This window comes from Lepidochelys kempii, chromosome 3, assembly GCF_965140285.1.
Source record: "Lepidochelys kempii isolate rLepKem1 chromosome 3, rLepKem1.hap1, whole genome shotgun sequence".
In the NCBI taxonomy this organism is placed as follows: Eukaryota; Metazoa; Chordata; order Testudines; family Cheloniidae; genus Lepidochelys; species Lepidochelys kempii.
Window position 1 is genome coordinate 140,621,606 of NC_136382.1, and position 985,937 is coordinate 141,607,542.

At 40.9% G+C, this 985,937-nt stretch overlaps 5 protein-coding genes across 29 annotated transcripts; 2 read left to right on the plus strand and 3 right to left on the minus strand.

Moving 5' to 3' along the window:
• Nucleotides 1–121,901: 121,901 nt before the first annotated feature.
• LOC140908809 (taste receptor type 2 member 2) lies at nt 121,902–122,831 on the minus strand. Its single transcript, XM_073336681.1, has one exon. The coding sequence runs from the start codon at nt 122,829–122,831 to the stop codon at nt 121,902–121,904; it is 930 nt and encodes a 309-aa protein (XP_073192782.1).
• Nucleotides 122,832–136,225: 13,394 nt separating this feature from the next.
• On the minus strand, nt 136,226–318,198 carry CEP170 (centrosomal protein 170). Of its 8 annotated transcripts, none has more exons than XM_073338241.2 (20): nt 318,148–318,198; nt 283,386–283,531; nt 261,532–261,621; nt 247,126–247,207; nt 244,005–244,060; nt 242,899–243,061; nt 240,338–240,460; nt 228,972–229,448; nt 223,549–224,186; nt 200,007–200,156; nt 192,899–193,025; nt 181,507–183,384; nt 171,948–171,998; nt 169,861–170,095; nt 162,149–162,326; nt 160,368–160,535; nt 155,300–155,388; nt 144,510–144,603; nt 140,422–140,473; nt 136,226–138,187 (listed from the first exon to the last, which is right to left on the minus strand). In XM_073338241.2, the coding sequence occupies exons 2-20, from the start codon at nt 283,488–283,490 to the stop codon at nt 137,901–137,903; spliced, it is 5,043 nt and encodes a 1,680-aa protein (XP_073194342.1). In that variant the 5' UTR covers nt 283,491–283,531; nt 318,148–318,198; the 3' UTR covers nt 136,226–137,900. The 8 variants fall into 8 exon arrangements, with proteins under 8 accessions (XP_073194342.1, XP_073194341.1, XP_073194340.1 ...); XM_073338240.2 differs by lacking the exon at nt 318,148–318,198 and adding an exon at nt 316,874–317,245; XM_073338239.2 differs by lacking the exon at nt 318,148–318,198 and adding an exon at nt 316,817–317,245.
• Nucleotides 317,138–472,839, plus strand: SDCCAG8 (SHH signaling and ciliogenesis regulator SDCCAG8). 11 transcript variants are annotated; one of them, XM_073338251.2, is made up of 18 exons: nt 317,138–317,334; nt 317,795–317,924; nt 330,439–330,591; nt 330,697–330,782; nt 337,615–337,728; nt 340,016–340,141; nt 340,366–340,506; nt 343,310–343,374; nt 345,699–345,887; nt 348,688–348,826; nt 355,007–355,159; nt 361,521–361,655; nt 364,831–364,947; nt 384,380–384,522; nt 404,481–404,608; nt 408,906–409,014; nt 415,853–415,984; nt 466,716–472,450. In XM_073338251.2, the coding sequence occupies exons 2-18, from the start codon at nt 317,870–317,872 to the stop codon at nt 466,882–466,884; spliced, it is 2,154 nt and encodes a 717-aa protein (XP_073194352.1). In that variant the 5' UTR covers nt 317,138–317,334; nt 317,795–317,869; the 3' UTR covers nt 466,885–472,450. The 11 variants fall into 11 exon arrangements, 10 of the variants coding, with proteins under 10 accessions (XP_073194352.1, XP_073194354.1, XP_073194359.1 ...); XM_073338254.2 differs by lacking the exon at nt 317,138–317,334 and adding an exon at nt 472,457–472,839 and having other exon boundaries at nt 317,695–317,924; nt 364,831–364,920; nt 466,716–466,842; XM_073338252.2 differs by lacking the exon at nt 317,138–317,334 and adding an exon at nt 472,457–472,839 and having other exon boundaries at nt 317,697–317,924; nt 466,716–466,842.
• Nucleotides 472,840–474,000: 1,161 nt separating this feature from the next.
• AKT3 (AKT serine/threonine kinase 3) lies at nt 474,001–744,822 on the minus strand. Of its 4 annotated transcripts, XM_073338263.2 has the most exons (14): nt 744,457–744,822; nt 717,570–717,724; nt 617,898–618,023; nt 593,704–593,815; nt 592,440–592,584; nt 581,413–581,544; nt 575,026–575,091; nt 571,767–571,835; nt 542,232–542,354; nt 541,154–541,282; nt 513,256–513,470; nt 503,211–503,298; nt 482,102–482,204; nt 474,001–477,528 (listed from the first exon to the last, which is right to left on the minus strand). In XM_073338263.2, the coding sequence occupies exons 2-14, from the start codon at nt 717,613–717,615 to the stop codon at nt 477,443–477,445; spliced, it is 1,440 nt and encodes a 479-aa protein (XP_073194364.1). In that variant the 5' UTR covers nt 717,616–717,724; nt 744,457–744,822; the 3' UTR covers nt 474,001–477,442. The 4 variants fall into 4 exon arrangements, with proteins under 4 accessions (XP_073194364.1, XP_073194372.1, XP_078708356.1 ...); XM_073338271.2 differs by lacking the exons at nt 571,767–571,835; nt 575,026–575,091; nt 581,413–581,544 and adding an exon at nt 490,619–490,678; XM_078852230.1 differs by lacking the exons at nt 571,767–571,835; nt 575,026–575,091; nt 581,413–581,544; nt 744,457–744,822 and adding exons at nt 490,619–490,678; nt 744,011–744,158.
• Nucleotides 744,823–864,316: 119,494 nt separating this feature from the next.
• Nucleotides 864,317–872,723, plus strand: ZBTB18 (zinc finger and BTB domain containing 18). Of its 5 annotated transcripts, XM_073338276.2 has the most exons (3): nt 866,283–866,934; nt 868,914–869,601; nt 869,714–869,828. In XM_073338276.2, the coding sequence occupies exons 1-3, from the start codon at nt 866,922–866,924 to the stop codon at nt 869,742–869,744; spliced, it is 732 nt and encodes a 243-aa protein (XP_073194377.1). In that variant the 5' UTR covers nt 866,283–866,921; the 3' UTR covers nt 869,745–869,828. The 5 variants fall into 5 exon arrangements, with proteins under 5 accessions (XP_073194376.1, XP_073194374.1, XP_073194375.1 ...); XM_073338275.2 differs by lacking the exon at nt 866,283–866,934 and adding an exon at nt 864,317–864,607 and having other exon boundaries at nt 868,914–872,723; XM_073338273.2 differs by lacking the exon at nt 866,283–866,934 and adding an exon at nt 864,572–864,658 and having other exon boundaries at nt 868,914–872,723.
• The last annotated feature ends 113,214 nt before the right edge of the window (nt 872,724–985,937 follow it).

The window sequence follows — 985,937 nt, forward strand, 5'->3', positions numbered from 1 at the left end:
TAGGCACTCTATCCATTAAAAAGGTCATTAATTCTAAGAACAATCTCTTTGCCGCTGTTCTCATTCTCTTCTCAATTGAAAAAAATGCTTTGTTAAAATCCTTGAATTGCCTGGGGTAATTTTAAGGCTAAAGCAAGTCTCTGAAGTGGAAATTTCTTCATCCCTTGATGAAAAAAGTTACCTAAAAAACATCCTGTTTTGAAAATGACCTCTTAGATGTCATGGGTGCTTTCAGGAAGCTTTGTATGCTCCCACATGAGGCAGAGGAGCAGGGAGAGCCAAAGTCATTTGTTTTGCAAAAGCTATTAGGTATCAGGAATTCCAAAATCCATCCCCTTTTAGATTTGAGTCACACTTCCCAAACCCAAACAAACAAACCCACTCACCTTGCATATCTTGCAAAGGACCCAGATTTACACACAGATTACATTTTCATAAAAACTCAGTTGGTAATAAAGGGAGAATCGATTTAGGCCTCCAGGACAAATCTCAGCTCATTTTTCTTCCACACGTCAGTGGTGGAAATGGGCAAAAAAATTCTACCAAAACTCTGCTGCAAGGCAAGAGGTTGTTGAGTGGGTCTCTGTCCCCCACCCCCTACCAGCAGCTTCTCTCACTGAGACCAGGCAGTTGTTGAGCAGCACTCTGCTTCCCCCAGTCTGTATCATCACTGGGACAAGGGGAATTTCTTCAGACATTTTCCCCACTTTGTGGAGCAGTCTGTTCTCTTCCTTTCAGGCTCTTTTTGCCTCAGTAACTACCAGCTAATGGAGTTCCTTTTTCTACTCCATTGAGCAGACCCAAACAGGGAGAAGGTCATGGAGACAGGATAGCAGACCTGGAAAGGAGAGAAGGTCTCATAATCCCACCCACATTGAGGCACCTTCTGTTGATTGCTAGCAGGGACAGAGGGAGGTTATTAGCATAGCTGCAAAGGAGGAAGGAGAAACGTGCAGAAGACTGCAACCAAAACTGACCAGTCACTGGTCAGAATGAGAATTGAGGAAAGGACACTTCATGCCAGCATATCCCATTGGAGTGCTCAGGCCTGACTAAGGGGGAATGGAGGGAGTATCAGGGGCCTGAGCTCCGTGGGTCCCCCCAAAACATATGTAATGTCTGTGTAAATAAAGCAAAATAGTGAACATGATGTACCTGGGCCCCTAAGTTTCCCTCGACAGGCCTACTGGTGTGTTCAGGTCTCAGATTTATTAAGTTCTATTACAGTTTCAGCACTGTGCACACCACTATTAGAGCTATGGTCCTACATCCTTCCTTGCAAGTCTTGCCTGTGTAATCTTACCTGTGTGAAAGAATAGGCCCATAACAGTGCAATAGGCATGTATCATGGCATCTCAAGGGTTCATATACTAATGTAAGGGGACTGTTGCCCCCTTACTAACATTCAGTGGGGGTGTTTTGGTTGGCTAGCTCCCAGTACTAAAAAGTGGGAAGGGAAGGGTTGATGGGGAATCAGGACCCTGAGACTGACAGCCCCCAGGAACAATGGGGAGAGGCCAATGCTCCAGGTCAGCCTAAATGACAAGGTGAGCAGGCTAATCAGGGAGTCAGGAGGCCAGGGAGGGCCCATCCTCCGTGTGAGCTGGATTTGCCTGGGACAGACGGAGTGGGGCCGAGCTAAGGAGAAAGCAAGGGCCCAAGCTGAGCTGTGCCAGATCCAGTGAGAGCAGACCCTGTCCTGGGAGCAGAGCTGCAGCAACCAGAGCCAGAGGGGCCAGAAAAGCAGCCCAGGAAGCAGGTCAGTGCTGGGAGCAGAGTCACAGAAGCAGCCGGCAGAGCAGACCTGTCCTGGGAGCAGAGCTGCAGCAACCAGAGGCAGAGGGGCCAAAGAAGCAGCCCAGGGAGTTGGAGGCAGCAGCAGCAGTGCTGAGATGGAGTGGTGGAGCTGCTGGGGCTGGAGCAGTCCAGAGCTGGGTGCAGTGAGCAGCTGGGTAGACGGAGGGGGACCCTGGGCAGCAGGCCCAGCACAGGGAGTCGCCTCAGCCAAGAAGCTCTGCAGGCCAGGCTTGGATCATAACCCCAACAGGGCAGGGGCGACACTAGAAAGAAGGGTCCTACCACTTAGAGCCTGAGAGCGTGTGGCCACCACTAGAGCAAGTGTCCAACCCACAGCATCCCTCTGCAGCACAGCCAGGGCCTGAGAAGAAGCCTGGGACTTACAAGGAACAGACTGTGAACTGCCCTGACATTCCAGAGACACTGCTTGTGATGTTCCCTGCCACAGAGCAGGTTGATGGGTTTCCTTTAACCTTTCCCATTTTTCTTATTCTTTTTAAAATTAATTGTTGATAAAATAACTTGCATTTGCTTTAACTTGTATGTAATGGTCAGTGGGTCAGAGAAGTCCCAGTGCAGAGAGAGTACCCCGGAATGGGGACACCCTAGCCCCTATCCTAGGTGACCACAGCAGGGCTGGGCATCAAGCCCCCCAGGAATCCTGGGCCCAGCCTTGTTGGGGTTACGAGGACTCTGCCAGACAGGAAAGTGGAAGGGGAGTCCTCAAGGGCAGGGAGGCCACTGGGTAAAGGAAGTGGGAGTGAGGACTCAGATCCTTTCGCTAGCCCACTTCACTGGGGTAGTGCAGAAGCCAGGAAAGTTCCCCACAAGAGCGGGACTATTCCCCCACTTACACTAAGCTGGTATTTTTCTAGTGAAAACAATGGGTGATGATGGAGATTGCATGTGATATAGGCTACCGGTCACAAACTTAATATTTCTGAAGATGTTTTAAAATTACAATATTTTCAGATATAAAATACATGCTTTAAACTGTTTTCTGATCATCATATATGCTTGTGAGATCCTAACAAACTCTCAGATCTTTCCAGCTATGATAGAGCATTCCATTGTACTACAAGGACTAAATGTTCCTTCCCTTTCCATTAGGAATTCCAGCTAGCCCTGACAAAGCAAAGGGCAAGCAGTACTCAGTTTTTATGGTTTGAATCACAGTAAGAATAGAATAAGCTTTCCAAAGAAATATATAATTAGGCTTGGAAGGATTAGTTTTTTGTTGGTAAATGTCAGAAAACATCAATTTCACTGTACACAAACAAACCAGTAAAAGATACTTCCATTGATAATAGTCAAAATTCACAGATTGGCAAAGTAAGAAAAATACTTCTTGAGTACTTATTAAAGTTTGGTTTAAGGATATTTACTTTGTCCATTTCCTGGACACTACTGTGCTAGTAAGCGATGGTCACATAAACACCACCCTATACCGGAAACCTACTGACCGCTATACTTACCTACATGCCTCCAGCTTCCATCCAGGACAAACCACACGATCCATTGTCTACAGCCAACCTCTAAGATACAACCGTATTTGCTCCAATCCCTCAGACAGAGACAAACACCTGCAAGATCTCTGTCAAGCATTCTTAAAACTACAGTACCCACCTGCTGAAGTGAAAAAACAGATTGACAGAGCCAGAAGAGTACCCACAAGTCACCTGCTACAGGACAGGCCCAACAAAGAAAACAACAGAACGCCACTAGCCATCACCGTCAGCCCCCAGCTAAAACCTCTCCAGTGTATCATCAAAGATCTACAACCTATCCTGAAAAATGATCCCTCACTCTCACAGATCTTGGGAGACAGGACAGTCCACGCTTACAGACAGCCCTCCAACCTGAAGCAAATACTCTCCAGCAACCACACAACAAAAACATTAACCCAGGAACCTATCCTTGCAACAAAGCCCGATGCCAACTCTGTCCACATATTTATTCAAGTGACACCATCATAGGACCTAATCACATTAGCCACGCCATGAGGGGCTCGTTCACCTGCACATCTACCATTGTGATATGTGCCAGCAGTGCCCCTCTGCCATGTACACTGGCCAAACCGGACAGTCTCTATGCAAAAGAATATGTTGACACAAATCTGACATCAGGAATCATAACATCCAAAAACCGGTAGGAGAACACTTCAACCTCTCTAGCCACTCAGTAAAAGACTTAAGGGTGGCAATTTGCAACAGAAAAGCTTCAAAAACAGACTCCAATGAGAAACTGCTGAGCTTGAATTGATATGCAAACTAGATATCATTAACTTGGGTTTGAATAGAGACTGGGAGTGGCTGGGTCATTACACATATTGAATCTATTTCTTTAGGTTAAGTATCCTCACACCTTCTCGTCAACTGTCTAAATGGGCCATCTTGATTATCACTACAAAAGTTTTTTTCTCCTGCTGATAATAGCTCATCATAATTAATTAGCCTCTTACAGTTTGTATGGCAACTTCCACCTTCTCTGTATGTGTGTATATATATCTTCTTACTATATGTTCCATTCTATGCATCCAATGAAGTGTGCTGTAGCCCATGAAAGCTTATGCGCTAATAAATTTGTTAGTTTCTAAGGTGCCACAAGTACTCCTGTTCTTTTTACTTTGTATAGTTTGACGTGCTGTTGACGTTTTGAATCTCAACTTCTACTCTCATTAACCAATTATTTTCTGACTCCCTATATAATTTCCCAATAATTTCCTGCAACTGTGAAAGTTTAAATCAATAACATTTTTAAATGCTTAGAAATCAACATTGATATTATCCATCAAAATTATGTAAAAAATATATAAATTGAGCTCTGCCAAGCGTAACTATAATCCCCCCCAAAAAAAATATGGTAAGTGAAACATGAGAAAGGTGGAATCAAAGTAACTACTTCTATTGTTTGGAATACAACACAAAATCTTTTATGGTGACAGCCCCTACAAGTACATATAACAATGGGAAACTCTCAGTTCGAACATACAGCTATTAGCTGGCTGCCAGGGAGGCTCTGTTTTGAATAAGTCCCTATTTGGATGCATCTGAAATATATCATGATGGATTTTTACCAAGATAATTACAACAGATATTAAGACTAAGACCGCCTAGTGTAGGGCTGATCATGAATATAGGAACCAAAAGTGGAAATGCATAAATCTAATTATAAAGCCTCATTCTGTTGTCTGTCTGTTAAGGTATCTGGTTTATATAAGATCTTCTGAGACAGGCAGGAAGCTCTCTGAAACCAAGTGCTGTCTTACTGATGTAAAAAAATGTCCTCCAAAAGAGAGAGCTGCTTTAACTATAAATGAGCAAAAACCAGTTTATCTAGATGATTTTCTGGGTGTGTTAATGTGCTAGATTTTTAACATTTTTACCTTGGAAAGAATGGAAGCATTACGGCAATATACGGAGCATAAGGGGAAAAGGCTAAAGCTAAGTAAGAGGAACATTCAGAAATAGCTGGAGAGTGTTGTGAAGGTCACGGGAGACACCTGTCATATTTTGTGACTATTACATGCCCGTCTTTTTGTTTGATTGGTATGGGGTTGTTTCCTATATTATAAGGGTTCAATCAGGCATGGATTAAGGCTGCATGTAGATGGGAAAGGGGACAAACATTTCTGGTAGCTTCCGTTTACCGATAGGTAAAAGACAATGCAATGCCAGTGCGCTGCATAATCCAGTTTTACAAGGCCTAGGGCGCCCTGGGCAGAAAAAGCACTTTGGTATCGTGTCATGCCCTGAGGTTCAACCCAGAACAGAGAGGTTGTGTCCCCTGCTCATCCTGTACCCCTGGGTGCCTTAAATGATCTGCTGCTGTAAAACTCAGCCTGGAAACCATCGGCCAGAGACAAGTATGAAGTTTCCTGAGTCTGTGTTCTGTGCAGCCCTGGTTCAGCACTCCGACCCCAGCAGCCTGCCTTCAATGCAAAAGCCCCACTCTGGCCTCCACCAGCCTTAGTTACTTCTAGACAAGTGACCCTAACACACCTCCTCTTGGAACACTCAGAGAACTAATAAGGGCCATTGTTCCTCTAAAGAGACAAAAAGCACAGCAGCTTGTTGCCCTTCAGTGGTTCTCAAACTTTTGTACTGGTGACCCCTTTCACACAGCAAGCCTCTGAGTGCAACTCCTCCCCCCTTATAAATAAAAAACACTTTTTAATATATTTAACACCATTATAAATGCTGGAGGCAAAGCGGGGTTTAGGGTGGAGGCTGACAGCTCATGACCCCCCCCATGTAATACCCTCTCAACCCCTTGAAGGGACCCGACCCCCAGTTTGAGAACCCCTGCCTTAACTGGTGTTAACAATCACTTCAATTCCAGCATGGCACTGTGTTGTTTAGATGAAAAGTAGAACAAGTTTATAAACAAAAGATATAGGTTACTAACAAAAGTAGAGATAAAGACAAAATGGTTATAAGCAAACAAAAGTAAAATATGCTTTTAATTGGCTAAAACTTAACTCAACAAGCTACAGTCTTGGTTCAAGGTAGATTTCTTACCAAACTTTTCCTTTACAGCCATTGCTGACTTTCTCTCAGTCAGGAGTTAATTTTCCAGTGATACCTTTCATGACAACTTTTTAGATATAGATTATGACAACAGTGAGTTAGGTGTAGTATGTCAGGCTTGACAAGCTGCTGACACAGAACAGTAAACCACAGATGGCCTTCTGTGATACGGACGAATAAAAGAACACTCTCAAAGAAAGAGAGAGAGAGAGGCAGGCGGAGCCTGCTGGGGTACAGGCTGTCTCCACCGTCCCAGATGTGGTGGTATCCAGGGTAAGCTAGCCCTACCTAAGATTTAAGTAATCAGATGTGTGTATAGATCATTAGTTGTGTTTAAACTTTTTTCTTGTTATGCTTTTTTCCCCTGTTAAGACTAACCCTCCTCAGGTTTCTGATCCCAATCCCAGTCTCTCTGCCAGGCAAATCCTAGTCTCACCCCTCCAGACTCCCTATCCCCATTCTAGTCTCCCCACCCAACCATTCCCAGCACACTCCCCTCCCCGCCCCTTATCCTCACTTTCCTTGCCCAGCTGGTCCCAGTTGCTCCCCTGCCAGATCTTTGTCCGATCTGTCTCACTCTCATCCTCTGGCCTCCAGTTGTCCCCATCATTCCACAGGCTCCAAGTCCCCATCTCCATCTTGGGCCGCCTCATCTAATTTAAGGGGTCCCCCATTCACCTACTGACCCCCCAACTAGGCTGCTTTCCAGCAGTGCTAGTGTTTCCCCACAGCCCAGATCCTCACCAGTTCTGTCTCCACTTCCAACCCTGCCCAGCCAGTCCCAATCTGCATTCTCCCAGCTCCTCATCCAGTTTCAGTCTGCACTGCACCCAATGGCTCCCAGTCTCCCCTTCCTGCTTCCCTACCCAGCTCCTGGTTCGAGTCTTCTTGCCCAGCCAGCCCGAGCCTTAATCCACACTCCAAGTCTGCACCCTACCCCCAGGTTTCTTGTCTCAATCTAATCTTCCCACCCCTTACCACTCCCTCCCTCCCCACCTCCTCTACACACAAATCCAGCTCTTATCCCTTTTTCATTAGAATCATGCAGCTTGTGCCCTACGGCAGGGGAGGACAGTCACTGAGAGCATAGGAGAGAGAGAGGCTCCCTCCTCTTACTGACCCCAGCAGCTTAGAGCTGCAATTGCAGGGAGAGTCCTGCTCTGCCCCCTTGCAGCCCTAGATTGGACCATGCCCAGCATGGATGGACTCTTCAAGGAACTTAGCTGAAAAGCTCTAGCCAGTCTCTACTGTTCATGTGCGAAAAAAGTAATTTTTCAAAGATTTAAAACTTGGCCAGATTTGGGAGGATTATCACAGGGATGACAAAGGCCACCACCAGCCAAATTTCAAGTCCCTGCTCCAAAGGATAGGGCCCTAGAGCATCTCAAAAATAAACAAACATATACATAATGTCACCAGAATTTAACATGGGCCAAACAACCTAGTATTCACCATCTCATTCTCAGTAATGGCTGAACCATTTTGGCCAAAATTTTCAATATATATTATAGATATATTTCCAGCATGAGGCAGACACCTGGCATGAAAATTTCAGCCCAAACTGTTAACATTTGGCAAAATTATATGCAACTGAAAACAGGGTCTTATAATGGGAAATGTCAGAAAACACCACCTATTAATAAGGTTATCAGCCCATTCTATAATATGTAACCCATTCAGCATAGTGCTCTGTCCTCTCTAGAGGTGGCTGGCCACAAATAGAGGTTGAGGAGTTCACTGAAGCTTTGGTAACAGAGGTGACTTTTCTAGCTTAAGCAGTAGTGGCTCATGTGTTAAGATCCCAAGATCACAGGTTCCGTGTCTGCTGCTTACAACCCCCCAAGAGGCATATATAAAAACCAATCTGAGGTTACCACTGTGCTAATTTATGAATCCAACTTTGATCCAGTCTCCTATAATGTACTACCATCGTTGTTGGTTATTAGCATTTCTGTAAAGAATTTTAAGTAAACCAAGAAGGGATTGTAACTCATTCAAATTGCACTGACTCATTATTTGCCTTTATGTCTTTAATTAAACAGAAGCTAGAAGCTACCATTTAGTCTTTATGTATCCATTTCATCACAGCTGAGGGAAATATATTTTCAAGAAGTCTAATTAAGTCTTTAAATCAAGATTGGATAACTTTCTAAAATATATCTCCTAGACCTTGAGCTTAATTTACTGGATGGTGGCTATGGTCTTTGTTATGCAGGAGGTCAGACAAGATGATCAAAATACCCACCCTCCCCGGCCCTTCAAACAAAATATCAGGTTCTACCATTACTTTTCCTTTGGCAATCCTCCATGATTAACAAAGATAAGTTTTCCCATGAGAAACTTATAAAGAAGAAAATAAATGGAATTACAGTTCTTTCACCATGGACTACCAAACTTATTTCACAAACAGAAATGGGAGAAAACCAACAATTTCCAACATCATCCTACCCCAGCACAAATCAAAGCAGGGTGATCACAGTGGCTGTACTCCCACAGAAGTGGAAGCATGTATGGCACAGAGTGGATTTAATGATTTGGTATGGTGACAAAGCTCTGTCCTTGTCTCCATGGGTCCCACGTTTCCTGGTGGATTTCTCTAGCCTCAGAGGCTCACTGTGACCCTCCATGTAACCCTTCTCTCTCTAGAGACAAGGGTCACAGTCTACTGCGCCATTTTCATCATAAGCCAGCAAGGGAGGTGAGGAAAAGCTATCCTCCCTTGCACAGTCTCTGTTGTCTCCCAGTCTCAGTGATTAATCAGGGGAAGGGAGAGGGGGGGCCAGGCCCCCCCTCTACTCCGGGCTCCAGCCCAGGGACCCTAATAGTATTAGCTATGGTAGCTGACCTTTTAGAAACATGACATATACAATTCCCTGGGCTACTTCCCCACAGCAGCCCCCACTTCCTCAGGCTCCACTTCACCCTTACCTCAGGGCCTCCTTCCTTGTTCCTGATATGGTGTGTACTGCTCAGTCTCTCCAACAGCACAACTTCCTCCCACAGCTCCTGACATCCACACCCATCTGACCAACTGGGAGGCTTTTAACTAGTTTCAGCCAGTCCCTGATTGGCTTCAGGTGTCCCAATCAACCTAGCATTCTCCCTGCCTTCTTTGGAAAGTTCTTAATTGGCCCCAGGTGTCTTAATTCATAGATTCATAGGTATTTAGGTCAGAAGGGACCATTATGATCATCTAGTCTGACCTCCTGCACAACGCAGGCCACAGAATTTCACCCACCACTCCTACAAAAAAAACCCTCAAACCTATATCTGTACTACTGAAGTCCTCAAATCGTAGTTTAAAGACTTCAAGGAGTGGAGAATCCTCCAGCAAGTGACCTGGAGCAGCTGCCATTTAACTTATCCTGGTATCAGGTATTTGTTTAGCCTGCAGCTAATATATCTATCTCTCACTACTTTTCTATAGCCATCTGGCCTTGCCCCGTCACAGTATGCATTTCCCTATTAGGCCATACTCCCCCACCACTAAAGAGGAGTGATGTGACTGCTGTGCAGCAGTGCTCTCCTTCATGCAGAATCAAATTCTTTTATGTTCTCTTTTTAACTTGGGCTTTTACATGCAGTGCTCCTCACCTGTGCTGTACAGGCTCAAGCCCAAGATGAGGTCAGGTGGTCCCACAAATTCAGACCTCCATTTTATCCCATCATTTTACCTTGAAGTTTGGTAGCAAGAGTTCTCTTGCTCATACATACAACACAAACTTGCAGGATCTGATAAATCCTTTTACTATAATTCCTTCTGCCTGCAACATATTATATACATGTTATTACTGAGAGGTACAGATCCAAAATTTATGGCACTTGGGTAATTTATGGTATCCCAGGGCACATTATGAGACTTTTTAAAACCCTTGTCTAATAGGTTATCCAATGCTCAGAAAGAGGAGCAGCTCATAGGAGATGAATTTCCTGATATTTTTTTTTCCCCTCAGTACTTCAACTTTATTCAAACAAATAAAATGTGCTCTGGCTAATTGCTTCAACTGAGTAACAACAGAGTTGAAAAGGCTAAGAAGATAAAAGGAAATAAAATTTGAAAGAAAAAAAGGCAAAGAAAATTCTCTGAAAGAAGAGATTGTGCTGGAGAACAAGCTATCAGTTGTGAATAATAATGACAAACAGTTATCAATTAATAAATAACAAACCCCATTCTTTAAATGTAGTCTGTACGCAAGATTTCAGTGAGTTTTGACTGCATGGGAAGTTTGAAGAGTCTGTGTCATTCCATTATTAAAATGATTTTGGACAATGGAAGGTCTAAATTTCTTCAAGTTTCTCTGTTAAGTTCAACGCCTACTAATCAACAGATTTACTTGAAAATTCTCTGAAAATTCATTCTGTACTGAAAAAGTAAGCACTGAAATACAGGGGAAGATGTGCTGTATTCTTCATACATAGCAAAGAGGTTGAATTGCATCACCCCACACTGGGACCCAAACGGGGTATCATTAAACAATTGCAACCAATACTCAGTGGGAACCACTTTCCGGAACCCGCCCTTCTGGCCTTCAAACAACCCCCAAACCCACCAAACTCATAATTAGAAACAAGATCCCCACAGACCAGGACACACCAACTCAAAACAGCATCAGGCCCTGCCAGAATACAAAATCTGTAGACATATCTCTACTACTCTGATGATCAATAACCCCCCGCCCCAACACACCTTTCAAGATCCATGGGTCCTACACATGCCCATCACAACATGTGGTGTACCTCATCCAGCGCACTAAATGTCCCAATAACAATTATAGGGGTGAACCCAGACCATCACTATGCTCTCAGATGAACTCACACAGGAAAATGGTAAAAGACCAAAACACCATATCACTTGTGGACAAGCAAACATTTTTCACAAAGCCCTCAGTCCTTATCCTCAACGCAAACCTGCACAACATCTTCAAAAGACAAGTCTGGGAACTGAAATCCATTACTTGCTAGACAGTAAAAATTGTGGACTCGGTAGAGATACTGGATTTATGGCTTTCTGGATTTACAACAATATGTAACCACTAATTCTCTCCTTGTTTGTCCTACGACTGCAGATGTGTTAACTGCCCACTGCACCTTGAATGGTCTCATGCAATATCTTTTAACTACTGTGATAGACCCAGGCCAGTTGGGTACAGCAGAGTAGCAGAAGGCAGATATACTGGCCACTGGATTAACAGTTTTCTGTTCCCTGACTGACCGGAGCAGAGGTTGCTCCATGCTAATGAGAACACCTGACTCCAATTAACCTGCAAAGAGTCAGGTGAAGCCATTAAGGTAATGTGACCACCTAACTTTAATTAAGGCCCCTCTGATAATATAAAAGGGCTCACTCCAGTCAGGCAGAGAGGAGCCAGAGGAGAAGAAGTGCAGCTGAGGGGCTGGTTAATGAAGACACCCTCAAGTCATTGGTAAGGGAGCCCTAAGGCAAGGGTGAAGAAGGGAGAAGCAGAAGAGCTGTGGGGAAGTAGCCCAGAGAAATGTAGCAACTCTGGCAGTAAAAGGTTGGCTGCCAACAGCTGCTACCATTAGGTTCCCTGGGCCAGAACCCGGAACAGAGGATGGGCCCGGGTTCCCCCCAACCCACCACTACAGAAACACCTCCTGGGAGGGGAAAACAGGCTCCTGTCAGGACAGGAGGCTAAATTGTTTCGGCATGAGGCCACAGGAGCAACAGAGACTGTGGGAATTCTCTCACCAACCTCCATTGCTGGTTTATGATTAAAAGGGCTCAGTAGACTGTATCCCTGGCCCTAGAGAGAGAAGGGCTACGTGGAGGGTTGCAGTGAGCCTCTGAAGCTAGCATAAACCACCTGGAAGCACGGGACCCATGGGGACAAGGTCGGAGCTCTGCCACACTACTTATGCTAAACATTCTGTTCCATCTTCTATTTAGTAGTGACACTGAGTACCTTTCCCAGACCTGAAGAAGAGCTCTGTGTCAGCTCCAAAGCTTGTCTTTCTCACCAATCAAAGATATTACTTCACTCACATAGTCTCTCTAAACCTTCTAGGTTACTTTTAAAATGTCAACCATAGATTGTGTGGTGGTCTGTCCTTTTTTGCTTTTCTCCCTCCCCCACCATTCCTTTTTATTTTTTTTCTTCCCTACAATCCCTTGCTGTTTTTTTGCCCCCAACAGCATTCATCACCTGTCTTGCTGCTCCCCATCTGTTTGATGTACTGATGAGCCAGGCTGAAGGAGGTCAGCTAAACTGAGGCAGCACCACCTGCAGTGAACGAAGCAGCACTGTGTCTAATTGACAGGAGGCAGCAAGTTCAGCTAAGCCACTTTCAGATAGGCTCACTGGAACATTAACCAGACAGGACAGGAAGGGTCAAGTACCAGCAAACAAGTCATTAAAAATTACTGCTACAAGCACCTGAGCTGCATTAGAAATCTGGAAGGGCTACATGGTGCCCACAGACTGACTGCACTTTGGCCACCGGTGAATTATCTGAACTTTCCACCTGGCCAAGGAAGGCTATTTATTTGGACTGCCTTTATTGTCAGTATTCTTACTAAATCATCTTGGCTGGTTATGCAGCAGTTCACATATTTTGAAAGAAGAAGAATATCCAGATGCATGCTACCGTGTTATAATTTAGAGTTTGCTTAAAACAATTCTGTATATTCAATCTGTTGGTTGATGAGCTTTATCTCCTTGATGAACAGTTCTGCTAAAAATAGCTATGGGAGGTGATGGAGAATGATTCAGTGAAAACAAATGGAACTTTACAACATCTGTTCCACTCTGATCAGACAGATTTCATTAAGGACTCTTGGTCGCATACAGATTATACTGTAGGCAAAGCTCAAATGAGAAACAAAAGCAGCTCTCTAGATGACAACACTGTAGAACAGGCATTAAAAAAATAAAATGAGCTTCTTAAAAACCTGTAGGGTATCAGGTTTCTAAACTCACATAAAGAGGCATACATTCATCAAGCAAATGTAGTTTGGTTGCAGATATAATTGTAGTATACCGCAAGTGTATCCTGTTGTGCTACCCTTGCTTTGAATATTATAACTTCACTACCCAGTGTCTTTTAATAAAATTGAATTGTGCCATGAAAGAGCAAATTGTTGCTATTTTAAAGCTTTTAGAGGAGCTGCAAGGCTTTGCCTATCTAATGCTGATCTTTTTAGATTTGTACTACTAGTCCACTATTGCAGAGTTTTCTTTGGCACAACATTATAACTAATAACAGCACTATTAGACATAGAAATTCAAATAATCATTATGGTGCACATCTTGAAAACAAGGAGCCAAAAATGGACCGGAGCGGTAGACTTGCATCATTTTTAAAACCCATGAGTCCCCCTCCCATTTTTGTGCTCTGCGCGATCACTTGTTTCAAGTTCCTAGTATTGCCAGTCCTAAAGATTCAAAAATCTTGAGTCAGATCCCCCAAAATCATTAGCCCAAAATTCATCAACTTTGTAAAATGATAAATATATTTTGGTCTGTCTTTGATTTTGGAGCTTCTCATGCCCACCCTTAAGATGTACACGAGAACAAATAGCTTAGAAGTAGCTCGCTGTCATGCACACCTTGAATCTAGCTCACTTTGCTTCTCCAAAATCTCTATCCAGATTTGCCAACCTTAAACAGTGAAAAATGAGTCAAGCCCACAAAGTCATAATTTAAAAAAAACAACAACATTGAGGTTCTTCTTATTTTTTCTACTTTTTGAGCCTTTAATGAATCATCTTTTACAGCTTCTCTCCACAACCATGAGGGCTAGAAACTTACTCCTTTTTAAAATGAAGCTGAGATCCTCGCTTTATTACAAGACTCTAGAAGCTGGGGCTTTACCAAAAACATCAAATATCATAAAACACAAAAAAGGAAAGGAAGGAAAAGCCTCAAGAGCTATCCATACTGCACATCTGCCAATCACTTACTTAGTAGATTTCTAAATGCACCTTTTTCATTCGGATGGTGGCTTTATATCTTCCTTTAATCCTTTGTAACAAATTTGCTGGGCTCTTCTATGGACCCACCCCATTAACAGGTATTGGAACTCTGTATGGAAATACTAACTGCTTCCTGATAACTAACTGTGATACCTGTAGCTTGTTAAATCCACCCTGGATATAAGAAAGGTGGATGTAACCGTCTGAACAGAGGAATATAGGGGATACTAAGGGAAGAACCGTCGGAATAGCTGAATCTGGGTAGAAGGCTTGTGCTGGAGTTTGATGTTTGTATTATATTAACTTTTTAATAAAACCAAAGCCCAAGAAGGGGCTAAATTTTGAACCTAATTAGTGTGTTGAGTATATTTTGGAGCCACGAGGGAACACAACCTTATCAGACCCCACCTAGTATGGGATGCTTTGAGGCTCTGTTCAAGATATCTGTGACACTGGCAGACCAGCCAACCTGTGTATGACCCATAACAACTTAACAAGAAGCATTACAATTGTATCAGGACAATTTACTTGCATGTGAATTTCAAAGAGATGTACTAGATCAGCAATCATTAACCCATTCATTTATAGTAATAGAAATCAAGGGTAGATACTAAGTTTATTTGTCTGTGTTTACCTACATCCTGTTAGAAGTTGTCAATGTAACCAAGTTAGCTTTTAGATGCTAAAGCCTTTTCATATCTTAATTGCCTTACATTATGTATGTGACTGTGTTCAGTTAACCTTAGGATCGAAGATGTGAGATAATGTAGGAAGCTAACATAGTCACCTACATTGTCTTCAACTTATCTATCTTTGTTATAATGGAGGACTGGTTAATTGCCTTATGTAAATGAGTAACTAATTTACCTGTCTGTGCATAGGAAATAGAAGATTAACTTCAAAGCATAGGTCCACAAATGACCTGCATGGCCTATTCTTTCTTGGAGGAAAGCCCTGCTGTGACAATTTCTGTGAGGAGCCTTGTCAGCCTAGTAGAGAGCTATAGAAGTCAAACCCTGGGCCTGATTCTGCATCTCCAGTCTGCTGAACTTTGAACAGGAAAAAGTTTAAGTCATGGGACTGAGCTCTTCCAGATTGTTATTTGGAATATCCTGGAAAATACATGGAAAGACTTTACATCTAGCTTTGCAAAGGACGTGAACACCAAAAGTGTCAAGCAGAGATCAGAATCAAAATCAGGAAGCTACCCACCAATGAACCATGGAACTGAAAGAGAAAAAGGACCTAGAAAAGGAGGAAGAGAGGAAGTATAATCTGGACATAATGGCAAAACATGGACAGATCCCAGAGTAACCAGCCTCTCCTTCCATTCAAGGACTCTCAGTTTGGACAAGTTGAGCCCTGCATACAAGGAAACATACAGCATTAAAGAATACCTTTTCCACTTTTGAAAGGCTATGTGAAGTTCATAATATTCCTAAGGTCAAGAAAGTCCCCATACTCATTGCAAAACTCTCTGGGAAAGCTTTACACGAGATGCAGATTGAGTAGTCTGAAATAGTCTGAATTTAAAAAGCATTTCTGCAAAGCTTTCAAATTTCTCCTGAAGTGTATAGGTGATAGTTTCACTAGCTTCCTGATAACTAACTAATGTTTATGCTTTACTGTTTCAATTTCCCTTACCTCAAGCAAACAGAGAAACTGTAACCTCTTTAACTGTTTCCAGCCACCACACTTGAGACTCACTTAAAATTGGTATATCCATGCTTACAATTATAAACCTAATTTAAAAGACCAAGTTGTGCATAAACCTTAATTTGCTGTGCAACTGTGACATAGTAGGGCACAATCTAGACTAGTAGGGGGCTGTGTCACCCCTGCCCTGAATCCTCGGGTGCCTTATAATGCCTTGCAGTAGTAACTCCCACCTGGATAAAATGCTTACTAATATCTACTTAAACTATCTTAGTTGCAAAGCAGACATTCTCACCACATGCTCCAGCAGATTACTGACCAAGCTTTCAGTAACAGCTGTTTATCTTGTCTTCTCAGGTGCAAAGAATGAGGTGGGCATGGAGAGAGAGAGGGGTGTCTTGGGGTGTTTGTCCCTCCCTCTTATAGTTTCAGTCCCCCCCTCTAGAAAAACATTTCCAGCTGAGAACCAGGAGACAGAGTCTATGTGGAAGGATATTACCTGCTGTTTTTTCCGATCTGTTTGAATTTCCTTTTTCCCCCTCCCTGCTTGATGACACTGCTTATTGCTTAAATGCAAATTAAAGCAAGTACACTTTCCTTCCTTTGTTTAGGACACATCTGACTTCTTCCTGGGCAAGAATGTGGGGTTTGGAACATGTGTTAATAACATCATACAGGGGAATATTATAAATTCACATACAATGTTGCCACACATTTTATCAGGACAATACTGACTAGAAAATTGAGTTTTCAAATGGTACTATACAAGGCATTCCTTGTACAAAGATTATTACAATAGCGTGTAGGGTTTGAACACAGGGGTGTATTCCAACACAGTAACATATTTTATTGGAACAACTTCTGTTGATGAAAGAGACAAGCCTTCGAGCACCGCCAAGCTCTTCTTCAGGTATGTCTGTCATCGCTTTTTAAGAGGGAAAATTTCTCTTCTGTTGGTGATAGTATCATAGGTTTATTAATTTCCAAGTCATCCTTCCAAACTGCCACATGGAGTTAAAAATGTGTCTTTATTTTTCCAAAAGTAGTCCTATTCATTCCTTTCTGGTTTGGGTAGACAAGGCCAGCCTGACAGTTTCATTATCTCCGATGGTTTGGAGGAGCGATAAATGCAAGCTCCTCAGATGCAGGACTCCTTAGAAGACCCAGATAGCAGCCACCTCTGATGGATCCCCCAAACAATGCTTTAGCTGTTTCCACTACTACATGCCCCAGGCTGCCTCATATTAGGAATTAGACAGGAGTGGAGAGGCAGCTGCGACCTAGAGCTCTCAAGCTGTCCAGGTGTGTGCAGTAAATCCTGATGAGCTCCAAAGGTTATTGGATGAATTGGTTTCTTTTAAAAAACATTTCTCTCAGTTTTGGGTGCAAATATATATTTTGTTTTCTCTTTTGGATCTTCTGTGACAGATAGATGCATTTACAGGCATTACCATAAGATGGGGTGCATTTTAGAATTCTCATTAAAAGCGAAGGCCACTATATGATTTCAGATCAGTTAACATTGTTGCATAATTCCCAGTTTGCCATGTAGTTCAGAGTACAGCACTACCACATAAATTGGGGATGTCAGGGGGAAAAAGGCTTTCTGCAATTTAGGGTGTGGCACACTCTAATGAACGCAGTGCCCTTCTGAGGACTGAAAAACTGTGATATGGACCTGATAGAATTTAATTTTTGTAACAGTTATTTCCATCAAAATAAGGAAAAGTAAGAGAATTAACAACAGAAACTCTAATTGTGAAGTACAATTTACTGATAAATATAGTAAACACCTCATGTAGCATTTTCATTCATACATCTCAAAGTACTCACAACAATGGGTATGAATCACCACCATTGAAGAAACTAAGGCACAGAGAGTGACCATACTTGCCAGAGGTCATTGACAGAATCAGGAACACAATCCAACTCTCGTCCACTAGATCAGTCTCCTCTCTCTGTACCATTTATACTTCTCTAAGGAAACTACTCCTCCAGGGAGTTGTGCAAAATAAACAAACAGAGTGCCTCCCAGGAAGAAATCCTCTTGACACTTTATCACTCCAATTGCTCTTCATCTGACTGATTTGAAAAATCAAATCCACTTTTAACATCTACAAATCACCTGCTTTTGACTTGTATTTCACACATCCAGACTGGATTGGGAGTGTAAGTGTGTTTCACTGGACCTTTACGACAGCTCAGACTTTTATTACAAGTACTATTTGTTATTAAGATGAATAGTTACTCTCTCCTCACTCAAAGACTATGTCTACACTACTACTGTAAATCGATCTATGCTATGCAATGCCAGCTACATCAATAATGTAGCTGGAGTCGACATACCTTAGGTTGAGTTACCACAGGGTCTACACGGCGGCGGGTTGATGGAAGAAACTCTCCTGTCGACTTACCTTACTCTTCTTGTCAGAGGTAGAGTACAGAGAGTGATCTGCAGTCGATTTGGCGGGTCTTTACTAGACCTGCTAAATCAACCGCCAGTGGATCGATCTCAGAGCATTGATCCCAGCTGTAGTGTAGACCTGCCCAAAGATAATGATGTTCCAGTTTAATAAAAATCTTAGAGGGAGGAGACATTTTCTTTTGGTACTCAGATATTATAAAATGTCATTTTACAAAGAATTACGTAACCCCTTTATGTAAATGAAAAATGTAATCAGCGTTGAAGTTTGCAGAGCTTTTTTAAATTTAATTGTATGATTCAGACTAAATCAATAGCTTCCAGAACTGATGGTTTTAGGTTATTAAATTACAGCTAATTAAAACTCCGATCAGGTAACACACAGTCCCAGATGATTCCACATATAGGACTACATACTTGAATCTGTACAACAAAACTTCAATTTTAAATCAGGCATGAACCAGAAGGCAACGTATGTTATACGTATCTCTGCATGACTGATACCCAAGAGTTTACTATTATAACCCTCTAGATAACTAAATAGGATCACAGAGAGATGAATACATTTTAATATATCAAATGAGATGACCAATCACAGAACACTTTCCACATGCTATCATTTTTCTGACCAGCTTTGGAGAGGTGTTAGAATGCTTACACCACTCTGAATCTCTTGAAGGAAAAGGCATTGCTAGAACGCCAAAGGGTTGAAAAGAAGTAGTCATTTTATTCCTCATCTAGAAGATTAATCTGATCTCGCTTTATTCTCAGATTACTTAAAGCAGCAGTTCTCATCCTGCAGTTGTGCACTAATAGTGGTCTGTGGAGAACTTGCCAGGTCTGCGGAGAGTTGGCTCGTCACACAGTACTGACTAAACTGCAAATTGAAAAGGGATCTTGTCATAAATATAAAGGGAAGGGTAAACACCTTTAAAATCCCTCCTGGCCAGAGGAAAAACCCTTTCACCTGTAAAGGGTTAAAAAGCTAGGATAACGTTGCTGGCACCTGACCAAAATGACCAATGAGGAGACAAGATGCTTTCAAAGCTGGAGGGGGGGAGAAACAAAGGTTCGCTCTGTCTGTGTGATGCTTTTGCCGGGAACAGAAAAAGAATGGAGTCTTAGAACTTAGTAAGTAATCTAGCTAGAAATGCATTCAATTCTGTTTTCTTTAAATGGCTGATAAAATAAGCTGTGCTGAATGGAATGTATATTCCTGGTTTTGTGTCTTTTTGTAACTTAAGGTTTTGCCTAGAGGGATTCTCTATGTTTTGAATCTGATTACCCTGTAAGGTATTTACCATCCTGATTTTACAGAGGCGATTCTTTTACTTTTTCTTCTATTAAAATTCTTCTTTAAGAACCTGATTGCTTTTTAATTGTTCTTAAGATCCAAGGGTTTGGATCTGTGTTCACCTATGCAAATTGGTGAGGATTTTTATCAAGCCTTCCCCAGGAAAGGGGGTGTAGGATTTGGGAGGATTTTGGGGGGGAAAGACGCTTCCAAGCGGGCTCTTTCCTGTTATATATTTGTTAGATGCTTGGTGGTGGCAGCAATAAAGTCCAAGGGCAAAAGGTAAAATAGTTTGTACCTTGGGGAAGTTTTAACCTAAGCTGGTAAAAATAAGCTTAGGGGGTTTTCATGCAGGTCCCCACATCTGTACCCTAAAGTTTAGAGTGGGGAAGGAACCTTGACAGGCGCTGACTCTGTGGGTGCTCCGCAGCTCAAGCACCGACGGAAAAAAATAGTGGCTGATCAGTACCCAGGAGTCAGAGCTTGAATGTGGAATGTGATGAGTTCTGTGCTGCTAACAACTTCTGCCTTTGGGGCAGGGAGTTAGTTTATAAACAGAGGATGATTAAGATAACACAAGACATCATTACATTAAATTAAGGATCCTTAGATGATCTTGAAAGCATTCCCAGGTACTCCAGTTACAAGATAGGAAACAATGGGTAGAAATAAATGGTCCATTTTCAGATTGGAGAGAAGTAAATAGTGGTGTTCCTCAAGGGGCTTGTATTAGTCTGGGATCTCACAAAACTGGGTGACTTGGCAACAAAATGGCAGATGAAATTCAATATTAAATGCAAAGTAGTGCACATGGCAAAATATAATTCCAACTATACATAAAAAATGGTGGTGCCTAAATTAGCTGTTAGCCATCAAGAAAAAGATGTTGGAGTCATTTGCAGTATTCTGGAAGCACTATGTTTCCAGAGTACTTCAAACATACGAATCCTTCTGTGATGGGGTGCCTGCCCCACAATGGGCTCTAAGGGGTTAATAGAGCCCTAGGTAGGCTGTGTGGGAGGCCATCAATCAGAGAAGGGAGCAGCTAATCAGGGCCAAGCCAGGCCCATTTAAAAAGGGAGCTGCAGGATACAGGATGGCTGTTTTCTGCTGGGAGCCCAGAAAGGAAGGACTGTGTCTCTGGAGGGCTGAGAGAACTGCCAGCATGCTGGACAGAGCAGTGCTGCTAGCAGGGACCTGGGGAGTGAGAGACCAATCCTGGGTGAGGCCCTGAGGCAAGGGCAAAGAGGATGCTGGGCCCACGAGGAAGTGGCTAGGTAATGCGCAGCAGTAGCCACTAAGGGAAGTGGTGGAACAGCAGACTGCAGATCCCCCAGAAGTGGGGAGCACAGTATGTGCCACGGGTGGAGGGCTGTGTCGCTGAGGAGGATGCTGCAGTGCTTGGAGAGACCTGGGTCCTGGAGCAGGAGTGACAGTGGCAAGATACCACCCTAAGTGGGTGCACTAACATGCAGAGTTAAATCCCATGACAGCCGGCAGGAGGCGACAGAGTGGTGAGTGAACCCCATTACACCTTCTCACAGTGCCTGTATCATCCTGAACTCATTCTCCAGCTTCAGAATTCTTAAAAGTTATCTCTAGGCATCAATGGGACAGATGCAACTGAATAAAGTAGTTCTCCTTAACGTGTGTCAAAACAATACCAGGGAACTTAGATGTAAATAAGATTGCTGATAGTTTCATCCAGAAAGCTACAGTGAGACAGAATGTCTTCAAAATGGGAGATTAGTGAAGACAGCTTGTAGGTGATTGCAATGATTTTAATATACTGTAATTCATGATAATGTAATTACAGAGTTCATAACAATTGAATCACTATTAAAATAGTAAAGATACCAATGATAGACATGCAATAACTAAATATGAAAAAAGTGTATATGTATTAAAAGAAAGAATTTTAATGAAAGAAAAAGTAAAAGAATCACCTCTGTAAAATCAGGATGGTAAATACCTTACAGGGTAACCAGATTCAAAACATAGAGAATCCCTCTAGGCAAAACCTTAAGTTACAAAAAGACACAAAAACAAGAATATACATTCCATTCAGCACAACTTATTTTATCAGCCATTTAAACAAAAACGAATCTAATGCATATCTAGCTAGATTGCTTATTAGCCCTTTACAGGAGTTCTGACCTGCGTTCCTGCTCTGGTCCCGGCAAAAGACAACACAGACAGAGAGAACCCTTTGTTTTCCCCTCCCCCTCCAGCTTTGAAAGTATCTTGTCTCCTCATTGGTCATTGTGGTCAGGTGCCAGCGAGGTTATCCTAGCTTCTTAACCCTTTACAGGTGAAAGGGTTTTTCCTCTGGCCAGGAGCGATTTAAAGGTGTTTACCCTTCCCTTTACATTTATGACAGCGCCTATGACTGATAGGTAGTCTCCTACTAGCTCAGCTTGAGCTAATGAAGTAAAAACAGAAGCACAAACATTGCTGCACTGGTGTTTTCTTGGGCTAGCCACCCAAGCTCACCCACAGGGGACTGGCCAGGCTTGGACTCAGGCAGCTAGCCTGAGCTGCCACCTGTGCAGCAATGTCCGTATTACTACTTTTAGCATGTTTGTCCATGTCTGATTCGCTGTGAAGGTGTATTTGGTTACCTGACCCCTCTCAGGCACTGGGAAGAAGTAAAGCTGCAGGATTGTGTTACTTTTGGATATTCAGTGAAATTTGCTACTGTGTGGGGGATTTATTTACAATCCAATGGGAAAATGCAGAGTTGTTTCTAAACTAGCATGGCAAGTAGCAGGAAACCAATATATATTCATCCTTGCAGCGGTTGTTTGCTCATACTTCTGCCCTGCCAGTTCTTATTCACAGTACTCTAGCTTGGATTGGCAATCTTCTATCCCAAGGTCATGGATTTGCCTTGCAGTTTGCCCACTTCCCCTGAATACCTTGCTTAGCCCATCTAGATCTCATTGTGCACCACTTCCCAAAGCTTCAAATGATCCACGGCAAATACCAAAATCTTGGACCAAAAAGATGACGTGAAACAGGCAGTCAAGTGCTGGCAAGAATTCACACAATTTCAATTATAATTCAGCCCTGCGCTGTAAAGGGGAATTGCTCACTATCACTGGTCTTTCTTCTGGTGTTCCAGTGAACAGGACAGGCTGGTAGATTGAGAACTATTTCCTCCCTCAGAGGGATTCAGAGTTTCTCTTATGAGTAGACACCTGTGTAATTGGAAACTGGTGATATTGCCATGTTTTGAAAATGTTGGCATAGAGAAAGCTGCCCATCTTTAGGTTAATTAGGCCTCTCTCTACTAAGAGATTTTAAAGAGCAGCTTTGTGTTATTATGAAACAAAGGCATAAATGGCCTATATGCACACTTGGTTTAACTCCATTGAACTCAATGGGAGTACTGTTCACTGAAGCCATGAACTATGGGAAATGAGCTCTCTGTCTAATCCTAGCAAACATTTTAAGTTTAAAGTGTAGCTCTCTGAAAATAGGGAGATTATAATGGAAATACTTACTGAGCCTTATAACCAACAGTGATGCTATTACAGAAAAAGCAAAGATGATAAAGAAATTAATCATTTAAAGTATGGTGAGTGGGGATCTGGGGCTTGCCCTGCTCTGGCGTTCCAGCTCGGGAGCAGGGTTGGGGCTGCTCCACGTGGCTCCCGAAAGCTGCAGCATGGTCCCGCTCTGGCTCCTACACACTCCAATGGGAGCTGTGGGGGCAGTGCCCATGGATAGGGCAGCATACAGAACCGCCTGGCCGTTTCGCTGCGTAGGAGCCTGAGAAGGGACATGCTGCTGCTTCCGGGAGCCATTTGAGGTAAGCACCGCCTGGAGCCTGCACCCCTGAGCCTCTCCCCAACCCCCTGCCCCAGCCCTGATCTCCCTTCCGCCCTCCGAACCCCTTGATCCCAGCCCAGAGCACCCTCCTGCAACCCAAATCACTCATCCCCAGCCCCACCCCAGAGCCCCCACCCCCCAGTCAGAGCCCTCGCCCCCTCCCATACCCAACCCCAATTTTGTGAGCATTCATGGCCCATCATACAATTTCTATTCCCAGATGCGGCCCTTGGGCCAAAAGTTTGCCCACTCCTGACTTAAATGATAGAGTGGATAGTCTCTGTGTGGATTTAAGTATCTTTAAAGTGAAATTATTTACAATACTTCCAACAAACATGCATCTTCTGAGAGGAAGTTGTGTGATCTTCAGTATATGTAGTTTCCAAAGTTGTGCAAGCTTTCCTTCTAAGGAGGCTGGAATGAATGTTCATTTTCCCTACAGTTGTTATAGGCACAGTGCCTGTAGGAAGGTAAATGTAACTGCAAGTATCAGACTGGGGTTTGTACACTGTTACAATGTTCAGGTTATCCTGACTGTTACTGTCACAACATTAACAGTAATTTGTGTTTGCGATCCTGGTGCTGGGTACTCAGCTTCACTTATTGTGCACAAAACAAAATTCTTTTGAACGTGTATGAAAACATAAAAATTAAAGTTCTCTTTTTTTTTAAAGTATTTAAACTTCCTTACAACACTTATTTCTCTCTTAACGTTGCTTCTCACAGAGCATATTACCCCTCTACTTCACTGACTATCAGCCCCCATTGTCCTTTCCTGGTGTGGTTTCTATGTAGTGTGGTCAGAGATTCTACAGAGAACCCTAAAAGAGCGAGATAATTCAATGCATTTCCATTTGATTGGCAAAGCACTATGTGATTTAAGCCTGAGATATCTTAGAAACTGTCTTCTTCTTGAAATCGTCTGAGATGCTGTCACTGAGAATGCCTAGATTCTTACATCTTTAGGGAGGCAGAGATCTTAGAAGAGGGTTCTCCATTCCAGGGCTCACTTCCCTTGTTAGTCTGACAAATTTCAAATCTGTTGACCTCCAGACCATGCTACAACAATGCAGGCTTGCAAGTCTCTCTATCTGAGGGGATAAACCTAAAAGAAACCTCTTGGAGAGGTTGTTGAGCTCTCTTGAGTTGCCACTTTGTCAAGTTTTTTTATGTTGTAGTTCTTGATTTCAGTGAGAGAAGGCCTGCAATAAAACTATCCTTCTCATTTAAATATAAATGTGAGGTCACAGTTAAATTTAAGTCTAAGACAATAATTGTCAACATATTTCTCATGCACCAGGGACCAATAGGCAAGCTCTCACTTAGCTAGTTTAGAATGTTGCCTGTTAACAATACTCTGAATCTTACTGGATTTCTTGTCTGCTTGACCTTCTAAAGACCTTGTCTTAGGATAAGGTTGTACTTTGTTAACGTTTATGTTAATGTTTTTCTATAATCAATGCAGTTATAGATGAGTGAGTTCTTACCACCGTGCATGAGCAACTGAGAAAATGAAAGGAAGACTGAAGATTAGAGAGAGACAATTATGAAATAGGAAGCTATTCAATTGTGAAATTGCAGTTAGGTACTATCATATACCGTACAATACAGTATTATATGAGCCTGAAAGGGTGATGGTTTAGAATAGCAGTGAGTATATGTGCTTCCACTGACTTACGAGGAGCAGTGTGGTGGGGCTGAGAGCCCAGGCTCTTGGCTCCCTGCCTGTGGAGCCTCAGTGCATCCAGGCTCCCTGTGGCAAGCGGGGAGTCCAGGGGAGGGGGCTCTAGCTAGAGCCCCACACCTGCCCTGGCTTTCTTGTCAATTCCACCATTCCAGCAGGGAGCCATGAAATTGACAAGAATGACAGCCAACAGCCAATGTAAGCAACCCGCAGTGTCTACACAGATCCGCATCACCTCTCATGGAGATGGAGTTATTATGTCAGTGTAGTATGGCACTTACATCAGCAGGACCAAGGCTGTAGCATGTACACTGACATAATTAGATTGATGTAAGCTGCCTTATATTGACCTCTCTCTGTAGTGTAGGCTAAGCCTAAAATGCATTCTTTCCCTCTTTCAAGAAACCTTGGAGAAAAGCTTCTGCTGCTCTGAACCAATGCTTCAGGCCAAATTGATTTCAAATACTCTATCAAAGATAGAGGATGAGTACTATTGATTTCACCCAAGAAACCAGTTTCACACTCAGAATGCACAAGACACAGCTGCCTGATAAAGTCCATGGGTACTCAGCTTGAGAAGGAAAGAAAGATGCAAAACAGTTTTAAGGTTGAAAAACATAAACAAAACTCAGGTGAAGCACTGCTGGTTTATGGATGCAGTTTGAACACAATCTCTGGCTGATTTCCAATACTTTTGGAGTTGGGGTTGCACTATCCATACACCTACTGTAGTTATCCCTGGTTCTGTATTACAAATCTTGAAGCCATAAAAATATAGAGAAGATGATTTTGGAAAGTAATTAGACTATGGCAGAAATTTACTTGTAACTGAATCTCAACTTCCCTCCCTAGATTATAAATGCTGGTTACGTCTCCCTTTCTGTATGTACTGTGTAACCTCCTCACAATTGAATTCCCTTGTAATACCTTTTCCCCTATATTTCCTTTCTATGAAACATGGCAGACTAACATCATACCTGAGGTACAGCAGGTTTCTATTTTAACCCTAGTTCAGATAATACTTTTAACCAGTGGAATAAAGCAACAGTATAAAAACATACAGTAAAATTTTGCCAAAACTTCAATATAAAATGGGGGGGGGCACAGGATGGGAATTAACATTAAAGGCTGAAGCCAGAAACTCCCGGTAGTCGAAGCAGCTGCATAGGTAGCCAACGCACAGCTGCTACACTGGGAGGGTGGGGAAAAGAAGTCAAAGTCCCGACTGAAGCCGCCCCTCCACCAGCACACATACCCCCAGTCCCAGAATTGTGCAGAGGAACCCAGGACCCAGACAGTGCCCTCCCTTCCCCTGCCATGTGGTCTAGGGGGAAAACTGCAGCGAGGAGCCAGCCAGAGACTCCTGGCGCAGAAGCAGCCAAAGCAGGGACCTCTGAACATGCAGAGAACTTTCTACACTCATGACTAGACGTTCTGTCCAGTATTGATTGGCTGTTTGCTCCAACCTTCCCCTTCCATCACAGGATCATCACCACAGCTTCACTCTACACCTGCCCCCCTTACCGTCTTCCCTGCCCTGTCTCCCTCACCTCTTCTCCCTTCCTTTTAGCAGAACCCCTCCTTACTAACCCTTATCCTCTCGCCTCCCCTCACCCCCACACTCTACACCTCGGAACACGAAATCTCAGAACTAACGTGACATTTGGTGCTATCAAGCTGATCACTCTACTTGTGTGTTCTTCCCCTGCCCCAAAGAGCTTACAGATTAGACCATACAGAGAGAGAGCAGGATTCAATTGCCAGTTAGAGCACAGGATTTCCTGTGTGACATTGGGCAAACTGCTTCTTTTCTGTAGTTTATCTTCCTCATCTGAAAAGTGAGCATGATCATGAAAATTCATTAATATTTGCTAAGTACCCTGTGACACTCAAATGGAAAGTGCTACAAACACGTTAGCATTTGTTACCATCAACATGCTCCGCTGTGCTATAAGCAAATGGGGATGGGAGTGGGGGGGAAGGGGCAGAATTGGAAATTGAGAAGAGAAAAAGTTCTCAGTACTGAGAGTATAGATTTATTCTCTTCTTCCCATTTCATGACTTCTAACTGTGCAAGTTGATTGATAATGTGCATAACTGAAGGAAAATTACGATAGACCTCCTTCCTCTTAACTCTGTCATTCCTTCCAAAAAGAAACATGCCCTCATTCTATAAATCAAATTCATAGAGAGTGTCAGATTTCAAGTCCAGAGAAGTACATTCCACTGTAACAATTAGCACAGTCCTCAGAACTTTTATGGGGTATTAGTTATGTCTCTCTGTAGGGATGCTCTGTTTAGCACCTACAGCAGAGGAGGGGGTAAGAAACCTGATTAAGAGACATGCCTAAGAGGTGTTACCCAAGGATGCAGCATCCCCCCCAAGGATGCAGCATCACCATATGTACCATAAAGCTCTAAATCAACTTTCTTCACATCAAAGGAAGCATTTTAGAAGATCTGGGAATGAAATTCCTGACAGTTTGGCAATAATTAGCTAATGTTGCAAACATTCTTTCCTTATCCCACTACTCAACTTTCTTTTCTGCTTTCATCCTCAAAGTGTTTCTCTATATATTTATTTCTGTGTTACAATACAATCTCCCTTATTTCCACAAGCTTTGTAGAAAATTTGGAAAGAACAATATGTTGGGACAGCTCCTGCTCTCATTGAAAATGTTCCAGGTTTAAACTTCCACAAATAATGGCAGAATCAGAACTGTTGTGGGTGTTTTTCCACATCATTTTCATTATAGTTAGACAGGTGTGGATTATTAAGATTGGATTCACATTTGAACTTTAAAGAGGAGATTCATCCACTGTTTTCTGTGAAGTATAGATTATATCCTCCTCAAACTGACACCACAAAATCTGCGTGTAAAATTGAATTTCCTGGGGATTTTCAACTAAATCTGTTAGCTTGAGTTGAAATTATTTTTGAAACTAACTTTGAATGTACATTTGAAGTAATTTAGCAAAGTTGTTAATTACTTTTCCTATTTTTCCCATTCTATTCACAATTTTCCATTACTCAAACTGACCACCATTTCCCATAACATACAATGAGACTGAAGTTGCCCATTGGGATTGAAGCTGCTAATATCCTTTATAAACATAATGGAGGAAATCCTGGCCCTACTGAAGTCCATCGGAGGTACACCTAATCACTGCATCACTAGCAACAAGGATGCCCATACTAAAGAGCCTCCATCTCCCATTGTTTGAGACTGAATGCTTAGGTTGCTCCTCATGGAAGATGTCCAAAATTTCACAAAAGTCTTTGTCTCAGACCTCTCAATCTTTGTACCTCCCAATGTCTGACATAAGCCATGAAAATGTAGGACAAATGACTGAAAAGTGGCAAACCTTCACTTTGTTGCATGGCTCACCATAATTGACAGATAAAGATTTCTCACACACAAATGTTAAGGATTTTTTCTTCTCACAGTGAGAATTAAATAAACCAGGGTATTTTTAAAAAAGGCAAGAAAAATTGTTTTTCCAATTAAGTGCAACTATAGGGACCCTTCAGTTGGGTCATCAGCAGGGTTTGAACCCTGGTCCTCTACCACAAAAAGTACAGGAACAACAGCCTTTGTGTGGACCAGCCACTAGAGGGGAACACAATACATTCCTTTTTCAGCTGGTCACACAACTATTTGCTATACAGCAATAGAATTATGTGAATCAGGAGCCCTGGGTTCTATTCCCAGCTGTGGGAGGGGAGTGTGTCTAGTGGTTGGAACATTGTCAGTAGTTAACAATAGGATAGCTATGCATGTAGATTTTTGAGCCTGTCTCTCAGAGGCAGTATGGCTGGATGGATAAGACAAGCATCTGCCATATTAAAGACCTAAGTTATATTAACAGTTCTACTAGAAATAAGCAGGTGCAGCCTTCTTACCTTACTTGTAAGATGGAGTGGTTGATACTGGGCTGTCGCCAAACATCAGGACCTTGTTGCTCAATGTCAAGGGCTATGAAGTACATGGAAATATCAACTGCAGTTGATGGAAGAGAAAATATTTGAATTTACGATCTAGTGGCTCATAGCTCAAGGCATCTTTCCCTAGGCCACACAGTATTTTAATAGGGATTGCTCCCATTCACTTCACTCATAAAATAGGAACCCAACTGAACTGAAATGTGGTGGTTGTTCTTCCTATGCCAAAATTAGAAATATGGTTATAATGTTTTGGGACCTGGTTGCATCAGAGACCACCTGTCTCACTCTTCAACACCATAGAGGCTGGTATCAACTGAGGTAATTCTACTAACAGGTCTTATGTGCAGATGTTTGGATTGGAGGCTACAGGATTTTAGTTCATAGTCCTGGTTTGTGGAATTTGTTCCCTTTGGAGCTTGCTCCCTCCCATGAGCATGGTGCAAGTGTAATGCCGACAGACCCCGGTTGTTGACAGATGAGATCGAACCTGGGACCTCTGAAGCTTAGTGCATGAGCTAAAAGCCGCATGGCTCCTAGCCAAGGCTGTAGCAGACTCAATCTCTAGCTGTTTAGGTGCCACTGGAGGAACAGACCACCACACCAAGCAGGAATGTGTTACACATGACTCATCTTTTCAGCCAAATTTTTGACTGGAAAGAAGAGTCCAGACACGCCTTATTCACTTAGCTGTTTGCTGTCACTTGTATCACAGTAGCAGGCAGAAACTCCAATCAGGATCAATGACCCACTGTGCTAGGTGCTTAACAGACAGTCCCTGAAAAGTTCAAAATTTAAGGACCTGATTCTGACATGTTTTGCGTATGTTGAATGTCGTCCTTATTTTGTAATAAAACTCTCCTTTGCTAAACATTGGTCAGCAGACAATGCAGTTTTGCTCTACAGTTTTAGTAAAAATAAATATTTAAAATGTTGTTCCCTGCCTAGTAACAGGCTTACATAGGGCTCTCAATCAATGTGCGCTTTCACAAAGTGAAGGCAATATTTTCTTATGTCTTCAATTCCTACTGTACATTAGTTGGTCGATAAGAGTCCACACAGCTAACTATATGCAGCTGATACTCTAAGCTTTTCATTAAGTTTGCAATATCTACACTAAATACACTGGAGACTTTAAGATACTAACTGGAGTTGCTGTAATTTGAAGATTCCTGGCTCTGTTTGACTGGGAAGATGTAATGATTCCTTCTCAAGCGTCTTTACTGTTAGCACTCAGCAGGAATATTTATGACAGCAGCTAGAGGCAGAGCATGAAGGACATACCATGGTCATACTGCTGGATGGTATGCTGGTGGTACACATTGGGAAATGTAATACAGTAGTATATTTATCACCTTCGGCTTTGCATATCCCATTTTTGCCTTATAAGGTAATAAAGTCAATATGCATCTTCAAAGCAGGGGTCCTACCATCTTTAAGACATACAAAAATGGTGCAATTTAGTCACCTAAATCAGAGGTTCTCAACCTTTTTCTGGCTGAGTGGGGGGTTGGGAGGGAGAACTCGGGGCTCCGGGCCGGGGAGGGACCCTTGGGCATAGGCACAGTTTGATTTCTATTTAGGGGGAGAAGGGGAAGGGCTCGCGGGACTCAGGCCAGCTCCGCACAACGGGGTCCAGGGAGGGAGTGCCACCTCCATCCCCTGACTCACCTCAGCGGGCCACCCACCTGTCTGGGTTGTGGGGGGCCGCAATCAAAAAATAACTCAACGGGGGACTCAGCTCAAAACGTTTTTAAACTGCTCAGGGTGCAGGCAGGGAGGAGATAGGGGCTGTGTGAAGTGAATGTGTAGCTCAGGGTGTAGGGAAGGAGTAAGCTAGGGGCTATGTGCAGCGAGGGGGTAGCTCAGGGCAGGCAGGGGTAGCTAGGGAATACATTAATTGATATGTTGTTGTTCCAGACAAAGGTTCTGGCATTATATCATAGTCTCAAACTTTTATGGCCCTTGGGTAATATTTTACAGCTGGGACTGGACATTACATGTAAACAGTATTTATTGTTTGAGCCCTAGCTGTTAGAAATGGAAAATGACCTATTAGATCATCCAGTCCCACCCAGTGCAATTCATTGACATCAGGATAAATAGTGTCAGTCTGGGTTTTATACCTTCCCTCATCTGGGGCCTGAGCCTGATCCCATTGAAGTCAATGGCAAAATTCCCACTGACTTCAATCGTGCAGAATTGGGGCCCTACTCATTGGCCACCCCGTTATAGACAATCTTAATGTGAAGATGTATATGACAATCTTCACAAGTTCAAGAGTTGGTGCATACCTGCCGGGGCTCAGAGTTTCAGCCCCACTCCAGCTGAAGCCCTGAGCCCCGGCAGGTGCATCCCATGGGGCTGAAACCCTGAGATCCTACTCCCCGCTGGACACTTAATGAGGCACATGTGGACCATCACAATATCATTTTGAGTCACTTTTCAGAGTAGAATAATACTTTTATAATTGAGCTTTTCTCTGACAATCCCACCATGTACCTGAGGGGAGTTTTTTCCCCAAAACAAATCTTTCTCACATTTGCATTTAGACGTTATTTAAAAAAAAAAACCCTATATAATCCACTATCACAATGTGCACGCAGTGCTTTTTTTTTTACTGTAAGCCTGAAAGTATGCAGTATGTGACTTTAAATGCATTTTTTAGACTGCAACATGAATCAATTTACAGATTGTCAATAGTGAAATTTCTACAGCTAAACTCATTGGTATGGGACTATTTGTTAAGTTACTCCAGTTTGTGGTCTAACAACTTTGACAGTGTCCCTTTAACTGTTATGAAAACTACTAGCTATTGAAACAGAAGAAAAATGACAAATATTGAACTAAAAGAAAATGTTATATAATGCACTATAGGATATAATGGCATATTCAATGTTCTGTGCATTCGAGAATTGTATAGCATGTGTTGGAAGTTAACAGGAGACACCTTTTGTGTTGGTGGTGTGTTAATCTTTCATGAGATTTAATGCTGGTGAAAATGATCACAACCCTGGTGACTAAAGTCCTGTAGGTATGTATGTATTCCCGTGAAATTAAGCATAAGTGAACCTACGCACCATAACAATAAGGCCCTAGGTGTTCCAGGTGGATTTACTGATGCTTACACATTATGTTCATTCAGCTGGGACATTTTTGAAAGTGGGACTTAATTCTGGCTGCCTTTATTTTGGTGTCTAACTAGGCATAAAATGGAATTCGTCAGAGGTGCTGAGCATTCTAGTGAAACTGAATAAAAGCTGTAGGTGTTCTACGTGTCTGAAAATCAGGCCCAAGATACCTGAGCTTGGGCACTCAACATACACTGTTTTGTAGAAACTGAAACATTTAGACACAAGGGTGGGGTGGAGGAGAGACTGTATTAGCTTGGTACCTCGGGCACCTGCTTAGGATGCAGGAGACTGGAGTTCAAGTCTCTGCGCTGTCTGAAACAGAGAGATATGGACTGAAACTCTACTTTGAAAGGGGAAGAGCAAGGACTTGATCCTGTATCCCCAGCCAGTGTCCTAACCACTAGGCGATAGAGAACACACATATGAACCTTTTCACTAAAACACTGGAATGAAAACAAATTTCAGAACCTCAAAAGTTGGCATGCAACAACTCTATCATCCTCCAGCCAGCTCTGCTTCTGTCAGGCTCCCGCCTTGCCCAGGTTACTCAGGGTCGATGTACACTGAAAACACAGCCCTAGAAAATGTATGCTGGATCAATGTGTGGACTCTCTCTCTCTCAAGCTTGAAAGTAGGAAGTTAAGTCCTTTTTGTGAGTCTTTAGTTCAGAGGTCTTAAGAAAGCCCATTCTTCACACAAGGATAACCTAGAGGAGAGATCCTCTTCACAGTACTGCAGGCCTCTTCAGTGGCTAATGTAAAAATATCATACAGAGCAATCTTATGACATTAGAGCAGTTGCCACAGGAAAAAAACACCTCCAACACTTAGGAATTGCAAGTCTCATGTATAAAGTGAGCAGGATTTGGCGCTAAAAAGAAGCTTGACTAAGCAAACTTGTAAAGATTCCTGCTTGAAAATAATTTTTTGCCCTGAGTCCAGCTGTCCCAAGAAAATACAAATTAAACAAAGCAGCTCAGAGTCAGAACTTGCGTTTTACCACAGCAAGTTATAATTCAATACTTTTGAGGTTCTAATTTTCGAACTCTAGAACCAATCAAAAATTGTTGATTACAAATTTGCCAAAACAAATTCTCCTTCTCCTCCGTTTAATTGTTTTGTGGCATTTTAAAAACACTTCAAGTTACCTCTGTGTTTCTTCAGCTGTTAAAATGTGTATGCGACTGCTGCAATACAGTAATGGTATATACTCAAAATGAGGGAAAGCCAAAAATAGGCAACAGATTGAAGATTAGAAATATGTAAAAACAAAAAATAGCCCTTCGTGACTTCAGCTACTGTCTGATTGCTTGTATCTAAATAAAGCATCAGGCCTGTTTAGTGCAGGACAGACTGTAATTGGAGTTCTGTATATATGACAACTAGAAGCACCAGAGCTCAGCCTTGGCTTCTTCCATTTAGTTTAAGGAGTTAAAACTGCTTTTCAAAATTTTAGAGTGTCCTGTCTCCCGTGCATCCCCTACAAAATATTTGCTAGCTAAACTTGGGGAAGAGGTGCCAAAGTTTTGGTTTGGACCTATCATTTTTGGAACACTGGTCACAATTTGCTAATCAGAGCTGGGGAAATATAGTATGACAAACATTATTTGTAAATATTTTGCTTGAAATTCTGCTAAAAAAATTAATATACATATGCAGAAGCATGCACAAATGATTTGCCCAGATGCCTATCCTGGGTGAATAGTAGCAAGAAATCCTTGTAGAATAATTTCAATTAATTTTGTGACTTTTAAAAAAAGAGTTTCAAAATGTATTATTTGACCAGCTCCAGGCATAACTCACTACAATAAATAATAATAATCAAAAAAAAGCTGGCTATCCTCACAAGTGTAGCATTCACAGGATGTATCATTGTTTTCTTGTTATCTTAGCCATTGCAGAAGCAATCTCATTCTATAAAGCTATATACCCCAGCAGAACTGACAGACTATACTGCTTATGAAAAATTAACATACTTTTCCTTTTTTACTTTCTGGAGAAAATGTACTACTGCTCATAAGAGTTTATAGGTCATTCATTCTCAGCAAATAGGCGGTAAAATATGGAGTCTAAGTTACTAGATGAGAAGCAGATCTGGGTGTCAGACAGCTGATGTGGGTGTCCTGGATTTGTGCCTAGGAGGGACTGTGCTTTTTGGTGTCTCTGCATAAGATATTGTAGAAAACAAACAGGGTGACTTGATCTGAAATGTTCATATCCTTGCCACATCAAAATTTTTCACAATTCATTTATATAATGAACTCCTATTACTACTTCAGTTCATTGTTGTGTGAATCTCTTGTATACTGATGAGAGGATAGATCCCAATATACTAATACTTGATCACAGCTGCTCTCTTACAGGTACACAGGAGGATGTGGAAAAGGGTACAAAGAGCACAAAGAGAATGTATGGCAACACCCATTTTTTCATGTTCTCTCTCTGTGTGTATATCTATCTATCTATCTATCTTCCTACTGTATTTTCCACTGCATGCATCCAATGAAGTGGGCTGTAGCCCACGAAAGCTTATGCTCAAATAAATTTGTTAGTCTCTAAGGTGCCACAAGTACTCCTTTGTTCTTTTTGCGGATACAGACTAACACGGCTGCTACTCTGAAAATAGAGAGAGAGAGAGAATGTGTGTGTAAGTACACACATTCTTCTGTCTTTGCTAGACACCGCAAAAGGAGGTTGGCAGGGTACAAGACCATGCCCTTCTCTCTCCTCTAGACCAATGCTTCTCAAGCTATCTGATGTGGGGGACCGGCAATTTTTTTCCCAATGTGCGCGCAGACCGGCAGCCGATGGCTCCCGGACCGGCACCGGTCCGCGGACCACCACCTTGAGTAGCAGTGCTCTAGACAACTAGCAGACTGTTGCTGGGGGTCAGGGGAAGAGAAGGACGCGGTGTGGAGGAGGGCATGGCAGAGTGATCACGTTTCTGGAAGGATAGTAATGTGAGAGCTGCCTCTGTCCCCTGCAGCACCCTCAGAGGCATTCTGCCTGCCAGCATCCTGCAGTGCAAAATATTTCCAGAGACCTGTACTGTAGCAGTGCCCCTCTGCATACCTAACTCCCTCTGCCACAGGTGCCCATCCCTGGAAATGGTTCAGTTAATAGGGAAAATGAGCCCTTGATGGAAAAGTGCCATTTCTTGCAATAAAAACAAAAACTCAGTGTTAGACAAAAGGGGACAGTTGCTCCAACATGGAATGAAGAGCCAGAGGAATGTAACTGTTAGGAGGCAGCATTACCATTAAATGGAGACCTGGGTACAGAAAAGCAACTGCTTGGAGACCAGAAATAGAATGTTAGCAGCTAGGAACTGCATAATTTATTCCGACATTATGAGAAGAAAAGGAATACAGTGAGAGATGATCATATTACAGCATAGCCAATAAGTGGTGCTAGGAAGGGAGAGTTATTTGTTTGTGTAATTACAGTTCAATCACTCTCCCTCTATTTAATCACTAGGGGCTAAATCCTTCCATCAGGTCTGCAGCACAGATGTAAGGTAAGAGACTGAAGTGAAGGATTATCTTGACTGCCACCTGCACAGAAATCTGCAGATTTAAAATAGAGATTTTTACTGCTCTGTACTGGAGCAAATGGCTCTCCAGAAGGAGTTGGTTGCCTGAAAAGGGATGGTTTCAGCATAATATGCTCATAAGTCAGATTCTAACATCCTGACGCATCTTACATAAAAGTCAGCTCCAAGACACAGATTTCTCTCTCCTTCAGTTGGAACAAAAAAACTTGCTTCACTCCCCTCAAGTGTCACCGCTAAGCGGATAGAGATAATTTATCTGTTAATGTAAAGGGGCCCCCCCCCCATGCTTAGGAGCATTCTGTGGATATGAGAAACCCAAATCCTACAAAAAGTTACGTATTTAAAAAGTTACGTAACAAAGAAAGGTCTGGGGGACAAAAACAATGGCTGGCTCACTAGCCAGGGTATAAGGAGAGTTTGGTGAGTCACTTTTCCATCACAGGCTCATTTTCCCTTTTAACCGAGTGTTTTACAAGGGACTGGCAATATATATACGACAAGCAGTCAATCCAGTACAACATAAAACTTTTATAGCATTCTTCTGATCTCATGATCCAAAACCTATAATCAAGTTGCTAAAGTAGGTTTGAATTAAAATAGCTGACAGTGCTAAAAAGCCTCAACTGTGAAGAATTACAGCCATGGTGGGGAAGGGGGATATACATTTATAAGCTTTAAAGAAAAACGGGATCGGGAAAGTAGCTAAGAATCACTTGAAGACAGGCAAATAGGGAATGAAGAGGTCATTCTGGGACTTGGCAGTCAGCTAGGACAGATATACTACCAGGGAGTTCCTACCATCTATCTATAGGACAGCCTTATTTGGTAATTTCTACACACTCTAAAGCTTTTTATGTTCCAGAGACACATTAAGGCAGCTAACAGTATAACAGTGTAAATGAGGAGAAGCTTGGAAATGTGTTTTTTTTTTTTAAATAAATACAAAATGATAAGAATCCTACCTGGAGAATTCAACAAAATAAGTCTCATTTCCCATTTTGCTCCGGAAAGCACGCTGTAGTTGAACATCTGCAATAATTGGATCTTTGGCAGCAGAAGTTATAACTGGTAATATGCAGTTTCAGATGGTCAGAGTTAAAGACAAATATAGAATTTAGATCAATGGCTGCCAATGAAGCAACAAACATGGTCTCATTCTGCAATTACAACCTGTGAGTTGGTCAGGTGCCTAGAGAAACCATATGCGATGTCTAATGGTAACTGGCAGAACAGTAGTGAATATGTGTGATGCATACTTGAGAACACTAAGGGACAACTGGAAGGATTCAGGAGATCCAAGATAAAGATGGTGAGGCACTTATGTTTTTGGGGGTTTAAGAAATAATCAGTTTGAACCACACTGCTTTTACACTCCAGCTAGGAGATATAACCTGTGGTATGCATCAGTGTTAAATGGAATGCAGAATTTGCCTGAAAGATCACCAGGAGAGAGAAAACTCAGCAATAAATCCACATCAGGGTCTCATTATGAAATAGTATCTACTTTGCAAAACAGCAACAAGACTTCCAGAGGTGCTGCTGCCGATAAGAAAATAATAAGACTTCATTCTTATAGGGTACTTTACACTTTTCAACCATCAATCCACATTCAGAATAGACAAAGTACACATTATTCCTATTTTAAAGAGAGAGAGAGAGAGAAGTTAAGTGACTTCTAACCTGAAGAAGAGCTTTGTGTAGCTCAAGAGCTTGTCTCTTTCACCAGCAGAAGTTGATCCAATCAAAAGCTTGCACCAATACCTTGCACCTCACCCACCTTGCACCAATACCACAGTCATCCATCTCTCTCCAGTAAGTATTCAATGACATTTGGGGAAAATCTAGCCACAGTCCATCATTGCTTTCCAGGTAGCTGTACCAGAAAAGAATCCAGATGTATAGTCAACAATGTACCCCTGTACTCAATAAAGGATTATTGTGCAAGAGGATTGTGCTTCCTGTTAGCTTCTAATGCACCAAAAGAAATGTCATCACCACCAATACATTCCCTCTTTTCGTACAGTAATTTCCACAAGGATCAGGACACCCAGAAACAGCACCTTGATTTTTATGAAGATTATTGACATCTGTTTTGCTGTAGAGGAAAGTTTTCTTCAGCTTCACAAACAAGGAATGAGAATTTGTTAACATTTATCAGCAGTCACCATATCTGGGAGACCACAGTTGCTTCTAGAGCTGGGAAAATTTTTTCGAACAATGTAATCAGAAAACGTAACATTTTCCTGTTTATGAGCTGCCTGAACAGAGCAATTACTACAAATCATTTCACTATTCAAAATTGTTTGACTGCTTCGTGCAATTGTATTTCAGTCTATGGAGTGACCATAAAGCCCTAAATAGATAACTGCTTCCTCCCTGAACAAAATTTCATCATGGTGTGTGGGGGGGGGGGGGGGAACCCACGTAAATGGATTACCCAAATCTCAGCAACAGGCCTGAAATTTGCTTTCCATGAATTTGTATGAGCAACAATTCTAAAGAATCTCCACTAAAAGCGAATGAAAAGCAAAATTCTACAAAGAAGTTTGTTGTGAATATTTTTCCTACTATTTCTCCAGCTCTAGTAATTTTATATTCTAAGTATAGGGAAATACTGTGTTTTAACAAAGTAATAACTGGTGGTAGATTTTAAGTTTTCCAAATGGTAGCCACTGTATACTAATCCTCTGTCAGCCAATTTTGCTACCCCATGTCATTCTTACATGCTAAAAAAGGGCCTGGAGTATGTTAAGAGTGCACAGCAAGTTGTAGAAACTTGTGGTTAAGGCACTGAATCAGACCCTGAGATCAATTCCCAGCTCTGCTACAGACTTCCTGTGTGACCTTGGACAAATCATTTCATGTCTCTATGCCTCAATTCATCTATAAAATGGGGATAAGACTTCCTTTCCTCCCACAGTTTGTCTGCCTTATTTAGACTGTAAACTCTTGAGGGCAGGGACTATCTTACTATGTGTGTGCAGAGTACCTAGCACAATGGAGCTTCCATTTCATCTCAGGCTTCTGAGCCCTACTATAAAAATAGTAATAAAATAAGGGAAGTGTTTGAATTTTTAGTTTGAGAATAGAAGGAATATACACACAAATGTACTTTTTTTTTAAAAAAAAAAGGTTATCCTTGTTGATTTCACATTACCAAATTGGTTAGTTTAAACAACAATTTGCACTGGGACAAAGGGCAAGGTTTAAGTTGGCTTTCAAAATGAGTACTTTGCTAATAATCTAAATTAATGGCTCATTAAATCAAGCCAACAAAGCCTCCAATAGATTCTACAGTAGCATTTTAAAATTATCAAAATCCTGAGCAGGTCCTTGTCTTCAAGCCAAAGGGCTTGCTTTCAGGCTTCTGTATGAAAGTGCATGATCAAACATTAATCTTTGAGTGCCAGTTCCAATATTTTTATTTGAGGCTCCAAAGATTCCAGTATCCTTCAGTTAATATATATTGACAAGCAGTCAATACAATATAAAACTTTTATAGCATTCTCTGTTCTGATGAGCCAAAACCTATACCAAATTGCTAAAGTAGGTTTGATTTAAAATAACTGACAAACTCAGCAATACAAACCTCAAGTGGGAAGCATTACAGCCATGGTGGGTAAGGGGGTACAACATCGATGAACATAAACCAAAAAGGGTTGGGAAGTAGATAAGAGCCTCTTGAAGACAATTAGGCAAACAGGGAATGAAGAGGTTATTCTGGGACTTGGCAGTCAGCTAGGAGAGATATACTACCAGAGAGACCCCACCATCCATCTATAAGACAGCCTTATTTGGGTATTCTTTCTACACACGCTAGAGCTTTTTTTGTTCCAGTAATACGTTAAGTCAGCTGACAGTATAACAGGATAAATAAGAAGTATGGAAGAGTTTCTTTAAAGTGTGCATCAGGGGGAAAAAGCAGCAGGATGAACAAGGGGAAGTGGTCCTTCCCTTCTCAAGCCCCATTTCCCAACAGGACCCTACGTAAGTCTGCCGGGAGGGGCTAGCTGCCAAATACCCTTGATGTGAAACTCGAGGCCCTCAGCACAAAAGTTGGACTGCGTACTGCTTACAGCTGAACACATGAACCTGCCGGGGTGACTCAGCAGAAATAAGGATTTGCTTCTACTGATTGTCATCACAGCTGAAGACAGGTTACCACAAGAGAAAAATATATGTAATAGATTCCCCAACCTTGAGTTCATTCAGCAAAGGTAAGATAAGGCATTCCTCTTCTCTGCCTAAATTCCCCACTTCTGTCTCTCAAGCAACCATCCTCCTAACTTTCCCCCAAGCACCTGGGCAAGGTGAGGAGTTAACCTCCTGGAACCAGGTAGATCTGGAAGCAAACCAGAGTAGAAAGCACCATAGCTGCTACACTTCAAGACAGAGTAGATGCTGGAGATTGTCTATAAGAAGAGAGACTTGGCAAAAGAAGGATTCCTTCTTATTTTTCCAGTCCTCAGCATAGCAACACAACTAGAAAGATAACAAGTTAACGATAGCAAAAAGGATTTTAATGACACAGAGGCTAGTGCAGAAATTCTCTACCCTGAAAAGCTCTGAGAAGCCGATGGAGATACATATAGGTATTTTGTATATTTTTGTACCTAGAATCTGCAACATGCCTTTGATAGAAAATAAATAGATTACAGGAGAGAATCACAAAGCCTTATAATAGGATCCGGCTTGAATGGCAGTATATGGCTGCCTCTCCAAAGGGCTGTGACTTTGTTTGGTATAAGTATCCTACAAGTCTATTAGTATAACTGCTTTAGTAAATATCCCTCAAAAATACTTCTTTATTTGTGGCATGAGAGGCTACCTAAGACTACTGCTTTATTTGCTCAGTGATAACATTTATTTGACCATACTAAACTAAAGTAAGCAGAATACCATGTTGTAGTTGTTGTTGCTATTCCTAAAATGGGATAGAAACAGATTGCAGTATCGTTTGAAAAAATATTGCTGGTTTTGCTATTTCCATTTTATAAAAGGATCAGATGTTGTATAAATCTTATTCCCTCACCAATTTAAGATAACTTCTGCTTCTCGTACCTTGTTTTCCCTCACCCAACAGGAGACATACAAAATAAAACCCATACAAAATAAGCAACAGTCAGAGTTTCTTAGGATAACCTATGCTTTAAGAGACAATATCCATTAAATTAAGGGGAGAGGCAGATAACTTTATCGTGTTTGCTCCTGCAGTAGCCACTTACATACTGTTATAGGGTCTGTATTGAAAATAGGAGCTTTTTTAGAAAGGTCATTCCAGCCAGAACGGACACAACATTCAAAGCAAGAAGTAAAGTCTTATGAAATGGAAGATTACTATGGAAGTACGATAGAAACATTTGGCCACTAGAGCAATATGCTTTGAATATTGAGCAATTTTGAGAAGCTTTGCAACTGCATTTCATCTCTGTTAGAATCTGCATAATATCTTATTAGGAAAGCTCAAGTCTACCACTGTAGTATAAATTTATCTGGTCATCTCAAGGGCATAAATCACCACTTTGAAATCAAACTAACAAAGGCAGCAGCCAAGCACTAAAGTGTCTGTGGAACAATAACGAGCTCCCAATCATTCATGGTCCTTGGAGATCCCATAAAGCATCTGCAAGATTTAGGGTTATTGTTTGGCACCTTAAAATCATATTCTAATTCAAGTAATTGTATTCAGCCAATTTAAGACAATTCTATTCCCCAAAAAGATGGAGAAACTGTTCTTCACTTCCCTAACGTTGTGTATTGGCTGCCACTCACCTCTCCAGAGGTGGCTGTATCTCTGTGGGGAACAGGATTCCTACATATTCAGTAAAATTTTCAAGTCCATAGGTAAAGTTTTCAAAGTCGACTTAGGAAATTAAGGGACAGATTTTAAAGGTATTTAGGCTCCTAACGAATCATATATCTCATATGAAAATCCTGCAAGGTGCCTATCTGCATCTTTTGACATCTAAATACTTACAACAACGTGGCCTTAAGTCACTTTTGAAAATGTTCTGTATGTGCCTAAAGTGAAGCTAATTAAATCAAAATTTAGGCACCTAAATACAGCTTATCTGATTTTCAGAAGTACTGAAAATTCCCAAATATGATTTAAAAAAGACAATAAGAGGAGTAAACATTTATCCTGCATTTCACCTTTACATTCTTAATATAGGCAGGTTTAATACTATAGTGAGATTGATCAATTACAATGCCCAACCAGCATCTCTGCTGAGGAAATCTCAGACAGTGAAAGCTGATAGGTGTAAACCAGCTGCCAGAGAGATGCTCAGTGCAGATACTATAGCAGAAGCTTTAGATATCAAACATCACTGTAAAAGTTATGTTGGCTGACATTCAGAGGCTATTGCAGCCCAGTTTACTGAATGCTAGTTGTATAGTTAGCTGTGAAAAAGTTACTGAAGTTTATGTTCTAGTTCTACCAAGTTTTAAAAGTAAAGTCACAGTGAACTAAAGACCAACTTGCACGGACCACAAATGCTACCCGGTATTTTGCTGCTACCCAGTGCTAGTTATGAATGGCATTCTGGGGAGAACACCTTTCTGTAATGACCGTTCACTTTTCATACACAGAGCAGTCGCAAAGTTCAAAAGGCAAGTGCATGTCTCGCCAGCTATAAACTGTGAATTCTAATTGAAAATCAAGTTTTGAATTCAAGTTGGCATTTCTGAGGCAGTTACTTTTGGCAACCGTCTTACTGAAGAGTGACACCAGAAGCTTGGGATCCCAGTAAAAAGAAAACAGCAAATATTGTGTTTAACCTTTTGCAATGCTGGCTTTAGAGAGAGAACATTTCATTAAGTTAAAAGTTTTACTGAATTTCTTTAAAGATAAAAGCTCTGACTTCTAAATAAGATTAATAGTAAGACTGAAACTGGCTCAACACTACAGACAGATTATCAAAGGCAAGGCTGCCAACTGCATGTCAGAAACTATCAGTGAGAAAAAGAACAGAACTTTAAGGAACAGGTGAAGGAATAAAAGAATTATTAACCCTTAACTCAGGCAGAGTTCTCCTGTTGTGGGGACAGATTTATTTAGATGTTACTTAAGAATTCTTTGGCTCAGCACAGTGTTTTAGTGATCTTAGGCTCAGCTTCTCAATAACTACACATGATGTTAAGCCTTCTGTTTCATTGGCTTAAATGTGAAGAAAAATTGCAAGTGGCAAAACCAGCTTTTTCCTCCATAAATGATGTGCTGTTTCTAATGCTACAATGTCAACATTCTCAGCTTGCTTACAAAAGCTGCAAGTCTTGTCTAGTTTCTTGTCTAGTCAGTTTCATAAAGGTAAATAGTGGTGTCCCCCCCAGGGATCTGTACTAGGGCCATATTCATTAAATGATCTGGAAAAAGGGGTAAACTGTGAGCTGGCAAAGTTTGCAGGTGATACAAAATTACTCAAGATAGTTAAGTTCAAAGCAGACTGCGAAGAGTTACAAAGGGATCTCACAAAAGCGGGTGACTGTGCAACAAGGTGGCAGATGAAATTCAATGTTGATAAATGCAAAGTAATGCACAGTGGAAAACATAATCCCAACTGTACATACAAAATAATGGGATTGATATTATTAGCTGTTACCACTCAAGAAAGAGATCTTAGAGCCATTGTAGATAAGTCTCTGGAAACATCTGCAGGAGCCAGTAGAACCAGCATCTTCTGAACAGGGAAAACTAAATCCTGGACCAGACATGGTATGTTGGCTACACCAAGAAACACCATAGCCTGATCTTCAACAATTTCAATAACCATAACCTAAAGGAAACTAAGCAAAGAGACAAAACCAAAACCAATGAAAACAAAAATACAGAAGAGACAAGATGAGCTGAGTCCCCTTTGAGAGATTTTTAGGTTTAAACCTCTCATTTTAAACAACTGAATACTCTGGTTTATGGATAGGGGCTGGCCCTATAGATCTTTCCTATATGTGATATGTTGAGTGTGGGGGGGGGGAGCTGTTTTATAAGAGAGTATTACCCATTTAAAAACCTACCTTCCACCTTCTGTGCTTCAAAAATCCTACTCCCACTGAAAAAAAAACACACATTAATTATCACTAAGAAACAATGTGCCATCTTATACTCATGAGATCCTAAGGAAAAAAGACCAGACTTACGCTTGGTGTAACACTACTGGAGTCAGAGTAGTTATATAAGGAATACAGTTTGGTATGAAAGGTTCTTGACCATATTCCAGAACCTCCCCCACAAGTTTAGGAACAAAAAGGGACGTTTTGCATAAATCCATGAAGCAAGCAGACAGTAAGTGCAATTATTGGACTATAAGTCTTCCAGGTTGTAATTGAACTGGCTAGTGCAACAAATGAAGTGTAAAATAATGTGCATTCTGTTTGGTTTTTATTTTTCATCCAGTCAGGCTGCTTTTGATTCACTTAATGTTAGAGAAATCTGCCTGTAGGCAGCTCTTTGACATCCATAAGGCTTCTGTCCTAGTTACATTTTCAAATGCTTAGCAATGTTATCAGGTGCACCGCATTATTCACTACAATGCAAGTCTAGGAATTAAAGTGTGTCTTTACATGACCATATTTTCAAAATCAATTAACATTATTGCAATGAGATTCATTAATCATGAAATAGTCATACAAAAGTACACTTAAAAATGTGCTGTGTGCATACTGCCAGCTTCAGACACAGCAGTGACGGGGACATATTCTCACCGGTGAAGGGTTTTTCCCCTAGAACTTGGTGCTCTGAATTAATTCATCATGAAACACTGAACAAGTACCATTACATTTTGGTTTTAGCAAGAACAGCAGCTTTGATTGTATCTTCAATTACTTGACTTTTCACACCAAACATTGTCCATCACAATGAATACTTGTTCCACAGGACGGTTTGTTCCTGGCAAAACACAGAGCAAGTTCTATTTGGCATAGCCATATGTCTTTAACAAAGATTTTGCTATGAAAAAAGATGTTTTGATTGTGAAAATGAAAATATAAGATTCTTCAGGTGTCCCAGGTAAGTTTGTTCTAAGGATGCCATACAAAAACTGACAGTTTCATTAGAACTGGGGTATATGTTCACTTTAATCTGCAGGCATGATCCAGATCTCACTGAAATCAATGAGTATCTTTCAAGTTATTTCTGTGGGCTTTGGATCAAGCCTGTTAAATATAACTCAGTTTGTAGAGACTCATTTGGCAGTTTACAATTGTAATAACCCATCACATCTGATCTAGAGTTTGTGCATCCATAGTGCACGATCAAGTCCTCTGAACGTCCAAAGTTTTAGTTCACTCCCCTAATCTTAACCCAAAATATTTCTGCCCCATCCAGCCACCCCACCCCTTCAAAAAAAACCAACTTGTAAAAATATTTATACAAAACCATACTCTGAGTGAGCTTGACAATTTTTGATAATGTCCAGGGTTGTCAGCCATCCACATACTAACAACCTCTACCTACAGAATAAAACACAGTGAGTTGCAGTGTGAGTTTCCTCACCAGTGTGTCTCAGAACTGATCAAGCAGGCTCACTTCTTGGATTGAGGTGGCATATTCAGCCACTGGTTCACAGGCTGAGGCTACCAACCACCATTTAGGATGGTGACCTTTTGACCATTTAAATAATGCATATCGAATAGAACAAAATATCTTTAGTTTTAAAAAAAGAAAAGGAGTACTTGTGGCACCTTAGAGACGAACCAATTTATTTGAGCATAAGCTTTCGTGAGCTACAGCTCACTTGCATCCGATGAAGTGAGCTGTAGCTCACGAAAGCTTATGCTCAAATAAATTGGTTCGTCTCTAAGGTGCCACAAGTACTCCTTTTCTTTTTGCAAATACAGACTAACACGGTTGTTACTCTGAAACCTTTAGTTTTAAAAGTTTTCAGATGTTTTCTATGGTCTTTTTGGGGTATTGCGTAAGCTTTAATAGTTCTGATAATCTTGTGTGTGTAAATAACACAAATATATTTTATGGCTGACACTTAAAAACTAAAAGGGCAAGCTTCCTGTGACATCCTGGCACCAATATTCACCACCGTCATGTAATCAGAATATGTTTTTTATGAAGTATGCCTTGTGAGGTATCATTCTAAAAGTCTTGATCTGCTTGCTAGACATTGATATCTTGTTGGATTGTATGTGCTGTCGTCGTATGTGAAGTTATGAAGTCTGGCTATGTCTGTGTTACTGAAACGTGTTGTGAGGTTGAAAACAACCACAAGCAGACTTTCAAGTACAACAGGAAAAAGGCCAAACAATGTTAATGGCTTACTGAGGAAATGCACACAAGCAGGAGGATTATCCCAGGAACTGTGTACAATAGAAACCTCTCCGAGATAGCACTACACAATGGGAACTGTTTGACCCATTTTGTCACAGCAAAAGAGCTTTCCAGCAAGTGGGAAGAAGATATAAAAGTGGGACAATGATATCATGATGGTGCCTCACTCTCCCTACAACAACTCACCTGGAAACACCTGAGGGGCAAGGACTGAACTGTGGGAAGTGATGGTCCTAGGCTTGAGGGATTTTTAGCCTGTGTCTGAAAATCTGGGAAAGCCAAGGCAACTTGTGCCTTAAGAATCTGCCAGCCTGTTTATCACTCGGGGTGCGAATTTGCTAATTTATATCCTACTTTTCTAATGTGCTACGCTCAGTTTGCGGTTTTGTTTATTTAATGAGGTAATCTGCTTTGATCTGTTTGCTATCTCTTATAATCACTTAAAATCTAGCTGTTGTAGTTAATAAACTCGTTTGTTTGGTCTAAAAACTAGAGCATGGAAATCATAACTGGAGGGCAAAAAGCTGTTGCATATCTTCCTCCACATTGAGAGAGGAGGCAAATTTCATAAGCTTACGCTGTACAGTTCTCTGTGCAATGCAAGACGGTATAATTTTGGGTTTAAACTCCAGAGGCGGGTGTGTGCCTTAGCAACTGGGAGGTGCCTTAGCTGAGCCTTCCCATGCAGAGCTGATCTCAGCATCTGTGTGAGAAGCTGCAGCTGGGTGTATCCCTATCTATGTTTATGCTGTGAAAGAGCAAACGTGGAGAGCTTGGCAACTTATCGCAGCACCACAGTGTGAAAGGGAGCCCAGGCTGGTGCATCAGGGAGGCTCCGTGGTACCCCAGTTCCAAGTGGCACCCCTGGGGGAACCCATCACACTTCCCAACCGCGCAGGGAATATAGATAACAGTTTCCACTAATTTAAATGGAAACCAAATCCTCTAGGAAACTTTGGAAAAATCTTAAACATCTGCTTGTGTGCTATAGGCCTGCAGACCCCCTATTTAACTCCACTAAGGGCATGGCTACACTTGCAGATGTAGAGCACTTTGAGTTAAACCCGCCTTTGGAGAGCACAGTAGCGAAAGCGCTGCCGTCTGTCCACACTGACAGCTGCAAGCGCACTGGCGTGGCCACATTTGCAGCACTTGCAGCGGCATTGGGAGCGGTGCATTATGGGCAGCTATCCCACAGAGCACCTCTTCCCATTCTGGCGCTGTGGCTTGTGGGAAGGGGGCGGGGGATGCGGGGCATTCTTGGTCGTGTCCCAACACCCTGTGATGCATCAGTTCGCATCCCAGCAATCCCTGTGCTTCCGTCCACATTTGACGCCACCTTTCAACGTTTTTTGTACTGCGCACTCTGTCTCCCCTTTCAGTCTGCAGGAATGGAGCCTGAACTGCTGAGGAGGATGCAGTCGAGTCTCGCCAGCACGTCACGTTTGGCAGTCGAATTACTACTTAAGATCCAAACCGACAGTGAGGGCTCCAACAATGATGTCGACTCGAGTAACACAGATGACACAAGTTTGCTTGTGGCATTTACGGACATGCTCACCACTGTGGAATGCCACTTTTGGACTTGGGAAACAAGCACTGAGTGGTGGGATCACATCATCATGCAAGTCTGGGATAACGAGCAGTAACTGCAGAACTTTCGGATGAGAAAAGCCACTATCATGGGACTGTGTGAGGAGCTCGCCCCCACCCTGCGGCGCAAGGACATGAGATTGAGGGCTGCCCTGACGGTGGAGAAGAGGGTGGCTATTACAATCTGAAAGCTGGCAACTCCAGACAGTTACCGATCGGTCGCCCACCAGTTTGGAGTGGGAAAGTCGACCATTGGAATCATGTTGATGCAAATTTGCAGGGCCATTAATCACATCCTGCTCAGAAGAACCGTAACTCTGGGTAACGTGCATGACATTGTGGATGGCTTTGCACAAATGGGTTTCCCTAACTGCGATGGGCAATAGATGGCACATATATTCCAATTCTGGCACCAGTCCACCTAGCCTCCGAGTATGTTTATCAGAAAGGGTATTTCTCTATGGTTCTCCAGGCACTTGTGGATCACCGTGGGCATTTCATTGACATTAATGCAGGCTGGCCCGGAACGGTGCATGATGCACGCATAGAATCATAGAATATCAGGGTTGGAAGGGACCCCAGAAGGTCATCTAGTCCAACCCCCTGCTCAAAGCAGGACCAATTCCCAGTTAAATCATCCCAGCCAGGGCTTTGTCAAGCCTGACCTTAAAAACCTCTAAGGAAGGAGATTCTACCACCTCCCTAGGTAACGCATTCCAGTGTTTCACCACCCTCTTAGTGAAAAAGTTTTTCCTAATATCCAATCTAAACCTCCCCCACTGCAACTTGAGACCATTACTCCTCGTTCTGTCATCTGCTACCATTGAGAACAGTCTAGAGCCATCCTCTTTGGAACCCCCTTTCAGGTAGTTGAAAGCAGCTATCAAATCCCCCCTCATTCTTCTCTTCTGCAGGCTAAACAATCCCAGCTCCCTCAGCCTCTCCTCATAACTCATGTGTTCCAGTCCCCTAATCATTTTTGTTGCCCTTCGCTGGACTCTCTCCAATTTATCCACATCCTTCTTGAAGTGTGGGGCCCAAAACTGGACACAGTACTCCAGATGAGGCCTCACCAATGTCGAATAGCATCTTTCGGAACACTGGCCTGTTCAGGAAGCTGCAAGCCGGGACTTTTTTCCGAGACCAGAAGATCACCATAGGGGAAGTCAAAATGCCCATTGGGATCTTTGGGGACTCCGCTTACCCTTTAATGCCATGACTCGTGAAACCCTACAAAGGGAGCCTTGACAGCAGCAAGGAGCAGTTCAACAATGGGCTGAGCCAGTGCAGAATGACTGTTGAGTGTGCTTTTGGCCTTTTACAGGGCTGCTGGCGCTCTCTGTATGGGAAGCTGGACCTGGCCAATGACAGCATCCCCGCGGTTATATCTGCATGCTGTAGCCTCCATAACATATGTGAAAGGAAGGGTGAACGATTCACTCAGGCATGGAACTCGGAGGTTCAACACCTGGAGACTGAATCTGAACAGCCAGAGAGCAGGGCTATTAGAGGGGCCCAGCGCGGGGCTGCAAGGATTAGGGATGCCTTGAGGGAGCAATTTGAGGCTGAAAGCCACCAGTAATGTCTGGTGCCCTGCACGGGAGTGAAGAGCTGTGGTTCCAATGTTAGTAGGAATCTGTGTTTGCTACGCTGACTTGCAGTGCCTGTTTCTTTCCTGGGCTAAGGTATCTTTTACTTTATGCAATAATAAATGTTTTCAAAGCCAAAAAATCCATTTATTTAAAAGAAAAACTATTTATTGAAAAGAAACACAACTGCTTGGGAATCAGAAAGGGCAAGGGGGTGGGCTGGGGAACGGTACAATCACAGATTTGCATATGTCCTGTTATCGTACTCAGCCTTCCTGTCTGGAGTGCTGTTCAATGAGTGCTGCAGTTCAGGATGGCTATACTGCATGGTGATGGGGGTTGAGCGCAGTGGGTAAGGGTCGTAGTTTTCAGAGTTGGGTGGTGAAGTTACAGGTGTTGGAGGCAGCTAGTGGTGGTAAGAACCCAGATGTTGGGGAAAGTGGGTTGGAGGTGACATGGGGTCACAAGGGAAAGAGTTTTGGGACAAGGGCTGCAGTGGGGGTCGGGCACGGTAGCGCTCTGCCTGCATGGCTACGAGCGCCTGGATCGAGTCCGCTTAGCGCTCCATTATGCTTATCAGCTGATCCGTGCTTTGCTGCCGGAGCACCGCGCTTTTGTGCTGGTGCTCCTCATTCTGCTGGCGGATCCTCCTTTCACTGTCCCGCCACTCCTGCACTTTTCGATTTTCATTACTTGAATGCCTCATTACTTCATGCAACACGTCTTCCTTGCTTCTGGGTGGCCTCTTTCTGATTCTTCAAAGTCTTTCAGCTGATGATAACACGGATGGCTGAGATCTCAAAGTTGCATCTGTAAAGACAAAATGCAACACTTAACAGAGGCAGTATTGTTCACACCAGACAGAGCAATGATTCCCCCATACTTAAGGGCAAGCACAGTCTACACAATAGCATAATTTGCCCATCCCAAAGTGAGCGCACATAACCCACCGGAGCCCCAAAATGGTGCGTAAGCACAGGGTCAAGTGTTACTGATTGTTTCATGGCTGTACCGTCCTCTGGGTTTCTGTGCCTTGGGGAGAGCCAACAGCAACAGGGGGCCCCTATACTGAATACCGTCCCCACATTTTCCACAGGAGTTCATCCTGGAAGATATCTCGCTGCTGAGGGTGACCTGGGAAGCAAGGGAGGGTCTTCTACTGCAATGTGGATTCCACCCTGGTCCATATGCAGCTTGCCTGTGTGCAGCAATGGTCCCCCTGCACCTCACAGCACAGTGGCGCGGACAAGTTAGCCTTACTGGGACAAGGAACACAGTGGTTCTCCCGAGAAACCTGTGCAAGTGCATTGCCCAAGTTTTGGATGAAACCTTTGAATAGATCACTGAGGCCGATTACCATGATGTGAGAGAGCACATCAACGTGCTATTCCGCATCTAGGCATGCATGCAGCCCTAACCCTCCTCACCCCAAGAGCTCGCACCAAATAACTTCCTTCCCAAAATAAAAGCTGCTTACCGGGAACCTCCTCTGGTGTTTGTCCTTCCCCAAGCACCAGCCGCCGCGACTGGCTACCTTCCTCCTGGCTTGAGAACAGCTCCTGGCTACATGCATCGAGGGATTCCAGGGTGTCTTTCTCCACCTCAGCACCCTCGCTCCCGCTTTGCTCCTCCTTCCGCCTTGTTGAACTGGGCTCTGAAATGTCCACGGTGGTACTCGGACTGGAGGTGGGATTGGTCCCAAGTACCGGGTCCAGCTCTTTGTAGAAATGGCAGGTTGCAGAGGCAGCACTGGAGCGGCTGTTTGCCGCACGGGCTTTGCGGTAGGCATTCTGCAGCTCCTTCACTTTAATCCTGCACTGCAGTGCGTCCCCGTCATGGCCCCTTTCCATCATGTCCCTTGATATCTGCCCGAAGGTATCATAATTCCTATGGTGGAGCGCAGCTAGGACTGGACAGTTTCCTCCCGCCAAACACTGATGAGGTCCAGCACCTCACCATTGCTCCATACTGGGGATCACCTGGCGCATGGTCACCTGGAAAGAATCGTTGAGAGTACTCCACACCTGGCTGAGCAAACAGGAAGGGGACTTTCAAAATTCCCAGAGAATTTAAAGGGCGGGTCTGATGGTTGGTCACCTGAGGGCTAGGCAGTAGAGTTCAAAGCAATGACCAGAGTGGCTAGACCAGGCCTTGTGGGACACTTCTGGAGGCCGATCAGAGTGCACTGTAGGACCAGGGCATCCACACTGGCGCCGTGGTGCTCCAGCGGGGGTGCAAAAAACGTTATTCTACTTGCTGAGGTGGAGTACCAGCAGCACTGTAGCCGTGGAGTCAGAGTGCTCTATGTGCCTTGCCAGTGTGGACGGGTAGTGAGCTAGTGCGCCCGGGGCTCCTTTATTGCGCTGTAACTCGCAAGTGTAGCCAAGCCCTAAGAGTTCCATGGGCAGAGGACTGGGACCAATATTTGTTACTTTGGTTAAATGAAACTTGAGTGATGAGAACCTAAGACTTCTTGGTTCAGAGGCACCAGAATGAACAACATTGGGCTGATTCATGATTCTGGAAGTCTTCGCATTATGCTTTTCTCCTTTCATTTGTAGTAGAAAGAATATTTGATACAGCAGAATTGTTATGTCTTCAGAGATGCGATTATTAAGAGACATTTGCAAGAAAAGAGCCACAAAAATTATTCAAGGTCTGGAGAAAACATGCAGTAAGAAACGTAAAGAGCACAATCTTATCCAAAGGAAGATGGAGAGGTGACTTGATTACAGCCTGTAACTATTTTCACAGGGAGAAAATACTGGGTACTAAAAGGGGTCTAATCTAGCAGAGAAAGGCATAACAAGGACCAACGGCCAGAAGCTGAAGCCACCCCAATTCAAATTGGAACTAAGGTTGTTGGGGTTTTTTTAAGTGAGGGGGATTAATCACTGAAACAGACTACCAAGGAAAACGGTCAACTCCCAGGGCTTGTGTACACTTACTGCCTGCAGAAGCACAGCTGTGTTGCTGTAGCACTTAGCAAAGATGCTACCCATGCTGACAGGAGAGCTTCTCCCATTGACCTAGGTATTCCACCTCCCCAAGAGGCAGTACCTGTGTCAATGGGAGAAGCCCTCCTGTCGACATAGCGCTGTCTACATGGGGGCTAGGTCAGTATAACTATGTCACTATATCAACTACGTTTGTAGACCAAGCCTCAGTCTCTTGCTGTCCACAAACAGACTTGATGCCTTTCTGGAAGATGTACAGCATAAGTTATCTGGCTCCACAGAGGGGTAAATGCATGAAATTTAAGGGCTGGCGATACACAGGAGGTCAGACTAGATGATCTAATGGACCCTGTAACAGGGTGCTGGCCAGAAGGTCCTGAGTCAGCCCTCTGTTAGCCCAGCTGCAATTTAGAAGCATTAATTGGGGCTGGCTGAATATGCCATACCTAATTGATAGAAGGGAAGCACCTGCGGGCCTCATTAGCCAGGGGACTATATAGGGCTGGCAGGCAGGCAGTGAAGGGGGGGTGGAGAAAGGAAAAGGAAGAGTCTGTGCGTCCCTGCTTGTGAGAGATGCTAGCTGTCCCCCAGGTTGCTAGTTTGGAGCAGTCTGTAAATAGAAGGTGGTGGGAGCTGACACCGTAAATAAAAGGCACTAGTGATTGCACCCAGAAGAGGTCTCTGGCTGATTTGTGGGCGCAGGAGTCCCAAAGGGTGAGAGCAAACAGGAAGGCCTCGTTACAGACCCTTTTGGTCTTAACGCTTTGAAGCTATGAAACGGATGTTGTACATACCACTATTGTAGGTTAACTGTGTTATGTGATTCTCAGCACTGTTCAGATCTCCCACAATTCCAAGAGTTCTGGCTTTGTGGGAGGATTGGTCACCTCAGTTGAGGTGACTAGTAGTTTTACACATGGTTATTCAGATTGCCTTGAAATTTAGTATGCCTCATAGGGATGTTGGGAAAGGTTATACAAGTTTGGGGTCATTTCAGCAAGGGGTTCCTGAGATATAGCCCCCTGAAAAAAAGAATTTTTCTTAAAGTTAAAGCTTTGACTCACTTTAGTGTGCACACCTTGCTTCTAAAGAGCTAGTGGCTTAACGGGATGGGAAGAAGAGAAGGAGCTAGAAATAGTGGTGGTGGTGGAGGCTATCAGTTGTGGGGATGGCATGGACGGGAGGAGAGAAACATTCCAGTCTTTTCTGAGGGGCTTAAAGTTAGTGTAATTGCCATGTAATAAAAATTGTCAACTTTTGGAGACATGGCCCATGTCTGAGATTTCTCTCACCAGCCCTGTTAGCACTATACACTCCAAAAAATTCAAAGCATGATTACCCCCATGCCACGCTAACCAAATATAATGGGGGAGGCACTTAGGAATGACATAGCAACCATGTGGCCTAGTGGACAGAGCAGCAGACTTGGACTCAGGACACCTGGGCTTTATTCTGGGTTCTGTCACTGGCCTACTGGGTGACCTTGGCCTTCACCTCTTTGTGCCTCAGTTTCCTCATGTACACAATGATGTTTCCCTCCTTGCTAAAGGTCTGAGATCTACTGATGAAAAGCACAGGGTAAGAGCTTGGTATTATTGCCTGACTACAGAAGCACCTCAACTGCAAATCTACATAAGTTACAACTACCAAAAAATGCCACCAACTCCTTCCAACCACATTTCTATCTTTTTTTTTTAAACACAGAAAAACAAACCACACACACATACACACACCCCATCAAGAAAATTCCCTAACTTAGTTAATGCAGAGTTAAGGTTGCCTAGAGGTATCTTGTGCCCTTCTAGAACATAGTGTTCAGCTTCTGACAAGCTTCTGACAACCAAGAAATGGAGATTTACGGTAAACACCCACACAACCTTAACTCTGCCCTCCAGGAGCTGGCAATAGCCACTGGGACTATCTACATGCACTCCGGCTGCATTCACAGCATGTGGTATAGCTGCGCTGAATGCTACGGGAATTAGTTGGAGCAGCTTGGCAGAGCTGTGCTTGTGATATGAGGTGACTGGAGGCTGTGTGACAGCCCTTCTCTTGATTCCCCCCCCCGCCACCTGTGTATGTGTGTGTGTGCACGTGCATGCGAGAGAGAGAGAGAGAGAGATCTCCAAATAAAAAGGTGCACGTGTACTTTGATAGATCCGGTATGCCTCATTCCAGCACTGCATTGTGTACGTTGGGTCAGTAGTTGTGTACAGGGGCCATGTTGGCATGGGGATTGTCAGCAGTTAGGTGTGAGAGGCGTGTGATGTATGGGTTTCAGGAAGAGTAAGGGAAAGGATGGTATCTGAGGGCAGGGTGCCTGTGGGTGAAAGGGTTGTAAAATTTAGCAGATATGGTATCCTTTCTATGGAGGTGGTGAAGTGAGTGCAGAGCAGCTAGTGCCTGTTCTGAACACCGCAAAGGTAGAATGCAAGTGTGTTATGGACGTATTGGGGCATGGCTGAGAAAGGGCAGCGTTGAGGTGGCATAGATATTTACATTAACTCTTCATTTCCTGGTTTTCAAAAGCTTGTGTTTTGCTAAATTCTATGTTGTGGAAGGGCACAAGATAGAGTTAAGGCCGCCTTGTGCTGTGTTAAAGTTGTCGGTGACTAAAATGGAGGTTTGGCGCTCAAGGGCTTACTTGCCCTCCCCCCCCCAGAGTTCCAGTGAGCAAATTTATCAGCTCTCAGGGCTTGATCGTGAGCACCCTCACCTCTGCCTGAAGCCAGTAGCAGTGATGGAGCCCTATGAGTGGGACCTAAGTTAGCTCTAATCATGACTCGTTGAACTTGATGGTTTAAAATATTCCTCCAGTTGCTATATCATATTTTTATAGGACTGAAGGGCCTGATATCTTCAGAATAACTTCCACTCAAATCAATGGAAAAGCGTTTGCACCAACTATCTGGTTTCTACAGAAAAAAAAAGACAAGTTCTCATCTAGAATTACATGCTAGGAAAAAAGTGATAAACATCCTTGTAAGAGTTTGTACTGAGTAGCAACATAAAGGGGGCCCACTATGCAGCAGTCTGCACAGAGTCTGAATGGAAAGCTAGAGAAAATTGTTTCTAGGAGAGAATCTAGCTAAGGGACACCTCCCTACTGATCTGGAAGGCAACTATTAGGCAAAGTTACTTAAAAAAATAACTGAAATAGAACAGCTAAAAACTTCAAACAAAATAAGATGTTTTAGTTCACATCCAGTTCTACATGCAATGAAGTTTCAGACTTTACCCTATGTATTGTTTCAATTCTTTAAAAAAGAGATGTTGATTAAACATTCAGTCCAAGCCCTGTGCTCACCTATGGCCATCTAAACCATGCAACAATAAAAGAAAAAGGCTTTAATGTAATAAGCCTCACTCCTACAACTGATTGTGTGGGGGTGCACTGTGGCACCCACACGGGACTCTGCTGTTTTCAGTGGGACTCCACACAGTCCTCGTAATCCACCCCTCTGCTAGCAGTTGCAAGATCAGAGCCAGGCCCATGCACCCCCCATAAACCAGATTTTCATAAAAGCTTCCGCACAACTTAGTCTCTATGAACAAGTCTACAACAGCAGCCAGGAGGGTACTTCCCAGTGCATGTAGACAGCCACCTACTAGCTCTGTTCAAACCACCACACGAAAAGTAGAAGTGTGGCTGCGGTAGCCTAGACAGGCACTCAGACTAGCATTCTAGTATTTAACCAGGGGGTCAGGCAGGATTGTACTTGGACAGATAACCCAAGCTGTCCCCCGTGCCCCTGCCACCACGCTGCAATTTTTAGCTCTCTAGCTTGAGCAGGGTTAGTGCATGTCTGTCTGCCTGGGCTGGGAAACAGGCTCCCAGCTGCTGTGCAGACTTAATCTAGGTTATAGGAACACCCCCTTCCTCCCCCCACCCCCAAGTAAATTGGGTTGTGCATGGTTAATTGCACTTCCCAACCACCCCACCTAACTTAACTCAAGTTACTACCAGGACATGAACTAACATTCAGGTATGGATAGAACATGCAAATGTAGACTTTAGAGGTGACCATGAAAAAAGTGGGTTTGTGCCATTTTTATTTTGTATTTCATAGAGAATCTTTTCTCCTGCTTGATTTTTCCATTAAAAACCTATGTCTTGTCTACTGGTTTTTCTGCAGGGTACCTTCTATAAACTAGAGAACTAGGAGGTAATTGTTACCTTAATTTTGCAGATAAAGAAACCGAGGCTCAAAGTAGTGAAGAGACTTGTCCAAGGTCACACAACAGGCCTGAAGGAGTCATCTCCTCTCTTTACTCAAAAGCAGCTGGGAGAAGAGAGTTTTACCACAGCCAGCTTGAGGGATTCAGATGTTCCACTTACCTCAGTCCTTGGAATGCTGAATACATTTTCACTGCTACATTGATTTTGCATTTTGGTCTCCTCTCTGTGGAGGAGAAGAAGAGCATTTACATCCCATCTCATTCATCTTTGGCTACCAGACACCAGCAGTCACTAATCAATCTAGAACTCCTTCAAAGAGCTGTCTGGTAAATTTCATTCTTGTCACTAAATTAAAGGACACTGAGGTGCCCTGTTCAGTCATGTAATGAGAGATCAACAATTGCAGTACTGAATTACTGGTTAATTTTTAATGTAATCTATTAGAGATGTTCCAGTCTTTATGACAATTTTACACATCTGTTGCCAGAGACAATAGTCAGAGAGAATACCTACTGTAGATAGTGTATTACTCAAATGATTACACAAAGGAATCATGAGATGATAAATTTGTTCACTAAAATGTGACTGTTACAAGAAATCCTCAATACATGAACAGCTAACTGGACTGGAAATGTTTCGTAGAAGATACCAATTATAGGGCATAGGGAAAAACACAAGTATGAATGATTCAGCACACAGGTATAATACACGAACACTCCCTTATAGTGTTTGGTCACCACAGGTTTACAGACAAAACTTTAGGATCACTGGTGACTTCAGTTTACCAACAGAGGGAGCTCCGAGTTTGGTACATTTGTTTTCCTAAGCAATTCTATAAAATGGTGTTCAGTCTTCTGTTTTCCCCCTCCTTAACTTTGCTTTAGGCTAGATTGCAAATAAAAATTGATTTTACTGGCAGACATTGGTTGAACAAGATGGTAATTATCCAATACTTCTTCCAAGCACTGGTTCAGGATGAGCTATATAACTCTAACTGTTACAGTGACTCATTTCTAATGCTAGCTATTTTCTGTCCCATATTTACCTCTCATCCACCTGCCACCACAAGACAAACTTAAGTAGAGGACTAGTCGTGAGATATGATGCCTCTCATCGCTGGGTCACTGGCTTAGGTCTGTTCTGTGACTTATGTGAAATGAGTTGGTCTTAGTCCAGTTTCTAATAGACAGGTATTCCCATCACATAAACAGTCCCATAATTCACATTGATTTGCCCCCATGTTGGCAAGCATAGAAGAGAGGCCAAGTATTGGAAAGGCATGGGCACTAAGATATGCAGAGATTTTGAGAGGCTATCTATGTCATGGCAGATTGGTGGGGCAATGCAGGGAAAGTTTGCACTGCTTCTGCCCTTGCTGGTCTTGTTGTGGGGCATTCCCAGGAGTACAAAGTTAGTCATTTATTTTTTAAAGGAAGCATATACATATATATCTTTCCACACAGCAACAATAAATATTGGTGTATGTTGCATATGAGCAAGTTACTATAAACTGTATGGATTGCCACCTAATCCTTCTGAGATCAATGGTCAAGTGACCAGATTTAGGAATGTACAATTGCATGTGTAGTGTGAAGCCCCTCGGTGGCTTTGAAGCTACGAACCTCGGAATCTAAAAACCATGATCCTCTACTGATTGCACTAGAAGACCAATGTTAGCTCAAAGGCCATGCAGACTCAAACCTATGTGGTCCAGCGACGAGAGGAAGATTGTGTAAACCAGATTTACAGTGTGACACTCTGATTCATTTGCATATGTCCAACCTATGCAAATGCCTAGATCAGGTATTTCCACATGACTGTGGGCGGCAGGCTGCTAATGGCTTTATACACATGCAGATACCTGATTTAGTGTCAGAGATCAGGTTTCAGAGTAGCAGCCCTGTTAGTCTGTATCCGCAAAAAGAAAAGAACTATTATGGCATCTTAGAGACTAACAAATTTATTTGAGCATAAGCTTCTGTGAGATACAGCTCACTTCATCAGATGCATTCAGTGGAAAATACAATGGGGAGATTTATATACACAGAGAACATGAAACAATGGGTGTTACCATACACACTGTAATGAGAGTGATCAGGTAAGGTGAGCTATTACCAGCAGGAGAGCGGGGGAAAAAAACCTTTTGTAGTGATAGGAGGAGGACTCCAGTGAGAGACTGCTGAATTGGAATTAATTTGCAAACTGGATACAATTAACTTAGGCTTGAATAGAGACTGTGAGTGGATGGGTCATTACACAAAGTAAAACTATTTCCCCATGTTTATTCCCCCCCGCACCTGTTCCTCACACGTTCTTGTCAACTGTTGGAAATGGCCCACCTTGAATCTTGGGTAGCAGATAGAATACCCCTGGTTGAGTATTCTAGGGGGGTGTCAGTGCAGATTTGTTCTTGTGCTTTTTCAGGGAGTTTCTTGAGCAAATGGTGTAGTTTCTTTTGGTAACTCTCAGTGGGATCAGAGGGTAATGTCAGAGAGTAGGTATCTGAGGGCATAAACACACACACACACATGCACACACACACACACACACCAACTCCTCACCTTCGAATATCTGGCCCCAAAAGCCTCACCGCCAAGATGTTTCTAGTCTTCTCATACCCCAGGCTTGTCATACTGCATCTTAACTACAATACTGTGAAATCATATGGCATTGTGACCAAAGACTCAAATGAGTAAGTGAGCTGTGGTGAAGACGGTCTCCTCTCTCACATTAATACTAAGTAACAACTACATAAAATTCACTCAGAAGAAATTGATATTCAATAAAGAGATTCATTATACAGCACAGCTAGAAAGCCTACCTTGGGAAGAAATCTGAATCAAGTATCTCACTAATATTTTCAGTCATTCATTGGTAAACTGTCAAATCCAGATGGTTTTCCAATTTCCATTGCATCTCATTGTGTAGTACATTATATTATGTAGCAGGATCCATTTCTTAGCACCATGTGACAGAATTGTGAAGATCCTGATAAAAGTCAACAAAATACTAAATTTAACACACGGGGATTCAATTAAGATTGTTTCTTTTACATGGTCTTAGACAGAAGAACAAAGTCAAGCAACCCATATGAAGCCTCTGTCATTCACAGGAAAAATTATTTGCAAAAAAAGTGTTTTTCTTATTCATATATTGTGAGAAGAATAAAAGGTCAGGTTATCCATGAGAATCAGGTACAATTCTTTGCTATATCAGCAATCTTCTCAGTTGTGCAGACATTTAAATCCTGGGGCAGTACAGTGAAAATTTTATGCTCTGGCACAGGGATTATAGTAGAGAGGTAAATAGTCTCTCTGGCAAACCAGAAATGGGACTGCGTCTGTCAAGACCCTCATTTGTATTCTGCTGCGAATAAATCCAGAGCCAGCCACTGGTCATTAAAAGCTGAAATCCCAGGCTTGGTAATGCTGTACAGTTCACCCCTGATCGCATTAACTCTCGTCTAAATTGCTGTAGGTTAATACTTTTTTGGTTTTGAGACACGATACTTATATCTGACATTTGGATCTGTTTAGTAACAGAGACAACATGCAACAGTAAGGCACTTTTAGAACACTATTTGCTACTCTTAAGGGTACTTAGTCTCTTGTGGCTTTATAAATAAAAAAAACAACCCCATACAGATGGAATGGAATATCCCTAAATTGTTTACTTGTCCACCAGGAGTACCAGCAGACAAACAGCCTGGGCACAGTTTGTTTGGCAAAGCAGCAAGGAATACTGACAGCAGTTCCCTATCCTCTAGTCAGGGACTTTTCCTTTCTTCGGTCTGACCTGGAAGATGCTGATGATAAATATATTAGCTTGCAACTATGCTACCATAGGCTGTGATCATCTCATCCCACAGATTTATCCAGGTCAGACTGGGTCAATACCTAGATGGGAGACTTCCAAGAAGCGGAGTGGGAAGTTTAGTAGATATTCATCCCTCTGCGTCAGCATTACACAAATAATGCTGGGAGTAGTGAGGTGCCTTTGTTGTTTTCAGAAAAGTTGGGCTGAAGTCAAGCACCCTCAATAGCACTTGTTACACAGGAGAGAGTCACATTGTAGTTATCTGCAAATAAAAAGGATAAAATTCCTGTAACAATGGACTCTCCTTGGGATTTGAAATGAATGACAGTGCAAAGCTGGTCTTTACTTCTGCTGTGATGTGATTTCCCACACTTCTGATGAAACCAGTTACTTGATCTCTTCTAAAAGTGTGTGTTCAGGTAAAATTTAAGATGGACCTATAAACCAGTTAAAGAAGCTGCCAACACTAATTTCAATCTTCTCAGAATGAGGAGGAGGATGGGGAGTGAGGTTGATACATTGACAGTGGCTAGGCAATTGGTATGCTGAAATTGCTACTTACTATGACAGTTACTGTTCACCTTGATCTGCCCTTTTCTTTTACTTTATCCACCTGTTGTATGGACTAGAAGCTTTCTGGTACAGGGACCGTCTTAATTGTGTGTATATGTATACACACACACACACACACACACACACTCACACTCTTTAGGACAGTAGAGCCCGGATTGAGGAATTAGAGGCTGCTATAATATAAATAGCCACAGACTAAAACTCTAGTATATATGTTAGATCCTGAGTAGACAAGTAGCTCAGAAGCGCCGGGAAAAGCAGAGGTTTATACTGCATTTGGTAAAAGCTTAGTCCTCATGCTTTGATTTTAAGTATAAAAACTCACTGAGCTTTCAGCAGCAGCAAAAAGTCCTACAGTCTCTTAGGAAAGTCCTAGAAGGATACTTGTAGATTTCTCAAGAGTAGTACACTACTCCATCACAATGTTCCATTAAGAAAGATGAACCCCAAAGGGGAGGAGGGGAGGATCAGACACTGAAGGGTTAACCCACATGCGTAACGATGGTGGATACCCTCCTGACACAATACAGACACACTTCAGAGTACACACTACACCTAATCCTTCTGGTCCCCTCTCTTTCTGCCCACCACTCTAGAAGTGTGAGCACACACTTACCTTTGGGAAGTGCTTCCCTAGTGTTCTTGATCTGCTTTAGATTCAGAAGCCAGCAGTGCCTGCTTACTGCCTGGGGACCCCACTCTGGAGTCACAGGAGTGGTCCTGGGATGTTGTGATATATAGCCACACGGAGCACCACATGGTAGCACAAAACTCCACATTTCCATTCATCTCACTGAGATAACAAAGATACTATGCTTCGGTTTGAGGTTTTTTTAATTTTTTCCCCTAAACGAGCACTTCTGCCCTTTGGAGAAGTCAAAGTAAGTAGGGATGGGCCAGAATCAGGCTGCCATCAAGGAACAGGTATAACACTCCCAAATGTGCACATCCATGATGCTTTTTCAACCCACTGACATTCACCCATGCTCTAGTCTAGATGAGATCAGCCTTATACACAGCCCATGCAAGCATCTGACTCCAGCTAATCTAGGAAAGATTTGCATACAGTGCTGTGTGTAGAACCTGTGATGGCTTGGGAAGAGTGGCACCTGTGGTCTTTTCCCCCAGTCTCTCTCATGGACACTTTCCACGTGACAGGCTTCTACTTGCACCTTTCCTACAGTGGAACTCCATGTTCCACCCCACTTTAGGCTGGGTCACCAGGCTACACCCAACCTCTAACCCCACCATGCTGCCAAGGTTACAGGGCATCCGATGAAGTGAGCTGTAGCTCACGAAAGCTTATGCTTGAATAAATTTGTTAGTCTCTAAGGTGCCACAAGTGCTCCTTTTCTTTTTAGGGCAATCAGCGTCTTATATCTCCTTGCAGTCCCTCACGAGGGCAGCCCTCATGGGACAGGTTTGCGTCTAAGTGGAGCCCCAGGGCTCTGCCACTGAGACCGGATCCTGGGGTAGCACCCTCCTTACTGTGTAAACATGACAGGTCTGACTGCAATTGATACGGCACGACACTCCACGCTGGGTAACTCTGACCAGTGTCCAGTTCAAGTGACTCAGAACAGCTCCTTCCAAACAGATCTATTGTCCATTCGCTCAGGTACACAGCAAGTTGGGGAAAGGGTAAATCCCCCAAGATCCACAAACTTCAGTCTCGTCTATAGCTCACCATCCCTCTCAAAGCTTCAGCAAGCCCAGCGACCTCAGACACATCCCACACAGCCTCTGCCCTGTTTCTCCAGCCGTGTGTGTTACAGGCTCTGCCGAAGCCTGGGCAGGGAGCGGCTCTTCACTCCTGCAGCATTAAGCAGAAACACTAATGATGGCCATGTATTTTTTTTGTATATGTTTGTGTATTTTAAAGTGTTTTTCAGCTCTACTCAGCAGCAGCGTACTTAGCATGCCGTGTACTGAACACCTGAAGTTGGCCTAAAAATGGCAATTTTTATAAACATACGATCCATTTGCCCTTAAAGCTTGTTATGCTTGCCAGAAACTATCCCTGAGATGGATAGAGCAGTTATGCCACTAAATTCTGTAACATAAAAGGAAAAATGCAATGGTAAGAGGAGCTAGAATATTGCAATATCTGCTTGATAAGGCTAGAGAGAATCTTATTTTGTGCAGCAATAGAAATAGCTACAATAATTCACATCAGCGGTGAGTGCCCTGAAAGCGATAGGCAACTAGTTCAAAGTTTCACCTGCCTGGAGCTATGAAGAACTTAACTAAATCAGACCACTTTTTTTAATTCCTCAAACGCCTTATTTGAAGATAATAAATAAACCCACTTGGATCCTGAACCTGGATTAGCACATTGATCTCTGTGCCTCAGGTCAAGTGTTTGGCTCATTGTTGGCCTGATTCAATAATAGCTATTGATGCCAACGGACAGACTCCCACCTGCTAGAAGAGGCATTCGATCAGGCACTAGAGGTATCAGGCCAGAAACGTATGTATTGAAGATCAAATACTTCCAAGTTTAAGAGTGTATACAAATCAGTTACCTTAATATGGGCAGCTTTCCCTTTGTCCGATCATCATCTTGGTGCTGCATCATGGGTAATAGCAAGAGGAAGTAACAGTAAATGTAGGCAATGGAAGGAAAGGAAGAAAGTGAATAAGCTGGAACAATCAGCATGTTTTAGAAAGTGATAGCAATTCTGCTCAGGTGAAAGGTGACCAGCCAGAAACTCCAGCTGGTAGGGGCAGCTGCAGAAGCAGCCAAAGCAGGAGCCTTTGGAACTTTCTACTGTTTTGACTGACATTTTCTGCCCTGTGCTGACTGGCAGTTTGGTCAAGTGACCCGTGCCAGCCAATGGGGGAGGAGGGCGGGAGGCAGAATGAGGGCAGTGGCTTCAGCAGTAGTACTGAGCATGCTCAGTACAAGCCAAGCAGCAAATCGGAGGGGGCGACTCTGCCCCCCCCCCGCCACGCATCGCCTTTTCTCCCTGCCCCATTGCCTTCAGTGTACCTTTTCTTTCCATTTAGCAGATTCCTTCCTGATTAACCCCCCGAAAAACCCCTGGAACTAAACATGGCATTTGCTGCCACCACACTGTTCACTCTGCTTGTGCATTCTAGCCCCGCCCCCACCCTGGCAGGGACGCCAGAACAGGGGGCCAGAGGTCCATAACCCCATCACTTTTTATCAGCCATAAGGATGAGTGATGGCGGGCAAGGCCCCAGGGGAAAGGAGCCCCCGTGGCCCCCCCACTTTTAGAGAGCTTCCTTCACTCCTGCACCCTGGGTCTGCTCAATTTAGCCTGTAAGCTCTATGGGTCAGGGACTGTTTGCTACTTTGTTTGTACAGTGCCTAGCACAATGGTCCCCACTCTTGGGTGGTTCTTAGTAATCAACATGATTAGTAATAATATGACTCCACATACAATGAAATTTGAACTCTGTGGTACAGAGTAAACCATCCAATAAAAGGGAAAAACCCTCATTCAGGACATCTAGAAAACTTTTTGCTTCAGCTGTGATCTAGACAGGAGGAAAACCTGACTAGTTTGAGGTTTATGAAATAGGATTAACCCTATTTTAGTGACAATACCATTACTAGTACTGTACATTATCAAAATACTGTTCAGACATTACCTAAATCAATCCTCATGGCATCTCTGTGAATTAAGTAGGTGGTATTATTAACTTCTTTACATTTGGAGAAGATTGAGATGGAGAGGTGAATTGCCCTCTTTTATCTTTGAAAACTCGTGGCGAACGGGGGAAGTCCCGGATGACTGGAAAAAGATTAATGTAGTGCCAATCTTTAAAAAAGGGAAGGAGGAGGATCCTGGGAACTACAGGCCAGTCAGCCTCACCTCACTCCCTGGAAAAATCATGGAGCAGGTCCTCAAAGAATCAATCCTGAAGCACTTACATGAGAGGAAAGTGATCAGGAACAGTCAGCATGGATTCACCAAGGGAAGGTCATGCCTGACTAATCTAATCGCCTTCTATGGTGAGATTACTGGTTCTGTGGATGAAGGGAAAGCAGTGGATGTATTGTTTCTTGACTTTAGCAAAGCTTTCGACATGGTCTCCCACAGTATTCTTGTCAGCAAGTTAAAGAAGTATGGGCTGGATGGATGCACTACAAGTTGGTAGAAAGAAAGAAAGAAAGAAAGAAAGAAAGAAAGAAAGAAAGAAAGAAAGAAAGAAAGAAAGAAAGAAAGAAAGAAAGAAAGAAAGATTGTTGGGCTCAACGGGTAGTGATCAATGGCTCCATGTCTAGTTGGCAGCCGGTGTCAAGTGGAGTGCCCCAGGGGTCGGTCCTGGGGCCGGTTTTGTTCAATATCTTCATAAATGATCTGGAGGATGGTGTGGATTGCACTCTCAGCAAATTTGCGCATGATACTAAACTGGGAGGAGTGGTAGATACGCTGGAGGGCAGGGATAGGATACAGAGGGACCTAGACAAATTGGAGGATTGGGCCAAAAGAAATCTGATGAGGTTCAATAAGGATAAGTGCAGGGTCCTGCACTTAGGACGGAAGAACCCAATGCACAGCTACAGACTAGGGACCGAATGGCTAGGCAGCAGTTCTGCGGAAAAGGACCTAGGGGTGACAGTGGACGAGAAGCAGGATATGAGTCAGCAGTGTGCCCTTGTTGCAAAGAAGGCCAATGGCATTTTGGGATGTATGAGAAGGGGCATAGCGAGCAGATCGAGGGACGTGATCATCCCCCTCTATTCGACATTGGTGAGGCTTCATCTGGAGTACTGTGTCCAGTTTTGGGCCCCACACTACAAGAAGGATGTGGAAAAATTGGAGAGAGTCCAGCGAAGGGCAACAAAAATGATTAGGGATCTGGAACACATGACTTATGAGGAGAGGCTGAGGGAGCTGGGATTGTTTAGTCTGCAGAAGAGAAGAATGAGGGGGGATTTGATAGCTGCTTTCAACTACCTGAGAGGTGGTTCCAGAGAGGATGGTTCTAGACTATTCTCAGTGGTAGAAGAGGACAGGACAAGGAGTAATGGTCTCAAGTTGCAGTGGGGGAGGTTTAGGTTGGATATTAGGAAAAACTTTTTCACTAGGAGGGTGGTGAAACACTAAAATGCGTTACTTAGGGAGGTGGTAGAATCTCCTTCCTTAGAAGTTTTTAAGGTCAGGCTTGACAAAGCCCTGGCTGGGATGATTTAATTGGGGATCAGTCCTGCTTTGAGCAGGGGGTTGGACTGGATGACCTCCTGAGGTCCCTTCCAACCCTGATATTCTATGATTCTATGCCCAAGGTAACAGTAACTACATGGCACAACCAAAATTGGACCTTGAGACCACGTCTCTCTCAATACTGTGCTCTTTCCTCCACTGGCTAGGAGAAGTAATACACAGGGAAGTTAAAAAACTACTCTGCATCCTTTAATATTACATGTCACACAAGATCCTAAGGCACACAACATTCAGAATTTGACTCCATTCTATGCACCTCTCCTGAAAGGACCAAATGACATAATTAAAAACATTTTCATGAGACTAATCTTTATTCTTTTTTTTTAAAGACACTGAGGAGTGAGCTAGACTGATTGTTTTATCCCTTTGTCTGAATCCCAGTGAATAGGAGTACTCTCAGACTATTTTGCCAATGTTTTGAATTTCTGTAGCTAGGGGACATTTTGTCATAGCTTAAAAAAAAAAACCCAAGACAATGGCCTGCAAAGACTGTAAGGAAAAGCCAAGTCTGGAATTGAATAGCAGAGTGGGATTCTAGTTCCAGAGATAAACCCAGCAACATCTGCCAGCTGACTCAGCTATTGTAGATGTGCCATATACTTCCAAGCCAAACTGCCCCCAAAAATATGCAATAAGAGACTTCAAAATGTGCAGTTCTGTAGGATTTTAAAAAAATTAATTAAAAAAAAACAGTGCTGATTGTTTGGAAGAGGAAGCTAAGGCTTCTGCAGTACAATGCTAGGAGTTTGGTTGTTTTTGTTTTAAATCAAAACCAGATTTTAATTTCAGCCTATATCCAGTAAATTGCCAGTTTGTATTCAAGTGAAGAATTTAATGAGTCTCACAAAACAAAAACAGAATCTTGTCTCATGTGTATTGCAGGACTCAATCAGTGGTGTTGGAGTCTACTTGAATTTACATGGACTAAAACAATAACTTTGAAAGTAATAGTAACAGCACAACTAAAAGGGAAATTATGCCATTTTACTTCCTGTGTGGCACCAAATAATTTTGGTTCTCAAGACACAGTTGGAGGGTCCTATCTGAAGAATTTCAGTGCTGGAGGGAAGACAAGAAGCAGCATGGATACATGTCCACCTGCCACTACTACTTCACAGTAAAAATTTTAAAATGAAACACCACTTTCATGAGATAGCAAGAAAATCCCAAAATCTCATGCTGTGTGGGGGACATATGGCTTTAGGAAACAGACAAAACTGGTATTTTGTTTAAGGATCAGGGCCAAGTTTGTTGTTTGTTTTTTGCAGTAGCCTCCTAAGTCCATATTTAAGATACTAGATAAGTGACCTGTTTTTTTCAAGTGCTGAGCAGCCACTAAATACCTTCCTAATATTTTTCCACTGAAGCTACCATTACAATTGGCACAACAAAGTTATAGGTGGGAGGAATGATCCATTGACTAGGGAGCTAGAGTTAGATTCTAGAGACCCAGCTTCAGTTCCCTTTATGTCCTTAGGCAAGTCACAGCTTCTCTATTCCAGAATTCCCTGTCAGTGAAACAGACAGAGTAGTAGTTCACTACCTTACAGAGATGTTGTAAGAATAAAAACATTAAAAAAAAAAAAAAAAGACTGAGGTTCGCAGGTCCTATGGTGCCCACACCCACATAGCAACCATAGATATCTGTGGTTGCTAAGGAAAGCAGTCTGTGCAGTCATGAACAACAAAAATTTAAAGGTTAAAGGTCTAGAAAACATGACCTATAAGGGAAGATTGAAAAAAACGGGTTTGTTTCGTATGGAAAAGAGAAGACCGAGAGGGGACATGATAACAGTTTTCAAGAACATAAAAGGCTGTTACAAGAAAGACGGAGAAAAATTGTTCTTAACCTCTGAGGATAGGACAAGAAGCAACGGGCTTAAATTGCAGCAAGGGAGGTTTAGGTTGGACATTAGGAAAACATTCCTGTCAGGGTGGTTAAGCAGTGGAATAAGTTGCCTAGGGAGGTTGTGGAATCTCCATCATTAGTGATTTTTAAGAGCAGGTTAGACAAACACTTGTCAGGGATGGTCTATATTTAATATTTAGTCCAGCCATGAGTGCCGGGGACTTGACTTGACGACTTCTCGAGGTCCCTTCCAGTCCTACAATTCTATGAATAGGAGTGAGGAGTTGGTCTATGAGGTGCATTCTCTGAGATGTGGTCCACACTATGGATGAGTATGAGAACCTTGCAAAACTGAGCTCATCTTGGCCTAAGCTCTGATTCTATCTAGTGAAATAATCTTACACTGTAGGTGATGGCCTAGTTACATATGACTGCTGGAGAGATGAGTTGAATATTGCTGAGCTAACGGTTTTACTCCTTCAATAACATAAGATTTGTCAGCCCTGGTAGTAGCAACCAGCTTAAAAAGAAGACGATGACGGAGCAGCATGTATTTTCCAAGTCAATTAACTATCCAGATTCCAAAGAAATATTAGCCAAACTACTTAAGGATCGCAGTCAGAAAACAAATTAGATTTAAATTCAGACCACTGAGCTGCCCTCAAAGCTGCAGTCAGACAGAATCTTGCAGGAGAATCATTCATCACTGTGGAGCCAGCTGCTGAATGCAAGAATGATTCATATAACATTGTGACCACCATATTTGACTGTACAGTAATAAGCCAGCCTAAAAAGTATTCTATATGTTGTAGGAGAAAGAGGACTCTGCTTTATTATACAAACTGGATACTCTTTCAGTAAAAAGGAATTGAGAGAGACCTTGCAATTCACTGCTAACAATCTTCTTTCCTGTCTCCCCCCACCTCCAAACACAGATGCCCAATTTTCCATTAACACCTCTGGATAATATAGCCTGCAGGAATTTCTTCCAGTAAGCGGTACTATGAAAATAACTATTTAGTAGTACTATAATAAGAACTAGTTGAAGGTGTAAAATATTATGCACATATTGATACTATAAGCTAGTAGATATATTTTCACTGGTCAGGGAAAAGAAAAGGCTTCAGGCATTAGTCCTTTTAAGGCTCTTTCCTCGGGGCTTCCACAAAAACAAAACAAACTAACTGAAAAAACATGGGGCAATAATTACCATAGGCTTTCCATGCTTTAACCAGCCAGAAGGGGAGAGAATACACCCTTTCCTTTAGTTCCCCTTTGACCCAGCTTCCCCTTCTTTTTATACTCCACCCCAAGCAGCCACATGACAGGCAAGAGACCTGTCGCCCCTTTGCAGACTGTGGCACCTGGTATCTGATCACAGCTACATTATAGATTTGTATTCTAGTTATACAGTCTTATTTTATGGTGGTCATGATTTCGGATAACATGGCCAAGTTTTGCCCCCACTTGGACCCATAAACTGAAATGGGGCTGTACTAGTGCAAAGTGGTGAAATTGAAAGCAGAATTAGTTCCAAATATGTACCATCTAAAAATAAGTACTTTAAAGGCAAACACTAAGACAACATCCCTGACTCTAGACATTCTAAATAAACTTTGCCTGATCACCTCCCACAGGGGTTAACCCACGTATGGTTGCGAAGTATAGGTCAAACGAACGAATCCATGCCCCAATCTGTGTTCTGTACACCCTGCATGTCTGTTTCAAACTCAGGAGCAGATGAAGTGTGATGCAAGTGTGAACACATGTGCAGACTGAGCGAACTTGTACTGTAAATCTGAAAGACTACTGAAATAGTCTTTTAAACACACAAAGGGGAAAAAAAGAAATTTAGACTGAAGTGGACACAAACTGGTGCTCCCTCTTTAGTGTTTCGCCTGGTCTGAGAATGCCTTGCAGCTAAAGGAATTTTGGCTGACACTTCCTAGAGAGATTGTACACCAAGTGAAATTAATCATTTGCAGACAATTAGCACAAGGCCTATGCAACACGCAAGTCCCACTTAACCTCAAAATAAGGCTCACCCTCTGCAACAAGGGTTAGTTTCTCCCACTTCAAGGTCTCTCTCAGTTCCTTTTTACTGAAGTTGCAAGAGATACTCTGGTCAAAAAAGCCTCCAAAACAAAACTGGAGAAAATCAAGTTACACTTCAGTCTGGAAAGGAGGTTCCATAAATAGACAAAGATACAAAACAAAAGATGGTGGAAAGAGGGATGAGAGCAGACAACCCAAGTGTGGAACAAGTCAGCCAGAACTGGTTGGCTTTGGACCTCCATGCAGAGAATGACAGAAACAGCCCCCACAAGGAGTCACTCTCCTCTGTAGTTGTTTGAATAAACACTTGCCTTGTTTTACATTTTCCAGCTAATGAACAAAACCCAGAAGAAGCTATTACTGTCAGTGTCATAATGGGAAAATGAAATCCTTTTCTTTTCAATCTTTGGCACTGGTAGTTACATAGTCAATTGAGGCTTTTTATTCGGGATTGTGCTGATAGGAGAAATTGGTCCTACAGGGGAAAATCCAGGCCTCAGGAGAGAAGGAAAGGATTATCTAGCTTGCTGGAAGTTATTCTAAAGAGGTAGGGAGCTTCCTGTCCACTGTGGGAAACAAGGTGGCTCAGGTTTTCCCTTTTGCTGTGGACCTGACTTTACTCCCCCATTTGGAAGAAATATTCCAAATAAAGTGTAAATATTTAAGTCAGAAAAAAATTCCTTACTTTGAATGTAAATGATAATGTATCTCAAGAACTCTTTGGAACTAGCCTGGAGAGGGCCCAGTTCTATTGCGAGTCATGTCTTATTCCTTTTATATTCTAATCAACATCACTTTCATGGCTGCAGATGTCATAATAGAGAATAACCTCACATAACCCAGATCTCTGTTACACAATGAGTCCGTATTCACTGACTATAGTGGGTACTGTTATAAAGACACCCATGATCCACTAAGAAGTAATGATATTCCAGAAACAGTCCTAATACTCAAATTCCCACAAAACCATGAGGTTTGCCAAGCACAATGGAGTAAAGATGGGAAGAAACAAAATATCTTAATTTCTTCCTACCATATCCTCACCAACAAGCCATCATTTCTCTCACATTCCCGTCATATACTATGCACTACCCAGAAAAAGTCCAATACCAGACATTTTAGCCAGTTAAGCTGTCTGGCATGCAGTCTCTGATTGGATGATTTAGGTTTTGCTCACTGTAGGCTCATTTGCTATATATCATAGGAAGTAAAGTGTGTGTCATTGCAAATCCTACTCTAATGCAGAGACCACTGCTAGTGCTGTTACTTGAAATTTAGAAGTTAAACAGCAGTTTTTAAAAAGACATTTTAGTGAGGCCAACACTGTCCCTTCACTGTTAGGATTTCCTACAGTTCAGGCACATGCCTATCTAGCCCATTTCAATCTGGGTTGGCTTTAAAGAGGACCCTGTGTGCAATCATGGGAACAACTGTGAAGTATTTGTTTCTGGTCTCCATTTTATTTTCCACCATTTAATTTCATTCATAACTGACTTAATAGAGTTCAACTGGAAAGTTCTTTAACTAGGAAATAGGATTGATCTGCTTTATAGACTGAGTTTTGTTCCTGCAGCAAGGAACAACCCACTTTAAACTCTTTTCTATACATAAAATGGCTGACTAATGAAAGCTACTTTTCCTACACGATGTAGTTTTGTTTGGTAAATTTTTTCCTCGATCCTATTCAGACTACCCCAGGCCACCTGCAATTAATAACCACCCATTTGAGGTTTTGATTGATATGGGTCACCAGAATTTGGTATTAATAGGACACTAAGTGAAAAATCTTATTTCTGAGGTTTTCTGCATACAATTCTGCTATTTTGTTCTGTATTTTTCCTTACGGCTATTTTATGTGTGCCATGACTCCATAATAGAGGAAACAATGAACTGCAGTTGCAGACTCACCTGCAAGCAATATCTTAACCAGCCTGGGCGGAAAATGCTTTTAGAAACACTTGGACTAATGGCCTATTTAAAATGACACAAGAAAACAAAAGTACCTATGCTCAATGCAGAGAATTCCACCTTGATAAATATTTTATCGGGAATCTCTGAAAACAACTCAAAAGTTTTGGCCAAAGTCTTATTCTGCAGAAATACTTGGAAATACCATAATGCAATGAAATACATAATGGAGGAATATACCCAGAGGCCATAATATACAAATTCGATCCAATGCTTTTTAATAATAGTGTTGGCAGGTAGAGGGGGTGAAATGATTGTGACACAGTGACCAGTCAGTCTTGGGAGTAAGCATTCCCCTTATAGGAAAAGGATGGAAGTAAAATCACTTCAGATGGTGCTGCAATGGCATTTTATTCCCCGCCCCACAACCCCTGTGTGAAAAGAGCACTGCTTACCCCAAGCAAAGATGTACTCAGGTACTGATGTGCATGCCTGCAGAAATCCCCCACAATGGCTTTGTTGAGGCAAAAGCAGTGGAGTGATGAGACCAATGATTGCTTATGGATTATTGCTGCTGAACCTTAGAGGTAGATTCTGTTGGAGATGTAGCGGAACAGTTAAGTGTAAACCTAAGGAGAACATGTTATAGGTCCCCTTCCTTTCAGCTGCGAAGACCCATGTAATTGTAATAAGAGGAATATTACTACAAATGAAATTAAAATGCAAGTGGGAGCAATTTAGAAGCACAAACAAGGACATAAGAAAAGGGCTACCCCTTAATCAATCTTCGTATAGCACTTTCAAGATGTAAAAGCCCTTAGTGCTAATATGTTGTATTGACATATTATGTAGCGATGGCCTCAGAACAGAATCCCAAATCCAAACTCTCCTGAACTTTGGGAAAGTCTGTATTCTGATGCAAATCTCTGGCCCACACCAGAATCCTCAAACAGAATCCCCTTCTCGCTGAGATTTGCAAAAGTGTGGGTCCAGACCCAGATCTGAATTTCTTGACTCAGACCATCTGTTTTTATCAATTCCTCACCACTGTATCTTAAAATAGCTTTTAAATGCTCTGTAAAAAATAGTGCCATATTTACAGTCACTTTTCAAAGCAGAACCATGTTTTAAGTATACACTGATGTTCTTAAAACTATTTAAACTTCCTTTTTAAAAAAATGTGAGCTGCAGAAAACCCTGAGCTTGCACAAATCAGCTTTTGTTTGCAAGAGAAAGATTCTGCTTTCACACCAAACACCATTCACTAGGTCTTGTAATAAGCAGCAGCATTGCCTCTCTGGGTCTGATATTGTACCCATTTGTTGGGGACACTGGGGCATGGCCACTAGGTAACTCAAGGGGAAGGAAGACCACGAGTGTCGATGAAGCCCCCTCGCACGAGGCCCAGGGGTCCTTGGCCCCCGCCCCTCCCGCCTGGAGGCACTCGCAGCAGCTCTGCGTACTAGGCCCAAGTTTCCTTGGCCCCCCGGCCTGGAGGCACACACAGCAGTTATGCTGAGAATCTGCAACACTATATTGCAGAGTCAGACTGCCTGAAACTAAGCAAGGCCACACAGGGGAGATATGGAAGAACAATGCTGAATAAAGCAGCTTTATGTATAGTTTAACAAATGATACAGAGAACCAGGGAACTAGCTGGGAACTGGATTGGCTGGCTATATGGATACTTAGGACAGCTTGCTATTGGTTAAGTATGCTGGGAAAAAGGATGTATAAAAGCCTGTGTAACTTCCTGCTCTGTGTACAGGATTTGAGATTCAAATCTCCCTGTACCTTTTTGAAGCTTCAAATAAATTTTTCTGCTTCTCCACCCCGTTGTGATTATTGGGTGTAGCACACCGGGTAGCGAACCAACTCAAGCTGTTGTTCAGCCTCTCGGCACCGGGTGCCGGCAACACATTGAAGACAATAGGAGTTTTATCATTGACTTCAATGAGTACAGGATCAAGCTATTTGTAGAGCTGTTATATTAATAATGTTTGTTCTTCAAATTCAACAAAGACAGGGTCCCTCCAGCAGAAAAATCCAGTGGAGAGAACAAAGGAAAATTCTGCAAGGTTTCCTAGATGATTTTCCCAAAATCTGAGAGATATAAAAGAAAGAACATTGATATTAAATTAGTGGTCCAAAGTTACTAAACCAGGGATTGAACCTGTAAGGTGCTAAATACCTCAATCACTGTTGAGGTGCTTAGCACCTCTCAAGGGATACTCAGCTCTTCACAGCATTAGGCACAAGGTTAATGAAGGAGATCCCAGAAATTATGTCCCCAAACCTCCAACTATTCCATCACTTTCCTAAAGATACATGATCACAAGAGAATAACATTTAGGCCCCAACCTAGAAAAGTACTTAAGCACATGCTTAACTTTGTTGCCGGCACCCAGTGCCGAGAGGCTAAACAACAGCTGAGGTTGGTTCGCTACCTGGTGTGCTACACTCAATAATCACAATAGGGTGGAGAAGCAGAAAAGTTTATTTGCAGCTGCAAAAAGGTACAGGGAGAATAAAATCTCAAATCCTGCACACAGAGCAGGAAGTTACACAGGCTTTTATACATCCTTTTTCCCAGCATACTTATCCAATAGCAAGCTGCCCTAAGTATCCATATAGCCAGCCAATCCAGTTCCCAGCTAGTTCCCTTGTTCTCTGTATCATTTCTTGAACCATACATAAAGCTGCTTTATTCAGCATTGTTCTTCCATATCTGCCCATTTTGGCCTTGCTTAGTTTCAGGCAGTCTGACTCTACAACATATTGTTGCAGATCCTCAGCATAACTGCTGTGAGAGCCTCCAGGCGGGGGGGGAGGGGGCAAGGATACTTGGGCCTAGTACGCAGAGCTGCTGCGAGTGCCTCTAGGCGGGGGGTGGCCAAGGACACTTCGGCCTAGTGCGAGGGGGCTTCATCGACACTCGTGGTCTTCTATCCCCTCGAGTTACCTAGTGGCCATGCCCCAGTGTCCCCAACAACTTGAAGCACATAGTTGCATCAGTTACTCATGTTTTTAAGTTAAGCAGGTGTTTGAGAGAGTAGAAAGGTGGACTTACCACTGGAGCCCCCCCTTGTGGTTGGGCATGGCAGCTCTTTCCTCTCTAGTACTTCTCGGCTGATGGTTGCTCCAGTCCCACAGTGGTTTGCCTCTTTTCATAACTTGGCCGATCAGTCTGGTCACGTTTTAGTTCCATCCTTTCCAGGGTAACAAGTGGTCCAACAAATAGCAGTCCAAATCCTTATGTCTTGTGTTCAGTCCTCACCTCTGGGCTCATGGTCCTCGCACCCTCCCCTCGGAGCTTTAAATTGCTCTTAGCCCCTTACATCTTCCTCCCACCTTCCCATTAGAACCCTTTACACTGAATTCCACGCCAGGGACCCGCAGCCAGGGCCTGCCTGTCAGACATCTTGCTGCTGCCTCCCTAGACTCCTTTCTATCTTTCATCTTTCTTCAGGCTTTTCCCCTAGCCCCTTCATGGGCTCTTTGTAACAAGCAACACCTCTGCAGAGAAACCCTGGGAGGTCTGGTTCATACCCTTATGTTACAGTCAGCCATAGGAACTTGCTCCAAACCTGTAGATTCCACAGATCTCCTGCCACACCCAGGCTTTCTGACCACTCTGCAGGGGCCTTCCTGTTTCCCTCAGCTCTCTCCACTCTCTGCTACCACAAGAGTTGCTGCAGAGTTCTCCCTCTCTCTTTGAAACCCCTTTCTGCTCCAGACTTCAATCCAAATGTCCCTTAGGCCATGCTGCTTCCAGCTTCATCCTGGCTCAGGACAATCACCTCTAGAACTAGGCTTTTCACCTGACCTCCCAGATTTTCTCCTCACACAGCACCCTCTGGTTTTGGTCTAAGGCGTCTCTCTGCCTTTAACTCGAGGGGGACGGGGGGGGGGAAACATCTCAGATATCTCTCTCCTATGTCATCTCCCTTAGCTTCCTCCTTTACAAAGACCAAACACCATCCTAGCTGGGTTTGACCACCAATTATGCCTCACACTCAGGGGCCTAATTGGGCTCAAACTCTGTTAGCCCTTGGTTAATCAGTGTGAGGTTTATACATTGCATCTCAAAGAGTTTTGCTTGATTGGGGCCTATAAGGAGAATCAGAATCAGAATCAGAAAATAGAATCCATTACAGACTAAACCAGGGCAGGAGGGAACTAGTGAAGCTAAAGGAGTGTATTTTAGAAAAACAAGCTGAAAACAATGATCCTTTAGATGATCTAGTTCAGAATTCCTTCCTTCCAGGGCTTAACTTTAATACTGAAAAATCAATATTTTGATTGATTTTTCTATCCTTTCTCTCATTTTTAGTTGTGGACAATTTGTATTAATATTGATTGCACTGTAGAAATATTTTGACCTATTTCTGTGTTACATAGCAGTATAATGAGACATTTCTTCACTTTGGTCCTTATTTCATAATTTATAATGATATTCTTAGCAATTTTAGATGTATAATTTTTCAGGAGTAGCACTTAAACCTTGTATCTTGAACTGAGGACTTTGCATGCTTCATATTTACCTATTTAAGTTTGTAATTTTGATTTTATTTTTATTGTATTGCCCAACTATATTGAATGTCACAGGCCAAGGTCAGAGCTGAGTCTAAGGGAGACTAAATCACTGTAACTGACACCTTCCACTGGCCCCTCAAGCTTAATCTTCCTTATATTCATTGGGCCAAATTCATCTTTACTGTAATTCCCCTGAAATAAATGGAGTTTATGTGAATGAAGTTGGCAGATTTAGTGCCAGATTCTTAGCACTCAATGAATTCTGGACGCAACTGAATAGGAGGCAAAAGGGAACTATATGTGGCCTCACCTTTGATCCTGGGCCATATCTATCATGGGATGGTCTTTGATGAAGTTTAAAGCAACTCTCAGTGCAGTTCTAAATTATGCTAGCAGCCACTCCAGCAATCAAGGATTATCAGTATACAAGGATGCCTTGACCATGCCCTTTTAGCTTTGATTCCCCGCCCTCACTGAGGCTGGGAATTAATTCGGTGAAGTAAGAGCCACTATGGCGGTCCCTCATCACCTGGGGAGTCCCCAGTTTGAGGGAATCCTCCACCTCCCGGCACAATTACACTTAAGTCTGTTTTGTGCCACAAAGACTGGCACAAAGCAGACTTATTGGACCTTAGAACTAGGCCCCATGACTCACTCACAACCACTTACTGATATGAAGCTAATGTGGCCATGTGTATGAGCTTTATGCTGCAGTAGTTGCTACGGAAAACTCCCTTTGAACTCAGTGGCCTTCTATTAGTCTCTTCAACAATTGCACAAATGAAAATATTTTAATAACATTTTTTTAAATGTTAGCAGCCATTATTGGATCTTTATTCCTCCAAACCAGCACAGCAGCAGTGTTAGAAAGGGGCATGGAAAAGCAAGGTAAAATACAGAGAAATAGAAAAGGATTTTTCCAGCTGAGGCAGCAAGAACAGCCTTGCTCCAAAGCATCCCACCTCATCCCATACAGCCCAGGGCATTCTTCCAGGAATCGGTCACTATGTAATAGACTGCTCTCGTAGTGTTGTGACACCACATGTTGTGCCACAAATTAACATGATTTGCTATTATTACTGTGGAGCTCATCCTCTTGCCAGTGGCAAAATGTAGAATTGTCCAGCCTTTAATGCAAACAGAACCTAATGCTCCTTCCTAGTAAAAATGATGATGAATGAAAGTTCAGAATGCATAACAAAGTTACAGTTTCATCATCCTTTATATCATCCCTTATATTGGATTTTATTTATATAAATTCCCCTGAATTTCATTTTATGGATGGCTTAAATTATAATGGTGACATTTATATGAACTTTTTAAAATGTTACTTCTAGCATAAGCCAGATAACAAGAATGGCATGTTAGTAAATGAAGTCAAATTCACTGAGACTTCTCTGTAGCAGATAGCAATTTTACCATTTGCCATTTAATGACCTTTCTTATTTTCCAATAAATAGCTTCATGACTACCACAGAGGTGCTTATAATGTTTTATTTATGATGAATCTCTAGGTATGCTCAGATATTATGAAATTTTGGTCCCAGTAAATCTCTTCTAAAGCCTAAATAGTAATTTATTGTCAATATTCTGACAGGACAGTTAGGTAACACATTTCAGAGTAGCAGCTGTGTTAGTTTGTATCCGCAAAAAAGAAAGGGAGTACTTGCGGCACCTTAGAGACTAACATTTATTTGATCATAAGCTTTCGTGAGCTACAGCTCACTTCATCAGATGCATTCAGTGGAAAATACAGTGGGGAGATTTATATACATAGAGAACATGAAACAATGTTCAGTTTGCAATCCAGTTTGCAGATTATCTGCCTACAGCCCCTCAACCTGAAGCAAATACTCACCAACAACCACACACCACACCACAGAATGACTAACCCAGGAACCTATCCTTGCAACAAAGCCTGTTGCCAACTGTGTCCACATATCTATTCAGGGGACACCATCATAGGGCCTAATCACATCAGCCACACTATCAGAGGCTCGTTCACCTGCACATCTACCAACATGATATATGCCATCATGTGCCAGCAATGCCCCTCTGCCATGTACATTGGCCAAACTGAACAGTGTCTACGTAAAAGAATAAATGGACACAAATCAGACTTCAAGAATTATAACATTCAAAAACCAGTCGGAGAACACTTTTATCTCTTTGGTCACTCGATTACAGACCTAAAAGTTGCAATTCTTCAACAAAAAAACTTCAGAAACAGACTCCAACGAGAGACTGCTGGATTGGAATTAATTTGCAAATTGGATACAATTAACTTAGGCTTGAATAAAGACTGGGAGTGGATGGGTCATTACACAAAGTAAAACTATTTCCCCATGTTTATTCCCCTCCCTCCCCCACCACTGTTCCTCAGATGTTCTTGTCAACTGCTGGAAATGGCCCACCTTGATTATCACTACAAAAGGTTCCTCCCCTGCACCCCGCTCTCCTGCTGGTAATAGCTCACCTTAGCTGATCACTCTCATTACAGTGTGCATGGTAACACTCATTGTTTCATGTTCTCTATGTATATAAATCTCCCCACTGTATTTTTCACTGAATGCATCCGATGAAGTGAGCTGTAGCTCACGAAAGCTTATGCTCAAATAAATTTGTTAGTCTCTAAGGTACCACAAGTACTCCTTTTCTTTTATCTAAGGCATGGTATCTTCATTGCTCAGACAACTCCCAGAAAAGGCTTCCTGGCTTATATGGGGCATGCCAGCCAATCAGGGAATCACAGAGGACTGTGTCTGTCCATCACCCTGTCATCCAGACCCTATCCTTAGGAGGGATCAGTGTGTCCCTGTGTCATCTTCAGGGAGCGAGTTTATACCATAACCTTGTATCAGGGTATTCTGGCATGATCCTTCTGGAATGCAGATGTATGTTTCTTGCAGAGCAGAGCAGAGCAGAGCAAGGATGTCAATCGTTTTGTCTCACATAATGCAAGCTAGGTAGTCACTTTTAGATTGGGACATACCATCAACATTCAACTGGCAAATTCATAGAGCTGGGCCTCCAGTTCTCTTACAGTGGGTCTTAGAGGAGTTACTTTTTGCAGAGAACTATTTCCATTGCTGTTCAATCTAGGACTTCACTGAGGGATGTCTGGATGCCAATTTGATGGTATTTATGTTTGGAATAAACACACACTATTCCCTCATCCTACCCCACAAATATCACTCTTGAAACGAATCAGGTCAAAATCTAAATTTGTTCAGATCAGTCACGTTTAGCAAGATCAGACGTTTGGCAAGATCCACCATGTCAAAAATTTTGCTTATTTGCTTTCCTTAAACCATTCCTTTCTACACTATATGTATTATCTGGGGGCCTCACAATGTAAGCACTCTCATTATTCAAACGTACATGCATATCCATTAATCACTTCATTGCTTTATGCAGGTGTTGAAAGCATCACTGTCTGCATGGCCCCCTGATTAATTTGATGTAATAAGTTCATGTAAATCAACTCTAGGTTTATTTTTGCTTTTTGAAAATCTTCCCATCACAAAAATGTCATTGGTAGTCAAGCTTTTTAAGTTCCATTGGGAACCAGCAGATCAGGGATCACATCGGAGTCTAGTTATATATTCATATATTCATGACATTATCCTTATTCTGGCTGGAGAGTGGCTTTCTGATTGCTCAGCACCTGAGCAGATGCTGAGGGGTGTGACATCGTTTGAGAAGAGAGAGCTCTCTGAACAGAAATAATGTCAGCCATTTACTTATTAAAAATACATTCATATTTTTCTTTCAAAAATTATTTTGGGGGTGATTTTTGGTGTGTTTTATACCTGATTTGACAATTTTTACATTCATTTTATCCCTTTCCTATCCAAATTTAAATCTTGTATCAATTTCCTGAAGGACTTGCTTTTTGATTTTCAAAAAAAGTATTTTGCACTTCTGCTTTGCCTGTAATTTGAAGACCTCTTGCTTTTTCAAAAAGCAATTCATTCTCACAACTTCTCTGTGAAGTGGGTAGGCACAAATTTCCCCCATACCTTACATTTGCAGATGTGGAACCTGAGAACAAGGGGTAAAACAGGCTTAGTGGAATAGAATCCAGATGCTCAGTACCCACGCTTTGACCTCTAAACCAGTGATTCTCAGACTTCAGTGGTTCAAATTAGCAATCGTCATTACCCAAAAGAGCCACAGTACTGGGAATTCATTGTTTCATTTACTATATATTATTCGCACAACAAAATGACTGACCAAGTATTGTTATTTTATCAACTACAATTGGTTAACAGTAAAAGCATCCTGATTGGTTAATAACTTAGACTGGTGAATAATTAAATCACCCTGTGTTTTAATGTCATGCTCTGCAAAGAGCCACAGGAGACACAAAAAGACCTGCTTGTGGGCTCGCAAGGCTCAGAATGAGTATCACTGTTCTAAATCATACCAGCTTAGCTGTGCTGAATGAACTACTGATTTATTATGCTATAGTTAGTGGTTTGGAACAATACAAGTGTTAAATGAACCAAAAAGGCAATGGTGTAGTGGAGCATATATGCAGGTATGTGGGGTATACCTATCTTTTGTTTCAAGATTACGTTAACCTTTTGGCACCTGTGAAAGCCGAGCTGGGAAAACTTATAAATACCACACAAGTAGCAGTCTCCAGATATTTGGACAGTGAAAGAAGACTATTTAGCAGCCTGATCTTCTAAGTTGCTCCCATGGGTCCCTGTCCAGTGCTAAAAAAGAAAAAATCCTTTGTGGAATCATATTCTCCCCACATACACACACACTCACTCATGGTGAATGACAGAGATCATAGATGAGAGAAAGAATAGAAAGTAATGAGAAGACCTAAAAGGGAAAAAAGGAAGAAGAAAGATGTGGACAATATTATTTCCTTTCCTGAGCAGCAGCTGCAGAATTTTAATGAGAAGAGTGAAGGTTTCTGGAGAGCTGGCACCCAGTTGTCCACCCTCTCCCCACCACCACCATTTTACATATCAGCTCTGAATATAAAAAGGAGTATAAATTAGTAGACCCTCACCCCAAAGGGCTAGACGCTAGGTTACTAGGTTTTGCTAGGTTACGCAAAAAAAGCCCCATTAACTGCAAGATGTGCAAAAGTGTAAGTACATAAGAGCTGCTATACTAGGTCAGACCAATGTTCCATCTAGCCCAGGATCCTGTCTTTTGACAATGGCCAGTACCAGACCTTCAGTGGGAGAGTATAGAACAGGACAGATGGAGTGATCCACCCATGTCTTCCCCTCCCAGCTTCTGGCAGTCAGGAGACATGGGATATCCAGAGCATGGGGTTGAATCCCTGACCATCTTGGCTAATAGCCACTGATGGACTTGTCCTCCATGAACTTATCCAGATCCTTTTGAACCCAGTTATACTTTTGACCATCACTACATCCCCTGGCAATGACTTCTACAGGTTAATTGTGTGGTATATGTGAAAAAGTGCTTCCTCTTGTTTGTATTAAACCTGTTTCCTATTAATTTCGTCAGGTGAGCCCTGGTTTTTGTATTGTGGGAAAAGGTAAATAACACTTCTTCTTTGAATAGAGTCCTTATATGTGCCCCACTTCAGGTGTACGGGCATCCCATGCACCTTTGATCAGAAATTTTCATTAACACTGTCTGTTTGGCCTGCGCAGCACTGCTGATAGCCACATGTGCTGCCCCAAGGCTATATCAGGCTGCCCAGGCAAATTGCCCTCAGTTCCTTCTCAACCCCCTCAGCCTGAGACAGAGCTAAGTGCATCTGCATTGTGCATGCCACAGCTACTTGCTGAGTTTGTTCTACTTAGTTTAGTTAGTTAGTAGTAGTAGTTAGTTACTGGTTATTGAAGTTTATTTTATTTCCACCGGGGAAATCCTCCCTGTGGGGGGGTTTCTCTGACTCACCAGGGCTTACCCATTGCCTCATGTGTAGAGAGGCTATCGTGTTCAGTGATGGACAGTCTAAGCATGTTCACTACCTGGTGGAGTCACACATACCACTGCAACGTAACTACTTCTTAGCCCTCAAACCCAGGACACAGAAGAACCAGAAAATCAAGCCACAACTGTAATGTTGAAGCACTCTCTTCACCCTGCTTCAGAGCCTAGTCTGAAGAAACCACCCCACCCCCATACCTCAGTCCCCAGGGGTCTGTAGCCCTACTTTGACCTCAGCTCAGCACTATTCTAGAAAGGGGAAAGCCTCAGAGACCTCCTCTTAAAGGTCCTAGGAAGAACAGGTCTAATTCCACTCTTAAGGAACCCACCTCAAAAAGACCTCACTCTCTGACCAGGTCAACAGCCTCAGAGATTTCATCCTCAAGGCTCGCTACCGTAGAGACAAAGATCTCTTCCAGTACCCGTGAGATGAGAAAATCCCACAGCTCTACGAGTAAACAGGGCTCTGAGAAGGCTCCAATACCTTCTAGTGGAGATAGTCAGAGCAAACACAGACGATCTGTACTGTTGAACTTAACACCCATTAACTATGTACCTGCTATGCTATGGAAATGATCCTTCTATTAAATTAACACTGGTCACATGCTTTAGCCATTCAAGAATTGTGGGGATTAACCTGTCGTCCCTGGTCCATGTGAAGAGACGTGGGCACAAGGAAACTTCCCCTTCACCCTATGTGTACCCATACACAAGGGACAGGGACAACTGTATTCCCTGGCCTCAAGGGAATTAAAAAGTATTTGATGCTCACAGAGTTAGAACTGAGAGTAAAAGAAGTGAAGAATATTAATGAATTTATTTTTCCATATGAAGAGCAGAAGGGTGGTGTCAAAAACCAGTGAGATTTAGGGTTGTGCCTCAGTATCACTTGTTCATAGGGTATCTGTAAATGGAAGTGCTATGCCCTCAGCTCCTAGATGAAGCTTGAATCTCAGTTGCTCCATGTCATCATCTCTGAACACGCAGGAGTTGTGTGTCTTTGACAGGCACTCATTTCATCCCTCCTGGCCAAATGTTCCATGGGGCATGTATGCAGGGAAAGAGAAATTATACAGTGCAACATCTCATAAACCCAGTTTCTCTATAGCCACCTATTGCCTCCCGGCAAAATACCCCTTCAATTTTGGTGCAAGAGACATGACAGGGCCTCTCTTCAACCCTTTGTGGCTAGGGGAGTCACCAGCTGCCATATGCATCCCTGGAAGAACAAATCTTCACTCCCAGCAAAAAGCAGCTGCAACAAGATGTAGATTTATGGATCCCTTCTTTCCCTTACTCCTTAGGGTAATGGCATCTTCTCTTTTCCTCCCAGGCTCAATTAGAGCAAAGAGAGAGGATAATCCATGTGGAAAGCAGAAGTTAGCACCTTATTAGGCGACAGTTGCTACATTCAACATGAAAATTAGGAAAGCGGAACATGGCCATAGTGGCATGAAACTTCACCACAATCAATGTTAATTGAATTGCGTTGAAATAATTCAGAGCTTTTTGCTTCACTTTGCTGTAGGTGGAATTTCACTGTAACCAAGTGTACCATAAGCAGGTTTCAGTGGATACAAGTAAAAATAAAGACCTTAATTTGATTTACACCTTCTTCCACTGGGTCAACATTTCTTCGTATCTGCTCTAGGTTCCCCAAACCAGAAGAGCCTGATAACTGGATGTTCAAATAAACAGAAGTGCTATTTTTAGTGGAAGTTTTGCTGATAACACAAAAACAATGAGGAGTCAGGTGGCACCTTAAAGACTAACAGATTTATTTGGGCATAAGCTTTTGTGGGGAAAAAAACCACTTCTTCAGATGAGCCCTGCTGACACATGCTTAATACCTCACCAATAAATAAGATAATAATATTTCATTAAGGAATAACAAAAACTGAATTGGGTTAAGCACTGTCAGCCTGTATGTGCCCCAGCATTATTGAACAGAAGGATCCCATGAACGGGTAATCCCTTTGACCCAAGAAAAGACTGCACAGCAGAGACAAAGTTAACAGACCAGGCATGGAAGATCTCAGCTTTTGTCCAGGCACTCCTTTGGGCTCTGTAAATCCCAAGAAGGGAGGTAAGATTAACATGCTTAAAACAGCCGGGGCTAGCAGATTTCTTTATGACTAGAAGAGGTAGTTTAGGTTCTCCTGTGGCATTACTACAAGCTATACAGGCTAATATGGTCAGGTGCTCACTGTTCTTTTTGGAGCCTGGGGCACAGGCCCAGCACTCATCGGAATAGGCCAGTGGGTTTTCTAGGAGTAGGTACCAACAGCACTAACAGGCGCTAAGAGGCTAACTGAGAAACTATTAGTGAGTAATTAACCACACTGTGGATTCGGATAACTAGGATTTTTAGATAATTGGAATTTAAATAACTGGAATTATACTGTATACAGTGTGAAAAACCTACCACTGGATGGCGTTGACCAATAACAGAACAAAAACCAAGTAACTAACCACAAAAGAAATATGAATTCCCATTTCTCTGTATCCTGCATTTTATAATTAGATTTCTTCTAGCACAAATGAACAGAGTGAGTCATTGTTCCATGTATTAAGTGAGATATCAAACTGCTTTCCACTTTAACAGCCAATCAGCTGAAAATGATCAGGTTCTCTCAGGACTCTGGGAGTTTGTATGAATCAAATACTTAGTGTAAAAGTGAGGCTTTTCCACATTCCAGGCTTCCTGTCTCCTCCACCCTCTGCAATTGACCGAGTATATTTCAATCCAGAACATTGTATTGTATTGCACTTGTCACTCTTCTCTTATCAACTGTCATGATGCTTGTCCTGAGGAGTTTGAAAAGGATCAGTCTATGAAGTAGCAATCTCCATCTCTAGCAGAACCCATTCCAGTAATAGAAGGAATGGTCTTTTGCAACTATAGTCAGTTTGGGCCACATTCATTCTTCCTACTGCACTGAAGTTATACCAGCAATGAATTTGGCCAGAAAAAAAAAAAATTTCTGTAGTTCTCAGCTGGGCTGAGTGAAGGATGGAACAGAGTCCTCAGAGGGCCTGTGGGCCTCGTGGGTAGCACATCCATTTTCTAGTCTCATGCCTCCCAGTGGAAAGGGCTTTCTGTCCAATTCCTAAGCCTTGTATGTGGCTTATCTTCACCTCAAGGTTTTCAAAGTCCTTACCCTCTCTTTACTAAGGAGGGTGGGGGTGGAAGTGAGGCTTATGCCCCCCTGCTGTAACATGGGCAGTTAGTAGGGGAGCCTGGGCCCTATGAGAAACAACAGTATCCAGCACTCTGGAGCGGCCTTGGAACTGCCTTCCTGGGTCACTTCCATTTCTCCCCATGTCTCCAAGTCCAATATAAGATATCAAAAGAAAATACAACAAAACCTTCAGTAACCACAGTATTCCAGCAGCATCCAAACCAGTTCCAAACAGAGAGGTAAAATAACTTCTCTACTTCTAGTGCTCGAGATTCCCCTGGTTATACATCCAAGGATGACATTAGCTCTTTTGGCCACAGTGTCCCACTCAGGGCTCATGTTCAGCTGATTATCCACCATGTCTCCCAGATCTTTTCCAGAGTCACTGCTTCCTAGGAGAGAGACCCCCAACATGTAAGTATGGTCTTCATTCTGTGTTCTTAGATATATACATTTATATTTAGCACATTAAAATACATATTTGCTTGCACCCAGCTTACCAAGTGATCCGGATCACTCTGTATCAGTGACCTGTCCTTTCCATTATTTACCACTCTCCCGATTTTGGATCATTTGAAAACTTTATCTGTGATGATTTTATGATTTCTTCCAGGTTATTCATAAAAGTGTTAACTAGCATAGGGCCAAGAATCAGTTCCTGTGGTTCCTCATGAGAAACACACCTGCTCAGTGATGTTTCCCCTTTTACAATTACATTGTGAGACATAACAGTTAGCCAGATTTTAATCCATTTAATGGATGCCATGTTAATTTTACATTGTTCCAGTTTTTTCATCAAAATGTTGTGCAGTACCAAGTCACAGGCAAGTATGTATTAGATCCTCACATTACAAACGGGGAAAGTAACACAGTAAAGATGAATACATTACCAAAATACATAGAATGAGTCTATATCACTATAGGGGGTTATTACGTTCTAGTGATTCATTTATGTTTGTGGTTATGAAGAAACTTGCTAATTGTTGCCATTGGGGGTTCTTGGATCCAAAGACAATCACAATCATTAAATCCAAGGTGTGTGCCAAACACTTTTCCAGGGTTAACAAGAAGGAGCAATCAAGCCCCTTTACATAGTAAAAACAGCTGCAGACAATGGAGGCTACTGCCTAAGGCACTAGGGTGCATGTCCTCAGGGAAGCTAAACCTTATGGCTTAACAGAGGTTTCTTGCAAATGCAATGATTAAGATACTAGTTTCAACCTGCATGTGTGAGAAAAAAGCAAGCAGAAGGAACTGTGAGTGCAACCCTGAAAAGAAGCAAAGATGCATAGCTTCTTGGGCACATTGCTGGCTGGAATGATGCATTTGGGGATTTCCAAGCAAGGAAACCAACTGCTGTTTGTTGCCAGTGTATTGAGGGAAACTGGACTTTGTGTGCATTTTTATGAATAAATAAGATTACAACAAAGAATATACCAGACTCATATCATCAGATTTCTCATCCCAGTCACACAGTTGAAATCAATGGGATGGAAGCAGGGGCCTAAAATTAAACACATGATTAAGCAGTTTCCCAATTTAGAACCTTTTTTTTTTAAATGAAAGGTTAAATTAGCCATAGCATTTACATAGTCCAGAAATCAGGCAGTCCCTGCATCCATCAGTTTCAAAAGCCAGCTCTGATGCCTGTGGCCCCAATCCTGCATAGATTTATACATGTGTTTAATTTTATGCTTGTTATTCCTATTGAAGACAGTAGGACTACTCATCTAAAGTGAAGCACATGCATAAGTATTTGCAGGATCAGGGCTAGTGAGAATACTATTTTTAATCATATTTCTATTTTCCCAATTAAATAATTAGATGATTTAACATGTTATTTCCAGTGTGAGTAATTCCAAGTAAGGTTTAGCTCATCCTTTGTGTGTCAAACAAAAGAAATACATAAGGCAGGCTAACATTTGTTTCAAGAAGACAGACTTTTCACAGTCACTAATGAATTAGCTGGAATAGTTATGTTGAGGTCCAGGGTGCCATTTGGAAATTCAAAAGCAAGAATTATTGCTGTGTTCCTGATGTCAGGTTAAAAATAACTAATAAAAGCCTCTAGTGAACCCAAATGTATTCCTCTCAAGAATGGTTTTCTGGAAGATTAACACAGAGATATGGCCTTCGATTCTGCAAAGACTCATATTTTTTCCAAACATTGTAGTATTTATGGGAACAAGCAGATGGGGTTTGAATTTGCTGAAATGAGATGAGAGTTTTGCTTGGAACTTTGTTTCCTTTGATGGATCTGATACTATGCACATGCAAAAACACCTTAAATAAAAAGGAGATAGGAAGAAATGTTTCAACTGTGTTTGCACAGCAGAGAGTGTGAAATTAATTAAGGAAGAATGTTATAAGGCAGGGACTTTGTGTTTAGAAATTATACTGTAGCAAATACATAAATTGCTAGCAAAACCTACTGGTAAAAGTCTGCTTAGCACTTCTGTGGCACTCTATACCTCAAAGCAGCACCCTGGAACCCCCATATCCTATAATTATGATATATTTCGTAAAAAGCATGCTATGTAAGATATCATAAAAAAGGTCATGATCTACTGAAACCCCTTCTGTCAAAATACATATATCATTATTGTGTATCAAGTTATGAGATTTTGCTGTATGGTTGTTTCTGAAATATGTTGTAAATTTGCTAGTAACATAAAAAGAAGGCAAACTACTCCCAGAAGGGTGTTAAATGACCATTAATCAGCAGGGAAGCTGTAATCAAGGAATGACAGTTGTGCAAGCACCACACAATGGGGACTGCTCAGCTCTATGACTCCGTTGCACAAGACCATATCAGAGGGTTTGCTCAATTCTCTGACTCACAAAGACATGTCTGGGATAGTATTTTCCAGACACATGGACTGAGGGTATAAAATAAGAGACAGTGGCATCATGCCTTGGCCTTTCTCCTCCCCCACCTATGCTGGAAGCATCAAGAATGCTGGAAAGACAAAGATTTCAACTGAGGGTACTGGTCCCAGGCTTGAGAGAGAAGCCTGTGTATTAAGAACTGCAACATCCAGTGGGGTGAGAAAACTGCTTGATCCAAACACTGCCTCCCTAGTCTAATAAGGTTTAAGATTTAGACTGTGCACTTACCTTTTATTTTCTTCAGTAACTATTTCTGACCTTTTATGCCTACCACCTATAATCAGTTAAAATCTATCTTTCTGTAGTTAATAAATCTGTTTTATATTTTACCTAAAACAGTGTGTTTTGGTTGAAGTGCTTGCTTGGGAAATCTCAGCTCAGTTTACAAAGGCTTGTGTATGTCCTCTGCACATTGAGGGAGGGGCGAACTGGTTTCTGACCAGGGCAAGATTGTATAGCTCTGCGGTGCAAGGCTGGAAAGCTGGGGGGAATTGGCTGCTGCCTTTCTCTGTGTGATTTGTGAGTGTCTCTGGGAGCAACTGGGTGTGGGGCTTTACATGCGGTTGTGCTGAGTGATAATAGTGCCTGGAGGGGGTTGCTGCTTTTCACTAGCAAAGCATTGAGAGAGAGAGAGAGCCCAGGCTGGAGAGTTGAGGGGGAAGAGTGATACCCCAGTTCCAGGTTGCACTCCAGGGATCCTGTCACAACTTCTCAATATACCACCCAATGGCAGGGCAGCTGTATGAACAATGCATATCAATAGGTTAAAAGCTTACCTTTAAAGGGACATGGTGGTAAACATAACTTCTTGTGCAGATGAGGAAACATTCTCCACTCCCTTTAATTGATTTAGTCAAGGAAAACAGGGAAGAAAAAACAATGCACATAACATCTCATTAGTTTTATAAAGTTTAAACGCCTAATACACTTATACCTTTAACAATCACTTTGATCTATACTAATACACAAGGGAATTGGCCTGAATACACTCTGACATGACCCGATCTGCCAACATCACAGCACATTGTGGTTAATATACAGATTTCAGAGAAAAGTGCTTAAATCACTGTTGTCCATCCATCTTTCACCTTTTTTCATTCTATGTCTGTCCATCCACCTCTTCTTTTTCCTCCTCTTTCACTGTCTGCCCCTCCTTTTTTCCCTCTTTGGAGCAAAGTGGTGTGGTTTTGCACTGTAATGCTTTAATCACAGCATCAACTTTATTTAATTAGGATTAGGTTTCTGTTTCTCCACGCCTGCTTTTTAGTCTCCGGTTTCTGAGAAATATTGTTAAGGATCCTCTCCTTAGCTACCAGAGAGTCCTGACTCTCCATTTGAGAACTATGGCAACAGATACATTACATATGCAAATAACATTCTCTATTTCCCCAGAGATCATATGAGGTCATCTTGCCAGGCAACTTTATGTTTTATACTGTGACTTTCTCCTCCTCTGAATAATACTATTTGTTAAATGTATACACTGTTAGCATCCCTCAGTCAAGCTCTGCAAATGGTCAGAGCAAACCAAAGCCTTTGTTCTCCTTATATGAATTTGACAATAACAACTGCTTATCTCCAACTTTGCTAATTTCTTCTCCAACCACTCTAACCCTGCACCAAAGGTTGTGACTTCAGGAGGGCAATAACCTGGAAGATTAGCTGAACTCCTATGAAATGATCATCCTGTCTGCATATACAGGGTGTGTATATAGTAATAAAGAAAGAGGGAAGAGAGAGAAAATCAAACACAATATTGAGGCAGAGTTGGTTCTAGATTTAATGTCTGTCTCAGTTTTCCTGGGGGGGAGGCATCAGGTACTATACCTAGGAATGACATAAGCAAACAACAGCCTCTCTCATGCAGATAGTTTATTATTTCAGGTTTCAGAGTAGCAGCCGGGTTAGTCTGTATTTGCAAAAAGTAAAGGAATACTTGTGGCACCTTAGAGACTAACAAATGTATTTGAGCAAAAGCTTTCGTGAGCTACAGCTCACTTCATCGGATGCATCACGAAAGCTTATGCTCAAATAAATTTGTTAGACTCTAAGGTGCTACAAGTCCTCCTGTTCTTTTTATTATTTCAGTTGACAAAACGCTGAACCATCATACCAAATAATGCCATTTTAATTCAACAAAGCACTTTTCAAAAGGTAATGAACTCAAAAGAGGAAAAATGACCACTGGGATCAAAGGGTTAGCTAAAGTCTATATACATCATAGGAAGAGATGAACAAAGTAACCATTGCTTTGATTTACAGCTTAACAGCTATGTTTTTGTACCAGGTACAACAGAGCATAAGTGAGACAAATAAGACTCTTACTATAGCTTCTGGCCATATGGAGTGAATGAAGCCAGAAAGCAAAGTGACAGCACACATCTCTCAAGCCCAAAACAAACATGATCATCATTTAATGTACCCATCTGATTAAGACTCTGAAACCTCACAATTTAACAAGCATTTGAAATTATTCCATCACAGAAGCCATGTAATGTAACCTAATTCAAAATGCATTGCCCCTGGATAAAAAATGATGCCCTTTAGATTTTTGGCTTCTCTGGAATTTAGGATTGAAGTAAGTAACAGAATCAGACTTTGGCGAACATGCAGTTTTGTAAGCCGGCTCCGAGCACTCACTAACTTCATTCATCATCAGTTTTATATGGAGGCTTTTTGCCATTTACTCTCGAGATTAACAGTGAAGACCCGATTTTTCTTTGCCCTGAACCTCATGTAGTTATTTACACCAATGCAAAGTAAGTGATAAATGTTTCTATTCTGATTTAATAGTATTTTATACCCACTTTTCACTGGTGTAAACATCTAAGCAAGAGGTTGTGTTGGGGCTCGAGAGTATAAGCTTTGATTTTTCCCGTCAACTCTCCTGATCACCAGGTTTTCCCTGTGTGTGCTTTACAGACATTGGCATTGTTATAAAGAGTAGGGTGATACATTGTTCTCCTTATCCATTGAGAAAAGGAGTACTTGTGGCACCTTAGAGACTAACCAATTTATTTGAGCATGAGCTTTCGTGAGCTCCGATGAAGTGAGCTGTAGCTCATGAAAGCTCATGCTCAAATAAATTGGTTCCGATGAAGTGAGCTGTAGCTCACGAAAGCTCATGCTCAAATAAATTGGTTAGTCTCTAAGGTGCCACAAGTACTCCTTTTCTTTTTGCGAATACAGACTAACACGGCTGTTACTCTGAAACTTATCCATTGAGGTCAGGACAAGAAAAATTGCAGCAAGGGAGATTCAGGTTGGGGATTAGGACAAACTTCCTACCTGTAAGGATAGTTAAGCATTGGAACAAATTACCTAGGAAGGTTGTGGAATATCTATCACTGGAGATTTAAGAACAGGTTAGACAACCACCTGTCAGGAATGGTCTATAATACTTAGTCCTGTGTTGATGCAGGAGACTGGACTAGAAAATCTATCAAGAGCCCTTCCACCCCTACATTTTTATGATCCTATTTGAGTATCTCAGCTTTCATTTAAAAATAGTAATTTTCTAGCCTTTGTGGTTACTGACAAAAGCATCGATAGTAATACCCTGCCTGTTTGCTGTATCCAGCTGTTGTCTCTTGTCTTTTACTCATATTGTAAATTCTTTGACATATGGACTATCTTTTTGTCATGTGTTTGTACAGCACCTAGCACAATGGGGCTCTGATACATGATTAGGGCCCCTAGGTGTTATTGCAGTAAAATAAATACAATCATCTCAATAGCATGAAATAAGATCTATTGACTGACAGTATCCAATCTGTTGCAGTGAATCTAAAAAACTGCCTAGGAGTGCATTGCTAAAACGTCGGAAATTCCAATATTACAGTCCACCAAGCACAGCAGCTGCTGCACACAGCCCTGCAGAATAAGTTCCATGCATCATGTTTTTGTTCTCAAGTTACCCTGGATGGGGGAAACACGTATGTTAAGATTTCGATGTCTGAGAGAGAGTGACAGACAGGGTAGAAGTACTGAGAACTGACCACCACAAAGCCCCCAGAGACAGCATTTCTAGATGAACTTCAAAAATTCCTTTACAAAATTTCAAAACACAAAGTTCCTGTGTGCTCAAAATGTTGATCCTGATGCACATCTTCAGTGCCAAGATGCAGGGAGGGCAATAGTTGGGTTTGCCACACCTAGTGCTTAATTTGTAATGAAAGATGTGTCAGAGCTCAAGTAACAAGGTGCCGGGGCTCAAGCAATTTTTTTTACAATCATAACTGATGCAGCAAACCCAGAGGTGCCGGGGCTATGAACTGCCAAGCCTAGAGGTGCCGGGGCTCAGCCCTGGCAAATCCTGTCCCAAATTAAGCATGGTCCATACCCTCATTTCACATTGCTACTAGTAGGGAAAAATGTGGGGGAAGATGGGTGGGAGGAGGAACATAACATTGTTTTGTCCCTAATTGTGGCACTGCCCTGAAGTGATTTCTTCTTTCTGTTATGCTTATAAGAAGCACATGGGATCTTTTTCAGGGAAAAAGGCAATACGCCACGTTTATTGGAAATACAACAATTAGCATACATATTCAATCTCTTTCTCTCTCTCTCTCTCTCTCTCTCTCTCACACACACACACACACACAGTCCCACCAATTGATGTTATAGTTACCAGTCCAGAGTTCAGATCAATCTAGTGACCAGCTAGGTTGATCATGGGTAGAGAGAAGCCGGGTTCTGTCGGTTGCGACACGATGCTCTGGGGAAGTCTTAGCAGGGGAAACCCAAAGTATCATGGCAAAGCACCCTGTTTATATAGTGATAACTCATTGGGACCAATGAGTTTTGCACTGTCATGCTGTAATCAATTGCCATTTGACGAGTGCTTGTTCTCTTAGATTGTTCTTTTCATCCTTTATCTTGTTCTCTCAGGGAGTGGTTTTGATCACAGCTGGTTTTGATCACAGCTATCTTGTCCCCATTGATGGGTGCCTGCCACATCTTTTAGAGTCATCAATCTGCCCTCCTCTGACATCTCAATAGAGGCATGTTGCAATCTCCTGGCGCTTTTACGTCCATCCTCGATTCCTCCCTAGAACATCTGGTCTGGTGATGGCTTTCACACTTATCATCTAACACACACATTCCTCATTCACACACAAAACAGGATTGATTTATACAAAGCATTTGAACAGGAACATTAAATTGCAACACAGGAGAAAACAATCATTGCATTCTTTTACTTATTTCAGAATGCTAAACATACAACAAAATGGTGACCCTAAAGGTCTGTCACTGCCTTTAAATCAGCTTCAGACACAAGGTTCTGTCTGATGCATCTCTACCAATAGCACATTAGGCCATTCCTTTCTGCTTTCAGAAAGGGTGACTGGCAGGATATGGTCAAATCATACATCAATATATTTAATGCATGCTACATTATTATTTTTTATTCTTCATTCTAAATTATACAAAATGCAAACATAAAATCCTACTACTACACTTCTTCCTGCATGTACAAACTTGAATAATCAAACCAAAACTACAAGAGAGATCCTGGAGGATGGAGCTGAATGTAAGTGTCCTTATCTCTTGGTGACATTTTACTACTTCTCACAGAGCCAGAGATACTATTAAAACACTGGCTGATTGTACAAGTTAGAGTCCCTGCTCAGCCTTTGAAAGAAGACATTGTAGAAACTGAAGTGTTCAATCTCTCTGAAAGCTAAGGGGTATTTCCTCTGAGCACGCTTCCCATGGCGAATTTCAATACCACTAATAAAGGTATAAATGCAGAGTATCTTCATTGTCTTCAGAATCTGGGTCTGGAGAATCTGAGTACTTATATAATGTTGTATTTGTGGTGTCAAAATAACAAGCTTCCCAAAAATTGTGTACCTGATGCAGTTATTTCCCCAGCTGTTTCCTAGAAACTCTATTGATTAATTTAATAAACCTGGGCGCTAAGCCCAGAATTATCCTTAATAATAATGTTTTTCTACTATGCAAAGATGATTTCCTTTATTGGAACTTAATGTTGTTTTTATAACTGGCTCCTTTGATTACAGGTATTAATAGGTATAGTTAAAAGAGAAAGGAACAGAATTTTAGATCAAGGCTGAGCAAGCCATTATTCTTACTTCCTCAAGCCAGTATTTGTATCAGAGTACAATAGTCCTGGCTCCCCCTTAATAAGGTACCAATAATTTTGCAACGCATAATGCACTTTCAGCCTGACAATTAGCCATTCAGTCATTCAACCAGTATTATTCAAGATCTGCCACTGGACAAAAATGTTAACTTCACAGTTTGTTGACTGATATTCAACAAGAAGTATAGACTCTTGTGGGACTAATGAAAATGACGTTACGAAGCACTCTAAACAACTCGGGCACACTGGCACTGCATTTCAGGGACAATTACTAGGTTTATTTTTTTCCCCAGGCTATACATTCCCAAATACAGAATTGTTCAAGCCAGCAAGTGTCCCGTGGCATGTGTTTAAGTTCCTTGCTGCAGCGGAGCCTAAACAAGGTGTAATGCCAGTAAATTCAAGGTTTGCCATAGCACACTCTATCATAAAACTGCTCTGAGCAAGATCAGAATCCATCCAGGCATCTCACGCTATCATATGCTGTTGAGATGCCTCAGACCAAGCAGAGTGGGTCCCAAATAATCATAACTGCCTCTCTATCTGGCAGATATTTCCTATATGTTAATATTTATACTAATGACCTTGTTACTAAATTAATGTTCTAGACCGATAGCTATTTTAGTTGACTTGGTTAATCAGAGTCTGCTTCCATTAATAAAAGTGAGCCAAATGACCTGTGATATTCTGCTTGAGTGCCTGTGAATCCTTTGCTTACCAGTTATTGAGTAAGCTTGTGATTTGCTTTGATACACAGTGCCGTTACCATTTTCTTGATATCTGCCGCATAGCCATGGCCTACACTATGAGTTGAGGTTGAATTTAGCAGCATTAGATTGATTTAACCCTGCACACGTCCACACTACAAAGCCATTTTTGTCAACTTAAAGGGCTCTTAAAATTGATTTCTGTACTCCTCCCCAACGAGGGGACTAGCGCTAAAAATCGACATCGCCGGGTCGAATTTGGGGGTAGTGTGGACGCAATTTGACGGTATTGGCCTCCTGGAGCTATCCCAGAGTGCTCCATTGTGACCGTTCTGGACAGCACTTTCAGCTCAGATGCACTAGCCAGGTAGACAGGAAAAGCACCAGGAACTTTTTAATTTAATTTCCTGTTTGGCCAGCGTGGCAAGCTGATCAGCACAGGAGACCATGCAGAGCTCATCAGCACAGGTGACCATGGAGTCACAGAATGGCAAAAGGGTTCCAGCATGGACCGAACGGGAGGTATGGGATCTGATCGCTGTATGGGGAGACGAATCCATGCTATCAGAACTCCGTTCCAAAAGACAAAATGCCAAAATATTTGAAAAACTCTCCAAGGGCATGAAGGACAGAGGCTATAACAGGGACCCGCAGCAGTGCCGCGTGAAACTTAAGGAGTTCTGGTAAGCCTACCAAAATAACAAAGAGGCAAACGGCCGCTCTGGGTCAGACCCCCAGACATGCCGCTTCTATGATGAGCTGCATGCAATTCTAGGGGGTGCCCCAACAACTACCCCACCTCTGTACGTGGACTCCTTCAAGGGAGTCTCACACAACAGGGATGAGGATTTTGGGGATGAGGAAAATGATGACGAGGTTGAAGATAGCGCACAGCAGGCAAGCGGAGAAACCGTTCTCCCCGATAGCCAGGAACTGTTTATCACCCTGGAGACAATACCCTCCCAACCCAGGCTCCCGGACCTTGAAGGTGGAGAAGGCACCTCTGGTGAGTGTACCTTTGTAAATATAATACATGGTTTAAAAGCAAGTGTGTTTAATGATTCATTTTCCCTGAAGATTTGGGATGCATTCGTGGCCAGTACAGCTACTGGAAAAGTCTGTTAACATGTCTGGGGATGGAGCAGAAATCCTCCAGGGACATCTCCATGAAGCTCTCCTGGATGGACTCCCAAAGCCTTTGCAAAAGGTTTCTGAGGAGGGCAGCCTTATTCCATCCTCCATGGTAGGTCTTTGAGCGGGGGGTTGGACTAGATGACCTCCTGAGGTCCCTTCCAACCCTGATATTCTATGATTCTATGCCACTTTACCATGCCAGGCCAGTAGCATATAGTCTGGAGTCACTGCATAAGAAAGCATGGTAGCGTATGGTTCCAGTGTTTGCTGGCATTCAAGCAACATCCGTTCTTTACCTCTTTGTGTTATCCTCAGGAGAGTGATATCATTCATGGTCACCTGGTTGAAATAGGGGAATTTTATTAAGGGGACATTCAGAGGTCGCAGTTCCTGCTGGGCTGTTTGCCTGTGGCTAAAAAGAAATCATCCCCGCTTTTAGCCACGCGGTGGGGGATGGGTGAAGTGATCATCCCAGAGAATTGGGTGTGAGGGGGGGTTTAGAATCATAGAATATCAGGGTTGGAAGGGACCCCAGAAGGTCATCTAGTCCAACCCCCTGCTCAAAGCAGGACCAATTCCCAGTTAAATCATCCCAGCCAGGGCTTTGTCAAGCCTGACCTTAAAAACCTCTAAGGAAGGAGATTCTACCACCTCCCTAGGTAACGCATTCCAGTGTTTCACCACCCTCTTAGTGAAAAAGTTTTTCCTAATATCCAATCTAAACTTCCCCCACTGCAACTTGAGACCATTACTCCTCGTTCTGTCATCTGCTACCATTGAGAACAGTCTAGAGCCATCCTCTTAGGAACCCCCTTTCAGGTAGTTGAAAGCAGCTATCAAATCCCCCCTCATTCTTCTCTTCTTCAGGCTAAACAATCCCAGCTCCCTCAGCCTCTCCTCATCAATCATGTGTTCCAGACCCCTAATCATTTTTGTTGCCCTTCGCTGGACTCTCTCCAATTTATCCACATCCTTCTTGTAGTGTGGGGCCCAAAACTGGACACAGTACTCCAGATGAGGCCTCACCAATGTCGAATAGAACAATGGGTAGTTGGGTTTGTGCTGCATGTTAACCCGAAAACCGCAGCCCCTCCTTTTAAATGGCCAATCCATTTTAAATGGCCAACCCAACGGATGCTTGGTATGGGAAATGAGGGTGCTGCTGTTTGAAAGCATTCCCACATGTTATGAAGGTTAAAGAAGCCAAAAGACTGTGGCTTACCATGGCTGCCTGCAAGCCGAAGTCTGTTACCTGGCCCTGTGTGTGTGATCTCTCACACCAAACCAGCAGGCCCTCAATATAACAGGCAAAATGTGACCTTGTAAAGAAAGCACATGTGCTATGTAATGTTAACAGCAAGGTTCACCCTGAAAGAGTCTACCCATTGTTCTCTAAAATGTGTCTTTTTAAATACTACTCTCCCTTTTTTTCCCTCCCACAGCTACAAATGTTTCAACTCTCCCCCTGTCATCTCTGTCCCAGAGGCTAGCACAGATAAGAAGGCGAAAAAAAATGCACTCGTGATTAAGTGTTCTCTGAGCTCATGCAGTCCTCCCGCACTGAAAGAGCCCAGCAGAATGCGTGGAGGCAGACAATGTCAGAGTCCAGGAAAGCACAAAATGAACGTGAGGACAGGAGGGACGTGCGAGAGGATAGATGGCCTTATAATAACGGTGCACTTCTACACTCTGCATTCATTTGATTTTCAGTTGCGTGAAAAATAGGATTGCTGTTGACAATGGAATATGTTTAAGCACAAAATTATTTTGTAATTTTAGGAGAATACATTCAAGCATTAGCCCACAGGAAGTCAGTCATTATCTGTGAATAATGACTGGCTGGTAGCAAACAGCCCAAAGCAAAGCCAACATTAATTTTGTATCCAAACGTTAGCAGCTAAAGTGTGGCCAAGCAGCTGTATTTGTAAATCAGCTGTCACCTAAAATGTCACAAAATGCAGGTCATATTGTGAAGTTGCAAGTCTGTTTAAATGAGCATCAATAAATAATTGTAGCATAGTGTTAAACTTAAAATCTGGCTGGCCTTGGGGGACTTGTTTCCCATTTGTGAGTGAATAACCAGCCTACTGCTGGTGAACCCATGCTGAAATAGGTTTTTTTTCTGGACTCTGGTATTTAGAACATTACATATTAATGAAAAGGAAACAGAGAAATCTGTTAATGGAGATCTCTTTTGTATTTTACATCTTACTTTATTCAGTGTGGAGTTCAATTGGGTATTGTTGCTGGCACAGGATATGCACTTTTTCTAGACTCTTCCATACAGTTTAAGTGGAGAAGCAGTGTGAATTTGATAAGATATCAAGCAACTAGCATTTCAGAGTTCTGGCCAGAATCATTTTTGTAATGCATTTCTTCATGCAGCAGAGATCAGACAACCTGCTGCAACTCTGGGAGCAACAAGGAGAAAATTCCGAGATTCTGCATTTGGGTCTATGAAGCTGGAGATTAAAGTACCACCATTCCCCACCCCCTTAAACCTTGTTGATTTACATTTGCGCATGAGCATAAGGGCCCATTACATTCAAGGCTGTTCTCAGTTGGAAAAGGAAGATACAATTTTTGGCAGATGTGATTGAAGCTGAGGTTTCAGGAAGTCAACTCCAGCAGCCAGCAATGGGGAAGCCTGCTTACCTACTGCTACTCAAAAGATTAGGAGACTGCAGACTGTGTCCCCACTAAGAATCTATTTGTTTAGATTTATTCGTATATTTAAAAACAAAAGAAATCTATCCCAAGCATCTGGAGCTTTTAATATATCTTTAAAATCCTATCTATTAATGCGAGACAGAGGACTTTATTCTCCAGTCCCTTACACCAGATTAAGATAGGAGTAAATCTGCTCAATCCAGTGGAGTTACGTCAGTGAAAACAGACCTGAGAACAGAATCGGGCCTACCAAGTCCATACCAAGAATGAGTAACTACAATAAAGCAAGTCTTGAAAATGCCTATACTACATTTGGATTTTATAACATTTGAGGAACAAACAATACTGAACAAGTCTGCATCATGGTTTCTCAACATTCTACATAGAAACCCTCCTATTTTGGCATCTTTCAAACACTTATATACAGGGGTGGCAGGTTTGTAGAAATGTTGGTGGTGCCCAGAACCCGCCCCTGCCCAAACTCTGCCCCCCACCTGCCCAAGACTCTGGGAGGGAGTTTGGGAGGGGGAAGAGGTCTGGGATGTAGGCCCTAGGCTGGGGCAGGGGATTGGGGTGCAGGCTTTGGGAGGGAGTTTAGGGATGGGAGGGGGTGCAGGTTCTTGGAGAGAGTTAGGGGGTGCAGGGGTGAGGGCTGTGGGGTGTGGCTGCAGATGAGGGGTTTGGGGTAAGGGAGGAGCTCAGGGCAAGAGTAGGGGTGTAGAGGGGAGGGCTCTGTCTGGGGCTGGGAATGAGGGGTTTGGGGTGAGAGTAGGAGTGTGGGAGGGGGTGAGGGCTCCGTCTGGGGCTGGGAGGTTTGGGGAGTTAGAGAGGCTCAGGGCTCAGGCAGAGGGTTAGGGTGCGAGGGGATGAGGGCTCTGGCTGGGGCTGGAGATGAGGGGTTTGTGGTGTTGGAGAGGGCTCAGGGCTGGGGCAGAGGGTTGGAGTGCAGGGGATGAGGGCTCTGGCTGGGACTGGGGATAAAGTGTTTAGGGTATTGGAGGCGCTCAGGGCTAGGGTAGAGGGTGGGGGGGACGAAAGCTCTGGCTGGGGGTGTGGGCTCTGGGGTGGGGCAGGGCTGGGGATAAGTTTGGGGTGCAGGCAGGCTGCTCCAGGATAGAGGCCAGAGAGGAGGACTCTCCCCAGCCCTTTCCCTGCTGGCAGCAGCAAGCTCTGGAGGAGGAGCCCCCCTTTCCCACCCCCCACCTCCCCCAGCAGCTCACTCACCCCCACCACTGCCACTGCATGTGCTCCTCAGGCCCCTTTCAGGTCCAGGAATCTCCCTCGCCTCCCCCGTGGTGGGTGCCGGGAGGTGCTGCGTGCGCCTCTTCCCCTGCTGTAGCCTCACTGGGGGTGGGGGATGGGGCTGCCTCCTTGCCCAGCATGGGGCAGGAGTAGTGACTGCAGGCAGGGGGTCCCCCTGTGCTGGTGGAGGGTCCCGCCGGAAAAGGGAAGGGTCTGAGGTGGAAGGGCAGGCTCAGTCAGTCTGTCCTGGCAGTCGAGTTGGGGGGTATGAGGACCCTGCGATAGCAGTTGCTGCAGGGAGGCAGCATGGAGCTGCACGGAAGAGGCAGAGGCAGGGATGCTCTGCTCCAGGGAGGCGCACGAGGGTGGGGGAGCAAGAGGGGGCCGGGGAACACTTGGGGGAAGTGCGGGGGGGTGGCAGGTGAGGGCGGCGGGGACACCCAGCCCCAAATATTGGTGGAGTTGGGCACCTGAGTTCCGAATATTGCTGGTGCTAGGGCACCACGTGGAAATATAGCTCGCCGCCCTTGCTTATATGGCCCCCACTACCATAAACTCTGAGTACTTCACAAAAACCACTTCAGTTATGGGGATAATAGGAAGCAAAAGAGAGACACGCACATTAGGCTTTAGCTTCTATGGGGACAAACCTCTACCAGGAGACACTTTACACCCTTGCCAGTGGGTTACACAAGTATTTGTGGGGCTGTAATGGAATGCCAGGCATGAAGAACCTTTGATTCATTTCCTGGCTCCGGGAGCAGATCATAGTCTAGCAGCTACAGACATCATTGCCAAATATAACAACTTCCCCATCTGACTTGTTTGTGGGGATTCAACCTGTGACCTTTGGAGATTAAATGTGTATGAGCTACTCCCACTCAAACTAAATAACCTGTTCCCTCAGCATGTAAGAAGTAGCAATCATATATGCTCTATAACAGCTACTGAAGGGTGACATGGCACCAGACTCAATGTAAATCACAGAAGCACCTAATTTGAGCTGCTACTTGCAAAAATAAAACAAAAACCCTGTGAGATAATGCGGATAAGAGTTGGCTTTAGTATATTAAAGACTGGGGTTCTATTCCCAGCTCTGACTGAAGTGGCATCATGCTGACTTTCAGTTATCTTAGCTAGTGAATGGCTAGTCATTTCCCTGAGATTGCAGTGTGAGGCCTCCCTTCATAATAGTTCTTTGCTTAACAGCCCCTAACAGCTGTCAGTGAAAGAGCTGGGACTAAAATACATGGTTTCCGGGCTTTCCGTTTAATGCCTCTTCTGCCTAGATTCTCCCTCTCCCAAGTTGTGCGAAGGCTGGAATCTTTTGCTGCATTCCAAGCTTGCCTGCAGTAGGGACCACACCCATCATATCCCCTGCAACATGAGCTATGAGGAGTTGTGTATGCCAGGTGGGAGAATCCCCAGTAGGGGACTTGTATCAGTCTCCACTTCTTTTGCACCCCCAAACAGCGCAAAAGGAGCGGAACATGAGAGAAAGTCTGAAGTATTGATTGTGACCCTTTGACTTTTTGAAATATTACATTCACCACTCAGACTGAGAAGGATGGATGCAATTGATCCAAATCAAAAAGAAGCCTACAACTCATATAAATATGCAGCATTCCCAACCAGAAGTGTTTAAAAAAAAACAGGAGCCAGACCCTAAAAAAAAGTCATGATTTTTAGCTTAAAAATCCATGATATGTTAAAGAAATTGAGTTATTTTTATTTGCCTTCCTGATTGAGACTTTAGGGTGCTCTTGGGTCACGTTTTCAAGCTTTTCTCCATAACACGAGGGCAACAAACTTATTTTTTTAGAGAATCTACTCGCTGAGAAACTCACCTTTTAACACATTTCCAGGAACTGGAGAATATAATTGAGTGTCAGCAACAGTGAATATAGTACAGTGAGGTGTGTTTTTGAAACAAATATGATTTATGCTTATGTTACCCAAACCAGGAAGAGAGTTTACTACCAGCATAATGCTTCCTGATGGGTGGAGATTATACACTATATGCTATCGTCTTACTCAAGCATCACCATTTAACTTTGCTACTGCTCAATAATTTTTCCATTTACTATTGCAATAATATAAGTATTACTGGAGTGAAGCTATAAAATTATTTCTACATCAGACTAATTCCCCAAAAGCAGTCAATATTTTAAAGTGTTTCTAACAGATAGGGATTAGATCTTCCATAGGTCTGAAATATGCAACTACTGTATGAAGTAAGAGTAAGCGACTCTTCAGCCGTAAGTTTCTATAATGGTACTGGGTTTTTTTCTTTATTGTGCTTCTAGTTTTCTTCTTTCCCTCCCATTTTCCAGGTTTGCTTTCTATTTGTAAGGATATGGGTTTCTGTTAAACATAATCCAGAGTTAAAGCAGCCACTCCCTCCCTGAATAACCTTCACCCCCAGAAAAAAATATATGCTGGATATCTTCATGGTATTTGAAAGAATGCAGCTTTAATGTCTTATCCTGGATTGCTTGCCCAAATCTCCCACTGATTTCAGTAAGAGATTGAGGAGCACAAGAAATGCAAGACCGAACCCGCTGTGAAAAGGCAGCTTACCTTTCCACTGACAGTGGTGGATGCTGCCTCAGTTTACCCACTAAACAGTCTCCCTCGGGCTTGTTGGGTGATTTGTCCCACCAGCCAGATCAAACAATCCTCTCCGTCCAAGGCAAACCGTCCAAATGAAACAGATGACTATGCTGAAAAAGAGACCTTAATCCTTCTTGGGCCACACCCGCTCTCCTAGGTCTGTGCTATTTTCACCTTTTTTTTTTTTTTTAAATCAGAAAGGTCATATAGTCCCTCACACACACACACCCCACCCCAGGGTGCAGCTCCTCTGAGCACTTGTCCTTGGTTTCAGGTTTTTCACAACCATCAGACAGCAGGTGCCCTCTCTCTACCATAGATCATATCCGTAGAATCCTAGACCACGAACCAGCTGTCTCAAAACAACACTGCTTCACTTTTCCCCCAGTGCTTCCAGGGTTGTCAGAGTTCAAGAGCACAGTTAAACACAAGTGAACTCACATAAGTTTGTGGTAGGACTCTTCCTCCAGGGAGAATGCCCCCAAAGTAAGTTTTTATTACTAGCGTGAAAGCACTGGAGATCTCCTTTCCCTCAGGAGAGGGGCCAATGGGCAGCAGTCTCCCAAGCAGTTCCTAGCTTCTAACAAGTCCTCCCCAGGAGCTGAAGACTGATGCCCTGCTCTCTCTCTCTCCAGTCTGCCACCAACTGAGCTGGGCTTCTCCTTGTTACATCCTCCCTCCAGGCCTGACATGCCTTTCAGGGGCAAAACAGCGGGACTGCTCTCACCCAGAGCAGTTCCTTAACCCTTGTCTGGCAATTGTGTTGTCTGTACACCCTGTCACACTGTGGCTGCCCATAGATGAACCAGGCACTGTCTCAGCATACAACAGCCTCCTCACAGAATGACAAAAAAGTATAACAGAAATGAGAACAGAAAGGGAAAGAAATGAGTGAGAGGGGATTAGTGTTTCTCAACTGTGCTATTGAATGTCTCTTTCATGAATTCTCCTCACCAGGAATCAAACTGATGGGGTATGGTCATGGTACTCTTCCAAGTTTCTCCAGCAAAATAAGATGGTAGGGCTTGGCTCCATCTTAAGGGGGTGGGAGGAGAATGAGTGGTGGTATCTCCCACACACCATCTATTTGTGGTACCAAAATAAGACATCTCTCACATAGTGAGTTGTGTGGAACTGTGAGCCACATTCTCCATTCTTGAAATTTAACAAAGCTGGCATATATATTACCAACACTAGGCATCTGAGTTAACACCTTGGGGCAGTTCGTACTTCTAAGACTTCTCATTCCAGGCTCTCGGCATACATCTCTGTGTCAGTTAACCTCAAAATTCAGAACTGAGTGTTTTTTCACAACTGTAACAGCTTGAGACTTCCTTTGTTTTTTAATAAAATCTGAGATTCTGGAGCACCAGATAGTAGGTTCAACGACGTACTGGTATATAGGCATATATCCTGCCCTTCACCTACTTCAAATATAAGGACTCAGTGTGTGGAACATTGGCAGTCAGATATAGACAACCCTCTGTCTCTTCCATCTCTCTCCATGTTAGATTTTTTTCTATAGCTTTCATCCTCCCCATAGTATCTAAACACTGGACAATCCACTGTATTATACACAAGGAGCTAAATTTTCAAAAAATACATGCACAGTTGTAGACCTAATTTTTTGACACAAGTCAATTACCATGACTGTACTCACAGTTACAGTAATTGCATGGGCAAATGACCAGTTTCATATGTAACTAACCATTTGCATGTGCAGTTTGACTGTGTGCAAAATCATGGTAATTGTGTGAACATTTTTTCTGAAAATTCAGACCAATATGCCACCTAGTGACAATGCAAGTGATCCTGGAAGCCAAATACAGGAATTCGGGAGGTTTTTCCACAATTTTAAGTTGAATACTGAAAGTATCTTCTCTTGCCTCCTGGGTGTACTTTTCAGTGAGACTTGATCTCACTGTTTTTATTATGTAGGAAAGGCTTTGGAGTCTATGGCCATGTGTTTCACAATTTGACTGTCAGATTCCTGAGAAGAGCAGTCAGGGCCAAGGATCAGAGCAGGGTCAAACCTGAGACTGAGTAGTGGAGAAGTTCCAGGCCAATGTTAATACCAAGGGTCAAAGTCAGCTTTTAGGGTCTACGTCAGGTGGTGAGGTCCAAAACAAGGCAAGGACCAAGGCAGGAGTTCACAAGCAAGAATGAATATGGCAGCTGCAGAAGACCCACCCTGTTGTCTGAACAGTTTCTCAACTGCCCCTTGGGTTTAAATAGGGCAGGGAGCCAATCAGGAGCAATGAGGCTGCTGCCTTTCAGACCCCTTGATGTGGGACTTCACATGGTCTGTGTCCACCACATCCTGGGAGGTGGAGTGCAAGCTAGATATTGCTACTGCTGTGTGGCAGCATAGTTTTCTACCTAGCAGTTCTGCAGGCCTAGGTTCAAGAATTTAGACTTTACATTGACATCTGTGCTAGTAGTAATGCTAAAAGAAAAGGAGTACTTGTGGCACCTTAGAGACTAACCAATTTATTTGAGCATGAGCTTTCATGAGCTACAGCTCACTTCATCGGATGCATACCGTGCTGTCACTCTTCTGGCCATAAAAGTGCTGACAAACATATCTATGCCTCATTCTTGCTTTTTATTCATTTTAAATTAATTTGCTTTATCTTTGTTTGTCCCCCTTTTGTGTTTCCCTTCTCTAAATATTCTAAATGCATTTATTATCTGTCTTAGTTATTAAATAGTCTTCCTCAAGAAGCAACCAAGTATTTAAAAATAGAAACAATAGTCATTGCTGTCTCTCTTCCTGCATTACAGGATGTTAAGTAAAATAACTTGTTTAATTTACAAGAGTACTCATTTATGATTGTATATGTGTGGGTGTGGGTGTGAGAGAGAGAGAGAGAGTGTACAGAAATTAATGAAGGCAAGCTAAATTGAAGAATTGACTTAAGCATTTAATTCTGCAAGTGGTTAATACTTACTCTGACCATGGGAAAGAGAAGGTCACTCACCAGAGCAATAAGTGTTATCTCTGCAATACACTCTTGTCTGAAATTGTTTTTTTTTAAATTTTCCCTTTATTTTTTTAGTAGTTAAACGTACACAGTATTTGCTCTCTTTTGTCTCTGCTGCCTGATTGCATACATCCAGTTCCAAATGAGGTGTGTGACTGGTCAGTTCATAACTTTGGTCTTCGTAACTCTGAGGTTATACCTGATGTCAAAATGGCATTAGCTGTTTCTGAGTCTCTGATAACTCAGAAGAAAATGATCTTGAATGCTTATGGCTCAATCTCCTCACAGATAAAGCACAAGATTGGGTATTAGTTGGTGTCTGCTACAGACCACCAGATCATATGAGGGAACAGAATGACCACCTTCTTACACATTATCTATAAAGCATAGCGGGGGAAAAGCTTGCATGATTATGGGACACTTCAATTTAAGCGATATATGCAGGAGGTCTCATGCTGCCGGTATTATATATCTTTGGAATTTCTAAACATTATAGATAACAATTTCCTAACTCAAAAACTGTTACAGTGAACACAGGGGTATGCTTTATTAGACGTTGTCTTAACAGATAAAGAGGAACTGATCACAGAACTAAAAATTAATGGTAGCTTAGGTACAAGTGATCATGACATGAACGCATTTATAATGTGCTAGTAGAATAAAGTCCAAACCACTAATATATATATATATATATATATATATATATATATATATATACATATACACTTAATGCTTTAGTAGGGCCAATTTTACAAAACTGAAAATAATTATGAGCCAAATCAGCAGGAAGGAAGAAGTAATGCTTTAGTAGGGCCAATTTTACAAAACTGAAAATAATTATGAGCCAAATCAGCAGGAAGGAAGAAGTTAATCAGAAAAATGTGAATGATAAATGGAAATAACTTAATAATACTTTACTAGGAAGCCCAAAAAGCCACAATCGAGGGAAAAGGTTGTACTAGTTAAAAAACTGACCTGGTTTAGAGGGAAAATTAAAGCAGATTTTATATATATAACAAATGAAAGAAAGGGGAAGTTGATAGTAATGAATATGAATCAGAAGTCAGGAATTACAAAAAATTGATAAAGGAAGTAAAGGAGAAATCTATGGAGAGCAGAGTTAAGGAAAATAAGGAGGGTGGGTTTTTTAAGATATTAGGAACAAAAGAAACCTGAAAGAATGGTATTAGTCCATTAGTAGATAGAAATGGTAGAATTATCAATAATAATGAACAAAAAGTAGAAGAGTTCAACACATATTTCTGTTCTGTATTTGGGGAAAAACAGATGATATAGTTTCATCATATGGTACTGATAACACACTTTCCATTCCACTAGTATCTCTGGAGGATATTAAACGGAAACTACTAAAGCTGGATATTTTTTAAATCAGCAAACTTGCATACAAGTTTTTTTCAAAGAGATAGCTGAAGAGCAAGCTGGAATATTAATGCTGATTTTCCGTAGGTCTTAGGGCACTGGGGAAGTTCCAGAAGATTGGATGAAAGCTAATGTTGTGCTAATTTTTCAAAAGGATAAACGGAATGACCTGGTAATTATCAGCCTGTCAGCCTGATATCAATCCCAGGCAAAATAATGGACCTGCTGATCTGGGACTTGCTTAATAAAGAATTAAAGGCAGGTAATGTAATTAATACAAATCAACATAGATTTATGGAAAATAGATCCTGTCAAACTTACTTGATTTTTTTAATGAGATTATAAATTTGGCTGACAAAGATTATAGTGCTGACATAATAAACTTCTATTAGGTGTTTGACTTGACACCACACAACATTTTGATTAAAAAACTATCATGATATAGAATTAACATGGCATCATTAAATGAATTAAAAACCCTTAAAAACTGGCTGCCCGGGACGACAAATGTTTGTAGAAGGCTCAATGCAGGCTAATATTGATATTATAGCTGCAACTGACTCGTTCAGTTCAAACCCTTCAAAGCATAACATTTTGAATTGGTAAGCTGCAGTACAAGCCTTCTAACTGTAAACAGGGGATTGTCATCAAGCGGGTGTGTTTTCAGTGGAATCCTGCAGGGATCGATTCTTGGCTGTATGCTATTTAACATTTTTATCAATGACCTGGAAGAAAACATAATATCATCACTGAAAAGTTTGCAGATAACACAAAAATTGGGAGAGTGGTAAATAATGAAGAGGACAGCTCACTGATTCAAAGCTATCTGGATCACTTGGTAAACTCAGCACAAGCAAACAATATGTATTCTGTTAGAGTGCTTATTCCTTCACCCTCTTACTTTCCTGGTCCTTCTCGCATGAACAGAGAGCAACAATACCCGAAGTCCGAAGATGTAAACAATTTGATGTTTATTGGGGTGAACTTCCAGCAAGCAATGATTGCAATTTCCTTCCTAGCTCTGACACCACAGAGCTTTGCCTGTGTCCCTGTTCCCATTCCCCCCCCCCTTAGCAAAACATGATACCAATTCCCCCACCCTCATTCCCTGTTTCCATTCTCCCCCGCCTTTCTTCCTGACTGACTGCAGACAGTATAGTAAAACTTGAGTTCTGCTTAGCTATACTTTAACCAATCATTTTACTGAAATTTAACTAACCAATCCTAACATATTGCAACATGATTATTTAACCAATTAAGGTGGTGGGGTATAATTGGTTAACACCCAACAAAATTATTTATACAGCAGAGAGAAAATCATAGAACCAGACAGAGATTATTCAGACAAACAATAGGGAAATGGGGACTACAGTGATAAAACAACAAAGAAATGAGGATTTCACATCCCAGCTATTGATAAATGAGTTTTTGCCAGACTGGATCCTATCAAACTAAGTTTCCTTTTACATCTTCTAGGCACTTCCCTTTCTCTGGAGGTGATAGGCATTATCAGGACAGGATTGTATTCCTAACAGCCCAATAGCACCTTATTTCAATGTGACTAGTTTGGAGTATAAGGATGTGACCATACATTTCCCAGTTTATGGCTGCCTCTGCTGCTTAGCCAAAGATCTTAGCCTAAGAACACGGCCTTAGACTATCATAGTGAGAGAAGGCCTATAAACAGGCAGACTGTGATTTTGATTCTTGTTTTGTACCACTATAACTAGCTAAGTAATAAGAATACACCTAAATTCTTAAAGTATAGGCCTTTGCAGACAGGCCTGAATATCTATATCTTAACATATTCCAATGCCATCCACAGCCTCAGAAACAACTCTGACATCATAATCAAAAAGGCTGACAAAGGAGGTGCTGTTGTCATCATGAATAGGTCGGAATATGAACAAGGAGCTGCTCAGCAGCTCTCCAACACGAGTTTCTACAAGCCATTACCCTCTGATCCCACTGAGAGTTACCAAAAGCAACTACAGCATTTGCTCAAGAAACTTCCTGAAAAAGCACAAGATCAAATCCGCACAGACACACCCCTGGAACCCCGACCTGGGATATTCTATCTACTACCCAAGATCCATAAACCTGGAAATCCTGGGCGCCCCATCATCTCAGGCATTGGCACCCTGACAGCAGGATTGTCTGGCTATGTAGACTCCCTCCTCAGGCCCTACGCTACCAGCACTCCCAGCTACCTTCGAGACACCACTGACTTCCTGAGGAAACTTCAATCCATCGGTGATCTTCCTGATAACACCATCCTGGCCACTATGGATGTAGAAGCCCTCTACACCAACATTCCACACAAAGATGGACTACAAGCCATCAGGAACACTATCCCCGATAATGTCACGGCTAACCTGGTGGCTGAACTTTGTGACTTTGTCCTTACCCATAACTATTTCACATTTGGGGACAATGTATACCTTCAGATCAGCGGCACTGCTATGGGTACCCGCATGGCCCCACAGTATGCCAACATTTTTATGGCTGATTTAGAACAACGCTTCCTCAGCTCTCGTCCCCTAAAGCCCCTACTCTACTTGCGCTATATTGATGACATCTTCATCATCTGGACCCATGGAAAAGAAGCCCTTGAGGAATTCCACCATGATTTCAACAATTTCCATCCCACCACCAATCTCAGCCTGGTCCAGTCCACACAAGAGATCCACTTCCTGGACACTACAGTGCTAATAAACAATGGTCACATAAACACCACCCTATACTGGAAACCTACTGACCGCTATTCCTACCTGCATGCCTCCAGCTTTCACCCTGACCACACCACATGATCCATCGTCTACAGCCAAGCTCTGCGATACAACCGCATTTGCTCCAACCCCTCAGACAGAGACAAACACCTACAGGATCCCTGTCAAGCTTTCTTACAACTACAATACCCACCTGCAGAAGTAAAGAAACAGATTGATAGAGCCAGAAGAGTTCCCAGAAGTTACCTACTACAGGACAGGCCTAACAAAGAAAATAACAGAACGCCACTAGCCGTCACCTTCAGCCCCCAACTAAAACCCCTCCAATGCATTATCAAGGATCTACAACCTATCCTAAAGGATGACCCAACACTCTCACAAATCTTGGGAGACAGGCCAGTCCTTGCCTACAGACAGCCCCGCAACCTGAAGCAAATACTCACCAACAACCACATACCACACAACAGAACCACTAACCCAGGAACTTATCCTTGCAACAAAGCCCGTTGCCAATTGTGCCCACATATCTATTCAGGGGACACCATCACAGGGCCTAATAACATCAGCCACACTATCAGAGGCTCGTATACCTGCACATCCACCAATGTGATATATGCCATCATGTGCCAGCAATGCCCCTCTGCCATGTACATTGGTCAAACTGGACAGTCTCTACGTAAAAGAATAAATGGACACAAATCAGATGTCAAGAATTATAACATTCATAAACCAGTCGGAGAACACTTCAATCTCTCTGGTCACGCAATCACAGACATGAAGGTCGCTATCTTAAAACAAAAAAACTTCAAATCCAGACTCCAGTGAGAAACTGCTGAATTGGAATTCATTTGCAAATTGGATACTATTAATTTAGGCTTAAATAGAGACTGGGAGTGGCTAAGTCATTATGCAAGGTAGCCTATTTCCTCTTGTTTTTTCCTACCCCCCCCCCAATGTTCTGGTTTAACTTGGATTTAAACTTGGAGAGTGGTCAGTTTGGATGAGCTATTACCAGCAGGAGAGTGAGTTTGTGTGTGTATGGGGGTGGGGGGGATGTGAGAAAACCTGGATTTGTGCTGGAAATGGCCCACCTTAATTATGCACATTGTAGGGAGAATGGTCACTTTGGATGAGCTATTACCAGCAGGATACTGAGTTTGTGTGTGTGGTTTTTGGGAGGGGGGTGAGGGGGTGAGAGAACCTGGATTTGTGCAGGAAATGGCCCAACTTTATTATCATGCACATTGTGTAAAGAGTTGTCACTTTGGATGGGCTATCACCAGCAGGAGAGTGAATTTGTGTGGGGGGGTGGAGGGTGAGAAAACCTGGATTTGTGCTGGAAATGGCCCACCTGATGATCACTTTAGATAAGCTATTACCAGCTGGACAGTGGGGTGGGAGGAGGTATTTTTTCATATTCTCTGTGTATATATAAAGTCTGCTGCAGTTTCCATGGCATGCATCCGATGAAGTGAGCTGTAGCTCACGAAAGCTCATGCTCAAATAAATTGGTTAGTCTCTAAGGTGCCACAAGTACTCCTTTTCATATCCGAATACAGTTAAATGTAAACATATACATCTAGGAGCAAAGAAAGTAGGCCATACTTATAGGATGGGGGACTTTCTCCTGGAAGGTAATGACTCTGAAGAAGATTTGGGGGTTGTGGGGGATAATCTGCTGAACATGAGCTCCCACCGTTATGCTATGGCCAAAAGAGCTAATCCAAGTCTAGGATGCAAAAACAGGAATTGAGTAGGAGTAGAGAGCTTATTTTACTTCTGTGTTTAGCACTGGTCAACTGTTGATGACAAACTGTGTTCAGTTCAAGAAGGATGTTGATAAATTGGAGAGGGTTCAGAGATGAGCCACAAGATTGATTAAAAAATTAGAAAACATGCCTTATAGTGATTGAGTCAAGGAGCTCAATCTAGTTAGTTTAACAAAGAGATGGTTAAGGGATGACTTGATTACAGTCTGTAAGTATCTACACATTGAGAATATTTAATAATGGGCTCTTCAGCCTAGCAGAGAAAGGTAAAACATGATCCAGTGGTTGGAAGACAAAGCTAGACAAATTCAGACTGGAACGAAGGTGTAATTTTTTAGCAGTGAGAGTAATTAACCACCGGAACAATTTACCAAGGGTCATGGTGGATTCTCCATCACTGACAATTTTCAAATCAAGATGGGATGTTTTTCTAAAAGAGATGCTCTAGAAATTATTTTGTGGAAGTTCTATGGCCTGTGTTATACAGGAGGTCAGACTAGGTGGTCACAATGGTCCCTTCTGGCCTTGGAATCTATAAATGAACAACATACAGCAAGTTCAACATACAGTTCAAACACTATACATATTTGCAATGCAAAAAAAAAAGTCTCTCCACATTTCAAGCAGTTCAAATGTTTAAGAGAATCTGGATTGATTTTTATTGTATCTTCCCAACAGAGAAGCTTCTTATTTTGCCATCTGTTAATGTATAAAAGGTGAACAACACAGAGTTAATTTGTGCAGAAATGAGATGGAAAAGTTTCTAGAAGAAAAAGCTTGTGCACAGCAGAAGTAGACACAGTCAAGGACAGAATTCCTGAGCATCTGTTCCAGTATTTTAAGGCTTGGCCTCCTGCAGCTTTGGGACACATCAGCAGTGCCGAGAATTGATATGAGACAACAAAATGTCTCTGCCAGGAATCAGGAGAACAAGAAAGCAATTGTCTAAGAGGCCATACACTGTAAATAGACCAGGATGACCTTTACAAATATTTGTACAAGGCTCAGTACACTTGTGGGATTATATTGATACTACAGCTGCAATTGACAAGTTCAGTTCTGAAGCACTTAGAGGAGAGGAAAGTGATCAGGAACAGTCAGCATGGATTCACCAAGGGCAAGTCATGCCTGACTAATTTAATTGCCTTCTATGATGCGATAACTGGCTCTGTGGATGAGGGGAAAGCAGTGGACGTGTTGTTCCTTGACTTTAGCAAAGCTTTTGACACAGTCTCCCACAGTATTTTTGCCAGCAAGTTAAAGAAGTATGGGCTGGATGAATGGACTATAAGGTGGATAGAAAGTTGGCTAGATTGTCGGGCTCAACGGGTAGTGATCAATAGCTCCATGTCTAGTTGGCAGCCGGTACCAAGTGGAGTGCCCCAAGGGTCGGTCCTGGGGCTGGTTTTGTTCAATATCTTCATAAATGATCTGGTGGATGGTGGGGATTGCACCCTCAGCAAGTCTGCAGATGACACTAAACTGGGAGGAGAGGTAGATACGCTGGAAGGTAGGGATAGGATACAGAGGGCCCTAGACAAATTAGAGGATTGGGCCAAAAGAAATCTGATGAGGTTCAACAAAGACAAGTGCAGAGTCCTGCACTTAGGACGGAAGAATCCCATGCACCGCTACAGACTAGGGACCGAATGGCTAGGCAGCAGTTCTGCAGAACATGACCTAGGGGTTACAGTGGACGAGAAGCTGGATATGAGTCAACAGTGTGCCCTTGTTGCCAAGAAGGCCAATGGCATTTTGGGATGTATATGTAGGGGCATTGCCAGCAGATCGAGGGACGTGATCATTCCCCTCTATTTGACATTGGTGAGGCCTCATCTGGAGTACTGTGTCCAGTTTTGGGCCCCACACTACAAGAAGGATGTGGAAAAATTGGAAAGAGTCCAGCGGAGGGCAACAAAAATGATTAGGGGTCTGGAACACATGACTTATGAGGAGAGGCTGAGGGAACTGGGATTGTTTAGTCTGCGGAAGAGAAGAATGAGGGGGGATTTGATAGCTGCTTTCAACTACCTGAAAGGGGGTTCCAAAGAGGATGGCTCTAGACTGTTCTCAGTGGTAGCTGATGACAGAACAAGGAGCTATGGTCTCAAGTTGCAGTGGGGGAGGTTTAGGTTGGATATTAGGAAAAACTTTTTCACTAGGAGGGTGGTGAAACACTGGAATGCGTTACCTAGGGTGGTGGTGGAATCTCCTTCCTTAGATATTTTTAAGGTCAGGCTTGACAAAGCTCTGGCTGGGATGATTTAGTTGGGGATTGGTCCTGCTTTGAGTAGGGGGTTGGACTAGATGACCTCCTGAGGTCCCTTCCAACCCTGATATTCTATGATTCTATGAAACCCTTTCAGAGCATTACACTTTGAATTGGAAAACTGCAGCACAAGCTCTGCATATCTAACAGGACTGGCCCAATTTTCAGTGGTGCTAATTACCTCCAGCACCTATTAAAGTCAGTGGGAGATGGGGGAGCTCAACACCTCTGAAAATGAGCCATCTTGTAGCAAATATTTTTATATTCTTTGTAGAGAATTTAGTGCTAGTGAAAGGTGAGTGACTGATAACCCAGCAGAATGATCTAAAAGGAACAAGCAATGCAATTGTCCAGCCAGGCAATGGATGTGGTTTAATTAGGCTGCAACTTTATTCACTTAAAATATCTGAGAGTCCCCAGCAATAAATTGTACAGTGCAGGTCATCATTATTTATTAATTATTTTTTCATAATCTCCAATTTGGTCCCAGACATCCCATTACTGGAATCTCACCATCTTCCTCTTGTATGAGGCTAAAGAGGGCTATAAAAGGGGTACCAGATGTAGGAACCCTGAATCCCACTTCCTCTGCTCCCTTAAAGGGGGGCTAGTAAAAAGAGGAGGGTTAGCTTCCTGCTGTACAAAATGTAGGAGCCCAAACCCCACTTCCTTTGCTCCCTTAAGAGGGAGGCTAGAAAAAACAGTCCACTGTACTAGACATAGGAGCCTCAAAACCCCCTTCCTCAGCTTGCTTAAGGGATGCCATCCTTGAAATCCTTTTCTAATCCCTTGAAAAGAAAAGGAGTACTTGTGGCACCTTAGAGACTAACCAATTTATTTGAGCATAACCTTCAGCCCCCAACTAAAACCCCTCCAACGCATTATTAAGGATCTACAACCTATCCTGAAGGATGACCCAACACTCTTCACAAATCTTGGGAGACAGGCCAGTCCTTGCCTACAGACACAGCCCCCCAACCTGAAGCAAATACTCACCAACAACCACATACCACACAACAGAACCACTAACCCAGGAACCTATCTTTGCAACAAAGCCCGTTGCCAACTGTGCCCACATATCTATGCAGGGGACACCATCACAGGGCCTAATAACATCAACCACACTATCAGAGGCTCGTTCACCTGCACATCCACCAATGTGATATATGCCATCATGTGCCAGCAATGCCCCTCTGCCATGAACATTGGTCAAACTGGACAGTCTCTACGTAAAAGAATAAATGGACACAAATCAGATGTCAAGAATTATAACATTCATAAACCAGTCGGAGAACACTTCAATCTCTCATGGAGACATGAAAGTTGCGATATTACAACAAAAAAACTTCAAATCCAGACTCCAGTGAGAAACTGTTGAATTGGAATTCATTTGCAAATTGGATACAATTAACTTAGGCTTGAATAGAGACTGGGAGTGGCTAAGTCATTATGCAAGGTAACCTATTTCCCCTTGTTTTTTCCTACTCCCCTCCCCCGCTCCTCAGACGTTCTTGTTAAACCCTGGATTTGTGCTGGAAATGGCCCACCTTGATTATCATACACATTGTAAGGAGAGTGGTCACTTTAGATAAGCTATTACCAGCAGGAGAGTAGGTTTATGTGTGTGGGGGGGGGGGTGAGAAAACCTGGATTTGTGCTGGAAATGGCCCAACTTGATTATCATACACATTGTAAGGAGAGTGATCACTTTAGATAAGCTATTACCAGCAGGAGAGTGGGGTGGGAGGAGGTATTGTTTCATGCTTTGTGTGTATATAAAAAGATCTTCTACACTTTCCACAGTATGCATCCGATGAAGTGAGCTGTAGCTCACGAAAGCTTATGCTCAAATAAATTGGTTAGTCTCTAAGGTGTCACAAGTACTCCTTTTCTTTTTGCGAAAACAGACTAACACGGCTGTTACTCTGAAACTTTTCTAATCCCTTCTGTCCAATAACCATATTCCTGCCTTATTTAGTACTGCATTGGACATCTGCCACAAGGAGCATGTATTTTAGCTTGGCTAAATTTGTATTTTGTATCTGGATTTTGTACACCCCTCCTCCCACCTGTGTGCGTGACAATTCAAACCTAAATGAATATAAACATGTACATACAAATATGCAGCCCCCTGCTCCCTGACCCCATCCCGATCCCGTGTACCTGTTCCCCAGCTCCCTGATACCCTAGCATTCCAAGGTATGCTGGCTCTTCCCCAGCCTCTCCCGCATACCCCATCTCAGCAGTCCCCCCCTCTTACCCAGCCCTGCTTCCCTCCTGGAAGGCTCCTGCAGCTGCCATCTGTCTCCAGCCTGCAGACAGAGGAGGGTTCCTGGACCATGGTGGGAGGGGCCAAATCTGCTGCTGATGAACTTGAGAAGGTGGCACGTCTAATGTGTTGTACTCACTCCATGGCTCTGCCCTGCTCAGAGTGCACAGGGGCACTCCGGTACTGAAGCACAAGTGGTAACAGCATCCGCTAGAGGCCAAAGTGGGGAAGTGCATCCCACTCATGGAAAATTCCTGAGATGCCTGTAGTTCTTTGCAAGATTGTGAGCACCCCCAGAAATGGCCCAACATTGCAATACTCACAATATCATCACGAGTGCTGGCAACACAGAATTTCCAGACTATTTTCCAGAAGAATTTCCAACAACGTGGATAATCAGTCCCAAGACAGGCTCTCTTCTTGCTCCCTCTGCTGGCATGAGCCTCGAGAAGTTAAAGCAGGGGTGGGCAAACTTTTTGGCCTGAGGGCCACATCTGGGAATAGAAATTCTATGGCGGGCCATGAATCCTCACAAAATTGGGGTTAGGGTGAGGGAGGGGGTGAGAGCTCCGGGGTGGGGCTGAGGGCTCCGGGGGGGGGCCAGAAATGAGGAGTTCAGGGTGCGGGAGGGGGCTCTGGACTGGGGAGTGGGGACAGGTGAGGGCTACAGCTGGGGGTGCGGGCTCTGGGGTGGGGCTGGGGATGAGGAGTTTGGGGTGTAGGAGGGTGCTCCGGGCTGGGACCGAGGGGTTCAGAGGGTGGGAGGGGGATCAGGGCAGGGGCCGGGGGTTGGGGTGCGGGGAGAGGCTTAGGGATGCAGGGTCCAGGCGGCGCTTACCTCAAGCAGCTCCTGGAAGCAGTGGCATGGCCCTTCTTCTGCCAGAGTGGGGCCATGCCACTGCTTCCAGGAGACGTGTGGAGCAACCATCGACCCTGCTCCCCGACTGGATTAAAATAGCAGGCAGGCTGGATCCGGCCCATGGGCTGTAGTTTGCCCACCCCTGAGTTAAAGGCTGACAAAGTTGTAACTATCATACAAGCTTTAATGATTTTCCTCTTTTTGCTTTTCTATTCTAACAATCTTCTTACAGAAATGACATCAGAGTCAATGAGTTCTCCAACTTCCTGAGAAATCATCATTCCCTTATTAATTTTAAGGGGGGAATAAAACAGTGCCCTTACTGTCAAATGTGTTTCCAAGATTTAGGGTCCACTCTTGTGAGGTGCTGAGCACCCTAAGCTGCCAAGAACTTCACTCAGAGTTGAGGGCCCTTAGAACATCACCGGAGGTGTTGAGCATATGCAGGGCTTGGCCCTTATATTGTACAAAACATTAAATATATTTGATGAGATCGGGGAAAATCAAGGCACTTTGCAGACCTCACAGAAAGGCTTCAGAGACTCTCTTTGGGAGCTAACACCACAGTTCAAAAACCTCGGAATTAAGTCAACGATCAGCTCAGTCCATGGAAGAGATTTTATTTGTATTGGACTTCACTTTTGGAAGCAGCCCTTTAAAAACCAAAAAGGAAATATAAAAATCTTGTTGTGCCACCCAAAACACTGCCCAGTAACGATGGAAAATATAACTGAAGAATCATTGCCATTCTAACTAGGAGTTCAAAAACCCCACAATCAAGGAGAACCAGCCAAGACAATCTTCGATGGCTCTTTCAGGATATATTCATTTATTTAGTCACACTCTCCCACTGTTTCAGAATACAGAAATCATTAACCATATACTTTTGACCAGCAAAGTAAAGTCCCCAATTTAAAGACATTGAATCAGATTCTGCTTCAGTTATCAATGTAAATCTGGAATAACTCCACTGATTTCAGTGGAAATACTCCATATTTACACTAGTGTAACTGAGAGCAGAAATTTGGTCTCATCACAATGAAATAATTGTACTATAAAAAGAACCTGCAATTGTTATTATTCGTCACTAGAGTGAGTAAGCGCTTGATAGTCTTCAATATTAAGTTGTATGAATCATTCACATTTATCCAGTGGAGATGTCAGATATAAAGCAACACCTTGTGTACAAATCCTAATGCTGCATCACTTCTGAGAACCACAACACTGTTTTGTTATTAAAACTTTCACAAACTAAACACTACATGAAGTGGCAAGATAAGCTATTTTCCACGCTATTATGAGGTAATCAGAAATTATTGCTGTGTTGAGGTGCCAAGCAATGAGCCAGAACTAGTCAACTAACAATTCTGAACATGAGAGGGAGTTTCAGATCAACTATTTTTTCTTAAGCCTCTGGCCAGTGTTTAGCAGGCAGATGGATACAAGCAGTTCTCGGTTACAAATAACAAGATTAAATGGATTTCATGACTGAGACTCAGTTAGCATTTCATGAGTTTCCGTGGAGTCTCTAAATTGTGACAGACTTCTCCTATTCTATCTAATACGGAATTCATTAGTGTCACAATTCTCCCAGCCTCAACTTCCACAGCTACACTTTCAGTTTCTGGGACAGCCAAGCTGAAATTCTATTCCCCTGGCACCTTCTCAGATGGTCCTTATATTCTTGTGTCAATACGACTGCCAATCTGTGAACATTAGTATCCGTGTGCATCATGAAAGGGGTTTTGAAACATGAACAGGCTATGAGAGGAGCAGTCAAGTCTGTAAATGCCAAATACACACTGTCGACCACTGAAATGGTTCTGTTTTCTCACTTAGCCAATGCAATGTTTCCTGATATTGGTGAACTCACAATTGAACTTTCTATAATAGCAGCAGAGCCCCACAAAACTCTGCCCATCTGTGAGTGTCTGAAGAAAGGGGCAGTTCTGCACAGCCCCTGTTTTCCTTTTTCACTTGAAATTCCTGCTTTTACCATTTGCTGTTTGTTAGAAACATTCAGCGACCAGACGGAAATCACAAGAACTTTACCAATTAAAATTCCTCTGAGACGCTGGGTCTCAAAGCAGGTTTCAATCACTGCCCATCCTTCCCTTGCTAGAAAGCTAAAACAACAAGCAGTTGTTGTCCAGGAGGCAGGAGGACAACTTGTTCATTTCAAATCCGTTGTCCATAATTTGTTTCACTTGGGCCACACTTTTTTTTTTTTGGCATTTCTTATGCAGTTATTGGCTATAATGGAATCCAAACCACTTATTAGCTCATCCGCTCTCTTGACTACCCAGACTTCTTGCCCAATTCCAGAGATTTACTTTTCAAACCCAGTTTTCTCCATTTTTGGACAGTTGCCTGTTCCCAGTCCCTGTCTCTATTTGAGACCAGTTAGATCTTTTTAGCATTCAATAACTAAACTCCTTTTACCATTGTTTAACTGCCAAGATCTAAACAAAGACTATGGGGCTGATCCTTGTACCTTCAAGCTTTGCCCCTTCAGCTTGATGTTCCCTCATTTGTCAATGGGGACTTTCACTAAACATTTGTGATCCTCTGTACTATCCAGCCTTATGTTTATAACAATCCTTCTTTTTGTGGCCTAACTTTTTCAGCACCAGCATTTAACTAAACTGCTTCCCTTAATGTTTGCCTCATTGCCAATACCCCTTGTTTTGCAAATCACATTTAATAATGTTTCCAATGCATAAAAAGTGTCATGAACAAATTAGAATTACCGGTTCCACTGTGTAAATTACACACAGATCTGTACTTACACAGCTCATGGGGATCAGCTTCCGTCTTCCCCATTGGTGGCTACTTTCTTTTCTGGTGGGCTGCTTCTAAGAGACTGTGGCAAATTCCACAGACTCACAAAGTGTCATTGGTCTCCTTTTGCTAACTTTGAGCTGCATGCTAAAGTTCAGCTGAGCTTCTATAAATTGGTCCATTACTAGTTTGTCCTGGAAGTCCTCATTCAAATCTGGAATCTGGAACACAAGTCTCCTCAGGTTCTCTGTCTGTTGAGCTGGGTGCTCTTCTTTTCTTCTCCTTCTAGCCCTTAGCTGTGCCCTGGCCAGCTCAGACTACTGGCTGGCTCCACACTGCATGTCAAGAGCTTGTTCCAAATCTGAGCTATACAGTCTGTTTTCTGGAGTGAATTCTGCAGCACCATCAGAGCTGGCCACTCAAGTTGGCTGCCAGAAAGCTGCCACTCTCTTCATCTCTCCATCCATTCAATTAGGCTATGATGTACAACTGAGCCAATTCTCTCCACCCCCCAGGATTTCCTCCCTCAAAGATAATGGACATTTGTATTACTTGAGCTGGAACAAGCTGACCTCTCCCTACTGGGTCTCTGTGGGTTACAAATGGGGAAGAAAAGTACTGTAAAGTGTTCTGTCTTAGCCAATTCTCTGGCTGCCCTCATTCCTCAGCCAGGAAGTTGACATCCACAGGGGTCTGCAACACTTTTAATTCCTTCTCGAGGTTACTTTTTTGTTCCTTACATCCAGACTGGGAATTTTCTAGCCACTGCTCCAACTAAGTTTTACTATTTAAGACTGCCAGTTATTTCTCAGTCCTACCTAGGAAACCCCCAAATGTTGCTTTAATTACTTTTGAAATCTCTCCAGCTCTTCCCTTAAGTCTTTTTAGTTCCTTCTGGGACATCTCCAGCTTTTGTTTTCATTTCTTTTGGCCAGCATTAAATCCCAGTTTGATATTGATTTGCTTTGATTTTTGGAGCACCTTCATTATCTGTTCCCACGGGGGTCAGCAGGAATACCAGCTCATAATTTCTCTCTTTGGAAGCTCTCTCCTGCGACTAATACCAGTGTTCCCCCATTGGCATGAGCAGTTAGCCAACATTCAGGGCCTTGCCAGGCTGTTTCCATTAGGATGAGAAATTGATGATACGAGCTGGGTGATATTTTTCAGTGTAACCTTGTTTATTTATAGAAGTTTATACACATTCCTGTATTCCTGAGCCCAGTAGAAACAAACAACTTCAGGAAGTTTCCTGGCTCAAAATTCCCTAAGTCTGCCACTCCAGCAACTGCTGTGCCCCAAAAGCAGTGGCCATCTGCTTCCTCTCAGAATCATATTCACAACTGCTTCTCCAGGCTTTTTCCTGGCTTTGTGCCCCTAGCACATAAACCAATATCCTAACCCCTGTGTTTGCAATCCGGGAAGCCCTTCAGTCTATGCAGCTTAGCTCTGACCAGCCATATGCCTTGGACAGTCCCTCCATTGTTTGTAACTGTCTCTACTACATAAAGGGACTTAAATGTTCTTTCTGTAGAGGTTGAAAGAATGCTTGGTACACCCATTGACTTTAACTTGGTCTGTCATTGTCTTTGGAGCAAAGGCTTACCTGGTGGCAGCCCCTAGCACCTTTCATAACAACAGGGTAGACCCTCTAGGTCATCTTTTCATTTGTTAACGTGATGTTCTTCATCTGGTATTCTTACAAGCATCTGGTATTCTGCAGATCTCATAGCTTGGCCATGGACAGTCCAGTCGATATCTCTCACCATAAGACCCTGGTATGCCTGGATATGTGCACCAGTTCAAGGGTTCTTCCACTCCTCAGACTCAGGCAATGTAGCTTACGATTGATAAGAGTTTGCCCTCCACTTCTATGAGTTATTAATTCACAGACATTTAGATAAAAAGAATCATGTCACTCTAAGTTTAACATTGTCCTCTACTGCTATCCACATGAAGCAAAGCTCTGGAGGGAAATCTTCTAATTTTAGTGCATGCTGTGGTAGGGGGAAATTATTTCATGAATAGAAGGGAGGAAGGGGCTGTTTTTGTGGAGTTTGATCATAAGTGGTTTTATGAAGCCTCATCTCTCAGCCAGAACTTTGCATAGTTCAAAGCCCTCATTGCTACCCTCTTCAGTTTGGAGTTACCCAGAATCAGGATAACAGAGTGCGCAGAAGGATAAGCAGCCATTATCACTACACAGAACCATCTGAAACAGAGATTGCTCAGGGCAAATACTTTTAATAAAAATGGCACTATTGCCACAAAATAAGAAATGTAGAAGAAAATAAAAGCAATCAGACCTCTAATTACACTGACATGAGTCTCAGTAATGGTGTCACTGGAGAGGTTTGTGTTTTTCTCCATCCTACTGGTGTGTCTCCACAGAGAAGTGATTAACAGTACGGCAGAAACAACAAATATGAAGAAAGGAAAGGAATATCCAAGCATGTACAAAATAACAAGGCCAGAAGATGAATTATGTCTACATTCCACTCTGGTGTTTCCTGACAGATTATTCGTTGAATTGTCTATGTACTTTCTATCTATGACATTGGCTGAAGGGAGACAGGTGACCAAGGAGACCAGCAAGGAGCCCATGAATAGCTGTGGCATTAGCCCAGATATTCTCTGCTTCAGCCAGAGGAAGAGAGGTTGGCTGAAGTTGGCGATCTTCACGCAGTAGAAGACACTGAGCCAGGTAGCAAACCAGAGGCTGAGAGTATTTAGATACATCCAAAGAAAATAGAAGTTTCTCCATATATCACACTGTCCATACAACACTGGAGATAATGCAAAGAAGATATTGTTAATGAATATTGTCCTCTGTAGGAAAAATGTGGAGATGCCCAGGCTAGTCAGGATAATGTCACAACAGGTCAGTTTTCTGCATCTGATCCACTCACTGCAATTCACAATGATCATCAATCCATTTTCTATAATCTCTGTAATGAACTCAATTCCTAAAATGATCAAACCAATAATAATCGCAGGAAACATGGTTCTGCCTGTGGTCACTAATGCTTGCCCAGCTTCTGAAGCTCTTCATTAAAGTGCCAGGCTTCTGGTATCTTATTGGGGCCTGCACTGTCCTGCCTTTGTATCGCAGCTGAAAGTGAGATGGGAGATGTTTTCAGCTGTTGAACTTGGAAGACTCAGCTTTGTTTGTTGGGATGCAAATCTCAGAAAGATTCTATTACGTTTGTGATGATCTACTCCTTTCTCATGCATTTTATTTGTATATCCACTTCCTCATTTATGAGCAGTGATTGTCTGTGACCTGCTTCACAGACTTTTTTCTATTGATCTTCTTTCCTGATTTTTATTATTGATTTTAATTAATGCTCCTTCATTTTCAGATTGGACTACTGCTATTCATTCTATTTGGGGCAGCCCTAGATACCAGTCATAAGTTGCTCCTATTGCACAATACAGCCATGGCTCTCTTTCTGCGGGTTCCAGTCATGGGAGATTTTATGGAGTCTCCTCTGTCAGCCTGCGTTTGGCATGGTTTAGAGCTCTCATTGCTGCTTTCTTCATCTTGGGATTGCCTAAAATTAGGATAACAGAGTGCCCAGAGGGATAAGCAGCCATTATCACTCCACAGAACCATATCAAGTAAAGGCTGCCATCAGCAAATGTTTTTGATAAAAAAAAAGACGTCATGACACAAAATAAACAATACAAAATAAAAGGAAAGAGCTCAGAGATATAACAGCACTGTCATGAGCCTCAGTGCTGGCCTCCCTGGAGCTGCTTGCATTTTTTTCCATCCTCTTGATATGTTTGCACAGAGAAGTGATTAACAATTGTATGGATGAATTAAAAAAATATAATGAAGTGAATGTATGTTCCAAGCATGGATGAAATAATAAGGCCAACAGAGGAAGTATCCTTATATCTGCATTTCACTGTGGTGTTTCCTGGTAGTCTTTACTGAGCTGCCTAAATACTGGCTACATACACCCCCTGCTGAAGGGACAGTGTGATCAAGGAGACCAGCAAGGAGACAGGCCTGCCAACAGCAATTCTAGGCCCCAGGGCTAGGGCTGTCCCTAGGAGGGTGTGGGGCCTGGTATGGAAGTGACAGATCTGTCACTTCTGGGACCTACTGCACTGGCCAATTGTGCCAGCCCGCAGGGTCCCCCAAAGCACGGGGCTCAGAGCCCCTGGGCAATTGCCCCTTTTGCCCCCCTCCTCCCGTCAGCAGGCCTGCAAGGAGACCACAAGTAGTTGTGTTAGTAGCCCTGACAGTCTCATCTTCAGCCAGAAGAAGAGGGGTCAGTTGACACTGGAAATCTTCAGGCAGTAAAAGACACTGAGCCAGGTGGCAAACCAGAGATTGGGAGTAGTTAGATACATCCAAACAGTGCCTTCAAATTTCTTTCCCCTCTCCAGTCTTGGTCCTGCTGTAACCTGCTGTTGTACTCCCCATTTGAGATTCCTAGCCTGTTTTTAACATCTCAGCTTCTCTTTAGCTTTGTGACTAATTTGTTCCTGAAATCCTCCAATTTTATTTCTTGTCTCCTGCCAATGACAAGACAAGGAGGTATTTAAAATAATTACATCTTCCATTTGTTGTTTTAACTCCTTGTTTTGCTCTTCTTCTTTTTCTCTTTCCTCCAATTTCCTATCTGCCAGCAAGGAGCTGTTTCTATGCAGCCTGTTTTCAGCAGTTTGGCTTTTCAGGACTAAAAAGGTTAATATTTACTAACAAAACCATAAAGATGGCTCTCCATAATTCACACTCTGCACTCACCATTTGATGTAATATAAAGGGAACACTATTGATCAACATTGCACACTGTAGGAAAAACTGGAGATGCCCAAGCTAGTCAAGATCACGTCGCACACAGTTAATTTTCTGGTTTTGAGCCACTCAGCGCAAGTCACACCTGTTATCAACCCATTTGCTACAAACGATACAATGAGTTCCGTTGCTGAAATAACCAAAAAGATTTTATCAAGTGCAGGAAATGTGTCTGAATCCATGGTCTCCTAACCCTGCCCACCTTGTGAAGGTCCAAGAGCAAAATGTCTCACTGTAACGCTGAGGTGCTGATATCTAAATGGGGCACAACCTTTTCTTCTGCCTGTATATCACAGCTGAAAAAAATTAGTGGAATTTTTAGCGGTTGATCATGTTAGGCCCAGCTGCGTGCCCTGGGATGCAAATCTCAAAAAGATTCCATTACAGTAATGATAACCTACTCCAGTCTCTTATTTCTATTATGAGGGGATGTGCCAATGTTACTAGCCACTTCGCTGTGAACTTACTGACTGTGATCACGTTCAGTTTTTTTTCCCCCTTTTCCAGCTTTGAAAAAATTATTATTTTAATTATTTGTACTTTTGTTTTCACTCTGGACTGCTGCAGTTCATGCTGTTTCAAGCAACCCTTTAAATCTAATCAGACTGCAGCAATGGCTCAACACAGAGTGACATGATTGCCACAACAGGCCTTTGCCCAGCTGAGTCAGAATTTGCTCCACAATACACACTGTTGGTCAAAAGGTTCACATCAGTTTTAATATTTAGCGATTTAAATTGTACATGACTAGTCTCCGCTTATTGGTCTGATTAATGAATATTTATTTTATGGGTGACCCTCAGACAACTTGTTGAAGATCAGAGCGTTATTGTGCCAGATGCTATAAACTTATAACAAGAGACATGCCCTAGTGCAAAGATCCTACACTCTAGGATGACCCATTTATAAACGGTAGACGGGTGATCAAATATATATGGTTCCTGTAGGGGAAGGGTGTCAAACATACCTCCATGACATATATATTTAGACATAATCAGGTTATGCAGCAGCTAAGCTTCCATTTTGAAAATAGTAAGTTTCTTTCTCACATGGCTTCAGAGAGAAATTTCCAAATGTGAATGGAGTGTAAACTGAGGTCATGACGTCTCCCTGAGTCTGCAAGACAGCCTGAAGCAAAGGCTCAGACATATGGACTCCCCCTATCCTCAATTAATCTCATTGGCGTGTCAGCTCTAAACTCAAATGATGGCACTTCAGTGTCAACATTAACTAACCCAATGTGGATCATTTTAGTGTATGGAATAGGAAAGGATTGGGAGTGAAGCCCTTGGTGGTGGGAATTGGCAGTTGCTGCAGGGAAGGAAATGCAGAGAGAACAACAGTGGAGATGCGTGAAGACAGAGAAAGAGGAACAAAGGGCAAAAGTAATGGTGGCCTAAATGGGGGTATATTGTTGCACAGGGATATTGAATCTGACAATGAACTGCTCAATAAATAACAAATGCAAGTTCACTTATTACCCAAACAGCATTCTCCCCATTTTTCTCTGTACAAACATCCCCCTGATCTCAGTGGGACATACTCTGTGGATTGAGGGGTGTGTGACGTTCTGCATTGATATCCTAGCCCATACATTATTAAACATGGAATCCACCCCTCTCTTCCAAACGAGTTTGACACACTTGCTTTAGGGCCATGTGTTTTCAAAAGTCTCACTGTAGAATTTGAGATTAGTGGGACTTCCAGTACTGGAGATGACTGAGAAGGACATTCTGGTATATCTTTAACTAAGACAAACCAGAAGATTTCACAGAGCGTGGTTAGTGGTGGCATTTTCTGGGCTTAACTCAATTCTCACTTTAACCTTCTTCTAAAGGGCTCCTCTCTGATTAAGCTATTTGTACATATTTTTGATGAGCCTAATTTTCAGAGGCAGCCTCTATTTTTGCAGGTGCAATCCATAACACTTACCTAATTATCTAATTTGTGGGCACAACCCACAGATTTATGGGAAGTTACTCAACTAAGTGCTTAGAAAAAGCCTGGAGTTTATCACAGGAGCAAAACAGTGCCCAGGACAGAGCCTGTTTTGAGGGGCCCCTTTAAATGTCAAGGCCAATATCTACAAATAAGGCAGCATTTTTGTATCCCTCAGTTGCACATCATCTGTACACAACAAACAATCCAGATGAACTCTAGTATTAGGAAACAACTAAACATATACCATAATACACATAGCCTTTCATTTAGGCATAGGTTGTTAAACTATTCTTTGATAGATTTCTCTTCCTGCCCTCTCATTTCTGCCTCCTTCAATACCCTTCCCACTGCTCTGGAGCACTTGGAGAGGGAAATCAATGACCATTTCTCCTTGGCAAGAAATCTCATACATGGAGCGGCACAGAAATTGACAGCTGTTTCACCAGCCCTTTATCTTGTCACCTACAGCAGTGAGTGCTCTGTGGGAATAATAATAAGAAATAGTTGGCTGCAGGACTGCAGCCTGTGGGGGATGGACAAAGACTAACAAGACCCAGGAAAATGTTCCCCATCCCACCAGCCCACATTTCAGAGGAGAAACATTCAGCACCCCTCACCCCCCAGTGCTATGGTTAGCAAAAGAAATTCTACCCCAGCCTTTTAGGGGCTTCACTGGCTCCATCTGACATCTCACACAGTCCCCAGTCATCAGAGGAATTGAGCCACCGAGGAAGGAAAGGACATGGGGACCAGGAAAGAGATGGAGAGGCAGGAGATGGGCAAATTGAAGGGAAGATATTTGGGTAATACAAGGAAAACACAGAGGAAAGGAAAGACAAATGATTAACAAAGATGGGAGAGGCTTGACTAGGGGAAAATAGATTGTAGTTACATAAAATTACCAAAGGGAAAAACATGTGTAACACCGACACACTCCGGTTGTCAGTGAGCGGGACTGGTCCCCTGGGAGCTTCGGAGCTTATGGATGAGCTTCTACTGTATGAGATAAAAGCCACACAGCCCTTAGTTAAGGCGGTAGCAGACTCATTAATCTCTCTCCAAGTGGTCTCGGTGCCACTAGATGGGACAGAGCACCACACCCAGGAGGTGTGAGCGTTACACGTACAACCTGACAAGAGACAGAATTATAACTGGAAGAAGTGTCTTCAATAGAAAAGGAGATGTGAAAATCATACTTGAAGGGAAAAATTTTAAAGTATTAATAATAGAACAGTTAGATCAAGGGATACAGACACACTGAAACAGAGGAAACCAAAGGAAAAAAGACTAAAATGGCGAGAAGGCAAGGAACAGGGAAAATGAAGAAAAAACAAAATCTAGTGGGACATATTGAGTAAAATTCATACCTAGTGTAAGTTGGAGCAGCGCCATTGAAGTCAAAGAAATGTACAAGTTATCTTTACATTGTCACTACACTAGAGAAAGTCTGATGCCAAAATGTGATCAACCAAAAATGCACAACTACTTGCTTTTCGGTATCAGGGATATGAATTTGAAGAAGGAGGGGGTGACAGACATTTTTTATAGATGGTCATAAGAGTCTAATAGTCCCATGCTTGTATGGGGGAGGATAGGCTGCATTTATCCTCTAGGGTAAGAGCCATTAATTTGCAGGAATACATATTTTATACATTGCTGAAATAGTGATGTTTGATTTTTTTAAAATTTGTTGTGTCTTTTCCTTACTTCTGTTATGAAATATATGAGCACATTGGAATCCTATAGGCTTGATGGAACTAGGCCCCCATTTTATGCTCTGCAGCTAATCTAGGGCCATGTCTACACTACAAAGGGCGTTTGGGGTGCAGGCAGGCTGCCCCAAGGCTGGGGCCAGAGAAAAGAACTCCACAGTCCCCACCCAACCCTCTCCCTGCCGGCAGCAGTGAGCTCCAGGGGAGGGGGTTCCCTCTCCTCCCTGGAAGCGCACTCACAGGGCACCATCACTGCACGTGCGCCTCAGGTCTAGGAACCCCCCCGCCTCCCCTGTGGTGGGTGCCGGGGGGAGGGGGGGCGGGGAGAGGGCTTCCATCACATCCAAACATTGGTGGAGCCGGGCCCCCTTGTTTGCATGAGAATGAGTACAGGACAATGGCACTGAGGACTGGCACTATTTTCAACAGGCGGTGGGAGTAACTGCTGAGAGTAACAAAGGCATAGACAGCACAGCTGCGGCTACTGTCCCAAAGCTGCCTGGACCTATATGCCTCTCGCCTGTTGACTGCAATGATGCCTGCCAAAGTCATGGCAGAGTGGCGTGGGAAAGTGTGTTAACACACAGGAAGAAATAAGTCAGCCAGCCTTAGAAACCTTGAGGAGTCAGTGTACCTCCATGACAGTTTCATCAAGATCTCTCAGGAGGATGCAAGGGACATCCCTGTGTCACCAAACAAACTGCTCCACTTGCACCCCCATCCAAAAACTTACAGGGGACTGAAAAGCAGGGAACGCTATGTCTGGTTCTTGTACCACTACTTCTTCTCATATGAGTAAAAGGAAGAAAAGTCGATACCTGTGTCCTGCTATTTAGGTCTTGGGTTGGGCGCCATCTTTACATTTAAAAATTGTAAGGAAAAATGCATGCACGCACTTACCAGAGGTCCCTTCCTTTCATCAGGCTCATCTGTGCTCAGCTGGTGGGACTGGCTGGACTGTGGTGGAGTCTCAAACAGGTCCTGGCTCGTTGCATAGCTGGACCCCCCCACACTCACCCTCTGCCACATGTTCCCAGCAGGGAGTTGGGGCTCAGCTCCTTGGAGGTAGCTACAGCGGTCTGCGGGGGGCTGGTGGGATCTCTGCCAACTATGCCATGCTGCTTATTGTAAAAGCAGCAGGTCTGTGGCTCAGAACCAGATCAGTTGTTGTCCTCCCTGGCCCTGTGATATGCCTGCCACAGTACCTTTGCTTTCTTGAGGCACTGCTACTGGTCCTGTTGTATCCCTTCACCTGCATCTCCTGTGCAATCTTTTCATAGATGCCACATTTCTACAACAGGTCTGAAGCTGTGCCGGACCAACCTCATCTCACTGCAGGCCCAGGAGATCCAGCATCTCCTGTCTACTCCAGGCAGGAGCATGTCTAGAGCATGGAGTTGGCGTGGTCGGCTGGGCAGTTGCTCACAACAAGGGACAACTGCTAGGTGCGCTCACCAACCTGGGCAATCAGGAAAAGGCATTTCAAAAGGTCTTGAAGGGCAGGGAAAAGGGGGTATAGCTTCTGATCTTCATGTGTATGGGGAGACTTTGGCAAACCAGTAAAGTGCCTGAAACCACTATGGCTTATTGCTAAAAGCAGCCAAGTCAGCAGGCTGTAAATTGGCCATTCAGCACTCTCAGTTTGACCAAGGCAGGAGCTGGGGGGAGTTTTGGGTGCCACAGAAAGGGCAGCTTGATCCCGCGTCCTTCCTCATAAGAATTGTGTTGAAGGCTGAAAACTCTGGAAGAACCCACACCTGCTTAATCAATAATCAGAAGGAACCTCTTGCTTGACTATTGAAACTGCTTACTTAACAAGTTTTCTTTAAGGGACATGTCATTCTATTAGTAATGTATAAATAAGGGGGGAAAGTTTTGAGGTAGTTGGACTCTTTTTGCAGTCCCCACCAGCAGACAGAAGATTTGGCCACCGGAAGCCACTCGAGAGCCACACTCAGCTTTGGTAATTATCAAGGGTTGGGGGTGTTTTACTAACCTTTTGCGGACGTGTGTAAGTGCTTGAGACTAAGTTTAGCGTTAAGTGAAAACACTCTTGGGTTGTCCTGTTTGTGCCAGCCATCTATTGGTTGGACGGCCGTGTCTCCCCTGATTTATTTCCTGACACCATCTTGCACACAGTAAAAGTTAACAAGAGCTTTGGGTTGAAAGAACCCCAGGTAACACGTGACCCCTGGGCAGCAGAGTTCACAATTGTGACAAGGCATTCAGTGTTGGTCACTGAGGAACAGCTGCTGGAGAACTGTTAGGAGCGACACTGGTCATGCAGTGCCTACACTCACTGTGTTGAGCTCAGGACATTGACAATAGCTCACTGTTCTGGGGATGGTTTTACTGTGTCATCATAATGGAGCACTTATATCAGCCAGAGACAAATTTTAGGCTTGACACAAACACAAATACGTCAACAGAAGTCAACTTGTGTGGATCTGCTTTGTAGTGTAGGTGAGGCCTAAGTGTAAAGTGCAGCCCAGAGGTATATGAACTACCAAAACATTTGTACCCTTTTTACTTTAAATCAGCTCTTTAAAATCTTCTCAATGGCAGTGCATCTATGGCAAAATATAAATAGCTGCAACCTGGTGCCTCACGGGGCCTGGTTTGACGAATACCGCCAGCTGAGGAGGACTCATCTATTTGCTCAACCAGCACTGCCTTCCAGATAAAGTGTGTTTAAAACGGGTAGAATGGGGGGAATGTTCTTCCAGTGGCTGATGGCTCATGGACCCAGCTGCAGTCATTGGGAGGCAAATCAGTACTGGATTCCATTACAGACTCTCCATTTCACACCCACAACTTTGCATCTCCAGGTGGATTGTAGTTTGCAGTAAATGACAGGAAACAAATCACTGGTTAGGTAGGTACTGATTTTATTATTTATTATTATTATTAATAATTTGCAGACAAAGGGTTCAGTTGTCTCTTCAGAGTTACTGGGGGAGGAAGTGTAACCACTTCGTTTGCAGTAGCTGGATGCATTATGGATATAGGCCTAATAGGCAAGATCTCTCAATGATCCCACTCAAAGGTAGTCTTCTGCACAATCAAAGGCATTGATTCCTTTGGACTTTTCCCTCTAGTGTTAGCTAATACAGCTGCAGGTCACTGGCTAAAAAGAAAAGTGAAAGAGTTTGCGTGTAAGTCCCTAGCAAAAGAAATGATTCTTTGGCTCATATACTGTGGCTGGGGCTCCAAATCTAGGCATTAAAGAGCAAGAGATGCTAGTTTCCAAGTGTGTGAGATCCCTGCACTGGGAGTGCTCTACCCACACCTGAGTAGCAACTCATTCTAAGCAAGAGTGAAGGCCTGTCAAAATAGCTTCATTTCAAAGGGTTAATCTGTTTTAAAAGATCAGGCTGCCCAGACTATCATACAACATAGTCAAATCTCAGTAACTATTACAGGTAATAGCGTTTTAACCCTTACAGAGGGCTACACAGACATACAGTTGGCTTCCTGTAACTGGTTCTGCATTGCTCAGGTACTCTCTCCTCTGCTGAGGCACTATGATATAGCTGCCGAGAATAAACGGAAACATACGTGGTTAGCTAGTGGGGCAAGTGTGGATGCCCAAACATGGGTGTGATAACAGAAATACTGGTGTATGGACACATATTGAACCATGGTACTTGTAAACTCGTTAAGGTGACTCTGCCTCTAGTCCAGGTACATCACAGCTAAACACTGGAATGTACAGAATGTTATTTCACACTCCAAAAACAGGCCCAGGGCTGGATCACCAGGTGATGTATATTGGCACTTGTCCACTGAAGTCACCAGTGCTACAATGATTTACGCCCACCGAGGATCTAACCCCAAGCATTATCATAGAGCAATCCAGCAGACTGACAAAGTCCAGAAGTGTCTCTTAACCTAGCTCCCGCCTTTCTTGCAGGGACCAGACTAGCTACAGACAGCTACAAGCTACAACACACCAGTGTATCATCATTTAGATGTTCCCAATCACTTCTAGACAACAGAAACAGTATAGCTGCTCTCAGGAAATTAATTTTAGACTTTCTGCATAAACTTTCAGATTATAAACCCCTAAATTACAGGGCTAAAAATATATTACAGCCTAATTGTGCTGCTGCATAACTGACTAATAATATGGCGCCTCTGGTTTACTGATGGAAAAGTCCAAGATATAAATGCCTAAACACTTTTTGCTAATATTGTAGTAGACATTTCTAGTCGACTTTTAACTGAAAGCTCTAAAAAATGTAGAGGCGATAAATAGGCCAGCTACAGAATGTGTGCACTAGCCACTGGTTGAAACAAATCAGTCTACCCAAACCTATAGAAGAGATGGTTTGCATGGAGAACTGCAGTAACTCAAGTGCCTAAAACCTTTATTAGCCCAGATAAAATAGGTGGACATTATTGTATTCAACACAGTGTAACGGATAGGACATGGGGCAGCACCGAATAATAAATTTTAAAAACAGCCAAGAAAACATTACCAAACACTTTTGACACACATACTGAGGGATAAGGGGCAAATCTGATTTGCTAGAAACATACATTTGACTGAGCCCCGGATCTTTAACAAGAATTCATGGATACCTTAGACGTTTAAAAGTATCAGCATTCATGGACCAAATGGCTTTTATTACCACCAGGATAGCTACTGTCACTTAATGAGTTTTTAATTTTTAGCAAAATCTGGTGTCAGCATTTTCTAGTTTCACAAGCTGTTTCACAAAGATCTTTGTGAGCTCCTTTCCCCCATCAGCATGCATAATAGTGCTTCCAAGGGTTCTGAGAAACTGAACTAAGGATTGTAAAATGCTTTGAGAATCGTAGAAGGAAGGCATCACTGAAGGGCAAACTTTTATTATTGTTTCCTTGGAATCATTACCTTAGACTGCAAAACCACAAATGATATGAATGCTCATAAAATAATCGCATCCAATTCAAACCTCACTTTGTTGCTGCAGTGGTGCCCTCCCCTAGTAGAAAGCCTGAAGGAAGGTCCCAGGAACTAAAAAAACTCCACAAGTTCACCTCATTCCTCTAAATTCTTTCATCGGGGCTCGGGTTCCTCGCCCACCTCCAGCAGCTTTCAAATCACATGGATCTCCAGAGATCTATTTGTGTGGAGGAGGCCCTGTGCTTTTACCCTAGCTCTGGGAACTTTTGCTCCACTGAATCCTTACAGCCAGGGAGCCTCCCAGGAACCTCCCCTAAGAGAGGAGAACACAGCTCTTGACTGCCCTTTGTAGATGTTCTGTGTGGGTCTGGGAGTGACTATAGGAAGAATGACGTATGTCGCCGCTCGTTTATCCTGCTTTGACTCCAGACAGGGGAAACAGTGTTGAATTGATGTCGTTTTTTCCCCCCGTTAGTTTAGCCTTAAAGTCTACATTTTGACTCTTTGGAGGAAAAACATTAGTTAGAAACATCCTTCTATCTTGTTTTTTCAATCATATGGATACCTCTACAGATCCATTCTTTTTCACGTGCACTAGACAGGTTTCAGTCCTGTAAACTGCCCTGAGGGTGTGGCACTGTATTCCCCCGCCCAGCCCAAGAAATTTAAATAATTGATTTCAATCACATTGAGACTTTGGACAACTAATTTTAAAAAATTGTGCTATTGTGAATTTAGACTGAAATCAATAATGAACTAAATTATAAATGCTATTCATAAACACCATGGCTGGTAGGGTCTGGTATTTGAATTTTACAAAACTGCTATAGGTGAAAAACAAAATATTGAAAATGAAGGCCCTGATTCCGCAGAGAAGTTAAGCAGGTATGTAACTTTACTCACCTGAATAGTCCCATTGACTTCAATATGATCACTTGTGCCTAAAGATAAGCATGTGGCGTAAGTGTTTGCTGAATCAGAAGCTAAAACAGTATTTTTACTAAAACACTTTTTTCTCAGTGGCATAAAATTGATCTCCCTTCAAACCAAAATTGCTTCATTGTTAACAATGAACATGTTTAGACTTTCAGTGTATTAAGGTTATCAGGTACGTTTTCATATCAACAGGCCTAAATCTTGAAAACAGGAGCCTAAAGTTAAGTTCCTAAATATCGGTTTAGCAGCCTAAGGGTGGGATTTTCAAAAGTACCAGAGTGATTTAGGACCACAGGTCCCATGGACTTCAAACCTCAAACCCTGACAGAGCAGTACAGCCTGGTTGAAGCATTTCAGTGGTCTTGACTTGGGGAAGTTATATCAGAAGCTGGTGTTGGTTGAAAATTCAGCACAGACTGTTTGCTCCTCAGTTTTCTGTTTCTGTTGTTCTCACAATAAGAAAGTTAATGAGGACCTTTTTTCATTTTAAATGTGAAACTTCTTAGAAAAAAAATCTATGTAAAATCTGCAATTATACTAATAATTAGGAAACTAATTAAAGAAACAAATACAAAACATCCACCTTAGCCACCAGCATGGACAAAAAGCCAATACAAAAATGGATGCTGGTGGACAAGAGTTTTGTAGGAAAGAATTTGTCAGCTGCAAGAAACGACAGTAAGGGCCAGGAAAACAACACAAGCCAAGTTATTCTGATTTGTGCAATTATTTTTTATTCCACCACTTGGAAAGAGGTCCCCATAAATCAATACTCTGCCACCATTAGAGTGTGGTTGGTGAACATGAGTTATGCTGTGCACTAATGGGTGGCTGGTAATGTAGGTTTCTTGAAGTACTGATGGATTATGGCAGGTATTGTCCTCTGAGCAGTACATTTTTTATTTTAATCATGCATTTTTAAAGTTATTACTGCCTGCCATGGAACTATGCCCCAGTTCCAATTAACAGTAGCCCCAGTGATCTTGATATGAGAGCTGTAGAGACCAAAGAAACAACTTCTAAAATAGAGTGAATTTGTAAACACTAGTGTGAATGCTCTGGAGTGTAGCAGACTTACATTACATGACTGTTCGTTAAAAATTAGCTACTTCAGTCCCCAAGTGAGAGAAGGGGAACCAGACCCCCAGCCTGCACCCACTTCCTGGGAAGATTCACTTTCATTTCAATTAACCTCAAAATGTCTAGCCTCCAGTTAGGTCAGGGATTACAACAATCTTGAGCAGCGCAACAGCTGGTTACATTCTTATATGTATGATTTATGCTTATTACATATAAGAATGTAACCAGCTGTTGACCCCATGTAACCCCGAGATAAGTGTGGAGAATATAGCACCACAGAGGACTCCCCCGTCCTGCCTGGTCAGCTGTTCCGAACGGCCAGAATCCTCTGGAGCCCCTCCGCGCATCCTAGGGGCTCCCCGCGCAGATTGAAGCATAAATTCTTCCTTCCTTCCTTCCTTCCTTCCTTCAATAAAGCGTAGTTTACTATTCTGAGGCCTGAGTGTACTCCTTTTGCTGGTATCTCCTCCCCACCCCCACCCTTGCGGGCATAACAACATACATTGTAACATCTTTCAGGAAAGAAAGACTATCTTTCTTACATTTAGGAAAATGCCATTTCCTAACTGAGTAATTTAATCTAAGTTCCAACAAAGCAGAAATACCTGAACCTTCCTAGTTCTAAACCACTGAATTACATATATACACACACACACACATTATATAAAGTTCCAGAAACACTTTATTTAAAAATGGAGTTGTAAATGCAAATAACAAAATAACATACATAATAAATGTAACAAAAATAAATAAGGAGAATGTGTCCATACAAAATAACATAGTAAATGCAAAACGCTTATTACAGAACAAAAGGGTGTAAATGCCTGAATGAACAGAAACAAAATCTTGTGTGGAGAGCCTAAATTTTTCCTAAACCATTTCCTATTTTTCATGTGTCTGAGAAAAAAATCTGTTCCCAAGGATTAAACAAAAGAAAGAATTGTGATGGTGGTTTTGGTGCACTAATTTTTCAACACCTGACCCTATTTTCAATTTATTTTTGCTCTTCTGCACCATTTCGAACATTTCCTATAGCCTCTGTAAAATAATGGAGTACAATATTGAGTTGTACAAGAAGGATATTCTATTTTCTTTTAAATTTTAAACAAATATGAAATCCATTATACCACAAATTACTGGTTTTCTTACATCACTACAAAAATGTTTTTGCATTTTTATTAACTGGTCCAACTTTTTAGCGACTTCTGAAATCCTGTACAATTAAAAATGTACAGAAAGTATTTTAAACATATGTTATATAGGATTATTGCTGAACTACTAAAGACCATTTCATAAAAGCTGCAAAACTGTATGTGTAAACATTAATATACAGAGACTGATGCAAACGCAGGGAAATTCCAGTCTACTAGTTACATTTAACAGAAATAAGATTCCTCCAAATTAGTGTTCTGGAAATACAAGATCATTTACTTTTATTTTTATTATTTCCAAATGTTACGTTACTGGGACAACTTATATAGAAAATAGGTTTATGTAAGATATTTTAAATAGACTTGCTTTTCAGTGGTATAAGCAAGAAATCTACATGAGCAGTCTTCTTTCAGAGTCCTTTTAAATGTATAAGACAGAGACAGACTTATGAGAATTCTAAAGGAAAATATACAGAAGCAATTTATTTGCTTGGGAGTGAAACTGTTGATCAACCAAGTTATGACATCTATCTCCAAGTCTTCGGAAGAAAATTTTACCCCTCATGATCATTCCAAGAAACACACATCGCTTTTGTAAACTTACGTTGCATCTGAATTGGCAACTTAGTATGAGAACCCATTGCCTCAATATGCTTTTAAATGTCCCACACAGTTGTACGTGTAAACTTGTTTTATAGTTTCGACAAACATTTGGAGAGAAATGAGATATTAAATCCTTCTACTTTCATTCAGATCAAAAAGACATTTTGAACAAGATCAAAAAGTGCCAAATTGTCCTTTCGGAAAGTGGAATAAAAACACTGCTCTGTTGAAACAAGTACAGTATTATCAATTTTCTATGTACATCAGAAGACTGACTCCTATTGATATTGATATGTTCACCTACCACTCCCAGCAAATTCTTAGTGCAAACATAATAGTTGAACTTCGTAAACTCCAAGACAATTTACGCAGCAACAAGGTTATATAAATCACAGAACTGTTTAAAAATTTCAGTACGCAAGAATGAATGCTTTGCAATGTCTGTCTTATCTTATACACTAATGTGTTATTGTACTCAAAGGCAGTATATCCTATATAAATCCTCTTATTCAGCATCAAACATAACTGTTCAATAATTCTATACAAACTATAATTGAAGAGGTCCGTTTATAGAACAGCTTGGCACAGGAGACTTGGGGTTTCAGTAACATTGGATGTTAGTCTGCTTGCAGGTCACCTTAAAAGCATGGCTCTTAAAAAGAAAAATCTATATAGGGAAAGACTGCTGATATAATTATGTTTGCAAAGCACACAACCACAAACGGCAAACCTGCCACAATCTGCTTTTCTACATTGGTATCAATGCTCATCTGTATGGTTTGAAAAGGACGTGCATGACAATCAAAGCATCACAGTTAAAGAAAACTGGTTTAACAAACCAACTGCAATTTGACCTTTTTTTTTTTGTATAAAACCAACATTATGACTCTTCATTTATTTCTAGACATTCCATATTGAAGGTAATTATGACAACAATTAATAATGTCATTCACGCACACTGGGATCTTCCTCCTCCCCATCTGGGTTGAACCTGTTGAAATGTATACTGAAGTCAGGCTTGGATTCAACATTGTCAAATGCAGTTGGAACAGAGATGACAGCAGGCCGAAGGGCCCTAGCTTCTGGTTGACAGTTTGGTTGTATCGGAGCGCGGGTACTGTGAGAAACAGGGCTGGACTTATGTTTAGGTTGAGCTGGTAAGACAGGGCTTGTGAATCCCAAGTTGCTCAGAGCATCCAAAGTGCCATCAGGGTCAATCATAGCATTAATCACTAAACCATCAAGGAGTGGGGGGAGGGAAAGAAAAAACAAAAATGAAGATTAGGGTTTTGTGCTTTGAGAAAAACAACTTTTAAAGTCTTGTCATGCTTTTCAGCATTTGAATTCATACACATCTTTGATTCCCTTCCCCTGGGTTAAGAGTCTGCAGAAAACCCATTAATATCAATAACTCAGCACTGTTCTGTTTCATTTTCAGAGTCTGAATGGAAATGATGATGCATAGGTTTGGTTCTATTCATTATTTCTATAATGCCAGAATATTGACAGATGCTGGCCTTTTGTCTGCTGGACCTTATAAAGTAATTACCTGAACACAAGAACATGATGGTGACTGTAGCTTGGTATGTTACCTCTGGCAGAAGCCTTTTCATATATTAAGCCTCAATACTTCAGAGAAACTATACAAAACCTATACAATGCATGGTTTAGTTAGAAAAAAGAGAGGGTGAACATTCTAAGACTAGCTGATAATCAGCTTGTATCTGGTACCATGAGGGCCAATAGCCCTTAAACTGTAATGGCAGATGCAGTTCTTATTCACATACAAGGGGGTCTGTAATTTGTAATATTACTAAGATATTATATTTCCTTCAGTAATACCCTATAGTAGTAAATTCCAAAAATTGATTAAATGTTGCATAAAACAGTAATTTCTTTTACCCATTTTAACTGACTACATTAGGAAGTGGGGAAAACTGAAGTACCTAATAGAGCTTCACTGTACAATTAATTATTTGGTATGTTCACTGTGTATTTTTCTGCTTTCCAAACAGAATTGATCTATGTTTCCATAAGGTCGAATTAGATTGTCTGAGCGCCTAAATAATCAGTGTTTTAATCTTTGATTAAATGTGTGCCCACTCATACATTTTGTTACCCTTCTCAGGACCTCATATTTCTAAGTTTTTTAAGGTAAAGTAACTTAACCCAAACACAGTAATCAATGTAATAGATTAATAGAGGGTTTAAAATCAAATCAGAATACAAACAAAATAGCAAATTACAATACAACATACAAAAAACCAAGACAACACAACCCAACATCACAAAGAAATATACATATACATAGACCATCACTCCATCTCTCCCGTTGAAACTGCTCTTCACCTCACACACATTTACGTGTGTACACATTTTATATATGTTGTAGTGTAGGTTCTCTTTAATGTAGTCAAACTCAGCTAATTAATAGTTTAAAGTTGCATTTATTTATTTTATCAGTGCAATATACATGTGATTCACTCTTAGCAATGTCTGCATAGCAAACTTTTATAACTGGAGCATATATCTCCACCCACCACACATCCTCATAATAGTCTTGACACAGGGAAAAGCAACAGTTTAGCATTTATGTAGTATTTTGGTAGCGCCATGAATTATCAAGAAATTATTCAGTACTCTGAAGTAGAGAGGACCATGTAATTTTAAATATCACTTTTACAGCATTAATCTGGAAGTCCTTAATTTTTGGACATAATCAAATAACCTGTTTTAGACACTCCCTACATGCTGCACTCCTACTATATTTTTCTTTCTTGTCCTGAATTGTTCTATGAAGATATTAGTGCCTTGGAGAGGTCTTGATTTATCCAAGTTAACCAGGCTGACTGCCCCTTGCCAAATAAATACATACATAAAAATATTGAATCTGTCAAGCTTTCCTGATGTAAGTCTTTTGGTTTCTTTTGGGAGCCTCTCTCCTTTTCATTTTAACTCTGGCCTTCTCTCTTCTATACAAAGTGCATAATAATTTCCTCCCCCATAGTTTTAAAATAATTTAGTAAATCCTCTTTACCGAGATGTTATTCATATTATATTAATGTTTGATTACTGTTTATCATTATTATAATTTATTAAAATAACATTTTGGTTTATTCCTTCTATATACACATTATGGAAGTCTTGTTTTAGCTTACATGGAGATTCTAACTACTTCAAACAGAATTAATATATAATACACTGGTTCAAACAACGACAAAAAAAATTGTTTCTTCTATGAACAGTAAGAAACTGGCCAGTGGAGAAAATTTCACTCTTCCCGAGTCATGTAATTTAGCTCAGTTCACAATATATTCTCCCAGCATTCATATTTAGTAAGAAGTGAATAAGATTTACATGGTTTTAATGGAAAATGTCTAACCCTGTACTTCAGGTCCGTATTTATTAGGGGTTTCTGCAATACATTTAGACATAATGCAGCAAAACTGTATAAAACATGAAATACCTTGCAACTGTTTTTCAACTCTTTTCAGCTCCTGCAAGATTGATGAAATCTCCTGGGGAAGAAACATACATTCAAACTTCTAGTGCTACTTTTCACTAAGAAAAAGCAGATTTAATAGTTCAACAGTAAACTTAAAAGAAATCTTCTCATAAGTTATTTGGGTTGTATCTCCCTGTGGTAGCAGTGGCTCTTGTTGGAGATGATGGGTGGGGTGGGGTGGGAAGGGGAAGAAATAACCAGGGTCCCTGGCCAGATGGCCAGTTAGGTGAGGCTGCACTGCTGTGGGATGTACAACTGGTTGTCCAATCAGAAACAAAGAATTCCTTTGACTGGCCAGTTGCCCACATTAGTCCCTTAAATGGGGCACATGGGTATCAAGGCTCATTCCATTCCTTGCTCATGGACCCGCAAAACCTATTATCCATGAGCCAGACTGAATCCCCTCATGGTACCAGGGTTGGAAAGAACCATTTTGCCAGAACATTGAGGCAGCTAACCGGCAAGGCCTTGCAGGAAAGTTACAATATACATTCATTTTTAGGGGTTGTGGGGAAGATGCTTCACGTTTCAACCTGATTTAGGGGGAATCAGGATAGCTTATACCCCAAGACAAGAGGTATTTTGAATGGCAGAGGTTAGCTTGATGGTGGCTCTAATATAATTTACTAGAGTTGAGCACCCAGCTAACATGGTGGCCATGCCTGGAAAGTCTGAGCTGTACAGTCTAGGCACCACAAAAGAAAATTAGGTAACCATGATTATGACCAGATAGTTACCCCACAGCCATAAGGGCTGCAGTCACTAATGTACCAGTACTTACATTACTGATACGTTAACACAAAACTGTAGCTATGAAGTCATTTCATTTTAATATTGTACCGTGTTGTTGTGGAATACCTGCAATAAGGTCAGTTTGGGTGCATCTATAATCCTACCTCTAGAATACCAATTGGGCATGTTAGAACTGTAAACTGAGGCCTGGTTTACAGTATGCGGCTATTTCGGAATTAGCTGAGTTAATTCAAAATAAAGCTGATTCCATCCACATGACCAAACCAGTTTTTTTGATTTAAAGGGCTCTTTAATCTGATTTCTGTACTCCACCTCGGCAAGTGGAGTAGCGCTAAAATCGAGATCGCCGTTCCGGGTTACAGGTACTGTGGACGCAATTCGACATTATTGGCCTCCGGGAGCTATCCCAGAATGCTCCCTTGTGACCGCTCTGGACAACACTCTCAACTCTGATGCAGTAGCCAGGTAGGCAGTAAAAACCCTGGGAACTTTTGAATTTCATTTCCTGTTTGGTCACCATCAGGATAGTCCACCATCACAGGCGACCATGCAGAGTCCACCATCACAAGAGACCACGCAGTCCTGGATTCGCAGATGAGCTCCCGCATGGTCTGAACGGGAGGTACTGGATCTCTTCACACGTTGGGGAGACTAATCTGTTATGGCAGAACTACGTTCCAAAAAAAGAAACACAAATACGTACGCTCAAGTCTGCAGGGCCATAACGGAAAGAGGCTACTCCAGGGACACAGAGCAGTGTCGTACAAAAATCAAGGAGCTCAGGCAAACGTACCAAAAAGCCAGGGAGGCGAATAGGTGCTCTGGGTCACAGCCCCATGCATGTCGCTTCTACTGTGAGCTGCATGCAATTATGGGGGGTGACGCCACCACTACCCCACCACTGTCCGTGGACACCTGCAAGGGGGAAGTTGCACGGAGCAAGGAGGATGAGTTATTGGAAGATGAAAGTGCACAGGTGGCAAGTGTGGTATCCGTTTTCCCCCCAGCCAGGAACTATTCTTAACGCTGGACCCAATAGCCTCCGCCCACTCCCAATGCGGGCTCCTGGACCATGACTTTGGAGAAGGCACTTCTGGTGAGTGAGAGCCTGATGGGAGCCAAACGGTTGGGGGTGGGAGGAAACCCAGTCGTGCTGGCCTGTTTGCGTTTAGTTTAAAGGACTCATCCCTGCTCAGAGCCTCATTGGAGCCACACGGGGTGTGTGTGTGTGTGGGGTGGGGGTATTGTGTGAAGCGATCATCCCAGAGAGCCTGCAGGCCCTCCTTTTATATGGCAAACCCACCAGGCATTGTTTGCTATGGGAAAGGGGGCCTGGCAGTTTCAAAGCATTGAAATGAATGCGGAAGAAGCAGAACCCTGCGTGCCACTAGGGCTTACCATGGCTGCCTGCAAGCTGAATTCTGTTGCCCAGCCTCATGTGATGGCTTACTCACACCAGAGTAGCAGGCACTTCAGTAAAAGAGGCAAAATGCGACCTTGTACAGAAAGAACATGTGCTGTGTACTATGAATTACCTGTTTCACTGAGAAAGTGTCCCCTTTGTTCTCTAAAATGTATCTTTTAAAATACTACCCTCCCTTTTTTTCCCTCCCACAGGTGCAAATGTTTCAACGCAGCCCCTATCTACTCTGTCCCAGAGGCTGGTCCAGATTAGAAGGCGGAAAAACCGAACTCGGGATGACATGTTTGCTGAGCTCATGCAGTCCTCCTGCACTGACAGGGACCAGCTGAATGCGTGGAGGCAAACAATTGCAGAGTCCCGTGAAGTGTTAAATGAACACAAAGAGAAGAGGAACGTTAGCCTTGGTACTGTGGACACACTTCACCAAATTCACGCGCTTTAGTGGGGACACACAAGACCGAATGTACACAGTCCCTTCCAAAAATTTGAACAGAATAATTTCAAAATAATTTCGTACTGTAGATGTACCGTGAAGCAGCAAAGTTCTAATATTCATAATGCTTTGGAAAGAGCAATGAAGAAACATTCTTCTTTTAAAGCTAAGAATTTTGCAAAATAGCAACTGACTTCCAGAATCCTTTTGAAAGACTTCTGTTTTCAAGAATCCATGAATTGGATTAATCAAGGTGGCCAAGAAAGACTTGAGCCAATTATCTTGGGTTTGATGGATTGAGGCAATATCTTTCAGCAGATTCCACATTTGAACATGACATCAGTGTTCTAATATCTATTGAGTTAATAAGATTGAAAACTAAGGGTTAATCAGCTTGTGATTTAGCCCATTGCCAGGAACAGTGCATTGTTGTGCTGTGAGAATGTGACTAGTAAATTCAGTCTCCTTCCTGATCTCCCCACTGCTCCAGGAAGGGAGTAGACTTGATGGGTGTGGACACTCCAAATGCACTGGTGTGACTACACTTCCCAGTCCTTTGGGCATCAGGAGGTGATGTAGTAGCTCTGCAGAGCGTGTTTCCCTCTTCTTGCAGGAAGCAGTGGTAAAGTGCAATGGAGTAAGGGGGTAACTCACATGCTCCACTCCCTTGCCCTTGCGCTCAAGATGGGCCACAATCTGGCCTTAAACAAGAAGGAATAACAAATTCTTACTTACACATTTCATAATGTCAATTGAAAAGCAGAAAACAAATGTGCTTAATTTTGAAGAGGGCTCTTCTGATGATATTTCCTAAGTATTTTCATTCACTTACATCAAAGCACAACTATTTTTCTAAATAGTAAGGGTCAGTAATTAAATCTGTCTTCCTCAAGCATGTGAAATAATTCCAGTGAGAATTCCTCCATAAACATAATCCAGATTTTAAATGCTGAGGGTTACTAAATTATTCTTTGCTCAAATTAAATGTATTTTAAGGAGTCGGTGTTTGTTTTGACACCTTGATTTATTAAGCCATTCTTCAGAAAAAAATCTCTCAGGTTATTTCAGGCCATTTCTCACTCAGAGTGACATGTTCTGAATACGCTAGCCTTTGGTTTATGGTCCTAATGTAATATGCCTAACAAAATGCATATAAACACAATGGTTGAGCTATGCTTTGTAGTATTTTAAATGAACATTCTTAAGATGCTGAATTCTAGAGAACACAATGTTTTTCTTGTAATTTTGTTCAATATCCCTGAAGTATGAAAATTTTAACTAATTTAAGAGCTGCTGAGGCAGAAAGTCTCCTAAATCCTCAAACTTTTTCTCGAGATTATTGCCTTGCTTCTTCCCCTTTAAAACATGCCCAATCATTTATGGATCAGAAACCAGGTAAAAATGGGTCTCATTCCATCCCAAGAAGATACTTCTTCATACCATGCTTGAAGTTTTTACAATAGGAACTTCGCTTTCAGTTCGTAACTTGTTTTCAATTTCTTCCCAATTCCGGTCTTTGTCCTTAAACAATATTCTATAAACAAGAAATGCAAAAATTTTATTTTAAAAAGAGATACATTATCAAATACACTGTGTTTCAAAGATCTACTGACCTAGGATGTAAAAAATAAAAAAATAAAAAAATAAAAAGGGCTTTGAAAACCCTGACAAACTGGAATTTGAAATGAAGACAATTGCCACAGTCCTAGCATTAAGGGTTATATTTTCAATGGAATTTGTAGCTAACTCCTTGTATAACTACTATTGACAATAAAAATTGCAGTCACATCTAAATACTTGCACTGTTTTGAAAACATATATCTAAATATCACTCCTACTTTTCCTACCACACAGAACTGTGTTTTTTCAATCTGATGTTTTTATAACAGGCAAAAAAAATCTTTTATTGATCTTGTATTTTACAAGACTTGCAAATAGAAGTGAAAAAATAATGTTAATAGATCAAACATGACTCCTCATTTTCATTCTTTTAAATAAATTAATGGAAAATACAGTATGGTAGCAAAATAAAGAAAAATATGAAGACAGTTGTGTTGTGCAGACTTTATAAACTCATTTAGTAATGCTGATAGTTTTTTCGTTAATCAAACATATTACAGCACATGGTTTCTGAGGGTGGACAGAAAATCTTTTTTCTAGTGACCGAGAATCTTAGAAACCTCAGCTGTATGTATATAACTTAGTAACATGAGAGTTTTCGTACAGTAAAAACAAATTTCCTTTTATTGTTTATTTTAGAGCACCCTTATAGTAGGTGCTTCAAAGACAATTTCTTGTTTTATTATTTCCCTGCAGTATTGAACAGTTTTTATATTCTCTTGCTACATCACATAAATGTCATTTCAGGTTGTCAAAGTGTCACATCACAAAGAAAAGGGGATCTATGGGTATTTAATGTTTGGGTTACTGCAACTTTATTTTCAAGTAGTGAATAAAAGCCACTAACTATCACTCCATGTGAGAGTATATCCTCAAATTTGCCTTCCCCTGAATAATACAATTAGTTATTAAACACACGAAAATGCAACTGCAATCATTGCATTTGTTACTGGTATTTCAGAACAAGAAGGAATTTATCTATGTTTTTCCCATTCAGGAGACAGTGCCATCCATAAGTGTCCAGGCAGGGAAATTAATTAATTTAAAGCACCATCAAAAGGCCACACACTTTAAACAATCACCAAGTTAGTGAGGGCTCTCTCCGGAAATCATTATTTTTTATATGTGAAATTGGTGTGATGTGTAGCATTTTACATCTCTTAAAGGCTGGGATTTTTCAAAGCACCTAAGAGGGTTGTGTGTCCAAATTCCAATGAATTGCAGTTGGTGTTTGGCACCAGCTCCCTTAAGCTCTTTCAGAGACCTCAGCCTAAAAATTACCATCATGGTAGAAGGGTCTATTTTTTCAAAACCTGTGCCCCTTTATTATACTTTAAATTTTGCAGGCAGCTCAAATTTGTCCTAATTGCTCCTCCTGACTTTGCTATTGATCTTCACAGTCACTGTTGTCTCAATATCAAACCATAAACATCATGAGTTTTTCTTGTCAAATGTTTCAATTCACTAAGAAGTGCTGGCTCAGGGTATGTCTACACTGCAATCAGGAAGTGTGGATTGTACCATGTGTAGACATATCTGAGCTAGCTTTGATTGTGCTAGATCAAAGCTAGCTTGCATAACAATAGCTGTGAAATGGTGGCAGCAGGGGCTCTGGCTAATATTTAGTCCTACCATGAGTGCAGAGGACTGGACTAGATGACCGCTCGAGGTCCCTTCCAGGCCTATGATTCTACTCAGGTATGTTACCAGGATCCTGGGTGAGCAGAGCTAGCCCATGCAGCGACTCACACAGTCGTGGCTTCACTGGTATTGTTACCCAAACTAGCTTTGACCAAAGCTACTTGGGTATGCCTAGACATGCTGCAATCACACCTCCCCATTGTAGAGTAGACACACACTCAGTGCAGCGGGAACAAGGCAAAGGACCAAAGGAAGAAGAGAATTAGTGCCTTAATAGACAAAGCCAGAGCAAGGATAGGCATTAATAAAACCTCTTTTCCAAGAAGACAGAATAAACCAGAAAATTATCAAGGGTATGGAGAAAGATGACACCCTTGTGAAGGAGCCCACCTCTTTAGGACTGAGTAGTTCTACTGGGACAAAACCATTTGGTTACAGATATACTCAGAGAGGTGGCCTGAAGATATTCAAGGTTTTCTGACAGGGAGTGAAGATGTAAAACTCACCTTCAAAGTTATCAAACTTCAAGCCTGCAGACCTGAAAGTCAGACTAATTTTGAACCATTAGGACTTACCTGCAGATTGATGAGCTACAGAAAGAGTAAAGCTAGTTAGGTCCTGTAGTACTGGCGCAAATAACTCCTGGAGACGTTTGGGAAACACTGTATAGAGAATCAGCTCCGGCTATACTTTCTGCATCTTCTACTGGTTTGTCTATCATTCTGGATATCAGTATGAACACGGTTTCTTTAGTGCTTAAGAATTATTTACTGTTCCTTACTCCTTATCTGAAGTCATAATGCTCTGTTTTTGGCATCACACTTGTTAGTTTCTGTGGAAACGATTGTGATGCGACAAACAAACAGGGGATTAGTACTTCATGTAGGGAATATGCAGCTAGACCAGAAGAACATATTCCTGTTGAATGTAAATATCCTTAGTAGAAGAAAAGTTCAGAAAATCTAAGATATATAAGCAGAATTGTTTCTAAATATTCTATTTTCCAAAATTCACCAGGAGGCACTCAATGCTTTTCCAAGAAATTGCGGAAGGTATTAGGACACTCACTCAGATATGACACTTATCTTTTCCCCTTTTTCCTCATTTACCCTCTTATTATCAATTTTATTATTTCAATTTTTTCCTACCTCTAGGTCAGGTGATCAGATTCTTCTGCTGGCTTCAGTCTGACTCACTCCAGAGTTAATGCTGTTTGTTTCTCCATCTTTTCTATTTTTCTCTATCATTAGCTCTCCTTATCTTTTAATTTCTCCCTTTCCCCATGCTTATTTTTTTTAGCCTCTTGTATTTTCTTTCTTTTCTGCTCAATAATCTATCAGTATTTTCCTTTTCTGTGCTGCCTTTCCCCTGATTTCTGCATATCTCCTCTCACCTCCTGTTATGTCTAGATACAGACTGAAGTATGGATACTTCTACCTATCTACACATAGGCTCTAGCAGCAGGTTTCTAGGATTTAAAGGGGCAAATTTCCTTTCTGTTGCCTCTCAAGTCCAATCACAACCACACTGAACCAGCTAGAATTTAATCAAGGCCACATACCTGTGGCCACCAGTGTTTAACTTCATGTCCCAGTACTGGTAACTGATGGATCTCAATTACCTAAAGCTGGTCAGGAAAAAACTTCCAATACATTTTAAAGTTGTTCCATTGTGTAGGGATCAAAATGGAACCGATTTTATTTTTAAAAAATTGTGAATTTTTAAAAAGTGAAAATGGTATAGAAAACACTTCTGTAACAATTTTGATGTTTTTGATAGTTTTTGCAACTTTTTAATCCAAATACTTTTGGAAGTTTTCCTCATGTGCCTGCAAGACTGCTGCCTTCCCTCCTATCCCTTTCCTTGTGGTATTAAGTCCCACTTGCCTTACCTTCTCTCCAATACACTTAACTGACAGTGCAGCTCTCCATTTTATTTCCGTCACACTAAACACTCTGCTCCAAATATAGGAGACTTGAAAAGCCTAGAAGTTAGCACCAACACAGATCTGCATGCTGGCTTTGTCCTCCCAAGATCACACTTAGCATACGTCTGCGGACGTGATCCCCAGCTCAAGGAGACATAGCTGTGCTAGCCCCCATGGAGTTAGCATGCTAAAAATAGAGTGTAGCCACATGAGGGGCTGGCTGCTTCAAGTATGTACTTATGGTCTTAAATGGGTATATACTTGGTGCGGTGCTGCTTGTGTCACAGCAGCTAACCTCTACTTTTAGTGCACTAGCTTGATCAAAGCTAGCATGGGTGCGTCTTCTTGAGCTGGGAATTATACCCCCAGCTTGAAGTGCAGAAGTACCCTTTCACTCCATATGCCTCCTGACCCCCAAAACAAACATTATAACTTTCCTCTTCCCTTCCTAGCTGCCTCATGCTCCTGCTTTAACCTCTTCTGATAACATAGGTAAGAAGTGTTTTTAAATAGCAAGAAAGATAAATTGTATAGACTTTCCCTTCTCTGAGGAGCCACCACTATAAGTAACTTCCAAAAAGGTGGTGATACTATGCTGGGCAAGAGAACTGTGGAATTTTGGGGTAGTTTATAGTGCAACCATTGAGATTCTTATCCATCATTGTCTACAGACAAATAGGGGAGAAGCCAGCAAAACAAAATGATTTCTTTTTCCCCTCAAATTCATTTATTTCCTAAACACAGATGCATCTCAGTTTATTTTTAATCTCTAGCAAACACTCTTGTGTGGAACTGCTGAAATATATGTACTTAAATTCAGAACCTAACTCAGCTGGTCTTTTGGGTTAAACTGCAAATGGTATTGCAAATAAATGATACAGCAAAGAATAGTGCTCTCACTCCAAAATGTGTTTCTCGGATATGACAGATTTTACCTGTTTTAGAGAGATGTAAGTTTATAAGGACACAATTCGTTAGCACAACTCCAGTTGCCCTGCACTGCGTTTGTCTTGTAACAGAATCTCACACTGGTGGACAACAAAATTTGGGGGAAGATTTTTCAGACACTAAGGTCAGCTAGGTGCCCACCTCTAACTGGTGCCTTTGAAAAATTCCTCTTGATTTTCAAGTTGAAGGACTCTGTTATAGTGCAAGATTGATAGTTGTCAGTCTATGCTGATTCTCACTATGTTACTATGGGCCAAATTCTCTGCTGATATTAGCATGAATCATTTTATATAAATCAAGATTTAATCTACTCAATTTAGCAGGTGTGCACAACTGGCATACACTTACTCAAGTTTTCTACTAGTAAAATGAAAAATCTTTGATTGCCTCACTGGAGAGGTACTGTAGGAAATACTACTGAAAACTTTTACACTGTATTTTACAGTATTATGCAAATGCATCATCCTGTTGTAAATGTACAGAACATGTAGAGTATGCACAAGTTTGGTTCATGCTGCATACTGATTATATAATACCTAACTTACTTTCTAAATTTTCACACCTATAAAACTCAAATACGACTCTACTTAATAACCTGCTTCCTTCAGAAGGCGTTAAAGGAACTGCTGAATATACAAAAAGACATTATGCTGAACTCTAAATAAAGTTTATGATGAATTGCAACTGGGTTGGCAACATTTTTTCATATCAAAAGGTATCAGGTTGTCCTCTGAGATGAAGGATTACAAAGGAATAAAAAGTGAAAAAATATTTGAATAATTTATTATTTCTGAGGCACTCCTTTGACAGGTGAATGCTGGGAAACATTCAAGAACAATTCAGCCAGTCAACAAGATTCCTACTCTAATGAAACAGATTACTTTTAATTATATGAAAAAATAAAAAATTCTGCATAAACATAACTGTGATTTCCTGGGGAGACTACGCTGAAATATAATCCTGAATTATAAGAATATTTTGTTTATAATTTCAATATTTTGAATTCCTTCTATAAAAATATTTCAACACATGAACAAGTTCCAATATATTACATTTTGCAAGTGTTCAGATGTTAGCCTTTTACAGTCTGTTATTAAACTAAATTACATCTTTCTCTGAGAGGCAGATTAATCTTATGCAGTTTATGAGTTCTGACCATTTGCACTCTTCGTTATAAAAAGTCTCATTCTTGCTAATTCTCCATAGTAACGTTCAATTCGGATAATCTGAAGTGGATTAGTGGAGAGTCAAATAAATTGCACTTTTCTGTAAATCTGCATATCATGAAAAATTTTACACAAAGATTTAAGAACTTTAACAACATTTTAATAAATTGTAGTATGCAAATCATCTTGAGAGTGGAAGAGGAAAAAAGGAGGAAGAAGAGAATGATTGGTTTATCTCTGATGTTATAATCCCACAACCCACCAATATGATCATTCATTGTGGTGAATGTGGGGGAAACCAGAGAAATGGATGAAAGCCAGTCCAGGAACAAAACTACCTGTTCATGAGAGTAGTACCCTGCTAAACGTTCTTTATAGCTATCACCATATTCTGTTATTTTTAACGCAGCAGTCAGGTTCGGTGGATAGGTCTTTAAAAAGATTTTACTTGATTCTCCACTGAGTCACACCACTTCTGCTAGGGAATACAAGGGTAACAAAATATATATATTGGTGTAATTGAATTCAACAGTGCTTTTACACTTTCAAAAAGAATGTTATGTTTCTCCGTCTTTGTCTTTAAGCAAGCCTATTCACTATCACTACCACAATATCATCCTCAACTATATTAACACTTTCACTGCTGTTGCTAGCTGCATAATGCTGTGCTGGATGAAATCTGTGTTTTGGCAATTAATTTCAGTCATACATCTAAAGTTACATTATCCGAGGCATACTAGTCAAATTCTGTATTGCTTCTTCCATGTATTTTTAAATTTCTATATGACCAGTCAGAAAATTTTACACAAAATTCACTCAAATTATTTTTTACTGTACTTTTTAAATGCTGCTAGTTTTAAATGCTAGTACAATTGAAATTGGACATTAAGTTATGGAACTCTGAAATCTACATTTAGTGTTTCCACTCCCCCATGCCAGCCAAAGTGGATTACTATAGTGTTGTACATCCATGCAGCAGCCAAAAGGGTGAAATGCATCTTGCAAGAGTGAGGATTATTTCTCATTTTTGACATTTGTACTTTCTGTTAACTGCTGCAATATTTTATAAAGAAAGCTATCAACATACAAGTACCTTATTGTGTAGAAAACACTTAAGAGAATGAAAGTATATAGGGTGAGACACACCTTTTACCCAGAAAAAAGTATCAAATGAAAGGCATTTGTAACTACCACCAAAAAGAGTGTAAATAAAAATTATTATTTGTATCGTGATAGCACCTAAGAGCCCCAGTCATGGATGAGGCCCACATTGTGCTAGGCACTGTGCAAACACAGAACAAAAAGACCAGAACAGACCCAAACAGTTTACAATCTAAGTATAAGACAAGAGACAACAGGTATACACAGACAGAGACATGGGGAAGTATAAGGAAACAATAATATTGCTCAGCATGATAGTCTTAGCACACCAGCAGCTTACCCACGGTCAAGTTTTTTGTAGGTATGAAGGCAAAGGAGAGATTTAAGCAGGAATTTGAAGGAGGACATTGAGGTGGTTTTGTGGATGTTTATGGGGAGTACCTCCAAAGTGTGAGGGATGGCATGGGAGAAAACAAGAAGGTGCTTGTCGAACATGTGACAAGTGGGTGATGGAGGCTGGCGTTATTGGCCGATTAGAAGCGGGAATGGACATTTTGATAGTGATGGAGAAATGAGAGGTTGGGTGGCAGTAGACCAAGAAGGGCCTTAAAAGTGAAGACAGTGACTGATGTTTTATGTGACAGAGAAGGATAAACCAGTGGAGAGCTGCAAAGAGAGGGGTGATGTGGTCAAAGTAATGGGCTAGGAAAATGATCTCTGCAGCAGCATTTAAGGGGGGCAACATTGCATTTGTCAAAGCCAGAAAGGAGGTTGTAGTAGTTGAGACACAAGGTGAGGAGGAGTCTGGACAAGAGTTTTAGTTGTGTGAATGGAAAGTCTGTGTTTTAGAGATATTGTACATAAAGAGCAAGATTTAAACACATGTGATGGATGTGAGATTCAAGACAGGGAAGTGTCAAAGATGACACCCAGATTATGGACCTGAGTGACAGGGAGAATGGTGGTGTTGTCCATAATGATTGAGAAAAGAGGAGGAGGAGAGGGTGTGACGTTGAACTCCATATGCTTTATGAAAATATGCTTGGAATGTGAATATAATGTAACTGGAATATGATTTATGTAAAAGGTCTCTTGTAAGGTATCATTACAAATCTTATAATCTATTGAGTGGGTTCATCCTATTTATATGCATGTATCATTCTTGTATCTGAAGCTAGAAATATGTAGTACACCTCTGAGGTCCTATTGTAATTATGCAAAGTGTGGGCCATTAATGGTTGTTTAGAATCTTGATGGCTCCCATTGACAAGGACAATTGGTTTATTTACCTGCAAGCTTTCCTGTGTAGGTGAGGGCCAGCCCGTGAGTAATGAAGAATGAGGTCTCACAGGACATGTGACCAGGTCACATGATACTAGAATCCATCTTAAATCTGGTACTTTTCCATTTCGAAGGAGGGGTGGGGACCCAGAGAGTCAAAAGATTCCTGCCTTGTGCCAAAGCTATAAAAGGGGGTGGAACAGAACAAAGGGGGCTGCAGTCATGAGAACATCCCTGCTTTCCACCTAAGAGGTCTGCTGGAACTAACAAGGACTGTACCAGGGGAAAGGATTGGGCCCAGACTAGGAAGGAATCTAGTCTGTGAAAGAAGCTTACTGGAACATCTCTGAGGGTAATCAGTTTCTTAATGTATTAGGCTTAGACTTGCATGTTTTTGCTTTATTTTGCTTGGTGACTTACTTTGTTCTGTCTGTTATTACTTGAAACCACTGAAATCCTACTTTTTATACTTAATAAAATCACTTTTGTTTATTAATTAACCCATAGTAAGTGATCAATACCTGGGGGAGCAAATAGCTGTGCATCTCTCTCTATCAGTGTTATAGCGGGCAGACAATTTATGAGTTTACCCTGTATAAGCTTTATACAGAGTAAAACAGATTTATTTGGGGTTTGGATCCCATTGGGAACTGGATGTCTGGGTGCCGGAGATAGGTGACCTGCTGATCAGTTTTTGGTTAAAGTCTGCAGCTTTGGACCAGACCTGGGTCTGTGTTGCAGCAGGATAGCATGTCTGGGTCAACAAGGCAGGGTTCTGGAGTCCCAAGCTGGCAGGGAAACCGGGCTCAGAGGTAACTTCAGCACCTCAGGTGACAGTTCCAAGGGGGTCTCTGTGACCAAACCTGTCACAGGGGGCTCGGGGGAAAACATTAGCAGTTATGTTTGGCCAGGTGGAGCTTAAGCTGATGGCTGGACATCCATGAGGAGATGTCAGAGAGACAGGTCAAGATATTAGTTTGGACAGAAGGAGACTTATCAAAGTAGAGAGGCAGACTTGAGTCCTTGGCCTAAACATGATAGCTGAAGCCATGTCTGTGCATAAGATTATGCAGAGAGAAGAGAAGGAGACCAAGGCCCATCCCCAAAAGTTGGAAAGGGGGGATTCAGGAGGATCCTCCTAACAACACACTGAAGAAACTATTAGATATGTCGGAGAGGACCCAGAAGAGGACTGAGTCCTGGAACCAAGAGAGAACAAAATATTAAGAAAAGTACAGTCAACTGTGTCAAAGATGGCTGGCAGGTTGAGGAGCATGAAGATGAAGTACTGGATGTAAGCCATTTCAGTGGAGCGTAGAGGGCAGAAGTTGGACTGGAGATGGTCTAGGATGAAACTGGAAGAGGAGAACACCAGACTATGATTGCAGACAATCAATTCAATAAGCCTTTCTTAGCATGCTGCTTGTGGCCATGATACTGCTGAACACACACATCTGAAAGACTAACAATATGAAAAGTCCACTGTTAGAGACTTTCCGACAGTTTTTAACCTACTTTAAAACAGCTGTAGTAAGTACAAGAAAAACTTTACGATTTCATCCTTTGATTATGACCCTAAGGAATCTTCTCAAGGAAATCACGGTAACATAACCCTCCCTAAGAGATGGAGCTCATGTAGGAGGTTGAAGAACAGAGTTGATGGAAACTGCAGAGAGATCTTGAAAACTCTTGAATAGATTCTAAAATTTTATGGGAAAAAGGGATCATTGTGATATTCCAGTCCAACCTCCTGCATAATCCACAAACCATAAAATAGGAATCTTTGATCCTTGTAGCTACAGCTACAACGCTTCAGAGATGGCAACATGAGGTCTGGTAACCTGCTGGTACCAATTGTGCTGCGCAGATAGAAAATGGCAGATTTTGGTATACATGGGTAAGGGTACTGTTATATTTCCAGTGCCTATTGCCATCTCCATGGGGGCAAAGTTAAAGTTGCGTGGGTGGCACTGCCTTAAATTTGAATTTCATGATTTTCAGAAGTTTAACTTCTAAATTCCGGAAAGGAACAAGGAATGCACTACTAAGCAACCTTAACTGACTGTTAATAAAGTTTTCTGTCAGTAAAAAGAAAAAATATCTGAGGCTGGACTTCTTGCACAAAAGATATTACAGGAAAGCTTCACAATGAATTGGAATTTAAATGTGTTTGGGTGGAGATTAGACATGTTTTGCCTAGCAGTTGGGAATATTGTAAGTAAGAACAGAAGAACAGTTCCTTTGTTGAAGTTATGAGAGATCTTGCTACTTCCCTTTAGGGTTTGCCACAGTTTTCTCCATCCTTGTTCAAATCATATGAATAATTTCTATACGCAGTCATTCCTTTCACAACAGGGAATTAATTCACTTCACAAGTCAAAATCTTCCTTGATCACTGAGAAGTTGAAGTAATAGTATCCTTTTAAGCAGATAAGTGTGCCAATATACTTGATCTACCATGCATTCTGCATTTCACTGCTACTATCTGGAACGTGAATCTAAGAAAGAAACTTCTGAGTGAAGAAAAGAAAAAAAAAATGTCCTACCTGATTTTGCCAGCTGTTTTGTCTATCGACTGCCTTATCTTCCGAGAAAACTGGAAGACTGAGGATAATAGCAAGCTGTCTCCCATGACCTGAAATAATTATTTAAAAATGGAAAAATTAGCAATGCACTGAGAAGTAAATACTGTGATACAAACCATTTTGCACATTTTGAAATAAAGATTTTGTATTCCTCTTCCCACTTCACTTTGGCAAGAATTTGCCTATGGATTTACTGTTCATTCACATGAGGAATTAATACATCTGGGTTGTCCAGGGCCTACTGTAATCAAGCACTGTGCAGGTTTTTACACACAGCTCTTCTAGGGTACTTCACTCCTTCCTGAAACACCACTGTTGTTATTATTGTCCTCTTTAGAACAGCAACTGCCAAACATATTGAACTGTGTGATGATTTAGTGATGTGTGCAAATGGAAATGAACTTGAGAACAAACTAATTTTCACTTGTAATCTGTGGTAGAAATTAAACCCAGGCCTCTGAGTGAAATAATTCACTTTTGCAACTCAATCGTCATTATTTCATTTAGTATCCAAGGTACACATTATCGAGGCTTTATACTGTTCCTATCACCCTGGTATCTGAAGAAATGGTTACTCACCCCATGCAGTTACTGTGGTTCTTTCAGACATGTGTCCCTACAGTGCTCCACTCCAAGTGCACTAATGCCCCCTTGTGTCTTTGGTTGAAGATTTCTCATAGCAGTGTCCATTAGGCCCATGCATGCATGTCAGTCAGTCTTATGCCTCGTGCCATTGTTATATAGCACTGCGTGGGCGAACCATCCTCATTCCTTCTCTACTGTGAAGCTCCATGGCAGAGAGCTCCAAAAGAGAGGGGCAAGTAGTGTAGTACCAGTAGGAACACACATCTCAAAGAAGAACACACATCACAGTTACTGCACAGGGCAAGTAACCATTTCTTCTTCTTCTTCGAGTAGCATCCCTACAGATGCTCTATTCTAAGTGACTACAGAGCAGTATCCTCTAACACGAAGGGGGCTTCTGAGTCAAGTCCAGTATGGAGGAAAGTACAGCAGAGCTGAACAGAGTATCAGAGGCAGAGTTGGGAATTATAGCATAGTGTTCAATGTACATATGTACAGATGCCCAAGTAGCAGCTTTACAGATTTCAGTAATCACCACGTTCTTGAGGAAGGCTGTAGAAGTGACAATGGACTTTGCAGAATGAGTATCTTTATCTGAAGGTGGATGAATATTGTGAAACTCATAAAAAGAGTTAATGCACTCTGATATGCACTTGGAAATGCACTCTGGTGAGGTCAAAAGGGTTGGCAGTCTCTATCTGCTAATGAGACGAGTAACCTGTGGGTCTTTCTGAAGGGCTTTGTCTTATCTAGATAGAAGACCAGGGCTCTCCTGATGCCAAGGGAGTGTAGCAGTGCCTCCTGGTGATTTAGATGCAATTTGGGGTGGAAAACAGGCAGATGAATGGGCTGATTGATATGGAACTAGGAAGAAACTTTAGGTAAGAATATCAGGTGGGGCCATGGCATGATCTCATCCTTAAACTGTGCAGGGGAGGAGTATGCCATCATGGCCCCTATTTCTCCAACCCATTGCGCCGAAGGGATGACTATCAGGAATGCAGTCTTCTCTGACAAATGAAGCAGTGCAGGTAGCCAGAGGTTCAAAGGGAGGTCTTGAGATGCATTTAAGGACCACAATGGGGTCCCATACCAGAGTAGGGTGTTGGACTGGTGGATAGAGCTTTCTCAGCCCTCCTCTGAGGAATCTCGCTGTCATCAGGTGGGAAAAAGAGAATAGCCCTCTATTGGAGGGTGGAAAGCCATGATGGCTGCCAGGTGGACTTTTATGGAGCTCATTGATAGCCCTGAGGTTTTCAGAGTTACGGTGTAGTCCACTATATCTGGAAATGATGCAGTCATTCATTAAACCTGTCTCAGGTCACACCAACTGGCAAACTGCACACATTTTTGAGAATGTGTGTACTGCAGTTTTTCAGTCATTTTGCTGCTCTTTGACAATGCTCATGTCCAAGGCAATTTCTATTATCTAACTTTTTAGTCAGACTAGGGAAACACTATCAAATACTTTTTATTTAAGTTCAGATATTATATTTATTGATTTACATTATAATCATCATCAGTATCCAGGAGTTTTACAGGAAAACACAATGAGAAAATATATAATTGGACATATAACTACAAGTGCCTGGAAAAAAGAAAAGTCTTAAATCTATTTTAAAGACAAAGCAAATCACTTAACCATATTTCAAAATGTAAAGCATTCAACCTAACAGGAGCTAAAAGTAATTGCACATGATCCAAAAGATACCACAATGATATATATGCTGAAATTACAAGCTCCAGGTGTGGAGAAAAGCAAATGAAATCAGATAACTATAAGGGAACTATCTACTTAATAACTTTAAATATGAAACAACAACAAATTTAATCTTAAGGCTAAAGGGTTATGGCAATAAGAACAGAAGAGTGGCCATACTGGATCAGACCAAAAGTCCATCTAGCCCAGTATCCTGTCTTCTGACAGTGACCAATGCCAGGTGCCCCAGAGGGAATGAACAGAACAGGTAATCATCAAGCAATCCATCCCCTGTCGCCCATTCCCAAGTTCTGACAAACAGAGGCTAGGGACACCATCCCGGCTAATAGCCATTGATGGATCTATCTTCCATTAACTTATCTAATTCTTTCATGAACCTGTTATAGTCTTGGCCTTCACAACATCCTCTGGCAAAGAGTTCCACAGACTGACTGTTCGCTGTGTTCAAAAATACTTCCTTCTGTCTGTTTTAAACCTACTGCCTATTAATTTCATGTGGTGGTCCCTAGTTCTTGTGTTATGAGAAGGAGTAAATAACACTTCCTTATTTACTTTCTCCATACCAGCCAAGATTTTATAGACCTCAATCATATCTCCCTTTAGTCGTCTCTTTTCGAAGCTGAAAAGTCTCAATCTTATTAATCTCTCCTCATACGGAAGCCGCTCCATACTCCTAATAATTTTTGCTGCCCTTTTCTGAACCTTCTCCAATTCCAATATATCTTTTTTGAGATGGGGTGACCACATCTGCACGCAGTATTCAAGGTCTGGGCGTACCATGGATTTATATAGAGGTATTTTCTGTCTAATTATCTATCCCTTTCTTAATGATTCCCAACATTCTGTTAGCTTTTTTGACTGCTTCTTCACACTGAGTGGATGTTTTCAGAGAACTATCCACAATGACTCCAACATCTCTTTGTTGAGTGGTAACCACTAATTTAGACCTCATCATTTTATATGTATGGCTGGGGTTATGTTTTCCAATGTACATTACTTTGCATTTATTAATAATGAATTTCATCTGCCATTTTGTTGCCCAGTCACCCAGTTTTGAGAGATCCTTTTGTAGCTCTTCGCAGTCTGCCTGGGACTTAACTATCTTGAGTAGTTTTGTATCACCTGCAAATTTTGCCACTTCACTGTTTACCCCTTTTTCCAGATCATTTCAACACCATCCTCAGGGAAAGACCTATGTGAGAAGAGCGCATCCTCTAAGAAACTAGATATAAAGATCTCAAGGTCCAATTCTCCTATTGATCCAGTGACAGAATATAATGTTATGAAGATTCTTGAGAAAGAGGAATATAGGAGTACAATGTTTCCTCACTGAAGCCCCTTCAAGGAAGATGATGCCAAACCACATATGTCTAAACAAAGGCAATTCAGTTAGAAAAGAAAAGCCAGATAGGAACTATCAGGGAGCATGTTAGGACTAGAGAGAGACTGGAAGACAGTGTCATTTCACTAAAAGATTTAGCAAATGGTAGAGTCTACCCACGCAACAAGAGGGAACCCACCAGGAAGCACTTAAATACAAACAGAACAAACAAATTAACAACAAATTAACTCAACTGTAAACACACAGTCAAAGTTGAGATATGGCTCCTGAATCCAATGGGCAGATAGGAAAAACAGGAACAGTGGGGTAGGATCACAAGATTTTAAGTCCTTTCAGTTCAGCATGTATACATATTATTGTGGGCATCCGTAAACAGAGACTTAATGATGAAGATGATCTTTAGTAACAGGACAAACACTTCTGAAGGAAATGCCAATTTAAAATTATGCAGGTGGATTCATAGGAATGTTAAAATATAAATGGGAGAAAAGCATCTCCTTGCTCATTGTGGAGCAAGGACAGCTTTGGGCTTTCCATGACAAATCAGATTAGCACGTCAATCATGTGTATTTGAGTATACAACAGAATCCTACAGTATGTCAGCCAGCAAGCAGAATTTGCCAACTTTTTTTTTTTTTTTTTTCAAAAATAGGGTGGAGCAATTTACGTGAGCTACAAGAGAAAGGAAGGGATAATGTCTGTGTCTGAGTCTGTAAAACATGAGTATGAAAATAAGTAAGGCTATATGTACAGATTACATGAAACTACATTTCTCTGTGCATATTTTAAAATTAGGCTAGGAGCAGGTTAAGTTTACGATGTTTCCTACCCAATTTTCATTAGCTAAATAATCTCCCCTTTCTTATCTACCATGCGGATCTCTGAAATGGCTCTGAAATCAATGCTGATTGATTATTATGTCTTTTTCAAGCACTCTGACAACACCAGATATTATGAGTCCCACTACATACATTCTCTGCCTGAGATGACAGTGAAAACACACACAATTCACAGTTCAAGCTTCCTGGTTGTACCTATAAAATAGATCAGTGCCATTACAACAAAGCTAGTGTGATTTGCTTAAATAAATGAATGACTGATTTGAGTTTAAAATTTGTGATTGTGTTCACATTCTACTTACTACTCTTTCCAAATAAATACAGTATTGAAAAATTCTAATAGCCTACTCAGGACAAACGCAACACGCTCTCTCTCTCTCTCTCTAGGTAATAAAGTAATATATCACTGTTTTTTCCCCATTATTGCAACCATATGGAAGCAGGTGGGCAAGTAAATGTTGTGCCTGCAATAGTAAAATGTAATGATGTTTTGGGGGCCTAGAGTAAGCATATTACTACACAGGAACACTGGTGCATACTCACTTCATCTCTGCTCCACGTTCTTCTCCGTGTAATTGTTGGAGGATCAAGAACGTCTGTTAACTGAGGCTTAGAATCATTAGTCCAACTGTTCCCCTCTGGTGGTTTGGCATGCACTAATGGAGGAATCTTTCTGAAGTTCAGACTTTCATCAAATACACGGTCAACCAGCTGAAAGAGCAAAACAAATAAATACATTTAATGAAAAATCGGCAGTTTATGAAACCTTCTGGATACATACAGTGCAAGGGCTTCAAGATGAGACTGATTTTTTACCTCTAAAGTAGATCATTTTAAGATTTCCATGATAAAAGCAAATATTCTGTTTTCCTATATATTATAAGATGTGTGTGTATTATATGATAGTGTGTCTAGTAAACAGACAGCTATTTTCCAAAACCAGAAATTCATGGCTATAAATTAGATTGCCAGATGGAGAGGATTTTGCCTATATATAGATATCATGTAGTGAGCATAAAAAAATGAAATTCCAGTCACTTAAGCTGGCAGTGGTAAACCTTTTACCCATACTTTTACCAATGCTGACTGTAAGTGATTAGAGTAACTGTTTTTCTCTTCACAAAAGGTACTCCGTTCTCTTCACAAATTACATTGAATGGCAGATTTCTATGAAACTAATGAAAAGGAAGTTTTTTTTGCAAGTCAATGAGTATTTTAGTCCTTTTCAGACAGATTAGTCACAATCTACTTACAGAGTCTACATCTACTTCAATGAAATACTGCCACCTACAGTATTATATTATATATTTACTGTACAATAATACTAAACAAAAAAGGAAAAGGGAAGCATACTTATTCAGTGAAATATAAGACAACATGATTTAAATGAATCTGAGTAAATGCATATTCATGTCATGCTGAAGTTTAGTTGGGGTTCTAAAGAGACAATTAAAACAATTACATGGGTTTAGTCAATTAAACGGCACACGCAAGGCATGTTTCTTGCCATTGTTTATATCCTTTTTCACGAAAAAAGGACAGCCTCAGAATGAACACAGTCGATTAACGTGTTAACCAAACCTTACATACACAAAAATGATTAGACATATTTTGGGGGGAACAAGACAAGGAAGAACAAAACCCAAAGTAAACATTTACAAAAAACTATCTGAATGGTAATATGGTAGAAGGTGAGTGATTTTGATGTTATCTTTAACATATTTACTAGCATTAGACCCGTGATGACTAAAACAAGTTAGTTAGTACAATTTAATACACAGGACTCGAGAGAAAGTCAAAGAAGAGAAAAATTAAATTGCAGCATGAAGCAAACCTAATTCAAGCTATTTTTTAAAAATAATATATTGTGGATGAAGAGCTAAAATTACTGTTAAGCCACGCTACTTACATATTTAAATACTAACAGGAAAACGTCTAGATCTTCTGTGATACAAGGACTTTTCTATCTGTAATAGCTATACTATATAGTGCACACACCATATATTTGTGTACACACACTAAAATCTTTAAAAGTACTCATACTATTCAGCGGTATCTAAGACTGTGGACAAGTAAGAAGTGAATAAGCACAATGTCTTGTGTTTAATAGTGAAAACAGACACACAATATGAACAGTTTGGGTGACCACTTTAATGATCTGTGTTCATAAACTGATTTTTGTGCTTACTGATTTTTGTTGAAAGATTAAGAAATCTTAAATCAAAAGAAGAGAATGCTGAGATTCATGCAAACAGGCTGGGTGGGAATAACTAAAAAAGCTATGCAAAAGGCTAAAAGCAAAAGAAATAAAGAAAAGAAAGAACCTTATGCATTTCTCCATGAAGATCTCCTACCTCTTCTCTAGTGTCTATGGCAGAGCCAGGGGTGGTGGCAGCAGTGCTTACTGTGGTACTCGGAGCAGTGCCTGATGAAGTCACTGAATCTATCTCTCCTGCTACATCGTTGATTTCCCGTGCGATGAGAGCCAGGTCTTGACTGATCCTGGTAATAATTTTAACAACATTACATTCTTCCAATACCATATACCTAGAGCAGCAGTGTCCAACCTGTATCCTTGAGGTTCTAAGTTGTGGCTCTTGGGTGAAGCCAGGCTAAGAAGAAAATGTGTAATTGATTACGAAATAAAAATGTGTTTGCTAAGTTGTGCACTGCAATTTTTAAAGTGAAGTTTTTAAATCAAGCTCATTACTACAAGGAGGCAGAAGGGCACACTGCTTCCCAAAACATCTCCCACTGCTTCACCTGCAGCCCCAAGAGCAGTTCTACGGTGTGATGGGAATGCTCTGAACAGCTGTTGTCTTTTCTCTGCTGTAGCTGCTCTGCCATTGGACATCTGATGCATCACAAGGAGCAGGGGAGAGTGTACCTCTGGCTGCTCCATTGCCTTCTTACCTGCTAGACTGTGGGAGCACAAGATAGGAGCCTGAGGAGCCTAATGGCACTCCTCTCAAAGGATTGCTCCCCTCCCCAACAGAGCCACAACAGTCCATAAGACAGAGAAAGGGGAAAAGCTGAAAGACAACCATCAGTTATGGCTCTCTGATTCTATGAGCCAGCCCAAATTAGAGTAAGAACTTGTGCCAGCTTTCAGCAGTCCTCTTAGGAAGCCACGTTGGGGTAGTTGTTCTGTGGACTTCAGTTAATCCCCTTCACTTTCCAGTGGCTGAGAGGAATGATGCATAAAAATCAGCTATGCTGGCTCTATGCCCACTGGGGATTCTCATTCCAAGAGAATCCCCAGTAAAGGTTTGCAGGTGGTTTCTACTCCCTTTGCCAGGAAATGAACAGGGCAGACAATCTGCCCCTAAATATTGATAGAAATATTGAAATGTTTTTGTCCCTAAGGATGAAATGATTGGACACCACTGATCTAAAGGTAGAGAATTTAGCATTGAGAACAGTAGTTAAATTAGAATGGCAAACATAATTAACACATTTTCAGTCAAATCGCAATATTGCAACCCTATATTAGATGGTTCAGCATTGACCAGCACAATTCCATGGAACAATGCAATTTTACAGCTTGCAAGAATAAACAGAAAATGGATAAAATGTGAGAGATACCATGCCAAAAATATTCTTAAACACTTAAATCTCAAATTATCATTTACTGTATTTACGCAGAAGTATAAAGCTAAAGCAAAAATTAAGTTAATACCAGAAATGTGCTGAACTTTTTGCATGTAAATAAATGTTAACAGTGTTGAAAAGTGAAAAACATTCACTTACCAGATGCTCACCACAGCCTAGTTAATATGAGCATTCCCACATATTTCTGGGATTAACTCAAATTTATTTTTCGTTTTACTGTTGATATAAATGTATAAAACCATGTTTTCTAAAGGTAGAAAATAAACTGCTATTATTCAGCAAATTCTCCAGGGGACACCTATCACAAAAGTAAGCCACTAGAAAATACAATAATCCTGCAGAAGTCCTATTTCTCAACAGAAACATCCAAAAATCCAAAAAACTGCTAAAATCTCACGTGAATTCTTGCCAGACAGCCGTAATGGTACAGTGTCAGAAGCCCATATGAAAATGAAGGCAAATGATCTTGAAGGATTCATGGTGAAGTTAGGCAATTCCAAAATGGATGCTACTTCACAGCAAGCAACAAATTATTAATTCCTCAAGCAGTCAATAAGGTCACAAATACCAGTGCAGCTGCAACACAGTTTCACCAGAATTGTAATTGTGACTTGGTGTAAAAGGTCCGCATCTTTTCATTTTGCTGTCAATTAATGAAACTGGGGGAAGTGAAGCTGAAGTTGGAGACTACTTTGCGAAAAGGATAAAACACTAGTCTATTAACTTGTGCAACACCATTTTGGTTATTCAGTGAAGTTCATTAGGTTTCATATTCCTAACATCACAAAATTCATGCCATCTGGTACACTACTTAGTTCCTTTTTCAGGCTTGAACCTGCGCTTAATTTCACAACAAATTCCCTTCTACATTGTGAACAAAACAGCAGGGAAACAAATCTCAGCAGAGTTTGAATTTAAAACAGACAAAATTTATTTGCTGTAGTTACAGTTATAAAAAGAGACCTTCAGATGATGGAGTGTGCAATTACTGTGAGACTGCATGCTTTGGGTTCTCGGACAGCTCCAAGGTCAAAGGCTAAGTGCCTCAAAAATCCAAGTAATGTGGTTCTGTCACAACAATTGCAAACCATCTTGTGCATTATTCTACTTATAATGGACTTTTTCCATTAAAAGAAATGTAATCAGGCTAAGTATGCAGGGCTTCATGAGCAACAGAGGTAGGGAATTTATTCCCTAAGCAGTAGAAGGCAGTTTTCATTACAGCAGATGTGATGTCACACACACACACAAAACATTTTGATCAATTTAACATAACAGAGTCTCATTACTGTGGAAAATCCCGAAACCAAAATTCTCCGTTGAATAATTTAGCATTTTGGAGAACCTGTCATTTCCCTTATTTCATTCTTTAATAATCTCTAACATTAAACATTTGACCTAATTCTTTCTGTATTTGACATCCTACCAGATACAAGGTACATGGAGTCAGTTTATTATCGGAATTGTGTGTGCTAGCAGAGTTATCGGAAAATTGTGAAATACAGAATTAAAATGGTTGTTTTTTTCTTTTTACAGAATTTGGGAAAGTATTTCATTAGTTTTTAATCAGCTCTCTCATATTTCAACTAAACTAGTTATTTAAAACTAACAACTGAAAATTGTTCCAACACAAATTTTCGTGAAAAGGACAAAGCATGACAACCCTTTCACAAGATTAATTTACTTACGGTATGAAAGTAATTTGGATAAAAGTAGATGTTGCTACCATCTGTTTTCCTAATTCAGTTGTGCATTTAACTGGTTTATCAAATATTTATCATTGCAGCTTCCTAAGCAGACTAATTAGTCAAAGAATGAATAACAGATCTTCATAAGATCAGACAAAAACAGGCACCAGGTTTCCAAAATCCATTTTCTTACTAACTCGAGAAGGCTTTTTACAAACACCGTAACTTTAAATTCTGATTCGGGAGATGCAAATTAGTATGGGAGGGTGGGATGGGGGTGGAAAAAGAACAATGAAATCACATTACATGTTTAAGAAACCCCACAAAAAATACTCCATTATCCTTTCTGCCCCTAGGGATATTTTCATAATGCCAATATATACACTAGACCAGTGGTTTTCAACATTTTTTCATTTGTGGACCCCTAAACAATTTTGAATGGAGGTGTGTACCCTTTTGGAAATTCAATCTGTGGACGCTCTACCCTAGAAGTCTTAGACTGAAACCTGACCGAACAGAATTCAACTATAAATGTTGCACATGGTTGGCACGGCATTTGACACAGTGTGAGAAAGCGTACTAAACTGTGAGCTTCTGTGGTAACGACATCTCTGGGGTTTGACCTGTAGGTGGGGGTATTCACATACTTTTGCTTGATCAGAAGAATGGAATGACTTTTCTGGGATCTGAAACTTTATTTTAATAGTCACCTTTTGCAGACCACTTAGAAATAGTCTGCAGACCCCCAGGGGTCCGTGGACCACAAACTGAAAACAACTGCACTAGATTTCTATCGACTACGTGCAGTAAACGTCCATAAGCATTTATATACTTCAACTACAAAAAAAGATATATTATCCCAATGCTATGGTTGTGAATCTAAATTCAAAAAAAGTTTTGTTTCCCACAACAATTAAATGTCCTTTGGCACAGATAACCTTGTATATTACTAACGATGATAAGTTTCATGACTTCATATCTACTAGTATATGTGCAATGTGGTTCCCACATGTACTGTAACTTGAACCATAACTTTGAACTTCCTTGCTTTTACACATTGATGTTCTCAACCCTATTATATTAATGTCATTTTTAGCATTAACCTTTAAAAAAGTGATTTATCATATGAATATGCTATGTTAGGGTAAAAAAAATGGGTCAGAGGTGGGGCTAGTAGTACTGGTTATTACTAAGATTTGTCCCATTATAAGAGCCTATTTTCTGATGCTTATAACTTTATCAGATGTTAAGTGTTTGGGCTAAAATTTTCCATGCTGGGTATATGCCTTGGGCTAAACATTTCTGAAAAAGTTATGCCAAAATGGCTAGCCATTTCTGAGAACAAGGATAGAGAAAAATACATTGTTCTACCTGTCAAAAAATTCTGGCGACCTTTTCTTTGAGAGGTTCTGACACACCTGTGCTTGAAATTTAGCAGAGGCTGGGCCTTTGTGTCATGGATGTGCTTTTAGCTGTCCCCATGAAAATCCATGAAATTTTTTCCAAATGGTAAGTCTTTCAAAAATCAGAGTTTGCAAATAGTTGGGAGAGATTTGCTAGAAAAAGTCTGTAAAGATTCTGTCTCCGCTTGGCAAAGCTTGTGTCTCTCACCAACAGAAGTTGGTCCAATAAAAGATATTACCTCACCCACCTTGTCTCTCTAATATCCTAGGACCGACACGGCTACAACTACACAGCTTAAAGCTGCGAGCCTGTCTCTCTTGTGCTCTCAGGGTATGTCTCCACTGCAACGTAAGCCCATGCTTGAGCCCGGCCCCAAGCCTAACCCCCCACTTGCATCTACACTACAATTGTGCTAATCCAGGGCTCAGACACAGGGTCCCATGACCCTGCAGGGCTGGAGGGTCCAAGCTTGAGTTAAGCCAGGACCCAGGGTCTGAGCCCTATTACTCTGCAATGTAGACACAGCCTTGCTTGTCTCAGGAGTAAGACAAAAGTATCCCACAATTCCATGGGACAATTTCCTTAGTCCTCTCTACCCCAACAATCCGCAATCCACTCTACCGAAAAGGGAAGGCACACCTCCTGCCCCCTTCTGCCTCCGCCGCTTTGTGAATGGCAGCAGTTCAGGTCAGAGTTAGCCTATTCTGTTCTATTACAGATCTGCAAGCACACTATCAGAGAGCCTCCTGGGTTTTCAATGGAGAGTGAACCAAACAAGCCTTTTGCAAAGTGAGCTGCTTCCTGATAACATACAGGGCAGGCAGTAAATTTTTCCGACAGTGCACTTAGGTCCTAGGGCTAGAGTGGCCACATTTGGAGGCAGGGTGACTCTGGGAGATGGGGCCCAAGAGACTCTGCGACTTGGGTTACTTTGACTTGGGTCTGCGCACTGCAGTGAGGGTGCTAGAGCCCTACATTTGAGCATGGGTTAGAAAAGTCTAAACATAGGGTTAAAATACAATGCAGAAGCTCAAGCCCAGGGTTCCCTAACATGGGTTAGTTGACTTGAGTCCCACTAACCCTGGACTCACATTGAAGTGTAGACATACCTTCTATGCCCACCCTGCTGGGCCCAAGCAGTGTGTAGGAGGAAGTTGCTTGATTTGAATGCAGAGATGAGGGAGAGAGAAATGGATCAGATGAAGAGCCAGGAAGGGGTAATTGTGAGTGACTGGGCAAGGAGATTGGGACTGGGAGCAACAGGCAACCTTAATTCTGGCATTTCTTAACTTTTGAGTGCTTGACTTTCCAACGTTACTAATATTCTTTTAATATAGATGTTTGTGTGTTATACATAGAGAGGGTCACAAATTTAGCAGCACTAATATGGACCTCAGCTAGTCCAGCCCTGCCACTGTAGAAGTCACGGAGGTCCAGGAAAGTCATGGAATCTGAGACTTCCATAACAAAATCATACCCTTAGTGTCTGATGTAAGCCAAGAACTTTCCTTACAGAATAGCAAGGCTGTCAACTGAAAAAAAAAAAAAAGTGCAGGTATTCTCCCCTAAAACTTCCATGGAAGCGAAGGTTCAGCAGGACTGTTTAGAAGGAGGAAGAGGTACGCTAAGCCTGAATATCTGAGTTTCACAGCTCCCCCATATGGATTTAGCTCCTATCTTAGTATGGATTCTCAGAAAGAAATCCATGGGTTGGTATTTGAAATTTTAAAAGTTCTTACTGGAAAATGAATATTTGAGCTTCATTCTAATAGTTCCCAAGATCACATCAGAGTCCCTTGATTTGATTACAATATTTATGTAGCTCATTTACATGTGTTATCATAATCTATATAACGGTACAAAAGATTTTTTAAACATACCATTTCCAGGAATTGGAAAACAGTATTTCATATGACCAAAATATAATATTTCATATCTGTGATGTCAAAGTGTTAAAAATTGTTTTTAAAAGGACACTGGGAGATCATTTAGGCCTCAAATTTAAGTTCTGTAAAAAGTTTCACAAAACTGAACATTAATCCGTGTTTTAATAACATTTACATAAAAAGTTTTGTTTATTTAAACAGTCTATTTGAAATGTTCACAACATTGCATCACTAGAATGTATAACAGACTATTCTTTTCATTGTTGAAGTGCAGTGCAAATAGCAATAAGGGGGACAGTACATTAGATTTTTTAAACCATTTTATTAATCTCAGGCACCAGTCACAAAAGAAGTGATTTTTTGGACAAATATATATTATTTAATTTGACAGTCTTCCTTCAATGCAGAGTGAAAACCAAGATGAACTAAAAATTAGAAGTGAAAACATGGTCTTTCATATGGTAAAAAAACATACCTCCAAATCAGCTTTGCATTTAACTGATTTTTTTTTATTGCTTGCTGATTTTAAGGCAGTATAAAACAGATATAACTATTTCTTGAGGCAGAACAAAGTGTAACAAAATACATTTGTAACTCTCACTGATGCAACTGGGAGATCATACATAGGATATGTGTACCACAAGACAATACTATGCTCTTCCTCCACAAGAGAGGTATCCTGGTAGCACTACTTTGATAGGTTTCAGAGTAGCAGCCGTGTTAGTCTGTATTCGCAAAAAGAAAAGGAGTACTTTTGGCACCTTAGAGACTAACAAATTTATCTGAGCATAAGCTTTCGTGAGCTACAGCTCACTTCATCGGATGCATTCAGTGGAAAATACAGTGGGGAGATTTATATACATAGAGAACATGAAACAATGGGTGTTACCATACACACTGCAACGAGAGTGATCACTTAAGGTGACCTATTACCAGCAGGAGAGCGGGGAGGGGCAGGGGGACTTTTGTAGTGATAACCAAGGTGGGCCATTTCTAGCAGTTGACAAGAACGTCTGAGGAAAGGGGGAGGGGGAATCACTACAAAAGGCTCCCCCCCCACCCCCGTTCTCCTGCTGGTAATAACTCACCTTAAGTGATCACTCTCGTTACAGTGTGTATGGTAACACCCATTGTTTCATGTTCTCTATGTCTATAAATCTCCCCACTGTATTTTCCACTGAATGCATCCAATGAAGTGAGCTGTAGCTCACGAAAGCTTATGCTCAAATAAATTTGTTAGTCTCGAAGGTGCCACAAGTACTCCTTTTCTTTTTGCGACCACTTTGATAGTCTCTCCTTTACAAGGCTTCAAGATTTCTGTACATCTAGCCATGCAGAAATATTGCATATATAGAAGCACTCAGCGATTTAACTAGGTCATTTGTTCAGCACTACCAGTTCAGATAAAAGGCTTTGATATTTTAAAGGCATTTTTAAAAAACAAACCTTGCTATTTCTTCTCGATGAGCAGTCCAATCGCGAATGTAGTCCTCCTGTTCCTTGATCCTGTGCTTGAATGTATTGCTAGTTTGCATTGCTGTCCCAGAGCTCTGCAATCGAGGGTTTTTCAGGGCTGGAGAAGTACGTAGACGGGTATGTTTAGGGGAATTACGGTTTGATCCAAACTCATCTTCTGAGGTGGAAGCATAATCTGTAGGAAAGCGCCTCCATCTTGAATTTACTAAATTAGTTTGATTATTAAAAAAGAATTATTATTGTATCTTTTGTAAGAAACAATAAAATTATTTCAGAAACACCACAACAAAACACCACAACTGCTCAATATCAAACCCCAAGGACCTCACAAAAGTGTTTACTACATCTTAAAAAGAAAGATACTAAATTTGTGTTAAATAATAAATGTTGATTAATAAAATGTGGAAAAAGATGCTCTTTGTATAATGGTGAGTAGATAAAAAGATGCAAATGCCATTATTCCTACATACCTAAAGCAGGACGTCTTACAGAATGAGGGCCCAATTCATTAATATTTATAGAGTTTGATTGCCCCCCCTTTTTGGGGGGGCAAATTCCCCCTGCTCTCATTAAATTTACAGTATTGATTTTTAAACAGGACACACACACAAAAGTTGATGCTGGCACAACGTCTCTCAACATGGGCCAACATAAAGAAAGCACATAATTCCTAGAGAAGAAATTATGCATTTATTGTTGGAAAAAAATAATACTTTGCAATTCAGCATCTTGTTACAAAGCTCAGTGACGCATCTACAGAGCAGACAGGACTTGTACTCATACTGAAAACAACACATTGCTGAAAATGGACAGAAGCAGTGGACGACTGAAACTGAGCACGAGGATCTCACTCAACAATTAGTCATTAATGGCTAGAAAATGGATTTCAGAATGGCCATCCTCACACTTTTTTAGATGGTAGAGCATTCATTATGATAACATGCCGCACCCAATCAACCTCATGCCACAGAACTTCACAACATCAAATATTATTTCTTTGTTAATCACTGGCTCTAAAAATCAGTTCTCTTGGACTAAAGATTAACGTTAGGAAAATTCTTAATGTAATTTGTTAGTATTAGAATAACCTGACTTTAGGTTAGGCGCCCAAATCCTTAATTAAATTAGCTGCAAAATTTGTAGACACCTTTATTGAGGTTGGTTAGGTGTGCTGACGATACTTTTGAAAACCAGTATATCCAAATGGACATATTTATTCTTGGTAATTTATAAATCACAGATGCAAGATGTAATTAATGTGATTAACATAAAAATACAAGCAAATTAAGACTGATTTTTCCCTGAATTGTTATTTATTAAAAGGATGGCAAATTAAACATAAATCAGATGTGAATATAGGTACAGATATTTGCAATGTGAGTTTTTAGATGAGAACAGATTGTGTAATGCTCTGAAAGATTACAATATGTAGAGCGTGAAGCTGGAGTATAAACTTTAGTCCCTTTCTTCATTTAAACATCTTTTTAATTGTTAAAAGTAGAAATATGATTAACAGATTTTTTCAGGTGATTTAAAAGGAAGTGTGGTTGAGAGCCTAATCCAAAGTACATTTAATGCCTATTGAAATCAATTAGGTTATATTTTACTGTCTGTTTTAATATTCTAAAATAAGCAAGAGGGGAAAGAAAGGTTTATCCACTGACCCACTACCCCTTAACTTATGGGATTCTAACTTGTCCTTATCAAGGAAAGCAGAACATAAGCAGAAAAAGTACTCCTTTCTCCCTTCCTCTCAAAAAAAGCATGCAAGAAGTGTGTGATTGCAGTTGAACGAATTTTAGGAGTTGGGCCCAAAGTTTATCAACAGAGTCCTTTAAAATAATTTTGTATTTTTAATTAATCCTTTGTTCCAATTCTTATTTAAAAAAATCAAAACAAACATCAAATTTGCTTAAAAATTGTATCTCTGAACTGTTTCTTAAAGAGTAGTTCAACAACTCAGCACTGTACAATGAGCATAAGTAGTCAAATTTAAAAAACTAAAGATTGAATGAATAGTGAAATATTAGAAAGAGATATGATTTCTAGTACTCTACCACTGTAAGTTTCAACAGCAGGATCTGGGTCTGGGAGAAGCTGGGATTTCTCTGTGTACAAAATATTGTTTTATCATGTTAATGCTTAATGAAAACATTCAAATTTGAAGCATCTGCTTAACAAAAATCTATTGCTGAAATTTAGGGTAAGCCCTTCCCTTCCTCAGTCTATGGTTCGGAGAAAAGCAAAAAAAGATGTTGCAGATATTCTTAATTATAATTCTTTTAAAAAGAATTGATTCTGAAACCGTTTGAAAATTCAATAGAGAACTGCTATCCAAATTCAATTGTATTTATAATTAAGAAAGGTAAATAGAGTCAAAAGCCTGTTTAGTATTTGGAAAGATCATATAGATCTGAGGCCAAAATGCTATCGTGTTGCTGTTTGGCCTACAGGTTTCTCATAGTAAACTTTGTGAAAAGTTATTATGGAGTTATAGTAATAATATCACAAGTCATGTAAATCATGACATATATTAACAAAACTCGGCGTGTTTTGAATTAACCTAGATATCACTTTTCAGACATAGGATTTTAAAAAACATATTTTGATCTCTTTGGATGCACAGCCCCTTGGGGCCAGATCAACCCAATCAACCCCACAGGTCTTAACATTTAGTGTTCCTTGCCCCCCATAATCCTAGACTTTGAATCACCTAAAAGATCAAAGTTGTGACAGTGCTTCTGCTCGACTTGAACCCTTTCTTTTTCACAGAGGTGCCTCTGCTGCTTCTTTCACTCTCTGTCTGTTGGCTTGCAATGACTTCTCCTCCCTTAGGCTAGCTAACTAGTATAGCTACTAATCATATGACATGCAGCTGTTCCAAAATGTGACTGCTCTCACAGCTATCCTTGCTGCTACTGTTGCTGCTCACTCCTCATGACCGTCATCTTTCCCCATCAATCTCATAGACTCAGACTTTAAGGCTAGAAGGGACCATTGTGACCATCTAGTCTGACCTCCTGCACACTTCAGCCTCACCTACCCACTCCTGTAATAGACACAGAACCTCTTGCTGAGTTACTAAAGTCCTAAAATCATGATTTAAACACTTCAAGTTACAGAGAATCCACCATTTCCTCATTTTAAACCAGCAAGTGACCCATGATCCATGCTGCAGAGGAAGGTGAAAACCCCCCAACGTCTCTGCCAATCTGACCCAGGAAAATTTCTTCCTGACCACAAATATGGCAGTCAGTTGGACCCTGAGTATTTTGACAAGACTCAGCAGCCAGACACCTGGAAAAGAATTCTCTGTAGTAACTCAAAGATCTCTCCATCTAGTAGTGCCTCATCACCAGCTGCTGAGGATATTTGTTACTAGCAGTTGCAGATCTCCTACATCAGGGGTTCTCAAACTGGGGGTCGGGACCCCTTCGGGGGTCATGAGGTTATTACATGGGGGGTTGCGAGCTGTCAGCCTCCACCCTAAACGCCGCTTTGCCTCCAGCATTTATAATGGTGTTAAATATATTAAAAAGCATTTTTAATTTATAAGGGGGGGTCCACACTCAGAGGCTTGTTATGTGAAAGGGGTCACCAGTATAAAAGTCTGAGAACCACTGTGCTACAGGACATTGTAGGCAGTGTGATCATGCCATCCCCTCCATAAACTTATCATGCTCAGTCTTGAAGCCAGTTAGTTTTTTGCACCCACTGCTTCCTTTGGAAGGCTGTTCCAGAACTTCACCCCTCTAATGGTTAGAAACCTTCATCTCATTTCAAACCTAAACTTTTTGATGGCCAGTTTATATCCATTTGTTCTTGTGTCAACAATGGTGCTTAACTTAAATAACTCCTCTCCCTCCCTGGTATTTATCCCTCTGATGTATTTATAGAGAGCAATCATATCTCCCCTTAGCCTTTGTTTGGTTAGGCTAAACAAGCCAAGCTCTGAGTCTCCTCTCATAACGTAGGTTTTTCATTCCTTTGATAATCCTAGTAGCCCTTTCCTGCACCTGTTCCAGTTTGAATTCATCTATTTTAAACATGGGAGACCAGAACTGCACACAGTATTCCAGATGAGGTCTAACCAGTGCCTTGTATAATGGTACTAACACTTCCCTATCTCTACTGGAAATACTTCAAATGATGCATCCTAGGATTGCATTAGTCTTTTTCGTGGCCACATCACATTGGCAGCTCACAACCGTGGTGTGATCATCCAATACCCTCAGATCTTTCTCCATCTCTGTCACTTCCAACTGATAAGCCTCCATTTTATAGCAAATATTCTTGTTGTTGGTCCCAAAGTGCACTTTACACTATTAAAGTTGACCCATTTCTATTGCTCCAGTTTTCAAGGTCATCCAGATCTTCTTAATGATACTCCAGTCCTCCTCTGTATTGGCAATACCTCCAACTTTGTCAGCTGCAAATTTTATTGTCATATTCTCACTTTTTGTGCCAAGACCATTAATGAAAATGTTAAATAAAATTGATCTCAACACCAATCCCTGAAGAACTCCATTAGTAACCTGCCTCCAGCCTGACAGTTCACCTTTCACTATGACCCTTTTAACCAGTTCCTTATCTACTTTGAATTCTCATATTAATCCCCATGTTCTCCAATTTAAGAAATAATTTCCCATGAGAAACTGTATCAAATATCTTACTGAACTCCAATAGATTAGATCTACTGTGTTTTCTTTGTCTAAAAAATCAGTTATCTTCTCAAAGAAAGAGATCATGTTGGTCTGACACAATCTACCTTTTGTAAAACTATGTTGTATTTAAATCAATTACCATTTACCTCCATGTCCCTAACTACTTCATCTTTCAAAATTTGTTCTAAGACTTTGCATGCAATTGAGGTCAAACTAAGAAGCCTGCATGCAGTTTCCTGGATCACTTTCCGCCCCCCTCCCCTTCCTAAAAATAGGTATCATATTAGCAATTCTCCATAGATTCATAGATATTAAGGTCAGAAGGGACCATTATGATCATCTAGTCTGACCTCCTGCACAATGCAGGCCACAGAATCTCACCCACCCACTCCTGCAATAAATCTCTCACCTATGTCTGAGCTATTGAAGTCCTCAAATCATGGTTTAAAGACTTCAAGGTGCAGAGAATGCTCCAGCAAGTGACCCATGCCCCATGCTACAGAGGAAGGTGAAAAACCCCCAGGCTTCTTCCAATCTGCTCTGGAGGAAAATTCCTTCCCAACCCCAAATATGGTGATCAGTGCCAACCCCAAATATGGTGATCAGCTGAACCCTGAGCATGTGGGCAAGATTCACCAGCAGATACCCAGGAAAGAATTTGCTGTAGTAACTCAGATCCCAACCCATCTAACATCCCATCACAGGCCATTGGGCCTACTTACCATGAATAGTTAAAGATCAATTAATTGCCAGAATCATGTTATCCCATCATACCATCTCCTCCATAAACTTACCGAGTTTAATCTTGAAGCCAGATAGGTCTTTTGCCCCCACTGCTTCCCTTGGAAGGCTATTCCACAACTTCACTCCTCTAATGATTAGAAACCTTTGTCTAATTTCAAGTCTAAGCTTCCTGATGGCCAGTTTATATCCATTTGTTCTTGTGTCCACATTGGTACTGAGCTTAAATAATTCCTTTCCCTCCCTGGTATTTATCCCTCTGATATATTTATAGAGGGCAATCGTATCTCCCCTCAGCCTTCTTTTGGTTAGGCTAAACAAGCCAAGCTCCTTGAGTCTCCTTTCATAAGACAGGTTTTCCATTCCTCGGATCACCCTAGTAGCCCTTCTCTGTACCTGTTCCAGTTTAAATTCATCCTTCTTAAACATGGGAGACCAGAACTGCACACAGTATTCCAGATGAGGTCTCACCAGTGCCTTGTATAACGGTACTAACACCTCCTGATCTCTACTGGAAATACCTCACCTGATGCATCCCAAGACCGCATTAGCTTTTTTCATGGCCATATCACATCGGCGGCTCATAGTCATCCTGTGATCAACCAATACTCAGAGGTCCTTCTCCCCCTCTGTACTTCTAATTGATGCGTCCCCAGCTTATAACTAAAGTTCTTGTTATTAATCCCTAAATGCATGACCTTATACTTCTCACTATTAAATTTCATCCTATTACTATTACTCCAGTTTACAAGGTCATCCAGATCCTCCTGTATGATATCCCAGTCCTTCTCTAAATTGGCAATACCTCCCAGTTTTGTATCGTCCGCAAACTTTATTAGCGCACTCCCACTTTTTGTGCCAAGGTCAGTAATAAAAAGATTAAGTAAGATTGATCCCAAAACCGATCCCTGGGGAACTCCACTGGTAACCTCCCTCCAGCCTGACAGTTCACCTTTCAATATGACCCGCTGTAGTCTCCCCTTTAACCAATTCCTTATTCACCTTTCAATTTTCATATTGATCTCCATCTTTTCCAATTTAACTAACAATTCCCCAGGTGGCACCGTATCAAATGCCTTACTGAAATCTAGGTAAATTAGATCCACTGCGTTTCCTTTGTCTAAAAAAACTGTTACTTTCTCAAAGAAGGAGATCAGGTTGGTTTGGCACATCTACCTTTTGTAAAACCATGTTGTATTTTGTCCCATTGACCTCAATGTCCTTAACTACTTTCTCCTTCAAAAATTTTTTCCAAGACCTTGCATACTACAGATGTCAAACTAACAGGCCTGTAGTTACCCGGATCACTTTTTTTTCCTTTCTTAAAAATAGGAACTATGGTAGCAATTCTCCAGTCATACGGTACAACCCCTGAGTTTACAGATTCATTAAAAATTCTTGCTAACGGGCTTGCAAATTTCACGCGTCAATTTCTTTAATATTCTTGGATGAAAATTATCTGGGCCCCCCAATTTAGTCACATTAAGCTGTTCGAGTTTGGCTTCTACCTCAGATATGGTAATATCTACCTCCATATCCTCATTCCCATTTGTCATGCTATCATTATCCCTAAGATCATCATTAAAGACTGAGGCAAAGTATTTGTTTAGATATTGGGCCATGCCTAGATTATCCTTAACCTCCACTCCATCCTCAGTGTTTAGCGGTCCCACTTCTTTCTTTCTTATTTATATGGCTATAGAACCTTTTACTATTGGTTTTAATTCCTTTTGCAAGGTCCTTCTCACTTTATCCCTACATGTTCTGACCTCAATAAGGTAGCTTTCCTTGATGATCCCTCCCATCTTCCACTCCCTGTATGCTTTTTGCTTTTTCTTAATCACCTCTCTGAGATGCTTGCTCATCCTGCTTGGTCTACAACTCCTGCCTATGAATTTCTTCCCCTTTCTTGGGATGCAGGCTTCTGATAGCTTCTGAAGCTTTGGCTTGAAGTAATCCCAGGCCTCCTCTGCCTTTAGATCCATAAATTCTTCTGTCCAATCCACTTCCGTAACTAATTTCCTTAATTTTTGAAAGTCAGCGCTTTTGAAATAAAAAATCCTAGTCGCAGATTTATTTTTGTTTATCCTTCCATTCAGTTTGAACTGAATTAGCTCATGATCACTTGAACCAAGGTTGTCCCCTACAACCATTTCTTCTATGAAGTCCCCATTACTCACCAAAACCAAATCTAAAATGGCATCCCCTCTTGTTAGTTCAGCAACTATTTGATGAAGGAATCCATCAGCTATCACATCTAGGAAAATCTGAGCCCTATTATTATTACTAGCACTTGTCCTCCAGTCTATATCTAGGAAGTTAAAGTCTCCCATGATCACACAGTTTCCATTAGTATTTACTTCATTAAAAACATTAAAGAGGGCTCTATCCATATCCAAATTAGATCCCGGCAGTCTATAGCACACCCCAAGCACTATCACAGGGGAGGCTCTAGTAGTTTTCTTCCCCAATGTGTTTTCTCCAGTCATAGGGTACGCCCCCTGTATTTATGGAATCATTAAAAATCTTTGCTATTGGGCTTGCAATTTCATCTACCAGTTTCTTTAATATTTTTGGATGGAGATTATCTGGGTCCCCCAGTTTGGTCTCACTAAACTTCTTGAAAATTGACTTCCACATCAGATGTGGTAATTTCTACCTCCATATCCTCATTTCCATTAGCCACCCTGCCACTACCCCAAGCTCCTCCATACGGTTATTAAAACCTGAGGCAAAGTATTTGTCTGACTATAAAAAAGGTTAAAAAAACCTAGAGAAGTTCAGGGAGAATAGGTCCATCAATGGTTATTAGCCAGGATGGGCAGGGATGGTGTCCCTAGCCTCTGTTTGCCAGAAGCTGGGATGGGTGACAGGGAATGGATCACTTGATGATTACTAGTTCTGTTCATTCCCTCTGAAGCACCTGGCATTGGCCACTGTCATAAGATAAGATACTGGGATAGATGGACCTTTAGTCGGACCCAATATGGTCGTTTTTATGTTCTTATGTTTAGGTGTTGGGCCATGCCTAGATTGTCTCTAATCTTCACCCCATCCTCAGTACTTAGCGGGCCCACTTCTTCTTTAATTGTTTTCTTTTTATTTATATGGCTACAGAACCTTTTACTATTGGTTTTAATTTCCTTTGAAAGGTCCAATTCTGCTTGGCTTTTGGCAGTTCTCACTTTTCCCCTACACTTTCTGATCTCCAAGAGGTAGCTTTCCTTGCTGATCCATCCCATCTTCCATTCTTTATAAGCTTTCTTTTAATAACCTGTTTGAGATGCTTGCTCATTCAACTTGCACTGCAACCCTTCCCTACAAATTTTCCCCCTTGCTTGGTATGCAGGATTCAAATAGTTTCTGCAACTGTGGCTTAAGATAATTCCAACTCCTTATATATAACACTTTCCTCTAATGGTCTTTAAATGACTTTACAAATTAATAAAATAATGAACGAAGCATCCTAACAACCTGCTCAGGTGGGCAACGACTGTCACCATTTTAGAATGAGGCAAATAGAGGCACAGTGTGACTAGGGTTCTGTATACATTATGGACTGTTACACCAGGACAGCTACACAGACACACATTTTTGTAATGTACACATGCTCATAGTAGCATGGCCACAAGTCACAAAGTAAGTTTGTGAAACAGATACAAATGGAACCATAACTTCTAACTCCCAAGTAGCAGTATATTCCTTATTGATATTACATAGTGCCTGAAGTGTTCATTAGACCATATTTTCTCTCTGATATTGGCTTTGACTGTTTTGTTAACTGCTTTTTTATTTGTTTACACTTTACACTGAAACTTTTGTTTTCCATAAATGTTAGTGTTTATAATGACACGTTTCAGAGTAGCAGTCATGTTAATCTGTATTCGCAAAAAGAAAAGGAATACTTGTGGCACCTTAGAGAATAACAAATTTATTTGAGCATAAGCTTTCGTAAGCTACAATAAATTTGTTAGGCTCTAAGGTGCCACAAATACTTCTTTTCTTTTAGTGTTGATAATGACGTTTTGTTTTTTTAAAGAGAAGTAGTCTTTCTACTGCAAATGTTCCAAACAATGGTTGTGTGCCCTTTTTATCTGTTTGGTTAGCTTGGGATAGATACCTCATAAGGTGGCAAGCTTTTCAGCTTTTCCCTTTGAAACTGAGAATATTTTCTACAAAAACCGCAGTAGGTTCTGACCATGGAATGCAGTTAAATCAACAAGCACATTGCAGGATTGAGAGCTATAACACATTAAAGCATTCCCCATTGTTAAAGTAGCTGAATACTTAACTATAACAGTTATACGGAAGTCAGTAAGCACATTGTAGTTCATATTTTCACAAAAAAACCCTCCTCCTGACTCATGCTTTTGTTGAAAACAGAAAATAGTATGACAAAACAAGAAATTTCTAGTGTTTACCTCTTCAAGGGTCAATACCACCAGGTATGGAATAATGATAGCTAATGGAATAATGATAACTAATGTTAATTAAATCAACCTTGTAAATTAAGGCAACCTAACTGGCTCCTCAGAAGTAACTGTTTTGCCTGAACTGATGTTACAGTCAGTCTCCTGGACACATAAATCTCAGATTCTGATTGAACCATTAGTACTAAATGTGCCTGATATAAATAGCCAGACAGATAATATGCTGGGAAAAATACCTTCATCTCCCTTTTAAAGTACAGTATTAGGGTAGATGGCTTGGGGTATTATTTTTTTGTTTGTTTGTTTCACTTGAATTCATGAGGATTATTGGTAGTTCTGATGACAACATTCAGAATATAACAATACATGTGACTTCACATTACAGTGAACGTTAAGATTTATTGTTCAAGGAATAGATTTCTCCTAAATTAACCTGTGATTTCACCAGTATTTACCTCTCAAGGCAATAAATATTGATGAGCAGCACAACAGACGTTACTAACTACTAAATATGCTAGTTATATATCAGCAATGGCAATGGTTTTGCCAAAACAGCTTGGTTTGTATAAAAAAAATAGTCAGTGTGTAAAAAAATATAGAAATGTTTGTATAACAGGTGGAGATGGGAAGTATAATACATTGTACTGATGACCCTTCACATCAGTGAATGCAAAGAAGCCATTCAAGTACAACAAATATGTCATCTGGTGCTTTTGAAGAAAAATCTGTACTCAGCAGTATTAAAGTTCAAAAGGTGAGAAAAGCACTAGTTACCATGAATAATCTGATAAACAAAGTGACATTTAAACATAAGCATTCTTCTTTAGGTTGTTTAACTAGTTGTGTCAGATACTTGAAAACTAGCTAACAATCTCTTACATTGCCTTTTCTTCCATTGTCATATGTCAGTTTTTAACAAGATTACCATTAAAATGGTAGGCTCAAAACTATTAATTGTAATATTTTTTCATTTAAATATTAAATAATAGGGGAGATGTCAGAGAGGCTGAATCAACAATTTTGACAATAAGTGACCTGAGAGGAAGAAGAGATCTGGCCCCTGTAAATACAGATCCTCTTTTCACATAGCAATAAGTATCAGAAATTGTTCTAGGACAGGCCTGAAGCCCTTGAGAGTAAAATAGATTTGGGATAACACACAAGCCGTTTAGTGTTGGAATATTTCATTCAGTATTTTTGTGTTTAGAAGTATATTTCTATTAGTTACTTCTTACTTTGTATTTTTTTGTAATTAAATTACACTTTTGTACTTTTAGAAGCAAATCTTAAATTACCTTACATTTATCTTGTTGATGCTCCATGCCTTCCTCAGACTGCACACATAGTTTTGCATACTTACAAACTTTCAAACACATTTCCTAGTTTTTACCTCATTGAACAGTGCTGCTGACCTTCTAAACTTTTAGATTCTGACCCAAGCAAAAGAGGCTCCTAGTTTATCTACATTTTTGTACTACGTCAATCACTGTAGCATTTGAGAACCTCAGATACTATAGTTGGTTAGAAGTTTCCAGTAAAAATTATAAACCAAATGGCTAAGGAATTAAAATCTCTTGTCCTCTGTATTAAATTAAAAAATATCTGCAACGATAACTAATGGAGCTTCTTTCTCAAAAGAGGAGGACTCCTTCAACTAAAGTTTGAGCTAATGCTTCATAATAAAGCACCATTAGTTTAACACTTATAAAAAGAGAAAAGCCCAAGAAAATAAACAAAATATCAAGTACTGAAAAAGACTAAATCCAAATAGTCTCACATACCTGATGGAGAATTATGGGCGGAGGTCAATGATTTGGATTTAGAATCAGAAAGTCGAGAAATGCTATTAGCTCTAGTTCTAGCAGAAACTTTACTACTGTCTGCTGATGGTGTTAATCTTCCACCACTTCTAATGATAGCTTCTGTAGTACGAGATGAGACAGTGCTTCTAGTTATTGTGGCTTCAGAGTCACTACGTGCTGATAAAGAACCGAGCCTGGTTCTGCGTGGTTGGGCAAGTAAGTCAATTCTGGAGATATTTCTCCTTCCTGATGGAGGCTTTGATGTAGAACTTGTAGTGGACACTTCAGAAGCCACTGAAGCTTTATCTGCATCAGCAAGTTCGCTATCCGAGGCTTCACCAAGTCGTGCTCTGCGCAAGAGAGAAGTCCTTGTGGGACGAGGCCTTGGAAGAGTGGTTGATTTACTGGATTGCCCAGTTGTAACAGGAGAGGTCTTTGATTTAGCTGACTTACTGCCTTCCATTTTGGAATGTAAGAGTTCATCTGCAGAGGTAAAATGACCCCTTCCATGTGATTTGCCAGAGTAAGTTTCCTGGTCAGATGACAAGATATCAGATATGGCAGAATGAGGTACACTAGATGTTTGGTCATCATCTGTTAAATCTACTGAAGGTTGCCTCATTCTTCCACTGGGTTGTACATATTTACGACCCTCTGCTCTTGAACCAGCATCTGAAGATCGGCTTTTAGTTTTCTTTTCTATCTTTTCTCTAGCATTTGTTGCAGAGGAAGATTTTAAAACATCCTTGGAAGGAGAACTAGTGGAACATCTATCTTTATAGAGGGTAGTAAAGCTCTTTCGCTTTTGAGTGGTTTTTCTTTCAGTGTCACCAGTAACCAGACTGATTGTGCTAGCGGTGTCTACATCTGACTCGGGTGATATGGAATTATCTCTGTTATAGCTAGGAGTTTCAGGTCCTTCATCTGTTTTGTTTTCTTCTCGTAATTTAGCTTCAAGGAATGCCATTACTGCTTCTGTGTCTTTTAAAATAAGTGTTGTATCCAGACTAGAATCAGTGTCCACAGAATCACTTCTCTCACGTATTCTGTTTGTGGAGGTAAAAGCAAAAGAAGGGGGAGTAGATCCAGTTTGTTTATTAATATGAGGAATAAGTTCTATAGGTATATTTGTGCTAGGTTTATCTATAGTAAAGCTGCCTTGTCTCACTAACGGTTTTGAAGATTCTTTCTTCTCTCCTCCTAATCCTTTTGGAGTTTGGCCTTTTATAATTTCCTCTGTTTTTTTTCTTTTTCCTTCACTTTGTACAATCTTCATTTCTGCTTTACTTGTAGAATGTCCTGGGGCTTTTTCTTGATGATTATCCAACATTTTATGTGGAGTAGGAGTCTCCTCTCTACCCTTCTCAACTTTACTGGCAATAAGTTTAGCTGAAGACACTTTAGTTGAAGTCCTATGTGCCTGCTCCTTTTGTTCTTGCTGTTGAATTTTAGCTAAAGCTTGCTTTACAACTGAAGTTTCCCTGACAATTTCACTTTTCTCTTTACTGGAAGAAGAGCAGCTAATGGGGTGAGAAGACAATTTGTCGTCTCCACCAGGTTTAGGAGAAAGGCCATTCATTGTCCTGTTTGCCTTAGCCATGCTCCTACTACCTGCATCTTGTGGCATTTCTTTTTGGGATGCATGAGTTGGAGTTTCTTTCTCTTGAAGTTCTGTGTCTTGTTTTTCACCTATCTCCGATCTCTGATGTGGTGTAACCTTTGCTCTTGAACTTTCAGTGGCTTTTTCCTCTTTTGGAAGCTGTGGAAGTGTTCTCCTCTTTCGCTCGCCTTGGCTAGTCACAGAAGTGGCTGAGCTAGTACTTCTAACTGAAATACCAGATTCACTGATGTCAGTATCTAAAAACAGAATGAAAAAACCTCTTGGAAATGAGTGACTAAATCTGCCAATGGAAACATGCATTCTTAAGGCTACACAGAAGTAATTAAGAAAATACAGTATTTCTATTGCACAGAGAACTGGAACTTTGTCTTTTGTCAAGTGACATTTAAAAGTCCTCCTAAACCAGGACACAGTAGATTGGTGAAAGTAATTGACTATTTTACATAATCTATTAATCACATAACAGACATTTTAAGATACTGGAGAAAAATACCTATTAATAAAAATACTTTTATGCTACAGTATGGTTCATGAAGGTTCTGATACAAACAAGGGAATATTTCACTCTGTGACAAGCCTTTGTAGCACACATCAAAGCACTGATATGAAATGAACATCTGTCAAAGTAATGGAATTCTTGTGTGTGTCAGCTGTGGTTTCGTACAGGGATCCCCTAACAACCAAATGCACAGAGCTACATGTTACCTTTAAGCAGCATCTTCCCTGGAACTTGGTGTGTTGCATGGTTGGGAAAAGGAGATGAAAAACTACAGTGGGAGGAAGGCAGGAATATGAAGAGAGAGAGAAATCTTCTTCTCTCTTGGTCCTGGTATCTGCTTGCTAACAAATAGGCTTATTTTCCTCCCACAACTGGCAAATTTTGGCTGTGACCGAACAGTCACCCACTTGTGAACCACCTTGCATTCATGACCGCAAGGTTGAAAATCTAAGACCAGAAAATTGGCTCTCAAACTGTTGAGTATGGGCCACCAGTAGCCCTCAGTCTTTCCTGGCTGTATACACAACTAAACAATTTGAAATTCAAGCAGAGTAGAATTTGGGTGATGGGAAAGAAGGTAGGTCTATGGGAGACAGTCAGGCTTGACAAAACCCTGGCTGGGATGATTTAGTTGGGGATTGGTCCTGCTTTGAGCAGGGGGTGGGACTAGATGACCTCCTGAGGTCCCTTCCAACCCTGATATTCTATGATTCTAGGATTCTAAGTGGTCTGCAGAATGAAAAAGCTGGAGATCCACTGCATCTAGATCAGGGACGGGCAAACTATGGCCTGCGGGTCAGATCCAGCCAGTCAGGGCTTTCAATCCAGCTCGCGGGATTGCCAGCCCTGTGGCACAGTGGGGCTAAGGCAGGCTCCCTGCCTGCCCTGGTCCCACGCTGCTCCCGGAAGTGGCCGGCACCACATCTCTGCAGCCCCTGGGGGAGGGGGAGAGTAGAGGGCTCCGTGTGCTGCCCTTGCCTGCAAGGGCCACCCCCCACAGCTCCCATCAGCTGGGAACCGCGGCCAATGGGAGCTTCAGGGGTAGTACCCACTGGCAAGGGCAGTGTGCGGCAGAGCCGCCTGCCCCACCCCACCCTCAGGAGCCACTGCTGGACATGCTGGCCACTTCCAGAAGTGGCGCGGGTCCAGGGCAGGTAGGGAGCCTGCCTTAGCCCCACTGCGTGCCGTTGCCACCCCAGAGCCACTTGAGGTAAGTGGCGCTGAGCTGGAGCCTGCACCCCGAACCTCTCCTGCACCCCAATCCCCTGCCCTGAGCCCCCTAAGCCCCTGCTTTGAAACCCCTGCCACACCCCTCCTGCACCCCAATCCCCTACTCTGAGCCCCCTCCCACACTCCACACCCCCCCACACCCCAACTCCCTGCCCTGATCCCCCTGCCACACCCCTCCTGCACCCCAAGCCCCTGCCCAGAGCCCCTTCCTGCACCCCAGCCCCTTGCCCTGAACCCCTTCCTGCACACCACAACCCCCCCCATACCCCACACTCCCTCCTGCATCCCAACCCCCTGCCCCAGCCCTACATTCATGGCCCTGCATACGATTTCCCCAACCAGATGTGGCTCTTGGGCCAAAAAGTTTGCCCACCCCGGTCTAGGTGATCTAACAGGTCTTTTCCATCTTTACATTTCTAATTCTATGAAACATTTAAGGACTTTTGTTTATGTTACTGGCACCCCGCAGGACCCAGATTCTTAACAGACTATAGGAGTTGTTAGAGAGAGAAGGTGGACCAACTTCTGTTGGTGAAAGGGACAAGCTGTCAAACTCTGTGTAAGCCTCTCTCTCCGATATCATGATGACGGCTACAATACTGCGAACAACTATAGAAGTTATGATATTGTGGCTGTTGTAAATGCACAGAAAATCTGCTTTTCTCAGGGCAATCATTAATTGTAAAGCTGCATTGCTGAAACAACCTGATACTTCTTGAACCTAGTAAGTTCAAAGGCCGTTAGCAAACTCCAAATTACTTAAGCTTAAACGGTGTCTCTCATGAAGTCTGCTACAGTCTTTAGGTTCAGGCAGGATCACAAAGCTGGTAGCTCATGTTTTTAAAACTAAAGAGAAAAAATTGTAAGAAAAACAAAAAAGATTTACCCCTGTAAGTCTGAGAATAATGACAGGAAAGATGGGACCTACCACTCCAGTACTTTAATTGTGTGGGCGTTCTGGGGTTTCCACTCCCTCGAATCCTACACGCTGTGCAAAATTGCTCTGCAGAAGATGGTCAGAAATCCATTTATTTCCACTGCTTTTAGGCATAAAAAGTGAGCATGTCAAACACGGAAGTTCAACAGCTCACTAATATTGCCCTATTTTGATACTTTTGCTGACTTCACTTAATGCAAAAAGAAGCCATCAATGTCTCTGTCTGTAGTGGCCTCATCAAGCTGATAAGACTGAATCTGCCCCAGCTCCTTTTCCCTCAGCTTTGTGTGATAAAGAGATCCTCTGTGACTCAATTGCTGGCTGGAATACGTACTTTGAGGGCTTTGTGTCATTTGGCCTTGCAGCCTGGAACCACATAGAAAAAATATTTTTTCTATGAAACCCCAGAGTACTCAAAGTCTTGTTTCAGACACTGTTTAGTCCACCATTAAACATCTTTCCCTGCCTCCCTGAGAATAAGAACCATCAGCACCTCACTTATGTAAGACTCCATTACTGGAGATCCTCCCATGACCAACTAACATGTTTTTAAATGTCCTTGTCCACTCTGTGGGCAAAATCCTATTTAATGTTGTGCTATTTAATACTATTTCTAATACAACACATTTGTCCAGGGTAGACAATGCCACATAGGAGGAAAAGAAGAGCGTGGTCTTGCAAAATACCAAGACAGAAAGGTGTTGCTCGCTAAAAGTTAACACAGGGTTAAATCAATCTTAGTTTTGGTCTGCAGGCACCCAAAGACAATGGCTGTAGAAAGTCCCAATTGCTTGCTCTCAAATGAACAATATAATGAATCCACTACTGAAGTCTGCCTCCATCCCAGTCGGGAAGATTGACCAGGTTCAGGTGTCCCAGGACAGAGGGACTTTGAAATGGATAAAAGACTGTCTGTGATTGGGAAGAGATACTAACTGAAGGATCAGACAAAGGTAGAGGCTGCAAGACCATAGTCTACCTTGTTCAGCCCCAATGCTGTGGGGGTGGGGGGAGGGGCAATGCCTTGAACAAGGATAAGGTGGACACTCACACATTTCTGGAATAGCAGATATTCCAGTACTTCTGGGAACAGCATGGGCCTGCATCCGCTGGCATGACCTTGCACACACAGAGCATGCAAAATCACGCTGGACGGGGGGTGGGGGGCGGAGGTCCCACTATTTTTAGGACCACCCCATGCCAGGTGAGGTGGGTGGAGCAGCATGCTCTTAAAAATGGCATCCCCCATCCAATTTTGTCCCTGTACTGGACAGGGGACAAACCTCTCAATACTGGACAAGTGGCCTCCCTGGCCAAGGGCGTGAGGGGGGGGCACTACCTAAACTTGCAAGGTAAGGAAAAGGTTTAGTTAAGATAATATGCATATAGGTGTTTTGCTGTTTCATTGCTATTATTGCTTCCTCTGTTGTTTTCCTGTGGATAAATAAGTAGTACTCTGTTTGGAACAAGCTGTTCTCTGTCAATGCCCTTTCATATTGGTCTCAGGCTCCTGGATGGAGGGGCCAAAATCGATTTGGACCTTCTGAGCATGCAGTTTTTAACAGGGGTGCCATGACCTGGGGACCCAGTCTAAAAGGATTCCATCCTGAGAGAAGTACGGGGGGTGCAGACCTGTCACTTTGAAAAAATGTGCATGGAGAAACTGAGTGAGAGATCAAAAGTACAGCTCACCCTGGAACAGTAACAGCCTACCATAAAGATTATTGGGGTGAAAAGAACAGTTACTTACCTTTCCATAACTGTTGTGCTTTGAGATGTGCTGCACATGTCCATTCCAATTTAGGTGTGCACATGCCCGATGCACAAATTTCAAAGATTTTTTCCCCTCAGTGGTAGCTACTGGGGTGGTTCCCTGTTGCTATGCACCACTGTGTGCTGCTATAAAAGCAGAGCTGCCCTAATCCTCCCTCAGTTCCTTTGTTCCGGACAGACTCTGACAGAGAGGGGAAGGTGGGTGAGTCATTGAATGCACATGTGCAACACATCTCTAAGAACAGTTATAGAAAGGTAGGTAACCCTTCTTTCTTCTCTGAGTGATTGCACATGTCCATTCCACTCTAAGTGACTCACAAGCAAACATACATGGAGGTGCGTTCAGAGCCTACCTGAAGAGTGATTGTAAGATGATCCATCTGAAACTGGACTGACAGAGAATGCCACTACGAGAAGCAAAAATGTGGAGTGATGAATAGGTTGCTGCTTTACAAATGTCTGTGATCAGCACTTGCACCAAGAAAGCTGCAAAAGCTGCCTGCACTCGAGTAGAATGTGTCAACACTCTAGCTGGCGGGATTGTATTAGCCAGTTGCTAGCATAAACGAATGCACTAAGAGATCTGGGTTGAGATTCTCCAAGTGGAATCTGGTTGGCCCTTATGTCTGTCTGTAACAAACCACTGAACAGAAGATCTAATAAGATTTAGCCCACTCCAGGTAGAAAGCTAAAACCCTTCTCACAGCCATGTGAAGCTTTTCCTCATCCCTATGCACATGGGGTTTTGGAAAGAATGTGGGCAAATAAATTTCTGGGTTAACATGGAAATTAAAGACTACTTTCATGCGAAATTTTGGGCGATGGTGGATATAAACTTTATCCTTATAAAAACCTGTACCAAAGCTCTCAACTTGCCCACCCTTCTGCCTGAGGTAATAGTCACCAAAAATGCTACCTTTAAGGAAAGTGGCAAGGGGCTTGAAGGGAGGCCCTATCAATTTTGTTAGGACTAAATTCAGATCTTGAGGGATGGGGTCTCGTATATGTGGCTATAATCTGACCAAGCCCTTCAGGAATCAGGTGACAATGGGTTGAGAAAAGGGATCTATTACCCATCAAGATGTGGAAGGCTGAAATAACTATCATATACATCCTTGTACATCTAATAGTCAAACTCTGTTTTAGATCTAGAAGATAGTCCGGGGTGCCCACTTCTGCTGAAGTGCTTCCACTTAGCCAGGTAATTGTTCCTAGCTGAGAGTTTTCAGGGGATGACCTTGACAGACCTGGCACAGACTCTGGAGGTGACAATCCTTTCGGGAGACAAAGCGTTCAAGCAGGGTCTCTCCCCTGAACACTTCGAGTGTCTGCCTCTGTCTGGCTTCAGGACTGACTCAGTTGAGCAAGGAACTGAACTTGAGAAAGGCCTAAGCCTTTTCTTCAGTATGAGGGAATGATCCTAAGGACCAGACAGCATCTCCAATGAAGCGCCCTGTATCGATGTTGATAAACTTGGGGCAATTTCTCCATGTGATAATTCCAACAGGAGTCAAAGTGCTGCGTCCTTAGGCAAGCACACAAGCCTCCCCACCCTGTTTTTTTTTGAGCAGGGCTTGAATCTTTGCAAATGTAACATTTGTTACTAACATGGGATTCCCCCAAACATTTTAAGCAGGCCAGATGTGGATTGCTGACCAGTATGGACTTTGCACAGGTCCAGGAGGACTTAAATCCCACTGAATGAGGCATTGTTCTGGTACTGATATTGGTACCAAAAGATAAAAAGTGGTAAAAAAAAAAATCCCAAAAATGGAAATCTAGCACTAAAATTGTCTAAACTAACTATAACTAAGAAACCACTAATCTACAACAAATAGGATCTTTATAGAGAAAGGAGAGAGGAAAGCACTTGAATTAACAAGTCTGGATTGTTCTGACAACTGTCACTGGGGGTAAGAAGGAACTGAGGTGCATCGGGGGCAGCTCCGCTCTCTTTTACCAGCGTGCAATGTGGTGACAGAAGGTGTTTGAGCCATCCCTGTGGGTACCACAGCAGGGAAAAAATCTCCAACATTTCTGCAGGTCCATAGTTTTGGGACTGGGGAGGATTTCCCCCGAATGGTATACTAACTATAACTACTAAGCTAAAATTTAAACCTATTTACAATGAGTTTACTTTACAGGTAATGCATGGAGTGAAGGAAGACATGATTCTGACTCAGGCCATGGGGCGGCAAGAAGGAACTGGAGAGGCATCGATCCTCTTCTACTGCCTCTTCTACTCTTTGAGTATGAGGGAAGCCACTGTGCATACGTGGGTCAATGAATGCTGAAAAATTTCTGGACTCATAGGGAGCAGCACTCAAAGAAGAATATATATTTAGACATTTCTACAATAAATATTAACTACAGTAAAAGTAGAGAGAAATATTCATTTAACTCAGCATTTCCAGTAACAGCTCTCTGGACACTACCCTTTGCAAATGTGCTAGTTGCTGGTAGTGTGTGTTGTGGAATACCAGGTGCTAAATACTTCTATTTTTAATATCTTTCTGTAGTTATCTGAGACCAAAGAAGTCAGACATTTTTCATAATGAAGTCATGCACACCAACTCCTAAATTAACCCAGCAGAAAATTCCTCCAAGATATTATCCTTGCATTGCAGCCACCATGATTGCAGGAGAATACTGTGCCTTTGGGAAAGCAGCATTGCTTTAGGGTGGAATTTTGATATTACATTCATTTCTGTGTCACTAGCAACGAAGTTGTCATGAACGACCAAAAAAAAGAAAAAAAGATATGCCTGGATTGCAGGACAGCAACACAGCTAAAGCACTGGAGTAGTAGCTAATGAGTTCCTAGTCAATTAACAGTATGCTCATTTCAATAGTTGGAAAACTCAGGGAGACTATATCGTCTTGTGATTTCCAGTCCATTTTCCAGTAATGCATATATAAATATGTAATATTTACCGTAAGAATTTAAATACATCATTATCATCACAGCGTTTAAGAGCTCTAGTCACGGATGAAGCCTCAATTGTGCTAGCACCATAAAACAAAGAACAAAAAGAAACCTGGGCAGAATTTTACATTTATAACCTTATAAACCTTGCACTTAGAACCTTTGGTTTTCAAGTATCTGTGTTTAAATAATCAACCCTGTGTTCTGCATTGAACTTTTACAAATAAAGATGAAAAGAAGAGAAAGTAAACAAAGGGATCACCTCCTTCACAGTCAGATATACATTTTAATGCACAACATAAGGAACAGCATATTCAAATAAACAAGTCGTCTGGCAAAGTTGTTAATAAAAGAAGGAGGGAGCCTGAACACTTGCCACTCAGAAGTGACAGGATAATGTGGTTTGGCAACTGCATAGGGATTCTGATGATAGCAACATCAAATTATGCTTAGAATGTTTAGCTGGATTGTACAGTTGAAGTTTCAGATTGATTGTTTACTGTTCAGTCCACTAAAGCTCAATGGGAAGGGATATATACTGTACTAATAAAAAGATTTGACAAGCGTATCCAAATGGAAGCTTAAATGAATATCTCCTTTTGTATTTTCCCAATATCGGTACCAATAAACTCTTTTTATAGTGTTCGGCCTATTTTATCATTAATATAAAGTAGGGCTGTTAAGAGATTAAAAAAATGAATTGCGATTAATTGCATTGTTAAACAATAATAGAATACCATCTATTTTCTACATTTTCAAATATATTGATTTTGATTACAACTCAGAACACAAAGACTACAGTGCTCAGTTTATATTTATTTTTGATTACAAATACTGAAAGTGGAACATACAAATGTAGAAATATGTACAAAAAATAATTGCATTAAAAATAAAACAATGTAAAAGTGGAGAGCTTACAAGTGCACTCAGTCCTATTTCTTGTTCAGCCAGTCACTCAGACAAGCAAGTTTGTTTACATTTGCAGGAGACAATGCTGCCCACTTCTTGTTTACAATGTCATCTGAAAGTGAGAATGGGTGTTTGCATGGCACTGTTGTAGCCGGCGTTGCAAGATATTTAATGCCAGATGTGCTAAAGATTCGTATGTCCCTTCATGCTTCAACCTCCATTCCAGAGGACATGCGTCCATGCTGATGATGGGTTCTGCTTGATAATCCAAAACAGTGTGGACTGACGCATGTTCATTTTCATCATCTGAGTCAGATGCCACGAGCAGAAGGTTGATTTTCTTTTTTGGTGGGTCGGGTTCTGTAGTTTCCGCATCGGAGTGTTGCTCTTTTAAGACTTCTGAAAGCATGCTCCACACCTTATCCCTCTCAGATTTTAGAAGGCACCTCAGATTCTTAAACCTTGGTTTGAGTACTGTAGCTATCTTTAGAAATCTCACTTGGGTACCTTCTTTGCGTTTTGCCAAATCTGCAGTGAAAGTGTTCTTAAAATGAACAACATGTGCTAGGTCACCATCCCAGACTGCTAGAATACAAAATGCATGGCAGAATGCTGGTAACACAGAGCAGGAGACATACTATTCTCCTCCAAAGAGTTCAGTCAAAATTTAATTAACACATTATTTTTTAACAAGCATCATCAGTATGGAAGCATATCCTCTGGAATGGTGGCCGGAGCATGAAGGGGCATACGAATGTTTAGCATATCTGGCATGTAAATACCTTGCAATGTTCGCTACAAAAGTGCCATGCGAATGCCTGTTCTGGTGACATTTGAAATAAGACATAGGTAGCATTATTTCCCATAAATGTAAACAAACTTGTTTTTCTTAGCGATTGGCTGAATAAGAAGTAGGACTGAGTGGATTTGTAGGCTCTAAAGTTTTACATTGTTTTGTTTTTGAGTGAAGTTATGTAACAAAAAAAATAACTGACATTTGTAAGTTGCATTTTCACGATAAAGAGATTGCATTAAGGTACTCGTATGAGGTGTATTGAAAAATACGATTTATTTTATCATTTTTACAATGCACATACAGTGTAATAAAAATAATATAAAGTGAGCACTGTACACTTTATATTTAAATTTATATTGTAGTTTAAATCGTTATATTCAAAAAGGTAGAAAAACATCCAAAAATAGTTAATAAATTTCAATTGGTATTCTATTGTTTAACAGCGTGATTAAAACTGTGATTAATTGACAGCCCTAATATAAAGACTAATTCAATATCACACTAAAATATAATTACGAGGGGCTTTTTTTTGGTTGTTTTTAAAGTCTTAACAGAAATGTAACTAATGATGAATCTATTGTACTGGTGATAACTAAACTATTTGTCTAGTTGTGTAACTAAGTCCTTCGCTTCCATATAGTCTTTGCTACAGAAATTAAGATGACAACAACTTATCCTACCATTTTCTAGAGGAGCAGGTGCAGAGGACTCCAACCTTAGGTCATCTTGGTCATGTTGTGTATGATTAGCAGCCAAACTAGCCCACTGAGACACCCAACGTTTACTTCCAGATGCAGCAGAGCCTTCCTGAGAAAAAAAGGAATAGGACAAGAAACAGCAGATTTTGCTTAAAAATATGTGATATAAAGTTGATAAACTGTTATATTATCAAAACTCAGATGTGTCTGAAATCTTAATTATTTTCATAGAAAGTGCAAATATTAAAGGAACTCATTTCAATTTATTTTGGAGAATCCTAATGTTAATACTGGATTGACAGTCTTAAATCCTTTATTGCTCTAGACAGATGCAGAACAACTACAGGTTGGGCAGTGGTTCCCAACATTTTTCTACTGTGATGAACATTCAAACAATATATACTATGGGAAGAATATATGCCTAGGTGAAATGAGATTATTTCATTCCTGAACTTAGAGGAAGTTGTTGAAAAAGGTAGAGCTAGCAGAAGGCTTTAACCACTCAAAAATTATATTTTTTCCAGGGGAAAAAAAAAAAAACCACGAAGGGGCAAGGCAGATATTTTCTCCAGAGTAAAAGGGAAGCTATTAAATTGATCCTGACTGGAAGACTAGTTTAAGGATTGTAGAAGCCAGATAAGTTGGAGGGCTTCAAAAAATAGAGGGTATTAGTAGCATATGTAAACATAACTGTCTGAAGATAAAGGTGTCTGGAACTGTGTTTCAACATGAAAATGTGAAGTGACTGGAAAAGGTATCTGGCTCTGTAAATTATAAATAAAGTGTATCATTAAAGTCTAATAATATAGCTTCATGTATGAATCAAAAGATAATTGCATTTTTGTAGCAAAAACAAAGAAAGCTGAGGATATTTTTTAGTTTGGATAAAAATTAAACGATTGGGTTTACAAGATAACCAGGATTGTCTTAGAGGTATCACTGTTGTCAATGTAAGGAATCAATGATCTGGAAAGAACAGGGTCATAAAAGATAGTATCCTGAGAGAAACTATGCTTGAATAGCTTTGATTTCTATTTACTTAGCTCTCCTTTTTAATCAAAGTTTAGACTTTTAATATTAGGCTTCTATACAGGACATGTCCTTATGTCTATGTGTTGAATTACAGGACTCAATTTAATTTTACTGTTGTATAATTTAAGATTATTCTGGAAAAGGTCTCTAAATATGCAACTATAATACTGCTATTTCATCTAACATACCACAGCATCACTGTCTGTGCATCTCACTCATTCACATAAACAAACAAAAATCATATCTCCAAAGGCTCTACTGAAGTTAATGAAGACTAATAGGATGGATAAAAGGGGAGGAGGAGAGGGAATTGTGTGCAGGGAATTCATCTTTAAGAGTCTAAAAGAACAATTTTACTGACAATTTACAACTCCAGTGAAGATGGGTAACTCCAGCTAGACAACAGTGGTAATCATAGATTAAGGTAGAGGAACTGAGACACCCACAAATATACCTCATGAAGAATCTGGATGAGCTACCTGCACTCTTGAGAATTTAGCTGAATCTCCATTGTCCACTGAATTCTTGGCACTTCCAATCAGAGTGTCAGTTAGGGTCTATTGTGATGGTCATTTTCCCACTAGGAACTGGACTAAGATTCCTACATATTTCATCTAAATCATCTGACAGTCCTGAGACATTAGGAAATATCAGCAAACTATTTTATTGAGTGTCTAAAGTGAAAGATTCTATATTCTATTAACAATTCTGAGTCAGCCCATCCACTCAATTCTTCTTCAAATGTTTAAAACCCCAAATCATTTACATGGTTAGACTTCACACATAGAAATAATACATTTTAAAGAACAAAACAACTGAATCATTCTCTCGTTCAATTGTCAAGATTTGAATTCAGGGTACTGAATTGCCCCTACGGTGACATCACTAACACAAAAGAGTGCAAAGAATGTTATGAATCTAGCTTCCAACACTATTTTAGGAATGTGAAATGCAGGAGGAACCCATCAGCCGGATCTTTGCCATTAGACAAACTTCAGCAATCTGAATTCACTTTTCAAAATCAAGTGTTATGAGTTTCAGTTCTACCTATAGAAAATTAAGGCAATTTTTCATTTCCTTTAATTGTGTGTATTACTGGCCACAATGGAGAAGAAAATGTTGGCAAGAAGAATGACAGCCCTTTCTACAATAGTTCATATATTGTATATAAGAATTATATAAAGAACTTGCAGTATTTAAAGACTAATTGAAGAGACTTTTGTTAACATCTAAAGATTCATCTTCCTCTTTGGTTTACCCTAAACTTTATTTACTTCATTTTCTCCTGTTCCCATTAACAAACAGTATCATTTTTATTACAACACGAACTCCTGCCAAAATATGGTGTAGAGTCCAATTAACCACCTGTGAACCATATGCTAAAGGGAAATCTGTGTAGCTCAGCTTTTACTCTCCATAAACCCAGGAACTTAATCACCTTTATCTGAAGTCTGAACTCTATCAGTTTGTGGAATAGGATATTATGGTCAGTTTTCACAGACCCCAAAATTAATTGTAACAAGGGAGCTTTATATTTTACTTGCAGAAGACAATTAAATTAGGTATGCTGCCAAAATATAACCCCTACTTTTATGTAGTATTCAGGGCTACAGGTTATGTTGCCAAACCTCTGCTACAGTATTGTGTTGTGAAGGCATCACATTAGGCAGCTTCACCTCCTTCTTAAAGCTTACCAAAAGTCAAAGTTACAAAATTGCTTTATTTTTAAGTCTAACATACATTACCATGGTAGAAAACATCCAATAGGACAAGACTTACGACGCACACATATATCAAAAAACTAAAGTTACCAATCCTAACCTATAGTTATTCCTATAAGAAGTCATACCAACAGCCTCTCAGACTTCCAAATCACCAAGATATTCTCTGAGCATCATCTTATATTGCATAAGGAGTTTCCAAATCCACACTAGTCTTTCAGACAGTTTCAGATTTAAATTTGAGACTTTGATCGCTCAAGCTATTCATGTTGACCCAACTTTCCCTTATTCACTCCTTTTACCTCCATCCCCAATGAACTGGAGCATCAAATAACCCCTTACTGTGACTTTTAGCTCCAAACTCCATAGAGAGCAGCATATCTTCAGGTAAGATTTATGGACTATACACCAAAGGGTTGCTACGGACATGCTTCAGGTTTAAAGGACAGGACTGAAAAACTCCTTCAGTACATAACGTAGAACATCTTAAATCATGCCAGAGCAGTTCTTTTCACCAAAAGGGAAAAAAGGTAACTACCAGAGATTCCAGGCTGAGTGCTTTGGCTATAGGAATGGATCAGAGAATTTACTGACATCCAAATGGTTTGTTTTGAAGGGTCAAGGAGTTAATGCAAAGCAAGTATAAATGATAAAAATAAAACTTGTACGAAACATGGTGATTCATTTGTTCTACCTAATACGGATGCAATATGCTAAGTAGTCATACAGAATATATTTACTCACACCTCAGAATATTTACTAGCTGTATACTATTACTTTATGCGAGCAGAAAAAGTGAACATAGGGATTCAGAGCAGCGCAAGACCATGATATCAACAAACTGGTGCATGTGAACGTGAAAGTAGAGTACCAAAATTTTAACAAGACTGCTTCCATTTTTTGCAAAAAGTAAAAGAAAAACATGAAGTAAAAGAGCAGAGACAAATTTTATGATGTTAGTATCAAAGTAAAATATTACAAAACTGTGGTTAGTCTGAAGTAATCTGCTGAAAATTACGTGCGAAGTGTGGGTGAAAGAGATAAATCCTAATCTCAAACTGGTTAAGTATTCACATTAATCAAATTCATAAAAAAATTTACCTTGTTAATTTCCCAAACAATTACGCTCTTAAATGTTTTAACTAATTTCATTAGCTTTTTTCCTTAAATCATGCTGACCTCTGGTGGCAAGTGGCTGCTGTTTAATATAGAAAATACGAGTGTTTTAAAATATTTTTATTGAATGGTTGGAATCGGAGGATGAGCAGTTCATTATTTATTCAATAATTACGAACTAAGATGCAATAGCTTTAAGTTAAGAAAAACTATATATAATCAATCCAAGTCTTTCACTCACTCCATTCTGTTTTATTTTGTTCCATTCACTCCCTCAATTTCAGCCAATCTCAGAATATTTAATCATTGCCATGGAAAACAAGGTTGCTAATCTCCTCAGTAAAAGGTACTAATTCCACACCTTCATTTGGATGTATATTTTCTTGTTGATGTATCACAGGCACTTCAAACTTAACACATCTAAAACCAAAATTATCTTTCCACCTAAAAATCTTTCTTCGCCATCTGCATGGCTACTGACACCACTTTCATCCTTTCAATCACCCAGATTTGCAACGTGTTATTTCCAGCCCGCCTCCCCTCTTCTCCTTTTTATTCTACTCTCATATCCTGGTCCAGAGGTGGGCAAACTACGGCCCACGGGACTGTCCTGCTCAGCCCCTGAGCTCCTGGCCCCTCCCCTGCAGCTACACTGCTACGTGGGCAGCGCAGCTGGCTCCGTTCGTTCGGGCGGCGAGCTCCTGCTACTCCGAGCAGCATGGTAAGGGGTAGGGAAGGAGGGTTGGATAAAGGGCAGGGGATCCCTGGGGCAGTTAGGGGACAGGGAGCAGGTGGGGTTGGATGGGGGTGGGGTCCCGGGGGGGCCTGTTAGGGGGCCGGGGTGTGGATAGGGGTTGGGGCAGTCAGGGGACAGGAAGCGTTGGATAGGCGGTGGGGTCCCGGGGGGTGGTGGTTAGGGGCGGGGGCCAGGCTGTTTAGGGAGGCACAGCCTTCCCTACCTGGCCCTCCATACAGTTTCGTAACCCCCATGTGAACCTCGGGCCAAAAAGTTTGCCCACCCCTGTCTTGGTCCTTGCCTCATCCTGCCTCTTCAACTATGTCTCCAAAACATATGTTTATTTTTTTCCTCTCTAATACCAAAACAGTTTTAGTATGTATTCCGGTAACTTTATTCTTTAAATACTGAAATCCTCTCTCTAATTCATCCAAAAACTGCCATGATCATATTCCCATCCTCCAGATGCTTGAATTTGAACTAGTTTTTCTTTTGCTTAAGTATAATCTACTTCTACTTTCAAAGCCTTCCTTAACTCCTTCCCCAACTACATCTGTCTTCATCTCTTCCTGCATTCATTCTGACTCTATTCAGTATATCCAAGATGCTCTTATGACAATTCTCTTGGCATTCTTTACCCTCTCGTGACTTTGCACCTTCTCGGATATCACCCTTTGTGGCTTGGAATAGCCTCATAAATAAAGCTGTGCCAAAAGCCCTCCATCTCCACCAAACATTTACAAACCTACTAGTTCTACTAAGCATTCTGACTATCAAGAGACAATCTGATATTGCAAACCAAAGTACACCCAAACTTTAAAACTCCAGCAGCATGAACGGGATTTAAACCTGCCCTAACCAGGTAGATGAGGACTCCTGTACAGGAGGGAATCCATAACTGGCATTTAGCAACATAGGTGACTCTATGCCAGCCTCTCCTGACCACTCCAGCATAGATGGAGTTTGAACCTGTTTGGAGTTACAGGGGATGAGACTGATCCCCGGCCAACATTATGGCCCCTAGAAGAGAGTTATTAACTGGCACAGTTTGGAGCAGCTCTGAAGCTGCTCTAAACCAAGCTGGGGATGGCCGACAGCCCCAAGAGTATGCAGCCATAAACAATTCCTTTGCAGCTCCTTATTCAGCTGTGCTCAACACTCCCTGGTCACAGCTGAGGATTCAGCGTGAGGTAATCAAATGAACAGACATAATGGAGTCAGTTTAAGAGACAGTGTCAGTCTTCATTCTGTATCTTTTGGCATTGGTTAAAATCAGATACATATTATAACTGTGGTATAATCCCCTTTTATCTGCAAATCAACTAACACCAGCCTAGAAACTCAAGCACAGAGAACATTACACACACAACAACTGGCCATGTGTGCAGTTATTCGTCCCCCTCTTTAGATAGTATTGGAAGGTGGAGAGGACACAAGGGAGCTGAAAGCTGAAGAAAAGGAAATAGGGAAAAAATACAGTAAGTCAGTGGATTTACAGCTGAAAGTAATGGAGCAGGACAAAATAACTTCTTTAACAACTACTGTATTTTGGCTTATGGCATAACTATTATGAAAATAATATTCTCAGTCACTCTTCAAGCATACATTTTAGATATATGACATATGTCAACATCATGATCTCACAGTAACTAGCATATCACCAAACAAGATAGATTCTGCTATAGTAGTTTCTTAGCAACTAAAAACAACTTAGTTGCACTAGCAGCTGGTAAGCACACAGACACGCATCAAGGTCTTGATTAATAAGAACTTAATAAACTTGGACTGACCTCTTGCTGGACCATATTTCACCATAAGTCCTGCCAAGGCAATTAAGGGCAGATGTAGTGCCCTTTCTTTGAGTCATGTAGTTCATCATCCTGCATCAAACTGATTCTGTTCTATTTCTAGTCTATTCAGTTTATCAGACTGCACCCTGCAATGTGGTATCTGAATGCCATCCAGGAATCCAGTATTAGGTATGACAAACATCTGTCACATGGATATAACATTTATATATACAGGTTTAGAACTTCTCGTCCTTTGCCTAACTGACAAAACCACACTGCCTTTCAGACATCTAACATCAGTGCCTTCTCAAAGGCCAGGCCTCACTTGCGAGCTCCAACCCAGAAGATGTCCATCCGTATTTCCCTATGCCTGTTTTCAGTACTCATACTTTCTTTCTTATGTGGGTCACTTAACTGCTCATGCTATATTTCCTATAACTGCACACAAGTGCAAGCAGAGGGTAGCAAAGCTTAATGCCTTCAAGATTTAATTTAGCTACCTCTAACAGAAAAAGTTTTGATAAAACTACAATACAATAAAACAGAGATGAGAAAAATCAAATCTATAGAGACCTGAATTAATGCTTTGTATGCAAAGACTTCTTTGGTAGCTGCTTAACACTCACAGGTCAACTATTAGTGCTCTCTCTCTTTTATTGGAAGAAAAAAGAAGACCATCAAAAATTATATTCTACCTCTGTGTCAAGAAATCCAGTTGTACTCAGTGGTCTTTTTTCTTCCAGCACTACTGTAGCAGAATTTATAGCCCAATCTTTTACTAAATCTTTCTGGTTCTCGTTGATAACAGGCCTATTATAATCCTGGCTGTCATCCACTCCAAACACCTGAAAACGAAACAAATCATTATACATATTAACCCAATGCTTTCCTGATTCAATGTTCAATTTTAATGTATGGATGGTGTCAATACTGGCATAGTAAGTCAGATCCTTCGTTTTAAAATGTTTTTACACTAATCTGACATCAACTAATTTGTTGTAAAGAATAGATTATACATTTTTAGAAATAGGGCAGATATCTGTTAGTTTTCCCAAAATTCGGGGAAATGCTAGTTGAAATGACCAGATATGAAACAATGATTCTTCAGATCAAAATAATTAAACAGAGCACAAAGATAGTGGCCAAATCAGTAGCAAAACAAGAACATTTTTTAAAGTATTTGCCTGGTAATTTTTTATAAATATATTTTAAAGAACAAGAAATACATGTACTTATATTTGCTACCAGTCCCCTCAATGTGCTATTATTCTAATTAAAGCAATAGTTCAGTTTTTCTGCTTTTTCAGAAGAGTTACCATGTTATATAGCAAGTGTTCTTCAATCTCATCATGTGACCCACATCTTGAAAGAAATTGTTTCTTGAACAACCTTCTCTCCCACTGATGTTTGCATAACCACCTTCCCCTAACTGTGGTGAGAGAATAACATCTTTGCAGCCACTAAAGTAATTGCTTACTTAGAAAAATAATTAGGAAAATATTAACTATGTTTTAGCTTCTACTAATGCAATTTAGAAGGAGGAGAGTCAGCATAAAGATACCAGTCATTTTTCCATGGACTATTGGTGGGTCATGGACAACAGTTTGGGAATCACTATTATAGATAGCTTCCAGTTATTTTAAGAAAAGAACTCAGTGGGGTTTGGGAAATAAATACTTTAAAGCCCAGAAATATATTATTTGGAAAATTCTATTTAGAAATATTTAAATTAACTTTACTACTACGGGCTCCAACTCTAAAACAGGATTTTTATGTTTTTTCCCCCACTAGAATTCTTTGATATGGTAATTGGCTCTTGTGATATCAGAGGATTATTTTGTCATAAGGAATAGGGAGCTATTTAAACAACTTCTCTGTTCTTATAAAAATGTCACTAGTAACAAAACACCACAAAAAATAAGTAGATTTTTTTTCTAAATGCAATATTTTTCATAGTTTTGCAGAAGGTTGCTATGGATCTTTTATAAATGGAGAATGCTTTGACCAGTACCAATAGATAAATCAAGATGCATTGCTTACCAAAATTCTGAACAAGTTTCCTATTTTTAAAAGTCTATAAATAAGCCAATTCACCACTAGATGGCTACAATCCATAACATGTTTTTCATACCTAAGAAAACTGACAGAAGTCCAAAATTAGGACTGTAATACTGTAAAAGAGCACATTTTCACCCCCCCCCCAAAAAAGAGTTTTGCAGGGTTCAGTCATACAAACTCCCATTGAAGCCAGTTATGTAAATTTAGCCTGTAGGAATCCACATATATTAATATTTGTGTTTTACCAACACTTGAGAATGAGAAACCATTTTCAAATTTGTTTTATATGTTTGCAGTGTTCTAGTGCAAAGAGTCAACCTTCCACCTGATTCTATCATTTATATTTAGAACACGCCTAAAATTTAAAATTACATGCTTTATTAATTTTACACTTTAATTATGTCTCGATAATCTCATACATGAGTAATTCTGAAACCACTTTGTATATCTTTGGTACCCAAGACAGGCATGATACATGTGATCCCCTTCTCTCTCCTCATTCTCCCTTCTTTTCCTGCTGCTTTTGAGTCATGTGGGTAGATGGCAAGATTTACATATGTAAATAAAGTTAACTGTCATGCTACCTCTTCTTTTAGTTTATTTGCTTTCTGTAGCTACTTCATCTTCCTCATTTTATTTTCAAACAATCCTTTTGATTATAAAGAGAACTGTAAAGTAGTTAAACTGAAAACAAATATTTTATTGCATGAATGCCTGTAGGATAATGCAATTTGAATGATGCTTCACTCACACATACCTAATCAGAACTACAGTAGTAATTTGCTGCACATAAACTACTATTATCAGACAATATCTGTTTACTATGCCAATGAATCTTTTGACCACTCTACAAACATTGGTGTTTAAAATAGCTTTCCCTCTCAACACTAGGTCTTGTGGACCTGAAGTCCCAGTGAAATCATTCCGCTTATTCTGTTATGGAAACCACTGATCTGACAGGTTGAACGTTAAATTCTGCTTTGTTCTGTGACGGTGTACTTGGGCTGAGGACAGGATGCAAAGAATATCTTCTTCTCCTTTCACACAATGGTTCTGTGAGGACCCATAGGTAAATGCTGCTAGCAGTGCTCCCTCAGCATGAGGAGTGGGTACTCTATAGCCCTAGGGAAGTGTCCAGTTGGACTTGCAGGGTTAGTACTCAGAGACAGGAAAAGGGGGAGCACACACTACATCTTTGTTCAGCTGCTCAGCACATTTCCCGTATTCCAGAAGCTTGTTTTCCTTTTTTGTTTTCCTGCCCTACATGGGCAAAATATCACATAATCCTACATCCTGAGTAGTAATAGTTCTGCTCCCATCCTACCACAGAGCTCCTCCCTGGAGCAAGGATATGATCTAGCCCAATGACTGGCATTACAGGATGAAGAAAGAGGCAAGGAAAGTTCCTAAATTGTCTTAGTCTTGGATATTAGCATCTCAGTCTATTCAAAACTGAATTTCATAAAACACTCAAAGGCATTTTTCAATGAGGGTCATTTTCATGCCAATTTTCAACTTTATACAACCAACCATTTTGGCTATAAAACTGGTTTCAAAAAATGTTACTTGAATTCTTATCTAATGGAAAAAACTTTTTTCCCCTACCTTCCCCACACTTATGTGATTAAGCACTTTTTGCTCAAACTTAGAAAACAATAATCTTTGAGCAGAGACTTAGCCTGCATTTTGAAAGTTTCAGAAAATTATGAGTCAACTTCAAATAATTTACAAAGTTTTGAAAAGGGCAATTATTCAAATAAGTTGAATTTCCGGAAGTCTGCTAGACTGTCAACTACTGGAAGGTTGTACACGTCGTTTGGTGAACTTTGCAAACAAACAACCCTCTCTCCCCCATCTTCTGTCTTTCTATGAGACAGGTAGGCGTTATCAATCACGTCACACTAAGACAGAAAGATTAAATGACTTGACTAATGCTACAGAGGAATCACGTGTCAGAAACAGAATTAGAATGCAGGCCCATGCTTCATCCACTAGAATACACTATCATCACACCACTGCACTATCCCTCCAAAGTCACTGGCTGTTGAGCAAAAGAACCAGCTCATTTGCCGGTAGTAAGCTATGGGGGAACTTGTGATTGCCCTTGAACTCTCAGTGGCAGTCTACAATGAATTCTCCTTCCATCCTTTCAGTTATGAAGAGACCTGACAGCCTCCCAAATAATCCTACAAACAAAAAGGCACTCTCAAAGGAAAACTTTGGCTATCATGGAAAAGTATAAAATCATAGTGGGTAAGCATTCAACCTGATTGATCAGTTTACTTTGGTTTATGTTTCCAAGCCACCATCACATGGTCTAGAAACTTACTTTTTAAAAAAGCCTCAAGAGTTTCTTTTTTTTACTTTCCTAGCTCTTGTTGGGCCTCAGACAGGTCCAAAGTTCAGCTTTGTGGTCATTGCTTGCTACTTCTGCTTTATGGGAAACCTTGAGTGTGTCATTCTAATAGGGAAATTAAAGTTCTGACTCAGTCAGATACCCTATCCAGGGTCAAGACAAGTGGAGGAAAGCGAAGTTCTTTGTTTTATGGAAGGCCAGTACTTTTTGTCTGATGTTTCATTCAGAGCTTGAGATCCTGTAATCAGAAGGACTTATAAATTCTGATTTGTAAATCCACAATTTATCAGATGAAGATTTCCCTCCATAGGAGGGAGCAACTGAGTGAGTGTACTATGAAAGTATAGCATCAGGCATAGAGTCTCAAGCTCCTCCTCCCATCAACATAATTTGCATTAAGACCTATTAATCAAATGGTCTAAGTCAAGAGAGAAGACAGGTCACAAACACAGGCAGTCCTGAATCTTGCTGCTTATTCTTTTGGAGCTGTCTATACTTGCAAAAAAGACCTCCAGTCCTCCTCAGGAGCAAACCACACAGTACAGGACTCTCCCATGAGACAGCAATGTACTGTATAGCTGTACTATATCGTATAGATATCTGCCACTTTTCTCTGTGGTTACAGGTGGTATCAGACCACCTACAAGAAAAACTATTACAGCAATTCATGGAAACAGGAGCCTCAGCACTGATGTAGCCCCAGGGAGGGCAGAAGGATGCCTGGGGAAAAAAAATTGCTTAAGACCTTTGAGAATTCCTCAATAAATCTAGAAGAAAAATAATCATTCTAAAATCAAACCCAAACTTTAGTTCATTTTTAGTTCCCAGAAAGAAAAGGTTTACTGTATTTATTCTTCATTTGTGCTTTTCTTAAATGTATTCTAAGTTCTTGTGCTCGTCTATAAAGAAAATAGAGAAGTTTCTAAATATTTTAAGTCCCTCCCTCCACAGTCACTTATTTTACTAATATTTTCATATTTTACAAGAAACTGAGAAGCATCATATAATTTAAAGAACAGTAGAACATAAGGCCAGATTGCTAAAGGTATTAGTGCCTAAAGATGTACATTGGCACATAGTAGGATTTTCAAAAGCACAATTTCAATAAGAGTTAGACATTAGGCACTTTTAAAAATCCAACTCGACACCTATGGTCACAGTTCATGGCAACTGTACCTGTATTTCTCCTCAGTGCCCCAGCAAGGGCACACAATCTCAGGTTTCCAGCTCCACAGCTGCTGTCTCTTGTGGGTACAGACTGCCAATTTTGGTTGGACATATTCCTGGAGGTTTCATCACATGACATAATCTTTAAAGATTAATCTTTAATTCTTGGAGACTCCAGGACAATCCTGGAGGGTTGGCAACCTTAGTGGAGACCCGCATCTGTCCCTTCTGACAAGGGTATTCCCTGCCTTCACTGTGTATTTCTCAACACAGACAGGTTGCCCAAGGACCCCTGCTTGCTTTCTCTTCAGAGAGTGATAGAGTGACAGTCAAGATATAAGTACCACACAAGTCTTTCGAAGCAAGCCAACTTTTATTCTTAAGGTAAAAAGCATGACAGAGAAAACATATTTTAAAAACAATAAAAGAACCTATACACAATGCTAATAAACTTACCAGGAACTCGAACCCTAACATGGGTTCTTGAGAATAAATCCTTCAATCTCTCCCTTTTTGAGTCCTTGTGGTTATTAGTTCCTCAGAGCTTCAGCTCAAAACAAGCACATGCACTACAAGCTTAGTCCACCCTTTTATACAGATTACAGATCTTTGATCAGAAGTACCCAGAAGCCGGTAATTGGTATACAATGAGTTTCTCTCCCCAGGGTGTATCTTCAAAAGGTTGGCTTCAGAGGGGGAGAATTTACATTCCCCTTACCTCAAGATAATTCCTAGGAAATCCACTTCATACACATTGTTCCAAAAAGACCTTTGAACCTCCCTCATATACCTTTTAGAGAGCACATTAATCTGGTCTTCTTGCTAAAGTTCCATAAGGTCTCACAATTGTATATAAACATTTGCATTCTAATACAATGTACCCCAAAGGTATTAACCCGAATTCAATCAGGTTTAACTTTATTGAACTCAATTCATTCAGGATATTACAGGATATTGTCAGGTCTCTCACACTTATCTGCATCTTTAAGGCATCTAAATATCTTTAAAAATCAGACCCACAGTTCACTGCATACCTTCTTCATCAGACATTCTATTTGGACATGTAATTTATACTAGATAATGTCCATTACGGTCACAAACATCATCTTCATAAGTTATCGGCATTATAGTAATAACCAAAATTATTATTGAGGATTGGGGTCCTGTTATGCAGCATGCTGTATAAATAGGTTAAAATTCTCAAAAGGCAGTAAACAACTTTGGAGCCTTTGGGTATGTCTACACAGAAAAAGAAAAAAAACCCCGTGGCTGGCCCGTGCCAGTTGACTCAGACTCACGGGGCTCGGACTGCAGGGCTGTTTCACTCAGGCTGCCTGAGCCATGGTACCCTCCTGGCCTACAGGGTTCTAGAGTCTGGGCTCCAGCCTGAGGCAAGAAGTCCATACAGCAATTAAACAGCCCCACAGCCTGAACTCTGCGAGCCCAAGTCAGGTGGCACAGGCCAGCCACAGGTTTTTCTTTGCTGTGCGGACATATCCTAACTCTCATTTTCGAAAGGCACTTAAGGGACAAGAGTAACAAACAGGAGGAAGGAATGGAATGGAGGAATAACAAAGGCAATTATTATAAAATCATTCAGTAACACAGATTAACTATAAAACAACTCAGTGATTCTGAAAATGAGGTTCTATATAACCTATACATTCAAGAGTAATCACAGTTATCTCCACCTGTCCCAGCTAAGCTGTCAGTTACCATGCCAGCAAAACTAGATCTTGAAGAGGGATCTGAACGAGCAGAGAGCAGTGGCCTTACAGATTAGTTCAGGCAGGAAGTTCCATGTGTAAGGAGAAGCCTGGGAGAATGCACAGGTGGGAGAAATGGACAAATGAGCATTCAAGGCTAACATCACTGATGAAACAGAAGTACAGAGAGGCAGTTCAATAAGGAGTGGGCGGCACATTTTAAAGCGTACTGAAGGCAAGGGCAAGGGTAGTAGAAAATAAGCAGCCAGCGGAAGAATTTCAAAAAAAAGTGGATGACATGAAAAATTATGGGAAAGAAAGATTATTTTAGCAGCTGTGTTTTGCATGGACTTGGGGAAGGGCAGGTGGAGTGTCAGGGAACCCAGAGAGGTGAAGTTTACAGCAATCAAACTATGAAAGAAGATTGTCCTGGACACAAGCTTTAGCTACAGGGACAGAGAGAAAAGGCTGAATTTTAGAAATATGTTAGCAGGATTTGGACATAGCCTAGATGTGCAGGGCAAAGAAGAAGAAAGTCAAGAAGAATCTAACTTTACAGACCTGAGTGAGATGAAGGATGGTGGGATGTCTAACAAAGAGTAGGGGAATGGAAATGGTTTCAGAGGAAAGTCCTGGAGCTCACTTTTGTCAGGGTTAAAGTTAAGTTCAAACTGAACTCTTGTTCTTTTTCCACTAGTGATGGTAGCCCATGTGTTCACAACTTAATTTAAAACAGATCATACTTAGAAGGTCAAAACCACTGATCACGCAGAAGAAACAATGATAAAAGAACACGAATATTCTTTCCTTTGAAAAAGAGTGATATACTATATTGGAGTAGAATTCACATGGCCACTTCCCTATCTACACATGTGGCCCATATTTAAGCTGCTTTTCAAACTCAGATTCAATGGATTTTGTCTTTGATAGTTAGCCTTGATAAGCATTTTAAAATATCTTTTTAGCAATTAACCCAAGAGAACAGGTCAATTGTATAGTGCAGAATGGCCTCATGAAGTGATCTTAAACTTTCACACAAATTCTATAAATCATTCCTATTACAAAGTAAACAAGTGAAATCAGAAAACACAACATAAAAGACACTTCCCCAGAATAAAAATTATTGAGAATTTGCTAGAGCAAAAGGGCATATAAAGGAAGAAACCAAAGATATCAATGTGCCAATTCTAATGTTCTCCTATATTCTTTCAGAATCCAGTTCCATATCCACGTGTGTACATGTATTTTGTACTACTTGTCATAATGGAGTCTTCACTCTCCATAGGGCTTCAAAATTCAAAACAAAATAGTTGCCCCAAGAAGTCCAAAGTCTAGCCAGAGCTCTAAAAAGCAAATTCAGGACTCACTTTCTGCATTTCTCAACCAGGGTAAACACAAGTATCATTTCTTGAAAAATGGCAGAACAAAAATAAAAAATCAGGATTGATTTCCTCATTTCCTCTGCAGATTCACTGGGTTTTATTATTCCCAATGACCTTTCAATATATTAATTATTTATGAGTCCAGTTCTGTGACCAGGAGTATCTGTTGGGCTGAACTACTGTTCTTTCTGGCATGAATCATTAGAGCTGTGAAAAAAGTAATTAAGCCACATGGGTGTGCAAAATCCATCAGATTTGGAAGCCATTTTCTAAAGAGAAATGTCTGTCTTTATACCTTCACTTTTCTCTGGAATAACAATTTAAATGCGTAGAGATTGTTCACTCTTGGTTTATTCTCCAGTTCTTTGATTTTATGTTCAGGGAAATTTATTATCTACAATGCTGCAGAAAGATTCCAAAACATGCACTCAGATCTCTCTTTACGACAGCATTATTAAATTCCCTTCACACACATTTTTAAATAAGGAAAATATAATTACTGTTTTAGTCAGTCATTATTATAAAGTGCTGGGTAAACAGATTTTGCAATATGATTGCTACACAATTTCTGACACTTCTGTGAGAATGATTTTATTATATGGATAATCTTATATGATTGTATCTGCCAGTTAAAATACATACAGGAAGGTTGAAATGCTTTTTGTTAAAAATAATGGACAAACCCCTCCCTGATTTACAGTTTTAATTCAAATCCTTACAATTACAGCTTAAATACAGATATTTTAAGGTTTAATGTAGTTTAACATTCACATTTACAAACTAGATTACTACAAATACAATCATGAGAGTATAATAAAATGCATATTAATATGTTCTTAAACAAAATGGCCCTGCTGCTCCAACATTCATATAGTAACTAGTTATTAATCTTAAAATTAAAGTGTAAAGTATTCCTGAATAATCCCTCTTCACATATAAGAATACTTTTATAGTTAATACTGATCTTGCTCCCTTAAAGCTGCCAGAATATTGATATAGCTATTACTTAAGGACTTGCAAAAGAGAATATAAAACCAGCCAGCACAAGCTTTCTATGACAATGGAAAGCTTTTAAAAGCGTACAGCCAAAAATGGAGTTTTATTTAAAATGCACCTCTACTCAGAAAAGTGACTGTAAAAGATGGCATTGTAAAGTTCTGTATTTGTCTTCCACTGACTGCCACACCAAAACTACTCAGTTCACAATTAAAAAGGATGTGAAATTCAAGTTGGTTCTTTTGGCTGGCACATAAACAAGCATAAAGACTCTTCCAGTAGAAAGCCCTAGGACCAACAAGGGAGAATCCACAGCAGCCCTTGAAGAACAAACTTATGTTAGTAACAAACAGCATGAATGACTGCACATGAGGAGCTGGTCTAACTGAGTGAGGAGGTGCTATTTTAGTCACTTTTCAAAGTAGGACCACATTGATACAACTGCTTAGAAATGCTTCATCTTTTTTCTTTTTTTTTTTTAAAAAGTATGATTGTAAAAAGAAGAAATAGAAAGTAAAGGAGAAAAGCTTTATGGTTGTGCCTTTAAGAGTACAACTTCGTGAAATTAGCTTAAATAAGTATTCTAAAACAATTTTTAAAAAGACAAGGTGACCTTGAGTCAGAGTATTCTTTCAAACAATTTTGGGCAGAAAGTCTAGATTTCCAGAATGCATTATTTAAAAACAGGTGACTCCAAGTTATTTTTAAGTACTATGATGCTATGCACTTTAATAGAATTTCTGTATAACTAACTCCTGTTTATCCAGTTAACTTGGGACATTAAAATAAAACATTATGTATTGTTTCAAAAATCAATTAATTTTTATTTTAAAAGTGAAAACTGATCCATGATGCCAATATTTACCTTGTCAATATGCCATGAAAACAGAATATAGTTAAATGATTATAATGAATTTCTCCATCTAGAAACTTTTCTAAGAACTTGATTTCTATGGTTAGGCGTTAGCATGGCTATATGTAGAGAATAAAATGTTTTTGTTAGTGAAAAATGGAAATGTTTCATGTAAACACTTATCAGCAACCTTATCTTTCAACTTAAAATAGCATTACAGTTAAAGGAAACAATTGTGAAATCAAAGTAACTGTAAAAGATTCTCAGCTGAGCCTGATGTTTCCATAGGTAGCTGAGCAACATTTATAGGACTCCATTTGCCGTGGCAAGACAGGATTATGAGCAATGCACAGCACATGTATGCTCTCGGATGTGAAGGAACAGAACAGGAAAATGCAGACTAAAATTCTCCTAAGCATAGTAGCAAGCTTAATGCAGCATTTTACGGCTTTAAGAGATTCAGAAATGTACTGCAATGCAGTTAGTTACTGTTGAGACAAACTGGACCTGGTTTAAATAAAGAATCAGAGGACTGGAAGAGACATCGAGAAGTCATCTAGTTCAGTCCCCTGCACTCATGCCAGGACTAAGCCCTGGCTGGGATGATGTAGTTGTTGTTGGTCCTGCTTTGAGCAGGGGGTTAGACTAGATGATCTCCTGAGGTCTCTTCCAACCCTAATCTTCTAGGATTCTAAGTATTATCTAGACCATCCTGACAGGTGTTTGTCTAACCTGCTATTAAAAATTTCTGATGATGGAGATTCCACAACCTCTCTAGGCAATTTATTCCAGTGCTTAACCACCATGACAGTTAGAAAGTTTTTCCTAATGTCCATCCTAAACCACCCTTGCTGCAATTGAAGCCCATTGCTTCTTGTCCTATCCTCAGAGGTTAAAGAGAATTTTTCTTCCTCCTCCTTGTAACAACCTTTTATGGTTTGAAAACTTATGTCCCCTCTCAGTCTTCTCTTCACCAGAGTAAACGCAATTTTTCAATCTTTCTTCGTAGGTTATGTTTTCTAGACTTTTAATCATTTTTGTTGCTTTTCTCTGGACTTTCTTGAATGTGATGCCCAGAACTGGACACAATACTCTAGTTGAGACCTAATGAGCATGGAGTAGAGCAGAAGAATTACTTCTCGTGTCTTGCTCACAACATTCCTGCTAATACATCCCAAAATTATATTTGTTTTTTTTTTTTTTTGGCAACAGTGTTATACTGTTGACTCGTATTTAGCTTGTGAACCACTATGACCCCCAGATCCCTTTCCACCATTTTCCTTCCTAGGCAGTCTTTTCCCATTTTGTCTGTGTGCAACTGATTGTTCCTTCTTAAGTGGAATACTTTGCATTTATCCTTATCGAATTTCACCCTACTTACTTCAGACCGTTTCTTCAGTTTGTCCAGATCATTTTGAATTTGAATTCTATCCTCCAAAGCACTTGCAACCCCTCCCAGCTTGGTATCACTCTCAAACTTTATAAGTGTACTCTCTATGCCATTATCTAAATCACTGATGAAGATATTGAACAGAACCGGACCGAAAACTGATCCCTGCAGGACCCCACTTGATATGCCCTTCCAGCTTGACTGTGAAAAGACAGTTGCCTTTTCCGTAACTGGTGTTCTTTGAGATGTGTTCCTCATGTCTATTCCACAATAAGTGTACATGCTCGCCACGTGTACCAGTGCCGGATGTTTTTCCCCTAGCAGTACCCGTAGAGGGAGAGTGCCCCCCATGACCACTGGAGTGGAACCTGCCTGGCGCGGCATAAGGGGAGCTGCGCGCTCCTCCCACCCTCAGTTCCTTCTTGCCAGACAACTTCCAACAGAGGGGAAGGAGGGTGGGGTGTGGAATAGACATGAGCAACACTTCTCGAAGAACACCAGTTACGGAAAAGGTAACTGTTTTTTCTTCGAGTGATTGCTCATGTGTATTCCACAACAGGTGATTCCAAGCTATAACTGTTGGAGGTGTGTAGGAGTTCACAAGTTCCCAGGACGGAGGACAGCCCTGCCAAACCCGGCGTCATCCCTGGTTTGGGGGGACGATCGCATAGTGCGAGGTGAACATGTGAACTGAAGACCATGTGGCGACCCTACAAATGTCCTGGATGGGGACGTGGGTCACGAAGGCAGCTGACGAGGCCTGTGCCCAAGTCCACTGTGCCCTCACAATGGATGGCAGGGGGACACCCGCCAGCTCATAACAGGAACGGATGCACAAAGCGATCCAATTGGAAAGCCGCTGAGTGGAAATCGGCTGGCCCCTCGTGTGCTCAGCCGAGGTGACGAACAGTTGCGAGGACTTTCTGAACAGCTTGGTCCACTCAAGGTAGAAAGCCAGAGCCCACTGCACATAGAGCTTTTGGAGACGGCACTCCTCATGGGACACGTGAGGCTTGGGGCAGAGGACCGGTAGAAAAATGTCCTGAACCATGTGGTAGGTGGAGACCACCTTAGGGAGGAACGTGGGGTGTGGGTGGAGCTGGACCTTGTCCTTATGAAAGACCATGTAGGGTGGCTTGGAGGTCAGGGCCCTGAACTCCGAGACTCACCTGGCCGACGTGATTGCAACCAGGAAGTCCACCTTCCACGAGAGATGAGACCAAGAGCTCATGGGCAGTTATTCAAACGGGGGCCCCATGAGACAAGCCAACACCAGGTTTAGGTCCCATTGCGAGTCCGGGGGTCTAGAATATGGAAAAAGACGGTCCAAACCCTTAAGAAATCGGCCAGTCATAGCCTGGGAAAATACTATGTGCCCTTGCACCGGTGGATGGAAGGCCGATATGGCTGCCAGGTGCACCTTGACTGACGAGGGCGCCAGGCCCTGGGCCCTAAGGTGGAAGAGGTAATCAAGGATAAGCTGGACCAGGGCAGCCATGGGGGAGACACCCTGGTCCGCTGCCCACCTAGAAAACCGGGACGACTTTGCCAAATAAGCGCGGTGAGTGGAGGGCCATCTACTTTCGAGAAGGACGTGCTGAACCTGTTCTGAGCACGTCCTTTCCTCTCCACCTAACCACTGAGCAGCCATGCAGTGAGAAGAAGAGCTGGTAGGCTGGGATAGAGGAGGCGGCCCTGGTCCTGAGAGAGCAGGTCTGTGTGGAGTGGCAATGGCCACGGCGCAGCTACTGCCAGGCCCGTGAGGGTCCCATACCACTGCTGCCTGGGCCATGCCAGGGCAATCAAGAGGACCTGGGCCTTGTCCGTCTTTATCTTCCCCAGGACCCTGCTGATTAGAGCGAATGGGGGAAAGGCATAGAGAAGCTGGCCTGACCAGGATAGGATAAAGGCACTGGAGATAGCGACCCTCCCCAGGACCCCCCTGGAGCAGAACCAGGGGCATCGCCGGTTCTGCCGAGTCGCGAATAGGTCCACCTGGGGAGCTCCCCCCCTTCGGAAGAGCTGGTGGGCCACTTCCGGGTGGAGGGACCACTCATGTTGTGAGGAAAAGTCCCTGCTCAAGCGATCTGCCCTCTCGTTCCAGGTGCCCGGTAGGTGGAAGGCCTTCAGGTGGATGTTGTAGGCTATACAGAAGTCCCACAGACTGAGGGCTTCGAGGCAGACGGCAGAGGATCAGTCCCCACCTTGCCTGTTGATATAGAACAACGAGGCCATGTTGTCCGTGAGGACCCTGACTACCTTGCCCTCCAGGTGTGAGTGGAAGGCCATACACGCCAGCCGCACCGCTCTGAGCTCCTTGATGTTTATATGTAGGGTCAGGTCTTGAGCCGACCACAGGCTTTGGGTCTGAAAGTTCCCCACATGGGCCCCCCAACCCAGGTCCAACGCGTCGGATACCAGCTCCAATGATGGGGCCCTGTCTCTGAACTGGACCCCTTGGAGCATGTTGTTTGGTGTGGACCACTACCATAGAGAGGTAATCACAGAGTGCGGCATGGCGAGGACCTTATCCATCCTGTCCGTGGCCTGGGAGAACTTCAAGGCCAACCAAAGCTGGATGGGCCTCATCCTGAGTCTGGCGTGACGGACCATGAACATGCACGCCAACATGTGACCCAAGAGCTGTAGGCAAAGCCTGGCTGGTGTCACCGGGAACCTTGTGACTGAGTCAATGAGACCTTTCAGGGTCTCGAATCTGTCTGGCAGGAGAGAGGCCCTGGCCATCGCTGCGTCCAAGACCGCCCCAATAAACTCTATGCGTTGGACTGGGACTAACGTGGACTTGGTGTTGTTTACTAACAGGCCCAAGGCAGTGCACGTGGACAGGAGGAGCGCCACGTGATCCCTCACCTGCGACTGGGAGGTGCCCTTGACAAGCCAATCGTCCAAATAGGGAAATATCTGGACCCCCTGCCGTCTGAGCTAGGCCGCTACCACCGACATGCATTTTGTAAACACCCTGGGGGAAGACTACAGACCAAACGGGAGGTAGCAAATGGTAGTGATTCTGTCCCACCCCAAAACGGAGGAAACGCCTGTGCCCCTCGAATATGTGGATGCGGAAGTACGCGTCCTGTAGATTGAGGGCAGCGTACCAGTCCCCAGGATCCAGGGAGGGAATGATGGAGGCCAGGGAAACCATGCGGAACTTGAGTTTCACCATGTACTGGTTCAGACCTCGCAGGTCCAGGATGGGCCTGAGCCCCCTTTTGGCCTTTGGGATAAGGAAATAACCGGAGTAATATCCCTTGCCCATGAACTGCTTGGGCACCGCCTCTATTGCTCCTACTCCTAGGAGCTGCCCCACCTCCTGCTTGAGCAGAACTCCATGTGATGGGTTCCCCAAGAAGGACGGGGGCACGGGGGTGGTTGGCCGCGGAGGAAGTGAACTGGAGGGAGTAACCCCGGGAGATGGTGTTGAGGACCCATTGGTCTGAGGTTAGCTGCGACCATTCTGGGAGGAAAGCACACAACTGGTTGGAGAAGGGGAGCTTTATTGGGAGTGGATCCCTCATAAGGACTGGCAGGGTGCCCCCAAACATCCCGTCAAAAGTGCCTTTTCCCCGCTTGCTTGCCTTTGGAGGACCCAGGCTGGGGGACAGGCCGAGACTGCCTCTGAGAGCAGTACACCTATTGTGGAATAGACATGAGGAACACATCTCTTTAAGAGTTCTTGATGGGCCCTGAAGTCCTCCTGCAGGGTGGTGGGGGGCAGGGCCACAATCGCCTCCTCCAGGCGGGGCAAGGAGGCCGGTGTGGTGCTCTGGGTATCGGCTGACACCAGAGGGTCCACCACCTAGTTGGACTCTGTGCATGGTGCCGAGGACCTACGTCCCACCGACTTCCTTCTTGGGCGTCTGGAGAGGGAGGCCGAAGGTGCTTCTGAAACTGGCCACAGAGTGAGCTCCCACCGGGGGCTGCACTGGAGGCCACAGTTCCCACTGGTACCATTGCGCCAAACATGATGCTTGGTGCCACTGCACCTGCTGTGGCACTGGCAGGGGTGGCTGTTCAGGTTGGCTGGCCTGGCCCATCAAAGGACGGCTACAAATGGAGGCCGGGCTGGCATAAGATCTGCTGCTGTTTCTGGACCGGGAGGAGCAGCTGTGCCGGGACTGCGATCTCAACGTGAAGGACTGGTACCAATGGTAACAGCTGCTCCGTGAACGGCCTCGACGGGCGGACTCGCGACAGCAAGACACCGGCGATCAACGCCCAGGGCTGCGATGTCTTGCAGGAGACTTGGAGCGGGTGTCCGAGCGGGAAAGGCATCGATGACCGTGCCGTGACAGAGTGCGGTACCCCCTCCGAGACGAAGACTGTTGGTGATGCCTGCCACGGTCCCGTCGATATTCGCTCCTTGAGGACGAGCGGTGCCAAGAGTAACTACAGGTACTAACACTGAACGAACGAACAGTTCTGGGGACGATCTACAGCAAAGCTGGAGCAGAGTAGTTCTGACACACCTTCACTGGCAGCAAGAAGAAACTGAGGGTGGGGGGAACACACAGATCCCCTTATACTGCGCCAGGCAGGTGCCACTCCAGGGGTTGCGGGGGGCGCTCCCCCCCCTACGGGTACTGCTAGGGGAAAAACTTCTGGCACCGGTGCACATGGAAAGCACGCACACCTATTGTGGAATACACATGAGCAATCACTTGAAGAAGAACCACTGATACATCCTCTCTGGGAACAGTTTACCAACCAGTTATGCATCCACTTTGTAGCTCCATCTAGGTTGTATTTCCGTAGTTTGTTTATGAGCAAATCATGAGACACAGTATCAAAAGCCTTACTAAACTCAAGATATACCACAGCTACTGCTTCCCCACTATCCACAAGGCTTGTTACCCTGTCAAAGAAAGCTATCAGGTTAGTTTGACACAATTTGTTCTTGACAAATCCATGTTGACTATTACTTATCACCTTATTATCTACTAGGTGTTTGCAAACTGATTGCTTAATTATTTGCTCCATTATCTTTCCAGGTACTGAAGTTAAGCTGACTGGTCTGTAATTCCCTGGGTTGTCCTTATTTCCCTTTTTATAGATTGGTACTATATTTGCCCTTTTCCAGTCCTCTGGAATCTCTCCCATCTTCCCTGACTTTTTGAAGATAATCCTTAATGGCTCAGATATCTCCTCAGTCAACTCCTCGAGTATTCTAGGATCTGGCCCTGGTGACCTGAAGACATCTAACTTGTCTAAGTAATTTTTAATTTGTTCTTTCCCTGTTTTAGCCTTTGATCCTACCTCATTTTCACTAGCATTCACTATGTTAGACATCCAATTGCTACTAACCTTTTTGGTGCTGACTGAAACAAAAAAGTTATTTAGTATTTCTGCCAGTTCCACATTTTCTGTTATTGTTCCCTCCCCGCCTCCATTGAGTAACAGGCCTACTCTGTTCTTGGTCTTCCTCTTGCTTCTAATGTATTTGTAGAATGTTTACTTGTTATCTTTTATGTCTCTAGCTAGTTTAATCTCATTTTGTGCTTGGCCTTTCTAATTTTGTCCCTACATACTTGTGTTGTCTGTTTATATTCATCCTTTATAATTTGACCTAGTTTCCACTTTTTGTAGGACTCTTTTTTGAGTTTCAGATCATTGACGATCTCCTGGTTAAGCCAGTGTGGTCTTTTGCCATACTTCCTATCTTTCCTATGCAGTGAGATAGTTTGCTCTTGTGCTCTTAATAATGTCTCTTTGAAAAACTGCCAACTCTCTTGAACTGTTTTCCCCCTTAGACTTGCTTCCCATATGATCTTACCTACCAACTTCCTGAGTTTGCTGCAGTCTGCCTTCTAGAACAGCCTCTCCCCTAGTAGCTTTCTCCACCTTCTGAAATAAAAAATTGTCTCCAATACATTCCAAGAGAACAAGACAACCCAGGAGAAATATGTAAGTCAAAGACAACAATACCCCATTTGAACCAGCCTAATAATTTCAGAGTCAATACTTCATATTGTTTGCAAGAGTCCCTGTTTAGGCTTAAGGTTACTGCCTATTCATTGCTATGCCATAAACAAATGCAATAATTCCAAAACGCTCAGAACTGATATCACATTCCTGTATGAATACAAGATACTGCTGTGATGCATTTAACAGCATTATGAAATTTTCCAATACCTACAGAACATAAGTAGCTTATTTTATCCGGAGAGGGTAAATGGTTTATATAAATACTATTTTTAATTCCTCCTCACCATTGTTACAGATTTACATTTTCTAAGGTTCAAGGCTTTCTAACCTTTGAAATATTTGGTATTAAATAGCATCTTTTAAAAAAACAACTTTTTTTCTGATAGAACAAAATTTAATTATTTAGGGAAGATTACCTCAGTTACCAACTCTCTCTCCAATGAATAAGTGGAGGGTAATTTTGAGAGATTTAAGGCAGGAAAAAAGTTTTGAATACATGCAAGAGACACATGGAACACCTGCTGGAAGAGATCAGCAAGAGAGAAAAATGTCATTATTCTGTTTAGTGATCAAGAAACTTTGATATACTGTAACATTAAAAACATTTTCTGGATCATATCAAGATCCTCAACAGAATTTTTGTTGTGTTCTGCACTCTGGTATCAGCTGGGGTGTTAAGAATATTACCCTGCTAGGAATAATCTTGCCTTTTTGAAACTACTTGTTTGGAAAAGAGCATATTTTCTTCCATTCAAGCTCTTCTCTGAAAAATTAAGCCAAATGAATTAAGAAATTAGGACAATCTATTTAAGTGTGACTTTTCTTTCCTTTACATTTGTCAAAGTAGCCTTGCATCTCTACAGAAATACACTTTGCATCATACAACTGGTCATTCAGTCTATCACTCACTGAAATCCTGACATTTGCATCAATGCATGCATGAGGATTTAAGAACTGAATGTTACAAGCAAAGGCTACCATACGATGTTTAATAATACTTTTTCCCTGCACAATTAATGTGCTTAATTTTTTTATTTGTTCTTTTCCTGTCAAGGGAATTCACTAATATTGCTCTAAAAATTAAAGTAATATTTGAGTAACAAAACTGCATTGAGTATTTGGATGCTGAAACATTGCTGGCTGATAAACTCACTTTCCAAAAGTCTTTTTACTTGCCATTTCAACATCAAGCATTTCAGAGAGAGTGTAGAAAGAATACCATACAGTATTAATACTAGAGGAGTATAGGAAAGAGATATCTCAGGAAGTTGTGGGGAGTACTATTATAACTACAGGAGTCCAGATATTCTATGAAATACAAATTCTGAGTAGTAGAAGACCATGCAGTAAGTCCTAAATGGTCAAAAATCCCTAGTCATAAGAATACAAAAATACCAGTGTGGAGGAGGGGGGATACTATTGGCCTCTATATCATAATAGTAACAGTGTGTGCAGTGTTGAGAGAGACTGTGATGTACTGAAAACTATGTTAAAATTATAAGATATCAGCTTAAATTCTCAGGGTATTTCCTGGTCCTAGCTTGTAGGCTAGACGGCTCTGTAGGGAAGCATGTCATCTGGGTCTTTTAGAAGCAGTCAATCTGCAAAGAGCCAGCTTATAGCAAGGTGGGGTGAGTTTTGCTTCTCTGCCTTAGAGAGCAGCCTGCTTTGTCTCTCTGTTTTTGGTTCTTGTGTATTGAAGTTCTAGATTGTAAGAAATAAAGTAGTTTTTTCCATTACAACTCTGAAGAAAGAATATTTTATGTTTTTAGCTAACTTCTCTGTATGTCAGATCACTGAAGCCATAAAATTAAACTAAAACAGCAACAGATGACTTCAGTTACCCAAGTAGTAATGGGGTACTGAGCTGGAGGCTAAAGCAAACTTCAATAATTTATGCAATTACTTGGGAGTAACTGGTTCTGGAGAGCACAAACACATAAAAGATTACTACTGACTACCTCTGAGTAGCATAGGGGATTTGTTCAAGAAATAACCCTGATAGCTGAGCAAGTAACAGTGACAATTATACTGGGCTAAAGCTGATGAACTGGAGGTTTGTAGACATAACTGGTTAGAAGACAAAATACAATAAGACTTCAAAGAAATCAATGATTTTGGAAGGGGAGGGAAGGAGAGGAAAGAAAAAAGCACAGACAGTTGTTTGGTGGACAAGAAGGAAAAAAAAATTAAAGACACCGATTGTAAAGGAAAGCGAGATGGATCCTTGGGTCATGTTTCAAATGGTGAGATGGCATGAAAAGCACAAAACTAACATAGGAAAAACAAGTAGAATGAGATGATTAGGAACAATAGGGAGAAAAGGAGGAAGCGAGAGCCACGTGAGACCTGAAAACAGAAGTACAGTGGATGTCAATATCTGTCCCAATGAGAGCTGAAAACGTGTGTATGTATGTATATCCCTCATGGTGGACAGCCACATAGATATATATTATCAGATGACAGCTCTTGCCCATGCTGCAGGCATAAGTTAAGAACTAAAACTCATAGCTGGAGACCAGACCAGTTCACCTGTATTTTAGTTTTGCTGAAAATAGGTATTAGTCTTATAAGAGTGTATTTAGTGTTTAGACTCTATGAAATGCTGGTAAGTTGCTGCATGCATTATTGTCACTTGTCATGTCTGTATTCCATGCTATAAGAAAATATGTAAGTTTTGCTTTATAACTTTGAAGATGTTTGCTCTGAATTTGAGAGCTCAAGCATGAGAATTGTCCCCCCCGGTCCATCCAGAAGGACTATGAAAATAAGATGGGCCATCAAGGAACATCGCATACAAAGGATAGGTTAACAGCCCCATCACACTTTGGAAATGCTACATGTAAGCATTTACGTGTGGACTTGGAAGCTGAATGAAGAAAATTAAAACAAAGTCACAGGAAGATTCTCCTTCTCTTTCTTCGCTGTTTGAACTCAGACAGGGCCAGAAACTTTAGACTGATGCAGAGATCCCCAGGGGTTACTTCTGGGTCTGTCCTGACAGACACTTAGAATTGACTGATCACTACAACTCTGTCACACTTAAGATTTAGATCAGGGGTCTCAAACTCAAATGACCATGAGGGCCACATGAGGACCAGTACATTGGCCCAAGGGCCGCATCACAGACTCCCCCGTCCCCGCTGCCCTGGCCTCGCCCCCACTCCACCCCTTCCATGAGGCCCTGCCCCTGCCCCACCTCTTCCCACCCCCCACTCCAACCCCTTCTCTGAAAGGAACCTTCCAGTTCTAAATAACTACAGACAAGAGAACAATTTCACTTATCACTGGATTTTCAGTGTAAAGAAAAACTAATACAAATCTAATTAATTTTTGGGGACTAGTATAGCGGAAGTATATCAGAAATGTTAGTGGTAGGAAAAATTCTGTTTCTATTCATTTAAAAACATCATCTCAATCTGGGCTACTGGGACTAAAACAATGCCCTAAGTCCCAGGTAAGACAGTTACATGACAACTGTTTGAGGTACACTTCCCCGATAAGAAGTTTAAGCAGACAATGACCCAACTAATAATATTTAACAAAATACACAAAAAGCTGTGTACACTTTTGAGCTGTAGCTCACAAAAGCTTATGCTCAAATAAATTTGTTAGTCTCTAAGGTGCCACAAGTACTCCTTTTCTTCTTGCGAATATAGATTAACATGGCTGCTACTCTGAAACCTAACAAAATACAGACGTCTATGTTGCTGCCTTACACATGGACTATATCAAGGCACTTCTTAAAAACTTATTCAGCTGAAATAGAATTATTTTTAACTGAAGAGGGACATGTATTTCTAGCTTGCTTATAAAACATCCCAGAGAGCTGAAACAATCCATATAAACATCAACATTGCGGAAGCCTTATGTAAAAAATTATTTTCAGAAGTAACAAATTTAAAACGTAAAACAGAGTAAGTAGGAGACACCTTATCAAAATACCCACATATGACAGAATATGACCAGAAACACAAGAGATTTACATGTGTCAGGGGAAGATCATGACTATATTACAGGGGTTCCCAAACTGTGGGTCGGGATCCCACAGTGGGTTGCGACCCTGTTTTAATGGGGTCGCCAGGGCCCAAGGGCTTCATCCCTGAGTGGTGGCGCTCAGGTTCTCTCTTTTCTTTGCAGAACCAATACTGAAACTTTCTTCTTATGATTGCCTGCCAGGCTTTCTGAATAATATTGTTGCAGGTTTCTCCATTTTCATTTATTTCAAAATGCATTTTTTTTATTTCCTTTCTTATAACAGCTAAAGTTCCTGTTATTGAAGCAATAAGTTATTCATCCTCCAAGATCTCTGCCTAACTTTCAGTTAAATCACAGAGCACAGTAGAGACTGGAGCATGGTGAACTGAACTTCCCTATGATACTTACCTCCTTTGTAAAACACTGAGATCTCTGGATAATATTGATAATAATACATAGTTCTTATATATTATTACAACAGTTTCTAACAGGGTGGATTTAAGAGCAGAGGAAATTATTATGTGATCAAGCCATCTGTTTAACTGGCGAGCATGAGAAAAACAGATAGTCTTTGGAGGGTAATCAAAGTTCCTTCCAAGTCTCAGGAATGCACAGCTCCTATGGCTTATTCTTTATATGTTGAGATCTATATGCTTCTTGTTTTCCCGCTCCCTCAGGACCACATTTGACTCTTTAGATTTTCATTTTGTAAATTTCCAACTTGTCTAATTTGAGTTCTACATAATTTTCTCCCTTTTCTATTTATTTAATTTTTTTAACCATGTCTGGGACTGTTTTTGTATGTTCACTTGAGATTGCTTTCATTTTGGTGACTCTTTCTGCTAGTTCTTCTACAGAAGATTCAAGATCATTAATTGCTGCCAAAACTTCGCCTTTCATGTATTTCAGCTCAGAAACAATCTTCTTGATGTCAAATTTTGTGGAAGAGGCAAGCTTGGTTTTATTTTGTTTTTTCATTTGGTTTACAGGCTGATTGCTCTGATTCAAATTCAGAGTTGGAGACAAACAACTCCAAGCTCAATAATTCATAAAAGTTTGTGACCACTAATACAAAATAAGTATACCTTGTTCTTTATTTTCACTTGTTCCATTTTGAAATGTTTTCTTTTCAATTTTTGTTAACTGCTTTAACAAACAACTAAAGTAGCTTAGGTCTTTTGAGGACTCATAAGAAAGGAATTATCTGAATCATTTTATATTGACCAAAAATAGAATAACTATTCCATTAAATCCCTAAGTAAAACAGAAAGGATAAAGAAAGCCTTAAAAATAATCTCCCATTTGATCCACCCATTTACCATATCAGTATATTTTTCCAAAAATCAAAGATTTAGTTTTTCATCTGTTTCTTTATATTTTTCTGTTTTTCATTAGCCAGAATTGTTGGCTAAATCTGTTTACTGGAATCTGAAAAAAGGCTTTAAACATGAAGAACTAAAGTACTATCATGTAATTTTTTGGAACAAATAAGCAATATATTATCTGCATAGCATGCTGAATATGTTTCACTGTGGGTCTAAACTGGAGACCATTGTCCTACAGAAATTAACTCTCCTTAAATGGATTATTTAGGAAAGCAGAGAATTAGTAATAAAAAAAGTTCTGATTCAAAAGTAAGTAACCAAATGTTTACATTAAGTTATTCTTATCTTCATATTGGATGAGTCCAAACCCTTATTATAAAACAAATTATCTTGATAACTGAGCTACAGTCTCCCTCAACAAGTGCCTAGAACCATATGATCACTGTTTGAGTACCAGTGAGTTTATATGGATACAGGAGAGGTGAAAATATTCTTAATTCTATTCCATGGAGTATGACAGATGCTGAAATTTAGGGCAAGTTACTGAAATACAAGCTATACATTGACTATACTACCTTTACAATTCTGGAAAACTTGAGGTAGTGGTATAATTTGTTCATCTGAATTTGTTCTTTGTCACAACGTTAATCAGTATATGGAAAAACAGGAAGAGACATGGAGTTTTTAAAACAGATCACTAGTTTCACAGGACTGTAGTAAATCCAAATTTAGTAGCATTGCTAAAAAACACAGCATTTCTAAAATGTTGCTCTCTAATTCAGACAGACTGAGTGCAGATTGAAACAATAGTAGGATCTAACCATTTTTAAAACTGTGCTAAAGAAGACTGAGTAGTACATAAAGAATAATAGCAATACCATCAAGAACTATTTGGAATTTTTAGGCAATACACTGCAAGTCCTCTTATGCCTTTTTCCATACACAAATACTAAAGTCTACTTTGAGAACCTGTGTTTCATTATGATTATACTATCCCGGTAATTTCAGTAAGTAGCATGTATTTCCCATCAGATAAAACTGAAATGCAATGTGTAATGAGTGGTATGTATTTTAATTTCTTACCTTGTCAATCATTTTACGTGCTTCCATTTCCTCAGAATTGGGATTTTCCAACTCAATAGTGTAAGTACCTTTGTCACTTTGGTCATCATCATTCTGCTTTTCAGTAGCAGCAGAAACAAGCTGGCTTTTTAATTTTTTGTCCATCTCCTGGTTTTGGCTTGGTCTATGCCCAAGACTTCCTGAACTTCTTAACAATGCAGTTTGTAAGAAAGGTAATGCAACTGAGGGTTCTTCTGATTTTTGTTTTAATAGTTTTGCATGAACACCATGTACTACCCTACTAGTCTGCAAAGGCAAAGAAACCCCTTTGATGTCTCCAGAAGTACCTTTCACTTTCTCAGCTCTCACATGAGGTGTTGAAGAAGGAATTTCTGAGCAAAGAGCTCCCACATTCTGAGAAAAGGAATAAGATCGTCTCTTTCGAGGATGGTCTTCATCAAAAAACTCAATCATAAAGGCAGTCTGACTTATAGCAGCCTGCTCTTCATGCTTTTCTGTAGTATGGGCTTTCTGGTATGACTTTTTCTGTTCCATATGTTGATGTCTTATATGCTCATCAAGTGTTGCTCGCTTATTGTAATGCCTGCGTGCACCAGCATTTTCTGAATCGCTCTGTGTCCCATCATCATGTTTATTCCCTTCAAACAAAACAAAAAGGAAATATATTACTACGAAGTAAAAATGTCACATGGACAGAAGCTGGCAAATTAAAATGTACATGGAAATTATACTTGTTTTTCTGTTGGTAACCCAATGTCCTTCAGTAACAGACTCTGCAGACTTCCTACAGCTATAACTAACACATTCAACTTGCTACCAGTCAAATAATGAAGTCTTTTACAAGCTGATCAGTGACACAGATGCATTTGACTTGCCTTTTTCTAATCTGTAAATACTTAATCAATGGTTTACAGAACCAGATAATATTATACCAGCTGTACCAGATCTTGGTCTCATTTCATCAACAAGTCACCCAGTCAAATTGCCTTCCTTTATGCAGTCAGCTAATTACACATGACTCCTGCACCAGAATACAAAACTTGACCCTGAAAAAGCTCCGGGAAGTGTTAAGGGGATGCAGAATATAGTTACGTAATAATTCACTGTTATTGGGAAACACCTGTTGAGAACTTCGGATTTGAAACATTATTTACAAATATTTTCAGAATAGCTTTCCATCTAGTTAATCACTGTAGTTTCCAGAAAAGGGTATTTAGTTAGCATCAGCACTAATCCTTTATCATTCTCTCACACAAGTACAATGAATTTTCCGACCAGTCTCTCCTGCCATCATGTGCTAAAGAGCCAGCAGCATGTAAAATGGGGATATTACTTACTCGCTTTTGTAAAGCACTTTGAGATCTATGGCTAAAGATCACCGTGTGTGAACTTATTATTATATAAAAGACATTTAAGTGAAAGGAACTACATAGCAACTGAAATTTTAAAAGCCAAATTTATTACAAAGCAGTCTTCTGTGAAATGAAACTATAGAAACACTGTAGAATATGTCGCTATTCTCTCTCTTTAAATTATCTGGATTTTCTTTTTTTAGCCATAAGGTGTTTTTTTAAGTAATTTCTTTTTGTGCGGATGTCAAACAATGCATGTTGTCAGTCAGTAAAATGTTGATTTTTCCTCTGGGTCTTCCAGAGTGTTTAGATTGTCATTTAGATTGGAAGCTCTGCTAGTTAGTAACTGTTTTGATATGTCTTTTGTATAGCATCAAACACACTGTTAGTGCTAAACAAATTAAAATAATCATAATTATTGGAAAACTAATATAGTAATTATAAAATTTAAATTTTAAATTCAGCGATTTGCTATTTTGTATGCTACAAAGATTATGAAGTGTTCATTTTTTGTTTCCTTTACCAGACACAGAAGTATCAGCTAGATAATAATATGAAACAGTCATCCAGCTGGCTGTGATGATAATGTTACATGAAAATAGAAGTTCATTTTCCACAGTTAATTTGGAATTTCTGGTACTCTGTTTAACCAAAATGGGAGCATTGAAGAGGTAATGTAACAAAGAAAATAGAATAACTACAGAATTTATCTAGCAATCAGACATCATCTAGAGCAGGAGTGGGCAAACTATGGCCCGTGGGTCAGATCTGGCTCGTCAGGGCTTTGGATTCGGCCTGTGGGATTGCCAACCGCTTGGCGCCACGGGGCTAAGGCAGGCTCCCTGCTTTCCTTGGCCCCGTGGCAATCCAGGAAGCAGCCGGCACCACGTCCCTGCGGCCCCTGGGAAAGGGGGCGGGGGCAAAGGGCGCCACATGCTGCCCTCACCTACAGGCACCGCTCCCCGCAGCTCCCATTGGCCAGGAACTGTGGGGGGCAGTGCCTGCAGGCAGGGATGGTGCCTGCAGGCGAGGGCAGTGCGCGGAGCCTTCTGCCCCCTTCCCGCCTTCCTCTAGGGGCTGCAGGGATGTGCAGCCAGCTGTTTCTGGGAGCGGTGCAGGGCCAGGGAAGGCAGGGAGCCTGCATTAGCCCCGCTGCACGCTGCTGCCACCCCAGAGCCACTCAAGGTAAGTAGTCCCGGGCCAGAGCTTGCACCCCAAACCCCTCCTGCACCACACACCCAACCCCCTGCCCTGAGCCCCCTGCTGCACCCTCCTCTGCATTCTAACCCCTGCCCTGAGCCCCCTCCTACACCCCGCACCCCAACCCTCTGCCCCAGCCCTACATTCATGGCCCTGCATACAATTTCCCCACCCAGATGTGGCCCTCGGTCCAAAAAGTTTGCCCACCCGTGATCTAGATTCTTTGCTCTTTCCTTTGTTAGAGGATGAAAATACAAAATAGCTACTTAAAAAAAAAACTGGGATTACCAAGTAGGGATGTGGAAGAAGCTCAGAACCGTGGTAATATTCCATGATTCATACTAATATAATATTCATATACTGTGACAGGGTCGGTCAGGATGGCTATAGGAGAGTAATAGAAGGCAGATATATAAGCCCCAGGCTAAGTAGGTCCCTTTTCCCCGGGTAAGGTAACGGGGAAGGTTCCAGAACAATCAAGAACCTTCTGGAGACAATTAAGACAGGCTGATTAGAACACCTGCAGCCAATCAAGAAGCTGCTAGAATCAATTAAGGCAGGCTAATCAGGACACCTGGTTTTAAAAAGGAGCTCACTTCAGTTTGTAGTGTGCGTGTGAGGAGCTGGGAGCAAGAGGAGCGGAGAGCGAGAACGTGGACTGTTGGAGGACTGAGGTGTACAAGCATTATCAGACACCAGGAGGAAGGTCCTATGGTGAGGATAAAGAAGGTGTTAGGAGGAGGCCATGGAGAAGTAGCCCAAGGAGTTGTAGCTGTCGCACAGCTATTCCAGGAGGCACTCTAGACAGCTGCATTCCACAGGGCCCTGGGCTGGAACCCGGAGTAGAGGGTGGGTCTGGGTTCCCCCCAAATTCCTCCCAACTCCTGGTCAGACACAGGAGTCGTCCACCTGGACTGTGAATTCAGAAAAACAGTCAAGCTGAGGGCTGCCGTGAAGCTCCAAGGTGAGCAAATCCGCCAATAAGCGCAAGACCCACCAAGGTAGCGCAGGAGCTTTGTCACAATACATATTTATACACAGTAGGTTTAAAAGATGGGCTTTTGCACTAGAACTTAATGAGACAAAAAACCTTTAAAGATTTGACATATTAGATTTTCTGTTTGCTGTTATCTCTAATATTAACAATAGGATAAAAGTGTACTTCTACATGGCTTGTTCTTATTATTGCAGTGGTTATAATCTTCACATCACAACCTACTATGATAACTAACTTAGACAGAAAGAACTCTGAAGGAGCCATCTTTTTATTATGTGTTTGCACAGTGCCTAGAACCGGGGGCCCTGGTCTAAAACTAGGGACCCTACGTGCTACCACAATATAGCAATAGTAATACTGTCGTGAAATGTATAGGTCACAATTTTTTGCACCATGATTTCATTGCAGGTTTAGCTAGGAATAGAAGACAGACAGGGAGAAGTTACCAACATGTTAAAAAGCTTCATTACAATGCTCAGAGTCAAGCTTGCAGAGTGGTTGGAGGTATTCCCTCATGAAGGGGGGAAGTGCAAGAGACCACCTGTGACACAGTAGGTCACACAGTGCATTATCCAGAACAAATTCCTGCAGTACAACATATATTTTCAATTGAAAGAACTGTAAATGTGTGTTTGTAACAAACTTCTTCAAGTTTCTGCTACCATAAAAGGGAAGTAAGTCTTGCATGCATATGCCTGCCCAGGCAATAGTTCTTCCCATTTTTCACAGTAACATGTCTGATAGTATAAAGAATTTTTAAGAGTCCAGTACACTCCAATGTCATGAACAGCAAAGCAGTAACTGTGATATTATGCACTAAAAACACTGAAATAATACTAAGCTATTATTTCACGAATAGCATGGTGATATTGCTGTTTCTAAGACTTGTATGGAAAAGCCAGCTTTCAAAGAAAACTTTTGATCAGTAAGAGACAAAGAACATTTACTCAATCCCAATTGACTGAGCAGAACAGTATATTTAGGTTACAAAGCTAAGAAATAAGAATTGCACTGTTAAGCTTTCAGGGTTTTTTAAAAGTACATATTTAGTAGACTTTTAAATATTTGTCATCGTTTTCTTTCTGAAAAATTTGAATGTCAGTGGAATATTCATGAGCAAATAATCATAACAGAATTTTTCATTAATTCTGCTTAATGAAATCCCCACATATATTTTACTCCTTTGAAAAGCTATTACCCACCGCTAAATTCATTTTCATTTGAAATGTCATTGGATCTGTAGTCTGCAATTAATCAACTGGAACTTTAGTTAACAAAAATATTTTACTGAAGTATTACAAAACATTTTGGTTTATATCAGAGTATGGACTTAAAGTTGAATCCAGAGTCCCAAATCAGTATGTTAAATAGAGTATCTGTGTATTCTGCATATCTAGCCATTAATGTGCATCTTCTTTAGCTCGCATGAATGTGATTATAGCAAAAGGATTTTTTTATGTATCCAACAGAATGTTTGCTGTTGAAAGAACTACAGAAACATGTGTTAAGTCACAAGTTTTGATTATCAAGAGTGATTCAACTTTTGTAAACAAATGAATGTATAGTCTTATAAATTGTGTAACATTACCCAAGATGTTTTTTCCTTCAAAGAGCAAGCTTTTGGAAGATATGAAGCCTTCAACTGTATAATAACGTAACACAACTCCAGTCAGTATACTTACTGTAGGATCATTTAAATTAACTGTTTTACTTTTTTAAGACTCCATCCTGCAAAGAAATTTGCTACCACACTCTCCTGTACAGATGCAACAATGACTTCAACTGGACTCCACAAGACTGCAGGGGTCCACCCATGACCTCTATGAAAGACTGAAGCCTTAGGAAATAAATATAGCTGAAATTATTCACTTTACCTTTCAGCCTCTTCAAGTACACTGGAACATCACTCTTAATACTTTTGGAATCCTCCTCTGTTGCTTCCCATATCATTCTAGGGGGATTGTTCTGTGCTAGCCAGTCAGCTACTTTGCTCTCAGCAGCCATCATCACAGTTTGAAGCCCAGGTAGGTCCTGTCCACTAGGAGAAGACTTCTTTGGCTTGTGGCGCTGATCTGATGTGAATTTTGTCACATGATCTTTGATAGTTACTTTTCCTGGAGTGGTGTCATCAAATTCAATGGTAAATGAAGCATGTCCTGCACCTGCTGCATGTGAGGTTTGGGTGTCTTTTGTTGGGATTTCATGAATAGTGCTCTCTGCTATTTGTGAAGGTTGATGGAATTCTTTTGTAGGAATTTCAAAGTAACTTGGCTCCCTACAGAAAGGATAAAGTTCTTCTTCATTTGCAGCTGAAGATTTCTCCTCAACTTGCTTGACATCTGTGCTGCATCCTATTAAGAAAAATAAAAAATAGATTTCACAATACTGGGGAACTTCGGGGTCTTCAAGGAATTTCAGAATTCCTATAAAGGCCACTGGAGTAATTCCTGGAAAACAGCACAAGCCCATGCAGAAGACTGAACAATGTACTTCTGGAACTGTAAGTTATTTTTGCTATTTGAAAAATGTCACTGAAGAGGGGACAGCCATGACTGTAAGCATGTCAAGCTGGCAGAAAGTTCTCTTAGAATTTGTCAAAGAAAATTTGCAATCCAACAGATTTGTGGATGATGGAAGGAGATTCATATTAATAGCAACATAGAAAATAGTTCGAAAAATCATAAGAGCTAATATTTTGAAAAATAATATTGCTATTCAGAGCTACCTGGAAATCATCAAAAAGCAACTGACTGGACTTATGGAACAAGTGTCCTGAATTGGATGGGGTTGATATGACTTCATTTCCTAAGCTATACAGTCAGTATAATTTTTCATAGCAAGACTGTTCGGAAAAATAATTCAAATATGAATGCAAGATAAAAATGAGTTCCCATGTGAAAGTTAAAACAAAGAACAAGAACAGGCATTTGAGGCTGTTTTATAACACAAACATGTTCTACATTTTTACAAAAGGTGAATTATAAACTAAATTCCTAATGATACGTGCCCCAATTTCACTGAACACAATTTATAAAGCACAGGAACAGCAGACTAAAAACTACAGTGGCAAAAAGAATTCAGGAATTTAATAAATTTCATGCTTTTGAATGGAGCAAAGAAAACAGGAGAAGTGGGGGAGTGGGATGGGAAAAGTGTGTCCCACTGCACATCCTGAATTAACGTTAAATTAAAGCTTTCATGTGGCTGCTAGCAAAGCGATTTTAGGAAACTAGCCTTTACATGCATTTGGCAAAAGAAATATTCATCTAGAAGTTAATCGCAGCAAGCCAGACTCCAAACAATATAATTCAAATGGTTCTCACACTTTTTACATGATTCATATTAAGATTTGTAGAAAAGGATTTTAGGACACAAAGAGAAGTATTAAAAATCTATTAATATGTTCATCATGTGGCTGAAAATAGACAAATTGTATCCACCTAAGATAGTTAAATCTGTACCTGAAATCTGTTATTTAGCCAGTAAGGTAGCAATGTAAATAAAGAAATGTACAAATGAATTATAAATATTTCCTGTTATTCTTCAGGAAAGATTTGCTTTTTTGACAAGTCTTGATTTATTTTCAGTATCATGTGTCTTTACAAAAAGATCAAAAAGATGATGAAACCACAGAAAACAGGATGGGTTAATTTGATCCTGATAATATGGACTACTTTGAGAGTAACACAGTGGTTGGAAAAGTTCAAGAATGAACGGTACTAAGGAGGGATGAGAGGATTAATGTACATCCTCCCCTTATTCTCATGCTTCAAATCTTACAGAATAAGATCTCTTAAAACAATTTGTATGCCTTGTACTAAGTTACTTTCTTTCTTTATATTATTATTAAAATGTTTCTGCAGTAAAACATTTTTGTACCTATTTTAAAAGTACAATCTAGATCAGATCAAAAGTAAAATTCTTCTCTTGACTTTCATATCAAGACACCATTTCTTGTATAAAGTGAGGTCTTTAAATAGCCTGAAAAAAACATATTGGAATACATAAAATGTGATCTGAACACTTTAAGACTGGGAGTCAATCTAGTTCAAACCTAAATTATGACAAAGAATGAATTTATCTCAAATAATTTAGGTAAAGAAAAAGGTATGCTGAGTAATTTTTAAAAAAAATTATAGATTTCCCCATACAAGCCAACGAGCGATTTCTCATAAAACAGGTAAGAATTTATTTTAAAAGTAAGCACAAAACCAATTTAACAAAATATATTAGCTAAAAAATAGGAACTTTTTTCAAACTACAGCTTTTGCAATCTTGTGTACGGTGAGATTTTTCAATGATTAAGAAGCACAAGAAACAAAATGTAATATAGTTTTAATCTTCTATGTTCCACTGTAGTATAAGCAAAAACAAAAAAGACCCAAGTTTCATGTTGATGGAGATCTCCTTTCGGGGAATGCTCTAACTATGTTATCTTTTAAAATTAAATTACTGGTATTATATTAGATTTGTAGAGATTAAAATGAATAAGAGTCTGTAAAATAGCCTCACCTTTGCCTTCATAATACCATAAAGTAATCCGCACTGCCCAAGCAATCTGTGCATCAGGAAAATGTATGTAGAACTGAAACATAACTACATAAACACTTAACACTGAAGTGGTTCATCACAACAATTTCTGAGCTAAATAGGAATTACAAAAATGTATTTGTGAATGGATTCTAAATTATCATTTTGGTGGAGTGGGTTGGGGAGAGGACAGCACCAGGCTGGTGTGGGGAGTGCAGGAATAGTCAGAGGAAGGAAGCAATGTCCTGGTCTTGCAGCAGAGGAGCACAAGGAAAAATGCAGTTGGTGCTTAGCGCTGGAGAGCAAAGCGAATGAGGCTGGATGGTGGGAGAAGTCAAGGCTGACGTCACATGAACTGCATGCGCAGGGAGCCTGGATGGGGAAAGAGCCTATCTTGGGAAGTAGAGCTTGAAGATTTGTGAGAGGGCAAGGAAGGTTGTGAGCAGTGGTGTGGGATGGGGGAAGCAGGAGTTGAGAGTAAGTTTCTCGGTAGCAGGGGGCAGAGGATAAAGGGGTGTATAGGGAGATGATCTTCCACCTTGCACAGTTCCTGAGCTAGGAAACTGAACCAGGTGCAGGTTCTGGGAGGCAAACAGGGAAGCAAATAGCGTTGCAATTGCCACAGGGATATTGTGTGATTGGAAATAGAATCATAAGAGTTGGAAGCAGAGGTAGTCTGAGTGATCATGATTGGGCAGGAAGGCTATCCATGAGACACCGGTGTCACTGAGTGGTGGTGTTCACTATAAAAGAGTTTGAAGAACACCTGGCCTAATACATTATCTTATCTGAAAATATATGGATTCAGAAAATTATTTTATTGGAATGAACTCACAACTTGGGTAAAAAAAACCCAGCAAAACTCACTTTGTATCCTCACTGGCACCATGTTTTACAGCTATGTTGGTTTTTTATTTTGTTTTTTTGCACACACGCAAATAATTATGGGGCCCTAAAATTCCATTTGTCCTGCAGGACAAGAATGTATGTATATGTACTCATGGTTATTCAATGGAATTCATCTGTTGGCCTGCAAGACTGGAGATTTTTTAAGGCACTTGTACTGCACTTCTGAAAAACACGTAACAGTTTTAAGAAACTATTTCCACAATATTCAGGTTATTTATTATTCAAAAATTCTCTTCTGTACTTCGCACGGTGTGATTTTATATATTTTCCACTTTAACGACACAAAAAATGACCTGACGTTGCACAGATTTTTCAAACGAGCACTTCAGCAAAAGTTGAACAAAGAAAAAGATCTGCAGTTACTGTCCTTTCTTCTATTTTAGCAGACTAGTTTGTGATTATTTTGTCCAGTAGCAAGACTATAAATAAACTGATAGCTTTTCCATGTTCTCTTTTAAATGACAAAGTCACTCCATCAATCCAGATGCTAACGTTAGAGACAGATAAACCTAAAAGCATGAATTGGAGATCAGAATGGCAGATTTACATGCCAGTAAAATAATGCAAAATTCTTGAAAAGTCTTGTTAGCCACTATTTGAAAAGAAATGTAACACAATTTTTCAGACACAGAAGCTAAGACGTGCCAATATTAGTACCTAGTGGAATCCCATTCTTCTCATCTCTTATTCTGTTTTTCCCCTTTCTGATTCTTTTCCAGACTATTGCTTTTTCTTTCATACTTCCTCTCTCTTTTCCTTTATTGGCCCTTTTGCTTTTCATAGTTCACAATTTTCTAGTGACTTTACTTTATGTCCTATATTTCCCATCAGGTCCAGAAAAATCTAAATAATAATTTATCACTATTAAATACAAATATTTCCCCACATTTTTATGTTATAGCAACTTGTCTTTTAGCAAATGTGTGAAGTTGCTCTCTAAACATTTGTTTTTATCTTTTGTATGTCACTTTTCACAAGTAGTAAGTTGACTAAAAATTACAAAAAGAGGATTAGAAGCTATCTTTCGTTGTCTAAATATTTTAAAAGGTCCCTGATCTACAAAGTTCAGAATGCCTCCTGTGACATGCTGTGCACGTTCACTTCCATAGCCTTGCATAGGCTGACATAAGCGTTACTCACACTTATTCTAGGTCCCTGTACCTCAAAGTATTTAAACATGCACTTAAGTGTTTTGCTGAATTGAGGCCTTACTGTTTAATTTTAAGGATCACCTGGATCTCTTTTTAATTTATCTTTCAGAGATTTAATATTCTAGTGTTGCCCTAGAATGGCAGTTTTTTGTTACCTGCAAAGAAACTTTACATATTAAAAATACTTTAAAGTTACCCACTGTTGGAATTCAGAACTACTTAGGTCCCTATCTTATAAAGTACTGTATGAAGAACTTAGATAATGTTCTCCTCAAAGCCTTAAACTGAATTTAAAAATTTAAGTTTTTGGTCCACTATTCCTATACATTTAGATTTAGAAATTCAGATTAGGAGAATTAGTGATGCGAAATTCTACAGCAATTAATGAAACCACAAATACTTTTTTGGGGGGGAGAAGGGGTGAGTGGAGGAAAGGGGTGTGATGAGAAGAGTTAGATCCCAGTATACTTTCCACTAGCAGAGAAAGCTAGAGCAAATGAGTGTACTTTGAACTCAGCTCAAAAGCAGCAGTATTGGGTCATATATGACTGTATACACCATTTCATGGATCTATAGCTCATAAAATTACATCACTATATTTCTCTAACAAAAGCACAAGAATGTGCCTTTTTGGAATCGAGTCCACTGTGTTCTGTTTACTACGAAGATTTTCCATTAGAGTTTCCATTAAGGTTGAAAGACAGTAATACCAAAATAATCTCATTAACTTGAGACTTTAAAGACTAATTTCACATAGCTGGTTTAGCAGCAACAACTCTCCCATATCAAACTCCTCATTAAATCATACTCCATCTATCGTAATGTATACTTTACCTTCTAGTCAACAGAGAATTTTTTTTTTTCAAATTGTTAAAGTCTGATGGAGACTCTTATTTAGATTAATTTATTACAATTTTTGGATTTGTGTTATTGAAACAAAAGTTTGAAGAATTATAAATATAAGAATCTATAATTTACTTGTTCTAGACCAATGGTCCCCAAACTGTGGGGCACACCCATGTGGGGGTGTGTGGAGTAACGTGTGTGTGTGGGCCATGGCAGGGCCTGGGCCAGCCCCCATGAGGGGTGGGAAGGAAGTGCCATCCAGCCCCACTCCGCCCACTGCTCCGCTCCAGGCCATGCCCCTGCTCCCAGCACCCGGGCTCAGCTCCCTAGTGCGGCTCCTGGGGGACAGGGGCAGACCTGGTAAAGGGGGGGGGTGCACGAGCAAAAGAGTTTGGTGGCCATTGTTCTAGACAGTCTTGCATTAAGAAGGCTGTTTCAAAGATCTTTTATTCATTTGTGTTAAATATCTGAGATAGCAATGATTTACCATACAAAAAAAGCAAATTATATGCTACTATCTCAGCTGGTCAGTGCTGGACTACAGGTTAGATCTAAAAAGTTGAAACAACATTCAAGGAGATGTGAAATTTCACAGGAGTTCCAGTTATAATAAATAAAGAATGGTTCCCTCACACATGAATGGTTTTTCCAATTTCTGCCTGAATGTACTTATGCTGTAATGTTGAGACACACAAAAATTATATGTAAGTCTGTTGAAAAGCAACAAAAATAAGTTTTAATGGAAGGATGAAAACTTTAGGGGAAGCAAGCCCAGGAAATTATGCACCAGTGAAGTGGTCCAAAAAAGGCTATGTAATAATTTATTTGGTATTAAAACTGTGTGAAAATATGTAGTAACTTTGGAACAGTTCTACAGCAAATACTAGTATCACAGGAAAGCAGGTTTTCTGGGGGAGGGAAGCCCACTAAGGTATACCACATAGAACTAAATTGTTTGTCCTGCGCATGTCAGAAGACAGACAGGATCCAAGGGATGTGATTTAATTAGGTCATAACTTTACTAAACTTAACTCAACCTATTCAGCAATAAATTGTACAGTGCAGATCATGGTTCCTTCTTTAATTGTTTCCACCTGGTGGAGGGCTGCCATTAGACCTCCAGCCCTCCAAAGTAGGTTCCCAGCCCGTTGCTGGGACCCCACCTCTCTCCCCTCACATGAGGGTTAAATGTCTGGGGAAAGAGGGTTGGTCTCCTCGCAGAACCACACTTTAGGAGCTGTTCTCAGCTTCTTTAGGAATGGTCTTGAAGGCTAATTCAAATGCTAGTTTATCAGGGAACGGGACCTCTAAGGAGCAAATACCTGCATTGTATACCTGTCACCTGCTAAATTATGACAGCTTGAACCTTACCTCCTGACAGGGTTCCTGAGCTGTTGCGGGGATGACAAAGCCCCCACCCCCCACTCCACCCTAGCCAAACGTCTGACAGTGATGGAAAAATTCCTTCCCAGTCACAAAAAGCAACTATCACAATGCCTACAGTAGACCAAAAAACCCAGTCCTACACTAATTCTATGTATGGGAGAGAGGGAGTGGTTAATCCAGAAATGAGAGGGGATTCATGCTGGAAGGCCAGGGCTTATATACACTCCCCAATGTGTGCAGGGGCCAATGGTTTACCTGAGCCCTACCAGCCCACCCACCAGCTCAGGTGATTCCCTCTGAGGTTGGGAGGGAGTTGACCGGCAGGTGAAGAGGAGGGCGAGGGGACAAGTAAAGGAGCCACAATCCATTTCTTCCTGCCAGTCCAGAAAAAGCCCTTTGTCTCCTCAAGATGGCCTTCCACCTGACATGTCTGCTCAGGCATTCTGCCAACACTAATACGGAGAAGTATCAATACGTATCTAATACGTATCAAATACGGAGAAGTTGGAACACATGGAGACTGAGTTTGAAAGTCTACTGATAACCTCAAGTGATTAAGAAAATAAAATCACTATTTTTTGTTTTAAAGTTTTAAATTATTGCAATTTGAATCCTTTTAGAGAAAGGAACCAAATATTCACCAGTATAGGGTTTGTGGTTTTTGTTTATTTCATGGGGCTTTTTTTTTTTTTTTGGCTTTAATGCTCTTGTACAACTTTATTCACTTAAGTCTGTTCACTATATTCTTCTGTCACATGTTGAATTCCATTCTTTGTTAGAAGTAATGACCCTTCAATTTAAAAAAAGAAGCTATTTGAACAAATATTTTTATTTAATCTCTCTGACAGTGATTCTGTTTGTAGCAGGTACCTTCATGATTAAATAACCAAAGAAAAAGTATTTCAAAGATAAAATGGAACTGTTTCACACAGTGAGATGATGCACATTATGTATTCTCCTGTGAGGCTCCATGCCCAAATATTTTTTATAACCTTGTATCAAAATTTTGTCTAATCTTGCCATTCCTCACTTTATTTGTAAATTACCACAATTGAGCACATTAAGCAGATCCTTTAGACTTCCATTCATTACTGAAGTTCTTCTCTAGCACAGACAAACTTTCTTTTTCCTTCCCTTCTACTGCTGAGACAGGTTTTTATCTCATTGACTAGTTGGTTTAATCAGATGTTGGCTTATCTTATCTGCTTTTCTTTGAATTCAGACAGCACTGTAGAAGCCACTCCTCTCTTTCAAAGTACTTATGCTATTATGAAGAAAGCAATTTTAATGTATGAATAAAATAAGACAACAAATTGCACATCATTCTGGAGTACTTTCATACCTTGGGTGCGATCTTCAGAAGTCACCCAAAAAGTGGCGTTATTTCAGCACATGTATTCTGTAGAGATTATTTTTTATTTTTAATTTTTTTAAAAAACAAATAGTCCTACATAAAAATTACAAAAAAACCACAGAATTGCACAATTTCACTATTCAAAATGTAGCATTAAACAAAAATGAATACAATTTTTTTTTTTAAAATCCCTCTTAAAATTACCCTTCTTCATTTGACTTTTGTTTTCTTAAAAGAAAACTATCCTCCCACATGTTCACATACAATATTCCTCCTCTGAATCAGAAGAACGGTCAGGACTACTGACCTATGGAGTGAACAATGCCACAAATGTTGGCATCTGACCAGGTGAGAAAAAAGGAGGTGGCGGCAATAACACCATGGAAGAGACAGAAGGATGACAGAGTGAAAGATTTCATGACCAGTGTTTTACAATCCCCCAATTTTAAAAAGGAAGAAGGTGGACCACCCTACCACTAAGACGATATACTTCACATTTTAAAGGGAGGGCCCCAAAGAGATGGAGAAGGTAAGAGCTCATCAGACAGCTTGAGGGAGAAAAGTACTATGATGCTAAAGCTCACTACTTTCTACTTGCCTTCACAGACAGCAACAGATATTTTTCCTTACCCAGCCCCACAACACACGCAATTTTCCCTATGTTGAGAGGAATGGAGACAGAACCACATATGACAGCTCTTAGTCACTGATGACTTTATTACGAGAACTTTACCACCATCTTTACAGACCAAAACCCCACAGAATTCACGGAATTCTACCTGTCCCTTGCTAGGGAATTGGGACCCGGAAGTGAGAATGCTGCAAAAATGGTATCTTCAGAGAAATAATTTTTTAATTAACATGAAGTGTAGGTTGGTGAACTTACAAATGAGTTATGCAGTTATGTTATCTCAGACAAGTATTCACAAACCCTTTATATCACACCATCATGCATTTAATTTATCCTACATACAGTACAGATTTTTTGTAGTGAAATTTAGAGAGTTTCTTGCAAATTATTGTGACTATTTCTGTATACCTATGCCTGTAAAACTAGGTGTCTTAGACCAACTATAGACTCAAGAAGAGCCACAAAAACCTCAGAATGTGACCAAAAAAATGTTTACACAAAAAAGTCATCACTTTAAAAGAAACCTTTGGAGGTCTTTACCCAGTCTCTACTCACTAATCTAAAGCCCTAGTGGTGAAAGCTTTATTCCATTAGAATGTGGAAATCCAAGGCTGCCAAACTCACATATAGTCCCCAAAGGTCCTAAGATATTGGATTTTAAGTTCACTACATTTTTAAGTTATTTTGGGTTATTTTAAGAGACTTCTAGGGCTTGCTCCAACCCCTCTCTGGTAGGATTCATGGCAACTAGAACAGATGATGTAAAAGGAGGAAGGACACAAAAATCATCCCAATTTTTTTTAAAAAACCCACCTTCAAACACACACACACGTGGAAGTCTAAAGTAAGGCTCCCAAATCCATGTATAGGCACCTAAATAATAGTGGCTTGGATTTGCCTTGATTTAAATAGGATTTGTCAGTGTTCAACACTTTCCAAAGTGAGTCCACTTTTATTTGAATACCCTCATGATGGATTTAGGAGCCTAACTTTAGGTACCCACATTTGTAAGTTTTGGCCATATATTTTACACAAACTAACTTTTAACAGCATAAGTAGTAGAAATGGAAAGTCCTAGTTACAGAAACTATGGGTAAATGAACATTACAACAAGGATTTTTCTTGCAAATTTAACATATAAATCAGAATATCTTTTTTTTTTTGCATTAACTATGGACTAACATTAACGCTGATGGAACATTAAGGAATGACAGTAGCACAGAACGCAAAAAGAAAAGGAGTACTTGTGGCACCTTAGAGACTAACCAATTTGGAATCTTGTATTGCTGGCATCCACACAGCAAAACAAAACAGAACCATTTATTTTCACAGTCAGAGATATTGATTTGGTGACAGTGTCCATTACAATAGATTAATTTTTATTATATCAAATGACAGATGTGGATTTAATCACTATTAGATCGATACTGGTTCAGAAGAATGACTTTACTCACTATATCCACTAGTAAGCTATTGTACTGTGTATAAAGTGATTTAAGTAACATACTCTGTACTCAGAACAGTACAGTTCTGTTATTGTTAAACTGCTATTTATGAACTTTTTTTTTTTTTACTAGCCAAACTTATCCTAGCTTTTATCACTGAATAATTGTCAGCAATCCAAAAACTTGGCTGGTTAACAAAATCTCATTTATTAGAATTTGGATTAAATGCATAGCGGATATTACGTGGAATCAAATAATTAAATCTTTGTCTGGGTTGAGTTGCTAGGGGTGCTGAAACAATTTTTATAGTGGGGGTGCTGAGAGCCATTGAACCAAACTGTAAACCCTGTATATGATGGAAACCACTTCAAAACAGGGGGTGCAGCAGCACCCTCAGATCCCCTAGTTCCAGCACCTATGTGAATTGGTATTAAACAGAATGAAGTTGAGAAATTTCTCAAGCAGTCAGAATCTCCAACATGTATTTATATCCTTTTTGTTCATGAAAGCACAGCTTTATTAAATATTTGGCGAATAACTCTGCCCCCTGCATCATGGCAATAGTTGAGGAGAACTAAAGAAGGTATTCACAAAGGGCAAAATCCTAGCTCCAATAAAATTAATGGGCGTTTTTGCCTCTGACTTCAATAGGGCCAGGATTTCAGCCATAGACTCCAATACGATGAAAATCTGTCATATTTGCTGTCATAAAACAGCAACAAAAAACAGAAGGTCAACAGAGAAAGGCAACTCTGCAGCATAAAGTTCAGATACTAGTGAAGCAACAGTATTTAACAGTGATAAAAGAACATACAAAATTAGTTATTTTATATATATATATAAAACTTATATAGTTATAAGTCATTAATTATTGAAAAACAGTTATCTTTCTTATATACCTCTGTGGGGTCCCACATTTTAAGAGCTACTTACTTACTAAAGAGTAAAAAAGATACTACAAATTGAAATGTTTTCTGAACAGTCTCACCTGAAGCTCCTGTTTCATGTATTTTTTCTTCATGTTTGCAACCATTTTTTTCATCAGCTTCATCCTCACCCCACCAGGATGGCTGTCCATACAAAGGTGTACCACGAGGCATGGCAGAAAGATCTATAAAAATATTCCAAAACCAAAGAAATTAATTCACCATTTACTTTACATAAGATGTTTAGATACAAGTGACAAGGAGAAAGAGAAATTCTGATGGAACTTGTATGTTGAAAGTTGAAACAGTTTGATTGCTTGTGTTTCCTCCAATACAAAACCAATTTAATGTCTGAACAAATGACCTGCATGCTAAATATAAAAGCTTACTAATGATCTGACCAAAACTGCTTGCTTAGGAATTTATGCAAATACAAGTGACTTACATCTTGCTGCTACTGCATAGTATTTTTAAATATTATTTTCTGCTTTCATTTAAAAGACAAATCAACTCACTATCAGTACATTATTAAAAGCTACCATTTCTGTGAAAGGATTCTCTCTTTTACCCACATTGAACTTTCACTGGAATACTATCACATGGAAAACTGATCAAATTTTGTAATGCTGCCAAGGTTTCAAATAGCTGGCAGTTACTAAAGAACACCAATACGTACACACTTATATAATAGTTAGACTACACTATTTTTAAAGCCATATTTAAGTAAGAAAATATAACTATAAAAAAGAACTAAATCTCATGATTTAGTTATAATATACATAGTACAAGTATCTGAACAGGAAAGGGTTAAGTAAGAAATTAGATATGAAACAGTTATTCCACCTCCATGACTAACCAGTCAGTTGAGCTCTGACCTGCTCTCCATATTAAGAACAACTCATATTTCTTAAGACAATATTGCACCCTATTAAGATTTGGCAACTTTAATATCATACAGATGTTCTAAAGGAATATATCTTAACTTATTTTATATTGTATTTCAACACCAGATATCTCAGTGACTGGGTATATGTGCTCTCTATGGTAAAAACAGCTCTGTTTCCTTTTCAGAATTCCCATATCTCTATAATTTTATATCAGACATTTTTGTTTGGCGCACAAAATAGAGTATCTGAAAGTATTCTATATTTTGACAGTAATATGCACTATTTGCATGCTAAGAAATAAGGACAATTTGTGAACTTCTACCTTGCTAGCAAATAATGGTTTGTTCAGTAGTGTTCAAAGGGTTAATCTTCACCCACAAATAAATTGATGGCCGCTTCAAATATTTAATACAATTTAAAATATCCATATATCTAATTATTTTTCTTCCAAAACAATGTTCTTCTACCTTAGAATATACTGTAGTTTAAAAAAACCCAGGAACAAACAATAGAGTGAATTTTAGTGTATTTAACTGCATGAACAATAGAAAACACTTACGTATGTAACAAGCGGCTGAAATAAAAATCAATACACTTCCGAGTAGAGCTGGGAAAATTTTTTCATATAGTTTAATTCAATAAAATGAAAATGTTTTCAGGTTGATTCTGATAAGAAAGAAAATCTGTGCGCCCCGTTAGCCCAATGGTTAGGACACTTGCTTGACAGATGGGAAAACCAGGTTTGAATTCCCACTCTAGAATAGGGATCTAAATTAAGATCTTCCCTTCCCAGGTGAGCGTCCTTACCACCAAATTATAGGCTATTCGGGGGTGGGTTACTCTCAATCTTTCCTGTTGAATACATTCCATTTTGTATAAATACTTAAATATTCATGGGAGCAGGGCCTTGAATGCAAATCTCTCCCCTAGCAGATGAGTGCCCTAACCAGTAGACTATAGGGTATTCTGCTCTCAATTGCTTATAATGAAGCTGTTCCAACTTTACAAAAATATTCATGGGTGGGGGGAGAAGGGGAGGGGAGAGAGAGAACGAACAACTATATACCCTGTTGAGTAAGACGCTCACCTGGGAGATAGGAGATGTGGATTCAAATCCATCTTCTGAATCAGACAGAGAAGATTTGAATTCATATCTCCTACCTCTCAGATGAGTGTACGTTCTCTGGGACAAAATCTGTCCTTTCTTCTGTGTTAGCATTGCGCCGAGCACAATGGTGTCCTGGTCCATTATCAGGGTCCCTAAGCGCTAAAGTAATACAAATAATATTAATATAACCAGAAAAAATAATAAATTATGCTATAATCTACTAAAACAGAAAAATACAACAAAATAGAACTATCAAGAATGGAAGAGTACTAAAAAATATTACTGGTTAACTGAAAAGTTTCATTAGTGAATAAATTCAATAAAGTGCCACTCTACCACTGCTAAAGTTCACAAAAGTTTGCACTGGGTGTGGTGGCTGTGTGCAGGAGAAGAGCTGGAAATTCAGAAAACTCAGAGCAAAAAAACTTATGCAAGTTTTTATATTCATGTCTAGATGCTGTGATAAAGAAAGCTAGAAATTCTGAGGTTTATTATTAAACCTTTTAAAAATATATACATTTAAAAATCTCTTCTGCAACATGTCTACAGTATCTGCTGAAATATCTGAGGAAAGAAAAAACTTGCCTTCTCTAATTATACTTTGTATTGCTACAAAAATTTATCTCACCCATAGATTTTTCTTCAGATTTCAATGCTTCTGTAGCTTTGTGATGCACTTCACCTGTGGCATCTGGTACCTTTGGCTCTGTACCTGTGGAGCTGACTGGCTTTGATCCTTCTGCCTCTGAGGATTTTTGGGATAACTGGAGTTGACTTGTAAATTTTTCATGCTAAACAACATTTAAGAAAAAAAGAAAAAGATCTTAACTAAAATAAACTGCATAAACTATAGTTATACATATACAGAGAAGGGCAGAATACATAAATAAAGGTGTGACAGATGGAAATCTGGGACGCATGAGGACTTCGAAAGACTAGTATATCGAAATGTGCCAGAGAGTCATGGACTTCTGGTATAATAGATGTTGAATGCCTTTTCAGTGTCCTGATTCAGTGAGTTGGTTTCCTGGGGGATTAGGCGGTTAATACAAAATCCCCAGTGCCAGTTACTCAAAAACTCAGACTTTGAAGCTTTGCCCCCTGAGAAGAAGAGCACTGACTGGTGTTATCTGTTACAGTCAGCCAGAAATCAAATGCCCAGATTCTATAAAGAAACAGCTGAACTGCCCCAGGGTGTTCTTGCTCTTGATCTGAAACATGATGTGAAATTGTAAAACCAGGAGAGAAAACCCAGTGGAGGGATTTCAAAGACTGAAACCAACCAGAGCCAAATGCTGGAGCTGGAATGACTTCTAGTAAGCTTTTAGCATATGTGTAGATCTGTTGGATGATGTGGGTGTTTATTTTTTTGTTTGTTTGTTTCTTTGCTTTTAATGTTTGGTCTTTGATGCTTATGACTCAAGAGTAAATGTACTTTGTTTTGTGAATGCTGGTTAATAACTGGTCTGCACTGTTGTAGTCTAGCACCTGGAGAAAGAGTGAACCACTGCTGGACCCAAGTCAGATCTGCTGGAGAACTCACAGTGAGGTGCAGAGGGATTGCAAACCTAAAACCTGGCCTGGAGAGAGAGACATGGGTCTCCACATGAGAAAGGTGACCACTAAAAAACTTGAAACTTTAAGTGGTTGCCCTGAGAAGGCAAAATGGGGGGAGGGGAGGCCAAAGGTGCAGTTAACCCTTAAACTGTGACAGTAGTGATTGCATGTTATTACCTTAAGGGCTTCTTCAGGGACCCTCATTTCACCTCTGACTACAGTAAAAAGATTAGTATGTATGAAATGATAAGGAAAACAACCTGAAAAGTTTCACAGCTCCAAAAAAATTTACACTAGAGACAGAAAGTCTTACTTTAAGATAAGCCACAGCAAAAAATTGAGATTTTTTTCTTTAAAATGGAATAAATGTAACTTAATAGGATGAAAATACCAAACAATACAAGATTAGAAATTTGATAAATTCTTACTTTGCTTACTTACAAAAGCTCTCACAAAACCCCTGACAGTCTCATCCAGCTTCTAAAAGATCCAGAAGATACTATAATGTAGTCTCATATTATTAAGATCAGTTTTCAAAAAAAAATTACATTTATGACTAACATATTATGAAGTATATTTGTCAAAATAAACACATTTTGATTCATTACTTGTAATAAATACAGTACAATAGCTTGTAAATACAGTAGTACAAAAGTGATGAGTCCTTGCTGTGAAGAGTTTACAAATTAGGCATACAACAAGGAATGACAGTAAACAAAGGTTTGGGAGGACAAGGATTGACCATGAAAGATCATGAGATATACTTATGTATCAGTGTATGTGACCAACGTTATGTCACCATCTTATTCTTTTTTTCCATTTAATATACTAACATTTAGAGCAATGTCTAGAATTGGAAAATGTATCTGTGCTTAATTGGAAGTTTTCTTTTCTTTTTTTTTTTTTTTTAAAGTAGTGAGGTCCACAGAGTACCTTAGTCTACTTGGAGTGTGGGGCTCAAACAAGGTCAGTCAGTCTTTGGATGCAAGATAACGTCCTAGCCCGCTGAAGTTAGCTCCAGTTGTGTCATCTTCCACAGGCAGGATGATTCATTTGTACTTTCTTAAATTACAGATTGTGTTAACTATACTTAGAAGAAAAAACACAACTTATACTACTGTAGAGCATGGGCAATGTCCCCTAATGAAACAAACCCAAAATCTTTGGATGTAAATTTCCATCTTTATTCTGGATTTTCTATTTATTTGCAGTACAGGCCAGATCTGTGGATCTTATTACTCAAAAAAAAGGGGAATTTCTGATAGGCACACATAAGTTTTCCTATTCTTCATCATGCTCAAGTCCACAGATCCATTACAACCAGATTTTCACAGGATTGTGCCTCCAGGGTGGGATGCAGACTCATCCTTTAAATATGGACATCTAAAATGAGGTATTTATTTACCCTTCTCCTTCCTCTGACCACTAGGGTGTAAAGAAGACTTTTTCCAAAAATGAAGTTGACTAGAGACTGGATGACCAATATGCTCAATTTACAGATGGCCATGAAGCTGCCCAGCAGATCTCAATACAGGTGACATGAGTACGCAGATTATCAGTGCTCCTAGTGACTAGATTTTGATGCTTAACAGAAGGAGGAACATTTCTTGAATTTACTTTGGGAATGAATGAATTGTGAAGACTACCTGTCTGAAATAAAAATACAATATAGGGTCTCACTGGAGAAACATTCAGATTTCAAAACTCATCTGATTGGAGACAACGGCTATCCAGATGTCTACTTTAATAGATAGGAAGTGAAATGATAGCTCCTGAAGGAGTTCAAACCGGGTAGCGCAGTAAGGAGCTGAACGAGAGGTTCCAAGGTCACGTGCTGACTTTGAAAGGCTGGAATATGGGTTGTTGACCTAAGGAAGCATTTAATGTTGGAATTTACTCAAAACTTCTTTTTCTTGAACAGGCTATTAACATTATATTATACTTATATCATTATACTATGCCTCCATACATTATAGAGATTTCACCTTTTTGCTGAGACATTCATACATCCACATTAAGGCCTTCCTGGAGGAACTCAAGGCTGTGTTTCAGTTATTTAACACTGAGTTTGCGCCAGCCAAGAGAATAAGTTTTCTGTGTTAACTTCTGTTTCAGCTCCATGAGAGTGATGATAATTATTTCATAGAAGTGTCCAATTTGAAGCTGTCTGGTCCTGGATGAAGGAATGTTTTTTCCAGTAGCAAACCTTCTCTGTGAGATAGAGACATTGGAAGGTCCGTTGCTAGGTTAAGCAAACCTGACAGCCATTGCCTCTTCAGCTAGAAAGACAAAGGGTAACATGGCTGCTCTATCCTTCCTATCCTTTTATATGTTTCCAGGGAGCACTGGAAAAGCTGAGAAGGCATGTAACAGACACATTGCCCAGCTTTGCAAGAGTTTACTACCTCACATACTGGGTTCTGACACATGGAGATGCCAAAGGACATTACTGCGATTTCGTTATACAAACTGGAAAAACACCAGCCCACCAAACTGACTTACAGTGAGGATATTTTTTGGTGTACATTTCACATTGCTTAATCTCACTTTTACCATATGTAAGTCTTGTTGTTAATCTCCCTCTTGATGGGCAACATACACAGAGATAGGAAATTTTGTTCCACTCAGTGTAGGAGAAGTTGATTTTCTCTCTGGAGTTGGACTGCTCATGTTCTTCCTAGTTCCTTTATGAAAACCTCACCAGACACATTGACTGTAACAGCCAGAACAAATTAATTCCATATTTCTCTTTGAATTAGTGTTTAAAGCATTTATATGAAATACTGTGCCACTTACAAGGTATTTGTCAGCATTCACTAAGTAACCAGCATTGTCTTCCTCAATGTGCACGTATGGCTGTTCACTACTGATTCTTCACCTTCTCTCTGTTACTGTTGCTGTTCACAAACATTTCACTGAAAAGCACAGAGTATTAATAAGATGGCCATGGTACTTTCAGCAGCACAGCTAATCTCTGATACTAGCGGGAACTTGTAACATTCAGCAACAGTTTAACTGTCTAAAGTTCTTACTTTAGCCCTTGTTTTTCAGAGAACATTCCTTAGTCCATCCTTGATTTGCCACTGGGCATAATATTTCTAAAACTACAGGTTCTCCCCAATTCATATTTTTTTGATGGGCAGAGGAATATATGGTGCAGATTTACTTCTAATAAATACTAAAGAAATATGAAAAGCATGCAAATCAGATCACTTTATGATCAGTTAAACTAAGAGGAGCTAATATACTTTTACAAGAAAAATGCATTGCAAATAGCTGTACATTTTTATTACAAGGATATCATAGCCAAATCTCAATTTATCTTCAAGCTTCAGAGTAATGTATGTCTGTTCAGGAATCCTCACATCATTCACAAACGTCTACAAAATAAAAAGGAGAAAATAGATATTGTTATACTTCAAAATGTAATAAAACTTCCAGTACCAATCTAATCTTGCACAAGAAGTTGCAGCACTACATAACTAACATTACTGATTAATGATGCATGATCCTATTGGTGAATTAAACAATTGTGTAGAGCTATTAAACGCCTAACAAAGTATTTCAAGAAGGAAATGAAATATTAGAGTCAGCTAATCAGGGTGGTATAATCAGACTAACCTTGTAAAGCTTATTACCATTTTAATCATATTAGTAGTATGTACTGGAATTGTTCATTACAACAATATGCTGTTCCCTCAAATAGTTTTTTCCTGGTAGCCTTGTTTATCCAATCCATATAGATGTTCAGTTTTGCAGTTATTTTAAGAATGTTAACTGACTCTTGATTTCCTTGATACTACCATCATCCATCCTTTTGGGCTTTTATATAGCGCTCAACATTGTAGTATCTGAGCACTGAGGAAACAATTTCTAATAACTGTAAAAAAAGTTTTAAAATTATGAAAAACAAGAAATGTAGACCATGTTATGTTGTAGGTTCTGATGCAAAGATTGCTTGCTGTCATAACAGAATTTGTCCAAACTATGTTGTCTTCACAGAAAACCACCACTCATTACGAGGTCTACCAAGTTGCACAAATTCAGAACTTTTAAAAAGCAGATCTAAAAGAATGATCAGCTGTATCAATGCCTACTCACTATGCTGGCATAGACCCAAGGAGAAAACAATCTTTACCATAACCATTTTTTGCCTGGAAACAGCAATTCCAAAAACTAGTGGTGATGGAAGAAGGGAAAATGGAAGAAGGGCAAATGTGGAAGTGTGGCATCAATATACTTGAACTCCAGTTACTAGCCAACAAACTTTGACATGCAATAGCATGGAGTCAGAAGTACTGCATTGCTGTGGCACCGCTTGTCTAGTTCTGCAAAGACTAATCTTTAATCTTAGAAAGACAGGCTTTCAGTGCCCAGAAAATTGTTTAGTTCAATTCTGTCCATATGAAATTTAATTTCTTCTGGTGTCCATAGGCCTTATATTCAAAGATGGCCTAGGTGACCATCATATTCTAAACTGGAGGAATCTATAATTACATGATTCAGTAGTGGGATGGCACAACTTAAATGGATATAAACATTTGGAGGTTGGGAGCCCCCACTTCCCCCCAAAAAACACCGACAAAACTCTTGAACGATTAATGTATGTCTGGAATTTGAATCTTCAAATAGTTGTTTTGTCCACTTAAATCTAATTTTGGATGAAACTTGCACTTTTCCTGAGAATACAGAAATGAAACTCCTTCCCCAAAATGTTAGTGGAACCTTTTCTGGCTGCCAGAATTAAGCAAAGAAGCCATTTCTGTCTAGTTTTTCATAAGGTTGCATGTCAGCATGGCACTTCAGTGTCTTTCATGAGAAGTGAACACAAAAATATCTGTTTTTGCCAGTCCTGGTGGCAAGAAAAATGTTTACCTACCATTCGTAACTGGTGTTCTTCAAGATGTGTTGCTCATGTCCATTCCATGTTAGGTGTGTGTGCACTGCATGCAACGCTGCTGGAGATTTTTCCCCGATGGTATCCATAGGATCAGCTCTGGCATCCTCTGGAGTGCTGTGCTCATGTGCCGGTATATGAGGCACCGCCGGCCCTGCACCCTCTCAGTTCATTCTTGCCATCAACTCTGACAGTGGGGTAGGAGGGTGGGTCATGTGCAACACATTTTGAAGAACAACAGTTATGAAAGGTAGGTAAGCATTTTTTCTTCAAGTGCTTGCTCCTGTTGATTCCATATTAGGTGACTCACAAGCAGCATCCCTGGAGGTGGGCTCAGTGTTCACAGTCTTGCAGCTTGCAACACTGCTCTACCAGAGCTTATGCCATCCTTGGTTTGCTGGGTAACAGCGTAACGGGACGTGAAGGTGTGGACTGAAGACCGGGTTGCAGCTCTGCAGATGTCCTGTATCAGTACCTGCAAAAGGAAGGCTGCTGACAAAGCTTGCGTTCTGGTGGAACGGGTGGTCAAGACAGTTGGCAGTGACACCCTTTCTTGCTCACAGCAGAACCTGATGCAGGCAGTTATCCACGAGGAGATCCTCTGGGAGGAAACCGGCCGGCCTTTCATCTTGTCTGCTACTGCAAAAGGGCTTGGTCCTCTTGAGGTAGAAGGCCAATGCCGATCTAACATCCAGGGTATGTAGACTGCATTTCTTGCTGGATTTATGAGGCTTTGGAAAGAATATTGACAGGAATATATCCTGATTTTTGCAACACCACTTTCAGCAAGAAGGCAGGGTGGGGCTGCAGTTGGACCTTGTCTTTGTATAGAACACTGTATAGGGTGGTTTGGAAGGGAGCGCTGTAATTTCAGAGACTCTGCAGGCCAAAGGGATTATGGCCACGAAAAAACTTTCCATGAGAGAAGCATCGATGAACACAAAGCTGATGGCTTGAAGGGGACCCCATGAGCCTTGACAGCAGCAGGTTCAGATCCCACGGTGGGATAGGGTCACGAACTTGAGGATAAAGTGGCTCCATGCCATTCAGAAACCTGAGTGTCATATCATGGGCAAAAACTGATCTGCTCTGAAAAGGTGGGTGTAAAGCCAAGATGGCCGCCAAACAGACCTTTATAGAAGACAGAGACAGGCCTTGGAGCTTTACATGGACTGCAGTGATGCCTGCTTGGGGAAAGACTTCATTTGACCACCCAACATGGGAAGCGTTTCTAATTGGCTAGGTAGGTTGCCCTGGTAGAGGGCTTTCTACTATGTAGCAAGACCTGCTGCATCTGGACAGAGCACTCCCTCTCATCCAGATTCAGCCACAAAGCAGCCATGCTGCCAAGTGTAGGCCTGTGAGGGTTGGATGGAAAAGCCGCCCTTGATCCTGTGAAATTAAGTCCGGTCTCAGGGGAAGAGTCCATGGGCTGCGACTGCTAGGTCTAAGAGCATGCCAAACCAGTGTTGGCGAGGCCATTCCGGAGCGATGAGGATGACCTTTGGCTTGTCCGCTTTCATCTTCAGGAGCACCTTGTGAACCAGAGGAACTGGCAGAAAAGTGTACAGCAGCTGGTCCAACCATCGATGGAAAAAGGCATCAGATAGGAGTGTCCCGCCCTGGCCGAGTCTCAAGCAAAAGAGGTGACACTTCTTGTTCTCTGCCATGGTAAACAGATCCACCTGGAGAGTCCCCCACCTCTGGAAGATGGCACAGATTATCAGAGGAGAAGGACCAGCTGAAGCGATCTGCTAGCATGTTCCATTCCCTGGGGAAGTGAGTGGCCGCTATGTGGATGGAATGCTTCAATCAAAAGTTCCATAGTCTGAGGGCTTCCTGATAAAGGACTGTGGAACGGGGCCCTCCTCGCTTGTTGATGTAGAACATCATCGCTGTATTGTCCATCAACACTTGCACTGTTTTGCCCGCGAGTTGGGGGAGGAACACCTCGCATGCCAAGCGGATTGCCCTTCACTGTGATGGTGCTCAGTATCCAGCAGTTTGATGTAATAGCCACCCAGACAGGGAGGTAGGGCAAAAGGCAGTCCAGAAGCAAAGGAGGGGGCTGCTGATCCAGGAGGGAGACTAGTAATCTGTCCCCAAGTGCACATTCAAAAGGCCTGCTTTTTTCTGCTTGGGAAATGGTTGGTGCCTTGTTGGGCAGTGGAAAATGGTGCTTGCCTCTGTCAGCATCTGAGCCCTTTCCCTTTTTTCTCGTGGGGTTCATGCCTAGTCACATTTGAGAAGCAAGACAGCTGTGATGGCTTGAAATGTTTACGAGAGGCCAAAGGGATATAGAGGCCCAAGGAGCGTAACGTGGCCCTAGAATCTTTGAGGCCGTGAAGCTTACTGTCTGGTCCAAAAACAGGGCAGCACCTTCAAAGGGGAGGTCCTGGACCAATTGCTGTGCCTTTTGGGGAAGTCCCGATGACTACAGCCATAAACCATGACTCATAACCACTGCTGAAGCCATTGACCTGGCTGCTGAGTCCGCTGCGTCCAGAGCTGCCTGGAGAGATGCTCTAGTCACCGCTTTTCCGTCTCCCGTAATGGTCACAATTTCCTGTATCGAGTCCTGTGGCAGAGAGCCCTTGAATTTGGCCAGTGAGTCCCAAATGTTAAAATCATATCGCCCCAGCAACACCTGCTGATTTGCAATAAGGAGCTGTAAACTTGTGGGAGAATAAACTTTCCTACTGAACAGGTCCAGACATTTGGCCTCTTTATTTCAGGGAGTAGAATTAGTCTGGCCTTGCCTGTCCTGCTCATTAGCCACAGAGACTACTAGCGATCCTGTAGGAGGGTGAGTAAACATACATTCAAACCCCTTTGCGGGCACATAGTATTTCATTTGTGCCCATTTGGAAGTAGGGGGCAGAGATGAGGGAGGTCTGCCACAGAGGGCTTTTACCAGTTTGATCACCCCCTCATGCACCGGCAAAGCCACCTTAGAAAGGGCAGCCATGGCTAAGATGTCAAAGAGCGGGTCTGTGGGCTCCTTAAACTCCTCTGCCTCAAGGCCCAAATTGGCTGCCAACCGCTTGAAGAGCTCCTGATGAGCTCTAAAATCATCCAGGAATAGAGTTTTAGAGAGGCCCATGTGCGCCTTGTCAGGGGAGGATGAGGAAGAAGCCACCAGTGGAGGAGGGATGAGGGCTCCTACCTCTCCGTAAACCATCTCTGCTGGGGGAGGACCTGGGGTCTCAATACCCTGCTCTGAGTCCGATGTCTGCTCCGGTGCAAGTGGCGGGGTGTGGGAGTGGGGGGGGGGACATGGCATGCTTCTCTGACACCGCCACCGAAGGTGGATGGGAGAAAGGTCTTAGTACTGCAGGGAACCCCCATGGATTCCAGCATTGCCACTGGACTGGCCATTGACTCAGGGGCCACAGGCCCATGGGCGGAATGGTGCCCACATCTGGTTGGTATGCCGGAGGATGGTGCCTCTTTTGTGGGGGTGTGGTCTCAGAATCCAATGATCCCTTCCTTGTAGGAAGACCATGGGAGCACAACAGAGGCACACTTCGAATGGCTATGATGGGCTGTTGGGGAGTGATGCTCTGGGGACTGGCTATGGGATACCAGTGATGGGTTCCAGGAGTCCAGGGATCATCGTTGAGACTCCAGCGAGCATCATCTCTGCTCAGCAGATTGGTGCCTCTCCGGGGACTGGTGCCAGGAGGAAGAGCAATATCTGGGTTCCAGAAACCAATGTCTAGAGTTGGAAGCAAGGTACCGGGGCTCAGGTGATCGGCTCCTGGGGAACAGTGACCATTGCTGGCCAGCTGGGGAATGCTATCTCGAGGTTTGGGATGCACTCGGATACGGTAGCTGGCGCCATGTAGGGGACCACTGTGGGAACACTAAAGCAGGTGACACGAGACAACTGTCTTAGCTGGCTTGGTAACCGACTGCCGATTATGGTGTAGGAGGGACCAGCAAAGCCATGAAGTCTTTAGCTGCCTGGAAGGCCTCAGGCATGGACTGCACCCTAAGATGTGGTACATCTTTGCCAGATTTACGGAGCGGGTCCCGGACTGGGCTGGTGGGGTTGCACAATTCTGCGAGACAGAGAGGCCTGATGTGGGTTGCAACTCTCTTTCTAAGTCTTTCGTATTCCCCGTGGGCACTGGGGAGCGCCCTATCTTTGTGCACTTCTTTTATCTACTCCTTGGCGCCGGGATGTTGAATGGTGCCGAGAAAGACATGGTGCTGGAGGAGCACTGCACTCTGAGGTGGACATGCTCAGTGCCAAGTCTGGCTGTCTTGGGTCAGACATCTATGTCGGCGCAGCTTCCATCAGGATAGCTTTAACTCTGAAGTCCCTTTCCTTCTGGGTTCACAGTCAGAAGCCCCTTCAAATCCTGCACTTATCATGAACATGGGCTTCCCCGAAACAGTTAAAGCAGCTGGAGTAAGGGTCGCTGACCGGCATAGGCTTAGCACACGCCACACGTGGTTTGAAGCCCAGGGACCGGGGCATGTCCCATCCCAGGAACGATATCCCATAAAGGAACTAACTAATAGTGAGAAACTATATAATACTTATCTGTAACGACAACTACTAACAACCGTTTACAACAGGAATCAGAAGAAACCATTAGAGGTTTGCTGAAGCAAAAGCACTGTTCCTGCAACTGTCATGGGCGGTAAGATGGAACTGAGCCAGTGCAGGGCTGGCGGAGCCTCATGTACCGGCGCATGAGTATGGCACTCCAGAGGGTGCAGAGCCAACTCTACAGATACCACTAGGGGAAAAAATCTCTGGCAGCAGTGCACATGGCGCACCCACACCTAACATGGAATCGACATGATCAAGCACTCTAAGAAGAGCTTCATCTATGGAGTAACTATAAAACAAAAAAGTACTTCTTTTAAAGAGAAAAAGAGAAGGAGAAGAAGTAGTAATAACTACACTAAAACTGACAGGTAAGGCACTATCTAGTAAGGGAAAAGGAGAAGCAGGGTCTGCTGCGGATGCTGTCCCTGCCCAAAGGCAGTAGATAAGGAACTGTGGGGTGGTCAGACTGCACAGTGCTATAGATACGTCCCTCTCACAGTGTGTGTGTGTGGGGGGGAAGAGGTAAGCACGTGCAGTCCAACAGGCACTGCTGATGAAGATCTTCAATTCCAGGTGCAGGGAGCGCTGCCGCACCTACAGTTGGGCACTCATGGGGACATCACTGGAAGAAGAACCTGCACTCTTATTGGAAATTTTTAAACACAGATATTCTCCACAAGCAAATGTACACAACTGAGCTATAAAGCATCTTTATCAGGCTCATCTTTAACAGCCACTATTGACATGCATTTTGGAAATGCTTGTGTAGCAGTAGACAGGTCAACGGGCAAGACTGTAAACTGATAATGGGTGCTGTTGACTAGAAATCATCGGAATCTCCTGTGGCTGTGATGGATAACCACATGAAAAACTGAAGGTAATGTACCAGCCACGAGAGTCCAGGGAGGGGATTATGGAGGCTAGAGTGATCATGAGAAACCTTATTTGCTTTAGCTATTCCAATTTCACTGGTTTAGCTGGGTTGGAGATATGGTTAAGGCCTCTGGGATAAGGAAGTAACATGAATAGAAACATTTCTCTCAGCAGAGAGGGGGAGCCTTCTCTATAGCTCCCAAATGGAGGAGAGACTGGCCCTGCTGGAGGAGGACAACCTTGTGAGAGTGCCTGTTGAAGAGGGACAGGGAAGGCAGATGGGAGGGATGGAAATAACTGCAGTGTTTATCCCTGTTCCAGAGTACTAAGAACCCAACAATCTGTGATCATGTGGACCCAACCACATGGAAGTAGGATAACCTGTTGGGAAAAAAATAGGGGAGAGAGAAACTGGCACGTAATGATCTAGTACTCTGCCCTCAATAAGAGAATCAAACAGGCTGCTTGGGATTTCCAGACTGTGTTGAAAAAGGCATCATGGAAGAAAACTGAGGAGGTGGAGTTATCCTGTATTTCCTCCCCAACTTTTCCAGAAGTGATCAGACTGCATAGGTAAGAAGAGCTGGTATCTGAAGACACTGAGGGTGGAATTGTTTTCTTTTATGGAAAGGAGTGTATATTCCGAATGATTTCAGTATGGCCCTCAAATCTTTGAGACTGAGGAGCTTTTCATCTGTCTTCTGTGAGAAGAGGGAAGGATCTTCAAAGAGGAGATCCTGGATAATCTGCTGGACCTCCTGCAGGAGACCTGACGGTTGAAACCATGAACACCTCTGCTTCATTATTGCAGATGTCATGGCTCTGTCTACCAAAGCTGCCCAATCTAAAACAGCTATCAGAGGTCCTAGACACCAGTTTCTCACATTCCAAGGTGGACTGGAATTTCTGCCAGGCACTCTCTGGCAACTTGTCTGAGAACCCTGTTGAACCAATTGTTGCAGAAGGAGAAGTCCTATTTGACAAGTCTTGTTGTTTAGAGATACAAAATTGTAGGGCAGCTATGGCCAACTACCGAAAAGGTCTAGTCTCTTTGTGTCTTTGTCCTTTAGGATAGAAGGCAATCCCTGACATGCTCTTTCATTCACTGCTGAAACAACTAAGGAATGTGACAAAGGATGGATGTAAAAATGTCCATAGCCCTGCAAAGGGGCATGGTACCTTCTCTTAGTCCTCTTAGTAGTTGGAGGCAGAGGATGGCATTTGCCACAGATTTTGTAGGGTCCACAATGGCTTCATTTATAGGTAGATGCACTTGAAAAAAATCCTACCGAATGCAGTATGTCCACCAGCCTATGGAAACTCTCCTGAGCCTCTTAAATCTGAATGCCAAGAGAGGTAGCTATTTTTGTTAGTAACTCATGGTAGGCCCTGAGGACCTGTAGTTGTCCTGGACAAGATAACAATCCCCAGCACCACAGACTTGTCAGGTGATGATGTGACGTTCAAAGAAAGTTGAGTATGAGCCTCTTGTACTGAAGTGGATTGAGATTCCAAAATCTGAGGCTCAAATTGAGGTTTCTGCTTGGTATTGGCAATATCATCATTGGTTTCCTCATGGGAACCAGCCCAATGTCTGCTTGGGGATCTATATAAAGAATCAGGGTATCTGGTGGTGGGAGGCAAGCCCAGGTGGTTCCAGTAAGGCAGTTGGTAAGGCACAGGACCCAGCCACAACCACTCCAAGGATCTTAGTCTCTGATCTGATCTCAGGAAATCAGATGGGTAACAGGAGTGGAATCCTCATTATGAAGGTAAGTGTCATCTTCTATCGCAGATATTAGGGCCATCAAAACCTACCTCAGACTCAGAGGAGGACCCTGAATTCCCTGACCATTGAGGAGCTACACCAGTTGATGACAAGGTGAGGTGGCATCCTCTGAAAATGTTGGTATCAGGGACAGCATACTGAGTTTACTCTGGACTGTACTGGGCAAGGAAGTGCTGGATAGTCTGAAGACGCAGCTGCACATGGTACCAAGGGCTATATTTGTCTTAAAAGTAAGTCTATAGACACAGCCTAAGCAGGAACCGGTACTGGCTGGTGTGTCTCCTGTGCCACCGGAAAATCTTGTACTGAGATGCAGAGCTGGTCCTGTGTTGCTGTGTCCCCTCTGGCATCATCGGTACCAAGGTATTTCCTTGATGCTGCTATTGTTGCATCAAAGAGGTTGGCACTGCAGTGGGAGTTGGTCCAATGGATCAGGTACTACTGCCGACAACTCCTGATGAGAAGCGGGTGGTCTTTCCAGGTAACATTTTACTTCCTCAGTGTTTATTAGTGGATGGTACTGGGGAGCTGGACCTTCCAAAGGAGCTTGGCTTCTTTGAGGAATGCCATTCCAATGCTTTGTGCTTCTTTCTTGACACTGGAAAAGGGGTTCACTGATGACTTTCTGGTGCAGTGTCCAGAGAGGCACTCCTATTCAAGGGGAAAGTATTTGGTACTTGCCCTGAGTGGGAAGGTGCAGAAGGTGGATGCAGTCTCACCCTTCAATCCTTTTTTGTCCTTTTTTCAATCCTCCGAAGATGTGGCACTCAAATGTGACCCTCAAGGAGGCACTTCAGGCATCTGGAATGAGGGTCATTCATTGGCATAGACTTTTTGCAGTAAGCATAAGGCTTAAATCCCAGAGACCAAAGTGTATCGTAGTTCTGGACAACAGCACCCCTTGTATAGTGGGGATTCAACAGCAAAAGTTGTAACAGAAAATAATGAAAAAAATATATGCTAATTTACACAAACCAGTAATACTAATTATTTCCAGAAAGGAGATTGTGACGTAGTTGACATGAACTGTGACCATATAGATTATTGTTGCAACCAGGGTCCTATGGTTGCACCAGGTCTTGTACAGAGGAGGGCAAGTGGGGTGTCTATGGAAAGGTTATAGTTTGCTGGTTATGACTGTGCTGTCTATGTGTGTGTATCATGTTTGTATTCAAAGTTATGAATATTGGCTATGTACTTGTATCTCAATGTGTTTGATTCTAAGTAGCCTCAGTGAAGCATTTGGTCAGCTTCTTGAAAAAGGACTATTATCAGTAAGTGCCTAATCAAGAAACACTTAACTGACAATGAACTTTGGGGGACGCCAATCCACATCTGAGCTTTCCTGGGAACGTTCAAACTAACATGTAAACAGTGGTGATGGCCTGCAAAAAGCTGAATCATTCATAGACATGTGACTTGCCCAGGTGGCTACAAACTCCATCTTGTTGCTATGATTTTGCACAGGAGAACAAAGGGGTTTCCGCCCACAAGAGAAAGAATATAAAAGGCCCTGGAAACCCCTCCATTTTGTCTTCAGCTGGGTTAAGAGATGGCCTCTCCACCCCCAAGAGATGCCTGAAATAAACTGGAATAAAGGACAGTAACTACGGGGGGTTGAGTGATTGCTGGACCCAGACTAGGAAAGAGTCCAGTCTGTGAAAGAAGCTTATTGGAACATCTCTAAGGGCGAGATTTACCTGTATGCAGTTTCTTAATGTATTAGGCTTAGATTTGCGTGTTTTGTTTAATTTTGCTCGGTAACTTACTTTGTTCTGTCTGTCATTACTTGGAATCACTTAAATCCTACTTTTTATACTTAATAAAATCACTTTTGCTTATTATTGAACCCAGAGTTAGTGACTAATACCTGGGGGAGCAAACAGCTGTGCATCTCTCTCTATCAGTGTTATAGAGGGCAGACAATTTATGAGTTTACCCTGTATAAGCTTTATACAGAGTAAAACAGATTTATTTGGGGTTTGGATCCCATTGGGAGCTGGGTGTCTGGGTGCTGGAGACAGGAGCACTTCTTAAGTTGTTTTCAGCTAAGTCTGCAGCTTTGGGGTGAGTGGTTCAGACCCTGGGTCTGTGTTGGAGCTGACTAGCATGTCTGGCTCAACAAGACAGGGTTCTGGAGTCCCAAGCTGGCGGGGAAAACGGACTCACAGGTAGGCTCAGCACACCAGGTGACAGTCCCAAGGGGCTTTCTGTGATCGAGCCCATCATAGAGATAAGCTCAGATTATTGCATAATGCAGGGATGGCCAAACTTACTGACCCTCCAAGCTGCATATTACAATCTTCAGAAGTTCGAGAGCCTGGGCTTGGGGCTTCAACCCTGCGGTGGGGTGGTAGGGCTAGGGGCTTCTGAAATGTGGGGTCATGGGGTCTCAGGGCTCCAGCCCCCTTGGGACACACCTGCCAGTGCTCGGGGTTTCAACACCTCTCTTGCTGAAGCCCTAAGACCCCCACGCCCTGCTGGGCAGAAGCCCCTAGGGTCCCACAACCCCACTGCAGGGCATAAGCCCTGAGCTTTCCCAAACAGTCTGGCAGGTGGAGAATGGGGGAGACATGGGGGCTCCGAGAGCTGCACTTTAACTGTAAAAGAGCCACGGTTTGGCCACCCCCTGACATAATGAGTAGTAACCGTCTGACCACATGTGGACATATCTAATATAGACAGCAAGTGATGCCCTAACAGCGCCCATTACCATCTAACAGTGCTCAAGCCACCACCACTCAAGTGACCCTTCTGGTCAAGTTTTTGCACTCTGTTAGTTCAAGGTCAATATTTTCAGAAGCCCCTTACCTATGCAAGTCTCTTGCAAGTGGTTTCTCACCAGCACCTGCTTCTTTGTGATCATTGTTAAACTATTTTTGGAGCATGGCACAAAAGAAGCCATCATACTAGTGAAGTATAATGTATTAATGAATATTTGTCTGACAAAAAATCTGAGTCTCAGCTGAACTAATTTGGAAAACTTTTTTTATGATTGGGTGTCTAAATGACTTGCTGACCAGGTTGCCACTGTCGAACTACGGAGATCATAGTAGAGTTACTGGCCAAGTATGTGAAGAAGGAAGAGGACAGGGCAGATGGGGTGACCCCCAGCACAGCCTATGCTGTTTGTGTTAAGTTTACAAAGCAACAATTCTCTGTATTCATACAAACACAGTAATTCTCATTGTGAAGAGACCAATCAAGGCTCATGAGAGCAGAAGTCCCACAAACACCTCAGGGCTCCACTACCACAACAGAGGTGGCGGCCTCTTATCCATTCTATTACCTACCCATTTGGGCTTGCATGGACAACACTGGGTTGGGCAAATCCCCTCCTTAACTTTCCTCACACCTCAGCATGACCTCTCTACAGTAGGCTACAAAGACTGTCATTTAAAATATAATAAAAAACTGCACAAAAGTTGGTTGAGCTATGCCATCTGGTCCGACTGAAAAAAAAAAAAAAAAAAAAGAGAGAGCCAAGCAAGGAATTACCCTTTTTAAAAATAAAATAAAAGAGAAAACGCCCTAAACATAAGCAAGGATCTGGAATTGTTTGAATTGGTCTTAAATTTCTCCTCCCATTCTATTTTGCTCATACTTGTTTTCAGCTTTAGGAAATTGACCCTTTTAAAGCATCACATATGTTACTAGCTGGGATCATATTGTTAGCACATAAATGAAAATAGGTTGTGATGTGTGTACCAAGGAAATGTTCAATTTTTCAGTTCTGTGAAAGGTGTGAAGTTACTGTATACACTGCCCAGCAACTTCTGTTGTTTGGCTGAAATATGACATTGTGATGTCAACGAAAGTTATGAGCTATGGGCATCAGGTTTAGCAGAAAACGGGTGAGGTTCAGAAGGAAGAGATGGGTAAAAATGTAAGGACTACAGTCATATGACCTAATATTCTCTACCCTAACTTGGGGAAAATAAGGAATCCTTTGATATGTAGCCTTTGCATGTTGGGTGAGCTATCACACTATGTCTGAGGCATGATGCTGGGGAGATTAAAACAAAAAAACAAACGAAAGACTATCGATAAACACATGGGCAATACTGATTTAGCTTGTCATAAATATTACAGGAATTGAAGTGCATTGAAGAGATGGCATTCTCACTAAGTACAGTCCCAGGAGTCACAGTGAACATGTTTTTTTAAATATACAGTAGAACCTCAGAGTTGCGAACATCTGAGTTATGAACTGATCCACACCTATTTGGAACTGGAAGTACACAATCAGGCACAGCAGAGACATAAAAAAAAGAAAAGTAAATACAGTACAGTATTGTGTTAAATGTAAACTACTGAAAAAAAAGGAAAAGTTTTAAAAAGTTTTGACAAGGTAAGATAACTGTTTCTGTGCTTGTTTCATTTAAATTAAGATAGTTAAAAGAAGCATTTTTCTTCTGCATAGTAAAGTTTCAAAGCTGTATTAAGTCAATGTTCACTTGTAAACTTTTGAAAGAACCATAACGTTTTGTTCAGAGTTACGAACATTTCAGAGTTATGAACAATCTCCATTCCCAAGATGTACGTAACTGAGGTTCTACTGTAAAATAAACAGGTTTTATACTTCACATTCTTTAATTCAGTCACAGCTACAGGCTATATAAAGTTCATATGGTAATGTCTAAAAGGACTACTAAAATATGACAGTAGCTAAACTTTAAAATAAACTACTATGACGTACACTAATATATTTAACACACTTACAGAAAGGTGAAAGCTTACCCAGCAGGTTGCAAACGCAATCCCTAGAAGTCCCTTAAAATGTAAAAGATCATATGAAGCTTTTTATGAAGAGTTCTGCTCTTGAGAACTTTATTGCCTCTTTATTATACTATAGATTTTCTATCCACTAATTTCACATTTATTACATGATATTCACAGATAAATTACAATGAAAAAAGAAGATATGCTAAAAATAGCAAAGACAAATTATAAAATAAACTATGAGAAAATAATTGTATATGAAATCAACTACTGGATAACTTTTTCACACAAGTATACAACATATCCTTTTTTTCCAGAAAAAAAGAGGAAAACAGATTCCAATTCATTATTAACATGGCTAAACATGATTTCCTACAATAAGTATGCTTTCCCTAGCACTAAAATTTTAGAGAGTGTGATGCCATCTATTAGTGTGCTTATATACTGACCTAATTCAGCTAGAGATTTGTTGCTTCTCTATTTCTGAAATGCTACAGAAGTACTTTTATTATTTGTATTAACATAGTGCCTAAGAGCCCTAGTCATGGACCAGGAACCCACTGCAATATATGCTGTACAAATACAAATACTTACATCATGTTCATTTTTATTCTTCTGAACTTCCTCTACTTCAACTTTAATTTAACACAAACATGCTCTGGTATTACTGTAACATTTAACTTCGCCCCTTTTAAATGTTCCATAGTAGCAGGGAATAAAATCATTTTATTTAGCTGTTCTCCCCATTTGCATTACTAGAACTTCATGATTATTTGTTAATTATCTGTTTGTTTTCTATTTTTTTTTAAAAGATATATCTTACATGACTGGGGAAGCCATCTTAGATTTGTTAACTTACCCCATTTAGGCTGCCCAAATCCTTCACCAAGTGTTCATCTGAAGAGGCATCATAGTTAACTACAGCATGTTGCTTGTCCACACTACGTGACTGAAATATTAAAAAGATTAAAATTAATGCAAGGAGATAATAGGAAAGCTACAGATGAAAAGAGAAGAAGCTACAGACAATCTTTTTCATACTAACATACGTACAGTTATGTGCTTTCTATTGACGTGTTCTACGTTTATCAAAAGTAACTGAATGTGTTTGTGTGATTTATCTAAGATACCCGACCTTCCTTGTTTCATGGTCCTGAGTTATATTTTCTAGAACTCTGTCACTAGAAGCCTCCACAGTTTAGATTTACAACACTTCCAAGCACTTACAAGCTCTTAATGAAATGTAAAACTACCACACTATTTCAGATGGGCTAGAAGTATATTCTGTTGTACCAGGTGTTCCCCAAGGATTGCTAGCAGAGAGATGGTTTTGTAACATGGATAAATAATGTGGAAACAAGGACTAAAATCCTTATATTTGTGCCAAATACAGATGAACTTAAATCTTCAGCATCAACAGGCTAGAATATTAACCCATTACGCTATTTACAACAATGCACCATGAAAGCATTACTTTACAAAGAAGCTTAATAAAAATGTTTAAAACCAGGGAACCAATTTCCCCTCCATATCATTTAGTATGCTAGAAAAACAATTTTAAGGTGATTATTCCAAGGGCAATGTTTGTATCAAGTTTGATTGTCTGACAAACAAATATAATCGTCCCAAATATTTTGTGTACTAAAATGGATGTATATTTGTTAAATTAAGTTGTATCCACCTCCCTGAAAGATATTAGCTCACCAGCACTTGGTGTACGCACAGAACATTGGTTTTGAAACTAATTAGGAAACCTCATAAACGCTAACAAATGGCATGTGTGTCCACTGCTGCAAGAGAACACACATACATTTAGCCATACACTTGCCTCCCAAAGTGCAGAATGGGGGACATCCTTCACTGAGCGAAACCACATGGTAAATTTAGGAGAACATTGGCACTGGTGAGTAAATCACCTTTTCTGGAGTTAAGTAGCATTTGCAAAGAAACAGAGGGAAGAGGCCATTTTTAATTTCCAGCTTCTGATTGGAAAGAGTTAGCATAACCAGATGGTTAGTGCTGGTTATCAGAATGTCATTCAACTATCATTTTCTGTACTGCAGTTCCCATTGTTCTGGGCTATATGGCAATATACATTTTCCCAGACCGCTGTTTTTGTATTACTACTAACACTAACTGTTAAAGAAGAAATCAAAAACGCTAAACAAGTATTTTTAGCTACAATATTACAAATATATGTAGGTGAGTAATGTATTGCTATAATTCACAAACATAACATCTTTAGAAAGCAGAACACTGTTGATTTTGTTTTTACTATCATATATGTGACTTGTTATATTAAATGAGTTGTGTAATAAAAATCTGAGGTAAGTTATTTGATAGATATTTAGAGGTTGGAGACTATGCCTGTTCTTAATACATTAATGTCTTACAGAAAACAAAAATCAAACTGACAACCAAAAAAGTCTATCTCATGGCTATGGTATAAACTAAGTAAAGGTGAAAAGCTCAATATACAGTATTCCATTATTAATTTCTTCCAAGCAATTCACTATGCCACAATTATTTATTAAAAGGAAATGTAGATCCTGCAGAAAATAAAGTGTTATGAAAAAAATATTTAACATTTTTGTTTGCAGTGGTGGTGTGGATATTTTGATGTTTCTTTAAAGCTGGTAAATTTACATGTTTGGACACTTGGGATTTTCTATTTACTTGTGCAGTATACTCTGAGCAAACACACATACCTGATACAGACTTACAAAATTGCGCGTTTCACAGTCTGGTAATCTTAGATTGTGAAGTCATCGTGTAATGGTTGAAGTGATTTGATACATACGGTTATTATTATGCCTTTAAACTTGAATGTATTCTAGTTTTGTATCATTAACAATTACTATCTGTCACACCAGATAACTAAGCATTACCTTCGCCAGTTGCCCAAAACACCTACATACAACAAGATTTAGACAAGTTGCTGATTACCTTCATGTTCCAATTTAAAATCTCCAACGGCCGTTCATATTTCCTCTGACCCAAAAGAGATAAGCATGTAAGGATTCCAGGCCAGAGTTAATCATGAAAAGGCTTTATTTTTATTATTTAAATATGTGACCAAGAATTAACCTTCAACAGATTCTTCAGAGGTAGAGATACTTAAACTAAGGATTCAGGATTCTCCAAAGACTTCTGTATTAGACAATTCAATGATATTTCCTGAATGCAATTAAGAGTGTGGAATTTCTCTTGCTTCCTATCAAATTAAATAGATCTTTAAATTAAGAGCTTGCTTTAAAGTCAATCTGTTCTGCTTTCAGGTCCAGATTACTCATCATGTTTACCTCACAACTGTTTCCACAATCTTGCACAAAATGTTAGCATTAAACCCAGATTCACAAAAATAAACCGTCACTTATAAATCTGTTACTAATGTTTCTTCTAGACTAACAGAAGAAATTTCACAATACATACTGTCACAGTATGTGTTAAGTAATACCCCAATTTACTACATTGATTCCAGGTCTCAAGATTGGAAAAACAAAAAACGGCTAAGGTACGAAGAAATAGGGAGGAACAATCAAGGGAAGGCACAATATTTTTATTAAATCAAACATACTCAGTATGACACCACCAGTAAAGGTTCCACAGTTAAGGAGAGTCTAGCTTCCCACCCCCCAATTCTAAGTTCTGTTTTCTATCCACTGTAACTTTTGATTGGAATAACTAATTTATTAGAAATTGGTATGCTTAATATCAGGTATGAAGAATTTCTGACAAATTTGGAAAGTGTCGGATTAAAGATTGTATATGTTACTTACAATAAAATGGATTTTTAAATAAAAAACACTTTTAAAGAAAAGGTTCCCAGTGTCTTGGAATATTTTAGCACATATCTTCTCTGCATTGGTAGGACTAACATCTATCTTAATCACTGCCACTAGAACTGTAAGATCTGGAATCTTTTCACCATTTTATGGTTGCCAATGTCTTATCCATCTCTCTCACTTCTTAATAGGCATATTGGCTTTTTTGGTTTTTTTTTTTTTGCTGCTGCTGCTGGTTTTAAGGAATCACATGCTGCATGGATTCCAGACTGGGATTTTCCCTCTGGTATTACTTGTGGTCTTCAATTCAAACTTACAGCCTATCACCTTCCTCTTCTCTATGGGATTTTATTGATAGCATTCATTTTTAAACAGAGGAACAAATTAGGATCAGGGCCCAATTTTGTTACATGTTGTACAAACATAAAAGAAGACAGTGTCTGCTCAAAAGAATTTATAATTTAGAACAGTGGTTCTCAACCTATTTACCATTGTGGGCCGCATATGCGGCTCTGTGTGTGTTATATGGGCACATCCACACAATCTATATACTACTTGTATGGCCCTGAGGATGTTGCTGGGGAGCAGATGTGTGCTGATTGGGATGCTGGTTGAGAACCACGGATCTACATGGTCTTGAAAAGTAAAAAAAAAAAAAAAAATCCAGTTCAATATAGATTAGTTCTAGAAATGTGGCTGTTTTGAGGTGGTGAGGTGATGTCGGGGACTATGCCATTTGAAATGGACTTTTATAGTAATTTCAGAACTTCATCCGGACTTTAAATATATAGTAATTAAAATAGAACACAGAGCTTGAGAAGATTCATGGATACCTAGCAGTCATATGCAGATATGGAAATAAGGGTAGGAAGCTTCAGTGATAACATGATGAGAAGTCCAACCCCCACTCAAACTACCAGCTGCTGGAAAAGGAGGCTCCATCTTTTGGATCTTCTTTTAACAAGTGTCTGAAATGTAAAGCTCTACGCCCTCAGCAGCTGGAAAGGAGAAAGAAACAGTTACTCACTGTAACTGTGGTTCTTCGAGATGTGATGCAGCTGTGAGCCCAGCAAACTTGAGTGGGAGAAATTTGCCTCCCAGTATCCATAGAGGGGTGGCGCTTGTGGCCATAGCCCCTCCATTGGCTACATGAGGTGGCACCGTCCCTACCCTCCCTCAGTTCCTTTGCACCGAACACAAGATTTCAATGCAGAGGGGACACAGGGCGGGTTGTGGAATACACGTCAGCATCACATCTCAAAGAACCACAGTTACTGTAAGCAATCATTTCTTCTTTGAGTTGTTACAGATGTGTTTTTCACTTAGGTGACTCACAAGCCGTACCCACCCCACAGGAGGCAAGGCTCTGAGTCTACCTAAACAAGGACCGCAGAACCGCTCAACCAAAGCCTACATCCACCCTGGAAGATGAAGTTAGAGTGTAATGGTTCATGAATGTACAACCACATGAATTGACAACCACACAGCAGTCCTTCAAAATGTCCAATACGGAAAAGAATACAATGAGAAACGCTATGGATGTTGCTTATGCCCTTGTAAAGTGAGCTCGCACCCAGCGAGGGGGAATAGCTGAGGCTATTTCACATGCTGTTTTGATGCAGGATATTATCCATTTGGAGATCATCTGCAAAGAGACAGGTTGACCATTCATGTGGCCTGCATACAATACAAACAATGAGGGCAAAACATGAAACTGTTTAGTTCTGTCCAGATAAAAGGCCAGATATCTAAGGTATCAGAGTAACAGCCGTGTTAGTCTGTATTCGCAAAAAAAGAAAAGGAGTACTTGTGGCACCTTAGAGACTAACCAATTTATTTGAGCATAAGCTTTCGTGAGCTACAGCTCACTTCATCGGATGCATACTGTGAAAAGTGTAGAAGATCTTTTTATACACACAGAGCATGAAAAAATACCTCCCCCCACCCCACTCTCCTTACAATGTGTATGATAATCAAGGTGGGCCATTTCCAGCTCAAATCCAGGTTTTCTTCCCCCCCCCCCCCAAGACGTTCTGGTTAAACCCTGGATTTGTGCTGGAAATGGCCCAACTTGATTATCATGCACATTGTAAGGAGAGTGATCACTTTAGATAAGCTATTACCAGCAGGAAAGTGGGGTGGGGGGAGGTATTTTTTCATGCTTTGTGTGTATAAAAAGATCTTCTACACTTTCCACAGTATGCATCTGATGAAGTTAGCTGTAGCTCACGAAAGCTTATGCTCAAATAAATTGGTTAGTCTCTAAGGTGCCACAAGTACTCCTTTTCTTAATATAAATAGTGTATTTGTGTGCAGTATTTAAAATATATTGTGGTGGCTCTCTATATCTAAGGTATGGAGACAATGCTCCTCTGGAGATGAATGCAGTTTAGGAAAAAACAAATATAGCTCCTGGTTCAAATGAAACAGATAACTTTAGACACATATTTTGGATGTGATCATAAAGTCACCTTGTTTTTGGAGAACTGTTTATAAGGAAGCTCTGCCCTTAAAGCCTGCAGCTCACACACACTCCTTTGTAGAGGTTATTGCTATCAGGAAAGCAGTTTTCTGACCCTACAGTGGAAAGGGGCAAGATGCTAGCAGCGCAAGTGGAGGACCCATCAGAGCTGCCAGGACTGTGCTTAAGTTCCACTGGGGAAACAGCTGTTGGACCAGGGGATGTAGACAAAAGTCCTTTTAAGAACCTTGTTACCATGGCGTCAGAGAAGACTAATCTTCCCTGAACAGAGGGATGAAATGATAATATCACTGCCAGATGCATTTCCAATGAACTAAGTGTAAGCACCAACATGTGAAGATGTAGCAGGTACTCCAAGATGTCCTGGATAGAAGCCAGTGTTGGTTGAATTCCACTGGCTAATGACCACACTGAAAACTGCTTTCATTTAGCTGAGTAGGCTGTTCTGTTACAGGACTTTCTACTGTTGAGCAGGACTTGCTGGACAGTCGCCAAACACTGCTCTTCCTCTTCATTCAGCCATGAAGCAGCCATGCTATGAGATGCTGGGAGCTGAGAATGGGATGCAAAGTGCCGCTGTGATTGTGACTAAGCGCCTCAGGATGTAAATGAAACAATAAGGGAGGCTGAACAGACAGAGTGAGAAGGTTGGAGAACCAGCACTGTCTCGGCCACGCCAGGGCAACAAGAATAAGGTTGACCTGATCTGCCATAAGATTGAGGATGACCTGAGGGGTGATCAGAATTGGGGAAAAGGCATACAGGAGAGTTGACTGCCAACTGCGATGGAAAGCGGCTGACAGGGGGCCTGGACCGAGCTCCCCTTGAGTGCAGAACAGATGACATTTCCTGTTGTCTTCTGTAGTGAACAGGTTGATCGTCAGGATGTCCGAAGCTGTGAAGATGACCTGGAGAACACTTATTTTCAGGGACCATTTGTGACTTAGGGAAAAATACCTGCTGAGATGGTTCACAAGAAGATTCTGATCCCAGGCAAGTGAATGGCTATCAGAGTAATGTTCTACTCAATGTAGAACTATCACTGATTGCCTCCAAGCAGAGCAACCTTGTTTGTGTTTCCCCTTGTTTATTCACATAATACACTGTGGTGGTATTGTCATGTACCAGATATATTTGTTGAGGCCACAAAGGTCAAGGATGGGTCTTTCCCAAATCCAAGGGGGTGGGTACCCAGGAAGTACTGGGAGTAGAAGCCATGTCCCCAGTGTTCTGGTAGAACCTCTTCCCCCATTCCCAAAACCAACAGAGTGCGCACCTGCTCAAGGAGCATTATCTTGTGAGAGAGGTACCTAAAGAGGGATGTGGAGAGGAACTGGATGGCATAACCCAATCTGATGGCGCTTAAGACCCAGCTGTTGGTAGTCATCAAGCTCAAAGCATTGTGAAAGTGGGCCAACTTGTCCCCAAAGGTGGGGAGATGCGGAGGGAGAAGCAACAACTGGACTGAGGAATCAAAATGGGCACTTGGAAAGATACAGGAGAGGGCATGTGAACTGCTCGAACCCCAAGCCCAACTGCTTTCTCCTGTGGGATCCATCCCTCTGTCTTGGAGGAGGAAATGGCTAGCCAAACATGCACTGCAGATGGTACTGCTGCTGGAGTGGTGCCTCTTCACTGCTGGCGTGTACACCCCCAAGGACCGCAGGGTAGAAATAGAGTCCTTGAAGGAATGTGACAACTTGTCAGTTTTGTCTGAGAACAGTGTTTGCCACTGAAGGGCAAATCTCCAGTGGCTTGCTGGACATTGGGGACAACACCCTAATTCTGCAGCCAGGAAGCCCACCTCATGGTGACCGCAGAGGCTAGCTCCCTGGTCGATCTGTCCATGATGCAGAGCATGGCTTGCAAAGATGTCTTAGCTACTATGCACGAGGCCTTGGGCTGCTGGTCTGTGAACTTTGACATAGCTATCAAAGCCATATTTGGGCAACAAGCCTTGCTGGTTAGCAGTACGCATCTGCAAGGTAGATCTTCCTGCCCCTAATTGTTTAGGAGTCCCTATCTTTGGAGGTGGACTTAAATCTGCCCTGCCAGGCTCTGTCGTTCATTGCAGTTACAACTAGGGAATTGGGGCCAGATGGGAGTAAAACCACTCAAATTGCTGTGGGGGATGAAATAGCGCTTTTCCATGTATTCAGCCACAGATGGTACCAAAGCTGACATGCTCCAGATATGCTTAGTCAGTTCAAGGAGCACATTATGGATAGGGAGGGCAATCTTCCCAGGAGCAGTAAAATGTTCACCAATTCATGGATGTTTTCCTGCAATATCTCTGTTTGGATACCGAGGGAAGTAGCACTTTGCAAAAGGTCTTAGTACTTCTTAAAATTCTCCACTAGGGGTGGATAAACCAGGCAGCACAGCATCATCCAGAGACAAAGACAAGGCTCTTAACTGAGCCAGAGCTGGATTCTGCTCCAGGGCTGACAGACCCAGATGGGATGACTCTGGAGGCTCCACAGGGAGAAAGACCGCCAATGACTGGGTCTGCAGCAGATTCACGGATACCACTGCAGAACTGGCTGGCAATCTCGCCTTTGAGCGAGACAAAACAGCAGACCTCTGCAACCAAGGAGCATCCCATGGATTCGATTCATTGGAGGCCACTGACATGGATAAGGCATTGGAGGTCAGTAGGTGCTGGGCCAGAGACCTCCGTCCTGACCACGAGATGCTCGCCAGTCATAGATTCATAGATACTAAGGTCAGAAGGGACTATTATGATCATCAAGTCTGACCTCCTGCACAACGCAGGCCACAGAATTTCACCCACCCACTCCTGCGAAAAACCTCTCACCTATGTCTGAGCTATTGAAGTCCTCACATTGCGGTTTAAAGACTTCAAGGAGCAGAGAATCCTCCAGCAAGTGATCCGTGCCCCATGCTACAGAGGAAGGCGAAAAACCTCCAGGGCCTCTTCCAATCTGCCCTGGAGGAAAATTCCTTCCTGACCCCAAATATGGCAATCAGCTAAACCCTGAGCATATGGGCAAGATTCACCAGCCAGATACTACAGAAAATTCTTTCCTGGGTAACTCAGATCTCACCCCATCTAATATCCCATCACAGGCCATTGGGCCTATTTACCATGAATATTTAATTACCAAAACCATGTTATCCCATCATACCATCTCCTCCATAAACTTATCGAGTTTAATCTTAAAGCCAGATAGATCTTTTGCCCCCACTGCTTCCTTTGGAAGGCTATTCCACAACTTCACTCCTCTGATGGTTAGAAACCTTCGTCTAATTTTAAGTCTAAACTTCCCCATGGCCAGTTTATATCCATTTGTTCTTGTGTCCACATTGAGCTTAAATAATTCCTCTCCCTCTACGGTATTTATCCCTCTGATATATTTATAGAGAGCAATCATATCTCCCCTCAACCTTCTTTTTGTTAGGCTAAACAAGCCAAGCTCCTTGAGTCTCCTTTCATAAGACAAGTTTTCCATTCCTCGGATCATCCTAGTAGCCCTTCTCTGTACCTGTTCCCGTTTGAATTCATCCTTCTTAAACATGGGAGACCAGAACTGCACACAGTATTCCAGATGAGGTCTCACCAGTGCCTTGTATAACGGTACTAAAACCTCCTTATCCCTACTGGAAATACCTCTCCTGATGCATCCCAAGACCGCATTAGCTTTTTTCACAGCCATATCACATAGGATGACTATGAGCTGCCAATGATCAACCACTACTCCAAGGTCCTTCTCCTCCTCCGTTACTTCTAACTGATGCATCCCCAGCTTATAACTAAAATTCTTGTTATTAATCCCTAAATGCATGACCTTACACTTCTCACTATTAAATTTCATCCTATTACTATTACTCCAGTTTACAAGGTCATCCAGATCCTCCTGTATGATATCCCTGTCCTTCTCTAAATTGGCAATACCTCCCAGCTTTGTATCGTCCGCAAACTTTATTAGCACACTCCCACTTTTTGTGCCGAGGTCAGTAGTAAAAAGATTAAATAAGATTGGTCCCAAAACCAATCCTGGTAACCATAACCTGGTAACCATAACTGTCCATGGTCAGCCCTTGATGCTGGTTGGGCAATGGAGAGTGGGAAGATGATGACCCCGATTCAGACATACAGGAGCCTAGGGATCCTGAGGTAAGAGCAGAGCAAGACCAGAAGGAGTGAGTATGCAGTCTGACTCATTCGTTGCCCAGAACGAGGATGGAGGAGGCACTGCCGATGGATCCTGTACTCTCAGTACAGAGCATGCTGGTGCAGGAAGCAGCGTAGGTCCCAAAGGGAACAGTAGTACTGGAGTATCTCATAGTACTGACATCAAGGGCTGTGAAAGCCACTATGAAAAAAATTTGTGGTGCCGAATGCAGCAGTGCCGAGGAGATTCCTGGTACCAAGGTCCCCCATTCTGATTCCAGAACAAGCCCTACTTCCACAATTTGTGGAAGGAGAACATTTGAGTTCAGTGCAAACAGACCCGAGGGTTCGCTGGCTCATTCAATTGAAGGGGCTGTAGTTAACACAGCCCTGGCAAAGTCCTGGACCAAAAGAGAGGTCAGGACCAAAAGGCAGAGGAGGTCTATACCTGCTTAATATGCTGCTGATGTGGAAACATTTGGTAGCCCAGCATCTCCCTCGTCAGTACTAGACTTAACATATGACCAAAAGACAGAACTGATGCCAACAGTACAGGAGAGTCAATGGTACAGGGTTTCTAACCTCCCTACTAGGTACCGGGGCTCCTCTCTTTCTTCAGGGATGCATATGCTCTGGAATGTGAAGTGGCAGCGCTCTCAGCGCCCAAGGGCGATATCTGACCCGATGAGGGTGTTTTACTGAACCCACTGCCTGGCGTTTTTGAGCAGATGCTGCTTCAGGAGAAAATCCTGAGCCACTTGAATCTATTTCTTAAATGATCTGCATATCGTGCAATGCTCCTTGATGTGGGCTTTACTGAGACACAGCAAGCACCACATGTGGGGATCACTGTTGGGGCTCGCTTCCCCACACACAGGGCAATGTTTAAATCCCAGTGAGGGAATTCCCAAGGGAAACAAACTACTCTAACACTAAGGGTACTACTACCTATATACCACAAGAGAAAAAACTAACCAGGTGAGAGGTTGTGAGGCTGAGATCACACACAGCTCCGACTCCACCTGCAGGCAATAAGAAGGAACAGAGAAAGGGTTGGGATGGCACCGCCTCATGAAGCCAGGGGAAGGGCTATGGCCACAAGGCATGAACGCCACCTCTCTACGGGTACTGCTAGGTAAATTTCTCTGGCTCCAGTGAACTGGGAGCACACACACACTGAAGTGGAATACACAGCTGCATCTTCTCAAAAAACAGCTTGCTTTGTCTTCTTCACCTTCCAGAGGCAAACAACCAGTCTTGGAATTCAGTACTGTAATGGTTTGCAATGGCAGCAAGTCTGCCACACACAACAATATAGGAGTCATAATTTCCCAACAGTGAGCACAAATACATTTTGTGACATAACGTTGTTTGCATTCTGGTGGTCCCCAGCTGGCATTACACTCCTATTTCTTCTCCCCACCGTTCTTCATGGGCGGAGGGTGAACCCCCTCTTCAGGAAGGCTAGCCCACTGGCTCCACCCGAGCACCCCCTGGGCCTAACTGAGTCCTGAGTATTCCCCCCATCCCCTGTGGCCAGAGGAGCCCTGAGATGCCAGCTGGCCAAGACCCCCCCGAGCGTCAGCCCCAGCACTGAGCCGCCAGCAGGCCCGAGCCTCAGGTCACTGGCTGGAGCTGAGCCCCCACCAGCTTCAGGGGAGAGGGGGAGCAAGGGCATGGCCTTGGGAAGGAGCACGGGCAGGGACACCGTCTGGGTTTCGGGAGGCTTAGCCTCCCCAGCCTATGATACCCTCTGCCTATGTTGTTCATTGAGAATGTGTGGAAGCAGGAACCAGCAACAACAGTTCTATGTCCTCCAACTTTCTGCTCTCCTTGTACCACTTGAGGAGTACAAAGAGAGCAGAACAGAACATAGAATCTGCCCCAAAGTACTAATTGCAGCCTCTGGATCCTTTCAAAATAACATGTGGCTCTCAGGTTGAAAAGGTAGGACTTTGTTGGAAAATGGGAATTAAATTATCTTGTTTTATATACCTTTGTATGATATTCAGAAAAAAGGTCTATCCAATTTTTCTAGAAATTATCCAGTATTCTAAATGAATCTGAATTGGAAAGGAAGTGTTCAGGATGTAAAACCCCCAATTCCAACAACATTTGCCCACAGAAAAGTGGTAAAAATTGGTACAAAATAAGAATGTGTGCACACAAAGAAAAAAAAAGTTATTTTTGGCTGGAATAATGGATCTCAAATATGAGCATCAAAATTATCTCATATGGACAGTATTGTCAACAATTCAGAATTTTTCACCTTCTGGGTGATTCTACGACCTGGAAACAATGGGCTTTCTCACAATGCTGATTTATAAAAATAAAAAAATATATTTTTTTAAAACATGCAGTATTTACACAGGAGTAAAGTTACATACTGTAGTATTCAAGATTAGATTTATCTCAAATACAAAGTTATAAACACTAGTGCTTTTGTATACCTTACATAAAAATCCACTTTAGGGCAAGTCTGCATCCACAGACTTGAATAAAACATCTGTTAAAAGAACAGTGATTAGGCACAGATCTAAAATTTAATCCTCTACTTTATTCCTTTCCCCCCCTTTTATAAAGTATACAACCACATACCACACAACAGAACCACTAACCCAGGAACTTATCCTTGCAACAAAGCCCGTTGCCAATTGTGCCCACATATCTATTCAGGGGACACCATCACAGGGCCTAATAACATCAGCCACACTATCAGAGGCTCGTTCACCTGCACATCCACCAATGTGATATATGCCATCATGTGCCAGCAATGCCCCTCTGCCATGTACATTGGTCAAACTGGACAGTCTCTACGTAAAAGAATAAATGGACACAAATCAGATGTCAAGAATTATAACATTCATAAACCAGTCGGAGAACACTTCAATCTCTCTGGTCACGCAATCACAGACATGAAGGTCGCTATCTTAAAACAAAAAAACTTCAAATCCAGACTCCAGCGAGAAACTGCTGAATTGGAATTCATTTGCAAATTGGATACTATTCATTTAGGCTTGAATAGAGACTGGGAGTGGCTAAGTCATTATGCAAGGTAGCCTGTTTCCTCTTGTTTTTTCCTACCCCCCTCCCCCCCAGATGTTCTGGTTTAACTTGGATTTTAACTTGAAGAGTGGTCAGTTTGGATGAGCTATTACCAGCAGGAGAGTGAGTTTGTGTGTGTATGGGGGTGGGGGGGATGTGAGAAAACCTGGATTTGTGCAGGAAATAGCCCAACTTGATTGTCATGCACATTGTGTAAAGAGTTGTCACTTTGGATGGGCTATCACCAGCAGGAGAGTGAATTTGTGTGGGGGGGGGGTGGAGGGTGAGAAAACCTGGATTTGTGCTGGAAATGGCCCACCTGATGATCACTTTAGATAAGCTATTACCAGCAGGACAGTGGGGTGGGAATAGGTATTGTTTCATATTCTCTGTGTATATATAAAGCCTGCTGCAGTTTCCACGATATGCATCTGAGGAAGTGAGCTGTAGCTCACGAAAGCTTATGCTCTAATAAATTGGTTAGTCTCTAAGGTGCCACAAGTACTCCTTTTCTATTTTTAGCAAGGCTTCTATAATATCTATGATCAGTTAACAGAGAAGATAAAGAAATTGGCATTTAATAGTGGTTTTTATCGTGTTTTGCCCACATTCTTTGCATTTAGAGAATAATGGAAGGACCTGCACAAAGAACTATATATGCACAACAAAAAGTCATTATTATTTTTTACCCATGGGCTATTACAGTCATGCAAGAATGCAAGCCATGTAAGTATACTAAACAGAACTTGCTTCAAACCATGAGTGCCCTGGCTTCTGCTTGCTTGCACTACAAAGTAAATACATGGAAGATGAACTTAGTATAATAGTGGAATGTATTGTAAAATTAAATTAAAAGTTCAAACTAATTAAAAGTTCAAAATTACTTTTAGGAGGCATGAAAGTTTTGGCAGATAGAACATGCAATGCTATAGGGCTGTGAAGCCCCAACTCCCATACCTCCAAGCATTAAAACCTCACCTCACACCATTTACCCTACAGAAAACTGCTAAATTACAAAAGTGTGTATCAGATCTGTAACGTGGTGTGAGATACAAGAATAAACACACCATGTGCAAGTGATAGCAGAAGCCAGGGACGATGAAATACTGTCTTGGTAGCACAACCTATTCTAGCAATAACCAACAACCATCTCCCAACAGTTTTAAATACTCCATTTGAGCAGTTGGAGACAAAACATTATATTTCAGATACAAAATTCAATTCACTCATTATGGTGGTTCAGAATACAGAAAGCCAAATATTTTACATATCAGATTGGAAAGAGACAGACAATGGTAAACTCTTATTAATGCTTTACTTTCATTGTATACTACCACAAATTATTATGAGGATTTTTGAAGACAGTGGACACTACACTGGGATTCCTGAAGGCATGGGGTAGAAAAAATAGCAATTACAAGAAATTTTGCAACTTAAGGTATATAACTCTTGAGAATGAACATATCCACTGAGATTTGGGATGGTAGCAATAAGCTAACACAATTCCACAATCTACTGAAACAAACAAGGGGTGTGTGATAGAGGTCCACTGGTGATTCACTTTGTGTCAGCAACTCCTGCCAGGCCTGATGTTCTCGCTACACCTGATATACTGTTGTCATGATACATAACATACACAATAAGTGGCATGTCAGATATCATTGGAATACTAAACTCACTGATCATTATATTCTTGAATGATATATGTACAGGATGTGTACAAAGAGTTATGGAAACCTGCTAGAATTATATTATTGGAATGTGTTTGACAAGGAATGCCTAAGTCCAGTGAAACTCTGTGACGGAGGACATGTAGAAAAAAAATGAAAAGCTAGAAGGAAAGAAAGCTTCAAAGGACAGGGTATATGTGCTCATCTGTGCTAACACTGATGGGAGTGACAAATGCCTGCTGTTCATGATCGGGAAGTCAAAATGATCCAAATGCTTTCCAAAGGTTTTCAGTAAACTTCCCCTCAGTTATGTCAGTTCAACAAATGCCGTCAACTCCCCTTACTCTTCTCGATCCGGTGGAGTACAAAAGTCTACAGGAAAGCGATCTGTGGTCATAGAATCATAGAATATCAGGGTTGGAAGGGACCTCAGGAGGTCATCTAGTCCAACCCCCTGCTCAAAGCAGGACCAATTCCCAGTTAAATCATCCCAGCCAGGGCTTTGTCAAGCCTGACCTTAAAAACCTCTAAGGAAGGAGATTCTACCACCTCCCTAGGTAACGCATTCCAGTGTTTCACCACCCTCTTAGTGAAAAAGTTTTTCCTAATATCCAATCTAAACCTCCTCCACTGCAACTTGAGACCATTACTCCTCGTTCTGTCATCTGCTACCATTGAGAACAGTCTAGAGCCATCCTCTTAGGAACCCCCTTTCAGGTAGTTGAAAGCAGCTATCAAATCCCCCCTCATTCTTCTCTTCTTCAGGCTAAACAATCCCAGCTCCCTCAGCCTCTCCTCATGAGTCATGTGTTCCAGTCCCCTAATCATTTTTGTTGCCCTTCGCTGGACTCTCTCCAATTTATCCACATCCTTCTTGAAGTGTGGGGCCCAAAACTGGACACAGTACTCCAGATGAGGCCTCACCAATGTCGAATAGAGGGGAACGATCACGTCCCTCGATCTGCTCGCTATGCCCCTACTTATACATCCCAAAATGCCATTGGCCTTCTTGGCAACAAGGGCACACTGCTGACTCATATCCAGCTTCTCGTCCACTGTCACCCCTAGGTCCTTTTCCGCAGAACTGCTGCCTAGCCATTCGGTCCCTAGTCTGTAGCTGTGCATTGGTCGATTTAACAGGTCTTCTCGACCGCCAATGCATCCTTCGCCCTGTGTCAATCCCCCGGTAAGTGTAGATAAGCCCTAAGTGGCTATTATCTCCTGTCCCTATGGACCATCCTCCACTTCTATGACTTTCTCTGTTCAATTCTCTACTCCCAGCAGAAGTGACTTTAAATTCCACATTGATGAACAGGCTGACTCCACTGCCTCCCACTTTTTAAAATTTATTTGACTTTTCATCTCTGGTTGGACCCCCATATTCAACATCTATGTCACTGTTAATCTGATCTTCATGACGAACTGTTGGGTCTTCACTTTTGTTACCTCCAAGTTCCCCACTGTTCAAATCTCACCATTTCTTTTTCAACATTGCTCCTGCTTTCATGTTTTCTTTCCCCTAGCCTTCCTCCCCATATGAGTTCTTGATGCTTGCCTTCAATTGGAACGTCTCTTCTATTGATTTCTCCACTCTCTTCTGTTACTATAGTCTCTCTACCTCATTCCTGGCTCGTCCCTATTTCAACATCTGAAATTCTGGTCTCTCTCTGGAGGAAGTCCTATGAGTATTCAAATCTCAACTTTAAGTTTGTCTGACACTTCAGATCTGCTCAGTTTCCTAATGAATAATACTATTTCTCCTCTTTGATAAATTCCCTGGGCTTCAACTATGTGTTCTTTCAAACAATTCTAAAGATACTCTCTTATCATACAGTAAGCATAGAAAATACTGCATGAAAATAACCTGTTGCAATACTGCACAATCCACCTTTTCAGAGTAATAATTACTTTTCTGAACATGGAGGACCACTTTAGAAAATAGGCTTGTAAATATCTTTAGTGTCCTATGGTAACACTAAGAACTACAAGGTATATTATTACAAAAGAGTTAAAATTCAGTAAGCAGCTTTCTAAATAAATGGCAATATTGAAACAGTTTTATAAAAGGTTTGAAAAAGGTAGAAGTATCTCATTTTAGATAATAAGCAGTGAATTTTTTTTCAAAAAAGCTGGCAAGATAGAGTTGGCTCTCTTTCCACTCTAAATCTCAATTTTCCTACATGCTAGACTGTACAAGATAGTGTGAAATATGTTAACTGTCTCCACAGCTCCTGAAGAAACAACAGCACATCCAGCTACTCTGACAGCATTGATTTTCAGCAAGAAAGGTCACACTCCCATGCTTTTGGGTTTCACACTTATCACTTTGGCTTAGCACATTGTTTTTTCAAAGTGATTCTTAAACTTGCTATGCAAGACAGTCCCAACAGCAATGTGCCAGTACACCTGAGAGCAGAACATACCACTGAATTAACACAAATCTGATCATGAATTCGAAGCAGAACTGTGTTAATCCATTTTCTGCAACAGATATAATTCATGTCACATGAGAAATACCAAAGAAGAAAACCTGACTGATATACAAGCACAAAAGCAGTAATAGTACAAAAATTGGCATCCATATACAAGTTACAGAATGGGTAATGAGGTAAAGCAGCAAGATACACAGTCACAGTGCAGCAACAATTATAATTTTGCCAAAAGAGGGAGAAAGAAAGGAAATGACAGAAGTGCTTTTGAGCTCCCATATCAAGTTTCACCAAGTGTAACAAGACTTTATCATTAAAGTAACCTGTATGCCAATAAACAAGACAGATTAATTTTTTTTTTAAACAGAAAATTGTGTAGGGACCCTAAGCTCAACTTTAAGAACTCCCTGTTAGAAAGGGAAACCTTTTATTCTTGACATCCTTTTCCTAAGTTTGCATCTGTTTCCAAACTCAGGACAAAAAAAAATCACAGCCACAGTACTAGCCCACCATGTTTCCTGATGCACAAATTAAATAAAGAAAATGTTGATTTCAAGCAGTAAATTCAAATCTTAAAGATTACAGTTTTTCTGATCTATTGTCAATTCTTTTCCTCCTCTCCTCAGACATTTTTAAAAATAAGTCAATTTTGCACTAGAAAACACGCCACTCTGGAAAATCCTGGAGTCTAAAGCTCTTTATCCACAGAGTAAGATGGGCAGCATCAGGACAAGCTGCTTGGTATTGCTCCACCAATGTGCTTATGTGTCATTTATGGTAGTGGTTTGTGTTACGTTTGAAGTTTTTCCATGAGGAAAGGAAATGGCTTCATCCAGACACTTCACAAAGCCTTCTAAATAGTCAGATGATGACTTTATTACTACCCACATAGACTGGATTTGAACTAGCAACCTTTCAACAAAAGGCTCCATAACCCATCAATAATTATAGTCTGGAAGCAGCTACAATTAACAGAGACTGGTACTGTATTTTTAAGTAAAAAGGAATTAAAAAAAACTGTTCTGTATTGAATATTGATTGATTGAACAAACAACCATACTCTTCGAAGAATTTTAACTAACATGCTCTGTGCAAAAATTTGTGCAATTTTTTTAATCATAATTGTATTGAACACACTATTTTAGCCTATAAAATTTCACTGCAAAGATGAAGCAACCCTAAAACAGGTATGCAGCATTTATTGTTTATACTTCTAGTCTCCTAAAACAAGTAAAAAAATAAAGCAATGTTTTCCAGACAATCACTACTGCTACTTCTCCTCTTTTAAATACAGAACAAAAAAGCTAATAAAATATTTACAATTCTGTGATCAAAGTATAGGCTGCTGATTTACAAATAAAGATGTATAATATGTACCTTAAATCTCATGTTTGATTGTCAAATACAGAGAGCTGTTCAAATCCTACTAACTGAAAAGTGTTGTGAAACAAAAAAACCCAACCCTCCAATACATTAATGAAATGGAGGGACAGGGGAAGAGAGGTAAGGAGTAGACAACAGAGAACAGTACTGCTCTTTTGTACTTGAAGGGATAATGGAATTTTCTTAGAATCAACTCTGTGAACCAGTGGCTCTGACTGAAATCAGAGAAACATGAATTCTTCAGAGGATTGCACAGATACTTCAGACAGTAAAGCTAAGATGTCTAATTATTGGTATATGCTACAGAGTTCAATTAGCAAAATATAAAAATATATGTACCTTAATATAGTATTTTTGCCACATAAGGTGTATTGCCTAAAAAGTATCCTTGGAATGAAACCTCGGGCTGACCCAAGTTTAATGCTGTCATCAAAGTAATTTATAAGCAGACTATCAAAATGAACTTTGAATGGTTAATAGTTATAGCAACTGTTGTGTTACATGCAGTCCATAGAGATGGACAAAGATACATAGCAACAACAGAAGGTATACATAACAAGGAAAGTCAGCTCTAGAAGACAGACTGAAATAATCAGTGACGATAAGGTTACTTTATATGGTTCTCAAGATAAAAAGTGTTGGAGAGCTCAACACCTTGCAGGAGTGAGCACCACCTCTCCTACTCATGTTTTAGAAATAACATTAAAAATTCTCCCCTCATGTTTAGTCCTAAACAAAACTTTGAAATTTATAAATTTAGTGACCTTCTACTGTGCAATTAATCTAAAATAATAGAGTTAATGTAACTTGGTTTACTCACTATTATTCACAGTGATAAAAAATATCAAAAGAAAAGGTACAAACAGAGATGGATTTTAGGATTAAGTTACTAGAAATAAAACATGGGTCTCATTCTAGCAAGCTGAAACTCCATATTTTTCTTTATTGGTAAGATGTATGACAGAGAACAAACAGGGAACATTGCCCGTGACAAGAGATAAAACACAAACCAATTACCATCAGGAGTGTACAGCAGACAGAAAACGATTTGAAGGCCAGTGACACTTCTAAAAACTTTTAAGTGTTTAGTTAGCCCACTTTTTTGAGCAAAACACTGATATGTAACACCAGAAAGGTCTCCCTTGCTTAAGTATATTTTTCAGGAGACTAAAGAAAAACTGATGTGTGGGCAGAAATATTAAAATATATGCAGGAACAACAATTACCGTAGAAATTTTTCAAGTGCTTGGACAACGTAAATTGGAAGTGGAAATTGTGAGTGAATAAAAATTATTTGACAGAGAGGAACTGTTTCAATGTCTTAACTGTTAATGTTCTTTTAAAATAGGTATAGGGCTACACATGTTTCCGTTGCAGTGAGCTTTGTATTAACCCTCCACTACAACGTTCTGAATGAAAATGTTTTTTGTATTGATTTCCAGATATAGATAATTCCATAAATCATTAATTATATTTAAAATTAAACCAATCTCATGTAGCAATCTTGTTTTGAATTTTTCACTGGTATCAATTCACTCATAAAATAAGAATAAGAAAAACTCTATTACCTCACCATATAAATTAAGAATGACTAAACAAGTATTTTTGGAACATTAAAGACAGAAACTTTAAATACTATATAATTGATCATGCAACTCAATGATGGTCCACCATAATAATAACCAATCATTTGGGAGAAAGGTGATGGGGGAGGGGGGAGAGAGAGAGAGAGAGAAAGTGTGTGTGTGTTGAAATAAAACTTATATCTAAGGCTGCGAGTTTGTCATGGAGGTCAAGGAAGTCACGGATTCCATGACTTTCTGTGACTTATGCAGCAGCCAGTGCGCCCCAAGTTTTAGTCACGGATATTTTTTAGTAAAAGTTATGGACAAATCATGAGCTGTGAATTTTTGTTTACCGCCCGTGACCTGTCCGTCACTCCCGTGACTAAAATGTAGCCTTACTCATATCACCTGTCTCCCAAGTGTTAAAGAAAGACTCCCCCTGTGGGTGGACACTCATGGAGAGCACCCTTCCAGCAGCTCCTCCTAGCTAAACCAGAAAAATCTGTGAAAGCACCTCTGCTGAGCATAAAGGTGGTCTCTCATTCATCCATGTTCTAAACTCAGGTTAAATACCCCCTAGGAAACCTACAAGCAACCAGTGCAGATTATGAACATCAATCCAACAGATTCTCTGCATGACCCTGCTTAATAAACTGATGACTGCATTCTGCACCAAATTTGCCTTCTAGATGGTTCCAAGGTGTAAAGCCATGAAGAATTACAGTAATATAGGTCACAAAGTATAATCAACTATATATCACATTTTTCATCTTCCTGAAGAAAAGAATATAGCACTCAGTCAATAAACCGTGACCTGAGCATCTAAATGTAGCTAAAAAACACTGAACAGCACCACCATTAAACAGCAAGCCTCTGTTACAAATGGTAGAGACACTTCCTTAATCCAGGATTCTGTAATAATCGACAATATTTCCAGTTGCTTCTCCAAATTTACAAGCATTACTTCACTTTTATCTTGGTTGACCATCAGCCTCATTCAATCCCCAATTTCATTCAGACACTGGGTCATTCATACTACTACATCAGCTGTATAAAATTAAATAGCAAAGCAGTCAATTATCAGCACACTGAAGACACTGCATGCTGCAGCCTGTATCTCCTTACTAATTTATTTTACTGCAAACAAATTAGATTATAAATTCTTCTGGGCAAGAATCTTGTCCTGTTACTTATCTCGTAAATCACCCAGGGCCCTACCCTTTACAATGTTCTAACATCCCTTCCCCCTCTCAGAAAAATCTCTTCTTACAACAGCCTTTTATACAAGATAAAGTAGGGCACACATATCTGCCATTAGCGTACACAATGGGTTCTTTATGAGGTATGAAAAAGCCAGAATGTAACTTACTGGTAGTATTGCTCAGTAATGACTACACATACAAGATAGGTTTTCGGAAGTGCTTTTTGCACTGGAGATTTTGATATGGCCATTAATGGCTGCATTAAAAACTACTGTTTTATTGAATAAATACAAATCTCATATACATTCAGTCTAAACCAAGTACATTCCCATTGTAATAGCTAGCCTTGTCTTTTACTGTTTTTGGACAAAATGCAGTAGAGAGTTTAAGAGAGTAGTCGTAATAAATAAAAAGTAATATCTCTGCTTTATATTTAAAAAGAAATTCTGACTAACCCTCCTTTTAAATACTATCAGGAAAATCAAGTAAGATACTCACAAAGAGCTTCAGGCCCAGATTCTGAATACACATATATGCTTAAACTTTATTACCATTAGTAATCCCTCTGCAGCTAAAACGACTATTTGTGATAATAAAATTAATCACATGCATGTTTGGAAGCTCAGGGCCTAAGAGAGGAAGCTATTCGGGTAACAGTTGCAACACCCCAAAAGCAGAGGTAGGAGTCCTTGGGGTGGTGGGGGTCCCCCCTGCAACCTGAAGTGCTGGCTGAAGTCACGGATGTCTTTGGAAGTCACGGATTCTGTGACCTCCGTGACGGAATCGTAGCCTTAACAATCACTATTCAGAAGCTACAAACAGCAGCACATTCATATTAACCATTTTGCTGCATGAGGAATGCAAAAGATTAGATCAATTAAAACTGCTGGCAAGATCTAGAAATGGAGACTCCAAAAAAAGTGAACAATTGGCAAATTTAATTCTCAACAGGAATATAAATCTAGTGTATTAAATCCAAATTTTGAACAGTTACACATGGAAGGCTGATGCAATTACCTGCAACATCAGCTCACAGTCATCTCTTCCAACAAAAATCATCTCTCGTGGCAGCCTGTGGCGGGTGCCTCCACTGCTCACCAAAAACCAGGATGTTAAGCTCATTTTCTGCTTAGCTGCTAAATCCTTGGCAAAGCTACGTCATCCTACAGCAAGACAGACAGAGAGAGGGAGAGAGAAATCCATTTAGTTATTTTTAGCTATAGCTCCTACTCAGCAAGTGCTGTGATCAGCATATATAAGGAATCTGAAAAAAGCAGTTCAAGAGCATGTATATTTCCCAATAGATTGAATCCGGATGTCATGGGAAGTGACACAGACTACTGGATTTACATAAAATCTGAGGGCTTTGGTTCATGTAACTAGACACATTCAATTGAAGAGGAAGACCTATTCAAAATAAATCAGTAGCTAAATAAGCAATGCCTGAGTCACGTTTTCAGAAAGCTTTTAACATCTAACTGCTTATTACAAAGGAAATTAATACATTAATGTCACATTTGCACTATCAACCACAGACAATATTAGATTCATTTCTCCTCAGAAAGAGAATGTATGTAAGTAGCTTTTATGAATCCATCTGTCTTAATATCAAACAGCACAGTTTCATTTCCCCAAAAAAACAAATTATAAAGAGAATTAAAAATGGAAAGAAATTGTAGGAATATTTAACTGTGCACTAAGTAATCTGAAATTAAACAGTCCCAACAAAAATGTATTAGTTCTTTGCTCTTCATTTGAGAAATTTAAAAGCAGCCATTACTAGAACACATCTTTCAAATGCAAATTTCATTTATAATGAATCCTCAAGACACTTTATAAAAGGATTATTATTATTAAAAACCAAATCTAACAAAAAAGTATTAAAAGCTTTAAAAGTCCCAAAGCATGATTACTAATAAATATTTTATATTGTCACTTGATTCATCAATGGACAGTCTAGGATATAGGGCATTAAAAGTTTCTTCGGATGAAGAAAAATACAGCCATTAAATACCTTGAGAGTTTGAAAATTAATACACAATTTAATGGGGTGAGGGCACCAATGTTAGCAGCTACTGGATAACAGACAAAGATTTAATCAGGCGCACCCACAAAAAAGCCTTTAGTTGTCAAGTCTTGGAAAAATTAAAGTATTAATCAAGCATTCCAAGTCTCTTATTAAAAAAATGTAGCAGCCAGACAATATTCCAGAAATATTCTAGTTGACAGAATGATATTGTAGTTGTGAAACCTGAGAATAAATCCACTGACAAAGATCTATGTCAATACAGCATCCACATTCCTTTCATTAGGAGAGGGTCTCAATAGGAGTTGCCAACCTGAGAGCCCCAACTCAACAATCAAACAATTGGCATTTTTGGTTTTGTTCTAGATTTCATAAAATTATGGGAAATGATATCTGTATCACATTTCAAAGAGGCAAACTCAACCTGACAAATGGATGAAGTTTGCAGCAGATCATGGCATCATCTCCTTAACAACAAAAATGCAGTGCAGAATGTAAAGACAAAGAGTAACATGTAAATGTAGAATAATAATATGGTCACAGCAATGATCCAAGAGGCAAACTACAACACAAAGGAGAGAGAGACTTTGATCTGAATTGAGGCATGGTAATCTCCGATGTTAATAGGAATGAAGCAAGTCAAAGCTGTATCCGACAGCCTTACAACAGAGCATAAATGCGTTGAAGGATAATCATGGCAGATGCTTAAAACTGAAAAAAACTAGTCTGTGAGCTGTACATCTGGATTGATAGTTTTTACACAACGTCAAAGCAAACTTATTAGGAATTGGCTAAAATTTATACATAGCCTCCATTGCTGTAGGTTTCTTTAGCAAATAAACAAAAGATGTTTTAATACAGTGAGTGATACAGTGTTTTAATACAGGTATTATTGTATTCAGGGATGCAGGTCACAGAATGTAGTAGAATTATCTTTCCATAGGTTCTACCATATCAGACATTTTAAAAACAAGGATGTTTCCAATTAGTGTTCTCCCAATGAATCTAAATAGTATGGGTAAATTTACCCTACGGCACAGAAAATATGAATAAAACTGTTTCAGTCTGACAAAACATATCCAACATCTACAGAGAAGACAATTTCATGAATAAAAACCTGCAGAAATCACATTAAAACATGGTATTATTTTAGTGAACCACTAACCAAAACAGTTTATTCAGTATTTTTCTGAGAGAGAACTAAGTTAACCTGATTTTACTTTCCAGCTTTTAAATCGTACATTTTTGTTTTGTTCAGACTGCAAATGTACTGCATTCATAATCATAAACTATCCAGTTCAATGTATTTCTTACTGCTTTTACTTTGCTCCTTTTAATCTTCCATCTGCTTACTTCTATAAAATTTGGGGGTTTGTTTTGTTGCTCTAATTTAAATATGAATATCCAGCTCAAACCAGTGCCCAATGAAGTTTTATTTGAAAAAACAAAACAAAAAACAACCTTTCAATCCAAATACCTTACTTGGCATATCTAGATTTTAACACCAATAAGAAAAGTAACAATTTTGATTTTTAGAATACAGACATTAACAATTAGGTCAGCAACAACCATGTCACAAACAACCCAGCAAACTCTAAATATTGACAGTGAACAGAATAAATTAAGGTAGCTGGAAAAGATCTTAAATATTTATCGTTCTGAGCTATCATAGCACTGCTTGGCAGCACATTTATAGTTAAGGGCCTGTCAACATTACCATCAAATAATGCTAGTGTTGTTTCAAACAGCACTGGCTGAATGGTGACAAATCATCAATCCTGATGCATATTTTAATTTTAAAATATTCTTTAGAACAAACCAGTGTCTTTGATCAGTGGGGCTATACAGACAAATCTAGCATTTCAAAACTCATTGAAAATCTAGAAAGCAGCAGCAATATATTATGTTTGAATAACTTTAGAACACTGATGTGCCCTATATAGTTTTAATTTCATACTCAAATATTTTAAATTAAGAGTGTGTGTGTGTGTGTGTATATATATATATAAAAATCAGTATTTTTGAGTCTGTTTTGTTTCTGTAATTTTACAACATTATATTAGGTAAATGCCTTGCCGGTAGTACACAGACTACGATTTTAAAAGATCACAGGCAAAGAAAATGGAGTGGGCATTCTACCTTTAAATCACCCCATTGTTTCAGATATTACAGTTCATCTGGTTCTTTATCAGAGGCCACAGTAAGCCTACAATACATTCATTATGAGTTGCAATATCTAGCCACTGCGGTCAGACTTCAGGATAGAATGGTAATTATGACTTTGGATTTTCTTGCTTTTGTAAGTTTGTGTTAATTTCCAACCGGGGAGCTAAAACACAACTACATTATTTTATAATGCAAAATTGAATACAGATATGAATTAATTTTACTGAAATTGTTACAAATACTACAGTGAACATTTCAAGTCTATGAAGAATGCAAACTGCACATAGAATTTCAATTTTATTTGCATCTTACACTACAGAAAACTCCAGTTTGCTATAATAAAGTATAAAGCAAACCTGTTTTCAAGACCAGCAAAACAAATTTTACATAGTACATAAATTTCAATATATCCAGTGATCTTGCATTATATTGCTTACTTTAAATAAGTTGGTGAACAATCCACAGTTGAAGACTTGGTGATGTTGGGAGGAAAGTTTAATTCTGGGTAATTATAAAACTGTAATAAATTTCATCATAGCCAAGTTTTTACAGTTTTGTTGTAGTTATGAAATGTTTTCTCTGTCTGGAGAGGAAACAGTGTTTTGTAGTTCAAGAGCTATGAATTTTGGAAACTTATTCTGTGGTCTATAAGTATCAACAAATTTATTATACTCACAGTTGTGTCAAACAGATGATGCACCAGCTGGGAAACTAGCTACATCATCCATATAATGTAATTAAATTCTAAGAACTGAAGCCCTGCATTCTGCAGCCAAGAGGTGGGTGTAACCCAATTCTGATATATCTGCAGATGCCTTGCCAAGATGATGATTTTGATATGCTAAAATGACATCACTGTAAGCAAAGCCTTAATTTTAATAATTAAGTATTAATCTGACAGTTGAGCAATTAGGAGCCTACATTTTTATAGTTGCCCATGGCTAGCAATAAGCAACTGATTCATGCAATCAGATAAGTAGTGAATGTAAGATTGGGGCCCTGGGGAGCAAACTCACACACCATGCTTAGCTGTAAGCAGGCGAGTAGTCCCACTCCATGATTTCCAGTGGGATTGCTCATGTGCTTGAAATTAAAACACATGACTAAATGTTTGCAGGATCAAGGCCCACAATTTCACTGGTCTTCCCATATAAACTGAGTATCAGTAAAACAATTTTGTAAATATTTTTTTAAAAGAAACTTCTTAGAAAATATACAACCAGTTATCACCACTAATTCATATGATTTAGGTGGTGCTAGTAATGCTGTCAATCCAACATTTCCCATTTACAGTTGCTTCTGACTTTGTCAAACTGAAATTTTCCATGTCATGTGTTTGTCTAAGGCTCATTTTTTATTTTTTAAATTTCAGCAAAAGCTGTTCAGCCATTTCTGAAAGTGAGATTAGGGAAAAACACAGTGTATTGCTCTTTTAAAAAAAATAAAAATCTCACAACTGTTATATTGAGCTCTAGCAACACATGCTTTGGAGCAGGGAACTAAAATTTGTCTGGGGATCACAGTATTAGGGATGTGTCTTTTCCCATTTGTGTGAAAAACTGTCTAAATGTGGTCAAGTTATAAGCTTTTGAAAAATCTCAGCCTGCACATTTGCAGTAGATACTTGTTTGACATATAAATTCTTCACAGATTCTCTGCACCGATCATGCTCAAATTTAGGGCTGCTGCGGTTGAATAAGACTATTCCTGCAATTGCTGCTCCTGGCTGCAGTGAGATGCTATGGCTCCAAGCACAGGAATTGCGAACAGGGAAACTGTCACTCCTGTGAACAAAATGCCCGCTGCAATTCAGGCAGCTTGGAGGAGGAAGTTGCTTGACTCGAATGCAGAGGGAACAAGAACCAGACTGGAAGTGACAATCTCTCGAGAAGGATGGGTGGAAACTGAAATCAATAAACTTGGGGGAATGGAGATTAGGACAAGGAAAAAAAAAACAGAGCTGGGATGGGGACAGAGTAGAAGTAACAGAGGAAGAAAGGGTCAGGTGGTTCTCACCACTAGAACACACTCCCCATAGAACCTGGATTTGAACCCAATTCCTGAGTCTCAATATTCCTTTGCTGTCAGCAAATGTCTGTGACAATCACTAGAAAAGCATGTCTCCTCTCCCTGTATTGCCTGGCCCACACAAAGGATGACAATCTACTGCTATCAGCTTCTCAGTTAGCTCAAGAAGGAGAAGTCTGTGCTGCAGATACAAAGGTTCTAACCCTGCTGATGAGCCACATGAATGTCAATGTGACTCTACATGATCGATTTCCCCCCCCCCCCCAGTTCGTTTTTCTTGATAAAAATATAGGAAGTTATGCACACAAAGCTTAGTTAAAAGGTTGCTAAGTTTTTGCATATTAAGTTAAATTTGCAAAGTCAAGCACTCAAAAGTCAGGAATTGCCAGAATATGGTTTGCCTGTGCAACTGTAATTCAGCCCCCTGGTGTGAATGTATCAGAATACAGACTAACTACAGATCACACATTTTTTTCCCACAAAAACCCTGGCTCATTTAATAACAAAAGATGCTCAATGAATGTGCATCTTTTCAATATTTTGTTTTCTCCTCATTCAATGTGTGGCTCCATGCTTCAGTTACTGGCCAGTACTCAAACCCTACTCTGGATACAGAATTATTAACTTCCTTATTGACTTTCCTATGGAGCTCATAACTACAGTGTTTGAGTACTTTACAATTCACCTAGGATGTAGGAAATTCATTCTTGAATACTGCCCACAGATGTAGTCCCCTCATCTCAAAAAAGATATACTGGCATTAGAAAAGGTTCAGAAAAAGGCAACTAAAATGATTAGGGGTTTGGAACGGGTTCCATATGAGGAGAGATTAAAGATGCTAGGACTTTTCAGCTTGGAAAAGAGGAGACTAAGGGGGGATATGATAGAGGTATATAAAATCATGAGTGGTGTGGAGAAAGTGAATAAGGAAAAGTTATTTACTTGTTCCCATAATATAAGAACTAGGGCCACCAAATGAAATTAATGGGCAGCAGGTTTAAAACAAATAAAAGCAAGTTCTTCACTCAGTGCACAGTCAGCCTGTGGAACTCCTTGCCTGAGGAGGTTGTGAAGGCTAGGACTATAACAGGGTTTATAAGAGAACTGGATAAGTTCATGGAGGTTAAGTCCATTAATGGCTATTAGCCAGGATGGGTAAGAATGGTGTCCCTAGCCTCTGTTTGTCAGAGGGTGGAGATGGATGGTAGGAGAGAGATCACTTGATCATTACCTGTTAGGTTTACTCCCTCTGGGGCACCTGGCATTGTCGGTAGACAGGATGGGGGCTGGATGGACCTTTGGTCTGATCCAGTATGGCCATTCTTATGTCCTGCTCCAGTGATTACTTATATATAAAAAGTAGAACAGCTCTCATAGGAGAGACTGAGAAAGACCCACATAAGACTATCTTGTAGATCAGTGGTTAGAGCACTCTCCTTCAATGTAAGTTCAAATCCCTTCTCCACATCAGACAGAGGAGGAAACTTAACCTGTGTCTTCCACATCCCAAGTGTGTGCCCTAACCACTGAACTATAAGTCATAAGGATGGCACTACCTTTATCTCCTCCCCTTGCCATTTTTGGAAACTCGTCATCCGTTGCTCTTGTTAAAATGCCCAAAATCAAAATGAGAATTTTGAAGTCAGGCTGAACAAAACATTTTCTTTGACCCAACTCAAAATATTTCTGACTTTTATTCACTGAAAGTTTTGAAAAAAAATTGTTTGTTTGACCTGAAATGAAGCTTTTTTTTATTTTTCAGAACTGCCAGCAAAATAAAATCCATTATTCACCCAGCTTAGCCTCAAGCGCTCAGCACTTCTGCAAATCAGACTCTATGATCTCAAATCAGGCACCTAAAAAATGAAAAACATACCATTCATGACTACCTGTGAAAAGTTTGATTTAAGTGACTTGCCCAACTTCACACAGAAATTCTATTTATTTAGCATTTGCATATTTGCCGAGACAAGCAACAGTGTTTTTAGTGGCCAAGTGGAGCTCTTGGAGCCCACGGCTGAATTTGCTTACTGGGGACTCCTTGACAATGTGTAAAAGGAAAAGGAGTACTTATGGCACCTTAGAGACTAACCAATTTATTTGAGCATAAGCTTTCGTGAGCTACAGCTCACTTTATCTGAGCTGTAGTCACGAAAGCTTATGCTCAAATAAATTGGTTAGTCTCTAAGGTGCCACAAGTACTCCTTTTCTTTTTGCGAATACAGACTGACACGGCTGCTACTTTGAAACTTGACAATGTGTATCACTGTTTTATCTGCACTGCACTGCACTTGGATTGTCTTGAAGACCCCAATGGTGCTGGTTGGCTGCACAACAGCCTTGCCCAGTATGGAATCGGTTAAGAAGGGTCCACTGATGACCTGGCAGGTTGAAACCGGGCAGGCATACAATAGGGTCTGTGACGAGGAACTGATTGGTGGTTGATGTTAAGCACCAGTCTTCCCGCCACAGGGACTCAACTGTCATGTCCCGTCATGGCAGCCTTCACCACAGTGGGTGTCATGATGGAAGATGTGTAGCTGGTGGACTAAAAAGATCGTTGAACAAGGACAAGCTTGGGTTGCTAGCTGCAATCTCCCTCCTGATTTGAGGAGCAGCAATGTGGCTCAGCAATGGAAGCCATGAAAGATGAGTTGGCTGGAGAGTTCCTATGATGATGCACATTGTTGAGTTCTATGTCAGCAAGTTTGGTGTTTGCTGAGAGACTCCATATTGGTGCACAGTACTCTGCTATTGAGTAAGAAATGGCAAGATGGCAAGATTGGAACATCCGCTCCCCATAAAGAACCTGACAGTTTGCTAAGAAGGTTGGCTACTATCTTGCTCAGGTGGCTTTTGTATGCTTCGTCAAGGATCACGCCTAAGTAAACTGGGTATGCTTCAGCCTCTGGCCATTTATTATGATGTTTAATTCCCTCTTAGCATTGGCACAGTGGAGGCAGTATGTGCGGCAATGGATCAACGTTCTCATAGTGCCATCAGGCTCACACTCCGACTCTTACAACTCAACCTTGAGGGCTTATCGAGAGCCAAGTGATATTTAATCAGGAACTCTATGACCGAGGCAGAGACAGAATCCAATTCTCCACAACAGCATTCAACTGACCTAAACATTACACTGGCCTTTCTGTTCCTGCAGTTCCCTGCCTCATTCACTCCATGTTTTCCAGCTTCTGCAACAAATGAGGCAGGTGTCCTACGGACAGACTCCACACTCCTGATTCATACCTAGAGCAGGTTCATCCTGTGCACTGAATAAGGAAGGGGTCCTGTGGAAAAAATAGTATGTGATCATGTATTTAAAGACTGTCATAATGCATATGCATTGTGGGGAGGGGAGTGGAATTAAAAATGTACACGCAACCTAAATTCATTAATTTCCTAACTTTGGAGTGCTTGACTTTGCAAATTTAACGTTCTTTTAACATAGTTTTTGTGTATGTACTATACTGTAAACATTTGAATGGGAAAAATTGTTCCTGAGAGAAAATGAAGTAGACTAGGTGCACCAAGGAGAGAGAGAGATGGATTAATATCTCTATTAGATAGAACATTCCTAACCATTTCTGATGTTAAAAAAATTAAAATTCATGAATTTTCTTTTTCTGGCCACCTCCCTTCTTCCCCCAGATAATTAGTTTTTAAAGCTGCAGCAGATACGGAAGTAAAAGGTTAACTATGATCATGTTTCCAGTGTTTTAGATTTAAAATGCATTTTACAGTGTTGCTGTTTTACAAGTATTCTGTACGCGCTTTCTTGAAACCAAAGTACCTTTGATCCCTCTTAGCCATAACAAGAGAATGTTAATGTTTCAGTTGGAGGGAAATTTCAGTTTATTACACTGCTGCTAAAAATATTCTATTTTGTTTGAATGAAATACTCAGGGGTTTTCTTCCTGATGCCTCTATGATGTTACAGTCCCATTAGACCATTTGATCACTGTTTTCAATGAACAGGAAATAGGAACTAGTTATAAAACTAGCTTATATTTAAGTCTAACATAAAACACTATGGGTTACGTACATACACAGGTTTTTAAACAAAAATTGTACCATATGCATATTACAAAAGGTAAAATGTATTCTATATATAACAGGAGATCTATATATAACTTCAAAAATCAATGAAAATGGATTACTTTTCCTTATCTAAGCCTACGTCTTACAAGAAAACTCATTAATAGCCTCTCACAGAGACATAAGTCATTTAAGAGGCATCACTTGGTATACCTTCACACTCCTTGCAGAATTTGCAATGCTCCCTTTTAAGTCTTCCAGGTTATTTCACAATGAGAGATATAATTTGAGACTACAATCTCACTCAGATGATTCAGGAGCCCCAGTTATCTCTTATTCACTCTTTAAAACACACAGAGTCAGAAAACCAAACCTGTATTTGTTTGGGCTTCCAGTTCCCAAATGAGTTTGGGAGCATTCAGTCTTGCTATAAATAGTTCACAAAACGAGCATCCATGTTTGTAGATGCAATAGAAAATGCATCTACATTTGGACAGGCACAAAAAAACATTCTTCAGGTTCTATGGCAACCAACTGGAATGATCTTACATCACATACTGGCTATGAGGAAAAGTCTACGAAAGACTTGGAGTAGGAGTTTCTCATCTGACAGTGCTGAGGAGCTGGCAGGAGATGAAAATGCCTCAGAAAAGCAAGTGACATTTTGAGCTAATGATTATGCAGCCTAAAATAATGCAACCTGAGACAACAGTGCTCAGAAGGAGAAATGCAGAACCTTTCACCTTGGCCCTTACGCACCAAGCAGCTGAGGTAGGTCTACACAAACACTGCAGGAGTGCCACTGTACAGCTTCAATGATGATGCTAACTCCACTGACAGGAAGGCTTCTCCCATCAGCGTAGATATTCCACTTCTGTGAGAGGTGGCAGCTATGTCAACAGTAGAAGCCCACACATCAACATAGCACAGCCTACTCAAAGGGTTAGGTCAGTATAACCATGTTGCTCAGGGGTATAGATTTTTCACACCAAAGAGTGATGTAGTTATACCAACATAAGTGAATAGTGTAGACCTGGCCTAACAGTGCCCATAAAGGGTGCTGAAGGACCCAAAATAATGGGGTGTAAAGTCTATTGCATTATAAAGCAAATAAGCAATGTTTCGAAAAAGCAAAATTCCTTTGTAGCATAGCATAGAAGAAAATGTTACCCAGATGGAAAAAGTAATTAGATCACGCAGGAGTTTTATACCAGACCAATTAGTTGTCTTTATTTATAAACAGGACAACCTCTGCTGTTTGTTTCATCCTATAGATTTTTTCTCTTGTAGATTTCACAATTTCTCATTTGCACCTGATTCAATATGAAAATAGCATACAGCATGAGACATACAATACCCAATGCACAAATGGCCAGACAGGAAGATAGGTGTCAGTTACCTTTTGCCTGAAAGGAAAATCTCTTAAATGTGTCAACACCTAGTGACCTGCCTTAACTCTAAGACCTTTAGATACATAACTCCTTAAATATTATCCATACTAAGATTTCACAATGATTATGAAGACCAGTAGGCTACTGGCTCTTGGTAGAGACCTCACATGCCACCCTTTGATGAATTATTATGCAGGTATCTCATTCAGGGGATCCCGATAAAACACTATGCACACCCTGTGCCTTCTGCCAGTTGGCACCAAGGGGCCCCTGGGTCATAGGGTGCCACAAGGGCTGAGATAAACCAAAGATTATTCAGATTTCCCCAGCTCTTGGCTTTGTGACAGGGATGGATACCATAAATTTACTTACATTCTAAACTGGAGCAACATGGTTTAATTGAGAAGTGAATAATGCAGGGATGGCCAACCTGAGCCTGAGAAGGAGCCAGAATTTAGCAATGTACATTGCCAAAAAGCCACAGTAATACATCAGCAGCCCCCCATCAGTTTCCGCCCCACTCCCAGCGCCTCCCACCCACCAGCAGCCCTGCCGATCAGCACCTCCCTCTCCCTCCCCCACCTCCCAATCAGCTGTTTCGTGGCGTGCAGGAGGCTCTGGGGGGGTGGGGAGGACCAAGGGCATGGCGAACTCAGGGGAGAGGATGGGAATGGGTGAAGTGGGGGCAGGGCCTGTGGCAGAGCCCGGGGTTGAGCAGTGAACACCCCCCTGGCATATTGGAAAGTTGGCTCCAGCCCCGGAGTCGCTGCCTATGCAAGGAGCTGCATATTAACTTCTGAAGAGCCACAGGTTGGTCACCCCTAGAATAATGCATGCTTAACTTTTTTTTTTTTTTTTCACTTTCAGGGTTGTTGTTAGTCAGTCCTTCCCCTTGTAACCCCTTGCACCTGTGGATCTAATTCTACTCTATTAAGCCAGTGTAAATCTAATGTATTTCCAGAAACTTTCATGGAGTTTACTCTGGTGTAACAGAGAAAAATTACAGCATCATATATTTTTATGACAGCATCTTCCTGTTCAGGAATTTGCATGCCATTGGAATAGTAGTTGAGAGTCTATTTGGTTGAATGCTCCAGTCAGTTGAGTGTTGACTAATTTGCATGACAAAACAAACTCCCTTTTTAACCTGTAATCACAGCTGAGTGATTTCTCAGAGTGCAAAGAGACATGGATTTTGAGTGAGCAATAATCCAGTAGACAGGAGAGTACCTCATTAATTAAATCTAGGCTCTAAAATGCATATTATGATTTTATTTTATATGTAACCATTTGTTTCTAATACTTCTGCCTGTCACTACTTGAATCTCTATGCTTTATTACAAAAATTAATACCTGATTTCACTACAAACAAATCTAAGTGCTGTGTCTTAAGCTGAGCGGTGATCTGAGGTGGAATTGATAAACTGGGGTGTACGGTTGCTTTGACAGGATGCTTTTACTTCTACCAAAACATACTTCTTTCTTACCTGCACAATGTTTTTCTATCCATCTATCTCATTCAAAAACAAAATCTAGTTATGACTAACCACATTTAAGAAGGGAACCACACAGAGTAAGAACTCTTTTTACTTACTATCCAGACCCGCAAAAGATGAAGGCAAAATGTGAACTTTTCTTCCTTTGAGTATAAGGGCACAGCCTGTGTTTTTAGTCTGTTAAGAACTGGAAACTGCTGAAAAAAACAGTTTATTTGTAGGATCCAAGAAGTCAAGTATTAACAGGAGAAGCTTTTCTCTTTAACCCTAGAAAATATAGAAATATTGAAGTGCAGCTTTACTCACTGAGGTCATTTTTCATAGAAGTGAGAATCAGGGCAAGTAAATAGCCAGTTATTTTCCTATATAATTTTGGGCCCCCCAGCTGAGGCCCTTCTTTTTGCCAGTGGACCCTGCGATAGACCTGCAGATCATCTCCAGGAACAAGGACAGGTGGGATAGCAGAAGTTGCAGCAGCCCTAGGAAAAGGGGGAAGAGGAAGGAAGAGCAACTGACTCCCTGGGAGCTCTCTCAGACCAGGGAGATTCACTCATCCAAGAATGAATAGAGGGCACAGGAAAGAACAGATCTACTTCCCTCCTTTCAGTGGTGGATCTCTGGACTGCCTGGAGTGAGCAGTTTGGCCCATCTGCAGGTAGCATGAGGAGAAGCCTGTTCAGTGCTCAGGGACAGGTTATCAGACTCCCCCGTATTACTTTCCCCTTTCAACTTTTTGGCAGGGAATACTCATCCCCTATATTCCTATTACAGGGCTACCACGAGTGCCTTTCTCAACCCTTCCAGCTGTCAGTTCCATTCTCAGGTGCGTGGTGGGTGTTTCTCCTAGAGCACAGTGGGTGCAGAAAATTCAAGTGGAGAGAGGCTCAGGTGCTCTTCTTCAGCTCCCTCTGTCACTCTTTTACTTTTGGAGGAAGTTCAGGGGGTGGAAGGTGTTTCTCCCCAGATCTCCCCCAAAACAACATTTGTATGTGGGGAAAAGTATGGAGAAGGAATAAGGAGATCCCCTCAACAGGTGTTCCTTCCTCCCCTTCCCTGATTTTCTTATGGTCTCTGCAGCCTCTACAGATCCAGCTGGCCTCACCCCCTTGCTGAAGATATACAAGTCTACGTGGAAAAGATTTCAGTCTGTAAAGAGGAAGGAAAAAAAGACTACTTGTGACATAACTGAAAGGACTTGAAAATTTTACCTATTAATGATAATAAAACACTTGTAAATGGCTATAACCTTTAAAATTGAATTATCTACACTCAGAATCCCTTTTTGTGGACTGCTGTTGTATTCAGAAGTACTGAGGTAGTGATTGTGCTGTTCAATATTTTTGTACTTAATTTTACAGCTGGGCATTCAGAATTCTCAAACTATAAAACCCTACTCTAAAAACTGTTAAAAAGATAGTCAACTGTTAGTTACCATAATAAAAGAAAGTTAAGGATTCATCAGAAGTTGGTTTTCTATTTTCTCCTTATCACAGAAAATAAGACCATTTCGCAAATATTCAAGAAAAAAAGTCAACAACAGCTCATTTTTAAATTCATAATCTTAATGTTCATTAAAAAGGAATCAGTTCTCAGATTCTCTGATAATATACCCTACATGAGGGAAAGGCTAAATGTAAATTTATTTTAGGCTATGTCTACACTATAGCCTATGTCACCAGAAGTTGAGTCGCTCATGGGGTGTGAATATTCCACCACACCTGAGCGACATAAGTTACAACATAAGCATTTATGTGCTGATGCAGCTTGCGGGTAGGGTTTTTTAAAATCGGTACAGCTGCACCACTGCAGTGCTGTACATATAGACATACCCTTACTGTGATCAACATTTTGATTTAGTCTAAATATTTTCAAAGTAAGATTTTTTCAAACTAAAAGGTAAAAAAATCAACTTGGTTTTCAAATGACATCAAGTAGCATGACAGGACAAAATATGACCACTTGATAATCTACTATGCCCTTTGACGTTCAGGGAAGTGAATCAAGGGTAGAAACCTTTTGCAATTGTCCAATATTTCAATTCATCCAGACTAGGCTGTCTACACAGCAAGTGACATAACAGTTTATTGAAAGTACCTACTTTGCACCTGGTTTTTAAGGAAATGTAATTTTTTAAAAAGGTAAGATTTTAAGTGCCTTTCTTCTGATAAGTGGGCATTGTGACTCTTGGTAATGATTATGCCCAGCAATTTAATTACCTGAGTGGGCACTAAGTCATCCTATCTTGGTATAAAATGTAATCATTGCCCTGCAATGCAATTTGGGGTCACACTGATTCATTTAAATGGAATTATACAAACATAAAACTGGAATTACACAGTGGTGAATAAAATTAGATCCCTTTGGTATCTTGGGCTGTGCTCTTCCCCACAAGAACCATAGTAAGTATTTCATAGAAAAATGGATTGATACAAGTACCCTTTTCCCTTAGAAATCCCATGGAGATAATCCTTATCTTGGTGTAGGTCTTCAGAGATGTCAAAAGATCAGAAGGGTGAGCCTTGTTTTGTAGTGCAGCATTTGGCAACTGAACCTCAGGAACCTTAAATGAGAGGGTGTGAGAAGAATATGGAAAAGATGCTTTAGTGCAGTGCTTCCATCTTGAATCTGAAATTCTTGGAGCAATTTTAGGTCCTGCACTGAAGAGATCTTTTTAGGTACTGTAAAGAATACGATCTACACCACAAAGTCTCTCTTGTTCAGGAACTGGTCATTAGCCCCTGCCCTTAAGAAGTGATACACAAATGAATCTGAGCTGAAGACTTGTATGGGTGTGGTTCCTGGGGTTCTGGGAAATAATCTTTTTCTGCTAAATATCTTGCCTAAATTATTTACCCACTTGACCAACAGTTACAACATTATTTTATAAGAAGCCAAGATCTTCTCCAGAGGAGTGTTTCAGTGATGGATGGGGAAGGTGGTGAAGGGAAGGAGTCAGAATGATACATTTTGCTGTCCTGTCCTTCCTCTCTTTTGTCTCGACCATCTTTTGCTGTAGCTCTCATATGGTATCTAGAAGAAATTAAAAGACTGTCTATGAAAAGACTGTCTTCGTCTTTACTAGGCCCTAAAGTTCCTTTTCAGTTGTTTCAGTGACATTACAGATTCTCTCTTTTAGGATGCAGTATGTCAAGTGACAGATGTCTTTTTGAAACTATGTTAGCTGCCACAATCACTGTTGCAAAACTCAAGAAGTTGAGAAGTATCCACTTCAAATGACAATGGTAAATAGACATTTTGTAGAATAGGTCTAATCCTCTGGACTTCCATTGAGAATCTTTCATTTAAATTCATCTGTGCAAAATGGCTATGCAAAAACATGTTGATGTACCCAATGCTGATGGGATCTTTGTAGAACTTCTCTGCAATACTCTAACTAGTCAGTCATCAGCATAGTGTTCTGATAGCTCCTGACAGTAATTAATGCATGTGTCTGATGTTTTCGGCTATGCAAAGGAGGTTAATCACATGGTTCACTATGTAAAATAGTTCTGGTGGCTATGATATTGCTGCACTGATTGTGGTGGGGTACAGAAAGATCATTTTGCTTCCTTTCCTACAGTGACAATCTTGTAAGAGTTGTTTGTGCTGCTGGCTGATGGATTCAGGATGCCTTTTGCACCACTGGTGCTCTACCTTTCTGCTTGTGCACATCAGCATCTATGCACCATGGTGATCATCGGGGAGTGAGCATCTTGGGGCCCTCGAGATGTCAGTGATCGCAGACCTCAGGTCACTGTACTGACTATTCAGAGCCTTGGCTTTTTATTAGTTGGCTTGTTCTCCTAGCTAAAATGTAAATTTTAGCTTTAGTTTCTATTTCTGTAAGATAGTCAAGACAAATAGTCAAGACTGATTCCCTGACTACTGTAAAGTGAATTATTTTTACCCCCAAAATATTGTACTCTCTTCTGTATTTTTATCCCTGTATTTTCTAGTTCAACCAATGAAGGTGGAGTTAACTTTTTTATTGAAGACAAACATCTGGCTTTCTAGTGACACTGCCAATTGAAAGGTTGTGCTGAAAAAATAGGCTGTGCTATAACTAGTGTCATATTGCAGTTTGTAGTGCAGTCATCTGTTCAGCACATTCAATTTATTTGATGCATCAGAGATTTTGTAATACTAAAACAGCCTGAGCAAAAGCAAGCATCTGAATTGACTGACTCATTCTGCCCTCAAGCTTTTATTGTGGTAGAGTTAACTGGGGATTATATGGGATTTTCTGAATGGTGCATATGTACATCAAATGGCTCCAGGTTATAAAACCTAGCAGTTGTGGCCTTTTGAAACACCTGTATAAAATGAGGCTTATGCGAGTAGGTCTCCTTCACCATGGATATGATGATGTACTCAAGTTGATAATCACAAACTGAATAATTACATACCAAATATTTTAACTACTGAGATATTATGTAATTTGACACATTCTACTGCTAGAGTCAAAGATGGTGGGTAATTCAGATACTGAGATGTATCTTTCACAATCAGTGATGCTGGGCAGAAAGGGGAAATGCTTTGAAGAATTTCTAACCCTTGACAGTACAATACATGATTTTGTACATTTTGGAAGCAGCAGGAGAAGTGAATAAGGACAGCTGCTGGTGTAGGCTTCATCAAAGTCCAGCCAGTGACATAACACTATCATCTGAAAAGTGTATAAAATTAAAACTATTTGCTTATAAGAGGAGACCTATTGGCAGGTTCAGCACAAGGTGGACTTAAAAAAAAAGTCTTCTGCTATGCCCCTTATGGAATAATTTGGAACTTTTTACAGTTAATCATAACAGCCAAGTCCACAGATGTAATTTTTTTTTTACAATTTCTAAATTAATTTTGCGGCAGTCTGATCAATATCTTGCTACAATATACATATGTTTTATCTGCTTAATTCCGTTTCTCCACTTAGTCTGTTACTGTGTCAAAAAAGGGATTGTGTTACTACTGGGGGAATTCTGTGCCACTGTGCAATGCAGAATTTTACAGAAATTAACGCTGTGTGTGCAGAATTTCCTTTCCCACACAGAAATGGGCTGCAATGTTGCTAGCTGCCATTAGGGGCCGCTGGACCTGGCAAAACGCAGCTCACACAAAGAAAACACTGCTCGGGGAAGGGCGCTAGAGGGTTTCTGGCAGCTGCAGTTCCCAGCATCCCCTGAGGGAAGGAGAGGACAGCGCACAGGAAACTGTGCAAGCCTGGGACTGAGCATCAGGCTGTTTATCCCTCTGGATCCTTGGGCTCTGCGGGGGAAGGGGTGGGTGTCTGGGCAAGATGGGTCCCACAGTTGGGCTCTGGAGGCGGGTGCGAATATCTCGGCCAGGGGGGCCCTGTGGCTGGGCTCTGCGGGGAGAGGAGTTATGGGTGTCTGCCCCTCCCCCAGTTCGGGGGGAAGGGAAGGGAAGGGACAGTGAAACAGGAACTAGGTCGTCATCGGAGTTTCTTTTAACTCTTTACTCCTAGGTGAATTTTTGTGTATGTCTGTATTGTTGCAGACATACTGCTGATAGGTATTTTGAAATAAATTACCAAAATGATTGAAACTGGTGTGTTTAAGTAGTTATTTTGACAAAATAAAATTTGCAGAATTTAAAAATATTGTGTGTAGAATTTTTAGGCACAGAATGCTCCCAGGAGTACTGTGTCAAAACAGGTATGCCATAATCTGTATTGGCTATGATAATTTCTCCTCCAGTTGCCCACAAATGTTTTCAGACATTTTACATCAGATCAAAACCAGGCTAAAAGATCAGTAGCGATACTGGATTTGGCTAAACTGTAATTCTATGATATCATGTTGTTCTGAAACAGAAGCATGATAAAATGGTGGCTGAACAATATCAGGAGATCAAAGAACCAGAACTGGCAAAGCCAAGTGAAGCAATCAGTATAACTCAATCTAGCAGAAAAAGGTATAACATGATCCAATGGCTGGAAATTGAAGCTAGACAAATTCAGATTGGAAATAAGGCATACATTTGTAATGGGAGAGTAATTAACCACTGGAACAATTTATTAATAAGGATTGTGGTAGATTCTCCATCACTGGCAACTTTAAAATCAAGATTGGATGTTTTTCTAAAAGATATGCTCTAGGAATTACTTTGGGGAAATTCTATGGCCTATGCAACACAGGTAGTCAGACCAGACAATTACAATGGTCTCTTCTGGTCTTGGAATCTATGAATAATTAACTAACCTAACCTGTAGACAAGCTCATGAATAAACTTTCCTTCCAAAACTGTCTAGTCTCTTTGGTTCTTTTTGTGTGGGAGCTGACTTTCCCAATTGTTTCGACTTTTCATTTGCAGGGGTAACAGCCAGTGAAGATGGAGCTGGATGAATATAAAAATGCTCAAAACCTTTGGACAGCACGGACTATCTCCCAACAGCACATTGTGAAGTTGCTGAAACTGAGGCAGGGGTAGCCCAAAGATCTATGAGAGTGATGGGTCATCCTTCAGGATAGGTTATAGATCCTTGATGATGCGTTGGAGAGGTTTAGTTGGGGGGTGAAGGTGATGGCTAGTGGCGTTCTGTTACTTTCTTTGTTGGGCCTGTCCTGTAGTAGGTGACTTCTGGGTACTCTTCTGGCTCTGTCAATCTGTTTCTTCACTTTAGCAGGTGGGTACTGTAGTTGTAAGAACGCTTGATAGAGATCTTGTAGGTGTTTGTCTCTGTCTGAGGGGTTGGAGCAAATGCGGTTGTATTGTAGAGCTTGGCTGTCGACAATAGATCGTGTGGTGTGGTCTGGATTGAAAACTGGAGGCATGTAGGTAAGCATAGCAGTCAGTAGGTTTCTGGTATAGGGTGGGGTTTATGTGACCATCACTTATTAGCACTGTAGTGTCCAGGAAGTGGATCTCTTGTGGGACTGGACCAGGCTGAGGTTGACGGTGGGATGGAAATTGTTGAAATCATGGTGGAATTCCTCAAGGGCTTCTTTTCCATGGGTCCAGATGATGAAGATGTCATCAGCGTAGCACAAGTAGAGTAGGGGCATCAGGGGACGAGAGCTGAGGAAGCACTGTTCCAAGTCAGCCATAAAAATGTTGGCATACTGTGGGGCCATGCGGGTACCCATAGCAGTGCCGCTGATTTGAAGGTATACATTGTCCCCAAATGTGAAATAGTTATGGGTGAGGACAAAGTCACGAAGTTCAGCCACCAGGTTTGCATTGACATTATCGGGGATACTGTTCCTGATAGCTTGTAGTCCATCTTTGTGTGGAATGTTGGTGTAGAGGGCTTCTACATCCACAGTGGCTAGGATGGTGTTTTCAGGAAGATCACCGATGGATTGTAGTTTCCTCAGGAAGTCAGTGGTGTCTCCAAGATAGCTGGGAGTGCTGGTAGCATAGGGCCTGAGGAGGGAGTCTACATAGCCAGAGAATCCTGCTGTCAGGGTGCCAATGCCTGAGATGATGGGACGTCCAGGATTTCCAGGTTTATGGATCTTAGGTAGCAGATAGAATACCCCAGGTCAGGGTTCCAGGGGTGTGTCTGTGCAGATTTGTTCTTGTGCTTTTTCAGGGAGTTTCTTGAGCAGATAGTGTAGTTTCTTTTGGTAACCCTCAGTGGGATCAGAGGGTAATGGCTTGTAGAAAGTGGTGTTGGAGAGCTGCCTAGCAGCCTCTCGTTCATATTCTGACCTGTTCATGATGACGACAGCACCTCCTTTGTCAGCCTTTTTGATTATGATGTCAGAGTTGTTTCTGAGGCTCTGGATGGCATTGTGTTCTGCATGGCTGAGGTTCTGGGACAAGCGATATTGCTTTTCCACAATTTCAGCCCGTGCACGTCGGCGGAAGCACTCTATGTAGAAGTCCAGTCTGTTGTTTCGACCTTCAGGAGAAGTCCACCCAGAATCCTTCTTTTTGTAGTCTTGGTAGGAAAGTCTCTGTGGGTTAGTATGTTGTTATTTCTTGAGTCCGAGACATCAAAATAGGATTCCAGGTCACCACAGAACTGCATCACGTTCGTGGGGGTGGAGGGGCAGAAGGAGAGGCCCCAAGATAGGAAGATTCTTCTGCTGGGCTAAGAGTATAGTTGGCTAGATTAACAATATTGCTGGGTGGATTAAGGGAACCACTATTGTGCCCCTTATGGCATGTAGTAGTTTAGATAGTTTATTGTCCTTTTTCTTTTGTAGAGAAGCAAAGTGTGTGTTGTAAATGGCTTGTCTAGTTTTTGTAAAGGCCAGCCACGAGGAAGCTTGTGCGGAAGGTTGTTTTTTTATAAGAGTATCTAGTTTTGAGAGCTCATCCTTAATCTTTCCCTGTTTGCTGTAGAGGATGCTGATCAGGTGGTTCCGCAGTTTCTTTAGAGTATGTGGCACAAGCTGTCAGCATAGTCTGTGTGGTATGTAGATTGTAATGGATTTTTTACCTTCAGTCCTTTTGGTATGATGTCCATCTGTTTGCATTTGGAAAGGAAGATGATGTCTGTCTGTATCTGTACGAGTTTAATCTTCTATTATTTCAACTACCATTCTAGCTCTGTGGTTCCCCAGAAGTTTTGGGCTGATTCTGCCCCGTGCTTGCCTGACCACCACTATGGCCCCCTCTTATTTCAAGCTATCATACACATTAGCTGCATCTCACGTGTCTTCTGGACACTCTGAATATCTGCTGTCTTTTTTCTTCTCTTATTTCTTATACATGCAGTTTCTTTTTGCTGGTCTATCTTTCTATTTTTTATTCTTACTTTGGATACCATGTTACCTTGGTTGTCTCCCAAGCCTCAGGTTGTGAGAGAAAGGTTTTCCCAGTTGTGTTCTCACCCTCCCCACACCAGTATTGCGCACCACTGCTCCCTGCAGCTTGCCTGGTACAACCAAGATCAAAGGGAACAGAGTTGTGTAATTCCACCTAAAGAAACAGAGAAGTGCACTCCCCCCAGCAACCATGCTATAGAACAGACCAAAGGCAAACACCTTTCTTTAGCTGGCACCCCTCCAAGTTAGGAACCCTAGCCTTAGACAGCTAAATGCTAGAAGATATAAATATAAAATAATAATATAAAATCAGCATAATTTATATTATTTTAAACAGCCGTGTCTGTCGTGCTTCACCCATCTTCATTTTAAGACTTGAAGAATGTCTATCTTAGTTTGAAATACCACATAGCGCCTATATCTAGTATCCAAACTTGGCATGCAACTTCATTTCTCAAAGTAGGATTCAACAGAAAACACTATGTATAGGATTTCTTGTAGAATGTTTGGACTGAAAGATTTACAAGAGATTGCAAGTTGAATTAAGAAGTTGGTTGGCTAGTACTTACTACAGAAACTGCAATGCCATACGTAATAAAAACTTTAGTCTTAAAAATAATATTTTAAATAAAATCCTATTTTACAGACTGTGTGACAGACTGCAGCCTTATGTTCATCACTTTTACAATACTATGATAAATTCTATACAAAGTATGCCTTATGAGGTATCATTTGAAAACTCAGTCTACTGAACGTTATTGTCCTGGTAAAATGTGTGTAGCAACATTGTATGTAAACTTAAGATTCTACTGTAAAACACTGCTGTTTAGAAAAGCAGCCCAAACCAGTTCCTCAGAGACAAAAGGTTAGCCAGCACCTCAGCCAGGCGTCAACATGATCAAGTGGACTATTACAGGGTTAAGTGGCCATTCTTTGGCCGGAAGAAGTGTATGAGCAAAAAATTTACATCTTGGCAGACTGACTTGCTGTCACCTGAACCCCAGCTGGAGATGATTCTCAGAGAGGAGGGAAAGATATTAAAATGAGGAACAGAGGACACAAATGAAGTCTCTCTACTCATGGCATCAACGTTTGGAAAGACAAAAGCAGCATCATTGAACCGGGCGAGTAGTTCTGGGTGACAGATCCAGCCACACTGCTGTGAGCATGTGGTGAGAAAAATCTTTTTTTTTTTTTTTTTAAGTTCACTTAAAAGTGTTTGGGAAACTCCATTCGAGATAACAGGCTTTGTGCTTATTGTTTTCTATTAATGAAATGGACTTTCTTTGAGCTTGTACTGCACAGAAGAAAAGACCTGGGTAGTACAAGCTGCACATTTCTGGGGACAAGGCTGGGACTGGGAATTTGCTGGTGTCACTCTGCAATAGAATTCAGGAGTGGCTGGCCAGAAGTACTCATATAATTCAGCTGGTCGCAATTTTGCATGCTAGAGACTATGTCTAAACAGATAAGGAATCATTCTCACTGCAAAACAGTGTAAAAAGCACCCAATTAGAGAGCTGAGGGGACACAGCTGTCCAATAGTCCAGACTGTAATCTGGAGAATGTCATACACAGGTTTTAATGCTCCAGGACAAATTCTGATTGACTTACAGCCAATAAATTTCAGTGAGGTTGAAACAGGTGCAACTCAATGCAAAATGTAACCTCAATGCATAATAAATTAATTACCTAATTATCTGCAGTATGGTCTAGCAAAATAATTACAATGCGATATTTTAAAGGTTATTTTATTACAGATAAAAAGTACTGACTATGAAAATATTCAAATGAACAACTGAAACATAAGAACGGCCATACTGGGTCAGATCAAAGGTCCACCAAGCCCAGTATCCTGTCCTCTGACAGTGGCCAATGCTGGGTGCTCCAAAGGGAATGAACAGACAGGTTATCATCAAGTGATCCATGCCCTGTCACCCAATCCCAGCTTCTGGCAAACAGAGGCTAGGGACACCATTCCTGGCTAATAGCCATTGACAGACCTATCTTCCATGAATCTATCTAGCTCTCTTTTGAACCGTTATAGTATTGGCCTTCACAACACCCCCTGGCAAGGAGCTCCAGAGGCTGACAGTACGTTGCGTGAAAAAATACTTTCTTGTGTGTTTGTTTTAAACCTGCTACCTATTAATTTCATTCGGTGGCCCCTTGTTCTTGTATTATGAGAAGGAGTAAATAACACTTCCTTATTTACTTTCTCTATACCACTCATGATTTTATAGACCTCTTTTGTCGCCTCTTTTCCAAGCTGAAAAGTCCCAGTCTTATTAATCTCTCCTCATATGCAAGCCGTTCTATAACCCTAATCATTTTTGTTGCCCTTTTCTGAACCTTTCCCAATTCCAATATATCTTTTTTGAGATGGGGTAACCATATCTTCATGCAGTATTCAAGGTGCGGGTGTACCATGGATTTATATAGAGACAATATGATATTTTCAGTCTTATTAATTATTCTTTTCTGGATGATTCCCAACATTTTGTTCGCTTTTTTGACAGCCGCTGCACATTGAGTGCATGATTTCAGAGAACTATCCACAAGGACTCCAAGATCTCTTTCTTGAGTGGTAACAGCTAAATTTAGACCCCATCATTGTATATGTATAGTTAGGACTATGTTTTCCAATGTGCATTACTTTGCATTTATCAACATTAAATTTCATCTCCCATTTTGTTGCCCAGTCACTCAGTTTTGTGAGATCCTTTTGTAGCTCTTCGCAGTCCGCGTGGGACTTAACTATCTTGAGTAGTTTTGTACCATCTGCAAATTTTGCCACCTCACTGTTTATCCCTTTTTCCAGATTGCTTATGAATATGTTAAACAGGATTCAGCCTAGTACAGATCCCAGGGGGACACCACTATTTACCTCTCTCCATTCTGAAAAGTGACCATTTATTCCTACCCTTTGTTTCCTATCTTTTAACCAGTTACCAATCCATGAGAGAACCTTCCCTCTTATCCCATGACTGCTTATTTTGCTTAAGAGCCTTTGGCGAGGGACCTTGTCAAAGGCTTTCTGAAAATCTAAATACTCTATATCCGCTGGATCTCCTTTGTCTGCATGCTTGTTGACCCCCTCAAAGAATTCTAGTAGATTGGTGAGGCATGATTTCCCTTTACAAAAATCATGTTGACTATTTCCCAACAAATTATGTAACAACATTTCACTTTTTTATGTCTATCATTGACAGCTGCAACATTTAGACAAACAGAAGTTAAACTGAACACAGAAGAGAATGCCTTCTCATTAAAGTCCTGCCTCATTAATTATGATTCTGGCTTATACATTATCCCAAAATAATGGGATTTATTTATATAAATATATTTATATATTCATTTATACCTGCACAACATCATTGGAAACTATGGCATTTTACAAGTGTAACTGAAGGAGAATTTGGACCTGTGGTTGGAATATCATGAACAGTTCTGAAGATTATGAGCAGGAATATAATCCAGCTCTCCCTCAGTTACACTTTTATAGTTCATAGTGCTTCAGTGCTAACAGGAATAAAAAGTAGTGGAATATTATTTTAGTCACAAAAATGAGCAGATAGATCTTTGAATACACATGGGAGCAGAGATTTGTATAGTAAGAGGCGGCCATTTTTTACAGAGGCACTTTTCAGAGCATCCTCAGTGAAGCGCTGATAAGGTGAGAGTAATAACCTTTCAACTACATTAGGGAGTTCTGAATATATCTGACAAACATATTAGATACCATGTTTGCAGAATAACAGCTAGATTTTAAACACAGCTAATACTCTTGTTTCTTCATCAGACATGGAAGTTACTGAAAAAAGCTTAAAATGACTAAGGCAAAAAAATTATCCACTTATGTACTTCTCCCTTAGTAAACTGAGGTACTACACAACTGCAATGATGCACATTCTTCAGCGACACAAACTCATACAACTCTTCAGCTCTATTTGTCAGAATAATCATCCAGGTCATCCAAAGGTGATCATGGATTTAAAAGAACCTCAGGGAAAACAAACAGTGTAGGAAACCTTAATGTCCTTCTGCAACCTGCAGGACTTTCCTCCTGAACATGGAAGATACTCAACAATAAAAAATTTAGACCATAAAAACCAAATAGCCAGAACCAAAGAGAGCTTTTGTTTAGAAACATACAAAACTATTTATATGCTTTTATGGCTGACTATCTCTATTTGTGGTCTCAGCTGGCAAGTTGGCTAAGAAATTATTTGTGTCATTTTAATTAGATTTTCTTAATTCAAAAGTACATTAGGATTAATACATTACTATTTAGGAGTCCTGGTGGATGACCAACTAACTCCAAGTGTGAGGCCATGGCTAAGAAGGCTAATGCAATACTTGGATGTATAAACAGGGAAATATTAAGAAGCAGTAAGTAAGTGGCATCACTGAACATGGCACTGATAGAGATCATTACTGAACTACAGTATCTAGTTCTGGAGTCCACATTTCAAAAGAAGGAAACTGAAAAATTAGAAAGAGCTCAGATGAGTTACAACAACAATTTGAGGTCTGGAAAACCTACCTTACAATGAGATTTATGAAGCTCAATCTATTTATTTTATCTAAGAGAAGGTTAAGAGATGGCTTGATAATCGTCTACGAGTACCTACATGATTCTGATAAAAGACAGCTCTTTAATCTAGCAGGAAAAGGTATAACAAGATCTAATTGTTGGAAGCTGAAGCTATACAAATTCAGATTGGAAATAAGATACCTGTTTTTAAAAGTGAAAGTTATTAATCTTTGGAACCACTTACGAAAGAGAAGGATTCCACTATCACTTAGAGACTTTAAAATCAAGACTTGGTGTCTTTCTAAAACTTATGCTCTCACTCAGCACAAAGTTATGCAGTTGATGGAGGAATTCTTGTGTGAAATTCTATGTCCTATGTTATTTGGGAGGTCAGATTAGATGATATAAGGGACCCTTCTAGTTTCAAACTCCATGAATATATATTCTAAGAAAGAAAACAGTATTTGGCTATCATGACAAAAGGTAATATTTTTCTGCAACTCACATAAAATCCTAAATACCTAAGTATAAGAGATTTAATTAACTTTTACAAGTAAGTATTTACATTTATGGTTTCATGAACCCTGATTGCATATTTGTGATAACTTTGTGATTCTTACACAGTGATTTTCATCTCTACAGCGTTTTATAAATGTTAGCTACATTAGTGTATTAAAAAAAAACAAAACAACAAAAACAAAAAACCCCAGACAAAAAAATATTGCAATTCTGATACAATCAATCTGATTAGCCTGCAGGTCTTTAACCATATGAGAATTTGGCAAATGGCAAAAAAATTACAGTCACAAGAGCAACTGTCTAATTTAGATTTTAATCTTAAATCCAACAGCTTCCCCCCGTTCCTCCCCTGCTATTACGGGGTTATGTTTATTTCTATTTTCCTATGCCCATAATATACTTATAAATATTACAGTGATAGGTGAGTGGAAAATGTTTTCATTTTAACTGGAAGCTTTTTATGTATGTAAGAGCTTTCCTTAAAGCTCTGTACAATAAGAATGCACTGAAATTACTGTGGCACAATCTAAACAGAGTAACTGGTGACAAAGGAGGACTTTCCCCAATGGAACATACACGGAACAGATCTTTTAAAACAAAAACCAACTTATTTTGTCAGTATTTTTCTCTATTTCCCCTACTATTATTGAAGATAAGTATACTACACAACTCATTTTCTACTGCTTGACCATGGGCACAAGTAATAATCCTGTATTTATAACAAATGTCTGTTAAAGAAGAAGTGATTGAGGTTACAAATGTAGCCTTGTGACCTCAGTACAGCAACAGAAAATGAGATGTTAAGGAGAAAAAAAATACTGGTGGTGTTTAAATAGTCTAAGCATTACCAAAAGAAGGTAGACAAGTAGAAGGTAAATAGATTCATTTTTTGAGCATGATACACTTGAATACAGGTGTAGAAGCAGGAATGCTAGGTGAAATGTTATGGTCTGTGTCATGCAAGTAGTCAGACTCAATGATAACAATGGTCCCTCTTTTGGCTTTAAAAATCTATGAGTATTAAAGTCACTCTGTAAAACATGATTGATATGCATCAGTCATAATAATGATTCACTGACAAAACAGCAGAAGCATTTCTGATGAAGGTGTTCACTTAATATTTTTTCCAATACCCAAAATAGTTCAAAATAACCAAACCTGACTAAAGGGCAAAACTGGTTCAATCACAGGCTCTGTCAACATTTGGTAATCGATATCGCCAACGTATATTGGAAGTATACTCCAATAGTATCTCCAAAGTATATTGTTTCAGACAAAAAGATTTACTTACTGATAAGTATTTTCAGTGTACAAGAACACTGTAGTACTTAAACAATAGTTTTTGACTTGTGTTTCTAAAGGTAATAGACATTAAAAATATGAAAAGTCACAGTGAAGGTAACCAAATAACATTAATTGTGCCCCAGAGCAACGCCCCCTCCCACCTTTCATTCATTGTTCTTTTAATACCTATTTTATAAAGATACATTTGTTTTTGGATCAAGGACTTATTCTAAGGGCTTTAGAGGTCCACATCCTAGACCACATCTCACATGTGGAGAAAATACTGCAGTTGGACTACTTTGCAGGCCACATTCACTCTGATATCAAGTGTTACTTTCCACTGGGGACCGAATGAGCAGACACTAAGAAATTCCAGGCTTTCTTTGTGCTGTTCTATTGCTATTGCTCCCAGGAGTGGCTCAGCTTTATGAAGATGTAAATTCAGCAGTATGTACATGCTCACCAGCATGAAACCACGTACATAACAACAGGTACCATAAGACTGAGCAATCTGGTCTGACTGCCAGTTCTGTCTAACATCACCCCTCTGAACATTAGTGACAAGGTGACAAGTCGCCTCGCAGAATTCGTTCCTTAAGGTGAAAGACATGCCACGGGTACCCTGTTTAACAATGTGTTTCAGCTGAGCCATTGTCCTAGCTCAAGGCACCCCATTTGGACAATTTCCCTAAGGAACCCGACATCACTGCCATTGGCAAGAACCAGCTTCAAACAAAGCCAATGCCTATCATGACAGATCCAACAGTGCAGACCCCTAGTTTTGATATCAGATGCCATCTTTGGATAAAACTCAATAGCTTCAGGTGTGGAATGATCAGATGTATTACAAATGATAATAAGTGAAGCTTATGTGACTCCTCCCTTTGTAACTATGGCCAGTTAGATGATGTAGCCCAAAACACTTGTTCAATGCTCCTCCCTCAGCTAACCAATGGTTAAGACACTTAGACTAACACACTTAATTTGACTGTCTATGTAGATAGTATACATATTGCAATTGCAACTTACTTAGTCATATGACATCCTCTTAAAAGGAGGTCTAAGACTGACAGGATACTTTGACTTTTCTAATACAGTTGTGAATCTTGCCAAAGATGCCTTTCCCAATCTCAAAACTAATCCAGTTTGCAAGCCATTGCAGTATGTTGAAACTAAACTTTATTAAGTTTTTAGGACAAGTTGCTTTTGACATAAGACATGACAAAAAAGAATTACATGAATTAAAAACCAAACATGATTAAAAACAGGTTTTCCTAAATTTCATCTGTCAAAAACAATATGTCCAAATCACCTTTAATTTGCATTAAAGTAGTATCTTCTAGCCACAGGCCATAGACGCAGATTTAAAGTGGAAATGGCCTTTTGAGGATTTTTGATGAGTAGGTGGGTGAATTTGAGTTTATAATGGAAAATAAACCTCAACTCTACAAGTCTACTGTATGTTCACAATTACTTACACACACAAACTACAATAAAAGAATATTAAGGATGCAAAGTGAAATACTCAAAAGTTGCGAAATGTCAGAATTAAGGTTGCCTGGGCAACCTTAATTTGCCTCATTGTGCATGTGAATTCACAGAATCACAGAAATGTAGGGGTGGAAGGAACCCAGATAGGTCATCTAGTCCAATCCATTGCACCAAGGCACAAGTATTATCTAGACAATTTCTTACAGGTATTTGTCTAACCGGTTTTTAAAAACCTCCAATGACAGAGATTCCTCAACTTCCTTAGGTTATTTGTTTCAGTGCTATCCCTACAGTAAGAACATTTTTCCTAATGTCTAACCTGAATCTTCCTTGCTGCAATTGAAGCCCATTACTTCTTGTCCTGTCCTCTGTGGTTAAGAAGAACAATTTATCACTCTCCTCTTTATAACAACCATTTATGTATCGAAGACTATTATGTCCCCCCTCAGTTTTCTCTTCTAGAGACTAAACCACCCCAATTTTTTTTCCCAATCTTTCCTCATAGACCTTTAACCATTCTTCTTACTCTTCTCTAGACTTTCTCCAATCTGTCCACATCTTTCCTGAAGTGTGGTGCTCAGAACTGGACACAATACACCAGCTGAGGCCAGTAGTGTGGAAGAATTACTTCTCATGTCTTGCTTACAACCCTCCTGCTAATACAGCTGAGAACGATGTTTGCTTTTTCTTGCAACAATATTACATAATACATTAAAAGTACAACTAAATATCATATTTAGTTTGTAATCCACTATAATCCCCAAATCCTTTTCTGCAGTACTCCTTCGTAGGCAGTCATTTCACATGTTATGTGTGCGCAACTGATTATTCCTCCCTAAACATGGTACTTTACATTTGTCCTTACTGAATTTCATCCTATTTAATTCAGACCATTTCTCCGGCTTATCAAGACCACTCTGAATTCTAATCCTGTCCTCCAAAGTGTTTGCAACCCGTGACAGCTTGTTATTGTCTGCGAACTTTATAAGTATACTCTCTATGTCATTATCTAAATCATTTATGAAGACATTGAATAGAACTGGACTCGACTAAGGACCCCACCCGATATGTCCTTCCACCTCAATTGTAAACCATTGTTAACTACTCTAAGTACGGTTTTCCAGCCAGTTGTGCACTCATCTTATATTCAGTTCATCTAGGCTATATTTCACTCTTTTGTTTATGAGAAGGTCATATCAGACAGTTTCAAAAGCCTTACTAAAGTCAAGATAGAAAAGAGTCTTTAATTACATGATCACATACTATTTCCCCCCTCCCCCCCCAAGACACCTGCTTCATTCAGCTCTACTGATGAATCACGGTAGCATAGTGAAGGAGGCAACTGACCATAAGTCTTTGCCTTATTTGTTGAAGAAATGTATTGAATGAGGCAGAAAAAGAAATGCTGGTCAATACAGCTACAGGATGAGGGTGAGGTTTAAAAATGTGCCAGAAACTTAATAGCCAGAGGCTAGTACAAAAGACGGAAAAAAGCTCTACAATAAGATCAACGGACAAAGTTTGGCACCATCACTACAAAACCCTTTGCTGCTAGGGAAAAAGAGGATGCTGGAATTCCTAGCAGTTGCTGTACTGAAACATTTCTTGAGGGCTTCACCTTTATTATTTCCAATTTCTGATTAACAAATCAGAAGCCCCAAGAAGAGATGAGTCTCTCTCTCTTCTCCCCATTCCTCAACAGTCTCCTGGTTGCTGGAATGTGTGAGGGTTTCCACTGCTACAGGCAACAGTTTCTGCAAAGGGGGGTTCTCTGCTATTCTGTCCTTCCAACAACCCCATGGCTGTTGAGAAATAGCGGTAAGGGATTCTGCAACTCTTCATTCTCCTAATTCATGAACAGCTGCAATGCCTGTCTCTTCTGTTAGTAGATTTCTCAGTAGTAACACAGAGAGACAGATATGACTCTGGTCAGTTTTGCGGCTTCTCAGGGAGTTCTGAACTACAGTGAAACTAATCAGATTCACCTCAATTTCATTCTGCTTGCCAAAGCTAACAGGAACAACTGTGCCACTGGAACAATTTGTTTAGAGAATCAGGGATCCAGCACAGAATTAGTTAACATTAAATAAGTTATATTTGTATTCATAAGGGCTAGAAACAATATTTTAAATGAAAGATCAAATTCTGCAAATGTTGATGGTTTAGGCCTTGTTCCAATTACTAAGGGAAGTGTCCGACTTCCCAACCACCAGTGAGCAAGTAGACTTTTCTAGATCCAAGAGAGTGAAGTGGATTATTTTCTGGTTTATATATCATCAGAATTGAAAGCTACATTCTACCTGCAGAAATTACTGGTGATGAAGCACAAGAAAGAAAGAAATCCCATCCTGGCTTTCAGATCCCAGCCTGAGTGTGCAATGCGGGCAGCTTTAAAACAAAACAAATCAACTTGTAAATGCAGCATATTTTATACAAAAATCAGAGCCAAAGATGGAAATCGCAATAAAGTTTTTACAGAGATGGCTTACAGTTTAGCTTGCAACACTGTCTGAAAATATTTTACTTACTATCAAGTAACTTCTAGATAAATATATTTTCTCTAATCTTTAAGTTATCTTTTCCAGCTTGATTATTTTGACAACATTTGGACAACATTTTGTGTATATTCTGCATCACTATTTTCCCACTTGTTAGTCAGTTTCCCCTGTTTCTGTGAGCCTTTCATCGAGCAACAAAGGAAAAAAACATTTTTAAAAACAGGGAAGTGCAACTGCATAAACATAAATAATGGTAGAAAAGCTCAAGAGCACCTGTTTTTAAACTCATTTTTTAATAGCAAACAAATTTCACGTTAATACCCTTTTGGATAAGATATGTTCTCCAACACTTAGGCACAATGAATACCTGGAAATTAGTCATGTGAAAACATGAGTGACAAAGTGGGCATGGTAGTATCTTTTACTGGACTAATTTGTGAAAAAGATGTGCTTTCAATCTCCACAGAGCTCTTCTTCAACCATGGGAAAATAGTTTTACTTAGTCATGAACTCTTAATTTTGTTTTTGCTCATATTAATGTTATAATTTTTGGCTCTGATTCTGCATACTGTTTTATATGGGCAAATCCTGAGCCAGCGCACAGTCCAATTCACTTGAATGGGACTCCATGGAGGTACCTGATCAGTGTAGTTGAATACTTTATGAATACCTATAATTTCACTGCAACTGAGAAGAGCCTGGTTAACTCACAAGTTTACCTATCACATCACCTTATGACAAAAGATCCGAAACAGGCATGTCATATCTTCAATTCATCTAAACCATAAACACTCCTCAACCTTCTCCCACTCCCCCTTAAATCCCTGCAGAATAGGTGGCCTGTTGTCAACTCATTTAAAAAATATTTAAGACAGTTGTTAGCTTATTGGATACTATCTCATGCTCTCAGATACCTTTCATTGAGAGTCAGCTTCCTAATGTCCATACACATACAGTACTACTACACTGAATGGTTGTGGTGTGTGCTTTATGCATTTGGCATTTCTCTGATTGGATTCAGAGACGCAACCGTAGCCCCGCCTGATGCCAATGAATAGACTGGATTTACTGAATACTAAATGTACCAGAAGGCAATTTTGAACAGAATCCCTCCTCCTTCCCCCAACCCTCACTGCAGAACCACTAGCATCCGGCTCCAAGCAGTGCATGGATGAGATCATGAAATAAAGCTCATCCATACAACTGTCATCTGCTTCTCAGTCGAGTCAGCTTCCTCTTCCACAGAATGCTTTATATTTGAAAAGCGCCATCAGCTTTGTGTTATATTAGTAACCCATTCATTTCCACTCCAACATATTCTTTCACAAAAGGCAAATTATTTTACCTTTTCCTGATAAACATTTGTAAGAACCCATGTCTATCAAATATTCGGGAAGTGCGGGTTTTGTTAACAATTAGAGAGAAACCTTATCAAAATACTCAAGATAGAGAGAAAGAAAGGGAGAGAGAAAGGAAGTAGACAAATAAGAGGGGAGATAATGGGTTTTCTCATTTCCCTTTCCACACACATTAAAGGAAGAGTTTCATTCTCCTAATGGGGGTGGTGGTGGTGTGGAGGGGCTGCTAGACTCCAACTAGGGGGAGTTTTGAAACGGGGGAAGATTCAAAAATAAAAAGAACTCAATGAAACAACAAAATCCGTCAACGGGGGAGGAGAGATTTAAAAACAAAAAGACCCTGGCTATAAACAATAAGCCCACACTACAGGAGACTCGCCTTCCCAGGTGAGGGAGGACGGGAAGGGATGCCTCTGTCCGCGGGGGCAGCGGAATAGGGAAGGCTCCCCTCCCCCCCACCACGGGGCACATCTGTGTCGGGGAGGGGGAGGGAGAGGAAGAAAGCGATTTAGCGGCTCCATCTGCATCCAGCGTGGGCCGGCGGCTCGGGCTCGCCCGTGGGCAGCGCAGGCTGATGGGCGGGGAGCAGCAGGGAAAGGCGGCGGCGGCGGCCGCCGGGTGGGAACGGTGCAGAGCAGCCAGCAATCCAGGAGGAGTCGCCGCTTGGAACAAGCCCCCCGGCGCAGGCGGCCAGCTCGGAGGCTGGGGTAGCGCCAGCCGCACGCCCCCCCGGCACGGCACGGCAAAGGGGGCGGCGGCGGCGGCCATGGAGGCGCACGGGGGAAGCGAGAGCACACCCCCCACCCCGCAGGGACGGACGATGCAGCCCCCCGGCGCCCCAGCTCAGGCCGGGAAGGGAATGGGGCAGGAGCATCATCACTTACCCCCCCGCGAAGGAGACTCGCTGGGCAGGGGTGTCCCTAGCGCCGCCGCTCACTGACCCGCCATCTCCTCGTCGCCAGGGGGCGGGACGCTCCGGGTCTGTCCGTCTCTGTCGGTCTCACGCTAGCAACCGCTCTAACGTTATTCCCTGGACATAGCGGCTAACGGCACAGAGCGGGGCGCGGGCACTGCGCAAGCGCCGCCCTATCACACACACACACAATGCGTGGGGGGGGAGGGGCGAACGGAGTCCGAGTCCCGACTCCGAGAATTACTGCGCAGGCGCCCAGGCGATTGAGGGCGCTCCAGCGAACTCTCAGTGCGCTTGCGCCACATCCAGACAATGGAGGCGCGAACTCCCCTCCGAAGCGGGCGCGCATTCCGCATACGCCCAGGGGCACAGCGTGAAGGAGGAAAACATGGACTCCCTCTTGCCTGAGATTACTGCGCGTGCGCTTCACCCAGGCACTGCGGGGAAAGAAGCAGATGTGCTGGAGCAGAACGGTTGCGCAGTGCGCAGGTGCGATCTGGCCGCATACAAAGGGAGAGAGCCGAACGCAGCAGCTCTCTTCTAGACTTGGGGAGGCTGTAGCCCGTAGGGACTATAACTCCCAGGGCTTAGAGGATGGCGCGTTGCATGCTGGGCGATGTAGTGTTTGGGATGACACAGCGTGTGCACGTGCCGCGTTACTGGGCGGAGCTCTGAAGGCGACTCGCTCAGCTGGGGGCCCAGAAGACCGTTTCCTAGTTGGTTAGCAACAGGCTCCCAAACTGCTTGAGGTCAGGAGGGTAGGTTGGTGCCGCATAGCCCTGTGGGAACTGTAGTTCTCCTAAGATCCCCTGGCCGTTGGGTGGGAGGGGACAGTGAACGATACGGAACTACGGCTCCCGAGCGCTGTTGGGGGAGGAGAGGAGGGTTCGGGACTCGGGAGCGGGAGGCTCGGGACGGCTCCTAACTCTCATGCTCCTCCGGGCTGCAGAGAAGGGGAGCCGCGGCTAGAGGCCAGGGCCTGAGCGGGCGTCGCCTCACGGTGTGCGACGTGGACCCTGCCCCTATGCGGGAGGCCCGGGAGGAGTCCGACCTGGAACGGTATCAGAGAAGCCTTCGAGGTGAGTAGGGTCCACGCGCCCGAGACGGCCACCGCCTCGCTGCCCCAGTCCCGCCCGCGCCGGCCCCGTCTCAGGGCCGCTCTCTGTGCTGTCGCTTGTCCCGCTGTGTGCAGCACTGAGCCAGCGGGGACCCTTCTCCTGGCAGTGTCCACTCCCCCGCCACCTCAATCAGTGCCTGCCGAGGCCCGCTGCCTCCCAGTGCTGCCTGCCCTCCACCACCTACCTGGCTGCCGGCAACATGGGCCCACTCCAGTGCGTGCTAGCTCTTTTCCTGCCGTTGCCCCGCCACAGTGTGCTGCTTGGCTTCTTTGCCTGGGGCTGCACCACCTTCTCCACCTCTCTACTCCCCGTGTCTTCTAAACTTTGAACTACAGTCGGGTAGAATTACGGGAGCGGATACCCCTTACACTGTCTTAACAATCCCAGCCAGCTGAATCAGGTGAAGCAGACTAAGATTTCCACTGTCCCTGGGCCCACTGCTTTCAGATCAAACTACAAACTCCCCACCACTGTAGGGCTGAGTCAGTGCCAGACTTCCACTACATCCACATACCCTCTAACTCGCTGGGGAAGAGGAGGGATAGCTCCAAATCAGCTGTTTTGTGCCTCCCTCCCTCCCCCCCCCCCTTTCTTTAACACTCTGGAAGCTCCAATAGCACCAACCCTCAGATCAAAACCACAGTTTACTGTAGATTCAGCTGTGCATTCTGTCTAACTCGCTAAGGGACTTGGACAACCGGAACATCTGTACTGTAGAGGAGTAGAGTTTTTGAGCAGTTCAATCTACAATACAATTAGGGTTGGTTTTTTGGGGGGAAAGCGAAGGTTTCAATTTTTTTCCTCCTAAAATGGGAAGTTTTGAAATTTGGAAAATTTCAACCCGCTCTAAATGTACATGTCACTGAAATGAAACCCTTAATGATATATCAGTTGCAACATGAGGCCCTATTGTATACACACACAGGTTTTACCACTTTAAGTAATTAAAGTGATGCAACTCTTCTAGTGCAGACACAGTGATGGCATAAAAGCACTAGCAGACAAATAGCCTATGTAGGTGCACAGAGGCCCATGCAGCTGAGAGGGCAGGGGTATGGTACTGCTGGATTGGTGGGGAGGGAGTGTGTGTGTGCTCCAGCACCTGAAATCCAGCCTGGAATGGCACCCTCCAGCACTTAGTGCACGGAGTCACAATGCCACTGAAATATGGCCCAGCTGCCCCTCTGTATAGATGGAGGGGCAGCTGGGCCAAATATCAGGGGCGTTGTGACCCCATGTGCCAGGTCACAATGCCAGTCCAATTTTGCCTGCACACCGACATTCCCTGGCCATGCAGCAGTGATTACCTTACACAGCTGGGACTTCAGCCAGCACTGGGGTCCTGCTCCTCCTGTCAAGTCCTCCTGCTGGATCCCATCAGCTCCTCTCTGGGCCCGAGAAAGATCTGAGCCAAGGAACAAGGCATGGTGTTGAGGGAGGCAGGGAGTCCTGTATGGAGGGATTGTGGTTGGGTCCCACTCTGCTTGCTATGCCTTCCTGCTGGAAACCACATAGCTCCTCTTGGTATGGGGGATAGACAGACAGCATCAAATTGGCGGGGAGGAATAAGGAGAGAGTGTGGAAGCTGTGGTCCCACCTGTAGGCGCATGGAGCTGGCTGCAGACGCTGACCCCTGCCCCTAGCAGCAGCAGCAGCATCTAGGGTCTGGGGGTGCTGAAATGAATCCCTAGCAGCCTGGACAGCGGAGAGCTGTGGCACAGTGTGGAGAGGGAAAGCCTCTGCTGCTGCTGGGTCGGGTTGCTTGGTCCATGCATGCCAGGCTGCGATGGCAACTTCCTCTCTGGGTGCAGGGCTAGATATGGGAGACGGGGCAGGGTTGGATGTGGGGACACAAGGGGGTTGGATTTGGAGACTCTTGTGACTGACTGAACAGTTGAATTGGCATGTTTGATGTGCATACAGACTTTAATGCGTGTAAGGGAGCCCAAAATAACCTTTCAATACAAATTAAGCACTGGGGTGAGGCAGCAGGGCCTGGAGATGATGGGGGTGAGGGGAAAAGCTGGGGAGGGCCTGTGGGGTCAGAGGTGATTCGGTATGTGCCAAAATACAAGTTCGCCCAGGGCACCATTTTCCTTAAGGCCAGCCTTGCACACTGCATTGATGTTTATGAAGTTGCCAAAGTGGTCAATCAGGCCTTTGAGCACTACAGAGAAATACTCCTTTCTGTTTATGAATTCTGAACCCTGTGAGCCTGTGACAAATAATAGACACATGACTCCCATCAATTGTCCTAGTGCAGTTTGGTAATCCCACGTATCAAATGCTATCAATAATCTCCTGAGCATTACCAAGATTTATAAAATGGTGCAATGGTACCTTTCCAATGGCATAGCCCTGTAATGCTTTGCAGGGATACACATGGTTGTAAGGCACTTCACCACCTCCTGCCTTTAGTGTGAGAAAGTCTTGTCTGAGCAAGCTTATTTTAGCTCACTGAAACCACCAGCCTCTGGCAACACAAGCACTACCTTCCAGGCTTCCATAGACTTTGCTGTCTCTGTGCGGGTTAGTGATAGAATATTAGGGATTCGAGGGTTGTTGTGTACCTATGTAGCGTCTACTGAACACTCACAGACAGGCCTACTGTTTCTAAAGGAACAGTACGCTGCAGCTTACTAATTATATTTTGGAACACAGCTCCTTTGAACACACAACACTTAGATAACTTATTCTTGTTTTCATTATAAATCTGTTATCCAGGAACAAAGATTCAAGTGATAATGAGTAAGAATATTGGAAACACAGTTACATATAAGACAATCATAAGTTTCTAGAGCCTTAATTTAACTAACAATTTATCCTACAGTATAAAAAAGCTTATCTCCCCCAAAGTTTCTTCCAGCATGTTCAACCAAGCCTGGTTGAGATCCCCCTTCTATGAAACAAACTCACTGTCCATTTACTTCCTAGGGGACAGGATGCTAGCCTGTCCTCTTCCCTCCCCTCCCCAAACAAACCTTTGATGTACACCCCAAGATAGGGTGACCCTCTTCCTGTTAGTTTTCTTTTGAAGTCCCTGCCAGCTCTTCATTAGCATTTGATTTAGAATGCTAATGGTTGCCCATTGTGAACCAGAGAATATTCAATTTATATATAAACCAATAAATGTTCCTTGTCTGAAAGAAAATCTGCTTTTCACCTTCGCTTGTGACCTGTCTCTAGGCATAGACCTCAAGAACATAATTTTCAGTGTGTATATATAAACTTCTTATATACCATCTGTACATGCATTTCACAGTGATACTGATCACCACTGTGACATACGCTTTTATTAGAGACCTCCCATGACACCCTTTGGTGAACTAGAATATAAATACAAGACCCAGAGGGTTCCTGTAATCCTTATGCTCTCTGCAAGTTGGCATCAAGAAAGCTACGTGCTTAGTAAGCACCAAGCCACTGCCATGTGTACAGAATGATTCAAATTGAAAGAGGCACACTTGTCTTATACGCATGCTATTAGTCTGGTTTGTGTACTGTGAGTTAAATAAACTGGATTGACTTGCTGTACTACACTTCTTCACCCCCTCCCCTGTGTAGACAAGCCCTAAGAGTGCCTTTGGGCTAAGCTAAACAGCACAAAGGCACTCTTAGTGAGGAATAAGTTTGTCCACACTGGGAGTTAGTGCTGAATAGCTGTTGTGCTTTGTATTTATATTCTAGTTTATTGTGCACTAACTTCCTTGTGTAGACGAGCCCTTAGACTAGGAATGCCTTGTCACAAAACCCATATTTAAGAGGAAGCATGTCCTTTCCAAATCCTCCAATTGACATTTGTCAAACATGTGACCTGTCCCTCCTTTCCTCATTAGCCTTGTCTTGCTTTTATCAAGTCCTTATGCTACTCACTGGTTTACCCTTGGCCATTATGCCTGCTGCACCTTTGACAAGGTTTTCAAAGTTCGGATATGCCTCGCTTTGTTTACATGGATTGCTTTTGCTAGCTTGCCTAAAAACATTACTGAAATCAACCATTTGGGAAGCAGTTGAAGCACGTTATACATATTCTTATTCAGTGTTTTGGCTCGGAAGATTAGTACATTATATCATATATTTTTTCATTCTATTAAGTGTTTTTATTCTGTTTTCTTTTTGAATAATTAAACTTTTACTTTTCTCACTCTTTTGATCTGGTATTAAATAGTTTCATGTAAAACTCACCCATCAGATATGGCAATTCAAACAACATGATAGTGAATTCAAACAGTTTGGTTATCAGAAGTTAAGAGCATGAGCTCAGTTAACTTCAGCTGAAAAATTAAGCAGTCTGTTTTCTGTTTTTTATGGTGTGAGAAGTAATAAAGATTATTTAGGAAACCTAAAAGTCCTTTCCAACGTGCTGCTCAAGAAAATAATTACAAAAAGAAGTGGTTTATCTTTTTTTTTTCTCTTCAGGTTACATACTAAAATAATAGTTAACTTTTTTAAATAAATGTCTGAAGTTCTGTTTTAATACAGACAAGATGTAGGTAATCATTATTCTTATGAAGCTGCATATCTCACATTTCCAGTGATAAATAGGCAATCAGACAGTGCAAGTCCTAACTCGGTTGAATGGGTATTTTTGATCTTAGTTTTTTACTTTTCTAATGGCTTTAAATGTACCATTTGTTTGGCTGAAACAGTATTCTAGAAGTACATTATGTGCTATTTTGGCTGTTTACATGTGGTTGGAGTGAAGTTTGTATGTTTTTGCTCAGTAAATCTTTCTGTAGCTGTCTGTCAGTTGCTGGGTTTTTTGTTTTTTTTCCCCCCTGTTTTCAGTGAATGGGTTTAGATAGAAAAAGAGAATTTGTTTCCCTTATAGGCCAGTTACTTGTTGCACATGACTCACTTTCCTATGCTCCTGAATCTGCTATGATTATGGTTCCAGTGCCTCCAACCTTCTAACACAGTGCTACTCAAAGTGGTGGTCCACGGACTGGTGCCTGTCCATGAGCCATCAGCTGCCGGTTTGCACGCACATGGGAAAAAAAAATTGCCGGTCCCCCACATCAGACAGCTTGAGAAGCACTGTTCTGACCAACTTTTTTCCTATTAGGACTCATGTGACATCTGTCTGTGTAAAGTGGGGCCCTCCTTTGTATTTATAGCCAATAACTGCCAGCAATTTTCCTGTAAAAAGCTATTCAGTCTAGGCCTTTTACCTCAGTTTTTATCATAGTAATATATACCCTTTTAGTATGAACGTGGTTCTTATTTTCCCTCAAATTGTGTGCTTAGCAACTATTTCCTCTTAAATTATCACTTCCTCTGTCATTGTACTATTATCTTAAACTGTGTTCTATGTCTTTTGGGCAGCTCACCCTTTAACTTTGTCTTTATTGTGGTAAGTGATTCTTTTGCTTTGCATCTCCACTAGTCCTCAAAGAACACTTGTGGTATATCTGAGTTCATGAATGTGGTGGCTTCAGCGCCTCATTATAGAGGAGGGCCTTTAAGATTCTTGTTCAACATCTGAAAAACCTCTCTCTTGTTTAGGCATGGCAAACATTGCTCATTACTTTCTCTTTTTTTTTCACTTCAACATTTAATTGTTATCCCAGTAATTTTTTTTTATCAAAGTTGATCACCATACCCTTGAATTATAGTAAGCTCTTCAGCATCATATTTTGCTTCACAGGTTGCTGACTCCAACCTTTAACTTTCTTTTTTTATTAACAAGTTGAGAACATCAGTAAAATATCTCTACAGCACCAAATATTTTATTGTTTACACTGATGCAATAAAATTCCAATATTAAAAGGTGCCCAAGAATAATCGTTTTTATTAGGAGTACTTGTGGCACCTTAGAGACTAACAAATTTATTTCCATCCGATGAAGTGAGCTGTAGCTCACGAAAGCTTATGCTCAAATAAATTTGTTAGTCTCTAAGGTGCCACAAGTACTGTTCTTTTTGTGAATACAGACTAACATGGCTGCTACTCTGAAACCGTTTTTATTAGGTTTACTCCAAATATCAAAAGTATAATCAATGTAGTATTCTGGAAAAGGAAACCTTAATACATTTTTTTTGAAGAATGGGAGACTTTAGTATGTTCTGTACTTGCACTCGCTAGGAAAAAATTGCAAGGATAATCAAGCTTCACATCTCAGGGCATAAACTGATCGTTAGTTGGTGTGTGGGAAACCTTTTCTCCTATGTTGTTTAACTTTAAACTCCTTGGGGCTGGGCCCTGTCAATCTTATCTGTCTAAAGCTCTATGCATAGCTATGAAGATAAATAATTAAAATAATTCCAAAATTGCATGGTTGGTTGTATTATGGAGCAGGGAAAGTGTGTATTCACATGTGTGCACAGTGTGATTCTGATTAGGCTTTCTGGGTGTGACTCTCATTTAAATACTAAATAACATACTTTTCTCTGAGACACCCAGTGTTGGCTGCTGTCTGCAGTAAGATACTGGACTAGATGCACCATTTGTTTATCCCATTATGGCAGTTGCTCTGCAACTATGATATTTGATCGGTAGACAATGGTTGTGTTCCTTAAGGGGCAGCTGCATATTTTTTGTAATGTGCATTGTCATGTTTGGTAGCCTCTGTGCCATTTTCTGTCATTGTCAGAGCTCCTATAAACATCGACAATCAAAGAGCTTTAATTTGGTTAGGTAATTTTTTTTTTGAAGGTCTTATTCCAGTTTACTGTTGTACTGTAAGAATCATTTAGGTGGAATTCTGATCTAACTAGATTTAATTTGTCCCTCTGCTAGCAGCCTCATCCCATATCTTCAGCACCATCTATTAGAAAATGATGTATCAACATAATCTTATGCACCAGAAACATATGTTCAGATTGCTTTTTCATGTTGTTTATAGTATAAAAACGGAAGAATAAAGGACACTCAAATTTTATACATGAAAATTACAGTACTGCATACAAGCAGTTTTACCACATCATTCAGGAGATTTTTACTGAGGGCTAGATTCTGTAAGCCTTAATTAGAGGAGTAGTCTCACTGATGTCTCATACAGTTAGTCCCACTGACATGACAAACGGGGTGAATAAACTTTTGTAGGATTAGGCACAAAACTAATATTATTTTGAATTACAATACAAAATTACCCTATTATGTTAAGTAGTAGCTCAAATACCTAATTTGCCCTCCACAGAAGTTTTCTGTTTCATTCAGATTTAAAAAACGATTCTACTTTGGCAGAAGCAGTGGAAATTTATCTAATCCTACTCCATGACATGTATCTTGTGACCCTAATGTCTTCAATTAGCTCTTCATCTCCATGTTGTTATCTAATTATACCCTTTTAGGGTTCCAATTGGAGTCATTCAGTCTAGCCTCTAGTTCTCAGTTTGCCAGGCTCTCAAGCTTTTCATGTATGGAAACAGTCACTGTAACTTGGAACTCATCAATTGTTTAAGAAACTCTGGCATGGAAATGTCTGTTACAACCCTATTGTTTCTAAAGCCTGCATTACTCCAGAGCCCTAGAAAATTGGGTATGCTGCTCCTCCCACCCTGCCTCCTGGGTGGCAAAAAAGACTAGCCAAAAACATGTGGATAGCCCTGTGCAGAGCCATTAAATAAATAAATAAAGACAAAACAAAAAAACCTCTATTTATTATGGTTGTGAGGAAAACTTTCAAAATGTGAAATGAGTAATGGATAGAGATGCTTGTAGAGAGCTTGAAACAATAGCTCTGAGGTGTGAACTATCTCATTCATTTCACTGGGTGCCAATGCAGGATGCTTCCTGTCCCATGGAACTTAAAATCCGAGTCAGCCATACACAATACAGTAGACAGACTGAATCACCCCCAAACCAATGGTAAATTTAGAGAAAGCAAGGTGAACAGATGTGAACTTACATTCCTGGATGTGAAGCAATTTCTGGAGTTATTAACTGTGTTAGCCACTCATAAAATGTCTGAAGAATGATTACAGAGGCTTCTAACTACTAGTCTCGCGTCACCGTTTTAATTTGGCGCGATGTGTGAGAAAATTGGTAGAAATACTTTCTTGCATTCCTGCCAAAGTGTCAGTGAATTGATTGGGCGAGGGGTGAGCGGAGCGCTAAATGAGAATACAGGCTGCTTGAAGGATCCCTGGATCACTTTCTTAGACTATTTAAGTAGTAGGCACTGTGCAAACTCATGGTAAGAGACTGTCCAAAAGATCTTACAATCTAAATAGACAAGGCAGACAAATGGTAGGAGAAAGTCTTTCTGCTTCAGTTTCCCAGCTGTAAAAGGGGGGTGATATTTCCTAAATTGCTTGCCTAAGACCACATAGTCTATAACAGAGCCAGCAACTAAACCGTGATCTCCTGAGTTCCAGACTAGTTGTTTTAACTGGGTCACAGCTTGACTCTGGCTTGGACTCTGCAACCTCACAGGATCCTGGGTCCAGCCCTGGGTTAGCATGATTTATGTGTAGACCGAAAGGGCGTTAGGCTTGAGTCTGAACCTAGGGTTAAATTGCAGTGTAGACATACCCTCATTTCCATGGTAAAATAAGAAGCAATAACAATTAAAACTTTTCCGATGATACAAATCCCTAGGTTTTTGTGCAATTTTTTTAGGGGGTGGAGAGTGGTAATACATCTGTGGGTTTCATTTTTAACTAAAGCAGCATTAATACCCCAAACAGATTTTCATCTTTCATTCCTAAACTCTTTTTGCGTATGTTTCCTTTTTCTGGCTTTCCGAGGCTGATCTTTCACTTTGATCACCTGATTGGGACAAAATAGTTTATTTGTGTGTTTTATTTCTTCAACAATAAATCTAACTTTCTGAAGAGACATACTCTACACTTGAATGTTAACAGGATCAAACTCTACCTGAGGCACTCATATACTTGTGTTTGTTGCGGACAGGGTCAAGTGTTTATCTCTGCTCCTTCCCTCTTCCTATCAGGCTAGTAGTTTCACTCTATAAAAATAATGGCTGTCAGAGGCACGTCCACCTTTAAATTTCATCCTGCTTTACTAAAATGAAGCCATATGACAATGGCTTGGGTAAGGTCGGGCTGCAACATTTTTATTTATTTTATTTTTATTTTTATTATTTTTATTATTTTCATTTTTATTTATTTTTATCCCAAATACATCTTTTACAAAAACAACAAGGAGTCCTTGTAGAACCTTAGAGACTAACACATTTATTTGGGCATAAGCTTTCGTGGGCTAGAACCCACTTCATCAGATGCATGGAGTGGAAAATACAGGACCAGGTATAAATATATGAAACGATGTGAATTGCCTTACCAAGCGTGAGGTCAGTCTAACGAGACAATTCAATTGACAGCAGGATACCAAGGGAGGAAAAATAACTTTTGAAGTGATAATGAGAGTGGCCCATTTCAGACAGTTGACAAGAAGGTGTGAGTAACAGTAGGGGAAAATTAGTATTAGGGAAATTAGGTTTAGTTTTTGTGATGACCCAACCACTCCCAGTCTTTATTCAGACATATCCCCCCCCACAAGTATATTATTACTTTCCGAAAGAAATCTAGAAAAATGTCTTAAGTTCCTGAATGATGAATGACTAGAATCCCACAGTATTAGTAGTAATATAACATTTGCAAACGTCTGAGAAATAGGTTAAGTGAAAGGACTTGGATTCTCATCTACTAAAAGATGATAGACCCATTATGGATATATATTCAGTCTGTGAAACAGCACCTAATCTGCTGTTCAGTTGCAAGCTCTGATCCTGCAAGCTGCTCTGCACGGGTAGATGCTTCCTTCCACATGGAACTAAACTGATTTCAGTGGGACCACTTGCGGGATCAGTTACACAGTTTGGTATTTTTGAAAGTTGCAGTGGAAAAAGACACATCACTTCACCTGGTTTGAATGAGGTATAAATAGAGTTTGGAGATATTTTGCAGTTCTGTATGTCTTTGAAAATCTCAAAGGACTTTGCAAACAATTTTGTAAAGTAGGTAATAGTCATGGAGAAGTAACATCCCCATCAACTGAATTGCAGCAGCTGATCTTATTTACAGCCATAGTGTACATCAGTTTAGCAGCAGAAATGAAGATGAAAAATTCTATCCTATTGAAAATGTCCGAAGAATTAAAATAAGCAGCATGTAACTGCTTGAATTGAAATTTGTTCAGGACCTCATGGGCTGACAGTTCTATACGTATAAACAGTGCTCTCGGTTTCTTTAATGACCACTAGTAGCCATTACCATTACCAAACAAAAGAATACATTAAACAGAGACAGGGTGGATTTGATTTAAATCGCTGGTCAGGAAGACTCAATGTAATCTTGGTTTTCTGCATAAAAGTGCATTCTTGTTGGTTGTTATAACTTTCATACATATTCTTCACAACTCAGAGATAGATGGAGGTTTTCATTTTTAGAAGGTACACACTATACTTTTTTAAACAGTGATTTATTTTGAAAACTTTTCAGATTAGTTTTACAGCTATATCAGAAAATGAATGATTGTTTAGTTATTTCATTTACCAAAGGTAATTGAAGCAGATATTTATGAAGTCGTTGGGAGGTGAACTATCTCCAACACGTTAATCATTAATATTTGGAGGATTTTCTTGCCGTACTGTATTAGGAGGAGAACATCACCGGACGGACATTTAAATTGTTTTATTTAACTAAAACAACAGTGTTAAGTATTTTGGATTTTTTTCTTCAACAGCAAACCTATTATATTTTAACAAAACAAGCATATGTCCCTCACGTCTCACAATTATTTCCAGGCTTTTTCTCCTTGTCCAGATCTGTTCCTCCCCCAACAATCTTCTATTCATTGAACTTTTTGAAACTTTGCACTTTTAGAGAGAGGCAAGGGATTAACTCTGTGTACATGGACAATAGAGCTGAGGTCTGTTGTTTTTCACCTCTGTGTATGTATGTATGTATTTATTTATTTAAAAACAGTTTTGCTGTTAACAAGCATGTTATCTCTGGAGACATAAATCCACAGTTTGAGAACCGCAAAACTAAGCATCTCTGATGGTATCTTCTAGACCGAGCACTGGGTCCCATTGGGTAGATAGAAAGACTAACCTAAATCTATATAGAAGCTTGTGGAACCCCATAAAATTGGGTCCCTAATCCTTGAACTATTGGAACTCATTTACAAAACTTTTCTTAAACATTACACAAATTATATTGTCTCATACTATAGAACTAGAATTTATAATCCCTATTCCATGTTGACATATCTTTGAGCCATAATGTATCTTAATTAAAACTATTTTTAGATAGGTTTGTTCCTCAAAAAGCATTTTATCAAAAAAATCCAATTTAAATAAAAAAAAATCATTGATTTTTATCCACCCTGAACAGAGCTAAGGTACTATTGGTAATTATATTTTTATTATTATACAGCGGAATGTAAAGATTTCAATAACCATTCTAAACCTGTCGAACAGTTGAAAAAGAAATTTCATAATAAAAAAAAAGTCTAGGTGATATTTAAAGGCCTTGAAAACACAGAAGACCATATTTCTGAAATTGCCTTGAGGTTATCTGAAAACATTTATTGTAGGGTTAAGAAGTAGTCCTGAAGTTGTCAGTACTAGATAACAGGACATCTATTCCAGTCATGTCGTCTTCACATTTTTGGCCAAGTTAAAGAGACTTGGCTCTCAAACAAGGCCAGCTTAGCGCAAAAAAAAAAAAAAAAAAAAAAAAAGTATAGTCATTGTACTAAAAAGGTACATTGAAAATGAAAGGAACATATTTATTGTGTCACAATTGTGTAATTGGATTTTGGTTCATTCTGGAATGACTTTATAAAATATTAGAAATTGTTTTCCCATTTCTTCCCAAGCACTTAGTGGAAATATCTGTTCTTAGTTAACTTTCAAGTCTGTTCAGAACTCCTTTGATACTTTTATTTAATTGCCATTGTAAATCGACAAACCAGTTTGCTGAGCTTTAAGATAATTTTTAACAGTTCTGTTGAATAATGCTTTATCTTGTGGCTGTCATTAGAATCCCCAACACTCTACTTAGGGACTGATCCTGCACATTGTATCCAGCGTAGCTCTTAAGACTATGAACGGTCTTGTTGAACTCAATGAGGTTGTTCATGGTAGTAAGTGTTTGCAGATTCAAGTCCATAATTAGTAACTGAGGCCTTTTCTACCCTGGGGATTTCAGTCAGTAGCCAAACACTGGTGTATCTGCACCAGTGTAGCCCCCTATTGTGGATAGGTACATTGCCATTTGTACTAGTGTGGTTAATGTCTGCTTAAAACAGATAAACTGTACTACTGTAAATTGTGGTTTACAGTGGCTCTGCCTGTCTGTCAAGCAGTTCCTGGTAGCTACTCACCAAAGGTAGAAATGAGGTTAAATCCTTAATTCAGGCAAAGGCTGAATATATTTCACCCTACTATCTTTGTACAGAGTTAAAATACTGGTTCTGTAAATTAATCTAGATTTGAGTTGCTTTTTCATCAGAAAGGAAAGACTCTTTGTTTTTGATGGCTAATACATGCTATTGTTTGCAGACCGTGCTAGTAAAAGTATCCATCAGCTGAAATATGCCTTGGGGGAAGAAGATCCCACAGTGGGAGAAAGTGAAGTTGCACTTGAGCAGTCCTCCACAAGTAATGATGAGAGTGGGGAAACAGCCTGGCAGGAACTGCAACACAGTCATGCAGGTAAATGATATTCTGGGGCAGTTAGTCTCAGAACTGCAGAGCAAAATTATTGTATGATTTCCATCAAGTCTGATTGTTAATCAGTAGTTTAATTTTGTTTCTTAGTTAATCAGCTTAAAGCTTTATTGCGAGAGCAAGGAGGACTAGAAAGTGAAGTATCTCCATCAAGGAGGAGGAAGATGTCATCCTCAGTATGTATTTACTCCTAGTTTCTTCATGTAACTTTGAATGAGTAATAACTTGTCCCAACAGGCATGTTATCTGCTATCCATGAAGAATAAGAGGCCCCAAATCTCCCTAATCATCCTATGGGGGGTGTTGGCTACTTCTCAGTAGAGAGAGAGTGAGTATTTGTGAGTAATTCTCCTTTGTAAATCTCTTTGAGAACTAAAGATAGGAAAAGCACTATAGGAGCTATTAATTTATTGTGACCACAGTAGAAGAGCCACAAATCTCTTCCTATGGAATCCAGGCCTTCACATCCCCTCGACAGTACAGATGGCACCCATGTGTGTATTGGCTCCCTCATCTTGGCTGCTCCTTTCTCCACCGGAAGTTAGCTCTTTGTTTTGGAAATGAAGTCTGCGTAGAGTGTTTTGCCAGTGAGGATGGTTCCATAAGGGCTGGTGATGAAGGGATCCTACTTTCCTTTTTGGCTACTTACTGCAGCCTTGAGGTTCTGATGGTGGTGTACCCTTTGCCTTTTGTACAATTGCTCTTTGATCCGTGTAACAGCAAACTCGATAGCTCTGCACCAAAATTCTGCTGCTTAGGGACACAAAAGAGGTTTGCTGTGGAAATGAGCTTTTTGGTGTAGGAAGATCATGCCCTGTGGAATCTCCTCACATCCATCCCTCTTGAAGTGGAACTGCACTCTGCACTGGGATATATGGAAAGCCTTTCACCTCTATGGGGCCCGTTCAAATCAGTTATTACTATCTGATGCTTGTTCAGTATCAAAGATTAAATGAATTTGGTGACAGTTCTACCCTCTGACAGCCTCCAGTGACTACCCTAACCTTATGCATGCTAAACAGTCAAAATAATAAAAAAAAAAAAACCCATTCACTCCTGGAAGTGATCTCTCTATGTCAGGATTGAGGCATGGTGATAGGATAATGTGTTGAATCTTGCACAAATGCTGCCTGTTGCTTGCCACTGCGTTGTGGATAAATAAAGAACTTCAGTCTTTAGCCTGGTACCTTTCCTAACCACTATATTCACACACAATTACTTTCAATATTTAAAAACATGGATAATGTTTCAATGACTTTTAGTTTCATTTTATTTCTCTCACATAAAAGTCTTGGTATTTCATATGAGTTTTAGTCAAACTTCTTGTTGTGAGCTCAGTATTTTAATCTGCTCCCCAGCTTATGTGGCACAGTGTTCATAAAAATAAATAGGAATTTTGCTGTATTAAGTAAGGTTATCTTAAAAAATGCAAACACATTGCTTAATAATATGTATTAGTCCTGTCAAAAGACACGAGAAATGTTCTTAATAAAGAAGTTTCACTGATAATGACAGTTTTATCAGAAATATTAATATTTTCAGTTGTCTTTTCTTCCCTCTGTCAAAGGAGATGATGATTTTGGAAGAAAGTCAAATTATTCACTGAATAAAATTAGATTGAATTGGTGTGCTTTTAGAAAATCTGTAGCTCATCCTTTCCTTTTAGTGAATCCGTTTTTTTGCTGCATTGAATTCCTGTTAAAGTTTCTCATGTTAGATGTTAGTACTATTTTTCATGTAATGAAGAAAACGATTAAAATGTAGATAGTTCTTCTTCGAGTGCTTGTTCACGTCCATTCCACATTTGGCGTGCGCGCGCTGCGTGCAAGAGCATGGGCAACTTTTTCCCTTAGCGGCTCCCGTCGGGCCAGTGGGCCCCCCCCGAGTGGTGCCACTGCGCCCCACATGTATACCCCCACTGGCCTGACCCCCTCCAGTTCCTTCTTACCGTCCGTGGCGGCGTTGGAACAACCTCTCTCTCTCTCTCTCTCTCTCTCTCGTAGAACAACAGTCCCTTAGCAGTTCGTTTACATATAGATTGTGAACACTTAAGTGATTAGGGACTTGGAGGCCTCCAGCACTGGCCCCGGGCCACGCCGCAGGTCCACGGCTCCAAGGCTTGCGCCACGTGCCGCAAACCTATGCCAGTTAGTGACCCCCACGACTCGTGTCTACTTTGCCTTGGGGACGGACATCAAACTGAAAGGTGTAGGATTTGCAAGGCGTTCAAGCCAAGGACAAGGAAAGAAAGAGACTTTCGCCTAAAGCAACTGTTGATGGAGGCCTCATTGCAGTCTCTGGGCCCGGAGTGCCTGACGCCAGCTCAGGCTTCCTCCGTGCGTAGTGCCCCAGAGCCATTGGGAGACCCGGCACCGGCGAAGCACTGTAAACTGTCGGCCCTGGAACTCCAGGCTAGGCCCCGGCACCAATCGTCCTCCCTGGTGCGACCACCGGCGCAGCCTAAAGGAAGGCGTGGTCATTCCCCACACAGGAGACTGGCGCCTCCCAAGGCACCGATCACCGACAAGAGCGGGAAGGCCACGGTACCGGTGCTGACACAGGTGGTCCCAGCGGCAAAGCCCCACCGAGCCCAGACCTAAGTGAGCTCAGTGCGGATGATGGGCTCGAGGGCCTAATGGATCAGTCCTCTACGCCTGGCACCTTTTGAGGCCACAAAGGACCTCATCGAGCTGTCAGTGGCGAGCCCTCTCCCATATGGGGAGAACCCTCCAGCACCCATGCCTCGGGCGCTGTTGAGGGGTAAGCTGGCAATGGTGTGCCGCTCGAAGACACCGTCCCAGCACTGCTCCTGGAGTTGGTCCCAGTCGAGCTCTGATTCCGCAGACTCACACTTGCCAACAGCCCAGAAGGAGGTTGCGGCACCGGCAGCGGGTCAATGCAAAGAAGCCAGGAAGGGCACACCGCTCTCCAGCACCGCCCAGAGACCAGCACCAGGAGGAGTTGAGACGGCCCGCACCAGAGGTCTCCTGCAGGCGGTCCCGGTCCAGGGAATACTCGTCCCGGTCCTGCTCAGCCAGGAGCCACTCATTCTCCCGCCGGTGCAGATAGTTAGTACCGCCATGGCCTTCGCAATCGGCATCGCCGCAGTCCGGTGCCGGCTCTGGCCGCTATAGCTAATCTCACCGGGGCCTGGACAGCAGGGACCCTCAGGGGAGCTGGCAACTTTAATGGGGGCCGCCAGGCCATTGGCCCTTCTGGGCCTATCAGGAGCACCAAGGGGCCCCGTCCAGGGCAAGTTACTCGATGCAGCGGTCCCGCTCCCCTCACCGACGCCAGACAGTGCCGGAGGCAACAGTATCCACGCAGGACGGCGGGCGGCTTCTCCACCCCAACCTGCAGTCACTGCACCTGACGGCGTGGAGGATCTGTGGCTAAACGCCCTTGAGAGCCAGTGCTCCCTTCCTGTGCAGCCTATATGGCCAAGTGGAAAAGGTTCTCATGTGAACCCCAACAGGTGCGGCCGGGCCAGGCCCCGGTGCAGGCCATTCTGGCGTACCTCCTGCACCTCAAGCAGCAAGGGCTAGCTCCGTCCTCACTCAGAGTGCACCTGGCAGCCATCTCCGCCTTCCATCCAGGGTTCTCAGGGGGGCTTGGTGTTTTCCCACCCAGTGGTGGAGCAGTTCCTTAAAGGGTTGGAGAGGGTGTTCCTGTACTCCCGCCCCCAGTCCCTTCATGGAACCTTAACCTGGTCCTTTCTAAACTCATGGGACCCCCTTTTGAGCCACTCGCTACCTGTTCTCTCCTCCACCTTTCCTGGAAGGTGGCGTTTCTGGTTGCCATTACCTGCGGCCAGAAAGGTGTCCGAACTGAGGGCCCTCACCTCTGAGCCACCATACACAGTTTTTCACAAGGACAAGGTGCAGCTCCGGCCGCACACCAAATTCCTCCCTAAGGTGGTGTCCCAATTCCATCTGGGCCAGGACATTTGTCTGCTGGTGTTCTTCCTGAAACCCCATACGGACCCAAGTCACCACAGCTTGCACACCTTGGATGTGCGTCGAGTGCTGGCATTCTATTTGGAGCGCACCAAGCCCTTTCGCAAATCCGCACAGCTGTTTGTGGCTGTGACCGAGAGGTTACAAGGCCTCCCAGTGCCGGCGCAGCGGATTTTGTCTTGGATTACAAGCTGCATCTGGGCTTGCTATGAGCTCACAGGTGTTCTGGCCCCAGCGGTCACGGCCCACTCCACCAGGGCGCAGACGACTTCCACGGTGTTCCTGGCACAGGTCCTGATCCAGGAGATCTGCAGAGCAGCCACCTGGTCATCAGTGCACACCTTCACGATCCACTATGCGGTCAACCAGCAGGCCTGAGAGGACGTGGCAGTTGGCAGAGCGGTCCTCCGAGCAGTTGTTCCGTGACTCCTACCCTCTTCCAGAGGTAAGCTTGTAATTCACCTAATGTGGAATGGACGTAAACAAGCACTCGAAGAAAAAACGGTTACTTACTTTCTCATAACTGTTGTTCTTCGAGATGTGTTGTTCACGTCCATTCCACCACCCACCCTCCTACCCCTCTGTTGGAGTCGCCAGCAAGAAGGAACTGGAGGGGGTTGGGCCGGCGGGGGTATATATGCGGGGCGCGGTGGTGCTACTCCGGGGGCCCGCCGGCCTGCTGGGAGCCGCTAAGGGAAAAAGTTTCTGATGCTCGTGCACGTGGCGCGCGCAAACCTAATGTGGAATGGACATGAACAACACATCTCAAAGAACAACAGTTACGAGAAAGTAATTAACCTTTTTTTTCCATTTTCAAACACTTTGTTGTGCATTGTTACAGAGATGCAAATGCAGCTGTCAAATCAAAGGTATTTATTGTACTTTCACAAAAAGTAGTTCATTATCTAGGCTTTTTGAAAAGAAGAGTAAGGAAAGTTAGTTCTGAAACCAATGGCATATTTCAGTTCAGTGATATTTTAATAAGTAGCCTGTCATAAATTTTGTTACAATTTGAGTGTCAATTTTTAAATCTCAGAAATTGGGGTTTTATTTGTTAGAGAAGTTAAAGAAAGGTTACTCACCAAAAAAACCAACCCCCAAACTTAGAGGCCTTTTAAAAGTCGTCATAACTTAGCTCAGGGGTAGGCAACCTATCGAATGCATGCTGATTTTCAGTGGCTCTCTCACTGCCCGGGTCCTGGCACCGGTCTGGGGGGCTTTGCATTTTAATTTAATTTTATTTTAAATGAAGCTTCTTAAACATTTTAAAAACCTTATTTACTTTACATACAACAATAGTTTAGTTATATATTAAAGACTTATAGAAAGACCTTCTAAAAATGTTAAAATATATTACTGGCATGAGAAACCTTAAATTAGAGTGAATAAATGAAGACTCGGCGCACCACTTCTGAAAGGTTGCCGACCCCTGAGTCTTAGCTTGATGAACAGATTTCTTTACATTCTCAGTTAATTTATATTGTACTCTTAAGAATAAGTGCTGTAAGATTAGATTCATATGTAATAATGGAGCCATAGGATGCATCAGGAGAGGTATTTCCGGTGGAGACAAGGAAGTATTCGTACCATTACAAGGCACTGGTGAGACCTCGTTTGGAATACTGTGTGTAGTTCTGGTCTCCCACGTTTAAGAAAGATGAATTCAAACTGGAACAAGTGCAGAGCAGGGCTACTAGGATGATCCAAGGAAAGGAAAACCTATCTTTTTTTAGTCTCCTCTCATGAGCTTGGCTTGTTTAGGCTAACCAACAGAAGTCTGAGAGGAGATATGATTGCTCTCTCTAAATACATCAGAGGGATAGAAGTTATTTAAGATAAGCACCAATGTGGACACAAGAACAAATGGTTATAAATTGGCCATCAACAAGTTTAGGCTTGAAACTAGGCGAAGGTTTCTTATCAGAAGAGTGAAGTTCTAGAACAACCTTCCAAGGGGAACAGTGGGTGTGTTAAAAATAATAATAAAAAAAAACGCCCCCCCCCCCAACTGGCTTTAAGATTCAGCTTGATAAGCTTATGGAGGGGATGGTATGATGGGACTTCCAAAAATGGTATGTAGCCCATTGGCGACTGCCAGGAGCAAAAATCCCCAACAGTTGGAGTTGGGACACTAGATGGGGGGGGGCTTTGAGTTACCACAGAGCATTCTTTCTCAGGTATCCGCCTGGTGGGTCTTGCCCACATGCTCAGAGTCTAACGGATTGCCATATTTGGGGTGGGAAGGAATTTTCTTCTGGGTCAGATTGGCAGAGGCCCTGTGGGGGTTTTGCCTTCCTCTGCAGCATGAATCACTTGCAGGTTTAAACGAGTGTAAATGGTGAATTCTCTGTAACTTGAAGTCTTTAAACCATGATTTAAGGACTTCCATAAATTGAGCCAGAGGTTAGAGATCTACTTACAGAAGGGGGTGGGTGAAGTTCTGTGGCCTGCAATGTGCAGGTCAGACTAGATGATCATGTCGTCTCTTCTGGCCTTAGTCTGTTCGAGATGTAATACCTACTTTGTGCGGACTTCTCAAATGTAACTATCATGCTGTTATGATACCTGCATAATATATATAATACTTGTTCGTATATTTATCATTCTACAGTGTGTTGGTACACTACTAGACAGAACGTGAGTGAGTGACTGTGTGTGATCGTTTCTCCTTGTCGTGAATACTGTGTGTTGTGGATCAGCCCTAATATCTCTCTTAACCAACCACTCAGTTGACTGTCAAAAATTGGTTGCCCAGTGGAAGTGGTCTTTTGTAAAGATGGAACAGAATTGGGGATATTTTAGGGTTCTCTTAAGACATTGAGTCCTTTGATAAAGATGGTCTCTGGTATAGGTTTCACTATATTATTACAATAGCATGAATAGTACATCAAAGTTTTTGTACAAGGTATTTTCTTTTAACACTTTGCAAAAATGAATTCAGTATGAATAGAATTCTGAGAGTGGAAACAACTTTCTGTGATACAAAAATTAGAAGAGAAAAATTCTGATTATAAAATATTTATTATGCTTAATTTACTTATTTTTCCCCCAGAGAACTTCAAATGCTGCAGATCAGAATTTGCCTACTCTTTGTGATCTTGTTCCGATCATTAATGATCAGTCCCAGTACATTCACCACTTAGAAGCTGAAGTGAAGTTTTGCAAGGTATGCAACCTGCTTCACCCATTAAGATCCTAAGATCCCACAAGTATCATGCTCATGGAATTTTCATTGAGTTTATTAAGAGTTCTATGTGCAAAGTGCTTACAGGCTCAGACCTTGAGATTCTAAATACTACACAAGCCAAAATTGAAGTAAATACAGTTAGAATGTACTGTGTCTTCACATACATCATCACATCTGTATAGTTTTTAAAATCCATCTCATCAGGAGCCTTCTTTTCTTGATAAAATGTGTCTGTGTTGGATCATATTAAAGAAGTTCTGTATTAAAATCACAAATGAGTTTGATTCCCCAGAGTTTAAATTCCAGGGTATTACTAATTAAGAGGTCTCTTGGTTTTTGGTACTGTTTCTCTCCCTCTATGTGTGAAACTTGCAAGCTGCTAACTGTGTTAGTACATTCTAAGACAGAGTCTGTTCTCAAAGCAATTCACAAGAGAGAGAGACTCAAAGCAGTACTCTAACAACAGAAACAGCACCCAGAGACTCCCCACCCTTTTGTTGTATTAACCATTGTGATTAAAATAGAGATAGAGGATGTATGTGGATGGATGCTTGGTGTGGATAATAACTGAATGATCAGGGAGGTGCCAGCCTAAGAATCCAGTGTCCATCGGCTGAAGAAGGTGTCAAGTGGAAATAACCAGAGGACCCCACCCGGAGGGCAGACTGGAATCCACCCAACAGCCTCAAGAATGGGAGAACCAAAGAACAAGATAACATCTTGGAGCCGTCAGGAATGTGCTATCTGCTGATTGATTCAGCAACAGCATGATGAAGCAATTCCCATAGACTGGCATAGGAAGAAATTCCTATAAAAATAGACTCTAAAAAGTGAGAACTTCGGGGTCTGATTCTGCAAACCAACTTCCAGGAGCATCAGATGAGCATCTGACAAGGCCCTGCTCCCTCCTCATGTCCAGGCCACCTGGCCAGTGACTTGGCATGAGCAACTCTAAGGCTGGTAACTATGATAACAACCTTGCAGAACCTGTGTGTGTGTGTGTGTGTTTGTATGAATGAATGAATGTGAGAATAAATTTGAGATTGAATGGAATGTTATAACTATAACTAACTGCTTACTATGATCCTTTCTGTATTCACAATAAATGTGGTATTTTGCCTTTTTCCCTTTAATAAGATCCTGCTGGTTTTTATTTTATTGGTACAACATCTGAAATAGACAACGGTGTATCTACTTATTTAAATGAAACAGTTGTATAACTTTTCCCACTCAAATAACCATGTAACCAGCATTAAGGTGCAAATTAGACTATTATCAAACATGCTTATTATGCCTATGACAGGGTTAAAAAAGAACAAGTCTTTTGCTAATATCTTAAGAAATATATATGCATGAATATACAGTATATGCAAAAATTTTACATGAAACTTTTTGTTACTGAAAAAGGCAAATTTGGAACAACCAAAACATTTCACAAATTTGTGTTGAATTGGTGCAACTGGTGATTATTATTTTTTTGGTTTTGGCCAAAATGGTTTTTTAAAAAAAAATTAGAAATGTCAAAACAAACACAGTTTTTTAAAATTATCAAAACAAAATATTTCAATTTTGGGTGGGCTACATTCACCAGGAGATTTAGGCCACATTCACAAAAACAGATGGGGAGGTGGTGGGTGGGAATTGACTCAAGTTAAAATCCCCACTTTGTACAAAATGTTTGAATAGTCATTGGGTCAGAGAGAGAGACGATAGGCCAGTGGTTAGGGAACTCGCCTGGGACACCTTGGTTCCAGTCTCTGCTCCAATTAATATATCAGTGTTTAAACCAAGTAGAACAGCTTCGACAGGAGAGATTGAGAGAGGCTCACCCCAGAATAGCCCCATAGCCTGGTGGTTAGTTTACTCACCTGGAAAGAAGTAACCTGGGCTCAAATCCCTGCTCCAGAGCAGCAATTCAAACCTGGGTTTTCCATGTCTCAGGTGAGAACCCTCACCACTGGGCTATTAGATATAAGAGGGGACGTTGCTGCCTCCTCTGTTTTTTGTGACTGTAGCCATTCATTTCCTTTGCTGTTATTAAAAATACCTGAAGCTGTTCATTTTGGGCTGAGTGAAACATTTTGTTTGATCTGAAAAAGTATTTTGGTTCAACCCAAACTGAATCTTTTTCAATTTTTTGGAACTGCAAGCAAATAAAAAAAATCAGTTATTTATGCAACTCTGCTTGTGACATCAAGATGTATTTAAATAGTCATAGCTGTATCTAGGAGTTGTCTATGTACAGTATTTGTATTCGGTTTCCTAGGAGGAGTTGTCTGGGATGAAAGATCGGATACGAGTAGTTGTGCTGGAAAATGAGAAACTCCATGAGGAAATGAAATCTCTAACTGTAGAGCAGACGTTGAGAGAACAAACTCTTTTGGATGCTTCAGTAAGTTTGATATTTTTTTATTAAGGGTCGGTAAACTGGTTCATTTGAAATAAAAACTGTCCAAACTGTCACTCTGTTCTCAAACTAAACCTTAGGCAAACCTTTATGAAAATTTGAAAAATGCTGGATTAGAGATTCTAACATTATATAACATTCGCAGTAGTTAATATTTTTACTTAAACAGCTATGTGATTAAATTCTGAAGCATTACCATTGTATTTCAGGCAAATGCTCGGAACTCCTGGACTGTAGGAGGTGATGACTCTTATTTATGTCAACCTGTGAAGTCCTCACCATCACATAATAAAGAACAGGTCTTGGCCACAACAGCCACTGCAGAAACAGAAAAATGGCAGTTAGAATTGGTTGGTATTGAAATAATTTCTTTGCGGTGTCATATCATGGCTAAAGATTTTAGCGCTTCTCTTTCTTGGTGGCATTTTTTAGGATTAATTTCTTGAGAGTTTTGGAGGAGGAGATTTGATTGATTGAACCCCTAGTCTTTTGAGGTCAATATCTATCCCTTGAAGCGCATGTTCTTAGTGTCCTAAGATAATTAATTTTATTGTCCCTTTAGACAGTGGTGATAGGTAGGCTGTTTTGTGTAAATCTCAGCATGTCAAGGTGGAGCTGGGGTAGACGGCACATGTCTGGTATAGCGCGGCAGTACACAGCGTTGTGGAGATTCTAGACAATACTGATGGCTGTAGGCAGCTGAGAGCTGGCAGCCGTCTGGTACTGTGGGTCGCTGCAGTCTCCGGAGCAGCCCAACATCCAGATGGTGCTAAATTGGCTTCATCTCTTCTTAATCCCCATCCCTTGGGTTGCAATTTCTGTGTTGTGCCTCTCAGAGATGCAGCACAGAAGACCCACAGTATCTTGGAGATACTCCATTTGGGAGAGTCCTCACCCTGTCATCTCAACTTGACAATGTATTTTTCACTTCCTAACCTAAACTGGTGGTGGTGTATTGCTGTCACTGCTATTTACTTCATTCTACCTAACTGTGTGTGTATGAACTATGTAGTTTTAAAGGAGATTTGGGTGCTTCAAGATTATTATTCCTAATCACTCATTTATGACAAGAAAATACTATATATAAAAGATTATTTTCATTGATGCCTCTGCCTGCAAAGCCAGAAATCTTTGTGATGACATCTAAGCTCCCAGCATCTTAAATCCTGTGACAGTTCAAGTCTCCATAGTAGTTGCCTCTTTTCTTTCCTCTTATTTGCCCATTTGTGACATTTTTGTGTATTGGTTGATCATTCATGGTGAAAGAAACGAGAAATTCTGTGTAAGGGATTGCTATGGCCCCACATCACCATGCCGTTTAACCACTGCTAGGACATTTGAAGCTATTTAACCACTGCAAGTACATCTTTTTCATGTTCAGCATTTTAGAAAGCAATAGGACTAAATACTGAATAACTCATGTTGTGGTAATGAGAGAGTTTACCAGGTTCTTCATAATGGCCCCAAATCTTCTCTATTTAGGAGTATTTCTGTTGACTTCTGTGGGAGCAAAGGCAGGCCTGTCATAGGGTGATTGGCCCCTTTAAGGGAAAATGGGGTCTCAGCTCTAAACTTGACAAGATCAGGTCACTTTCCCAGGTGGGTAATAATGGATGAGAACATGGGATGAACTCAGGCCAGGCATGGTGAGCTAAGGTAGGAAGGGACAAACTCCTGGGGAAAGGCAGTTCAATTGGGCGCTAAGACAGGGGGGAGTGTCAGGACAGAAGTCCTGGGAAGGTGTATCTGGCCTGAGATGAGTGCTGCAGGTAATAAAGGGACTGTTTGAACTGAACCCTGCTTCGGAGTCTCCTGAGTCAGGAGAAGGAGTCAGGAGGAGGAGTTGGGGCCTGGAGGGCTAGTGTGTGGAAGGACTAAAAAAAATTGACCCTAGAAGGGGAGTGTTTTTAATTACCAGTGGATTATGGAGTTTTTACGGGGCCCTGAATAGAAGGGGAAATGAAGGCAGGCTGCTGCCCCAGGCCACAAACAGGCACTTTGACAGTGGCTCACCCTGTTATGAGGCCCGATTGGTCAGATCATCAACCTGTATAAACCATGGTAGCTCAACTGAAATCAATGGCTCTGTGGCAATTTACACTAGCTTAGGATATGGCTCGATGTGTAGAAATAAGTAAGCATCAGTGTGAGAGTTCATTATCTAAGCTTTTTGAAAAGAAGAGTGTCAAGATTCCTTCCCCACTCTGAACTCTAGGGTACAGATGTGGGGACCTGCATGAAAACCTCCTAAGCTTACTTTTACCGGCTTAGGTTAAAACTTCCCCAAGGTACAGACTATTTTACCCTTGGTCTTGGACTTCCACTGCCACCACCAAACTTTATCTGGGTTCCTGAAAAAACGTAGTTTGGAAACGTCTTTCCCCCCAAAATCCTCCCAACCTTTGCACCCCACTTCCTGGGGAAGGTTTGGTAAAAATCCTCACCAATTTGCATAGGTGACCACAGACCCAAACCCTTGGATCTTAGAACAATGAAAAAGCGTTTTCAGTTTTCTTACAAGAAGACTTTTAATAGAAGTAAAAAAAAGAATCACCTCTGTAAAATCAGGATGGTGAATACCTTACAGGGTAATTAGATTCAAAATATAGAGAATCCCTCTAGGCAAAACCTTAAGTTACAAAAAAGACACACAGACAGGAATATTCATTCTATTCAGCACAGCTATTTTCTCAGCCATTTAAAGAAATCATAATCTAACACATACCTAGCTAGATTACTTACTAAGTTCTAAGACTCCATTCCTTTTCTGTCCCCGGCAAAAGCATCACACAGACAGACACAGACCCTTTGTTTTTTCTCCCTCCTCCCAGCTTTTGAAAGCATCTTGTCTCCTCATTGGTCATTTTGGTCAGGTGCCAGCGAGGTTACCTTTAGCTTCTTAACCCTTTACAGGTGAGAGGATTTTTCCTCTGGCCAGGAGGGATTTTAAAGGGGTTTACCCTTCCCTTTATATTTATGACAAAGAGTAAGGAAAGTTAGTTCTGAAACCAATGGTTTGGGTTGAAAATTTTTGATCTTCAGGGGCAATTAGTGAATATAGCAAATTTTTGGATTTATCTATAAAGCGCTAAGAGGAGATAATTGTGAGGAAAGAGGAAGATTCATACCGTTTTCTTTCATCTTTTTTTAAAGGAGAAACTAAAACTTCTTTATCAAGAAAGGACTGATACACTTGAAGCTCAAGTACGGTCTCTAAGGTAAATTGAAATGGCCATTTTTTTCTTTAAATAATTTGTAAATAACACAAGTGTTTTCAATGGTTTGCACTCTTGTTGAAAATGAAATTTAAAAAAGTAATCAGGCACATGTGACAATTAAACATTTACATTTTCTAATATAAACAGTTCTTTCTGAAATATAATTAAAAACACGATTTTAAAACAAGTTAATTACATGACACTTATGGAAAAGATTTGTCAAATTTAATAAGGATAAAGCCAATATTAAAAAATCATATAGAGATTTACTAGAGAATAGGATCCTTTCTTTAGACTTTCTGGCTTTTGTAGCATAGTTCTCTTGAAGAAATAAAACTCTGTTCAAATTTTGTAAGCTGATAAAAAAAATAAAAATAAATGTGTAGAAAAGTTATACATTTTCTATTAAATTCGATAGGGCTATCCCATAATAGAAATCTTATGCCACAAGTTTCAGATCTTAAATGGATTGTGTCAATTAACTTAATCCACAGAATTAAAATGTGGTCTCTTTAGAAAGTGTCTTACTGGTAAAGAGGCTAAATTTAAATATACACCCTGCAATGCTGGAAACCTGAATGTAGGACATAGGAAAGGGACTTTCTCAGTCATTAAGTCCAGGCACCTGCTATAGAACAGCTTGATAAATTTATGAACGGGGCTACCTATCTTAGAACTAGTTAGGGTGTTTGCCCCGCTACTGCTGTTGTGGGGGGCTGTTCAAGAACCTCACACTTCTGATGGTCAGAAATCGTCCTCTAATGGCCAGTTTATACCCACTTTTTGTTTCACACCATTGTCTTTTAGCTTAAACAGCTCTTATCCCTCCTTGTTGGTTACCCCTCCAATGTATTTATAGAGAATAATCCTATCTACTGTCAGCCTTCTTTTTGCTAGGCTAAACAAATAAAGCTCTTCCAGTTCCTTTCATCACATAGGTCCTTCATTTCCCTGATCATCCTGGTAGTCCTTATCTGCCTCTGCTCCAGTTTGAATGAATCTTTCTTGAAGATGGGTGACCAGAATTGTATACAGTATTCCAGATGAGTTCGTATCAGTGCCTTGTACAATGGCATTAATACTTCTCTACCTCTACTGGAAATAACTCACCTAATACATCCTAGGATCAGATTTTTTTTTTTTTTTTTTTTATGACTGAATCACATTAGTGGCTCCTAATCATCCTGTGATCGACTAATACATCCCCAGGTCTGTCTTCTCCTCTGTTGTTTCCAAACGATGAGCCCCCCAGCTTATAGCAGAGCCCCCCAGCTTATAGCAGAAATGCTTATTAGTCATTAAGTGCATGACCTTAGTACAGTACTATTAAATTTCACCACATTCTATTACTCCTCCTCCAGGAGTACTAGTAGTATGCAACCAATTCTTCCTGTATAGTATTCTGATCCTCCTCTATATTGACGATGCCTCCCAACTTTGCGTAATCAGCAAATTTAATTAGTACACTCCTTTCTGTGCCAAGGTCATTAATCGAAAATATTGAATCAGATCAGTCCCAAGACGGATCCTTGAGTGAACTACACTAGTAACATTCGTCCAGCTCAATAGTTCTCCTTTTCAGCACAACCCTTTGTCATTTCCACTTTAGCCAGTTCCTTGTTCACCTTACAATTCTTGTACTAATCCCCTTATTCTCCATCTTAAATGATGACTGAATAGTAAACGTAACAGCTAGTTGAGCTAGTACAGTGAATGATCTTGAAGTGCAAAACATGCACAAACACCAGAGTCAAAGATAAATCTGTTTTCAAATTCTTTGAAAGCTTCAGCCAGTGGAGAATGCAGCCACCTGCTTAATGATGATTCTCACTGGGGACTTGATCTTGCAAGGTGCTGAGGACACTGACCCTGCTTCAGCAAAGCACGCAAACATTTGCTTAACTGTATGTATATGAGTAGTTGCATTGAATTCTATGGGGCAATTCAAATGCTTAAAGTTAAGCATGAGCCTAAGTGCTTTGCTGGATCAGAGTCAGAGTGCTCAGCACCTTGTGGCATCAGGTCCAAGGATCATATGGCACCTTTCTCCTGTATTGGCACTTGTTGCAGATTAATTTCTAGGGGTGAGGCACAGGCAAGGAGGTGGTGACTGCGCCGCAGAGGAGAATAAAGACTAGCATATAGTCGCTTGCCTTCAGTGCAAGTGCGCACAGATTGACTGGGTCCCCCTTTGCATATTGGGATGTCCTTACAGTTGATGGGCTATGCACCTTGTCCCTCTAGTTATAACAGCTTTCTAGTTATTGAAATAAATGTAGAAACATTTATTTATTGCTTATAACAACATCATCTCTTAATTCTAGGAAAGACTTATCTGAATCTGAGAAGAATTGTGAAGATCTAAAAGGAAGATTAAAGCACCGAGATTCACTTATTGCAACAACTAATTCCAACAGGGTTGGTGGTCTTTGTCTGAAATGCGCACAACATGAGGCTGTTCTTTCTCAGACTCATTCCAATGTCCACATGCAGACCATTGAAAGGTTAACAAAGTAGGTTCATGGACATTTACTTTGTAATTAAAAGCTTGATTGCTTCTAATAGGGAATGCTAATTTTAATAGTGGTTTATTTTTAACATTTAACACAATAATACAGTATTTCTCAAAAATTGTGTGGTGGTTTTTTTTCTTCTTGTTCTTCTGTGATCACGTTGTAGTGCTGTAAGAAAATTCTGTTGGGTGTTCTGCTTAAAAATCAGTGGCAAATATAGGGTCAAATTCTGACCCTACAGAAGTTCCTAGGAGTTCTGCCTTTTGACTTCAATGGGAACAAGATTTCAATGGTGTTTTCTTACTATGATGTACAGTACCTGCAGATAGGTTTCCTTCAGGTGTTGTTTTAATACTCCATGCAACAGTTCTTTTTGATCTGTTTACAAGAATCTTTGGGAGCTGTAGAAAAGTTGAGCTACAAAAAACAGTGTGTGCATTTTCTCTTGTCTGTGTAAATAATATTGCAGGTCTGCTTTTTGCTGGTTTGTACTTTTAACCTGTCACTAGTCCAGGACTTAATATTTTGCTTCCTGCACCTCCAACTAGTGTACTTTTAAGGAAGTAATTCCATACATGGTGTCATAAATATAAAGGGAAGGGTAAACCCCTTTGAAATCCCTCCTGGCCAGGGGAAAGCTCCTCTCACCTGTAAAGGGTTAAGAAGCTAAAGGTAACCTCGCTGGCACCTGACCAAAATGACCAATGAGGAGACAAGATACTTTCAAAAGCTGGGAGGAGGGAGAGAAACAAAGGGTCTGTGTCTGTCTGTATGCTGGTTTCTGCCAGGGATAGACCAGGAATGGAGCCTTAGAACTTTTAGTAAGTAATCTAGCTAGGTATGTGTTAGATTATGATTTCTTTAAATGTCTGAGAAAAGAATTGTGCTGAATAGAATAACTATTTCTGTCTGTGTATCTTTTTTGTAACTTAAGGTTTTGCCTAGAGGGGTTCTCTATGTTTTTGAATCTAATTACCCTGTAAGATATCTACCATCCTGATTTTACAGGGGGGATTTCTTTATTTCTGTTTACTTCTATTTTTTATTAAAAGTCTTCTTGTAAAACACTGAATGCTTTTTCATTGTTCTCAGATCCAAGGGTTTGGGTCTGTGGTCACCTATGCAAATTGGTGAGGCTTTTTATCCAACATTTCCCAGGAAAAGGGGGGTGCAAGTGTTGGGAGGATTGTTCATTGTTCTTAAGATCCAAGGGTCTGGGTCTGTAGTCACCTAGGCAAATTGGTGAGGCTTTTTACCAAACCTTGTCCAGGAAGTGGGGTGCAGGGTTTTGGGAAGTATTTTGGGGGGAAAGACGCGTCCAAACAGCTCTTCCCCAGTAACCAGTATTAGTTTGGTGGTGGTAGCGGCCAGTCCAAGGACAACGGGTGGAATATTTTGTACCTTGGGGAAGTTTTGACCTAAGCTGGTAAAGATAAGCTTAGGAGGTTTTTCATGCAGGTCCCCACATCTGTACCCTAGAGTTCAGAGTGGGGGAGGAACCTTGACACATGGGTAAAAAGAAGGCAGCATTTTTATGGCGGTCTTTAAAAGAACAATTTGCAACTGTTTCTCTTTCTTTAATTAGGTTTAAATAATAAAAAAAATCTGTTCAAAATGCTAGGCACTCTAACATAATTTATAATACCACAAAATACTTGTTTAAAGAGGAACTCAGGTAGTTAACCAGTCAAATACAAAAATCTCCTCCCCTCCCCTCCATCAATCTGGGAAACATAAGCAGAGTATAAATAATACACTGTTGTCTTCCTGAGTTTGTGAATAGCTTGAAACAAGATATGTGGGCTGATCCAGTCATCTCAATTGGTTGTTAGATCTGAAACTTAGAGGTGACAATTTTAAGTCTGTGGACCAGATTCTTGGGCGATATAAATCGGTGTTGTTCCATTGAAATCTTGTCCAACAAAATTGACTGTTGCTCTGCTTTGCAGAAATATTTCAGCAGAAATATTTAGGCTAGGATTTTAAGAAACTAAAGGAAGCCTAAGTGCCCAAATCTCACTGAAAAAAATCAGTCAAATTTTGAGCACCGAACTCTCTTAGGCACCTTTGAAAAGATCAGTGTTTGCTACTGTGATTATTCCACAATCCAAACTGCCTCCTTCCGAGGTGTCAAAAGAGCCAGCTGCCAAAACCTGTAGCTGCACCTAAGACTTCTTCTGTATATTAGCAATATAAAGCTCTTATGCATATCAAAAACTGAAAATGTGGAGATGATAACCTACATTTCTTTCTTTAAATAAAGAAGTGATGGAGATACAGAATCCAGAAATCTTTTAGCAGAATTTAGGTCCAATTTGCTGCAGAGTACAAATGGCTTTAGATATATATTAGTTATCTGTGATACTAATATGATTCAGTGCAGTTTTCCTTTAAATATAATGCAGAAAAATGTATTCTTAATGATTCATTATCAGTATTGTCCCATTTTGCCTTGCCCTATGTTTTTTCTGAAGCTTGTCATTGACCTTGTACCTTGCTTTTTTTTTTTTTTTTTTTTTAAAACAAGGTCATACTTGTACTATTTAGCTTGGATAAATTCCTGACAAGAACCCTGCCATCATTATTGGCAGCTTCACTAACAACCCACTGCTTTTAAGGACAGGAGGTCATCCTACACATTATGCTTTAGTATGTGCTGAGCTGGCGCTACTCTGTCTTTAAAACTTAATACATATTAATGCAGATTTTTGTCTTACTTTACTTATGATGCTGCTTTTTTCAGTCCATTAATGTTTTATGTTTCTTGTCTCTGTATTTTTTTTTTTTTTTGTTCATGCAGAGAAAGAGATGACTTAATGGGTGCACTTGTTTCAGTAAGAAGGAACCTGAGTGAGATGCAACAAAGGGAATCTAGTGCTTATGAACAAGTGAAACAAGCTGTGCAAATGACAGAAGAAGCCAATTTAGAAAAAATGAAGGTAAATTTAGTAAGACGATGGTATAGTTCTTCAGTATTCTTAACTGTCTTAAATGTTAATTAGATTTGTTTCCACATCAAGACAATAAGGCCCCTAGGCTGTAAAACACTATTTCATACCCAAATCATGTAGCTGTCTTGAAGTAAAGGCTCATTTAAAGCGTTTGATATGATGATGGTCTTCATAAGACCGTTTAAGAGAAATAGCATGATCCTGGAGAGGAAACATTCTTAATGATCCGACTACAGAACTTGACTTTTTGAGTTCTAATTCAGGTTCTTAGACTGATATGCATTGTGGCCTCAGGCAAATAACTTAATCTCTCTGAGTATGTCTACACTGTAATAACATTTCTGCGATTGGCCTGGGTCAGCTGACTTGGGCTCATGGAGATCGGGCTGCGGGACTAAAAATTGCAGCATAAATGTTTGGTCTGGACCCCAGGTTCTGAGATCTTTGAGTCTGGGCATTAATTGTTTTAAAATGCACATAAGTGTGTGAAGATGTAAAATGATATATAAAAGTGATGTATGTGTTTGGGCACTGTAAAATTATTATGGTAAAATCAAATGTTTAATCTAGTGCTTAGGTTAAAACTAATTACTTTATATAGGTGTCAGCTTCAATTGATGTAGATTAAATTATCTTGATATGTAGTGCCATCTACTGTGTAATTAGAGAATTACTACTAAATCAGAATATTTTAATTAAGAAAGGACAAGATTAACATAATGCTCCCTCTGGGCATCAGTTGCTGGTATTATTTATGGGACACTATAAAAGTGCATGTGTTCTTTAAAAAGAATATTACCATAAAACTAGTTTCAGAGTTAATAGTGGGAAATGATGATGGGAGAGGGAAATACCACACATACTGAATCACTAGAGAAGTTGAAAGAAATAAAGCCCTCATTAACTGTTAGTAACCAGGAGCCAGACTTCCAAAGGTATCTACATGCCTGAAGATGGAGTTAGGCACCAAGGTGCTTTTGAAAATTCCACTAGGTGTGTATCTGCATCTTTAGGTGCCTAAATACCTTAGTATCAGATTTTCAAAATTGTTAATATATGTGTAGCAGGAATCGGTGACAGTCATTCATCAGTATGTGTAATGCCCTACTAGAGATCTAAACTGTTTATCAGTTTTGTTCCCTGCTCACAGAATTAAAATTTTACATGGATTATTGGTTTCCTTATTTGTGCATCTACAATATCATCTGTGATACATTATTCCCAGAGTTGCAATTGCATGTCTGTGGTTCTCAAGCTATGGAGCAGGCTTCCCAAGGGAGGCACGAGCTGTGTGTTTTAAGAGCTCTGGCTGTCAGCCCCAGGAGACTGATGCTCATGAAGAAGGGAAATGCACACCCAGAAGGTGGGGATAGAGGAGACAGCTGGAGCCCCGCCACGTAGTCTCTCCTTCCACCCTCTCCTTCACCGGGAGGCAGCTAGGGCTCCGGCTCTCCTTCCACCCCACCCCAATCCCTCACCTGGAAGCGGCAGGGTTCCAACTGTCAGCCCTGAGGTGGCGGCAGCAAGGCAGAAGTAAGGGTGGAAATGGGCTGCTAAGTCCACTGTGAAAAGAGATATTAACAAATATCACTTTTCATGTTGCCACCCTTCTGTGCTCCTCCTGGCGTGGTGCTGCCTTCAGAGCTGGGCACCTTCTCCACTCTGCCTTCAGAGCTGGGCACCTTCTCCACTCTGCCTTCAGAGCTGGGTGGTGGCATATGTACTTGCGGGGGAAGGGGGATGAACTACTACAGGCACAAAGAAGGGGGGCCTTATCAAATAGGTTTGAGAACCACTGGTGTATGTTAATGACCGGCTTCTGTCAAAGAGCGCAGAACATTGTTTTTGCTCCAACCACATATAAGATGACAAAAGTTAATTTTTCCTTGCCTTTATTTTCTGTCTGAAAATTTGCTTTTTATTTTAGTATCAAAATACAGAATATGTTCTCTACCAGATCATATTCAATTTAACATAGGTCAGAAATGTGGACTGTTTTGGTTAGGGCTGTCGATTAATTGCAGTTAACTCATGCGATAAACTTAAAAATTAAGTGGGATGAAAAAAATTAGTCAGTTTTAATCACACTATTAAACAATAGAATACAAATAGAAATTTATTACATATTTTAGATGTTTTTTCTACATTTTCATATATATTCTGTGTTGTAATTGAAATCAGTGTATATTTTTGATTATAAATATTTTCACTGTAAAAATGATAAAAGAAATAGTGTTTTTCAATTCTACCCATACAAGTACAAGCAATTTCTTTGTTGCGAAAGTGCAACTTACAAATGTAGATTTCTTTTTGTTACATAACTGGACTTAGAAACAAAGCAACATAAAACTTCAGAGCCTACAAGTCCACTTGGCCATACTTCTTGTTCAGCCAATCACTAAGACAAACAAGTTTGTTTACATTTACAGGAGATAATGCTGCCCTCTTCTTAATTACGATGTCACCAGAAAGTGAGAACAGGCATTTGCATGGCACTTCTGTAGCTGGCATTGCAAGGTATTTGTGCCAGATATGCTAAACATTTGTATGCCCCTTCATGCTTCGGCCACCATTCCAGAGGACATGCTTCTATGATTATGACGCTCATTTAAAAAAAAATAATGCATTCATTAAATTTGTGACTGAACTCGGGGAGAGAATTGTATGTCCCCTACTCTGTTTTACTTACATTCTGCCATATATTTCATGTTATAGCGGTCTCGGATGATGACCCAGCCCATCTTGTTCATTTTAAGAACACTTTCACTGCAGATCTGAGAAAACGCAAAGAAGATACCCATGTGAGATTTCTAAAGATAGCTACAGCACTCGACCCAAGTGATTTAAGAATCTGAAGTGCCTTCCAAAATCTGAGGGGGACGAGGTGTGGAGCATGTTTTCAGATGTCATAAAGAGCAACACTCTGATGCGGAAACTACAGAACCTGAAGAAAATCAACCTTCTGCTGGTGACATCTGACTCAGATAATGAAAATGATCATACATTGGTCTGCACTGCTTTGGATTGTTATTGAGCAGAACCCGTCATCAGCATGGACACGTCCCATGGAATGGTGCTTGAAGCATCAAGGGATATGAGAATCTTTAGTGCATCTGGCATGTAAACATTTTGCGACGCCGGCTACAATAGTGCCATGAGAACACCTGTTCTCACTTTCAGGTGACATTGTAAACAAGAAGCAGGTAACGTTATCTCCTTCCAATATAAACAAACTTGTTTGTCTGAGCGATTGGCTTAACAAGAAGTAGGACTGAGTGGACTTGCAGGCTCTAAAATTTTACATTGTTTTATTTTTGAATGCAGGTTTTTTGTACATAATTCTACATTTGTAAGTTCAACTTTCATGATAGAGATTGCACTACAGTACTTAGGTGAATTGAAAAATACTATTTTGGTTTTTTACAATGCATATATATAAATATAAAGTGAGCGCTACACTTTGTATTCTGTGCTGTATTTGAAAATGTAGAAAACATCCAAAAATGTTGAAATAAATGGTATTTTATTATTGTTTTAGTGCGATTAATCATGATTCATTTTTTTTAATCGCTTGACAGCCCTGATTTTGATATGAACCTTATAAGGCAAATCAGTAGAGATCTAGGTGAGAGAAGACTACAGTGGAACCTCAGAGTTTATGAACACCTTGGAAATGGAGATTGGTCGTAATTCTGAACAAAATGTTAGGGTTCTTTCAAAAGTTTACAATTGAACATTGACTTAGTAAAGTTCCAAAGCTGTATTATGCAGAAGAAAAATGCTGCTTTTAATCATCTTAGTTTTAATGAAACAGGCACAGAAACAGTTTCCTTACCTTGTCAAGTCTTTTTTTTTTTAAACTTTCCTTTTATTTTTTTAGTAGTTTAACGCAATACTGTATTGTATTTGCATTTTTTTTTGTTATTGTTTCTGCAGCTGCCTGATTGCATACTTCCAGTTCCAAGTGAGGTGTGTGGTTGACAGATCAGTTTGTAATTCTGAGGTTCTACTGTAATGAAATCTGACCACACATTATGTGCGTGATGGTCTAATGAAAAGAAAGTAACTAAATGCATGGTATGTTCCCTGTGCAGTCTTCACTGCTACTTGCATGGACTTCCACATGTGCATGGGAACTACCTGTGACAGCAGCATGGGTACTGCTACAGAGGTTGGCCCATACTCCCAACCCGATACCCACTGTCATATGTACACACTGCTAGCTTTCTGCCCCTTTATGTAAAAAACAAACATTTTCTTTCTCTTTTTTTTTTTCCCGCCCCCAGCTACGTGAATGCAAATTATTTTGGGTACTGTACCACCCAGTCCTGTTTCTTTCATAGGGCCAAGTCCTATTTTTTCTTTGGCAAGTCTCATTGAATCCAGTGGGAGTATTCATGTGGGCGACTTGCCTTTGTAGGCCAAAACTATTAAGATAACTGTCAGTGATGTCCGGTTTGTGAAAGGCACAGGTGTTAGGTTCTCAGTCTTTGGAAACATTTAGCATTTCTGTTGCTTATGGCCTCTTGCCCTGTTAGTTTTATTTATTCTTAACAGGGCAAAGATAATCTTTCAATGTTAAAGCAAACCTGAGAGATGGATTTTAAACATAGAATTGAAGTGAGCTACTAATCAGGGAAGCAGGGGATTTGTCAAGTACAAATTTCTTCTTGCAACATATTTTAGTCCCTTTGTTTTTATTTTGCTTTTACGGCCCTGTCTCTCTCACTCAAATGGTGAAGAAGCTGTAGAGAAAGAAGTTACTGATGCTTGAGATTTAGAGCTGCCCAAGGCTCCGATTTCTATAGAAAGTGGTGGTGGTGATAGCATTAATTAATTTAATCTCAGATAACTGTTTTCTAAATGTGGGATAGATACTACCAGAGGTCTCGCATTAGATATAGTGGGAGTGTGGAAGACTCAGCCCGACTCCTCTTTAAAGATAATTAAATGGTGTAGTTTTTCCTCCCCCCTCCAGCACATGGGGAACATATTGGATGGAGGGTTTTTTTCCCTCTTACTCATAGACTCCTTTGAAAATCTAATTTAAAAGGCAAAGGAAATAAAATCCATTTAGGGCTTCTAGATTCCTTGAAGTAGGATATAAAAAAGCTGAAGAAAGAATGTTAGTGAAACAAGACCTAGTTTAATCAAAGCCAAAATGCTTTTTCAGGGTGCCTTGAATATCTTAATTTAGCTGAAAGAGGACCAATCTATGAATAAATGAGACCAATTTAAAATAATCTTTTCTTACTCCATTGCTGGAAGGACTTAATCACAAAATGTAGATTTTTCTGATTGGGTTTTGTTTATACAGTACCTTCTCTGAAGCATCATGTCTGTGCTTGCTGTGCAAAATCCTGCTGTCCATCATCTCTGGACAGCTCAGTTTGGATGAGAGAAACAGTTCCTTGCTGCCTGCTTACGACTTGCTCTTCAGTCAGTTAAGCCAGAATTTTAATCAGCATATACATCCTGAAGCTGGAATTACAATAAATGGCCTCCTTACTCCTTATTTGAGAAATCTGAATGTCAGCCTTTTCAGCCCTTTACTTTGCCAAATTACTTCTGTGACTCTACTTGGCCTTTAGTACCCAATACTTCACTATAGGAAGAGAGTAGACCACTGTAATGGACTGTCCCGTCGTACAGTATGGAATGCAACTACAGATTATTGGTGTCTACAAGGAACCAAATATTGGCAGAAAGTTTTCCTTGACAATCTTGGGTGAAATGCACACAGAATTCTTAAGCACTGGTATATCAGGAACAGACTTTTGAGAGAGGGACAGACATCTATAAAACACAAATTACTCTGGAAAATCCCATCAACTTTATTATGGGTTCTAAACACAATTGAGATGACTATTTTCTTGTTGGACAACCAAGTTGTCCTTGGACACGTAGTCTTTTAAAGATCGTGTGTGTAATCTCATTTTGTCAATCCTGTTGTTGTTGGTTTTTTTTTTTGGTATGCCAATACACATATAGAGGCATCTGTGCACAGCTATGAAACTGTTCTAATAGCCAATTAGTTCTTCTGAAAGCATTAGACTAGAATGTCAGGCTTGTTCTACTTAATGCCTCACTTTAGAGGAATGTTTATTTCTTGTCCGAAGTCTAAATAATGGAATGCATTCTAAATTTCATAATATATTATTTCCAAAGGCTCTAGTCCAGTGTGAACAGCTGAAAAGTGAGATGGAAAGACAGAAGGATCGCCTTGAAAGGGAGCTAATTGCCCAGCTAGATAAGAGGACTGGTGAAAAAGAAGCCCTGCGAGGAGAAATGAAGAAAGAAAGAGAGGACTTGGCATCAACGGTAATACTAGTAATTTTTTTTTTCATCCATATGTGGCTAAGGAACATGCAGTGGTTTTATTGCAATAAGTTAGATACAGTAAAACTACTGTATGGATTTGTGAACCCAGTAAACAAACTTATTTCTGACTCAGCATATATTCATACGCTTCTTTGCATCAAGACCTTAAAAAGCAATACAGCACATTACAGGTTATTTTAATCTCTATGGAATAATAACTTTCCCCTCTCCCCCCCAAAAAAATAATCAGGTTAAAAATATCGAACCAAATGAAATGTAACTGAATTATTAGAAGTACAGTTTGCATATGTTGTGAAAACAGTACAACTGCCAGATTCTCAGACTGACACTGTTGAGTCTTCACAGCAATAATCCTGCAAGCCCAACCTAAAATCTGAAAACCAAGTTGCCCCTAACACCATTACCTGGACTAAAACTTTGGTGACGGGAATTTAGCTGTTGATGGTACACAAGAAGTTTGCCTGAATTGGGACTGAGTGAAAACAGAGTAAGCACTCCAGGATTTAAAGTCTTTAAACCATGATTTGAGGACTTCAATAAGCTCAGACATAGGTGAGAGATTTATTGCAGGAGTGGGTGGGTGAGAGATTCTGTGGCCTGCATTGTGCAGGAGGTCAGACTAGCTGATCATAATGGTCCCTTTTGATCTTAATATCTATGTATCTATGATTGTTTAAGACAGGGGTTTATCTTTTGCAAGTAGTACATATTAGATTTCACTGTGTAATTATGGCTGTACTTTAGAACCACAGAGTATACACTCAGGACTGTCGAGAGAAATTTGGGGTCCCAGTATATCATCTCACTTGGGACCCCCCCTCCTTCCATTTTACCCCAGTTACAGATGTTTTGGGAGCTTCTCTGAGCTCAGGGCCCTGGTACAATTGTTCCCCGTTTCCTCCCCTCATCAGCACTGTATGCATTCCAGCATAAAAATTGCCTTATAAACAAGAACTTTGTAATTTTCACTGTTACTGAAACTTAGCTTCTCGTGGCACTGTGTGTTGTCTTATTTAACTGATTCCTGCTCCGAGGACTTGCAGTCGTCTTAATATCTTGTTTTAGGCAAGCATGGCACTTCACAAATATATTATAATAATACTGTGATTTTATAGTTGGTAATTAGCATTAGCGTTAGTTGCTGGGTGTCTTTAGTCTTGAGTCTGGTACAAAAATTATTATACATTTGTACTAGTGATAACTGAAATTAAGTACCAGGAAAATACCTTATTTGTACTATGCATTAAATTGATCTTCTCTTGAATTTGTTGTATTACTTCCCTAACAAGTGATTTGTTAGAGGAACAATCTGGCATGAGTCCATAAATCAGGTGGATATATAATGGCTGAAGTGTAGTTGTGAATACATAACCTTCTAGGTCCAGCTTTTGACTTCCTATAACGTTAACCTAGAACTGTCAGGCCCTATTATTTCCACTTACATTAGGCAGCTTCAGGGCTAAACAGCTCAAGGGCAAACAGCTTTGTTTTATTGTTACAATGTTTTTTATCATTCAGCAAAATATTAATTCAACTATATTGTTTGAAAAAATGAAATTGTAATTTTTGAACATACTGAGTTGGCTTTTGTTTACTGCTACACTGCATCTGCTTTGAGCTACAGGGGTGAGATTTTTGCCTCAGTTTAGAAATAAAATTTGAGTATATCTATAGTGACAGGGTAAGTTTCTGTAACTGTTTCTCTCTTGGGCATAAGATGGTTCCCCTTGCTACCAGTTGGTCAAAATCAGAGTCTAAGTGATAGGTAAGTAGATGTTATCTAGGCTGCAGGAATAGAGAACCTGTTGCTGCTTCTTTGAGTAGATGCAGCTGTGTATTCCACTTAGGTGTGTGCATGCCCTGCGCATTAGAGCTGGTGAATTTTGCCTAGAAGTATCATACAGGGGTGGCATTGTGCCTCGTGGCCATAGACCCTCCCCTTACTACATGAGGCAGTGCCATCCTGAGCCCCCTCAGTTCCTTGTGACTGCCCATGGCTGGAGTTGGAGAACTGGGTAATCTTAACCTCACAAACTCTCACTAGTTTAGTGTTGTTGTTTTTTTTCTTGTTGTGTGTAGTTAGTTAGTACACTTAGTATTAGTTAGATTAATGTTAGTTGTATTAACCTCACAGGGGTTTAAATATTGTCTGTCATGTGAGGGGAACAATCCCCAACAACAATTCCCGCATGCAATGCTTGTTGTGCTTGAGTGAGGCCCATGTCGAGGAACAGTGTTCAATCTGTAGATTGTTCGTGAAATGGACTCGGGTGGCTAGGGACCCTTGCCTAAAGCAGCACCTGCTTGAATAGGCCATGAGGCCTCCTATAGCACCGAGGCCCTCCATTGGATTGCAGGTTCCCCTCAGGTTCCTAGAGTGCTGCTGCTTTGCACTCCGGAGTGTGCACCTCTCCAAAGAGATGGAAGAACATCCCCCGTCTAGTGTGCTGAGAAAAAGGTCACACAAGACCAATCAAGACCTTTCTAGGTCTTGTGGGTACTCTTCCCCCTACCCCAGGAAGACCTTGGACTGGCACAGGGTTCATGGGGGTGCCTTTAACCATTACCCAGTACTGAGTAGGGAGGTTAGAGACCCTGTGCCGTCGACTCTGGTTCTGGCCCCACAGTGTTCGTTGAGTCTGGTACTGATGAGGGTGATGCCAGCATTGACTTATTTCTATCAGTGGCATGCCAGGTGGCTACAGACCATCTCTGCCGTTCCATCCCTATATCTCCTTTGGTCCAGGACTTTGCCAGGGCTGCATCATTTACAGCCCCATTGGGTGAATGGGCCGCTGAAGCCTTAGGTCCATTGGCACTACACTCTGATGTTCCCCTTCCATGGTTTGCAGAGCAAGACTTGTACTGGGCTCAGTGCAAGGGACCTTGCCCCAGGGAAACTCCTTGGCACTGTTGCAGTCAGCACTACCAATAGACTCATGGACTTCAAGGCCAGAAGGGACCACCTTGATCATCTAATCTGACCTGCATATTTCAGGCAACAGAACCTCACCCAGCCACTCCTGTAATAGACCCATAACCTGTGGCTGAGTTACTGAAGTCCTCAAATCATGATTTAAAGACTTTTTGAGTTAGAGAATTCATCATTTATACTAATTTAAACCTGCAAGTGACCAGTGCCCCATGCTGCAGAGGTAGGCGAAAAACCTTCAGGGTCTTTGCCAATGTGACTCGGGGGAAAATGTCTTTCTGACTCCAAATACTGCAGTCAGTTAGACCCTGAGCATGTGGGCAAGACCCACCAGCCAGACATCCAGGAAAGAATGTCACTGTGGCAGCTCAAATTCAGCACCATCTGCTGCTTCAGCAACCCTGATGACTTTGGGGTTGACGCTGCTTCCAGCACCAGTGTATTTGGTGCCAACAGTACCACTTTTACCATCGGTGCTGGTCCCTGGCTCATTCTGGGTGATGGATGAGTCAGACTGGTTACTTGCTCCTCAGGAGTGGCTCTACCTTTATCCCCAGAATCCCAAAGCTCCTCAGTATTGAGGTTGGGATCTTCCTTCCCCTGCTCTCTATCACACGACTCACATCGGGGAGTATTTATGGAGATTGGCATTCATCTCACAGTCACGAGTGGGGCCCCTGGCCACCAATGCCCTATCCTTATCAGTGACCTCCATGGAATCTGTGAGACACTTCTCAATCACAGAGGTTGCACTTCTCAGCTCACTCTAAGGTGAGGTCACCGGGCAGATCAGTGGTGGGAGCTGTTGACCCACTGCAGGTTCAGGTACCAGTGAGCCTTCCCTGTGCGGAATCCATGGAGCTGCCCCTTTCAGCTCCACCAGTCCAGTTAACCACCTACTCTTCATTCCAGGATGATGCAGCAGTGTGTGGCTCTTTCTGTGCTCCAATAGCAAAGGATTTTAAGGCCCATCAGGACCTTTTGCAGAATGTGGCTGCTTCCTGGACATTCAATTGGAGGGGAGGGATAGCTCAGTGGTTTGAGCATTGGCCTGCTAAACTCAGGGTTGTGAGTTCAATCCTTGAGGGGGCCATTTAGGGATCTAAGGCAAAACTTGGGGATTGGCCCTGCTTTGAGCAGGGGGTTGGACTAGATGATCTCCTGAGGTCCCTTCCAAACCTGATATCCTATGATTCTAAGTGGAGTTTCTTCAGGAGAACATCCATAAGTTAATGCATATCCTAAAGCTGTCTGCTCCTGGGAGAGTAGTCCTCCCTATCAACAATGCACCCTAGACCACACTGGCTTCAGTACCACCACCTGCAAAGCATATGGAGAAATGCTATTTTGTCCCAGTGTAGGACGGCTTTTACTCCCATCTGCCCCCAAATTCCCTAGTCGTAACCGCAGTGAACAATAGAGATGTCAGGGCAGGTTTAAGATCACTCCTAAGGATAAGGTCTCCAAAAGGACAGATTTACTAGGTAGCTTTCCTGTGTTCTTTTCCTCCGATCCCAATCATTCCACAGCTCATCCTCAAACTGAAAGTGGATTGCGCCAGCCTCATCCTTGCTGCCCCAGCATGGCTGAGGGTAGTGCTGGTTTTCTGACATTCTCATGCTGTCAATTCAGCTTCCCATATCCCTTCCTTTCCATCCCAACCTGTTTACACAGATTCACAGTCACAGTCTGCATTGTGCATTCACTTCCCTACATCTCACAGCATTGCTGCTCCGTGATTGAACAAGGAGGAAGAGCAATGTTCAGCAGCTGTTCAACAGGTCCTACAAAGCCCTTTATCAGAATGTCCTATTCGGCAACGTGGAAGCATTTTTCAGTGTGGTCTTTGGCCCATGGAGTTCAGCCAGTATACTAGGTATCTTGAAGTATTTACTGCATCTTCAGTCGTTGGGCCTTAGGCGTAGCTCATTTGAGGACGCATCTAGTGGTGATCTTAGCCTTTCATCCATTTATGGAAAATCGGTGTTTCCGCTGCCATGGTGGTGAAATTCTTGAAAGGAATCCTTAGTTTCCATCCACTGGAGCGGGAACCGGTTCCCTTGTGGGACCTTAACACTGTTAGAGCAGCTATCTAGGGATCTCCATTCGAGCCTCTGGCATCTTGCCCCTTTCCTCTCCCTTATGTCAAAAATTTGCATTCCTCATGGCGATAACATCTGCAAGGAGTGTGTGAGGGTTGCAGGCTTTGCTGGCAGAGCCTTCTTACAGTTCTCCAAAGACTGTGACGTTGTAGCCGCAACTGAAATTTGTGTGTAAAGGGATCTCTGTTTCATTTAAACCAGGTGGTATGCTTGCCTGTAAGTTTTTTTGTTTTGTTTTTTCCCTAAGCCACATTAATCTCCAGAGGAGGAGCTTTTTCACATATTGAACATCAGACAATGTCTGGCCTTTTATCTGGACAGGACTAAACCCCATATGAAGGGATGGGCAGTCTCCTTTCAGATGATCTGTAAGTGGGTAACTTCCTACATCAAAGCTGCATACAAAACCACTTTGGCCACAGCCCCTCTTTGGGTGCAAGCTCATTCTATTAGAGTGCAAGCTAAATCAGTAGTGTTCTTAAGTGACATCTGCATAATGGATATTTGCAGGGCTGCCACTTGGTTGTCGATACAAGTTTACAAACCATTGCTCCATTACCACGGTATCCAGAGCAGATGCAGACTTTGGGAAGGTGGTTTTACATTCCTTGTTTAAATAGGCTGTGAGCCCCATCCTCTGGGAAAACTGCTTGAGTCACCTAACTGGAAAATATGGCTACATCTGCTTAAAGAAGAAAAATGGTTACTTACTGTAGCTATGGTTCTTAGAGATGTGATGCAGACATATATTCCATGACCCATCCTCTGTCTCCTCTGCATCAGAGTCTAGTCTCTGGGCATTTGGTGTGAAGGAACTGACGGGGGTTGGGAAAGCAGCACCTCATATAGTCAAGGGAGAGGCTATTGGCATGAGCGCTGCTCCTCTACAGGTACTGGTAGGAAAAATTCTGTGGCTCTGGTGCGCCGGGTGCGCACTCGTCTAAGTGGAATACACATCTGCATCATTTCTCGAAGAAGGGTTTCTTCCAACATCATTACGCATATTAAGAAGTCCTGTAGAGTAGTTTGGCTGACTGAAAATATTTCAAATGCATACTTAAATCACTTCAAAATAAACTTTGCTGTTCTAATCATTCTGCAGCCCTTATTAAAGTAAAGCCTGCATTTCTTGCTTACTCAAAATTCCTATTGCCTTAAAATCAAGTTTTGATGTGAAGGAATGCAGCATTGGGTCCACAGTACGTACTTGGGCAAAATTCCCATTGCCTTCAAGGAGTAAAGATTTCAGAACTTGGCCCTGTATAAGGTTTTTGGTTAATTCACTATAGTGTTTCTCTTTCTGCAGGTGATGGTTTTGTCTCAGAATGTGGCGACACTGGAGGCTCGTTTAGAGAAAATTACGAGAGAGAAGAACTCAATAGCTAACCAGCTAGAGGAAGCCCAAAACCAACTTACCTCTCAGGAGATGGAAGTTAATAAGGTAGAGACAATCTCAAATGAGTATTTGCTTGTTATCGTGGTTTGAAAGATCACATGGTGAGAAATGCTTCATACTGTGTATTTTCTATAAAACATATTTGAAAAGAAGGTATTGATAAATTTGGCTTTCTGAAAACAAAACACTTGTATTATGAAAATCTGGTGCATGATGTTGTGAACCAGTATTCTTTCCTCTTTAACATAGTTTAAGCGGTTAAATAGTCTAAAATACATAAATTTTAATGTTATATATTTAATTGTGGGGTTCTCAAAAATTTTCCGATAGCATTTACAACCTTACATCACATCTGAGCTTTTATTTTTTTTCTGGTCCATGCAAAATCACTTTAAAAACTATGCAATCAACATTTAATTAATAATTCTGTTGATACAGGGGATAGAACAGGATTCAACTCACTCTTCCATAGCTGTTTTGGCTCTGCAGAGCTAAAATGAGTAAAGAGTAGCATGAATTTATTTTGTGGTTAAAATTCAAAACACTATTTTTTTTCTGTAGACTTTCTGTTCTTCGTAATACTAGTGCTAGTTTTATGCATTTAAGAAGGCCTCTTTCTGCTGTTTAGGTTGAATTGGTTTTGTATATAAATACTATCCTGGTTTAACTGAAATCCCCTGTTTTGGTGGTCCTAGCCACCTACATACCATTCAGTCTTCTCAGGCTCAAATGTGGGATGCATTGTATGTCCCAGAATGAGACAGGGAAAAAAGAATTCAAGCAGAAAAAATAAAATACTATAGGATCGATTTTACTTTAGTGTAAATAATTCTTGTAGCTTCAGCATCATTCTTTATTTTGATGTAAAAAGTTTTCAGCAATAAAGGTGAGGGGACACCAAATTTGTGTAGACTGTAGATGATTTTAGTACTAAAATGAGAGATGTCTGTTGAAATAGACATTTGAGATATGTGCCTGCCCTCTAAACCCAAGGCCAGAGGGCTTCTCAGCAGCTAGCTGCAGTTTCTTAGAGCAATTTGCTCTGTTGGCCACTAAGGGGCACTGTAGCATGAGCTTCTGGTCAGCTTTTCCTCACCTCTGATTCCTCAGCTGTCAGCTGCATATTGAGAATTGGGATGGGATGCAGTTAGTTTTTTTTCCTCCTCAGCTGTGAAATGGAGAAAGAAGCCTGTCTTATGGTCTCCCTTCTGATGAAAAAGAGGAGGCAGAAAGGCAGAGTTGGCAACTCTTAGCATTGTATTAAATTTCAGATTTTTTTTTTTTTTAATTTCTCATCTCCCATTCTCTGGCATTTAAATTCTTGAGTCCCCCCACCCCCCAAAAAAAGAGAAAAAAACCCATTTCCCATTACTGTCAATGGGACTGAATTCTCAGGCTGTATTTGGTGAAGATTGCCACCATTTCACTACATTCTTTGAATGAGGAGGTGAGGCTGCTTTTTGTAAAGAGGACCATCCTGTCTCATTGTTTGCAGGAGGACTGAAGCCAGTTGGCCCTCAGAAGTTAGATTTTCCTGTATTCTATTGTGGGTTTTTGTTTTTTTTTTCTTAAAAAGACAGAACACTGGGAAGAGACGGGAATAGGATGGGTAGGGGAATTTGGGTGGCAGAAGGAGACTGTGAAAGAGGAGAGACTGTGGGGGAATGAAGGGAAAATATAGAGAGCAATTAAGAAGAGGCTGTGCATGGGGGAGGGAGTATAGAGAAAAATGTGAGTGGGTGTTACACTGTGCCTCCGTTTCTGCCCGGTGAACTGCACTGTGACTGGTCAGTTCGTATGGTTTCACACTCACAAACACACGCCAGGTTATCTTTTACCAAGGTGTGTATTTATTCTTTTCTTACATAGTAACACCGTGTACTGCAAGCTTACAGCCAGGGGAGGCTTCCTGCAGACCTCACTCCTCAACCCAGGCTTACCCTGTAAGCTTCCCGCTGAGCCTCCTTTTGAGGTTCTTGCTTCCTGTTCCTGGTCCTTCCACTTATTCTCTCCAATTACCTCATTAGCCCAGTGATTACCACTCAGGTACTCACAATCACCTAACAAAAAGTATATAGTTGACTCCAGCTGAAGCTGCAGTAATGTCAGCGATCAGGGTTCTGCTGATATTGCCCTTTCACAGGGGGTTACAGAGGGAATGAGGAGGAGAAAGGTAGATTGAGAGGGAAAGAATGGCAGCTCTCACCCCTGAAGTGTTAGGAGAGGGTAAGTAGAATCCCCTGGAAGGAGCCAGGGGGATAACATTTTTGAGTGTGCATTTAAGGTTGAATTGTTAACCTGAAACGGTCACCCACAAATTGGGGGTTATTGTCTTAAATGGGGAAGGAGAGGCAGAGATCCTGTGCAAAACCTCTGCTTTTGGACATCAAACAGGGCCCACTAAACCCCTGGACTGTGAATGTGGAAGAAGACAGACCCGCTCCCAAAACGTAGAGAGGGGAAGAGCAAACACTTCCACTGGCCCTGGCCCTGTAAGTTTGGGATAGATTGAGGTGGGAGACAACACAGAGAACATCATCAAATGTTTTGGTCTGGAAGAGGTCAGGATCCAGAATGGAATATAAGTTACCTTTCTGAAAACGAATTCTCGCTGTCTCTCCACCCAAAATAAGTCCTTTGGGTGCTTTTTTGGCTTTTTCAGTGTCCATGTACACATTTGAATAAGTTGTTGCTGTTAAGGAATTTATGTTCAATCTATTAATGAGAATATAGTGTTTCAATAGAACTCTGAAAATAATTACAGTGCAATCTCAAGATTTTCATTCCTACCTGGAGAAAAAAAATGGCAAAACAGGAAATCATGTGCCTGAACACATCCCTTAATTTTAGCATTTGAAAGTGTGATCCTAGAATATCTTTGGATTTTAAAAAGAGAATGGAAGAAAATTTAATAAATAGCAACTGTAGTTTAAATGTATTTAGTAGCACATATATTGACAGCGTAAGTATTTTACAAAATCTTGATCCAAATATAATTGAATCTAGCCGGCACTGCATATTTCAAAGTTAATGACAATACAAGGATTCCAGATCCACCTTTTTATATAAAAAACATTTACCGTATGTAGTCTTAAAATATCTGTAAATAAAAATGTGCTAGATTCAAACGATCTCTAGGGGGCACCAAAAGATCTAACTACCGAACATTACACTGTGGGTTCCACAAGCTACAGATCATGTTGTCTGTGTAATCTAACAGGTGTGTGGAGAAATGCGTTTTCAGTTGAATCAAACCAAAATCAAGAAGGATGAGGCAGAAAAGAAGCACAGAGAGTACAGAACAAAAACTGTAAGGGAGCTTGAAATTAAGGACCAGGTAAGAAATGATACTGCCATAACTTTGCAGTAGGGTTATTTCTGAAGTTGGAATGATTCATTTTTCTGATACTGGTCATTTATTACTGTTATGTGGATTCTAAACTAATGGCAAACAGCCAGCTATTACTATTAAAGAAATGCCTCTTGCCTGCCTTATCCTTGTTTTCAACCCTAAAAAGTTGCAGTATTACATAATACTCATCATAGTCTTCATATACAGTGTATGAACACATATGATAGATTTTATACATATTGAGCCTATGTACTATATACATATGGTTATACATCTCACTCATAAACATATAAAATGGGTATGCATACAAAGCAAGACAAAACATAAACAAGGATAAAGTTTGAAGTATATAAGGCAAAGTGTATCATTTCATTACCAATTTCTTTAAAGATTCAAGTTCAATTGATTTTTGTGATTCATTGAAAAGTTTCAAAGTAAGAAACAGATTTATGCAAATATGCCACTAGGAATTAATTGTTGGTAATTTAAAGATGAGTTTGTACTACTTAAAAAAACAGTGTATGCCTTGCAGGTAGACTGAGAAGACATCCCTTATTAGCAAATATTAATATTAGGGTGTACTGCAGCTTACTTCACTAATAGTTCAAACCGATATTATGTTGCATTTTTTTTGAAATCCCCCTCTTTTCAATGTGACTCACCATTTACATTTCCAGTGTTCAAACTTCCTATTCTTGTTTCATGAAATATGACGTATACATGACTAGAGACTGGCAGTATGTTCTGAGTACACAGAAAAGTGTTTACGTACGTTGTATTTCAGTGTGTTTAAATTTTAAATACTATGTACAGCTGTTTATCCAACATTTTTAAAACTTTTCTTTCCCTTTTCATCGTGTGAACAAATCAGTTCATCTGCAAGGAATATATGCAGGAAAAACATAGTGTTATGAATTGAAAAGATATTTTATTTACTAGCACTACAAAATCTTGATGGGTAGCCATAGAAAATTTGTAGCCATTAACTTTTAAAAGATGTATCTTAACTCAAAATTGAAACAATACTAAATCAAATTATAATCAAAAGACACATTATGCATTGTTTTAAGTTATATATTTACTAGTTAAAATAATTCTTTTAAAAAACTTATTTATTATGTCAGATTGTACAGTACAGCAATAAAAGGGCCTTGTAAGTTTTTTTCATCAGATCCTTATGGTCTAAGAACACTTGAAAAACACAAATACAAGCTCATCTTCTGTCTTGACAGATATCTCAAATAAGAGAGTTGGCATAGTCTTGGCATTCTAATGAACTAGGAAGTGTGCAATAAAGTATTCAAAGAAGAATCTTGCATCGAAAGTCTCGTTCTGCAGCCTTCCCCAAGGTTAACTTTTTTGACAAACTAGACAATGTAACAAAATATTTAAGTTTACATTTAGGATTACTTGTGCTTTACCATTATGGGAATAATAAATGTTAAAAATGGTAATTGGCACCCTGGTACATTTTAAAAGGAGGGGTTGTTCCCTGAAGCATAACATATCATATTTAGGTTTTCAAACATTTTTTTGAAAGTGATTGCTGGATTCTAGAAAAACAAGTATGTGTGTTTAAATAATCATTGTTCTTGGTATTTACTGGTAATTTTCTAGGTTAGGCTTTTAATAACACTAGTAATCAACAAAGCTCTATATGCTGAATAATATTAGAAACTACATAAAGCAATCTATGATAGTGAGATAAGTGTAGCTATTTCGCTTTGATAAAAATGTAAGAGGTCACTAAAATTCTTATTGTAAATAAGCTGTTCTTATTTTACATTTAGCTTCATGTTTAGAAAAGAAAAATGTAATGTCTCATCTTATGGATGGCAAAGTAGCAATTGTTCTTTGGTTTCTCAGCCATGACCTGACCTTCTGGCTAAGAGACAGAGTTGATACCTTCCTTGGCCACCATCTGTTCATAATAAATATATATTTAATTTTTAAAAGTGGACAGTGGGTCACTTGGCTGATATACTAGTAATATCATTAGTACCTTATTTTACTTCAGTATGTTTTCTTTGAAATTGAGAAGAAAGTTGTAATTTCCCAATAAGTTTCCCTTACTGAAAATTGGTTTAACGTGCTATCTAATCAAAATGTAATTTATGTTGTGGGTAAATTTAAGTTTTTTATGAAATGGAGTTTTTAAATTATTGGCTTAATGTGCCCAGGTATGGTGGGAAAGACATAGTTTCTATATGTACAAATAGGAACATATGGTTATTAAATATCTTCTCTTATGACCAAAGTCCGCATTTCTAATGGCTTGTTAAAGAGGAATTTAGGAAGAGAAAACATGATTGAATTTCTATTTTCTTTCTTTTTCCCTCTCTTCCTCCCTCTGCTGGGATTTAGTTCCTGTTCAAGGTGTACTTTGTATGTATTACATTCATGTGAAGTGTTAACATTGTAAAATATACACCCAAGGCAAGTTTGTTTTGTATACTAACCTGCTGCACCACCTTATTTGATGAATAATCTGTAGTATGAACATTATGGTCCTATGATATTTTAGGATTCTGAAAAAACAGAATTTATGGCAAGTATACCTAAGGGCATGTGTACACACAAATTGTACTATTTTAATTTTACCAATATAGTTTAAAGTCCAACCCCCCTGCCTAGTGTGCATTTATAGTGCTTTAATGCTGCTTTATACTTTATAGCCTGTTCCTTTAAGGGACTTTTATACCAATATAACTGGCCTTAATATACCAATAATACCAGGCCTTAATGTATGGCAGAATATTTTTGCCTATTTAATGCAATATAGACTTCACTTTTTAGTACCTTCATGGAATTTGAACCGTTATACAGCACATTTAAAAATAAAATAATTTGTGCACAGCTAATGCAATATAATGGGGAAAAGTACTTTTAACACAATGAATTCAGTGTTTCCTCAAAACAGCATCTCTTGGTCAGTGGCAGTATATAAAAATAAAACGGTTGTTATGGCTTAGAACGTGCTTTCTTTTATTTTCAGAGTGGTAGCTGTGTTAGTCTGTATCAGCAGAAAGAACGAGGAGTACTTGTGGCACCTTAGAGACTTAACAAATTTATTTGAGCATAAGCGTTTGCCATAAGGGGTTGCCATACCAACTCTTAACGAGACCAATCCATCAAGGTGAGCTGTTAACAGCAGGAGGGGGGGGGGAAATCACTACAAAAATTTTTATTTTCTCCTGCTCATAATAGCCCATCTTACTCGATTGGTCTCATTAAGAGTTGGTATGGCAACCCCCATTTTTTCATGTTCTCTGTATATCTATCTTGCTACTGTATTTTCCACCGCATGCATCTGATGAAGTGGGCTTTAGCCCACGAAAGCTTATGCTCAAATAAATTTGTTAGTCTCTAAGGTGCCACAAGTACTCTTTGTTTTTTCTTTTATTTTGTGTCTCAGTCAGGAATCATAGAATCTAGAGTTGAAAAAGACCTACATATTGGGTCATTTAGTCCTTCTCCCTGCCAATTTGTTGCACAGAGTTTTCACTACTGCATCTATGCTACTGGGAACAGCTATCTCATTATTATCTTGTTATAAAACAAGGAACATGTTGAATCTTATTTGAGAAATCTACACAAAATGTTTTTCATTTTTACATTTTATTTATTGAAAAATCAAACTAAGTTAAAAACAAAGCCAAATCCTTAGTGAGACTGAAACTATGGGAAAACATTCTTTTAGAATTGGCATTAAAATTACACCTAGCATTGTTCTGAGAGAGAAAATAAAGAACTGAGTTCCAGGTCTGAGGCAGGTTCAAACCCAAAGGTCTTAAACTAAGGAATAGGAGGCTCATGTATCTAGGCTTCAGAGCCCAAAACTGTATATAAAGGAATTGGGAAGTCATTGACCTGCATGGGCTAGACTCAGTTGAAAGATGTACATAGAATCATAGAATCATAGAATATCAGGGTTGGAAGGGACCCCAGAAGGTCATCTAGTCCAACCCCCTGCTCAAAGCAGGACCAATTCCCAGTTAAATCATCCCAGCCAGGGCTTTGTCAAGCCTGACCTTAAAAACCTCTAAGGAAGGAGATTCTACCACCTCCCTAGGTAACGCATTCCAGTGTTTCACCACCCTCTTAGTGAAAAAGTTTTTCCTAATATCCAATCTAAACCTCCCCCACTGCAACTTGAGACCATTACTCCTCGTTCTGTCATCTGCTACCATTGAGAACAGTCTAGAGCCATCCTCTTTGGAACCCCCTTTCAGGTAGTTGAAAGCAGCTATCAAATCCCCCCTCATTCTTCTCTTCTGCAGGCTAAACAATCCCAGCTCCCTCAGCCTCTCCTCATAACTCATGTGTTCCAGTCCCCTAATCATTTTTGTTGACATGTTTCAGCATTTTTGTAAATAATAAAAGGCACCTATGTTATATAGTGATAGATTATTCCACAAGAATCTAGGATGAGGAATGGAATTGTATGTGAAATATAATATGAAAGTGTTTTGCAAAAGAGATTTATAGAATGTTTTACCTGGTAGGCCATAAAGCAATCACTAAATGTAATCTAGTTTAGAAAGTATAGATGCAAGGATTACTAACTCTGCATTGGCGAGAGATAACCAGTCATAGGCCAGTGTTTAGACGTGTTCATGAAATGTTAAAAGGAGGATCTGATTTAAGGGCTAAGCTAATGTAACTTTCCAATAACAGACCAAATTCAAGGACTGATTAATTTAAATTCATTTTTATGAAGCAGTATTACCAACTTCAAGTGATCCAAAAAATCATGAGCCAGGCCCCTAAAAAACACAAAATATGTTTTAAAATCTAGTGATTTTTATTTACCTTCTGGTTTTTGAGCCTGTAGGAGTCATGTTTTCAAGCTTTTCCTTGCATCCCTAAGGGCTAGAACCCCCTCCCCCCCCCGCCGCCAATAAAAGCTGAGATTCTCATGTAACCACTAGACTTCACAAGATGGGGCTTTACAAAAATCACCAATCATGATGAGAACCTCAGTAAAATGGGAAGAGTCGACAATATTGATAAAGTTAGGCTAGTACTATATATTTTGTATGTATGTATTTAAAAGTCAGTATAGCTATTGTGGTTTTAGTCAGAGATGTAATGACTCCATTAGCCAGGCAGACAAGAGTGTGCTTTAGACACAGAAAAGAGAACACAGGGAAGTCTTTTTGCTCCAAAATAAGCTACGGCAAATGTACAATTACAGTTGTACAAAATGTGCAGTTTTGATTGTCTGACTTTGTCCTGAATGGCCAAAGTACTGAGGCATCTAGGAGACCAGGATGTGATAATTTGTATAACTGTTTTCTGATTTCCTGTGTTGTTTCATATAGTTAAAGGCTACCACAAGATTTTTTTTAAAACTATATTAATATTATATACAAAACCCCCCCTGCATGTTTACTTTAACAAGAATCTGTTAAATGACATCCTCCACCCCACACTCCTTGAGGAATGGTTGTAAATTTACAGGGCCCAGTTTTCAAATATGGCTTGGGCTCAGGAATTATGAAACCTGGTAGCTCTTGATCAATAAATTTATAAGAATCATGGGTGGTGATCTCTCCCCTACTTCCTCTGGAAAAAATAAATCCATGACAAAAGTTGTTAACTTATACCGTAAAATTGCATCGTAAAATACTCATGATAGGAAATATGAAAGTTAGGGTTGAACAAAACTGAAGGTGAACTACCTTTGAGGATTATAGTAAAGTCTTTGTGTTCACATCACCAATCAAAGAAGGGAAATGCTTGACTGGTGAAGAAAGGGCACAACTCTGTTCAATACCAATCAGACTTAGCACAAATAGTAAGCCATTACCAAGTCTTTCCTGAAGGTATTCAACAGTCCTCAGGTCCACTCACATGAAGTCCCAAGCATATGGCCTTGACTACTGCAGTCTAGCACCATTATACATTAAGCCCCCTACAGAACACAAATGCCATTTTCCTGTTTAGAGCAGGGGCGGGCAAACTTTTTGGGCCGAGGGCTACATCTGGGTGGGGAAATGTTCTGCAGGGCCGGGGTTGAGGTGCAGGATATGGGAGAGGGTGCAGTGTGCAGGAACGGGCTCAGGGCAAGGGATTGGGGCAGAGAAGGGGTGCAGGGTGTATGAGGGGGTTCAGGGAAGGGGGTTGGGGTGCAGGAGGGGTGCAGAGGGCAGGAGGGGGTTCAGGGCAGGGAGTTGGGGTACAGCAGGGGGCTCAGGGCAGGGGGTTGGGGGGTATGGGGTGCGGCAGGGGCTCAGGGTGCAGCGGGGGGCTCAGGGCAGGGGGTTGGGGTGCAGTAGGGGTGTGAGGTACAGGCAGCGCTTAGGGCAGGCAGTTGGGGGGCAGGGTGTAGGAGTGGTTCAGGTTCTGGGCCAGCACCGCTTACCTAAAGTGGCTCCAGAGTGGCGGTGGCAGGCGCCAGGGCAGGCTGCCTGCCCACCTGCCTGCCCGCCCCGGCTCCACCCTGCACTGCTCCGGGAAGCAACTGGAACCACGGCCCCTGGGGGAGAGGGGGACACAGGGCTCTGTGCACTGCCCTTGCCACGCCTCCAGGTACTTTCCCCAAAGCTCCCACTGGCTGCAATTCCCCGTTCTCGGCCAATGGGAGCTGCGGGGGGTGGTGCCTGGAGGCAAGGGCAATGCACAGAGCCCCACGGACATGGTGCCAGCCGCTTCTGAGAGCAGCGCGGGGCCTGCGGCACCACAGGGGGCAATCTCGCGGGCCGGATCCAAAGCCTTGAAGGGCTGGATTCGGCCCACAGGCCATAGTTTGCCCACCGCTGGCTTAGAGGGTCATGGTTTTTACCCTAATAACCTGTGGCTTTTGCTCTTTCTGCAGCCTTTCCAAAGCTAGTTTAGTTTTGGCAGTGGATTCCACCACAAATATTATTTAACCTACTGAATTTTCAAGGACTACTTGCAGAATCTGTTACTATTAATAAATCTGTTCTAATATGCAAGAGAGAGATACCACAAGTGAGTGAAACATATGGGTATTTTTATGCAAGAATACTTACACAGACACAAAAGTAATACATAGAACCTGATCATCATTAAAACAAAACTTTAAATTGCATATCCCGGTGTGCTCATATAGATAGAAAAGCTGCTTGCTTAAATAGTCAGGCAAAAATGTCCTCACACCTCTTTTTAGATGATTTGCTTAAAATTGTCCAACAAAGATAGAATGTGCTCACCACAAATTAATGTGGTGGGTCTTTGTCCAGGCAGCAGGAAAAAGAGGATGGGGCTCCTTTAAGGATTCCGACTGCATTTGGATCATAAGGGAGAGGAAACGGGGCAGACTTACCTGAATGGAGCCAAGAGGGGAACAAGAAGTGGCCAAACCAGGTGGGAGCACTGATCCACCATGTGCACCTGTACTCTGTGCATTCTGGAATTCTCATCAGAGAGAGCAGCTACCAGCTAAGATAGAAAGGTTCTGTGCTGGGCCAGTTCTTAACCCCTCCGTCACAAACTGACTTTTGGCTTATTTGGTTGTAATGGATTGGCTTTAGTATCTATAGATGGTGCAAAACTCTACCATCATCTACCTAGCCAGATGCATTCCATCTTCATGGGCCTGCACAACTGTAATGTGCTAGCACATCTCAGCCTGCAGTTGCTGGGTCCTGTGAGAGCCAAGCTAGACCTTACAGCTCTCTGGATTCTCTACTATGTTGTTGAGTTGGATCCTGCTTTGAGGCCTGTAACTAACTGACCTAGTAAGGTTTGCTCCTGAAACGATGATTCTTCAAAAACCGGGGGGGAAAATATCACTTCCAGGATGGGACCCTGCAATTAAATATGAACATAACCTTTAATTATAGTGTTGTTGTCACTTCCACTCTTATAATATCACATGTGAAATATTCATTAGCGTTCATCAGCATGAGAAACTGTATGAAATGGCTTTTGCTATGAAAGAGGCCCATAGTTTGTGTTTTTATTTTTATCTGACAACAATATGGGGTGAAATAAAAATGGTTAAACAGACCAGAAAAAATGATGGTTGCATCAGTCTTTCCATTAATATTGTGGGATCAGCTCTGCCGGCTACTGCCACCAGACTTTGCTCTGAGCCAGAAGGGAAGTGCTGCTGTGTCTGTCATAGCCACCCTCAGTGCCCTTACTGCTTGCCTGTAACTGTCTGCTGCCGCTGTGCGGGAGGGAGGACAGACCTTCATTTCCATCTAACTATATTGGTGCAGGCTGTGGGGAGAGGTAATCCCACTTCACTCCTCTCAACTGCCTGTTTTTGGGGATAAGAGAAGCACTACTTAGACTCTTCTCTTATTTCTTGATAATGAGATGGGAGTAACCCTCCTCCTCTTTTCCTCCTCCTTCGAAACAAAAACCACAACCATAACCCCCACATCCTTAAAATATCTTGCTCCAGGGTGAGAGTTATTAAACCAAGTTTTTGCTTACCTTTACTGGTGGTTGCTGAGTTAATGTCTGGTGCCCCAGTGCTTGCTATTAAAAATGTCTCCATAGGCATTTACCTACATACTGGGGCTGAAAGTGCTGCTCCAAAAGAAGCTATTGCAGTTCAGACACTTTGGCAAACCAAATAACAGTATTTTCAGAAAAGTAATATAGTCAAAATCCCAACGATTTTGTGTGTTCTGGCCATTCCCCCTTGTCCAACTATCTAGGAATTCATCCTACAGTCATCTCCATCATATCAGAATGCCAGATCGGTCTTGGGGTTGACCAGAGAACGGCCATAAGGGCCCTTGGTAATTGTCCATTTACCAGTATTGTCAACGCCAACAGTTTGAAAATCATGAATCAAAAACATTTAGGTCTTTATTTTTACACACACACGCACACAATCTTGCCAAAAGTCTGTCTCTTAGTTTTTGAACTCCCACTACACACCCCCAGTGTGTGTGTATGACAATTACAAGTTGAAAATTCTACCTTAACTGCATAGGAAATGTGCCCCACACATCCAGGACCCTGGTCCCTGACACCCCCCATTCCTCACTCTTCATTGAAAAGTTTCTCTTCCCTCTCCTCCACCACCCCAGTAGGTCCCCTACAGCACCAGCATTCTCTCCAGCAGGCTCTTGTGATGCCCCACTGCACTTCCCTCCGCAGCAGCCTGCAGGCAAAAAGGCATCACCTGAGCTCCTATCTCCATTCACTCTCTATCACTGTGCTGTGGTAGTGGAAGAGGGGATGATGAGGTCATGGCTGCTGATTTTGGGAAGGGGGCATCTCTGCTGTGCTGCACCTGTTTCAGTGCTTTGGCCTTGTGAGCGCACACAAAGCCATTGCTAAGATTGCCTGCAGCACAAATAGCTCAGTGGCCTCTGAGCTGCATGTGTTTTATCACACAGTTGAAAGAGCCTCCAAAATGGCAACAGTCACAACAATATGAGCATTCACAACACAGGATTACAGCCTGCACTGTTTCAGTGGGTTGCATCATTTGTCCCTTGGGGTCTTCAGATGGCCTATTGATTTGTGTGATGGTCAGAAGACTTAAATCCTTAAATGGGGCTAGATACAAAGCAGGGGCCTATTTTGCTACTATGCTTGCCTTTTCCATCCATTCCTGAACTGGAGTTGACTTCCACCCCAAAGTTTGGTTTTGTGTTTTTGTCTAGCAACTTTGTGTACCTATCTGCTCTTGTTTTAATTACCTAGTTACATGAAACATTTTTTTTCTTTTTGTGATATGTACATTTTAGGGGATCTTATGAGGCATATACATTTTTAACCAAGTTTTTACTACTTGTTTGTACATCGTCACAATTTATCACATTTTCATAGGATTTAAAGAAGATTTAAATTTTGAAGCCAAATGTAGGCTTTGGATGTTCTTGATTCCCATCCTGTTTTGAATAAGAAGCAGGGTACATTTACACAGCAATTTAAAAAAACAACCACCATGTGCACTATTGGGGACTGTTCGGGATTACCCTGGTGATGACACTAACTCTCTTTACAAAGTTGGATAGTTCTTCTGATGTAATCTGCTGTGTCAGATGGCCCTGTCTGGGAGGCCGGAGGTTTAGAGACTGCTCAGAACATAGGGCTGCCTGATTTGATATCAGGATTAATACAGGGATTTGCTCGTAATTGGAAGAAATGGCTACAGTCGATCCCTACTGCAGGGAATATCTGCATGTGCAGTGGTAGATTTTTTTATGTCGTCCAAAATAAAATATATTGAATTTTTACTACATATGTGCAAAAATATCTTTTCGTTAGCTTGAATATATAGAACGGTATGAATGATTTATTATCTGAAAAACTATGTAATAGAAGACCACAATAAAAATTACTCTGGGATCAAACTTAACGTTAAAAATATCACATTTATAATTGCTTTTAAATAGAGTATCCAAGTATGTTTGCATGTTCATACTGAAGGTAACAGTAAGCGATGAGGTATAGCCACAGTCCAGCAACGATGTACACATATACTTAACTTTATGAACAGTGAGTGTTTCCATTGATGTAAATGTGGGTACTTGCATTGAGGAAAGTTGAACATGTGAGCATCTGGGCCTACATATGTGGGAAGTAGGTAATAAAGTATCATGTTGAGCAGTGGCAGATTTAGAGTTAGTGGGGCCTTGTGTGCTGCTTCATTTTCGGGGGAGCCCCTCTCAGAACCCAGCCAAGAAGAAGAGGAACATTCTCTCCTCTTCCTCTCTTCTCTTCCCCCCCCCCCCCGAAGTTTTTTTTTGTTTTTTTCCTTCATCCTCCTCCTATATTGTAAGTAATAGGAAGTAAATGAAAATAAAGTGAAAGACTACAAAAACAATCAAGGTACAACTTTTTTTTTTTTCCCACAGAACACTTGCAAATTGCTGTGGATCATGGTGGACCACTTAATGATCTTTCCAAATGTTGTTTGTACTGTTAGCTAACTATTGTAAAATGCTTTGGATAAGAGCACTTTATTAAAAAAAAAAAACCAAAAAAACCCCCTTAATAACCTTTCCTCAGTCCACCTGAATGGAGTTCTCCGACCACAGTTTGAGAACTTCTGGTCTACATGAAAGCTTGGTATTTGCATTACACTAATATGAAAAAGGTGTAAAAATAAAAAGTATAGATGACGCATGAATGGAAAAATAAAAGTTAACATCCTCTGAAGAAACTTATTCAATAGATTTTTTTCTACACTTTTTCTTTACAAAATTGTTAATTGTCATCATAAAGTAATATTTTGTAAAGAGGCACTTTCACTGTTAATATTGCCTAACTTTTCAAATGTTCCTGACTCATCATATTTTGCAAATTATTTTTAACTCATTTCAATACAGAAACAAGTTCACCAACAGCATTTGTGACAAGTATTGTTAATATTTTCAGAATGGTTTCTACGTTTGGAAAGGTTGCCTGCAAACCGTCACGTACAAGTCTATACAAATCAACTGGTGATCTCAAAGCACAGACCTCATCATTTTTGATAAAATGAATGAAATGTTTTACTTCATCTTGAAAAAGATTTGTGTCTATGTCCTCTCCGTAGAATTCACTTAATTTCTTACTGTAGTGGCTTTTCGCATTTTCGTCCAAATGTCTGTCAAAAAACATGCAAAATAAATCAACAATTTTCTTAGAGATTCACCTCTTCTCTGCACTACTTTTGTGTCACAAATTATTGTGGAGACCATCAATGTTATCTTCTTTCCCTTTTAAATTGATTTCATTGTCTCTAGTTTCACTGAAAAATAACTTCCTACTTTTTTTACACTTCTCATCAGATATATCAAAGAAACATATATTTTCTGTTCATGTTAGTACCTCCGCTTCCACCAAGCTATAGTCATTTCGAACTTCCATGACAAAACTTTTAACTGAGGCTAACAATTGTGCAGCATTCAATAAATTTGTATCAAGCTTTTGCAGCAATTTCCAGACGGCATTAATTCTTTGAAGTAAACAGTTCCACAAAAGAGTAAAAACAGCAATATCATACTTTTCAAACTTTTCTGCTAAGGATTTTGCTTCAGTTTTCGCACATGGTTTTTCAGAATTTGATGTGGCTATGTCTAATAAGGTTTTTTTATATCATCATAGCTCATTTTGAAAGCCAAAACAGCATCTGCACAAGCAAACCACCTGGTGTCACAAATTCTTTTGACTGTCAAATGTTTTTCATTTGCCTGCTCCAAGCGTGATTGTAGCATACTCCACCAATGCATGGAAACTGGGGGGGAAAAAGGCATACACGATTTGAACGAAGTCAAAAAAATGTGTAGCTCCCTCACAAGATTCGGCTGCTGTGTTGCAAATTAAATGTAAGGAATGGAACATGGTATGAATAAAGCAGAGGGGCTCGCATTGTTTAGTCTTGCCTGTAGACCTGAATATTTTCCTGCTATATCTGTGGTGTTGTCATGGGCAGAGCTTTGATAATTTTTGATGTCCAAACCTGAATTTGCAATGAATTCCAAAACAGTTGTGTCTAGATATTCAGAAGTGTGGGATTTTAACAGGACAAAACAAAGAAATCGCTCTACAACTTTACCATTGCCGGTCACATATCTTAATATTAATGTTAATTGGTCTACATGACTCACATCTGATGCTGAATCGACTATTATGGAATAGTACTTGGCATCCTTTACTTCATCAGTGAATTGGTTTCTAAGCTGCTTTGCCATTATAGTGAGAAATTCATCGTAGGTTTGGTGTGTTATAAAGTTGGTCTTCCCTGAGCTGCAATACTGATGATTTTTCAAATGTTATTTGAGAAAATTGTCAAATTCACTAAGCTATTCAAGGCAGGTAAAAAAATTACCTTTTTGATTTGACAATGATGACTCATCATGTCCCCTTAGAGGTAGTCCCAAAGAAGACAGCAGTTTGACCATGGCAACAACACGTCTCAGCACTTTCCTCCAGTAAGAACACTTCTTTTCAAACTGAGCTGATAACACAGAATCAATTCTTCTAGATAGTTTACACCTTTGAACGAACTTATACATTGCATTAGTATGAGCATTGGAAGTCTTATGATCAGTGGTATGTCTTGCAGCGTTTCTCCAATTAGAGTGCCCGTCGACGGTTTGTTTTCCTTTACTATGGTCAGGGAATAATTTGCAAACATAACAGTAGACTGCCTTAGTGGTTTCTGAATTTCTGTCGTCCCATTTTTCTTCATCCTCAGAAAATGGGACTCATAAAGACCTCTAAATTGCTTTTGTCCTGCAACCTCCTAGTCTTTTCTCAAATTTTCCATATTATCTAAGTTTTTCAGTTTATTTACTACGAAACAGTCTATCATATCCAAGTAGACAGATTTTGGCCATGATGCTGTGTCTTAAGGGTAGGTTTCTTCCCTTACTTTGACAAAATTACCTATATTTTGTAGTTCTATTGTCACTTCAGAATCCGCTTGTTCAACTTTTGCAGTTGTTGTGGTATCCCCACAACTCGGCAAGTGATCAAATAATTCAGATGTTTCCTTATCCATACTTTTTTATGAATGTCCATTATTCAATACTTCAAGCTTTTTAAAGTAAGATGACAAATTGTCTTTTGCTTAGCTTTGTCTTCTTGCCTCAGCTTCATTTTTTTGCATTTTTGACTGCCAGAGTCAGTATTGCTTCATTGCTAAAAAACTAACGTTGATTTTAGGAAGATTCAAAAGGTCTGAAAGAGCAGGGGCGTAGCCACAGTTGGGCCTGAGTAGGCCGTGGACCACCCAGTTAGGTTTATTGCAGTTAATCCCACGTTTTTATCAGACTCTGTAAAAATGGGATTTTGAACCATTACATACTAGTGACAAATCACAGGCATTGTTGCAAAGTGCAGGAGGGTGCTTTTGTTCAACTGGATAATTGGTCAAGGACTTTGACTGGCAAATGACTTTGATGGACTTTGACTGGAAAATGACAATTTCCCGTAGTTGCTGTTATGGTGTTGTCAAGACAGTGGAAAAACTGGCGAAGCAAAATTCTTTGCTAGATTACTTTAAAAAAAATGTTTAGAGCACAGTTCATAGAATATGTTTGCAGAATGCAGAAAGCGTGGACCACTTTGCGACTTGCAACACTTATTAAATTCAGTCATTTGTCAGATTTGTCCTACATTTTGGGGTCCCCTGTTGTCGGGGGGCCCCCGTGCCATTGCACGGTTTGTTTCACAGTAAGTCCACCATTGATGTTGAGGTGGTCCTGATTTTTTTAAGTAGTGTACTGCCTCCTGTAATCACGTGTTCTCCGCAGAAAGGCAGTTATCACTGAGTTATAATTTTTTAAAAAGGATCTTCACTTCGTAATTTGTTCCTCTATTTTCATAATTATTAAAGAGACCACAAGACAGAAATATCAAATGGAAAAAATGCTGTAGATTCATGATGATACTGATACATACACACTTGTAAATTTTTTTTTTTGCTGAACACATATAGCAGTACTTTGTATACACAGAACTGTTTTTCAGTTAATATTGTTTTATTATTGCACCTCAATCAAGGGAAATTGGTTTAAGAATTAATGTTACTGGCTTTTTAAAATACATTTGGCTTCTAGCCTATTGATTTGTTAGAAGGCTTCCAAAGTATTTTGCTAAATTTAGTTCAGTGTAGGATTTTATCTTTTATCAGTGGTTAATCATATTCATTTGTGAAAGATTTCTTTGCCTTTTCTGTCAGCTCTGCAGTTATTCTGAGTTCTATGAAAAACATATCCTAGCTTATAAATTTAAAGTTGCAGTTTTCTGCATACAATAAAGTCTGCATTCATATAGACTAGAATTAAATAATTATTTTAATTTTGTAATTTGACCTGTTTTGAACAAAATTATCAAATTTTTTAGAGGTAAAGAGGTGTCTAGTTAGTTAAATGGAGAATTTTCGCAAAACACTTTAGCATGGTTAAATGAAGATAGTCGGTTCGATTTAATTTGAGAAGAGGCTGTTTGTTTTTTAAAAAGAATCTCAATATTTATGAGAAATCATTCTTTGTTTTTGTATGAAGTTGCATTTAGTTTACTTTGAGCCCATCTACAGTGTGTTAATTTGAAAATGCCTGTAAGATTGTATAAGGGTTCTTGCCCTATAATCTAATGAATGAGAAGTAAAATGCTTGTTTGCTTTTTAGTATTGAGAGACTGCAAAAGATACTTGTTTCCTACAAAAAGGGAGGTTTAAAACATAAGTACTTGTTGATTAGGACATCCAAAAGTAGTAATTTACAGAGACAAACAATTTGTCATTTCCTATATTTTCCCCATAAGTTGATTTTATGTTGTAAAACTTGATCCTTCTGTTTTTGAATACTATATTATTTTTTAATTTAATTTATTTGTGGTGAACTGAAATGGCAGTTCTTCTGGTGGGTTTTATTCTGCAGTCTTTATACAGACAAAGTTTCTGTTTGTGTCCATGGGAGTTTGAACAATTGAGATGGAAGACAAGATTACGTAATAAATATATTTTTTAAGTTCCATACAAAACTATTTAAAGAATGATAAAGTTACAAAGTCAAACACTCAGAAGTTGCCTGTGCAATGTTAATGTGGTGAATATGCAATATGACTCTGTTGCCCAGCTTCACATAGGAAGTCTGTGATCAAGCCACAATACATGAGGATGTCCTTTTGTGTTCTTGCAACTCATTGCCTTGTTCTCTGTCTGTCCTGTGGACTGAAAGAAGCCAATATCCTGAAAAAATAATACATGATCATGTAATTAAAAATGGTACCACGGTATAAATATACAATCAGGTCAAATTAAGGTTTCATAGACCTGATTATCATCAAATAATTCCAGATGTGAATGATTAATGGCCTGCTTCTGATTCTGCACTACTACGTGAATGAGTTCAAATAGCAACCACTGCTTGCAGTTGCATGGATTGGAGGGGGCAAATTTCCTCCCCCGGCTTCCATAGAATTCTCTTGTGCTTAAGTTACTCATAATAGGCTTGGGAACCAGGATTGAACTCTAAAAGAATAAACACACAGTCTCATGATGTGTCTCTTTACAGTCACATTTATGATTATAAGTGCACTTCCTGATGATCAAATATAAGCTTTAATTTTGTAAAGGGATGTATTTTATGTACTACGCTAGTACACTTTGACCTCTGCTAAAATACTGTCATCATCACTTCCCCATGCTCTGACCGCAGTACTTCACACCTTGCTTCCTTCTTTAGTTTAGTGTCCCTTTTTAAGCACATCAGATTCAAGTTCCTTGACCTTCGAAGTTTTTTTACAAAATGTTGTCACCACCTACATCTGCTTTCAGTTCTCACTGACTCTCCTCCCATACCTTTCTCCTCATGTTTTCCTTATCCCAGAGCTTGACTTTATGACAAGCCAGGGTCCGATTCAGCTATGCAGTAGTTTGCCACATATTAACTCACTGTGTGGACCCTGCTACCCTGCACTAAAAGTTACATAATGTGCTTTGACATACTGCTGTTTGAAACTGGACTACACCATTGCCCTAGGGATGTGCATCAGCAGGGTCTGTATGGACACTTTGTGCATGACACACTGGCATGCACTAGAATGTATGCCCCAGCTGGTATACACAAACAACACATGTGGACTGGGTTTGTAACTTGGAAAGAGGAGGGGAGACCATTTACAGGAGTTGCCTAGGACGCAAACACATCACAACCATAGATAAAGGTACCCTTCAGATCACCCTTATACATTGGACCAAGTGACCTCAGGATTGATTGGACTGATGCACAGCCGGTTTATAAGGCTGTCTGAAACAATCATATCTTTCACTATTGTGTAAAGTGGCCTGAAGATATGTAATATACTATGTTTCAGGAATAGTACCAGAAACTACTGGCTGAATTATTGGACCAAACTACTTAATGGTATTTGCGGTTTGGATGGTACTCCTTTTAAGGTGTTGATACATAGCAATAAGTGAGAGTTGGGTTTTGTTTTTTTTTTTGTTAATCAAGCCTTCATTGTACTTGGATGAGAACAAGCTCATTGAGACTTAATCCAAATAAGTTTGGAGATACTTTTGGATCCCTAATTGTATGGGTGCTTTTGGTGGGCGGGGTGCCTTTTTATTATTTCTTTTTGCTGTGGTGATTGATTGTAACTGTTTCTGACGTGAACTTTTCCAGACTTATCCACTTTTTTGTGGGTTACTACAATGCTGTCTACATGGGGCTCTTGAAAGCCCACTTGGAAACTACAGGTGACACAGAATGCTGTAGAATGCCTGCTTAATGATGAATATTATGTGGAGAATATTATGCCAGTATTTCAGACTATACTGGCTCCCTGACTGCTTCTGGTTGGAAGTCATGGGCACGTATTGATCTTTAAAGCCCCACCAGAGGTACATTGTTTGGGTCCCAGCTACTTTGAGAACCTTCTTTTCTCTGTGCATCCTCATGACAATTGAGATCAGCTGATGCATTCTTGCCTTCAATTCCTTGATTTGAACATCTGGCAGATGGAGGCAAGCCATTTTCAACAGCGGTCCCTTTACTTTGGAATTTGTTTCACACTTTGGTCCGACAGAACCTGAGCCTATTTACCTTCAGGAGACAGTTTAAAGCCCATCTGTTCACTTAGGCTTTTCCCTAAGAGTGTGGTGATAGGGTGTGTTTATGTTTATAGTTGGAAAATAGAGGTTTTTAAATATGTAGTTGACATTTGTCAACTAATTTATTTATTTTTTAAAATGTGGCCATTCATGAATACCTTACTTTTATTTAAAAAAAAATAAAAAAAAGTTGCAGGAGTGTTGCTTACCTCTGTAGATGGGAAAGAACTCAGGTAAGAAAATAAAAAGGATTAGGGAAAACAAACATTAATGAACTGCTCTATTAACTAGACTAGAACATAGTGAATCTGTTAAGATTTTCATTCTATCAAACTTAAATGTGATACCCTTTGGAAATGAGAAAAATTCAGATTCTTTTAAAACACATGCTTACCACCTTTTTAGTGTTTAGTTATGACTAGTACAATACATTACTTTCATTGAAAGTACCTACATTGAATACTTACAATACACTGAATTAATTTATTATGATTTCCCAGTTTCCACATCTTTGTGTTAAACTGTAAAACTTGCCTTTAATTTTGTTTATTTTGTGTAGTTTCAAGAAATAAGTGTGTGTCTGTGCATGCACGTGTGTGTGTGTGCACGCGCGCACACTTATTTCCTGAAAATTATATATATTCCATGCAATATTTTTATTTATTTTATATATTTTTATATATATATATATATATAAAAAATAAAATAAATAAAAATATTGCATGGAAACATTTAGACAGATTTTAATCTGATTTTCCTTAAAAAATATAATTTCAACAAACTAGAATATAACTCCTAACAAGAAAGTAATATTTCATTAGAAATGCAAAAGGACTGTTTTGAGTGGGGAATGGTTTACACACTGATACCTTTTGTTGGATGTGGATACTGAATTTGTTTGAGGCATCATGACTTACTATAAATGCTTTGGGCTGATATTTTCATGAAGAAACAGAGACAACATACTATGAAGGTGTTTCAGGAATACATATTAACACTGGAATACGTTCCTTTTTATTTAAGATATTTGAATGAATATTTAAGTAAACTGGAGAATAATGTTAGTGGAAAGTTCAATAGTGTGGCATAAAGGTACCTGTATAAGTGTTTAAATACTGAACAAAGTTTTGCTACGAAAGGTGTTTTCTGTTTTGGAAGAAGGAATAGTTCTTTTAGTATTTTTGAGATAGTTAATGTAGGACACTTATTTCTCTTTGAAAATTTTATGTGCCTAGAAATATGCAGAAGGCTTACAATATATACACTAGAAACAAAGACCCCAATCCTGCAAAACATGCACATGCTTAAATTTAGCACATCAGTAGTCTAGCTAACTTTAACTGGACTGTTCAAGTACTTTAAGTAGGTTTGTATTGCTTAGTTATGTGAAGAAGGCAACAAGATTTGATAGTGGTCAGCATCTTACATTATCAGGCCCCACAAATAAGAGCACTTTTAAATGAATACAAATGGTAAGAAACATCTTAATGCCTTTTAAAGTGCAACATGAAGTGAATACAAATCAAATGTAGTTGTTGTTTTTTTTTAATGAGTTGATTGAACAGAGAGAGAACACATGGGAACTAAAATTTTACAAAAGTCATGGGGAACATTTTTGTACAAGAATATTATCAATATTCATGTTGACATATCTGTTCGCGTAGGCTTATTAAAAATATTAAGAAAAAATATAGCAAAATGGTGAAATAAGATAATAAATGAAATGAGCTTTGATACTTCAAATTACTTCCTTTCATTTCCTTGTTTCTTTATTAAACTTTATTTTTACAAACCAAAGAACTCTATTCCTTTCTTCATTAAATTAAATCATGCTTTATTTTTCTTATAACTTTTGATCACGTAAGGTAGATTGTCTTATAATTTACCTACATATATTTTTTAAATGTATTTTCGCCTGTATTTTTAAAGGAAATAGAGAAATTGGGATTAGAGCTGAATGAAAACAAACTGCGTTTGGAACAAGCACAGCAGGATGCAGCAAGAGCCAAAGATGAGTGCCTAAAACTGACAGAACTGCTGGGTAAATCTGAGCACCAACTGCACCTCACCAGGTACCCTTTATCCTATTACATGCCATAGCACCAATTTCATTTTGCTAATTTTTGCCACAGGCTTCCCCACTGTTGTTGCAGATATTCATAATCATTCACTGCATGCATTGCTTTCGGGCATTTTAGAAGAAGCAAAGATGTGGTAAATAAAGCACCCATTTACCTAAATGATGATCTTTCAAAAAGCCAAAATACATTTATTAAGTAAAAAGTCTGTAAGCACCGAACTGTATAGCATCTATTGGTTTAGAAACTCTAATGCTTCAAATTTATGAATTTAGGGTATTGTGACATAACAATGTAAATACTTACTGATGTCCGTTATGAAGCAATACTTCATCCGAGATTAAACAGTCTACATAATTTAACACTCTAGGAATGTAGGGAGAGATTCAGGACAGATCCATGAGAATAGCATTTCTGTCATTTGTCTCAGTGAAAATAATAAGATTGTGTGACACAAACATGTTTCTGTCACTCTGGGCTCTTTACAGGTTTATTCCATCATTGAACATAAATTACCAATCTACCCTTAATTCTTACTATCAGACCTGTAGAGAAAATTCCAGAGTGGCAATTTTCTGATTATTAATTCCACCTTGAGTTTTGGTAACTGTTAAAATTTCTCTTTTTGCCAAATACACAGCTGCTTCTTTTAATCTTTTGTATCACTTTTATCTGTTGGTAAACATCCAGTGTCAGATCTGAGGCCCTTACTCAGTCCTTAGTTAGACAAAAAGCTCTCATTGGAGTCGATATAAATTTACCTGAATAACAGCCTCAGATTTTGGCTAATTGACAGTGGAGTATTCACACTCCTACTCTAATCCTGCACCCACTGAATTTAGTGAGAATTTTGTCATTGGTTTCAATGACAGCAGAATTGGATCCAATGAAAACTTTCTAAATTCATTTAATCAATCTTTTACTCCGCTAAATTTCAGTGTTATTCAGAGCACGGTAGTTTAACAGATGGAAGAAAGCACCACCGTAACAGCCTGTATTCAGAGAAAAAAAAATATGCTAGAGGTTGATGAACTTGAAAAAAGTTTTGGGTGAGTTGTTAAGATATCTAAAGTTTGGATTTAGAAGAACTTCCTTAATAATGATTTGTTGTGATAGTTAACCAAATGGTTTAACAAGCTCCGTTTTAGCAAAAGACTGATCATACATTATAAAGCAGTGTGATATCTTGGAGAAAATCCTAATAACACATTTTTTTGTGAAAATCTTTCTCTCTTAATAATACAGACTAATAACTATAAATTTAACATAGTTCAACACTTAAATGCAGGTGCATAATGTCAAAATGATTCAGGTAGCTGTTTAATTACAGACATTTTAGAATCTGACTTAGTGTATACAATATGGCCTTTTATTGATAAAATAAAAAGTATGCTTATGTTGATTTAGTATATAGTTCTAACTTCATTATAAAAAGTGAGATATAGAGGCCAAATCTTCCCCTTAAGTCACCAAATTATATAATTATCTGTTCTGTGTAGGTTCTGTTACCACCCTCATAGGGTGGCCAGGTGTCCAGTTTTCAAACGGAAAGTCCAGTCACATCTGCTGGCCAGACACGCAAAGTCCGGTTACTGCAGGCAGGGAGGTCCCAGGTCATCACTCAGGCCGGGTTGCCTCCTGACTGTGTTGGGCAGCTGCAGCTCCCAGCCCTGACTCTGCAGAGGAGTCTGTCCCAACCTGGGCGGGCGGGGGAGAGGGAGGGGAAAACCAGCGAATGACGAGAGGAGGGAGGAAGAGGAGCGAACAGGGGGCAGGGCCTTCAGGGGTGGGGTGGGGCCTTCGGGAAAGAGGTACCGCAGGAGCGGGGTCTCGGGGGGGAAGAGGTGGGTCAGGGAAGGTTCCAGCACTCCTGCAGGAGTGTCTGGTTTTAAATATACAAAGTTGGCACAGTAGCATCTGACAGCCATCCAGTAGTGTATTAAGTGATCTTACTAGTGTTGGTCAGGTATGGACAGGAAAAAGGAGCCACTCTTTCTTCCTCTGAGTTGTACCCGTTCTCCATGCCACTCGTGTCCCTCTCCCTGTAGCATCACATCCTGCCAAGAACAGGTCTCTCTTAATAAGTGAAGGGGCAGATATGGCTGTGAGTGTCCCACTTTCAGATCTTTCATTGAAGGCACTAAATCTCTTTCTGGTGTTCCCATTTTGAATCCAGTAATTGTTTAGTAATGTGATACACTATTGTAGTTAAATACTTTGATTTTTGCTCATCTCAGGCCATGGGGAAGGGTAAATTGCATTCCCTTTCACACGCAGGAGCAGCCGTGCCAACAGAGGCATTCATCCCAGGGGAGTTGGCAGTATTGCTGCTATCCTTCCCTGCGGGTTCTGCCAAAGAGAACAACTTTTAAGTTCTAGAGCCCAGTCTTCGGAAGGATGTTGAGAAGATGCACTGATTTAGTGCATCTCTTAGGTGTCCTGGCCTTGCCCTTTTCTAGCTGTCTCCACTGTGACAAAGTTCCTCCTCTGCGTTGGTGGCTTCTGCGCTTTCTGGCGGATTTGTTCGCCTCAGAGGTTTACAGCAGTCCTCAGTTTGGCACCTTTTGTTAGTGGCACAAACCTGCCGTTCACTCAGCTAACCTCATCACTGGCCAGCATGGGGAAGAAGAGCAGAACAGTCCCTGCAGTCTCTGCTGGGCCACCTAAGGGGTCAGGGGACAGGCCAGAGACCTTCTCCTCCGGTGGGACTCACAGTCCAGATCAACTCCTCTTATATCAAATAGGGAGTTGGGGGGAATGAGGGGAACCTGGGCCCCCCCACTCTGGGTTCCAGCCCAGGGCCCGGTGGATTGCAGCTGTCTATCGTGTCCCCTGCAACAGCTGTGTGACGCTACAACTCCTTGGACTACTTCCCCATGGCCTCCTCCCAACCCTTCTTTGTCCTTACCACCAGACCTTCCTCCTAAAGTCTGATAACGCTACTACTTCTCAGTCCTCCAGCAGCACACCCTCTCACTCTCAGCTCCTTGCGGGCCCCTCACTGACTGAAGTGAGGTCCTTTTTTAAATCAGGTGTCCTAATTACCCTGTCTACCTTAATTCGTTTCAGCAAGTTTCTGATTGTTCTAGAACTGCCCCTGTTACCTTACCCAAGGGAAAGGGATCTACTTAACCTGGGGCTAATATATCTGCCTTCTATCACTCTCCTGTAGCCATCTGGCCTGACCCTGTCACACCACCTACTTTCTGGACTAAACTAGCTAGCCAGCTCTATGCCTCCAAGTAGAACTGGAAGTGTGGGTAGCTTGTTCCCACTGTGAGTAGTCTTTCTGCTACCATGCGTCCATAGCCCTGTTTCTTCTGGCAGAAGCTAGAGGAATCCAAAGAATTAAGTCGGCCTAGTAGTCTTCTGCTATCTTCTACTTTGTTGCTAAAAGAGCACATTACTAAACAGAAGATTAGTGAAGTACTAAAGAACATCAGTCTAAGTATTTTGAATGAAAAGAAGAATACAATCAATATAAAATGCTTAATTTAAATATTGGAAAACTAGAAAGTAAATATTATAGATCAATTGGATTAAATGAGAACATGCAATCCAGGCCTGAAGGGGGAAAAAAGAAATTATCCACAAGCTATTTTTTGCAGGGGAAACTTCTCACTCACCTCCTCCTGTCCCCAAAAATCCACTTTCTAAACACTGGTTTGATACAGACCAATTAAACTGCTTATCAGTTAAAGAAACATACCTGTTAAAATAGTAATTCTTAATGTATTTATTTGTCTCTTGCATATCACTTTGCTTCTGGATCACTGGAATGTGTGTTTACTTATGTTGGGAGTACAGCTTTCTTAGAAATCCTTGATGTTTAGTTAATGTACATATTTTTGTTCCTTGAATCCAGTTCATAATTCCAACTTCTGTATTTGGAAATGACAGAAAAAATATGGCATTATTGATGACCTTGAACAATAACCATCATAATCTTGCATACAACATTGGTCCCCTTCTCCCTGCATTTGTAGCTTCACCATAATATGACTTTAACAAATTTGTTTGAAGCCCTGTATGGTTATGAAATAGTAATTAAGTTCCAATATCTCACCTGTTGAATTCCAATCTGAGTTTTCATGTGAGAACTGCTGTAGGAAGAAAACATGGGCCTAATGTTGCCTCAGTGAAATTAATGGCAAAACTCTCATTAACTTTTTAATAGGTCAGGATTGGACCCTGCTACATGCACCATGCCATCTGAATGCTTGATTTGCAGCTTTCAAAAGGCATGAAGCATTCAGGCCTGTTTAGTCTGTGAGAGAATTATTACCAAAATCATATTGGTACTATAGTGGTGGGGATTAAATAGGAGATGCAATATGATAATCAAAATGATCTGATTTTAAAATGTCATTTAATTTATTGAAATAATTCTTTCACTCTTCTTGTGTAACTGAAAGATGAGTATGAAATCTCTCTCATTACACAAAACAACTAAAAGTTAATATTTGTGCTTCAGTTCCAGTTTTGTCTCTTAAGAAGTGGTTCCTATATCCCTATCCAAGAGAAGCTACATAAATTCAAGGAAGTGAAGTAAAGAAGATATTGGGCTTAATTCTCTTTTGTTTTTAAGTCTAATATTTCATTCACTTTGTTGGTTCATTGTATCTCCTCTCAAATAATGCCAATCAGAAATGCTTATGATAGTATCAGAATAGACTCATGTCATCTCAAATTTTGCTGGGAGAGAGAATTAAAGCAGAGACTCATATTTACTCCTTTTTTTGCAGTCATTGCAGGTAGTGTTGGATGTCAACTTTGTAAATGAGGAAAACATTACTTGAATAATATATGTCACCCATGCTTTTAAGTCCAATAATGTGTGACCTCCCAGGCTAATTTGAATGTCTGAGTTGCTCTTTAAAGATCACATATTTGTAGAAGTTTATACCACATGATGACTGTGGCTGTTTGCCGTCTCTCTGTACTTTTCTGAGGGAAAATGTACATAATATGATTGAAATATCACCAAAATATTTGTTGACAAAATATCTTCAGAAAGTAACACATTTGAAGAAAATGTCTTTTAGGGCATACAGTTGGTTTCAGCAGTGCTATGGCCTTTGTGGCTTCAAATAGCTACAGTACATCAATGCTTCTAGTAGCCTCTAGCGAGTTTTCAACAGCTCCATTGGCATTAATTGCAATCCATGTATAATAAATAAAGTACATAAATTAAACCTACCATTCTACCTCCGGGTTCTTGTGACATTATTAAATTGCTAGAGTTTTGCTGTCATTGCTTAGGATGTCACCAGAATTCCTTGCTAGAATTATAGCCTGTTTATAATCTATATTTAGGCTATATTATTCTTTATATTATAAAATATAATGTGACTTCTCTATTTACAGCAGAAGTCTAATGCTGCTACTCACTATCCTTTATTAAAGCTATACAAAAGCTAGTATCAGCTGTGTTGTTTTCAAAGTAATATCTGTTAGTTATCAGCAGAATTATTTAGTGCGTTGCCTTTTATTCAGCAATTTTAGCACATCAGAAGCAGTCTCCTATTGATGACAGAGGAGGAATTCTAATGAGATTTCATTTTTAGTATTAATGGTATTTAGTGTTAATTAGTAGCAGTGGACAGTGTCTCATTTTTCTAAACTACTTGTTTTCTAGACTAATGAATATAGCAAAAACACCAATCTATGGAAAAAATAGCAAAAAAACCAAAGCTTAATTGTAAACATTTTATACGCTGTTTGTTTTGTATGAATAGCTTTATCTATTAAAAAATAGTGTAGGAAGTAGTAATAACATGAAACAACTCATATAACTAATAAACTTTTAAAATTCTGTTTCATATGTTTAATTTTCATTAAATTTAGGGATAGTTGTGACTATGGTGTTGTGATTCAGTCAACATTTATTTCTATCTGTTTTTCAAATAAAAGGCATTAGGATGCCAGAAAATAAACTGTTAACGGAGAATTAACTTCTTTGGCATGCTTTCATACTTATCTTCCAAATTAAAGAAAATGAAATGGGCAGAAGCAGAGTGTAGATTACCTCCTTTTTGTCAAAAATGGTGGGAATTTGAAAATTAATAATAAAAAAGGGAACAGATGCAGTAACATGCCAGAGGGAGATTAATGTGGAGAGTAAAATCTGTGAGCAACAAAACTGAAGCAAACTGAATCAGTGGGAGGTGGTTGTACAATCAAAATCAGGATAAAAGAGAAATTACAAACAACCCTGCACTTGTCAAAGTAGTAGTAATGAAATCCTAACTCTGCCAGCAGTGAGAACCTGTGTTAGCACTTTGGGGTAAGGATGGTAGCTGGGTGCCAGGTAGGAGGGCAGTGTTAGGTTGCTGGGCAGCAGCCATCTTGTGTAGAACAGATGGCACTGAAAGCTGGCAGGGGAGGGGCTCCTTAGCAGAACTAATCAGACAGTAACAGATAGGGCAGCTGGGAAGACTGACCACAGAGAGGGAAGCTGCAGGGTAGCTACAGAGCTCCATGATGTTTACAGTGGTGTGCCCATTGGTCTGAGATAAGACCTTGCAATGTCTTTTTACTGCAGAAAGTACACAAACTTTTGTTAAATAAAGAGTTTATCTGATCATCCTACAATAAAAGGAATGTATCAACTCATTGCTGAGCTAATTTTGTGACAACATTGTATTTTGAATCTTTGCTACCAAGAAATTTTGTGTGGCCTAATCCTTGCAAAAATAAAAATATACTATCAGGAATGTCACACACAATCATAAGTTTGTGTTCCATATTTCATTAATATACATAATGAATACATTAATGTTTGTATATCTGTATATTTATCTAGAGAGTGATCCTGCTGGCAGACCCCCTACTTCCATTGATGTTAATGAGTGGTTGGCATTCAACACCTTTCAGGATTGGGTTCTTCAGTTGAATTAAATATTTTATGATATTTATGATGTTTGATTTTGTTCAGGAGGAGCCATTTCCTTCCTCATAAGTGATAGCCTATGGGAACTGAATTGAGGTCCTAATCCTGTAACCTTCAATCACATGAGTAAATTTTACTCAAGTAAGTAGTACCACTAGCATCAGTAGAACTACTCACAGGAGTAAGAAACAGAATTGTAACACGGAAGACAAAATAACCCAAGTATAATGAAAAAGAACTGACTGACTTATTATATAGTATTATTAACTAGTTGATCATGATATTAAAATAAAAAATAATTCAGATATACAGTTGGGTTGTGGATGCTGAGCTCATCTTTTAACAAAGAAATCTACATCTGTATTTGAACTTGTATATCTCTCTTTTACAATAGGTTTATAGCTTGGCTCAATTATTCATTTTGAGTGGGGAGTGGAGGAAACATTACAGGGATTTGAAATAGGTGGTATAACATAGCCATATGCTATTTATGCAGCAGTTTCTGCAATAAATCTAATTTGGTGCTGTCAAAAAAAATTAGACTTATCTGATATAGCAGCACATTAGTAAATGATTGTGGTAGATTTGAAAGTTGTCATTCACTCTGCTTACTTGTAACAGAAATTTGCAAAGCCTTTTTTTTTTTTTTTTTTTTTTTCCCCGAGCAACTCTATGAAAATTTCTCAGTTCTTTGTCCTGCAGCTGTAGAAACTGCAAATATTTCTACAACTGAAAAGAAGGTCTTGCTTTAAGGTAATTGTGGAAGGGGGTGGAAGAATGAATAACCTCTGTTAGCAGTTATATGAATGTATAGGCAGAAAAAAATCAATAAAACGGAGGGGGGGGGAGCTAGATCTCTCCCTTGCCTACAGATTTTTCTAGTGCAGCTGAAGTTGTTTATCGCATTATATAGTATGTAGATAAATTAACTGCTCTGAGTTATTATGGAAGGTAAAATATTTTACCTGCCATCATAAGACCATATGCTGCTTTATAAAGACTGATATTGCATGATTTGAAATAAATCAGCTGTGTCTTCTTCTGGCAGTGCCTTTTAGAAATTGCATTACCAGTTTATTTAATAAGCAGTCAAGATAATACATGATTATTTAAATACCCTTACATTTAATCATGTACAAATATTTTTAAGGTATATATTGTGAGTATTCAAATGTTATTAACAAAGCTATAAGAGAAAACAAAAATAAAGTCAATATAAGCGTGGGGTGAGCAAGGAATCCACCATGATGTCAGTTAATTAGGGAACAGAAAAGCTTTATAATATCACGTATTTTCCTTTTCTCTTCATTTAAAAAAAAATCGTTTTTAAAAACCTTGCTGATTGTTATTTATTTTGATTTGTTGCTCTACCATACAAGTTTCTCAAAAGAAAGGCAGTGATACGTTTTCGGATTCCCATTTTAATTACAGTGAAAATTTACTTTATAGTGTTTAAACTGCCACTGGTCAGAAGAGAATTTTACTAATGATTTCGTCTTTTATACAGCGAATCAGTCTGTTAAAGTAACCAAATTGTTTCTGCACATAGAATGCATTTACAATGGTAACAGGTAACAATACTTGCAGCACTTCTGAGCAAGCAGTGTAATTCAGAAATAATACAGATGAGATTATCCACTGATTACAAGAAAATTAAAAGTAGTATTTTTTTCAAATGTCTTTTTAAAAAGAAATATTTATCACTGAGAGCTAATCTGTTAAGGAAGTTTATAGATTAATATCAGTATACATTTACTTTGAATTAATTCAATCAATTTTTGTATAACTATTGGGAATGGAATAATATGATTTTTTTTAATTTAAAAAACAATATTTCAGAAGAATGTATCCAAGCCTGCTAGATTTTATACTAATTTTGAAATTAACTGATTCTGATTTGTGTTAGAGACACAGCACTTGTTTTCTCTAGAACATCTGAAAGACTGTTTTAAGGAAGTTGCAATTGTGTTTTCTCTATGAAGGTTTCATTTTTCTAATGCTAATTTTAACCATTTTGAAAGCTGCACTGTGCTTTTTAAAATACAACCAGTTATTTTCTTTCTGGTCAGTAGCAATATTTCTTTTTCTCTCCTTTGTAAGGATCCAATTCTGAAGTCATTATGTAATAAGGGCTTCATCATGGACCCAAAGGGTTTGCCACTCACTGAAGTCTGTGACAAAACTCATTCACTTGAATGGGTGCAGGACTGGGCACATAGTTTTGTAAAGTTTGACATTTAGGAACATCATCCTACATGTTGTCTCTTACGTAAAATGCTTCCACAGTGGGGAAGAATTACCTGGAAATGTCTACAGCTTTGGCTATCTCATTGGTCTACCACATCCTCGCCTCAGTCAGTTAGAGCCAGTGTAACTGAGGTGAGCTAGGAGCAAGAACTTGATGAATTAAACCAGCATGCTGCTATTGGTTGTCACTCTGCTTCTGGCATTCTGAAATTCTAAGAGCATTTTTGCAGAAATTAGGAGGAGGAGTTCTGACTTCTTCCCCTGGCTGGCCATGTGAATTGTTCTGCAGAGCTTGAATCACAAAATAGGAGTGGGAAGAAATAAAAGTGGCTATGCAATTAGGTGGGATGTTGCTGTGTGCTCCTCTTGCCCCTCAGGTCTCTTTCTACAAATTGCTAAGATTTTTGTTCCCCTCCATGTAACACTCCAGAGAAGAAAATAAGGACCCCCAGAAATAAGATGGAAGAGGAATAGTTAGATCACAGAGAACAGAGTAGTCCCCAACAGAAAATGTATGATATTAAATTGATACTATTCAGCTAACTATGTTTAGTAAAAAGAAAAGGAGTACTTGTGGCACCTTAGAGACTAACAAATTTATTTGAGCTCAAATAAATTTGTTAGTCTCTAAGGTGCCACAAGTACTCCTTTTCTTTTTGTGGACACAGACTAACACGGCTGCTACTCTGAAACCTATGTTTAGTATTAATTTGTCATAATACTATAAGACACTGTTTTTAAGCTTTGAGTCAAATTCAGACCTAATGTAACTAGATGTAACTCCATTTCAGCTAATGAGGTTGTATTTGCTTACATAGATCCTGAATTTATCCATGAAAGTTTAACACTCGATTTTTTTTTCTATAGTATGCTGAATAAAATATTTGGTTCATTATAATTACATGTGCTAAAATGCTTTTAAAAACTTTTTTTGGCACAGTTTTTCTTTTTGTTGAGTGAATTTTCTGTTTCTTAAAGGACACCTGAATTACATGTTGTGAAATTGAAGGATATTTTGTATTCCAGAAGAATGAAACAATCTAAGAGACTAGTTAATAATTCAGTAGTATGTGGTTATCAGAATCTATTTATGAAACGAGGGATGAGTGCATTAATCGCTACACATAATAGATCCTATGGACAGTATGATGATTATCTCTGTCCTGACCCCAATTTTTTTTTAATTTATTCTAATTTTATGTACAGACAGTATTGTGATAGAGAGATGGATATGCATATTGCACAAGGATAGAAAGTGAGAAAATTGTTTTCAGGGTTCAGTTTAACAAACAATTATTTTTAAAAGTGCTGTATTTTAACATCTCTACATAAGACCTTAAAAGAACAATTATTTTCAAGGAAACAATGGTACTATACGTTTAAAGTAATAATAACAATTGATGTGGATATTGAAAATAATTTGATTTTGAACTTTCTTATCCTGTTGTTCCCTTCTCCCTAACTCAGTTTTAGTAAATACTTTTGCCTCACATTTTTATGCTCTACAGCACAGATTATCTTTTAAGATAGAATTTGGTATTTTGGTTTAATTGTAAATCTTCTATTTATTAAGCCTTTACTATTTTGTCTTTTGTATAACTAGAAAATATTTAAAGCATTGTACCAATTTTTGTGGGTTAAAAAAATAGACGTATAAAGAAAGACATATTAGTTATTGGACTGAACATAATTGTTAAAATAGTCTCATATTTTACCTCCACATTATTGTCTTCCTATACCCAAAAGTAATTTTCACAAATACATTACTGTACAGAGCTTCTTATTCTGCTGGTTAGGAGAAGTAGATTTAAATCCATACCGACAGTTCATTTGACAATGACCTTGAGGGGCTTTGCTTCTTGAAGAAGAAAGCAGAAGCTTGCAGTAAACAAAGTTCACTTCTGACAGATGGATTGAATGACAGAAAGGTTGCGAGTGCCAGAATAGCCCTGGCAGAGGAGGAAATGTTCAGTGGAATCCAACAGGAGAGGAGGTGTGAACAGGTGCAGGGTTGCTGACGGAAGGGGAACCAGATGGAAGGAGCCAGAGCCAGTTTATTTAAAGGAAAAGGCAGAAAACACTGAAAGGCTGTGCAATCAGTGGCTAAAAGTGTGCATGGAAGAAGGTAAAAATTCACAAAGCAAAACTGCACAGTGGGATATCTAGCACTTAGCATAATGGTACTAATTTGTGAGTTTAGTTTGAAAGTTGCTATTGAAATACGTTATACCTTGGTCTTCACAGGATAAAGTATAGATATTTGAAATCTGATTTTTTAAAAAAAAAATGCTTGACCTAGATATTGCCTGTCCATTATTTGTAATATTTACTGCACACAAAAGTTATTATTACAGAATAATGTTAAGGTTGTGCCACAAACTAACCAGAGCAAGAAAATATAGAACTATGGGGCTAGATTTCCATTCTTAACTCGTCACACTGGGGTGGCAGCGTGCCTAAGTCTTGCAACACATAACAGATCATTCATCTACTGTTGGGATGAAAAATCCTTGCACTTCTCCACTTTTATTGTTTTTGGTGACATCTTTAATGCCGGTTTGCTGTTTTATTTGCTAACTTATTTCAGGACAAGAGAAGGATTTTGACTTATCCCAGCCCAGAAAAATAAAATATTCTCCTCCCTCAAATGATAGTATTATCCTTATTACTTTGTCCTGTCACGCCACTCCATTTCTGCTCATGGATTTGATCTTGTGAGGTGCTGAGCCCGTTCTGTTCCTCTTGACTTTAATGGTAGTTGAGAACAATTGGCATCTTGCTGGATCCGGCCTTTGAATAACCGCAGCCAGAAGTTATTCACCTAAGGTCTGTCCCAAAGTAACATCAGTGAGAAGTCAGAAAAAGCACCAGCACCAACCTCACAAACCATCACATGTCAAGAAAAAGCCTCTCAAAACTTGTTTTAATGTTGTAGAAGGAGATTGTTATGTAGATAGTACTGGAGTGCACATGCAGTAAATGGGTTCTGTAGTAATCAAACACTTCAGCATTTAATCATTTTGTAAAAGTCTTTGACTTGCTTGCTCATAATTGCCTTACAATAGAATGTGTTTTCGTGCATATATGTATTTAAAAAAATAAAGACAAGTTGCGGGATGGGGGAAAATCCCTTCAAAATAGAAGGCATGCAACAATTATTGGGTCTATATTTTAATACTTCATATAACCCACTTGTTCCAAACGGTCTGTCACCAGTATGCTGTTGGTTAGTTCCAATACCAGCAAGTTTATCAACTCTGTACACCACTCCTAATACAGTGTTCTACGTGCTCTCCTGGCCTCTTCCTGCGCCATTTTACAGCGTTGTCCATTATTGTATGTTGGGAAATGTATATGAAAGATGAAGTCTAAAATTAAATTGTATTGCAAGGCATGCTACCAACTACATTTTTACCAGAATTTTGCCCCTATAAAAGTATTCGATGACCTACTGTAAATACTGATTATTATAAACCACTCAAAAAGAGAGCAATTAATTGAATAATATTTAAATAATTGTGCATTGATGTATTAAAAATCCAAATAAAAAGTAGTAATGTTCTATGCATGGCAGCCAATTTTCAATATTAAAATTTTGGGAAGGAAATGCCAAAAGAGAGAGAGAGATCATATTATGGACGAACTGTTTACAGATAAAAGCTTTTACATTTAATTACGGAGGGGTTGTTTCAGTTTTTATTTTATAAGTGAATCTAGTACTTCAAAAAACTCTGTTGACTGAAATCTATAGACAGGACTGGTACTGCCCAAGTCGCATAGGTTAAGGCTTCTTCTCACTGCCCATTTGATGTGCCTAAAACCTGACCTTTAGGGAGCTCCTGTATGGATGAAAGGATGATTCAGGTTCTATGTCCATAGAATACTTCAACTCTCTGAGAACATTACTAAAGTTTCCAGTTGATGCTAACTGTTCAATTGTTGTAATGTGTACAACTATCTATTAGGACAGCAACTTTCAACTTTTTTTTCATTTGCGGACTCCTAACAAAATTTCGAATAGAGTTGTGGACCTCTTTGGAAATCTTAGACATAGTCTGCAGACCACAAGTTGAAAACCACTGCCTATGGTAACAACAAACTTTTGCTGAAGCTGTTACACATAGTCTGTGGACCCCCAGGGATCTGCAAACCACAGGTTGAAAACCACTGTAGTAGGAAGTTAGTAAGACCTCAAACTCATTTAATACCACAGCTGTTGTAGTATAATATCTTCTTTCCACAAATGACTCAAGCTGGATTTTAAAAGGTGACCTGGACATTATAGGATTGTGTTCCATTTTACCAAACCTTCAAATTATCTAACTTCCCATTAAATGATTTACATTTGGACAAATACAAAAAATATTTTAAAGCCATAAGCTTAGTTTTAATTTTGGTACAATAATTTTGGCTAATAGTGTATCTTTAGTTAGGTCTATATTGCATAAATATAAGAGTCTGTGAAATAAAGTTTGTCAGTGAGCTGTGAAATTATGTATGAACTTTCAGCTTTGGCTGAATTATAAAAGCCAAGTTGAAACTCCCCCAAAATTTTATTTTATTATAAAATATAGGATTTTATTATAAAAATGCTGACACTAGCTGAATTCTAATGTACTAAGCACACCGTACTGTCCTACGCTTTTTTAGTAATGGTTGTATTGTTTGCTTTAATGTGAGAAAGTGATTGTAGGATAATATGTCAGGTTGCTTGCGGATAATCAGTTGCCTAAATTTGGAAATTCGTTAAAATTTAACTCGGATTGCTCTGAATAAGGTTTTCTTGGCTTTGTAAGGTTTCTGAGAAGTACTGTCATCTTGGGAGAAAGACACTTTAATACTTGTAGTTAAGAAATTTTGTTCCATTTTATATCATTCTAAAGGCAATTTTTACACTGTATTTGAACTTTTTAAATGAGTCTGAAACACATTTAAAATAGAGCAGCAACTGGAATACCTTATTTAGGTCCTGAATGTAATCCCACACCAGTTTTAGATGAGTGTAACTTCATTGACTTCACTGGAATTACTCCTGATTCTCATTGGTGTGAGCTCAGAATCAGGTATTTATTGTTATAGAAAGCTATGTCAGTACCCCCTTACTAAAACACCTGTTTGCTATACATCAATAAACAGAATAATTTTATAAAATAACCTCTAAGCATAAATGCTCTGGATTAGAGCCATTTGCACTCTATCAATGACACAATTGCTGAAAAGCACCTCATAAATTAATCCATATATATCTGCAGGTCAGTGAAACATTTGACCAAATAAGTAAATCTTAAACTGTCTGGAAGTTCATCAAACACAGTCTGCTGGCTGGAGACAGTTCCAGAAGCACGTGCCCTCTGAGAACACCTTGCAACCAACTGTAGAGAGTCCATGGCCAATTTGCTCCCAGCAACTGACAGAGAAAGAGAGCAACTCAGGATGTAACTGCCATGAAGGGCAATCTTTCAGAACCCGATGAGGTTTGAAATAATGATCTGGTGGTAATGGCTTTTATGAGTTGGTAATTTTATACAGTTCTAGTACCCATACACATGCGTTGGTCTTTTTTCCCCTTCTAGAGTTCTGTTAATTTAAAAAATAGATGTAATACCTGTATTTTATGCTAAACATTTCCTACTTTGTATAAGTATAGTGGTCATCACTGAAATTTAGTTTTACCTAGTTACAACACAGTGGTATCTGGCATTGCACAGATATTTTCTATTCTAAACAGAGAAATACTGAGGGATCTAAGCTAACACTGTGTGGTAACTGTGGATCGATGTGGTCATCATTAAAAATAACTGAATGGTATTAAGCAGAATGGAATGGGATGACAGATTTGAAAGTGATTTTAGGGTTTTTAGATTAACAGAGGAAACAAATTAAGTCCCGTGCCTTGGGTGAATGCCTTCCTCATGCATGGTAATTTCCTTTTAATTTTTGAAACCCTAATTCCCAAGGCTTTAGTATCAGAAGAAGTTGTGAAGAAGCTGCATGCTTGCCCTTCTACTTGCAACATAGCTGTAATCTGAAAATGGATTAGTGAAGGATGGACCAGAGAACTTGTAGGAAATTCTGTCAAACTTTTTTATATAGCTCCTTCTACTGCCCTCATCAACGTAGTAGTTGAGTGCCTTCAGGTAGTGGATTAAGTTATGTGATTAGCATCTCTCTCCTCTTCTCCCCGGGGAGAGAATATTGTGTGTAGCAAAGGGTCTTCTTTTTGTAGGATTCTGTTTAGGGATTTTTATTTTGTTTTGTTTTTTAATGTACATGCTGCTATGTGTTCACGTTAAAAAAGGCATGGTCAAAGAAGTGTGCTTTGCCTTTGAAGTGAAAGGTGTTTAGGTTTGTCCCATATTTAATTATTCTGTATGTGGAATAATACATGTTTTGAGACAAACAAGGCCTGTTAGCTCATAGACTACATCCAATACAGGATTTTTTTCTTAATATTTAATTTCTAGTGCTTTGAAATGATTTGATGCTGCTGTTAGTTTTGTGCAGAATTCCCCTTGAGTACAGTGGGAATTCTGTGTACAGAGTGACTGCAGGAACATTATACAGTTAGACCAGCAAATACAAACTTTTTCAAATTATGAATATGGATTGCAATCTCCTAATCACAATTTGTTTGCTACCCATATGGCTGGGCTATGTTCATACCATTATCTGGCTTTAGAACAAAAATTCCCAAACTGTGGTGTGTGGAGCACATGCTGGTGGTTCACAGAAAACTAGCTGGTTGTATGCTGTTCTTCCTCCCTATTTCCAGCTGCTAAAATGCATTAAAATACCTTGTGAATATATTTGCTTCTGTGTAACCAAATGCAATAATTGCCAGGGAGTTGTCTATATTATTGTGAATGGGAGGAAAAGTGGTCTATGGGACTTTCATTGGGAAGATAAAAGGCCCATCAGACAATCTGCATTAAAATGTGAGCCACATTCTGAAAATATTTGAGAATCCTTCATGTCAAAGGTTTTCTGTTTCCTCATGCCCCATGTGGTACACATTTTGGTGACTGTGAGAACTGAAAAGCTCATCGTGCAAGTCTTCGTTCCTATGAGTAGTCAAATTTAAATATATACTTTTGTTTGAAACAAAATCTGATTTTAAAAAATCAAAAACAAAACTAGTGTTCCTGGTAATTATTGTGGTAAAAGCATAGAACACGTACATGATCTGACCACAGTTCCTTAAATCTCTCCCCTCCTCTGGTAACAGTCCAATTCCCAGGAAATGCTGAAATGCATAAACAGAAAATATTTCTGATTTGAAAAGAGTAGTTAAGATTTGTTTCATGTCTCTATACCTAAGTTTCCCCATCTGTAAAATGGGGATACTGATTCTTGTCTCCTTTGCAAAGTGATTTGGGATCTATAGATAAAAAGCATTGTGTAAGAGGTAGGTGGTGTATTATTAAAGAAGAAAAAGGCTGTTTTTTGTTATTAAAAAAATCTTTATTTTACCCTTCAGAGGACTTTCTAATTTTGATCCTTTATTACATTACAATGGCTTTAGGTCTAATTTCGGTGTCAGACATTGATAAATGTAGTAGAGTTTCTTGATTATTTTAAGGCTTGTCCATCAAGATTAAAATAAATAAATGCAATGAGATTTCATTTTTTACTAGCATTAGGCTCAGCCTTTAATTTTTCTCCTATTGTGTGTGAGCAAGACAAAGGATGCTCTTTGATTTTCAGTTTTTTTCCTTAGGCTCGTTGCTCTTAATGTTATTTTGGTTACGGATGACAAGACAGTTCAGAAATGTCTTTTAAATTCAAGTCCTTACTAAGATTGTACTACTGAAGTGATGTAAAGTACAATGGACAAGATGGGTCTGTGTACTGGCAGCTGCTCATAGAGATATTTGGTGTAATTTTCAAAAGTGACTAGGCAGTTAGGAACTTAAGTGTTCTTGAAAATCAATGGGAAGTAGATTTCTTAAGTGCCTGTGTCACTTTAGAAAATGGGACGTAGGAGCCTGAGGCTATGTCTACACTACGGCAGTAAGTCGACCTATGCTATGCAACTCCAGCTACATGAGTAACGTAGCTGGAGTCGATGTACCTTAGATCGAGTTACCGCGAGATCTACACCGCGGGGGGTCCACGGGAGAACATCTCCTGTCAACTTACCTTACTCTTCTCATCGGGGGTAAAGTATAGCGGTTGACTAGAGAGCGATCTGCAGTCGATTTGGCAGGTCTTTACTGGACCCACTAAATCGACCGCCAGTGGATCGATCTCAGAGCGTTGATCCTGGCTGTAGTGTAGACCTGCCCTAAGTAACCTAAGCGCTTTTGAAAATTTTACCCATTGTGCATGAAAGAGAGGCACAATCCTTCCAGGGGTAATGGAGGACCACAAGCCTGAGTGTCCTTACCCACTCCTGCTCGCCATTATGTTGAAGAGGCATGTGTACGCTCTTCACAAGTTTCATGCTACTGTCAGCGTTGGCCTTCCTTGATCCATGCCAGAAACATGAGAACTGATACTGTGTCTGTGCCTGGCCCAAGATGAGGCACAATCTAGTTTAATATGATTTAAAGAAAACAAGGATTGTGAATGATATGATGAGGCACATTTTATTCTGTAATGTTTCCATGACAAAACATGTTTTTCTTCAAACTTTCCTTTCTTTTTCTTTTTTTTCTTCTTTTTTCCATCGGCCAACATGTCGTCTTTGTGTCACATCAGGTCCCATCCTACCTCAGGCGAAGCTCCGACTGCCTTCAAAGAGAGTTTTGTCTGAGGTCAAATTGCAACATTGGGTCCAGGAATTAGAGTGTAATGTAACCCACCCACCATTTATATTGCTTTGGCATAAATGTAAGCAAGGAGATGTAACATTGTGTATGTCATGCTGAGATATTGTAATATCTCAGATGGGTTTTTAGGCACAAAGCCAAAGGTTAAGTGCAGCAGCCAAATGAGGTGTGGCACTATCCTTGTGTGACCCATTCCCAGAACTGTCACCTTATTTTGTAGCCCGATGCAATGAGTAATATCACTGAGAATAATAAAATAATTTCTTAAATTGTACTTTCAAGGTATTCTTAAGCCAATTAAAGTAGTTACAGCAGAACTGTAGAATTTTTTTTTTTTTAAACCTAGGATCGACCCCCATATACATGAGCATACTCAAATTCTGGGTTAGGTTCACTCTAGATCCAATCCTTGCAGTGGTTCATAGCAGAACTAAACCCCTTTGCAGCACAGGCCATTATCTAATATATGCATATCTTTCCCTTCCTTGTTACCAGTGCTGTCTTTGCAGCATGTGTGTCAAAGAAAAGGTTTGCATGGTATGTAGTTACTTGACATTTATTTTGACTCTGTAGTGATTGCCACATCTTGTATATTTAGTCAAGTAAATTGCTAGCAAACTTGTGTCTTCAGACCTTAGTAGTGGGACTGGCAATTAGTCACCTGCGTACAGCCTTACTGTATAAGCCCTAAATGTTTACACGTGCAGGATCAGTCCCCTGTGATATGTTAACTGTTTCCTGTGAGGTATTGGATGCCTTTATTTTTTATAATTTTTTTATGTATTTTATTGTATTGTGGGAGGGATTGAGCCCTGCCCCTAGGGAGATGGGCTGCTCAGGGGCAGGTGGGTTGAGTCCTGCCTCTGGGGGTTTAAGTGGGAGGCCTTGGGGGGGGGGGGAGTGTGCCAGGTCCTGTCTCCACAAGGAGGGGTTGGGTCCTACCCTGGGAATATGTGTGTGAGTGAGCCCTGAGGAGTGCTGGGTCAGGTCCTGTTCTTGGAGTGTGTGTGTGGGAGGCCTGGATAGGTGGGAGCACTCAGGTCCTGACCCCAGGATGGAGTAGTCAGGTCCTGTCCGTAGGGGGTGTGTGTACATGTGTGCAGGCCCCCAGGCTCTGTGTGTGTGTGTGTCTGTCTGTCTGTCTGTCTGTCTTCTGTGGGAGGGGCTGCAGAACTATCCTGTCCCACAGCAGCAGCTTCTGTGCCAAGGGGCTGGATCCAGCTCCCTGCTCTGGACCCCAGGTCTCCCTGCTCTGGACACCAGGTCTCAACTCAAATTTCCCCCTCCCATCGGTTATGAGGCAAACCTGAGTGGAACTGTGACCCTGTGTGCCAGGTCGCAGGGTCCAGGCCCAGGCCCAAAGGACAGGAGCTGCTGCTGCAGGGTAAATTTTTTTGTTCTATTTTGTTTTACATGTTGTTTTTTGTTTTATTTCATGTTACAATATTTTGCGTCTTTGAAACCCACAGGGCTCTACCTTCATCTTCTGTTATCTTAAATGAATGGTGGAAGCTTTTCTCCTATTTGGATGGTTAAGCAAACTCATTAAGCTTTTAGAATAGCTGTAATGTGAGCACTGTGGGAACTGTTGCCATTGACTCAACACCCATTAATTTCACTGGAAGTTTAGTTCATCTCAGGATCAGGCCCCTCAACTTTATTACTAGATGAAATATAAACAGTTACAAGAGAGAACAGATAAACTGCACAAGGCAAATTGGATCTTAAGGGAGGCTTTCTTATAGTAGAGGATTCATTTAATATTATAAAGTATAATCCAAGAATACATGGATTATTCTCTGGAAAAGGAATCCTTTTTCACTCAGAAAGTAGGTCATGCTTTTGTCCGTTTTCTGCTAGCCACTAGGGTGTGTTTGTCATTGAAAGAGAGAGGCTGACATGTTCAACTTCAAGTGTGCATGTGGGGAAGATGTTTGTTGTGTAAAGCTAGACCAAATTTTTTAAATTATCAGTTGAACTATCCATTTTGGCATTTGACTCATCTGTAGAGTAGTATATATTTTGTATTTCTGTTTTTATAGACTGGAGAAAGAAAGTATTCAGCACAGTCTTAGCAATGAAGCAAAGACCCGAGCCCTTCAGGCGGAGCAAAGAGAGCAGGAGCTGACACAGAAGATGCAGCAAATGGAGGCCCAGCATGATAAAACTGGTAGGTGGTAGAAAAAGATTAGAGCCTGGGCACTTATTCACAAGCCAGGCCCATGCCTTACTGTGAAATGACATCAGGAACACCTGTAACCTTTGGCTGGCCGAAGGGAGCAGATGCTAACTACACCGGAGATTCCGAATTACATATTAGTTAGCGTTTAAAAGAGAAAATGGAAAGTATTGCCCACTGTCTGTTGATTTCAGAGTGCTGCTCTCACATCTGTTGCACCATCTGGATTATGAGTTTATTTACCTGTATTCAAGAAACGTAAAGCTGAGAGAGACCACAACAAAGTAGAAAAACAAAGGGCTTGTTTTTGGCTGGATTTTCAGGCACACATGTTATATAAAGAAAATAGCATCAGAAGCTCTGCGGGAAATGCTCTGAGCTTACAGTTAAAGTCTCCTGAATAGCATTGAACAGTTCCCACAGTACACACATTATAGCTACTCTAAAAGCTTAATGAGTTTGCTTCAGCATCCAAACTGGAGAAAAGCTTTAACCATTAATCGGTTCTTAATTCACTGTCGCAGCTGGATGTAATTCACTGGCTCCAAATTGATATGTTCCTTTATTTAATCTTTGCAGCCTCAAACATTTTTAGCATTGGTATGTTTTTCCCCCAGTCTAGAACAAGGATGTTTAATCCTTTGCATTCTTCAAGTTATCACTCCTGTAGTTTAAATTTACTAATACAAGGCATTGACCATAGCTGACAGCTTGGCTGGAAGCGGACATCCTTCATCACATTGGCTTAGCTGACCTCTAGCTTTTTACCTTTAATCTGAAAGGGACTTTCAGAATATGCAGTTTCATTTGTTTACAGTCAAAACGTTTTACCATTATAATGCTCCATGTTTATGAATGGCATTAGGCAAAATAAGGATAACTCCACATTTAATATTTAACCAATTACATTGTTAACAAAGGCTCAAATTATAGCTCTTAGACCCTATGGAATGCTAGGATGGGTGGAAATCTGTAACATCTACACGATGGTGGAGGAGGATGCTATAAATTTGCAGAATAGGATGCTTAACGTTTTTCTGGGGAAAACACATTCGCCTGCTACCCCTGTAACTGGCATTAGAAAAGGTTCAGAAAAGGGCAACTAAAATGATTAGGGGTTTGGAACAGGTCCCATATGAGGAGAGATTAAAGAGGCTAGGACTTTTCAGCTTGGAAAAGAGGAGACTAAGGGAGGATATGATAGAGGTATATAAAATCATGAGTGGTGTGGAGAAAGTGAATAAGGAAAAGTTATTTACTTGTTCTTATAAGAACTAGGGGCCACCAAATGAAATTAATGGGCAGCAGGTTTAAAACAAATAAAAGCAAGTTCTTCACTCAGTGCACAGTCAACCTGTGGAACTCCTTGCCTGAGGAGGTTGTGAAGGCTAGGACTATGACAAGGTTTAAAAGAGAACCTCCATGAATTTATCCAGTTAAGTCCATTAGTGGCTATTAGCCAGGATGGGTAAGGAATGGTGTCCCTAGCCCCTTTTTGTCAGAGAGTGGAGATGGATGGCAGGAGAGAGATCACTTGATCATTACCTGTTAGGTTCACACCCTCTGGGGCACCTGGCATTGGCCACTGTTGGTAGACAGGATACTGGGCTGGATGGACCTTTGGTCTGACCCAATATGGCCATTCTTACGTTATGTTCTTAACACCTCTAGAAAAGAGGTACCTGGCATTCCTTCCCAGCCAGTGCTAAGTGGTACAGGATGTGGTGGGGCCACATCCACCCTCTGTCCTATGCAGACATGCCTCCTGCAGCACTGTCACTGGTACTAGTGGGCCTTGCTTAGTGTTAAGGGAGTACAAACAGCTGCATTATGACTGCCTTCTACACAGAGATGGTAGAGGGAAAGGAGCTCTCTGTCTTCTTTCCCCATTCTGTCCAGCACATCTGCATATGGGCAGCTGTAATTTGGCACAAATTAAGGAAAACTAACTTTCTTGCCCCTTCTGGTCCATAACCTATTGTTTAATTTGAGTGTATTGAAACAAGATTGAATGTGTCAACTTTATATCTCTAGTAAGAGTGGGAAGAGTTGAAAAAATGGTCATTTTGTACATAAAGATTTCCGGTATTATGCATCTATGTATTATAGGGGATGTTGTATACTACTACTGTAAGTTGGGTACAGATGAAAGTACAATATTCTAGTCATAATTGTATAAAATGTATTTCATTATCATTTATTAAATATGAAGGAATCTAGTAACAATACAAACAAATTATTTACAGTTTCAGGAATGATTTTAAGACTAGAAATTTAGGGAACACAGGGTCTTCTCACTTGAATATTGAAGACCTTTGATTTCTAGGTAAGACGTTTTAGCCCAGTTTAGGTCAATAGTAACAGAAACTAATCAATATAAAATGGTGGTCTAAGTGCAGTTCCCACTGGACATAGACCTCATATTTGTCAAATGCTGGTTGTCAGACTCAATAGGAAAAACTAAGAACTAAATGAGCTGATTTCTGCAAAGATGGATAGGATACCTTGGGGGGCCCAGTAAGGACATTATCACTCCTGATCAGTGATGAGCTGCCAAAATCTTAACAACCGGTTCCCTCCTCACCCCACGAGGGGATCGTGGCCCGCGCCCCTCCCTCCCCGGACTCCTGCCCCATCCAACCCCCCCGCGTTCCTTGATGCCCCACCCCGGGACCCCTACCCATCCACCCCTGTCCCCTGACTGCCCCCAGAACTAGACAGAAGGTCTCGTGAGCTACTGTAGTGAGTGCCCACCCCACCCCACCACGCCCCTAAGAGCCAGAGGGACCTGCCGGGGGAAGAGGTGGGGAGTCCCGGTGGTGCTTACCTGGGGTGGCTCCCAGGAAGCATCCGGCAGGTCCCTCTGGCTCCTAGGGGCGGGGTAGCGTAGCTGGGGGGGAACAGGGGGCGCGGCCGCTCCCCCCACTGATCACATCAAAAGTGGCGCTTTAGGCGCCGTCTCCATGGGTGCTCTGGGGCTGGAGCTCCCACGGGGAAAATTTGGTGGGTGCATAGCCCCCACCGGCAGCTCCCCACCCCGCACCCGGCCCCAGCTCACCTCCGCTCCGCCCCTGAACGCGCCACCCCTCTCTGCTTCTTCACGCCCCCTCCCCCCACCCCCGGCTTCCCTCAAATCAGCAGTTCGCCTGGGAAGCTGCGGAGGGCTGAGAAGCAGGCGGAGGCTTCGCGCTCAGGCTGAAGGAGGCGGAGGTAAGCTGGGGCAGGGAGCGGTTCCCCTGCGCGCCCCCCAGGTTATCTGCTGTTGTGTGGGCAGCCCTCCTCGCCCGCCCCACCCCCAGCTCACCTCTGCTCCGCCTCCCTGGGCCTGAGCGTGAAGCCACCGCCTGCTTCTCAGCCCTCCCCAGCTTCCTGCGTGAACAGCTGATTCGTAGGAAGCCGGAGGGGCAGAGAAGCAGAGCAGGGCGGTGCGTTCAGGCCCAGGGAGGCGGAGTGGAGGTGAGCTGGGGCCGGGCGCAGGGTGGGGAGCTGCCGGTTGGTGCTCTGCACCCACCAAATTTTCCCCATGGGTGCTCCAGCCCTGGAGCACCCATGGAGTCGGCACCTAAGGCACCACTTTTGGCCGGTTGTTAAATTTAGAAGCCCTTTTAGAACCAGTTGTCACGGGACAACTGGTTCTAAAAGGGCTTCTAAATTTAACAACCAGTTCCAGCGAACCGGATCCAGCTCACCACTGCTCCTGATCCTGTACCTGCTGGGTATATGGAGGACTTCAAAGCCTAGTGTTTGCCAATCTGATGCCCCTCATGAACATAACATTCTCAAATTTAAGAAAAACCAATAAGAGTGAATATGACATTTATGGTAGTTTGTCACAAAAGGCTTTGGTCCATTATCACCTCAGATACCCTCTTTGTTGAGATACCTGCATGTCCGTTGTGAATGAGACTTCTTGGTCATCCTACCAGAAAGAGGCAGTAAGGACAACTGTTCAAAGGCCTGGTAGTGTTAGGTGATGCTCACACTCCATTTATGATGTCAAGAGAAGTAGAAGGCACACTGCACCTTGCAAGATTATGCCCTAATGAAGAGTTGCTGGAAAGGTTGAAATAAATGTTTGTGGGTGTCTGGGGGAAGAAGTGGCTTAGATTTTTCAGAAATTCTTAAGTTTAGCCATTCTTTGGTAAATTGTGATTAGATCATTATCCCATGTTCAAATGCCTGGAATTTAAACCATATTTTTAAAAAAGTAGGGGCGGGGTGAATAAGAAAATATTTTAAATCTTTCTATCAAGTCTTAATTTTATAAATATAAAAATATAATTTCTAGTGAATGAACTGGATTCTTTGCTGACCTCCCAGAATACATTCATAGCAAAATTAAAGGAGGAATGTTGTACGCTGGCAAGGAAGCTGGAACATGTAACAGAAAAAAACAGGTAGGTGTCATTTTTACACTAGCCTTGCTACTTAAAAGTGAGTTACTGTATTTTTTTATTTATATTTATTATTCTCTTCTTCTAAAACCTGTTATCCACACCTATTCCAAATCTGTTATGACATCTGCAACTTGAGAAACCAAGATGGGATTTTGCCCAGGGTATTTCTAATTTTACACTTTTCAAATGATGTTTCCATTTAAATTACTTGGACTATTCAGATCTGAGAAATCACATATTATACTCTTCTTAGGATTAGTATTCTTCAAATAAAAATTAATAAATTTAAAAGTCAATTTGCTACAATTCTAATGTTGTTTGAAATTATGCTAAAAATAATAAATATGTCACACGAAGAAGCTGAATTCTGTTGAGTATCTGGGGTTAAATGACTTAAATTTTTTTAAATAAGTCATTTAGTTTACAGTAGCACACACTAGCTAGTGGTTCGGGATCTTCATCACATCTTCCCTCTCCGCAAACTCTTGTGAAAATTGCTGCTCAGTAAGTGTCTGATTCTATAGCCTCCATTCATGTGACATTACCATTGAGGTAAATGGTTCTACATGTGGAACAACTAAAAAATTAGACTATAAAGTAGTTGAGTAATAGTAGGAGTTTAGAGTTGCACTATATCCATATACAGTATAGTGTTATGTCCTGTTCATAACATGTCCTTAAGCTAGAAGAAGGTTATTCTGCAAAGAATTGGGATACTTTGTGGTTCTAGCATTGAGATTCTGTGTTCATATGTGATATAAATAAAATAAGCCATTTGATTTTGTATTCCAAAAGAGTGAAACTCACCTCTTTGCAGAGAGCCTTCACAGGCCTATCCCCCATTAAATCTTACTTGCAGGACAAAGTGAGTATTGAGTGGAGCGTGGACTTTATGCATACTCTCCATATGGGGTGAATTTCATCCAAAGTGAATTTGGTAAGCAAAGGATTTGGAGAAGGGATTAAAATGGAGGGAATGTAAAATGGGTCAGTTTAAAAAGAGACTCCCCTGTTGCAAATGTGATGCTGGTTCCTCGGGAGGTAAACAAGTAACACTTTTGCCAGTCAATCTGCCTTTCAGATTGTCCAGCATTGTAAGAGTAACATAAGAAGACTCACAAAATAGGAAGTATTCAGAGAGCTGGTGAAGCTTGAAGCCATAATTGGCTGCAGGCAAAGTAATAATTTAAAATAATTGAAATAGGAATTATTCCACCTGTTCACATTACGTAGAATCATAAAATACCAGGGTTGGAAGGGACCTCAGGAGGTCATCTAGTCCAACCCCCTGCTCAAAGCAGGACCAATCCCCTACTAAATCATCTCAACTAGGGCTTTGTCAAGCCTGACCTTAAAAATATCTAAGGAAGGAGATTCCACCGCCTCCCTAGATAACCCATTCCAGTTTTTCACAACCCTCCTAGTGAAAAAGTTTTTCTTAATATCCAACCTAAACCTCCCCCACTGCAACTTGAAACCATTACTCCTTGTTCTGTCATCTGCTACCACTGAGAACAGTCTAGATCCATCCTTTTTGGAACCCCCTTTCAGGTAGTTGAAAGCAGCTATCAAATCCCCCCTCATTCTTCTCTTCTGCAGCCTAAATAATCCCAGTCCCCTCAGCCTCTCCTCATAAGTCATGTGCTCCAGCCCCCTAATAATTTTTGTTGCCCTCCACTGGACTCTTTCCAATTTTTCCACATCCTTCTTGTAGTGTGGGACCCAAAACTGGAGACAGTACTCCAGATGAGGCCTCACCAATGTGGAATAGAGGGGAATGATCATGTCCCTTAATCTGTTGGCAATGCTCCTACTTATGCAGACCAAAATGCCATTAGTCTTCTTGGCAACAAGGGCGCACTGTTGACTCTCATCCAGCTTCTTGTCCACTGTAACCCCTAGGTCCTTTTCTGCAGAACTGCTGCCTAACCACTTGGTCTCGAGTCTGTAGCAGTGCATGGGTTTCTTCCGTCCTAAGTGGAGGACTCTGCACTTGTCCTTGTTGAACCTCATCAGTTTTCTTTTGACCCAACCCTCTAATTTGTCTCGGTCCCTCTGTATCCTATCTTTACCCTCCAGTGTATCTACCACTCCTCCCAGTTTAGTGTCATCTGCAAACTTGCTGAGGGTGCAGTCCACGCCATCCTCCAGATCATTAATGAGGTGGGTTGAGGCTGACATAATTGGAATGGAGGGAATGGCGGTTTGATTCAATCCAGAAACAAGAATGGATAAGTTGGGAGAGGCAGAATTGTCAAGGGTCTTGAAGGTAAGGACAAGAAGATTGAAATAAAGATGGTGGAAAATGGGAAGCTAGTAGAGGGATTTGGTGAGATGAGGTTAGAATTGCAGACAAGAAAGATGATTTTAGCAGTTGTGATTTGAATGACCAGAGGAAGTAATGTGTAGAGTGCCCAGTGTGCCATTGGCTTTCCCATCCTCTCTTGCAGATTTCATAATATGGTGCCTATATATATTATTCAAAACAGATTCTGATCATATAGTTTATTCAGTGTGCCCTATTTGTCTGAATGGAAGACACTTTTGCTGCATTCTGGAATAGTGGCCAAACCATAGGCTTCAGTTACTGCCAAAATCCTGGATTCTACACAGCACATTAGAGTGACTAGTCTAGTGATTAGAGCAGAGGTCTGGGATCAGAACATATGATTTCTCTTCCTAGATATGTTGTTTGCCATGCTACTTGGGAACCTCCGTGACTCAGTTTCCCCATTGGTAAAATGTGGATAATACTTAACACGAGTCCTATGATGCTATATTAATTAATGTGTGTAAAAACACTTAAGCTTTTGCAATAAGAGATCCAATAGAAGTATAGACTTATATAAGATGTTTGCACATTTAGAAGAAGCAGACTAAGTTTAAGCTTTACAAATGCATTTATATGAAATGTTACCTCCAGCTATGTACCTACCTCACTATACTTCATACATGGTTCCTGTATGATTACTGTAATATGTTTTTTGTTAGGTAAAACCTTTTATTGTGAGCTAACCCCTACCTAGGGCTAGATAGATCTCAGGACAGAATACTGAACAGATTATACACCCCTCAGGCTGCATAGAAGATAGTGTATATTAAGGTACAGTATATACATGGAAGTGTAAAAAAATCAAAATGTAGTCCTTTGGAGGGTTTTTTGTGTTATTTGGTTCATTTTTTCTGATTGTTACTGTCTGAGTTCCTAGACTTGTGGATTGATGCTTAACACTGCCCATTGTGTATTTGTGATTTGCGTTTTGTAATTAAGGGGAACAATGGGAGTCCATTGGGTCTCGTTATATATAATGGTTGGTTTAATTTGTTTCACTTCTATCTTGTTAATTGTAAATTGATCATTAAGATTTGAATTCTAATCTGTCACCAGGGTTGTGAGTATTGAAGCTAGAGCAATGATCCTGGTTTTAATCACTGATGATGAGAAACAAATTTTACAATTTTGGTACATATTGCAGTTCATATATTTTAACACTGTATTTTATGGTGTTATAAATATTGTTAAATGACTTTTAGTGTAGTTTTACTGTTTGGACTATAATGTATAAATTATATTACTGGTTTGGCAACAGTAGGTGTCCAACTGTGTGAGTTTAATTGAAGTAAAGGACATACACCCGATTGAACTATTTTTCTGCATGTTTGGTTGATGTTCTGTTTAGAGACTGCACTCATTACACTCAACACCAGCAGTAGCTTGCCCAAGCTAGTGGTACCAGGATGTGAAATCTGTGTTCAAAACCAAATCATTAAGATGATATGCTATCCACTTAAAGAAGAATTATCCCAATCCCAATTATGTCAATAAAAATGTTACTTTATAGCACTTGCCATTGTAATACTATAAAATTGACTGGTTTTCTGAGGAGTAAGAATAGACATTGTTGAATAAAACAGCTAAGCTCTGATTCTGTACTGTGGCTGTAAGAAGTACAGTGCAAAAGACACAGTGTAGAAGGAAGTAGGGGAAAAGAACTTTTACTGAATCCAAGTGTTTAAAAGAAAATCATGAATCAGACCTCCAAAAATGGAGTGACTTAAAAATTATGTTTTAAAAAAAATTGAATATTTATTTGCCTCCTGGATTTTTAATTTTAGGGTGCCCTTAGGTTATGTTTTCAAAACTTTCACAGCAGTTCGGGATAGAAATTACCCTTTGTTTTAAATGGAGGCTGAGATTCTTACATAATCACACGAATCTTGGCGCTCTAGGAAAAACACCAAATATCTAGAGACTTGAGATAAAATTGTGGGAGTTGGCAGCACTGCAAAGTGGTGTATTATAAGCCATCTTTCTGCTGTCCAAGTTCTGGGCTTCTGCAGGGGCTGGTGTAGCCAGTGATGTAAATTAGAGTAGCTATGAGCTGCTCAGACTTAACAGCGGCTTCCTGAGGGCTGTATCATAACCCAGAATCTCCACAGTGCTATGTGCTATAGTGTTGCCCCTCATCCTTCCAACACGCTTCCCTTCCATACCCAGCACGTGAGGGTTTATGAGGAGAGCAGAGGCAAACCAGTTACACTGGCCCTATGCTGCTTTCTCCCCCATTCTACTGCAGCCTTTTTATGTCTTATATGCCACCAGAGCAGCACCTGGGTATCACAATTGGAAGAGAATTTCTCCCCTAGAATTCAGTCATTCCATTAGGCACATGTTCCTCAATTTTTCCAGACGATTGTACCCCTTTCAGGAGTCTGATTTGTCTTGCGTACCCCAAGTTTTACCTCACAGAAAAACTACTTGCTTACAAAATAAGAGCTAAAAATACAAGTGTCACAGCACACTATTACTGAAAAATTGCTTAGTTTCTCATTTTTACCATATAATTGTAAAATAAATCAATTAGAATATTAATATTGTACTTACATTTCAGTGTATAATATATAGAGCAGTATAAACAAGTCATTGCCTGTGAAATTTCAGTTTGTACTGACTTTGCTAATGGTTTTTTAGGTAGCTTGTTGTAAAACTAGGCAGATATCTAGATGAGTTGATGGTACCCCCTGGAAGACCTCTGAGTACCCCCATGGGCACACATACCTCTCATTCAGAACCACTGCACTAGGATATATTCATAACTTATATTTAGTTTCACTAGTTACAATAGTAATGGTATGCTATGGATATGTGATGATGATAATTTGCTCTTAATGACTTTTCTGTCAAAATGACTCAAGACACTTAATATATCTTCATCTATTAAGTCTTACAGTGCCCTGTGAGGTACTAAGTTGTATTATCCCCATTTTACACATGGGTAAACTGAGATGTTGAAAGATGAAATTACTGTCATGTACAATGAATAAAACGTGATCCTTGCTATTCATCTTCTGATAAATGTACTCTGAAGCTCAACGTAGCAGTTTTGGCTTATTAATAAAATTAATACTTTGCTCTTATAATAGTACCTTTTACTCATAGGTCTCAACGTGTTTTATAAACCATTCAGTAATTAATCTGAAAAACCCTGTGAGGTGGGTTGCTGATATTTATTTGTATTTCTGTAGCACCTATGAGACCTCAAGTCATGCACTGGACCCATTGTGCTAGGAGCTGCACAAACACAGAACAAAAAGACAGTCCCGTCCCCTAAGAGGTTACAATCAGAGTAAACAGTTGATGGCAACAAACATCACATTATTTCCATTATATTTTATTTATTTTATGTTTGGTGGGTTTAGTTAGGAATGATAAGCTAAAGGAAAGGGAGAGGGGATGTTGAAGGGAGAAGCAATGAGGGGGACAGGGAAGGGGAGAAGAGGAGTGACGCTAAGATGAAGAGACACTGGAGAAAGGGGAAATGGAAGGAGAAGGTTGGAGCAACCAATCAGCACAGGGCAGAGAAAGTCCAGTCAAAACTGTAGAAAGTTCTCTGAATGGCTAAAGGATCCCACTTTGGCTTCTTCCGTCCCTGCAGGCTGGAGTTTCTGTCTGGCTCCTCTCTGCAGTCTTCTCCCAAGCCCACATGATGGTGGGAAGGGGAGACACCACCTTGGTCCTAGTGCCCCCACAGTTGGGGAGTCTTCCTTGACCGTTATTCCCTTTTATATATTAGGAAATTCAAATAAATGATTTGTCCAAAGCTGCTGAAGGAGTCTGTGTCAGAGCCAGGATTAGAACTGAAGAGTGCCTGGTTTCCAGTTCTGTACTGTATCTAGCACATGGACACAGAGGACTAGATTCACAGAAGGACTTATGTGCGTATGTCCAATATTTATGTCCCACTGACATTCACAAAATTGCTTAGCTGCCACTTAACCCCGGAAGCACCTAATGTCCCCAACGCATCCGAGTTTCTGCTGGTAGGTATGCACAAAGCCACCCCAGTCCTCATTCCACTCCACAACTAATGAACTGCTCAAAGACCTCTGTTCTGCTTAAACCCTGTCAGGATTGTCAAACTAGGCATTCCATCGCCTATTTGCTTTCAGGTCCTGATCTATTGTAAATCTGATACAACTCCATTGACCTCATTTGACACCAAAAATGGCCAATTGTCTTTAAAATCACTCCTTAGTCTGATTGTCCACACCAAGCAAGGGGAATTGTGATCTTGCATAAGTGGGTTTTTACATATCTATAAGTGAGAGGCCGCTCTTATTATAACTGGGTTACCAAAAAGTGGCATACCAGAGTGTCATGTCTCCAGATGCTAGGATGTGGCTTACTAGGTAAAATGTTTGTTTCTGTAGGTTCTAATAAGAGCCTATTTACACATACATGTACAGAAGTCTTATAAAGGTTGAGACTACATAGTGATGGCCCACTATAGGATGAAATCTGACAACATCCATCACCACTGTGTTTTTACTACTTTAGGTCTGAAGTCAGCCAGCTTAGTCAGGAAAATGAGTATGTTCATGACAGACTGGAGAAGATGCAGAAAAGAAATGATGAATTGGAAGAACAGTGTATCCAGCATGGGAGAATGCATGAGAGAATGAAGCTGAGGTAGGAAGTTCTATTAATCAGTCCATATGTGGTATACTATGCAATACCTGTTGTGTTGTATAAACAAGAAAAAAACCTTAGTTTTTATTTTATGAAAATGACCAAAACCTCAGACCATCCTTTGTTTGTTCTTTTTGCTTGTGCTGTTTTGGATAAACAGCAGGAAAGCATGTTCAGTTTCCACAGTACTCTGAAGAATGTAGACCTAAATTGATTTAGCATATGTGTTGTATGCTGTTTCTGCTGTTTGGGCTCTCTCAGATGAATTGTCATAAGAACAGTCATACTGGGTCACACCAGTGGTCCATCTAGCACAATATCCCATCTTTCAGTGTTGGCCAGTGCCAGATGCTTCAGAGGGAACAAACAGAACAGGGCAATTTATCAAGTGATCCATCTCCTGTTGTCCAGTTCCAGCTTTTAGCAGTCAGAGGTTTAGGAACACCCAAAGCATGGGGTTGCATCCCTGATCATCTTGGCTAATAGCCATTGATGGACCTATTCTCCATGAACTTATCTAATGCTTATTTGAACCAATTATACTTTTGGCCTTCACAACATCCCCTGGCAATGAGTTCCACAGGTTGACTGTGCATGGTGTGAAGTACTTCCTTATGTTTGTTTTAAACCTGGTGCCTATTAATTTCATTGTGTGACCCCTAGTTCTGGTGTTATGTGAAGAGGTAAATAATATTTCCGTATTCAATTTCTCTACACCATTCATAAATTTATAGACCTCTGTCATATTTCCCCTTCTCCCCCAAGTCATGTCTTGTCTAAGTTGAAGAGTACCAGTCTTTTTAACCTCTCCTCATATGGAAGCTGTTCCATACCAGTAATCATTTTTGTTGCCCTTCTCTGTACTTTTTTAATTCTATTATATCTTTGCTGAGATGGGGCGACCAGAACTGCACATGGTATTTAAGGTGTGGATGAACCATTCATTTATGTAGTGGCATTATATTTTCTGTCTTACCTATCCTTTTCCTTATGGTTGCTAACATTCTGTTAGCTTTTTTGACTGCTGCTGTGCCTTGAGTAGGTGTTTTCAGAAAACTATCCACAATGACTCCAAGATCTTTCTTGAGTGGTAATAGCTGACTTAGACCTCATCATTTTTTATGTATAGTTGGGATATGGTTATCTAGCATGCATTACTTTGCATTTGTCAACATTTAATTTCATCTGCCATTTTGGTACCTCATCACACAGTTTTGTTAGATCCCTTTGTAATCCGCTTTGGATTTATGTATCTTCAGTAATTTTGTATCATCTGCAGACTTTGACACATCGCTCTTTACCCTTTTTTCCAGATCATTTATGAATATGTTGAACAGCACTGGTCCCAGTACTGATCCTTGTGGGCAGTCTGCTATTTATATCTCTCCATTGTGAAAACTGACTATTTTGTTACTACCCTTTGTTTCCTGACTTTTAACCAGTTACTGATCTATGAGAGGGCCTTCCCTTTTATCCCATGACTGCACACTTTGATTAAGAGGATTTGGTGAGGGACTTTATCAAAGGCTTTCTGAAAGTCCAAGTACACTTGAACCACCAGATCAACCTTGTGCACGTGTTTTTGACACGCCCCCCACCCTACCCCCCGTGCCAAGAACGATAGTGCATTGTTGAGGCATGATTTCCCTTTACAAAAGCTATGTTGACTCTCCCCAGCATATCACATTCATCTGTGTGTCTGGTAATTCTGTTCTTTGCTGTAGTTTCAACCAGTTTGCCTGAAGTTAGGCTTACCAGTAAGTAATTGCTAGAATCGCCTCTGGAACCTTTTTTAAAAATTGGTGTTACATTACCTATTCTCCAGTCATCTGATGTAAAGGCTGATTTAAGCAATAGTTTACATACCACAGTCTGCAATTTCATATTTGAGTTCTTTCAGAACTTTTGGGTGAATACCATCTGGTTGTGGTGATTTATTATTCTTTAATTTATCAATTTGTTCCCAAATCACCTCTATTAACACCTCAATCTGGGACAGTTGCTCAGATTTGTCACCTAAAAGAATAGCTCAGCTGTGGGAGTCTTCCTCATAATTTTGCAGTGAAGATCGATGCAAAGAATTCATTTAGCTTCACTGCAATAGCCTTGTCTTCCTTGAGTACTCCTTTAGCAACTCGATCATCCAGTGGCCCCACTGATTGATCATCAGAAACAGGAAGCCTGACAATCTTAAAATTTTATTAGTTTTTGTGTCTTTTCCTGGTTGCTCTTCAAATTCTTTTTTGTCCTGTTTAATTATGCTTTTACACTTGACTTGCCAGAGTTTATGCTACTTTCTGTTTTCTCAGTAGGATTTAAAAGATGTCTTTAACTGCTTCTTTTACTGTGTTGTTTAGTCCTGGTGGCATTTTTTTTGGTCCTGTTTGAGCCTTATGGTGTTTTTTAAAAGTTCCCATGCATCTTGCAGGCATTTCACTCTTGTGACTTTATCTTTTAATTTTCATTTAACTAGCCTCCTCATTTTTGTGTAGTTCCCCTTTTTGAAGTCAAATGCTACTGTGGTTGGTTTCTTTGGTATTTCCTCCTCCACAAGAATGTTAAATTTAGTTATATAATGGTCACTATTACAAAGCGGTTCAGCTATATTCACATCTTGCAACAGATCCTGTGCACCACTTAGGACTAACATGTCTTTCTTTTGTGCCCTTATTTAATATGCTATATTTTTCAGTACTATTTTCTTAACACATCTAGTTATTTGTGTTTAATATAAACAAAAACCTGTCACTGGAAATCTAAGTATTAAGAGTATTATTAAAGTAGAAGCTGTTCGATTTTGACCAATAGCTTGGAAGTGCCAATTATTTGATATTATTTGAGTTACTCTTATGGAGGCATCTCCCCACTCAAGTAGTGCACCCCCATCCCTTAGTCATGTGGGCTGAGAATGAGGAAGGGCAGAAGCTTTTGAGGGTATAGCCAGCCCTCAAGGGTAGTAGAGACTTCCCCAGCAACATGGGAGTGGGAGCAGCTGCAGTGGGGCTGGTATGAAACTCTTCCTGGACATCGGTGATAGCACCATTCTGTATGCCAGAGACTCCAGTCCACTCTGTGCTGTGCAGGCAGCATTTAATGGCCATAAACTGGCCAAAAACAGCTGGGGCAGAATTTTGCCTGCATGGAGGAGATCAGCCAACGATTCCATCACCAGCCTCCTCATGCTCCTTCCACCCTGGGTTCTCAGTGTAATAGGAAGGAAGGGATGCTGGGAGGGAGTTTGGGCAGGACGATGAGGAAAGGGACAGAGCAGAGTATAGCTCTGGTGCACCAAATCCTCCACTCTGGAGGGACTTCAAGCCAGTAGTGTAAGTTAGGGCTGCACAGGAGGGAGCTCTACGTTATGCTAGAACTGGACAGCCCTGAATCGGGGAGCGAGCTGCAACCAGCTCTCTACAACCCCCCGCTCCATATCAAGAGAGTTTAGATGACCAGAGTATCAAGGCCTATATGTTACACAGGGTGTTCTGTCTGGTGATTGTTTGCCCCTTCCCCCTCCTACCGCTGTCTAACAGAGTTCCTCTGCTGCCGGTCTCTGTCCCCCTTCCCTCCATTCTTCCTTTTCCTTCTTTGTTGCTTGCTTCCTCCCAGTAACTCATCCTGCTCCTGCCATTTCACCTCACTTCTGCCCCCACAGTTAAACTTCAAAGGAAAAAAAAGAGATTCTGAAATCTCAGATGGTGCATTTAGTCTGTGAAACCGGATGATTTCATTGCTACCCTCATCCTCCCTCTCCATGACACGCTCCCTTGGTTCCTTGCATTAGTTGTTTTATATTAGATTCCAGCCTTGGGGAGTGGGGAGCATGTCAGCCTATGTATTTGTACAGTGCCTAGCACAATGAAACTCTAATCTCACTTGAGCCTTTGGGCACGACCACAGTAAGTATAAGTACGAAAAAAAAGCTGGCTTTTTTATTATTGAAAGTTGAAAACTGTTATGTTGGGTTTTAGTTGGGTAAAATGGATTTTCATCTATAAAATATTGGTTTAGGTAGCTGATGTGGGATAAGTAAAAGTGAAGGCCTTACAAGTTATAAATTGGCTGCTAGTATAACAGCATCTGAAATGCTCTGTTTATGGAGCACACATTCACAGTGTAATCCATGCTACTACAGGAATTCCAGCCTCACCTCTGCTTTTAGAAAACATATGTATTGTCTCATCATACTGGAATAAGGACAGGAGATACTACATACGGTTTGATTAGGCTGCTATGTCAGGATGCAAAATTACTGACATCCCCTCTTCCCCTCCCCGATCCCCATGAATTTGGCCACCTCCCAATTCACATACTTCCTAGCCTTGTTGACCCCAGGGCATAGGAAGTGCTTCACTGTTCCCTGCAACACCCTGCATGTGCATGTCCTATCATAACATTTTTACACCTAGAAAAAGTTCCAGGATCAGCCCCAAGTCCCTCTTAACTCTAAGCATTCAGGCTATCCCTTTACACATTCCTAAATCATTTCCTCCACATTGCACCACAATTATATCTGGTGCCCACTGATAAGCCCCCAGTATACAGAAGTGGCATGTGCCACAGAAATGGCATGTATACAGAAGTAGTATCAGCTGGTCCCATAATATGCCCCTCCTTCTGTGCTAGCTCAGGACTGCTTCATCACTAAGCCCTAGCTGCGAACACTCAGACAGCCTGGATGCCCACCCATAAACAATGCTGTGCCCATAGATCTGTGCCACTGTCAGCATGGCCTGTCTTCCTGCATCTGGAATGAAAACAATGAAAAATGAACAACGAAAAATTCCCTACCTGGGGGTGTCATGTACATTCTGTATGCTTCTGAATGCCAATGCCTGAATTACCCTAGCCCCCATACCCAGCTGTGCCGCTGCTGTTGTAGTCCAAATCCTGAATGAGTGAGAACCAAATTCCTGGGCTGGAAGCCCCAACCTAATCAGTCCCCAACTCAACACCATAACAAACTGGTATGTTGTGAGAGGAGTCCTGTCATCTTGCATAAAGAGGGGCCCATTGAAAATATCTGTATTTTTCCTTTTTTCTAGCTTAGTACCCAGGCCACTCTGCTTCATTATTACTACTAGCTTGAATTTCAGATCTGTCTTTTGTCAGCTGTTAGGGCGACATTTAATATGCATTAGAATGAAACAGAGATCATGAAGAAGTTGTTCATCGTTTTCTATACCATCACAGCAATTTTATGCACTAGAAATGAATCAAAGCATTAATACAGAACAGAAAATTGGTCTGAGAGAAACATGGTCATGCTGCAGGCAGTGCCTTACCTTCTGCTACTGCTGTTAATGATGGAGAGCACTAAAACCAGTGCAGTAACTGTGTTTTCCTAAATTTAATATTTTATAATTTATAAATGTGGCATAGATTATCATCTAACTGAGCCATAGTCAAGAGATTTTACCAGTATATTAAAGGGGAAAGTGATGAATGCTTTGGTTTTATAGTTGATCTAATTCTGTATTTATTTAAACATCAGGTAGCGAATGGAATGTTATCAGAAACAGCTTAAAAATCACAGTAAAGCTGTTTTACAACTTCCACAATGAAGAACAGTTGTAGATTTTAATATCAGCTGAGCTAATGTATTAAGTTTGTTCCCAAAGGTCATGAACTTGACTATGAATTGTTCGTGTACACTAAGTACAGTAGAAAGTCATAAAAAGCCACTGTTTTCTAGCCTATGCATTTGATGTTTTTCCTAAATCAAAAAATAGTGAGGTTTTTAGTCTACTATTCTAGACCTCTGCAGCCTGTTGCTGCCTTACCCAGGCTAGTCTTTTTTTTTTTTTTTTTTTACTTAGCAGTAATGGAGTTTGCTGCATTGTTCAGCCTTCTGTCTCAAATACTAGTGCTTTCATGAAAGTGGTATAGAGAATGATTACCTCTCTGCACAGTGATGCATTTCTTCTTTGTATGCAACCACAGATAACACTTTTTGCTACTGTATCACACATATAGTTTCTAATTTGCTATATGTGCTGTTACCCCAAGGTCTCTTTAGGCATTACTGTTTTCCAGGTTTCTCACTTTTATTGAATATAGTCCAGTTTATTTTTCATTTATTGATCTTCTTGTTTGGTTCTTCAGCCAGCTTTCAGTTCATGTGAGAATATTTTTATCACTCTCAAAATTGATTCAATTGATTTTAACTTTCCATGAGTCAAATGTTTTATAAAATTGAAACACACTATCTGTATTTCAGTCCCTTGATACACTAATTTTGTAATTCTGTCAAAACCAGAAGTCGGTGTTCTTCATAAACACAACGTATTGTTCATAATTCTGTTGCTCTCTCGATTGTTTATAGAGTTGTCGTCTTCTATATAATAGTTAAACCTGCTGGATGGTAACTGCAATGGTCATCATCCTTTACTTCTTTAGATATTAGTACCACATTTTTTCTTCTTTGCTCCTCCGATCTTTCACCAGATGTCTTATGATATTTCACAAATACTGAGTGAATCAATAATTTGTTGTCACAGATGAGAGATGTTCTACAAATACATTTTTGCATTTATATTGTAATGAAATATGGTATTTATAGTGAGAAAAAAGGTTACTCTTGTTTGTCATCACTTTGTTTTTTGCTATGGGATACAAACGACAGGGCAATAACTATTTTATATTCCTTTTTTAGTTCCATAAAACAGTAGTTAGAGTAAGACCTTATTAATTGATCAGTCAACTTGTTTTGAAGTAGCAGCTTAGAAATGTTTGTCAATGAAAATAGACAAGATAACACTTTCCCTATTATTTCTATCTTTCTCTATAGAAAATATGCTGTTTATAAACATCTGTTCTGATGATATGGAGTGTTTTTTTAAGGACAAGGTTATTTCATATTTAAATTATAATAATTAAAGTTGTTTTTGAGTCCCTTCTTTGAATATAATGTAAATATTCATCCCTTTCAGTTTTGTTTGCTCAGTGAAATGTGTCATTAAAAGAAAGGAGATGTCCATCTGAATGATAGATAGTTGACACCTGCTATTGAAATGGAACTGAGCTGAGAAGTTTGCAATTTGTGGGAGTGAAGGAGAGATGGGCTGTACAGTTGTTGTGGTTTTTGTTACTATATAGAAGCCCATGATGCTCTCCATGGCTTGTCCTCCCTTCTTTCTTTTACCTGCCTTCTTTTTACATCAGTTTGTTCTTTATTGTCTTCTTGCTCCCACATGCTTTTAATTTTAAGATGGATTTTTGAGGGTGAGTAAATTAGCTGAGAAGCATTGTCTAAATTGTGGCATTTGATCAAGATGACAGTGTCATTGCTCTGTCACTGGAGATGTGTGGTCAACTTTACTTGGTAACTTTACAGTTCTGAATCTTGGAGAAATGTCACTTTGAACACTGTGCTGCTGCAAAGAACGTGTTAGCATCATTTCAATTTTTAAATATAATTTTGTCATTAAAGTCTGCATTTTTCCATTCTGCAAAAAATGACTCTTAATAGTAAAAAGTAATTTTTTTTTCTTGCTAAGAGGGAAAAAAATTATTACAAGGCCAGTTATAAATGGAGGCAACCAGCAAAGAAATATAATAACAAATACAGCAAAAATAAAACCTAAAACAAACCACTACCACATTCCTTTCTCCCAAAAATAAATTTAATTTAAAAATTCTAGATGATATTAAATCTGGTTGCCATTTTTAGGTTCACCTGAAATGTTGGCTCATGGTCTGTACTGTCTGCATTTTCAGTACCAATGTTAAAGTGCTCTGCACACAGTTCTCTCTGTTGCAGTGACGGGACCTGTACTAGTTGGTGGCAAGGGGGGAGTTGAGGGAGACTTGCTTTAGGTGTATTAATGATTGAACTTATTAATTTGTAATTAATTCGCAACCATACTATCATAGGCAAGGATTTCATCAGCTCTCTTAAGCTTTAATTGATTTTGATCTGGTCTGGTGTATTCAGCACTTGTTACTTATCACTTGACTTTTCTAAATACGTTCCCCTTCCTAACCATTAGAGTGATTTTGGTTAATGTAAGGGTTTGAACATAGTTCATCTCTTTAGGCAGCATCAACTCTCTGACCTTTCTCCATTGGAATGGCCATAGGCTGAAAAAGGAAGCATGTTACTTAGAGTAGCTAGCTCTTCTTCCAAACCTTGGCCCGCACACTTCTTAGAGCCTAGATGGTGTGTGGAGTTGCAGCAAATGAGGAAAGATGTCTACATGTAGTGCGAGAGCACCTCTCTTAACCACTTCCTTTCTTTGCATGAGCCTGTCAGGCCCTAATCCATAGTTCTTTTTCCTGAACTAGGCAGTGAGATGGAGTATATGGGCCACAGTTTATAAAGTGCATATGGATTCTTGAAGTTATTTTATATTATCAATAAATTATTGATTTGTAGGCTTGTAAATACTGTTTTTCAAAGATTGTTTAGAATACTGTAAATGGGGATATGGATGTTCTGTACAATAATGGTCTGAAAATCAGAGCATTTTTGCTGGCAAAATAGTCAATACTTTATTATAATTTCCTCCAGTTGTTTAGAATCTCATAAAAGGCTAGTCTATTGTGATGAGGTTTGACTTGCGTGTTTTGGTATATCATCTTTTATTATTTTCTGGTTGCTTGAAATATCCTCTGCTAGGAGGAATGTACCAGTCAAATAGTAGTTTGTTCACATTTGTACCTGCTGAACAGGATATTACACTCCAACGTTGTGCAATCTGTGTATTATATTTGTATATGTAATATAAATACTCAAAATAATTTGTATATTATGTGTGGGCATGTATACACACATGCACAAATTGTGTAGAACATTTATATAGATGGGCTTTTTACACCTATTTCAACTATGTTTCTGGTAGCTGAAAAGAAAGAGCCTATGGGATTGGCAGTTTGGGGCAGATGTGTGTCTATTCCTCAGGCATCAGTGGTTGTAAGTTAACTATAAAAATGTTATAACCATCTGTGTAACAAGACGGCAGAGATCTGCTCTTGCCTGTTACTATAAATAAGAAGGAGATTTGTTTGACTTCATAGACATTGGATTTATAAAGACTATATGTGTCAAATCATAACTATGTGCCATGCTGCTAGGATGTGTCTGCAGCCAACTACCTGGGGTGGTCTTTCCTTCAGACATTCTAGTGAAGCGCAACAACTGTTTAGAGATGTCTGTAAAGCACAGTATGTGATGAAGTATGTGTGTATTCTTCCTACAGGGAAATGCCTGATTTTCATGGATAGCCTTATCTGTAAGAATAGAGTTAAAATTGACCTTTAAATGGGTCATTTAAAGAGTAAAACAAAATGCAATAAAATCATGTCTCAAGTTCTCTTCCTGCGCCCACTCCCAAAAAAAAATAACCCTAAGATATTTCCTTTTAAATGTGTTGTGTTGTGCTTTTAAGCGAGAGAGTGTGAATTTTTTTTTTAATTTTATTTTTTGGTGGCGTGGGGAGAAGTTAATTTCAGATCTGTGTCACAATATTTGATTTACTACGTCCCTACTCAGAGAGATTTGAATTTCTTTGGCAAACCTCTAGTAAAACGGTCAATTAAAAGTCAAAATCCTTTCCTGATAATCAAATCAATCAATTTATATTAAGACTCCTTTTTTATGTATGGTTTACATACTACAGCAAATCACTTTTCCTGTTTTCCCCCCACCTGATAATTAAGTTATTAAAAGGCCCTTTTTAATCCAATGTCCTTCATATTTTGAATATATTTTCCTCCTGATCCTTATCATAGATAGGTTAATATTTTTTCCTAAGTGAGGAGAAAATGTTAATGTGACCTTCTATTTAATAGACATAATTATACCCCTACAGATTTCTAAAGATAGACAAGTGTAGAGTCAAATGTCCAGGAAAGTGAGTCTTGTTTTTTGATTAAAATGTGTTCATGTTTATAACAAAAGCAAACAAAAACAAATACATACATCTCTCTAATTTATCTGGTAATAAAGTCGTCTCGAGATATATATAAATATAAGCTTTTTTCTCTAAGCATCCATACTCATGCCCAGATATCTGTATGGGGGGGCTTCATAGCAACTGGATTGCCACAACAACTGGAGGTCAAGTTGTTCTTGTAGCCTTTCATTCGCGGAGTTTCTCTTTTTGAAAAGCTTTGTGTCACTACATCCTGCATTGCAGTGTAGCCAAATGAGACTCTCTTCTCTGTCCAGGATTTGGGGTTATCTCTATCGCTTATACACTGCCATCAGAAAGCTTTCGTTGTAGGTTGGGAAACACAACACTCCAGAGAAGTAATATTAGGAAATAATGAAAGGATGAGATTCTATATAGAAAACAAATCATGTCAGAATCTGAAAATGTCTTTGGCTTCTGTTTAATGTGCTTGGCTGTTTGCACACAGTACACATGGTCTGGAATAGAAACTGGATGTTTAAAATCTCTCCCTCCCTCTCACTCTCTAGCTAAGTATTTGTCTATTTGCTATTTATTTATTTATATTAGTGCTTCCATTTTAAATATTTATCATTTGTATAACATAACACACTGAATTTTCCCCACAAAATATTATTTAAAAAAAGTTTATTCTTCAAATACATGAACAGCAGATGTATAAAACAAAAATCATTTTAGCTGATACAGACCTGAAAGCATCTACCGTAAGTAAAAGACAGAGTAATTGGGGAAAATGTTTTACAGTTCTGTGTAACTCAGTTCTTGCTATTCTTGACATGGTAATGGCGAATGGTTGGAGGGAAAGTATTTCCATATTGTGGGTTTTTCTGTTTGAATTTTCATTAGAGTATATAGTGCACTTAATGATACTGATTAATTTATTAATAGACTGTAAGACTCCTAAAAGCATTAAATAATAATGTTTGACAGCCTTGCAAAATTCTACCTGCCCACTCACCCAAAATGAGTGATATCTTTTAAATATTAATTTTTTTATCATCCCTGTAAAAGGCCAAGGACTAGTTTTTGCGACAAGGCTGGTAAATGTCCATGACAATATTGCAAGGCAGATTTATGACAAGACATTACAGTTAATTTACACATGGGAAAAACATGTATATCCATGCAGTCAGAATGTGACCCCTCTGCCCTTCAACGGCTGTGAGCACTCAGAAGCCAATACACCCTTTAAGGAAACAGTAGTTGGCCTCTCCTGCAAGCGTCGTCCCTCCCCCAGCCAATACTGCTGAGGTACTCTGCCTGCCTTTGCACTCCACAAGCAAATCCCTCCAAAAACAGAGATCTGGATACTTTATATTCATGTTCAGCTCTTAACTGTGGCAGCCAAATGTCTTTAACTTACAGATTATCAGCCAGGTTTTTGACTATCCAGAAACATAGCAAGCCCTGAAATAAGTGCTCTATTTAAGAGAGTGTGGTGCAAGCACCCAGACTGTCCTCATCACCTTCTGCAACTAGCCAATTGTTGGTTAATATGGTTCTCAGTGCTAAACATCAATCTAATGTTGATGACGGCCTTCCCCAGACTGTTCTTACAACTGAAATAGGGAAGGTGATGCTCTTGACAGCCCAAACAAGAGTCTGTTGTTTGGCATGCCAAGTCCTAGAAATGTGTGTCCTGAAACAGATTCCTCCAGAGGGGCTGGAGTAGACAGATATCACTAAAGGTGCACTCAGAGCACTGCCATTACATCCTATTCAGTTGTACTAGGAAAAGCTCCCAGAGGTCTGTTCCATCATTGCAATGAGCTGTTTGTAGTGATGAGAATAGGACCCCTTGTCATGGTATCAAACAGGTAAGAGTTGTGAACCACCATGTGAAAGAAAGCATGCCTGCTAATTTCTGCCTCCGCCATACCAACATCCTTTAACCACTGTGATCTTTTCTCTGAACCACTCGGCCTTGTCAGGGTGTTCAGTTCAGTGCTGAAAATGGTTAAATTGGTATTCATGGACCTCCATTTTGTCATATGCATGGGAGAAGCATATGCCCAAGATGTTCAGCCAAGAAATGAATGGTCTGGATCAACACATTATAGTAACTATATCCTAGCAAGGCCCATATAAATAAAATTGTATAAGTAATAGAAATAACAAAAACAACTCACTCACTTCAGGCAAAGGCTAAAGGTCTCAAATGTACAGAGAAAATAGAGCAATCCAGGGGTATAGTCTTTTCAAAATAGATTGCCCTGGAAGGCAAACCCTCCCACCTCAAAGGCAGAGCATTCAACAATTTTGAGCAAGTTGGGGTGAGTATATATTTTCTTCCCTACATTTTAAAAAAAGAAAAAGAAAACCCACCTTCTTGATACTTTAGACCCTCTAAATATTTGAGCATTTAAGGCCTTGCCTTAATTCTAGTCACCTAATTTTCTTCATTCCATATTGTGATTGCATCTGTGTGTTTAAAGTTCAGTTTTCTCTGTTGTATTCCTTTTGATATTTCAGGATATAAAATAAGATGTTTACAAATACCAACCAGAGGCTAATACTATGCAGCAGTTCAGTAGCAAATATGTACTTTGGGTATTTAACCATAATTGGGATCTTTGATTGGCCTTACGTGAACTCACAATAGTAATAACCTCTAACTACCAATCCATTTGACAAACTTCTTTAAGCAGTAGCAAATTTGCTTTTGCTGTTTGTATATACCTCTCTGAGATTTTAGGCTACAGCTGTTTAAATTTGCAGTTTTCATGTAGTGGAGAACTTAAAATGAGGACAGATGAGTACCGCTAAAGCAGCCTTGCAAACTGTCGTGAAAATTTACCAGACCAAAATCTATGCATCTATCACCCCATTACCAAAATGATCATTATGGGGGGAGGGACCTGAAACTAATGATGATTTACTTTCCCAGCAACAAAGAAGCGAGTAGAATTTTGCAAAGCTGTTGGAAGAGGTTTTTTTCTTTCTAATAATCATGACCGTTTGATTCTGCTGGGCTCAATCCTGCTCCTATTGACTGCGATGGTAGCAGTTCTTGTTATTGATGTAAATGTCCCCTTTTTTGAATTCTACTGTTTAGTTGGCTTCAACTATATCTTGTGCTAGTGAGTTCCATGGGCAAGCTAATAGTGTGGTTTTTATTTTGTTTTTTAAATCTTTTTATCATTTTTTAAGTTTGTGGCCTTTCAATTTAATTGAACATCCCGTTGTTTTTGTATTATGAGACTGGGCAAACAGATGTGCCCAGACAGTCTTCTCTGTATCATTCATATTATACCTTTTATCACGCCCCCTCTTGTTCATCTCTTTTCTAAAGTAAACCATCCCATTCTTTTCAATCTCTCTCCATATGAAAGTCTTTCCATGGCTCTTATTATTTTTGTCAGCCACCTCTGAATGTTCTCTAAAAAGGGTAATATACATTTTAAAGCCTAAACACTAATTAGAGACCTACAATGCATATGAGTTGATATTGCTCTGATAAGACAATATCCTGACCCAAGGAGATGATAGTGTAAGGATATGATCTTTCAGACCTTGTAGGAGAAGTCACACTGAAGCAAAGACTCCAGGAGGTACACACTAAGTGCACACAAATCATGAGATATGTTAAGGATCTACAATTCCTGTATACCTAAGGGAATGTTGTAGATGCTTATTACCTTGCGTGATTTGGTCTTAAATTAAGATAGGGATGGGAAATGTGGAAACAATGGGGGAGGTTAATGCATTCATCTAGATTTGTTCACTTAATTTCTGTTGTTGGAAAACAAAATAAGTGCATGTGTTTGGGGAAGGAACTGAGATTTGCAAAATTTGTCAATTTTAAACTCGGATCAATTTTAAATTCTGATCTTTGTTACCCCACTATAAATATACTCAAAGCCAGGCTACCGTGTATATTTCCTAGGTCCTGATCCTGAGCAGGGTTTAGTACTCTGAACTCAATGGAAGTCAGGGGTACTGACCACCTCCAAGATCAGGCCCGTAGTTTCAACAAATAGTGACAGCCGTTGTGTAGCCTAAACCTTAGTACAGCATTTTAGTGTGTCTGCATAGTAGCCATTTAATTAATAGCATTGTCATTTTTAAAGATTGTTTTTCAAACAGCCACAACTCATCCACAGAGAGTCCCAATTCTTGACGTTTTATGATCACTTCACTGCTGATATAAGCTGGTATAACTCTGTTGACGGTAACAAAGCTGCACTCACCCATATCAGCATGAATTTAGCCTTTAAATATCAGCCTTTTCAAGTAATCCATATACAAAAATTATTATTTTTTTCTTTTTTTTCTAAATATGGTTATTCTGATTGATGCCAAGCATGGACAGCTCTACAGAATAAATATTTGGAAACACATGAGCTAAAAAAACAAAAAGAGGAGTCTAATTAAAATGGTTTTTTAACCTTACCTGTTGCTGCCATGAGAGCTATTGTTTATTTGCTGTACCATATTGCAAATGTATTAGTCAATTTACACAAATACCCATTCATTTAAATATGCATCACAACTGAGTTTTATAAATAAAATGCATAAGTGAGCTATATGTATCACTGGGAAATGGCTTTAAAAGGCTGGACACAAATGGAATTTTCTCATTGGCATCCCTATGTCAATAAATTCCACAGAAAATGTGCTTTACATTTTGCCCTCTTTAAATTTCCATTTGTAATAGCAGTGATACACTCCAGGCAGTGCATTTCTGGGGGATTTTTGTATTCCTCAGGTGGCTGAAGTCACTCACCCTTCAGCTACATACCTCACAACACACCTGAGGTGAGCAATAATCCCCAGTAAGGCACTGCTTGTCTTGTCTTATTGCTTAATTATTATACCTATTTAATGCTACTTAGAACATTGTCAGCTGTTGAGAAAAGGTAATTATCACTAGTCAAATGAAAAACACTTTTTTGGCTGCCTTACGGATACACATTTTACTGGTACCTTGATACATAATGAAGCCTGATAGCAAAACTTTTGCTTGTCTCTTCTTCAAGCCACAGCTGTTTCCCTGCTAAATTCATCCCATCTGTCTTCCCTTCCGTAAGGCTGTAGGCAGTATAGCATAAGTACAGAAGCAGTTCAGTGCTATTTTGGATAAACATAACTGAAATTTGAATCTTTGCCATTTGCAATGCACACATTTTGTTTTACTGCTGTAAAGAGAGCTGTCAAAATAAAAACTACATGGATAATTTACTGAAATACAGTCAAATGTAAGGATGATCAAAGGGAAAAAATAAAAATATACCTAGGGTCAATCTTACTCTCTAGATATATGCTGAATCATTGATCTCTTGACACTGATGGGTCCAGAGCTGCTGGCAATAAGCACTGAAGAACTCTGAATTAGTGCACAGAATAGGGAAGTTAAAATCCCAATGTCAAAAGGTTAGCAAATAACATGTAACCATTTGTGATGGCATCATATGTGATATCTGGCTGGCTATAGGACTTCATTTGTTTTTCTCTATATGCAGTGTATAATGGATTGACTTAATAAACTTCACTGTAGCTCAGTACGTAGGATCAACATTTCAGAATGTGTCTCATTGCCATTGGAAATGGGAGGTGTGTCAGTTCAGGTCAGCTGCACTTGTATTCCCCTTCTATGGTCTAGCAAGGGCACCAACTCTAGGTTCACAGCTCCTTAGCTGTCATCTTTCTTGGATGGAGACACACGTTTCTCTCCCTTCTGACCAGGGTACTTCCAGGCTGAATAGTTCCTCCTTACATCGTTATTCCCCAAAGGCCAGGCTGGCAAAGCAGACCTGCTTTGCTTCTCTCCCCAGAGATAGACAATGTAATTGTCAACAATTATAACTTATTACGCAGTTCTTTCAAAGCAAGCACTTTTATTTTTAAGGTCAAAGCATTACAGAGAAAACATATTAAAAACAATAAAAACCTACATTCATGCTAATAAGTTTATCAGAGATCACCCGGGTGCTGGCTAGTGAATAGTCCTTCAGACCCCACCAAGGCATTTCCTGTGATCACAAGTTCACCGCAGCTTCTGCTCAGAACCAGCCCCCAAGTCTTATGGGGTCTGAGTGGGCCAAAGGCCTTCCAACCCTTCCCTAAGGATTGGGACCCCTTTGCAGCAGAGGTCCTGTCTATTTGCTATATCAGAAAGAAGGCCCTGAGTCAGGATTTTTGGTTTAATAGCCTTTCTTTTTCTGTTGCTCCCTTGAGAATCCAGTTTGAACCAGTATATGTAAGACACTCTCCAGATGGGGTAGCTCTCTGGAGGTGTTTTACCTGAGTGAATTTGCCTAATCACCCCACCGTGTTCTTAGTTCCTGGAGAGCTGTGGTCCCCCCCCCCCACCTTGGCATTACATACAATCCCTCAATAGTACATACACATTTGCATTTTTAATACAATTAACTCCTAAAATACTTAAACTTAATTCAGTAAGGTTTGTCCAGGATATTGTCACATCTGTCACAGGAGGCACCACAACTGCCGATGCCAGTGAAGTTAACCATCTTCATCTACTCATTCCTCTTATGTTTGCAGTATACTAGCTGACGCATATTCTCTGTGTATATAAATCTCCCCACTGTATTTTCCACTGAATGCATCCGATGAAGCGAGCTGTAGCTCACGAAAGCTTATGCTCAAATAAATTTGTTGGTCTCTAAGGTGCCACAAGTACTTCTTTTCTTTTTGCGGATTCAGACTAACATGGCTGCTACTCTGAAACAAGAATATTAGTTCATGCTTTACATTATATAGTGAGTAACATTTTGCACTCCATTGATTATCCTAAACTGGAAGGGGATGGTTTTGTGAGCTAAGGCTTGGGTTTGCCTATATTTCCTACCAGAGCTTCACATCCCAACAGGGTCTATTCAGCATTTCATCCTTCTGAGCTAGATAAATGAGGTGCTATGCACTTCACAGCGTGTAGGAGTCTTTCAGACACAACCATTAAAAACAATGTCTTGTCTATTCTACATAGATATTAAAGATCCCAGGATACTTTTTTAAGAGTAGGGGTTTAGCATCTTTCCTGACTATATGGTTTCCCCTTCTTGCACAGTTGTGTGGTGTGTTACCTGTCTCTGACATGGCTGTAGTTCACCATGTGTATATAGTCCATGAAGCATTTTTGGAGCTTTTATGAGGAAAGCTGAAGAAAACCTGGAGAACTTTTGTGTAGATAACCCTTAAATTAACTTGATGTGTTATAAGGACAAGTTCACATTTTCTGAACAGAGTGTTGCTCCTAAAACAAAAAGGTAATGCTTCCAAACTCCACAATATGTTTAAAAAAAAAATTAAATGACAAAACTAAATTTGATTTAACCCATAAAATTCCTTCCTTTCAAATAATTCCAAAATCAATCTTTTTAGCTTAGTGAATTAGTATGAAATGGTGCTGACATGAAATTAATCTAAATGCAAAACCTGGGTGACAGAAAGTGCTGTTCATAAGGATGCTGGGGGTGACTGACAACTAATAAAATTTAGTTACTAATCAGTGAAGTAGGGTACAGAAGAAAAACAAAAGCAAGATAAAGTCATGAGCTGCCTCCACACATGAAAGTATATTTTTCCCATCTGTATTAAATGAAACATAAGTTATGAAATATTACTGGAAAAGGCACCATTGTGTGAAGACCTTACATGAAAAACATTAAGTGAGATCTCTTGTAACTAATATAGCAGTATTTTATAGCACCCACCTAAAATACTGGATTTTCACTATTGTAAAGTGTAATATTTTGCACCATTGTAGAGTACTGTAGTATCTTTTTAATTTAATGAGAATTGGAATAAGATTTATGCAGTAGCTGTGCATGTAAAATAACATACATAATTTTGTTCAACAATATAGTTATAAATAAGGATTTATTTTGTTTTCAGGACCCAGAATTTTGCCATTTAGTCTTCCTGCAAGTAATCAACTCTCTCACACATTCTTGTATAGTTAGGACTAGAACAATGATCCTTCAGCTTGAAGAAAGTTTTAAGTTAAAGGCTATCGGAGTAAGTTTGGCAATATCAGAGGCCCCCTTGCCTCTCCGCAGACCAGTTGCTAGTGAGCAGTACATTGCACACTTCACCTTGCAAAAGCTTGTGAAGGCCTCAGCTTTGAAGGCCTGGTTGGTGTTGACTGGAAAGCCTACAATGGGAGCTTTTGTCCAACTTGGGTTGTTTATTCTTTATTCAGCCAGCCAATTGGAGAAGGATGCTGCAGTTTGAAAGTGGATGCAGGTTAAGAAACTGGGAAGAGGTTGTGGAACAGTACCCAGAGCTCAAAGCTACATGCACAAGTTTAGTTGATATTTTTATCACCCTCAACTCAGGGGTTTGTGGAGTGGAATCACCTGGACAACTATGAGGCCATCCAAATGCTGCAATGTAGAAGCCAATTGCAAACACCTTGATGAAGCATTTTAAAAAAATGACGAGGTCAGACTTGTAAGGCCTACAAGACTTTTAAAAATAGTTTTATATTGGCTTGATTAGCTGGTTATATATACAACAATGTAAAATATTTACATTAAAAGAAGCATGTTCAACATTTGAAAAGTGTTTGCGTATACCGACTTTGCTCAATATTTCAATGTTCTATGAACACTTTTTCCTCTCCAAAAGGAGAAATGTATGTAGTCTTCTCTAGTAGAAATTCTACTAGACTCCATTAGAATTATTCAACTGGTATCTCTTGCTTCCTACTGGAGGACTGGTACCCTTACGAACAACTAGACAAATAGACCTACTGATCTGTTTCAAAACCTAGTTGTAAGATGCAACCATCTGAAAAAATTCCACTAGGGAACTTGAATTCACACACTCATAGAGTTTAGATATACTGAAGTCTCATACACAAGTGAGAATTGGAAGAAAACAAAATGTCGCGCCAAAATGCCTTTAGGGTAACTAAGTTCTTTTCCTAAGTACCATCATTATGAAAATTGTCAGTCTTAATGTTTTGTGGTATTCCTTCACACCTCATTTGTGCAGTTCAGAGTGCCTGGGCAAGAGTATGTATATCTGCAGATACTATTTGATCATAGAACATGTTTACATGGATTTTAGGAGATTCCTTCACAGGCATTTTCATATATTTTTTCCAGTTTTGGCTCAGTGCAATGATGGTCCTTGGTGAATAAGGAGACTCTCATGTTATGCTGTAAAGATTTAAAAAAATCCTAACAATTCTAACTACTCCTTCATTTTCGTCAGGTGGCAGCTTTTACTTGGCACATACAATATTATTGTTCAGGAATTCCCCCTATTCTTTTTACAGTGGGATTTTCCCATTGTTCATACAAAATCCTCTGAGCATGTTTTCTCTCCAGAGAGGAAAAGGTGGGGTGCAGAAGAAGTGAGCAGAGGGACAAAAGGAAGAAAGCAAAGAGGAACAGCTAGTAGGAGGAGAAAGAGTGGCAAGGAGAGGTATATTATAAAGATAAATACATAAAGTGAAAGAATAAAAACTAAGTTTTAATGGTACTAATTTTTTCTGTCCTTTTCTTCTTTAAACTTGGATTCTCCTAATTACCATGTCTCAGGGTAATTTAGACAATGCATCTTTACAAGTGAAGGGATACGTTTTGAACAGTTATACCAATAACAACATTTTAAAGCTTTCTCTAAAAGTTTACTGTAAAAGCATTTCTGTAAACTATGTGATGAACAAAATGTTTGCCTGTTCAAAGTTCTTAAAGTCACTTATTTGGATACTCAGTCCCATGTGTGGTGAGCCCAAATGAGCCATTTAAAAACTTTACAACTTTTGTCACATTTCATTCTACTTTATCTGTCCATATTCTTACCAAAATGACAGCATTTTTAGATAAGTAGTTAATAGGCTGTTAAGTGCCGAGGGATCATGATGAGTGCCTAGAACACTGTGCTCCAGTAATTAGCTCTAAAAAGGATCTAATACAGCGAAAAAGCAGGAAGAGTATATACCTGCCATATGTGTCTTCTCGCTATAAGTGAAAAATATTGCTCATCTGATGTCAAATTCCAAATGAAAATGTTATTAAAATATAGTCTCTTCCCTTTTGCTAAAAATTGTTCTGGTTTTTGGCAAAATTCATTTGTCTCCACATTTTCAAATGCTAACTTCCGGGTTTTTCCCCTTTATGATCTTTCATGGAAAATATTTTTAATACTATAGCAACTTTTCGTATCAAACTGGCAGGTGGTGTTGCAATCAGTTGTTTACATAATCAGTGGGTTAATATTAAATATCTCAATGATGCTTTACAGACATGTAATAGGATATTTGTCCCAAGAAGTTCACAATCTAAGGTTCAAAATCTGCTCCACATGCATGAGGGCCCACTCCTGAGTTTTTATGTAAGGCAGAGCAACATTTTTCCATCTCTGTATAACAACATAAGCTGTACTCCCAAGCAGAGGCCCTGCACAAGCCTAGTTCACCACTTAAGTCCCATTTAAGTGCTCTTTGAGGGATAAAGTAATGCATAGGTATTGTATTGGCCATGTGTGCAGGGGTGAATTTTACACTTAGTGAATAAATGTTGCGTGTGTGTTAGCTTGGTGAGTTGTAAGATGTAAACTAACATTGCTATTGTCGCTTGGAAGATGAGAACAATTTATTTCTAAAAATCAACCTTCTGAAAGGCGCAATCTGACTAGTTGATAGTTCCATTGGTGCAGGTAATTCCATTCGGTATTACAGTTGGTATGTTACATATCCACTCATCTAAGGGCAGTAGCCTGTCATCGCTAGTATTTGAGTATGTGGGATGCATGCATACCCAGTCTTGTATTGTTTTCGTATAATGCATATGCCCAGTGTTGAAAAATGTCAAAAGCTGCCTTTTGCAAACTGTGAATTACACTCCTCCCACTAGGACATTTTGTGGGTGAAATGTTACATTTGTAAACTAGAGAGACAAGGTGGGTGAGGTAATATCTCTTATTGGACCAACTTCTGCTGGTGAGAGAGACAAGCTTTTGAGCTTACACACAGCTGAAGGAGGGAGACAAGCTCTTTCACCAAAAGAAGTTGGTCCTAAGACTCTGAGCTTGGGCTGCAGGAGAGAGAATATATTGCAAATGAGCAAACCAAAAATTACAGTTTACAAGTGTATGCAGTTTTGTTGGAGTTGTGTTGATCCCAGGATATTAGAGAGATAAGGTGGGTGAGTGCGCAGGTCCAGTCCTCAGCATGGTAAAATTCACAGTGAATAATATGTACATATTCACACTTCCCTCTTGAGCCTAAATTGTCCTAGATGGCAGGGGTAATTTAACAACCAAGGTTGAATTCCCTTCCAAGTCCTGTCCTACTCAATGCTTTTTCACTTGTGCTTATGAGCAAGATTCTGTGCTATCCAGGATCAAGCCTTCAATGACTACTGTAGAATTGTACCGGGGTCTAAATGTTCATATTAAGCTGTATGATGAATAAGAAACAATTCAGATAAAGGAATATCATGCTCAAGGATGCCTGAAATCAGATTTACTGTGGTAGTTGAACTGGTGATACTACAGTGAGATCCTGGAGTTTTAAAATAGTGTGTTGCAGGAGAAAAGAGCCTCTTCCCTGATGAGGTACCACAAAATGTAAGGGTGTTTTAAACAGAATGAACAGGAAAATCTCCTATGAAGTATGCAGCTTTTTTTATTCTTTTCCCAAAAATGAGTCAGAGGGCCTTAAGAAGGGAGACAATAATTCTGACATGAGTGAATTAAAGAACAGACTCTAGAATCTGGGTAGAAAACTGTCCCAGATTCTAACATTCCTTTGAGATGAAATTAGAAACTAAGGTAGACTTAGCATGAGAAACAGTGCTTTTATTGAAGAGATTGCTTTTGTTAGGCACATATGTGAACCATAAATCCAGACTCTCTGTGCATCCGGTCACGTATATTCATGTCAGCATCTAAACAGAGATCTCCAAATGTTCAAACATCCCTTTCAGATCAGAGTTTAATTTTGGAAGACTACTTTGGCCAATTAATTTTAATTACAGTGATGTTCTGTTGAGTAGAGATGTCAGAGAACAGCATTTCAGCATATGAAATTGTGCTTACAAAGATGTAAAATCGTTTGTATCTATCTATCTATATGCAGCGTACAATTATACTTTACAAACATACATAAAAGAGTATATCACTATTGCGTAAGTAATAATACAGCAAGGAATATGCTGCTCTGATGTGTTATGCATGTTTTGGGTGTATTTCTAACCATAAAATTGAAGCCTGAGTGCCTCTAGCCATCTGAGAAATGTATATAAAAATAAGGATTTGACACTCAATATACCTCTATGTACCTTATTACTTTTGCTCTTAGAACTTCAAATGTTTGTTATAGATTTTCAACCGGGACTAGTATTGTTTTACATTTGATAGATCAGACTGCACCTTAGTCCTGGTGAAATTGTGCAGGTGCAAAAAAGTTGCCACGTGCAGTATTAATGATGAACAATTAACCACTCAAAAGTCAGGAAATGCAGACTTTTAAGTCGAATGCGCAATCTTAACTATGCCCATTTAGGTATTTAATTGTATGATCACAGGATGTTCTCGAACACATATGTTTGTTTAAGGATTTCTTAATGCGTATATGGAAAGGGGCAGTGGAAAGCTTGTGAAAATTGAGGTTGAACACACATTTTCCAACATGGGTGCTTAATTGTACAATCTTAAAATAGCTTTAATATAGTTTTTTGTATTTAGTATATCTTTATAAAAGTGAGTGAAGATAGTTCCAGGGCCACAGCAGTTTTAAAAATTCAAAATTTTAAAACTACAAAACTGATTTTCTTTAAATGTATTTAGATTCTTTTGAGCATTTTATTTATATTTTCTGTGACCTCATTAATAAAGAAAATGTATTAATTAAATTGTGAGCTTTTGAGAATACAAAAAGCAGTAAGAAACGAACTTGTTAGGCTAAATCTTCAGAAAAAGCCCAGCTGCTATAGATTATTTAATTAAAGATTTATTAAACAGCTAGGAAATTCAGCAAATGGCTCTAAAAGTTTTAAAGTCATATGTCTACCATTAAGAGAAGTCAAAAACAGCAAAGATTAAAATTAAAAGTTAAGATTATTGAGACTCTGAAACTGAAGAATATTCAGTAATTCATCAGAGTTCTTCAAATAATCTGTCAAATGCCCCTTACTTTATTACTCTATTGTTCTACAAGCTATGTTTTGACAGTCATATTAAATATTCTTTATTCTTATCAATTGCAGCCTGAAACTCAAAATGATATTGAATCTGTAATTCCAAGAGGGGAAAACCGTGTGTGTGTGTGTGTGTGTGTTATACATACGTGTGTGTGTATATGTATATAAATTTAAAATCATGATTTTGTTTCTTTAGTGATGTTGGATACATTCATGCTTCCTTCCTCTCCCTCTCCCCCCCCCCCCAACATACACACACAGATCAAAGTATTTTCCACTTCTATATTGCCTGCCTATCTTTCTCCATATAAGGGCAGAAAAGTAATAATTTGTAGATACTTTATTAATAAGGCAGTTTTTAAGCAGCATCCTAAAAATAATTAGAGATCTGACAAAGAGAGTTTAACTTATGCTGTAGCATAAATTTAAACAAAGGTGGTAATTTATCAGTTTCAGAATCGTCAGGATAAGCCAAGAAAACAAATATTACAACCTTAAAGCTGTTCTCCATAATCTTGATTATTTGATGGAATGACACATTGGCTTTTACGTTGCCACCACACTGTTCTAAACTTTTGTTCTGTACTGTTAGACATTTTATCTTCCAGATTACTAGTACGTTTGTCCAGCCCTATTCTTAAGGGGCCCAGTCTGCAACCTTTTGAAGTCAGCTGCAGTCTTGGCCCTAAAGAAAAAGCCCTTCTGTTTGAGGTGATGTAGCTGTGCTGCCCCAGGGGGAGCACTGGAAAGGAATTGTACCTCTTGAAAGCACAATTCCCTCCCTCTTTTCCCTTGTTTGGCAAGGATGGCATCAAGACAGGGGAACAACGTATAATTTGTTGCTGGCCTATGAACAGCTGCAAATGATCTCCATACCATCTCAGATGCACTGGCTGGCTCCTGGTGGGGCTGAGCCAAGACTCCACCCACTCTCTTCTTCTCTCTACCCACCTGCTCTGGGATGAGGGAATATAGTAGGTACACAGAGTCCACTTACTCCAGCCTGCCAAAATTTAGGATCCTGGTAGCCTGTTCTTACTCTGCCTTATGTTCCTGCATGGCTATGCAGTCCTGGATATAATTTAGTCCTAAATTCTGAATGAAATAAATCTCATGTAGATCCCACAGAATCAAATTGAGACTTGAAGACTTCAATTGACCAAAAAATAGTTTCTGATGTTACTGTACAAGGTGTTTATATGGGACTCTGACAGGAATATGCTTAGTCAGCTGTTCTTAGAGCATTAAATGGAGCTTAAACTGAGGGACACTATGCAGCAATAGGAAGGATCAGGGAATCCCTCTTTAGCTTCTTCATCCCTAGGAACCCACAGTCACTGTAGGCATTAAATACTTATTCAAACTACTTCAGTTTTCGTACATTTCATAAGAGGCATCTTAAAATTTGAATATAAAATGATTAAAGAGAATAAAGTATGAGACAGAACCGTCTTTAAGTATAACCAAAACACCTGATTGTCACCCATTTCTCTGAAATAACCCAATGAACAAAATATTGTTTAATAGGTATTAAAAAAGTCTGTAAACATCTGCTGTAAGCAGTCTATTCAGGGTATGTTGTGCCATTGGGAAGAACAAAGGTAAAAGCTCTCTCCGTCACCAGCCATATATAAACAAAAAATGAATTAGGTAGTTGGGTGTGTTCTTCAGCAAAAGCAGCTGAAATGTAGCTTGATTAAGGGGCAGTGAGACGCGTGAGACAAGCCAAATTTTGGGGGAAATGGTTTTAAGTTATCAACATTAAAAACCAGCAAGTTTTTGAGAGATATGCACTTAACTAGCTGAACATATGTACATACCTTTAAGTACAAACTTGTAGACAACAAAATTTTCCTACTGCACTTGGTCTACGTGTAATTTCTGTATAACCACAACTGGTAAATCAAACCCTATCAAATTCAACGCAAAGTTGCTGCATCTCACTGACCTTGTACAAACCAAGATTTAGGTTTTGAACTTCAGCTGTAGCTCTGTCTTCTTTTTTAAAAATTGCTAACATTTCAAAGAGGGAATGTGGGGTTTTGAGAGGATTTTTTTCAACCTCTTAACTCAAAAATAGGCAAAGAAATTTTGATAAAACATAAGACAGAAATATTCACCATGACGTAGAGATCATGCCTAAAAGCGAGTGTGAGGTGAGTTATAATGAAAATTACAGCAGGCACTGTTGGTCTACCACTTTTTATCAGAACTAGTCCCTTAGGAGGGGAGGACACTAACTAAACATCACCATGTTGTTTGTGAGGAGCCTCCCTTTTGACAAGTTCAAACACAATGATTTGTGTGTGATTATATTTAAATAATACATGGTTAGTGTACATATACGCATACTCCTATACTATATTTAATGTGATGCTTGGTTTTTGAGAGAATGGATTTGTCCCTACTCATGAAAGCAGTGAATTCTTTGGGGATGGGAGAAGGAGTTCTTTAAAGATAATGTACTGTTACTCTTAGAGACAAAACGAGCTCCTGTCTGGTGTTTTCCATTATTATTCTCTGCTTTTTTCTGTACCGACACACACATTCACCATATCTTCCCCAAATGCTATTCTTATATATCTGCGTGGTACATACCACTTATATTTCTGTGTGTTATTTTACCAATGAATAAAAAGTTGAATATGGAAATATATAGTGATTCTGGAATAAAAGCACTGGGTATCTAAGCATTCACACTCTCATGGCACAGTCCTCTCTTTTTGTAGCTATATGTTTCCTCTCTCCCTGTCCTTTATCAACTGAGCATCATTATTTATCACTAGGTGTACATTGTGTGCACTGTACGGGCATTTATTTATAGTTTTAAAAATTCCAGATTAAATTGGTTTTGTTACTGTTAATTGTCTAACAGTTACAAATGGTCAGAATTATAACCCGTCATAACCAGCACTTATTTTTGCAGCCTGTCTTACTGGCGGCTGGATTCCAAAGAGGCAGCCTGGATGCCTACATGCCAGTACAACCAGGATTTCAACAGTGTCAATAATCTTTGTTCATTGTACCAAAAAAGCAGAGTGTCAGTGTACTCATGCAGATTCATTAGCATAGAGGCTCACTGTGCTTGCTAACAAAGCATGCTTTGGTATATTCTAGTTTCCCAGTATGTTTGTCTGATTTACCTCTGACAAAGGCAGTCAGAGAGAAAACTGTCCTCTCTTCAGTGAATCAATAACCCATGAAATAGATCTTCGAAATTAGTATCTGAAGTGGCAATAATTTAAGTCATTCAAAAGCAACAATCATTTTTGTCAGTGTGCCTTTCATTCCTTTTGTTTTTCTGCTCTATTTGAAATCACTGATTGGCAAATGAATTACTGCAACGATTTTTTTTTAAAGTATCTAGGGCTAAATAATTCCTCTTCTCTGTAAATGCACTTTAGCTGGGTATAGTGTTAAATAATTATTTGCTCTCTCTTTTTTATGTGGGGAGGAGGGGAGTTGGAGGAGAGAAGTAACGTACAAGCAGATGTGCTGCTAGATCTACAGGCTTCTGCCAACCATATGGCATCTTAAAGAAAGATGGTTGGAGCGTCTGGATTAGCAAAGAGTCGGGATGGAAAGCCATGTGTCGTGTTGGTACAGGCAGTTGTTTTAGCTCTCTGTAAAAGGCTTCAGGAGATTGTGTAATGGAACAAATGGTACTGCAAGCCTAGTAACAGCCTTACCGCTGCTGGAGAGGCAATTGGCCCCCAGGCGGGTACTGCTTCATCCTTGCTTGTTGTGGTGTGGGGGGGTTCCCCCCTGTCCGTCCCATCCCCCCCCCCCCATTATGTATTCTCCTTTTCATGTACTGGAAACTTAGAGACTTTGAACTTTTTAACTAATAAGTGGATAGCTGGGGTTTTTTTTTATTTTATTTTTAATAATGAAATCGTACAGCTCACCTCTGCTTGAAATGAGGAGTTTGTGCCCTTCTGCAGATTTGCTGCATCCTTCTTGAATGCTTTGAGAACTGAACCATTGTCTTTGTGGCTGCTCTCCAGATGTTGGGGGGGGGGGGGGACTGCGTTCTCCAAGTTTGCTTTTATTAGACAACAAGATTAGGGGCTAACGTGCTTTATGGCTGTAACATACCAACTTGGCATTCACGTTCTGTTTGACAGGTTGCTCTTTTTGCAGTCAAGGGGCCTGCTTCCATTAAGGGTAATGGCAGAACTCCTGCTGTCTTTAAAGGTGCAGGATCAAGCTCATGGTGACATTTGCACTTATGCATACCTTAAAGGAATCTTCCGTAGAGCACATCCCAGCTCATGTTCTGTGTGGTTAAAAGAGCTGTTGTATGTAGAGCTGTAATGATTAAAACAACTACAGAGAACTTGTATATCATGTACAGTTTTCATCATATCATATTCTGTGGACTTCTAAACATTTTTATATATGGAAGAGACCATGTCTCTAAGAATTGCATTTACAGTTCAAGTATCTCTCTGATGCTGTTATTTTCAAAGAAAGCTACAAATCTGAGTTGGGAGGAGAAGGGGTGCACCTAAAACAGTAACAATCAGGATTATTTCATTTGGAGAGAATCTCTATACTATGGTCACACATCATAATTTCTTATATAAGAATAGAACGTGATGAGCACATAAATATCCACCAGTAAATAAAGTCCTCATTGAGCAGATAGCATTCTTGTTTTATAAACTAGAAACAGAACATTAACTATAGATTTCTCAGAAACCCACTGGGAAGGTTTCATTCGAATTTATTATCTGAAGTTGAGGCACATGATTTAGAAACTGTTGGTCACATGTATCCTAAAAATTATCGTTTAAATGATAAAGTTTCATCAGTGTTTTATAAATGAATTCGAAAGGTGTGGGTTTTGGGGTTTTTTGTTTTGTTTTGTTTTTTTGGGGGGAGTGGGGTTGGGTAGGGCTCAAAAAAGCTGCTGATTTGAGAGCTCAGGAAACAGAAGCCTTCTGTTTATCTTCAAACAGTTACAGCATAGGGACTAGCAGTGCGTGTTTCTCCCTAGCCTCTCCACATACACCACATTGTGCTTCAATACTGAGCTGCAGCAGCAGCCACCCTTAGGGGTGAGAGATGAGTTCATTTTCCAGGCTCATTCAGTATTTGCCTTAACTGAGACTTCCAACAGTAGTGCCATGTGTGATATGAAAACTGTCGATACGTTTCATGTGGATATTACAATCACTACTGACTGGGATTGGAATTAAACTAGTGACCTTCAGGTGAAAGGAACTCTGACACCAGTGCCAATTATCTGACCCTTCAAATTTCCTAAAAGCATTTTTGTTCTCCGGTATTAATCATATGAGCCACTGAGAACTGCCCATTCAGAAAAACTCACATTTGGCAATAAAGTAGTCTGAATTCTGGTGCTGTAAAAAGAAAATTGTATGAATCTGCTCAGACTTCCCAATGATGAATTATGAAAAAGGTACATTGATGATGATGATGTAAGAGCGTGACAAGATACTGAACCTGGAAGGCTAAGTGTCTGATTAGCATCTGGCAGACCTGTTTCTGTCTCTGCCTGTTTCTCTATTTTTTTGCATATGTATATGGTTTTTAACTTTTCTTAGAAGAACAAAGATCCGCTCAAGAGACATTGGCTGCCTTTTTAAATAATTAGGCCAAACCCTGCTAACTTTACTCTCCCCATTGCTAATATTAAGGTCAGTGAGATTACTTGTTTGGGTGAAGGGGAACAAGATTTGTTCCCTTAAATAACGCCAAGGTTCTTGTGTTACCCATTGCAGTGATTGTTTCTTGTGTGCGTGTCCCTTTAGTGCGATTCCAGCTTTATTAAGAAAAATAAAATAATGAAGTTAATTTGTGGGAGTGAAGTAAAAAGAGAATTTTCTTGACAAAACTAAATTAGCTCTTCCGTTATAATTTTGAAATAAAAGGTACCGTTCTCTTTATAGTTTGCTTGAATCTATGTCACAACAATGTGATTAGTGAAAACTTCTACTATAGCTCTTAGAAATAAAAGCCCAATGGTCTTACCTAACTTTTCAGCAAAGATGGGGTGTAGAAGAGGGGTGTGTGTATTAGTGGTGCAAGGCTCTCAGCACTTCATGTGCCCTCTGGAGAGGCTATGTGTGGGCGAAGCAGCCATGCAGGGATGCCTGTACACTGTATATGCTACAAGCAGGGTCTCTGTGGCAGCCCCTAATGTGTGAGGCCATAACAAGGGTGAGCGAGGGAAGGAGCCATAGGGTTCGCTTTTATAGAGGTTCAGTGTTTTAACACCTTATGCTACTAGCACAGAGCAGCTATAACTGCTATCCCAACCCATAGGTAGGAATATACTCACTAGGGGGAAGAGCAGAGGTTGGCTTCACATCTGGTCCCACTCATTAGCTGTGGTTGGGTGGGTAGATTTCACCTCCAAATTCCACCAGGTGCACTGGGTTTTCCCCTATTACAAAAGTATCAGTTAAGGTTGTGTTGAGATTTGCACTTAAAGCAGGACTAAATAAGTGAAAAATAAGTGAAATCCTGTTTCACACTTTAATGACTGAATTCTGCCTTTAGGTTAGATACAGTAAATTCAGTGGATAATTGAGTTAAGCTATTTATATATATACTGACTTTTGCAGAGAATTGTTTTAGAAACGCTTCCACTCTGAGGTATTGCCCTGTTTTCCTTCACTGCTAAGCATCCACAGTCCCCACAAACTTCTCACACACGTGCTGATAACATCTCAGACATAGACCACTTAAAACTGAACAGAGAATTATCCCCTCCTTCCACAATAGTCTGTTTGAGCTACACAAAGGTTAGCTGAGTAGACTGCACAGATACCATTAGATTCTTCCATTTGCTAACCTGTGGTTCATGCAGCTCCTCTCTCTCTCTGCCTTCCACTACTCCCACTCCAGGCCCTCTCCAGTTCAAACCCTTCTTTATTCTCATGTCCCCTCCACACACCTCTAGTCTCCTATGCCCCTGACATCCCCAAACATTCCCTTTTCATGGTCATTTTTCCTGGGGTCTCCACAGGGCTTCTTTCAGTTAGTGGGTGAACCAAAGAAATAAGGGTTCATCAAAGCACAGCTTCTCTCTCCTCAACTTTTCTCCCTCCACCCCATTCAGTCCACACTTCTCCCTCATACCTGTCCTGCACATCCCAGATTCCCTTGCCCCCCATCCTTGCTCACCAACCAGACCTGTGCTCTGATTTCCCACATTGTCTCCCCCCCACCCCCGAAAATCTCTCCATCCCTAGTCCCTTGTCCCCAGCCCTACTCAACATGTTCACACCCATCCCCATCCCTGCTTTCTAGGGAAGGGAGCTTGGGATATGAAAATGTACTGGAGTACTTGGGGGGCGGGGGCAGGGCAAAATCCAGCTGAGGGGAACATGGAGGCAATCTGCGCTGGATATGGATGGGAAAAGAGATCTGTGTTGGGATATGAGGGGCAGCTCTGTTGGCAAAGGTGTTTGAGTGGGAGAGGAAGGGAGTTGTTAGGTGAGTGTCAGGTCTCTGTGAGTGGTAGATAGGGGGTAATGCATGTCAAAACTTAACTCTGTGTGGAAAAATATCCATAATGATACAACCATGCTTATAAAAAAAACCTGGTTAACTCCCATTCAGAGACTTTAAGTTGCTGGGCTGTGCAGTCTAGCATTCCTAAACAGTAGAAAGCAAGGAAATTCTCAGCTAAGCCATTCTACTCTGACCTTAAATGTAATGCACAAAGGCACATACATGAAGATTTCAATTCTGAGATTTCACACTAAAAATACTATTTTCAAACACTCTCTAACATCATAGATCATTCATTCAGATACATTTTCCTAAGATTTAGAGGCAATCCTCCCTTGGAGGCAATCTGACAATAGAGTGTCTCATTTACTTACACTCCCCAATATAAAACCATGTACAGTGCTGCCTACACGGTAGTTTGTGAAAGCTACATTAATCCTGTATTAATCATTAAAACACACAAGAATTCCAGGGTAAACTGTTTGGTCAAGATGATGCTGTGGGTGCATATGGGCTGTAGGTGGTGGGCTGGGAGGTGGTTGTGTCAATTCTGCCTAATTGTTTAAGTAAAATAAAACAAACATTTGAAATGTTTAATTTTTATATTTTCAAAATGAGTCATTTTCTCTGTTTGAAATAACTGTTTAAATTTTCCTTTATTTTTTAAATAAAACACTTAAAAGTAATTTTGTCTAAATGAAACATTTTGTTTGACCCAAAATGAATATTTTTCTTTTTGATTTGCTAAAAACTTCAAATAAAAAATGTTTTTAGTAGGGTTGTCGATTAATCGCAGTAAACTCACGCGATTAACTCAAAAAAATTAATCACAGTTTTAATTGCACCGTTAAACAGTAGATACCAAATAAAACATATTACATATTTTGGATGTTTTTCTAAATTTTCATCTATATTGTATACTGTTGTAATTGCAATCAAAGTGTGTATTTTTATTACAAATATTTGCAATGTAAAAATGATAAACAAAAGAAATAGTATCTTTCAGTTCACCTCATACAAGTACTGTAGTGCAATCTTTTTGTCATGAAAATGCAACTTACAAATGTAGGTTGTTTTTCTTTTGGTTACAAAACTGCACACAAAAACAAAACAACGTAAAACTTTAGAGCCTGCAAGTCCACTCAGTCCTACTACTTGTTTAACAAATCGCTCAGACAAACAAGTTTGTTTACATTTACAGGAGATAATGCTGCCCTCCTTTAATTTACAATGTCACCAGAAAGTGAGCACAGGCATTCGCTTGGCATTTTTGTAGCCGGCATTGCAAGGTACTTACATGCCAGATATGCTAAACATTCGTATGCCCCTTCTGTGCTTTGGCCACCATTCCAGAGGACATGTTTCCATGCTGATGACACTCGTTAAACAAATAATGCGTTAATTAAATTTGTGACCGAACTCCTTGGGGGAGAATTTATGTCTCCTGCTCTGTTTTACCCACATTCTGCCATATATTTCGTGTTACATCAGTGTCGGATGATGACCCAGCACATGTTCATTTTAAGAACACTTTCACTGCAGATTTCACAAAATGCAAAGAAGGTATCAATATGAGATTTCTAAAGATAGCTACAGAACTCAAACCAAGGTTTAAGAATCTGAAGTGTCTTCCAAAATCTGAGAGGGACAAGGCATGGAGCGTGCTTTCAGAAGTCTTAAAAGAGCAACACTCCAATGCGGAAATTACAGAACCTGAACCACCAGAAAAGAAAATCAGCCTTCTGTTGGTGACATCTGACTCAGATAATGAAAATGAACATGCGTTGCCGGCACTGCTTTGGATTGTTATTGTGCAGAACCCATCATCAGCATGGACACATCCCCTGGAATAGTGGTTGAAGCATGAAGGGACATATGAATCTTTAGCACATCTGGCACGTAAACGTCTTGCACCGCTGGCTACAACAGTGCATGCAAACGCCTGTTCTCACTTTCATGTGACACTGTAAACAAGAAGTGGGCAGCATTATCTCCTGCAAATGTAAACAAACTTGTTTGTCTGAGCGATGGGCTGAACAAGAAATAAGACTGAGTGGACTTGCAGGCTCTAAAATTTTACGTTGTTTTGTTTCTGAGTGCAGGATTTTTTGTGCATAATTCTACATTTGTAAGTTCAACTTTCATGATAAAGAGATTGCACTACAGTATTTGTATTAGGTGATTTGAAAAAATACTGTTTCTTTTGCTATTTTTTACAGTGCAAATACTTGTAATCAGAGAAATCTAAAGTGAGCACTGTATACTTTGTATTCTGTGTTGTAATTTAAATCAATATATTTGAAAATGTAGAAAGCCTCCAAAAATATTTAAATAAATGGCACTCTGTTGTTTAACAATGCGATTAATCGCGATTAATTTGTTTTAATCGCTTGATAGTCCTAGTTTTTGGTTGAACCATATATTTTAATTACCAAAGAACTGAAAAGCCATTAATTGCCCAGCTCTAAATTGGAGTAGAGAAGATAAACTGATGAGTGGAGTGTATATGGGGTAATGAATGGTTTAACTGCTTATTTCCTTGATATTAATCATTTTCACTCATGGGCTATAAAATGGTGTGACCTGAGCTCTAAGTAAAAGGTTTGTTTGTTTAGAGGGACTATGTAATTATTAAATCAGGAGATCTATTGCAGACAACCAAATCTTTACTCACATGAGTGGTTCCATTTCCAAGTCAATGAGAGTGTCTATACTGCAACTGGGAGGTGATTACCAACCCAAATAAATTGACTCATGCTAGATCTGCTCAAGCTGACATGCTAAAAGTAGTAGCGTGGACGTTTTGGCATGGGCAGCAGCTTGGGCTAGTCACACAAGTCCAAGCCCACCCAACCCCCTGGCTCTGAGCTTGAGGGTGAGCCCAAGCTACTGCCAGCATCACAACATCCAGACCACTATTTTTAGTGTGCTGGCTCAAGTCTGTCTATTGGGACAGGGAATCAGATCTCCCATAGACATACCCTGAGACTACTTACATTAGTAAGAACTACTCATGAGTGTAATGGTTTGCAGGATTGGACCCGTAAGGAGTAAGTGAACAAATATAAAAATACCTTTTTGTGATGTAATAATGTCACCTTCTATAATTCTACTGCCAGTTATAGTTTAGTTTTGATTTGATATTTCATACTATCTGGGTAAATATGTTATGGTATATTTTGAAAGTCTTATTTCTACTCAAATGTTTTGTTTTTATTTGCTAAGGCCCAGATTTTTAGTGGTATTTAACACCTCCCTGATTTAGGAGTCTAAATCCTGTCAACTGTTGCTGCGATTTAGACTCCTAAATTCCAAGCCCACTTTTGAAAATGAGATTTAGGCTCCTAAATCAGTTAGGCATTATAACACTGAGCACAGCAGTCCTTAAATACTTTTAAATATCTGGGCCTACGTCCTTGCTCCTGCACATGGTACCAAGTGAGTAGACCCATGGAAGTCCTTGTTGTAAGCATTATGTGCAAGAGTGTTTGCAAGATTGGGCCTTAGTTCGGTAATCTGTAATGGGTGTCCCAGTCATTCGTGAGAATCTGCAAAGTTTGACTTCTCGTGTGTGTATGTATGTAGTAGGAATAACTATAAATACAGAACAAGATGTAGATATATGGAGGCTATTGTATATATTGCAAGTGCCTGCAGTCCTTCTGCAAGAGTTTGGGCTAAGTAAGGGGTTCAGGATTGAACTCAAAGTTTCTCTGTCAGTGTTAGAAATTACTGAAGCAGTTGTAGGTAAACTGCACCATCTTTCCTGCTAGCATTTTTTTTAAATTAAGGCAGCAACCAAAAAAGTAAAGTAACAGAAGTTGATGCTTTTATCAACTTTTTTGCTTTAAATGTCTGATGTCATTTTGGGCCCACATGTACATTATGCACATGCCATTGAATAAACAGAGTAAAGAATTATCTTTTAATTCTGTGCAGTATGCCCAAACACCACATGCACTGTCTGCTACGTGTCACTTCATATGAGGTTCATGCTGGGAGTTTCTTTTTAAAGGCAAATGTTTCTGAAGGGAAGAGTTCAGATTGGGCAGATTGCATTAGTAAATCTCACTGTCTCTGAAGATAGAATTCATATAGTAGTTATTCTGTGAAGCCTCAAACTGGTACTTTATAAAGGTTCAAGTATGTCTGGGAATTGGAGATATAAGAGGGAAATTGAGATATGCAGCAGAAACAATGTCTTCAAAGGGGAAACATTAGTAGAAGAAAAAATGCTGCAGCAGAGCAGCATATCTACCCTGATGAATGATGATTATTCACATAAAGCAAATCATTTATTCTTTGTCCTTAACTGGGAATGTTAGACGTGAGGAATGAATCCAGACCCTGGTTGCCCATGAGTGATCTTATTTGCTTAACCTGGAGGACCAGCTGTGGAAGTGAAAATAAGCTACTAGATCTAGAAACTGGGGATGAAATGTAAAACAAAAGATGAATTACTGTTACTAAATTAGCCATTAATAGACCCCATCTAGTCACCATGGCACAAGGAGGCTGTTGTTGTATTGGAGAGGACAGAGTAGAGTGTGTCTGAAGAATCAAACATTTGGAAGGTTTAAGGGAGCTGAATTTCTCATTGTTAAAAGCAATTTGGAAGTGACTGAATAGAAATTTCCAAAATTACTAAATGAAATGGGGCCTGGCTAGCTACAGGAATTAATAGTGAGATGTGTCGGGTTCCAATCCAGCCAGGATGGTAGTAACCAAAATTTCCTACCCATTGGTTGTTGGATGGCCTACATAAAAGAAGCTTGGTTATCTCACCTGAGTTCCTAGTAGAAAAGTTCGCAAATCTCCAAACCATCATCACATAGGATAATATTTGGCATTCTTTCCATAAAGATAAAAGATGAAATCTCGAAGCAAGTCTCTGAGGCCAAATTGTTTTTAAAATGTCTGTGATTTTTGAGTGCTTAATTTGAGACACCTGGAGCCTGATTTCTCTGAGGTGCTAAACACTGACTTCAGTTGGGTTATTGGGTGCTCAATCCTTTCTGACAACGCAGATTTAGGTGTTTCAAGTTGGGCACCCCAAAGTTGAGGCCATTTTTAATGTTGGGCCATAACTGCCCTGTGCCTGAGTTTTCCCATCTCTTCAATGATACATTCTTATTTACGTACCTTACAGAGGGTTGTCTGAATTAATTAAAGCTGTAAACCACAATGAAAATATAAAGTGCTTATATATGTGTTAAGTATTGTTATATTATTATTTATAGGTGGTGCGGGTAGCAATGACTATAGTTAAATTGACTTGACGCTCCCAATTGTAAGACCCTCATTTCAATTGTTCATAATTTTGCCAGGTTATCCAAAAAATTTTTGGAAAGTGTCAGCTAAAACATTTCTATGAATGAGATTAAGGAAAATATTTTGTTTTGCCTTTGTTAATTTTCCCCCTTAAAACTGTTGAGAAACTCTAGCACTCCATGCTTTGGAACAGGGACTTGAAATTTGGTAGGGGGGGTCATCATGGTATTATCATTTGTCATTCCCATTATAATGTGCCCACATTTGGCCAATCTATAAGCCTCTCAAAAGACTTAATTCACACATGTTTATTAGAGACTTGTTAGCATTTAGCAGCTAAATTCCCTAATGATTCTCATTTGTACTGAGGCTGCAGGGGCTGAGTAGGTTTTTCCCTGCAATTGCTATTCCAGGCTGCTCTGGTGTTGAGCACTGGAACTGAGAATAGGAAGTCTCTTTCTCTTATGCTGTCAGTAACCCCCGCTGGTGGCCACACGGTGGAAGACAAGGAAGAAATAGACTGATTGAAATGCAGAGAGTTGAGGAATTGGAGCAGGGGGTGTTGCAGCTGGGGAGAAGCAGAGTGGAAGGGGGTACAGGAGTTAGAGGATAGAATGAAGCAGAGGAGAGGGATCGGATGTGTTAGCGAGGGATGTGGTTAGAAGTAGGGGGGAAGGAGCTAGAGAGTATAAAGGTGCAGAGTGGGGTTGGGGGCAGAAGCCAGGTTGATATTGGAGTGGAGGAGCTTGGGGGGGAGGAAGCAGGAGCTAGGTGGTGGATAGTAGCTGAGGAGGAAAAGGACAGGTGCTGCTGTGTGACTGGGCCAAGTGGGGGTGGTGAATGAGAGGGAGAACGGGGATAAGGACAGAAGCTAGGGTGACCAGATGTCCTGATTTTTGGGTCTTTTTCTTATATAGGTTCTTATTATCCCCCACGCCCCATCCCAATTTTTCACACTTGCTTTCTGGTCACCCTAACAGAAGCTGAGGTGAGGAGGAGAAAGGTCTATAACTACTAGAAGTTGCAAAGGTAACCGTATTTTTGGCATTTCCTAAATTCTGAGTGCTGACTCTGCAAATTTGATATTCTTTTACATTAGTTTTTTTGGATGTAATTATTTATGAAGTGCCTTTAGTTTAAGGCACACCCATTTAAACTACTTAACACACTAGTAATTTTGAGGTATCTGGTAATGTCAGGTCAGGAATGTCAGGCCTGCTACTGGTACCATGTAACCCAGTACAACCTGCTGCAGGTTGAGTCCCCAGCAACTAAGCTGGGAACCCCACTACTCACTGAGTGATGTGAGGCATGCCAGACACCCACTGGAATGAAAAACAATATCCATAAAAGAGTAATATCCGCAGAAGAGTAATCTCGATCTGTTGCTGCTGCCTTGCAGCCAGCTCTTGGCTGAATAAAGGCTAGGGGATGAAACCCTGAACCAAACCTGCTGTGGAGAAAATATTAGGTGGTTGGTACTGTAACTCAGCTTTGTATTGCAGTGTCTCCTGCAGCTATACTGGCTTCCAAATGTCTTGGACCCAAGTCCTTGGCTTCAGTCCGTACCACCGAGAGATGGACTTTGGTCCTAAGGCAAGTTCTGCCTCCTTATTTTCATTGGAAAAGGTTTGGGTATGGAACTCTCTTCAGACTTACTTGTTGAATGCAAGGACAACATGCAGTGGTATGTCAAATGACCTAGAGGAGGTCAGTGACCCTAGAAAGTCTGCCATAATCGATATAGAGCTAGAGAAGTTGGACACTGAGGCAGATGCTGTCTCTGAAACCAGACTAGCTGACACATGTTCCCTGTGCAAGATACATTATACTTCTTTTTTCGGCATGGAAAAAGCAAACACCACCACAGTGAACACAGTGAATTTTGCAGTCTTAGCACCCAAGCTCAACTGTCTCATTGCAACATCAGAACATGTTTTATCAGTAATCTCTTCTAGAAGTGGCTTTGCCAGCTTTATCAGTACATATGCCCCAACACTTTCCTCCATTTCTGAAGAGAAGGACTTGTTCTATCAGCAACTCAACAGTGTCATCAGTAAGCAACCATGGCATGAGCGACTCTATTGATAAACTTCAGTGCTAGAGCTGGCTCAGACCACAAGATCATGTTGGTCCCATGGAATGAGAAGAATTAATGGCAATGGGCAAAGATTATTGGAGCTCTGCACCCACCAAGGACTGTGCATTACCATTACCTACTTCCAAGGTGATCATCGTCAAAGGGTCTTGTGGAGACACCCGAGACTTGGACAGTGGCACCAACTGGATTTAATGGTCACCTGTTTAAAAACAAAAAAACCAAAAAAAAACCCCACACCTGCAGGATGTTTTCCATACTCAGTTTTCACATGCAGACTATGACACAGATTGTGTGCTGGTGTGCTGCAAAATAAGGCTTTCATTACAGATTTCCATCATACTAAACACAGCTGTTGTGCACCTCCTAATATCAATAATACAGAAGACCAAGAAAGGTGTTTCTAGTTCACTCAGGGAAGTTGTCACTGATTGCACCTCCGCTGAATTCTAATGCAGCATGGAACAACACTCATGTTCACCTCAGAGCAGTCAAGAGCACATTTCAACAAATAGTGAGGCATTGTGCTCAATCATACTGGCTCGGTTTGTGCAAGAAGATACAAATATCATTTGAGAATGAAGATCTAAGAGGTATTTAAAAATAATTAATTAAAAAAAAAAAAGACTGCTCCACTCAATCTCTTAATAGTACCATCATTGACAGAAGCAAACAGATGCAGTGTGGGGTGGAACAGAATCACAAACTTTATTCAGATAAAACCAGTTTCTGAAGCAGCATTAAATGTAATCCCCAGGCTCCAGACAATCAATGCTTGATATAGAACCAACTATACATGAACTTGTCAGGTAGGTGGCTGCCCTTTTTCATCAAGAAAGGCCACAGGAGAAGATGGAATTGTGGCTGAAGTATGAAACAAGGAGAACTGCTGTGCTTCAATATTTGCACAATGTTTGTTAGTTGGAGGGAAAGAAGAGTACCATAAGACATGAAGGCTGCTAACAGTGTAACATTGTATAAAAATAAAGGAGATTGGAGTGACTGTAACAACTACAGTACATAGGAAAATCTCTCCTTAGTGTTGCTGGCAAGGCATTTGTACCGGTCATTCTCAACAGACTGCAAGTTCTTGCTGAACGCATATATCCAGTCAGTGCCGCTTCCATGATGGTAGATCAACTATTAATATGGTCTTCATACTTCAACAACTTCAAGAAAATTGTCTAGAACAAGGAAAATCTCTCTTTGACCTTCATAGATCTTAGAAAGGTTTTTGACCTGGTTGACAAAAAGGACCCTTTTCAATTGCTAGAGAGAATTGGCTGCCCTCCAGTTCTCCTTAGTTTGATTTGATTATTTCATGAAGACTACAGTCCAATATGATGTTGATCAGTCAGACAGCTTTGAAAATCTACAGTAGTATCAAACAAGGATGTGTTTGGGCATTAACGCTTTTTTTTCCCTCTCTGCTAATTAGTCATACTTTCTCATCTAGCACTGAGGATATAAATCTCCATACAAGATCAAATTGAAAACTCTTCAGTATTGCATGTTTAAGAGAGAGAAAAAACAAGGTTAAACCTGTGTTGATAAGAGAACGTCTTTTTGCGTTGGTGCAGTGCTCTTTGCACATAGTGAAGAGGAGCTCTGGAAACTTTGCAATATCTTTGTGTTTCCTTGTGATGAAATTGAACTATCCATCAGTCTAAGGAAGACAATGATTATGGCACAAGGTGTGTTGACTGCCCTAGAAGTTTTAATAGCTGGTGTTAAGCTAGCAGTTGTGCATGAGTTCTCGTTACTTAGGTTATCCAATATATTTGATACTATCTCTAGATTACTAGCTTAATTCTCATCTCAGACAGGCAGCCACCATATTCGGTCAATTGGCCAAGCACATGTGGGATAACAGGAAAATGACATTGAACAGCAAGATATGGGTTTACCACATATGCATCCTGAGCATGCTGCTATATGGTGAGAGCTGGACCAGCTACAGCACGCATGCGAGAAGGCTAAACACCTTCTACACCCGCTATCTTTGTTTGTATTTTAAATACCAAGTTAGAAACCAAAATTCCTGATACTGAAGAAAGTACTTGAAGAAAGATACTTGAGAAAGTAAAATTGCCAAACAAACATAGGTATCTTCGTTCATTTGGTCACCCTGCACTGGATTGATGATGCATTCCAAAGGACCTCCTGTATGGAGAACTTGTGGATTCTCCAAGGCCACTGGGCCAACCTAGGCTCAGGTTCAAAGATGTTTGCAGGAGGGATTTGAAAACTTTCAACATCAACACTGCAAACTGGGAAGAAGGAGCTAGCAACAGGCTACTGCACCAGGGAGGCAAAGAGTCGTAAGAAAGGCGATGGAGAGAGAAGCAGAGAGTGCAAACAGAGAAAAGTGCAGCAGGCCTCAAGTACCAGTAGTGCTGCACCAGTCTCATCTTCTGGCCCTGTGCCGTACACCTGCACCATCTGTGGCAAGGACTGCTACTCAAGAATTAGACTTTTTAGCAACTCACGATGCTGCAGCATGACACATAGTAACTGAACTGCTTTGGCGCTTACACCATTGTCTTTTGGGACCCACTGTTGCCATCTATCCATCAACTAGTAATTTTGAATGTCGCCGCTAAAAATTGTATTGGGGAAGGGCAGAAACTTACAGATGGATAGTTCTGCTTTGTTTTCTTTTAGTTTGCAATTGACTTGTATTTGCTGTGTGCTTTTTGGATTTTTTTTTTTACCATCTTTTTTCTAAGACGACTGCTTTTTAAAATTTATATAGTTTTTTCACAAATATGTGAGATTAACAAATAGCTGATAGATTTCAAAGTAAAGTGTGAAATTGTCTTGATATTGGGTTAGATTATACTCACTTGCACCTTTGTGATTCAGGACTAACACTGTGGGCTCCCATGGAGTTACTCATGAATTACACCACTATTACTGAAAGCAGCATGTAGTCCATTGCCTCTACTTAAAAACAAATACATTAAATGTTACGAAAGGGACATTAGAAATGAGTGGGTTGCTGCTTTGCTTTCTGCCTAAAAAGAAAACCCTTTTCAATGTAGCTTTCTGTACAAATAACGTTCTCTGGGCTTTTTTTATGACAAAACTTATTGATGCTGAAAAAGAAGTGGATCTGCATGCATCTGAACTTGTGATCCACCACTGCTCCTCTAACCTACAGTTATGCAGTTGTTCTCATAATACAGATTTATGAAGACTCCCTTTTACTAAATGATTTATTACTCTTAGCTGAATTCCTTTGGCCATTGACTTTATTTCCAAGACACTCTGTTCAGCTCAATTGGTTGCCTTCAGTTACCGTGGCAACCAGCAGATGGGGTTCTTTGACAAGGGTCAGTGGGGAGGCTGCTGCAGTATACCGGAAGAGCAGCTAAATAACACAGCTTTCAGCACTGACAGTCCTGCCCTGGCTGGCCAGGAGTAGTTATCAGATTACTTGTATTAAAACCTAATTAAGATGTGTGCCAGTAAATGCAGCATGGTTATTGAATTTGGTGGTTTAGCTGCTGCAGGTTGCTGTAATTTAATCATACTACTTCCCCAAATTCAGCTATGCAGTGAAGAGTGGAAGTGTCTTGCATGCGTAACCTGATGGCACTAAAATAAGTTAATCTTTTAATGAGTCCACTTTTTCAGGTCTAAAATCCCCAATCCTGCTCTTTAGTCTGGATGCTGTCTGCAAACCCCAATGGATCAGTTTATTGATAATAAATGTAAACATCTGGAGAGGGACTAACAAGCTTCATACCATCCTCTCCTCTTTGTTCATAGTCACCTGTGGGATTATTGAGTATAATTTGGGTTGTAAACTCCCTGGAGCAGAGACCTGTCAATATATTTATGTCGAAAGCCTCACTATTAGAATAGAAATACCAAATACTTCACTCCTGTGAAGATATCATTTTGTCTGGTACACAGAAAATGTCAACATAACTTTTTGTGTTACTATCATTTTGTGCATGAAACTTTATTTTCTTTGGATGAGATTCACCACAGTGTAGAAGGCCTGTCCAAAACCCAGTGTACCATCTACACTGAGCTCAGTTTTCAGAGTAGCAGCCATGTTAGTCTGTATTCGCAAAAAGAAAAGGAGTACTTCTGGCACCTTAGAGACTAACCATTTTATGTGAGCATAAGCTTTCATGAGCTACAGCTCACTTCATCGGATGCATAAAGTGGGAAATACAGTGAGGAGATTTATATACACACAGACAATGAAAAAATGGGTGTTTATCATACACATTGTAAGGAGAGTGATCACTTAAGATGAGCTATTACCAGCAGGAGAGTGGGGTGGGGAAAGAGAAAACCTTTTGAAGTGATAATCAAGGTGGGCCATTTCCAGCACATTTCCAGGAGATAACAAGAAGGGGGAGGGGCAAAGAGAATAAACAAGGGGAAATAGTTTTACTTTGTATAATGACTCAACCACTCCCAGTCTCTATTCAAGCCTAAGTTAATTGTATCCAATTTGCAAATGAATTCCAATTCAGCAGTCTCTCGTTGGAGTCTGTTTTCAAAGTTTTTTTTGTAGAAGAATAGTCACTTTTAGATCAGAAATCGAGTGACCAGAGAGATTGAAGTGTTCTCTGACTGGTTTATGAATGTTATAATTCTTGACATCTGATTTGTGTCCATTTATTCTTTTACGTAGAGACTGTCTAGTTTCACCAATGTACATGGCAGAGGGGCATTGCTGGCACATGATGGCATATATCACATTGGTAGATGTGCAGGTGAACGAGCCTCTGATAGTGTGGCTGATGTGATTAGGCCTATGATGGTGTCCCCTGAATAGATATGTGGGCACAGTTGGCAACGGGCTTTGTTGCAAAGATAGGTTCCTGGGTTAGTGGTTCTGTTGTGTGGTATGTGGTTGCTGGTGAGTATTTGCTTCAGGTTGGGGGGCTGTCTGTAAGCAAGGACTGGCCTGTCTCCCAAGATTTGGGTCGTCCTTCAGGATAGGTTGTAGATCCTTGATAATGCGTTGGAGAGGTTTTAGTTGGGGGCTGAAGGTGACGGCTAGTGGCGTTCTGTTATTTTCTTTGTTGGGCCTGTCCTGTAGTAGGTGACTTCTGGGTACTCTTCTGGCTCTGTCAATCTGTTTCTTCACTTCAGCAGGTGGGTATTGTAGTTGTAAGAATGCTTGATAGAGATCTTGTAGGTGTTTGTCTCTGTCTGAGGGGTTGGAGCAAATGTGGTTGTATCGCAGAGCTTGGCTGCAGACAATGGATCATGTGGTGTGGTCTGGGTGAAAGCTGGAGGCATGTAGGTAGGAATAGTGGTCAGTAGGTTTCCGGTATAGGGTGGTGTGTATGTGACCATTGCTTATTAGCACCGTAGTGTCCAGGAAGTGGATCTCTTGTGTGGACTGGTCCAGGCTGAGGTTGATGATGGGATGGAAATTGCTGAAATCATGGTGGAATTCCTCAAGCGCTTCTTTTCCTTGGGTCCAGATGATGAAGATGTCATCAATATAGCGCAAGTAGAGTAGGGGCTATATTGATGACATCTTCATCATCTGGACCCATGGAAAAGAAGCGCTTGAGGAATTCCACCATGATTTCAACAATACTCCTTTTCTTTTTATTGAGCTCAGTGACAGCCTGAATAGTATTCTCTATTAGCTGGGATTCTTTTTACTTTGGTATTGTCCTTGCTAAATGTAATTTATGAGAGCTAAGAGGTATTGTATCCAGTAACTTCCTTTTCATCTCCATGCAGGTCTGTCCACTTAATGAGAACTCTCTCCGGGTACACCTACACTGCAAAAAAAAAAAAAAACAACCATCCAGCAGTGAGTCTCAGAGCCCAGGTTGACAGATTTGGGCTCATGCGACAGCACTAAAAATAGCAGTGTAGAAATTTCCACTCAGGATCTGAGACCCACCTACCTTGCCAGGTTTCAGAGCTGAGTTCCAGACTGAGTGAGAAGGTCTTTGCTATTTTTAGCACTTTAGCATGAGCCCCATGAGCCTGAGTCTGTAAACCCTGGGCTCTGAGACTTGTTGCCAGGTTCTCTTTTTTTTTTCTTTTTTCTCTTGCAGTTTAGGTGTACCGTTAGAGACCCTGATTTTAGATTTAAGAGTATTTGTTGTGCAGAACATGAAGATGTGGGACTCGATCCTGCAAGGTGTTGAGTACCCTCATCTCCTACTTCTTTGTAGGACCTGGCCGTTGGTCTCTGCCCCAAGGAACTTAACATACTAACTGGGATGTCTGAGGGTGCAGCATATACCTCACTTCAAAAACAGTGCACCTCATCTTGGCCACTCTGCAATAAAGCTGCATGCACGTTCTGAATAGCACCACTAACAGGTGATTATTAAGGTTTAGAGTGAGAATTTGTTTTCTCTTTGAAACAAACTAATTAAAGCTGCAGTTCCTTATGCCCCAAATCTTGTTTCCTTTTTTTATGTAACCAGTTGCCAACCTGTGCTTGTGTCCCACACTGTTATCTTTTGCTCTCTTACCCCTCTGTATAAATTGGGAATTTTTATAAGATGAGGCAACAGATGGAGAATAATTTAAATGCATGATTTGTAGATGGGAGCTATATCGTTTTGTCAGATTATGCTGTAAATGGTCTCAATGTAGGGTAGTGCTAGAATGGTTAGGATTTGTTTACATAACTGAACTACATAAGTAATACTTCTATAACTAAAGACTTGTTTCTCTTCACTTGCAATAGTTTGTCTCTTTAATTGAATTATCAGCAAATTTGCGGATGATACTAAACTGGGAGGAGTGGTAGATACGCTGGAGGGGAGGGATAGGATACAGAAGGACCTAGACAAATTGGAGGATTGGGCCAAAAGAAATCTGATGAGGTTCAATAAGGATAAGTGCAGGGTCCTGCACTTAGGATGGAAGAATCCAATGCACCACTACAGACTAGGGACCGAATGGCTAGGCAGCAGTTCTGCGGAAAAGGACCTAGGGGTGACAGTGGACGAGAAGCTGGATATGAGTCAGCAGTGTGCCCTTGTTGCCAAGAAGGCCAATGGCATTTTGGGATGTATAAGTAGGAGCATAGCGAGCAGATCGAGGGACGTGATCGTTCCCCTCTATTCGACATTGGTGAGGCCTCATCTGGAGTACTGTGTCCAGTTTTGGGCCACACACTACAAGAAGGATGTGGATAATTTGGAGAGAGTCCAGCGAAGGGCAGCAAAAATGATTAGGGGTCTAGAACACATGAGTTATGAGGAGAGGCTGAGGGAGCTGGGATTGTTTAGCCTGCAGAAGAGAAGAATGAGGGGGGATTTGATAGCTGCTTTCAACTACCTGAAAGGGGGTTCCAAAGAGGATGGCTGTAGACTGTTCTCAATGGTAGCAGATGACAGAACGAGGAGTAATGGTCTCAAGTTGCAGTGGGGGAGGTTTAGATTGGATATTAGGAAAAACTTTTTCACTAAGAGGGTGGTGAAACACTGGAATGCGTTACCTAGGGAGGTGGTAGAATCTCCTTCCTTAGAGGTTTTTAAGGTCAGGCTTGACAAAGCCCTGGCTGGGATGATTTAACTGGGAATTGGTCCTGCTTCGAGCAGGGGGTTGGACTAGATGACCTTCAGGGGTCCCTTCCAACCCTGATATTCTATGATTCTATCTTTCATATGCTTAAAGCAAGATATGTCATCCTGTGTAGACAGACAATATGGGCCTGACCCAGTAAGGCTTTAGGGCCACGTGGGATATCTGCCAAGGAGCCAATAGAATGTAGGATGTTGATTTTGATCTGTAAAGCATCAGATGCTCTGGGACCCATCTCTCTGGGAGACCACTGTTCTCCCTGTGCCAAGCTGTCAGAATTGAGATCAGCGAGGATGCCAGAGCTGGAGCCCACTCATGAAAGAGAGGGGCAGCTGGCAGGGCATTCTGTATTAGGCATCCATCTATCATTGAAATTTGCTTCCTCTGATCCAAAATAGTGATGTGCAATATCAAGGTGAAAACACCAGTTGCTTTGCTGTGAGGGTCTGGGAGGATGCTGATGGGGGGTTGTAGAGTTTAGCTATGTCTTTAGTTGCTGGTGATGTTAATTATTGAGTAAAGAAGTGTCCCTGGGGACCATGTTTTTAAAACATGTCAAGGCACTAGGGCAAAGGAGAGGTGGTGCCCTTTATGGAATGTTTATAAATCAGTCCAAGTTCAGTTTATTATTTTATTTTGAAGTTGGACCAAGCTCTTAGCACTATCAGAGTTAAGGAACCTGGAGTCAAAAAGTTTTATAGACCACAAGATGCTAAAGGGGTAGGACAGAACTAATAGGAGATTCTTTAGTTTTTCTTTGCTGTGTCTCTGTGAAGAAAGTAATTTATAATAGTAACCCCCTACCCCTGAGAGGGAATCTCTGGATGAAGAGTTCTAAGTGTTTTGGAAAAAGGGGTAAATAATACCTACCTTATAGCTGGGTGTGCTAAGGCAGGGAGAGATTATGTGACTGTCCTCAAGTCACACAGTGAACCAGTGACGGAGCAGGGAATAGAACCCACCTGTCAACTCTCCCCAGTTTGGCATCATATCTTCTAACCACATTGCTTCACAGTAGACATTGCTTCTGCACTGGAAGTGATATATTGCTTCTGGGAGAGTAACTGCATCTGTTTACACAAACAGGACACAATTTCTAGGTCCCTGAAACCACACAACCAGAGTAAAGAAATGCATACAGTAGTGAACTTTTGTGTTAATGTGTAATGCCTTAGAAGTTATACAAGGTGTGAGACTGTAATTAGCAGCACATTCTATACTATCAAATGGTCTCTTTGTTCACTTGGTTGGCAGCTTAAAACCAGCTGTCAGGGTTTGCAGCTTGCTGGGTTGCGCTTACAGCTTCTTTCTGATCTCCAGTCCATGGTAATACAGCTTGTAAAATCAGCTCCATGTGCGCTCGTGCTAACATGATAATAGACATTGCTAAATACATAGCAATATAGTCCACACCAAGAGGACCATGTGGTCTGAAATGTGGCCATGCAGCAGCACTGCTGCAGTAGTTTGGGGGAAAAAATCATATTATGGCACATAGCAGATTGGAAAACGTGGTTTTGGCATTGTCTCACATCCTTATTCTTTTTAACCGGGTTTTGTGCGACTTTTATTATGAAGAAAGGTTTCAGAGTAACAGCCGTATTAGTCTGTATTTGCAAAAAGAAAAGGAGTACTTGTGGCACCTTAGAGACTAACCCATTTATTTGAGCATAGGCTTTCGTGAGCTACAGCAAGAAAGTGGTTTTTTTCAGTTTCAGCCGAGGAAGCTTTTACTAGTGCCAGAGTTGACCAGGGCAGTTCCTAAAAGCGTATATATTGCAAGGTGGCCACATGCAGAGCTGATGTATGTAAGTTCATTCAGTTTATTTTACACTTCAGTTGAGAGATAGTAAAGTACATGACAGAATTACTGCATAGAAACTTTCAATTCCATCTCCAGTTTGTCATTAGAGGTAGTTTAGGGGTGTAGCCATGGAAGTTCAGCCTAGGTTATGTTGTCCTTTCATTCATGTGCACCCTAATTCACCAAGATACTTAAGCATATGCCTAACTTTAAGCATGTAAGTAGTCCCATTACAGTCACATGTTTAAAGTTAGGCTTAATAGCAAGCCTGGCACAATAAATATCAGTCCCTTAGCAACAATCACCCTACCTTGAAGAACTTGGTATTAAAAGACCTAAGCCACACAGTTTGAATCCATGGCCCTACCCACCAAACTTCATCTAAATTTGATGGTGATTCTTTCCAGGGTTTTGGTTCAGTCTATCCTAAGGTGGGGTCAGCTCTCCTGTTCCAGTCTGGTTCCAAGCTCCCCCAGTGTTATGGGGTGCTTGGCTTTAGGGTGTTGGGTCAGGCCCATCTCTGCAACATCTCTGTCAGTATTTTCCCCCCAACTCATTTGATCATCAAGGAACTGCCAAGATGTCATTAATTAAAAAATAAATGTCTTATGATCTTTTAAAAGCTGGGCATGTAGATCTGTTTCCTTACAAAATTGTGTTTTCTCCTTCTATGCAGTCTGGTAAGGGGTTGTTTTTGTAGGGTCTGTCAGAAGTGCTGATTGTTTAGGGCGGGGAAGGAAGTATTTCTTCACACAACGCACAGTCAACCTGTGGAACTCCTCACCAGAGGATGTTGTGAAATCCAAGACTATAATAGGGTTCAAAAAAGAACTGGTTAAATTCATGGAGGATACGTTCATCAATGGCTATTAGCCAGGTTGGCAGGAATGGTATCCTTAGCCTCTGTTTGTCAGAAGGTGGGAATGAGCGACAGGGGAGGGATCACTTGATGATTACCTGTTCTGTTCATTCCTGCTGGGGCACTGACCACTGTTGGAAGACAGGATACTGGGCTAGATGGACATTTGGTCTGACCCAGTAGGGTCATTCTTATGTTGGGTGTTAATTGACACTGTACTTGCAATGACCCCAGTTGGAAGGTCAGCATTTACTCCCAGTTACTGCAGGGGCATCTGAGATACCACAGTATTTCACTCTAGTGCTACCCAAGGAAGGGTTCCGTTGTTAATGGCACCCAGATGATAAATGTAAACAGATATGACAAAGGAGTCCATTTACAGTTTCCTTCGAACAAAAAACAAACACACAGCACCCACCCAACCTGCCAGCACGAGTACAGTAATGGATATTGGACTAGATGACCTCCTGAGGTCCCTTCCAACCCTGATATTCTATGATATGAGCTCTTCAGGTTATCTGAGGAGCTGTTTGTATGCGGCACTAGTGCTCCTATGCAGAATACTACAGTAGTTGTATGTTTCATGAGCATAGGTTCTGAGTGTCTAACCTCAACTTGAAAGCTCTGCGTGCGTTATTTTGGTCAGGTAAATGCAGATGTAACACTTCCAATAGCATATGCTCTGGCTGTACTCAAGACTTTAGTGTTGAGCCATACGGTGACTGCTTTCATTTCTCAGATAGCACACCTTACGTACGCAGATGATGCTACCTTGGTTGTTGTGGCCCTGTATAGAACTTGTTCCCTCCTGATATTCATTTTGTACAGTGACTATCTTCTCCTAATACAGCACCTAGCACAGGAAGGCCCCCTTTCTGATTCAGACCTTTGGACGCCGAGGCAATGCAAATAATAATCCCCTTCTAGTCATCTGCTTTGTTATTTAGAGTCTATTTTATTGAGGATTTTTTTTGTTTTCATAATTCATCATAAAACTTACCGAACACTACCACAGGAAAGTATCCATGAACTTGAGCAAGTGAGGTGCATTTGTTTAAATACAGCTTCCAGCTTGTTTGCTTTTTTACTTTCCTTACTGAAGGAAATGGCAGATTTTTCCTTTTTCACTTTTCCCTGAAAAGGGCGCTTACAGGAGCCCTGAGGGATAGACTAGCAGTGTAGAGCTAAAAGAAAAGGAGTACTTGTGGCACCTTAGCGACTAACCAATTTATTGGAGCATAAGCTTTCGTGAGCTACAGCTCACTTCATCGGATGTAGAGCTAGAGGACTTACTGGGTTTTTCGTGACACAGTGGTAAAAGTTCCTGAGGCCTGTCTACTGCTGTGCTTACCCACTGGTGCACCCGCCCTGGTGGGGGCCTTAGCTGTAAATTGGGTACTTGTTATTTCTATTATCGATATGCTTGGCAGAATTCAATTATTTTTTATAATTTCAGATAATGTATTAAGATTTTTTTTAGATTTTTACAGTTGCAGGAAATTATGGGGGGTTAATAGTTACTATTTAATGAGATTTAAAAACATTGCAATTCAACAAGTTAAAGCTAGATCTCCTTTACAATACAATCGCAGGTCAAAATATAAATACCCTTAAATCAAACTCCCAAGTTCCGAAGCAGCATTTTTCATACGTTGCTGATCTCTAAATTTCAGTTATCAGCAACTGAATTTTTTTCTTCCATTTGTGTGTATGTGGTGAAACCAACGTTTACCAACAAAAATCTAATCCTTCCAACCCTAATTACAGGCCAGGCGTTCATGTTTTCAGTCTTATTCACCATCTCATTTACTCCCTGTTTACACCCTTCCCCTGGGAATCCCGGTCCCTGTAGTCAAAGTTCCTTGACCAGTTTCAAAACATCTCTTCACCCCCTCTGAGTTAAGACCAGGCTTATTGGAGAAGCTAAATGAATGTTGCTTCCTGTGAGGAGCGTTGGGACGTTGTGTAAAGCAATATGCCCACGTGGGGTTTGATATGGTATCACACAACTGGTGAACTTGGATTTTATTAGCTGTCTGTATGAGTGTTGATGTAGGAAGTTTGCAGTGATGCTGATTCTGTTGCATTCCAAAGGCAGAAGCCCTGGGAACTGTACTATCCCCTTGACTCGAGGGGGGAGGGATAGCTCAGTGCTTTGAGCATTGGCCTGCTTAAAGCCAAGGTTGTGAGTTTAATCCTTAAGGGGGCCATTTAGGGATCTGGGGCAAAAATTGGAGATTGGTTCTGCTTTGAGCAGGGGGTTGGACTAGATGACCTCCTGAGGTCCCTTCCAACCCTGATATTCTATGACTCCTTTTCCTGTAGGACAGGAATGTGATGTATGCAATTCTGAAATACATATACTAGAACATGGGTTCTGTTTTTTAATTGATGTCACTTAATGGAAAAACTAATTTATTAGCCCTTACGCTTTTAATTTAAAAGTGAAAACATTTTAAAATGCTCCTATTTTAAGGGATGGGGATGAACTGTATTAAATATCCTTTAAAGAACAGTTGACTCCAACATGATGGCCAAGCTGAGCTCTATTGCCATATATACACTGTACTCTTGGGGGTTCACATCAAAGCCCTTGTGGTAAATTCCAGAGCCCTGCTGTATCCTTTCATCTGTTTTATCCAGGTTACACCAGCTTGACAAGCATTGCCAAACCACTGCCCAGCAGCTAGTGGAGTTACTCAACAAACAGAATCAGCTCTTCAGAGAGAGGCAGATGCTAACAGAGGAGGTGCAGTTCCTGCGAACACAGGTACCATGCCAATACTGGGAACAAGAGAAAAGAAAATCCTAGGGAAATATTCTGCAGCCATCAAGAACGATAAAGACTTTGCTAAACAATCTTGCTTTAAGGTGGTTTTCTTTCTTGATGCATAATCTTCAGAGTCCAGAAATAACTCGTTGATCCAGAGGAATGGCAGGGCAGTTGTACCCACACCCTGATTAAACCTACTCTAAATTAAGAAAATACTGTGAGGTGCATCTAAGCAGAACCAATACCATTTGTGCCAGTAACTCCTATCAGAAATCTTTGTTTCATCCTTCATGTCAGATGATATAGTAGGCAACAGAAAATTCTTTAACAGCATTAGCGTGTAGTATTGAAATGTAATCATTTTCAAAACTCTAGTTTTAGGGTGCTACACCTGCCACAGAGTCCCTCACCCTCTGGTTGTGGTTTTGCAATCTCATTTCCCTGTTTTAAAGAAGTTTTTGCCTCCCTTGTTGCAATGCGAAAACCCCACCCAGACTGACTGTACAGAGGAACCAGGGAACTCTCAGTGGGGATCTATATGGGCACAGCAGTCCACCCTACCACAAGAAGTGGCAGAGTTAAGGCCTTGCTTCTGTAGGGGGGCAGTCTGCAAGCTACTGTTAAAAGTAACATTTTTCAGACACTGATTTTTAAGTTGGATGCTGCCCCTTTAATCATTCACTACTTTGGAAAGGAGGAAGAGAATCATGACTTTTTAAACTGTAACTGAACTGCTGAATTAAACAGTCTCCAAATCTAGCACATAATTAAGCCTTTGTTTCTGTGACTAAGTAAATTAACTGATTCGACTGTGATACCAAGCCATCTGGCTCATGAACAAAGCAAGTTTCTGGGTTCATACATGAAATTTGGACTCTCATTAATGTGAACAGGACCAATATAGGAATTTGTAGTACCAAACTGCAGTGTGAAAGGAGAATCAATGTTTAATGCTAAACTACTTTTTGGTGAACAGCAGCATGATTAAGAGTATGCATGGCAAATATCAGGATGCTTTAACCTAGAACTAAATAAAAAACACATCATAGTGACTACAGGGAAAGGTGGTATTTTTAATGCTGCCTAGAGTACCCGAGTTACCAATTTTCCCTCTGTCTAGAATAAAAACTACTGTTACCTCCCATTTACTTGTTTATGGTATCTGTGGGCAAATGTCATGGCAATCACTGTGTTCCATGTTTAAGCTCTTTAGAAGCTGAAGAATGTTGCATTAAGGACTCTGAGATGTGGCAGATTTTCAGTTAAATCAGATAGTCATGGTTGTGTACTGCTGCCCACCTTCTAGATGTGCTGCTAACTAAATTGAATATTGTTACCACTGAAAGTCGGCTTTGCAGTTGTAAAGGATGCATTTGTTAAAACAGGGAATGTGGGCTGCAGTCAAGGCTTTTTACCACCAACACCTAGCAGTCTGGCCTGATTTTTTAAATTGTGCACAGTGCTCTTTGAGCTAAATTTATTGTTGCATGTTTTATTTGCAAATTTGAATATGTGCAACTGAAATGTCACTTATCCAAATAGAGCCATGAAGCTCAGACATGGATGCTGATGGGGACAAGGTAGGAACCTGGATGGATAGGAGAAATGAGGACTAGTCACTAATACTTTAATGCAGATTTTTACATAGGTAGAGAATAAGACATTTGTCTTCTGGTCTGACATGAGGATTGAAGGCTGCTCCCTATGATGATTATTCAAATCTATATGTGATCCTATAACAAACTGCTTTTTTCTTCAAAATTGTAGCAATTGCTGCATTTAATATTGAAATGAATAGGAGAAGATATCTGAAAACGAAGAACAGGTTTACATTAGGGCTGTCAATCGCAGTTAATGTCACATGAGTAACTCAAATTAATCAGGATTAAAAAAATTAATTGCACTGTTAAACAGAACACCCCTTGAAACTTAATATTGTTTGATTTTCAAATATCAATTTCAGATACAACACAGAATACAAACTGCACAGTGCTCATCTTATATTTGTACCATAAAAATGATAATAGTATTTTTCAGTTCACCTCATACAAAGTACTAAAGTGCAATTTCAAATGTAGGTTTTTTGGTTACATGACTGCATGCAAAAACAAAACAATGTAAAACTTTCGAGCCCACAAGTCCACTCAGTCCTACTTCTTGTTCAGCTAATCACTAAGAGAAACAAGTTTGTTTACATTTACAGCAGATAATGCTGCCCTCCTTTAATTTACAATTACAATTTAATTTACAATTACCAGAAAGTGAGACCGGACATTTGCATGGCACTTTTGTAGCTGGCATTGCCTCTTCATGCTCCAGCCACTATTCCAGAAGACATGTTTCCATGCTTATGATGCTTGTTAAAAAAAAAAAGTGTTAAATTTCTGACTAAACTCCTTGGGGGAGAATGGTATGTCTCCTGCTCTTTTTTACCTGCATTCTGCCATATATATTTCATGTTGTAGCAGTCTGATGATGATCCAGCACGTGGTGTTCGTTTTAAGAACACTTTCACTGCAAATTTGACAAAATGCAAAGAAGATACCAATGTGAGATTTCTAAAAAGATAATTACAACACTTGATTTAAGAATCTGAAGTGCCTTCCAAAATCTGAGAGGGATGAGGTGTGGAGCATGCTTTCAGACATTTTAAAAGAGCAACACTGATGTGGAAACTACAGAACCTGAAACACCAAAAAAGAAAATCAACCTTCTCCTGGTGGCATCTGCCTCAGATGATTAAAGTGAACATGAGTTGGTCTGTACTGCTTTGGATCGTTATCATGCAGAATCCATCATCAGCATGGACACGTCTTCTGGAATGGTGGGTGAAGCATCAAGGGACATATGAATCTTTAGTGCATCTGACATGTAAATATCTTGCAATGCCAGCTACAACAGTGCCATGAGAACACCTGTTCTCACTTTCAGGTGACATTGTAAACAAGAAGCAGGTAGCATTATCTTCTGCGAACTTAAACAAACCTGTTTGTAACATTTTAGAGCCTACAAGGCCAATCACTCAGACATTGTTTTGTTTTTGAATGCAGGGTTTTTTGGTACATAATTCTACATTTGTAAATTCAACTTTCACAATAAAGAGATTGCACTACAGTACTTGTATGAAGTGAATTGAAAAATACTATTTTGTTTTTACAGTGCAAATATTTGTAATAAAAAATATAAAGTGAGCACTGTAGGTATTCGGTGTAATTGAAATCAGTATATTTTTTGGATGTTTTCTACATTTTCAAATATTTAAATAAATGGTATTCTATTAACAGCACAATTAATCATTAATTTTTTTAATCACTTGACAGCCTTAGTTTACATGTAATTTGACATGGAAATCATCTCACCCTTGGCATTATTGGTACCAGTGTGACCACGCTGTCCAAGCTACAGGTATTCATATTCCCACGTACACACTACTTTTTGTGCTGAAAATTCAATCCAGCATTTTAATGCAGTTACACGAGTGGGGAAAACAAAAACTGAATAGTACATTTAGCATCTGTATTTGGTATTTGCCTTAAGAGACAAGTTGATTCTATTACACTCTAACCCCATGTTAGTATTTCCCTTATTCTTAGCATTCAAGGGCCACAAAAGTGTCTAGACTGTTCTGAAAATCTTTTCAGCTGAAATGTTCTTACATTTGCTGGACAAGTTCTTGTGATTTTACCAATTTAACAAAAAGGCCAGTCCTGCCAGTTTTTCAGCTACCACAAGGAACGGGACTTGAGGGCTCTTAGTACCAATCAGGTGTTTAACATGTTGTAGAAAGTGCTATCACAAGTGAAAAGAGGTTTTAATTTCTGGAGAAAGTGGTCACAAATAATATTAGCTGTTGCCTTATGACTGAGGGTATCACCGTATTATTTTATTTGCTCACAAAGTTGTAATGAAGGTTCTGGGAGTTTTGAGTTAGAAATAATCATTTTGAAAATATTTGTCCCACAGCCCACCAGAGAATTTTAAATCCTCAATCCCCTCTGTCTAACACAGGTTGAATGTAATTAGCAACGGACCTTCTAATTTCCCTTTTCTGATCGGAATCTATTTCTTTCTCTCATGAAACTCAAAGCATGTTCTTTGCACTTGTCTCTCTCATAGCTGCAAATGGGTTAAATATGGTCAATTGCTTGGTACACCACCCACTGTTTAAGATGCTTGGAGGCCATGATCGTCATTGACAGATTTAAGGCCAGAAGGGACGATTATGATAATCTGGTCTGATATAACCAGGGCTTTGGAGCTGTGCTCTGGCTCCGCTCCAGCTCCACTGCTCCGGAGCTGCTCTGTGCTCCAGCTCCGGGCTCTGCTCCAAAGCCCTGGATATAACAAGCTATAGAACCGCAGCCCGTAATTTCTGTTTGAACTATACCATATTTTTTTAGAAATAAACTTCTTCAAAACAAGGAGCCCAAAATTAGGGTCCAAAGGCCCTATTTATAACCTACCTAAGTGGCCGGATTTCAAAAAGTGCTGAGTACTTATGAAAGGCCATTAAAGTAGGTACCTAATCATGGCATTTAAGCTCCCACTTTTGAAAGTCTGGCTTCTGCTCTGAACTCCTGTTGCTCCCAAATCAGGAGAGCGAGCAATAAATGCTGAGCTTCCTCCATACCCAACTATCAGAGAGCGAATCTGTTTTGCTCCCACCCGAGTTATGCTATATAAAGGTTTAATAATATACAGTATATAAACCGTTTGATTGCGATAGACCCCTCTTTGACATAGTTCCTGGTACTGTATTGAGGGGTGCATACACTATTCTCTCCCCTCAACTGCCTTAATAGACTGCTTGTTTACCAGATTATTGGCTTCCCTAAATGGGCCACGTCTTGTTACATAGCAGAATTCTCCTTGCTTAATCCAGTGCCCTCTGAATTCTAGGAGCAACTCAAGTCCTACTTACCTTATACATTTCAATAAAAGCTTCAGTCATCTAAAGATAGAATAGCTGTAAGAACGTTAGAAATTTAAATGGCCTTTTTCTCAATTTACATGAAACATCTTATTCAGAGTTTCATTCTAGATAGTTAATGATGGTCCAATGAACAGTATTTGAGCTGGGATAGCGAAATGCAAGTGTTTACATACACACAATAGCTATGAAGAGCAGAAAAGTTGCAAATTAGTCTTCCCACCAGAGGTTTCTTAACAGAACAGAAGCAGCTTCCTGTTTTGATACAGCAGCCCACACTATCTACAGTCTGAACAATTCACAGTAAATAGTCTCTGGCACAAACCTGCTACCTTTTTCCTGGAAAGGAGAAGGGGCAGCACCTTAGACATGCCCTAAAACAAGAGCTCTTACTTACTGGTAAACATGAACAATGACTGGAGATCTTGTTTTTCAGGGATCAGATGGCTCTGTTCTTACTACCTGTAAGATTTTTGATCTTGAAAAAAGCCAAGGACAGCAGGTCCACAGGAAGTTTAACTTTGAAAATTTGTTTACATTGCATTACCACATTCGTAACAACTGATGAACTTCATTTCTGAGAACTTAAGCACAGGAAGAAGAGTTACAAACAAATTAGAAATGCAAGTAACTATGCAACACAAGTTATTTATAATCCCATATTTTATTTTTATCTTTCAGTTACCCTGTATACCAGTCTGAATGCTGACTTGGTTGAAGCTGACCCAAAGCAATTTTTCAAATGAAAGAAAGCTCTTGCTGGTTCAGTTCAGTTGATTTACTTTAGCTGTTTCACACGTTGCATTTAAATCATTAAACCTTTTTGAATGCAAACAGCTTTCCAAAGTTTGAAATAAGACTTCCAGCATGTGAGTTTTCCCAAGTGCTTCCTGTGAAGTGGTTAGGCTCAAGATCAAGTTAAAATAGCAGGTGCACAGGATGGATTTAACATTTAGTTTGTGTAATTTTTAAGAAAATATTTTAAATGTATTTTGTAACTTATTCCAGCATGTGTGTCTTGTTACATATGTAAATACCAATAAACTTACCTTGATTTTTTTGTGTGTGTGTCTCATTTTGAATTTATGGGGAAGCTGTGCAGTTATCTTTTGGCATATAACACCTTATATATGCTGGTCTCCTTTAGTAATAAGGGGAAGGAAGTTTTCAAGATATGTAGCTAACGGGAAACTTTTCCCTTTAAACAGCCTTGTACAAGATTTCTTCAATTAAGTTCTAGTCTAATGCTAAGTGTTTTATAATATGAAGTTATTTGCATGAGGTCTTGGTTAGCACTCAAATCAAAATTTAAAAAAATTAGCTTTCACGGACCAGATAAATTCTTTCCTAGGTGATTAAAACACTAACATACCTTAATAAATAAGTACTTACAGAACAAACAAACACTTGCATGGTGCATCTCTCTCTAAAGATTAAAATTCACATCACCTGCATAAAGTTGGAACAGCAGTCTATATTCAAGAGAACTGCAGAAGTAAGGTAAGTGAAATTCACTTCAACCCACATGGTGGTAGCATCCTGTAGGAATCTGATCACAGCCTGAAACTTCTTTAAAGTATACTCTGTAGTGATCTATGCTTCAGTAAAGAGAAAGGCCTATGTAATCATTAGGTGACTAAAGGAATCCAAACTAATTCAAAGCCTTTAGAGTAACATACATGTTATTTAAATACAACTAGTAAAACCATTGCTACATTTAGCTCAGTCGTAAGAAGCTTAGTGCTTTTTTCAGGAGTAGATGACTTTAAGTGACAGAAATTTGATTTCAAATTGTATTTGAAAGATGTCAAATTAAAGGTGGTATATTCTATCAATGAGACTGTACAGCGAGGTACATTGGCCATCAGATTACATGCATGATAAAAAAGGAAATCATGATGTACATATTTTATAAAAAACTAGGTGAGGGCCATTCGGATTTCAAAACTGGATGATCTTCCTGAAATTAAAAAAAAATAAATAAATAAAGTACTAGATGTCATGATCAATAATGTTTAAACTAACTCACACACTTGAGATATCATATGTGATTTGCAATACAGTGAAAAACTAAAGCAAGCAGATTTTCACCACTGTATATGGCACAAGCTAGGAATTTTATCCTACATATATTTAATATCCGATATAAAAAGTACTTCATTTGCAGCAAACTTCAACATATGTATTTACAAAACTTCAGAAGAAAAGCAGCATTAACACAGAAGTAGCAGATTGACATAGTGCTTTATTTAAGCTGTCTGTACGAAGGAAAATAATGTGCATCCCTATCATATACGTGTAAAAATACTAAGGATGTACAGTGTACAAAAACAGTTTCTTGTAGTTATTTCACATCCTTGTGGGTCATATACTTAAGGAAATAAACAGTTTAAGTATGACCAACAGTTATACGGTTTCTTGGGTTCATAGTTGTCTGCTTAATATCCTTAACCACATGACTAGATCTTGCAAGTATCTAATGAAAGAACGAGCAAGATCAAGAAATGTCAAACTCTAAAGCTACAGGGAGGTAATTCAATTACCAATTTAGAGGGTTTTTTTATTTAAATAAATACTTTACATTTCATGCTTGCCTGTAATGCACTACCAGGAGCAAGATAAGGAAATTCTACTGTAGACAGTACAAACAGTAGCAGCAAAGTGTGTACATTGAGGTGTAACATAGACCCTGCAGTTAGTAAGGAAGGACCTTACTTTTGTACTCTAGGAGAAGCTCATGGCCCCTGCAAGAACAGTCAGCTTTAAGAAGCCACAAATAAAGATGACATGACATGTCAAAAGAAAAATGTAAAACAATACTGGAATAAATGTTCCTTTAGCAACAGGAATGTATTGGATTAGTGTGGAAAGCAAAGCTGTGTGCAAAACTGCCAAAATCCAAACAGAAATGACACATTTCCTCAAAGATGGCTGCAGTATAAGAGGGCATACTGTATGTCATGGAAGTCAGTACAAGCTGGAGTCAAAGTCTGAAATGTACTATGATTGGAAGGCTCAAGGTACCAGCTACTGACTGCTGTCCCAATCCAAACTACAGCTGAGGACAAGCAGAAGAGAGAGATGCTTCAGCCATCTCTTTCAGCACAGCTTTGAGATTTCTCTTTTGTCTATTTCGAACATTGGTAGCAGAAGTCAGGAATTCCCAAACTCCAGGCAGCATTCAGTTAACATTAACTGTGTCTGTAATAAACTTGATAAAAGGTAATTGTGGAGACAGGTTATGCAATTCAGAGTGAAGTCTTAAAGTTTTCAAATAATTGATATTTACTGCAAACTACATAAGCAATAATGATCTAGCCACAGGGCCTGTCCTACACATGAGGAACCATCAGCCCGAAGCACAACCCTGGCTTCTCATTAAACTTCAGGAAATGCACAAGGTATTTATTGCTAACACAAACTGAAAAAGAGGAAAATGGAGACATATACTGGAGATTTTTAAACAACACAGTTTTAGTTTGCATCTATGAGGCATTTCTAGAGAACTAGTCAATGTTCTATTTACTATTTAGTTGGTTTAAATCATCACTATTTCAGTGTAGAAATTTTTACAAAAAGGTGCAGAATAGACCTATGATGTATTGACTGTGCGCCTTTCTCTCTGAAGTGCCATTCTCTAAAGATGAGTAGTGTTATAAGGTGATAGGGCGAGATCATATGTGGTTAGAGCATACACAAAGATACACCTCTTATCTGTTGATTATTAAAGATAAAACTTTGCTTAGGTAGAAACATGAAAAATTATCTGAGTCTGTCTTAGCTGCCTTGCTAAAATGCCCATCTACCCCTTGACCACCTCAGCACATCCACTGCCAGCAGTGATCTTCATGCTAAGATAGTTAACTTTAAATGTCAAGAGGATAAGGCATCTGCATATGAACATTTCTTCTTTCAAAAGTCATTTACTAAGTGATACAATGCTATCAATAATACTCTAAGATATCACATTCTACATGGGAGCTAACAAGGTACTTCAATAATAATCCCAGGATATTCTGACGTCATTAGCAAGGGCACATACTCACCCTTACTGCACTTCCTGGCAACTTTGGAATATCCCAACTCCTAGCACCAAAAGGTTTATTATTCAAATGATCTTTAAAGAAGACCAAAGCTAAGATTTGTGCACACATCCTGCTAAATACAGATCTTCAGGAATGGAAAGACAACATTTTCCTTTCAGTGCGGTGTTTACCCATGATGGTTTAAATTCAGTCAGTCAGTCAGTTGTCATACTTCACATGCTGGGTTTCTTTACCTACTTGGTTCAGGTCAAATGTTACCATCAATCTACTGTTTGCAGAATTATAATAAAGTGCTTTTCTTGTAATCATTGGGGTTTCAATTGTTTCAATGCATTTTCTCCATATAAAACCAAAAATTTCTATTGTGCTGCCAGGCTTTTATATTAGTTTAATCTTTAGTGGAGCACAGACATAGCATTTTTGACCTCTTGGCACATGGAGTTGGAATGTCCTCATCTACAGCACCAAAGAATTATATGACAGTATTTCATCCACAAAAGCCCAATTCTAAGTAATATGTACAATTTCAGAGCCTTGTTAAAATTTCCACATGGGAGAAAAAGTGCGTTATTCTCTTCAGCTTGTACAGTCCTTCCATATATTACAAAATAAACTGCTATAAGCCTGTTCTAAGATGTAGCAGCATTTGCAAACCTGACGCATACAATCCTTATCACTAAAAATAAATACTACCGCAGTATAACAAAAAATATATATATATATATATATTCAGAGTTAAACACCTGGAGAAAAGCTAATTCACAAACTCAAAATAAAAACAAATATGGCAAACACCTGTTTACCTTGGTGCACGAATTTTGGTGAAAAGCAATACCATTATGCCTGTCTACATTCTTCAGCCATCAGGGGTGATGTATATCAAGAAAGACAGAGAAAAGCATGAGAAAGATGTTATCTGGTGCAAATTATAAGACCTTTAAACAACTTTAAATGCTGCTTTTATGCCTTCGTTTCTTGCATGTAGAATGTTCAATTCTCCATGATTGCACATGAATCTGGAAGTCTAAGTGGCAGGCTGGGTGAGCCCAGCCCTTCTGCTTCTTCTGTAGAATCCAACAGTAATTAAAATGTTTCCCAAACACGTTCCAGCCAGATGTTAATGACATAGACCTGCGTCAAGTAATGATATGCCTAACAAAAACCTTGCATATTTACATCACCACCCCCTACCTTTCCTTGTTCTGACCAGCACAAACAGATGCAAGAAAACATTATAAACTCATCCTTTTAGACTAATTACAATTCTGATTTGTCTTCTAGAAGAAATGAGAAAATGCATCGGGAACCCACATGTTTCATTTAGCCCCCACTGTATACAATGGAGGATTTAAGTCATCTGATTTCAAAAGATTTCAAAATTACTTCTTGACGTTGCTATTATACTGAGACGGGGGAGCAGCAACAGGAGGAGACAGACTGATACAAAATTTCATGCAAAAACTAAAAGGCCTGTTGGAGAGGGAGGGAACTTTTCAATTTTGAATGACCTCTGAAAGTGCCCCTGCAATCTTAATGGCTAGTACTGGTGGTGATGTTCATGAATCGTTTTCAGTGATAAACCTAAGATGACAGTGAAGCAGAAGAACAAACAAAAAAAAAGTTATTCTCGTCCGCTTGCAGAGTAGGAAAACTGAGGGAAATGTGGCCGCCTCTCATTGTCCATGCAGTCCATACCATCCTCATCATCTGTGGGAGGGGAAAGCTTAATGTTTTAATTTATTCACCACAAAATTTTTTTTTTTTAATTGTCTGTTAAATAACATTTCAGTGACTGTTGTATAAAACGGGTTGAATTTAAGTAAAACCAGATAAGTATATATTTATAATTTATTTCTTTTATATATGTATGTATTACTTCAGATCCAATCAAATTCCAATCACCTTTGCAACTGTCTACAACAGTCAACATGTGCCAGTTAGAGACCAGTCAATATAGGCGATGAAAAGCTGGGGAAGAAAACTCTCTGCTGTCTTCAGGAGAAAACTGCTCTATTGTCTTAGGGAGCAAACTATTTCTCAAAATTGATCAGGGAACTATATTTTTACAATGATCAAATTTAAAGATTCTTCTATTTTGAAAGATTTGCTTTTGTTAAAATGGAGACTGCTGCTAGAACATGTAATAATCTCAAAATGGAAAAAATGTTTAAAGAGTGACCACTGCATACAAGTTGCACATAGTATTTTTTTTTAAAAAAATGGAAAACAGTTACATTTAGCTTTGCAATATTTCCTGGAATGCACACTAAATTCTTAAATTATATACATTAAAAAACCCTATCTTTAGAGACTCCAATTGAAACTGTTCTCCTCAATGACATACTTATGTCTCCATATATTCCAGGCAAAGAATCTAAAATTAATACAACTTGGAGTAATCAAGTTCTCAAAAGTGAGTACATGTGGAAGTAACAATCAATACTCAATTCTGCCCCATTGTGCTTATGCTTTCAAATATGGTCTCCTTTTACATTTAAGTTTAAACTAGCACAATATATACTTTTTTTATATCACCATACTTAACATAGAAGTTAGATGTATTTAAAATAATCAGTCTGATTTTTAAATTTCAATGAGATCCACAAAATAGGCCAAATGTGAAGAAAAGTGGTTCTTAAACTAACAGTTGTACAGTAACTTCTTGCTTAACGTTGTAGTTATGTTACTGAAAAACATTGTATTTTATATATATGTATGTACACAGATATACACAGTGTAAGTTTTAAACAAACAATTTAATACTGTACACAGCAATGATGATTGTGAAGCTTGGTTGAGGTGGTAAAGTCAGAGGGTGGGATATTTCCCAGGGAATGCCTCACTGCTAAATATTGACCTAGCACTCGGCTGAGTCCTCCAGGGTTAACACATTGTTGTTAATGTAGCCTCACACTCTACAAGGTAGCAGGAATGGAGGGAGGGGAGACAGCATGGCAGAGAGAGACATGCATTGCCCCTTTAAGTATGCTGACCGCACTCTAAGTACATTGTCTTTTTAAGCAGATCAGCAAGTTGAGACAGCAGCTGCTGCCAGCAAGCTCCCTGTCCTGAGCCCTGTCATGTCTTCCCCCCCACTTTCTGGAGATAAGGTACAGGAGCAGGGGGAGGGGACACCCTGATATTGGCAGGAGGCTGCACAGGGCAGTGGGGAGAGGGACAGCAGAACTGCTGGCAATTGATAGCTTGCTGGGCACCTGCCGCACAGGGAATCGATGGGGGGCTGCTGGTCCATCCTGGTTCCAAGCCCCCACCACCTAGCTCCAAGGGCTGCTCTTTCTGCAAGCAGTGGACAAAGCAGGCGGCTGCCAAACAATGTTATAAGGGAGCGCTGCACAACTTTAAATGAGCATGTTCCTTAATTGATCAGCAACATAACAACAAAACAACATTAACTGGGATGACTTTAAGTGAGGAGTTACTGTAGTTTTAAAGTACAGGCTCAGATTCTTTAGTTCAGGGCAGTCACTTCATGCCACACCAAGATGTAATCTATCCCTAAAGCTGATTTAACCAGCTAGGGGAGGATCACTCATAAGGATGGCCACATTAAGTCAGACCAAATGTCCATCTAGACCAGTATCCTGTCTTCCGACAGTGGCCAATGCCAGGGGCCTCAGAGGGAATGAACAGAACAGGCAATTATCAAGTGATCTCCTGTCACCCATTCCCAACTTCTGGCAAACAGAGGCTATGGACACCATCCCTGTCCATCTTGGCTAATAGCCATTGATGGACCTATCCTCCATGAACTTACCTAGTTCTTTTTTGAACCCTGTTATAGTCTTGGCCTTCACAACATCCTCTGGCAAAGAGTTCCACAGATTGTGCGTTGTGTGGAAAATACACTTCCTTTTGTTTTAAACCTGCTGCATGTTAATTTCGTTTGGTGACCCCTAGTACTTGTGTTATGAGGAGTAAATAACACTTTCTTTCTTACTTTCTCCACACCAGTCACGGTTTTATAGATCTCTATCATATCCTTTAGTCGTCTCTTTTCCAAGCTGAAAAGTCCCAATCTTATTAATCTCTCCTCATATGGCAGCCGTTCTACACCCCTAATAATTTTTGTTGCCCTTTTCTGAACCTTTTCTTATTATAATATCTTTTTTTGAGATGGGGTGACCAAATCTGCACGTAGTATTCAAGATGTGGGCATACCATGGATTTATATAGAGGCAATATGATATTTTCGGTCTTATTATCTATCCCTTTCTTAACGATTCCCAACATTCTGTTTGCTTTTTTGACTGATGCTGCACATTGAGTGGATGTTTTCAGAGAACTATCCACAATGATTCCAAGTTCTCTTTCTTGAGTGGTGGTAACCAATTTAGACCCTACAATTTTATATGTATAGTTGGGATTAAGTTTTCCAATGTGCATTACTTTGCATTTATCAACACTGAATTTCAGAATCTGCCATTTTGTTGCCCAGTCACCCAGTTTTGAAAGATCCTTTTGTAGCTCTTCACAGTCTGCCTGAGACTTAACTACCTTGAGCAATTTTGTATCATCTACAAATTTTGCCACCTCACTGTTTACCCCTTTTTCCAGATCATTTATAAATATATTGAATAGGACTGGGCCCAGTACAGACCCCTGGGAGACACCACGATTTACCTCTCTCCATTCTGAAAACTGACCATTTGTTTCTACCCTTTGTTTCCTATCTTTTAACCAGTTACCAATCCATGAGACGACCTTCCCTGTTATCCCATGACAACTTACCTTGCTTAAGAGCCTTTGATGAGGGACCCTGTCAAAGGCTTTCTGAAAAATCTAAGTACACTATATCCAATTCAATTGATTTCATATGAGTTAAAACTAAAGCAGTTTAAAATGCAGGGCTCTCTCAAACTATGTACAGTCTTAAAACTGGGATAATCTTAAACTTGGAACTGTCTCAAACTCTAGGCCATTTAACTTAAAACATTCATGAAATTGACTGATGATCAGCCCAGAATTAGATTCAAAGCTGAAGCACTTCATAATGCCCAAACTTTCTTTACCATTCCTGCTTTACCCTGACAAAAAATAGTCAATTTCTCCTCAAGTGTAAAGTTCATCACTTCAAAATACTCAACCCATTTTCTCTAAACTGATCTAAATTCAAACAAAATCTGATCAGTTTTTTAAAGTTATGCATATATAAAAATTCTCATTCAAATACATGGAGAAGATGGGGGTGTTATTTTATTTTAAAAAATATGCAGAACTCAAAAACAGCTAAAATGGCTCTGTTCAAGTTTACTTCTAAAAAAAAAAAAAAAAAAAAACCACTTCTAGAATGGCACACCAAGCCAGAAAATCTGATTAAAAAAGGAATGTGTTTGAGAAAGTTATAAGCCACCAAAAAAAAGAGAGGGCAAACTTAAAACTCAACCTTAAGTATAGCGTGTGCTGCCTTCATATGCTATAATTCTATACATACTTTTTTGTTATGCAAAACGTAATAAAAACCAATACCTCTTTAGAGAGGAAATCTATTTAAAATATTGTCCACTGGAGTTTGGAATATTGTTTCCCATGTGACAACTTTTTTTTATTAAATACAAGTTAGAATGATCAAATATTGATTTATAGATATGTAGATAAACTGGGTAAATGCAATGTGTATTAAGAGTAAAACTTGCCCAAGTGCAGAGGGTCTGCACAAGGTGCAATGCACCACTTAAATTAATAATGGCATTAAGGGCTCTTGTGCGTGGAGCCTAGCATGAGGCCTCTGCACTGGAGTGAATTTCATCTAAAACAAAAAAATCAGGCTGTCTAGACAGGAGATATCTGTTCTCTGTGGCAATGTGTGCTCTTTTCTGACCCTGTTGCAGAAAGGTATTTAAGTATGTGCCTACTATCTTTAAACATCTGAATAGTCTCATTGGAGTCAATGGGAGTATACATATATATGCTTGAAATCTAGCATGTGCTTAAGTACTTTGCTGAATTGGGGCCTTTATTAGCAAACAAACAAGATGTTTAGAAATTGGCATTTGCCTCATTAAATAATTTATGGAATTATGAGGTTGTTCAGAAATCTCATGGGCTAAAATATGTAACCTCACTACGCTTACTGTAAAGAGTCTTGTGCCATACAGAACTGTTCTTAGATGGTTCCACATTAAGTTCCACTAAAAGGTGTGAGAACACTTTGCCCATTAGAACAGAATAACTTATTTCATATCAGTCTTTACAGTATATGTACACAATGATAATCTATCTTCTCAAATGTAGTTATACAGCGCTTTTCAGGCTTACTTACATTTTTCAGGTGGAGTTATTGTAATTGTCTGAGCTGTAAATTCTTCATCAAAATATCTGGTGTCTGTCTCAGATGTCACTTGAGGTTTAAAAGGCGGTACAAGCTGACGGGAATAAACAAGAAGAGTCATGTTAATATACCTGAATTCAACCAAATCATTGTTAGGAGTAGACATGCCTGCCTTGAGTCCGGCCTTGAGTGCAGGGGACTGGACTAGATGACCTATTCAGGTCTCTTCCAGTCCTACATTTCTCTGATTCTATAAGGATCTCATGTGGTTAAACCGAAAGACTTATAACAGGAGGATCATGGGATTGAATGACAGTTGAGTCCCTGACAGCTAGTATGACAGGCAAGTAGACTTCCGTCTGTCAGAGATGCTAGTTTAGAAACTAAGTAAGATGAGGAGCACAAAAACAAAATTAGTTTTCTTAGATAAATTGCACTATAGAAACATAATTAACTAGAAACTCTGAATGGGGTGTTTAGGGTGTATAAAAATTAATCATATTTTTTTAATTTTAAATACAGTTTTATTTTTAAATTATAACAACCTATGTTAAGGCCTACACTGTGTAATATATGTTAAAATCACTTTAAATTAAGCAGCACATTTGTTGCCAACTTTTAAAGAAAGTCAAACCACTGAACTGATGGAAGTTACTACTAAGCACTTGGCACCAGAATTTGCTGATGTGCCAAACCAGCTTTTGACAGTGGTATCCTCTTTTGCAGGTGTAGAGAGAATATTTTCTTCATTTTAATTTATTTACCTAGTTCAGTCCAACACTAATTCATTCAAAGTTTAGAAACTGACAGGGAGCTGAAAAGGCAGGAAAGCTTGTTTTCCTTTTCCAATCTATGAATAAAAACTAGGCGTGAGAGAACGAGATCTACTAGTTCTAAAATCTTAAAAGACATGGTAAATAAAAACAATCAGTACAGTTCACTAACTACAGATAATATTTCCTTTGTTTAATAAATCCTTTAGTTTTAAGTGCAAAGCATGTTTTGATAATTTTTGATAAACTCTTATCCATCTAGCACATTAAAGGTAGTTTTATGTAACTGATTAAAAATTGTGTCCTAGGCATTTTAATTACCATCCAAATAGAGCTTGATACAAATCACAAGTAAAACATTAATTATCTAGTAAATAAGAAATGCATTATTCAGCATTTTCTAAAGTACGTGCAAACATTAAGAATCTGAATATAAATTAAGCTATATAACTGCTTAAATAAATGTGTACAGATATAGTGTATCCTCCTAATTAGCAAAAAGAAGTTGCAGACTTAGTGTAAAGACTAGATTTAGTTGCAAATGAACATGTTTTAATAGTTACCAACCAATGAGAATCAACCTTTCTTTAGGAAAATAACTAAAAAGCATAAAAATGCAAAACAAGATTAAAATCAGCAATTAAAATCAAGCTTTCCTGCTTGCTGATTTAAATCATTTTGACTTAAATTAATCCACCCTGATGAGAGTCTCATTATTCACTGAAAGACCAACATTAGAGCACTTCTCTTACAAAGGCTTACATGTGTGCTTACCTTATACTCTGAGTAGTTGCAATCAAGTCAATAGGACTACTCAAAGAATGTAAAGGTAAGCTTGTGTGTAAGTCTTTGCAGGACAGGGCTCATGTTTGTCATTAACTGTTTCTAAAAAATAAACAATATGAACACGTACATTTTAAATGTCAAAAAGGTCAGTTCATGTTTAGGTCAGCCTCATGAACACAACATTTCTGAATTTTTTCCGCCATTTTCACAGTATTTTTTAAGTGCAAAGAAGAACTGTCATGGTTAAAAAACTGCTCCAGTTTATTGGTTTGTTCGTGCATGTAGACTACACATAGCCATGGAATTGGTCTGATCAATGGATGACAGAAGACATCATAGGTCCATCAGGAACTTCAACAGAAGATAGGTCGGGGCAACACAAATGTGTAAGGATCAGGAGCATCACCACCTTGGGGTGAAAAATGCAAGAGTAGGATTTTCACACCGAAAAAAGGGTACGAAGTTTTCACTATATCTTTAAGCAAAACTTGAAGCAAAATTGTAAACACGCTCCCAGCTCTAAACTTGACTAAATGCTGAATAATAGCAAAAATAGCAAATCTGTGTGAGAATTTTACAACATTGCTTGCCTTTAGTCAAGAAGATAATCCATTTCTAAGTGTTCATTATGTTTGCACGTGTTTGGTCTATCACATCTTAGAAAGCTCACCATGATAATAACCTTAGGTCCTTCAAATAAACTTAAAAATCTTCTTAAAATCAATCTCCATTTCCACCCCACCCTTTAATACTAATATGCACACGCCTTACTAGAGGATGTGGATTTCAGATCCATTTAATTTTTTGAGATGATTCTAAGCCAATTTCATCTGCCCAATAAGTGCTTCAGAACAACATGTATATTGTACTTGCATACTACATTAAATGCATCAAGTCCCTTAACATGTCCTGTTCCAGACGATATTAAAGCTTGGGTAACCTAGTTCCCAGTTTTGAACATACATTTTTGCTGTAGCTGCACTATGTAAAATCATCCTGTTAAGCAATCAAACAACTAAGTGAACGTCACTAGTGTGACTGGAATCTCTAAAAAAACTTTAGAAGCTGTTCATTGCTTACTTCAGATGTTCATTGCTAACATGACAGTGTAACTGGTTTAAAACAAAGGATTTTTGTACCGCTATCAAGTGGTTAAAGATGATCTGAAATACACTTCTATTCTCTTTTTAAAGAGATTAAAAAAAACGGACTTCCCCAATCATTAGCAGATTAGATAAACAAGTCTAGGCATAAACTGGTTTTAAAATGTATTTTTAAATGGGTTCCTGCTCCATTTATCTGCAAAGTCTTGCATTTGGGCTCCAAGGTTTCAGAGTTTTCACTGCTACTGCCTTCCACTGCTATGGAAGGCAACTACCACAACATAAAGGCAGCAGCTCCCTTTCCTGCTTTTGGTATTAATCTTACAATCCACTTTTGAAGGAGAAACAGAGTCAACATTTACAAATGGAAGCATTTTTTAATTTGGAGCCTCAATCTATAGTGTGTTAATGATCTGGGATCTGTATGCCATCTTTTAAATATAGTCAATTTCTAAAAGGCATCTCTGTTAAACTTAAAATATAAGAAGTTCCAAATAATGTTATTTAATGTAATCAGAGACACAGAATAGTATCTGCATATTTTCAACTCAAACTAAAATCTGAAGTTAGCAGTTTCAGTGTCTTTCCTATATTAGAGGCCAAATCCTGGTCCCATTGAAGCCAATCGATTTACACTTGAGGCTAGGGTTTAGCTCTATCACACCTCGACTTTGAAACATTATCACCAAACAATTCACTTGTCAATTTACTCCACAGCACAAAGAACAAAACTACAATGCAACACTATAGCAAAAATATTGGCAAACTATTCTGCATGTTCTGCATATTCTGATATGTTTTTTTAAATCCGTTGTGATTTGTCAGACTTTTGCATAACATAAAATTTACAAAAGCACTCATCTTTACTAGTTACTTTGCAGTCTTCATTAAATTACCACACAGTTCAAAAAACAATTTTATCCCATTTAATCCTTTGGTACTGCTACACAGATCTATAAGCAGTACACATGTTGGAGGAAAAACTAACCCTTCACACCATAATCAATGGAGACTATAATCCTAGCATAACTATACTGTGTAACCAGAATGATAATGTAACTATGTTGTAACTAACTAGCCACGTTGGGAACTGTTTTTTGAGCAGCATGCTGTCCCGATTTGACCTGTAACTGCCAGCGCTTCACCTTTAATTCTAAACACCTCTATACACTTTTCCGGAAAGGAGGTAATTATTCAGACTGTAGTAAAATCCATGAATGGTGCATTAAAAAAAAACAACCCACACAACCAACCACACACACAGGTGAATTCCAATGGTTTTCAAATCCAGATATTTTCACGTTTTCATTCACCCAAAGAATGTTTTAACTGACTGCTGTTAACCTGAAAGTTGTGCTAGTAAGAGGAAAATATCTATGATACACTGGATAAACACCACAAAGACACAAAAGGATAACAGAATGCCACAGACATTTTTAGTAATTGGAACAGATTCTGCTGTCAGTTATATCTGTGTAATTCCATTAATCCTATGACACAAACTTCTAATTGGATGGTCTGTTTCTTTAAGCATGTTTTCCTCCTCTTGGTTGCATACCTATATCTATAATTTAACCAGAATTTTCACTCAAAATCTATGGGTGGGATTGACGAAGGGGCTTATGAGTTGTAGTGCTGACCATCCACAGTGTCTAACTTTTACACACCTAGAAAATCCAGGAACAATTCTGGGATCCACAAAGCCAAGTTAGGCACCTCGGCTCCCTGCACAATGAATGGGGAGAGAGAGGTGCCAAAAAAATATGATTCACGAAAGCCAGCAAGCTAGGCAGGGAGCTGCCTAAGATAACCAGAGGCTTTTAGCCCAGTGGTTAGAGCACTCACCTTGGAGGTGGAAGACCCAGATTCAATTTCCTCCTCTCTGCCAAAGAGGGAGAAAGAATTTTTACAGGAGTCTCCCACCTCTCAGGAGGGTACCCTAACCACTGGGCTATCCCACTCTCTCTCTGGTTCAATGACTGTCTCACTGTGGATAAATACTTAGTCACTGGGCCAGAGAGAGAGTAGGAATGACTCTGTAGCCCAGTGGTTAAGGCCCAATTCCATGTCCAGTCCCCCAGCTCCAATCCCTCTTTCATTATTTATCCACACTGGAACAGCTTCAAAAGGAGAGAGGCTGAGGGAGCCCCACATCAGAATACCCCATAGCTCAGTGGTTAGAGCACCCTCCTAAGAGGCGAGGGACTCCTGTTCAAATTCTTTGTCCCCGTCTGGCAGAGAACGGGGAATTGAACCTGGGTCTCCCACATCCCAGGTGAGTGCTCTAATCAGTGGGCTAAAAGTTATAAGGTGGGTACCACTACAAATGGAACCTGAACTAATAGGTGTCCTTTGAGCATACCTACTGAACCAGACCCCACAGAGGCTACAGGTGGTTGAACACCTATCTTCTCCTGATTTGTGAATCACTGTGGGGCTTAGGTGGGAGACAGGCATTCAGATGCCTAGAGTGAAGTAGCAGCACACATACCCAGGAGCAGAAACACAGCTGCTTACAGTGTACGGCAGGTGTTTGGTGGATCGCAATGGAGCCAAAACTGGGATTTTGGCACCTAAGTCTGGGGTTTAGACACTCAAGTACCTTAGTGGATCCCACCCTATGTGACTAAAACATTCTTTCACCTACATATACTACTTAGAATGGTGCTATGAAAATTATAATTTTACAAAAATATGTGGTTTTCATTTAACTTGATTTGATTGGAAAATATTATAACACAACGATAAAGATTTTTAAATTAATACAGTCTTCTTATTATTACCTATTTAAAAGCTAAATACAGATCTAAACCTGAAGTCAGAAAGAGAATTTATCCCTCAAATATAAACTAATCTACAAAACAACTTTAAAAAATTGACAGGTTTCAGAGTCGCAGCCGTGTTAGTCTGTATCCACAAAAAGAACAGGAGTACTTGTGGCACCTTAGAGACTAACTAATTTATTAGAGCAGAAGCTTTTGTGGGCTACAGCCCACTTCACTGGATGCATAGAATGGAACATATAGTAAGAAGATATATATACACACATACAGAGAAGGTGGAAGTTGCCATACAAACTGTAAGAGGCTAATTAATTAAGATAAGCTATTATCAGCAGGAGAAAAAAACTTTTGTAGTGATAATCAAGATGGCCCATTTAGACAAGAAGGTGTGAGGATACTTAACATGGGGAAATAGATTCAAAATGTGTAATGACCAGCCACTCCCAGGCTCTATTCAAACCCAAGTTAATGGTATTTAGTTTGCATACTAATTCAAGCTCAGCAGTTTCTCATTGGAGTCTGTTTTTGAAGCTTTTCTGTTGCAAAATTGCCACCCTTAAGTCTTTTACTGAGTGGCCAGAGAGGTTGAAGTGTTCTCCTACTGGTTTTTGAATGTTATGATTCCTGATGTCAGATTTGTGTCCCTTTATTCTTTTGTGTAGAGACTGTCCAGTTTGGCCAATGTACATGGCAGAGGGGCATTGCTGGCACATGATGGCATATATCACATTGGTAGATGTGCAGGTGAACGAGCCCCTGATGGCATGGCTAATGCGACTAGGTCCTATGATGGTGTCACTTGAATAAATATGTGGACAGAGTCGGCATCGGGCTTTGTTGCAAGGATAGGTTTTTGTTGTGATGTGTGTGGTTGCTGGAGAGTATTTGCTTCAGGTTGGGGGGGGGGGTGTCTGTAAGCAACGACTGGTTTGTCTCCCAAGATCTGTGAGAGTGAAGGATCATTTTTCAGGATAGGTTGTAGATCTTTGATGATGCGCTGGAGAGGTTTTAGTTGGGGGCTGAAGGTGACAGCTAGTGACGTTCTGTTATTTTCTTTGTTGGGCCTGTCCTATAGTAGGTGACTTCTGGGTACTCTTCTGGCTCTATCAATCTGTTTTTTCAGTTCAGCAGGTGGATATTGTAGTTTTAAGAATGCTTGATAGAGATCTTGTAGGTGTTTGTCTCTGTCTGAGGGATTGGAGCAAATGCGGTTGTATCTTATGCAATAATAAATTTGTTAGTCTCTAAGGTGCCACAAGTACTCCTGTTCTTTTTTTAAAAAAATGAAAAACTTCCTTTTACCACAATATTCACATCTCTTTATTTACAAAAACACACACATTTCCCGGCATTCTCTCTCCCCCCACCCTCATTTAATTCTGCAACACAGCCAGTCACAGACAGGGGGACAAAGTAATATGGACTTGCTGATACAAAGAAGTTCCCAAGCAATGTGCCCACCTATAAAATGGTCGTAAGATTCCAGAACAAGTTGTATACCTGTAAAACATTCCAGTTTTTTGGTCTTCTCAAGTTAAGCTTTTCAACAATTCAGAGAGCAGGCCACCCATCATGGTTTGAAATCAAATGATCTGCTCCACTCGCAATTCAACAGCCATCACTATATTATCATTTTCCAAGAATCTGTTACAGTTTTCAACAAATAATATAAGCAACTTAGGTAGTATTAAATATGCAGCAGACTGCACCCTATTTAGCAATCCCAGTACATATCTCCAGTAGAACAGAGTGCTCAACTCATGGGAAAAAAATAATTCAAGATATGACCTTTATGTTGGGGATGTTAGCCTGACCTCAGCTGGGGGTGGCAAAGATGACAATATAGGAACCTTTCTTATCTCTAACTACTGTGGCCCTATAGTAATTGTTAGTGAGCAACAAAATAACAGAGAGGCAGGAAATGATCACATATAGTAATAAAAATAAAGAGCAATACACAGCTCTTTAGTAAGATATCGCAACCTACAGGTCCTTCTATAAAATTTGACCACATCAGCAAGTGACTATGGGTCTGAACCAAAGCCCACTGAAGTCAGTAGATCAAATGAAATATTCTCATTGACTTCAGTGAGCTCTGAATCAGGCTCCATGCAGACTTCATCTGTCTAAATGAGTGATGATTCTTAGAATACTTTGAAAATTTGCCTGTTGGTTACAAAAGAAGAGTGTTGCATGAATCTTACAGTGCAGAAAGGGAGAACAACAATAATCAGATGTCTTAAATACTGTTAAATATTACCAACTATAGAGATGTTTCACAATAGAAAGGGAGTGGTGTCATCTAATCCCATCCGAAGGGGGAAAAACACTATTTTATATTAAGTAGTTAGGTGTGTCTCAGTAACATTCAGTGACTCAGTCGATGAAACTAGAAATTATGTCAGTATTCCAGACAGTTGGGAAAATATAACAAGAAAAACACACAAAACTCCAGGCTGCAACCGGAAGCGAAAAACTTGATATAAAATACTTTGTTGATGTTTTTGAATTCATTCTGACTACATTGCCTTTCACCACCAAGACATTCCAAGCAATTTACAAAGCAACAGGAGATACTCATAATGCAGAAACTGTGTAGAAAAACATGGCAGCCCCTATCACCTTGTGTGTGTGTGTGTGTATAATATCTATATATTCACACACATCAACACAAAAAAAGCTACAAAAAAGAGAAAATGGGAGCTAAGATTGAGATATACAAGTACATGTGACACACAGTGCCCAGGAGTGTCTCTCCATTCCTTTCATATTTTTTCCACTAGCAGAATCATTTTATGTAATCATGACTGTAAGTATAAACACACTTATGCTTCAGTCATGATTGTATAAAATTATGCACCAGTCCTTTTGATCTATTCAGCCTATTCATGCACACACAACTGTACCTCAATTCTTTTTTCAAAACACCAAATCAACCTCCTGCTCTGCCATCCCATGCACAGCTCATAAAAATCTTCCCTTGACCACTGTAAACAAAATGTTGTGGCTATTTTCAAAACATATCACCCAATTTTAGAGGAAGAACCTCTACAAAAAATTTACCGGCTTCTGTAGAATTCTTGTCAAGAAATGAGGAACCGGCACATGGAGCTTCGGCGCCACCTCCAGAAGAAAATGAGAGAAATGCAGTAAGAAATCCTTTCCTAATGACCTTTCCCATAACGTGGAAGCATAAAAAGCGGTATAAACCATTTACATAAATGTAGACACAGAGGGATATTGTATTATGACTGCACATTTATGGGATTAGAGGCATACTCATTTGCTTGAAACCGACTTTATGAGTGATGTCACCAGTGCTCAAGTTGGACCAAGTCCACACCACAGAGTCTTCATACTTTTTTTGAGGCTGCCATCTTGTTCTTTAGAAACTACACTTTCATTTAAAAACAAAAAATAAAAGTCTCCAGTGCTTACAGATGTTAAGAAATCCTTAAACATATGAACTAAGCATAACTGCTGCAGAGATGTCTATCTGAGTTTGTAGAAAGCCTGAAACAACAATTCCAGGAGAAGTGAACTGCCCCATTCATCTCAAATGGGTTTTAGCTCAGAAGCTCAATCATGAGGACTTAAATGTCCACACTGTTAACTATTACACTATTGATTACAGCATTTAAAAAAGGACAATCATATTATGAAGATTTCCATAGTCTACTGTGAGTAACATTTCAATTTGGTGCCACAAATGGTGCTTGGGTGATTCCACCACATCTTGCTCCACCCTTCTGACCCGTGAAATCAAAAGTCCAGAGGAAAGGAGCTGAGCACAACAAGGCACCCACGCCTACATCTCAACCAGCAGCTCTGGTAGGAACTAAAAAGCCAGGTGGCCTTGTCCCGTGACTGCTGCTCCTCCCTCTGCTCCAGGCTCCCTCAGGCTCAGGCAGACAACACAGCACCAGTTACACCGAGATGACATGTTTCAGCCCTTTCTTCATAACCTAGGAAGACTGGAAATACTTTTTTTAAATTAAAGTTTAGGAGTGTGACTTCACCACATGCCTCTGGCAGCCAATGTCCAAGGCATGTGTCTATTGTGCATATGCCTTAACGCAATCCCAGACCAGGTTTTCCTTTACCCCACAGAGGGAATCGCACCTGGAGAGCCCAGGAGAACATGCAAGATCAAATTTTGAACATCTGCACAGTCTCTTGTGAATGGCATCTCCTTTTGGCATCCAAAGTAGGTGAACCTTGGGACAGTACCACCCCTTTTCCCCACCCTCAGCTCAAGATCTGGATGCTACCTATCATTCATGAACAGTAAGGGCAAATACAGTATCTCACTGTGTGCAATTATATAAAGAGATTTTATACCACTCTGAGGCTTTTCATGCTTTCTAATTGATTTATTTCCACTGTACAAATAGTTCAATATAGTAGAAAATATTCCATATAATCCAAAGGTTAATCAATCAAATGATAATCTTTATGTCTTGGAAACTCCTGACCACCATTTTAGTTACTTACAAATGGCTGAAAATATTATGGAGTAGCTGTGATGCACTCACGCTGAAACTACCAAACTAAAAAAAAAAAAAAAAAAGAAGAAGCTGATTCTGACTTTGCCTCATAAAGGTCACATAAAAAGGAATTTAACCTCAAACTGGCATGAACTGAACATCACATTAAGACCCTGATCACACACTTATGTATATGTTTATATCTAACCATGTGAGTAATTCCACTGAAACCAATGGGACCCTATAGATGCTTAAAGTTAAGCAAATACATACTGTGTGCAGGATCAGGGCCTAAACAATTTTCATTTCATACCGATGAAAAATATAATAATACAACACCATTGGTTAAATATGTCATTTACCTGAGTAATTCCCAGTGAAGGGTAAATAGCCACACCTCTTAATTCTTTAACACTTCTCAATGTATTATCCAACTGAAATAAATTATAGCCAAAATGTCAAACCTGGATGACTGAAATTTGGCTCCTAAATCCATATTTAGGCACCTAAATAAAAGTTTAGCCTGAACATCCATGTATTTAGATGCCTATATGCAGATTTAGGAGTCAAACTTCAATAAACAGAGGGAAGAGCTTCAGCTAGTGTAAACTGCCTTCATTCCAATGGAGTGAAGACAATTTATACCAGCTCAATTTATACCCCAAATTTGAAAATGTTGACCAATATTTATAACATACTGTTAGGGGTTTAATCATGGATACTTGTTTCTACAGCTATATTGACAACTACAAAAGCACACAGATTTTTATTATCTCTATCATGGTTGTTCTGCAGACCTTCCAATAGCATCATATAAATATAAGAAGAAACTGAACAATGAAAACCAATATCCACGTTCATTCATTAGGGATGACCATTCGTAACCTACTCATAATTACATTTCAGTATGACACTGGTTTTTCCCAATTCCTGACAACAAAAATACTGTACACTCTTGCTCTTTACACATTTGTATGAATTACAACATGGGAAGTATAATTTTCACTTTGACTACAGTGTGTATGTTTTAAAAGTATATAACAGATAACTTTAAAATATACACATCATTACAACTCACTATAAATGTCATCATATGTTGTACCTTAAAAGCTACCATCTAGTTTACTACACTGAGTCTTAATACAAGTCAAAGGATGTGTCAATTTTAAGCTTCTTTCTAGTTCTAAAAGTCAAGTCTTGGAATATTAGTGTAATTTACATTTTAATGCCCAGAAATCACATGTTGGGTCATCCTATCAAACTTTACTGGAGATCTATATCACTGATCCTTTTAAATGGCTACTTTGCAGCAATCAACGGAATAAATTACATGCTGATAATAAACTTAGGTGTGATTTCAGGAGACTGACTCATTAGTTAGTTAAAGCAGACGGAGAAAATCCTAAATCAAATTGTGTAAAGAAAATGGTGAGAGCATACCTCTAGAAATACTAACATTCACTCTCATTCTATCACAAGTGCGCTCATCCATAACTTTTGAAAGTATTTCTCACAATTCACATATGTAACAAAAATACTGTACACTCTTGCTCTTTACACATTTGTATGAATTACAACATGGGAAGTATAATTTTCACTTTGACTACAGTGTGTATGTTTTAAAAGTATATAACAGATAACTTTAAAATATACACATCATTACAACTCACTATAAATGTCATCATATGTTGTACCTTAAAAGCTACCATCTAGTTTACTAGATGTAAACTAAAAGTAGAACTTTTGAAAGTATTTCTCACAATTCACATATGTATTCACCATTTATGAAACGGTTTGGACTAACTGATCAATGAAGATTACAAACAGTTTAGGTAGGTGATGTTCTCACACAGATTGGAACTCATTAGCCAAATCACTGTACATAGCAATACACCAATACATTTTAAAAGGGACACTGACAAAGTTGGTAGCCCCAAAATTTGACCTACCTTTTTGCTGTTTTTCCTTACATATATCTGCAAAGACTGTGTAGTTCTTTTGTGTTCTTTCCAAAACAAATTTTTCAGTGCTCCTTAAAAAAGTAAATAAATGCTAACAGCTCAATACCAATCTGAGCAAACTTTCAATAGCAAAACAGTGTATGAATGCAATAGAGGGAAAGTGTTTTGGTAAAGAACAAGATTTCAGCATAAAGTTTCCAATGGATTATCATACTGATATTTTAACATTTTGAAAAATACATTGTCAGTGTGTCCTTTAAACTGTTGGTTTTCCTTTAGTGACCATAAAGCTTTTGTTTTGTTTTTTAAACAGTTGATATAATGGGCAAAAAGCGATTGGAACCTCCATGACTTATTAAAACCAACATCCATAAGAATCCAAAATTGCTTTTTGTGGTTTCTTTATGTCATGTAAATTCCGTCAGCTGGCATTATTTTGCTAATAAGTAGGTTTTGTGCATATAATTTAAATACCATTGGAAATCCAATGAAAAGATCAGACTGGTTAACCATTTTCTGATCCTTTTACTACTTTGCACAGAAGCAACAAAAAAGAGAATTGAGAAGATCTATTTGCAACGATTATGATGATGTTGCAGGCAATTATACTGAAGTATGACTCTCAAACAGGAATTGCCTAAAGAGAGCTGTGGGAATTCTCCCACTCCGACCTCCCTTCCTTAAACCCTGATTCAACTGAAGCCTTTAAGTATGTACTAAGTAATAGGAGTTCAGCACATCCTTAAGTGCTCTCTTGAATCAGAGGCCCTGGAACAACATTTGACAATTTAAAAATTACATTTTCTTCTAGCCTAAATAAAAGTATAAATACTCCAAAAAAAGGTCTTAAAGGAGTCAGAGAAAATTCAACATTCATTTATGTCTAAAAAGACTAATATAAGACCGTGCCAACCTATTTAGTTTCTCAGTCTCATACACAGTAAAAAAAAAAAAAAAAATGCAGTAATCAACCCCATCGGGATTGAAATGATCATAGGAAGTGCCTGGCAAGGTCATTCTCTTTCCTTTGCCTTCATGATTTTTTTTTCTGCCAAAAAATAGATACATCAGAACAAAATGGATAACTATTATCCAATTTTTCATTTCAGAACAAGGACTTTCTCTGCTCTTGCCTACTTTACAGCACATTATTATTATTCAGTTAATGTCAACAAACTGATCCAATTAGACAGCAGTATCAGACAGCCAATCATTCATTTGCATCTGTTGGTCAGCCAGAGCTAATATCTGTTGCAAACAAGGTAGTGTCCTATTGTTATGAAACATTTATCAACTTTAGGGTTTAGGTTAAATAATCTTGTTTCTAGTAACAATAGACTGCAGTCTGGTGAACAAGAGATGCACATTTTTCTAATAAAAATGTCCAGTTAGATGCATTAGTGTAGAGTGCACGCATATACAAAAGCACATGCTTCTTTGTTTTCCACTAGCCCAAAAATGAGGAAGTGGTCATACATTTAGGAGAAGTCCTTCCAGTACAACCAGTAAGATAGTGCTGAAGTAAAACAAACACATTTTATGTGCTTAGGATTCTGTTTTTCCCCTGGCATCATCGTGCCTAACACATCCATCACATGCAGGTATTGTAACTATGGGGATCCTCTTTTAATTGTTCAGTTAAGCGATTTTCATTTCTCATATCAGCAGGTTTAATTTCTCAATACAGTCATGGAAATGGTAAACAATGCTTAGGATCACTCCTATTTTAAGACCCTATTGAGGGCCCAATCCAACTCCCAGGGGCAGCGGCAGCTAACACCCACCAAAATGGAAATACTGTGGGGTCTGAGCTACGTTTCCACCCTGGCCCCCACGTTTCATTCATAAGCAAGTTGTTTCATGCACTCAGGCAGGGCGGGAGTGAGACTCAGAGGGGCTGGAGTGGCTGTAGCAGCATTCAAGATCAGGCCTAGGAGCCTCAGCTCCCCCCAATTCCCTTGAGGGTGCCCCATATTACATTTTCTCATGCAGAGCATAACCTCACACTCCCCTTACTATTCCTAACACCCCAACTCCCCCTGCAGAGCACCTACCCTGCTCCCCTTCCTAGCCTTAACACACAGGACTTCCCCCACTCTACAAGCAGGGACATCCACCCTGACTTACATAGACATCTGACTTCTTCCCGCTCTCCCTGACTCTCCCCGCTTCCCATGCTTAGTTTGGTGCTTCATACATTTAGGTTTCACTATGCATCTCCACCCACCCAATCCCCATTCAAAGCAAGCTTCCACCGCCTCTGAATCGAAATACTTGCAGTGATTTCAATGGGTGCAGGATCAGATCCTGATAGAGAAGCACTGTCTTATTGGCTTGCAACTAACTGAAGCACATGCTTAAAGTTAAGCACATGCATAACTGTGTGTCTGGATCAGGTAGGGTGACCAGATGGCAAATGTGGTAAATCGGGACAGGGGGTGGGGGGTAATAGGTGCCTATATAAGAAAAAGCCCCAAATACCGGGACTGTCCCTATAAAATTAGGACATCTGGTCACCCTAGGATCAGGGCCAGAGTGCTCAGTGCCATGCAGAATCAAGCCCATTGTCCTTAAATTTGATTTTTCTTTTTTCTTGTTTAGTTGAGAAAGACCCTTGAAGTTTGTTTGGCAGCATCTTCCCCTTGTTTCCCACTCACAGCGCCCTTGTATTTATGCTTTTATATATTTTGCAACACAAATAGTTTTAACTTAAATATTAAAAAACCAATTCCCTTGAGGGTGCGCCATATTACATTTTCTCTAGCATATTTTTAACTATACTCTTGCTGGGGCAACCGAAATTTGCCTTAGAAGCGAAGGAGATTTTGTCTTAAAAAATTCGAGATGCGTTGCTCATGTCTTTTCCACAATATGTGTGCGTGCTCGCCACGTGTGCTGGTGCCGGAAGTTTTTCCCCTAGCAGTACCCGTAGGTGAGAGCGCCCCCGCACGACCCCTGGAGCAGTGCCTGCCCACCCTCAGTTCCTTCTTGCCAGACAACTTTGACAGAGGGGAAGGAGGGTGGGATGTGGAATAGACATGAGCAACACATCTCGAAGAACACCAGTTATGGAAAAGGTAACTGTCTTTTCTTCTTCGAGTGATTGCTCATGTGTATTCCACAATAGGTGATTCCAAGCTATATTTGTTGGAGGTGGGTAGCAGCTCACGAGTTCTTGGGACAGAGTACCGCTCTGCTGAACCCAGCATCATCCCTGGCCTGGGAGATGATTGCATAGTGCAAGGTGAACATGTGAACCGAAGACCACGTGGCAGCCCTACAAATGTCCTGGATGGGGACATGGGCCACGAAGGCAGCCAACGAGGCCTGCGCTTGAGTCAAGTGTGCCCTCACAATGGGTGGCGGGGCCAGCTCATAACAGGAACGGATGCACAAAGTGATCCCCTTAGAAAGCCGCTGAGTGGAAATCGGCTGACCTTTCGCACACTCAGCCAAGGTGACGAACAGTAGCCAAGACTTTCTGAACAGTTTGGTCCACTCGAGGTAGAAAGCCAGAGCTCACTTCACGTCGAGCGTGTGGAGACGGCGTTCCTCACTAGTCGCGTGAGGCTTGGGACAGAGGACTGGCAGAAAAACGTCCTGCCATGGCGGAGCTACCGCCAGCCCAGAGAGGGTCCTGTACCAGTGCTGCCTGGGCCACGCCGGGGCAACGAGGAGGACCCTGGATTTGTCAGTCTTTATCTTCTCCAGGGCCCTGCTGATCAGAGGGAACGGGGAAAAGGCACAGAGGAGCTGGCCTGACCAGGACAGGGTAAAGGCATCGGAGATAGTGCCCCTCCCTAGGCCCCACCCCTGGAGCAGAACCAGCATTATCGTCAGTTCTGCTGGGTCGCAAATAAGTCCACCTGGGGAGTACCCCACCTTCGGAAGAGCTGGTGAGCCACTTCCGGGTGTAGAGACCACTCGTGCTGAGAGGAAAAATCCCTACTCATGCGATCCGCCCTCACATTCCACATGCCCGACAGGTGGAAGGCTTTTAGCTAGATGTCATGGGCTATACAGAAGTCCCACAGACTGAGGGCTTCATGGGAGAGGGTAGAGGATTGGGCCCCGCCTTGCCTGTTGATATAGAACATCGAGGCCATGTTGTCCGTGAGGACCCTGACTACCTTGCCCTCCAGGTGCAAGCGGAAGGCCATACACGCCAGTTACACCACCCTGAGTTCCTTGACATTTATATGAAGGGGTAGGTCTTGTAGAGACCGCAGGTCTTGGGTCTGAAAGTTCCCCACATGAGCCCCCCAACCCAAGTCTGAAGCGTCCCTATACCTGAACGGGACCCCTTGGAGCATGTTGTTTGGGGCGGACCACCATCGCAGGGAGGTGATCACCGAGTTCGGCACAGTGAGGACTTTGTCCATTCTGTCCATGGCCTGGGATAACTGCGAGGCCAGCCAGAGCTGGAGGGGCCTCATTCTGAGTCTGGCATCACGGACCACATATGTGCACGCAGACATGTGATCCAGCAATTGCAGGCAAGCCCTGGCTGTCATCACCAGGAACCTTGTAACCAAGTCAATGAGCGCTTTCAGGGTCTCGAACCTGTCTGGTGGGAGAGGGGCCCTGGCCAACATTGCGTCCAGTAGCGCCCCGATAAACTCTATGCGTTAGACTGGGACTAACGTGGACTTTGCGTTGTTTATCAACAGGCCCAGGGCAGTACATGTGGACAGGAGGAGCACCACATGATTCCCACCCCCACAACCGGGAAGTGCCTTTGACGAGCCAGTCATCCAGATACGGGAATATCTGGACCCCCTGGCGTCTGAGGTAGGGCACTACCACCGCCATACACTTTGTAAAGACCCTGAGGGTAGTGGACAGACCAAACGGGAGGACTGTGAATTGGTAGTGAATCTGGGCTCACCATGAAACGGAGAAAGTGTCTGTGCCCCTCGAATATGTGGATGTGGATGCATCCTGTAGATCGAGGGCAGCGTACCAGTCCCTGGGATCCAGGGAGGGGATGATGGAGGCCAGGGAAACCATGCAGTGGTTCAGGCCTCGCAGGTCCATGATGGGCCTGAGCCCCCCTTTGGCCTTCGGGATAAGGAAATACTGGGAGTAATACCCCTTGCCCAGAAACTCCTTGGGCACTGCCTCTATAGCTCCCAGATCCAGGAGCTGCCCCACCTCCCGCTCGAGCAGAGCCTTGTGAGAGGGGTCCCCCAGGAGGGATGGGGCAGAGGGCGGTTGGGTGGGGAGGAGGTAAACTGAACGGTGTAACCTAGGGAGATGGGGTTGAGGACCCATCGGTCCGAGGTGAGCCGCGACCATTCCAGGAGGAAAGAACACAACCGATTGGAGAAAGGAAGCTTTATTGGGGGTAGGTCCCTGATGAGAACTGGCGGGGTACCCCCGAGCGTACCGTCAAAAATGCCTTTTGCCCATCTGATTGACCTTAGAAGACCCAGGCTCGGGGGCAGGCCAGTATTGCTGTTGCGGGTGCTTTCTATAGTACCGCTGCTTTCTGTTGGCAGCCTCTTACTTTGGGAGGGCAGCCTGGGCGGGAGCCTGCTACAGCTTGAACTTGGGTTTTGCCTGAGGAGGGACACAGAGGCCCAAGGTCTGGAGGGTCGTGCGGGAGTCTTTCATGCCATGCAGCCTTGCGTCTGTTTCCTCAGCAAACAGAGCCTTCCCATCGAAAGGGAGATCCTGCATAGACAACTGTGCATCGCTGGAGAGCCCAGAGAGCAGAAGCCATGATGCCCGTCTCATGGACACAGCTGAGGCCATGGACCGTGCGGCCGTGTCCGCTGCATCCGAAGCGGCCTGCAGGGATGCCCTTGCGGCTGCCGCCCCTTCCTCCATGAACACCTTAAACTCCTTATCATGCTCCTGGAGGGAGTCCTCAAACTTGGGGAGGGATTCCCAGAGGTTAAACTCATAGGAATCCAGGAGAGCCTGACAGTTTGCTACTCGTAGCTGAAAGCTTGACGACAAATAAACTTTTCTCCCAAAAGCATCCAGCCTCTGAGAGTCTTTGTTCTTGGGGGTCGGGGCTGGTTTCCCCTGCTGCTCCCTGTGGTTGACCGACTCGCCCACCAAGGAGTTGGGCACTGGGTGGGTATACAGATACTCATGTCCCTTCAGGGGTACAAAGTACTTGAGCTCCGCCTTTTTAGAGATGGGAGCCAACGAGGCAGGTGTTTGCCACAGGGCATTTGAAATTCTTGGCACCCCTTCATGAAGTGGGAAGGCCACCCTGCCAAGTGCTGAAGGGGACAGATCATTGAACAGGGAGTCTGAGGGTTCTTCCATCTCCTCAGCCTGGAGACGGAGGCTTGCTGCCACCCTTTTTAGGAGGTCTTGGTGGGCCCGGTAGTCCTCCTGCGGGACAGAGGGGGGCGGGGCCACAATCAGCTCCTCCAGATGGGGCCAGGCCGGTGCGGTGCTTTGGGTGTCGTCTGGCACTGGAGGATCCATCACCTAGTCAGACTACAGGCACGGTACCGAGTGAGCCTTTTTTCTGGCAGTCTAAAGATGGATGCCAACGGTGCTCCCGAGGCCCCAGCCACCGAGTGAGCCCCCACCAGGGGCTGCACCAGAGGCCACGGTGCCCACTGGTACCACTGGGCCGGCCACGACGTTTGGTGCCATTACGCTTGCTGAGGCACCGGCGGGGCCAGCTGTTCGGGCTAGCTAGCTTGGCCTATACACGGGCGGCGGTGAGGGGAGGCCAGGCTGGCGTATAATCCGCTGCTGCCTCTGGACTGGGAGTATCAGCGGTGCCGGGATCTACGTCGGCCACGGGACCGCACCGATGGTAGTATCTGCTCCGCGAACAGCCTCGACAGGTGTACCCACTTCGGCAATCGGGGCTACGGTGCCTTGGCGGAGACTTGGAATGGGAGTCCAAGCAGGAATGGCGTCGACAATCATGCTGCAACCGACTGCAGTATCTCCTGCAAGACTAGGACCGTTGGCGATGTCCATCACATCCCCTCGATATTCGCTTCACGAAGATGAGCGGTGCCAGGAGTCATGGTCGGATGGCACCCATCCGGACAGTCTTGCAGGCATCAAGGGCAATCTACATGGACTGAGCCCTGAACAGTCGCTGGGCAGCGAGTGGTGTCAGGAACATTCCCTCGATCGAGACCAGTACCGGGCCGGTGGTGACTGCGGTGATCCCAGCGGCGGCTTGCCTCTGGAGCATGACATCGGCGGAGCTCCAACACAGGCATGGACATGATGCCTCTGGCTGCCTGGAGGGCTTTGGACGTAGATGGCACCTGGACATCCGGAGAGGCCTGCTCCAGCGCCAGCTCCATCAGGATGGCCCGGAGCCTAATGTCCCTTTCTTTTTCAGTCCAGAGCTTGAAAGACTTGCACCTTGCACCTTTCGCTGACATGGGTTTCTCCCAAGCAGCACAGACAATCTGCGTGTGGGTCGCTCCTTGACATGCCCCGGCCCGGGCTCAATGACTGACTAAACTAACTGAATTACCTAACCGACTACAGGTAATACTGAACAAACGAAGAGTTCTGGGAATGAGCTGCAGCAAAGCTGGAGCTGAGCAGTTCCGATGCACCTTCACTGGCGGCAAGAAGGAACTGAGGGTGGGGGGAGCGCAGCCCCCCTTATACTGCGACAGGCAGGTGCCGCTCCAGGGGTCGCGGGGGGGGGCACTCCCCCCTACAGGTACTGCTAGGGGAAAAACTTCCGGCACCGGTGCATGTGGCGAGCACGCACACATATTGTGGAGTACACATGAGCAATCACTCAAAGAAGAACTTGCAATCAGCTTTGAGGAAATATGAATTTGTAACATAAAAATGGTAAACAACAAACCAAAACTTGCCAAGCCAGCATAAAGTAGGGGGAAAAAGAGCTCTATGTTATAGTAACCCATGAAAAGAGACATAGCAAGATATAGCACAGTGTTAGTCTTAATATCTCACAGGTTCTTGTTCAGGTTTTCTTATTTGCCAGAGAAATACCACTCCAATCACAAATTCCAGTTTTCAAATTCTAACACACCAACAAGTGAAAAGTATGTCACAGCAGCACAAACATGTTCTGTCCCTGCATGTGGTTTTGATCCTCCCTTCATTTGAGCAAAAACAAATCAGAAAGACAACATAACTTATAAAAGATATGACTTATTTGGCAGGTAGATCAGTTGGCAGAGATGCCAGATGATCCTGTCAGAATACCAGGGACCTATAACAATACATAAGTTACCCCAAATACTACAAAAATGTCTATCTACACAGTCAGTTTATAAAACAGCTTAAATCAAACTCAATTTCACTTCCAGAGGGAAAATAAACTAACCACCTTCTTTCCAGAAATCATCTGAGAAATGTCCAGGATCACAGTAACAGGCATAGAATTATACACAGTGAGCCAAATTAACTCACTAGAGTAAACATGTGTGATGTCATTGACGTTAATCGAGTTGTACCACTTACATCATGAGTGATTTTGGCTCAGTATTTTAATGCCACACTAGTTTTGTTAGACTCTCTTTTACAACCCATCTCAAAGAAAGGCTTCTGCTGGGTACAAAGACATCAGAAAATGCCTACTTGCCATCCATCCTTTTCAAGAAGGATTCAATATTTAAATGATGACAGTCTTTTTCGAATAAAAAACAGATATAATTTTTTAAAAGTTTCATAATTAAAATGGTCCAATTTTGAATACAGTTTCTGTTAACAACATAATGTGATCCTAAAAAAGGAAAAACAACAATACATAATATAACTACTGGCTCCAAATAAATATGTATCATTAAATAATACTTCTTTGCCGGTGTATGGAGTTGAAAGAAAATGAGACAAGTCAGAAACACAGTGTTCATACTTTCTCACACATCATCACTGACATTTTTTCTCCACCGCCTCTTCATTTTTTGGTTAAAGTTATTGGCTATTGGTTATTGGAGTGTGATGGGGAAGGGGGGGAACGGACGGACACACACAGGACTTGAACATTTAAACAATTAAAGGAAAATCTTAAGTGATTCTAGTTTATTTTTGGCATACTTTGTATTTAGACTATTTCCAAGTTAGTAGTAGTACATTAAAACTATAAACAAGTAAACTGGCTATTAGTATACTAGAATATCAAAAAGTAGCAAAGTAATTTATGTATAATTTTAGAAACTAGAAGTTCAGTAATCATTTCAATTGATTATCACGCAGAAACCAGACTATTCCATGCCATATGAGACCTACCTTTTTATCGTATACATCTTGCCAGTTTACTCCAACAAAGAAACTATGCCGCATAATTTCTTTTGCATCATCTGGGCCTCCACCAAGGCTAAGGAGAGAAAAAAAGATTACACATTATACAAATGTTGTTCCTAAAATGAGACTAATTTATCATAATTGTTGGGAGATTAGCAGTTTGGTCATGAATATTTAGATACAATTCTGTCCCTTTTCAGTAGGAAATGCTACATTCAGGTGACCACGACAATAGAGCTCATAATAAAGATATTTGACACAGTGCTCCATTTGACAGATAGGCTATTCGGTTATTCCCACTGAATTGTTCATTACTGTATATGTCAAGCTTCATCTACAAATCACCAACTCTATAACTGAGCTTACTTTAGTTTTAATGAAAGGCCAAGGAGTCTGACAGTATTGGAAAAAAATATATCACTATACAAATTTGCAGGGGAAGTGTGAGGCACCAAAATGAATCAACAACAATTCATGTATTATGTATGTATTTTTATACAGTGCCCATTGCTGTAGCATCAGGATTTTGTAACCATTAACTATTTACCATAAAATAGTCAGAATATGAGATAATTAAGCATAAATTAATACATTGTAGCTTGCTGAGGAGGTTATTTAAAGGCTGCTCTAAATATCCACACCACTCATTGTGGCCTGAAGCTTGCCAAACCCAGACTCTGGCAAACCATCAGGAGTGAGTTCCACGAGTAGAGCCCTCAAATAAGAATGCCTAGCCAATGGTCTAAAACAATGACACCATGGTGGCCAAACAGGGGACTTTGAATTATACAGCATACTAACTATAATTTCTTTTTGAGAAAATCACCTGTCAGTCAAAGAACAAGCATAATATGTTACGCTCTCTAAATTATGAGTACACAATATTGATATTATCCAGCAACATAGATACAGTAGAACATCAGAGTTACGAACACCTTGGGAATGGCGGTTGTTCGTAACTGAACAAAATGTTATGGTTCTTCTTTCAGAAGTTTTCAATTGAACATTGACTTAATGCAGCTTTGAAATTTTACTAAGCAGAAGAAAAATGCTGGTTTTAATCATCTTAATTTAAATGAAACAAGCACAGAAACAGTTTCCTTACCTTGCCAATCTTTGTTTTAAACTTTCCCCCTTGTTTTAGTAATTTACATTTAACACTGTACTGTACTTGCTTTTTTTATTTGTGTCTGCTGCTGCTGATTGCATACTTCTGGTTCCAAATGAGGTGTGTGGTTGACTGGTCAGTTCGCAACTCTGGTATTCACAACTGTCAAGTTCTACTGTAAATCATGCCAAAATGAGCTGGATCCATACAACCATTTTTAGTAGTGGTCTGTCTCTGTTTTATACTGACAGCACAGCAGACAAGTAGTTAGAATGTATAGTCAAGTGACTGATATACAGGTGTTAGATGGAAAACAAATGGTTATGTTTCTTTGAGAATTTGAAAATTCTGTCTCTGTATTACGCACAGGAAGAGACAGCAAGAAACATGAATTAGTGAAAAATTTCACAGTGAGGCATATAACCAACCGGTGCCTCTTATATCCACTAATACATGTATTCTTCAGCACAGAAAAGACACATTAAGGCAGTCCTGTCCCACACCCTAGTCCCTCAGATGAGATAAGAAAAGGTTCTTGAGACATATACTATAGAGCAGAGGTTCTCAAATAGTGGTCTGTGAGCTCCATTCAGGTGGTCTATGGATAGTTCCCTCTAAGGTGCACACCTGGGTGGCCGCACACGACAGAATGAAAGTCCACCCACCTAATTAATGGAGCCATGCAGTGAGAAGAGGGGGCAGGGGGAATTTGGGACATGCAGGGCTGTGGTGGCCAGGGAAAGAGATGACTTTCCCCAGCTCCATGGCTGCGGCTGCCGGGAGAGATGGCCCTCTTTCCCCGCCTCAGCTCTGTGGTGGGGGAGAGACCCCCCCTGCTTCCCAGCTCAGCTCTGTGGCTGACGCAGAAGGGGAGAGAGAGGGCACATCCATTGCATTAGAAACATAAAAGACTACTGATATTAAAATATGAGTTGTGTGTTTTTATCTGTAGAACAAAAAACGTTAATTATTAAGGTTTTTTTTAATATATAGTGCTTTTATCTAAAGTGCTTTACAATATTTAACTAACGGTACAAACAACATTTGGAAAGATCATTAAGTGGTCCGTCGAGACCCTCAGCAATTTTCAAGTGGTCCATGAAAAAAAAGGTTTGAGAATCACTGCTATAAAGTGCGCACTTTATATGCATCCAACAAGAGGACAATAGAGTTCAATTCTATCTTAGTGTTATAATGACATCTCAAACCAGACTAGTGGGGATTGAGAAATACATCTGGAAGTGTTCCAACACCATTTTCTCAATAACCCTCCCCAAAAAGAGACCTGTCAATAACTGGCAAGATTCTTTACATCAAGAGACTATGTAGAACAAAGGCTAAACCAGATTTTACGTAAAAATTTTAAAAAAATTTTTTTATTTTATCCAAACCTATTCAACTAAATAGCAATCAGTAAACCCAACTCATTGCCAAACCAATCTCGGTTCCATTAAGAGTTTTCAATTTAAAAAGGGCTGGGTGATTATCAGGTCCACTTCCTAGTGGACAAAAACCCCTTTATAAAAATGACACTGTTACTAGTCTTGTTTTGTTTGGATTCATTGAGGACTGAACTATTCTCTCATTCCCAGAAGTAGTCATTCTAAGTCTAAACTGAGGCACAAACAAAGACAAATTTAGGGCAAATCTATGAATCTGGACCCTCCACCTCAAGGGGACACAAAGATAGTGAAGTATTCACTCCACAGGTATGTCTACATTGCAGTAAAAAACCCATGGCTAGCCCAGATTAGATTATTTGAAATAACAAGGCTTGGGCTGTGAGGCTAAAAAACTGCAGTATAGAGGTTTGGGTTTTTACTGAAGGCAAACATCTGAGACCCTTCAAGGAGGGAGGGTCTCAAAGCCCAGACTCCAGCCCAAGCCGAATGTCTACACTGCAATTTTATAGTCCTACAGCCCAAGCCCAAGTCAGCTGACCCCGGCCAGCTGCGGCTCTGCCATGGGTCTTTTATCGTAGTGTAGTCATACCCCATGAGACCAGTGCCAATCAAGGTCCAGTGTCCTTGGACGACAGTTGAAGAGAAGCCTACACTTTCACTGCCTTTTTTTTTTTTTTTTAAATAGATAAATTCAGTTTTCAGCATGTCAGTAGTCTACCAACTTTCGTGAGGAAGGGAATGTTCCTTCCTTCCCCGCAGTATATTCTCTCTGCCTCCTTCCTCTGAAGTACTGGAGATGGCCACAGCTGGAGATTGGATAGAGGATGGAATGAGCCTATGCTCTGAGGTGGTTTTGAGAATTCTCTCTCCCAGGTACTTGGCTGCTGAGTTTTGCTTTCATGCTCAGGGTCTAACCGATTATCATATTCAGAGTTGGGAAGGAATTTCCTCTGGGTCAGATTGGCAGGGACCTTGGGAGCTTTTCGCCTACTTCTGCATGGGGCGCAAATCTCTTGCTAGGATTATACCACTTACACTGAGGGGCCTCAGGCATTAGTGCACCTCGGTCCCTCCAGCTCTTTACCTGTGGCACACAGTATTTTAGTTTCCTGAGGGCTGCAATACTTTGGTCTAATTCTGATTGTTGGGCTTGGTGTGGAGGTGGCTGAGTGGTGTTTAGTGGCCTGTTATATACCAGAGGTCAAACTGGATGATCTGGTGGTCCCTTTTGGCCTTGAACTCTTATAATTTTATAATAACTAAAGATAAGAAAATAATCAAGAATAAAAAGGACAAATGTCAAACCTTAGTAAGGAAGGTGGTATAAACAGGCAGTGTGTTTCATCAGACGGATTAGACAATAAAATAAAAAGCCCAGAGCAGTCTTTCAAACCATCTGTGTTTCTCTTTAAGGCTTATTATTTCAGTGTGCTCAAAGAGCAGTAATTCCCACAAACAAAACAGACTGGTCTTATATTGCCAGAAATTGAAACAGAAAAATCCAAGCCTGGGTCATCACCTTAGCCACTGGGGCATGGAGTCCTCCTTATTCCAACACATCATTCCCTTTTTGTTTCCCAAGCAATTATTCAGAGTTTCCTGCCTCTCTAGTAAGGAACCTGATTGGCCTGCAGTCACCAGCCTGGCCTCTCAATATCTTTCGAGATCATCTGTGCAAGGAGAAGCCAAGCTGCAGTTAACCCTCTCCCCGTGTGTCAGTGGCTACCATCCATACCCCAAACAAAGTTGGTTGGTAAATATTGCTCTATCATAAATACTACTATCTGCAAAGAAGAATTACAGGGAACTATTTTTTTCCAACTCTAAAAGTTAATATTTTTGAAAGATCACCATGCTTGGAGATTAAAAAGCATCATGTGTTGCTATACAAACAAATATTTATTTTAGTCCAAGAAGATATTCTCTATACTGAATTAAACACTACTTTAATTTACTGAATTAAATATTTATTTAAAAATAAGAGACAAAAATAAGGAGATATCCACCCAGCTACCATACAGCCTCACCCTGCAATCAATTCAAATTAAAGATATCTATGCATAACTGCTATATTTTCATTTTTTCACATCACCAACCACATAAAGGAATCACATTAAAACAACTGAAATCTAGGTATGTATACTTAACACACACAACCTGGAAACAGATTTTTTTTTTTTTAAATATTGAGCACCTTAACCTGGATTAACTACTCCAGGCGGTAATGTTTCACAAATTTACAGAGAAAACACTAGGTTACCCTGCATGCTACTTGGAATTGAATATATTCTGCTACCGCCACATACATGTCTCAGATCAAACACACCTTACTATGACCTAGAGTTCATACCACCAAGAGATATAAAGCAGAGATATTTTCACATGTTCCCTCAGACATACTTATCTAAGGTGTCAATGATGAGAAAAGGTTTAAAAAAAAGTGTGGAGTGAAGAATTTTTCTTTTTAATCTCCACAGAAAATTCAAGGGTCTTTTTCAAATCTATAGCTTGCCCACATCAGCAACTGGAAGAATGCTTAAGCTATCAAAGTAGCCCTCCATTAACATTTCAGACATAGGCCTCATATAATTATGACTTTGGCTATTTATTTGGCTCTACTCTTTTTATTGTATTTGTATCTATTGTTTTCTTCTAAGTAGAACAAGGTCTCTCCAATTCCCTTCCATGACTGCAATAAGCTAAAACTGTCCCTACCACTTGGATAACATAATGGTAGTAGTATTTTGCCTGGGCCTTTAGTTTAAAAATTCCTTCTGGTTATTCTGCTGCTGTATCCTTTATAAATTTTTGCACACTAGCTGAAACTTCAGATTTGATTCTGTGTCTTCAATTTCTTTTGTTATTAAATTTAGAAAGGGGTGGGAGCAAATGAGTAAGAATTAATTTAATGTGTGTGTGATAATTTATCAGCAGATAATTGACAAATTAAAATGCAATCATCCTCCAATCCAAACTAGATTTTCTTTTGCTTTGGGCAAGGCTAACAATAGTGTAAACCTATCCACACAAGCCTTACGAGCTCAAAATGATAACCTCAAGTAGATCCCACACATGGCTATCCTGAGGCAAAATAAATACTTCTGAACTCTAACCTATTTTTTTCTAGGTCAGTCCATTACTCATTCATATGATCACCATTAACAATAAATTAAAGATATTTCCCTTTCCATTCTATTTTTACGCTGCTCAAGTATTAATATAGAGTCTTCCTTTGTGGCTTCTTTTAACTAAATATACTAACTACATTTCCAAACCTCTCCAAATAAGACATGTTCCCCAATCCCTTATCACTTGTTTTGTGTTTCTTTGGGGGTATCTACAATTTATCAAAGTTGTATCTTTTATATGTGCACATACATAAATAAAAAGCTCAAAACAGTATACACATGAGCACTACTTTATGGTGGGGCAGATTAATGTTTAAGAATTTTGCACTACCAAGTGCACCCATCTGTCTTGCACATAAGGGAAAAAAAAAATCTATCTTTATCCGAATTTGTGTTACCACAAGCGGTTCCTCTGAGCCCCCGCCCTTACTTGCTGCGCCCCTCCGCCCCAGCTCGCCTCCGCCTCCTCCCATGAGCACACCGCAGCTCCGCTTCTCCCCCTCCCAGGCTGTGGAGCTGTGGCGCACTTGTGGGAGGAGGCAGAGCGGAGGTGAGCTGGGGCGGGGGGGGGGGGGCACAGGAATCGCTCCTGGCCCCAGCTCACCTCCACTCTGCCTTTGCCTCCTCCCCTGAGCACGCTGCCGCTGCTCCGCTTCTCCTCCCATCCCACGCCCCTGCACCAAACAGCTGATTGATGTGGCAAGCCTGGAATGGAGGGAGAAAAGGAGCGGTGGCGCACTCATGGGAGGAGGCGGAGACGGAGGCAGAGCGGAGGTGAGCTGGGGCAGGGAGCGGTTCCTCTCCCTACCCAGATATAACGCGGTCCTCGGGAACCAAAAAATCTTATTGTCTTATAGGTGAGACCGTGTTATATCGGGGTAGAGGTGTAGTAACAGCTAATTAATACATATGTATACATTTATACATAATTTATTATTATACAAGTGAAGTTGGGATTATATTTTCCAATGTGCATTACCTTATGCTAATCAATGTTGAATTTCATGTGCTATTTTGTTCCCCAGTCACCCAGTTTTCTGAGATCCCTTTGTAACTGTTTGCAGTCAGCTTTGGACTTAACTATCTTGAATATGTTCATTCCCTTTTTCAGATCAATCATCCATGAATATGCTAACAATGCAGGTCCCAATACAGATCCTTGAGGGACCTTGCTGTTTACCTCTCCATTCCGAAAACTGATAATTTATTCCTACCCTCTGTTTCCTTTAGTTTAACCAGTTAGGATCCATGAGAGGATCTTTCCTGTTATCCCATGATTTGTTTCCTTAAGAGCCTTTTGTGACAGATCTTGTCAAAGGCTTTCTGAAAAATCCAAATACACTATATTGTATATTGTAGTAAAGGATCACCTTTATCCACATGACTGTTGACCCCCTTCAACAAATTCTAACAGACTGGTTAATAATTGCCAGGATCACCACTGGAACCCTCTTTAAAAATTGGTATTACATTAGTTCCAGTTATTGGATAGACAGGCTTGTTTCAGCAATAGGTTACATACTACAGTTAGTAACAGTTAGTTGTAGTTAGTAGTTCTGCAATTTAGTATTTGAGTTCCTTCAGCACTCTTGGGTGAATACCATCTGGTCCTGGTGACTTATTACGGTTTAATTTCTCAATTTGTTCCAAAACCTCTTCTTGTTGACACATCAATGTGGGACAGTACTTCAGATTTGTCTCCCAAAAAGAATAGCACTGATGTGGATAGTTCCCCCACATTCTTTGCAGTGAACACCGATGCAAAGAATTCATTTAGCTTCTCTGCAATGGCCTTGTCTTCTTTGAGTGCTCCTTTAGCACCTTTGTCACCTAGTGGCACCACTGACTGCTTGTCAGACTTCATGCTTCTGATGTACTTTAAAAAACTCTTACCGTTAATTTGTGCATCTTTAGCAAGCTGCTCCTCAAATTCTTTCTTGGCCTATGATGTTAATACTTTTATACTTAACTTGCCAGAGTTTGTACTCCTTTCAATTATCCTCACTAAGTTTTGACTTCCAAATTTAGAAGGAACCCTTTTTGCCTCTAATGGGCACCATTACTCTACTGTTTAGCCATGGTGGCATTCTTTTGGTCCTCTTATTGTCTTTTTTGATTTGGGGTATACACTTTGTCTTAGTCTCTATTACGGTGTTTTAAACACTCCCCATGCTGTTTATAGGAATTTAACCTTTATGACAGCTCCTTTTAATTTCCATCTAACAAGTCCTCATTTTTGTGTAGTTCCCCTTTTAAAGTTAAATGTTACCATGGTGGTTTTTTTGGTATTTTCACTGCTACAAGGATGATAAATTTAATTACATTATGGGAACTACTACCTACAGGTTCAGCTATAGTTACCTCTTGAACCTGGGCTCCACTTAGGACTAAATCAAGTATTGCCTCTCCCCTCATGGGTTCCAGGACTAGCTGCTCCAAAAAGCAGTCATTTGTAGTGTCTAGAAATTTTCTCTCTGCATCATGCAAAGGGACTGGGTAGTCAATAAGAGGATAGTTGAAATCACCCATTATTACCGCACTTTCTGCTTTTGTAGCCTCTCTGACCTCTCTTAGCATTTCAAAATCGTCACCACTGTGGTCACTAGTGTATTTCCTATTGCTATACTCAATATTCAAGAATGGGATTTCTATCCATAGAGCTTTTCTATGGTACACATTGTTTCATTTAAGATTTTTACCTTATTTGACTCTATTTGCTTTCTTTCACATATAGTACCACTCCCCCGACCAGCGTGATCTACTCTGTTCACTCCTATATATTTTAGGCCCTGGTATTTCTGTGCCCCATTGATTATTCTCATTCACCAAATTTCCATGATGCTGTTGTATCAAAGCCTCATTTAATGCCGGGCACTCTAGTTCATCCGTCTAAGTATTTAGACTTCTAACATACATATAAGCACTTGTACATTTAGTCAATATTCAGTTGCTTGCCATCATGTGTTATTTTTAAACGGGACTCTGTTTCATTTGACTGTTCCTCACTAGCTCCTACCTGTACTTTACCAACTCCTTTACTATTCTCTTTACTAGGCTATAGCGTTCCCCCTTTAAAAATTCAACCCTAAGGGATCTCTCTGCCCAAATCATGTGCTCCTTCACACCTGCCAGCCCTTAGTTTAAAAAATCCTCTATAATCCTTTTTAATTTTACATGCCAGCAGCGATTTCCATTTTGATTTAAGTGGAGCCCATCCCTCCTTTAAAACCTACTCCTTCCCCAGAAGGTTCCCCAGTTCCTAATACACTTAAATCCCTCCTCCCCACACCGTTGTTTTATCCATGCACTGAGATCATGCAGTTCAGCCTGTCCTACTGGCCCTGCATGTGGAACTGGAAGAACTGCAGAGAATGCTGCCACGGATGTCCTGAACTTTAATCTCTTACCTAGCAGCCTAAATTGAGCCTCAAGGACCTCTCTCCTACTTTTCACTGTGTCATTAGTACCTACATGTACCACAAGCACTGGCTCCACCCCAGCACCACCTGTATGTTTACCTAGATGTCTTGTGAAATCAGTTACCTTCACACCCAGCAGACAATTCACCATGCAGTTCTCCCACTCATTACATACCCAACTACCTATATTTCTAATAATTGAAACCCTCACTACTATTGCCTGTCTATTCCCAGTAATTGGAGTCTCTGCCCCCGGAGGAATATCCTCAGTGTGAGAGGATATCATGACATGCTCTCAAAGGTGGGTCCCAACAATGGGATTGTTTCCCTCTGCTCAAGTTTGATGCTCTCCTGCCCCAAGATTTTTGTCCTCATTAACAGAACAGGGATGGTCAGACAGGAGGAGAGACCGCTCTACTACATCCCTAAAAGTCTCCTCTATGCACCTCTCTGTCTCCTTTCACTCCTCCAGTTCAGCCACTCTGGCCTCAGGAGCCCGTACTCTGTTCCTGAGGGCCATGAGTTGCTTGCACCACACATGCACATATGCCACCTGCCTATGAGGCAAGTTATCATACACGTTGCACTCAGTGCAATAAACTGGGTAGCCTGCACCCTGCTACTTGTCTTCTTGCCTGCATTTTTACCCTGGGGACTTTTTTATTTAGACTAAATTTATGGTATGTTTGTAAAGTGTACTGGCTTTTCTTTATTCGGTCAGTTGCTTTTCTAGGAGAATGGGTGACTATTTAATTGTTAAATCCTTGGGACTCTTCCCCCTGTAGCCAAACTCTCCCTATCACGGCAGCTCACTCAGTGGTTATGCATTCTCTCTCTCTCTATACTTCCCACCCCCCACGACCTGCCCAGGATAGCATTAGCCTAGACAATTTTGTCTTATTCATTACGTTAATTTCATTTTTCTAATTTAATGAAGTTAAGATTTATATCTCAGAGTTCTTTTACACTCACCGTTTATTTGGATCTTTTATCAAGAGACCCGAAAGTAATGACTTCGCATCTGACGAGAGAGTTCGAGGGAATTTTATGTCCTCCATTAGTATTAGTTCAAACAGTTTCTCATGATCCTGGTTGTAGAATGGTAATCTCCCACACATCATTTCATACATGACAACTCCCAGGCCCCACCAGTCCACTGCACGACCATAGTCATTGTCTTCTAATACCTAAAATACAAATAAAAAAAAACCAAGCATAAATCATATGGAGTTTCAAACCGATCTTTTCAATCCATTTAGATTGAAGGTTTTCATGTATTAACATATCTTTCAACCTTGCCATGCTGTAATATGGGGCAGAGATTCCCAAAACATTGGACACAGAGGCACTGACCCTACAAAGTTTATTGCTTATTACAAAATTGAGCCCAGCCAGTCCTGGTTGAAATTCTATTCATGCTAAATGGTGCTGTGGCTGCACAATTGTTATTTATATAAATGTCTGAGACAAACAGAACAGAGAAGGTTGTTATCAATGTGACCAGTGCATTTTTCCTTCCCCTGTTCTCCCCCATTCCTTCCCCATTATCCTATCACAGGGCCCTCCATTTCAGGAGAGGAAGGGAAGCTTGATCTACTGGCCATCAACCACCGGCGCTGTCTTTAGATCCTCTCTGACTCCTGTCCTAGGGGTTTTCTCTCTCCTCCTCCCCAACTACGTCCTCTCCTCACTTGGGCTCTCCAACTGCAGCAGGAGAGTCTAAGACTAACATTTTAATACTCAAAGTATGCATAGCTTCCTAGCAGGCTGTTTATATGCTGGACCCCCAGCTACACTTCCCTTCACAGTCCAAAGCACAGAATACCAGAACTGATTCTGGTGCATTGAAATACGCTTGTCTCCACTGTTTATGGCTCTAGAGGACTTCTTATGCCACAACCCCTCACCCCAATATCCCCCAAGAGAATGGAGATAAGCAACCTAGACAAGCTGATTTTAATACACTTTCATAATGAAATGGAGAAACGTATCACAGTGGAACATGGCCATAAAGAAGCCCTAAAAGCAATGCAGTTGAGAGGTACAATGTGTATATACATATATACAGGCATCCTGAAAAGTGCTGATTTGTTCAAATTCCTTTAATTACTCATCTAAGAGCCTTAAAAACTGTGTGACAATTAGAAGTTAATAATATGAATTCCTTCATATGAAATACACTAATTTTAAGTGCACAGGGCACAAATATTTACTCAGGACAGATACAGTTAAGAGGCAAAATACATAATGCAACTTTATTTTGTAAAGCATCTTTTAAATAAACAATAACCCAAAACTTTTTAAGAGTTCAATATAATGAATTATAGACCTGAATAATACACTATAGAGATAATTTAAGAGACACAGGTAAAGGATATAAGAGGTTTTCCTTTGTGACTTGATAACAAAGATGCAGAGATAGCGGAAGGCTGTTCAAGACAAAAGCAGCTGCTAAGGAGAAGGATTTCACAACGACAAAACTGTATTGAGTAGCCAAAGGAGTGGTCAGATAAGTGAAGTGAACTGGAATGGAAGTAGAGAGACACAAGGCCCAGGAGGTCAGTTACAGTCAATGCAGAGATACAGGGGGAAAAAGGTTTATTTAAAAAAAGAGAAAGCCAAATTTATCTGGGACCTTGGAATGAACAAGGATCCAGTATAACTGTTTGGGCATGGGGATGCAATTCTTTGTACTTGTGACAAAGCAGCCAGCAGCATCTGCACATGCTGGGGTCTGAAGGCCTAAGCCAGGGGTGGCCAACCTGTGCCTCCGGAGCCACATGCAGCTCTTCAGAAGTTAATATGCGGCACCTTGTATAGGCACCGACTCCAGGGCTGGAGCTCCAGGCGCCAACTTTCCAATGTGCCAGGGGGTGCTCACTGCTCAACCCCTGGCTCTGCCACAGGCCCTGCCCCGACTCCACCCCTTCCCATACCCTCCCCTGAGCCTGCCGTGCCCTCGCTCCTCCCTCTCCCCCCCAGAACCTCCTACATGCCACAAAACAGCTGATCAGGAGGTGTGGGGTGGGGAGGTAGAGAGGGAGAGGCGCTGATCTGCGGGGCTGCCGGTGGGTGGGAGGCGCTGGAAGCGGGGCTGACGAGGGCCTGCTGACGTATTACTGTTGCTCTTTGGCAATGTACATTGATAAATTCTGGCTCCTTCTCAGGCTCAGATTGGCCACCCCTGGCCTAAGCCTTTTGGGAGAGGACCGAAAATGGAATTGCAATAGCCAAGGTGAGAGGTGATGAAGACAAACAGAAATGGCTGGATTATATCAGTACTACTTTAGAAGACCTTTATGTAGTTGCTCTATTGTTGAATGCTGAAATTGAAAGGGAGTAAATCTGAAACAAATAAATGGAGAAAAGACTGTTACCTACCTTTCGTAACTGTTGTTCTTCGAGATGTGTCGCTCATGTCCATTCTAATAGCTGTGTGCACGCGCTGTGTGCACGATTGTCGCAAGTTTTTCCCCGAGCGGTGCCTTTGTGGCGGTGTATATAGGTCCCTGCCAACCCGCCATTTACGCAGTTCCTCCTTGCAGCATCCAGCACGTTCCTGCAGCATGAGCCACTTCCACAGCTCCCATTGGCCGGAAATGGCGAATCGTGGCCACTGGGAGCTGTGGGCAACTGTGCAAATGTAAACAAACTGTCTAGCGACACGGGCCGCAGGTTGCCCAACACTGACTTAGACACATTCAGAATGAGCCCCAGGCTGCTGAAAATAGTTCGTAGAGTGAACCGATAGTGCAGGCCACTGACTATGGATCTCAGGAATCTCCTGTGTGACAGAATAATTGATATATGAAAGTACGCGTCCTTCAAGTCGAGGGCGGCGTACCAGTCCCCCAGATCCAGGGAAGGAATGATGGTGGCCAGAGGGACCATAAGAAACTTCAGCTTTCTTATGAACATGTTGAAGTTTCACAGATCCAGGATAGGCCTGAGTCCACCCTTGTCCGTCGGGATGAGGAAATATTGGGAGCAGAGCCCCTTACCCCTGAACTCCTGAGGAACCTCCTCTATTGCTCCCAGCACGAGGAGCGATTGCACCTCCTGTAGCAAAAGTTGCTCATGAGAGGGCTCCCTGAAGAGGGACGGGGAAGGCTGGTGGGAGGGCACAGAATTGGATAGAATATCCCACCCATACTGTGCTCAGGACCCAGCAATCTGAAGTAATCTGGGCCCAGGCATGGCAGAAGTGGGACAGACTATTCACAAAGGGAGGGCAAAAATCCAGGATTTGGGCCAGCGCTCCATCCCTGGGCACACCTTCAAAAATTCAGCTTAGAGCCAGGGGGCTGCTTGGAGGAGCCAACACGGGCCGGAGGACTGTGGGGGATGCCTCCTGTTGTTTCTGCCCCTCCTTCGATTATAGTCCTGCCTGGGGGGACCTGGATAGAATTGTGAGAGGAGATGAGGCTTGAAGGGTTTTTTTTGGGGTGCTTGTGTGTGAATTCCCAGAAACTTGAGGGTTGCTCGCAAGTCCTTGAGCCTGTGCAGTCTCGAGTCCATCTTGTCAGTGAACAGCCCCTCACAGTCAAATGAGAGGTCCTGTACAGTGTTCTGGATCTCCGCCGGGAGTCCCGAGATCTGTAACCATGAGCTACGCCTCATTGTGATGCCCATAGCCATGGTTAGCACTGCCGAGTTGGCGGAGTCAGAGCAGCCTGGAGGGAGGTTCTAGCCACCATCCTGCCCTCTTCCAGGACTGCAGCAAATTCCTGTCGGGATTCTGACAGAAGCACCTCCTGAAATTTAGAGAGAGCATTCCACGAGTTGTACACATAGCAGCTAAGTACCAACTGCTGGTTGGAAATTCGAAGCTGGAACCCCCCAGTCGAGTACACTTTTCATCCAGAGGTCCAGCTTCTTAGCATCTTTATTCTTAGGGGCGGGCCTCGGCTGCCCCTGCCGCTCCTTGTGGTTTGATGTGTCGACCACCAAGGTCCCGGGTGAGGGGGTGGGTGAAGAAGTCCTCATACCCCTTCTGAGGGACAAAGTAATGCGGCTCTACTCCCCTAGCCATTGGTGATCTTGACTGGTATCAGCTCTGCCAGGACACATACAACTCTGCCTCTGACTCCGATGAGTAATCCAAGCCCGACCAAGGAGGAGCATATCCTGACAGTGCCGAAGAGCGGTACCGTGGCAATGGGGAAAGGTGCCGCATCATGGTGTGCTTGCCCCAGTGCTGGATAGGAGGTGCTGCCATCAGTGCCAATGCCAATGCCAGAAGAGGTGCAGCAGCCAGTTCTTGCACCACTTGCACCTGAGCCAGTGCACAGGAATAGGAGGCCAGGGACAGTGCCATCACGGCAATTAAGTCCTGTACAGTCTCAAAAATGTCTGGTGTGGAGGGGTAGTCCAGGTCCTCCTCCAACACTTCCCAGACTGGAGAGTACCGCTAGGGTAAAAACTTCCGATGATCATGCACATGGCATGTGCATACACCTATTCGAATGGACATGAGCAATCACTCAAAGAAGAATACTATTTCACACAAACACAGTTAGCTTGTGGAACTCATTGCCACAAACGATCACTGAGGCCAAAGGCTTAACAGAATTCAAAAAAGAAGAGGATGTATATGGATAATGAGAATATCCAGAGGTACACTAGACAGGATTTTTTAAAAAGGAAAAAAAAAAATCCGAAGTGAAATAAACCCTCATGCTTTAGGGCACAAGGCAACCTTTAACCTTTGAAAATTAGGGAAAGTTTCTTCCTGTGACCAGGTTATTCCAGAACTCTGTCAACTAACGGAGCTTCTTGCACCTTCCTCTAAAGCATTTGATACTGGCCATGGTAAGAGACAGAACACAGACCAGGTGAACCACTGATCTGGGTCAGTATTGCAATTCCAATGGCCTCATGTCAATGTATATATTCAAATATGTAGTCTTCACTATCATTAAAGATTAGGAGTACTATGATGAAAATGTATATTACTAAGGTCATGTATAGAACTAAGATCAAGAATAGTAAGTTTTAACAAATTAACTCATGCTATACATAATTTTATACATTTATAAATAAATTATATTTATTTATGCCAAAACACAGAGACTCAGATATTTTTTATTATATCAGAATTTGATACTTTCAAGGAAAGGGTGAGATTTTGGAGAGTGTAAAATTAAACTAATTTCCTGTATACATACATGTGACCAAATGAACTAAAATTACTTTTGCTTTTTAAGATTAAATATTGTATGAGTAGGAGAGTGTTCCAAGCGATTTGCTGAAAAACTGAATATCAATTTGTGATGTTTAGAATATTTTAATCACCATTTTCTCTAACTTAGAGGAAAGGCAAATTTTTCACATATGCGGTCATTTCTACTGTTTGCTGTCATTACAAGAAAAAGGCTAACTAAATAAAACGGTGACACAATGGTACATATACTACACATAAGATGAGGTGTGGACTGCATGTATGAGTTAGAAAATGGCAATGGAGGAAAAAAACCTTTCATTTTCTGAACACGGCATTATCACATGGCCAATAGCTGGAGTGTATTGTATGTGGGGTTTTACCTAATAATAATAAAAAGTATGAGCAACCTTTTGCTGCATTCCCACAACAGCAACAAAACAGTGGTACAAAGAAAGAGCCAAATGTGATTTTTAACTTCTTTTTACATAAAATAATAAATAAGCATAAAAACTGGATTAACTGCCTCACGAACCCGCATATCACCAGCCGGGTTCTCATCCCCAGCTGGCAAAACTGGCAACCCTTTATTTTTGTTTAAATACCTGGTTTACAGCCAACCAGAGAAGCAAGTACATTCAAAGGTTTTAGTTTAGGAAAAAGAGCAATAAAAAAATAATGTTAAATTATGGAAAATGTGTGTCAGTTTATTATAATATAAATTTAATACCGTGTATAATGAAGTCATAGTAAACGCATGAAATTATTTTTTTCTTTACATCAGAAATATTATGTGCAAAATTCTATCTTAAGAAATTTTCAGAATTTACAGGATGTGGAAAGTTAATGGCACTGGTTAGTGCTCAGTACCTCTTAGGATCAAATCTATATTAAGTGTATATGTACAAGAGTGAGTGTCTGTGTGTGTATGTATTTTCTCATAGTGCTACAGTATCTTTTTCAACCAATTCTGAAAACTTTTAAAAAATGGAATGTATCTTGAGGTCAGGAATGCTCCACCTCAATAGGTTACACACACCTTTTAGAGTAAAGCTTAAAGGAGCATGATAAAAAGTTAAGTAGTTTACAAATGTCAAAAGAACAGTATTTTAAGGTTGTTCATGAGTACAGCACAGAACTGCAAAGAAACTGGAAGAAAATACAGAAATGTTGACTATACGGCTGCATTTTCTTGAATTAGGGGTGCGTATTTAAATCACATGCTTGGCGCCCCCCTCCCCCAAAGTGTACACCACTCAAGCTAAACAAATCATTCAAGTACACTTTTGTCTTTTCCTCATTTTCCCCCATGACTCTTTTATACAAGGTTGCAAAAGTTCTAATATCACCCCTCCTGTTCAAAGGGCATAAGAGCCTTCTAGAAGATCAGTAAAGAGGTGTGAGCTACAGTGTGTGTGATTTCAGTGTGCAGATGACAGCCAGCTCTACTTCATCATATCAAGTCATTGCAGCTGGCTTACTTACCTAGTGTTTGATGGAGACTGGGATGTGGGTAAAAGCAAGCTGACTGAGGCTCAACTTGGATAAAACTGTGGACTGGGGAAAGACTCAAGAAATGAGATATTATGGGCTCCCTTAAATGAGGGAGCATGCCGGCCATTTGTTACCACGGGTCACAACTTAAAGATTATGTTGGGTTGCTTACCTACTCCTGTACGTCTAGATAGCAGGATAAGCCATTTGAATTTGACTAGAAGATTATCAGGCTGATTCTCGTTAAGGCCTTAAAGTGGCCATAAATTAAATTTACAATTAAATTGTGATGATTATTAAACTTTAACAGACACTGGAATGACTCTAAAATATACAGTCTTATTTGTATCGAACACAGGGCATAGTATGGGTTGGAAAAGTGCTTTAACAAGGACCTGCACAGATACTGCTAAGGTGTACTATAGTGGACCAGGTTCCCAACCAGTAAGGAAGCGGTTAAAGAGCTACTCTGGGCACAATCAGCACCAAACTTCTGCTTCTGTGAGGACTGTCAAACCTGGAGAGGGGCAGCTCCTTATATGGTAGGATCCAAGCCCAGTGCGGGGTGGCACTCAGAGGGAAGCGGAGCTTGAACTCCTGGGCCCCACAAAGCAGGGCTGCTTACCAGAATAGCTCCTGAAGAACCTCTGCTGCCTGGATCCTCTGAAGAGATAAAGGGGAGCATCTTTACTTCTGGAGGGGGAAGGGAGCATTATTTGTTTGGTTTTTTTAGAGCTTAGGGTGCACAGCCCAGACTCCCCCTAGATACACAGGAATTTAGGAACCCAATCACCCCCCTCAGAGACCACTTATCTTCAGTCTTGTGAGGAACAGCAGGATTAGCCCAGATTGTTTTGTGGGCTGTAGGATTATTTTATTTGCCTTTTTCGTTTAGAACTGCTGTTATACCCAGAAGGGCTTCATAAGACATATAGCTGAAGAATTGCACCTGGCACTCCAAATCAGGGCTACAGTGATGCCAGAAAAAGATGTCTGGAATGAGAGAGGCACCCATCCCCACAGCAAGTGAATGCCCTACAGGTATATCCTACGACAAAATATTTGCCTCAAGAATATGCAGTTACTTAAGTGCTCTTACAGATGTTTTATGGGCACTGGACAATATTGTAATGTCAAACAGGGTTAAGCTGTTGATTTGCATAAGAACTTCAATTTTCACTATGCTTAAAAGGCTAGCAAACCTAATTATGTTATTATATAGATATAGCAAAATACCAGTACCAGCTAACAAAATTTATTTAAAATAGGTAGGCAGCTGTATTTCAGATCTGACTCAGATATCTGATACATAAAATGATTTTTAAAGCAAAAGTTCAAGAAAAAATAATTGCCCCATATTTATACTTTTATCAATTTAGACATTAAACACAATCCACACCCGAGGCCGTCAATCTCTAGAAAACCACTCTCACCTTTTCTCTATCCAGCTGCAATGGTGAGTCAATCAAATGTATTTAATGGTTTTAGTGAGTTCACCATCTGCTAACTGAACAGGGTTTTAAGGCAAATGCTATCAGCCATTTATAGGCGTGACTATGTGATGGGATACTGCTTACATAAGTGGGGTACAGTTTTCCAAAAACCCTTGCTACTGCCCTGGCATGGAAATAATGAACCAAACAAGGATCTGCAGGTGCCCTTCACAGAAAGGAGCATGTATCCGCACACAACTAGTAAGCACTGATTAGTATAGTGCTGTTGCTACTGCTTCTTGAGAGATTCAAGCCCCTAGTGGCTTCTCAAAGTCTTCTTCCTGATTAGAGGAGACTAGCTCATGCACTCCATAGTTTGTTTACCATACGGTACCAAAAAGCAATCTGATGATTTTAACTTTTATTTTTTAACTCTACTAATCTAAGACAAACACTCCTGTGACCATGAGAATGAAAGACTCCACATCCCATTGTCAGTCTCTTACAAACTGTTGTTCATAAGATTTATTTTTTAAAGGCAATAGAAATCACTTTCACACGGTTGTGTGCATTAATCATTAATGTCATAAAAGACGACTTCTTGGGGTACTGAACACACTTGACATTCAGTTTACTCACAGTCTCTCTCAACACTTTAGAGATATTCATTATAAGACAATGCAGACCCTGACATATCTTATCGCTCAATCAATTCTGACAGAACAGATGGGAAAAGATTAAAACAAGTAAAACTGTCTGCACACCTATGTTGTGAAAGAAAACTGAGAACTTGGATACACCAATTTACAGTTAATTCAGGGGGGGGAAACTGTTTTCAATTAACCTTACCGTTCAGGTGAATAGTATGCACCTAATAATTTCTACTAACACTTCACACATTCTTATCACTTCAGTTGTTGGTCTGTTAGAAAATATTCACCACCCATATATTTTTCAATAGAAGTTAAAAATATATTTGTTATAACTTTGTATGAATTGTGGCAACTGTTGCAGCAACAAGAAAGTATATAATTTAAAGCTCTGATCAACAGTGGTGATAGATATTTTACAAAACAGTCTCAGACACCTATCACTTAAATAAAGTAAGAAAATCGCACATACACAAGGTTGCGGTGGTGTCTGTAAGAACCTGCAGAGCTAGAACCTGGGACCCTGGGGGTTCTGGGCCACTAACATCTCTGCATCACCACAGGAGGACCCTGTGAGGCTGGGCTCAGCAGGAAGTACTGCCCAGCAGGACCTGAGTGGTAGCCCCTCATAGCCCACTGATTGGCTGGTACTAGGACTTAAACCAGGAAGCCATGAAGGGAGCTGCCTTAGCAACAACACAAACTGCCTGCCCATCTCTGCTTGCAATAGACCCAAGATTCTGGCTTCTGACCCTGGTTTGTCCTCGACTTCGTTATTCGATTGTCTGTAACCTGGAGCCTGACCTCAATCTCTTGGTAATCTGACCCTGCCTGATGCCTGTCTCTCAGTCTGCCTTCTGGCCTGTTTCAGACTCTGACCTCCCAATATCCTGTCCCTGCCTGCCCTCAGATGACTGATTCTCAGTCTGCTCACTGGCCTGTCTCAGACTCTGACCTCCTCGTGGTATCTGACTCAGTCTGAATCCCAACTCCTGCTCAGACCAGTAGGTCTGACCGCCCACATGCTGGTTGTGACAGTGTCAATCAAATTATGAGTTCTGTGAGTTTAACTGTACCCAAAGAATGATAAATCTCCCAACTTCGTAGTTTGAAAAAACTGAACATTTGGCCTGAGGAGTTGATAGAGACTTACCCATCTCCCAGTTTGGCAAGAACACTGGAGATGTAGGATCTCAGTAGGAGAGGAGCCATTTTTCCCCATCTAGCCAGTTTTCTCAGGCATTTCCCCTCATTTTAAGATTAGCATACACTGCCGCATGATTTGGCAGTCCTGTACAGGAGTTTTTCCTATTCACTTTTAGGAGTAAAGTTCCCCTTTTCTCCCTCCTTCTCTTTACGATATCTTAAAATACTTAATAGACAGAATAAACTGGCTGCTGTAACAGCAAACTTTTCATTTTTCATCCATCAAAAGACAGATCTTTTTCAACTACTGTCAAACTAAGAACTTACTGTGCTCTTACGTGAGTTTAAAAAACCCTGTCAGAGCAAAAAACAATGAGATACCAACTTAAACGTGCAACTCCCAACAAGTAACAATAACTTCAACAGATTACAAAAAGTGAAAAATATTAGGCATCTACACAGAAATTTTCTTTCCCAGTAAAAGACCACAGTACTACAACAGCAGGGTTTGCCTACTCAAGAAAAATCAAATCCTCAGAGCTAATATGGAGACAATGGATAATAAAGTAAGAGGGAAATACATTCGTACTGTAGGATTACAAAATAATCTTCATAGAAGCACCCGGGGTGACTGTACAAATGGTTACTAGAGGCTTCAGATCCACAGAACCTATCATTCCTCCTTCAGCTTGATATCATTAGGTACTCCCCAGTTAGGAAAATTGAGTGATTTATGGCCCTACTTGGAGTCTTAACACACACTTCCATCTATGAGATGCAAGACAAGCTGGAGAAGTAATGAATACACATACTTCTGCAAGATTATTTTTCCTGATTAATTAGCCATTCTTGCTGAGAAGATGTAGCACCTTCGCCAGAGTCTTAAAAAAAGGGAGGGGGGATATTTTGGGCTTTTACTTATACCTTGTAATTCTCAGCAAAACTAAGGACTGTTGGTGGAGGACACACTTATATTTTCATTATCACATGGACACTACTGCAAGCTGTACCTGGATGATAAGGGAGTTTGCCAATATTGATGGACTAAATTAATTAAAAGAACATTACATTAACAAAAGCTTATCTTAATTTTATAGGGAACTGTCATATTTAATTGTTTTGGACAAAAATGTGGCTTATATTAGAAAACTAATCCCTACTTTGAAGTACTGGGTTGTACAAGATAGTTATAGACAGACAATGTGCAACTGAAATGTCTTCTACTTTTGGGGTTTTTTTATGTTTTTAGCATATTCGTTACATCTTTAAGAGGAAAGATGTCTGATACTGTGTAGTGGGGCAGCTGCCCCACTCCTGGAGAACAGGGGTTAAAAGCAGCCAAGCTAGGCTGATTGGGGAAGCAGCCACAGCTGGGGCCATGCCAATCAGGGCCCAGCTGGCCCTGATAAAAGGGCTGTGGACCAGGAGCTGAAGGAGTCTCTCTCTAGCTCTGGAGAGAGAAGTTGGCTGCCTGGGAGAGAAGGGTACCTGAGGTAGAGTAGTGCTGGGGAAAGGCAAGAGGAACTGGGGAGCTCCAGCCTTGTAACTCCCCAGGCTGCAGGCCTTGTGCAAGGCCTAAAGAAGGTACTGGGGCTGCAGAGGTACAGTCCAGGGTTAGGCAGAGGCAGCTGGCCCAAACCCCCTTGCCTGTGATGAGCGGTTTACAGACTGCAGGCTGCCCCAGTGAGCGGGGGCTAGATGTCTGCCAGTAGCCACTGAGACAAGGTAGGGATAGAGGGTTGAGGGCCCCCCTGGGAGGGGAGACCCAGCATGTGGGGGTACTGCAGAGGGCAGAACTCCAAGGTAAAGGGCACCGGGGTCCGGGAGGGACACGGGGGCCCTAAGGCAAGCAAGACACTGGCCAGGAGGAGGCGCTCCATATTCTGGAGAGCTAATTCCCGAGACGGCCAGGGGGAGGCGCCGACCAGGTGAGTCATCGCTTCGCTACACACTGGTTGTGGACAATAAGGCTGCACGTCTGGAGAGATTAGCCAGACTGCATGAAGATTCAGAAGTATTTACATTAGAACACTCGTATCTGGCCTAGGGAGAAAGCCGAGAGTAACTCTTCTTCTACTCTTGTAGGAGCTGTTGTGCGTGTTCAGTTGTACAAATATTTTCTCATGTCAATGCTGCGTGGCCTTTTGATCTTGCTGCTGCTGTTTGCAAATAAGTGATGTTACTGATCTGTGTATCCTGCCTTGCCTAAATTTCATCACGTTGACTTCAAGGATCCTTGGTTTAATGCTAAGGGGACAAAAATGCTGGCACTCAAGTTATTAGCATTCATTTTACGACGTAGGTAGGTTCATGAGAAAGACCAGTGTGGTCCACAATACTATAACAAACTATAACAGAAAGGGAAAAAAGGACGACTTGTCTGAAATTTCACAAGTACAAAAATTCAAGGAAAAATGTAATTTTTTCCATTTTCACATGCTTCAAAGTGAAAAATAACTTTGCTTAAAATTTTGATGTAAAGTCATTGATTGGCAAACAGTTTCCTGCAAATATAACTTCATACTCCTATTTATAACACAAACATGAGTGTGTGTAATGAAGGTATATAGTCTCTCCACCCCCACTAAGCCACAAGAATCTCTTCACCTGCTGCTGAAATGAAGTTCAATATACAATAAACCAGCTCTTCAACCCCTCACTGCAACATCATTACATAGTATTTGTCTTACCTGACTAACTATTATTGTGTTCCTACATGTGACGTGACCAGATTATGCATGATAGTACCTTGGGAGACCTAGATAGTATGGGATGTATTTAAATTGGGAGTAAATAAATTAAAAAAAATCAATGGAAACTTAAGTAAAATTTAGTTAATTGTATTCTGCTTAACTAAATTTCAATTTGTCCAAGACAACAAGGGCAACACCTCCACGCTTGTGAAAATTCCATGAGATCGTTGAGGACCACAAGTGGTCAGAACTTGGAGTTTTTGGTGTCATCTAGAAATTACCACCTAACAGAAAAGTGCTCCCAACCACCATGATAGGGCAGTGGTTCAGTATGGATTCTGAATAATATGAAGGGTGTCATTCAACTGAATCATTAATGCCATTTCCTATAGTTTCCTGAGTTTTCCTTGAAGGTTTCCCATTCAGGTACTCAGTAGTCTAGATTTTACTTAGTTTATGAGATCAAATATACCGCATCCAGGGAAGTTTTGTAACAAATGATGTAGAAATGGAGGTTACTAACCTGTAACTGGAGGTTCTTCAAGATGTGTGGTCCATTTCTGTTCCCGACATCGGTACACATGAGCATCATGCACCTAAGACCAGAGATCTTTGGTAAGCGGCATTTGTTGGTTTGCATACGCCCAGTTCTCCTTTCGTTTTGAACCCAGGGCACAAGGGGCAGTGTGGACCAGTGCTTCACCAATTTCTTCTCCTACTGTGAATCCAGTTATGAGTCACAGCAGAGAGGATGTAGGGCGGGTAGTGGAAAACAGATAGGGATTACACATCTCAAAGAACCACTGGTTACAAGCAAGTAACCTCAATTTTTTCTTTGAGTGATGGTCCCTATGTGTATTCCACACATGGGAGATTAGCAAGCAGTAGTCAAACAGGAGCTGAAAGCGAGGACGCAGAAGTGATGGCTGACTGTAATACTGCTGTCCCCACAACTGTATCTGTAGTAGAAGATTAGACCAACACATAATGTCTTGTGAAGGTGCGTAAGAAGCTCCAGGTAGCTGCCCTACATATCTCTAACAGATATATCTCTCAGAGATGCATGCAGCAAGGTTGCTTGTGATCTAGTAGAATGGGCTCTCACCACCCCAGGTGAACTAGTTACACAGAATAATGTAGCCAGAGATTCATTTGGAAAGTCTCTGAACAGACATAGCTTGACCTCGATCTCTCTCTGCTATGGCAACAAAAAGTCTAACTGTCTTTCTAATTGCTTTTATTCTTTGTAGATAACAGGCCACTGCTCTTCAGAAAGCTACATAATGAAGACTTCTCACCTCATCAGAGGCATGTGGATTTGGAAAAAATTACCGGTAAGTGGATGGTGTGACTTCTGTGAAATTCTGAAACTACTACAGGGATGAATTTCAGGTGGCAGCAAAGGGAGACCTTTATGGAATGTAATATATAGTGGTTCTGCCATGACTGCTCCCAGCTTACCGACCCATCTGGCTGATGCGATGAGGACTAGGAAAACAACTTTAATCATGAAATGGATATAGAACATGTGGCTAAAGGTTCAAAGGGAGGTTTGGTGAGACATGAAAGAATGGTGGAAAGGATCTAATAAGTCCCTTCAGAATCTAGTCATCCTGGGATGAGTGAAGCTGATGTGGTCATCAATGCAGGGGATGAAACACACTAATTGCTACTCAATGAACCTGTAGGGAAATAATAGAGAGGGTCTCAAGGGTAAATAGATTTTTCTAGAATCGCAGGAATCCCAGTGGACTCTGAAGGTACCTGGCATTGTTGTGCTCCAGAGGACAAACACTTCCACTTAGCTGAATAGCATCTCCTGGTAGAATCCTTCCTGCTTTGGTTGAGGATGGATTGAACTGACCTGAAATATGAACGCTCTACATCTGATTGTGAAGTTCTGTGCTGAGAGCATCAGCCATGAGGCTAACCCAAAGTATTTTGGTGTTACACTGAACCAGAAGTGACCTTCGACAACACCTCGAGAACAACCGTGATAAGGTGAGGTCTTGTGTCGTGCTTATCAGGAAATTGGCCGGAACATCATGGGGCTCCAGTCCATGGACCTTACAAACTGCAACAATTGCCTTGGTATATTTTGCAGCTGAATACTGTGCGCCAGCATCATCTCACAGTAGTCATACTAACCTCCTTGATGCTCAACTCAGTAACGCATGCACATAGTGTCAGGGACGCTCAAATTGACTCCAATCGACTGGCTCCCAGTCCTATTGCACATCCAGCCTCCACAGATTAGAAGAGCTACCCAGACATCTCACTTTCTCAACCATGTCAATGCAAACGTGAAGATCCCGTTGCCCAATGACTTTCAGAACCCACCAAAGACAAGATGCAAATCCCGCAAATCTCTATGGAACTGCATCAAGACCCTTATACTGAACTTTGATGCTGAGGCTCAATGGAGGGCCACATGGAGCATTTTGACCACTAAAAATGAAAAGGCTTGTTATTGACCCTGTCAAGGAACCACCGGGTTTTGATTTATGTTGGAAAGATTGGTGCAGATTGAATCATATCAGTACATCTCATAGGAGATGGGGACAAACCCTCTTTAAATGGAAAATCAGCCAAACACTTATATGCAACTGTGGTCACCAGGCACAAACAATGAAGCACCTCATATCTGAGAGTTCCCTTTGTTCTTTTGCCGGAGGCTTGAAGGACATTCACCAGTTCACTGCTGTGGCAATGTGCTGGCTATCAAATCTAGATATAAATTTGTAATCACTGCTACCTACCCAAGCCATATGAAAGAAGTCTACACCTGATGCCAATCAAAATACCAGGCCTTGAGTTGCAGTGGCCCTGGATTGAGATGCTTGATAGTGGTATTGTGTTGTGTTAGCAGGTTCGGAAATGGTCAGATGTTGACAGGCATATGGTTTAAAGTCTCACTTGTTCCTTGAACCAGAACCATCTCAGCTAGCTGGGCACAACAAGGATGACTCAAGCCCTGTTTTGATAGATTTTCTACAGAACCCATGGTATTAATGAGATGAGAGGGAAAGCATACCTGAAATGATCCCTCCATGGTAGCATAAGGGCATCTCACTTTGAGTCCGTCTAGAGCTGCTCTGGAGCCGTACAGGAGACATTTTTTGTTTGCCTGAGAGACAAAGAGGTCCCAAGACAGCATTCCCCACTGATTAAAGACCTTATTCAGGACCAAACTGTGAATCTCCCACTTGTAGTCCATGAAAAAAATGTCTGCTGGGGAATTCTGCACTCTTGGTAATTATGCTGCTGAAAGGGCTATATAAAGTCTGAAACACCAATTCCAATGGCTGGCTCTCTCTACACATACAGGAAGGGATCTTGTTCCCCTTTGCTTGTTTATATAGAAGACAGTTTGTGATATTGCCTTACATTATTTGGATATGCCGGAATTGGATGAGTGGAGGAAAGCACTGCAGGCCTGACAGACTGCTCTTAGTTCCAGTAAATTGCAATATATCTTGGACTCCCAGGGGGTCAAGCGGTCTTGTGCAATATGATCATCCATATGAGTTCCCCAACCTCAGAGGGAGGCCTTGGTAATGAAAGTCACCTCGGGTGTAGGTGTGAGCAAAAAGTCCCTACTCAAACTTTTTCTGGCTTTGTCCACCAGATGAGAGAGGCCAGAACCTTGAACAAAATTATTACTTTGGCATTGATGCTGACTTTTTCTGGTGAGCAGGCAGACTGAAGCCAGGTTTGCAAGCAATGGAGATGGATCTTGGCAAATGGTGTCACATGTGTGCATGAAGTCACGCTGTCAAGGAGTGAAAGGCAAGTTCTGACTGAAATCTGAGGGTGACCTGTTTTATGAGATCACCCATGGCATGGAATCTCTTGATAGGAAGACAGGATCTTGCTGTAGTCAAGTGCAGGGTCACTCCTATGAAATTTATGTACCTACAGGGAGTCAAAGTGGACTTTCTGTGGTTGACACCAATTCCCAGGGAAGGTAGTAGACGCAGCAGGAATCAGGATACAAACTGGACTGCCTTGCATGATCTGCCCATCAAAAGCCAGTCATTGAGGTATGGAAAAACAGTAAATCCATTACTTCTCATTCAACAGCCAGCACTGAAAAGACTTTTGTAAAGACACAGGGGTTCCATAGCTAGCACAAATGGAAGGACTGAATTGGCAATGGTCTTGACAAAGGAGAAGCCTGGAGAACCTTGTGTTCGCCAGATGAATATCTATGTGAAAGTATGCATTTTTCACGCCAACAGACAAACCATATGCCCTCTTCCACAGAGGGAATTATTGACATCAATGTAACCATGCAGAATTTTAATTTTCAGATGAATATATTTAGTCATCATAGGTCGAGAATCAGTCTCCATCCCCCACTCTTTTTGAGGACTAAGATGTGTGGGGAGTAGAATCCTTTCCCTTGATGCTCAGGTGGAATTCTTTCTATGGTTCCTCGGTGGAGAAGTAAATTGTCTTCTTGTTGAAGAATTTCCTCATGAGATTGGTCCCTGAAAAGCAACTGGGAACAGCTTTGTGGGTACAGGTTGACAGAAACTCAATTAGACAGCCGCAGTGAATAATTTCCAACACCAATCTGTCTGTTGTTAAAGCCCTCAAGTTGTAAGGAAGCTGGATACAGTGGCCTCAAAAATTGAGGAGCAGATATTATGGCACTAATAAAGGGACATGGGTCTTGACAGTCCCATCAAAAGAAATTCTTTGGTTGTGGGTTAGAGTGAGGTGTGGTAGTGGACGGTGGAGGAACTGTGTACCTGTGCCTTTGAACCCTCGGTTGTGTGGTGGTAAAGTGGTTGAGGAGGTGGTCTTGCTCTGCACCCCTGCTTGGGATGCTTCCTCTTTGGGGCAATGGCATAGATACCCAAAGAACAAAGTGTTGTCCTCAAGTGAGTGAAGAGATTCATCTATCTGTTCACTGAACAGGTTAACTGTATCAAAGGGCAGATCTTGAATGGTACTCTGCTCCTCTTTAGGGAAACCAGAGGATTGTAACCAGGAATCTCTCCTCAGGACAATGGCTGTAGCCATTCCTCTGGAAGTGGAGTTTGTGGCATCTACTGTGGCCTGAAGAGAGGGTTTAGCCACTAATCTGCCTTCATCAATTAAAGGACTGGAAGTTAGCTCTATCTTCCTGAGGGACCTTGTCCTTAAAATTCAACAACTTTGCATAATTAGTGAAGTTTTATTTAGCCAGAAGGGCCTGATAATTTGAAATTCTAAATTGGAGAGCGATGGAGAAAACCTTTCCTCCTGTAAGGATGAGCTGTTTGGCACCCTTCTCCAAGGGTATAGTTTTAGGTGTTGCAGCCTAGATCTTTAGATGGCTACTTATGCCACTAAAGAGAGAGACAGTGGGTGAGAGAAAAGAAACTCTTCCCCCTTAGATGGAATGAAGTAGAAAGGTTCAGCCCTAATCGGGGTGGGAACACAAGAAGCAGGAGTGTGCCTCACCGTTCTAGCTGGAGTCATCATAGCCTCATTGATCTGGAGGGCCATTCACCTAAGACCCGAGGATTGCAAGATGTCCAGCAATCTATGTTATGGCTCCTGAACCCCTTCAGGCTGTATCAGGAGCTCAGATACCAACCTTTGTAGGAGCTCCTGATATTCCCTGTAGTCATCAGGCAGAGATGGTAAAGATGGGGTAACCACCTCATCTGGTGAAGATGATGAAATTGCTCCCAGAATCATTGAATACAGTTCAACTTCATCTTACTCTGATGGGGCTGGTTGGTGTTGGCTTAGTGTACTGATCCCAGGTGCACAGAGTAGGAATCCCAAGGGCCCCCAATAAAGCCAATATGAGGGATCAACTGACTGAGGACAAACCTCACGTCACTGGATACCACCTGTGTCTTGGGAAATCATATCTGGTCGGAGCATGAAACCCCAATCTCTGAGGGCTTCTGTCCTGCCCGTTGCTGTATGATAGGGTAGCAGTTCTTCTGGAACCCCTGACTCATTAGCTGAAAAAGCTGGATCCCAAACTACCCGTGGAACTGATGGTACCAATGGTTTGGTACTCAGGCTCATGGGTGGGAAAGAAGATCGGTTCTATGTCCTTGGAATAACTTCCTCCTAAGAAGTAACTATGTCTCCAAATAAAGACTGACCTGAGAGAAGGCAGGAGAGGGGATATTGTAGAACAAAAATGTCTTCCAGGGAGACATCAGTCTCAAGACTGCCCAGGGGTACAGCATGAGTCAGTTGGTGGAGCCACCACATCCATGCTTCCTGGTCACAGAAGAAGCTGGATCCCTCCGGGGCCATATCAATACTGGCCCTGAGTCTTGTCTGAATGTCAAAGGGAGTGGTAGTGAATGTCTGTCTTTCGGTTTGCACATCAGAACCAGACCTGGAACGGACGGATATGTGCTCCTTCACATCACTTTCTCCTGCTGAAAAAGTTAATTACGACCTAAAACTTTAGGATCCCTGCACATGGACTCTCCGACTTTGAAGGAGTTGGGGAGGGATCTCTTTTCTTTGGGGCAGCTTTGGAAGAAGATGGTTTGTCTCTACACTTGTAAGAGCACCCCTTATTCTCATGAGAAGCCTTCTCTTGAGGCTTGGAAGTCTTAACCTCAAACTCATGAGGTAGTGCTCAGAGTGGTGCTGCGGATGTACAGGGATGTCTCCCCAGCCCAGATCTGATTGAGGTCTCATGGCCTCTTCCATCAGATGTTTTCTAAGTCTTAGCTCTCAACCCTCACACGTTCTGGGAGGAAAGGAGCAACAAATGCTGCACTTAGCTGAGATGTGAGCCTCACCTAGACAGTAAAAGCAGAACTGATGTTCGGCGCTCACTGAAAATGAGCAAGGCGGGAAATGCAATTCTTGGACCCCAGAACTCTGGGAATAATCATAGCCTCTCAGGGAGGATTTCCCCAGGGTAGGGGTGGGGACACTTAACTAACTAATACTTGAGACTAAAGGAGTAAACGAATAAAATACTAAAACTATTTACAATGTATTTACAGATTGAAGCAGTTGAAGGAAGAAGCTGTGGACACAGAAGATTCTGACCCAGGCCATGTGGCAGTAAGAAGGAACTGGAGAAGCACCAGGACACATTGCCCCCCTTTGCCCTCAGAACGACTGGGCAGGAAATGGACCAACAGACACTGCTTACTAAAAATCTGAGTTCAGGCACATGGGGCACCTGCACACCCACATGTGGACTACACACAGGGACCATCAAAGGAAGAATCTTTGTTTTTAAAATTAAATGAATATCAAAGACTGTATTTTAAATGTTAAGTTATGGACCTACCAAACAAATGTAAGGATATGAAACATATTGGAGTAGATCCTCAGCTGGTGTAAATTGTCATTGCTGTTGATTCCATTTTGTTCACTTATGCTGTACAGGAGTTAATGCTGATTTGTGACAGCTTTAGCTTTGAGTTTCGAGGGTTTTGTTGGTTTGACAAACAATTTACAGTTTACATATTTTACACATATGTCCACACAAACATGTATACACATATGCATATTTAGTATTACAATGTAGCGGAAACAATCTTTCCAGTTATACCTGAAATAAAATATTTTTTTCATTCTAACACAGCACCAATATCTCTAGCCAGTATGTTAAAGAAAGGCACTATAAGAAAATGCCTGAAGTGAGAAAATGAAAGATTAATTTAAACATGGATCTCTGTAAGAGGAATAAAAATAAAATGTGCACTTTTTAAAATATTTGGCCAATAAAAATAATATATTATTCTTGCATAAGATAAAAATGTTGCATATACTTTTCTAAATACAAACTGAATATTGTTAAATTCATTTGTTTTCTTACAATCAAATATTTTTTTCAATTCTATTTTGTTAGTTCTAACATGGCAATCATATAAATTTTTATTTTTACACTATTACAGAAGTGCATTTCTCTAGGTTTCCAAAACCACCTTATTCAACCTTCCCCATCTGTCACCATCTGCTTCTTTTTAGCGTGTACTTTTTTGTGTGATCGCATAAGCATGTGAAAAATAACTAACAATCAGATGATTGTCTGCTGGTACATTTGAGGACTGGGCATAATAAAAGTGAACTGCCAAAACGTACTTAACACTTTTAATTTTGCTGGGTCTTGAGTGTGAGCTACATTTGATTTCCAAATTGTTTTACAGTTGGAAAGTCGATCAGGTATTGCTAACACAACAGCAAACCACATTAAAAAATGTATCTTCCATGACAGCCAGGCCAAATACAGATCTATGGTCCCAAGAGTTTACACATTTGACCTGACTGAATTTAACCTTGCACTGATTTTAGAAGGATGTGGTGGGGAGCTGGAAAGAGCCTATCCAAAGTAGACACTATCTAGGTCTTCCTTATATTCCCAGTGAACAAGAAAAAGCAGATGTCTAATACTGACAGTGGTGCAAGAAATCTCATGGGGAACAAGGAGGGGCAGAAGAGAGGAGGCAGAGCTCTGCCTCTCTTTCTTACCAGCCAATGGAGCTGAGTAATATGGAAGTAGTATTTGGAAACACAACACAACTTTTTAAGAGGGTAGCAGATGCCTCCACCAAGCGCAAAACATTTGGAAGCTGCCAGGAGTGCACTACATTGGGATGAAGAAGATATGGCTTTCCAGAACTCTGTCTGTACTCATCAGCTAGGGCATATCAGGATAATGAGAATAAGCATACATTCCTGCTTGTAAATTCACTTGATATAATAATAATGGAAAATGAACACAAAAGAGATGCAAACACTGGCAAAGCAAATTACACTTTTTGCAAGCAAAAAATGTTCTTCAGTATTCACACGGCTCTACCACTAACAATCTTTGTTGCCATTTCTAGACCTTTAACATATCTGATATACAATGTATGTAACTGTTTATATCTGAATAGGTATTAGTTGACTTTTTCACCTTGCTGGGGTTTCCGGTATGCTTTTCATGCTCTGCCTCACCCACTACAGACCTCTCAGGCCAGGGGTGGCCAACTTGTGGCTCCAGAGACACATGCGGCTCTTCAGAAGTTCATATGCTGCTCCTTGTATAGGCACCGACTCCGGGGCTGGAGCTACAGGCGCCAACTTTCCAATGTGCCAGGGGGTGCTCACTGCTCAACACCTGGCTCTTCCCCCACTCCACCCCTTCATGCCCCCTCCCCGAGCCTGCTGTGCCCTCACTCCTCCCCCTCACCCCCCAGATCCTCCTGCATGCCACAAAACAGCTGATCAGGAGGTGCGGGGAGGGAGGAGGAGGTGCTGATAGGCAGCCAGTGGGTGGGAGGCGCTGGGAGCAGGGGCGAGGGAGCTGATGAGGGGCTGACATATTACTGTGGCTCTTTGGCAATGTACATTGGTAAATTCTGGCTCCTTCTCAGGCTGGCCACTCCTGTCTCAGGCTGTCAAGTGAAAGCATTGTGAGCCTACAGGTATACTCATGCCAACATCCACAATTTTGAGATGCTGCATTCCTTCATTCTTTTTTTGAAATCACTAAAAGTGGAAAGCATCTCACAGAAGAACTAAGCACCCTTCAGGAGCAGGACTTATCATTGTTTCCCAATGATAACAAGTGGGAGTCTGGATGCACTGCCAGAGATATTCCCTGTTGCCCTCTACAACAGCATGAGCATGCTCACAGCCAATGCTGCAGAGCCAAACTGGACCCAATTTAGTAAATATTTCAGGTGAAATCATTTTACAGATTTTGAAAATCCACTAAAATAATTTTACAGTTAACATTTCCAGGTCTAGGTTATTTCTTACAGTGAAGCAACCAGACTTGGACAAATACCGCAAAGAAGGGCACATTACTATTCACTATGATATAATTTAATATATTTTTCTATCCCTCATAAATGCAATCAAATATCCTATTTGCTTTATTTTTAAAATATTTGTTATGTTGAGGAAAAACATAACACTCATCACTCATCTTCTGTTTTCAAACAGCAATTCCTGCCAGTATGCCAAAAATAACTTTTTGTATACAGTCTACCATGGTATTCCTCCAGCTCTTACTTTTACCACACTGCAACTGAAAGTATAAACCCAGGCTTCGTTGCACGTTATTTTTCCCAACTGTTAGCACCGTTCCTATTCTGAAGGCTCCTTGTTAACTAATAAATGCAAACCTTAAATTCAAAAACTATTTTCCCAAAATTTGTCCCCTCTTCCTCAAATTCATTATCTTTCTGTAGTTCCAGGGCTGAACATTATTTACTATATTACTTATACAGTGCCAAAAATTTGCATAGCATTTCACAAAACAACTCAAGACTGCAAGATCATTGAGGCAATGACTCAATCTAAGTTAAGTTAAAAAGAACAGGAGTTAATCACAAAAGCAGAAGGAAGTTGGGGTGTACATGTGGGTGTGCAGACAATGAGACCAAGCGTTCACTTGGGTGAATACTGCCAATGTCTTCTGGGTTGCATGGGATTTTATTATGAAATATATATAAACCTATGGTTGATTAAAAAAACTTATAACAAGTGACTTTTGAGAAAAAGTCTGAAAGGACGATAGAATTAAGGAATGACAGCGTGTTATGAAATAAGTTCTGGGTGTAGAAGGAAATATGAAAGGAGGCACAAAGAGGACAGTCAAACAAGGAGCTTGGACTGAACAAAGAGGGCACCAGAGAGCAAAAGAAAGTATGACCAAAGGTAAGAAAAATTTAAGTTTTAGATGAGCTCAAAAGGGAAAATTAGGAGCCTGAGTGTCAGAGGGGAAAGCAACAGAGGCAATGGGAGGGGTCTGAACTGGGTTGAACTTGGGCAGTGGTGAGTGAAGCACATGATTTTCACAGCAGACTTTTGAATGGATGATTGATGTCTATCATCATGGTCAACGGGAAGAAAGTTGCTGTAGTTAAAGCATGAGATAATCAAGGCACATATAAGGGCTTTGTGCTGTGAACAGTGAGAAACAGGTGGATTAAAAAATACTGTAATGATGACCCCAACAAAATGTAATGATCACTGTACGAGGAGAGGAGGGAGTTAAAATGACACCAAAATTCCTAATCTGTGGGAGGAGGAGGATACTGGGGTTGTCAACACTTATAGTGAAATTCAGTGAGGGTGCAGAAGCAGATCTGGTTTGCAAGGAAGAGTGCTAAACTGATAAACTCACAGTGGACAAAGTCTGCACATGCAGCAAAGCAACCAGAAGTTGGGGGTGGGCGGGATGAATCAGTCTGACAGACAAGGGGGCAAAGGAGCTGGGTAGAAAGGTTGGAATTTTAGATGGAAATCATGAATTGGATGGAAGAGAGTGAAGAAACAGAAGGAATGAGAGGCAGGGAGACAAGTAAGAAATGCCAATGGACTAGAAGTAACAGAAGGAATGAGAGCCAGAGATGGGGCAAGTGAGCAATACAGAGAAGGAGATAAAATGATCAGACAGAATTCAGCAGAAGGCAGATCAGTGACAGAGCAGTTCTTGTCAATGATATGGTCAAGGGAATGGCTTGTGTCTTGAGTAGAGAAATTGATCAAAGGCAGTAAGTCAGATGAGGGGGGTAATTAAGAGGAAATGTGAGTCAAGAGTGCCATTAACATGAAGTTCTAAGTTCCCAAGGTGCAGGGGCTGGATGACTTTTCACTTATAAAATTTTTAAAAGGCACACTGAAATCTAGTCCAACGTCATACGAGTTAAAAGCAGTTTCAGATATTATACCTGCATCTGAATTTTCCTGTCATTTTTCATATTTTTTCCCAATCACATTTACTTATTTTCTAAAACGCTTTCTTTCTTTCTTTCCTTCTTTCTTTCTTTCTTTCTTTGTGAAAGACTTACATAAACACAGGATACCAACAAACTAACTACATATGAGAAAGAGTGCAATCTCGGTATGATTCCATTTGCAACTCCCCTGAACTGATTCCATAACTGTGCCCTAAATTATCACTGTGGTTTACAGATAACTTGCAATAGATGAAACAAGAGGAAAGATTACTAGAGTACCACTAGCAGATGTTCAGATTCAAGTTCAACTGTTTGCAAAAATCATGATTTTTTTAAAAAAATGTGTAACACAGCTGTACAGAAAAGGAAGAAAAGTTTCATTCTGTCCATCATACTGCATTTGCACACTGAATAACCGTTCTGGATGATCAATACCCTGATCAATCCAAGCTGCCTCCATTTGAAAAAAGGGCAGAGTTTTTCTTTCTGTGAGGAATTTGCTGTTCACTTTGTTGATAAAATTACTCTGATTTGGACAGAGATGTCTGCATCCCCGGGTATAGGGCAATGTCTTGAAGGAACAAACAAAACAGTTTCTTTCATTGAATTTTGACCATTGACACTCAAAGTTCTGGAAGTGTTTAAAACACTTTGAGTCACTATCTGTGATGGGGCCATGTCCCTCTTGGCTGGTAAAGGCTAACAGAGAGATAATTTGCCTGTTGGTGGTTTAAAAAAAAAAAAAATCTATCAGATTCTTTGGCTGAATGTTTGGTGTCTGGTGTCCTCAAAGAGACACTGGTAAGGCCTCTATTCAACAAATAACGACATAAACTTTGCCAGTTACACAGTCTCCCTCCTTCTGTTTGAGTGGTCAAACAGGTATGCTATCTGCAGTCTTCAGATTTCCTTGATCTCAGTCAGTCTCATTTTAAAACAGGTTATGAGATAGACACCAGTGGGGGCTCTGATCACAGATTTCTTCCTATCTATGGATGAAGACAATGCACCTCATGCTGATTTTGTTAAGATGACTGGTACCTTCAACACTGCTGGGCATGAGGTAGTATTGAGCTTTCTGTGGTTCCTACCAGCAGTGGATAGAACTGTTCTGAAGTGGTTTTGCTAATTTTTATATACAAGGACTCTCACTGTGATTTAGGGCAAGCATTCATCCAATTCTAGGGCACTCTCATGCAGAGTTCTACACAGTTCTACTGTCTACCTTCTTGTTAAGATAAACTTGAAAACCAACCTGTGATCATGTGCAACTATGGAGAGACTTCATGAGCACCAATGAAGTTGCAACATGGTATCAATCATGGCCTTCTGTCTAAAAAGATTAGGGTCCACAAAAGGAAAAAGTCAGCTACTTCATCCCTCATCTCCTGGGTGAAGCCAGAATTTAGCAGCCAGGAGTATATCCCTTTAATTGTAATTGCAGATGCAACAGATTGTCATAACAACACTGCCGACTTAGCCTCAAGGGAATGCCCTGTTAAGTCCAGACCTTTCTAAACCAGAGCCTTGAATATTTGTTAGTCACTGGCAACATATCAGTCACAGACATCTTATCCTATAGATGTAATCCTATTCAGCCACCACAGCTTAATAATTAGTTATGCAAATAGCCAAAACAGCTGAAAAGTACAATTTCCTGCCCAAATGGTCCAGTCTCCTGGACATCCTATCAGAAAATGCAGAATGAAAGGTCTTGTCAGCTCTTTGGTATTTAACAAGTGAAACCATCAAGGAGCCTACCTGCTTTTCAAAGTTGCAGGGTCTATGCTATGCAGTATGTTATCTCACAGAGGTAAATTCTTGAAGTATGTGTTTTACACCTAATTGCCTTTTGTAAGCAACTGATGGTCTGTGGAAAACTGATAACATTCTTGTGACCCAAAGACCTCTTGATACCAACTGGCAGAGGGCACAGGTGTACATAAGGATACAGGGTGTCCTGGGTTCACCACAAATGTCAAGCAAGGTCTCTAAAGAAAGCCTGTGGCACTCTGCATCATAATCACTGTGAGAGGTATGTAACCACAATATGCGAGGCGTTATATACACATGCTGAAAATTATATTCTCTAGGCCTTGTAGTTGAAAAGACAGGTCACTCAAAAGCAGCGTGCCTTGAGACAAAATTCTACAAACAGGAGATGAGAGACACTTATCTCCCTGGTCTAGACCACTGTATATTGTGTGTCTTCCAATAGAAGTCTATCGGCATACTAAGTCAAATGCTAATGAAGAGCTTGCTTGCTGAGAACTCATAAGGAAATTAAAAGGAAGAGGTGAACAGCAGACAGGGAGGACAGCCCTGTTTTCAGGTGAAGATCAAAGTTATGGTCTGCAATATCTGGGAGTGCAAAGAGATGCTCTGGTATCCTTCAGTCTGTAAAGACAGGCTGCCAGCAGGTTAGATCTCATAAAAGGGAGATCTCAGCCATCTTGGTTGAAAATGTTGGGAAAAGGACTTAGGGTAAGCTATCTTGTATGAGACCAGGAATGTCCTTGGGAGTAAAATTTAAGCTTTAGAAAGAGTATTATAATTTTGTTTTCTATGTAACAATTTGTTTCCAATATTCTCTCTATCATTTGAATCTCTGGTCTTTCATAATATATTTATAGTGAAAACAAGAATAAGTGTATCTAAGTACTGTGCATTAAGTGGAGTGGTGATCCGGAGTTAAAATTAATAAGCTGGTATGTACTATTCCTTTGGGAGTAGCAAATCTGAAAGTTCTGTATGTATTCAGTGCAACAGGGGCTGGGCTCTCAAGAGGGATGCTCAGAGGACTTGGGGGTTGGTGTGTGCCTACCATTAACCAGTACAAAGTGAGCAGGGCCTCTTGAAACCTGGAAGGTAGGGCTTGTGCTGCCAGAGGCTAGTAGAGTCAAGGAGTTGATCCACAGCAAGCACAGACAAGACTTCCTCACACTAAGGGCACATGGTTGCGAGGTGCCTCACAATCTGGGGTACCCCTGGAAAGAATCAGAGCTCTGTTTTAGCCATGCCAGAATGTGGAAAGAAAGAACATTTTTTTCTTTTGTTCTTTCCTCAGAAACATAAAAAGGTCTGTATTCTTAATCCTACTACACATTTTTCACACAGTAGGATCCTACTACACATTTTTCAATTGAAGTTAATCCTTCTTCTGTGATACCATAATCATCATCTGGTGAAGATTAAGCAGTGAAAGCAAGCCTGGTTTCCCTGCAAATGTACCTAGGAATGAAAAATTAGCAATATTCTATATACCTAAATTGGGGAATACTGCAGAAACTAGTAATGTTTCTCAAAACAGAAGAAAATTTTAGGTGTGACCACTATACATGTAATAAAGAAAGGATTATTTCAATTATTCTATTGTAGATGATACTGGACTTTTATTATATTTCAGATGATTTAGCTATATTTATAAACACACAACATTTCATAAATTTGAAAATATGATTATTGGTAGATAAAAGTTTCCCAACAGAAATAATACAGTAATAGTAACAATAATCCAACATATTGTCCATTCTTCAAAACAGTTTTGATCACCCAAATAATATACACTGCAATTAAATGAAAGATAAAACAGTTTATATTGTACAGAAAAAAGTATTCTAAATCATACCTCAGGAGCTAGGTATTCTGGTGTACCACAGAATGTTTTCATAGTAGCTGCATCTGTGATTCCTTCTTTGCAAAGTCCAAAATCTGTAATTTTTATGTGGCCATCTTTATCCAACATTAGATTTTCTAACTGCATATTAGAAAAAGCACACACAGTTAGTCCTTAAGTATTTCTTAACAGGCTAATATACTACATGTCAACGAAAAAAACATAACTAAGCTATATCTGCTAGGTAACAAATTGCACTATAGTTTACTACGGTGCCATCAAGAGAGTGACTGTAGGCTCTATCAATAGACACCATAAGAGTTTGCTCAATATACTTCTTTCCCACAGAACAAAAGCAAAAAACACTTTCTAAAAATTTCCTCGCATAATTTCCGGAGGACCTATTGCAATCATCAGAGAATTGTTTGTTTGGCAAAATTTTATAGCTTTCCTCTATCTGTGTGTTACCTGCAGCTCAGGCTCATGGAAATGACCTTCAATTGCTACATTTTACTTACATTCTATTTTCAAATATTTAAGGAACCAGAATGAAACCTGGTACAATTCTTACTGGGAATTATCCCAGAAAAATGACTAACACTAGTTCTCCAAAAGCTTCTTCTGTGTGCATAGAATTTGTTTGGACATTAAAAATAATTCAACATATATATACTGCAAACAGCAAAACATTGTTCTGAACTACTTTTCTGAATAGGAAACCTTAAACTTTCTCAGTAGAAAATGTGTTTATGAAAATGCTGATTCAACACTTGTGAACTACCTGACTTCACATCAAATAATGAATCTCTAGCATTCTCCAAGGAGATAGTAATCAGGGCCCCATGTATTCTGTGATTCCACAACTACAGAAGAATGGTGCATTAGAATTTTAGCTTTCTTTTTTAATAATGTTTCTAGTCCTTGTGGTCTAATGTGTAGCATTTTAACTAAACACAACCTTCCCCTCCCCCACACACACACACTAACTCTGCTTTTCTCAAAACTGTGTAACTTTATAATTACTTTGAGTTTGTCCCAATAGTCTTTGCAAAAACAAAAATTTGATTACTTGTGTTGTTGGTTTTTTTACCTTGAGATCACGGTACACAATCTTCCCAGAATGCAGATAGTCCAAAGCAGAGACAATTTCTGCACCATAGAAGCGTGTGCGGTCCTCAGAGAACACTCGCTCTCTCGACAAATGGAAAAACAGCTGCAGGGTAAACAGCAGGGACAGGATTGTAATAATTACTGATTTAGTGGGGGAAATTAACACAAACATAAAACACCTCTCATCACCATATTGTGATGATAGATAGTGTACTCTCAGTGGACACTCAGCACTCTTAGACAGCAGCTGGCTTATCTTTTCCAGGTTTCCAAGGGGGGAAGGCGAGCTGTTAAATCAGCATTTTAATCAATATACCAATCTTGTTTAAGGCATTCTGCTTGCTACCCATTTAACCTTCCGTTACCAGAGGAAAGAAGTATGCAACAGCATCATCCTGTACTTTTCCCTCTACCTCCTCCTCCCAAATTTTATTTTTAGCTGTTGAGACATATCATTTAGACACCTGAACACAGATATTACTGTAAGATTTTTCTTCCTGTTAATTGCCTGACTTACCTCTGAACTGAGAAAATGTCTAGTCCTTAGCTGGATAGTCACCAAACAAGTGAAGTATGACATTATGCAACCACAACATATTACAGTATTTCACAAACCATAAAACAACTATCTGGTATTTTTGTAAAACCAAACCTATATATCTGTGGTATAATTTTGGTACACAAACTATACATTTACTCGATTTGATACTCTTCTTCTGTCCCCCTTTCAGCACTTCATAATTAAAATTTTACTCTGTAGACATTTCTTAAACTGAAAGTATTTAGTGAAAAAAATTAGTCATTAAATGATGCACATTATAAAACACAAAGAAAAAGCATAGCATGAATCTGAAGTTCTGTAGCTGAATAAGCCTCTTACGAACTAGTACAAAATAATAAAATAAATCCAACTCCCCCTCATCCCCAAAAGAAAAAACTTATAGCAGAGTTAAACTGCAGAATATGACTATTCATTCCATTCACTAGATATACCCCTTTTCTACTTTAGAGATGTGGACAGATTCTTTAAACACAACCAATCTTCAAAATCCATTAGTTTCCATCTACAGACTAGTTTGCTATTCTATATAAAACAGCTCATGTGACTTGGTATACATGGGCACCCTCTTTTCTCCCCACAAATTATATTAAAAATACTAACAAGGAATAATGACTAGCAGTCCTAAAAATATGGAAACCTTCGCTGTTTGCAAATTATGTACTGGACAAGAAAATCTACAGTAAAACTATATAGTGTTTTCATGCAGTGCTAAAAGAGAAGAAATAATTCCAAAACATAGGTTAAACATAAAAGAAATGCATAATAATAGATTTAACTTACATATTACCAAAAGGTAGCTAAACAAAGTTTGAAATACTAAACATTAATACAGCGTTGGATATGAAAATTAAATTACTTTTTAAATGTTTTTTGCAGTTATTTCAAGCTTGTAGACACTTCAAAATATAAATTATACATTAAGCATCAATACAAATATTTTGGTCAACAACTTCCCTGCAATTATATTTTAACATCATTTTTATTTTTTAGTTGCAATCTGAAAAAACATATATATTAAGACAGTATAGCAGTCTATATTTGTTGGTCCAGGTACCTCATGCAAAATTTAGATAACAGAGTTAGATACAATTTTGGATCACAAGCATTATCTCATTTTCTGTGTAACCTCCACCATTCTGTAAAAAAATTATATATTTTTTCATGAACACTGAAACTTTGTTTCCTAAGTATCTAATATGCTCCTGCTGCTTATTTCCTGCCTCACATAGCAATGTCCTTCTATGACAGCACAATTACTGGCAGTAGGGAAAATATTAGAAACTGATAATACTGGCATATCAGATACGGAATAAACAAAGAATTTATGAGCTAAGGAACAGAGACTGTTTTCATACAATGTCCCTAATATTCTAAAACAAGGGAGGAAAAACAAAATAAAATTTATACAGTATTAGAATAGTTTCTAAACAGAATTGTTTATCAAAGGTTTCCATGCAGTGTTCACCAAATGCATGGTAAAACTGAAATTTTCTCAAATAATGTTAAAATATAAAAGCGAGATACACATAAGTATTATGTCTTAGTCATGCTCTTCTTGTTTCACAGAAATGGAAACCAAGAATCATTCATCTTAAAAAAAAATTAAATGCTCAAAGTAATATAAAATAATGTGATTTTATTTATTTTGCTTTATAAAGCTAGTAACTAGACATTTTTCAAATTTAACAAATATATACTCCATAAAAACTATGTAGCCTTCTCCTCTGACATCTGGAAGAATCGTGAAAGAGAAGGAGATGTCTGGTTGCCCCCATATGAATGACTGTATGCAAGAGAGAGTTACAAATTTTCCATCTTCAGACTGTCCCAGTAGCTTAGCAGTAAAACTCCTCAGAACATTCTGGAACCTCAGGGGTTCAGCAATGTCAGAGCAGATAAAGCACTGAAAATAGAAAAGGTACGGATTTGAGCCAGCAGGAGTTGATAATCTACCTTGACAAAGCTTTTGATTATTTAGAGTTTGGTTTGGTTTTTTTCAAGTCCCTTATTGTAATTCTCATTCAAAATATCACATCCAAGATAGCAAGGCCAAATTAATACGGCTAGAAACTACTCGCAATAGGCCCATGGTTGCCACAGAAGACATGAGATCCCGAGTGAAGCTAATTCCAATATCAGGTCTGACAAGAGCTCAGTGCACTCAGGTAGCAGTTCTAACAACTATTAGCCTAATCTGTACCAAAAGGTCCCATATTCACTTTATCTAAGGACGCACAAGGTAGACACATTAAATGAATCCATCTTTAAGAATCTCCTTCACCTGAGATTATATAGAAAAAGACCAGTGATACCTTCTCTCTGGTACTTTCTAGATTCACAAAGGATCAAATATCCAGCCAGACTCAGTTGAGTCAATAAAGGATCACTCAGACAGGCTTCAGAAATACATGCAAGGTCTGACATCCTCCTTCATGATTAAATCAGGTCTTATTAGCTATCAACTACACTTTAAGCAATAGAAGCTTGTAGTTAAAATCACTGTTTGCCATTGACCCACACCCCTAAAAGAAGGCCTCAGAAAAAGTTAAGTGGCCAGCAGGTCTGGTAACAAGTGTCAACCACTTGGTCTACCAGTAAAAAAAAAAAAAAGAATTGTCCCCCTACCTAGTGTCATTATTTATTTGTACAACTGTAGCGCCTAGGAACCCCAGACATAAACCAGGACCCCACTGTGACAGGTGCTGAACAAAAAACAAAAACACAGTCCCTGCCCCAAAGAGTTTACAATCTACGTATAAGACAAGAAACAATAGATGGATACAAAACAGATGGGGGACTAAAAAGGAACAATGAGACTATATTGTTCAGCAAGGTAAGCAGTGGTCTCAGCACACCAGCGGCCTAACTACTGTCAAGTTTGCCTTTCTTACCCCTCGCTAATCAATTCAGGAATACAAGATTTTCATCTAAATAATGTTAAAATTCAGGCTTACATTTCCTTTTTCCTTCCAAAAGCACAGTTAATTGTATAATAATTTATAATATAAATAAGATACAAGAGAAACAATCAATCTTTTGGAAATAAGTACCTTAAACTAGACACTTATTCAGTAACTCACTTGCAGATTTTCTTGAAAATCCTTTAAAATGACTGTGTTATAACCTAATGGAAATAGATCAATTCATCTGACCAAAAAAATAGGGCAGGCCTTCTAGCCGAGTACTTGTCCCCATATTCTTCTTTCTTCCATAAGGCTAGATGGGTAGATAATTCAAAATGAATAATTTGCCTAACTTCACATCTTCCTCTTTGTGATTGTCTGTGAGGGAACGGTGATTTTTATCAGATTGATTTATTAATCTCTGAATGACTTCTGCAGATAGTTCTTGGTTTGTACCTTGTCCCTAAGCACTCTGTTACAAATATTCAAAATATGGACGATTTTGATCATTTACATAATCTTGGAAACAAATGTATGTTTCTGTGCCCAGAAGAGATGAACATAGCTAAGAACTGAATTTCCACTGCAAATATGTTAATGTGCTGCAAACATTCTGCAAATACATTTAAAATTGAAAATGTAGGTAACATTCCTATAGTAAACTCATTTACTAGAATGACAAAAATGTAAAGCCAACATATATATATATATATACACACACACACACCCTCTACAAGAAGAGTCAAATTTTTATTAAAAAATTTGAGAAAATAGTCAAAGAAAAAATATGCTGCGTCCATCCAGCTCTTGGTGGCACTTTAAGTTTGGCAAATGAAGATCATGACATTCTTAAATATTGTCAAAAATACATCCATATGCTGTGATCTGAGATGACTTACTACAATGAAATATTATCTTCATTCATTGCTTCTCCATATGTTGTGAAAAGTTTAAGTTGTATTTTGAATACAGCTAAAAAGTTTCACAGTATATTTAATACAAGTCTCAATTTCTATCATTATCATAAAATTAAAATACAACAGAACAAGTATTCTGAAGATGGCTAATCAAGCAATGAGAAACAATAACCTGTGTAACAGTGCTGATTATTATATCCTCAAGTGCACAGGGAGACACAAAGCGAGGCATTTGGAGGGAGCATTAATAAGTATTTCTGCACACTCTGAACGGTATTAGTGGAAATATGAAATTTAAATTAATTGGGCCTGATACGCAGGTCCACTCCAGCAGTGGAAAGCAATAGATAACTAGATGAGCCTACCTAAAGGGAATCTCCAGATGGCAAAAAGCCAGTATAGAGGTTCACCCTCTTCCCTCCCCAGTATAAGGGAAGATCCCAGAAGAAGGGGAGTGGGACAAGGATGTTCCTATTTTGGGCTGCAAGAATGGTCCCCAAGGTATAACTTAGATCACCTTTGAGGCTGTTCTAAATTATGCCTGGAACTGGACCAGCCATCGTAAAGCCAACTTTGTCCTCTATCCTGCTAGGAGTGCTCAGCATCTCTGTACCTAGCCAAGGATCTAGCCAATTTACTTTTAATTTTTAAATTAAAATATTCTTAAACTATGTATATTACAGATCATAATTAATTTTGAAAATCATGTAATCAACTAACCCACTAGATATAAATGCACAGTTCAGAACATCATTTCAAGTAGGTAGCCTCACCACAGTACTACACAAAAACAGAAATAAGCCACACTTGAAATAAATAAAAATCCTTCATTATAATTTTTAAGGCGTTTTACATCCACTTTTCTTTCAATGATTTCTAGGAAGGTTTTCTTTCTATTCCCCCTTTCCAAATTTCCCTAGGCTACCCACCTAGTTTTTATTGTCTGCATCACCTTTGAGTTCCCACACCTGCACCTCAGCCTAGCACCCTTACATCTTACAGCAGGAGTGGGCAAACTTACATCGGGGTTGCAAAACTGTACGGAGGGCCAGGCAGGGAAGGCTGTGTCTCCCCAAACAGCCTAGCCCCTTGTCCCCTGACTGCCCCCCTCAGAACCTCTGACCCATCCTAGCCCCCTGCTCCTTGTCCCCTGACCGCCCCCTCCCAGGACCGCCCGCTCCTAACCGCCCCCCCGGACCCTGCGCCTTATCCAACCCCTCCACCTCCCTGCTCCCTGTCCCCGGATTCCCCCGACCCCTATCCACACCCCAGCCCCTGACAGGCCCCCCGGGACTCCCACACCTATCCAACCTCTCCCCATATTCCCTGTCCCCTGACTGCCCCCCCAGGATCCTCTGGCCCTTATCCAACCGCTTCCTGCTCCCTGTCCCCTGACTGCCCCGACCCCTACCCACCCCCCTGCCCCTAACCACCCCCCTGGACCCCACACCCTTTCCAACCCCCCATGCTCCCTTTCCCCTGACTGCCCTGCCCCCTATTCACACCCCCGCCCCCCTGACAGACCCCCCCAGGACTCCCACGCCTATCCAACTGCCCCCTGCTCCCCATCCCCGACTGCCCCCTGGGACCTCCTGCCCCTTATCCAAGCCCCCCAACCCCGCCCCCCCCCGCTCCCTGCCCCCTTACCATGCCACTCAGAGCGGCAGGACTGGCTTATTGGAAAGACTGGGAGGTGGACGGGCGCAAGTCACACTGCCGGTGCAGCAGCGTAACTACAGGAGAGGGGGGACAGCAGGAGAGGGCTGGGGGCTAGCCTCCCTGGCCGGGAGCTCAAGGGCCAGGCAGGACGGGCCTGTGGGCCGTAGTTTGCCCACCTCTGTCTTACAGCATGGCATCTGAATGTGTGTTGTTGATAGAGCAGGCCTGCTCCTCTCCAATTACAGAAATTCTAATAAGCACCAGAAAAGAATGAACAAGGCAAACCTACCTGGAAAAATGGACAAGGTTTTCCCACTGGTGTCATCAAAAATCAATGGTACCAAAACCTTCTTTGATCCCTCATGTACTCACCTACTTACTTAAACTAGGAGATCTAGGAGTAGATAACGTTTTGGGTTGGGATACTGATAGATTCAGCAGACCTCTGAATCAAAATTGTCTGGACCACATTGGAACTATGAGGATTAGCTTGGCCGAGTCCTATTTGAGTTTGCAGAGCACTCTGAGAATCAGAAGAGTTAGGGAATAAGCATATAACAGGTCTCTTGATCATGTTATCAGGAACATGTTGACTGTGGATGCTGGGCTCATTCTACCTCTCGAGCAAAATCTTGGACATTTCTTGTTATAGTGAGTGATTAAGAGGTCCATCTTCAGATTTCCCCAGTCCATGAAGATGTCCTCCGGTATCTTGTCTTTAATCTCCGACTTATAATTTGTGAGGAAGTGTCTGCTGGGGTTGTCCACGAAAGTGTTACGCTGTCTAGGTAAGTGTACTGCCACCAGGGATAGCCAATGTTTCATGCACCAATTCCTGGCAGAATGGGAGAGATCTGGCTCCATCCTCTTTGTTGATATAAAACTTGGTGGTCATGTTGTCAGACATGATTTGCAGTGACTGCCCTTCTATTAGGGCAGGCCTTCCCTACAGCTCTGAGCTATAAGAAACTGATGTGTATTCTCTTCTCCCTTGGGGACCATAGACCCTGTATCTTTAATTTGTCCAAGTGGGTATCCAATCCTAACAAGGATGTGTCGGTGTTCATGGTATTGGATGACAGCGACACCCAGAAGGGGACACCTCTGCAGGCATTCATTGGGTTTTTTCCCCACCATATTGGTGAAGACAGAACCCAGCGTGGGATAACACAAGGCATACCCAGGTGATGTTTGGAGGATGTATAAACCAGCTTGAACCAAAAAAGCACACAGTGGAAGTGAAGTCTGGCATGCAGTGTAACAAAAATGTAAAAGGCGACGTGTCCGAGAAGTGTGGAGATATAACCTTACATTGGTACATGGGTTTCCCTCGCATTGGAGAATTAGGGTAGACAGGTTCTTGACTCTGTCCTGAGGTAGATAGGTCCTGGATGTGGAGGAGTCTAGGAGTGGACCAATGAATTCAATCCTCCGACCCTGAGTTAATGTTGATTTCTGTTTGTTGACTTTTAGGGCTAAAATCTGAAAGACTACGGTGCGGAAGGCTTCAGAGGCCTGCTGAGATTTCCCCCATATGAGCCAATTGTCCAGGTAAGGATACATGTTGATGTTGCATCCTCTCAGAAAAGTTGCCACGACTGATAGCAACTTTGTAAATACAGTTGGTATCATGAAGAGTGCAAAGGACAACACTCAATACTGATAGTGGTCCTGGCCCGCTGTAAACCTTAAGTACTTCTTGTGAGGCATAATGATGGCGATGTGAAAGGATACATCCCAAAAGGTCGAGAGAAGCAAACCAGTCTCCGGAGTCCAGAGTCAGGATCATTGATGTGACGGTGACCACCCTGAACTTCAACTTGTGAATGTGTTGAGGATTCAAGGATGGATTCCTTTTTCTTTAGAATAAGGAAATAGTTGCTGTAAAATCCTTTCCCCCTGCATTGCGTAGTCTATCACTCCGAGAGAGAGGAGCATGAGGATCTCTTGATGTAAAAGATTCTCTTAAGAAGGGTCCATGAAAAGGGATGGGGAAGAGGAGTTGGGTGTAGTAACCATTGAAATCTGGTGGAGTGCCCATGTGTTAGTGTCTCCATGGCCCTTTGGTTTGTAGTGATAAGGGACCAAAGGTGCCTGGAGTGAGCTAAATGATTTCTGAAGGGAAGGACTGAAACGTCAGGAGTCACACACGAGACATGTCTCTACCATCACATCAAATCGAGTATTTCTAGGACTCTGAGGCTTGGTAGGTGTGAGAGGAAGCAGTGGGTGGTTTCCTCCTGTGGAAGCACTGATGTTTCCTGGGTGGCCCCAATGTCCTTTGGTGATAGAAGGATGGCACAGTTGTCTCTGTGAAGTATAAGGCTGTTTGATATATCTTCTCTTAGGAGCAGGTGTGTACACTCTGATGGAAAGTGAGGTGGCTTGTGAGTCTTTCAACATATGGAGTGCCCCATCCATCTTGGAACTGAATAATCCAGCCCCTTCAAAGGACAGATCCTCCACTTTTGTTTGGACTTCTCTGGGGAACCTCAGTCCCAGAAGCCAAGATGCCTGTCGCATAATGACTGCCGTTGCCATAGATGTGGCAGCCTATTCACCACATCACGTGCTGTTTGCAGACTTGTCCTGGATACTAGCTGGCCCTCATTGACTAGCAATATAAATTCCGCAGGACTTTCATTTGGCAGGTTACTACAAAGGGAAACAGCCTCTAACATATGTGGAACTCATACCTGGCCAATATGGCCTGGTAATTGGACACATGGAACTGTAGGCTTGCCGAGGAGTAAAGCTTTTCAAACACATAAATCAGTCTCTCTGGCTCTTTCTCCTTTAGTGTGGGCCGGAATTGTTTTACCGTTTCATTTGCCACTGTAACTACAAGGGAGGATGGCACAAGATGTATGTAAAAGAATTCCACACCTTAGGAGGCACATGGTATTTACAATATGCCCTACAAAAGATAGGGGATGCTGAAACAGACATCTGCCACAGAGTATTGGCAGGGTCCATAATAGCCTTGTTGACAGGGAGAGGGCTATTTTTACCATTTTGAGGCCTAGAGTATGTTCGCTAACTTGTGTGTCTGCTCCTGTACCTCGTCAATAGGGATTTGGCGGGCCCCAGTCACCCTTTGTAATAGGTCTTGAAAACCCTTGCAATCATCCAACTCTGGGGTCATTTGTGGCATTACAGCATCATCGGGGACAGGGAGGATGGAGCTGCCCAGACTGGGAGGTTGCTCTCTAGGCCTATTCTTTCATTTCTTCCTCCACTACCTGCGACTGGAGCAGAGCCAGGAGGGGTGGTTGGGAGGTCTGTAGAGCCAATATTGTGTGTGAAATAACCTTCTGGCAGTGCTGTTTGTTGCCTCTGGCTAAAGTTGCTCTGAGCACACCAGGATCCCCAGCAGGACCATGGGGCATTGGCAGATAACAGCCGGGAGACCAGGGGGTAGGGAACCATGAGTCATGGTTTTGAGGCTTCCTGTAGCTCTCTTGTGAAGAGTGCTGGACTCTCTATATAACACTGAGTAAAGATACTATTGGTATGGATCGTCCTCACTCTCCAACTCTAAAAGATGCTGAGCTCCAGGGGCCAAGTTGTGTACCTTGATGTGTTAGGGACTGACAGTGCCATACCTGTGCATAGAGTGAGTGCCCCAGCATTGCTAAAGTTGACACCAAGGAAGACTGCAATTTCAGATGTATCTGCGGCTCTATGGTGCTGTAAGATGAGGTAGTATGAACAGATGGGCTGAACCAAATTTTCTTGGGGTGACATGACAATGTCTCCCATGGTCAAGGAGGGAACCTTAGTGTGCAGCCCTGGTTGACTTGGCTCCAGTGCCAGGAGGATTGGCACTGGGGCCATAGAGACAGATGGCACCAGGGTTAGGCAGAGGTCTTTCCCAAAGGAGTGGATTTGGTGCCAGGCACTTCGGTGCTATTCGGTTGGAATTGGCATGAGAGTGAAATTCAGTGGGAACCATTCTAAGCCAAGCAGTATTAGAGGATTTATGGTGCCACAGGGAGGTATTCCTCTAAAAGGAAGCCTAGGTAAGTGACCTACCTATGGGGCTCCTGGTCCTTTGCAGTCTATCAGAGGAGGATGCCGTCTTTATAATTGTGGTCTGAGCTGCCACCACCAGTGCTCTTTAAGGCAGAGATCCTACACTTGCTCTCTTGGGCTCCAAAGTTCCCTTTATGGGTGGGAGGGGTTGGGTCCTAACAAGCCCAGTTGAGAAGTGGGTCTCATAGACTCAGTCATCAGGAAGACTTGAATGCAAACCTCTCTCTCTCTCTGTCCTTCCTGGCACAAGAACTGAAGGACTTACAAACTGCATATTTGCTGGGAAAGTGTGAATCTCTAGCATGAGGAGCAGTGCTTGAATCCAGGAGAACCAGATGACACCCATACCAGTAACAAGTAAAAATTTAAGACACTAACGATTACAACAGTCAGATAACTATGTCTCTCTATATATTGACTAACTAAACTATAAAACCATTAAAGCTAAGAACTAATATAGAAAGGCTGGCAATCTCTCAGACAGTCAGGGCTCCGTCTCCAACCTTTTAGGCAGAGACACTGAATGGCAGTGCGGTGGGGCGGCTGCCCCACACAGGCAGAAGAAGGGTTAAAGCAGCCTTGGGAATGCTGTGCGGAACCCAACCAATTAGGATAGGGCTTATTGAGGCAGCCAATAGGGAGAAGGCTTAGTACAGAAGCCAATCAGGGCCAGGCTGTCCCATATAAAAAGGGCTGCTGAGCAAAATAGGAGCAGTCTCTCCCTAGAGGCCAATGGAGGAGGACTGACTGCCTTGTAGGAGGGTTGAGAGAGAGAGCTCCACGGACACAGCAGGGCTGGGCAGAGTCAGGGGAGGAAGAGGGAGCCCCAGCCTGCCGGCTGCCAGACCAAGGCCTTAATTCCAAGGCAGAGAAGGTGCTTGAGCTGCAGGGAAGTGGCCCACGGAAACAGGTGGTGAAGCAGGAGGAGGAGCAATATGTGGCTGTCAGCTATGGGGTCCCTGGGCTGGGACCCGAATTAGCGGACAGACCTGGGTCCCCCTTCCATCCCTCCCACTTGCCACCGAGGGGAGCGGCCAGTGCATTGACTGCAGTTTGCCACTGAGGCAAGTGGCTAGACCAGGGACTGCAGTTTGCCACCAAAGCAAGTGGCTGGACTGAGGGCTGTCGGGTCCCCCAGAAGCGGGGAGAGAATCGGAGGGCTGTGTCCAGAAGAGGATGCCGCGGCCTGGGGAGCAACGTGGGTCCTAGAAGTGTAGGCAAGAGTGACAAAATGAATGCTAATTCCCAGGATAGCCAGCAAGAGGCACAGCGGTGGTGAGTCCTGCCCCGTTACATGCAGCCAGTGGGTTCACCTTTATATGCCCTCAGCACAGCTCAAAAGGGCTGAGGGGCGCATATGCACCATCAGTACAACGTGCATATGACTAATCACTGAAAAAAGAATGTGGAATTATTTGATATTTTAATTTTTATGCTCTCTCAAGCTATATTCTGCACCTCAGGAAATAAGTAATGTTTGTTTCAGATTGTAAGCAATCTGAGGCAGGGATTGTTATTTGCAACATGTAGAGATGGTTGAAAATGGGATAAAACCAGGAGCTTAAAAATAAAAGAAGCAACCGTATATAGTTGTTTTTTTCCCCTGGTTAAGGTGTAATTCCTCTCAAGTCTTGCCTAGAAACATTAATATCACCTGCTCTGATAAGGAAGAACCAAGTGGTTTGCTGTATCTGCTGAATCAAAATAAGAGCTATGAGAAAAGAGAAAAAATGCAAAATATGACAAATACTGTAAGGTTTAATGTTGAGAAAACCATCTGGTTAGTTTTAAAATCTGATTTTACTGAGTTATAAATACATAGGTAACAACCAATTAATGTCTTATATTGAAGTTTAAATCTGAAAATATACTGAAACTATAAAAAATGAGAAAATAGGCATATTCAGAATATTCTCCAGAAGTTGTTACATTTTTGCATTGCTGCAAATTTCTGAGCTTTACTGCCAAATAATAAAAATTAGAGATAGGAAGCATCTATTAAATTATACAGCATATTCCCCTGCCAGGGGGATTGTTCCTGCAGTGGAGTTTATAACATTTTGGGCAGTAGATGATCACTAAGCGCATTCTGCTATACAAGACAATATATGTAATATGTTGTGATACTAATTTATTGCATCAAACTGCAGCCACACCAACTGCTGGTGCCTTTTGGTGGCAGGTGCCCAGTGCATGTGATTGTTCAATAGGGGGGTTTGGTTTCCTGATAAACTGGAATTGGGAGTTGTGATAAATGAAGGGCCGTGTAGCTCCATTTAATAGATACCCAGCTAGCCAGTTAGCTGTAAAATCCCTCTGAATAGGTGTTCTTTACTTGTTTTACCTGTAAAGGGTTAAAAAGTTCCCCAGGTAAAGAAGAAAAAAGTGGGCACCTGACCAAAAGAGCCAGTGGAAAGGCTAGAACTTTTTTAAATGGGGAAAGAAACTTTTTTTTGTGTCTGTTCTTCAGAGAAGCAGGAACAGAGCATCAATGCTATAAGCAGAAATGCTATGTAAAGTTTGAACCAGGTATGAAAAATTAACATCCATACCTAGAAGGAATCATTTAGATAGGGAACATTTAGATAAATGCGATCATGTTTATTCTTTATTTTGGCTTGTGGATCCCCTCTATGCTAACCCCAGATGCTTTTGTTTGCTTGTAACCTTTAAGCCAGGGATCGGCAACCTTTGGCACACGGCACGCCAGGGTACGCTCCTTGGCGGGCTGGGCCGGTTTGTTTATCTCCCACATCCGCAAGTTTGGCCGATCGCAGCTCTCACCGGCTGTGGTTTGCTGATCCAGGCCAATAGGGGCTGCGGGAAGCAGCACAGGCCGAGGGATGTGCTGGCCGCTGCTTCCCGCAGCCCCCATTGGCTTGGAGCAACCAAGCGCAGCCAGTGGGAGCTGCGATCAGCCAAACTTGCGGACACGGCAAATAAACAAACCAGCCCACCCCACCAGGGGGCTTACCCTGGCAGGCCATGTGCCAAAGGTTTGCCGATCCCTGCTTTAAGTTGAATGCCCAAGAAAGCTATTTTGGGTGCTTAATTTTTGGAATTGCTCTTTTAAAATCTAGCAACAGCCTAAGTTCCAGATGTATTTTCTTTCTTTTTGTTTTAATAAAATAAAATTTTTAAGAGGGATTTGGACTTGTGTCCTAAGAGGTTTGTACATATGCTGTTTGATTAGCTGGTGGCCACAGCTAATTTCCTTTGTTTTCTTTCTCAGCTCTTCCCTGGAGGGGGGGCTGAAAGGGCTTGAGGGTACCCCATAAGGACAAATTCCCAAGTGTTCCTTCCTGGGTCCAAGGGTTTGGGGGGTTTTTTTGCATTTGGGTGGTGGCAGTGTTTTCCAAGCCAAGGTCCGAGAGAAGAGACTGGAGTGACAAGTATTAATTTTTAGAATCCTTGAGGGCCCCTACCTTCTGCACTTGGAGTGACAGAGGGGGGATTCAGCCTTGACAGGAGTGGATTAAGCACCTCCTAAAGAAGGTGAGGAGCAGGGCTGGGGCTCTGAATGACCGGTACAATGAGGGGGGTGGGGGGACCTTTCCCGCCACCTTAACCCTCGTACCATGTGATGGTGTTTGGGTCACAGCAACAGTACTGGGCCTAGCTATAATGGGAGTGGGGTTGCCAGCAGGCAGCTCTCCACCAGGTAGAAGCAGGGACGGATTTACATCTCATGAGCCCCTAGGCACAGCATCTTTAGTGCCCCCCTGCCTATAGCCGACCTTCATGTTTTCTGTAAATATGAAACTTTTAACCCACTTAACTTTTAGGCACCCCTTGGCACGTGCCTCCTCTGCCTAATTGAAAATCTGGCCCTGGGTGGAATGGATTTCAAAGGAAGGATGCTTTGCACTGGACAAGTTTTTTCCAGATCTATTTCCAGGTTTGATACTTATTAAAGTTGCAGCCTAGTTAAACCACAGTTAAACCAACTTGCATGTCTTCCTTATGTTTCTGGAACAAATGCTATCTCTAACACCTTTATATAATATGTACACTATTTTTTAACTTCTGTTAAAAAAGTTATATATGTAATCAAAACCAGGAAGACTGAAGGATTCCTCATCTGGTATCTAACCCTCTGATCTAAACCTCTGAATTACTCCCTCTGGCACCGCTACACCATATTCTTGAGCCTCCCTTACACTTTAAGTCCTTGGTCATTAGGACAAATTCCTAATCCAAATGCAAACTCCTAGTGTTCAGGTATGATTATGGAGTTATGACAGCTACTAATTTGGCAAATATGCACCATAGGAGAATATTCTTAAAGTGAGAGAGGAGGGAGAACAGTCAACATGGGCCTGTCCAGCATTCAAGCAGAATATGAGGATATATTTCAAGGAGATGGGCAAGCTGCAAAAACTGACACCCATGGACTGCGCATAAGGCTACAAAAATGCAGAGTTCCATTAGCTCTAGTGAAGCCCCTGAAGGAACCAGCAAATCTGCAAAGAGGCCTCATTACACTCACTGAAACCAGCAGAGAATGGATCAGAATTCCATTAGCGCTGAGAGAACCTTCAGGTAAATAGAGAATCTGCATTGACCCAAAACCACTGAACAGAGCACTGAGAAGTCACTACCCATTACCAATGACTGAGGACACACTATTCAATTTATCCACGGCAAAAGTGATATCAAAAATGGTTTCTGGCAGTTGGAGATAGGAACTGAAGGGTATGAATGCCTCTGGGCATCTATCTGGCCCCAGAGGTGTTCCGTGTAAACTGAACCAGGCCTCATCCGACAGACTCCCAGGCATAAAGACTGCAGCTGATGACTTTCTTATTGTAAGAGAAGGATATGTCTATAACAAGGTAATCCACACCCATGATACCAAGATGCAGCAACTCATAAACTACTGCCATGAGTGGAATACTGGGTTGAATCCATACAAGCTGAAGATAAGGAGAACTGAGGTCCCTTGTGTCAGACATCTGTTGACCTCTGAGGGACTCCAGCCAGTCTCCAAGAAAATGACAAGCATTAAGGAAATGCCCTGGCCAAAGGAAGTTTAGGGAGTCCAGCAGTTTATATTAAAGGCCAACTGTCTACACAGATTCAATGCACACCAATAAGAAGTCTGTGAGCCCTTGAGACAGTTAACACACAATTATGCAGTGTGGGAATAGTGAGAGACTCAAGAAGCAGCATTTGAAAGAGTAAAGAAAATCATAAGCCAGGCATCAGTCCTGAAGTACTACTGCCCTGCAGAGCAGCTAGAGCTTCAGTCTCAGAAGAAGACCTAAGAGCAACAAAGTCAGAAGCCCACAGAACTTGCTATTAGAACCCTGACAGACACAGAGCGTATGCACAGATAGGAAAGGATCCATGGGCTGTGGTATGTGGAATGGAACAACTCCAACAGTTCATCTTTGGGCGCAGCATAGTTGTGCACCCTGATCAGAAGCTATGAGAAAGTATCATGAAGTCATTGCTGAGAGCACCCAAGTGACAACAACACATTATAGACTCCAGCATGCTGATGTACACATAAGGTGTTGTACAAGAAAGTCACTACTGGCAGCAGATATATTGAGTGAGGCATACCTTCCAGAGCACAACACTGACGGCTTTGTGGAACAGGAGATAGAATCTATCAATACATTACAATACATTCACACTTCGGATGGGGGGCTCCAGGCAAACAAATAAAACACTGAATAGAGTGGGGTGCTACAGGCACAAACAGTTCATATTGCAAGGCTGGCCAGATGCCAAGGAGCAAGTACCTGCAGGTGAGGGTTGAGCTGTGTGTGCAAGACTCAAAAAAAAATTTTTAAAAGGAAACTGAGCAGTAATCCCAGCAGATTTAAGAGAAAACATCATGAGATGGATACATGCTTCACACCTGAAAAAGGAGGCATAGTTAAGATGAGCTAGTCAGGAATTAACGCCCAATTCGGAGCACAGCATACACAGAACAGTGTAAGATGTACAACAAATAAAGTAATCAAGAGAAGGTGACTACAGCCTCATGAAATCCCATCTGAACCCTGGAAAAAAGTTAATTCCTGTTATTAAAAGTTACATGGTCAAAGCAGGTTACTACTCCAATTTCTGGGAGGTGAACTACCTGGAAAAAAAACTCAGGCCAGAAGTGTCATGGGGAAATTAACGGTTCATTTTGCAAGATATGACAAACCTGACCTACTATGCTCAGACAATGGGTCACAATACACTACATCCAAAACAAAAAGAAAGACTCTGCACCAAGTTGGCAGTCAAAGCCAAGAAACTGATGCCAAAGGCAAAACAGACAGGAAAGGATCCTTCTACCTGACAACATTGGAGCATCGCAATAAACCCTCCCAGGGAATAGAGAGCCACCCAGGACAGAGACTGACAAGAGAACCAAGACTTTACTTCTCAGGTAGGACTGTCAGCTGCAGCCCAGCAAAGGAACAAAGGACAGTACACTAAAACAGTTAAGGGAATGCCAAGCTAAGTGGACATTCCACTACAACAAAAGAGCCAAAGACCTAAGGCCACTACACAGAGGTAAGCAAGTCTACAGTCCAACCTTCAAACAGCCACACAAAGCAGTGGCACAAGGTAACAGTTCAAGCTGCAATGGAACACAGGTCAAATAAGGTAGGTACAGATTCAGAACAGTGGCAGAGACAAAACAGAAGACAACTGCAGTGTAGTGATGGACAGGCAGGTGAAGACACAAGAACCACCTCAATTGTCAACTGGCCTGACACAGGAGAGTTGGAAGAAATTAAGTATATGAGCAATACAGAGGACCAACAGGACACCAACCAACAGAATAAAGGCAGCAACAGGACGGCAGCAAGTGCCCCACCAACAGTGATAACATAAACAAGAAGTAGGCTACCAAAGACCAGCACAACTGAAGAATTATGAGGCCTAACAGGCAGCAATGGGATGGCTCTAAAGGCCACGTCCCTATGGGTGGATTATGTACTAGTAACCTCTGGCCCCTGCAAGTCAAACACTTGTACAAAAGAGACAACTACAATTGTTAAAAGGAAAGATGTAGCAACCTGCATGAGACTTGGAGGGAGGAGTACAGGCTGCAGGAGGGAAGAGTCTCTAGTAGGCAGTAGGCATGCACATGGCTAGACTGCTAGCTATAACGCTAAACTTATTTCTTTGACATGCACTGAAACTTTAAAATAAAACAAACAAGATTTTCAAAAATCAAAGCATGCTTCTGAAAATCTGGCCCTAAACTTTTTATAGGTAGTTTCCTATTTTAAAAAAATTAAATCAAACACAAATAATTTTTAAAAAATCCAGTGAACTTTGAGGAAGTTGAAAATTTCAGGACAAAGTACATCTTTAAAAATACTACCTAATGGCAACAATACCAGTGTAAATGCAATTTTTTTTCTTTGACTCACCTCTCCCCCATTAACATACTCCATCACAAAACACAAACGATCCTTTGTCTGGAAGGAATATTTCAAAGACTTAAAGAGAAGAAAAAACAAAAAAAAATTATCTTCACATATTAACCTGATTTCTAGTAATTAGAATGGTAGCAAAAATGTAGTGGTATCTTGTTAAACAGACAAATCTGATTGCTGGAATGTATCATCACTGTTTCCTACTTCTCTATCTGAAGCACTCTACTATGAAAGCCATTGACAAGAAAAGTCTACACGTTTTGCTCACTCAGCAGAGCGTACATTAATAAGATAATTATTTTTTACTATGTTGCCATTAAAAATAAGCAGAGTTTTCTACTGGCATTTCTAATCCTACTATGAAATGAAATGTCTTCCTCACTTCCAAATGTGTAGTATTAGCCACACATCTTCCACCATAGTCCTCTCCTCATTCTAATACCACTCAAGTCAACTTTTTCCATGGTACCCATAAGAAGAAATATTATAATATTGTGGGAGAAGGGGAGCAAGGAGGAACCTTCAATGTGATCCCTATGTCTGTCTGTCTTATCTTCAGAGCAGTACTGCCTTTATTTTAATGTACTGTACAATGCTGAAGATTTTTTCAGTGCCACATGAATAATATATAGAATTATATATAACTTTTAAAAAGTATTAACATTTATTATTCATATAATTTAAAATTTTGACTTCCCAAGGTTTGAATGGCTCATGATGGGCCAAAGTCATTCCTGGTGTAAATCTACTGACTATAAATCCATTACAGATATGCATTTGGCCCAATTATTTGAAATGCAGTGTAGCAAGATTCAATGTAATTATGAAAGGATAGATCATGACTTAACAACGTACCTAGAGTAAGTAGAGCTGCACGTTGTTGTGCTGTCCCTAGAGTAGCCCAGGAGGGAGACTGTGGCTAAGGGAGTCAACTGCCCTGCTGTTCTCCCGGCTGCTCTGGGAAGGGAGAAAACTGTGCTGGATCTACACCTGGTACAGCATATAGCTCCCAGACATACCAGCTATGTGACCAGTGGTTTGAGGAGCAAGGCCAAGGCTTTGCCCACTCCCCACCCCTTGTACCCATATGCGTCATATTCTCCTTTGTGCTACTGGACAAGCTTAGCACAATTTGGCCCAAAATGTCTACTTGGTCTGCCAAGTATAGCTATAATGTCAGCCTCAGCCTCCATAAAATAGCTTTTAAAACAGCAAAATGAACAAGTTATCACAACAGGACATTATGCTATACAGAGAGTTTATGATGAAATTGAATATCTGAATTACATATATGACTTTGAAGGAAAAAATTAGTACTTTTTAAAGGGAGAAACTAAGAAATTATATCAATGTATGCAGTAGAGACACTATTCCCTGAAGAACAAAGTTAATTTCAGCTTATCTTCCCCCCTATTTATCTTTACTTAAAAGAAGCTGGTCACAAATTTGACTAAATTTTTTTTGTTGGAAACTGCCGTTTCATCAAAACCAAGCTTTTTTGTTTTGACAAATTTCTTGTTTGAATTAAAAAAAAACAAAACAAGAAAACTGAAATTATTAGTGCCCCATTCTCAGCATTTTCAAAACAGAAGTTCAATTTTTCAGTGTGAAATCACTTCATTTCAAAATTTAATGTTTAGTAAAAACAGTTCAAAAATTTAAAAGTTCACAATCAAAATGAAACATTTTGAAATTAATTAAACAAAATGTTTTCACTGAACCAATGTAATATTTCTTTCAGATATTTGGTTCATAAAAATTTTCAGAATTGACCAGTCATCCCAGTTGGGACTAGGAAAGCTTTTTGAAATCTCAAATTCCTGCAGAAGGGGAAAACCACTTCCTGACCAGCTTGAGAAGGACTACAAGAGGGGCTGGCTTGGGAAACTCTGGGAAGACCTCATATATAAGAAGGCAGAGTTCAAGAACCAGAGTTACAGGATTGACTTGAAGCCGAAGATGAGTTTTCTATTTACTTTCTGCTTAATGCTAAATAATAATTTTGTTAATTTATTTAATCTTTCTTGTTACAAACACTAACATTTTAGGAAATGACCTTCCAGACATTGAGTGTGGGTTTCTTTCATCTTGAGTGAACAAACAAATCTACAACTGGTAAATGATCATATCACTACTATTTGTTCAGCATCATAAGCATGGAAGGCACTTTAAGAGATGATGAATCTACCGTCACATGTTCTAGATTCTGAAATGGGCTATGCCAGACATATTCTTGCCTCTCTTTATACTCTGAAATTTAAGAAACTTCTGAAGTTCTCATTTCTCCCAATATACTTTTATAATAATGTTTTAATATATCTAGTTTAATATATATCCAAAAAACCTTTATCATCCATATATCCATTGCTTTCTAAATGGTTTGTTTATAAATCAGTTTATATATAGTTCATCATGTTCATATTATAATTAGCCTTATTTTCAAAAATAAGAAAGAAAAATCTATAATAGTCTCCTAGATTAACGTTACAACCCACTAAGCATTGTTTTTTGAACACAGTAGAAGACCAGAATAAAACTATTTGTTTTTCTTAATTTTCTGAAAATTTGACATCAATATATTTTTGGGTAAATTGAGAGTGAGGAGGGATTTAACTTAGTTTTATATTGGGAAGCTGGTTTCCTTAACTGTAGACTAACCTTAATTTGCAGTGAACCTCAAATGGATTTAATTTGTGATTCTATTTCCTTTATTTTGTTAATACATAATAAAAATGGTGAATACATTTTATTGTCCATATTACGTATTCTAAAACATTTAATCAGCACACAGTACACAAAGATACTGAACTATTGTTATTCTACCTTATGTTTGCCAGGCACAAACTGTGTTTCAATATCATGCCTTCAATTTCTAACCGTTTAAAATCCACTTTCTTCTAATTAGTCTCTTGACAATGTGTAAAAAATTCTACAACTTAATTTTTATTTTAGTGGATAAACAAATCCACACAAAAAATGCAACATTAAGTTTACAACTAACTTTTTTGCTTTCATATAATTTAAGCTCTATCAAACTATCTATCTTGGAACTGAATAATCCAGCCCCTTCAAAGGACAGATCCTCCACTTTTGTTTGGACTTCTCTGGGGAACCTCAGTCCCAGAAGCCAAGATGCCTGTCGCATAATGACTGCCGTTGCCATAGATGTGGCAGCCTATTCACCACATCACGTGCTGTTTGCAGACTTGTCCTGGATACTAGCTGGCCCTCATTGACTAGCAATATAAATTCCGCAGGACTTTCATTTGGCAGGTTACTACAAAGGGAAACAGCCTCTAACATATGTGGAACTCATACCTGGCCAATATGGCCTGGTAATTGGACACATGGAACTGTAGGCTTGCCGAGGAGTAAAGCTTTTCAAACACATAAATCAGTCTCTCTGGCTCTTTCTCCTTTAGTGTGGGCCGGAATTGTTTTACCGTTTCATTTGCCACTGTAACTACAAGGGAGGATGGCACAAGATGTATGTAAAAGAATTCCACACCTTAGGAGGCACATGGTATTTACAATATGCCCTACAAAAGATAGGGGATGCTGAAACAGACATCTGCCACAGAGTATTGGCAGGGTCCATAATAGCCTTGTTGACAGGGAGAGGGCTATTTTTACCATTTTGAGGCCTAGAGTATGTTCGCTAACTTGTGTGTCTGCTCCTGTACCTCGTCAATAGGGATTTGGCGGGCCCCAGTCACCCTTTGTAATAGGTCTTGAAAACCCTTGCAATCATCCAACTCTGGGGTCATTTGTGGCATTACAGCATCATCGGGGACAGGGAGGATGGAGCTGCCCAGACTGGGAGGTTGCTCTCTAGGCCTATTCTTTCATTTCTTCCTCCACTACCTGCGACTGGAGCAGAGCCAGGAGGGGTGGTTGGGAGGTCTGTAGAGCCAATATTGTGTGTGAAATAACCTTCTGGCAGTGCTGTTTGTTGCCTCTGGCTAAAGTTGCTCTGAGCACACCAGGATCCCCAGCAGGACCATGGGGCATTGGCAGATAACAGCCGGGAGACCAGGGGGTAGGGAACCATGAGTCATGGTTTTGAGGCTTCCTGTAGCTCTCTTGTGAAGAGTGCTGGACTCTCTATATAACACTGAGTAAAGATACTATTGGTATGGATCGTCCTCACTCTCCAACTCTAAAAGATGCTGAGCTCCAGGGGCCAAGTTGTGTACCTTGATGTGTTAGGGACTGACAGTGCCATACCTGTGCATAGAGTGAGTGCCCCAGCATTGCTAAAGTTGACACCAAGGAAGACTGCAATTTCAGATGTATCTGCGGCTCTATGGTGCTGTAAGATGAGGTAGTATGAACAGATGGGCTGAACCAAATTTTCTTGGGGTGACATGACAATGTCTCCCATGGTCAAGGAGGGAACCTTAGTGTGCAGCCCTGGTTGACTTGGCTCCAGTGCCAGGAGGATTGGCACTGGGGCCATAGAGACAGATGGCACCAGGGTTAGGCAGAGGTCTTTCCCAAAGGAGTGGATTTGGTGCCAGGCACTTCGGTGCTATTCGGTTGGAATTGGCATGAGAGTGAAATTCAGTGGGAACCATTCTAAGCCAAGCAGTATTAGAGGATTTATGGTGCCACAGGGAGGTATTCCTCTAAAAGGAAGCCTAGGTAAGTGACCTACCTATGGGGCTCCTGGTCCTTTGCAGTCTATCAGAGGAGGATGCCGTCTTTATAATTGTGGTCTGAGCTGCCACCACCAGTGCTCTTTAAGGCAGAGATCCTACACTTGCTCTCTTGGGCTCCAAAGTTCCCTTTATGGGTGGGAGGGGTTGGGTCCTAACAAGCCCAGTTGAGAAGTGGGTCTCATAGACTCAGTCATCAGGAAGACTTGAATGCAAACCTCTCTCTCTCTCTGTCCTTCCTGGCACAAGAACTGAAGGACTTACAAACTGCATATTTGCTGGGAAAGTGTGAATCTCTAGCATGAGGAGCAGTGCTTGAATCCAGGAGAACCAGATGACACCCATACCAGTAACAAGTAAAAATTTAAGACACTAACGATTACAACAGTCAGATAACTATGTCTCTCTATATATTGACTAACTAAACTATAAAACCATTAAAGCTAAGAACTAATATAGAAAGGCTGGCAATCTCTCAGACAGTCAGGGCTCCGTCTCCAACCTTTTAGGCAGAGACACTGAATGGCAGTGCGGTGGGGCGGCTGCCCCACACAGGCAGAAGAAGGGTTAAAGCAGCCTTGGGAATGCTGTGCGGAACCCAACCAATTAGGATAGGGCTTATTGAGGCAGCCAATAGGGAGAAGGCTTAGTACAGAAGCCAATCAGGGCCAGGCTGTCCCATATAAAAAGGGCTGCTGAGCAAAATAGGAGCAGTCTCTCCCTAGAGGCCAATGGAGGAGGACTGACTGCCTTGTAGGAGGGTTGAGAGAGAGAGCTCCACGGACACAGCAGGGCTGGGCAGAGTCAGGGGAGGAAGAGGGAGCCCCAGCCTGCCGGCTGCCAGACCAAGGCCTTAATTCCAAGGCAGAGAAGGTGCTTGAGCTGCAGGGAAGTGGCCCACGGAAACAGGTGGTGAAGCAGGAGGAGGAGCAATATGTGGCTGTCAGCTATGGGGTCCCTGGGCTGGGACCCGAATTAGCGGACAGACCTGGGTCCCCCTTCCATCCCTCCCACTTGCCACCGAGGGGAGCGGCCAGTGCATTGACTGCAGTTTGCCACTGAGGCAAGTGGCTAGACCAGGGACTGCAGTTTGCCACCAAAGCAAGTGGCTGGACTGAGGGCTGTCGGGTCCCCCAGAAGCGGGGAGAGAATCGGAGGGCTGTGTCCAGAAGAGGATGCCGCGGCCTGGGGAGCAACGTGGGTCCTAGAAGTGTAGGCAAGAGTGACAAAATGAATGCTAATTCCCAGGATAGCCAGCAAGAGGCACAGCGGTGGTGAGTCCTGCCCCGTTACATGCAGCCAGTGGGTTCACCTTTATATGCCCTCAGCACAGCTCAAAAGGGCTGAGGGGCGCATATGCACCATCAGTACAACGTGCATATGACTAATCACTGAAAAAAGAATGTGGAATTATTTGATATTTTAATTTTTATGCTCTCTCAAGCTATATTCTGCACCTCAGGAAATAAGTAATGTTTGTTTCAGATTGTAAGCAATCTGAGGCAGGGATTGTTATTTGCAACATGTAGAGATGGTTGAAAATGGGATAAAACCAGGAGCTTAAAAATAAAAGAAGCAACCGTATATAGTTGTTTTTTTCCCCTGGTTAAGGTGTAATTCCTCTCAAGTCTTGCCTAGAAACATTAATATCACCTGCTCTGATAAGGAAGAACCAAGTGGTTTGCTGTATCTGCTGAATCAAAATAAGAGCTATGAGAAAAGAGAAAAAATGCAAAATATGACAAATACTGTAAGGTTTAATGTTGAGAAAACCATCTGGTTAGTTTTAAAATCTGATTTTACTGAGTTATAAATACATAGGTAACAACCAATTAATGTCTTATATTGAAGTTTAAATCTGAAAATATACTGAAACTATAAAAAATGAGAAAATAGGCATATTCAGAATATTCTCCAGAAGTTGTTACATTTTTGCATTGCTGCAAATTTCTGAGCTTTACTGCCAAATAATAAAAATTAGAGATAGGAAGCATCTATTAAATTATACAGCATATTCCCCTGCCAGGGGGATTGTTCCTGCAGTGGAGTTTATAACATTTTGGGCAGTAGATGATCACTAAGCGCATTCTGCTATACAAGACAATATATGTAATATGTTGTGATACTAATTTATTGCATCAAACTGCAGCCACACCAACTGCTGGTGCCTTTTGGTGGCAGGTGCCCAGTGCATGTGATTGTTCAATAGGGGGGTTTGGTTTCCTGATAAACTGGAATTGGGAGTTGTGATAAATGAAGGGCCGTGTAGCTCCATTTAATAGATACCCAGCTAGCCAGTTAGCTGTAAAATCCCTCTGAATAGGTGTTCTTTACTTGTTTTACCTGTAAAGGGTTAAAAAGTTCCCCAGGTAAAGAAGAAAAAAGTGGGCACCTGACCAAAAGAGCCAGTGGAAAGGCTAGAACTTTTTTAAATGGGGAAAGAAACTTTTTTTTGTGTCTGTTCTTCAGAGAAGCAGGAACAGAGCATCAATGCTATAAGCAGAAATGCTATGTAAAGTTTGAACCAGGTATGAAAAATTAACATCCATACCTAGAAGGAATCATTTAGATAGGGAACATTTAGATAAATGCGATCATGTTTATTCTTTATTTTGGCTTGTGGATCCCCTCTATGCTAACCCCAGATGCTTTTGTTTGCTTGTAACCTTTAAGCCAGGGATCGGCAACCTTTGGCACACGGCACGCCAGGGTACGCTCCTTGGCGGGCTGGGCCGGTTTGTTTATCTCCCACATCCGCAAGTTTGGCCGATCGCAGCTCTCACCGGCTGTGGTTTGCTGATCCAGGCCAATAGGGGCTGCGGGAAGCAGCACAGGCCGAGGGATGTGCTGGCCGCTGCTTCCCGCAGCCCCCATTGGCTTGGAGCAACCAAGCGCAGCCAGTGGGAGCTGCGATCAGCCAAACTTGCGGACACGGCAAATAAACAAACCAGCCCACCCCACCAGGGGGCTTACCCTGGCAGGCCATGTGCCAAAGGTTTGCCGATCCCTGCTTTAAGTTGAATGCCCAAGAAAGCTATTTTGGGTGCTTAATTTTTGGAATTGCTCTTTTAAAATCTAGCAACAGCCTAAGTTCCAGATGTATTTTCTTTCTTTTTGTTTTAATAAAATAAAATTTTTAAGAGGGATTTGGACTTGTGTCCTAAGAGGTTTGTACATATGCTGTTTGATTAGCTGGTGGCCACAGCTAATTTCCTTTGTTTTCTTTCTCAGCTCTTCCCTGGAGGGGGGGCTGAAAGGGCTTGAGGGTACCCCATAAGGACAAATTCCCAAGTGTTCCTTCCTGGGTCCAAGGGTTTGGGGGGTTTTTTTGCATTTGGGTGGTGGCAGTGTTTTCCAAGCCAAGGTCCGAGAGAAGAGACTGGAGTGACAAGTATTAATTTTTAGAATCCTTGAGGGCCCCTACCTTCTGCACTTGGAGTGACAGAGGGGGGATTCAGCCTTGACAGGAGTGGATTAAGCACCTCCTAAAGAAGGTGAGGAGCAGGGCTGGGGCTCTGAATGACCGGTACAATGAGGGGGGTGGGGGGACCTTTCCCGCCACCTTAACCCTCGTACCATGTGATGGTGTTTGGGTCACAGCAACAGTACTGGGCCTAGCTATAATGGGAGTGGGGTTGCCAGCAGGCAGCTCTCCACCAGGTAGAAGCAGGGACGGATTTACATCTCATGAGCCCCTAGGCACAGCATCTTTAGTGCCCCCCTGCCTATAGCCGACCTTCATGTTTTCTGTAAATATGAAACTTTTAACCCACTTAACTTTTAGGCACCCCTTGGCACGTGCCTCCTCTGCCTAATTGAAAATCTGGCCCTGGGTGGAATGGATTTCAAAGGAAGGATGCTTTGCACTGGACAAGTTTTTTCCAGATCTATTTCCAGGTTTGATACTTATTAAAGTTGCAGCCTAGTTAAACCACAGTTAAACCAACTTGCATGTCTTCCTTATGTTTCTGGAACAAATGCTATCTCTAACACCTTTATATAATATGTACACTATTTTTTAACTTCTGTTAAAAAAGTTATATATGTAATCAAAACCAGGAAGACTGAAGGATTCCTCATCTGGTATCTAACCCTCTGATCTAAACCTCTGAATTACTCCCTCTGGCACCGCTACACCATATTCTTGAGCCTCCCTTACACTTTAAGTCCTTGGTCATTAGGACAAATTCCTAATCCAAATGCAAACTCCTAGTGTTCAGGTATGATTATGGAGTTATGACAGCTACTAATTTGGCAAATATGCACCATAGGAGAATATTCTTAAAGTGAGAGAGGAGGGAGAACAGTCAACATGGGCCTGTCCAGCATTCAAGCAGAATATGAGGATATATTTCAAGGAGATGGGCAAGCTGCAAAAACTGACACCCATGGACTGCGCATAAGGCTACAAAAATGCAGAGTTCCATTAGCTCTAGTGAAGCCCCTGAAGGAACCAGCAAATCTGCAAAGAGGCCTCATTACACTCACTGAAACCAGCAGAGAATGGATCAGAATTCCATTAGCGCTGAGAGAACCTTCAGGTAAATAGAGAATCTGCATTGACCCAAAACCACTGAACAGAGCACTGAGAAGTCACTACCCATTACCAATGACTGAGGACACACTATTCAATTTATCCACGGCAAAAGTGATATCAAAAATGGTTTCTGGCAGTTGGAGATAGGAACTGAAGGGTATGAATGCCTCTGGGCATCTATCTGGCCCCAGAGGTGTTCCGTGTAAACTGAACCAGGCCTCATCCGACAGACTCCCAGGCATAAAGACTGCAGCTGATGACTTTCTTATTGTAAGAGAAGGATATGTCTATAACAAGGTAATCCACACCCATGATACCAAGATGCAGCAACTCATAAACTACTGCCATGAGTGGAATACTGGGTTGAATCCATACAAGCTGAAGATAAGGAGAACTGAGGTCCCTTGTGTCAGACATCTGTTGACCTCTGAGGGACTCCAGCCAGTCTCCAAGAAAATGACAAGCATTAAGGAAATGCCCTGGCCAAAGGAAGTTTAGGGAGTCCAGCAGTTTATATTAAAGGCCAACTGTCTACACAGATTCAATGCACACCAATAAGAAGTCTGTGAGCCCTTGAGACAGTTAACACACAATTATGCAGTGTGGGAATAGTGAGAGACTCAAGAAGCAGCATTTGAAAGAGTAAAGAAAATCATAAGCCAGGCATCAGTCCTGAAGTACTACTGCCCTGCAGAGCAGCTAGAGCTTCAGTCTCAGAAGAAGACCTAAGAGCAACAAAGTCAGAAGCCCACAGAACTTGCTATTAGAACCCTGACAGACACAGAGCGTATGCACAGATAGGAAAGGATCCATGGGCTGTGGTATGTGGAATGGAACAACTCCAACAGTTCATCTTTGGGCGCAGCATAGTTGTGCACCCTGATCAGAAGCTATGAGAAAGTATCATGAAGTCATTGCTGAGAGCACCCAAGTGACAACAACACATTATAGACTCCAGCATGCTGATGTACACATAAGGTGTTGTACAAGAAAGTCACTACTGGCAGCAGATATATTGAGTGAGGCATACCTTCCAGAGCACAACACTGACGGCTTTGTGGAACAGGAGATAGAATCTATCAATACATTACAATACATTCACACTTCGGATGGGGGGCTCCAGGCAAACAAATAAAACACTGAATAGAGTGGGGTGCTACAGGCACAAACAGTTCATATTGCAAGGCTGGCCAGATGCCAAGGAGCAAGTACCTGCAGGTGAGGGTTGAGCTGTGTGTGCAAGACTCAAAAAAAAATTTTTAAAAGGAAACTGAGCAGTAATCCCAGCAGATTTAAGAGAAAACATCATGAGATGGATACATGCTTCACACCTGAAAAAGGAGGCATAGTTAAGATGAGCTAGTCAGGAATTAACGCCCAATTCGGAGCACAGCATACACAGAACAGTGTAAGATGTACAACAAATAAAGTAATCAAGAGAAGGTGACTACAGCCTCATGAAATCCCATCTGAACCCTGGAAAAAAGTTAATTCCTGTTATTAAAAGTTACATGGTCAAAGCAGGTTACTACTCCAATTTCTGGGAGGTGAACTACCTGGAAAAAAAACTCAGGCCAGAAGTGTCATGGGGAAATTAACGGTTCATTTTGCAAGATATGACAAACCTGACCTACTATGCTCAGACAATGGGTCACAATACACTACATCCAAAACAAAAAGAAAGACTCTGCACCAAGTTGGCAGTCAAAGCCAAGAAACTGATGCCAAAGGCAAAACAGACAGGAAAGGATCCTTCTACCTGACAACATTGGAGCATCGCAATAAACCCTCCCAGGGAATAGAGAGCCACCCAGGACAGAGACTGACAAGAGAACCAAGACTTTACTTCTCAGGTAGGACTGTCAGCTGCAGCCCAGCAAAGGAACAAAGGACAGTACACTAAAACAGTTAAGGGAATGCCAAGCTAAGTGGACATTCCACTACAACAAAAGAGCCAAAGACCTAAGGCCACTACACAGAGGTAAGCAAGTCTACAGTCCAACCTTCAAACAGCCACACAAAGCAGTGGCACAAGGTAACAGTTCAAGCTGCAATGGAACACAGGTCAAATAAGGTAGGTACAGATTCAGAACAGTGGCAGAGACAAAACAGAAGACAACTGCAGTGTAGTGATGGACAGGCAGGTGAAGACACAAGAACCACCTCAATTGTCAACTGGCCTGACACAGGAGAGTTGGAAGAAATTAAGTATATGAGCAATACAGAGGACCAACAGGACACCAACCAACAGAATAAAGGCAGCAACAGGACGGCAGCAAGTGCCCCACCAACAGTGATAACATAAACAAGAAGTAGGCTACCAAAGACCAGCACAACTGAAGAATTATGAGGCCTAACAGGCAGCAATGGGATGGCTCTAAAGGCCACGTCCCTATGGGTGGATTATGTACTAGTAACCTCTGGCCCCTGCAAGTCAAACACTTGTACAAAAGAGACAACTACAATTGTTAAAAGGAAAGATGTAGCAACCTGCATGAGACTTGGAGGGAGGAGTACAGGCTGCAGGAGGGAAGAGTCTCTAGTAGGCAGTAGGCATGCACATGGCTAGACTGCTAGCTATAACGCTAAACTTATTTCTTTGACATGCACTGAAACTTTAAAATAAAACAAACAAGATTTTCAAAAATCAAAGCATGCTTCTGAAAATCTGGCCCTAAACTTTTTATAGGTAGTTTCCTATTTTAAAAAAATTAAATCAAACACAAATAATTTTTAAAAAATCCAGTGAACTTTGAGGAAGTTGAAAATTTCAGGACAAAGTACATCTTTAAAAATACTACCTAATGGCAACAATACCAGTGTAAATGCAATTTTTTTTCTTTGACTCACCTCTCCCCCATTAACATACTCCATCACAAAACACAAACGATCCTTTGTCTGGAAGGAATATTTCAAAGACTTAAAGAGAAGAAAAAACAAAAAAAAATTATCTTCACATATTAACCTGATTTCTAGTAATTAGAATGGTAGCAAAAATGTAGTGGTATCTTGTTAAACAGACAAATCTGATTGCTGGAATGTATCATCACTGTTTCCTACTTCTCTATCTGAAGCACTCTACTATGAAAGCCATTGACAAGAAAAGTCTACACGTTTTGCTCACTCAGCAGAGCGTACATTAATAAGATAATTATTTTTTACTATGTTGCCATTAAAAATAAGCAGAGTTTTCTACTGGCATTTCTAATCCTACTATGAAATGAAATGTCTTCCTCACTTCCAAATGTGTAGTATTAGCCACACATCTTCCACCATAGTCCTCTCCTCATTCTAATACCACTCAAGTCAACTTTTTCCATGGTACCCATAAGAAGAAATATTATAATATTGTGGGAGAAGGGGAGCAAGGAGGAACCTTCAATGTGATCCCTATGTCTGTCTGTCTTATCTTCAGAGCAGTACTGCCTTTATTTTAATGTACTGTACAATGCTGAAGATTTTTTCAGTGCCACATGAATAATATATAGAATTATATATAACTTTTAAAAAGTATTAACATTTATTATTCATATAATTTAAAATTTTGACTTCCCAAGGTTTGAATGGCTCATGATGGGCCAAAGTCATTCCTGGTGTAAATCTACTGACTATAAATCCATTACAGATATGCATTTGGCCCAATTATTTGAAATGCAGTGTAGCAAGATTCAATGTAATTATGAAAGGATAGATCATGACTTAACAACGTACCTAGAGTAAGTAGAGCTGCACGTTGTTGTGCTGTCCCTAGAGTAGCCCAGGAGGGAGACTGTGGCTAAGGGAGTCAACTGCCCTGCTGTTCTCCCGGCTGCTCTGGGAAGGGAGAAAACTGTGCTGGATCTACACCTGGTACAGCATATAGCTCCCAGACATACCAGCTATGTGACCAGTGGTTTGAGGAGCAAGGCCAAGGCTTTGCCCACTCCCCACCCCTTGTACCCATATGCGTCATATTCTCCTTTGTGCTACTGGACAAGCTTAGCACAATTTGGCCCAAAATGTCTACTTGGTCTGCCAAGTATAGCTATAATGTCAGCCTCAGCCTCCATAAAATAGCTTTTAAAACAGCAAAATGAACAAGTTATCACAACAGGACATTATGCTATACAGAGAGTTTATGATGAAATTGAATATCTGAATTACATATATGACTTTGAAGGAAAAAATTAGTACTTTTTAAAGGGAGAAACTAAGAAATTATATCAATGTATGCAGTAGAGACACTATTCCCTGAAGAACAAAGTTAATTTCAGCTTATCTTCCCCCCTATTTATCTTTACTTAAAAGAAGCTGGTCACAAATTTGACTAAATTTTTTTTGTTGGAAACTGCCGTTTCATCAAAACCAAGCTTTTTTGTTTTGACAAATTTCTTGTTTGAATTAAAAAAAAACAAAACAAGAAAACTGAAATTATTAGTGCCCCATTCTCAGCATTTTCAAAACAGAAGTTCAATTTTTCAGTGTGAAATCACTTCATTTCAAAATTTAATGTTTAGTAAAAACAGTTCAAAAATTTAAAAGTTCACAATCAAAATGAAACATTTTGAAATTAATTAAACAAAATGTTTTCACTGAACCAATGTAATATTTCTTTCAGATATTTGGTTCATAAAAATTTTCAGAATTGACCAGTCATCCCAGTTGGGACTAGGAAAGCTTTTTGAAATCTCAAATTCCTGCAGAAGGGGAAAACCACTTCCTGACCAGCTTGAGAAGGACTACAAGAGGGGCTGGCTTGGGAAACTCTGGGAAGACCTCATATATAAGAAGGCAGAGTTCAAGAACCAGAGTTACAGGATTGACTTGAAGCCGAAGATGAGTTTTCTATTTACTTTCTGCTTAATGCTAAATAATAATTTTGTTAATTTATTTAATCTTTCTTGTTACAAACACTAACATTTTAGGAAATGACCTTCCAGACATTGAGTGTGGGTTTCTTTCATCTTGAGTGAACAAACAAATCTACAACTGGTAAATGATCATATCACTACTATTTGTTCAGCATCATAAGCATGGAAGGCACTTTAAGAGATGATGAATCTACCGTCACATGTTCTAGATTCTGAAATGGGCTATGCCAGACATATTCTTGCCTCTCTTTATACTCTGAAATTTAAGAAACTTCTGAAGTTCTCATTTCTCCCAATATACTTTTATAATAATGTTTTAATATATCTAGTTTAATATATATCCAAAAAACCTTTATCATCCATATATCCATTGCTTTCTAAATGGTTTGTTTATAAATCAGTTTATATATAGTTCATCATGTTCATATTATAATTAGCCTTATTTTCAAAAATAAGAAAGAAAAATCTATAATAGTCTCCTAGATTAACGTTACAACCCACTAAGCATTGTTTTTTGAACACAGTAGAAGACCAGAATAAAACTATTTGTTTTTCTTAATTTTCTGAAAATTTGACATCAATATATTTTTGGGTAAATTGAGAGTGAGGAGGGATTTAACTTAGTTTTATATTGGGAAGCTGGTTTCCTTAACTGTAGACTAACCTTAATTTGCAGTGAACCTCAAATGGATTTAATTTGTGATTCTATTTCCTTTATTTTGTTAATACATAATAAAAATGGTGAATACATTTTATTGTCCATATTACGTATTCTAAAACATTTAATCAGCACACAGTACACAAAGATACTGAACTATTGTTATTCTACCTTATGTTTGCCAGGCACAAACTGTGTTTCAATATCATGCCTTCAATTTCTAACCGTTTAAAATCCACTTTCTTCTAATTAGTCTCTTGACAATGTGTAAAAAATTCTACAACTTAATTTTTATTTTAGTGGATAAACAAATCCACACAAAAAATGCAACATTAAGTTTACAACTAACTTTTTTGCTTTCATATAATTTAAGCTCTATCAAACTATTAGATCCATTAGTATTTCTAAACCACAAACCTTAAATGCATTTTCCAAACTCTAATATTGTTTACCATAAACTCAAGATATTTGCCACCCTAAGTCACATGAGTTATACAAAGTTTTAAAATGCATTTATTTACAACTTCTTTCTAATAACTGTATATCTCTCAGGTTAAAAATTACCCATTTAAAAAAATTATTCTGTATTCCCAATACTTACCGTTAAAAAAGGGTGTCTAGTGTTTTTTAATACTCTGCTTTCTGTAAGAGTGTGAGCCACTTCATCCTGAATAACAAAGGGTTCAACATGAATTGAGAGATGAAAATTAAATATAATTTATAAGTCTAATTTCACTACTTCAGGAAAGACAAAGATACAAAATCTTAAAATGAGATAACAATTGTCAAAACTGAATGTACTATTCCTTTTCAAAGAATTCTATCATTCAAATATATTCTAAAAACACAGGTAGAAAATTAAACGTAGCTCTTAATGTGGAAAAAGATGAATTAACACACCCTGTATTTGAGTCCCTATTTTTTCTAGTGCTATGGATGAATTATTATACTACTTTCTGTATATGAGGAAATTATTAAGGAATTGATGGTTTAAAAATACAGACAACTTATGGTCCTACATAGTCGTTCTGCTGTGAAGCATCTAGTATTACACATGTAACAGTCTACAAGTTTTTATTAATCATTAATGATTTATTTTTGTATCAAATGCAAATGGATAAAATTTGGGAGGCAATTGCATGTATCACACCCAAATTAATCTTAATATGAAAGAAACTAACATTTTCAGAGGCTCTCTAAATTTTTACAACTAACTCAAAATTAGAGTAGCAATAAATCTCTAAATGATAAATTAGAGTTTTAAAATAATTTAACTCAATAACATCAAAAACATAAGTCTGATTTGTGGTTCACAAAGAAAATTCCTTAAAATAACCCCTCTGCTAGATGCATTATCTTAAAAAGGGTAGGAGGGTCAGCAACTTACTGTGTGGGTTGCCTAGCAACTGCTGAATATCATAGTGAATGGAAGATTAGTTTGGTGCGAATCAGAAATATCAGAAATAACAAGCAAATGCATTTGTTCAAAGTATACTTTTTAAATAGCGATATAAGTAATGAAAATGTAACGCTATTGCACTGTACATATTAATTAGTCTAAACTATGAAGAAAAGATACCCTTAAGCTACAAATTAACCAAAGATGGCAGGAGTTATAAATTATACTGAAAAGAAGACTGTCAAAATAAGAAGTTAAAAATAACAGCAACAGAAAGTTAGTGGTTAAAACTTTATGGTGTCATTTAGTGTATGAAAATGAATAGCACTGAAATGTTGCGTGAATGTAATACTACCACATACAACAGGAAGGCATTAAAACAGTTTAGTGGAGGAACTATGAGGATTTTCTAACACATTTTTAGAAGTTTATAAAAAAAATTTCCATAAAGAACTAGAAAGGGCAATGTCACGTTACTTTTTAGAACTCTACTTCATATGCTTTGTAAATATTCCCCTCCCCCTTTTTTATTGTCTGAAAGTCAGAGTAGATTTAGTATCCATGAAAAACAACAAGAATTCCTCTCTCTTCACTTCATCGTTATTTTGCCGGAAAGCATGTAATGATATATCAGAATATATTTCTGGCTCCAGCAATTCACACTTGAATCTTAAGCACATGGATTGGCCCTAACTTGTTACAAATCTTTTTCATATTTTTCCTGTTCAGTTAATTTAATAAAACATCTCAATACTTCCCTAAACCTTAAATAATATCAATAATCATAATATCAATTTCATATCTTAAATAAAAGTTTACATCTGCTTTGTCTCCTTTCCCAAGAAGTCTAAAATACAATTTGAAGTGACAAGCAGTTTCCATATCCACTCTCAAGAGAAGACGAAGCGAAGCACAAATACTACTATGATTAGGGATGGGGGAGAAAAGGTCTTCCTTTTCAGTGTGGAAACAAACTACTTACGTTAATCACCAATAGGATGACTCTCAAATGCCCCTTGATTTCATGGGGAAAAACAACTACAGTGAAGTACAAAATTTACCTATTATTTAAGATTTATGGAGCTGCTGAAACATTGTAGAGAACTTAACATTCAAATAACAAAAGTAAATAAAATGACATTACAATTCTGCTCTGAACAGTGACTATGTAAAAATGGAACCCTCGGATTCAACAGATCTGCTTTCTGTTTTTACTACATCATACTTGTTTATTTTTAGTTACTGAATAAGGCCCTCACCCTGCAAATAGTTAAAACGTGCATAACATTACTCGTATTATGTAAATGGAACCACACACAAAAGCAAAATTAAACATATATTTAAGTGTTTGTAGGATCAGGGCGTAAGATTTTAGTGCACTTACGCTTGGTACCTCTGCAAAGATCACACAGCTATGAGTATGCAAGGAGGGCTCTATTCCCGCTTGCACAAAACACACTGACAGAATTGTTAAGTTCCAATCAGTGATACCTATGCAAACCCATTATAGGTAGGAGGACTGTGCAGGTTTATTCAAGGGCCTACTTTGGCCTGCAGAACCTTTATTAGTGGTGATGTGGGAAAAAGGACTGAGGCTTGATTTCTCAGGTTGAATTCACAGGACTAAAAGTTAGGAAAAAAACTGTATTACTTGTAAACTGAGCACATTTCAAAACAGCGAAGATTTTCAAAAATAGGAGTGTTAAGTCATTTAGATATCTGCCTGAGTTTCAGAAGTGATGAGCACCAACCAGCCCCAACTGGATATCAATGATCAGTATTCTATATATGGAGATGGGAACATAATATAAGGAATCTCTGACACGTAAGCAAACATGGAATCCCACAATGCCATTTGAGACACATTTGGTAACAATACTATAAAAATCAAGTTATTCTAATTCTTATCTTGCTTCCTCACTCCTGGTGTTCAATTCTGGCACGATTTTCATAGTTGTTACATCACAAGCTTTAGACTTAGAGATTAATACTTTATTTCATTTGAAAGCTAGGATTCCCAGCTGCTTTAGGTAGCACAGAGCATTAGAATGGAATTTTCAAAAGCACTAAGCATTGGCCTAATTCTGCTCCCATTGATTTCAATTAAACCTGAGTTTGGCCAACATGGAATACTGCTGAAAACCCCATTCTTGAGCGGATAAGAAACTAAGAGGCAGATCCTTAGATGGTATAAATTGACACTGGAGCACCAGTTGAGGATGTGCCTCTTCGTTTATAGTTTTAGCGATTCTCAAAAATCATGCCAGAATTTAAGTGGTGGGAAAAGAAACAAATTAAATTAAATGCAAAGTTTAGGTCCAATATATCTCACTGTGCTTGAGGTGCAAACAAATGTGTACAAATGAAAGGCTGGGAATTATCAAAGATTTCTAAATTTTGTTTATAACCTCAATGGTTCATGAAGTATAGGGTATTAAAAGCTGTCAATGATCTCATTGGCCCAGGATTTAATAATACTGGTAGCAAGTTCCAGACAAATGCCATGTTTGATCTGTCACAAAAATTGAACTGGGCAGATACCATACAACCTTTCCATAAACAGCTGTGCCATTACATCTCAAACCTGACCCATAACACACCTACTATTACAATCATAGTTTTCACTAGTGCATATTACACCAAGCTGTTAGTCAACTATGTGATGTACTTAAATGAAGACTAGGTTGACACTGAAGAACTTATTTTAACTTGTGCTCTTAAGTGTCAATTTAAGCACTCCGCTCCAGAGGTTAAATGCTATCATTATTTATAAATCTCTGTGGATCTATTTGATGTTAGTGTGCCAATCAATTGTGCCTACCAGCCTGTCATATTTTTGCATGTGGTGGGAAGGGAAAGAGAATCTACCAACTTTTCTGAAGACCCAAATATATCCCCCATTCTAAACTTCACCAGGACCTCACATCATCACTACCACCCTATCAGCCATGGAAAACTGAACACCACTGCCTCCAAAGTTATTAAAAGTAATCTAGAGAGGTCAAAGTTGAGAGATTAAGGAACGTGTTGCTTCCTCAGACATTAAAGCTACTCGGTTAACATGGGTGAGATCAAACTAAACAAAAAATCTGGGTCTCCGGCACTATCCTAATGGGCAAGCTTCTGCTCTCTGAAGTAAACTGAGTAACTTCATTGATCTCAACAGAATTACTTTAGATTTTCACTAGTTTAATGGAGAGCAGAACCTGCTACACAGAGATAGAAAAATAAGTATATTATTTTAACTTTATTTTAAGTTCAGTGTTACTGCAGCAGCCATCAGCATAAAAAAGGGAAGCCAAAATATTGGTTTTGTCTAACTGATATAAAAGCCACCCCAACTATGGCACTTTTACACTGGGCAAAAGGGCAAGAAAATGGCTTAAAGGGACTCTAAAGGCCCTGCATGCAGCCAGGTAAGGATTCTCTCAGCACAGGAACTAAGAAAAATAGCCATCAGACTGCCTCCTGGGGACCCCTACACAAGCACTAACATAAGGGCCATGCTGAGGACAAAGGTGCTGGGGGTAGGGCTGCTCTGAAGAGCACTTACACCCATAGAACAAACAGAAGCAGCCGCTGTACACCCACAGGATTGTCTAAACTGCATTGAGAACTGCTCTAGCCCTTGGAGCTGTCCAGAATCAGGAAGACACAAAGCCACCATAGCCCCCATCCTCCTTGGCTGCAAGTTCTGGCATATCACAGTTCATCCCACAGTTATATTTAAAAGCAAAAATGTATAGAGTGATATTTTAAAAGTGAAATATATAAAATGCATGAGAAAAATCCGATTAGAATTTTATCGTTATCAGTTTTGCCAACCCCAGGCACTCAAATATCGTGAGTCAGGCCAACAAAAATCATCAGATTGGGGTTCTTTGGATTTGCCTTCTGACATTGCAGCATCTAGAGTTCAAATTTTTAAACTTTTCCACGTGACAAGAAATTTACTCTCTAAGATGAAAGATAAAATTCTCACATAATAATCTGATACCAGCAGCTGGGGTTTTCATAAACCACCAAATATTGCAAAGGTCACAATAAGTTACTGGGCACAATACAGGGGTAACTAGGTGAAATTTAAGGGCCTGTGTTACACAGGAGGTCACGCTAAATGATTTGACGGTGCCGCTGGCCTTGAACTCTTTGAGCTACACTCTACAGCGGGGTGGGCAAACTTTTTGGCCTGAGGGCCACATCGGGGTTCCGAAACTGTATGGAGGGCCAGGCAGGGAAGGCTGTGCCTCCCCAAACAGCCTGGTCCCTGCCCCCTATCCACCCCCTGCCGCTTCCTCCCCCTGACTGCCTTGCTCAGAACCTCCGACCCATCCAACCCCCCTGCATCTTGTCCTCTGACCACCCCCTCCCAGGACCCCCCACCCCTAACCGCCCCCCCCCCAGGATTTCCCCCCCAGCTCCCTGTCCCCTGACTGCCCCGACCCCTATCCACACCCCCGCCCCCTGAGAGCCCCCCCAGGACTCTCACACCTATCCAACACCCCCTGTTCCCCATCCCCTGATCACCCCCCCACCAACTTCCACCCCATCCAACCGCCCCCTGCTCCCTGTCCCCTGACTTACCCCTGGGACCTCCTGCCCCTTATCCAACCCCCTCGCACCCTGCCCCTTTACCATGTCACTCAGAGCACCGGGACTGACAGCCACGCTGCCTGGCCGGAGCCAGCCCCGCCGCCACACTGCCCGGCAGGAGCTCGCAGTCCCTCCACCCAGAGCACTGGCGGCACGGCGAGCTGAGGCTGTGGGGGAGGGGGGACAGCTGGGAGGGGCCGGGGCTAGCCTCCCCGGCCAGGAGCTCAAGGGCCGGGCAGGATGGTCCCATGGGCCAGATGTGGCCCATGGGCCGTAATTTGCCCATCTCCACTCTATAGCTACACTACAGCTTCTCCAGCCGACATAGCCACCGCCACTTGCAGGGGCTGGAGTAATTTAGCCAATGGGAGAGCTCTCTCCCATCAGATTAGAGCGGCTACATGGAGAGTTTACAGCGACAGCCTAAGAATCAAATCACAACAGTTGGCAATACCAGGCTAATCAAACAGTAAGTTTAAACTATTTGATCCTGCCCCTTTAACATCAGCCCTGCATGCATAAACTTCAGATTTTTCCTGTCCCACAGGAATGGAAAGTTTTAATTCTTTATCCCATGAACAGCTGCCTTACCTAGCAAGGTAGGGAATAAAATATAAGCTAGATTTAATTTCTCCACTTCACGCAAATTACTCTGAGAATGATCCCAGTTTACTTTTAAATAATCTTTTCCTGTAAGCCTACAGTACTTCTCACAGTACATTTTCTTCTTAGTTAAACCTGACTTGCACAATCTGTCTGATGCTTTCCTAAACATAGATCCAGACGACCACAGCAAGGATGCATCCAAGTGCTTTCTGCTCATTAGATTGGTAAGGCAATGGAAAAAGTCACATGAAGTACAAATGTTAAGAGAACTTAGATCCCTTTACAAACTTATAGTTACCATCAGAAACCACAGGTGTTTTGCCTCTTATATATGGAATTTCCCACCCAAAGGAATACTTGAGCAGAAAAATTATTAAAATATAAGCTTACCTTTGCAATAATAACTTCTTTTTTCAAAATCTTCATCGCATAATATTTTCCACTTGCTTTCTCTCGGACCAAAATAACTTTGCCAAAAGTGCCTTTCCCCAGCAGTTTTAAATAGTCAAAATCATTCATTGTCTGGATGGAGCAAAAATCAAGAATAGGATTTGTACTATGCAGATTCTGATTCTCTCTCTCTCTCTCTCTCTGTATGTATGTATGTATAGATATGCACATTCGGTGCACTGCCACTACCAAACAGTACCATTGATAGGAAGTTAAGACCAAGTTATACAAATAGTGAATTTCCACAATCAAATTCAGAATAGTGAAGAACATTTTAGTTTAAGGCTTCAACTACATTCTTAATGCATTCATTAATATAATTATTGCAGTTTATATTCCCTAAAAAAAACCTCCAAAAATATATCATATGTAATCATTCTTAGCAACAGCACATACAGAACAAATTAGTCTTACCTCTGAAATTCATGGATTCTGCCAGTTTAAGAAAGATTATCAACTCTAGCAGAAGGGAGTGAAGAAATATGGCCACTCACAAGCTTCCTTTAACACCAGGCTGCTGCTGGCTCTGGACTATGGGGTTGTTTTTTTTAAAAAAAAAAAAAAAGCCATACATGATCCACTAACTGCAATACAATGCCAGTAACAGACCTTGCAGCTTAGCACCAGCTGTTGGCTGATTTAAGTCTTTGGGTATAGAATTTACTGCGTGATTGTTTTCAGAACCAGCCTGGTGTTTATGTTTGCATTTTTATTTTCTTTCACTTAACTAAACTTCTACAAAATGGATTCCAAGAAATCAAAATATTAGCAGCAAACAGATCTGGAAACCTTCATATCTATCGATATAAGCAGGCGGTAAAGAGGCTGATGAATCTGTTGAGTCTACCATCGCTCACTCCGTCTTTACATGATGGGGTTAGTTATCCTGAGGAAACCATCCTGAAGCCTCTTGATAACTCTTTAAAAACAGTTTTGACGTTACAGAAGGCACTAATAAAGGGTGTCAAGATACTGTGAACACTGAATACAGACTGAAAACATGAAAACAGAAATTGCAAATTTAAAAACTATATAAAATACTCTAGTTTAAGAAAGTCTCTAAAAAAAATTAAAAATCTGGAAAATAAGGAACCCAGAAATCACCAACTGTTAGAAATCCAGGAGTGTTTAGAAGGGGCCAAGCCAGAGAAAGGCATTTAGGAGCTGCAAGTAACAACCTAATCCACTAAATCTGATCTTGTCAGTGAAAGGGTGCTCCTCATTCCTGGTCTTGCTTTGGGAGAAATGGTATTTAATGATAATTCTCCCACAACTTGGCTACTCTCAACCCATTTCCATGCCTAGGTATTTTTGTTCATACCTAATAAAGACCGTGTGTGCACGTGCATGTACACACACACACACACACCCCCTCTCTTATGAAGGAAAAAAGAAGATTGCTTGTATAGACAACTAGGCCTCTCATCTGTCACACATCTCAAATGACAATGATGCACTAGGCTGCTTTTCCACATACATGCCTTGCTAAGGGCTTGTCTACACTGGCAGCACTTCAATGTGGCTTATGTGGTTGTGGCGCAGCTCTGGGAGAGCTCTCCCAGCGCTCTTAAAAAAAAAAAAAAACACACACACACCTCCACAAGAGGCACAGCTCCCAGCGCTGGTGCACTCTCTACACTGGCGCTTTACAGCGCTGAAACTTGTTGTGCTCAGAGGTGTGTTTTTTCACACCCCTGAACGAGAAAGTTGCAGCACTGTAAATCGCCAGTGTAGACAAGCCCTAAGTGTCATACATTGGGGGGAGGGGAGAGAAGCGAGGGAAGAGACTCTCCCATAAAATAACCTTTGGTCCCAGATAATGTGTACTCAGCTGGGAGCCAGAATACTATGGGTTCTGGTCTCACCTCTTCTACAGATTGATGTTAATATTTCTATGCACTGTCTTCTCTACTGACCAAGGTCTCATATCCCTACCCTAGGGACAGGAAACTATCATTCCCCCCAGATTACAAATAAGGTAATTGAGATGTTGCACATGGCCACTTCAGGCAGATGTAGAAAAAGAACCCAGGTCTCCAAGACAAAAGCAATGCAAAACTCATCCACTTAGCCATGATGCCTTTAGAATGAGTGTGCAAAACCTGCATGCTTGACTCTGATGACTCTAACCACTAGATCACACTCTGCTGCCAGAACCAGAACCAGAACCCAGGAATCCCAATATCCAACATCCCACTGCTGTCTCACCTACACTTGTGTAATCCACTGGCCAAGCATGTGTTATTTCCCTCTCTAGGGCTGATACACATACAAAATAAAAGCCTACTTCTGTATCATTCACTCCTTTCATTCAAGTGGCAGAGATCTGTGTTGTGGCTCTGAAGCTCCTAGGTTGAAATCCTGCTGACAATCCATGGGGGAAAAGACGGTGAGTGATTATGTAATTAAAGTCTGTTTATAAATGCATATGCACCAGGGGCATAACTAAAGTTGCACCAACAAAATTAATTCTGGCATTTCCTAGTACTTGGCTTTGCAACTTTAATGCTCAATGTAGAATTTTTAAAGCTAAAATATAAAAAGATACAGGACCACCACTTAAATGAGCACATACAGGATGACTAAATACCTCATGACCTCTTGCTGTAGGTCTCCACTCTGAATCCAGTCCAACTCAGTGGTACTTAAATTTTGTTCCCATCTAATGTATGTTTTGTGACTACTATATAAGAATATTTTAGTGAATCACATTTCCTGCTTGGCAAACATCCTATCGTGCTTTGCACTACTTGGTATATTCAGCAGAGATGCTCAGAACTGTGTAGACCATGGAGAACAAAATATCCCTGTAATCCTTAGACAGAACTTATTTATCAAGGCCAAAACAGACCACTGTGATCATCTAGTCTGACCTCCTGTATACCACAAGCCACAGTACTTACCTGAATTAATTCCTGTTTGAACTAGAGCATATTTTTAGAAAAATGTCCAGTCTTGATTTAAAGTTTTCCAGTGATTGAGAATCCACCATGACCCTTGGTAAATTGTTCCAGTGGTCAATTATCTTCACTGTTAAAAACGTGTCCATTAATTCTAGTCTGAATTTGTCTAGCTTCAACTTCCACCCACTGGATCATGTTGTAGCTTTGTCTGATGACTAAAGAGTCCATAATCAAATTCCTGTTCCCCATGAAGGTACTTACAGACTGTGATCAAGTCACCTCTTACCCCTCTTTTTGTTAAACTAAACAGATTGAGCTCCTTGAATCTATCACTATAGATTCTAATTTTTTCTAATTCTTTATTCATTCTCATGGCTCTTATCTGAAACCTCTCCTCTTTATCAACAACCTTCTTGGACTACATTCTTTGTTCCTAGATGTATATATTTACATTTGGCAATATTAAAACACTTGTGTGTTTGTGCCCTGCCTCCCAAGCAATCCAGAAGGTTCTCTATCAATGACTTGTCCCCTTCATTATTTTAGCACTCCCCAAATTTGTGTCAGCTGCAAACTATCAGTGATGATTTAAAGTTTTCTTCTGGGTCACTGAATGTTAAACAGCATAGGGCCAAGACCCAATCCCTGTGGAACACCATAGAAACACACACACTCAAAGATTCCCCCATTTATAATTATGTTTTGAGACCTTTCAGTTAGACCGTTTTTAATTCATTTACGTGAGATGTTAATTTTGAATCATCATAGATTTTTAATCAAAATGTCATGCAGTACTAAGTCAAATGCCTTCAAGAAGTCTAAGTATATTACATCAATTCTATCACCTTTATTGTTGAAAAACCTGCTGGTAGATAAATAGAGGGTTTCACTTTCCATGACTGTCTATGCCTTTTACCTGCCATAAATCTACACAACTGTGTTTAAAGATGAAGTTTATGATTTTAGGTAATCTGTTTGAAAATTTGATCATTAAATAATTTGTAAAAATTCCACACCTGGAACTGCACAAAACCTGAGACCTATAGGCAAGTGAGTAAATATGTTTGCTGATTTAGCACAGGAAACTCTGAGGCATAAAAAAAGAGAAGTCAAAAATTGCAAGTGACTGGGGCACAAAGAGCTGTGAAGGTCTTTCCACCTAAAGCAAAGATAATTGATAATGGTGAACTCCAGACGTTTAAACAATTTGATCATGCAAAGAAGTTTTTAGAACAAAAGAGAAGGAAGAGGATTAACAGGTAGAGATCATCTCAAAAAGGACCTAATCAAGAATGCTTCTTTTACTCGGTTTTAAATTTATATGATGATTTTATTATTAAAATCTTTAACCAGTTAATTTTTAGTGAAGGCTTAGCACAGTCGTTCTCAAACTGTGGGTCGGGACCCCAAAGTGAGTTGTGACCCCATTATAATGGGATTGCCAGGGCTGGCATTAGACTTGCTGAGGCCTGGGCCCGAAGCCCAAGCCCGAGCCCCAGGTGCTGAGGCTCAGGTTACAGGCCCCTCACCAGGGGCTTAAGCTCTTGGGCTTCTGCTTTGGCCCCTCTGCTCTGGGCAGTGGGGCTCGGGCTTTGGCCCCCCCCATATAGGGCAGTGGGGCGTGGGCAGGCTCAGGCTTCTGTCATGGCTCCTGGGGTCATGTAGTAATTTTTCTTGTCAGAAGGGGGTCACGATGCAATGAAGTTTGAGAACCCCTGGCTTAGCATGATTCCTTTCCTAAAAATATTTTACAAGTTTTTTTCCTCCAATTATGAATGTAACTGTACATTACACCTGTATGGATTTATTGGTACTATTTCAACATGTTGATATACTAATGTTGATCTTTGACCCATCAATTCATGGATTTTTCTTTTCTCCCTCTCCATTAGTTTTTCTATTAACTCAGACTTAAAAACAGTTGTGCTTTACTTTTTCATTTTTATCCTTATTTATAGAAAATATAATCTGTAATAATTGTTAAAACTCCATAAAGACTTTCAAAAGGATAATCAACATTATTTTATATATATTTTCCATGTGAATAGGCACCTGTGAAAGTTCATAAATCAGAAACAGGCTGTATATTAACAAAATGTTTTAATTATACAGTGACCAGCTATCATCAAACTCTAATGTTCGATCCTGATCATAAATATACTTCTCTAGGTTCTAAAAATGAGAGATAGCTGTTCAAATAATTACATGGACCCTTTCTCAGTTATTGCACAGCTATCATAATATATCTAAACCCCTGAGGACGAGCAGAGAACTCACAGAATGCTTTTGTCTTCTAAATTAAAGAGCCTTCTACCATCAATCTATAAATCTTATCAACATGTAGGTAGTACATGATACAGCTACTAGTTAGTGGTGATAATTACTCTGTTGCTGAATAGCAGTAGCTTCTTTCATAGATTGGGAGAAAATTGTTCTTGCAATAAACAGAGTACTGAAAGTTCTAGAAATGAGCAGAAGATATTAAGAATCTGCACAAAGTGCCTGGACAGGAAAGGGTTTGAGGTCCAACAGAAATTAAGCTACAACCTCTTCAAGGGAAAGACTGTCTTTCATTTTCACAGCACAGAGCACACCATCAGTTAAACAATACTAAACAATATTTGTCTCAACAATGAATGTCTCAGCGACCTCAAAAAAATGTTCCAAGGAAGCACGACCAAAATTAAATAAAACTAACAAAATACGTAAATTAGGAATTAGATCCTTGGACTTTCAGTCCCGATCTCTTCTTTTCACTAAACAGATATTGATCTAGATTATATAATTTCTATCCACATTTATCAGTCCAGATACCTCCAAACCAATATAGATGTCTAAGCAAGAGCAATGAGGAAAGGAAGGGGACAGAATGAGGAAGGAGGAGAAGATTATGACAAAAAGAAAATCAAGTACAGTAAAAGCTTTGTTATCTGGTATGTTGCGTGAATGGGACGTGCCAGCTAGTCAAAAATTCCGGTTAACTAAAAGTTATACTTACCAATGGAGGGAGTAAGTTTTGGTGTGGGAGCGGGCTCAGGGCAAGAGGCTGGAGTGCAGGAGTGGTTTCAGGGTTCTGGATCCAGGTGGCGCCCCCACAGCTCCCATTGGCCGCGGTTCCCAGCCAATGGGAACTACGGAGCCAGCGCTCAGGGAAGGGGCAGCACGCAGAGCTGTCTGGCCACGCCTCTACCTAGCAGCAGCAGCAAGGACATGTCACTGCTTGCTGGGAGCCGCCCGAGGTTAGCACCACCCAGATCCAGACACCTGGCAACTTAAATTCTCTGTAAGCTGCGCAGCCACACAGCAGCCTTCTTAGCAGAACCCATTCAGGGGCCTGCCACAACCAGAGGAGGGGCGTCCTTACCCCGGTCCCAACCTCCCCTGGCCCCAACTCTGCCGTGGCTAGGGCCCTTACCCTGGCCCTGACCCAGCCCAGACCTGCCAGGGGAGGGGCACCTATCCTGTGGTCCCAGCTCTGCAGCTGATGCGGCGGGGAGAGGCAACTCTCTCCCAGCCCAGGTGCTGCTGCGGGGAGAGAGAGCTGTGGGGAGTCTGCTCACTCCGCCGTAGCTCTGGAGCACCCTCCTGCACCCCAAAACGCTCATCTGCTGCCCCACCCCAGAGACCGCACCCCCAGCCGGACCCCTCATACCCCTGCATCCCAACCCTCTGCCTCAGCCCTGAGTCCCCTCCCACACTCCGAAGCCCTTGGCCCCAGATCCGACACCTGTCACGCATCACCTCCATATTGGTACGCATAACAAAATTCATTCCGCACATAGGTGGGAAAAATGAGAGGGAACACTGCTGGCAACCCTATCAGAAATGCCAGTTTCTAGGTCTTTCTGGTTGGTAAAGTGCTGGATAACACAGCTTTTACTGTAGTTAATTTTCTCTGTTCTATGTTCCAACCTGCATATAATAAAGCATAATTACATTATGGTTGACACATGGAACTTTTAAGCAGATGCTTGAAGAGCACTTCTAAATTACAACTGTGCTTTGCAAACAGGTCCACCATGTAATGTGTGACCACAAGTGTGTGGTGACCACATGGAAGATGTTAATCACGTATCTTCAGCTAAAGACTAGTCTTCTCTAGAGCCCTGTGTTTTTTACAAATACGAAATAACACAAAACTGAACAAAAAATGTCTAAACTAAATAAAATGAAAAACTCACTCTGTAGCCACAGCTCCTGGGCCCAGCTCCCCACTCCAGGAATGATGAGGTGGAAGGGGTGCAAATTTGAGTGAGTGTTGTTGCAACCTGGCAGGCCCAGCCTTGCAGGACAGGAACCTCTGCTGCAGGGTGAGTGCAGGGCTGGCTCCCTCTGCAATCTGCAACTCCCAGTGCCTCCCACCTTCTAAGGGCAGGATCGAAACCATCCCCCAGAGCTTCTCACCATACACACAGATAAAACAGAACATGAAATCCCCCCACCCCCACCCCCCATATAAAAAACTATAAAAAATAAAAAGAATTTCATGGGGCTCCAGTGTTCTAAAGGCATCAATTTTTAACAGTGATGGTAATTAATCACTAGAGTCATGGTGCATTTGCCATCACTGACAATTTTTAAATCAAGATGGGATGTGTTATACAGAAGGTCATTCTAGATCATCACAATGGTCCCTTCTGGGACCCTGGAATCTATTCATCTCCCCACAAGTCACAATTAGAATTCTGACAGAAGAAGCCAGGTCATCTGCTCTATTTTAACAGTCTTGTAAACAAACATGCAGCAAACAACTTTCTTGCTCTTCTCTGTGTTGAAGTAGTGAAAACTGCCTGCCTGAGAATGGCCTGGAGATATGATTCTTGCAGAGTGAAAAGCACAAGAAATCCCTGTTCAACAGAACACCGGCTTGGTCATGGTTGGGCAGAATCCTTTGTATCTTAACCTGTAAGACTGGCCATTCTCCCCCTGGGGGATTGGACAACCGCTTGATTACCAAAGGGCAGTTGATCATCTACTCTGTGAGCCTGAAGAAGGAAAGTGAAAGCACTTCATGCCATACCACTTCTAAAAGTCAGAAATCTGTGTGACCAGCTAAGGCCTCCATAAAACGGATCATCTCTTCCCTCAGAATCACTGCAGACTGGGGTGAGTACAGTCTTATCAAAGTTAATTCAGAAAGTTAGCACAGCATCAACGAAGAAGGGAATACTTTGGTCTAGATGAACACATTTATAGGTATATTAAGGGAAGGGCAGAAAGCCAGTCCTATTGTAAGAATCTGTAATCTAATATCTCCACAAATGAAACTAAAATCAGTGCTATCATGGATCTAGTTTTCACACATGCCACATCAAAGCAGGTATTACAAAGGAAGGCAATAGCCTTGGAGGATTTTGAGTAGTGGCTTAACAGCGGGCCATGGTCATAGACCTAGTGGTGAAGACAAAAGTCTCTTCCTGTTCTCTTCCTGTGTTTACCAAAGGGCTCAGAGATGGCAAACAGTGCAGAGTAACACAGTGAGGCCTGCCAAGGAATACAATGGGTGGATGTTGGGAGACTGAAGAAGCACCACTCAACCAGAGGAATGAAAGAGCTGGGACTACTAAAAACTTTGATGAGGTAAAGGGGCAAACAGCCATTCACATGAGGGTTATAGGGAATTAGACTCTTGAGGGGCTTCCATCTATTAGATGAGGTTCTCTTCTCTGTCCCTCCCCCTCACCTCCTATTTCTCCAGTGTTCTGGTACTGTTTGTTCTTTTTCTTACTTCTTACTCATTCTGAATCCTGAAGAACAAATTTATGAGGTAAGAGAAAGATGGAGAGAGCAGAGTTGCAGGTTCCATGCTTCTGTTGTTGGAAGCCAAAATAACTAAGAAAAGTTCACATAGTTAATGCTTGTATAGAGCTGATTGACTCCACTACTGGTGTTTTATTTGAAGGATGAGAAAGAGAACAGGCTTTACAACAAGTTGTGAAAAACTCATAAGAACATACTCTGTGCATAAAGGGACTGATTCCGTTCCTATTTAAATCAACAGGAGTTTTGCCATTGATTTCAATGAGAGCAAGATCCTGCCCATAAGGAACAAGTGCAGAGAGGAATAAAAACAATCTTCATATACTAATCTGGCATAATGTATTTCAGGATTCTAGTGATGGCATTAGCATTTTATAGCTACAATATCCATTAAGATTTTTAAAGTTATTTATGAAAAGCACCACCTTTGATTTACAGAAATACCCAGACTGAAGATGATGGAGCCTCGTCTATCAAAATTAAATCATGTACTCTAAAGATCATTTTATTTACAGACTCAATTTACTACATTTCTAGAGCAGAGTAGTCCCATTTCTGTGTATTTGTTTCTTAATCTGATTATGTTCTTCTACTCATAAGTGTACCATATGGAGCAGGCACAAGCAAAATTCATTGGGCTTAGATATAGAATCATGTGACAAAGCTACTGTGTGTACGACATATTGTACAACAAACCCCTGATGTTAAACAAATCCATATAGAAAAGAAATGACAAGGTAGATGGATTATATGGTTATAAATTGTGGTTCTGAGTATACCAACAACTATAAGAGCTTCACAAAATCATATGTCTAGACTGATTTCTAACCAGCGATTATTATCTTTTCTCTTACAGAAAAGAGACTTTAATAAAAGAAGCAAGAAAAAATATTCTGAATGATTAACATTATTATAGTATTCAGGACTGCTGGCTGCTGACTCTGTGGACATACAGGGAAAGTGACAACACACCCTGTATTAAGGTTACTTAACATTTTCCATTTTAAAACAATTCTTGAAACCTTCTTTGAATTTTTGCAGGGAAATGGCCATAGCATCACGGATGTACCCTTTACTGGCCTCAAAAAAACTCTATTCAAGTACAGCTGAGTTATTACGTATCAAAAATCTCCATTTCCCATCTGAGGTTAGCTTTTTACAGCTTGCTTTAGACTTGCTGCCAAAATCCCTCAACATTCTGTAGCACTGTACATGCACTCATTTCAGGCATCTCACTTCAGATTTCACAGAGAGCTCAAGTCCTCGATAGGACACAGAAAAAAAAATTCATCTTTCTCCTCCTACTCCCTCCCACCCCTTTTGGCCTATGGAAAGACACACTGAACAGTGACAAAGGGAGACCATGAGTTCCAAAGGCACTTCTTATAAGTTGTGTTAATAATTCTGTACCGCTGACAACCCTTATTGATATGCAGTGTCTTATACTTCACTGATAAATTACATAAATTGGGAATAGTACTCAGATCTCTAGCTAGGCAGACCCAAATCCCTTCAAATTAGCCACATTACCTACCAGAAAGGCCCTGCCATATCTTTGGGCATGCTGTTTGTAAAATAGTGCTAAATCATGCACAGGTAACCCACTCTTTCATTGTGTTATATCTCCACCTCTAGTGGCTGGTTCACATAGGACTCTTCCTGTTAACAGATGTACCATAGTTTGTCCTGGATCATAATTGCTAGAAGTCTGTGCTGCAATGCTAAAAGCTCAGGATTCAAACCTTCCTGATGATGCATGATGAAGAGATTGTTACAGCTGCACATAGCAGAACCTGGTTTTGCTTTATTAAAAACTAGAGCACAGATATTTTGCTTTCTGCGGAAGACTAAAGTCATTAAAAGCCAAATCCTGCTTACTTTTCTCATGCAAATAATAAATATATTTAAATAGGACTATTTGTATGAGAAAGGCAAATAGTTTTCCTTTAGGGCAACTCCTGTTTCCAAATTTCTAGAAGAGTCAAAAAACTAAAATGTGAAAATGTATAATGAATTAGTTGACAATTTGTTAAACCAGACTCTGAAAAAGTAATTAGTGTATATATCTGTTAAGATTTGATGCCTGAAGGAGTGAACTGTGGGCTCAAAAAGTGAGTTATATTAAAATAACGAAATTAGAGGAGTTCAGCTTAAATAAAAGAAATGTATACTTCCATGCTTTATGGTCAACTGAAACTTTCTATAAATAATTGTCTTTGCATATTACTTCTATACAAATGCACAATTATACACAAGCTATTTACATATCATGGAATCTTATCAGTCATCTCTGTATCCTGTTACCTTTCTTTTATGATGGGTTGTGGAAGCATCCATCTCCTCCTCTCCTATATTGTCTATCTGTGATGTTGGACTACAGTTCATTCTCTCCTCTTCTTGCCTCTGAAGCCTGTCTGCTACAGCTTGGATAGCTTCTGTCCATTCTTCCCTATCAAGAATAAACCAAAATTCCTATTAATAAAAACTAACACGGCTTGACCCCTTCTGCAACCAAATGTTTTCTAATGAATGCACCCACAGTAGTACTATTTTACCTGCAAAGTTATTATGTTACATAATGAAGGAATTACTGAAGTAATTTGCTTCAGTTTACTCCCATACACTACATAGTCCGACAAGTGGTATATGCTCTAGATCCAGCAGCACAGGATGTGTGTGCATGGTAGATTATATCACAATAATTAAATGTGTTTGATTCTGTAAATACTTTAATAGCAAGTTAAATATCTTAATGAGTCAAAGTATAGCTCAGAGTTTAGTGTAGACAGTATTCTGCAATCCCTATACAGTCTATGTTTCTTGGTGAGCTTTTTAAAGGAATATCATTAAGAAACAAGAATTGCACAGTATAAGGCAATGCTGTGCTTTTAGAACAATCTAACTACATTTAAATGTGTGTATATATCTATACTAATATAATATTAACAACACCGAAAGGAAAGCTAGTAGCTATGCAATTTCTAACATAATGCCAAACCATGGTATTAATCTCAACTGGAAGTGGGCACTAAGAGATAACAAGGATCACAATACAGCTAAGTAATGATACTTACATGGCACTTCATCTCATGTCTCCTACACACTTGTCTTGCGAATGAAGAGTTAATTCTTATTCTTATACTTAAATGTGTATACTAGAGTATCCGCTCTAACAAGGAATTGTAATTATAACTAAAGATGTAGTCATAGGATATTGCATTTTCTGACAAAACAAAAGATATACTGGAATGAAAAGAAATTCAGAGCTACTGAGAGAAAAAAAACGAGTTTCATATTTGGTTTATGTTGCTGAAGGTGAAACACTTCAGAAAGATGTCATGACACAAATTTGGATAAGCTGAACACATTCTTTCCCTTCAGTTATATAAAGTTCTTATCTTATATTTGATATGAACTAGGAACATTTTCCACAGGCTAATATATAAATTCTTAAAATAGTTGCACACAAATAATCAGATTATGTAGTAATCAAAATCAAGACTTGTGCCATACTGGTAGATGTGCTGAAACTTCTGCCCAAGAATTTGGAAGACATAACATTCCTCACCGTTCTTCTGGAGTGTCTACATGAAATGTCCTCTCTATGACAGTTGTCCACTGAAGACATCTAATAATAAATGTATTTGGCTTTGGTCGCTCTGTTTTCATTAGCTGGCATTCTAGAAAGATATAAGAGACATTTTTTTCTTATAAGTATTGCTATTATAATATGGTAACAGCAAATAAAATTGTTTAGTTAAATTATACATAGTTTATACACATCCAGTATTTATAAAAAGCCATGGAATGAATTACCCAATGCCCAGATGAACTTGGGGCATGGATGAAAGCTAGTTAGTTGCAGGCAAAACTGAGATAATGTTTGTGGGCTGGAGAAAACTGCCAGAAGAGTTGATGGAATTTGTATTGGTGTCTCTCATACAGATAGAGTGATCTCCATTTGTAAAACAGGTGTGCAACTTGAGGGTGGTGTCAGATTTTGGACTGCTCAAGGATGCCAAGGTAGTGCTTGTAGCTAAAGGCACCCTTTTCCATCTGCACATGGCAAGATGAATGTGATCTTTTGTCTCCAATGCAAAAAGAAAAACAGTTTTAGAAAAGCAGAGTAACACCACACTTCAAAAACTGATGTTTTACCCATATTTCTCAAGCAGGTGAAAGCACTGAAGTTTTTACTGGCATCTGGCACACCCATACACCTCATAAGCTATTGTATGCACATTTATTTGGGTAAGCAAAATTCTTACTATGATTTGAAAATGAATAAGGGCTCATTTGTTGATCTCTCCTTTCACTGACAGCTAATGAAAAATGTGTGTAAAGATGAATGAGCAAGTACTATAATATAGAATATTACAATTCTTTTCTACTAGTTACTGAAAAACTGCATTACATTTACAAAGAAAAAAAGAGTTTGGAAAGTGAAGTACAAAGCACAGGGGAATAAGTGAAGCTGGCTACCAAGAGCTGGCTCAGGATGCTGAAGCAATAGTTGAGTCACTACCAAGAGAAGAGAACAAGCCGCCATAATGTCCTCAAATTTTCTACTATACATAAACAAATGTAATTAAAAGGCTGAATTTCAATTCAAACAGTTGGAAGTCTAAATTATCTTTCAAAAAGATGAATAAACCAGTAAATAGACTCAACTTTTTGTTCTTGTATGCAAGCCATCTATAATTTAGAATTACGAATTTTAATCCTAAATCCTTCAGTGAAGTTAGGATTCAATATCAACCATGAGAGTTTTCTGACCTTTTAATACTAGGGAACATACAACATCTGGGTGGAGACTAATGTTCAAAGGAATACAATACTAAATCATCAACAGAAATTGGCAATACAGTTTTAGAAAAAAATGTCTCCTTTCGGGCCATTTCTGATCCTTTATCTAAGATGAGGAAAAAATAAAAAGAATTTAAAAAATACAAAGGACCTTTCTGAATTATTGAACTTACCTCCTTAAAATGAAAAGATGATGTAAAATGCCAAAGGTTAATTTTATTCAGTATGGCTACAAAATGTTTGAAACATTCCAAATTATTAGGTAAACTACCATTTTCAAATAAAATGATGCTGCTATCTAAATTAGATAGGTTAGTTAAACTCTCCTGAGCAACTCTAACTACAAGCTGTATTTCAAAATGTTCTGTTTACTTTACACCATTCTGAACCACAGATGACAAAGTTTGCTTGAAGCTGTAATTACTCTGTAAAACTGGGAAGCCAATTAGAGGGCCTGAAACCTGCCAGTTCAAAAAAAAAAAAAAAAAAAGGCAGATCATCTGTTCAGATTTTATTAAAAAGTTTAGTCTGAATTCTGTAACTTTAACCATTTAATCACCAGTTTTCTTCTCAATTACATTCATTCACCATAAAAGCTAAAAAGAACACTAAACAGTCATCATGATTATTTCATGTACGCAAGGTTCCAACAGCAACACAATTCGTTGATGTGGCTAGACAAGAGTACTGACCACATATTAAGCAATACACACACACACACACACACACCATAGAACTCTTGCTAACTTGATCAGAAGGCTCCCAGCTGCAGATGCAAGAAACAACTTCTGCTACGGAGTGGGGAAACTTGAACACAAAAGGTAATTTCCTAAGATTACAGAATGATATGAAAGAAACTACATGAAGTAATGATTAATATTATTGTACAGAGAGTAGGCATTACAACCCATTGATCAAGAGAAGTAACCTCTGTCATTGCATAGCAGACACAAACAGGTTAATTAATTATATTCCACACTACAGAATAAAAAGTGCCTTGATGTAGTTGGTCATGCTCCAAATTCTATTACTTCTGATCCCCCAGGAGGTACTGTGCTGGCACCCACTGATGATTTATCATTGCATTCTCTCATGTAATAAGGGAGGGTGCAAACACTGGTGCTTCACATGCTAGTGGTAGGGGGGGTTTTAAAAGAGAGAGAGCACAGAAGATTATATTAAACACACAAATAAATCTGACAATTTTCTTGGTTAATTTAGTGCTCATGAAACTGAGGTATTCATAGCAATAATCTGAGCCAGATATAATACAGTCTCCACAGCTCTTCTGATGCATCTCAACCCTGACATGCCATCCTCAAACCATTTCAGCCATAGGCCCCTCTTCAGCAGAAATTGAAAACTACAGTATGCCAAGCTGGTGAAGGTTATGTGAGATAGACAAATGTCCATTAGCTTTAAGGATGAGACCAAGCAACCCATTTTAATTGGTGACCCATGTCAAGATTGGAACCCAACTCTCCGAAGCTAAATGATACCATACCAATTGCATACCTAGCATTCACATGCTAATATGAAAAAACCCCCAAAAGAGAATCAGACCGTAGAACACTAACTATGGAACACTGAGAGCAAATCCTTTCTACAGCACTTTAGTGCCATAAGGTACAGCTGGAAGGAAATACAATTCCTCTCCTCCCCATCCCCTCAAACGCCCAAAAAAGAAGTATTAAATGTGTGTGTATGTATAATGTGTAGCTGATGTTAATACCATGTTCATATCTACAATGGAGAAACAGTTTATGCTAGTAGAAATGTCCTCTCTCATTGTCCATCTCCACTGCCCTACAATACTGGTAAATTAATTGGTACTTTAGCTTACCTAACATAAAAGTGTTAGCTATACACATTAGACCTGAGTAGGAACTACCATAGTTTACCTGTGCACAGTGTGCCCATAGATATAATAGGGGCCATCGTTCAAAGAAGAACCTTAGTGTACTCACAGTCAGGTACAAATGCATATAATCTGGAAGGGAAAACCCATAAAAGAAACGTACTGATAACGGCTGTTCTTTGAGAAATGGTTCTGTGCATCCCCGAGTATGGAATATGGTGCTCCCTGGTGTTGAGGCAAGGAATCTCTACCAAAACTGTGTCTGTTGGGGTGCACAATGCCCCCAAGTAATGTTGATGGCTGAGGTCTGAGTATATATAAAGGGAGCGGACTCCCTACCAATCTCAGTTCATTCTCCTGAATTGCTGAGTCCCAAAGTGTGACAAGAAGTCTGAAAAAGAGAAGATGAGTGGAAAATGTGAACGCACAGAGGAGACTCCTGAAGAACAACAACTACCAGTAAGTTCCTTCCTTTCTTCTTCCAGGACCTCTGTGCATTCCCACCTGAGAGAAGGTAGCAAGCTGTACCACTTGTAGAGGACAGCAAGCACCCCCTGCTTGAACATGGCATCTGAAAAAGAGGCAAAGTTTAGAGGCTTAAGGGTATGGATGGGTACAAGAGGCATAATATTTAACATGGGTATGAACTGAACTTTTATGTGCCTTTCTGCATCTCTCTATTGTGAGTATCTATCATAGATATGCCACTGAGGAAGCTGTGGCTCATGTAGAATGGACCCTAATTCCTATAGAAGGGACATCTGCTTTAGCATAACACAAGCAAATGCAGGAGGTGACTGTCAATGACTAGAACGTGGACAGTCAGGTCTAGTTGTTGGGGCAGGTGTCAGGCCTAGTGATTAGAGCAGTGACCAGGATGTGGGCAGTGGGGTCTCGTGGTTACAGCAGGCATCAGTACCTAGGGTCAGAACCAAAGTCAGAGGCTAGATTCCAGAGCCAAGCATCAGAGCTGGAATCAGGGGTCAGAACCCAGGGTCAGAACCAGGTTACCTGGAGTTACACAGTGATGGGGTTACTCAGTTTGAGATTAATTCCCATGTGGATCTTGAGGTTTTACACAAGGAGTTACACAAGGCACGGGCAGGGCTGGGAAGAAGCAGGCACAGGCTAAAACAGCTATGATTGAATGCTTTGAGCAGCTGCTGAACTGCTGCAGCTGGGCTTAAAGAGTCAGTCTGCTGACTCTTCCAACCAACCAGGAGGCATAGCCAATTAGGCATTAGCTTTCCATGGACAACATTTAAATCCCTCGCTGGTGTAGGTTCTTTATCAGCTGGAAAGGCATGCATTTGTCCCTTGAGAAATCTAGTTGATGTGGTGTGGAAAAACCCCTGATGACAGGCTGAAATAGCAGTTTGGTGTATATTCTAGGATGCAATAGTGGCCAGCCTCCATTAGGTACAGTATATAGTTCAAGACAGGAGCTACAGAGTATTTCTACGTGGCTATAAAAGACCTTCAGCATGGCTAAAGCTGGCCTTTGTCAGCTGACTCGGGCTTACAGGGCTATAAAATTGTTCTGTAGATGTTTGGGCTCAGGCTAGAGCCCAGGCTCTCTGACCCCACAAGGGGAATGAGTCTCAGAGCCTGGGCTCCAGCCTGAGAGTTTCCACTTTTATTTTAGTCCTGCAGTCCAAGCCCCACAAACCCAAGTCAGCTGATCTGGGCCCTGAGACTAGGTGCCAGGGATTTTTTTTTTATTGCAGCATAGACATACCCATAGGGGGGCAGACTCCAGCCATAAGCCTTTATCACCTGTTGAGCAAAAGATGTCCATAACACTATTGTGTTGCAGGTTTTCTAGATAGGATAGGATCTCAATTACTCTTGCACTGCAACTAGGTGAGGACCCATTAGAAGCCTATCATCTAGACCAGGTGCCAGGATGGAAAATTAAGACAAGAATTTTCTCTGCTGCTTGGGAGAGAAGTCTATAGATTGGAGTACGTGGTATGAGGGCTCCCAAGGGAGCTGTAACAAGTTGGTGTACCAGTGTTGTCCTGGCCACACCGGTGCTATCAACAGAACTTTTATCCTGTCCCTTTGGATCTTCTGAGTATTAAGAGCATGGGTGGAAGTGCATATGGAAAGTCACTGGACCAGTGCAATAGGACGGTATTGGTGAGGCCTTGTCCCTGCCCACTGGATCACAGTAGGTTGCATTTAGTGTTCTCCCTAGTGACAAACAGACCTATTTCAGGAGTCCTCACCTGCTGAACAAGTGCTGAGCCACCACCTCATTCAAAGACCATTTGTGTTGGCCTTGCTTCAGCATCCTCAGACAGTCTGCTTGAATACTCTGTACTCTTGGCAAGTGTAGGGCTACAGGATGTACATAATGGTGAATACCCCAGTACCAGAGTTTCGTCACTTTCTGGCAAAATGTGGGGGAATAAGCATCCCCTTGTTGTTCAGATAATGCATGTCAGTAATGTTATTGGTTAGGATCTGAACTATTTTCCCTAAGACAAAGGGCAGGAATGATCTTAGCGTCAGTGTATGACCCAAAGTTCGTGGATGCCAAATGAGGTATGGATTCTTGCAAATTCAACAAACCCTGCATTTGTGACTCCTGAAAGTGAGCTCCATAGCGAACCATGGATGCATCTGCTGAGACCACCAATGCCTGAGCCAAGGGCTGAACTGTACTCCTACTAGTCCATTCTCTGTACTTCAACCAGGAGAATTTATGTAGCACCTCTGGTGGGATGGTCACATACCTCTGTAGACTGCCCGTGTTTGGGGTGTATACGTGTGCCAGCCAGTGTTGTAAAGGTCTTATTGGGAGTCTTGTATGGAGTGTCACAAACAAGCCCCATGAAAAACTCCGTCCTTTGGCATGGTTGATTGTGTCGGGTGTACAGAACTGCAGCATGTGGAAAAATTGCTCCTTTGGCAGGAATGCTGAGCCTACAGTCAAATCCAGTGTCTCACTTATAAATGTTATCTTTTAAACATGGGATTTGACATGATTTCTCCTAGCTGATTTCCAGCTCTAGCTTGTGAAACAAGTAGCACATTAGACTTACTGAATTAAGTGAACTGGCATTAAGGAGACAGTTGTCCAAAGTTTCACCCTTTGGGTCTTTGTAGATGTGCTGCTGTTAAATCCAGCATTTTGTTGAATACCCTTGGTGCAATTAATTATTTTTGTTGTTGTTGTTCTGCATACAACAGAAATTATGCTGATAAAGATATTATATCTCGTGAGAACAACTGTGGACAAAAACCACCAATCTGCAAATGGCAGTCCTTTCCTCATGGAAGGCACATGTAGCTTGATATCGAGGAAGGGATTACAGTCTGTGCCCGCAGAATCTGCTACTGTTTATGACTTAGCCTCTGTGCCTCAAGATCCACATGGGAATTAATCTCAAACTGAGTAACCCCACGAGTGTCTGCTGCTCACTAGTATGATCTATCTTTGTTGATGACTCCCAGGTGTCAAAGTCAATATTGCACTGCTTCAACTCATGCTTCAGGGAGTCCTTGAATTGTTTCTTCTCACCGCCTCATGCACAGTTACCCACTTTCAGTTTGCCATACAGCAACTGCTTTGGCATTCTGGTACCATCCATCCTCAACACATGATCAGCCCAGCATAACTGTGATGCAATGAGTATGGATTCAATCCCGGTGGAGTGGCTGCATTCCAGAACAATCAAAAGGACAAAGGGAAGAACTGTATATGCAGAACAACAGGTATTTCTCATTCCAGTCTGCATCCCTGTTTCTTTCTCCTCTTACTTGAGAGGTGGTCATGCTCTTTGATTTTTTCCACAGCTACTGTATACACTAGAGATTGAGCACTAAGATGTTAGATGAAGTTAAAAAAAAAAAAAGTCCTGAGTAGGGATTAGGTACATCCTGTTGCCCCTGTAAGAGACTGCTGGCGATAAGGACCCAGATCTCTCTCTAGCTGGATCAAGCAGCCTCTATGGATAGGCCACGAAATACTACCCTTTGGTTTCAACTGAAGGATGTCAAATAAAGGATCCCAATTTTCAACTGGAGTCTCAGTAGCACCCTGACAGAGTGGGAAAACCATCCTGTTCAACAGTTCCTGGAATTGTTGATGTGGTGAGGAAACAATTGAAGTCACAATGTTCTCATCTGGTGACATTCCATAGACTCTGATGTCATCCACTGGGATGTCGTCGACACCATCATCTATGTCTGTGTAAACACATCCCAAGTGTATCTGGGATTGTGAGTCTTCGTATTTTTAGAGATGGTCAATATGGTGGCAAAGCAGGTGGCACAGCCAATGAGGATGGGAGTATCGGCAGTACCAGTGCTTTAGGTGGAAACACTGATTGCACAGGTGGCAGTGTAGGCAGAGCCAAGGTCAAAGGAGCAAGCATTGGTATTGGGGGGCCAGGTAGGATGCCAACAGGGCCAAGTATGGTGCCAGTGGGATTGGACATTATGGCAGTGGTGCCAGAGGATAAGACTGTGATGCTGAAAGTGAAGTCAATGGACCCAGGAGTGTCAAGTACACTGGGGCCAACCATGATAGATCCAAGTATCTCAACCATGACCCTTAATGTGTCCTGTAGTGCAGGCCACAACATGCACTGTACAAAGTTGTGTGGAGTATCTATTTGGTTACAGGGACAAAGAGATGTCAGTGGGATGAGATGGTAAAGTTGGGGTGGACCAAAAAGGTTCCCCCCACCCTTTCTTCAAAAAGGGTTGCAAATGGATCCTGCAAATCAAAAGGCAAGGTTTGGTGCCAAAAGCAGAGACTCCAAGGTCCAATGTAGTGGAGGATCCTCTTGTCTTGGCAATGCCAAAGACATAAATGGGATGAGCACTGGACAACGAGCTCTCTTGTGTTGCCCAGGTGCTTCGGAGGGTCAAGGTGCCTTCCTGGGAAGTTAAGTCTTTTCTTGCCCGATTGTCTTATTCAAGTTGATGCGTGACTCTTCTCTTCAATGATCCAGTGCTGGACTGCCCCATGCCAATGAGGAGTGAGAAATACATGGTGCCACATCCCTTTGAGTATAGTGAACGTGGGGCACTGTGAGCCTTGAGAAGCTGTTGCTAATTATTTTTGGTACCAAGAAGGAGTCTTGAGCCTGCAAAGGTGTGGAAAATGGCAACTGAGGTAAGGGTTTTGAAGATCCAGTGCTAGAGCCTTTCCTGGTTGTCAGTGCCAAAGGTGGTGCTGACTTGGAAGTTCGAGGCTTACACCATTTAGTTGGCTTTGGTGCTGAAGCAGATCTTTGAGGGCCGTGTTATCAGCCTTGTCAACCAGTGACATGGCTGGAGGTTTTAGCACCTCACTAGTTAGATGCTCTCTCAGTGTAAGGTGCTGGTATCAGTGGGTTCTAGATATAAAAGCCTTACAGACTGAGCACTATATTCGGCTGTAGGCCTCACCCAAATACATCCCTCAGTGAATGCATATTCACTTACAAAAAACTTTATTAAACTGGACTAAAGGTTGCTGCTGTATACTACAAATACCAGTAATGGCTTTTTTCTGTCACTATGTTGCCACCCCAGTATTAAAAAATCATGAGTCAAACCCCCATTTGCGCTAAAGAAAATGAGAAGATTAAAACATCTTATGTTTTTTATATGCTTTCTTTGTTTTATATATCTCATGTTTTTGAGATTTTTCAGCAACAAAGAAGGCTTGAATTTTTTTAAATTAATGCTGGCATTCTCAGGTATTCACATGACTCCAGGGCTCAGGCTTTGGGAAAAAGCACCAAATATCATGAGACATGCAAAAAAAAAAAAAAAAGTCATGAGAGTTGGGAAACACTGCAATATCTTTCTGGAAAATGGGACCTAAAAACCCCAAACTAAAGAATGCTCAATTAAGGTCTCAATGTATATCCCTGGGAAAAAATGTTTTTACAAGAAACACGAAATGACAAACTGATGAAAACCAAAAACTGCACAGTAGAGAATTTCCCATACAAGATACCTACAGACCTTAAATGTTCCTCTGAGGGTAAGCAATAGGGAACGGGAACATCACAGCATCTCTCTATCACCAGTCCAGTTTAGGACTCCTATTTATACGCACCAATAGGATCCTCAGTGTGGCCTTTGTAGCAAAACTAATATGGAAAGTAATCATAATACTGGATATATTTTGCTTTTTCTTGTTTCAGCTGCACAGGCACAACAGAAGATCAAGCAACATATCAGGTATTTCCTAAAGGTAGGAGCTATGCTGACTCACAACTAGACAGTGGCTCACTTTACAAAGCCAAAGGCAAACTAAAAACTTTTTAATTTTAAGTTACAGAACTTGTTCTTGCTGCCACTAGATCACAATGGAAATATTCCAAAAATATCAGTCTAATGTCTCCCTTGCCCATCATTTTTCCCCTCAAAAATTTTGTTAAGAAAGGTAATTTTGAGTGGGCTTGTATTTTAGGAATGTATTGACAAAACGATTCCAAATTTGTACCACAAACGTTATCCCAGTCTCTGAACAGGTATACCAGTTTTACAGCTGATCTAATTATTCAAGTGCATTTTAGAGAGATTTGAAAATTGGTCTTCAAATTTTGTTGCAACCTTACCTATGGAATTGCTAGCATATAACAGCATGTCTAATCAGTTCCCTTAGACCTAAATTAATTCTGTTGCTTAAAAAAAAATAATAAATAAAAAAATTCACCTCATTCCTTTTCTTGTGAATTCAAAAGAAGACAAAAAGTTCACTGCTGGAACCTTTAGTTTCTCTTCTTTTCAATATCTTAAAATCATATAAATGATGAAAACTACCCTCTGACCAACTCTAAGTTTAAAATTTAAGAAAAGCAACACCACTTCTCTATTTAGAAGGTAGTAGGCACTTTCAGAATTAAACCCTAATCCTTCTGCATTAATTAGAGGGAAAACTGTCATTAAAAGGTATCTGAAACTCTCATTATTAGAACATATCTTCACCTTAACCATCTCTTTTAAAGACAAGAAAAAGACAGCTCCACTGAAGAGTGCCTTGCAAGCACAATCTTTCAAGGTATCAAAGGCAAATTCCACTTGCTCTCACTTTTGGCCAAAACTCAAAGGTTTCTGTGAAGGGATACATTTCTCCCCAATTACTCTTTAGATAAAACAGAGGATGAAGGCAGAGAGCCAGTTTTCAAGGATATCTAGTTATGAACATGCTGTGTGATTACTCACATATTCATTGCATGTGCAAAAAGTAATTTTTATCAGTGGGTCCCTGAAAGAGCACAAAGCACTTATGGTGGCCAAGGGATGCAGTAGTTTACACAAAGTGACATGACAATAAGCTTTCATTTTTGTTTACACAACAGTGTATCTGTTAATAATGATAAGCCACAGATATTCTGTGAATAAAGCATCTTCCCATTCTCTCTTTGCTAGGCAGGCACTTCTCTCCCCTCTTTCTTCCTGTCAGCATAGTGGTAAAGTAAAACTTTTTGATATCATGGTGTGTGTACCCCATCATACAGGACTACCAGAGTGCCTTGTTTTGTATGGAAAGCAGTGGTTTTACTAAAAATCAGAGTCTTCTCTAATATAAAATGAGAATTTAGGACCTTGCCTACACATTGAAGTTGCACTGGTTTAACAAAAATCATTATTAAACTGATTTTAGTTAAATCAATGCAAAACGCTGTATGAATATAGTTCCATTGTTTTAAAACTGTTTAGCTTGCACCTGTAAATTTACCAATGCAAGCTAAACCAACATATACCAGGTTTACATAAAAGTAAGTATATCCACAAAGAGTTTTCCAGCAGTTTAAATCAGTTCTTAAAAAAAAAACACCTTTAGTTAAACTGGTATAACTTTCTGTGTAGGCCTATGTCTCAGAGCATGGGGACTAACAGAAGGAAAAAGTCCTATAAATCCATGGTCTTCTAAACTGGCCTCTAAACAAAACACAGGCCTGTTTGGTTTAAGACACACTGGCCCTTACAACCAGAGTGCCTTTGTGGGGGCAAGGGTGGTGGTGTTCACCCTCCTCATTAGTAAGGGAGGTCCGAATCAATGAATGGGATTGATCCATCTGGTGCAAGCGTTGCCCATAAAGAGTTTTATGGGATGAAGGCCAGCAATTTTCCAACTTTGCCCTATGCTGTCGCCACTAAAAGCTGTGGATGAGGTCTGGTGAATCCCTACCACCTAGCCCAAATCCTCCTCACCTTTCTTCCCTCCCACTATGAACTGCAGTGCTCGGCAGCAATATCCTCTCTCCTCACTATTCTGGGAGCAGCATTGCCTTATGCTGCCATGATTGCACATGTGTTCCTGGATCACTTCTGCTCAGGCCACCTTGTCCTTCCCTGGCAAGAAGCAGTTAGTGCTCAGCTAAACATCTGGGTTCCTTGGTTGGAGGTGAGTGGCAGCTTTTTCTCCTCACATATTACCAGCATGCTTCCCCTCCATAAACTTATCCAGCTCAATCTTGAAGCCAGTTAGTTTTTTTGCCACCCACTGCTCCGCTTGGAAGGCCGTTCCTCTAAAACTTCTAACTGTCAGTCTAATTTCAAGCGTAAACATGTTGATGGCCGCTTTATATCCAATGTGAGCACACGAACAAATGGTGCTTAACTTAAATAACTCCTCTCCCTTTCTGGTATTTATCCCTCTGACCTATTTATACAGAGCAATCATATCTCCCCTCAGCCTTCTTTTGGTTAGGCTAAACAAGCCAAGCTTGATAGGAGTATTGAGCCAAACAGAGGACTGACAGATTACAGAGCCCAGAAGACGCTGTGAGACACTGCTGCAAGAGGACGAAACAGCATAAGGCATGGGCTTTTTGTCCCAGACACCAAAAATAAAAATAACGCACCAGGAAGGTGGTTTAACAAGGCCCCAACGTTATTAATTTAACACATTCCGAAAACTCATCCAATGCAGTGTGGTCATACTTACACAATCCATATCAACCAAGAAAAGGCTGCCCTTAACCCGAACCCCATCCAAATCTTTAACCAGGTTGCAACACCAAGGCTGCGATGCTACTGGCTTCCCTTCATACAAGACAATACGAGCCCCAACCCATCACCACATTGTTGAAGGGATGCCTTCCGATAATCCGACTTCCAGTTAATCAGGGAACTGAACCTGTTGTAATAACTGAGGCCTAGCAGGTCCGGTTGTGAGCTCAACTGTGGAAAAGCAGGTGAGAGTCTTATAAAGTGTTACAGTCATCTAAAATAACAAATGCTGAAAGGAAAAAGTACAAAATACAGACAGAGACTAAATTAGTCCATAAACAAGGTCTACGAATACAGCCAAAGGACTGTGTTAAAATCATGCCTGATAAACAAGAGGAGAATGGAATCAGAAAGCTTGTATCTTCCACAAACAGAAGCTGGCCCAATAAAAGATATTACCTCACTCACTTTCTCTCTCTGATATCCTGGGACCAACACAGCTATGACAACATGGCAAACAAAACTGGTGTGTCAAAAATTAGGCCTAATTAGTGAATAGAATAATAATTCATCTCCCACTTTTGGGCTCCTTAAAAAGGAATATTTGGGGGAGGGACCAAATGGGGAACAGACTTCTGAGGGAAAGGCAGACAGGCCTCTGCTTCATTCTAAAGACTGTCCCTTGTTCATGAGCCCTGAAGTTCAACATATTGAAATGTCAGGCCATCACCGTTGCACGAATGAAGACCCAAGCCTGATTACTGTGTCTTCCCTTCCTTCTTGTATTCCTTTCTGACCCTCATATTCTTCCTATCCTCTCTCTTTCTCAGCTTTTTACCTGATCCTGAGATCAATGCAGCACACAGCATCCCTACAACAAAGTGTAGTGTCCCAAAGTGTTTATAATTTAACCTAACCTTCCTACCCTCCCCAAGCAGCTAAGGGGAAAGCAAAACAAAACAAAAACATCAACCAGCTGGTCCAGGCCAATCTGGCAATAAGGGAAAAATTCCTTCCAAGCCTCAAAAGTCAACTGGTATGATGCCTTCAGCAAGGTCCAAAATCCTGGTCCTGCTCTAATTCTAAGGAGTGGAAGGAGGGAGCTGTTGTTCCTGGGTGCAAAATAGTGCCCTGGGCACAGGAAAGGGCTTATAAGCCCTCTCATTCAGTGCACAGGGTCCAATAGGCTTCTACTGCAACCTTCAGTCCAGTCTATCAGCTGGGAAGACCTTCTTCCCCCAAGTACCCTATCTTCAAGATCACAAGGAAGCTGGTGTCCCATGATGGTGGGCATGGGGGGCAGGCAATCATTACAGGACCACCATGGCTTTCTTTCCCCCACTGGCCCAGACAAAGCCAACCCATCGTCGCAACTAGAGTGCTCATTGTAAACTCCCTGCTGCACAAGGGAAGCACTACTTCTATACTTCTTGTGTGTGTGTAATAAAGTAGACCATAAGTGAAGGGATGTTGTTTGAAACGTACAGATCTGTACATGAATTCAGCAGGTATCCAAGAAGTAGAAAATTAAGTGGCAGATGTGATCTCTTGGGCTAAGCCAACCCTGTCACACTTTCTTTTCTCTATTTATAGTTATCAAGGTTTTGGTTGAGTTCTCCTTTATAGTTTATTGAAATGAGATCTCATAATATTTATTTACAGATACAGGATTTCCCCACTCCTATCCCCCATATTTATTTAGGAGGTTTACTGGATTCCTCTTCATACATTTGACAAATTTAATATGGACTTCTTTCTAACTGGGCAATTTTTCTGGGCACGTAGCCAGCCCACCCCCTTTTTTTTCTTGTAACTCCAAAGCTCCTTTGCTGAAGTCTTAAAAGGAGGGTGTGACTTTAAGCACCCTTGTATTCACAGCCTTCACACAGTTCTAATAATCTTTGTACACAATGTAACTTGTGAGGTATCATTTGAAAACGAATAACTAATTTAACATCAATATTCTTTTGTGCAGTATGAACATGTGTATTAAGAGTTATGGATGTATGCTGGAATTATTATCAAAGTGTGTTTAATCCAAATATGTCAGGAGGAGATGGTAAACAGGTCTGCCCTAGATAAAGGGATGATTATTTGCTTCTCTGACCAGCCTAATCACCAGGCAGAGACAATGAAGGTCCAATTTTACATATCAGGTAAACAAAGTTATCAAGCAAAAAAGTGGGGGAGGAGTCAGCATGTCCTCTACACCCAGCAGGAGAGAGGAGTTTATTTTTAAGGAGTTTTATCTGAGTTTACTTTTCAAAGAATACATTGCAAAGATTTACTGGTCTATAAAGGGGAAGGGGGCTGAACCTCAAGTGATACGCAACTGAAACAACTGATTGTATACAATATTACTGTATTATAAAAGTATATAGAGTGAGGTCTTTTCTGAAAGCTAATGACACACTGGTGATTAATATCATGGTGAAATGTACAGATTAACACGATATGAGGAAATACGGATACTTAATGATATTAGGCTTTAAAGTCTGTGGCCAAACAGGGAAAAACAGGTTCGCTCCCAGACAGGAGAGAAGGAAGCTATTTATCTGTCTCTTATGTAAATTAAACAAGGTGGAATCAAAACAATGAAAGCCCCATTTACATACAGGAGGATGGGAAGCCAACAGGAAGGGAAAAGACAGCATGAGGTCATCCTGTCTCTTGAACTAAAGTAACTGAGCTTTGGAAAATATAAGAAAAGACAGAAGACATCTTTGACATCCATCATTAGACAGACAAAAGAGGCCAGAACTCTTCAAAGCTGAGAAAAATGGGTCCTTTAACCAAGAGCGGGCAGAAGTCACTGGAAATCGAATACAGGTGAGAAACCTGCTTAGGCAAAGATCTTTCACCTAGAAAGACAAAGAAAGCCAGCATCTTGTACTTCCATGGAAGGTCCTGACTAAGGGAAAGTCAGCCATGTGTGGGAAACACAATGACTGGTGAGAAACCATCTTCATCTAGTAAGGTACAGGCTTTGGTCAAGTTTTAGACTTTTAGATGCATGCTTTCACTTTTATTTGCTTATAACCCTTTCTAACGTTCTCTCATACTTGAATTCACTTAAAAGCCTATCTTCTTGTGCTAATAAACTTGTTTTACAGTTAATATAAACCAACTCAGTACTGTGTTTAAATGGAAGGGTGTACCCCAGTTAAGGTTATAAACTGTGATGTGCTTTTGCGTCTTTGGAGGAACAAATGAACGTTATTATTTCTCTTAACTGTCCAAGAGAAGAATAGACATTCAAGAGAACATAGTTTTGGGAAAATTCAGGACTGGGAGTGTGCTGGGGTTGTAACTCAGGCTTGCTGGTTGTAATAACTAGGGCTGATGACAGGTTGGTGGAGTCGGAATTGCTAGACCAGGGCTGCCAGTGTACACGGACACTCGGTGTGGCCTGCATGCTTGTTGCTGACTGAACATTCCAGGCAGGAAGTTACAGTAACAAAGCTTTGTGGGGAACTCAGGTAAAGTTATAGGGTAAGAGGTGACAACCGCTCACTGGTCTGGATTGCACCCTGAACACTGTGACAGGAGGATTTAGATGTGTCTCCCCACTGTCTTTAAATTTTTAAACTAAATACTGTAGCTGTGGGACAGAGGGGAGAGGTTTAAGCTAACTTCAAGCCATTTTAAGCAGACCACCATGTTTCCTCTAAATCATCCTGAGAAAAGTAACACCACTTAAATACTTTGTCCTGTGACAGAAAAAATATGATGAACAAAACTTAGGGTATTACTGTTTAGACTCCTGCCCAAAAAGGTCTGATGAATCAAAGCCTTATCAATGTAAATATACCTCGCCTTGTCAGAAATGAGGGCCTTGCACTAAAATATGCAGATTCTGCTCCCTCAGCATTTCCCTTCAGTCACCATACTGTAGATAGAAAGCATTCACTGTGCAGGGTTACAGATAAAATATTTTACTGTTGTGTTTTTGAAAATTTTGGAAGATATTAGGAATAAAAGCACAGAAAGAGTGCCAACAGGTCTTGGAAACAACGGGCTTGTCTACACAGTGCAACAATGCTGTGATAAATGAAGCAGGGGTGGGGGGTAGCTCCCTTTTATGGACACACGGCTAGCCAGTTAGCTACAAAATCCCTGTTAGCAGCTGTTCTCAACTTGCTTTACCTGTAAAGGGTTAAAAAAAACCATAGGTAAAAGGAAAGGAGTGAACACCTGACCAAAAGAGCCAACTAGAGGGCCAGAACTTTTTTAAATTGGGAAAAAACTTTCCTTTTGTCCGCTCTGTCCCCTCTCTCCGGACACTCCCACTCTTTTCTTTCTCAGCTCTTCCCCAGAAGGGGGGTGAAAGGGCTTGAGGGTACCCCACAGGGTGGAATTCCCAAGTGCACCTTCCTAGGTTCAAAGGGGTTTTTTTGCATTTGTGTGGTGGCAGCATTTACCCATTCAAGGTCAGAGAGATACTGTAACCTTGGGAGTTTAATACGAGCCTAGAGTGGCCAGTATTAATTTTTAGAATCCTGGTGCGCCCCCACCTTCTGCACTCTAAGTGTCAGAGTGAGGAATCAGCCTTGACAAATGCACACTAAAGGAGCGTGATTTTTAAAGCACACCAACGGGTTGTGGACTAACTGGCCTGTGTAGATCCTCCTGGTATGAACTAAAAGTTCCCTAATGCACATTAACATAGTACTGAACAGAACTGAGAGTTTGTGAAAGTTGCCCTGGAGATTGAAATCATCTTTTTAAACACAGAACAGGTACAGCTTAAATAATGGCACTGCAAACTTGCCAACACCACTGCACCAATGAGTATGAGTCTCCACCTGAAGAGACTGCCCTCAAACTTTGTCTTTTCTGCTTAGACAACTAAAAAAAAGATGCAAGTTACAGCCAATCCTAATGTTTTATCATATGGACAATAAGAACTGGACTGAAACTATCATCTCACATCACAAGAACAATGAATAGCCATCACATGACATGTTGCAGTCAATGCGAACTTGACCAAAATGGTATTAACAATTCTCTCGCTGTCCATCTGCAAAGCAGGAATCTATGAGAAGTAACTTACTCCACTTTTATTAAGAATGAATATGATACATTGCATGAGGTTGCAAACCTGAAGCATTTCAGGAACTTTCCAATCAGAGGCCATTAGACCAATTATTAAAGCTTACCAGGTGCTGTAAATCTAGATGCTGTTTTCATTCACTTTTTTCAACTTTTGGGGGGGGGGGTTAATTCAAACTCCTCCCCTAATAAAGTAGTGAACAGAAAAATTATATTCCTTTGCCAATTTACTGTGTGACAGCAACTTGCGTTATGATTTTAACTCTTTCATGTAATTTTTATGTTTATGGTTAATGTCAGATGCTACTCTGAGGGCAGTCTGTTTACCTAATCCTCACTCAAACTCTCAAAACTTCTTTTTATGTTATGCAGCCACATAATGCATTTTTTCTCCAAGTATATTTCTGTTTCTGGTAGATGGCTGTAAGGCAAATAAAATCTGTTTTATGAAATAGTTCTAATTTATTTAACCACAGACCAATGGCAGAGGATTCAAGTTTCTCAGACACTAAAAAATGTCCCTGAATTTTACATTCATTCTTTTCTTAAAATGTATTACTAGATTCTTTATTAGGCAAAAATGTATCTTCCTCTATTCTTAAAGACACTCCACTGAATGCATCCGATGAAGTGAGCTGTAGCTCACGAAAGTTTATGCTCAAATAAATTTGTTAGTCTCTAAGGTGCCACAAGTCCTCCTTTTCTTTTTGCAGATACAGACTAACACGGCTGCTACTCTGAAACCTGTCAATCAACAATAATCGATGTTAAGATTATCCAAATGATTCCCCTCCAAAAAAGAAAAATGTATCTTGTTTACCAAAAATGTCCTCTCTTCAAGTATCACAGTCCACAAATCCATGATAACAGTTCTTCAGTCGGTATGGCACAAGGGAGGGAGAAGCAGATCTGTCCATCTTTGGCAGGAAAGGGAAGCCACTCCAATCTGAACAGCCCACCAGTTTGAGATGTTTTCCACAGCCAGAAAAATACCACTGACCGCAACTAATTATTACACATTATAGGAGCTATAATATACGTATCTAAAAACCCACTTCAGCACATATAGGACTCCAAACTAATGTAATTAGTCAACAGAACCTAGGCCCTATATGCGTTAGATCTGTGGGCCTTGCCACTTGAAGAATGGAAAATTTCTGAAAAAAGAAAAGGAGTACTTGTGGCACCTTAGAGACTAACCAATTTATTTGAGCATAAGCTTTCGTGAGCTACAGCTCACTTCATCGGATGCATACTGTGGAAAGTGTAGAAGATCTTTTTATACACACAAAGCATGAAAAAATACCTCCCACCACCCCACTCTCCTGCTGGTAATAGCTTATCTAAAGTGATCACTCTCCTTACAATGTGTATGATAATCAAGGTGGGCCATTTCCAGCACAAATCCAGGGTTTAACAAGAACGTCTTGGGGGGGGGGAGAGACAAAACAAGGCGAAATAGGTTACCTTGCATAATGACTTAGCCACTCCCAGTCTCTATTCAAGCCTAAGTTAATTGTATCCAATTTGCAAATGAATTCCAATTCAACAGTCTCTCGCTGGAGTCTGGATTTGAAGTTTTTTTGTTGTAATATCGCAACTTTCATGTCTGTAATCGCGTGACCAGAGAGATTGAAGTGTTCTCCGACTGGTTTATGAATGTTATAATTCTTGACATCTGATTTGTGTTCATTTATTCTTTTACATAGAGACTGTCCAGTCAGAAACAAATTGTCCTATTCTCCATCAGATCAAGGTCCACGGTAAGAAAAGGTATAGAAAAGGAAAACAAAAATGATTATGGGCATGGAATAGCTTCCATATGAGGAGAGATTTAAAACACTAGGACTCTTCAACTTAGAAAAGACAACTAAGAAGAGATAGGATAGAGATCTATAAAATAATGAATGTTGTGGAGAAAGTGAAAAAGGAAGTGTTATTTACCCCTTCACATAACACAAGAACTAGGGGTCACCTAATGAAATTAATAGACAGCAGGTTTAAATCAAACATGAGGAAGTACTTCTTCACACAACCCACAGTCAACCAGTGGAACTGGTTGCCAGAGGATTTTGTGAAGGCCAAAAGTATAAGTCGGTTCAAAAAAGCATTAGATAAGTTCATGGCGAATAGGTCCACCAGTGGCTATTAGCCAAGATGGTCTGAGTGTCCCCAGACCTATGACTGCCAGATGCTGGGACTGGAGAACAGGGGATGGATCACTTGATGATTGCCCTGTTCTGTTCATTCACTCTGAAGCATCTGGCATTGGCCACTGTAAGAAGACAGGATACTGGGCTAGTTGGACCACTGGTCTGATCTAGTATGGTCATTCCTATGTTTAGATTATTTTAATGCAAGTATTAAGAAGGCTGAACTTGAGAAATTGGAATGCAGAAACAACCAGTACCAAACTATTTGTTAGCTATGAATTTCTCCTCACCAAGGAACCACTGTCTAGAGCAGGGGCCTCAAACACGCAGCCCACGGGGTTATTTCCTGTGGCCCGCCAAGCTCCCTGCGCCCCCCACCCCCGGAGTTATTTCCTGCGGGCCGCCAAGCACCCCTCACCTTCACTCCCCCTCCCTCCAGGCGCTTCCAGCCGCCAAAGAGCTGTTTGGTGGAGCTTAGCGCTTTCCAGGAGGGAGCGGGGAGCTGCACGCTCAGGGGAGGAGGTGGAGAAGAGGCGGAGCAGGGGCGGGTATTTGGAGAAGGGGTTGGAATAGGTGCAGGGAAGGGGTGGGAAGAGGTGGGATGGGGCGGGGCCTTATGGAAGAGGCGGAGTGGGGGCGGGGGGTTGTCAGTGATGCGGCCCATGGGCCAATGTATTAATCCTCATGTGGCCCTCGTGGTGATTCGAGTTTGAGATCCCTGGTCTAGAGCACCCTTCATCTGAAGGCAGCAGCTGTGGAAGATAGGATGTCCAATTTTTAGAGAGTTTGGTGAAGGTGGCCGACAAGGGCTATGTTGCAATTTCATACATTTCCTCTTACAGATCATAAGAACACTTGGTCTACAAGTCACCATAGCTCTAAGGAAATGGGCGTTGAGATTAAATGATGGAGCTAAGGACCTTACTCTTTAAGATTCTGATATGGCCAGATGAATCCATCCTAATATGAAGAACTTAAACATCTTCTTTTCTTTTGATACTGAATGGCACAAGACAAAAAAGAACCTTTGATTTTTTCTAAAGGGCTTGGAATGCTCAATATGAAATCAATAAAGCCTGTGTGTCACTGAGAATATACTGAAGTCTCCCTTTCAAACCTGAGGTTTTGGGGCAAAAGGAGGGCATGATCATTTCCTGTGCAAAATGAAATACTGAATTTACTTTGGATGCAAAGACTGGTTTTAGTCCTGATGACAATCTTGTCACAGAGGAAGGTGAAAATTTGAGATTTAATACATCTCTGAGGATATGTTAGCTGAGAACTACTTTGACAGACAAGAAATAGTGAAATTTTTCTGACGTGTTTAAATCGGAACAAAATTAGGGCCAATAAAATGACATTCAGATCCCAGAGTTATACCTGATGAACTCAAGGGGGGCAGGGGGAAATCAGTGGTGCTGCACCTAGGAAGCGCCCAGTGTCTGGATGAAATAAAAACTTCCTCTTCCTAGTGGAACTCAAAATAGCACACAGAGGAAACAACTGAAATTGATGAATCCACAGTAATCCACAAATTGTACTGTCCTCCAAATGTCCTTTTCTGCCTTTCCTCTGCACAGGACTCTGATGACATCATTTAAAAACAGGCACACACTCCTGTCTCAGAGCAGCTACAAGTATGTCTATACACACTGGATCCAGTTACCAAACTAAATGGTAAGAAGCAGTACTGAAAATACTGGTGCCCCTATGTAAAGTAAGACTTGCCTGGGAGCTGACTGAATAGGTATTTCATATGAACATAGGCTTCTCTCAGGTCTGTGGAGTATAGGAAATCCCCTTTGTTGATGGCTGCTAAAGTTAACTTGAGCGTCTCCATAATGAATTTTTGACTTCCTTAAATATCTATCTAGGTATTTTAAATCAAGCCCAGACCTGTTCCCCCAAGCACTCCTTCACAAGGAAAATAATAGAGTAAAGGCCAAACTTCTTTGGGCAAGGATCCAGCTATACTGCACCACTTTGAAGCAGGTGAGAAACAGCCTCTCTGCCATACTCAGTCTCTTCAGCCAGGGAGAGATGGGAGTCCCTTTGGCTCAAAACAACCACCTCTTGCTAGATGTTCCAGAGGAGTCTCTTGAGAGTAAGGGTCTAGAAGGCCCAGTCACAAGATAACCCAGGAATGGAAGTGCCAGAGCTCTAGCACTTTTGAAGCTGCAGACAGAAGGCAGCAGTCACTGAGGGTTGAGGCACATCCCAAAGGGAACAAGTCTCTGACCAAAAAAAATCTGCAATAAACCCCTGAAAAGTTTGCTGCAAGAGAAAATCTGTATTTGGAAGAGCATGGAGAACGTGTGAGGCATGAAGGCATGGAGGAGAGGAACATTAGTAAATGATAAAGAAAGTGGACCATGAGGCCACTTACCACTGTCCATAATGTCTTCTGGTGGTTCTGGCTGCCTTCCCTTCACAACTAAGGGGAAGTGGAGAAATGCTGTGTAGACTGTAAGGAAGTCTGCTTTGCTTGCAGGTTGGCCAGAATTTGTTCAGGCTTTTATTTTGTCTGAAAGCTAGATCCTTTCGTGAATACAGTGAGGAGGTGCTGGCAGCTTCTCCACTAGAGAACCAGCAGGGCTTCTCCTGTCTATCTCCGTTCCAGCTCTGGCAAGGGAGACCAAGGAGACCCTTGCATTGAATACAATGATTCTGATAGCCCTACTACCTCCTTACAGAAGCAGCATAAATTGCTGCCCTGACATTTGATGAGAGGCACAAAACAGTTTTTACAATACCAGGACTTCCTTCATGGCTTGTCCACCATCATGTCACATCGCCAAGATATCAATATGTCATCTTCTTTCTTCTCATGCACAATACTGCAATTTCTACCCTTTAGATGTTAATGGAAATCCAAGACACTAAACCTAAGTGTGTCCAAAAGGTAACACCTTATTTTCCTCACCCATGTTCTTAGAATTCTTCAGTGGTTACTTGTGTATGCCAGAATCCAGTACGAAGTCTTTTACCCTAGTTCCAAGGTCCTCAAATGAACTACTGCACCTACAATTACCAAACAGAACTTCTACTGTATTCTCCATGTTCCTTTGATAGTAGGCTTCTTTCTATTTACTATCCTTATCTCTCCAGAGTAGTAGGAAGTTTCTTTTACAGATTGCTCCCACATAACCTCCCTACACACTTTTCAAATCAAATATCAAGAGGCATTTTTTCTGCAATATATAACTTCTTAACCCTCTCTTTAATGTAACAATTAAATGCTACTCTCTAACCCTTCTACTGTCCCCATAGCCATTCTTTCTGAAACTTGGCCACAGGATCTCCCTTCACTGCTCCCCTACCTGAACTACAGATACTATATGATGTATTGCAATCTATATAAATTCCTTGCACTAGTATGAGTTAACGCATAGGCTGTGTATTGCATCATATCATACCAGTCTCAAAATGCCCTGTTGCGACCAAGTGCGGTACTACAGTTGTGCCTTGTCTTTGGGTGTCAGTAAGTTCACATTCACAGATTGATGCAATGAGGAGCCAAAACAAACAAATAAAAATAAATACGTCTCCTTCAATAAACCAGCATAGAAGGAGTACTTGGAAAAATAGTTCAAGGGCCCTAAACTCAGTACCCTGGTTCAGAGATCCCAAACTTAATTAAGTCCAAAAACGAGGCCTCTGAGCCTGGTCAGGCTACTCTTCTGGAACTGGAGAGAGTTCATCACCCCTTGCAACCTGGATGGCTTTTAGTCCCCTCTCTACTGTTCAGCTTCCTGTTTCTGTTCAAACAGGCCAAGCCTTACGGCTGAGCAGACAGCCTCCTTAAATATACCCAGGCTGTTTTGGTTGAGAGTTCCTCAACCAAAGAGAGTTCCTCTTAACAGGGCAGAACACTCCTTCACAAAGGGTGTAGAATATGAATGAGATTTTCAAAAAAGCCTAAGAAGATTTGGGTGCCTAACTCCTTGTATGCTCCTTTGAAAATTCTGTCCAAACTCTAATTCTTATAGATCTACAAATGACAAGGCTTAGTTATCATATTATTTTTCAAGCTAACTTGCAACAGGACTTGAGTGTCTAACTCCCTGAGGCTCCTTTGAAAATCCCAGCCTTTGTCCACACAATATCTTTATTCAGTTTAGTCCCTCAAGTACTTTCATTTTTGTGGCAAACACCATAGGCCATATGTCTTCATTTGGAAACACCTTTCTACTGTCCCCACCTTCTGGGGACGAACTGAATCTGAAAGGTTACCTTTTAAACAAGTTCTATAAAAACCTGGAAATCAATATGGCTCCATTTTATCCACTGGATGCATACTTCACAGACTTGCTAATACATGTAAATTGTTTGATTGCTTGGAACTACTGATTACCCCATGTGGAGAGCTGATTACCTGATTATCCAAGAGACTAATCCTTTAGCTTGATTTTGTGCCATTTGACAGTCCGGATAATTTTCTAATTACTTCGAGTTTTCAAGTGATTTTATAGGTGTTACTGGGGAAAGGAAAAGAGTGGGAGTGTCTTCGTATAGGTAACCTTTTCCCACAAATGTACATCTTATTACAGTCGCCTGTCTAACTTGTTGTTGTTAGTTACGGTTACAGATAATGAAGAAACTTTCATTGGAAAAGCTTCAAAACCTAATATTTGGTAAAACTTTAGTGGTATTTCCAAGGTGTTGTTTAGAGTTTGACTTCAACCACAGTAGAACAACCTTGACTCACAGCATCAAACTTAGGTTTGACAGTGAATTTTTAAATTACACATATAAAGTGTAATGTAGTAGGTATTTATCAATATGCTAAGAGTTAACATTTTATATTGAGTGATAATGTCTGTCCCTCCCTCTTTATATAAGCACACTACCATGGGATCTAAAATATTTTAATACAGTAAATATATTTAATATTAGTAATATATATAATTATGTGCAAAGAATTAAACAGGTTTATAGTGATTTAAATACTGTAGGTATAACAGATGCTGAAGAGAGACTTACTTGCCACTGAAAAGTTGTTGAGGGGATATGGTAGATCCACATCTTGGGGCTTCTCCTTATACCCTATGAAAGAACCATCTGTCTTCAACAGGAAGTATCTTGGCCGCCAATTTTTGATATATTCTCCTATATAAGAAAAATATACATTAATATCAAAGAAAAGAAAGACTTTGATAGGAGATGTTACAGCGCCGTATCCGTGCCCAACATTAACAGTGTCAGCATTTGTTTGAACAATTTTCTTCATTTAAAAGAAAAAAAGTCACACTTTTATAATTAATTGCACTTTATGTCTCAGAGATTCATTCAACAATACACACAGAGTTGTGGGCAAAGCAAAACCTTACACTTAGATCACATACATTATTTTAAAAACACTGACATCCTAGATACTGTTCCCAAAGTGAAATGAATAATAAAGAAACAGCATGCACTGTTTATTACATTATGGTAAAATCCAGGGCCAAGGAGGTAAAAATGGACCTTCTCTCTTGTGAGCATTGTTGATTACAAATTAGCTTCCCAGAACTTATCTACCATGCAAAGACCCAATGCAAAATCCAATTTAAGAATAAGAATAAAACAGAGGCTCAGAAAATTGTCCAATTTCATACACGAACAGAGGAAAATACATATACTGTGTAAAATCTTATTGAGGTCAAAGAGCTGTTAAAAACTGCTTTTAAATTTAACACGTGCTTGGAAAAGATAATCAAATGCAGTTTAAAATTAACTAGACAGATGCACTGTTTACTAGAAGTAGTGTAAACTACAAGCCGTCAACCACTAAATCATATTACCACCTTCTTCCACTGATGCATGCCGAAAATTTTCCACGAAGAATGTAAATCAATTTCAAGATCTTTCTGTTAACCAATTAGATGTGCACTTGATACAGCCAGAGAAGTAAGCAAAATCTAACACATACAGTTGTGATATTAAAGGAGACAATCAACAAGTACGTACATCAGTTTGTTCATAATGCAATTTCAAGAACTTCACTGACTATTGAAATGCTCCTTCACAAAAGTATTGGTAAGAAAATAGTGAAACTAATATGCCAAGCAGATGGTGTTGTGGAATGAACTTCTATCTTCTGAAAAATTACTAATGCAAGCTATTTTCATGCATTACTAGATTAAAATATGGGAAACCAATCTTCTCCAGTAAATCAAAATGGTCTGAATCAAAAACTTTGAAATCAGAAAAGTGACTGGTTTCAAAACTTTTTATGATGAATTCTAGAGAAATGTTTTATCTAGATGATTTATTCAATGATATTTCAGGAATAAAGACAATGTCTTTATCCAAATAATTCACAAATAAGTAGTAATCAACCAGTAATGATGTGTTGTCTACTATGAACAAAACCTCCTGCAACACTTCTATATCTGGGTCTTTAAAGAGTTTAATGAATACACTTAGATCAATTCCCATGTTACTTACATACACTAGTGCTAAACAGCATGGTTTTGCCTTACGTTTCAGCCCCAATATAGTAGTAGCCCACAATGATAGCCAGATGCAGAACATGTCATTCCAAAAGGAATATACAATACAGCACCACTTCTCAGGTCTCTTGCACCACGGATGTCTTTCTTTAAAATACATTAACTTTGCCTGGTTCTTATATACGAATCACACCCAAATTTGCTTTTTCAGGATGTTGTTTCCCTCACAAAAAGAAGTTAATATAATTTTTGCACACAGACACATTGAAGAATATGCCTTCTCTTGAAATGATCAATATTGCTGTAACAAAACTGGCCTGGATAAAGGCTATTGAAAATGGAGTGGGTTTAGGTGAATATACTTATGGGCAGTTTTTTGTTTATATTGTAATTTTTAATGTATAGATACCATGCCCATAAAAATGGATGGATGCCCACACTTGCACTTCAGAAATCTGAAGAATAAAACAAACAACATACTGGTTAACATTTCACTTAATTGCTGAAATAGCTTAATAGTTATCAAGATACACTCATTTTCCTCTGCTTAATTTATAAAATGCTCCCTTATAAAAATAATTATGCTCCCTTCTGCATAATCCAATTGTTTTAAGATTAAAAACAGCTTTTGGTCTATGTTTCTTAAAAGTGATCAGTGTTCACATGAAGCCAAAATTTCTCACCATAAGAAACAAACACTCATACATTACATATCTCAGGATATTTGTAACGGAGGACAACTCTCTGACTTCCAAATGACCTATCAACATTTCAACTTTAAATTTTTATGTTTTTCAGCAATAAAAATATGTGCATATGTAAACATCATTTAAAGTCTATTACATTTCTAAAGAAGCAGCTACTACTAAATTTGAAGTCATAGTAAGACTATATTTTCAGAATAGAACATATGTTTACCAAGTACCTTAAACATAAAAGAACTGCAAAAGCCTTACATTTAAAAGTTTGTATATTCAAGTGTTAAGATTAAAGTAAAGGATTTTGTGAGAAAAGAAAAGTCCACATGGACCAACCAGCAGAAAAGATGGCCTGACAATTTAATGAAGTACAGTCTTTGAGGTAGTTAAAATAGCAGTAGTTTTCCTATAGAGAATTATTAGTTTGTACCCAGCTTCCTGCTGGGTTAATTTAAGCTAAATTATTATTTAGCTTAAATTTACGCCCTTCTAAATTGAAAAACATGTTCTCCTAGAATCTGCTTACTAGACTTGGAAGAGCTGTATAATTTTACTCATTGCACTGAAGTAAACCAAGTTATTCATGCATCTTTTTAACTCTGGTCAAAGTATTTAATGCTATTACAGAATAATGGCACTTTCACATACAAGGAAAATTCTGTAACCCAGGAGTCAGCTTCAACCTCTTTGCTCCTCTAGCAATATTTCCCAGGGCGTTCCCCAAAATTGGGAATTGATATGGCAACCGAAATTCTGATTCACATGAAAATAAAAGTCTGGATCTTTGACAAAGCAAAAAAATAAGAAAAGAAAAAAAATGTTGAGGTAGCTATACAAGGAATATGGTAATACCGAGTACCTCAACACTAGAATAGAAGACAGCTGTGTAGACATTTGGGCTTAGGCTGGAGCCCAAGCTGTGGGACCCTCCACCCTTGTGGGGTCCAAAGGTTCAGGCTGCAGCCTAAGCCCGAATGTCTACACAGCAATTTTACAGCCCCGCAGCCCAAGCCCTGTGAGCTGACCCAGGCCAGCCCACAGGTGTTTAATTGCTACATACACGTACCCACAGGGTCATGAGAACGAAGTTCTGAATTGCTCTTCACCTGACATTCTTTGGTTGTTATTGCCAATGCATTACATGCAACACCAATGAAAGGGGGTTTATACTGCCATTTCTTTATACGGCCATTTCCAAGCAGATAGCAACATGACTTGCCTTCAGATTTTTTTTTTTCTGATAAGGAGTTTGTTGTAGTGATGTAATGCTTGTAATTTTGATACTTTGCTAAAGAGCTGTGGTGGGAGGAGATTTCTGTGGAACCAGACAAGAGTCTTCAGTTTGCTCATGCGCACATAAAATGAATCTCTTAAAGTCAGTTATGTCTTTAAATTTACCTCGGGTCTCTAACTATGTCTTCAAACACAGACTTCACCGAACACTTTATGGTTCTTTTTACTATTAACATCCATTTGTAATCTTAAGAAAATGAGAATTCAGCCCTCCTTTTGAGAATTACTAATTCAAAAATACCCAACTAATTTATTGCTGACAAATCACAGTAATTATTAAGACAAATTGGTCATCTATGCAACAGATAATTTAACCTATTTTATTTAACAGAGTTTGATACTTTTGAATATGAAAAGGGCTTCTGGAGATGTCAGGAAAACATTTTTAAGACACAGAGCTGACAGGCAACGGAAGGAAGCCTTTGAGTTCAATAACTTGCTTCCCAGAAAGGAGCAACAGCTGCCACACAGACACAAGTGAGAATTAAAAAAAAAAAAAAAAAAAAACAGTAAGCAGAGAACACCAAAAATCTGCCTCAGATATTTCCTTATCAATTTATCAAAATGGTTTTAAAAGAAAGAACATTGTGGGGTGAGGGATTGTTTGGGATTTTTTATTTGTTTGGCAGGGTACCGGGAAGGGGTGGGGAAATGGGACAAAGCGAGTTGTACTATTTTTTTTATTTTTAAAGGAGAAATGTACATGTTTTCTGTTTTAAAATAGACTACTATCTCTCTCGTGTCCAGATAAACAAATGGAGGGACAAAAATAACAATGTACTTTTACAGCAAAGACTAGGAAAATGGGGCAAACAAAAACTGTTTAAAAGAAACCAAGGCTAAAGCATATTCATATACAAGTTATTAAAATGAAGCAAGATCATGAGAGATGCCAGGTCAAGCAAGACATCAAAAATACTGCTTTTTGTTTTTAAATTGAATTTACTTACCATGGCCCTCTGAGGGCAGTGTTACCTAACACAACATAAGAAGCATCAGAAGTGACTTTTTACCTAAGATGACAGTTATTAAATTTACAATGGTTTTAGTAAATATTTACCTGTTGTGATTTCATAACATATGGAAATTGCAACGTAATCTAAAGCAACTGTAAAAAAACTGAGATTAAAAGAAATGAAAAGTATATCTTCCCTTAGCATCAAGTGTATGCTTTTTAATATAATGGAGTATTATAGATGCACGCACACACACAAATTTACTTTAAGGAGAGCCAAATTTTGGCAATAAATGTTTAGATCCTATCCTCTCTCTTTTATATAGTAAGGCAGCCCATATTTAAATAAAAATGCATGTTTCCAAGAAGCCACTGCTAATACTAAATGACATTTTGAGTACATCTATATTAAGACTTGAAAAATTCAACTGTCTATTCACCAGTGGGAAGTTTTCCTTATTAAGTGTGAAGAGCATATATTGCCATCTATTTATGCAGTACTGAAGCCTTCCTTAAGAAGTTTCTAGCCTGGGAGTGAAGATAAATGAGAACTGAATGTAAACTGAGGGAATGTTGTCTTTCTGAGGCTACAGACCATTCCAGTTCACCTAATGTTCCTCCCAGCTTAACAAAGTGCTATCACAGTGTAATTAACAAGACTGATCAGTTTTACTACTGCTGTTCAGAACCTATGGGCAGAAACTGTCAAGAACCTTGTGAGAGACCTTCCTCCCCCTTGCAACAACCAGGAAGCGGAAAAGGGAGGAAAAGGCAGAAATCATCTTCTTTCCAATAGGACATGGACAGAGATCAAAATTAAGAGGTTGACTGAGTCACCCAGGAAAATCCAGTAACAGCACTCTAGTTGAAGTCGCAGCACATTTCCCAGTAGCTGGAAGTGAGTAGGAGAGCTGGGCTTCTTACCAGGGGCACTGTTCCTGGACCTCACTAATGGGGTTCCCATACCCTCATCTTTTGTACGTACCTCTAGCTAGAATGCCCCCCACCCAGTTTATCTGGTAGAAGACTATACAAGATCTGCAAGATGCCAGACATCTTTGAAATGAACAGGGGAGCGTAAACAGGAGTAGGACCCTCCTTCGCCAGGACATTCCACTCCCTATGGCCAGCCAGAGTAAGATAGGAGCCAAATGGCTTCTTACTCCCGATGGTCATTACTTTAAACCTTTGCCTTGCCAGGGTTTCTTGAGCCTCTTGCTCTATTTTAGCTAGAAGATTAATCCTCCAACTGGTAGAAAACTAGTAAATTTTCCAAGCTCTTTTGTAGATTGCCATGCCAGTCAAACAGTCTTCAAAACAATAAAGAAAGGCTATTTACCTTACAGTAATTGGAGTTCTTTGAGATGTATGGTCCCTGTATGTATAGCACTGTGGGTAAACATGCACTCTGTATGCCTGGGAACGGAAGATTTTTCATTAGCAGTGTGCATGGGTCTGCTCCTGCATCTCCTCTTGCTTTGGATCGAGGGCATAAGGGGCAACACAGACAAACCGCCTCTCCAGTTCCTTCTCTAAAACAAGTCACTTTAGGAAAGGATCTGAAGCTGAGGGGAAGGAGGGTGGGTGGTGGTATACAAACAGGGACGACACATTTTGAAGAACTCCAGTTTTTGTAAAGTAATCTTTCTTTCTCTGAGCAATGCTTTCTATGTGCATTCTATGTGGGTGTCTCACAAGCACTACTCACTGAGGAAGACAGTGCAAGGAGCCACTAGGGTTGCCAACCTCCTAATTTCTGAAAATCAGACACCCGCCCCGCCCCCACCTCTCCTCTTCCTCCAAGTCCCCGCCCCTGCCCCCAAGTCCCCACCCTCTGCTCACTCCTCTCCCCTATTTCCCATTGCTCAGAGCTTCCCTGACTCCTCATTACGAAGTCTGCCAAGCCCTCTGCTGCTTTAATGTACATCCGTCCACACTTGAACTGCAACATAAGAATCACAGAGAAATAAATTCAGGCCTGGCATTAACAGAGTATCCATCCCTATGTGTTAACAGTCTCAGGCCCTCTTCTTATTACAGGTCTGAATTTGGCCTCTTTGCTTTAAGCGGAGGCCTAACAAGCAGATTCTGGTCCCACCAGCACCTTTCTAAACCCTGAGCAACACCAGCATGAGCAGCCAAGGGACATACAAACCCTAACTCCAGCATGCTGCCTGGGAGCGCAGGTCAGAAGAATGCTGTGGCTGCATGGGAGCAGCCAGCAGCCCTGCTGGTGAGATAGGATGTGGCCATCCTGCACAGTGCCTCCCCTTGCACTGCCTGCCCAGCAGACCCCTTCCCCACCCGCTCGAGCCCTTCCCACCTCGGAGCTGCCTGAGAGGGCGGCCAGAGGAAGCGCTGGCTGCCAGGGCAGCTCGTGTTCATTCCCTCCTGGGGAACATTCCATGCCTGCTGGGAGCTCCTTACCCCACTCGCCATGGGCCCCCACACACTGTCTTTGATCGCAAACTGTGCTCCTCAAAGGGGCCACCCAAGCCAGTGCGTGCATACTGCCTCAGGAACTGCCTCTTCAGGGCTGGGCAACAGGTTGCCACTCCTCTCCCTCCTTACCCACAGGCCGCAGTGACCGGACATTGCCAGGTCCCCTTTTCCACCCAACTTTCCGGTCGAAAACTGGACAGCTGACAACCCTAGGAACCATGCTGCACCACAGACTGCAGGACCACTGTGCCTCAAGATGCACCTGCTGAAGAGGATTGTACTAAGGCCTAATGTCTATAAAGGTATGCACAAAGCCCCATGTTGCCATTCTACAGGAGGAGAACACCCTGAAGAGAAGCAACCAAGGTAACAGTAGACAGTAATGAAGAAGCAGAGTGGGGAAGGAAGCAGAGTGTCCCCAGACATGAAGAATGCTGTGTAGCTCAAAAGTTTGTACTTTCCACCAACAGAAGTTAGACCAATAAAAGATATTACCTCACCTACCTTCTCTTTCTGATACCCTGGGACCAACACAACTACAACACCACAAACCAATAATTATATATGACAGTGAATGTTGAGATTCAAAAAGTTAAAGCTTTATAACCATTAAAACAGTCAACATCATGTCAAAATATACAAAGTAAATATCCTTAAGTTAAACCCTAGTAAGCAATTTCTTTATTTTGCCTACGTGTAATTTCCAATTATTATCCATGGAAATATTTTTTCATCTGTTTGTGTGCTGAGAGAAACATTGACCAATAAAAATGTAATACTTCCAAGCCTAACTCTGAGTCTCATCCAATGTGGCAATTCTTATGGCCTTATACACCTTTGTGTCCTAGTATTTTAGCTGACTTTTTTAAAAAGAAAATTACTTAATAGTAATTCTTGTTCTCAGAAGGCTTGTAACAAAAAGGCAAAACCCCTTTAGCTAAGTACCACATCCAATGAATTCCCTTGCTGATCTTTTTGCTAATTCTAAACATATGTCTTCCCCATTTTAAATTACTGGACTGAATCTCTGTCCTATCACCTGTAAATTTAGTACTATTATGGATTCTAGTCATCGTTCAAATCTTTCCTTCCTGTTGCATTAAACTCTCAATTTTTTTTAAATATAAAAATATGGGAAAATATTAAGAATAAATATTCAACAAGAAAAGCGAGAGATTGCCCTATACAACTGTAATATCAGTCTCTAACTTAGCAGGTCTGGACTCAGTTTTTAAAAATGCATTTGCTTAAATGTGCACCTAACGTACTCTCACAAAACTACTAATGTGCCATTGCAAGACAAGGATTTGCACACACAGGTTACATAATGCATCTCCTCAACATGAGCATGCACAAAATCATCTTGCCAATTTAAACATTACTCTTATTTCCCTTTCACTCTTGAACACTTCAGAAGACATGTAACCCAATCAAATTCAATGGGACTATTCAAATGTGTGAAATTGCTCACTTGCAAACGTGTTTACAGGTTCAAGTACAAATTTGGGTCCTGATCCTATAACAGTAAATGTTTAAAGTGGCAAGATTTTCTTCCTGATAGCTCAAATTGGACATAGAAAAGGTCAGTTCTGAATCTGGCCAGGATGTCTGTAACTCTTCATAATTGTAGCCTGAATTTTTAAAAGCAAGTTCATAATCTTATCCAGCACAATTTGTGACTAATCATCAATATGGGAGTGTAGGTACACATCTTTCAACTCATTTCAGATGAAAAAGCAGGTCTTTGAATCAACTCACCTGCTGACAGTCTCGAGGAAATATATCTTGAAATATATATTTCAAGATAACTGTTTTTATTATTGGAAATTCTTGATGGATAAAAAATAATGTATTGCTGCCTAGAGCAACCTGGTCTTTATTGTCTATAACTGTAATATCTAAACCACCCTGATTATATTTCTTGTTTCTCTTGAGATGAGCAAATTTATATTCCATTTCAGTAATAAGCCTAGTGTACTCTCCACTTCCTATGTCTGTTCTCACAAATTCCATAATTGTATACTTGCATACTACAAAGTTTTAGTGCAAAATTCTGCCCTCAAATATGACTTCACCAACCAATGGAAGACCAGTTTGAACAACCATGATCCTTCTAAAATATAAAATCTTCCTACTGTATTTTCCACCACATGCATCCGATGAAGTGAGCTGTAGCTCGCGAAAGCTTATGCTCAAATAAATGTGTTAGTCTCTAAGGTGCAACAAGTACTCCTTTTCTTTTTGCGGATACATACTAATAACACGGCTGCTACTCTGAAATATGATCTTTCTTGCACTGTAGAACACAGAAGAACATGGAATAAATCCATGAAGAAGAAATGCCAACCCAGCTAACAAAAAGAAGGTGACTCACCATTTGCAAAACTACTGACCTCTGCCAGGACACAGATGTAGAAAGCACTACTTGGTGGGAGGCAGTCACACCTGAATTCTCAATTAAACTCCAACTGAAATAATAATTCCAAATTATGCCAAGACGACTGAAATGCTGATTCCAAGGACTAAAAAAGAAGACATTAAATGCTCTCATCAGTTTGTTTTCTTAGTTCAGTAATCTTGAAGAAAATGTCTTTTCCAGATTTAAGACTGACATCTTTCTTTTTTCCTATAAAGACACAGAATAAGATTTCTGCTAAGCTTGTTCACATAATATTCAAGTGATTCAGTGACTAACCAAAAATCTTTGTTATATCCTGATGTAAAAAAGTTAGAAGAGAAGTACACGGAAACAGCCATGGAGCACTTCAAACTACTATTTCCATTTACCATTCTTAAGGCAATATCTTTATCCCATCAAAATAACCCAACTACCAGAACAGTAAACTTAACTCTTCTATGCAGTGTAGTTGTAGCTGTGTTGGTCCAAATATATGAGAGTGAAAAGGTGTGTCAAGTCTGACTTTTATTGGACTTACTTCTGCTGCTTAAAGAGACAAGCTTTGAAGCTTACACAGACCTGAAAAATTATTCTGTGTCAGCTCAAAAGTTTGTCTCTCTTAACAAAAGAATAAGGTCCAATAAAAGTTATTACCCCACCCACCTTGTCTCTCTAAACGTATTCTTAATATTTAAGAGGGGAAAGTCTGTGGATTTAACTTTCCACTTCCATAATCTAAAGTAAGAGATCACCTGACAAATAGGAAAAAATTAAATTTACACTTAACCCTTTTGGGACAGCTTTAGTCCTTCTCCATATGTCTGTACCCCTTTTCTTGTCAAAAATTTTCATTTTTACTTCTTTCAAGTGAACCTGGAAATTCATAACAAACAAAACAATCCCCCCAAAAGGGGATATTAGGGGGGAGGGGAGAAAGTATGATTGAAGTCTGTGGTTTAAAATCTGGTTTATATGCAACTGTCAATACACAGGAAAATATGAAAGAAAGTTAGCTGACGCTCTTCAGGAGTGGACCAGCCTTTCACCACTGGAGAAGCATTCAAAATGTGATCAAGTTGCAAGAGAAAATTAGTCTGCTAATCTAACACTAGCCCTTAGTGCTTATTTGTCTAGTTTTATATAATTTTAAACAATTTTTAACTGGCATTTTCTGCCCAGGAAAGGCCCAAGTTGCGATAGCAAGGGTGTGCAACATATCACTCTTGAGATACTTGAAAAAAGCTACATAAGAGAGCTTACCTAGTGCCTGTCTACACATTTCTTGGGATCAAAATAATTTTATTACTCTATTTCCATAAGTACTAAATTTACCAAAAGCTTAAAAATAGCAAAGAAAACTTAATTTCTCTCTCAGAAAGGTTCCTTTTAGAAAACAACAATGAAGGAAGGGGAAATATTAAACTCCCGAACTAATTAACAAAACTAAAGGAGGAGGTGGGGGAACAATGACAATTAGTATGTACCCTCCCCCCAACCAAACCTCCAAATACACTCATTCTGTATATGCACACACAACAGCAGCATCATAAACCGTCTCAAGTTCTTGCCATTATTCAGTTCGACATCTGCACATGTTTATGCGTCTCTCCAAACAACCTCTTGAACACCCTGCTGGAGCTGTCATTTTTTTCTTCTCCCTATCTGGCAGATGGCAAGTCAACAATCGGCATCAACAGCAGCCGAATATCTCCCCCCTCCAGCCTACCCCCCCTAAACAGACACAATAATAACTTCTTTGTGCTTCCCCACAATGCAGCTGCTTAAACCATTTCGCTACAAGGCTGCTTTGCCTTAATAAAAAAAATCCCTTCTGTCAAGTCTAAAAAGCAGCATAATGTTAAGCAAGCTAAAGCCACAGCACAGCTGCAAACGGGCAGACACATTGACAGCTCCTCCCTTAACAAAGCCCTGTGAATTGAAGGGGGTTCATCTGAGGCTCACACAGTAATTAGTATAAAAAAGTCCGACAGCCTCTATTATGCTAAGGAAAAAAAACTGGACAGAACTGGGCTGCTGTTTTGCGTCAAGAGTTCTGCTGCAGAGTAGATAAATCATGTTGGGTTTTTCCCCCCCTCTCTTTTTAAAGACAGTAATAAGGAGGATGAGAGAAGCTAATTTGAAAACTTGGACACAGTAATTGTACCATATGGTGAGCATTTATCCCTTCTGAAATACACGCTAACAGTCACTTACATGCACAGTGCTTTGTTTTACAGTTGTTATTCTCTCTACCATATTCATAAAATGGATCTGAATATCTGATACTCCAGAGAAGTTGTGTGTAATTAGCAACAAAACTGCCTGGGCTTAATATACTGGCCTAGCATACCAATCTAATACACTGCAAAACAACTGCCTCCCCTCCCTCCTCTCCCACAAAAAAAATGAAGTAGTGTCCACTTCAAGGTTTTATCTTCAACTCAAGATAGTCAAATATCAAAATATGACAAAGTTTAGAGAAGTAATTTCTTGACACTTTCATATATTGCTTCTTGAAACAGCTGGTTCTAGAACACATGAGGTCAGGCTAGTCTCATTATAACTCTATGCTACACAAAAAAGCTGGTTCAAGAAACAAGTATAATTCAGCCACTAGATAAAAATAACCACAAAATAATTAAGTTTAACCATCCTCGGGGAGGAACTGTACCAAAAACTTCCATGGTGACATTAAGCTTAAGAAAGGGCAATTTAAAAAAAGAAAGAAACCAATTAAAGAGATCCTAAGAAAAAGTGGGGAAATTAAAACCCTTATTTTCTACCTGGATGATATTAAAGAATACTGTTCCATAACAAAGTCACAAAAGAAATGCACACAGCTAAACGAAAAAGGAAGAAGGGATATCAGAATTATTTTAAAATAACAAACTCTGGTTGAATGGCAAGGTTCAGAAATTATTCAAGTCAAACAGTATCTTTCAGAAAATGGAAATCCAAACCTGGAAAGGAACATAAACCAAGGCACGCAAAATGTAAGGTAGACATTTGAAAGGCTAAAACAGATTTTTGAGGAGCAAATAACCAAACACATATTAACAAAAATAAATTAAGGCGAACAACATGAGAGAATCAGTCCATCTGCTAGACACAAGAACAGAAAGGCTGCAACTCAGAATTAGGGTATTGTAGAGAAACTAAACGATTTCTTTGCACCAGCCTTCATTACAGAAGATAGTGAGGAGAAACCTTCTGTGAACGATCACTTTTCAGGTAACAAAGACAAGGTATTGTCAGTGATCGTGGTGTCTAAAGATCAAATACTGGAACAAAGTGAGAAAGAGCAAACACGGACAGTATGTAGACAATATTTCTAAAGACATTTAAGAATGAAGTGGTTGAACAAAAATATGCAATCTTTTATTAAAATCACGTTCTACTGTCCGATTAGAGGGTGGCAAATTTCATACTTATGATTTTAAAAAGGGGCTAAGGGTGATTCAGGGAATTGCAGGCCAGTAATTCTTACTTCACTACCAGGAAAACTGTTCAAAGCCATAATTAAAAACAGAATTAGAAAGCATATTAGATCAATCTACATGAGAAAAAGACAAACCAGTACTGCTTCTAAATAACATGCCTATCTTAACTATTGGAATTCTTTGAGTACCTCAACAAAATAATGAATAAAAGAACAATTAGCTGACTATTTATTTGAACTTACTAAAAACTTTCAGAAAGAGTTACTAAGGAAACTTGGTAGTTCTGGGAAGGAGGGGGAGGAAAAAAAGAGGTAAAGTGCCGTGGAATTGGATGGATTAGAAACTAGCTGAAAGAAAGGAAACAGAATAGGATTATATAGTCAATTTTCAATATGGGGTGCCACAAGATTCTATATTAGGAACAGTTTTGATTAATAAATAAATTCATGACCCAAAAAATATGAGGTGGAAAAATTATTTATGTTTGTCTAGAATATGAGGATTTCAGAGGATCATAACAAGTTTATAAAATGGGCAGAAAGACAGCAGATGAAATCTAAGGTGGAGAAATGCAAAGTAATTCACATCAAAAGGAATAATTTGCAGAACTCAAACAGTCCTGAGTCTGAAATTAACTATAACTATTCTGGACTGCTCAATGAAATCTTCTGCTCAGTGTGTGCCTTTGAGGAAATGGAAACAAAATATTAGGGTACATAAAGAACAGGATGTAAAGTAATACTGAAACATTACAATGCTATTGTATACAGATACATCTATGCCTTCATTTGGAATACTACGTTAGTTCTGGTCAAACTTTCTCAAAAAGATGTAAAAGTAGTAGAGGGGATTCAGAGACCAGACAAAGGAATCAAGAGACTTCCAAATGAAGAAAGAATGAATGGATCAGGACTATTTAAATTACGGATGAGATGAAGAAGAAGGAATATTATAATGACGTACAAAATAACAAACAGTATAGAGAAGATAAAGGATAACAGGTGAGACCAAAAAGGAGAGGATAAGAGCAAGAGGGACTTATGCTCAAATACATTGGTTAGTCTCTAAGGTGCCACAAGTACTCCTTTTCTTTTTACTGAAAATGAAAGACAAGAAGTTTTTAAAAACACAAAAAGAAACCACATTTTAGACAGACCATATTTATTCTCTGGAAGTCACTGCCACAAAATATCATTTACACCAAAAGCTTGTTGGGGTCAATAAAAGATAAGACATTTATATGGATTATGAGAACATCTACAGTTATATTAGATAGGATTTTTTTTGAATATGGATTATAAATCCTTATGCATCAGGATATAAATCAACCTAAAAGGTTTAGATTTTCAAAAGAGCTCAAGAGCTAAGTATCCAAGTGCTCAGCACCCATAACTGGGACCAGATTTTCAAAAGTGCTCAATTACAAGCACCCCACAGTGTAATACTGATGGTCAAATTTTCCAAAAAAAGATCAGGAGCCACCATACCAAAATCTTCTGATAATCTGAACCCTTATTTAGGTACCTAAATGCGACCTGAACTCTTTTGAAAACCTAGCCTCAAATGTGTGTGGGTATTCTCCTTTTGAATGTCTGGACCTAACTGTCACAGCTTAGGACACTAAAAATCATCATCTTAATAAAGACACTGGATTTATGGCTTATAACAACAATCAGTAACCGACTAGCCCCTCCTTTTTGTCCTATATCTACAGCGTGTTAACGGGCCACTTCACCTTGAATAGTCCCTTTAGAACACATGCTAATTCTTACATTACACTATCTGTTTGATCTTGTATTTACCTGTGACACCGAGTACCTTTTCCAGACCTGAAGAGCTCTGTGTAGCTTAAAAGCTTGTCTATCTCACTGACAGAAGTTGATCCAATAAAACAGCGGTTCTCAAACTTCAGTAACCCAAGGACCCAATTTTAATTTAAAATGTTGCCATGGACCCCCAAGCCCCCCAGTCAGCCCCAGACCCCGCCACCACTTCACCTCTTCCCCCAAGGCCCCACCACCACCCCACCTCTTCCCGCTCCACACCTGCCCCTCCTCTTCCCCGTCTCTTTCTGCCCACTCCCCTCAAGCGCCACTGTCCCCACTCATCCCCTTCCCTCCCAGCACCTCCTGCACCTTGGGAAACTGGCCATTTTAACAGACAGGATAGCAGACTAGGTGGACCACTGGTCTTATCTAGTATGGCATCTCTTGCATTTGTAAGTTCAGCTACAAATTACCATTGTTTTGAAACAACAAAAAATAGTCATTTTAATGAGAGTTTTTAAGTTCAGCTATACCTCAAAGAAAAGATGCCAACATGGTTCTGCATCATTGTTGCTAATGACCAAGCACAGGATATTACTAGTATATTGTAGCATATAAGTGACAAACCTTAACACCCTTTACTACAATTTTATATCTGATACAGGAAAATGAACTCTCTTCTAATAATATTCAATTTTTATATGCATGTACAGATTAAGAGTATATACAGCATCTGGAAGGTGTCATTCCCAGCTCAGAAAGGCACACATGCTAGCTCTCCTCCAATTAGCAAGTAAAAATAGCAAGTCTGGCTGTGGCAACATGGGCAGTAGCTAGGCATCCTAATACAGTCCCACCTAACCCCATGGGTACATACTTGCATGGCTCGCTCAAGCCGCCACCTGTGCTGCCATGGCCACACTGCAATTTTTAGCATGACAGCTCAAGCACAGCTAGCATATGTATGTCTACCGAAGCTGGGAATTATACCTCCCGTAGATATACAAATAGATGAAACCCCAAAGAAACTTTAAAGGCTTGTATACTTTACCAAGTGCTTATGGTCAGCTGTATGATAAACCCTGTACTTGAAAACCTCTTCAATATCTTCAAAATCATTTGAAGTAAAATACTTTAACATCTACCTATGAAGCACAAATCATGAGTCAATCATGTCAACTAATTTTGCTGTTCAAAACATCAGGAAGCCAAAAAACTGATTTTTCTTCATGTTGACTTAGCATTGGAACACTAAATACAATGCTATAAAGAACACCAGGAAAGTTAACGTAGTTAATAATATACTTTCTTCAGCTTACAGAAAAAGATCTTAATTAGATATAGCTCAAATGTCCTTAAAAACACTTCAGTTTTTTAGTTTAAATACTTTGTCGGTCCTAAAATATTTGTATTTGATTGCTAAATGATCAAGTCAGAATGAGAATCACAAATTTTAAAAACTAAGAATATCATTTAGTGTTATCTTTTGTAATCAGTTGTTTTTTTAAGAACAGAAGTGTTAATGTCAATAAATATTTACTTAGCTGAGATAATAAAGTTTTCTTACCAGTAATTTTGACCAGTCAGACCCAGCAATTTAGAATTCATTAAGTGTGTCCATCCTCCTCCATTTTTGTAACTAGTGTGCAAACATTAGCCAGTTTACAGTCATAACTTGAAAAAATTTAAAATAGATTTATACAACCCTATCTGCAGAATTTCTGTCATTGATAGGCCTTTCAAGTTACATGACCTGCATCACAGAAAATTTAATTTAATTTACATGGCCTAGTGCAAAAACCTAAGAGAAATATTTGTCCCTGTTTTTCTGATTTGCACATACTCCATATAAAACTAACCTATGTGTATCTTGTGCTTTCTCTCCACTAACAGAAAACCCAAGATTTTTTTCCGAATTTCTAACTAAAAGTTGGTAATTACTGGGTGGTCTAGTACACTCCTGATGTAAAGTTCTAAAATTGTCTTTATCCGACTACCTTAAAAATCTGCAGCCATATTATTCAATATTCTGAAATTTCACACCGTAAGAAACATTTTCCCCATTAATTCTAATTCTAAAATTGGCACTTCTGAGATTTTAGCTGGTGATCCTTAATATAACTTACTGAAGAGTACTATTTGTGACACCCCAGGGTAAGTTACAACATAAAACCGTAAATTTATTAGTTTACTTTAATAATTAGTGAACAAAACACTATTGTTTTAATAGAAAAGGTTTTGTTTAAATATGAAAACAGCAAAGTTTGCTGATTAATAAAACACAAAAATGGAACTGACTTACAAAACTGATTTTAGAATCCTTGAGTAATTCTGTACCGGTGGTGTCACAAAAGATGCCACATCTGAACAGGCCCTGGTCTGCTCAAAGTTCGGAAATGTCCGTTTTAATTAAAATATTTATTAAAGGTATTAAAAAGACAATTATTAAAAGTAGCCATGTATTCTTTCCATTTCATCGAGTGTCAGAATGCTTCTAAGATGCATGGGTGCAACTTCCTTTTTTTAAAAAAAAAGCAACACTAGTCTAAATTAAATGAAAACTAAAGGTCTTCTTCTATAATGAATATATATATTTATATAGGATGTGGGGAAATCTAGATTATACTTACAGTCTAGTAAAAGCATGAACAACAATGCTTACAGAATCTTAATAAAACATCCATATTTTCTGATTGCTTTTAATAACCTCCAAACGATAATTTCCTCAGAGCACTAAAAACTGGTGACAAAAACACCCGCACATTAGCACAGTGCTACAAGATGGGTGGTGGGGAATGAATTTCTACATACTAGTTGCATTCTTAAATTAACCTTTTAACTTTAAGGAAAAATACCAATTACTGAATAATATTTTCACTATGTGTCTAACCTATGAAAGTTCTTTGTAAATCATCCAAACGCTACTGTGTGAATTTTCTGGAGCAGAATACCAGGAAAGCCAAATATTTATTAGCCAATGAGTTGTTGATATTTAAAAGATACCAAGAAATCTTCACAATAATGGTCTAAGTCCTCTGGGTCCAACTAAAATGTCCTCAGGCACAGATTTGCAAGGGGACTTAAAGGCAATTTAAAGTCTCTGCATTCCACCAATTGTGTGGGCAGTTAGGCTTCCGTAACTTATATCTGGGGATAAACTTGGGGAAAATTACACTCTTTTTCCTTCTTATGCCAGTCCAGATGCTAGAGGCCTTCTAAAGCAGTGCAGTGCTGTACAGCAAGAAGGTATCAGCACCTCAGAGGTGTCTGCAGCACTCCTAAACATTAATCTGTAGTGTTATGAGAACATAAACAGTAAGCGATGCATGATCCAGGTGGCTGCCTTAACTGGTCTCCAAAAATGATCATCTTTTCAGCTCATAACACTATTTGCTATTATTTCCAATGGAGCGTACTTTCAAAGCACCTGGGTCTTCTCTCCCTGAAGTGAAACAAGATTCCCTGACTAGAACTTTTATCCATTTGGAAAGAATGAATTTAGAAGCAGTGCAGCTTCATTTTTTCCCACTTCAAGGGCCACCATGCAGGCTAAAATGGCATTCCAAGGCCCTGAAATCCCGAACTCCTTTAAGTGACTGGTATTGCTCTCCTAAAGTTACAGAAAGTAGCCCCTAGTTTCTTGAAGTTTCCAGAACTGGAATTAAAAAAAAAACAATTCTATAATCTTAACTCAGTCAAAAACATGTTATCTCTGCCACAAAATATGGAACCTTCGCAAAAATGATTATTTTAGTGAAGAAGAAGAAAAAAAATCAAACGCAGATCTTCGAAGAACAGGGCTTGCACCTCTCTCCTGCTTTTCTAACTCTGCTGATGGGAAAGGGGTCCAGGAGATCTGGCTGTATTTTAATGAAGCCCTACTGAGGGCGCAGGAACAAACCATCCTGATGTGCAGAAAGAATAGCAAATGTGGCAGGTGACCAGCATGGCTTAACAGGGAAATCTTCACTGAGCTTAAACACAAAAAAGAAAGCTTTCAAGAAGTAGAAACTTGAACAGATGACTATGGAGGAGTATAAAAATATTGCTTGAGCATGCAGGGGCGTAATCAGGAGAGCCAAAGCACAACTGGAGTTGCAGCTAGCAAGGGATGTGAAGAGTAACAAGAAGGGTTTCTACAGGTATGTTAGCAACAAGGTAGTGGTCAGGAAAAGTGTTGGACCCTTACTGAATGGGGGAGGCCACCTAGTGACAGATGATGTGGAAAAAGTTGAATTACTCAAATGGTTTGTTTTGCCTCAGTCTTCATAGACAAGGTCAGCTCCCAGACTGTTGCACTGGGCAGCACACTATGGGGAGGAGATAAGCAGACCTCAGTGGTGAAAGAATAGGGTAAGGACTATTTAGAAAAGCTGGACATGCAAAAGTCCATCGGGCCAGATATAATGCATCTGAGGGTGCTGAAGGAGTTGGCTGATGTGATTGCAGAGCCATTGGCCATTATCTTTGAAAACTCGTGACAATTGAGGGAGCTCCTGGACGACTGGAAAAAAGCAAATATAGTGCCCATCTTTTAAAAAGGGAAGAAGGAGAATCTGGGGAACTACAGACCGGTAAGCCCCACCTCAGTCCCTTGAAAAATCATGGAGCAGGTCCTCAAGAAATCCATTTTGAAGCACTTGGAGGAGAGGAAGATGATCAGGAACAGTCAACATGGATTCACCAAGGACAAGTCATGCTTGAGCAACCTGATTGCCTTCCATGATGACATAACTGGCTCTGCAGATATGGGGAAAGCAGTGGACGTGATGTATCTTGACTTTAGCAAAGCTTTTGATACAGTCCCCCACAGTATTCTTGCCAGCAAGTTAAAAAAGTATGGATTGGATGAATGGACTATAAAGTGGATAGAAAGCTGGCTATATCACCAGGCTCAATGGGTAGCGATCAACGGCTCAATGTCTAGTTGGCAGCCGGTATCAAGCAGAATGCTCGAGGGGTCTATCCTAGGCAGAGTGGATAAAAATCAATGATTTTTTTAAAATTAATTAATTAAAAAATCAGATTTTTTTTTAATTTAAATTGGATGTTTTTGATAAAATGCTTTTTGAGGAAAAACGTAACTAAAGATAGTTTTAATTAAGATACATTACAGCTCAAAGATATCTCATTGTGGAATAGTGATTATAAATTCTAATTCTATAGTATGAAACAATATATTCATGTACTGTTTAAGAAAAGTTTTGTAAATGAGTTTCAACAGTTCATGGATTAGGGACCCAATCTTATGGGGTTCCAGGGGCTTCTGTATAGATTAGTTAGGTTAATCTTTCTATCTACCCAATGGGACTCAAGTGCTCAGTCTAGAGGATACCATCAGAGATGCTTAGTTTTGCAGTTCTCAAAATGTGGATTTGTGTCTCCAGAGAAAAAATGCTTGTTAACAGCAAAAATGTTTTTAATAAATAAATAAATATATAGAGGTGAGAAATAACAGACCTCAACTCTATTGTCCCTCTGCAAATTTGTGTACATAGAGTCAATCCTTTACCTCTCTCTAAATGTACAAAGTTTCAAAAAGTTCAATGAATAGAAGATTGTTGGGGTGCAATAGATCTGGACAATGAGAAGAAGTCTGGAGATAAATGTGAGAAGCAAGGGACATACGCTTTTTTGTTAAAATACTATATGTTTGCTGTTGAAGAAAAAAAATCCCGAATACTTAACTTTGTTGTTTTAGTTAAGTAAAACAATTTAAATGTCTGTCTGGTGATGTTCTCCTCCTAACACAGCATGGCAAGAAAATCCTCCAAATATTAATGATTAACCTGTTGAATTGGAGATAGTTCACCTCCCAGAGACTTCATAAATATCTGCTTCAATTACCTTTGTTAAATGAAATTCATTTGCTGATATAGCTGTAAAACTAATCTGAAAAGTTTTCAAAATAAATCACTGTTGAAAAATGTATAGTGTGTACCTTCTAAAAATGAAACCTACATCTATCTCTGAGTTGTGAAGAATATGTATTTAGGTTGTAACAACCAACAAGAATACATTCTTATGTAGAAAATCATGATTAAATCAAATCTTCCTGACTAGTGATTTAAATCATGATTTAAATCAATTTGATTTCAATCAAATCCACCCTGATCCTGGGGCCAGTTTTGTTCAACATTTTCATTAATGATCTGGATGAAGGGATGGATTGCACCCTCAGCAAGTTGGCCTGGGGTGGGGGGAGGAGAGGTAGATACGCTGGAGGATAGGGATAGGGTCCAGAGTGACCTAGACACATTGGACAATTGGACTAAAATAAACCTAATGAGGTTCAACAAGTGCAGAGTCATGCACTTAGGACGGAAGAATCCCATGCACTGCTACAGGCTGGGAACTGACTGGCTAAGCGGCAGTTCTAAAGAAAAAGACCTGGGGATTACAGTGAATGAGAAGCTGGATATGGGTGATTATTCCCCTCTATTCGGAACTAGTGAGGCCACATCTGGAGTACTGCATCTAGTACTGAGTCCAGTTTTGGGACCCCCACTACAGAAAGGATGTGGACAAATTGGAGAGATTCCAGTGAAGGACAACGAAAATGATTAGGGGGCTGGGGCACATGATTCATGAGGAGAGGCTGAGGGAACTGGGTTTATTTAGTCTCCAGAAGAGAAGAGTGAGGGGGGATTTGACAGCAGTCTTCAACTACCTGAAGGTGGGTTCCAAAGACGATGGAGCTAATCTGACAGAACAGGGAGCAATGGTCTCAAGTTTCAGTGGGGAAGGTCTAGGTTGGATATTAGGAAACACTATTTCACTAGGAGGGTGGTGAAGCACTAGAATGGGTTACCTAGGGAAGTAGTGGAATCTCCATCCTGAGAGGTTTTTAAGGCCCGGCTTAACAAAGCCCTGACTGGGATGACTTAGTTGAGATTGGTCCTGCTTTGAGCAGGGGACTGAACTAGATGACCTCCTGAGGTCTCTTCCAACCCTAATATTCTATGATTCTATGACCTGAGAACCAGAATGAATCATAATAATCTAAGGGATTTTCTTCTAGTTCACAACCAGAAGCAGCGAGCAAACTTGATATCAGATTTAGAAACCGAAGGAGGTATGTCGTGGTCTGTATGCTGACAACCTAGGTATTAAATCTAGCACAGCGGCAGCAACTCCAAGAGGTAAACTGTTGCTGTGTCTTCTCAAGGCTGATACTGTTCACGAATCCACTTTATGGTGCTGGTGTTCATTTGCACGTTAAAGTAATTTTGAAGGAATTTCAGTACCTCAGCCATGGAGAAGACATAAGTTCCAATCTCCACCATCCCAAAAGTGAGAAAGTATCCGCCAAATCCTAGTATCTTACATGGATAAAATGCTTTCAGGAAGAACACATCATCATCATGATCCCAAGAGATTTTCTGTTTATCTTGGTCCAGGGTCAAAAAAAGTAGGCCCCATTTGGAGTTCTTTTCAACTGCTAGGGCTTCTGAGGTGCTGGAACTCATATCCCTGCACCAGTTGAAATAACTGTCTACTTTCTGTTGGGCTTCGTAGCCATCATTATCTATTTGCAGCTTCCTCCAATGATGACAAATTCATTCAAAGAATTCAGTGTTGATTTCCCACTCTCCCAGACACACTGGGGATCTGCGTAAGTCCCCTACAAGTGTTTTGGCTATGAGAGTGACAGGCAGGATGGTTACATTTATCTGTTGTCAACGGTGCGACCAGAACATGGCAATTTGGGGAATCTGTCTATGTACAACTTATGAATTCCAGTTTGATTTTATGAATTGTCTCTATCCGTATGTCTTTTGACTATCTTTTACTGGGTACTGCCTCATCCTCCCTGTGCTAGGAAAATGGAGGGGGCAGTGTCGACCATCTATCCATGAATAAGCCAATTACTGGACTATCAGCTCCTGAATTAGTTCTTACCTAGGGAAGACAAAAGAGCAATTGCATCCTAGGAAAAAAGTTTTCCCCAACTTCTCTGCAGGCGTTGGGGTTTGAAGAGTGGAAAATCCCCAAACAGGAGGACAAATAAACAAGTTGTTGTAGCCTTTAAAAGCGCAGAGACTGTGTGAGTCAGGGAGAATCACAGACAGACACACAGCTTTGGCAACAGTAAGGAAGGATTTCATAGTGGGGGAAGTATTTTATTACTGTGGGCACAGCAAAAGGGGGTGAGGGGTGGGGGAGGGAGAGAGAGAGATTCCATGATTCTGAAGAGAAGTCATGTGCAGGAAGAGGGATCCTATACTGCTCAAAGGAGTCTGATGTAAGCCCAGAGAAAGCTCCAGATTTATGAGGAAACTGAAGCAAGGAGATGTGTGTAAGGTTTTTTTATTTTTTTGTCTGGATCCGTATGTCTTCAGTGATACCTAAAGTAAAGAGATATACTGGTTTTGGAAACTATTACAAAGTCTGTGTGTCTGTTTGCTTTTAACCTTCACATGTCCTTGAAGAGGACTATAACAGGGTATAAAAGAGAACTGGATAAATTCGTGGAAGTTAAGTCCATTAATGGCTATTAGCCAGGATGGGTAAGGAATGGTGTCCCTAGCCTCTGTTTGTCAGAGAGTGGAGATGGATGGCAGAAGAGAGATCACTTGATCATTACCTGTTAGGTTCACTCCCTCTGGGGCACCTGGCATTGGCCACTGTTGGTAGACAGGATATTGGGCTGGATGGACCTTTGGTCTGACCCAGTATGGCCATTCTTATGTTCTTAAGAGGTAACTTGTATATCTAGAAAGCCCACAAGACTGGACCTCTGGGAAAGAATGTGCTTAAGTCACTGGGGAGACAGGGAGGGTGGGGTGCACATTGGTCCTGGACGCCTGGGACCATTTGTATTAGCTGCTGTATTTGCATGAAGGAATAACAAAGAGTCTGTACCAAGGAAGAGTGCCAGAGAAGCCAAGGAGAGAATGCTGCAGCCTACTGAAACCTACGGAAGTTTCAGAGTTTATATGTGAAAGAATAGTCACCATGTCCAACTGCATCTCTATTTAGGCATTTTTGAGCTTGTGGTGAAAATGCAGAAAAACTAGTCTGACTGCTCTTATCTGGAGATTGTTTAACAACCACTTTTTTTCCGTCAATTACTACTGTCAAGCCAACTGCTTCCCATCCCTTCAAATTGAAGTACACAGGAGAGTATTCCATTGGAATAGCTGGTCTCACTTGGACATCCTTTAACTAATTTTCATCTTTCCACTACCACCTGTTAGTATGGAACTTGTGACAAAGTTCCTCCTCTACCTTGGTGGGTCTTGCGCTTATTGGTGGATTTGCTCACCTCAGAGATTCACGGCAGCCCTCAGTTTGGCCGTTTATGTGAACCCACAGTCCAGGTCGACTCCTCCTGTGCCTGATCAGGAGTTGGGAGGTTTGGGGGGAACCCGGGCCTGCCCTCTACTCCGGGTTCCAACCCAGGGCCCTGTGGAAAGCAGCTGTCTAGAGTGCCTCCTGGAAAAGCTGTGCGACAGCTACAACTCCCTGGGCTACTTCCCCATGGCCTTCTCCTAACACCTTCTTTATCCTCACAACCGGACCTTCCTCCCGATGTCGGATAATGCTTGTACTCCTCAGTTCTCCAGCAGTACGCCTTCTCACTCTCAGCTCCTCACACACGCGCCGCAAACTGAAGTGAGGTCCTTTTTAAACTCAGGTGCCCTGATTAGCCTGCCTTGATTCTAGCAGCTTCTTGATTGGCTGCAGGTGTTCTAATCAGCCTGTCTTAATTGTTTCCAGAAAGTTCCTGATTGTTCTGGAACCTTCACTGTTACCTTACCCAGGGAAAAGGGACCTACTCAACCTGGGGCTAATATATCTGCCTTCTATCACTCTCCTGTAGCCATCTGGCCCGACCCGGTCACAAACTCTACAATAGTTTTATATGCATTGTACATCATCCTTCATTAATGAAGCAGACCAATGTTTAGTAGAATCAAATACTCCTGTGGGACAAACTGGAAATATAGTATACTTTGCTTATCCTACCTGCTTATTGCTGGACTTTTGGTGGACAAAAATATATGCTGGCTCTTGAAAAAAAAGTGGAAATTTTCATCTAGTTAAAACTACAAGCCAGTTCTGTGCCTCTGTTCCATATATGACTTGAGTTGCACAGTTCTCATTGTTGCAAATTTTTTATTTTATCATACTACTTGAAGTTTTCATTCATTAATAATACATTTATTTGATTTTTCCAATGTAAAGTTATCACCAGCCTTCTGGCATCTCTTAATTACATTCCAGGTTAAACTTTCATGTTAATTCTATTTTATAATAAAAGAGATTATGCATAAAGCATATTAGACTTGCAAGTTCTGATATACAAGTGAAGGTATATTGAGAGCTGAAGATGTACTGAGTTTATTTAAAAAAAACAAACCTTCAGCTAATTATTATTGGGAATTATTTTCTTTGTCTTGGCACTAAAAATTCTGTTATTTGCTCCTTTATCACGGTCATCTACTTTTCTTAGGCAACCTGTACAATTAGATTCAAATGGTCACTGGTACTCATCTCACAGTGCAAAGAGCTAGAAACCAAGAATGATCTACCCATATATTTAAAAAGAAAAGGAGTACTTGTGGCACCTTAGAGACTAACAAATTTATTTGAGCATAAGCTTTTGTGAGCTACAGCTCACTTCATCATAAGCTCACGAAAGCTTATGCTCAAATAAATGTGTTAGTCTTAAAGGTGCCACAAGTACTCCTTTTCTTTTTGTGAATACAGACTAACACGGCTGCTACTCTGAAACCCATATTTTTAAATATACTGTATTGTTTAAAAGTCAGATGGTGGTGCCTAATATGGTTATTTTAAATACTGGAAAAAAATTAGGATCTCTTTTCTTGTTACATCACTCAGCCATAAGAACAAGGCAAACTCACTCTTGCCAAGATCACAACCCATTACTTGATGGGCTCTGTCATTTTTAATTAAATCTTACCTGTTTTTTTATGTTTATAAAAATATTTTTGGAATTTTACATTATATAAAAATAATCTAGTGTGACTAATTAAATATCTTAATTAAAAATAATTTAACTACTAATTTTACTCATTAACAATGACAAGATAATCATGTGCCAAACTGTTAATGGCAGTGCTAAGAAACTCACAGTAGTTAAATGACAGGTTTCAGAATAGCAGCCGTGTTAGTCTGTATCTGCAAAAGGAACAGGAGTATTTTTGGAATACAACAAACAGGAAAGTAAAAAAACCTTTTAAACACACAGAATATTTTTCAGTTACGAGTTACAGTTAAATAAGGAAACTATTACTACTAGTTTAATTTCCCTCTATTGCTACAACTGGCACAGAGTCACTGGTGGGAACAATGGTGAGAGCACAACCGTAGGCTGAACATCTGTGTTTTAACCACCCTCACATCTAGCCCTGCTTGGAGAAGAGCTGGACATCATGATTGCTAAAATGCCAGCAGCCTCTCTCGATCAGCACTCCCACCCACTATTGCTACCACTAGTGGAAATGCACGGATATGAAATTTAGGTAAAATAGGTATTACAGAAAAAGCTCAAATATGCAGTGATGCTCTCCAAAACGTGTCTAAAAAGGACCAAAATTCATAGCAGTTGTCATACATACATAAAATCAATGGTATGGTTATATCACTGAAAATTATATTGATTTTACAATATAAAAGAATGTGGACAAAATATATACCCCAAAGAATATGTATAAATTTTCATTAAGTAAGCTCTGAAGAAAAGTTGAATGTGTGTCCTGTCATGACTTGCTGGAATTAGGATCCTGAAGTGTCCTACAGTTTCTCTCCTGAGGGCAGGGTGGTTTGATGCTGGCAAGGGACATAAGCTCACTGATTCCCAGCCCCATTTTTTAAAAGTAGTAAACAAACACTTCCTCCTCTAATCTAATCTAATCTCCTCTTGCTGCCCAGGCTTCTCATCCACTGTCTACTGCTACCAGCAAGGCCCACATTACACTCATCTGATCTTGACACAAGCCATATGAATATAAGAGGAGATGAACTCAAGACAACACAATTTACAGTGATCTGCCTGACGTCTTCATTCAGCCTCTCTTTCGGCAAGTCTGTGGTTGCACAGGTGCTAACACGGCACTGTTGTCCCATAAAACATATCCAGCAAGAAGAGTGGGGTGTGCAGACACTGTACTTTCCTTTAAATGCCTGGGTTTGGAGGAAAGATCAAATTGCCCATCCAAAGAATGTATGGAGTATATGGGAGGCAGAGTGTTGAGGGTATAGAGACCGTAGAGTGCTGAACTCAGTGCAAAGGATTGGCTAATAACCTCGGAAATGTCAGGGCTCTAAGACTTTAAATTGATACGGTGTTACTTTAACTAATAATTATTTATTTTTAGTACCATGACTTATTAAAGGTGAAGGACAAATGGGACCTTGATTTTTAATGTTTCATTCAAAAGGTATTATTTTGATTAACTCCTAGACAAAACACTAAGCGTTCAGAAATTCAGTTCAGATTCTGATAAATATCCAAGTTTGGTTACTATTCTGAACCTTTTCAGTATACAAAATTAGACAAGACACTTAGGAAGATTTATTCACCAATTCATAGACTTTTAAGGCCAGAAGAGGATTTTATATTTACATCCAGATCATTTATACAAATGTTAAATAGTGTTGGGTCTAGATCTGATCTCTGCAGAACTCCAATAGAACCTTCTGCCTATTAGTCCAAAAAAATTGTTTAAAATGCCTTTTAGCATGCCGTTTTGGTATTTCTGCCCAAAGTCATGTAAAAATATAAAATAATTAGGTAACAGTGAATCCAACTGAGCCTCAAAAGCTGTATAGTGCTTTACCAAAGATTTCAAGACCTTATTCTTTGGATTAAATCAAATCATGTGACCCATCTTTAACACATTGGACATTAACACAATGTAGTAGATAAAGATTTCCACAGTACAAGCATAATTAACTCAAAAAACCCACTGAAAATATAAAAGAAAAAACACCCTCAAATATTCAACAAATAGCATCATGCCATAACTATTGTTATCTGCTACTGCCAATCAGTATTGTTATCGTTGTACAAAGACTCCGGTGCACCAGACTGTCACTAATTATGTATATTCAAGTGATTAGCAAGCACTTGTTGCCTCGTTCACACCACCCTCCAAACAGCAGCCTTTGAGAGGAGAATAGGCTGCAAATTTATTGAGAGAACACTGTTAATCCTTTGGGGAGAATGTAAATGTAAACAGGACTACTCTACATCAAGGTGCTTTGACAACAACAATCATCTGCATAAACACATGCTCAACAACAAACAGGTGTTCTGTTTCACAACTAGCACCGATTTGATGCTTTCAAGTAAGCGTTATGCACAAACTGTTAGAAGTACTTTGAAACCAGCTGCAATTACTATAATTAGGTGTTTTCCTGCACTTTGTTCCCCCCCACCCCTACCTGTTCAGGATTGTGTTGGCTGCAATCTGTAATCTCAAAGTAAAACCAAAGCTCCAAACCCTTGTTTTGAGACTACCATCCTCAGCAAGTTCATACTTACCATTAAAGCATTCCCAGTAGTAACAAGATGCTTTGCATGAAATGGTTTAACATGCCCATCAGCGTTCAGTCACAAGCATGACACTCATTGTTATGAATAGGAAAACAAGGGCAACTGCAAAATGATAACACTATAAACACAGTAAGCTGTTGGTGGTCAGGATTTCCTTTTATATCATCATTAATCTGTCCTGGAAATGAAAAGACAAAAGCATTTTTTTAAAAATAAAAAATGCCTCACACCTAGTGTTACAGACAATGGGCAGGAGAATCATAGGGTTAGGAGGAACCATAAGGATCATCTGCTCCAGTGGCTCTCAATCTTTCCAGACAAGCATACCCCTTATGAGAGTCTGATTTGTCTTATATACCCATAAGTTTCACCTCGCTTAAAAACTACTTGCTTACAAAAAAATCAGACATAAAAAGACAAAAAAGTGTCACAGCACACTATTACTGAAAAATTGCTTACTCTCTCATTTTACCATATAATTATAAAATAAATCAATTGGAATATAAATACTGTACTTACCTTTCAGCTTCTAGTATATAGAGCAGTAAAAATAAGTCATATGAAATTTTAGGAGTACTTGTGGCATATTAGAGACTAACACATATTTATTTGAGCATAAACTTTCATGAGCTACAGCTCACTTCATCAGATGCATTCAGTCTGCATTCCGATGAAGTGAGCTGTAGCTCACAAAAGCTTATGCTCAAATAAATTTGTTAGTCTCTAAGGTGCCACAAGTCCTCCTTTTCTTTTTGCGAATACAGACTAACACGGCTGCTACTCTGAAACCTATGAAATTTTAGTTTGTACTAACTTCACTAGGGCTTTTTATGTAGCCTGTTGTAAAACTAGGCAAATATCTAGATGAGTTGAGGTATCCTCTGGAAGACCTCTGCATACCCCAGGGGTATGCGTACCCCTAATTGAGAACCCACTGATCTACTCTAACCCACTGCCAAGATGCAGGATTTGTTCTATTTAAATCATCCACGAGAGAGGGCTATCCAGCCTCCTTTAGAAAACCTCTAGTGAAGGAGTTTCCATAAACTCTCTAGGCAGTCTGTTCCACTGTTCTTACAGTTAGGAAGTTTTACTTGAGATTTATTCTAAATCTGCTATGCTATAGTTTGACATTGCCTCTTGTCCTGCCCTCTGTGGCAAGAGAGAACAACTGCTCTCCTTTTTTATGGCATTATTTGAAGTATTTCAAGTATTTGAAAACCAGTATCATGTCTCCCATTTAATCTCCTCTTTTCCAACCAAAACATACCAGTTCCTTCAGCCTTTACTCATGTGGCTTACATTCCATCCCTTTGATCATCTTTGTCACTCACCTCTGGATCCTTTCCAGTTTCTCTACATCCTTTCTATAGATTGGTGACCAAAATTGGACACAGTACTCCAGCTGAGGCCTACCCAGCACCAAGTAGAGTGGTACTATCACTTCCCATAACTATTAATGCAACCTAAAATTGCATCTTTATTTATTTAATTTGGCAACAGCAATCGAATTGTTGACTCTTGTTGAGGTTGTGATTCACCACTACTTCCAGATCTTTCTCAGCAGTATTGCTGCCAAGCCAGTTATCCCCTATTCTGTATTTGTGCATTTGGATATTTCTTCCCTAAGTGTAGCACCTTACATTTGTCTTTGTTGAATTTCATTTTGTTGTGTATAGCCCAGTTCTCCAATTTAACAAGAGCCCTCTGAATTTTAGCTCTATCCTCCAAAGTGTTGGCAACCCTCCCTTTTCCCCCCACCACCCAGCGTGGTGGTGTCATCTGCAAATCTGATCAGTATGCTCTCTATTCCTACATCCGAGTCATTAATAAAGATGTTAAACAACACTGGACAAGAACAAATGCTTGTGGAACCCAACTTGAGATCTCCCTCCAATCTGACATCATTCCAATAGTTACTCTTTGCGGTTGTTTAACCAATTACGTAACCACTTAATAGTAGTTCTGCCCAGCCCGCATTTCTCCAGTTTACTTAACAGAATGTCATGTGGGACTATGTCAAAAGCATTGCTGAAGTCCAGGTATATTATGTCCACCGCATTCCCCCTATCCCCCAAACTAGTTACCCTGTCAAAGAAGGAAATCAAGCTGGTTTGGCATGATTTGTTCTTGGTAAACCCATGGTGGCTGCTAGTGATCACCCCTTCATCCTCCAGGTATTCGCAAATTTAATGTTTTATATATCGCTCTCATAGCTTCCCTGGTATCAGAGTCATGCTGACTGGTCTATAGTTCCCCAGCTCCTCCTTTTTGCCCTTTTAAAGACGGGCCTTACATTAGCCCTTCTCCAGTCTTCCAGGATCTCTGCAGTCATCCATGAGTTTTCAAATATTATTGCCAGCGTCTCCAAGATTTCTTCAGCTAATTCCTTCAGGTGAACAGCATCAGGCCCCGCTGACTTGAATTCATTCAAATTGGTCAGAAGATTGCTGATGTGTTCTTTACTTATCCCAATCTGCATCCCCTCCCCTTTGTCGTCTATGGTAACTTTGCTAGTTTTCTGGTCATGTTATTTTCTGAGAGACGACTGAAGCAAAGTAGGCATTGTGCAGCTCTGTCTTCCTATCATCTTCCGTTACCAGATCACCTTTCTCTATTGAGTGGCAGACCCACACCATTCTTGATCTTTCTTTTTTGGCTGACATAATTGAAGAACCCCTTCTTGTTGTCTCTAACATTCATTGCCAGCTATAAAACTAATTCTTTGCCTTTGCTTTACTGATTTACTCCCTACACACTCGCACTATTCCCATGTATACTTTCTTGGTGACATGCCCCTCCTTCCATTTCCTTTATGTATTCCTTTTGATTTTTAGACAGCTAAAAAGCTCCTTGGGCAGCCATATTGTCTCCTGTGGCTCTACTTATCTTTCCTCTGCATTGAAATAGCTTGATGTTGAGCCTCTAGTATTGCATCTTTTAGGAACTGCCAGCTCCCTTCGACTTCTTTTCTTCCTAATTGGTCTTTCCATGGGACCTTCCCTACTATTTCTCTGAGCTGGTTGGACTTCAGAAAGGCAGATTTCAGTGTCCTTGTTTTGCTTTTTCTCATGCCTTCCTTTCCATAGGATCTTTAATTCTATCAGATCATGATCACTTCCCTCCCAAGTTCCCAATCACAATCATACCCCTAGTCATATTTGTTCCCCTTCTCTGTACCTTTTCCAATATATCTTTTTTGATACAGGGTGACCAAAACTGGATGCAGTAATCAAATTGTGAGCGTATCATGGATTAATATAGTGGCATTAAGATATTTTCTGTCTTATTATCTATCCCTTCCCTAGTGATTGGAAAGCTAATGTTGTTAGCTTTTTTGAATGCTGCTGCACTTTGAGCAGATGTTTTCAGAGATCCACAATGACTCCAAAATCTTTCTTGAGTGGTATCTAATTTAGATCCCATCATTTTATATGTATAGTTGGGATTATGTTTTCCAACATGCATTACTTCGCATTTATCAACAATTAATTTCATCAGCCATTTTGTTGCTCACTCACTTTTGTGAGATCCCTTTATAACTCTTCACAGTCGGCTTTGGACTTAACTATCTTGAGTAATTTTGAATCCTCTGCAAATTTTCCAACCTCACTTTTTACCTTTTTTCAGGGTCATTTATTAACATATTGAACAGCATTTGTCCTAGTACAGATTCTTGAGTGACACCACTATTTATCTCTCTCCATTATGATAACTGACCACTTAGTCCTACCCTTTGTTTCCTGTCCTTTATACAGTTACTGATCCATGAGAGGAACTTCCTTTTTACCCCATGACTACATACTTTGCTCAGGAGCCTTTGGTGATAAATCTTGTCAAAGGTTTTCTTAAGCCCAAGTACACTATATGCACGGGATCGCTCTTGTCCATATGTTTGTTGACCCCCACAAAGAATTCTAATAGATTGGTAAGGCCTGATTTCCCTTTACAAACGTAGGGATGACTCTTCCCCAACAAACTGTGTTCATTTTGTGTCTAGTAATTCTGTTCTTTCCTATAGTTTGCTGGGTACTGAAGTTAGGCTTACTGGCCTGTAATTAGAAGGATCACCTCTGGAACCTTTTTTAAAAATTGGTGTCAAATTAGCTATTGTGACAAAGTTCCTGCTCTACCTTGGTGGGTCTCGCGCTTATTGGCGGATTTGCTCGTCTTGGAGCTTCACGGCAGCCCTCAGCTTGGCCATTTTTGTGAACCCACAGTCCAGGTCGACTCCTCCTGTGTCTGACCAGGAGCTGGGAGGATTTGGGGGGAACCCAGGCCCGCCCTCTACTCCGGGTTCCAGCCCAGGGCCCTGTGGAATGCAGCTGTCTAGAGTGCCTCCTGGAACAGCTGTGTGACAGCTACAACTCCCTGGGCTACTTCCCCATGGCCTTCTCCCAACACCTTCTTTATCCTCACCACCGGACCTTCCTCCCGATGTCGGATAATGCTTGTACACCTCAGTCCTCCAACAGTCCATGTTCTCACTCTCAGCTCCTAGTGCCTCTTGCTCCCAGCTCCTCACACGCACACCACAAACTGAAGTGAGCTCCTTTTTAAAACCCAGGTGCCCTGATTAGCCTGCCTTAATTGATTCTAGCAGCTTCTTGATTGGCTGCAGGTGTTCTAATCAGCCTGTCTTAATCGTCTCCAGAAGGTTCCTGATTGTTCTGGAACCTTCCCTGTTACCTTACCCAGGGAAAAGGGACCTACTTAGCCTGGGGCTAATATATCTGCTTTCTATTACTCTCCTATAACCATCTGGCCCGACCCTGTCACACTATCCTCCAGTCATCTACAACAGAAGCTGATTTAAGCAATAGGTTAAATACCACAGTTAGTAGTTCTGCAATGTCACATTTGAGTTCCTCCAGAAGTCTTGAGTGAATACCATCTGGTCCTGGTTACTTATTTACTGTTCAATAAATCAATTTGTTCCTAAATCTTCAGATGTGTCACCTAAAAAGAACAGCTCAGGTGTGGGACTCTCCCTCAAATCCTCTGCACTGAAGACTGAAGCAAAGAATTCATTTAGCTTCATCACAATAGTCTGGTCTTCCTTCAGTGCTCCTTTAGCACCTCGATTATCCAGTGGCCCCATTGGTAGTTTGGGAGGTTTCCTACTTCTGATGTATTTTAAAAAAAAATTTACTGTTAGTACTGTATGACTTTTGTTAGTTGCTCTTCAAATTTATTTATTTATATTTTTTGCCTAACTATACTTTTACACTTGACTTGCCAGAGTTTACACTCCTTTCTATTTTCCTTAATAGGATTTGACTTCCCATTTTTAAAAGATGCCTTTTTGCCTCTAACCACTTCTTTTTCTCTGTTGTTTAGCTTGGTGGCACTATTTTGGTCCTCTTACTATGTTGTTTTAATGAGTACTATGTATTTAGTTTGACCCTCTATTTTATGGGGTTTTTCATAGAATCATAGGACTGGAAGGAACCTCGAGAGGTCATCTTCTAGACCAGGTCCCTGCACCCATGGCAGGACTAAGTATTATCCAGACCATCCCTGACAGATGTTTGTCTAACCTGCTCTTAAAAATCTCCAATAATGGAGATTCCACAACCTCCCTAGGCAATTTATTTCAGTGTTTTATAAAGTTTCAATGCAGCTTGCCTGCATTTCTCTCTTGTGACTGTACCTTTTAATTTCTGTTGAACTAGCTCTCTCATTTTTGTGTAGCTCCCCTTTCTGAAGTTAAATGCTACTGTGGTGGGCTTCTCTGGTATTTTTCCACAATGTTAAATTTAATTACATTATGGTCATTATTACCAAGCAATTCAGCTATATTCACTTCTTTGACCAGACCCTGTGCTCCACTTAGGACAAAATCAAGAATTGCCGCCTCTCCTTATGGGTTCCAGGAATTGCTGTTCTAAGAAGCAGTCATTCATGGTGTCTAAAAACTTTATCTCAGCATCCCGTCCTGAGGCGACATGTATCCAGTCAATATAGGAACCATTATTTTTGAGTTTTCTATTCTTATAGCCTCTCTAATCTCCCAGAGCATTTCACAAGCACTAGCCTGGTCAGGTGGTCAATTGTATATTCCTACTGCTATCGATTTTAACTGTATTTAAAAACTCCATGCTTTCTTTCACATATAGTGCCACTCCCCTACCAGCACGACCTACTCTATCATTCCTATATATTTTGTACCCTGTGTGATGAAGTGGGAATGTTCTTAATGTTTTCTCTAAATATTGTGTGAGTACCTCAGTTTCCCCTATGCCTTTCTTAAGTATCTAGGTGCTAGGATAAGATGTGTGATTATTGCAGAGCCTTAGAGGGCCAGTGTGATGGTGTCTGCACAGAGAATGGCAGACACCTTGTCTCCTGGCAACTGATGGCCTGGGCCCCCCCTCTGCAAAGGTGCCAACTGAAGGTGTTGGAGAACAAAGAGATCAGGTGGCCTCCTGGCCCGGGAGAGAGACAAAGGCCAGAGGAGGGGCTGGAGAGTCTCAGTTGGAGCTGGCTGGGGAAATGGAGGGAGGCCCAGATGGGGCTCTGGCCTCCCTGCCCCCCGGGACGGACCTGACTGAGGGGTCCTGTTCTCTGTACCCACAAGCTCTGTTTTAGACCATGTTCCTGTCATCTAATAAACCTTCTGTTTTAGTGGCTGGCTGAGAGTCAAGTTTGACTGCAGAATTGGGGTTCAGGACCCACTGGCTTCCCCAGGAGCCCCGCCTGTGCAGACCCGCTGTGGGAAGCACACGGTGTGGAAGGGGATGCTGAATACTCCGAGGTCAGTCCCAAGAAGCTGCGTAAGCTTCTTGCCCTAGAGACAGTCTGCTCGCAGAGAAGAGGCTCCCCCAGAGTCCTGACTGGCTTCGTATGGAGTAGTTCCAGAGCATCACCCGGTGACTCTGTGACACCCTGGTATGACTGTGTCCAGTTATCATCAATCCATCAAGTTTCTGTGATGCCTGTTATATCAATATCCTCACTTAATACCAGACACTCAAGTTCACCCATCTCAGTCTTTGAAAGACTGCAGTTCACACATGCTCAGTAAAGACTTGCTGAGCTTAACAGCTAAAATCTCTGAACTTTGTCCTCACTGAGCATGCTCAACCCTCTCACAGCTTCTAATGCTGACTGGACTACATGCACTATCCCCACAGAGCAACTGAGCATGTACCAAAATAACATGGGCAAAGCCAAACTTTCCCTGGAATACCTGCTCCAGGTTAGAGTGATTCCATGTGCTAGAACCAAGAGCATGGAGACTCTCTCTCTTATGCTCTCAATAACCAACCCAACCCTTCTCGCTTGTACCAAAGCCATGTGGTGGAGGAAGCAGCCTGATTCAAATGCAGCGGGGACAGTAGCCAGACCTGGTGGGAGAGAAAGGAGTGGGATGAATCTGGTGAGACTGGGACTTGCGGGGCCAGGGGAAGATATACTCGATTGTCTAGGCAATGAGACTGGAACTGGGGGCAAGGGTGAAAAGAGGTGACTGGGAATCAGTCTGCTTGGGGTTGAGCAGGACATTGAGACTGGACAAGGGAGGGGGAGACTCAGACTGTCTGGGTAAGGAAACTAATGTCTCTAAACTATGCTTTTCACCTCTTCTTCAGAGGAAAAAGATTGCAAAATTCTCAGATCATCATTCCTTTGGTCCCATGAGGCCTAAACAGTGACAGAAATGAGGTACCTAAAGCTGATCTTCCTTCCTAGCAAATATTTGCAAGTCTGTCACCTCCTTTTGTTATCTGTCTTAGAAACACCACACACCATTTTAACCTAGTGATTAGCAAGACAAGAGTGTTAGGGAACAGAATGGGAGTGGGGGGAAAGGAGATTGATCTGATAAGGACCTGGACTGCATGGGGGAGAAATAAGACTAGCTGGGCAAAGAGACTGGGGCAAAAGAGTCAGAGAACAGGGTTGAGGGGTTTTGGGTTGTTTTTTGTTTTTTCTTTTTTTGGGGGGGGGGGGGAGGCTGTGGTTGGATGAGCAGCCCCAAGAGGAAGACTAGGATTCAATGGGAGAAAGGGGAGAGATAGATCAGACAAGGAACCGGGGGGAAGGAACTGGGACCAGTTGTGGAGATAGGGACTTGGACAGCAAGACCAGGAAGGAGACTAGGACTGTCTGTGCAAGGGGACTCAGATGAGAAACCTGAGGAGTGGAGCTCAGAACTGGAGACACAGTGGAGAAGAGACAGGACTGGGACAGGAATAGACTGGAGGGGACTGGCCAGAAGAGGAAAGCAGAAGGGAATGGGCAGAAGAGTCTGTACCCATCTAGAGAACACTCCCCTCCACAGCCTAAAATAAAATCCAAGATTCCTGAGTCTCACCATTCCTCTGCTATGTAAACCACTGGACAAGTGTCTCTCTCATTACCCTCTAGTGCTAATCCACATGGAGGATGAAAATCTACTACTGATATCAGTTACTCCATTAGTTCAAGTGGCATAGGTTCATAGATCAATCTAAAGCATTGAACCTTGTTGATGACCCAGCTGATTGTCAACATGAGTTTTTGTTTTTCAGTTTGCTTTTTTAAAAAGCAAAGAAATTAGACACAAAAAACTACATCAAAAGAATGTTACTGAGGTTGCGAAGTTAAGTACTCAAAAGTTAGGAAATGGTGGCCTGTGGTACCTTAAGATCTCAATGTTCTGTGGAAAGGAGTACTTGTCAAGAGGTAGGAGGACTCCTCCAGGTTTATATTCCCAACTCTCTCACACCTTGTAATCCCGAGTGAGTCACAATTTCTCTATCTCAGTTACTTCATTGTAAAATGCATCAGAGTTGAGATGTTTAATAGTGAATTGCAAAAGAAAAAAAAGATTCTCCCTTTTCTGTTTCACGCATTATAAAAGATCTCACACAAACTCGCACAAAAAAAAATGTTGTTCTTGTTTCTTTTCATTAGAAACGTCAGGATCTGCCGCCCCTCTTTTTTGCTGAAGGACTCTAGAAAACTGGAGTGGAATGATTGGGAAGGTGATATTACATTGGACTGAAACATGGGCTTCAAATTTTCTGTGGCTTATTCATATATGAGCACCACCTCCCGCTCTTCAGAGTCCTGCAGCAAAAAAAAAAAAAAAAAAAAAAAAAAAAAAAAGGGAAGTTAGATCATGGTATTCCTAATGCTTTTAAAAAAAAAAAAAACCTAACAAAAAACCCACAAATCTTTTTGTGTTGGAAATAAAGGTAAGGAGGAGCAAAAAAGTGTACAGCTAACAATTTTCTTTGCAGTACACCAGTAAAGAAACATCAAATACTTTGAGAATATTGTTAGATAATTACAAGGTTAAGTTCTACAGAGACCTATACATATGCTTCAGTTGGCTACAATGGGACTACTTACCGTGCATAAACACGTGCCTAAGTCTTTGCAAGATCAGTATGAAAGCATTCCCAACAAAATGTATTGAAATAGATGAAGTTTAAAATAAACCAGACAATGAAAAACTAACCAAAGGAAACAAAGAAGCCAGGGGCCCCAGGCAAAAAGAAATTAACATAAATTTAACGTAAGACTGATTATTATTTTACAGAGTCTGTCAACGCAAATGTTATTGTTTTTAAAAACAAGACATTTAGAATCCCTCTCCCATGAACATTGTATTTAGATTTTTACGATTTTTTGTTGAGCTCTGATGAAATGTGTGTTTTTTATAGGGATAAGTTGGATAGCTGCGGAGAAGGCCACAGCACAGGTAAAATAAATATACCAGACCAATGTTCTAAAGGCCATTTTACATTTTTCTATTAATATGCATATAAAACATGACTTACAGCGACATAATACAGGAATGATCCAGGCCTGACTGCTGTCACCTATAGGGTTTTCCCCCAGAAAGAGAGGGGAATTTTAGTACTGAAGAGATACCTCTTATTTGTTATCTAAGGTGCCACAAGTACTCCTTTTCTTTTTCCAAATCTTGTATCTGCAGCTCCCCTAAAATCCTGTATCTGGTGGTTGGGAGTATGTGCACCTGGCAGCAAAGGTACCTGTCTCAAAACTCTTGTGTCTTGCAAGAGGTGCCCCATATTTTCCTTCTTCCCCTCCACGACAAAAAATAATATACCTGGAGAGAGCCATCCTATGTTCATGCATACACTTTGAAGAGTGTCTAGAGCAGTCTGGGTGAAACCAATCTAGTGGTTTGTTTTACAGATAGCAATGACTAAGGCTAAGATTAGATCATGGAGGTCACAGATTCCGTGACTTCCAGAGACCTCCATGACATTTTCTGCTTCAGCCCCAGGGCAGCAGGGCTGAAGTGGTCAGCTGGCAGGGAGACCCCGGAGATCTCAGCCACTGGGGGGGACCCGGGACTCCCAGCTGCCAGCCCTGCAGCTCTGAGCTGCTTTGAGCGCAAGGGGGGACCCCAAAGCTGTCAACCACAGCAGCACAGGTGTTGGACTCTTCCCCCTCCCTACCCTCTCAGCCCACTGCCTGCTCCCGCAGCAGGGTTTGGGCTCTCATTCCCCCATCAGCCCATTTTGCCACCGTTATTTTTAGTATAAGTCAGGGACGGGTCATGGGCTTCCATGAATTTCTGTTTATTGCCCATGACCTTTACTAGTAATAACAGTGACAAAATCTTAACCTTAGCAATGACTAGTGGCTGGAAGTATCGAGGGGGAGGGGGAAGGAGGGGCGTGTAGTACACAAGAATATTTAAATCACAAAATAAACTTTTTAAAATGTTGTGTTAAACAAGGATACGATACAATTAAACAATCTAATACATTTATCACTAAGGCTGATTAAATGAAATTGCTTATGCCAGAATATCCGGAGCAAAGAAAATGCATTGTAATGGAGATTAGAGTCCCCTGTGTCGCTGTAAATGAAGTACAACAAATCTTTTAAGCAGCCTTTGTGGTACTCACATTCACTTCTCTAATTCAGAGTGAAACAGTTGCTCTCCTTATATCCTGTTCTTATGTGGCTTTCAGGGCAGTGCATGAGTATGATGTCACCCTGGTGCTGCCTGAGAACAGAAAGTACCAGGAAGTGTCAAACCCTCTCAATCTGCATGGGAACTAGCATGAGGACAAGGGTTGTAAAACTAGAAAATTACAATAAGATTTTAAAGCAAAATTTGAATTTTTGATTTCTAAGGCATTGTTAGTTGTACCTAAAGGAGAAAGTGTTTTTTTTAACTTTTGTAATTTATAATTTTAATTGAACAGCTGATTTCCAACTTAGCCCTACTGTCTTAATTTAAGACAACAAAACAGCTGAAATACAAAAAGCTGACCTCTAACAAAAGCAGTAAACATCTGTCAGTGTTAAGATTCCAAAACACATACACACACACACTTTCTGTCCCTTTCTCTCTTGCCATAAAACAGTTATAGTTTCAGATTACATCTGTAGTCATCACATAAAATAGCGAACTACATTTATGACCTTGAGAAGTTAAAAAGAACCAGGAAACAATGAATGAGCTCATCAGGAAAAAAAAGGTTTCTTTTCACAAATTAGAGGCTTAAAAAAAACAACAACACTTTTAGCTAAAAAAATTTAGCTTCCTAAAGCGCTACTCAGTCTCTCCATTATGTAATAGTTCTTTAGGAAACAGTCAGCTACCCTGACAACTGGGATGTTTTGCCAGTGTGGCTTTGTCTAAATCCTAAAGCAGTACTTGGTTATGCATTAAGCCCAGTGGCTGTCTGTGATCTGAATGCCAATTAAGAGTGCTGTCCCTGTCATCTGACAAGCCCGAGACTAAAAGGTCTACCTGAGGTCAAACTGTCTGGACTACTTTCATAAACTTAGATTGGGAAATGCAGACCACAATGCATTCTCTTCCTTAAAAGTATGACAGTGAGGAAAAACAGCACCTGGTATAAAATCTTCATTACATTATATGTAAATAGGAGAAACAAATTCTTCAAATTTTATTTCTGTTTTGGTTTCTTAAAATAATTTCCTGAATTATAAATGAAAATTTCACGCCCTGGTGGAGATGAGAACAATCTCTATATTTCCAGTACTTAAAAAGAGTACACACAATAGATGTTTCCAAAATTCTAGCATACATACATAAAATAAAACACAGACAGCAGCCTTGAAAAAGGTATAGACAGTTAATACTGATATAATGGGATCTGTCCTATTTCCCATATGGTTTTATACTAAGGCCACCACTTGCACTCACTTAGTCAAGTATCTACAACCACTACTTCTTCTATTTCATATATTATAGAGGGGAAAGTCAAATATTTTAAGTGTTCATTATGAAACAGACCAAATTACTTTTCCAACAGTTTGTTTGCTCAGCAATGCTGGGCCTCTTCAAATTCCTTTTTCAGGCATTTACAATAGAACTCTGAAAATGACAACAATTTGATATATGATCCCTCAATTCTAACTTTTGAAATAACTTCTACTTTTGGACAGAAACATCAATTTCTACACGTTATACATAGTATCAACTTATTTTCTACTATTTTATTTTTGTTTATGATTTACTTAGTGCCAATTAACTAACTCATTCTCTTTATATTTGTGCAAGTATATTATCCTAGGCAGCGTGGGTCAATTTATTCTCAAACTACATAACTGAAATTGCAAGGTTATACAATTTTCCAATCAAAGAAGCTACTGTTTAAATGTCTAGTTTAAGGACCTTTGAGAGAGATTAACTGCTTCTTTAGGGTATAATTCTTTTCAAAAATCAGCATGGGAAATCTAAACTCAAATGTTCTATTCTGCACTCCTTACATGAATACCTTCCACTGACATGAATGAGAGAGGATGCTCCGCTTCCCTCACTTACATAATTTTCCCTCTGAAACAGATTTTCAATTGACATATGTAGAAAGAGTACAATATCAAGATGAAACTTGTAGTGGATTCTTAGGTGGAATTATATCTTTATTTTGTATCAGTCTTTTTGTAGCATCTAGAATTACAAGAGATGACACAAAGAGCTGTGAGTTTTGGGCGATGGAGGGGTTCAGTCTTGTTTTATATACTGTAGCTCAATTAATTCATTTAAAATGTGTGTGGTTATTCATTAACTTTTGTTGTGATATTCACCCAACTCTGTTTACTATAGAGCAGCTATTAGACTGTGTCGGAGTAACTCATGGCTGAAATAGTCTTGACATTTTAAAGTAAGATTGTTTTTAGATACATACACAAACTAAAGCATGAATAACATATTTAAGAACGGTTGAAACCAAGGCCAGGTGTACACTAGACAAGGTCTGCCAATATAACTATACTGGCAAACAATCCTAGTGTGGATGAAGCTTATGTGAGCAAAAAAAGAGCTTCTGTTGATATACTTTATACCAGTTCCCCAAGTCAAATGAGTTATATTGGCAAAAGTGCTTTTACACGAGCATAAGTGTGTCTATACTAGGATTTCTACTAACGTAAAACATCATCAAAAAAAGTACACCCCTAACTAATATTACTATACCAGCAGAAGTTTCTAGTGTAAACCTGGCCTAAGAGATGGATACATCTCATTCTCCTGTAAAACGGTGTCACTTTTTAAATTAATAGTTGATTTCAGTAAGTTATTAAATTAGCTCTCCCAATTCCCTGAACCCAGTTCCGTGCTTTGTATTCCTCCTGTCCCCTGAATCTGTTTTGCCCCCTCCATATCCTGCGAGTCTTCTGTTCCAAACAAAACAAATAGTGTTTTTTCAATTTATCTTGTGTCTTATCCCACTATAATTAATCCACTATGGAAGCAATATAACTATTTCAGAACGAGTTATTCCACCATAAATTTACATCATTCCCATTTTGAGTAAACTATACCACATCCGGTACTCCTCCCAATGCTATCGCATAGTGTACTGCTTCACATGTCAATTGGTAGACCCATGCAAATCCATGGATATCTGCAGACCATTTTTGTGGATTGTGCATTGGACGTGGATACAAAACTTTGTATCCACACAGAGCTCTATCAGTTGGTCTGTCAGATTATCTATGTGCTCTCCAGTGCTGTGAAGTCATCTTGACCGGATATTCCCCCTCTACCAATGAATTGCAGCAAATTACAAAAACGCAAGAGACAAAAACAAGACTTCCAGTAATGTTCCCAGTACTTGTGAATACTTCAAGGTGCTGGACTGGATTTTTTGCCCAAGAGGCCTCCACAAAACCATGATATTTTGGCTAGTTTGGCCACAGCGTGCAATAAAAGCAGTTATCTTTGGAAAGCTGACCAGGAGGAAGTTCCCCAGGATAACATCTTTTTACTCTGTGTTTGTACCTAGCACAATGGGGTCCTGATCCATGACAAGTACTCCTAGGTGCTACTGCAATGCATATAAATTAAAATTAATAATAATCTCTTCAGCACACTTTACAGCCACAAAGAGACCCAGCTGGAAACATACCTTCTCTCCCCTCAAATCAGAGTAACCATACTGCAGAGGAGATCTCATCCACTAAGTATTTTGTGCTATTTAGATGTATCTGGAAACTTTTCTTTCAGGTACCAGCTGTATGCTCCCATGTCTGGCAGACGCTGTTAAAGTAGAGAGCAAAAGCATCTCTCCCTGCGCCACATCCTTAGTCCTCCACTTGCTCATCTTCACCCAAGCCAGAAAATTAAAGGTCTAAAAGCCCTTTTCCGCCAAAAAAAACATTTAAACCCATGCCAACAAAGCTAAATGAATTATTCCTCACCGCACCTCCCCATACTGCTTGATGTTCCTGATCCCTATCCTTCATCTGCCTCCCCAACCCACACAACACTGCACAAGATGGCAGCCATTGAGCAGAAAAAAAAATCGAAGGCAAATACACTACAACTGAATCAATTTTATCATAACAAAAAGAAAATATATCAATAGATTATGCACTTAAGATCACAGTTTGGTCATTGCCCTGAACCTGTTCAGATTTTAAAATTTCCGTACAAGTACTCACTTGGCCACTTGAGGTTACAGCGTTTCTTTTAGGCATTTCACATTGCAAATACTATAAGGCATTTGAGGTTGCAGGTGTAAAAAAAGGCACCTTAACTGTTTACCGAGTACTCATTTGTTGCAGTACATTGCATTATTAAAAATGTTACAGGGCATGCATAACAGCTGCAAAATTCAATTTATTTTGCAGTGCTCTTGTGCTGATCAACCAGTATTATAAATGAGAATTTCAGGCAAAAATTCAAGATTAGTTCAAGAAAGATACACAATATTGTGTCTTCCTAGGGCCATCCACATAGGTAGCGTTTTCCTTCCAGTCCAGTTTTCCAGTCCAGTCCAGTTCAGGAGCACCATCCCAGCAAGCCACAATGCTGTGTATCTTTCTGATTGTCTCTTTGTCTTTCTGAACAGGACCCTTCTCTGCATCTTGGGAACAGGCCTCATGGTAATATCCTTTAAGGACAGCCTGAAATTACATGAAATTACTACTCTATCCCTTGAGAATCCCACACTCTCCCTCCTCCAAAAAATTTTACAGACGTAATTTAAAGGGTAGCCCATTCAAGGTAAAATAACTTTAAAAAATGTTACCATCTCCAAGTGCACCCCAGACTAGGAACAGTGTAAACTAATGGAATTCTAAGATTGTGAACATTTTGAGAGAAGTAACATTTTATAATTGTTAGCATGATGGCTAATATTAGTACAGTAAATATTTGTACGGATTCTCTGTTCTGCTAGCACCTGGCATGGAATGGCCTACCGAGAAAGACATTATCAGTAGCCGAGTGTCTGGCAAACCTTCAAGAAAAGAGGACGGGGAGAAGATGTTTGTTGGCCTCATGAATGGGTCCCCCCTCCAGAGGGCAAAAAAAGGCCCAGACCAAGGGTTCTCAAAGTGTGGGTTCCCATTTTTGATGGGGTCGCCAGGAGGTCCAGGGGAAGGGAGGCTAGGACTGAAGCCCCAGCCAACCCGCTGCTCCGTGGGCAGCTGGGGACTGAAGCTCCACTGGGGGTTGAGGGCTGAAGCCCCAGCCAGCCCGCATATCCAGAGGCAGCTGAAGACCCAGCCCACAGCTCTGCAGAGGCCTCAGGGTTGAAGTCTGCGCCTAAGGCCCCCTGAGCAGGACTTCAAGCCCAAGCACTTTAGTTTGGCATCGCCCCATGCCTGAGGTCCTGCAATTGCCCTGCTTTCCACCCGCTGCAGGCCCCCTGCACCAGTTTCTGTACGGAGGTACTTCCTGCACTCAGGCACCTGTGTTTAGTTGGCAGCCCTTCTCAGCATGTGTTCTGTTGAAACCATTTTGAAAAGTTGCTGTAGATGTAATTTTAACAATGGACTGTTTTCTGAAGAAATGTGAAGGAAACGGGGGTGACTGAAGAGAAGTCAACTGCGACTTGCAGCAAAAGAAGGGCAGATGAGGATTCAAACAGCAGTTAAAAGCCAAGAAACTGCAAATACAATCCAAAATATTTGGAATATGGATTTACATGGACTGGTTTTCAGGAAGATCCATGGCCACAGTGTGTGGTATGTGGCGAAATTCTGGCAAAGGAGAGCTTAAAACTGTCTAAAATGTTGTGGCACTTGCAGACATGGCACAGTTCTCTTCAAACAAAACCACTTGACTTTTTTTAGGGAAAGCTGGGAGTGCTAAAGGGCCAGAAAACAGTACTGAGAATGGTAGCAAAAGGAAATGAGAAAGCCCTTGAGGCATCTTTTGCTGTGTCTGACCCAGCCTCGGATGCCATGCAGGGGAAGAGGAAGTCCCGTCTTCCTCAGACTAGCCTGCACTAGCGGCAGAGGGTAAGAGCCATCAGCCAGGCATTCCCCAATCCCACCTCCTGCCCCACATTGATTTACCTCTCTGCCGGCTGCCCTGGGCACCCAAAACATACTGCTGGGCATGGTTGCATGACCTCTCTTGTGGATTCCCTGTCAAAGTCATTTTTTTGCAGGAAAGCAAAGAAAATCTGCAGGGGAAAAATTCTGCACATGCGCAATGGCGCAGAATTCCACCAGGAGTAAAATTGTTTTGGGGAAAGGTTCTTAATCATTTGTTTCAGCTCAGAGAAGAAGTGAGAATTTTTCTTTCAGACAAAAATTCCGCACTGGCCGAAAAGTTTGCAGATACCAACTAACTGATTTGCTAGTTTACCTGGCAGACATTTTTTAACATCTAAATGTTTTGAATACCTCACTTCAAGTATGAGACGCTTCTGTCTTTTCTCTCATTGAGAAAATAGAAAGTTGGATCAAGAAACTTTCCTTGTGGTAGTCTCACATGAACAGTCACAGTTTTGAAGTATTTTGTTTACTGGATGACTTTTTGGATGAAAATGCCTTGTCATAACTTGAGCTGAAACCTGAAAAGCCTTAAACTGCAGTTCTGAGAGTACTTCCTTGAAAAGGATCAGAAAACAGAGGTGTGGATTAGAAATCCCTTTAATGCAGATGCGGCTGCAAGTGCTGTTATGTCACTTACAGTGAAGGAAACATTAATGGACCTTTCCTGTGATAAGACATTGATACTGAGATTTTCTGAACAACCTCTTGCTAACTTCTGGATTTCTGTGTGAGAAGAATATCCAGAGCTATCATCTGCAGCTTTGAAAGCCCTCATGACATTTTCATCCACCTATCTGCATGAAGCCGGCTTCTCAGCACTGACTTTACTGAAAAACGAATACAGGTCCTGTCTCACTGTTGACGATGACCTCCATCTTTACCTCAGCCACACAGAGTCCCGCTTCAAGGATTTGTGTTCATCAATGCAAGCTCACCCTTCCTATTCGGTGCATATTTATTTTTATTTTTTACTACTGGATATAAATATTGTCTTGTGATTGTATTGTGAATTAAAATATTTAGTGGCTACTTTTTCATTGATACGGCCTTGTAATGCATTTTTTTTTTATGTAAAATACCAACTATTCTGAATAACACAGGGCACTGCGGTCATGCAGTAATTTTTCTTGTCAGAAAGAGGTTGCAGTGCAATGAAGCTTGATAAACGCTGGCCCAGAGGAATGGAGGGAAGAATTTCATGCTGGAGGACAAGAATAAGAGAAAGATACGCAGGGAACAACTCAAGAAACTGTCAAGGGGCTACAAAGACCACCTGGACAGAAAAAGACATGCAGGAAAACATGTTAGACATAATGCAGAAGAAAGAAGTTCGCTGGAGAACACTGCAGCACTGTGCTCACTTATAATACCCAAACCTAACCCTACAGTGCAGCCTGCTGAGAACGCAGGCGATACCGGGAGCTCCCTTTACTCCCCAAACTGCAAGGGACAGATAGGCAGATTTCACCCTCTCTCTTGCCAAGCTGTGTGTGTCTCCATATAACTTCCTACACCATTCCATCCCTCAAGGCAAGGAGAACAGTTGCAATCCCACCTACACGTTTTGATGACTCTACCTATACAAATGTGGTCACTCTGCAGTTTGACTATTTTTGCACCATTTTAGTTGGTTTTAAGTTTGCACTGTCTTGTGTATCAAATCAAATAGTGATGATCTCTGCCTTGCTCTCACAGATGTTCTGCAAAACATCACCTACATCACAAGGAAGATCTTTTTCAAAAGCTCCAAACCTTGTCATGATATATTTTACCATCTTCCTTTCAGCTTTCCAAATCCACACTCCAAAGTTATTCTGCAGCTAATCAGGGTATAATTAAACAGCTTTTTTTCCTATCCAAGTGTCCAGTAAAAGCATCATCAAAGCAGGGAAGAAGAGGTAAAGTTGGATCTTCCAGAACAGCTGGAACCAAAACATTGACCATAGTGATTTTGGGAACAAAAGTTCCATTTTTCATCGCATAAAATGGGGGGTAGTTTCTAAAGATCCTGACATCACAGACCATTCTAGACTGCCACATTAATGTCACAGAATTCATCAGCAATCTATAAGGACTTGCCATAAAAGCAAGGGTGGGCAAGCCCGCACCCCATGGCTCCCAGAAGCCATAGCATGGCCCTGCTCTGAGGGTGGGGGGCCACTCCATGCCTAGGAGCCAGAGAAAGGACATGCCACTGCTTCTGGGAGTCGCTTGAGAAAGCGCCACTTGGAGCCTGCACCCCTGAGCCTCTCCCCAGGCCCCGACCCCCTGCCCCAGCCCTGATCCTCCGCCTGCTCTCCAAACCTCTCAATCCCAGCACGGGGCATCGTCCTGTACCCCAAACATCTCATCCCCAGTCCCACCCCAGAGCCCACACCCCCAGCCGGAACCTGCACCCCTTCCCGCACCCCTGCCCCGATCCCCCTCCAAACCCCTCGGTCCCAGCCCAGAGCACCCTCCTACATCCCAAACTCCTCATCCCCAGGCCCACCCTAGAGCCCTCACCACCTCTCCCACACCCCAACCCCAATTTGGTGAGCATTCATGGCCCGCCATACAATTTCTATTCCCCGACTTGGCCCTCAGGCCAAAAAGGGATAATCCACAGAGGAATAATCCTTTTTGTTCATGAACACCAAGGTGGGGTGGGTGGGGAAGATAAATTACAGAAATGCAGAACCCATCAATGACCCCTATACAATTTGGGAACCCCAAGCATTCATCAAAGCTATTCAACCTCCTGTATACTGCCAAGCTTATGACCTGTGGCAGCAGCACCCTCTCAATAGCAAGAGCACCTCCTTGACAACATACAACTGACTAGCTATTGACAAAAAGATAGCAATCAGGTGTGGCCAGCTTCCAAATGGTGATGGCCACATCTCCTTGTTGAGGGGGACTCAGGTTGGTGGACCAGTGATTCAGCTCCAGGGTGAGCACTGCACAGATTTCCAGTAAACTGACCTTCCATATCCTGAAATTCTGCAACAACTGCTGGTCAGCCCATGTCTGCAGCAATATCCTGTCCTACCAGTCAATGGTGGTTGGTCAAGCACTGAAGAAGCATTTGCTACATGAAGCAGGTCCAGGAAAATACCATGCAGAAGTAACTGCCAGGTTTCATCATCCTTCTTCTCCAGAATCCACACAGCATCCTCGTGGTTATGGTGGTGGGTAATCTTCCATCGCCTTCAAGGTCACCCCTGCCTGTGAGACTGCCAATCCACATGGAATACCCTGTTCATATTAGCAGTGTTCAAGATCACAAATGCTTTCCTCCATGCTGTCAAACAGCAACATGAAAACTTTTTGGAAACTGAAACAGTGTGAAAATGGAACTGACTAGAGAAAACCAGATGAATTATGGGATATTATGGAAGGAATCATGTGAGTTTGACCCTAAGTCCCAGAACTGCAGCAGGTTTCGGTACGTACACCAAATCCATCGTAATAAATAATCCACAATATGTATTGAGCCTAGCACCGGATCATTGCTCACTGGGATACCTACGCAAAATGGTGTGCACTTATTTCAAAAACGCATAGTGCTGTGTAGATGTTATGATTCACAAAAGTAGCGAAAGCCATTTTAGACAAAGCAGTCTAGATGCACTCTTTCAATTAAATTATAGCTGTCTATAGGGCAGAAAAGAAAAAAAAACAGATCACAACCTTATGTTGAAAAATTTTCCCACACAGATACGGCATTCCAGTATCTCTATGCTTCCTAGCCAGGGAGTGAGAACTCTTCCTTCTTCTGCCTCCAGTCTCACTCCCCAGTCATCTTGCACCTTTTATTTATATTACTGCTCAAACAGACCCCTAGTTAAGCCTTTTCCTGCCTCCATGACATTTATATTATAAAGCTGCTTATAATATAGTTTTGTAATTTCCCATTAAACCAACACCAATCCCCACTTCAAGATCACACACTGAAAGGCATTTCCTATCAAGACCAAAAAAAATTAGAGAATTTGTAGGCCAATCAATTTTGGAAATATGAGCGGCCAAATAGCCATAGTTGTCCGAGCACAATCCTTTCAGCCACTGGGGGGCAATGAAGATAACTGAACCTTTCTCCCTCTTGTCACAGATCCTAGCGAGTGTACCCTCCTGACCTTTAAGTAGAACTGCTGTGAGAGGTATCCAAGTCTCTATGTTCTGGATCCCTAGGGTGTTTCAAGCTCCTGGATCCTAAACAGAGTCCATCCACTGCCCTAATCTCTGGGTCCATAGGAACATACTCATTCTGCAAACCTATCTGGAATCCCCCTCCGAGTGTTGGAATCAACTGTCCAGATGCCCAGCTGCTCTTGGCACAACACTGATGGTTCAGATGCCCCCATACAAAGACACCCCTCTTTCAGAACTCCACTCCACAAAGATGTGATACTTCTGGTTCCAATTTCCTATGCCCTCTCTTGATTCTTCCTTACAGTTAGTCTGGTTAAGGTGAGGATACATTCTAACACAGTTTCAGATACCTTTTAAGGACAGTTTTTCTCTCAAAATAATGGAGAAGATTAGCGATTAACTTCAGTACCAAGAAAAAGGATTGAAAACTATAGTCAAGAACAGAATTATCAGACACACAGGCAAACACGGTATGTTGAGGAAGAGTCACTACAGGTTTTGTAAAGGGAAATCACACCTCACTTGGCAGCATTTTTATCATTAATAACAATAAAATTAATCACATATTGGAGGGGAAAAGAATCCTTAAAATGACTGAAAAATAATAGAGATGATCTCTTAAAAGGCATTAGAAAACTTAAAGAATATTTTTAGAATGAAGAAAAACTGTTTTACCTCTGAGGAATTCTTTGTAGTAGAAAGGCAAGTACCACAACATAGGAAAGGAACAACTGCAAGTTGCCATGGTGAGTTTAGAAACAATCATCAAAAGGGTCTCTGGGATCTCAGCCACTACTAAAGTTTTGTACTGAACTATGCTTCCATTAAGAGGAGGGGAACCCCTAAATAATTAACTATTTTTCCCATATCCACCCAGCTACTATAACAACACCGTAATTAAATTTAAGATCTTAAACAATTCTTGGGGAGGAAAGAAAGAAGAAAGTATTTCAAAATGGCTTATCAAATGCATAATTCTTACTACAAAATATATTTTCCTCAACTTTTTTTCACGCTGGAAAGAGCAACTTAAAGGAATGAGATGTGTTTTCTGGCAATTTGTATTAAGATTCTGCATAGCATTTATATGCATTAGTTGCAGAAAAAAAAGTGTATGGTAAATATAAAGTGAGTGAACCTTGAGAACATTGTTTTGTGAGAAATCTGGACCTGAAGTTTAATAACTGGAATGGTTTTATTACTGAATTCAATGCCACTTCACACTGTAAAAAATAATGGTCGCAAATTTTACACTGAACCCTCTTTACTAAAAATGACTGATATCATTTGTAAAAACAACCCTCTACCCACAGAACCAACATATCCAGGTAATATTAATCTTCCTAGAGTTACCAATAGATACAAGTAGATCAACACTCTTGAGTTCAACCAGCAAAGAATGACCAAGAGGGAATACAGAAAAAAACTTATAAATTATACTTTTTTGAAGTCAGTCAGATGTAGATTATCTAAAATACTAATTAGCTCGGTCAAGTTTTACACTACTACTGTGGCTAGTCATGGCTACAGCTGCTCAAAAGTCAGAATTTCCTGTTCACGTTTTGAAATTTGGTATTGGTTCAATTTGAAATGAAAACGAATATTTTCAAAATTTCCTGAAAATCTTAAGTTCTGGAAAAAAAATGGTTTTGGAAACTTTCAGAATTCTGAAATTTCATTTTCAATTTATTTTTCATTTTTATATTTTTTAATTTCATTATTTCATAACATTTCAGCAGAAATTAGTGCAACTAGGTTTCCAATGGAAATTGTAGAAACCCAATCATTGGAGGTTTTCTAGAACAGGATGGAGACACACCTGTCAGGGATAGTCTAGCTTTACTTGGTCCTGCATCATTGCATACGGCTGGTCTTGATGGCTTCTTGAGACCCCACCCAGCCCTACATTTCTAGGATTCTATAATATGCACTGTGTCAAACTATTTCAAACTTACAACACAAAAAAAGAGATACTCTGATCTAAAACGATAAAATATTTCAATCAGTACTACACAGCGGCTCTTATTTGAGAAATATACTAAAAATAGAACATTTCAACTATTATGTCACATTATGATATCAGCAGCAGTAACGCACTGCTACTATGAACGTGTTAGTTAATAATGTAAAAATAATAAATGATATAAAAGGAAAAACTAAAATTTGAAACGAAAGTTCAAAATCCCCAAAAATAAGTTTTCCAATATGAAAACTTGGTAGTAATTTCCATTTTTTCCCTGCTTGAATGTTCACCAAAATTGACGTTTTCTTAAACATGTCAATTCTAAGACCACCAGCATTTTCCCGTTGAAAAACATTTTGATGAAAATTTCTAACCAACTCTAGCTGTGGCCAAGGGTGGGTCACTTACAAGTGTGACCAAAACTGGACAACTTTTGCATGGGACAATTCCAATGTAATTAGAGCTAGAGCCCTATGCAGATGCAAAAATGTGGACCTACATCCGATCTGCATCCATAAGAATCACCTTGTATCCAACCCATAATCCACACTCCATCTTATCCGGATCCGCATCCACACCCACAGCGACATGCTATCTCACAGTGCCTCTCAGGAGGAGTGTCTGTGTGCGTACTGTATAAGAAACCTATACAGCTTAATAAATGTGCACACTATAATTATTATTGTTATTCTGAACAATCTAATTATACAACAGGCATCAGAACAAATAGCTTTTTACATTAAAAATAATAAAGGTCAAGTCATTAATGCTCAAAATCACACACAGAACTATAAAATAGTCTGCTGCCTATTTAGCTTATAATTTATAAAGTCATCACACTTAGAGCTCAACAATCCCAATTTCTTTGCATCAGCCACTGTTCTCTCTCTGGAAGCATTCAAGGGGAATATTATTGCAGGGCTATAGTGCTTAATTTTTGTGGGGGCTTGGCGCCTTGTGGCCTGGCAGGTCATCCTTCTATGGGAGGCTGTGAGCGGGGAAGCAAGGAGCAATGACAAGTGCACCGTGACGCCAGGTCAATTTCCCCACGTGGTCACAGGAGGGAGGAGAAAGTGCTCTGCAGACACCCAGCCAATGCTTAATTTTTGCCAGGGCTGAGCCACAGCATCTCTTGGCTTGACAGATCATCCTCCACACCCCCCGTAGGGACTGTGAGGGAGGGAGAGGAACAATGACAGCAGGAACTCCATGACTCTAGGTCAGTTTCCCCAGGTGGGCACAGGACGGGCATGCTGGGGCAAAGGGGGCACAGTGCAGGGGTTGGGGACACAGTGAACACAATGTTCCAGGTACAGATGGATCAGAGCAACAAAGAGCCAGGAATTTTATCCACTTGCTTAAATCAGGTTATTTTACTTATGCAACCCAAAACTGCATTTGCATTTTTGCAGGCTTGTCCCATTGCAAACCATGTCTAATTTGTTGTCCATCACCAATCATAGATCTCCTTCAGCATTAGTGCTTCCCTCGTTTCGTCCTACAATTTAGTATGTCCATTTTATATAATTTCTCTCCAGATGTATTTGCCTGAACTTTTCTAAAGTTTAATCTCATTTTATTATCTTCCCATCTTTATCATCTCTCTAAATGATCCCTTTTTATTAATAAGTTGCTAAGAGAGAACTAATTAGCAAATTATCCCTCCAACAGGAATTCTGATACGTGGTCAAGTTCCAGAACCAAAACAGTAGTCACTGCCTAGTTTCTTTGTTCAACACAGGTTACACAATATTTTCTAGAACTGTATTTAACAGATTCATTTTAAGATTTAGTACATCAATTTCAGTCCAGAAGGGAAAGGAAACATAACTACGGAGATTTAATTTCATTTTGGTTTCTCTGTGTAAATGCAACAATCAGATTGCCTTCATAGTATTTAAGAATGAAAAGGCTGTTCAGAGGGTTATGCTGGGTTGTCTGTTACACGTTGAAAATTGAATATGAATATAATGCTTATGTAAAATGCATTTTAATCTTCGACCTAATTTCCACGCACACTGAACCTAAGTTTTTCATAACCCAAGCCAGTAAATCAAAATAATCTTATTTAACTTACAGAGAGGAACTTTTTAACGTTGTCCAAACTCAATTCTCCTTTTTCCTTTAGTTTCTGTATGAGAAAACAAGAGTTCTGAAGAGCAGCCCTGCCTCATTCAAAGCAATCTTCTACAGAAAGCACAGATTGAAGCATAACACCCCAGAAGCAGTCACCTCATTAAGCAAGGTGCACAGTCTGATCTAACTTTCTTTGAAAATAATGGAAGTTTTTCCAATTATTTTAGTGGAAGTTGAATTAGGCACTTAATGAGACAACAGTAATCCTCAGGAGCCTTTGCCTCACTCAGAGTGTACACCTTGCATGTAACAGGGCATCCTGGTAATTCCAAACCAAATTATTCTAGATTATAGAATATTTTACCTATATTTTAAGAAAGCTTTCGAAATTCCATTAAAAACACACTAATTGTGCAATCTTATCACTGTGTTAAAAACTCAAAGAATCAGAAAATACCTGCATTCAGGGTGCATGCGCCATTTTAATTTTACCTCTTGGACATACACATTATGATAAGGTCTTAAATTTTATGAAGACCTATTAGCTCTCATATATATTTACTACAAACTTCTCAGGTGCATTTTGAAAAGTGACTAAGGTAACAAGACATGATGACCAATGCACATATTTTTATAGGCCATGATGGTAATACCACTTATTAAGGTTGGTGAACACTTTGCATTATAAGACCCTACTTTCACTTGCTTATAAAACTTAGCCAAACTTTATGCATTTTGACCGAAATTTTCTGTGCCAAGTGTTTGCCTCAGGTCAAATGTTTTACAGAAAATCTCAGCTAAAAAAGATTAACCATTTTTGAGAATGAGATTAGGAAAAGATGCATGGTTTTGCCCAAGTTTTTATGGCGTCTTTGTTGAAAATCTCTAGTGGCTCCATGCTTTGAAATGAAATCTGCAAGGGAGTCACTCTGGTGTCATACACTTGCCTTGTGTCATCCTAGTGAAAAATCCACCCAAATCTGGCAAAGTTATAAACCTCCAAAAACATCTCACTTTGCAAGAGCCCAGTAAACACTTGAACAAGTTGGCAAGAAAACTCTCCAAAGATTTCATTGACACTGAGAATGCTCTATTCCTGAGATGTAGGCAGTGATGAGCTGCCAAAATCTTAACAACCGGTTCCCTATAAAAAGTTCTGATTTAAGGGATGTGCCCCAGTATGTATTTTTTGTACCAACAGGGTTACCATATGTCCGTATTTTCCCGGGAGGAATTTTTAAAATTTAAAAATTCCTCCCAGATGGCGATTTAAGAACCAAAAAGCCGGACATGTCCGGGAAAATACGGATGTATGTTAACCCTGCCTAAAGTTCTTTTTTAAAAAGATGGGCCTGAACTAGAAATGAGCTCCGTTTCACATGTGTGGGTCCCCGCCACTCCCTGGGGTGTGCTAGGGTGACCAGATGTCCCAATTTTATAGGGACAGTCCTGATTTTGGGGTCTTTTTCTTATATAGGCTTCTATAACCCCCCACCCACTGTCCTGATTTTTCACATTTGCTGTCTGGTCACCCTAGGGTGTGCACATGTGTGGGTCCCAGCTGCTCCCTGCCCCCCTCATTGAAGCAGGTGTGCAGGGTTACTGCCCTGGGAACTGCAGGGCACCAGTGGACGTGGGGCCAGCTGCAGACAGGGGCATGGGGCAGGGCTAGCTGGAGGCAGGGGGTGCGGAGCTGGCTGGAGACAGGAGGGTGCGGGGTTGGCTAGAGGCAAGGGGGTGCAGGGCTGGCTGCGGGCAGGGCAGGGGGTACGGGGGTGACTGGAGGGAGGGCAGGGGGTGTGGCAGGGGCTGGCTGCAGGCAAGGGGTGCGAGGGTGGCTGGAGGCAGGGGCTGGCTGCGGGCGGGGGGTGCGGGGCTGGCTGCGGGCAGGGTGGTGGGTGCTCATAGGAAGAGCGGCTCAGAGCAGCCCGAGCAGCAGGACGCAGCCCAGGCCCAAGAGAGCAGCCGGGGACCCACCAGGCAGCAGCGGGAGCCCCAGGGCCAGGGATCGGGGGAGGAGCAGCAGCAGCACCAGAGCTCCTGTGCAGGGCCAGGCGGCAGCCCACATGACTCCCGCAGCGCAGCGCCCCCGGCAGCCAGAGGAGGAATTACATCACTTCCCGGCCAGAGCCCATCAAAGCCTCAGTGCCCCCTGCAGGGAAGCAGGTTAACAACCAGTTCTAAAACTGCTTCAAAATTTAACCACCGGTTCGCGCAAACCAGTGCGAACCGACTCCAGCTCACCACTGGATGTAGGAGCTGAACGGGACTTTTCCTGCTATGGCGTTTACCAACAGTCAGGGGCTGCTGTGGTGCCAGGCACAGGAACTGACAGCAAAGAGAGTGTTTCTCTTCTGCTATTAATACCCACACACCACTCCCTCTGGTGCCCAGGCAACATAGAGAAGGAGCAAGCAGCCTGACTGGCATAGTGAGGAATAAGGCGGGGAAACAGGATTGCAAGAGCCGGAAGGCAGGGGGCAGCAGAGGCAGAGGGGGGAGAGGGCCTGGTCATAGGCGCCAACTCGGTGGGTGCTCCGGGGCTGGAGCACCCACGGAAAAAAAAAATAGGGGGTGCTCAGCACCTACTAGGATGACCAGCTGTTGGTAGCCAGGGATCAAATGTTTTGCAGGTGCCTTGGCAGATGAGCTGTTTCCTATGGGCAGCCTACATGGAGCTGCGACCAGCTGTTTGGCGGGCAGGCTCAGATCAGCCGTTTCCCGCCTCCCAGAAGGGGCTGAGTGAGTCTCACAAAAAAGCCTTAGGGTTAGGCGTGGGCGGGAGTACTGGGCTAGCAACAACAGCAGCAGCACAGCCAGACCCTGCTCATCTAGGGCTGCCCCACACCTCATGGGCTGATGGCCATGGCATCCACGTGTATGGTTGCTCCCTGCCAGCCAGGCTCAACTCCGGCCACAGCAGGCATCAGGTGACCCAAGGGAGCCCAGCTATGCTAGGGCTGAGTGCAGTGGTGGATTAGAGGAAGGAGAAGCCCTGGACTCCATTAGGAGCCGCACTGGCAGGGAGGGAGGAGAAGCCCCAGACCCTGGCAGGAGCCACGCTCGGGGGAGAAAGAGGAGAAGCTCTGACCCCGACAGGAGCCACGCTAGGGAGCAGAAGCCCCAGTAGGAGCCACGCTGGTGGGGAGGAGAAGCCCCGGCAGGAGCCATGCGGGGGTGGGGGGAGGAAGAGAAGCCCCGGACCCTGGCAGAACATTTGGGGCTGAAGTCCCCAGCTTGGGAGCCCCAGCCACTCTAGTGGCAGAAGCTGCAGGGCTGAAGCCCCGACCCCATTCTGTGTGGAGCTGGCCTGAGCCTCCCTCTCTCCCGTCTCCCCTGGGCAGCTGGCTCTCACTCTCCGGCTGTGGAGAAATTCAGCCCAAATCTACCCACATTGGTATCTCCATTTCCCCCATCATTACACAGCCATGTATGGATTTAGCCTATGAGGCAGGGTCAGCATTAGCCACATTTGGCAGGTGGGATCTAAGGTATACAAAGGTGAAGTGACTTTTCCAAGGCTAAGCAGGGAGTCTGTGGCAGAGCAGAGAAATCAAACCCAGAACACCTGAGCCCGAGGCCTGTGCCTTAACCAGTTGGCAACCTTTCCACCCAAGGAGGGGGAACCTCCTCTGCCACTTTGAGTGTGTCGGTGGGAGCAGGCACTAGACAGAGCTGCCAGGAGGTGGGGAGCAGAGAGAGATGGGAAAAGGGACATGGGTGGGAAGGAAGAAGGGGAAAACATCAGGAAGGGGAGCAAGGACTTAGAGAAGAAACAAGAGAAAGGGAAAGGCGCAGGGAGAGGAGAAAGGGGAGGGAGAGGAGAAAGACTCCCCACTGCTTGTCCCTCCCATTCGCCTTCTTCCCACAGTCATCAGTGGCCTCAACTTCCAAAAACGCCCTAAGCCAGTGTGAAGCCCAGAGCGAACATAATGTCTTTACACTGAGATGTTAGTGAAGACAGCTTTCAGCTGAGTGTAATGAGTTCAATATACTGTAATTCATGATAATGTAATGATTTTTTCATTACTATTTTAATAATGATTACATTGTTCAGATGCCAATGATAGACGCACATTCAATAACAGAATATGAAAAGTGTATAAATATTCTGAAAATTGCCATTTTTGGGGGGAGGCTGAGCCCCCCCCAATACACCCACCTCACCTTCGAGGCAGGAGGGGACAGAAAGGAGTGAGCAGTTGGCAGGAGATGCTCAGGGGAGAGGACCTGAGGGTAGGGTACACTCTGCTCTAGAACCTGGAATTGAGCCCAGGAGTTCTCAAGTCTTTACGTTCTTCCACTGTCAGAAAACAGCTGTGAAATCCACTGGTAAAATGTGTGTGTATTACCCCCACACAGACGCTAACAGCCTTCTACTGCTACCAGTTCTCAGTTAGCTCAAGTGGTAGAAGTCTATGTTGTGAATATAAAGGGCCAAACCCTGATGTTGATCCATGCTGTGGGTTGATATGGTTCCACATGATAATCTCCTAATTTTTTTTTTTTACAAAAATCTACATCCAAAAAACCTATATTAAAACACTTGAGGTTGCAAAATCAAGCACTCAAAAGTTAGGAAATGCCACAGTTAAGGTTGTCTATGCAACCTTAACCTGGCCCCCTTGTGTGTAATTAACTAATCACATATTATCTTTACCATAGGAACGGTCTCTCATTGAGTGAATGGGTAGTTAGTCAATATTTATTTTTAGCCTCCTTATTCAGTGTGTCGCCCAAGACTTTATTTAATACACATTATTCAAAACATGCATAAATACTCTGTATTTAAGAAATCATATGTGGTGATGTAATAAAAGACTTTCGTACATATGCCCTAGAAGCAGAGTTAGGACTTTACTTTTACAAAATGACGTATCTGATATTGAATCTCCCATTTTGTATGACTATATTGTTTTCAGTTTGTGTTTCTGGTTTTGAATATTCATTGACTGTTGGAGAAGTGTCATATTAAAATGTTTTATTTATTTAAGTCACTCCCACAAAAGAAATCACAACAGCAACTATAATATAAGTGCTCACTACTAGAATCAGTAACCAAGCGTTTTGCAGACACAATAGTTATTGTATCAGCACATGCACCATCTGTAATACATCAGATTATCTTGCACAATGTGGAAATATTCAGGTAAATCAATATTTACTGATTTACTACAATCCTACATTTTTTTCCAAGACTGCATCTGCTGCTGTAGAATGCAGCACACACAACAGTAGAATATAAAAGCTAATTTACGTTCTGGACATGTGCGATACAGAACTTGCAAACACATTAATCAGTTTTTTCAAACATAGGAAATCGATTATTCTTCAGTGAAAAACCACCATATGCCAAGTTTCATGTTTTAACATTTGGATGTTTGGAATGATTTCAATACTACAAACTGCAAGACTGTGTTTAGAAAATAAAAAAAAGTAAAACAAAATTCGGGGTTTGGGGGTATTTTTTGTTTCCTATTAACTTAAAAATAACTAACCTGTTTTTATTTTAAAAAATTAAAATTTATTGTTGAGCTGGGACAAGGCAAAAGGAGTTTCAGCTTTAAATTAACATTTCTGACAAAATTATGAGCAACTGAAAAGAAATTTAGAATTGACTGCCTTAAGCTTTATCATCATTCCTAATTATAGGAGAGCTGTGAGGGTTTGCTTTGTTTTGTAGGTTTGGGTTTTTTTTGTTTGTTTGTTTGTTTGTTTAAATAATCTGTCGCTGTCTTTGCACATTTATTACATGAGTGAATGGGTTACATGCACTCTTAGTGGCCTTACTTACAATTTGCTATTACTCCTATACTTTAACTTCTGAAGCCTATGAACTTAGTAAATGTGCTTAGTAAATGAATAATTTGGGTATATGGCAACATTTTTTACTAGACTTTCCCAATATATGAAGACTAAATTATGTACACTGAACATCAAACCTTAAAAATGTCATGTCTAAATTATTTTAAAAACTTTAGAAGCTGAAGCAAAACTTTACATACAGTATCCTACTTTTTATGTGGTGGTTTTTAATTAGATGTATGAATCACTCATGGTTCCCTTCTGTGATTTATATGGTCAGCAAATAATAATGTACATAGTCACCAGAAACAATGTTTACACAGTGTGTTTTCTATATAATATACACTTTCTATTGCCCCCTCAAACTATTGTTTTCATTGTTTGATCAACTTAACAGGCAGTTTTGGAGCAGTAAGATATTTGGGGAAGGAAGGAATGTGTCAAAATGGTCTCGTTTATCTGGCTGATGCATAATCAATGATCCACCCTCCACAGATGGCTATGAAAGCATCCAAAAATGCTTAGATGCGAGAGTTCATCATGTGCCATAAAATGCTTTTTTTTTCTCTTTGCTTTTTTTTTTTAATTAGACTTTTAACATACACACACTCTCACACCCTCCTCCCTGATCACCACTCCCTTCGCAGCTTAAGGGATTTTTGAGAATAAATAAGCAGATATATGTGAATAGTCAGAGTACTGACCTCATCACATCTGCCACTACTATTTATGCATAGTATGATAAGTGTACTATTGCTGATATTTCAGATGCAAATCCTCAGAAAATTATACAAACCTAGTTCTAAGCAACAAAACTAAAAGAAACCAGACAAATGGTTCACATGTGCAGTCTATCAAGTGTAGTGGATTTTAAATAGCTATGTTAACCGTCCCCCCTATCCCTCCACATGAAGCGTCAACAGGTACTTAATTACTTTATGATATGGAAAGACAAAATAATCTAAACAGAAAATGAGAGAAAAGATTTTTGGCCTTAACCCAAGAATGCAGATAAACGATCAATAGTATTGTAGCACAAGATAATTACATAGCTGTAATAACAAATCTTCTTGTTGGATCAAAATTAGCATCCATTTCCGCAAAACCTACTTCCCTTGTCTATGATTATGCTCACTCTGTATGATTTGTTTGTATCTAGATAAAACAAAATTTAGAATGGCTTAATTAAAAAACAAAAGTGATTCTGGATTTTAAAATTATTTATACTTTGTCCATCCTTAAACGACACTCCCCAAAAGTAATGGAACAGTCAACACTCTGCATTGTTGGGGTCTTTTTGTCTGAGAAACAGGGCTATAGAAAACTTACACGCATTTAAAAAAAAAATACACTTGTTGCTATTCATTCCTCAGAATAAGTCATAAAAAACTGGGCCTACCCAAAAGCTTCTAAAGGGAGCAAAATAAACAGTGTAAAACTTTAATATTTCATTGGTGGAGATACTTTCTTGGATCAAAGTGGCATAGGGGAGACTACACACACACACAAAGCAAGGAACTTAAGACATGTTAAGGGGAGAAGAACAAAGGAAATAAAATATTTAACTATCTAAGAAAGCAAACCTATGACGGCAGAGAATATACTAACACCCCTGTCTTGATGAAACCAGCACTCCCAACATTAGTTTTATCATCATATTTTATATCTCCACTAATCCTGCAGTTACAAAACCTCATAATTCTCTTCTACCTGTCAAATACTCCACTTCCCCCTCCCATGCAGTAGTATGACTGTCTTTTCTCTCTCTAGCACCCCAGACTGATTCTCTTTCCCAAGTAAGAAAAGCCTGGACTCATTCCCACCACTCAAGTGAGAAAACAGTCACTATCCCTTCTACTCACAGCATACAAACCATTCAGCTCTTGGCCCACGCCCTACCACATTGGACCCAGACTTCTACAATGCAATTTTAAAGTACTGTCAATGTTAAGTTCTGTGATATCCTAGCATTCATATATGAAACCAATGAGAAATCATTCAAAAAGTGGTCTCCTCTTGAAAAATTAAAATGAAGTTAATTGTTAATTTTTATAATAAAAATCTTGTTTAATACTTCTCCATTTATGACACTGAAAATTCACTGATAAATAAGTCAATTTGCAGCAAAATTTAGATCCAGCTCACCATAGAATCCAATGCCCTAATTATTCCTTGTCCTATTTACTGCAAGTCCTTCACCTTCCTTTTCCTCTGAAAAGGAAGCAATGGTATTTAGTACTTTCTCCCAGTCTTCCTTTTCTCATTATTGTGTAAAACACATTTTTGTTTTCTTCCTTGTTTGTGTACCAATGCATCAACTTGTCACCCATTGTGAGCTTCCCTTTAGTCACTGGCCCTGCAGCAATGCAGCCAGTTTTTTAGAAAAATTGAAAGAATGGCTTTTTTGTTTCATTTAATTTTTGACATTAACTCCAAATTACAACAATTTTAAATTAGGTCAGACATTTAAGAGTTTCCCTTTTATCGTGAGAGAAAACAGTTCCCTCTGTTCAAATACCACCTTTCTATACCTCCTGCCCTTGTTTCACAATTCCTGAAGTACAGCAGAACCATCACAGTTCTGGAGCTGGGGAAGCAAGCTACTGAAGTTCAAGCAGGGGTATTCTATACTTAAAGCTAAGATTTTGTCCTGGTTATTTTTAGCAAAAGTCACAGGCAATAAATAAAAATTCATGGAAGCCGTGACCTGTCTGAACTTTTGCTGCTGCGGCTCTATGGTTTCCCCCATGACCATGGTGTCCGGGAGCTGTGGGGTTCCCCCTCCACCCATGGCAGCTGGAAGCTGCAGGGTGACATTTCCCAAAGAGAAAATGAGACACCCTCAGCCGCTTCCCTGAGTCATCCCCCTCTCCCCACACGAGGCTGCTATCCATCGCTGGAACCTCAAGGAGGGCCCCATCAGGAGTCTGTCACCTGGCGCTGGAACCTTGCAGGGGGCCCCCCGTGTCCCTGTGGTCGCCTGTGACTGGAACCCTGCCAGGGCCCCGCCGGCTGCCTGCTCCAGACTCCTGCAGCCCCTGGGGATGAAGCAGAGAATGGGGGTCTCTTGAAGTCACAGATTCCATGACTTCTATGACCTCTGTGACATAAACGTAGTCTTATCTATACTCCCTGCACATTCAGAGCGCTACTTTTGAGCAGAGGTGGGATCTGTGGCTTCCTGGGCCTGCAGCATAACCAGCATGTCTGTGGACTACGCAGGTTAACTGTCCTAACTCCCCATGTAACTGCTGCATAAGATTCTGCAGAGGCCACAGCAGGCACGACCTTAAGTATTTTGCCAGCACAACAGAAGACATTTTTGGTGTCCCTGCACTTACCCTGGAACAACTAAGCTACAAACAAGAAGAGGCCATACAATCACAGAGCAAAACAATTCAAGCCAAGTAGCATAACATTACACTGCCATCTGGAGTTGATGCCCAAACACCCAGATTGCCTGCTGCTAGAATCAGCCTGGCCTCAAATCCCAAGGGTTGCAATAGCAGCTACAGAATGGATGGATCAGCAGCCTATCTGCGTACTGGCTCCATATTGAGGTAAAAGAATATCACACCCACCTACCACCTCAACGCAGATCTCTGTACAAACACAATTTACTACAGTTTTGGAGACTGAATAAGAATTTAATCCAATATTATTTCTAACCCAGTTTTTATTAAATAAATAATCTTATAAAAGTAATTTATGAAGTTTTAATATATTGTTTAAATTGAGGGGAACAATGTGCATTTTCCTCCTATGTCCCAAAGGAATTGTCATTCCTATTATAGAGAAGATACAGCTAAACACTCAGTAGCAAATATCAAGTTTTACTTAAAAGGTCAAAATGCAATTGATTTTAATTAATGCTCCAGTATACTCAGAGTAGAATTAGATATATGACAAGGAAAGCTGACCTATGTGTTTCTGAAAATCATGGCAAATCTTATCTAGGCATGGCAATATTACAGCATACTAATATCTACTTTTTCATATTTTGATTAAAATACAAGGAATTAAATTCTACATACAATGGAAAATAAGAGTAGTTAAAAGTGTAATAACAAAGAATTGCTATCAGAACAAGTGAAAAATGGGAAGTCTATATTTAACTTCGTGCTCAGTCATTAGAAAGGTGCCCCATAACGACCATATGTTACTCAAATATGTTATCACACCTACAATTTCATCATATGTCTCCCAAGAAATTAATTAGCTCTAACTTTTTCAACTTTGACAAAAATGTCTGCAGTAAGTCAGACTACTAGCTGTTACAAACATTTAAAAATTCAAAGCTTTCTTCAGCTTTTAGTTAACCTTTTAATTACTAACACTGAGTAATATTTAGAAGGCAGATGTTCCTTTTTTGCATAAGTATATTTTATTTATACCACCTAGATAGATAGAGATATAATTAGATTTATATTATATTTTTAAAATGCAAAAAACCCAAAGAAGAGTGATCACTTTATACATAACAAAAAGAAAGGTGGCTTACCTGGAATTCTCTCTCAAAGGAATTAATTCTAATATGACCACAGTGTGATTACACACCTCACACATAAAATTCAGAAGCTGAATGGCAATCTAGGATCCTCTAGTGAATCATCTGATCTTACAGACTCCCAACAATGTCAACTTCCAACTGCCAGTTTCTTTTCAGTCAAGGAACGGAAAAGAATGTAATTCCATCTCTCCATGATAGTAAATGGGGTGGTATATGGATCTATTACCTACAATAATTTGGAACCAATACAATGCAACAAAAAAAAGTCAGAACAGCATGCCAAAAAAAGTAAGTTTTAAGTGGGAAATGAAAAACGTTGATTTAGAAAGCAACGGTAGCACAGTACTGTCCGACCTACTAAGTATCAGTCATGAGCACACCATTGTATTTTCCATTATGTTATTTGTTAGAAACCTGAAAAAATGTAGTCCAAAACACTTCTCAGCTCCAGGATGGATAAAAATCAACAATTAAAAAAAAATCTGATTTTTTTTATTTAAATCGGATTTTTTTGATAAAATGCTTTTTGAGGAAAAACCTACTTAAAGATAGTTTTAATTAAGATACATTAAAGCTCAAAGATATCTCATCATGGAATAGGAATTATAAATTCTAATTCTATAGTATGAGACAATATATTCATGTAATGTTTAAGAAAAGTTTTGTAAATAAGTTCCAGTAGTTCATGGATTAGTGATCCAATCTTACGGTGTTCCAGAGGCTTCTGTATAGACTATTTAGGTCAGTGGTTCCCAAACTTGTTCCGCCGCTTGTGTAGGGAAAGCCCCTGGCGGGGTAGGCCAGGTTGGTTTGTTTACCTGCCACGTCCGCAGGTTCGGCCGATCACAGCTCCCAGTGGCTGTGGTTCACTGCTCCAGGCCAATGGGAGCTGCTGGAAGCAGCGGCCAGTACATCCCTCGGCCCCCGCCGCTTCCAGCAGCTCCCATTGGGGCTTTCCCTGCACAAGCAGTGGAACAAGTTTGGGAACCACTGATTTAGGTTAATCTTCCTATCTACCCAATGGGACTTAGTGCTCAGTCTAGAACAGGGGTGGGCAAACTTTTTGGCCCGAGGGCCACCTCTGGGTGGTGAAATTGTATGCAGGGCCGGGGCAGGGGTATGGAAGGGAGTGCGGGGTGTAGGCGGGGTGTGGTGTGCAGGAAGGGGCTCAGGGCAAGGGATTGGGGCAGAGGCAGGATGTATGAGGGGGCTCAGGGAAGGGGGTTGGGGTGCAGAGTGCAGGAGGGGGCTCAGGGCAGGGCGCTGGGGTACAGGAAAGGTGTGGGGTGCAACCGGGGGCTCAAGGCAGGGAGCTTGGGTGCAGGAGGGGTACAGCAAGGGGCTGAGGGCAGGGAATTGGGGTGCAAGGTGCAGGCAGAGGGCTCAGGGCAAGGAGTTGGGGGGTGGGGTGCAAGAGAGGTTTGAGTTTCAGCCCAGTGCCGCTTACCTAAAGCGGCTCCGGGGTGGCACCAGCACGCACCAGAGCCAAGGCAGGCTCCCTGTCTGCCTGCCCTGGCCCCATGCCGCGCCGCTCTGGGAGGAGGCACAGGGCTCCGCGCGCTGCCCTTGCCACACCTCCAGGTACCTCCCTTGAAGCTCCCATTGGACATGGTTCTCCGTTCCTGGCCAACGGGAACTGCGGGGGGCGGTGCCTGGAGGCAAGGGCAACGCACGGAGCCCTCTGCCACACCCCCCTCTCCGGGCCCCAGGGACATGGTGCCGGCCGCTTCTGAGAGCAGTGTGGAGCCCGCGGCACCACAGGGGGCAATCCCGCAGGCTGGATCCAACGCCCTGAGGGGCCGGATCCGGCACACGGGCCATAGTTTGCCCACCCCTGGTCTAGAAGATACAATCAGAGATGCTTAGTTTTGCAGTTCTCAAACTGTGGATTTGTGTCTCCAGAGATAACATGCTTGTTAACAGTAAAAATGTTAAATACATACATATATAAATGTGAGAAATAGCAGACTTCAACCCTATTGTCCCTCTGCAAATCTGTGTACATAGAGTCAATCCCTTAACTTTCTCTAAAAGTGCAAAGTTTCAAAGAGTTCAGTGAATAGAAGATTGTTGGGGCAAAATAGATCTGGACAAGGAGAAGAAGTGTGGAGATAAATGTAAGAAGAGAGAGACAGGCAGTAGAAACAAAAGTGAAACTGTTTTGAGGAGCATATTCCAGAAGTCTTGAGGTCTTTCTGAGTGTAGCTTTCATTGATTTGAGATTCTCTCACTAGAGGGGAAAACCTATAATGGCAGCACGCCATAAGAGAAACCCAGTTTGGGAATATTTTAATGAAGTTCCTCTACCTGTGGGTAAGACGGGCATGCGTGCAAAATGTAAACACTGCAACAGAGAAATGGAAGGCCTGACTGCCCGAATGACACAACATCATGAGAAGTGCTCCTTCTCAGGAGGATGCTGCATTGAAGATGATGAAAGGAACATGTCTGAACATGCAGGATCTTCAGGTTGGTCAACTTCTTTATTTCATATTTCTTTCTTAAGGATTGCCTGTCTTCCTTCCAGACTATTTTTGAATTCTCATGTTTGAGCAAAAAAATATAGTTGTTACTCTATGGTACTATCATTTTAGATGCAGCTGTGATAAAAAATAAATAGCTGAAATAGGCAGATCTTCCTTTTATAATTTCACCTTTAAAGTAGTACTGAGTGTCAGTGAATGTAATGAGTAATACTAAATGAGCAGTATGGTAATAATAATTAAATAACTGCATTGACTTATTTTATTTAGGCGACTCCATCCTCAACATACAGGATTCTGAAGACTATCCACCTTCAAGATCACCATCATTTTCTATAGTTTCAGAGTTATCTGCCAATGATAGTGATTCACTCACATCATGTATGTCACATAGACACAGTATATCAAAAAGAAAAAAAACATCTCCATCATCCAGAAACAACCACAGTTAGTTTGTGATTAGAACCAGCAGATTACAAAAAGAGGTAATTGATGAAAAAATTGCCTGGTTTCTTTCTGCAACAAACTCTCCTTTCCATATGATTGAGAACCCACACTTCATTAACATGGTTCAGTCATGAAGACCAGGATACAGTCCACCCAAGAGAGCAGATGTCGCAGGCAAATTGCTGGATAAAGTGTATGAAAGAGAAATTGAGCAGTGTGCAAAAGGTCTAGTGGGGGAAATTGTTGACCCAAGTCTTGATGGGTGTAGCAATGTCCACAATGATCCTGTTATATGTGCTTGTGTGACAACAGAAGAAGGAATGTCCTCCTTACAGAAACAATTAATACATCAGGAAATGCACACACCGCAGAATACTTACAAAAAATAGCAGTAACAAACTGTGGGGGAAAAAATTCAAATGTCTACTACGCAGCTTGGTCACCAACAATGCTGCAATGTATCCAACATGAGAAGAAATTATTTTGAAGAGAGTCCCAAGCTAATAACATACGGTTGCAGTGCTCATTTGATGCACCTCCTAGCCAAAGACTTGAGTGTTCCAGAAATAAAGGCTAATGCTGTTGAAATTGCAAAATACTTCCGTAACAACCACTTTGCAGCAGCTGCTCTGAAAAAAGTGGAAGGAACCAAGCTAACTCTCCCACAAGACATGCGATGGAACTCAGTAGTGGACTGTTTTGAGCACTATATCAAGAACTGGCATAATCTGATGACCATTAGTGAACAAAATCGTGAAAAAATAAATGGCACTGTCACAGCCAATGTTCTCAATATTGGGCTTAAGAGAAATGTTGAACACATGCTGTGTACCCTGAAACTTATTTCCGTAGCCTTGAACAAAATGCAGGGAAATAGCTGTTTTATTGCTGACACTGTTGAAATTTGGAAGGAACTGAATGAGATCTTAAAAGAGAAATATGCAATGATCGAGTTAAATTACAAGCATTTAAAAAAAAAATGGGACAAGCACTATCTCCAGCTCATTTTCTTGCAAATATTCTCAATACTCAGTACCAGGGTCAAACCTTAACTGCTGAAGAAGAGGAGATGGCTATGACATGGACATCCAGCAATCATCCCTCCATAATGCCAACTACAATAAACTTCAGCGCTAAGGGTGAACCATTCAAGAAATCGATGTTTGCTGATGATGTTTTAAAAAAAAGTCATATCAGTGAACTGGTGGAAGTCACTTAAGCACTTGGATTCAGAAACTGTTGAAGTGATAATCTCACTTAACAGCAGTAGCTTCTTTTGCCGGTGTAGAAGAATATTTTCTTCCTTTGGACTAATTAATTCCAAATTGAGAAATCATTTGGGATCTGAAAAACCAGGAAAGTTTGTTTTTCTTTTCCACATTATGAACAAAACAGGAAAATGAAGGTGAAGGCGACTGAGTCAGCTGCAGAAGCCAATATTTTCAGTTTTTCATGTTGACCTGGCTGATACAGTCTATTTATTTTTTAAAATATTTCATTTAACTATTTTAGTTAGAAACAATTTTAACAAAAACAAATCTGATTTTAAAAAACTTGAATGTTTAACTAAATTCAAAAATTCATAGGCTCGTTTTGCTAAAATATTATAGGTTTGCTGTTGAAGAAAAAAATCCAGAATATGTAACGCTGTTCAACAGACCACTGTCACATATTTGTGTTGCAACATATCTCTGGTGGCTTTCAAACCCTTGCAGCCAATATTAACATGCTAACTGAAACCAGACAATTGAGCGATACCCCGAAAGGTGAACACCTTTGGCTGTGGTTTTGTGCTGCAGAGTGCATATACGCACTTAAATGCCATCGCTGAGCAACTTTTTTGTTAAACATTAACCGTTCTGTTTCAGGATTCTTTATTAGGAGCACTTAAGCATTGTTAAAGTAATTTAAAAATAGTTCTGTAAGGTTTTGAGGAGCTTCGCACATTCCCTCTTCATAATGTTTTCTAACACTTTCTCATAGAATTTATCTGGTGCTATTCATGAGTACTCCCATGGTTTCAAGATGTGACTGGTCAGAGAGGAGGGGTCACAAAAGCACTGTTCAGTGTCCGATATCTTCACTCTTAATTTACTTTGGTTTCCTTTGTCTGTATTGTTATTTAAGTCATTAACAAGGCCATTAAGACATTAAATTCTTCTGTTTTTCATTTGGTGCTTTGGACAGCGACAATTATTTCACAGCTTACTATTTCACTGCAATGAACACTTTTTTATACGAAATTCATGACTGGGGGAAGGTGGAGTGCAAGAGACATTCATTGCATTTCTTTGGCACTGCACATTTGCAGAAATCACAGTCAGGGGCTATGAATCCTACTGACCCATCCCAAACAGACATACATTGAATATAGAGCTAAAATGATTTCTAAGACGAATAGATTAACAAAAATCCCAGTCCAATTCCCTGAGAAGCAGGCAAACATTACTGTCTGTGGACATATCTCCTTGTCTTTCCCTTCCCCTTGTCTTATCTGGGGTGGGGGTAAGATCAGCTGAAGAACACAGGAGTGGGGGGCAGGGGGAAGGGGAGAAACAGGGACATCTCCTGCTTGGGAGCTGAACACTATCTGGGCTATAGAGATAGGATCAAGCTCATCGTTCCCCCTCCTGCATGCTCCAGGAGAAGAGCAGAGGCAATGGTGGCAAACAGGCCCTGAAAGTGTTCTGCCTCCAGCTGTACCAGTCACTGCATGAATGCATGGTACTTGTTCCCTCTGAGCATACTTCCACTCTGTGACCCGGCTCATAATTTCCTCCTCCTGCCTAAGACCCTGATTATCCCTTGCCCTAAAGGAACTAGAACTGTTCCTGATTCTTTTGGTCAATGCCAACTGAACTCCACCGCAAACTGGTCTTTTGATGCATTGTAAATAGTGCAACATTTTAATAACAATACTGCAGGTATCTTAACATTTTTTACTCTTAGCTCCTTCCGGTTAAGTCTTAAGTTTTCTGAAGGAAGGGGGCTGTAACAGTAGCATTCCTGAGATGGTTAAAAGTGAAAGCTCTCCAGGGCCCTTCTCTGTCTGTCTCTGCTATGTCTGCAGTGCCACTCCTGCCCTACCAGCAGAATGGTTTCCCTGTGAGCACTGGAATGTCCTGGCAAGTCAAAGACAAGGCTAGCATTATATTTCACTTCTCCTTTGAAGGAGCCTACGAAGTCCCCCCACATAACAACTGTGCTGCTGAACACCACAATATTGAAACTTTTTAACCATCTCAGGAATCCTACTGTTACAGCCCCCTTCCTTCAGAAAACTTAAGACTTACCAGGAAGGAGCTAAGAGTACAAATTGTTACGATACCTGCAGTACTGTTATTAAAATGTTGCACTATTTACAGTGCATCAAAGGACCAGTTTGGGGTGGAGTTCAGTTCCTTTCAGGGATGACGTAGGTTAGTAGTTACATATTTCTTCTTTAACAACAGGCCATCATTTGGATAACACAGCTATGTTCAAGGTACTGGAATGGAAATGAAGAGAGGCTTTTCCAGTCCTCTGGAGGACACCCAGCCACCTCAGACAGATGTTTGTGCTAATGGTCACCCCTCCACATATTGCTGAGTGGAGTGGTTTAGTGAGCTACGCAGCTGGACCAAACACATTTGCCCTGCCATTAAAGCTGAAGAACAAGCTTGAATTTCTGCTAGACCAAAAATGTTGCTGAATTTTGTGTACAAGCTTGGGAGGCAATTCAAGAGGAATCTGACTGTATTCTTAGCTAGCAGATGGAGTTCCCATGGAAGAATCACAGAAAACTTCCACTCACCCCTAAATTCCACTGCATCACCAAAAAGTCCAGCCCCTATATTCAGCAAACTGCACTGAAACGGACAGGGAAACAGTCACACCACAAATGTATTTTCTTCCCTGAACTTTTGGATGAACACCACAAGCCAGTCACCTCTCCACTGCTATGGAACATGGCAATGTACCTGTGCAACTGCTGTAGCAGATGCTTCACCCACACACACTTTTCTGAAGTGGCTCAGCACAGGGAGAAGACAAACATCAGGAACTGGGAACAGTAATGAATACTGGAAATGGTCACATTCCTCGGACAACCGAATGATTCACTTTCCTGGACCTAGGCAGGCCTGCACACAAGAAACTAACCACCCCTACCCCACTTCCATGTGGCTCTCATTCGTATAGGGAAGGAAAAGAGATAAGGGGGGAGACTGTTGGATCTTTGCATAACCATAAGTGTCAAAAATTCTTTCCCCAACCAGGCCCTTTCAGAACCAATCCCACCCTCCCCCCATCTACACATCCCAGGACTATCACTGCCAGAGTGCTGGCCAAGAAATGCCCAGACACAAGGGCGTACTAACAGGTCATTTGCAATGAGTTATAGCTTCCTCTAAATGCTTTACAGGGTTCATGGGACTTCAGTAAAATCACTCGTTTACAGTGATGTCCTGCTTGGGGACCATATCAGGATAGAGTGGGGGAGTGGGAGGCACAGAGGTGAACCAACTTCAGGCATGTATTACTGGAGCAAGAGAGGACATTAATGTGCGGGGAAGCTATTATGATTTACCAGCCTCAGGTTCTAGTTCCTGCAGCAGCTTGGAGTCCTCCTCAGGCTCTTCCGGGGGGGGGGGGGGGGGGGAGGAGCTTCCTCAACTTGGTCTGTTCACTAGAGATGTAGAATCACATACTCCTCTTCCTCTGGTTCTCCTGGGGCTTTCTTTGAGGTCCATGTAGCCACCTCGCCCTGCCCCTGATTGGCATCTGGTCATACAATGAGGCCGGCAGGGTTGAGGAAGAGATCGAGAGGCTTTTCAGGCTCCAAACTCACAGCCCTGGGGAGCACTCAGTCCACCTCCTCATAGCATGGGCATGTGCTAGGTACCCTCCCAGAGAGATTATTGACATCCTTCACCCTCTAGTACAGAAGCCTGAGATACTTCATATGCTCCCAGCTCTGGGACCTAGTCCAGTGAATGCCCACCTCCTCCAACTTCCATGAAACTTCCTGGTACTGGTGTATATTCTTGCTGCTGCGGACGAAGTCATGGAGGACAGTGTACTTTGAATCGCAGATTGATCAGCACCCAAGTGTGCTCCAGAGACTAGGCAGTAGCTCTTGTAACATGATCATTGTGCAGATCCATAGCATTTACAGAAGAACTGATCTGAAGTGCTCAGCACAGGTCGTTACTACCACTGGCAACGGGGGGGCCAGGGCCCTTTGTACCTTTGGATAAAGATCAAGCAGCAAAGGGATCAATGCATTGTGGAAATAACCTTGGAGGACTATAGATACCTATGACCTGGTACAGACCCTTTACCCTATCCAAGCTGCACTACAGAAGAGTTATAGCGACATGAAATAGAGGAGCCATGTACTTACCCACACCCCTTCCGAGTGTTAGTGCACAGCATGAAAGCTCTCCTTTAGGAATTTACTTCAGGGCTTCAGATGTGGACAACGGGGTTTTGGCACAACAGTGCACATGTAACCATGTACAGTCACAAGTGCAGACATAGTTTAAGAGTACGAAGACGAGTGACATGAAGAATGAGGTTTATGGACACAATCACATATGTACAATGTGTACACATATATACAACTGCAAATTTTTCTGATAATTATAAATATATTAAGTGCCACCTATTTCTACCTGCCCCTCATGTAATTATTAATAGTCTGATTTCTGTAGGAGGACCTGGAGAGAAGATTTACAGGAAAACTGGACAGTTGGTTTAGATATTTATAATGATTTTCCATGGGAGTTCTAACTGCATGTAAAAATCATTTCAAGTCCCCTTCTGTGATTCATATGGTCATCAAAAATAAAAACCAAGACCACAACCTAGTTTCCATTTCTGCAATCAATGAGGCTTCAGACAGGTAAAAGGGTCTACTGCATGGATCAACTGCCACATCAGGTAACTAAAGAATATGGTCTTTGTGATCCACACTTTTATTGCCACCTCTTAAACTATATGCTTAAGTACATAATACTTCCTGGTAATTTTAATGTTTTCAACAATTCATTTTAAAAATATATTCATTTCTTAGATCATGTTTCTTATTATACAGTTGATCACCTAAAATACTACATGCCAATTACTGGAAAATGTGAAGCAATCACTTCATAATGTTTTGTATTATATTCTTATTCCCAAATGTAAAGGAACAAAGTATATCTAATAAATGTTCACTTTGAAAAACTAAATACAAAAAACATTTCAAACATAACAAGAAACACAATCCATGAGGGAAAATATGGCCATAATTCAGATATGAAAAAAACCTCACCATGAGAAAAAACTTGGAAAATATTGAGCATCAAATCAAGCCCTCTAATGCCAGTAAGCCATATTTATAGTCCACACATAATCCATATAATAGTAGTTCATAAATTTACATATATAAAGAACTCCATATGGCTGCTCTACATATCACCAGTATGGTAACTAATTTAATGCTGTCTACAACTGCTGATGCACCTCTGACTGAAAGAGATTTAACAAGACCTTTCACCCTCCTGATATTTGTTAACCTTCTACCTCAATAAGTTTTCTTCATAATGTATACATGTTCCAATAGTATGGTGCTGTATTTCAGCAGATCATCTTTCATTCGAACTATCTGTTCTCTGCTATTTGACTTTAATACACTAAAAAAGTGTTCTCAAATTAGTTCACTTTAAAATTAAATTAAAGCCAAACTCAGGGTCTTTGGTTCATCACCCAGGTTACAGAAACAGACTGTTTCATTATTAACTAAAAACAGTAGTTCATAATATCATGGATAGTACCATGGTAATACCAGGGTGACAAGTAAAAATCTCTGCTTTTGGTAAAAACTGCTTACTTTCCGCAAACATATAGATTACATTCTCTTTAGAGTGGGCCAACTAGGGTTGGCCAAAAAAATTCAAATTTGTTCAGTGAACACTGAGCATTGTATCTGCTTGTGCATGGGCCGCCATCCTTCACAGGCAAACAGGGAGTCTCATCGTTCTCAAGCTTCATCAGATAGACTGCTGTTACTGTTGGATCTGGGCTGTCAGGTGCGTTCGATGAGCATTAACATGTAGCATTTGTGGTCTACAACATTATGCCCCTAGGGAACATAAATAAACTGTCCAGAAATGGTATTATTCTATTTGAAGACAAGACAGATAGTGATGTTTCCACAAACATCTAGAGGAAAGTTTTGCTAGAGTCATCCTTGTGTTCTCCTAAATAGTGGAGCAATATGAAACACTTTACTAAAAGTTCCCAAACTGCCCCAGTTAAATTATCCAGATGTAATTTCTTTTGTAGCAATCAGACTTCACTTGTTATTTCATATCCTAATCAAAAGGGAAAAACACAAAATAATTTGCTTACTGAAGACACTATCAGCTTTTTTCTTTAAAAAAAAAAACTGTCTTTTTAGTCCTCTTCCTCTCCCACTTTCTATTCTATTTAAATAGCTAATTACATCAAAAAGCAGCTGTACTGCATTCAAGCAGAGACAGAAAAACAACTGTATTAGAACTTGCCAGAGTTAATATAAAAAGTTTATACTTAATTAAAATTCTTAGGATAGTGTTATGAATATTTTAAATGATAGCTCATTTTGGGGTGTAGCATTTATCATCAAAGTAATGGATACCTTTCTTTTTTATAATTTTAATCTAAAAATATTCTAGTGCTTTATACAAAGTAAAGAAAACAGCCAAAAAGATTTGCACCAGCACTCTTCCATTCCAAAAATGTTATTCATATTAACAGTTTTACCAACATCTCTTGAGGGCAGAGGTAAATAATTTTCAGAGACTAGATCTCTAACATCGTTTAAGAGTCTTTGGTGACTGACTTTTCTCTCTTTCTTTCTTTCTTTAAAATACATGATGTGATAAAAAAGCATGTGCCATGAATAAAACTTAGAGGAGATGACATGACTGATGCCCTTGACTCTCTGAAATTATACATTTCTGTCCTCTCTGCCAAAAGGGTGAGAAGGGAAACACTTTCTAAATGCTTTAGTACAGGAGGTATATTTCTAAACCACCTGTTTGAAGTGGTATCAGCCAAGAAGAAAAGAGGATAAAACAGACATTCACTCATTTTATGAAATTCTGGACCAGCAGATTCACCATGTGTGTTTGAGATGTTAAAGGAGGATATGAATTGATCCATTTCTTGCCAAAGTTCCATGGTTCCAGATAAACTAAGCAGCTAAAACAAATGCTGGATAGAACTACCCTGACAAAACAAAGAACTATCTACCTCCTATACCTCTTGCAGTATTTCATCCCAGAAGGAAGAAAAAGAAAGTTGAACTCATCCCTTAGAACCTTCAAGGGATTTCACCCAAGAACTTAAATCTCCCTGGAAAAAAGGCAGCTTCTTGTTGATCTTATATTTTTAAAAAAGGAAAACATAGAATATTTTAAAAAATCAAATGTTTAATATTAATATTTTTCAGGGACCTAGACAAAGGAAATTAGGAATATCTGCACCAGTACTAGAATTAATACCTTTAAAGGCTAATGTAAGTCCTTCTTCATAGGTCTTCCTCTGAAAGGTAACATCAGGTATAAAGCAGAGACCAGTCCAGGCAGCAAGAAAAACACTGATTGCTTTTTCATTATTCTTAAGATCCAAGGGTTTGAGTCTGTGTTCACCTATACAAATTGGTGAGGATTTATCTCAAGCCTTCCCCAGGAAAGGGGGTGTAGGGCTTGGGGGGAAAGATGTTTCCAAGTGGGCTCTTTTCCTGTTCTTTGTTTAACACGCTTGGTGGTGGCAGCATAGGGTTCAAGGACAAGACAAAGTTTGTACCTTGAGGAAGTTTTTAACCTAAGCTGGTAAGAATAAGCTTAGGGGGTCTTTCATGCAGGTCCCCACATCTGTACCCTAGAGTTCAGAGTGGGGAAGGAACCTTGACAGTATGTCATCCAGGATATCAAAATACATCAAATGAAGAGATGGACAACTGACTATCAAAGCAATTCACAATTAGTTCAACTGCTTCCACACTTCTATGTTCTGTCTCAATGTTTTGGAAAGTTATCCAAGGCTGAGCTTAAGTGGTAAATGCAATATTTGTTTGTGCTAACACTGGACACGCCATTAAAGGAGAGTACAAAGAAGATTGTCTGGTTGGACTTTGAATTCCAAATGATTATTCCATATGATAGATGGCAATAGTTCCAGGGAGAATACAGGCAATAGTTCCAGGGAAAAACTGAGTAATATGCTCAAGCGGAAGAGCTAAATAGAATTGATTATTTTAATCACACTGCCAATTCTCAATCCCTACCTCATACTAGGTCAGGGGCGGGCAAAAGTTTTGACCCGAGGGCTGCATCGGGTTTTGGAAATTGTATGGAGGGCCGGTTAGGGGAGGCTGTGCCTCCCAGACAGCCAGGCATGGCCTGGCCCCTACCCCCATCCACCCCTCCCGCTTCTCGCCCCCGATGCCCCCCCCCCAGGACTCCTGCCCCATCCAACCCCCCCTGTTCCCTGACGGCCCCCCCGGGGCTCTTGCCCCATCCACCACCCCCTGCTCCCTATCCCCTGACCGCTCCCGGAACCCCCACCCCTGACTGCCCCCTGCCACCCCATCCAACCCCCCTCTCCTTCTTAACTGCCCCCCTGGGACCCGTGCCCCCATTCAACCCCCGCATTCCTCACCCTCTGACCGCCCCAACCCTGTCCACCCGCTCGAACTCCCCTGCCCTCTATCCAACCACTCCGCATCCCTGCCCCCTTACCGTGCTGCCTGGAGCATCAGTGGCTGGCTGCCACCGCGCAGCACAGAGCACTGGGTCAGGCTGGGCTCTGCAGCTGCGCTGCCCCAGGAGCTTTCAACCCCGCTGGCAGCACAGTGAGCCGAGGCTGCGGGGGAGGGGGAACAGCAGGGGAGGGGCCGGGGGCTAGCCTCCTGGGCCAGGAGCAGCCCGCAGGCCATAGTTTGCCCACCTCTTTTTTAGGTAAAAAGGAGGAGAATCAGGTCAAGGGCAAGGACAAACAAGAATGGACAAAGAACAGTATTGCAGGACAGAAAAGTAAAGCTAGCAGCACTCCCATTTTAGTGCAGGAATAATTCAGTTAAAGATCTGGCAAAAACTCAACATAACTGCAGTATGTTGACGCACACAACCTGGTTCATGGGAGTTGGACATCTATAACCAACAAATCAAGGATTCTGGTTGACTCCACTCTCTTTGGTCAACCCATTAAGCCTAATTTACTGGGAACATTGTTCAACTGTGTAATAATCTTCAGCCAATGTTTGGTAAAATGAACCCACCTGGGGGCGGTCAGCACTTTTAGGTAGGAGACTGACTAGTGAGAGTCGTCTGTGGGCTTTTAGTCAAAATACTGAAAGACACAAAGAGGAAGCATACCAAATATAAAATTAATTTAAAGCACAATCACCAACTTTATGACCAGAATCCAGTATTTTTCAGATGAAGTTCTGTACATTAAGTTTTTCTTACATTCAAATTTTCTCTAAAACAAACAATCAAGCTGAGCTCTTAAAATCCTGCTTCTTTAAAGTGTGCTTTTATTTTTCCACCCATTTAAAATAAGCCAATATTTTTAATTATCATCCTATCATTGTTCTCTTTAAGCACATTGTAACAATACATGACTACTTCTTCCAAGTTGCTCGGTGCAACTCAGAGCATGTGATAATTCTGTATTTTTAGCATTTAACCAGTGCACATAAAAAACAAAAGCATTTATTCAGAAAAAAATATCTAGCAGTGAATGTGAGACCATAGCTTACTAAAAATAAAAAACTACTAGTTAATATCTAACCTGAAAAAGAAGTGTACCACAAAAGTGGGTTTCCACTCCACTTACTTGAATTTACGCAATTCGTCATTTCTGTGCTTGATTTAAAGGGAGACTTTTTTACATATTTCAAACACATGCTTTGTTTCCAGTCCCAAAAGTAAATCTATTCCACACTGCACTAAATCCAGAGGAATGATAATTACTCATAGCATAAAAGAACTGAACAGGAAAGAAAAGTGAAGATCATCCAGTTTTTACCGAAAGAAAAAGAAGTTTCTTACCAGTACAGTAACTGTTATTCTTCAGGATACATCTTGCATACATACAATTCCTCTGTAGGTGTATGTGCAGCCAATGCACTTGAGTCAGAAACTTTTGCCAGCCATACTAGCAAGCAGTGCATGCACCACCATTCATCCGCGCACACAGAGCCAAAGGTATAAAGGGGGCATGGTTGCTCCCTCCCTCTTTGGCCCTTTGCACCATCAGTTAGCGAATCCCAAAGTAGTAGTGAAGGTGGAAGAGTCATGGAATGTATATGTGCACAATACATATCAAAGAACAGGTAAGCAACAATTTGTCTCTGCTTGGAGTGATTGCACATACAAATTCTTCTGTAGGTGACTCACGAACAGTTTCCTTTTTCAGATGGTGGGACTTGAAACTTAAAGTGAGACTACAGCAATGACTTGCCAAAGATAGCAGTGTCTCAGGAAGCTTGAGTAATAGCATCATGTCTGGACCATGTCACTGCTTTAACAAATGACTAAATGGATGTTAAATGGACTCTCACTGAACTGACAGTATTTCAGATGCAATAGGTAGTCCAGCATATGGCTAATGTCTGTGCTATCTGGTGATTACTGATGTGATTCTATCCAGATTGAAAACCTTTTTCATTTTGCTTTGTACATGGCTTTAGTGGATCCTTTCAGCTGTTCACCAAACTGGTCTGTATAACTCAGGAGCAGACTCCTCATTGCTCAGCCAGAAATCACCCATGCCATGAGGTGAAGAGATTGTAGGATGGGGTTCCTCCTGGGGGAATTCTGCACCACTGCAAAAATGCAGAATTTGCACAGAATTAATGTTCTGTACAGAATTTTCTTTCCCCCTCTCCCCTGTCACAGAAATGGACTGCAGAGCTGCTGGCCACTACTAGAAGCTACTGGACCCAGCAGCTCCCCAGCTTGCAAATAGAAGACACTACCAGGAGAAGTGGGAGGGTTCCCAGCAGCTGCAGTTCCCCACATGCCCTGAAGGAAGGAGGCGGTGTGCAGGAAATTCCATATAAGCCCAGGACCCAACATCAGGCTGTTCCTCCCTCTGGATCCCTGGGCTCTGGAGGACAAGGGGTGCAGATGTTTGGACCAGGGGATGCCAGTGGCTGGGATCGGGGGGGGAAGATGTGGGTGTCTGGGCCACCCTGTGGCTGGGCTCTTGGAGGTGGGGGGAGGGGATATGGGTGTCTGGCCCCCCAGCTGGGCTCTTGGGGGTGGAGGGAAAGGTGCAGAGAAACAGGAACTGGGTTGTTGTAGGGGTTTCCTTTAACTCTCTGCTCCTGGGGGGATTTTGTTGTTGTTGTCTGTATAGCCAAAATAATTGAAACTGGTGTGATTATGTAGTGCTATTTTGACAAATAAAATATGTAGAATTTTAAAATACTGTGCACAGAATTTAATTTTTTTGGCACAGAATTCCCCCAGGAATAATAGGGTGCAATGATTTGCCTTGGTTTTGAGACAAGAGATCCTCATCCACATACAGAGTAATGGGTGGTCAAATTGAGAGGTGATGTAGATCCATGTACCAGCACTGCATCGGTCAGGCAGCTACAATGGAGTGTTCAGGCTGCCTTATCTTTCTGTATCTTCCTGATCATCCTTGGAATCAGAAAAACTAGAGGGAATCATTCAGCCAAGGAAGAAGAAAGGCATCTGTCAAGGAACCCTGGCTGTGACCTTCCCGGAAAAGAATCTCCTGCATTTGTTGCTCAGGTTGGTTACAAAGAGATTTATCACCAAGTAGATCACCACTGATGAAAGATCTGCTGCAGAATGTCCCTCTATTGACCACTTGTGATGATCGATGAAGTTCCTGCTGATGGCATCTATGTTATTGTTCCTCACTCGTGGAAGTTGAAAAGCATTTGGCAAGACACTGTTCTTTATACAAAAATTCCACAAGTAGATCACTTCTTTACATGGCTGAAATGACCTTGCCCCCACGTGCTTGCTCAGATAAAAAACAGCGTTGTTGTCGATGAGAACTTGAACCTCCTGCCCCTGATAGTGGCAACCAACGTCTCACTTGCCTGGCAAACAGCTCAAAGTTCCAGCACATTTATATGACACATAACTTCATGAGGCATCCACAGTCCTTGAGTGTGAAGTTGACCCAGACAGGCCTACCAATCTTTGGTGGACACATTTGGTTCTGGTGGTCAGGAACCCCTCTGCATACATTCTAAGGGTCTAATCACCAATTCAGGGACCGAAGCAATTGTGCAGGCATACAAAAATCAGCATGTCTAGCAATACCTACTTGGGCCATGCTTGCAGACCTCAGAGGTAAAATCCAGAAGGCTGAGTCACATACATGTACAAGGCCATGTGCCCCAACTGCTATACACATGAACATACTGTTGTCCTTGGGTTGGACTTGAGGCTCTCAGACAGAGACTATGGACTGGAACATGTCTGTCAGGGAAGGTGTATAGGAGAGGTGTGTCCCATTTTAGGATAAAAGCATTACCCAGGAAGCAAGGACCCAATTCTGCTCTGGATCAGAACTGAGAACAGTTGCCGTTCTGTGTCATTGCAAAGAAGTCTATAGTTGGGAACCCCCAGTGTTTGAATATATTTTGTAATACTCGGGGTCTAATTCCCACTCGTGATCCTAGGAATATTTTCTGCTTAGTGCATCTGCAGTGGTGTTTTGGCATCCTGGCAGGTAGGAGGCTGAGATGTCGATATTGTGACTGATGCTCCAGTTCCAGAGTAACATGGCTTCTGTCCATAGGTGAACATGCCCCCCCGCCAGTTGATATAGAACATGCATGTGATATTTTCTATCAGTATCTTTATGGTCTTGTTCTTGATTGTAGGCAGGACATGGGAGCATGCACTGTGAACGGCGCACAGTTCCAGTAGGTTCATATGTAGGAGGGATTCTGATGGGGACCAATGGCCCTGGATAACAGGAGAGTTCAGATGTGCTCCTCAACCTAGTAGTGAAGTGTCCATCATGATTATCACTGTTGAACCCAGAGAGCTGTAGCCAGGATGCATACCTCATAACTACTTCTGTGGCTATAGACCACGCTGCAGTGTCTGCGGAGCCCAGCGCAGCCTGCAATGCTGTTCTGGAGAGAAGATGACCTTCAGAGACGATGGCCCTAAACTGTTCTCTTCTGTTCCAGTGTGAGTTTAATAAAATTTGACAATTTTGAATAGTATGTACAGTCGTATTTGACAAATAATACCTCATAGTCTGCGATCCTGCGGTGTAATGTCATGGAGGAGTAGGTCTTATGACCTAAGAGATTTAGTCTCTTCCAGTCTCTATTGTATGGTGTGGTTTTGGGATGTTGCCGCCTACCTGTTCATTTTCTGCATCCACGACCAAAGACACTGGTGCGGGGTGTGAGAAAAGGAACTCCGTTCCCTTCGCAGACACGTAGTATTTTTTGGTCAGACCTTTTGCACATAGGTGGAATTGTTCCCAGGGTCTGCCAAATCGATTTTTCCAGTTCCATGATTGCATCATTCATTGGTAGAGCAATTCTGGAGGCGGCTGAGGTCTGTAAGATATCAAATAGATTATGCTGTGATTCTGGTACTTCCTCCAGTAAAATGTCCAACGAGTCCTCCACCCTCTTAAAAAGGTCCTGAAATTAATTCAAGTCATCCCCCGTGCTGGGAGGTGAGGGCAAGATGGTTTCAACAGGGGAAGAGGATGAGAAATTGGCTGCCGGTGCCATATCCTGGTCCGAAATCACCTCCTCCTCCTCTTTGACCGCCTCTTCTGGGGACTTAGAGAGTCCAGTCTGACCTCTTGTATAACACTGGCCACAGAACTCCCCCAAAATAATTCCTAGAGCATATCTTTCAGAAAAACATCCAATCTTGATTTAAAAATGGTCAGTGACAGAGAATTCACCATGATTCTTGGTAAACTGTTCCAATGGTTAATTACTCTCACTGCTAAAAATGTTTGCCTTTTTTCCAGTCTGAATTTGTTCAGCTTTAACTTCCGTACATTAGATCACATTATACCTTCCTCTTCTAAACTGAAGAACCCATCATCAAATTCTTGAACCCCATGTAGGTACTTATAGACTGTAATCAAGTCACCCCTTAACATTCTCTTCTTCAAGCTAGATGGACTCAAGGAGTTCAATGTATCACTATAAGGCAATTACACCTGTATTGAGCTCAATAACTTGTGTTTGTCTACGGCATAACTTCTAGAGAGACATCCAGTTTTGATATGAAGACATCAAGAGATGAAAAATTCACCCCTTCTCTTGGTAGGGGTTAAATCATCCACATTTAAAATGTTGTGCCTTATTTCCAATTTGAATTGTCTAGCTTCAAGCCCTTGATTTTGGGTTATGCCTTTCTCCACTAGATTAAAGACCCCTTTATATAACTTAGTATTTTCTCCCAGAAACTGTAACCAAGTCACCTTTCAATCTTGTTTTTTAAAAACTAAACAGATTTAGTTTTTTAGAACTCTCACTTTCAGTCATTCCCTCTAGACCTCAAAACATTTTTGTGGCTCTTTTCTGTACTCCCTCCAACTTTTCAACTTTCTTTTTAAAAGGTGGACACCAGAACCATACACAATATTCCAGTATCAGTTCCACCAATATTATATATAGAGGCAAAATCATCTTCCTAATCCTTTGCACTACTCCTTTGTTTATACATGTAAGAATCACATCACATTGAAAATTCACATTGTTTATCTTCTATGTCCCCTTATTTCCAGGATACAGTCCCCCATTCTGTAAGCATGGCCTGTTTCTAGGCATATAACTTTGCATTTGGCGATGTTAAAATCTGTTTTGTTTCCAGGCGCTCAGCTCACCAAGCAATCCAAATTGCTCTGTAGTACTTCCCGATCCTCAGTTATTTACTATTCTACCAATCTTTGTGTGCACAAATTTTATAAGCAGTAATTTTATATATACTTCCAGATCGCTGATGAAAAAGTAATAGATTGTCATCTCCTACCCGGGCCAGTCACTAGAGGGAGACAAGATACACATTCTGCATATACACATTTGCTGACAGCAGAGGAATGATGAGACTCAAAAATCCCTGGTTCTATTCAAGTTTCTGAGAGACGTGTACTCTCTACTGGTGTGGTGTCATGGCATGAATCCTTAGTGGATGTCTGTCTCATTGTGAATGAAGTGCACTCATTTCCAAGGTGAGGAAAACACCACATTCTTGTAGCTGTGCTAAAACACGAGATAAGGGGAATGGCAGTACCAGTCCAGAAGCATGTGGCTACTACCCTTTAGAGGATGGCTATCTCCCAAGCATTACAGATCTGTGAGCAACCAGTCTGCGGTTGGCAGGTCCACTGTGGCTGCTGTGATGGATGTTGGTCAGGCAATAAATACACTGCTGCACCCACATGGGGTTTAAATAGCCAATGACCCTGTTACTGCAAGCTCTGAGCAGCTGGGGACCAAAACTGTGATAGAGCCAGAGATGGGGAACATTTGTGCCTATAATCTGAATCACAACCACTGATGCTTTCTGAATCAACACAGAAGTATATTACTCACTCCACTGGGGTGCAGGACTTGATAAATCCATCTGGGCTGATGAATAAAAATAAGTTATTGGGCATGTGTATACTGCACACTACTTGGGTAGCTACTCCAAGTTCTGCTACAAGCAAACAAACATATAAGGGACTTTTGTGTTTGAACTGAAGGTGAGCTAGAGGGAACAATCAATTTCCAACTAAAGATACATCCAGTGATGAGCTGCCAAAATCTTAACAACCGGTTCCCTCCTCATCCCATGAGGGGGTCGTGGCCCGCCCCCCCCCCCCCGGGACCCCTGCCCCATCCACCCCCTCCCCTGTCCCCTGATTGCCCCCGGAACCAGGCAGGAGGGTCTCGTGAGCCACCATAGTGGGTGCCCACCCCGCCCCCAAGAGCCAGAGGGACCTGCCGGGGGTGAGGTGGGGAATCCCGGTGGTGCTTACCTGGGGCAGCTCCCGGGAAGCATTCAGCAGGTCCCTCTGGCTCCTAGGGGCAGGGTAGCATAGCTGGGGGGAGGGGGGAAGCTGGGGGAGCAGCTGCTCCCCCCACTGATCACATCAAAAAAGTGGCGCCTTAGTCACCGACCCTGTGGGTGCTCTGGGACTGGAGCCCCCACAGGGAAGACTTGGTGGGTGCAGAGCCCCCACTGGCAGCTCCCCACCCCGCGCCCGGCCCCAGCTCACCTCCACTCCACCTCCGCCTCCTCCCCTGAACACTCCCTGGCTTCCTGCAAATCAGCTGTTCGTGCAGGAAACCTGGGAGGGCTGAGAAGCAGGCGGTGGCTTGCAGGCTGAGAAGCAGGCCCAGGGAGGCGGAGACAAGCTGGGGTGGGGAGCGGTTCCCCTGAGCACCCCTGCCCCCCCCCAGGTTACCTGCTGTGGCACGGGCGGCACTCCTCGCGGCCCCCCGCTCCAGCTCACCTCCTTTCTGCCTCCCTGGGCCTGAGCGCGAAGCCATCGCTTGCTTCTCAGCTCTCCCAAGCTTCCGACGTGAACAGCTGATTCGCAGGAAGCCGGGGGGGGGGGGGGGGAGGGCAGAGAAGCAGAGCGGGGCGGAGGCAAGCTGGGGACGGGAGCTGCTGGTGGGTGCACTGCACCCACCATATTTTCCCCATGGGTGCTTCAGCCCCAGAGCACCCACGGAGTCGGCACCTAAGGCGCCACTTTTGGCTGGCTGTCAAATTTAGAAGCCTTTTTAGAACCAGTTATCCCTCGCGGGACAACCGGTTCTAAAAGGGCTTCTAAATTTAACAACCAGTTCCAGCGAACCGGCTCCAGCGAACCAGGTCCAGCTCACCACTGGATACATCTCTACTGGAGACAAACAGGTAGCATACAGCACACCATACACCTCTGGAAGCCCCTTATAACTCTGGAGGCAATTGTTCCAAGGCTCAGACCCCTCCACTTCCAACCCCTCCACCTTCAAAATAGCTATAGGAACACCTCTGTTGTGCATATTCTCATAAACACCTATTCATGGAATTAGTTATAATGGTTTTACCTTCCACAAACACTTTTGCAAGAAAACCATTGCTTACCTGAATATTCATAAACACACAAAAAGAAGTGCAAATTCCAGCAAAGCAAAGAGGTGGGTTTTATCCAGAATAGTAGTTTGTGCAGTGTTTCTGCAGTATTCATCAAGCGTTGATAGTGGGACTATGCTAGAGAGGGAAGAGATCCTGGACTGGGAATCAAGAGACCTGGGTTCTATTCCAGGCTCTGCCTTTGACTTGTTTTATGACGTTTGTCAAGTCACTTCCCCCCACCCCATGCCTCCATTTCCTCCTCTGTAAATTGGGGGTGATACCTCCATTGTAAAGCACTTTGAGATTTAGAGATGAAAAACACTAAGAGTTAGGCATTGCTGTTATTAATATCTTACTGTATTTCTGTCTTCTCTGGTCATTTACATATGGCAACCCTACCACTACTTAATAATTTTTGCTATTAAATACAGATTAGAATAAAAAATTAGTTTGTTTTGTTTCAACTTGTTTATCAGGAGACACTCAGAATTAAGTACTATTAGCTGAGACAATTAGAAAGAAGAATTTTGTTCCTACTTTGTGTAACAGATGTTCAAGATAGTCTATTTAAATTTCTCTTTGTTAGAGGTGTGTTAATCTACTCAAATAATTCAGATAGACAATCTGCAAACAAGATATCTGACAGGTTGTGAACAACAGTCAATTAGTAGCATAACTTCTGAAACTATTTTTTTCAAAAAACACTCACCCACACCCAACCAAACTAGGTCTTCAACGTACATTTCCAAAATTAACATCTCTTTGGCCTTTGCATAATTTCAAAGCCTTGCATAACAAATTGCTCAATACTTTTTCATGTTTCATAGTGAAAGTACAGAACACTGAGAAGGCAGTAAACAAGTTGTATTTGAGCTAAAAAATTCAATTAATATTTTGAATCAATGGGTTTATTCCAATAATTTGTCTTTGACAGTAGATACTACAACAGGAAGTTTTTCCACAGAGCTATAAACTTAAATTTTAGGACATATAAACTGCTTGTTTAAATTTTAAAAACTGCACAGCGTTAGTATTAATCTCAGAATTAGTGGCCTTTGCAATAGTGAATCGATCACTGGATAAATTAACAATTATTCTATACTAATTTTTATCCCATAAGCTCTCATTGTTAGAAATACTAAACACTCTGTGTTCCAGAAGACCATTATTTCAGAATATCTAGCATTGTAGTGCTATGGCATTGTGACAGACTATCTTTTTTAATGTAAAGGAAGTAAAAAAAACCAGTATCCTTACAATACACATATTACAAAACAACTCTCTCATTATAAGAAAACTTCTCCAGGCTCCAAGTATGAAAGAGTATCCATCATTCATCGCATGTTGGTTTTGTTAAATTATAAGCATGGATATACCTTGAAATCCTGCCTTCGAAAAAAAATCAAAAATGCATGCAAACAATCAAGGTAAATCCTCACTCCTATTGAGTGAAAATCTTGAGGATTTCTCAAGTGATAAGAATATACAAAAGAATGAATTCTGCTAACCAAAACAGAAAGGTATTGTTGCCCTCAAGATTGCACACACTTCAAGGAAAGACATTATTATTAGGGCTGTCGATTAATTGCAGTTAACTCACGTAATTAATCGTGATTAATTTTTTTTTAGATAATATAACAATTTTAATCACACTGTTTAATACATTTCAATTGGTATTCTGTTTAATATTTTGCATGTTTTTCTACATTTTCATATACATTGTATTCTGTGTTGTAATTGAAGTCAAAGTGTATATTACTTTTATTACAAATATTTGCACTGTAAAAATTATAAAGAGAAACAGTATTTTTCAATTCACCTCATCCAAGTACTGTAGTGCAATCTCTTTGTTATGAAAGTGTAACTTTCAAATGTAGTGGGGTTTTTTGTTGTATAACTGCACTCAAAAACAAAACAATGCAAAACTTCAGAGTCTGCAAGTCCACTCAGTCCTACTTCTTGTTCAGCCAATCACTAAGACAAACAAAAAGAAAAGGAGTACTTGTGGCACCTTAGAGACTAACCAATTTATTTGAGCATAAGCTCACGAAAACTTATGCTCAAATAAATTGGTTAGTCTCTAAGGTGCCACAAGTACTCCTTTTCTTTTTGCGAATACAGAGTAACACGGCTGTTATTCTGAAATAAGACAAACAAGTTTGTTTACATTTACAGGAGATAATGCTGCCCTCTTCTTATTTACAATGTCACCAGAAAATGAGAACACGCATTTGCATGGCAGTTTTGTAGTCGGCATTACAAGGTATTTATGTGCCAGAGATGCTAAACGTTCGTATGCCCCTTCATGCTTCAGCCACCATTCCAAAGAACATGCTTCCATGCTGATAATGCTTGTTAAAAAGTAATGAATTAATTACATTTGTGACTCAACTCCTTGGGGGAGAACTGTATGTCTCCTGCTCTGTTTTATCCACATTCTGCCATATATTTTAAGTTATAGCAATTTCGGATGATGACCCAGCACATGTTGTTCATTTTAAGAACACTTTCACTTCAGATTTGACAAAACGCAAAGAAGGTACCAATGTGAGATTTCTAAAGATAGCTACAGCAACTCAACCCAAGGTTTAAAAATCTGAAGTGCCTTCCAAAATCTGAGAGGGATGAGGTGTGGAGCATGCTTTCAGAAGTCTTAAAAGAGCAACACTCCGATGTGGAAACTACAGAACTCGAACTACCAAAAAAGAAAATAAACCTTCTACTCGTGACATCTGACTCAGATAATGAAAATGAACATGTGTTGGTCCACACTGCTTTGGACTGTTATTAAGCAGAACCTGTCATCAGCAAGGATGCATGTCCTCTGGAATGGTGGTTGAAGCATGAAGGACATATGAATCTTTAATGCATCTGGAATATAAATATCTTGTACCGGCTACAACAGTGCCATACAAACACCTGTTCTTACTTTCGGGTGACACTGTAAACAAGATGCAGGCACCATTATCTCCTGCAAATGTAAACAAACTTGTTTGTCTGAGTGATTGGCTGAACAAGAAGTAGGAGTGAGTGGACTTGCAGGCTCTAAAATTTTACATTGTTTTATTTTTGAATGCAGGTTTTTTTGTACATAATTCTACATTTGTAAGTTCAACTTTCATGATCAAGAGATTGCACTACTGTACTTGTATTAGGTGAAATTAAAAATAATATTTCTTTTGTTTTTTTACAGTGCAAATACCTGTAATCAAAAATAAATTCAGTGAGCACTGTACACTTAGTATTCTGTGTTGTAATTTTAAATCAATATATTTGAAAAATGTAGAAAACATCCAAAATATTTAAATAAATGGTATTCTATTATTAACAATGAGATTACTCATGCGATTAATCACGATTAATTGTGCGATTAATCGCAATTAACAGACCTAATTATTGTATTCAAAAAATTGTAAGTGAAAAATTAGGTACCCTCCAATAATGAAACCACAAACATATAATCAAGATAAAGTAAGAAGTGCAAAGGACTGAGCCACTTAACTCAAAAGAGTAAGCACAACTTTGATTCAAAAAAGAAACCAAGTACAAGGAGGATGATCCTGTGATTAGGGCACTAACCGAAAACCTAGATTCAACCCCCACCACAGACGGCCTGTGACATCCTGGGTAAATCACAGTAGACTGAGGCAGAGGGAGACTATCTACAAAATGGGCATAACAGTACTTTCCTACCTCAAAAGAGTGTTGTGTGGATAAATACACTGAATATCAAGAGGTGCTCAGATACTATGGTAAAATATGACCCATACAAACAGAGAAGTAGTAAAAAATGCATAGTAAAAATATGGAGAGAATGCCATATCAAAAATACAGATCTGCCTGGCATATCACTTTGAATGGAAAAAAGTCAGCTTGGCTCTTATAGCCAACATGCCTCTTGAAAGGTTAACACTAAGGCTCAAAGTCAAAGAAATTCTGACTTTACACTCTTGGGAAACAGAATGACCTACTATCACAATTTCAAACTAAATACATACATATGTACACTTTCAAATCTAGTTTGTGAGGAGTCTCATTGGGATGGATAGAATTATTTTAAAAATTAATGAAATTTATTTTAAAGTTTGAATTTTATTGATATCAGGTGAAGTTACTGATTTTAGAAATTTAAAATAAAAAACCTTTTCTATTTAAGAAAAAATTCAGCACACTGGAATCTAGTGGCACTAATGAAGTTTATTGATTGATTAAAGACTACATTGACACTTCATAGCTATGTTCTATTTTGCATTTAAAGCATGAATTCATCCTCCTTGTTATGTATGAAAAATTCAGTGCATCCTCCTCAAACTCGACACACTTACTCCTTGGCGATTGAAAGAATTTTCTGAGAACTTAAACTAGCTAACAGATTTCCATTATGGGTTAAAATTAATTTAAAAACAGATTCTAAAAAAAATGGAAATTTAGCATCTGTGATAGGGTTTGTTGTTTTGTTTTTGTCCCAAATATCTTTTAATAATGGGTCCTATCCAGATAAAAGGCCAATGCCGGTCGTATATCTAACATATGAAGGAAGTCTTCCAATGAGATTTACGTGGTTTAGGAAAAAATACCCATAGATGAACAGGTTGGTTAAGATGGAAGACTGACAGCACCTGGTCGTAGGGAGACCACATTCTTGAAAATATTGTAAATGCGGGCAGGGGGTGTCTGCCATCAAGTCTCCACTTCTCCAACTCTGCGGGCGGACATGATAGCTACTAGAAAGGCTGTCTTCATAGAAAAGTGAAGCTAGGAGCAGGTAGCAACAAGTTCAAATGCAGTCCCATAAGTAAGTCCCATATCTAAGTAACAAGCGGAGATTCCCAAGGCAGAATAGGATCCTTAACCTGAGGTAGAGAGTCCCCAGACCCTTAATAAATCTCAAGGGCATAGGATGCACAAAAACAGAAGAGGAATGAAAAGCTGATATCATAGCAAGATGAACCTTAATCAAGCTAATTGATAAACCCAATTTTTTTTAAATCCAGCAGATAATCCAAGATAGTTGAGAGCAGAAAAGATTCATGCACAAGGCGGCAATGGCGACATCAGTGGTTGAATCTCTTCCATCTCTAAGACAAGTAATTTGAGTCAACTCCCTTTTACTGATTAGTAATACTTGTTGTACTCCTGCTAAGCAGGTGGATTCTAATCCCATGAACCATATAGGAACCAGGCTTGGAGACGGAGGATCCCATGTCGGGGTGAAGAACATGATCCACATCCTTGGAGAGAAGATGAGTGACTGTCGAAAGCTTGAGCACCAATTGGACAAATAAGTAAAGCAGGTAAGGATACTAGGCTTGCCTTGGCCAGGTCAGTACTATGGGGATAATCCTGGTCCTGTCCTGCCTGATCTTGTTCATCACTCTTAGAATTAGAGGTGAGGGAGGGAATGCGTAGAACAGGTCCCTTGTGCAAGGAAGGGGAAAGGTGTCTCAAAGAGAGATGACCTACTCATCTTCTTAGGCAGAGTAAGGAGCATTTTCTGTTGCTAGAAGTGACAAATAGGTCCACCTTTGGAAGTCCTCATCTCTGGCATATCCCATGAAGGATTTGAGATTCCACCACCCATTCAGAGTCCTGGGAGAAGTACCTGCTGAGCCTATCAGCTGTGACATTCTGGACTCCAGTATGGTAAACAGCTGAGGTCTGAATCTGATGCTCTGTACACCAGTTCCATAAATTTATATGTTCAGTGCACACAAAAGGGGGATCTTGCTCTGCCATGTTCGTTGATCTAGAACATGCAAGCCATATTGTCAGTAATGATTCTGGCTGATTTGCCCTTGAAAAGGAGCAGGAACTGAAGACAAGCATTTTTGACTACACTGAGTTCCAGCAAGTTGATATGAAAACTACTTTCCTGAGGTGATCATCTACCCTGAGTTGTGTGTACAGGTGTGCTTCCTACCTTAACAGTGATGCATCCATTGTCCTAGTTATTTTTTGAGCTGGGCAGATGAAATGGACACCTAGGCAGACATTGTGTTGATCTTTCCACCAACCCAGGGACTTCTTCACATAGAGGAGAACTGTAACCTGTTTGTCCAAGCCATCTCTGGTTAAGAAACAGGTCCTCCTGAACCAGCCCTGAAAAGTTGCGGAGGTCTAATCTTGCATGCTCAGTCACAAAGGTGCAAATTCCCAATAATCCAGGAGCTGCAAACAGTTCCTTACTGTAGTACTTGAATTGTCTTGACCAGATTCAACAAAGTTATGAATCTGTCTGTAGGAAGGAAGGCCCAGGCTGCCAAAAAATCCAAATATCCCCCCTATAAATTGTATTCTCTATACAGGGGCTAACTTGGACTTTTTTATGTTCAGCTGTGGACCCAACTCTGGGAAGAGGGAGAGAACTGTCTGGATGGAAGTTAGTACTTCTTTGTAGGATTGGCCCTTGAGTCATTGAGATATGGAAGACTAAGACTGCTTCTGCAGAAAGTAAGCAGTTTCTACCACTAAAACCTCAGACTATACCATCGGGGCCAAGGAAAGGCCAAAGGGAAATACTCGGTATTGAAAATGATCCTGGCCAATGGTGAAGTGCAGATAGCTCCTGCGTGCAGGATGTATCACTATATGGAAACAGGCACCCTGTAGGTCAAGAGCCAAAAACCAATTTCCTATCGCTAGAGAAGGCATTACCGCTGCCAGAGTCACCATCCAGAACTTCTGTGCATTTACAAATTTGCTGTCTTAGATCTAAGATCAGTCTCCACTCTTTGTTCTTCTTTGGCATGAGAAAATATTTTGAGTAAAACTTTCCTCCCGTGAGGAAATGGGACTGGTTCTATTCCTACTAAACAAAGGAGGGCTCACACTTCTTCACTCAGTATAGTCTTGTGAGAGGGGTCCCTGAAAAGGGATGAGGGGCATAAAGTGCATGATGTAGCCCTATGTTATAAACCTCCATTACCCACTTGTCTGTTATACACTGCCAGACCTGTTGGAAATGGGAAAGGCAGTCTCTAAAAGCGGGGAGGTGGGCAAAGGGTTGCAATTTGCAAACTAGAGGTGAGGGAGTCATCAAGCCCTCGACCAACATGTCAGAATTGCTGTTTTGATTATGACTGGGTACTGGCTGAAGGAGGATGGGATCTCTGTCTTTTTCTAGCAGATTCAGTGGTTCTGTCACAAGCTGTCATAAATATAAAGGGAAGGGTAATCACCTTTAAAATCCCTCCTGGCCAGAGGAAAAATCCTCTCACCTGTAAAGGGTTAAGAATCTAAAGGTAACCTCGCTGGCACCTGACCAAAATGACCAATGAGGAGACAAGATAATTTCAAAAGCTGGGAGGAGGGAGAAAAAACAAAGGGTCTGTGTCTGTCTGTGTGATGCTTTTGCCGGGGACAGAACAGGAATGGGGTCTTAGAATTTAGTAAGTAATCTAGCTAGGTATGTGTTAGATTATGATTTCTTTAAATGGCTGAGAAAATAGCTGTGCTGAATAGAATGAATATTCCTGTCTGTGTGTCTTTTTTGTAACTTAAGGTTTTGCAAGAGGGATTCTCTATGTTTTGAATCTAATTACCCTGTAAAGTATTTACCATCCTGATTTTACAGACGTGATTCTTTTTTACTTCTATTAGAAGTCTTTTTGTAAGAAAATTGAATGCTTTTTCATTGTTCTTAAGATCCAAGGGTTTGGGTCTGTGGTCACCTATGCAAATTGGTGAGGATTTTTACCAAACTTTCCCCAGGAAGTGGGGTGCAAGGGTTGGGAGGATTTTTGGGGGGGGAAGACATTTTCAAACGATGCTTTCCTAATAAAAATAAACCCAGATAAATGTTTGGTGGTGGCAGTGGAAGTCCAAGGGCAAAGGGTAAAATAGTTTGTACCTTGGGGAAGTTTTAACCTAAGCTGGTAAAAGTAAGCTTAGGAGGTTTTCATGCAGGCACCCACATCTGTACCCTAGAGTTCAGAGTGGGGAAAGAACCTTGACACAAGCAGATAACTGAGCCAGGCACGGTCTCTGAGCAATCTGAGACTTACTAAATCTAACCTTGTTTGTAGGGTGTGTATACCCAAAGACCTCAATATAGCCCTGGAGTCCTTTAGCACGCGCAGGGACTCATCCGTAGTTCTCGGAAGACCTTCTGATCATCAAATGGGAAGTCTTCAACTGTATTTTGAGACTCTCTTGGGAAGGCCGACAACTGGAGCCACAATGCCCTACATATGACAAATGCTGTGAGGATGGATCTAACAGCAGTGTCTGTGGCAACCAAGGACACTAGGAGAGAGGTTCTGGATAATAACTGACCCTATTTAATGATGGCCTGGAAGTTTTCTCTATGCTCCTGTGGAAGATGTTCAATATAGGACTTGTAATTTGTGTAGTCATACTTGGCCAAGATCACCTCGTAGTTTGTGATCCAAAATTGAAGGGATACGGATAAGTAGGTCTTTCATCCAAAAAGGCTCAACCTTTTCTGATCCTTTTCATAAGGAGGAAGCCTGGAGTAATGCTGTTTACCCCGCTCATTTACAGCATCCACTACCAGGAAATTAGATGGGGAGCAAGAACACAAAAATTCTAAGTCCCTGGTGGGGACATAATATTTCTTAACAGCCTATATACCAATTGGCAATATGATAACAAGAATTTGCTACATAGTCTTTGCTAGATCCAGGAGTGCTTCATTAAATCGGTAGAGCAACCTGAGCGTGTGTTGCCAACTGCAAAATGTCCAGGAGATTGTGAGATGAGTCTAACCTGATCAAGCAATATCTGGAGGGTGTCTGCCATCCTCTTTACAAGGTCCTGGAACTGCCAAAAATTGTCAGCCTTCAACAGTGGAGGCACAATTGCCTTGTCTGGAGACAAAGACGAAATAGAGGTTGGATGGGTAGCCTCTTTGGGAACCACAGCCAATGGGAGCTTCCTGCAGGTAGAGGCTGCCTGGCCATGCCTCCGCCTAGGAACTGAGTGATGGGGACATAGCCACTTCCAGGGAGCTCCCCGCAGGTAAGCACCATCCAGAGTCCTCCTCACCCCATCCCATGCCCCAACCCCCTACCCCCTCTACAAACTCTGCCGCTGGGGGGTTGGGGGATGCGGGCGGGAGCCCGAGACGGGTGCGCCTGGCGCAGGATCTGCCTGAGCTGCCCCTGAACCAGGTGCACCAGCCGCTGCAGGAAACACGGAAAGTCACGGAATCAGTGCCTTCCGTGGCAAACTCGCAGCCTTCGCAGTAACCTGAGTAAACACCTACAAAATATGCTGAGACATGCACAAGGCAGACAAGCTAGAGCTTCATCTCAGGCCAAGGAAGTAGAGAAGGAATTGAGGGCGGTTTACCTGTGAAGCCCTCTACACCTTGAAGCACAGCACGAGGTTTCATGGTGTGTGCATGCAGGCTGAATGAACACTTACTAAAAATCTCCTATCAAAGCTCAAAAGGTGCATGCGCACATGACGTGGAGCACCCATATTGACACTACTCAAAGAAGACCTTCTATATCTACAACACAGACCTCTGCCACTTGAACAAACAGAATAACTGATAGTGGCCACTACTCCTGGAGCTCTCACTCGCACACCTGCCAATATCTCTGCCCAGCAATTAATTCTGCCCCTTAACTCCCAAATCAATTCTGTCCCCCCAGGCACCCATCAATTCTGCCCCCACATCAGAAGGGATTTTCTACAACCAGGGCTGACATCCATCAGGGATATGGAAGTTCTCTTATCTTTGCAAGACTGGCTCCTGTCCAGGCTGAAATCCTGTGATATGTAGTCATTACAGAAAGATGAGGCACACATTTTGTCAGTGGGTTTCACAGCTGTTTGCTGGCTGCAGAAAAATGCGGAGAATCAGCAATCCTGGGTTCTAGTCCAGTTTCTTAGGGGAGTATATTTAGTGGTTACACAGACTTTTCTGCCCCAACCCATCCATCCTATCACTGTTCCAGTCCCAGTTCTTCCCCCTCCTTCAGCTCCATGTCCACAGTTGTAACATTCCCTACCTCAACTCCATGCCCAGGCCCCATATGCCCTAGCTCCTTGTCAGCCCCCCTCAGTCCCAGTTTTCCACCTCCCAGTCTCCCCATCACCACCTAGTTCCTCATCCCAGCTCCTCATTTTCTCATTAGAATCAGGCTGTTTACTCTTTCTCCTCCTCATTTCATGGGCACTAGTACAGGAAGCACTAAAGGCAGAGGAGAGAGCGTCTCCCTACTCACAGTTCCAGTTTTTGGCAACTGACCAAGCAATTACAGGAAAAAGTCCTGCTTAGACGCTGAAAACCTGGGATGAAGCATTTTCAGTACAAAAGTAATCTTTGGAGAATATAACTCTCAAAACTCAGAGTATCTGCAAAGCACGTGTAAACTGCAATTTTATTGGATCATAACTTTTGGCTTAATTAGGGTGAATTATCACAGAAATGGCAAAAGGCACATCTCTGACACAAGGGTGACCTCTTCCCAACTTTTGAGACCCTGCTCCAAAGAATGCAGACAGTACAGCTTCTCAATTAAATGGCTATAAAAAATTAATGTGGGCAGAACAACATTTGTTGAGGTTTCCCCAAGACATCTTCCACTTTTTTAGATTTAACTCACTCTTTCTGTGCCTGGAAATCTCACATTTAAACCCTTCCAATGCCATTGCTATATTGCTGGGTGTGATCTTTGACAGTAAAGCTACACGTTCACAGCAGCACTATGTTGAGATACCCTCCTTTGCACTGAACTTTCTGAGAACTCAGTTTGACTCCAGAGTTTGTCACTCAGATTTGTATTTGGCATACAGCAAAGCTATGCTGAGTTGATCAGACTCAAGGAGTATTGGATGGGTACAGGGCGTACCACACATCCAAAGTTACAGAAACCTCCTCCTTTATAGACATTTACAAATTACATTCCATTTTCTATCCATTGCATTACACGTTTGGGGACTGGCATGGTTACTTTGTAGGAATCAAACCTTGTACAGAATGCTCTGTCTACGCACTGTCCATGTATGACTTAATCCTTACTTCATCTTTTGTTTCAGGCTTATCTTGTCCATTGTAAATGATTCCCTGGATGTTCCCCCTAATGTTAACATTCTGTGTTAGCTTACTCACTATATACCTCTCCTAATTAGCACTGACATTCTGCTTCCAGGCAGCTGATCCATTTACCTCGCTAATCTTGTCTCCCAAGAAATGAGGCCTCACCCATGTCTAATTACTCATGTCAAGCCAGGCCTACAACATATTTTTCCCTAACCTTGTTCTGAGAAGAGATAAACCATTTTTACTGAAATATTGAAAAAAATTTCGAAGTGAGACAAACACTCAGCATGGAAAATTTCAGGGCCGAATGGTTGAAGTTTGCTGAAGTTACAAGCAACTGAAAGCAGAGTCTCATAATGGAAAGCACTGGGCCACCTAACTATAGGCATCGCTATCTATAAACAAGCACACAAAAAGTCACACATTGCTCTAAAATAAATCAAAATGAAGAAGAAAAAAGGCCATCAAAATGTGTTTATTTAGAAAAGAAGAAATATTAACCAAATTAACAGAAAAATGCCAACTGAAGAGGCCTTGCTTCAAATAATATCACCAGAAATAATTTTTTTTGCTGATTTCAAATTCTTAAATACTCAGTAAAATATTAAATTTCATTTTTCATATCCAAGTCCTTTTCTGACCCCAATAGTGAATAAGAAATATACCATGCATTTACAGACTCAATGCCATAGTTGGTGAGACTACATAAAATTATGGTGGAGGCTTCCTGCTGCGTAATGAACAGTTGATCAGGTTGTCAATTTCATTCATCCTAAGCATATAGTAACTTATCTTTGAAGTCATTATATGAATAAAATTATCAAAACGAAAAGGCAAATATCTACATTAAGCAACTAACAGGAGGGAAATTCAGAATTTAAAGTATGAATTACTGTGAGAACCAAACAAATTATCTTGTGTGTTCCAGACCTGAAAATATGCCTAGTTAGACAAGATTCAGTTTACCACTTCTTTACCTGTAGTACACATTATACATTCCAGAATACAGTTTCTATAAGAGAAGAGGTTCTCAAACTGTGGTCCAAGCTCCATTCAGGTGGTCCGCAGATACTTCCCTCTAAGGTGCACGCCTGGGCAGCTGCACATGAGAGAATGAAGGGCCACCCACCTAATTAGTGGAGCTGCGGAGGTGTGGCTCTACTAATTAGGTGTCTGCATCCTGGAGAAGATGCACATGTAAGGTGAAATAGGGGGTAGGTGGGAGAAATAGGGGGTAAGTGGGAGGGGGCAGTGGGATGAGAAGAGGGGGTGGGAATAATTTGGGACGTGCAGGGCTGCAGCGGCCAGAGAAAGAGGGGACTTTCCCCAGCTCCAAGGCTACAGGAGAGACGGCCCTCCTTCCCAGCCTCAGCTCTGTGTCTGCTGTGGCAGGGGATTTACCCCCCTCCTTCCCAGCCCCAGCTCAGGGGCTGCCGTGGCGGGGAAGAGAGGGCACATCCATCGCATTAGAAAGGTAGGACTGCTCATATTAAAATATGAGTTGTGCGCTTTTATTTGTAGAACAAAAAAATGTTAATTAAGATTTTTTTATATAGCGCTTTTATCTAAAGTGCTTTACAATAGTTAGCTAATGGTACAAACAACATTTGGAAAGATCATTAAGTGGTCCACCGAGACCCTCCGCAATTTTCAAGTGGTCCGCAAAAAAAAAAGTTTGAGAACAACTGTATACGAGGTTATGATTTTTTTCAGCTTTTCATGGGTTCAGTGACATTTAATAAAAATATGAAGTCACTATGCCAAATGACAGTCTTAGTCTCTGCACACCATGCTATTTAGACAAACCATCTCATTGCTAAAATTAAAAGGTTATTCAGCACACAATATTCGTGGATTTAACTACATTATGGAGCCAGTCACACCATGATCCAGACAACCTTCTTGCAGGAAGAAGAGATGAGTCTCGTTTGGAACTGTGTCTAGTTAAAGGCATGCCCAAAATATAGCAGTATATATCACTGAAATCTTGTTTCAAAGTATTACAAAGGTGATAATACGTGATACAGCTATCCACGATTTCTAGAGTTTCCCACTTTAAGTAAAATTGACCAGTAAGTGTCTGCAGGAGGGCAATTTATAGCAAGTCCTCTTATTTTGAAATAGAGCTAAATGAAGGAGTCAGATACAAAAATACTCAATCAGTTTACAACTTTTTAATTAGCCTCGCTATATACTTTAGTCCATTGTTGCCTCTTGGTCAAAGTATATAAACAAAAGTGAGACACCACCAATAAATGGAAGTTACTCCTCTGATTTACGTATTACTATACTATCAAAAAGCTGACACTGAAATACAAGAGCGTCCAAGCAAGCTAGTACTCCTAACCAGACAGAAAGAGGTATCTTTCTGATTATACCAATATCAGCTCCCCAAGTTCTTCCAGCACCAATTCAGATATTCATATTTTGTAGTCTCCCCTACTTATACAAACTGGTGGACTGTGAGCATAAGCTGTTGAGTTTCATATTCATACTAGATAAACAAAGTCTTATTTTGATTCCTTAAGACAATTTAAACAAAAGGATGTTCATTTGGAAACTCTTAAGATAAAAGGTCTTGTTCTTGAAAACAACTGCTAGGATAACCTAAAGGTATTTAAAAAATTAGAAGCCAAAACTATGTTTCTGCTATCAGCAAATTATTTTACTGTTCTTCAGTTACTTTTACTTGTTACTACTTTTTTTAGTTGTGCTTTATCTTTGCTGTAGTTTTGCCAGATATACAGTCATTAAATTTGTTGTAAATAAGAAAATACTCACGATATAAAAATAACTGGAAAAATGTTTTTAAGAAACCTTACTATAGTCATTAAAAAGGAAGTCATGGAGCAACACTAATTATGTGTCTTCTTTACTATCACTTGACTCTAATGCAGTGGTTCTCATACTGTGAGTCAGGACCCCAAAGTGGCTTAGACTTGCTGGGGCCCCGGGCTGAAACCAAAACCCCACCGCCCAAAGCTGAAGCCCCAGGGCTTCAAGGCTCAGGTTACAGGCTCCCTGCCTGGGGCTGAAGCCATTGGGCTTCAATTGTGCCTTCCCCTCCTCCCAGGCAGATGGGCTCGGGCTTTGGCCCTACCACCTGGGGCAGAGGGGCTTGGGAGGGCTCAGGCTTCAGTCCCCCCTCCTGAGGTCATGTAACACTTTTTCTCGTCAGAAGGGGGTGTTGTGGTACAATGAAGTTTGAGACCCCCCTGCTCTAATGTGTATTTTCTTCCAAGTGAGATAAAAGAACTTATGGGCTGTAAGCATTGATTTTAACTGGAAGCTGCCATAGATTTGTGTAAACTGGGGCAAAGATGTCAAAGTCAAAACTTAGGAAACATTTTTAAAACTACACACTTTGGTACTACAAATAGCTAAAAACTTAGGACTGATCTAAATATCCCCAAGCATGAATTAGTTCCCATCCTACCCAACATGGCCACGTACATATATACACTACTACCCATGTACACAACACAGTAAAGATCTTTAACAACATATTTGGCATGGGAGCAGAAAAGCATTTTTGTGACAGAAAAGTTAAGCTTTGGACAAATCAGGAAATCCTCTCCTAAAGTGACTCCTTTGGGTTACTTACAAAATGAAGTTTGTAACTGCTAACAACTACCAATTAAGTTATAATTCATTAAAAAAGGATCAGACAGAAAAAACTAAGTATCAGCTTTAAACAGTCAGTTATACTTTAACCAATACGTGTGCTGAATTTAATTTGTAAAACAAAAATTAGTGAAATTAAATTAAACAGAAGTACATCTCTCAGTCTAAACATTTTTGAAGGCATTGTTTTCACACGCAGTACCAATCAACTAAATGCCCAATCTTGCTATGGATACATTTTAGTATTAAGAAAATAATTTTAAACTGACCTCCATGACAGAGATATTTGTTCCCAGATCAGCAAAAATTAAAAAGTAAACTTCATAAAAGATGTTTCTTAAAAATGAAAATAGCACAACTCTAAATCAAAGATCAAGCACACTAACATTCCTCAATCTGTTACATCACTCAATGACCGATTATAAACAGTCAACCCAAAAGCTAAATTTAATTCAATTAATACAAAATTGTTCTTTATTTTGGAAAACAGTTGTAACTTTATGCACATGGGCCCCAGTTCAGCAATACAGTTAGGCACATTGACTTCATACAAATAGTCCCATCAACTTTTGCAAGACTCCTCACATATATACTACTAAGCACGTGCCTAACTGTTTGCACGATCAAGGTGTCAGTCCCCATGTAGTCTGGACTGTCGCATTAAGAGAGAGAGGATACTTGCTATTAACTGGGAAACAACATTACAGCAAAGTATTAGTCTTTTCATATTCCCAGCTGCACAATATCATTACTGATAAGAGTGCTACACTTTAGAAGAATTTTCTGTTTATATTTGGAACTTACCCCTCTTCTGAACCCAGCCTTCTTTCACAATGGTAACATCGCTCATGATGGCTCCACTCTGAGCCCTCAATTCAGAGAAAAGTTTTCTTGAGTTATCAGCTTGAACGTTTGGCTTCTCTTATGCTGCCCTTCCCAATCTCTACTGAGGAGTCAGCCTGGAAGAAAGTATTAGAGAAAGAATGAGAAAAGAGTTAAATTCTAACAGATAAGTCTTTACAAACGTCTCCCACTGATTGACCCATATTAAAAAAAATGGGCCTGTTAAAACAATTTTTGAATAGCACTATAAAGAAAGTACTTCTCTGGTCTTATGGCAGGTTTCAACAGCAAACATAACTTTCAACTAAAATACAGTTGTTGCAAACAATGTTAAATAAACTATTATCACCTACACCAGAAGTCGGCAACCTATGGCACGCGTGCCCATTTTTAATGGCACGCTGCTGCTTGCCGGGTCCCAGCTGCCGGCCCCGCTCAGCCCGCTGCCGAACCCAGGCCGGGACCCCGGCAGGCAGGAGTGAGCAATTACAAACCCCGCCCACCCCAGCCTGCTCTTCTCCCCACCCCACACCCCCCCCCATGGGGGCAGGGTGAAGAAGCCTGGTCCTGCCGGCGGCTGCTGCTGCAGGGCAGGCAAGCTCCCCCCCTCCACAGCCTCTTCTGCCAGCGTGCTGCGTTCCTGCCCCTCATCCTCTCCCTCCCTACTGCCGATCAGCTGATGGCCCTTGCAAGGGAGGGGGAGAAGCAGAGCCGCAGAGCACTCTCTGCTCCGTAGAGGAGGCAGAGAAGTGATGGGGACGGGGGTGGAATCGGGGCATATCCCCTCCAGCCCCCTGCCGTGAGCCGCTCTGGACAGGGGGCTGAAGCACCCCCAAGACCCTAGCCCACACCCCCAGCCCTCTGCCCTAACCCCTACACCCCCCCACGACCCCAGCCCTCTGCCCAGACCCCTACACCCCCCCACGACCCCAGCCCTGACTCCAGCACCCCCCCACATACCCAGTCCCCCATGTGCTGACTCCAGCACCCCCCCACACATACCCAGTCCCCCCCTGCTGACCCCTGCACCCCCCCACGCATCCCAACCCCCGCCCTGACCCCTGCACCCCTCTACGACCCCAGCCCTGACTCCAGGACCCCCCACACACCCCAGCCCCCTGTGCCCACCTCATACACACCCCAGCCTCCTGCCCTGACCCCTGCACCCCCCCATGACCCCAGCCCCAACTCCTGAACCCCCCCATACCCAGCCCCTCCACACCCCATGCCCTGACTCTTGCACCACCCACATTCCCCCTCCCCCCCCCGAGCACCAAACAGGAGCTCCTGCACACACACCCACACACATTCCCACCTGCACCCCTCGCACCAAATGGGAGCTGCCCTGGTAAGCACTCCACACCCAAACCTCCTGCCCCAACCCTGAGCCCCCTCCCTCATTCTAGCTCCTGGACACCCCAACCCCCAGCCTGCTCCTTCACCCCCAGCCATGTGCTCAGTGCACTCCCACCCTCAGCTCAGTGCAAAGAGAGAGAGGAAGAGAATGGGCTAGAACCAGGGAGAAGGTAGGTACCCACTCTATGTGGGCAGGGCCAGGATCCCAGACTGGCAGCGGGCTGAGTGGGGCCGGCAGCCAGGACCCTGGCTGGCAGCAGCCAATGGACAGAACCCCAGACCGCCAGCCCCACTCAGCCCGCTGCTGGTCTGGGGTTCTGGCTGCCAGCCCCTTGCCAGCCAGGGTCCTGCCACAGGCCCCGCTCAGCCTGCTGCCAGCCTAGGTGAACAGAACCCCAGGCTGGCAGCGGGCTGAGCAGGCCGGCGGCATAAGATCAGCATTTTAATTTAATTTTAAATGAAGCTTCTTAAACATTTTGAAAACCTTGTTTACTTTACATACAACAATAGTTTAGTTATATAATATATAGACATAGAGAGAGACCTTCTAAAAACGTTAAAATGTATTACTGGCATGCGAAACCTGAAATTAAAGTGAATAAATGAATGCTCGGCACACCACTTCTGAAAGGTTGCCGACCCCTGACCTACACCAACTGTAGACTAGAGAGTTCTGTCCATGTTTGGAATGCAATTAAAGGAGACTGTCAATGGCTGGACCTACAGCACCTTTCCCTGTTTTCAGATGTTATCAGTGTCCATGTAATTCACAAGTGGTTTTATTTTTAAACTTTCAGTGCTCTTATTTTCTGGTTTTTATTTATTTAAAATAAAGTGCCAGATGTACAGCACTCATGAAAAACTGCAAGAGATCATATACCATGCATATACATTAGAAGAAAAAAGTTATTTAAAGAAATATTTCAATCTGAAACCAGTTAGGCATTATAAATGAGAGGTTATTTTTCCATGATTGCTGAAGTCTGCTTTTAACTGATTTGTAATTTTAACAAATAAGGTTATAGAAATATTTTGATACCCTACCCAGTCAAAACCCTAAAAACACTTCAAAGATAAAGTAACTAACAGAATCATATTGTCTACAAAACACCTCTTCTGTAAAAATAAAATAAATAAAGAGCGTACAAACAGATAAAAAGCCTCTTAAGGGTGGACATTAGCCAAAAAAGGTATAATTTTAGGGCATGCAGAAGTACATATCTTCCCACAACTTTCAACCCAGTTTTTGATCAGAGGTGGGCAAACTACAGCCCAGGGGCTACATCCAGCCCCAGACATTTTAATCCAGCCCTCGAGCTGCCGCCGGGAAGTAAGGTCTAGGGCTTGCCCCGCTCCAGCGCTCCAGCCAGGGAGCGGGGTTGGGGTCTTGTCCCACTCTGCACGGCTCCCGGAAGCAGCAGCACATCCCCACTCCAGCTCCTACACGTTGGGGCAGCCAGGGGGCTCTGCACACTGCCCCCACCCCAAATGCCACCCTGCAACTCCTACTGGCCAGGAACCGCAGCCAATGGGAGCTGCAGGGGCTGTGCCTGCACACAGGGCAGAGCGCAGAGCCACCCGGCCATGCCACTGTTTCTGGGAGATGCTTGAGGCAAGTGCCGCCTGGAACCTGCCCCCCTGCCCCACCTCTGATCCTCCTCCCACCCTCCAAACCCCTCAGTCCCAGCCCAGAGCACCCTCCTGCACCCCCAACTCCTCATCCCCAGCCACACCCCAGAGCCCTCATGCCCTTCTGCACTCCAACCCCAATTGGGAGAGCATTCATGGCCTGCCATACAATTTCCATACCCAGATGTGGCCCTCGGGCCAAAAAGTTTGCCCACACCTGTTTTAGACGGTAGGGTAGAACTGACCCTTATATCCAGAAGTGTCGCTGTCAGAAGCCACACTGTTTACTCCTAAATACCTCCCTCCACAAGCTGCACCATATTACAAGAGAGACTAAACCAAGGATGGGGGAGAGATATACACTTTTTGTTTATACATTTTTATATATTTTTGTTTTATAAAACATTACTATCACTCACACTTAGTACATAACTCTGTGAATGTAGATGTGTGATAGAACCGTACATTGCATTGCTACTCAAAGCCAGTTGGGAAAGTGAAGGGGGACAATTTTGTCTGTTCAACCAGCAATCTGTCCCTTCCAATGTTTGGTTCAAAATTATACCACTGTAAATAACTTACATATACAGTTGCATGTTATTTATTATTTGATTTTTATTTCCTTTGTATAGATGCTGGAGGAAAGGTTATGTTTGGATGGATATTGTGCTGTAAAAAATAAAATCTGTCATAATGACAAATATATTCCTTATATATCAATTTATGATATGATAATATATAAATATCAAGTGTATTTAGTTTAACATTTTATGTTTTTCATCTACTGTTTTTCAGAAATATAGAGGTGGATTTTTATTTTTTAATTTTCTTTTGTTCAGATACTACAATCATTGCTATACACTGTAAGGCCCAAATCCTGCAAACTCTCACACTTGTGCTTAAATCTAACCATATATACAAAAGCGCTGGATCCCATATACTCTAGAAAAACACCTAAAACAGAAAGATTTTGTGTGGTTTGTTTGCACTTTTACAGATGGCTTTATTTACTTGTAAGAATTTTCTTTTAAGGTCAAGACAACAGAAGCCTCATCAGCTGACTCAAGGCTTTTAGATGCTGTTCTGAAAATGTTCATATCTTTAAACATTTAGGTTTAATTTTAGGTATTATTTAGTGTGATAAAAGAGGATATATAGTTTTGTACTTCTGCAGCATTAACCTTATTAAACAAAGTCTATTAGTGATTTTCCTAGGTTATTTTATGGTTTTGTACACGGCTCATGAGTTTTAATTTGTGCAATTCAGATTAGAGTTTTAAAATTACCACTGTCTGAGAGAAGAGAAAAACTATTAAGACATAACATTGTACATACAAAAAATATTTTTTAGGAAAACTCTGACTCCAGTTTCACTCTCACAGTAGACTTCATCTATTCTTTAAGAAGACTGAGAAGCCATTATTATTACTACAATAAATAATAATCACAGTAATATATATGCAATATATCTTCTCATACGAGATCTCCATTACTAGAGGTTGGCAACAATGGCAGCCTATTCTGTACAACCCCCTGCTCATCTCTTTGTGAGCCAAAAGTCCTTTTGATCCACCCAGGATACCATAGTGTCCATCCAAGATCTTTTTCTTTTTCTTCCTCTTTTTGTTCAGCCATCAACTTTCCCCTTCAGGGCCTGCAAACATGCATCATCTGCTGACTTCCTTAAAAAACGTGCCCTGCAAATCAAACCTTTCTTTTCATACGATCTCTGACTGGTATTTGCTGAGTTCCTATTGCCAATACTTTTTTCACTGGTTACATGGTTTATCAATATTTTCAAAATTCTTTTATAACCACATAATTTGAAGAAGGACTGTAGTTTGATTGTTTGAATGTCCACGTTTCACAGTCGTAATTTAACACCGACCATATATAAGTTTTTAACAGTCAGAATTTAGTCCTGAGATGTGTGTCCCTTCTCATCAAATGTTTATTGTTCCAGAATGTCTCTTTTGCTTTTGCTATTGCTATTCTGGTGCTGCCTTCAGGATCCAAGCTCCCAGCTTCTGTAATGATGCTTCCTCAGTAGCAATAATTTCTCACTTGCTGTATGGCTGTGTCACTCACTGGAATCTTGCAGGTCTTCCCAGGATCCTTGCATACCACCATAGTTTTTGTCTTCTCACATTCAACTCTAGACCATATTCTTTGCCATATTCATCTATAATCTCTACTAACTTCAAATGACTATCTTCTGAATCAGCCAACAGCACTATGTCACTTGCATAGCAAATGTTATTAACCTATTTTCCATTTATCTTAAACCTTCCTCTACTAATTTAATAAACACTCACTATAAATGTAGAATAAAGTCACTGACATTATACCACCCCATCTCTCACATTTGCATCTCCCATTACAATTGCCTTCTGATTCCAATATAGTTTTATTACTCAGAGTTTTTGTATCCATCAATCCCTAAAGTTCGAAATATGTTGAGCAATTTGTAGTGATAGATTCTATCAAATATCTTTTGAGGTCAATAAAACACAAATATCATAGAATCATAGGACTGAAAGGGACCTTGATAGGTCATCTGGTTTAGTCCCTGAACTCATGGCAGGACTGAGTATTCTATATAGGTGTTTATCTAACCTGCTCTTTAAAATCTCTAATGAGGGAGATTCCACAACCTCCCTAGACAATTTATTCCAGTGCTTAGCCACCCTGATTGTCAACAAGTTTTTCTTAATGTCCAACCTAAACCGTCCTTGCTACAATTTAGGACCACTGCTTCTTGTCCTACCCTCAGAGGTTAGGAATAACAATTATTCTCCCTCCTCCTTGTAACAACCTCTTAGGTACTTGAAAACTTATGTACCTCCCACCCCCAGTCTTCTCCTCTCCAGACTAAACAAATCCAATTTTTTTCAATCTTTTCTAGACCATTTTTGTTCCTCTTCTCTGAGCTTTCTCCAATTTGTCCACAGCTTTCCTGAAATGTGGCACCCAGAACAGGACATAATACTCCATTTGAGGCCTAATCAGTGCGGAGTAGAGTGGAAAAATTAGTTCTCATGTCTTGCTTACAACACTCCTGCTAATACATCTCAGAATGATGTTTGATTTTTTGCAACCGTGTTACACTGTTGACTCATACTTAGCTTATGACCCTCAGATCCCTTTCTGCACTACTCCTTCCTGGACAGTCATTTCCCATTTTGTATGGGTGCAACTGATTGTTCCTTCCTAAGTGGAGTACTTGACATTTGTCTTTATTGAATTTCATCCTATTTACTTCAGACCATTCTCTAGCTTGTCCAGATCATTTTGAATTTTAATCCTATCCTCCAAAGCACTTGCAACCTCTCCCAGCTTGGTATCATCTGCAAACTTTATAAGTGTACTCTATATGCCATTATCTAAATCACTGATGAAGATATTGCACAGAACCGGACCCAGAACTGATCCCTGTGGGACCTCACTCAATATGCCCTACCAGCTTGACTGGGAACCACCGATAACTACTCTGTGGGAATGGTTTCCAACCAGTTATGCACCCACCTTACAGTAGCTCCATCTAGATTGTATTTCCCTAGTTTGTTTTTGAAGAGGTCATGCGAGATAGTATCAAAAGCATTACTAAAGTGAAGATATACCACATCTACCACTTCCTCCCTATCCACAAGGCTCGTTACCCTGTCAAAGAAAGCTATTAGGTTGGTTTGACCTGATTTGTTCTTGACAAATCCATGCTGACTGTTACTTAGCAGCTTATCTCCTCGGTGTTTTCAAATTAATGGAGCAAATAATTATCTTTCTCGGTACAGAAGTTAAGTTAACTGGTCTGTAATTCCCTGGGTTATCCTTATTCCCCTTTTTATGGATGGGCACTTGTCATAAATATAAAGGGAAGGGTAAACCCCTTTGAAATCCCTCCTGGCCAGGGGAAAGCTCCTCTCACCTGTAAAGGGTTAAGAAGCTAAAGGTAACCTCGCTGGCACCTGACCAAAATGACCAATGAGGAGACAAGATACTTTCAAAAGCTGGGAGGAGGGAGAGAAACAAAGGGTCTGTGTCTGTCTGTAGTCGTCTTGGCCGGGGACAGAACAGGAATGGAGTCTTAGAACTTTTAGTAAGTAATCTAGCTAGGTATGTGTTAGATTATGATTTCTTTAAATGGCTGAGAAAAGAATTGTGCTGAATAGAATAACTATTTCTGTCTGTGTATCTTTTTTGTAACTTAAGGTTTTGCCTAGAGGGGTTCTCTATGTTTTTGAATCTAATTACCCTGTAAGATATCTACCATCCTGATTTTACAGGGGGGATTTCTTTATTTCTATTTACTTCTATTTTTTATTAAAAGTCTTCTTGTAAAACACTGAATGCTTTTTCATTGTTCTCAGATCCAAGGGTTTGGGTCTGTGGTCACCTATGCAAATTGGTGAGGCTTTTTATCCAACATTTCCCAGGAAAGGGGGGGTGCAAGTGTTGGGAGGATTGTTCATTATTCTTAAGATCCAAGGGTCTGGGTCTGTAGTCACCTAGGCAAATTGGTGAGGCTTTTTACCAAACCTTGCCCAGGAAGTGGGGTGCAAGGTTTTGGGAAGTATTTTGGGGGGAAGGACGCGTCCAAACAGCTCTTCCCCAGTAACCAGTATTAGTTTGGTGGTGGTAGCGGCCAGTACAAGGTGTAATATTCTGTACCTTGGGGAAGTTTTGACCTAAGCTGGTAAAGATAAGCTTAGGAGGTTTTTCATGCAGGTCCCCACATCTGTACCCTAGAGTTCAGAGTGGGGGAGGAACCGTGACAGCACTATATTTGCCATTATCCAGTCCTCTGGAATCTCTCCCGTCTTCCATGACTATTCTAAGATAATCGCTAACGGCTCAAATCCCCTCAGTCAGCTCCTTGAGTATTCTAGGATGTATTTCATCAGGCCGTCGTGACTTGAAAACATGTAACTTGTCTATGTAATTAACTTCTGCAACTGAAAACAGTTATATTTTGATACCGCTCACTTCATTCTCTTTATCCAATTATTCAGATTATTTGTATTTCTCAGATAATCTCCATTTCTTTTTCATCATTTTATTTAGTCTTCCATATTCCCCTTTTTCTGTTATCTATCTTTGTGCTTTTACTTTCCTTCTTTCATCCATCAGAACAATGATTTCTTCTGTTACCCTTGGGTTTTTCTTACCTATTAACTTCTTCCCTACTTATTTATCTGCAGCTTCTTTAATAGCATCTTTCTGACATTCCCAAGTCACTTGATCTTTGTGGTCATTCATTTTTTTGCAAGTGACTTTCTATCTCATCATTCCACTGAGCATCCTGGTTAGCTTTTGATTTTCTGTTAATTTTTCAGTTTAATATTAATATTCAGTTTTTATATTGTGTTATAAATATATATATATATACACACACACACACACACAGGCTTGAAAGGGTTAGATTTTTACCAGTAAATGTCAGTAGAAGTCAATTTTACCATACACACATAAACCAACAAAAAAACACAGTTCCATCAATAATCAAAGTTTACAGATAAAGAAAGAAAAGTGCTGCTGGAGAACTAATTAGTGTTTTATTTAAGGATATTTAATTTGTATATTTTGACATGTGATACTGACGATTTGTGTTTTAACAGTTATAAATCTCAACATCTACTGTCATTAAATAATTATTGTCTGACTCTTCCCACTGTCTGACTCCATCCCCATAAATTCCCACAAATGTGAAAATTTAAATAGATTTTTTAAAAAATCAGAAAAAATGCTAAAAATAAAACTATTATCCACTGAAAACATAAAAAATAAAAATAATTCTGCCAAGCCAATATATAAACAAGTTAAAACTGCATTGTACATGCCTACCATGGGTTATAGTTATTTTTTCACCCTGAGAGTTTAACATATTTTCCATTTCTTGTAGGTAGGTGGGTGTGTGTAATAAATTAAATAGTTTATTTTAGTTGGTGTGCCTAAGGTTTTCCAAAAGTGGCTAGTCTCTATAATAATTTCAGAGATAATCTTTTATACTGTGATGTAGCAATAATCTTCTATTCCTATACAGTGATCATTAAGAATAGTTAGTGTGTGCACTCTGTCACCTGAATGTTTGAATAAAAAAAAAACGTATGCTGAAGAATACCACGGTTTCGCCATGAATGTTGATTAAGTTAGCATCAGTTAGAAGGAGATGCTGACAGATGGGCAATATATTATTTCTTTACTGATAAAGTGAACAAATATCACAGTAACCTCAAAGTGTATGCCTGTGGGATCTTCCCCACCTAAATACCTTGCAGCACTTCAACCAACAGAACTGAAATTCACAAAATGAACTGGATAAGAAGATAATTGACTGAATTACCTCAAGCATCACAGTATTACTTAAGAATTGCCTGGACTGTTTATGGGACCCTGACATGGGTAGATCTGATTTAAATCACTAGTCAGGAAGACTCGATTTAATCATGGATTTCTACATAAAAGTGCATTCTTGTTGGTTGTTATAACAATACATGTTCTTCACAACTCAGAGATAGATGTAGGTTTCGTTTTTAGAAGGTACACACTATACATTTTTAAAGTGATTTATTTAGAAAACTTTTCAGATTAGTTTTACAGCTCTATCAGAAAATGAATGACTGTTTGGTTATTTCATTTACCAAAGGTAATTGAAGCAGATATTTATGAAGTCATTGGGAGGTGAACTATCATTAATATTTGGAGGATTTTCTTGCCATGCTGTATCAGGAGGAGAACATCACCAGACAGACATTTAAATTGTTTTATTTAATTAAATAACAAGTTAAGTATCCTGGATTTTTTTTCCTCAACAGCAAACATATATTTTAACAAAAAAGCCTATGAATTTTTGTATTTAGTTGAACATTCAAGTTTTTTAAAATCAGATTTGCTTTTGTTAAAATTGTTTTTAACTAAAATAGTTAAATGAAATTAAAAAAAAAAATCAAATCAACTGTGTCAGCCAGGTCAACATGAGAAACTGAAAATACTGGCTTCTGCAGCTAACTCAGTCGTTTTCACTTTTATTTTCCTGTTTGCCCATAATCTGGAAAAGAAAAACAAGCTTTCCTGGTTTTTCAGGTCCCAAACGATTTCTCAGTTTCGAATGAATTAGTCCAAAGGAAGAAAATATTCTTCTACACCGGCAAAAGAAGCTACTGCTGTTAAAAGTGAGATTATCACTTCAACAGTCTCTGAATCCAAGTGCTTAAGTGACTTCCACCAGTTCACTGATGTGACTTTCTTTAAATCATCATCAACAAACATCTATTTCTTGAATGGTTCACCCTTAGTGCTGAAGTTTATTATAGTTGGCATTATGGAGGGATGATTGCTGGATGTCCATGTCATAGCCATCTCCTCTTCTTCAGCAGTTAAGGTTTGACCCTGGTACTGAGTATTGAGAATATCTGCAAGAAAATGAGCTGGAGATAGTGCTTGTCCTATTTTTTTTTTTTTTTTTAATGCTTGTAATTTAACTCGGTCATTGCATATTTCTCTTAAGATCTCACTCAGTTCCTTCCAAATTTCAACCGTGTCAGCAATAAAACAGCTATTTCCCTGTATTTTGTTCAAGGCTACAGAAATAAGCTTCAGGGTACTCAGCATGTGTTCAACATTTCTCTTAAGCCCGATGTTGAGAACTTTGGCTGTGACAGTGCCATTTATTTTTTCACGATTTTTTTCACTAACTGTCATCAGATTATGCCAGTTCTTGATATAGTGCTCAAAACAGTCCACTACTGAGTTCCATTGCACGTCTTGTGGGAGAGTTAGCTTGGCTCCTCCTACTTTTTTCAGAGCAGCTGCTGCAAAGTGGTTGTTAACAGAAGTATTTTGCAATTTCAATAGCATTAGCCTTTATTTCTGGAACACTGAAGTCTTTGGCTAGGAACTGCATCAAATGATCACTGTAACCGTGTGTTATTAGCTTGGGACTCTCTTCCAAATAATTTCTTCTCATCTTGGATACATTTGCAGCATTGTTGGTGACCAAGCTACATACTAGACGTTTGAATTTTTTCCCCCACAGTTTGTTATAGCTCTTACTGCTACTTCTTGTAAATATTTGCTGTGTGTGCATTTCCTGATGTATCGCTGGCAGATAACTCTGAAACTATAGAAAATGATGGTGATCTTGAAGGTGGATAGTCTTCAGAATCCTGTATGTTGAGGATGGAGTCGCCTAAATAAAATGAGTCAATGCAGTTATTTAATTATTATTACCATACTGCTCATTTAGTATTACTCATTACATTCACTGACACTCAGTACTACTTTAAAGGTGAAATTGTAAAAGGAAGATCTGCCTATTTCAGCTATTTATTTTTTATCACAACTGCATCTAAAATGATAGTACCATAGAGTAACAACTATATTTTTTGCTCAAACATGAGAATTCAAAATTAGTTCAGAAGGAAGACAGGCAGTCCTTAAGAAAGAAGTATGAAATAAAGCAGTTGACCAACCTGAAGATCCTGCATGTTCAGACATGTTCATCATCTTCAATGCAGCTTCCTCCTGAGAAGGAACACTTCTCATAATGTTGTTTCATTAGGGCAGCCAGGCCTTCCATTTCTTTGTTGCAGTGTTTGCGTTTTGCACACATGCCCATCTTACCCACAGGTAGAGGAACTTCATTAAAATATTCCCAAACTTGGTCTCTCTTATGGCATGCTGCCATTATATGTTTTCCCTTCTAGTGAGAGAATGATATAGTAGATCTCAAATCAACGAAAGCTACACTCAGAAAGACCTCAAGACTTCTGGAATATGCTCCTTGAAACAGTTTCACTTTTGTTTCTACTGCCTGTCCCTCCCTTCTCACATTTATCTCCAGACATCTCCTTTTCCAGATCGATTCCACCCCTAACAATCTTCTATTCACTGAACTTTTTGAAACTTTGCACTTTTAGCGAGGTAAGGGATTGACTCTGTGTACACAAATTTGAGAGGGACAATAGGGTTGAGGTCTGTTATTTCTCACCTCTATATATTATTTATTTAAAAACATTTTTGTTGTTAACATGCATGTTATCTCTGGAGACACAAATCCACATTTTGAGAACTGCAAAACTAGGCATCTCTTATGGTATCTTCTACACTGAGCACTGAGTCCCATTGGGTAGATAGAAAGATTAACCTAACTAATCTATACAGAAGCCCCTGGAACCCCATAAAATTGGGTCCCTAGTCTATTAACTGTTCGAACTCATTTACAAAACTTTTCTTAAAACATTACATGAATATATTGTCTCATACTACAGAATTAGAATTTATAATCCCTATTCCATGATGAGATATCTTTGAGCTGTAATTAACAATTAATATTATCTTTAGATAGGTTGTTTCCTCAAAAAGCATTTTATCAAAAAAATCCAATTTTTTTTATTTATTTTAAAAAATCGTTGATTTTTATCCACCCTGACTATAACCTTTAGTCCTGGATACAACAATTGTTAATAACTTTGCTTAACAAAAAGTAAACTCTTCAAACAAATCATAATTATATGTGAAGTTAGAGAAGGTAGTAAACAAGTTAATATTGAACTCGAGAAATTAAAATAAATGTACAGTAAGATCAAATTTCAAAGGGGCCATTTTAAGATATTTGTAGCTTAAAACCCCATTTATTAAATTTTGCTGAAACTTTGTGAAAACATTTTACTTCACTCTGAAACTAAGCCTGTAAAACACAGATTAGATTTTCAAGAGTTACTTGGGACCAGGGATGTCAAAATTGATCTTATTGTGAAACTTCATTTAAAACATATCTGTTCAGAAACACACTCTCTCTCGAATATGCAATGGGGGGCTTTTAGGACCATATGGAGTTCATTAGAGAAAAGTAGGATGCGATGTGTTATTTACAAATAAGACTTGTCTATACTGGAACTTCACCTATTTCAAGAGGCCCAATAATAATGTTCCATTTTGTACCATACACAGGACCTTCATTTTGTTCCCAAACAACTCTGTAATTTGGTCAGTCAACAACTCTGATGTTCCCCAACACATCTGACGTTCCAGAATAGCTGGATACTGAAAGGATCAGATGGACATAGTCACCTATAGTCACTTTCACTGTTCCCAGTACAGTAATTTTCCCATTTTTGTAGGTCTGTCTGATAGCAAGAGATGAGTAAAAAAAGCTTTTTTCAGTGTTTGGACAGGAAACCATAATTCTACCAACACTGACAGGGACTGAGGGTGGACTAAACTTCAATTTTAAATATTCTGAATGGGATGAGAGTTTATTTTATCACATTGAGGGAAAGTGATAGTTTGAGCTTGAAAAGGAGTGTGGTGCTGGTAATAAGACAATATATTAGGGAGTACATTGAATATACAATAATACAAGAAAATGGGAGCTAAAATACAGTATATACAAAATAATGAATATAACAGGGCAACATTTTGGTGAAAAAATATTTTCTTCCTAGGATATTAAAGTTTTTCCAGACCCCACTAAACTATGTTTTTTTGTTTGTTTTAATTTACAGTTAGAAAAAGCAACGTATTATATTTATATCATATTTCTTAAGGAAATGCATCTTTCCTAGAAGAACAATTTCAAATGAAAGATATGATAGGGCATGTGCTTGCTGACCTAGGAGCACGTTTTAAAATACAATTTCCTTGTATTCACAAAATGTTGCAATGGCAGACAAAAATAATTGAAAGTTATGAAGGTAAGATGGCTTGCAGCAAGAAGAACTTCAAGGACAAATATTAACTTTAGCCATAACAGATATAACCCACACATTTCTGTGTATATATTGTTAATGATACTCAAAACATAACAAATACTGGGAATTTTAAATAGCAATGACAGTACCATAGTTGCTAGCATCCTAGAATGTAAGTTTAATCTAACAAAACCAGCAAACTCAGTGCATGAAGGAACTAGCATTTAAGGCCTCTTGCAGGCCAACTGCTCCCTAAAAAGGAAGAATTTACCTTATATTCTTCCATGGCTGGAAAATATATCAGAATGGATTGGGTTGTGTCTCCCTGCAACAGCAAGAACTTTTACAGACAATCTCCTCCAGTGCTGTAACAGCAAATCATGCACATGATATATCATGCACACACACAGGAACCTATTCGATACATTTGACGATGCAAGTTCAACTTTTAACTCCAACAAGGTAAATAATTTTTAAATCATATAAAAAAAAAGATTCAGCTTCAGAACCAATGAGGATAACATTTCTCCTCTCTGCTTTGGGATACTATGAAACCAGTATTAAGGGGTTACATTCAGCTATTCCACATGCAATGAAAAAACTAACATTTCATTTTTTAAATTAAGTTTCTAGCCCGTATGACTGCAAAGACACACTTCCAAACATGAATTAAGTGTCAACTGATGCAGTGCTGTCTTAAGAATGGACCACACAGATAGTGCTAGAGGCTCTGGTGCCAGAGCTTTCTCAAGCTGAAGATGAACGAAAAGCGACCAGTGCCTTTTTAGCTTTCATTACTACTATTCACAACTCTCAGAGCAGTGAAACTGACAAGAATCAGGTCAATTATACTCTGCTGCTGCATAGGAAAGATAAGAGCAGCTAAAAACATAAGCACTGAAACTATTCACCAAAGAGAGAACTTAAAAATAGAGCCTGGGAAGGACAAAGAAGCTTCCATGGACCACTGTAGCAGTCTGGTACCTCTAGAAGTTATGATGGAGTGTGCTCTTTCTCCCTCCTAGAAATAAGAGAGGTTAGGGAGCTTCAAATTTATCAGACACCTAATAAGTAGACTGCTACAAAACATGAAAGCACCAAACAAGAGCCTAGGAAAGGGACAGCATCCTGGTAGAAATCCTCCCCTTTCCCAGAAGGAAGGGATAGCTGGATAAGAAAAGGGAGACAATGTTGCCAGCGCGAACAAAACAATTTTGTCCCCTTCTGCACATACTCTCACAAAAACATAAGCTCCTACCCTCACGTAATTTTGGAGCAGAGACACAGAGATTCAGGGCGAGACTCACAAAAGGGACTTAGACATTACAATGCTGAACCTTATTTAAGGCATTCTACTGCATAATAGAATCCACAGCCCACCGTTAGGCACCCAGACTCCCTGTACAATGAACAGGGAGTTAGACACTTAAGAATGGGATCCACAAAAGCCAGAATGCTGAGCAGGGAGCCTCCTAACCTATCCAACAGGAAATGTCACCTAATCCCCACCCCTCAAAGGGAGCCACGTGCTGGGCCAGAGAGAGGTGCCTCCCTCTGCTCAGGATTTACACCTGTGAACTCTCTCTCGAAGTTAGGTGCCTATGCCCCTTCTCACAAACAAACAATAAAAAGGGTGGTGGTGCTTCCCTTATAAACTTCAGCCTCATGGTTACAGCATCAAGCAGGATGTGGGGAGACAGGTTCAATTCGCCTCTCTGCCCGATTTAGATCAGGAATTTCAACTCACACCTTTCAGGAGAGTGCCCTGATTCTGGGGAACATCTCTCACAATCTCTCCTGTTGAAGGAGATGCAGTTTGTATAAATAAATATTAATCTAACCAGATAAGAGTGAGAATGAAGCCAGGAATTGTACAAAATTGATAAGAGAAACAATCTATGGCCAACAGAGCTCAGGACAATAAGTAGTTTTCGTTTTGAGATTTTTTTTTAAAAAATGTATAACAGACACAAAAAGGATCCTAACACAGATAATGATCCATTACTAAATGAAAATGGCAGAACTGTCAATAATAATGCAGAAGAGACATAAGTGTTCAATAAATACTTCTGTTCTGTATTTGAGGGGGGAAAAGATGACTTAATTATATCCAATGATGAAAAAACATTTTCCATTCCAATAGTAACTCAGGAAAAAGTTAAACAGCAGAAATAAGCAGGTCTGGATAATGTGCATCCAAGAGTTTTAACAGAGATGGCCAAGAAGCTTGCTGGATGATTAATTATAGAAATGTAGGCCTAGAAGGGACCTTGAAAGGTCATCTAGCCCATCCCCCCATGCTGAGACAGGACCAAGTATCTCTAGACCATCCCTGACAGGTGTCTAATCTGTTGTTAAAAACCTCCACTGATAGGAATTCCACCACCTTGCCTTAGTAACCTATTCCTGCACTTATCCAACCTAAATCTTCCTTAGTTCAAATTAAACCAATTACTTCTTGTCCTATCTTCAGTGGACATGGAGAATCTCTTAACAAGACAGTGATCAATGTATCTGAAGACTTATCAGGTCTCCCCTTCGATCTTCTTTTCTCAAGACTAAACATACCCAGTTTTTTTTTAAATCTTTCTTCGGAAGTCAGGTTTTCTAAATATTTTATCATTTGTGTTGCTCTCTTCTGGACTCTCTCCAATTTGCCTCATATTTCTTAAAATGTGGTGCCCAAAATTGGACACAAAACTGCATCTGGGAACTCACCAGTGGCTGCATGCTAGCTTGGGCATCAATGCTCCCCATGGCAATGAGGCCGCAGCACCAATGTACACTGAGACTATGCTGCTGGGGGAACTGAGGCAGAAGTGTAGGAGGCGCCCTCAAAGCACAGAGATATTGAGATTCAGGCTGGGTTCCCCTATTTTCCCACCACATAGCACTAATCTAACACAGCTCTCTAAAAGAGTAAGTAAATTGAAAACTAAAAACCAGATTCAGCAGTACAATTTCATTGCTCTGTTCTTCTGTGATGATGCAAAATATCTGTAAAGCCAGTTAATCTGGCTGCTATGATCTGACTGCTCTGGTTGTTTTGTTGTTTGAAGTCTTAAAAATCTTTAGTCTTATTTTTTTATTTAAGGTTGATACTACATATTTACCTATCTTTAGAAATACTGCATGGTAGCATGCGGTTTCTTGTTTAGTGTTTGTGCGTGATGTTTTTAATTATTTTTAAAAACTAAAAAAATTCACACACAAAAACTGTGCTAATATTGAGTTAAGGTTGAGAGTACTTAGAAGTAATACCAATGTAAAAAAAATTGTAAGAATTTAGTAATTATCCCAAAATCCAGTAGTACAAACCCACGAAATTCAGAGCTTAGGTTACAATTAAAAGAAATCGTAACATGTTAAGGTAAGAAATGCACCATTAAGCAATTTAGACAACCTTAACTCTGCCCTGTAGTTATATCATGAAGAGAAAAAATACAAAAAAAATCTAACACCTATAAAATCTTAACTGCACCACAAATTGCTCAAATATTACATGTGACTTGGGGAATACATTTTAGAAAATACTGGTTAATGTGATCATAAATAAGTTTTCAATGTCATTAAAAATGAAAGAAATAATCAGTTACTAAGCTCAAGTAATTATGAACAAATTTTTTTCAATTAAAATTCTACAGTAATGAAAGTATAGCAGCAAAACCCTGCAAATCTAGAAAGGTGATGGTACCTCCTATAAAAATGGAGACAATTGAACAGACCATTAAAATTATGAAAGGAACTAAGGCTCCAAGACCAGGCAGCCTTGTAATAACCATGAATGTAGCCCTGTAATAATTGCCGCTTTTATAGGAGTTTAATGATGCCCTCAAAATCTCCAAATTCTTCAATCATTCAACTAATCCAGAATGAGAGGGATACCAAAATCAAAAGGTCCATACTTATCTTCTTCATATCAAAAATATTAAATTCTAAGTTGTGTACATCCACTATCATTTAGAATGCTAATCAAAACAACTAGAGATGTTGTCCATCATAATTAGTTAGGACAAGAAAGGCCATGATGCAGGGTACATGGTGGCACAGGATGTAGCTATTTAATTTAGTGTACATGTCTAATGAAAGGGACTCAAACGGTACAATATAGAGAGAGATTCAGAAAAAGCATAGAACTGAGTGGATTGGCATTTTTTTTTTAAAGTGAAAGTGATCCAGAACTTTGGTTGTAAATAAACATTTGCAGAATAGAGTACATCTCTCGTTGTGGTCTGTACAGTCTCCATGGGGCTGAATGGTTTAAATACCACCATTACTCAACAAAAGGGACCAGGAAGAGGGGTATTACTGATTAATTCATTTCTGAAGCTAATAAAAAATTGATTACATAGGACAAAGGTAATGAGAGTAATATAACCTAGCACATATCACCACTATAAGATGCCAATCTTTTAGTATGTATTACTTAACACGCTTACATTAATCCTTAAATTCCTTCCCAATAGTCTTCCATCCTCTGTAGTTTATAAAATTAACCTAACAAACTTAGACTCTTTAATAATAAGCATCATATATATATTTTTCTTTTCATTTAAAATTCGCAGCAAAAGCCATACAATATTTCAGAATATTGGTATTAATCTGTTTTTAAAAAGCTTTATCTCATGGTTAAAAAAAGGATTTACTTGAAGCTATAAAATGGTGCATGGAAAGACAGCAGTGTCTCCCTCTTACACCGGGGGAAGAAGTACACTGAGAAAGATAAATGGGTTATTGCGATTCCCGGATCTGCTCCAAATGCACCCATATGTAGGATATGTGTCCCGCATTAAAAAAAGAATAATTCTAGCTTCATTAAATTTATTTGCAAAAATAAACCAAGGAATGCTTTGAGAATGCTGCAATTAAGAAAATAGAGGCACAATGTAATATTAGCAAAACATACATTAAATGAAAACTTTTTTTATTTAGATTTTGTTCGAAATTTTACTGGTTAACTATAAATCTGCATTTCTGTTCATATTAATAATGGAAAAAAAACAAGTTGTTCTTACTGACTAATTAACACACAAGGCTATAGCCACAGAAATTTGAACTGACCAACTCTGTTCTTACTTACCAAAGAAACAAAAACTCATTACATACATGAAGACATGGAAACATTAAAAATTAGTGGATCCTTCTGCTGGCTTTTAAGAATCTTAAGGATGTCTCTTTTACCTTCTCTTTTCCCAGGTGAAATAGCTTTAACATGCCTCTATTTTTTCAAGTTCTTCCCCCTCTCAAAACAATGTCCAACATTTACTGACAAATGTGATTTAAAATTTTAAACTGCCAGTTTACAACAACAACAAAAAAACCCACCACACACCGGACATCAGTTTATTAGGGTGAGTCTTGGAAATATAACAGAGGGAAAACATTAAGTAGTTTCTCCTTTTAACTCAAACTAAACAAATCTCCTTAAATTAACAAAATTTAAAACTAGATGTCAAAGAAGAAAAGGCACCAGTAGATTAAACCTGGTAGTGGTATTAGGTTTATTTAAATAAAGTGAGTCATTTCATTCATGTTATTAGCGATAAGTATCAGAACTACGTTCAGGATTCTCTACTGAGAATTTTAAATTGCATGTAATATAGTTAGCACACTATAAATTATAATTGAAATACAAATTTGTCATTTTTAATACAGAAAGTTTTGTTTTAAAAAGGCCTAGTAATGACTCATAATAGCCAAGCAAAATAAGTTTTAAGGCGAAGATTTTGCATTTTCAAAATTGGATGCCTAAAATCAGGAATCTAAATCCATATTTAGGCACTTACATGGACTGATTTTAATCCATTCAGAAATTCCCATTAATCTGGATTTTAATAAGTTATCAAGCATCCAAGAAGCACACTTAACCTCACCATTCTGTTTCACCCCTTTCTCTTCTCCCAAACCGCCTGTCTGTAAGCTGTCTACTTAGGCTCTGATCCTGCACACATGCATATGTAAACGTCTGTGTGGGTGAGTAGTCCAACTGAATTCATATACAAAAGTTCATACATGTGTATTTTATTTCTCTGGAACTTGATTATCTAGCCAGGCATAAAGCACCTTCAACCCTGTTGTCACTATACAGATTAAAAAATAAAATCCAAGGGTCCGTGAGCCACTATAAATAACAAAATTAAGTACAGGAAAATACTCAGATCAGTTTTAATTTGTTTTCAAAACACTTTATTTCAGACAGAGAAGTACAATAAAACTTTCACCAAGAAATTACATTATGCATTCTCAAAGTCATATTTATTAATTAATTTTTAAATGGTGCAATGATACTTTATATTAGTATACAACTGTGGAAATATAACTTAGAGGTCCCATCCCTCACAGCATCCATAAATTGCCAGAACTTTAATTTGATAACACTGAACCATGCTCTAACTTCTCAGCTAAATCCATCTAATGGCTCCTATTTGTTATAATTTTCTTCAAAATCGGGGCTCAACTTGTATATTTCCCAAGGATTTGGTGGATTCTCCAATCACTTGGAAGTCTCTAAATCAACACTGTATATCTTCCTAAAAGATACGCTAGAGCTCAAATAAATTAGGGGCTTGAGGCACAGATTACTGGGTGAGGATCTTTGGTTTGTGTTCCACAGGAGGTCAGATTTAGACGATCATCAGGGTCTCTTCTGGCCTTTAAATCTACTTATCTCCTTATACTCTATTATTAACTGCTTTTTAATGGCATTTGTCTTAATTTTGGTTATACTTTTGTTTACAGATTTTAAATTTGTCGAACACTTAACTATCAGCTCATTCTAATATTCATACCTTAACATGCACTTTTTCCCGTCAAAATACAAAAAAGTATATACTTTTCAAAGAAAAAAGAATTTGAATTCAATAGACATTAACAAGACAAAGAATGCCAGTTGTATCTAAAGAAACCACCTATTAAAGTACTCTTTTTGCTTGTTGGTAAAGTGAAACTCTATCTTCTCAAAAATTGTTCATCTATAGTGTTCAGAAATTTAGACTTTCAATTTGAGGAATACTGAGTTATGGTATTAAACTACCTCTGAAAGGAAATTTGGCACACTTATTCATTAAGGACCCCCATTCACCACCAACCGAAGTTAATGGAAAGACCTTGATTGATATCAGTGGACCTGGATCAGGTGGTTTGCCTCAGTGCTACAAATAATGGTGCAAACAGGTAACTTCACCTACATGAGTACATAGTCCAATTAAAGTTAAAATATATAAAGTGAGTAAAGTTATGTCGATACATGGGCCTACAGGACTGGGACCTTAGTACATAAGAACAGTCATACTGGGTCAGACCAAAAGGTCCATCTAGCCCTGTATCCTGTCTTCCAACAGTGGCCAATGCCAGGTGCCCTAGAGGGAATGAACAGAACAGGTAATCAAGTGATCCATTCCCTGTTGCTCATTCCCAGCTTCTGTCAAATAGAGGCTAGGGACACCATCCCTGCCCAGCCTGGCTAATAGTGATTGATGGACCTACTCTCCATGAGCTTATCTAGTTCTTTTTTGAACCTCGTTATAGTCTTGGCCTTCATAACATCCTCTGGCAAAGAGTTCCACAGGTTGACTGTGCATTGTGTGAAGCAATACTTCCTTTTGTTTGTTTTAAATCTGCTTCCTATTAATTTCATTTGGTGGCCCCTAGTTCTTCCGTTATGAGAAGGAGTAAATAACACTTCCTTAATTACTTTCTCAATACCAGTCATGATTTTATAGACCTCAAACATACCCCCACTTAGTCGTCATCTGTTTTCCAAGCTGAAAAGTCCCAGTCTTATTAATCTCTCCTCATACAGAAGCTGTTCCATACACTTAATCATTTTTGTTGCCCTTTTCTGAACCCTTTCCAATTCCAATATATCTTTTTTGAGATGGGGCAACCACATCTGTATGCAGCATTCAAGATGCGGGCACACCATGGATTTATATAGAGACAATATGATATTTTCTGTCTTATCTATCCCTTTCTTAATGATTCCCAACATTCTATTTGCTTTTTTGACTGCTGCTGCACATTGAGTGTGTAAGTTTTCACATTCCCATACTGCTCTGTAAATCCAGTTACTATGGTCACCAAATCAAAAAACACAGGAGTGTGACTACTTGTTTTCAGCCACAATTTCTAACCCTGAACAGGGGCGTGCACAAGTGCTGGGAAGAAGCAATGGCAAGGGCCTCCACAATGATCGGCGGGGACCCAAGAACTCCCCCGGCCCTGGGGCTGTGACGGGGAGAGCGGACCTCCTCCAGCCCTCAGGGAGAGGAGCTCTCTCAGTCTCCCCACCACAGCCCAGGAGCAGGAGGAGTTCTGTGCCCCTCACTGGGGACTCAGACTGGAGGAGTTTGCTCTCCCCCTTCCCCAGCAGCCCCAGGGCCATAGGAGCTCTGCATCTCACACTGGAGCCCTGGTGCAGGTGGAGCTCACTGTCCCTGCTGCAGCCCTGGGGTGGGAGGAGTTCTGGACCCCGCTGCCTGGGCCCTGGAGGAGCTCTCTGCACCCCCGCCCTTTTCTACTAGGGTATTTCCTCCTAACATGCAGTGTGCAAACTCAGTGAGGTTATACACGTATCCCCATAATGTGTGGTTATGGATGCATGTGTGCTTACTTGGTTTGCACATGTTCTCCTTCCCCCACCCCCCCAAACAATAAGGAGCTTGTATTCAAGGTGGATTAAAGGTACATTTTGTTGAAATGGTGAATATACTGTTTATTTCTGTGTATATGTGTTGATATGGTTTAACGTCTATAATGCATGTGTGTTTAATGTGCTTCCCCAAAAGTGATAAAAAAATAAATTTCTGAGCACACTCCTGATCCTGAAGATCAGTACCTGGCCATTAAAATAAAAGGCGATACATGAAAAATAATTGGGGGGACTGTACTTAAATAAAATAAACCACTATCTATTCTAAACAGAAGTGTGTTAATGGTACTAAGAAACTGAAAAGAAATTGAGCCTACACTAATTTTGAATATCTTAAGTGCTGAAACTGGTATACGCTTTTCTCACTGTAATTTCTTTTTAACAATATCCAACCCCTGTTCTTAAGATTTTTAACTTCTCCTCGGCTTTGTGGTGCACCTACTAATTATTAACTACAGGGACTGATGAGTTTGCTCAACAGAACCTGCTTGAAATCTATTTTCATACCTCAAAACTTCAACTACAGCGAAAATACTGAAATGCTAGTTGAGGTCCATGAAACCAGGCTGTCATGCTGAATCGGTATGCTGTCATAATTATGTAGTATTTTTATTTTCTTTCTTGTTATATATTTAGTGTTTGCTCAAGTTTAAACTACTCTCATATTTTCTCCTTATATATTTTCTTTCTTCTGTTTCACAGAATGCAATAAGCCAGCACTTTAAGGAGGTTTTCACAGTATATAGAAGTTATAACATTTTGCCAGCAGTTTTCTTTTTTCTTGCTTTCATTAGATTTTGACACCTAAATAACTCCCCCCCCACACTCACACCCCTAATTTATCTTTTTGCCCATTACTTTAAGTGCAGTCACAATCTTGTGTTTATCACATCAATCTGTTACAAAAGAAGTGACTGATGTCAAAACTTTATCAATGAAAACTTCTGATGCTGTGAACGTGTTTAGTACAGATCAAAAGGAAAATGCGTTAGTTGAGACAAGTTTTGTTTAAACACACTTCATAATTAGCTGAACAGTGAGATTAGTGAGATTAGCTGAACATAAATCTCCTTTATTTTTTTATTTAAAATACGTACTGTACATGAATGAACACATTCTCCAGTGATAACAAAAAGTAATCCAAGCATTTTAAAAGAATGGTAAACAGTAAACAAAATTAAGCCAGGAATGTTCCAAAATAAAACATAATGGAGTATCTAAAACAATGAAGGGTATGTATATTTCATATGGAGATTTTAACTATATGAAATTTTAATATTTAAGCCTGCTCAGACATCTTACGAATCTACATGTTCTATTATTTTACTTTACAAGTCTTCTTCTACCAAAAAAAAAAAATCAATTGTTTTAGATAGAATGTTTCATTTAGTCTGAGGAAAAACTAATCTTGAGTTTTAGTATACACTAACATGCTTACACCAACACCCTCAAAAGTGCAACTGCAGTATCATTCGTTACACTTTCACAGAATATCAGCTAATTTAGAATCTATGTTTTAAGACTTTGTTAAAACACAGTTCTCTCCCAACACAGTTACAGGATGTTTCCATTGTCCCATGTTTTTAGTAGTTGCTTTGTTTTGGTTTTAAGTTTAGTAATAGTTTTTAGAAGCATGTTAAAGCCTTGGATGATTGCAAGAGATGTTAGGTCCCTTCTGCATTGCAAAACAGAACTGTACTTTAACTGTGCACTTTGAATTTGCATCATGGATGGGAACAGTCAAACTGGATTACAATAACTGATATTTACATTATGCTAATAAACATGGCACAGAGTAAACAAGGCTTCCAAGTTATTTTTAAGGGGAATCACTGCATTAGTGTACTGGTATCATAACTATATCTTCTAAAAATGAAACATTTTAAAAAGTTACTTAACTATTTATAATGTTTATTAGGAACAGGAGGGATTAATGATTTAAATGGGTAAATAATAAGACTTGCATCCAAGATATGAGAGAGCACTTTGCAAACTGTTTCCTGAAAGACATTTTCTAGGCATTTTGAAGACACTATTTCTCTGGGAGTGGGGGCGTGTTTTGTTTCGTTTTTTAAGAGTAACGACTATAGAAGCACTCAGTTTGAAATTGCTTTCATAAATCAATATATAGTTTCTCATAAACCTGCTCACAGAAGCTTAAATTATAAACAGATCAACTCTAGAAAAGTTTTCATGTTCATCTTAATACAGTCCCTTTTCACAATAAGATTTGCTTCCATTTCAAAAGCAATATAACTTTTCTAAGAGGAACTAGAGTTTCTATCATAGTTCCAGTTCAAACAAAATAAATCAAAACCTGCTAAGAGACTACCAGCTTCCTACAGACAAAATGTAGCAATTGCAACAAAAGATTCTGATTTCTTAATTTGGCTTTGTGTCAAACAAAAATTATATACTAAACCACTGAGATACTAACTTTCCATACAGCTATATAAAACTTAGTAGAATCTACTCAAGTTAACATTAATACCAACCTACTTATAACAAACAAAGATGAACCAGCGAAAAAACCACCTACAACAAAAGATGTTTACCAGTTTGTGTAAAAATTTGCAAATAGGTTCTGCATTTATATGAGAGAGAGAGAGAAATTGGACTAACCAAAGATATATATACACCTCTCAAAGAAAAACATTTAGCTCTGTGAAGTTTTCCTTTGAATCTTTTATTTGAATTTCCATGTTTGCCTCAACCACCAGCACACACACACACATTCTATAATTAACAGCCCAATCCAATTAAAAATATTGGGGTCAATTTAAAACTCCCAGTAGGAAAACAAATAGACCTACAAACAGAATATCCTTAATGAATATACTTTCAAAAAAATCAAAACGAACTTTTTTCTTTTGTATGCACACTTTCTTACTTCAACCCTGACTGCCCTAAACTTTATTATGCACGTGGAGCTATACAAAGCCATATAAAGTCTGTAAAAATAAAAAGCAAAGCACTTTGTTAATAGTTTAGATTGTTCATTTTCATGCTACTTGTTTGAAGGCAGGTAAGAGTTTTTTTAATATATACAAAATATGCACCAACTATGGTTGCTGAATTCAAGTGGCCCTATGACAAAGTTACAGTTAGTCAGAAGCAAGTACCTGCAAAACAAACTGCTATAAGCAGTATTATGTAAGTATTAATACTGGCTAATAGTTTACTAAATATCTATCTACATCCGAACTTCAACAACAAATGTCTTTGTCATAAGAAGTTTACTTTAACAAAAGTAGATCTTAAAGATTTATTTTTGCCTAATAAATTCAAATAGCCACTCAACTAGTAATTATATTTAGGAATGTGATGTTATCCAAAAGTGTTAAAACCATTCATTATCCATTTAGCTTTAAATTTAAATTTTAAAGCCACTCATTTTAATTAAGGTATGATTGAAAAAAAAAACTGTTAGAAGTGATGTAAAATGTCTGTTTATTGCCCAGAAGGAAACTGAGAATTGCAATTCACACATAGCAATTAAACACTCTATAAACCCCCTGTCTGTCACCACTAGTTACTTCATGACAGTGTAATCTAAACATAAATTATGATACTTCCAGTGATTCAAAAACTTTCATTCAAAAGTAATTAACCCTCAAATAGCCAAGGTATCATATACCTATACACACTGCACTTTGTATTGTCAGAATAAATTACACTGTGTTTACAGAAACTAATAACTAACCCTGCCACAATAAACCCTCACGTTACTAGGCCAGACCTTTTTATTCAACTGTGCTGCCTATAATTCTATGGAAATCCTTGAAACCACAACGGAGAGCAACGCACCAACATAACTAACAACAGTTACTTCAGCATCAACTTTTGGATGTGCAAGACAGCCACCATAATGGCTGATCCAGCAGGACTGATGCGCAGGAGGAGGTTGGTTTGTTTACTTGCTTGCCAGAGCCGCCAGCAGCAGCAGCACCCCTTGAGCAATGCAATGCCGCGAACAGACAGACCATCCTTCCACATTTCTATTCTTAGCACACGCGCAACTTCCAAGCTGATAAAAAAAAATTTACTACTAACACCACAGACTTCTACGTTACATTTACCTCAAAACCACTGCCGGGCGGGGAGGGCAAGGAAGGCGATGGGGTGGGTCGTGGAGGGAGGGGTTTCGGCGTGGGAACTAGCCGCCTTTCGAGCCCCGTGCACCTCCCCCCGCCCCGCCATCACCTCGGCGATGCAGGAACCTGCGGTGAACCGGACAGGCAGCCCCCGCCCGCGACAGCGTCCCTTGCCCGCCCGGGGCGGCGGCCAGTCAGAGCCAGCCCCCCCCCGGGCCGCTGGGACCAGTCTCGGGGGTGTCTGGGGTTGAGGGGGAGGAGCTGGGCGCTGATGCAGCCTCCCTCCCGCCCCAGACAGTGACGGTCTGGCTAGGCCAGAGGCGCCCCCTCCCCGGCTCCCCGCGGGCTGCCGGGGGCCGGGCGGGGAGGGGGCTGCCCACGCGCCCGGCGGCGGCCCCCTCACCCCAGCTGCCCCCAGACCCGGCTGTTACCTGCGGCGCCGAGGCGGCGGCGGCGGCTTCGGGAGGGGGTCCCCGCCCCCCCTGCCCGGTCCCCCCGCCGGGCTCGGTCCCTGGCGGTGGCCGGTGTCTCCGCGGGGGGAGGGAGGCGGCTCCGGCCCCAGCGCGCGGAGGCGGCGGCGGCGGCGGCTACATGGAGCGAGCGTCCCCGCTACACAGGGAGGCGCCCGGCCGGGCAGCGCGGCCGCAGCATCCGCGGGGTCAGGGCGGCGGCTCCTCGCTCTGGCTCGCCCACCCCGGGGCCCCTGCTCTCGCCTCCGCCGGGCTCGTTATTGACTTTCGGGAAAACTCCCGACGTCACTGGCTCCCCCCGAGTGTCTCCCCCTCCGGCCGCGGCGGCGGCGGCGGCATCCCCCAGCTCTCGCGAGAAGCGCTGCACTTGGGGGGGGGGGGGCTGCCAGACAGAGCGGGGAGGAGAAGCCAGACAGACCGGGGCGGGGGGAGGCGGGGTGCTGAGGTGAGTGGAGGAGGCAGCCTGACCGACCCGGCCTGACAGACAGCCTGGGGAGGCTGGCTGAGGGGGAAGGAAGAGCCGGAGGCCGGGAGGGTTGGAAGGAAAGGAGCTAGGCAGAGGAGGGGATAGGGAGAGGCAGGCGGAGGGAAGAGGGGTGGAAACTCATCCCCTGGGAAGGGTACTTGGGCTGGAGCTAGAAGTAGTTCACCTAGGTTTCAATTTTCCTTTTCAGGCATAAAGGCAGGTGTGGCTAAGGTTACCCAGCCAGCAAGCGGTGAACATTTCCCTAGCTTTAGGATTTGTTGTTTAGGTCTGTACCAACACGCCCTATGGAAGGAGAAGCATCCCCCTGCTGCTATCTCTACACTTTATGGTTCAGCCCTTTTGTTTTTTGATTTTATTTTGTTTACAATTTCTCAGCTATTTGTTCAGGTTTGTTACAAAAATTTTGAAAACCGTGAAGAGAAAAAAAAACACTAACCTTATACTTTTCTGGGTAACTATCAAGGTACCTATCCCTCTCTTCTCCTGATCTTGTTTTTTAAAACTTTCAAAATAAACCCTTATGTTCTGAAAGGAAATCAGATAGTTTTTCATTTTCAAGCCGTTTTAGCCTGAAAAGTAATCCACCAATCTTTATTTGCTTTGATGTACAGATAAATTATCAGCATATCTGTAAAGCTGAGAATGCGTGTGTATAATGGGATTGACAATAGTAATAAACCAGCTTTCAAGTCATTCTGGTACTTCTGCCCTTGCTCCCCTCTCTGGCGAAGGAAAGGGCAACTCAATAAGCGGTTATGGAGCTGCCATCTCTCCTGCTGGAGCAGGCCCAAAAGTGGAAGAGCTGGATGAAGGAGAGTAGGGGGGGGGGGCACCCTCATCTCCTCCATCTCTTCTGCTTCAGGGCCTACTCCAGAAGAAGAGGTGGTGGCCCAGTAACCTAGGTGGCCCAGATGATTGAACTGCCCTCTCCCCTGCCAGAGCATGGAGCCAGATCTGGGGAGTTCTGGCACTTCTGAAATTCAGGTGAAAATTGGTGAAAACCAAATAATGTCTTCTGTAAAACCTGAGAATTTTTTGTTTAAAAAAAAAAAAAAGTAAAAACTGAAAACAAAGGGCCTTTGTTATGGCCTAGTAATTGTTCCATGTACTAACCCCTCTGAGTTAGAATGTGAGCTCTTTGGGACAGGGACTTTGCTTATGATCTGTAAAATACAGAGTACATTTATATTCCTCTTTAATAACAGCTCTGCTTTTTCCGATAGTGTTACTTGCCCCAATTGCCTGTGTTCTCTCTATATTGTAATTTAAAAGAAAACTCGTCTATAAAATTGTGCGGTTTATAGCACACAAGAGCTATCCAATCTGGACATGTTTTGAGTTTTATTTCATTTCCTTTAAACACTTGTCTTCCCCTGAGAGCTGATGGCACAGTTCGCTCTGTACAAACTTCGAAAAATGGAGCGGTAACACCACAAGGGAAAATGTTAAAACTCACTCTAGTTGAGGTATCTGTGGAACATCTCAAATCTGTACCTTTTAAAACAATCATTGGTAGCTCCTTGCTTAGTTTCTCCATGTTTACTTATATTTATCCTAATGGATGTCTAACAAAGATCTAGACTTTCTTCCACTTAAAGTTCTCCTTGATTGTTGACTGGAGAAAAAAAAAAAAAAGACACATACACACACACACACTATAAACTTTTGCTTCTCAGATCTTGATCCTGCAATACTAACTCGAACAAGTGATTCTTATGTATCTAGTCCCATTGACTAAAAGACTCTAGGTCAGCAGACTGCTGCTTCATTAAAATGAATTTCTGTGGCAACATACTGCTGTATTTTGATTTTTAGTCTATCAGTTTAATGTTTTGCAGAATATGTATGCAGTTTCATTTCTGAGGAATTACATCATTACATTTACAATTGATAGTGACTTGTATACGGATCCATTGTCACTCCAAAAGGAAAAAGATGTTCATTGATCAAACAAAAACTTTTTAGGGTTTCTTTACCCTAACATTTGTTCTAAAAGTGACCTGCAAAGACAATATTTATGGGAAACAGTGGGTTATGTTTTTCTTTTCCTTGCTCTCCACTGCCTTTTTTAATTGAAATTGCAGGTCCTTGTTTCCTGCTTTTGCTGGAGGACCTGGTGAGATCTCTGAAAGGCTTAAATAATCACATGGGGCTGTAACCAAGATTCAAGTGTCTGGCTCTTAAGTTGTGAAGGAGAAAAGCAAAGCCTACTCTCTAAATTAGTTAATAGATACTTTTCTAGAAAAGCATACACCATATATTGCTACCTTCTTCAGTTCCTACAGTGAGGTGCTTCCTCTTTTTCAGTAGCTCCTCAAGTGAATAGACAGTGTCATCAGTCACTTTCTGTGGCACAATAGCAGTTATTGTTTTGCTGTACTTTAATAATCAGGGTTATTAAGATACATTAAATTCCTATTATAGTTGTTAATGTACTGTAATACTTACCAAAGGTAGAGTCCCTGGACACTGCTATTCTGTTTGTTGTAGAATAACTGCAAAAGACCCCAAAGCTTGAGTTTAGGCAATAACTAGTTGACTAGCTGTCAGACCCTGCATCTTCCTAGATACATGCTTTGTTCTATACCAGTGTCACTGGCTCACTGGCATAGCCCTTTTATCCCTCTAATCTTCCTCTTAGAACACTTATGTAGCAGGATGGCTTGCCCAGAAGCTAGAAAGGCTGGGGCTAAGGCAGCCCCAATTACAAGATGAGTACCACCTGAGAGGAATCAGGAATTCCAATATAAAAGATAGCAGGACAGTGGAAAGAATGATGTGGAGGGTGAGTGTGGGCTAATAGGGCTGAGCTCTAGTAAGAGAAAGTGGTGGGGTGGTTTCAGGGAGAGTTGGTGATTTTGGGACTTTGTTGAGAACTGTTTGGATTATTTTGTGATTAAGGTTGTGTGAACTTTATATGACATTAAACTAGCCTGAGAAAGGGGTACTGAGAGTCACAATAGAGACTATCTAGGGTACTTAAGTAAGAAGTCTATGAGTAGGGGCTAATAGGGACAGAATGCCTGTAAATCACTCCTGGCCATAAGGGGGTACTCAACAAGCAGCAACTTTGCTACAACTTGCTTAGGATTGCTGAATATTCCTTTCTGCTTTACCTAACTTGGGCTATACAAATGTCTTCACAACCTACTGATTAACTATACCTACAATTTCTGGCTTTGAAAAACTACTAAAGTTGAATTTAACCAGAGTAAACATAACAAACATTAACAATAGCTGTCAGTATTGCTTCTACTTATTTTTTTCATAGGGAAAGGCTAATTTTATGAGACCACAGCAGTGCTTCCCTTCCTCATTACAGTCTGGCTCCCCAAACTGCTTTCTGATTTTGATCCTTCTCTCTTGGAGAGCCAGTCAGCAGCCCTTCAAATTTAAAACACCTGAAGTTTCAAATGAACAACCTATGTGGAGTTTCTATCCTAGAGTTCAAACTTTTGTGTCTCCATGCATCCAGTATATTCTTTTTGGTCTTTGTCCCATGACAAACTCCATCATATAATTTATTTTAACACTATCTCATATCATACAATTTCAGGGTAACCAGGACCCTTCTCCACAGTGGCAAATATTCACAGGCCTTATGTTTCTACTAAGTAGATGTGCCTTACTTTCAAATACTAACCTGCCATTTGCAATGATAAATTCTGCACTAATAAAATAGATACATTGTATCTTAGTTTATGTCTCTTATTTTTTAAAAGCTGCCTATTTTAATTACTTTCTTTAATTTTGTTAATGGCTACTTTGTATAAATAACCTAGAAGATCCAACATGAAACCACATTTGCTTCATATTTTACAATGAAAAACCAAAAATGCTGCAGTAATGACACTTTCATTATTTGATGAGAAAAACATTTTTCTTCTTTATGTGGAGAAGGTGGAGGTGGTGCGCCCCCTCCACCCCACCGTTATAATTTAGCTCCAGGGCTAGAGCACTCACCTGGGACACAGGCTTACCGGGGACTGGAACCAGGGTATCTCTCTGACCCAATGCATATTTTAATGAGAAGCACTTTATTATATTTATTTAATTACATTAACGTACACGTTTCTGAAAAAATGACCATGGGCTAAAATTTCTTGTATTTGCTTTAAGCCTAAATGTGAATTTGTTTGGTAAGATTTTATTAGAATATTTTGATCTATCCCAGTGAGGGAAAGGGATTGTTCATGAGTTAACACATTTGGAAAAATGTACCATTTTGTATTTAGATAACTGTTTTTAAAAATTCAGATTCACCATGGATTTAGGGATAGATATACAAAAGAACTTAGTTGCCTAATTGCCACTTTTGGCACTGTGAGATCTTCTAAATCCTCACTCAACTGCTGCCTAACTCTGTAGGTGCGTGAAGGCCCTAGGCATCTGATTTTCCACTATTAGAGTCCCCTAGATATTCATGTTTCTGCCAGTTAACATACACACAGCTGCCTTAGGTTGGGTTTTTGGGTGCCGATTTCACACATAATCCTCAGTGGGATCCTCAGAGGTGCTGCTCCATCTGTCTAACCTGTGGGGCCCAGCCCAGTAGACATTCTCAAAACGTGTAACCCACACAAAATAGTCAGAGGAGAATGTGGAGGTGGTGCGCCCCCTCTGCCCCACCCTTATAATTTAGCTCCAGGGCTAGAGCACTCACCTGGGACACAGGCTTACCGGGGACTGGAACCAGGGTCTCTCTCTGACCCAATGCATATTTTAATTATTTATGTACAGTGGAACAGTTTCAACAGGAGAGACTGAGCGAGGCTTGCCCTAGAATACCCTGCATCCCAGTGGTTAAGGCACTCTTGCAAGGTAGGAGACCAATGTTAAAATTCCTTTTCTACATCAGACAGAGAGGGAAAATTGAACCCTGGGTCTCCCACATTGTGGGTGAGTGCCCTCAAACACTGGGCTAAGAGTTATAAGGAGGGCTGCTCCTCCTGGCGTTTCTTGCAAAAAATAATTGAGGCACTTAACTCCAGGAGAGGATTCACAGCTGAGACTCCTAAACAGAGATAGGTACCTGCCTCTGGCCTGGACCTCTCTGTCCTTGGCATTTCCTTCAGGCTAGTTTAGGTGGCTCCCTGCTCAGTATGCTGGCATTTGTGGATCCCATTCTTAGACACCCAACTCTGCTCATGTATAAGGAGCTAGGGCACCTAACACTGTGGATTGATCTGGGGGGGGGCAGGATGCCTAAAAGGTGCCACGCTGCTGAACGTTGCAAAACCTAAGTCCCTTTTTGGATCTTGCTCTTAGTCCCCAACAACAAGTACCCTTGGCATGTTTGAATTCTTCATTTGGAAATAGCAAAGTTTAGAAGTCTTGCTAAGGGTCTAACCATGCATAGCTTTACATACATAAGTAAGCCTTATTTGCATGAATAATTGTTCTACAAGTAATCTCACTGAACTCAGTGGGCCTGATTCTAATCTGATTTTTTTTATTTGTGTGGATTGTAAAGTGTGTGGTTCAGAAAAGATTTACTATACAACAGTTTACAGAAACTACATTTCTCATTAATTAATACATTTTTTTTTCATTTGGGGCCAGATTATGCCACCATTATTTTGATTAGTATTACCCTGCTCCATGATTTAAGTGGGATTTCTCATGAAGTAAAGTATTATTCAACATAGATTTTGTAGAAATGAGCCCCTTGATAACTAACTATTTTTAGTGATATATCTACTTTGGAAATAATATGCCTGTAGTGTGCCTACTGTGAAAATTTAATAACAATGACATAGCTTCTGAAGAAGTAACATTATTTTCAGATTAGTTACTCAAACTTAGTGTACATATTAATGATATATGGGGAAGAGAAGCATGATATCAATCAAAATATGAATTGTATGAGAATAGCATAACTGTATGGAAATTACAGATCTTGTTGGTGAACAAATTGCTATAGTTGATCAAATTGTTTGCAAGTGGGATAAGGGCAATAGGTTTATATGCTAACTCCCAAAGGGTATGTCTACACAACAAAATCAGGCTGAATTTATAGAAGTGGATATTTAGGAAGCAAAAGCCCTCTGGAAGCTTGCAATGCCAGACAGCTACTGGTCAGTCGGGAATCAATTTGGAGAGGGCATATCTACTGTCGGGGCTGCTGTGATCCAAGTAGCCAACGCAATCACTGACCTGCTGCTACCAAGGGTAGTGACTGTGGGAAATGTGCAGGTCATAGTGGATGGTTTTGCTGCAATGGGATTCCCTAACTGTGGTGGGGCCATAGATGGAACGCATATCCCTATCTTGGGACCGGACCACCTTGGCAGCCAGTACATAAACCGAAAAGGGTACTTTTCAGTGGTGCTGCAAGCACTGGTGGATCACAAGGGACGTTTCACCAATGTCAACGTGGGATGGCCAGGAAAGGTACATGACACTCGCATCTTCAGGAATTCTGGTCTATTTGAACAGCTGCAGGAAGGGACTTACTTTCCAGACCAGAAAGTAACCATTGGGGATGTTGAAATGCCTATAGTTCTCCTTGGGGACCCAGCCTACCCCTTAATGCCATGGCTCATGAAGCCATACACAGACACCCTGGACAATAGTCAGGACCTGTTCAACTATTGGCTGAGCAAGTGCAGAATGGTGGTAGAATGTGCATTTGGATGTTTAAAAGCGCGCTTGCGCAGTTTACTGACTCAGTTAGGCCTCAGCAAAACCAATATTCCCATTGTTATTACTGCTTGCTGTGTGCTCCACAATATCTGTGAGAGTAAGGGGGAGATGTTTATGGCAGGGTGGGAGGTTGAGGCAAATCGCCTGGCCACTGATTACGCAAAGCCAGACACCAGGGCAGCTAGAAGAGCACAATAGGGTGTGGTGTGCATCAGAGAAGCTTTGAAAACCAGTTTCATGACTGGCCATTCTATTTGTTTCTCCTTGATGAAAACCCACCCCTTTGGTTCACTTTACTTCCCTGTAAGCCAACCACCCTCCCCGCAGCGATCACCACTTGCAGAGGCAATAAAGTCATTGTTGTTTCAAATTCATGCGTTCTTTATTAATTCATCACACAAATAGGGGGATAACTGCCAAGGTAGCTCGGGAGGGGTGGGGGATGAGGGGGGGAGCAGTGGGGGAGGAGGGAAGCACCGGGAGGAGTGGGGGTGGAGGGAAGGACAAGGCCACACTGCACTTCAAAACTTATTGAATGCCAACCGTCTGTTGCTTGGGCAGTCCTCTGAGGTGGAATGGTTGGGTGCCCGTAGGCCCCATTGCACCCCACATTCTTGGGCTTCTGGGTGACGAGGCTATGGAACTTGGGGAGGAGGGCGGGCAGTTACAAAGCAGCTGCAGTGGCGGTCTGTGCTCATGCTGCCTTTCCTGCAGCTCAGCCATATGCCGGAGCATATCAGTTTGGTCGTCCAGTAGCCTCAGCATTGCCTCCTGCCTCCTCCCATCACACTGCCACCACATATCATCTTGCTCCCGCCACCTCTCATCTCGCTCCCTCCTGCATTCATTTTCTGCTTTCCTGGACTCCGCAATTGTCTGCCTCCACGCATTCTGCTGAGCTCTTTCAGTGCAGGGGGATTGCATGAGCTCAGAGAACATTTCATCATGAGTGCGTTTTTTTCACCTTCTTAGCTGCGCTAGCTTCTGGGACAGAGATGATAGGGGGAGCGTTGAAACAGTTGCAGCTGCGGGAGGAAAAAAAGGGAGAGTAGTATTTAAAAAGACACATTTTAGAGAACAATAGTAGACTCTTTCATGGTGAATGGTTTCAAACAGCAGCGGCCTCCTTTCTCATACCAACCACCCTTTGGGTTGGCCATTTAAAAGGAGGGGCTGTGGTTTTCAGGTTAACGTGCAGCACAAACCCAATTAACCTCCCACAGACACACCCAATTTTCTGGGATGATCACTTCACCCCTCCTCCAACCGCATGACTAGTATCAGGGAAGATCCCTGCCAGCCAAACGCGAACAGCTCAGCGTGAACGGCTCCCCCCCACCCACGTGGCTAAAAGCGGGGATGATTTCTTTTCAGCCACAGGCAAACAGCCCAGCAGGAACGGTCACCTCTGAATGTCCCCTTAATAAAATTCCCCTATTTCAACCAGGTGACCATGAATGATATCACTCTCCTGAGGATAACACAGAGAGATAAAGAACGGATGTTGCTTGAATGCCAGCAAACACCGGGACCATACGCTGCCCTGCTTTCTTATAGATTCCAGACTACGTGCTACTGGCCTGGCGTGGTAAAGTGTCCTACCATGGAGGATGGAATAAGGCTGCCTTCCCAGAAACCTTCTGCAAAGGCTTTTAGAGCACTTCCGGGAGAGCTTCATGGAGATGTCCCTGGAGGATTTCCGCTCCATCCCCAGACACGTTAACAGATTTTTCCAGTAGCTGTACTGGCCGCGAATGCATCCCAAGTCTTCAGGAAAAATGAATCATTAAACAGACTTGCTTTTAAACCATGTATTATATTTACAACGGTACGCTCACCAGAGGTGCCTTCTCCGCCTTCAAGGTCCGGGAGGGTATTGTCTCCAGGGTGTTAAACAGTACCTGGCTATCAGGGAGAACGGTTTCATCCTCCTCTGTTGCGGTTCAAAGACAAGACAGGACAAAGCTTTTTGCAAGCAAGCAAGCTGGTCTGCTAACGGGCTTCTGCCTGTCAGCTTTCCACCTTCCCTTTTATTTCTCCCCCTCCTGCGCATTGCATACTCCAACCGCAAAAGGCATCAACAAAGGAAATAATATGACTTTGATTAATATTCTTATTTACCAGCCTTTATCTACTATTGTCCTTGCTCTCAGGCCTTGAGCCCAGTCCAAGGAAGCTTCCCATGGTTCATGTCCTCTAGGCGACTTCCCATGGTCCAAGTCCTTGGACGGAGCAGTGTGTGCACTGGTCCTACACAACACTCAGGGTGTGCCCTGAATGTTTTCAGGTGCATGAACTCTACATGAACCCTTCATCCCCCCCATTTTTGTTTATTTGTGCTCAGCCATCTCACGGTAGCCATCAATTTGCTTTTGCAAGCGATTTAACTCCCGGACAGACAAGGACATGACTCGGGGAGCCTGCCAGGGTGGGTCTCTACAAAGCCTTAACAAAGAGGGAATACATTGTACACAGCAGCAGCAAAAAATAAGCCCAACAATTACAAATACAGCATAACCGAAAAGTTGTCGCAGCCATCCTAGAGAGGGCAGCCAACCTGTAAGCCAATTCCAAAAGCCCTCAAACCCCAGATCTTGGCGTATGTGTGCCGTGAGATTGGCCAATTCGGCCAGTCTAGTTTCTATGGAACGACTATTATTAGTTAAATTAAAACAACACATATGCCGAAACGTGGAACAGCCTAGATGATGTTTCAAGAGCAGAAAATCAATGGCGGCTCTGTTATCCAAAATTGCATCCCTTAATTCGTGTTGCTCTGTATTAAGTAGGGCAATTGCCTGGGATGTAGTATTAATTGCCTTTGCGCAAAACACGCCAGGGCATTTAAAGTTCTTGCTGTATAAGTGGCAAGCCCGGGGACCCCAACAATAGAGGCCGCTAAGGCGGTATACTCAGAGCGGCTGAGAAGATTGACATCTGCGACACAATCTTCTGAAAGGGGTGTACTTCTTTTATTGCGCTTTTGGCCAGCAAAAGGCAAAATGAGTGTCATTCTACTGAGGCAACAAAGGGTGCCATCGCTTAAATTTGCGGGAATATAACTAAAGGAACGTGAGCCGCAGGTAAAAAAAACACCCTGATGGTAGGATGATATGGCCATAATTGTACGAAACATTTACGGCGTGGGAACAATTTAAAAAAGGTTGAGAAATTTGCCGACAGCCTAAGGGCACCTTTGTACTAGTGCAATTGACCATACGCGCACAGGTGACATTGTTGGCCCCGGCTGGATACGGTGTGTGGAGGGATACGGCCGTTTGAGGCAAAGTATAGTTGGCCAGGCCCCATTTAGCCATCCCAGAGTACTGGGAAGAGAGATTCACGTAAGCAGCGAACATCGTCTCATTCCCTGTTTCCTCAGGGTGATGACACACTGGAATGAGGCATGTACCTAACAGTTCTCCGGCTGCTACAGAATCAGATAAACAAAAGTGGGTAACATTTGCTATTGAAGCCAATCTTTCCCATAGGTTATATGTCATTCGGGCCCGTAACGGAGGAAGCGCTCCCGAGCCAACCCCTACAGGAAACAGCAGGCACAAAAGGCATACAATCAATACAGAATTAGCAGTAATCTGGGCAAGAATTGCCACAAACAAAGTCTCAGGAGTCTCTGGCTGTTGGTTTGCTGCCAGTCTTCGTTGAGCCGCGGCAACCAATGCTTTTACTGCTTCCCATGTCATGGGCTGGCTTGAGGCGCTACGCCTCCTCCGTTTCCGTCCCGCTGTTGTCGACCCGGGAGGCACCGCGTTCTCCTCCAAGGTCAGCTGAAACTCCGGTATGGGGTTCGACAGCCCCTGGTGCCACGCCATGCTGTTTCAGTGCCGATCGCACACACCAGGCCGGAACCCACAATGGTCCTGCAGGGAGAGACACAGCAGCATATCCCCGACCCCAAGTGATTAAAGGTACCGGGCCCAACTATTGCGGTTCGGGCAGCTGACGGTAGTAGACACGCGGTCTTTCCAGTACCTCGGATTTGTGAAAATGCCGATCCGCGGGGGTCTGCTGATCTGCGTTCAGTGTTAAATTATTTAAAGTAAACAAAAGGATATGCAATTGTTGCTGAATGTCTCCTAAGGTTCGGAGACGCAGCTCCCCTTGTTTTAATTGTTTGTCAAGCAAGGTTTTTAGCGTGCGATTTGCACGTTCAACAATGGCTTGGCCCATGGAATTATAAGGGATCCCGTGTGTGCCATTGGGCACAAAAGGTGGAGAGGGCTGTGGAGCAATAGGCTGGGGCATTATCTGTTTTTATCTGGCTCGGGCGACCCATTACAGCAAAACAGGCTAGCAAATGGTGAATAACTTTGGGAGTGGCTTCCCCATGCTGTGGGGTCGCCCAGAGGAATCCCGAATAGGTATCAATGTAAACATGTAAAAACAAATAGGGGCAGAATTGTGGCACGTGAGTGACATCCATTTGCCACAGCTGATTCGCCGTGGTACCTCTGGGGTTAACGGCATAAGAAAAGGTAGGGGCAGCAGCGGCACAGTGGGGGCAGGAAGGAACAATAGAACGTGCATGATCAGCAGGAATGTGAAACTGTCAGGCCAAAACAGAGGCAGACTGATGGAAAAAGGAATGGCTTTCAATGGGATCAGAAAAAAGGGAATTTACCTGACCACGTAACGCGCGATCGGCGCGCGCATTGCCCTCAGTAAGTAGCCCAGGCAGAGGGGTATGACTGCGAATATGAGCAACAAAATAAGGGAAATTACGAGTGGTGATGAGATACTGTAAGGACAAAAACAGGCGAAGAAGGTCCGCATCGACCTGAGGGGTAATGAGGGCCAGGGGTAAATGATCAATCACCTGATAAACATAATGGGTGTCCACAATCAAATTAAAGGGACAATCAGCAAAAAGTTGAAAGGCCAAAATAACAGCAGCCAGTTCTGAGCGCTGTGCGGAACGCTGAGGCAGCGTAAAACGAGAATGCCAACGAGGGGGGTCACCTAATTGATAGGTGACAACACCTCAACGTGGAGAGCCATCAGTAAAAAGAGTGACAGCTGAAACAATAGGTCGAGACCGGCTAAGACGATGTATGATTAGGGGCACCTTTTGGGTAATCACCAATCGGGGATCTTTTGGGGGATTATAAGAGATCTCTCCCACATAATCACAAAGAGCAACCTGCCAGGCCAAGGAGGTGTGAGACAAGGAATCAAATTCACTATGTGACAAGGGGAACACAATGGCAACTAAATCAGTGCCCGTGAGTTGCACTGCACGGTGGCGGGCTTTTCGAACAAGATCGGAAAGGGCGTCTAAATAAGGATAAATGTTCCGAGGAGGAATGGAAGACAAATATATCCACTCTATGATAGAGACGGCTGTGTCTGTACGAGGTACAAACAGAGCCACAGTGGGCGTATGAGGGGTAGCAAGGAGAACCAACTGCAGGGGACGAACCTCAGTAAGTCTATCCACAAACTGCTGACTCAACACTGCATTGATCTGTCGAATGCAGGCAATGTGCTCCTCAGTGATGGCAATAACTGCGCCCGGTGCCCAAGCTCCACGTAGGAGCTCGAACAATGGCTGCAGCATCGATGTGGGGAGACGAAAGTAGGGTCGAATCCAATTTAAATGACCCAAAATCTGTTGTAATTTAACAAGGGTTAGGGGTTGGGGTAGGACCACTTCTGGGCGAACAGGGGCATCATAGGTTTGTAAAACCTTATGCCCGAGGTATTGGTAGGGATAAGAGCGTTGGATTTTTTCTGGTGCCACTAACAGGCCATTTTGGCCGAGAATCTGGGACAAATATTCAAGCTGTTGTGCCGTGACCTGGGGACCACTAAGCAAAATGTCATCCATATAATGGTAGACCTTTAGTGTGGGGTATCGGGCATGAAAAGGGATGAGGGCCCGATCCACAAAAAGTTGACACAAGGTTGGACTATTTTGCATTTCCTGGGGCAAGACCTTCCACTGATACCTTTGAGAGGGTCGCTGATTATTAAATTCTGGCACCGTAAACGCGAATTTTTCGCGCTCTTGTGGGCAAAGGGGGATTGTGAAGAAACAATCTTTTAAATCTAACACACAAAGCTGATCGATTTGAGGAATTAAATTCGGGTTTGGCAACCCAAACTGCAAGGGGCCCATGGGCTGGATGCGTTTATTTATTTTCCTTAAATCGTGTAACAGCTGCCATGCACCAGATTTTTTCTTAATAACGAACACCGGGGTGTTCCAAGGACTAGTGGAGCTCTCCAAGCGCTGTGCATGCAAATGTTGTTGCACAAGCGAATGAAGCGCTTTCAGCTTTTCTAGAGGGAGGGGCCACTGGTCAGTCCATACGGGCTCTAAGGATTGCCATACCAATGGTAATGTGGAGGGCAAGGTGACATGGGTACAAGGCAGCAATGTGGACGGGTGCAGGGTTAAATCGATCTAATGCTGCTAAATTCGACCTAAACTCATAGTGTAGACCAGGGCCAAGAGTGGGAAGCTGTCATGTTACAAATAGGGACATGGAAGCATCTGAAGAGAACCCATTCATTGTCATCCATATTGGAAACACCAATATGACTGAGACAAAGATAAAAACAATAATTTATAACTTCAGGACCCTGGACCAGAAGCTAAAGGAGAAAACTGTGGCAGCTAATATCTTTGGAAATTTTGCCTGTACTGAGAGACAAAGATGGAAGCTGTCTTTCTGTTCAATTTAATACATTTGTGGAGTACTGAGATCCCACAGTGACAGGCTATATATATATGTATATAGATTAATCCAGACAGTAAACAGGTGGCTTAGAATATGGTATAGAGAGGAGAGGGTTGTGTCTGCAGAGCATTGGTTCTCTCGCTGTAGCAAGAAGGGGCTGTGCAGATTGCATGGACTCCACTTCAGCTTTGTCCCCCTTCATTACTGGGAGACTAATGATGTCAGTTGGGAGGATTTTAAACTAAAATAGTGAGAATTGTAAAAAAGGCAAAGGGGCAATGTGCCTAATAAGGAAATGCTGACAAGGTATTAAAAAGGAAAGTTAGGAAAATACTTCTTAAAATAGCTCTATGCTACTATTAGCAGCATGGGGAAATAAATAGGAATAACACATTTAAAAGGACAGGGTTAACTTAAAATGTAGTCATTTAAAAAATGAATACATAGTAGCTCAAATTACTACACTTGTTCCCCATGCCAGGTTATGTGGTTTAACAATCACATATGACTAGTTTCCCTATTGTGATATGAAAGACCCACACTGGTAATAGGGGGACATGACTGGCAGAAGAAGCAATGATATTCACTATACACTAAGTGCTGCCAAATGCATAAACTGAAAAAAAAATCAAATCACTTTCAATTATAGGGGTTGCTTGCAAAAACAATGCTTAAACTTTTTTTAGATAAATATGATTTGTTTGTGTAATTAGATGGCACCATAAATATAGTGGTGTTAAATGTCTGATCCTGTGAGGTGTTAAATGTCCTTAACTTCCATTGGGCTGTGACTCTGAATCCCCTTTCTTGTTACATACACACAAATTCTTCTCCTCATGATAACTAGATTCCTAGGGATAACAATGAGCTTATTTGTAGGGTGAAGGAACATAAAGTGGGTACTGATTCCACCTCATCAGACACCCACAATGCATTGAGAGATAACTGAGCTGGTTGGTGTGTTCTGGTGGATTTTACAGTCTTTCTTTGTCACATTGATTTCTAACCAGTTCTGTTGGTTTTGTCTTTCTTTCCTTCACCCCTCCCATCTCTACTTCTCATTAACCTCAGTGTCTGTTCCCTGTCTCACAGGGCAATGTGTTTTCACTGCAGTTACTCTGCTTTCCTCAGCATTCTCCTCCCTCTGCCACAGCTACCTATTCAAATGACTGCTCACAACTGCAGTGGAACCTTTCAATGCCAACATCACTCTCCTTCTCTTCTTAAAAGAGGGCATTATCTATCGTGTTCTGCTTGTTGGTAGTAACAACCACAGCACACATAATAAGCATTTATTTATTTTAGACCAACAACTTGTAAGCACTCTACAAACATGGAGGAAGGAAAGGTCCCTGCCCCAAATTTGTTACAGAATAACAGTAGAGGAACTAATGTTATTTTGTGTACCTTGTTACTATGATTAGTTGAGCCATGCTGAGCACCATAGAGTTTGTGGATAAATGTCAGTTATTTTTTCAGCATTTATATTATTTGGTATTTTATCGTTTATATATTTAATGGCTTTTTTATTATTATTTCAGTATTACTCAAAGGCTTCAATAAAAGTTGGGGCCTTTTGTACAAATTGTATATTAATGCTGAACAAACACCTTGAAAGACATGTTACTTGCCCTGATAAGCTTAGCCTAATTTGAAACAAGACAAAACAATTGAGTGTGACAAACAGTGGGGGGAGAGGGAGGAAAAGAGTAATATAATATGATCACACAGTTATATAATTTAGCTATATGCATAACTTGATGTAAATATCCTCTAAAGTTCTTGGGATTTTTTCCTCAAAGTGAGCACATAAATAGGTTCCACGGTCGACAGATTTATTTGAGGAAGGTCAGTCTACTACAGACGCAACCCCCCAATCCAATCCAATCACAGTCTTTTTTGTGTGTGTTCTCTATCCACTTTTAATGTCCCCCTCCCTCCCTTTCTCTCTCTCTCTTTTTAAGGAATTAAATGCAAAGCCATTGGCAAAAAAAATCTTTGTTGTGGAATATAATGGCACAGTGACCAGCATAAAGTGATTTCTAATTAAGCACCTCATAAGAGGGCCTGATCTTTCTCTACTGAAGTTGGTGGGGAAAATGTCAACTGATTTAAATGGGGGAAAAGGATCTATCCCATATTGCATGAGCACAGGCAAGAACATTAAGGTTATGGGGCAGGGGGAACAGGTGGGAATCTTAACTGAATGTCCTATACTTAGAGGCTTTGTTGATTACATGTCCCCAGTTCTGAGAAAGGCATAGCTATCCAGAGAGAAGGAAAGGAGCATATGCAGAGAGAGGTGGCTGCTGCTGAACTAAAAAGAAGCCAGCTCCTGCCAACTGTAGGCCAGACCGTCCCCTTGGCATATATAAGGAATCTTTCCCATCTTCTTTAGCAAATAATTAGAGAATCTGAAGGTGAGTGAACTTTATCCTTTGAATAGCTGTTACTTCAGCACATGACTGCCCTGTCAGTATTCTCTTTTCGTTTCAGCAGCCATACAGTCTCCTTTACATAACTTGCTTGCATCAGTCACATCAGTCACTTGGATTATAGTCCTCATTATTCGGGACCCTTAGAGGTGTGGGAAAGTTCTCTTAGGCTTAGCCATAAAAATGGTTCAGTAGCTGCTCCCAGAATGCTCTCAGTGCTGCTTCCCTAATTTTGCCTCTGACCTGCCTTATGTCAGAAAGTGCTTGCATTTCCTGAGAACTAAAATGTGATCTGAAATTAAAGAAAATTAACATTTAGACTACAGCCACAGATTGGGTTTATACTAGCAAGGACTTTCGCAGGTCAGATCAGTGAACTTTGGTAAATAATCAGATATAACCACACATTAAAATCTTAACAATAATATTGCATTAACAATTTTCAGAACTATGGGCCAGATTCACTTGAAGGCTTCAGTTCATTTGCACTAGTTCTGCTGACTAAGATGGATTTACAGCTGCTTTGCTTCATCTGGGCAATAGAAAGCATCCAGAGAATACTGGTGAATCTCGCCTTTTATATACTTACGTTTTGCAGAATAATCCAATGTGAAACACAAGAGAAATATTTAAAATGAGATTTTCTGCCAAACTGAGTACTGAGCTGTCCAGTCAAAACTTTTTTGATAACAGAAATTTGGTCAGTTATGAACCTCCTGTATCTTTCTTTACCCTGTGCTTGGGGAGTTGAGGGGGCGGGAAAGAGTATCAGCAAAGACTAGCAACTTGTAACTCAGTACAAAAGACAAAAGTATTCACCCATCCTCCAGTAATGCCAAGAATTGAACAGGGTGCTCCTGAGCAGATGGTTTAACAGACTAAAGCATTAGTTTGCTGATCCTCTGTGCTTGCTAATTAATTCTTCAGTTTACTAGGATTTAAGATGATTGTTAAAAACAAGGCTTCACTTAAAACAAACTTTAGGTAAATGTTGGAAAATGGTAGTAGAGATTATAGTGGTTATAAGAAGTTATAAGAAACGTGTCATCTTTTAGAAATGACATTAATCAGTTGACCTGCTTACCTGCTATCTCATGTGTTTCAGATTTTCTTCTTCTAAAAAGAATTGTGTTTTGTTTTCCTACTTAATTAATCCTCTATCATCTGGCTGACACTGTTGGGTCACGATTATCCCCTTGAATTCAGTGGGAGTGCTGTATGCATAGCCAAAGGAAAAATTTAGTCCTATGTTTTCAAATTCTACTTCCCTGCTGACTTCTCTCTCTTCAGTTGTTCTAAGATTGCTTGTTATATGCTTATTTTTGCAATTCTGTATTATATTACACCAAAATGGAAATATTATGGAGAAAATATTATGAAAAAACTTATTTTAAAAACAACATTTTCTGGGGAAAAAAGGTCTTTACTCACCAAAACAAAAATTTATGAATTCTGAAGACAAAGGTCCATTTTTTCTGTCTATAATGGGGTTGGTCTAATCTAAGTGCTTACATAATCCCCATTATTATACAAATGGCCTGATCCAATGCTCATTGAACACAATGGAAAAATTTCCCATTGATTTCAATGGACTTTGAATTAGGCCTTATCTGAATATTTCTCCCCATTTTGCTGAGGAGAGCTGGATGGATTCAGTTAGTCCTCACTACTTGGCCTTGCTTGCAAACAGAAGTTGCTGTGGAGTGATACAAGTTGTTTTTGTTGTTTCCCCCCCCCCCCAGTTTTGTTTACAAAATTGTTTTCTTAGTTGTAGCCAAGTCTACCGCTGGATGGCTAGTTATATCTTCTTTCATTTGACCAACATGTCTGAATTAAGAGTTCCTTTGCATCTCCATAGTTGTTGATTTCATCACAAATATTATTGAGTTGTTTGTTTTTGTTTAAAAAAACAAAAATTTGTAGGTAATTCAGACCTTATCATTATTTAGGCTATCCATCTGGTAAACCAAGAATATGCTATTACCGCACAGTGAAAGAGTGAACTTTTTAGTAAATGTTCAGTATCTTTTTTGTACCGGTCTTAAGTTAATTATAAAATGTAATTTTCTGATGCAAAATAAATGGAAAAAATTGTGGAATAACTAAATTCTTAATATAGCCTTACTTCTGAGGTCACTTACAATATTTTTAGCTATTTAAAAAATTAATTGCATGATTAATCGCATTGTTAAACAATAATAGAATACGATTTATTTAAATAGTTTTGGATGTTTTCGACATTTTCAAATATATTGATTTCAATTACAACACTGAATACAAAGTGAACAATGCTCACTTTAGTTTTCATTACAAATATTTGCACTGTAAAAAACAAAAAAAATATTATTTTTCAATTTACCTAGTACAAGTACTGTAGTGCAATCTCTTGATCATGAAAGTTGAACATACAAAATGTAGAATTAATTAAAAAACCTGTATTCAAAAATAAAACAATGTAAAACTTGAGAGCCTACAAGTCCACTCAGTCCTGTTTCTTTTTCAGCCGATCGCTCAGACAAACAAGTTTGTTTACATTTGCAGGAGATAGTGTTGTCCGCTTCTTGTTCACAATGTCATCTGAAAGTTAGAACGGGTGTTCACATGGCACAATTGTAGCTGGCATCACAAGATATTTACATGCCAGATGTGCTAAGGATTCATATGTCCCTTCATGCTTCAACCACCATTCCAGAGAGCATGTGTCTATACTGATGATGGGTTCTGCTCGATAACAATTCAAAGCAGTGCGAACCGACACATGTTCATTTTCATCATCTGAGTCAGATGCCACCAGCAAAAGGTTGATTTTCATTTTTGATGGTTCAGGATCTGTTGTTTCCACATGAGAGTGTTGCTCTTTTAAGACTTATGAAAGCAAGTTCCACATCTCATCCCTCTCAGATTTTGGAAGGCACTTCAGATTCTTAACCTTGGGTCGAATGCTGTAGCGATCTTTAGAAATCTCACATTGGTACCTTTTTTTCATTTTGTGAAATCTGCAGTGAAAGTGTTCTTAAAATGAACAGCATGGGCTGGGTCATCATCCGAGACTGCTATAACAAGAAATATATGGCAGAATGTGGGTAAAACAGAGCCAGAGACATACAATTCTCCCCCAAGGAGATAAGTCAAAAATTTAATTAACACATGTTTTTTAACGAGTGTCATCAGCATGGAAGCATGTCCTCTGGAATGGTGGCTGAAGCAAGAAGAGGCATATGAATATTTAGCATATCTGGCACGTAAATACCTTGCAATGCTGGTTACAAAAGTGCCATGTGAATGCCTGTTCTCACTTTTTGGTGACATTTTAAATAAGAAGTAGGCAGCATTATCTCCTGTAAATGTAAACAAACTTGTTTTCCTTAGTGATTGGCTGAATGAGAAGTAGGACTGAGTGGACTTGTAGGTGCTAAAGTTTTGCGTTGTTTTGTTTTTGAGTGCAGTTATGTAAGAAAAAAAATCTATATTTGTAAGCTGCACTTTCACGATAAAGAGATTGCATTAAAGTACTTGTATGAGGTGAATTGAAAAATACTGTTTCTTTTGTTTATCATTTTTACAATGCAAATATTTGTCATAAAAAATAACAATAAAAAGTGAGCAGTGTACCCTCTGTATTATGTGTTGTACTTGAAATCAATATATTTAAAAATGTAGAAAAACATCCAAAAATATTTAATATGTTTCATCTGGTAGTCTATTGTTTAACAGTGCGATTAAAAATGTGATTAATCGTGATTAATTTTTTTGAATTAATTGCATGAGTTAACTACAATTAATCAACAGTCTAGGAGCTGAAAGTCTGGGAAATCACTAGCTAAGGCAGCATTAACATCCATATCAAACTCAGTTAACTTACCTTACCACACATTCAGTACAAACTCTGTCACTGTCTTACCTCCACAATAAACTCCCTTCTGCTTCTGCCATAGAACCACGCACAATACACACATACACTACCTCTAAATCATACGCAGAGGCACACACTTAACCATGTCCTCCGCAAGATAAGATACTTTATTGGTATATATTCTTTTACTTGAAAATCCTGTTATTACTATCTAAGAAGCTGAGACAGTGGTTAAGATTGTGTGTGTGTGTAAGAGTGTGATTTAGAGGAAATGGAGGTACGTGTTGGAGGCCACTGTTCCTTTATAGTCTAGGATCCAAACCTAATCCAACAATCCTGGCCCTCTAGTTGACCCACTGTCCCAAACTGCAGCCCACCAAATAATGGCTGGTCCCTGGGCAGAGTGTTATAGATTCACTAGACTATGTAGAGCAGTGTGTTGCTACAACATTTCTCCTAGGCCTCAGAGTGTAGAGACTCTTCTTCCTGACAAGTCTTAGCATGCTGTTGGGTAAGAAGGCAGGGAATCATGTTCAAAATATTTTGTGGCATCTCTTTCAACTACTTAATTTACCATATATTTTGGAGAAAAGGGACAAATTCTGCTTTTTGTTACATATGTGAAAATCTTTCAGCTTCATTGAATTTGCAACTGTGTAAATCAGAGAAAAATTTTATCCAAGCCTGTTGTAGATCTAATGGAACAATTTGACCTTATAATTGATATCTTATCACCGTTAATTTATCTGAGACCACTGACTTTGCTGACCATCTTGTTTGACGGAATGTAAAAACTATACCTCATGAGTATGTTTCCCCACTGTATTATTCCAGTTTTGCATTTAAATCAATGGAGTTACACCAATATAAAACTGGAAAAATGCAATGGTGAATCAGTACCTATTAGTGCAGAGTATTATTTTTTTATATATTCCCTACTAGCATAAAATAAATTAGTTGATGTGAGTGATTTGGTGATGAACTTTGAATCCATCTAGACTTTTTCCTGTGGCTCTTTCACTCATTGTGACAGGAATATTAATTGGGCCACCATGAAATACATCTGATATCTGAGAGTTTTTAAATCCCTAATTCCTTGGGAAACTGCAGCTTTGTAAAAATAACATACAGCTTTCTAGTTTCCCAGAAACAGTGTGAAAATATCTTATTGTTTGTTCTAAGAAAACATTTTTTAAAACCGTCTCTTCCAACTGAATAGAGAATATGGGAGGAGATTACATTTTAGTTAACCAGTTAATCTTAAGGAGGGCTTCCAGGTCCAGCAAAGATAAGGGGATATTTTGCTACCTTTCCAAACTAAGGTTTGAAGAAAGGTTTTTATATTTAAATTTAAATGAAGATATTTCTGAAGTTCGAGTAATTTAACCACTTCCCTACTCCTCCCAGGAACTTTACAGAGGGGCTTTATCTTATTCCAGGTTTGATTCTCCCCACCAACCGGCTGTTATACCTCTAACAAAAAGGGGAAAGTATTATATTTCATGTTATTGAATTCAAAAACCTATCTCTCTTGATACTGTCTGTAAAAAGGGAATCCTCTAATAGTATATTATTTAATACCCTCATGTCTTTCCTAATTTATGGTTGTTTACTTCTGTATTAAACCTCAAGAACACAGAGGCATGATCAGATAAGACAATTTTATCTATTTCCTAGCATTTGCCATATCTGTTATTTAAAAACTAATTTATTCTTGTAGGTATATGCAACTCTGAAAGATCTAGACCAGTAGTTCTCAACTTTTTTGGGCTCAGGGCCCATTTGTAAACCTTGATGGTGTGTTGCGATCCAGGAAATAGCTTTAATGTAAAAAATATTTGGCTTACTAAATATTTCTTACCCATGATCTACACTATACACATTAATGTAATAAATAGTAAGTAAGTACATCATGCAAATCATAACAGCAGCTCCTGTCCTGCAGGACTGGCTGGGCTCAGCTCCCCACTAGGGTTGCGAACTTGGTAATATTTAAAAATCGGATACTCCAGCAGGGGTGCTGGAACCTCCCCTGCCAGGCCTCTTCCCCCCAAGGCCCCACTCTTGCCCCACCTCTTCCCCTGAGGCCCTGCCACTGCCCCACCTCTTCCCCCGAGGCTCTACTCCCATTCACTCCTGTTCCCCCATCCCCTCCATTGCTCACTGCTTGAAAATAGATATCAAACAGAAATAATAAGGGAAGACCTATTTGCAATAATAAGGGAAGACCTATTTGCATGAAGCATATATAATACCACAGTACCTAGCATTTTTTTTGAGACATCTAAGATAAATTTAGGATCAGTAATAATGTAATGTGTGCTTTTTCATTCTGAATTTCTCAAAAGCTTCTGGGAAAATACATGTAAAATACTAGCAAAGAATATCTTGTGTGCCTCCTCTCTAAGCTGTCTGGGATTGGAAAGGATATCCTTTTGGGAAAGATTGCATCCAAGCTAGAGAGCTTGGCACTTTCTACAGTGGGCTAGTTGATACAAGAATTAATGACACACAATAACTTCCATACATTCTTCCAAATGTACACAAACTGAAAAAAAGAACTATTATGTCAATTTGGCCATATTCCCACCAATGCCAGATTGTTCTCACTTATAAAGTTATGTTTTGTCTAGTGTAGTTTTCAGACCCTAGTGTGACATTCTATACCTTGGGGGAGCATACTGTAACCCCCATATTCCTCATTTTCATATAATCGTGATCTTACCTTACAAGGTATGCTTTATATGTATCAGGGAAAGGTTATGATCTGCTGAAAGTCATTTCTCTATCCATATATGTGTATCATTAATGCATATCAAGTTATGAGAATTGTATTGTATGGTGGTCACTAAAGCATGATGAAAGTTGGGGAATTAGCCAGATATTAGCTCCCCAGAGGCAACAGCAAGGAAAGTAACCAATGCCCAGGCGGGGTGTCAAACAATCCATCAACAGCCATTGTCCAGCAAAGGAGCTACAATGTAATGACTCACCCGCATGAGGCCACACCAGGAGAATTGCTCAACCTTGCTTGGAGAGACTCAGCAATGCCCCATAGACATGCCTGGACTTGTGCTCCCCAAGCACATGGACTGAGGGTATAAAACAGAGTGGACACATACTGGGCCCTTCTCCGGCCCACACCTATGTGGCAAGCAACCAAGACACTGAGAAGAAGACAAGACTCCAACACAGGAGATTGGCCCAGGTTTAAGGAACAAACCTGTATATTAAGGACTGCGATATCCAGTGGTGTGAGAAAAACTGCTCAATCTACTTGCTGCCCAGTCTAATAGGGTTGAGAGTTTATACTGTGTGCTTATATTTTATTTTATTTTGGTAACCACTCCGACTTGTTATGCTTTGATTTATAATCACTTAAAATCTATCTTCACAGTTAATAAATCTGTTTGTTTGTTTATTCTACCTGAAGCAGTGCGTTTGGTTTGAAGCATGTCAGAGACTCCCCTTGGGATAACAAGTCTGGTACATATCAATTTCTTTTTTAAATTGATGGGCTCATATAAGCTTGCAGTGTCCAGCAGGCATAACTGGACACTGCAAGACAGAGGTTCCTAGGGTTGTGTCTGGGACCGGAAATATTGGCAAGTGTCATTCGGTTGCACGATCCAAGGAGCAGCTTACCTGCCAGAGGCTGTGAGTGAACAGTCCAGGAGTGGGGGTTCTCACAGCAGAGCAGGGTAAGGCTGGCTCCCAGAGTCAAGGATTGGAGTGACCTAGCAGATCACCCGTCCAGATAACACCAGGGGGGAACGTCACACCTAGCTCTGTGGGGGTTAAATTGCTGCCTTTGGTTGATTACTCCATGTTTTAATTGATCTGTCTAGAAATTCTTCCTGATGTTCACCCTACATTTTCCTTTTCTGAATTTCATTCCGTTGCTCCTAGTTATACTCTCTACAGCATCCAAAAGTTTCTCTCTTTCTTTGTTTTCTACATCCTTCATATATTTGTAGACTGCTAGCCTGTCCCCTTGCATGTTAGTTATCCCTTCAGTCCCTCCAGCCTCCTAATCCTTTCTGTTGTCCTTTTTTTGACTCTTGTTAGTTCAATAGGTCTAGTACTTAAGTTGCCAGAAATGAATTCAGCATTCCAGATGTAGTCAAATAGAAAAAAACTATTACCTCTTGGCTCAGTGACATCATGTCTATGCAACCCAAAATGACATTTGCTTTTTTGTTGTCAATTCCATTACAAATTCATGTTGGACTCACAAATTGTTGTCCATTATTACCATGAGGTTTCTTTCAGTGATACTACTTTCGTATTTCTCTCTCTCTCTCATCATATCTTCCATGAATTTTATTAACATTCTTGTAATGGGATCTACCAGGAAACCCTGATCAGTTGGTCTGGGGCCACCTAAGTAAATCTAAGGTCCCAAACTTATTTTCCCCTAACCAGAGAGGATATCTATTATTTGGAGCTATTTATACCCTGGAACTCAAGATTTTTTTTTCTTAATTTTACCACTAGTGAGACAGAATCCAACCTGTGATTTACTTCACATGAACCCTACTACCCTATGCTCAGATAAATTTCTTAGTCTCTAAGGTGCCACAAGTACTCTTTTTCTTCTTACTACCACCTCTGTTAACCTCTAGAAAGATCAGTGCTTCTAAGTTAAACTACTAAAAAGGATCTAACTCTTATATTGTCTGTATCTTGCGTTTGATGTACAAGCCATTTCCCTTTTCTGAAATCAACTCCCCACTTCCCATAATTGTGAGTTAGAATGATAGAAACCACCTGACCTGAATGGCTAACCCATGGATTAGACTCAAATGCTTATTCTCATACTCTGAACATAATGAGATGGAGAAACTCCTGTTCAGTTATGCATCTGGAGTTCCACTCCTAGAGACTCACAAAACTGATCCTGTAATCACCTACGTACATGCCATAACTTTATGCTCTGTGAGAAGTCTCTTTGAAGTGAGACTCTTAGTGCATCAAATTAAGCATATGTGTAAGTCTTTGCAGGATCAGGATCACAAGGATTTGTTATTGATTTTCCTAATTTCCTGAGAGCAATAATAGCTTTCTGGGAAGTCTCTGAAACCTTTTCCAGTTCCAATGGAAATCTAGTCTATTTTATAAAAAGAAAGGATATTATTGTCTTGAGAGATTTCTCCAGAAAATCCCAAAACAGTTTGTACATAATGTTCCAAAAGTACTTAATTTTTGTGGCATCTGCTTATGGTCTGCTTATGGACAAATACGGGTGAGGAGTCTCCCTGGCAGTGGTCTGGAAGCTCTTCTCCATCAGTTGTGGCCTACCGTCCCCTGTCTCCACAGGGGCCCACAGTGGTTTGGTAGTAGGGTTTGGTCGGGGCAGCATGGGGCTCCAGTAGTCTCTCTGCAGGAGCTAAGAGCATAGGACTGTTCCCTTGTTTTGCCTGACCTGGACCACTTCCTTCTGAGCGCTGCTTCCATTGTGAGCATGTCCACCAGGTGTGGCTGGGTGGGGCCTTTGGAGCCCAGAGTAGCTTGCTAACCCTTGGTTCCCCAGTGTGGGGTTTCTACACTCTATCACAGTCCTTCACAAAAATGCCATTGAAATATCAAAGTGTGTCAAAAACTCAACAAATGAGGGGGTCACCAAGCCACTCTTAATAGGGGGGAAATTCTGTGACCCTTCTAAGGTCGACAGGAAGAACATACCAGTAATCCAGGGCTGCTCTCAGATTCTTCTTTTAGGCATACTTGCACTAGCTCTTTGATATGTTCTCTCAATGTGTAGTGTTTATTCTATTTTTAAGGAGTCATTTGTCAAAGAAGCTGATGTATGTTTGTCTCATTTCCTTCAGAAAATCTTGTAATTCTCCTGGTTTTGCAGCAATCAGTTGTTTTTTGTGTTGTCCAGTTGTAATGAAAGTTCTTTTTAATTGCATTTTGGCCTGATTATGCTTATCTCATACAAATCTTTTGTGTCTTCCAGGCCAGAAATATGTCCTTGTACCTTGTTAACGGTTCCTGGTGATGAAGTACCTAGAGAATTTCTTGTTGATTAAATTCACTCTTCCTCTCCAATTTCCCAGATTAGGTGTCCAAAACAGTTATTATATTGGAGATAACTTCTGAAGAAATATTTTTAGTAATGCTGTTTGTTCTCAGTTCCTCAGCTGCAGATTCATTTCCTCTGGTGGCATCTCTACCACTGATTTGTTTCCCTTTAATTATTATAATAATTTGCATTTTTTTGTTTTGTTTGCAGAAGGGTCCACAATGTCTGTTTTTATGAGCACAGTACCCTAATTTAGACCACAATTCTGTTGAGGCTCTTCAGATAATTTACGAATTATACTCATTATACTTGCTAATTCTGATGTTACATCAGTATATTTCCATTGACTTAATTGAGGTTAGTCCTGATTTACACCAGTGTGAGATCAGAATCAGCCCCTTTATGTTTACGTTTGATGTAAAATAACTGAGATAAACAATATATGTGAGGAGGGAAGAAGTTATTTCCCTAAAATTTCCATCCCTTAGTAGATTAGATTTCTGGGATTATGGTAGAAAGGCTGAGCTAACAAATCCTCCCACAGCAATGGAATGCTTTCATTTTGAAATTTTAGAATATTAGAGTGATAGCTCAAGTTTAACTTATAACTAGATGTTCACTTTTTAGTTATGTTAGTAGATTGAAAGGTGCTGCATTGACAGCTGTGAAGAGTAATTTATTCACAGAATAGGAACATCTTTAATCCATCAGAGCAAGCCTTTCCATACTGCTCCACTGGAGGGTGGACATCTAATCACAAGAAGGTAGCCCTGTCTCCCTGTCCTTTCATTTGTTGACCTCTTTTCCAAGATTATCAACGAGGATGCCAATTGCTACCAGTTATGGTGATATTTTTTTGTAATGAGACCACCAAATCATTTTACAAAGGTCAATAAGCAACCATATTATGGAAATAACTTTTGATCACTAACAACCAGGGTGGGTTTGATGCTTAAAAGTCAAAGCTGCTACAATCCAAGACCAATTACCTGAACTAAGCTATCTAGTGCCCTTTAACCTATGTTTGTGCCTGAGTAAATTAACTATGGACAGTGTCTCCTAAAGGATAGAAAGGATACCACTCTCTCAAATGAGGAAACTAACGCCAAAGCAAGTGCTATGTGTGAATTTTCAGGACCAATGGCCAAAAGATTTCCTGTCAGAGTACAAAAGCTGTTGCCAAGAGGAAGAGAGGCTGGGTGAGAGGAGCAAGATCAGCAATATATATTTATAAGAGTCCTCCAGATTGCTCAGAGCTCTGCAAGAAGCAGAAGTAGATATTATTCTACTCATCTGATAACCATCAAAGACCTATTCTCCAGAGACCCCCCCCCACATTCACTAGTCCCTGTCCCATTGCTCTTATTCCTGCTACTGTAACCTAACCATCTTCCTGAGGCTAAAGTTCATTTATACTACAGTCCTATGCTGGTGTTATGTATTTATGGGGAAGTATTTCTTGCAACACTCAGTTAGTTACTATCATGATTTTTGACAGTGCTGGTATTGTTTAACTTGCATTTTTTGGCATCTTATTCATAAATCACACAATCTTTAACTTCTGTGACTTAGATATTGAAATGTATTGAATATTATTCAAACTCTGCTTCTTTCCCAAATTCAGAATTGAATTTTTTCCATTGGCTTTTAGATATTTTACCCTTTCAAGAATAGTTCTCCCATGCATGGTTGAACTGAAGAAACGTATATAAAATTTTGGTTTCTTTAATACCTATTTCTATATTTCAAGATTTCCTGTTTCAGCACCTTGGAGAGCATCTAATTCTATTCTGCTTTAAATTCACAGTAGAGTACATTAATTTGACATTGATCTTGCTTTTTTATATTTTTAGGGAGTTCGATAAGCATAATAGTTTTGGAACATATTTTGAGATCCATCACTAAAAAGCATAAAAAACTACTGTTAAAGTATTATTCATGGTATCATCAGTCTTTGAAACTGAAGGATAATCCACTGACCTTTTCAGATATATGTGCCTGAAATAGTATTCTAATGATTAATGTACATTGCTGCTTTTCAGTATGGAGTGGGGGTATGTGGGTGTGTTTTGATCCTATTGTAAGCCAGGGTGGGTTCCTCAAGTGAACAACAGGATTATTTCCAGAGAATTCTAGATGCAATCCAGGATCTATGCTGGCTTCGGCAGCTGTAAAATTTGTTGAAGGCACCAGAAATGGAAATTTTGCCCACAGGATATGTCACTTGCAGAAGCAAAAAGCTGTCACACTCCCTCCACATCAGGGAGTTAATGCAGTCTCAAAAGTGGGTGTTATCTGACTGAGGAGAGTGCATCTCAATAGTAGGTAGAAGATATTCTTGCTCAGAGCATCTTTTGAGCCATCTCTGTGGTTCCTATGGAGTCCAAATACAAGTTTTACCTAAGGTTCAGAGATCCAGCCTGGAGCTAGGAGATGTAACTTAAGGTTTGCCTACACAGGAAGGTTAAAGTTCTATAAACTGAGTTGTGAAATTCACTCACATAGTTATACCAGTATAATCCCCATGCAGACACTAAGATAATCTTTTTCCAGTTTAATTTATGATGCTTTGGAAGGGGTTTAAGTTAAACAAAAAAAAAGTCACGTGTTCTGAAATAAGGGTGTCCACATAGGGCATTATAGTGGTATAAACATAGTAGTTTAACTATACTGATATAATTATATTAGTAAAACTTTCCCATGTAGACAATCCATTAGACTTTCCTGGACCAGCTTGAGTGAAGCTACCCCTTGAACACTTAAAACTAGATATTTGTAAGTAGCATGTTGACACTATGTGTAGAAAAGCTCCACAAATTATAAGAAATATATGTCAAATGTATTTTATGTAATTTCCTTGTAACTTTCATTAAAATCAGTGGGTGGTCTAGAATAGAAGGAATTGGCACAGCAACATTAAAATGAAAAGATTGTTGAAGGACAGAGTCATGGGAAAAAGTTTTGTTGGCTTGCATCCACTTATTTTTAAGAAAAGGAGTGCCACAATAATAATTTCCAATTAAAACTGGTTCCTTTTAAAATTAAATGAAATATAGGTTTCCAGGGGCAAGCTGATAAAACCAAGTGAGCATATCAGTGTTAGTGCCATTCCTCAAAAAAAGCATACCACTTTATTCAGTTATTAAACATTTATATCTTATGAAAGGGAAATAAAAAAATACATTTGTTGGTGCTACTGAAATTTACCATTACTGGAAGTCTTTAAATGGTTTTGAATCCATTGTCAGGGATTGCTTTCCTGTGATAATTTCTCCATTAAAAGTGTCTGGTAACAATAATCAAAGATATCTACAGAAAAATACTCAGTCTATGTTAATTATTTCTCTTCTGTCTCATTAATAAGTAGCAATCCAAAGTAATGAGACTGCTCACCTACTCAGTAGCCACTGCTTTTACATTATAAAAAAACAAGAAGGATGACATTTAATGTGATGCAATATTCCCCCAAGTGGATAAGCAGGCAGATTTTGCTTCATGTTTCTATTAATGTTTAGATGCCCATTTCCCCTCAATATGTATTGGAACGTCTCTTGCTTTCCTTTTATACTTTTGGTCTCCTTTCTTATGTTTCTTTTGCACTTAATTTCTTTACCTTTTATTTTTTAGATGAGCATTTCTAAAATTTACATTTTAAATGTGCCCTAGTTCTTTTTACAAATTATATTTAAAATATATCTTTTTTCGGGCTGGCATGCCTTATCCAGAACATTTGTTAATTAGAACAGTTTCATGATTTGTGATTATGATGGAAAAAATTACCCTTAAGAATAATTTCTAAGATTGAAAGTGTTGCATGTTTAGGTGTGGTTCATGCATTTTGGGGGAAAGGTGGGGAGAAGGGAGGGAGGGGGCCAGGAAATAGCATGTGTGGACATCAAACCCTTCTACAGAACAGTATTGATATGCATTAATGGGAAGGATACTATTAGATTACATCCTGGTCAAAAAAATATATTGTAACTAAGATAGAGCATAAAATGGTAGAGGAAAGGATATGTTCAGGCATGATGATAGTGGAATTGGGATCGTTCAGGCAGGGAGAAACAGAAATGCTTTTCTAGTTACATTTTAGGGTAGTCTGTGTTACATTTATGTTAGCCAGCCAGTTACAGGGTGTAAATATGCATCTTTTAGTTTAACTGAATATTTCAGTACAAACTCCTCAATGAGTACATGTTTTATTTTAGTGGATTTCAGATTTCTGTTAGTAGGACAGAGAATTTATAATGTTGCATTACTCAAATACACTTATTTAAATAGTTTCCATGAATATGCATAAATGCATTTAATTCTCATTGCAACCTCTTTTATTTTTCCATTCATATCAATAACCATGTATCAGAAAGAAATGTGAATTCAATAATTTTTAATACTACCTGAATTAAAAAGCATCTTTGAAAAGATCTGTTCACACAGGTGTGTTACTTGTTTTAGTGCACACTCCGAAAAACGTTGACAAATAGCTTGACAAACAGTGCTTTCACAATGTTTGCTAGCAGAAAAGATACAGATGAGATCACAAGAAGGATTACCACACTGCTGAGCTAGTGATCCCCTTTCATCTTAAACAATCACTTATATGATGTCATCCCTGCTGCTACTAAAGGAGATGTTGAAATGCTCCTTTAAAATAAGAGCACTAATCTTCACCAATGAGGTAAGCACAACCATCCAAACAGATGAGTAAAAAGCATGCTTTATTTTGATTAAGCACTGTCAATGTTGAGGTTTAGAGTTCCTTTAAATCTATTATTTATTCGTTATAAATTAAAATTTTAAAATGAGAAAACGTGATCTATGTAAAGAAACTAGACTAAGCAGCTGAATCAAGAAGAAGCAAGGATTGAGCAGAAATTGCAATATTGTAGAAGTTCAGCTGTGTGAAGAAAACTGCCTCCCAGTGGGTACAAAGTGGCACAATAGCTACAGTCTACACATTATCAGAATGAGCTGAATTGAGCTGATGTGTGTATTCACTATTTCATGGATTAACTATGCTTTCCCATGAACTACAAAAGAAAGCTTGAAATCTGGGACATTTGTCATCCAGGATGGGGTCTACTCAGGACACAAGATACCCAGAACCTATTCTGGGACTGTTCCAGTCTTTTGAGATGTGGTCATTTTAATCCTTCCTGTTTATGTTGTGAATGCACATGCAGTGAAGCTTAATCTCTGTACTAGCAAGCATGCATTACTATGCAGGCATTCCCAAACAGTTACGTTCTACAGTTTGGGAAAAAAAGAAATGAGTGTTGTTTTGGGTCATCTATTCAGTTCTGTAACAAGCAGCTAACTTGCAGCAGTGTGGTATTCACATATTCAGTGGTTTCTCTCCAGCAGCGAGCTTTTCCCTACAAAAGATTTTAGATTTAAAACTCCATAGTACAAATTTGCATGCTTTTCTTTCCTATTTTAATTATTCGTATTGTAGTTTTTTCTCCCCTTTTTAAAGTCACAGTACATCTTAAATCCCACACCCCCCCAAAAAAACCCAAAATTTGTTCCCTTCTGCATAGTTATTGTTTCTTTTGAAGATTCTACCTTAAAAAAAAAAGTTTTTTCAGGTTATTCACTGAATATTTAGTATGCCTGGTTAGGCTCTCTAAAAGTATATTTTATTATTATTTTGCAAGTATAACTAATGCTTACAGTTATAACTAGTGAATCATAATATAACTATCACACTATTATTCACTGCGTAGCACACACAAAATGCAGTTTTACTCTGAAGAGTGATACTGTAAAAATATGATGGATTCCTCTGTTTATTGTCTCTCCATAACTTCATATCAAGTGTACTCCATTTAGAAGTTTAAAAATATTTTTTCTAACTGCTAGCTATGTAAACACTACTTGGGATCTGAGAGTCAAGTTGAGTTCTTTCCATATCTCATATTATCACCAGGAATAAAGGTTCTGCAGATAAAATTTATGCCCTCAATTACACCTGCGCAATCCAATAGTCTTCATGGGCCTGATCCAATCCTGCTACATGAATGGAAGGATCCTACTGACAACAATGGGCTTTGGAACAGGCCCCATGTAAAGCTCTTAGAGTAATAGAATTGCACAGGTGTAAATGATTATGGCTGAATAAACAGATCTGTTAATGAGCTGCATTGGCTCTGCAGTTTGAGGACAGGACCAGTAAAGAATAACTTTTGGCATTAAAGCAAGTATATATGATGGTATATATTAAAGGAGAAAAACTGTTGAGTAAGAAATTGATTTCTCCACTCCCCTGTTTCTGTAGTCGGTCTCTTCCCACCTTACTTCTTTATCTAGTCTACTCCACATTGGTGAGAGGGAGTTATTGCGGGAGGGAAGGGGTGTAATAACTAATGATTTTTCTCTCCACTCCCATAATGCATAGGTAAGTGGAGCTCCAGAATTCATTATAGGGATATTCTCACGTTTCCCTTGAGAATAGGAGGGAAAGGAATCAACAGGGCACGTAGACAGACAAGGCGCACACTAAAGATAGCAGTGTGGCTGCATAGGCACAAGAAACAGCTCAGGATAGCCACCCTAGTATGTACCATGGAGTGGGGTGGGTTTGTACTCGGGAATGGAGCCTAGCCACTGCCCAAGCCACTGTGGCCACACTTCCCATTTTTAGCACGCTAGCTCCAGCAGAGCTAGTGCATGTCTGTCTACCCACACTGGGAACTATGCTCCCAGCTGCAGTGTAGGTATATCCTAAGGATCTTCTTTCCCCACTGAAGTAGCTATGGGAGATAGAAGCTCCAAGGCAGGAAGACTACCAATATAATTGCTCTCTCTTTCTCGGTGACCTAATTTCTCCACCTGTAAATTGGAGATAATGATGCTTACCCACCTTTGTAAAGCACTTTGAAATCGATGAATGAGAGGTGCTCTTTAACTACTAGAGGCTAAATCCACAAAAGGACTTAAGGTATGTCTACACTGCATTGTAAAAGCCCAGGGCAGCGTGTCTCAGAGCCCAGGTCTACTGACTTGGGCTCATGTGATGGCACTAAAAACAGCTGTGTAGAGGTTGTGGCTTAGGCTCTGAAGCCCACCCTCCTCTCTGGGTTTCAGAGCCTGGTCTCTAGCCTTAACGTCTATACAGCTGTTTTTAGCACCTTAGCATGAGCCCGAATCTGTAGACCTGGGGCTCTGAGACTCACTGTTACAGTTTTTAAAACACAATTGAGAAAACTCCCAAGTGCCTCAGGCCAACATTTAGGAGCCACTGAGATCCTCAAAACCACTGTTCATCTGTTGCCTAACTCTGGATATGCCTAAAGTCCCCGTGACACCATACGTTTTTGTCAGTAAGCATATTCATAGCCATATGGGCACCTAGCTTCAGGGACCACCAACTATGATGTTTTCCTGCCTTCTGCTATCTGAGTACACATATAATCAGGTGGTGTTGTCTACCTATTGACTGCTAATGTATAAACTTTACAATGTTTGAGCTATGAAAATACACCTTTCTTTTCAAGAATGATCTGATGGTATTTATTTTGGTATCCCGAACAGTAATTATTTAACAGGTAGATATTACAATGATGGATGCCTTATAAATAGGACTAATAATAGTAATTAATAGAGTGCTGAACTGAGAATTCCAAAATACTGTTTAATACACCATTGCAAAACACTCTGTTCAAAATCTATGGAATAGAGAAAATACTGGAGGTGGTAAAAAATTTTCAGATGAAAAATTTTCATCCAAAATAGCTTTACAAAATCAGAAATTTTTGTGAAAAATGGTTGGTTTTTTAAATTTTGCAGTTCTCCAATGAAAGTGGAGCATGAATAATTTAGAACTATTTTTATTTTTATGGGGTTTTTTTTGTTTTTCATTTTGTTTTATTTATTTATTTTTACTTCCCCTTTATTTCCCCACACACACATACTTTTCAATGACAAAAACATTAAGAAAGGGAAATAATTAAGGTACAGTTAAGAAATAGAATCTTCCATGAAATAATGTATATCTGAGAACCATGAGTCTACACAGAAATTTTCAAAAATGGCTGTTAAAATGTTATTTTTATTTTAACAGTCTATCACTGTTAATTTACCCTTGATATGCACATAAAAAGTGACTTGCCAAATTGTTTTGTCTCATGTGTGTCTTTCCATTGCAGGTTGTACAAATGTGAAAGAAAATTACAAATGACTTTGTGCATGCTGGGTGCAGATTACTGGTGCTCACAAAGAGAGGATTATTACTTGAAGTGGAGAATGCGGGTTATTCTGTTGATAATGCACTACAGTAACCTCTGTTCATTCCTTTCATTCCTTTGAAGAAGCTCAAAATATGGCCATGCACTGTAACATCCCATGCCAAGAGAGAGACTGTAGCTGCTGAATGCATCCGATGAAGTGAGCTGTAGCTCACGAAAGCTTATGCTCAAATAAATTTGTTAGTCTCTAAGGTGCCACAAGTACTCCTTTTCTTTTTGCGAATACAGACTAACACGACTGCTACTCTGAAACCTGTAGCAGCTACAGGCATCCCACACCTGCTGTCTGCTAAGTCTTTCACTGATCAGCAGTATTGAGTGGCCCTTATAAGTAAAGGCTCAGACAATCCTTTTCCTGGTTCAACCATGACCAGGCAGCACACCAAATCTGTTTCCCTTTTATCCATTTAAGATGCTACTGTCACTTAATGGAGAGTCCTTGGTGTACTGTTGTGATGAGGTTTATACCTCTCAAGCTAAGGTACATCTATTTAAAATAGGTAGGATATTTTAGGGATAAATTCTTCTCTCACAGTGACATCTAATTACTTCAGTAGCATGAGAGGAAAATCAGTCTTACTGTTAGTTTTTTGAAACATTTATTTCCTGGATAGGGTTTTAGCTTTACATATAATGTCTCAGTACAGCTTGATATCAAACTAAATTCTTCTACATTCTTTATGCACAAATCTTGAAGTCTTCACTCAGTTATGACTCAGACAAAATTCCCATTAATGTCAATGTTGGTGTTGCCTTTAGGATTTGTTCCTTAGTTCTTAGCTAGAATACACAACTGATTTTTAAAGACAATCATGGTATGCAAGCTCTTGTAATTAGAGCGTACTTGTCCAATGTAACTATAATGGTCCGAATCCTCACCTAGTACAAGTTAGTGTAGTTCTGTTGAAATCAGTTTGCTATGTAAAGAGATTAAATGAGTGTTAAAGTTGCAAAGTCAAGCACTCAAAATTGGGAAATGCCAGACTTAAGGCTTAATTTGGTATGAATTATGATACATCTTTAATAATGTGAGCATATACTATTTTTCCTACAGGCCCCCAGTGAATAAGTAGTTATTGAATGTTTATCTTCCTTTGTCAATATGTTTACTGCACAGTTTCCAAACCTTGCACTGAATACAAAATTATTGATTTCCAACTGGGCGTTCATATGGTGCTCTCACCACAATATCTGAATGCCTCACAAACACTGATGACTGTAGCTTTACAAGACAGCTGTGAGAATAGGTGGCTTTATTATTCCCATTTTACAGATTGGAAACTGCGGCACAGAGCAAGTACAGCTAAAATTGTCAAGTGTCCATTAAATTTCGGTGCCCTGCTTGAAACATCTAGACCTTGATATTTAGAGTACTCATTATTTTTACAGCACTGTATATGTTCAAAGCACAACTCCAAAAGACTTCAGTTACAGTGGTGAGAGCTCAAAACTTACTGCTGCAAATTTCACCCCAGCTGTCCCACCAAAAAAACAAGAAACACACAATTAGGGAACAACCATGAAATTTTTATTTACATGATTTGCCCAGCATCACACAGGAACTTTGTGGCAAAGGCAGGGACACATTCCAATTCTCCAGGGCAGCATTCAACTGCCTTAACGAAGAGAGTTCTGTCAGAGGTTCTCTACTCAGTGCCCTCCTCTGGCTCCCTCATTTTTAACCTTTGATCTTGATCCTGCTTTCTTCTTTGTTGTCCCCAGTACTCAATTGTCCCCAGCTTGGGCTTAGTGGTTCCTCCACTTAGTTAAGGGTGTGGGCCTTTAGTCTTGGGCAGGCTCAGACCCATCTGTTCCAGTCCTACAAACAGGACTCACCTTCCAACTTCTGCAGAAAATGATGCAGAGTTCCTAAACAGAAAAGTCTCCTTCACTACACATTGTGGATACATTCTCAGAGCACCATCCATTCTGTGAATTAATTAAGCAGATCCTGGGGGGAAAATAGCAGATGATCATGTAGTTAAAGACTGTATTATAATGCCTATACATGATGGAGTGCTTGACTTTGCAACCTTAACAGTCTTAATGTAATGTTTATGTAATTTCTTCATTAAAAGACTGAATAAAAAGTAATTCCATCACATGGAACCATATTCAAGTCAGAATAGATGATCACAGATCACTCTCTAGGCCTTAAAATCTATCAATATTGGGGTATCAGGTGCTTTTGAACCTTCAAATCTGCAGTACAGACTTCTTATTACTTGAACTACTGGAGTATCTGGTAGCAGTAATAAGCTGTTATGCTCTATAAGGACCAGCCACTAGAAGGTGATGAAATGCCAGAGGGTTTCACAGCTATTTGCTGACAGCAAATAAATTTAAAGACTCAGAACTCCTGGGTTCAATTCCACCTTCTGGAGGAGCATGTAATCTAGTGGTTATAGATATTTCTGCCTCTGTCCCCGAGCCTGTCTCTGTCCTCCACTCCTCCTATCTGCTCCCATCCCCCTCTGTCCCTATTTTCCTCTTGCCCTCTGCACCTATCCTCCCCTCATCCCTCATTTCCTGCCCTCCTCCCCTATATCCATGCCTATGTAGCCCCCAACCCTTCCCCTCCTCGGTTTCTGTCCGACCACTCCTCCTGGTTCCTGTCCCCTACACACTCTTCTGCCCCTTCAATGGCTCCTGCCTCCCTCTACTTCTCTCCCTTTCTGGCTACTGACTCCCCTCTCCCACTGCTTCTTACCGCCTATGGCTCCTGCAACTCCCTTTCCCCATGTTACCCACAGCCCCACTCCATTCCTCACCTGTTTGAATTCTACATCAGGCTGCCTCCTCCACAGGTTCCCTGCTCTCAGTTCTGCTGTCCAGAACCACAGCAACCTGGAGCAGCAATTGCAAACATAGTCCTGCTCAGCTCCTGCATCCCTGGGCAGAAGCATGCTCAGTTGCTCTGTTGTAGGGATGGCACACATGCAGTCCAGTTGCAGGTAGGAGCTTGTGAGCAAAGCAATAAAGCATGCCCAGTGCAGACAGAATCTTCAGAGAATTTGGCTGCCAAACTCTAACAAGTCTCCATTGAGCATGTGCAGACATATTTTTTGAAAGGCTCATAACTTGGCTAAATTTGAAAGTGTTTTTTCACAGCAAAAGGCACATCCCTGACACCCGGGTGAACCCCTGCCAAGTTTCAAGGCAATGCTTCAAAGGGTGGAGGTGCTAGAGCTTCTAAAAAATATTCTTACAACATATTTAACATAGGCAAAACTATTTTTTATCTAATCTTGTTCTTTGCTGTGGCTGAACCGATGCTGCTGAAACTTTAAAAAGAAAATCAGCCTGAGGCCAACATCCATCATGGAAAACTTCAGCCCAAGAGGTTAAAGTTTGGCAAAGTTATAAGCAAGTGAAAACATGGTCTTGTAATAGGAAATACTGAACACGCAACTATTGGTGGTTCAGGTACTTGTTTATAATCTAGATAGAGCGAGAGAGATACACTTTATATATGAGAACAGGATTACTAGGGATTACAAACAAGTGTTAAAATGTCATGTTCATCGTGTCCTTCCCACAGTGTGTGTGTGTGTGTGTGCGTGCGTGCATCCTTCCATCTCTCCCCGTCCCTGACTAGACACCAGCTAGGTGGACAGGAATTTCAGCTGACTTTGTCTCCAGCTTGTAAGATGAAGTTCCAATTTGTGGTCATTTCCATGATGAACTACACCATGGGCTTACAAGGAGTAGTGTGCAACTACACAGCAGTCAGTAACACATGCCAAACAGTGTCATGCGCAGCTGACAGATCCATCTGAACGGCGCCAACTTTATTGACCCCATCAATGGCTTCTTTTATGTCTTGTGTTAGGTGAATGACTTGATTTTAGGTACACTGTCCATATATGAAGTCAGCCTGAACAAAGTGCAGTTGTGGTTCAGTAACCTTGTTGATGCACACTAGAATCAGTCTCTCCACAAGCTTCTACATGACACAAAGGAGAGAGATCAGTTGATAGCTCTTAGAATTGTCCAGCAGTTTTACTGGTTTTGGAATGGCTATGACTTTTGCCCTGTGCCAGATTTTTGGGATGCAGTTGTCCTGAAAACATCAGTTAAGGAACTGAAGCAGCCAGCATTTGGCTTTTAGGCCTAGGTAAAGTAGGAACTCCATATGAATATAATCCAGGCCTGGAGGCTTTCCTGTTTTCATAAGCTTTATGGCCTGGTCCAGCTCTTTGTCTGAAAAAGGAACCATCAGGTTTAAATCCACACTAGGAGACTGCCACCCCTCTTTAACCTCAGTTTTGACTGCCCAGCTGAAAGACTTATCCAAGTTTGCATATGGCCACTAACCAGGATGCAAGATCATTTGCAGTGACTGGAAACTCCATTTTGCCAAGGCTGGAATCTCCAGAAAGTCTTTTGATGATCTGTCAGGCTTCCTGGCTAGAATGAGTGAAGTCTATCTTCGTAACTGTCACTCTCCATTGATTGGGCCGGGTTTGATCTAGCACTGAATGAGTTCCTTGCTCTTATTAACAGCTTCCTGTTTGTTACCAGCAGATTTGAATTCCTGGTAGAGCTTAATTGTCTCTGACTACCACCCAGGGATATACTGTTGGTGACAGCCTCTAGGGATTTATTTCTTAGCAGCTGCCTGAACTAATTTGCAGAAAATTTGGGAGGGATCATTTATATTAGCTGGACATGTTAAGCCCAACTCAGCCAGTTCGTTAACAGATGTATCTAGTTCTGATTGAAAGATGTCCCACTGAGCCTTCCGAAAATTCCACCAGGCCTTCCGTAAGCTGTTTGTTATTGTTATCCACATGCCTGTGGCAATCAAAGATGTCCAATGCTGAGACTTTGGGAAAGCTTCAAGCACCTTATGCTCTATGACCACTGGCAGCAGTTGTCCAGAAGATGAAAAGGTGATATCAGGTGAAGAGCCTGTTGCCCATCTGCTACAATGAAACCTTGGTATTTGCTTTGTGTCATAGAGGAGTTGTAGGTCAGCAAATGAGGGGCACTCCATTAGATTCTCTCCATCTGCATTGTTGTCCAGGTATCCCCAATTGATAAGACAGCAATTTAAGTTCCACAGTCATTGGAAAGGCCTGGGAAAGTGGGCAGAGCAGAGGTTAGCCAGTTAACTGATTGAGGCTTGTAGACATCAGTCAGCATAAGCTCATTCACCTTTATTACCTGCCAATCTACAATGTAATGTGGGCCAGATGTTGATATGGTGACAGTGAACAGCTCTTCTCTAACATAAAATGCTGCTTGTGATAGTGAGGAACCATGACATCATAGCCTAGAATTGAAAGTTGCATATTGGTGGTGGAGTGTGTCTCCTGAAGCAAGATTACACACGCTTCAAGGTTTGCAGCTTGAGGGAGGAGGAGGAGGATATGCCTTTTCACAGCATATATTCCCTCAACATTGAAATGCAGCAGCTTGAGAACTGGCACCCAGCACTAGGGTTTGCCACATTGGCTCTGAAAGGAGCTCTCTTGGCACATGGTTCTTTCGGCTTGATTGTCACTTAAAACATAAGCCTTTCTGCTGCATTTTGTCTACTTTTGTTTTGCTGCGTGCTACTAAATAGTTTCCGTTAAAAAAAATATCACAGGTCAGGTCCTCAGGGGGCATAAATTTGCATAGCTCCATTGGAGCCAGTCAAGTTCTACCAGTTTACACCTGTTGAGGACCTGGCCTGTTGTATTTGATAAACAGACATTTTAGAAAAGGTGCTAACTGTCAGGTGATCAAGTGGAGCAAGAGAGAAAAAGGATTAACTTGACTCCCTGCTGGTGCTTGTAAACCTTTTATGAGAGCTCTGAGTCTGAAGGTGGTTCTTACCCTTTTATATACTAATTTTCAATTACAGGATTTGAGGTAAAGCCTCTATTTTGAAAAAGGGACTTCCTGTATTTCATTTCTTCAATTAAAAAAAAAAGTAGACAATCAAGAATTTCACTATATTTTGGTTAAAATTTGTCTTCATAAATAGGTTATTTAAGTAAAATGAGTTTAATATAAGATGTTAGCATGGTTGAGACCATGCAAAAACACAAGGGCCATAGTCTGCCCTTGGATGTTCTTTTGAATTTAAAGGGAGTATCATAGTTGGGCAGAATTTGGCTGCAAGGATGAAATTCTGGTCACTTAAGTGACATATATGTACGAAGATTTTGCCCAGGGGACCTAGGCAATGGCTTGGGGTATGTGTGGAATTTTTACCCACAACACAAAGGGGCATCTGCACAGGGATCCTGTACACAGGGCTGGATTTACACCTTATGTATCCCTAGACACAGAATCTTCAGTGCCCCCATGCCTACAGCTGACCTTCATGATGCACACAGTTTTAGAGAGGTAAGGCGCCCCTAGAATGCTGTGCCTAATTGGAAATCCAGCCCTGCCTGTACACCTGATTTGTGACAGCTATCAAATGTTATGAACCCATGGGCTGTATTATTTATGCAGCAATCAAAACACTGTGCCTCGCTGATCATTAAGTAGGGTTTCTGGTCAGTGGGTAGTACAGTGTGACTCATCGGCTGAGAGAGTGGCATGGGTGTTGCCAATCTGCAAACTTCCCTCTAATCCCCCAGAGAACTGCTATAGAGCAATGCAAGGAGTTATAAGCTTCCCCCTGCACAAGATCTGTGCAGCCTTGCCAGCACCTACCATATGGAGAAACCTGACATTTCAAATCAATTTCTGGCCTAGCTTGTCTGCAGAGTGGCTCAGGATCTGGCCATAAGACAGTATGTTCTGTATTCCTGTAAAGCTCCTTCAAAGCAGAATGGCTTTGATAATAAAGGAAAGACTCACTGAAGATTAAGGAGTTGCTCCACTCCCCGAAAAGCTATTGTTTTCATTAATATAACTGTGCTATTATTTTTCCTGTAGTAGAGCTATGCAAATTTAGGCTGTAAAGACGACATTTGTTTGGCCTGCACTAATTTCTAGCAAATTGATTCTGAAGTTGAAACATCTAAAAAATTGCTTTCATTGCATCATTACCCTTTTCTCTGCACCTGCATCAAAACAACATTTCCTGTTGTAGCCCGCCTGCCCCTTTCAAAAGAGACCTACAGAAACATATGCGGAAAAAACTCCACAGTAACAACAGGTGTTCAACCCGTATTTCACTAAAACAAAACCAAACGACTCCTTAGCAATTTGGCTTGTAAACAGTAAAAGAGCTACCTGAGTTTGTGTTCTAACGGCATCTTTGTGAGAAAATGAGCCTTTCCTATTGACCTGGTTTGGTACGTTCACTACTCCCAGTTCCAATCCCTCGGGTTCTTCCTATGAACTCTAGCCTTTGATGTCTCCCTGCCTGCTTGTCACTGATCTCTCAGAGCATTTATTGGCCAGAATCTGGAGTTATACAGACAAGGACTCTCTTTCAGCCTTGACAGTGGTTTCCCTTCTTTCTAGAGAGTACTTCTTCTGAAAGCTTTGAGCCATAGACTAAACCTTCTGGCTTGGTCATATGTGCTCTTTTTCTTAAAGACATACCATTCTGAGAGAGGAGCTCAAACTATGATTATTAAGTGCAATGATTTTGAACAAAACAAACCACTATACAGGGGTCACCATTAAAGAATCTGCATTCACTAAGCGTTACCACATCACAGTACCTGAAATATTATAGTTATTTCCTATTCTGCGGAAAGCCATTGTCTATGTTCAGCTACCAATTCTTGGTAAATGACATGGTTGATTTTTTTAAATGTAGTGTATGTTGACACATACATTAAGGTGACTACAAGCTGTAAAAGTAATGGGAAAAGCCTCATGTTCCAGATTAAAGAGTCTGCAAATATTTTTTTCCTTTTGCTTTTAATTGTTTACATTACTATTTTTGAATTTGGTCCTTTAGTATAAAAACATTTTAGTACCTGCTGTAAAGGACAAAATATTGAAATTATTTAAAATAAGTAGGCCAAGAACCAGAATAAGAGTATTTTCAAAAATCATATCAGAGCCTTTCCTTCTTTCTCCGAGATTGAAATTCATACCTGTATAGAGGAACAGCACAAGTCCTACATACCACTTAAACACAACTGATGCCATGAAAAGAAAAAGTAAAATATGGCTTTTGCCAGCCCTCTGCATAGGGATAAATTTTCCACAATGCATAATTATATAATGTTTGGAAAGGCACTAACAATTTAGGCCTGTCTTTAGAAAGTTATTTGGAATTGAACAGTTTTGATGGCAGACTCTTTGTGGTCTTTCATGGGCTCAGTTGTCTCACAGCATAAATTTCATTTAGGAGATAAAATATTTCCCCTCATTGTATCTGAGAAGCATGGATTAATTTAGTTGGTTCAGCAATTCACACAGAATAACATATAGGACATAGGCACAAACTCTTGTCTTTTTGCCCTTATATGGTAATCGGCTCAGCTCTCATCTTTGCTTCTCTGCTTAATTAAACTGATGGTACATAGAAAGAAGTTGGTGGAATAGGTAACTGTACTCCAAGGCTAAATGACAACCTTTCAGTCTTCATGCAGAAATTTGGTCATCTCTTGCTTGGGCTGGCCAGCTGGCCATGTGACAAGAAGTACTAGACGCTGGTTATGACTGCTTTCTCACAGCTAGGCTCTAGTGTTGCCCATGAGTGACTACAGGAGAACCCAATAGATCTGTGCTTCTACCATCACCTGTTCCTCTTACAGTCAAGAGTGTTTTTCATTCAGAGCCCACATGTACAAAAATTCTTGCCTTTGTACCACAAAGGATGTGTAGCAAATTTTGTTGACCAGCTGATGTCATGCATATTTGATTAGCTGCTGAATTACTGAGGTGAATGCACAACATATATCTTGAGCTCTTTTAGGGTTAGCAGCTTTAGAGATGCCCATTCAGAATAATTATTTAGAAAGAGAGGTCTGTAGATGGTTACAAAATAGTATTGAAAAATTCCTGTTCTTCATAAATCTTCACTCTTCTTTGATAGCTATATCTTAAGCATTTTCCTGTAATTCTGCTGAAACACATGACTATATACATCCACTAGTTCATTGCAATTCTACTACCTACATGGTGCTGAGCACATTAGTGAGTCTCAAATATGGCAGCAACAATAAAGAAAAAACAAATAGGACAGAGGTAAGGCATTACGGGTCCACATCTTCTGCCAGTATAAATCAATGTAGCTACACTGATTTACTCCAGTTAAGGATCTTCCCCCAAGGTAGATATGAGAACTTGCTGGGCTAAGAATAAGGACACAAAATATTTGTAGTTGCAAGCAGGGGCAGAAAAGTGAGTTATATATTAGCAACAGCCGGTGCACATCACAGTTTCAGAGCAACTGTATCTGTAGTCCCCCTCTGTACTACCTTGAGGGGACCCACTTAACCAGAGATGATGTGTGCTTGCTGACAGTGCGGGAACAGAGTGCAAGCAGCCAGCTTCAGCAGTGTTACTGAGCATGCTCAGTACAAGCCAAGCAGCAAATCTTGGGGGATCACGTGACCCTGCATGCCGCTCCCCAGGCATCGCATCTGCATTTAAAAGTTTCTGGCTCCCAGATATCACCTCTTCTGAGCAGAGACCCTCATCTCTCTCCCTCTGACCAGGGGTTTTAAGTTTGCCCAGATCCCTGGATTGCACTGTGATATCTCCAGCAAGCCAGACAGCCTAAACAGGCCAGTGCATGCACTTTGCTTTCTCTCCAAAGGCTTTGACCACAGTTTTTAGTTATCACACAGTTCCTTCTAAGCAAGCACACTTATTCTTAAGGTAAATTCACTGCAGAGTAAACATATTAAAACAATAAAAGAACCTAAACACATGCTAAACACCTTCCTAGAGGTCATCCCAGTGCCAGCGTAGGACTCTACTAGGTTTCAGTCCTTCAAAACCCACAACTGGGTTTCCCCCATGGCTACAAATTCATATCCATCTTAGATCCAGAATGAGAACAAACACTGGGCAGATGAGTCATTTCTTTATACAGCTCAGGCCTTTGCTCTTGGCCTTCAGTAACAGGTAATCAGCAGACAAAGACCCTCTCCTCAGCATGGTGCTTCAAATGGCTTGCTTTCTGCATAACCAGACTTGAGTAATTTGCATTCACCTTTCCCTAGGGAATCCTCAGGCAATCCACGTAGCACTCATTGTCCCAAAAGTCCATACTTGTCTAGCACATTTTCAATATAGGTTTCAGAGTAACAGCCGTGTTAGTCTGTATTCGCAAAAAGAAAAGGAGTACTTGTGGCACCTTAGAGACTAACTAATTTATTTGAGCATGAGCTTTCGTGAGCTACAGCTCACTTCTTCGGATGCATACCGTGGAAACCGCAGCAGACATTATATACACACAGAGATCATGAAACAATACCTCCTCCCACTCCACTGTCCTGCTGGTAATAGCTTATCTAAAGTGATCATCAAGTTGGGCCATTTCCAGCACAAATCCAGGTTTTCTCACCCTCTACCCCCCCCCCCCACACAAACTCACTCTCCTGCTGGTAATAGTCCATCCAAAGTGACAACTCTCTACACAATGTGCATGATAATCAAGGTGGGCTATTTCCTGCACAAATCCAGGTTCTCTCACCCCCTCACCCCCCTCCAAAAACCACGCACACAAACTCACTATCCTGCTGGTAATAGCTCATCCAAAGTGACCACTCTCCCTACAATGTGCATGATAATCAAGGTGGGCCATTTCCTGCACAAATCCAGGTTTTCTCAACCCCCCCCCCCCCATACACACACAAACTCACTCTCCTGCTGGTAATAGCTCATCCAAAGTGACCACTCTCTCTACAATGTGCATGGTAATCAAGGTGGGCCATGTCCAGCACAAATCCAGGCTTTCTCACCCCCCCCCTTTTTTTTTTCCCCCAGGGACACACACACACACACAAACTCACTCTCCTGCTGGCAGTAGCTCATCCAAACTGACCACTCTCCAAGTTTAAATCCAAGTTTAACCAGAACAATGGTCACATAAACACCACCCTATACCGGAAACCTACTGACAGCTATTCCTACCTACATGCCTCCAGCTTTCACCCTGACCACACCACACGATCCATCGTCTACAGCCAAGCTCTGCGATACAACCGCATTTGCTCCAACCCCTCTGACAGAGACAAACACCTACAAGATCTCTGTCAAGCTTTCTTACAACTACAATACCCACCTGCCGAAGTGAAGAAACAGATTGATAGAGCCAGAAGAGTTCCCAGAAGTTACCTACTACAGGACAGGCCTAACAAAGAAAATAACAGAACGCCACTAGCCGTCACCTTCAGCCCCCAACTAAAACCTCTCCAACGCATTATTAAGGATCTACAACCTATCCTAAAGGATGACCCAACACTCTCACAAATCTTGGGAGACAGGCCAGTCCTTGCCTACAGACAGCCCCGCAACCTGAAGCAAATACTCACCAACAACCACATACCACACAACAGAACCACTAACCCAGGAACTTATCCTTGCAACAAAGCCCGTTGCCAATTGTGCCCACATATCTATTCAGGGGACACCATCACAGGGCCTAATAACATCAGCCACACTATCAGAGGCTCGTTCACCTGCACATCCACCAATGTGATATATGCCATCATGTGCCAGCAATGCCCCTCTGCCATGTACATTGGTCAAACTGGACAGTCTCTACGTAAAAGAATAAATGGACACAAATCAGATGTCAAGAATTATAACATTCATAAACCAGTCGGAGAACACTTCAATCTCTCTGGTCACGCAATCACAGACATGAAGGTCGCTATCTTAAAACAAAAAAACTTCAAATCCAGACTCCAGCGAGAAACTGCTGAATTGGAATTCATTTGCAAATTGGATACTATTAATTTAGGCTTGAATAGAGACTGGGAGTGGCTAAGTCATTATGCAAGGTAGCCTATTTCCCCTTGTTTTTTCCTACCCCCCCCCCAGACGTTCTGGTTAAACTTGTATTTAAACTTGGAGAGTGGTCAGTTTGGATGAGCTATTGCCAGCAGGATAGTGAGTTTGTGTGTGTGTGTGTGTCCCCGGGGAAAAAAAAAAGGGGAGGGAGGTGAGAAAGCCTGGATTTGTGCTGGAAATGGCCCACCTTGATTATCATGCACATTGTAGGGAGAGTGGTCACTTTGGATGAGCTATTACCAGCAGGATAGTGAGTTTGTGTGCGTGGTTTTTGGAGGGGGGTGAGAGAACCTGGATTTGTGCAGGAAATGGCCCACCTTTATTATCATGCACATTGTGTAGAGAGTTGTCACTTTGGATGGGCTATTACCAGCAGGAGAGTGAGTTTGTGTGTGGGGGGGTGGAGGGTGAGAAAACCTGGATTTGTGCTGGAAATGGCCCAACTTGATGATCACTTTAGATAAGCTATTACCAGCAGGACAGTGGAGTGGGAGGAGGTATTGTTTCATGATCTCTGTGTGTATATAAAGTCTGCTGCAGTTTCCACGGTATGCATCTGATGAAGTGAGCTGTAGCTCACGAAAGCTCATGCTCAAATAAATTGGTTAGTCTCTAAGGTGCCACAAGTACTCCTTTTCTATTTTCAATATAGTCATTTGAACTCTCAAGTCTCATATTTGTCACATTTCCCACCTAGAGAGGTTACATATAATCATGCCCCACAATAATAGATAAACTTAATACAATAAGGTTTTTCACGGATATTGTAGGAAATTGACATGTCTGTCACAGCGCTATTCCTTGATTTTTGTATATTTCATGTCTTCTGCAGATAAATTTCTAAATTTTCTAGGGAAATTGCAAATGATTGGCTCTTTTATGGCTGAGCTTGTGCACTTGTATCATTGTCTGATACAGGTTTGAGTTAAAATAGAGCAATTGTGAACTCTGCACTTGTAGTGCTTACCATTTTCAGCCTGTTATCCTGAGGGCTTTTCCAAGTGCTCTCTGTAAATCATAAGTACTGGAAAATGTGTTTCTCTTTTCTCTGCTCCTTCTTTGCTGAGGACTTGATTTTTCCATCCTTGCTCATGTCAAGTGGTACATTATTCTATGAGTAGTTCAATTTAAGTCAAAGTAAACCAGGAAGGTACTATTCACTGAGAGTAAGGGTTGCAGAATCTGGGCCTAAATAAATGGAAATAGGATTAGAAAGTGTGTGGTACCAATACCACAGTGCTCTCATTGTAGTGGTACTTCCTGCAAAAGAAGAATCATTTGTAGTCTTTATGCAGGTAGCCTGACTCCCTATGACCTGGTGAAATTGAATAACTCATATAAAACTGTGCAATGTTGGACAAGCAGCACAGGGGCATCCAACAGACTATAACTTAGTTGGGAAGTTCAAACTAATCCATTATTTTTGTTAAGGACATAAGTTGCAGTCAACAGCATTCAAACTGTAGCACATCTGCTGATCACTGACTTATGGCTGAGGGAGGAGTTCACACTGGACCAATTGTGAATAAAAAAGAACATTTACTCTAAAATAAAATTAGCCATTTGTGTGTTTACTTTGCTTTATTTAATACATTAATATATAATACATATATATTAATTATACGTAGCAAGTCAGTCTGATATCCAGCTGGCCTAGTGGTCAGGCAGTTGCTACACCATTCTTTCTGGCCCTATCATTCTTGAGGGGAACCCCAGCTGGGTCATATGTGGCAGGCCTCCATCCCTCCTGAGGGTCTCTTCCACTCTTAGGGTTCTGTGATGGTAGAGGATGGGGGAGCAAGGTAGGGGGACCCATGTTTCCCATCCACTAGGTCCCAACCCAGGTCCCTAGAGGGGCATTATAATATCTGGATGGATCCACACCCAAGTTATACTCCTCCCAGGTGACTTCTTATTAGGCTGTGGCACCTCTTTTTGGGGCATGATCACAGGTTCAGGAATATCTATTTAGTCTGTCAGGGGAACAATGTCGTTCATCACAGTCTCTTGTGGGTTTTCACCTCCCAAAGAGAGTGGTTGTGGTAAATCTGAATCACTTCTTCTAGAGTAGCCTTAGGAATACCACAGCCACTCCTCTCACAGCTCCGAGCATCAGCCCCACTTTCTGGTGCACTTCTTCTCTGCCCCAGCCAACCCAGGTCCTTTTAACCTGGAGTATGTCCTGCAGCTGCGAAAGGGCAGAGCTTCCTTAGCCCAGTACTGCTTAATGCCTTGCCATGGTTTAGTGTGGGGTCTGTAAACTGCATCACAGGGCCTTAAATAAGAGGTCTTTTGTACCTCTTCCTGCTTGATTCTGTAGCGAAGCCATAATTCTGTTTTTATGTCATAAAACGATTGAAGAATCTCCAGTCCAGTGTTATTACTTTAATGTGAATTTAAAAAGAAGAAGGAGATAGTCACTGATGACAATGAGCCCTTATTTATGCACTGTCAAGGTTCCTTCCCCACTCTGAACTCTGGGGTTCAGATGTGGGGACCTGCATGAAAGACCTCCTAAGCTTATTCTTACCAGCTTAGGTTAAAACTTCCCCAATGCACAGATTTCTTTCTTGCCTTGGGAACCAGCTTAGGTTAAAAACCTGATACGCTGCCACCACCCAGCGATTTAAACAAAGAACAGGGAAAGAGACCACTTGGAGACGTCTTCCCACAAAATATCCCTCAAGCCCTACACACCCCCTTTCCTGGGGAGGGCTTGATAATAATATCCTCACCAATTGGTACAGGTGAATACAGACCCAAACCCTTGGATCTTAAGAACAATGAAAAATTAATCAGGTTCTTAAAAGAAGAATTTTATTTAAAGAAAAGGTAAAAGAATCACCTCTTTAAAATCAGGATGGTAAATACTTTACAGGGTAATCAGATTCAAAACATAGAGAATCCCTCTAGGCAAAACCTTAAGTTACAAAAAGACACAAAAACAGGAATACACATTCCTCCAGCACAGCGAATTTACAAGCCAAAACACAAAGAAAACCTAATGCATCTTCTAGCTAGATTACTTACTAACTTTACAGGAGTTGGAGAGCTTGCATCCTTGATCTGTTCCCCGCAAAGGTATCACACAGACAGACAAAACCCTTTGTCCCCCCGCCCTCCAGATTTGAAAGTATCTTGTCTCCTCATTGGTCATTTTGGGTCAGGTGCCAGCAAGGTTACCTTAGCTTCTTAACCCTTTACAGGTGAAAGGATTTTTCCTCTGGCCAGGAGGGATTTTATAGCACTGTATACAGAAAGGTGGTTACCCTTCCCTTTATATTTATGACACATACAAATAGATATGGTAATTAGTGAGCAAGGCAAATTATCCTGTGCCACTGGAGACAATAAGAGTTTTACGATTGATTTTAATGGGAGCAGAATCAGAGCCATGGTTAGAAAATATCTGAGTTCAAAACATTGGTAATCCTGTTCCAGGCAGCTCTAAATAATAATAAAGGGTTGTTCTAGTTCTTTAAAGATGGCGTGATGGTGTTTCACCTGTTGTTAGTGTGTTTTCCTTTTGAGTTTTATGGCAGTTTCAAGAAAATAAAAGATAAATATGTAAAAAGTAATAGGATTTATATGTTGAGCAAAATAAACATTTTAAGACCATAAATATATTTAAACTGGGATTTTTAAAGGAGCCTAAGGGAGTTAGGTGCCCACATCCCAATGAAAGTCAATGGGATTTGGGTACCTTCAAGTAAAAACAGGTTATAATCATCCTTTCTTGGCTTTGTTGGAAGACAAAACAAGGATGGATTTGACTGGATACTGTATTTCATAAATTTCACCCACTATGAGAGTCATTCTTTAAATGAATTGGCAGTTAGCCCTCGTCTGGACAAACTTCAAAAACGGCAAAGTATTTCTCCTTCACTTTTGCTCTTGGGTCTGCGCTCCAAATACCAAAACCAGAGAAATGGTGATAGTAATGCATACGTTGAAGTGAGTGATAACTTTTTGCCATGGTCATTCATGCTTATCTAATATATGTATACAGCAAATAAAACACAAAAGTCATGCTGGAGAAAGAGTGCCACTAATATTAAAAAGAAAAGGAGTACTTGTGGCACCTTAGAGACTAACCAATTTATTTGAGCATGAGCTTTCGTGAGTTACAGCTCACTTCATCGGATGCATGCCGTGGAATCCACGGCATGCATCCGATGAAGTGAGCTGTAACTCACGAAAGCTCATGCTCAAATAAATTGGTTAGTCTCTAAGGTGCCACAAGTACTCCTTTTCTTTTTGCGAATACAGACTAACACAGCTGTTACTCTGAAACTAATATTAAACTTATACAAGATCAAATTTGACAGTAATTTGGGGTATTGCCTGCCAAGTTCTGGAAATTTATTCTTTTGAATGAAACTGACCCTCGCTGAGGGGGCTTACATAAGTCTGTAAAGCGCAATGTTAGAATATCAGAGTTGGAAGGGACCTCAGGTCATCTAGTCCAACCCCTGCTCAAAGCAGGGCCCATCCCCAATTTTTGCCCTGATCCCTAAATGCTCCCCTCAAGGATTGAGCTCACAATCCTGGGTTTAGCAGGCCAATGCTCAAACCACTGAGCTATCCCTCCCCCCTTATGTAAGACTGCATGGTCCCTCTCTACTGAGGGGAATTTCACTTTGTAGGTATATAATATGCATTGCAAATTAATTACTGTCATGAATATCTTTAATGTAATGTTTCTAATTCAACCATTTGTAAGATACGGATTAATGCAAAACCATATTGTTCACTACTATTCATGTCCATTTTCTTATATGAACAATAGCAGCAGTATGTCAATTAATATGATTAGAAATAGCTTTTTGTTCCATGCAGGATGGCAGAACACAACTAGAGGAGAAAGGTAACCTTTCCTCTGATTTGCTGACACAATCTATGAGCTTCTTTCACAGAGGTGTGATCTTTCTCCCACTGACTTCAATTATAAAGTATAATATTCAGGTAAATTGTTTTTGAGGACAATCTCTTCCGTCTGCACCTTCAGCATATGGTGTTCTGTTTTTGTAATTCCATTGGATATTTAGCACTGTGAAAAAGCTTTCTGGATTAGTATCTATAATGTCTGAAATATGAACTACTTATGAAACTACAGGTGTGTTCTGGGAGGAAGGAAAGATCTGACCCTCATTTGTTACTCTCTACCACTTTAGTGAAAGGAGAGATTCAGTTGGAATTAATAATGCCCAAGTGGATAGACAGAAATCATGGACTAACCTTTTGAACCTTGGCCTGAACAACAGACTACTGATGGCTCAAGGTATTAGTTCTTTTCAGTGACCTTCCAACAACGGTTCTGCTTGAAATCAATTCCCAACTCTTTCAATTTTGCACTTTAGCTGTAACTGATGTAAAATACCAAGTACCATCACTGAGGCTTACTCATGCTTGCAATGTTGCTTTTATTTGCAAAGACTGAGACCCCCTGAAGTTCTCCTAGTTTATCTGTAACAGGACATAGTATAATTGTAAGTATTCATGTTGCTAAGGATAGTCACAGAAAAGATGTACCACAAAGGATAAGGTAGTATATGCTGGCTCTCACTGCTCCATCCATGTGCCTCAGTTATTTTTGGTTGCACCATGTCTATAGGTGAAAGGATAGTTCAGTCTTTTTTGCTCCTCCTTAGCTTCACAGCTAAGAGTATCAACAAAAGGGTTCCAAATTGTGGTGATGCATTTTTAATGCGGGCACTTGTCCAGTAGGAAATGCATAGGATTGCCAGCACATTTTACAGTAGCTTGTGAATGGTCATCTGATAGCAGGAAAGGGATGCTGCTATATCATCAGAAAATAAGTAGGTGAATTTCTGTCTGCACTATGGAAATGTTGGAAGTCAAATCTGCTGCACAGCTTGTTTCCCAACTACAGCTATATAAAATGGTTGGTTTGTTTTTTATAGAAAATTTCCATCATTTCATATCAGTCCATTGTGCAACTCAGAATTTTTTTCAAAAATCTCCACAAATTAGTCATGTTCTTATGAAAAAAAGTTTCTTTGACGTTTGTAGTTTTTTAGCCACCTCACAAAGTTGTGCAGCTGGGACCTCATCACTCAAAGTTTCTGTCTATGCCCAACTGCTCAAACACTTTAGGTTTAATGTGTGAGGGCACAAAAAGTATCCCCTGATGGTCTAAACTTGGTACTCGTCTAATCTGGGGAGTCCAGGGATGGGGTGAGGGCAGTGTTCCAGGAATCCTAGGCAAGTGGAAGGACTCCTATGGAACAATTCCACCCACTTTAGTTAGAGCAGACCTATGGGTGCAGTAACCTGTGTGGGGGCCATTTTAACTCCAGACACACCCCAGAGCTAGGATATGCAGAAAGGTAGAGTGAGGGACAACTGAGGATCAAACTCATTATAGCCAAAAATGGATAGATTCCTACAAATCACCTTGGATATAAGAACGTAGGAACATAAGAATGGCCATACTGGGTCAGACCAAAGGTCCATCCAGCCCAGTATCTTGTCTACCGACAGTGGCCAACGCCAGGTGCCCCAGAGGGAGTGAATCTAACAAGTAATGATCTAGTAATCTCTCTCCTGCCATCCATCTCCACCCTCTGACAAACAGAGGCTAGGGACACCATTCCTTACCCAGCCTGGCTAATAGCCATTAATGGACTTAACCTCCATGAATTTATCCAGTTTTCTTTTAAACCCTGTTATAGTCCTAGCCTTCACAACCTCCTCAGGCAAGGAGTTCCACAGGTTGACTGTGCGCTGCGTGAAGAAGAACTTCCTTTTATTTGTTTTAAATCTCCTACCCATTAATTTCATTTGGTGGCCCCTAGTTCTTATATTATGGGAACAAGTAAAGAACTTTTCCTTATTCACTTTCTCCACACCATTTATGATTTTATATACCTCTATCATACCCCCCTTAGTCGCCTCTTTTCCAAGCTGAAAAGTCTTAGCCTCTTTAATCTCTCCTCATTTGAGACCCGTTCCAAACCCCTAATCATTTTAGTTGCCCTTTTCTGCACCTTTTCTAATGCCAGTATATCTTTTTTGCGATGAAGGGACAACATCTGTACGCAGTATTCAAGATGTGGGCATACCCTGGTTTTATATAAGGGCAATAAGATATTCTCCGGCTTATTTTCTATCCCTTTTTTAATGATTCCTAACATCCCGTTTGATTTTTTGACTGCCGCTGCACACCATGTGGACGTCTTCAGAGAACTATCCGAGATGACTTCAAGATCTTTCTCCTGATTAGTTGTAGCTAAATTAGCCCCCATCATATTGTATGTATAATTGGGGTTATTTTTTCCAATATGCATTACTTTACATTTATCCACATTAAATTTCATTTGCCATTTTGTTGCCCAATCACTTAGTTTTGTGAGATCTTTTTGAAGTTCTTCACAGTCTGCTTTGGTCTTAACTATCTTGAGCAGTTTAGTATCATCTGCAAACTTTGCCACCTCGCTGTTTATCCCTTTCTCCAGATCATTTATGAATAGGACTGGTCCTAGGACTGACCGTTGGGGAACACCACTAGTTACCTCTCTCCATTCTGAAAATGTACCATTTACTCCTACCCTTTGTTCCCTGTCTTTTAACCAGTTCTCAATCCATGAAAGGATCTTCCTTCTTATCCCGCGACAACTTAATTTACGTAAGAGCCTTTGGTGAGGGATCTTGTCAAAGGCTTTCTGGAAATCTAAGTACACTATGTCCACTGGATCCCCCTGGTCCACATGTTTGTTGACCCCCTCAAAAAACTCTAATAGATTAGTAAGACATCATCTCCCTTTATAATAGATTAGTAAGACATGATCTCCCTTTACAGAAACCATGTTGACTTTCACCCAACAACTTATGTTCTTCTATGTGTCTGACAATTTTATTCTTTACTATTGCTTCAACTAATTTGTCTGGTACTGACATTAGACTTACCGGTCTGTAATTGCCAGGATCACCTCTAGAGCCCTTCTTAAATATTGGTGTTACATTAGCTATCTTCCAGTCAGAAGATACAGAAGCTGGATACAGAAGCTGATTTAAAGGACAGGTTGCAAACCATAGTTAATAGTTCTGCAATTTCACATTTGAGTTCTCTCAGAACTCTTGGGTGAATGCCATCTGGTCCCGGTGACTTGTTACTGTTAAGTTTCTCAATTAATTCCAAAACCTCCTCTAGTGTCACTTCAATCTGTGACAATTCCTCAGATCTGGCACGTACAAAAGATGGCTCAGGTTTGGGAATCTCCCTAACATCCTCAGCTGTGAAGACTGAAGCAAAGAATTAATTTAGTTTCTCTGCGATGACTTTATCGTCTTTAAGTGCTCCTTTTGTATCTCGATCGTCCAGGGGCCCCACTGGTTGCTTAGCAGGCTTCCTGCTTCTGACATACTTAAAAAACATTTTATTACCTTTTGAGTTTTTGGCTAGCTGTTCTTCAGACTCCTTTTTTGCTTTTCTTATTACATTTTTACACTTAATTTGGCAGTGTTTATGTTCCTTTCTATTTACCTCACTAGGATTTGACTTCCACTTTTTAAAAGATGCCTTTTTATCCTTCACTGCTTCTTTTACATGGTTGTTAAGCCACAGTGGCTCTTTTTTAGTTCTTTTACTGTGTTTTTTAACTGGGGGATACATTTAAGTTGAGCCTCTATTATGGTGTCTTTGAAAAGTGTACATGAAGCTGGCAGGGATTTCACTCTAGTCACTGTACCTTTTAATTTCTGTTTAACTAAACCTCCTCATTTTCGCAGAGTTCCCCTTTCTGAAATTAAATGCCATAGTGTTGGGCTGTTGCAGTGTTCTTCCCACCACAGGAATGTTAAATGTTATTATATTATGGTCACTATTTCCAACCGGTCCTGTTATAGTCACCTCTTGGACCAGATCCTGTGCTCCACTCAGGACTAAATCAAGAGTTGCCTCTCCCCTTGTGGGTTCCTGTACCAGCTGCTCCAAGAAGAAGTCATTTAAAGTATTGAGAAATTTTGTCTCTGCATTTCGTCCTGAGGTGACATGAACTCAGTCAATATGGGGATAATTGAAATCCCCCACTATTACTGAGTTTTTAATTTTGATAGCCTCTCTAATCTCTCTTAGCATTTCATTGTCGCTATCATTGTCCTGGTCAGGTGGTCGATAATAGATCCCTACTGTTATATTCTTATTAGAGCATGGAATTACTATCCATAGAGATTCTATGGAACATGTGGATTCATTTAAGATTTTTATTTCATTTGATTCTACATTTTCTTTCACATACAGTGCCACTCCCCCCCACATGACCTGTTCTGTTCTTCCGATATATTTTGTACCCCGGAATGATTGTATCCCATTGATTGTCCTCACTCCACCAGGTTTCTGTGATGCCTATTATATCAATATCCTCCTTTAAGACGAGGCACTCTAGTTCACACATCTTATTATTTAGACTTCTAGCATTTGTGTACAAGCACTTTAAAAACTTGTCACTGTTTATTTGTCTGCCCTTTTCTGAGGTGTCAGATTCTTTATGTGAATGTTTCTCGTCTGATCTGGCCCATACTTTGTGCTCTTTCATCCCCTCCTCCTGACTAAAACCTAGAGAATCTCTTTCAATAGACTCTCCTCTAAGAGAAGTCTCTGTCCGATCCACGTGTGCCTCTGCAGCAATTGGCTGCAGAGAATTTAATTTAATTCTCTGTGAAAGAGGCTTGATAAAATTTCTTAATTCTCCAGACTAGCATTTTTAATAAGGCATGCTGGGCCTGATTTATGGCCCGGTGAAGTCAGTGGAAAGACTCCCATTGACTTCACTGGGCATTGGATTGAACCTCCTGTGAGGATGACAGTAAAAAGTGTGTGTGGTGGGGAGTCAGGAGTTGGAGGAGAAAAGGTGCTTGTTTTAGCCTGGTCCTTCCCCTAAAGTGGCAGCTGCAAGGCATGGTCTTTCTGGCATTTTGATTTTGTCGGCTAAAATTGAAATTGGGAGCTGTTCAATATTCCACATTTTATTTTTATAAAAAAAAGTGAGTTAAAATTATCTGCTGGGGATCAAACTGGGTGCTGAAAGGTGATGACAGCCGTGTTTCTGGGGATAAGGAGAGGGTGCAAAGAATGCAAAAAACCTTTAAAAAGAGAGGGGCATGGCTTAGGGAAAAAATTAACAAACAACTTTATTCAGAATAGAAGAAAAATGTGATAACATTTGTCCAATTATTTTCTCATCATTTTAGGAACTACTTTTTATAGTGGAAGGAGCCATTGCTTTACTCTCCTCCTCCAAAACTGTTTTTCATTTTTTTAAATGAAATGTAAAATGAATGACCCATACTCTAGCAATATATGACAGGAGGTGAGATTTACACCCCCGCTCTGGCCCTTTTACACCAAGTGGTGTAAGAGGGCTCTAGAAGCCCTGTGTCTTGCTGGTGTCACATTATCCAAGTAGCTCCAAAAATTTCTCTCCTTGAGTTCAGGAACTGAGGAAGACAGCCATAAAGCTGCCCTGCAAGGACCCCCTTACAAGCCCTGGTATAGGGAATTGGTGGGGCAGGTTGGTGGGTAGGGGCTCAGCATTCTGTGCTGGGGAGACACTGGGCAGCACCAGTAAACTACCATAACTTAGATGGGCCTCAGGGCTATCTAAGTTATGCCAGGGACCTCTTTAGCTCCTACAGCAGCCCAGGATTGGGAGGGCTCAAAGATAGTTTATAGCCACCTTAACTCCATGCTCCCCCTGGGCTGGGAGTTCTTGCTGTGCCTTTAAGTGTTGCATCACAGCCTCTTGCCCAGGGTGTGCATTAGTAGGTTATGGGTACACTTCCTTTGGTGATTGAAGGCACTTGGGCAATGCACTTGAAGCAAGAACCAATAGTGTACAAATGTGTATCCAGTCATGGCTTATTGCTGTATTAAATTTACACCACATTGTATAATAACAAAAATAATGCAATATCCTAAGATGAATATGATATTAAATTTAAAATAAAGAGGAAAAGTTAGCTCTAACAGGCTTAAATCACATATATTATTATTTCACCCCAGTTCACTTCTGCACTCTGCTTTATATTGTATTGTTTGAAATTTGTGTGTGTTCTGGTTTTGGAAATGCTATTAAATGGTACATATAAATATACTGATGCAAACAAGAAGAAATTGTCAAAGGTAAATTGCCAAAGGTCACCCTGAGTTGACAAGTGATGGACTCTAATTGGGTAGTAAGCCCAAATTCAGCAATAGGATGGGAGACTGTCAGAGAGATCAGACACTTGTTCCAGGGGTCTTGGTATGCTTTGGAATTCTTGCCCAGAGACTCTGAACCTGTGTGGTTCCAATTTAGCAGGATCCCCACCTGATATCAGCAGAGCTTACTTTGTGGGATTGGACCTGATAGCATTGGAACTTACTTCATGGGTCCAGACTTGGTATCAGCCAACCTGCTGGTGTTGATTTCACTGAACTGAGACCTGGCAGTAGAAGACGTGAGTGGAATATGGGAGGGTGGACTTCACTGGACTGCAGCAGATAGGCTGAGGAGAACCACCTCCTGGCACCCATGTAGCACGCAGACAGCTGTGTATGGTAGTGTAAACATAACATTTTTGGTGTAAGAATTGGACTGGATGCCAATGCTATTTTTTCTAGCACCCTGTCCCTAAAAGGGGTGGAACTCTGCTGAAAGGGTCAGATGGACTTAGCTTTAGTGAGCAGGATACAGTTGCTGCAGTTTGGTGCTCCTGGGAGATTCTCCACCAACGGGGCTCGAGCAAGCGATGTGTATGCATGTTGGATTCTCACAAACCAATTAGTAAAATGCTCCATCTTAGAACAGCTCCCTGCTCCGTGAGTGTAATACTCACATGAGCACCCCTGAATATAGCTAGATTCATGAGAGAGTTTAAGGTGGGTGGAGATTGTTTTGTGACTAAGACTTCTGGCCCCAACAAACTTAACTGGGACCGTGGGACAGCCACCCCCCTTCCACACCATTTGGGTCTTACTAATTTTGTTTTATTATGTAAATAGATATTTACCTGGTTTTTCCTCAAACAAATGTTATTTGTGGTTTCATATTCCCCGAGGACTCCTAGGCACCTGTCAGTAGGGAGAAACACATGTAAAAGTGATGAGGGATTTAAGTGGAAAGTGCCTAAAACCTGGGAGTGAGTAAGGTTTTAGGTGGGAGCTCGAGACTATAATTTTATAATCAGCACGCCTAGACAATATTTGAACCTGACCTTTACTGCTGCTAATGACACGTGGTAAAAGGATAACACAATAAAGATAGTAACACCAATTTTAAAAAAATGTATTTGGAGACTGACAACTTGTTCTTCTAAGTCCTGTTCCATGAAGTTTGAAATGGGCTAAAACAAAAAAGCTTCCCTGAAAATAGAGATTTAAATGGAGATGCCAACCTAGGCTTTGGCCCAATCCTGCAACCCTTCCTCCCACAAGTGGTCCCACTGAAGTCAGTAGTCAGCTGGCATGACTGAGACTTTCAGAGTTGGGTCCCTTATTTTTACTCTCTGATCTTTTATTATTATTGTAGCGGTGCAGGACTCACCCCGCAGCGCCTCCTGCTGGTCATCCAGGGAATTAGCATTCCTGCCTCCAGAGCACCCTCTGCAGGCCAGTGTCCTGCTTGCCACTGGGCCCCCAAGTCCCTCCTGGACCCCAGTGCCCCCTTTCATGCCAGGGTGCTGCCACCTGCAGTACCCCCACAGTCTCTGGGTCTCCCCTCCCCAGGGAACCCCGAACCCTCTACCCCCCAACTCGCCTCAGTCTATGGCCACTGCCAGTCATCACCTGGCCCCTGTTCCCTGGGGCCAACTGCAGTGTAAGCACCACTCATAATAGGCAAGGGGAGTTTGGACCTGCTGCCTTTGCCTACCTTTCGCTTCCCCCTGCAATCCCAGTACCTATTTGGCCTTACTCTAGGCCTGCAGCCTGGGGGGTTTCCAGGCTGGAGCTCCCCAGCTCCTCTGGCCTTCCCCGAGCCCTACTCCACCTCAGGTACTCTCTCAGCTTCCCAGCAGCCAGGCCCCTCTCCCTCAGCAAGCTAGAGGGAGAGTCCTCTCAGTTCCTGGCTTCACAGGCCTTTATAGGGCCAGCTGGATCTGTTTGGGGTCTGGCCCCAGCTGAGGCTGCCCCCCAATCAGCCCAGCTTTTCCCCTGCCCCAGCCCTCTCCCACGGCTGTTTTAAGCCCTTCCAGGCAGGAGCGGGTGACCACCCTGCTACAATTATTTATTTATTTGTATGGTTCTACCCAGGAGCTTCAATCAAGGTCAAGGCCTCAACGTGCTAGGCACAGTACGACATAAAAGACTCTTTCTGCCTCACAGAATTTACAGTGTAAATACAGACAAGGCATAGTAAATTTCTATCATATGTGCTAGAGGGGTTGGCAGAGAGGGGAAGAAAAGGATATCATCAAGAGAAACATAAGATTATGTAGACTTGGCATGTGCATAATTTGCAGCTTTAAGGATTTTTTTTTTTAATAATGAACCATTGACTTCAATGGGAACTTTGTCTGGGTAACTACTGCAGGACTACAATTGGTCAATTCAGTGTGTAGTTTAGGAGTACTCTTGGATTCCTCACTGATGCTGAGCTCTGAGATCACAATGGTCTTGAGTAAAGATTTCTACCATCTCTGGGTGGCTAAGAGACTCCATCCCATTCTGGCAGATGAAGATCTGGCCTCATTTATTCATGCCTTCATCACCTCTCAACTGAACTACAGCTACATGATATAGCTGGGTATCAGACCTGCAGCACTTAGGCCTGGTCTACACTAGAGGGGGGGAATCGATCTAAGTTATGCAACTTCAGCTACCTGAATAACGTAGCTGAAATTGACATACTTAGACCTACTCACCACGGTGTCTTCACTGCGGTGAGTTGACTGCTGCCACTCCCCCATCAACTCTGCCTGCACCTCTCGCGGCGGTGGAGTACAGGGGTCGACAGGAGAGCGCTTGGGGGTCAATTTATCACATCTAGACTAGACGTGATAAATCGACCCCCGTTGGATCGATCGCTGCCCGCCGATCCGGTGGGTAGTATATACATACCCTTAGGAAACTCCAACTAATATGAAACACTGCAGCACATCTCAGAACACAGGCTACCATGAGCACATCACACCAGTCTTTGCTTGCTACACTGGCTACCCATAGAATTTTGAATCAAGTTTAAGTCCTCAGTCCTCCTCTTCAAAGTGCCCCTTGGCGAGGGCCAGGATACCTGAAAGATGATTTAAAGCTCTGGGATGAAGACTGTGGTTGAGAGCTTCACTTCTCTGGTACAATGGAACTCCCAACAATAAGAGTAAAGCTCTTTTGTGCAGGAGACAGGTCCTTCTCAGGGGGTGGTCTGAGACTGTGTAATGCAGTGGTTCTCAACCAGGGATAAGCAGAGGTCTTCCAGGGGGTACATCAACTCATCTAGATATTTACCTAGTTTTACAACAGGCTACATAAAAAGCATTAGCAAAGTCAGTACAAACTAAAATTTCATACAGACAATGACTTGTTTCTACTGCTCTATATACTATACACTGAAATGTAAGTGTATTACAATTGGTTTAATTATAATTATATGGTCAAAATGAGAAAGTCAGCAATTTTTCAGTAATAGTGTGCTGTGACACTTCTGTATTTTTATGTATTTTGTAAACAAGTAAAATTTAAGTGAGGTGAAACTTGTGGGAACTCAAGACAAATCAGACTCCTGAAAGGGGTACAGTAGTCTGGAAAGGTTGAGAGCCATTGATGTAATGAACTCCCCCAGGAACTAAGGACTATCATAAACCTGCTCCAAGCACAAGGTGCATTTCTTTGAATTTGCCTTCCCTGATACAAACATATCGCAACAGGTATGTTTAACAAAACACCACCAACAACCACCTATCAAAACAAGACGCTCTACTCCGGACACTTCTCCCTTTAGGGAAAGGTGAGAGAACAAACAACATGTGCCAGGTGTGTCACATTGTACTATAGGAAGGTGCTCAGACTCTACAGTGATGAGCATGGTATAAAACGCCATATAGAATAGAACAGATTAGTTTCTCATTAGAGAGCTGTCTATCTGCCTGTCAATTCAAAGTTACCTAAAATATGTACATAAAACATTTCTCTCTCTTTTCATTATATTTTTTACCATCTCAAAGAAATGACCATACAGAACAGAGAGAGATTCAGCTTTTGAGTTCTTGTCTGAACAAGCCACACTGTAAACCATGTAGAACTCATGAAACTTTTAAAATAATATTTGTTTATCATGACTGGCAAAGAAAAAGATTGAAGAGGTCTGCAAAGTTTCACATCTCAAAGTTCTCTGCTATTCCGTCTCACTTAACAGCTGAGCCCCACTTTCGTGTAGGAGGGACTCCTTGTCATGCAAATTAGGAGGCATGATTGGGTCTACAGTATTTCATTTTGTGTATTCTATTTCCCTCTCTATTAACCGCCTCTCTCTCCCCCCTCCCTCCTCCCGATTAACTGACTCGGTTTTTTTTAATTTGTACCTTCCTTTGATAATGAGCTGTCAGTTCTGTTGATTCCAATAGTTGCAGATTGAGTTTATGCAAACCATTTGCTGGCTCCCAGCACAGCGCAATGTCTCTACAGTGACACTGCTGTCTGTTGTAGGCATGAGTAATTCCTACATGGCAGCGCAGTATTCAGATAAATACACAGTCAACACCTCCAACATAATGGGCCCACTACTGCAAGATACCGAGTATCTCATGTGAGGTGCTGAGCGCATCTAACTTGCACTTAGGTCAGTTAGAGTTGAAGGCACCTGAAACCTCACAGGACGTGAGGATTGAATGCCAATGATATGATCAGACATCACAGATTGAAAGGGTATGATTTAAGGGCCAGATTCTGCCACCTTCACTCACTTTGTGAATATTCCTATTGATTGTACTGTGACATCTGACTCAGTAAGTTCCTTCTGAATGGGTGAAGATCATGCCTACGCAAGGGACCAGCACTATGTACTATTTAAATCCTACTTCCTTTCTATTTTGTGGGCTTAAGTGGTATCTGAGTAGTGCATAGATCTTGGGCTGGTCCTCCCCACAGGGATGAATTTACCCAAGAGGAGTAAGGCTGGCAGAATCTGGCGTATAATTCTTACAGAGGCAAAACTCTTAGTTAAGTCAGTGAGCCAATGTGCACCCAAACCTCCCACTGAATTCAGCAACCATTGCAGAGGCTCAGCACCTCTCATAATGTGGCCCATTGAACTAAATGTGGCCATGCAGTGAACAAAAATTGAGTAAATAACCATGATGATTTGGTGCTGTGATTTTTTTTTTTTTAGTTAACGTCTTTAGCAACATACAGAACAAGATCCCATATGTCCTCCTTATTAATTTAGAAAGTTAAACCTACTAATCAGTAGACCAATAGTTAGCTAAATTAATAGCAAATCACATAATACCATAATACTTACGTGAGCCCTGATTCTCCTCTGATTTACATCATTTTACAGTAGTGTAACTCCACTGACTTCCATACAGTTAGTTCGGATTTATGTTGGTATAAATGAGTTCAGAACCAGGCCCACAGTTCTTTAACCAATTCAACAGAGCAATGTTGGGCCAATTTTATTTGTAGCCATTAAGATTATTTGCAGCCTGCATAGTCTGACTTTTTCTCCCTCCTGTTCATTTCTCTGCAGCTACATAACCTACAGGAAAAAATATCTTCTCATTAATACTGAACTTGCTGTCATCATGCATGATTTAATCTGATCAAAATAGTTTTGACTAAATGTACACTGACAGACAAAGTTGTGTTTACAGATAGATGGATGGATAGATGTAGGGTGGTTGTAGTGGTGATTTAGCATTGATTCTGTCCCAAAAATTGTGAAATAGATTCTACCAGCTAAAACTAATGAGCACAAAACTACATTGATTTGGCCCAGGGTGGACAAATAGAACATCTGGCCTATTTGGCACCAATGACACAGCTGGCATTGTTGGAACCGTTTCTGCAGAAGGTGCAGATGCAGAAATGGGAGAATTGGTACAAACAGTGCAGATGGAACAGTTGGAACAGATGACAGTGGGCAGAGCTGGCGATGCTGGCACAGGTGTCATAACCTCAACAGCTGGCACAAGTTGTGACAATCCTGGGATTTCTTAGTGCGAGGCACATGTTCATTTTGGCTGTGGCTGCAGAGAGATAAGAGCATTTTATAATTAGTAAATGTGCCATTTAAAAAAGAACTTTTCCCCCCCCATCCTTAAGGACATCCACCTCCAACTGTTAAAGCTGGGAATCTAGAGCATTTTTGCAAATTATAATTTCCCAGAGAAAGCCACAATTGATAACTACAGATTTAATAAGAAGGTAATTAGATATTTTATTCTAATACAGACAATAATCATGAATAGGATTTCTTCCTAAGAGGTTTTTTTAAAAAAACATGGTCAGATCTGTAGCCTGATCGTGGAGATTAAAACATGCTTTGTCTTAAAGCCAAAGCTTGTTTACCACCAGATTGGTGGGTTATATTTTCCTAAAGTGCAATGCTTCACAACAAAATGAGTTTTCTCTAAACCAACATGTACAGAACAGCACTGGATGAGCTCCTACAGAAATGGTTAACTGTTTGGCCAAAAAAGGAACTGTTCTTTAAGCAAGAATAAACAATGGAGAAATCACTATGTCCCCTTTCCTTAGCAATGTGATTATGGACAATATCACCATTCAGAATCTGATTTTGATCAGAGAAAGCAAATGCTTCTCTCTCCTTAGAGCCCCGCTGGGTAAGTGGCTATAATAAGGTAGGATTCCTTGATCCCTCTGAAGAGATGAGCACAGAAATCAACTTGCTTGCTAAAGATTTAGAATAGAAATTAGGACCTGCTTTTATTTATGATTTTAAATGTGTGTGGTTAGTAAATTGATTAGTCAGAGAGCAATGCTGAGCTCTAAGGTCTGTTTCTGGCCTGTCACCTATCTCACAGGAGTGTTCCAGTTGTCTTCAATGGAATGATATGCATGAATAGAGATTATTTGTATGAATTAGAGCTTGCAGGATGGGGATCCTATTCTGAGCAGACTTACACACTACAGAGAGCTTACCTGTTGTATACTTTTCTGATGCATCTTTTGTCATCTAGCTTACATAAAACCTTATATAGCTCACCAACCTCATTTCATTGTACAATAGAACCCTTGGCTAGTAAGTTTTAGTAAAGTAAATGAATTGAAAAGAGGATGAAAGAAAAGGGAAAGTACCAGGACAAACTAGCAACAATGCCTCTGAATTGAAAAATATTTAACAATTTTGAAAAGCAGCAACTACTGCATAATATGTTGCTGCTAGAGGAATGTCTTGGTTACCAGCAACATCAAGCAGTTTCTCTTGGCTTCTTTCTCTGCAGAGTTACACATACACAGTCCTACCAAACTATTAGCTAGTCACCCTATTTCATTTCAGTCTAGTCCCTCACAACACAAGCAATGTGTCTAGTGATTGGGGCAGAGAACTGGAAGCCTGGCCTCTGGGGTTTAGTCCTAGCTGTGCAAATCCCAACAGTTCTGTGCCTCAGTTTCCTTTAGCTGTAAAATGGAGATAATAGATAGCCACCCTAGAGGATTGCTGGGAAGCTTAATTAATTAATGTTTGTAAATTGCTTGAGATGACAAACCCACAGAAGTGCAACAAGGAAGAGTTTCAGTTTGACTGTACAAATATAGTTAATTTATTTGAATTTTAACTACATGTTCAATTAAAAATGAAGGGCCAGTTCCTCAGCTGGTGTAAACTGACACAGCTCCATTAACTTCAGTATTCGAGTTTTGCCCAGCTGAAGGTCTGGCCCTAGCATTTTAGAACAATGTATTTTTTAAATTGAATTGTCAACAATGACTGTATCTTTTCTGTTTCCTGCAACCTGATATGCAACCTAATTTACGACCTGACTCAGTAAAGGGCTGAAAGTCTTCTGTGGGGACTCAGCACCTCACAGAATTAATCCCTGACTGGTCACAGGAACTGCACTCGACATCTCTGTCTGTTTTACAACTTACTTCAGCTAGCTCCTTAATATCAAAATATTCATATGCTTTACTTTTCATAAATACCTTAATATGCTGTCAGTAGCCACAAACCGCAGAAAGCCAGGGCAGAACAAGGGAGAGCATTACTCCTCCAGGCTACAGTGCCAATGGCAGATGTCCTTTGTTTGGGTGAGTGGGCTAAACATTACTAACCTTCCCTACATCTGACCATTCTCCTTCATATTGGGTTGGACAATTATCAATTCAAAGACGTTAGTCATCACTCTCCAGTCAGTACCTAATCCACATAAATGATTAATCCAGGAGACAAAATAACTAGTGGCATTACAGAATTTAGCATTACAGGAAAGGGGCAAAGAATTCGCCTGGGATATTAATTGACTCACTGCCCTCTTTGCTCCCAAGTACTGCAAAATTTCTTTTCTTCTTCTTTTTTTTCAGTTTAATCACTAAATATGCAACTTACTGCATTTTATGAATGATTTGAGATTTATCTCTTAATATCTATCCAGGCACACAGAGCTCTCTAATTTACTGGTGTCTCATGCAAATATTCTTTTCACTCTCTTAGCGTCAAGATTTTACGATGTGCTTTAATCCCACCCTTCAAACAGGTGCTGTACATTCTGACTCACTGCTGTCCCTGGATAACTATTGAATTGTATGTGATACTTCATCTGGCTGGCAACTGGGGGGGTGGCTACTAATCCCTCAGACATATCTCCACAGTCACACCCATGAGTAAAAATTCTGTAGGCCTTGAGATGAGCTTGCTACTCCATACGTGTTCAACAATATACACTCATTCGCTCTTTAAAGTGAGATGAAAGTAGGATCCAGTGAAAATCTCTTTTTCTCTCCCTTGTGTTCAGTGACCATAGGAATGTAGTGTACACTGCAAACCTACTTAGGGAAGACAGCCCCTATCATTTTATTTTAAAAAGCATGCCATATTTGTATTGTTTTTCCAAAACGTTGACTGAGCTCAAGACATTTCAAAAGAGGCGGAGTGCATGGGTAAAATTCAGCCCTGTGCAGAAAAACAGCACAAGGCCTATGTGCTGTTTATATCCCACTTAAACCCTCAAAATAAGGGTTAAATGGAATTTAGGTAGTGCCTGCGACTGCTGCTGGCTTGCTGTGCAACGACTGAGTTTCTCCCATTGCCTCATAAATTAGCCCTATTAAGAACTTTCAAATGTCGGCACGTAGAAATTTAAGGACAACATTTGCTCTTACATCAATGTTCTGACACTAAGGATCAGTTCTTTGGCTGGTATAAATTGTCATCGCTCCATTAAAATCAGTGTAACTATGCTGATTTACATCTACTGAGGATCTGGCCCTATACGCGGACATGACATCTCCATCAAATTATGATTTGGAAGCATATGCAGCACCTTCCCAGATGCGAGCACCATGATGCAGCAGATTAAGCATACAGCTACTATAACAGCAGGCACGAGTTGGCTTTTTGTGTCTGTAAAAGTCACTTGTATGCTCATTCATGCCATGCCACCAGCCTTGATGCCCCCTTCATTTCCTTTTCCTGCTCCCATTTCCAAGCTGCTCACTGTCCCCTATGCATGCAGTGCCCTCCCAATACCTATTTAATTCCTGTTGTTAGGGCACTAACCTAGGATTGAGAAACTTGCATACCACTCCCTGTTTCACCACAGACATCCTATGTGACCTTGGACAAGTTACTTAGTCTTTCTGTGCCTCAGTTCTCAATCTGTAAAATGGGGATAATAGCACTTCCCCACCCCATAGAGGTGTGGTGAGTATAAATACATTGAAGACTGAGAAGCGCTCATATACTACAATAATAGGGGCCATTTAATTACCTAAGACAGAAAGATAGATACATAGGTAATTGCCATGTCACTCCACTTCACTCATTCAGTTCCTCCCATTTCTTCTGTTTCCTACTAGAAATGAGTTATTTCCAATAAACCCCACCCATAAAACTTGAATCAAATCATCAAGATGGCTGTGAGCCCTCACTTGTGTAAGTTTATTACTGTAGCCCTTGCCTTTCCTCAATGCCCCCTTTTTGGTTACTCTCACTGTTTACATCATGCCTAAAATGATGATGCACATTCTTTGGGAACGTCTCTGTATACAGTCTGTAAAACAACCACCACTGAGAGTCACAATGTAAGGATTCTATACTACTTCCATTAATTAATAATATGCAACCAGAAATTGTTTGTGCAACTATAAACGTAACTTGTCTGAAACTCTGTCACCATGAGAATGGAATGTGTCCAGCTACCTGAGTGAATTTTTAAATAGATTTCTATGTTTTAAAATGATGAGCGTTAAATTTGCTTCACAGCATGGTGTTTAGGATGAAATTTTCTACTTCATTTAGAGTTACTTGCTGTATCAGATAATTACTTAACTTTTGTGTATTTTGTGTAGGCCTTAAAATCAATTGAAATTTGTAAAGATATGATTTCAGGCATTTAGGGCCTGATCCAAAGCCCTTTGTAATCAGTGGAAGTCTCTTCCTTGAGTTCAATGGGCTTTCAATCAGGCCATTATTCATTTGTCAAGATTATCTAATCCCCAAATCCTCTCTCCAGTACTCAGCCTGGCTGCTTAGACAGTGCACTGGGAATCTCCTTAGGGACTGGGGGACGGAAAGGGAAGCAGCTCTGTGATTGTTATTCTAAGCTCAGAGCTGGAGTCATTTCTGTGATACGTGTGCTTCCCCTCCACAGAAATAGGGAGAGGGGCCAATGTAGTTACGTATTACTCACCTTTGGCATGATCCCAAATCTCTGCAGAACCATGCTATGCAGGAAGCGCCCACAGATCCGCGCTTCATAGAACACAGGGGGTGTGCACCCTTACAGAGAATTCCCAAATTCTGCAACTCCCCTTGTTGAACCCCAGCTCTTTCACTGTAGGCAGTGCCCATAGGGTTGAGATGTGAGGGGATTGTTCCTATATGCATGTCTTAGGTAACCAGCATGGACCTCCAGCAAGCATTCATGTATGTGTGTAGTTTTAAGCACCAGAGTAGTTCCATTGAAATCAGTGTTTAAAGTTACAAAAATGCTAATGGACCAAATTCTGATGCAGTTCTAGCAAGTAGCATTTTCTTCCATAAATAATCCCATTGGCTTCAATGGCACTATTCATGGAGTAAGGTACTTGTTAAATGTAGTATGAGAATCTGTCCCTAAATGCTATCCTGGATCAGGGCCTAATACCTGTTCATTTGCCTTGGAGAGTAAAGAAAAGGGATGATATATAGAACCAGGTAAGAGTCATCTCACTGTGTTGTTTGCTTTTTTCGTGCTACTTAGGGGACTCCTGGCATGATGTAGGATGACTGAGAACATGCAGCTCCTCCTTTGGGATTTACCCTGTTTCATGTAATGGAATGCTGTAAGATTTTTTTCATTCTAGACTGGATCTTCTTTCAGGTCCAAATCTAAAACTTCAGAAACTAGCCTGTCTACATACACAAAGGGGGTCTCACTCCTCATGCCCTGACTATTTGAAGCATTACTTTTGTTTCCTAACAGCCCAAATAACCTTTTGTAGGTTACAAAAATTTTGGTTTCAATTTTGGGTTTTTAAAGTCATTTTAAGAATGTGTTACTTTCCACATCTTTTTATGGTCATTGTTCTCTGCCCTTTTTCCTGCGTGACTGACCCAAGAATCTAAACTGGCTAGGTGAGCAGCCAAGTTCCTGTGTTTGCTCTTTCTTTCAGATATGAAAGGTTGCATTGGATTTACTTTCAAATTTACCAGCTTTGGAAAAAAACTTACAAGGTCTTTCCTCATCACACTCAACAGAGGGACCTTCTCCCTTGAGAGGTAAAAGATGGCACCACATAAGTATCCAACATTGAAAGGGGTAGTGTTTTGTCTCATCGTCTTATTCTTTACTTTTCTTTCTGATCCCCAGTACATCAGGATCTTGGATGGAGCACAATTTATGGGGATTTTGGGCATTAATATTGGTGAATTATGTTTAATTTAGCTCCATAGTCACCAATCTACACTTGTAGGTCTGCTCCTTTTGCGCATTAGGCATCACCACCTTCCACCAGGTTTCTATAGTCTTTTGTTTGTTAATTTCAACATTCTCATAAAAGCAGGGAAAGTTTGGATACCAAGTAAATGATGTAAATAAACTCTTGGGGACAGGAACTGTGTCTTACTATATGTTTGTATGATGGCTAGCATAATGGAGTCACAATCTTGTTGGGGGCGTGTCTCTAGATGATACTGTGGTAAAAATAATAACAATAATAAATAGAAGATGGAATTGTGTTTCAACATCAGTGTAAAGATGTGTTTTAATTAGAATGCCTACACTCAGAACTAACAATTGAGGTGTGCCTTAAATTAAAACGTTAGGTGTTGTTTTTTACTGTTTTAGTTTGAATGGCTAGAATTTTGCATCAGAGGGAGTATGGTCTAGTGATTAAAGTAGAATACTGGGAATCAGGTCTCTTGGGTTTTATTCCTACTCTGCCACTGGTTTTCTGAAAGACTTTAGGCAAGTCTCTCTCTGGTCCTGTACACTGAAGTATTATTTCTTAGCTGGTAAGCTCTTTAAGGGCAGGGAGCCCATGTTCACATGGATTTATGCAACATCCAGCTTAAAATGGAGCCCTGATGCTGACTGGGGCCTCTGGGCACTTCTGTAATACATGTTACACAATTATTAGTAGTAATAATAATTGCATGTTGCTGACATTGGTGTGTCCTTGGCACATGAATTCAGTATTCTTTCGCCATTAGAAAAATATTCAAAATTAACCCATTGTCTTTCAACTGAAATTGTTTTGTAACTGTAACCTGCATAAAATATTAGGTCTGATGGAAAATGCAGGGGGAAAAATTAGTGTAATACTGATGGAATCTAGTGAAATCAGTAGCAAGGATTCTGGAGCTGTTCCCCCCACACCTGAAAGAAAACATGTGTGTTGTGTACCGTGGTGCCTGCAAATCGATTTCTTTATTCTATTGAGCACAAAGAAAAGGAAAAAATACTTTTCCAGAAAGAAAAGTTTCATCATATAAAAAGCAAGGCATGAAACAGTTAATGTTTTCCACTAACTTTTATGGGTTTCCTACCAGGAATGGGTGCGAAAAACAGAGTCTGATCCTCCACTCCAATCAGTGGGAGTTGAAAGCGCACAGAGTTTCACAGGATCGAACCCAAAGTTGGAGCTTTATGAAACCAAAGGTTACACAAAGAATTCTAGCAAGCATTTGGGTAAGAAGAAGAAAACAGCTGTCTCTTAAGTGGAAAAAAGTTTCACAAAGGGACACAACACCAGCAACTGACAGAGGAAGATCTTTCTAATCCTATTCACCAGCTGGCCAGTGCTCCCTCATGTAATGTCTTTCACATAGGAATGAAAATGAGTAAGAGTCTTCTTTAAGGTCAAAGCTTTCTGGTACTGAAACCTAGCTGAATTTAAAAAGAACTTGTTACCCTCCCCAGCAGTCCTACATGAAAACCTGATCCTGCAAACCTGACCCATACAAGTAAGGATTGCAGGTTGGGCTTATCATACATGTTGGTAATTGTGTAATCAGACAAACCAATTTACTTTTATCATAAGCACTTGCTAATCAGTATCCATGCTGGTTGCTGAGGTTGAGTGGGAGATCAGCATCCAGAAGCAGGGATAGGAATAGGGGACAAATTAATGCAAAAAGCCAATGTTTACAAAGTATGGTCTAATTCAGTGCTCTTCATTGCAAGGCCCGTGAGCCAGTGGCGGCTCCCATTGACCTTAAGTTCCCTCTAAGCTGTGCGGCCACACAGCAGGCTGTAAATAGCCGCATAGCAGCTCTAAAGGGCCATGCAGCAGGGACCTAGAGAGGTAGGAGGTGGGCAGGAACTGGGGCGGAGAGCAAGTTGGGGCTTGCAGGGCTGCTGTGGGCCTCTCCTCCAGCCCTGGAGCACCCTGCTGCTGGCAGGGGGAGAGAGGGCCCCTTCCCCCGGAGCTCCTGTGCTGCCTGCCGGAAGGGGAGAGAGGGCCCCTTCCCCAGAGCTAGCTGCTGCCGGCAGGGAGAGGGCTGGGGGGAGTCCTCTGGTCCCAGCCCTGGGGCAGCATGCCTGCACCCCAAACTCCTCATCCCTAGCCCCACCCCAGAGCCTGCACCCCACCCTGAGCCCCCTCCTGCACGCTGAACCCCTGGTCCCACCCTGCAGCCCTCACCCCCAAACCCCTCTGCTCCAGCCCTGAGCCCCTTCCTGCACCCCAAGCTCCATCCTAGAGCACTCACCCCCAGCCAGAGTCCCAACCATGCACCCCACCTTCTGCCCCAGCCCTGAGCAGCCTCTTGCACCCCAAACCCTTCATCCCCAGCTCCACCCTAGATCCTTTACCCCCAGCCAGAGCCCCAACCCTGCACCCCACCCTCTGCCCTACCCTGACACTCTGAACCCCTTGGCCCCACCCCATGTGGCTCTCACATTGGAGGTTTTTTGCCAAAGTGGCCCCCACTTCAAAAACAGTGAAGAGCACTGGATTATGCTGTTTAATTCATAAAGAGGGCTTAGCTGCCAGTGCTTCTCAGTGCTGAACTGGGAACCCGTTCCCAGGTTGTTATTGATGAAAAGTTAATATAGAACTCAACATACCATTTGTAGTCAGTTTTACATTAACATATATGTATCTACTGGATTTTCACACCTACATCAGTTCAGATGGTACCATATGTTGCTACAACAAATACTCTCTTTTATAGAATATCAGAGTACATAGTTCTCAAACATTAATGTACACTACATGCTGGTTGGTGGACAATATATACTACAAGAGGCTCAAGTTGGCTTGTGCATATGGCATATTGGCTAGAAGATGAAATATTGCTTTCTGTGCAAACATTTTGAGCTCTAACCAATTAGAAATCCCACTGTTGTGTTTGTCTCTTTAGAAATCAAACTGAAAAATGTAGGGTTGTAAGTAATGGAGAGTTGGCTGCTTGCACTCAGGAAAAAAGGGGATGGATAAAATGTCACATTGATTATTTTTATCCCAGTAAAGTATGTGAAATTATTTACAAAAGCCAAATTTTGCCCTTTTGAAAGTAAAGTACATACGTTGAAAATCTGGGTGGTTCTCTCCAGGCTACCAGGAAAGCAAAACATGGACTGTATATCTGCCCTTTGAATCTGTATTGAATCTTGCAGATCTTTATTTGCAGATCTGGCTGTGGGTGATGTTTCTAAATCTGTGCTCCTGCCAAATATAGGGCCAGACTCTTTTCTTGGTTATGTTGGTGTAAATCTGGAGCAATCCTATTGACATAAATATACTTGGTGGAAATGAGAGCAGAATTCGGGTCCCCTCTCAATTTATCCCTAACCTCTACCCATAGATGGGTTTCTTTACCTATGCCATTTTGTGATCTATAGACCACATGCCCTCAGTTATGGAAATGCAGCTCCCACTGACTTCAGTGGCAGCTGCACCCCTGTAACCTAGGGCAGAACGGGGCCCTATAGCAGGGGTGGCCAAATCACGGCTCGCGAGCCACATGCAGCTCTTTTACAGTTACAGTGTGGCTCACGGAGCCCCCCTACACCCCTCTCCCTCTTCTCCACCTACAAGACTGGGAGGTGGGGCGCTCAGGGCTTCTCCTTCAGCAGGAGTGGGGCTGAAGCCCCAAGCCCTGGCAGGCACCTCCCATGGGGCTGAAGCCTCAAGATCTTCCTCCCTGCAGGGCAGAAGTCCCTAGCCCCACCACCCTACTGCAGGTCAGAAATCCCAAGCCCTGGCAAGAGCACCTGGCTCTTAAACTTCTGAAGATTGTTGTATGTGGCTCGGAGGGTGAGTAAATTTGGCCACTCCTGGCCTATAGGCTCAATTCTCCTCCCTTGTACACAGGTTTTTCACCAGTGCAAGTCTATTCACTTCAGTGTAATCACAATGATGTGAGAGCTAAAACATTGACCACATCCGTGTGAATACAGAATAAGAATTCTTCTCCAGACATAATATTAAACCTATACACTAAAGGTCATTAGCTAGGGTTTAAATTCAGTGCACAAATTCACACTTTTAGAGCTGTCCCTGTGCTTTCATTCTATCCCAAGCAAAACAGTCCTGCTTTAAAGTAGGCCAGCTGACTCTGGGTTAAGTTGGGGAGTTTTGCTCTCTCCCACTTCAGCTCTTTAGCCAATTGGCTGCCTAGAGGTTCTGGTGGAGGGAAATACCTTGAGACTCTGGCTATGTCTACACTACGAAATTAGGTCGAATTTATAGAAGTCGGTTTTTTAGAAATCGGTTTTATATATTCGAGTGTGTGTGTCCGCACAGAAAATGCTCTAAGTGCATTAAGTGCATTAACTCGGCGGAGCGCTTCCACAGTACCGAGGCTAGAGTCGACTTCCGGAGTGTTGCACTGTGGGTAGCTATCCCACAGTTCCCGCAGTCTCCGCTGCCCATTGGAATTCTGGGTTGAGATCCCAATGCCTGATGGGGCTAAAACATTGTCGCGGGTGGTTCTGGGTACATATCGTCAGGCCCCCGTTCCCTCCCTCCCTCCGTGAAAGCAAGGGCAGACAATCATTTCGCGCCTTTTTTCCTGAGTTACCTGTGCAGACGCCATACCACGGCAAGCATGGAGCCCGCTCAGGTAACCGTCACCCTATGTCTCCTGGGTGCTGGCAGAGGCGGTACGGCATTGCTACACAGTAGCAGCAACCCCTTGCCTTGTGGCAGCAGACGGTACAGTACGACTGGTAGCCGTCATCGTCATGTCTGAGGTGCTCCTGGTCGCCTCTGTGAGGTCGATCAGGAGCGCCTGGGCAGACATGGGCGCAGGGACTAAATTTGGAGTGACTTGACCAGGTCATTCTCTTTAGTCCTGCAGTCAGTCCTATTGAACCGTCTTATGGTGAGCGGGCAGGCGATACGGACTGCTAGCAGTCGTACTGTACCATCTTCTGCCGAGCAGCCATGAGATGTGGATGGCATGCAGTCCTTCTGCACCGTCTGCTGCCAGCCAAAGATGTAAAAGATAGATGGAGTGGATCAAAACAAGAAATAGACCAGATTTGTTTTGTACTCATTTGCTTCCTCCCCTCCCCTGTCTAGGGGACTCATTCTTCTAGATCACACTGCAGTCACTTACAGAGAAGGTGCAGCGAGGTAAATCTAGCCATGTATCAATCAGAGGCCAGGCTAACCTTCTTGTTCCAATAAGGACAATAACTTAGGTGCACCATTTCTTATTGGAACCCTCCGTGAAGTCCTGCCTGAAATACTCCTTGATGTAAAGCCACCCCCTTTGTTGATTTTAGCTCCCTGAAGCCAACCCTGTAAGCGCCCCTCCCAGCGTCAGAGCAATGGCAAACAATCGGGCATCTGAGAGTGCTGTCCAGAGCAGTCACAATGGAGCACTCTGATGGGGCTAAAACATTGTCGCGGGTGGTTCTGGGTACGTGTCGTCAGGCCCCCGTTCCCTCCCTCCCTCCGTGAAAGCAAGGGCAGACAATCATTTCGCGCCTTTTTTCATGAGTTACCTGTGCAGACGCCATACCACGGCAAGCATGGAGCCCGCTCAGGTAACCGTCACCCTATGTCTCCTGGGTGCTGGCAGACGCGGTACGGCTTTGCTGCACAGTAGCAGCAACCCATTGCCTTCTGGCAGCAGACGGTGCAATACGATTGGTAGTCGTCCTCGTCGTGTCCGAGGTGCTCCTGGCCACGTCGGCTGGGAGCGCCTGGGCAGACATGGGCGCAGGGACTAAATTTGGAGTGACTTGACCAGGTCATTCTCTTTAGTCCTGCAGTCCTATTGAACCGTCTTATGGTGAGCGGGCAGGCGATACGGACTGCTAGCAGTCGTACCTTACCATCTTCTGCCAGGCAGGCAAGAGATGAGGATGGCTAGCAGTCGTATTGTACCATCTTATGCCAGGCAGGCAAGAGATGAGGATGGCTAGCAGTCGTACTGTACCATCTTCTGCCGAGCAGCCATGAGATGTGGATGGCAGGCAGTCCTTCTGCACCGTCTGCTGCCAGCCAAAGATGTAAAAGATAGATGGAGTGGGTCAGAACAAGAAATAGACCAGATTTGTTTTGTACTCATTTGCCTCCTCCCCTGTCTAGATCACACTGCAGTCACTCACAGAGAAGGTGCAGCGAGGTAAATCTAGCCATGTATCAATCAGAGGCCAGGCTAACCTCCTTGTTCCAGTAAGAACGATAACTTAGGTGCACCATTTCTTATTGGAACCCTCCGTGCAGTCCTGCCTGAAATACTCCTTGATGTACAGGCACACTCTTTGTTGATTTTAGCTCCCTGAAGCCAACCCTGTAAGCCGTGTCGTCAGTCGCCCCTCCCTCCGTCAGAGCAACGGCAGACAATCGTTCCGCGCCTTTTTTCTGTGCGGACGCCATACCAAGGCAAGCATGGAGGCCGCTCAGCTCACTTTGGCAATTAGGAGCACATTAACCACCACACGCATTATCCAGCAGTATATGCAGCACCAGAACATGGCAACGCGATACCGGGCGAGGAGGCGACGTCAGCGCGGTCCCGTGAGTGATCAGGACATGGACACAGATTTCTCTGAAAGCATGGGCCCTGACAATGCATGCATCATGGTGCTAATGGGGCAGGTTCATGCTGTGGAATGCCGATTCTGGGCTCAGGAAACAAGCACAGACTGGTGGGACTGCATAGTGTTGCAGGTCTGGGACGATTCCCAGTGGCTGCGAAACTTTCGCATGCGTAGGGGCACTTTCATGGAACTTTGTGACTTGCTTTCCCCTGCCCTGAAGCGCATGAATACCAAGATGAGAGCAGCCCTCACAGTTGAGAAGCGAGTGGCGATAGCCCTGTGGAAGCTTGCAACGCCAGACAGCTACCGGTCAGTTGGGAATCAATTTGGAGTGGGTAAATCTACTGTGGGGGCTGCTGTGATGCAAGTAGCCCACGCAATCAAAGATCTGCTGATATCAAGGGTAGTGACCCTGGGAAATGTGCAGGTCATAGTGGATGGCTTTGCTGCAATGGGATTCCCTAACTGTGGTGGGGCTATAGACGGAACCCATATCCCTATCTTGGCACCGGAGCACCAAGCCGCAGAGTACATAAACCGCAAGGGGTACTTTTCGATAGTGCTGCAAGCTCTGGTGGATCACAAGGGACGTTTCACCAACATCAACGTGGGATGGCCGGGAAAGGTGCATGACGCTCGCATCTTCAGGAACTCTGGTCTGTTTCAAAAGCTGCAGGAAGGGACTTTATTACCAGACCAGAAAATAACTGTTGGGGATGTTGAAATGCCTATATGTATCCTTGGGGACCCAGCCTACCCCTTAATGCCATGGCTCATGAAGCCGTACACAGGCAGCCTGGACAGTAGTCAGGAGCTGTTCAACTACAGGCTGAGCAAGTGCAGAATGGTGGTAGAATGTGCATTTGGACGTTTAAAGGCGCGCTGGCGCAGTTTACTGACTCGCTTAGACCTCAGCGAAACCAATATTCCCACTGTTATTACTGCTTGCTGTGTGCTCCACAATATCTGTGAGAGTAAGGGGGAGACGTTTATGGCGGGGTGGGAGGTTGAGGCAAATCGCCTAGCTGCTGGTTACGCGCAGCCAGACAGCAGGGCGGTTAGAAGAGCACAGGAGGGCGCGGTACGCATCAGAGAAGCTTTGAAAACCAGTTTCATGACTGGCCAGGCTACGGTGTGAAAGTTCTGTTTGTTTCTCCTTGATGAAACCCCCCGCCCCTTGGTTCACTCTACTTCCCTGTAAGCTAACCACCCTCCCCTCCTCCCTTTAATCATTGCTTGCAGAGGCAATAAAGTCATTGCTGCTTCACAGTCATGCATTCGTTATTCATTCATCACACAAATAGGGAGATGACTACCAAGGTATCCCAGGAGGGGTGGTGGAGGAGGGAAGGAAAATGCCACACAGCACTTTAAGCACAGCACTTTAAAAGTTTACAACTTTAAAATTTATTAAATGACAGCCTTCTTTTTTTTGGGCAATCCTCTGTGGTGGAGTGGCTGGTTGGCCGGAGGCCCCCCCACCACGTTCTTGGGCGTCTGGGTGTGGAGGCTATGGAACTTGGGGAGGAGGGCGGTTGGTTACAGAGGGGCAGCAGTGGCAGTCTGTGCTCCAGCTGCCTTTGCTGCAGCTCAACCATACACTGGAGCATACTGGTTTGGTCCTGCAGCAGCCTCAGCATTGAATCCTGCCTCCTCTCATCACGCTGCCGCCACATTTGAGCTTCAGCCCTGTCTTCAGCCCGCCACTTACTCTCTTCAGCCCGCCACTTACTCTCTTCAGCTCTCCACCTCTCCTCCCGGTCATTTTGTGCTTTCCTGCACTCTGACATTATTTGCCTCCACGCATTCGTCTGTGCTCTGTCAGTGTGGGAGGACAGCATGAGCTCGGAGAACATTTCATCGCGAGTGCGTTTTTTTTTTCTTTCTAAGCTTCACTAGCCTCTGGGAAGGAGAAGATCCTGTGATCATTGAAACACATGCAGCTGGTGGAGAAAAAAAAAGGGACAGCGGTATTTAAAAAGACACATTTTATAAAACAGTGGCTACACTCTTTCAGGGTAAACCTTGCTGTTAACATTACATCCATAGCACATGTGCTTTCGTTACAAGGTCGCATTTTGCCTCCTCCCACCGCGTGACTACCCCCTCAACCTTCCCCCCTCCCTGTGGCTAACAGCGGGGAACATTTCTGTTTAGCCACAGGCAAACAGCCCAGCAGGAATGGGCTCCTCTGAGTGTCCCCTGAAGAAAAGCACTCTATTTCAACCAGGTGACCATGAATTATATCTCACTCTCCTGAGGATAACACAGAGAGATAAAGAACGGATTTTGGTTGAATGCCAGCAAACATACACTGCAATGCTTTGTTCTACAGTGATTCCCGAGTACATGTTACTGGCCTGGAGTGGTAAAGTGTCCTACCATGAAGGATGAAATAAGGCTGCCCTCCCCAGAAACCTTTTGCAAAGGCTTTAGGACTACATCTAGGAGAACCGCAAATGCCAGGGCAAAGTAATCCTTTCACATGCTTGCTTTTAAACCATGTATAGCATTTTAAAAGGTACACTCACCAGAGGTCCCTTCTCCGCCTGCTGGGTCCAGGAGGCAGCCTTGGGTGGGTTCGGGGGGTACTGGCTCCAGGTCTAGGGTGAGAAAGAGTTCCTGGCTGTCGGGAAAACCGGTTTCTCCGCTTGCTTGCTGTGAGCTATCTACAACCTCCTCCTCATCATCATCTTCTTCGTCCCCAAAACCTACTTCCGTATTGCCTCCATCTCCATTGAAGGAGTCAAACAACACGGCTGGGGTAGTGGTGGCTGAACCCCCTAAAATGGCATGCAGCTCATCATAGAAGCGGCATGTTTGGGGCTCTGACCCAGAGTGGCTGTTCGCCTCTCTGGTTTTCTGGTAGGCTTGCCTCAGCTCCTTCAGTTTCACGCAGCACTGCTTCGGGTCCCTGTTATGGCCTCTGTCCTTCATGCCCTGAGAGATTTTCACAAAGGTTTTGGCATTTCAAAAACTGGAACGGAGTTCTGATAGCACGGATTCCTCTCCCCATACAGCGATCAGATCCCGTACCTCCCGTTCGTCCATGCTGGAGCTCTTTTGCGATTCTGGGACTCCATCATGGTCACCTGTGCTGATGAGCTCTGCATGGTCACCTGCAGCTTGCCACGCTGGCCAAACAGGAAATGAGATTCAAAAGTTCGCGGTTCTTTTCCTGTCTACCTGGCCAGTGCATCTGAGTTGAGAGTGCTGTCCAGAGCGGTCAGAATGGAGCACTCTGGGATAGCTCCCGGAGGCCAATACCATCGAATTGTGTCCACAGTACCCCAAATTCGAGCCGGCAACGTCGATTTAAGCGCTAATCCACTTGTCAGGGGTGGAGTAAGGAAATCGATTTTAAGAGCCCTTTAAGTTGAAATAAAGGGCTTCATTGTGTGGACGGGTGCAGGTTTAAATCGATTTAATGCTGCTAAATTCGACCTAAAGTCCTAGTGTAGACCAGGGCTCTGTTCTCCACTCCGCCACCCAGCCAGGGGCTCAGCAGCAGCTGATATAACAATGGCACATGAGGAGAGAGGGCTGGACCTAGGGCTGCCACCCCTTCAGGATTGTCCTGGAGTCTCCAGGAATTAAAGATGAATCTTTACTTAAAGATTATGTTGTGTGATGAAAACTCCAGGAATATGTCCAACCAAAATTGGCAGCCTTAGCTGGACCTGCTGAACAGGAGCATTTAGCTTCACCTGCATTCAGCTCCCCCAGGATGGGCAGGCTACTGGTCAGTGCTACATATGCCACACAGGAACATCTATTGCATTCCGGTCACAGGCAGCCGGGTCAGCTAGTGGAAGGGTTCTAGGTATGTTTTAAATGGCAGATTCTCTTACTCCTGGGCTGTTCAGTTATTAGCTGGAGCACAGAAATGAAAATTTTAAAAAGCGTAAGGTCTAGACCAGTCGCCTTTTTTTTCCTGCACTCCGAGTGTGGGGGACTTGAAGTACAGTGAAGATATCATCCAAGCCTGGAGGACATAGCCTAGCTTCAGTTAACTGGAAGTTTTGGTTAGCTGGAGTTTGGCTTCATGGGTTTGTACTGTACGTCCTCACCTGGAGAGGAGGGATTAAATAATTGAGGAGAAAGGGATCCAAAGTTTTGTCCTTATTTCTCCTCTGCTCCCTCTGCTTTCTTCTTTTGCTTTGTTCTTTACCCCTGTCCTTAAAACTCCCTCTGGTTTCCCTGCCTTTGTCCTTCTCTGTGCTCAGGGGAGGTGGCTAATGATGGCTTTTGAGCCTTAAACTTTCCACTGCAAAGTGGACGCTCATTAGAGTCTGTTTTTGAAGTTTTTTTGTTGAATAATTGTGATTTTTAGGTCTGTAATTGAGTGTCCAGGGAGGTTGAAGTATTCTCCGACTGGTTTTTGAATGTTATAATTCTTGATGTCTGATTTGTGTCCATTTATTCTTTTGCATAGAGACTGTCCGGTTTGGCCAATGTACATGGCAGATGAGGAGAGAGGGCTGGCACATGATGGCATATATCACATTTGGTAGATGTGCAGGTGAACGAGCCTCTGATAGTGTGGCTGATGTGATTAGGTCCTATGATGGTGTTCCTTGAATAGATATGTGGACAGAGTTGGCAAAGGGCTTTGTTGCAAGGATAGGTTCCTGGGTTCCAACGAGAAACTACAGAACTGGAATCAATTTGCAAACTGGACACCATTAAATTAGGCTTGAATAAAGACTGGGAGTGGATGAGTCATTACACAAACTAAAAACTATTTCCCCATGCTAATTTTCCCTCTACTATTTCCCCACACCTTCTTGTCAACTGTTTGAAATGGGCCATCCTGATTATCACTACAAAAGATTTTTTCTCCTGCTGATAATAGCCCACCTTAATTGATTACTCTCATTAGAGTTGGTATGGCAATCCCCTTTTTTCATGTTCTCTGTTTATGTGCATAAATATATGTATATATCTTCTGACTGTATTTTCCACTGCATGCATCTGATGAAGTGGGCTTTAGCCCACGAAAGCTTATGCTCAAATACATTTGTTAGTCTCTAAGGTGCCACAAGTCCTCCTTGTTCTTTTTGCTGACACAGACTAACACGGCTACCACTCTGAAACCTATTTTTTGAGGAACTTACATGATTTTCATTACCATAGTATCTATCATTAACTGAAACATTGGGCTTTTGTTGCTGAAAATAAAGACAATATTATCAAAGCTACTACAGAAATACATAGTAAATAAACAGGTTTTTTCATATACTGTTTGTCCACCCACAGTTGCAACTATGTCCCTCCAAACACATAATCAAATGTGTTGTTGCAGTAACCCAGATACTTCAATTATTGTAGGGCAGCCATGTCAAAACAAAAGAAAAGTATAAATGTTCAGTCTTTATACTGAAAAACTACTGGCATGACATGCTAATTCATTAAAAAATTCTCATTCATCAAACAATTCATTTTTTGTCTGAACAGGCTGAATAAACAGTTTCTTACTGATTTAATTCTGGCAGCCTTTCCAGCTACCAGTGGCTACACTTCATTTAGCAGCTCAAATGTCTCCTTAAATATTAAGAACTAGTTGGGTATATAAAGGCATTTAATGATTATCTCTTTTCTTTATGTCTAACTATTCCACTGTAAACTTTTTCTTGCTTTCTTTCTATTTTGGTTCATGACATTGACGTCTTGCATTTATGAGAACATTCTGATGAACATCTGGATGGGATTCTCTCTTTTCCTTCCACTGTCAGTGACAGGCTGCCATAGCAGGAAGCATTGGATGGAATCAGCACTAGATTGTGTACACTTCAAGACAGGTCACTGTATAGTACAGTCTTGGAACGGTGAGCAGCCTCCAGGAATCATGTTTGCCACAGAGCATGCACTTGCAGAAATAAAGGAAAACTTGTAATATTTTTAAAACGTTGAAAGTTATAGGTTCTTTTGTACTGTTTTCTTTTTCAGCCAGCATTTATTAAAGTATAAATGCAGAATCAGCCTCCAGTAGGACCTAGAATACGGCAATAATAACTAATGACTATACACGGTAGTTAAAAATGAAAAATTGAAAGTAGATGCAACTATTTATTAAGCAGCCACTAAAATGGCCCATTATCCTCAGGTTCAAGTCTTTCCTTATCAGCTCTGCTGATTATCATTCAGTCTGTGGCTAATCATCTCCTTCCCACTGAATATTGACATGGTTTTGCTCTGTCTGACTCTATACTTACAGTACTGTCCAGCAAAGGCTAGTACATTTTTACAGAGCCGTCTCCTCTGTAACTGTGTAGTAAATACGTATCTTCGTTTGTAAACTTCATGAAAATGCACATCTGCTCTGAAGTGCCTCCAGTAAAATGGCACCATCTCACTCATGAGATGTGCTCCTTGCATATATTCAGCCATGGTACCTATTTTAGTGACAAAAATAAGTTTTTACCACTTCTTATGTGGATCAATGCTGCAGACCTAGAACAATTATGGAAGAGGAAGCTGGATTTTATTCCTTTTCATGCATCATTCACAGAAGTATTAACTGTTAAATTCCATTTCCAGGGCCTAATTCTTTCTGTATTTATACCTGTGCCCCTCTACTGAATACAATGGGGTAGCACAGGGATAAGTGAGTGAAGAACTTGGTCCATGTGATCTTTATTATTTGTGATTCTGTGGCAGCCAGAAAGAATCCAGCTTCTCTTTCAGATCCCAGGCTCAGTTTGGAAGATTGGCAGATAGAAAAAAAATCTTTTTGTGTGTGAACCGAGTACATTTTAGCTGGAGAAACAAATATGGAATCCCACAATTCCACAGAATTCCACAATTTCATTTTTACAGTCAATTTTCATAGTAGGAGCACCTTTTTATGGTTTGTTAGAATACTGATTGATGGATAAAAAACTCTCTCTCCCTACCTCCCCAAGTACAACTTTTATGGAGCTCACTGCAAGATCAAACCTTATTTTGTCCTCACAGTTCAGGATTTGGACCACATGCTACTTGGAAATATACCGGCATAAACTAGATAAATTAACAAAAGAAATCCAGGTTATAACTTCAAAAATTAAATCCCGTTTCTACTAAATTAGCTGCATAAATAAAGTTCTACCACTTCTAAAACTCTACCAATTGTCCCGATTGCATAAACTCTCTGTGCCCTTACACATTTAAACTGAATGCACTCAGGCTGCCGGTGAACATTTTGCATTTTTATAAGCCACTAATTTTACCCATATTTCTCATTTTTTAAAAGGGAATCCTTTCCCTTCCCAATGTATTGTTCACCAAAAAGAAAAAAAGAGAACCCTCTAGCTACAGTAAGCATGTTCCGAACTTACATGTCCCTCCGTCTCTCCAATACATGGGAATTAGTTAGTTAGTTAGTTAGTGGGAGAATACTTTAAAAATAACCCAAACTAACAAGTAAGGGCCTTGAGTCATGGAGTTTTTCTTGACTTCTAGTTGTATGTTTTCATATGAAAGCCTAGGAAGTTTTTTATGAGAGTCTTTTGATACTGATGATTGACTGTTTTTGATTTTTAGTGACTGGAGAGAGGTTCTACCAGGTTTAATAAAAATACTGCTCTCTGGTCTGTTTGAAAAGGGCTTGAGCCACAAACAAACCCCACATGGAAAAGGCAGCTTAAAAATATTCAAGTATTTTTCTCCATTATGTATTCACTGATCTTAGATGGGGAAAGCCCACAGGACTGCTTTTGGTCTTACAAGCTGTAACAAAGTCTAAAAGAGGGAAGTTAGTCTATGTGCCAAGAAAGGTAAAGAGAACTTTAGAGCAGCTAGTTAGCCAAGGGAGGGAGAGTACAATAAATCCTACTCATTGAAATTATTCATATATTATTGAAGGCTGGAACTAAGCTTTAGATCTCCTTCCTTAAAGAATCATGGCACAGTACTACAGTGTGCGGGATGTGGGAAAAGGAAACGCATAGGGAAAGAAAAATTTGACCTGCCTATCTTCAGACACGGCTTTCTTCAGGGACCCTAAAAGGAAGAGGAAAATGCATCTGACATTCTTTATGAGCTCTGCAAATGTCAGGTGATCAAACTTTTAAAGTACTGTTTTTATAAACAACACTTGTTCTGCAGGGCATGTTGAGAGTGCCTGGGAGGGTTAGGGCAGGTAGCAGAAAAGGTGTCTGTGTATATAACCCACTGTCAACCATTTCAGAACTTAAAATCTGGGTCCTGTCATTGGAAGGGACAGGATGGGAAAAAGCGCTATTTATTCCTTTGCATCCCCTTCACTGTGTTCTCCCCAGCCCCTGACGCTATTCTCTTCCCTCTTCAAGCAGGCCCAACTCCTCTTTATTTTATCACGCCCACCTTGTTTCAAATCCCATTTTATTTCTTGCTCCTCCCAGTATCCCTGTTTGGACCCACCACCTGTTCTTCTCAATCTCCAGTCACATCCCCAGCTTTCAGCCTCCTATCTCTCCCTTCAATTCCTTTGTTCTCCTTTTCTCAATCTCTGTCTCCTTTTTCTCCCTGCAGACATCTAACCATCTCACCCCTCTCTCACTCTCTTGCTCTGGGGCTAGGTGGTGGTGAAAGAAGAGGCACTCCTCCTGCTTGCATTTCTCAGCTATTCAGGGAGAATAATGGGGCATTCAGTGGCAGTGTGTTTAGTGTTAGTGCATATTTCTGACTGTCAGTAGATCTGGATTCCATTTGCAGTTCTGATGCTGACTTGCTGTGTGACCTAGGGTAAGTCACATGGCACCTGAACCTGTTTCCATCAATGATTTTAATGGGAGTAAGATCAAACACTTGATTGCACTGGACTTCAGTTTCCCCACCTGCAGAATAGGGATAATAATATATCTGCCATGATCCTACAAGTTTTGACGTGTGAGTGGATCCCGGCATCCACATGGTGGAGCCCTACAGATGAGCTAGTGTGAGTTGTGAAGCTTATTAATTGTGGACTGTTTGAAATCCTCATTTGAAAGGAGCTAGGTACATACAAAGTAAAAGCTCTTAAAAATGTACTCAACCCCCAAAAGTTTCTCTGAAGGTGCAGGAAGACAATGCTGTATCAATTTGTACTCAGTTCACATTTTTAAGGTTTTCTTTCTATGTAGCCTCTGATCAAAGGGGGAACTGATGGTATAAAATTGGATTAGAACAGAAAAAAGCAAAGTTCCATATCTCAAATCGTATCACTTTAAAGAACGGCACTCCACATTTTTTCAGCAAAACAAAGAAGTCCTTGTCAAGCGTGGTGGGCACCACTTCCCCTGCAGCTGGCACTGGAGGTGGAATAGCTTTCTTTGCCAGTTGTGGACTACTTCACAGATGTCCTTTTGTTCCCCTTTCACACTAGCCACAATTTCCTCTTAAACTTTAATCCTCTTGCTGTTTGCTAATGTATGCAAATATATGCCCAAAAAATCAAGTGTGAGATATGAGACAGAGCAAGTTTTTGCTGTGGGGGAGGGGAGGAGGGAGGTAGCAGGGGAGGTAGCAAATTACTTTGTTAGTAAAATGTTTTAGAATTCAAACTGTTTTGAAAAGAATGTGAAAGTGATGAGTGAAGCTTCTTTCTTTATCATTTGTGCTGGCTTGTGAGCAGAGAAACACAAGTTTCTATATTGCAAAATTTATTTTAGCAGTACTCTTAAAATAGGAAGGAAGATAAAACAGCTTGTTTGGGGCACTGTATGCAAAGTTTCAGCCATATTGTTGACTAAAAATCCCTCTACAAAATTTCTTGTGTAATTCTTTAGAACATCTATCTGGAATCCTTTCAAGCCAATGCCATGAATTTACCTTTCACCTACCTTCTCAAGTTGCATAAGGAGCTTCTTCAAGGGAGTCAAGAACAAAGTTAACTAGTCTTGTGAAGAAGATTATGTGTGTGTGTGTGATATATGACTATGTTCAATGAGAGACAAAGGCAAGATTGAGGAGCTGAGCACTAAAGGAGACCTCAGAATTTAGGAAAGAAAGATGGAAATTTTATTTATTGCTCTAAAAGCATGAGAAATTTTTCAGAGCTATTGTCATTATGTGGCCCACAGTGAGTTGGGAACAGGCTTGGGGGCCAGGAGACCTTGGTACTATTGCTGGCTCTGCTTCTGTCTTTCCTTGGATAACTTATTTATTCTCTCTGTGCTTCAGTTTCCCAATCTGTAAAATGAGATGGATACCCACTTTTGATATCTGTGGATGAAAAGTGCTAACCACCATTATATTAAAGCTCTGGAAAGAAGAGGAAAGACAACTATCACAGCTTCTACTGCACAGCTCCAAGCTTGCACTTGCCACCTGCCTAAAGGAAATATGCTTGTAACCTCTATAGCATGCTGTGCCAAATTCACCAGTGGCACAAGTGGGCACAATTCAGTTGCCTTCAGTGAAGTTGTGCCCATTCATCTCAGTGTTGAACTTGGTCTTCCTGCTATGAATGTCAAAACATGTTCACTGAATATACTACCAGAGCGGACGTTCTTGGGAAGGGAGTCTTCTCCAACAGATCAAGTGTGCATTTTGTTCTTTGTTCTCCTATTCACTTTTGTCATCCCCCACTTTCTCTCTGTCTTCCCGCCCTTTCATTCTTCTCTATTCTGACCACCTCATTTCTCCTCCTCCAATTATTTTCTGTTTGTTCCCCCATCACCAAAGGTCCAGACTTTTTCTCCCAACTTCCTTTCCCTTTAAGTTCTCCACAGTCTTTCTATATCAGACAAACCCACCCAAACCTACCTTGTGATTCTGAAAGACTACGTAACCCGTTAGTAAAATGAGCACATTCCTAAAACTTTAAGTGCCACCAAACTGAGAGAGAGTTTAAAAGATCATGGTTAAGTTGGTTGTTTTGTTCATTTTTTGTGGATTCAAACTGGAACTCACATGGATGAGTTGTACACAATGCTTCAGGGACTTTCTTAATAAATGAGGAGATTCGTGTGTGGTGAATGAAGTGTGAGTCTAATAAAGCAGTAAAAGGGCAATGCTATTGTAATCTACTGGCTACCACGTGTTACATATCTCCTTTGGTTCCCAATTCAGAAGTTCTCAAGTCTGTTACATTCTCTATTAGATTGTCTGGCTCTACAATGGAGGTTCATGTTTTCACCTGTGGAGATCCTTGGTCCAATGCCTGGGGTCAGCCTACTTGGTGGCTGTCACACAAGTGGAGGCTTGTCTAGGATTCAAACTGCTGCTGACTCACACGCTCAGGGGAGGCTTCCTCTGTCCAGAGGAAATATGAAACCCGCTGGTTGATGTGTGTTAAGTAATCTTCCTCTTTGCTTGATGCACAGATGGTGTGAGTTTATTAAAGCTCTCCACCAGAGAGTTTGACTCTTGAGATTACATTGTAGAGACTCATGCTTTTACATCTGAAGATCCCCAATTCAATCCCTGGTTTGTTAACCAAGATGCTGGCCATGACACTACAATCAAGTGACGGAGCAACAGAATATTTATCGTTGTATATGATTATGTGAGAAATAAGCCCCGTATTTTTTGGGCTTTAGACAATAGGTCTCTATGCCTGTAATGAACTGGATAGAAAACTCAATTGATGCTGGAGAATTTCTCATATCTTCAGCTTTATGAGATAAATAGCAACAATCAAGTGCAAACTGACCGTGCCTGACCACAGATGACATCAGGGCCAGGAGGGGAATGTCAAGACTGGATTTCTGAGTTTACAAGAATTAAGAACTCCAAAAGTAAGACCAAGATGGATATTTGGTGTCAAGTGTATGGTTACTATACCTATACAAGTCAACATGTTCTCCTGTAACCACTTCTGCAGTATAATGCTTTGGTCTACTTCTATATACAATGTTGTATGCAAACTCCACAAACCCAGACAAAACTATCATAATGTTATACAGACTTGCTAAAACTAAAACACTATGGAAGTCCATCCTGTCCTGAGACTTAAGCCATGGCTCCTGGTCTGCAAATACTAGTACTATTGCAGACGCTGATGCCTTCATGGAGTCACAATGAAGTTAACTGAAGCCATTGCAGGTGTAAGGGTCCACACAAAGGCATCTGTTTTGGGGATTACGGCTTTATTTATGACCTCCATACACAAATATAGCTCATATTGATTCTAACTACTGATGGACTGAAGCTACAGAATTCCAATAAGGATTTCTTACTGAAGTATTTGGATCATGTTTTGACTGAAGCTGAGTTCTAAAGTTTTGTCTATGCTACAGAAAATACTGAGTAGGGAGTAGGTTTCAACCACTGTTTTCTAAAACAGACAGGAGCACAGCTGGTCCTCTTTGAAGCTTGCAGCTAAACTGTGTTCAGCACCAGTTCAGCTGATGTTCCAAAAGTTGTCACCTGACCCCTGTAGAATATTTTTCAAACTTTTTTTGGCTGAGAAGTCTGTCAATTTTAGGTTTTTTACTGAGCGAACCTGATTTTTTTCCCCCCCGCAGGAAAGCAAATCATTTTCCAATACTGCCAACTATAACAAACATCTACAGATGGGTTGGGCTGCAGCTGGAGGCTTTAACTTTGTAGTATTCATCTGAAATATCAAAGCCAGCAGAGCAAGGCTAAAACATAGTGGGCAGAATCCACAATGTTTTGGCTCTTCAGCAAATAGCAGTTGAACTCACCCTCCCCCCCCCCTTGCTGAAATGGAATTTATGCAGATGTGCTTTGCACTAAATTCATTAACAATTACATCCTGGTGCAGTTTTCACATTTTTGTAAGGGATCTGCATAAGCACTAATTAGGTCTAAAACAATGTTACTGTGCAAATTACAGTGCTGATTGTTCCAGTAGTCTTACATTCTGCATCTGCTTTACAATGATGATAATATAGGTGCATACAGTACAAATGCCAGCTTGTTACATTTAGCAGAACCATTTATTTAAAACACAGCATTGAATTGATAATGCAGTTGTTTAAATTTCACAGGGCACTTTTAGGTAAAGTTGTAAAGTGAAACAAATAATAATGATGATAAGTTGCAAAAACTAATTGGCATTTCATTAGCAAGGAGTAATCCTGTAAAGCAGCTAAATGTTCCATTTGGTTACAAGAACAAATTGGGTGTAGATGAATTATAACAGCTTTATAAAGATTGCTTTACAACTAAAATAGAAAGAGTGAACGTCTCAAAAATATTGCTTCAAACCATGGAGACCCAACCACTGACTTCTTCATTCTACTTTAGTTTCCAGATATTATATAGCTCTAGAGGATCATTTGGAAAGTAGTGTGTTTTCAGGCATTTGAAGAAACATTTTAGCACAGTGCCTTGATCTGCATTCTTTCTGTAATGCCCCAAACAGTGTTAATACAGCATTAAGGTTTAAATCCACAAAAGTCAGGGGGCCAAATTCTGCCTTACAGTTACAGTCTTGCAATCCTATTAACTTCAGTGGGTGTTGCAAGAGCATAGGAGAGGACAGAATTTGGCCTAAGAAGTTCATAATGAGAACCCACCTGTGTTTATGCAGTAACCGATTAACCAGCCCAAATTCACTTTTAAAGGTGCTTGCTCATAAAGTTTCCTGCGTCTCCCAAGCTACACATTTACTCTGGCTTCTATCTAGTCCAAGGACACTCCCTATGGTATAATAGTACCTAAGCCCACCCCCTTCTTTGGGATCCTGGCAATGATGCCAAGAGGTCGGGGGGAATGCATAGTGGTCATGCTCAATGTGTTCACCCACATTCAGATACAGGGAAGAGGTTCCCTCCTTAAATGACAAATTTGGGAAGACATGTTAAAGGAGCTTGGTGGTCATAAGGTTTCTTTGCAACAGAACTCCATTACAAAATGAAACTGGGGAGAAGAGTGAGACCTTCTGGGTTGAAGATACTCCTTCAAGTACTTACCAGGGAATGAAAGATCTCATATTTTCATTGGGCCCCACATAGCTGTGATAGGAGAATGGGGTCAGTTGAAGAGATCTTGCATTTCCTGATAACTATATGAGGGAGCGTCTTCAGCCCAAGGAAGTCATCTCTGATGAATGGAGCAGGAGTTGTTCCCTTCCCTCTCCAAACTGGCACACCAGAGCAATTGGACAGGTGGTGCACTTACTCCAACGAAAGATTAGTAGTTGTTCTCATTCTTTGTTTTCCAACTGTGCACTGCCTTGAAGATTTTTGTTAAGGTAGCCGTTGGCCCTGTTCTTGTAGTAACCAACCTCATGATTCTATGTTGATCTTTGTGTTCAAAATTCATACACTTACTATCAGTAGACCACTGCACTTTAAAGATTTACTGTATGTGGTGACATCTTTCTCACCTGCAGTTATTAAGCTACTTGTTTTTACAAAATAAATATAAACTCTCCTTTTGATCTCACTGTGTTTGACACTGTCTCATCAGCTGAGAAGGACATTGTAACTCTTTCCTACATCAAAAGGAATTAGGTCAATCTGTAATTGTGTTCAGTGGCACGAGCTGTCAGAGTTGTGGAGAGTCACTTTATTATAGAATAGTCAGAAAATAAATGCAGTGTGATAGCTTGAAATTGCATTATGATGGCTGCAGTATGATGGTGCATCTTTGTGACTCAGTATTAGCATTCATTGGGCACCCTGCCGTGGTGCAACCACTGTATGATAAGAAAATTACTGGTACCTGATGAAAAGTTTGAATAGCCACCATCTGACGCAGTATATTCAACCACTGAAAGTTCTTGAGCAGAAAGACTAACCTGAAATGGGCCAGAACTGGAACCTCAGGTTAGATGCATGCAAAATCTCTCCAGAACAGATGGCAAAACTTCATTACCATTGAACCACAGCTCTGGAACCTCAGGCTAAATCTAATCCAGATTCTTACCCTGTCTTCCCAGCCCATCTTTAACTTAATGACAGCATTCCTCCATCCACTGCACTTTTCAATTTTAATTCTGAAATTAATAACTCACCTTCTAGCATTAATTTTATGCAAAGATAATCCAAGGAAAACATCTGAATAATGATAATAGAAAGAATGACCTTATTAGTGATAAAACACACATTTTCTGAAGGATTTAAACTGAAATAGTATTCTTAAGGTTCAGTAAAGCATTGTTAATTCATGGCTCCCTTATGTCATTAAGAACCCACTGCTGTCTTCTATATCTGAGCAGGAATGAGCACTTGATAACTCGCCAGTTCATGAACAGCTAAACTGGTATTGTTCTTATGGACCATAGATAAAGTTTTCAAAAGTATGTAAGTCCCTATAATAGAGCCGGGCTCACCCGGTGGCACATCCCGCTGGTTGTCCTTTGGAATTAGCTCGTCAGTCTCTGGAGCGCCCTCTGCCATCTGGTGATCCGCCTTACCACCGGCCCCAGTGCCTCCTCCCACTGGGGTGCTGCCACATGGCAGTAAATCCTAACAATCCCTGAGGGTCTTCTCTTCCCAGGAAAATCTCACCCACTACCCCCACCTTGCTTCAGTCTTGGCTACTGCCAGTCATCGCTTAGCCCTGCTCCCTGGGCAGACTGCAGCGTATCAGCCATTCATCACAGGCAAAGGGGTTTGGATCTGCTGCCTCGGTCTACCCGTGGGCTTCCCCCTTGCAACTCCCAGTACCTAATAGGCCCTAACCTAGGCCTCACAGCCTGCGGGTTTCCAGGCCGGAGCTCCCCTAGCCTTTCCCCCTCAGCCCTGTTCCAATCTAGGTACTCCCTCAGGTCCCTGCAACCAGGCCCTTCTCTCTCTGAACAGAGAGGGACTCTGGCTAAGCTTCAGCCTAGCAGCCCCTTTATAGGCCCAGCTGTGGCCTACTGGGGCATGGCCCAGCTGCAGCCACTTCCCCAATCAGCCTAACTTTTCTTGCCCTCAGCCCTGGCTCTCTCCCAGGGCTGGCTTTTAAGCCCCACAGGGCAGGAGCGGGTAACCACCCTGCCACAGTCCCATTTTCAAAAGTGACCTTCAAGCCTAAATCCTATTGTAGCAATGTTGGGAGGTTTTCCTCAGTTCCCTGAATAAACCCAGTTGTTAGCATCACACAATGACAGATAGTAGTTCTATCCCGTACTATCTACTATGTCCTGAAAGTGATATAAAAATGTTGGTCTCCAGATCACATGCTATACAACCAACCTTCTGTCAGCATATCCTGGATTCAGCCATCCTGAGGAATCAGATTTGACACTTGGAATGGTGTCTATTAATTCACTCACTTGTTCTCAGTGTTTTTCTTTGCTCAGCAGGAGTGAACCCAGAGTTCAGTGAGAACCCTAAAGTAGGACATCAAGTGACCTGGATTACAGCAGGGGGAGATGGACTTCTATTTCTGTTTCTCCTGGCCTATCTGGTCACGGTAGTTGTCTGGAGATTTAGCTTCAGGGCAGGATGTATCCAGGATGGAATCTGCTATGGGGAGTAGAAGATGCATTAGGAAGAGCAAAAATGCCTAGAGAGGGAAGGGGAGAAGATGGCGGTAAATAAACCCATTGGACCTGAGAAATAACTGGAATACAAAAAAAAATCTGTTGAAATCCAATCCTTTCTTATGTTTGTGGCTTACCATGTCAGTTGGCACATTAACAGTAGCATATGGGTTGCTCTGATGTGAGTTACTGCATACAGTATGTTATGTTCAGGCCTAAAGTATGTAATTCTTTGGGATTAATGTTGGCAGAACTCAGTGTGCAATGTACAGTAAATGATCATAAATTGCATGTATTTTAGGTTTTTCTATGGTGCTCATCACTGCAGTATTTGAGCACCTCACCTCGCAAACATTCTCACGACACCCCTGTGAGGTAGGGAGATGCTACCCTCATTTTACAGCTGCAGAATTGAGATAGAGAGAGATTGGCGTGTCCAAGGTCACCTAGGAAGTTTGCAAAGGAGCTGAGAACAGACCACAGATCTCCTGAGTCTCTATCCAATTAACTGCAAGAACAGTCCTTCCTCTATAAGTGATTATTCCTGTCTAGTCTAGGAGTTCATTATAGTATTGTAGGAAATGTGGGTTGAGGTGCAAGCTAGTGGCCAGGAACCTAACTCTAGCATTTTCTACTGTATGCTTCCTATGGGTCTTGGAATTAATGCCAGTTAAACGTCATGCTTTGTTTTTACATGAAACTCATATCATACTTGCAAGATTCATTGGAGGTGTCATTCTTGGGAAGATTTATGAGCTCAAGTGATCTAACCAGACAATACTTCCTCTTTGTGATCCTCCAGCTCCTCTGGTTTCATGTCCTACTTGTATCACCATAAGATTACCCCCATATTTTATCTTTTTACCAGTCAGACCAGTTTTGCCCCATACAAGTACCTTTCCTTTCAGGGAAACTAAGTGAACAAATCTGAGCCTAGTTGCTCATGGTGGATGTTTTTGCAGGTGGCTGGGAAAACCTGCATATTCTTTCAGCTACTGGCTGTTTATAGGGCTGTATTCATTTGATTCTTTCATCTAAGCATCTAGCTGGAAAAAGTGATGTGGGATTTTGCTTTTCTCCATAAGTCCAATGTCAGATTTCCATACAGTTACCTGTGCTCATGCTGCTATCTTGGGTTTGAATATTTGCCCCTTCTCCCTGTCCTCTTCCTCACTGCCCTCCACCCCCAGTTGATATGGGTACCTCTGTAAAGTGGCCGATTTAAACTCAGTAGAGGTCTTGAGGGGTGGCAACTATTCAGTAACTAGTCTGTGCTTGAAGTAAAAAATAACAGGGTGGAGGGGAATTATAAAAAAACCTGATTGCACTAAGAGTAATAAGATTCGTTTCAACTGAAATTTAATGGTAACTGCATGTGTTCGATGGAGAGGAAGAATTCTGGTTGTGTTCAGTTCCACAATGTGTTTACTCACCCACACAAACTCTAACGAACAATATTGCTTTACAAGTCTCACGCCATCAGAACAAAATCATTGGCTCAGCGTATGCCGAGGGCGTGACAGTAGCTCAGCAGTAGTTCAAAAGGAATTATTTTGGGGACATTTTATGTCCTGTGTTAATGGTCTCTTCTGGCCTTGGAATCTATGAAAAATGCTGTTTGCCCACTTGGCTGGGATGAGGAACTTTTTCAAAGGGTAAGTGAAATATTTTTTTCATTTTCATATTAAAGGTAGGATGGTAGATTTTTGTGCCTGGAAAATTTTATAAGTTTTTCAAAGCTGCTCTTACTAGTGGCACAAGGAAACAGGGTCCTTATAAAAAAAACCCCTTACCTTTTCATGGCTCTTGCAAGACTGCCCAGTATGTATGAAACATGAAGACAATTTAATAGAGACAGCTGTGGAGAGAAGAGGGAAAATCTTTCTTGTTAACAGGAAAAAGCAAACCAACGTTAAAAAGAAACTGTTGAAATTAATATGAAAAATGGAAATTAAGACTTCTAGAGCTGTAGACCCAATTCTGGGCCATGTTCCAGCCCCTTTAAAGCGGATGGGCCCAGCTGGGAGTTCCCTCAGTGTAGCATGTTTTCCTTTGTGGGATGAATGGTCATATGCCACTTACCCTCATAGTCCCTAGTGTAGGGGCATACTAAGCATGGGGATAAGGTGGAAGTGGGGAGTGAAGTGTATCCGGAGCATTCTCTGTTCCGGCCTTTCTCATCTGCTGGACAGCTCCATGGGGAGCCATGGGCAGCAGTCACGAGTTGAAATAGTCTCTAGAGATACTCTAGCCTACGCTGGGGCCTGATCTGATTGCTGACCACCTCTCAAATCTCCGCAACACACAGATGGCACACAGCCAACTTTCTCCCGAGCCCCTGGGCTACAACTCAAAAGTTGTGCCACTCAGGAAGCACTGCTCAGGATTGGGGTAATATCTGAGGGAGAGAATAAGACAGTTAAACACAAATAGGCAGATCAGTAGCATTATAGACACTAAGCAGAAAATGGTCATAGTGGTTTGTAGTTTGAGCACTAATTTGAATAGAGTGCATTAATCACAACCAGAAGGGATCTCTTGAAGATTGTAATGGGCATAGTAACATTATCATGCTATTTGCCAATCTTCTCACTCCCCCACAATATTTTGACTTTGGCAGGCCATTTGTTTAAAAGTGTATTTGGACATGCACCAGGTCACTGCTCTTTCTCCAGAGTCCATATTCTGGTGTTTTCTAGGCATAACAATTGGTAAGGATGTGGCTTTGTTCTCTAGCCTACTATTTACAAGAAATTGTGTCAATTCTTTTAATGGTAACACACATTCATAGATTTATTTTTCTTGTTTAGACTCCACCTGCACTTGTCCACTCCCTCTGCCCCTTTATCACATGTATATTATGACGATGCTCAAAGTGGTTTGAAGAGAGATTTCAGGATTATTTTAACTATACACTGAAAATGGTATTGGAACTTAATTCTCAGCTGCAGTCTGCCCAGGTCTTCCTTAGGAATTATCTACAAAGGAAAAAGTAGTTTAGATTTTTTTAAGCTATTTCTGCTGAGAAAATACATGTGCCATTCATCTATACCAAGAGAGCCAATTATGCCACTAATGACTGACATCAAGAGTATGTTGACAAGGGCCAGCTTTTAAGTCAACGGCACATCAGGTAGCTCTGACTTATCCTTTAAACATAACAAAGGAAAGTTACTCTGCCCCTGGAAAATGAAAGTGTTTGTGTGTGGGTTAATGGGTGTTATAAAACCCAGCCAAAACCTAAGAACATCCTAGGTGAATGCAAGGCACTGTTAACTAATGGCTAGATTTTCCCTGCTGCTGTATTGGGGATGTATAGCGAGTGCAGAACAAATACCCATGAAAATGGAGTGAGGTGTGCATACGGAGTGGAGAGGTGACCACACTTAATGTTTCCCTTATGACAGCATACAAGGGCACAACCTAGTTCCCCCTAGGGCTAACTCTTGCTTCCCTTTCCCTTCTATCTTGAATGCTTGTGTTAAGGGGAGGCTATAATACAGGCTGCTGGAGAGGAAGGATGAGGATAATATCTGGAGATCTTTTATTCGTTACTCCTTATTATACCTTGTTTGGTTTATATTTACAAAGGGTCGCTACAGGCAAACATACCTTCCTGCCTGTTCCTGTGGTTTGTTTCTGCTCAGTCATCCCAATTCCGTGTACCCCAGAACTGGAGGAAGCCCCTGAGCATGTCAAACTCAGTTTTGAGGCTCTGCTGGCAACTGGAATGTATGGCTGGCTGGGATGGAGCTGGGGTGCTGCTGCTCAAGGGAATGAGAAACTTTTGCCGCCCATTGAAGGCGCCAAGCAACTCTAATCCCATGTGGTCAGCCAAAATAGGTATTTTTGGAGGAATTGCAAAGGTTTCTAGATGGGCACCAGTTCTTTCAATCCCGTGGCAAGAGTCTCCTCATCTCCCTCCCCAAGAGGCTATCTTCACTCTCACCACTGCAGTCTTTTCCAACTGGTTTTAAAAATGAAAAACTTACATTGCCACTGAGGAGACAGCTCTCGATAAAAGACTGCCACATGCAACCACACAGCTCACACTTCCCTCTGGCAACCTCTGAGGAAGTAGGAATGTTGCAGTCATAGAGCAGGAGACAATGACACACATTCTGCAGTACAGGGGTGTCCTGGAAGCCATGCTGTCCCTGTTTACCCATTAACTTTGAAAGGGAGCTGGGCTGCAGATGAGGCCTTAAAACCCCCACAGCTTTTCAAAGCAAGTTTACCCCTCTGTCAAAGGGGTGATCTAGGAATAAGCATTGCTCAGTGATACAGTATATGAAGAACAGAATATTGACACCCTGTATAGCTGAGACAGGATTACCAATCTTTTTAGAAAAGCATCATTGTTTGACAGTGGAGAAAGAGAAATAGCAGTGCCAGAAATGTGTGCATTCAAAGAGAAAAGCAGAAATGCCAACTACTGAAGTTTATGCTAGAGCTCTCCAGGGATGTGCTAGGAGGAAGCTCCTTGTTATAATTTTGCCATCAATCTGAAGAGAAAGGTTGAGGTGATTTCCCTGCTCTTGTTCACCTCCTCTCTGGATACTGCTAAACCATAGAGGTGAGTTTGCAATGCGACATGGCAACAAAAAGGGCTAATGGGATTTGAGGCTGCAAAGGCACATTATAGAGCGGAGTGCTAATAATCCCTGTCTATGGTTCTGGTGTGACTGAACTAGGACTGTTTTGTTCAGTTCTGGGCATTTAATAGAGTCCAAGGTATTGATAAACTGGAAAAAGTTTGGAGAAGAGCCCAAATATGACCAGAGTCTGAAGGGATTTTTGAGGGAAGATTAAAAGAGCAAAATAGGCAATGTTTAACTGACAACTGAAATTGGGGTATAAGCCTACAAACATTTGATGGATGTAAAGGACAAGAAGGGAGAGGAATTATTTAGTTGATAGACTGGGATGTAACTAGGACTAGTGAAAGGAAACTAAGAGAAAACATTTAAACTGAATGCCAAGAAAATATTCTTCTTTGTGTGTGGACAGTAATGAGGTTTGGATTTAAACCTGAGTCTGAGCCCTCCCCTCTTGCAAGGTTTCAGAGCCCAGGGTCCGGTCCAATCCTGAACATCTACCCTGCTATTTTTAGCCCAGTGAGCTGAAGTCAACTCATATGGGCTCAGAGTTGCAGATTTTTCACTGAAGTGTAGCCATGTCTTTAATGTCCCCAGTGGTCTCCCACGGTAATTGGTGGAAGACTCATCACTTGGGACTTTTAAAACTAAACTGGACAAAGCACTAGAAAATGTACTGTATTGAACAATCTTGCCCCGATGGTGAAATGGACATGGACTTGATGATTTAACACATTTCGATCTCTAATTTGTATGTACGCTTGGCAGAATTTGATTTTTTCTTATAATTTCAACAAATAATATCAATGTTTATTTTAAAACTTTTTTTAGATTTCAGTTTCAGTTTCCCCAGTTGTGCAGAATTATGGGCTTTAAGCACTTTTTTTAGCTTTTTATCTATTTAAATTTTCACAATTTCAGGAAACAATGGAGGGGGTCAGATGATTATTTACGGACAGTGGATATTTAGATTCAAAAAGTTCTAGCTTTATAAACCATTAAAATACATTGACAACATCACATGTCAAAATATACATTAAATTAACAAATCATATCTGTTTACTGTTCATTTACTAGTCCCTTTGTACTGAGTCTAATTCAAAAAGTCGAAATCACTGGATTTTAACTCTCATAGTTCTCAAGCAGCATTTTTCTTACGTCGCCTACCTATAAATTTCGATTATCAGTGCAAATATTTTTTCTTTGGTTTATGTGTATATGATGATCTAGATCCTTATCGACATTTACTGATAAAAATCTAATCCTCCGAAGCCTCTTTATATGATTCTAATGGTAGAAAACCCTATTAGGCTATGGGTAAATTAGCAATATGACTTCTAATATCATTCTCTACTCCCTGTTTCCACATTTAAAAAATTAAAATAATGAAGTTGGGTAATTAAAAATAACTTCACTCATTCTGTATGTGTGTACGCACCCAACCAGGAAAAATGTATATATGTAGAACGAGGCAAAATGTTTTAACCAACTCTTCTCTTCTGTTCTCAGAACTCTTCTCAGTGAAAAATATAGATTCCAGTTCACTGAAACATTTCATGAATTTGTACCAAATTTGCCAAATTGTTTCCACCAAAAAAAATCAAAACGCTCCATTTTAACATTTTCAAAATGAAATGCTTTGATATTTTGATTCAAAATGACTGTTTTGAAATGTACTTCAATTTTATTTAAAATTAAAATATTCTTTAAAAAGCAAATGAAATGGAAACCTTTTTTTTTTCAGTACACACAGCTCTCTTGCCATGGTCACCGACTGTGGTATTATGGATTTGCACAACACCATCATGCCACCACAACGTTTTGGGGATCTCTACCTTGGTACAGTGTCAAATCTATGGATTTGCCAAAGTACAGTTGTCTTCATCTTGCCACAGAAAGAACATATTTGCCTTCTAATTTTATTTTTTTAAAGGGAAACTAAATGCAGAAAACTTTTATTGATGCAGTGCTAAGGTTGCAAATCAGAACCTGGAAAAGTACATTGACTGGACTGTGTATTAAAACAGGCCTTTCTCCTGCCATGAGACACAGATGGATAGAGCTCCGTTAAAAGTGCCCACGAGAGTTCACTGGAAGATGGAAACTCTAGAAGCATATACATCTGTAAGATCATTTTCTGGCATCTGAACTGAAGATTTATAGTTAGCTTAATTTGAATTTTCCCCCCTCCCAAGTCTTTATGTTACAAATTGGTTCAGTTTGATGTGAGGAAGGAAAAAAGAAATGAAGTTTTTAATAGATTTCTCCTCTTTATGCCTCTTCTTTCCTAAGAGAGGCATAAAAAGAAGCCTCCATATTCCTTTCCCACATGCTGTCCTGAATTTCTCTCATTCTTTCCTCAACGTTTTAGTTTTTCTTGGAATGCCTGTATGTGCCAGATGACAGTGAGTTACAGTGCTAATTGCTTTATTCTTCAATAAGGACATTTACTATACCAAACTCCTACAATACTTATGTGTAAATTAAAATTTGGCCTTAGAACAACCCTACCTTTCACAGCCTTCTTTTAACAATTAAAAAACCCTCTGCCTTGAATGTAGCTAGCTTTTGTACATGAGAAAGCTTTGTCTTGTGTGGTTTCTCAGTTTTAGGTGCATAATGCAGAAGCAGCTAGTATCACATAGGGAAAGAAGACTAATAAATCACCAAATTACCCTTTTCGTTCAATAAAAGTACATTCCATTCTATTCCATAGTCAAGAATTATGGATCCCACATATAAATTCCTAATTTTTTTTAATTAACAGAGTGCTATTCAAACAGACAAGCTGAAGTCTTAAACAAATGTTTATCAACCTGTCAGCTATGTCAGACAGGGATGCAACTGCATGATAATAAAGATGGGCCATGGAGAGAAATAGGGTAATGTACCACTTACTTCTTTTTGCCCAGAGAAGAAATAATCATTTTAGTTATACTTTGCTCACTTGCAACAGTAAAAACAAAATGATGCCACAGAAGAAAACTGTCATGTTACACCCCTTCCATCTGTCCTGTACTACACACCCACATAACCCGTCATTCTACAAATTAATCTTTCACACATTTTTAACAAAAAAAAGTGTTAATGTTATAGAAGAGAAAATAAGGTAAACAAAGAGCTGTGTAAAAATACATTAAAATTAAAATATGGTGGCAGTTATGGATTTTCTTAATTGAAAAGGAGAGTAAATATTCACACAAAATCAATGCCAATGGCATGTAAATTAAAGCTCCATTAGGGTAGCCTTGATATAGGCACTAACATTTTTAATATATCTGTGCTTTAAAATATATGGACAAATTTTCTTCAATTATATTTCCCCTTGTGACTTTATACTATTTTGAGTGAATATTTTTCATTAAAAAGCAAATCTCTTCACCTTATGCGCCCCCATTAATGTTTTCCCCTATGATTGGAGGGCCCCATATACAGAAGAACTAGTGCAGTTCCACTGTCATCTTTAGGGTTAATCTGCACCCATCATCATCGTATTTAACTGCTGCATGGAGGGGGATGTAGGACAGGAGGACAGAACTTTAAGAAGCTGCATAGGGCAGAAGGGATGCAACTCCCAGTGTGACATGGAGCCCAGATCCACTGGCAAGGAGTGAGTGCGGGCCAGGGCCAGTGGATCTGCTACTTTAAGGGTGGAGATGAAAGTGCAGTGGCTGCAGTAGCCCCAGGGCTGAAGAGCAGTTGTACCGCTGCTCTGTAGTGTGCATTCCTCTCCTGGATGGTGGGGAGGAGATTTATATGAATGTAACCCTTACTCCACTAGAGCAGTGCTAGCTGATGTCTATGAGGGCTCTGGGTTCTTGGAGTGGTATTGACCTGATTTAAGAACTCATCTATTCACTGGCAACTGGATCATCAGTTATTACAGGTGTTATTACATAGTGCCTCCAGCTCTCGTGAGGCTGTGCCTGCAAAGGTGTCACAAAGCCGCCCAGAACAAGCTAAAGCATAGCTTACACCGTGCTCTAAGGAATGGTAAGAACTTCAGTGCAAGAAATCAGGGGGGTAAATGTATTAGGGAAAGGGGAAAAAGAAGGAAAAGCAATACTTTATAAAGCCATCAGTTCATCAAGATCTCAAGCTTGATCATTCCTCCCTCATCCCTGAGGACTCTAAAGGTGACCCTGAAAGTCTTGCCAAAACACACATTTACAACTAATAGTTCTGAGGGCTTGATTTTTCTTTGGGTCCTATGTACGGCCAATAGGTGGGGCTGGAAGGTACAGACACAATAGCATGGTTCTGATGGAAAGCAAAAGCTTAGTACTTAGTGACAGGGTGTACCTGGCCTTTGTGGCTCCCTACATGATGCCCCAGGGTCCTACTACACCAAACCCCAGGAAGCAGTGAAGTTATAGGAGAGAAGCAACAAAGGTCGATCCTGTGTGCCTGCCTAGAGAGGCCTCATGGAAGCAGCCAGTCAGAACCCAGCAGGCTCAGATAAAAGGAACTGCAGAACCTTAGCCTATCAGTTCCTGGCTGTAACTAGAGAAGTGAAGAAGGGGGCACCTCTCTGGGCAAAGGAACTGACAAGTAGTCAGAGTTTATGGCAGGCTGAATTTACATAGCTGGGACTGCAAAGAAAGAAGATACTGAGGAAACTGGCCCTAAGAGAAGGTTGGAGATAAGAGGGGCCTGATAGGAAGAGGCCATGGGAAATCACAGCAACAGATGAGAATAAGCAGTACGTAGATGCTGTGTACAGGATCCCTGGGTTGGAACCCACAGTAGTGGGTGGGACAAGGTTCTCCTACCAGCCACAGGTAAAGTGACCTTATTTGGGAGCCTGAACAAAGGATCGATCCATAGTAGGCAGGTTACTCCACACCTCACAGCAGTTAAAATACTGCTCATTCTCAGTAGGCTTGGCAGAACTTCTGAGGACTATTCCAGCAGATCGGATTAAGCCATAGCAGGCAGCTTGTGCTATGGCCCCCTTCACAATCTTTCCCTTTTCTCCTTTCCCATACGGGAGGGCCAGAGGGTTGGGTGGAGAGCCAGCATTCTTCTCTTGACTGAGGGAGAGGAAGGGCTGAGTGAGATGAAAAAATACCTTTCTTTGACTTGGGAAAAGAGAAAAGCAACACACTTCAAGAACAAATACTGACAGTTTCTGTAAGTGCTTTGTACTGGTACAGAGAGCGTCACTCAAACAGAGGCTGCACTCAGAGTGCACCTTACTTCTGAGAGAGGTACTAAAGTGAAGGCTACATTAGTATACATAAATAGACGTCTTTCTACTTTTTTCTTTTCTCCCTCATTTCTTCTTATCCAACTCATTTTCTCATTTGTTTCTCTCAGTCTTTTTATTTCTCCTTAGCTTTGCTCTCCACCTCACCACCTTCCATTTGTATTTTTGCCCTTGATAAAATTGTGGTTCCTAGTCTTTTTCTTTCTTTGCCCTAGAGAAATGAGCACAGGGTTGCTTTAGCACTGACTTGCTGTGTGGGCTCGGGCAAGTTCCTTCACCTCTCTGCCTCTGATCTTCCATCTGAAAAAGAGGAATGATAAATACCAACTTCAAAGGGCAGTTGGTTGTGAAAGTTCTTTAGTGAGTGTCTAAATAATGTTAAATATCTAAACCACTATTAAAGGATCTACACCACGAGGAGCACTTGGAGCTGCCATCAAGACACTATCTGAACCTGATGATTAATGAGCCCATAGCAGCACTTTGCTGTTGAAGTTAATGTTGCTTCCTGAGGGCAACATGCCTGATGAGAAAATTCACAGCAGTCCATATACCATATAGATTTGAAATGCTACTGTATATTTTAATTATCTTTTCAATCATTAAAATCTTCTGAAAATTAAAATAGCTTATGCACTTAAGCAGCAAATTTACTTACCAAGAAGGTGATCACCAGCTAATGCTAGAAGCGTCAATGGTGAATCACCACCGGCAGCTCTAGGTCATCTTTGTGTTAGCTGTGTCAGTTAATTCATTTCCACAGTTTTTCTTCTGTTAGTTTTGTGCCAAATATTCATTTACAGCTGTTCTCAAACCTGGGCAATAGGTTTCATTTACCCTGGCTATCTTTTGAAAACTCAAAAGTCTTTAACGTGTTATAAAGATTTAATTTGAGGAACTGTGTTTTAAAACAAATCTGTAGAATTATTCCATTATGATAGACACAACATCACAATGACTCTCTTTATTGTGAACAGTCCTTAATACCATTATAACAGCTATCTATGGCACTTACATAACCCCCATTACCATAGTATTTGAGCACTTCCCAATCTTTAATATATTTATCTTCAGAACAACCCTGGTGAGATAGGGAATTATTGTTACCATCTTACAGACCTGGAACTGAGGAACAAAAAGACCAGGTGAAGGAAGTCTGTTGCAGAAATGGATATTGAACCTGGGTCTCCCAAGTTCCAGACCTAACCCCCCCTCTCCTCTCAGGAAATTTATCATCTCTTCATATGCTATTACAAAAAAAAAAAAGATTTTGGCCATAGCATAAAAAAATTAAGTACTGTTTTCATGACCATGACATTGTTATTAACCATTGTATATAAAGCTATCTAAACAGAGAGTGGGGAAGGCTAAGTGAGGAAAGAGAAAATAGGGAAAACAAGATGGTGGAACTGTGACTTTTTACAAGTGAGTTTAAATAAAGGACTCTCATTCAAGCCTACTGACTACTTGTTCTTGTCAGTTAAAATTCAACAATGACAGGATGTGTCCTGTCATGTAAGTCAGGCCAGGGCTACACTAAAAAGTTAAATTGAAAAATCCACACCCTTGAGTGACATAGATAAGCCAACCTAACCCCTAATTTAGATGGCACTAGGTCAATGGAAGAATTCTTCTGTCAGCCCAGCTGCTGCTTCTCGGGAAGGTGGATTAAGTCTAGTGATGGGAGAACCCCTCCTGTCACTGTAGTGAATGCCTGTACTGTACTGCTGCGGCTTGCCGCTGTAGAGTGTGGATGTAGCCTTAGTTTGCAGACAGGACCTTTCCTTGAACAGCTCTTCACTTCTTGAACTTGCCCTCTGTTTCAGAGGCAGAAAGTAGGTGAAAATGGTATTCCTGGAAAATCTGAGAGAGAAACAAAACAAATCTTTCCATGCTCTCTTTTCATTAATGGTATGGGTTTGTTGGATCATCCTTTGTCTTGTTGCATATTAGGAATAGCTCTCACGGTGATAGAATGTTTTCACAATAAACTGTTTCACAGAAATCAAATGTCTCAGCTTTACTTCAGTGTTTAATCACCTGTGAAAGCAATGTATTCCCTCATATATTTCTCCTAAGTGATCATTCTCTTAGGTAAGCATAACTTACAGTTGTAATATCTCTTTTCTGAAGAAAGTTAGATGTCCAGGCTTGTACAGTCAGTCCCTTTATCAGTTCTTTATCATTCTCTAAGGGCTTTGTGGTTATCTTAAGAAGCAGGAAAGGGAGGCATCGCACAGCTGGCCTGAGCTGAAGTACTTCAGAACAGAATGTTTTTCCATGCTCTTTTTAAGTGGTACGGATTGAAGCTTTCAGAATAATAAATAAATAAAAAGATCTGAATCAAAATCCTGATCAGATACCAGAAGCCTCCTTATGGTCTTAGGAGTTTAATTTCCATTTAAGCAACAATAAATACAGGCATAAAGGTTTAAGATGAATTATGTAAGCCCTTTAGCTATAGCCATTACATTCTGCCACAAAAATGAGCTGCTGTTCTCACTTTGTTTTATGGGCTCAGTGTAGCCTGTTGTTATTGTAGCTGCCAAATAAAAACCGGCAAGCCATGCAAATGAAAATATAATATTTTATGCTTTTATAGTCTCAGGATAAACAAGAAAGTGCAATTTTACAATTTTTTTTCAGCTTGCACTGTCGTGCCTCAACCTTCAGGAGACTTTGACTATGGAATGGGAAGCCGCCTCCTCTTTGGCAGCTTCTCAGTTTGGGTCCCTCAATCTCCTTTGGCTCAACACAGCTACCCTCTAATGGGCTGAGAGAATTGTTCTACGGTTTTCAGCTTCAACTTTGTCACAGACCTGTGTTTAGGGTGACCAGATGTCCCAATATTATTGGAACTGCCCCAATATTAGGGGCTTTGTCTTATATATGCAACTATACCCTCCCCTTGAAAAAAACGTGTTTCAATTTTTCCACACTTGCTATCTGGTCACCCTATTTGAGTTTCTCTGCCAGTTGTAGCTTTCTATAGTGATGAAGAAAAGAGGGATTATGGGTCTTTTCATAGAATGAAAATACTGTTGATTTAAAAGTAATATATTTCCAGCCGTCAAATTCTTCCAGATCTCAGTCTACCAACTAGCACAAATATCTGGTGATTTCTTTGGAGACATGTTCCCATGAGATTTGCAGCCCTCTGTGAATGTGCAGGGAGGAAAATCAGAGTGGGTTACCTCAAAAGAGAACTGCAATTGCAGAAGAGTAGCCAAGGCATATGATGCCATATTCAATATGCCTGGGACAAAATGCATGTTTTTATATATGCAAGTAACATTGGTTGTGTGACCTGGAGGAAAAGGATGCAAGAAGGAATCAAAGGAGGGGCATCATTTCATCCATGAGATATGGAAAATAGGAATATATAATGGACATGAGTTAAGGTACTTCAAGCTAATTGCAGCAGAGAGCAATACAACAAATACAAAATAATACAATAAAGAATAGGAGCTTATGTTGACAGTTGAATTGAACCCAGAGTACTAACATATGGCTTTTACTTCATGACCCATGTCCTCAGATCACATGGCTTCACTCCCCTTTGCCATGTATCTTCCTTTCCTTTTGCACAGCTGTTGCCTGGTCTATGTATATTCTGTAACTATAGCCCCTACATTTTATATTTTATGATTCACAGTGGGAGATGTGTTGGAATTCTGGCACTTTTGTGCATAGATTTCTACATTCTTTTTCTCCTTCCACACCTTTTACACAAGATGATAACATATGGCCTTGGGTGATTAAATGATTTAATCAATGAACTGAGCAGAAAGAACAGACTGATTGGAAGAAGACAGGTTCTGTTTAGGCACAAATGTCTTTGTAATCAACAATAAGACGAAATACAGAAAAAGCACAAGAAAATTTAATTGGGTTTTGTTTAAATATTGTATTTTTAAGAAAAAAGAAAAGGAGTACTCGTGGCACCTTAGAGACTAACCAATTTATTTGAGCATAAGCATGCATCCGATGAAGTGAGCTGTAGCTCACAAAAGCATATGCTCAAATAAATTGGTTAGTCTCTAAGGTGCCACTAGTACTCCTTTTCTTTTTGAGACTACAGACTAACATGGCTGCTACTCTGAAACCTGTATTTTTAAGGTGTGCCTTAAAAAGTGAAATAGTAGTGTAGCCACAATAAATTAATTATACTTCCTGTAGTATGCCCTCCATAAATGGAACAGGAGGCAGATGTGTGCACAAATATATAGAGACCAAATGAAAAAATAAGTTAACAGCAGTTCTTTCTTTCTCTAAAGCTAGGTCTGACTTTCTTTTGACTTTTGAACAATCATTCCTGCAGAGCTTAATGTTCAGTCAGCATACTAACTGAAAAGCACTTCATGCTTTTGTACTTTTTAAAAATGAGGCAAATTACAATACATATCAGGTAGATATGCAGCCTCAAAGTGAAGTGGAAGACGTTACCCAAAATTATATTGATCAGGCTGGAAACTAGCAGCCAGGTCATTCCTGTAGGCCAAGGTAAAATAGTTTTGTATTGGTTCTGGTGGTGATGAGTTATCCTTACAGTAGAACCCGTATTTTACAAACTAATTGGGGACTGAGTTCATAAAAACCACAAAGTTCATAAAATTTAACATCTCAAAATTACAGTAAGTACAGAGCCCTAGTTACAGTATGGTGCACTGCATCACTTTTCCCCTTGTCCTTCAAACTACTGTAAAGCAATTTGCAATGCACTAACGGCATCAGCACATGGAAACATGTCAACTTGTTCTTCATCAACATCACTTTCATTATGGGATTTCCCTCCCTCCTGTCACAGGGTACTTGCTCACCACGGGTGGTGCCTCCTCATGGCTGCTCTGAGGAATAGCTCTCTTCCAGGTCTGACACCTCCCCTTGTGGTCTCTCAACCCATTGTCCTCTCTCTTTCTCTGTGGCTCTTCTCTTGCTCCAAGAGCAGCAGTTTCCTCTTTGTGATGCAGCCCGCTGTCCAATTCACTATGTGGTTTTCCCTTCCAGGGTATAGAATCTCACTGGACCCATCAGTGGCTGGCAGGGGAACTCAGGCCTGCTCACTACTCTGGGTTCCAGCCCTGGAAGTCTACAACACGCCACCAATGTCTGCTCAGTCCCCAACCTTGTTACTTTCTCCCTGGGCTGCTTCTTACTCCATCTCCCACAAGCTTTCTTTCCCACTTGTCTGCTGGTGCGTCCTTCCTGCAGAGCCAGGGTCTCAGGATCCTACTCTTTCCCTGGGTTCCCTCCTTCCCTCTCTAATGCACAGATAGCTCAGCCCACACCTGATCAGCTGAGCTCCATCTTCCAAACAGGTGTTGCTTCTCCAGCCTAACCCCCCTATGTGTGGCCTATCTCACTAATTGGCCCTTTCTCAGCTTCCTTCACTTTTTCAGGGCTGGTGTGGAGTGAACACCCTATCACACACCCTCACGGTGGGAAAATGTTTTGTATAATTAGTCCTTCATAAGACTGGTGTTCATAAAATCAAGGGTTGGTTGTATTTGGTGAAAGTGACATTAATATTCAGAGACGAATTGTGCTAGACTCCAGTTTTCAAGTCTCCATCCATTCAGTCTTGAGATGACTCCATTCTTCTAGATAACCATTTTGCTCAAGCTACGGTACTTGATCCCGAGCATAAAGAATGGGTCATTGATCTCAAAAGCTGTCCCCACATAAAGTAGCAGCTGTTATTTAAAGACTTGTAAGTCTGTACACCAGAAAAGGGTAGCAGAACTGGGAGAAAGTACACCAGCCCGTCATCAATCATAAATATTGGTCTTTATGAGTAATCACATGGGTGCTGGTGCTGGTCATGGTAGTGGAGAAACTTTACCTCATGCTGCTGCTATTCCCTCACATTATACCATGTGAAAGGAGAGAGAAAAATTTCTGACCAGTATGCTGAGATGAGCTCTTAACTGAGCACATCCTGATGACTTATCCAGCATAGCTAAAGCTGATAAGAATTACTGATTCAGTCAGACTGGCACAATATACTATACATGTAGCCAATTCATGCAATTCAAAGACTTCATTATATTACCTCGGAGATCCTCCAACCATGATTCCCCAGAGAGACAATTCAGTTCCATAGTGACATCACTTCACCATCATGCTTGAGGTTTGGATCGAGAAAATATTTAACTTTTAATTTTTCTGAACATCAAACTGTCATCAATTAACTTTTGTTGTGGCTCAGAATAAAAAGATATGAGAGTGTCAGCAGCACCAGTCCTAACTTTCATTCTCTGGGATCAGAAAACAGAGAGAGACTCTGCTGTCACCTCTACTTCCATTTTACTATAAACATTTCTAAAAATAGCTTTCACTATACTGAGGTACCTGTTTCTGCTTTCCTTTTTAATCAAACCAGCAGCAATACCTCATTGGTGATGATATCTGGACTGAGAAGATCCATACAACATAGATACAAGCCAACTGGCCGCCGGTGGGTGGTTTCAGTCCATTCTTTATTCTTTTCTAAGAGCAAAGTAGAGGGAATAAATGGTAACTACGGTACCTCACAATACACCTAGACAACAGGTACAGGGGCTTCTGCAAAAGAAAATAACAAAGTCCATGAAGTATCCACAGGAACAGGGATTGTCAGAGAACTCTGTAAACTACAGAATTGTGTTACAATTAGAAGAAAAAATTAAAAACTGTAGAACAGAGGGTACAAGAAAAATGTGCTAGCCGATCAGGCAAGTATTGAAGGTCAAGCCTTTAAAGGGCTTCATATTATAATGGCAATGTTTTAAAATTACTTACAGGTTTGGCCCTCAGTCTTGTGTTTTTACCCTAGACTTTTTGTGACTCAACATTACCCTCTTTGTGCCCACCCTTAGAACAGAATTTGATCTTGTATAGTCTAATGCTGTATACTCAAGCTATTTCAAAGCCCTTAGCCAAGTAATGAACTAAATCTGGGTATTACGCTAAGTGCAGGGAAACATGGCAGCTACAATACAACATGCTCAGAAATAGTTCATCATCCACAGCCTTTGAAGTTGGAAGCAGAACTTTTTTATCTTGAGAAGTAATGGTGAGCCATGTGGAAGTTCACCATTCTTCTTTTCAAAACATGACACGGGATCTCCAACGTCGACCAGAGACAGACAAAAAGGATCTCGGCTTTAATGAATTATTTGAAGGAAAGGACCTTTAACAGAGCTGGAACCCCTCCCCTGGTACTACACTGCAGTGTCAGCACTGGTTATGAGCCAAAGACCTTCAGGCTTACTTGTTGCCTGGAGGATACAAACTAAAGTCAGCAGGCACAAAGGTGCAAGAGCTTTTCCCAGTGTTGCACCAAAACTGTAGTATATTCTCCCAAACAGTATTTGTGCAATAAATTGGATTAATTTCTTATTTTATAATAAATTGAAAACATTCCTATTTTCTCTGGCTTATGAATGTTCTTAGTTTAAATTTTGTGCTTATTTTGAATAGTACCTTGGGATGGCTGACATGAACAGTGCTTTATAAATGTACATAGGAGCCAGATGTATTGCCAGATGTTTATGTCCCTTTACAGCAAATCTTCCCAACCCTTTCCAGCTGAACAACTCCTGTTTATATTTAAAATTTTGTATAGAGGCTTATTTAGTCCATTGGCTTCAAATTAATTACTCACATCACTTAAATTACACATATATAAGTATTAGGAAGATAAGGCCTTAGTGCACTCGACAGACAACTGAAGATATAACATACATCAAGAAGGAAAATGGGGAGGAAGGACATGGGTTACAGCCATGATGATATGGTTACTCAATTCAGGCATACATATTGGCAATTCAAATGTATATACATGCATGTGTTTACGTAAAATATAGTTTAAATGTATCTGTGTAAATACATGTAAAATATATTTAAAATATTGTGACAGGGTCGGGCCAGATGGCTATAAGAGCTTAATTTTTTTTTTGAAGAAAAAAAGGTATTTTTTTATTTGCATAACACACATACAAAACAAAACAACACCATATGCAATGTGTAACACAGCAACCAATCACAATTGTTTTCTCATTAGCTTTAGGGGAGGAAAGTCTTTAAGCTTGCCTGGGCCCAGAGCGGGGGGCTTCCTCGACTCTCGTGGTCTTCCACCCTTCCGAGTTACCTGGTGGTCCAGAGCGAGGGGACTTCATCGACTCTCAAGGTCTGCCATCCCCTCGAGTTACCTGGCGCCACGCCCGAGTGTCACCAACAATTCCCTCCTCTGAAAGCACCCAACAAAAGGGGCAGGCTGTGGGGTGGACAACCGGGGGAGGCACGTGCACCCATGTGTGAAAGGACCCCTCTAAGGTGGTGGTGTCCGCAGCAGCAATGGCTGGGGCTGGGGTCCCTTACTCTCTCCCCAATCAAAGGGTCAGACAAAGGGACCTGGATGGGGACACTGAGCAGAGAACCTTGGACAGCGCCCACCACTAATCAAAAGCATCAAGGGAGTCGGTGGACACCGCCCAGAGGAACTCCGCCCGGATACGTGAACGGACCGAGGATTGGAAAATGGCCTCACAGTCACAGGAAACTCCATCAGCCAACCTTCTCTCTCTGGTTTTATAGATGGCCATTTTAGCCAGGGCCAGGAGGAGGTTAACTAGGAGATCCCGTGACTTTGTGAGGCCGTAAATAAAAAGGTGAGGGGAAAAATGCAACCAAAAACGTAATAGGAGATTTGTGAGGAGCTGGAACAGGGGCTGCAGCCTGGCGCAGTCCAAATATACGTGTGCCAGGGTTTCCCTCACTCCACAAAAGGGACAAGTATCTGGGACGGGGGTGAACCGCGCCAAGTACGTGCCTGTGCTCACAGCTCCATGAAGGAGCCGCCATCTGATGTCCCCGACGGGCCTTGGAACCAAGGTGGAATATAGGCTGGCCCACCGGGGCTGCTCACCCTCCAAAGGTGGCAGAAGGTCTTGCCACTTTGTGTCGGGGCGGGACACTAGGGTGAGGAGCACGAGCGTGTACAGATGTTTCCTTGGCGCGGTTTGGAAGCGTACTGGCTGCAGTTCATGCAGCCGGCTCGCAGTGAAGGGGGGAGGGGATCGATTGGGTTTGCGGGGCAGGGGTCCAATTAAAAGGTCCGGCGGGCCTGGGGTAGAGGGTGGGCGGGGCATGCCCTCAAGCAGGACCCGGTCGAGGTAAGCTCGAGCAGCGGGCGGCAAAGCGGCCTTCGCCTCCTGAAGTATGCGCCGGGGGGTGCGAGGTCTGAAGAGCCCCATGTGCCGGGCGAGTGTCAGGAGATCCAGCCAGTCTCCCCGGTCATAGTCCAGGAGGTCTCCGACTCTCGTGACTTCTGCCAGGATCAAGCTCTGGCGCACCGAGCGGGACTCCGCCACCTGCACACGGAGCTGGGGGTTGTGTAGCAGGGGCTCCGCGAGGAGATCTACCCCTTCGGTGGCCGCCACGGACCTGGTCATTAAAAACAGTTTCCAAGTCCGGAGAAGGTCCTGGTAGAAGACCGGCAGCCCTGAGAAGTCTCGCAGAAGACCTCCCGGATGGAGATAAAAGCTGCCGGTCATATCGGAGCCCTCGGATGCGGCGCAGGATGGCGTGCACCAGTGTGCTCCACGCCGAACTGCCTGCACCATAGAGGAGCCTCTGTAGGGCCTGGAGGCGGAAGACATGGACCTGAGTGTGTAGACACTTCAGGCCCTGTCCTCCTTCCTTCAGGGGTAGATGAAGAACCCCTACAGGGGCCCAGTGCATTCCTGACCAAAAGAACCCCAGAATCGATGTCCAGAGGTTGGTCAGGAAACTTGGGGCTGGGACCAGGGTGTTGAGCCGGTAACAGAGCATGGACAGGACTAGTTGATTAAGCACCAGCGCTCTCCCTCGGAGGGAGAGACATCGGAGTAGTCCCGTCCATTTCCGGAGCTGCTCTATCACCCCGCCCTCTAAATTTTCCCAGTTTTCCGGCGGAAAGGGATGCGTGGCAGAAAGGTAAACACCGAGGTAGAGCAGCGGACCTGCGCTCCACCGGATGGTCTGAAGAGCGGGTGGGAGGGAGTTCGCCTGCCACCAGTCTCCTACTGCCAAGCCAGAGCTCTTGACCCAGTTGACCCGGGTGGATGAGGCTGCCGAATAGATGGCCTGGCAAGCCTCTACCCACGCCAAGTCGCCGAGGTCCTGGATCACGAGGAGCACGTCATCAGCATACGCCAACAGGACCAGCTGCAGCTCCGGCTCCCGCAGCACCAACCCTGTCAACCTCCTGCGGAGGAGACAGAGGAAGGGCTCGGTTGCCAGAGCGTACAGCTGGCCCAAGAGGGGGCACCCCTGCTGTACTCCTTGCCCGAAGCTGACCAGTTCGGTCAGGGTCCAGTTGAGCTTAACCAGACACTCTGCGGAAGCGTACAGCACCCGGAGAAAACCCACAAACTGGGGTCCGAAGCCAAACGCCTGCAGAGTGCTCAGGAGGTACCCGTGGTCCACCCTATCGAACGCCTTCTCCTGATCTAGGGACAGGAGGGCGAACGACAGACCATCTCTACTCCCGAGTTCCAAAAGATCCCGAACCATAAATAGGTTATCAAAGATACTGAGGTCCGGGACGGTGTAGGTCTGGTCTGGGTGGATCACATCCGCCAGCACAGACCCTAGCCGCAGCGAGATTGCTTTCGCTACAATTTTGTAGTCCATGCTGAGGAGCAAGATGGGACGCCAGTTTCGTAAATCGCGGAGGTCCCCCTTCTTTGGCAATAAGGCGAGCACAGCTTACCTGCAAAAAAGAGGGAGGACCCCACCCTGCAGAGACTCGGCCCAGACGGTGACGAGGTCTGGGCTGAGGACATCCCAAAACACGCAGTAGACCTCCACGGTCAGCCCGTCCATGCCTGGAGACTTATTAGTGGGCATACGACGGAGGGCTTCCGAGAACTCAGCCAGAGTGAGAGGCAACTCTAGCCGGTCTCGGTTGCTCGCGCTGACCGTAGGGAGCTCCTCCCAAAGCACTCTGCAAGCGCTAGGGTCAGTCGGATCCGGGGAGAAAAGACTTGCGTAGAAGGCTTGGGCCCTCCTGCACATCTCCGCCGGTTCCGTGAGGGGGGTGCCGTCTTCTGCCAGGAGGCAGGTGACGTGTTTCTTGGCCCCCCTCGTTTTCTCCAGGGCACAGCCGCAATCCATCTCCCGAAGGGGGCGGATGCAGGATCGAACAAAGGCGCCCTGGGCCCGATCGTCCTCGAGGGCCCGGAGCTCCTCCCGCTTCTCCCAGCACGCTCCGCAAAGGAGCGGGTCTTCGGGGCTGGTGACCAGACACCTCTCCAGATCTAAGACCTCCCGTTCCAACTGCTCTATCGCCGCATTTCTCCGTCAGCTGGTGCCCCGGGTGTAGTTGCAGGAGAAAAGCCTGGCGCGCACCTTCCCCAGGTCCTACCATTGCCGCGCCGAGGGAAAGGCATGCCGCTGCCCTCGCCAGGCCAGCCAGAATTCCCGGAAGGACGTCACGAAGCCCTCATCCTCCAACAGGCTGTTGTTAAAATGCCAGTAGGCCGGCCCTGGCCTCTCCGTACAGAGGGAGGCTGTCACGGTGGCTAGGTGATGGTCAGAAAATGGGGCCAGCCGAATGCTGGAGGAGTGGGCTCGTGAGAGATGGAAGTGTGATAAATAAATGTGGTCCAACAGGGAGTGGCTCGACCGATGGGCTTCCACCTGGACAAAGGTGAACGTGGAAGTGTCATCCGGGTGGTGGTCATGCCAGATGTCCACTAGGGAGTGATGTTCAACTATCTCCCAGAGGGTGTCTGCAGTGGCCGGGCTCTGCTCGGTCCCCGAGCGGTCTTGCTTCTCGAGGGTGGTATTAAAATCCCCTCCCAGGACCAGGCACTCGTGAGAATCTAAGGTGCCAAGGAAAGTGGACGCCTGCTGATAGAATTGCAGCTGCTCCGGGCCCGATGTCGGGGCATAGATGTTAACGAGGTTAACCACGAGCCCCTCTATACGGACCCGGAGATGCAGCAGGCGACCTGGTACGGCCTCGGCGACCCCTAGTACCTCGGGCCATAGGTCGGGGGAGAACAGGGTCGCCACTCCAGCCTGCCGAATCGTGGAATGGCTAAAGTAGACCCTGTCCCCCCACTCCAGCCACCAACTGTCTTCGGCGGTCAGATCCGTATAGGTCTCCTGCAGGAAAATCACAGAGTACCCTCCCTCCTGAAGGAAGGAGAGCACCTGGGACCTGCGGAAAGCCATCCTACAACCCCGGGTGTTCAACGTTGCGATGGTGAGAGGTGTCATGGGAGAGGCCGGGGGGGATCCTCACTGGCAGGGACGCTCGCATCCCCCAGCGGGCCACGCAACAGTCCTTGACCCATCCCGTAGGTGAGTAATTGGTCACGGAAGACGCGGACCCGCCAGTAGGCCGTGGCATCCTGCTTCCCCATCCCTTTACCTTCCCCCATGAGGGTCCTTGTGGCCCAGAGGATTCAAAAAAAATCCCCCCATCGCTGGAGAGCAAGCTGTACCTTGTTGTGGGAGCCACGGACATCCTCTAAAAACTTCCGCAGCTGTCCTTGCAGCTCATTGGGGGGGTGGGGTTACAGTTTCCTGGTTGTTCCCCATTGGTGCCCTTGGTGCAGCCCCGTGGTCCACTAAAATGGACAAGGAAGGTGCGGACCCCCGACGGGGTGCCTTCTAGGCCTGCCTCAAGCTCTGGGGCGATAGGGGGCGGTGGAGGGAAGATAGCAGCTCCTAATGAGTTGGGGCAGGAGAACACAAAGGCCGCTCCCTGGGGGTCATCAGTTGGGAAAGGGAAGGAGACAGCCCCGGTGGTGGCAATGACATTGTAGGAGGTAAACTGGATAGGGGTAGGGGCAGGGGCAGAGGCAAGGTTCTGGGTTTTGGGAGGCAAGCAGCTGGATGGTGGCGCCCCCCGATCAGACTCTAGGGTTAAGGGGATGGGTAGGGAGCTTTCAGTGATACCGGGCGCGGGCTCTATGGTGGATTTAGCGGCCACAGCATCAGGAGGTGGATTATCTTCTTTTGGGCCCCCGCCTGGGAAGGAAATCGATTGCTCTGCATCAACGGGGGGTACCTCTGGCAACTCGTGTCCCAGCCACGTGGCGCTGGCTGTCACCTGAGCAGGCTCGGTGGTCGTCAGCAGAGCGCCATCAGCGGCCGGGTCGATGGAGGAGTCCAGGGGCTCTTCGGAGGTGGGAGCAGAAGCAGCAGTTAGGGGGAGGGAGCATGGGGAAAAGAGGGGTGGAGTGAGGTCGCCCAAATCGAGGTTTGCTAGCAAAACATCGTCCTCCCCCTGGGCGACCGGGGTCAGATCTACAGCATCGATCTCCTCGAACATGGAGGAGAGGACACTTTCTGTCGCCCCGGGGTTCTCCCTGCTGGCACCCGCCACGACAGTTGCCTCGGGGTTCACGGGGGCTTCGGGTAGTGTCAGGACAGAAGGGGCTTCCTCGAGGGTCTTGGAGGGAAGGGTCTCCCATGGAGGGGTGACACTACCTTCCAGTGCCACCACGTCTTTCCCGGCTGACACCGGTGGATGGGATGCACTCGTGGGCAAAGTGGAAGGTTCGGCATCGGTGCCCCCCTTCCTGGTCTTCTGGGGGGCCTCCGCCTCGGGTAGATGAGGCGGAGCTCGAGCCTTCTGCTTGCCTCGCTTCCCCTAGACTAGGGCCCAGCCCTCCATGGCATCATCTGGGGGCTGGTTAGCAGGGGTCATGTCAGGGGGTAAAGGCGATGGCTCAGGGACTTGGGGGGGGACGGTGGGGCGGCATAAAGGAGGGAGGATTCTCCCTGGGGCAGGCTCTCTCCCATGCCTGGTGGTATCTCTGCCACACCCTCCTCCATAGGCCCCGCCAGATTGTCAGCAGCGAAGGCGGGGCTCTCCCGCTCATCTGGGCGTTGTAGGGGAGGTGCCCCTTGGGCCTGAGCGGGAGAAGTGGTGGTCCGAATAGGAGGGGGGGGCGGGTTCGGGTATCAGGCGGCCAGGGGCATCGGCAATGACGGGACCGATGTCTTGCTGGGTCTCAGGGATCTCAGGTGCCCCTCCTTGCCGGGCTAAGGGGCAGTCCCTCCGGACATGCCCTGACGCCTGGCAGAGGTAGCACCGGGCTTCCCCCGTGGAGAAATACACCCGGTAACGGGCCCCCTGATGGGGGACTAGGAAGGACCCCTTGAGCGCCTCTCCGTCACGTGCCGCCGACGGCAGTAGAAGCTGCACTTGCTGGCGGGAGGAAAAGATGTGACAGAGGGTGGGGTCCTTGCAGCCCAACGGGAGAGGGCTGATGACAGAAACAAGTTTCTCCAGGGTGGAAAGGGCGGGTAACAGGGCAGCATTGGGGAGAAAAGGAGGGACAGAGGTCAGGACCAGGCGGACGCCCAGGTCCTCTAGCGGCTCTAGGGGGACAAACACCCCCCACATCGCCAGGCCCCTCTCCACTGCTTCCTGGGCGGCAGCCTCCGATGCTAAGAAGAAGACAACCTTCCCGTACATTTTGGAAGGTTGTCTCCCCTCACCTTCACCAATGCCCGCACGTACGTCTCCACGTGGGGCAAGGCAGGCACCAGGAGGCATCAGACTCTGTGCTTCCTTGTCATGGTGGGAAAGGGGCCCCAGCCACTATTGATGGTGGTGGAGGTGGTGGGCGGGAGAGATGACGAGGCGGCAGGCAGGGGGGCTGCTGCCACCCGGGCATATGTCCTGGGGGCTGAGGGAGGGACATCCGCAGAGCTGGTGGAGGGGGCAGCGGCGGAGGACACCGTGGTCGGTGGCGGGGCCGCAGCAGTGGGGGTAGCCCCTGGCATGGAGGGCCTGGGGTTTTAGCGGGGCCCTTCCCCTTCTTCTTGCCCTGGCCTTTCCTGCCGGCTGGGGGGCTTCCCTAGAGTCTGGGGAGGCGATGGACATGGCAGCGGTGGATTTCACCCCGGTGTCCTCCATTGCCGATGCCCCAGCAGAGGTGGTGGCAGATGATTGACAGGAGTTGGGGTCAGGTAGAAAGGGACAAGCTGTGGGGTGGTCAATTTGGGGGGGGCCACATGAAGCACTGTATGCTTGTCCAGAGAGTCCTGTTTGGTTGGCTGGTGCTTCTGGCCCATGCGGTGGAATCAGGGCGAGCAGCTAAGTCCAGAGGCAGATGTTAGACAGCCAGCAAAGATGGTGGAGGAGGCAGTTGTGAAGATGGTAGCGTGGGGGTTGAGAGGACACAGATGGATCGGGGGCAGCTCCGTGCCACACCCCCTGTGTTCCTACAAACACAGTTAAGACACAGTCAAGGCCTCCCCCAACACGAGAGCACAGTTCGAAAGTTACTCAATCCCAGGCCCCATCCACGGTGATTTGTAGATTCCCCGGGCAGTGTTCCTCTGGTAGATGGCTTTTTCTCTGTCTGTTCCAGGAGGCACTCTAGACAGCTGCATTCCACAGGGCCCTGGGCTGGAACCTGGAGTAGAGGGCGGGCCCGGGTTCCCCCCAAATCCTCCCAACTCCTGGTCAGGCATAGGAGGAGTCGACCTGGACTGTGAATTCAGATAAACGGCCAAGCTGAGGGCTGCCGTGAAGCTCCAAGGCGAGCAAATCCACCAATAAACGCAAGACCCACCAAGGTAGAGCGGGAACTTTGTCACAATATATAATATAAAAATAAATGTAAATCCATTTTAGCAAATGCTTTTGAAATTAGTTACTAAGTGTTATTTAAATTAGTTTTAAGGGTTATATGAATTAGGTGAGAGTGCAGGCTTGGCAAACAAATTTTGGAAAGGCATTCCAGACATAGGAGACAGACACAAATTTTTGTCAAGAGAAGATGAAAGTGTGTCCGAGAGGAATTGATGGGGTGAGGTGAGGGGGAAGAGACTAAGTTTGAGCTGTTGGGCCTTGAAGACAGGGATGCAATGCATAACACAATGTGGAGTCCGTGGCATGATTCAAAAAAGGGACAAGTTACATAGTTGAAACAATAAGAAAGTAAGATTTTGGTGGCAGTAGTTCGGATGGGCTGGAAGGGTTTGAAAATAGTATAAAAAAAGCCAAGGAGTCTGCAGTAGTCAAGATGGAAGGTAAGATGTGTATGAGCAATCTGCCCACAAGAACTTAAAGAATAGGGTGGATTTTTGTAATGGTTGTGGAGGAAAGAGAAACAGGATTATTACAAGATGGGCACCTGGGCTCCAGATGCTACATAGTATGCAAAGTGATGCTGTCAAATAAGCTAGCCAAAATAGGACCTCGGTGTACTTTTTTTTAATGCTGTAACTTAGTGAAGTGTGCTTTCCAGATGAAATAATTATACAAAAATGTATATAAAAAGAGATATTTTCATTCCATTTTGGATTCACATAATATAGCTGTTTCCCTTTCTTGTTCTATTGTTACTTTTGTGCACTTTTTTCTCTACATAAATTCATACTGGAGTTATATGCTATCTTTTAACCTGAAATTGGTGGGGAAAAAATCACACCCCCCCCCCGCAAACTACTCCTTTGCTAAGTTGCACCGAAAATGCCATATGAGATCATCCTACACATAGTGAGGGTTTATGGTGAAAGTGTGCAGGGCCTGTTATCACAGGCCCACAGTTATGGTAGTCTTGGTGATTTCCAGCTTGTCAACTGACCCGTGTTTACCAAAGTCCTCAGCTCTTCAAGTCTGGCCCCTGCCGCCTTTGATTGTTATATATTACATATTCTAATCCACCACAAAGTTGTGTGGAGCTGTCACACCAAGCCTTGTCCTTGTTGCTGCGGCCCAACAGCAGGCCTGCAGTCCCTACACCCACATTGTTTTCACTCCCCATTGAGTCCGGACCCCTCCAAAGCATACACTTTGCCAGTGCATTATCAACTGTTTGCTTAAACAATAGTAGAATTCTGGAGACTGGAAATCCTGAGTTCTGTCCCTGGGTCTGGAAAGAAAGTTTGATCAAACAGAGGTAGGATAACCCAGGCACACAGAGTTGGTATATTCTGTCTCAAAGGCAACTTGGCTGAGTAAGAAGAGGTCTGTTACACTACAGACTTGGGTTCAATTCCAAGTTCTGCCTTAAGTGACCTTGGCCAATCTCTTGTATAATGTATTTATAAAGTGTGATAGGCTAATACTTGACAGCCTTTTAAGTTAAGGTATAAGGCTTTGGTCAGTAACGTGGGCTATAAGGTACATGGAAACATGACTATCAATTAGGAGAGGAGGGACCAGAATTTATGCGCTCCTAGCTCAGTGCACATCCCCCTAGGTTACAGGATATTTGGATGGGCAACTCCCGGGAGGTACGTATTGGTGGCTCTGTCCCACTGGGGGGGGAGGCAGGCCCCATCCCTTGCTGCTGCTCTGAGAGGCTCCCATCCAGCCAGGGTGCTGGGAGGAGCCACGGTGCAGGGGGGTGGTGCAGACCAGACAGGCACCCTGTCCCACAGGCGGAGGGTTACATTGGGGCAGGTCCATGAACTGCCCCTGGCCTTGCCCCTATCTAGAAACCACCCTCCAGTCCTACACTGTCCCACAGTGCATCACGCCTGGTCCAGCTCCTTCAGCTCTCTCAGCCCCAGAGTGAGGCGCGGAGTGGGGGGAGGGGGACAGCGCTGAAAATGAAGTTCAGCCCCCTCCTGGCACGAACGACCCCGCCCCATCTCTCGCTCCACCCCTTCCCTGCGCGCAGGGAACCACCCTTCCTTCCGCCTTTGCGCCGAGAGCCCCGCCCTCTTCCTTCTGATTGGTCAGAGGTGAAGGCCTTTCTTCTTCCTTCACTGGGCGGCAGGCCTTGTCTGTCAATACCTCTTTGCCTCTCTGATTGGAGGAGGAGGCGGAGTGGGCAGGCTAGCCTGTCAGTCAGTAACGGAGAGGGAGGGGTGGGGAACATCTGGGTGCTGCAGCCCTGGCCCGTCTGTGCCGCCGCCGCCGCCGCCGTGCGTGCGCCCGGCTCCCCCCATTCCCCGACCCCCCCGCCCGGCTGGCTCCGGGCTCCGCGCTGTCTCTGGCCGCTGGTGCCATGGGGAGCCCCTGAGCGTGGGGCCCGCTTCGCTCCGCCGGCTGCCCCGCTCCTCAGCTGCCAGCGGGCGGGGGGGGGGGGAGCGGGCGGCGCAGCCGGGGGGCGGGGAGCCGGGCGGGGGGAGGACGAGAGCCCGAAGCAGCAAGTGAGTGAAGAGGCGCCGGGAGCCCGGGGACTTAGGGCCGCTCCGGAGTGTGTGAGTCCCGCTCTCCTCCCCCCCGCCCCCGCTGCTGTAAATGGGCGGTCCCAAGTTGAAGTGTGTGTGTGGGGGGGGTAGGGTGTGACATGGGGGCAGGCGGTGCTGTGGGGCAAGTGGGGGGGGGGCTGGGGACACCGGGGATGGGGACAGGTGGTGCAGTGGGGCTAAGAGGCGCTGAGGTTGGGGGGCAGGCGGTGCGGTGGGGCTGGGCTGGGGGGCGCTGGGGTTGGGGGCAGGCGGTGCGGCGGGGCTGGGCTGGGGGGCGCTGGGGTTGGGGATAGGTGGGGATGGGGGGCGGTGGGGATGGGGGCAGGTGGTGCTGGGGGGCGCTGGGATGGGCTGGGGGCAGGCGGTGCAACGAGGAACGAGTCCCTTGTGTGTGCTAGGAGCAGAGTTAGTTGATGTCCCTGGGCTGTGGGGTGTCCGCGCAGCTGTACAGAGGGGGGAGCGCAGCAGCCCCACGGAACAGACTTGCTGCTCAGCGCTTCTGGTTACTTTTGTTTTGTTGCTGCTGCTGTGACCTAAGTCTGTTTTTCCTGCACGTTTGGCTGCTTCCTTTCCTCGGCTCTGAGCGCTGCCACTGCTTCTGTTTTTTGTCTCTTTGCTTTGTATGTCCTGTTTTAGCCAGTGCACATTATACATGTACACACAAGGGAGCAGAGTGAGTTAGAGGTGCTTTTATCTGCGACCTTTTGCAGCACTTTCTGAGAAGCAGGGGGGAAATACTTTCTATAAATAATACAGTGACAGATTCTCCCCTAGCCCTTGGTAACTGACTGGTCCTAGTATTGTATAGTAACCGGGGAGGTGCTGTAATTAGTTGGAGCTGGTGAGGGGAAGATGTGGTGAAGCACTGCTGAGAAGTTGATTTCATGAGCATCTTATCTTGAGTCTGGTTCATGTGATAAAGAAAGTTAGGCTGACGACTTGCTCTGTCCTGTTTGACTTCTTTGATTTTGATGATTGATTACCACATCCCATTTTAGATCTCCACATGGTGATTCATGACCTAAGACCATTGCTTTTTCTGTCTGATAGGAGGCCACAGTCTTTCCTCCCACCCCCTTGAATGTGTGTGTATGCAGAGATGCATTTGACATTCACTGATGTCAGCACAGTGAACACAGCACAAGTGTGTCCAGCTTAGGTTGCAGGACTATTTTGTCAGCCTTTCAAAACATCAGAACTGAACTTAAGAGCTTTTTACAACAAATGTATTAAACATATATTTGACAACTTCACAAGAATATTACAAAGTAGACTATAAAAGGTTTTGGAATGGGGCAGAGGGGAGATAGGATACTTCCCAGGTCAGAAAAGGTAAGATCACATTTCCAGGTACAAAATGCACAACAGTTCAATTAAAGCTATTTCCTGCATTCCTGATCTTTAATTTTATTTCACTGTTATGAAATAATGTAGTCTTAGGGGTTTCTCAAAGAAAAGTCCAACTTCAGTGTTGCGTGATATTTATGCATCGGAATAATAATGACAGTCCAAGGAAACATACAGAGATGATCTATAAGCAGTGGCTAAACATGAGTAAAATAATGCTTTAGTAAGGCTGACAGCCTCTGTCATGGCATATATTTAGATTGTTAGGTTACTATCTCTGCTGTTTACCCCTTCCCCCCCCCAAAAATGTTAAAGGTACTGATGTTGAAGTGGTGGACTGTAAGTTGAGTTAAATAGATTTAGTTAAAAATGTCATCTTTGTAACTAAACCTCTGGGTTCAATAAAAAATGAATCAGTATGGATTTCCTGGATAGCCTTGTAGCTTGAGTATGCTGTCAATATATAAAGCAGTCCACCATCTTTAGACAGAAGTGTTGCTATCCCATAAATACAGTAGAGCCCCATATGTTTAGGATTTTCATTTTTTTTTGTGTGTTAGAAAGTTTGAAAAAAAGAGACTTTGAAGTATTTTGTTTATACTAACAGAAGAGAAAAGTTCTCCTAAGAAAAAGCTGGTGGCAGGAGTGTAGAGGAGTAGCATATGGCATTAAAAGGAGCACAGCTGGAGGTAGCATTTCCATCTGAACATGATGTCAGAGCAGCTGACAGCCTGCCATCCTTCAGCCTTTTATTCTAACACACAGACAGGGAGTTAGTGTGTGCAGATCTGTGTGTGGAGAAGGTATCTCATTCCTCTCTAACATCATCTCCACTTTGCATCTGTCTCTCTTAGTCTGCTTTTTTTCCACCGATCTAACAGACCTGGAGCCAGCAAGACTCAGAGGAAAGGACTTAATCAGGTTTATGTGTACTAAAGGTAGGAGTAGTAATAGATTAGATACAGCATATTTCTGTTTTGATGTGTTTATTTAATTTCAGAAAAATCACATTACTTTTCTAACCAAGTTTAGGGATAATATATGAAATTGAGTATTAAATGGGTAAGTGTACTTTCTGCAGTTGAAAAGCTTAGGCTGTAGCATGAGAGTATGTGTTCCTGTGCATGTTATGAGAAGAAACTTATATATATATATATATATATATATATAATTATAATTTTAGAGCATTGAGGTAACAAGTTCGCTCATTATTTCTGACCAAAATTGAGAAGATTTTAGTTGCAGTCAGTGAGGGTTCTGGTTTCTATTTTGTATTATTTTCTAAGGGTGATAAAGCAAAAATATGTTTTGGAATGAAATATGAAAAGGTATATAAAAATAATTCCAGTTTAAATGTTTTGTGAATTCTACCATTAAACTTCATGTTTAAAGATCCAGCAGCCTAGAACTACAAAAGCATACAGCTGTACTGTCTGAAAGATAGAAATCAGTTGTGTGTTTCAAAACTTTTGTCCCCAGGAGAATAGCTTGACTGGTTTCCTCTTTTCTTTCTCAGATGCATATTTGAGATCTTTTATTTCAGCATAACAACAATTATTTGAGGGAGTTTTTGTGTTCGCGACTAATTTAGAACTTGTAGATTTGAGCTGCCTGAATTGGCCAGACAGCTGTAATCGCACTCCTCTATTCTTAATCTCTTTATCTGGGCAGCAGCTGCCATATGGCCACAGTCAGCTGGATCAGATGTTTATAAGCTTCCTTCTTCGTCCCTCTCTGTCCTTTCAGCCTCCTAATTTGATCACAGCTACCTTGTGAGCTGCCCTCCAATCTTTATTTTTAGCCCTCTTAAGGATTAGGATTGATGTTGGCTGTGGGGCACTTAAAGTGATTGTATTGTAAATCTTCTTGCTTTATTCTAGCAATGGTATTTTACAGAATATATTTCAGGTTGGGTTATAAATTTTAATACATCTTGGATTGTGAGGGATAATTATTTTTCAGTAATACATGCCAACCCCAAAATGCACAATCTGTGTTTAATGGTTTCATAGAACTTTGCTTTTAGTCACAGAAGAGGGGGAATAGGTGAGCCTTTTTTTTTTTTTAAGTTGAAATTTTACATGCTAGCTGAGTTCTGACTCTTGCACTTCCTTGATTTTCTCCTCAAGGAAGGTGAGTAGGAAAACAATGCCTTTGGAAGAATAGTATCTGGAATAATTGACACAGCCATGCTGAAATACTTTCTTTTAGTTTGGTATTGCAAACTGTCGGGAAAAAGCATCTTTAAAAAGCCTCTCTCTGCAAAGAAGAAAAGTCTTCTTGTATAATCAACATTTGTTTTCATTTTAGTCTATAGCTTTCTTCAGGAGTTTTACCCATTAATATAAAATATTTTGCTCTCATATTGCTTGGGGAAAGTATGTCAACATAAGTGTGATAATTTTTTGTTCTTTAAATTTCTAAAATCTTTGCTTTTGCTGTCTGTTTGGGATCCCTTATGTATGTTATACCTGTAGATTTTAAGGTAGTAACATCTGTCTTCACGCAGTAAGCTTCTTTGTGGTTGTTACAATTTGACTTTGTAGAGAAAGTTGTTTAATTCTCAAAATACACTTTTTTCTTTGTGAAAATCCAACTTTTAAACCTACAGTATTTTGAGTCTATATTAAATCTACTGTTTTAAGTAGCTTAAAAAGGATCACTGAACAGACTTAAGGAACAACAGTGATACTTTGAAAAATAATTAGTGATTGCTTTACCTACACTCTTATCAAATAAAAATAACTTTAGTGTGTTTTGTGGGGGGTTAATCATTTTGTATGTGTATTAGTTGCGGCATGGTTGTCACTTGACTAAAATCCAGGGAATTAAATAATAGTTTCTAGAGCATAATTTGTACTTGTAGGTTTGCTATATTTCTACCCATATTTAATTAAAAAAATCTTTTTGCTTATAGGTTATGAAGACAATATGGAGTTTCCTGATCATAGCAGACATTTGCTACAGTGTCTGAGTGAGCAGAGACATCAGGGTTTTCTTTGTGACTGCACAGTCCTGGTAGGAGATGCCCAGTTCCGAGCTCATAGAGCTGTACTGGCTTCATGCAGCATGTATTTCCACCTCTTTTACAAGGACCAGCTGGACAAAAGGGACATTGTTCATTTGAACAGCGACATTGTTACAGCCCCAGCTTTCGCTCTCCTGCTTGAATTCATGTATGAAGGGAAACTCCAGTTCAAAGACTTGCCCATTGAAGACGTGCTAGCAGCTGCCAGTTATCTCCACATGTATGACATTGTCAAAGTCTGCAAAAAGAAGCTGAAAGAAAAAGCCACCACAGAAGCAGACAGTACAAAGAAGGAAGAAGATGCCTCAAGTTGTTCGGACAAAGTGGAGAGTCTCTCCGATGGCAGCAGCCACATAGCAGGGGATTTACCCAGTGATGAAGATGAAGGAGAAGATGAAAAATTGAACATCCTGCCTAGCAAAAGGGACTTGGCGGCTGAGCCTGGGAACATGTGGATGAGATTGCCCTCAGACTCAGCAGGCATTCCCCAGACTGGCGGAGAGGCAGAGACACACGCAACAGCAGCTGGAAAAACAGTAGCCAGCCCCTGCAGCTCAACAGAGTCTTTGTCCCAGAGGTCTGTCACCTCCATGAGGGATTCAGCAGATGTTGACTGTGTGCTGGACCTGTCTGTCAAGTCCAGCCTTTCAGGAGTAGAAAATCTGAACAGTTCTTATTTCTCTTCACAGGACATGCTTAGAAACAACTTGGTTCAGGTGAAGGTGGAGAAAGAGGCTTCCTGTGATGAAAGTGATGTTGGCACTAATGACTATGACATGGAACATAGCACTGTGAAAGAAAGTGTGAGCACTAATAACAGGGTACATTATGAGCCAGCCCACCTGGCTCCAATGAGGGAAGATTCTGTTTTAAGGGAGCTAGATAGAGAGGACAAAGCAAGCGATGATGAAATGATAACTCCTGAGAATGAGAGAGTCCAGGTGGAAGGAAACATGGACAGCAGTTTGCTCCCTTATGTGTCAAATATACTTAGCCCTGCTGGCCAAATTTTTATGTGTCCTCTCTGCAACAAAGTCTTTCCTAGTCCCCACATTCTGCAGATCCATTTAAGCACGCACTTTCGAGAGCAGGATGGGATCCGCAGCAAGCCTGCTACTGATGTCAATGTCCCGACCTGTTCCTTGTGTGGTAAGACTTTTTCTTGCATGTACACCTTGAAACGTCATGAGAGGACTCATTCAGGTGAAAAGCCCTACACTTGCACCCAGTGTGGGAAAAGCTTCCAGTATTCCCACAACCTGAGCCGCCATGCTGTGGTTCACACCCGGGAGAAGCCACATGCTTGTAAGTGGTGTGAACGCAGGTTCACGCAGTCTGGAGACCTTTACAGACACATTCGGAAGTTTCACTGTGAGTTGGTGAACTCGTTGTCTGTCAAAAGTGAAGCACTGAGCTTACCTACTGTCAGAGACTGGACCTTAGAAGATAGCTCACAAGAACTTTGGAAATAATTTTTTATATATATAAATAATATATATATAAATATCTATATAGTTGTGGTACAGTCTAAAAGCAATCTTGTTTCCTTGATCTGAAAGTTTGGCTATTAGCTTGTTTTTGCACTTTAAGGCAGCATGAACATTTCACTAATTTAGCACTCTGAGAAAATGAACTTTAGAAGTAATATGACAAAATAATAAACTACAGAGGATTCCCCCCCCCCTCTCTTTTTGGAATATAAGCCAGTAAATACTTTGCTGTTAAGGGAAATCTCAAATTGTAAAAAGATTTTTATATTGCTTTATTCTCTTCCACCCCTCAAACACTGCATTATTTTAAAACCCAAATGTTTTTCATTATTTTTAAAATATGAATGTAGAAATCCCCTTCAGTTTTATTAGTTCCTTTACATTTCTAAAATTGTATGAGTTCTTTCTAGCTGTTGGAAACCTGAATGCTTTTAGACCCAAATGGAAAATTTCTGAAATGCTGGATTATCTATTTTTAAACAAGCAGTTGACTTAAAACTTATTACGGCAACTTCTGGATTTCTGACAGTTCCCACTGGAAAAAATAATTCTGAAAGTACACTGGGATCACTGGGAGTCTGTGCAGTCTGTGAAGGTTTGCTTGGGATGAAAAAGGATATTGCAGCTTCAGCAGTGATGAACTGTGTGTTTAAAAATGTGAATTACCGTTATTGTATACTGTAATTGATTACATGGGCGGGGGGGGGGGGGTGGTCAAAGAACTTGGCAGGTTGTGTTGATGCTCTTAGTTGAGTTTTGAAAAGTAAATATTAACGCTACAGAAATGCATGAGTTTCAGTATATTTTTGTCTTTGTTTGCATTGTATAACTTTAATGAGTGAGTTTAAAATTATTTAATTTCCTTAGGAAAAAACACCACTGAAAAAACTGGTGTTGTGAAGAACATAAATGCACTGTTTTTATTTTATATAATTTAAATTTACTTTCCCACTGTCTTTAAGTTGAATAAAACTTAAGCTACAAGTTGATAATTTAGCAACATAAGAAGGAAGATATTAATGTTTACAAACAGGCTTAAAGATTTGCATGTGCTGTGTGCATTTATTAAAAGAAAACCTAATTGCACAAAATCCATGCCAGCTCAAACTTTAGATGCATACATTTACCCAGATGAGCATTTTTAGAATTCCTGCTGCACAAATTAACAATAGGTCATTATTATTCCCTTCTCTCCCCCACCCCCCCACCCCAAAAAGATTCTAGAGACTGAAAAAGCCCCAGGCTGAAAGGACTAGAATGCTTTGATTGACATGGGGAAAGGGGGGGAGGAGCAGGGTGGTTAGTGGACTATGTGTATCCAAGCAGCAGAGACTGCAGCCTGATGTGTGGTTTTAATGACCAACATACAGGTCAAAAGCATTTTGCACAGTGTTTGTTTTCCTGTCTTGCACTTACAAATAAGGTCTATGGGAGTAGCATGGAAAACGTTTGCTGTTTTTCCTTCTTTTTCTGCTTTTGTTTAAAATTTGATCGCCTTAACTACTGTAAACATAGCCTATTTTTGTGCTTAAGATACTGAATGGAAAACTCCATTGTGTATTGCTGGACTGTTTTGGAAATATTTGGTCAAATGTGTGTTAAGTTGGCTGTACCCTGTAATGGCATTTAAAACAAAACAAAAAAAAAGCTGTGAAAATGGCCTTGGAGCATTATCTTTAGTTACTTGAATAGTTTCTAGGTTTTAAAAATACATTATTTTATTAATTTAGAAAAGACAATCAGTGTCTGAGAAAAATGGACTTTCTCTTGGATTTTTTTTTGTGGTCCTCATGAGTGATTGCTTATTTTCTTTTATTAGTTTCACATTCTTCTTTTGTTCTAAAACTTAGACTGACATCTAGCTTTGACAATCATAGTATGTTTTATTTTCCTGAAGGGGGAATAACTTATAATGCTGTTTAGTTTTGTACTATTGGTGTGTTGGTGAATTTTTAAACTGTGTGCTAACTGCAATAAATTATATGAACTGAGAAATCAATTCCCTTGTCTTTTTTCCCCCTCTTTTAAATTATAACTATGGAGTATTTTTTATATTGTGTAACTTTATTACTTTTGTACAGACTTCTATTGCTAACTGTGTATGGAATATGTTTTCGGTATGCTTTTAAGCACTCTGTTGCTAACATGCATATATATTTACATCTCTCACTTAACATTTAAAAAATTAAATGCTTGTGATTTGAAAGCATTCATCTGTGTGTAGCTCTCTGTCATTCTGCAGAAGGGAAAAATATGTTTTCTTCAGAGACCTGCCTAGAAACATCCTATTAACTTCCTAGGGATCGCTAATGTTTCCTAACACTACAAATCTCTAACAAAACAGAAGTGAGTTTTATTCCTATTTTTTAAATTTACCCTAAATAAATCTGTCAGATTGTTCTTTAGTATTCAAGTTTCTAATAAAAAAATTAGAGGAGAAAGGAGAAACTTAATTTGAAGCACTGCTTGACTATAAACTGGTCTCCTAGACAATAGAATTATTAGGCATTTAAAATGTCCTGTATTCCAAAATATTGGCTGTACTCCAGTCTACTCTGGGTTACTGAAAGAAAATAGTAATCATCCCTCATCCGCCTGGTCTGTCTCTGTTTCACTTACCTGTACAAACCAGTTTATTTTAAAAATGCCTGGGATAGCTCTGACCCTGAACTATCGATTCTTGTAACAGGGTAGTCCTGAAGTGCGTTTCCAAAGCTGTCCTCTCCTGCTCTGAACAGAACTACGATTGTAAAGTCTAGTGGGAAGGTGAGGGTAGAACTGGGGAGTCTGGAACAGGAAAAGAGGTGAGAATTTGAGAAAAATCTTGTGAAGTAAGAGAAAAGATTCACTAGCACCATCTAAACAGGTTTAGCTTCCATATAACTTTGCCCAAGTGATTTTCATAACCTAATATACAGAAATATTTTGTAGATAAATACCTGAGCCGTGCCACTTTCTGCATCCAGAGTAACTTGTACTGCGCTGTAAGGATCTTTCCACAATCATTTTCATTAAATCCCTTATTAAAGTCTCAAGAGCGTTATTGTTCTTTGTGGTCTGTGTATTAATAAAGTGAAGTATTTCAAGCTAATTCCTCATAAATTCTTAATGTTAACATTAGAAATGTAAACAGCTGTTAAATATATACAAAGCCTGCTTAGCAGCAAATTCTTACTACAGTCATAACTTTCAAATGATATCTTAATACTTGGTTAAATAATTTCAGAGAGTGGTGAAAGGGAAGGTTAATATTACAGCTATTAGGTTTGAAATCCACATAACTGATTAGCATTAGATGTGGTTTTGGACAAGCTTGCCATATGTTCCCAAGGGCCACGGGATTTTAAGAGCGGAGGATTCACAAATCCAGCAATACTTCATTTAGAGTCTTTGAAAGGGAATTCTTGTCCAATAGGGTAACTTTAATCATAACTTCACCCCTAAAGATAAAAACACTTGGTAAGAACATGCTTCATCGTTTTGACTTGTGTGTGTAAATATACAACATGTGCTTAATCATGGCCACTGAATTGCTGCTGCTTGAAAAGAGGAGGCAAGTACACTTGTATCTTTCATCTCCATAGATTTAAAGAAGTGACATCTGAATACTTTGTAACTATTTTTTTACATGGTCTCTAAATAAATTTTAAGCTTGAGAGAATCTATTCTAGATAGCTTTGGGAGTGTTGCTTACAGAAATCAAAATACTTGTGCACTCATCTATCTGCCTGTTATGGTCTAATACTGGTTGATAAACTGAAATTTTTGTCTTTGTATCTATTATGATAGTCTTATAGGTTCAGTAGTCTTTTCTGACCAGTGATGGTCATTGGTATTGAAGAGGGAATGCCTCCGTGATCTAAAACCACACTGGGAGCGTATCACATAATTGCATTTTTAAACCAGTCCCACTGATGGTGAATTGGCTCTTAATTTGACAACATTAAAACTCTATTGAAAGCTTAGGGCTTCAATTATTACAATGCTAATGTAGCTTAATATGATATATTTGATAAAACAATTTTTAAGTATTGAGAATGTATATTACTCTTACAGGCCTTCTGTTAATGCAAAATTATTTTCACCTGAAACATGTAAACTTAAGATTCACATGGCTCAGAATTTAAAACAAAATACAACTTGTCTTTCAGCAAAGGAATTTGCATTATTTACCCCATTCTATAAAGGGGCAGGGAGAATATCTAACAGATGTTTCACAGTCCTGCTGAACACTGATGTAAGACCATGCATCTTTTCAAAATCTAAATTAACCTTTTATTTGTACCTTAAAATAATATATATATTTTAAAGCAGTTTGCCATTCTTTCCAGCAGCTGCACTTGTTAACCTGTTTGGGGAGCATGTTGAGGTTTTCTTTTCTTCATAAACTATCCTATCTGTTTTACCCGTAAGGCTGATTGATAACGTGATCTGTTAGAAATACTTGGGTTCAGATAACATTTTTTAATTAAAACGAATCACTTCTATAATAATCATTCAACCATTCTAACTTTTTTAATGGACTCATCAAACCTAACTTTAAAAATAGTATTTCTTTGGTTAGTGTAGAAACCTACCCACAACGCTTTCTGAAAGCTACCTATACTCTGGTATGTCACAGAACTTTTTTTACAACGTTAATGTATAGTGTTGGACACACTTGAATTATATAGTAGATGATTGGATTTTAAAACATTGCATTTAAGCTCTGCTAATATTGAGAGAATATAAGCTAATTTTTTTTAAACCATTGTAAGTACTCCTCAAGCCTGCAAATGGTCTAAAAATATTGTGTAATATTTTTAAACTGTTTGCATGCTTGATGTGTACAATCTTAGATTCACTTCAAGCCTGTAAAAATAATGTATTACATGATTGATGGAAAATTGTTACAAAATTTTCTAGTGTAGATGAACTCTTCAAATCTGGGGTACAGCTGATTTTTGTGGTTTCATTTTTAGATTTTTAATCCAAAACTTGTGTACATAATTTTTCTGGTTGCAAATATTTAGTGTGGTGTAGTTTATGCCAGTGAATAAATCTATAAATTATGCCAAGTACTTACATAGATGGTAGCTTTGACTTTTGAAATTTTTAAAGCAGCAAACACTAGTGAATTTTTTTTAAATAAAGAGAAACCAAAAAACTAATATTTTAGACTTCCCAAGAATGCTTTATCTTAAAAATCACAATTTAATTTTTGCAGCATTTCAACTTTTAATGTCATTTAAATATAGTTTATCTGATTCTTAAAATAATTTTAATTTATGCATGGTAAAGTAGGGTTTTTTCAGAATCCCATTTGTACAAAGTCCTTTGGGTAAAACTAAGGTGGTAATACATTGTCGCCAAATGAAAACAGTCATATGAAAAAATGCTGCATGTTGAACCCTAGAACTAGACACTCATTCGAGTGTAATAAAATCCAGATAAACCTTTTACAGGGTCTTACTGATGACAGATTATGTCTTTTCAGAAAGATTATCTTTTATTATTATTGTGGGTTAAAAATACATTACTGACTTTTTAAAAAATCTAAATATTTTCTAAACTGATAATACAGAAGCATGTCCTACGTCTGTCAAAACCTTGGGGTGTCAAGGAAAGACAAGTTTGAGACATCTCCGTAAAACAAAGCAGTAATAAGGCAAACTATGGTGTGGGTTTCACTGTCACATAGTGACTGTAAGTACTAAATACATATTTCAAATTACCGGTATGTTTTTCAGAAATAGGAATGGTCTTTCCGCCATGCAGTTTGAGTCGTAGTAGAATTCCGCAATTTGCTTAATTCTAGAGTAGTATCATTCAAATATATTATATGCTGCTAAGTTTAAGAATGATTTTTATTTTACTTTCAATTGTCTTTCATTATAAAACAGCCACATCACTATCAGGAAGTATTAAAATATTGCAGATTTGACACTGAAATTTAATTCTCTGATTCATATATTATATGTAACATTAAGCATTTTTTTGGGGGGGGGGAGTCAAAAGATGCTCATCTGAGTGAAAAATTTTACAGTAGTCGCACAGATCTTGATGCATCTTCTCTCCATAATAGCAGAGCTTTTATGATTGTGTCAAGTTTTCCATGATAAAACCTTACTTTTTAAGGTTGTGTAATCTGTCCATAACATCTTACTCTGAAATATAGTATATGAAGTCTTGACCTGGAAGTGAAATTTTAAGTCTATTTGGGGTTTTGAGAAGCCTGTGACTGACTGCTGTCCAAAAAAAAAAAAAAAAAAAAAAGCTGGTTAGTTTTTAGAATATTTTAATGTACTCAAGTGGTTTTGTATTTCTTAAATGGAAAGTTTTCATTCTTATTGTATTTTGGTGGGGAAAAATACTTAAAATTAGAAATTTTTGTTTAGAAACATCAGTGCATTTGCATCAAATTGGAGGGGTTTTAGAACACACATTTTGTGCTCGTATGAGACAGCCAGATTGACACGATATTCTGTAATGGTTGCTTGCAGTTGTTGTAGTCCCTGGAGGTAATCTGTGTACTAAAAAGGGGTTTTATGATATGTACAGTACATGCAAAAATATGGATTTAAATCTTTAGAGTCCAGTGCATGAAACCCTTTTTAAATTAGTAAAATATTTTGAGTAAATTATATGGATATCATGACTTCTAGAGAGAATTTTAAAGAAATTGACATGAAGTGTTGTAGAGATACTATAATAGATGCATTAGAATTACTTATAAATGTTAAACAGCTTTGTGCTCACTGTATAATTGATATTTGGGTGAATTAAAAAAAAATCTTTCACAACTGTCCTAAAAGTGTAGTTTTCAGAATTTCTGTTTACAGTTATTTGAAATATAAAAGCCTTAATTTTAAATTTCTGGCTTTTTTTTCCAATTTGTCTTTCAATTTTAGCACTAAACATACTTTTTTATACATTTTTGGTTTTGATCCCAAATGTGCATTTACACTTTTTTAAATATACACTTATTCTATAAATATGATTTCCTTGGGACTGCTAGAAGTTTATCATGTAAATTAGATGTGATTTATGTATAAATATATTTGCCAGATCATAATGCTTCCTAAGGATTCATGTTAAGATAATTTTGGAAATGCATACTGATATGGAATGTGTAGTTAAAATCTTTATGAAACATTTCATATTTTTAGCTATTTCCCTCTGGTTTATAAAAAGCCCAACCTAGTTGGCATTTTGTATCCAGTATCTTATTTTAATTCCTAGATTTTCAGGCATCGCACATACATAACAAAATATTGAAAATACTGTAACCTTATTAATCTTCAGTATTTACAAATGGCTAAACTGACTTTGAGACTTAATATACTAAGTTTCAAACAGGAGGGAATCTTTAGACCATTTTTAAATATCTGGGAGAAATTTATATTCATATGCCCTTACATTAATGTTAGGGGTGTGAATTAGTGCAACAGTAATGTTTAGCTTCCTGGACGGTTAGGCTAAATGCTGGACAGTTAGGCCCATATACCCACAGCAGATGCTGAGTAACTCATTGCAGGTTTCCTTAAGGATTTTCTTAATGCTAGTTTTCACTGCAAATAGATTAATCTCCCTATAAATAATGGATAGTGCTTACAATAGCTACAGGTTTATAAACTGGGTAGATTACAATGCAAAATGTTTTATTAGTTTGGTAGAAAGCAAAATCAGGAAAGGTACTTCCTTATTTTAAGGAATGAAAAGTTCATTAATCTTTTGTGGCTTTTTAAAGGCAAAAATTATATGAAATTATATTTTACTCTTAGGAAATATTGATTGGTAGTCTCAATATTTGAAGTTCTTATCCTGAATTTGTGTCAAAAATGGATGAATTTTAGACATGTTAGTGGGGAGGCCTGTTCAGACCTATCATCAGTAGTTCAAAATGGGACTAAATTAGGAAGTATAAAACTTTGAACCTGCATACTAATTCTAAATATTCCCTTGCATCTTTTTTTGTAGCATGTAATTTGGGGGGTTGGATTTGGGAGGAGAGGGTGGAGTTACTGTATCATGTAGAAATTACTCTATGGCCTTTCTGACACTTCAGCTGAGCATTATTTTATTTGAGTGATGGTTCAAAGCAAGTACTAGAGTGATTTGTGTGTAAACTGAAAGGCTCACTGTCATTTTACAAGTATGGCTTCTAAAGATGAATATCTTGCAGTGAAAAATATGTTAATCGAAAAAATGACAGCGGGTTTGTAGGCATGTCTGTTCTGGAATGATTTAAAATGACTGAAGTGATTCTGCCTGGAAATGAATCAGATAACATTCTGATAATGTACAGTGGTTCAAACCTACAATTGTTAAAATAACCACACTTGTTCACACATAGTAAACAATGAAGATGTAAATATTCCTAACCTCCCTCAACTGCAGCACTTATAAATTTTACAAACATCATCGCTGGCTTTAAAAATATTATATTCTGAACTAATTGTACAACTAAAGCTTAGTACAATGGGATCCTTGACTAGGGGCTCCCAGGTGCTACAGTAATACAAATAATTTCTAATAGCACAGTAAATTTAAGGGCTTGATTCTGCAACACTTATTTATGTGGATTGTTAGCGTGAGAATGAGAAGAGTTGTAGCATTTGAGACCCAACCAACTTGAGCTGCACTTGTTTAACTAGTAAGATATACATTAGACAAATAGTGCTGTTCTTCATTTCACTTTTCCTCTATTTTAAGATACATATTCAGAACTCCCTCCATCCTGGAGCACTGCCACTTACTGTAGTTGTATAGCAATATACCATAGTGGCATTTTCCCTAAAAGTCTTCATGGACTAACAGACATCTTAGTTCCAAGACTGCTTGAATTAAAAGTAAGTAGTTCTGTTCATAAACATAGTTCATTTGTGTAGCCACACTAGTAGTGTCAAATCAGGGCACAAATATCGGATGTCAGAATCTAGAACAGAGATGATGACTTTTAGAGACATCAGCTTATATGCATTTGGAAGATGATACTAACATTTGGTATTACAGGCTCACCTTCTGAAACACTTGTTACCTGCTTTTATGTATTGGAAGTGCAATCCATGCTTTGGCTCCCATCCAAAGTGACCCAGTTTGATGGGGAGGAGGAAGAAAGAGAACACTGTAGTTACAGGTCAATTTTTTTTTTAAATAAAGGGAAAAATAAACACATTAAAATATAAGGAAAATTTATAGAAAGATTGGAGGGAAAACAGATGTGAATGACTCAAGAAAAGATGCATCAGGATATAGAAATGGGAAGTAGGAAGAGGAAAAGAAAACTAGTGTTTTTCTTCAGGTAACAGTTTAATCTGATTTAGTACAAAAAGCATTCTGAATATTTTTTTTCAGCTTTTGAGAGGGAAGTGTAGGTATTTCCCATCACCCCTTTGGATTCCTGTTGGATGCTGTGTGTCACCCACCCTATGGTTTTAGGAAAGTGTTAACTTTTCAAAGTACTTTTTTTTTTAAAGTGCTGGGTAGCATATAGCTCTAAAATGCAAAACCTCAGCCCTATTCCTCCTTGAAATATTAAGCACTTTTCATCCTTTGATCTCAAAGTGTTTTACAAAGGAAGGTGAGTATCATTATCTCCATTTTATGGACATGGAAATCTGAGGCACAAAAGTGAAGTGTCTTTCCCCCCCAAGGTCCCCTCTAGACTCTGGGACTAGAACGCAGGTCTCCAGTGACTATGCATGAGCCACTGGACTGCAGCAGCAGCCCAATGGCTGAGAGAGCTAGAAAAAGATGAAATACTTTGAAAACCAGTGAGTAATGAAATCATTGAAGAAGGATGAGTAAAACTTGAAGCTAAAGCTGTGTTCATCCTATGGTTAGGTAAAGGGGATTTGCTATTCTCAGTCTTCTGTTTGTTTTATGTTTTGCCCTCCATCAACCAGACCTTATACTTAGTGTTTGGTGCTTGCTTTTATACATGGCTCTTGGCCTTTCTATTGCAGGCTGACTCGAGTTGAATGTGCTTTAAAAATGATCTTGGGAGAAGTGGAAAATAATTTTAAAATCAGATGGATAACTGCAGAAACACTTAGTCCAAATAAAAGTGAAAGTTATGATTCCTTGAGCTATGCAGACTAGGACCTCTGGCAGGATTTTCAGTGACTAAAGATAGGCAACAAGCTGGATTTTCAAAAGCACCAAAGCAGGTTAAGTGCCTAACTGCCTATTTTTGAAAATCCCACTAGATAGCTATGTTTAAGCACCTAAATACCCCTGAAAATCTTCCTCTGTGTTCACCTTTGTAATTACAAAGGTGAAGAAAGGGCTCAAATCTGCAACTTTTTTACAGCTCAGTTTTGTAGTGGTTAATGCTGTGTATATCACCTCATCATCTCCTGTTGAGAGGTAACTGGCATTAGGTGGGAATAGAGACACCAGGGAACTAATTAACCTCTCTGACTCACTCACCCAACCCATTTGTACTATGCTGGGGAAGATGCCCAGCACTGCATTGCACAAAGCAGGATCTGTTGGAAAGGGCCACAACATGTGGAAATGTGCATCAGTTTTTTCCATGCCCTTTGCCATTTGAGTCAAAGCCTGGATCTTCCACCCATATTTAGCTGACGACCTCCCCCTGCTTAAAAGCCATGCTGATTGTAGGATCATAGCCTTAGTTAGTTTAGTCTGGGGCAGTGAATATAGAACGTTGACTCTCCTAATTTGTTCCATTTTCTTTGTGCATGGGACCATTTTTTGTGCTATGTGATGCTGCAACAACACACCAGTGAGGTGGTTTGAGATTGTTTCACACAATTTGAAAACAGGTTTTGAATTGCTGCACTCTTTAGTGCACAAGGCATGAGAGCATGAGTTATGTATGATATGGTGCAAAGTTTTAACTTGTACTGCATAGAGAAAACTCTTGAAACTCCTCTTGTGAACAGTGGCCTATTTTTATTATAAACACTCAAATAATTAAGACTGTACAGCAGAACAATCAAGATAAGCACAGAAATGAAAGATATTGAGAAATGGTTTGGGTTTCTCTGAAAATTTTTGAGGTTTGGGAGGAAAAACTGATATATTTTGATTCAGAAGGGCCACCATGGTGCTTCATCGGAATTGTAGTGCGGGTGCCTTGCTCCTATTCTTTCTAAGCTGGGCTCTCTGTTAGACTACTTTTCCCATGATGCACTCTTGCTGAGGGGAGTGGGTGTATCATAGGAGATGGTCTAGCTGGGTAGCCTGGCTCATAGACGAGAATGGGAGCATAAGGTACCATGGTAGCAATTCAGAATTTCAAATATTTCAGTTTTCATCCAAAGACCAAAAGTTTTTGTTTTCCAGGTACTTGGGCTTTGGATGAAAAAACAAATTTTGTGGCAGAAACCAATAACTTTTAGTAAAAATCTCATTTAATTGAGAACTCTGTTTTCTGTCAGACAGTTTTGATGGAAACATTTCAACCAGTCCCAATAAACTTAAGCAGCCACATGACCTAATTTATATAACTTCCCCTGTTCTTTGCTGCTGCTCTTTGTGTCTAATTTAACATTGAGGCCCTGTGACACTGCAGACAGTTATGCACAGGAGTAACACTATTTATGTGAGTAGTCATATCAGAGTCAATGGGACTACCTACCCACATGAGTCAATTTACTCAGGTGTGTAGTTTCAAGATTAGGACCTTAGATTGTAAAGTCTTTGGAGAGAGAAACTAGTATTTTATTCCTTTTGTACTATTTGTCTGTAAAGCACCTAGTGTGTATTTGGGTTCTGTTACATAATGATCTCTGTGAGATTTCAGGCTCCTGCCATCCATCCTGTTTGGGTCTTTGTACACATTTCTGTGAGGCAACCAATTTTACAAAAACATCAGAACCGTAATCTGTTTTCCTCTCTTCTTTGTTGCTTAATGGATGACTCAACCTCCTTTTGTGATTACATAGCTTTAATTTGTAGTTTTTAGGATAGTGATCATTCCTCTTATTTATTTTTGGTTAAATATTCTTATTTGTTGATTATTTAATAGTTGTTTGGGTAGAGATTTAAAAAAAAGATCAGCTTGGTGCCATAGACTGAGTCCAAAAGAAATTAGCTGCTCCATTGCACATATTGGAGTGGAGAGTTTACTAAGAACTCAGTCCTGCTAATAGACTGGCAGCCTTATAAAAGGGCTTAAAGATTCCATATAACTATATTCTGCATCAGTTTTAAGTGACCTCTCTCCATTTTATACGAAGAGTGTTTTCTGCTTTGAAACATTGACAGAAGTTTTCATTTATATTTATACATTAAATGTAATTTTAAACTACAAATTTGGGGGCTTGGGAGGTTGCTTCCTCTTCCTCCTCCCCTTTTTTTCCCCATGGTGTTTGTAGGGGAGACGGTGAGAGACTACATCAGATTACTTTAGTGCCTATTATGAACTAGGTGTGGCCCAGGAGTCTGTGAATAAGGCTTGTCCTTAATGCACAGCATTAATAATCACTTTCAATCAGTTGTCAAGTGCCACTAAGGAAGGAACAAATAGTTGTAGGAGAAAAAATGAAGGGGAGATGGTTAAATTTAAACAAAACAAAAAAAATAAATCACTGAAGTATAATTATGTTAATCATTGTAAATTATACAATTTTTCAATAACTGTGTTTAAAACGTGGTGGTCTAGCTCACAAAGGATATTTTGCTGGCCTGCTCTATTTATTTGATCATAGTTTAATTGGACTACAGCTGAAATAAGAAATGAAATATTTCTCGACAAAAAGGTAACATTGATGTAAGGTTTCTTTTTAAAGTACTAATTGCAAATGAGGGAGGATGCCTATTTTGGGGAAACTAGCTTTCACGGATTTACTGCTATTAACTGTAAATATAAAGGAAAATGCACAAAGCATATGAGGTACTGTAAATCATAATGAACTGAGAATGGGGTAATAAATGACATTTTAAAAACTGAAAATTAAAAAAATTAAGTATTGTCTGATTCTTGGGATAAAGTTATATGATGCATAGCACCATCCAGTCTGTCTGGACCAATGCAGGTTTTGTGGGTTTTTTTTTTTTTTTTTTTTTTTTGTAAAACATTACTTCTTGGCAAACTAGATATGCAAATGCCAGAATACACTAAAACCACATTTAATTGGACCCACTTGCCAACTTCTTGAACACAGCTTGGATTATTTCACTGGAGGCTGCTTCTGTTAAAAGATGGGGGAGGAGGAAGTGGCATATTGACAAGGCTTCAGATTTTTTTTTTCCCCACTAGCAGTACAATTCTGCTATGAGCCAAGTTTGGAAGTATTTTACTATGTTTAATAATAATTATTATTAAAAATATTGTAAACATATGCATTTAAGTGGAATGCAATGGGAGTAAAATCATGTCATGAATTTAGCTTTGGATTAATTTTCAAACTTTTCTTTTTTAGTGTAGCTGCCCTCCACAATAACGGAAACCCTACGGAACTATGTAACCTTTAGAGAGAGGGGACATGTATCACTTTTGAGGGCTAAATGAGCTAATAGCCTAAAAATATTTTCTTATTTGTGAAATTCCCATCTCTGCTTAGCAGTCAATTATAAGGTAAAACATAAAGGAGTAAAATTAGAGAGTCTAAGGATCTCTCAGAAAATTCAAACATGGATATTGGATGCTGTATTTATGCTTTATTATCTCAGTGAGAAATAGAAACCACCAAAAAGTTACTTCTGTAATTATATCAATACTGTGAACAATTAAATATAAGTTTGATTCCATTTATGACATCCCCTTTCTTTGCTATACAGCTTAGAGCCTAAAATGTTTAGGATAGGGACTGTCTTTGTTCTGCTTGTACAGCATCTACCAAAATGGGGTCCTTCCTGGTCCATGACTAGGGCTCCTAGGTGTATCAGTAAGACTAATAATAGTAATGAGGATGGCAATACATTCCTGGGCGATAGCCAGACACAAATTTAATTTACTTAAACTGTAAGCTCTTTGGGGCTTTTTGTTACGTGTTTGGACAGTGCCTAGCATGATGGGGGTACTTAGCTCTCAGCTGGGTGCTTCGGTGCTATTTCAATACAACTAATTATTGAGTACTAGTATCCTTTTGGCCTCTGAGAATAGTCATCCCTAATCCACGAAAAAAATGTCCTAACCATTGTCATGTTTCTAATGTGTAAGTGCAGGTCCAACCTGGGTTCTTTCTCTTGAGCCACTACCCTATTTATTTGTGAACCTTAACAAAGGTGCCATCCCAACTGGTTCTCATGGCACATGTGATTGTTTGCATTGAACTCAACACACTATGTGCAAACCTTATGATTTTCTCACATTCCAACTCGAGCTGCTTAGCAATTGTGCAGCACTCTGTTACGAGCATGACTTTTTCTGTTTGTTTTGTGCTGTTTCTCCATTGTGATGTTTTGTCCTGCAGTAGCAGAATAATAGTTTGCATGAAAAAAAGAAAAGGAGTACTTGTGGCACCTTAGAGACTAACAAATTTATTTGAGCATAAGCTTTTGTGAGCTACAGCTCATTTCATCGGATGCATCACGAAAGCGCACGAAAGCTTATGCTCAAATAAATTTGTTAGGCTCTAAGGTGCCACAAGTCCTCCTTTTCTTTTTGCGGATACAGACTAACACGGCTGCTACTCTGAAACCTGTCAGTTTGCAGTGAGAAGCAAGGAAAGAAAACATTTATTTGTACATGCTATGCAGTATGTTTTCTCAAATTTTTCTCTATTCTCCTATAATATTTCAGTGTCAGTCTTAATTTTATTAAAGTTTGATGTCTTCATGTCGTTTTTATCCTCATTTGAAATTTGCTGCAGCATGTTGGATGTGTAAAGGCTACTTAAGGACATCAGCACTGCATTCCTTGAATGCATGCAGTCATTGGGCAATTCAGCCACACCTGCCCTACCACATTTCGATGTCGTTTGTCATCTATAACCTCTTAAATGTCACTTTCTCAAAGGCCTAAAATGTTTTCACTATCAGCAAGGATCTGGAAAAATAATCTTGAATAACAGTGTCACTAATTAGGGATGAAGTGTTACTTAGATAGGAAACATCTATTTTCAGGTACTTAGTATTGTTTTCAGAAGCTTCTAATATGTTCTTCACCCATGGTCTTATTAACCCAAAGCAAACTTTCAAGAGGAAATTTTTATTGTAGAGGTTTGTGAATTATCAGAGAAGGGAAGAGGAATTTCTTCAGTTTTAGAAAACATTTCTGATTTTTTTCTTTTCCACATAAATAACTGAAGTGGTGTGTATTTAAAACTTACTTAGATCTGAACTCTGACCATCTCAAGGAGTTTGGGGTGTGCAAATCTGAGATTTCGGTTTAGCCCATTATGAACACAAAGGCCATTTTCAAAATTCAGATCAGGGTGCAGAAGATTTTTAACATCCATAAAAATCAACAGTGTTTGGATTCAGGGCCTTGATAGGGATCTACACCTATTTCATTCCATTACCATAGTTTCTAAGCACCTCATAATCTGTAATGTTCATCCTCACTACATCCCTGTGAAGCTGTTAAATACTGTTGTCTCCATTTTACAGGGATCTGACACATCCAGGCCTGGTCTTACACTTCAATTTTTTTTTTTTTGTGCTGGCATGGCTATGTTGGTTGGAAGTGTTGGGGGGGGGGGGGGAAATCACACCTCTAGCCAACATAGTTTTGCCAGCAAAAGCTGTGGTGCAGACACAGGTATACTGGCCAAAAAGCCCTTTCGCCAATAAGCTCATTTAGTTCACAGACCTGGTATAAGCTATACCAGCAAAAACACTCCTTTGGTGATATAAGCTGTCTCCACTAGGAGGTTTTGGTGGTATAGCTAGAGTGGCAAACCCATTCTAGTGTAGACCTGGCCGGGGAGACCAAATGACTTTTTCCAAGGTCATGCAGGAAATCTGTGGCAGAGCAAGAAATGGATCCTGGTTTCCCGAGTCCCAGTCTAGTGTCGTAACCACAGGACCACCCTTCCTCTTCTCATCTTTGTTAATGTTGAAAAATTGCATCCAATCAGTGTCTTATATCTTAAGGCTCAATGATCAGTACAAGGGAGGTAGCCAAAACTGCCAACACCATTAGAAAATAGCTTTTGGAATGCAAGATTCAATCTGCTCAGCCAAGAGACCACTATAATCCATGCTCTGTAAAAATGAATACCACTTATTTTAATTATTTGATAAAAATTGTTAAAATAGCTTTTCACTTGAGGTGTTCCCATTATGGTGCTGGAGAGACTGATATAGGTGGAAAGTTTAAGAGCTAAATATGTATAGGATGGCTAACAGGAAGGACGTTGGTCTACAAACATTTGAAAGGTATAAACAGCCAAGAGGGAGAGGAATTTAAGGGTATTATAAGGAGGAATAATTTAAGAGTAATAGGCTCAAGTTACAAAAGATAAACTTTACACTGACTATCTAGATACAGTTCCTGAAAGTGAGATCTGTAGAATCCAGAATAGAAAGCCCCTTTCCCGGGCACACTTTAAATGTGACTGGGTATAGCTCTATATGTACTATGGAGAACAAGTCTGCATTGGAGAGAGTGATGAACTCTCCATCCCCTCAACCTAGGTTCACCTCTTTATGGCTAGATGGAAGATGAGTCCTGAAACTTATTACTGTTGCAATATGAGGTCGTGCTATAAAAAGGCTGAAAACAACTGAATTAGATAACCTAATGGTTTCTGCCCATCTCTCATGTCTGCGATGCTGCTACAAAGTGGCACAGTAGTCAGTTGGAGTGAAGTTAGAAATAGAGCTGGGTGAAATTTTTCACAAGTCTTTTTTGGTGAAAAATGCAGATTCAGCAACACACTATTTCATGAATTTATGTTGATTTTGCCCAATTGTTTTAGTAAAAAAAAAAAATCAGAAAAAAATTAGAGGTTTTGTTTGGGCATTTTTTAAATGCAACATTTCAATTTTTCTGTTCTAAAGAAATTTTCAAATAAATTTTGATTTTATTTTAAAAACTAATTTTCAAATCAGTAGAAATTAAAATGAAACCTTTTGATTTTTGTCCAAAGAACATTTTTTGACTTTTCAATTAGCTGAAAATACTGAAAAATTTCATTTTTCATTCTGCTTGCAAAATTTTTTTTTTCAATTTTTCTGAAGGGTCAGTGAACTGAAAAATCCATCATTTCCCCAGCTCTGATCAGGAGTGGGCTAGTGAAAGGTGTATATAATTCCAATATAAGTGGCATTTGCAAAACTACTTTATGGCTTGGGAACCTGATCCTTGACAGCCAGTCTGATCGCTGCTTTCACCCAAGACGTTTTTCTAAATGTTAGCTCCAAATCTACACTGTAGCTGTCTCTAAGAGTAGCTCCTTCATGTATTCCTGCCTATACTGCCGGCAGAACACTTCATTCTTGGGGAACAGGTGCACCACGAAGCACAGCTTTTAAAATGGGGATCTGCCACTAAAGTGACTTAAATGAAGATGTCTTTGCTGCAGCAGAGACGGTACGTTTCTGTGGCTCTTTCAGCCCTCTCTGCCCCAGCAATTGCGGCACAGCCATTCTCTTAGCCTTAATGGGGGAGAGAGAATAAGTCACGGCGTTCTCTCCTAGGGAGTCAATTAATGTTCATTTCTTTGTTTAGCTATGTGTAAATGTGAAATAAGTCCTTTCGGCTCAGAAATATGTTTTGCAACATAGGCAAAGGAACGTATAACAATTTCGATGTTAAATCCACTGAGTTTAGCAGCAAAATGATGATGTTCATCCCAAATTCAATCTAAAATATGATTATTCAAGTAGGTTCTTTATGGCTCACACAGAGTCATTGCTAATACATTCTTCTGGCCACAGGGTATCCTCATGGACCCCTACAAAATCCCATTATCTTCAGTGGGGGCTGCACAGGTGTGAATTGGGACAGAATTTGGTTTTGCAATTAGAATTTGAGATAACAATTCTCTTTGCTGCGCATAAGCCAGGACAGAATCTAGCTCACTCGCCCGAAGCTGGGCTGGCTTTGCAGTGTTAACAGCTGTAAAAAGCTGTTGTCATTAATTAAGCAGATACGACTCTTTATACGCACAAGGAGCTGATAAGTTGAGTAAGATGGGTGCCATTTTTACTCAGTTGGCTTTCAGCATAGAATCACACTTTAAAGTAGTGTCTGAATTGACCTACTTCTACTTGCAATCAACATAAAATCATTTTTACAGTAAATGCAAGTAAAGTAATAAGTGGAAGGCCTGGATTGCCCTGGTATGCACTATTAATATACACTGTCAGACTGTCCTAATTAGCAATTGTCGAAAGTTCATCTAACTTCATGATAAATACCTCTTGTATTTCAGGAGCATGACATGCAAGAGGTTAAAATGATTTTTAAAAAATCTTGCAGTGTGACTACGCTCTTCTGCATGGAGTAGGTATTTCAGAACGGGCAGCAACCAACTTTTGTTGCGTTTCAAATGAGCTGTGATGTGGGCTAATGGCAAACTGGGTTGCAAACATTGCAGGGGAATATTAGTTTGTATTTTACATAGAAATGCTTTAAGTGTTAGGTTTTTTTAAATATATATATAAAACTACTTTTGAGGCCAAATTTCTCTTGATAGTATTCCTTCAGCACCCATATTACTATTAGAGCTTGTCAAATAGCATTTGTTGGATCCAAATTTGAAGCAGATTTAGAAAAGTGCCTACAGCTTTCAGGAGCTGGGCCACTGCAGTAAAGTGAGATTTCTGTGAATCAATATGTTACAGTAGTCTGATAAATTGAGATTCAGACAAAGATGTTCGAGACATGGAAAGACTTCTCTACAATGACAGATGGAAAAGAGGAGGACTGTTTTAATTTAGAGGGGAGAGCAAGCAATCAGGGCACAATAGCAGTATATCAAATAGCGAACGCCAAGAAAAATTGGGTGCTCTAGTTCATTCTATCATAGGCATCTAATGCTATGGAAAGGCCATAATAAATTTTATATATAAGAAAACTCCTTGTTACAGCATATTTAATTTACCTATGAATCTCCCTGTCAGAAGATACCAATGAGTCAACAGTGTGAAGAAGGGGGGGAAAATAGACATTTAATGTATAATGAGATCATCTACAATTGCAGGAGAATAAAAAATTAAATGGGAAATAAATCCTACTTTAGGACAAAAGCCAACAAATAATTCCTGAGGTCAGGAAGAAACTTCCCCTATGGTCAGGTTATTCCAAAACTGTCCAGTACTGGATTCTTGTTCCTTGCATGCTAAGCAGGTGCTATTTGCCCCTCTGTCTGAATCAGGATAGTGGATTAGATGATCAGTTGGTCTGATCTATATTCCTAGAAACTACTATTAAATTCTATAATTGTATCCACCAAATCCTTATGTGTTTGGAAACAACCACTTTTAGCTTGGCACAAAGGAAATTGGACATGGAAGTCCTAAAATTCACAGTGTGAGTGGGAGAGGTAGCTAATACCGAGTACAATGTGCTGAAAAGGAACCCTAGGGAGTGAGTGTATGCACAAATTAACTCCAAGACAACCCTTGTGGCCTGAAGGTTGCATTTGGTGTGTGGCTCTCAAGGGGGCTACAGAAACAGAGTGCCAATTACATGATGAACAAAGCTGGCATTTCATTCAGTGGCCACTGGCTTGTACTTTCCATGTCAGTTTGGCCACTACCCCTCATCAACTTTGTGACTAATGTTACAGCATGGCATGACTGGCCAAGTATTGCCATTCAAGAAGGTTAGCAACCAGTGTAGGTCTAGTGCATGAACTGCTAGTTTCAAATGTTCTAAAACAATGCTATGATCATTCTTAATTTCTTTAGAAGGCTGTTAAAGATCTATACTCCTACTAGCTGCAAGTGACTGAAAAGGTAAGACAATCCTTTCTCCTCCTTGCTCCCTGGAGTTGTGGTAGGACAAATTATTTTTCTTATGAAAAATGTTCTGTGGCAATAAACGTACATTCAGGTACCAAACTGCAGAAAATTTCTGGTAAGGTCCCTGCGTGTAATCTATATTCTAATTAATACTCTGCATAGTATAATCAACAGAAATCTTCTGGCAGTCATATTCCGGTTTACAAAATGTTCAGCTGAGAGGTTTTTCGAGCCTCTCCACAGTTCAGGGTAATTAAACAAAGCTGCTGGAGGGGGTTCCCCTTGCAGCTGCTTTAATACTGGAAACGGGGAGTGGTGCTCAAAAACCCAGGCAACCTCTGGCAACCTCACTCTGCAGTGGAAGGCTCTTTGGAACAAAAACGAAAGAATCTTTCCTTTTTTTTTCTGCTGCTGTTGAGCTGGTCTCTCTCCCATTGTCTGAGTGCCAGAGCTGCAAGCCTACCCTGCATCCCTTGTATCTAACATACTGTCCATTCTACAGCAGGTGCAAGGGAGGCAGTGGGACTGTTCAGTTTGTGAGGCACTCCAACAACCTCAAAAGTAGAAGATTACAGGTATCTTTATAATATGCTGTGGGGGAGGAGGAGGGAAGCACTCTGGCCCTGTTCGCTTGTGCTAATTGATTACTTCTGCTGCAGCTATTCACACTTTTTAAAAATATTTGCAACAAGTATATTTATTTATAAGCAAAGAATAAAAACCTAACAGCTTCATCAGAGTGTCAAGCTAGAGTGAAACTGCATTTAGAATGCTTTATGAAGGCAAAGGCTGCAGTTGCTCAGAGTTGGAAACCATTTACCTGGAAACCTAGATATAGTCACGGAGTTGTAAAAAATAATTTTAAAAATAAAACGTTACATTGTTGTGATGCACTGCATGGCAGTAGGGCCTCATGGATAGAGAACTGGGATTCAGGAAACCTGATGGCCACTGGCCTGCTGGGTGAACTTAGCTAATCACTTAACCACTCTATGCCGCAGTTTTCCGATCTGTAAAATGGGGATAATGATACTTGCCTCCTTTGTAACGTGCTTCCAGATCGACTGATGGAAAAGCACTACATAGGCTCGAGTAACAAATGCAATTTTATATTACCTCATTCTTAACTCCCAACAGGTAGTTTGGCTCTTCTTGTGCCTATACTGACAGATCAGGTTCATGTTGGCACCATTTGAGCTTCCTTTTTTCTGCTTCCTTTAAGGTCAGATATCCATTTCTTTTGTTGGAGCCCACCCTGGTGGGAAATGTTGTCTTTCATTTAACAGGCTACATACTGAGAGAGGTTTCTTGTTTTGGAACAAGGTAGAAAATAAAACAAGAATCACAAAGAAGATATCACTATGAAAAGCAGAGCTAGCTAGGCTATAGGCTCCAATAAGACAGAGAGACCTGGTTAAGCAAGATGAAACCTCTGTGTGTGTGTATACATACATATAAGAAAGTTATTGGCCTCAGTCGTTGTTCCCATCTTTTTTTTTTTTTTTTAAGTGAACCAACAAGTAGTGTGTGTCTGTCGCTTCAGACCCAGAAAGTTTCTTTTTGCATTGTAGGAAAACCGTGATCCTTTGTTCTTCCAAATAATTCCCTTGTGTTGAAGTCCAGTTATCCATTAAGGCCCCAGTACTGCAATTGACTGTGTGGGAGTGCAGGGGTGCACAGCTGAAGCACTTAGAAGAGAGTAAAATGATCAGAAACAGTCAGCATGGATTTACCAAGGGCAAGTCATGCCTGACTAATCTAATTGCCTTCTATGACGAGATAACTGGCTCTGTGGATGAGGGGAAAGCAGTGGATGTGTTGTTCCTTGACTTTAGCAAAGCTTTTGACATGGTCTCCTACAGTATTCTTGCCAGCAAGTTAAAGAAGTATGGGCTGGATGAATGGACTATAAGGTGGATAGAAAGTTGGCTAGATTGTCGGGCTCAATGGGTAGTGATCAATGGCTCCATGTCTAGTTGGCAGCCGGTATCAAGTGGAGTGATTCCTGCTCTATCTTGGTGGGTCTTGCGCTTATTGGCGGATTTGCTCACCTTGGAGCTTCACAGCAGCCCTCAGCTTGGCCATTTTTCTGAATTCACAGTCCAGGTCGACTCCTTCTGTGTCTGACCAGGAGTTGGGAGGATTTGGGGGGAACCCGGGCCCACCTTCTACTCCGGGTTCCAGCCCAGGGTCCTGTGGAATGCAGCTGTCTAGAGTGCCTCCTGGAACAGCTGTGCGGCAGCTACAACTCCCTGGGCTACTTCCCCATAGCCTCCTCCCACCACCTTCTTTATCCTCACCATAGGACCTTCCTCCTGGTGTCTGATAATGTTTGTACACCTCAGTCCTCCAACAGTCCGTGTTCTCACTCTCAGCTCCTAGTGCCTCTTGCTCCCAACTCCTCACACGCACACCACAAACTGAAGTGAGCTCCTTTTTAAAACCTAGGTGCCCTGATTAGCCTGCCTTAATTTTATTCTAGCAGCTTCTTGATTGGCTGCAAGTGTTCTAATAAGCCTGTCTTAATTGTCTCCAAAAGGTTCCTGATTGTTCTGGAACCTTCCCTGTTCCCTTACCCAGGGAAAAGGGACCTACTTAGCCTGGGGCTAATATATCTGCCTTCTATTACTCTCCTATAGCCATCTGGCCCGACCCTGTCACAACACATAATATAATTTAAATAAATTTTATGCATAGCACAGTACTAAAGCTGAAAGGTTAGGCCAGTCATAATCAATTTAACATTTGTGGAATGCGAACACTAGAAGGAATGTGAACAGACCCAAATTCACCTAAATATCTGAATTAATATTTGTAGAACATTTGTTTTGCTGGTTTGGCCCAACTCTAGACAGCACAGCTTTCTGATGAATACAACTTTGTCACTAACTGGAAGTAGTAATCTTGCTCTATCCATTAGTTACTGTATATACAGCTTGTATATATAATATTTATATTTTCCCCTAAGTTGTGAAATATATAAAAGTATAATTTCACTAACTGAGAGCTCATCATTCAGATGACAAGGTGCAATCAATAAATCATGCAGCACTTGTGGTTATTCTGCATGTCAGCTCATATTTCCATGTCGCTGTCCCGACTGTTACTGAGTGTTTGTGTTGTTGTACCTTTCCACCTCCTCAGCATTGATTTAGGAGTTATTATTCTGGGCTCATAGTAACTGTAAAAAAAGCAAGTTCCAAGTGTCTCTGCCAAAAGGAGGAAATGAAATGAGCAAGTCAACAGACAATTCCACTTGTCAAACACCACTTGCCTCCATCTATGACTTTGTTAAGGAAACGTGTGTTTGGGCAAGTTGCATGAAGTAAACAGATTGCCTCCTTAGCAGGATAACCTCAGTATCCAGTAAAGAATCTTGATCCCAACAGTTATGCTCCTCAAATGAATGAAATGTAAAAACCAAGGCTACTTTTAAAACTTACAAATTGTAAGCTTCTGAATAATGCATTGCAGCATCCAGACTGGCTATGTGGGGGAAAAAAAAAGTTTTTTAATGGACAACCAGACGGATAAGGATGGTATTATAAGAAGAGTTTGACATACCAAAAAAAAAAAAAAAAAGTACTTGCACACTTTTGAGATTGACTGTCAAATCATTTCACATCTGTACCTAAAGCAAACAGACATAATGCTAACAGCTTGCTACAACTCAAAAATGCCACCCACTAATCAGTCCACCTGTGGAATTCTCAGTCCATCTTGCAAGCCTCATACCCGACTGCCAAGAAGCTTGACAAGAAAATGTATATTAAAATGTTGAGTAAGACTGGAAATACAATGTGGCGTAGTATAAACAGAATGCACTTGGTGTGTGGAAAGTGAATATGCCTTTTAATTCAACTTCTGAGTACAGATGATGACCCAACACTGTTTGCTCCTGCCTTTGCCAATTGTGAATGACTAAGATGATTCACTGACTAGAAGGCATATGCACTTCCCCTGTGTGATGGCTTCTCACTCTGTTTTGTAAAATAATTCTCTCAATTACTTTTTGCATACGGGGGTAATTAACAATTACTGGAATATAAGCATTTGCAGGATCATCCTCAACAAAACGTACCAAGAAATAAATATCCCCTATGGAATGGATGCATCCTTCAGTGTAGGACAAAAATGTTTTTTTGAGAGTGTGCATTTCGTGAGCATACTTCCTTGAGACTAAATTACACTGGTTACAGCACCAGGTAGCCAGGTACTATTTAACATACTGGCAAAATGATCATTTCACTCTTTTTATCCCCCCAAAGCCCCAAAAGAATGTAAAACACTGAGACACTAGAGGAGAAAGTTTTCTGGGAGTCTGAGATTGGAAAAGAAGGGATAGGGAATGTGCTGCGAAGGGTAATTATTATGTACAACACTGGATCAGAAGGTTGTGCAGTCTGTGGTGTTGCAGGAGATACTGTGGAACGATTAGATTCTTTAGATACTATTTTCTATATGTTCCAAACCTCCATTTCCACACAATAGCTGTTTTCTGTATCTGTGAGTACAAAACGCTATTTTAACATCTGTTCTTTTAAGGCTATTTGCTCTGGGAAGGCAGCGTGTTTTGCCATAAATTTAGGTCATTAATTTGTATCTGTTCTTTGTTTATTTAAGAAACAGGACAAAAGGGCAGCTGCTGAAACATTTGGCTGTGCCGAGGGGTAGTGGGCTCAACATGCTGGAGTTCTGCACACGACCAGCTTGAGTTTGTATCTACAGCTACAGGACAGAACTTTATGGAAACACTTTGCCAAGCCATGTGGCGCTCCGCTCTCCTTTGCATCAGTACCCTTTTAATTACCTGATTCAGGGAGGGGGACGTTCTGGAAAAGTGTTGATGGCATAACAGAACCCTAGAAATCTGTATGCAAACAGGTTTTTAAAAAGTTATTTTTATAAGGCAATTATTTTTTACTGCATTGATTTAAGTGCTGCAATTGGCCAGCAAATCTATCACACTCCAAGTAAATATGACCTATATAATTAGGCATTTATAAACAGAAGCACAACAATACCTAGTAAATTGATTGTTAACAGCATTTAATGCTCTTAAATTGGCCACTAAGTGCAGAATAATTTCTAGGGTATTATTGATACTATAAAGCATTACAGAGGTTTTATTTATTATCTTAAATGTAATGGGCTCAGGCAAATTAGGTGTGTTTGAAAAGGTCATTTTTTTGCTGCGTGATTCTGTGACTTCTAATCAATTTAATCAAACCTGATAGAAAATCACATGAGTATTTCCAAATACGTTTTTCTCATACAACCACATGTATCTTAAAATGTAGCATATTATTATCTCTACATGAAACCCAAGCCCCCAATTAAAGTTAAAAACAAATGACCTGATCCTGTAAACACTTAACTCACCAAGTAGTCCCTACTTATGGGGCAGAATCTGACACATTTATTCCGACTGAGTAGTGCTTTGCTCCATAAGTGATACAACTGAAACCAAAGAGGCTATTTGTAGAGTAAGTACTATTCAACATGAGAACCAGTATCAAAATATGTCTCTAAAAGTCCCAATAGGTCCAGCCCTACTCTCAAAAGGGAGTAGGCAATAGGAATTTTGCAGTTGGTTTCAGTGGAAGCAGGGTTAGGCACATTGACTATAAGGGTTGTATCAGTGGTCCTCAGACCCATTACTAGGCATATTCCGTGTATACTTTATAGAGACTAGTCTCTCTAGAAACAAGGTGGCTATTGAAGGGTTAGATGGTGAAAAATATTTTGTAAGTGGTCTTCAATATGCTACCTGAGTTTGACAGAGGGTTCCTCTGGCCTTTGCTGGGTCTTTGAAGGTACGCTAAATTTAAACATTTTGGGGGATTAGCCATCCTTATGGGTGGTGAATGATAGTTACTGAATCCCAGATCCTTAAAGGTATTTAGGTGTCTAAATCCCATGGAAATCAATGGGAGTTAGGTGCCTAAATACCACTGAATATCTGGGCCTGAGTCATGAAATGCTGAAGAGCATGTCATTATAGAAAATCCCAGACAAACTATATAATAGGGATGAAACGATTCGGGTTTTATAGAAATTGTTCTTAAAACTGATAGAATTTGTATTCTATTGAAAACAGGTATAGATAGCCATTGTATAGAATTTTTGTTCCCTCCTGGTGATCATATAGAAAACGATGCCCCTTTGTTAGTATTCTGTAAGTGGGTTTAAAAATTCTGCAGAATAGTTATTATTCTCCTCTTAAGTTCTATAAGACTTTTCTGTAAGAATGTGACTGCTCCATCCTCAGAGGCAAGAAATTCAGACCCCCAACCAAATGAGTAACTCTTGGAAATGGGCTTGGCAAATATGTTGCAGTTTATCAGGTCTCTAGATAATACACAGGACTCAGCTACCAAGATAAGAACCTGACATGAATAAATTAAAATAAATTTTAAAACAAAATAAAAAAGGAAGAAAGAAAGACATCCAGTGTGAATTGTAAGGTAATGTATTATCTTTGTTTTAAAGAGTGCCCTGCTGATAAAATCCACTGATAATTCAGAATATATTAGACTATTTGAAAACATAAAATCTGAGAATAAGAATATTTATAGATGTACTATAGCTATTACTGGTAGTGCTGTCTATATTTAAGGTTACCCTGACATTTCATATTATAAGACTCTGTTTTCAGGTACTTGTGTTTTCAGCAAGACCAGTTCAGCTATTTCAGAGAATGAGATTGGGGAAAAGGACTTTGTTTTGCCGATGTTAAAAAACTCTAACAACCACTTTGTTAAGCACTAGTGCCTCTGTTTTTTGGAGTAGGGACTTGAAATTTGGTAGGGGAGGTACCCTGGTGTTTGGGATGTAACTTTGGCTGTTCCTGTGCAAAAATGCCCAAATTTGGCCAAGTTATAAGCCTTTGCAAAATCTGTTTTACATGCTCAATAGAGATTTGTTAGAGTTGGGCAGCTAAATGCTCTCAAGATTACATCTGTACTGAGTTTGCTTCAGCTCTGGGCTGCAGGGGCTGGGCAAGATTTTGTCTGCAACTGCTGTTGCTGGCTGCTGCAGGCCTCTAGAACGTAAAAGAAGGAGCCTATGACTCTAGTACTCTTGGCCCCCCTGCAGGGCCCCGGCAGTGAGGAGGAGGAACAGGCTGATTCAAATGCATACGTTACAAGAAGTCCTGGGGGAGAGGGCAGTGGAGGGAGCTTACTGGGACAAGGAGAATGGGGGGCAACAGCAAATGGAAAAGGGAGGGCAGAACTGGGGTCGGGGGAGAGTGGGACTGGCAAGCTGATGGAACTGTAACAAGGTGCCAGGGCGTGGGATGGAAGAGAAACAGCTGACATGGGGGGCAGGCTGGAAGGGATGGGGCAAAAGGGATCAGGTGCTGCTTGAGCACAATAGGGGAGAAGAGTCTGTGCCCACAAGAGAACATTCCCCTTCAGAGCCTGGAATGAAACCCAAGAATCCTGAGTCTCACCATGCCTCTTCTGTCAGCAGATATCTCTATTACTGGTCCACACAGAGGATGACAGCCTAGTAGTACTTCAATCAGGTACTCTGTTAGCTCTAGTGGCAGAAGTCTTTGCAGTGCAGCTAAAGGTTCCAACCATAGTGATGACCAATTTGGATATCTGAATACTGTCAGATAATGGAATTTGGTTGGGGGAGGGGTGTTTGCTTTTTTAAAGTCTATGAAATTACATATAAAAAGAGTGTTAAAAGAAAATGGAGTGCAAAGTCAAGCACTCAAAAATTAAGAAGTGTGAGGTTTAAGATTACCTGTACAACCTTAATTTGTCCCCCTTGTGCATTTGCATTATGATATTCTTTAATTGCATGATCATATACTATTTTTCCACAGGAACCTTGCCTCATTCAGTGCACAGGATCTGCTCTGGAGATGAATCTGGGTTATGTAATGAAGAGGACTGTCTGTAGGACTCCCCCTGGCTCATTTGTTGCAGAAGTTTGAAGGCGTGCAGTGAATGAGGTAGAAGATTTCAGGAAGAGATAGGATGGTCTTATGGTTATAGCAATCAAATGCTGTCCTAGAGAACTGAATTCTATCCTTGCCTCTGCCACAGAGTTTCTGCGTGATGCTGGGCAAGTCACTTAAGCAGTAGAGACAGCTCTCATGATTTTATTATGACTCTAATGATTTTGGGGTGGTTTTTTTTACCTATCTCATGAAAACACAATGAAATGGGCCAACTCACAAATTTTCCCTTATTCAAAGTAGCCACGATTTCCCATTACTGTCAATGGGGGCTGAAGCCAGCAAAATGGCTGCCATTTCTCTACTCTCTGCATGTGGAAGTGAGGCTGCCCTTAATAAACTTGGTTGCCACTCTTTGTAGTGAGATTGAAACTGCTGCCACTTTATGGTTTTGGGGGGCTGTCCAGTGCACAGGGCCTGTGAGGAGAATCAGACTGTGAAAGATGGATGGGAAGACTGAGGGGGAGCAAGAGGAAGATTTAGGGGTTGTAGAGGAATTGGGGGCAGGAAGGAGGGGTGAGAAGGGAAAGAGGAGTGGGGGTTCAGAGCAGAGAGAGTAGGGGTGGGGTGGGATGTGAAGGGCTCTGGAGCAGGGGGAGGCTGGACAGGGGTGAGGAGTGGAGTGGAGGAGGGAGCCCAAACCAGTGAGAGGCAGATGAGGAATTGGGGGAGGGAGTCTTGGGCAGAGAAAGGGGCGGGATGGAAAGTTTTACTTCTTGCAAAAGGCTAAGCCAAACCCCTATTGTTTTCACAGTGATATTATTGCTTATATGAATGATTTAAGTTTATATCAGTATATAAATCTGCAACTCATCAACCCTAAAACATAAGTTCTATGTAGGAGTCTGAATCATGATGCATTAATTCGGCCAGTGGTCTGAAGCTATTTATCATCCAGGCTTTCTTTTATCAAAGGAAATAAACAAGGCTGGGAGAGAGAGTCAAGACAGTAATGTGATGGCAGTGGCCCTATTTTAGAGATGAGGCGAGCTCTCCATCTGAGTAGCCAGGGAGACATGTACATTTCCGTGTGCATTAAAGGTTGACTTTGCGACCTACTGTGTTCATTTTCTCTCTCACTCACACTGGCAGAGGAGAGAGGGTAGTTAAAACACAGATTAAAAAAACCATCAAATCACGTTTTTTAAATATCATGATTTTTGGTGGCTTGACTCATGATTTTTGATCTCTTGAGTCTAGCAATAGTGCTTAAACAGAATTTTCACAGGCAGCCACTAATTGTCTTTCTCATTTTCTAGGTTCCCAACTTGAGGCCCTGGGGTCTGATTTGCAGAAATGCTGAGTGCTCACAGCTGCAACTGAAGTCAATGGAAGCTGTGCTTTGAACATAAAAAACGATATTTAATGGTAAGCACTCTGAAAAAAATCAGGCCCTAGGTATCTGAAATTGGGCACCCCAAAATACCGCACTCTTGTGATTTAAATCTCTCTCTGCCTCTGTTCCCCATCAGTAATATGTGGATAACACTACTTCCTTACTTCAGTGGGACGCTGTCAAGATAAATCAATTAATGTGTGTGAAGCACTCAGATACTATAGTGATAAGTGCCATAGCAAAGCCAATGAAGAAATTAATGTTTCTGTCTCCAGAGCAGGACTTGAATACTGTACCACACATTCAGGAATAAAGATAAAACAAAATGTTGAAGAGCTGTTCAGTCGGTGACCACTGGCCATCCTATGCACTGAATGAGATAGAGGTCCTGTGGAAAAAATATGTGATCGTCTTACTAAGACTGTATCATGATGCATATGCACAAGGGTGCTGAATTAAGGTTGTGCAAGCAACCTTAATTCTGGCATTTCCTAACTTTTGAATGCTTGACTTTGCAAGCTTAATATTCTTTCAGTGTGGTTTCTTGTGTGTGGTTATATATATAGATAGATATAATTACATACTTGATTTGAATTTCTTTTCTAAACCATAATAGTCAATACGAGACAGAAGCTGAATCTTGTGTACTATTAAAAAGAAATGATTTAGCAACCTAACTGTTTGTTGCTGTGCACAATAGAGCAAATATACCTGCAAGAACCTCTCCCCCTCACCTCATCCCTAAGACACGAATGGTAAACAGGAAATGGAAAATAAGAAAAAAAAGGAAGGTCTGTAAACACTGAAAGTCAGTACAGGAAGCACTCATTTAGCTGTAAGGTAAGATTAGAGCACAAAATAGTCAATACACCTCTGATTATGAGCATCTGCAAGGGGAGAAGGTCAAAGAAAGCATCATTTGATGGGTTTTCAAATTCTGCATAAAAAAACAGTCTAGGTGTTGCAAAGATTGTCTTTCACAGTTACTCTTCAACACTCACAGCGGCTGGTGGCCTTGTAATGTGAAAACACAGATTCCCCACTAGATCTTGGGCAGGCCAGTTATATGAAAATGTGCATAATAAGTGGCGCAAAGTCACCAGAGCGCTGTGAAAAGGATAAAATTAGCTTTGTACTCTTCTCACTTTGGATAGCTCCTTGCTGAACATATGTTGAGAACTGAAGATCAGCATCTGAAGGTAAATAAGAGCAAAACTTCCCAAGTGCTGCAGATGCATTTTTTTGCCTGTTCAGGTGATTTGATGAAACAGAGCAAGAGAGACAGTCAGAAAGAGAAAAATGCATGAAAAGGCCAGGAAGACCAATTAAAAATTAGGCAGCTATTTGTAATTCGGGCCTGTAAGAATTGTGTATTATTTGGGGAGAGGAGGTAGCAGAAAGTGTAGTGGTATTTTCTTAGTGTAATTTTTGCACTGAAAAATCATTTATGTGTTTAAAAGCAGTACAACATATTGAAGATTTCAGCTATTCTGTCTTTATGTCCTGCAGATTTTGCTCATTCGTTACTCAGGTAGTGTTGCATGATCTTGTGGATGGAAAGGAGGTCTCTCAAAAATCAGTTAAATGCTTTATAGATTAGAACCAGGACTTTGAAGTGGATCCAATGGAAAATGAATGGAGTGCAGGGGGTACTCGGTTTATGTGCTCTAGTCTTGTTCAAAAGATGGGCTGCTGTGTTGTGAAATAGTCAGAGCTGCTTTGCGGTTCTCACAGTCAGCCCCAGGTAGAATGAGGAACAAGAGGTGACATACACATGGATCACAGTGGCTAGTTCCTCGCCCACCAGCAATGTGTGCAATTTTAGGCTTGCTGAAGATGGGGGCAAAAGGCAGTTCACTGTACTAGCTTAGTATTTATTTATTCATCACATAAAAGATGGCAAAGTGGTCTGCTGGTTAGAGCAGGAGACCTGGCTTCTATTCCTGACTCTGCTGCCTACTCACTGGACAAGTCACTGTAAGCACTTTGTGCCTTAGTTTTTCCCTCTGCAAATAGGTATAAGCACTTTGAGATTTTCAGATGAAAGTGCTAAAACCATGGAAGGCATTGCTATTTATTTCTTGTAACATACGTCCCGGCCTGTGGCCTTTTCCCCCAGTGCTCTAATGACAAAGTAATATTTATATTCCAATTCTAGTTGCACTTTAGTGACTCCCTTAAAAAGATTTCCTTCCATTTAAACCCCACTATCCCATCTCAATCACTGAGATAGACTCAAGTGTCTGAAAAGGTTACTTATTATTTGTCATTGTGTACTCACAATTCAGTTTTTCTTTGGCTAGAAAGCTTAAAACTGTCTAGTTAGATACATTTTTAAAGGTAGAAAGGTTATTTAATAGTAATATAAACTGATTTTAATAAACTCTTTTTGTGTAATCCAGATTGTAAAGCCACTTCTGAAGGGGTGAGATGTTTGGAAAAATATACCATCTGTTTTCTTTTCTCTTAGTGTTCTGAGTTTCATCCAACAACCTCAGGAGATTCTGCTGTATTGGATATTTTATTACTGTTGTTGTTTAATCAATTTTATTTGTTTGCATATGATTATACAGACTATGATCTTTTACTCCTTGTATACACACAAGGGCCACTGAAGCCAATGGGAATTCAGTCTCTGTTGGGAATATGAGCTTGGGCCTCTAGTTAATTTATTTTTTAAACTAGTATATTTTTTTCACCATCAAAAGTTCACAACAGGAAAGAAGGAGTGTCAGGTTTCAGTCTCATATGTTCTGTAATTCCGCATTCTGTAGCAATGCCCACGATGCTGGAATAATTTGAAACAAAATGACAATCTTTCCAAGTTTTGTAGAATAAATGCTTAGAATTGATAAGAGTTTTGAAATGCAAATGTCAAAATTCTTTAGAACAGCATGTGATTAATTCTGAAAGTACTGAAAATGTTTGGTGATGTATATAATTAGAGATGGGGACAGAGATAAAATACCCACAGGTACCAAAGTTAGTTGAGATTTTGGAACCTCAATCTGCAAAACTCATATTTAAAATGAGCAGAATGAATCATCTAAGAGATTTCTCATTTTGTCATTTAACAAGAGTCCCAGCATTGATAGCTCCCCTACAATATTCACCATGATCATAATCATCTCAAGTAAGGCCCTGATCCTGCAGTGGGCTTTGCATGGACTCAAACCTGTACCTGTGCAGAACCCCACTGAAATGAATGGGATTTAGTACAGGCACAGGGGAACTCATTGCAGGATCAGGGCCTTACTGTCTAAATTGCAGTTAGCATTCTGACATTACTACATGAATTGTCACATCACAACTTTAATATACAGTGTAGAGGCCTATTCCTGCAGCTCTTATTATTGTAGTAACTCCATTTAAGTCCATGGCACTCCTCCCATATGTATGACTGTAGACTGTGGCTGTACCAAACCCACCTGAAAACAGGTGTTTTGTTTTCATCTCTCATAATGTAATTTTTATTGCTGACTAATATATTCCACTAAAGTTTTATTTTTCATGGACTTATGAGTATCTTCAGGGCAAGGAGACAGCTTGATGTGATCTCTAGAGGCCAGGCTATTGTGCTGGGAAGGCGTGAGTTTCAGTCCCAATCTTGAAAAAAGAAAAGGAGTACTTGTGGCACCTTAGAGACTAACAAATTTATCTGAGCATAAGCTTTCGTGAGCTACAGCTCACTTCATTGGATGCATTCAGTGGAAAATACAGTGGGGAGATTTATATACACAGAACATGAAACAATGGGTGTTACCATACACACTGTAAGGAGAGCGATCAGATAAGGTGAGCTATTACCAGCAGGAGAGCGGGGTGTGGGGGGGGGGAACCTTTTGTAGTGATAATCAAGGTGGGCCATTTCCAGCAGTTGACAAGAACGTCTGAGGAACAGTGGTGGGGGGGTGGGGGAATAAACATGGGGAAATAGTTTTAGTTTGTGTAATGATCCATCCACTCCCAGTCTTTATTCAAGCCTAAGTTAAATTGTATCCAGTTGGCAAATTAATTCCAATTCAGCAGTCTCTCGTTGGAGTCTGTTTTTGAAGTTTTTTTGTTGAAGAATTGCCACTTTTAGGTCTGTAATCGAGTGACCAAAGAGATTGAAGTGTTCTCCGACTGGTTTTTGAATGTTATAATTCTTGACGTCTGATTTGTGTCCATTTATTCTTTTATGTAGAGACTGTCCAGTTTGGCCAATGTACATGGCAGAGGGGCATTGCTGGCACATGATGGCATATATCATATTGGTAGATGTGCAGGTGAACGAGCCTCTGATAGTGTGGCTGATGTGATTAGGCCCTATGATGGTGTCCCCTGAATAGATATGTGAACGCAGTTGGCAACGGGCTTTGTTGCAAGGATAGGTTCCTGGGTTAGTGGTTCTATTGTGTGGTGTGTGGTTGCTGGTGAGTATTTGCTTCAGGTTGGGGGGGGTGGGGTGTCTGTAAGCAAGGACTGGCCTGTGTCCCAAGATCTGTAAGAGTGATGGGTCATCTTTCAGGATAGGTTATAGATCCTTGATGATGCATTGGAGAGGTTTTAATTGGAGGCTGAAGGTGATGGCTAGTGGTGTTCTGTTATTTTCTTTGTTGGGCCTGTCCTGTAGTAGGTAACTTCTGGGTACTCTTCTGGCTCTGTCAATCTGTTTCTTCACTTCAGCAGGTGGGTATTGTAGTTGTAAGAATGCTTGATAGAGATCTTGTAGGTGTTTCTCTGTCTGAGGGGTTGGATCAAATGCGGTTGTATCGTAGAGCTTGGCTGTAGACAATGGATCGTGTGGTGTGGTCTGGATGAAAGCTGGAGGCATGTAGGTAGGCATAGCGGTCAGTAGGTTTCCGGTATAGCGTGGTGTTTATGTGACCATCGCTTATTAGCACCGTAGTGTCCAGGAAGTGTCCAACCTTGATCTGTCATTGCTCACTAAGCTTACAGAGACCAGAAGTCCTGTGACTCGCAACTCTCTTGTGGATGGCTATAGAAAGTGAACTTTGTGTCAGTCAGCAATGATACCCACTGTCTTATCAAGCAGTGTATTTAAGGCCAGTATATAAAGAAAGGGGAGTTTATATGAGGGGAAATAAAGCCTTCATGAGGATGGAGATTTGGCCCAGATTCCTTGCAGCCCAGTACCTGAACCAATTTAATCCATAACAACTGGAAGGCCATTGTCTGGCAATGTCAGGGGCTGCCCAGAAAGTTTAGTGCTGGATTGGTGCAGTGTTAAAGGGAGCGGCCACAAATAGAGTATAAAAAAAAAAAAGATCCAGGGACCACAAGAGGCTCACAATATATGTAGCCATATGAGTGCTTCCGGTTTTAACAAAATATTCCAATAGATCTTTCTACAGCAGCATCTATTCTAAAGAGAATCAATGCTTTCTCTGTAAAGTACTTTGGATAAAAATGCTATATAAGAGCTAACTTAATATTATTAGCTACAATAAATAGCTTAAATGAATTCTGTTGCAGGCTGAAATGCTTATTCAAAGACCTTTGTGATTCTGCCATATTCTGCAGTAGGGTATAAGGAGACTCTTAGAACTTGATTTTAAAACAAATTTTTAAACAGCAACTCCTGATTTTTTTAAAAAAATCATTTAAAATATGTTTTATAAGGATTGTTCTGCTCCCATGTTGTTTATAGGGGTATTTTCAGCAGTGGAGGAACTGACCATCTGATTGTACAGGGTAACAGTGAAAATGACACAAAGTGCTGTCAAATGCACAGAATAAGAAAACTGAACAAATAAAGGGAAATACTTTGCTTTTGCTAGCAAAATCAGATGGAGTCATCTTAATTATTACTTGTAACTACAAAAGTACTCATTTTCAAGTTCACGATGGCCCTTTAATTCTAGATTTGCATGTTTCTTCTACAAAAAGGGACATGATTTATCCAAAAAAGGAGCTGTTAGCACAACACACTGCTTATTTCTATTCTATCATCTGCAAATATCACTTCACTAAAGACATTTTCAGGAGCATAAGTTATTCCTGATCTTAATTAAATTGAGGATAATTTAAATTAATATAAAAGATCCTTTGGGGGGGCTGTATATTATAATTCCAATTACACAATGAATATTTGATATCTATATTTGGCATATAATGAGGATTAAAATGATATTCCCCAAACAGAGGTTTAATAACAATATAAACTACTGAGGACTTCATTAAAGGGACTAAGGGACTAGAAATGAGATATAAAGATGGCCAAGGGGAAAATTTGAAACTTCTAAAACCCTTTTTAATACAAATAGCCACATTTTAAAAAAAATAAAGACGAATTGGTCAAAGACTGACTCAAACTGCTAAAAAAACCCTGCCTGTGCAATTGAGCTGTTCCTGAATTAAATCCTTGTATGTAAATAACATATCGCCTCACAAAGATTCGTATGTTCAAAATCCAGATCCAGATCTGAATTCTGCAGCTCAGCATTGAAATATTTAAACAAGCTCTTTGGCCTAGGACTACACAGCACAAATCAGGATGTGTGTTTGTGAGGGCCACCATCTTTGCCAATATCCAGGATTGAACTGGGGACCTCCAGAACTGTACACTTAAATTGCTAAAGCTTTAACCTCAAGTTGAGAGCTATAATGGACTCATGGTTTCTATGGTTCAGGCACAGAGCAGGCCATGTACCATGCACTGACTAGTGGTTTATATGCTCACCTGCTCCTGTGCCAGGCCAGAGCCCAGGTGTAAATTAGATCAGCCTACATTAAGCCTTCAGCCAATAGTCCCACAGGGATATTTAGCATCTAAGGATTGGTTGGGCACAGGGAAGTCCCGGTTATGGTCTCTACACCTCTTGAAGTTCCTTATGTATATCAAAACCTTACTACTTCATAGAAGGTACATAATGTTCCTTAGGTTAGAAAAATACCACATATACTTGTTTAAACCGAACATACCATAATCCACATAAACACCATGACAAAACTAGGCCTCATTAGTCAGGACACTCAGCTCAATACCTCAGTATTTTTCAGGAGAACCTAATCTTCTGTTCCAGTGTGTCTGTCAATAAAGAATATAGAAGGACAAAGATTTTTTTTAAAAATGTGTGCCTGACATTAGGCTCCTAGGTTCATTCTTAACATCGGGCATCCATTTTTGAAATTCTTGGTCAAGACTGACAAGGATATTTACCTATTTCAAAGGAGAAAATGTTTCCTGGCAAACTAAGGACTTAGTCCTGTGACAGGATCTATACCGGTGGATCCATACCCCTCCTGGAGTAGCAGTGAAGTCAAGGATTCTGTGGATTCTGAGCAAGCATAACTCTCCTCCTGCATGGACCCCTTTCCAGGATCAGCTCTTAAATCTGTTGATTTAACACATAAAGTTTTGCCCTATTGCAAAGAATTATTCCCAAATCCAAATTTATTCAAGGTAGCTGGTATATTGCTCTATAGGAGTTTGGGGAGAAAATTCACTTGACTAAGAGGCTATATATCTTTGTGTGTGTTCATGTACGTACTTTTAAACAATCATTTGTTTGGCATTTTGGGGAATGTCAGCCTTTGAGGGTAGAATATAGTGTTAAAAGTCCAATAGAAATTGGCTATGTACCTGTTAAGTGCAGTGCCGTGGCTTCATTGCAGCTCAGAGGTCTAATTGTCTTCTGATTGCTTTTGTTTTGACTTCTTCCTCTCTGATACGTGGGTGCAGATTATGATGATGAATATATGTAAAATTATTTGCATTTTTGTCCTGGTTTTCCAATGTACTAACTTGGCATAAATATTGGCAGAAGTTCCATTAATCCTCCAAGGATCCTTGTCTAGCTCTCCATCCTGAGTCCTAATCTCTGTAATGTGTTGTCTGGTCTGTTCTTACACTTCATCTTGAAATTAAATTAGTTTCCTTATTAGTTTTCCCTTCTTCCCTTTTTGCAAATGTTGGCCTTAAAATGAGCATTGTCCCCCTCTCTATTAACTTGTCTGCTGAATCTGTGTTCCATCCTAAACTGGGAGAGAATCTGTGAAGTAGCAGGATTTTTGGACGTGAAGTGATATCTTTGCAGGTCCTTAATTCACCCTTCCAAATAACATAATTGCCAACAGAGGTCTTTTTTCCTTCTCATAATGTACAAAATGATCTGCCCTTTTATGATTGCCTTGAGAATATCCCACAAAGCTGACGGTGAGGGAGCAGATGCCTCATTCAATTCCAAATAGAAGGAAATCTGTTGTCTCAAATAATCCCTAAATTCAGACACTTTCAGCCAGCTATTATCAAGAGACAACATTTTAAGAGCAGATGTGTTATTAAGGCTGAGAAATGTTATGAGGACTTTGTGATCTGATAAACGAATTCAGTCTATCCAGCATTCCAACGTTTGATCTTTTAATAAACTAAAAAACACAATATAATCTGTTTGTGGCGTGGGGGAGAGACGAAAATGCGCCATCAGAAATGGAACTGGAATGTCAGATCATCCTTAAAACTTTTTGGAAAATACAGACAGCCACGATTTTGGGCCACACATTCTCCAAACAGTAACAATGTCTCCCATGTAAGTGTCATCAGATCTCTTCCTTTCATATTAATCTTGCATTTATGTCATGTGGAAGTATCATGTGCCTGTCACTAGTGAACTGGTTAATTTGGAAACGGCAGCATTTATAAGCTACTAAAATTGAGTCTGGTTCTGACCTCACAGTTGTGTAATTATTGACTACAGTAAAAATACTCCTGTGTTTGTGTAAAGGCAAAGGAATCAATGGGGCTGCATCCCAAAAGATTCTTCTCTTTAGGAGCATGTGGGTGGGAAGAGGACAGGAAGGCACAAGCAATAGGTGGAGCCATGGCTCTACACTCCTATGCATCAGCCATTTGAGCTGCCTGGTGTGTATACCTGGTTGGTTGCAGTAAATTAATTATGCCACCTAGCAAAACCAGGGATCCTCCCAATGCTCTCCTGGGGCTGTTTATTATGGGCTGTCACTAGATGCCACAATCTAGCCCTTAATTTGTGCCTTGTTCTACTCAAGAACATTGAGGTGAGTGAGTTGCCTGCACTGTTTATTGTTGATATTCTGTAACACGTGCAACACTATTGCTGCTGCCCCTCATTTGGAAAGGTCCTTCTGCTCTTAGGAAAATTTGAATGTCTGATATTTTACATCTGTCCTGTTAAGAAGTATGAGTTATACAAAGTAGTAATAACAGACCCACAGAACATTCTCAGTGCTCTTGAATTATCTGTAAATCTATCCATGTTACACAAACCCATGAAATATTCCACTGTTAGAATTTACCTAATCTCATTGAGAGAGCTTTATAAAGGAGGGGAAATATCATTAGTTTCAATTTACATATGGAGAAACTGAGGCCCAGAGGACACACAGTGAGGCAATGGCAGTCAGAAATAGAACACAATGCTGTATCCACTGGATTGAACGGCCTCTCTAAGAAGATAATATAGAGTATGTGATAATATAGAGTATGTGCCTTTCTCTTCAAGTGTCTTGAGTTGGCCTGTGGGTACACAATAAGCATTCTCAGTGTGAGATCTAGAAGCCCAAGAAATTAAAATTCCTATAGAAAAACCCACGTAGAAATGTTAATGATAGCTACCGTATCTATTTTGGCAGATAGTGGGTAAAGTTTTGAAAGATGACTTTCAATGGGACTTAGACACCTACATCACTTAGGAACCTTTGAAAAATTTCCCCAGTATTTCTATTTCAACACCTTCAGGGCTAGCTGCCATATTTTTGCTTGGCTTTGGCAAACAGTTGCAGATACAGGATTTGAAAAGGGGCCCTGTGGCACAATGGAATCACTGGGAGGGGGCCAGTGATAATCTTAGGCAACTGTAATTTCCAAAATAAGGTCTTGCAGCACCAGCACCTTTCAGTATATCTGGATCTGCCACCATTGACAGAGAATCTGAGCTGCACTGGTAGCAGGAAGCAAAGCCAAGTATTACTCAGACATGCCGTCTGGAGAAAAAAAAAATCTGTGATGTTTTTATTTTTGCTTATTCTGAGCTTTACCATAACTAGAAAAATTTCCCCCGGTGAAAAATTCAAAGTTGAGTTTTAAACAAGGAATATTTCAGTTATTTAATTTCTGAGCTAAAATGAAATAGCATATAGAAAAGCCTATTTTTCCTCACTTGGATGCATCAAATTTAAATTCGGAAACAGACATACAGTGATAAGTAAAGGGCTCTGGTGCATTTTGCAGGCAGCTTCCAAGGACTCCTACAAGTTTCAGGCTACAGCCCAAAGCACAACCTGCCGACCATGCCATCAGAGGGAAAAAATGAGACATTATTAGGGTCACTGAACACCCAGTGAATTTCCACAGTGTTGTAACCCAAAGTTTTTTAACAGCTCGGCTTTCGTAATTGTGATACAAGGAGAATGTTCACATTGTTCAGAGGGTTTCAAATGCCCCATTACCTGTGTAGTGAGTTGGTTCAGTGCCTGTAGAACGAGCTACAAAGTAAAACTTGTAAAAATCTTTGCTATCTCAAGAGTGCTAATGGGTGTTTCCTAGTGCTTTCTGATTCTTCATCTAGGACTGTTTAATTGTTTGACTTTTCATTTAGTACGTTAAAACTAAATGGCAATAGATGAGATCTTATGTCCTAGTATGTGTCTTAGATCAACATCAGGAAGGACAATAAGATACTGTTAGATGGTTCTTTATTTTGTATAGAAAAAATGGACTGGGTGAATTTAACTTTATCCCTATTCTATTGCCTTTATTTTGTGTCTTGACTGTGTTGTTTATTTTGGGGGAATGGCAGCTACTGGTGGGTATTGGCGGAATCTTTGTGAAAACATTATCATCTTTTGACCCCTGTGGGAATGTGAAATGGGGAGGGATATATATTTGGCTTACAAATAGAAGCTGAGAGGCAAGAATTTGTTGTAGTTGACTAATAAAGGGCAGGTGAATTGGAATAGGGTCTGTGATTGGGTAGGTGGCTCCTATGGAGTGAGAGTGTAGTGCATACATTAGTGTGTTACATGTGGTATATTATAGTGAGGGTATGTGGATACTGAAAACCTAGAAGAAGGTCTGATGTAAACTAGGACTAGGCTTGGCAAAATATGGGTTTTTTTTAATAATTTCAACAGATAAGATTGGTTTAATTTTAAGCATTTTTTTTTCAGTTTTTATCAATTTAAATGTTCAAATGTGAGAAATGATGGGGGGGGGGTCAGACAATAATTCTTTAAGGACAATTTATGTCAAGATTCAAAAAGTTAAAGCCTTATAACCATTAAAACACAAATTGTCAACATCGCATGTCAAAATATACAAAGTAAATATCCTTAAATCAAATTCTAAGTAGTTATCAAGCAGCATTTTTCTTACTTTGCCTATCTGTAAATTTTGATTATTATCAATTAAAATATCTTTTCCTAGGTCTGTGTATGTATAGAGAAATTGACATTTACGGACATTTTTTGATAAAATATCTGATCCTTCCAGCCTAACTATAAGGGTGTCTCAATGGCACAGGGTTATCAGGGGTACATACAGGAGACAAAGTTAAGGATATTTGTGGAACCTTAACTCTGAATTTCCAATTTTTCAAACATTTATTTTTGAAATTTTTGTCTTCATTTGTAATCCCTATTTTGCAAACTATTTTTAATACAACCCCACTGTTCAAATAAGATTTCTTTTTCCTGAAGTAAATAACTGTATAAATTAAGCTTCTATCAAGGATTTTTCTAAAGATTTTTTTTCATACTTGTTTTTATAAACTTCATGGGTGAAAACTTGATTGTGAATGGAGACCATACTATTTTGTGGAAAGTGTGATGGGACCAAGAATTCTTCAGAGCTTTCCAGTTCTGTGCAGAGCTTATAAGTCTCTGCAGGAGACTTTGTAATAGTTACGAACACAGCAGGAGGCTCTGCTGTAATTCTTCATAGAACCTTTGGCATCAGACATTTTTAACCCTGTATGCCAATCAGTTCCAATGCAGACACACTGCCAGCCGAAATATGAATGTTGTTATCCACAGTCAATGGCTACAGGTTTTCAATGCAATACAATATGCACACTTTAAGACCTACGTGCATTTCTCAAAAATTAAAATGGAACTTCTAAATTAAACCACACTTTCCAAAAACAGTCAAAGACACCAGTCCTCATGAAAGCTGACATGATTAAACAAATTTGAAGTTTCTAGGCCAAGACATTTTTGAGCTAAGGTGTCAAAAGTGAGGAAATATCCATCATTTTAAAACATCCATATCTCCCAAAAGGCTTGTCTACTTACCACTTTAAAACCCTCACCTTCTCTCCCAGTAAAACCATATGCATATGATTATTTGGGTGACTCAATTTAGTTTTGAGAAAGTCAGAAGGAATATAAATTGTACTTTAAATGGAAATCTAATCACGCATTAATTATGGAGGAATTACCATCTCTCCACAGTAGTGTTCCATCTCTAGAGGTACATCTAGCCTTTAAAAACAATTAGTTGCAAATCTGAATGAAACAAAATTCTGGAGGGAAATATTTTGGATAAACAGCTTTTTCTTGCTTTTTTCTTCTCTCTCTCTGTCACCCCATTTCTGCTTGAGATGTGAGAACAGGTATAAACTGATTGTGTCATCCATCACCATACTGCTACATGCTACAGCAATTTATTTATTCCTTTCTTTTTAAGTGAATGTTTTGTACCTTTTTACATGAAGTTATGAACTTTGCCTTCAGAAGATTCTACAGAAAATCGTGTCTAGATCACATAAAGTTAAAATTTTGAGCCATATTCTACTTTCATGTTTGCATAAAACTTCCACCTGAATAAGAGTTCTGCGCATATCATGCTGTATAATAAATAGCAATTAAAGCAGAATCTATGCAATGCTTTCTTAGTCTTTTGGGCTATGAATTTATCATGTGCTTTACAGAATATTGAGGTAATCAAATATGCAAGCTTCCTGTGCCTTTTAAATACCCAGAGACTACTGTTGAAGTGGCTCTTTACTAGAAAATGCTGCAAACTTTCCAGGGCTGTGATCTTCCCCTCCCCTTCCCCCAAACCAAAACAAAAGACACCGTATTCCTTTCTCAGCTGCATTCATATATACAGACTTGCCCATTTTGCAAATCACATGCAACTGAGCTCACCCTTAGTTTGACTAGCACATCAATAGCCTAACAGTTCTGTTGTCTTTAAGTCTTGGAGGAGGGGAACAAACCTACAAAGTTTAATCTGGATGATATTATATATATATATAATCACTGCATTATAAGGAACAGACTCTATTTGAGCCCTTGGGCTCTGAACCAAAAGTAGCAGATTTCACAATGCAGCTCTGCTGTTTCCAGCAGTAGAACATGTTGGAGCTCTGACTCTTCCTAATTTTCAGTCTCATTGGAGAGGCTTTTGTCTCCTTTCTCCTGTTTGACTTCCCCCAAACATTTTTTTAAATAAGGCAATTAACAAATAATATAACACGTCACAAGTCAAATGCTTCATATTTATATGCCACATAAATCTCTGGAAAGCGTCATTTTTTGTCTCCTTAAGCCTCGGGGCGTTCTGTGCTTAAGCTGAGCGGGGGATGGGGAGAAAATGAATAGATGGACTATTTAGGGTTATAGCATTCCTTACTAGTTGCAAAGTCCAATAGCCATGTAGTGTTTATGGGAGGAGAACTGTGTGCATCCTTTTTACAGTCTAGCATTTGTTGGTAGTAACCCCTGTAATTAAGGATGCAAAATAGTTTCCATAGGTTATGAACTATTGAAGATGGACGGGGGGTATTTTGAAATATTCCATTTGGGGTCAAATTTCTATGCTTGGTCTTGGCCTAGGCCTGCATTCCATGTGAAAGTCACCCCTGCACAAAAGACCAGCACAAAATCCGGGATTAGAGCTATAGTGGCTAGTTTTTCTAAATCATTAACTCTCCATTATAACCACCCTGCAATTCCCACACTGCTATTTGGGAGGGGGTGGTCCTGGCTATATGGATCAGGGATTCCAGTATGCAAAAAGGTTGAGAACCATGGTCCCAGACTTTAAACAGGCAGCAGCTGAGTGCCTAATCTCATCCAACATTATATTTCCTCCACAGTAGCAAAATCACTTTATGCGCATGCACATGGGTGCATGTAAATAAACTTTCCAAGGACACCCACTCCTTCCTGAGTGGTGCTTCTGAGGTGTGCTGGCCCATAAAACATTAAAGATGTCCTGTGGAGCTATTCTGTTTTACTTTGTGGCATTACCAATAAATCACAACATTGTTCCTACCCTTTATAATATTTCCATGGATGATTTTTACTTTCTTTAATGGTGTTTCTGAAATAGGGTTTCAACAAAGCTCCACTAGAATACATCTGTTCCTGGCTGCCACCCTTTGTCCACCTGATACATTCTCCTAAGTAAATAACAAGCAGGTCTACCACTCTAAGGAGGACATGAGGAGACAACTCTCTAAAATATATTTGAATTTATGCATTGTGCTTAGGGGAAAAAGTTACTGAGTCTTGAGGAAAAATTAGAAAAACCACTTAATTGAAAGCTAAAGTTCATCTATATGAGCATAAGCCAGCTAGTTCCAATTAAGAGAAATTCTATCCATACAACTCTCCCAACAAGATATTGAATGGTAACACCCTCAACCAATTAAATGAAAGATAGGATTACATCATCATAATGCTCTCATTGGCTGACTTTATTCTAAGGGCAGGACACTTCAGTTCACAACTACTGAAAATTTATTGAGCATTGGGGTGTCTGTATAGCACAATCTGTCCATTAATATTTCATAAAAAAATTTTTGGTTTCAGAATTTTTAATTGTGTTAACTATTTAATATGTGGAAGGTAACTCTGGTATGCCAAGAAAACTGTCATATGGTTCCAGAATTAAGCTAATTTATTTTTTAATTTTACTTAGAACTGAGTGAAAACAGACAGTTTTTTGACATACCACTCATCATTTATTCATTGTTCATTTTAATAATTTTTGCATCCTCATAATTTTGTGGAATGAAAAATTTCAAGTGCCCCTTTTTTCTCCTACACATCAGCCTGTGTGAAATCCACTTCTTTGGCAAAATTTAGTGTGAAATTTTGGCTTTGCAAGACATTGCTAGGATGATGGACCTTCTTTAGGAATAAATCAGACCTGCGTAATTGAATGAGGCAGTTTTCTGTAGGACCCTGACCTATTTGTTGCAGAAGTAGGAAGGTAAGTAGTGAATGAGGTAGGAGATTGCAGGAAGGGAAGGTCTCATGGTTAAAGCAGTGGAACACTGCCCGGAGGGAATTAAATTACAACCCTACTTTTACCAGAAAGTTCCTATGTGATGTTTGTACACTTGTGGGCCTAGTCAACAGCTGAGGATAGAAAATCAGCAAGTTCCAGGTTAGGTTTCTGTCCCTTCTTTCAGGCCTTTTTTTATTGTCTTCACAAAGAAAGAAAAGTGTGCAAAACATAACACAAATAACAGTCTGGTTAGGGTTCAGACTGGTGTCCTCCAGCCTCTAGTATTACCAGGTAAGGCTTTGCAAACCCCTCGCCCCGAGGGAGGGAGGGAGCATGCACCCTGCATACTTCCTTCTGCTTTGGTTGCTAGAGAGTATGCCCTCTGCCCCACCATGGGCATCCATTCTCCTTTATATTGTCCAGCTGAGAGTGTGGGCCAATTATGAGGTGCTGATCTGCTGTCTCAGTTGATTCCCAGCACCTGTCTGCTGGGCTTCTTTCTGGAGCAGGGTCAGCTACTCCCTGTTTCCACTCGCCACCCAGGGCTATTAAGGGGCAGATTGTCCTGTTACAATGCTATTTAAGTCAATTGAATCAAACTTTTCCCAGGGGTCACTAATTGTGCGTTCCTTATTTTCTGGTTGCCCAGTGTGAGATTGTGGGGGTTGATTTGCAGAAGTGCTGAACACTCATAACTACAGCTGAAGTCAACGGGAGTGGTGCTTAGAACCTATACAGTGCTATATAATGCTAAGTACTGGGTTAGTGGCAGGGCCAGGTTTTGCAATGGGGTGGGGGAAATGATGGGTCATTAATGGTACCAGCTTCACTTATATCTATTGGCTTGCTCGTTTCAAACATTGTTGTGCCTGCTGCATTCTACACCCAGGCACTACAGCCCTCATCTTGGCCTGGTGCCGAGGGGAAGGGGCTGGAGAGGGAGAGGGGCAGCTCGGCTAAATCTGAGTGAGTGGTACAGTGAGGTGGAACATGGGGGTCACGATCGCATGCAAACCCCTGCCCTATGGTGCAATGCCTAGATCAGGAAGCCAGTCCCAGTGCTTTGGGGAAATGAGCCACAGCTTCTCAGGTAAGTGCAGGACACGCTTGCACTCCAGCCCCTCATGAACATTCGTGTTGTATGCCTCCTTTTGGCAATTGCATACTATGCTTGAAAAGGTGCCACATATATATCTAAAGGTTGCCAGGAGGTGCGGTTGTCCCCCAGCTCTGCTACTGGCCCTAGTTGTTTCAAACTGGAAACCCAAAATTACTGACCAATTTTGACCTTAATCTCTGCGTGGTTGGCTCCCCATCTGCAAAATGGAAATAATACCACCCTTTCGCCTCACAGGGTTTGTGAAAATAAATTAATATTTGTGAAGCACTCACATACAATAGTGAAGAGCGCCCTAGAAAAGCTTATGAGGGAATTAACAATTTTGTAGTCAGAGCAGTGCCTGGGTAGTGTGCAATAAATAAGGGATGGGCCTGCACACTGAATAATGAGGGGAAACAAAATATTGAATAGCTGTTCATTAAGTGAGCACTGTTTATCCTGTGCACTGAATGAGGCAGGGGTCATGTGGAAAGACTAGTATGTGATCATGTAAGTAAATACTGTATCATAATGCATACACAGAAGGGGGGGTGTCAAATTCAAGTTGCACAGGTAATTTTAATTCTAGCGCTTCCTAACTTTTGTGTGCTTGAATCACAACCTTAATAATGTTCTTTTAAAGAGGGTGTTTTTTGTGCACAATATAATTATATAAGCTGGTGTGCTAACGGAGGTAGAAGTGTTATAGTGGAACCCTTATTTAATTGCCTCGGAAACTTAATAAAGAGACCAAAAAAGGCAGAAGAAGGCAAGAGACTATAAGAATCCTGATTCTAGAGAAAGAATCCAGTAAGGCAATGGTTAAACACTTGCCAAGAGAAGAAGAAAAAGAAAAGACTGTCTGTGATACATGAGTAAAGAGGGGCCCAAACAAAAACCTCCACGTCCATAGAACCTGACCTGCGAGAGAGTTTGATAACTGATCTCTAGTCCAACTTTGTGACTCAGACTTCTCTCTCCATAGCTGCAATATAACTTGCTATTTATCTCTAACTAGGATGATTTCTGAGTTCTACATGAGTCATCAGTAGGTTTTTATATAGAAAGCAAAGGAGATTCTCCCAGTCTCTCGGCAAAAAATGCTATGCTGCCAGGAAGGGACTTTTGGTTGTTCTCCATCAAAGGATTGTAAGTACTATGAATTGCCAGAAATACTTTGTCTGAAGAGCAAAAACCAATAGTATTTATAATGCCTTCCTTATATCAGCTGAATACATTGATTCCACTGTGCAATAACTGATATTAGACTTAGCAAACTGGCCCATGCCCAGGTGGATGTAATTTATTTCCAAGTGTGATGATACTCAGGGGCTACGTGCCAAGCATGAGAAGGAGGGGTGACCACTGGGAACAGGTCTGAATAAGAACTCCTGTCAACAGTGAGTCCTTCTTTGTCCCTCCTTCCCCCTTCTGGGTACCAATTCTTCCAAGTCTGGTCATCTCAGTGAAAGCCACCTCCCCCTGCAGTTAAGTCCAGTCCTTCCTCAGAAGAGCAAGCAGCAGAGACAGGAGGGACAGGTGGCAAGTGCCTGAGGCACTGGCTATAGAATGGAGGAGCGGGATTCCCGGTATAGAGCCCAGAGCAGCTTTGCGCTGAACAGGTACTAACGGCAGATGAGTGGAAAGGCTGGATGCTTAGATGAAATGGCCTTTTTAAATCCACCTCAGTGAAGCTCACAGGGAGAGGACACATGGTGGGGAGGGCACATTTTGAAGAGGAGCAGGAAGGAACTGTTTTGGGAATAGGGTGTAAGCCATTTGTTTGAGAAGATGCCAGGAGAACAAGTGTGTATATCCATCCGGTGCTCGGAACCGGTATGCTTGTCCTTAGCAGTAACTAAATAGGTCAGTTTGTGTCTTCAACTCTTCTTCCTTTTCTCACTCTTTGTTTGCGGGAGGTGATGGCAGCGGTGGTGGTAGTTAAACCCATTTTAACTGATTTCCGACACTTTATATGTGTGAATACGAGAAGTCAAGGGGGAATACATGGGAAGAGCTAAAGCTGCTTTCTTATTAACAGCTGGTGACAATCCTTTTTACACAGTACATGTCATATTTCTTAGATTAGATGGAAAGGAGCGAGAGAAGAGCACAGTTATTTTAAAATTTTACAATATACATGAATTACAGATTTTTTTTTTTTAAGATCATGTTCCAGCTTAGCAATTCTGCAAACGCAGGGGTTGATTCTGCACACACCTATGCAAGTTAGTATCTTTACGTACATGAATAGTTTCATTGAGTTCAAAGGCATTAATCCAATGCCTAAAATTACTCACATGCGTAAGTGGGTGTAGGTTTGGCTCTGTAGGGCATTGGTGGACTCAGTGGATACCTTGAACTAAGTTTCTCCTCATAGTTTAAGATATTATTTAAAAAGTATGAAATATTACATGCAATTGTTTTTGTATTATGGAATCAGTTCTGTTTGGTATGTCACCTGCCTCTTACATGTATGTACACTATAGCTGAACATACTTATAGCACATGTGAAGGAAATACACTTATTTAAACAGGGAGAAAGACTACAAATTAAATCGAATTAATAATGGGGCTGGACAGTTGATTTTACGATTTTCTTTATTGTTGCCATACTCTGTAGTTGACAAATCAATCTTACCTCCAGATGACAACATTACCTTGAGCCTCTTTAGGTGAAGATGGATGGGAGGAAATCTTGGCTTCCATTCCTACACTCCTTTTATCTGTAATAAATTGAAAAATGCATGTTTCATCTGCTGTGTGCACAAATTTTTATTTCTCCTAAATCTAACAATAACATTATACATGGAATCTTCTTGAATGTGTCATTTTTTTCCACTGCCTTTCAAGTTATCTGGTTATTTTCCATTTTCTGGGCAACATTCTAGAAGGGTCTCTGCAGTGTTTCACATTTCACTGATGCATCCTGTTGAAATTTTTGGCAATCCCTTTACATTTGTTTTTACTCTTACTTTTATAGTAAATTCATCAATAATGAGGATATGCCTATCTATATTTAAATTCATTTGTGTATGTGTGTGTGTTTGGAGATGTTGAGAGAGAACTGATGGATAAGGGAGAAGCAGAGCAAGATTTTCTTTGCTTTTCATTGCAATAAAATTTTCAAGGCCTCATGACCCCACCTGACTGGCTTTTGTGAACCCTCTCCTCAGGGGTTGCAACCCACCCGTTGAGAAACACTGCCCTGGGCACAAAGGAATAACACACTTGTAAAAATGCTGTAGCCAACAAATAATACTCTGAACAGTGGAGATGGGCATGAACCAGAGCACCAAAGCCGAGTCCTCTCCAATCTCCACTTGGGAGTTCAGATTTTGAGTAGGATCCAAAATGTGGAAGTTGGGCCTCTAACAGTAGTCACTAACTAGAGTCAGACTATCCTGATGGACCCTTGCTATGTGAGAGGGCTACTGACATTTGTCACTCTGATCCAGATAACTGAGGCCCAAGATAAAGCCTAGTTTCTTACCAACCCTCGCGTGTGTTAAACACGTACTATAGGGCCCGCTTCTACTTAACATTGGTAATTTGGTATTTAATTATATTTTGTTACCTGTGTTTATGAGTAAGTTGTTGATTGAAGTATAAGTTTTATGCCCCTTACTGGATTTGTATTTTATTGTTAAAATGTTCTTAGTGGGGAAGAAAGAATTCCAACAATTAAAATGAAATAAATAAAAATTCCATGACAGGTACAATATAAAGCCTATTAGTAACTTAATAAAATAACACGTTTGTATTTTTTTATTGCTTTACCTTGTACGAGAATGGAGAATACTGAAGATCCAAAGCAAGAGGCCTACATTTGTATTCTTACCTTTTACCTATAGTCTTTGAATTCTGTTCTCTCAGCTGTTCATAATGATTTTGAACTAGTCACTGCCTTTGATTGAAAAATATGGCTGTGTTCTTGCTGGGTTAGTGCATCATGGAATAGAGCAGTTGTCACAAATTACACAGAGAGGTCTGAAGAGCTCTTGTGCAGGCTGCTGGTCAAAGCTGCCTAGGAAGTATGATGCCATCTCTGTTGCAAAACCCAAAACTCGAGAGAGCTGACTGAATCCATAAATGAAAGAAAGGACAGTGTGGTCAATGGCAAGGGTGGGGAGGAGTCATAGGTGAGGCACCTGTTATGTATGTTATCCAGAAAGATCCCACAGAAGTTATGAGGAAAGCGGTATAGGTGATGCAGCTCTACATATTACTCTCCTCACTGGGGTAAAAGAGCATAAGAAACTGTGCAATGTCAGTTGTTCTATTCAAACAGCATATCCTCAAGCAGCAGTACAGCTAGTATGGCTTTCAGGCTCCGCCGGCTGCCTTCCCTTTTGGGGGAAATCCACCTGTTGAACCAGGCTCCTACGTGTCACAGAACTGCCATGGCTGGGGATGGCCTGTAGACAAAGCAATAATGCAGGGAAGCCTTTGTATGTGACATGTGACTGGGAAGCAGGTGCGCTGGCTCAGAATTTGCCACACAAAACTCCTTTACTCCGACCTTTCATGGGGTGCATGTCACCCAACAACCCAAGTGGAGGTTCCCCTCACAGTACTAGCAATGGGTGACCATTGCCTTGCAATGTGGGGGCACTGACAGAAGTTGTCTTTATGGTTCTACATGGTTTGAAGGCATTGCACCCTGAGTCAGGTTCTGCTCTCAGTTAAATTAGGGTGAATCCATGGCAATATCATTGACTTCAACAGCATTACACGAGTGTAAATCTAGAGTAAATGACATGAGGGCCAGTTCATACAGCCCTAGGCAGCAAACCCACATGAGGGACAGGAAACTCTGCAAGGTTCCCCTCACAGTTTTCTGTACATTTTTCCATCCAGGGGGTAGATTTCCATTCCTGTGACCTTACCTTCAGACCGCCCACTCTTCACATGACCAGAGCTCAGTGCTATGGAGTGGTGTGAAGCACCCTCCGCAGAGTCTAGGGAAAAGGTGACAGGGTGGATACAGCTGTATTTATGATTTACAGATGTTTATTTTTAAGCATTTTAAAAAAATGCTTAATTTTTCACTGCAGGAAATTGTGGGGGTCAGACAAGAGAGAGGATCGGACAATAATTATTTAATAACAGCAGATGCTGAGATTCAAATAGTTAAAGCTTTATACCTGTTAAAACACAAATTGTCAACATCACATGTCAAAATATACCAAGTAAACATTCTTAAATCGAAGTCTAATGAGTTGTCAAGCAGCATTTTTCTTACTTTGCCTATCTGTAAATTTTTAATGATTATTGATGGAGACATTTCTTCTCTGGTTTGTGTGTGCACAGTAAAATCGACATTTACCAATAAAAATCTAATCTGTCCAAGCCTAAATATAATTTTTCCCTAGACTGCCACTGATTTTCCACATCACTGGCCAAGCAACTGTTGAAGGGGGATGTCCATGAGCGCCCATGACAGCCTATAAGAAAATGCCTTGTTTTTATCCTGACTTCTCCTGTCAGGAATGTCAGCAGCACTTTCACACAACATGCCAAACGTTAACCTGAATGTATTCTTTAGTTACCAAGGGTAGGAATTCACATTGTCCTCAGCGAAGCACAGGGACTTTCTGTGCTATAAACTACGACAATAGGAAGGTATGTTTTCTTGACCCATTGCAGGAAATCCTGTCCGCCTTGCATGGAAATGTAACCTTTTCCTGGACTGTCTACAGCTCAGTTCCAGTGCTTCAAGGGCCTAAATGAATGTGTTTTGAAGGAAAGCAGCGTTTTTAAAGGACTCTTACGGAACCTAATTTGTTCACTGACTATTTGGATCTGGGTTTTGTTAACTCTGAGTACACTGAATTGCTGGCCAGTGATTAGACAGACAATTATCTGCCTTTTGGGAAATATTCAGTGGTGGTCTGAGCTAAATTCAACGGAAACCAACAGAATTTTTAGAGTGATTCTAAACTGAAACACCTGGATATCCCTTTGATAGGGCTGGGCAGGGCCAAGGAAACTGCCTGGTTTTGTATATTTTATTTTAAAACACTGTGTTTAATACAGTAATTCAGAAAAGACTGTTGCACGACTGTATCAAAATAAAAAATATGGGCTATGTCTCCCTGCCTCATGCCCCAGTGGAAATCATGCTGATAATTCAAACACAGCTGTCCTGCTGTGCATTTGTGGCCCTCAAGGACGGTGACATGTCATAATAGCAATCCTGTCTCAGAACAGAAATAATGAGAGAAACATCTGTCTCCCTGTTACTCTTCTCCCCCCACCAGACAAATGGCACTTCTGATTCAGATTTTAGATTTGAGAAGTGCTCCCATATAAGCAGAAATACCTGTCTAAGCTTTATTCTCTCTCCTGTTAAGACTGTATAGACCATATCTACTTAACACTACTGCCCGTGTTAATTAAAAAATTTTAATGCAGAAAGTGACACAGTACTGCTGCAACATGAGTCCAGACTACAGCTGTGTGAATACAGGTTGGTTTGTTTTTTAAAGGGCATATTCCTGTGAATAAAACCCACTGATTCACTCTACTGGCATTAGTGAGCCTCCCCAACTTTGTAGTGAGTTTTTATTTACAAGAATGTGTTTATGAAAGGAAAAGCAAACCAACAAAAAGAAACCACTATGTAGCACTCAAGTTGAGGCAGATGCATTAGCCTCCCATGTCAATGATTAATCTTGGCTGTGGTCAACCTTGTCACTCACTTACCCATTCCCTCGCCTCCTTTTGTCCTTGGCATAATTTAGGCCCTGGTCATGCAGTGTGACCCACCAGCACCAATTCTGGTGCCCATCTAGGATGCTGTATCATTACTAAGTAAATAAATATTCACAAAAAGAGGAACCGCAGAAAGTGTTCTACAGACATTTTCGAAAAACTTTTTATGAATCTCACAATAGGTCTGTTGAATGGTGCGTGGATAATTTGTGAACAGAAAAAGGTTGTCTTCCTGTTTAGGTCGTTCACAGAAGCATTATCGTGTGGTTTAGGGTACCAGTCAGACAGTGCAAATAATGATTCGTCAGGCCTCTGACCAAGTGGGTTGCAGACAATCCCTAGAGGAACCAAGGTTTGTTTTTTTGTTTGTTTTCCCAAATTGTTTGGCAGATAATTATGATTAAGGAACATATCTGTACACAGTGTGAACTGTGTGTGCATAGTTCACGGTTGTAAAAAGGGGGCTAAATTATTCAGATAAGTTATTTGTAATGAATAATCTGACCAGCGCCAATCCAGACGCTACCTTTCTTCTTTCCTTTTGAAAGATAAATAGAGTGAAATCATCCCTGCAGACTTTTGTACTGAAGCCTTGTGAGATTTTGCTCTTTTAAAATGAACTTCAATAGACAAATGGGTTCAGTAGACACATGTAGCTCGAGCATGAGGAGCACCTATTGCCTACATACTGGCTCCAGGCAGCAATGCAATAAGGCAGCTACTGCAAGTATAAACATATCATTCTTCTCAGGATCAGGCAGATACACTGTCGTTCTCTACCAGCATGACAGAGTGAGTCTGTCTGTGTGTATGTTAGTGAGGGCCAAATTTAAAAACCTTCACAAAATGGGAGAGATGCACAAAATGCCCTGGCACATTTAAAAAAAAAAGCGGAGGTGGGAGTGCGGGTGGGGGGATGGGGGGGGGGGACAATCTGACATATGTCCTTGTAAATGCAGGTTTCTGCTCACATGGTGGATGAACAACTAGTTTGTATGCCCCCTCCCTACACCTTGGGCTTTAAAACTTTGGTTCACAATGTGTAAAGAGTGACCGTACATAGTAAGGGTGTTCTTTCATCAAGGATTTCCAGTGAGAATTTGTAAATGATGAGAGTGCAGTTCAAATGTAATATCAACAGATCTATCTCTTTGTGGTACTTAGACAGCACCCATCCCCAGCACCAGGCTATCTAGAAGAAGAACCATCATGAGGAAGAAATGTGAGCTTAATTAACATACACTCAAGGGTACATTGTTTAATAGAATGCAAAATATAAAAAGGTTTGTTTTCTCTCTCTTTGTCCTCTTCTTGCGGCTCCTTCCCTGTCTGCATCTCTTGACCTATTCTCCTTCCCCATCTGTCCTTTATCTTCCTCTCTAGCCTGTGTCTTTGCCCTCTCCCCTTTGCCCTTATCCCCCACTAGTTCTTTCTCCTTCCTCCAAGTTTCCTGTAACTTCTTCCCAGAGTTATTTGGAAAACAAATATAACTGAAGTACATTTGAAATTATATTTCTGCTGCTTGACCTGTAAGGCTAGACAGTAAAAGGGAAAGTAGGACAAGCAGGTACAATATGATGCCCTTCTACTCAGTGCTGCAGTCTGACCAAAGATTCCCTTCCAGGCCCCTGGGACTTACAATTAGCACCTTCTGCTCCATTCGTCTTCCCCTTCTGCGCCAGGGGAATAAAATAAAATGTTGGAAGTTGAATACATTAGGTAAAGATTTACTGCCTTCATGCTTTGTGTATCTTTTATTTCTTACCCCTTGCTCTGTCTTTTAGACTGCCTTTCCTTCTGTCCTAACCTCTCAGCCTCTCTGGCTCTCTTTCTCTCACCTCTCCCTGCTGTCCTCTCTGTTTACCTCCCACTTTTCTTGCCCTTTCCTTCCCTCACATGTTTCTGTCTCTGCCCCGTCTTTCATTTTTCAGTGTGGCCAGCTCTCACAATTTTACTGCAAGTCTCATTGTGATATTTGGTGTTTTTAATTTATGCCCTAGCTGCTGGAATGAAGAGATTCAAAAAATTCAGCCTGCGGCAGACACCCAAATGGTTAAAATCTGGCAAAGCTATAAGCAACTGAAACCAGGGTTTTATAATGGGAAGTATTGAGTGCCAGCATCTCCAACTAAATTAGACTCTGTCCCTGTACTGTGTATGCAGAGTAACATTTATATTCACATTTCTAACAGCCTTCTAAACTCCGCAATACACTGACAAACACTTCATGAAGCTATCATTCCTGTTTTTTAACACCTGAGCTTTAAAATGCCACATGGTTTTTTTCCTGTCCTTATAAATGCTCCAAGCAAACATCCCAGCTTGAGCATTATGTGCTCTCCTTAGGCATGATCCAAAGCCATTGGAATCAGTGGGAGTCTTTCCATCTAGTTCAGTTGACTTTGTCAAATGATCTCTTTGTGCTCAGTATTTTAATTTACCATTAAATACTAATACAAAAAAAATCAAACTTCAAAAATTTTGCTCCTCTTCACATCTATACAGTGCTTTCCATTTAATGGCCTCACATGTTAATTTTGTACTAGGATAGTAGTCACAGTGTTGTTGTTAAAGTTGGCAGCTATTCTGACATCCATGTTTATAGTTGTACCATACAATTTCATTCTATCTCTAGCTATAAAAATAATAGCTGTTTTCAATTGAAATATGAAATTCAGATGGCTCTTAGGTCTCTGAGCTTAATTATGTGGGTGCAACTCCAGGTATAACTGGGGCATCAGATGGGTGTAACTGAAGGCAGAACTGGCTCATTTTAATTTGAACTGCTGCCTATGAATGAAAAAAATTGATTTAGTTTATGCTTAAATATGTTTATATTGCATAAACTAAAGCACTTTTTAATTAACTTTTATTACATCCAGAAAGTGGACAAAGTTTTGCCCTCTGTAATGCTCCCTTGAGGGTTACAAAGATGTAGCCAAGTTCAGAATGCCACCCTTTGAATCTATTAAAATCAGTGGGAAAATGCTAACAAAACACAGGTTTCCCATAGAACAACATTGGTATCTGAGTGGATTCATTAGCAGAGATTTGTCAATTGCATGGAAGAAATGTATCTGAATTTAGCGTTGTCTTCTGGTGAGAACTGAGCAGCTTCCTGTAAAGCATTTTTTAAAAAACACAGTGAAAATCATCAACAAACACTGCAGTGAAACAACTTCAAGGGAATGACATAAACTGACAAAAGCAGGGAGAAGTACAGCGAAGGAACAAACATATGTCTTCTAAAACCTATGCACAATGGGGAGCCACCTTATCTGCTTCTGTAGTGCGCCTTATTATGCCTAAGTAATGAGTATTAGAAGACAAACAGTATGTTACATTTCCTCTTAAATTGTACATTCCCTTGCTGTGCAAATGAATATGAATCCTGTGTGACATGTCATTGTGCCATTTTGTTTTTCTGAAATTTATGATTCCATCCACCCTGAAAAGTCCTATGCCGAGAGGGAGATGGAGTGTAAGCAATGGATACCTCTGCATGGACACTTGGAAACATCAAAGATTTGACTATCAAGCATCCCAGCATTTCTCTGAACCTCCCAACTCTGTCTGAGCTCACAAAAGCTGAGCACATTGCAGTGTTGCATTGCAATCTGATGTCTGGACAAAATATGATGCTGTTCTGGCCCTGTGTACTACACAAGTAACCTTGGTTGTTACACTCTATTGTGACTACAGCTGGTAGAATAGTTAGTTGTGAACAATTTATTCATTGGTTTTGGCCCTTTTTTCTGTACATGTGTTATCTGCCAACATATTGTCAGTTTTACAGATTTGTTCGTGTTTTGAACAGTATTTATGCACATAATTGGGCCGATGCGTTTTCATAGGATGTACTCCTTAGGCTACGAGTTTCAAATATGCGTGCCTCAAGTTAGGCTTTTGCATCCATGTTTATGCACCTAGGTAAGTGGCCTGATTTTTTTCAAAAGTGCTGAGCTACGCACCAGCTCCCATTAAGAGGCCCAAATATGTTCAACTATTTGTCAAGCAACTCCAAGTAACAAACCAACCTGTACAACTTGTGATCTGCGTGTGTATCACTTCTCTGTTGTTATATCTTAATGCAGGGGCTGTATGGCAGTATAGGATCAGATGTAGCAGGGCTCCATTCCTTAGGTCCCCTCCTTCCCCTTTCACCGAGCGTTGGTGGTATCCAGCCCATCAGTTGCTCTGCTAGCCTTACCTCAGCAGGGAGTTCTCCCATAAAGGGGAAATTACCCACTGATTATCTCTGACCACTTTCAGTCCACGGTGTGGTGCTTATGGAGTGCACAGTGGACCTAGCAGATCAGATCATCTGGCCATTCGTGTGTAGGTGTCTCTAATTAGCCTCCCACCCCAAAAAATGAGAGTTAAAATCTGTGACAATTTTTGAGAACATGGAGTCTAAAAATTCGCTCCTGGTCTTAACTCCACTGACTTCATTGCCATTGCCTCCGTGAGGAATTGGACCCAGTGTGTGAGAGAACATAACTGACCAGAAATGACTTAGCTGGGATCTGAGAAGGGTTGCAGCATTTTCTGACCTGTGGCCTGAATGTCAGTGAAGTGAAAAACATGTGTCATGCCTGCAGTATACACTGCATGCTGGCCTTTTTCAGTTTTGTATGGACAGCCTAGCCTCCAGGCCTCCCTCCCTTTTTGATGCACCAGATGGGGAGGCATGAGGCACTTTGTGTTTCTGCAGGGCTGAAGAGCAAATCTGTGCTTTCTAGCTACAACTAATTAAACTGATTTGATGAGCTGATTATTATTATGTATGATTATTTGCTAATCACTGACATGGGCTTTGGCACTATAGCAAACACTGAGGTTAAGATATGATACTGGCCCCTAGCCCAGTGGCTCTCAACCTTTCCAGACGACTGTACCCCTTTCAGGGATCTGATTTGTCTTGCATACCCCCAAGTTACACCTCACTTAAAAACTACTTGCGTGTAAAGTCAGCCATAAACATACAAAAGTGTCACAGCACACACTTACTGAAAAATTGCTTATTTCTCATTTTTACCATATACAGGAAAAGCTTTGTTATCCTGCATGTTGGGGGAATGGAGGGTGCCAGTTAGTCAAAAATTCCAGTTAACTTAGAGTTATACTTACCAATGGAGAGAGGGAGTTTGGGTATGGAGGGAGGCTCGGGACATGGGGTTGGGGCATGGGACAGAGTGCGGGGTGTGGGCTCTGGGAGGGAGTTTGGGTGAGGGAGGGAGCTCGGGACACGGGGTTGGGGCATGGGAGGGGTTTCGGGGTGCCGGATCCAGGCGGCGCTCACCTTGGGCAGCTCCCTGCAAGCGGCAACATGTCCCTGCTTCTCCGAGGCAGAGGTGCGGGCAGGCGGCTCTGTGTGTTGCCTCCATCCACAGGCGCTGCCCCCGTAGCTGCCATTGGCCATGGTTCCCGGGAGCGGAACCAGTGCTCAGGTGGGGTGGGGGAAGCCCACGGAGCCCCCATGGCTGTTCTTCTACCTAAGCGCACCGGGGACATGTCGCTGCTTCCGAGGAACCATGCAGAGCCAGGTAGGGAGCCTGCGGGCCCTGCGCCAACTGGACTTTTAATGGCCTGGTCAGCGATGCTGACCGGAACTGCCATGGTCCCTTTTCGACCAGGTATTCCGGTAAAAAAAAAAAGACACCTGGTGACCCTATTGAAGATTTGTATTGGGAGGTATCAGAAATGCCAGTTTCTAGAGCTTTCTGGTTGGTAACGTGCCAGATAACACAGCTTTTACTGTAATTATAAAATAAATCAATAGCAATATAAATATTCTTACATTTCAGTGTATATTACATAGAGCAATATAAACAAATCATTGTCTGTATGAAATTTTAGTTTGCACTGACTTCACTAGTGCATTTTATATAGCCTGTTGTAAAACTAGGCAAATATCTAGATGAGGTGATGTATCCCTTGGAAGACCTCTGCATACCCCTGGTTGAGAACCAGTGCCCTAGATCTTACCATCTAAGTGTACACACAAAACAATACAGAAACAAACTTCTCTGCTTTATCAGAGGAAGCTTATCATAGAGCACTGCAGTTCTTCTAATTGGTGTATCATGTTATCTGAAGCATATTTATCTTTCTGCAGAAAGCCAGGGTCCCAACAGATATTCTGAAATTCTATGCGGGATTATTGTGGACAACTGTCTTGTGCCATAAGTCACGTAACTTCTGTGTGAACTCTGTCGAGTCTTTTTTACTGTCATTAGGAGGTCCCAAGAGAAAGCTGGTAAGTTTTCAGCCATCTGTGGCATGTGACACGGCTACAGCTGCAAAGCAGGTGTTGTCATAATATCTACACTCCTCACTTCTTGAAGCACCACTAACGGACCATCCCTCTTTGTTCAAATCCATCCTTAAAGGATATTTCTTCTACCAAGCCGAGGGTACCAAAGTTAACACACCTATGTCAGAAGTGCTGTTACCCCTACATTATGCAAGGGATCACTTGCGCTTTCAAATTATGTTATTACTTGTACAAAGTTTCTCCAGTTTTTCCCCATATTTCCTCCGCTAAAATACAGAAAACTAGTTGGGCCTCTCCTGTGGGTACACAAGGACAGCCTTTTAAATGTTCTTGTTCGTTTCCACTGAAGATTCAAAAAGAGTAGAATTCTGTAGACTCCTCCATGTAGATTAGATGGTTCTGCTCTCACTGAATCATCATGGACAATGATTAGGCAAGAAAGACAGAATGTTCCTTTCTATCAATTTCCTTGGGCTGACTTCTGTGTCCCTTTGGAAGGATTAGAGCAATGTCATGCCATTGAGCTCAGCCTCACAGTTTGAGATATACTGCACTAGAGTGATTGATCGGTGCTGGCATCTGGAACAAGCCACCTTGAATGACCATGTGCTTCTAGACAGCAGCTATGGGCTCCACTCCCACAATCAGACCCACACAAACTAAGCCTGGATTTGTAATAGGAATTTGTAAGCATGTAATGCAATGCTGATTGCACAAAGAGATTTAGCAAAAACTGAGAATGAAGTGTGAGAATTTTGCCCATAATATATTTATTCATCTATATTTTTGAAAGCTATTTGAATATTTTTCCAGATTCTCTTGCCCCAAGCACCTGGTTCATGCTGATCCCAGGCTTTACCCCATCCTGGAGAATACTCAGCACCCATATGTGTTCTTCAGCTATGTAATTCTTCATTACAGCAGAAGAGGTAGCAGAATAAAAGGCCAGATGCACAGATGAGTGGAGCATACTGCTACAAAGGAAAGCAACTCTCTTTGGACACAATAAACACGTGTGAACTTACTTGGCTCTTTGTCCTGTTTCTTATAGTCTGTTCTCACAGCTATGCCAAATTAAAAAATACAAAGAGTTCTTCTACCCCATCCACAGTCTTCCTTTTCAACCATCTATATTTGGTGTATGGAGAAGAGTGGGGCTATAGGAAGAAGGGAGGAGTTGTAAGAAGCAAGGACAGCCTTACGATTAAGGCACAGGCCTGGGGAGCTGGATTCATTTCCCAGTTCTTCTAACAAACTTCTTGTATGACCTTGAGCAAGTCACTTAACCTATGTGGGCCTCAATTCCCAGTCTGTAAAATGGGAATATGACACATCCCCATGTCATATCGGTGGTGTTAGGCTTCATTCCTTTCATGTTGGTGAGTTGCTCAGATACACACTGACAAGTGCCATGGAAATGCGTATATGAAAGAAAGCGGAAAAGGAAACTCAGAAGCTGAGATCTGAAAATATGTCAATTCCAGGATTCCTAAGTGGCAAAAAAAGTTGATATTTTTGCCAAGCGTGTTCTACTGATCTTTCCATGAGACAAATCTTCTTGTTTCTGAACAATAACAAAGGGCCAATTTGACATGAAAGGGAGTTCCCTTAAACATGCACTAAATTTTCCCTACACGCTAAGAACTAAAGATAGTGTAATGTGCTGCTAGCAATGAACTATTTGTCATGAGGAAAGCCCGTCATTTGTAGAGTTTTCAGAGAAACCCCGGAACATGCAGGGCTGGCAGACTTTCAATGTTGTCATGCTCGTGGGAGCACTTCTGGATTACTTGTGCATCCCCACAAGCCACAGTGGGTCTCAGTACTAGTTTATAGTGTGGTCTGTGGGGGTGTGTTTTTTATGAGAGGAGTGGACAGAAATTACTGTTGTGGCTTTATAGAAGGAAAGCCATGTTACATTGCTAATTATTAATTATTTATTAGTATAACACCAACAGTCTGCTAGGTGTGAAAAGTTCCTGTGAAAAATGAATCCTGAGTCAGACAGATTTGCCAATTTTTCAGAAGTGACCAGTGGCTTTGAATGCCTCAAGTTTTGGGTGCCCAAACTGAGAAACTTTAAAAGGGTTTGATTTTCAGAGGGAAGATGTTTAGAACTTTTTGAAAATCAGGTTCCTTCAAAAAATCTCAAGTTGGGTACCCTACTCAACATCAACAGCAGCTTTTAAAAAGCTTGGCCATTGTGTGACTGCAGTGGTTTTGAAGAAGCTGTCTCAGACTGGGTGCGGCAGGAGGATGTTAAATAGCAGCTACTAAAGTTAGACATTTTAAAAACTGCAGGTCCAGTTAACTTGCATCCAAGCGTTTTAAAATTGCTGACTAAGGACTGGTTTCAGAGTAACAGCCGAGTTAGTCTGTATTCGCAAAAAGAAAAGGAGTACTTGTGGCACCTTAGAGACTAACCAATTTATTTGAGCATGAGCTTTTGTGAGCTACAGCTCAAGGACCGTTAATGTTGATTTTCAGTAAGTCTTGGAACACTTTGAAAGTTCCAGAAGACTGGAAGAAAGCTAATGTTGAGTCAATATTTAAAAAGGCTAAACAGGACAACCTGGGTAATTATAGACCTGTCAGTATCACATCATTCTCGGTCAAGATAATGGAGGAGCTGATACGTGACTTGATAAATCAAGATTTAAAGGAGGGGAATATAATTAATGCCAATCAACATGGATTTATGTAAAATAGATCCTGTCAAAGTAATTTGTTGATGAGATTACAAGTTTGGTTGATAAAGATAATAGTGTTGATGTAATATACTTAGACTTCTGTAAGGGATATACTGGAAATAAGGTGTAAATTTTGTAACAGTGAGGGTAATTAACCATTGGAACAATTTACAAGGTGTTGTGCTGGACTCTATCACTGGACATCTTTAAATCAAGATTGGCTGTTTTTCTAACAGATATGCTTTAGGAATTATTTGGGGGAATTAAGATAGTTTGTTACATAGGAGGTCAGATTAGATGCTCACAATAGTCCCTTCTGACTTTTGAATCTACAAATTTGTGAAGTGTATGTTTGTCCTTGGTGGTAGCCCAGGAATCCCATCCTGGATTACAACTCCAACTTTAAGAGGCAGAACCAGGAGTAAGAGATCTAGCCTAGAAAAATCTCAACAATGGTTAGGCAGCTGGTGTGCTGTGGCCACTGCCTTTCATGCTGACTAGTACTGTCTCGTTCTTACCTTGTGCTCCCCATATCTGCTTATCATATTGATAGATTCATAGATATTAAGGTCAGAAGGGACCATTATGATCATCTAGTCTGACCTCCTGCACAATGCAGGCTACAGAATCTCACCCACCCACTCCTGCACCTGTTGTCTTGTCTTATGCTTGGACTATATGCTCCTTGAGGCAAGGCCCGTCTTTTTTGTTCTGTGTTTGTGCAGTGCCTAGCACAATGGGGTCCTTCTCCGTGACTAGAAGCCCCAGGCGCTACTGCAATACCAGTAAAGTAATTTAATAATATAGTTCCTTAAATCCTTAAATATAGTCCCTAAATCTATCTAGAACTCAGTCTTAGAAATGGTTTTCTTTTGAGATAGCCGCCTCACCCCCAAAATAAAACACCTCCTGCTTCCGGTGCTAATAAAATGTTAAGCCATCACTATACACATATAGCAGAGCTTATGTCTGCTTATTTTTCCAGGCCATGCTGTAGTTGCCTTATCTACAAAACTGGAATGGTTAAAAACTGAGAGGTAAAAATTCACGCATACTCTAAGCAACTGCTGAAGGAAGTACCTATAGATGAATAAGGAATGTTGTGGCTTCAAAGGTGGCATATTTCAACACCAGCCAGTGGTGAAAGCTTCTCGAATGATGACTTGGAATGATGGGGTAATAATGTGGACCACCTCCTGCAGAAGTGTATCTCACAATTGAAAAGGTCAAACAAAGGAAGGAACTCGGGACAGAAGTTGGGAATTAAGAAAACCCCGATGATCAACTTCTTTTCAGTTCATTTACTTAAAACAGTAAGTAAGGCAGAATACAAAATATTAGGGGGCTATTGAGGCCATGGATGTTTGCAAAACCGTGAGGAAGACTAAAAGCTACATAAACTGTAGATGGGTGGGTATTTTTTGTAAAGGTGTATGAAGCAGAAAAGATTTGCAGGTTCAGCTCAGATCAATACTTCAAAGACAACATGTTTATCTGAAACTTAGTTTAACTTCCTTCCACCCAGCAGAACATGGATGGCAGAAAATCCTCCTGTTGTCAGCATGCCCAGGTGCAAGTTTTCTGCAACCTCCTCTCTATTAGGGAATTGGAGGATGGAACCTAGAAAGTGAGCAGGGATAATCACGGGCAGAACCAAGAGACCTGCAGATGTTTTGATTCGGCACACAGGGTTCTTGAGTGAGTGAGCCAACATTCCTGGAGGGATTCCTGCTCCTGCCTGGCCCTCCTCCTGCTCACCCCCAAAAACAAGTGCTGTGTCTTAAAGGCACAATCACATCCTAAATAAATGTACTGCAGCTAAATACTTTGACAGCCAGCATCAGAATTTCGTAAAGAAGTGTTTGGATAGGAGGGTAAATATAATGGAGTTTGAGGCAGCCTACAGCCAGAGGGCAGCAGGCGTTATGCCAGAGAAGTTCTCAGACTGGAGAGCCCTCTAATGAATGGTTGGAGTAAAGCATTCCTTCCCCAGGAAAAATTAAGTGTATGCAGGGATTAACAGAAGGTTACTAGGGGAAAACCTGTTTGAACAAAGTAGCAGTTTTCCATTCTCTCTTACCTACAGTTATGGCCAATGGCACAAGAGTGGGGTGGGAGTTATCCATAAATAGTCTGGCTGCTGTTTGTCAGAGACAACTGTTGAAATGGTCTTTCACAGTTGCTACTTTAGCATGTACTAAAAATGACAAAGCCATCCAAATGAAATGGCCCCGCTGAGAACCTTCATTCCAAATCACAGCAATAAAACCACGGGTGGGTGGTCTTCATCACCGGTTGGCCTCATTATCATTTCATTGTATTTATATGGCCTACTGCTCTATGGAATTCCCCAGTACTTTAAAGCATTTCATTGATGGGGGCAGTTTGACATTCATATTTATATGCCCTTGTTGTATTCTCCTATTCTTGGGATCGAAGCCTTTTGTGAAATGGTGTGAGGAAGAGGTGTATTCAAATCTTGGCACAAAGAATTGGCTATTGTAATGAAACAATTGAGAACATTGAGAATTCAAACATCCTGGACCCAATCCTGTTCCCACTGATGTTGGAGGTTTTGGCAGTGTCTTCAATGAGAGCAGGACCAAGGCCCATAAAACAAAGACAACTGTATGGTATATACTTTTTTTTTTTTTTTTTTTGCTTCAAGAGGTTTTGTGCCTTCCCTATATAAGAAACGTGTTGGTTATGGTTTTATTGATAGAAATCAATTTTAAAAAAGTAGGTCTCAACCATACTATAGAAGTTAATGGCAAAGCTCCTATTGACTTCAACAGCAGCAGGATCAAGTCCTAAAGATATGTTTCATTAATGCTGAAAATGCATCACCTTAATATACAATTTTCAAGGAAAATGGTATTGCCATGCAGCTCAATGCAAACATGAGCTTGGAAAATAATAGCACCTTCCACAAATCTACAATCGTTTGGGTAACAACTACAATGGAGATAGATAGATACACTTGATAGACTAGTAAAGATGATTGACACATGAAGTATTATTTTAAATTTCTTTGTGTTTTGTTTTATAGTCAACATACCATCTTCCTGAGGCAGAGGAAAGCTGTTACTTGCAGGATGCTGCTGTTCTTCAATGGAAGCTCAAAACCATGGAATAATTTAATCCAAATTGAGAAGAGCAAGATTCTGATCCCTTTACTCATGATGAAGAGTGCCTTTCTCCACACACAGTTCCATAGATCGGTCATTATGCAGATCTTATTCAGACCAAACTCCATACATTTCAGTGGCATTTGGCTGAACTAAGGTTTGAGTAATTTTTAAAAAAACCCTGTATTTACTTTTAAAATATTAAAAAGATAATTATCCAAGGCTCATTACTGCTGTAGCATCATTAATAATACAATAAAATCCAAGCAGCATTAAGTAATCACGTCAACAGAAACTCAGCCAAGCGACCACCCACAGATATGCTTTTCCATCCCTTTATCATTAGGGGAAGCGTCCTCTCCAAATCCCATGTCAAACAGCTGGGTTTTGCAGCATCACAGTAGGTCACAAAATTGGAGCTATGTTGGACAAAAGGGTGGATCAAGGTCTAGTGTCATGGTGTCCTCGTGAAGAATACCCTGGCATTTTCTTCAATTGCAAAAATTGATTGACTTCACAATCTGGTTCAATTAAATTAGAAAGTTTCAGAATTAGTATTTTTTACAACTTATTTCAAATGTCCAAATGCTCAGTTTTATGAAAAATCTTTGAAATTTTGCCATTTCACTAAAAATAGGACCCTTTCTGAGTGAAAATGGGTTAATTTTCCCTAAAAAGGGATCCTACTTTTGAGGAAACATTTTCAAATTTTAGAAATTACTAAATTCCATTTGGACAAAGATCAATTCCACATCAAAGCAATTGAGAATTTGAAATTTTGTATGTTTCAATATGGTATTGGCTTTGTTATGGAAATGCTTTGAAATTTGAGTTGAGATAACATTTTCTACGAGGAATAGAAATAAAGCCATCCATTCTGCAATTCTGCAGGATACTTGTATTTCTCCTTAGAATTCAACTTAAATCTTACTCTGAAAGCCCTTTTAGAAGAGAAATTTATTTTATTCAGGGACTACCACCTTATTCACTGGTTCTAGGGTAAAGTCTCAGAAATTTGAGAAACCAGCCGAACCAACTGCTGCAACAGAGATGTGAAAATTCTGGGTTGGTAGCTGTAGAGTTTTTGGAACCCACAGACTCAGTGGGAATGGGGAAGGTACACCAAATCCACCCGCGTAGAGAAGTGCTTCTGGAGCAATGGACACCATCACAGAGTAAGCTTTCCCTATGAGCCCCAGTAACATTCCAGACCAGGTCCTGGCCCTTTCTATGAACCCTGGCACCACTCTTGTTGCCTAAAAGGGGTCATAAAGCACTTAAATAGCATCCTGAGGATTCCCTAGGAGATTTCTTAGCTGCAGCCACCCTGCTTTGCGCCCATGGTTTAGAGAGAGTTCCAAAGTGCTGCTGTGCTGTCTCTCATTCCCCCATTGCCGGAATTGCCCTTTGGGGACTGTTGCACCTACACCTAAAATAGAGGGGTTGAACTGGCCCCCAGTCACCCTAAGCACGTGCAAAGGTGATACAAGACTAGCTTTATGTTCCCATCCTCCCACCCACATCAGGTCCTAAGCTTAGTGGAACTCAGCCAGACGGGAGAATCTGTCCCCACCCTCTTCTGTACTGACAGGAGGGACAGGGAAAGACATCATCCTGATGCATTCTGTGCTGACTTATTCCTGCTTGTGCCTGAAACAAGTTAGGCATGGCAAGTGCATAGGGATGCTATCGTTTTGTGGGGCAATATATACAGAGCTGGCTTGCTCTGAGGCTATACCCGTGTTCTCAGATCTCTGGGCTACACTGCTGATTTTTCCCAGTTTTGCTCATTCCAGACATATGAAGGAGCAGCTGCTGCTCATGTGTGCATGTGTCATTGCCCAGTGAGGAGTTCAGGATCTGTCTTGGCAAAGGGCAAGGGCCTAAAATCTACACGTACAACTCCATGGAAAATAAATGAAAAAAAAATATGAATCAAGTTTTAAATACATTTGTTTAAAAATTTCTCACAATCATGGTTGGAACTGGGGGAAAGCACCATTTATTTATGCTTGTGTGATTTAGAAAGAGTGATGTGGGATTTTTCCAAATTTTCTTTACAAATAAAAAACATTACCCTTGGACAGAGAATCAGTGTGGCAAAGGGTAAGGTTCTCAGAAATTACAAGTACCTGCAATACAGGGACTCCTAAAACAATTTTAATTTTATAAACTTTTAGTGTGAATGGAAAGACTATGGAAGAGTGCTAATCTGACAAGCCTTGGAGACTGAATTCCTTACTGTATCCACAGAACAGATACAGGGCAGACAATGAGAATGTATGCTTCCCCCTCGGCTTTACCAGTTTGTCAACACTGACCTGCAGGGTCCACCTCTAGGGTAGAGTTTAGGGTAGAGCTCAGCCTTCACGCTCATTCAGTCCTTGGCCTCTCTGCTGAGGTTGCCAACAGAAATGGCGATTAGTGCCAAATGAGATGGTGGTTTTTGTGGTATGGGCTCTTGCCCACTAGAAGCTGGACAAAGATACAGCTGTAGAGATGTCATTTCTTCAACCATAAGTATAATGTTCACAGCATATCATTTTGTATGATAAATGAATAATGTATTTGTACCTTTATGATACCTCATAGGATTAAGATTGTACATAGGAATGGATCTGATAAATTTTCCATACAGTGGGACAAACTCTGACTTCACTTGTATCCAGTGCAACCTCAGAAGCTGATCCAGTATGCAAGGTGGGGTCATGTGACACAGCAATAGGGTTGGTTAAGCTCTTCTTTTTTGTTTGTGAATGATGAGCCAACCTGAATTTCTTCTGATATAGTCATTATTCACAGCTATTTTCTGGATACTAGTAGTTTGGACAGATAATTTTCATCTTATGGTTTATTTGTGAGCTATTCAATTTGTCTGTTCACTCTTTATGATTCAATATTCATGGTATGCGATTGGTTACCTAAGTCACATGGAGTTGTTTCTGCTCCCCAGTTGGATATCTGAAATTTTAAAGCCAGAAAATAGGAAATAGAGAATACTCTTGTTAGTGTACAGATGCTTGTGCGTACATGTGAATACGGGCATTCTTACACTGAATAACCAAACACTCCCCCTAACAGTCAAGCAAACAAAAACACTTTCATCTAACAACTCACAAGAGGGCACAACCATGGATGAGCTGAACAGCAGTTTGGAATTCAAACAAATACAGTATTCAACAGTCCTGTTTTGCAGTAGTGCGTTAGCTCAGCTCTGGATCATTGTCCATATCAGATGGATATTTCCAGCATCTTTGGGGGACTCTACGAGCTATTAATAATAGAGAGTGATTTGCTGATTGATTCCTTAGTATTTAAATTGGGACTTCTGGTAAAGGATCAGTAATTTGTTTACTATTATTATCAGCAAGGTGTGCTATTATCACAGCAGTGAAACAGGTGAACATTAGGCTGGTATATGCCACAATATGGGACCTGATCCAGCACAGCACTTAAGCACAGGAATAACTTTAAACATGTCCCATTGAATGCAATTGGACAACTCATGTTTAAAGTTGCACATGTACTCAACAACTTTGCCAGATTGGGACCAGAAGACACTTTCACGATGAAAATGATAATAATTAAAAACCTGGAAAAGAAAATAGAAATGGAACCATTTCTTTGTGATTTGAAAAGAGGACTCACCAGCCACTACACCTGAGTAATTAACATCCTAGCTTGATTCAAACAAGACTCCAGGAGCACAAGATTGCAAGAAAGATTGTTAAAAAGAATCCAAGAAAGAATTATTCTGAAAGGAAGATTGAACAAGAAAGATTGTTATAAATCATGTGCAGAGACTGCCTATAGACTGCAGGGACATGTGAAGAGAAAATCAAATAAACCTTTTCCTAATTACAAGAAAGAAAAGTTTATTTAAAAAAAAAAAAAAAAGCTCTGAGCACCAGCATGCCACCACTTTGATTTGTTTTAGTTCATTTAGTTAGATTTAGCTTTTTATGTAGGCTGGTTGTATCACTGAGTTCAATACTGTGTTATACGTAAGGAACAGATACTGGCTCTGGCCAAAAGGCTATGGGTAAAACCCATGTGTTGTATGCTGAAATGAAAAAAAAAAACAACAAAAAGCTATTTTTAAAATATTTTCATTATTGTTGGAACTGTCACTCAAGGATCCTACTTTTATTAGGAAATCTTTTACTGGGGTTGATCAGTAAGTGCCTGACCCTGCTATCAGCCAAATCCTGCTCTATATTGCACTCAGTGGGGAATAGGGCTACTGTGTGCATCAGCATAGCTGCAGGTCCGGATTTCCACCTCACACTCGAGAGTACTAGGGCCTAGTGAATGTTGTTCTGTGCTCCACATCCCTAAGAGGGCCTGGGCTGCCCAGTAGAGGGCATGGAGACAGTCCAGGACCCCAGGCACTTTTAAAATGTGTCCGTGTGACCTATGACAAGTTCCCCCCACTGCACACCTGACTTGAGCCACCCTGGCCTGTGCCAACTGCGGAAAGCACCACACAGCCACCACCACACCGTTCTCTCTCAGCCAGAGCTACTTCCTCAGATGCAGGCAGGTTACATGGGCAAGGCACTTTTCTTTACTTTTGTCAAAAGTATCAAATGAAGAATACAACTAACCTACTAATTTCAAAGCATATTTATAATTGTGCCAAGAAACAGGCTCCCACATCTCCTAGCACAGCAAAAATGTTAGTTGCCAAAAAGGCTGTACATCTAAGAACGCAGTGAGCAGCCCCTCTTTATCTGACAGGGATGTGAGGATGGATGCACTGGTATACAGCATACATAAAATTTAATTATTAGATGTTAGAAGTTACATTTTTGTTTCAAAGGCTTAATTTTATAATTGAAAGGGACACACCAGGCCATCTGTGTATATCAGCACTTCTTGGAAGGACAGAGGCACTTGGCTTCACCCTGTGCTTCACTAACCACTAACAATAGCCTGCCATGTCTTATTACTGAAATGTAGACTTACATGGTTGTGCTTTCAGCACATCTAGTCCTACAGGATCAAATTCAGCACTACGTGCAATTGGGTGCAATTCCACTGGCTTCAATTAGATTTACTGATGCCACTGGTGAATTTGGCTCATTGTCTTCTAATATTAAATCCATACATACCCAAACACCAAGAAATATTTTATTCTCTGCAAAACTCTTTCAATTTCTACACTATTCTCACATTTTGAGGATCTTTTCTTAGGCCCAGACAATGTTCTTGGAAGAGACTCCAGGGCTGTATTAAGCCTAGGCTACCAGAAACATCAACAAGAAGCATTTTTGTAACTTAAATGTTATTGGACTTAAACTCAGCAGTAGAAATTCATTTCTCAGTACTGTTCCCATTAAAAGTAGGGAAGTTGAGTACTGTAATAGTTAGATCGTCTGAAAAAATCATCACTATTCTTGTACCATATTCTAACCATGATATTATATTTCATTTCTGGAAAGAACATTCATGGCTAAGTTTTAGCCCTCTGATTTATAATGGAAACACCGATAGATCTAGATCCATTTGCAGATGCTATTTCAGCAACGGGAAAAACAGCGTCCTCATTTTTTATTTTAAATATCAGTACAATTTGGTATTGGTTTCATGAGGCGTTTGGATGGGCCTTTATTCACAAATGAATAAAAATTAGTAAAGTCTTCGGAATCAAAGGTAAGCCAAAACTGGCACCCAGAAGCACAAGGCAACCCAGAGAGCCCATCTGCAGCCAAACCATGCAGCAGACCCAGACACAGCTTAAAGGCTGGCAACAAGACCGCCTGCAGAATCTGCCAAGGAGCCAGATGCTGTTGCTTCCAAAGCTTGGCATGGGGGTCTCTGATTGCCATCCAACAAAGAGGAAAAAGAGGGATGATATAACATGGTGGGATAAAACACATCCCACCTCAACCTTTTTTTATTGCTCATTGAAAATTTTGTGGAAGATAGTACTGGAAACCATATCATTGTTTTTGGAAATACATACATTAGCCACAACAATACTCTTGCCAAATGGGAAATGTAGTAGTTATTTAAATGTATATCCTGTTTAAAAATTTAAATTTTCATACTTTATGTTTCTGGTATGTATGTCTTTGTATCTTTTGTTAACTGTTACAATGGAAACCACTAAAATGAACACAGAATGGCAGAAAGATATGAGGTTTTTTGCAATAATTTTTCAAAATTCCCTACCTCTGCATAGCTGCCTAGATCAGCTATATCTTAGTAATGACTACTGAATATGAAGAGACAAGTAAAGTGTATGGAAATAAACACGGGCATTGTAAATTAAGAAGTATGCAGAGAAGGGCATTATAAAGAAGTGTGTGTATAAAGAAATTATATTGATATGGGGGGAGGTCTGTTCCTCCAATGTGTTACACAGTTTTATGCTTATGTAACTCAGTTGATTTCATCGGCATTGCATCTGAGGAAAATTGGTGTAACACACTGGAGAATCTAGTCCAGCAAATGCATAATGGAGTGAGAGTACTGTAAAGTATTATAGTGCAAGTGTGGAAGTAAAAGCACCGTGTAGCAGAATATAGAGAGAGAAATAAAGTGTAGCATGTACATAAAGAAATAGGAGTGTTGTAAAGAGTAGTGTACATAAAGAAGTAAGGTATTGCTTGATTACATTAAAGCGTAAGCACATTGTAAAATATGGAGTATGCAAAGAATGCTATTGTAAAGGAAGACGTAGAGCATGTAAAGGTAATTGGTAAGTAGTGTATAGATAATGTAGTAAGAATGTTGCTGATGCACATCCCATATTGGGTTTTATAAGGACACTTACATGATTTTCAGATATATTTGTATTTAGAGCTGTGGATCAAAAGTAAACAATTCTATTAGATGAAATTAGCTATAAGTAGTGAATTTGTTGCTGTTCAGAAACCCCATTGTTTAGAACTGATGATCAGAGTTGTTTGCTGGAAACTGGAAATGTGATACTGTTATTCTTGCCTTTGCCACTAGTTTTTGAAATTGTTTCTCTTCCACTCTGAAACCAGGCATCTAGGGCTAATAGTTAGGAAGACTTATTTTTTAATCACTGCTGTTTATTTTTGGAGCTGCCAATTTTTAGGTGGATAGTTGTGACTAGAACATTATTTATTCTAACATATTTGGTTCCTTTCCTTTTCTATACGTCTGTTCTTAGGAGACAAATGAATTACATTTTACAGCTAGGCATATTTTATAAAGCATATAATTATGGTGTGGAGCAAGTAGCAATGCCTATAGTTAAAATTGCCTAACACTTTCCATTATAAGACCTTGTTTTTTATTGCCTATGACTTAGCCAAATGTAACCATTCAGGCTGAAATTTTCACTGGTGGGCCTGGGTGGCGGGTGAACCCCCCATTTCGGGAGGCTAGCCCTCCAGCCCCGCCCCTTCCACTTGAGATCCTGTCCCACCCCCCCACCCCCACCTTCACCTGCCAGGTCCACATGGAAGATAACAGCCTTCTACTTCGACCAGTTACTTTGTTACCTCAAATGCTAGAGGACTCTGCAATGGGTCTAAAAACCCCAACTCTGCTGATGACCCATGGGGGAGGTAGAGTCCATATGGTTCCAACTTGGTTACATTTTTGTTTTTTTTTATTTTAAGTTTAAAACCCAGAAAATTACATCCAAAATTCTAAATTAAAATAATGTTAAGGTTGCAAAGTCAAGCATTCAATCACCTCAGCTGCCTGAATGATAAGACCATCCTTTCTCTTTTTGAAATTTCCTACCTGGTTCACCACACACTTTCTGACTTCTACTATGAATCAGTCTGAGGTGCTACCAACAGCAGCCTCCTTCTCTTTGCAACCCTGATTCATCCCCAGAGAACCACCCAGCCTGTACACTCAATGAGGAGGGGTCCTGTGGAAAAAATAGTCTGGATCATGTAATTAAAGTCTGCATCATAATATGTACAGACAATGTGGTTGAATTAAGGTTGTACAGGCAACTTTAATGCTGGCATTTCCTAACTTTTGAGTACTTCACTTTGCAATCTTAATGTTCTCTTAATCGTCTTTTTTAATGTAATACAGCTATCGCTGCCATGAGGTATCCTCTGTCTCGAAATACAAGGTGACTTGTGAACAGTTCAGGAAAGAGGACACTGAACCTAAACATTTGCACCATTTTCCTAGGCGAATTCATAAAAATCATACAACAATATAGAACATGCTGTAAATACATGACAAAGCTCTGAGCTGAGCTAATGAAACTGTTTTTATTAAAATGCACATTATTTCTAGACTTTCATTTAAAGGGCAAAATGGAACAATCCAAGTGATAGCTGAACAGTAAGGCAACCTGCTGCATATGCAAATGAAAGGGTTAAAAGCAAGATCAACACAGCAAACTGAGTGGCTAAATGTTCCTACTGATGGATGCTTTATTGTGTGCTTTTGAGAAGCTAGTAGCCAGAGTTCACTAGCCTGATATCAGGGGTGTGCATTGCAGTGTCTCTGGCTGAAGAGAAAAGGATGTAATTGATATAAAGGTTATTCTGGACTACACTACAGCCCTTTCTGCTGTTTTGGCAAAGCAAGTGGGCTGGGGACTGGCTGGATCTCCCCAAATGATCATTTCCTGAGCATGAGGGAGTCTTTAGCTGGTATAGAACCACGTAGTTTGCTCCTATTGCAATCATCAACCTGGTTCTGACATAGCAAGTGTGTTAGCAGAACTAGAGCGGTCTGGCTAGTTTGAGCTTCTGGGTGTAGAGTAAAACAGCCTCCATGCTGTTGTTGACTATTCTAGAACCACAGTTGGAATCAGGGCTGGAGCTAGAGTTAGAATCAGGGAGCCAGCATCAGCTCTTTTTAACTCACTTCCTCTGCTGAACCTAGTGGTGACTGAGATCAACAGAGAATCTGTCCTAAGGCCAGAAGGGACCACTGTGATTACCCAGTCTGACCTCCTGTATAATCCAGATCATAGAACTTTTCTGAATTAATTCCTGTTTGAACTAGGAATGGCTCTTAACCTTTCCAGACTACTGTACCCCTTTCAGGAGTCTGATTTGTCTTACGTACCCTTAAATTTCACCTTAGTTAAAAACTACTTGCTTACAAACTCACACATAAAAATACAAAGGTGGCACAGCACACTATTACTGAATAATTGCTTACTTTCTCATTTATACTATATAATTGTAAAATAAATTAATTGGAATATAAATATTGTACTTCTATTTTATAATACATAGACCAGTGTAAACAAGTGAATGTATGAAATTTTAGTTTGTACTAAAAGGTCATGCTTTTTGTGTAGGCTGTGCTAAAACTAGGCAAATATCTACATGATATTTGATCTAGAAGACCTCTCTGTACACCCAGGGATATGCGTATCCCTAGTTGAGAACTGCTGACCCAGAGGGTATCCTTTAGAAAAACATCCTGTCTTGATTGTAAAATCACCAGTGATGAAGAATCCACGATAGCCCTTGGTAAATTGTAATTATAATGATTAATTACCATTACTGGTAAAAATTTGCACCTTATTTCCAGTCTGAATTTGTCTAGGTGAGGGGGCTGTTGGTCTCTTACTGAAACTAGCCCCTGTTATGGCGAGAGGGTTAAGCTCCCCAAAGATCCTGGGCCCAGACTTATTGGGGTTACAGGGACTCCTCTGCATGGGAGAGAGGAAGTGGTGTCCTCGAGCTCAGGCAAGCATATGGGTGAAGGGAGTTGGGGGTGGGGACAGAGATCCTTTCACCATCTGATTCCACTGGGGTAGCAGAGAAGCCAGGAAAATTCCCCACAATAGCAGGACCATTCCTCCACTTACATAATGCTTCAACTTCTAGCCATTAGATCTTGTAGTTTTGTCTGCTAGACTAAATAGCCGGTTACCAAATTTCCATTCCCCATACAGGTACTTAAAAACTGTAATCAAGTCACCCCTTAACCTTCTCTTTGTTAAGATAAATAGATTGAGCGCGGTGAGTCTGTCATAAGATAGCATGTTTTCCAATCCTTTAATCACTCTTGGAGCTCTTCTCTAAACCCTCTCCAATTTATCAACATTGAAGTGTAGGCACCAGAATTGGACACTATTCCACTAGCGGTCACAATATATTACCTCATTATTGGCATTAACCTCTCAACACCCATCTTGTTTATGCCACCAAGGATCACATTCGCCCCTACAGTGTTCCACTGGGAGCTCATGTTCTGCAGATTATACACCAGAACCCCACTTCTCTCCCAAAGCCCTTTTCAGCGTCACTGCTTCCCAAAGCGCAGTCCACCATCCTGTAAGTGTGGACTACATTCTTTGGTCCCAGATGAATATATTTACCTTTGGCTCTATTAAAATGCACAGTGTTTTCTTGCACCCAAACTTACTAAGTCAGTGCTTCTCAAACTTTTGTACTGGTGACCCCTTTCACACAGCAAGCCTCTGAGTGTGACCCCCCCCTTATATATTAAAAACACTTTTTAATATATTTAACACCATTATAAATGCTGGATTCAAAGCGGGATTTGGGGTGGAGGCTGATAACTCACGACCCTCCATGTAAGAACCTCACGGCTCCCTGAGGGGTCCCGACCCCCAGTTTGAGAACCCCTGTACTAAGTGATCCAGATTGCTCTCTATCAGTGACCTGTCCTCTTCATTATTTACTATTCCCCAACCATTGTGTCATGTGCAAACTTTATCACTGATGATTTTATGTTTTCTCACAGATCACTGTTAAAATTTTAGATAGCATAAGGGTATTTACCAATCCCTGCAGGACCACATTAGAAACACACCCACTCAATAATGATTTCCCATTTATACTTTGAGACCTGTCAGTTAGCCAGTTTTACATCCATTTAATGCGTATCATGTTAATTTTGTAGTCTTCTAGTTTTTTAATCAAAATGTAATAGGGTACCAAGTCAAATGCCTTTCAGAAGTCTAAGTATATTACATCAGCATCATTACCTTTATCAACTAAACTTATAATCTCATTTTAAAAGATATCAAGTTATTTTGACAGAATCTATCTTCTATAAACCCATGCTGATTGACATTAATTATATTACCCTCCTTTAATTCTTTATTAATCAAGTGCCATATCAGTTCCATTATTTTGTCTGGGATTGATGTCAGATAGACTAGCCTATAATTACCTGGGCTGTCACATTTATCCTTTTCAAATATTGGTACAACATTAGCTTCTATATTCAGGCTGCTGGACACACAAAGACTCTGTAGTTCTCCATGGTTCTCCAATGCCCCAACTGACGAACACCGCCAATGTTGTCTAAAGGCATCACACAGCCTCTTATGCCACTGTCTTGCACCTTCCTTACTTATTTATACTATTGAAAAGTGGATATACAAATATACCACATGGGATTGGTGGTGGTTTATACCCAGGTCCAACTTCTCTGTAAATCCTGACCTAGATCAAGGGTTACACCATATCGTCTTAAAACTTACTGGTTTATTGCAGCCAATGCGACAAGGTACCGAGTATCTTCACTGCCCACTGACAGCAGTGGGAATTTTGCCTGAGTAAACACTAACTAAACTGTGAGTAAGGACTTCAGGATTCATCCCAATGGGAGATGAGGGTTCTCAGGCCTGATCCCAAGGTAAGCTTACGATGCGCTAAATTGTGCCTTCCCTCAGTGACACCCATGCAACTCTTCTGATGGTGTTTGCTGACAGCAGAATTTGGCCCAATGAGTTTCTTCTCATTTGACAATAATGTCCATTTCTTTGATCCAGAAACCAGGAAATCTGTCTTCTAACAATAATTTATGTACTTTCTAAGAGACATATGCTTTGTTTTGTCAGCATGAAGGCCCTATAAATGTATTAGTACTGTATCTTTAACTGGACTTTTTAATGCCACAAGTTAAAACAAATAAAAATAGGAGCTTTCACTTTATCGGTGCAGAGCTGATATGGCAATAGCTCACTGGATTAGATCAGATCAGACTTGACAAGCTTGCTCCTCTGTTGGAATCACAGCTTGAGTGTGGGCTTGTTGTGTCGGAATGGGCCTACTGTACCCAAACAGCTGAGCTTACTTCAGCTTTCAGAGGAACATTTTATACTCATTATACATGCAGCATAATTTCAAAATATGTCCCTAGCACTAGAATGCAGGAGGAGGACATTGAAAGTTAGAAAGTGGTGGACAAGACACAATGGAAATGAGTCATTCAGAGCTCCAAGACAACCACTCGAGGCCTACCCAAAGTGGACTGTTACAAGTTATCATGAACAAGGAGAAAAAGGCTGCTTGACGCATTGATAACAAAGAGAGGGGTTTATGAGTGTAGGTACATTTTAAAAGTGGATAGTAGCAAAAGATAAGCTACAAATCCCAGGTTTCAAAATGTTATGATCTAAGTACAGAATAAATCACTGCCACAACTAAGAGATCATACATTCTGGTGTGTCATGAGCCATCCATGATTTGTGTCATTGCAGAGGATGATAAATCACTGCTAAAGACATAACAACCAACATCATCACTGCTACATTACAGACCATGATACATCAAGATCTTTTTTGAAATATTATTTACAGTTAGCAGGGGTTTGGAATGGCAAAGCAGAAACTGATATTAATCTCCTCTGTACTATGCCGACCCTGTCCTGAGAAAAGCAAGGTATCTATGATTTTCAGTGGTTATATACAGTATATCCAAAAGGGATTAAGTAATATATTTCCAGAGGGGAAAAAAGGGAGGGGGGAGGTAATTAAAACCCCATTAATCAGACAATTGTGGATTCCTTTTATTATGATGTTTAGAAGCTGTTTGTAATTGTAACTATGTAAGCTTTGTGCTCCCTACTGCAATTGTGAAGAGAGAATTTATTAATATAGCTGGAAGGCGGTGGGGAAGAGCTGAATGCTTTTCAGAAAATTTCTAATGGTTTGGAAAAAAACTCAGAACTTCTTCAGGTTCTTCCATAGCCACAGGGTCTTTTATTTTATAGATATTTTATCTCTGTCTTGTTTTGTCAACTTACCTTTCTACTGAAAACCAGGCCCATTTGTTCCACTTACAAATATAATCACAGGAGAAACCTGATAATTTTTATGACATTTTTTCCTGACAAAAATAGAATTTTGGGTGAAAACTTTTGTTGAAAATTTGAAATTCTGAAAATTTCTACTAGTTTTGTGTATGAGTCTCTCCAAATGCTTCCCCTTTCTTCATCAATCCAGACAAAGATTTATGAGGCTCACAGATCACTGACTTATTCCTCCTCCTTTTATGAAGGGTGTGTCTGATTTGGTTCACATCATTCAACAAGTTTCAGAGTAGCAGCTGTGTTAGTCTGTATCTGCAAAAAGAAAAGGAGGACTTGTGGCACCTTAGAGACTAACAAATTTATCTGGGCATAAGCTTTTGTGAGCTATAGCTCACTTCATCGGAAAGCTTATGCTCAAATAAACTTGTTCTCTAAGGTGCCACAAGTACATCATTCAACAAGTAGGACTAATAGTTCCATTTAAACAAACACTGAGATGGGTATAGAAGGCCTCTGGGTAGGAAAAAACTTCCTGCTACAAAGAAATCTCTATCTACCTTTGACAACAAGAAAAAATTAAAGCTTTATAACATCCTCCAAAGAATCATCCTACCTTGTCTCTGTAGGAATATTATCCAGCCACAGGCCATCCAAAAGACATAAGCAAAGTGCCTTTCAGTTTTATATTGGTTACTCATCCTGTCCTTGTCTCATGATGTGAAGTTGAACCCTCCCACAGATTTTAACTGAGTTAATTTGTTGCCAGGCCCCTTCAAGCCTTTTGTTAAGTGCCTTCTAATACATACATTTTTCTGGCTAGGTGGGTGGGGGGAGAAACACTTTCACAGCATGTGGGAAGCACACCACATACCTGTACACTTCAAATACTTCAGTCACTTACATTTTGCATGAATGTTTTTGCTACTTAATGACCAGCCAAAGAATTTACTAGCTGCTGACTGGAATCCATACAAGGATTCTCCAGATTTCCGTCCTCCTTAATTGGATATTATCCCTCATTAATGATTCTGTCAAGCCTGTAGACTACTAATTGTCTGTGGTTCCTCACTGTTTCCCCCCAAATGATCAGTCTTTTGTTCAAGTTCACAAAGTTTAATTTCTGTTCCACTCACCAAAGTGTGGAGAACATCCAACTTTTGTTCCATTCTGAGAAGGGCTGAGCTCACAGAGCCTGGACTCATCTCCCTGAACTGGTTTTTAGGATAAGCTGAAGTTCCAAAGACTCCTGCATATTTTAGTATTATTCACCAATTTGCAGCTGCTGGAATCTATTACTACTTTACAAGTTGCCACAGAGCATGCTGCACCCACAGACCTTTGCAAGTAGTCCCACATCTGATACTATGTAGGAGTAATCCATAAGAGCTGGTTCAGGGCTGTCTGAACCTTTTGATAAACTGAGGAAGAGTTTACATTTGCCATATTTTATCTCCACTTATCCGTTGGGAAGCTTAAATTCTTTCAAAGAAAACCATTTACAGTGGAGCTAAATCCCCAGGAAAAAGTATCTTAAACTCCTGCCAATTGAGATTGTGCCATATAAGCTGAGTGGCATAACACTTATCAGCCTGTAGCTGCCATCTTGCCCCACCACGTCAGGTGGCATGATTCTTTTGCATTCTTCAGGGTCTTGGAAAATTCTGGATCTGTTTTCTGCATTTTCTAATTCGTTGCCTTGACAGGCTATTTTGGGTCAGTTTATTTAAAGAATTAAAACTGTTACAACTCCGTTACTAGAGAATTTGGCAACATCATTATTTTGGGTGTGATAGCTTGTATTGACCTAAGGCCTACTTGGTTTCTGTAGAAGTACCTTGTTGTTATTGTCCCTCTTGTTACCATGGTGATGTGAGTTACCTAGATGGTGCTAGAGGATACTTACAGCTTTTGTAGCTACCACAGACTGCTCGGACAGTTCACATTGTAATCCTGGTTGTTGGTCAGAAGTTCCTATAATAAGGAAACTGTTTACTATATGGTACTGTTGCTGTGTCTCAATTACGATATATAACAATTTAGCAGCAAGGGTGGCTACTGTCCTACTTGCTTTCTGCATTTCTGCCTTGCTATATGAGCCAATACTGGTTTTTACAAACTGGTCTTGTAATTTGAAAACTGTGGGTGAAATACTGGCCCCCCCATTGAAGTCAATGGTCATTTTTCAGCATTTCACCCTTTATTTTTGCTATCAGTGGGATGACTCCTGGAATCAAGGTTTGCTGTTACCCTGTCTCTGTGTTTGATTATGTATATTTATACTATTTCTCTTCCTGATAACCCATATGTGCCTGCAGTTACAGCTTTAAAGAATTTTTAATGCCTACAGTAAATGTAGTGGTAGAAAGATACATATTTTGCTAATTTGCAGAGAATGTGGGTGTCTCTCCAGACCAATAGATTGCTACTTTAGAGGAACTTGCCATTTTCCAGCAACAAGATGACTTGAGACCAGCTCTTGGAGAAAACATCTATACCAGGCATAAATGAGCGACTACTGCTTGAACCAGAACTAACTATAGAAAATGGTACTTTGTTGTTAGCCAAATTGAATCTGCTATGACAGAAGCTAAAATAATTGTTCAAGGAACTAGAGATGAGTAGGCGTGCTGCAATGCTTCAAAAGGGCCATATTGTTGGAGTTTAATGTACCCACCCTATACACACTCACATCCTATATAATTTGAAAGCTTATATTACGTATGTTTAGAGAAGGTATGATGTTGAACTGCCAAGTGGTGATATAAGCCTGTAGGCGAGGTGAAACAATGGTACCCAAAATGAGAAAGTGTCATTTTTTGTACAGTTCCAGAAATATTGCAACAAGACTATGACTACAGTTTTTACTCTTTAAATAAATTTCAACACCTTAATGTGGTGTTTATGGGTCAAAGCTATCCAACAACAATGTATTAAAAGATTAATTGTTTTGCATGAGCAAATATTTTTTCCTCTTTAGCTTGTGGCAAAAATGGCAAATATCAACATTTCATGATATATGAACATGAAATGTTTTCACGTTGCATATTCTGAATTGTCAGAATTCATCATCTCACAAGTGATGAAAAGATAGAAAACTATTATAAACTTGACATTTGCTGACCAGATCAGTCTCATACTGAAGGTTGTGCACAGTACAGTAGCAGTAGATTGTGTGCCCATAGTTTGTATTACAGAAGGGGTAGATATAAATGTACGTGAATTCCTAATGTAATGCTTCTCCATTTGCAAGCTTTTGTACATTGTGATGGGGTGTACAAACCCCACACTGGGCCACAGGGGGTTAAGAAATTACTTTGGGTCCAACCAGCCCCACACCACCACCCCTTCAGCAAACACTCCATCTGGTGGAGGAATTAAAAGATAGGGAAACACAGAGTTCATTTGGTGGCAAACCTGGAAGAAAACAGACCTGCAACCTGTGGTTCCAGCAGCGCAGAGCAGAGGGAAGGCCAAAATCTCTAAGATAACTGCCCCCAAAGGTCCCTCCCTGATAGAAGGGAGGGCCCATCCCCGAAACAGTCAGAGAGGGAGGCATTCCTTTCTCCCCCACATATGGACCCTGGATATACAATCCCCTGGCTGGTCACAGGTCGTAGCCTTGATCACTAGGCCACGCTTCCTGAACAACCCCCCGAGTGAGGACCTTCACATACATACAATGTAGTATCTAGTCTGTCTGGTAGAAGGTTTAAATTTTGCCTATGCATGCAGTACAAACCTTTGAAATATTCTAGAAACTAGCTTTTTAATTCTGTGACACTTATGCATAGGTCAATATTTGTGTTAGAGATGACACCACACAGCTTTATGTGGAGCTTCAGTCACAGTGCTCACTAAACAAAAATGGCAATTTCGATACTAATGTATAGATCTAATTTATATTTAATTTAGCACAAGTCTGTATGCTTGTGCAGAATGAAAAATGGTGGTAGTGGTGGTGGTAATGCTTACAGTATAATTTTGGAATTTTACCTCTCCAGGGAAGGTACAGCTTAAGAAAGACAGGGAAGATACAAGCCCCTTAAAGCTTACATCAAAGAGAAAAAGACTCTCTCCAAAAACTTTGAAAAATGTGCTATTTGTCAAGAAAAACAAAAGAATGCAAAACTGTCAAAAGCCACCAGTGCTGGACAGAATTCTGTGATGCTGGCAGTAGAAGCCAGGAGAGATGAATTGTACTGACAGCTACTGGAGGAGATTTCTAGTTTAGATGATGTGCCACCAGGACTCTATCCCAGAGGTTGCTTTCAGAAATACACAAGCAAGTCACATTTGGAACATATCAGAGTTGTATTGAAACCAGGAAAGAAAAAAGACTGAATCTGATCAGAGAGCATCACATTCACCTGCTTCTATAGCCACCAGAGCAAGCACATCCTCCAGCGATTGGTCCTGTTGCATTGTTTGCTTGAGAAAAATACACAAAAAACCCCAAGAAACTTCATAAAACAGAAACTTTTGAGAGATCAACCAACCTAAGGGAGGCAGCCCTTCAATGAGGAGATGGTGCACAGAATATCTGTGAAAGACTTGATTGCACAGCTTTCAAATGAACAAGTGATTTTGTATAACACTGCTTCAATCCTTCGATCTAAAACAGCCAAAAATGAAAGCCTGAGCATATTATCCAAAGCCAGGTGATTGTAGTTTAGATAGGTCAGTTACTTTTGTGACCCAGTTGGTGCAGGAGTTTGTTCTTTGGTTGATAGATGGTATGTAACAATTCCAAAATTATCACACCACTATACATAACTCTTGAGTCACAGCCACACCATGAGTTTGGATCTCACAATTTAATTGACATACTACAACTTCATGGATTCTGCATCAGTTATTATGAGCTGAGATGGTTCATCACTAATGCTGAAAAAACTGAAGTAGAAAGACTCCAGTGAGGTTTGTTCATTCCAGATGGAATCATACCACTTCATGCTGGTGAAGTTCTCATCCATGAAAAAAATAATATAGACATCAACGTAGAAACCACTGATGGAAAGAATACCTTCCATTCAATGGATTGAGTGGAATGTCAAGAACAGTCTGCAGATAGACCAGCAACTTGTAAAATTCCAGAGTGAATATATGATTCAATATGCACCTAAGAGTGTAGGAGCCACAGCCAGCACAAACAATCCTTCTTGCTGCAGGCTTTTCCAATGGTGAAGTAGCAAAGTCCATCACCAGTAAAGATACTGAAGAAGCCCAAGATTTATACAGTACTCAAGAGGATGCAGATATAAGAATGTTTCTGCATGCTGTATGTGCCAATATGGATTTTGGGTCTCTCGGTGCCAAAGGAACCATAGTAATTAGGTCACCTGATACAGATGGTTTCGTCCTTGTTGTTCACTACTTTCCAAAAATGGAACACATGGATTGAATCAGGCACCATGACCAGCACAAATGACAAGCGTCACATCATACTTGTGTACATAATTAATGACACACTCACGCCTGATTTCTGCACCATACTTCCTGCTGCACATGCATTAACAACAGGAAGTATGGTGAACTGTGTCATTCCTATTGGGTATTGAGAAAAAAATCTGTGTTTACTGTTGTCAAAACCAAAGGAGCTTCTCACTTCGGAGATCTTGCCAAATTTGAAGAGAGTGTTGGACAAGCTGCAATTTCTGTAGCAAGGAAGTTGGTAGCAGTGCTGTATGACCAGAGAGAGAAAGAAAAGGAGCCCCAGAGAGGCCTGAATTTCTTGTGCCTCAATCTAGCCATCAAAAAAGGACATATCACTGGCTAAACTCCCATCATGTGTGGACTGTTTTGAAGAACATGTCAAATGGATGTTTTCTCACATAGATAAACCAGATATTGGATCACAATTGCAACATGGATGGAAAAATATGGATGATACTCTTGTATCCTGTATTCTTCAAGGGCCCAAATGGTATCTGAGCTTCTACAAGCCCTTATTTGTGCCTGCACCAGTAGAGGTTGCTGCACAAGCAACTGTCAGACCAGTCTTCCCTGGGCAGAACCGTGTACATGCAAGGCAATGAAGACTGTGGTACCCCGCCCACTCTTAACAAAGATCATCATGATGATAATGATGTTGACTAGAAATGTCCCTGCTGCAATTACATTTCAATGATACCTGTACAAATTTATTATAAGATTTCATTTTACCCTTTGGATTGTTGTTGTTATGCTTTGAGGTCACAAAGAAATCCAATTTTATGTCTTGAAACAATACATTATTAAACTAAAAGAAACTAATGCAAGTATTTCAAAGTGGTCATTACATGTTGATTATGTCATTATTTATCCCCGATTCTATGATAACAGCACCATTTGACAGGTCCATATCCTACCTCTTCTTAAAGTAGAAATAATAAGCTTTCAAATGATGTATGCTGTGCATGTTTGTGCATGTGCAGAGGGTACATTAAGTTGACCAAATTACCATTGTCTGCCGCTCACCTGTATGTCCAAGCTATTAAGTCATTAACAGTTCATTCTCCAGACCAGCACAGACTGGCTGACAAGATGGTTGTAAATGAAGAATCATTCATACATCTAGTAGGCACCATGTACCCTACTACCCTCTATTATTTAAAAGTCAAACCTCCACTGTGGATGTATCCTGTGTTAGGCACCTTTTACTAGTGGGGACTTATTTGGGAGTGTTCCAGTTGGGAAGATCCTGTATGCTGCAATCTAGCCTTAGAGATCACAACTCCCATGATGCCTTGGGGAAAGAGTGAGAGACTTCCTCTTCCAGGGAGTACAGGGAAAACAGGCAGTGGGCTCCATTTTGGGGAGAGGAGCGAGTGAGTTCCCAGTTGAAAGGAAGCTTGGAAAGGAGTTTGTAGCAGTCAGGAAAGGAGGACTAAAAGGCAGGTGAGCCAGACAAGCTAGAGCTGGGAGTAGGCCTGGGAAGGGTAGAGTGGAGCAGAATATTGAAGCTGACAGGTGCTTTGCTCACTGGAGCCTGGGGTTGGTGCTCCACGTCAGCCTTGGTATCTGGAGGTGTTGAGTGGAAATCCCTGCAGTCAAGGGGCAAAGGGACCATTTGAAACCCCTGCAGCCAAAGGATGAAGGGACTTGTTTTGTTTGGACTCTTGTTTTGCCCTGGAAGGAGAAGACTTTTGGTATAGCCTGAGAACACTCTTCCATTAGAAGGAGACTGCAGACCAGCACTGGGAATTTGTGGCAGCACCTTCACCTGATTATGGAAAAGTAAGCTGTACCCTCGGAGATCCTCATCAAACCAGCCACTTTCAGTACTGCTCTCCAATTCTTGATCACTATATAGGCTACTGTTGAAGTCCTAGATCAGTAAATTTCACTCTGTTTACTTAAATGACATCAGAAAATTGTGTCCGTTTATTTTAGAGATCAGCTTGCACCTTCAGCTCCAGTGAAGCTGGTCTATTGGAGTCTCCCATCTACTGGTATGAAACTTCTGGACTGATTGTGCATCTCATATCAGGAATTTCCTGTATATCCACAGCATTTCTGAACGAGTTAGTGCCAGTGGCACCTTTCACTTCACCCAAGGGTAGGGCTGCAGCATTATCAAAGCAAATTCCGTCAGTATCCAGAAATATGGATAAATATTCCATCTGAAGGAAGGCTGTCAGGATCTTAGATGGTATGGGGACAGGTGCCCTAGAAATACCAGAGAGATTAGGCAGAGAGAGATGCCAGTGACGACTATTGACTTTACTAAGAACTAAAGGGTGAGCAGTGGCCAGGTCAAACAACATTATCCATTGTCTACCATCCAGTATGTACTTACAGAGCCTATCTTCAGTGCTATTGCTGAGTGGCAATGTTACTGGTGCAAGGCAGAAGAAACTTGTATGGTGAGATAGTGTCAAATTGTCTCACCTGTTTGAAAGCTGGATTTGGAAACCATCAAAGCTCTGCTCCTTTTAATCCATCAGAGGGTAAGTCTGGCCCAGGAGGCACAGTGCAGTGCAGAGTAGTCCCTTTTCTGGAAAATAAAGAGGAGAGGGAGGTACCATTCATTCAAACAAAAAACCACCATGGCTACTTTGCTGGCCAGATAGCAAGTACAAGGAGAAAATACCTGTGTGCCACCACACTGGCTCAGCTGCCAATGTGTGGCAGCTGATCCATCTGCAAAGCACACATCTTGCCAGGGGCCTGACTCAGGGTGGACTAAGAAAAAAAAGAGAGAGAGAGAGAGAGTGTTTTGAAATCCACAGCATGGGGAGGGGGCATTCCTTCCCCCATCCCACCCCTACGTCTCAGGCGTCTGATTTTCTCTCTCTCCCTCTCCCCTCTGGTGTCCGTGTTGCTGAATGCTGATGAGACAATAGTTGGTCCAGCTCTAGGCTGTCATTTTCAGGTAACTTCCTTGGATACTGAACAACATTTGACCTTGACTTTTTTGGTGGGGTGCCAGGAAGCTAAGTGTCCCAGCATGTATTTTGGTGCTGGTACCTCTGTTGCTTAGAGAGTTCAGGCTCTTCAATCATGTATCAGATTTGTTGTTTTATATTAGAAATGTATGTACAAAAGAACCTCAAGGAGGAAGGGAGGGAGGGCTGTACTCCACCAGAATTCTGATTCTTCACTGTCAGCCAAGCAGAGGATCCAAAATCCAACAATGAGCTCCCTGCTCCAGCAGAAAAACATTTATAACCTCTCCAAGCAGAACTCTGGCAGAGTGATATAAACTGTGAGCTCCACAAGCTAATGACCTTGAAAGTATCCATTTATCTCAGCCTTTCCCCCCAGCATGAGATGCCACCAAAAATGTAAGGGTTGTTTTTGTTTGTTTTGGGGTTTTGTTTTAAGCAGAAAGAATGAATAGTCAGAGAAGGCACACAACATGGATGCTGTTAACTTTCACCTCACAGACTGGCGTCCTGTGCTGGAATCCCAATGGAAACCAACGGCCAAGAGTAATAGTTCCTCATGCATCAAATCCAACTTCTCTGGGTCTGCTGTCCTGTGGAGAGAGGGCATTACAGCTCTGCTTTTATTACCTAGCTGTGCTTCATGCTGGCTGCTCCTCCATTAATCTTCATAAATACACAATATTTATATCTAACAAACCTATTCCTTTGAGCCAGTGGTTGACATCATCCACCAAAGGCAGCTCAGAGCTCTGCATGATGTGACAACCCTGAACTAAATTAAAATCCAAGGAAACAAATCAGGGATGCCCCTTGAACACACAACTAGTACACAGTATACAATATTTCCTCAGGGATGAGGGTGGCTCTCTGCAGAATTGCATTTTGCAAAATCAATGTCCGTTTTCCATTACCTTTGCCTCTGTCCTATCAACCTTGTGTTTGCAGCTGCATAGAAGCCAGTAGTTGGCACAGCAGGATGCTCCCTTACTTAGAGAGTATACAATGTGAGTGTAATATAATTCCTTTCCATTTCCCTTGGCACTCAATACACTCTGTTTAAAGTGAAAAGCAAATTCATAAGCTATATAAACAACACAATTTACAGGCAGGCAAAAATGCCATTAAAAACAGCCATTGCACCTCTCGAAACAGAAAACACCTTGGCATGTTAGGTTGAGTTCTGAATGTTTTATTCATCGGTACAGATGGGCTAGAACCAAATCACTATTTCTGAATCCCCCCATATTTTGGGGGCTGACACTTGGAATCTGAATTTACATATTGTTGTTACTCTGCTGCCACTCCATAAACTAGTAGGGCAGACAATCCCAGGCCTTCACGCACAGCCCTGTTACTTAGGTTGTGTGCTGGGACTATGATTTGGGCCTAATAGAGAATTTACCCAAGGGGCTCCGGAACCTTTGTGGAACTGAGGGAGCCAAGGCCAAAGTGCCCCTCCCTCTCTGTGGCTGGCTGCTCCAGCAGCGAGCCAGCTGCCCTTTCTTCTGGCACCACAGCAGCCTTTGGTGGGCGAAAGGTGTAATTGCAGGGCCTCTCCAGAATAATCTATTCTTCTGCTGGAAAAAAATAATCTGCGTGGGACATGAATTCTGTGCTTATGGTTCTTTTGTTAAAAGGGGTGGGGGCATGCCCCCCCGAACCCTCTGGTTCCAGTACCGGTGCCGGCACCTTCTCAGCAGCAGAAATAAGCATCAGCTTGTGTTTCAATTTTCAGAGTACAGGTAATGTACCTCCTTGCTAACTGAACCACAGGATAAAATCCAGCCTAAGGAATTCTTGGCTGCATTCATGGTTTATAATAGATGGGTTTGCACTGAAGCAATCCACAATAGTCATCCTCTGATTCATTACCAGCAAGATTGAGAGGCACTAGTGACATGAAGACAAAGTTAAAAGAAAAAAAACCTCTATCATCATCACTGCATTCTTTGCTCATCCAAAACTCCCTATTGTCTTCTAGCTAGTGTCATTAGTGCTGGAAGTTTTGAGTGTGCAAGGAATACAGGATTGGGATATTATCTACCCAAGACCAACAAGAATGGGAATTTGGAGTGTTTCCCTGACAGTGCAAAGCACCAGAACGTTATTCTTTTGTGGGATTGTATAAACCTAATCATAATTACATCATACAAAATGTAATTTTTAATAGGTGCCCTACTTTTTGGGAAATATACACCTAAATCATTAAAAGTCCTGGCGTTTCTCCTTATTTTGGTAAATCAAGCCCTATATTCTTGAAATGTTGCCTGCATGCAAAGTCTTGGTTTGAACTAAGGCATTCAGTCCATTTGAATCATACAGACCTTTGATAATTTTTAGTCATTCTCACTAGATTTCTGTTGGATTAAATTACAAACAAGGTCACACTACAGGGGTAAAAAAACAACCGTCTCTCACACCTCTCAGGAGAGTGCCCCGACCACTGAGCTATGGATATTCTGCTGCAGGGTTCCCTCTATCTCTCCTGTTGAAGCTGTTCTATTGTGAATAAATAATGAAATAGACTGGAGCAGGGAACTGGACCCTGGGTCTTCCACGTCCCAGGTGAGTGCCCGAACCACTGGACTATAAGTCATTCTTACTGTCTCTCGGGCGTAATGTCTATTTAAGTGTTTATCAACAATGGAACAGTTACTGGGCCATTGTGTGTGTGTGAGAGAGAGGGGTGCGGGACCCCTGTTCAAATCCTTTCTCTTCCTCTGACAGAGAGTGGGGAATTGAACCCGGATCTCCCACATCCCACACAAGGGCTTTAACCACTGGGCTAAAAGTTATGAGATGGGCACCATCATCGTTGCCTTGTTGCAAAATGACATAGGTGCCTAACTCCAAAGAGGGGTTCCCATCTGTGAATCGCAAGCAGAAATAGGTGCCTTCCTGCAGCCAGGACTTAGGCACCTATCTCCAGGAGAGGGATGGGGTTAGCACATGCTCCTCTTGTTAGCATCTTCAATGGGCTAGCTTAGGCAGCTCCCCACCTACTGTGCTGGCTTTTGTGAATCCCGTTCTGAAGTGCTTATCTCTCCCTATTCAGGCTTTGTGAATCACAGTGTTGTTCCTCTAATTTTCTAGGCACCTGTGTCACAGCCCCTAACTCCTTTTGAGCATTCAGGCCGTAAGCACTTGCTTAAACATTCATCGTTATTCAACAAATGATTTAAGGAGACTATTTGCAAATACTACTCGTCGTGAATAAGGGTATCAGAATCTGGCCTGATAAAAATACTTGTATGATACATATATACGATTCTTTCTTAAAAAACAAAAATCCTTCACAAAAATGTAAATGTCAGAGTCTTTTTAAAGTGTGCTCTCACAGTGAGTAATACACCGGAACTGATTTATATATATAATATATGTTTGTATGAAAAGCATTTGCAGCGAGTTCTAAAAATAAAAGACATTTCAGAGCTTTTTGGGCAAAGAAACCATTACATACTTTTCCGTTTTATTTCTCTTAAAATTAATAGAATTAATTAAAATCCAGCCCTCTGCTGATGTACAGTCTGTGAGGCAATGAATCACAGACTCTTATGCAAATACCTTTGGTCTAGTTCCTAGACTCCCCAGCTATGCTTTCAGAATATCATAGTGGACAAATAGAGCTGTGTAGAAGTAGTGAACTTTTTTTTTGGTGCAATTCTGCACAAAAGTTGTCACCCTTTTGTTTTAGTGATATCATTTTTTGGAGCCATGTCAGGATAACTGTTATTTTTCTCACTGAAACATTGTGACAATGTCAAAAGCTGTCTTTCAATCAAAATTCCTTGCTTGCAATATTTCAAGCAGAGCTGGAGGAGGGTTAGTGACCATCTTGGACGTTTATTTTTGTGTGCTACATGGCCCCAGTCCAGCAAAGTACTTAAGCATTTGCTTAACTTTAGGCTCGGGAGCAGTCTCATTGACTTCATTGGAACTCCTCGTGTGATCAAAGTTAAGCACATGCTTAACTGCTCTTCTGGGCCGGAGCCCAAATTAGGAAACAGGATCCAATATTTTTCTCAGTTACAGCTGTGTAAACCTGTATTAAATCCATTGATTTCAGTGAAGTTACTTGAGACAGGAATTTGGTACTGGGTGTAAGAGAGAGAGAAAAAGAGAGGGAGAAATGTATTCTGCTGTTGGATGCTGCTGTTTCTGCTGCCCGTTTTCTCACTCTAATTCTCCTTCCCCAAAGTTAACTCAATGGGCATCACATAGCAGGTAGTCAGTAGCCTAACAGTTATTCATCCACAAAGGAACCAGTAATTTCTTTTTTCACCTTCAAATAGTTCTGCCTCCAAAATCTGTCAAACCTCTACACTCACCTCATTTAAGTCAGTCTGACAAACCACTTCTGCAGAACAGCCTACCAGAAATAAAAATTTTTACTTTAGTAAGAGTATCACCATCCGTAATAACCCTACCTCCTGCAACCATTTAAACCACACATACATACATATGTCTGAACTGAGTGACCATGTACTATTATTTCTGGTACTCACATTGTGATGGGTTCAGTCACAGAGACCCCTTTGGGACTGTCACTTGATGTGCTGACTTTACCTCTGAGTCCATTTTCCCTGCCAGCTTCGGACTCCAGGACCCTGCCTTGTCAAGCCAGACACGCTAGCTAGCTGCAACATAGACCCAGGTCTGGTCCATGCCCCCAAAGCTGCAGACTTTAACTAAAAACTGCTTCGCAGGTCACCTGTTTCCAGCACCCAGACGCCCAGTTCCCAATGGGAACCAAACCCCAAATAAATCCGTTTTACACTGTATAAAGCTTATACAGGGTAAACTCATAAATTGTCCGCCCTCAATAACACTGATAGAGAGATAGGCACAGCTGTTTGCTCCCCCAGGTATTAATCACTTACTCTGGGTTTACTAATAAACAAAAGTGATTTTATTAAGTATAAAAAAGTAGGATTTAAGTGGTTTCAAGTAATAACAGACAGAACAAAGTAAGTCACCAAGCAAAATAAAGCAAAAACATGCAAGTCTAAGCCTAATACATTAAGAAACTGTTTACAGGTAAAATCTCACCCTCAGAGATGTTCCAATAAGCTTCTTTCACAGACAAGACTCCTTCCTAGTCTGGGCCCAATCCTTTACCCGGTACAGTCCTTGTTAGTTCCAGCTCAGGTGGTAACTAGGGGATTCTCATGTCTGGCAGCCCCCTTTCTTCTGTTCCACCCCCTTTTATAGCTTTGGCCCAAGGTGGGAATCTTTTGTCTCTCTGGGTCCCCACCCCTTCTTCTGAATGGAAAAGTACCAGATTTAAGATGGATTTCAGCATCATGTAACATGGTCACATGTCCTCATGGGTGCCAGGTTTGTATAATTTTTGGTGGTGCCCAGAATGGGTCCAAGCAGAGCCGTCCCATACATAGGACGGACCTGGGCAACCACCCGAGGCCCGGCGCTCAGGTGGACGCAGGGTCCAGGGCGGCCTGGGGGATTAGCAGAGGGCCTGGCGCCAGCAGCAGCAAGTGACCTGGTGCCAGCGCACCCCACCCCGCTCCTCTGGCTCCCAGTGTCACTCGGGGGAGGGGTTGAAATCTGGAAAGAGGCAGGGTGGGGCCTTGGAAGAAGGGGTAGAGTGGGGCAGAGGAGGGGCGGGAAGAGGTGGGGTGGAGCAGAGCGGAATCACTCACTGCTGCCGGCACCAGGCCCCCCAGTAGTCCCCCAGACCACCCTGGACCCCGCATCCCCCTGAAGCGTGGGGCCCTCCCAAAGCACTGGGCCCGGGGAGATTGCCCCGGTCTGTCCTATGGACAGGATGGCTCTCAAAATATAAGCCCAAACATTGATGGAGTTGGGCCCACCTTCCTGAATATTGGTGGAGCACAGGCACCATGGGCCCATATAACTCACCACCTATGCATGTCCTGTGAGACCCCCAGCCTCCATTCTTCCTGGGCTGGCCTATCCGAACACAGGAAGGCTTGTAAGTAAACAGAGCCATTTACAACCAATTGTCCTAGTCAATGGGAGCCATCAAGATTCTAAATCACAATTAATGGCTTATACTTTGCATAATTACAATAGGACTCCAGAGTGATACTTTATATTTCTAGCTTCAGATACAAGAATGATACACATATAAAATAGGAGGAATATATTCAGTAGGTTATAACCTTTGTTATGATACTTTACAAGAGACCTTTTGCATAAAGCATATTCCAGTTACATCATATTTACACTCATAAGCATATTTCCATAAAACATATGGAGTGCAACGTCACACACATCCTTCCTCATCGCTCCTGGTCTGTGTGTATGTTATCAATTCCCTTGTTTGGCAAGCCCATCATTTACACTTTGATCCTGCAAACACTTAGGCATCTGCATTACTTTACTCATTCCAGTAATCTCTTTGATTTCATTGCAATTGATGAACAATGCTTATGCATATGCTTAAAGTTAAGTGTATGCTTAAGCGCTTTGCTGAATCAGGATGAATTTAGGCCCTTATTCAGTAAAGTACTTAGGCACATGCTTAAGAGTTTGCAAGATCAGGACCTTAGACTGTATTTTCCTCAGTGCAGGGACATATCTTCTGTGTGTTCTCTGTAAAATGTCCAACACGCTTGTAAGGCCTCTAAAATTTTGTTTTCTAGCTTGTACTAGCATAAATCAGAAGTAACTTTATAGAAGTTAATAGAATTAAACTGGTGTAATAACAGGGTAAATTAGAAAGGAATCAGAACCAATGTCTTGACCTTTTCCTAGTTCTATGAAGAAAATAATATAAACATGCAACCTCCAGCAATAACGTAGCAAACAATGAACACCTAGTAAACCAGCCACACCATACATATACCAACATAAAATACCACAAAGTACAGTGACTGCACAATAGCAAATCAATGTCACATCATGCAGTAAGTCAGTCAAGTTTTGTATGGATGAGGGACACTCCAAAGGTTTGGAGATTGCTCTGGATAAGCATCCAAAAGTTTATATATCTAAATGAATGTCAAATATTTTATGACTCCTTACTTTTATTTGTAGCGACTATAGTTACCCCAATCATCTAGGAAGAGCAATGCTATTTTTGGCTGAAATATATTTTCAACCGCATGTCAGTAAAATGTAAATAAATATAAGATGCACATGTAAATTTGAAAGTTAAAAAAGCATAGACGTTATTCTGAGCATTTGCAGATGCTCAGCATCTCTGAGGATCAGGCCCAGTGGCCCCTTCTCACTGTCCTCACACAGACAAGATTCGGAATAAAGTCAGTAATGGTTGTTCTTTTTTATTATACTTAAAATGTTTAATTTTCTATTAGTGATTTGTTCTTTGCAATTAGATGTAATGATTATGATATTTTAATATTACCATGGTACTGTCCTTTGGAAACTCTTTAGGGGCATTGGTTGCGTAGCATGTTGATCACTAAACCAAAATGTTCTGGCTAAATACATACATTTAGGTTATGGAGTTCCGTGCATATCTTTAAACACCCACATCTGAAAAATTCAACCTTAGTATTGCATCTCCATAGTATTGGGTTTAAAACATACCGCCATAGCCTCCAAGTGAAATGTGTCCAGAGGTCTTTTTCCATCCCTAGCTGACAAATGCCCATGTCACAGAGCCACGCTGTTTGGTTTAGTTGCTTATATTTGCTAAGGAATAGTCCAGGACTCATATAGCAATTTAGAACTGAGGCTCATTCCTCAAGCTGTGTGAGGAAGCTTGCACATTGCCTGACCACATTATATCTGCCTCTAGGCACTGTTATCACTCCTTCTTTTCCATATGCTTAAACAGAATTTTTACAAAAATAAATGAAATACATATGTACATTATGCAAAGAGTGTTCTTGAGCCTTGCTATATTTGAGTTTGCAGGATATGTATCAAGTATGTAGACCACTGACACTCCATCTTTAACTATTAGAGTTAAGTGGAGTCAAACTGAGCCACAAAAGACTAAAATGTTCAGGCCTGATTCTCATTTACACAGAGGACCCTTTACACCATCTCTGGCACTGAAAAGCAGCCATAAAGTGAGTGTCAATGTAACTTAAGCCCACTTTAAGGTCCCTTTACATTGCCAGAGCACTGTAAAATAGCCTTAGTGTAAATGAGAATCAGGCTTTAGAATACAAACACAGGCATGTAACCATAGATAAAGCATTAGTTAATATCACAATACTTCCTACCATAGTTAACAAGACTCTCATGTTTCTGCAAGCATTACCACAATAATGAGTGCTGCAGAAAGATGGTACAGCAGTTTCCCACTTAAAAACAGGGAAATCTAAAAAGGTTTGGGGAACATGATCCCTTTGGATTAATATTGCTTTTTAAAACTATGGATATGGCACTGAGTTGCTCTAAGGCACATTATAAATTAACATGGTACAGAATAAAATAGGTAACGTTTCAAAAGGCTACAATGTATGAGCAGCAGTTTTGACTTATCTGAGTTGGCTCCCAGTGCAAGCTCAAGATTTAAACCATCTGTGTCTGTGTGCCTATCTGTGTCTCCCTTTGTTTAATTTTATTTGCCGCATTTTTCTAGGGTAACTGACATGTCATAGTCAGGACTGTTATAATTTTCCATACAAAAGAGCAATCTGATACTTTTAGTTTGAATGACATTTATTTTACGCAAAGAGAATAAGAACGAACAAAAGTAAAGATTCAGGAAAAGAATGCAGTGGACCCAGAAGGGAGGGGAAAAACTGTGGCTTCATGTCCTCTTGTGTGTCCCCATATTCTGGGGCTGTCTAGGGGCTGCTTTGACCTTGACCCAGGTTAGAATCACATAACCACTGGATTTTCATCCCCTGATCCCAGAGGGGGGACAAGCTGGCTCTAAGTGACATGCCCAAGGGCACAGACTGAGTCATTTTCAGAGCCAGGATGAAAACTAGAATTTTTGGCCTACAGCTCTCAGCACAGATTACTAGTTCATTCCTCTCACTAACAGCTTTTTTCCAGAAGCTGGAAATGGGCAACAGGGTATGGATCACTTGATGATTAACTGTTCTGTTCATTCCCTCTGGGGCACCTGGCTTTGGCCACTGTTGGAGGACAGGGTACTGGGCTAGATGGACCTTTGGTCTGACCCAGTATGGCCATTCTTATGTTAACTTACATTTTAAAAAAATGTATTGTGTGGGGGGAAATTATCATTCATCTTGGAGTCTTCAGTATCACTTGGCCAGACTATTTTAAAAGTTCATGGCTATTCCCCTGACCACCAATTCTGTTGGCGGGCACTTGGGTATTCTGGAAGCTTGGGTAGAAGAGTAAACTTTGCCTGTTGAATATCTACCATGTAAAGGATGCAAAATCTGCTGGGAACAGGAAGGAACAAGAAAGACTGACGACACTAGTGGATGCCAAAAGTATGAATTCCAGTTGCAAAGCTAACTCCCTTCCAAAATGGAGGGGCCTACATGCTTTGCATTTAGCTAGAGCTGAATCTAGTCTTGCCTGCTTCATTGAGATTTGGCAGCCTGCAGCTCTTCATTGTTGTGAATGCTCATCCAGGCAGGCGTGCCAAGAATCAAACGGTAGTCCTCAAAAGCTCTGCACACGAGCCCCTGAGGGTATGTCTCCACTGCCATTAAAAACCTGCAGCTGGTCCATGCCAGCTGACTTGGGCTTGCAGGGCTCGGGCTGCGGGGCTGTTTCACTGTCCTGTAGACTTCTGGGCTTGTGCTGCAGCCCAAGCTCTGGGACCCTCCCATTCCACAGGGCCCTAGAGCCCAGGCTCTAGCTTCAGCCAGGAAGCCTACATGGCAATGCAACGGCCCCACAGCCCGAGCCCTACAAGTATGAGCCAGCAACAGGTTTTTAATTGCAATATAGATATACCCTCAGGGTCTGGCTCATTCAGGTCTCTTGGGGCATCATTTTTAGCTGGGTGAGACTCTGAAGACACCACTCTCATGAGGGACCTATTAAAAGCTCAGTTTATTCACATTAATAAATTGCCTCTATCAGAGTAACAGAAAATTATGAGTAAATAAGAAAAGTATGACATTTGATTCTTAATCCTCCCCACTAGACTTTCTGAAGGGGTCTCTGAAGAACAGGTAATAATTTTAAATACTCTGGGTCCAGCCCTGCTTCTATTGAAGTCAGTGGGAAAATTCCCATTGGCTTCAATAGGCCTTCCATGGGGCTCCATATGAACTGCAACACTGGGGCAAAATGGGGAGGTTAAGTACAGAGTGTTGAGCACACTTCTGCACTCTCTGAGGAAAGAAGGGGTTGCATGTTAAAACCAAATATTTCTTTCTTTCTTTGTATTACTGCAGTGCCTAACATTATTTTTAAAGCTATTTTAAGTTTTAGACTTATTTTCATGTTAGTCTGAATCTAGGGTCAATTTGGTTCTGCTGTACAATATACAGGCCAAATTCTGCTTTCCTTATTAAGATGAGTAGCCACATAGACTTCAGGTCAAAGGGACTCTTCACATGAAGAAGGTGAGATAGATTTGTCCCTGCCTCTTTTGCAATATTTACAGGACAGTCCATTGTAGTCTGTCCTGCTATGCTGTTGTTAGAACACATATGTTAGTTTCCTCAAATCCCTAATTTTTAAAGCCTGTATTACGCCGTGCATTTATGATTGGGGATACCTAAGCATGCAAGAGTCAAAATGAATTGAGTCTCGAATTGTATTTTAGCTAACAAGGGAGTATCAGAAGGTCCTTTCTCAGAAGGTCCTGCACTGAGGGTGCTGTCCACACTAGAGCTTGTTTGAAACTGTGTTTTTAACATCAAGGCTGTTCCCTTGTGTGGACAGATGCTCCTCCTACTAAGCACAGATGGGGGACAGGTGTGCCCTATATATTGTATGAAGTTGCACTGACATCACACACATCAATACTCTCTGCTCCAAAATACTAACCTCCTACACTGTCATGTATTTAGGGTATTCCCTGTGCAGGTGTGGGAGGTGGGGAAAGGGCACATGAAGGCTTTCTCACCTTGTACTCCTGTACACGTATCAGACACAACTGCAGTCCTTACATTCCCCTGTGCTTTAAGACATATGTGTGGTTAGCTCTGTTGTCAGTGCTGCACACTCTAGGAAGGACAGGGAAGGAAGTAAGCCATAGACCTGGTGTCCCTCTGCACAGGGCACCTGAGCTGGCTCTCTGTGGGGGCAGGAGGCCCCATGTATTTGCGCCTTGTCAAAAGGTGGCATTGTGGCCATGCACCCCCGTGCTGCTGGTACAAGGCTATCTCTTCAAATGGTGCAAATTAGGGTGGCTCCACTGATGTCAGTGAGGATTTAGCCCTCAGTATTAATGTTTAAATCATTTTTTCAGTCTTCAAGTCAAAAGGGATATTTGTGCCATCACTGTGGATATTTTACCATAGCACAACACTGGAGATTGTTCAATCTGTTTTTTTCAAACCCATTTTATATTTTTTAATTGGATCAAACAAAATACTTGTGAAACCCCTTTTCTCCCCCACAAACACACACACGTACACCTCAGAGGAAAATGAAAATTATGCTGGGACTGAATCCAACCATATGCCCCATGCCAGAAGAAACATCCTTGTACCCCCAAAGTGCTGCATATGCCAACTGAGTCATAAAGCTCCGCTCTTCCCTTAGATCACATTGCAACATGACTTGAGGAGTTGCGGAGCGCTATCGGTAAGTCCGTGGTGCCTCGCCTCTTTCCCAAGTTCTAGCTGGCAGCAATCGGCTGTGTTCTGCAGTTCCGTCTGCTCAGTGACTCACTGCTGTGTCTGGAGCACACCAAGCACTGCAGCATTTGCTGATTTCAGACTCGCTGCTGTGTCTGGACCCCTCCGAGCTGCAAGTCCTGGATCCCAAGAATCCCAGCTTTCTGCTTAAACCCTCCATTGTCCACTGCACTAGTAGTCCTGGTATTTGAAGAAATTTCATTCAGCACCATTGAGAATAAATAACAATTCACAGATTTGTATTAAAACATTTATATACTAAAGATATTTACAGAAATAAAAGGGCAAGGGAAGTACAGTACATGACCTAAAACTGATAGCTAGTTTTCTGTGTCCTGCCTAGCACCAGACCTGAATTAGACCCTCGCAGCCCATAAACCCTTTTGGGGCTAGCCACATGGGAGGAGCCTCCACCACAGTACAGACAAGCCCCTCCCACCACAGGAGGTTGGAAACCTTCTGGTTAGAGCAGTGTTGAACTGGCAAAAGCTGAAGAACCGGTTCCTTCAGTCGCTCCGGGTCTTTGGCAGCACTTCAGCGGCAGGTCCTTCAGTCACTCCAAAGTGCCGCCGAAGACCCGGAACGAGTGAAGGTCCCGCTGCCAAAGTGCCGCCGAAGACCTGGCGTGCTGCCAGGTGAGTACAAACTTAAATGGAATTCTCAGGGGAGCCTCCCCAGCTGAGAGCTCAGGCGGGCCAGACAGGACATTCCCGCGGGCCGGATGTGGCCCGCGGGCCAGACTTTGCCCACCCCTTTAACAACCGGATCTAAACCGGTTTCAAAATTTAACAACCGGTTTGCATGAACCGGTGCGAACCAGCTCCAGCTCACCACTGGGTTAGAGCCGGTTGCGAATTTTCCATCATTTTTTCCAAAATTTTTCAACTGGGAAAATGGAATTGGAATATTTTCTTTTGTTGAAATGAACCAAAACCATTAGTTTTGAATCAGTTCAACATTAAATTTAATTTCTCTACAGCAGCACATTGCCCCATGGGAGTTGCACTTCATTCCCCCCATCCTCTCCTATGGACTGGGCTTCCTGGAAAACCATACATCCCATAATGCAATGTGCACTCCCTTGCCCTCCCATAATAAAATGTGCACTCCCATTTAACGAAGATGCATGGTGCACCATGGGAATCACATCACTCTGGATGTTTATGGGAGATGTAGTCCAGCCAGGAAGCCTGGCCCTGCTCCTCTATGGCATTGTGCCACAATGGGGAAATGATGCTTTTCAGGTCACTTCGACAAATCGAAACAACACATTTCAATTTGGGGACTGCTGAAATGTTTCATTTTGATTGCAAATGACGATATGCAATGTTTCGCCATTTCCAAATTTAATTTTTTTGGAATATTTTGTTACGCAAAAGATGTCAGTGTTCCAACTTTTTGTCCTGATTTGGGACAAAAAAAAAGTTGAAGTATCAGAATTTCCCTGAGGATGGAAATTCTGAATTTTGCTCAGCTCTACTGCCAGTAGCTACCAGAGGAGCTGCAGTGAAAGGATAGAAAAGGAGAGCATGGCTCCACAGAAGTGGATGTCCCATCCTGTGATGTCACCGTGTTCTGCCTATTTCCATTGACTGCAGGGTCTGGCTATTGACAGGTACATTCAGGAAAGGTAGACATTCATTGTCGCATTGAATATTGGGTGGGAGTCATGAACCAAGCAGTTGCTATGGCATAACGGGGAATTTGGTGGATCTGTTTTAAAGTGAGGGACCATAGTAATGGGGAAGGATCAGCAGCTAGATACGCAGTAGTTAGGGTTAGGAGGTTCTGTAAAGAAAAGAAAAAAAAATGAACGAAACATGTACCTAAGACATTTTGTTTCTTTATTACCCATCTAGTACTGTCTGTCTGTTGTCTTCTGAGACAATAAGCTCTTTGGTGGAAGGATTGTCCTTTCCTATATGTTTGGATAGTGTCTAGCGCATTGTGGGCACTAATGCAATGTGAAGAATAATGAAATAATATATTTGTTTCCCATTTCCTTTTTTAACTTTGTCTCTTTTCCCCATTTTCTTTTATGTACTTTTAGTCTGTTCATTATTCTTTCTTTTTACATTGTGTGTTTTGTCTGTGTCTACTATTTGTCCTGTCTCTTTAGTCACTCCTCTCTCCCTCTCCTCCTAATTCTCCCTCTCTCACCATCTACTCCCTTTTTTGGGTTCAACCATTCTGGCTTCACTTCCTTCTTCACTGTCTCGATTTCTGTACTTTCTCCAGGCCTTTCTCTTTCCTCTGCTTCTCTCCTATGTCTCGTCTGGTCACAGATCCAGAACATGCTGTGCCAACCTGCATCTGTAACGGCTTGAAATGATAAGGCCAAACTGCTGCTCATCTAAAAATGGGCGCTTATGTCAATTTCAAGCTGCTTTAAGCCAGCTCTGGCTTCCTTTTCAACTGCGGCACAAGCAAGTCCATGGGATCAGCCAGTCCGTCATGTTCAGGACTCTCCCAGCTCACTTTGTCTGCCCTAGCAGGTGTCAAACATGGTTGTTCAATCCAGTTTAACCACTGCTTCTGTGCAATAAAGCAGCCAGTTTTAAAATGGTAAAATCAAGCTTCCTTCAAACCATAGTTTCTGTACTTTCTGTTTGTCCACACAGACATTTTTTTTAAACAGGGAAGATGATGCCAGGACTACTAGGTTCTAGTCTCACTTGTGACTTGCTGTACAATCCACATAACTTCTTCTCCTTAGTTTATTATCTGTAAAATGGGGATACATTTTCTCCCAGGGAGGTTGTGAAGCTTAAAATATGTGTAAAGTGCTTCAAGATCCTATGCATGGAAAGTATTGTGATCTTGATTACTAATAGCAGCAGTAGGCACTGGAAACAGTGGATATTGATGTCTGTCATGTGATATGGGTGTGAACTTTTTGTCATCCTGACCCATTTTACCGGCACTCCTGTGCGCCACACACTGATTCCATTAATAAGATTAATTTAGTAATCAAAATTATTGGCCTCCAGGGACTGCCTTGAGTAGACATGAATGACTTGATTTTCAGTCAGGCTTTAAGGGGCTTCCCTTTTAAGATGCACAATTTTGCACATTTTGTTTTGCAGTCAGAATTATTTGTGGGTGTGATTTCGGCCAGTTGGAAGGCTAAGTACCTGATTTGTGAGCATAGCCAGGTACTTAAACAGCTTCATGTGCTAAATTCAGACATGTGGGTGCAAAAAAAGAAACTAAGTCATGAAAATCTTGTAAGAGTAGAGCTTTGTTCTCATGATGGGAGAGGCCTGAAAGGGTTAAAGTGGCTAAGTGGGCCAATTAACTGGCTAGGCTGCACCTGGAGGAGCAGCCAGGGAACAAGGCTAATTAGAGACAAGGCTCAGCTGAACAGGAACAGGAGGGACCTGTATAAAGCCCAGTCGCTGGGAGCAGATAGGGGCTGCAAAGAGAGAAACATGCAATCATTGTCAGGGTGAGAATGCAAAGCAGGAAGTCGCCCATAGATACAGCACTATGTTTTGGGATGTATAGACCTTGACTGTTTGTTTAGGGTCTGTGGGCTGGAACCCCATGTAGAGTGTGGGTCTGGATTCCCCTATCAGCCATTGGGGAAGTGGTATTGCTAAAGGGCAGTGAACAGGAAGACTGCCTGGGACAGTTCTGAGAAACTTTAATACCCTTGGAAGGGGAAGACTACAGTGAGCTGGCCAGAGGGTGAAGCCATGAAGCAGGAGCTGTTGAGTCCTGAGAGAGTGAGAACCAGAGTGAAGGAGTGCAACTGCAGGAAGGGGTGTCAGCTTGGCAGAGCTAATCCCCAGACGTGGCCAGAAGGAGGTGCTCCAGTGGTGAATAGAGCACCCTGGGACAGTCCTTTATCAAAATTTCCCCTTCTCCACACTGCTGTGTAGTGTTGCTGTGCACCAGTTGGCTTCTGCTGCTCTCCGCCACAAAGATGGCTGCTTTTCACTGGTATTGCCAGGTACAAAGGCTCATAAGCAGCCATGCCTTGTGCGTTTTGCTACAAAATCTGCTTCTAAATTCTACAGCACAAGCTATAACCTCCTCTTTCATGTGCTAGTATGGTAGCTTACAATACAAAAAGAGTCTCACATAGATGATGCGTTGCCTGAGGAAATGTGAGAATGGTCAAGGCATAACCAAAGTACTACATAAGCAAATGCAACAAAGGAAGGTCCTGATATAGGAAAACATTTAACCATGTGCTAATATGCATCCCTATTCAGGACAGCAGTTAAGCACACACATAATTAAAGCTTGTGATTTAGTGCTGTCTGAATAGGGATGATTTCCTGAATCAGGGACTAAGGGATAGATTTTAAAAGGTATTTAGGTGCTGCGTGGGGTTTAAATAAATGGGTGATAGGCATGTAAATAGATTTTAAAATCTGGCCCTAAATTACTAAAATTGGTTGCTAGTCTAAACCTTCTGGGGACATCTGGAAACAGTTTGGTATTTTATAATCTTCCATTCCTTCACTAAACTCGCACAAACTTTTCCAGTTGTGTCCCCTCTTACCATTAATGGAAGCTGTCTGTGCCGCCCTCACACCTCCACCTGGCATTAGTGCACAGCCAAGTCTGCCTCAGCAGCAGAGCTGAGCCTGGAGGCTGAACAGGGTTGAGGGTGGAGCTGGTCTGGGCATGAAGCAGGGCTGGAAACATGGCTCTCCCTTCCCACCTGACGTGGGGGCGGGCCTAGGCCCCATCATGTGACCCCAAATGTTCCTCCATGCCTCCCGAGGTGGATGTGCCCAGTTTGGGGACCACAGCTTTAGTTTTATTTTCAGACATTCTTAGCCCTGGTCTACACAATGGGGTTAGGTCAAATTTAGCAGCATTAGGTTGATTTTAAAATGAATGCGTCTACACAACCAACCCCGTTCCGTAGACCTAAAGGGCTCTTAAAATCAACCTCTGTACTCCTCCCCAGCGAGGGGAGTAGAGCTAAAATTGACCTTGCTCGCTCGAATTTGGAGTAGTGCAGACACAATTCGACAGCATTGGCCTCCAGGATCTATCCCAGAGTGCTCCAATGTGACAGCTCTGGACAGCACTTTGAATTCCGATGCACTAGCCAGGTACACAGGAAAAGCCCTGGGAAATTTTGAATTTCATTTCCTGTTTGGTCAGTGTGGCGAGCTCAACAGCACAGGTGACCATGCAGGCCCCCAGAATTGCAAACGAGCTCCAGCATGGACCGACAGGGAGACAATGGATCTGATTGTTGTACGGGGAGAAGAATCTGTGCAGGCTGAACTCTGATCAAAAAGAAGAAATGCTAATATATATGCCAAAAATTGCACAGGGCATGGTGGAGAGAGGCTACAACAGGGACACACAGCAGTGCCGCATGAAAGTTAAGGAGCTCAGGCAAGCCTACCAAAAGACAAAGGAGGCAAAACGTCGCTCCGGGTCAGAGCCCCATACATCCCGTTTCTACGATCAGCTGCATGGCATTCTAGGGGGGGACCCTACCACTACTGCACCACTGTCCGTGGACACCTGCAAGGGGGGAGTCTCATGCAACAGGGAGGAGGATTTTATGGATGAGGAAGAGGAGGAGGAGGAGGAGGAGAATGCGCAGGAGGCAAGCGGTGAATCCATTCTCCCAGCAGCCAGGACCTTTTCATCACCCTGGAATCATTGCAACACAAAGCATGGTAGCGAATGGTCCTGGGTTTTGGTGGCATTCAAGCAACATTCAGTCTTTATCTTTCTGTGTTAGCCTCAGGAGAGTGATATCATTCATGGTCACCTGGTTGAAATAGGGGAATTTTTGTAAGGGAACAGTAAAAGGACCTCGTTCATGCTGGGTTGTTTGCACTTGGCTAAAAGGGATCATCCCAGAGAATAGCCATGCAGTGGGGTGGGGGGAGGTGTGTGCTGCACATCCACCCGAAAACTGCAGCCCCTCCTTTTAAATGTGAAACCGAAAGTATGGCTTTTCAGTTTGAAACCATTCCCACATGTTATGAAGGTGGAAGAAGTCAACCCTGCATACCAAAAGGCTTACCATGGCTGCCTGGAAACCGAATTATGTTGCCCAGCCATGTGTGATGTGTCACCATACTGGCAGGTGCTCAATATAAAAGGCAAAATGCGACCTTGTACCTAAAGCACATGTGCTGTCTGCTGTGAATTGCTTGATTCACTGTGAAAGGGTCTCCCTTTTGTTCTCAGAAATGTATCATCTTAAATTTTATTCTCCCTTTTGATCTCCCCCCAGGTGCAAATGTTTCTATGCTCCCCCTGTCATCTCCGTTCCTGAGGTTATCACAGATTAGAAGGCTAAAAAACCGCGCTCGCGATGACATGTTTTCCGAGCTCATGCAGTCCTCCCACACTGGTAGGGCACAGCTTAGTGCATGGAGGCATTCAGTGGCAGAGGCCAGGAAAGCATTGAGTGCGAAGAGCAGAGGAAGGAGGCGATGCTGTGGCTAATGGGGGAGCAAACGGACATGATGACGTGTCTGTTGGAGCTGCAGGAAAGCCAACAAGAGCACAGACCCCCGCTGCGTCCATTGTATAACTGCCTGCCCTCCTCCCAAATTTCCATATCCTCCTCACCCAGACACCCAAGAACGCGGGGGGGGAAGGCTCCGGGCACCCAGCCACTCCACTCCAGAGGATGGCCCAAGCAACAGAAGGCTGTCATTCAAACAGTTTTGATTTGTAGTGTGGCTACAATAAGCAATGTGGCTTTGTCCTTCCCTCCTCCCGCACCCCACCCCACCAGGGCTACCTTTTCAGTTATCTCACTTTTTAAAAAATTAATAAAGAAAGAATGCATGGTTTCAAAACAATAGTTACTTTATTTCCTTTGCCAGCTGTGATCAAAGGGGTGGGAGGTTGGCTTACATGGAATTAAAATCATCAAAGGGGTTGGGTTTGCAGCAAGGAGAAACACACACAGATGTCACACCGTAGCCTGGCCAGTCATGAAACTGGTTTTCAAAGCCTCTCTGATGTGCAGCATGCCTTGCTGTGCTCTTCTAATCGCCCTGGTGTCTGGCTGCTCAAAATTGGCTGCCAGGTGATTTGCCTCTACCTCCCACCCTGCCATAAATATCTCCCCCTTACTCTCACAGATATTATGGAGCACATAGCAAGCAGCAATAATAATGGGAATGTTGGTTGCGCTGAGTCTAACCTAGTCAGCAAACAGCACCAGCGAGCTTTTAAACTCCAAAAGCACATTCTACCACCATTCTGTACTTGCTCAGCCTATAGTTGAACTGCTCCTTACTACTGTCCAGGCTGCCTGTGTACAGCTTCATGAGCCATGGGAGCAAGGGGTAGGCTGGATCCCCAAGGATAACTATTGGCATTTCAACATCCCCAACAGTAATTTTCTGATCTGGGAAGTAAGTCTCTTCTTGCAACTGCTCGAACAGCCCTGAGTTCCTAAACATTGAAGCATCAGACACCTTTCCCAACCATCCCACGCTGATGTCAGTGAAATGTTCCTTGTGATCCACCAGTGCTTGCAGCACCATTGAGAAGTGCCCCTTGCAGTTTATATACTGGTTGGCAAGGTGGTCCAGTGCCAAGATAGAGATATGTGTTTCATCTATCGCCCCACCACAGTTAGGGAACCCCATTGCAGCAAAGCCATCAAGTATGACTTGCACATTTTCCAGAGTCACGACCCTTGATAGCAGAACGTCAGTGATTGCATTGGCTACTTGGATCATAGCAGTCCCCACAGTAGACTTGCCCACTCCAAATTGATTTCCGACTGACCGGTAGCAGTCAGGCTTTGCAAGCTTCCACAGGGCTATCGCCACTTGCTTCTCAAGTGGCAGGGCAGCTCTCATCTCGGTATTCCTGCTTTTCAGGGCGGGCGAAAGCAACTCATAAAGTTCAAGGAAAGTGGCCTTCTGGATGCAAAAGTTTCACAGCCACTGTAAATCATCCATACATGCAACACTATGTGGTCCAACCAGTCTGTGCTTGTTTTGCAGGCCCAGAATCAGCATTCCACTGTGTCAGCCAGCCCCACTGCCGCCATGATGTCCCAATTGCTACAGCCCATGCTTTCAAGAATGTCCATGTCCTCATCACAATCATCCTTGTGCTGGCGTCTCTTAGCCCAGTTCTGAACATACTCCAGGATAATGCGCTAGGTGTTTACAATGCTCACAACTGCAGCGGTGAGCTGAGGGGGCTCCATGCTTGCCGAGGTATGGCGTCTGCACAGGTAACCCAGGAAAAAAAGGTGTGAAACAATTGTCTGCTGTTGCTTTCATGGAGGGAGGGAGAGGTGACTGATGACGTACCCAAAACCACACTCAACAATGCTTTTGCCCCATCGGGCATTGGGAGCTTAACCCAGAATTCCAATGGGCAGTGGAGACTGCAGGAACTGTGGGATAGCGACCCCCAGTGCACCACTCCGTAAGTCGATGCTTACCACGGTATTGAGGACACACTCCACTGACTTAATACGCTTAGTGGGGACATACACAAGTGACTGTATAAAATCGATTTCTAAGAATCGACTTCTATAAAATTGACCTAATTTCATAGTGTAGACATACCCTAGAAAAGGGGTTCTCAAACTGGGAGTCGTGACCCCTCAGGGGGTCATCAGGTTATTACCTGGGGGGGGGGTCGTGAGCTGTCAGCCTCCACTCCAAGCCCCACTTCACCTCCAGCATTTATAATAGTGTTAAATATTTTTAAAGTGTTTTAATTTATAAGAGGGGTTGCACTCAGAGGCTTCTGTATGAAAGGGGTCACCACTACAAAAGTTTGAAAACCACTGCCCTAGAACTCTGTTAAGTTGTTTTTAAAGGATTTCCCATCACCTGTCCCTTAGCATACTTACTTACCATTGCCTCAGAAAGACAGCAGGAACAAGCAAAGGGCATCATTTTGTTCTGTCCGTAGTGGATTTCCCCCAAAACTACTTTATGTTAAAGAATATTGAATTAAAAATAAACAGAATGTAGCGACTGCTAGGTCTTACATCATTCCTGGAAGTACCATTTCTGGAAAGGATATCACAAGACATAATCTGGGAGCATGTGTAATCACATGGGTAAGTTAATGATGCAAAGGTAAGGGAGGTGTCATTTGATTTGTAAAAATCTACAGAATCATACATTTCAATGGTGTCACCCTTTGCAGTGTGGCAGGGAGGACTCGCTGCCCCCTTTCCCACCCCAGCTCCTCAGGTTGGTGGAAGTTTTGATAATACGTCATCAGAAATTAATCAAGTTGGGTATCATTCAAAAGCCCTTTTTCCCACAAACACAATGGTATCAAACATGACAAACCTGGAACAATAATGCTGCTATATATTCAAGAAAATGTTTAAAAAAACAATGTTTTTAATTACACTTTACCACAGATATGCAGCCCTCACAAAGTTAAATTGTGGCCCTTAGCTGACAGTGCTGTGCTGTCAGTTAATGGTCAGAACATGGTACCTGGTTAATTTTTTTAATGTTGCAGATTACTATAAATGGAAAGAGTGCTCCAAGATGATTTGCCGTCATCGGCAAAAAAGAGGCAGTTCAGTGGTATTGATTATCACCTTTGTTTATTATGCAAAGAATTGTAATGAGGCACTCGTTAAGACATCAGCATCTGCCAGAAATTACTGGAATTCATTTGCAAATGGTATTGACATAGTTACAGAATGTTACATTACATAACATAATTACAATCCCAAAGTTCTTTCTTTTTACTTGGTCTTGATCATTTTTAGCCCTCAATGGGGAGATGAAGAGTACCAGCTAGTAACTGAATATTTGGAGAATACCACTGAGGAGGATATGGTTAAACACAATGCTCAGTGGCACGTTACATGCTGTAAGATGTGCACCAAACTGAACTTGGCAAGACTGGAGAGGAAGTACACTAAGTATCAGGAAAAAGTTGAAGATGCCAGGACAAGTGCCAGCTTCTGGAGAGACACACCTTATACTAGGTCCCATGGCATGCATTTCTAGAAGGCCTGCTTCTTCTGTGGTAATCTGGAAACCTGAAGGCATCCATTAAGCACAGTTTCAACACATGACACAGGTGAGAAACTATATGAAGCAATTACTCTTAATGAAAATATTACACATGTAACCCTTCTGCCAATGGCCTTCACAGCAACAGAGGCTGGGTCCTTATTTGTTAGGGGATTATCTACAGTTTGCCTTATTTTGGCTTAAGTCCCCCCCCCTAATCTGTACCCACTCACCCCTTGTGAGTGGGTACAGATTTGATAGGCAAATCTGTACCCACTCACAAGCACATTCAACACAGGTTTTAAACAAAAGAACTTTACTGGGGAAAGGACAGGGTGAATTGGGACACACTTTGCAATATAACACTTTCTACCAGCTACTACCTGAGGGAGCACAAGTCACAGTCCCAAACAATTGGACCCTGAGTGGCTGATGCAGTTTTTCCACCTCCCAGACCCTCCTCACCATTTGTGGCTCCCCAACTTCCCACTCATAGTTTGTGGTTCTAGGAAAATCAAGGTCATCGTTTCTTATGTAGCTCTGGGGCTCTGTCTTGCTATAATGATTTCAGCAGCTAGGCCGGGGAGGCCTCAGTAAAGTCTTTAGGCCAGTGTAGACTGATGCTAAAACTCCTGTGCTCCCAACATAGTTCACACAACTGCTCTCAGCCTGCTATTTTCATGTTGGAGGCTAAGGGTGTATCCAACTCCTGCTTTGCTCTATCCACTCCTGTCCTGCTTGTGTTGGAGGTGAACCCAACTCCCTCTTTGCTCTACCTGCTGACCAGGTAACCAGAACTGCTCTTAGGCTCTGTTTTATGTTTGCCACAGACCAAATGACTGGAACTGATACTGAGCCAACTGCAGCTCATAGCTCAGTTCTTTTAGGTACAAGAACACAAGGGACCTAAGAACCCTGCCAGCATCCCTACCACCCAAAGAGGTATTTCCAGCAGAAAGTCAAAAAGGTGCAGTCTCTCTCCTCTCAAACTCTGGTTCTGGGCAGGGCCTCTTTCCCAACCTCAGCAAATGTTAATCTTCAGCAGGGTGAGCCCCACCCAAGCCCAGTCATTGTCCAGGCTTTGCCCAGGCAGTTCCCAACAAGGTACTCTCTGAAATATCAGCCCCAAGTACAAAATTAAGCCAAATTATACCCCCAAACTATTCACAGTTAGTAGGTAAATGAGGTACTGCCTTACTCACTTGACTCCTCTTCATCTCCAGCAGATAATGGCAAAGAACACAGTTGCTATGTAAATGAGATAATGCATCACTCAGTCAGCTCCCTTTGCTCTCCAGCAGATGCCAACAGAGAGCTTACTCGGTTACCTCACTTCTCTTGTAGGCTTCAGGACAGAGAGCTTACACTTGGCAAGAATAGTTAAGTGTGCATTAACCCAAAATATTCCCAAGCATACAACATTGCATATCACATTGAATGCCACACCAAGGAATGTATGCAATGTATTACATCAAAAGGTAAAAGTAACAGAAACAAATACTGATTTTACTACTGCAAACTGTGTGATCCAGGTGGGGTACATAAATTGCCTTGCAGAGGAATGGGATGGGAAAGCGGTGGCAATGGCCAATGCAGAGTCTAAGTACAGAGAAATATGTGCTTTGAACGGGGTTGAAGAGGAACAAATGCTTAGCAGAAGGGCTCTTACAGCACTTATTGAAGATGAACTGTGGGATATGGATGTAGTTTTAGCAATCCTATCCACAGAAATGAATCACAGCACATATCCTTAAAAGCTGCAAAAGACGTGGTGCTATCAAAAGCAGAAGAAATCGCTTACACCAACAGTTATATGAAGACTGTTTGCAGCTGCTAAATTTTTATGGAAAAGGATTTTGTCCTGAAGTATGTGGGTGCTTCAGGATTCCATAGTTGATGTCAAACCTGAAAAAATAATGCAACTGGACCTGTACTACGTCTTTAAGTGGTGCATCAGAGACCACAATGACTTTTGCACTAGCTCTTTCATGGTTTTTCCTGACAAACCCAGAACTCCATTGAACTTTGAACAAAACATTAAGCATGGCTGGGATGACTTCCCCAGAACTATCCAAGCATCAACTAGATTCAGTAGGGGCTGTTAAAAGCCAAGAGGGGGTATGGATCAGCATTCACATCACTCCCCGTCAGTACCCAGCCCAAGCTGGGGAAGCTAATGATCCAACCAGTGGACCAAATTCGGTGATGAATCTTAGTCAAGTGCCACCTGAGGCATTTTGCGCATACGCTAAGAAGAAGGAGAAAAGCCAAGAAGGGGCAATTTTAAAGCTATGGATGAACTTACTTACACTGGCAACTCGTTCACACATGATGGACCAGAGCTCATTAATCTAATGACAAAAGCAATCTTCAGTGATGAGATAGCTAACTATGTCAGTCAAATTGGTACTTTGGGTCATTACTTGCATTAAGTCTTCAAAACCCAAAGAATTATCCAAGGCTTTGTCAATCTCTGGGATCCAGTCAAGAAGAACAGACTAAAGCTGGGCTCGAATGCAATGAAGAAAGTCAGAGTGAAGACAGAAGGAACTCTTACAGAGCTAACCGCAGACAGGTCTTTGTTTGCTCATCTCCTGGTTGTGTCCAGGTTTCCGCATAATGTTGATATGTGAGACTTTGGAAAGTACAGGTTCTCTGTGTTACCACGATTGATGTTCAAATGTGATGGAACAATGCATATGTGCCAGAAGAAAAGCAAATGAATGCACATCTTGCATGGCCTTTCTAAGACAGCACCTACTGACAATGTGACCAGTACCTTACACCACAGAGGCCTTTTACTGAAGCAATCATAGCTGGTATGGCTGAGGTATAAGCTCTTGACAAACCAGAAACTGTTAACACCTGATGAGATTAAGCTGAACATTTCAATATAAGGCTAAAGAAAATACACTGGACCTACGATGAAGTGGAGGAATCAATTAAAATTATTACCTGAAAGAAGTGACTCCATGGTATTGCACCTGTCCAATACAAATCACTGACTTTGACGAACATCTCCAATGTCACAATGAAGATGCTAGTGTCTGATACTCGCACAAAGGATGAGTTAACTGCATATCTTGCAGGAAAAATGCTCCAGCATGCAAATAATTGCTCAAAGAATTTTGTCTTCACATGGCATAATGAAGTTGCTGCCCTGCACTGTTCAGTGGAGTTTCTTTGTAGTTCCCTTGAGGAGGCTGACATTACAATTATCTGGCGCGCCATCAGTGACACAGAGAAGTGATGCTAAACTCCAGAGTTTTGCACAAGATACAGATGTTCCAGTGCTCTCAGTGAGATGTTAACCAAGACTTCCACAAGATTCAGTTTTTGTGCTTGCTGCTGGGGAACAGAATCATTACAGATGCCTCAGAGATGTGTTCCTATCACTCGGACCACTAAAAGCCACTGCACTGACAGGTTTCTGTGCCCTTTCAGGATGTAACCTGGGAGGTTGGCTGGAAAGACCAATTATCTTAGTGGAAGTCATTTGATTCAGCTTCCAAAAACTTTCCTCATTCTGGAGGTGCTGAGAATGGCTTTGACAGTCACTAATGAGGTCATCAATGCTCTGGAGGTTGAGTTTAGCATTTGAAGACCAACATTATGACACTTGCAGAGCTATATTGATGAATGTTTTCCAAGAAGCAGACAAATGGAGAAAAATTGCAACCGACAAGGGGTGCATTTATACCTACTATTAAGAGGGCAAATTATCAAGCAGTTGAATGGCTCCAGGATAGCCAAGCATATCCAAAATTACCCTCTTCTATTGGGCATGGATGGATCTTGAGGGCTGGACTGATCATACCATGTGTGACATTACACGTACTCCCAAATCAATCCTTCAGCTAATCAACTGCTAGTGTGCCAAGACGGTATGCTCACCACCCAGCAAATGTTTGGCTAGCAGCCTGGCTTGTACGTAGATGTGTGAGTGCAGCACAGACAAGGATCAGAGTGACAACATGTCTAGGGGTGCCCTAGACACAGACACTGATGATGATGTTGATGAATAAATGTTTTCAGTCGTACATGTCAAGGCTAATTTCCCTAGGATTACCAAAGCTCAACATTCTTTTTATGTAAGCAATGTATCCCTGTGTTAAAGTATAATTTTAAACATTCTTTGAATATATATCTACATAATTGTTCTACATTTGTCATGTTTGGTACCATTGTACTGAGCACTGGTGTGATTTAACAGGGTAGAATAATCAGATGAGTCATTGAAGAACAATACACGCTGCTCCCACACCTCCATAGGCTAAATATCCTACTCTACAGCACTCCCAGTTCCTGTAAGCCAGACACAGGAACCAGGCCTATGTCTCTTCATTGACAGTGCTAACTACTGCAGGCCACTAGACTAGTCCAGATGCCACACTGTGTAGCATAGGGTAAAATCAACTATGTTTAATATTTCCGTAGCATCGGGACTATTTCTATTGTCAGGATATTTTTCCTTACACTAATCTTATGACTGAAAATGAAAGAATCTGATTTTTCTTTGTTTTATGATGCCTTGATCTGAAGAAGGACATTTTAAAAAATATATTGAACAATCCTGCTAGGATAGTTTATCTCTCCTTTCCCACAGGGATGAGAAATAGGAACTTCCCAATTGCAAAATATTTATAAAAACACCCTTTTTCAAAGAGGCAAAAACAAAACACATCTTACTATCACAATCTTCTAAATGGGAGTGGGTCAGTACTCTTTAAAGGTAAAGGGCATTCTCAATAAAATCATATTTTTCTTGAACTACTGGTTAGTAGGAATTATATCATTGAACTGACTTTGAAATTCAGCACCTAAATTCTATGGGGATTGGTAGGTAGATTGAGTAAAGAGTAGGTAGATTGATAAAAAGATTAGATAGACTGAAGGAAATACAGTATTTCGCAGCATACTTACTATTCCTTCCAGACACTGAATAGATTTTGAGGCTATACACTGAGACAAGGGTATTCAGGACTTCAGTACAGTGTGGCTGTGCTAAAGGAAATAGATAGGGTTCAGATGTAAGCCAAAAAAATTTCTCAGTGCTAACTAATTTCTTCTAACAGTTAGAAAACAATTGACTAAAATTAGATTTCCTTAGTAATTTCCATTTATACCTTATGAAGAACTGAAAAACTTCATCAGTCTCTTCTTCAAACAGGAAAGGAGTAACCAATAAAATCACAATTGAAGACAGGTCTCGCAATAAAAATATTTGGTTGCTGATTTGTTGGTTGCCAACTTCCAATGAAGAAAAGAGTGACAAAAATGGCTTAAGAGATTCCCAGATGCGTGAGGAAGTAGTCTACCAAGGGACCTATTTAGATTTCTCTGTTGTAGTTACACATTAGTCAAGCAGCATTTCAAAGAAAGATGTGCTGAAATTTCAACTATTATGAGGAGTAATAGGGAACATAGTCACTGAATACAGAAGATGGAGCCTCTTTTAAAGGGTGGCCTTCATTCAAATAAAGTATTCATACAGCATGTTATCCTGGTTTGGCTAATGAAGTTCTACGTTATCCAGTGTCATCTACCCTAGCGAAAGATCTCCTTTAACTTTGTAGAAAGAGTGGATAATGGCCAGATGGGAAAGACTTTGTACGTTATTATTATTTATTTGTATTGTGTTAATGCCAAGGACCCCCCAGTCATGGATGCTAGGCACTGTACAAACACAGAACAAAAAGTCCCTTCCCCAACGAGCTTACCATCTCAGTAGAAGACAAGTCACAATAGCTGGACACAGACATACAAAGGAGAGCACAAAGAAACAAAGCAATACTGGTCAGCGTGAAAAGCACTAGCCCAAGCACAACAGATGTCTAGACACTGTCAAGTGTTTTGTAGGTATCTCATCAGAGGAGAGTTTTAGTGAGAGAATGTTATGAAATTTGGAAATATACAGTGACACACTGAAACAGGCAGAATGCCTGGGATCCTTCAGAATACCAAACGAAGCATAAGTTCCCAGACAGAAGAAGGTGGGAATCCATGGACAATCTAACCAACTGATGAAGAATCTTTAACAGTGCTTGGATACCCTGGGACATTTGAAGGCTCAAATGTTACTCCAACCCTGATACTTGGAGGAACTGGACTGACTGGCACAGGTAAAATAAACCTGGTACCAGATTGACCCCACATTCAGCAAAATCCACGGTTGCAGGCCCAAAGGGGGAGAGGAGAAAGGAAGGTTTGGCATGCAGGATATTCCTCAAATCATCCTGCCTGACAGGTTTCCCCCTCTTTGGTACACTGAAGAACTGGTTCCCCTGCCAGCACCTGTAGATTCCCCACAATCCACACACATTAGGGGGAGTTACACCTCTTCCCTTGGCTCTTCCCGCACCCTTTGTTCCTGGCACTGCCCCATGTGCAGGTCCCTGGACTTGCTGAGCTCCATCTGCAGAGTCAAGGGCAAGCGTTACAGTGCTGTAAAAGCCACACTCTCCCCTTCCAGCTCAGCCAGGGCAGCTCCACACACAGAGGGTCTCCTCTACACAATGATGTGGGGAGCAGGGTTTTCAGAGTTTGGACACTCCTGAGTTAGACTGAGTTTGTGCAGGATCTGAAGGGACAATCTGGCCCTGAGCATACGTGTAGAGATGGCTTAATGCCTTCCCACCCTTTCCCTGCACCACAACTCTGTCTCACATTCTCGCTCTCTCTCTTTCCAAACAAGTGTGAAGATTTTGCTCCCCTCTTGTCCCTTGGCCACAAAATAGCTGGCTGCTGCTGGGCAGCTGGCAGACACAAAATCGAACACCTGTGTGCAAGATATGTGCAGCTGTATGGGTGACACATGATCCATCTGCAATGCATATCACATGCCATTGCCAGTTGCTTTACTCAGGGGTGGATTGGAAAAGGATCCATTAGAAGAAAATAAGGCCACAGCTGAATTTTAAAAGCAACGTTTTCCTTCTAATTGATATTCTCCTATCTCCTTTCACATCGTGTTTCTTTTCTTAACACAGTGGCAGTGATGATGCTAAAAGCTGATTATAAGCTTGGGCCAAATCACACCAGCATTTGACTGCTTAATCCAAGTATTGACTATCTGACTAAAATATTTGTAAGTTCCTGATTCGTAGGGTTACTTACTTGGCTCTCAGCATTATGGAGAGATCAGTGGCTACCCAGAGGCTCATTTCTAATTGGCATGGAAATTCTTCACTTATAGCATGACCAAGGTCCTCTTTGCTATATACTGCATTGCATTTCCCCAAAGCACTCAAGGGGTTTACTGTTCTCTTGATTTGCCTTCCTTTTTTATTTCTGTCAGAATAACTTTGGTGACAAGTGTTTGGTGCTAACAAGCAGCACACAAGTTGTCAAGGAAGAACAGAATATTTTACACACATTGGGCCTGATCCTTTTCCCATTGAAAAGAATAGCAAAACTCCTATGGATTTCAAATGGAGCAGGATGAGGCCCTTTAAAAATTTAAACTGATTGAGGTGGGGTGGGCGAGAGAGAAACAAAATATAACTCTTCTGAATTAATTCCTGGAGCATCTCACCAGCTGGAAATCCAGACCTGCAAGATTTGCAGGGTTTTCATGCTTTCCAGCCTGACAATATTTCCGCAGTAAGTGCAACAGTATTTGAACAGAATTCTGTTCCCAGAAAGGCAATAGCAAAATGACTATTGACTTCAATGAGAGCAGGAACAGGTAATCTAATCTGTTTTATCTATTAATTTGTCATCTAAACTAGTTTTGGAGATATTTATATAGTGCTCATAATCATATCCATGCCATTCCATTTGCATGGCATGTTCCAAGATGCTAAAAAGAATTGGAAGAAAGAGGAAAAAACAAGTTAAGGTTTTTGAAAAACATATACAGTTGAAAAGCAAATTTTAAAAAAACCGCACAAGCATGAATCAGAGTGTTTTTGCCCTGGTTAGCTTGGACCCGTGCAATCCCAGGATTCCAGTGAAGTCATCAAAGCTTTCTGCAATGGAGCAGAGAAACCTCACACCACCAGAAAAGGATTTAAAGAAAGCCTATAGGCCCAGCTAGTCCCACCCTGCTACACCTGCAGCCAATGTCAGGCCTGGAGGCAGAAGAAAAGGAGAGCACATGGCTCAGTTCTGGGCTGACTGGTGAAAGGGCAGAAGGTAGCTCTGCCTC

Coding starts and splice junctions, on each gene's coding strand:
- SDCCAG8 (XM_073338251.2), top strand. CDS start 317,870: ATGCGGGAGGCCCGGGAGGAGTCCGACCTGGAACGGTATCAGAGAAGC. Junction 317,925..330,438: donor GTATCAGAGAAGCCTTCGAG/GTGAGTAGGGTC, acceptor TATTGTTTGCAG/ACCGTGCTAGTAAAAGTATC. Junction 340,507..343,309: donor AAAAATGGCAGTTAGAATTG/GTTGGTATTGAA, acceptor CTTTTTTTAAAG/GAGAAACTAAAACTTCTTTA.
- CEP170 (XM_073338241.2), bottom strand. CDS start 283,490: ATGAGCTTAACATCCTGGTTTTTGGTGAGCAGTGGAGGCACCCGCCAC. Junction 200,157..223,548: donor CACGTAAAATGATTGACAAG/GTAAGAAATTAA, acceptor TTTCGTTTTCAG/GTGTTTGGAGTGGATGACAG. Junction 138,188..140,421: donor AGTTGAAAAACAGTTGCAAG/GTATTTCATGTT, acceptor TTGATGGTTTAG/TGATTAATGCTATGATTGAC.
- AKT3 (XM_073338263.2), bottom strand. CDS start 717,615: ATGAGCGATGTTACCATTGTGAAAGAAGGCTGGGTTCAGAAGAGGG. Junction 575,092..581,412: donor AAGAAGTTATTATTGCAAAG/GTAAGCTTATAT, acceptor TTTGTTATTCAG/GATGAAGTGGCTCACACTCT. Junction 542,355..571,766: donor AGTATGTTAATGGGGGAGAG/GTGAGTCAAAGA, acceptor TTTACCCTGCAG/CTGTTTTTCCATTTGTCGAG.
- LOC140908809 (XM_073336681.1), bottom strand. CDS start 122,831: ATGTTTCCTGCGATTATTATTGGTTTGATCATTTTAGGAATTGAGTTC.